The 1,140,236-nt window shown below is 39.0% G+C and overlaps 21 protein-coding genes and 2 long non-coding RNA genes across 64 annotated transcripts; 12 read left to right on the forward strand and 11 right to left on the reverse strand.

Annotated features, from left to right (window-relative positions):
- Positions 1 to 36,381: 36,381 nt before the first annotated feature.
- On the reverse strand, positions 36,382 to 76,572 carry LOC129730238 (serine proteinase stubble). Its single transcript, XM_055689414.1, has 6 exons — positions 76,213 to 76,572; positions 47,694 to 47,920; positions 37,840 to 38,183; positions 37,263 to 37,782; positions 37,098 to 37,205; positions 36,382 to 36,968 (listed from the first exon to the last, which is right to left on the reverse strand). The coding sequence occupies exons 2-6, from the start codon at positions 47,782 to 47,784 to the stop codon at positions 36,805 to 36,807; spliced, it is 1,227 nt and encodes a 408-aa protein (XP_055545389.1). The 5' UTR covers positions 47,785 to 47,920; positions 76,213 to 76,572; the 3' UTR covers positions 36,382 to 36,804.
- LOC129728360 (uncharacterized) lies at positions 51,225 to 52,243 on the forward strand. Its single transcript, XM_055686797.1, has 2 exons — positions 51,225 to 51,585; positions 51,645 to 52,243. Exons 1-2 carry the CDS (start codon positions 51,225 to 51,227, stop codon positions 52,241 to 52,243), a joined length of 960 nt encoding a protein of 319 aa, XP_055542772.1.
- A 33,837-nt stretch (positions 76,573 to 110,409) lies between the features above and the next one.
- LOC129730188 (uncharacterized) lies at positions 110,410 to 223,403 on the reverse strand. 11 transcript variants are annotated; one of them, XM_055689327.1, is made up of 10 exons: positions 223,270 to 223,403; positions 170,268 to 170,831; positions 168,140 to 169,684; positions 155,735 to 155,844; positions 136,270 to 136,701; positions 124,540 to 124,651; positions 122,650 to 122,903; positions 122,036 to 122,174; positions 121,784 to 121,938; positions 110,410 to 111,767 (listed from the first exon to the last, which is right to left on the reverse strand). In XM_055689327.1, the coding sequence occupies exons 3-10, from the start codon at positions 169,540 to 169,542 to the stop codon at positions 111,658 to 111,660; spliced, it is 2,715 nt and encodes a 904-aa protein (XP_055545302.1). In that variant the 5' UTR covers positions 169,543 to 169,684; positions 170,268 to 170,831; positions 223,270 to 223,403; the 3' UTR covers positions 110,410 to 111,657. The 11 variants fall into 11 exon arrangements, with proteins under 11 accessions (XP_055545302.1, XP_055545301.1, XP_055545300.1 ...); XM_055689326.1 differs by having other exon boundaries at positions 170,146 to 170,831; XM_055689325.1 differs by having other exon boundaries at positions 169,968 to 170,831.
- An 84,531-nt stretch (positions 223,404 to 307,934) lies between these two features.
- Positions 307,935 to 338,285, reverse strand: LOC129729492 (histidine decarboxylase). The gene is made up of 11 exons (XM_055688099.1): positions 338,019 to 338,285; positions 337,826 to 337,920; positions 322,428 to 322,714; positions 321,941 to 322,342; positions 321,316 to 321,545; positions 321,163 to 321,253; positions 320,666 to 321,098; positions 320,389 to 320,534; positions 320,161 to 320,332; positions 319,877 to 319,906; positions 307,935 to 309,549 (listed from the first exon to the last, which is right to left on the reverse strand). The coding sequence occupies exons 2-11, from the start codon at positions 337,851 to 337,853 to the stop codon at positions 308,624 to 308,626; spliced, it is 2,745 nt and encodes a 914-aa protein (XP_055544074.1). The 5' UTR covers positions 337,854 to 337,920; positions 338,019 to 338,285; the 3' UTR covers positions 307,935 to 308,623.
- A 52,661-nt stretch (positions 338,286 to 390,946) lies between these two features.
- On the forward strand, positions 390,947 to 902,375 carry LOC129732749 (probable nuclear hormone receptor HR3). 9 transcript variants are annotated; one of them, XM_055693929.1, is made up of 13 exons: positions 801,661 to 801,872; positions 803,368 to 803,896; positions 839,756 to 841,306; positions 859,370 to 859,597; positions 888,830 to 888,995; positions 889,069 to 889,235; positions 889,366 to 889,806; positions 889,923 to 890,108; positions 890,254 to 890,357; positions 890,421 to 890,567; positions 890,635 to 890,878; positions 890,947 to 891,097; positions 897,472 to 902,375. In XM_055693929.1, exons 3-13 carry the CDS (start codon positions 840,328 to 840,330, stop codon positions 897,593 to 897,595), a joined length of 2,937 nt encoding a protein of 978 aa, XP_055549904.1. In that variant the 5' UTR covers positions 801,661 to 801,872; positions 803,368 to 803,896; positions 839,756 to 840,327; the 3' UTR covers positions 897,596 to 902,375. The 9 variants fall into 9 exon arrangements, with proteins under 9 accessions (XP_055549909.1, XP_055549910.1, XP_055549911.1 ...); XM_055693934.1 differs by lacking the exons at positions 801,661 to 801,872; positions 803,368 to 803,896; positions 839,756 to 841,306 and adding exons at positions 390,947 to 391,060; positions 391,418 to 391,997; XM_055693935.1 differs by lacking the exons at positions 801,661 to 801,872; positions 803,368 to 803,896; positions 839,756 to 841,306 and adding exons at positions 390,958 to 391,034; positions 391,418 to 391,997.
- Positions 902,376 to 923,060: 20,685 nt separating this feature from the next.
- Positions 923,061 to 985,118, forward strand: LOC129730357 (uncharacterized). Of its 2 annotated transcripts, XM_055689637.1 has the most exons (12): positions 923,061 to 923,434; positions 941,042 to 941,923; positions 953,006 to 953,138; positions 953,201 to 953,370; positions 953,436 to 954,329; positions 979,425 to 979,563; positions 979,638 to 980,953; positions 981,014 to 981,334; positions 981,389 to 981,536; positions 981,592 to 981,812; positions 982,319 to 982,502; positions 984,387 to 985,118. In XM_055689637.1, exons 2-12 carry the CDS (start codon positions 941,809 to 941,811, stop codon positions 984,715 to 984,717), a joined length of 3,972 nt encoding a protein of 1,323 aa, XP_055545612.1. In that variant the 5' UTR covers positions 923,061 to 923,434; positions 941,042 to 941,808; the 3' UTR covers positions 984,718 to 985,118. The 2 variants fall into 2 exon arrangements, with proteins under 2 accessions (XP_055545612.1, XP_055545613.1); XM_055689638.1 differs by lacking the exon at positions 982,319 to 982,502 and having other exon boundaries at positions 984,387 to 984,703.
- Positions 984,876 to 986,530, reverse strand: LOC129730358 (endonuclease G, mitochondrial). Of its 2 annotated transcripts, XM_055689640.1 has the most exons (3): positions 985,744 to 986,530; positions 985,646 to 985,689; positions 984,876 to 985,576 (listed from the first exon to the last, which is right to left on the reverse strand). In XM_055689640.1, the coding sequence occupies exons 1-3, from the start codon at positions 986,320 to 986,322 to the stop codon at positions 985,300 to 985,302; spliced, it is 900 nt and encodes a 299-aa protein (XP_055545615.1). In that variant the 5' UTR covers positions 986,323 to 986,530; the 3' UTR covers positions 984,876 to 985,299. The 2 variants fall into 2 exon arrangements, with proteins under 2 accessions (XP_055545615.1, XP_055545614.1); XM_055689639.1 differs by having other exon boundaries at positions 984,879 to 985,689; positions 985,744 to 986,527.
- Positions 986,531 to 993,795: 7,265 nt separating this feature from the next.
- On the forward strand, positions 993,796 to 999,636 carry LOC129731440 (uncharacterized). Of its 2 annotated transcripts, none has more exons than XM_055691442.1 (2): positions 993,796 to 993,930; positions 997,389 to 999,636. In XM_055691442.1, exon 2 carries the CDS (start codon positions 997,400 to 997,402, stop codon positions 998,240 to 998,242), a length of 843 nt encoding a protein of 280 aa, XP_055547417.1. In that variant the 5' UTR covers positions 993,796 to 993,930; positions 997,389 to 997,399; the 3' UTR covers positions 998,243 to 999,636. The 2 variants fall into 2 exon arrangements, with proteins under 2 accessions (XP_055547417.1, XP_055547418.1); XM_055691443.1 differs by lacking the exon at positions 997,389 to 999,636 and adding an exon at positions 996,355 to 997,334.
- Positions 999,632 to 1,000,210, reverse strand: LOC129731441 (mitochondrial import receptor subunit TOM7 homolog). The gene is made up of 2 exons (XM_055691444.1): positions 999,998 to 1,000,210; positions 999,632 to 999,933 (listed from the first exon to the last, which is right to left on the reverse strand). Exons 1-2 carry the CDS (start codon positions 1,000,095 to 1,000,097, stop codon positions 999,869 to 999,871), a joined length of 165 nt encoding a protein of 54 aa, XP_055547419.1. The 5' UTR covers positions 1,000,098 to 1,000,210; the 3' UTR covers positions 999,632 to 999,868.
- A 7,690-nt stretch (positions 1,000,211 to 1,007,900) lies between these two features.
- LOC129728361 (uncharacterized) lies at positions 1,007,901 to 1,009,649 on the forward strand. The gene is made up of 2 exons (XM_055686798.1): positions 1,007,901 to 1,008,051; positions 1,009,512 to 1,009,649. Exons 1-2 carry the CDS (start codon positions 1,008,001 to 1,008,003, stop codon positions 1,009,647 to 1,009,649), a joined length of 189 nt encoding a protein of 62 aa, XP_055542773.1. The 5' UTR covers positions 1,007,901 to 1,008,000.
- Positions 1,009,650 to 1,028,388: 18,739 nt separating this feature from the next.
- Positions 1,028,389 to 1,029,757, forward strand: LOC129729384 (ER lumen protein-retaining receptor 1-like). Its single transcript, XM_055687915.1, has 2 exons — positions 1,028,389 to 1,028,791; positions 1,028,852 to 1,029,757. The coding sequence occupies exon 2, from the start codon at positions 1,028,852 to 1,028,854 to the stop codon at positions 1,029,503 to 1,029,505; it is 654 nt and encodes a 217-aa protein (XP_055543890.1). The 5' UTR covers positions 1,028,389 to 1,028,791; the 3' UTR covers positions 1,029,506 to 1,029,757.
- Positions 1,029,758 to 1,037,316: 7,559 nt separating this feature from the next.
- LOC129727279 (ER lumen protein-retaining receptor) lies at positions 1,037,317 to 1,039,423 on the reverse strand. Its single transcript, XM_055684953.1, has one exon. It carries the CDS (start codon positions 1,039,191 to 1,039,193, stop codon positions 1,038,555 to 1,038,557), a length of 639 nt encoding a protein of 212 aa, XP_055540928.1. The 5' UTR covers positions 1,039,194 to 1,039,423; the 3' UTR covers positions 1,037,317 to 1,038,554.
- A 369-nt stretch (positions 1,039,424 to 1,039,792) lies between these two features.
- LOC129729706 (gastrula zinc finger protein XlCGF52.1-like) lies at positions 1,039,793 to 1,041,584 on the reverse strand. The gene is made up of 3 exons (XM_055688469.1): positions 1,041,332 to 1,041,584; positions 1,040,657 to 1,041,267; positions 1,039,793 to 1,040,582 (listed from the first exon to the last, which is right to left on the reverse strand). Exons 1-3 carry the CDS (start codon positions 1,041,437 to 1,041,439, stop codon positions 1,040,306 to 1,040,308), a joined length of 996 nt encoding a protein of 331 aa, XP_055544444.1. The 5' UTR covers positions 1,041,440 to 1,041,584; the 3' UTR covers positions 1,039,793 to 1,040,305.
- A 507-nt stretch (positions 1,041,585 to 1,042,091) lies between these two features.
- Positions 1,042,092 to 1,043,739, forward strand: LOC129729515 (zinc finger protein 155-like). Its single transcript, XM_055688142.1, has 3 exons — positions 1,042,092 to 1,042,310; positions 1,042,371 to 1,043,308; positions 1,043,368 to 1,043,739. Exons 1-3 carry the CDS (start codon positions 1,042,197 to 1,042,199, stop codon positions 1,043,573 to 1,043,575), a joined length of 1,260 nt encoding a protein of 419 aa, XP_055544117.1. The 5' UTR covers positions 1,042,092 to 1,042,196; the 3' UTR covers positions 1,043,576 to 1,043,739.
- A 4,082-nt stretch (positions 1,043,740 to 1,047,821) lies between these two features.
- LOC129731157 (gastrula zinc finger protein XlCGF52.1-like) lies at positions 1,047,822 to 1,071,430 on the forward strand. Of its 6 annotated transcripts, none has more exons than XM_055690950.1 (6): positions 1,048,370 to 1,048,803; positions 1,049,310 to 1,049,443; positions 1,069,790 to 1,069,932; positions 1,069,991 to 1,070,456; positions 1,070,528 to 1,070,750; positions 1,070,816 to 1,071,430. In XM_055690950.1, the coding sequence occupies exons 3-6, from the start codon at positions 1,069,831 to 1,069,833 to the stop codon at positions 1,071,126 to 1,071,128; spliced, it is 1,104 nt and encodes a 367-aa protein (XP_055546925.1). In that variant the 5' UTR covers positions 1,048,370 to 1,048,803; positions 1,049,310 to 1,049,443; positions 1,069,790 to 1,069,830; the 3' UTR covers positions 1,071,129 to 1,071,430. The 6 variants fall into 6 exon arrangements, with proteins under 6 accessions (XP_055546927.1, XP_055546925.1, XP_055546926.1 ...); XM_055690951.1 differs by lacking the exon at positions 1,049,310 to 1,049,443 and having other exon boundaries at positions 1,048,370 to 1,048,656; positions 1,048,715 to 1,048,803; XM_055690953.1 differs by having other exon boundaries at positions 1,048,370 to 1,048,656.
- A 6,135-nt stretch (positions 1,071,431 to 1,077,565) lies between these two features.
- LOC129730313 (sodium/hydrogen exchanger 6) lies at positions 1,077,566 to 1,084,681 on the reverse strand. Of its 7 annotated transcripts, XM_055689556.1 has the most exons (15): positions 1,084,216 to 1,084,681; positions 1,082,820 to 1,083,136; positions 1,082,474 to 1,082,760; positions 1,082,167 to 1,082,414; positions 1,081,904 to 1,082,106; positions 1,081,736 to 1,081,847; positions 1,081,526 to 1,081,679; positions 1,081,413 to 1,081,464; positions 1,081,189 to 1,081,218; positions 1,080,814 to 1,080,873; positions 1,080,113 to 1,080,216; positions 1,079,942 to 1,080,050; positions 1,079,769 to 1,079,873; positions 1,079,135 to 1,079,165; positions 1,077,999 to 1,079,018 (listed from the first exon to the last, which is right to left on the reverse strand). In XM_055689556.1, the coding sequence occupies exons 1-15, from the start codon at positions 1,084,490 to 1,084,492 to the stop codon at positions 1,078,987 to 1,078,989; spliced, it is 2,121 nt and encodes a 706-aa protein (XP_055545531.1). In that variant the 5' UTR covers positions 1,084,493 to 1,084,681; the 3' UTR covers positions 1,077,999 to 1,078,986. The 7 variants fall into 7 exon arrangements, with proteins under 7 accessions (XP_055545529.1, XP_055545530.1, XP_055545532.1 ...); XM_055689554.1 differs by lacking the exons at positions 1,077,999 to 1,079,018; positions 1,079,135 to 1,079,165 and adding an exon at positions 1,077,566 to 1,077,849; XM_055689558.1 differs by lacking the exon at positions 1,079,135 to 1,079,165 and having other exon boundaries at positions 1,084,216 to 1,084,680.
- Positions 1,084,682 to 1,085,319: 638 nt separating this feature from the next.
- On the forward strand, positions 1,085,320 to 1,089,738 carry LOC129730887 (uncharacterized). The gene is made up of 3 exons (XR_008728937.1): positions 1,085,320 to 1,085,459; positions 1,088,746 to 1,089,349; positions 1,089,409 to 1,089,738. It is a non-coding gene; the product is annotated as an uncharacterized LOC129730887 (long non-coding RNA).
- On the reverse strand, positions 1,085,476 to 1,113,671 carry LOC129730886 (titin). Of its 6 annotated transcripts, none has more exons than XM_055690490.1 (18): positions 1,112,490 to 1,113,671; positions 1,093,686 to 1,093,887; positions 1,093,408 to 1,093,621; positions 1,093,098 to 1,093,327; positions 1,091,826 to 1,093,033; positions 1,090,823 to 1,091,258; positions 1,090,432 to 1,090,759; positions 1,089,593 to 1,089,752; positions 1,089,376 to 1,089,527; positions 1,088,410 to 1,088,689; positions 1,087,952 to 1,088,343; positions 1,087,780 to 1,087,892; positions 1,086,792 to 1,087,701; positions 1,086,531 to 1,086,736; positions 1,086,354 to 1,086,468; positions 1,086,081 to 1,086,299; positions 1,085,777 to 1,086,022; positions 1,085,476 to 1,085,722 (listed from the first exon to the last, which is right to left on the reverse strand). In XM_055690490.1, the coding sequence occupies exons 2-18, from the start codon at positions 1,093,865 to 1,093,867 to the stop codon at positions 1,085,612 to 1,085,614; spliced, it is 5,502 nt and encodes a 1,833-aa protein (XP_055546465.1). In that variant the 5' UTR covers positions 1,093,868 to 1,093,887; positions 1,112,490 to 1,113,671; the 3' UTR covers positions 1,085,476 to 1,085,611. The 6 variants fall into 6 exon arrangements, with proteins under 6 accessions (XP_055546465.1, XP_055546464.1, XP_055546463.1 ...); XM_055690489.1 differs by having other exon boundaries at positions 1,090,823 to 1,091,279; XM_055690488.1 differs by having other exon boundaries at positions 1,091,583 to 1,093,033.
- Positions 1,102,095 to 1,103,896, forward strand: LOC129728362 (uncharacterized). Its single transcript, XM_055686799.1, has 3 exons — positions 1,102,095 to 1,102,123; positions 1,102,218 to 1,103,034; positions 1,103,139 to 1,103,896. The coding sequence occupies exons 2-3, from the start codon at positions 1,102,218 to 1,102,220 to the stop codon at positions 1,103,894 to 1,103,896; spliced, it is 1,575 nt and encodes a 524-aa protein (XP_055542774.1). The 5' UTR covers positions 1,102,095 to 1,102,123.
- A 419-nt stretch (positions 1,113,672 to 1,114,090) lies between the features above and the next one.
- Positions 1,114,091 to 1,115,545, reverse strand: LOC129729530 (hydroxymethylglutaryl-CoA lyase, mitochondrial). Its single transcript, XM_055688161.1, has 4 exons — positions 1,115,350 to 1,115,545; positions 1,115,019 to 1,115,291; positions 1,114,796 to 1,114,964; positions 1,114,091 to 1,114,739 (listed from the first exon to the last, which is right to left on the reverse strand). The coding sequence occupies exons 1-4, from the start codon at positions 1,115,404 to 1,115,406 to the stop codon at positions 1,114,261 to 1,114,263; spliced, it is 978 nt and encodes a 325-aa protein (XP_055544136.1). The 5' UTR covers positions 1,115,407 to 1,115,545; the 3' UTR covers positions 1,114,091 to 1,114,260.
- A 3,539-nt stretch (positions 1,115,546 to 1,119,084) lies between these two features.
- Positions 1,119,085 to 1,121,749, forward strand: LOC129727844 (uncharacterized). Of its 4 annotated transcripts, none has more exons than XM_055686061.1 (4): positions 1,119,085 to 1,119,159; positions 1,119,232 to 1,119,384; positions 1,119,600 to 1,120,024; positions 1,120,081 to 1,121,749. In XM_055686061.1, exons 2-4 carry the CDS (start codon positions 1,119,290 to 1,119,292, stop codon positions 1,121,643 to 1,121,645), a joined length of 2,085 nt encoding a protein of 694 aa, XP_055542036.1. In that variant the 5' UTR covers positions 1,119,085 to 1,119,159; positions 1,119,232 to 1,119,289; the 3' UTR covers positions 1,121,646 to 1,121,749. The 4 variants fall into 4 exon arrangements, with proteins under 4 accessions (XP_055542036.1, XP_055542038.1, XP_055542035.1 ...); XM_055686063.1 differs by having other exon boundaries at positions 1,119,093 to 1,119,384; positions 1,120,081 to 1,121,002; positions 1,121,063 to 1,121,749; XM_055686060.1 differs by having other exon boundaries at positions 1,119,093 to 1,119,384.
- Positions 1,121,660 to 1,123,360, reverse strand: LOC129727845 (gastrula zinc finger protein XlCGF8.2DB-like). 2 transcript variants are annotated; one of them, XM_055686064.1, is made up of 3 exons: positions 1,123,110 to 1,123,360; positions 1,122,263 to 1,123,041; positions 1,121,660 to 1,122,094 (listed from the first exon to the last, which is right to left on the reverse strand). In XM_055686064.1, exons 1-3 carry the CDS (start codon positions 1,123,206 to 1,123,208, stop codon positions 1,121,842 to 1,121,844), a joined length of 1,131 nt encoding a protein of 376 aa, XP_055542039.1. In that variant the 5' UTR covers positions 1,123,209 to 1,123,360; the 3' UTR covers positions 1,121,660 to 1,121,841. The 2 variants fall into 2 exon arrangements, with proteins under 2 accessions (XP_055542039.1, XP_055542040.1); XM_055686065.1 differs by having other exon boundaries at positions 1,123,114 to 1,123,268.
- Positions 1,123,361 to 1,126,455: 3,095 nt separating this feature from the next.
- On the forward strand, positions 1,126,456 to 1,127,185 carry LOC129730203 (uncharacterized). The gene is made up of 3 exons (XR_008728807.1): positions 1,126,456 to 1,126,548; positions 1,126,612 to 1,126,818; positions 1,126,877 to 1,127,185. It is a non-coding gene; the product is annotated as an uncharacterized LOC129730203 (long non-coding RNA).
- The last annotated feature ends 13,051 nt before the right edge of the window (positions 1,127,186 to 1,140,236 follow it).

Below are 1,140,236 nucleotides of genomic sequence, written 5' to 3' on the forward strand. Positions count from 1 at the left end.
AAAGAATATCACAAATGGCACACAAAGAATAACCACAAATGGCACTCAAAGAATATTTATAATAAAGGCTCATAAAGAAATTCATAATAAAAAAAATCTAAAACTACCTAAAATTAATTTTAAAATATCTCAAAAACGAATGCATTTAGAGAGTTAATTACCAAGTCTTTGACATAAAACAAATCGTTTAGTGTTTATTTTTAAATTTTCTCTACTTATATACGAAACAACATTATAGTGGATGCCTCTAAAAAGTTGAATATCATAAGTTTTTTATTTAAAATAATTGCTCATAAAAGTCAATATCCCTAAAGTACAATGATTCTCAAAAAAGTTGAAAAAGTGTATTCTCGAAATTCCGTTATGAAATTGTTTTCCATTCCAAAAGAAAACCTCAGCACTGTGTCAAACCTCTGACTAGAAAATCAATTTTCACACCTGGAACTAAGCGCACATACACTGGGGTCGCTTTTTACGCGGGTTGTTTTTATGCGTTTTTTTAAACAGGGTATTTTTACAATAACGCGGATTATTTTTACTCGATTCGGAAGATTATTTGTACGCGGTATCGAATAAGGTTAATATAGATATATCGAATCTAATCTTTAAAATGCATTACAACCAACCGCGTAAAAAGCGACCCCAGTGTAACAGTATATTAAACTAGATACAATGTTTTTATTACCGTGTTTATTTTCGAAAGTATTATTTTATGTTTCGAACCTCACCTTCAGAGTCATTCAGCCGTGTGAAAAAGGGAAGTAGACTTTGTTGTACGCTGTTTTTTCCGGTGAAAACAGCAGTGCATAGTTTCGATGCAGTAACCAACTGGTTTAGTTCCACACTTTTGCCACATTGTTACTGCATCACTTGATGATAGCATACCTACGAGGGTCGTACCAAAAGAGAATAGTAGATAAACAACTATAAAAAACATAAGTTTTTTTTGTAGATATGTTGTTTTGAGCATTTCCTTCCGGCTTCAATGCTTTAGTTTTCTTGATGTATTTTTTTCCTATTCAGTCGCACAGTCTATAAAGCACATAGAGTAGTAATAATTTAATTGTTACAAAAGAGTGTTACGCGGCAACAATAATCTTGAGTTGCATAGAATTAGGAAACATGGCACTTGTCTCAAAATTCATTATTATATATGAAACTTATTTGCTGCTCTCAGCTGGTCTCGAGGTACGATGCTGGCCTTACAAGCCAGTCGTCGTATGTTCGAGTCCCGGCTCGCGAGAGATTGTTAGTGTCAGTAGGATCGTAGCGCTAGCCCCGCAATTGTCCTGTTCACTTTAACAGTCGGCTGCGAAGTCTGTATATAGTAAACAGAAGGTCGAGTTCCGATACGGAATGTAGCACCAAGGCTTTGCTTTATATGAAACTTATTTATTCGTTTTTTCCTCACAACCAAGAACTTTATTCATCAATCCAAATAATAATACATTTTCTACTTGTGTCATTTTAAGTTAATCTGACAGTATTAATTACGATTTTCAAACCTTTCCCGAAAATACACAAACACAATTGCTTTTGGAATTATTGTTCCATTTTCTGTTTAATATAATCATAATTAGTTGTAACTCGATTGAAAATACAAACAACAACACCTACAAATAATAAAGAACTTATTTGGTTTCTACAGAAATTATGCATGATATTATCAAATAATAATATAAGAACTAACAATGCATGTACAGTTACATCAAAACCATAAAAACGAAAAAGATTTAAAAAAAATAACTCATCATCCTTGAGCTGAATAGCACAAGTAGGTAAGTTGCAGCACCTTCAGTAACCTTAGAGCAAGCCCACCAGTGGCTAAATTGAAGTTTCTAAAGCTAGTTTGGCGAAGTTATGGTGGAAGTTCACCATAACGCGGCAACTGCACCGGGCGTTGCTATGTTGGTTTGTGAAATAGCAATCCCCACCTCGGGTAGTAGCGAGTTATTGAATTTGGCAACGCGATAGCAACGTGCCGCATCGTTGCTATTTGATGAATAATGTCAAACAGTTGTTTGTTTTGTTGTGCTCGATAGTAAATGGTGGTAACAATATTATGGAAATAATGAGTGTTTCGAACCGGCCCCGGAAGACGAAACGCTTCGCCTTGGTTAAACACGTCGTAGGACGCTAGTATCGGCGTGAACCAGCCTATTTTAATTTGGATCGAGCTGAAATTTTACACAGGGTGTTTTTTCGGGCGGGTAAACATTTATTCGAAATGACCATTTTGGTTGGCACTCACAAACATCAAGCTCAAGTCCTCACAAGATTGGTTAACCATGTCGATATTTCAATAAAACTGGAAGGTTTGAGCGAATTGCTCGGGAGTATTACCGACTATTGCTGCTGACTCTTTTGAAGGCACACACTTATATTAATTCACCGAATTCGTCTATTTTTCACCGACTTTTCAACAGCTGAGCGCTCGGTAAAACGTTCGGTAATATTAAACACTACCGATCGATCAGTAATCAAATTTTTGTTGCTTTCTGTCATTATTACCGACCTAATTTGTGAAAACGGCAAATGCAATAAAAAAAATCAAAAATCGACGCTCGCCGCACCGAATTTGTCAGGGTGAAAATCAATTAACCTTCATGCCAGTTGTGCTCATAGTTTCAAAGCCGAAGATCTTCCGGGTGGCGGTGTAAACAGATAAACAGATAAACAGATGCTCGGAAGTAGAGGCAAATTATGTGATGGTTTGATGCCTGAAATATTTACAGATTTTGTTATTATATCCTTACGAAAAATTTGTACTATGCGATCATCTTTTAGCTGAAGTTGTTGGAGAAAGTCCTCCATTTTTTTGTAGGAACTTTAATGTTCAAACGGAACCGAGAATATGACTTGACAATCAGAACGAGAACAACGAGTAAAAAAAATTTGACAGCTCTATAGTTGGTCCAGTAATTTTTTACCAATATTCGGTAAAAGTTTAATTTACCGAACAGTTCAGTAGAAAATATAGCAGTATTCAGTAAAATCATTTGCTGAATACAGAAAATATGTAAAGTTATATCAATTTTACAAACTACTCTGTATTTCCTCAAACTTACCGATCGAAATTGTAATAATAATTACCGAACATTTATTATCTGATTGAGTGTGCATGTTGGTCTCACTTTCCCGTTGCGTCCGGTTGTTGAATAAAAAACCATTTTTCGCATCTACTACCCCGTTCACATCATGTTCGAAAACCAATAATAACCACATTTCCAGCAGTTGGCAAAACGGGCAACAGACATTTGACGCAACCCTAAAAATTTCGCAATTCGCATTGCATGCGAGAAAAAAAGAAGGAAGTATATTTGCTATTTTCATCCTACTTATGTTGATAATTGCATATGAGAGTTCACGTTGGTGCGAGCCAACTAGCTGACATCTCTATCCTAATCCTATTGCTCTTGTTGTCCTGTTTTAGCTTTGACCTGTTTTTGTTTTCTTCTCTTTTCAATTACCAAAGCAAATGTCAAATCATATCAGCTCACTCCAATGTGAACGCTCGAGGTGATATCCGATATCATCTGGCGATATCAGGTGATATCCGGCGTAATCTGAGCAAGGCATACAGCTGTTTTAATTTTCGAAAACAACGTAAGACGAATTCGAAAGCGGCCTCGGAAATGGTCATTGGTATAGACCGGTGTTTCCGAAAAAAAAAAACATTGTTAAAACGCTGGATGCAAACTTCCTCAGCATAGCCGTCAATATTTTACCGTTTGCCTGGCTGAGAGCCACCCCGAATCTTTCCAAAAATCATTTCATACTCGCGTATAAAAAGATTTGTTCCGCGAAATCATTTTCCTCGTCACTAGAATCAACCAAATACTCGAAAACAATTTCCGCGTTCTACATTTAAATTTTGTTTGGCTGCAAATTTGCAAATAACAATATCAAATTGTAGGAATCGAGACAGCACAAAGTACAAAATGCAATTAATGACAGTTCTCCAATTTTGAGTATAATAGAGTTATTGAAGGCAACGTTGCGAAACGTTCCACGGTCTAACGCAATTACTTTAATTGAACATACAAGGATAAAAAATCAATGCACGCACAAACGAAGAAACCTGCAACAGAATTGTGTTATCGATAATTTGGGGGAACGGAAACAAAGTTAAAACAGAGTTGCTTGAAATGAAGAGGATATTTTATGAAGCAGAAAGAACGCAGATCATTCCGGAAACAATTGACGGACAGATAAATTGGTTATTATTAGATGCGCAGAATTTTTGGGGAATACGACACACACAAACATTTTGCTAATGCTAGCTAGTGACGGTCTTTAGAAATTAGCAACTGCCGGCGTTAAACAGATGAATTGATAATCCAATAATAATAGCAACGACCGGTGCGAACATCAGTTGCTATCCAAAATAGCAACGGCGAGCGTTGTGAAAATAGGAACTCAAATGGCAACTCACCGGTGCGCTTGCTCTTAGCTGAAACATTATGCAGAAACAATGCTGTCTCAAAATTTCTTTCGCTTTTACCTAGTTTGCACGCGCAGCCTTCAATCGGAAGCTCCATCTCTAGGAACTTAACTTTACAGCTCTATTCATTTTCACTTAAAAAAGTGGCCCGTTCAGGTGCCACTGTTGCTAATCAGTGTAAAATATTACTATATCCGATGTCAGCATTACCATATTTTTTGTTGCCTTTGGGGCGGGCATTTCATTTCGGGCTTCCATTGTCTGGCGGTGCGGGATATTATGTCTAAATTTGTGCGCGTTTCTTTCACTCTTTTGGATGATAGATTCGTGCTTCTATGAAAGAGGATTTGTCTCTGTTGTTGCTCAAGCTGTGCGCGGATGTTATTCAATCACTTATTTTTGGTGGTCTTTTGTAGTCCGGTTTTATAGCTAATTAATATTATGATACATCTATTTTGTATGAATTGGAATAATCATACGATATAAAATGAGCGATACTTTTTTTATTGTTTAATTTAAAAATGTCAAACGTTTTTACGACGAAATGATGGTTACAAACGAGCGGATTATGGAGTTCAGCGCAAATCCGTTCCGGAGGACCAGATGTAGATAGCTCAGTAGAGCAGTAGAAGTACAGAACTTCAACGTTTTTGTTTATTCTAGCCATTTCCAGTAGGTTCCACTGATCTTCTTTTTGAGGATTCTTATGGATAATATGACTTTTTGGAACTTCTTGACTGAGGAAACTGCGTATAAATAAATCGATAGTTGTTAGATTGCTTGCTGTTGACGAACGAAGAGAGTAACAATGACCGTTGTTGTCTAGAATGCTCTTTCAGTAGTTGATGTTGTAATTAGTGGCTATAGAAAACAATGAGGTTTGATTGTTTCGTCAGGTGAGAATCACTCAGATATTTTCAAGTATTTTTAAATTTAATTTTTTTTCTATCTCATGCGTTCTATAAGTCGATTTTTAAAATAGCTTCAGCCCTCTTGTAGTTAGTTCACATAACTTTTTGATGAATAAAGTATGTAAAGTTGCTTAGTTTAGTAAGGCTTATACACCCACACAATTCTCAGAAGGTGCCCATTAGTCGAGTTGACGCGAAATCCTTCTATAGGTGTGATTCATTTAGAATCCGTAATTACTGTCCATTTTATAGCAGCGTTCATAGTAGTCGTATCTGACAACAAATTATTTGGATTTTAATTGAATAATTAATTTGTAGGTAAAACATTCACATTGATTTGTTTTGTTTTGAAAAAAAAAAAAAAAAAAAACAAAAAAAAACTAATAGGTAAATAGGAGTCGAGAGAAAAAAATTTACCCGCAATAAGGTCAGGTGGTCAGGTATTAAAACCCTGAAATCGTTGAACGGTACCTAACCCCACTTCTAAGCAAGGCAACATTCAAAAAATCCATATGCGACAAAGTTTTAGTAATTTCCGTGCTTGCTAGCAGCCAAACAGGATGCTGAAACGAAATCCAGTGACCAAAAGACGCGCTCGAAAATTTTGCAAAAAAAGATTTGGCGAAGTATGAAGGATGCATACAGTACTGTACAGCTTCCAGACCTGAAAATCTAAAAGTCCACTGCTTGGGGGATGCTCCCAGCAAATTTAGTTTCGTTTTCGCTGATAAATTCTAATCTCCAGCCCTGGGGAGCTCCGTAGCCGCAAGGTTACAGAGTGCGCTTTGGTAAGCGGGAGATAATGGGTTCAAATCTTAGTAGAATCAAGCCATTTCGTTGTTAAAGGACTTCAGTATTCTCTTCAATCTGAGTTCTATAGCATCCCTGTTAACTCTCTTTCTAAAAAAAATAAGTCCCTATTTTGGTGTGAGTAACGTATGATAGTTCTCTCCAGGGAATTGTAATTAGGCGATATTGTTAGAATGGACAGAGGCTTGGTATCGTAGAGCAGTTAGCTAGAAACGAAAAGGAAGAACTTACACACAAGCACGGATATTAATGATAAGCGTATTATCACTGACTCTAATAGTGATACTGCCAATAATAGGAAGTGCGGAGTACAGAAAACACCTGGGCAATATCACAACAGATCTGATCTCTGTAATGAGTCCACACAGAAAAAAAATCCAGCCCTTATCTTCCCAGAACGACGGCTGAGTATTACTTCGGGAAGTGGCTTTTTCTTAACTCTAATTCACATAGCGGACCCAGCGCGTCGGAACCTTTGTAGATACTGCTTGAAGCAACCATATCCTCCGGTATAATTTGGTGCGTCCATCTATCTTCCGTGGAACTGGATCATTCTCGCTGCCATCTGATTATCGAGATTTAACTTTTGGTACCTTCTGGTGATTTCGAAAACATCCACGGCTTAATCATGCTCTACTGTTCGCTTGTACGGTCTTCATTGGAGTACTGTTCTACAGGCCTGGGTAACTCACTACAATCATGCTATCTACCGAATCGAAAACATCCAGCACTGGTTTGTACGTTATGTTATGCTGCCCTGTCATTTTGCGTCAAATCAACCTGCATGTTATAACTAGTACCCTGCGAAGGATGCCAGCTTTGCCCTTGCCTTTTCACTGAACCAACTATACCTCAAACAGTGTCATCACAAGTATTCAACGTGCTCGCTAGTTTTCGACCTCCACTTATCATATAAAGTTCTAAATTTTTTTTCACTGTCCCGGAGAAATTTGTATAAGTAGCCATTAGGACAATTTATTTCATGTTTGTTGGTAATAGTAAATAAAATAAATAAATAAACACCTAAATATGGACGAAACTACGCTGTTAAAAAGGTTATGCTTTTTTATCTGTATGGACTAATCACTGCGATTAGTGACATCTATTGTGATATTATCCAGATATTTTTGAAGTAGAATACTTCTCTCAGGAAGTTCGGCTACATAGGGATGTGAAATGAAAATCTAAAACCGAAAAAAGTGAAAAATATGTCCAATTTCAAATGCTAATAAATCGGTTAGTATTCGATGGATTTCCTTCGTTCTTGCAGCAATAGATTGGAAAATCTTCTAGGATTCTTCCCAAAATAAGATAATTGTAATTTTATTATTCACACTATTGTACTATTGAAAATAGTCAAGCCTTGTCAAAACGAAAAATTCGACCTCTGGTTGGTCGTTATATGCTTGCTTCCCAAGTACGGTCGACAGGATCATATACCTTGCAAATGGAAACATGCTATTTGGCCTATATAAGAGTCTGTTTCAGCCGGAGCCGCTCATAATAGTTCTAGACAGCGACAACAGCAGTCGTCCTTCCTTAGCAGCAGCACTAGCCCTGTGGTTGATCACCACGTCTCAGGAGCAGCACGTTTCTTCTCAGCGTGTGTCGCCAGACTGCCATTATTCCCCCCGTGTTGGGGCAGCATGAAGATTGCCATCAGGAAATCCAATTTTGAACATCAAAATGCTTTTTTCAAAGCAAATAAACAAGTCATTGAAAGTTAATAATTTTTGTCAACGCAAACAAGCATTCTGTGTTACATTCTAGCAATTTAAATTTGTCTCACCCGTTTAATTTACTGAATGTGAAATAGCTTCCACAGTGCATGTTGTCCGTGTATCTTAATTCCCCCAATGTTAGGGCAGCTCAAAGGTTGTATTTGTCTCACCCGTCTAATTTACTGAATGTGAAATAGCTTCCACAGTGCATGTTGTCCGTGTATCTTAATTCCCCCAATGTTAGGGCAGCTCAAAGGTTGTAATTAGCAACCGATTTTGAACCGCAAAATGCTTTTTTTCAAGGCAAATAAAAAAATAATTGAAGGTTAATAATTTCTGGCATTAACACAAGCAGACATTCTGTGCGGATGCAATCAAATTCTGTTGTAGTTGTCTAATTTTTACTTTATTTAGTAAACCCTCCACTGTAGGGGCAGCGCAAAGGCTGCGATCAGCATAACCGACATTGAATAATGAACTGCCCTGTTAGAACGCATTCACAAATGCAGTTAGTTCGACTATGCAGAGCTAATATGAAGTCGATTCAATCAATCAGCATAAACAGAATTTCGTCGTCTCCCAGCTGCCAAGTTGCAACATGATGCAACACGCAACAGCGAGCAAACGAAATCGCTTGATGTTACAAACCGCAATAAGATACGGGTTAAAACCGTTGCGTGTGTGAGAGCACCATCGGTGTCTATTCGCTGGATACAAAAATCAAATGCGAATTGTGGAATAATTTGTCTGAAGAACATTAGGGAATGGAACAACTGAACTGATAGGGCGTGGCCTATTACGTAGCACCCTTCGGCTATAAAAGAGTGTTTCTGGGAAAACTAGCTACATTCATTAGTCGGAGGGTGAGCTGGATGGACCGTCCACAACGTTGACAGCAGCAGCAGCAGATATCAGCACTCAGCGGTAACAGAATACATCAGCGGGTTGCGCCTATGGCTGCCTTCAAATTAAACAAATCACTTGCCCTGTGGTTGGTCATCACGTCTCAGGCCTCTGCCTGAGAACGAACGCCAACGCGAGCGATCGGGCGAGATTTTTGGCGTACATCAGCCGGCACTTCCTCTAATGGAAAGGTTGGATCATTTTGTTCAGAAGAATATTACTGTCGGTAATATTACAGAGCTGCGATTGCTTTATATCCGATATGGAATTGAACAATTGTTCTTTTGAGGACAAATAAAACACATAATTTGAAGAGTTAATAGTTTTGGGTACCGGTAGCAGTATGGTAACAGCCTCAGCGGTAGGTGCCGCGGTTCTTCCATGAGGCGGATGTTATAAGAAAGTAAATGGAACCGGCATGGCGAAACAGCTCGGGTGTGCTTAGACGCGAGTCATTTTTCGTTGTTGATATTATTCCCCACATGAAACGAAGCGTTTTCGTACGATAGCGGCGGTATTAGCGGTAGATGCATTTGCCAACACTTACTCCAGTAAAGCCGTGTCTAATTTTCAATGTGAAAACACCTTTCTATTGTGTTGGCCGTGCACATTAGGCCTCTGCCAGGCTAAACGCGAAAAGCGGCGTGAATCGTTTCGCCCGGCCGTGGTGTTCCTCTTAGGCCAGGTTTATTCTAACAGTGACTTATTATATCAGAAGGAAGGAGTCTTATTGTAACCTCGTTCCCTGTGCCAATATCGCCAGTTACAATTTCTTGAAGAGCGTTGATCAGTTTCAAGTTTCCGCTTGCTACCGTATACCGCTGAGCTGCTCGACATAATTCGAGATAGTGCTGCGACAGCCGTTCAGACCTGCTGACATAGTTGACGTGGCTCCAGTCGTCGCTGGCTTATCGTCAACCATTACCCTCAATAATTGTAAAGATCATTTTGAATTAAAGGTGCCGTCTCCGACTTCGATCACCACTTGTTGCTCTGATTTACGAATATTCACAACCGTGACCTCCATGTTATGTTGCGCTAACTTCAGTTCTCTGAAGTGCATGGCCACCAATTCGACCTCTCCGATCGGCTGGCCTCTAACGTTATGTCGTCCGTAAAGCCAACGAGCACAGGGAGGACCCTACAGGGAACCTGAGCTTCAACACTCCGTCGTACATGACGTTTCACAACACCGGGCTCAGAAGAGAACATTGCGGTACTCCTGCGGTGATTGGGACGTACTTCTGACCCTCCTTCGTGTTGTAAACTAGTACTTGTTTCCGGGTCTAATTATCCAAAATCTTGAAGCGCTACGGAGTACCAGCTGGCGCTTTTGAACGCATTCATCACATCAAACGCTATGATTGCGCAATATCGAATGCCCTTTATGTTACGCTGAACTGCTTATTTCACTCTATTAGTGACGGGTTACTTGCTGGACAGTTTACACCCTCTGTGTACTTCCCCAGTCTGTTGAGAATAATTCCAAGCACCATGCCGGCAGTGTCCAGTAGACAGATGGATCTATATAACGATGGGTCTCCTGGTGGTTTCCCAACCTTCGCAATTGGATCAGTTTCTGTCGCTTCCACCTCTCCAGGAATAGGTAGTCATCCAGGCACTTCTGCATGACCAGCAGGAGCAGCCCGGTGGCCACTTTCATGACCGTCTTGATGCCCGGGCTCGGGATTTTATTTGACTCCAGTGCTTTGCTTACCTTTAAGGAGTGCTCACATGGCAAGGGTTAGGATGAGTTCCTCATTCTTAACCCTTACCAGGTTCGCAGGTTGGGCAGGTTGATCATCCTTGGTCTGTGTTTGAGATACTGGAACGCCGGACGTGAAACTCGTGATATTTGTTTGTAAAGTCATCTGGCACAGATATGGTCTTAATGATTTATTAAATCTAAGTTACATACACAATTACGCTAAACACCTCGAAATGGTTATAGTCTACAAAAGAGTCGTTTGGAGTCATCAATCGAAATTCCAAATTCGACAGCATTGAATTATGCGGCCATTAATTGGACTAGTCAGCCCGTGGTTCAATTTGTTCGGCTCGAGGTACAGGAAGTCCCTTGTGCGGAATGGTCTCTCAGGTGCGTAAAGCTTCATCTGCTCAAGCGTTTCAAGTCCCAGTAGCTTACTTCGTGCTTTATATGAGGGCAGATCTGACAGGTTATTCCAGCGAAGTGTGCGAAGAGCATATCGAAGAAATTTTCTCTGTACAGATTCGATTCTAGCAATCCATTTTGCTCGAGATGGGCACCCGACTATCGAACATGACTCGATGATAGAGCGCACCAGCGAACAGTAGAGCGATCGAAGACAGTAAGGGTCTAAGAACCCAGCAGTTAATTCAAAAATAAACCCCAGTAGACGGCTAGACTTCGAGGGATTTTTTACCCGTTGCAATGTATGATTAAGTCCTGTGTAATCAAATGTAATTGATGTCAGCTTGCGGTCAAATGTAGTTATTTCTGAACACTAAGTGTGAACAGATTCTTCGTACACCATGCCTCAAACTTGTAAATTAAATGTTGTAGTTCCAGACAGTTGGATAAAATTTTTATTACCGCGAATAATTTCACATCATCTGCGTAAAGTAAGCGACACCAAGGTGGCCAGATTGCTCCCTTGTGGAACGCTGGAGAGATAAGTGAAATAATCCCACTTTTCCGCACCATTTTTCATGCTGAGATCTCGGTCTGTTAGGAACGATTTTATACACTTCATGAGATTGCCAGGAATCCCAAGTTTCTCGATCCTACACAGCAGTATTCCATGGTCGACTCGATCGAAAGCAGCTTTCGGGGCTGTGTAAACAATGTCTTTCTGACGATTCAAACAAAATGAGGCGAATTGAATCAAATTCGTTGCTACCGATCTTCTGGGAAAGAAGCCATGCTAATCCACGGAAATGTATTGGGAGCTACAAGCAAATAACGATTCATGGACGGTATTCCGAACACCTTCGAACAAGGACAAAGTGATATGATTGTGCGATAGTTTTCAAGTAGTCGTTTGTCTCTTTATTTGTGTAGGTACTGAAAACATTACCGATTTCTAAGACAAAAAAAGAAGAGAGAAAGATTCAATATTATTACTAGAGGTCGAGTAAGCGCAGCCACGCATATTTTGAGAATGCAAGAGGGAATCCTGTCAGGCCCAGCAGAACACGAATACGCTCCAACAACGCTGGAAATCGCTTTGCAGGCGCCAATACCTTTGGTGGACCATTACGATTCTGTAAACGTTACCCCATGGACTTTTGCGGCATTTGGGTATTGGCATTTGCGCATAGCCTCACTAAACGAGCCCTCTTTTCACCCTTTATCGCACTCTTGAGCGCCGATCGTGCAGATCACGCACGTTGTATTCTTCGTCTTTCACGGAGGCACACACTGCAGAGGTATGCTATAGAGCCAGTCCACAAGAGGTTATGAGTCAATCCATTCAGAAGTTACATTAGAGTCGAGCGTCGTTATATGGAAAAAAATGAAACTTAATAGCACAAAATCAGAACGAAGTTTTTGAAGTAGAATATTTCTCTCAGGAAGTTCGGCTACATAGGGATGTAGAATGAAAATCTAAAACCGAAAAAAGTGAAAAATATGTCCAATTTCAAATGATAATAAATCGGGTAGTATTCGATGGATTTCCTTCGTTCTTGCAGAAATAGATTGGAAATTCTTCTAAGATTCTTCCCAAATGCAGATAATTGTAATTTTATTATTCAAACTATTGTACTATTGAAAATAGTCAAGCCTTGTCAAAACGAAAAATTCGGCCTCTGATTGGTCATTATATGATTGCTTCCCAAGCACGGTCGACAGAATCATAGACCTTGCCATTTGAAATGTGCAATTTGGCCTATATAAGAGGCTGTTTCACTCGAAGCCGCTCATTATAATTCTAGACTGCAACAGGAGCAGTCCTCCCTTAGCAGCAGCAGTGGATACAGCAGCAGGAGCAGTGCAGCGGGTAACGGCTAGGGATGGGAATCGAAAGCGAAGGTATCGATATTTGGTATCGCGATATATTGAAACGATCCGATACCAAGTAACAACTATATCGCAATGAAAGTATCGATACTTCAATATTATCGCAATATCGAAACGGGTGAAGCAGGGATACCAAATGTGCAGATTTGTCTGCAAAACGCAGATTTTTGGAGTCCGTGTGCAGATTTTTAGTGATTTGCAGATATTTGCAGTTTTCCACGGTTTCTGCCGATTTTTGTCAGACTCTTCTTATATTTGCGCAGATTCATACAGACTTTTTCCTGCGCGAGCGAAATTTTTTTGGATCACGGGTAGATTTTTTCAGATCTGGCAACTCTGGGGTGAAGTGACAAACGAGAAAACGAACGAACCGTGGTAGATTTCATTTAACGAGGCAAATAGCGGGAGAAGAACGCTAATACTACTAGTATGCCATTATAAACTAAATTAAACTAAACTTATTTTGGTGTGATCTTACACTCGAAGTAGCGGCAGGAAATGGCACCGCAAGGACAAACATTGTAAGTATTTATTATTGTAATTTTATTGTAATTTTATATTGTAAGTATATTTATTCAGGTGCGAATGCAACTTCTGTCGGAACAGCTACAATGGCAAGCTTCAATGAAACGACCAACTTGACTGATTGTCAACAGCTACGACAGGTGGATGCCTTTGCAAGCAATTGAACCACACAAGAAACCTAAGCTCGAAGAAGGAACAACGACGACTGTAACTCCTGGGACGCTTGGAATCGTGAGCAGGAAAGCATCTACACCACTCAAACCTCGTATCAAGCGGGTTAATCTGCACAGTACGCAATATGCTGTTTTAACTGGAGCAGGAGAAAGAATGCTGTAGAAGTCAAATGCTGTACGGGGCCTACCTCAAGTGATCGATTGTGGTGCGAACAGCGGTGATAATCGGGGTGGTCATTCTGCACCGAGAAACAAACGACGCTTTCGGACTATGCTAGAGTAGTCAGCCTATACACCAGAGAGGCGTCAAGACACTCACTGTTAAGGCAACTGTCAACATCAAAACGGGCGAGCTGTATAAATTTGCATTACCGTTACACGTTTTGGTGTGGCAGTTGCCTTAACGGTGGGTGTCTTGTTAATTTTCTAATATACAGTTTTCTATACACAATGCTGCAAATCTAAACGTTGCTGAGAATTGAACTATCAATAAGACATAGGAATTTGCTAGGATTGTATTTTTATTCTGTTTGGTGTGCAAGAAAATAATCTACATTTAGTATTTAGTAGTAGAAGGCCGTGTGTAATTTCAGACAAAAGGTTTATAAATAGACTATTTTAAATTATTATTTTATGAGTGATAATGGTACTCCAAATTACTGCAGTTGTTATCTAGTTATTACGATTATGCTTCACATAAATTTAATTAGGTATTGGTGGTGCTATTCACATTTATATTCTCCGGCGAGCTGGCTATTTTTCACGATCTGCTTTCGCTGAGGTTGAATATTTTCAGCAGTTTGATTCTCTATCGACCTGAAAGAAATTTCGCCATGAAAAGTTACTTGTGATCTTTGTCATAGTTTATAATGTAATTACGTTTTATTTCCTGTTTCCAAAATGTATAACAGAATGTATGGTACCATGGTAGCAACGACGAATATGGTTGTTGTTTTCCGAAAATTACTGGCTGAGGAACGTTTCATCTCTTTCAACGCAGAACAACTCTCCCACCCTGTGCCTAGTTTAGTTCTATACGTTCTATACATCATGATCAAAACAAACCAAATTCTCTTTACATATGCATGCCAATAAACGAACCCAATCATTTTTCCCTGATCGTTTTTCAATTTTCCTTGATCGAAAATTGAATTCACTGACAATTCCTGATTTCCTAGGTTTTTTAAATGTGTCAGTTTTCAAATTTCTATTTTAATAACAACATCATATCCAAAACGTAACAAAGTTTAATAACCATTAAATAATCAAATAACAATTAAAATTAATATAACCATAGATGTTAATATAACCATAGATAAATTGTCCTAGATTGAAAGCTAAGCCCTTCTGTTTATTCGACACGTACTTTGCAGCTAACCGTTAGTGTACAGAACAATTGCGGGGGCTAATGCCATGATTCTTTTGACTCTGACGGTCTCTCCTAGCCGAGATTCCAACATGTGACAACTGACTAGTACTTAATTTCGCCTTTCCCTGTAAATTCCAAAAAATAGAAATTAATTGTTAGTGGTAAGTGTGAGCTCAAATGATTTAGTTACCGTGCACTTTCTGAAACCGCTTTATACCACGTTTCTTTGTCAACTGTCGCAAGGAAAATCCTTTGCGATAGATACAAAGTGGTGAGTCGATTTCGTTCGTCATCCATAATTCGTCCAGCCAGAGAGAAAAGCCTCTCTGACGGAACTGAAGTGCCGAGCGCTGCCACGAATATTCGTGCTAGCTTAAATAGATGTGAAAATTGGTGGGCAATTGTTTCCCATATTACCAACGGGTTGCTTTATCTCGAGGAAGGCGTTCTGTCGAAGAATGCTTTTATTTCAGTCAGAGCAATAGAGCTAAAATCCTCCGGTGCTCCACTCATGTAGGGGGAAGTAGGTAAAGACGGACACTGCGGGTAAGATGGACACTTTCAATATTTCACAAACTAGAATGTATTATGATAGTTGAGTGATGCGAATACCTTCTCTATAGTGTGTTAATGCTTTTAAGTTGCATTATCGGTTTTCAGCAAGCAAACTGTCAAATTTGTAAGTAAAACAAAGAATATTTTCGTGAACGCGTAATTTGATGTAATTTTCATTCCACGGAAAATAGTGAAAAACTCGTGAAACTTGCGTGTTAGTGATGGAAGATGGACACACGGATTTTCCAAGAATTTTCACATGTAGCATCCGTTGTGCACTACAGATGTTCACAAAGTACACCCGCGAAAGAAACCAGCAGATATTAATCTTTTAGCAGTTAGAACAGGCCATATAGGCGGAGAATTTTCGCTTTCATCGAAACCCATCCTCTCAAACTGTTCACGTGATGTACAGATGGACTCTAATAACGTAGAGTAATGTATGGCCATCACTTAACACATAAATCAAAAGAATACTTATCGTACTACATCTTTTTTGTGAGTGTCCACCTTTACCTTCGTAGTTACTACCTTACGTAGTTAGTTGTCCACCTTTACCAATTTGCGTTACAATTTTTTCAGTTCGTTGATAGCACTGGAAGTTTTGATAAAATTACACAAACTAACGTTAACGGTGTTAAACGTTCGCACCTACGGGAAATCTCTTATGTAATTGTCCTGATGAACGTGATAACAAAAGAAAATTTTCTTCCTTCTTGTTCACATTAAGTAACCACACAAATATCAGCCACACCGTCACGCGATTTCTTCCGATATTTTTCAAGTATCAAATGATAATATATCGATATCCGATAATATTGCTTGCTGACGTATCGATGCCAAATACTCGATATATCGAAAGAAAAGCATCGATACCTTCGGTATCGATAAGTATCGCACATCCCTAGTAACGGCCACAGCTGTGTTATGGCAACGGATAGCGGAGCGCGTCTCAGCATTGATAGCAGGACCAGGTGACGCAGGGCAGCGGATACCAATGGCAACGGAAGCGTCCACTACTGTGGCAACGGGGATAGCGCAGCGGTTGACGTTAGTCTCAGCGTCTATATAAGCAGGGCCAGCTGATGCAGTGTGGCATTTTAGTGAAATGCTGTCTCTGAGCGATAGCAGGCACACTAGCAAATGCATCCAATGAAAAGAACGTTCTGGAAAATTTTTAAATGTTTATTTCCCCCAAGGAATACTTTATTTGCACTGCCAGTGATAACGCAAAGATGTGATCGACCTCTTATCAAACATTAAACAACAAATTGTCCTTTTCAGGATGAAATAAAAACCTAATTGAAGTGTTAATATTTTCTCTTAAATCAATTTACACTTTCAAGAAATTTGGAACAGTTATATATTTGGCTGCATCTCCGTGTCTCAGAGCGTACTGAATTATCTTTTCCTTCAGTCATGAGCAGAACATCCGAAAAGCTTTCATTATCAGCTTAAAAATTAATTTTTCGCCTAATCAAAATTCAAATATTATCAAGTCCAAATCATGACAAGCAACTATATTATTGAGAATGGTCAATTCTTGTTGAAGCGCGAAAAACTGATCTAATTAGTCGTTAATATGATTGCTTCCCAAGCACGGTCGACAAAATCATAGACCTTGCCATTTCAAATTTGCTATTTGTCTGTATAAGAGTAAGGCCTCTGTTTCTCTGGCGAGCGATGGGGCGAGAAACTTGCCGTAGGTAGATGAACAGCCGTTAAGAGAGCTGTTTATTTACCTACGGAAAGTTTCCCGCCCCATCGCTCGCGTTCGCGTTCACCATGACAGAGGCCTAAGGATGGGAATTATCGACTGAAATGGCTATCGATAGTTGAGCCGTTGAAAGCAAAAGTGGTACATGTGCCATTAAGCAAATTTTTCAGGAGACGCGATAAACGAAAACACTCAAATAGTAAATTATTTTTAACATTTTTGCCTTTCTCCTAGAAAGGTATAGCAATCACTTGCAAAACCGAAAGTATAAAAGTGCTCCAAAGAGCCGAACGGCATATATCACTCGACTCAGCTTGACGAGCTGAGCATTTTCTGTATGTATGTGTGTGTGTATGTGTGTGTGTGTATGTGTGTGTATGTGTGTGTGTGTATGAAATTGAAATTAATTGCAAATGAAAGGTCTCGTAGTCCCATAAGACCCTATTAAATTTCATTGTAATCGGATTTTTAGTTTAGAGGTTATGTATCAAAATGTAAAAATCATGAAACATCATTATCTCGAAAACTACACAACCGATTTGAACAAAATTGATTTCAAATGAACGGGCTACCTAAAATACCCTTAACTTTTGAATTTCATAAAGATTGAACTTGTGGTTCAAAAGTTATGACAAGAAACGTGTTTTGAAGACTACTTAAGCTCACTCATGTTTCTCAGAGATGGCTGAACCGATTTTCATAAAATCAGTGTCAAATGGGAGGTCTTGTTGCCTCATAAGACCCTATTGATTTGTTTTGCAATCAGACTATTACTTTGCCTGTTATGTTTAAAAATGTGAAATCCAGCTTTGAAAAGGAACATATTTCGAAGACTACTTGAACTCACTCACTTTTCTCAGAGATGGCTGACCCGATTCCCACGAAATTAGTGTCAACTAATAAGTCTAGCTGCCTCGTAACACCCTATTGAATTTTACTGTAATCGGACTGTAACTTCGTCTGTAAAGTACCAAAATGTGAAAATCTTGAAACTTCATTATCTCAGAAACTACACAACCGATTTGATCAATATTATTATCAGATGAGCGGGCTAGTTAAGGGTTAACTAATGAATTATGATTGAACTCGTGGTTTCAAAGTTTGGCTGCCCTATTCGTTCCCATTTCATTTGATTATAATTGAACTTGAGCCACCGTTGTGTATTCAATTGTTAATAAAACAACGAATGTCTATTATTTCAAAGACTACATGACTTATTTGAACATAACTAGTGTCATACGAACGAGTCATCTCTCAAAATTACAAATAACAAACTTCATAACAATTTGATATGTGGCTCAAAAGTTGTGTAAATCAAAGGAATTCAAAGGCTATTTAAAACTATACCTGCTTTGATTGATATATGTGGTCTCCACATAATTTAAATGTGGTTTTGTACTATTTGAACGTTCCAAATTCACTGATTCCTTGCGATGTGTTTAAAGTCTGCAAATGCACGACAAAAAGTCAAAAGATAAATCGTTTGAAATGATTGGTTTTATCGAAATGAAAACATCCTCGACTTTTGGCTTCTGTACATCGCCCTAATTCTGAATATATTCATATTGGGTAGTATTCGGTCATTTTCAGCAAATTTTCTGGCATCAATCTGACACCGGCAATACTCATATTGGGAGGTATTTATTTATTTTGGTTGTTTTCCAGAAACTAACAGTGGTCGTCTTTAAATTCAAAATGGTGTCAAGGGTCAATGTTTGGTTTCTATACATCATCTCGATTACGGAAATATTCATGTTGAGTATTATTTGGTCATTTTCGGCTTTTCCTATAAGTTGCCATTTAGCGATTCAAAATGGTGCCTGAGGTCAATTGTTAGCTCATTGCATCATTCTGGTTCCAGAGATACTCATATTGGATGGTATTTGGTTATTTTAGGCTGTTTTTCACAAACTGAAAGTCGCCATCTTGGATTTCGAAATGATATTTAAGATAATTTCTGGCCTCTGAGCGTCATTCTGGTTAAGGAAACACCCACATTGGGTATAATTCGATCATTTTCCGCTGTTTCCCAGGAACCGGAAGTCGCCAACCTAGAATCCAAAATAGGGTCTTTGAACGATTTCAGCTGCTGTGTACCATTCTAGATCCGGAGACACTCATGTTAGACGGAATTCGGCCATTTCTGGCTGTTTTCCAGAAACCACAAGTTGCCATCCTACAATTCATAATGGTGTCTGAAATCGATTTGTGGCTCCAGTGCATCATTACGATTCCGTAAATACCCCCCTTTTTGGGTGGTATTTGGTCGTTTGCCGCTGTTTTTCCGAAACCGGAAGTCGCCATCTTAGAATTCAAAATGGTATCTGTGGTCGAATTTAGCTCCTGTGTATCTTTCTTTATCCGGATATTATTATATTGGGTGGAAATCGTCCATTTTTGGCTGTTTTCCAGAAACCGGAAGTTGCTATCTTACAATCCACAATGGTCCAGAAACCGAATTAAGGGGGAAATTTGGGTCTAGAGCTCTATAGCAACATTTTAGAGAAAAACTTTCTTCTACAAAGTTGTTACATATGATAAAGCGCTCATTGAAAAATTATCGAAAATTAGGGTGACCAACATTTTCGATGCAATCAAGTACCTAACTTTTTTATCTTTGTAGATAGGAGAAAATTGTTCTACAATGATATAGCTCCATTAATTTTAAGTAACTTTGTAAAAAAAGATTTTCTCTATCTTTGAAAAAAACCGATTTATATTGAAAAAACATATTTTACGCTCTAACTTTTTTATTTCAAGTTTCATCTCAAAACTGCCTTTGAACGACTTTTAGAGACTTTTAAGAGAAACAATTTGCAATGCTGACATCGTAAATATCTCAATTTTACTCAAAGTTATTAATATTTTTCATCAAAAAAGATGCGTTTTTCATTTGTATCTCATTCATTTTGAGGCAAACATAAAAAATATCTCTTGGTCTCATTTTGAAGGGCATATCTGGCTCTATAAATGGAGGAACTTTCAGAGATATATTATTTTTTTAATTTGAGTAAATTCAATTTAAAAACAAGACGAAAATTTTAATACTTCTATACATTATGCATATGAAATCACCCAGATTTAAATTATCGTATTTTTTCTTATAACTAGACGTAATCACCTTTAATTTGACCCAAAAAGATCGAAAATCGATCAACTGGTTCAAAAGTTATGAATTTTTTAAATAAAATACATCGCATATAGCCGTTTTTTAAGGTCACCCTATTTCATAAAAACCTTTATCGGGACCAAAAACCCCTACATACAAATTTTCACGTCGTTCGGTTCGGTAGTTTTCGAGCCTATATGGATCAAACAGACAGACAGACCGGACTGCATTTATATATATATATATATATATATATATATATATATATATATATATATATATATATATATATATATATATATATATATATATATATATATATATATATATATATATATATATATATATATATATATATATATATATATATATATATATATATATATATATATATATATATATATTTAATTGGGTTGCAGATAAGTCCAGTACGGCGGCCATATGCACGACCAGCAAGTTCCCGGTTCAGGAGGTTGTGTCAACCTCAAATGAAGGATACGCGGTTGCCAAGGTGGACGGAGTGCTTTACTGCAGTTGTTATGCTCCGCCGCGTTGGTCTATCTCTATCGAAAGGTTCACCCAGATGGTCGATTTGATATCTATGGAGCTGACGGGACTAACACCCTTAGTAGTGGCGGGCGACTTCAACGCTTGGGCTGTTGAGTGGGGAAGCCGCCGCACGAACCGGAGGGGTCAGATCTTGTTGGAAGCTTTGGCAAAGCTCAACCTAGATCTGGCCAACGTTGGAACCAAGTGTACATTCAGCAGAAATGGTGCGGAGTCGATCATCGACGTGACGTTCTCCAGCCCAGGTCTGATCGTGAACTGGAGGGTAGACGATGGCTACACCTATAGTGACCACCAGTCGGTCTGCTATAGCGTAGTCCATAACGTTAGGCGGCAGGCGACGGGTAGAGCCAATACTCCGACCGTCCGCGGGTGGAAGACATCGCATTTCGATGCCGAGGTATTTGCAGAAGCAATGAGAAGAGAGCGCGGGGGGGCAGTTGGCTCCGCCCGAGTGCTGACCAATTAGTTGCCACATTATCGCGGGCGTGCGACGCCACCATGCCTAGGACCCACCAACCTAGGAATGGTAAGTCACCGTGATACTGGTGGACCGACGCGATAGCGGACCTCCGTAGCGCGTGCCTCCATGCAAGACTGATGTTGCAACGTGCACGTACCGATGCACAGAGGGTAGAGCGCCGTGTAGTATTCGGATCTGCAAGATCGGCGCTTAAAAGTGCGATAAAGGCGAGCAAAAGGCCCTGCTTCGATAGGCTATGCGCGAGTGCCAATACGAATCCGTGGGGCAACGCCTACAGAGTCGTAATGGCGAAGACCAAAGGCGTGTTGGCGCCTGCAGTGCGATCACCAGCGATGCTGGAGCGTACCATCGAGGGACTCTTTCCACGCCACGAGCAAAATCCTTGGCCTCCGGTTGCTGAGTCTCACGTCCGACGTTCCAGTATCTCAGACACAGACCAGGGATGGTCGGCCAACCTGTCGGGTATCCAATCCGTGAGAGACGGCAGCCGTGCCGAGGTTGTGGAGGAGGTAAGGGTTACGAATGAGGAACTCATCGTGATCGCCAACTCCCTAAAGGTGAGCAAGGCACCGGGACCGGATGGAATCCCGAACTTGGCCATCAGGACGGCCATGAAAGTGGCCCCCGATCTATTTCGAGCAGTCATGCAGAAGTGCCTGGATGACTGCCCCTTTCCGGACAGGTAGAAGCGACAGAGATTGGTGCTGTTGCCGAAGGCTGGGAAACCGCCAGGGGACCCATCGGCATACAGACCTATCTGTCTGCTGGATACTACGGGCAAGGTGCTTGAGAGGATTATCCTCAACAGACTGGTGAAGTACACAGAGGGTTTAAACGGTCTGGCAGGTAACCAGTTCAGCTTCCGGAAAGGTAGATCCACGCTGGATGCTATTCTCTCTGTCACCAAGACGGCAGAGGTAGCACTCCAGCGTAAGAGTTGGGGCATTCGCTATTGCGCAATCGTCACGCTTGACGTGAAGAATGCATTCAATAGCGCCAGTTGGGACTCCATAGCGCTCGCGCTTAGGAGCATCCACGTACCGGTGTCGTTGTACAAGATTCTGGAAAATTAATTCCAGAATCGGGTACTAGTTTACAACACGGAGGAGGGTCAGAAGTGCGTCCCAATCACCGCAGGGGTACCGCAAGGTTCCATCCTGGGCCCGGTGTTGTGGAATGTCATGTATGACGGGGTGTTGAAACTAAAGTTCCCTGTAGGGGTTGTGATCGTCGGTTTCGCAGACGACATCACGCTAGAGGTCTACGGCGAGTCGATCGAAGAGGTCGAGTTGACGGCCGCGCACTGCATACGCAAGGTCGAAGACTGGATGCACTCTAGGAAACTGGAGTTAGCGCACCATAAAACGGAGGTTACGGTTGTGAACAACCGCAAATTAGAGCAACAGGCGGTGGTCAGAGTCGGTGACTGCACCATTACCTCAAGGCGTTCCTTGAAGCTCTTGGGGGTTATGGTTGACGATAAGCTCACATTAAAGAGTCACGTCGACTATGCCTGTAAGAGGGCTTCAACGGCCGCTGCAGGACTATCTCGAATGATGTCCAATAGCTCAGCGGTATATGGCAGCAAGCGTAAACTTCTTGCCAACGTGGTTTCGTCCATACTTAGGTATGGTGGGCCAGCGTGGTCCAAAGCGTTAGGTACCAACAGTCATCGTCGTAAACTGGAAAGTACCTACAGGCTCATGTGCCTGAGGGTTGTGAGCGCGTACCGTACAGTGTCATACGACGCAATCTGCGTCCTGTCCGGCATGATGCCTATCAGCATAGCCATTAAGGAGGACGTAGAATGCTTCGATCAACGTGACACAAGGGGTATACGAGGCACCAGAAGGTCATTCTCGATGATCAGATGGCAGCAGGAATGGTCCAATTCCGTAAAGGGTAGATGGACGCATCAACTTATTCCGGACGTATCCGGATGGGTCGGGAGGTGCCATGGAGAAGTTAACTTCCACTTGACACAGATTCTGTCAGGTCATGGTTGCTTCAGGCAGTATCTACACAGATTCGGGCATGCGGGGTCCCCCATGTGTCCCGAGTGCGCGGATGCTGAAGAGACTGCTGAGCATGTCTTCTTCGTGTGCCCTCGTTTTGTGCATGCGCGGAGCGACATGATGGTAGTGAGCGGGCCAGACACCACTCCGGACAACCTAGTTCGGAGGATGTGTTAAGACCAAAACATTTGGAGGGCGGTTTGTACAGCCGCCTCTCAAATAGTTTTAGAATTGCAAAACAGGCGACAGGTTGACCACCGACACGCCAGTGTTAGCTAACGGCCAGTCTCCAGGTTAGTTAGCTAAGTTAGCAAAGATACCTAGGGGTTTTAGTGGGTCCGGTCACTGATTCAAACCAACCCCACACTCCCTGAGGTTGGTCACCTCAGGGGTTTGGATGCAAATTTCCCCTCCACCTGAAACAAAAAAAAAAAAAAAAAAAAAAAAAAAAAAAAAAAAAAAAAAAAAAAAAAAAAAAATATATATATATATATATATATATATATATATATATATATATATATATATATATATATATATATATATATATATATATATATATATTTATATATATATATATATATATATATATATATATATATATATATATATATATATATATATATATATATATATATATATATATATATATATATATATATATATATATATATATATATAGATTACAACATCAATATTTTAACCTAAAGAGTGAATATACATTTATTGGATTGAAGCGTTCATGTAAATCTATTTTTACAAATAAAAGTTTGAATGAGAAAGGCTGGGTCTGACCGCTAGGTGGATTAATTTAGGTTTTTCCAATATAACTGCACTGAATCATTGCTGGAAAGGTTTCAAAAGACGGTACAAGAAAGCATAAAAAGTTCTGGTTGAGAAACTTACACAAACAGAGAGCAAAAGTGGTACATGTCCAGTGTGGGCATGAAAGATGCATTATAGCACTCTAATCTTAGGACATAGAACATTCATGTCTTCAGCAGAGTTGTCCAAGTGATTGGGTACTATAGAATGTGGAATTGTTTGTTAAGGAATTCTGTCTCTTCGTGGCGCTAGTGTATATGTATTTGGTAACAGTTAATATCGTTGATATTGAAGCTCTGTCACAAAACAGTCACGGGTAGGGTTACCATTTGCTCGGGGTTAAAAATCAGGACAACTTTTTCCGATACAAATTTGTTATGAGGTGTTTGCTTTTTTTGAGGTATCATTAAATAAAACACATAATTCGAGATTTACACTTCAAAATATGTCACTCATTTATTTATTCAAAGTATTTCTCGGACGATATAATTTTGCAACTTTGATTCATTAGGTGTTAGTAGATACCTAAAAAATGCAGTAACTTAAACTGTTCAAAACTGGGTCCTAAAGTTTTACACGGTTTTTTGATTTTTATATATCAGTTGAAAGAGTACAATTTTCTGAACAAAACGTGATTTTTAAAAAATGTTTGTCGTTGTCCTTCGATTTTTAAAGAATAACAAACTGCTCGAAATACCTTAAATGTCAACTCTCTCATATACCGCACGTTTGCGAAATGTCATTTAAGACATTTCAAGCAGTTTTTTATTCTTCATTTTAAAATCGAAGGAAAACGATAAACATTTTTTCTAAAATCACGTTTTGCTCAGAAAACGTGGTTTTTCCAAATCTACTATATAAAAATGAATTTTCGTAACGCTTGATCTTATTGATATTATTCCCTCCGTCTCTGTGATGTACAGTAATCAGTATCATTTAAAATCATTCTAAATCAAAAAAATAAGCGATGACATAAAGGTTTTTTGACCGGAAAATGTTTGCTGATGTTCAGGAAAGACATTTGGAGAAAAATAATTAGTATCTGATTACTACAATTTGAGACATTATTCACAAAACTACGTAAAACATGCAAAATTATGACTTTTCAAGCTGAATTTGCCTCTAAATCAAAATTCAAAGCGATGACATGTGATTCATTTTTCATCAAAATGTTTGTTACGTTCAGGAAATAACAGAAGGGTTGTGTGCAAAGCCACGACCGCAAGGTTGAAGTAGAATACTTCAACAAGAAAGATGCTTGCGTGACAGTCATTTTTTCTAGTAAATAAACGTTGACTAATCAGATCAATCGAATTTTACGCTTCAACAAGGATTGACCATTTTCAATAATATAGTAAGTTGCTTGTCATGGTTGGGGCTTGACAATTTTTAAATTTTGAGATGAAATTTTTTCGGATGTCGTGCTCATGACTGAAGGAAAAGATAATTCAGTACGTTCTGAGACACGGAAATAAAGTAAAATTTATAACTTTTACAAATTTTAAAATGTAAATTAACTCAAGAGAAAACATTAACGTTTTTATTTCATCCTGAAAAGGACAATATGTTGTTCAATTTAGTATCGGATAAGATATCACTGAAAGTGCGAATAAAGTATTCGTTGTGATAAAATAAACAGTGAAATGCTGATATAACACTCAAAACTAGACGGCTCACGTGTTATCAAAATGAGTCAACTTTTCATTGAACGCATTTACTAGTGCCCACTATCGCACAGAGACTGCATTTCACTAAAGTGCCTCACTGCATCAGCCGCTATCGATGCTGAGATCCACTGCAACTAGTGCGCTGTCAATAGCCATACCACAGTTGTGACCGCTATACGCTCCCATTGGTATCCGCTGTCCCTGCATCAGCTGGCCCAGCTGCTGGGATCCACTGCAAATAGTGCACTATCCATTGCTACGCCACAGCTTTGGCCGCTATCCGCTATCGCTGGTATCCACTGCAATGCTAGTGCTGCTGCTAAGGGAGGACGACTGCTGTTGTCGCTGTCTAGAACTATTATGAGCGGCTTCGGCTGAAACAGGCTCTTATATAGGCCAAATAGCATGTTTTCAATTGCAAGGTATATGATCCTGTCGACCGTGCTTGGGAAGTAATCATATAACGACCAATCAGAGGTCGAATTTTTCGTTTTGACAAAGCTTGACTATTTTCAATAGTACAATAGTGTGAATAATAACATTACAATTATCTTCTTTTGGGAAGAATCTTAGAAGATTTTCCAATCTATTGCTGCAAGAACGAAGGAAATTCATCGAATACTAACCGATTTATTAGCATTTGAAATTGGACATATTTTTCACTTTTTTCGGTTTTAGATTTTCATTTCACATCCCTATGTAGCCGAACTTCCTGAGAGAAGTATTCTACTTCAAAAATCACAGGAGGGGTGAGTGCAAAGCCACGACCGCGAGATTTAAGTAGAATACTTTTACACAGCTCTACTTACGGCTGCACATTAACCTACGGCCGGGCGAAACGGTTCACGCCGCTTTTCGCGTTTAACCTGGCAGAGGCCTAATGTGCACGGCCAACACAGTAGAAAGGTGTTTTCACATTGAAAATTAGACACGGCTTTACTGGAGTAAGTGTTGGCAAATGCATCTACCGCTAATACCGCCGCTATCGTACGAAAGCGCTTCGTTTCATGTGGGGAATAATATAAACAACGAAAAATGACGCACGTCTAAGCACACCCGAACTGTTTCGCCATGCCGCTTCCATTTACTTCCTTATAACATCCGCCTCATGGAAGAACCGCGGCACCTACCGCTGAGGCCGTTACCATACTGCTACTGGTACCCAAAACTATTAATTCTTCAAATTAAGTGTTTTATTTGTCCTTAAAAGAACAATTGTTCAATTCCATATCGGATATAATGCAATCGCAGCTCTGTAATATTACCGACAGTAATATTCTTCTGAACAAAATGATCCAACTTTTCCATTAGAGGAAGTGCCGGCTGATGTACGGCAAAAATCTCGCCCGATCGCTCGCGTTGGCGTTCGTTCTCAGGCAGAGGCCTGAGACGTGATGACCAACCACAGGGCAAGTGATTTGTTTAATTTGAAGGCAGCCATAGGCGCAACCCGCTGATGTATTCTGTTACCGCTGAGTGCTGATATCTGCTGCTGCTGCTGTCAACGTTGTGGACGGTCCATCCAGCTCACCTTCCGACTAATGAATGTAGCTAGTTTTCCCAGAAACACTCTTTTATAGCCGAAGGGTGCTACGTAATAGGCCACGCCCTATCAGTTCAGTTGTTCCATTCCCTAATGTTCTTCAGACAAATTATTCCACAATTCGCATTTGATTTTTGTATCCAGCGAATAAACACCGATGGTGCTCTCACACACGCAACGGTTTTAACCCGTGAGCAAGATCGCGCCAGATCACCGATGGTCGAATATCGACCATTTTTGATTTGAATGAAACTTTGCACACGTATTTGGCTCAGCAAACTGAGCATTTTCCACAGATGGAGCGATTTTTTACACCCATGAGTTACATTCTAAAAGGGCGTATGCCTTTTGGCATAGGTTTTATTCGAAGCATTGTAGCCCAGAAACCGTTGGTTGTATAGAAAAACTGTCTGAGAATGAGTTGTAGGGAATTAAAAATGCACCATAAAAAATATACACTGTACAAAAAATTATTTTTTTACCAAAAAAAATCAAAAATAAACATTAAATTTCAATTTAAAAACAAAAGAGTTGAATTTTTTTCTTATTTTTTTTAAAGAAACTTGACGTTAATACGCAACTTTTAAAAAAAAGTCCAGGATGGAGAAATGCAAAATATTTTTTTATGGTAGATTAATTTTTTTATAAAAATTCTAATTCAAACATTTTTCAAAATATTTGTATTCTGATGATTTTAAAAGATGCAGAGAGTCATTTTGAATCAAAAAGCTCTTGGTAGTTAACATTATAACGCATTGGTTTTCGAGTTATTTTAAATTTAAGCTCGATAAATTAAATATATTTCGGAAAATACCCGTTTTTCTTAATTTGCCCATGGTTCTCCAGCAATAACCTTACGTTCATTGGAAGGCTTGATCAAAAATATACAATTCATTCTTTGATAACAAAACGATTGGATAAATAACTCAAGCGCTAATCCTAGCCTACCTACACGTTCCCCCTTGCCGAATGTTTTATAAAAAAATATGTTTGTCGTGCAACACTACCTACTTGTTTACTAATAATAACTGTTTGTAAAGTACGCAACCAATAACTACTGGGTTACCTATAATATCTGTTTTCGTATATAAATACGATTGCACTACTCCAGATGTGTTAGTAACAGTTTGCATTTTGTGAAGATGAATTAAGTGAAAATGGAATGCACCAAGCCCAAATGCTGTAAACCCTTTCCTGATCATCGGTGCTCATCAAGCTTACGCAAATTAAACGAAAACGTTATTGCAAAATTAAAAATATTGAACAGTCAAGCTCATTTTAATACGTCTTTATCAGTTTGTGATTCGTGTAGTTATTGGAATGATAGTCAAGCCACCATTCATCCCTTCGTTGTTTACTATTCAGAATCTGGAACACTTAAGAATATCAGCTTCATCATAATATCGGAAGTACTCCAACATGATACTGTTGCGGTTCAGGTGTTCATTGCCAAATTAATGAGTTTTTTGAAAACAACAATAGGCTTGAAAAAAGCGATATTATATAATGTCTGATGGAGCTGCCTCAAAATATAAAAATAGAAAAAACTTCGCAAATCTTTGCAAGTTCAAAACAAAATATAACGTCGATGCAAAGTGGCATTTTTTTGCGACTACTCATGGTAAAGCCCATGCGATGCAATTGGTGGCATATTAAAACGAATGGCAGGAAATGCAAGTTTAGCTAAAGAACATGAACATCCCATTACAAGCGCAAAAAATAGTATGATTGGTCTAATCAGAAAAGTAATAAGATACAAACGAAGCTGTTTTCAAAAGATGACATTTACTTATGATGTAAATAAAATATAAGGTGAAACTAGTTCTGTAAAGTATCTTTGTCATAAAAAAATATGTTCTTAAGATAATAAAACTCGAAAATAAATATTTGATTCTTATATATATATATATATATATATATTAAAATCACTTAGAACATTTGACTCTTTTCTTGAGAACCGTTCGCCCAATCGTTTTGTTGTCAAAAAATGAATTGTATATTTTTGATCAAGCATTTCAATAAACGTATGGTTTTTGCTGGAGAACCATGGACAAATTAAGAAAAACGTGTATTTTCCTAAATAATTATAATTTTTCGAGCTTAAATTAGAAATAACTCGAAAACCAATGCCTTTAGAATGTTTACTACCAAGAGCTTTTTGATTCAAAATGACTCTCTGCATCTTTTAAAATCATCAGAATACAAATATTTTGAAAAATGTTTGAATTAAAATTTTCATAAAAAAATTAATCTACCATACAAAAATTATTTTTCATTTCTCCATCCTGGATTTTTTTTCAAAAGTTGCGTATTAACGTCAAGTTTCTTAAAAAAAATAAGAAAAAAATTCAACTCTTTTTTTTTAAGTTGAAATTTAATGTTTATTTTTAATTTTTTTTGGTAAAAAAAAATTTTTTTGTACAGTGTATATTTTTTTATGGTGCATTTTTAATTCCCTACAACTCATTCTCAGACAGTTTTTCTATACAACCAATGGTTTCTGGGCTACAATGCTTCGAATAAAACCTATGCCAAAAGGCATACGTCCTTTTAGAATGTAACTCATGGGTGTAAAAAATCTCTGCACCTGTGAAAAATGCTCAGTTTGCTAAGCCAAATACGTGTGCAAAGTTTCATTCAAATCAAATATGGTCGATTAAATTTTCGCGTATTTCCAGTCGATTTGAAATGATTCTGCTCCCGTATCTTATTGCGGTTTGTAACATCAAGCGATTTCGTTTGCTCGCTGTTGCGTGTTGCATCATGTTGCAACTTGGCAGCTGGGAGACGACGAAATTCTGTTTATGCTGATTGATTGAATCGACTTCATATTAGCTCTGCATAGTCGAACTAACTGCATTTGTGAATGCGTTCTAACAGGGCAGTTCATTATTCAATGTCGGTTATGCTGATCGCAGCCTTTGCGCTGCCCCTACAGTGGAGGGTTTACTAAATAAAGTAAAAATTAGACAACTACAACAGAATTTGATTGCATCCGCACAGAATGTCTGCTTGTGTTGATGCCAGAAAATTATTAACCTTCAATTATTTTTTTATTTGCCTTGAAAAAAAGCATTTTGCGGTTCAAAATCGGTTGCTAATTACAGCCTTTGAGCTGCCCTAACATTGGGGGAATTAAGATACACGGAAAACATGCACTGTGGAAGCTATTTCACATTCAGTAAATTAGACGGGTGAGACAAATTTTAATTGCTAGAATGTAACACAGAATGCTTGTTTGCGTTGACAAAAATTATTAACTTTCAATGACTTGTTTATTTGCCTTGAAAAAAGCATTTTGATGTTCAAAATTGGATTTCCTGATGGCAATCTTCATGCTGCCCCAACACGGGGGGAATAATGGCAGTCTGGCGACACACGCTGAGAAGAAACGTGCTGCTCCTGAGACGTGGTGATCAACCACAGGGCTAGTGCTGCTGCTAAGGAAGGACGACTGCTGTTGTCGCTGTCTAGAACTATTATGAGAGGCTCCGGCTGAAACAGGCTCTTATATAGGCCAAATAGCATGTTTTCAATTGCAAGGTATATGATCCTGTCGACCGTACTTGGGAAGCAAGCATATAACGACCAATCAGAGGTCGAATTTTTCGTTTTGACAAGGCTTGACTATTTTCAATAGTACAATAGTGTAAATAATAAAGTTACAATTATCTTATTTTGGGAAGAATCTTAGAAGATTTTCCAATCTATTGCAAGAACGAAGGAAATCCATCGAATACTAACCGATTTATTAGCATTTGAAATTGGACATATTTTTCACTTTTTTCGGTCTTAGATTTTCATTTCACATCCCTATGTAGCCGAACTTCCAGAGAGAAGTATTCTACTTCAAAACATTCGAGGAAAAACAATTAGTATCTGATTACTAAAACTTGAGATATTATTCACAAAACTACGTAAAACATGGAAAATTGTGACTTTTTATACTGAATTTACCTCTAAATCAAAATTCGAAGCGATGATATGAGATTCTTTTTTCATTAAAATGTTTGATAACGTTTAGGAAAGACATTTGAGGTAGAATAATTAATAGCTAATTACTTAAATTTGAGATATTATTCACAAAACTACGAGAAAAAAGCAAAATTATGACTTTTCAAGCTGAATTTGCCTCAAAATCAAAATTCAAAGCGATGATATGTGATTCTTTTTTCAATAAAATGTTTGTTACGTTCAGGAAAAACATTGGAGGAAAAATAATTAATAGCTAATTACTGGAACTTGAAATATTATTCACAAAACTACGTAAGACATGCAATACTTTTTATACTCAATTCGTCTCCAAATCAAAACTCAAAGAGATGACATGTGATTTTTTTTTTTCATTAAAAAGTTCGTTGATGTTCAAGAAAGACATTCGAGTAAAAATAACAGGTAAGGTATCGAACGTCTTCGTCAGTGGTTTTCTTCGGCCCCATTTTGCATAAGATTGCTGCAGAAAAACTGCCGAAGAAAACCACTGACGAAGACGTTCGATACCCTATTTGATTACAAAAAATCGAGATAATAATCACAAAACTACGTGGAACATGCGAAATCATGACTTTTCATGCTGAATTTGCCTCTAAATCAAAATTCGAATCTCTGATCTGTGTTTTTTTTAAATGAAATTAGGGGAAAATGATAAGTACCTGATCATTTGAAATTTAAATAATTTTAATAAAACTACGAGAAAAATGCAAAACCAAGATTTTTAGGTTTAATTTGTCTCCAAATCATAATTCAAAGCGATGACATGTGATTTTTTTTTTCAAATAAAATGTTCGTTCGTGTTCAGGAATGACATTTGAGAAGAAAAAATAGGTATCTGATTACTGTAAATTTAGATATTATTCACAAAACTAAGTAAAAAGTGCAAAAAAGTTGACATATTACTCAAAAAACTACGTATGTTTGAAGCATTTTTGAAAATGATTTTCTGCATACAAAGAAACACCTTAAAATACTTTCTTTGATTTTGAAAAACATATAATACATGCAAAACTTTGACTTTTGAAGCATAAGCTCAAATCGCATCTAAATCAAAATTCAAACCGATGACATGTGATTTTTCTTTCAATAAAATGTTCGTTGTTTCTTTAACATTTCCAAATATTTTTTTGCAGAAAAATCCATGTTTTGAATCAGTGCGAGTCGAGCATAAAAAATTTACATTTCTGATATATTCGTAGATTTGTGAATGGTAACACATTATGGGATTCGATTTACTTCTATACCTTTACCCAAACCAGATCTTGGAACATTTAGCTGGAGGGATGGTCCCATTTCATTGGTTTGAACATAGATTAAGAGGCGACTTAAGCATTGAAAGTCATTTTTTATTTTTTACATAGTTTTGTGGATTACAGCACAATTGTTAGTTATCAGAAAACCTTCACTTCTTCTAAGACGTGTTCCTTGGACACCAACAAACATTTTCGTTTTGAAAAAAATCACAAGCATCTCTTTAGATATCATTAAAGAGGAGAAATAAGCATAAATGGTCATGCTCAATTCTTCCTACATAGTTTAATTTCCTAAAAAGAGGTTTTACTGTAAACGAATGTCAAATAGTGCTGGGACTTTTAACCGGATATATTCGTGATCCGGTTATCCGAAGCTCGGATCACGAATGGGTGAACGAATACTATTCGGATAACCGGATATCCGGATACGGATAATCGAATAGTCGGATATTCGGACTTCCGGATATTTACCATCCGGATATCCGCAATTTTTTTTTCTGTCTTTTGAAGCCCGTTCAACTAAAACGTAACGCGAAAAATGGCTTCTGTGAACAAATTCCGAAGCAGACAGATATTCATGTGAAAGTATTAAATCACTTGACCAACTTTGTTAAAGACATGATTGTTTTATATCCTAAGATCCTCGACTTACAATTCATCTAACATGCACAGACTGGACATGTACCACTTTTGCTCTCAACGTAATGGTGATTATGTCAATTACCAAAAATTGTTTGGCTATAACTTTGGTTGAGGTTATCAGATCTCGGTTTTTCTTGGATATTCCAGAACATTATTGCATTCTGCATCAATTCATGCAAAAAGCCCAAAAAGTGTAAAAATGGCACATGTACCACTTTTGCTCTCAACGGCTCAGTTATCGATGATTTCCTACTACTATCGATAGGATTTTCATCCCTATATCCCTATCAGTCGAAGCCGCTCATAGTTCTAGACAGCGACAACAGCAGTCTTCCCTTAGCAGCAACAGTAGCAGTGCAGTGGATACCAGGCGGATAGCGGCCACAGCTGTGGCATAGCAATGGATAGTGCACTAGTTGCAGCGAATCTCAGCATCGATAGCCAGCTGATGCAGGGACAGCGGAATAGCAGCGTTTAGCGGCCAAAACATTGGCATGGCTACGGATAGCGTAGCAGTTGCAGCGGGTATCAGCATCGATAGCAGCTGATGCAGTGAGGAACTTTAGTGAAATGCAGTCTCTGTGCTATAGCGAGCACTAGTAAATGCATTCAATGAAAAGTTGACTCATTTTGACAACACATGAGTCGTCTAGTTTTGATTGTTAAATCAGCTTTTCACTGTTTATTTTATCACAAGGAATACTTTTGAAGTAGAATACTTCTCTCAGGAAGTTCGGCTACATAGGGATGTGAAATGAAAATCTAAAACCGAAAAAAGTGAAAAATATGTCCAATTTCAAATGCTTATAAATCGGTTAGTATTCGATGAATTTCCTTCGTTCTTGCAGCAATAGATTGGAAAATCTTCTAAGATTCTTCCCAAAAGAAGATAATTGTAATGTTATTATTCACACTATTGTACTATTGAAAATAGTCAAGCTTTGTCAAAACGAAAAATTCGACCTCTGATTGGTCGTTATATGATTACTTCCCAAGCACGGTCGACAGGATCATATACCTTGCAATTGAAAACATGCTATTTGGCCTATATAAGAGCCTGTTTCAGCCGAAGCCGCTCATAATAGTTCTAGACAGCGACAACAGCAGTCGTCCTCCCTTAGCAGCAGCACTAGCATTGCAGTGGATACCAGCGATAGCGGATAGCGGCCAAAGCTGTGGCGTAGCAATAGATAGTGCACTATTTGCAGTGGATCCCAGCAGCTGGGCCAGCTGATGCAGGGACAGCGGATACCAATGGGAGCGTATAGCGGTCACAACTGTGGTATGGCTATGGACAGCGCACTAGTTGCAGTGGATCTCAGCATCGATAGCGGCTGATGCAGTGAGGCACTTTAGTGAAATGCAGTCTCTGTGCGATAGTGGGCACTAGTAAATGCGTTCAATGAAAAGTTGACTCATTTTGATAACACGTGAGCCGTCTAGTTTTGAGTGTTATATCAGCATTTCACTGTTTATTTTATCACAACGAATACTTTATTCGCACTTTCAGTGATATCTTATCCGATACTAAATTGAACAACATATTGTCCTTTTCAGGATGAAATAAAAACGTTAATGTTTTCTCTTGAGTTAATTTACATTTTAAAATTTGTAAAAGTTATAAATTTTACTTTATTTCCGTGTCTCAGAACGTACTGAATTATCTTTTCCTTCAGTCATGAGCACGACATCCGAAAAAATTTCATCTCAAAATTTAAAAATTGTCAAGCCCCAACCATGACAAGCAACTTACTATATTATTGAAAATGGTCAATCCTTGTTGAAGCGTAAAATTCGATTGATCTGATTAGTCAACGTTTATTTACTAGAAAAAATGACTGTCACGCAAGCATCTTTCTTGTTGAAGTATTCTACTTCAACCTTGCGGTCGTGGCTTTGCACACAACCCTTCTGTTTTTTCGCACTGTCAGTGATAACGCCAAGATGTGATCGGTATCTTATCCGATATTGAATTGAATAACAAATTCAAAAATGACTGACAAGCAAGCAGCCGGGTTTTCTTTCTTGTAAAAGTATTCTACTTCATACTTGCGGTCGTGGCTTTGCACACAACCCTCGTGTGATTTATTTTGTTTCATTCAGGGTCCCAAACAATCCAATGTTTATCGAAAGTCGCATTGTTTTGTCTCCGATAGGCGCATTCTATTTAAATTTGTATGGAGAAACATACCTGTTTTATTCGAACCAAAAATGGTATAATAATAACTGTATCAAAAACGCTTTATTTTTATGTTTAACAAAAACTTTGATTTGCTTTTCGAATCATAAAACATACACTGGAGTTAAAAAGGCTCCAGTGTATGTTTTATGATTTGAACAACAAATCAAAGTTTTTGTTGAAAATTAAAAAAATCGTTTTTGATACAGTTATCATTATACCATTTTTTTGAACGCGATTTTTTCACAATAACGCGGATTTTTTACGCGATTTGAATGATTATTATTTACGCGGTAACAAGTAAGTTTAGTGTAAGTAAATCTAATCTAATCTTTCAACCGCGTGAAGAAGACCCAATGGACTTAAATTGTTAAGTAGAGTGATACCTATAATACCATGATGGCAATAATTATCATGAACTTATCCAATATAAATGGGATTGATTCACTCGTCAAATGGTGGAATGGATTTTAAAAGGTGGAAGTGTGTAAAGCAGGTATTAGACGAAGCAAATATTTGCTATTTTTGGTACGATTTTTATTTGCACAAAATTAAATCTGTATTGAAAAATAGCAAATATTTGCTTCGTCTAATACCTGCTTAATGATCACCATGTGGGTGACTTTCAATTTTCAAATTTTTATTTTTGAATTTCAAACACTTGAAAATAGTTTATGCGTCACCTTACCTGTGAAAAAATGTTCTCGTGTTTGCTGTGATGATGCAAACATATGTTAGTGTTTTCAAGGGGGACGCATCAACTATTTCCGAGTGTTGTGCCTTTGAAATTTGGAAGTCAGCCGCGTGGTGGTTTCTACACACTTTCACCTTAATACATCAGTCTTTTCAGCATCGCCGCCCTCGAATGGTTGCTTGCCTCTGCCTTCACTCGAGAATCACTTTTTCCGATTCATATTTTTTATCATTTTAAGCCTTGAAAGGATGTCATCTTCGGATACAAATAAAGCATATGTGTGTTTAAGCACCAGAACGTTTATACGTCTGAATTGTCATGTTATATGCTCCAGTTGAATAAATATCTCACTAATAGAGCTTAATAGATAAATTTACTAAGTCTTACCGGCTAAAAGATCAATCTAAAAGTACAGACAAGGATGGTTGGAAACAGAAAATCGGTGCATGTTCCGTGTTGAATCCGACCCCTTATTTTACTATTGATCCCGGAAAAAATGTATATAATTTGAACGCTGTATTTTAAAATAGATAATCACATTTAGCTTGTCACGATGGTACCGTTTTAATGTAGTAGTAAAATTTGCTGGAATAAAATAGATTGGTGCCGATGCGCTACCAATATGCTGTCGTAAAAAATACAAAAAATACTGTTAATTGCTGCATGCTGAACAGAACAAAGCACCACTAGGTGTCAACCAGGTCAGCTCTCAGTTAAAATCACGTTTTGAATCCATTTGACAGTTTTCTGTATATTATGGTAGATTCCTGGTTGATGATCTACGCCGCAACCGAATCCGGCACTAGTGATACCGATCAGTGTAAATCGTCCTCGGTCGTTAATGATCAGTGGACCCCCGGAGTCGCCTGGAAAAATATGAAATGGAAAATAAACCGCCTAAATGTAGACTGCATGTAACGCACGTTCAGCAGAGCTCAGATCACATTACTGGTCGAAATTTTTTGCCACTGCTCAAAGACTGGAAATATACTTACCGAGACAGGCATCTTGATGGCCATCCGAATGCCCCGCGCAAAACATTTCATTGTACAACTCAACACTGATGTGCTTGCTTTTATGCCACTGAAGACAATCTTTTGTACCTGAAATTGACAAACAACGTCTTTACATGTTCACGGGATCCAACGTATCGAACGTACTTATGATTGGAACCGCTGCCGTGCGAAGAATGTTCGTCCCAGTTTGGCCCATGTTGGCCTCTGTCTTGCCCCATCCGGCAATGATACCTTTTCTACCAATTAGTTCCAACGGTTTCGTCGGCAAACAAATCGGCAGGATGTGTGTCTTGTATCCAGCTGGTCTCGTTAACTTCAGCAGCGCCAAATCGTACCGATCTGGTTGGGTCATTCGGAATAGAAATTTGGGGTGAACAATCTTAACCTCAGCCCGGTGTTTCTCCGCTGGTAGAGGCTCGGCGATCTTTCCTGAGTTCTGAGTGTCCAACTCGCCTAGATAGATTGTGATGTCCTTCAATCGGGCTTGCTGAATGCAGTGGGCAGCAGTCGCCACAAACATCCGGGAGACCAGCACCCCGCCACATTGATATTCCGCTATTCGGATGTGGGCCTGCCAGGGATATTCAGCGAAATTGGCAGTTCGTCCACCGATGATCCGTTTCTGTAGGGTGTTTTGAGGAGTACGGGCAATTCCGCATTCAGTCTAAAATTCAAACTGTGATTATTATAATTTGTTATTTAATCAGATTAACACGTTTACCATAAAACCCATCTGATCGGATCGTCTGCGGAAGAAACTACTTTTCTTAGGGGTCGCTAGTACAGGAAAACGGGGCTTAATAGGACCCATCGAAATTGGTCCCATTGGAATCAATGCCGTGGAGGGACGCATTGGAGCCGCGAATGCCAGCTTGGAATTGATCATCGATGATGAAGATTCAATATCATTGTCCTTGACGCAGCAGGATAAAAGCCACCGGTTTTCGCCGCAGCCGGCCACATGGCGGCCACCTTCGAGCCAGCAGGAGAATGATAGCCGACATTGGCGAACCACGTTCTGATGGACGCAGGTTGATGGAAGTCCCAATACATTGTGAATGACGTCTTGCGGTGAAGAAATGAAGGAAATCGAAAGTCAGTATGAATTCGGTAGCTCAAGTGTTTTTTTCTTCCTCTTCTTCTGCTGCTGCTATTGACTAGCCGCAATAAGTTGAGGAAGAGTGGGAAGAAAAGAAATTCCTAGACAAATTGATAGGTGTTGGCCGTTAGTTCGCCGGATCCAGCCACTACTGATGACGAGAGCTCACCATCGAGGATTGGAGTCAATTAGTGTTAATGAGGTGAAAAGTACGCTCCATGAGGTCCAGCGAAAGGGAATTACCCGCTAAGTGCTTTTTCAAATGCGTACTCGGCAATGAGCGTCAAAGTCGAACAAATTAAAAGTTGCAGATTAGCAAAAACAAGAAGACACCAGGAAACGTACGCATGAGATATGAAGGCAGTGTGGATGGCAAAGGAAATAATTTTCCTAGCCCGTCGAGGTTGCCTTTCTGTATTTCAATTCCGAGATTCACCAACCTAGTAAAAAGTAATGAACCATCCTAAATAAAATTAAGTTTATAATGCCTAATAAACAATAGAATAATTCCAATGCACAGTGGTCCAATAAGGCAAAAAGTGGAACTTATTTCCATAGCGCCTTTTACCTTCATCCTAGCTTAAAAGTGTCTTCGGAACAAATGTCTGTATGAATGACCCGCATAATCGCAAATTGTCAAAAAGTATGAAAATCCTATCTTCTTACGGTACAAAGTTATCAAGTATATTACATGGAACTTACTTAAAAGTTAGTTTTTTGTACTTAACTTTTATTCATTGGGTACAGAGTTACAGAGTATTTTCTGTAAAAGTTACTTACAAGTTATTTTTTTGCACCTCACTTTTGTTAGCTACATTTTACAAGAAAACGTTATTCTAAAGAAGCATTTGGACATATAAAACACACGTTTTTGTTGAAGACCACACATCTCCAGGACTTTACGTTCTTGAAGTAATCGAAAAAATAAGCTGAAATATGCTATAACTTTGTAAGAAAAAGTCCTGGAGATATATAGCCTTTGGAAAAAATGTGTGTTTTGTGTGCCCTAACAATTCCTCCGAACAATACTTTCGTGTAAAATGCAACTAACAAAAGTTAAGTTCAAAAAACTAACTTTTAAGTAAGATCCATGTAATATACTTTATAACTTTGTACCGAAAGAAGATAGGATTTTCATTTGTTCAAAAAAGTTTCATATTTTCAAATTTCTACAACGTTGCTGAACAAACTATTATTCTTCTATCTCTTAACACAAAAAAGTTAATTTTTTAATTTTTAGTGTAGTGAACTGTTCATACCTTTTGAAAATTTGTGATTATGTGGGTCATTCATACAAATATTTGTTCCAAAGACACTTTTAAGCTAGGATGAAGTTAAAAGGCGCTATGGATTTAAGTTCCACTTTTTGTATTATTGGACCACTGTGCAATGTGGTTTGGATTGAATTGTGAGTCATTTTAAAAGGTAATTCTAAAATATTCCATATTAGGCTCTTGGTTGCCCAAAAACCCCGAAAGACGGTTTTCGAGATAACACCAGACCTCGATGTTTTATGCATGTTTAAGTCGTTTGACATTAAAAAAAATTTCAAATGTAAAAGTGCTCCAAAGGACCGAATGTCGTATATCACTCGACTCAGTTCGACGAGCTGAGCATTTTATGCATGTGTGTGTGTATGTGTGTGTGTAACGCTCTCCCAATCTCACTCGATTTTCTCAGAGATGGCTGGACCGATTTCAATGAAATTAATTGCAAATGAGAGGTCTAGTTGCCCCATAAGACCCTATTGATTTTTCTCGTAATCGGACTATTACTTTGCCTGTTATGTTTAAAAATGTGAAATCCAGCTAGGAAAAGCAAAATATTCACAAGACTACTTAAACTTACTCACTTTTCTCAGAGATGGCTGAACCGATTTCCACAAAATTAGAATCAAATGAGAGGAGCTACCTCATAACGCCCTATTGAATTTAACTGTAATCGATCTGTAACTTCGTCTGTAATGTATCGAAATGTGAAAATCACGAGACTTCATTATCTCAGAAACTACACAACCGATTTGAACAATATTATATAATATAATATGATTGAACAAGTGGTTTCATAATTCGGCTGCTCTATTCGTTCCCATTTCATTCGATTATAATCGAACTTAGGCAACCGTTATGTATTAAATTGTTAAAACAACGAAAGTCTATCATCTCAAAGATTACACGACTTTTTTAACATAACTAGTTTCATACGAACGAGTTATCACCTAAATTTACAAATAACTAACTTCATAAAAACTTGATATGTGGTTCAAAAGTTATGGAACGAAAAGAAATTCAAAGACTATTTGAAACTATACCTGCTTTGATCAATATACGTGGCCTCAACATGATTTAAATGTGGTTTCGTACTATTTGAACGTTCCCGGTATCGCTCGTGATGAAATTGTTCGAAATTAAAAGTAATTTCTTTTATTTAGCTATTTCTTAAGCACTAACATTACGTCAAATTTCTTATTTTATACTTCAATTATAGCATCAATATTTTAGAACCCAAACAGTGAATATACTTTTATTGGATTGAAGCGTTCTTGTAAATCTATTTTTACAAATAATGAGTTTGAAGGAGAAAGGCTGGGTCTGACCGATAGGTGGATTAATTTAGGTTTTTTTTTTTGATTTTGGAAGGAAAAATACTATTTTCAACTTTAACTTTGCCTAACCGATTGGATCTAAATTTATTTTTATCATTAATAGACTTCAGGCCCAGTCAATTTATGAATCAAAGTTCTCTGCAAACGGGAAATCTATTCTCAGGAGTTATTCCTGAACCGCAAGCCTAAAATGAAAAAAATAATTTTAGGGCCAAAACGGTTTATTTAATCCGTGTAGTGTGTTCGGCAAATTTGTAGATTATAGTTTTGTCTTTACGAAAATACTACAAGGTTTCCAGTCCTAAGGGTTGTATGAAATGGTGACGTAGGAAATAAAATGAAAATATTGATTTTAACTCTTGTTTAACATATTTCACTACGTCTGTTATACACCGTGTATCTAACGCAGGTATAAGGGCTCCTCTCGCTATCGTGTTAAGAACAAGAATGAAGTTGAATTTTCTACACGCAGTCTTTTGTATCGATTTGAGCGTAGATTTTTGCGTTGAAGGCGTGGCCACGCAGTCTCGAGAAAGAAAAACGGTAAAAAACACTTTTTTGAATCGGAATATGTAGACAGTGGAATTTATTCCGTCCATGTTATTGTATATTGTATAGCAACGAAATAGCGAGGGAAATGCATGGGAAAGCTTGACTTTGGAAGTTTTGACCTATTTTCACCATTAAGCAGTAAAGCAACAATGTTGAACATTATATCAAACAATTGTCACGAGTTTTTTCTACCCACCGACACATAAAAGACTAAAGCAGGTACTACACGAATCAAATATTTGATATTTTTGGCAAGGATTTTATTTTGTGCAAATAAAATTCGTACCAAGAATAGCAAATATTCGCTTCGTCTAATACCTGCTTAAGATGCATTAAGTCGTTCGCTTGCTATAATCGTTTGAAATCTGACACAACATTTGCCAGTTTCATTTTCAATTTTACAAAATGTGATCAAGCATATAAAACAAAGACGTAGTCCTACGTCATAAAAAAAATATTGTAAAATGAAAATTTGAAAAAAAGAAACTTGTTAATTTTGACAAATTTCATTTATTATAATTTTATATCTCCGAGCTCAGTCAGTTCTTTAACTAATAGTGTGCAGTGTGTTTTATAGAAATAAGATTTAGAAGTTACATTTTTTTGTTTTTTATTGAAAATTTTCTTTTTCTTTTTGCATATTATTTCTGGGAGGACGAAATTAATGATAATTGACTGGATTTGGAAAAATGAAAAAAAAATTATGATTTTTTCAAGTGTATATTTTTTTAGAGGAGAAATTACTTTCAACAACTTTATTGAAAACATTAGACCAATCTAATAAACCGTGTTGGCTTTAGTATATTTCTTGAAATGTCTAACTATTTTGTTTCTTTTATCTCCATGGGTAGTCAACCATCAGTGTTTTGCTGACCTTTTGTAGTTCATATTTTTTTTTAATCAGCTTTTTGAGATATATAGTCCCCCTACAATTATGGGTCAGCCAACGTGTTGCCTGAATGTTCAAAAATGAACATGAAATCGGAAATAATAAGAACTACGAATGTTTTAATCGAATCTATTTCTATGTTCTGATGTACACTTTCGATCGACAATTAGTTCCACAGCAGCTGATGTGAAAGACACAATTACGGGTCACTTTTGGCATTCAAGATCATTCAGTCTTTAAAATCATAAAAATCCTTCACAAAAGTTATTTTATTCTTGTAAAAGCTTGATAATAAGTTATTTTATAATATCGTGAAGTATTATCATGCGCATAATCGGGGAGCTCCGTAGCCGCAAGGTTACAGAGTCCACCTCGGTAAGCGGGTGGTCGTGGGTTCGAATCTTAGTATAATCAGGCCATTTTGGTTGCCAAAGGACTTTAGCATGGGTTTATTGTCAGGCTTCCCACCAAGTTACTTTCCTTCAATCTGAATTCTACAGTACCTCTGTTGACTCTCCTTCTAACAAAAATAATTTCCTGTTATAATAATTCTGGTGTGAGCAACGTATGAAAGTTCTCTCCAGGGAATTGTAATTAGGCGATATATTGTTAGGAGGGACAGAAGCTCGGTATAGTAGAGTAGTAAGCTTGAAACGGAAAGGTAAAACTTACACACAAGCACGGATATGAATGATAAAGCGTATCACTTACTTCAATAGTGAAATCACCCATAACATGAAGTGCGGAGTACAGAAAACACCTTGGCAATATCAAAATAGATCCAATCTCTGGTCGCAGTGATGAGTCCACAGGAAAAAAAAATTACATGCAAAATAAATGACAATAGCCAAAATATGGACTGGCCACAATTGTGCACCGCAAAATGTAACATTACTACAATTATGGGCACTTCACTTATTGCACCGAGCAGAATTATTGTTTCTAGTGTAATTTTTAACATTAAATCATTTCAATCGTATAAATAAGGTTACAAAAGAGTTATAAAATATACAACTGCCAATGAAAATTGTTCAGTTTCGTGAGAATAGACGTATTTGTGCAGAAGTGACCCATAATGTAATTTTTTTTTAGATATTTTGTTGGAAAACAAATTTTTTTTCGAGGTGTTTATTTTTTTCCGAAAGATGAAATTATCATCTACAACTTTTCTGAAGACATCACTCAACGGTTCTGGCTCTAAAAATATTAGTCGTGATTCAAAAAAATACTGTTAGCACAAAATGGCATTTTCTAAAATTTTCAGTGAAACAAAAATGACAATTGAAAATAATACCATCAAGCAAGCCTGAACGATTCTTTTCTACGGTTCAGTTTAGGGAGAAACGAATATAGACAAAAATGATGATGATTTGAAAATGTGATGTGATTTCAAGAAGTAGGAAAACTGCTCCATTATTCATCTCAGCCCATAAGTTCATCTTATACAACATAAAAACACAATTGAAAACAGGAAAAAACGTATATTTCTTACTAAACCAATCTACTAATCCATGAATTGGATTCTTCTTTAGTTCACTTCAAATTTCTTATTAAGTAGAATCTTCAAAAACACACTTAACAGCTCTAAATTTGATAGTAAAGTCGGGCATCTGTACTCGAAAACTCATTTATTTCATACACTTACTTCAGAAAACAAAATCCGCGCATTGCTCAATACGGCTGCAACGGTACTCGTTCAGCAGCCAACCAAAGTTTTTTTCCCCATTAGCGGACCACTTTTTATTTCAATTATTTAACAAAATAACTCAGAGAATACTTTGATCTTTGAAATGTTCACCTCCAACTTCCAAAAACAAATTTTATTCAGCAGAAATATATGTGATGATTTTTTATAATTTCCTAAATATCAACTTTATACAATTTTATCTGTTTTCACTGCGTTGAAGATGATCAACAGTTGCCAAATCAATTTCTGTTGTTACGAAAAAATCATACTGGAAATGTTGAATCATTCCAACATAATTGACATAAATCAACAGCTCTGCATTGGTTACCTAGGTTACCAATTTTGCATATAAACAACTGCAACGGATACCTAGGTTACCTACTACGACGGTTTGCACTACGTTCATTCAGGAAAGTGTGATTCATTCATGAATAACAGTGTGATGAATATGGGGGCATCGTGAGATGAATAATTGAGCAGTGATTTGAGTTGTGTTATTAATATGGAAGCGTTGTGAAAAATGGTTGCATGTGCAAAACATACACCAGTACGTGTTCGTAGTGACAAATTTGTCATAAAAAAGAAAATTTTTCGTTATTGCTTCTTAAGTAACTGTAAAAAAATTTTCCTACAATTAAAAAAACAAATAAGTATAGATAAGTTTGAATGTTCACACCCATCCTGCTATGATTATATCTAAGCACTTTTCTGGTCACTAAGCACCCAATGGGAATCTGTTCTATAGCACATTTGAGCACATAACTTTCAAAAATACTTACGTTTAACTTGAAGTTAAATTTTATGAGCAAATAAAATTGTTGGTTGAATGGTGAATATGCTGTATTTCTGCGGACTTGAAGAGCAATAACACCAAAATAATACTAAAGTGTCTCTGCGAAGGCTCGTTAAAGTATGTGACCTGCGCTGTCACGTCAAGGCAGTGATCGTAATTTCATGAAACGAATGAATAAACTAGAAAATTACTCCATTACACTAGCTCATGGTGGCTTACGCATGATCATGGTACTAACTGGCCATTGTTTTTTTATTATGGAATAATGAAAAACTGACACAGCTTTAACCTGCAGGCTACAACTATTATTTTATTGCCTTGAGCTTTCTGAAGCCGTTTCTTTTTACCTCTTTCATAAAACTAGTGCTCAAATGCATAACAAGCTCTAGAGCCTTCAGAGCCTTCAGAGTTTTATGTATACGACGGATCGCGTAACTGTATCCAGTGTTCACAACTTTTACTCTCTCTATTTCTATTAAATCTAATTTTGTACATCTGCCTTTGCTACATGTGCTGCATGTTCCGTATAACTATTTTGCTTACTATTTGTACTAACAAATGGAAATCAACCTGTTTCGTTTTTTACATTGACTTATTGCCGATTCTAAGTACTTCCGAATGTTGTTCGAGAAGCGTGCGCACTCTATCAAAATTTTTGGTCAGTTGATAGAGGCGATTAAAAAGTTATTTTGGATACACTGCCGGTAACCGCAAGTCAGTCCCATCTGTAAAAATATGAAATCGAGGAAACAGCTTCGAAAGATATTTTATTCACACTCAGTTATCTCTTATTTAAGATGAATTATTTTAGCAATATTTATGCTAAAATATAGTTTGCATAACAGCCTACACTTATTACGTTGTAAAAACCACTGAAATCATTGATTTCATGATAAAAACATTGAGTGTGACTGACTTGCCGTTACATTCTACACCAAAGAGAAAAGTAACCGCAAGTCAGTCACATTGCCATGTTGATGCTATAGTGCGTGTTGACGTGTTGTTATTCGTTGCCGTGAAAAACGGTCAATCCTTCGCAGTTTGGAAGTGTATGTCCATGAGAACAGTTTAAAAAATGTCGGCGGTGGAAAATCTCGAGATGTACGGAACCGATGAAAGCTCATCCGGTGAGGATTTGGATGAAGAAACTTAAGTCCGTGAGCACACAATCACACACGGACGCAACCCTCGATACAAATCATACGGTGGTAATTTATCAAACTCATCACTTTATTCAACGGTTCGGCACGAGTTCCGGTGGTTTTGGCGGGAGAATAATGTAAAATTACAATCAATTTCATTTCCTAATGGCTTTCCCTCGTCCCGGGCAACGGACTGACAACGACGACATTGACGACGACGCACGGTGCGGTGGATTGCCCTTCCAAGGAAGAGATTGATCTACCGTCTGCTGTTGTTTTGTGGTCTCGGTGTGCGGTATGCAGTTGCCCTCCACAAAACGGAGGGTTGCCTCCCCCACTACCGGACGCATCCGTAATTTTAAACAGCCCGGTTGGTTCATCCGACAACAAATGTCAAGATGATCGAAATCCGTTTGAGGTTCGAGCATCACCTTTGAAAATATCTTGAAACGATTCCCTGATGGAGATTCTGATGGAAGTTTTTTCGGTACTGAAGATTTTCCGGATAGATCCACGAGAAAGCGAACCATGAAAAAATGGACTTGAATTCGTATAAGCAGGAAATTTCTGCATAGAAATTCATCACCAATTCAAACTAAAAAATAATCCCAATAATTGATACTTGATGTTACTAGATAACTTATTTTTATGTAAACGGTCAACTCAAACTTCTTTTCTTCACTCCCCGTCTATTTTATTGTACCTATTATGCATGTTTTTCTTTTTTAATTTGGACTGACTTTCGGTTATTTTTCCACTGGGACTGACTTGCGGTTACTTTTCATAATGGGACAATTCGACTTGGTATTAATTTCTACTTTTGTTGAGCAAACCAATATTTGTTATCGGTACATCTGGAACTCATCTTCTAACTCAAAATCGACAAAATTACAGATGGGACTGACTTGCGGTTACCGGCAGTACATGACCTTATAAAACCATTTATACTGGAAATTATTAAAAAAAAAAAAACAAGCACGCAGAGATTTCACACAGAATACAATAATCATTTTTTTCAGTTCGAAAGTTTCAAACAGTGATGATGTAGAGTGTGATAACTGTAATAACAGCGTCAGTCGATCCGAAATTCATGATTGAAACTTTATAGCAGAAATTATAACTGAAAAATTACATCTCCAACTACCGGTTATACCTATCATGATTGCTATTTTTAAAGTCTTATCGCCTGCCCCTCAAATGAAAGCGTGTCATAACGAATCATGATCGAGGATCAATTGGTAGGCTCTGTGTATCGTATTTAGTGAAAAAATAGTTTTCAATCACGATTCCGATCGCTTCAATTACTGAACTCATTGATTCGTGACCCACAAGTCATTGCGCCGGCTTGTGCCACCGCGTTTAACTATCCTAAACTAGACATTAACGAAATTTGAAGCTAATATCCGCTAAACAACAGTGCCTAGTTTCCATGGCAATTTAGATACAACAAAAGGAAACCAATAGCTAATTGCTCAATTGCAAAAGCTCCAGGATATTCGACATCAATGAAGCTCTGCCCCAAAAGTCATCAGTAATGATTCAAAACAACCGAAACGATTTTTTCTAAGCAAACCTATTCACTTCTTGTTGATTGCTTTACAAATTGGCTATCCAAGCAAAAGTAATCAACTTGAATTGATCCACTAGCAGTACGAAAACAATTTGATGCGGTTTACTTATTCATTAACTGGAGGCTAGAGAGCCAACATCGATCGATTTAACTCATTTACCACCCAGCTGATCATGGGAATTTTCCCACCGGTGAATTGCTCTCCGCACACACACACATGCATACAACCCAAACTTACTTGCATTAGCTATTGTTAGAAGTCGACCAGTGCCGCCACCGTTGCAAAGTAGGATTCCAATCACGCACGTTAAGAAATGCCATGAGAGCATCTTCCACCGTCCACCGCGCGGTTGCTTCCGAAGCCGTAGTAGCTGCTGCTGTAGCTGGAGCTGAAGCCGATTGCCACCGCTGTTGCTGCTGCTGCTGCTGCTCCGATCGCTCGTTCGTACCTAATTTTCATTCTTTCTGGAATGAAATGTGTGAGAATGGTTGGGAAAATCAATTCACAATTTGTTGGCACATGACAGGGAAATGAATGGGTGAGAGAAACTTGATTGAAAATTGCTCTCGAATGGAATACGTTTCGGAAGAATTATGTTCTTTGGCGGGCAATTACTAGAAGAACTAGGAGAAAGAGCAACGTTCCATTAATAAGACTTTCAAAAAGAAGTTGCAAATAAGTTGTTGGTGGTATAGCCCTTGCACTTGTTTGCTTGTTTTGCAGTTTCTGAACTAACAAATCATATTTTAGAGATGTGTACACCCTTTTGCCAATTCCCCACGCGAGGCTCAAACTGCAGAGAAGAAATATTTTTATTGAAGAATGTATGATGAACAATATTAAAAACATGAGAAAAAAATCCCGATATCTTAATTGAGTTGAGGTATACATTCCTTGAGTATCGGCGCACTGGTGAAATAAGTGCAGTTTTTTTATTGGGTATGTATTTGTTTGTCAACACATAAAAAAATCGAACGAATAATTGTTACTTTTATCGCTGAACTGAATCCATTTTAATAATCGCGCGCCCCAATAGCTTACAGGAACTCTCGACACAAAATACTAATTACAGTATTTTTACTTAACGATCAAATCGCATAAAAGAGTTTGTTGAGCTTCCAGCCAAATCGGCCTATTAAAGGAATTCTAACTATTTTTTCATCATTGTGTATACTAAAATACATGCGCAATTTGCAAAGGAAAAGTAAAGATCACTTAAAGATGATTTATTTATTTTTTTGCCGTCAACCGTAAGTAGACCATATCAATCACTGATCGTATTTAACTGGCTAACCTTCAAAATAACGTCACTTTATTTTGCTTCAGTTAGTGAAACTATAAATAGGTCGGTGATTATTGTTAAAAAAAATTCAATTCATTATTTTCAACAAAATCAAAAATTGGTTGGTAAAACGTTTGGTGATGATGAAAGGAACTAAGAAATACGTTTTAGAATAGCAAGTATCGTTACTTGCAATACATTGGTTTTTGAATGCTTCCCGTCCCATTCCATAATTTTGGTTGGTTCAGGTTTCTAAGCGTTATATGTTAGATGGTATTTCGTATTGAAAGATAAAATTCAAATCGTCGGCATTCTCAGATTCTGAAAATCATTCTGGTTCCGGAAATACTCATATTGGGGGATATACGGCCATTTTGAACTGTTTTACAGAAGTCGCCATCTTAGAATTTAAAATGGTGTCTGGGGTCGATTGCAAGCTTCTAAGCATCATCTCGATCATTTTAAGCTGTTTTCCGGGAAAAACATATGTTCACTTGTTCGAACTCCTCTTTCAGAGCAGGGTGGTGTGTCAAATCATTATAGAGATATTCCTTGAACTCTGAATCCAAATTAGATTCCATTTGTCTAATTGGTTCTATAGTTATGTTGGAATGTGTGCTTCATTTGTAAAATTGAGGAATAGATCACGTAACCGGCGTGAAAAATTGTATGGTAGGGTTCTTAGGGTCGTGGAAGGTTAGTATGCTGGTTTAATATCCCTTATTCTCTGGAAGGGAGGGCTGCCATACAAATTAAACACGAATTTCTGCATAACTCAAAATTTAATCAAGCAAATGGAACCAAATTTAGAATGTGAGGATTTTAGAGTACGAGAAATTTTTAAATGATAGTTTGACACACCTCCTTGCTCTTATTTTTTTTTGTTTTTCGCGTTCGCGTTTTTAAGAAAAAAATTAATTCTGGAAGTGAAAGACAAAGCGACTAAATATCGACAATGTACAGGTTAATTTATTAAGTCATTCAAATTGTGAGTGTCAAATGTGAATTTATATCGAAGAAATCTAAATTTTATGTGAAAATAAGCCAGAAAATTTTTGACTGCTCTGACCATGTGAAAGAAATAACATTGTAGAAAAAAGGTTTCGGATTGATATTCGAGATGAGACCCCAGAGGGCATCACGCTATGTTTAAAGACGTTCTTTATTGAAGGTGAATGTACCTAAAATGTTTCTCCATAGGATCATAGTTTGAGTCCCCCAGCTTCAAAATATGATATCCCGGAAATATTTCATCGCTGAAAATTTATTTTATCCTCGATTTTTGATTTTTTATATTACAAAATTATACCATTTGATTTTTTTAAAAATATAGAAACAAGATATCCAGAATCTGAAAACAGCATTTTTTACCGCTTAAAATTACGGAAATTTTCGTATAAAAATATCTTTTGTACGTTGAATCAGTCTAAAATGACACTAAAAATACTGCATTCGATAATGTTTATTCTTCATCTTTTTCTGCATAATGTTGGATACCAAGTCTTTCGATACCCGTACCCGTTATTTAGTGTTCGTAGCAATTGTCATGGCGATAAAAAGATCAAGATTCTTAATTATCAGTATCCGTGTCATCATAGTAGGCTTTTGTCTCAGTTGGATAGAAATTGTCAGAATGCGTTGTCACGAAGAGAATCGCGAAAAAGTGTGCCTCTTGTGCTTTGAAAAGGCAAAACATCCGAGACGTGTTCATAAAAGCCTAAAGCAGGTCATCGTAAGACATTTTTTAGCAAATTTTACCGAAAATAATGATTTATACCCTAAAGTGCTTTGTGGTAGTTGCTACATTGCGGTGTACAGGTGTTCTAAAGGTAACTTTATGTTTGGTGTTGGTTTGGTGTTTAACTGTCTTGAATTTTTTTTCAATATATTTTTTGTTAGGTTTGTCCTTCAAGCAAATTCCGGTTCACGACTATTCAACAAATCATGTCGTTAGAACCCGTAACGATTCCAACCATAACACCTGTACCCTCTGTCAGGTGGCCAGAGAGACGTTGAACTCGTTCAGAATTCCAAGTCACAAAAAGGCACAAAATAAGAAGCTTGAACAAACGAAGAAAGTTTTGAATATTTGTTCATCATGTCTAACGCAATCGCTCCAGGTAACAGGCATACCTGTTCAAATCAGGTAAAAATTCAAAATCTTTCGAATATTTCGGGAGATGTTTGAGAGAAATTTATTGCTCAAGCTATTCGCGAAAAAGATTCTGCTTCTAACAATCAAACTGAGTTACCCAACGTTCATGGGAAAAGAACGCGTCTTACGCTGAATCAGTCATCTTCTACGAAGGATCAATTCACGCATCAAGATATGCTGCATATGGAAGCAAATTTAATGCTTAATATTGGTGTATTATAATGGATGAGAAAATGAAATTTATTCATTTTAGACAATACAACTAGCAAAGAGCATCCGTAAGGGAAAACGCTCAGCAATCCAGGCAGGACTACAGCCTGCGCTCCAGAGTATGGTTCATGAGTTGGACGATTTTTTTGAGGTGGTAACACAGGACGCCGATCTAGCCTCAGGATCAGCGAAGTCGTATCCAATTGTTGTGTGCAAAACGGTGAACGGGTTGGTTGATTACGTGAAAGCCAGGCGAAATGTAGACAGTTGTCGAATTAAAATCGGCATAGACGGTGGGCAGGGATCATTGAAGATATGTTTAAACGTAGAAGAAAGCTCAGATGAACGCAACGTGATCAATGACTCGGGTGTCCGGCGATCACTAATTCTTGCACTCGCCCCCAACGTTTCTGAAAATTATTGTAATGTTTCAAAGATTTGGAATCTACTGAAACTACAAACTTTGGAAGCTTTTGTAACAGGTGTGGCAAAATACGGTAATGTTAGATAAACCCTTTGCATTTATCTAATTTTATTACAGGTGATCTTAAAATCATCAATATTTTGGCTGGGGTTATGGCGAATAGCTCTACATATCCGTGTGCTTATTGCACTTCAAGCAAATCTGACTTGGGTGAAAAGAAGGGGCTGTTACGCACAATTCGTTCGATAAGGAGAAACGCTGACCTCTGGACTCGAAATGGAGGTATCAGGAAAAATGCCAAAAAATTTTTAAACTGTGCACACGACCCTCTGCTCGAGGGAGAAGAGGAGGACACAATACTGTGCAAATGCCCCCCGCCAGTGCTGCACATTTTCCTGGGGATTATAAATCGGATATTCAATGCTGTTGCGAAAGATTATCAGATGGAATCAGAAGCTTGGGCATCAGCGGCCAACGCAACTCGCCATTCCCAATTTGGTTTTGCTGGACGTCACTGCCGGAATCTGCTAGATAAAAGAAATATTCTGGCAAGAGGACCAGCAGATAAATATTTCAAGTTACTGGACAGCCTACAACGTGTCGTAGATTCATGCTTTGGTGTAGCTCTATTGAGCTATTATACAAAGCCATCGAGACATTCTGTAATGGTTGGATCAACGCAGGATTACCTTCGACACCAAAATTTCACATTCTGAAATTTCATGTGCCGGAGTTCTGCGAACGATCAAATGAAGGCCTTGCGAAATATTCCGAGCAAACGACCGAAGCTTTGCACAAGGACTTCGATAATATCTGGCAAAATTACAAAATGCCAGAAAATCATGTGAACTACAAATCCAAAATGTGTGCGGCTGTTGTAGCGTACAACAGTAGTCACATATTATGACTCTTTTTCTGTCTCCGATATTAAAATATAATAATACAAATACACGCTAACTTTTATGATGAAAAATCTTTAAATCGTTCTATAACCATGACAACTGCTACGCACACCAAATAACGGTTACGCGTATTGAAAAATTATCAAATACCAATATCATGCAGAAAAAGATGAAGAATAAACATAATCGAATGCAGTATTTTTAGTGTCATTTTAGACTGGTTCAACGTACAAAAGATATTTTTATACGAAAATTTCCGTAATTTTAAGCGGGAAAAAATGCTGTTTTCAGATTTTGGATATCTTGTTTCTATATTTTTTAAAAAATCAAAAGGTATAATTTTGTAATATAAAAAATCAAAAATCGAGGATAAAATAAATTTTCACCGATGAAATATTTCCGGGATATCATATTTTGAAGCTGGGGGACTCAAACTATGATCCTATGGAGAAACATTTTAGGTACATTCACCTTCAATAAAAAACGTCTTTAAACATAGCGTGGGGCATATTTAGTGCCAACTGAAAGCTAAGTATTCTTCCTTCAATTGTTTTTGTTCTTGCATGTACGGGAAGTTTTTACGTTGTTTGCATATAGTTTTTGCGTCAGTAAGTAGGGGTACTATATATGAAATGCCCAGCCGCTCAGTGGTCGGAGGCTGGAAAAAACTTGCAATATTTTTGATGATCCGAGATTTCACAAACTCTTAACAACCTTTTCGATTTTTAGCAGCATTTTGAATGTTGCTATGACAGTTTTTCCTTTGTCAATAACAAGAAACATTACCTTAATTATTATTTTTTTCTTGTGTGGACTCATCATTGCGACCAGAGACATTTTGCTCTATTGTGATATTACCTAGGTGTTTTCTGTACTTCATATTATTGGCAGTATCACTATTGAAGCAAATGATACGCTTTTCGTTTATATCCGTGCTTGTGTGTGAGAGTTTACCCTTTCGTTTCGAGCTTACTGCTCTGCTATACCGAGCCTCTTTCTATCCTACCAATGTCGCCAAATTACAATTCGCTGGAGTGAGACTACACCTAACGTTCCTCTCAGGCCAGGTTAATTCTAAGAGGGACTTATTAATTCAACAGAGAGGAGTCTTATCGAAACCTCGTTCCCCGTGCCAATATCGCCAATTACAATCCCCTGGAGAGGATACATATTCCTGAGATCAGTTTTATTATAAGCAGGACTTATATTTTGTCAAGAGAAAGGAGTCTTATCGAAACCTTGTTCCTCCAGTCAAGACCGCGCCATAGTTAAATTTCCTTGAAAAGAACAATTAGTTATTAGGTATACAGTTATACAAAACAAAAAAAACCAACTGATTTTACCTCCAGCTATAAACTTCTTCAAAAACTGTATACTTGATTCATAAAGCACACAAAACTAGTGCAGGGTTTTCATGACCTTCAGCCACTATTTCATGAACTTCTCTAAGCATTCAAATATTAATTTTAATTTTATTGCTAAAAGTGATCATTTATATCTGAAAACCAAGCTTTTGTAGTCTCTTTCTATTATTTTTAAAGCTACAACAACAATAATGAAAAGAAAAAAATCTATCATCATCACCGTGACGAACACAGTAGTTTTGTTGTTATAAATTTAGAAAAGTCCAATTTAATATAAACATATAAATAAAATTTTACATCCGTTCATATAAAACTTCGTCATTTACAAGCTTCAATAAAACAATCATAATATGAATAGAAACCAAAATCTAAAATATATCCGCTTGGTAAAACTTCGTCATTTAAGATCCGTTTGTTCAAACTTCGTCAGGTAAACTCTACATTATTTTGAAAAACTTAGTGTCGTTCTATACAATAGAAACTGTCACGTGTGACAATGTATTGTCTCTCAAACTCCGCAAGTGTTGGTGCACGTTTAACATGTCTTGGCATCGAATTGAAAAAAAATATACCTTTATAAAACAATGAATTTTGTGAAGCTCTTGTTAGGAAGAAAGGTGTTCGTATTTCATCCGCGTTTCTAGTGTTATATCTATGAAAATCTCTTCCTCTTTCAATTCGATCACTCAAATATTGAGGTAGCAAACCATTAATTATTTAAAAAATGAACACCATAGACAAATAAACAATTCGCAGCTTAACAGATTATTGCAAAGCGTCCAACATGAAAACAGAGGAAGTTAATCTATCATAATTTAAAATCAAACGCATTATTCTATTCTGCAAACGCTGTAACCTCTATAGTTGTGTGTTATTGGCTAAGTGCAAAAAAGTAGGGCAAAAATCCAAATGTGGAGAGATGATTGACTTGTATTGCTGTATTTTACTACTAATCGTTAATTAGTTTTTCAGACGGCCTAGAATTCCATACTTTTTGGCAATTTTCTTGATGACATTGTCAATGTGAGCGTTGAACTTTAGGTTGTCATCAATAATCACGCCAAGATGTTTAATCTCCCGAACGCGACCAATTGCCTCATCATCAATCAAAACAGAGACATCGTCATTCAAAACGGTGCGCGAAAAAATCATATACACTAAGGTCGCTTTTTACGCGGATTTTTTTACGCGGGTTTTTTTTACGCGGATTCCGGAATTTACGCGTTTTTTTTACGCGGGTTCCGGAATTTACGCGGTTTTTTTACGCGGATTCCGTAATTTACGCGGTTTTTACGCGGATTCCGGAATTAACGCGGTATTTTTTTTTGCCCGGATTTCGGTTTCCCTCCACTCAGAATGCAAAATTAACGATGGTTTTTTACGCGGATTCCGGAATTTACGCGGTTTTTTTACGCGAATTCCGGAATTTCCGCGGTTTTTTTCACGCGGATTCCGGAATTTACGCGGTATTTTTTTTTTGCCCGGATTTCGGTTTCCCTCCACTCGGAATGCAAAATTAACGATGGTTTTTTACGCGGATTCCGGAGTTTACGCGGTTTTTTTTACGCTGATTCCGGAATTTACGCGGTTTTTTTACGAGGATTCCGAATTTACGCGGATTCCGGAATTTAACCGGTTTTTTTCACGCGGATTCCGGAATTTACGCGGTATTTTTTTTTTTGCCCGGATTTCGGTTTCCCTCCACTCGGAATGCAAAATTAACGATGGTTTTTTACGCGGATTCCGGAGTTAACGCGGTTTTTTTACGCGGATTCCGGAATTTACGCGGTTTTTTACGCGGATTCCGGAATTTACGTGGTTTTTTACGAGTTTTTTTACGCAGCACGTATCCCCCGCGTAAAAAGCGGCTTTAGTGTATTTAGCTTTATCTATATTTGATTTCAATTGCTTATACTTCAACCATCTGTTTAGAGAACGTAAATCTTCATTCAAGTGTGAAACGGCTTTCTCTACATTCTTAGCTGCAATGAATAACACGGTGTCATCGGCAAAAAGATTAATATCACAAAAACGTAAAACTCGTCGCATGTCATTTATATACATAATAAACAAAAGGGGCCTTAATACACTTCCCTGTGGAACTCCAAGATCATTCTACACAGGACTAGAAACAGAATCATTAAAAACAGTCCGTTGAGTTCTGTCAGACAAGTAGCTTTCAAACCATCTGAATGCAGTACTCGAAATTCCAAAGCACTTGATTGTGTTCAACAATAAGGGCCTAAAAATTGTCTCAAAAGCGCGTTTTAGATCCAGAAAAACAGCAAATATTGTGTCTCTATTTTCTAAGTTATCTTTCCATTTTGTTAGTACTAAGTTTAACGCGGTTTCACACGAGTGGCCTTCCCGGTAGCCTGATTGTTCCGGAATTAGCAACGAGTTACTATTTAAATATTCTAGAAGCTGGCCTTTAACAACTAGTTCTAATATCTTTTCTAATGTGTGTAACATGTTGATGGGACGAAACTCTTCGGCTTTAATCGTTCCAGCAACCTTTTGAATCGGAACAACCAACGATTCTTTCCACAACAAAGGCACGTGCCCTGTTTGCAACGATTCATTAATGATGTCCAGCAAAGTGTGACCAATGACATTGAAGCAGTCTTGAATAACTCTAGCATTTACATTATCTACTCCAGCCGTTTTACCTAATGAAAAACAATTTTTTCTCAGTTCATCTAACGTGATTGGGTGGCTATGATAAACAGACGGTTGCATGTAGGTGGAAGGAACACTTTCAGGCGCTATTGAACGGTGAGGAGCCGGATGAGCAGAGCAGGGACAGGATGACGATTATGAGTGACGAATAAGTTGTGGAGCCACCAACACAGGAGTAGGGGAAAAAGGCGATTAGTGAGCTGAAAAACGGCAAAGTTGCTGGGAAGGATGGTATCCCGGCCGAACTTTTAAAAGCGGGAAGCGAGCGGCTTTACTATGCGATCCACCAGATAACGCTAAGGATTTGGGCGGATGAACAAATGCCGATCGGCTGGTTGGAAGCCTCTCATGCCCTATCTGTAAGAAGAGTCATCGATTGGATTGTTGCAACTATTGAGGCATTACGTTGCTCAACTCCGCATATAAAATGCTCTTCCGTATCCTGTTTCTCAGATTGAATCCGTTAACAGAATCCTTTGTTGGCGAATACAAGGCTGGTTTCCGACAGGGGCGTTCCACGACGGATCAAATCTTCACGCAGAGGCAGATCCTCGATGTTTATGGATTTCAAGGCGGCATACGACTCATTGAAAAACAAAACGAGCTATGGCAGATCATGCTGGAACACTGTTTCCCGATGAAACTAATTAGGCTGAGTCGTATGACGCTGGAGGGATCGAAATCATGCGTGCGGATAGCTGGCGAGACATCAGCCGCGTTTCTAACGTTGGATGGACTGAGGCAGGGGGATGTGCTCTCTAACTTACTTTTCAACATCGCCCTTGAAGGTGCAGTACGAAGAGCAAACGTGCAAGGAAACGGTACGATCATCACGAAACCTCATATGCTTCTTGGTTTTGCGGACGACATCGATATCATCGATATTGACCGTAGGGCCCTAAAGGAGGTTCATTAAGCAGACAATGTGTGCAGCAGGGAAAGCGAAAAATAAGCTAACTGGAAATATAATACAGATTTGGAAAAATATACCGCATCCCGACAAGACTTGAACCCGCAATCTCCCTGTCTTTGGTCTCGATCACACAGGTCTATAAGAGTTATCAGCATCAGCTGACTCTTCTGTGTGTGATGAGACATTCCTTTCAGTCGTATAAATAACGCTTGCACAGCAGTGTGTGTATTTAGGGATGAACAATAGAATAAGTCGGCAGTGGAATGTGATACGCATATAGATTGTGAAACAGTACCACCGTCCCCCGTAGTTTAATTGGTTGAAACACCATGCCGGAGACAGGTGTTGAAACCTAACGAAGATATTTCGCAATCTCATTATTACTCGTTTTGTTCAATGGCACATATCAAAACATCAAAAAATGGCTTGCTTCTTAAATAGCCCAAAGAGAAGAACACATTCGAGCTCTACCAGAAAGATGAAGCATAGTTGAACCAAGTGATGGGCAATAGTTTGAATTAATTTAAAGGACTTTTCATTTGAAATAAAGTTGCATTTTTATTTAAAACCTAAATTAATCCACCTAGCGGTGAGACCCAGCCTTTCTCTTTCGAACTTATAATTTGTTAAAATAGATTTACTCCAACACTTAAAAAATACACCTTGATTATTTCTGCTGGATTTGTTATTCATTCTAAACAACAAATTTTTGGTAGCCAACAGCACAACTATACCGAACATTTAAAATTTAACATATCATCGGCTTCGTGCAACACTGGCACAACTCAAAATTTTGCATTTTTAAGTTTTTGATGGCAAACGATGCCAAATACTGTTAAGTTTTATCACACGAAATCCCATTTCGAAAATCACAAAAATTCCAGAGTTATGAGTAGAAGTGCCTTTGCTGCACAAATCGAAATTTCTCCATAATAATAACAATAACATTAAATGTTGTTCCTTATACATTAATTTGAATGATCTTATCAGTGAAATTGAAATTCTTTAACGCAGTTGATATTACTGATCGTTTCTGAGAGGCATCCAATAAATGGTCAAATATCAATCAATATGGGTTCTTGAAACCTGGATTATACCCAGTGGCCAGAATCCGACCTAAAACCCAATTTTGAATCCAGATGACCACTTCTGGTTGCCTGATAATCATAAAATCATAAAATCCATCATAAAACTGCCGAACTGCCTAATCTGGGTATTTCTATGGCGAAATTGGCGACGGTTTCCGATCAACAGCCTAAAGTGACAAATATCATCCAATACGATTTGGGGAAGCGGTATGATACCCTGAGGCCAGAAATCATCTTCAGACGCCATTTTAAATTTCTAGACAGTAGCTTCCGGTTTCTACCAGTCTAAAAGGGGCAAACGTTACCCAATGTGAGTTTTTCAGTACCTGAGATGGTGCTCAGAGACCAGGAATCAACTTCATACTTCATTTTGAAATCCGAATTTGTGACACCTGTTTTCTTTAAATAAGTCGTGACATAATGGATAAAATAAAAGTCCGATTCCACTGGTGCCCCGAAGGTCAAACTAAGAAAAAATGAAAAATTATAGCTTTTCCTGTGAATTTTTCTCTTTCTAGGGCAACTATTATGAGCTTTAGAGCAGCATTTATTTCGATTTCGTCAACCAGTGTTATAATCAAATTAAATGGGTACCAATAAAGCAACTAAACCTTCAATTTAAAACTAAGATTGTTGAAATCAGTGATGCCATCTTTGGTAAACGAGTGAATTTGATAAAGTTTTCTGAACACGTTTTTTTTCATAACCTTCGAACTACATGTTAAATCACCATGAAATTCGTTATTTAGGGGTTTTGAAGACAGTCTGTTCATTTGATACCTATTTTGTTCAAATCGGTTGTGTAGTTTCTGAGATAATGGAGTTTCATACCTTTAACATTTTGATACATAACAGACAAAGTTACAGCACAGAGAACAGACATTCACGTTCATATAAAGAAATTTGAAAATCATGTGTAAAAATTTGAATTAAAATACGTTAATATACTAACGACATCTGTCTTGTGGTGCCCCAGTTACACTGCATAAATATTGCCGTATCGATATTTTATCGATATCAGTGCTTGGTTTGTAAGTGACAAGAGCGCCACATAGCGGGAGCATTACCACTTACTGGTAAATAACGGTTGCATGTTTTTACACATCTTTTGAAAATAAGATGAACGTCTGTTCTCTGTGGTTACAGTCCGATTATAATAAAATTTAATAGAGTTTTATCAGGCAACTAGACCTTTCTATTGCAACTTATTTTGTGAAAATCGGTTCATCCATCTCTGAGAAAAGTGGGTGAGTTCAAACAATCTTAGAAACATGTTTCTTGTCATAGCCTGATTTCACATTATTATACATAACGGACAAAGTTGAAGTCCAATAGCAATAAAATTCAGTCTTATGGGACAACAAGACCTTCCATATGACACTAATTTTGTGAAAATCGGTCCAGCCATCTCTGAGAAAAGTGAGTGAGTTCAAACAGTGTTTGAAACACGTTTCTTTGCATAACTTTTGAACTATGTCCAATCGTTATAAAATTATTTCACAAATGGTTCAAAAAACAAGCCCAAATAGCGAACAGTTGATTGGTAGAATCAAGAGGTGCATTCAAAAAACGGACTTGAAGGCCGTAAAACGCTCTTGTTCCGGCATCATAAGAAAGCTTCCTCGGAAGGCGGTAACGGACCTTTCTCAAATGTTTAATATTTTTTGTTAGTTCATAATGAATGTATCTTCATGAGAAATAAATCAGTTTTTTTAAGTTCATCCACATTTTTTTGACAGCAGTAGAAAAAAATTCCAAATTTTTAGTTGTCACTCGTCATTTTCAACATGATAACTGTAATGCGATGTAACCAAGAAAAACAGAAATAAATACTATTCATATATGAAAAAGCTGCAGATAGTGCAATCAAAATAATAACGAATTTGCTGAAATAATTCAAAGAGAGTTTCCATATCCCTCGATCTTTGATTTTTTTTCAATTTCCAATTTGATATCTCCGGCCGGTTTACAGTTTATATTCATTTTGAAGACATTTTAAACATTATCGTTTCATCAAGTTTCATTAATTCACATCACTTGTTATCGCTTCATAGATTTGTTTAAAATAGCTAATCGACAACAAAATGTAAAACCTTCAAACAACTATTGAAGTACTGCAATTTTCCTTTGTTTATCTTATGTTTCTCTTTCTTGGTATTTTCTAAATCCATCTAAAATCCGACCATAACACAACAATCGCACACCACCAGGTATAACACAGGTGTAAAAAATAATCAACTCTTACTGGAGAGCAACATCCATTCCCTCCTCGACCTAAAGCAACAGAGGTAGGTAGGTACGATTGAAAATTGAGGTGACCGAAAAAATGCATCAATTGAGCGCAGCTTCCTACTTGAGCTGACTTTTAAACTGGTTTCGCTACTCAAAACTCAAAACAACGTGCAAATGTTCCCGTGTTCGGTGGCTCCTCATGCATGCAACAATGCAACCCCGTCTCTTTCCATATCGCTGCCACCACCGCGCGGGGGGGGAGAGGTAATTTGGGTCCGTTTCTTTCACGCCGTAGTAGTTTGCATTGTAGGGATATCTTCTTCGTGGAGCAGCGCAGGGGATTTGGGGGAGGAAGTATTTTAAAAGCTGACCTTCAGCAAGGCCGTTGTGCGAGCTAATTTACGCATCTCAGCCGCTCCCGGAATCCGACAGCCATGCATCGCGTGTCCACAATCCGTATCATAGCAGTTCCGTTTCAGTGCAGTGCAGGAGTCGACTGCCAATCTGAACATTCGCCGGGTTTGCGTTGGCTTTCGAGCCGAAAGAGTTCGCAATTAAGAGGATTAATTAACAGTCATGTTATGCTGCATTATGCCGTTGGCTGTCTTATGTTTGCACTAGGCGCTAACCACGCGGATTGTGTTGTGTGTTGTTTAACCGTGTAGCAGAAGAAACAGTTGCACCGCCACAAAGCCGCTGCTCTGAGCACCGCGAAAAAAAGGAGATTGAATTAAAACGGTGATAGGGGGCGAGGAACTTTCTACTCGAGTAAACATCGGCGTCACGTGCCATTACTAGTTTGTTAATCAAATGATTAAAAGCATCACAACTGCGCACGAAAGACTCGAGCAGTTTTTTTTTTCTTTCTTTACAGTCAGATGAAGACGAAAGGTGTCGCTATCGTTCGGCTAGAGATGATTAGATAACCGAAGGAGTGTTCGCACCTCGACGGCAGATTTTCATCCGCGGCGGATTGATATTAAATCTGGTGTAATAAAGTCAGCCCGAAATGGCGTTACGGATGCACAAATGCGGAAGCAAACATCACTTTCTTCCTGTCCAATAAATTGGTCGAGATTCGAGCGAGTTGTTTTCATGTAATTTTTTGGCCGGTTGTTGAAGATTATTTGTGTCAAATAACGAGCCAGTGCTGGCTGTGTTGTGTTGAAACCCTCATCATAGGCATACACTGGGGTCTTTTTTTACGCGGTTGATTGAACCGCTTTTAAAAGATTAGATAAGATCTACTCATACTAAACTCATTTGATACCGCGTACACATAATCTTTCGAACCACGAAAAAATAATCCGCTTAATTGTTGAAAAGTTGGGTTTAAAAAAACGCATAAAAATAACCCGCGTAAAAAAGACCCCAGTGTACCTCCGGATGCATTGTTTTTCAACGGTTTTTTAACTATTCTCATATTTGGCATATTATCAATAACTGGAACAAATTTCAATTTTATTTGACAAACATCATATAGATATGTGAAATCTTCACAAAAATAATAAATTATAGGAGAAGAAACATGTTATAGCATATACCTAACCTAACTAACCGCGTGTGGTAGCGAAACTCACAGATGATTATACAAAGTGCAGCCAGCGAAAAAGTTGTCAGGTTTAAAGCATTCATATCTCATTATTTTCTTTTTTCATTTAATTGGTGATGACAGAGATCAATAGTTTATCTTCGTATTGTTCATCCGACAACCATAGTTGTTGTGGTATTAGAAGTGTATTTTTGCCATTTCATTATCATTATGACTTCACCTTTGCGTAAAATTTCACATCACGGGTTAATATAAAAAAATGGTCGTCACAATCGGTACAAATTGTGTGGAGCTAGTGCAGAATGTCACTAAAGACGGGTAAAATGATTCAGTTAAGTCAGTTATGTCACTAATGACAAGTGCTCAGAACGAAATAGCTTACAGCTCGTTCCGTTCATTGAGTTGTGTTATCAATCCATTTAGTTAGTTTCATAATGAATGATAGCACATGAACTGGTTATTATTTGAAAACAATCATTGAATCGATTAAACCTGTACATGAGCGGCCCGTCCATCTCTAGACGTGACGTTTTGGCTCCAAAAAACACTCGAAAATCATACAATCACAAAAATCACTCTTCCACGGCCCTACGGTCGATACCAATGATATCTATGTCGTCCGCAACACCAAGGAACACGTGAGATTTTGTAATGATCATATCGTTTCTTTGCAAGTTTGTTCTTCGTACTGCACCTTCAAGAGCGATGTTGAACAGTAGCTTAGAGAGCGAATCCTCCTGCTTCAGTCCACCTAACGTTACGAACGCGACTGATGTCTCGCCAGCTATCCCCACGCATGATTTCGATCCCTCCAGTGTCAGACGACCCAGCTTAATTAGTTTCGTCGGGAAACCGTTATCCAGCATGATCTGCCACAGCTCGTTTAATTTCACTGAATCGTATGCCGCTTCAAAATCCACAAACAGATGGTGAGACTGTAAGTTATACTTCCGTAACTTATCGAGGATCTGTCGCAGTGTGAAAATTTGATCCGTCTTGGAACGCCCCTGCCAAAAACCAGCCTGGTATTCGCCGACGAAGGATTCCGTTAAAGGTCTCAATCTGGAGAACAGGATACGGGAAAGCACTTTGTATGCGGAGTTGAGCAACGTAATGCCACGATGGTTACTGTAATCCAGTCGGTGGCCCTTTTTGTAGATTGGCCATATGGGCCTTCTTAACAGTTCATCCGCCCAGATCCTAAGTATGGTCTGATGAATCGCATAGTACATCCGCTCACTTCCTGCCTTAGAAGTTCGGCCGGGATACCATCCTTCCCAGCGGCCTCGCCATTTTTCAGTTCCCTAATCGCCTTTTTGACCTCCTCCTGTATTGGCGCCTGGAAGTGCTTCTTCCATCTGACTGCAATCGTCGGCTTATCCGTAAGCAGGTTCCCACCCTTGTCATTACACATTACCCGCGCAGAGGAATTTCTACTTCGGATTCTGTTGACTATTCTATAGAAGCCCTACGCATCGTTCCTAGCTAAATTGTCCTGTTTGCTGGCACCTGCTCCTCGTGCTCGCGCTTCTTCCGACGGAGGAGTCTATTTTCTGCTCTGCTCTGCTCCGTTTTTACTAGGCATCAAATCAGCCGTTATGCTGTCTTCTACGCGTCGTACCTACCACCTCTGTCGCAGTCGTTTCAATGGCACCGTGAATACTACTCCATAGCCCATTATATCTTCCTCTCGCTCCTCCTGCTGTTCTGCGATCCGTTGATCCAGCTCTCTGGCATATTCTTCTGCTACGCCATCAGCCTTCAATCGCTCTGTATGTTGAAACGCATCGTCCTCTCTGTACGAGATTTCAGCATGTTCGACAACTGTGCGCTGATCTTGCAAACGACGAGATAATGGTCAAAGTCAATGTTTGGTCCCCGAAAAGATCTAACATCAGAAACATCCGAAAAGTGCCAACCGTCAATCAGTACGTGATTGATCTGGGAGCAGGCTTCTCCATTTGTATTTGTATTTTGGTCGATTCATCTGACAATTTCAATATTATCTACATGAAAACCTTAAATCTAAAACTATTGCAACATCCCAGACCTTTAAATTGTTTTACCAAAAGCACGTGAGAAAATATTTCCGAAACCGAATAAATCTTTGACCAGCGAGAATCTTTGGATGTTTCCAGGTGTATTTCCGAATATTCAAACGTGGAAAATAGGAGCTACATATGGCCATTCCTCTAGCCGCGGCAAAGTTTTTATTGGTTGACGAGTGAAGGCTGTGCCTTCCAATGACCGGACGGAAGAAATCCTTCCTCCCAACCTGTTTGCATCTCCGATAACAACTTTTACGTCGTGTTTTAGTCACTCGTCATAGGTTTGTTCTAGCATTTCCAAAAACTCATCTTTGACTTCATCGGATTTGTCGTTTGTCGATGCATGGGTGTTAATTAAACTGTAGCTGCAGAATTTGCCCTTAATCCTGAACACGCATAGACGGTCATCTACGGGCTTCCACGGATGACTCTTGTTTTCTGATTCCCCCGCACTATGAAACCGACGTCCCGTTCCGCTGCTTTGCCGCCACTTTAGCAGATGTGGTACTTGAAAGATGTGTGTGCAATAGGGTCTACTGCACGGAACTCCCTTTTTCCGGAATTTGGCCACCGAACCTCCTGAATCGCTGTGATTTCGACTCCCCGCCGCTGTAGTTCTCGAGCAAGCAAGCCAGCTGGCTCCGGTTCATTGAGGGATCGGACTTCAAAGTACCCAATTTCCAAGCGTTTACCGTTTTCTGTTTCCGTGTTCGAAGCCTAGGTCTTTGTCGATTAATCCGTTCCGTACTTCTGTTTTCGTTGTTTGTGGTTAGGAGAGATTTTGGTATGCTACCTTACCAGGGTCGCGATACTATATCCTACTATATCTTAATATTATATCCTACTGGTGGGGTTGCCATCTTACGTGTAGCTGGTGGGATACAGCATTTCATGATTCAACCGCCCGCTTCGGGACAGACGCTGTTGTACGCCGCCCCTAACATGGGGACAGCTGCGTATGACCCTCCTTTCCAATAAATGTACTTCAACGATGTTAAGTTGTTATGGCAGTTTTAATAATTAAAAAAATTGTGATGACTAGTTTTTTAAATGCATGTGTTTTCAAGTTATTCTGAATTAAAAATTGGAAAATTGTTAAAGTAAACATCAGATTTTGAATTAATGCATATGAGTAGAATTTTCCCAAAAAGCTTTTTTTAATCGTAAAGTTATTCCAAAACTTTTAGTAAAATGTTTTTGATTGAGAAACAACAAATAACTAATTCCGTGTTAAAAATATAAAGCAGCAGCAGAGAAAATTTTAAACCTAAAAAAAATTAAAGTTGATCTCAAATTAGTATCTAATAACTGAAAAGAGCAACTGTAAAGCAGGAAAAATACTAAGCGCAAGAAAACATTTGAAGATACTTCCGAAGGCTTGAAAAAAAAGCAAAAAATAATTCCGAATTCAGCTCAAAATGGTTACGAAACATCTCTGAAGGGTAGAAAAAGCAAGCAATGGAAATGATGGTTTGAAACGTTTTTATTGAACAGAAACAGAAAAAAAATATTCCTTCAAAAATATTAAAAAAAATTCAAAAAAAAAATCAATGAAGCAAACTAGGTATTCCAAAATAACTGAAAAGTAGGAGGGTGGTATCCAAGACACGTCCGCATGGTTGACGTAGAACTACGATAGTTTTATATTTCATGTTGAGAATACAGACGGCCACGTTGTGATGGATTATTTATTTGCAGCACTATATTTCAAAAGAAAAAATACTCCCTTCGCCTTGATGAATACCTTTCATCCTGATATAGTTAATTTCAAACTGTAATACGTGGAAAGACAACCTTCTATACAGACCCTAATTGAGTACGGTTTAGTAGAAAGTAATCTGTTACCATGTTGACATTCATTGCATTCAATTCAGGTTCAACTTAAACAATTTATCAGTAAGCAGAATCAGAAAAAAAAATCAGTTTCAAGATGCAAAAAAAGGAGAGACCATATTTGATAGCCATATCTCTGTTACCTTCACAACTAAACCGGGCTAGAATGATAAACAACATTAGCCTCAGACATTGATGTTTGCATAGTGTTGTTCAAGTACAAGGTTAGGAAGGTTGTGTTTATATGTTTAGTATCTTCAGGGGGAAACCCTACTCTGGAAGATCGAAAAAAAATATATTTTCCTAATTTTTTCCGGATATTCAGAGTGAAGTGATGTTTTCGGATATTTTGGCTATTGATTAAGGTATATTTGGGGATATATTTTGCATGTCTTGGATACAAATATAGTGAGTATTACACTGTTGGCAGCGTTTCTCTCAAAACCAACTTTTTGACTTGTAAAGATGGCCAATTTAGGGAATTTTTTTCAATTAAAATCATTATTTAAAAAATCATAAAACATTGAAAAATTCAGATATCGGTGGCTATGTAATATATAACGGCTATGTAACAAGTTAGATAATCCATTTAACATGCTAAAACAAAATATCAGCCAAATCGGTTCAGATGCTGTGAAAAACTTACCGCTAGTTGCAAAAATATGGTTTCGTTGAAAACGCTGTTAACAGCGTAATATTCATCTTAATATAGTCCGCGATATGCAAGGTACATCTTCAAATAATCAATACACAAAATACTCGAACACTTCACGTTTCTCTGAACATTTGAATTTTTTGAAGTAGAATACTTCTCTCAGGAAGCACGGCTACATAGGGATGTGAAATGAAAATCTAAAACCAAAAAAAGTGAAAAATATGTCCAATTTCAATTGCTAATAAATCGGTTAGTATTCGATGGATTTGCTTCGTTCTTGCAGCAATAGATTGGAAAATCTTCAAAGATTGTTCCCAAATGCAGATAATTGTAATTTTATTATTCAAACTATTGTACTATTGAAAATAGTCAAGCCTTGTCAAAACGAAAAATTCGGCCTCTGATTGGTCGTTATATGATTGCTTCCCAAGCACGGTCGACAGAATTATAGACCTTGCCATTTAAAATGTGCAATTTGGCCTATAAAAGAGCCTGTTTCACTCGAAGCCGCTCAATATAATTCTAGACTGCAACAGAAGCAGGCCTCCCTTAGCAGCAGCAGTGGATACAGCAGCAGTTGCAGTGCAGCGGATAACGGCCACAGCTGTGGTATGGCAACGGATAGCGGAGCGCGTCTCAGCATCGATAGCAGGACCAGGTGATGCAGGGCAGCGGATACCTACGGCAACGGAAGCGTCCATTACTGTGGCAACGGGAATAGCGCAGCGGTTGACGTTGGTCTCAGCATCAATAATATAAGCAGGGCCAGCTGATGCAGTGTGGCATTTTAGTGAAATGCTGTCTCTGAGCGATAGCAGGCACACTAGCAAATGCATCCAATGAAAAGAACGTTCTGGAAAGCTTTTCAGTGTTTATTTCCCCCCAGTACTTTATTCGCACTGCCAGTGATAACGCAAAGATGTGATCGGCATCTTATCAAACATTGAATTAAACAACAAATTGTCCTTTCCAGGATGAAATAAAAACCTAATTGAAGAGTTAATATATTCTCTTGAATCAATTTACACTTTCAAGAAATTTGGAACAGATATATATTTGGCTTCATCGCCGTGTCTCAGAACGTACTGAACTATCTTTTCCTTCAGTCATGAGCACAACATCCGAAAAGCTTTCAGTATCAGCATAAAAAAAAAATTTCGCATTATTAAAATTCAAAAATTGTCAAGTTCAAATCATGACAAGCAGCAATATTATTGAGAATGGTCAATCCTTGTTGAAGCGCAATATTCGACTGATCTTAATAGTCGTTAATATGACTGCTTCCCGAGCACGGTCGACTGAATCATAGACCATGCCATTTTAAATTTGCTATTTGTCTGTATAAGAGTAAGGATGGGAATTATCGACTGGAATGGCTATCGAGAGTTATCGATGATTTCCTACTACTATCGATAGGTTTGTCATCCCTATAGAAGAGCCTGTTTCAGTCGAAGCCGCTCATAATAGTTCTAGACAGCGACAACAGCAGTCTTCCATTAGCAGCAGCAGTGCAGTGGATACCAGGCGGATAGCGGCCACAGCTGTGGCATAGCAATGGATAGTGCAATAGTTGCAGCGGATCTCAGCATCGATAGCAGCTGGGCCAGCTGATGCAGGGATAGCGGATACCAATAGCAGCGTATAGCGGCCAAAACATTGGCATGGCTACGGATAGCGTAGCAGTTGCAGCGGGTTTAGCATCGATAGCAGCTGATGCAGTGAGGCACTTTAGTGAAATGCAGTCTCTGTGCGATAGCGGGCACTAGTAAATGCATTCAATGGAAAGTTGACTCATTTTGACAACCAATGAGCCGTCTAGTTTTGAGTGTTAAATCAGCTTTTCACTGTTTATTTTATCACAAGGAGTACTTTATTCGCACTGTCAGTGATAACGCCAAGATGTGATCGGTATCTTATCCGATATGGAATTGAACAACAAATTAAAAAATGACTGACACGCAAGCAGCCGGGTTTTCTTTCTTGTAAAAGTATTCTACTTCATCCTTGCGGTCGTGGCTTTGTACACAACCCTCCTGTGATTTTGAAGTAGAATACTTCTCTCAGGAAGTTCGGCTACATAGGGATGTGAAATGAAAATCTAAAACCGAAAAAAGTGAAATATATGTCCAATTTCAAATGCTAATAAATTGGTTAGTATTCGATGGATTTCCTTAGTTCTTGCAGCAATAGATTGGAACATCTTCTAAGATTCTTCCCAAATGCAGATAATTGTAATTTTATTATTCGCATTATTGTACTATTGAAAATAGTCAAGCCTCGTCAAAACGAAAAATTTGACCTCTGATTGGTCATTATATGATTGCTTCCCAAGCACGGTCGACAGAATCATATACCTTGCAATTGAAAACATGCTATTTGGCCTATATAAGAGCCTGTTACAGCCGAAGCCGCTCAGAATAGTTCTAGACAGCGAAAACAGTAGTCGTCCTTCCTTAGCAACAGCACTAGCCCTGTGGCTGGTCACCACGTCTCAGGAGCAGCGCGGTTCTTCTCAGCGTGTGTCGCCAGACTGCTATTTTTCCCCCCGTGTTGGGGCAGCATGAAGATTGCCATCAGGAAATCCAATTTTGAAAATCAAAATGCCTTTTTCAAGACAAATAAACAAGTCATTGAAAATTAATAATTTTAGACAACGCAAGCAAGCATCCTGTGTTGGATCCTAGCAATTTGAATCTGTCGCGCCTGTCTTATTCACTGAATGTGAAATAGCTTCCACAGTGCATGTTGTCCGTGTATCTTAATTCCCCCACTGTTAGGGCAGCTCAAAGGTTGCGATCAGCAACCGGTTTTGAACCGCAAAATGCCTTTTTCAAGGCAAATAAACAAATAATTGAAGGTTAATAATTTTCTGGCATCAGCAAAAGCAGACATTATGTGCGGGATGCAATCAAATTCTGTTGTAGTTGTCTAATTTTTACTTTATTTCGTAAACGCAAAGGCTGCGATCAGCATAACCGACTTTAAATAATAAACTGCCCTGTTAGAACGCATTTACAAAAGCAGTTAGTTCGACTATGCAGAGCTAATATGAAGTCGATTTAATCAATCAGCATGAACAGAATTTCGTCGTCTCCCAGCTGCCAAGTTGCAACATGATGCAACACGCAACAGCGAGCAAACGAAATCGCTTGATGTTACAAACCGTAATAAGATACGGGTTAAAACCGTTGCGTGTGTGAGAGCACAATCGGTGTTTATTCACTGGATACAAAAATCATATGCGAATTGTCGAAAAATTTGTCTGAAGAACATTAGGGAATGGTAAAAGAGTGTTTCTGGAAAAACTAGCCACATTCATTAGTCGGAAGGTGAGCTTGCCCTGTGGTTGGTCACCACGTCTCAGGCCTCTGCTGAGAACGAACGCCAACGTGAGCGATCGGGCGAGATTTTTGCCGTACATCAGCCGGCATATCCTCTAATGGAAAAGTTGGATCATTTTGTTCAGAAGAATATTACTGTTGGTAATATTACAGAGATGCGATTGCATTATATCCGATATGGAATTGAACAATTGTTCTTTTGAGGACAAATAAAACACTTAATTTGAAGAGTTAATAGTTTTGGGTACCAGTAGCAGTATGGTAACAGCCTCAGCGGTGGGTGCAGCCGGTACTTCCATGAGGCGGATTTTTTTTTATTCTCGCCTATTTTCCGTCGGTCTAGTTCCGCCACTGTTGTGGCCAATCACCGACGCCCAGGGAGGCGACTCCACACCCAGGACCCTAACTCACGACCCGTTTATTAACAGACCGGCGCCAACGGCTTTACTTACTCATGCGATGGAAGGCGTGATCCCAGAGATTTTTCGCCTCAGAAAATCTCCCGGTGTCGGCTAGGATTGAATCTAGACCAGTTGGGTTGGTTGTGAGTGGATCACGCCACCTCACAACCATCAACACCTATGTCGGCGGTGGGATTCGAGCCCAGGCGTCGAGCGTGGTTGGCGGAGACGTTACCAACCACACTAGACCCCCGCTGTACTCCATGAGGCGGATGTTATAAGGAAGTAAATGGAAGCGGCACGGCGAAACAGTTCGGGTGTGCTTAGACGCGCGTCATTTTTCGTAGTTGATATTATTCCCCACATGAAACGAAGCGCTTTCGTACGATAGCGGCGGTCATATCGGTAGATGCATTTGCCAACACTTACTCCAGTAAAGCCGTGTCTAATTTTCAATGTAAAAACACCTATCTATTGTGTTGGCCGTGCGCATTAGGCCTCTGCCAGGCCGTAGGTTAATGTATAGCCGTAAGTAGAGCTGTGTAAAAGTATTCTACTTCAACCTTGCGGTCGTGGCTTTGCACACAACCCTCCTGTGATTTTTTTTTAAATTTGATTTAATGTAAATTTAAAACCGACCGTGCGACTTCTGGATTTGAACTTTAGAACTAAGAAAATGATGATAGATTTAATTTTTAGCCAAGGCTGATAATACACAGTAGATTGATATTTGCGTAAAATGGATGTTCATGGCGTCAAAAAGAACACAGTGGTTAGAAACTTCCAGCAGCATCTAGTAGACTGCTTACTGTCAAGAAAATACATAACAAATTGAAATTATATGAGATCCGGTTTCGTTTCTAATTCGAGGTTATGTTTTTACAGGAGTTGGTAGGTACATAGCGTGTTTCAATTGGTTTTCGAAATTTTTTTTTGATGCCAAATGACTTGAAAACGCATGAAACGTCGAGAATAGGTGTCATCTAAAAAAAAATTGTTTTTGCAAAATCGACTTTCTAGGACTTAGTCGTTTTTTCAATTTTGGAAGGTGGAGTTTGAAACATTTGGAATTTATTTAATGAAATTGATCACTAGTCTCTTTCGAAATAGCCTGTAAAATGGTATACACTATAACTAGCATCGAATACATTATGTTTCATTAGGGTGGTTCATTTATTCGACATAGGGTGGTTCATAATATTGTGAAAAAATGAGTATAAAATGAAAAAAAAAATCACTTCAATTTGAATATTTGAAAAATGTTTTCGATTCCAAGTGTCTTAAAAGTACATGAAACGGTGGAAACTGATGGAATATGTTTTTTTTATTTTGTTTGAAAAATCTACTCTCTAGAACACTTGTACTTGTTCTTTCGAATGTTGTACCAGACAATTTATTCGTTTTATTTACCACAATAATGTCCTTTGCCAACACTTGATTGAACACACAGTGCTCTGGCTTATGTAATCGGACAATAGACTGTATCGATGTTATTCAGTGATAATGAGAGTATAGGGATCTCAATCAGATACGCAACACAATTGACTCGTTGTTTCCGGATTTGTGTCCTTTTGACAGTTCGACCATACATTTTCTGTCAAGTTTACATCATCAGAACGTGAACGTGCCCATTGGAAGAAACCAAGGGTATGGCAGCCCTATCTAAACTCTACACGTTTGACAGTAGCCAACATATCGGGGCTTTATTTAAAAATAAAACTTCCATATACCTCTCACTTCAGTCGGGAAGACTCTTCACTCAATCAACATAGAGAGAGATGGCATGTTGCCATTCCCCTGGCTGAAACATTGCATAGACGTTTTTATAGGGAAAAGATGCCATTTTGTGTTATTGGTTTCATTTTTTGAAACACAACTCATTCTTCAAAAGCTTTTGAAAAATGCTATTTCGGATAGGCATTGATGATAACAAATATTTTTAGAGCCAACACGGTTCGTTTGAGCGGTGCGACGTTTTTGGCAAAGTTGTAGATAATAGTTTTGTCTTTCAAAAAAAAAAAAATATATTCACTCTAAAACAAATTATTAGTTTTTTTGCAAAAAAAAAATTGAAAGGAAGTTGAAAATCAATTATCCAAAACAGCCCATTTAAAAAAACTAATTTTTTTTTATGAAAACTACGAAAGATTACCTGAACAACGAAACCGGCCATGGAGAAATCAGAAAAAAAGTAATGTTTTTTTTTTATTTATTTTTGTGAAAAACTGGGTACATTTTTTTTAAAAACAGAGTTATTATTTACAACTTTGCCAGATACACTATGCAAATAAAATAAACCGTTTTGAATGTAAAAATATTTTAATTTCCTCATAGAGTGCTCTATTGGAAATTAAAAATATGTCTACTGTCGAAACGGTTTGTTTGATTGGCATAGTGTCTTCGGCAAAGTTGTAGATAAAATATTGTTCTTCCAAAAGAAAAATATGCATTTTAAAAAAATAATTGAAAATAATTTTTTTACAAAATTTTTTTTGAAAGACAGAATTATTATCTACAACTTTTCAGAAGACGACACACAAGTCAAATGGAGCGAAGTGCTTTTTTCATTTTATACTCATTTTTCACAATATTATGAACCACCCTATGTCGAATAAATGAACCACTCTAATGAAACATAATGTTTTTGATGCTAGTTATAGTGTATATCATTATACAGGCTATTTCGAGAGACTAGTGACCAATTTCAAATGATAAATTCTAAACATTTTGAACTCCGCATTCCACAATTGAAAAACGACAAAGTCCCAGAGAGTCGATTTTTTCAAAAAAAAAAAAAAAAATTTCAGATGACACCTATTCTCGACGTTTCATGCGTTTTTAAGTCATTTGGCATCAAAAACAAATTTCGAAAACCGAAATTCCATGTATCCCCTTCTTCTTGGGTGATTTTTCGGTTTTCAAAAAGGCCAAACTTCAATCGCTTTGCGCCATCACATTTTAAGTCAAATTGAGCTGAAATTTTGCACGAATGTTTTTTCGAGCGGGTAACCCTTTTTTCATAGGTTTTTTCTGAAATTCGAAATGACCATTTGGCCGGCACCCTACTGTACAGTCGCCATTTTGTAAAAAAATAGCAATGATTTTTTTTCTATTCTCCAAAAGTTGCTTAATCTAATGATATATTATTTATATACCTTACATCACAAATGTTCTTATAAAAATAAACCTTTTTTTTGAGCATTTGGTAGATATTACCCCTTAAACCAAAATATCTGTAGAATTTTTATTATAAGCCAATGCATTTTGGGGAGATTTTCATTTTTTTGGTTTTTTTTTTTTGGAAATAAGCGTGGACATTTGCGTATACCCCCCTACCCTCCTAAATTGTTTATTTGCTTATACACCCACCCCGCCCCGCCCTCCTAACTTGTCCACGAGAAATGTGGACGGCTCTGGAGGGATAACACCCAACGTTCGTCTCTGGTCAAGTTTTTAACTCAGATTAAAACCCAAGACCACTCGCTTGACAACGTGCACGCTGTGATGTTGCGGCTACAGAGCTTACCTTTGATGGTCTACCAATATGAAATATAAAAGAGCTAGAAAATTGAAGATAGCAATACTTACGAATATTCGTTTTTCACAATTTGTGTATATTTTTTACAAAAAAATAAAAATAAAACATTACGTAAAGTACAACTTTATCTTTCAGATCGTTTCGATCGACATTGTAGTTGAAAAGTTATATTTCATTAGAAAGTTACTCGTTGAAAAAACAGTGAAGTTCGTTACAAAATGATGTTACTTCTCTGGGATTTGGAATGCGATTTCCACCAATTCTCAACTGATTTCGGTGTCGAATTCATTTCTCGAAGATTGCTTCGTCGGTCTGTAGTTGTCGAGTAGACTCCAAATCGTATCACTTCTAGTGTATATTTACCCTAGCTGTGAATAGTAGAAAGCTTCCACTTTTGCAATTTGAAAATAATGTATCACTTCCCGGCCATATTCAACCAGGTCAGCTGCGCCTGTGGCTGCAGGCTGTGAACGATGGAGGAAAGCTAGTATAAAACAACAGCAAAATGAAACGGACTACTATCCGACAAATTCGTTTTAGAAAAACTACGGAAGTCTGCTGCAGTGGGTAAATATTGATTTTTTTGCGCTAACAATCTTTACGAATATGTCTTCCAATGCAATAAAACTATCAGATTCTATTGCTAAGTGTTTCATTACATACGCAACGTGAAGAAAATCAGGCTAACACTCAGTCTTTTCTTAAAGAATTTTTATGATCACTAACTCCATGTTTATTGCATGTTGACATTTTTTTATAACATGTTGATTTTCCAAGGATCAGATTCAATTGAGGTATTTTAACTTTTTTCAAATAAGCAACTCTGTTGATCATAAAATCTCTCCTGTAGTGCTATTTTAATACCAAAATCTGCATCGGTTGCAAAAATAAGCTCTCAAACTTTTTTATAAGGTATCTGGCGCCATAACTTCAACCTTTCTTACACTTGCGTCTCTAGCCAACCTTTTACTAGCACCACATTATTCACACATGATGTTTTAGCAGATAAAATCCCTATCTAGTTTCTTATTAAAAATGACTATCTGATTCTAGAGTGAATTTGCTATGCGAAGAATAGTGTAGTAGATGAGTGACCTAGAAGAGCGGTGTAACTTTCCTAACGTTCGTCGTATTGAGAGTAATCTAGTTTGTCTATTAAACCATTAGTGGGAAACATTTAGTATTGCACATAAAGATGAAGTTTCATTATCTATTAAAGTGGTGTCATATATTATCATAGTTCATCAACAAACAATTAGTCTTCGGAACTGAATTACGAACGTCACTAGTGAGTGTGAGTTACACCACAAACACTGGCATTATTTTAAGAAAGTGTCATAACAAGCGCGAAATCTTAGAACCCAGACCTAAAGGAAACCGTTGCTCGATTGTTGCATTTATGCAATCATCGTTTCTTATACCGGTCAACATATACAGCACTGTTTAAAGCAAATTTGCCATTGTTCCATTCAACCGAATCTAAAAATACCAATAAAAATACCAGAAAAAATGCACGAAAAATGTTACATTTCGTTCAAACTGAACAACAATAGGCCGGATACCAGAGATTTTATATCATGATTCACCACAGACGAAAGAGTTTTAATTTCAATTTCCACTAAATAATAATTAAAAACATTCAACAACCGGATCAACCATTCTTCTTTCTTCCTACAGTTGGCACTTGTATACAGCTGTTTTCCAGCAAGCCCAAAACGTTTCAATTGTTTCGTGCGGATCAGAGCTGCACTCTTTCTTGCGCGTAATGATTTTTCCGGTTTGTGGTGGTGCATTTCCGCGGCCAAATAGACATCATTTACAATTTTTGCACCGGTGACTGATCACCGCCAGACGAGCGAGACCTTAATTTGAATATCAACCGCACTCGTGTTTTCACGATGAAAGAGGTTCTCTTCGCGGTGTCTTGCCCGCTTTCCGAACCAAGGAAAGCAAGACGGATTAAACATTTCACCGGTTTATTGCTGGTACTTTCTCGTGGATGTTCGACGAAAAAAAAAATCGACAGTGCTAAACTGATATGTTTCCTGCAGACAGGTAGTCTTGGACAAATCACGACTGACAATAAACAAACGGCGAAAACACTCGCACGGTTAACTACATAAGCACACATACACACACCTGGTGCTGGATGACACCGTAATTGCACCTCTGAATCCTCTCCCGAGGGTGTGCAGGGAGCGCACAACGAGCTGTCCCAGGCCCAGTTCTTTTACAATCAGGGCATGCACGCACAAAATTAGGTTGACTCCAGCTCCAAGATAGTAGTACCGGAAGGGGGCTCAACTGACTGCTGGCCGACCGTCGAAAACAGAGCGCTAACACAACCGATCGTCGACCCACCAAGCGATGCCAACCTTTCTCGACCGAGTGTAGGTGACAGACGAAGGAATCCGCGCGGAATTGGCACGCGAGAGACCTGAACGGGCTTCAGCAAAACGAGCTTCACTTTTTAGGCGACGAACCGGTCCGACCGAGGAGCAGAAGAAGACTGCGTGCTGGCTACCAGCATTGCCATCGTGGGGCACCCCGAAACGAGAATCACCATGATCGGTGCTCTGGTAACAATGTTAGATGTGGAGCGCGAGGGAAAGGAGAGAAAATTCGGATGATCGAGTCAGCTAGAAGTGAGCTTCGATTGTGGCGGTGAAAGGTTGAAGGCGTGACTAATTTGGGTTCCAATACAAAGTCCAATTATTAGTGTTCGTTTTAATATGATGGTTGAGAGATTGAAGATCTGGATCGTGTTGTTCTTCGAAATAGTGTTATTGTTATAGTATTCAGAATACTGTAGCGTAGATATTCCATATGCAATTTGAAATGCTGGACTTTACTTCAAAGTAGCCTGTTCATCAAATTTTTGTAAATGAAAAGTTATACAAACTACAATATTATAGTAATAAGTTGAAGAAAATCGCTTTTGAAGGTAATTATTTTCTGATATTTTTATATTAACTAGATAATTAAATAAGTTAATATTTTTATATTAACTAGATAATTAAATAAGTTTTTGACAGTCAAAAACGTTGTCTTATTTTGAATCGCCACTGTCCGTTGCTAAGCAGTCGAATTTCGTTATACTGATTTTTATCATGCTTAGCTACTCTGAATATCATCCATTTTATTTATAAATATTAGGAAGTGCTAAACCGATTTTTTAAATTCAATTCTTAAGCGTCGCTACTTTAGTAGCGACTATAATCGCATGCCAGTCCCTTATGGGTTTTATTTGAAAAATTCAGAAAAAAATGTGAGGTCAAATTGTCCTATCTTAATAATAATGTTTTTCCTGAGTATGGCTTTTTTTTCTTGCATATAACTTCCATATAACAAATATTTGGTGTTATTTAGCCTTGAACAATGCTGCTTTCTGTAAGGGGTTAATTTTCTGTTGATGATCTTACTTACCTTACCAATCAGACGAGAGCCATGGTGGCTCGTGCTGTATCAAGAATTTGTCGCCATGTAGCTCGGTTTTGGGCTTTGTTTCGCCAGTTCCCCAGGCGTCTCATCACCCGCAAGTCTCCTTCGATCTGGTCGAGCCATCGTGCACGCTGCGCCCCTCTATTTCTGGTGCCGGCCGGGTTGCTGTGGAGAAGTGATTACACAGGGTTGCCGTCCGGCATCCTCACGACATGACCGGCCCACCGCAACCTATTAACTTTCGCCAGGTGTGCAATGGGATTCTCTCCAAGCAGCGTGCGCAGTTCGTGGCTCATGCGCCGTCGCAATTCTCCTTCGTCCGTCTGTACTCCACCGTAGATAGTCCGTAGTACCTTCCGGTCAAAAACTCCAAGAGCGTTAAGGTCCTCCGCGAGAAGCGTTGTTGTCTCGATCCCGTAGAGGACTGCCCGTCTTATCAGGGTTTTGTACAGCGTCAACTTCGTGCGTCGTCGCACTCGGTTCGATCGAAGTGTCTTCCGAAGTGAAAGGTAGGCACGATTTCCTACCTGGATGCGTCTCTGGATCTTTTTGCTGGTGTTATTGTCGGCGGTCACCAGTGACCCCAAATACACGAACTCATCGACCACCTCAAGCTCATCCCCGTCCACAGGGACTTGAGTTGGGAGGCTAATGTTGTTCTCCTTGGTGCCTTTCGCTCGCATGTATTTTGTTTACGACGCATTTATCCGCAGTCCGATCCGTCCAACTTCGGCTTTCAGTCGGGCGTAAGTTTCCTCCGCCGTCGCAAAGTTACGTGATATGATGTCGAAGTCATCTGCGAAGCTTAGAAGCTTAACAGACCTTGTGAAAATTGTGCCCCTCGTGTCGATGCCCGCCCTCCGGATCACACCCTCAAAAGCGATGTTAAACAGCAAACAGGAAAGTCCATCACTTTGTCTCAACCCTCTGCGCGATTCAAAGGGACTCGAGAGTATCCCCGAAACACGCACGTAGCACATCACTTGCGCCATGGTGGCTCTGATCAATCGAGTCAGTTTATCCGGAAATCCGTTGTCGTGCATGTGGATGATCTGCTCACTTCAAATTATTATTCAAGTTGAAATTGTCAAAACTCAGAAGAAATCGTTTTTAGTTACTAAGCTAAAAACAACTTGTACCTCTTTTCATAGCCGTGGTTTTCCGTCAAGTCACTGTTGTAATGAAATTGGACATTTTTTTTCTCAATACCACTTTTCAATAAACTAAATGCATGGGCAAATGCGAAAAAATTTTATTCATCACGTACTGCGAAACACTGAAGTCGTAAAAGAGGAAATTATTCAGTAGTAAATCTAAGACTTCAACCTTATATTTTTGCTTTTTCAACGACGACCTTAAACTCGGGGTAAGTAATGGGTGGACGTCACCGCCATTCTACAAGCCGCATATTTAGAAGCTGTCTGCGACCATAAACTTCTGCCTATATTCAAAATACTTGAGAAAAATTTGATAACCCCTACAGTGAGCGGTTGAAAGTGCAACTTGTACGCGATAATTTTGCTACCCGATGGCCTAAATAATCGCATATCAGTCTCTTCCTAATTTTTCATTGTGATTTTCACGCAAAAAGCAAATCTCTAATGAAAAAGTTATGATTAAGGTCTACTTCATTATATAATGTCGAAAAATAATGTGTTGTTGGAGAGCGAGTTTACCTCTGCATCTCCACGAATGCAGTGGAAAGGAAAGATATGTGTCGTTGTGGTCAATGACCTGATTTTATTGATGAAATTTTTTTATATTATTCCGGGAACGTAGCGAATCTTATTTAAGTTTTAAACCTTGCCTTACCAATAGGCTCCAGGGCGAGGTGTTCTTTGCTATTTGAAGAAGTCGTCGTCCGTCAATTTGATCCATGGCTACAACCCAGGTACACGAACTCATCTACCACCTCGCCTTTCCTAGAACCTTTTCCTCTCATGCACCTAGTCTCCAAACTTTCATGGCCGGTCCAATTCATCCGGCTTTAGTATAAGTCTGATGTACATCTCTGCCATATTCTGAATTTCGTGCTGCTCGTATTATACCTTTCAAAGTGATATTGAATAATAAGCACGATAGTAACCGCAGGACCTTTTTGAGATTCAAAGAGACCCGAGAGTGTCCACGAAACTCGATCTACGCACATCTCCCGATCTATTGTCGATTTGACCAACTATGTCAGCTTGTAGATGGGGCAAACCGTGCCCTTCATCACTCCTCTGGTACTATTTTCTTCTCTCAAACCCTGGCAACAACCCTGTGTGGTACCCACCGTGTTCCAACAGCTCACTGGAGAGTTGGTCAGCCCCAGCTGCTTTGTTGTTTTTCAGCCAACCTTTTTAACTTTATGGAGGTCAGGAGCTAGCATTATGTCATCATACGCGCCAGCGCCACTTCGTCGTCGCCCTCATATTTTTTACTATTAAGGTACTCGTTGCAATACTGCTTCCAGCTCTGCGCTTCCACTGCGTGTGGGATGGTTGTCCTCCAAGTCCCCGCAAATGGCAATTTGTGGCACGCAGTCCTTGCGGGAACTGTTAAGTTTCTCATAGAACTTCCGTGCGTCATTGATATGGCTGACGCTTCTTCTTCCGGACGACTTAGTTTTGCCTGTCTCGTGCGTGTCGGTTTCGCTCCACCTTCGCCCTAGTTTGGAGTTGCAGCATACTCACTCGTGCGCGTTCATCTCTTCCACTCAAGGTTGTTTATTCAATTTTGGAGTGTCAATTCCATTCAATTGGCCGCGTGCCGATAGCTCGCTCTACAAGTATGATTTTAAAACAAGATGTACGACAAACTTGTAGTCCTTAAGTAATGCTACAAGTTTGTCGAAGAAAGCAATACTGTAACTCTTATGCCTAAAGTGTGAGAGCCTATATTTAGTGGGATATCCAGTCAATATTCGCAGTGAATATCATGATATTCACTGCGAACATTGACTGAGTATTGCACTGAATATGGGCTCTCACGCTCCAGATATAAGAGTTAGAGCATTGCATTATTCAAAAAACTTGTAGAACTACTTAGGGACTACAAGTTTGTCATACATCATTTCTCAAAATTGTACTTGTGGAGCGAGCCATCGGCATGCGGCGAAAAGGCACCCTAAAATTGAATATGCAACCTTGCTTCCACTAATTGTTTCAACTCGTCGTCGAAACAGTTGTTTCTCCTGCTCTGAGACATTGTACCTTGTGCCGCTACAGCAGTATTTGAATATTCCCTAGACACCTTCAAGAGTAGCTACGTCACGTTGCTGATTCCAGCTGTTGCTTATACTTCTGTGCAACTTCCGAAGTTGCTCGATGCTTGGTCGACTTCGAAGCGTTTTGCACATTGTTGAAAATTTTGAGCTTTCGCATACTGCAACGAGGTAATGGTTCGAATCTATGTTCGCACTATGGTCAGAGTAGAGTTTACTGTCGATTAGAACGTGGTTGATTTGGTTCTCCACTTGTAAGTCAGGCGATCACCGGGTAGATTTAGTGATGTCTTTGCGAGGGAAGATAGCACTTCTGACTACCATACCACGTAAGGCTGCAACACATTGTTGGCCGTTATCATTTGTTGCCGCGAGCAGGCTGTTCGGTCCGAATACCGGTCTGTACTTTTCCTCCCGTCAAAGATGACTAGAACAAGATACCTGACTTTCAGTTTTGCCATACATTTTGCCCATGACACCTTTACAACGGTTAGTCCTGCCATCTGATGACTTAAATGCGCATAAAACTGTGGTTATTAGCACAATCGATTTGAGAGAGAGAGAGAGCTGGTAGCTCTAAGCTAATTATGTAGCGATGCACTTTCGTCGCGCGGGAAACCATTTATATCACTCTCGATCGAAGGTTGTACGGTGGTTCGACGTTGCGGCGCCAACACTTGTTCTAGTCATCTTTGCTCCCGTATGCTAATTGGTGGTACCACAGCTCTGATAAAAGGAAGCATCTCGATGTTCACTTTTCCATACCTTCTGTCTTCACCAGTAAAGCTCCTGCAGCGCTTCGATTTCAAAGTTATGTGAATTGAATTCAATTATCGTATTTTTTCGTTGCCGAGAAAGCGTAACGAGTTAGAGTTTTATAAATTTGAGTATTTTGGAGCTTATGATGTTATTTGGAAAAATTTACAAATCACTCGGACGTTTTCGGATAACTTTTTCGACTCGCTTTGACAATCTTGCAATGTTTTTGTTGTATTTTTTGCGCTTTTATTTACTTTTTCTTCTGTTTCGGTCACCAGTTTTATGATTTTTCCGTTGCAGGTAATTTGAAAATTTTGTCGTTATCGCATCTTTTTTATAAAGTTGTTTTTTGTTCCCACAAAATTTATTTGACTATAGTAGCTTTAAACAGTAGAAGGCAATATTCCTTACTTTTCAAAACGTTTATGAAAAATTGAGGTTGGCAGGCGAAAGTTATCAGTACTGTGAAATAAACCTTTTTGTGTGAAAGGGGTGATCTTTTCGGAGGAAAACTCAGTCATTCGTAGCGTCTGTTCTCCAGGTTAAGGGCGGCTCATGGCAGTGTCTGGCCCGGAGCGGATGGCTGAATTAAGAAACGTGTCGTCTGGAACGCTGTATTCAAGATGGCAGCCCCATTACGAAGCTCAACAGCGGGGCCCTAGTGAGGCATCCTACCATCCCGCAGTGTCATTACACTGCGAACAATCGAGAAAATATAACTCGGAACAATTGGCATGAACCAGACAAGTTTGTCAAATTTTGTAAGCGGAAAAAGGGTGCTGCTGGAGCATCTAAAGCAAAGTAAAGCCTCGGTGCTACATTCCGATTCGGAACTCGACCTTCTGTTTATTTATACACAGACTTCGCAGCCGACCGTACAGTGTACAGGTCAATTGCGGGGCTAGTACGATCCTACTGACACTAACAGTCTCTCCCGAGCCGAGATTTGAACCTACGCGACTGATTTGTTAGGCCAGCATCGTACCTCGAGAACATCTGGAGCAGCTAGAATTCCTCAAATACAGTATCGTTGGTGGTGGCAAGGCCCAGTTTTATTAGAGCAGTGGGAAACTAACGAACCCGGGATAGGTTTTTGTGTGATGAGCCGCGTACAGGATTGCGTGATCAACTGGAAGGAAATCAACGCGAGGAAAATTTGTTGAGGATTAGAAATTGTTTCTTCAACTACAGCATCACACACTGGTATACTGGTTGCACGATGGTAGACCTGATGACGAGAAGGAAACGTTATATGCGCAGTTGGAGGCAACATAATACAGCTGCATACCATGGGACATCAAGATTGTCATGAACGCCCAGGTCGGTAGGGTAGTGATAGAACCTCATAGCTTACACCTCGACGTAAACGACAACGCCGAACAAGGGGTCTCCTGCTTCGGGCTACCATCGCCGAAGCTCGAAAGGTGTACGCCGAACTTGTGACTCGGGTTGAAGCCTCCGAAAAGAGGGTGTGGACTAGGAGGGCAGCTGAATCTAAGGAGGTTCAGACCAATGCCCCCATGCCTTCATTCACCACGATCTGCTCTACGCGGGCGGTAAGTGCGGAAGGCAGTCCCCGGGAAAAATGGCCCCCGGTAATGTGAAGAAGAGGTTGGTGGAGCGTCGCGAGATAGCACACCGGCAGGCTCAAAGGTCGGAACATCAACCGGAACGGCGACTGCGGGAAACCCATGGGTTATCGTAGTAGAAAAAGGACGAGTAGATTGAGCGCAGCATTCGGTTCTGCAAGATCGAAGCTAAAGAGTGCGATTAAAACTTCTTGTTTGTTGTTTGCTTCGATAGGTTAAACGCGAGTAACAATAAGTACCCGTGGGGTGACGCCTTTAGGATCGCCAACTCCCTAAAGGTGAGCAAGGAACCGGGACCGGATGGAATCCCTAACCCGACAACCAGGCTGGCGAAAAAAACGGCCTCTGGGCTGTTTTAGGCAGTCATTTAGAGTAGAGGTGGGCAATCCGCTCACGAACTGATCTAAAGAGCTGGTTCATCAAAGTGAGTGAGTGATCTATCGCTCTATTTTAAAGAGCGGTAACTCACCCCTCACTTCAAGCAAAAAGCTGAAGCTGATTCTGTTGATCAGACACCGCAAGCGAGAGCCATATGAATGTTTTACACCCCAAGCGCAAAGCGGCGTGCAACACTGCAACAGAACTCTCAGAAAATAGCTGCCGCCGGCTGCCTGCTCTCCTATGCATAACCATCCACCAGCCGCGGGAATAAAAAATAAAATCTACTTGCCACAGTTCACACACAGCGCACGGGCTGGCTAACGCCGGGACGCACACGAAAAGAGGAACGAAAAGAGCGAAAGAACTGGCACACTGATCTTTTGAATCTATGCAGACAATCCGCTCGCGAGCTGATCAGAGAATCAGTTCTTTAAAAGATCGAAATCTTCTGATCGCGAGCGGATTCCCTGCGAGCTGATCAAAAGAGCCATCTGAACAAAAGAGCCATCGGAAGAACCAGTTCTTCTGAGAGCGAAAGATTTCGATCTTTCAAAGAACTGAGTCTTTTGTTCAGCCTGCGAGCGGATTGCCAGAAGATCAGTGAATCAGTTCTTTGGTTCTTTTCGTTCCACATCCATTCGTGTGCGTACTCGGCATTGGCCAACCCGTGTACCTACCTGTGTATGGACTGTTGCAAGTTGTTTTTTTGCATGCTCTTGCGGCTGGCTGGTGGCTGGGTGATGAGAAATGCAGGTTATGCATATCAGGGCAGACGTTTGGTGGCAGCTTGTTTCTTGGAGTTCTATTGTAGTTTTGCGCGCGACCTTGCGCTTGGCAAATCGGGTGTAAAGCTTTCAATGGCTCTTGCTTACGGTGTCTGATAATTAACTACACTGATAAAAACCTAAAATTATGTAGGAACGAAAAGAGCGAGTGAGCTGTTAAAAAGAACTAGTTCATCTTAGTGAGCGGAACCGCTCTGATCCGCTCACTATAGTGAACCATTTTTCCCGCCTCTAATTTAGAGGTGGAAGCGGCAGAGTTTGGTCCTACTGCCAAAAGCTGGCAAACTGCCAGGGGACCCATCGGCATACAAGCCTACTTGCCTGCTGGACGCGGAAGTAGCACTGAGCGCAAGAGAAGGGGTACACGCTATTGCACAATCGGTACGCTTGACGGGGAGAATGCGTTCAATAGCGCCAGTTGGGACTCCATAGCACTTGCGCTCAGGAGCATCCATGTACTGGTGTCGCTGTACAAGATTCTGGAAAATTACTTCCAGAGCCAAGTACTTGTTTACAACACGAAGGAGGGTCAGAGGTGCGTCCCAATTACCGCAGGAGTTCCGCAAGGTTCTATCCTGGGACCAGTGTTGAGGAATGTTATGTTTGACAGGGTGTTGAAAATCTAGTTCCCTGTAGGAGTCGACGACATAACGCTAGAGGTCTACGGTAAGTCGATCGAGGAGGTCGAGTTGACGGCCGCGCACTGTATACGCTAGGTCGAAAACTGGATGCAACAGGCGGTGGTCAGAGTCGGAGACTGCACCATCACCTCGAAGCCATCTTCGAAGCTCTTAGGGGTTATGGTTAACGATAAGCTCACATTCAAGAGTCACGTCAACTATGCTTGCAAGAGGGCTTCAACGGCTATTGCAGCACTATCTCGAATGATGTCGAATAGCTCAGCGGTGAATGGCAGCAAGCGTAAACTTTTTGCCAGTATGGTGTTGTCGATACTAAGGTATAGGGAACCCGTGTAGTCCAAAGCGCTTGGTACTAACAGTTATCGTGATAAACCGGAAAGTACTTACAGGCTCATGTGCCTGAGGGTTGCGAGTGCGTTTCGTACATCGTCATACGACGCAATTTGCGTCCTGTCAGGCATTATGTCTATCAGCATAGCAATTATGGAGGACGTAGAATGCTTCGAGCAACGTGACGTGAGGAATGCACTGTGGTTCCCCCATTGGTCATAAAGCCAAAAACCAAATTTCATTATTCTCATTATTCATTATTCTTAAACCAAATTTCATTATTCTTTTCATTATATGGAGGTCCAAAAACAAGAAATGTTAAGCTTTTTCTAGTGGTTTAAAGAATATTGTATTGTGTTGTTAACGACTGAGCCAACGGTAAAATAGGTACATTTTGATTTAAATATATATCACCGATGTATTTTCATATGTCAATCAAATAATGTTCTTAAGCGAACTTATGTAAGTGCAATGTATCAAAATGTTCGTTAGAGATCGTTTATCTGTCCAAAACACAATTTGGCTGCCGAAACTTGCCGACTGGTTTGTGAGAAGTGATTACAAATTGATAATTTTTGGGACCTCTTCTTCGTTTTTGTTTTGTTTTTAAATACTTTCTCCTACTGTGACATTTTGCAACCCCTTTATGAAAAATACGGTTGACGTCAACATATTTCTAGGTTCATTGCTTGGATGTACATTTCCAAAATGCATATCTTTAAAATTTGAGCTGGAAAATCTGATAGATTCATGAGAAGATACAAAATATTTTAAAATCTAGAAACTCATCCCTATTGGATTATTATAACTTGAAGCTAGATGAATAGTAAGCTCGAATATATTACATTTGCACCCGATTATCAGTTCACTGGAAATAATCTAAGCGAACAAAGAGCAGGTGCATAAAAAGATATGTCACAGGATGTCATGTAGAAAACCTCATGTAGTTTTCGACGAGTTTTCTACGTAGAATACCTCTGGAAGAATACCTAACCAAAAAAAAGTATTCTACGAGTATTCTACGAAAACCTGCAAAAACCTGCAATAAAACATTAACGAGTTTTTTTTTTTGATGTTTTATCTGAAAGTCGGTTTCGGATGTCGTTGTGTATGTAACCCCAGTTGTCTGTGTAGTCTGCTGCTAGACTGCTTGAAGTTTGAAAAAATCTATCTATGATCCGAAAAAATTGAACTCGCGCAGTAAAAATCTGCACACATTTAAAAGAATATGAGGAGACTCTGACAAAAATCTGCAGAAACTATGGAAAAACTGCAAATATCTGCGAATCAATAAAAATCTGCGCACGGACTCTCGAAGTTTGCAAAAATATCTCACATCTGGCATTCCTGACGCAAACAAACCGGTGTGTGAAGCTTCAAGTCGTCATGTCTGAATGAATAACAATGTAAAGAAGGACCAGAGTCTTCTTATATTTGCGCTGACTTTTTCAAAATGCGTGCAGATTTTTGCAGGCTTTTGCCTGTGCGAGCAGATATTTTTCAAAAATTTCTGGCATCTCTGGCATAGAGAGATTGTAGTATCTCTATCTGTAGTAGACATCATTCTATGCCTTTCGAAAGCGACAGTACACGCTCGTAAATAGTAACTCATGAACTGAGCAACTTTGACTCAGTTTAGAACGATATTCGTGGTTGTCAAAAAATGAGTAAAGGTTCTTTATGATTCTGAGTAACTTTTACTCTCTGTTTGGGTTACCTCCGAATAATTTGGTTTTGAGTAACGTCGAATACAACGACGCTTCAGTTGAATTTGTTTTAGATTTGTTTCATAAGTTTTCGTATTAGATAAACCTACCGCTTGCAAAATATTCAAGGGCTTTTTAGCCAGTACAAACAACAAACCCAGATATGTTTAATTTTATCTTCGAAACATCATATAAATTTGTAAATTTAATTAAGTTGCAATTCAGAACCCAAAAAATGAGTAATTACTTAACCTAAAACTGAGTAATACTGTACCCAAAAAGTGAGTAACAATCACTCAGTTTTTAAAACACCTTGTTACTCAATTTTGCGTATTTACGGAGTTACTCAGTTTATGAGTTGTTCCACTTTTTACGAAAATGCGTCAAATCTTACTTATTTTAGAGTTATTTTTCCCAAGCGTGTAAAGAATTTTTCCTGCAACCGTTTAAAGTTGCATGAAATTTTTGGTGGGATTTTTTTATATATGCCAGGGGAACCATGAACCATTGAGATGATGGGTACGCTCTTAATATATGAGAATTGACAGCGATAGCATAGTTCTGTAGAAATCAGGCCTTAGATGCGCCTTTGCTGTTGCACTGATTTTGTATGTGACGTATATTATGCGATTTTGCTTTCATTAGCATTTTTGGATGACAACAAATATGTTGTTGAACAGTGAATTACGATTGAAATTATTGAGTGAAAACTTTGTTGGCTTTTTTGAGTTTCTTTATATTTTCAAAGTGGTTCGGAAATACACTTTCTTACTTCTTCGTGTTTCTTTTTTATATTAACTCTCCCGTTACTTAAATACACCTAATCAGCGCAGCGAATGGCATTTTATGACTCATACTGTGAATTTTCGAGTGTTTGAGAGTTTTCTACTTGCAAGAGGTTTTCTACCGTAGAGAACGTAGAATACAGTTTTTTACGTAGATTACTTACGAGTCCCGAAAAATCGCGTAGAATACCATCCCTGGTCACAAGGAAAAATGAAGTAGAGCAGATCGATCTCCTATTATCGAATTATGATAACACAACTAAGGAGAGAACAGTTCAATGGTTCGGCCATTTGCCCCGAATGCGTGGATGCGTGGATCGTATGTCCTCGTTTTGCGCGTGCGTGGAGCGACATGATGGTAGTGAGCGGGTCAGACACTACTCCGGACAACCTAGTTCAGAGGATGTGCGAAGACCCTATCATCTGGAGGGCGGTTTGTGCAGCCGCCTCTCAAATAGTCCTAGAGTTGCAAAGCAGGCGACAGGTTGACCACCGACACGCCCGTGTTAGCTAACTGCCAGTCTTTATTCTCCGGTAGATACTTCAGAAATGTCGGGAGTACAACGTGCCCACACATCACGTCTTCGTGGACTTCAAGGTAGCGTATGATACAGTCATTCGAGACCAGCTATGGTAAAAAATTCACGATTATGGTTTCTGGATAATATGACATGACTGATCAAGGCCAGGTACCTTGGACCGAGTGATGCGTTATGTGTGCGGTATCGGAGATATTTCCGAATCTCTTCGAAGCGTGCAGCTGTTGAGACTAGGAAATGGACTATCCTGCACGTTGTTCAACATTGCTCTTGAGGGTGAAATCTGACTATCGGGCAACGAAATAAGTGGCAAGAATTCCAGCAATGATAAACTCATAGGTTTTGCAGATGTTATTACAAGAAACTGTGCGATGGCGTAGCGAAGGTATTTTACATCAGACTTAGGGAGGAAGTTTAATGGTTTTAGGTTCAAAAATTGTGTGTAAATCGGTCATATTTTCATTTTAAAATCAAATCATGTTCCTTCGTCAAGCTCTATTTGTACCGATCAAAGGAATAATATTGATTCAAGCTTTCTTTTTAACAGATGAGATTTGTTGGACTTTTCTCTTGACTCTTTCCATCAAGTTTTGTACAGATTTCTTGGTCACTTTGTTTGCCACAGAACGCCAGTTAGCCTTGAACCTTGAAGTCTCGTTGACAACTGGTCGGCGTGCGACCAGACCGAACCAAGCGCCAAAAACATTATTTCGAGTAATCGGCGATCGAAGTTTACTCACCCCGTATGCTTCCTGCAAACTGCTGCAGAGAACCTATGTTATAATACCATTTTAAACTCTTCAAATGATTCCGTTTTTTCATGAAAGATAGATTATCAATTTTACAATCCACTAGTGTTAAAAACTCAATTTTCAAAAAAATGACGCTTGGTTCGGTCTGGTCGCACGCCGACCAACTGTCTTTCGTGTCTTCTTTAGGTTCCGCTGCCAAGTCCGACCGAAACAGAAGGGAACAAATGTGTTGCTTGAGGAAAGGCAAAACACATTTATTATGTTGGTAACGCTTCATTTGGCCACATTCAACAAGTTTGTCAGCTTGGCGTGCGTGTAGTCCGCATTTTTGCTATGTGCCAGAAAAACTTTGATGCTTTGCTTCACTTGCTTCGACGCCATTTTCACAAATGACGAGCAGTTTGCTATAGACGTGAAATCGTGAAGCTGCTCACGAAGAACATACGTACACTGGCTATATTTGATAGAGTACATTCTGTAAGCGAGGAGTGGTGCAAGCGTAGGAACCACGAGCTGCAGGAACTACTTGGAGAGGTTTTCATTGTGCACCAGGCGAAGGAAGAAATTTACGGTGAGCCGGACATGTCACGAGGATGCCGGACGACAGTGCGGTACAATTGGTTCTTGTCTAGGACCCCATTGGCACCAGAAACAGAGGGGCCCAACGTGCTAAATGGCTTGACCAAAGTTGAGTGGATCAGCAAGTGTCGAGACGCCTTGGGATTTAGTGACGAGTAGTTCAGGACCGAGTAGAGTGGACTACAATTCTTGTTACGGCAAGAGCCACCACGGTACTAGGTTACTGAAGTTAATTAGTAAGTAATTCTTCGTAAGCATTAGCAAATGCATGTCATTTTTCCCTCTCTATACATGTGTCTTGTCTATGTAGTCTAAAATAGGCTTCCTACCGCTAGAAGAGGTTATCAATAAAGTTTTGTTTGATGAATAGTAGCCTGAGTCTTTTACACACAAACAAAGGTAGATAGATTCCAAGGTTTCATTTGACAAACTACATTTCTTCTATACACCTGCCTACTACTAAGAAAGGTAACCTCAAACAGGTGAGTCTTTGTATACCTTCGTTCCAAACGCAGAGTTAGAGAGAGAAGGAGTACCATATCGTTTGGCTGCCATGCGGAGAGAATCGCATTGAATGTTGACGATGATGGTGATGATGACGATCAAGATCGGACAGGGAGCAGACTGGCTGACCGACCGGTGGATCGTGCTCCAACTATTCCTGTTTTTTATTCGGCAGACAGACGCAAGGCTTGAAAGAAGAATAAAGAAAAACACGCCAACCGTCACTATTGGCTGTTGTTATTCCTCACTAATGGGTACGTTGGTACGTTGAGGAGGTTTTATTGCTGGAAGCCGGGATAACTAACGTAAACTAAATAAGAAAGAGAGAGAGTATTGTGTCCAAAGCAGTTGACTAACACTGCATTGCTGCCGTTTTATTGTTATATAAAACTGAATAAAATATAACTGTTCTCGATGGAAAACTTGTTTATGAAAAGTAAAACAACATGCTGAAAGTGGTTACCGTGCTTTCCCTTATTTTACTTTAAAGTTCACTTGTAGCCCTAGATTACCACGCTAAAGTCAATGTGTGTAGGTGTGTCGCGCATAAACTTTGTTCCAAACTGCCACTTAAACTGCTGACAGATGAGAACTTACCGAATAAGATTGCGATCTTCCCACATGTACCTCAGATTCGTTATAGTACCCGACTTTTACCATCTAATAAGTGGGATGGCTATCGCAAACCAACGGTGTCGTCATAGTCAAGAGCCACTATTCCCACGGTCCCGGTGCTGTTTAACCACTTTCTGTCTTTTAATTGAATTAGATGGGAAGATGGGTTTCGCCGCCTATGATACCAGCCTACCGGTTGACGGTCTGGAATTATGATGCAAGTCTAACAAATCAGTTGTCGTATGCTTTAATCTATATTCTTCAACTCAACAGAGATTTCAAATAATTTGTTTTTTTGAAGTTAACATCCTCATTGTTTGTATTATCGAGCCGTTTCATTGATCAAAATCTTAGTATCTTAGTGACAAAATGCCGCTTCTGCTAAGCGGTGCAACCAGATTGTTCACACTTGATTTTCTCACGGCTTACACTGTACTGCCTACTGCTACATAATGGAGGACAAAAGGGTCGGTTACGTTACGACACCAAATGTCGACCATTATAACTGTACAGCGCAATTATGTGCAGACATACAGCAACCCCATCATGTTGCTGCCCATGGGAAATTATTGAGGCTATCTGTGCATTATTATTTAAATATCGTTTAGTTAGGATGATTTGTTGTTTTGCTTTCTTGCTTGGCTTTAAAACTGTTATATCTAATCGGCTTGAACGGACATAATTCGTTCTGAATTGGTTGGCAGCCTAGCGAAATTTCGCCTCAAATCATTGGCAACGATTAGTCTCTAGAGCCTAATACATCAGGATGTTGGCGATTTAATTTTGCAGCAACAAGTAGAACGTGGCTCCTCAAGATGCCCGATTATTGAAGTGTGCCAAAAGTGGTCAAAGTGTTTGCGATAAAATTGAATGAAAGAGTGTTGAATCTTGAAATAACTGATGGCAACTTAAATTCGTAACCATGTTTAATATAAGTTTATAGTGTTTCATTTCTTTACCCATAGTATTTTTTTACCTAACTTAAAATTAGATAATAAACCTTTCACTATCAATATAACATTAAAAGAATATGTTTCGCTTCAACACGCTTACAGCATGTCTTTTTTTCGCCACGAGAAAGGGTTCCGTGTTACTTTCGACATTCGACTGTACAAATCCTGTTTTTTCTATCATCGTCAGACTCACTGCTACCGATAAAGGAACACGCCTGTTAGTAGTTAATAGTCGGCTAGTGGAGCATAGAATTTCTAATCGTGTGCGTACGAAAAAAAATAAAATGCTGCCGATGGTGACCAACAGTATATCGCAAGATGATAGTTCCAGTTATTCCAATTATGAAGAAAGAGGAGATGAAAAAAATCTAACGGTTACATGTTGAAATATCATTTTTGTTTCTTGGTGCCTGTTTAACAATCGCGACTGGTAATCAAAGAAAAATTAAGTGGTGCCGACAGCGATTAGGGGCCATCCACATACCACGTGAACAGATTTTTAACGATTATATACCCCCCCCCTCCTTCTCCGTGGACAACTGCCCATATAAATTCTAAAAAAAATGTATGGACCGTGGACATTAGCCAACCCCTCCCCCCCAAAGCTGTCCACGTGGTATGTGGATGGCCCCTTAACAGTTTATCTCTAGAAGATAGTCCCAAATAATTCAAGTCCAGAGAAAGTCTTTTGGCAGTTAAAGAATGTTACACGAAAGAAGCATTTACGGTCGAGAATAAATCCATACTTAAATCACTGGACATCGAATGGCCTTATTCTACTTAGATGTTCCGACTTTTACATCTAGCTTTCACTAGCTGGCAGTTGAAGAATTCGAAAAGAAGTGTGTTAGGGAGAACATTACAATTCAAAGGAACAAGAACCTTTGATGACAATAATTTATGTCACATATTTATTAACCTAATTTATATTCAATTACTAAACCGGTAAGATTGAACTACATATGATCTCAATTTCTAAAGCAGATTATCGCAGCAAATCGCAGTCACGAATTAAGATACCCTAGTAATTGGGCAAAGATCGGGATCCGGCTGCAGTACGATAACCAACCGAATTTGCAAACCAGGCACCTCTTATTTTGCTTATTTTATCTTTCTCATTTTACCACCTTCGCTCTGACTGTTTTTCCTTCCCTCGCTCTGTGCAGCGTATTGTAGCTGATCGATTGTTCAATCTGGCAAGGTGAGGCAATTTTCGGAGGACGAAACCGGAACTGGTTCCGTAAGGTCGTTCGGTTCGATCCGGTTAAGGTGAAATGCACAAAAAAAAGTAATGATGATGATAGTGGTGATGATGCAATTGATGCTAGTGTATTATTCACTTGATTTGTGCGGGGCAAATTGAGGGTTTTGGATTATTGCTATACTTTAAATTATGAGGCCCTACAATTATGATGCCAGTGTTGTGGTATAATCAAGTCACTCCAATATGGGCAGTGAATGTTTCGCTACTCGAGCTTGATTTTTTTTCACAAAACTTTTAAAGTTGTTCAACAAAAAGTTTTAACTTTCAACTCTTATTTTGTTCGATGTATAATCATTTTAATTTTGTTTACTTCACGTTTTGAAAACAATGTCGTCATATGTGTGGGTAAAAAAACCTTATTGAGAAAAAATCCAACGATGTTCCGTTCGGTAAATTCCCCCGCCGAGTGGGTAAATGTTATGCACTTCATTAGTCATAAATGCAAACAAACTTCTACCGCCTGAGCCACACCGAGCCAATCAATAAACCATTGCAAGCTGTTAATTTACCGAGCTGACTTTGATGGAGCCGTAAACGATTTCATTTCAGCTTAATATTCGAATATTCTTTTGATAGGAAACGGCTTTCCGACCGATTGCACGAAAATCCAAAAGTTTTCAACTATTTACGACTGTATGATTATGCGTCTCTTGGGCGTGAGAGGAAAATCGTTATTCTTCACTGTCTTCCACACGTCATAAATTCACCCTATGGCATTACCCCGCGATCGGCTGATTGATACGCTGATGTTCGATTACGGGTAAAATATTTTCAGTCATAATTACGATGATTTATAAGCAGAGAAAGGTCTATTGATACAATATGAAACTGATGGCAATGGCAAGCTGATAGTAGACAAAAATTCACTTCAGCACCAAACGATCCGAACATGAAGGAAGGAACTTGGTGGTAGAAAAATGATTACACGGTACTACACTGCAATCATCGGTAATGTAATAAATAAGCTATGTGGTGTAGTGCTATAAAATAGTGGCAGTCGTCATAAATAAAAAATCAATCAAAGCTTCCGAGCAATAAATTAATCTTTTTAGTCGGAGGAAGGAATCTTCCACAGATGGTTTGTGCTTGGACTCTTATCGCTACCTTAAGATTAACACTCAGGTTCACATAAATCAGTTAGAAAGACCTGAGACCAGCCGCGTTGCGGAGGCTACAGTCTACCTCCAGGCATTATCATTTTAATTTTATTTTTCCATATGACCAGCTATGTTTATCAAGTAAATTGCACTTTGTTGCAGGAAGGAATAAATATTTAAATTCACCATGAAAATTAGTTCCTTTATGAGAATAAAGGTATAAATTAGTTTAAATAATTTAGTTAATCATGTAATTTGAAAAAATTGAGTAGAATATAAATACGATAATTACACTTTTGGTCCGAAAGTTCTATACTAGCTTTCATACTACAGAAGAAATCACATTATGTTTTTTGAACTTTTTTATTCATTAGTTATTAGTTCATTTATTTATTCAACATAAAGTCTTAATGAATATGGATATATCATTATCGTCAACGTCAAAGTGTAAAACAAGCTGATCTTACTACTCTACTGGAGGAACAACTGGAACGCTTACCAAATTCGAATTAAACTTCAGCAGAAGAAAAGGCTCGTAGCATCGAAGAAATAGGCTCTTCAAATCGCTGTGCGAGGAAACCATGTTTGGAGAAGAGTAGAAGTCCTTAGAGCACGTGATGGGACACGAATATTCATCTCTTCAACCCTGTTGAGCAAGACTCCATCGATGTGGTAGTTGAACATTATAGGCTGCGAGTTCCGATGGTATGTCATTACAGAGCATTTAGGGATGCTGACAATCAAATAATTACGATAGCACCATTTCACAGACATATCCAGTAACTGCTGCAAACGTCTACAATTTCCTATGTACTTCACGATGGAATATAGTTTTAGGTCATCCGCATATGAAAGGTTACATCCATCACCAAGCAAAATACTAGCATGATTTAAAAATATTGTAAAAAGCAGCGGTCTCAAGTTACTTCCTTGAGGTACACCACTCTAGTTAAAGAATGGAGTGCATCTCAACTCCCAATGTCACCCGAAGTGATCGATTACACAGTTATGAACTAAGCCATGCAACTAAGCTGTCAGAGGCACCAAGCAGGTTAGTTTTGCGCAATAGTATACGATGGTCAATTCTGTCAAATGCGGCTTTCAAATCCGTATAAACCACGTCTACTTGGCATTTTGCTTCCAGTTGCGTAAAACAAATATGCGTAAATTCCAACAGATTCGTGTTAACCGAACGTCCGGACATAAAACCATGCTGGTCTGTAGAAATTTGAGAACTAAAATATATTAAAGCAAATAGATTATAGTTTTCACAACTAATATATGAGTGTATTGAATATTAGGGGTTATATACCTTTTTAGTTTTCAAAAAAACGAAAAAAAATTTATTGTATTATATTCAAATACAACATCTTGAGAACATTTTCACAAATTTTCATAAAGATCTGAGCAATAGGAAGAAAGTTAGAGCGATTTGCAACGCGCCTCGCCACGGCCGCATAAGCTAAACTTGAAACTTTACACGCGATTATCTCGGAATAGTTTTTTCCGAAAAATGAATTTGCCGTGATCCTGTTTGCGGGAAAACTACTGAACCGATTTCCTTCATCTTTTTTTTTTAATTTTCGTTATTAAATTCGCCGGTCCTTGAACGATCGCTTTTTGAAACATACAGTTACATTTTGCCGCAAAAAAAATTTAAATGCAATTTTTAGCGCTCAAAACGTGCATTTTTTGGGAAAAACGTTCCCATTTGCACTGAAAACAAAATACTCATAAAAGCGATCGTTCAAGGACCCGGCACACTTCTAAACTAATGATATAATATGAGTTTTTGGATTTCGGTTGACCCGCTGAGTCTCTATCAGGATCACCGCAAGCCTCTGCAAAAAAATAGCGTTTCGGGGAAACGGCCATTACTCCAGTAATAATTGGTATATCTCAAAATTAAACGTATTTTGTTGTTGTTGATAAACTGTACTTTCAGAAAAATACCCCTTTGATGCAATGAAAATGGTGTTACGCACTTAAAAATAGGTTCAAACTTCCCTCATTTTTCTCGACCAAAAAGGTATATAACCCCTTAAGGACGCTCGACCCACTATGTGGAAATAGTACAGTTCTGAAGAAAAAGGGGTATGAATTAGCCCGAAATATTCTCGTTCAGAAATCTACTTGCTCAGAGTCCTAAAAGTCGTAGATGAATTTTTTGTTGAATGCATCATCGCCTAAATTTTCTTTGTCATTTAGACCATTACTTGCGGTATAGTTATTAAAAACTTTCACTCCAATTTGTAGAGCCGAGGAGGTGCGTGTTGTTCTGTTTTTTTTTTTTTTTTTGACACAGATTTCGTAGTCTTTTCACCTTTTTTGTGCAAGTGAAGTTTGTTTCAGATATCTATAAGATTCTCAAATGTAGAATTCACGCAAAAAATTAATGATTTCGTATGAATTTATACCCTTTTCCGTGAGAATTCTCGTAAATTACTCTTCCTTTCGCACATATTTTGATATCCCGAATATCAAAGTTCGCCGTAACTTTTTGAGCGAGTAATTTCAAAAACACAGGTCACTTAATGTCAGAAATTAAGGTGCTATGAAAATATACAACCGAGATTTAAGCCCAAAAGTTTTAGAAAATCATGATTACAATTACAATATCACATGCTAGCCTGGGGGGCTAATGCAGTCTCGATCAACTAGATTAGTTGAGAAAATGTGTTATCGATTTTGTTTTCGGCACATTTTGCATGTTATAGGATAAGTACAATGATACACCGTGCCACAGTCGAGAAAATGTTGAGTCAAGCAAATTTCCAGCTCAAAAAGATCCTCGACCTGATTGGGAATCAAACCCGGTATCACAACCGTGTGGGAGAGCTAGCCGACCGACATCGCCAACCACGGGGACCACAGCATGATGCTTGGAGGTAATTTTTAAAAATTGCAGGTCACCCATTATTGTTTTTAAATTTATTACAACACAAAAAAGCGGATCGACCGCCTTCCACGTTCACCATTCATGTAGAGCATAGAAAGTCACCGAAAGGGTAAGCGTCTTATAGAGCGCAAACTTCGCGCGAATCGATATATCCGCCAACGCCAACTGAGAATGAAACAGATTGTTGCTGTTTACATTTATCAAACTTGTTTGTTTTACTGGAAGGGAATCGTTTTGAGAGTCTAAAAATATTGTTTAATCTCGTGCAAAAGATCCATGTCAGATCTGATCCGTGCTTGTTACGCATATGAAGATAGCTCTGTTGAAGATTATCTCAGTTTTGATCTGGATGTTTTCGATGACTTTTCATTTATTTTTTTTCGTGTAATTTAACTTTACATTATTATTATTATTATTTATTGCAAAGTATACTTGAAGAGTAAGGCATTCTCCTTCTTTAATTCTACAATTGGACTGAATGTAAACACATCTTAAAAATTAATTAATTATTTTGAACTCATTAACTTAAGATCCATTGAATTTTACTTTAACATTTTTAATTCCTTTCTTCTAGCCAATCTGTACACCTGCGCATGAACCTCCCACATAAAGTAATATTTTTAATTTCGGCTGGGAGCTGGTACCATAAAGTAATTGCTCGCACGAAAAACGAATCACGATAGTGAGAAGTAATGAATTGTGGCAAAACAAAGCTTCTGGTGCATTCCGCGTCGAACACTCGACAGAAACGGACGTGCAAAGTGGTCGTTCTATTACAATCCGGTCCGTGTGTACGAATGGCCAAACAAAAGAGTGTATTATTCGCGCTAAAGGCCAACTAGATTGTGAGTTGTGTCGCTACGTTCTGTACCCGGCTCGCAACTTTGGCTGTATTGGTGCAAAATACCAGCTGCAGTTTTGATCTGTGCACAGTGAATAGATCTTTCTAATTCAAGGCCATCATTTGACAGTCGAGTCGTGTCGCTGTGCTGAGTGATCTCACACCCGGCTCACTGCTGGTGGCTGTATTGGTGCTGCTGTACTGGTGCTGCTGTACTGGTGCTGCTGGCTGCTTTGGGTGCAGCTTCGAACGATCGGACAACCACTGCTGGAAGGAAGAAGTAAAGAGGTACGTGTTCTTGTCGGCGCTAGTGCGCTAGTGCACTACATTTAGCGCGATGGATATAGATCCCTCGCCTCCCGTGCCCATCCCCGAGCCACCCTGACCCTGACCCTTCTGTTACCCCCTCCCCTGTTCATTCTCCAGTCCCCCCTCGCCCCAGGCTTTACCCGGACGGATCTCAACAGGGCAGCTATACTGTTTATTTTCGTCCAAAGGCAGGAGTGAATTCAAAGCGATTAAACATACCGTAATGCATAAAATTTCGAACACTTAAGCTATGATGTAACTTTTTGCACTAAAAAATCAACGAAAAATAATTTTTTCGACGATCTCAAAGGTTTACCATGTTGTTTAATTTATTTGTTGCAATTAAGTGGTATTTATATAGATTCAAACAAGTTTTGTTAATAAATTAACGAGAATTCAAACCTAGGTTTTGATTCAAATTCCGAACACTTCCATGTAATTACTAAGAGATAGATAGGCAAACCGTCCCAACACTGACTGTCACTTTTTTCAACGCCTGCTGGTTCCCTGGAAATGGCACCACAGTGAAGAGCTATACATGACAGGGTAAAGGACATTCCGAGGAACGAAATGGTATATAATAATCATACTTTTGATTACTCTAGCTATAATAATGTGGTTTTCATTCTAAAGTGTTCGAAGTTTGAGACTGTTCTAAGTTTGAGTCAAAACGGTACTGCAAATTTCGAAAGACCTGACGAAGGGGTACAAGGCCGTGACCGAAATTTCCAAGGTCCGACCTAACAAGCTCCGTGTCGTGGTCAGTGATCTGACACAGGCCAATGCTATCGCATGCTCTGAGCTCTTCACACGCGAGTATCGCGTTTACATACCCGCACGAGACGTGGAGATCGACGGTGTCATAACCGATTCGAGTCTGTCTGTCGAGTGTATCCTAAAAAGCGCAACCGGTTGCTTCAAAAATACCGAAACACAGGCGAAGATTTTGGATTGTAAGCAATTGCGGTCCATGTCTCTCGTCGGCGGTAAAAAAGTTTACACTCCGTCAGACTCGTTTCGCGTTACGTTTGCCGGATCTGCACTCCCTAGCCACGTCTCGATCGACCGGGTTCGTCTGCCTGTGCGATTGTATGTACCCCGTGTTATGAATTGCACCAATTGCAAGCAGTTAGGCCACACAGCCGCCTACTGCTGCAATAAGGCACGATGTAGCAAGTGTGGGGAGACTTATGCGGAAGATTCTTGCAGTGTTAATGCTGAAAAATGTATTAACTGTGGGGAAAACCAGCATGAGCTCTCCACATGCCCGGTGTACATGCAGCGCAGAGATAAAATCAAGCGGTCACTTAAGGAGCGTTCAAAGCGTTCTTATGCTGAGATGCTGAAGAAGACCGTGACCACTTCTACCATAACATCGAACCCCTTTGATCTGTTGTCCTCTGATGAAACCGATTCTGACGATTCATCAGCGGGAACATCTTATGCCAATCCTGGGGAGTCTAGGAAGAGGAAAAATGTTTCTTCTCCTAAACTTCCCCGTAAAGGTCCTAAGATTTCCCAAAGTGTAATGAAAAGTACGAACAAACCAAACAGTGCTGCGGAAAAACCGAAGCAAACTCCTCCTGGGCTTGCAAATTTAAAGTCCCAGAAGGAGTTCCCAGCACTGCCAGGAACATCTAAAACCCCAGTTGTTCCTTTTGCACTCCCAGTTGATGAAACAACCTCTGGATTAGTGAAATTTTCTGACATTGTGGACTGGATTTTTGAAAATTTCAATGTACCCGATCCAATTAAAATTTTTCTTACAGCATTCCTCCCAACAGTTAGCTCATTTTTGAAGCAGTTGACTGCCCAATGGCCCCTCCTTGCAGCGATTGTATCCATCGATGCCTAATTCAACTGCGTATATGAAGGATTCTATCTCTGTCTTACAGTGGAATTGTAGAAGTATTTTACCAAAAATTGATTCGTTTAAAGTTTTGATAAATAAAAACAAATGCGATGCATTTTCCCTTTGTGAAACTTGGCTTACTTCAAATATTGATCTCAACTTCCATGATTTTAATATTATTCGCCTTGATCGAGACACCCCATATGGAGGAGTACTTTTAGGGATTAAAAAGTGCTATTCTTTCTATCGTATTAACCTCCCCTCGATTCCAGGCATCGAAGTTGTCGCATGTCAAATGACAATAGCTTTGTATTGCCTCAATATATATTCCTCCCAGAGCACAGGTTGGGCAACGGCTGCTCTTTGATTTAATAGAACTTCTTCCCTCGCCACGTTTGATTTTGGGAGACTTCAACTCTCATGGCGTGGCTTGGGGTTCCCCATACAATGATAACCGCTCCTCTTTAATCTATAACCTTTGCGATGACTTCGACATGACTATTTTAAACAACGGTGAAATGACACGTATCCCGAAACCTCCCGCGCGCCCAAGCGCTTTGGATCTATCCTTATGTTCGACGTCGCTACGGTTGGATTGCACATGTAAGGTAATCCTCGATCCTCACGGTAGCGACCATCTGCCTATTCTTATTTCAATTACAAACGGGTCAACTCGCATGCGACCAATTGACATTCCGTATGACCTCACACGGAATGTCGATGGGAAGTTATACGAGGAAATGATTTCAAAAGCGGTCGATTCGTTTCAACATCATCCACCACTTGAAGAATACAACCTCCTCGCGGGCTTGATTCTCGACGCCGCGTTGCAAGCCCAAACGAAGAAATATCCCGGCGTAACGATCAAAGAACGGCCTCCCACTCCGTGGTGGGACCAAGAGTGCTCCGATGTCTACACGCAAAGATCCGACGCGTTTTTGGCCTTCCAGAAGGGAGGTATACCCGACGACTGTATACGGTATTCGGAGCTTAATACCAAGCTTAAAAGCCTGGTTAAAGCAAAGAAACGCGGATATTGGCGTCGGTTCGTGAACGAGACGTCGAGGGAGACATCGATGAGCACTCTTTGGAACACTGCCCGAAGAATGCGGAATCGCGTAACGGTCAACGAAAGCGAGGAGTCTTCAAGTCGGTGGATATTTGATTTTGCCAGGAAAGTATGTCCGGACTCTGTTCCTGCGCAAAACTTTGTTCGCGATACGTCTCCGGGTCACGACGCGATAGAATCACCTTTTACGATGGCAGAATTTTCAGTTGCCCTCCTGTCCTGTAACAATAACGCACCTGGGTTAGATAGAATAAAATTCAACTTGTTGAAGAATCTACCCGGCAATGCCAAGAGGCGCTTGTTGAACTTGTTCAATAAGTTTCTGGAGCAAAACATTGTACCGCAGGATTGGAGGCAAGTGAAGGTGATCGCCATCCAAAAACCAGGGAAACCAGCTTCTGATCACAACTCTTATAGGCCGATTGCAATGCTATCCTGTATCCGGAAATTGATGGAAAAAATGATACTCCGTCGTTTAGACCATTGGGTCGAATCAAATGGTCTACTATCAGATACTCAATTTGGCTTCCGCCGCGCCAAAGGGACGAATGATTGTCTTGCGTTGCTTTCAACAGATATTCAGCTGGCGTATGCTCGCAAAGAACAAATGGCGTCTGCGTTCTTGGACATTAAGGGGGCTTTTGATTCCGTTTCTATTGACATTCTTTCGGGTAAACTTCACCGACAAGGATTTTCTCCAATTTTGAACAATTTTTTGCACAATTTGTTGTCCGAAAAGCACATGCATTTTACGCACGGCGATTTGGCAACTTTTCGCATTAGCTACATGGGTCTTCCCCAGGGCTCATGTTTAAGCCCCCTTCTTTACAACTTTTGTGTAAATGACATCGACGAATGTCTGGCAAATTCATGCACGATAAGACAACTTGCAGACGACAGTGTAATCTCTGTTACAGGAGCCAAAGCTGCCGATTTGCAAGGACCATTGCAAGATACCTTGGACAATTTGTCTGCTTGGGCTTTACAGCTAGGTATCGAATTCTCTCCGGAGAAGACTGAGATAGTAGTTTTTTCTAGGAAGCATGAACCTGCTCAGCTTCAAACACAATTAATGGGTAAAACGATTTCTCAGGTTTTGGTACACAAATATCTTGGTGTCTGGTTCGACCCTAAAGGCACCTGGGGTTGTCACGTGAGGTATCTGATGAAAAAATGTCAACAAAGAGTGAATTTTCTTCGTACAATAACCGGACAATGGTGGGGAGCCCACCCAGGAGACCTTATAAGGCTTTACCAAACAACGATACTGTCTGTTATTGAGTACGGGTGTTTCTGCTTCCGCTTCGCAGCAAACACACATTTGATCAAACTGGAGCGAATACAATATCGTTGTTTGCGTATCGCCTTGGGTTGCATGCAATCGACCATTGTATTTCAATCACATGTCCCAAAATATTAACCCTTCTTCGAATATTCCAAATCGTGTCGACTTATCAAATACTTCTGATTCTACTGTGTTTTTCGATACATCCATGATAGAAGAAACTCGTGGAATCCCGGATCATTTACGCGTGCAGCAGATCCCCAAAATTTTTTCCAATAAATATTGAAACATCAACTGCGACAATATGTACTACACTGACGGATCACTTCTTGATGGGTCCACTGGCTTCGGTATCTTCAATAACAATTTAACCGTCTCCCATAAGCTCGATAATCCTGCTTCTGTTTACGTCGCAGAATTGGCTGCAATTCAGTTCACCCTAGGGATTATCGAAAAAATGCCCACGGACCATTATTTCATCTTTACGGACAGTCTCAGTTCCATTGAGGCTCTCCGATCGATGAAAGATGTTAAGCACTCTCCGTATTTCCTGGGGAAAATACGGGAACATCTGAGTGCTTTATCCGAAAAATCTACTCAGATTACCTTAGCGTGGGTCTCTTCTCACTGCTCGATACCGGGTAATGAGAAAGCGGACTCTTTGGCTAAGGTGGGCGCAACAAACGGTGATATTTATGAACGACCAATTGCCTTTAATGAATTTTTCGCACTTGTACGTCAGAATACGATCATCAGTTGGCAAAATTCTTGGACCAAGGGGGAACTGGGAAGGTGGTTACATTCCATAATCCCCAAGGTGTCGACGAACCCGTGGTTCAAGGGGTTGGATGTAGGTCGGGATTTCATTTGCGTGATGTCCCGGCTTGTGTCCAATCACTATAGATTTGACGCGCATCTCCGTCGTGTTGGGCTCGGGGAAAGTGGTATCTGTGCCTGTGGTGAAGGTTATCACGACATAGAGCACGTTGTTTGGTCATGCCCTGTACACCGTGACGCCAGGTCTAGATTAATAGCTTCCCTGCAGGCCGAAGGTAGGCAGCCGGCTGTTCCTGTTCGTGATGTCTTGGCGAGCCGTGACCTATCCTACATGTCCCTTATATGCGTTTTCCTGAAATCCATCCACGCCCCAGTTTAGTCCTATCCCCTTCCGCCTACATCCAACCAAACGACAAGAACACGTTAGGTCCCCGGATCCGGAAACAGCAATCAGACCCGCACGATACTCTCAAGGCCCGATGGAAACAACCCAATATGCCAGTCCGTAATATCTTGGCCCAGCAGCGGAACAAATTTAATATGCTGCTTACCTATGGCAATGAAAACCATCAAACAGCAAACCTGTGCTTTTAATGCAAAATATTCTAGCTTTAAGTTAGATTTAGTTTCAGCTCGTAGTCGGCAGCGAGAATAAAAAATTTGTTTTTAGTTATTAAGATACTTTAGAAAGTAAGCTACCAGATATAATTGGCGCCGTTAAACATTGAATTGTATTTGTGCCGTGTCAAATAAACTATAGATGAAGAAAAAAAAAAGCTTCTGGTAGGGTAACGGGGGTATTTTGGCCAGCTTTGGGAAGTGTTCGCACAGTGCATTGAAAACAAACACAATTTTTCAACAATAATACCTACTCTATTATAGATGAAGAAAAAAAAAATACCTACTCTATTATACCATTGTTAAAAGCTAAGTGTCTATTTTAATATATACCGTTAAACAATGCAATATATTGAAAAATATCCTATAAATATAAAAATTTCTACGAAGTAATAAAAACATATTTTGGTCCACCAAATTTATACTTTCGCCCACCTTTATATCTACAGACGTGTATGGAAATAGTTTAGACTGATTATATTTAAGATCATCATCGGTATTTTTAGAGCAAAAATAGTGGGTTTGAGGAGAACATTCTTCTGCTGTGAGTTTTTGTAAATTTTTAGGCATCTAAAAATGAAATGATTTTACTTATAGCGGTTTGACAGGCATTCTCATCCAATTTTATATCGTTAAATGTGATAAACTAAGAAGTAATTACCTGTAAATTGTCACAAGCTGCTTCTTTGTTTACGAGCAACGGCCGAACGGTAATCAAAGAGATGTCAAAACTTGGCATGGCCAAAATATGTTTGCTTCAGAAAGAGGCAAACATATTTCGGCCATGCGTTTTACCACTTTTTCAATTTTTTCCAACATGTTAGAGTATACAAACTGTTTCTATGACATTTTATTGATGTTACTACAACAACGAATTGTTTCAAAAGCATACATATTTGTTACAATAGCTTCCGGACGTTGACTTGTAGATTACCACTTCCTCTTGACTTTGGGTTGACGCAGCCATGACTTTGAATATGTATGAACTAATTCCAAAATAACACTACCTAGAGCCAGTTTTTCGCCAAAAATTATAGTGTAGTATGATTCTTAGGTGTGTTATTCAATGTTGCATGCATAGTTTTCTAATATTCTTTGAATTTATCGGATAAAATGCGTAAAATGTTACCGGGTGGGCCAAAATATGCATGTGGGCCAAAATGTCCCCGTTACCCTACTTGTGCCTCTGAAAAATCACAAGAAGGTTGTATGCAAAGCCACGACCGCAAGTTGAAGTAGAATACTTTTACAAGAAAGATAACCCGGCAGCTTGCGTATCAGTCAGTTTTTCTAGTAAATAAACGTTGACCGTTCCGGCTGAAACAGGCTCTTATATAGGCCAAATAGCATGTTTTCAATTGCAAGGTATATAATCCTGTCGACCGTGCTTGGGAAGCAAGCATATAACGACCAATCTGAGGTCGAATTTTTCGTTTTGACAAGGCTTGACTATTTTCAATAGTACAATTGTGTAAATAATAAAATTACAATTATCTTATTTTGGGAAGAATCTTAGAAGATTTTCCAATCTATTGCTGCAAGAACGAAGGAAATCCTTCGAATACTAACCGATTTATTAGCATTTGAAATTGGACATATTTTTCACTTTTTTAGGTTTTAGATTTTCATTTCACATCCCTATGTAGCCGAACTTCCTGAGAGAAGTATTCTACTTCAAAAAACCTGAGTTTTTCTGAGAGATAACGGGGACCATGACAGATTATTCTAAATAAAGTAGATGTATACCGCGATTTTAGGAAAACGTGGAAAGAACTTCCCAGTAGTTGACTATGGAGATGTGAAACTCGAGAAAAGGTATTAATATTTAAAATCCAACGGACACATCCATTTAGCGCAATTCTTAATCTGTCGAAAGCAGCAACAGAGGCGTTTGAAATCAATTCTAACCCATAGGTAAAGTGGGGAAGTAGAAGTGTTTTGAACAATCTAATTTTAACCGGAATAGACAGCATGCTTGCAGTTAGCCTTAGCCAGTCGTCGTAGGTTCAAATCTCGGCTCGGGAGAGACTGTTAGCGTCAGTAGTATCGTAGCGCTAGCCCCGCAACTGTCCAGTACACTGCGATGTCTGTGTATAATAAACAGAAGGTCGAGTTTCGATACGGAATGTAGCACCAAGGCTTTGCTTTGCTTTGTGGGACTGGTATGCGATTACTTTTGAGATGGGACAAACAGACCTGATATTTTTTGAGAATTTTTCAGAACAAACTATATTATTTTTAACATTTATTTTGTAAAGCATTGACGATTCTAACCTGTGGTGGTCATAACTCAAAATTGACGAAAATGCAGATGAGACTGATATGCGTTTAACGGCAGTGCATTCATTTTGACAGTACTTACGCTAAGTCTAATTCTCGCAGCTTCCCTTGTGAGACCCGCAGAGGCCCCCTCTACAGCGATGATGTCGGTGTCATCCGCGAAGCCTAGAAGCAAGTGAGATTTCGAAATGGTGAGAGCCCTTCTGCTTGCTCTAGACCATCCAACATCACTAACGCGTCCGAAAATTCTCCCACTGTCTCGACACCTGATGTGAAACTATCAAGAGTAGGACGTACCAGCTTAAAAAGTTTTGTCGGAAACCTAGTGCAAGCTTAATCTGCTAAAGTTCGTTGTGTTTCACTGAATCGTACGGTGCCTTGAAGTCTATTAACAGATGTGTCTGCAACTTGTGTTCTCTAAACATGGCGAGGATCTGCCTCAAGATGAACATCTGGTCCTTTGTAGACCGTCCCGCTTGAAAATCGCACGGGTATTTACCAACAAAAGCTCCCTGCCACAGTCTATAGAACAGGATGAAGGAGAGAGTTATGATTATGCCACAATAGTAACTACAGTCGAATCTATGTTCTCTTTCATAGATAGGATATATGAGTACTTCCAAACAGTCCGTAGGAAGTTATTTCTCAGACCATACCCTTAAGATTGCACTATATAGCCGCTCGCTTCCGATATTGAATAAAATGGGCCGGTGTGCCATTATTCCCAGTGGCTTTGTGGTTCTTCAGATCTGTGTAACCTTTTTTCAGCTCAATCTGTTGGCGGATTCTCGACGACTTTTTTACCTTCCTCACCATTTCACACCACTCAGAAGTGTTGTTTCCAACGCCTGGACAACTGCGACTCATCGGTAATCTGGGTCCCTTCCCTATCGTTAGACATGGCAGGATCTGGCACAGTCTGATTTCAGAATCTGTTAATCGGTCTACATATGTAGAAGAGCTCATCGTGTCATGCCTGATGAAACAATTCTCCGCTTCCACAAGGACGCGATTGTGGTGTTCACGGCGGTGAAGCATAGTTTCGGCAGCTATAGATTCCTGATATTGCTATAACTAACGTGTTAGCATATGCCCGGTTCTTTTCTTCCGTCAACTCTTTTTTTGCAAGGTGGTGGGGGAATTTGATCACAGTTACCCGGAAAGAGAGCTCAGGGAGTGGGGTTGACTGGCAGTTAGCTCTCACTGGCGCGTTAGTGGTGGACCCGCCACACACGTTGTAGCTCCAGGACTATCTAAAAGACGGATGCACAAGCCTCACTCTAGATTTCCGGGTCTACGCACATCTTCCGAACTACTATCATGTCGCTTCTCCCACGTATAAAACGAGGGCATCCGAAGAAGACATGCTCAGCGGTCTCGCGAATATTCACGCACTCGGGACACATGGAGGACACCGCATGCCGGAACCTATGTAGTTACTACCTAAGATACTACTTCTCCATGGTGCCCATAAGCCATTTGAATTCCTCCCAAATAAGTCAATGTATCCATCTATCCTTCGTGGAATCAGACTGTTTCCGCTGCCATCTGATCATCAAAAATCATCTTCTGATACCGCGTATGCCCCTTTTGTCACGTTGATCGAAGCACATTCGACATCATTCGAAATAGTGCTGTAATAGCTGCTAAGGTCCTCCTACAGACATAGTTCACATGGCTCTTAAACGTGAGCTTGTCGTCAACACTTGTGACCTTCCTTTGTGCTGTTAACTAGTACTCGATTCCGGAAGTAATCTTGTACAACGACACTTGCACTATTGAACGCATTCCTCACGTCAAGCGTGATGATTGTGCAATAACGAATGCCCATTCTGATAAAGAGCGATGGAGAGAATAGCATCTAGCGTGGGAACTACCTTTCCGGAAGCTGAACTGGTTACTTGCCGTAGCATTTCTATCCTCTGTGTACTTCATCAGTCTGTTGAACCTTGAAGACAGAGGGGTCTATATGCCAATGAGTCCCCGAGCGTTTTACCATTCTTCGGCAATAGGGTAGTTTCTGTTGCTTCCACCTTTCCGGGAAGATCTTTGCATGATTGTCCTGAACAGCCTGGGGGCTACTTTTATGGCTGTTTGAATTTTTTGGTTCGAGATTTCACCCAGTTTCAGTGTCTTGCTCATTTTTAAAAAGTTGGCGATCACGGTGAGTTCTGGTCTGAGTTTGAAATACTGGAACGTCGGACGTGAGACTCGACAGCCGGAGGCCAGGGACTTGCCTCGTGGCGTGGAAAGAGTCCCTCAATTATACGCTTCAGCATCGCTGGTGATCGCTCTGCAGGCGCCGATGCGCCTTTGGTCTTGTCTCTTACGATATTGTACGCGTAACCCGTTCGTGTTATCACTCGTGCTCCTCGAAGAAAGCCCTCTTGCTCGATTTTTGTTTTCAAGCTGTTAGGCGCCGGTTTTGCAAATCTGACTACTGCACAATGCTATATGTTCTTCGGCTCGCGCAAGTTGCATCCTCCATCTTGTAGGGAGGCACGCACTGCGGAGATGTTGGCTCTAGCCGTAGCTTGCCGCCTCTCGTTGTAGCGTACACTATAGCAAACCGACTGATGGTCACTATTGGTGTAGGCATAGTTTACCCTCAAGCTCGTGATCAGTCACGTCGAAGATCGACTCCAAACCATTTTTACTGAATGTAATTTTGGTCCCAACGTTGACCAGATCTGATTTTGACAAAGCTTCTAACAAGATCTGACCCCTCTCCTCTGGTTCTTACAGTGACTTTTTCATTTAGCAGCCCAAGCGTTGAAGTCACCCGCCACCACCAACCAGATTTCATATATTCCATAAAGGATGTAGGGGTCAAATCTGCACGCACTGAAATTGGTCTACCTTTTGATTCGTTCGGTGAAATTAATTGATATTTGAGTGAAGATAGTTTAACGTGCATTTTTGACACTATGTGAGGTGGTGGCGCGCAATAGTCTGCAAAATGTCGTTGAAAGAACAACGCGTTTGCTAAAAAGTTGAAAGCCCCGAACGAAAAAGCCGAGCCCGGAAGTTATACGACAAAAAGGTGACGAAACCACTTTGCTGCGTAATAAATGACGAGACTTATGTTAAGGCGAACTTCAAACATATTCCAGAGAACCTGTATTTCACTGCCAGGGATAATGATTTGTGCCATAGAACCTCCGAATGTGGAAGATATAAAAGATCACCGAGAAATCCTTGCTTTGGCTAACGATGTGTTCCTGCGGAAGCGGAGTACAACTTTCGTTACCTCAAGTTCTATAAATTGACAGAGGTGTATTCGAAAGAGTGTCTCCAAACGTGGCTTCTTCCTCTGTCAAATGCGGTCCAAACTACCGGATTTGGTAGCATGCCACTACACGAAGTACGTGCTGGTATGGTATTCAGCGAATAATTTAGATTACGTTCCGATAGTTCTTAACTCCACAAATTTACCGGAGCTGCACCTAATCGAGAAAAGCTGGGCTATTCTGAATAAGTATTCTCTGAAACATTCCAAAGTAATGATGCATGGGTAAATACGCAGAAATAATCGGTTCCGAGATCGATGCCTCATAGCCTCATGACCGGCGTTAAGATCAAAGTACGGGCATTTGGATATAAAGGCAAAAAAAAAACAAATCAATGATGGTAAAAGATAAACTAACTTGCATAGTTTCTTTTTATACGCTGAAAATTTGATGACAATCGCATATAAATCTCAATTTTGGGAATTACGTTGTTTTATGTGTACCGAATCAACGTTTGATGAACACTAGGCATACACTCATCTTAAATCAAATACTGTGTCAATCAACGTGTAAATATTTTCAATAGTAAACTGGCGAACCACGTTACCTTCAACCGTTAAGAAAAACCCAATCTATCACGGGATCACTTTGTCAGACTCTGTAGCTGAGAACAGATGTTCTCGTATTGTATCACACGTTAGTTGTATGCGTTTCGTAAAAAATTTGAGGAATTGGGTGAAAAACATAGGGTTTTTTGAAAATCCGTTAAAAAAATCACGGTACACTAATAATATTTTGAATTAGTAACCTCAAAAAAAAAACGGGTACAAAGAACAATAACGACATAATACCGACTAATTTGAATAAATAAATATATAGAACAAGTTGATAGTTAAACAACCGTGAAAAGTTTGATGAATTACAATATCTGTAGTCCTATGTTGCAGTTGTGTCTCAGATACCAGCCGCTTTCTTTTTTAATCTACCGAAAAAGTGTTTTAGTATAATTCATTAGAAAACATGAGGAAACTAACAAAGTTTCCAGAAGTAGTTGGTTGGATATTCAGAAAACATAACCTTTGGCGTATTTGATACTGAGTGATATTATTTATTTTTCCCCATGAAAACATTTTGCAGTGACTTTCAAATTTTACTTCATTTTATTATGCAAAAACTAAAACGCAAGATAAGAGATCACTTTGGGAAAGCAGGGACCATTTCGGAAATGAAACAACTTCATCACGAGCGTCATTCGTTGCATAGATCCAGGCACTTGTTTTACTTCAGGCATTCGTGTGAGCTTTTGCTCCTGTACAAAACTTTTCTTTTCCGATCTCTCTCCCTCAACCCATACAGAAGGCTTACTGTATAAAAGCTTGGTTCGGCGACCACAGTTTGGATACTCTTGATCAACAGATTTTTTTCTGGTTTTGTTCATTTTTACAAAGTATTGATATGGTAACAATTCGTTTCTCTGTTTCCCTAGCTCTAGAGGTGACGGAAATCGGCAACTTTTTTAACTGTCAGCTCTTTTTCCGTCACATCGAGTAAACTTTTTCCGCCTAAAAACCTATAGAATCACCTAAGTTCACTAACCTATTGTTTGTTTGAGGACAGCGAAGACAGATATTTTAATATTTACATAAACAAAACGCCAACTTCTTGCTACTTCTACTACTACTACTACTACTACTATTCGAACAGCTGGAGGGCGTTCCCAGGATTCCAGGCTAACTCGTGTGCTCCTTGTCGATTGCAAACGATGGCCTGCACGATTTCGCTTACCGAAAACCGTTTAGAAAATGAGTTTATTATTGATTTCGTTTGATTTGTATATCATCTATTCTGTGTCGGCTTATGTCTTTTTGTTTGTATATTTACGTCCTACTAATTGAACAGTTTCACAGAAACATGTTATTAGTGTAGATTGTTACTCTTTCAGTGTTGCTCTTTTTACATCCTCCTGCATACTCTTGCTTGGCTTTTGTGTAAACTTATCGCGTCCTGTGAACTATTCGCTATCAATCACGTGTCTCGTCAGTACATATATCACAATCAGGTATGCTAGTACGTTGTTTTACAATGAGGGCAATTACGCGGTATACCGTGGCGTCTAATTTTGAGTTCGGTACAGAATTTGAAGCATTTCATTCACCTTAGTAAGGTGGTTGCATCAGGATTAGGAGTTTTGTGTTTTTTCAGTTGTTTTATAGTTAATTTTCTTACTAAGAAAAAGCCACCCACCTACCGAGTTCACCCGGCTACGTTCTGACTACGCCAGGACATAATAAATATTTAAATATTTCATTGAACCATTCAGCTCAAATCATCTAGCTTAACGACTTTCTGGTTGCCGGTGGTATTCCTCATAAATAATTTCAGCACCAAGAATGGTATTACCAAAGTAGCAAATGTAGGGCCTCTTTTCGTTTTGGCTGCATCTAATCCATATGGGCTGCCTTCAGTGGGTTTGAAATAAGTTTGACTTAGCGCGGTTGTTTAGGGCGAAATTTGGACGATGTGTGAAATCCAGTCCACGGTGTTGGCGACGCGGTGGTAAATTCCGGGTTGACCCCGATTGGCACAGGAGTATCCTGCAGACACGATACCTGGAATTGGAATATAGATTTAAACATCTTGCATAAGTAAAGCAGTCATTTAAGAATTTTTCATTGGTTTTAATTTTTATAGCAATTTCTAATACTGCAGCAGCACTATATACAGTCCTTTACTTCCCGGGACGACATAAACAACAAGTCTTTCTAAACCAGACGGTAATTGTTGTTCCAACAAAGCACGTTCGGCTGGTGATGAGAGTGACGTAATCGTTTCAAAACTCTTAAATCAAACTTGAATGTTAATAGCTTTTTTCAGAAAGAATTTGAAAGAAGACAATCAGTCTGCAAACTACTGAAGTAGGGTCGACTGGAAAATGCAATCATGATATAATTGATTGCACTTTTCAGTCGATTGCGTTATTTCTCAAATGATGTCACCATTTGTGAGGTTTTCACGATAGAGTATCCTGTGTACATTTCTGACAGTTTCCCTCTTTGAGTTTACCAAATAATCTTTTGAATGCTGTAATTGTCCGTTTTTCGAATTGCAGCATTCAGTATCACCCGACAACAACAATGCAAATCCTGTATTCAAATGAATTTTCATCATGCAAAGGGTGCCTCTAATAGTTTATTGGCGGGATCAGCCAATCGTTGGGCTGATCTAGGACCCATGGGTGCACGTTACTAAGATACTTGGTTTAACCAACACAAATATCAGGAATCTATAGTTCATTTTCAAGGATTGCGAATCTGTTGCTTTATACAGCGTGCGGTTAAAATGGGAAATTTATAGGAAGAATGGCGGAGGTTAAAAGTACCCACTGCCGTACTTGCCAACGATTTTGCCATGGATCTAATTTCTGTAACATGGACAAAAAATGTCAAATGTCCTATGAAGAGAGTAAAAATTTTCGCTGTGCCAATTGTAACGGCAACCATATGTTAATTTTTTACGAATGCCCTGTCTGTTTAGCCATTGTTGAGGCAAGGCAGGGTAACAAAATTCAATTTCCCAAATCAAAACAAACTTTAAATTCTCAAACCTTACCAGTATTTTTTTACTCCTTTGCATACCCTTTTAACGTATGCACAGGTAACAGGTAGTTCAAACATTATTCCTCCTAATGTAGGTAGTTCTAAAATGCCCGTAATGTGGGGGGTAAACAAAAGACAATAGAAAAAAATACATTTATTACCCCAGCTAATATTGCTACCGAAAATATTTTTTCTAATGTCCCAGGCAGTTGACATTACGGCAAAACTTTCTTTTCTGCAACAGGCAATGTTCGGTCTTATAAACGCCATGCTACAGGCAAAATCCATGTTTGAAGCAATTCAAATTGGAACAAATTTTACTCTCAATATCGTATCAAATTTGAAATTTAACAATGATTTTCAATAAATCAATCAAAATTTTAAATTAGAATGCTCGCTCATTGAAGGCCAATGAGAACGAGTTTTTTCATTTTTTTACGGTGGATAATGTGCAATTTTTAGTAAAACCTTTTTGAAGCCTAACATCAAATATATAATTCCAATTACGTGGTCCCAAGACTATGATAGGATTCAGGGTTCCGGCGGTGGAGTTGCAATTGCTATCCATCGCAGGATCAAACATCGTGCTCTTGAGACGAAAGTTATTGAAATTGTGAGAATTGAAGTTCAAACTGAACTTGGGATTTTATTTATTGCCGCAGCATATTTACCATTCCAATGCACACGCGAGCACAAAACTTATTTTAATTGATTTACAAAAACTCACCAGAAATTGTTGCTCAGGGTACTATTCTATTTTGTCTCCGAATAGTCCATCATGCTTTTTTCTGTAAGAAATCCATCAACCACCGATTTGGTACTAACAGGTTGTCGATCAGAATTCAAAATCTGATAAATTTCCTGTCAGGGCAGGTGTGCTTCAAGGTTTAGTCTTGGGCCCAGTCCTGTACAACATTTTCACTTCAGATCTTCCTGATTTACCTCCAGGATGCACAAAGTCATTGTTCTGCGATGACACAAGCATTTCCGTAAGAGGAAAAACTTTTCGTGTCATATGCATTCTATTGCAGAAAAGTTTAGATATTTTTTCTTCCTACTTTCAAAAGTGGAAAATCTCTCTCAATGCCTCTAAAACTCAAGTGATAATTTTTTCCTCATAAAAATAGGGCTCCTTTCCTCAAGCCAAACAATAATCACGTTGTCAAGATGAATGGGGTTATTTTGTGTTGGTCTGACAAGGTTAAGTACTTGGGACTAATTTACGATAAAAAACCTTCTTTTCAAAGATCACATTGAAAGTGCAAAGTGCACCAAATGTATAAGATTTTTATATCCTCTCATTGACAGGAATTCTAAACTTTGTTTGAAGAATAAACTTTTGATTTATAAACAAATATTTAGACCAGCAATGCTTTATGCTGTACCGATTTGGTCAAGTTGTTGTTTAACAACGAAGAAATCGCTTCAAAGCATTCAGAAAAAAAATCTGAAAAAGGTTTTTGAAACGTCCTCCTTGGTTTGGTACACTTGATTTTTACTCGAAGAATATAACCTCCTCGCGGGTTTGATTCTCGACGCCGCGTTACAAACCCAAACGAAGCGATATCCCGGAGTACAGATTAATAGACGGCCTCCCACTCCTTGGTGGGACCAAGAGTGTTCCGATGTCTACGTGAAACAATCACACGCGTTCAAGGCTTTTCGAAGAAAGAAAAACTCGACGACTTCAACCGGTATTCGGAGCATGATACCAAGCTTAAAAGCTTGATTCGAGCAATGAAACGCGGTTATTGGCGCCGGTTCGTAAACGAAACCTCGAGAGAGACATCGATGAGCACTCTTTGGAGCACAGCCAAGAGAATGCGAAATCGTAATGTAGTCAACGGAAGCGAAGAGTCCTCGAGTCGGTAGATTTTTGACTTTGCCAGGAAGGTATGTCCGGATTCTGTTCCTGTGCAAAACATTACTCGCGATCCGTCTCCAGGCCGCGACGCTTTAGAATCATCTTTTACGATGGCAGAACTTTCAGTGGCCCTCCTGTCCTGCAACAATAATGCGCCTGGGTTAGATAGAATCAAAATGAACTTGTTGAAGAATCTGCCGGCACTGCCAAGAGGCGTTTACTGGAATTGTTCAATAAGTTGCTGGAGCAAAATATTGTATCCCAGGATTGGAGGCAGGTGAAAGTGATCGCCATCCAAAAACCGGGAAAACCAGCTTCCGAACACAACTCGTATAGGCCGATTGCAATGTTATCCTGCATCCGTAAATTGATGGAGTGAATGATACTCCGTCGCCTGGACCATTGGGTCGAATCAAATGGTCTACTATCAAATACCCAATTTGGTTATCGCCGAGCCAAAGGGACGAACGATTGTGTTGCGTTGCTTTCAACAGAAATTCAGCTGGCGTATGCTAGCAAAGAACAAATGGCATCTGTGTTCTTGGACATTAAGGGGGCTTTTGATTCAGTTTCTATTGACATCCTTTCCGGAAAACTTTACCAACAAGGATTTTCTCTAATTTTGAACAATTTGTTGTCAGAAAAACACATGCATTTTTCGCATGGCGAGTTGACAACATTTCGAATTAGCTATATGTGTCTTCCCCAGGGCTCATGCTTAAGCCCCCTCCTTTACAATTTTCATTGAAATGACATTGATGAATGTTTCGCAAATTAATGCACGATAAGACAACTTGCAAACGACAGTGTGGTTTCTATCACAGAAGCCAGAGCTGACGATCTGCAAGGACCGTTGCAGGATACCTTGGACAATTTGTCTGCTTGGGCCGTACAGCTAGGTATCGAATTCTCTGCGGAGAAGACTTAGATAGTAGTTTTTTCTAGAAAGCGTGAGCCAGCTCAGCTCTACTCACAGTTAATGGGTGAAACGATTTCTCAGGTTTTGGTATATAAATATCTTGGCGTCTGGTTCGACTCAAAAGGCACCTGGGGTTGCCATATTAGGTATCTGATAAAAAAATGCCAACAAAGAGTGAATTTTCTGCGGACAATAACCGGATCATGATGGGGAGCCCACCCAGGTGGCCTGATAAGGCTTTACCAAACAACGATATTATCGGTGCTTGAGTACTGGTGTTTTCGCTTCCGCGCCGCAGCGATCACCCATTTAATCAAGCTGGAACGATTGCAATATCGTTGTTTACGTATCGCCTTAAGTTGCATGCATTCAACCCATACGAAGAATTTGGAAGTTTTGGCGGGCGTTCTTCCATTGAAAGACCGCTTTTGGGATCTGACTACCCGTGTTTTCATCAAAAGTGAGGTTTTGAACCCCTTGGTAATTAAAAATTTCGATAAGCTTGTAGAACTTAATTCGCAAACTCGTTTTATGACTGTGTATTTCAAGTAATCGCTTAAACTTATTAGATACTTTTAATTCTACTGTGTTTTTCGTCACATCCATGATAGAAGAACCTCGTGGAATCCCGGATCCCGAAAATATTTTATAATGAATATAAAAACATCAACTGCGACAATGCGTTTTACACTAAGCAATCCTCGCTGAAACCGTCCCACTGGTGACATGAGCTCTTCAAAACCAAAATTAAACCACCTAGCGGTCAGGCTCAGCTTTTCTCATTTAAACTTATTATATGTAAAAATAGATTTACATGAATGCTCAAATCCAATAAAGGTATATTCACTCTTTGGGTTCTAAAATATTGATGTTGTAATTGAATTTTAAAATATGTGTTTAAGAAATAGCGAAATAAAAGAAATGACTCTTAATTTCGAACAATTTAATTACGAGCGATACCAAGAACGTTCAAATAATACGATAACACATTTAAATCATGTTGAGGCCATATATATTGATCAATACGGGTATAGTTTTAAATAGTCTAGGAATTTCCTTTCTTTCCAAAGCTTTTGAACCACATATCAAATTGTTATGAAGTTTGTTATTTGTAAGTTTGAGAGATGACTTGTTCGTATCCCGCATAATCAATAACCATAAACGGATGATAATCCATATGGTTTAACGATACCCCATACAGTCAGGACTATATCCCGAACTAGGTGTTAGGCACGTTTTATGGTTATTGTTTATGCGGGATGGCACTAGTTATGTTCAAATAAGTCAGGTAATCTTTGAGATGATAGACTCTCGTTGTTTTATTAACAATTTAATACCTAACGGGTGCTTAAGTTCGATTATAATCAGATGAAAAGGGAACGTATAGGGCAGCCAAGCTTTGAAACCACGTGTTCAATCATAATTCATCAGTTAACTCTTAACTAGCCTGTTCATCTGATATCAATATTGTTCAAATCGGTTGTGTAGTTTCTAAGACAATGAAGTTTCATGATTTTCACATTTCGATACATTACAAACGAAGTTACAGTCCGATTACAGCAAAATTCAATAGGGTGTTATGAGGCAGCTAGACCTTTCATTTGACACTAATTTTGTGGAAATCGGCTCAACCATCTCAAAGAAAAGTGAGTGAGTTTTTGTAGTCTCCGGAATATGTTTCTTTTCATAGCTGGATTTCACATTTTTAAACATAACAGGCAAAGCAATAATTCATTTGCGAAAAAAATCAATAGGGTCTTATGAGGCAACAAGACCTTCCATATGACACTGATTTTATGAAAATCGGTCCAGCCATCTCTGAGAAACATGAGTGAGATTAAATAGTAGCCCGTTCATTTGAAATTAATTTTGTTCAAATCGGTTGTGCAGTTTCTGAAATATTGATGTTTCGTGATTTTTACATTTTGATACATAACCTCTAAACTAGAAATCAGATTACAATAAAATTCAAAAGGGTCTTATGGGGAACTAGACCTTTCATTTGCAATTAATTTCATTGAAATCGGTTCAGCCATCTCTGAGAAAATCGAGTGAGATTGAGAGAGCGTTACACACACACATACACTCACACACACATACAGAAAATGCTCAGCTCGTCGAACTGAGTCGAGTTATATACGACATTCGGCCCTTTTGAGCACTTTTATACCTTTAGTTTTTTCAGTGATTGCTATACCTTTCTAGGAGAAAGGCAATAGGAGAAAGGCAAAAGAGGGTATTTTTGTGTCTAATTGATTGAATGCAGGGGAAAAATGAGAAAACCATTTGAGTAGTTCATATTAATGGACCACTCGAGCCCAAATCGGTTAAATAAACTCAATGTGCTGAGCCTGTGGTGTGTATCTGTGTGTAGTGTATATTAGGGGTCATACATATTCCACGTGAACAGATTGTCCCCTCCACCTCCGTGTACAATATAATTCTAACCGACGAAAAGGGTACGTTTGTTCCCTAATGAAATTCAGCCAGTTGATTAAAGGCTATTCAAAAATTACGGTGCGTGTGTGCACGTACTACCTGTGAACTAGGAATACTGACTGTCCAAAACATACGCACACCGCAGGCTCAGTATATTGCGTTAATTTGATACCGGCCGCGCGTCATGCGTTGAACTGTTCCGAGCTCGATTTCGAAAAGTGATCTCAATGGCAAGGTAAACTTAATGCTCACCTGATTTTTTCAAATGTATTTTAAAGCATTTTTTCTCAGCTTTCCGCTTACTCAAAAATACGTTTTTTTTTGATAAAATCCAAGATGGCGGCCAATTTTTTTCTACTTGAAATGAAAGCTCTATCATTCTTCTCTAAAAACAATGTGTTTGTTGAAGGGGGTTCAAGAGAAAAATAATAAAAATATCAAGAATTGCTAAAAAATCAATTTTTGTAAAAACCGTTTAACCGATTTGTACCCGAGGGGTCCATCAATATGAACCAACCTAAGTGGTTTTCTCATTTTTTTACTATTTTCAATCATTTACACAAAGATATCCTTTTTCAAAGACCTCATGTCACGTGATCGTGTCGTGATCGTTTTAGATTTGACTGTGAAATATTGATTTTATGTACCCAGTGTCTTCAGCAAGTTTATTCCATATAACAAGGCCTTTCTTTTGGCGTTTTCGGTTTTTTGATCAATCCCCCTAGTAGTTAGATAAAAAAATTATTTTTTCTAATTTTCAAAATACCCGATTGCTTTCTTCAGCAAAGTTGTAGGAAAATCTATAAGACGAAATAGAGTTTTACGAGGAGCAGTCCTCAAAATTAGTTTTTTGTCAATAACTTTTTCTGTAGTCGTCAAAACAGTTCAAGATGTTCTAAGATTTCGTTCATTCTGCTAAACCTCGCATTTTTGTAGAATATATTGGTTTGATATTTTCACTTGTTGTGAAGATATTTCTAGTTTTTTGCTGAAAATAGCCATATTTTGAGTCCATATTTCTCCGACGGTTGCAGATAGTAGCAAACCAACCTGTATGCATTTGAAAGTTTGTCAAAAGAATTGCATTACTCAAACGAGTTCCACTGTTTCTAGTTGTATCCAACCGAGTACAGAATGAAAGTTATGACGTATATACAGTTATGACGTATAAAGTTGAAGTATTTAGTGAAAAAAAAAATATTTTATACTTTATGTTTTCAGTTTATAATGATTTGCTTCCGATGATTCCAAAACTTCTTCTGTTTTAGTTAAATCTAACAAATATAAAGCATCAGTTGATAAGCTTTGCTCAGTTTTACAAATGAAGCTACGTTTGCTAGAAATAAGTGGATCCGATAGCTCCAGAAAGCGGTGAAAAATATCGGTGTTTGTAGCCACCCGCGAAATTTTACGGGAATGATGTTCACGTGTTTCCCGTATAATTTTGTTCAATGCTTCCTGTGCTTCTTCCGAGAGCTGTCCTGTCGGAACCAGAAAGTGGTCAGCAATCTGTGCACCGTGAATCAGTATTTTGTGTACTGACGCAGGTAGATAGTACCATAGATATAACTCCACTAATTTTCGCGCCGTGTCGATGCAATATCTATCGAATTTTTCAGTGTTCAACTTTCTACCAGAAGCAACAGCTTGAAGGATGGCTCCACAACGCTTCGGTACATTTATATCAAGTCCTGTGGAAAAAATACCGGATTATAAATGCAAGCAAATAATTTGCAAGCTTCGAAGAAATATGGACTCGAAATATGGCTATTTTCAGAAAAAAACTAGAAATATTTTTACAACAAGTGAAAATATCAAAGCAATATATTCTACAAAAATGCGAGGTTTAGCAGAATAAACAAAATCTTAGAACATTTTGAATTGTTTCGACGATTACAGAAAAAGTTATGGACAAAAAACTCATTTTGAGGGGTATTTTCCTTTCATTCAGTACTCGGTTGGATACAACTGGAAACAGTTGAACTCTTATAAGTAATGCGATTCTTTTGACAAAATTTCAAATGCATACAGTCTGGTTTGCTACTATCTGCAACCTTCGGAGAAATATGGACTCAAAATATGGCTATTTCCAGCAAAAAACTAGAAATATCTTCACAGCAAATGAAAATATCAAACCAATATATTCTACAAAAATGCGAGGCTTAGCAGAATGAACGAAATCTTAGAACATGTTGAACTGTTTTGACGATTACAGAAAAAGTTATGAACAAAAAATTAATTTCGAGAACTGTTCCTCGTGAAACTCTATTTCGTCATATCAGACGTACAGATAGAAGATTACAGTATTCAGCAATTCATTTTCTTATAGGTTTTCCTAGAACTTTGCTGAAGAAAGCAATCGAGTATTTTGAAAATTAGAAAAAATAATTTTTTTATCTAACTACTAGGGGGATTGATCAAAAAACCGAAAACGCCAAAAGAAAGACCTTGTTATTTGGAATAAACTTGCTGCAGATACTGGGTACATAAAATCAATATTTCACAGTCAAATCTAAAACTATCACGATTTTTCGAGTTTAGACCACTGTGCAGTGGGACGGTTTCAGCGAGAACTGCTCACTGATGGATCACTTCTCAATGGGTCCACTGGCTTTGGTATCTTCAATAACAATTTAACCGTCTTCTTTAAGCTCGATAATCCTGCTTCTGCTTACGTCGAAGATTTGGCTGCAATTCAGTATACCATAGGGATTAACGAAAAAATGCCTAAGGGCCATTATTTCATCTTAACGGAAGTCTAATTTCTATTGAGGCTCTCCGATCGATTAAAAATAAAAAAATACTCACCATACTTTCTGAGGAAAATACGGGAACATTTGAGTGCTTTATCCGAAAAATCTTCTCAGATTACCTTAGTGTGGGTCCCTTCTCATTGTTCCATTCCGGGCAATGAGGAAGTGGACACTTTGGCTAAGGTGGGCGCAACAAACGGTGATATTTACGATAGACCAATTGCCTACAATGAGTTTTTACAAATTTCACGTCAGAGTACGCTTCTCAACTGGCAGACCTTTTGGGATAAGGGAGAACTGGGAAGGTGGCTACACAGCATCATCCCACAGGTATCTACAAAGCCTTGGTTTCAGGGGTTGGATGTAGGACGAGACTTCATTCGCGTGATGTCTCGGATTATGTCCAACCACTACGGGTTAGACGCAAACCTACTGCGTATTGGGCTCACTAGTAGTAATCCTGACATTGATCCCGTAGTATGGGTATGTGCTGAATTCCGTGGCGCCAGATCCCTACTTTTGGAAACCCTCAGGGCCCGAGGAATACAGTCCAATGTCCCGGTTCGTGATATCTTGGCCCAGCGGAGCACTACATACATTATGTTGATCTACGGCTATTTGAAAAGCATAAGTGTACCCATTTAAGAATCCCAACAATTTGAACCATCGAAAAAAAAACCATGCTAGTTTTAATCCTAGATTAAGTTTGGGCTCGTAGTCGGCAGCGAGGATAAAAAAATTTCTTTTAGTCTATAAGTTACTCTAGAAATAAGATTAAGTTGGCTCCGTTAAACATTGTATGTATCGTGCCGTGTCAAATAAACATATTGTTAAAAAACCCTATTAAAAAAAAAGAATAGCTAAAATACCCGAACACGTTACTTTACTTTGAACATCCGAAAAAAAAAAAATCACGAAAATAATTATTTTTCGACTTTCCAGAGTAGGCTCCTTCCTTAAAGTCGTTTTTCAAATTCAAATATATTTTCTTCTTCATTTTTATTTTTTTTTTTTAGTTTAAAATAAAACTTCCGTACAATTCATTCCTACTCACCTATCAGAAACCATCGTCCGCTCTTCTCGTGCATCAGCGGCCCACCAGAGTCGCCCTGGCACGAGTCCTTCCCACCGCCTCGGTACCCGGCGCACAGCATCTCCGGGTAGATGACCACGTTGATTCCGTTCGAACGGTGCCACCTTTCGCAAACTCTGTCAACGAGCGGAAAAGCATTAACCGTGCCCAAAACACAGAAGCGGTTGCCAATTGCCTGCAGTTTTGCGTGTCTTTCACTAGAGAAAAACTCACCTGTTATCCAGCACAGGAACGTCGACTGCTTGTAGCGTTTTCGGTCGCAACCGCGAGCCCGGATTTAGTGCACCCCAGCCGGCGGCCCAGCCGAATTTGCCTAGAAAATCTTCGTTCTTCTCCGGTAGACAGATGGGTGCTGCGGGATGGTTTTTGGGGAGTGTTTCGGTTTTTTTTTTTATTCGAGCGAGGGTGTAGGTGCGTGAAAAACAATAGATTCGACAACGGGTAGGGAGTAGATAGTAGGCCCGAAGAGGATATCGATTTCCACCGAGAAAAGGAAGGTTTGAGAAATATTCACACCAGACAAAAAATGTACAAAAATAAAAAAAAAAAAACAAGAGACAGTACATTGCAACGCAAGGCATAATACCAGTGCACTGTGGCGGTTGTTTTCGTTTCGTTTTTTGGTAAATGCATTGACGAGCTTTTCGCACCAAGTTATCGCTATAAGCGAGTGTCCGCGAAACAAAGATAACAAAGCAAAACGATCGCGCATCCCGGCTTCCCCGTTTTTGTTTCGGAAAAGTAATATTTAACTACTCAAAAATAACAAATAAGTTCTAGCAGTTTTTGAAAACAAGGGAAACCGGGTTTTCGCGGGTGAATCTTACCGATATGTGGCATAAAGTGCACGGTTCGTTCCAGCGTGAGCACCGCCACGTCGAAGCGGTCTGCCTGCGGGGTGAACTTGAAGTATGGATGAACGTTGATCGAGCGCACCCCGAACGTATAGGCCGGTAGGGGTTCGACGGCCGAGTTGATCACGTAGTCCCCCAGGGTCACGTGCACCTGACGCGGTGTCGCCCGGGCAACGCAGTGCCCGGCCGTAACCACGTGGCGCCGTGATATCAGCGAACCCCCGCATCTGGAAAGCATAGATCTGTGTTTTAGGAAGAATAGATTGTGTGCGGGACAGAGGGACAGAGTAGCGGTTTCAGAAGAAGAGAAGAAGGAATGATACAGTGGGTTTGGAACAAAAACAGGAAGTCCGTTCAGTGTCGCAGTCCCGGCACAATGTGGCATTGATTGCGAGAGGTCGTGGTAATGGGCCGTGTCGGTTCCCGAGAGGAGAAGGATGAAACAATAATTAGCATCACGGTGAATGTTACCGAAAGACCACCAGGTGCCGAACGTGAAGGATTTCAAGGCAAAATGCCGTGCATGTTAAGCATTAGACAGTGTGTTGCAAGACGTCGTTCGAAGAGGGGAGCGGGCGATGGAAAACGAGATGGAAAGAAACAAGAGAAACATGTTAGTGGATTAGTTAACGATTAGTAGCGAATTAATTGTAAGTAATTACTACATTACACAGACTACACAAGCGAAACTGACAGACTGAGTTGCAAGTTGAAACTGGTAGCAACAACAGCCGAGTTTAGTCCGATTATAAATGTGATGGTCGGATCAGTGCGATTGGGCAGCGGGCGTTCTTTCCCTCCCTTGAACTTCAATTTGTATGTTGAGCGACACCAGCTGCTTCTTGGCTTTTTCCGGTAGGTTAATGTTGTGATTGATCGTTAAAGGTTTGCTCGGAGGAAAACAATCAAGAAAGTAAGTGGAGTCTAATGGAAGTGGTAAACATACTACCACTAGAATGTTTTATCTACTAAATTAGCTTTGGAAAAACTCGAGTAAACGACTTTCTTCATTTCTATAACGTTTCAGCACTAATCTATGTTATATCTGAGCGTAGACAAATGAAATCGAAATATGATTCATATTTGTCGCAAAATCATTATAAAATTTTATCATGAAATGAATGATTTAACTTCAAATCAACAATCAAGTGAGATGCATACTCCACCAGAGTTGGTCACGTAGAAGTGTTAAAATACTGCATATGAATTGTTAGAGGGTTACAAAGCAAGGTCCTTTGAAAAAAATCCAAACTCTTCCAACGCTCATGCTTTTTTCTGTGAAAATATAGTTGGTTAGTAACTGTAATTAGTCTACTGAGTGTGAGAGATAAATCCGCAGTTATTCGTCAAAACAAATGTCTAATTTTATACAGAAATATACAAATGTATAAACTCTGTAGACAGGTACAGCTCCAAGATGCCTAAACTCGCGTCCGTGCAAGCCAGTGTCTCCAACATTGCAAACTTGGCAATAAGGTATCTAGTGGTATTTGTTTGCGCAAGAATCCACGAAACGTGAATTATCCGCACAAAACCGATTCATGTCGCCCGGAATGCCCCCACCTGTCCAAGCCGTCACTGTTTCACAGTCTCGTCGTTACATTATGGAGTCCCCATTTGTTCGCGCTAGTACCTAAATATATGCATGTACGGTTTTTGATGTGTACAGGTATGTGTGTAAGTGTGTGCCGTGTGTGCGATGGTTCATAGCTACCGTTTCGTAATGATACAAAAATGCGTGTCATAGGAGTGAAAACGCCGGCCCATTTCTGGACACACAGCGACTTTTGTTTTCGGATTGATTGTTCGTTTTGTTTGTTTGCTTCGGCTTAACCGCAAATCGGCGGCCGTATTGCACGTTACCTCGATGAGCCTATTCGAATGTAGGCTTGCCAGGGGAACGACCCGAAACCGGCATCGTCACCGCCGACAATCCGTCGCTGAGCCGTCTGTTTCGCTAGCGAGATACCGCAGCCTAGAAGAAATGGGAAAGAATAAAAGAAGAGAAAAAGAAGAGATTGTAAACGGTAAGTTTTCGGCCTAGAGGGCGCAAACAATAGCAGAATGTTTTGATTGTGTCCATAAGTTGTTTTGGGTGGATAAACAAGCGAATGAAAGCTTTAAACAAACAATGAGCAAGCAGTTGTTAGATACAGTGAAAAAGCATTATTTGTTAGTACTAGTTCAGTGATAGTACTTATGTAAAGAAATGTTCCTGGCAGTGATTTTATTTAGCATGCCAAAGATTCTAATAAATTAGTTCAGCTCCAGCTAAAGTCAATTTGGTTGTGATCCTTGATTGCCTGTTGAATGACTGACTTCTTTGTCGATTTGAAAATATTTTAAATATAAAGACATTAGAACTTACAAAGATATAGTCGCGTATTTACAGTGTTGAATTTGAAACGGTATTATAAAAGAGGACTAAACTTACTTACATAATTGAAAAACAGAACGACACAGTAAGTACGTACCAGGTAATGTATTTGTGCTTCAACTAGATCCTTTGATGGTTTCGAAATGATTTCTGCCTTTCGGTACTAATATTTTCAAGGACAGTTAAACAACAGAACGATCAGTGAACGTAACCGGTATGAATTCGCGAAATGTAGGACACGGAACCAAATTGACTTAAATCTAGCATTGTGGATTTCTTGTGTGCAGCATTTCACCGGGTACGGGTCATCAATCAACAAATCTTCCAAATTAGCGTTAGCTGTAAAAAAGAGCTTCAGAGTTAAGTTTTACGCTTACCAAATACAAACGGTGTGGGGTTATTTTGAACTCGATGTGTTGTTTCTTATCTGTTTTTGCGTAACTGGCAATGAAGAATGAGTTGCCAACAACGAGGCGAGTTTTCAATCGAGGTTATGTTAGGCTTTTCATTCGATTTATTTAAACTAATTAAAATCAGTTTGTTCATCAGACCAGTTTGCTTTTGTTGCTTATAGCATTATTCGCTGTCAAGACTATAGTAACGGCTTAGAGTGCACTTGCGTTGAGTCTTCGAAGCAGGATATTGGGTGCAGGAAAGTTGATCAAAAAATATCACTAATGAAGAGTGATAGCAGAAATTTTATTTTTTGTGACTACAATGTTCAACACATTTTTCATAGAAGTTCAACTGAATTTCCTATGCAAATTCATTATCAAACAAATCAACAAATGTTCACCATTGTTGCCCAGTGATTTTAGTATATACCATGACTTTTTGTGTACACCCTGAAAAGTGGCTTTATGAGAAGTAAAAAATTCCTAATTGCGAAAACAAACGTTCCGCAAGAGAGAACAAAAGATGGCGGCAAAAAAATCATGAATAAAGTGAATAATAATTCCATTTAGCGTATAAAGGATGAGGGATGAAAAATGATTAACGATCCCGCATAATCAATAACCATAAAACTTGCTTAACAACTAGTTCGGGATATAGTCACAACTGTGTGGGTTATCGTTAAACAATCTGCATTATCATCCGTTTATTGTTTAATAATTATGCGGGATCAATGAAGAATCATAGATAAGGGGCATACTTAAAATACAGAGTATTCATGGGGGAGGGTGGGGGCCAATATCGTTTTATGACAAGTTGAGACAATCGACGTAGCATTATTTTTAAAGACCTAGTTTTTTTGCAGAAAAAATTTGCACTAAAAATACACTTAAACATCACATTGCATTGTCGTTTCTTTTCAGAAAATCACCAGCGTGCATGAAAATATCTTTCACTGCGAAAACAACTGCTCTCAAACTGGTGGGCAAAGCGACGCACTTGCTTGAAGAGAGTAGCGGATCGTTTGTATCTGTGGAGCTTCAAAAAATACTGCGGTGTAATTTTAAATAGCTCTTCAGAAAGCTCATGAACTGGTGTAAGGTTTCTTACACGAAAGGACATTACGAATAAAAACTTCACAACAGACCTCACTGCAGTGGTTTTACAGTGTGTCTCTTACACCTCGTTCAAACTACACTGGATATCACCTGATATCAGGCGATTCGTGCTATGAAGACCATATTAACATTCATATCACCCCATATCCCATACAATAGAGCTGTCATCGGATATCACCTCGGCTATCATGTTCGAAAACCAATAAAAACCAGATTTGCAGCAGTTGACAACACGACCAAAAGACATTTGACGCAACCCTATAATTTTCACAATTCGTGTTGCATGCGAAGAAAAAGGAAAGAAATATTTTTGCTTTTGTCATCCCGAACATTTTGACAATTGCATATGAGAGCGTTGATGCGAGCCCACTAGAAGCGAATTTCTATATTCCACGGAGTCGGTGGAAATCTACGTAGGAATAGAGAAGTGATATTGCGATTTAAGATACAAGAAATAGATGCTAGATAGCCTCAGGTGAGCTCTGCGAATGAATAAATTCGCTATACCTGACATCTCTATCCTAATTGCTTTACTCTTGTTGTCTTGTTTCTGCTGTGACCTGTTTTTGTTTGTCTTCTCTTTCCAATTACCAAAGCAAATATCAAACCATATCATCTCACTGTAGTGTTAACATCCGAAGTGATAGTCGATATCATCTGGAGATATCAGGTGATATGCGGCGTAGTCTGAATAAGGCATTAAGCATATATCAAGTGAGGGAAGCATCTTAGTAGAAAAATAGATTCCGTTACTAGCTTTGCATCTTGATACTGGAAAAAAATCTAGACCTCCGTCACACAAGTATTTAAATGCTTTCAAATCTATCTTTTAGGAGTGCGCACGGTGTGTTCTAACTAGAGTTATTCAGCACTTTTATTTCGCTAAGCTGTGGTATAACCTAGTCTACATTTTCATACGTATAAGAATATTTCAATTCCATGTCTGCACTCCTATATATTATATCATACAAACTCGCATTTGATGCACAAAAACAGCATAAAGACTGGAACGCGCAAAAATTGGTCAACTTCAAATTGGTGTATTTCTGTTAAAAATGCATTTAAAAAAACATGAAAGGTTGCATTTGGAAGTTGAGTGTGTATACAATGGTTGCTAAAATGAGTTTTCACCGGTTGCTCTCCAGTTTTCAAAATGGCGTCCAAGCAAGAGGAACAGCGTCTAAAAATTTTGCTCGCGCCGCAAGAGAATCCGACGTTCTCGCACGCCAAATTGGCAAAATTGCTGGATGTGGCCGAATCGACCGTAATATATATTTTAGAAACGTTCGGGGAGCGTCTGTCGACCGCCAGGAAGCCTGGAAACGGCGGCAATCGTAATTCGGACGTGGCAGCGACGATGAAGAAGGTGGTAGCGAATTATAAGCGGAATCTTAACTTCTACATCAAATACGTCACTGGCAATCTCATTGTCTCCCATATTAGTGTGCAGCGGGCCAAGAAACGAGCCGGGTTGTCGACGTTTGAGACGGTGAAGGTGGCGAACCCAGATTACGAATAAAACACCTCGGCGAAGCGGTGGTCCGGAAAACTGTTATCTGCTTACAAAGTTACACCATGGGTGTCGAAACTTATGTGAAGGCTGATTTCAAGCAGCTTCCGGGACAGGAATTTTATACCGTACCATGAAGAAGAAAGGTGGCCTGAATTTTTAAAACCATCAAACTATCGAAGTTCCCGAAAAAATACCTCGTCTGGCAGGCCATATGTACGTGTCGTCTAAAAGGCGGCATTTCCATCAGTACGAAACTGTCAATCAAGAGATCTACGTCCAGAAGTGCCTGGAAAACCAGCTGCTACCATTCCTAAAGCAACATAACAGGGTTTTGCTGTTCTGGTCGGACTTGGCAAGCTGCCACTATGGGAAAAAGGCGATCGAGTGGTACGATGCGCACAACGTGGTTGTAGTACCCTAAGACCAGAACCCTCCTAACAGCCCAGATTTCCGCTCTATCGAACAGTATTGAGACTTGGTCAAACGGAATATTAAAAAAAACTAATAAATCCATCGAAAACGAGCAGCAGAATAAATCTAACTGGCGTTTGGCGTCGGATAAGGTCGATAAGACCACTGTACAAAATTTAATCAAAGGGGTTAAGCGGATGGGACGGCAGTTTGGATTTGGCAAACCAAAATAATAAACGAACATTTTTTCCTTTAAACATGTGAGTTGAACTATCAAAATAAAAATAGGAAGATTTTTGTATTTCGAATTTGACTGAAGGAAACGATTTTTTTGTCGACCAATTTTTGCGCGTTCCAGTCTTTATGCGTACTATTTTGGAGGAGATATACCTACTGAGGAATAGTGGTATGCAATTCATCGATTTACGTATTTATATAAAATAATTTCCGATTGAAAGCGATTTGTTTGACACTTTCTTACAATTCCAAGCCCTCAATCGTAAATCGGTTAGACTGCACCATGATATACAATTAAAACTGAGTTTCTGCGCATGATAATAAGCGTTGTACGATTTGTGGTTGACTGGGAAGCAGCAAGTGTATAAATTTATCTGCGGACGGCAGGAACACAGCACAAGGCAAACAAATTCTTTTCGTAGGATGCAAAAAATTATTACACGCAGCTCTCATGCTGGGCAAGAAGCAGAGATGCCAGAACTGTTTCGATAAAAATCGTAGATTCTACGGATTTCTACGGATTTCTCCTGATTTCCCCTGATTCCCCCCTCTTCACGGATTTCCCATATAAATGTTAATCCGTAGAAGTGAACAAATCCGTAGATCTACGGATAAATTCGTAGATCTGGCAAGCCTGGCAAGAAGTGAGCGATGAATTTCCACTCTGATCTCTACAGATATTGAGGAGCATAACGAGCCCGCTTCTAGCACATAAACAGTCGCTTGCATTTCGAAGCATACAATCCGTTTCTGTTTCCGCGTTCCTTTGAATAGAAGAGAAATGCAAAATATTGCGTGTGATGAGTAGGACCGATGAATGGAGAGCGATTCGAAATAGAGGATGAATGCATAAAGGAATTATGAGTGATAAGAGATGGAATAATTAGGGAAGGAGAAATAAAAATTGAAAAGATCAACTTGGAGAACAAGAAGCGAGGAGTGACAAAAAAGAGTTAAGAAACGAGAGAGATGAACGAGAGACAAAGAGAAGAGGGATAAACAATGCTTTGGGTGGAATGATAAAGGGCGCTAAATAAGATAACGTATGGGGGCGAAATGATGACAGATGAATGAGTGAGAGATTTGATATTAAAGATGAAGAATGCGCAATATGGAACGAGGAATGAAAAATGATCTATCAGTGATCAAGGAGGAAAGATTGGAAATGGGGAATGAGTTTTGTGGAATTGATGTAGCAGAAATAGTGTGGGATTCTTGAATAATAATTTAGCAATTCGGGAAGTTTGTGGGGAAGGGGATAACATGCCATTTATTAGAGACGAGAGATACAAAACGATGAAGAATGCTAAATAGGGTAGGCAAGTTAATTATACAAACTTTGGTGTTGGAATTGTGGGATGAGGGATTAAAAATTAGGGATTGAAATTGTGGGATAAGGGATTAAAAAATTAATAATGAGCAGTGAACGAAGAGAAATGACTCAAAACGCTGACGAGTGAGAGATTGAAAAATTGATGATTAGGGATTAAACAGAGATTGAGGATGAGGGAGAAACGGTGGAGAATGAATGATGAGGAATAAATGATTAGAGATTTGTGATATGGTATCAAAAAGTAGAGTTAGGAGAAGAGAAATGAGAGATTGAGAATGAAGAACGAGGGATGAGGAATGAGAGTAAAATTAAGTATGAGGAAGGAACGATAAGGAATGAACGATGAGAACTAACTGATGAGAAATGAACAATAAGAAATGAATTATGAGGAATAAACGATACGTAATAAACGATTAGAAATGAGCGATGAGGAATGAACGATCAGGGATTGGGGATATGGGATTAGAAGGCAAGGATAGGAGAAGAGAAATGACAGATTGAGATTGAAGCATGAGGGTTGAGGGATGAGAGCAAAATTAATAATGTGCAAGGAACGAGAAGGAATGAACGATGAGAAATGAATGATGATGAATGAACGATGAGGAATAACGATTACGAATGAATGATGAGAAATGAACGATTACGAATGAACGATGAGTAATAAACGATTAGAGATTGAGGATATGAAATTAGAAAGTAGGGATTGGAGAAGATGAAAGAGAGATACAGGATGAAGAATGAGGGATGACGGATAAGAGAAATTAAAGGATAAGTGAGAAACAACGAGGAATGAACGATTAGGGATTTGGAATCTAAGATTAGAAAGTAAGGATTGGAGAAAAGGAATGAGAGATTGATAATGAAAAATGAGTGATGAGGGATGAGAGTAAAGCTAAGGCACGATAAGGAATGAACGATGAAAAATAAATGATTAAAAATAGACGATAAAGAATGAACGACGAGGAATGAAAGATTAGAGATTAAGAGCATGAAATCAGAAAGTAGGGATTGGGAAAGAGGAATGAGGGATTTAGAATAAAGATTGAGGGATGAGGGATGAGAGAAATTTAAGAATGACGAAGGAACGATAAGGAATGAACGAAGAGGCATGACCGATGTGGTGTAAACGATGAACGGTGGGGAATGAACGATGAGGAATGAACGATGCAAAATGAATGATGAGCAATTACCGATGAGGAATAAGCGATGATGAGTTGACGATTACGTATGAACCATGAGGAGTGAGCGATTGAGTATTGGGGATATAGGGTTAAAAAGAATTTGAAAAAAGTAATGAGGGATTGTGAACGAATAATGAAGGATGGGAGATGCGAGTAAAATTAATGATATGAAATAAACAATAAAAAATGAACGATGCGGAATTAATAATGAGGAATGCACTATGAGAATGAACTATGAGGAATAAATAGATAAGAGATGAGTATGTAGGGAGGAAGGATAAAGGATGAGGGATGAGGGATGAGGGATGAGGGATGAGGGATGAGGGATGAGGGATGAGGGATGAGGGATGAGGGATGAGGGATGATGGATGAGGGATGAGGGATGAGGGATGAGGGATGGGGGATGAGGGATGAGGGATGAGGGATGAGGGATGAGGGATGGGGGATGAGGGATGAGGGATGAGGGATGAGGGATGAGGGATGAGGGATGAGGGATGAGGGATGAGGGATGAGGGATAAGGAATGAGGGATGAGGGATGAGGGATGAGGGATGAGGGATGAGGGATGAGGGATGAGGTATGAGGGATGAGGGATGAGGGCTGAGGGATGAGGGATGAGGAATGAGGGATGAGGGATGAGGGATGAGGGATGAGGGATGAGGGATGAGGGATGAGGGATGAGGGATGAGGTATGAGGGATAAGGGATGAGGGATGAGGAATGAGGGATGAGGGATGAGGGATGAGGGAAGAGGGATGAGGGATGAGGGACGAGGGATGAGGGATGGGGGATGAGGGATGAGGGATGAGGGATGAGGGATGAGGGATTAGGGATGAGGGATGAGGGATCAGGGATGAGGGATGAAAGATGAGGGATAAGGGATGAGAGATGAAGGATGATAGATGAGAAATAAGGAATGAGGAATGTGAAATGAGAAAAAAAGATGGATGAGGAATAAGGAATGAGAAACGAAGGATAGCGAATGAGGAATGAGGCATGAAGAGTTAGGAATGAGTAAAAAGGAATTAGAAACAAGGAATAAGGAATGAGGAATAAGGAATAAGGTATGGGGAATAAGGAATGTGGAAAGAGGAATGAAAAATGATAAATGAGAAATGAATATGAATTAGGGATGAGGGATGAGGGATGAGGGATGAGGGATGAGGTATGAGGGATGAGGGATGAGGGCTGAGGGATGAGGGATGAGGAATGAGGGATGAGGGATGAGGGATGAGGGATGAGGGATGAGGGATGAGGGTTGAGGGATGAGGGATGAGGTATGAGGGATAAGGGATGAGGGATGAGGAATGAGGGATGAGGGATGAGGGATGAGGGAAGAGGGATGAGGGATGAGGGATGAGGGATGAGGGATGGGGGATGAGGGATGAGGGATGAGGGATGAGGGATGAGGGATTAGGGATGAGGGATGAGGGATCAGGGATGAGGGATGAAAGATGAGGGATAAGGGATGAGAGATGAAGGATGATAGATGAGAAATAAGGAATGAGGAATGTGAAATGAGAAAAAAAGATGGATGAGGGATAAGGAATGAGAAACGAAGGATAGCGAATGAGGAATGAGGCATGAAGAGTTAGGAATGAGTAAAAAGGAATTAGAAACAAGGAATAAGGAATGAGGAATAAGGAATAAGGTATGGGGAATAAGGAATGTGGAAAGAGGAATGAAAAATGATAAATGAGAAATGAATATGAATATTGAATGAGGAGTGAGGGATGAGGAATTAGGAATGCGAAATAAGGATTAAGTAATAAAAAATGATGGATGAGGGATGTAGAATTAAGGATAAGGGATGAGTGAAGTCCGGAAGAAGAAGATGAATGAAGGTTGAGGATTACAGAATAGGGAATAAGGAACGAGAAATGAGTTATATGAATAGAGGATTCAGAAATGATGGATGGAGAATGAGGAATGAGGAATGAGGAATGAGGAATGAGGAATGAGGAATAGGGAATGAGGAATGAGGAATGAGGATTTAGGATTGAGGAATGAGGAATGAGGATTGAGGAATGAAGAATAAATAATGAAGAATGAAGAAATAATAACGATGAATGAGGAATGAGGAATGAGGAAGGATGAATGAGGAATGCGAAATGAGTTATGAGGAATGAGAAACCAGGTATAAGGAATGAGGAACGACGAATGAAGAATAGAAGAATAGAGAATGAAGAATGAAGAATTAGTAATGATGCATGCAGTATTAGTAATGATAAAAGAGAAATGAGGAATAAAGAATGCGGATCAAGGAATATGAAATGATGAATGAGGAATGATGAATGAATAATGAGTAATGATGAGGGAAATGGGGGAATGGGGAATGAAAAATGAGAAATTAAAAATAAGGAACAAGGATTGGGAAATAAGAAACGTGAAGCGAGGAATAAGGAATGAGAAATGAAGAGTGATAAATGAGGCATAAGGGATGAGTAATGAGGAATGAGAAACAAGGAATAAGGAATGAGGAATGAGAAATTATGGATGGGGATTTAGGAGTGAGGAATGAGGAATGAGGAATGAGGAATGAGTAATGTTGACTGAGGAGTGAGGGATGACGAACAAAGGATAAGGGTTGTGTGACGGCTTATGGGAGAAGAGAGTTGAGTAATGAGGAATGATTAATGAGGATTGAGAAATGAGGAGGAAGAATGAGGAATGAGGGATGAGGAATGAGAAAAGAGTAATGATGAATGAGGAATAAAGAATGCGGATCAAGTAATAAAGAACGATGAATGAGGAATTCCAGCTGGTCTTGAGCCCAGCATGCCAGTCGTCGTAGATTTGAGTCCCGGCTCGGGAGAGACTGTTAGTGTCAGTAGAATCGTAGCGCTAGCCCCGCAATTGTCCTGTACACTAAAACAGTTGGCTGCAAAGTCTGTGTATGACAAACAGAAGGTCGAGTTTCGAATCAGAATGAAGTACCAAGGCTTTGCTTTGAATGAGGAATGATGAATGATGAATGAATAATGAGTAATCATGAATGAGGAACGTGGAATGAAAAATGAGGAATGACAAATAAGGAATGAGGAATTAGGAATAAGCAATAAGAAAGGAAGATTGAAAAATGAGGAATGAAAAATGATGAATAGAGATTTAGGAGTGAGGAATGAGAAATGAGGAATAGGAAATAAGGGATGAGTAATGTGGAATGAGGAGTGAGGGATGACAAATAAAGAATAAGGGATGGGTGACGGCTTATGGGAGAAGAGAATTGAGTAATGAGGAATGAGGAATGAGGAACGAGGAATGAGGAGGAAGAATGCGGATTGAGGGATGACGAAAGAATGATAAGGGATGACGGATGAACAATTAGGGATGAGTGTACTCTGATGAGAGAAGACGAATAAAAAATAAGGAATTGGGAATAAGAAAGGATACGGGACGAGGAATATGAAATCATTTATAAATTATGTAGCATACGAAATAGGAAATCAGGGTAATGAGTATTGAATAAGGAGGAAATGAAGCATGAGTATCAATGCTGTATGATGACGTGAAATAAATTACTTTGAGTCATTTTAGAAAAAGATGAAAACACTGCGACTACTGGTTATGTGTTCTCCGGCTTTATATATTGACGTCTAAAACCCTTGGCTTGCGTGTTTTCTGATGGCGCTGTGTGTTCTGTCCTGAGCTTGCAGCATAAAGGGTATTTTCGGCAGCGATTGAAATAGAATATCAGGGGTTAGGGACAACCTACGAAGCAATTTTTTTGCGTGATGCTTCTTCTAATCTTAATGTATCGTACTGCAAAAAATAAGGCTCGTAGGTTGTTCCTAACCCCTGAGATACTATTTTATTCACCACCGAAAATACCCTCCCTCACGCTACTCTCCGTTGCGAGCTCAAGATAAATGATGTAATGACAATAGACAAAGATTGAGGTTAAGAATGTGAGAAACTTGGGATGAAAAATGAGTGAGGAGGAATGAGAAACGTTAATATACGAATGTGGGACGAGAATTGAGAAGTGAGCATTAAGGGATGCGAAATTAACGTAGAAGTGTAAAACCAAGATGATGCGAGGTGATAAATTTTCAATGAGAAAGGCTGAAGATAAATGATAGCAGGAAAATAAGAAACGCGGAATGGGGGATGAAGGAATACAGATACAGATACAAGATTGGTTGAAATTAAGTAAAAGTGAATAATAACAGATGGAAAGTGATTAGTAATAATTCATGGAGTACGGGATACATAGACTGTAAGAAATTACGAACCATATCTTTGTCGCGAAAGTCGATAGAATATTGCTGATTTCTGCTCATATTTTTAATTGGTATAAGAACCTCTTTTCGAAGTTTACTAAACGATTTAAGATATGTAATGCAGTCACTCATAGCGAATGACTCGTAAAAATGAATTGAAGAAGGATAATTTATTGAATTTAATTCAATATGAAATAGTCAAAATACAATATATTTAAAACTTATTGCACTGTAAAAAAATTGTTAAACTATTCATGTAATAGCATCAATGTCGTTGAAAAAAGTTACACAACAGAAAACATCACACCAGCTGGAAATATTTTGATATTTTTTTAATCACAGCGTATACATGCAAAACACTCATTTGGTGCAAACATATACTGGTGTTGAAGACTCGCCTTGTTGCAAACAACATCGAGTAGTAGTGTTGTTGTTGTTGTAGTACCTACAGAAATATGATAGTTTAATTTTGTTGCGCGTGGTGTTCGCTGCGATATTCCAGAAGTATTATTTCCCGAATCAAAAGAACAGAACAAAATGTCAAATAAAATCACCAGAACAGCAACGTAAATTAAAAAATAAACAAAAGAAAAGTTAATTAGAGTGAGAGGCAAAAACGTAGAAAAACAATTAGAGCATATCGAAATAGAAGACAGATTAATCTCATCTCTGAACTCAGTGTAGGTTTGTGTGTGGGTGTTTTTGTGAGCAGAAACGAAAATAAAAGTGTAGGTAGATGTGTGTAATGATTGGTGCGGCGTAGCTTTCTGTTTACTCAGACTTCAGAAAATGGATATATTTTCACTCACTAGGATCATTCTCAACCGGACCATAATCGTAATTTGGAAGATTTGTTAGATCGATCGTGTTCCCGGTGCCGCTGGCGATGTTGGCCGACTTGGCCGTCCGATGGCAGCAACCTTTCAGCAGCCCGCCGCAGCTGCCCTGCAGCAACCCGCCGGACATCCAGCACAGCAGAAAGAACTCACAGGTACCACCCTCGTCCTGGCACTGTATTTCCGACCGGACCCCGAGGCGAAGCCCACCGTCACCACCAACTGTAGTTTGATGAAGCGCATATGGGTTGATTGCTTTAGTAACACTACTGGGCGCACCGGAGTGCAGATTGATGCGGTTCCGCACTTTTGGACTCACTGTGTGTGGTTTGGGCACTACTACTACTGGATAGGGACTATGATACGAGGGTAGGATATTGTGTGGTCTATAAATCGAGAGGGCAACTAAAAAGCAGATCATGAAAATTCTTATGATAAGATGATTACGATTCGGTTACGAAGCTTGACACGGAGCTCTGTCCTTACACCAGAATTGTCGATCAACATTTGCTGCGTAATATTGCGTAAAATTAAAACCAGGCAATGCTGCTTCCTTTAACAGTTCCAATATGATATGTACAGGTGGAATGAGAAAAAAAAACAAAATGGTAAAAAATGTGGATTTCACTTTCGTTTCAACGACTCATGGATACAATAATTTTTACCTGTTTAACTTGAAATATGGATTAGCTTTTTAAATTGTTTAGTTATGAAATGCATACTATTTTATTGGGATCTTAATATTCAAGCAGAAGAATATTTTTTGAGAAAAGCACTTCGGTTTCAATTGCTTAGACAATATGTAACAAATTCAAATGCATAATACGATTGAACTCACGCAATATGTTGTGATTCGATCGCCACACATTTACACGTAGCGTTCGGTCGTGAACGTTGCTTCCTCGTGCCAGTTTCCGTAACCAAATTATGCAATATTCGGAATGGCGCTTGGAAGCGGACGAAAAATCGCGGTCGTGAGCTGCATTTAATTAGCTCACTTAATAACACTATTATAATTTCTCTTTCTTCCGCCGGCAATCTGTGCCACCAATGTCTTAGCTCATCGCCATCAACACCGCACAATCGAAGGCCCACATATGAAAAAGGAGGCCATAAATAAAGGAGAGGAGAATAATTTTATAACCGCTCTGACAGCCGGGCCTCTTTCGCCGACAATAAATAAATCAAATACACTCAAATTGTTTTTAAATACAAACATAAAACCGTAAGTTCTGCACCGTTGGTGCATAAGACCTGGTCCGGCACCCTCGTTATCACATATTACGTAAACAATCTTTCACCGTCTGACGCTGGATCCCGTCACGAGCAGAGTCGATTCCGGTCTGGACTGCATCGAAACCGAAGGCGAACTCTCACTTGCGGTTGGCATTTTGCCGATATTTCTGTCTAGGTTTCCTTATATTTACGATACCGGGGTGATGGGTGACGACGGGTTTAATGTGGTTAAACGACCAACGTCTCCCCCTCCGATCACAATTCCGTTGGGTGAACGGCAGCAGCTCCCAAACAGGTTTGGGATGCCAGGTCATGAGACGCGCGGCATCTTCCACCAGTTTAGCTGTGATCGCGACGATCGGATAACTCGATTGCCTTAAAAGGTCTTCCCCCGGGAGAATAAAAACACTATCCGAGCGGGCGGATCGCTGCATGCAGGAAGTGGATATGATGTAAGACATTAACCCGCAGTGGCAGGTCTGTGCCCTTGGTAGCTTTGCAAATGCTGGGCAATTTACGGGACCACGGAGACTTTATGGTCACGATCTTTCAGGTTTGTTATTGTACAATATTACCGGCGATGGCTAGTTAGCGGTGCACGAAAACAAGTGCGCCTAACGATGATTATGAAATAGGTACATTTACCGCTACAGCCGGAGGACACATTTACTAGCGATGGTGATTGCATGGAAGTAACGGAACAGTGGTGGGCTTGACATGTATGGAACTATTGGAATTTTTACGAAGAAATTATGTCTGCCCTGTGATCGATATTTTCGTGGCTGCGTGAGCTGCGGAGTTGTCTATTTACTTGTGATTACCGTCTATACTGCCTATAATCGCATACCAGTCCCATATGGATTTTCATCGTTTATGAGTTAAATATCAGATTCAATCTATTTCTTGCTCTACTATCGATTAAGGAAACAAAAAAGTATGTTTTATTTGAAAAAAGTCATAAAAAAATGTGATGTCAAATTGTCCCATTTTGAAAATAATCGCATATCAGTCCCACCAAATGTTTTTCCTGAGTATGGCCATAATTTTTCTACAATCTATATGATAAATACTTGGTGTTGTTTTTCAAGCTTTTTACTGTTAAAATATCATTAAATGATTAATAATTGCAAGGTTATTCCAAATAAATTCCACACAAAAGATAATTTTAAGTAGACACTGGAACTGCAACTTATTTTTAAAATTTCGTTCTTGAAAGATTATTGGTTTTTTAAATCACAGGGATAATGGCCATGAGCAATGCTGCTTTCTGCAAGGGGTTAATTTACTGTGGATGATCTGCTCACTTCAAATAATTATTCAAGTTGTAATTCTCAGAACTCAGAAGTTTTTAGTTGCTTAGCTAGCTAAAAACAGCTTGTACCTCTTTTCATCGCCGTCGTCTTCTGTCAAGTCACTGTTGTAATGAAATTGGAAACCTTCCTTTTTCAATACCACTTTTCCAATATGCTAAATGCACGGGCTAACGCAGAATAATTTTATTCAGCAAGTATTATGAAACACTGAAGACATAAGAAAGGATATTATTCAGTAGCATATCCAAGACTTCAACCTTATATTTAGCTTTTTCAACGACGACCCAAAAGTCGGGGTAAGTAATGGGTGGATGTTTCCGACATTCTCCATGCAGATTTTTAGACGCTGTCTGCGGCTATAAACGTCTGCCCATATTCAAAATACTTGAGAAAAATATGGAAGTAGTACACCGAGAGGTTGAAAGTGAGACTGGTTTGCGATTATTTTGCTACTCGATGGCCTAAATAACCGCATATTAGTCTCTTCTTTATTTTTCATTGTAATTTTCACGACAAAAGCAATTCTTCAATGAAGAAGTTATGATTGAGGTCTATTTCATTACATCATGACGAAAAAATTTGAATTACCCACCTCAAACAGGAGAAATATCCAAAACAAGAAAAATATCTTCAAGCGCTGTTTTCTCAACTTGATGATTTTCCAGATGGGACTGATATGCGATTATAGGCAGTATAATGGTTATAAACAGTCATTAGAAGGTGCTATTATTAGGATAATTTTGAGAAGTATCCGGTAGGACAATTCATTATCAATATACAAACTTGAACTGATTGGATTCGATTCCGGGTGATATTTGGTCATTTTGGGTTGTTTTCCAGAAACTGGAAGTCACTACCTTGGATTTAAAGTTAGCATTTTTCGGCCTATGTACATAATAAAGATTACGGAAATGCCCGCGCTATTTGGTATCTAATCATTTTGGGCAGTTGTCCGAAAACCGAAGTCATCTTGAATTTAAAATGGCATCAAGGTTTGTTGTTCTGTCTCGGGCACCATCTCTATTCCGGAAATTCTCATATTGGACAGCATTTAGCCTTATTTTCAGCTCTGATCGGCCAAATTCTGCGTTCAAAACGCCTAACCAATTTTCCAACCGATTGCTGTGAGCATGGAGGGAATTCGTTAAAAATTTACTGAGTTAAAAATATTTGAAGTTAAACAATTTTCTTGACGCTCTCAATGTTTATATTTTCAATTTACACCCTCTATCAAAGTGTTGCCATAAGAAGTAACTCTACGTCAAAAATGATGCTTAGCAGGGCCATCAATCAATTACGTTGGAGTGTCAATCATATTTTATCAGGATATTTATCAAGTGATTTATGTATTAATGCTCATCTGTAAATGTATGCATCCAAAAACAAATTCATTTAATTGGTTTTATTAAGTTCCAGCTGAAGTGTGCAGCCAAAAAAAAATCAATCAAAAATTTAGCGAAATGATAAAAATTGGTATTTTTTGTTTGATATAATTGAAATTCATAATATTTTGAGTAAAATCATGCATTTTCATAGTTCAACAAAACGTAAGTTCAAGATCCAAACAAAAAAAAGTAAAAAAATGTTATTTAATATTATTTTTTTTTTGTCCAGAGAATTTTTGTGAATTTTCTCGAGCATTTTGTATTTTGTTTTGCCCAATCTTTAGCATAGTTGAAAGAGTCTAATGTTTGTTTATGTGTAATTGTGGAACCGCTGGGTTTTATTCATTTCAAACCGACGTTATATGAACATCAAACTATCGAACAATTCGAGCTTCTAATAAATCCCCAGAAATCAAATTGGTGCATATAACTCGCGCTCAACTCTGTGATCCCTTATTTGATGAAAATAACCACATAAAATGCATGACCGCCTATGTGTACAAATCCGGAGGCCAGATACGTACATAGGTTTCGATTTTGTATAACACCTTCCTAGGCAAGAGTAGCACCGAATAAAAGCTTGTTCAGTTCCTCGTCATTGCGGATTGCTAACTGCAGATGATGCGGGATGATTCTCGTTCTATTATTATCTCTAGCAGCGTTCCATGTCAATTCCAACATTTCTGCAGTAAGATACTCCATTACAGCGGCCAGATCGACAGGTTCCCCAGCACCAACGCGCATAATTTCCATTGCTTAGCAGACGATGAATTGAACCATCCGCAAAAGAGAATGAGATGAACGGGACTTTATCTTTCCCTTGATGTTGTCTCTTTTGCTACGACAAAACAATATAAATCGAATGAAAGGAATAGCGATGTGACGATGAGTAAAACTGCTACCGCACCTGCGAGTAACTCCGCGAAGCACATTTTCCGCACACTCATCTTAAAAACCTTTTTTTAACATTAAACTTCAACAAAAAATATATAAATTTTGAACTATTTCAGCAGGTCATTCATTGCATAAATTGAGTCTTAGCGGTGTGGACGATAGATGGCCAAGCAACTCCTGCAGTTCGTGGTTCATTCGCCTTCTCCACACTCCGTTTTCCATCTGAAGTCCACCGAAGATGGTACGCAACACCTTCCGCTCGAAGATCGCAAGAGCGTGTTGGTCCTCCACAAGCATAGTCCATGTCTCATGTCCGTAGAGGACTACCGGTCTGATCAGCGTCTTGTAGATGGTTAACTTGGTGCGGCGAAGAATTCTACTCGATCGGAGCGTCCTTCGGAGACCAAAGTATGCACGATTTCCTGCCATAATGCGCCGTTGAATTTCTCTGCTGGTATCGTTGTTGGCAGTTACCAGTGAGCCCAGATACACGAAATCGTCGACCACCTCGATGTTATCACCACCAACTTGAACTCGAAGTGGGAGGTTAGCACTGTCTTCTCGTCAACCACTTCCTTTTATGTACTTCGTCTTCGATGCATTTATGACCAGTCCAATGCGTTTGGCTTCAGCCTTTAGTCCGATGTACGTATCCGCCATCTTCACAAAAGTCCGAGCCACAATGTCGATATCGTCGGCGAAACCAAACATTTGAACCGACTTTTGGAATATCTTGCCACTCGTGTTAATTCCCGCTCTTCTAATGACACCTTCCAGGGCAATGTTAAACAGTAGGCACGAGAGACCATCACCTTGCCTTAGACCTCTTCGGGTTTCGAAGGGGCTCGAGAGTGCCCCCGATACTCGAAATACACACATCACTCGATCCATCGTCGCTTCGACCAACCGCGTCAGTTTGTCCGGAAATCCGTAGCCGTGCATAATTTGCCATAGCTGGTCCCGATCGATTGTGTCATACGCCGATTTAAAATCGAAGAACAAATGATGTGTGGGCACGTTATATTCGCGGCATTTCTGCATAACCTGCCGAACCGCGAATATCTGATCCGTGGTGGCGCGGGCACCACTATCGCAAATGGTGATAGTCGACGGCAGAGTATTTAGGAGAGTACCTTGTAGGCGGCGTTCAGCAGAGTGATTGCCCGATAGTTGCAGCACTCCAACTTGTCGCCCTTTTTATAGATGGGGCACACAATACCCTCCATCCACTCCTCCGGTACTCGTTCTTCCTCCCAAATCTTGACAATGACTCAGTGCACGGCTCTAGCCAGTGCTTTTCCACCGTATTTTAATAGCTCGCTGGGAAGTTGGTCCAATCCAGAAGCTTTATAATTTTTCAGCCGGCCAAGCTCCTCCTCCACTTCCAGGAGTTCGGAGGATGGAATCCTGATGTCTTCTGCTCGTGCACCAATGTCATTTGCCACACCGTCCTCGCGCTCTACTGCATCGCCGTTGCTCGTCGAAATGCTGCTTCCACCTTTCGATCACCTCACACTCGTCTGTAAGGAGGTTACCGTCCAAGCTCCTGCACATACCAGCACGAAGCCTTTGCGGGAGCTGTTCAGCTTCTCGTAGAACTTCCGAGTGTCGTTAGCTTGGTACAGCTCTTCCGTCTCTACGCGATCTCAGTCCTCTTGCTGGCGCTTCTTCCTTCGGAGGACCGAGTTTTGGCTGTTCCGTGCCTGTCGGTATCGTTCCACGTTCGCTCTCGTACGGTGCTGCAGCATTCTCGCCCGTACTGCATTCTTCTCCTCGACTAACCGTTTGCATTCGCCGTCAAACCAGTCATTTCTAGGATTCGGGGCCCTTGTACCTAGTAGCGCTACAGCAGTGCTACCCATGGCAGATCGGATGCTACTCCAGCCATCTTTAAGGGTAGCTGCGCCAAGCTGCTCTTCCGTGGGTAGCTCTGCCTCCAGCTGCTGCGCGTATTCCTGTGCAGCCTCGGCGTCCTGCAGTTGCTCAATGTTTGGTCGCGACCTTCGACTTCGGCGGGTGTTATACACCGTCGATAGTTTTGAGCGCATGCACACAGCTACTAGGTAGTGGTCCGAATCTATATTCGCACTGCGGTAGGTACGAACGTTGATGATATCGGAGAAAAACCTGCCGTCGATTAAAACGTGGTCGATTTGGTTCTCTGTCTGTTGGTCGGGTGATCTCCAGGTGGATTTGTGGATACCTTTGCGGGGGAAGAAGGTACTTCGGACTACCATACCACGGGAGGCTGCGAAGCTTACGCACCGATGGCCGTTATCATTAGACACGGCATGCAAGCTGCCTGGTCCGATGACCAGTCTGTACATTGCCCCCCGTCCTACCTTAGCATTCATGACCCCAATGACGATTTTCACGTACCGTCGCGGGCAGCTATCGTAGGCCTGCTCCAGCTGCGCGTAAAACGCTTCCTTCTCGTCGTCGGGTCCTTCTTCATGTGGGCAGTGCACGTTGATGATGCCGTAGTTGAAGAACCGGCCCTATATCCTCAACATGCACATCCTTGCGTTGATCGGCTGCCACCTCATCACGCGTTAGCGCATCTTGCCCAGTACTATGAAGCCGGTTCTCAACTCGCTGGTGGTGCCACAACCCTGGTTGAAAGTAGCCGCCCGGTGCCCGCTTTTCCATACCTTCTGTCCTGTCCAACAAAGTTCCTGCAGCACTACGACTTCGAAGTTGCGTGGATGTAGCTCGTCGTAGATTATCCTGTCGCATCCTGGAAGGCAAAGCGATTTGCAGTTCCATGTCCCAAGTTTCCAGTCGTAGTCCTTATTTCGTTGCCTAGGTCCATACCGATTGTTCCGATCCGTATTATCTCTTACGTTGTTTCTAACATATTGTTTTCCGGGGCGGTTGGGCCTTCCCCAACCCCCTGTCTCGCCGGGGGACTATCGTGTCAGCTCTGTTTAGAGTCCCACGCTGCCACCAGGACGTTGATCAGCCGCTCCTAACGTGATGATCAGACGCTGTTTTGAGCCGCACCATCTAGGTGAACAGACACTCGGGTTGGCGAAGCATTTCATCTACCGCCGGAATATGGTTTACGCGCCAATGATCGTATTTTTTTCAGTGGTAATAAATTAATAAGCATTGTAATTTTTGACGTAGAATCACGCATTACGGCAACATATGAGCCGTTGAAAGCAAAAGTGGTACATTCGCCATTAAGTAAATTTTTCAGGAGACGCGATAAACGAAAACACTCAAATAGTAAATTATTTTCAACAATTTTCCCCAACATAACTGCACTAAATCATTGCTGGAAAAATATCAAAAGACGGTACATGAAAGCATAACGAGTTCTGGTTGAGAAACTTACACAAACTTCAATGGAAAAACATGTACCACTTTTGTTCTATGGGAAAAATAATGACAACCAGAAAACGTTGAGAGCAAAAGTGGTACATTTCCAGTCTATGCATGAAGGCAGGGCTGGAATTCGCCTCAGTGCAGACAGAACCACACAAGTTTGTACACAACACATTTGCCACCAAACCGTGCGTGCCACTCCCGATATTTCGTTTGTGTTCTCTTCTCCCCATTCGCTCTTTTGTATTTCTTTTGCACCAAAAAAAAATACGACTGAGTACTCTTAGTGCATTTGCCGAAATGTGTGACACCACACATTGTGTCTTACTTTTTGTGTGTATTATTTTTTTTTTTGGTTTTTACACTACATTCGACTCCTACTGAAATAATTTAGGAGCTAATTTTCAGTGCTGCTCAATGAATTTTGTTTCAAAACTAAAAATGGTTTCTTCCCGGAGATAGCCGCAATATGTCTCGTACATTAACAGTAGGGTGGTAATAGAAATCGACTTTTCGAATTTCGTTTAGAAGAAGGGCTCAAAAGTTTTGTCTTCGAAAAAAGTTTCCATACTAAACTTCAGTTTAATCTGACTTAGGGAGCACGAAAGCATTATTTTGTGACCAACGAAAAAAATGCACAGGTAGTTCATAAATTTCTGAATATCAAAAAATTCTGATGCCAAATGTCTTAAAAATACATGAAACATCGAGATCTGGTGTTATCCAAAAACAAAAAATGAAACAATCGATTGGTTAAAGTTTCTCTTTTCGACTGACCGAACTTCTAAATGCGACGGAGGATAATTTTTTTCCATACAAGTCATTACCACCCTAATGAACGGAATAAGTGAATGCATGAAGCGATTGCATATGAATACCGGGGCAGAAACATGTCTGGACGTGCGTAATATGTCCTAAGAAACACGCCATTGAGAACCGTGTGTAAATAAATTCTCAAAAATGTATATGGTCCTTTCTTGATTCCTTTTCTCTGCTATTTTCTCTACCCGCAACGCAACGCAAACTGCTCAAACTGAAGCTCTTTGTTATCACGCAATGTGTCACAAAAAGCAGCACAAAGTGTTGTTCGTTCTCCCTCTCTTGAAATATTTATCACTTGGTGATATCTTTCATAGTCATTTCGTTTTCGCTCTTTTTCTTTGTGCCTGTTGGTTGTCAAAATGTGTAAGTACCGTTCTCGTTGTGCCTTGACGTAAAATTAACACACTGAGCGCAATGAGTGTGCGAATGACAGCCCTGCATGAAGGATGCATTTTAGCTTTCTAATCTTAAAACATAGAATATCCATGTCTTCAGCAGAGTTGTTCAAGTGATTGAGTACTATAGAATGATGATCTGTTTGTTAAGGAATTCTGTCACTTTGTGGCGCTAGTGTATATGTAACAGAAGACATTTTAAATAATCTAGATCGACTGGGGCCAATTCAAAGGAATATACCCTGGTATCTTTAGAATTGCTATTTGGTCGAAAATAACTACACGATGGACCCAGGTTCGACTTTCGGTATACTACCGGTTGCCTTCCGGATCCAGAAATACTGTAGAAGAGGAAAATTGAAAATATTTTGGCTATAACTCTGGTATAAGTTATCAGTTCTCGGCTTTTCTTTGATATTATGGTATATTTTTGCATGTGATAGTTTTGAAAAAAAAACACGGATAATACTAGGACCTGTTCATTAAAGCAGACAGTGTATGTAGTTAGAGGAGCGACAAATGAATGAACTGAAAATATGATACAGTCTTGGAAAAATATACACCGTATCCAAATGGGACTAGGACCTGTTTTTCAAAATTAATCTCGTTTACTGTAACTCCGGATCTTTTGGAGGGCTATCTGATGGTAAATTTGAGTAACATTCTGTCATGAGATCATTTATTTTTGTCTGGGAGTGGTTTAGAAAAAAAGTGGGACTTTTCTTAAAAATTAATCTCTTTTATGGTAGTACCGGTGGATCACGATGGCCACCACCGATGGAGCATATTTCGTTAAAAGATCATTTTCCTTCTAGAATTGGTCTCGAAAAAAAACAGGAAGCCTTAGGAACACTTTTGAAAATTGACATCTTACGCTAGTTCCGGATCTGTCGGTGAAATCATTTCGTTTCAAGTCAATTCCACAGAAGCAGTTTCAAAGAAATTAGGAAGCTCTAGGATCACTTTAGAAAATTGACCTCAATTACGGTATTTCTTGATCTTCCGGAAGGCTATCGATGGCCTGCATAAAGCCAAACCTGGGTCCAGTGTGTAAATATATATCTATATCAAAGACCTCAGAGGTATCTTCTAAATTGGCCACAGCATACGAGTTGATACTGAAATAGATAAAACTCTTTCTGTTACAAAATAGTCACAGGAACACTAGCCCCACGTAGTGAGAAAATTCCAAAACAGACAGATCTTCATCTGAAAGTACTCAATCACTTGACCAACTTTGCTGAAGACATGATTGTTCTATATCCTAAGATCTTCGACTTACAATTCATCTATTATGCACAGACTGGACATGTACCACTTTTGTTCTCAACGAAATGGTGATTATGTTAATTACCAAAAATTTTTCTGGCTATAACTTTGGTTTAGGTTATCAGATCTCGGTTGGATATTCTAGTACGTTATTGCGTTCTGCATCAATTTATGCAAAACACCCAAAAGGTGTAAAAATGGCACATGTACCACGTTTGCTCTCAACGGCTCATATATAGGGGCACAAATTAAAATAACCAAAAAACATCGAAAGCGTCACGAAAATTTTCCACTTTCAAATTTTCAAGCTTTAGTCAGTTTCCAACCGACTTCCTTCATACTTAAAGAAATCGATTGAAACATCATCTGTAGACCCGCTCAAATGCAGAATATTGTAGTATTATTCGAACTCTTGTACTATTGAAAATTGTCAAGCCTTGTAGAGACGCCGATCCAATACGTTTACTATTGGATGTCCACTAGGATTAGTCCTAACCAAGTTGCAGCAGTAGCGGATAGCAGCAGCGCACAGTGGTCCACTAAGGCAAAAAGTGGAACTTAATTCCATAGCGCCTTTTACCTTCATCCTAGCTTAAAAGTGTCATCGGAACAAATATTTGTATGAATGACCCGCATAATCGCAAATTGTCAAAAAGTATGAAAAGTTTACTATACTAAAAATAAAAGAAATATTTTGTTTGGTATGAGAGCTAGAAGAATAGTTTGTTCAGCAAAGTTGTAGAAGATTCAAAAATATGAAACTTTGTTGAACAAATGAAAATCCTATCTTCTTTCAGTACAAAGTTATAAAGTATATTGCATGGAACTTACTTGAAAGTTAGTTTTTTGTACTTAACTTTTGTTAGTTGCATTTTACACGAAAGTATTGTTAGGAGGAATTGTTTGGGCACACAAAACACACATTTTTGCCAAAGGTCATATATCACCAGGACTTTTCTTTACAAAGTAATATCATATTTTAGCTTATTTTTTCGATAACTTCAAGAACGTATAGGTTAAAAAGGGGCAAGTGGAATCATGATGTGAATACTTTTCCTTGAAGTTAAGCTGAAGTACTATAAACTCCTTCAGGTTCCATTTGTCCCAATCCACCCATATTAGAGTACGGCGAGCATATGTTACAGTAGGTTTTCTTATATCCAAAATACTAACTTTCTTGTGTTAAGAGATAGAGGAATGGTTAATTCGGCAAAGTTTTAGAACCAGCAAAAATATAATTCTTTGCTGAACAAAAAAAATTCCTATCTTCATTGAGTACAGAGTTACAGAGTATTTTCTGTAAAAGTTACTTAAAAGTTAATTTTTTGCATTTAACTTTTTTAAGCTACATTTTACAAGAAAACGTTGCTCTAAAGAAGCATTTGGACATACAAAACACACGTTTTTGTTGAAGACCACACATCTCCAGGACTTTTCCTCACAAAGTTATAGCACATTTCAACATGTTTTTTCGATAACTTTAACAACGTATAGAATAAAGATTAGGTGGATTGGGACAGATGGAACTTATAACAGTTCTTATAACAGTTTGACTCGAGTGAGTCAAACTTCGAGAAAAAGTATTAACATCATGATTCTACTTGCACCTTTTCACTTTATACGTTCTTAAAGTTTTAGAAAAAATAAGATAAAACATGCGATAACTTTTTAAGGAAAAGACTTGGAGATGTGTGGTCTTCAACAAAAACGTGTGTTTTATATGCCCAAATGCTTCTTTAGAACAACATTTTCTTGTAAGATGTAGCTAACAAAAGTTAAGTGCAAAAAATTAACTTTTAAGTAACTTTTACAGAAAATACTCTGTAACTCTGTACCCAATGAAGATAGAAATTTTGTTTGTTCAGCAAAGAATTATATTTTTGCACGTTCTAAAACTTTGCCGAATTAACCATTCCTCTATCTCTTAACACAAAAAAGTTAGTATTTTGGATATTTGAAAACCTACTGTAACATATGCTCGCCGTACTCTAATATGGGTGGATTGGGACAAATGGAACCTAAAGGAGTTCATAGTACTTCAGCTTAGCTTCAAGGAAAAGTGTTGACATCATGATTCCACTTGCCCCTTTTTAACTAATACGTTCTTGAAGTTATCGAAAAAATAAGCTAAAATATGATATAACTTTGTAAGGAAAAGTCCTGGCCCTTTGGCAAAAATGTGTGTTTTATGTGCCCCAACAATTCCTCCGAACAATATTTTCGTGTGAAATGCAACTAACAAAAGTTAAGTACAAAAAATTAACTTTTAAGTAAGTTCCATGCAATATACTTCATAACTTTGTACTAAAAGAAGATGGGATTTTCATTTGTTCAACAAAGTTTCATATTTTTAAATCTTCTACAACTTTGCTGAACAAACTATTCTTCTAGCTCTTATACCAAAAAATTTTTTTTCTATTTTTAGTATAGTAAACTTTTCATACTTTTTGACAATTTGCGATTATGCGGGTCATTCATACAAACATTTGTTCCGAAGACACTTTTAAGCTAAGGTGAAGGTAAAAGGCGCTATGGAATTAAGCTCCACTTTTTGACTTATTGGACCACAGTGCAGCGGTTTATCCGATCACAGTTGCAAGAGGTTGACGTACTGCGAACTGCATCAACTAACTGAAAGCAGAGCTGCTGCAGGCGGTCATTTCAAATATATCGCTGTTTTCCATAGAGGACGGACCAATAAAGTATATAGGATTTTATACAGCGCTAGATTTTGGACCTTTCTTCTGTGTGGGAAGTACCGTTGACATACATGTCACCAGTTTTTTGAAAACTTAAACCAATCGTCCTTTAAGGGAGGATCACGGATTACTAAATGTTTTATATTTAGTATTATTTACTATCAGATGAAAATGTCCGCGCCAGGACACTCTCTCCGATAGTCAGAAAACCAAACTGACTGTAAGCTGTGGACTGTATAATAAATTCAAACTCTTCTAGTCTTGACAAAGACTCTTTCAATTAACTCTCCGCTGGCTACTGCTTGGCTGTTCGGTGAAATAGGGAACACTGTGCGTCTCGAGTAGATTGTTTATTCCATCGCAGTGGAGTTATTGTTAAGAACTGATAACTAATTGTGTGCCTTATGGTACGAAAATTCAGCACCCGTGATTAGTTCGCTGTAATTTTACAAAACTAATAACGAATACGGAATTGGCATATCGTCCTTTTCGTTCGAAACTTGTACAACTTATAAATCTCAGTTTCGAGATGAGCGGGTTTAAAATTCAAAACTTCGCATTCTCATTGAACCCATTAATATTAGGACACGTAACAGGTAAACCATGAGTTATGCAATAAGTAGATCCAAATTAAATTTCAAACCAAAATCAAATTTTGTAGCACTGTGGGTAAAATTAAGTTTTTGGCGTGCTAAGAGACTAATTTCTCTTCATTGCAGATTGCCATTGTTGTTGACGTGTGAGATGACTCCCGTTCTGCTGTTATCTCGGCTGATCTAATTTTACGTTAACCTAGCAAACAAATTGAAAACGGAGGATGTTTCTATGCTTGAGCAAATTAATAACAACATAATCGTGAACAGACGCTGCCTTTACCTTTGTTTTGTCAGTACTGAAGATATCTCCACCTTGGTTAATGTATGTTTCAGCACCATTGATTAGATTAGATTAGATTAGATTAGATCTTGTTCGTACTATTGATTTTAGTTATATACTATCATAAGCCAGTCTCGTAATAACCTCAGGTGAGCAGATTACGACATCCCACAATTGTCTATTTGGTGATAGATAACTTCCTCTTCTTCATCATTGGATGGATAGCCCGCTTTGTTCCGCCAGCGTGAGTGTGACCCCGGATGTATATCTTCCCTGGCCATCGTCAGAATTACAACGTTTTCAAAGAATTAAGAATGTTGATTCTTCGTACGCATCTGTTTCGCTTGTCTATAATCACAGTAAGTTTCTCTTTGGGTTTGAAATAGGCGTTAATGTTTCCCGTTCTCGAAAAAAGGTGATCGAAATGTTTTCTCATTGCCAACCCACAATCACGGGGGACTGCTGGCAATTTATTGAATTGGCTAAAATTATAAATTTCGGGATGGATTTCCATTTATATGTTCTCGTCCTTTGTTTTAAATAAACTTAATTTTTTTTACGCGGGGGATACGTACCTCGTAAAAAAACCGCGTAAAAAAACGCGTTAATTCGAAAATCCGCGTGAAAAAACCGCGTTAATTCAAAAATCCGCGTAAAAAAACCACGTTTTTTTTAAAATCTGCGTAAAGTAGTCCAGCAAGAAGAGCTTTAGAAAAACCCGAGACGCTCTAGAACCAGTATTTAAAATTGTCCTCTTTGACTGTCATTCCGGATCTTTCGGTGGGCGGAGAGTATTTTTTGAACTAAGTCTTTTACTAGATGAACACTTAAACGTTTCTGGTTCCAAACCCACGTTAATTCAAAAATCCGCGTAAAAAACCGCGTTAATTCAAAAATCCGCGTAAAAAAACACCTTGTAAAAAAATCGCGTAGAAAAAAAACCCGTAAAAAAAACCTGACTGTAAGTAAAGTGAAAGTGGGTATAATAAAAACTTTATTTATTGGAATGTATACAAAATGGCATCAATTTGATAGTATTGCAACAACAAGCGTCAATAACTGAGAGCAAATTATCCTAGTTATATGACAAGCAGTAATTGCACTCCGAACTCGGCTCACGAGGTATTGTTGAAGGTCTAAGTAATGGTAAACAATACAAAGTCATGTAATCCGTCAAATCCATCATTTGAACTCCATCACGTCCATAGGATGCCATAATATTTGTTCAAGTTTTTAGCGGCGAGTTAAATAATGCAGTTAGCACTGGGCCGCTACAATCCTACATAATATTGCTACTGAATTTGAAACAACTACGTGAGTAAAATTCTACGAGCAACTTTCCAACCAAATACTGGCACCGAATTTGAAATTCACTTTGGTGCACAGCACACACAAAGGAGGACAATGTAAATCTATAATAAGCCCAACCAAGGTTGTTAATCGATAATTCATCGTAAACGCCGATAACGATACCGTCTGTTATCGTTATTGACGATGACGCTTACGTCTTCAGACATTATCGTCATTGTCAATGACGATAGCTACTGGACGGTATCGAATCAATAACGTTTGTTTATTACCATCCACTGCAATACCATCATTTGCTATATTAGATATATCATTTAGATGCATTTTAAATGCAAATATGAGAATGCTACATACCTTACTATTCGAATTTGTGCTTTAAAAAGCGCCTCATAAGCTAAAACAATCAAAACTGAGAAATTTATTTTTCTGATGAGAAGCGAAACATAAACAAATAAAGAAAAGTTTCTTCCTGTTGCCTAGTGATGTTTCGTCTCTAATCCTCCGAAGTGAAAAAAACGTTTCCTCACCCCGTGCCTGCTTTTTGATCAAGTCGTACACCATTCACTACCACAGCAGACAAAACTGGCATAAGGCGTTAGTGAGCTGATAACGTCTAATGACTATCGTTATCGCCGATATCGTTAATGTTTGAAGACGGTATCGTCATCGTCAATAACGATACCATACGTTATCGGTAACGGCGATGACGATTATCGACGATAATCTATCGTATTAACAACCTTGAGTCCAACGATATGTGAATGTCACTCCCAAATGAAGTTTCTGGGTTTCCGTGTCACAACGTTTAGAGTCCACTTGAGATGAATCAACCAGCAAAGTGAATGTTCGGACAATTTGAAGCGTTTTCTTTACGTGAAATGTTCATTGCGTCAGTCTCATGAATTATAAAAGTGCATGTGGGTCACTTAGGTGTGGTTTTCAACGAAACTGACCAATGATACAGAAAGAAATGAATTTTGATTGAGTTTTAAAATGACATTAGCAAGAAGATTTGCTGCTGGATAATATTTTTGAAGTGTAGATTACGTCGCTACTGAAAAGGTAAATACTAAAATAGTATGTCTCCGTAACATACCAATCGGACTGGTGAAATGCTTACCATTAAATTCCTCTAGTACGTATGTGGGGTAGTTATGTTGTGACTGATTTATGGTGTTATACCATTTCTTCTATTTCAATTTAATTCCACGTGCAAGAATGGTATGTAACGCTGTTCGCTATTATGTAACACTGATTTCCCATCTTGCTTGCACAGTTGTTTTACTTTTGCATCATTCATCACGAGCACTAAAACTCCGGAATAAGCCGGATCAATTCCGAGCTCGTTAAACGCGGTGGCATACATTTCCTGGTGCTGGACACGCGCCAAACCTAATTAGGTCCCAACAAGGAAACCGTGTATGCAGCCTGCTAATCGAAAACCCCCATCCCATTTCGCGTTCGGAGTTAAAGTGTAAATTATCAATGTCCAGCGTACAGAATCTGAACGATGAATGCTGTTTCCCTCTTGCTCGATGCAGTGGTTTGGAGCTTGTGGCCACCGCACTGACCCAAGCAACATCGCGACCGGATAGAAATGGAGTGAAAGTTTGCGATACGCACACCTGCTAAATGCCAAACCGGCTCTCCGGCGACCGGGAAGGAGGCTTTAACTGTACGCCGCAGAGTGGTCAGTCAATCTTTCATCGATTCGTCTCCGGTTATGTCATCCGTTAAATCACACGCGTTCGTGGCCTAGTCGATTGCCATGGCGCGCTGCTTGATTGATGCGATTGCATCTACGACGGGGTTGCGAGCCCGCCGCGGGCTATTTGCTGCTGCAATCAGTGTGGAAGTTGGCCAACATTTTTGGCATTCATGCGGGCGCCAAAAGCACGTCTCACAATTGGAAGCTGGCTATGGCTGCGAAGAAAGTAATTATCTTTGTTTCTCTTTCCATGTGGAGCGAGTCGATTTCGTAACAAGTGTGTGTGTGTTTTTTTTTTGTTTTGGTTTATGTGTCTCGGACGATGAGCGATCGGCCTTTGATTGTAATTATCGGCGCCGACTCGAGCTATCATAGGTTTGTGGGCAAATTCCGAAGTAGGTCGTGATGCAAGAGAGAGCACGAAAATGATCGATAGTGTTTTTTATTGCCGTTTTGCGTTCAGACGATTCAGAATTCAACGCACTTTCATGAACATTGCTGAATCGTTTCTATTACGAAGATTTATTTCAACCGGCGTGAATGTGCATGAAATGGAATCGTCTACGATCACTTGATAATTATTATGAGGTTTCGATACGTTCCAAAGCTTTTGTAAAATTTAAACATCACTATACTGTGGCTGAAGTGGTACGTGTACCATGCAAGATAGGAGTTTTTTATTCTAAACCGAAAATCCACTTAGTTCTGGATTAATCACTGATAAAAATCATATTATGAGATGACTGTCCATTTTGTTACATGTAACATATGTATATAAATATAATAAAACCAGACCCGAGGTCATTTCAACATACGAACGAAGGTGAGTTTGTCATACATTTAACAACCAGCAATGTTTCACCGCTCTAGTGTCGATAAAGCAGGACTTTCGTTACCAACGGTAAAATGACAGACAATAAAACTGAACTGGCTGATGTTGATGAAATGCACTTTTAATGTGTATTCGTATCACTTGATATGAGATTGGAGACAAGCTTTTGATTTCAAAAAATTTATACTTCGCGAAAGCTAATTACTCTTCACGGCTCTTATAGACAAATTTCAAGCCTCTTTAGCTACGACTGATGGACTGCACAACTCAGTACAGATGTGGCGAAAGCTTCTGTGTTTCTTTGTTCAATTGTGAGCAAACACTGACAAACCTCTGGAGGAAAATCATTAGCAAAACAACATCGTTTAAAGGATTACTACAAATCCCCTTCAAGTTTTATTCGGCCATCGAACAGATTTGCTCTCGTAACACTTACGAAACAAGGAAGCCAACCCCGTGGCAGCCGGCCGTAAAAACCAGATTGTTAACAGTGCTGTAGCCAGCTGTAGCAGATCGGTGCCCAGCTATTAAAAAACCCTCATCATAGAAACTAATTACCGACAACATTATTAGATTTATACAAAAGTAAAGCGGTGCCTCGAAGACACCTTTCGAGCATTGCTAAAGTGATGATCCACTTTTCCGTCTTTCGTGGTTTACTGTACCCACTAGTAAAACAAATAACAACCGCCGGAGTCGTCTTAAGTGAATGCACTCGAACTAAGTTTCATCAAAAAAGCTAATCGCGGTAGCGTAGCAGGAGCGAATCAATTTGTCTCTATTGCTTTGTGCTTCCAAGCAATGAATTCAAGCATCTATGCTAAGCTTTGAAGCGCGTCAAGCGTGAAAATAAGCACAACCAAGTCAAATCTAGATTAACAGAAACTTCAAAGAGAACAAATGACACTCCGAAAGAAACCCAGACTAATAAGAAAAAGCAGAACTAAACCAATTAGAGCGTACTTTTTGTTGTCTTTGTTGGCGAAGTCGACGGGTAAACTTTTGTCAAAGTACAAATATTAATCGCTAACACACCATATATAATCAGAAGTGGAAACAAAAATCTGCAATTGCGAATTTTTGAATGCAAATAAACACAACTGAAAAAGAAAATCACAGTAAACATGAAAATGAAACGAAAGTGAAAGACATCGTAACACGGTCAGCAGTGGAGCGAGCGGGAGCAGTAGAGAGGATAAGTGTTGGTGTGCGTGTGTGCGAGAGAGTAGGCTTAAGTGAAATGCCAAATAAATGACAGCGGTATTACAAGTGGTGAAGGTGAACGAAACAAACAATAAAAATAAAACATAAAGCAACACTCGAATCGAGTCGAGTCGAGTAGCAAACGAAAGCAGCAAACCACCCACTTACCTCGATCTTTGCTGGTTGACGACGGGTCGTCGATGATGTCATCGTCCTGGTTGAACTCGTTTCGCACATCCTGGATCGCTGCCAGCTCGTTGAGGCCGAAATTTTGGTCCCTGCAATTGAGGGGAAGAGAGAAAGACGTTTTAGTACCGTTCATTGCTTTTTTTCTGCACGACTTATTTTGATCGCGTTTTTGGTGTAATGATAATCTACTGGTATGTATAAATGAATGGTAAATAATTCATGACTATAAGTACCAGAGATTCCCAACCAGAAAACGACAATGCCAGTAAATCTGGCGTAACTATTACTCATTCTAACAAAATTCGCTTCTTTTTACATTTGAAAACCAATACATTGTAAATACTGCTCCGTTAAGCTACTGCATATGAGCTAGAAAATAAATAACTTCAAAACTATAAGTACCAGGAAATATTGTTGATACTGCAGAAGTATTTATGTTACAAAATACTGGAAACGGTGCGATTTTTAACCTACTGAGATTTGAAGAAAATTTAACTAATATTTTGGCTTCTTACAAGGATGCCATTATTATTAGTTATCATTGAGACCCCGAAAGTACACACCAAATTTTCATTGCTGGAAACCAGCAAAATTTTGCTGATTTTTGGTGTGCTGTGTTTCCAGCAATCTGTTCAGCAAAATGAAATTTGCTGATTATTCAGTAATGCTCAATTGCATAAAAATGACAGATCGTTTGCTGCATGTTCAGTAAAACAAAATACAACTTGCTGGTTGTCAGCTATGACAATTTGCTGTACATTCAGCAAAGCATAAATCAATTTACTGGTTAACCAGTTAGTTCAAGGGAACCATGTTTCCCTCAGGCACCAACTTCCATCCGCCCATCGGATCATAGCCAAATTACTGTTGAACTAGAGATGTACGATTATCATTTCAAACTTTAAGTTCATCTAGCCCAACAGTGACTTAGCTATGGTCCCATATCCGCTATCAGGAGCTTAGCGATGATCCCGTACCAGCTGCACAGCGATTTGGCGCGTTTTACTAATGACAGCTTGACGTAAAATATTTTGACATATTAATTCTTTCGCTGGATTCCAGCAAACATTCATTTACTGTTTTCTGTTCAGCAAATAGATTTGCTGTATTTTTGCGAATCACTGAATCGATTACTGGTTTTTAGTAAGTTTATCGATGAAGTACTGGTTTACAGCAAAAATAAAATTACTGAACGAAATTCAGTAAATTGTAGAACTGAATTACAGTAAACTTTTGGAAAAAAGCTGTGATTCAGTAAACAAGTGATTTGCTGATACACTTTCAGCAATGTACTTTGCTGAACCATAAAGAGAAAATAATAAAACTCTCATTAAAAATATCACAACATGAAAACTAGAAATCCAATCAAAACAGATGTCAAAGACAATATTTAATGGATGAATGGCATGTTTTCTCTGAAAAAAGTAACAGTTTATAGAACACAGAGTTAAGACGAAGTTTGTCAACCTCTTGACTGCTTGCTGAAATTTCTATAGAATGGCGCTGAGTTCTGTTTTACTATACATTGGGTCCCATTTCGGTAAGCTAATGTAAAGTTGAAGTAATGTTCATACTTATGGCGAGTAAAAAGGAGCATGCTATGCCTGAAGAACTCCTGACTAATTTGTATGGAAATAACGTTCTGAAGCTGATAGAGCAATTCATGAATAATTACATCAATTTTGGGAAGCTTTAAATTGCGTGAAAAGTGCTTAAGTAATTTAATTGGACACGAGAAAACCTGTAAGTGAAAATATGAAAACGGAGAAAACTGAAATTCAAAAGAAAATCGACTTCTACTACTTAAAAAACCTCTCGGTTGTTGAGCCTCTAGTCCCCAGTGCCGCCTTTAGACGGTCTTCAGTTAAACCTCTATAAAGCTTCAATCAATACTTAAAAAATGGTTATAAAGTTTCAAAGTGATTTTTTCTAAGTCTGTCTGAAAATTAACTTGGGCACTAGAGGGTTAAACAACACCTTTCATGATTATAAAATATTATCATCACAGAAAAAAATGAATGAATCAGTTAAGCAATTGGTTTTTTCTCGAAAAAAGTAAACCAAACATCGGAAATAGTACCTCCTCCTATTTTTTTTCGTAAGACTTCAGATTCCGCAGAACACTTTGTTTATGGAGTTGCGTATCCGCATTACGATGAGGTTCCTTTAGGACAAACCAAACGAAATTTAAAAGCTAGTTTCAGAGAACATAAATAAGAACTCACGAAAGCTGTAGAAGACTCCAAAAAAGGAATGGCTTGCCATTCTAAGATAGACTAACTTATTTTTCAGGAAAAACATACTTTGACTACCAACAACATCGTTTACGCTTCCTAAGGAAGAAGCAGGCTTCAACTAGAACCCGAAACACGTATCAGTTCATAGATGTGTTAAGTGAAAAGTGGTGGCATTTTAAAGTGAAGAATGAACTGTATTATACAGGGTGCGTAAGAGATTTTTGCAGTAAACTAAAGGTTTCAAAAATTATAAATTAATACATTATGAATAACTTCATTTGAAAAAAATCGCCTCGCTTTTCGATGAATATTGACAGAAGTTTCCGGAAATTGCCGCAAGCACGTTTTACTATAATTCGATTCAAAGATGTCATCGCCTCAATGACCTTAGCGTTGAGCGATCTAAGTGTGATGTGAGACGTTTTATTGGTATCCCGCCTACAACACCACACAAAAAATTATCCAGAGGATTAATATTAGGACTGCTAGGGGGCCAAATTTTCTACTGGGTAAAATCACGGCCAGCAGCAACTTTCTTCATCCTCGTGACCTGCAGAATCGGCTGTTACTCCGAGTGTTTGAAAGCAAAACGTGGGTATTACATTCCTCTCGCTGTAGACTACGCCTAGAACCATCACATGGGTCTGAAACTTCGTTCACAAGACAATAGAAACCTGACTAGGATCTGATGCAAGCCACCTGTCATTTTTTCGGTTTACATTTTGATCTTGATTGAAGATTTTTTCTTTAAAGACCCTCGCCAGATTGAAAAGTTAAAACATCAGTTTTTCCGAACCACGGACCGCATTGCAATGGCCTAATACTTTTCAATATTTTTTCTACTTTTTTGCTCCATTCAGCGCTAATGAAACGATACTTTTACTTCCTTCGGGTAGGTGTGCATGATAGTTCATTACTTTTCCCAGATTTTTTATATGATACACTGTTTTTTCCGTTCATTTTTATCGACCATGCTATCTCCTTTACGCTTGCTTCGGCGCGCAATAAAACGGCCGACATCTTACATCTGATCTGATACCTAACAGTACAAGCTATCCAGTGCTACCAGATCTATCTGAATATTGTTCCGCAAGCATAAGAAGTAATTATTTAAAATTTAATGCAAAAACTCGCCACACTCCCTGTGTATTCCATACCAAGGCATAATTTTCCTCAACCGCATATAAAATTCTTTCTTCTTTCCCTGATTCCATAGACTAAGGCCATTGCAGGAAGCCTTTGTTGGTAAATGCCAGTACGGTTTTCTAGCGCGATGATCTACAACCTTGAGACAGATCCTCGACAAGTTTCGAGCTTTCGATCTGGAACTCGACCTTCAGTTTATTATACACAGGTTTTGCAGTCAACTGTTAAGTGTACAGGACAATTGCGGGGCTAGCGCTACGATCCTACTGACACTAACAGTCTCTCCCGAGACGAGTCTCGAACCTACGACGACTGGCTTGTTAGGCCAGCATCGTACCTCGAGACCAGCTGGGAGGGTTTTTAGCAGAAATGATTAAAAACCTTCAACAAATGAAGTTTTTACGCGGATATCGGAGTATCCCTCGCGTAAAAAAGATTTAAGTGTACTTTTGCAGTGGTTGATGATCTTGTTTATCTTGGTAGATTCGTGACGTGTTATAATGAGGTGATGAAGAGGGCTTATTATGGATTGCGTAGCTGGGTTAGATCCCGCGGTGTACTGATCCACATGAAATTTGCGCTCTACAAGACGCTGATACTGGTGTTAGCACTCCACAAACATGAGTCGTGGACGTGAAATAATTAGGCTGATCGGTAAGCGCTTGATGACTTTGAGCGTAGGATACTGCTATCAATACTCGGTGGCAAAATAAAGATTGGTGGCAAAATAAAGATTGCAGCCTTATAAACTATGAATCGTACGAAGTATACAAACACGTTGATATGGTCAAGTCGATGAAACACGACAAGTTACAGCGGGCTGGCACGTATGACGAATAACCCAAAATAATATTCAGCAGAGACCCGAAGAGAGGTTTACGACTTCGAGGCTAACGTCGCACGCGTTGGATATGTGCTGTCTACGACGATGCCCGTGCAGCGGGTGTTAGGGGAGACTGGATAGGAGCAGCCGTAGAGAAAGTTTTGTGGTGGCGTATTCTGGATTCGACATAGGATCTCTACGATATGTTGCCGTAGTAAAAAGTAAAGTAAGTAATTATACATATTCTATCAACAGCTCAATATTCGCTTCTCTGCTATCGTTACGAAAAGAAGCATTCGAATATAGCTCCGTTATTCTTTCGCTCACTTGAACAAACAATACCGTTGGGTGTGCAGATAGTACGTGTCGCTTGTGTTTTTGGGTACAGTGCTTATTAGACAATAGACGTTCAGTAGCCGGAGCGTCGCCGCTGCGCTGGTTACCTCTTAGCGGCACAGGAGACTTTGTGCATTGTATGCGGACGTTATGCGTGCTACTTGTGTTCGGTACCGGTACTGTGACAACAAAATCCGTTCAGCAGAAAAAAATACCCACTAGGGGCGTTGACGATCTCTGCAGCCTGCCGACGGAGTATGTTTTATCCTACTAGGCGCTTTGGAATGCTTAATCCAACTAACAGTCACGAGGATGTGTAGGCAGAAATTACAGAAGATCGGTGAAGTATTCACTTTATTATTATTAATTCTTTTTCAATACGTCTGTCTTTTTTCTTTGTTCAATTCAAAATTCATTTTGAAAAATTGTTTATTGCTTGGATGTAGTAGAGCGTAAAACTTCCGCAAAGATGGACAACAGGCAGGTGAAGCTCTTCCTAGATGTGAACCCAACGTCTCTCCCATCAACTCACCTCTACCTTCCCCTGTACTCTCCTGTGTACCTAGTCCAGTACCGAAAATTCCGGAGATACGGATAACAGCTTACCCGGATGCCGCTAAAGGTCCCTTCTTTGCTTCCTTCCGGCCCATAAAGAAGCTATTAAATATCATCCAAATTCGCAAAGACGTGGCAAAGCAGTTTTTGGACGTAACCGTAATTAATAAGATTAGATCGAACAAACCGCGAATTGTCGTGAATAGCTTGAAGCAAGCAAACGCGGTAACCGAGGGGAATCTCACTATTGATGACATTTGCGTCATAGGGTTGACTGTTTTAATAATTCTCTGATTCAAAATGTAAAGATACTGGATTTCAAGCAATTGCAATGATCCACACTGTCGAGCTACGTCCTTTTGGACATGGTTCGTCTGCCTGTACGCCTGTTTATACCGCGAGTCATGCATTGTCAGAACTAAAGGCAGTTAGGTCACACAGCCTCCTACTGCTGCAACAAGGCACGCTACAGCAAATGCGGAGGCAATGATGCTGAGACCGCTAGCAGTGAAGATACTGGAAAGTTTTTTTATTGCGGGGGAGCTCGGTATCATCTCTTGGCATGTCCCGCGTATAAACAGCGCGAGAAAAAACTAGGCGTTTCCGTAAGAAACGATCAAAGCGCTCTTATGCGAAAATGCGTGGGCGGCTGAGTCACCCTCGACAGGAAACATCTTTTTCTTTTTAGCAACCGATGATAATACATCTGACGATCACGTCGATGGATGTTTTATGCTATGTCAGAAAAATCTAGGAAGACGAGAATTATAAACTTTTCTAATCTTTCTCGCAAAGGTCGTAAGATATGCCTAAGCGGAAGCAGTAAGTACGTGCCGGTTTTAATTCAAAATCAAACCAGGAGTACCCATCGCTTCATGGGGCACCAAAAACCCCTCGTACCCTTATTTTTTCGATAAGAAGATAAAAAGAAACAGGGTTTATAAAATTCTCTGATATTATGAACTGGATATTATAAATATTCAATATACGAGATCCCCTTCAAAACAATCATCATGTCCTTCCCCTTCAGTGAAAACATTTTTGAAGCAAATCGTAGCAACTTGGTCCCTCATTTCACCTATCATGTCATTCAATGTCGAAAACATAGAAAGAGGATAGAATTTTTGTCACTGTATTACAGTGGAATTGTAGAAGTAGCATTCCCAAATTCGATCTATTTTCAAATTTGATAGACACATACGATTGTGAGATTGTTCTCAATTCAAATGACCAACTCAATTTTACCGACTTCAACAAAATTCGAGGAGATCGAGCCTCTCTCGGTGAAGCAATACATTTACCCTCGATCTCGAATATCGAAGTCGTTGCCATTCAAACGAATATGAATGAGAAATCCTGTTTCGTTATATATTCCGCCATCCGTGTGGATTGAACAGAGGAAACTTACTGATATTGTCGGCTTCGTGCAACACTGGCACAACTCAAAATTTTGCATTTATGAGTTTTTGATGGCAAACGATGCTAAATATAGTTAAGTTTCATCCCACGAAACCCCGTTTCAAAATTCTCAAAAAATTCAGAGTTATGAGTAGAAGTGCCTTTGCTGCATAAATCGAAATTTCTCCATAAAGATAGTAAAAATAAGGTTTTAATTTGGAAAACGTACTTATAATATGTGCATAATAGACCTAAAAGTGTTGAATGAGGATTGGTAATCTTAAACTTCAAAGTTTCCTTGAAATTCGAAAAATTCATTTTCGACGCAAATTTTCAATCGCGCTTTTCTCGAAACTATTATTTTTCAGTTGTGCCAGTGTTGCACTTAAACGACGATATAACATTTGCGAAAAAAAAATGGACAAAAATTGCCGATTTTTCATGGGTTTACTATTATTCGCACCGACGAAACTACTCATGCATCATCAATCATAGTAACTCATGATTTGAAAAATGAAAAATTTGACAGCTCCATCAGTCAAACTCTAACTGAGATGGTGAAAAAAGTGCAGCACCTCCGTTCAGAAGTATGCGCATTCAAAGAATGGTACCCCGCCGCGTCAAAAACGGACATAGTGCGGCGCTTTGTGGAGGCCGAGTATGCCCGTTCCGGCATAAACAACATCTTGACACTATGATCAGAGCATCGAATGAAAGCTCGGTTCCGGACGGCCGACGACCCTAAACGATAAGAAGCTTCGAAGCATACTGAAGAGGAAGACCGAGGTAAAAGTGGCTAAATCGCTGCGTGCACTTGACTGGGAGGTTGTTGCGTGCGGTAAAACAGTTAAAAAGTATCTGGAGAACATGGACATACATGTCAAAAAGCGGCAGTCCCGTCCACTGGTCTCGGAGCTACAGGCAATGACGCAGCGATGGCGGTTGAATAACATGGTCAAGTCGATTTTCCCGGCGAATCGCGACGAGGTAGTGGTGATGGACGACGAAACCTATCTCACCCTGGATGGCAACGACTGGCAGGGTACTTCGTATTTTATTTCTCCAACAAAGGGAGTGAGCTCCGAGATGGAATTTATTTCACACACCAAGTTCCCCAAGAAGGGGCTGCTGTGGCTGACTATCAGCGAGAAGGGGATATCAAAACCGCTTTTCTTTCGGGCTGGCCGTGAACGGGGAACTTTATAGTACGAAGTGCCATCGAGAAGTTGCGTCGTTCATCAAGAAATACCATCAGGGCGAAGACACGGTGTCCTGGCCAGATTTGGCGTCGGCCCACTACTCGAAGCGATCGTTGGAGGAGATGGAGAGGCTGAATATAGATGTGGTACCGAAATCGGCGAATCCGCCCGACGTCCCCCAGCTGCACCTCTTCGAGAATTTCTGGGCAAACTTGGAGCGCAAGATCTATTCCAACAATTTTGTTGCGAAAACGGAGGAGGAAATAAAAAAAAAGAAGTAATAGAGCTTAAAAACATGCCTACACGCATGTTTTCGTCCGCCATGGCGAATGTTCCGGTTAACTGCCGGAAGGCCGCTCGACAAGGGAATTTTTTCGACGTAGAATTTTTTGCAAATGAGATAATATAATTACCATTAATGGGAAATTTATCCATCTCAATTACTGCCGTTCCAATCATAGTAGTCCCATGTTCTATACAAACCTTCTGTACGCTGGGACAACTATGGTGGGAAGGGCTGATTATCTGTCTTAGTTATGTTTTTTTCATCACCATCTGAAAAAAGTCCATTTTTTACCGCAAACGTTAGCGGGATTGTTTTCCGCGCGATATTAGATATTAGGAGACTTTAACTCTCACTGTTAGCTATGTGGGTCGCTGTACGACGACAACCGATCTTCTTTAATCTGTAACTTGATCTGCGACTTAAATATGACACTTTTGAATTTTTCCGAGTGACACGTGTACCTAACCCTCCTGCACACGAAAACGTGCTTGATCTGTCCCTTCGCTCTACATCACTAGCGTTAGATTGCCGGTGGAAAGTAATTAATGATCCCCACGGTAGTGATCACCTAGCAATCGTTATTTTAATTTTTATTGGTTCAACGCCAACGGATCGTATGATCTCACACATATCTATTATAAGAATCGAGTCCCACGAGAAACTTCCTCTGGAAGAAGTGTACACGTTCCTATCTGACTGGATCATTGACGCCGCGACTCAAGCTCAGACGAAAGTGCGATATAATGGATAGACCAATGAAGAGCCTAATAAAAGCTGAAAAAATGATATCGATGAATGTTTTGCAAATTCATGCACGCTAAAGCAACTTTCAGACTATAGCGTTGTATCCATTAATAGAAGCGAGGCTAATGATCTACAAGGACCATTGCAAGATACCTTGGCTAATTTGTCTGAATGGTCTCTTAAGCTGGGTATCGAATTCTCCCCAAACAAAACTGAGTTTTTTTTTCTGGGAAACATGGTCCAGCTCAACTGTAGCTACTACTAATGGGTAAAACGATCACTTAGGTTTTAGTTGCTAAATATCTCGGGTCTGGTTCGACTCTAAATGCACCTGGCCTTGTTATATGAGGTATCTGTCACGAAAATGCCCACAGCAAATTAATTTTCTTCGTACGATTACCAGAACCTGGTGGGGTGCCCACCCTGGAGACCTTCTAAGGTTATACCAGGCAACGATACTGCTGGTTTTTGAATACGATTGTTACTGCTTTCGCTCCGCTGCGAACATACACTTCTAAAAATTAGAAAGAATACAATATCGTTGTTGGGATCATCGAAACCTTGCCCATAGATCACTACTTCATCTTCACAAACTGTCCCAGTGCCATTGACGCTCTGAGATCGATGGAGCCAGTAACGTACTCCCCGAATTCCCTGGAGAAAATACGGTGGTGCTTTGAAGTGCTTCAACAGATAAAAATTATCCGGCTACCTTAGCGTAAGTCCTATTCTATTGTTCTATTCCAGGCAATAAAAAGGCGGACTCTCTAGCTAAGGTGGGTGCTATTGTTGGCGATTTTTATGATAGATCAATTACTTATAATGATTTTTATAGTATTCTGCGTCAGAATACTCACAAAAGTTGGTAATCATCAACCGAACAACCGAGTACCCGTTAGAGACATTACGGGAAGCGGTGATCTCCAGTATATGTCAGAGCTCTACTGTTTACTAAAAAATGTCGACATTAAAATTTAAACTTTTCTGTCTATTTATTAGATTCCCATCCCATTATACGCAAACCGACGGTTATACCCTATGTTGGAGACACGAAAACGGTTATCCGACTTGAATACGGGGCGGGTCCAGTATAAGAAATATTTTAAAATACAAAACGCAGTGTAATAATTAAACAGATAAAATATCATCCTATTATTTACCGCAAATGAGCTAAAAAAGAAACAAATTTTAATCCTAATAGCTTGATAAATTTTAATCCCTGCCTTTTTTGTAACAAGTATTAAGCATGTAAAATTATCCACCCGCTGTGTTAATTTTCATGTTCTTGGTTCTTAGCATTAAAGTAAAATTTAAGTGAATTGATTCAATGGCTTAATCATTTTGGTCATATCTAATATCAACTGCTTATGACTCGGCTAGTTTTCAACGAATTTCCTCCGTTCTTGCAGGAATCGATTGGAAAATTAGCTACTTTTGTACTATTAAAAATTGTCAAGCCTTGTTAAAACGCAGATCTCGACCAATCAGAGCTGAGCTACTTTCCCTACCACGGTCTACCTAATGAACCGGTGATACACTTTTTGGGCAATTGAAGAGTTTGCTGTCGGCTCAAACAAAAACTCAGTGTTATCGCATTGCACAATGGGCCGGTAATAGAATCTAGCAGAACGAAATTATTAGCGCTCTCATGGTTCAACCAATCAGTTTTCAATCTTCTACAAGATTTCTTGGTATAGTTTGGGCTTTTAGTTTGATGCTTAAGGTTGCAGTGTAGAAGCCACCACGTGGCCGACAACGAATTTTCAAAGGCACAAGGATCGGAAATAATTATTGCGTTACTCGTAAAAACAATTTATGTTTTCATCACCATAACAAATATGTGTTTTCCTGGTGACGCATTACCAAGTGGTATGAATTTGAAAATTCAAAGTCGATCACGTGGTGTCTCGAAATCGGCCATTTGTGGCTTCAACACACCTTAAATTAGTTTCACCTTGAATCAGTTTGCGTTTTGGCCGCAAAGAAAGTGCAGCGATGCTAAGATCTTTTTGTTACACGTTAGCGCTTTGGGGTTTTCGACAAGGTTATAGATCATAAAATTCCATGAAACTTTGTAGAATATACAAAATTTCTATTTCTTCTTGTTGCTGAGATGAACGAGTTCTTGTAAAGTTTGTTTAATTACACGTTTTCGTGTAATGATCATATGAGTTCATTCAGAGCAATTGCATACACGCAAAACTTTTCCTTATTACTTTAGAAGCAATAGCGCAAAATTACCTTTTAGGTAACAAATCCATTACTAAAAAAGCAATAAAATTCTTCCCCAGTCAAGTAACAACACATACTGTCATATATTTAGCACGTGTTATGAGAGTACAACTATCTAATAATGGTCGTTTCAACCACATGCAACGTTTTTTCTGCCGAAAAATGCTCCCTTTCCACCTCAAGTCAAAAAAAACACACACCGTCGCATAAGTTGCACATGTTACAAGTTTTTTCAATCTCCAATTCATCCGGTGGGCGTGTATTAGTTCGCACGTTGTATGCATACGGAGTAGCGAAAAAATATGACAAGAGCTGCCAAGCAACATTTTCCCCGTCATAGAGTATGCAAACGTTGATGATTTCAAAGACTTGAAATGCGCCTTAAAATGACACCACGATCTGTAAACTGCGTCAGAGAAAAATAAAAACATGCGCTTTCTTGTAAGCTATTTACAGCACATAATCATTGGTTCATGGAAACTCATTTGGACCTGTTTGAATATACAAAACTCGTGCCCATCCAGAACAATATTCGCAACTTCGGCAACTCTGGTCAGACAGTATTACATATTTCCATTTCAAGTAAACACTGGGGGACGAAACGAAAGTGTTTCTAATTGGACATTTGAGGTTGACGGTTAAGATTCTGATTATGTATGGATGAAGGGAGACAAAAATGAACCAGATCGTTGCATCAATACAAATGCAGCGAGTGAAGTCTTGCCAACACATGCATTGCGGTGCTTGGCTGTATGTTCTCCTGCAGAAACACAAACAAGCGTGTGGCCGTCATAATTTTTATTACTTTTTGTTTGTTACTTTTTGTGTATAATGCGCAGTCATAAGACACAAAAAGTAATAAAAAATTGCCCAAAAGTAAAAAAATATTCCCCGTTTGCGTTGGGTGTATAAACCTTTCGTCAAGTTGCAACAACTGCTTTTATAACAAAGCACGAGAAATCAGTACTTGAGGTTTTAGGTGATTCTTTTATGTCAAATCCGTTCCAATGAGACGTATCATTTTCGTTAACATATTTGATCCATTGGTAAACAGTTTATTTTTAATTATATAGTGATTACTTAAGAAATCCCTCAAGCAGGTGTTAAAAAATGACTGGAATGTCTAAAGTTTACGATTGTGCTGATTTTGTGATGTTCCAGGCTTTTTCGCTCTTCAAATGTTTCAAAACGACTAATTCAAAGCTTTAAAAAATTTTATACAAACTTTTATTCTTCATGCATTCTTGTAGATGTAACGTTATAATTCATTATCTGTTATTGATTTTGTGATTTTGTGCTATGAAGATAGGTCAGGAAGAAATATTTTAAAAAACCCAATCTGTTACTACTTTTGAAATGAGTTGAATTAAAAATCATTCAAATCCAAGTTTGACAAACATTGTAGCGAAAAACGATAACAAAACTCACCTGAAAACAACATTATCCACGCCGAACCCGGACGGGCCGGAAAAATCCCCCTGCGGGAACACAACCCTGGGCGAACGGGATGATTTCCACGGTTGGTAAATCTTCTGGCTCGATTCGGTGTACACCTTCGCTGGGAAGTAGTGCCTGTTGGTTTGGTACGGGCTGTCCACGTAATAGTTCGGATCGTACGTTCGATACCGTTTTCCGTCACCGTAGTCAACGTATGGTCGCTGCATGGCCGTAATCGGACCGTTTACGTCTCCAAACTTGGTAACATCGTCCCGAAATGGCTGCTTCACGTTGACCACCCCAGGAAACTCTACCAGTCGGCTGGGACGCACGTGAGATTCAGCTGGCCGCAGATCTAGCGCCGAGGTTGGCTGCGGTCGCGGTAGATCACCTCGAAAATACCGGGTGGCGTAAATGTTGCGTGAAACATCTGCTTGGTCGAGTTCTGGAGTAGGAACGACCGTCGGCGCTCGGGGTTGTCGGGTGTCGTACGCTTCCGAATCTTCGTAATCGTCAGCAGTCTGAACTGGTCGATGATAAACTCCTAGTTGCTCATTGAAAGCAAAACTTTCCTCGTTGTATCCTTGGGGAGTGAAAGTGCTGGCGACCTGATACGGTCCGGGGGGAAACTGTATCCCGGAACGGCGCGCACCCATTGCGTTCGGGTCTGACTCTGTGTCATTCGCTTCCAGACTTGAGTTATAATCCCCGGACTGAGAATCATCCTCTTGATATGATGAATCATCTGGTTCGTCATTTTGGGTGATTTTAGGAGGTTGGGTATTTTGGATAGGTGTTAATTTTGGATTACTAGTAGGTTCTTTGTAGAAGTATCCAATAGGGATAAACTTGTAGCGATGCTGCCGTGTTCGAGTGACATTTTGAAGTGCGTTTGGAGTAGCTTCGGTTGTTGGAAGCGGGCTTGGAAAACTGTGCTGTTGTGGAAGTAACTCGGACTGTGATGCTGCTATCCGAACACCAGGTTGTTGTTGTCCCTCATCTGAACGTCGATTCTGGAAGTTTCTCGCTCTTCTTTGCTGTGCAGTGATGGGATACTGCAAAGGCACCGGATATGGTTGCGGTTGAGTGGATTCAGCAAATCTAAATGCTCCAAAAGTATTCCGTAACAGACGACTGTTGGCTGATCGGCTGTCTATATATCTAACGTTATCTACATTGGAAAATGTTTGATGAGGAACAAGCAGATTCCGGGAAGTGATAGTGCGACTGCCCCAGGGTTCGATCTGTTCTATCCGTAGGCCAAGATCGGGGTTTGTGAATGTGTGAACTTGTCCCTTGAGTTTGTTGCTTCTGCTGTTTGGCGATTCAATTGCATGTGCGAGTAATATTCCGGCGACTATCGTTAGGAGTCTCCATTTGGTGGGACCTAACATCTTACTTCATACGGAATGCTTGTGATGATTGGTGGGCTCCTTCCAAGAGCGATGCGAGTGATTTCGGCGATTGATGCTGCTGTTGCTTGGAACTAACGTGTCAGAAAAACTTGCCAGCCACTTCATGAATGTGCTTCTAGAGCTAATGAAGAAAGAGAACAAAACAACTCCTTTAGGTCATTCCAACCGGACTCTACGGGCTAAACGGTAAAAATTAGTAGCGACTCCGGAAGGAAAACTGCACGAAGGAAAGTGTCCCAAACTAAAGACTCAACTAAGTACGTCCGAAGTCAGTATGGAAAGAAAAACATTCACTAAAGCACTCAAACTGTACGATCATTCACCCACTGGTTTTTCACCTCTTTTGTTGGGTGCTTTTCTTCTGCCCAGACTCACGTAAACACACGCCTAAGATTTATCGTTACCTTGGGTTCGCTCTCTTACTAGCATTGGCCTCACACTTTATCACTAGCATATGCCTGGGCTTGGGAAAAGCATGTTTTTGCAGTTGATATTTATTTCCACACTTTGCCTAGATTATTTAAACCGCGTTTTTCTTCCACTTTTTTTCTTCTGCGTCGAATTCCGATTTCCTCACTTCACCTTTTTGCATCGTTTTTCAAGCCCAGCTGGAAATAAAATTCAATTCACTTTCTTTTTCATATTTTTATTTGTGCAATTTCACTCTTTTTCTTCGTTTGCGGCTTTTATGCTGTTATGATTACCATCACTTGCTATATTTTTTCCCCGAGCACTCTTCTGATTACTATGTACTACGATTTACACTGTTGAAGTTGTTTCGTGGTTGTGTTTTGCCTACGGTTCACTCGATACTAGAGCGCACAAAGAGCCAGCAGCGCCGCGCGATCGGTGGCTCGTTGCAAGAGATGGGCGCGGTAGGCGGCCAAACGGCGTGACAGAAAACAAACTACTGTCGGCGAAGTGGGAAGGGTCTCGGCTTCGTCGTCGGTTTGCAGCAGTTTTGGAGGGAACTGTCCGCTGTCCGCTCACGCCTAACCGGTATAATGGGAGCCGCTCGTGTGCGTCTCAATCACGCCTGCAGACTGATCCGCTGTCCGGTTCTCCCCTGGTTGCGGGCGCTTTCTTCCGCAACTGTTGCAAATTTTTGGCACACTTTGCTTTGGTGCATTCCAAGTGACGTGCCCACGGGAGAAAAGTACCGCTTCAAATGAATCGGAAGGAGGTGGCGAGCGATCCGGTTTGCCCACTTGTTGGCCTTCCTTGAAAGAACAGCGGAGAGAAAGAGATGGTTGGCAGATGATGTGTTCCTGGAGGAGAATGCAAACAAAGATAATGATTAGTTAGATAGTAATTTGTAAAGTCATAATGATATACTCGAATGAACATTCATTAAGCGTAGGACTGGACAAGAGTATATATCTCATAGAAACTGGTGGATTGTTATCTTTTATGCTTTTTTCTTCGACGAAAACAATATGACAAAGTCTTGAGGAATTTTTCTTGCAAGTGTAAAAAAATAAGAATAAAAAAATCACTTTCACCCAAAGACAACATGATTAGTAAGCTCTGTTCACCAAGAAAATAGTGGGAACGAACTTTGTCTCACGCAAGCAATATTCGTTACAAATTATTGTTCTGAAAACAAAATCACATAGGAGTATGTGTAAATGGTACTTATTGATGGTATACTTCTAGTTTGAAACGAATACTATTTCTGTAATGACAATTTTAGATTTCAATAAAACATTGCTGATGTGTTGGCTACCATAAAATTATCCTTCAGAGCAATTCTCAAAAAATGTTCCGATTTTATATTTTTGTATTGTCATTTCTAATCTAGCTGAAACGTTGCACACATGTTCGTATGGGCTAAAAATGTCACTTTTGCTATCAATAGTTTTTTTTTTTTTTTGAATCATGACAAATTTTTAAAGGGAGTTTATGTAGAGAATGTATTGATGATAAACATTTTCAGACCCAGAACGGTTCATTTTATCGCTGTGATGAAGAATGATTTTGTCTTTTCAAATAAAAAATATGCAGTGTAAAGCTCATATTTCAAAAATTTTATTGTTTCAATGAAAACTACAAAAGGTTGACTAAACATTGATAGCTATCCAATCAAGGAGAAATGAGAAAAAATAATAAAATGGTCAAAATAAGGAACTGTATTATATCGAACATATATTTCAATTAACCTATGAGCAATTCTCGCTGAACCCGTCCCACGTCCGTGACACGAGGTCTTTTAAAAAGGATAACAAATGTGTCTAAATGACTGAAATTGACAGAAAAAATTGAAAAACCCTATGGTTAGTTTATATCGATGGACTTTTCGGGCACCAAGGGGTCAAACGATTTAAAAAAAAATTCGGAATGTCTTAGAAATGAACAAATTGACAAGATCTAGTTTTTTTTTTCAAAAAGCGTTTTTTGAGAGCTGGGAGACTCCCAGATAGTTAATGTTTTGCAAAAACTTGTCGAACACATTTGACTTAAAAAAATCGCTTTCGACAATTGCATGAACTACATCTGTGCATTTGTAAAATGTTGACCACTTTGAGGTTCCACATCCCGAATCCGATTTTAAGTTTGCTTGAGGCATTTCTTCGGGGAGACGAGCCCAAAATGAAATTCAAAGGTTATTTTTTTTTGTACATATTATTCAAAAATTTCTAGTCGATATCGAACATTTTATGAACTTCTTGTCCTTTTTACCGTCGATCAAAGGGTGACACTTCGACCAATTTGAGGCACGGCTTGCCAAAGTCCTATGGAGCTTGCTCAAACAAACCAAGTCGCCGTCAAGCGTCAGCGGTCCGACGACTTGGTGTCCCCAAACACCAGTACTAAGTGTCCACGGCCTAAAAAACTGCGGAACAGCACTGGTTTGGGGTCATCGGGTCCGAAGCCGCTTCCGACGGCCACGTTTAGCGACATGGCGGGAGCTATAAGCCTTGCGGGTACTTCTGTTACCCACCCCTGCTCCCTACTCTCAACGGACCAGCTTCAGACTGTCCGGACCTCAATCCTCGATAACATTGCTGACCAGGAAAATCCAACCATCAAGCCCAAGTTTAACGGTTGCCATCTAAAAAATGGCTTCCTGCAACTTGCCTGTGCCGACACCGAAACAGTGCAGTGGTTGGAAAGGGAGGTACCTTCCCTCGTACCATGGGAGGGAGCACAGCTTCGTGTATACCACATGAAGGATCTGCCGAAGGCCAGACGCTATGTCGGTTACTTCGCGGACAGTGCGAACTCTCCGGACGAGAAGATCCTTCGTTCACTCAAGAATCAGAACGACCATCTCTCTACCAAAATGTGGCAAGTCTGTAACCGCAAATTGGTAAAGATCTTGGTCGAGCTAGTTCTGGATATTGACGAAGAATCGGCCAAACTCATCGAAAGTGGAAACCATGAACTGCACTACGGTTTCGGCAAAGCACGCATCCGAATGGTAAGCGGAAGGCCGAACGTCACAGGCAGGAAAGACTTCGTCGCAATGTCAGGGAAGGTACGTGCGGGTAACTCCTCCGGGAGTACCCTGCCACCACCGAGGCAAAGCGATCCTGCGAATGGGCTAAAGGTTCGCGTGGGAAACTCCTCCGGGAGTGCCCCACAGCCACCCAAACGCAACCCTGCGGCTGGGAAGGTACGCGCAGGATGCTCTCTCGGGAGTGCTCTGTCACCACCCAAGCAACGCAACCCCGCGGCTGCTCGGATGGTTCCGCTGAAGACTCGCAAGAGTGTGAAACATCAACCACCGAACAGTCGCACCCCCCGGAGTCAAAAACCGCCACAGAGTGCGGGACGACCTTCTGTTGCCAATCGACTGCTACAACCGAAGCCGAACAGTGAGGAAGAGCAACTTTCATCAACCAGCCAAACCGCTGTTGGCAGCCGTCAGCCAATACCCGGATCATCTTCCGATCCGGACAAAGATGGCAACTTCACTGCAAAGTGAGCAGCCTTCGCTGCGTGCAAGTGAATCTCCATCACGCAAAAGGCGCCTCGGGTGTTCTTTGCGAGAGATTCGCCTAAGAGCAGCTAGCGGTTGCATTCATCCAGGAGCCGTGGTTCAACGAATCCAGAGTTCTCGGACTCAACGCTCCTAACGGTAGGTTAATCTACTGCGACACGCAGTCCAAACGAAGGACTGCAATTCTGCTAAATAGAGAACTACAATTTTTACCTATTACAGAATTTATCCAACGCGATGTCGTTTCCGTCACGGTTGAAGTTCCGACAACCAGAAGAAAGCAGGAGATGGTTGTCACGTCGGCCTACTTTTCGGGCGACCAAGGTGATATACCGCCACCCGAAGTTGCTGCGCTCGTGCGGTACTGCAAGGCCATCAACAAGCCGTTTCTGATCGGCTGCGATGCCAACGCCCACCACACGATCTGAGGCAGCTCGGATACCAACACTAGGGGTGAGTACCTACTTGAATACCTTACTTCTAACGATGTCAATGTATGTAATGTAGGGAATAACCCCACTTTTATCAACGCTATCAGACAGGAGGTCCTTGATCTCACTCTGTGTAGCGCCTCTGTTTCTGAAAGGATAAAAAATTGGCATGTCTCCGATGAACCTAGTTTGTCGGACCACAGACGCATTGTTTTTAATATAGAGGCTGACCCTCTGAAAAGAGAGCTGTTCAGAAATCCTAAGAATACGGATTGGGAATCCTTCAAGGAACACCTGATCGATTCACGAACTTTCAGTTACAGCAACATTCGAAATTCAGTTGACCTGAATTCTGCAGTAAATGATCTACAAAACAGAATCATGGATGCCTTTAATGCAAACTGTCCACTAACACAGCGGTCAGTATGCCGTGATGTACCCTGGTGGAATGATCAACTCAGTGGCCTTCGTCGGGAAACTAGGCGGTTGTTCAACAGGGCAAAAGTCCCATCTAACTGGGATGACTACAGAGCGTCCCTCACTAAGTACACCGAAGAATTAAATAGTGATGGGTCGCGACGGAACAATTCGAGACATATGGAGTCTCGAAAGTCTATCCTGCTCGTCGACTGTTTGGGCTCTAAGCTCATTCGATTCTATAAAGTCTCCAGGTCCAGACGGCATACTAACCATCTTTCTACAAAAATCGGCCGCAGCTATCATGTTCGAACTCATAAACCTATTCAGAGCCAGCTTTATCCAGCCATATTCCGGATAACTGGCTGAAGGTAAAGGAAGTGTTTATCCTCAAAGTTGGAAGAAAGGATAAAACCGTACCTGAGACTGTCAGACCCATAAGCAGGGTTGCCAATATGTTTCGGAATAAAATCTGGCAAAACGAAAATAAAAAGTCTGGCAAAAATCTGTCACTCATTTTTGGATAAAATTCCTGGCAGAATTGAAAGTGATGACCCTTTTTTTTTTGCTCGTCGGATGTAGGTAGGTAAAGGCCAGACACGACCCATCTCGCAGTGATGACCTTTTTGCGAGACGACGCGGATGAAATCTGGCAAATATCTCGCTCATTTACAAATATCTGGCAGATTCTGAGGTTTATTTGTTTGTCTGGCGCAAACAAAAATCTGGCAAAATCCAGATTTATCTGGCACAATGGCAACGCTGCCATAAGTCTGACTTCATCGCTTCTCAAGTTGATGGAGAAAATAATGGATAAATATATCCGTGATGAGTTTCTTAAATACTCCCCGCTGAATAGGAACCAACATGCCTATCAAAGCGGCAATTCAACAGAAACTGCTCTTCACAGCTTAGTGACGTTGATTGAAAAGTCCCTGAGTTATCAGGAGACGGCGCTATGCCTTTCTTGATATTGAAGGGGTCTTCGATAACACGTCCTTTGCATTAATTAATAAGGGAATCGACCACACTTCATGGAGCTGGATACACGCAATGGGAGATTCGTCTGTAACAATGTCAGTGATCAAGGGATGCCCGCAAGGAGGAATTCTCTCGCCTTGTAATGGTCACTAGTTGTCGACACACTTTTAATAAGCTTTCACAGCTTGGATACGAGGTCATTGGATACGCTCATCGTCAGAGGTAAAGATAACGCAACTCTGTCGAGCCGAATACAAGCGGCTCTGGATGCCACCACGTTATGGTGATCTGGATCATGCCGCTAAGGACGCGATCTCGGCGATCTGGGCCTGCAGAACTCTGTTTGGTAAGACCTGGGGACTGAAACCAGACTTGGCACTCTGGTCTTACAAGACCATTGCCCGACCATAAATCACCTATGCTGCCCTTGTGTCCATACCAATTAGGGAGCTCTAATCCCAAGCAGGTCATTAGTTTCATCAACTAAAGCAAAGCCTTGGTGCTACATTCCGATTCGGAACTTGACCTTCTGTTTGTTATACACAGACTTCGCAGCCGACTGATTAGTGTACAGGACAATTGCGGGGCTAGCGCTACGATCCTACTGACACTAAAAGACTCTCCCGAGCCGAGACTCGAACCCACGACGACTGGCTTGTTGGGCCAGTATCGTACCTCGAGACCATCTGGGAGATACATCGGATTCCATCAACTATGTTTTACCTAATTGGGGTACAGGTTTACAACAAAACAGTTCTACTCCATCAATGAGTACGAGCAATCCGTAACCTGTGCACAGCAATCGGGGCCAGCCACAAAAGACAATCAGCAAGACTGTCGCAGTGGCATTTCAGTACCCAGTGCCTTCAGGCATACAGGAAACACGAATGGAGCTGAAATTTTGCACGGAGTCTTTTTCGAGGAAATGTCACATTCGAGCTCTACCGCTATGTAGAATTCGAAGGTCAATTTTTTTCCCATGCCTTCCATGGATTCCCTAACACCATGGTACCGTAACACAGTAATGCAGAACCCTGATATTGAAAATAAACTGAATATCAATGGCACTGATACTTAGGATTACGTTACTGGTGTAGGTTATTACATTTCTAGCGTAGTGTCCCAGTTTACAGATCGTGATATGATTTTAAGAAGCATATGAAAGCCTCAGAACCATTACCTTTTGCAAACTGTATGATGGAGAAAAAAATTTACCTGGCAGCTATTGTCACATCTAATACACGTACACGGGACAATTTGAGATGCAAACATGTGTGACAGTATGTGTTGTTATTGCAGGTTTATCTTATAACTTTTTGAATAAGCAATTTTGTTACAAAAAAGAGTAGTTTTGGTTATTATTTTTTGAATAACAAGGTAAAATTTTGCGTGTAGAAATGAGACTGAAGGCTACCAATAAGGTTACTATGAAAATAATATTACGGAGTAATGAAAGAGATTGCACTCATACCGTAAACATGCAGTAAAAGTTCCAAGAAGTTTGATCAATAAATTTTGCATTTTTGTAAAGAAAATTGCAAAAAGCAAAGTGTTTTAAAAAGTTTTATTTAGACTGACCCTAAGTGTCTGATAACAATATTAGGCCGCTTCTGTGTCTCATAGATTTTCTGCAAAGAGAATTAACTTGACTATCCTAATTTAAACTGTGTTTAAAATGTCTCCCATGTTAATCGCATTTTTCACGTGTTCTATTGATTCACAATTAATATCGATACATAGTTATGAGATAAATTAGTCCTCACGTTTTATTTATCAACCTTATCTTAGTTTATAAAGAATTCAAAACTATCAACATGACAACACACCATTATTGAAGATAAAAAAACGGTTCAAGGATAGAACTTTGAGGTACACCGGATTCAATTGGTTGAAACAAATGAAGAGGGTTATCACAGAACACAGATTAAAAACGGTTTTCTAGTATGATTCGTGTCGATTGATAATTATTTACACAACAAAATTGACATGCGTAGAATTTTATTATCATAAGATCCACTAGATATACAAAAACTTAAACGGAATTGAGTTCACAGCCATGACAAACTATGTATTAACAAGGAATCCTTCTACAATTCATTTTTAGGACATTGATTCGTTTTATTTTATATTGCTAGCTACAGATACAGGTCGTATAACAAAATGCTTTATGTAAGGTACACCTTGCGCATGGAATCAAATCTCAATCATTCATGAATAAGAAAAGGAAGGACACTGCCGTCCAATCATAGTAGTCCCATGTTCTACACAAAACTCTTGCACGCTGGGACAACTATGCTTGGAATGGCAGAACAATGGTCTACCAACTACAGTTTTTTTTTTAATGATGAAAAAGCCAATACGAGCGTAGGAATGTGCAACAAAATGCTTCGCGAATATTTTTCCGATGTTTTTTTTTTTTCTGGAATCGATTTCCACTCAGCTGATCGATACTGCTTTGGCGGATGTCCCGCGTGATGTTTCGGACATTGGCAAATTCAGATTCTCTGAACGGGACATCTTGGTGGCAATCAAAAAATAAAACCCTCAAGTGCTGTTGGTCCAGATGACATTCCGTCTCTAATTTTGATAAAATGCGCCGAATCGCTCAGTTTCCCACTCACCGTTATCTACAATAGTTATTTACAAAATGAGACAAACGTAATGTGGCCAATCACCGGGGAATTACATTGTTTTGCGCAGTTTCCAAACTACTTGAGATTCTGGTAGGTGATATCATATTTTCTACTTCCAAATCATGCATTCCGCCCAATACGGATTCTTTCCCGAGCGTTTTACTGAGACGAATATTGTTCAGTTCACGTCATATTGCCTGAAGAACATTGAAAATGGGGTTCAAATCGACACAGCATACAATGATTTGAAGGCCTCTTTCGACCGTGTTGACTATCGAATACTGATTGCAAAACTGGACCGTTAGGAAGTCCCATCATTTCTCACACGTTGGCTAGAATCATACCTGGTTAATCTTCGCCTTTGCGTTAAGCTAGCTGCGGCGAAAACAGATTATTTTACAAACAGCTCTGGCGTTCCCCAAGGTAGCTACCTTGGTCTACTATTATTCTCGATATTTTTAGCGACATATCCCGCTTTTTTTTCATATGGAGTAAGATTAGTGTATGCTGACGACTTGAAAATACGGAAGATTGAAGACTGCAAGGAACTTCAGCGGATGATCGATCTCTCTCAAAATTGGTGCCTGAGAAACCGCATGACTATCAGTGCCCAAAAATGTTGTATTATATCGTTTACCCTTAAAACTGCACCAATCATATGAAACGGTATCTTAATTAGAAGCACCAGGAAAGCAATTTGTTGCTGTTTCTCAAAGGGTTTTATGATTTAATCTTACCAAAAGTTTGGAAAAACAAACAACTTGTGTAAACAGTTACACAAATCACCAAGCAAAAACATACACCAGCTCAGATCGGTTCAAGACATTTAAAGAGTATAAAAAATTCGAAAAAATTATGAAAAACTAGAACCTAATTTTTATGCTGCTGAGCTGGGCAGCACTGTAATAGCTTGTCATGTCAAACGATACATCAAGCCCAACCCTTCGACCACATAAAAATTGTTAAACCTTTCAAAAAAGGATCTGAGTACTTATACTGGACTGGATCATTTAAAGCTAATGGGAAGGCTTGAAAATGAAAATTGTCACTTCTGTTGCACAGAGAGTGAAAGTGTTCATCATTTGTTATGCGAATACCCAGCAATATTCACCAAACGGCGCAAATTTCTTCATAAGGGACTTCTAGAACTTTGGAAAATATGGCCTAGTCCTCCGAACGATGTTTCGAATTTTATTCGGTACTACATTATATCACATTGAGATAAAGCCTTCAATCACGATAGTGACTAACAAAATACCTAGTACTTCTTTATACAAGCAAAGACATAAACAAAAGAGGACACACCAGAAAAGATCTGAGTACTGGTCGCAGTAATGTACCCAACAAGGAACACACGCTGTTTTTGAAAGTGAAGATATGCCTGCCTTGAGGAAACAAATCCTTTTTCGCAGAAAAAATAGTAGGAGGATCGATTTTTATCAAATTGATCTTAAGTCAGGATCTAGCCACTGGCTCCGCAACCATTCTATAGTCCAACAGGAAATGAAATCTCAAATGGGAATGTAGTTTCGGGCCTTGCTATTTAGGTCGGTGCTCAGTGAAAAAGATCAAAGAAATCCACATGTGACATTTGTTGCATTTTTGTAGGAAGTCCTAGAGTAAAATAGAGTTTGATGATTTAATTGACGACCTCTACAATTGTTTCTCTTCCTCTTAACAGTTGGCAAACAAACTGGCAAGGAAATAATTTTTAAACCATTTCCGATTGTATACTAGTTTCATTTTTACAATATAAGTATGCAACAGAATGACGTTAAGTCTGATGAGCAAGAAATTAGCTACGCGTTTGAAGGCCTATTATAACTATTACAATTATGTATCTGATTTATAGATCGAAAGTCACTTTAAGACGACAAACTTTTGTTGACATACTTTCTCCGATCAAGGGAAGAATGACATTCCCTCTTGTGTGCTTTTGTTGAAGAGAAATTTATGTCCGCAGTTAATTATACGTCTTGGATAATAAACAGATGGAGTCTTGGAGACAACTGAACTAAAAACCTTTGTTAGTTAAAAAAAAAAGAACAACTATCGTCACGTTTCTGTTAATTACACGGTTTATTACTTTCTATTGTTGGTGGTAAACATTCTGTTATTTAGAAAATCATAATATCCTTCTACAATTAATAGTGAAAAGTAGGGAAAACCGATCAATCTTTAGTTTCGTGGCTGTTACACAACAAAATTATTTGTCGGCCGTTCATAATTACCGCTGTTCATTCATACTTGAATACAACTAGCACATGTTAAGTAGAAATAAAATTTTCAATTAAGTTCGCTAACCCTTTCGCACCTGTCACTTCCGTCTTGTTCAAAGAGACAACTGTTTTCTGTTCACAACTTCCAATTAAGCTGTAATATAAACGTGGTTGGATCTCAGCACTCCCGGCCGAACCCGATAAAAAATTTACGATTATTGATGTGGGCAGTGCGATAAGGAACCGGCAGCGAGTGTCCAACTTGTTCCCCAGTGGGTCATAAAGGGTTGTGTGAAAGGTAGCAGGCCCATTTGCATCGATGTATTGCTGACTGTTCCGAAAATACTGAAAAAATCTCTGAAAAATGAAAGTTTTATGGGCAATCAATGTGGTGTTTATATGCCCGGACGGCTGAGCCAACCGTGCCGGACCGGTCCAGTACAAGTGCTTAGTGATCGGATAAAATCAGAGCCACTGACAGACGATTATTAAGTATAATATAGACTGGCGCTACACGGAAGCTGCGCTGATGCCATTTATGATAAGCCGATTAATTTGTGCGTCCGCTGCTTTCTGCTCTCGATTCCGGTGCTTGTCCACCGAGACAACCGGAAAGTTGGCTGGAGTGACATGATGAGTTAAATTGCCACGACATGATGAGTTTTCCATTGAAATTTTAAGTTTTCGACAACAATCGAGTATTTTATTCCCACTAACAAAGGTCAACAACCGAGGGTACTTAGCATTTCAATAAACCCCTCCAGCCCACAGAAACATCATCTTCGGCAGCAGCTTACCTGCTCTGTTAAACCCAATGATTATGCTCCACCTCTTCGTTAGGCACAGCGCTGCACGCACTCACGTTCGTACAGAGACGTTCATGAGGTAGAAGAAGTTATCAGCTGTTCCCAGACCACAGAGCGAAGAAGCATGATGCGTGAAGCGTTTCGAATTTATTTGCCCGCAGATGGACACCGGAGTCTCGATTACGCCATTCGGACCAGAAGCGCTCACGTAATCTTGCTGATCTTGTGCCCGCTCCCCCCCACTCTCCGAATGCCTTCTCCATCAGGGCCGAGGGAAATTTCACTTTTGTTTAATTGTTTCGCTTCAGTTTTAGTTTCATGAAGCTTTGTGCTTAGTTTTTTTTTTCGATCTTATTCATGCTAGGGGAAATGACGCTTCAAATAATGCGAGGAAGTTACAAAGGTTTCTTCACATGCACACATACCGTTAGGTTGAAGGTCGATAGCCGCCGAATCAGAAGATTAATTTAGAAGACTACGGCGGCTGTCTAAGCTACGAAGAGTTTTTAGTTTGAAACTAATATATGCAATAACCTTCCAAAAGTTTATGGCTTTGTAGGGAAACAGTCAGATTTTGATGAGTACTGCGCGCCCACAAAGTTAAAACTCGGTCACCTTTTGTTGAGTTAAATTTTTTTGCTCACAAATAACATTTTAAAATGATTTAACACAGAAACTTGACTCGCTGATTTCAACCGAAACGAAAATTACGTTTACTTCAAATTAATCTGTTTCGTGTTGGGATCCCTATTACTAAGGTACCTACTTCTCGAGTGTATGGAGCATGCAAAAATTTATTTTTTCAAAAAATTTTCACCCTGAGAGGGGTTTTCTGTTAAACATTATTTGCAATGTTTTGAAACTATTTACAAATCTATTGTAATAAATGTTGAAAAATATTTTCTGTTTCTCATTATTGTTAGATTATTCATAGACTGCATCGAAAACCATGGGCACACTGGAAATACGCTGCCATTTAACCGTGCACTTTTGTCTGTGCGTCACACTGGCTGCGTTCGTTTGTTTACATTTGCTTTGCACAGTATATTTTATCATTTAGTTCCAAAAATCGAGGACTTTCTTCTAAACGTTGTGAAAGTGTTGTGCACAAATCTGCCCATAATTCAAAAATTGGCTAATATACCATTTTTACCAAAATCGTGAAAACAGTTTCTCGAGATGGTACACACCCTAAACAAGGTCCCTACGGATGCCGATTGTCGAAAAATGCATTTGGGAAGGCAGCAAACGTGAAACAATTTTGGCTTATATCCAAAATAATTGAGAAGTTGGCTAATATCCAACATCCAATATGAACCTGTGGCATGTTCACGAACCAGTGTATTATTACTGAACTGTGTTTCTTCTAACTTTCGAAAGTGTGTTGTAGCTGTTGGTGGTCACTGGCGACAGGTGAGCGATCGTAAGGCCCTTGCATCAAATTTGACTTTTCACGAAGAATATTTGATGCTACAAGAATTTATTTGTTGTACTGCGAAACCCAATGATCAAAACGTGTGACTGTTTCCTTCTGTCATAAATCTTTATATTTAAAAAAAATGATATTTAGCTCTTTGATTAGGAGTAACATTAATAAAGAGAAGATTCAGTTTTTATTTTGGATTTGATGAGAAAAAATAGGAAAGTGGATTGTGAGATTACCATGAATAATAATATTTTCGTTATATTATTATATTGCTGCATTGTCTCGTCGTCCTTTTCATCCTCACTTGTGCTTCCGTGTTGTTTTATTAAATTTAAAACCATTTTCATCACCAACGAGTACGATATAATTCACATCGTATGGATATTAGCCAAATTGCACACCGTTTTGTCAACTGACCTTTCGTTTATAATTGAAAAAACGGCTACTGTGTTAAAAATACGTGGCGGATGGAATTTTTCCTGCAGATTTCTCTGTTTCAACTGAACGGCAAGGTTCCAGGATATATGAAGGGTGATGTACTCAATAAAAAAGTTGTCATGAACAGTCAAAATATGTTGTACCGACAAAAAACTTTCAAATGCGTTTTTCTCGATTTGATGCCTATGGCATATTAGCCAATTTTTGAATTATGGGCAGAAATGGTGTATTGCATGAGGACTATTACTGATAAAATAGCCAAAAGAATAAAGAGTGAGCGTCAAACCAGCTCGTACTTCAATCCGTAAGTTCTGCGATGTAAACACTTTCGAGAATCTTCCAAAATGCTGAAAACGTTGTCGAGCATAGGTTGAACAAACGTTTAATCGCCAAAGTTCAACACGTTTTAAGAAGAGACTTGGTTGAAGACATACAAGATGGATTTCGCGCTCGGAATTCAATGCCATCAATACCAGCATCTCAGAGTTCAATGAATCTTTGTAAAGGTGTAGGCCTCACTGAAATAGGCAACTTTGCTTAATTTTTTTTTTCAAACGTTTTTGTATGCTAACAATTTAAAAAGTAGATCAGTTTTACTGTTGAAGAGACTTATTTTCGTTGAGAGGAAGTCTACAGGGGTACTGTAGAATTCAGCTTGAAAGAAGGATATGTCATGGGAAGCCTGAGAATAAACATATTTGAAAGTCACTCGACAATCAAATGGCCGCATTCTATCAACACTCGAACCTACGACCATCCACTTGTCGAAGTGTATTGTGTAACATTGCGACTACGAAGCTTTCATCGTACTCTATTATATTCTGCTGTTCATCATCATTTACCATTATAAATCATCACGTTTTATCTCACACTTTTAAATATTTATAATGTGTTTTGCTCTTTTAATATTTTATTTCAACATAATCTCGTGATCATTCTGTTAATCACTTATCAGTTGAATTATATTTTATCACACTTGATCATAGCTCAGTCTATTTTGTTGTACGGCATCATATTTAATCATCCTCATCAAATTATAACTAATTGGTTCATACTCAAACAAATTGTACTAGGCTCTATAACATTCCTCATGTCCATTATAATTTAACTCCTTTGGATTTTTATGAGGTATTTTCCTTCTTTTTAATATATTGTTCAATTCCTCCTTCATCAATTGCTGCAACTTCTTGCTTTATAAAAATATTTAATGAGTATCATGGGCGTAAGAAACTGTGCCAATTAAAGGAATCATGATAAACACAGCGATAATTGAAGAAATATCTCTGTATTGTGAACAGTTAGGTAACAAGCCACATGCAGAAAATCTCATGAAAAGGTTACGTAAGAAAGAAAAAACATTAAACACCTCATTAATCTGTTGAAACATGTGAAAATTGGAGCAATTCGAAAAATTACGTAGATAACTTCGCTTCTTTGCGTTGATCACATAAAAATGGCTCGTAAAAATCGATGTAAAAAAGACTATACAGTTAGACTGACCAAATACGTACCGTTTTGATAGGGACTGTGCCATGTTTTCGTACATTTTTAACCATTTTAAAATGTTTAAAAAAATCATTGAACAGAGTCTGTGACAGTTGAAAACCGTTGGGTTGAGATATGTGCCGACCTTATTTCCAAAAAACGCACAAGTAATTAACGTTTGCGTTAAAAAAAATGGACAAATATTGCCGATTTTTTATGAGTTTACCTTCACACGCACTGACAAAACGACACACAGTGCGTTGAATGTATGGGAATGCGGGTCAAAAATCAAAACAGTCATTCAGGCCATTTTTTCAATTGATGTAATACGAAAAATGGTTGGTACTGATGAGAGCTACTATTTGCATAAATGACGAATGTAAAATAAGTAATCGCAAAAGTGTTTCAAACGCCTTTTTTATACAGAAGCATAAAATAATAATTTTCTTATGATATTATCCATTCCGAGATAGAAGGCTTAAAAAGCACGTTTGAATAAGTTTCAGGCGACGAAAAAGTGACCTAAACGCCACCACAATGAGTTTTCATTCCTATTTTTATTTAATTCCTCATTAATTATGTTTATATACGGTTTACTATTGCAAAACATCTAGATATTATCCATCCGGGAATCTTTTATGTGTTTTACACATAAATTACGTGTTATACATAAAAATTAGGGACAAATGTACGATACATTGCTCATTCTTGGTTGCAGAGGTATCATTCGAAAACGTAAATTGTGGGTAAAAGAGCAAACTTGAGCAATGGCAATCACTTCCAGAATGTTAAGGATATTCCAAATAAAAGAAAAAAGTGAAATTCAGAGCGGTACTTTGAGGTACTTTTTTGACGATCGATTTTAAATCAAAATTGTCTTATTTTTTCTAAGCATAAATAAGCATGACCAAGAAGCCTTTAACTACCACATGCGCTACGTTATGTCTCATTAGTGATATGTAAAATGTAGTAGTTTCATGCCTCTACCGTTGCCATTTTGGTTTTTACTGGAAAAGATAGAGAGTATATTTAAAAATATATTTGAAAACTAAGAAGATTTTCTGAATATAACTTTTCTTTTAGATAGATGAAACTACTTCACAGTAAATGCTTTTCATGATCGTATAGGTGAACTTACGAGGTTAATAATATCATTACAATATGTCTCAAATATGCATAAAACATATCAACATTAGAATTGGTTCAATAAGAGATTCACTTGTTTAATTTTTGCCTATGGAACGATGCACTGTGCGACGCCTGCAGCATCAATCATACTTACCCATGAGTAGGGTTGCCACCCGATAGGAATACCTAACCCGAAGATTTTCAAAGTAGCGTGAGGGGTGGGGGTGGTCTTGTATCTACATTTAGGCCCGGATTTGAGGAGGGGATAAAGAGGGCAAATGCCCCGGGCCTTCCGACGTTAGAGCCCCCTCTAGACCTTAGCCATACGTGAAGACAGAGTGGAGACCTTTTTTTTGCTCGTCACCTTCCAGCGAAGTGTGGATTATTTCAAAACTTAAGAATTTCCTACCTCTAAAATTTTCTAGAAAATAGGGCCCCACGAAAATATCTGCCCCGGGCTCCCCAGCATCTATATCCGGCCCTGTGTGCATCGACATGTTTGTTGTGATTTATTTTCACCAAATGATCTACACCATTTACTTACTTTATTTATTTTAGCATTTCTTAACAGCCGATCGAATTCGACGATTTGGTGACAATTGGGTCCTAAAGCTATACCAGTTTTTATATATCGTATGATAAAGCGTTTTCTGAGCAAAACGTGATTTTTAGAAAATGTTTATCGTTTTTTTCGATTTTTAAATGAAGATTAAAAAACTGCTCGAAAGGTCTTAAGTGGCATTTCGCCCATCTACGGTATATGGGAGAACAGTCATTTAAGGTATTTCGAGCAGATTTTTTTTCTTCATATAAAAAACGAAGGAAAACGATAAACATTTTTCAAAAATCACGTTTTGCTCAGAAAATTGCACTCTTTCAGCTGATGTATAAAAATCAGAAAACCGGGTAAAACTTTAGGACCCATTTCCAATAAAATATTTAAACGACAAAGATTCACTGTAAATTTGACAGCCTTGAAATTTTTTAGGAAGAAATTCTTAAAATCAATGCCGAACATACGTAGGATTTGAAAATAAATTGGTCAATTTATGACTCCAGAGCGAGTTGAAAATACTTTCGCTGGCTCAGAGAAATTTCGCTTTCACCCAGAGACCAGAAAATTACATCCCAGACCCGGAGAAATTTCGCGTTCACCCGGAGACCCAGAGATCACCTCCCAAACCAGGAGACTCCGGATGAAACCCGGAGAGGTGGCAACCTTACCCATGAGTCAGCAGAAAGCAGTGGTGGTGATGCTGGTGAAGCCTAACGCACCCTGGATGGCAACGGTACTTCGTGTTTTGCTTCCCCCACGAAGGTAGTGAGCTTCGAGGTAAAGTTTATTTCATTAACCAAGTTCCCCAAAAATCAGCAAGAAGGGGATGTCCATGCTGCTCCTTTTTCGCTCCGGACTGGCCATGAACGGGGAAAGTTGCGCCGTTCATCAAGAAATACCATAAGGGCGAAGAAGCGGTGTTCTGGCCAGATCTGGTGTCGGCCCACTACTCGAAGCGATCGTTGGAGGAGATGGAACGGCTGAGTATCGATGTGGTACCCAAGTTTGTGAGCCCGCCCAACGTCTCCAAGTTGCGCCTCATCGAGGTTTTCTGAAGCGTAAGATCTAAAGTTTAGGAGGAATTGATAAATAAAACGAAGAAAAACTCAAAAACATGCCTACATGCATGTTTTCGTCCGCCATGGTGAATGTTCCGGTTAACTGCCGGAAGGCTGCACGCAGAGGCCACGATTTTTTTTTGAGCAAGCCTACATAATTACCTTTCATGTAAAATTTTTTTGGAAGTAATGACTCAAGCATTGGCACACTGTCAGGACAAAAAGGGTTGAAAATTGAAGAGTTGGGTTTCTCCTTTTTATAAGATAGGTAGGGGAAAGTTATGTGCTGAATATGTCGTTACAATGTGATTTAATGATATTAAAACCGTGATCAAATTGAAACCAATGACTTTGTCAAGTAACAATTAGGGTCGTGGTAATTTTAGTTTTCTACCCTCTTGTCCACTCTGTTGTATGTTATCCTGAATCAGCCCAGAATTCCCCGTGAATATTTTACTTGTTACAACTTTGAATAGCTACTGCGTCCTCGTAAAACTAAACTAACTTGATGTGATTTTTTCTTCCAAGTGGAATCTATTGGTGTTCATAGAATATTTCAAAATGATGAAAGTGTTATTGAATTTTTTTGAAGTCGAGAAATGTTCAATGTGTCAAATAATATATGGCATCACTAGGTGGATTTGGGGTTATGAATGATCCAAGTATAAATGACAGCAGCGTCACCGGAAATAATTGCCAGAGCATCAAAAACCATATAGGGTAAATTACCAATTCTCGTCAGTTTATGTCGATTGTAACGTTTTGAACTGTCGGATTCTTTAGGCGTCGTACACAAATTACGTAACGCTAAAAATCTAGATTCCAGACCCCCTCCCCCCTCATGGAACGATAGGTAGCGATAGGGATATGACTTTCCCCCTAAAATTACGTAACGTTGAACAACCTGATCTCCTTCCGAAATTTTCAATTTCGAGCAAACATTACAGTTACGTAACTGTCTCTACTACCCCCACCCCCTCCCCCCTACGTAACAATAAGTACCGCAGACTCAACCTCCCCTTTCGCCTGAAGTATTACGTAATTTGTGTACGACGCCTTAGAAAGCTGGCTAATTTCATCTATTATTTTTTTATCATACTTTCCTACTTTTTATCTTATTGGAAAAATTAAGAAAAGTCACAAAAAGTTCAACGGAGCTTCTAAATATAATTGTAAAAAGCCACTCTTACAGTTTTTGGCCAAGCCATTTCTATTTCAGTCAGCATTTGGTTTAGTTCGTCAGTAGCAGAGAAAAACATAGGCTCATAAAACTGTAATTTTTTCTTCTAGTTTCATTGCTATGAATTGCAAATAAACGTTCTTTGTTATTCCGCCATTCGAAGTATAAGTAGAATTCTGACGCCATAAGTTGTACGAGCAAATTAATACAAGTGATGTCATAATTGTTTTTTTTTGTACATGTGTCTGCTTCGCTTCTGTACACACGATTGTCGAGGGATTGATACATTTTGTCGTTTACTGTGTGAGAACAAGAGGGATCGAGAAATTTGCACAGTGCCCAGCGTGTGCAGTGGCGCCAAATTTACCGCGAAATATGTTTTTCGACGTAGAACTACGTTTTTCTTTAGCCTACCACATAGGGATGTAAATAGGAAAACTATTAACGAAAAGGGGACGAAATATGTCCCTTTTTAAATGCTTATAAATCGGTTTGTTTTCCACCGATTTCCTTCATTTTTGCAGCAAATGTTTGGAAAATTATACACGCATCCACCCAAATGTAGAAAATTGTTGATTGATTATGCAAACTATTGTACTATTGATAATTGTCAAGCCTTGTTTGAACGAAAATTACGTTCTCTGATTGGTCGTTATATGATTGCTTCCCAAGCACGGTCGACAGAATCATATACCTTGCAATTGAAAACATGCTATATGGCCTATATAAGAGCCTGTTTCAGCCGAAGCCGCTCATAATAGTTCTGGACAGCGACAAGTTGTCAACAGCAGTCGTCCTTCCTTAGCAGCAGCATTAGCCCTGTGGTTGGTCACCACGTTTCAGGAGCAGCGCGGTTCTTCTCAGCGTGTGTCGCCAGACTGCCATTATTCCTCCGTGTTAGGGCAGCATGAAGATCGTCATCACCAAATCCAATCTTGAACAGCAAAATGCCTTTTTTTAAGGCAAATAAACAAGTAATTGAAGGGTGAAAATTTCCTAGCATCAACACAAGCAAACATTCTTCTTATTTAGTTAATAACCCCACTGTTGGAACAGCACAAAGGCTGCGATCAACATAACCGATTTTGAATAACAAACTGCCCTGTTAGAACGCATTCACAAAGGCAGGTAATTCGAATATGCAGAGCTAATATGAAGTCGATTCAATCAATCAGCATTAACAGAATTTCGTCGTCTCCCAGCTGCCAAGTTGCAACATGATGCAACACGCAACAACGAGCAAACGAAATCGCTTGATGTTACAAACCGCAATAAAATACGGGTTAAAACCGATGCGTGAGTGAGAGCACCATCGGTGTTTATTCGCTGGAAACAAATATCGAATGCGAATTGTGGAATAATTCGTCTAAAGAATATTAGAGAATTAGACAACTGAACAGAAAGGCGTGGCCTATTACGTAGCACCCTTCGGCTATAAAAGAGTGTTTCTGGGAAAACTAGCTACGTTCATTAGTCGGAAGGTGAGCTGGATGGACCGTCCACAACGTTGACAGCAGTAGAAGCAGATACAGCACTCAGAAGTAACAGCGGGTTGCGCCTGTGGCTGCCTTCAAATTAAATAAATCACTTGCGCTGTGGTTGGTCACCATGTCTCAGTAGCAGCGCGGTTTTTCTCAGCGTGCCTCGCCAGACTGCCATTATTCCCCCACTGTTAGGGCAGCTAAAGATCGTCATCACCAAATCCAATTTTGAACATCAAAATGCCTTTTTTCAAGGCAAATAAACAAGTCATTGAAAGTTAATAATTTTTGACAACGTAAGCAAGCATTCTGTGCGGATTCTAGCAGTTACATCTGTCGCGGCCGTCTATTTTACAGATGGAGAGATAACTCCCACAGTGCATGTTGTCCGTGTATCTTAACTCCCCCACTGTTGGGGCAGCACAAAGGTTGCGATCAGCAACCGATTTTGAACAGCAAAATGCCTTTTGACGTAGAATTACGTTTTACTTTAGCATACCACACAGGGATGCAAACTGAAAAACTGGGACGAAATTTGTCCCTTTTCAAATGCTTATAGGTCGGTTGGTTTTCAACCGATTTTCTTCATTCTTGCAGCAATCAATTGGAAAATTATACACGCATCTGCCCAAATGCAGAAAAATGTTGTTTGAATCTACGAACTATTGCACTATTGAAAATTGTCAAGCCTGGTTGAAATAAAAATAACGTCCTCTGATTGGTCGCTTGCTTGCTGTGTGTGTATGATATGGTATCATGTGTGTATGTGTGTATGTGTGTATGATATGGTATGATGTGTGTATGGTATAATGATATGGTATGATGTGTGTGTCTGTGATATGGTATGATTTGTGTGTGTGTGCTGTGTATGGTTTTCAACTCGACACGATCTGCTAACTGCTGAATCCGGTTCACGAAATTCACAACCCTTCATTAGTAGACATTAGAACTCATTACCCAAGTAAAAATATTGGTTTTATCAAAGTTTTATAGCGCTCAATACAGCCAAAAATGTGCTATAAAACTTTGATAAAAACAGTTGTGTTACTAGGGTAATGAAACACTCAATGCATATGTTAAATATTTGTTTGTAAATTAACAGTTTATTCTTGAGACAAAGTCTAGAATTTCTGTTGATAAGAGGATACAAACATTTTATATATTTATTGCACTTTGTTTGGATATTCTCAATGTGCTCCTTGAAGGTAAAACTTTTATCATAGATTAGCCCTAAATATTTAACTTGGTCAGACCAATTCAAGATTGCACCGTTCATCTTAACAATATGATTATTGGTGGGTTTGAGAAAAGAAACTCTTGGTTTACGGGGAAAAATAATTAATTGTGTTTTTGATGCATTAGAAGAAATCTTCCATTTCTGCAAATATGAAGAAAATATATCTAGACTTTTCTGCAGCCTCCTGCATATGACACGAAGGCTTTTTCCTTTTACGGAAATACTTGTATCGTCACAAAACAGAGATTTCTCACATCATGGTAAATCAGGAAGATCAGAATTAAAAATATTATATAAGACTGGGCCCAAGATACTTCCTTGAGGTACACCAGCTGTAACAGGCAATCTATCAGATTTACTATTCAAATAGTTAACCTGAAAAGTGCGGTCAGTCAAGTAACTTTGTAGCATTTTTGTGATGTAAAAAGTAGAACGGAAATTGGACACTTTAGCTATCAAACCTTTGTTCCAAACACTGTCGAATGCCTTTTCTATGTCTAAAGCAGCTCCAGTGGAATAACCTTCAGATTTGTTAGTACGAATCATATTAGTTGCTCTAAGTAACTGATGAGTAGTCGAATGCCGAATGTCGAATTTTCATTGATATGTGTCATCGCATTCTATTAAGAATCATTCTTTCAAAAAGTTTGCTTATAGAAGAGAGTAAACTAATTGGACGATGACTTGATGCTTCAGCTGGATTTTTTTCAGGTTTTAAAATTGGAGTGACTTTGGCATTTTTCCATTTTGAGGGAAAATATGCTAATTCAAAGCATCTTTTAAAAATTATCACCAAGAAATTTAAATAAATACTTCATTTTGAATAGGACTCATTACATTCAAATTGAAATTATGAACACTCTCGAACTGCTGAGCAAGTGTTTGAGCTTTTTGTTCTTTCGTAATATCTTATGTGGTCACCATCTTTAAAGGTTTGGGCTGGCTTTAAAGGTTTCTTAAGGTTTCTTAAATGGGCTTTAAAGGTTTCTTAAGAACCTTCGAAAGCTCCCAGAAAGGTTTGGAATATGGTTTTAGTTGTTCAACTTCGCTCATGAAATTTTCATTTCGCAAGAAAGTGAATCTATGTTTGATTTTCGTTTCGTAAATTTCGTTTCGTAAATCTTCAAAAATAACTTTCAAAGCAGGATCAGGAGTTCTTTGATATTGACGTCTCCGTATGTTCTTCAAACGTATAAGAAGTTGAAGCTCATTGTTAATGGTTGGGGTTATCAATTTCATTCTAGCCTTAGAAACTGATAAGTTTCGGCATTGAGTAGTAAACTGCACAAATCATACAATGCTCCGTCCATGTCAGCACTGTTTTGTAAAACAATATCACACTTCAAGCTTTCTTCGATCGTGGTACGATATCGATCCCAATTGGCCTTGTGATAATTAAACACAGACCTAGTGGAATTTAAAATAGTTTTACGGGATATGGAAAAAGTTATAGGAAGATGATCAGAATCAAAATCAGCATGAGTTAACAAATCACCAAATTCCCAAACTTTCAATAACCTTTGTTTCCAGATGGGGCATAACACGATGTTTTATTCGACGGAGGATAGCTATTACAACTCCACCTCCGACAACATCAATTCTATCGAACCTGTGAACTTTATAGTTGGGGTTTCTTTTTATTTTAATATTAGGCTTTAAAAGCGTTTTAGTCACAACTGCAGTATGCACACCATGGACTGTTAAAAAATAAAATATTCATCTTCTTTCGCTTTTAAAGAGCGAGCATTCTAATTTAGAAAATTTACAGCATTATTTAAATTCATTGCTGAATTTCAATTTCATACCTTCTTGAACAGCCTCGTACATCGAGTTACAGTTCAACAAAACGGTCATTAGCTGCAGCATGGATTGTTGTAGGTATTCAATCTTCTCGGGAGTTGGACTACCTAAATCAATACTGGCTGACTTTCCAGCACCAAACACGAAAGACTTGTTGCTGTTTGAATTCGAAATTTTACGGCAATTTTTTTAAAGGACACTAGCATATGAAATGCCTGGTAATGCCTGAACAGGATTATTTGTTTTCAATTTGTTGTTTGCTAAATTTGAATTATTACCTACAGACACACTAGCTACAGGAAAGGCTGGTGTTGCCTGAACAGTATTGAAAGTCTTTTGATTACCCGTATTAATATAATGGACAACAGGTTGTTTTGAATACCTACGTATTCTTGAGAAAATAGTTTTCGACCTAACAGGACAATCAAAGAAATTTGGTTTGTGTTTACCCCCACAATATACACATTTGAAATTATTAGTGGTCTCTTTCACAGGACAGATGTCTTTTGTGTGGGAAGAATCACCACAAATCATGCATTTTATTGCCATATGGCAGTTACGAGTTCCATTACCATAAGCTTGACAATTCCGGCATTGCTTGATATTATGGATACCTCCATGTCTTTTGAAGTTATCCCACTTTACTAGCACATTGAATAAAATACGTGCTTTTTCTAAAAATTTTAAATTACTTACTTTGGTACGATCAAAATGTACCAAGTAATTTTCCTGGTGTATTCCAGTATTGTTAAATTTTGCGTTTGATTTACGTTTCATCAAAATTACTTGGTTGGGGGAAAAACCTAGTAATTCCGTCAAACAATCTTCGTCAATTAATCTTCGTTGCACATTGCTTGAAATATTGTTGCTAATATAAAATATCAAGAGACATATATGACAGATGTAACGTATAAAATGATGCTTTAGTTTAGGTTCGATGGTAAACTTAAGCTCGTGAGTTTTTCGTTTTCGTCTTTATTTGACGATGTGATGATTTTGTCAGCATTGATCTTGTATTTCTTCTCATTTCGCCACTTTATCCCACTCGGTTTTATTACATCCTACTTAATTACACACCATCATAATTCAACAAACTTCATTGTACCTATTTGCAATTTATATTTTTTGGTCGTAAACTTCCAAACTCTGTCATATTCATTTTGGCTATCATAATTATTGCCGCATAACGTTTTTTTTTGGATGGGCATTGCTGTGCAAATCGTAGATTATGTAACATGATTTCATAAATAATAGTTCAACCGATTCAAATAAACTTACAAAGAAATTATTTATCCAGTCATCATTTTCATGCATATATTCATGTTTTGGTTGGAATGTATGTACTTTAAACCATAAAAAGAGCTTATCCCAAAAACCAAGATTGGTTATATCGCACTAACAAACAACAAACAAAACAAAAACAATTGAGTTTGTAATGTCCATAACAAATAAGTACAAATATACAATCACGACATTGGAACGACGGCAATAATTTTCCTCAGTGATTGAAAAACATTTAAACGTCTTCAAAACACATACCTAAATTTCTTTAAAATTTTAAAAGAATATTATCTCGCAGTCACTAGATTCGGTTTGTCAACAGTGTACGTATGTATGTACCGTGTTCAGCAGCAAATATGTATTAGCAGCATGATTTCAATACTAATTGTCATTAGCTAACAAACAGTGATCCGATAAATGTAATCCATTTCTCGTGAAACAACTCAACCTTGCCACAAAGTTAATCCAAGTTTAACAGTTGGTCTGGGCAGTCTAATTACCCAGCAATTTCCCTCAATTTACAATGTTTTGTGTACACTGCCGTCGGTGCACCTCGGGGCAGGAGCTTCCATATTACGTATGCTTTCGAGTTTCCACTTATCGCACTTGACATTTGATGCATTGCGAAATCGAACCGTGTCGTGGGGCAGCCCGGCACTCATCTGGTCATTCGATGCACGATGCTTTCGTAATCGAAACCTGACACGGCCAACATATGGCGATGACCAGCGGTCGTCATAGTCACTCTCAGCGTCGTCGTCATCAGCTGGTTGGTTGAAGAAATGGAAAAGAAAGGGCAACCTATGGTTATCTACTGTGTACCTTCCATTCTTCTTCAACGCCATCATTGCCATGCAGCTTGGTGAGCTTGGGTAACCGCATAATATGTATATGTTTCAACTTTTATGCGATGCGTCTCGCTTGATGAACGGACCCACAAGAAGAATTTAGGGGAGCCATGGGGGGAAATGCCGACCGACGGATTATGTTGTTTGATAATAGTTCGACTTGTCTCGCTGGGGTTTTGTTTCCATGCGATTCCATATGAGTTCGTTACTCGCTTCAGGCGATAAACTGTTTTACGTTTGTTCGTTTTTGTAATTCAAGCCCTGCTGCTATTCAAGAATGATCTGGCGTGTTCTCTTCGTCAGAAGAAAATGAATTTCTAAAGATGTTTTAGAAAACTTTAAATCCACCAGCAATGGATACTTTAATGTACGATCATTCATCTTTCTTCTTTCAGTGCACGGCCGGAAACTTTTAAAGATTCATTAAATGTTTGCATAAAAGAACGATTTCACTCACTCGGTGCCATTAGTGAGAGGTCCTATCGCTCAAAGCTCGCTAATTCAGCCGTCAGGTCGCACCGTCCCGCCTAAACAAAATGGGCATTCAATTAGCGTAATTTCTTCTGACATGGTCATTCCCAACCAAGAGACAGCGTTAATTTTCACCAGCTCTGTGGTGCCTCGGAACAGTCATTAACTCATCCATTCATTGCCGCGGAATGAAGCGTGGAGTTCATAAAACGGCGCATTGTACGATTTTTTTCTTCAATTCGTCCGACAGCGTCTTTTGAGCGTGTAAAATTGTAGATAAAAATGAAAATTATTGCTTTTCTAGGAGTGTACCCTGCCATTGCAAGGCGGGAGGTAGCTTTGAGCTGACGCCGTCTCTCCGGTAAAATGACTTCACAGGGACTTCTTCGCAGTGAATGTGTTTTATTACTCCATTAACAAGTGAATGCAAAACCGTAGTCGGAAAAATAAACAATGGCGCTTGCTGTTTTTCGAATGCATACTGGGTTTTGTTGTCCTCAAACTGCGTAATTAGAATATTTGCTTCGTTATCGTATTAAATCTGGAACTGTGTGACGTAAATGATGACTAATACATTTATGGTTCGAATAACAAAACCACATTATTGTTACATGGCAACAAATTGTACGATCATTTAATAATCGACCGGAGTTGAATTATGGTTCACATGAACTCGACATGAAAATATGGCCAACCTATTGTGGGTCAAGTTAAAAACGATTAATTGGAACAATTTTCAAGGGTAGCAGCCATCGCTGTGAATGGTAATGAGGCACACCAGTGTTAGACGATGGGAAAACGGATGCTGAGATTTGGCAATCCATTGTAAGGTTCCACCGCATAGGAATCCACTAAATGTTGCCGTCTAGGACATGCTTCAGCAGTTTATGGTTGAAACGAATGCTGAAATGTACTATATCATGCTATGAACTCTTCAGAAGCCTCAAATTTAGTTTTATTGGAGGAAATTTCCTCCAAGATGGTCTCGAGGTACGATGCTGGCCTAACAAGCCAGTCGTCGTAGGTTCGAGTCTCGGCTCGGGAGAGACTGTTAGTGTCAGTAGGATCGTAGCGCTAGCCCCGCGATTGTCCTGTACACTGAACAGTTGGCTGCAAAGTCTGTGTATAACAAACAGAAGGTCAAGTTCCGAATTGGAGTTTTGCTTTGCTTTGCTTTTGGCGGAAATTTCCTAAAATTTACTATATTCTAATTAAAAAATTAAAACACGCTCGGTACACTCGTGAACAAGCCTCTAAAATATTCAATTTTTTAAATGTAATTAAAGTACCCTGGAGAAGTAGCAAATTATTTTCGATTAGCTATTATTATTGGTAGAGAAATCTTCATAATTTTGTACCTACTAACACTCAATAAACAAAGAGCTTCCCAAAAAATTTTGATATTTATGAACATATGCGTACTGACATGTCATGGACCGTTTTGTACTCAGTCAACTCTTGGTGGCTAGCGCTGTTTTTGTATCTAACTAGTAATAAATTTGATTTGACATCTAAAAAATAATTAATTGCTCTTAGTCACGCAAGAGAAAGCATACTCCCTGTCTGTTGGAGGTGAAAAATTAACGCAGAAAAAATGTCCAACGCGAGCTGTGCGACCCAAGTTACCCAAGTCATCATTTTATTTTGACAAGTTGATGCTTGCCCTTTTTATGAGTTACTTTTCTAACATGGGTTTATTTTCTTGGACTGAAAACATTAATTAGTAATCAATTACCCGAGTCTTTGAAAAACCAAGCAAAACTGTTTTGAAGTAGTAGAAATAAATGAGACAGATTTCACCTTCGTTTTTATTTCTGTCATGAAATCAAGATTTCCAGAAGCACCCACAATAAACAACGTAGTTAGTCATAAGAAAACCATCAACTCGTTTAGTAAGTGCTCGTTTAATTTGGCCATGTCACTATCATTTTTTCACTTCTTGCTAACATAGGTTCCGGTCACATCCGTTTTCAAATTACGGCCCGAAAGTGACCAAGTAGTGTCTGCATCGCCATCGACGTTTGTTTTCCTTTGTTTGTTTGGTATACTTCAAAGTGGGGTTTTACCCGAGAACCCGTGTGTGCACCATGCACCATCCAGCTCCATCAATTGAACTGGCTGGTACCGGTAAAAACGACTTGGTCATGCAAATGGACTTCAACGAGCGATGAAAGACCCTAAGCGACGAACCAGCGAACTGTGTGGATAGCGCGAAAGTTTACTGTCATTGTTGATAATGTTGTTATAGCTGATGTTGTTGCTACAACTACTACTGCTCGAGTCGCATTGGTTGACAGACTGTGTTGAGCAATATCCGGTAATCTTTGTTGACCTACCAGTTTATTATGTGTACAACTGTACTCTTCGTGCATAAACCGTGGCAGTCAAGGTTTATATTAAAACGAATTGTTGATCGAGCGTAAAATTGCGGGTTTCGAACAAATCGCGCGTGTGTAATCAGCACATCTTAGCTTGACATTCGAAACCATCACTGTTAGTTCTTAATGCAAGTATTGTTAAGCATATGAACTTTTCTTGGTGGATGCTACATCCGCCTGCCGAGTAAAATAATGAACACTTTCGCAATATGTCACACACTCGCGCATATAACAAACTGGTACCGTGAAGTTTGCTTCAAGGGCTCAACGAGAGACAGCGCTGTCTATTTAAACGTGAAGAAAAATAAAAACTTTACCGAACACGAGCAACCACAACCCATAGTCTACATTTCGAAACGACCTTGCGGTTGAACATCCATCATTCGTCGTCGGAGGTTGAGAAAATTACGATGGAAGAAGTGACTGCCTTTGGCCCGGTCGAAGACGTTTGGGCGCTCAGTGAAACCTAAGGTCTCATGGTTTGGGTCTGATGGGCTCAACCACAGTAACCAACAGTCGGCGGGTGACAGCATGACAGACCGTGCGGTTTTGCCCGCGCAGAAAACCATAAGCAGCACAGTATGATCTTATCGTCATGCTGTTGCTGCTGCTGCTGTGCCTGCTACAATTGGACGTACCGCGGTTAAAATCCTACCCCGGTGAAAGAAGGGAAAGTTAAGTGACGGCCAACATAATCTGTGGTTTACAATGTAACAAAAGTCGGCTGGTGGACTTAATTATCGTAGACGTTGCGGGAATCGTCTTATCATCGAGTTTCATCTGGGGAAGCTAAACAAAGTTGCGTACTGGAAGGCGACGATGTTGAGCTTTGTCAGAAGAAATATGCTCGAGTTACCAAAAAAAGGTTGTTTTTTCCTGTCACTGGCGAACTGTACGAGACTGTCACCGGTAAACTGAAAAGGTTCGTTAAGTTTGAGTATTATTGAATCATCAGTTTATCAATCAGATGTGTTGTAAGAATGTTTAAATGACTCGTTACTCCTCAGAGTGCCCAGCCAAAAAAATTAAAACATCGTATTTTTCAATTCGCATATGCTCGACAATAGGTACACTTTATTATTGTGTACCTAAACTCTTACAAATTTTGATCTCATTTGCAATATCAATATTTTGAAGAGACTAATAATTACGATGGCGTCGTACGATTCTGATGTGGCTTCGCACTATACGAATTTTTCGTGTAGAAAACTGTGCGTAGCAAACTTTATTATTTTAATACTTTTTTTAATTAACCCGTAAAGACCCGGGACGGAGCTTGTTTTTTGAAAATGCTCGTTCTCAGCACTGGAACGGCCGATTTGGGAAAACTTGGACTTTCATTCAAGGGGAAAAGTTGCTCTAAGTTTTGGTAAACGTGCCACCCCTCTGGACCCCTCCGGACCCCTCCCCGTTTTTGTGAGACGCAAATATGTTTGTGTTTTTTTCTAATTTTTCAAACAGATCTAGCAAACACTGGTAATTTTCATACGTATCAATTGCTCCATGTATCAAATCATGTCAGGTGGATGAAATATGGTATGTAAGAGTAAATTTTGGAGTTTTCAAATTATTTCAGTACAAAATCGCAAAACTACGTATTTTTATATTATTGCGCTCGTCTTCTGGATCCAAAGATGCTGAAAGATTTATTCTAGCATGCACAGATTTAGAGAAAATCAAGTTTTCATAAGAACTCGTACTTTAGTGAATTCAAACTCGTTTTTCTCTAAATCTGTGCATGCTAGAATAAATCTTTCAGCATCTTTGGATTCAGAAGACGTTACTATAATTCGTTGTACATCTATAGATGTTAATAACACAGTGCAACAAAAATTTACGTTTTCTTCTTCCTTGGCTTCTATATATAATTTTTCTGTGTATTTTTATGCAAAACTGAATTTCCCGAGTTTGGACATATTTCAACTTAAGGGGCAACAATGGCGCCATTTTGAATTTTTGAGAAACCGGTAATTTTTTATGTTTTTTCAACGCCATTTTGTTTTAAGACCATATATCAAAATTCTAAGAGTTTGTCCACATATTAGCATCTTTTTACCCATCTTTTGAAAAAAAAATCACAGGAGGGTTGTGTGCAAAGCCACGACCGCAAGGTTGAAGTAGAATACCTCTACAAGAAAGATAACCCGGTGTCAGTCATTTTTCCTAGCAAATAAATGTTGACCGCTCATTGGCAGTATTGAAAATTTTGTGCTAATGTAGTTGAAGTACTACTAAATTTCAGTTTGCACATATAAATACGACCTCACTGAACAGGAAAAGAACAAACTCTTTGCGGCGCAAACAAGTTTCAACAGTCAGAGTATATGTACATGTGAATTCAAATTAAGATAATTAACTTTTGGTTAAAGCTCAGAACGAGAAAACATTAAATCTTCAATTCATTTGTTTGGTTGTCCTAAAAAAGACAGTTTGTTGTTGAATTTAAAATATGATATGGATATGACGCTGATTGCATCTCTATGTTACGCCGATAGCGGGAGTTATGGTGAACTTGCGTATGACGAAGGCATCGTATTACCTGGTTCATTGAATGGGAGAAAGAGGAATATTGTAAAATTTTGTAAACATTTAACTCAAACAATATTACCAAATCGTAGTCAGGCACTCTGACAACAAAGTTGAAGGCTGTTTCCACACTGAAAATCAGATAGCCAGCAGAAGTTTTGATTGCCAAAATCCAGAATGCCGGACAGTCGTGAAGAGAGCTGTTTATTTACCTACGGCAAGTTTCTCGCCCGTTCGCGTTCACCATGGCAGAAGCCTAACTGTCTTTGTGAATGCGTTCTTACAGGGCAGTTTGTTATTCAAAGTCGGTTATGCTGATCACAACCTTTGAGCTGCCCTTACAGTGGAGGGTTTACTAAATAAAGCAAGAATTAGGCAACTACAACAGAATTTTGTTGTATCCCGCACAGAATGTCTGCTTGTGTTGATGGCAGAAAATTATTAACCTTTAATTACTTGTTTATTTGCTTTGAAAAAGGCATTTTGCGGTTCAAAATCGGCTGCTGATCGCAGCCTTTGAGCTGCCCTGACAGTACACATACACGGACAACATGCACATACACGGACAGCATGCACTGTGGAAGCTATTTCACATTCAGTAAATTAGACGGGTGCGACAGATTTAAATTGCTAGGATCCAACACAGAATGCTTGCTTGCGTTGTCAAAAATTATTAACTTTCAATGACTTGTTTATTTGCCTTGAAAAAGGCATTTTGATTTTCAGAATTGGATTTCCTGATGGCAATCTTCATGCTGCCCCAACACGGGGGGAATAATGGCAATCTGGCGACACACGCTGAGAAGAACCGCGCTGCTCCTGTGACGTGGTGACCAACCAGAGGGCTAGTGCTGCTGCTGCGGGAGGACGACTGCTGTTGTCGCTGTCTAGAACTATTATTAGCGGCTTCAGCTGAAACAGGCTCTTATATAGGCCAAATAGCATGTTTTCAACTGCAAGGTATATGATTCTGTCGACCGTGCTTGGAAAGCAATCATATAACGACCAATCATAGGTCGAATTTTTCGTTTTGACAAGGCTTGACTATTTTCAATAGTACAATAGTGTGAATAATAAAATTACAATTATCTTCTTTTGGGAAGAATCTTAGAAGATTTTCCAATCTATTGCTGCAAGAACGAAGGAAATCCATCAAATACTAACCGATTTATTAGCATTTGAAATTGGACATATTTTTCACTTTTTTCGGTTTTAGATTTTCATTTCACATCCCTATGTAGCCGAACTTCCTGAGAGAAGTATTCTACTTCAAAACAGAACCTAAATCGGACAAAAACTGAGCTCGAAACGGTGATTCTACGAAACCGGTTTTGGCATAGTTTTAGTATACTTCACAAAGCAAAATAATATCGATTATTTCTAAGCATTAATAGTAATTCGCTAATATCTTAAAGTGGTAGTCAAATTATATCTTATTTTGAGTAAAAAAGTCTCAGAAATCGAATGGTAGGTGTCTGATTTACGTAAAATGTAAGCAGATAAATTTTTTTTTGTATTGTAGGGGAATTGGGGCAAAATCGACATTTTGCTGACATTTTACGTAGATCAGACATCAGACATAGGATCCGCACTGGTTCAGGCATATCCGAGAACCTTCGATTTGTTCGTCACACACAAAAAGAGAGCGCAACAGAAAGTTGGAAAAGGGAGAAAGGGATAGGAAAAGAAAAGAAAAGAGAGCAAATTGAGTGAAACAAAGAGAGAAAAGGAAAAGAAAAACAGGAAGGGAGAGAAAAGGATATAAATAACAGAGTTCCAGGAAGTAAACTGGAGTCAGAATGAGGGAAAAGGAAAAAACAGGGAGTGGATGCGTTCTGATTGGGAGGCTTCAATAATGTATAGAAAGTTGAATATGAAAAACGGTGCAAATGTCGCATGGACATTTTGTCGGCTTACTCTCTTTTTAACATTTTTTTCAAATTTATAATACATAATCTATTTTAATTAACATTCGAGATAGGCCAGGTTTCCATTTAACTTAACTACAAAAAACCTAAATTAATCCACCTAGTGGTGCAGAAACCTTTGTTATACTAACTATTACTTTATACATATTTGGCCAGTCATTAACAAATCGTATACCATCATAAGTCCAAATTCAATTATGAATGAAATGAATTTGAAAGATAGTTTTCAGAGAGTTAACCAAAGACGATCATTGAATTAAAGCTTGACGTGGTTTTTGCAAATAATATGAATGTTATCACTGGAGTACATGAGTCTTAGTTTTTCGATCACAAACCAATTTTTAAATGCTGGCTAGAAGTAATTGAATTTTTTTTTGTTTTTGAGATAATCGAACGTGGGAAAACAGTAATAGATAACAATGATGCTGATTTCACACTAGAACAGCAAACATGTATGTGAGTTTAATGCGGTTCTACTTATTCGCTTTATTTTCAGAAATCGCAGGACCGAGATTTATGAATCAGCATCAAGTTTTTTTTTTACGAATTGAAACAAACTTCTACAAACCTGCTCTCGAAAAACAGTTTAGAATTATACAGGAAAAAAATATAGCTATTGATGAAAGTTGTCAATTTAATTCTATCTCAAATGCATTATCTGAAAATGCAGGTTCTCCACGATCTTTGAGAATTTTAGATTGTAGAGTGTAGGATTGTAGAGTGTAGGCGAGAGCATTATTCTTCTCGAAGGCCTAGGCTGTATGAAAAAATCCGAAATAAAGACTTATTAATCTTGCTGCGATAACGAAAAGTGGAATAACATGGATACTCTGTTTGCACTTAGTCTTAAATTAGAAAGCAATATTTATATCTTACATGAGCATAGTGTATCATATCATAGAGTTAAGTAACTTTTCACCTGCGCACACTAGTAAACGTGTATAGCCATGTAGAGTTGCTTCAACACTTTGCCGATGCTTCCTAATTTTGCCGATTACGTTCACCAGCTACTTTAGGTTCCTGGTTACAAATTTAATATATAAAATAAGTATTCAACTGAAAAATTTTCCAGCTGTTCAAAACGTAGCATTGCAAACAAAACAGCGATTTATTTGTGTTTTTCTCAACGGGTGGCACATTCGTACGTAAATAGGTCTATACATCTTTGGTAAAGCTTTTCAAAATATCTGCATCGCATGCTTCCATTTGAGCATGCGAACTGGGGGATCAGATTTTGCTAGAATGCTTGGCTCCCGAAAGCTGTAAATGTTTCTTACTCTTCGTAAATCTAGGTTTAACGTACAATTTAGTATATATTTTATAAGAAGTGAGGACGGGGGCTTCAGAAGAAAAGGAGCTAAGTAAGCATTGCAGTTTCTTCGAAAATCTGATTCAAATTTCCAAGAAAAAGCTTAAGAGTAATTTATTAACACCAGTTAAGACGCACTACGAAGAGTGTAAAGATTATGAAAAGTTTTTTTTTTCCTCATCTATAGTTTATTTGACACGGCACAAATACAATTCAATGTTTAACGGCGCCAATTATATCTGGTAGCTTACTTTCTAAAGTATCTTAATAACTAAAAGCAAATTTTTTATCCTCGCTGCCGACTACGAGCTGAAACTAAATCTAACTTAAGCTAGAATGTTTTGCATGAAAAGCACTGGTTTGTTGTTTGATGGTTTTCCATCGCCATAGGTAAGCAGCATATTGAATATGTTCCGCTGCTGGGCCAAGATATTACGGACTGGCATATTGGGTTGTCTCCCTCGGGGCCTGAGAGTATCGTGCGGGTTTAGTTGCTGTTTCCGGATCCGGGGTCTTAACGTGTTCTTGTCGTTTGATTGGATGTAGGCGGAAGGGGATAGGACTAAACTGGGGCGTGGATGGATTTCAGGAAAACGTATATAAGGGACATGTAGGATAGGTCACGGCTCGCCAAGACATCACGAACAGGAACAGCCGGCTGCCTACCTTCGGCCTGCAGGGAAGCTATTAATCTAGACCTGGCGTCACGGTGTACAGGGCATGACCAAACAACGTGCTCTATGTCGTGATAACCTTCACCACAGGCACAGATACCACTCTCCCCGAGCCCAACACGACGGAGATGCGCGTCAAATCTATAGTGATTGGACATAAGCCGGGACATCACGCAAATGAAATCCCGACCTACATCCAACCCCTTGAACCACGGGTTCGTCGATACCTTGGGGATTATGGAATGTAACCACCTTCCCAGTTCCCCCTTGGTCCAAGAATTTTGCCAACTGATGATCGTATTCTGACGTACAAATGCGCTAAATTCATTAAAGGCAATTGGTCTTTCATAAATATCACCGTTTGTTGCGCCCACCTTAGCCAAAAAGTCCGCTTTCTCATTACCCGGTATCGAGCAGTGAGAAGGGACCCACGCTAAGGTAATCTGAGTAGATTTTTCGGATAAAGCACTCAGATGTTCCCGTATTTTCCCCAGGAAATACGGAGAGTGCTTAACATCTTTCATCGATCGGAGAGCCTCAATGGAACTGAGACTGTCCGTAAAGATGAAATAATGGTCCGTGGGCATTTTTTCGATAATCCCTAGGGTGTACTGAATTGCAGCTAATTCTGCGACGTAAACAGAAGCAGGATTATCGAGCTTATGGGAGACGGTTAAATTGTTATTGAAGATACCGAAGCCAGTGGACCCATCAAGAAGTGATCCGTCAGTGTAGTACGTATTGTCGCAGTTGATGTTTCGATATTTATTGGAAAAAATTTTGGGGATCTGCTGCACGCGTAAATGATCCGGGATTCCACGAGTTTCTTCTATCATGGATGTATCGAAAAACACAGTAGAATCAGAAGTATTTGATAAGTCGACACGATTTGGAATATTCGAAGAAGGGTTAATATTTTGGGACATGTGATTGAAATACAATGTCATAAAACGGGTTTGAGAATTAAGTTCGATTAACCTTTCAAAATTTTCAATCACGGGACGGTTCAAGACCTCACATTTGATAAGAATACGAGAAGACAGGCTCCAGAAGCGGTTTTTCAATGGTAGTACTCCAGCTAAGACCTCCAAACTCATCGTATAGGTCGACTGCATGCAACCTAAGGCGATACGCAAACAACGATATTGTATTCGCTCCAGTTTGATCAAATGTGTGTTTGCTGCGGAGCGGAAGCAGAAACACCCGTATTCAATAACAGACAATATCGTTGTTTGGTAAAGCCTTATAAGGTCTCCTGGGAGGGCTCCCCACCATTGTCCGGTTATTGTACGAAGAAAATTCACTCTTTGTTGACATTTTTTCATCAGATACCTCACGTGACAACCCCAGGTGCCTTTAGAGTCGAACCAGACACCAAGATATTTGTGTACCAAAACCTGAGAAATCGTTTTACCCATTAATTGTGTTTGAAGCTGAGCAGGTTCATGCTTCCTAGAAAAAACTACTATCTCAGTCTTCTCCGGAGAGAATTCGATACCTAGCTGTAAAGCCCAAGCAGACAAATTGTCCAAGGTATCTTGCAATGGTCCTTGCAAATCGGCAGCTTTGGCTCCTGTAACAGAGATTACACTGTCGTCTGCAAGTTGTCTTATCGTGCATGAGTTTGCCAGACATTCGTCGATGTCATTCACATAAAAGTTGTAAAGAATGGGGCTTAAACATGAGCCCTGGGGAAGACCCATGTAGCTAATGCGAAAAGTTGCCAAATCGCCGTGCGTAAAATGCATGTGCTTTTCGGACAACAAATTGTGCGAAAAATTGTTCAAAATTGGAGAAAATCCTTGTCGGTGAAGTTTACCCGAAAGAATGTCAATAGAAACGGAATCAAAAGCCCCCTTAATGTCCAAGAACGCAGACGCCATTTGTTCTTTGCGAGCATACGCCAGCTGAATATCTGTTGAAAGCAACGCAAGACAATCATTCGTCCCTTTGGCACGGTGGAAGCCAAATTGAGTATCTGATAGTAGACCATTTGATTCGACCCAATGGTCTAAACGACGGAGTATCATTTTTTCCATCAATATCCGGATACAGGATAGCATTGCAATCGGCCTATAAGAGTTGTGATCAGAAGCTGGTTTCCCTGGTTTTTGGATGGCGATCACCTTCACTTGCCTCCAATCCTGCGGTACAATGTTTTGCTCCAGGAACTTATTGAACAAGTTCAACAAGCGCCTCTTGGCATTGCCGGGTAGATTCTTCAACAAGTTGAATTTGATTCTATCTAACCCAGGCGCGTTATTGTTACAGGACAGGAGGGCAACTGAAAATTCTGCCATCGTAAAAGGTGATTCAATCGCGTCGTGGCCCGGAGACGCATCGCGAACAATGTTTTGCTCAGGAACAGAGTCCGGACATACTTTCCTGGCAAAATCAAATATCCACCTACTTGAAGACTCCTCGCTTTCGTTGACCGTAACGCGATTCCGCATTCTTCGGGCTGTGTTCCAAAGAGTGCTCATTGATGTCTCCCTCGACGTCTCGTTTACGAACCGACGCCAATATCCGCGTTTCTTTGCCTGAGTCAAGCTTTTAAACTTGGTATCAAGCTCCGAATAACGTTTAAAGTCGTCGGCATCGTCTGTATTCCGGAAGGTCAGATACGCGTCGGATCTTTGCGTGTAGACATCGGAGCACTCTTGGTCCCACCACGGAGTGGGAGGCCATTCTTTGATCGTTACGCCGGGATATTTCTTCGTTTGGGCTTGCAACGCGGCGTCGAGAATCAAGCCCGCGAGGAGGTTGTATTCTTCAAGTGGTGGATGATGTTGAATCGACTCGAACGCTTTTGAAATCATTTCCTCGTATAACTTCCAATCGACATTCCGTGTGAGGTCATACGGAATGTCAATTGGTCGCATGCGAGTTGACCCGTTATTAATTGAAATAAGAATAGGCAAATGGTCGCTACCGTGAGGATCAAGGATTACCTTCCATGTGCAATCCAACCGTAGTGACGTCGAACATAAGGATAGATCCAAAGCGCTTGGGCGCGCTGGAGGTTTCGGGATACGTGTCATTTCACCGTTGTTTAAAATAGTCATGTCGAAGTCATCGCAAAGGTTATAGATTAAAGAGGAGCGGTTATCCTTGTATGGGGAACCCCAAGCCACGCCATGAGAGTTGAAGTCTCCCAAAATCAAACGTGGCGAGGGAAGAAGTTCTATTAAATCAAAGAGCAGCCGTTGCCCAACCTGTGCTCTGGGAGGAATATATATTGAGGCAATACAAAGCTCTTTACCTTGTATTGTCATTTGACATGCGACAACTTCGATGCCTGGAATCGAGGGGAGGTTAATACGATAGAAAGAATAGCACTTTTTAATCCCTAAAAGTACTCCTCCATATGGGGTGTCTCGATCAAGGCGAATAATATTAAAATCATGGAAGTTGAGATCAATATTTGAAGTAAGCCAAGTTTCACAAAGGGAAAATGCATCGCATTTGTTTTTATTTATCAAAACTTTAAACGAATCGATTTTTGGTAAAATACCTCTACAATTCCACTGTAAGGCAGAGATAGAATCCTTCATATACGCAGTTGAATTAGGCATCGAAGGATACAATCGCTGCAAGGAGGGGCCATTGGGCAGTCAACTGCTTCAAAAATGATCTAACTGCTGGGAGGAATGCAGTAAGAAAAATTTTAATTGGATCGGGTACATTGAAATTTTCAAAAATCCAGTCCACAATGTCAGAAAATTTCACTAATCCAGAGTTTGTTTCATCAACTGGATGTGCAAAAGGAACAACTGGGGTTTTAGATGTTCCTGGCAGTGCTGGGAACTCCTTCTGGGACTTTAAATTTGCAAGCCCAGGAGGAGTTTGCTTCGGTTTTTCCGCAGCACTGTTTGGTTTGTTCGTACTTTTCATTACACTTTGGGAAATCTTAGGACCTTTACGGGGAAGTTTAGGAGAAGAAACATTTTTCCTCTTCCTAGACTCCCCAGGATTGGCATAAGATGTTCCCGCTGATGAATCGTCAGAATCGGTTTCATCAGAGGGCAACAGATCAAAGGGGTTCGATGTTATGGTAGAAGTGGTCACGGTCTTCTTCAGCATCTCAGCATAAGAACGCTTTGAACGCTCCTTAAGTGACCGCTTGATTTTATCTCTGCGCTGCATGTACACCGGGCATGTGGAGAGCTCATGCTGGTTTTCCCCACAGTGCATACATTTTTCAGCATTAACACTGCAAGAATCTTCCGCATGAGTCTCCCCACACTTGCTACATCGTGCCTTATTGCAGCAGTAGGCGGCTGTGTGGCCTAACTGCTTGCAATTGGTGCAATTCATAACACGGGGTACATACAATCGCACAGGCAGACGAACCCGGTCGATCGAGACGTGGCTAGGGAGTGCAGATCCGGCAAACGTAACGCGAAACGAGTCTGACGGAGTGTAAACTTTTTTACCGCTGACGAGAGACATGGACCGCAATTGCTTACAATCCAAAATCTTCGCCTGTGTTTCGGTATTTTTGAAGCAACCGGTTGCGCTTTTTAGGATACACTCGACAGACAGACTCGAATCGGTTATGACACCGTTGATCTCCACGTCTCGTGCGGGTATGTAGACGCGATACTCGCGTGTGAAGAGCTCAGAGCAAGCGATAGCATTGGCCTGTGCCAGATCACTGACCACGACACGGAGCTTGTTAGGTCGGACCTTGGAAATTTCGGTCACGGCCTTGTACCCCTTCGTCAGGTCTTTAGCAATTTGCAGTATGTTTAAACGCTTTGAATTCACTCCTGCCTTTGGACGAAAATAAACAGTATAGCTGCCCTGTTGAGATCCGTCCGGGTAAAGCCTGGGGCGAGGGGGGACTGGAGAATGAACAGGGGAGGGGGTAACAGAAGGGTCAGGGTCAGGGGGGTTCGGGGATGGTGGCACGGGAGGCGAGGGATCTATATCCATTGTGCTAAATGTAGCGCACTAGCGCACTAGCGCCGACAAGAACACGTACCTCTTTACTTCTTCCTTCCAGCAGTGGTTGTCCGATCGTTCGAAGCTGCACCCAAAGCAGCCAGCAGCACCAGTACAGCAGCACCAATACAGCCACCAGCAGTGAGCCGGGTGTGAGATCACTCAGCACAGCGACACGGACTCGACTGTCAACTGATTGGCTTGGATTAAAAAGATCTATCACGGTGCACAGATCAAAACTGCAGCTGGTATTTTGCACCAATACAGCCAAAGTTGTGAGCCGGGTACAGAACGTATCGACACAACTCACAATCTAGTTGGCCTTTAGCGCGAATAATACACTCTTTTGTTTGGCTATTCGTACACACGGACCGGATTGTGATAGAACGACCACTTTGCACGTCCGTTTCTGTCGAGTGTTCGACGCGGAATGAAGATTATGAAAAGTTGTCCATGATTGTTGATTTCCTTTGAGAAATAAATAGCGATACGAAAAAAGAGGGATAGAGAAGAGGAGAGAGCAGTGAGAGAGAAAAATTATTTAGAAAGTAAAATATCCCATGTCTTAAATATACTTTGGTCAAAACTCTACAGTTCAAGCAACCAATAAAAGATCGCATTCAGTATGATTTTCAGAGATCTCTGGGGCTTTCATTTGAGCATGCGAACATCAAAATCGGAATAAGCGTTCTGTAATGAGAGTTTTTTTTTTTATCTTTAGTTTTTGGGTCGATTTTAATATACTACACATATAAACAACATATTTACACATACATACGTACAGGCACACACACACAAACATACATAAATTGTTCAATTCGTTGATTTGAGTAAATTGGTATACAACACATGGCTCTCCGTGCCATTGATTTTGCCTTAAAAGTTTAATTTCTTATATAAAAAATACTCTTTGATCAATATTTTAAAATCTAAGCCACTAATCCAAAATCCACGCGGTAGCAGTCTGGGGACCACAGTAGCTTCCGTTTGCGTATAAGATCATCAAAATCGGATATTGCGTTCTATAAGAAAGGTGCGTTAGTATTTTGCGGCACATACATACAGACAACATACATACACACACACATACACACACACACACACATACACACGAACAGACATTGCTCAGTTCGTCGAGCTGAGTCGAATGGTATATACGATTCGACCCTCCGGATTATGGATCTATTTTGCGTTTTTCGACCGATTTTATAACCTTTGTTTAGTATAACAAAGGTAAAACACCCACTTAAATGGTCCACTGATACATATTATGGTTAATACTTATTACCATCAATAGTCCCTATATAAACTGCAGCAGAATTTAATGGAAGCCATGCCAATTTTCACAATTAAATTTCGTTCTATTAACACGCTCAGTAAGAAATCTCTTCATAATTTATGATTAATAAGAACTATTTCTCAACATAAAAAAGCACCGAAACGAAGTAGTTTGTTCTGAATGTATGTAACTGTGGAAAGGTGTCAATAATATGTTATAACTATGACTGTTATAACTAAATAAAACATAGAAAACAAAAAAACAGTAAGCGGAAAAAAGGAGAAGGAGAAATAGAAAGAGAATGAAAAAGAGAAGGAAGAAAAATAATTAGAGAAAGAGGCAGATAAAAGAGGAAAAGAAAGAGGCAAACAACAAAAATCACAGGAGGGTTGTGTGCAAAGCCACGACCGCAAGGTTGAAGTAGAATACCTCTACAAGAAAGATAACCCGGTGTCAGTCATTTTTCCTAGCAAATAAATGTTGACCGCTCATTGGCAGTATTGAAAATTTTGTGCTAATGTAGTTGAAGTACTACTAAATTTCAGTTTGCACATATAAATACGACCTCACTGAACAGGAAAAGAACAAACTCTTTGCGGCGCAAACAAGTTTCAACAGTCAGAGTATATGTACATGTGAATTCAAATTAAGATAATTAACTTTTGGTTAAAGCTCAGAACGAGAAAACATTAAATCTTCAATTCATTTGTTTGGTTGTCCTAAAAAAGACAGTTTGTTGTTGAATTTAAAATATGATATGGATATGACGCTGATTGCATCTCTATGTTACGCCGATAGCGGGAGTTATGGTGAACTTGCGTATGACGAAGGCATCGTATTACCTGGTTCATTGAATGGGAGAAAGAGGAATATTGTAAAATTTTGTAAACATTTAACTCAAACAATATTACCAAATCGTAGTCAGGCACTCTGACAACAAAGTTGAAGGCTGTTTCCACACTGAAAATCAGATAGCCAGCAGAAGTTTTGATTGCCAAAATCCAGAATGCCGGACAGCCGTGAAGAGAGCTGTTTATTTACCTACGGCAAGTTTCTCGCCCGTTCGCGTTCACCATGGCAGAAGCCTAACTGTCTTTGTGAATGCGTTCTTACAGGGCAGTTTGTTATTCAAAGTCGGTTATGCTGATCACAACCTTTGAGCTGCCCTTACAGTGGAGGGTTTACTAAATAAAGCAAGAATTAGGCAACTACAACAGAATTTTGTTGTATCCCGCACAGAATGTCTGCTTGTGTTGATGGCAGAAAATTATTAACCTTCAATTACTTGTTTATTTGCTTTGAAAAAGGCATTTTGCGGTTCAAAATCGGCTGCTGATCGCAGCCTTTGAGCTGCCCTGACAGTACACATACACGGACAACATGCACATACACGGACAGCATGCACTGTGGAAGCTATTTCACATTCAGTAAATTAGACGGGTGCGACAGATTTAAATTGCTAGGATCCAACACAGAATGCTTGCTTGCGTTGTCAAAAATTATTAACTTTCAATGACTTGTTTATTTGCCTTGAAAAAGGCATTTTGATTTTCAGAATTGGATTTCCTGATGGCAATCTTCATGCTGCCCCAACACGGGGGGAATAATGGCAATCTGGCGACACACGCTGAGAAGAACCGCGCTGCTCCTGTGACGTGGTGACCAACCAGAGGGCTAGTGCTGCTGCTGCGGGAGGACGACTGCTGTTGTCGCTGTCTAGAACTATTATGAGCAGCTTCAGCTGAAACAGGCTCTTATATAGGCCAAATAGCATGTTTTCAACTGCAAGGTATATGATTCTGTCGACCGTGCTTGGAAAGCAATCATATAACGACCAATCATAGGTCGAATTTTTCGTTTTGACAAGGCTTGACTATTTTCAATAGTACAATAGTGTGAATAATAAAATTACAATTATCTTCTTTTGGGAAGAATCTTAGAAGATTTTCCAATCTATTGCTGCAAGAACGAAGGAAATCCATCAAATACTAACCGATTTATTAGCATTTGAAATTGGACATATTTTTCACTTTTTTCGGTTTTAGATTTTCATTCCACATCCCTATGTAGCCGAACTTCCTGAGAGAAGTATTCTACTTCAAAAAAGAAGGTGGAAAGAAGGAGAAACATGGAGAAGGATTGGTAGAGAATGAGAAAGAGAGCTCAAACAATGTTCCAAAAGTTAAATATTTAATGTCAAAAATGTTCCTTGGTAAAATCTTCAATTTTTAGCAACTAGTAGAGATAATTCTCTACTCAGTATAGTTCATTAGCATTTATTTGCGCCTGAGAATACCAAATCAGATCATGCGTTCTTCAAGAAACACATACTAAGAACGCGTATGCCAGCGCAGTTAGCAAAATAAATTTATCATTTGTTTATCCCTACCTAATGCTTATTAACGAAAAGTGTACATTTTCTGTTTAGCGAAAGTTAGCCAACTGATTAAAGGTCATTCAGAAATAATAGTGCACGTACTGACTGTCCATCACATCACAGGCTCGGCATATTACGTTGATTTAATATTGGCCACACGAAATGCGTTGAACTGTTTAAAACTTGATTTCTAGAAGTGATCTGAATAGCAATGTAAACTCATTTTTTTTCTCAGCTTTCCAATGGTAGTGTCTTTAGAATCGGTTATTACGAACTTGCTCAAAAATATCTTTATCTGATGGAATCCAAAATGGCGGCTTTTTTTTCTATCATTCCTTTTTAAAACATCGTGCTGGTTGTAGGGAGCTCAATGACATATTCAGAAGAAATAGATCAAGAATTGCTCAAAATATAACTTTTCTAAAAACGTTTGACCCCTTGCCGGAGGGTTCCTTCAATATGAATTAACCAAACTGATTTTCTCATTTTTTTACTACTATCAAACATTTAGACCCAAAATACCCCTTTCACCAGTCACCAGTGGCATGGTTTCAGCGAGGGGTTGCTCACAAAATACATACAAACTTACATACACACATATATACACACGAACAGACTTTGCTCAGTTCGTCAAACTCCGAGCCTCGGCTGTGTTTTGCGTTTTTGACCAATTTTATAACCTTTATTTGAGCGCAACAAGAGTGCAACTCATAGATGAAGAAAATAAAAGTGCAACTTGAAAACGAACGCTTATAAGACCGAGGTTCTGGATAAGATTGTGACACTTCTGCACCTCTACGAGAAGAATTATTACGTCTCTCAACAGGACGGCGCCCAAATGGCGAATATCGTCCAAACGTGGTGTCGGGATAATTTGACTGATTTTCTCAATGAGACTTTGTGGCCACCCAGTTCCCCGAACCTTGATCCCCTGGGCTTTTATGCAGTGGTGTAGTGTGACTGGGTGACACCCGGAGCGGAAAATTTTGGGTGTCACCCTCATAAGTCGCACATAAATTATCTTGCAACCAATTGAAGAAAATGTAGATAACCTTCATCTCTTAAAAAGGACACGCATGATAATCGATAATTATTTTCTCGGATACCACCTTTCTAAAGGTGAGACGCATGAAAATATTCTCATGGGTCTGCCCCCGATTTTATCACATTTTTCACCCGATTTTATCATCATAAAACATTTCATTAAAAAAATGTCAGGGGGAACTGATTTTCTATTACGCTTCAGTATTTTAGATTTTTTTTCATAATTCTGTGTAGAATAACATCATTCTAGATGTAGTTTACATTAAAAATTCAACCGATGCACAATGTTACATTTTGCTGTTTTCGTGCGAATAATTGAATAGTGATACAAATGTTTATTATATCCGTATAATATGTTCGGAGAAGTTTCAAAATATTGGAATACGCATCTTTTGATGTAGAAAGCTGGTACTGCGCTACAAAAAAGCAAGTAATTCATTTTACCAATTCAAACAAGAACGAATAAAAAACTTAATTGTAATTTATTTGCAACTTTACACCGATTTTTTTTAAGGTTTTTTATTTTTTTAGGTTTGTTCAGAAAAGTTTTAGGCAACTGAATTATCTATCTAAAAAAATGATGATCGATATTTTATAGTCACTATTTTTTGAAATTTTTTTAGTACAGGATCTCAAATTGAATTTTTTAAATATTTTTTATAAAAACTCAGACAGTTTTCTCGAATTCATCCCTTGACAACTTTTCTCTTTCTTTTGTCATTATTCAGATATATCGATTTATGAAAAAACAACTGCAGCTTTTTTCATATGTTTGTACAGATAAGTTTTCCAAAAAAAAAATCGCTGGTTTTACGTATTTGGTTATTGATTTAACATCTATAATAAAAAAAAAAATTAAAAAATATATCCCGATTTTATCACTTTCCCTATTTTATCACGCCAAATATCATCAGGGTGAGATATAATCGGGTAATAGTAATAGTAATCACTGTAATAGTAATAACTAGCGTATTACAAAATTGTCCAACATTTTATCTATCCAACAACATATTGGTTATTGTTATCCTTCATGTGGTTATACTGTTATTATCGCTGGAAATCTGACGCAAATATGTATGCCAGTTTCATTTCCTTTTTTACATAATGCATCCCAGTATAGAAAACAAAGACGTAGTCTCACGTCAAAAATTTGACGCCCTATCTCACCACCATATGCCGCAGTGCGGATATCAGGATTCTTATAGTGCTTTCTTATTGAACTTCTCTATTCGTTTGCTTATAGAGACAATTGACCCTGCACACACTGGTAGACGTTTATGGCCGTGTATGGTTGTTTTTGTTTTCCTCAAATTATGAATTGTTGCATCTCGTTGTTACGACTTTTAGTCACTTTTTTTCAATAACGTTTGTGATTGGTAGCGGGTTTATGACATTGGTAAAAAGTAGAATGTTTGAACACGTGGATCTGTTTGGATGATTTTATACGGTGAATGATTGTAAAAGAGAGCGACCACGCCTGAGCAAATGCTGTAATGTTGTTTCGCATAAGCATCGAGTAGTATTGGTGTTTCAAGCTTGGCTTCAGTAAACGACAGGTGTACTTTGTGGTAGTGCGTTGAGGTTTTTTTCAGCTCAGCTGATCAGGGCAGTACCACATTTCATGTTTTTGTCACATGTTGGCTCATTTTGTTTATTGTAAATGTAGCTACGCGGACGCGGTATTTCGTAATTCTTTTATTATATTTGATACATGTTCAAAAATAACAAATTTTATTGTGGAAAACTAACAACCAAGATCTTCTTATTCCTTGATGCATTTTAAAATGCATTTTATTTGTATTACATTATATGAGCATGGTCGTAATTATGTTGCAAAACTAATTACCATAACGCGGAGAGAATCATGCATTTCTTCAATTTCAGATTGTTAGGAAATTCGCAATCTTGTGACATAATTTCGCACCAAAATTTTGGTTTTGGCCATATTAAGGCTCAAATCTATAACGAAAAATCCGCAGCTGTTGAATTAATGCATTCGTGAGCAGCAAAACCATCAGCAGAAAAAAATCTGAATATTGTATCATCGGTGGATTCAAGGCAAAAATAACGATCGTGGAATATTGCTCCAAGCAATTCCAATTGAAAATTGCTTATTTCCAAATGGTCCTACACGTTTTTCTTCTCTCCGGAACCCATTTACAATTAATTTGGTATTACCAAATCAAAGTCATCCATGCGTTGATCTATTAACCCATGCTGATTTTGATTCTGATCATCTTCCTCTAACTTTTTCCATATCCCGTGAAACTGTTTTGAATTTCACTAGGGCTGTGTTTAATTATCACAAGACGAATTGAAATAGATACCGTACCACAATCGAAGAAATCTTGGATTGTGATATTGTTTTACAAAGTTGTGCTGATATTGACGGAGCATTAGATGATTTGTGCAGTTGAATTCTCAATGCCTGGAACTAATCAGTTCCTAAAGCTCGAGTGAAATTTAATATACCAATTATTTACAATGAACATCAACTTCTTACACGTTTGAAGAGCATCATTACCAGAGATCCCGTGATCCGGCTTTGAAAGTTATTTTCAAAGATTTACAAAATGAAATCAAACATAGATTCACTCTCTTGCAAATTCAAAATTTCATGAGAGAAATTAAGCAACTAAATCCATATTCCTAACCTTACTGGAAGCAATTGAAGGTTCTTAAGTAACCTTCAAAGCCTATTCCTGTCCTCAAAGATGGTGACCGCATTTTTCTTACGAATGAACAAAAAGCTCAGCAGTTCTAAATTGTTCATAACTCAATTCGAACGTAGTGAGTCCAATTGAAAATAAAGTATCACAAAAGTATGACCAGATCAATACTCAAGAATAGCACGGTGCCCCGCTGGACCATTATTATAAATAAAATTGTCCATCAAATCCAAGTATAGGGGTCAATTCTTGAGGTCATTTTACACCTCTGGTTAAATTTTCAAAATAATCCACCGACCGGATCTCGAGAAATCTCAATTTTAGTGTGTTAGTTAATAAATTTCAAAATAATTCTTATTCGATTCATGCAATATCATCGAAATTTATCCAAAAACTTGCCCAAATCATTTTATGCCAAAATATACTTGTTGGTGTTGTTACAATTATGATAATTCACCACTGACTTTAACTCTAACATATAAACACACAAATTTTGAAAATTATGAATTATATTTTCTCTATTAGAAATACAAGCGCTGCTAAATGTTTGGCTTCTACTACTTTATCAATTCCCAGGTTCTGGATAGTGAAAGAACAGTGTATAATAAATGGTTTTCTTTTTGTCTCGAGCATGGGTTTAAAGAGACGACTTCTGATTTTGCCAGCAGCTGAGAAAAGCTACAACTTCCGTTCTTTTTTTTCAAAATATGATAAAGAGCTGGCAACAAGGCCAACTAAGTATAGTTTTGTCTTAACGCGAAATTTTAGTAATAGGGCTGTTTCCCGCGGAATAATAATGGTTCAATTAGTGAAACCGCAGAGTTCCAGTTACCCTAATGTCCGGGAGAGTGAAGAGGAGAATTAACGGACCGCTCTCGACATGATAACATTGATAAGTATCGTTATGTTTTCGAGGTTTTTGTTTGTTTTGCAGTCACTTGAACCAGCCACAAAACTCATCGACCGAAAAGTTGAATTGGATACGCTCGCAGCGCCACCGCAGTTCACTGGCGGGTAAACGAATTAAATGCCATGAAAAAGTCGAGCAGATTTGAATATAATACTAATATCGAGGATTTTTTTTTATTCCATACTCAACGCGATGGTTAGAGTTAGATGCATAGCAGAAGGAGGGGAGGAATAAAAGTTGGTAACACTAGAGCTGTCACCTTTTCTCTTCAGGACTAAAAATATTTGCATCTTTATATTATGTAATATATTGAAAAATAGAATATATATCAGCTTCAAATAGAAATAGATGCAGATAGGTTTTTTCCATAAAAGCACTGCCGGTCAGTGGGAGATGAATTGTAAACACACACACACACACACAACTTCCGTTCTTTTTAAAATACCACATCCCTAACCCTAGAAAGATATTCTGCGTCAATTTGACTCCTCGCTTGACACTACCCTCTTCGTTTTCAAATAGTGCGAATATGTTCACGTTTTTCAAAAAACTGAATTCTGGTACTTGTTATGTATCGATGTGTTACCACCATAATGATCACTCAATATTAAATTTGAAACAAAAACTTGCATTTTAAATGATTTGAAATTTATGCATCAATTTCACGTCAAAATAAGATAATCTTTCCAGGGCTAAGTAAGTACCCTGTACCAGAGCTCTGTAGAGACACTGGAAGAAGTCTTGGCCATCACAATGAACAAGCTTCCGAGCCTATTCATTTCAACGTGATTTGGCAGCTGAACAAAACTCCAGATTTACAACGATCGCTTATTGAGTGCCTTGATTGAGTATAACAGTAATCACATGTGTTAGCCTATACTGCCTTTCTTGCATGGTTGACGTGAAAGCCAATATGTCCAAAATGTACTTTTTTGTTGATTCGACTTTCTTGTTCTACAATAAATAAAATAATACACACTAAAAGAAACTTTTTTGTTCTGAAACATCCGAGAAATATTGAAAATGCGTAACTACCAATTGGTTTTACTCCGTGCGAAATGCAATTGTTTAAAAAATCGTATTATTCGATACACAAGCTAGGAAAAGGAGGCTAAATTCTTTTAATGTATATATATTTTTTTCAATCACTCTTTCTAATTAGGAAAATATAATACATAATTTTCAAAATTTGTTTGTGTAATATATATGTACACGTGTGTGAATATTTGTGTGTGTCTGTGAGTGCGTGTTTGTGCGTGTTTGTGTGTGGGTTTGTATGCAACACAACAAGTTTAAATTATTTTTTCCCATTCAATTCACAGAACGTAACATTTAAATTAAACTAGAGCCACTAAGCCATACAAATAACACTTAAGTCAATTTGGAGAGTTGAGTCAGGGGTGAATTATCATATTTGTAGCAACACCAACAAGTATATTTTGGCATAAAATGATTTGGGCAAGTTTCTGGATGAATTTCGATGATATTGCATGAATCGAATACGAATTATTTTGAAATTTATTAACTAACACCCTAAAATCGAGATTTCTCGAGATCCGGTCGGTAGATTTTTTTAAAATTTCATCCAGAGATGTAGAATGACCTCAAGAATTGACCCCTATACTTGGATTTGATGGACAATTTTATTTATAATAATGGTCCAGCGGGGCACCGTGAATAGAGTTACTGAAAACTGAACTTTAATGAAATACGATCTTTGATCAAGAACTCAAGAGATGATGAGATTTTCTGTATCCTCATCAAAAGACTTACCTAGAACTCTTAAAATTCCATTGTGAAATTTTTAAAGGATACTTTGAGTCAATACCCACCAGATGGAAAAACGCCAGAGTTATCGGCCAATCAGTTGACTTTTTTCTATAAGCAAACCTATTGAAAGAACAATTCGCAATAGAATGATAACACATTATAATGGGAATTAAATTTTTGCAAATGAGCAGTTTGGTTTCCGCCATTGGTATTCGACTACCCATCAGTTACTTAGAGTAACTAATATGATTCGAAGTAATAAATCTGCAAGTTATTCCACTGGAGCTGCTCTTCTAGACATAGAAAAGTCATTCGAAAGTGTTTGGCATGAAGGTTTAATAGATAAAATGTCTAATTTCTGTTTTCCTCTGTACATCACAAACATAATACTAATTTACATGACTGACCGCACTTTTCAGTTTACCAACTTAAATGATAAATTTGATAGATTGCATTTGGGCCCAATTTTATATAACAGTTTTGTGTCGGCTGCAAGAAAAATCTAGATATATTTCCATCATACTTGCAAAAGTCGAGTATTTATTTTAATGCATCGAAAAAGCTTTCATTTATTTTTCCCCAGAAATCAAGAGTTTCATTTCTCAAACCCACCTATAATCACGTTGTTAAGATGAACGGTGCGATCATAAACTGGTTTGGTCAAGTTAAATACTTAGGACTAATATATTATAAGAATTTTGTTTTTGTATTTATCAGAGAGGACTCCAGCTTCAAGTTAATTCGCCTCATGATAAGAATTTTGATTTTAAGAAGCACATTCAGGAAGTGCAATAAAAGTTCAATAAATATATGAAATGTTTATACCCTCTTATTAACAGGAATTCTAGACTTTATCTAAGTAATGAACTGTTAGTTTTGAAACAAATATTTAGACCAGCAATGTTATATGCATCTGGACAAGTTGTTGTACAACCTGGAAACAGATGCTTCGTAGGATTTTAATTAAACTTTTGGAAATGATATTGAAGCGTCCTCCCCGATTTAGCACAATTGAACTACATAGGCTTACTAATGTGGAAACAATAAAAAAATGTCAAACCAAATTATCAATAAGCTCCGACAAAAATCGTTGCGATCTTCAATTACAACGATTAGCTCACAGTAAGTTAGGTGAAAGCTTAGGTTTTAGTTATATTTAATTTCATTTTTTGCGTGACAAGCAGGTTTATAATATTTCTAAAATTTTATCCTTTCAACTGCGATATTTGCTATCGAAATCAATTAAATAAATTCAAAATATATGTAATAGTGCTGATATGTCACTTTCGTGACAGATCATACCATATAAATTCTGATTAAATATTAGAAAATAAAATCATTCTGTACAAAAAAGTTGCCCTAGAAAGGTTATAGTTTTTAACCATCCCTGCGCATGTTGGTGCCTATAATAAATGCAGAAGTGCGTTAGAAGGCCGCAGAGTAATTGCTCGTCGGGTTCTTTGCTTCTTTGTTTGTTTACGGGAAAACTTATTTTAGTCTTTGAAAAAGTTATTTTTGCTATGGGCAACAAAATTCACAAGAGTAGATGAAAAGTTATAGTCAAGTTATAGTCGCTCATTTTTTTCAGTTTGAGCTCTAGGGTAAAACCTGTGTTTACCAGTGTAATCGACATCTGTGGGATAGCTCTCATTAAATTACTAATTTTCATTGGTTGACGCTTCATTCTGTTACCAGTATTATTTTAATGCATAAGTTGATGTTGTAAAAACCCGTTGATGTATTTTGTTTTATTGACAATCAGAGTTCAAATAAAATTTACCCAATTGCGAAATGCATATTTGTTTAACAGGTGCAAAATAAAATGCTGTCGAATATGATTTATTTTTCCCTTCTTGTGAAATTTCTTTGGGAACGATTATCGAAGTATAAATGTTCAATGCCAGATTATTTTATACAAGTTTGCGTATTTATGTCCATCTTAGGACTTTAATCAGTTTCCTTATTACCAACTGAACCCAAGTTAACTAAGTAGATATTGGAAAATAGTTCGAGCAAGGTTTTATTGAAAAAAAAAAAATAGATAAAATTCAGAGAATTCAAATAAATTCGTGTGATGTCAACAGTTTTCTCAAATGTTCCAATTAAGATGTCTTGAGCGGCCAATATAAGAATATTTTAGCCAAAGCAAGAACTCAGAGTAGTTTGTTTGACGATTTTTTTATGAAGTTTCAGTTGATGTAGCTTTATTGTCTGTTAAAGGAAATTACGATCAAATCTCTTTTCCAATAACTTTAATGATCATCCTGATTCCATGATGAAAAATATATCATGTTATTGAAATGATTATACTAAGGTTTTGCCACCCAAAACTGCATAGAATCACATTTTTGGTTCGAGAAACTTTTCTGTTTGGTATGTCACAGAAACCGTTTTAGTAGAAAAGCTAATGGTGTTTATTACGAGAGTCACTTCACGCTGAAATCAGAGTGAAGGGAATGAAACCCTATTACGGGACTCACCTAAGTGAGCAAAACTTCGCAAAGTGGCATCTGCCCTGAATCCTGGGTTACTATGAGAGTCATATCACTGAAGTGAAAACTGAATAAGCGACGTTTCACGTGGAATTATTTCACGACCATTTTGATTTCATGAAGATGGAATAAGTGTGAAACTGATTGATCTGTATTATTAGATATATTACATTCATATTTCAGTAACGAAAGAATCAGAATTTGATCTGTGCCTCTAAGCGGTCAAAATTTCAACAACCTATTTGACCGATGAAAAAAATGCACAGTAGTTCATAAAATTTTCGATACCAAAAAAAATTTTTTTCCCATGCTAAAGCTAATTCTAATGTCTTAGAAATGCAGAAAACGTCAATATCTGGTGTTATCTAAAAAACGGAGAAAATCGACTTTCTGGGACTTAGAAATTTTTCAGCGGGGAAACATTCTCATTTCACTTGACCTATTCTCAGTTTCACTTTACTGTCAATTTTACTACACATAGGTAATTCAGGTCACCTCACTTGAGGTGAAATCGGGCATAGGTCTCAAAAAGTGAAGTGAGCGTGAGAGTGAAATATATTTCACCGTGAAGTGAGTCGCGTAATAAGAACCAATAATAAACTTGTTTATCTAGAAAATTTGTTCAAAACATAACAAACAACAATATCGCACGCTTAGCCTTGGGGCTAATAGGGGTCTCGATCAACTAGATTAGTTGAGAGAATTCGTTGTCGATATTGTTTTTGGCACATTTTGTATGTGTAGGATAAGTACAACGATACAGCGTGCCCCAGTACTGAGTCGAGAAAATTTCCAGCCAGCTCGAAAAGATCCTCGACTCGATCGGGAATCGAACCCGATATCACAACCGTGTGGGTTAGCCAACTGACCGACATCGCTAACCACAGAGCAACGGGGACCACAAAACATGTTGTAAAGGATTTGTAATAAACGTATAAGTAAAATTTCATTTTAAAGTTGCATGTTTTGCATGTAATTTCATCACATATAAAATTCTTACATTCATATGGTTCTACAAACTGATCGTTTGTTTAGTAACATCGGTGGCACTGGCTGATTAATCGGCTTATCATAAAAAGATTCTTTCAACAACTCACAGGCTCAGCGATCAGTCAGTAAATCCAGGGCGATATTATTCAGCTAGGCAGTATGTACAGGTTAATCAACTTTCATCGCAGGCCAGAAATGGCTTCACCACTAACGTTTTCACTTTAATCCCACAATAGTAAGAAATCACGCAGTCCTGGAATAACTTTGGCAGAGTCATAGTTTTCTTAGTTACACTATAAAAAATTCACGTTCAACTTCATTCATTCTACCGAAACTCTTCGAAATTTCATTCAACATAAACCCACTGTTGTTGTTTGCACTCTATTTTTCACTTTCGCTTATTTCTGCCTGTTCTTCATAGCCAAGAAAGAAACACAACACCTCATGTAATCACCCTTTTGAATTTAAAAATTGCTGCTTCTAGCGTCATGAAATATCCTGTTAATACACTATAATCCTGAAAGACACCTGAAATCCCACACGAATCACCAAATTGGGGGGCCCGATCATAGACACAAAATCATGGATGCTTACTCGTAAAATTCCAGCAGTTCCGCGATCGTAGGCAAAAACCTGGTCAACGCTATATTTTTCGTCTTCCTAGCACATCACCGTAGGGGAACTCGATACGAACTGAACGATAAAACATAAAGCAACGCAGGTAATCAGGTCCCGACTGGTGTCGGGCGGTGGCACCCCCAATCGATCCACCAAAAAGAAGACGCAGAGCAGCGAAGTGTGCCACAAAGCGCGGAGGCCCCCCGAAGCAGAGAGCGAAACGATCGGATGGAGCCGGAGAAACCGCGGCTGCAGTCCGCTGTGATCGTACGGGTAAAACGTAACGCGTAACGAACGGAGCTCGGAGAGTGACCCAACACCCCACGGAGAGGGAGAGAAATGGAGAAAAATGTTCGCGATCCATTTCCAGCCAAACGGAGACCCACGCCAGCGGAAACAAACACTTCAAGTCAACAAGAGATCCATGGCGCGGAGAGAGAAGAAAAGTTGCAGTGAAATTCGACTTTTTCTTGTTTCAACGTTTTGCTTTGGCTCTTACAATGCAGGCTAGCAGGCTACAATTGCATTGTGAGCCGCGATCGAATAGAAAAGAGGGTCCAATACGCGGGTGAATTGGGAGAGCATGCTGCCTAGACTTTTCACTCTCCATTTCACTTAGCATAGTGAGACTGAACTGTCTTGCAGTGGGCCAAGTTTTTGCGTGACGAATTTCAGGTTGGTAGCAGGAAATAGATTAACACTGTTCCTGTTTGAAAAGTGATTGTAAACAGGTGAAATACATAATTGAACTCTGCGATGTACAGTGGTGGAAAAAATAATAGATGTGAGCATTGCTTTTAAATTTATTTGAATTTTATACTATCATGTATGAGGCATATTTGAACGCAATATCTGTATGATATTGCATACTTTAGTATTAAACAGTGCAATGAAAATTCATCTTTTCTGGTGCCTTGGATTCTATGTATGATTTTTCTGAGTATTTTGATGCTAAAACACATTTCCCCGAGTTTGGACCCATTTCACTTTAAGGGGCAACAATGGCGCCATTTTGAATTTCGAGAGATCGGAAATTTTCGATGTTTCTTCGACGCCATTTCGTTTTAAAGCCAATTTTAAAAATTCTAAGAGCTCATCTACATATACCTAAGCATCTTCTTACTCATCTGTAAAAAACAGATCTTAAATTGGACAAAAACTGAACTCAAAACAGTGATTCTACGAAAACAGTTTAAGCGAGGTTTTAGTATATTTCACTAAGCAAATTAATATCGAGTATGTAGAGCACTAATGGTAATGCGCTATATCTAAAAATGGTAGTCAAATTATGTGTCATATTGAATAAAAATGTCTCGATTTTGCCCCAATTCCTCTAAAATACTAAAATAGGTTTATCTCGAATGATTCTGTCTAAAAACTGAAGCGAGATTTCTATGTTTTGACCAAAAATGAGACTCACTCCTCGCAAAAGGGGGAGGATTATGTGAATACGAAAGGTTATTGTATCTTTTAGTATCGCTGACATTCGATTCCTGGGACGTTTTTACTCAATATAAGACTTAAATGGACTACCACTTTTAGATATTAGTGCATTGCCATTACCCGAGTGAAGTAAGATAACAACTCTCAGGGCATCTGAATAACAATTCTTGGCAGTTTTGAAATCATTTAGTTTTCTTCTGTTATCTTAATATAGAAAATCAAGTTATAGGATTTAGCTTACTTGATAACTGGGCATCACATCATGTTATCATTTTGTTTTCTAACTTTATTCGGGTTAATGCTTAAACATACTCGATATTATTTTGCTTTGTGAAATATACTTAAACCATGCCAAAACCGTTTTCGTAGAATCACCGTTTTGAGGTCAGTTTTTGTCCTATTTAAGATCTGTTTATTTTTAAAAATGGGTCAGAAGATGCTAATATGTGAACAAACTCTTAGAAATTCGATATTTGGCTTTAAAATAAAATGGCGTCAAAAAAACATCGAAAATTGCTGATTTCTCAAAAAATCAAAATGGCGCCATTGTGGCCCCTTATGGTTAAATGGGTTCAAACTCGGAGAATTTTATTTTTGCTTCAAATTACTCAAAAAATCATACATAGAAGCAAGGAAAAAAATTGTTGCACTGTAAACAAAGGTATGACGTGTTTCAGTAATACTCCAAACAAACTCTTCAGTTTATTTGGATAACAAAATTGTCCTAAAGACTGACTCGTTTAAATAGATTGTCGCTTTATCGTTCCCAATTGAAAAAAACTTGTTGATAGTGAAATATCCAGCTCGTCTCAGATAATGGCTGATCCAAAGCAGGTTAATGGCATTTTGTAATGTATATGTTACTCGGGTGTTAAATGAATAAAAACAATTTGATTACATAACGAGACATTTTCGACGTTCAATGTTAGGTTTTGGAATTCGTGCCAATTCTAATTGACGGCAAACGTTTTTTATCAACTCTCCGTTTGGCTCACAACAAAATTTTCACCTCTTCTTCTCACATTAGCGATCAAATTGCCGCATTTGAGCTGCGCGATAACACAGCTTAAGTGGCCATGATTTCTTCGCCGTGTAACGAGAAACACACTGTTAACACATTTTCTACCCCCAGTCAGCAGACAGACAATGAAGACCGAATCGGTAATAGCTTAACGACGCATCGCTCGCACCATGCAATCATGTTCAAATAAAATCATTCAATCTTTCGGTCGGAGTTAGGATGAATTGGGTAACAGTGAATGCGCCAAAATATGCACACAATCGAAAACTATCGCACGGAGCTGCAGACCGAGAGTCTTTTTCTCGCTCACTCATCGTTGGACCACATTATGACCGCTTATCTAACCAGCAGCGAATTCACGATATAAATTTATGTATCTCCGGTCCGGGGTGGGGAATTTGTTTTGACTAGAGCTAGAGGAACGAGATATTTTACTGCATAGGCGAAGATGACGACTGACGCTCGTCGGTTTTTGTCTTCATTTAAGCAATTTGTTATTGGATTTTCCAGCCACTTGAAGTGTGGCCTCCATAACCGGATCATGTCTTTCGGCTACTGCTTGGTGATTGCCATAACATTTGCATCTTAGTACAACGCTGTTAAAGCAGCGGTGTCCTTCACTCTTCACTGGAAAGCCTTCAGTTGTCGAGGTTCGACAGAAAAGTGAAAATTCCCATCTCCGGTCGGGTGTAATGCAGTCACCCGAAAAAAGTGGTTTCAAAATATAACTTTAGCTGGAAAAGGTAACGTGCGATGACTCACTTTCTGGTTCAGATTAAGCTCAAGCTGACTGAACCGGAATCGAATTATTTTTGGCCTTTTCACTTGAGCCTATACCGTCACCGTCACTGTCTGATTCGTTCACTGCGGCAAGCGTGAAGGTTCCGGGACAATTGTCTGATTGCCAGTGTAATTGTTCGTCGAAACATTTAAGTGCAATTTGCGCAAAATACATTTGGATGGCTCTCTGGTTTACAGGAAGACATCACGCCAAGCGACTCCGAGGAACGTGGACAATGTGGTTCAAGCACTTCCGCTACCCACCAGCGGCCGCTTTTCGCCAACCTCGTATGCATGCTGCAGAATGTAATTGTGCGAACCGGCGTACTTTGGAGCACCCTCGAGTGGGTGCTTCACTGAAGATTTATTTCGACTCTATTTTGTGGTACGACAAAGGGACGCTAATTTTGCATTCGCCCCGAGCGTTACTTGCTGAGAGAAAATCTACCGACCTGAGCCACCCTAAAAAGCTTCAAGTTTGTGATTTTCGTAAACTATGCGTGGGTGTTTGTACCAAAAGAACGAACGATGAAACTGTGAATAGTCTTTCTTCGAGCCGTTTTCTACGGAACAAAGCATAACAAAACAAAAAACAACAACAATTCTTTCACTTTCGTGCACAGTTTATTGCACTGCTGCTAGCCAAGTTACCAGCAAGACGTTCCTTCGTGGAGCGGAATCGCTATCCAACAAACAACGACTCAACCACCAACACTTCGAGACGTGAAAACGATCGCGTGCCTTCACTATGGTGTACCGCATTCATTTTAATTCAACCCTAGTCGCAACTATGCAGGATAGTGATACAGAGTTTTTCACCGGATTTATTTGCTATTTTATTTCGGGAATCAAAATTATTGGTTCTCACTTTTCTCTAAGGACAAATACAGGCGTGGCCCGAAAGCTCAAACTAGAAAAAAAGGAAAGGTAATAGGTTCTTAGCCATTCCTGTGAATTTCGGTGCCCCAACATTTTTTAGAGACCTTAACGGGTTTTCTCGTGAACATAACCTTTAAGCGACGAACCCGGCGAGCAATTACTATGCGAACTCTCATGTAAATTGACGCGTTTCGGTAATGGCTAAAGGAACCAAAATTCACAGGAATGGTTAAAAACCTATAATCTTTCGATGGCAGGTATTTCGAGCTTTAAGGCAGCAGTTTTTTTCTTTTGTCGACCAGTAATCTTTATAGATAAAAACTAATTTTCATTAGTCACGCTTTAAATCAAAACGGATCAATGAATTTGAGTCAGTTTTTTTGTGCTTGTTTTTTCAGATGTTCCTGGCACTCCCCAGGAAATATTTATATTAAAAGGCTGAATATTCACATGCCTAACTAAATGATAAAAAAATGTTGTTGATACAAATGCACTCTTTTAAGCATTCCACAAATTACACCTTTTCCCAATAAACGTGAAATGATTATACCAGGATGAAGAAGAATTTAATAATATTCCTAAATAGTTGAAATCATTCACTTATTCGATTGAATACTGGAGTATACTGGGGTTATATGTAACGGTAGATCGGATTTTCAAATAATTAAAAACCGTAAAATAACTATTTCGTAAACTCAACAATAAATCAATCTGAAACAACAATATCGTACGCTAGCCTGTGGGCTAATAGCGGTCTCGATCAACTAGATTAGTTGAGAGAAATCGTTATCGATATTGTTTTTGGCACATTTTGCATGTTGTAGGATTAATACAACAATACACCGTACCCCAGTGCTGAGTCGAGTAAATTTCCAGCTCGAAAAGATCCTCGACCTGATCGACCCACGCCGCCAACCACAGAGCCACAGAGACCATACAAATCAATCTGAAATGAAAAATACTTTTATTAACATGCAGCCATTGTTTTTTTATACGTATTTACGTGAGAAACAACAGTGGTGGCATGTTGCTCCTCTGGTGGACTCCTTTGTCGATCAATCACGAAGAACATCAATTTCAACACACATTTTTTTGACAAACATATTCCAATCAACTTTCGTATGCCATAGTGGTTTATTAAATAGGGACGTGCCATGGTGGAACTAAAAGCTTAAAAGTCTTGAGCGTAGTCGGAAACTTTTAAATAGAGTAAAACGTACTTCAGGTTGGGCTCAATATAAAAGAGCCTTAACTGAATATGACAATGAAATACGGAAATCTAAAAGGAGGTCTTGGGTTCAAATGTGTGAATCTATAGAAAGGACTCTAGTTGTTTCCCGATTACAAAAGACTCTTGTCGAAGATCATACCGTTGAGCTTGGCAATCTAAAGCGACACGACAGAATAAATACTAGTGGTCTCGTGATACCTTAAATTTAATGATAGAAACGCATTTTCCCGGTTCTATTGAAAAGACGGACTTAGCCATCTCTGATTTAGGTGAAATTTGTTCTACGCAGACTTGCTCTGGGTCTACTAGAACGGAAAGTACTGTATCAGATGTGGCGGATGAGATTTTCACGAGAACCAGGGTGGAAAGCATGCTTGTCATTCTCCTCAGTGTGTGAAAGGAAAGGAGAAAAAATTCACCGCGCACTTCCCTTCCAGTATGTGCCTGCGTGTAGCAAATGCTTTCACCACACTGCTTCTTTCTCCACTCCAAAGTGTCTCAACCAGCTTACAGAGAGACAAACACACTTCCAGCTCACCCCACATCTCATAGAAACAAGAGGGGTGAATCACTCTACAGAGAAAACGCAGAAGTACACAACAGTGTCCACTGGCGAGTAGTCCGGATGGTGAAAAAAAACCTACCGGGCAAAAATGTAGTCCTCGTGTAGCTACACTGCGAAAACGAATTCCACCAGAGTAAATTCGACCGGCACGAGCGGCACGAGCAACGCAGTCTATTTTTTTCTCCCAATCTTTTTTCCTCTTCTGCCATACTCAAGAAACCAACTGTGAAACGCACCGCAGATAGCTCTGCAGTGTAATTATTGTGCGTGATGTCCACACGTATGAGAAAGTACAGTTCATTGTCTCGTAAGAGAGAGATTGCAGGTTTCACCGCAGTACTTTCAGGAAGCTCAGCAGATAAAAATCGTTCGTCGCTCTCTTCTAGCATAAGCGTTGATTTGCTCTTTAGTGTGAGAGCAGTTGTTTTCGCAGTGCAAGATGTTCTCCTGCACTCTAGAGGTTCTCTGAGGAGAAAAGACAAGCGTGGCTGCAAGAACTGTTTTTGAAAATTTCGTTTTTATTTTTGCTTTCAAAATATCTGAAGCGAAAAAAAAGTATGACTGGTGCTGACTGTCTTCGAAAATAAATTTTAAAATAAGGTTAGTGGTAAGTGAAAATGTCTGAATTATCAGAAATTATACTAACAAAAGGTCAATTTGAAAGTTACTGTTAACAAAAGTAATTGTTTAGACTTTATTTTGCGATGAAATCACAGTGTTGTTTAAAAATAACATGGTAATATTTGCACATTAAAAAGTAAATCTTACATTTTTTTTTATGCATATTGGTTAGTTTTAGAGCAGTGAACCTGTTTAACAAAGATTGTATGTTTCTAGATGATTTTTTAACGTCGTGCGCATTTAAGGGATAGTGTCATCCTAATATAAACAGATTTGCTTTGCTCTATATGTTCGAACAAATGTATGAGCTAGTTGCTGAAATAGAAAATTATATCTATGTAAGTTTATTTGTTATTAATGTTTGTTATGTCTCGCCAACGACACCCATGACAACCGCAGGACTAGACGTTGCGGACCTAGTAAGGCAGCATGCTTAACCCTCTAGTGCCCAAATTAATTTTCAAATGGACTTCGAAAAAATCACTATGAAGCTTTATGAACATTTTTTAAGTTCTTATTGAAGCTTTTTAGAGGTTCAACTGAAGACCGCCTAAAGGCGGCACTGGGCACTAGAGGGTTGAACAAATTTATTACGAACATACAGAGAATAAGGCGAATCGAAACAATCTGTATAGACCAAGGTGAACGAAATAGGACAAATATTAAATATTTAGCACTCGCAAGGGCAGGACTCTACAAGAGCCGGCACGCACGGCCGGTAGCAGTCATACAAGAAGTGCGTTGGCCAAACAACCGAAGAAAGTGAATTTCGGGTGGTGGATCCTAAAATGGGCACTTCCTTAAAATAGGGTAATCGCTCCATTATTCATCCCAACAGCTTTGTGCACCTATATTCATCTTATTTCTCTCATTTGTCCAGTTTACCGTCAAATTTCTATAAACTTTTCAAAGTAAATCTGTTTGCTTCTCGATTTTCTCAAATGGCTGAAAGATTTACGTTAAAAATATGGTTAAATTTGACGATAAATTGATCAAAAAGGCGTGATGGAAGAATATAGGTACTGAGATGAATATAGGAGCGGTTACACTATAACATCTACTACAGTGGCGGCGACACAGTGGAACAGGATAATCACCGTCTGTGCACATTGAGAATTGCAAGTAGATTCTTCAAATAAAACCTAAATTAATCCACCTAGCAGTCAGACTCAGCCTTTCTCATTCAAACTTATTTTTTGTAAAAATAGATTTACATGAATGCTTAAATCCAATAAAGGTAGGGGGATTAGGGGCATAATGAGCACACGGGGCGAAATGGGCACCTTTCTTTTATGCGAAACTACGCATTTTTTAATACAATATGGTATGTGGAACTTACCCGTAGTTACTACAGTATCTCGCTATGTAGAACAAAAGTGGTTTGTCTGTTTAAAATATGGAAATATAAGGAAAAAATCAATTTGTTTTCCGGATGATGGAAAAATTATAATTATTGTGCACTACAAACTTAGCTTCTACGTTCGTTTAAATGGTTCAATCAAGTATGTAGACACATCGATATGACGTATGGGTCGTACTCCAAAATTAACCATCATTGAAGTTTTGATTTTAAGTTATCGTTAGTATTAAAATCTCATGTTAACTTTAACTAATTCGATAGTGGCGAAATGGTCACCATTAGGTGGGGTGAAATGAGCACATAAGGATACACCTTGTTACATAAACTTATCGAAATTCATCTCAGTAGACTTGTGAGTTTGTCTGTTTGTTCACAGTGATGGTGCGAACATATATTAGAAAATCTTTGAGACCGAATCGGTCAGAAAAAGGGACTGCAGACAGAATTGGCCACCATAAGGCGCGACGGAACATTCACGAAACAAGCCGCCAAGTATCACGGCATCCCGCGAAAAACGTTGGCCCATTAGTTGTACTTCTACACAGTTTCCAGATATGTTCTATAAGAGTGCTCATTATACCCCGTAGGTGCTCATTATGCCCTAGTGGGGTGCTCATTGTGCCTCACACAGCGACTGGTTGCTAGTTTTTGATGCATGAATCTAATTTGTGTTTTTCACCATTATACGATAAACTTTTCAATTTGTGAATAGTGTACCTTTAATTATAGATAGTTAATTCAAGTTTTGCACTGAAGACAGCTTAAATTTTTTGTCGTTTTCCATGCTTAAATCAGCAACCAAGTTGTGGTGCTCATTATGCCCCTATTACCCCTATACTCACTCTTTGGGTTCTAAAATATTGATGTTGTAATTGAAGTATAAAATATGAAATTTGACGTTATGTTAGTGCTTAAGAAATATCGAAATAAGAACTATTTCATCACGAGCGATACCGGGAATGTTCAAATAGTACGAAACCACATTTAAATTATGTTGAGGCCACATATATTGATCAGAGCAGGTATAGTTTTAAATAGTCTTTGAATTTTTTTTCGTTCCATTACCTTTGAACCACATATCAAGTTGTTATGAAGTTAGTTATTTGCAAGTTTAAGAGATAACTCGTTCGTATGACACTAGTTATGTTAAATAAGTCGTGTAATCTGTGAGATAATAGACTTTCGTTGTTATTACAATTTAATACATAACGGTTGCTTAAGTTCGGTTATAATCGAATGAAATGGGAACGTATAGAGCAGCCGAAATATGAAACCACTTGTTCAATCATAATTCATCAGTTAACCCTTAACTAGCCCGTTTATTTAATATCAATACTGTTCAAATCGGTTGTGTAGTTTCTGAGATAATGAAGTTTCATGATTTTCACATTTCGATACATTACAGACGAAGTTACAGTCCGATTACAATTAAATTCAATTGGGTGTTATGAGGCAGCTGGAACTCTCATTTGACACTAATTTAGTGAAAATCGGTTCAGCCATCTCTGAGAAAAGTGAGTGAGTTTAAGTAGTCTAGCAATTTTGTTGATTTATAGCTTGTTAAGCTGCTATTAGACGGACTTTGGCTGAAGTAAAGCTTAACAAGCTGTTATACGACAAAATTGTTTGTTGGGTTGTGAATATTTTACTTTTCATAGCTGGATTTCACATTTTTAAACATAACAGGCAAAGTAATAGTCCGATTGCAAAAAAAATCAATTGGGTTTTATGGGGCAACTAGACCTTCCATTTGTCGTCGATGTTATGAAAATCGGTTCAGCAGGGCCGGATTTAGACGGCGGGGGGCCCGGGGCAAATTTGTTTGTGAGGCCCTCTTTCCTTTAATCATTTAGAGGTATCGTTCTGGAAGGTGATGAGCAAAAAAAAAGAAAGGTCGCCTCAGGACTAGGGGGGCCCCTTGAATTGGGAGGCACGGGGCATCTGCCCTCTTCGCCCCCCCCTGAAATCCGGGCCTGCGGTTCAGCCATTTCTGAGAAACATGGGTGGGATTAAATAGTCTTGAGAACACGTTTCTTTCCATAACTTTTGAACCGCATGTCCAGTGATGAAATTCGAAAGTTAAGGGTTTTTTAGGTAGCCCGTTCATTTGAAATTAATTTTGTTCAAATCGGTTGCGTATTTTCTGAAATATTGATGTTTCGTGATTTTTACATTTGGATACATAACCTCTAAACTAGAAATCCGATTACAATAAAATTCAATATGTTCCTATAGGTCAAATAGACCTTTCAAATGCAATTAATTTCATTGAAATCGGTCCAGCCATTTCTGAGAAAATCGAGTGAGATTGGGAGAGCGTTACACAAACACACACACACACACATACACACACACATACACACACACATACACACACATACACACACATACACACACATACACACACACACATACAGAAAATGCTCAGCTCGTCGAACTGAGTCGAGTGATTTACGACATTCGGCCTTTTTAGCACTTTTGTACCTTTAGTTTTTGCAGTGATTGCTATACCTACGAGCTTCTTAAGAAAACGTATGGAGAGTGTCCACAACAAGACATGAAGATCGTCACTACAGCCCTGAACGCGTAAGTCGGACGAGAGGACTTTTTCTTCCCGTTATTGCTGGGAAAAGCCTTTACTCTACTACCAAAGACAACGACTTAAGGCTAATGAACTTTGCTGCGGAGAATAGTCATCTGTAGTACCTATTTTCCACGTCGGAATATACGTAAGCACACCTGGAGACCGCATGCTGATCAACAGCCGGCACTTTTAAGCTGTCATGAATGCGCGGTCTTTTCGGGAGCCAAGCCACGATTCAGATTACAATCTCATGGTAGGTATGATTCGCGCCCAACTGTGGAGATCAGCAAGGAAGATACGTCCGAACATCCAGAGGTTTATATTGGAGAAGCTGCAGAGTACACTCAGAAAGTTAATGGACGAAGCGAGTTGAAGTGGATCTGAATGAGGAGTGGCAACACATCCACGACGCGGTCAGTGAAACAGGTCGTGAGGTAATAGGTATAACGGGGGAAACAATGCCTAGTGGGTGGTTTGTGCCATGTGTAGCGTCAAGGATGGAAACCTGATTATTGATAAAACGCAGGTGGCCAGGTGTTGGATACAACACTTCGAAGTGAGGAAGTTCAGAGAGTTGTCGAGGATGACAGGAGCAAAATTGGGGAGAATGGACAAGCTGTTGATCTACCAACCTAAGACGAGGTGTAAAAAGCTAGCAGTGAGCTGAAGAATCACAAAACCGCTGAGGAAACCGGCATACCAAAGTGGCGGGGAAATCAGCTCACAGACATCTGAGAAAAGAGCTCAGGGGGGTGAGGCTGAAGTTATGAAGAGTGGTGTTGGGAAAGTTGAACTCTCCTGAAGCTTCTTCTCGTTGCGTCGCAATTCACTAAAACCCTTTTAGTCTCAAACATTTATCTCCCCGGAACGACGGTTAAGTATTACGTCGGGGAGTAACTTTTTTGTGGCTGGCTCACCCCCTTTATTTCTATTCCTCCTAGTTAAATTCCTCGTCAAGTTTTGAGAACACAACTGGCAGATACATCATCTGTTTAGAGACTTCAATGCAGCGTACGATTCAGTAAAACGAACGAGCTGTGGCAAATTATGCTTAAACATGGTTTCCCAACAAAATTGATCATGCATGCTGCAGCAGTATTGCTAGTAAAATTCAATGGGGAGCCGTCCGTCAGACATTCAATCAGTTTGGGGTGAATAGCTGTTTCTACAAGCATCGTAGCGCCTTACGGTCTTCAAAAGAGTTTTTTCCAGGAAAATTTCCTACAAATATCATGTATTGATATGTTTTTAGGACCCAACTGAGAATTTATAAGGAATAAGTTTTGAAAAAGTGAATTTTCCCATATAAAATCGTATGGAAACTTTAAAAATCGGGCGCAAATCGGGCGTTTCACCGATCGATCTGAAAAGTTACACAGTTGTTATAGGATCCATAAGGAACACAAAAAGTGCATGGGAGCGAAAAAATAACACCATCGCTTTTTTCCCATATAACCGTGTCCCAGTCTAGTGCACATGTTCTTTCACTGTATGCATGTTTTCTTTGATAAAATGTAACTTTTTACACTGTCGGTCCATCAGTTGGATTAATTTGTTATCAAGATGTGTTCGAACTGAAATACTCACAACAACACAATTCCGGATCAACCAATAGAGCCACAATTATGTTTTCGGAAAACTGTGATCAAGTTTCAAATCTGGAACAATGCACATTTTCCTTAATTTCACCGTTTCGCGAAACCGGCCTCGTAACGTGATACCGCACAAGGGTTGTGCTATTATTAACCGCGATTACGACTCTGTCCATAGAAAAATTAATAAATCAACGCGTAACCCGGGGTGGAAAAAGACACGCAAACTACAAACTGAATCAACAATCAACAACGGTCGGGGCGAACTTCCAGCAAACAATCAGCAAATGCCATTCGGAAGCATCGCGCACCAAAGCAAAGTGGTGATGGCGCAACATGGAAGGATGTAAACTCACCAATCATCACATAAGAGTAGCCATCACCAGGAGAGGCTGACTCTCACTTTCGTCCGTCGTCGTGCGGTCCGAACGTCGTCGCCGCCTCGTGCCATGTCGAGTTGCAGCCAAAGCCAAAAAGTCATATTGTAGTATACCTGGTACGGTTGCATAATCGTACGCGATGATAAAACCATCGTAAATAAACGTTAACTGTTTGTCAATAGACGAGCGGTGAGCGGCGGTTGGTGGTGCTGGTGGAGATCAGTTTTGTGAAGCATTTTCTGTGGGTCTTCGGTTTATTTTTGCTCTTCATCTATTTTTCTGATTCCCGGATGGTCTGGTTTGATATTACCGTGCATACTTTCCATCGCTTTTTTTCTGATGCCAGTTAACGTTGCCTGCATTAGTTCAACTGTCTTCTCAACTGCTTAGCTGACTGACTGGTTGTCATAGAAGATTTACTTCACCGTGGTCTATCCACATTGGACGTATGAGAAGAAAAATATATTGGAAGATGGTTGGCATCACACCTGTCTGATCGTTGAGCCGATTCCGTTTCATCGATGTCATCTCTCGGTTGACAGTTTGACAGTGACGTAATCATCAGGGCTATAAATTTATAATTTAGTCTAATATCATTATTGTTTATAGTGGTTTTAACTAAAGTTCATAAAAACACTATTATTTCGGTTGAAGAGTACAATGTGAACACTTGGACTTGGACTCGGACTTGGACTTGGACTTGGACTTGGACTTGGACTTGTACTTGGACTTGGACTTGGACTTGGACTCGGACTTGGACTTGGACTTGTACTTGGACTTGGACTTGGACTTGGACTTGGACTTGGACTTGGACTTGGACTTGGAATTGGACTTGGATTTGGAATTGGACTTGGACTTGGACTTGGACTTGGACCTGGAATTGGACTTGGACTTGGACTTGGACTTGGACTTGGACTTGGACTTGGAATTGGACTTGGAATTGGACTTGGATTTGGAATTGGACTTGGACTTGGACTTGGACCTGGAATTGGACTTGGAAATGGACCTGGAATTGGACTTGGAAATGGACTTGGACTTGGACTTGGACTTGGACTTGGACTTCGACTTGGACTTGGACTTGGACTTGGACTTGGACTTGGACTTGGACTTGTACTTGGACTTGACCTTGGACTTGGACTTGACCTTGGACTTGGACTTGGACTTGGACTTGGACTTGGACTTGGACTTGGACTTGGACTTGGACTTGGACTTGGACTTGGACTTGGACTTGGACTTGGACTTGGACTTGGACTTGGACTTGGACTTGGACTTGGACTTGGACTTGGACTTGGACTTGGACTTGGACTGGGACTTGGACTTGGACTTGAGCTTAGATTTTGGTTTGGACTGCCAGTTCAACTTCAACTTCACTAGACTTTGTGCTAGATGCGTGCTTTGCGTTTAAAAATTAAAACAAGAAATATGTTTTGTAAATATAGGTACTGAATTTTATTTCAACATTATTTATGCAGCAATAGTTCAAGTTTCCTAAATTTTGTATTGCAATCAGTTTAATTGATGTAATTTATTTTGATATCATTTCATATTTTTATTTTATCAAGGTTTGTTTGAAATCTTTTTCAACTTGTTCTGTGTTTTGTTTTTTCTTTTCAGAGTTTTGTCTCATGTTTGTTCTAATTTTTTTTTTTAATTGTTGTTATTTTCTTAGATATATTTCATTGAAACGAACCAATGGCTAAGAATAAACTCAAACGAATTTCCAACAGAAATTCGTTTTCAAAACCAAACTCGAATAATACGAAATAAAATTATTCTATGAATTTTAACCTATAATACAAATAAAAATGCCGAAACTGTTTTACAATTTAAACAAAGTTTAAAGAAATGAGAAAATTAATAGCGCACCAAATTGATAAGAAAATTAAAGAAAACTCGAACACGGCTCATCACCTATAAAAATTACACTAATCAAAGCACCGAAAAGAAATTAAGAGATAATAAGTACAAAGTTATTTTTCGCTCTACAACGCATTAGCTATTTATTGATTTGCGCTTTTACTTCAGTCAAAACTTCAAATAAAGTAAGTACCTGTGATGTATTGATTGCCCGTAAAATCGAAGGGTTTGGCATTCAAAATACACTAAGGTCGCTTTTTACGCGGGGGATGCGTTCCAAATTTGTATGGGCCCGCGTAAAAAACGACTTTTTTGAGTTGCAAATATAACAAAGAAAACCGTCCTAAAACGTTAAAACCTCGTTTGAATATGATAGTGGCCAATCTAGAGACCAAAATTCAATATTTAAAATTTTGAGTATTTACACCAAAAATTGTGAATTTTTTTGAAAACTAATATATGATCACTCATGGCCTAAAACGGAAAACGTGATTGGAATGAGGTCGATATCTTGTACCGTTTTTGAGTGATGGAGGAAAGCAACCCACGTAAAAAAAACCGCGTAAAAAGCGACCTTACTGTACTCTCGAGAGTGAAACGTGCAGCAACCGTCCATTATCAGCGGCAAACTTTGTAACAACCAAAGTTCGTTTCAAGTTTCATGGATCTGTACTGATTTTCCGCTTAGCGGGAGGTTTCTCGTGCGCATCATACGCATGTTCAGGTGTTGATGAATTTCGGCTCCAACCCAAAATGTTTACTGTGAAGATGCGTTTTGTTTCGACTTTCGGTGGGTATTCTTTACGTGTACTTTCTCAAGTTACACAATCAGGGCTAGCAGCTGCTAACTATTCCATAATGCTGCTGTTAGAGGAAGAAGAGGTAAAGCAAAGAAACGAAAACATCACGATAATGACATCAGCATCTGCTTCGCCTGCGTTCGACCTTAGAGGAAAGTGAAACTGTCGAGGTTGTTTTTATTTTCGACCAAAAACTAAAACCAGAAACAACCAAAAGCGAAGACACCGGTGAAAGAACCGGATTCATAACGGTAAATGAACGATGCCGTCCATGGTGGCCAATCAACTGTTCTTGAGCTTATTTTTTTCGGGAGACTTCAACCGAAAAGGGCGACGAACCCTGCGCTTGGGAATTCTTGAAAATACTATAAATTAGACATGTCATTAGCTGGACGGATTTTTTTCTTCTTCAGTCCAGCCCACGTAAGCCCTAGTAACAATTACATATGGTTGAAAGTTTGGAAAGAGATTATCCATTGGGGGTCCTAATTGATGTGTGGTATTTGTCATTTTGATTACGATGAATGATGGAAAGCATAATAGCGTGAAGAAAAAAATGGTTCTGGATTGTAGATTTAGTCAGCTTTCTTGAAAGATCTTAAGTTGTTTGAGCAATGGCGTTCAGATTTTAATTTTAAAGACAAGGAATGATAAAGCTGGGCTGACGAAGTAACTTTTCTCGACACTTTTGTTCATTGTATTCAAAACATCAACCATAAACAAAAGTGATTGCGACATTTCCAGTTACGCGTCAACGCACAACCAAAAAACCCGTACTAACCGAAACTTAACTTTCGCATATCATCCGTCAGTTATCTTTTTTTTTAGGGGACGGAGATTTCTACACCTCATTTAGCCACAGGCTAGCTAGTCTGCTGCTTTGTGCTTCCGAGTCGGATAATAACAACGACAATCAACGATGGAATCAGGCGCCACTTCACAGGCGCGTTTTACAGCCGGTCGACTTGCGTCGCCCCTACTAGCCTGTGGCACACAGTAATTTTCGGTAATAATTTTCACATGCCACTCTCTCTTTTGATAACAATGTAATCTTAGTGGTTTCATTAACGAAGTTCCTTTCTCCGCGCGTAGTAGTTCAACGCAGTACCGATCAACCAGTTTAAATTTGGTTATGGTAAATAGCATTCTGCAGCATGGCATATCTGATCGTCGGTGTACCGCGCGTCTTTGATCAAAATCAACTAAAATTGCGCGAAGCATTGTCAAAATGCTGTCTGGGAGTTGCAAGTCTGCAACTGTCTTTTCTTTTTATTACCGTAATTGTATTCAAACCACTTTTATTTGAATGAAACTTTGCATACGCATTTTGCTTGGCAAAACGAGTATTTTTTGCGGATGGTGATATTGTTTTTAGAACCATGAGAAATTTTTTGTAGGGGGTGTATACATTTTTGCACACACTTTATTCAACATATTGAAGCTCAAAAATCGAATAACCCGAATAATTTATAAATATAAAATATTGTTCATCAAAAATAAATTTTAACTATTAGAAAGCTTTGAGTTACGCTGAGTTGAATTTTTACTTTATTTTAGTTTGGCATATCATATTTGACCGCCCGTGTGCATAATGAACCACCAAAACGATGTCTGGGAGTAGTAATTCGCAAATTAATTAGAAAATGGATTTAAAAAATGCTACCTTGATACTTTCTGCTTCTAGGAAATGGGAATTTCTGTGTGTCAACCACAATTATCATAGGAACGAACTAGTGTTAGTGGAAAGGTACTGCTCGGGATTCACCAAGTATCAGTATACCGGTCGTTAATTTTTTTATCGCATAAAGCTCTGCGTTTCTCGAGCACATTTTTGTTTGCTTATTCACAAATCAATAAATAGTTTGATTTTATAAAATTTAAGCAAAACTTTAAACGGCAATCGCAATCCAAGAGTAATTATATGAAATTGAAAATTAAAAAGTGTTTTTTTGTGATATTAAAAATTTTGTGCCCGTGATGTTTTGCGAAAATAAAGTGGGCGAAATCTCTAAGAACCGAGCTACCAAGAGAAGAAGATCACACTATTGCCTCAAGTCATTGAATGTTAAAGCTATTGTGTTGAAATAGTCATACCGGGCACAATCATAACAGCACGAGCGAAATCGCTAAACTGCAAAAACAGGAACTGGGTCTGGTGGTTTGAACTGAATTTGACTAGCAGGCAACAAATTACTAAATTAACGATGAGAAATCAAACCCATTCCAATCACTTTAGGTGTTCCCTCAAATTCCCATTTAGGACCATATTTCTATATTGTATGTATACGACATTTTCTCCATCCTTAACCCGTAAAGACCCGGGACGAAATTTGTTTTTTGAAAATGCTCGTGCTCAGCACTGGAACGGCCGATTTTGGAAAAGTTGAAATTTTATTCAAGGGGAATAGTTGCTTTTAGTTTTGGTAAAGGTGCCACCACTCTGGACCCCTCCCCGTTTTTGTGAGACGCAAATATGTCTGTGTTTTTTTTTTCAAATTTTCCAAACAGATTGAGCAAACACTGGGAATTTTCATATGTATCAATTGCTCCATGTATCAAATCATGTCAGGTGGATGAAATATATTATGTAAGAGTGAATTTTGCAGTTTCCAAATTATTACAGTACAAATTCACAAAACTACGTGTGTTCATTTTATTCACGTCGAATGACTGATGGATGCACCTATCAACAACTAAATATACCTAAGAAGTGTTCTCACTAATTTTGAAAGTATTCCGAGTTATCTGTTTCATAAATTCACAAATTATCGTTCATTAATCAGATATTTGGTACATTTTTGTATAGAAAACCCCAGAAACATAAATACCTAAAAAATCACTCTACTCGTTCATTTATGAATTGTCAAGTATCAAAGTTTAACTAGCTTATAGTACAACGTCTAAGCTTTAAAAAAACTATTTGATGATGTGCACCGGTTTGCCTCTTTCTCCCCTATATGCATTTAAAACTGGGAAATAATTTAATGAAAAAAGGCTCTAACTTAGTATAGAGCGATTGTAGCAACTTGCTGTCTTCGAAAGAAACCTGTATGAATTAAGTTCGTCAAATTGCCTTTTCCGACCACTGTGCAATGTACACACCGATGATCGGGCTAGATAGCCTGCACGCAGTGTCTGATGATGACGGCCATCGGTTCGTGAGCTTTGTAGCCACCCGTGGTATGGTAGTCCGAAGTACCTTCTGCCCCCGCCTAGATATCCACGGAACCACCAGGAGATCACCTGACCAACAGACAGATAATCAAATCGGTCGCGTTCTAATCGACGGCAGGTTCTTCTTCGACATTATCAATGTTCGCAAACCGAAGTGCGAATATAGATATGGACTATTACCTAGTACCTGTGTGCATTCTCTCAAAACTCTCGACAGTGTATAACACCCGTCGAAGTCAACCGCCGCAACCTAATATTGAGCGGGACGCCGGGGTTACCCAGGTTATCCACGGAAGGGCAGCTTGGAGCAGCTACTCTTGAAGATGGCTGGAGGAGCATCCGGTCCGCCATAGGTGTTAAAATTATCGAAGAAATAAGCTAAAATGTGCTATAACTTACTAAGGAAAAGTCCTGGAGATATGTGGCCTTCAACAAAAACGTGTGTTTTGTATGCCCAAATGCTTCTTTAGAATGACGCTTTCTTGTAAAATGTAACTAACAAAAGTTAAGTACGAAAAACTAACTTTTGAGTAACTTTTATAGAAAATAATTTGTAACTCTGTATCCAACGAAGATAGAAATTTTGTTTGTTCAGCAAAATTTCATATTTTTGCATGTTCTAGTACTTTGCTGAATAAGCCATTCCTCTATCTCTTAACACAAAAAAGTTAGTATTAATGATATATGAAAACCTACTGTGACATATGCCCGCCGTACTCTAATATAGGTGGATTGGGACAGATAAAACCTAAAACAATTTATAGTTTTCAGCTTAACTTCAAGGAAAAGTATTCACATCATGATTCCACTTGCCCCTTTTTAACCCATACGTTCTTAAAGTTATCGGAAAAATAAGATAAAATATGATATAACTTTGTAAGGAAAAGTTCTAGAGATATATGGTCTTTGTCAAAAATGTGTGTTTTGTGTGTCCTAACAATTCCTCCGAACAACACTTTCGTGTAAAATGCAACTAACAAAATTTAAGTACAAAAGACTAACTTTTAAGTAAGCTTCATATAATATACTTTATAACTTTGTATCGAAAAAAGATGGAATTTTCATTTGCTCAATAAAGTTTCATATTTTTGAATTTTCAACAACTTTTTGAATAAACCGTTCCTCTATCTTTTAACACAAAAAAGTTAGTTTTTTTATTTTTAGTATAGTAAACTTTTCAAATTTTTTGACATTTCGCAATTATGCGGGTCATTCATACAAACAATTGTTCCGAAGACACTATTACGCTAGGATGAAGGTGAAAGGCGTTATGGAATTAAGTTCCACTTTTTGCCTTATTGGACCACTGTGGAGTGGAGCGGAGACGACTCTTACATACAGAAAAGGCTACAACACGGCTGGTAAGTTAAGTAAGAACTGCTAGTCACTCAATTTTTGTGGGAATACCCACAGTCTTCTCAATTCAATAAGGATCCGCTAGACGGCTGAGGTAGCACTCCAGCGAATCACGCAAAAGTTGGATGGTGCGAAACCAGTACAAAGTTGTGCGCAGTGCTGATAAAAGTCATTTTCCCCAGCAAAATTATTCGAAAATTACAGCCAATCATTTTCAATTTTCTCTTCCAATGATCGCAGCACTCTTTCATATACACTAGATTTTCGTCCTAGTAACGTGCTGTTATACTCAGATAAAATAGATCGCGCGCATCGTTCACGGTTACGGAATAAAATTTGACGACAAATCCAACCAAATGATCTTCACTTCAAAGCGAAAAAGAAAAACAAACAGTCCACTCAACCAAAATGAACCTAACCGAGACACTTTTTCACTGACACCGACCGATGCCTTGACAATCTTCGTTAACTGATAAACTGATTTTGTTGTCTTGCTTTCATCGCATGAAATATAATGAGGTGTTTTGACAGTTCACTTTCATGCAAAAAGCGGGAAGGGAGAACTCTGAAAGGATTGCAAAATAAAAACGTTTATGGATGCTTTTTTTCACTTTCACGCAAGAGTGTCAACAAATATCAACCCTGGTTGTGCGTTTCTAGCGCAATTGTTGATGTAGTTTGGAACCAGTACCTACAATGATTGCATGTTGTGCATAAATGTTTCCACTGGTGTTGGAATCGTCATGTTAATTTGTACTGGTATTGATAATGTTTATCAGAAGGTTGCTCTCGTTAAACCGGGCAACCAGCAATCAATACTGATAATTTGGGTACCGACTAGATTAATGAAAAATTAACTGATCGGTTCACTTTTATGAATCCGGTCATTCAAAAACATCATTGAATTATCTTCTATTTATATAAAAGAGAAGTTTTGTATGTATGTATGTATGTAGGAATGTTTCAGCATAACTCTCGAAGGCCTGAACCGATTTCAACCAAACTTGGCATACGTGTTCTTTGTACAAAGGAAGTGGTCATAGAAATATTGGATAGGTGGAGGGGTCACCCTTAAAGAAAGAGGAGGCCAAAAGTAATAAATTTTCATACATGATGGAAACCTTTCATTGAAATTTGATGATTTTCAAGCTCTTGGTCATATTTGGAGGCCAGGAGTTGATGTCCAGAGACCGAAACATGATGTTCGATGCCATTTTCAATCCAAGATGGCGACTTCTGGTTTCTGGGAAGCCATTTAAAACTGTGGAAAACGCTCACAAACCCCCCAATGTTGGTATTTTCTGAGCAAAAATGACTCTTAAGAACCGGTTACCGGTATCTGACGATACTTTGAAATTGGGGTTGCCGACTTCCGGTTTCTGGAAATCCGCGAAAATTAATAATTGAATTATATACAGTGCTTTTTCGCTTTTATCAACAGTCGTTTCACAGACGATATCTCGGAATTACACTACCTTTTCTGATCGAACCAGCTTCAGGCGTCTCGGAAAGTCGTCGCAAGCGGCGCGCACGTGCTCCATCGGCATCTCGTTCAAGATTTTCGTGATAACTCGCTTGAATTGCTCCAAATTTGTTATTTTATAGTCATTCAGCTTCGACATCATGTATCCCCGCACGAAATAATCCAGTGGATTCAGATCCGGAGACGACGGAGGCCATTTATTCTTCGAAATGAAATCGGTCAAGTTTTCCTCACACCACGCCTGAGCAACCTTTGCGGTGTGGGATGGGGCGCCATCTTGCTGGAAGCAGTAGTAATCGTCTTCAAACAATAGTTCAGCTTGAGGCAGAACATTTTTATTCTAAACCGTGTCCAGGTAGTACGCTGCGTTGAATTTGACCCCTTTATCGATAAAAATAAGAGGCAGTTTACCTCTCTTGCAAATGGCTCTCCAAACCATCACTGACGTCTTATTTTGGAACCGGGAAACGTTCAGCTTGTCCGCAGGAGCTTGCTGAAGGCTCACACTCCAAACTCGATCATTTTGGCGCTTGACTGTTTGCTCCAAAACGAACAGCTTCTCGTCCGAAAAAAACAATCTCGTCATCTGCGCGCCAACCGAGCAACTCCCGCGACCGTTGGTACCTCTTGTCCTTTGTAGCTTTGGTAACCCCATGAACCACCTGTTTTTTGTACGGTGTAAGTTTTAAATCCTTGCGCAGAAGCAGGCGGATTGATTCTCGGTTCATTTTAAGGTTTCCTGGCCAGCTTCCGTGCAGATTGGGCGGGATTCCGGCGAATCCGGTCTCGTATAATCTTTTTCAGCCTTGGAGTTCTCACAGACCTTGGTCGTCCAGATCGTGCCTTGTCCTCGGTGCCTCCGGTCTCTAGGTACCGATTTATGGTCCGGTACACGAATTTCCGGTTGATTCTGAGCGGTTTTAGGTGTTTGAATATGTGTCCGGGTTTGTACCATTTCACATATTCAGCGATAACAGCTGCTCTTAACTCTGCCATGGCTCACAACACAATGTAAACAAACTGCACAGAAACGAAACTCTGCCACTTTGGGCAGCAAAGTTAACCCTTTCATTTGACATATAGATGGCACCAGAGAGATGCAACGTGTAGGCTACAGGCGACCCCAAAAAAGTGTGACCGGCCTTTTTTGTCACCGTGTAGTTTTATGAACTCAATTTTTTTGATCAATTTTCTGAGGCAACCAAGTGTCACATCTGTTGCAAATAAGTTGTGACTTTAAAGCAGAAATTATGTATTACTCGAGCAGTTGAGAAAGAAGATCTGTTAACAACTCAAATAGCCCTACGGTTTGGTCCTCATAGAGCGTGGATTTAAAAACTATAAAATCTAGCGGTTCCACAATTTCACATAAACAAGCATTAGACTCTGCTAGCTATGCTAAAAAATGAGCGATACAAATCATATTGATATTGCATGTTAAGTCCGCGAAAATTCAATAGAGAAAAATATCATGAACTAACCTTTTCTTGTTTATTCATTTGTATCTTGAACTTATATTCCATTCAATTATGACAGTGCATCATTTTACTCAAAACATCATAAATTTCGATTGAATCCAGCACAAAAAATTTAAATTTTTATCATTGCGCTAAATTCACGGTTTCGCCAAATTCACGGTTAATTTTTTTTTGACGTTATAAAATCGAAAAAGCACTGTACTTGGCAATATGGGTATTTTCGAAATCGGAATGATGTCGTCATACGAAAATCGATCATATATTTCCAAATATTGGCATTTTTTGAAACGTAGTGACGTCTGTTTGGAGCCGAAAATCGGCAAGCAAATGTTTCTAGAGAAGTGTTTCAAAACATCCAACCTGCTTTGATCCGTTTTTGGAACGATTTCTTGACATATTTCTTGCATAATTTGATAACGGAGCGTCCAATCCAGCGTTTTGGATAAAAAATATGTTTGGAAAAGTTGCAGAAACTCTACTATTACCGAATTAAAATTTGGTTAAGACCACCGATCAAATAAGATAAGAGCTCCTAAAATCCAGCTATTTATCTAAAAAAAGTTTTGTATGTATGTATGTATGTTCCAGCATAACTCTCGAATGACTGTACCGATTTCAACCAAACTTGGCACACGTGTTTTTTATACAATAGAAGTGGTCATAGAAATATTGGAAAGAGGAAGAAGCAACCCACAATGGAGTAGGGGGTCTTAATTCATCAGAAAATCAAGTTTTTTTCATGCATTATGGAAACTTTCTGATTGAATACGATAGTTTTTAGGCTCTTGGTCATGCATGGAGGCCGGAAATTGGTTTTCAGAGACCGGAACATAATGTCGAAAAGAGAAAGAGGCAGCTACCAAAGAGGGAGAGGGTCTCAATTTTGAGAAAGTCAGGTCTTTTAGCCCTATGAGAACTTTTTGAAAAGGTACGAAAACTTTCATGCCCTCGGCCGGTCATGGCCAGAAGTTGATGTCTAGGGACCGGAATATGATGTCCGATGTTTTTCTAAAACAAAGATGGCAACTTTTGGTTTCTGCAAAACTGTACACAACTGTAGAAAACGTTTACAGATCTCCAAACATTGGTATTTCCGAAACTAGGATGACCTTTAGAAACCAGAAATAAAAGTCCAACGACATTTTCAAATTCAATATGGTGACTTCCGGTTTCAAATTTTTGTGAAAATCGAATATATGCTTTGCAATATGTATATTTTCGATATCAAGATGACGTCCAGAATCCAAATATTCATGTTCGGCGCAAATTTTTAAATCGTACATGGCGGATTACATTTCCTAGAAAGGCTACTAGAATACAGAAGAAGGCTTGGACGTAATATTGAAACGTTGTTTTGAAATCAATTCCGCGATTTCTGCTTTCTGTCAAGCTGTGTAAAACCGAGCGGGGGCCTAGTGTGGTTGGTAACGTCTCCGCCAACCACGCTCGACGCCTGGGTTCGAATCCCACCGCCGACATAGGTGTCGATGGTTGTGAGGTGACGTGATCCACTCACAACCAACCCAACTGGTCTAGATTCAATCCTAGCCGACACCGGGAGATTTTCTGAGGCGTAAAATCTCTGGGATCACGCCTTCCATCGCATGAGGAAGTAAAGCCGTTGGCGCCGGTCCGTTAAAAAAACGGGTCGTGAGTTAGGGACCTGGGTGTGGAGTCGCCTCCCTGGGCGTCGGTAATTGGCCACAACAGTGGCGGAAATAGACCGACGGAAAATAAGCGAGAATAAAAAAAAGCTGTGTAAAACTGAGTAAAATGGTTAAATAATGTCAATATTTCTAGAAAGAGAACTATGTTCAGAAAATGACGACACCCGTTGTCAAAGCTATTTTCAAATTCAAGAAGAAAAATATTCAAATACTCCATGATATTAGGTTCATAGGTCAGAGAAGACATAGCAAGCAATATTTCTAACTATCAGAGGTGAGCTTAGGCTATTGATTATGTATTTTCAGTCTAATTTGAGTTTATTGTAAGTTAATCGATACCGTCGAAGATGCTGATGAGGCAATCCATTTTCCAACGGAATTTTTGAACTCACTCGACTCAGCTGGAATGCCTCCGCATCGATTGTTAATCAACGAAAAAGGTGGTATATAAGCAAGTTTATAACTAAAATAGAAATATTATTTGAAATGATGGGTTGGAAAAAATATATGGAAATATTGAAAATTATATAAAAAGCAGGAATTTTTACACGAGCAAAGCCGGGTATATTCGGCTAGTTACCAATTAAAAAGACATTAAGTTTGTTCAAAACATTTTGCATTTAACTATGACTCTGGTTTTGTTCATATGCATATGATTCCACTCTAGGCGTCGTACACAAACCACGTAACGCATGAAGAGCAGGGAGAGGGTTGAGTTTTTCGTTACTTATTATTACTTACCGGGGAGATGGGGGGGGGGGAAATTAAGTAACTGTGATTTTCTTTCAAAATCGAAAATTTTGCAGGGCTTAGAGATACATAAATTTAGGGGAGGGGGAGTCAAATTGAACGTTGCTAATCGTTACATAGCGGGGAAGGAGGTCTAAAATCTGGATTTTTAGCGATACGTAAGTTGTGCACGATGCCTTACTGGCGCCAGCGTCACTAAGTTGTGTGGGGGAACATGCGGGGCATAATCTCCAATTAATACAGCTAGCTCATGTGCTTTGCTGACGTCGTCAAAATTATTGGAAGGCCGTTCCAGGCGGTTAATGAACAGTATACATACAATGAATATAGTATACAATGAATGAATATAGTATACAATGAATACAATGAATAGTATACAGTATACCTAACTGAAATGTGAAGCGAGAAAGGTCGGGCTGAAGGTAAATACGTCGAAGGCCAAGTGTTTGTTAATAAAACGTACCGAGCACGGTAGGATTCTTCACATAGGCAGAAACGTAGTACACGACGGAGGCACAAGACATAGACGAGAAATTAGTTGAAATAAATGACCTTCAAACTATAATTTTTCATCAACCACATGCATAATAGGCACTCATTGTAATTGTAAGATTGTAAGATTTAATATGATTTCAGAGAGACGACCTATCAATTCACAAAACTTAGAATAGTAAACTTTCTAGATGTGTCAACTTTTGAATTACTTCTTTCTGACTCTCCCCACTTTAAACTTTACATTATGGCTTCAAGTTTTCTACAACAAATTCATAAACACATTGCTATTTTTTTTTTGCTCCAAAAATAATCATTTGTCACTTGCTGTGAAATTATTCTCTATGTACAGACATTTCTTCAGCATCTGGTAAAATCTTAAATAAAAGCTCGAAAACTTAACAATATTCCAATAAAATATATGAAACCAATATTTCGGTTAAATGAACGTTGGAAATACCGAGAAACATTGATAACAGTTAATTCGAAAACATTGCAATTCAATGAAACTAAACTGTCGAACAAATCGTACGCACGCACTTAAAACGCAACTTTATTATGATTCTGCACAAACCTTATGTTGCATGTCTTCGGGTATGCGCTCACTTTGAAACGAAAATAGATGTTTTGTAACCCGCTGTTATTCCAGAATTCAGTAATTAAATTATGCGATAATATTAATCTTGAGCAATAAAATCAGTCAAGCTTCAGACGGTATCATTTCTATTTCAACAAGCAATCCGTAAAAACTTACTTCTATTACATATTAAAAATATTCCATACAACTTCGCGTTAAGGGTAGATAACTTTTATACTGACGTCAATCAAAACCAATCACTGACATGATAACACCTTGAATGGAATTCCACCGAAAACAAAAGAAAACACCCACAGATATCGAGCAGCCCGGGTTTTACGTTCGGCCTGGTAATCCAAAATTTCTCTAATTGCACAACACACAGCCATTTCTATGTCACACACGTGTTGTGCCAGGCTCACTCAACAGACTCTCTGCTCTTCATGTGGCCAAACATTTACCATCGATTATCGAACGACGAAGTTGGTGTTCATTACTTCATTTCACAGCCCGTTGCGGCGGCTCCAGATATCCATCGTCCATCGATCAGCTGATTTGTTGTTGCGTTGCATTCATCATAATTTTTTGGCACGTCTTTCTTCCGCTCTTCACGTCCGACGATCACACGACGGAAACCTACAATTACAACCGCTCTGGCCGGCTAAAAACAGCAACCGCATAACAAGCGGATTGTGTAATACCAAAAATAAAAACTACCTCAACTGCCAGAGGTTGAAGGAGGTTGCGTGAAAGCAACAACAGTTGGAGAAGGCTATTGTCTGCCAGCTGCCAAACCATAAGGATTTGGCCTATTGTAGTGCCGAAGGATACTCGAATCGGTAGTTGTCAATCTTTTTTATTGCAGTTGGATCACACAAGCAGGAGGTTCCAGTTGCAAGTTCCGGATTATGCCAATTTAATTCAATCGTATAATTTTTAGAATATCGAAACCGATCGTCTCAAGTGACCTCTCAAAACAAACAAGCATTTACTATGGAAATGAAACCAAAGAGGTTCCGGAGAGGACGGAGCGACCGGTTGAAGCGCACAGCAAATCCGCGTCTAGCCAACAATTATCCGGTCGAGATGATGATTTCCGCTTCATCCGGGGGTCTTCGGAATGCAAGTGGTCTTTGATCATGTAACCGTTTGTGTACGCACAAGTTGATTTTTTTTCGCTACCCGTTGTCTGCAATTGTAGACGATAATGATTGATGGTTTTTAGCAATGCGCTTCGAAGCATTCGATGAGCAGCGAAGATTTTGCCTGCACCAAGCTGGGATGGGAACAGATCGCACGCACCGCCCGGTTTGTTTTCTGCCTGAAGTGAACCACAGATGGGCACATTGCGTAAATCGCTGCCTGTAAAGGTTAGGCTTGAACCTGCTAATCATTGTAGAGTGGCTTGAATTGGTTGCTGCTTGCCAGCATAACAGATTAATGGTTGATACGCGATATTATGACACGGGACGTTTGATTGAACAACATTTGTAAGTGAAAAGTTTTCTGTCTCTCGTTCAATCTAACGTATGATCCATTTATCAGCCAACAATGACAGAATCAAAACATTATCACTTACAACTGTTTTAAAGCACAACCCAGCGTAACGCAGCTCGTTCGGATGCAACAGCCTAACATGATACAACTTCCATTGAAATTTATTCCGGAAGATTTGCTGTTTTGTATTCAGCCGGTTACGATATCGTGCACCCGGCGAGCGGCGACGGTTTGGCAAAGGATCATGGAAAGTGTGTCATAACGTCGCGAAGCTGCCAGCACACAACCAAAAACAGACACACTCGAAGAAACCCAAACGGAGCTGAGAGCCTCCTCTAGCGGAGAGTATACATGACAATGCAGTAGTCCGGTGTGGCCCGGCACGGATCACCGCTAGAGAGCCGGAAATTTTTATTTTACGTTACGAATTAAAGTCACGTTACAGGCGTACACAACACGAGTTTAGCTACGCGCAAATTGTGGTTCCGCGCCGCAACTGATGAATGCGCATGCTGACGCGCGGTTACGAAACTGCGAAATTCGGCACATTAATTTGTGGCGTCTCGTTCACGTAAGGGGGTGGGCTAATCGATGGAAGTGGGTTGCCACTAGCCAGACAGCCTATTTGAGATGGCTCTCAAAGAAAATGCCGACTAGCATGACTTGAGGAATGGTGTCGTGGTAAATAATCCGCGACAAAGTCGTTCTCAGCCGAGGATTAAGTTCAAACGGTTTAGTAATGCTAATTTGTACTGTTGTTACAAGCTTTGTTAGATGTATTTGCATCATTTTAAAGCTAGCATGCTGTATTTAAATGAAAATTTTAATTGTGCCATCATATATTATTTGACACCGGTAAATAAATTTTTTGCGTGCTTAGCTCAATTTCCAAATTTTCCTGCCCCGTGTGTCACTTAGTTAGGCTACGCAACTGCCTGTCGATTATAATCAATAGAGTATATAATTTTCTTTATTCAAATACTCCAAATCTTTTTTCAATTACTTGATTGACAAATTCTTAATTCCATTATGTTTGGAAAAATTTGTAAAAAACTTAAAGATCTCTCGAACTAAATATATTTAATTACCGATCACAGTGTTAGAGAGATCAATTCTAAGATTATAAAAAAATTAAAGATTATAGAACCGAAGTTGTTCGAAAAGAAATCAGCGTATCATTCTGAACGAGATGAGCAACAAATGAGCAAAGGAATAACGATGCTCATGAAAAGATTGTGATCCATATTTTTCGAGCTCAATATTTTGCACTTTGGAATTGTGTGGATCAAGGGCGAGCCAACGTAAATAGTCTGTCTATGTGATGATGACAATGGCAGAAAATATTCAACATTTCAAAAATTATCTTATAAAAAGGCACTTAAATGTATTGCTGATAGCATACATTTTGCCCGCGTAGATTAGATCTCAGCTTAGGATTGAAACCTTTCTAATTAATTATTTTAGATTGATTTTAATCTTTGCTTTTTGTAACATGGGTTTTATTCCGAAGAGTTCGACAGCGACAAATTTGGTGCAGTTTACTAGTTTATTAGTTTTATGTGGTTGGCAAATGGATGGACACATGTAACTTGAGACTCCATTGTGGTCATCACCTCTGTTCAGCAATTCCTATCCCAACCTGTTAATGCTGATTGATTGAATCGACTTCATATTAGCTCCTCATATTCGAATTAACTACCTTTTTGAATGCGTTCAAACAGGGCAGTTTGTTATTCAAATCGGTTATGTTGTGTGTCTTTGTGCTGTCCCAACAGTGGGGGTATTAACTAAATAAACTACAACAGAATTTGATTGCTAGGATCCCGCGAAGAATGTTTGCTTGTGTTGATGCTAGGAAATTTTCACCCTTCCAGGATAAGAGTGACCTTAGCGGAGATCGGGTAACCAACCACCAGTGGAAACTACGGTCGAATGCTGACTGGGAAGGGGGCCGTACGCGACTGTATCCCCATATTAGGGGCGGCGTACAACAGCATCTGACCCGGAGCGGGCGGTTGAATTATGGAATGCTGTATCCCGCCAGCTACACCTAAGATGGCTGCTCCATCTGCAGGATGTAGATGTCGCGACCCTGGTAAGGTGGCATACCGAAACCTTTCTTCAACCACGAACAACGAAATTAGAAATACGGAACGGATCAATCGGCAAAGACCTAGGCTACGAACACGGAAAAAGATTAAGGTAAACGGTTGGAAATTGGGTACTTGGAACGTCCGATCTCTCAATGAACCGGCGCGGGCTGGATTGCTCGCTCGAGAACTACAATGGCAGGGAGTCGAAATCGCAGCGATTCAGGAGGTTCGGTGGCCAAATTCCGGAGAAAGAGAATTCCGTGCAGTAGACCCTAATGCACGCACTTCTTTCAAGTACCACATCTACTACAGTGGCGGTAAAGCAGCGGAACGGGGCGTCGGTTTCGTAGTGCTGGGAAATCAGAAAACAAGAGTCATCCGGTGGAGGCCTGTAGATGACCGTATATGCGTTTTAAGGATTAAGGGCAAATTCTTCAACTACAGTTCAATCAACACCTTGTTTTATTTGGTTCGGATTCTGTGATACACAACAGAGAGTTAATAACTTCCTTCTCGCGTGCCCGTCTGGACGGGACTGACTCACTTCTTTATTTCTTTTCTTCGCTTAAACTATACCACTGGCGATGACCGGCAGCATAACGCGGGGTCAGCAAAGTGCTTGATCGCATGATGGCAGTACAGTCGCTTTACGCCTACGTCGGCATATCACGCTGAACCATCGCTTGCTCGACCGAACTACACGCCACACACCGCGCAGCTATCCGAGCCATCTACCACACGCCCTATTTATTTTTTTTTTAAATTTTCACTATAGTTACAAATTTTATATAATTTCAGATTGAACAATTAATGATATTATATCCGAAAATTCGTGTCCATCTACCACACGCCTTATTAATTGTATAATCCTTACTCACTATTGGTTATAAAAGGTTTACATCTAGTTTTATGTATTATATCTATTTTGTCTCCTATTCTTATTTCTACATTAGGACCCTTATCTGCGGTTACTGGATATGGTCCTAAATATATTTTACTCAACTTAGATCCTGTTTCATTTTTTACAAGAATTAGTTGACCTACATTATATCTTATATCTTTTGCATTGACATTATATTTGGTTATTCTTTTCATTTTAGAGTTTATTAATTTGTCTCTTGTCTCGTTTTGTGTTTTTTGTAATTTATATCTCAGAAGTTTTGCATAGTCCTCTACGTTGTATAAGGTATCTGCCTTGTCGTTTTCGCTCAGATTAGATGGTAATCTACACAATTTTCCAAAAACTAATTCAAAAGGCGTCATATTCGTTTCTAAGTGTGTTGTTGTATTATATGCAAATTGGTAATACTTTATCCAAGATGCCCAGTTTCCTGGTGTTCCTGATGCGTATATTCTTAGAAATTTGCCTAACGTTTTGTGTGAATTCTCCAAAGCTCCCACTGTCTGATGGTGGTATGCCGTGGAATTCAGCTTTTTAATTCTTAGAAGATTGCAAATTTTTTGAAATAGCTCAGACATGAACTCTGTTCCTCTGTCGGTTGCTATTTCCTCAGGAACCCCATAATTTAAAAGAACATTCTCGACGAAAGCTCTTGCTACAACATTTGTGGATTTATCTTGTATTGGTGTTGCAGTTACGAACTTAGTCAGTTCGCACTGGGTTGTCAGAATGTATTGACATCCCTCGTTGCTTGGTGGCAATGGACCAACTAAATCCAAATATATTTTATTAAATGCACTTGTTGCAGTTGTTGTTTGCATCATGGGTGTCTTGTTCGGTTTTACGTGTTTGTTCTTTTGACAAATTTCACATGAACGAACGTAATTCGATATGTCTTTCGACATGGTCTTCCAGTAGTATCTTTTCTGTATATTTTTTAATGTTTTATTTATTCCTGCGTGCCCTGCCGTTGGCAATAAATGAAAATCATTTATTATCAATTCTTGTTTCTTTGGATCTACGATATGCTTTACTTTATTATTTACCAATCTTATTGGTGGCATGCCTTTCATTAAATTATTAGTGTACACCTCATTATAAAATTTTTTCGCGCGTTCATTATTTTTTAATATGAGCTCAATAATTGATTTTTCTTGGCATATCTTTTTCAGCTTCATAACTATCCGCCCTAGCTGGATAAGCGTGCTCGCTGGTTTCAAAATTATTTGATTGTTTTTTGAGCGATATTCGGCTTCAGGTGATTGTTGTTTTTCGCAGATTATTATTTCGATGTCTGTTCCGTCTTTAGAATGTTGGCCAGGCATTTCATTGACTTGTTTCAAACTAGACTCATTATTTTTATTACTGTTGTTATCAGAATATCTTTGTTGACTTTGTTATTTATATCTTTCAACTCGGAAGACGAAATACGTGACAACGCGTCCGCTATCACATTCTGACTTCCTTGTATGTAGGTGATATCAAAGTCATACTCTTCAAGCGCCAATCTGAATTTGGTTAGACGGCTTGAAGGATCCTTCATCGAGAAAAGATAAACCAAAGGCCTGTGATCAGTGCGGATCGAAAACCTCTTTCCATATAAATATGGTCTGAAGTGTCTGATCGCCCAGACCACGGCCAAAAGTTCCTTCTCGATTGTCGAATAGTTATATTCTGCACTGTTTAATGCTCTACTGGCGTACGCCACCGGCCTTCCGTTTCCATTTGATAAAACGGCACCTATAGCGCAACCAGAAGCAACAGTGTGCAGTATAAATTTATTTTCTTTGTTGAATTTAGGATAATCCAATACTGGAGGATTGACGAATATATTTTTTAAAAGTTCGAAAGATTCCTGACACTCCTGTGTCCATTCAAACTTCACATTTTTTCTCGTTAGTTTGTTAAGCGGAATGCAAATTTTTGCGAAGTTTTCAATGTGTTTTCTATAATAATTAGCGAAAGCTACAAATCTTTTAACTTCGTCGCATGTAGTTGGTATTTTCCAGCTTTTGATCACTTCGATCTTCGAGGAATCAGGCTTGATTCCTTCCGAAGAGATATAATGACCTAGGTTCACCAACTCCTTTTTGAAGAAATTACACTTTTCTGGGTTCAGTCTCAAATTAACTTTCCTTAAACGTTCGAAAGTGCTAATGAGGTTTCTATTGTGTTCCTCAATCGTTTGTCCAAAGATGATCAGATCATCCAGATAGACTAAACATTTCTCCATATTTAGACCTGACATAGCAATTGTCATTAACCTAGAAAAAGAGGATGGGCTTGTTTTCACACCCATTGGTAACCTTTTCATTTGGTATTGACCTGTTGGTAAAAGCTGTTATAAGTCTGTCTTCGGGTTTAATTTGGCATTGATAATAACTTTGTGATAGATCAAGGTGTGAGAAATATCTTGCGCCCGATAATGAGTTGATAACTTCTTCAATATTTGGCAAGGGAAATTTATCATCTTGAAGCGTTTGGTTGACCTTTCTATAGTCTATGACTAAACGCCATTTTTTTGTATCATTGGCCGATTTTTTTGGTACCAATAATATTGGGCTGTTCCACTCAGATTGTGCACTCTCGATTATATCGTTTTCAAGCATAGTTTTTATTTGTTTGTTTATTTCATCTTTTTGAGAGTGTGGTATTTTGTATGGTTTTGTGTATGAAGATTTAGAACATTCTTTTATGTTTATGGAAGGTTCATAAATTCGAGATGTCGTCATCCTTTAAAAAATATATCATTATATTTTTTACAAATATCGGAGATCGTCTTTTTCTCGTCCTTCCCCAAATGATCTAGTTTTAATTCTTTGAACAGTTTATCAATCCTGCTCTGTTCATGCTTTAGTGTTGTGATTTCAATGACGTTATAATCCGTTAGTGGTTTGGTTTCCACTTGCAAATTTGCAACATTCACAGGTTTATTATTTACGTTTAATATTCGTACTGGTAGTTTATTTTCAATTGGAGTAGCTACCGAGTTAGCTACAAAAACGAATGGTGATATTTGCTTGTTTAAAATCACGCATTCACCTTTTATCTTTGTTGGAACGAATGTTAGGATCTCAGTTCTCGCTGGTATTGTTACGCTGGTAGTTACGCAGTGGTAACTATGATAATTGTTGAAAGGAATCGTAATTTTACACTGTTGGTGAGCTAATTTTAGTTTCATCGTTCGTAAGTCTATGCTAGCTTCATACTTTCTCAAAAAATCTGTACCGAGCAGTGCCGGTGCGCTCTGTGGTAAATTTTCCGATACATGCAACGTTACGGGGAAACAATAGTCGCCGAAACAAATTTCAGTGGCTATTGCCCCTAAGGACTGTGATCTTCCGTTTATCCCTGCTATAGTAATAGTAATATGGTAATTGATCTTAACATTTCTGGGTACCAACTGTTTTGATATAAGCGAACAACTGGTTCCGCTATCGTTTATGAAATTTACGTCCCTTTGATAAAAATAAAATTTGGCACGTAGCAATCCTTTGTTTGCGTTATTCACGAAAAAGATTCGCCACGTTCACCTCTTCGTTATTTCCATTTTCTTGTTCTGCCATATTTGCGTGACGATTATTTTGTTGTCGTCCGCGGTCATTGTTTCTATTATTTGCGTCATCGTTATTTTCGTTATTATTATTGTTGTTATTGAAACGTCTATTGTTGTTTCCTTGGTTGTAATTACCTCGTTGGTAATTGTTTCTGTTATTTGGATTTCCTTGGTTTTGGTAAAATTGTCCTCTACCGCGGTTACCGCCTCTATTCCGGAAACCACGGCCTCGTCCCCGCCAGTTTCCGCGAGGGTTGTTATTATACCTCCGAAACCTGGGTTGAATCCACATTATGGATTCGTCGCTGGTATCATTCACTTCCAGTGCATCGCTAATTGCTTTTGTTAGGGTGCCTGGGTTTCTGGCCTTTAAGAAAAAAGCTGTTTGATGATTTTTTAATCCATTAATAAATGCTTGTACAGCAATGGGCTGTACTATATTAGCTGCGGCTGCTTCCGTTGCGAATGTGTCGTTCGAAACGTGCGCCGATGCTAGTTTTGTAGCTAGCTTTTCTATTTCCGCACCAAACTCGGAAATAGTTTTATTAGTTTGTTTCATTTGGTTTAGTTCATTCTCTACCGCCTTCGGGGTGATTCGGACTGAAAATTTGTCCTTCAATATTTGTTTCGCTTCGTCGATCGACTTGGCTTTCTCGATCACTCCGTGTGATGCCCCAGTCAAACGAGTCTGAAGGAAGGTTAATAGAGCTGTCTCGGGAACATTCTCCGAGTACGCTTTGAGGAGGTCTACGGTTTCTAGGGAATGTCCTAGCTCTGCGCAGTCTCCTGTGAATATGGATACAACCTTCAGGGCTAGCGAAAGGTCGAGTTTTGCTGCCATTTGTATTTGGTCAGAATCGAAATTTTCCGATTCACTAGTCGTCGTGTCTTCTAAATTGCCTTGAAGTATTTCTAGGCACTCCGTTGCCTTTTCTTTTAGGGTTTTGTACCGTTTTCTGAACTTTGGATAGTTTTGAGTCCCTTCAGACTCCAGAACTATCCTTCTAATCTTCTCTAGTGTTCTATTAATTAATATTACCTTCTCCCTCTTTGTCGGGGCTGTTAATTTTTTAAACTTTTTCAAATTTACAAGCAACTTATTTAAAGTGTCTACCGCTTCGAAGAATTTTTCCATATGAGAAAATTTGTTCCATATGGCTATTTGATTATTATATAGGTATTATCAAATATTTATTGTATATAGGTAGTAATTTTATTTTGTTATTTTATTATTATTATATTTTTTTTTTACTTACAGTTGCCTACTTTAATATTTTGAGAGGTACTCTGTGGTACTTTAATATTTGGAGAGCTATATTTCTGCCTAAAACAAAATATACTTTAGTGTTTTTTATTTTTCCTTGCTTCGAAATACTTAGCTTAGTCTTATCCGAGGTCGGCTTGAGCAGGTTCTGCAGGTCACTATTGTTGGACGGTGCGCTGCATTCGGCTGCAGTCCGCACAAACGAGAACTGGGCATTGAAGGCTTGTTTGACCAGCTCCGCTTGGGCAGCAACGTCTCCTCCGATTTTGTTCGACAGCGCTGTGAAGTTCGCGAACGAACCCAGATGGATGTCTTCGTAGGCGTTAATGCTCATGATTGCCTTTTTAACGGTGTCTTTCGGGCAGCCGAAATCGATGACCCTGGTGCATGCAGCTGTTTATCCATTTGTTCTTCGATATGCGCCAGGACTTTGTTACAGAGTTCTAGCACTCGCACATTTGAGTCGTGCCGACTTATTTGGCTCATTTGTGTGTCTTTTTTTTTGTATTTTGTCACTTTTCACTTATTGTTTGTATATTCGCGGCTTATTACTTATTGTTCATATTTGCGCGACAGTATCATTTAACCGCACCGCACGGTCAGCTACCCGCTCGGTTTGCTGCCGATGCAATTTGGCTAGCAATTTTACCGCGATATAGCTCACGGCGACGGCTGCTAACACGCAGGCGGCTACAGCGATCGCGGTTTCGTTACGCTCGCTGCTAGTAGTGTTGGTTACGGGCGCGATAATTTCATCGGCCGAAAACCAACCCATTTTAACTGTTCGTAACACTGAAATGTTTTATTGGTTTACCATTTGCGCTTGCATTTTTGTGTTTTTTTACGTCAGGATTTTTCTTTTATTGGCTCACTTTTTTTTTCTCAATTGGTCAGCGTGCGACTAGACCGAACCAAGCGCCACTCTTTGAGTTTTTACCACTAGCAGATGTTAAAACTGATAATCTTAGTGTATTTTTCTGCCAACATAGCTTCCCAAGAATTCGTTCCTTTTTGCCAAAACGATAGCTTTTCATACCATTAAAATAGATTTTTCTTCATCACGATGAACTTCACTAGCTTCACTAGCTCCTGGCAGGATCGCCATGTTGTATTTGGTTCGGATTTTGTGATACACAACAGAGAGTTAATAACTTTCTTCTCGCGTGCCCGTCTGGACGGGACTGACTCACTTCTTTATTTCTATTCTTCGCTTAAACTATACCACTGGCGATGACCGGCAGCATAACGCGGGGTCAGCAAAGTGCTCGATCGCATGACGGCAGTACAGTCACTTTACGCCTACGTCGGCATATCACGCTGAACCATCGCTTGCTCGACCGAACTACACGCCACACACCGCGCAGCTATCCGAGCCATCTACCACAACCTACGCACCGACAAACGACAAATCCGATGAAGTCAAAGATGAGTTCTATGACAATCTTGAGCGGATCTATGACGAGTGCCCAAAAACACGACGTAAAAGTCATCATCAGAGACGCACAGGTTGGGAGAGAAGACTTCTTCCGTCCGGTCATTGGAAGGTACAGCCTTCACTCGTCAAGCAATAAAATCAGCCTTAGGCTGATAAACTTTGCCGCGGCTAGAGGAATGGCCATATGTAGCTCTAATTTTCGATGTTTGAATATTCGGGAACACACCTGGAGGCATCCAAATGGAGAAGCCTGCTCTCAAACAGATCACGTACTGGCACTTTTTGGATGTTACTGATGTTAGGTCTTTTCGGGGACCAAACATTGACTCTGACCATTATCTCGTCGTTTGTAAGATCCGCGCACGGTTGTCGAACGTGCTGAAATCTCGCACAGAGAGGACGATGCGTTTCAATATTCAGCGGTTGAAGGTTGAAGGCGTAGCAGAAAAATACACCAGAGAGCTGGATCAACGGATCGCAGAACACCAGGAGAAGCGAAAGTGGAATAGTATTCACGGTGCCGTTGAAACGACTGCGAGAGAGGCAGTGGTGGCCTGGTGGGCACCATTTCGCTAATTCGCTAATTCGCTAATTAGCGACGCTAAAATTCAGTTAGCGATTTAGCGATTTCACTAATTTTTGAACTGGTTAGCGGAACTGTTAGCGTCGCTAAAATTTTGGCCTTCGAAACGCTAATCGCTAATTCGCTAAATTTTGTAGAGAAGCGACAATAGAAAAATTTAGAAAAACTGTGAATAGCTGATGGAGTACTTTTGTCAGTTTTTTACCCTACAATGGAGTTCCAGTTATCGTACAAGCCACAGGAGCATTTTGAAGAACAAGCACAAGGTCTAGATTGAATTTTCGGCACACCAGGAACTTTGGTAAATTTCAATGCGCTTGAAATTATGACAACTTTGGTTCTACTTTTTCGATTCAGATAATAATTGAATTTTTATGAAGACATTCCTAAGAGTATCCATGTTCAATGCAAGCTAAATAACGTTTGTTATTCTTGTTTTGGTCCCCGAGGATCTTTTCGAGTTGGAAATTTACTCGACTCAGCACTGGAGCACGGTGTATCGTTGTACTTATCCTATACATGCAAAATGTTCCAAAAAAACAATATCGACAACGAATTCTCTCAACTAATATTTATAGTTGATCGAGACCGCTATTAGCCCCCAGGCTAAGCGTGCGATATTGTTATTCTTGTTTTTACAAAATCAAATATGAATACCGTTTCGTGAACCTCTTGCTGTTAATAGCTTTAGAGAGTAATTGTTTTCGTTTGTTTAACCAAAAAAGACCAAAGTGGTCTAAATCTTACAAAACACGAGCAATAAATATAGCGATATGACTATTTACATATTAAAAAGTTAGCGATTAGCGATTAGCGGAAGTTCCGCTAATGTGGGTTTAGCGTTTAGCGTTTAGCGATTATCGAGCTAAATTTTCCGGTTAGCGACTTAGCGATTAGCGTCGCTAAATTTTCGATTAGCGTTGCCCAACACTGGAGAGAGGTGGTAGGTACGACGCGTGGAAGACAGCCTACGGATGTCACAGGAAAGGTATTTGTGTTAGTATGATGGGGTAGGAATTATCAGGATTTGCCGTGGTAGGCAATACGATCAGATATTTTCTAATCCCGCGAGAGAAGAATAATTTTTTTAAACCAAATAATAAATCGTCAGATACAAAGCTGATTTGCAGGCACGGATTTTATGTCCTGTGAGAGTAAGCTACGCGATACGAATTTGCAGACCACCAGCCACCGCAAACCGACCACAAACGATTAATCACTGTGCTAAAAACAAAACTTATCTTTTTTTTTTTTGTTATTTTAGAATCAATAAAGTTGATATATTTAATAATAAAAACCAATACAGCAAACAATTAATATATATCGCGATAACGTTGTTTAGCGCAGCTACTATATAATATCCAGTTGCTGTCTTCATCATATTTGATATGTTACTTATATTCGAATGCGAGTTGTAAAAAGTAAATTATGTTTAAACGTATGGTCGCATCCAGCATCATGTGTTAAACTATATGAATATTCGCCGTTAATATCAATCGTTAACGCAGAATATACCTGATAAAAAAAATAGCAAAATTCCACGCATCCAAAGCTCTACATAAATTAAAAAAAAAGGAGACACACACACCTAAATCAAAACCTCCTAAATTAATCTATTGCTCTATGAATATATAGCAATATATAGTCTATGAATATATAGCAAAAATTTGAACTGGAAAGGAAATACTACAAGGTATACAGCCATAGAGGTTGTATGAAATGGTGACGTAGGACTAGATGTATATATTATATGCTGCGATAAACTGTTCATAGGCAACACTACCGTTTATATTTAATGGTCGTTATTGTAAAACTAACGATGCATGAATACATGAAAATTTTACCTTAGAAGTAGTTGTGAAAATTCTCATAACTATTATCTTCCAGCATCTATAGTTCTGAAAAGAACCGATTCCATAATCTTCAGTATGAAATTCGTGCTACAGAACGCCGATGATCGCACCACCACCGGTAGTATTAAATATTTTGTTGGCCGCGCATAAAATATGCTCTCCGCTGTGCCCTCCAGTAGATATGGCAGCAAAATATCCTGCAACGTACGATGGTAACTGTTGCTGCCGTATGCAAAATAAAGGTAACAAGCTCCGCGGTGCCTGGAAGTTGACTCGTATGCAGCTCTCGTTTCTCAATGTCGCGTACCTCTAACAGCTATACTCCACTCGCTATTTTGTGACAAACTAGACTGAAGCTGAATTTTCTACACGCAATCATTTGTACCGAGTAGATTTTTGCCATTAGGGCGTGGCCACACAGCTTAGAGAAAAACAAACAAACCAAAACACTTTGTTGAGTCAAAATATGTAGGCAGTGGAATTTATTTCGTCCATGTTATTGTTATTGTTATCTTGCTCGGGAAGCAAGCCAATAACGAGGGAAATGTAAGTGAAAGCTTTACCTTGAAACTCTACTCCTTTTTCCACCATTAAGCAGTAAAACAACAATGTTGAACATTATATCAAAAAATTGTTACACATTTTATCTATCCACCGACATATAAATGACTTAGATGCATGAAAACAAAGACGTAGTCCTACGTCAAAAATAATGCGTATCGAAACAAAGTAATCGGACAAGTTTTAAGTTCAAAATTTCAAAATATTTTAACAATTAAAAAATAAACAGACAAACGCGTCGGTTCTCAGGTAAGAAATATACACTGTTCCGAAAATTATAAATACATCTTCTTTCTTGAATAAAACAAAAAATACAGGATTTTTCGGTTCATTTTATTCTGAAATACCGTACTGCATCAAATTTCGAACACTTAAGCTATGTTGTAACTTCATTCATTGAGAAATGTACCCAAAATAATGTTTTCTATCGGTTTGAAAGGTTCAACACCTTGGTAATTTTATTATTATTGCAATGAGACGTTGTTGAACAAAATTTATACTGGTTTTTACGTAAAAATAGGGATATAAAAAGTTCTGATTTGATTCAAACTTCGAACACTTTTTAGGCCGTGATTTAAACTCCGAACACTTTTGTCTCAAACTTCGAACACCTTTGCTATGTCGCAAAAAAGCAAACATTTGTCTCGCAATAAAATTTCATGGGCCTATTTTTGAGTACTTTACAATTAAAAAATTAGCGTTTCACAAATTAAAACGTACATCGAAAGATCTAACTTACGAATGGAATTAAATATTAAGAACAAAGTCAATATCAGGCCTAATGAGCCTAATAGGATGTTTGAACTAAACCATTCATTTTATTTGACAGACATTGCACCCAACTCTTGGAATGAATTGCGAGGCTAATAGATTTTCATGAAATTCTAGGAAGCAGTGATGTAAATAAATTGATAAATTAAATAATACAATGATTTTTTTTTAATTTTAGCTAGCAATCAGCACATCTTTGAACAACAATCAAAATTTGGAAGATATAAATCATAAGAGAACAAATTACAATTTCAATCTTTTTGATTGATTCTTCTTGCTGAGTTTTATGACTTCCTTTGCCAATTTTTTCTTCTCTTTTGTTTCAGTCTTTTCTCTTTCCTTCGTTACTTTCAACAATGCTTTAGCCCTTTTTTCTTCCTCCTTCTGGATAATTTTAGCTTTCCTTTTTTCCAACCGCAGGCGTTTGTTCAATTCAATTTGGTTTTTGATTTGCTGTTCATTTTCGTAATAGTTTGTCCAAGCCTCACTTGTAGCAACGGCCGGTAAATTTCTCCGTTTACGATTGTTTTTATCGCAGGGGAACTGTTTAAATGTATAGCTATTATCGTGATCGACCGACTCGGATTGATTATGGTGATTCGCTGTTGTATCCACATTTGCTAAAAATGGATCATATCTCATGGACGTCTTACATATTTATTATTGTAAAATAGAAATACCTAAATCGTAAATTGGGTCATTATCGATTAAAATTAAATCCGATGAGGCGTGATTTACTAAAAAGTTATCTACATGGAAACATTGAGTAAATTATAATCATCGAATAAAAGTTGTTTTTTTTCTTACAATTACAGTCAACTATACCAACATCATCCTGCATGTTCTCTGACAAGCACAACTGATCATCAAATCGTGACTGATTTCCATCGTTTATGTCAATCGTCTGAGCTGAAATAAATGCACAATTATGATTGAATGCTTCCAAGAAAAATTGTCATAATACCTGTTGCTTCAAGTGTACAATTTTTTCTAAATTTGAAGTAGAGCTTTCGTCGATGTCAACTGCTAGATCCAAACCAATCAACGTAGGATCAATTTCTTAATACTCTGGTAAACCTTCGGCTTCATGCTTGACCTTTCTCCAAAAATTGAACAAATGTGTTGTTTCAGGGTCGCCAGTCCAAAAAAGATTATATTTTTGTATCTCAAATTGATGGTAAGTTTCTTGTGAAAGTCTGCGGTTCATTTCTTTGAGAAAAATTGACGACAACATATGTTCTTCTGTTGATTGAGGAGTATCCATAGGAGCGACTATATCTCGTTTTCTCTGCTCAGTTAAATGATACGGATCTGGAAATGACGCGTAATTTATGCATTCAGCGTTCCAAGGCACTAAGCCACACTTTCTGAAGCCATTAACTAGTGTGGTACCAACATGATCCATCGAATTGATAGATTTCTCTAGAAGAGGCGCAAAATCCGGTTTTCGTGATTGTTGCTCCACCATTGTTGAACCTCCATTTGGTAAGTTCAGTATCCCATGCTGCTTTCATTGGCTTGAAAAATGACACATCTAATGGCTGAATAAAGTGTGTTGAATTTGGCGGTAAACATATCAGAATGATTTGATGCTCTTTACAGAACATCACGGTTTCATAAGTCGCATGAGAACGATGGCCATCGACAAAAATCACAACAGGAAGTTCAATTTTTGATTCCTTCAGCCAAGGGTAGAATACATTTGCCATATATTCATAAAAGGCTCCAGAATTCATCCAACCACTATCTGTACGCCCAACGCCCCATCCTTTTGGTACACTTCGAACAATTTCCTTCGACAGTCGTTCTTTGAATGGGAACAAAATGAGAGGAGGAACCAAAATGCCAGCAGCTGATCCAGCCATAAGTACGGTATAGGACTCACGAGCCGAGTTTCCCTGGACTGATTGTACATTTTTGGTTCCTTTCTTAGCTAACACTTTCTTTTTTCTGGCACTTGCTGCCATTTCGAACGCGCTTTCGTCCATATTAAAAATACGGTTCGGAGAATTTAATATACACATGTACCCATTCTTCGCCATCTAATCTTCGACCTCTTTGAACCAGCAACGCACTTCCCTCTCCGTAATTATTCGTGTTTTCGAAATGTGGTTTGCAGTTCGCTTCGAGATTGTTGGATGACGTCTTAAAAATCTTTGTACCCAGCCTCGTGATGGGATTCCGGATTCGAATATATTTGTTCTACTCACCCGTTTTGCATATTGTCCGACGCTTATTTTTAAAATTTCTTCACAAATCGGAAGTCCTGCTGCAGCCATCTCTTCCACCCAATCGACGATTTCAACTTCCTCTTCAGGCGTGAAAATGGTGGGTTTTCCAACAACATTTCTCCGCTCAAAATGATGTTTACATTCAAAGAGTTTTGTCGTACTCACATTATACTGTTTTGCAGCAGAACGCAGAGACGCCCCAGCTCTAATCGCACTCAAAGCATGTTCAATACATTCAGATTTACGATCAGGAAACCCCATATTTGCGATATATTGTCCTAAAACAGAAATGATTGTTTAATGTTCGAAATATGAATCATTGCCTTTGAATGTGATTCAAATTCCGAACACTTTAATGTTCCTTAAATTTCCGAAATTAGGCATGAATCACTACATAAAGTGTTTTGTGATGTAGTGATGTAGTGATGTATAAAATTGCGGTCCTGGCAGAGTCTTATAGTCCAGTTTTATGTAGGTTTCGTCATCCATGGTAACACACCCCATTTTTTTGGTCAAAAGTTTGTCATAAAGCTTCCGAGCTCTCGGTTTCACAGATTCAGCTTGTTTTTTTTTTTTTTTTATTCTCGCTTATTTTCCGTCGGTCTAGTTCCGCCACTGTTGTGGCCAATCACCGACGCCCAGGGAAGCGACTCCACACCCAGGACCCTAAGTCACGACCCGTTTATTAACGGACCGGCGCCAACGGCTTTACTTCCTCATGCGATGGAAGGCGTGATCCCAGAGATTTTTCGCCTCAGAAAATCTCCCGGTGTCGGCTAGGATTGAATCTAGACCAGTTGGGTTGGTTGTGAGTGGATCACGCCACCTCACAACCATCGACACCTATGTCGGCGGTGGGATTCGAACCCAGGCGTCGAGCGTGGTTGGCGGCGACGTTACCAATCACACTAGGCCCCCGCTATCAGATTCAGCTTGTTGTGGATTTCGTTTTGGCTGCTTCTGCTTCCGACGGGTCTGCAGACCCATTCTTTCCTTGGCACGCATAACGTTACTCGCCGAGGTTCAAAGCTTTCTCGCCACATCTCGTACTAATACTGAAGGATGCCGCTTGTAGTATTCCTTAACCTTTTTGTCCATTGTGGGATCAACTGGCCCAGGTTATCTACCACGTTTTGGGGCATCAGTAAATGTGCACTCTTCACAATACTTCCGCAATACGGTTTGAACTGCTCCGACACTTATACCTTCTTCTCTGACTAATTTTCTTATAGAAAGACCACTCACGGTGCCCCATTTGTGCACAATTCGCTTTCTTTGCTCGGGAGAAAGGCCACGCAGTTTCAAAATTTCGCACTAAATGTTAGAAAAAATGACAGCATCTGTTTCTTTTGGATGTAAACAACAGGACGCAACCAACGTTTGGTTGAATACTGTACGTTATTTGAAATGACGGTTGATCGTGAGTGTATTTATAATTATCGGAACGGTCTATATGAATATCAACAATGAGAAAATATATAAAAACGCTGCGCTTTGCGCCGTCTACCCTCAGCACACAATCAGCCCATGAAATCGCGGGACACAAAATACACACGCGGATACCAAAAAATAAGTATTTGATTCATGTCGGTGAAAACCACCAGCAGTTTAAATAATCATGTCTGAAAATGTATGCACTCATTCTAGACACCGAAGCAGCATTCAGTGATTCAAGCATGCCGCCGAGCTCGCACCCGAGCGAGCACAAACAAACTGTTTCCATGATTACAGTTGCCGCTCTCTCGGCTTCTGCCTCTCGGCAGAACTTGCCATCGGCGACAAGCATATGTACAGCGTAACACTAGAGAAAAGATTTCACTGCGGTGGAACACATTCGACTGGAAAAAGTAATCATTAATTTCACGATTACATTTTCCAGTCAGTAGTTTTGCAGATTGAATGTTTTCTTTCAAATTCTTTCTGGAAAAGTCACTAACGTCAACTTGGATAATACATTCAAGGTAACTCGAGTTAATTCGAACGAGTTGTATTGGAAGAACAATGACCACCGAAAATTCAGCTATACTTCTTGTAAATGTCGTCCCGGGAAGAAAAACAACTAGATCTGGTAGTGCTTGAATTCTAGCGGTAGTTAGAAAAAACTGCTGTTTTGCAATATTTAACAATGAGCTTATTAGACACCCTGTTATCGAATACTCTCAAATCACCATGCAGCTTTATAAGCAAGAATGATTTGAAGTGTACAATAAAAAAAACATTATGGAAATGAAAAATCCTGATTATTTTATAAGCAATCAACTTTCAAGCATCAAAGTGCAATCCATCTTTCGAGAAACAATAATTATGGATTGCACCATTGGTTGAATTTCGTAAACCGTCAGTAGCACAAACAGTGCAATTAATCCACATGGCAGACCACGCAAAAACATCTCTTCCTTACCACCGTGTATGAAACATACAGATACACTTCCCGATTGCTTTCGTATATTGAAGTGACTTTTCGGAAATGAAACATAACTCAAACAATACCGCGAACAGTTTTTGTTTCGCCAGTAAGCATAACACTTCCAGCAATGCCCGTAGACACAATCTTACTATAAGTTCCAACACACATTGGTTCAGCTACATATGTGCTGGCATGTCATTGGTCTGCTGACCACGGAATATATCCTTTCCTATCGTCTCCGACTGCACAGCCACTTGCTGCAAAATACTAATAGCTAATAAAACGCTCGTCCAAACGCGTCGAGCGGCTTTACACGCATCAGGAAATGTTTCGTGCTCATAGTGATTAGCGAACGATAGTGAGTTTGTTTTTGCCACAGCTCTCTTTAAATTGCTTCAATTGCACAATCTATGCTATAGTTTTTTTTTTATTGTTGTTTTCCATTTAACAATAATTTGCTGCTTGCAGTCGCTCATCTGCCTGTGAGTGCAGTTTGAAAATTACAGCTCGGAAGCGAAGAAAAAAATCAAAACAAGCACCCAAGCTTATTCCAACGCGCGCTGCTGCACTATTCGCTAGATAAGGCAATTGAAGTCTGAACAGGGGAGTTGCTAGGTTTGTAAAATTAAAACAGGGTGAATACTTGTACCCGTTTGAGATCCCTTTCCCACGCCACTGAAGTGGTGTGCATTTCCAGCATTTAGTGCAAGTTTTCCTCTGTTTGGCGTCCTTCTACCATGCTTATCCGGTGGACAACGACGTAAAAGGAAAAAAAGTTTACCGCATTATCAGCTGTCCAACGAACTCTAATTAGCAGCATTCAATTGGTGGTGGTGCATGCAGGTGCAAAGCAACGGGGACGGACGTGGGTTGGAAACGCAAAACGGCACCCGCAATCGGTGGTCTACTCAGTATCACATACGAAAAGCGATCTGTAGGCTCAACTGGATGTAATCTTGATGCGAAATCGACCGGCGTGTTGTTAGTTTACCGAGCTAAAATATTTATGATTATTCATTTGATTTTTTATTCAGACACAAGAACAAGCATTCATGACGTAGGGCATAAAATTATTTTTGAAAATATTTTATATTTAAACGTTTAATATGATTATAACAGATAAGAATTTCGTTCTTAAGTCCCAGTTTCACCTACTATTGGATAAAAATATTTCAACCACTAGAAATTACTGAGGAAGGAAAGAGCACATATGTCCAAAATGTTTTTTTTTGCGTTCCTTTCGTGGACACCAACTGTATTGATAATGTAATCCAATCCAAAATGATAGCCTTCGTTTAGTACAAGGGTCAAAGCTAGGTCTACACAAAGAATTTACTACCGAGTTCAATGATCCAGTTGTGTCGGAAAACAACCGACCGCAAGAGTGGTGGGTGGCTTGATGCTGAATTGCCTTGCCGGCACAGGCTGCTGTACAGTTTGGATGGAACGCATAGCGTTTGGTGGTTTCAAGGCAGACAGGCTAATCGACTAATCGGTCCATGGAGCCACAATGCTGCAGTAATGCCGGCCTGGTGGGAAGAAAAACAAAAACAATGAACCGAAAGGAGTTTGTAAACAAATTTCCATACAAAGTTTCGCATTTTTCTCAACTGATTTCTTTTTATCAGCGATATAGCATTTCGAATACTTAAACGCCTAACAATGCACATGAAGGATAGCTTGAATTGGCAATGCAATTAGCACTCGCTATGATCGATGAGCGCGATTTTTCAGTGTTCAATGAGTATTATCGATTTGCTTATCTGAGCAAAATTGCATACAGCAAATGTAAAAGCAAAAGTTACGAGAAATAATGTAAAAAAATGAATTGATTACAGAATAACTATTAAAATGTTGAGACGTTGAATTAATAGATCAGCAATAATAAATAACCTATTTTATGTGTGAGGACATTTCCCTGTGGTATTGTTTGAGACAATTGAACAGCTTTTGACAGTTCTAGTTTCGCAAAATTTTCCCATCACATCGTTGAGTACAGTAAACGTGTACACTTTCACAGATCTTGTGTCACGTCGTGGTCCGACTCCGACTGCACATCGGCGGCCGGCAGAGAACCGCAAAAAATTGCTGCATGCAATTTGCATTTACCACGCACTTTCACTCGATCTGTACTATTGCGTCAACAGTTTGGCTAATTCATCGCGTTGTCGCATACATCTGCAGAAACTTAAGTTATTTTTATATATAAAATATATTATACCGAGGTCGTTACTCGTAAACATTGTAAATTCATTATACTTTGCTCAATCTGTCTGGTAACCCAAGAACATATGAGACTGAAAAGTCCTTCCTGAAGCCCAGTACAACATGTGAAGATTCGATTTGCTTTCGAAGCTGAAAGGAATATTCAAAAAACTAACTTTTGCTTTGATAGAGACTTTTGAAGTATTATTGAAATTTAGCGACCAGATTTATTCATATATCGGTGTTATCAAATATATTTCATATTTTTTTATACCTGAAAGTAAAAGAAAAAAGTTGAAGAGGTTGTTTATAAGACACGACCGCAGAGGTAACGTAGAATACGACAGCCTGTCTCATGCCAATGTATTTCTTGGGATAGGTTTGGGAATACACTGAATTGGGGTTAATTCTTCAGATAAACTTTGAGGTTAATTGTGTTTGTCAATCCATTTATTGACAAGTGAATATTATTTCAACATGGCAAATTTTTTTTTAGTTTTGAATGATTCACAGTGATAATCAAATTCTGCATGAGGTGATTTGTTAGAAATTACACTACCCGTCTTGAGTTTGGAATCGCTTTACTGAGTATTGCAACACCCAGTTTGAATATTGCAACGCCTCCCGAAAAGTTTAGCATCACCTGGAATAGGCGCTACAGGCATGCATATACACACGCTTTAAAGCAAGCCACACACCTTATGGCGGTGGCGGTGGTGGTGGCGGTGCCGCACGCGCTATAAACATGCACACACGCGCTACAGGCATGCATACACGCCATAAACATACACACACGCTTTAAAGCAAGCCACACACGCTAGCCACACACCTTATATATTAGGGACACACGCTTCAAATATTCACACACGTTATGTACATACACCCTGTTTATACATACGCTGGATGATGGTGGCTTCTCAAACCACCTGGCGGTGCGAGTCTCTTTCAGTTTCGGGTTGTTTTTGCCCAACGATATCTGAATCGGATTACCGCTGGTGGGGTACAATTCAGATCGAAGGGGAGCCGAACTGAAAGAGGTAGGACTGCAGTTAACCACTACCACCGCCGCTGTTGCCCGCTGCTGATCCACGCTGCCTTCGCCTACTGCCATCGGTGTTGATGTCCGATGCTGCAGCCTGCTGCTAGTAAACTGATTTGCTTGAGGAGAAACAGTCTCTTATAAAGCCCAAAGAGTGCATTCCCGGCTAACTAGGTACTCCATTCTGTCGTCCTATTTAGGGAAAGGCAGCAAGCGACCAATCAAAAATCGACATTTGCGTTTCGACATTGTTCAACAATTTTCAATATAACAATAGTTTGAACAATCGGATTACAATTTTCTGCATTTGGACGGGTGCTTAAATGATTTTCCAATCGATTGCTGCAAAAATGACAGAAAACGGTTGGAAACTGACTGAGTTTAAAACGTTTGAAATTGGACAATTTTTGTGACGCTCTCGATGTTTTCGGTTTTGAAATTGGATCCCTGTATTGAAATTGGGTCCCTGTAATTGTTGCCGTAAGACGTATTCTACGTCAAAAATTATTGTTTGCTAGAAAACTATTGAATGAATTGTTCATTTCGATTCCTTACATGACGAAAACAAGAACAGAGATAGTAAAATTTATTTGGTCGAATACGTGTTTAGTTCACGTATGTAATTGATTGAATAAAACAAGCATCGAATTTATTCTTGCTACAGCTCACCTACGTAGGAAGAACATTATTGTCTTGTTTGTTCGAAATAAAAGTTGCAAATAACATACTACCAAGATGCAATAAAAACGGAACTAATCAACGAAGAAATTAATTGAAATAGTCTTTTACAAAATTAGAAGGGTTTAAATTATTACTAATTAAACTAACGACCGGAACTTTGGATAACTGAATATTGGACTCCACTCATGAATTTTACTGTTCGAGAATATTAAACATTGAATATCGATGGTAATGTGAATGTTAGACAATTAATGACAACGTTGAAGAATCGTTTCTGATCGGCGGACTTACGATTGTTTTAAATTTGGTTTGTAGTGACTCCAGGTCCTGGGCGAGAACGTGTCGTATCCATTATTACATGTTACGTTCCGAAACAGCGGGGTGATCTGTTTATCCTTAATCTTGAACACCGTAGTGACCAGGTTTCCACATAAAAACAGTGTTTTTAAGTAGCAAATTCTGCATCCATTGGATGTACGAATGCGTAGATCTCTCATTACTGAGCTCCGATATAACGGTGGCAAAGTCGGTGAGGATTACACTGGTCGACAAAGTGAAAATAATAGCGTTTCCATGCCATGTGATCTGGAAATTCATGAAAATTTTAATCGACCATTTTTTATTTGAATGAAATATAGCACACGTGTTTAGTTTAGCAATCTGTGTATTTTTCTCAAATGAAGGAATTTTTTAGACTCAAGACTAATTTCTGAAATGGCATATGCGTTTTGGCATAGGTTACCATTTCGAAGCATTCAAAGCATTGTAGCTCAGAAAGCTTCGTACAGAATCGTCTAAGAGAAAATTTTAGTGAGCAAACGTAACTTTGTAAAAAAAATATACTCGCCGGAAATTTTTTTTTTCAGTGTATAAACTAGAGATGTAACGGATATCCGCATCCGCAAATGCGGAACATCCGCATGAAAATTGACATCCGCATCAACATCTGCATCCGTAATCACATATCCGCATTCGCATCCGCATCTGCATCTGCAGATGTCTGAAAAATCACATCCGTAACATCCCTGGTATAAACTCCTGAATAAACACTAAAATTTATTTTATAGTAGTCACGTATAAAAGCTAGAATGCACAAATTTAGCATTCATTTTTTTTTTTCGATCAATGGGATTTCCGAGCTACGGCAAGTCGCAGAGAAGTAGGTGGCGATTTCAAATATAATATGTTTGTATGGTTTTTGCTGCAAGACCCGCTTATTCGATTGCAGCCTTCCATAGTGGACAGACCAGAAGAGGAAATCAGCGGACTGTACTGGTGATAACCTTCCACAGCACCAAATTTTGGATCTCCCGTCTGTGTGCGAAGCACCGTCATACAGGAATGTTTGTAGCATTGCTGAAGTTATCTGCACATGTTAATGATACTATCTGGGTTTAGCGCGTTCACTTTTAGCTGTTTGGGTATTGCTGAAACAGTAATCACTCGATTATATCACGCCCCGATTTTGTTTGCCCTCGATTTTATCATCATTTTCATCCGATTATATCATCATATAATATTCCATCAAAAAATGTCATGGATCGATTCGATTTTTATTCAATATTTTAGTACTTTGGCACAACTCTGTGTAAAATAACATCGTTCCAGATATATGTAGTTTACCTAAAAAACTTTTTCTATTGTCATTTTTGTGCGAATAATTTAATAGTGCTTTAAGTGTCCTCAGCAAAGTTGTAGATGATTTCAAAACAAGAACTTTGCCGAAGCCCTTATGTTTCTATCCCCTACATATTACGAGCCATATAATATGTTTTATTAAAAAGCACAATTTACCAGGTTATTTTCGAATTTTTAAACCTTTTAAAAAGTTATCAGCCACCCCAAAATGCATGTTGTTTGCTGAACATTGTTTTTCATCTATTAAAATAAAAAAGTTGTTCGACATGTTTCATTGTTATCGATATTCTTCGTTAGTATAGGTTTTTGATAATTTTGATAATTCTTACATTCTTACTTAGAAAAGTGCAAAGGCACATATTTGTATTTTTATGAATGAATGTTTGTTAAAATTTTGCAACTAGCATACCACGGCTAGAAAAATATATTGGAATATTGCTCTTTGGGTCAGTTATATGAGAAATATATGATTGTTGGAGTACCTTAAAAAATAGTTAGAGTACCGTAGTTGGAGTTGGAGTACCTTAGAAGTCACGAAAAATTGTTTTTTCTATCAGCCCAGAATCATAGCTTTATACAAATAATAGATTATAACTCACGAATTAATAGTGAAATTTGTTTTCATTTGTATGGAAGCCTTTTCTCGAACTACCATTTCTTGCTCTCAAAAATTTCCACATGTCAAATTTGGTTCCATTTGCTTGATAAGTTCTTGAGTTGTGCAGAAGTTTGTGCTATGTTCATATAGGTGCCCTCTCTTCAAAAAGAGATAGGGGTTTTGAACTATCTTAGTGTGAAAGGTCACTAAAAGTGAAAGGTACTGCATTGTTATAAGTTTAAAATCACTAATTTTACGTATTAAGTTATTGGTTTAGGGGTCATCCACGTTCCACGTGGTCTGTTTAATGTCCACGATTCACACAAAATTTTTCAAATTTATATGGGCAGTTGTCGACGGAGGGGAAGAGGGGCTGGTAAAATTTTTTGTAAGCTCTGTCCACCTCTGTCCTGAAATGTGGATTGCCCTTTAGCATCTTCAATGGCAAAATAGTAATAAACTTTTCGATTTTATCACTTTCCCCATTTATCACCCCAAATTGCATCAGGGGGAAGATAAAATAGGGTGATCACTGTAGTTGGTTGTGCGTGTGCTGCTGGTGTGTATTCACTTTTAATATTGGTTGTTTTCTTGCTGGTTGTTTTCTTGTTTTCTCTGTGTGTGAAGAAATAGTAAGAGAACTAGAATCATCTCATGTCATCGGCAAATGACAATCCATAATAACGATGAATTCAACAAACTTGTTAAAGTCCCTATTGTAACACACCACTGGCACTTTTAAGCGCCCTGAAATTATGTAAGCGAAGTAATTATTATTGTGGTATTAGTTGTTACAGAAGAGTTGTTTTTGAACCAATTTCCTTTTTGAAAGCTGCGCTCATGCTGTTTAACAACTTGAAATAAATGACTTCGGTGTGAATTCAATTCAACCCACGCTGTTTAACAACTTCAAATAAATATTGAGAATAGGTTATGTTTCCATTTAATTCTACTACAAAAATTTAGTAGATTTGTAGTAGAATTAAATAGAAACATAACCTATTCTCAATATTCAATTCCATTCTACTAAGACGCTCAAAAATAAATTTATTTGAACTTCAAATAAGCTCATGCAGGGCGCTCAGTAGTGTCAATGGTGTTTTAGCACCACTTTCAGCACCACTTTTTGAAATCGTTCGGAACTGCGGTCACACATTTAAAAATTTTTATAGTAAGAAATTTCAACATTGCTTTAAAAATTGTAGCCCGGAGAAGGGCCGATTGTAAATTGTATTTGGCAGAAGGAATGAGACAATCAACCTAGAGCTAGCGTATTTCGTAACTGCTTTAGTTTAGCGTTAGCTTTGGACCCAACGTGTTTGGCTAGATCTCTTGGCAGCAGCAAACGTATGAATGTCGGGAATTGACTATTTCGCCTCTTGTCTTCGATGACATCTAGACGGTATGCTTGACGGTTAAGCAGTTGACGAAAAGCTAATGTACTTTACGTACAACGTTCTTTTATATCTACAAACAGTATACAACGTAGTTTGCCCTCTGTTTTACATTAATTCATTCTATCATTTAGGTGGAGCTGTTTGGTCGTGATGTTAGTTGTTTTCGTAGTTATTAAGGACCACACGAGTTTTTTATCATACAGGTAGCAGTTTTGTTCATTGTCACATCGCTATTTCGTTCAATTGAATTTGCAAAGAAGCAAAACGAAGGGTAATACAAAGTTCCGTTTATCTTATACTGGGCTGCAATTCCTGATAGGTCAAATTTATTGTCTGCTGCCCCAGAAATTATGTGCGCAACGCCAGACGCAAAATTTAAGAGAATAATTGGGCGAGTTGTATTAGAAGTAATAGCAAATAAATTATATTAGTTAAAGCAAAGCAAAGCCTTGGTACTACATTCCGATTCGGAACTCGACCTTTTGTTTATTATACACAGACTTCGCAGCCAACTGTTAAGTGTACAGGACAATTGCGGCGGGGCTAGCGCTACGATCCTACTGACACTAATAGTCTCTCCCGAGTCGAGACTCGAACCTACGACGACTGGCTTGTTAGGCCACCATCGTACCTCGAGACCAACTGGGAGGGTAAATTATATTAGTTATGCGTGCATTAATTGTTGTAATCTTAAATGTTTCTTCTTGATGTTTTGTACTAAGCGCTAACTGTAACTTTTGCATGTTCCTCTGAAGGTTAAATGAACTGCTTGTTTTGGACAACTTCGATCATAACACAGAAACACGTATCTAGCAATCTAAAATCATTCACTAGTTGATCATTGTTTTTTGCACGGTTTCTCGAAATAATTGAATAAAAAAAAGATTTCAAAATCATTGCACACCCCATTTTGCAAAAGTTTTCTTTAGTGTGTCAATAACAATAAGGCGATCTTGTGTGTCACTGAAAATTTTGTGATCAAGCGATTAGCGTTTCGAAAGCTAATTCCTAACCAAATCTGTTGAAAAAATTAGCGAAAAAATTGAGATTAACTACCTAATTATAGATTTAGCAGCATGGTGTCTATTAGTAACGCCATTAGTAACATCCTTCCAGTTGGTCTCGAGGTACGATGCTGGCCCAACAAGCCAGTCGTTGTAGTTCAAGTCTCGGCTCGGGAGAGACTGTTAGTGTCAGTAGGATCGTAGCACTAGCCCCGCAATTGTCCTGTACATCAAACAGTTAGCTTCGCATTCTGTGTATAATAAACACGAGGTCGAGTTCCGAATCGGAATATAGCACCAAGACTTTGCTTTGATTAGTAACAGTTGTAGTGAGTTGAGCACTAGTTCACCTACCTGGCTTTTCTTATATCCATTTTTCAGCTCCAACGCTGTAACTGCTCCGTAGGTACTGGGCGTTTTATTGAATAGTTATGCAATGAAGTTTAAACAGAGATGAATATCAACCTAATTTTGACAATGAGGTTGCGATATCTAGTTTATTGGTTAAAACAATGCATTCAAAATTTAGTTCATATAACTAAACTTCGCGCGATGTGGGTTTTTTTCTCCTAAACTTTTCCTCATTGCCCCAATAGCCTACAGGCAACCTGCTGCTTGCCAGATTCGCATAAGCCGTTTCAGCATTCCGGTATGCATTCGGAAATATTGCATAATACTAGCGATCGCTTTCGTGATGTGATTCGAATGCACGCTGTGAAATCGAACGCGATATAAAGAAACTGTAACGCAACGTGAAAGGAGACAATCGAAGCCGACAATCGGAAAGCATTCCCCAGTTTGCCATCTTCGAAACGTCGAAGCAGACACTTAACCTAGAAATGATTGAAGAAATTATTGTTTTCGTGGGGGAAAACGAATTGGTGTTCATCATTCACTGCGAGATTTTTCTGCAAGCAAACTGAACCATTTCGCTTCTTCTGGTTTATGTAGCTCGAGCCAAAGCTGACAGTGATGAGTTTTTGCCGGAATGGATTTGAACCGCCGCTGGTACTTTCATGTAAGTCACGACTTCTTCTCCGGGTGGCCATGACGAGGGTCTTACTTTGCAAAATGACAACACAATGATTGAACGCGGCGTATAAAAGCACTAAATTCAGAATAATAAAAAAAAATGAAATGGTGCACTTTCATTCAATTGTATCGTCCACTTTAATCCCCCATCGCAACGCTGCTGCTGCCGCTGCTGCCTTTATGAACTTGACTCTAGTTTTCGCGGTAAGTTTGCGTAGCCGGAATTTGGTGCAGCGAGAAACGACACCGAAGAGGAACGTGACGACGAGGACGAAGCGATGTCGACAACGACAAACGGCGGGGGCATGTTTGCAACTTTCTTTTTGTGCTCTAAAAGTGCTATTCGTTTGACACCTTGCTTTTGTGTTTCGCGATGGGGAAAAAAACGTCTCCAGAGTCAGGGTCTCAAATAAATTTTTCGAGCTTCCTGTGATTTGCATGCCGAGCTAACCACTATCGGTGCCACTTCGCTGCATGCGCTGGGAAGTTTTGTTGTTGAATGGAATCAGAAAGTTTCGTTTACCATGGATAAACGGAACAATCTTAATATAATGCGTTCATCGGAGTTCAAAGTTCCCAGAAGTAGTAGCATCATGAGCATTCAAAAGTTTTTAAATTATAAAAATAAGTAATCGAGTTATATTTTAATCTGCTTGCTGAGGATGACATTTCCCGATTTGTTACGTAGGCACTTATACAACGGTTATGTATTCCGAATACGTGTGTGCAATAAAAATCCACTGTATTAATTTTTTTTTGAATTTCAACTCAACTTTTTGCTATTTTGCTTCTGAAAATAATATTGACTCACCGGAATAAGTATTCGAAAAACTAAAATTATTATTGAATGCGCAGTGATGCTGTACACAGTGATTCTGATTATTACACGTCACGTGCATTATTTTCTCATTTAAATTTTAGTTGCTTTTGATTCTGTTTGAAAATTATGTGCAATATCATTTTAATTTGCATAAAATATTATGGAATTTTCTATCATAAGCGATGGAAGTATTATTTTATATGCGATTCGACATAAATTTTGGCATTTTTTTTCTATTTGACTGATTCTTTGGATAGATAGTTCTATGGGAAAAAGATGTCATTTTGTGCTATTGGTTTAATTTTTTGGAAAACGATTCATTTTTAGAAGCTTTCAAAAATGCTAAACATTGAGAATTGTTCGACCATGGAGAAAACAAGAAACAAAAAATTATTTCTGGAAATTATTTTTTTAAATTTGATTTTCGAGGCCATATATATATATATATTTTTTTTTTTTTTTGATGAGACAAAATTATTATCTACAACTTTGCCAAAGACGCTATGCGAGTCATACAAAGCGTTTTGTCTGTAAACATGTTTTTAATCTCGAATAGAGCACTTTATGAGGAATAAAAAAGGTCAAAACGGTCTGTTTGATTGGCATAGTGTCTTTAGCTAAGTTGTAGATAGTAATTCAAAAAAATATACCCCGCGAAAAAAGAAATAAATATTTATTTTTAAATATTATAACTTTTTTCCCTGATTTCTCCATGATCGGACAGTCTCCATTGTTTAGGAAATATGTGCAGTTTTTTTCAAAAAAATGAGGGGATCAGCTCCATTATTCATCTCAGCCCATATATTCATCTCATGAAACATGAAAACACAATTGAAAACAGGAAAAAAACACATATTTTCTTCTTAAACCAATCAACTAATTTATGGAATGGATTCTTCTTAGTTCACTTTAGATTCCTCATAAACTATACACTAAGGTCGCTTTTTACGCGGTTTTTTTACGCGGCTTTTTTTTACGCGGCTTTTTTTACGCGTTTTTTTACGCGGTTTTTTTCACGCGGCATGTATCCCCCGCGTAAAAAGCGACTTTAGTGTAATCCTCAAAAACTCAGTTAAAAGCACTAAATTTGATATTATAGCCGGGCGTCTGCACTCTTTTAACTCAATCGCCTACCTCAGAAAACAAATTCCGCGCATTGTTCTATACGGCTACAACGGGACTCGCTCAGCAGCCAACCAAAGTTTTTTTCATCACTAGCGGACCACTTTTTTGTTTAATCACTAAACAAAATCACTCACTACACTAAGAATACTTTAATCTTTGAAATGTTCACCTCAAATTTCCTAAAACAAACTTGAATTAACAGAAATATATGAGATGAATTTCTACAATTCCTAAATTTCAACTGTATGTATTTTCATCTGTTTTCACTGCGTTGAAGAAAATCAAAAGTTGCCAAATCGGTTTCTGTTAATACGAAAAAATCATACTTAAAATGTTGAATTATTCCGGCATAATTTACATAAATCTACAGCACTGTAGTGGTTACCTAGGTTACCAATTTTGCACGTAAACAACTGCAGCGGATATCTAGGTAACCTACTACGACGGGCTGCGGCTACGTTCATTCATGGTAACGTGATTCATTCATGATTAACAGTGTGATGTATATGGGGGCGTCGTGAGATGAATAATTGAGCAGTGATTCAAGTTTTGAGATTGATATGGAAGCGTTGTGAAAAATGGTTTGTTCTACAAAATGCAGGATAAATCTAGCTAATTTTACTCAATATACAAGGCTAAACGATTCCATAAAAGCACGTAAACATATTTAGTTTATTTGTTCAATGATTTCGTGCAAATTTGGTGTTTAATCCGTGCTTTCTCATTCTTCATATCGGCTTAAATAGATAAATAATGGAGCAGTTGAGAGAATTCGTTATCGATATTGTTTTTGGCACATTTTGCATGTTGTAGGATAAGTACAACGAAACACCGTGCCGCAGTGCTGAGTCGAGAAAATTTCCAGCTCGAAAAGATCCTCGACCTGATCGGGAATCGAACCCGATATCACAACCGTGAGGGAGAGCTAGCCGACCGTCATCGCTAACTACAGAACCACGGGGACCGATTCCCCTAGCTTTCTTCAAAAAAAAAAATAAATATATAATTGAGTGTATTTTTTTTCGTTAAGACAAAAATATTCTTCACAACTTTGCCAAAGATGTCACACCGATCAATCGAACCATTTTAGCTCTGAAAATATTCATAATCATCAATACCTTCCCAAAATAGCAATTTTCAATAGCTTCTCAAAAATGAGTCGTGTTCCAAAAAAATTAAACCAATAGCACAAAATGACATCTTTCGTTTCAGCCAAATCAAAAATCAAAATTAAAAATACTATCAATAATAGGACATTTTATGTGGAACAGCTTTGTAGACAAGAAGAGTAGCAATGTTCTACAGGATAAATTAACCTATGGTGAACCCCGCTCCTATTTTAACCTGTAGTGGACTATAGTGGACCACCCCAGATGGTCTCGAGGTACGATGCAGGCCTAGCAAGCCAGTCGTGGTAGCTTCGAGTCTCGGGTCGGGAGAGTGTTATTAGGATCGTAGCGCTAGCCCCGCAATTTTCCTGTACACTTAACAGTTGTCTGCGAAGTCTGCGTATAACAAACAGAAGGTCAAGTTTCTCATCGAAATGTAGCATCAAAGCTTTTCTTTTGCTTTGAACCACCTGCCTGATGGAATTAATTTATGCGAAAACTCGAGGAATTTTCAGGAAACTTCTATCGAGAAACACCTTATCGTGCCAAACGGCATTGAGCTAAGGCGACTTCCATAAATTACGTTACGTTCATATAGGGGAGGGAGGACGTAAGATCAGCGTTACGTAACAAAAAATCTCTGGAGATACACTCCAAAAACGAACATTTTTATTATGCAAATTCTACTTCAGCGTTACGAAATTTTTATAACGGGTAGGTATTGGCGTATGATTATTTACGGAACTGGGATGATGTCCGAAAGTAGAAAATTAACTCCAGGCGTCATTGTAAACTTCGAGTGAGCGAATTCCGGCTTCTTCGAAAAAAGCCAAAAACGGCAACAATTCAAGACTACGCATAGTTGCTAGTGCTCAGACTACAAGGCGCATACAAGAATCTATCAAAACGATCCTTTGAAATGCGTAAAATCATTGACGCCTGCGTTCCTCATCGCGGATGCCAAACTAGGAAACAATGGAGTTTACATTATTAAATTAAGAGACCAATCGAACAACTTGAAACTCGAGCTGATAAACGAACTACCAGACGAAACCAAAATCAAAATGGCTGACCAAAACCGCTGTGTCGTTTACTGCTCGTGTACAGTGTAGGGTTGAATGAGGAACTGCTTAGACAGTTATGAGAAGGGAGAGAACTGGCACCGTTCCTAATCCAACAATAATTCAAACAATTGACGACGGTGAAGACAACAGGGGCTGACAATTAACCCCTCTAAAACAACCATTATTCCCTGCACCCGGAAAAAAGGTACAACTTGAAGAGGCTGAAACTGGGTGAGACTATACTGCAGTTTGCCACTGAGACAAAATATCTTGGAGTAGTTTTAGTTCAGAAACTCAGCTGGAATGCACATATTGAATATGCCATCGGTAAAGTTACGAGTGTCCTCTGGGCGTGTAGCAAAGCTATTGGAAGAAAATGGGGTCTAAGGCAAAGTATGATTTATTGGTTGTACCAGGCAATAATTAGACCAAGAATAACATATGCCTCGCTAGTGTACTGGCCTAAAACAAAAGAACGATCAACGCAGATCAAGCTTGGCAAGTTCGCAAAGGCTAATTTGTAATGCAATTACAGGAGTAATGAATAGTGCTCCGTCAAAAGCCTTAGATGCAATTCTGCATCTATTACCACTCCATCAAGTAGTACAACTAGAGGCGGAAAAAAGTGCGTTGAAAGTAACACGCCAGAAAGAAGTACCTGATGGAGTACAGAGAGGCCAACTGGCAATTTTCGAAGACTTGATGAATACAGCAGCAAACTTCGAAATACCTTTCAAAATCATAGAGACCGAACGGGAAGTCTGGGAACAAGGTTGCCCGAATATCCGTCAAGGCTCTCTTTTACACAGATGGCTCAAAAATGAACGATTCAACCGGAGCAGGTATACATGGTCCAGAGATAAGTATCTCTATACCAATGAGCCGTTGGCCTACAGTGTCTCAGGCCGAAATATTTGCAATTCATGATTGTGCCCAAGTTTGTTTGGCTAGGAAACGCAGGCATGCTAACATATGCATTTTATCTGATAGTCAAGCAGCACTTAAATAATGCACTAAAAGCCTTTACATGTACCTCTAAGCTAGTATGGGAGTGCATCTTTTCACGGAAAAAACTAACAGAAAGGAATCAAGTATGGTTATACTGCGTTCCTGGTCACTGCGGAAGGCAATGAAAAGCCGATAATGTACCGATTTTGTTGGCCCAGAACCGTTCTGTGGGGTGTCATCAAACACCTTGAAAGCAGACTTGAAAATCTGGGAACATCGGACAACACAGGAGAGCTGGAAATGCTCAGTAGGGCTACGCCAGTCGAAACGGTTCATAGAACCAAGCGTGAAGAAAAGCCAGCAATTGCTTAGTTTAAATTAAAAGGAACTAAGAACAATTACCGGACTGTTTACAGGACACTGTCCAAGTAAGTATCACCTGAATCAAATTGGTCAGTCAAATGACGAAATTTGTCGTCTCTGCGGGTTCGAATGTGTAACCGCAGAACATTTTCTCTGCACCGGAGGGCACTAATACAGCGCAGAATAAGAGATTTTGGAAAAGTAACTTTGGAGCCTTTCGAGGTCTGGTCTGCTAATTCTAATGAGGTAATTAATTTTATACAAAACTTAGTGCCAAATTGGGAGAAAGGGTGCAACATGACAACAACGATCACTTCCATCAATAGTGATATGTCTGCCACGAGTACTTATACTAAAGAAGATGTATACCACAAAAGATCAAATTAATGGTCGCAGTGGTAAAAATCCTACAAAAAAAAAACAATCGACGGAATCGTAGTACCAGAGAGCGTTAATTACGGATAGATTAGGGCGCGCACTCGTCCTTTATCTCATACTGATCCTGTTGTTTCAACCATGGACATTTCAGAAAACGATCGTATGCGGAGTAAGCATAAGGAATCATTCAAATACTGTTGAAACGCCGTGCTAGCAAAAATCGTACTACAAATATTGCCAGAGCAAATGAAGTGCAAATTTCAACGAGTAAACCATCAACATGTACTGAAGTATCTGCCCCGTGCAACCGGACCCTACTGGTGCGACAGTCTACCGGAACTGGTAGACAACCCTCAACGCCTAATGACTATTAACGGATGTATTAGCGAGATGGACAAACGGGATCTTCTTGTATTCCTCACAGGACAGCGTTGGAATCGAGAATTAACGACCTCCCAGATGCGAAATCTATGGATACTCCAACCAGAACCAGGAAATACTCCTCGGTACTCGGTGGCAAACTTCACCTACAAAAAAACGACCCCGACCCATACACGTGGACTAGATCGATTGGTTATGTGCAACATCTTTTCGTTGGATGCAGTATCGATTTTCAAAGAATTGACAGCAAAACTAAGCACCATCCAATCATCCAAAAATGAAACTTCCATCACACCATCTGGATCGTGGTTTCGTCGCCTCTGTCGGCAGCGGATCTTCGCGCACTGCTTTTCAGATAAAGCTCTGGCGAGGTTCGTCACTGTACCAAAGCGCATCGAACTGCGGAACACCTTAAAATATCGAGTTCTATCCAAGCACGTCGGAAAATCCATACCAGGAAACCCATCTTCTAACTTAATAATTCCCTACTAACACCTGCGGTATTTGGGACGAATTTCTGACTCTCGTGTGTCTTGGCAATCAGCACTTCATTCTGGAAGTAATTTTCTAGAATATTGCACAGTGGCATCGGCACTCTTAGACTCCGAAGCGCATAGGCTATAGAGTGCCAGCTGGCACTATTGAATGCGTTTTACACGTCTAGCGTGACATGTGCGCAATAGCGAAAGTCCCTTTTTTACGCTGGATTGCTACCTCGGCAGTTTTGGTGATAGAGAATATCATCCACCGTGGACCTATTTCTACGGAAACCGAATTGTTCGCTTGACATACCGGTTTCACTCTCTATCCGCTCGAGCTGTCGCTTCACTAGTCCAAGAGGAGGAAGTCATCTAAGCATTTCTGCATGACCGACCTGAACAACCTGGGGGCTACCTTTATGACCGTCTTCATGGAGTTTGCGATCTCAAGTAGTTCATCGTCCGTTAATCTTACCACAACCTCTATCTCTGTGCGACTATCGTCCTTCACGAGATTTAAATTCACGAGAGCTATTTTCTTCTTACTTTTCAAGCACTTGTTGCTATAAGTTTGAGACAATGCTTTGACTTATGTGTAGGTATGCTTGTGTGTTTTTTTTTAAATTTTTGGTACTTTGAAAGCATGTAACTTGGCCAATCTCCATGGTTAGTAGATAGATTTGCGGTTTTGCGTCGATAAGTGCAAAAAACTGCGAATATTAAAAAAACCCAAATTAATCCACCTAGCGGTGAGACCCAGCTTTTCTCAGTCGAAGTTATTATTTGTTGAAAATAGATTTACACGAACACTTCAATTAGAAAAAAAATACACTACACATTTATTTTTCACTCTACATAACAAACTGACGGGATTCCGTCGAAGTTTCTAAAAACGCAGATTCCTAAACCTGGTTTCTCCGCTTCAGCATGTCTTCCAGCTATCTGTCACTTCCGGTATTTTCCCGTCCTGCTGGAAATTGGTTTACATGTTTCCGGTACACAAGAAAGGAAACAAACACGATGTGAGCAATTATCGTGGCATCACCTCACTCTGTGCTGTCGCAAAACTGTTCGAACTTGTCATCATGGAGCCTTTGCTCGCAGCTTTCATAAGCACTGACCAACATGGATTTACAGCCGGGCGCTCCACCGCTACTAATTTGCTTTGTCTCACTTCGTACATCAGTGACAGTATGGTGAAACGTGCTCAGACGAATGTCATTTACACTGACTTGACAGCTGCCTTCGATAAACTGAACCATCGCATAGCCGTCGCAAAACTTGACAATCTTGGAATCAACGGGAATCTGTTACTACGGTTCCAATCGTACCTTACCGGTCGTCATCTAACCGTTGCTATTGGGGATTGCCAATCCTCTTATTTTGACGCTACGTCTGGAATACCGCAGGGAAGTCACCTAGGACCACTTATCTTCCTGCTCTATTGTAATGACGTGAACCTAGTTATTAAAGGACCATGGTTGTCTTACGCGGATGATCTCAAACTTTATCTTCAAGTTCACACAATTGAAGACTGCCACTTCTTTCAACGTCAGCTAGATATTTTTGCCGATTGGTGCCATCAGAACCGTATGGACGTTAATCCATCTAAATGCTTGATTATATCATTTTCGAGGAAAAAACAGACCTTACATTACAAATACGCTTTGCTAGGAACTGAAATCGAGCGCGTAAACCAAGTTAAAGACATAGGGGTTAATATGGATTCCCAGCTAACATTCAAGCCTCACATTTCGTTTACCATCGACAAAGCCTCTAGAATTCTGGGATTCATCTTCAAGACCGCTGAGGAATTTACAGATATTATCTGCCTCAAATCGTTGTATTGTGCAGTATCTCGCTCTATATTAGAGTACTTCTCGGCTGTCTGGACCCCTCATTACAACAATGGCGTGGAAAGAACAGACGCCATTGGACGTGGAAAGAATAGACGAAATGACGCCGGTGCTTTTTGAGATTTGCTCTTCGTAAACTGCCATGGACGGATCGTTTCCGCCTACCAAGCTATGAAAGTCGCTGCTTACTAATACGTTTGGAGCCTTTGTCTGTCCGTAGAGACACGGCCAGGGCGTTGTTTACCACAGACCTTTTGCAAGGCCGCATAGACTGCCCCGCTCTTTTGGAACAAGTTAATATAAACGTGCAACCTCGTGCTCTGCGAAACAACTCGATGCTGCGATTACCTGCTCAACGAACTAACTGCAGCATTTTTGGCGCAATAGTTGGTCTCCAAAGATTATTTAACAGAGTATCCGCTCTATTCGACTTCAATTTATCTCGAACGCTTCTTCGTCGGCGATATCGTTTATATTTTTTAAGATCTGACTAGTTGTAATGTCATATTGTTGTATACCTGTTTCGTTACATGTATTGACTCTCTAAAGAGATTTTTTATTGTTAGCTTTAAGCTACACCATTGGGGCACTTGCTTGCCTGTTGGTGAATAGACCAAATCAACTTTTGGTAGCCAACAATGAAGCTATACCGAACATTCAAAACAAAACATTCAAACACATTTGAATATACATTAGGGTGGGGAAAAGTGATCGATTTTCCAGAACCAAGTTTTGTCCCTAAGAAGAGCTATAGCTGTTCAAAGTTGAGTATGTCGATTTAAATGCAGAAAATCTTGTTTTTTGATTCCCATCAGAAGTAACCTGTCGCAACGAGTTTATACACTCAGCTGGATCAAGCAAACAAATTTTGGTCAATATTCTAGGCGTAGGTAGAATCTACAGCGTGTTTCAGAGGTTACTTCTGATGGAAATCTGACTGACGCCGGTAAACTGGCAGTGTTGGCAGAAAAAAAGGATTTGCAACATAAATTTCGATATACACAACACAACTTTGAACAGCTCTAGTATTCTTTTTGGGACTTCCTAGCTCTTTAGTGTTTTCGGCCAAGTTGTTGGGCATAAAAAACACTACCATTTGAAGTTATGGAACCTATGGTTTGAGCCTTTTTGAGCTCTTTAGAATGGAAAATGCAAAAAAAGTTTGTTTTTCCATACAAATCTTTATATAAATTTGAAATGCGCCAAGCGGAGACAAAACCAATCGACTTCCGATAAATTTAGGATTGATTGGGGCCCCAAATAGAACAAAAAAAACTTGGTTCTTGCTTTCTTCTATCAAATTCGTTTTTTCCTTATAGCGATTCCCCACTCTAATATACATTAACACATGCAAATAACATGAAATAAATATGTTTCCAATATATGACGCGAAATTTTTTTTGATCGTGGAATAACCGAATCTTCACTATTCTCATATTAAGGTTGGACTCGATTATATATCATTCGACAAAATATCATTTTAGATCCGGATTTGCATTTATTTCAAATATGACTTTCTTTTCGCAACTTTTGAACCACGTGTCCAATCATAATAATTCATCAGTTAACCCATAACTAGCTCGTTCATCTGAATTGTTCAAATCGGTTGTGTAGTTTTTGAGATAATGAAGTTTCGTGATTTTCACAATTTGATACATTACAGAAGAAGTTAGAAGAAGTTAGTTATGGTGTTATGAGGCATTTGGACCTTTCAATTGAAAATATATTTGTGAAAATCGCTCCAGCCATCTCTGAGAAAATCGAGTGAGATTGAAAAGTTGCACATACACACACACATACATAAAATGCTCCACTCGTCGTACTGAGTCGAGTGGTACAAGATATTCGGCCCTCTGGACCACTTTCATACCTCCGGTTTTGCCGGTGATTGCTATACCTTTCTAGGAGAAAGGCAAAAAATACACAGCTGTGTGTTTGACGCAACAGATATTTTTCACACGAAATTCGCGTTTGAAAATAATTTACATTTTTTCCAATCTGCGTTCCACAATAATTTACATGTGATGAAATAATAAAACAATCATATACCAGCCAGTGTATCTACTCAAAGTAGGACCAGTCGGTTATCTGGATATTTGTAACGCGAAAGTCTGCGGGATTGTGTTATCTAATAGGGCTATTGACAAACAGTAATGTTATGTGGTTTCCCATCACGATTATATTTTTTTGTTGCTCCTTTGTCCCATTTATGTCCTATTCTCCATAATTCCCAGTATACGCTAACTGTATAGATCAAAAATCAAACAACAATTTATCAACCATTTTCACACCTCGTAACTAAAAGTCAACGAAACGAAAACAACACACACCCAGGAAAGGTTCATCAGCAATATTAGCGAATCGTACACTGGAAACGTTTCCCATCATTTTGTGCAGACCGCAAACAAGCTTTTCCATCGCACTCTGCTGTGCACTTGTTACATCATCATCATCATCCCCATCTGCACCAAAAGGTTACTTTTACCCACCGGAAAGACAGGTTTACGCCCGGCGAAGCTTGAAACGTGATTCCCCAAGCGCATAGGTTTGCCTGCCAAGGGCCCAAAAACCTCCAGCTAGTCAGTTCCTATTTACCCATACGGAATGATCGTTCACAGGGAAAAATGGTTGGCCAAAGTGCAGTAGCTGCATTTTGGGACTAGGCACCTCCGAGTGCACGCAAAAATGACATACCATCGAAGATTACCGCAGGCTACTACCGCACCGTTTCGCATGCAAAGTGAACGAACGATAGGCAAGTTCAACTTCCCTAACCTCCTGGTTTTTAGTTTTACCTTTGGGCAAAACAGTGTAAAGTTTCAAATTGTTTCGACTTATTTAGTATAAGATTCATTAATTCCTTTATATTAAGTTTGACTCAACTGACGCGACTGATTTGAAAACGTCTGTGTGCGTTTTATACCGCATTACCACCCCGCCAAGAAATAACAGTAGGTATCGCCTAACTCACGTGACTCTGCATCGGTTTCAAACTAGTGAATGGCGTACATAAAGCTCACTTCAAGTCCAATTGCAGCTAGTACCAACGCTGCATGAATGCAGTGCGGCTGTCACAAGTCGTGCACTCTACCGTCTTCTTCGTTTCTTCTTCTGCACCAGCTTACTTCCTACCAGTTCACAGTGGTTTAAAATAGCAATATCGCGAACTTAATTCTATAGTGCCTAAGTGCTTTACTTTAGGACTATAGTGTCTTCGAAGCAATTGTTTGTATTGAAATTACCTACATGATGGTGCTATGCAACAATAGTCATAGCCTACTATTCAAAAAATAAAATTTCTAACTTTTTTGTTTCTGCATGAAACTAAAAGTTGTCTTCGGCAAAGTTGTAGATAATTTCATTACAAACAACTTTGTTAACAAAACTTTTGCTCTATATACTGTAAATTTTGAAAGAACTTAAGTTTCGTATGACTATGTCCGTAAAATCTGTTTTTTTGCTTCTAACTTTTTGGTTTGATTTTTTTTTATAAACACACTGTTCTAGAGAATTTTAGGCCTTATCATTCTTTAAAAATTCCATGAAGACACTATGCTAAAATTCCTATTGGTTCAAAAGATAAAAGCAACATACGCAATCATATATACATACACACAATGCCCAAAACCGTATTACTTTGAAGATGTCTCGTTCCGCTGAAGGAAAAGTACGCAAAACTACGAAAATGTTTAACGCTCTTTCTCGAAATTGTCGGACGAGTAACTCTTCCACCATTTTGTAGTACTAACCTGAAGCTTCAAAATGGCGGTGAGTATGTACTTCCGGGCGTCCCCCTTTTTCTCTAATCCACAGTTAAAAATAGGGTAAATTATTGTTAATATTGATTTTATCTTTTGAACCAATAGAAATTTTAGCATAGTGTCTTCATGGAATTTTTAAAGAATGATAAGGCCTAAAATTCACTAGAACAGTGTGTTTATAAAAAAAATCAAACCAAAAAGTTAGAAGCAAAAAAACAGATTTTACGGGCATAGTCATACGAAACTTAAGTTCTATCAAAATTTACAGTATATAGAGCAAAAGTTTTGTTAGCAAAGTTGTTTGTAATGAAATTATCTACAACTTTGCCGAAGACAACTTTATGTTTCATGCAGAAACAAAAAAGTTAGAAATTTTTTTTTTTGAATAGTAGGCTATGACTATTGTTGCATAGCACCATCATGTAGGTAATTTCAATACAAACAATTGCTTCGAAGACACTATAGTCCTAAAGTAAAGCACTTAGGCACTATAGAATTAAGTTCGCGACATTGCTATTTTAAACCACTGTGCAGTTACTCGAACAGTAACAGTAGGTAGGTATACTTTGGGTGGGCGGAAAGGGAGGTTGGTTGTGGTACAAAATGTTGCATGTTGCATGCCGTAGCCATTCCCGCCCCCGCGCCAGCTTCATTTGTCGCTGCCCAACTAGCAGAGCTATCACTCGACTTGTACCAGGAAAGTGCTGTAATGTTGAACTTGAAAGCGAAAGTGAATTTTTCATACACATGTTACACCAGGGTAAAACGAAAGAGACCAGCAACCGGCGTAGTTGTGTTTCTGGTGGGAGTTGTTTATGTATGTTTTTTAAGGGTTGTTGTTCGTTAATGCAGTCACTGTCAGCTGATAAAATCGGATAAACTGGAAATGGTAAAATGCGTTCACTTGGCCCAAGCGCTCTGGCCTGTTACACTGTGGCTGAGTCGTTAATTGAATTTTGGATGATCAAATAAAGTTACTATTTCGCTTTATGCAGATTTTCGAAGCAAGATGCATCCTAGTAACACTTCTCATTTCATTCAAATCATTTCCCAGCTTACTTTGAAGAAGTAAATTTCGAATGGTGAAGCCCTTTTTTACTATAAAAGACTTTTGAACAACATGATATAGTTCCAACAACTTATATCAAACTAAGATAAATTCGACATTACGTTAGTCGTAATATACAAAAACCACAATGTATGTTAAACATAATAGATATTAGCCATTCTCAGCGTTGGATTTGGGGGCCCGGGGCGCAGACTTGTGTGGGGACCCCAAAAAAAGTACGGTTTTAAAACCCTCATTTGTCTTTGAAAAACATAACAAAAACTGTCAGAAACTTATAGCACACCTCTTTTTACACTATTCTTCGCCGAAAGCTCACAACGCTTAAACTTCAGTACATCGTATTCGCAACTTAAAGCAAAATGCAATAGCGATTAATTGTTTACAGTCGTACGCAGTCTATGTTATTGAATTTTATCGTTAAAAAACGCAATGCAATTTCAGTGTCTACAAATACAATAGCAATTATTGACTCGACCTGTCTTAATCCACCAAAACCTCTCTTTTCTACAGCCCTTTTATCTTCCCGGAACGACGGCTAAGTATTACGTCCGGAACTGGCTGTCTTATACCTCTTAACTAACTTTCTTGGGACAGATAGTTAGCTTTCATTAGCATGTTGGTGATTAATCCACCACATGCGTTGTAGCTCTAGCTCCTCCGAGAGGAGAGGAACTCGGGGGGGGGGGGTGTACCTTAACCCGTGTAGACACAGTCTGAAACAACCATGCTTATCCTTTTTAATTGGCTTTTTTCGGTTTTCTCACCGAAAAAAGCCAATAAAAAAGGATAAGTAAATACTCACGGTGATCAACCCAACCAATAAACAACCATGGCCTGACAGGGTTTTATCAGGTGGAAGATAACTTCTCAATGGCATCTCCTGATCATCTGAACTACCGGGATAAGTCGGTGCGCTCATCTATTCTTCATGAAATTAGACAATTTCCGCTGCCACTTGACCATCGAGGATGATCTCATTATTCCTCGTATGCTCCTTGTGTCACATCGGCATTTGTCCTTTTTAGACGTCATGCCGGCCAAGATGCAGATTGCGTCTTATGATACTGTACGATATGCACTCTCAATCCACAGGCACCTGAGACTGTAGATACTTTCCAATTTACCACGGTAGTTGTACCCAGTGGTTTGGACTAGTGCAATAGCCTACCGTACTCGAGTATGGATGAAGCCACAGTGTCGAGGAGTTGCTGGCATACACCGCTGAGCTATCTATTAGGCATCAAACAAGGTAATGCTGCAACAGCCGTTGAGACATAGTCAACTTGGTTTTCAAACGTAAGCTTGTCGTCTAAAAGTCGCTTTGAGGCAACCCAATCAGCACGAGAGTCACAAATAAAATAGGACTTTTTTCTTACAATTGTCCCCCGAACGTTTTCAAAATAATATAGAAATAGTTTTTGTATTTGAGTAACCATTACTTTTTAAAGAAAAACTTGTATTTATTTTCTTACAAAAGGCACTAGAGCTATGATCAAAAAACAAATATTTCTTTTATTTTGTTTCCGTGATCATTGAACTACAATTTATTTATTTTTCTCTGAAGAGTCACAGACGAAATCAATTCATTTGTGAAACGAAAGTATTTTTTCCATTATGTAGTCACGGTGATAATTTGAAGTACCAATGGTTTTTTGTCTTAGAATAGTCACCAAGAAATTAAGAGGTACATTTAATTTTTTTCTGACAAATGCACAGTGGCTTTTTAAAGAAATATTTTCCCCAGTTAGTCACTGTGACTTTTGTAAGAAAATATTTGACAAAAGTTTTGTATAATAGAGTTCGTGACCTTTTGAAAAACCCTAAATTAATCCACCTAGCGGTCAGACCCAGCCTTTCTCATTCAAACTTTTATTTGTTAAAATAGATCTATATGAACGCTTCAATCCAATAAATGTATATTCAATCTTTAGGTTCTAAAATATTGATGTTGTAATCTATACATATAAAAATGCAGTCCGGTCTGACTGCCTGTCTGTCTGTCTGATCCATATAGGATCGAAAACTACCAAACCTATCGACGTGAAAATTTGTAAGTAAGCGTTTTTGGTGCCGATAAACGTTCCTATGATAGTTTGAGACCCCTGCCTCTTCTGGAAGGGAGGGGTCCCATACAAATAAAACACAAGTTTCTGCACATCTCGAGAACTAATCAACTAAATGGAACCAAATTTGGCTGGTACATGTTTTACAGGTAGAAAATATGTTCAAAATGTTTTGACACCCCTCCTTCTTTTGGAAGGAAGGGGTGCCATACAAATGAAACACAAATTTCTGCACATCTTGAGAGCTAACCAACTAAATGGAACCATATTTGACAGGTTATTGTTTTTAGAGGTAACAATGTCGTTCCATAATCGACCTCAGGCAACAATTTGGAATGTAAGATGGTAACTTCCGGTCTCTGGAAAACAGCCAAAAAATGGCCGATATCCACCCAATATATAATATCCGGATCTAGAATGCTACACAGGAGCTAAAATCGATCGAAATTGTCTTCAAATGCCATTATGAAATCCAAAATGGTGACTTTCGGTTTCGGAAAAACAACGGCAAACGACCAAATACCACCCAATATGGGTATTTCCGGAACCGTAATGATGCAATGGAGCCACAAATCGACTTCAGACAACATTTTGAACTGTAAGATGGCAACTTCCGGTTTCTTGTAAACGGCCTGAAATGGACGATTCCCATTAAATATGAGTATCTCCGGAACCAGAAAGATACACAGAAGCTAAAAATTGATCACAGACACAATCTTGAATTTCAAGATGGTGACTTTCTGTGTCTGGCAAACAGCCGGAAATGACCAAATACCATTCAATATGAATGTTTTCGGAACCAGAATTACGCCCAGATAACAGAAATTGATTTCACAGGCAATTTTAAAGTCCAAAATGACGACTTTTGGTTTCTAAAAAACAGCCCAAAGTGACCAAAGACCACTCAATATGAGTATCTCCAGAGCCAGAATGTTGCAAGAAGCTAAAAATTGACCTCAGACACCATTACGAATTGTAGGATGCCAACTTCTGGTTTCTGGAAAACAGCCAAAAATGGCCGATTTCCGTCTAACATGAGTATCTCCGGATCTAGAATGGTACACAGCAGCTGAAATCTACCACAGACCCCATTTTGGATTCTAGGGTGGCGACTCTTGGTTCCTGGGAAACAGCCGAAAAAGATCGAATTACACCCAATATGGGTGTTTCTTCAACCAGAATGACGCTCATAGGCCAGAAATTATCTTAAAAACCATTTTGAAATCCAAGATGGCGACTTCCGGTTTGTGAAAAACAGCATAAAATAACCAAATACCATCCAATATGAGTATCTCTGGAACCTGAATGATGCAATGAGTTAACAATTGACCTCAGGCATCATTTTGAATGGCTAAATGGCAACTTCTAGGAAACAGTCGAAAATGACCGAATAATACTCAATATGAATATTTCCGTAAGCGAGATGATGCATAGAAACCAAACATTGACCCTAGACACCATTTTGAATTTAAAGACGACCACTTTTAGTTTCTTAAAAATAACCAAAATAACTAAATACCTCGCAATATGGGTATTTCCAGTATCAGGTAGATGCCAGAAAATCTGCTGAAAATGACCGAATACCACCAAATATGAATATATTTAGAATTAAGGCGATGAACAGAAGCCAAAAGTCGAGGATGTTGTCATTTCGATAAAACCAATCATTTTAAACGATTTGTTATTTGACTTTGATCATATCCTATGGCCGATTCGTCGTGCATTTGCAGACTTTAAACACATCGCAAGGAATCAATGAATTTGGAACGTTCAAATAGTACGATACCACATTTAAATTATGTTAAGGCCACATATATCGATCAAAGCAGGTATAGTTTTAAATAGTCTTTGAATTTCTTTTCTTTCCATAACTTTTGAGCCACATATCAAATTGTTTTGAAGTTCGTTATTTGTAAGTTTGTGAGATGATTGTTCGTATGACACTAGTTATGTTCAAATTAGTCGTGTAATCTTTGAGATAATAGACTTTCGTTGTTTCAACAATTTAATATATAACGGTTGCTTAAGTTCGATTATTATCAAATGAAATGGGAACGTATAGGGCAGCCAAACTTTAAAATCACGTGTTCAATCATAATTCATCAGTTAACCCTTAACTAGCCCGCTCATCTGATAATAATATTGATCAAATCGGTTTTGTAGTTTCTGAGATAATGAAGTTTCGTGTTTTTCACATTTCGGTACATTACAGACGAAGTTACAGTTCGATTACACTAAAATTCAATAGGATGTTATGAGGCAACTAGACTTACTATTTGATACTAATTTTGTGAAAATTGGGTCAGTCATCTCTGAGCAAAGTGAGTGAGTCCAAGTAGTCTTCGGAATATATTCCTTTTTAAAGCTGGATTTCACATTTTTAAACATAACAGGCAAAGTAATAGTCCGATTTCAAAACAAATCAATAGGGTCTTATGGGGTAACTAGATCTTCCATTTGACACTGATTTCATGAAAATCGGTCCAGCCATCTCTGAGAAACATGAGTGAGATTAAACAGTCTTCAGAACACGTTCCTTTTCATAACTTTTGAACCACAAGTTCAATCTTCATAAAATTCAAATTTTAAGGGTTTTTCAGATAGCCCGTTCATTTGAAACCAATTCTGTTCAAATCGGTTGTGTAGTTTTCGAGATATTGATGTTTCATGATTTTTACATTTTGATACATAACCTCTAAACTATAAATCCGATTAGAACGAAATTCAATAGGGTTTTATGGGGCAACTAGACCTTTCATTTGCAATTAATTTCATGAAAATCGGTCCAGCCATCTCTGAGAAAAGTGAGTGAGAATAAAAATCTGCACATACACACACACACATACACACACACACACATACAGAAAATGCTCAGCTCGTCGAGCTGAGTCGAGTGATATATTCCATTCGGCCCTTTGGAGCACTTTTATACTTTCGGTTTTGCAAGTGATCGCTATACCTTTCTAGGAGAAAGGCAAAACTTATAAGTTATTAACATTGTCACAGTGATTTTGGTAATCATCTCTTTTGATTTAAATAAAAATCAGAAAAAGTAAACATCGGGCTTTGACCAACAAATGTTACTATTTAGTCACCGTGACTTTTTAAGGAAACATATGCCAAATGTTGTCATTGAGGAATATGTGATTTTTCTGAAAGTTCCGCGGGATTTTAGTAACCCTATCCTTTTTTAAACAGTTAACAAAAAAAATAGTTAAATTTAATAAGGTTACATATTCCCTGAAACTAACGTTCGATTGGTATTGTCTCAAATGAGTCCCCGTATCAGTTGATCTTTATTGAAGAATTAAGAAATGATCTATAATTGGAGGAATGCATCTTGATTAGAAAAGTCACCAAGAATAATTGATGACGAACACCTGAAGTTTGTTGGCTCACTAAAATGGGAGAAATACTTGCTAAAAGCGGCGAAAGTAGTCCATTACAAAATTAAACCATAATATAATTTAGACGTTTTCCTTGAAAATTTTCATGTATTTTGTAGCAGGATTACAACAGGAGTCACTTATAAACAGACATTTGCCTTAAAAGATCATTAAAATTATTTTTTCGTGTTTCTAAAATATTGAAAATTTTAAGAATTATATCGAAAACCTATTTTTTTGGAGGCGCGTGAAAATTTTAAGGGGTAGGCGATATACTTTCTCCATGAAAATGGGATTGCATTTGGAAATAGCTCATGGCATTTACGAAATTTCCACTTGTTCTATGTTATTACTTACACTAAAACAGCAATGTTCGTGAGTTGGTCACGAATACTATGTTTTATTTTAGAACTTTGTCATGAAAAATATTCATGAATGTGTTGATAAAAATATGTCTCGCGGTGACAATTTAAAAAAATAGAAATGTTTCTGGTTTTTCCTATAAATATCACCAAGTTAAAAAAATGTAACTGTAGAAAGTTTCTAACAAACCACTTTGTGACAATTACTAAAAGTTTGTATAAGGCTCTAAGCCCCGCCTTTCCGACGCTTTTTCAGCATTCCTGACCATTTACAGAACATATTCTTCATACGGATATGAATCTTCTCTTAAAGGTCACCAACATGTCATTTGTGCGGACTGGGAATTATGTAGTCCGTGACGCTAATCACCACCCAACTTCCTATCACCGCCAACTCAACCTCACCAATGATCACTGGGAGCTTTAGCTTCAACACAGTATTTGGAAGTAACTTTTCAGAATATTGTGCAGCGACACAGGCACAAGTCTAGTGTAACGACTGCGCAATAGTGAATTCTCCATCTCGTGCACCAGATAGCTACCTCCGCCGTTCTGGTGACGGAGAAAATAATATCCAATGTGAACTTATCTTTCCGTAAACCAAACTGGTTGCCTACCTGACTGTTTACAACTTCCGTATATCTCACTGGTCTGTTGAGGATGCTCCTCTTCCACGGTGTCTGGCAGACAAATAGATCTTTATGCCGCTGCGTCACCTGGCGCTTTTCCGGCCTTTGGCTTCTGTCGCTTTCACTTCACTGAGAAGAGATTCTATGTTTCACAGTACAAACATGTTGTATACTCCGTCTTGAACGGATGCACGCACTGCGAAAATCCGCTAATCCGCTATCGCATCAGTCCACTAACATACCGGTGATCTTCCATTCCTAGGCTTGCCACCACCAACGGGACGAAGCATAAGAACTACAGTACAACACTCATTTGAGGTTGACACACCCTATTGAAACAAGAACGCTCTTGTTGGCCATATGGGCGTAGGCTTCGGCCTCTCAAATAGCGAAGTCCACAGGGTTCAGTTCCAGTGAACTCGTTGGTCATTCCGAGCTTGAATTGAAATTGAGCTGGAACTTCTACGTTTTGTGTGCTAGCGTTGAATCCTGTTGAAAACCCCAATCCTTGGTACCAAAATGAAAACATGCTAACGGCTCGACGATGGACGTTGTGTAGAACTAGTTCCCGATATGTATATTTGTTGACCTACGCTCCTTCAGGGACAAAGAAACCAGCAGAGTCCGGTCATAACGAGTGATTTCGACCCAAACCATCCCTGATACTGGTTTTGGTGGCCTGGTGGTGGTCAGCACATCGACATAGGTTGGTGATCTTTCTGGGAACCAAACAGTGTCGTTCTGCTTATTCACGAACTGTTGTACGGTGGAGAGTTTCTCGTTGATACACGATATTCTCCAACCTTTCTTCTGCTGCCCCTTACATCAGTGCCTTCGCTCTTTTTAACCGTTCTAGTTTTTGCCTCCCAGCTGGTCTCGAGGTACGATGCTGGCCCAACAAGTCAGTCGTCGTATGTTCGAGTCCCGGCTCGGAAGAGACTGTTAGTGTCAGTAGGATCGTAGCGCTAGCCCTGCAATTGTCCTGTACATTTAACAGTCGGCTGCGAAGTCTGTGTTTAGTAAAACAGAAGGTCGAATTCCGAAACGGAATGTAACACAAAGGCTTTGCTTTGCTTAGTTTTTGCCTCACCGAAAGGTCTTGAATATGGTAGAACTAGGTCTGGAGTTTATCTTTCAGGATTCGACGGAGACTTCTAGTAAATACATTAAGATCCAGCGCCAATGTAATGACACCACGTCGAAGATTTCGCCTGAGGCGCCTTTTGACGATCTTCACCATGGCAAGTGTCACCACAGTAGCTCGTTGTCCAACTTTTTACCGTTTTCTGAAACTTCTCGTCTTCAGGTGTTATTTAACCGGCGGTATACAAAACTTCTACACTGTAAGCTGCTCTGCGTTGTTGTTCGCGGACTGCGGAACCATTTCACCTAAAAAAATAGCAAGAAACAAAAAAAAAACGTGTTTCGGTTAGTTTATGTAGGAATAGGATTATGGGAAGCAAAGAAGGGATAATTTAAGGAATGAAATAAAGGAAAATTTTAAGTTACTTACCTGAAAGCGTACCATCATGATGCCGTTCAGTTCACTATTGAACACGAACGGGGAAGTCAAAACAAACCAGCAATCAATGGAAGATGGCCGATGACCGTTCGATACTTAGATCACTTTAGAACTATCCGTATTGCTCGAAATGAACCCAGTCGATGAATGTTGAGGGGAAGTTTGAAAGGAGATAACTGCTGATAACGGATACACTGCTTGGAACAATGCAAATTGATGGTTGAAGAGTAATCCCTGATTTCAGCTCTGAAAAGAGTTTCCGTTTTGAAATTCGAATGCGAAAAAGAAGAGAATGGCGCTATATAAGCGATTGGAAAGCGTCGTCAGTTTTTTTTTGGAGAAAACAAAAGTCTCAAGCTGGCGAATGCAGAAGCATAGCCAATCAAGTAAACATAGAAATATATTTTTTGAAAGTCTGTGGAACGTTAAAAACAAGAAGTATATCTCAAATAAAAATTTGATAGTGGCTTAACCCTCTAACTCTCACAAGGTTTATCATTAAAATTTTTAGCTTCACGAGAAAATTCAAGCTGAACACTTTGTAGACTAACTAAAATTACTGTCAACTGTAGTATTTTGAAGAAAATGCCCAGTGATGCTCTGAGGCAGCATATAAAAGTTTATGGAACAATCGTAAGCACAACAAACTATTTAATGTCAAGATATGATGATTATAATTCTTGGTGCTTTAGAGTCACCATGAGCGGGAAAGGGTTAAAAGCCGGCTTACCGGTTGAGTATTTTAGACTCGTTTGGCTTCCTGTTTCCCAGATATATATCAAGAACTTGGGAGGCTCCCCAAAGTCTCACGCTTGCCTGCATAAGTAACTGTATTGGGCCCCTTGCATGTTCAGAGCTTGGGCTCAGTCCGCTTGCTGGGGAATGTTCAAGAGGCATGCCGACCAGTTAACCTTTAGTTTAGCCACCTTCAGGGCGAATTGGTGGCCACTACCGCCCCATACTGCTCCTTGAAGGCTTGTGCAATATCGCAATGCAATATACCCCTTGTTCAGGTATTTGTGCTAGATAGTCACCTCTGAGGTGAGTACCTCAATTTGCACATCCTTTTCCATGGCCTTTTCAGGTACCGTAGAAAGCACCCTTTTACCAGGCGACCTTGCGCAGCTCCAGAATAATCTTGCCAGTGCGAGTTGCGATGCAAAACCATTCCCAGGTCATCAAACTGGGCTTCGTCTTTCATTGTTTTCAAGACCTCTGAGTTACTAGACTCGTCTGTCTTGCGTAACAGGGCATCACCCTTGATCCGTGCGACAGAGACTCTACATCGCATCCCACTTCGCTGTTTGAACTACAGGAGGTCGATGCTCGTACCGGCCCAGACTCGTGGAGAGAAATGGAACTCAACTCGTATCCTTTCCCTTTGCGGCCAGTTTCTATAGGTCGAGCCTATTAACTCTATCAGAGCTGCTGTGCGGGTTTTTCAAGAAATCGATGAGCTTCTGTCCGAGCCCCACTATAGTCAAAGCAAGCTGGTCTGGGACTGCTTACTATCAGTGGTCACATTCATCCGTGGTAGCATAAAATCGTGGTCCTGTCGGTCCTGTACTGTCTGTATTTTATTTTGCCTGTCCTATCTGTTCTATCTATCTTCTCTTTTCGGTCTGTTTCGTCTGTCTTATCTGTCTATCCATCTGTCGAGTCTGTTTATTCCTGGATCTGGTTCATAGAAGCGAGTCGTTGTGTTTTTCTGTCCAAACGTGGCGCTTCGTAGGAAGACAAGCTATAGTAACAGGAGAATATAATACGGAATCAGTACCAGCAGAGGTGTGGTGCGGCAAGAGAGAAAGTATGATGAAAGGGACTACTTCGGTTGCGATTAAGTTGAATCGAAGCAGGCGAGTATTTTTTGCTGTATGGACTTTTTCACTGCGACCATAATCTGTAACCTATTGTAAGAAATATGTCCGGGTTTTTGCAGTATCCCGCACTTCTATTATTAAAAGAGGGACTTATTTTATTGTTAAGATGAAGTCTCAATAAAATATTATTAAATTCAGCTTGAAGGAAGGGTAAGTGGTAGCGGATCCTGAGAATAAACCCATCCCTAAGTTATTTTTGACATCAAATCACCTGATTCTGTTAGGATTGGATTAAAATTCGGCTCTGTAATCTTGCGGCTACGCAATTCTCCAAGTAGGGCTCTCACTTTCGTCTAATTCGTTTTTGCGACGTTACTTACACCTAGGAAACCTGTACTTACTTACTTACTTACTTACTTAGTTACTCACTTACTTACTTAGTTACTTACTTACTTACTTAGTTACTTACTTACTTACTTAGTTACTTACTTACTTACTTAGTTACTTACTTACTTACTTACTTACTTACTTACTTACTTACTTACTTACCCACTTACTTACTTACTTACTTACTTACTTACTTACTTACTTACTTACTTACTTACTAACTTACTAACTTACTTACTTACTTACTTACTTACTTACTTACTTACTTACTTACTTACTTACTTACTTACTTACTTACTTACTTACTTACTTACTTACTTACTTACTTACTTACTTACTTACTTACTTACTTACTTACTTACTTACTTACTTACTTACTTACTTACTTACTTACTTACTTACTTACTTACTAACTTACTTACTCACTTACTCACTTACTCACTTACTTACTTACTTACTTACTTACTTACTTACTTACTTACTTACTTACTTACTTACTTACTTACTTACTTACTTACTTACTTACTTACTTACTTACTTACTTACTTACTTACTTACTTACCTACTTACTTACTTACTTACTTACTTACTTACTTACTTACTTACTTACTTACTTACTTACTTACTTACTTACTTACTTACTTACTTACTTACTTACTTACTTACTTACTTACTTACTTACTTACTTACTTACTTACTTACTTACTTACTTACTTACTTACTTACTTACTTACTTACTTACTTACTTACCTACTTACTTACTTACTTACTTACTTACTTACTCACTTACTTACTTACTTACTTACTCACTTACTTACTTACTTAAATGGCCGTACGTCCTAAGACATGGCCTGCACAACAAATTCCGCCAACTTGATCGGTCCATGGATGCCCGCCTCCAGTCCCGCGGGCAATCCGTACTTGCCAGATCATGCTCCACCTGGTCTAACCATCTTGCTCTTTGTGCTCCTCTTCGTCTCGTACCAACCGGATTCGAGGTGAGAACCAATTTTGCAGGGTAATTGTCCGTTATTCTCGCCACTTGCCCTGCCCAACGTATCCGTCCAGATATGGCCACTTTCTGGATTCTGGATTCTGTGTTCACCGTAGAGTTGCGCGAGCTCATGGTTCATTCTCTGTCTCCAAACTCCGTTCTCCTGTACATCGCCAAAAATGATTCTTAGCATCCGTCGTTCGAAAACTCCGAGCGCTCGCAGGTCCTCTTCAAGCATTGTCCACGTCTCATGCTCGTGGAGTACAACCGGTCTAATAAGCGTTTTGTACAAAGTGCACTTTGCACGGGAGCTTAGACGTTTCGACCGTAAATTTTTGTGGAGCCCAAAGTAGGCACGACTCCCGCTGATGATTCGCCTCCTAACCTCACGGCTGGTATCGTTGTTCTCAGTTACCATTGAGCCAAGGTACACGAACTCGTCAACTACCTCAAACTCATCACCGTCGATTATCACAACACTACCTAGGCGTGCCCTGTCGCGTTCAGCACCACCCGCTAGCATGTACTTCGTTTTAGACGAATTTATCTTCAGTCCAATCTCAAATGTTCTGCCGGCAGTGTCCACGTCATCCGCAAAGCAGATTAATTGACCGGATTTAACGAAAATCGTGCACCGCGTGTCTATTCCCGCTCGTCTCACAACACCTTCTAGCACAATATTGAACAGCAGGCAGGAAAGACCATCACCTCGTCGTAGTCTCCTGGGTCGGATAGACCACCCGAAATCCTCACACAACACTGCACATTAGGCTATCCCAAAAAAGTCGATGTTGAAAAAGTCAAGGTGCTCAACCCTAAATTGAAAGATAATGTTATTCATAGCATTTTTGTATAACATTTCGACTTTCTCAAAAATCGTTTTCAGGTTGCCCAAACGTGATTTATGAAAAAAAGACTTTTTTAAGCTACAAACCCACTCTTTTGCACTTTTTTCAATTCTGTTCGATTCCTAAATTTTTACATATATGTTTTTATTTGTGTGGGGTAATTTTTTGATATTTTGCATGGTTTAGTTCAGCATTGCGTTCAATTATTTGACTCACAGAGCCCATTGAACATCACAAAAAAGTGAATTTTTCTCAAAGTTTTCAGATAAAACCCATAAAAACACATATAAAAAATGTTTTGATCAAGAACTGAAATTTTTACTGCAAAGCGGGATTCAGGACAAAAATTTACATGAAGAAAGATCGTTGATATCTCATCGGGGGGCTGAGATATTGGCGTTTTTACATGTGATAGAAAACTATGCATTTTGTCAAAAATGCCGCTAAAGCTCAATATCTTAGAATACTGTGCAATGTATTCTATTTTGCTGTTTGTGCGTATAACTTCTTAAATAGTGATTCAAAGGTTGATTATAGCCATAAGGTATGTTCGGAAAAGTTTCAGGATATTCAAAAATGCATCTTTTAATGTAGAAAGATGAGTGATCAATCCACCTATGAGTTAGATAAAAAATTTAGTTTTTAATAAGAATAAGATAGAGGCAAGATGTCTTCAACAAAGTTTTAGGTTATCTTGAAACAAGAAACTTTACCGAAGACATCATGTTTCTATCTCTTACATATTAGGAGCAACATTGAGTTTTATATTAGAAGGCACTAAAAATCACAATTTTGGTTTTAACTTTTTTCGCAGATTTTTCCGAATTTTTAAACCTTCCACTAAGTTATCAGCCATTAAAAAATGCATTTGTTTTCTAAACATTGTTACATTTTATCTCCCAAAATAAAACAATTATTTAACATGTTTGTAAAAATGCATAGTTTTCCATCACAAATAAAAATGCCAATATCTCAGCCCCCCGATAAGATATCAACGATCTTTTTTCGTGTAAATTTTCGTCGTAAATCACGCTTTGCAATGAAAATTTCAGTAATTGATCAAATTTTTTTTAATTGTGTTTTGAAGGGTTTTATCTAAAAATTATTAGAGAAATAATTTTTCTTTCGTGATTTCGACTCGTGGAACAAAGCCTATGCGGGATGCGTTGAATCTCTGATAGAACTTTCGTGTTTCATGAAAGCGGTACAGTTGTTTTAGTTTTTCGCACTCCTCCTCCTCCAGGCGGCACTTTTTTCCTGGGTTTGCTGTCTCCGTTTCTGTTTGTACCGCTCCACGTTCTGACGGGTGGCTCTCCGCAGCATTACTGCCCGCGCTGCCTTCTCTGCATCCCCTAGAGGGGATTTTCCAGCTCGTCCTCTTCTGGCAGTGCAACTTCGAGAGAAAGCGCGTGGTTTTCGGCGACTTCGGGTTACTTCAGCCGCGCGAAATTATACCTTGGCGGGCAACGGTACCGTATGTTGTTCACAATGGATAGATTTTGGCGTATCTTTACCATCACTATGTAGTGGTCCGAGTCGATGTTAGTGCTCCGATGTGTTTTGACGACGATAATGGCTGAAAAGTGCCGACCACCCATCAAAACGTGATCAATTTGCGTTTCTGTTTGGTTGGGTGTTCTCCAGATGTACCGATGTTGGAGGCTATGCTGGAAAAAGGTGCTACGTATGGCCATGTTCTTGGAGGCGGCGAAATCAATTAGTCTTAGGCCATTTTCATTTGTCAGCCGGTGTGCGCTTAATTGTCCAATTACCGGTCTAAATTCCTCCTCCTGACCGACCTGAGCGTTGTTATCCCCGATGACAATGTTAACATCATGTTTTGGGCAGCGATCGTATTCACGTTTCAACTGCGCGTAGAATTCGTCTTTGTCGTCATCAGTACTTCCGAGGTGAGGGCTGTGCACGTTTATAATGCTAATGTTAAAGAACTGGCCCTTGATTCTTAACCTGCACATTCTGGGGTTAACCGGCCACCACCCATTTACCCGCTTCTGCTTCTGCTTATAAAAGCTGTGCCCAGCTCATGTGTGTCATCAGAATTCTGGTAGATGGTGTGTCCATCCCTATACGTACGCACAGTCGTCCCTTTCCAGCATACCTCCTGCAGCGATACGATGTTGAACTTGCGGTTTTTCAATTTTTCGGAAAGTATACGGGTACTTCCTAGGAAATTGAGAGAACGGCAGTTCCATGTTTCGAGTATCCAATCGTTAGTCCGTTTCCGTCACCTGGGTCTTTGCCGATTCTTCTGGTTCGAATTTTTTGTTATAGCGTTCGTTGCTTTAGTTTTTCGCGGGGCGAGCTTGCGAGACCCACGGCCAACCCTATTTTCTCGCAGGAGGACCGACGTAGTGCTACTGTTTTGAGTCCCGAACACAACCAGGACTTGGACATAACGCTTGTGGGTGCGTTACTTAGGGCGCTTGTGGTGGCGTTACCTGTCCAAGAAACTTCCTTCCGAAGAAGGAAGCCCGCTTTTCCTGTCAGCATACGACCGGTAGTCCCACCGGGATTGGTTACCCGATCTTCTTACTAGTTACTCATATCCCGGTTGGCACCAAAGAGAAGGTAGGGGTTCGGTAGCTGGAAGGCTAATGGTTCGCATGTGGGAGCTATATTGCGCTTTTGGTCCAGTCATTCGCCAACCATGGAACCTGCATGTTAGAGAATCGCCAAGGCACTCACCGTTAAGGCAACTATCAACATCAAAACGGATAACGGCAATGCAAAATTATACAGCTCGCCCGTTTTGATGATGTTGACAGTTGCCCTAACGGTGAGTGTCTCGGCGTCTCTCTGGTGTATATGCTGACTACTTACACCGATTCTGCAGTTGAAAAAAAAACACTAACCAACCGAAATTACGCTGAGCTGTTTTTTTTTTCGTACGGTATTTGACAGCATTTGTTTTGTTGTTGGTGATTTCAAACTATACCATGTTTCTTTCGACCGGGCAGCAATCCGGGAAAGAAAAAGTGTAGATTTGCTGTGGTCCGTAAAGTGAAAAAACAGGTACAGGGTAAACCTATTGTCCTGATGTAGCTTCACCGCAAATACGAATTCGACATTCTCTTTCTTGACCAAAAAAACACGATCATCAGCTACGATTTGATTGGGTTTATCTGTTAGAGGCACATTGTCCGAATAACCTAAAATACCGAGTTGTCCATATTGAGAACTATATCTTGTGTTGTAACTACATTCAAAACAAATAATATAGCGCAAGAAGAATAGTTCCAGTTATTTTCGCACCGAAGGAACTTCAAATCCCAAAGAAATCTTCGATTGGACGACGCTGAGGTAGATTCGTTGGGTTGCGTATATGGGGTACAATTGGAGTCGAGTGATTGTTCAAAGGACGTAATGTGATGATATTTTATCTGACCAAAACACATACCTTTTTATCGGTATGGTGTTTAGGCAGCAAGGGAATTGAAATTTTGTTCAAACATTCATTCTGGTATACATCTTAATTGATAACCAAACCACTAGGCTTGAACACTTAGACAAGAAAAAATCTCTTTCTGTCAACTACTCTGGCCGGTGTTACACTATCTTTCTGGCGGGTTATTGTCGGGTCTTGCAGGAAATTCTACACATTTGAAACCGGGAGATTTTTGCTTTCAAACTGGTTTACCGTGAACTTTTTGTCAAAATTATAGCGAACTGTACAAAGCGCTTGAAGAATGCTCCTTGTTTCGTCGCCATTTTGACCAGATGGAGGCATGCATACACAAAACAAAAAACGCTAGCCTGAAGAGGAGAGAGACAGCTTACATATACGCTGGTTATTAGACTGAATTCAAAATTTAAATGTCAGGTGGTGCCAGCTGCAGTAAATGAGTTTAAGACCCAGTTTCGTAGAAGCTTAAATTTTGTAGTTAACCAACGCCGATAAACAAGACTAATAATGGGAACAACGTTTTAGTGCACAACATCATGGCGATAATTTTGCAATGACATCCAACGGGGGTAGGTTTCACCGGTTGAAAAGTCTAACACGAGAAGTTAGCACCCGCTGCATGAATTTTATGATCCAACTATAAAACGTTGCATGTTGAACGAAGAAAGGCGAAAAACAGCGAATTCACAGTAGCGTTGTTGCAAATGCACTTTTCCACCGAAGGTTTTTTTTTCATTTGCTATCATGCGCGCACAGCTTTATCGCTTTTCCACGCCATTTTTCTCTTCCTCGCTTAGTTTTCTGCAACCATAATTAGTGCAACGACTTCAAGGTTAGACCTTTTTTGGTACACAATCCGGAACCGGCACTAGCGGAACCTATACGACTGGCTATTAGCCTCCGTTTGGCGAATGCAAGTTTTGCTAAACAGGCTTATTAAATGGAAGAGCATGCTGTAGGAAAAAAATGAGCTGCAACTGGATGTTTCGGAGTAGAAAAACAAAACGCTGGTCCCAATCCGCATGCTTGCAGTTCAATGACTGCGGCTTATTTGTATAATTGGTTACGATTTGTTTGCTTACAGCCCTACGCCCTCTGCGCACTTTTATGTTGGAGTACCACTTCAACATAACTGACAGACTGATGCGGGCTAGTTTATAGTTTAGCCCTGTGCTGAGTATATCGACAATTGATTAGGAAGTTTGCTTATGGCCTACCACGAGCCTCGCCAACGCCTGTAATTATGCAGCCAAACATTTCTGATGGCTCTTACGGTTGCTGCCGGGTACGATTGAGTGGCTTGCGGTTATTTTACTAATGCAATGTTGTTTTGCTTACTCTATTCATTTTTTACAGCTAAATGATAACACATGTTTGCTGTTTGGTATTTTCATTTCCTACTAGATAACTATTAGAGTGCGGATATATGAAATAACCACTGACTCGCGAATCGAACAAATTGTTGATAGATTTCGCAATCTTATTGACACGCACAGCAGATATTTTGTTTAACGATGTGTTGTACATTCTTGGACTTTAACAATTGGACTGATAATTGTAGTTAAACTGTAGTGACTAGAGACATAGAAAGCATTTAAAAACTACCTAACCCAGAACTAAGATTACACTCTTGTTGAATAATCTCGTTCTCGAACTGAGTCTTCACATTGCTTAATTATTAAACGACAGTTACAATGCATCCTACATTATAATCTAACAGTAAAATGTCCACACTTGCGACAAATTTTAACATTTTCATATATTACCTCATCATCACATCGTGTCCCAATTTTACATTTTCTTCCTGTATTTCGCTCTTTGCTGTCACTCGAAGTATCAATCTGGGGACAAACCTGTTCGAATTTTTCCACAAAGTTTTCCTCAAATTGCAAAGTTTTTCGCAGAATATCTTTCACATTCAGTTGTGGATCGTGATTGTGGTACACGGGATCGAAGTTTATACACTGTCCGTTCTCGTCCGAAATGCAACACTGAAACTTTGGAGCAATCAGATGCAGCTTCTTCCAGTCGTGCTCAACCGGTCTGGTATCGAACAAGGCAACTTCGTCGGCCATCATCTCGTTGATTGTGGAGATTTGTCGACGGAACGGTCGTCTCGCGATGTCATTTTGCGACAGGACTCGCTTGACTCCGCTCGGTGACTTCGGGCACAACATATCGAAACTTTTGTTGTAGAACGCACACCTAATCATGGGCTCTGATTGACGTTTCTCCGGATATGCGTTCGGGACGGTTAACGAAAAAGGCTGGCTGTTGTCCGAGCAGCGACGCTTCGACAATAAACTCGTGCCATAGCTGTGCAGAGAACTATTTTCGTCAATCGAATCCAGGTTAGACTCGAACGATGCCTTGGCCGACGAAGCGTTGGACGAACCCATTGACGGTAGAGTGGAGATTTGATCCAGTGAATCGGATGAGAGATACGGTTCGGAACGTCTGGCGGTCGTTTTGGACAGCAGGCTTTGCAAACTGTTGGCATTAGTTGGGACTTGAATCATGCCGACATCCACACTTTGCGAGCGGAACTGTCGGCGCGGAGTTGAGGGTGGAGTTCGGCAGGGCATCGGAATCGGCAGCAGGAACGAGGGACTGCCCAGTGTCTCCAGTGGTTCTGGAATAGATTAGATACAGTTATAATCAGCGAATGTTGGCTTATGTCCGGACATGCTTCTGACATTTTACACCTACCAATCGCTTTCTGAGTAGTTTTTTTTCTCAATATAAGACATTATTAGAATACCACATTATAGATATTAGCGGATCCATTAATGCTCTACATACTTGGTATAATTTTGCTTTATGAAATATATTAAAACCATGTAAAAACTGTTTACGTAGAACCACCGTTTTGAGCTGAGTTTTTGCCCGATTTAAGATCTTTAGTTTCAAGATGAGTAAGCTAATATTTGAACAAACAGAAAGAATTTTGATATTTTTCATATATAATACCTTCCCACTAGCAATAACTCCTATATAGGAGCCATTGCGGAACCATTTTTTCGAAAATGAGGTTTTTCAGAAACTGCAGCTACTCAAGACGCTGAAATTGGAAAATTAGAAAAATTTCGTAAAAATCGAACTTTAAAGCTAATTTATACCGTGTTGAAATTTCGTCCGAAACAGAATAGCCATTCTGTTTTGGAACAGAGTGGTCTATGAACATAAATCGGTATAATACTATCATGTAACACGTAACATTTAGCATATTACATGTGATAAGTCATTTCAAGTCATAAGTCATTTTAAATCTCCTGGTTGACGGAACCTTTCGCTCTGAAAATGTTGCTCTTCAAACCACATGAACAGATGGCCCGCCACACGAGATATTTCTTTGCAAACTTCGACTTCGAACTTAAGGCGTCGTACACAAATTACGTAACGCATGAAGGGGGGTCTGCGTTACTTATTGTTACATAGGGGGAGGGGGGGTAGTTCAGATCGTTACGTAACTGTGATGTTTGCTCAAAATTGCAAATTTGGAGGGGGGTCAGGTTGTCCAGCGTTACGTAATTTTAGGAGGCGTGTCATATCGTTACATAGGGGGAGAGGGGGTCTGAAATCTAGGTTTTCAGCGTTACGTAATTTGTGTACGACGCCCAATGTAAATTTTTCAAGATTGTTGTTAACCATCTCTGCCGTGGGCTGGCAATTTGACGTAAGCACCAAATTTTCAAATTTCATTTTTTTACGTATTACTATAGTTGGGGCAGTCTCCTTCGAGATACTTATTTCCCTTTTTAAAAAATATGAAAAAATGAGCATAGAAATATCAAAATAAAAAGTGACGTTAGCGCCATTTTGCATAATACACTATAAAAAAATGTCACGATTACTTCAAGTGTTTTTGCACTTAACTCAATTCGTTACATCACACACTGCAAGTTGAAGTGATTTAGTGTTGATTTCTCGATGATTAATACTTTCCAATGAAATGATCTCGCATTGAAAACTGGTTAATGGAAATCACTATCGAATTATAATGAATATCTCTTGTAATATGACCTCTGTTCAAATCAATTGAATTACAGCTGCAATTCCAATTATCAAACGTCAAAACCATGAAACGAAACAAAAATAGAGACAATGGCGAACGGCGCAAGCAGCACATTTACCCAGAGATCAAAAATTTATTTGAGCGTAAGTTTTATTGAATCTTTCAAACTAAAATAACAATACAACGACTCTTTTACATATCCTGAAATCGATTGCATCGCTACAGCGACAGGGATCATCTCTAGAAACATCTTGTTATTAAATTAAAAATCTAAAATAAAATTTAAATGAAAAATCTAAAATAAAAAGAAGTCTCACTTAAAATTTTCAATTTTAGTGCAACGTATGAACTAATGAATAAATATTAAACGGGACACAAACACTTATGGTTCTTACAATGTAAAAATTACCTTTTTACCGAAAAAAAGAATTCTCTTGAATTTATTGTGAATTTATATAATTATCCAACTGACCGACACAGGGCCGGATTTAGACGCTTTGGGGCCCGAGGCAAATTTGTTTGTGAGGGCTTCTTTTCTTAAAACATTTAGAGGTAACGTTCTGGAAGGTGACGAGCAAAAAAAAATTAACTAAAGAACTAGGGGGGCCATTCCAATCGGGAGGCCCGGGGCATTTGCCCCCTTTGCCCCCCCTCAAATCCGGGCCTGGATCGACATTCCGTATCGCAAACATAATAACAACAGAAAATAAAGTGATTCGCTGTTGATTTCATCGTTCTTTGCAATAATATATTTCGAAACACTTTCATTCAACTCTGAAAAGTGAGACAAGTAGTGCGAATTCAACAGTAAATCACTTTACTTCGACGTGATTTTTATTTACAGTGTAGTGACGCTAAGGTATGTATAGAATAGTGTACCATGCCTGTGGAGTGCTGCAATGCTAACTTCTTGCTGCTGACTACAGATCAGTACGCGTACCAATGTCTCTTTTCGTGCAAAACGTAGAAATGGTTTTGCTATTTTGCAGAAGAAGTGACGTTGGCCTTAAAACTCTATGCATTTTGGGTAAGCGCCGGCTTAAGCAGTAGCGCCTATTTTAATCAGTCGCAGAAAACAACCATTCAGGAGCCACTTCGGGTGCTGCAAAAAGAACGCCTGCAAAACAGAAACTGCTTAAAATAGGTTCGGGGTGATTGGAATAGTGTCCCTCGATTGGTAACTTTAGTTGATTATTGTTAAAGTTTGCTAACTTAGTTTTACAATCTGAAAACAAGGTCTGACAGGGAATACGATAAAGAACAGACTGATATACTACTGTTTGAATTTCACCCAACACATTTCGAGTATTTCGTCTAAATACACAGGTGGTTCCAAAAGCTGCCTAAAATATGTTCCCTACCCTACATAAATGAACGTGTGACAGTGACAGGGATCACAAAGCAATATTCACTCAGATTCTATCAGATCAGATTGCGTAATGAAGCGCTTCTGTTTATTTGGGTACGAACTAAAACAAATCGCTTCTGAAGCGGTTTTGTGCTTCTGGCGCTTGCGTCAAAATCTCAGCCCACGGCAGATCTGCCGATAAACACTTAGCAAGCAGAGAGCACTAAACCGCTCTTCAACCATTGTTGACTTCAGCCAGGTTTCCACCCGACGTAATGTGCTGAACGAGCGTACAATCGTGCATGTTGTACATGGTAAAGCAAGTGCAATTCTAATTGCTTTCTCAGTCGCAGGGAAGAAAGAACGGGCTTCAGTAAGCAGGCCTATAAGATCCAGCTCTACCAAGTTCTTACGGTCTGCTCTCTTGCTACAATGTTGATACCAGACTCCCACCTCCCCAACAAAATTGTCAACTTCGTAAAAAATTACGAAAGCTTCGGTTTTACGCTTGAAATCTTCCAACGACATGCGTGTTACGTTAGCGGGATGCAGCAAGGACAACGTGTAGACAGGTTCACCATCTCACCGACACCGAATCGTGTTTCCAGTAAGGTTAGACGAGAATCAAGGTAAGGGGTCATCCACAAATTACGTAAGGGTTTAGGGGGAGAGGGGGGGTATCCAAATTTCTCATGAATGCTTACGAAAGGGGAGAGGGGGATTCAAGAGAATCTTACGTAAGATTGAAAAAATTAAAAAAAAACTGAAAAAAAAGTTTACAAAACTAAAAAAACAGGAGGGTTGTGTGCAAAGCCACGACCGCAAGGTTGAAGTAGAATACTTTTGCAAAACAAAATAACACGGCTGCTTGCGTGTCAGTCATTTTTTCTAGTAAATAAACGTTGACTAATTAGATCAATCGAATTTTGCGCTTCAACAAGGATTGACCATTTTCAATAATATAGTAAGTTGCTTGTCAAGGTTGGGGCTTGACAATTTTTAAATTTTGAGATGAATTTTTTTCGGATGTCGTGCTCATGACTGAAGGAAAAGATACTTCAGTACGTTTTGAGACACGGAGATGAAGTAAAATTCATAACTTTTACAAATTTAAAAACAGTGATGGCATGAACTCGTGCAAAGTTGAACTGAGTAACACTTTTTCAGATTTGAATCCCACTTGAATCTGCTTCCTCTCGATAGTTTGAGTTTTTTTGCACCACAAACTCTGATCGATTGAGTTTAAATGCGTGCAATGCATGCAGTGCATGATGTATCTAACGATGCAGGCGATGATGTGACGCGATGAGTTTTGTTTTTAGATTGAATTTATGCTTTCAAAGGACAATGCAACAAACTGTTGCAGCAGACGCGGCGCGAATTTCATCGCAATTCGATTTTTATGCAATTGTTGTTATGCAGGATTCAAACTCAAATCCAACTCAAGTGTAATGCACTGTTAGTAGGGTTTACGTGCAAACCGAAAATAAATGTGCAATTAAGTTTTAAAACTCACTTGGATACGAATGCAAAGTCACACTGCCTACTCAGTTTAAAAATGTGAATTAACTCCTTAGAAAATATTAACTCTTCAATCAAGTTTTTGTTTCATCCTGAAAAGGATAATTTGTTGTTTATTTTAGTATCGGATAAGATGCCGATCACATCTTTGCGTTATCACTGACAGGGCGAATAAAGTATTCCTTGTGAAAAAGCAAACAATGAAATGCTGATTTAACACTTAAAACTAGACGGCTCACGTGTTGTCAAAATGAGTCAACTTTTCATTGAATGCATTTACTAGTGCCCACTATCGCATAGAGACTGCATTTCACTAAAGTGCCTCACTGCATCAGCCGCTATCGATGCTGACATCCACTGCAACTAGTTCGCTATCCATAGCCATGCCACAGTTGTGGCCGCTATACGCGGCCATTGGTATCCACTGTCTCTGCATCAGCTGGCCCAGTTGCTATCGTTGTTGGAATCCGCTGCAACTAGTGCGCTATCAATTGCTACACCACAGCTGTGACCACTTTCCGCCATCGCTGGTATCCACTGCACTGCTAGTGCTGTTGCTAAGGGAGGACGACTGCTGTTGTCGCTGTCTAGAACTATTATAAGCGGCTTCGGCTGAAACAGGCTCTTATATAGGCCAAATAGTATGTTTTATATTGCAAGATATATAATTCTGTCGACCGTGCTTGGGAAGCAATCATATAACGACCAATCAGAGGTCGAATTTTTCGTTTTGACAAGGCTTGACTTTTTTCAATAGTACAATAGTGTGAATAATAAAATTATAATTATCTTCTATTTGAAAGAATCTTAAAAGATTTTCCAATCTATTACTGCAAAAACGAAGGAAATCTATCGGATACTAACCGATTTATTAGCATTTGAAATTGGACGTATTTTTCACTTTTTTCGGTTTTAGATTTTCATTTCACATCCCTATGTAGCCGAACTTCCTGAGAGAAGTATTCTACTTCAAAAAATAAAATTAATTGAATTATTTATCGCTGCGATCTTAACAGTTGAACCTTGGGAAAGCAGTGAATTCGCCGTCGCTAGGTGATTGCGTGCTTTACTTAATTTCTACTTAATTTTGAATTTTGTTTACTTTAACATAGAACAATTCTCGCTGAAACCGTCCGATGGTCTTTTTCGCCTCTTTTCACCCTATTTTTGCGTATTTTTGAAAATATAGACCCTTTCCCGTGCCCTGCACAAAATGAAAATATCCTCTTTCGATTTATTGGGCAATTTTACATAAGAAATGCTATATTTAAGGTATCCAGCCCAGCGGCTTTTTATTATTGGAAATTTGGATTTATTTTTGCCAGTGTGCGTTGGTCGAAAATTGACATCGCCAACCAGCGTTGCCGGTGCTATCAATGTTTTGACTGGCTGTCGTGTGTGCCAAAAAGAGAAGCACACATTTTCATTTGTCAAGTCTCTGTATGTGATCTTGTGTAGGTGTGAAGAGATTCGTTTGCCTTCGCCATGTCAATGACAGCAGCCGGCAACCGTTGGGAACGGTCGGCGGCAAAAATAGAAAAGATTCTATTTTTTGCAACAACAACAAGCGACGGTCGACCGCTGTGCTCTGATTGGTCGAAAAAGAACGGAACGGTAGCGGTCAACCGCTACAACGGTTAGTCTGATACAGGCTTAAAGATGGTTCTTGAGACCAATCTGTCAGAAACGAGCCGAAAAGGTGCACATCGGGTGAGGTGGATCGATCAGGTGAAAAACATCAACGTTCGCATCTACCGCAGTGCGAATATCGATTCGGACCACTACCTAGCAGCTGTATGTGAGCATGCAAGATAGCTGGAGGATTATTTGATCCGCCATAGATAGCACTGATGTACCGCTTTTAATTACAAGGGCTCCAGATCATAGAAACGACTAGTTTGGAATGATACCGACGAATACGGAACAGTAAAATCTCAGATTTCGTAGCGATGGAAGAGCAGTATCAAGCTAACGACACTCGGAAAAGTACTATGCGAAACTGAACAGTTCAACAGAAATTGATATTAAAGCGAACCAAAAAATTTTAATATAAATAAAAACGACATTTTGTCAAATTGAGTAGGAAGTATTAACAGTCAGACTAAAACGAAGATGAGTTTAATGTCAGTAATAACTAAAATGACTAGTTAGGCTGATACAAATTTCGAATTCTTTTTATGTCCAACGTTATCAAAATTAACAAAGGGGGTGGCAAAAAATAAATAACACCGAGACGAAAAAAAAAGAAATTTCTTTGATCAAAGTTTGTGTGCAAGTCATAGATACAAACGTCAAAGTAACTTGCACTCAAATATATTTTGAAAAATAACACTTTATTATTATTATTATTTACTAGCTGACCCGGCAGACGTTGTTTTGCCTATATTGAATTAATTACTTTAAAATAGCCTTTAATTGAAATTGTTTTTTATGATGATTTGCTTATTGTAATGCCTTATGATATACAATGTTTCTAGTTTTGCCATTTGCTGCGTACACAAACAATGCTGATGGTTTTCCAACGCGAGAACAGGCGGCATACAGTTGTCCGTGTGAAAAACACGGATACTCCAAATTGATTCCACAAATTTCCAATGACTGCCCTTGCGCCTAATTGATAGTTATTGCGAAAGCAAGTCGAATCGGAAATTGAAGTCGTTTAAAACCGAACGGCAAATCATTTGAAACCATAGGAATTCTTGGGATCAAAACGTCTTCGCCTTTATTTCTCCCTTTAAGAATTGTTGCCTCAATCACATAATTCATAAGTTTCTTCACCGCTAGCCTGGTGCCATTGCAAAGCCGTGGTTGATTGATGTTTCGTAACATGATAACTACAGAGCCGACTTTCAACTGAAGTTTGTGTGATGGCAAGCCGGGCAATTCTAGGGAGTTCAAAAATTCAGTTGGATAATTAACCACCTCGTTTTGATATATGACGGTGTCCACCGATTTGTAAGAAAAAACCCGTCCTGGAATTGCATCTTGAATGTCCCCATTTAGAGAGTCAACGTCTTTGTTTTTGGGAGCTTATATAGCGCGTTCACTCAGCCAAACGTGGTTCTGGTAGTTCTGCGCAATATTTGGGAAAACTCTTTGGATAAGTTCGTCTTTTGTTATGGTGAAGTTGCAAAAATCTTCGGGCAACGTGATGTGTCTCGTCAGAATATAAACTGGCATTTCTCCATTACCAATGTCAAACAATTTCTTCGAAAATGTATCTGCGGTTTGATCGTTTTGTAATTGAACACGCATGTTCAAAGTTAGTTTGAGTGTCTTTACGTTCCGCCACAAAATAGAAGATTTCAAACACGCGTTAATTTCGTCGGCAGCTGTTGATCTTGGGATGACGGGGGAGCCCCTTCCTGTCCCAGATAACAATGAGCTCAAAGGCTCTGATGGAGGATTCAGTGCCATTAATTTTACTTTTTCACTTGGCGTTTCGCTTGTAAACTTCAATGCCTTGCAATGAGGACAAACAACGCTCATTGATCCAATAGTGACAGATCTATCTGCACTATAATCAACCGATGGATCGTAGTAGAATGCAGCACGCTGAAGATTTCGCAGAACGTTGACTGGTCTGTGTAGTCGATTGATGTGGCTTTGTTGTGCCCAATTGTGTCTTGATCTTTCTGCTATTTCCCTATTACGTTTCATTCTTATTCTATCATCTCTATTTTGTGTTTCTCGCTCTTCTTCCGTCTGCATCATCCGGACTTGTGACATTCTTTGTCGATTCAACTCATTTTGTCCATGGCGCTGATTTTCACTTTGATTCGTTCGACAATTTGCTGAGGTTATAGCCGTACGGCTTCGACGACCTATATTTCTTCGTCTAATTGGTGGCATTGTATAGCAAATTTAACTGGAATCGATAGCATTATTATTTTCCACTCATTTGGCTGGTTTAATATTTATTGTGAACCGTTTGATGCACTACCAATCAACCAACGTTCAAACACGTAGAAAGGAACCAGCGCAATAGAATTTTCACGCTGAAGTTTTGATTTTTGGCCTTTAAAAGACACCGGAAATAATGGAACTTTTTTTGTACTGCGTTCAAAAGTTTGGGTTAGTAAACAACTGCCGTGACAACGACGCTACAACAGCTTGAATTTGTTGGCTGTTGCACGTATTCTGGAATCATAGTATAGCCTTGTTCTTGCAGTAAGAAGCGGGAATATACGGAAGTTGATTTTTTTGGATTTTTGATCTTTTTTCGGTTAATTTTCTTTATTTTTATGGCATAGTGACCTGCTACAGAACCATACAAACCAAACAAAACTAAAATCATGCAAATCCGTCACGCCGTTCCCGAGGTAAACTATCACACACGATCAGAAATTGATTTTTATTAATTAGTTTTCGCTTGCCTTATGACGACACTCTCGCTGTCACTGGACTTGTTTGTTGCTAAATTAAGCATTGATGCTGTCGGAAAACCAATAAAATGAACAAAACGGTTTGTGCTTTTTTTTCTTCCCCTTCCCATATTCAAGATTTTTGAAGGGGGGGGGGGGGGGGGTTGACATAAAATGAAAATAAAATTTGTAACGGCCTTATTTAGTTAAAAAAAGCGAAGCTGCATTCCGTATCGGAACTCGACCTTCTGTTTATTATACACAGACTTCACAGTCATCTGATAAGTGTACAGGACAACTGCGGGGCTAGCGCTACTATCCTACTGACACTAACAATCTCTCAAGAGCCGAGACTCGAACCTACGACGACTGGCTTGTTCGGTCAGCATCGTACACACCAAAACACCTCTCCATGGTTCAGCAAAATACTTTGCTGAAGGCATATCAGTAAACCGGTTGTTTGCTGGTTAACAGTATTCTTTCCAAAATGTTGCTGTATTTCAGTTCCAAAATGAATTTCATTCAGCAATTTTATTTCTATTGTAAACCAGTATTGAATTGATTAATATACTAAAAACCAGTAATCGATTTAATGATTCACGAAAATACAGCAAAACTATTTGCTGAATACAAAACAGTAAATGAATTTTTGCGAGCAAAACGATGGGTCAAAAATTTTCACGTCAAGCTGTCATTGGTAAAATCCGCAAACTGCTGTGAATATCATACGGGATGGCTGCTAAGTTACTGATAGCCGGTACGGGACCATAGCTAAATTACTGTTGAACTAGATAAAACGTTAAAGTAAATATGATAAAAGCACATGTATAGTTTAACAATGATTTGGTTATGATGCTGTGGCTGTGGGTGAGTAAAATGTGTCGGTTGAGGGAACCATGGTCTCTTTACTGTAACTGGTAAACTGGCAGAATATACTTTGCTCCGCTGAATGTACATTAAAATTACATTGCTGATTATTCAGTACTTGAGTTCAAGTTTGCTGAAGTTACAGTTAAGTGCTGTCAGTCGAATGAAATTTCGCTTTACTGGATAAACAGCAAAATTTATTTTGCTGAATGAATTCCTGGTCTTGCTCTAGCAAAATTTTACTGGTTTCCAGCAAAAATAAATGAGTGTGTACCTCGAGACCAGCTGGGAGAGTTATTCAGTTGAATTTTAGCGAATTAAAACTGTTTTAATTATAGTGAAGAAGTGTGTTTTCAAATAACATGAAAATGTTGGGAGGAATTCTGACGAATTCTAAGGAAATTGAATATATTTTCTTCGTCTTTCACGAGAGAATGAGCTATAACATCGAGTACAACATAGAAACGTCAAATACAATGAGAGTTTGATGTTATACTCTGTCAAATGTACAGCGAGGAATAGGAAAATACATTCCCTCGGTTGTTTACAGTTTCAACTTCTAAAAAATGTGATCAAAATATTTTAGATATTCATTATTTGGTAAGACGGGAATTGGCGATTATGACCAATAGCTCACTTCAGTATAAACAAATGTTGTGTTCTAATAAAATATTTTTTCCAAATTTAATATTGAGTAATTATCTTCATATTTTCGACTTCTTGTCTCGAGTAGAAGAGAAATGAAAGGTTACCTATATCATCAGGAGTCGACGATAATAAGGACCACGCGGCAAGGTAGAAAAAACATTCTAGCAAACTGCTCGAATAGATCGACAAAGCTTACCTTGCTCCGCAACTTCCATCTGCTCACAAGCTGCGCTCGGACGAGGACGATTGCATGAAACAGAAAGCATAACATTCAATGAAAGTTTATTTTGCATACAATGTTGCATACGACTAGAAGTGCTTTCAAAATAAAAAACATGCAAAGCGTTGACTTCACACTCTTCAGAGAGTCGCGATAGGGCATAAAACGTAAGCCAGAGAAAAACATTAGAATGCAGAACTAAAATGACACACGTTTACGACACCCTAGGAATGAAAGCCTACACTACCTTTCCTTCGTACCTTCCCAAACCTCCTCGCAGTCCTCTGTTATGGCTTTGGATTCGATACCGTTTTTAACCTCACCGGGACTGATACCCTGCACCACCAGATCCATGCGGGAGTCCAGTGAGAACTGTTTACCGGACATCAGTATTCCCCGGACGCGACGTCTCATGGCCGGCGAATCTTGGTTCTACAAAATGCATCAAGGTGAAATCCTCTTAAACAAGGAGCAAGAATTACACTTACCGAAATTCGTACCCCCGCGTAAACTTTAGCCAAAAACTCGTCGGCGTCGAAGATAGCGGCAAATGATCCGTTGACGATTTTTGGTGACATCGGTGAGTTTGCAAGCAGCAGACTCGATCCGAATGCTGCATTTTTTTCACGAGTATCTAAAAAAAGTGGGAGATACAAGAGACTGCTCAAATCCAATACTACGACTAGGAGAAAGAACGGGGGATAATTGGAGCATTTCGCCTAGCAATAGGGTTTATAGGATGCTTAAATAACACAAATATCTTACCTCTCAAAGGAACTTTAGAGCGGTCCGCTATTTTAACGTTTAGTTCTTCTAACAAATCCCCAGTAACAGTTTTAATTTCATACCAATCTTTCAGGATATCGTCACTGGACGTGCGGGTTGAAGTGACGGTAAAACGAATAACGTATTTACCCTTCAACGAAGCCGGTACAGCATGCAGATTTCCACGGTGATTAAGTCGTTTGAGCAACTTCTCGGTGAGATCGTTTTCGCCGCGGATTCTGAACACGACCATTCCGAGATAACGTGCGGCAGGAATTTCGAAACGGTGGTCGGCAAGCACTAGGGCTTCGAATTTTTGTGCCAGCCGGACTCCTTCGCGGATGTGCTTCTGTAAGCCCTTTATTCCGAAGCTTCGCAATACGAACCACAGCTTCAGTGCCCGAAAACGTTTGCTTAGAGGAATTTGCCAGTGCTGGAAAGTTCATTAAAATTTTCGTTAGTAATTTCATAATTGAATAAAAGCGGAAACTTTATACCATATAGTCAATGGCTAGTCCAGAATTTTCATGCTGTAAGTAGAGTGGTTCAACGTTGAAGGTCCGATGCAGGGCACCACTATTTTTAACCCTATTGAGAAATATTATGTTGAAATTAACCTTTTTTCTTCTTTTAGCAATCACAAAACTTACCACATAGCAGTACAATCAAAATGAACCATCAACCATTTGGATGGATTAAATGCAATGGAATCTGCTCGCTCAATGCCTTTCAGCCATATTCGAAACTCCGGACAGATGAAAGCGCTTCCAGCGTAGGCAGCGTCGACATGCAGCCAGATTTTATATTTCGCACAAACTTCCCCGACTTCCTGCAGATTATCGAAGGCACACGCTCCAGTGGTGCCTAGAGTAGCGCAAACCTACGATAATTGAAGCATATTAAGACAAAATTCCTTTCCAATACAAAATAATATCAATATTAAATAGGTCTAAACAGGTATCATATTAATGAAACAATAAATTTTTCACATCTTTAAAAGCACCTAAACGTAGAATAAACAGTAGAGATCCATTAAATCAATTTTCTTTTGACCATTTGGTACCCATCACCATTCACCCACTTGTTGCTTTCCATCCAGACCAGTCTGTCTAATTGAATCCTCCGGGAATACACCAACTTTGTTAAGCAGATTTGTCAATCACACCGTTTACTTACTGCTTACTTGCTGCTGTCAGTATGTAACGCTCTATAGTAGCAAACGACCACCAGTAAACTTTCATTCAGCTTTTCGCCCTCGCTAACGGCTCTACTCACCCAGAACGGAATCAACCCCTGCTTGATGTCCTCGTTGATGGCCTCCTCCAGAGCGCGCCCGCCCAGACTGAGACCGTCGTCGGCTTCAATGAATCGCATCCGCACCAATCCGATTAAGGCTGCCTTCTCGACGCTCGAGTGAGCTTGGTCCGAGCAGTATGCCACCAGTCGTGCATTGATTTCCGCGTCCTGTTGACCAGGCGTGTGCTCGTGGAACCTCCTAATAGCCAATGTACGCCCAGCCAGTAGACACACTAGCGTAGCCTCGCTAGCCGTTGTTTGAATTACTCCACCCCCGCGACGGACGCCCGGTATGTGCAGAAACTCATCCGGCAGCCCAATCATTTTCCCCAACCAATTCATGACGATTGATTCCAGCTCGGTGCAAGCCGGGGATGAAGCCTTGGTAAGATATCGTAGAAAAGACAAGACAACATTTTATATTATCTGTCGCTAAGCCGGGGTTAGTAGAAATCAATTGCTTTACCCATGTAAATCCCAAGCAATTTATGGCATCAGCCAACATATCGCCGAGCAGCGAAGGAAACGAGTTGAGCGCCGGAAAGTATGCATGCATATGTGGACTCTGCCAGTGCGTTACGCCCGGCATTATCACTCGCTCGACGTCATCGATGATCGTCTGCCAGGGTTCACCCTCGAGGGGAGCCGAATCAGGCAGCAGATTACGCATGTAGCCAGGTTTTACGTCCGGCAAGACACGCCGCTCGCGAATGTTTTCCAAATAATCGGCGATGTAGTCTACCATCTCCTTGCCTGACAGAGTTGGGTGGGAAAAGATAATAGAGAAGTATGTACGTTAGGATTTATTTGATGGCATAGCATATATTTGGTAACGGTTGTATACTGCCCTTCCAAGCATAGTTGTCCCATTGTGGATTGTCTAGAACATGGGACTACTGTTATTGGAACGGCAGTATAAATGTGAATCGTTTTTCTGAACTTCTGATTCATAGTTAAACGATTGATTTCGTCTGTCGTTAGAATTAGATTATTATTATTTTTTACATTATGCTCGTTTTAACAATTTGATACTTTTCGACAAAGTTTTTCACTGTTATAGACTAGACGCAAGTGAGTGTTTTTGGAAACGCATAAGTGAAGCTCAACATCATCAGCAAACATGTGTACAGAACAGTGCCTCAATACGGACAGCAAATCAATGATAAAAATAGTAAAACGAAGTGGGCCAAGAACAGAACCTTGAGGAAAACCAGGTATAATTGGTTCAAACGAAGACAGGAATCTGTTACAGAACACTGCTTGAAAGCGATTTTCTAGATTAGGTTTGCGGCAGAACTAGATAACTGGAAAAATTATCATTTTATATATCAATTTTAAATGGGGTACCCTATCGAACGCCTTGGCGAAATCAATCAGTAGAGGAACAGCAAAACCTTTTTTATTGATTGTTTGAAAAATAATAATTAATTTAAGCAATGCAGTACGTGTACTATGATTTTTTCGAAAACCCGACTGATAAAGAGTCAAAAAGTTCATTTCATTGATGAAGCTTCAGATCTGAGTAGAGATAAGTTTCTCGAAAACGTAAGAAAATGAACACAGAAGACTAATTGGGCGAAGATTCGACAAGGAATGAGAGTTGTTTTTGCTTTTTGATTTGGAATAATTTTACCACGCTTCCATATGTTTGAATTTATTGCAGTGTTTAGAATAGAGCTGAAAACATGTTTGTATATCGGTGAAGCCAGCGGTAGCAAAACTTTAAATAATCTGATAGAGATATTGTCTATTCCTATAGGATTTGATTTAACAGAAAACATTGCATTTATAATTTCATAATCTTTAATGAACTGGAAATGGAAACCACTAGAATATGATTGCAACATACGGACACTTCCTTATTCGGGAATGAAGTTTGAACAGAAGTGGCTATTTATATCATCAGCACTAAAACCTTCACAGCCATTTAGCGAACTCGATTTACCTTCCCCGAGTCTCTCAATGTTGTTCCATAGCATCTTCGGTGGAGTATTCAAGTTGATAGTACGTTTTTCATAGTTGTCTTTCTGTTTGCGAATTAAAGAATGAACTTTATTTCGACAGCGCTTATATTCTAGATCATTAGCAGGACATTTATTCCTTCTCCAATCTCGATAGGCCAAGTTCCGACTAATAATCGCAAGCTCTATTTCATTTGTAAACCATGGCTTACTCTTGACCTAGTAACGTCTTAGCGGGTTAAAATAATTATGCAGATAACAAAATCTATCATTGAAGCATTCGATTAATGTATTTGGGTTACTAAGGCTGCATTCAAAAATTACGTAACGCTAATAGGGCGGAGGTGGGATCAGCGTTACATAACAAAAAATCTCAGGAGGGATTCTCATAAAACGAGCATTTTTATTGAGCAAATTTTCTACGCATTACGTAATTTTTATTGGGGGGTAGGTGTTGGCGTTACGTTCCGTTACATATCGGGGGTGGGGGTCCAAAAATTGGGTTTTTTGCGTTATGTAATTTATGGGTGTCGCCTAATTGATAAAAACTCATTCCAATCAAATTGGTTCAATGCCGATTGGAATGATGCAATTATAAGGTCGCATCTATTATAAAAGTGCATTTCAACTTTAACTCATTCATATAGTTTGAGCTACCGAAAAAACTTTCACTTGATACAAGTATAATGCTTACATTATTTGCCAATCTCAGATTTCTTTTCAAACAAGTTTTTTGGATAGATAATTTAGTTGTCTGGAACTTTCCCGAACAAATCAAAATAACCACTCCTAAAGAAAAAAAGTTGTTCTAGCAAAAAAAAATTCATGTACAGCAATTATCACGTGTTTTGCTTCAGAATGCGGGAATTGTCTGAAGATTCATTTAAGAATATTGAAAAAAAATGATTTTGAGATAGGGTAGGACAAATTCTATGCAGCTTTAGGACCCGCTTGTGTATTGAGACGAAATACTTGAAATCTGTAAGGTGAAATACAAACATAAGTGTACCAATTTGTTCTTTATCTTTTTCTCTGTCAGCGCTTGTTTTTAGATTCTAAAACCGATTTAGCAAACTTTAACAATAATCAATTTAATTTCCCTATCGAGGGACACTATTCAAATAACCCCGAACTTTTTAAAAGCCAGTTCGCGAGAGCCGCAACCGCCTTTCTGAAGGACGTTGTTTTGCTGTTCTCCGATTGGGCTGAAATTTCAAGCGTTTGTTTGTCTATTCAAGGTAGGAAGTTTTGCAAAATTTCAATTTTTTTCATTGAGGTTAAGTGGGGTAAAACGGCCCTTGAAAATGATATGTCCAAATACTAAAAAGTGCAATTACTCCTGCTAGACTTGATGAATTTTTCCAAAAATTTGTGGTATTATTCTATACTAAGAGTACTTCAAAACGCATGGTCACAATATATGGCAAAGAGGTAACATGACGAAAAAACGCATTTTTCTTTTAAAAATTGTCAATTTTCAGGGTCATCCTACTCTTTTCAACATCGCTAGAAAAAATATCTGAATATAGCGTTTTGGAGAACAACTCAAGAGCCTCAATGTCATGTATAAGCCAAGTGTTGCGAATGGGGTAAAACGGCCCTAGAGGGTTTTTTTTTCATAAAACCGTTAAAATCACTAAAATTACTACAGTTTCTTCTAGACTTAATAGATTTTACTGAAAATTTGGACTATCACTGTACCTTAGGGAACATCCATAAATAACGTAGCTTTCTTAGATTTTTTGACCCCCTCCTCCCCCATCGTAGCATTTCGTCACAAAGTCAGGACCCCCCTCTTAATAATTACGTAGCTTTATAACAACTCCCCCCCCCCCCACATAATTTGTATTTTTTTGCAAATTTTATTATCCAAAACATACCTTGAGTCATTAATGAACAAGAAAAGACAAGGAAGGAATAAAAATGACCCTAAGCAGACAAAACAGTGATAAAAAAGAACAATTAGAAAAAATCCAAATTTTTCTCTTAGTTTCATGTTTGCTACGTAGCTTGGTTTGAACCCCCACCCTCCCCCTCGTCACATTTCGTCACAAAACTGCACCCCCCCCCTTCCACCCCAAAACGCTACGTCATTTATGAACGTTCCCTTACCAGAGCTACCTACCTACTTCACCAGTAATTACGCAATTTGGAGTAAAACGTTCCTTGAAGATTTTTTTTCCAAAAATGCCAACATCACTAATACTGCAAAAACTCGGGCTTGAAAAATGCTCGGCGATTTTCGGGGTGGTATTTTCTCCACAGAAAAGGTCCAGAACTCGAAGTTGGCATTTTATAAACAACTACAAAGCTTTCATTTGGCATAATATCCAGATGCATCATTTGGAAACTGATTTAAAAGGACTAAAGTTTTCCTTGACTTCAAGAAGAGCTTCAAACGAGGTAAAAGATATTATCAACATGACGGTTGCGAAAATAAATAATTCCAACCGAGTTCCTACTTATCCGTGGAGCAATTAAAATCGTTATTTGCACGATTCCCTGCAATATTTATGTAGGCAAATCTTGGCATAAAGGAAGATGGTGCTTTGATGAACGTTAAAGAACACCATGAGTATAAATTGTAAAGCATTAGTGTTCGAAGTCGTGATTTTTTAAAACGATTGTTCATTTTTATTGATACAGCAGCAACCAGAGTAACACGATTTTTTAGCCAACACTCTGGTAGAAAGCGAAGAATGAGACCGACGATAATAAATTTAAAAGTATTCATATTAAAAAGATGAACATGAAACTCAAACCATAACTTACTTCATTTACTTTAACAAAACTCGAAATATTGCAGTCTTTCAGCAACCGTCTCATCGATAATATCGTTTACAAGGATTGATGCTTTTATTGAAACCTAGTGAAAAAGTCAAGAAAAAGTTCAGTCTTTTTTAGTCAGTTTCCAAATGATGCATCTGGATTTGATATCAAATAAAAGCTCTTTAGTTGCTTTATAAAATGCTAAGTTTTTTCCAGGAAAGATATTTTTTCGTTAATCAATTTGTCACTTTTGTCATCTTGCCCTTAAGTTCGTATCTAACTAGAGTGATAATCTAAATTTTCAGTAAATCTATCAAGTCTAACCCGAGTTCCTGCAGTTTTGGTGATTTTGACGGCATTTTTCGAAAAAAAATTCTTCAAGGAACGTTTTACCCCAAATTGCTTATCTTATGGTAAAGTAGGTAGTTCTGATAAGGTACAGTGATAATCCAAATTTTTAGTAAAATTTTTTAAGTCTAGCAGGAACTATAGTGATTTTAGTGATTTTGACGGTTAAAAAAAACCTTCTATGGCCGTTTTTCCCCATTTGGAAGACTTGGCTTATACATGACATTAAAGCTCTTGAGTCGCTCTACAAAACGCCATATTCAGATATTTTTTCCAGCGATGTTGAAAAGAGTAGGATGACCCTGAAAATTCTCAATGTTTAAAAAAATGCGCTTTTTTCGTCAATTTACCTCTTTGCTCTATATTGTGACCATGCGTTTTGAAGTACTCTTAGTGTTGAATAATACGACAAATTTTCAGAAAAAAACATCAAGTCTAGCAGGAGTTATTGCACTTTTTAGTATTTGAGCGTTTTTGGACATATCATTTTCAAGGGCCGTTTTACCCCACTTAACCTCAATGAAAAAAAAATGAAATTTTGCAAAACTTCCTTCTTTGAATAGACAAACAAACGCTGAAAATTTCAGCCCAATCGGAGAATATCAAAACAACATGCGGTTGCGCCTCTTGCGAACTGGCTCTTAAGCAGTTTGCATCTGTTTTGCAGGGGCTTCTCTTCAGCAAATAGCGCCTGAAAATCTGCAACTTTTTTCCTTCGAAGTTTTTTCAAAAATTTTTCTATGTTAAACGGAATTTTATGTATTCGTAAAACAGCTAGTTAATTAGAGTTTTCGTTCTCATCAAAATTCAGGAGATTGAGGCCCGTTTATTTCGACTGTTTAAAATAGGCGCCACTGCTCAAGCCGTTCCTTACCCTACTACACTACAAAAATTAATTTTATATACAAAACGTTATTCAAAAAATCGGTCATCTAAGAATTTTTCAAAATAAAATTTTTAAATTGACAATTCAGTTGTCTAAAACTCTTAAATTTGTTTAATGCCCTCCTAGATGTACAGTAATGACAACAGATGGAGAAAATTTGTCGAAGAATGGCTTCATAGAGCTTTTTCATGTCCATAAAACATTTTCAACGTTAAAAAGTGTTGGAAAAACTTTTTACTTAAGAGCACCTTCTTTGATTTGTTCAGAAGAGTTATAAGGTAACTAAATTGTCTAGAGCTTGCTTGAGCTTGAACGACCGGAAGGAAAGAATGAAATGTTACAATCGTTGTTGCCAGTGACCGAGTTTACGTTTGCATCTCTAACGAATGTAACGAAAAAAAAGATTTTTTTCTCACCGTGATCAGTGACGGATATTTAATAGAGTGCCAACGACATGTATGAAAAACAGGAGGGTTGTGTGCAAAGCCACGACCGCAAGGTTGAAGTAGAATACTTTTACAAAAAAAAATAACACGGCTGCTTGCGTGTCAGTCATTTTTTCTAGTAAATAAACGTTTACTAATCAGATCAATCGAATTTTGCGCTTCAACAAGGATTGACCATTTTCAATAATATAGTAAGTTACTTGTCAAGGTTGGGGCTTGACAATTTTTAAATTTTAAGATGAATTTTTTTCGGATGTCGTGCTCATGACTGAAGGAAAAGATACTTTAGTACGTTTTGAGACACGGAGATGAAGTAAAATTCATAACTTTTACAAATTTAAAAACAGTGATGGCATGAACTCGTGCAAAGTTGAACTGAGTAACACTTTTTCAGATTTGAATCCCACTTGAATCTGCTTCCTCTCGATAGTTTGAGTTTTTTTGCACCACAAACTCTGATCGATTGAGCTTAAATGCGTGCAATGCATGCAGTGCATGATGTATCTAACGATGCAGGCGATGATGTGACGCGATGAGTTTTGTTTTTAGATTGAATTTATGCTTTCAAAGGACAATGCAACAATCTGTTGCAGCAGACGCGGCGCGAATTTCATCGCAATTCGATTTTTATGCAATTGTTGTTATGCAGGATTCAAACTCAAATCCAACTCAAGTGTAATGCACTGTTAGTAGGGTTTACGTGCAAACCGACAATAAATGTGCAATTAAGTTTTAAAACTCACTTGGACACGAATGCAAAGTCACACTGCCTACTCAGTTTAAAAATGTGAATTAACTCCTTAGAAAATATTAACTCTTCAATCAAGTTTTTATTTCATCCTGAAAAGGATAATTTGTTGTTTATTTTAGTATCGGATAAGATGCCGATCACATCTTTGCGTTATCACTGACAGGGCGAATAAAGTATTCCTTGTGATAAAGCAAACAATGAAATGCTGATTTAACACTTAAAACTAGACGGCTCACGTGTTGTCAAAATGTCAAGTCAACTTTTCATTGAATGCATTTACTAGTGCCCACTATTGCATGGAGACTGCATTTCACTAAAGTGCCTCACTGCATCAGCCGCTATCGATGCTGACATCCACTGCAACTAGTTCGCTATCCATAGCCATGCCACAGTTGTGGCCGCTATACGCGGCCATTGGTATCTACTGTCTCTGCATCAGCTGGCCCAGTTGCTATCGTTGTTGGAATCCGCTGCAACAAGTGCGCTATCAATTGCTACACCACAGCTGTGGCCGCTTTCCGCCATCGCTGGTATCCATTGCACTGCTAGTGCTGTTGCTAAGGGAGGACGACTGCTGTTGTCGCTGTCTAGAACTATTATAAGCGGCTTCGGCTGAAACAGGCTCTTATATAGGCCAAATAGTATGTTTTAAATTGCAAGGTATATAATTCTGTCGACCGTGCTTGGGAAGCAATCATATAACGACCAATCAGAGGTCGAATTTTTCGTTTTGACAAGGCTTGACTTTTTTCAATAGTACAATAGTGTGAATAATAAAATTATAATTATCTTCTATTTGAAAGAATCTTAAAAGATTTTCCAATCTATTACTGCCAAAACGAAGGAAATCTATCGGATACTAACCGATTTATTAGCATTTGAAATTGGACGTATTTTTCACTTTTTTCGGTTTTAGATTTTCATTTCACATCCCTATGTAGCCGAACTTCCTGAGAGAAGTATTCTACTTCAAAAATGACCTTCGAATATCGTTTAGCGGTAGGGCTCAAAAGTTTCGTCATCTCGAAAAAAAATCCACATGCGAAATTTCAGCTCGATCGGGACATCGGGAGCACGAAATTTGTTTTGCTTCGTATCAAGAATATTTGAATAAACTCTACTTGATTTTCATTGGTTATGATATATGCTGCAGCGAAAGTTCACGATAGCGGGTAACTAATACACACATTCCCAATTTGATCCCACGACACAGAAGCACTACTTGTTTGCACACATACCTTCCGGAATATCCATTAGGCTCGGCGAAAGCGGTATCTGTGCCTGTGATGAAGGTTATCACGACATAGAGCACGTTGTTTGGTTATGTCCTGTTTACCGTGATGCTAAGTCAAAATTAATAGATTCCCATCAGTCATGTTCGTGATGTCTTGACGAGCCTTGCCCTTCCCTATATGTCCTCTATTCACCAATTTAATCTTATTCCCTTTCGTCTAGACCTAACTCAACGTTCTGACCCCGGATTCACAAAATATGATTGGCTACGTAAAACATTAATTTGTATTGTTCCTTATTGAATAAACGTCGTTTTAACAAACAAAGACTTTCTGAAGGTTCGTAAATTATCAACCCTGGAATGATAATCTTATTCTGGCATTAAATTTATGTATGAATTTTCAATCATTCAAAATGCGAGTTTTTGTACAAATTTTATAATAGGTTATTACGGCGTTAACACATCGATACATAACAAATACCAGAATTTAGTTTTTTTGAAAAGCGAAGACAGACTCGCACTATTTGAGAAAGAAGAGGGCAATGCCACTAAAAGCGAGGAGTCGAAATAACGCAGACTATCTTTTTGGGGTTAGTTTAAGTCATTAAACATAGAAATCGGTTATATCGTTGACGTGGAATGCATTTTTCTACCATGATTTTTAATATATTTTTGTTATCTTTTAAAAAAATCAGAATTTATCCTGGCTGTTGCTCGGACATTAGAGTATCATATAAGCGTGTTAGTAGTGTGCGATGATACGATTTGATTTATTTGAATTTATCAAAATTGCTTTTTTGTCCGAATGTGCCCCGTGTGTAGGGTAGTTTCGGACAGTCCTGGGGCACTTTCGGACAGTGTTGAAAAACTTTTCTAGATTAATGAAAATTTTGTGTTTTTTAACTGTTTCTTCTATATAAACAGAGACTGAATGAGATGCTTTGCAAACTTCGAAACTCATCCTTTTGGTTCGAATTTACACTGGTGTCTTTTTTTACCCGGTTGGTTGTACCGCGTTGAAAAAATCCGCGTGTAAAAAAAACGCGTAATTTTAAAAAATCGCGTAAAAAAACTCCATTCAATAATAAGATCCGATTAAAAATAATGGCACGTAAGTAAATACAAACATGAAAAATGATATAAAAATGGTAACGAAACACGCAAAATAAGTTTTAGTGATTCTAAAATGAAAATTCATTGAAGAACATGACAAAAACTTTTTTATAAAAATTTCGCTACATGTTCAAGCTTTCGTTTCTTAAAAGAAAGTAAATCGAAACGACCCTGACTCGTATCGTTGCACAATTATTAATGTATTTTTGTTTCTTCTTACCGAAACAACGGAAATTGCCTATTTTTTGATATTAACAGCAAATATATTAAAAATATGCATTATTTAGATTAATTACACAGAATATCTTATTGTCATGAACCATATGATGGATTTTTACTTTATTGGATTTACTTATTTAATACCGCGTAAAAATAATCTATCAAATCGTGTAAAAATAATCCGCGTTATTTCAAAAAGTCGTGTATAAAAAACCGCATAAAAATAACCTGCGTAAAAAAAGACCCCAAAAATCGAGCAAACGGGCTATGAGGGGAAAAGGATACAAGAACTATGCCATTTTCTTGCCAATATTTGATTGGTTCAAAGTACAATGGCATTCGTGATTGTCAAGCAACAGCAAAATTAGGTCACTTACGCTGCTTTCTGGAACCTTATTCAAGTGTTCCAGAACATTGAGAAACAATTTACCAATCGCCTTGGCATACGGTACGTCAATCCATAATTCATATGGGAACTTTCGATCAAATATTTCTCTAGTAATGTTTCTTCTACGTTCGTAAATACTTGTTGATCTGAGTTTTTGGACGAGAAGCTTTCCGATTTTTTCGTTTCTTTAATTTTTCAGACGACAGACCAAGATTTTTTTTTGTAAACCTACTTGTAAAGAAATAAAAAAGAATTTAAAATTAAACCTTAATCCAACCTTACACCTATCTTACTGACTATAAAGTGAGCTAATCGTTGTAATTGAGGATTGCAACGATTTTTGTCGGAACTAATTGATAATTTGGTTTGACATATTTTCTAAAGTTTCCACATTAGTAAGCCTATGTAGTTCATTCGTGTTAAACCAGCGAGGACGCTTCAATATCATTTTCAGAAGTTTGTTCTGAATCCTTTGAAGCATCTCTTTTCTGGTTGTTCAACAACTTGTCTAGATGGGGACTGCATATAATATTGCTGGTCTGAATATTTGTTTGTAAATTGACAGTTTATTCTTGAGGCAAAGTCTAGAATTTCTGTTGATAGGAGAATACAAACATTTTATATATTTATTGCACTTTGTTTGGATATTCTCAATGTGCACCTTGGAAGTAAGATTTTTATCATAAATCAGCTCTAAATATTTAACTTGGTCAGACCAATTTACACCGTTCATCTTAACAACATGATTGTTGGTGGGTTTGAGAAAAGAAACTCTTGGTTTATAGGGGAAAATTATTAATTGTGTTTTCAATGCATTAGGAGAAATCTTCCATTTCTGCAAATATGAAGAAAATATATCTAGACTTTTTTGCAGCCTACTGCATATGACACGAAGGCATCATAATTTTATCTAATAAATAAGATCTTTTTTTCCCCGATGTTATCGCGTTTTTTCATTGCATATTAGTTACGAACTAAGGTGGTGTACTTAAATTTTTAAATCGTTCACAAAGAAATTAGAGATATACCTACAACTTTAAGCTCAAACGGTTGAAAACATGAATGAAAAATGGCATTGTGTTGTTTTCGTTAGTAATAAATAACCAAGAGCTATCAAACTATATGGTAGATGTAGGTGGAAGGGCTGCCAACTTACTTATATTTTTAATTTGGTTGAAAATTGCACCATTTGTTTTTCTTAAGCTCTGTCCGAAACTGCCCCCCTGTAGCACATTTAGGATGGTTCGAGCTAGCATGTACGCTTGGACAACGTTCAGAACTGAATAACTTTATTTTCTAGCCAAATTGTTGTTCGAGGATCCTTAGGGGCTTTCGGTTATCGACTTATACACACCAGAGTTGTGTTGGGGAATCGACGTTTTATTGATATCAAGACCACTGAACCGAAACATCCCGACATAATGAAAATGAGTAAAAAATGTTTTTCCTATTTTGACTAGAACATCTCAAAAATTAGATTGTGAGTTGTGTCGATACGTTCTGTACCCGGCTCGCAACTTTGGCTGTATTGGTGCAAAATACCAGCTGCAGTTTTGATCTGTGCACAGTGAATAGATCTTTCTAATTCAAGGCCATCATTTGACAGTCGAGTCGTGTCGCTGTGCTGAGTGATCTCACACCCGGCTCACTGCTGGTGGCTGTATTGGTGCTGCTGTACTGGTGCTGCTGGCTGCTTTAGGTGCAGCTTCGAACGATCGGACAACCACTGCTGGAAGGAAGAAGTAAATAGGTACGTGTTCTTGTCGGCGCTAGTGCGCTAGTGCGCTACATTTAGCGCGATGGATATAGATCCCTCGCCTCCCGTGCCACCATCCCCGAACCCCCTTGACCCTGACCCTTCTGTTACCCCCTCCCCTGTTCATTCTCCAGTCCCCCCTCGCCCCAGGCTTTACCCGGACGGATCTCAACAGGGCAGCTATACTGTTTATTTTCGTCCAAAGGCAGGAGTGAATTCAAAGCGATTAAACATACTGCAAATTTCTAAAGACCTGACGAAGGAGTACAAGGCCGTGACCGAAATTTCCAAGGTCCGACCTAACAAGCTCCGTGTCGTGGTCAGTGATCTGGCACAGGCCAATGCTATCGCTTGCTCTGAGCTCTTCACACGCGAGTATCGCGTTTACATACCCGCACGAGACGTGGAGATCGACGGTGTCATAACCGATTCGAGTCTGTCTGTCGAGTGTATCCTAAAAAGCGCAACCGGTTGCTTCAAAAATACCGAAACACAGGCGAAGATTTTGGATTGTAAGCAATTGCGGTCCATATCTCTCGTCGGCGGTAAAAAAGTTTACACTCCGTCAGACTCGTTTCGCGTTACGTTTGCCGGATCTGCACTTCCTAGCCACGTCTCGATCGACCGGGTTCGTCTGCCTGTGCGATCGTATGTACCACGTGTTATGAATTGCACCAATTGCAAGCAATTAGGCCACACAGTGAATTTTCTTCGTACAATAACCGGACAATGGTGGGGAGCCCATCCAGGAGACCTTGTAAGGCTTTACCAAACAACGATACTGTCTGTTATTGAGTACGGGTGTTTCTGCTTCCGCTCCGCAGCAAACACACATTTAATCAAACTGGAGCGAAAACAGTATCGTTGTTTGCGTATCGCCTTGGGTTGCATGCAATCGACCCATACGATGAGTTTGGAGATCTTAGCTGGAGTACTACCATTGAAAAACCGCTTCTGGAGCCTGTCTTCTCGTATTCTTATCAAATGTGAGGTCTTGAACCGTCCCGTGATTGAAAATTTTGAAAGGTTAATCGAACTTAATTCTCAAACCCGTTTTATGACATTGTATTTCAATCACATGTCCCAAAATATTAACCCTTCTTCGAATATTCCAAATCGTGTCGACTTATCAAATACTTCTGATTCTTCTGTGTTTTTCGATACATCCATGATAGAAGAAACTCGTGGAATCCCGGATCATTTACGCGTGCAGCAGATCCCTAAATTTTTTTCCAATAAATATCGAAACATCAACTGCGACAATTTGTACTACACTGACGGATCACTTCTTGATGGGTCCACTGGCTTCGGTATCTTCAATAACAATTTAACCGTCTCCCATAAGCTCGATAATCCTGCTTCTGTTTACGTCGCAGAATTAGCTGCAATTCAGTACACCCTAGGGATTATCGAAAAAATGCCCACGGACCATTATTTCATCTTTACGGACAGTCTCAGTTCCATTGAGGCTCTCCGATCGATGAAAGATGTTAAGCACTCTCCGTATTTCCTGGGGAAAATACGGGAACATCTGAGTGCTTTATCCGAAAAATCTACTCAGATTACCTTAGCGTGGGTCCCTTCTCACTGCTCGATACCGGGTAATGAGAAAGCGGACTCTTTGGCTAAGGTGGGCGCAACAAACGGTGATATTTATGAAAGACCAATTGCCTTTAATGAATTTTTCGCATTTGTACGTCAGAATACGATCATTAGTGGGCAAAATTCTTGGACCAAGGGGGAACTAGGAAGGTGGTTACATTCCATAATCCCCAAGGTATCGACGAACCCGTGGTTCAAGGGGTTGGATGTAGGTCGGGATTTCATTTGCGTGATGTCCCGGCTTATGTCCAATCACTATAGATTTGACGCGCATCTCCGTCGTGTTGGGCTCGGGGAGAGTGGTATCTGTGCCTGTGGTGAAGGTTATCACGACATAGAGCACGTTGTTTGGTCATGCCCTGTACACCGTGCTCAGCGTCTAAATTAATAGCTTCCCTGCAGGCCGAAGGTAGGCAGCCGGCTGTTCCTGTTCGTGATGTCTTGGCGAGCCGTGACCTATCCTACATGTCCCTTATATACGTTTTCCTGAAATCCATCCACGCCCCAGTTTAGTCCTATCCCCTTCCGCCTACATCCAACCAAACGACAAGAACACGTTAAGACCCCGGATCCGGAAACAGCAATCAGACCCGCACGATACTCTCAAGGCCCGATGGAAACAACCCAATATGCCAGACCGTAATATCTTGGCCCAGCAGCGGAGCAAATTTAATATGCTGCTTACCTATGGCAATAAAAACCATCAAACAGCAAACCTGTGCTTTTAATGCAAAATATTCTAGCTTTAAGTTAGATTTAGTTTCAGCTCGTAGTCGGCAGCGAGGATAAAAAATCTGCTTTTAGTTATTAAGATACTTTAGAAAGTAAGCTACCAGATATAATTGGCGCCGTTAAACATTGAATTGTATTTGTGCCGTGTCAAATAAACTATAGATGAAGAAAAAAAAAACATCTCAAAAAGTCCCTTCACAATTGATTCAATCAAGTTTTTTTATGGAATCTTGCAGAAACCATTTTATGTACATTTTTTTTTGCTTTCGTATCATATGCATTGAATTAATTTGATATTGTGTGTTGCTACTCACAAAATTATGCTCAACAGAGAGAAGTTTTCTGACGTTTCCAAAAACGTTTAGTTTTACTTTCATTCTTCTTCAAGAAAGCCAACATTTCAAATAAAAAATTGAATATGGATTACAATCATTAAGACAATTGAAATGGTAACCCGATCAGAAAAGCATAACTAAAAAACACAAAAATGTGTCAACTGGAGATACAAATAACACTTTTTGATACGCTTTTGTAATTTCGGATATGCTTTTGAAAACAAAATTGAACCTGAATGAGTTATGATAACAAATCCTGATATGAAGTTGTTCTAATACAAGTCTAACAAATTCATCGTCTCCATCAAAAGCTGTTGTTTCTAATAATGGTTGTTATTATACCGTTCTATATACTATCCTATTTTGTTTGAAAGAAGATACGTTGGTAATGAGGCTTGATATGGGCTTGATACCAGTAGAATAATTTTTGTTTCCATTTCTGTTATTTTAATACCTAACAGGATCAAATTGAAAACAAAACCTGAAAGGTTTTACTCATAACAAACTAACAGCTTCTGTTACATTTTTGTTTTGTCGTTCTGATTGGGAACACACAAAAGCATTTCGAAAACATCGAAGTTGAAAACTTTTCGTAGAGACAGTCGAAAATGTTTGAATTTCGCTACAATTTTCAAATTCTTCTAGTTACAAAAAATAAAATCAACTTTTCAATCGCTATTCATTGTAACTATAAAATGTATGCAAAATTTTGTTAAGATTGGTGCATTAGGTCAGAAGCAATCGTGCTTTTTGACTTAAAAATTAACATAAATGCGCTTTTTTAACCCAAGGAAATACATATTCAGCGTCGTCATATACGCTTCAGGGTGATGAAACGCATTTGTACGGCTTTTTGGTAATGATTACTAACTGAAACTAGTAATCATCCCCTCGGTTTAATATACACTGTTCTATTTGAGGTTACTTCAGATGCGTTTGGCGGCGGATATTTCTCAGCATTGAAGTGGTTTGATTCTAGTCATAAAAACCCATAAAATGGATTGAATAAACCAAAATAAATAGACATAAATGAAGAAAAAAAAACTAAAATAAATTTCTAAATATGCTCTCAATTTTAACATAAGAAAATAATGCTTTACTTCACAACGAAACGGCTTTTGTCTTCTCAATTGAAATTCCCATTCAAAATCTCGATTTTTCATGTTTTCTACACTCATGTTATTCAATATCCAAAAAAACACCGTCTTTTTCCGCAAGCGATCTTGATGAGATGTGCTAACAGTAATGTCATCAATAGTAATCAGATATGTTCAGAATTTTATCGCAACAAAATGCAAAATGTAAACATAATTGCTTTACATACCTCTTTTGCGATACTCGTCGAAGTCCATTCTTAGAACGAAAGAGTGCGAAATCCTTCCCTGCGCCGGGTGACGGATGGCCCTGTTAATCAAAATGCTTTCAAGGCGAAAACAGAGAATTAAAAGACGTTTCCTTCTCTCTTCTTGCGCGAGTGGCGATTAATTGTGGACACTTGAAAACACCTGAGGACACACCTGAACACTACTAACAGCGGCTGGATTTTCAATCTGCTGAGCGGTGCTTGATATTTTCGGCCGTTTCCTTTCTCCAGCTAATTAACTTATAATTTTTTTTCTCGAGTACTGCGGACATCCGTTACGACCACGATTGATCGATTTGGACAGGACAGTTTTGAACCTGTTGTGTCGGTGGTTCGCGGAATACGACTGAATTAAATACGAAAAAGGCAATATGTGACCGTATTTTCTTTTGTCTGCATGGCCAGTTATGTATATTGGTCAGCCCTTGACGACTGCAAATGGAAAACTTGAAAACCTAACTATCAATGACAATGCCAGTTCAGTGCTGTTTGTCACATTTGTTTTGTGAATGAAGACATGTAACATATGGGGTGAGAGCATTGTTCTAGATCATGTTACCGTTAGACAGTGGATTTTAAATGACATTATAGGAAAAACATCGAACCAAATGACACTGCGAATAGACTGTTTACCCTATACAGCAACAATGTCTGCTAGAGGTTTACTGCTTGAGCGTAGCGGGGCGTTCAAGAATATTGCCCTCTCCGGAAAGCGAGATCTTTTGTGGCTTCCTGCTGTCTATTGCTAGTACAGGGCCGCTACCGGTCGGTCTTGTAATCTTTCGACTAAGTTAAGCAGCGGCGTGGAGACCGAGGAACCGCATAGTACCATACCGAAACCTCAATAATAAGCGTCTTTCTTGACACTTTTTTGGTGTATATAATAGAATCGATGGTCTTTAAACGGAGGTTCATTGACACCGTTAAAAGTACTGTTTTTGCAGCGCAATATTCTTTTATTCACGTAAAAATAGCCACATATCTCCCAAAAGACACAATTGTCTTGGCGGCACTGTTTGTGCTGCGCTTGTATGTACGTACATGTTCGTACCAATCGTCCGCTTGGTCATATAACCGTTGGAATCAAAGTTGGAAGCTTAAATGCCTCGTTTTATACGCGTGGCTTTACTTTATGCAAATCCTGCTAAATATCTATGCGAGGGGTCTGCTCTTTCGCCGTTGTTCGTTCGTTGTTACAAAGCGTGTTAAGTCCTACGTGCTGATCCGTTATCAATCGATGGATACCGGGAGTACGATATTGGCATTAAATAGACAGCTCAACATGCAAGTATTCTGAGACAACGGGTTGGCTATGCGGATAGCTGTTTTAGAAAAAAAAATCATACAAATTTCTGCGTGTCGTAAAATATTGTAGCTTTCTGGGAAAATTGATAAACATGTTCATTAAGGCGGTTCGATTTGTATGGGATCAAAAAATCGCTTAGGCACATGTGATTTTTGAATTCTAGGGATCAAAATAAGATACTTTGCTCAAAAAACCATACCTCTAAAATGAATTCTGATGTCCCTTGTACTAACGTGTAGGTACCCAAAAGGTCAAATTTCAAAAAATCCTGTTTTGACCCATTTAGAGTGCCCCAATCGAGTCCAAATGTATGACCGACCCCCACTAACTTTGGAGGGCCGACCCACCCATGCTAGTGTTACCCCCCTGGGAACCCCCTAGGGGGTCTCCCATACAAAAATATCAAAAAATATCAAAAAATCACCATTTTTGGCACTTTATATGACAAAAATCAGTGAAATGGCTATTATTTTTCCGCACAAATGAAGTTTCTAGGAAAAAAATGTTTTTTTTGTTTTTGGATTTTTGTTTTTACACATTACACATATTTCTGAGCCATTCTCATTGCAGATGGCGTTTGCAGTTGGCGTCCTTTTGAACATAAAATCGTATATCACTCTGTTACATCATATGTAATATTTTTATTTCGACCAGTCAGGCGAGCACCGCTGGTATGCTACCACAACGGCTACCACGCACGGACGCTCCGTTTCTACTGTTCCCACGCACACTGTAGAACCAGAGTGAATAAATAGAGTGACGCAGAGTCTGAAACCAGAAAAACCAAACGAACACTGCAAAGTCGGGTGTTTTCGTCAATGAAATAGTCTGCTGGGAGGCAACAAAAATCCATCCACTGTTTCCTCACAATCGGATTCTTCGGGAACCGAAAAAAACTCACATTCCTTACTGTTTTTTGTTATTACACAAAACGCACTTCATTTTATCTATCTCTATCAAACTTTATTAAACGAACTTGTTTTAAATTTAAATACAATAACTATCTTTTCACTCTGACAATAACAACACTCCGTTGAAGTCAACTGGAACTTGAGCAAAAAGGGGCTGCCAGAAAAATATTTTGGTGGATACATAAAAAAAAAACGTGTTGCTGTTTTGACTGAATTTCTCTCTGCGTCACTCTATCTATTCACTCTGTGTAGAACTAGTGTAGGTTTCGTATAGGATAGAAACGTCAACATAAATCATTCTACATCGTCCGCCAAAGAGTCAACACCTAAAATAAAAACCTGAAAGTGAAAGTGAAAATTGTTAAAGTCAAAATATATTTTTTTTAGTTTACAATGAACCCGCAAGATGAAATAGCAACAACATTATCAGCTATCGAAAACCCAATGAGTCATATACCCAAGCATGATGTTGCTGTTTTTGGTGAGTCTTCTGATTTGAATGATATTAATTTACCAATCGATCTGGATATCTTGAGATATTATTTTTACTTAAGCGAACGTGCAAAAACAGAACAAAAAAAGTTTTCTTATAAACAATTCTCTAATCACGTAACAGATAGGTTAGTTGGAATTTGGGAAAAACTTGGTATGGAAATAATTTGAAAAAAATATGTTGCTGTTAAATTGAATAGATTGGTTGACAAATACCAAGCCGAAATTAAGAAGACGAATAGAGACCTTTTAGTGTTTACCGGTACTCTGAACGAAATTTTTTATATTGGAGCATGTAAATGTGATTTGACGGCAGCTCAATGTAACTGCGGTTTGGTTCCAGAACGCCTCAAAGAGTTTATGCACGATCAACATAAACAGAGAAGACTAACAATTGATGCATTTCTGATGGAAATTGAAGAGCAAGGGACATCGTCATCAATGCCAACAATGCCAACATACGAAGATCCCGATGATACAACATACGTAGACGTACCGATGACGGTTGATGAAGATGTTATGAATAGAAGCACAAGTTCACAATACACAGAAAGATACGATTGTTTTAACTTTGCCTTGATGTGTGACAGATTTGGTGTGTCTGATAGAGTAGCGTCAGCATTGGCAACCAGTCTTTTCAAAGATTTTGAAATGAAAGATCAGCATGGCGAACCTCTCATCATGGATAAATCGAAAGTTCGTAGAGAAAGAGAGAAATGCAGACGAATAGTGCTCCGCAAAAGGTTTGATGATTCCAGTTTAATAGCGTTTTCATTCGACGGCAGAAAAGATGATACTTATACGAGAAAAAAAATTGATGGCAAGTATCATAGTAGGATTGTAAAAGAACCTCACCTTGTTATTTTGAGAGAACCGAATTCTCGATTGATTGGTTACGCAAGACTGGTAGAGGAAAGTGCTGAATACAAAACAACAAAATTGAATGAATTTTTCAACGATAAAAACATATCTCTGGATGCATTGTTTGGCATATGCACTGACGGTGAGCCAACAAACACTGGCACACACGGTGGAATTATACGAAGATTCGAATTGCTGCTAAAAAGACCATTGCATTGGTTTGTTTGCCTTCTACACTTCAACGAACTTCCGTTTCGACATTTGTTTGGGGTTTTGGATAAATTATCCACCACTGGACCAACATCAACAACCGGGAAACTAAGCAAGCAAATTGAAAATTCTGAAGCTCTTCCGGTAAGTCATTGCTATCACTCAGTTATTATAATTTTCTAACATTTTGAATGGTGAAATCATAATAAATTTATTTAATTATTATATATTTTTAGGTGGTGAGCGACTTTCAGAGAATTGCGTTGGAAAATATGCCTCCTGTTGCAGAACAGCACGAATATTCCACCGATTCGCAGTACTTATACGACATGGCACATGCAATTTCTAATGGCGTGGTTTCTGTGGATCTGGCTAACATAAAACCAGGGAAAATTGTACATTCTCGCTGGCTCACCAAGGCCGCTAGATTATTACGATTATATGTGACAATGAAAAAACCACCTAAAAATTTAAGAATTCTGGTTGAATTTATAATTAAGGTTTATGTGCCAATGTATTTTAATATCAAGTATTACAGCTCTGTCGTGTACGGTAGTGTATTATTTTTCAAGTACATTACTTGGGCACAATTTCTGGAGCCAAATGTAATTAAAAATAATCCATATTTTGCTCATTCGGAAAATATCTTGCTATCAATGTTGTTTGATGATAGGAAAGAGGTGCGCGACTCTGCTATCAAGAAAATTTTACGATATCGAGACAATGTTGAAGACCCATCGGAACTTAGAGAATATAAAAAACCAGATATAAACTTCCATTGCTTCGATTACACGAAAATGATCGATTTGACCGATAAAAATAACGTATTTGAACCACCATTCACGCGAATCATTCCGTATGAAACATTGATAGCATATTTAAATGAAGATGATTCACCATTTACTGATCCGCATATTCCATTACATATACAAGGAACGGAACAACACGTTCAACTGCTAGCTAGCGTTTCCAAACGAGTAATATCGGAAAATGTAGAGGCTGTTATGGAGGCGACATTAGAGAGCCGTGCGAAATTGCCCAGTGTTGAAACCAAAAAAGACTTCAAACAATAATTTTTTAGTTTCTTTCCTATGTTCTGATCGAATAAATTTTTAAAGAGAAAACAAAAATCCAAAAACAAAAAAAAACATTTTTTTCCTAGAAACTCCATTTGTGCGGAAAAATAATAGCCATTTCACTGATTTTTGTCATATAAAGTGCCAAAAATGGTGATTTTTTTTATATTTTTTTATATTTTTGTATGGGAGACCCCCTAGGGGGGTCCCAGGGGGGTAACACTAGCATGGGTGGGTCATCCCTCCAAAGTTAGTGGGGGTCGGTCATACATTTGGACTCGATTGGGTCACTCTAAATGGGTCAAAACAGGATTTTTTGAAATTTGACCTTTTGGGTACCTACACGTTAGTACAAGGGACATCAGAATTCATTTTAGAGGTATGGTTTCTTGAGAAAAGTATCTTATTTTGATCTCTAAAATCCGAAAATCATATGTGCCTAAGCGATTTTTAAATCGACTCCCCCTAATGTTTATTGATAAATATCTAAAAGTTTGATCAAAGCTTTGCTTTGCTTTCTATCTTGTTTTTGAAATTGTGAAATTCACACCACGATAGAAACTCTAATAACTGACAACGTTGCTTAAAGAGAAGGGAGTGTAAATTCAAGTGACAGAATAAATTGGATTGAAAACTTTCAAAATTCAGGTAACAAGGGCAAAATTCAAAAATCTTATAAAATTGTGGGGGTGTTGGAAAATACCACAAAAGCTATCAGCTGAAAAGGTGAATGGACTTAGAGAAAAACTGACTTATTTCTGGTGAAGATACAATAACTATTAAGTTAAAAATTGAACTTTTGATAAAGGTTCGTTACCGGCCTTCTGACAAAGGTTTTTTATTATGCTGGAGCAAGAGCGTTGTACGGCCTTTACGTCGATTTTTCTAATGCATCTTTCGATTCTACAAATCAACTGTTTGCAGTTTATTGATCTCCAGTAATTTTTGTATCGAAGTCACTCAAAATCCCGAAGAAATATTCGATTGGACGACACTGAGGTAGATTCATTGAATTGCGTATTTGGGGTACAAATGGAGGCGAGTGGTTGCTTGATAAATAAGCCACTAGGTTTGAACTATGTTCATTAAGCAGACAGTAGTGAGTAGAGGAAGAACGAAAAATAAGCGAACTGGAAATATGATACAGATTTGGAAAAATATACCGCATCCCGACGGGACTTGAACCCGCAATCTCCCTGTCTCGGGCATGGTGTTTTGACCAATTAAACTACGGGGGTCGGTGGTACTGTTCCACAATCTATATCGTATCACATTCCGCTGTCGACTTATTCTATTGCTCATCCCTAACTACACACACTGCTGTGCAAGCGTTATTTATAGACTGAAAGGAATGTCTCATCACACACAGAAGAGTCAGCTGATGCTGATAACTCTTATAGACCTGTGTGATCGAGACCAAAGTCAGTCTGCGTCGTGCTTGCAAGTGCGACACAACTACGGAAGGTGCTCCGTACGGCTAGTTTTTTCGAACTGAATTTATATTTTGAACTATGATTTAGATAAACAGGAAAAAATCCTTTTCTGTCCACTACTCTGGCTGGGTTTCTACTACCTTCCTGGCAAATCATTGTTGAGGTTTGCAGAAAATTATATACAGCTGAAATCGGAAGACTTCCGCTTTCAAAATGGTAAACTTTTTGCCAAAATTTTCGTGCAGTTCATAGTGAACTGTACAATGCGCTTCTTCTTTCGACGCCATTTTGTTTTTGTTCACACAACATTTATTTGACACGGCACAATACTCGACGCCATTTTGAACAGAACTGGTCATGCAATAACAAAACAAAAATACTGGCATCAAGAGGAGAGAGAGAGAGTTGTGCCGTCTCAAATAAATGTTGTGAAAAAAAGAGGAGAGAGAGATTTTTTCTCATTTATCTCTGAGCGTGTTTGTGTTTGAGTAAAAGCGCCTTAAAAAAATCCGAATTTTTAGTTTTCATTCATTTAGAGCACATCTGATGAGTTGTCTCCAAATGGCTTATCCGACGCAGATTCCCGATCTTGAACATGGTTCCGAAGATCCGGGCTTACAAGAACCAGATGAGGTTTCAGGTTCCTGTCGGTCCCGGATGCTAAAATAGAAAAAAAAATTCCAATCTTTCGACAGGCCAAGATCCAAAATCGATCAAGAATTGAAAAAGTTAAAAGCATTTCATTTGGGTAGTTTTATTATACAAATATAATATTAGTTTTAGTAGTTTTATTATACAAATATAATATTTCTGGTAACACTTCTAATCGAATTTAATAATAGAAATATAAATTGTAAGACCGTGTTCTAATCGACACTAAAATCTTTTTTTCCAGACACTAGACACTGAATAACCCCCCCTACTTTGACCATAATCTGGAGGTGTCACTTTTTTAAGCAGAGCGCCCTTAAAATATAACATTAAAAAAAAATATTTCCAATTTTTGAAACTTTTGTACCGTTTGACCGTTTTATTGGAGTCAAATTGAGGGCAAGTAAGGGTTCTTTCGAGAAAAAATACTGAACTTAGAATTTATATATGCATGACCATGCGTCTCCATTGAAAAAGTTACTTCGTAAACAACTTTCAGCTTTACTTACTGGTTCACTGGAAAAAAATCACTGCGTTAATTTTTAATGTAGAGCAGCATTATTTTGGATTTGCATTCCTTTAAAAATTAATTTTAAACTATATTAACTCTATACTATTGCAGTTTGATGCAGTTTATGTATGTTTTAGTGATCATAGTGCATTAAAAATGTAAGAGCGACTGTCTTTCAGTAATTTATGTAATTATATGATTTTTATTATATCAGAATCTGTGGGTGTTTTGTATCAAGAAATAATTAGTAGCGTAGGGTATTTTTAGGCACCAGTAGTGACACGAAACACTCAAAATTTGTAAGGTGAAATACGAACATAAGTACCGTAAACTGGGGTGACTTTGATCACTCTACCTCTTTTTCGAATTTGTGATAAAAAACTGTCGTAGAGCTTGAGGTTTTTCGTAATCTTCACTAATGGTGTTTAGAAACGTCTAAATTACTACTATTTATTCATTTCCTGCTAGTTAAAGAGTGTTTCCTATGCTAAAATATGAATCTATACATATAAAAATGAAGTCCGGTCTGTCTGTCTGTCTGTCTGATCCATATAGCCTCGGAAACTACCGAACCGATCGACACGAAATTTTGTATGGTGGTTCCATACAAATGAAGCACGAATTTCATCCAACTCCAGAACCAATCAAGCAAACACAACCAAATTTGGCATGTTAATGTCTTTAGAGGTAACAAATATGTCCATAATGGTTCGACACACCTCCCTTTTCTGGAAAGCAGGGGTTCTATACACATGAAGCACAAATTTCTGCGCATCTCGAGAACTAATCAACGTAATTGAACCATATTTGGCAGGTGCATGTTTTTAGCGGCAACAAATATGCTCCATAATCGACCTCAGGCAACATTTTGAATTGTAAGATGGCAACCTCCGGTTTCTGGAAAACAGCCAAAAATGGCCGCTTTCCACTCAATATAATAATATCAGGATCTAGAACGATACAAAGGAGTTGAAATCGACCACAGATACCATTTTGAACCCTAAGATGGCGACTTCCGGTTTCTGGAAAACAGCCGAAAATGACCAAATACCACCCAATATGGATATTTCTTTAACCAGAATGACGCTCAGAGGCCAGATATTGTCTCCAAATGCCATTTTGAAACCCACGGTGGCGAATTCCGGTTTCTGAAAAACAGCGGAAAGTGACCAAATGCCACCCAATATGGGTATTTCCGGAATCGTAATGATACACTGGAGCCACGAATCGACCTCAGACAACATTTTGAATTGTAAGATGGCGACTTCCGGTTTCTGGGAAACAGCCTTAAAATGGCCGAATTCCATTAAATATGAGTATCTCCGGAACCAGGATAATGCACAGAAGCTAAAAATCGGTCACAGACACCATTTTGAATTCAAAGATGGCGTTTTCTAGTGTATGGCAAACAGCCAAATATGACCAAATACCATTCAATATGAATGTTTCTTTCACAGGCCATATTGAATTCCAAAATGACACATTTCGGTTTCTGGAAAACAGCCCAAAGTGACCAAATACCACCCAATATGAGTATCTCCGAAGCCAGAATATTGCAAGGAGCTAAAAGTTGACCTCAGACACCATTATGAATTGTGGGATGGCAACATCTGGTTTTTGAAAAACAGCCAAAAATGACCGATTTCCATCTATTATGAGTATTTCCGGATCCAGAATGATACACAGCAGCTAAAATCGACCACAGACCCCACTTTGAATTCTAAGATGGCGACTTCCGGTTCCTTGGAAATAGCCGAAAATGATGGAATAACACCCGCTAAAGTTTGTTCATTTTGTTCCTAGATTAGTTCTTAAGATATAAGCCCAAAATTAATCCACCTAGCGGTGCGACCCAGCCTTTCTTTCGAACTTATTATTTGTTTGAATAGATTTGCATGAAACCTTCAATTGAGAAACAAATGCTTTGATAATTTCTGCAGGAATTATTTTTCACTCCAAATAACGAATTTCCGAAGAGTGTGATTGCAAAACGTATCAATAGGATCTTATGGAGCAACTAGTCTTTCCATTTGACACTGATTTTATGAAAATCGGTTCAGCCATCTCTGAGAAACATGAGTGAGAATAAACAGTCTCCAGAACACGTTTCCTTCCATAACTTTTGGACCACATGTGCAATCTTTATAAGATTCAAAAGTTAAGGGTTTTTAGGTAGCCCGTTCTATCCAAATCGGTTGTGAGATAATGATGTTTCGTGATTTTTACATTTTGATATATAACCTCTAAACTAATACTTTGATTGCAATGAAATTTAATAGAGTCTTATAGGGCAACAAGACCTTTCATTTGCAATTAATTTCATGAAAATCGGTTCAGCCATCTCTGAGAAAAGTGAGTGAGAATAAAAATCTGCACATACACACACACACACACACTCACACACACATACACACACGTACACACACATACACACACATATACACACATATACAAACACACATATACACACACATATACACACACACCTACAGAAAATGCTCAGCTCGTCGAGCTGAGTTGGAGCACTTTTATATTTTCGGTTTTGCAAGTGATTGCTATACCTTTCTAGGAGAAAGGCAAAAATATGATTACAACGATTTTTATTATTACTATTGCATTTTTTTTCTCAAAGGCAATGTTGAGTCCTAATAATCTCAACAGTGTATTATATGATTTCGTCTCGTTACGTGCAACTTTGAACTATCGGATAAACCATATTCCACGTGGATTAGTTTTTGGTGATTTTAGACCCCCTTCTCTTTACATGGACAATCGTTCATACATATTCAAAAAAATGTGTATGTATGTGTATGTGAATAGCCCCCATATTGCTTCTCATATTTATCTCAAAGTTTAACTCCAAATTCATCAAAACAATGAAGTGATCAAAGTCACCCCGGAATGATGATTGATAAAAAAGTAGAGCATATTTAGACACAGCAGAATTGTTTCTAAACTTTTAATGTAGTGATTGGATCTTACTGTTTTGCAGGGGATTTTTTTCATCATCCGAATGATTTCATCACCTGAATGGCTGCAAGTTTAGTTAATTTTTTTCGATCGATGTTTTTTTTAAAGATTTTTTTGTGTTGAACGGTATTTTATATATTCGTAGGACAGCAAGTTAATCAAGTTTTCGTCCTCGTCATTGAAACTGTCTATATTGATCGAAACTCGGGAGTCTGAACCCCGTTTTTTTCGACTTTTTGAAATAAGCGCCGCTGCCTAAGACGATCCTTACTTCTAGAGAAACATTTCAAAAGGTCCTATCTGCTTTGATCGATTTTTTGAACAATCACTTTCATTCAATCACCACAACTTATCAAACATCTTTTATGGCACGTTATTTGCACAAGTTGGTAGCGGAGGGATCACTCTTGCCTTCTGAACGAAAACCCCGCTTGGGAGAATTACTAAAGCTGAACCTTTACCAAAATGAAAAGACACTCCGGAAAAATGATGAAAGCAGATAGGACCCTTTGAAATGTTTATCCAGATTACATATCCTAAAAATCAAAACGTGCTGATATTCAGAACAATATCGGACGCTAAGCCTTGGGGCTAATAGCGGTCTCGATTAACTAGATTAGTTGAGAGAATTCGTTATCGATATTATTTTATTTTGGCATATTTTGCATGTGTAGGATAAGTACAACGATACACTATGCTCCGGTGCTGAGTCGAGAAAATTTCCAGCTCGAAAGTATCCTCGACTCGATCGGGAATCGAACCCGATATCACAACCGTGTGGGAGAGCTAGCCGACCAACATCGCTAACCTTAGAGCCACGCAAACCATATTCAGATGTTCAGAAATAGATATTGTTTTTCATGATGCTGAAGATTAAACCAAGGATGAACATTTTTAAATTTTTGACGTACTGTCAGCGTTCCATCAGTCCTAGTGATATAACATTTCATATCATTGACCATACGTCAATTTTAAATAGTTCCTAGCAAAGCAAAGCCTTGGTGCTACATTCCGTATCGGAATTCGACCTTCTGTTGTACAGGACAGTTGCGGGGCTAGCACTACGATCCTACTGACACTAACAGTCTCTCCCGAGCCGGGACTCAAACATACCACGACTGGCTTGTTAGGCCAGCATCGTACCTCGAGACCAGCTGGGAGAACTAATAGTTCCTATAGCATCTATTTTCCCTTAAACTGTTCAATGATTCAAAAGAAAAAAATAAGTTTTACTTCTATGTTTATTTGGCTTAGGAAACGATGCGATTTGTTACAATATTTCTTTTATCATACAGTTATGAAACAGAAACATTAAAAATGATCCTCAGCACTGTCACGAGTTTGCTGGTTTACTGCAATAAAAATACAGTCATCCTAGAATTTTGGGCCAGCTAAGCATAATTGTGATTTTAAACTAACGATAAAAAAACGAAAAAATAAGATTAAACCTTCGTTTTCACTAACTTGTGGTGAATACATTGAAGTTTGATGATGAAAATATATTTCCGTTCTTATTTAATACTTATTTAATCAAAAATTCACAAAATGATATGCTCTTCCAATTCCCACTATCATGTACCACTTTTAGACTCTCCCAGTTTTAAGAGCCAGATGAACATTTTTTTGTTTCAAGGACAGAGATATTATTTCAGAGAGTAATTCCGGCAGTGTGGGGAGCATCGAGAGGTCTAGCCTTCCTCCTAAAGTCATTGAGTCAATTTCGATGATTCATTATTGTAATATGTTGCTCAGATTTTTTCAATGTTTTTGTTTTTTCTCATGCATTTAATACTCATATGTTTTGACAAGAGGCCTTATAACTACTTCGGAAAGAGCAGAGCAGTCCAAGCTGGGAAGCAAGAGTTAGATTCCCGTTATTGTCACCTGTCTTTTCGGGTTGGAAATTTGGTCGGCTGCCATAGATAAGCGTAATTGATAACTGTGAAAATGCTAGATGAACGCTCAGCGAGCGCTTATAACGCAAACAAGAAGCCTAAAGTTCCAAACTGGGTACAGTAATCAGAGCTTAGAAATCACCGTTTTGCAAGGTTAATATTGACTTTAAGGTAAGATCCTGGAAATTCTGAATGAACGAGCATTAGTATCAGTTTTTACAATACCTTAAATTCAAGAGTTATACTCATTAGTGCAGGGATTTCGCATAAAAAACATGCATAGAAACGTTGTTCACGTTCAATAAACTTCAATTTGGCTATCGAAAGTCATAAAAATACGTTAAAAACCAATACAAAATATAGCCTAGCTGATATTCCTGGGTGGCCCATAATACTGGGGTAACCAAATTTTGTGACCAGCATTATGGGCCAATATTTAGCATAGTGAAAAGGTGAAATTCAGAGCGGATACTTTATAATTCGATAAATACATACCAATTATTCAATAGTTCCATTCATTTTGTTGAATAAAACGATGTTTTTCACGAATTCTAGCCTTATTTTCCACGACCGAAACAACGAAAACAACAACAAATTATCAGCTGATGGGAGTCTACCGACATTTATTGGAATGCTGAAGAGTTTAGCTCATTAGTGCAGGGGTTTCGCACAAAAGGATTATAAAGAAATGTTTTTCACGTCCATTAAACCTTAATTTGACTATTGAAAGTTATTGACATTCATTAAAACGCAAAACAAAGGGCAAACTGGCCCATAATACTGGTTGACCCAGAATACTGGGAATGTATCGCAACCGCAAGCAAAAACATTTCCATAACCATGAAATGGAAAGTTTCTTACTAAGATTGATCGGTTATTGTAACTAGGAAAAAATTTTAGAAGAATTTAGTTGCACTGTAAAACTGGAAGAATGGCAATTGGATTTAAATTTTTTAATATTTTCGTTAAAATTCCGAGAAATCAATGCTCTTTGTCTACGCATATTATATTTTTTATTTGATATTTATCAACCATTAGTTACCCAGAATACCATGGTAAAGATTCTGGGCACAGCAAAACGACTATGCACGAATATAAATGAAACCTATTAGCATCGAAACATCTTACACAGTAAATATTTCAATAAGAGGTTTCTTTCGGTTGGAAAATCGTTCAGTCATTACATCATAAAGTCTCAATTTTTATACCTTCCCGGGCAGGAGAGCATAACAAAATCATAACTCATCAATAACATATTTAGCTATGAGAACTTATCGTGTTATTCGGAAGATATTCACGTTCCATACATGGATATGAAAATATTATAAAATTTTGATATCATATCTCGCTATGCCTTTAATATGATATTTGAGTTGCTTTTAAAATATCTCATTGAAAGTAAGTTTTTAAGTGAAAATTGTTCATTATTGATTATTTATAATATATACTGAATATATGCATTTAGTGTTCAATAACTTGAAAATATCTGAATTGGTCATTTTTGTGGTTTTTAATGCAAATTATTGGTTTGTTATTGAAATATCAAGCTTTGCTATTCATATAGTCTTGGAGGAACAATATTTTGGTCTTATACTTTGTTATTTTACCAACTATGTAAACCATTTAAAGATCAAAATGAGATGTATTTCCAATATCTGGTTGTGGTATTATAATGATATTTTCTCCTGCTCGGGTTATTTAGTGAGTTATCTCACGATCAGTTTTATGCTTATCTGTTTTGATTGACTTGAAAGTGGAATAAAATCATTAAACAATGCATTAATTAACGATTCGTCACAGAAATAAAATTGAATAATATTATTACTACACGAGTTATACCGTAGCACTACGAACAACAAAACTTATGACATTTTTAGAACTCTCACATCAGCTATTAAAGGTGCAAACCATGAAGTGAACGGTTATTGAATATCCTGCTTCCTGATTTAAAACACCATATATCATCAGTAAATAAACGTTCTAACTTATCCGAATTAACTATAGTATTCTAACTTATCCCAATCTAATATAGTATTCCTTTCCCGTAACTTTTTCCTTCTTTAACTCTGCTGTTAGCCTGTTAAAGTGTGTCACAAAACCACCTTCAATCGAATTTATCAACTTTGTTCAAACCTGGAACCACACCAGCTTACCAACAACAACGAGTAAAGCACGCACTGCACTGATAACATCCGTTATCTGTTGGGCTCCTCTTATACTTGTCGTCCTGGAAAAAAGTTTAATCCTTCTACTAACATAGCTACCGAATGCACCCACGCGAAACGAAGTTTCATACTAGCGCGCAGCATCCCTGCGATCGAAACGGGAAAAACCGCCGGCGATGGTCACTGATATTGTCCACCCGCACTTGGCTTTTTTTTAAAGAACAGATTGTTTCATTCAGAAGAAACGATCCGCAAAGGACATGCGTACAAGCGCGCTTTGGAAGCTGCGAGACCGAATGTCCGTTCGTGCTGTGTCAGATCGTTGAAGTCTTTTCAAACAGGATTATGGCGATTGAGTTAATATTGTCGGCAAATTTATTTATAGTTGTTCGATGTTCTCGTTGTTACTTTTTTCGTTTTACAAACTACAAACGGAGGCAATTTCTTCAGCAAACATCACAACTTGCGTAACTTGAAAGCATTCATTATCATTAATTTTAAAACTAAAATTTTAGAATTTAACAAAAAAAAAACATAAGAAAACAAAATCAGAGTCGATAAGGTATAACAATCCCTGAGATTAAGTCCGATATTCAAACTTTTGTTGTTGAACAAATTCAAGTGATTTCTCAGTTTAGTTGAGAACAGATGTTTGTTACAATTCCAGTACATTTTGGATAGCAAAAAAAAAATCAAATCAAAATCAAATCAAATATTTACAAACGATAAGAGACACTTTGAAAACAATTGAAACACGCTTTGAAAAACAATTGAACCTGTTGTCTACGAAGGATTTTGTTTGAATGTTGTTACCGAGATGTTAAAATCGAATGAATCTGCTACGACGTTGAAGCTAGCTGACATGAAACGAATGGGGTCGTGTTGCCCATATGATGAAGTGCGATGCGGTAGCGAAAGAAAGTTTCTCCGCCTTGAAGATCTTTCCGGAGCATACAGATTTAATTGCTGCAGAATTTTCAGGGCGTCGATTTCACCGGTTAAAATTTTGAAGACAAACACAGCCTGTGTATCGAAACGTATTTGCTGCAGTGTTTCCATGCCCAAAAGCTGGCAGCGATCCGAGTACGCCGGTAGCTGCTGCGGGTCTCGCCATGGAAGAAAACGTAAAGCGTACCGTACAAATTTCCTTTGCACGAATTCAATTCTTGCAATCCAGTTTGCGTTAAACGGACACCACACTAAAGAGTTTGTTTCAAGAACAGATCGCACTAGAGAGTAGAATAATGTTCGGAGGCACAGTGGATCATGAAAATCCGAGGCTACATTGAAAATAAAACCGAGTCGTCGGTTTGCTATGATCTCATTATAGTGTGGCCTGAAAGACAGGGCTGAATCCAACGTAACACCCAAAACTCGGACCTGGTTGACCCTTGTCAGAGTTTGACTAAGCATGGTATAGCTGAACATTTCCGGAACATTGTTCCTATGGAATGGATACTAAGTGTCAACAGTGGAGTTCGAGACAGTCTGCAGTATTTCTTATTGTCTTGGATAACTTGATATCGTCTGCAAAAAAACATTCGGCAATTTTCTGGTAACACTGAAGATAAATTATTTATGTACAAGGCAAAGAGCAGTGGTCCTGAATTTATGCCCTGCGGAACGCCTGATACATTTGAAAAATGAGCAGAATGTTGTGATCCAATCTTCACGTAGAGTGTACGATTTACCAAATAGGACCTCAGCCATTGCACCAGAGCGGGGGCCATTCCATGTTTCTCCATCTTAGCGAGCAGGATACCATGGTCGACGCAGCCAAATGCAGCAAATTGCAAATTGAAAGATAATGTTATTTATAGCATTTTCGTAGAACATTTTGACTCTCTAAAAAATTGTTTTCATGTTGCCCAAACGTGATTTATGAAAAAATGACTTTTTCAAGCTGTTCGATTCCAACATTTTTGCATATATTTTTTAATTTTTGTGGGGTGTTTTTTGAATATTTTGCATGGTTCAGCATCGCATTCAATTATTTGACTCACAGAGCCCATTGAAAATTACAAAAAAGTAAATTTTTGTCATAATTTTTAGATAAAACTCTTCAAAATACATATAAAAAAATTTTTGATCAAGAACTGAAATTTTTACTGCCAAGCGGGACTCGAGACGAAAATTGACATGAAAAAATATCTTTGATATCTTATAGGGGGGATAAGATGTTGGCGTTTTTACATGAGGTGGAAAACTATGCATTTTCACAAAAATGCCACTGAAGCTCAATTCCATTGCACAGTGTTTTATTTTGCCGTATTCGTGCGATTATTTGAATAGTGATTCGAATGTTGATTATAGCCATGAAGAATGTTTGGAGAAGTTTCAGGATATTTAAAAATGCATTTTTAATGCAGAAATCCACCAATGAGTGAGATAAAAAATTTACTTTTTATTCAGAATAAGATAGATGCAAGGTGTCTTCGACAAAATTTTAGGTTGTGTTGTGCCATGTCAAATTAATATTGTGTGAACTAAAAAAAATTTGGGTTATCTTAAAACAAGCAGCTTCACCGAAGTCTTGTTTCTATCTCTTACATATTATGAGCAACTTTAAGTTTTCTACTAGAAGGCACTAAAAATCACAGTTTCCGTTCTTCCTTTTTTCGCAGATTTTCCGAATTTTTAAACCTTCTACTAACTCAGCCATCCATTTGTTTTCCGAACATTGTTTTTTTATCTCCCAAAAAAAAGTTATTTGACATATTTGTTAAAATGCATAGTTTTCCATCACATATAAAAATGCCAATATCTCAGCTCCCCGATAAGATATCAGGGATCTTTTTTAATGTAAATTTTCGTCAGAAATTCGCCATAAATTTTTTTTATTTGTGTTTTGAAGGTTTTTATCTAAAAATTATGGGAAAAAATATTTTTTTTGTGATGTTCAATGGGCTCTGGGAGTCAAATAACTGAATGCAATGCTGAACTGAACCATGCATATTATATTCAAAATCAACCTCACAAAAATAAAAAAAAATGTATGGAAAAATTTAGGAATCGAACAGAATTGAAAAAACTGCAAAAGAGTGGGTTTATAGCCTAAAAAAGTTCTTTTTTTTTTCATTGGGTAATCAGGAAACAATTTTTTAGAAAGTCGAAATGTTTTACAAAAATGCTAGAAATAACATTATCTTTCAATTTAAGGCTGAGCACCTTGACTTTTTCAACATCGATTTTTTTTTTGGAACACCCTAATAGGCATGTATTACAAGGCATCGCAGTCTTGGTAAGGCAGCATGTTAAAACACATATACTACGAACAATCCAGAGAATAATGCAAATTGAAGCAATTAGTATAGACCTAAGCAAACGAAAAAGGACAACTATTGGAATCATGACCAGGCTTGTAAACGGTCACCATTTTCATTTGATCTCACTTCCTTAGCGTGCGTCACAGTCGGTTTTCGCTCGGAAATCTATACCTATAAAAATGCAGTCCGGTCTGTCTGTCGGTCTGTCTGTCTGATCCATATAGGCTCGGAAACTACCGAACCGATCGACGTGAAAATTTGTATGTAGGGGTTTTAGAGGCCGAGAAAGGCTCCTATGATGGTTTGACACCCCTTCCTCTTCTACAAGGGAGGGGTCCCATACAAATGAAACACGAATTTCACACAGCTCGAGAACCAATCAACCAAATACAACCAAATTTGTTATGTGAATGTTTTTAGGGGTAACAAATGTGTCCATAATGGTTTGACTCCTCTCCCTCTTCTATAAGGGAGGGGTCCCATACAAATGAAACTCTAATTTCGCACAGCTCGAGAACCAATCAAGCAAATATAACCGATTTGGCAAGTGAATGTTTTTAGGTGTAACAAACATGTCCATAATGTTTTGACACCCTTCCTTCTTCTGGCATATCTCCAAATACCATTTCGAAATCTAAGATGGCGACTTCCGGTTTCCGACAAACAGCGGCAAATGTCAAATACCACCCAATATGGGTATTTCCGGAATTGTTATGATGCACTGAAGCCACAAATCGATCTCAGACAACATTTTGAATAAGATGGCGACCTCCGGTGTCTGTAAAACACCCAAAAATGACAAAATACCACCCAATATAAGTGTTTCTTTAACCAAAATGACGCTCAGGGGTCAGAAATTGTCTCCAAATGCCATTTTGAAATCTAAGATGGCGACTTACGGTTTCTGAAAAATAGCCTGAAGTGACCAAATACCACCCAATATGTGTATCACCGCATCCAGAATGATGCAAGGAGCTAAAAATTAACCTCAGACACCAAAAAATGGCAACTTCTGGGAAACAGCTGAATATAACCGAATACTACTACATATGGATATTTCCGTAATCGAAATGATGTATAGAAGCCCTGGACACCATTTTGAATTTGAAGATGACCACATTCAGTTTCTAGGTGATGTACAAAAGCCAAAAGTCGAGGATGTTGTCATTTCGATAAAACCAATTATTTCAAATGATATAGACAAATCGCAAGGAATCAATGAATTTGAAATGTTTAAAATTATTAAATTGAACACTAAAATAGGCGAGACGAAGTTTGCCGGGTCAGCTAGTGTAAAATAACCAAACCATCGCCGCTCAGCTCACAGAAAGAAAAGGATAGTCAAACGACACTCGCGTATCAAAGATATGCACACTGTCAATCATTTAGCGATGTTATTTCGGCCTATTTCTGTCTACTTCGTTCATTTATGTTGAGAAATATTATTACAAGATCAATAATATAAATAATTTCCAGAATACACGCACTCAACTTGCGTAATTCTCATTTCTAGAAAAAATGTCAAAATACGTTTGAGGAAAATAACGTCGTGATGGCGATACTCAATTGACATGTTTGTTTAAGAATGTATTCAGACAGCGAGCCTTGGTAGCGTCAAAAGAAGAAGAAGACGATTATCGCCGTGAAAAGTGGTTCTACCGTGACCATTTCGAAGCCTGATCATGACACTTGGAATGTTACGACGCTACTCAAACTGACACACGTGGGTGTCTCGTCCAGAGAGCTGTGGAAGGAAAATGTGGAGGTAGCAGCAATACAAGAGGTGAGTGGTACAAAATCTGGAGAATGTGAATCCTGGGCGGTAGATCCGATCGCAGGCACTTGTTTCACATCTACTACTATAGTATCAGTGGCGATAGAGCAGAACGGGGCGTCGGTTTCGTACTACTAGGGAACCGAATAAAGCGTGTCAGGTTGATGCTCATTTATGACCATTTATGCGTATTAAGGATCATGGGCTTATTTGGTGGCAATGGTAATTTTTACCAAAAATAACATTGAAACCGAATATTTGAGAATTAACTTCGTCATAAACATGCATTATATAGCTCCTACAATCATCTCACGCTCAATGTCACCTAAAAATGATTGGAAAAGCTGTAAATTGCGTAAACGCTTACTGATGCGTTTAGTACAATTCTCCCCTACGTGCCCAAATGCAAGAGACTACTTATAAAAGCTTAACAATCAGGCTTCATCGTTCCCGATCAATAAATCGAGAAAATGTTTACCCTATGTACACGATCTAAAAAAAATTTGTAGACAACGAATTTTAAATATGAATTTTGTTTTAGATTCAAGGCTGGTCTCGAGGTACGATGCTGGCCTAACAAGCCAGTCGTCGTAGGTTCGAGTCTTGTCTCGGGAGAGACTGTTAATGTCAGTAGGATCGTAGCGCTAGCCCCGCAATTGTCCTGTACACTTAACGGTTTTTTTTTTTTTGTTAGGGAATTAGAATTACGTTGTCCATTGATGTGAACTTTTATAATATATATCCCAGTCAATTGCTATACGTGTCCCCTTGCAAAATACAATGACCACTATTGTTGAGTGATCAGGTACCTGCACCGACACGCTCCCAGTCAGGTGAAATATGGTTTATTAAGCCAATCACCTTCCCAGGATTCAAAGACCAAATCTCTTTGGGCTGTAAACAGCCACTGCCAAGAAACCTTGATCTGCGTTTAAATAATGCACCACAACTGCACAGCAGATGTTCCGATGCTTTCCATATTACAAAAGCGACAGATATCATCCTGAACCCGGCCAATGTTCTTTAAATGGTATCTACTCGGACAGTGCCCCGTTACTAGGCCGATGTATGTACAAAGAGCTCTTTTGTTGAGCTCTAGGAGCTTTTTCGAATGATTCTCATTTGGTGTGATAAATCTTTTAGATTGGGAACACTTTTTGACATCAAATCAATTGGTTATCACCTTTTGTTCCTCCCAGCGTTTAAGCTCCATTTTCACTGCACAGTTTGATATACCGCAGAAAGGTTCTGGGCCGATAAACTGTGAACTAGATCCTTGTTTTGCAAGTTCGTCTGCCTTTTCATTCCCACCAATGCCACAATGTCCTGGAACCCAATACAAATTTACTGAGTTTGTTTGACATAGCTGTCGCAATGTGAGAATACATTCCCAGACAATCTTGGATGTACATTTATAAGCATCAAGTGCTTTCAGTGCTGCTTGACTGTCAGAGAAAATACAAATATTTGCATGTATGTATTTCCTATTCAGACATACATTCGCACATTCAAGGATTGCAAAAATCTCTGCTTGCAACACTGTTGGCCAGTGTCCCATTGCCACTGAAATATTAATTCCAGGGCCGGAGATTCCTGCACCAGTTTTGGTACCTATTTTTGAGCCATCTGTGAAAAATATCGGTTGGCTGCGAAGTCTGTGTATAGTAAAGTTTGGCTTTGTTTTTTTTTTGGTTTTAGATCCTGAAATTTATATTATCTTTTATTTTCAAGCCTTTAAACGTTTTTCACTATACAATTATGATGTTACGCTACTACTGCTAAATGTTTTAATTTTCAACTGAAACTGCATCTCCAAGTTTTCAGTGCTATACATTTTTATACATTTTTAATTTACAATACATTTTTATTTCAATTATACTGCAGCTCTTTTTCTAGTCAAACCATGAACCTACTAAAAAGTATCATTTTGTTCATAATAATAATTACTCATTGTAGTTCCCAAATTATTATTAAGAGTCATAATTCAAAGTTCATAATTCAAAGAAGTAAAGTTTTTATATTTTGTTCCCAGATAAGTTCTTAAGATGAACAAATATTATAACAATGCATTTCATTGTTATTTTTGCAAGTTTTTCCTCGAAGGCAATGTTGAGTTCCAATAATCTCCACAGCGTATTACATATTTCTTCTTAACAAAAACCCAAGACGTGAAGTGACATGCAAATTTGGACAATTGCATAAGTCATATTCCACGTGGACTATTTTTTGATAATTTTAGACCACCTTCCCTCTCAGTGAATATATATATTCTATAAATTTAGTATGAATCTTGGACATTCGCCAATATAAACTGTTCACGTAGAATGTAAATGGCCCCCAACATGCTTTTCATATTTATGAACTCGTTCAAGTCGTTTTAGGCTGTTTAATCTAGTGAAAGTAGCAACGTGTTACTCCAAATTAATCAAAATAATGAAGTGATCAAAGTCACCCCGGAGTGATAATTGGTGTAAAATTTTTAGAGCATTTTTAAGAACAACAAAATTGTTGCTAAAGTTTTGAAGTAGTCTGAACTGAATCTTTCTGAATGCATGCCAGTTCTTATTTTAAAAATATCAAACAATATTGTTTTCAGTTTATTTTGAAAATATTTAAGATACAATCAAAAAAGTGATCAAAGTCACCCCAGTTTACGTTAATTAAATTGCCTATTCCGAAAATTCATCAAATATATAAACTAGAAAAAACTTTACGGGGACTGGAAAAAGTTAAATGTTGCAACCGAAATAAGTGTGTTTGTGAACAGATAATTCTTAATAGCTTTTCATAAAATGGAATAGTAATTTCTTTTTTCTACCTCTATCATACAGCATGAGAAGATTGGAAAAAAATTTCGAAACAAAATTTTGATTTTTGGAACTATGTTGTTTAAATTAATTCTTGATATTTTCAAGCTTTTTATTTTTATAGCGTGTTTTTAACTGTCAAACATTTATTTTTTTACTCGAACATTCAAGTTTTAAAACCATACGTGCTTTGTTGTAAGTAAATATTCCAGATTGTTTTGTTATTTTGAAATTTTGCAAAGCGGGAATCGCTGATGGTTATTATTCGAATTGCTATTCCAAGCACATAACGGAAATTCTAAGACATTTCGCGAACAGGCATTTTTACGATATATTTCTAGAAATATAGAACTTAAAAACCCCAATAGTCTCTAAACTATTATATAGGTACGCATATTCTTTGCTATAGAAGCAATATTGTTTGGAATATAATTTGATGATTATAATATAGAAGACTTTAGTTATAAATACTGGTGTAATATCACTCAAAACCGCAAACCTGTGATTCTTCAGTAAGCAATACCAGGTGTCATTATCTTATAACTTCTATCCACCTAATTCCGGCGAGCGTCACGCGTTCACCTGCTTTGGCTGCTCTGAAAAAGTGGATCAAACAACTTCGCCGACCCGTTCAACTCACGAGTTACGTACCTACCAGGGGCTACCATCGAAAGCGAAAGTGAAAATCTGAAATTAAATCAGCGTGTTCTTCGTCGCTGCCAGGACCACCTCTCCGAGCCCGGGTGTCGTTGTTGATTGCTGACTTGCGTGTCAGAATATGCTAATCAGGCCGGTATGCCGGCCTGACCAGAGGATATCGCCCCCGAAAAACAAAAACCCGAACACGTGGTTCACGAACCTGTACCCTGGCCAGCAGAACTCTACACTGCGGCAGATTTTACTACTGCCTGTCGGGGTGTGGTGGACAAACTTCATTGTCGGATATATCTGGCGGTCTTTGATCCCGCGTATAGGATTTGTCCGCTCGAAGGGGAGGGAGCTTAGAATAATGAAAGTGAAAACGGTATCGTGTTAAATGGGCCAGTTTCTTATTTCGGGCATCGCGGTTTCTTAACCTCTTGGCACACATGGTTGAATGAACGGATTGGTGATCCAAGATTGAGTGTTTTGTTCGTACGGAAAAAAGTGGGTCGTTGAACGCAAAATTGGGGTGAAATTCTGCTTCTTGAAATCGATCCGCGTATGCGAGTGGGAGTGGAACACTGGACGATAGTAGCAATTGTGGGTTTGCTATAAGCCAGTAGTAATGTAATACTGCAATGACGTGAAACGTCATCGAAAATTATGTCACAGAAAATTTTTATCAGTTTTGGTCTGAATACTTTTAGAGACATGCCATAGCAATAGAACCAAACAAATTTCCTATTGGATTTTCTGATACAGCTGTAAGCTGTAATACAGTTGTGCATGAAAATATGTTTTTATTGATAATAATGTAACGCAGCGCATGTACGAAACTATATTGCAAATATATGTGGACCCGATGTGATCACTCTGAGTACGAAATTTCACTCATGATAAGTTTATTATTGTGTATAGTGCAAAAATTTACATCAATTCATATTTACATAAAAAATAAAAAAGTATGTAAAACAAAAAAATGTGAAAAAATTGCAAATGTTCAAATAAACTAAAATGACGAAAAAAAATAGACAAAAACAATCGGTCGAAAAATATGCACACCATGTTTTCCAGGTGAATATCGAAACTCGCTCACTAATCTTTGTGACTAGTCAACTCGAAGCTAAAATTTCGTTTGTCATGGCAATATTTTTACTACTTACTTTACTTTGTTGGTTAACGGACCGTTCACCGGTCTAGGACCGAACGAATTAGAAATGTCCAGCTTCTTCTGTCTTGGGCAGTCGTTCTCCAGTCTCCTCGTACACCAGCAGATCGTGCATCTTCTTCCACCGCGTGCGAGGCCTACCACGGAGTCGATGGCCTCTTCCTGGTTCTCTACTGAAGATAGTTCTGACGGCTCTCTCGTCAGGTATTCTGGCCACATGTCCAGCCCATTGAAGCCTGCTCCGCTGTATAACCTTCGCTATATCAGCATGTTTGTACACCTGGTACAACTCGTGGTTCATGCGTTTGCGCCACACTCCATCTTCCAGTTTACCGCCAAGTATCGACCGCAGAACTTTACGCTCAATAACTCCGAGCACTTATCGATCAGCTTCCTTTAGCATCCCTGCTTCATGTCCGTAAAGGGCCACCGGAAGTATTAGCGCCCTATACAGCGCTAGTTTTGTGCGAGTTCGCAGACTACGGGAACTTAGCTGATTACGTAGTCCGTAGAAGGCCCTGTTCGCAGCTGCAACTCGTCGTTTCACTTCACGGCTCATATCGTTGTCACATGTCACAAGCGTACCAAGATTAACGAATTCGTCAACCACTTCAAATCGTTCCCCATCTATCTCCACCTCAGCACCAACACCACGGGGACTCCCACGCTCTCTGCCAGCTACCATGTACTTCGTTTTGGCAGAGTAAATGACAAGTCCCAATCTCGCTGCTTCCCTCTCAAAAGGTACGAAGGCCTCCTCCACTGCCTTACGGTCAATACCGATGATATCGATGTCGTCCGCAAAACCAAGAAGCATGTGAGATGTGAGGCTGTTTAGTTTAGTGAAAATAGCAAAGCGTTACTCCAAATTCATCAAAATAATGAAGTGATCAAAGTCACCCCGGAATGATGATTGGTGTAAAATTTTGAAAGCATATTTAAAAACAGCAAAATTGTTGCTAAACTTTTGAAGTAATGAATGAATCTTTCTCAATGCATGCCAGTACTTATTTTAAAAATATCAAACAATATTGCTTTTAGTATATTTTGAAAATATTTAAGATACAATCAAAAAAGTGATCAAAGTCACCCCAGTTTACGGTACTTGAAAGAAGTGTGTGCAATAGGGTCTACTGCACGAAATTGCCTTTCTCCGGAATTTGGCCATCGAACCATCAGAATCGCTGCTGTAGTTCTCGAGCATGCAAATCAGCTCGCGCCGGTTCCTTGAGAGATCGGACGTTCCAAGTACCCAATTTCCAATAGTTTACCTTAATCTTTTACCGTTTTCGTAGCCTAGATTTTGCCGATTGATCCGTTCGAAATACGAATTTCGTTGTTCGTGATTGAAGAAAGGTTTCGGTATGCTACCTTACCAGGGTCGCGATACCTACATCCTGCTGATTGGGCTGCCATCTTAGGTGTAGCTGGCGAGATACAGCATTCCATAATTCGGCCGCCTGCTCCGGGTCAGACGCTATTGTACGCCACCCCTAATATAGGGACACAGCCGCGTACGACCAAGCTCCAAAAAAGTTGAAGAGGAAAACCGAGAGCAAAGTGGTTACATCGCTCGGTGCAACTGGCCAAACAGCGAAAAGGGCTACTCGACGCCAATTTCCTAGACGTCTCGATACTCGCAGATCCGCTTCAACCTGGTCAAACCATTTAGCACGTTGGGCCCCTCTATTCCTGGTGCCGGTGGGGTCCTTTTAGAGAACCGATTTTACCGCGCTGTCATCCGGCATTCTCACGACATGCCCGGCCCATCGTAGCCTCCCGACCTCCGTCAGGTGGGCAATGGGAATCTCTCCAAGTAGTGTCTGTAGCTCGTGGTTCATATGCCTACGTCACTCTCCGCTTTCGGTTTGTACTCCACCAAATATTGTCCGCAACACTTTCCGTTCACATACGGCCAGTGCACGTATGTCCTCTGTGAGCAGCGTCACGGTTTCGAGTCCATAGAGAACTACGGGTCTAATTAGGGTTTTGTACATCGTCAGTTTCGTGCGGCGGCGTATGCTTCTGGATCGAAGCGTCCTGCGAAGGGCAAAGTAGGCTCGATTTCCAGCTTGAATACGTCGTTGGACCTCCTTACTTGTGTTATTGTCGGCGGTTACCAGAGATCCTACACTGAAAAAAAATCACACGCTTATACCAAATGCTTTTTACACATGAATACCAATAAACCAACCCAATCATTTTAACAGGTCGACCCATATCGATTTTTAATGGAATTCACGGTATTTTGACGTGTTTCAGCATTTGACGCGTTCTACCATTGGGAACTGAGTGTAAAAAGATTGATTTTGGTATGCATGACATGGCAAACCGAAGTGTAAGACACTTGATTTTGTGCTGCGAAGTGAAACGCAAGTATATTCCACTTAGATATGAAATGTTACATCTATTAGCACAGAAGTAAGTGAAATTCACTTGGCAGTAACGTGTCGATTTTTTATAGTGTAAGTAAAGACTGGAACGCGCAAAAATTGGTCGACAAAGAAATCGTTTCTTTCAGTCAAAATTCACGAAACAAAAAACTTCCTATGTTTATTTTGGTAGTTCAACTCACATATTTAACGGAAAAAATGTACGTTTATTATTTTGGTTTCCCAAATCCAAACTGCCGTGTCTTCCCCGTAACCCCTTTCAATAAATTTTGTACAGTGGTCTTATCGACCTTACTCGTCGCCAAACGCCAGCTAGATTTATTCTGCTGCTTGTTTTCGATGGATTTATTATTTTTTTGATATTTCGTGTGATAAATTCTCAACACTGTTCGAAAGGGCGGAAATCTGGGCTGTTAGGAGGGTTGTGGTCGTAGGGAACCACAACCACGTTGTTCGATTCGTACCACTCGATCGCCTTTTTCTCATAGTGGCAGCTTGCCAAGTCCGACCAGAACAGCACAGGCGTGTTAAGTTGTTCTAGAAATGGTAGCAGCCGATTTTCCAGGCACTCCTGGACGTAGATTTTTTTGATTGGCGGTTTCATAGTGATGGAAATGCCGCTCTTTAGACAACACGTGTATATGGCCTGCCAAACGAGGTATTTTTTCGGGAACTTCGATAGTTTGATGGTTTTGAAAATATAGGCCACCTCCCCTTTTCCTGATATGGTATAAAATTCCTGTCCCGGAAGCTGCTCGAAATCAACTTTCACATAAGTTTCATCACCCACGGTCGAATTTTGTTAGCAGATTACAGTTTTCCGGACCACCGCGTTGCCGAGGTGTTTTCAGCGTAATCTGGGTTCGCAACCTTCACCGCCTTAAACGTCGACAACCAGGCTCGTTTCTTGGCCCACTGCACATTAATATGGGAGACAATGAGCTTGCCAGTGACGTACCTGATGGAGAGGTTAGGATTCCGCCTATAATTCGCTACCACCTTCTTCATCGTCGTTGCCACGTCCGAATTACGATTGCCACCGCTTCCAGGCTTCCTGACGGTCGACAGACGTTCCCTGAACACTTTTGAAATACATGTTATGGTCGATTTGGTCACATCCAGCAATTTCGCCAATTTGGCGTACGAGAACGTCGGATTCTCTTGCTGCGCGAGCAAAATTTTGACACGCTGTTTCTTTTGCTTGGACGCCATTTTGAAAACTGGGAGCAACCGGTGAAAACTCATTTTAGCAACTATTGTATATACAATCAACTTCCTTCCAGGGATAGGAGTTGCTGGGCAGGATGCTATGGACCACAATGGGGTCTATTTTATGCCAACTAGTACGGGTTGTACTGCAGGTACGCTCTGCCCAGCCATTTACCAACTGAATTATCTGTCTTAGTCATTTTTCTAACACCATCCGAAAAAAGTTCATTTTTTAATGAATTTAGCTATTCCTGCCCAAAACAATAAACTTAGTATCAGAACGTTTCGTCAAGTCCTAACATGTTGCCTGTTGCTATCGTATTGTTTCGCATGTATTTGTGGAAGTTTTAATACAAATTGGAACTTTCTAGAAACCTGATTTAGGAAACCTGATTTTTGCCTCATAGATATAACATGATATTGTTATTATTTGTTTGAAATTATGAACATTCAACAGATATGCGGTTCTTGCCATAAATAAATGGCGCAGCAACGCGGACTATCAACTAGTTTACAAATAATGTGCACTAACTTTTTCTCACCATAAAAATTTTTATGACAGGTAACAGCTTGTCGTTGGTATTAATAACAAATCTCGGAAACAACACGAACCATTTGGCAAATAAACTATGAAGATGTGATGCATTTTAGCTTAGCTATAAATGATTAAGGCCTTTCCTACAAATTTCGACATAAAACCGAATCCAAATTCTAAAGTTACTTCGTGCGAAAAGACATTTACATGAGAGATATCCTTTTATCCTATGTTATACTAGAGATTCACTAGTTTTTAAACGGTAATGTAGAGTGAACAGTTACATAAATGTTAGTAGTGATTGTAACGTTTTTTTTTTAAATGTTAGCATATTAGTATATTACATCATGTTCATAGAAATTCTACGCAAACAGATGCCAATATAATAAACACAATCAAATTAATCATTCGCAACTAAACGTATAATCACAACTATAAGACAAATCACCCCATTAGAACCATTCGAACATGTATAAACATGTGAGCCTTAATTCACCCGATGTTTCAAGCCCATTACATCAAAGTGTTTGATTGCAAACAGTTGCGCAACAATTATTAGCAAGAGGTTCACGTAGCACAATCGTCTGAGTGCAGAGTCAGGGAGCTTAACTATGCAGTGAGTACTCACTTATCTCGCATTTTGTTAAATTCTCACCTACAGTGAGTGTCACCGAAAGGAGTTACCATCATCATCATCATCATCATCACCAGCATCGTCACCAACTGGCGGCGATCGCTTGCGTTCTGTTTTTGTAGCCTACCTTTTCTCTACTTCACAGCGCATTTCGCATTCTTCCGATGATGGCAATCGTCTTCACTAGCCCGTGGTGTACGAGTAGAACAAGCAAAGCTCCAGAGCGGTGGCCATCACACGCGCACACTCTACCAGCGCCGGTGGTGCTCGTATGGCCACCAAGCCGTACGTCCAGCTTAACAACACTCGCTCGACTCTCGCGGGATCATTGATCGTCTCGTGGCTTGGCAGCCAAGCCAAGCCAAACACAACCGGCATGGATTCTTCCTTGATTGCCGCGTGGTGTGAGTGTAATGTTGTTCTTGTTTTTGTTGTGAGTACGTTCGTTGAACCCTGGATCGGTGGGCTCTCCCGTGGGGTGGCAGGTGTGGCACATGGTACCGGAGGAAAGAAAACGTGTCTTCGGAAAGCTGTTGCTGTTGCTGGATCGCGTTTTATAGCGGTACATTCGAGTTATTCTTTTCCTGCTTTTCCCTTTCTCGGTTCTCCACTGAGGCCACCGCTGCTTGGGCCGCTCCATCATCGGTCCTGATTTAGCTGGAAGTAAGATCATTCTTCCATGTGCTTTTCCGCTCTTTGCGCGAGTGAGCTTCTCGACCTGGAGTGGATGCTAGCGGACCATCACATCGGTTGGCGTTTGCTCCCGTGTCGCTGAGATGATGATGCGGTTCGGCTTTTCCTGTTGGTTGGATTCTGCGCATTAGATAATTATATTTGTTAATGACATTAGATAGAGAGCCTAGTCCTCCGTTTGAATTTCATCGTCAATTTGGATGAATATAAAAATTGGAATGTTGGGATCGAAGTTTTTAGTTAAGTTACAACATAAACGTAGGACACGCGAATAAATTTTCTACCACTTCATTTATTACACTGTATTGTTAAAAGATCAGACAAAAAGAAACAAAAATTTCACTCATCACTCATGGCACCCAAGGCATTCAAATTCAACCCAGCAATGAAATAAATTTAAATTGAAAAATTATCTTCCATCAAAATCCCATCACAATTCTGGCGGGGGCCCTGCTAATTTATGGCTCGCGTGGTAACGTAACGCGACAAGTCGTTCGAGGAGATGGCAATCCTCGAATATGTATAATTTATATGCCGTTTGCAAACGCAAATGCCAAAAAAGGAACGGTGAGCGAAAGCTGAAATATTCTTCGCCAAAGTCAACTCACGGTGTCAGTTGTGGTGAAACCAAGATCGTGTTTATGATACACAAGCGTTCAACTTGGTGAATGTTTGTACCAGAAGTAACGAAGTTCAAACTTAAAATTTATTATGAGAATTTAAAATTACTGAATCCGTACGAAAAATTTTAAAACAATCCGAAAGAACATCAGTCGGTTTACACAAACACGACAAAAGAGTCATCCGCGTACGAGGATCGAAGAACGAACAGCATCATCACCATCATCATAATCATCAACAAAGAAAGAAGTGAAACGTCTGAGATTGAGGTAGAGAATGAAAGCGAACCTTCGTTACTACCACCACCTCGCGGAGTTGACGACGGTCGGTCGGTCGATCGGTTCGGGACGGTCGTTGAACTCTCGTGTGTTCTCCCGTTCGATCGGGAAGGGGTCTCTCCCGTGCCCGTTTCCAGCGCGGGTACACAGGAGGAAGTCGGTCCACGGCGGGTGATGCTGTGGTAGAATTGACCGTTGTGCTTGATTGGAGAGGTAAGCAGAAGGAACCCCAAGCTGGGGTGGTTATGTTGAGTTTGCATTTTTTTGGGAACGGATTTATTATTAGCAGACAGTTTTTGGCCTCTGATTATACCGGTATTTATTTTTAGAGCTCCATTTTTTCGGGTTCGTTTCTTAGAAGGAAAACCGACTGGTTTCACGGAATGAGATAAATTGGATGTGACAGTTAGAGGTAAAGATATTAACTCACATTGATGCGCCTGATGCCGGAATATAAGTTTTCAAAGGAGAATTAGCAATAGTGGGTATGAGAAATAAAAAATAAGTTTAAATATATCTTTGAGATTAGGAGATCTCGGCTCGGTGCAACCGTCACTGTTCAGTGAGTCCCTGAATGAGTGACATGCAAATTGCTGTGGCTAAAAGCTTACTTACACTTTAACACGGCAGGGAGTTTCAACTTTGATTCCTAATTCGATATAGTCAAAAATGTTTTAGGTTAGATTAGAGATACTACTGTAGTGCTTATCTAGCAGAGGAAAAATAATAAGGTGTTATCAAGCTGTTGTGTTTATTCTAGTAATGAAACGAAACCAAACGATAAAATGATACTGATCAGAACACTGAACTAAATTTATTAATTTCATAAATGAGGTTTAAAATACATTACGATTTAAATTTCGCGTCAGAAATCTTCGAAGATTTAGGAAATAATATGAAAAATAATCGATTTTAGCTAGATCAAACTATTGTGTTGTAAATAATCTATTCTAATACTGAATATTAAAGGTCATTCTCGATAATATACAGAGTAGATATAGATATTATAATCACTTAGGGTCGAGCCACGCTTCGTGCAGATTTATTTGTAAAATTCTAGGGACACCGTGAAACAATAAACTATTTACTCTACAACGTTCAGCTCCAATGCCAACCAATTTGATATCCCTTTCTCATATACTATTACAACTCTTTCGTTCATTTTAAAAACACCCGACATGACGAAGTAGAGAAATCATCTAATAGTAAGAGGATTTTCAGATTTTTTTCGAAATCAAAATCATACAATTTGTGTATAATGTTTTATTGTTACGAAGTTAAAATGTAAACAATAAATCACATCCGCGTTTGCAGATGACGTCGAAGTTTTTGTCTCGGAAATGTCAAGTCAAACGGTGCGCAACTTACTTTAATGTCATCTTGTCCTAAAAAACAATATTTGTTTTAGATTTCGGAGAACGCATTATACGCTTGTAGAGAGAGGTTTTTGAAGATTTCCAAGTTGCATTAAATTGTGAGATTTAGGGAAAAAATTATCTCACATAAAACAATAAAAAAAAGTAGTTGATATGTAACAACAAAGTCCAAGAAAAATGGCTGTTAATCTGATGCAGGGGAGTTAGAATATATACTACTTACTTGCTCGCTAAATTTTGTTATAATTTTGTGAAGTAAAGTTAGAAATTTAAACAGAAGATTTTGAAATTTGATCCAAATCTTACTAAAATTGTCATTCAAAAATCAGTATGCCCAAAACTAGTGCTTCTATACTGTTTTAGAGTCTGTTTAAATTTCATATAACTGAAGAGACTGCAAATAGTTCAAAGCTTCTTTGAGTTGAAGACCTGCTGCCGAATACAGAACACGACTCCACATCACTCGATCTTGGGCTAGTCGTCTCCAATCGCCCGTCGATCGCGAGCTTATCCACACCACACTGATAAGTACTAGTTCCACTACGGAGTCGCTGACCTCTGTCGAGCTCTGTTATCTTCGCTGGTCGCTATTCGTGTCAAGTGACTAGCTCACAGTAACCTGCCATAACGATTGCGGTAAAAACAATGGACTTTTTTCGGATGGTGCTAAGAGATAACTAAGATAATTGAGTTTGATAAATTTTCTATGGAAGGTAATTATGTTAGCCTTCATGCAAGAAAATTCTACGCCCTTGCGAGCGGCCTCCCGATATTTAACCGGAAAATTCGCCAAGGCGGATGGAAACATGCGTGTAGTCATGTTCTCGAGTTCTTTCTTCGTTTTATTTGTAAATTTATCCTCAGTTTTCACAATAAAATTGTTGGTGTAGTTCTTACGCTTCAGGTTTGCCACGAATTTATCGATGGGACGCAACTAAGGTACGTTGGCCAGGTTCGCCAACTTGGGTACCACATCAATATTTAGCCGCTCCATTTCCTCAAACGATCGCTTGGAGAAGTGGGCCAACACCAGATCCGGTCAGAAGACTGCGTCTTCGGACCTATGGTAGCTTCCGTCAGGCACTTTGTACTATAAGTTTATTCGTCCAAGGCCAGTCCGAAACAAAAGAAGAGCGGCTTTGACATCTCCTTCTCGCTGATTGTCAGCCAGAGCAGCACTTTCTTGGGAAACTTGGCGTGTGAAACGCTTTCCTCGGTCTTCAGAACCCTTCGGAGCTTCTTGTCACTCAGGGTCGTCAGCCGTCCAGAACCGGGCTTTCTTTCGATTTTCTGATTGTTGTCCAATAATGCCAAGATATTGTTAATGCCGAAACGGGCGTATCCGGTGTCCGCGAACTGTCGCACGATATCCGTTTTCAACGCGACGGCGCACATAGGACTATTTGAACCAAAAAGCTCTATTTTGGTAGTAATTGGATAAATTTACATCAAAAACGTGTTATTTTCGTATAATCAACACAAAAAAGGTGACATCCATTTAAAACGATACCCAATATATTAAATATTACTTTAAATCGCTTACTCTATTTTTTAGTGTCTTTTTACACATGATATAAAACAAAGATTTAGAAATTTCCATATAAATCTTCATTTAATAAAATGTCAATAAAATAAAAAAGAGGAACCAGGAGGAAGATTTTTCTTTTCGTATATTTTCAGAAGGCTTTGACCTTTCTGTCAATGAATAAAGCTTCGACGGGACTTGCCCGGAAGGTTACTAAATTATAAAATTAGTTTCACAATATTATGGATTTTTCGCGATCGGTTTTCACAATCACTTATTTCGTTAACAATCCATGATTATTTTATGCATTCAACGTTTTAAATATTGCAAAACTATTTGTCAAAATTTTTCAATTTTTTTCGCCACCCGAGCAGTAGCACGTATTTTTCAAACTGATCAATTTACTGTGGAATAACTTTGATATATAACAGTTTGGTTTATGTGATAAGACACCAATGGGTTCTGGGATAGCATGAGGGTATGTTTCACCTGAAATCAATTAAAAATAATGAAAATCGTGTATTTTGTATGTCGGACTTTTGGCCAACTTTTTGGGTCAAATACTCCTATGTCCGGCATATCTTTCTCTGAATGCGCACGTATTCAGAAGAATAGAGTAGCTTCACTGTTTTCGCCATCACGGTTAGAGTTCAACTGATAGAGCTGCCGCTTTTTTTCCTGCTTTTTCATGAGTTACTATGATTCATGTTTCGTCAGTGTGTGTGAAGGTAAACTCATGAAAAATCGGCGATTTTTAATCATTTTTTACCGCAAACGTTAGTTTATCAACTTAAGAATAACCACATGCCATGTTGGTATGCTTGGTACACTTCATGGGCCTGCGCCACACTCCATTCTTCAGCTTTCCACCAAATGTTGAACGCAAGATGCTGCGCTCAAAGACTCCAAGGGCACACCGGTCGATCTCCTTCATGGTCCAACTAGGAGATTCAGCTATAGAAGTCCCTGTCTATCATTTCAGGGTCGAGACTCAACGAATTTATATACTCTCTACCTACCACCATGTACTTCATTCTGGTAGAGTTAATAATAAGTTCAACTTTCGCAGCTTTCCTCTCAAAAGGCACGAATGCCTCTGCGGTTAATACCGACACTATCAATATCATTCGTGAAACCAAGGAGCATACGAGTCTTCGAGATACTGATACTACTTTATTGTACCATAACTTGTTGTGCCCAACTGAATCGTATGCCGCTTTAAAGTTTTTAAACAGATAATGAGTCTGTGAACATTTGGTTTGGTTCAGACTGGTTCAGACTGGTGAAGTACGCAGAGTGTGTAAACGCTTCGTCACCAAGGCGGCGAAGGTAGCAGTAAAGCATGAGAGAAGGGGGCTATTGCGCTATTGCCACGCTTGACATTGAGAATGCGTTCAATAGCGCCAGCTGGAACGCCATTGTGCTTGCGCTTGGGAGCATCCACCGGTGTCGCTATATAAAATTTTGGGAAATAACTTCCAGAATTGAGTATCACTAGTTCAAAACACGGTTGGTAAACGGCTGGGTAGTGCGTACCAGCAGTACACCCGTACTAATTGGCATAAAATAGACCACAGTATGTGCCAAAGCATAATGCCCAGCAACTCCTATCCCTACCTCCACGTGGTACCGACTGGGATACGAGCAACCAAGGGAAGATCGGTGAACCGGTGGGAACTTGGTCGTATGCTGACAGGGAAGGGGAAGCTGCTCTCTTAGGAGAGCAGCTTGTCCTAGCGTCTGTTCTCCATGTTAGGGGCGGCTCAAACAGCGTCTGATCCAGAGCGGACGGCTTAATTATAAAAAACGGCGTCTCGTCAGCTACACCCAAGACGGCAGCCCCGTCGCGGGACTAGGCATCCGCAGCCCTAGTAAGGAAGCATGTCGAAACATTAAGATACTACGAACAATCATAAATTGACTACGGACCGGAACAATTGGCAACGACCTAAGCGACGAAATGAGGACGACGATTGAAAGCTCAGTACATGGGACTGTAGATCGCTGAACGCCCCGGGTGGCGACCGGATTCTGCTGGATCAGCTAGAACCCCGCCACTTCGACATCGTTGCGCTCCTGGAGCTTTGCCGGAAAGGAGAGAAGGTACGGAGGATTTGTGGCCGCAGGGCACAGTACTACCAGAGCGGCGGCACAACCAATGAGCTGGGTACCGGCTTTATAGTGCTGGGCAGGGTGCAGAGTCGTGTGATCAAGTGGCAGGTGATCAGCGGCAGGTTGTGTTTATTGAGAATACTACAACTACAGTATCTTCAATGTGCACTGCCCTCACGAAGGAAGACCCGATGTAGAGAAAGAAGAGTTCTATGCACAGCTGGAGAAACTCTACGACAGCTGCTCGCGTAGAGACATCAAGATCGTCATCAGGGACATGAACGCGCAGATCGGTAGGGAATAAATGTACAAGCCGGTGATCGGCCCGCATAACCTGCACACCGTGACGAACGACAACGGCCAGCGATGCGTCAACTTCGCAGCTTCCCGAGGACTGGCAGCCCGAAGTACCATCTTTCCCCGTAAGAACATCCACAAAACCACCTGGAGATCACCTGACCAACGTACAGCAAATCAAATTGACAATGTTCTCATCGACGGCCGCTTCTTCTCAGACATTACAAACGTACGTACCTATCGCGGTGCGGATATTGGCTCGGACCACTACCTAGTTGCGGTATCATTGCGCTCAAAACTGTCGACCGTATACTACGCGCGACACCGCCGAACCCCGCGGCTCAACATTAAGCAGCTCCGAAACTCCCAGGCTGCGGAGGAATACGCGCAACAGCATGAAGCGGTGCTACCCATGGCGGAGGGCCTGGGCGAATTGTCTCTCGAAGACGGCTGGTGCAGCATTCGCACAGCTATCGGGGAGACCGCAACGGTGACACTAGGAGTGAAAGCACCGAGTGGCAGAAACGACTGCTATAACGGAGAGTGCGAGGCAGCGGCGAATGAGAAGAACCGGACCTGGGCGATATACCTGGGCAGCTAAACGAGAGAGAACAAGGCCAATTGAAAACGGGTACGGAACGACATGACCACGATTCTCAGATGAAAGAAGCGCCGTGAACATGAGGAGCTGGAGCAGCTGTACCGTACCAGTGAACCGCGAAAGTCCTATGAGAAGGTAAACCAGTCCCGCAGAAGCTATGTGCCGCAAGCCAGCATAAGCCACGACGCGGAACCTTCTCACGGATGCCAGCGAGGTGGTCGACAGGTGGAAGGAGTACTTGAATGGACACCTGAATGGCGATACAGTAAACAGAAGCGAAGCAGGAACTGACCTAGGAGCACCACCCAAGCAACAGTTGAAACATAATAAAAAAATAAATTGTGATTATTTGTTACACTGATGAAATTCCGATGTTTTAAGAAACATTTTTTGTTACTACGATGAAATTGTAAAGAAACAAGCAACAACTAAAGTTGCATCGCTGCTTCAAAAAACTTTACACCAACAACGTAATTCGCGAGGTTGGATTTGTTGTTGAAACGTGTAAACGGCATTTGGAAACCTAACCTTCACTGAATAGATCTAGTGGGTGGAGCATATAGGTTGCCAACGTGATGCTTGCGAGATACAAAAAACAAACACACAAAAATACTTCTAAAAGTTGATGTCATGTTCTGAAGCCATGTAACAGAAACTTTTGTCCGATCGTTCGCCTTATATTTGTTTTTGAGATGAGGTTATTTACTGCGTTGTAACTTTTGGGTACTTGGACAAGAAGTCGTCCAAAAAGTGTGGGTCTCTAAAACGAAATTATTTATTGCTTTGAATTTCATTACCACGCTGAGGTGCTGATGAATTGGAGAAGCAAAAATCTGATAATGACCATTGGCATGATAACGGAAGCAAAATTTAATACTGAGCCATGAACTTGCAAGTGTTTCTACAGCAAATGACATAAAGAGTAAAAACGAGAAAATCGAATAGAAATTGATAACTGGAGTTGAATCCTCAAATTTCTGGAAATAATCAAAGATAAATCGCCATACAGACAATCTCTTTCCATTCTGACTATTTGCCGTTTTACAAACTTAACACAACGCCATGAAGTTTCTATTGCGCCCTAGTTGCTGTTACGATGCATCTTCGTAGCTGAAATTTTACCATGCAGCATTTACCATGTTGTTATCAAAATCCATGCATTAGTTCATACACATTGCGGTTTCATTCTTGAAACTTGTGTTGAAACAACGAAAATGTTGCAATTGGCTCCACCTCCTGCGCTTTTTTTGTCATTGTATAAGAAACTGAGATGTAACTGCAACTTAATTTCGCATAAGAATTTGTTGCTGTGATGCACAAAGTTCATAATCGAAACAAATTTTGCTGCTTGGGCAGCAGCGGATGACTGAGTACCAGACCCCGATATTCATTAAGTTCTTTGTGAGATCGGGAAGCTGAAAAACAACAAAGCCGCAGGCAAAGACGGACTGCCGAGCGAGCTCTTGAAACATGAAAGAGAGCGCTGCACTGGGTCATTGCCAGAATTTATGAGGAGGAAAAACTGCCAGACGAGTGGATGGAGGGAGTCGTCTGTCCCATCCCAGATACCGCGGTATCTCGCTTATCAATGCCGCCTACAAAATACTCTCACAGATCCTGTTCCGTCGTCTATCACCTTTAACCAGGAGGTTCGTGGGTCAGTACCAAGCGGGTTTCTCAATCCGACAGATCTTACAGAAATGTCGCGAGTACAACGTGCCAACACATCACATCTTAATTGACTTCACGGCGGCCTATGATACAGTCGATCGAGAACAGCTATGGCATATCATGCACGACAACGGATTTCCAAATTAACTGATTCGATTGATCAGAGCCACCATGGCGCAAGTGATGTGCTACGTGCCTGTTTCGGGGATACTCTCGAGTCCCTTTGTATCGCGCAGAGGGTTGAGACAAGGTGATGCACTTTCCTGTTTGCTGTTTAACATCGTCCTTGAGGGTGTGATCCGGAGGGCGGGCATCAACATGAGGGGCACAATTTTCACAAGGTCCGCTCAGCCTCTCGGCTCCGCGGATAACTTCGACATCATATCACGTAACTTTGCGATGGCGGAGGAAACTTACTTACGGATCGGACTGCGGATAAATACGTCGAAAACGAAATACATCCGAGCGAGAGGCTCCAAGGAGAACAACATCAGCCTCCCAACTCAAGTCTCTGTAGACGGTGATGAGCTTGAGGTGGTCGACGAGGTCGTGTATTTGGGGTCACTGGTGACCGCCGACAATAACACCAGCAAAGAGTTCCAGAGACGCATCCAGACAGGAAATCGTGCCTACTTTTCACTTCGGAAGACACTTCGATCGAACACGGTGGTTACGGTGCCCAAACGTAAATCAGTACAACAGGTTGTTGTTAGGGTCGGAAACTGCATCATTACCTCGAAGCATTCTTTAAAGCACCTGTGGGTTATTGTCGACGATATGCACACGTTTAAGAGCCATGTCTGTAAGAGGCTCTCAACGGCTTCTGCAGCGCTATCTCGAATGATGGCGAAAAATTCAGCAATGTATTGCAACAAGCGAAAACTTCTTGCCAACGTGGTCTCGTCAATACTTAAGTATGGTGGCCGGAGTGGTCCAAAGCTATAGATACAAACAGAGTCGCAGTGAATTGGAATATACCTGCAGGCTGGAGGAAGCTGCACTACAATGAACACCTGGATGGTGCAAAGGCAGAGAAGACGGTACGAGGAACGACTTCGTCAGCACAACGGATGAGAGAGACATTGCGCCTCCCCACGATAACTTAGGGATGCTATCAAGCAGATCAAAAACAACAATTCAGCTGGAAAAGCTGGCATCGCAGCGGATCTCATCGATCTGGGAGTATTATGCCTAAACAAGAAGGACGACAAGTTAGAATGTAATCATGAATGTGCAATCATGATTCTCAACGCAGCCTACAAAGTGCTTTCCTAGATCATCTTTCGTCGTCTCTCGCCACTACGCAGGGTTGTGGAAAGTTATCAATCCGGTTTTGTGGATGGGCGATCGACAACGGACCAAACCTTTACGGCAGATCCTCCAAAAGTGTCGCGAATACCATGAATGCGGTTAATGACACTATGAATGCTTCGTAGACCAAGTATCTGCTAGCAGGGGGAACCAAGCGCGATAAGGCTCGCATAGCGGGTAACGTAGCCGACGGAGATGAGTTCGAGGGCGTTGACAAATTTGTGTATTTCGAATCATTGGTAACGTCAGACAACTACTGCAGCAGAGAAATCTGCAGACGAATTGTAGCTAGAAGTCGTGCCTACTACGGACTCCAAGAGATGTTGAGGTCTGGCAAACTTCGCCCCCTAACCAAGTTCACCATGTACAGACGCCCATAAGACAATGCTCGAGGAGGACTTGCAAGTACTAGCCGTTTTCGAACGTCGTGGGCTTTGGAACATCTTCGGTGGAATATGTGAAGATGGCGTATGGAGGCGAAGAATGAACCACGAGCTGACGCAATTCTACGACTAGCCCAGTATCCAGAAAGTCGCTAAAGCTATGTTGTAAGAATGCCGGATAACAATCCCGCAAAAATGGTGTTCGTCTCAAATCCGACCGGTACAAAGCGTAGAGGCTCGAAATCTCGAAAATGTAGGACGTTCAAGAAACTGGCGACATGCTGCCATGATACGAGTGCGTCGGCGTAACATTGTGACGCAGGTGAAATCTTGAGGGATGTTTCACCAGGATTGGATGTTTACCACTTTATAAAAACTAGAAGGAGTAAGCCCTAGCTTCCTTAAAAACTCGATCAGGTTTCTTGCATTGGGGTACTATCTTCAAGGCTGCTCTAGCCTCTTGATACCTTTTCCTCACACATAATTTGTTGCCACCACCTTGCGAGCAAGAGCCTGGTTCTTCTCATTCGTTACCTCTTGACACTCCGCATTGAACCAATGGCTCCTGTAGTCGTACCCAAGACCTCGCACACTGTATCGCTGACTGTTCGTTTAGATCACCAATCTGCTCATCATCCTTCCGAGTGTACTGCATAGCACGTCCGTCAGCTGACAACCTCTGAATGTTCAATAGTATCCTCATCGAAGTGCTCGACTTGTGAACGTTGGCCAACCGGGTGCGAATTGGCCCTACCACGAGATAATGATTGAGTCGATGGCGTCTGAGAAATGAGAGCAGGTTTCGCCATTGGGATGTTGCTATGTGTGTTTCTGTATATGTTTTTTTTTGCAAAACATGGGCTGGGGTTTTGGGCACATTCCATATGTTTCATCAAGAAGCTCATGGAACACCTTCTTCGGGTTAACGGGTTTCGCGGCCATATTAATAAAACTCCCATATTAGTAAAACTGTCATGGACCACCAACCACCTTCTGATCCAATTATTCTGCTTTACATGTATGAGGAAACTGACGCCTCGTTCACCTCTGTCGCCACCAATGTTGTAGTTGTGGTATTGAAAAGTGGTTCCTGTCTTGTACTACCGCATTTCCTAGATGGCTGTGACTTCCACCTTCACTTTACGCAGTTCCTTGGCTAAGATGCCTTCACGTGCCGGTTTGAGTAGAAGAGTTCTGACGTTTTAAGTACCGAGTTTTCAATCATTGTTCCTTTTCGTTTGCCTGAATCGATATCGATTGTTCCAATTAGTGTTTATTTCACTGTATTGCCTTACTAGGACCACAAAGCCTAGTCTCCCGACGGGACCGCCGGACCGTCGGATACAACTGGCGAAACACCGCATTTTATACCTCAACTTTCCGCTCTGAATCGGACGCTGTTATACGTCGCCCAATATGGGAAAACAAACGCGTACGAAAGCCTTTTACAGCATACGACCACGAGAAGGTTGAGATGGGGACCGGCATTCCCCACGTTCCTGAAAATTTTCAACGAGTTGAGTCTGCTTAATTTGTTTCTAACATTAACAATTTTAGTTGAGCGGGGGCCTAGTGTGGTTGGTAACGTCTCCGCCAACCACGCTCGACGCCTGGGTTCGAATCCCACCGCCGACATAGGTGTCGATGGTTGTGAGGTGGCGTGATCCACTCACAACCAACCCAACTGGTCTAGATTCAATCCTAGCCGACACCGGGAGATTTTCTGAGGCGAAAAATCTCTGGGATCACGCCTTCCATCGCATGAGGAAGCAAAGCCGTTGGCGCCGGTCCGTTAATAAGCGGGTCGTTCGTGAGTTAGGGTCCTGGGTGTGGAGTCGCCTCCCTGGGCGTCGGTGATTGGCCACAACAGTGGCGGAACTAGACCGACGGAAAATCAGCGAGAATAAAAAAAAAAAAAACAATTTCAGTGAAGAAAATGGGTCATAATTCTATATCATTTTTTCCTAATTAATTTTCGCTTAACTTTAAGTCATTCTGATCAACAGAAGTCTATCAAGCACGTTTGAGGATTTTAGAAAAAATTCAACCGCTTAGAATCATTTTTGAAATTCCCCCTTTCTACTGTTAAAATTATCGGAATTATTTTCTAACCCATATTTGCTTTATGAGTGAATTTTCTTGAATTTTTATCCTTAATTTCTGGATTATTGGTTTTCTTCGATGCGTGTAAAACTTTCTTTATTTGTTGGTTACCACACAGTTTTAACAAACAATGATTTTTTGCCTCAAAAGTAAAAAAAAATTAAAATTGTTGAAAATGTTATTATCATATAGTCGTTTGAAAGGGATAAAGGGCAGATTGAAATCTGTAGTTAGTGCAGTATGAAAAATAACATTTTCAGTTCGGTGATTCAGTACTTTTTTTTTGTATAACGTGCAACGCAAAGGTTATTACTGCGTCTGATCACAAGATTTTATCTTATTTTATTTATATACGGCTTGGGAATAATTGTCTAAGAAGGGGATATTAATTTAATGAAAGTAACAGACCCATTGAAAACAACCACAAATTGCTACATGAGCAAATTATCAACTAGCAGAACAAACAGGAGTTTATTTCAGGAGTGTGTAATAATACATCGAAAGACAATAAGCTGATAACTGATTGATGCTTCAGTTGGAAAACATATTACGAAATCGTTAAGTCTCTCTGCAACATTGTATCCAGATATCCAGTTTCCATCCCACTCTGCTGCCCATCAACTCAACTGTCGATCGGCCAGTAGGAATTTTTCCACCATTCCGTCGAAATCACTTGAATTACCGCTCTCTTCACTCTTCGAATTGCACCCAAAGGAAGCGTCGATTGCCCATTCTGCGATATCGCCCCCGGGCTAACCGAGCAGCTAACAACCACCAACCGTATTTAACATTTATCGCCAATTTTAATGCCAGCTTCGCTTAACTCTACCCTCCCCCTCCATCCACCGTTCGCGGAAAGGCTAAAACTCACTCTCTTTTTCTCCGTCCGTCGGTCCGACTTCTCTAAGCTCGAATTTCCTCCAGCAGCGAAATCCCAGAGCAAAGCAAAGCCCAACAACAACCAACAACGGTCATCGCCAGCCAGAACCGGCTCCGTCATCTACTCCGTTCTTGCGCGCCATAGCGGCCATTGCTTCACCTGTATGGCCTCGACAAGCATTAACGTCACTATCCTCCTCTGCCCGAAACCACTCGAGACCACGCCGGCGACTGACCACCACCGATTCGCTTAAAATCTAGAGGAATGAACTCTGCTGGTTGGGTTCAACCGGTCCAGAAGTTTTACTACACCAGACGAAGACGAGTAGCGTGCTGACGCTGTGTGCGAGCGATCTTCCACCTTCTTCTGTTTGGGTGGGTGCGAGGTGTGCGTGGAGCCATCATCATCGTCATTATCATCCGGCAAGCGAACCAGGTATCCTCCATCTGAGAGCGAACCGCGTTGAGTTCCAGCGGCGCGGTGCGATTCTTATCGAGCTGAGTATCTTCGGTGGTTTTGTTTTGCTCCGCCGCCGAAAGCACATGGGTTTTGTTTTGGGGCGGCAATTGGCTCGCCGTGGTCGTTGACTTTCGGACGTTTTCTGGGGCACTTCGTTTTCGCTGCGCTCATCTTGGGCGACCTTTCGAGAATTGCTTTCCGTGAGTCATAACAAAAGTTGCGAAATTATTAGCCTCCTTCTAAACACCGCACCGGAGCTGACTCATGGCGGCTCAAACGATGTCTGGTGGACTTAATAAGAGGAGAAAGTATAGCATTGTTGTTCTACCTTGGTAGCAAACAAACTAGTTGAGGTTTAAAATTCGTGAGACACTTGACCTTCGTGGTTGGTAGGTTTGAAGCATTGATTTTTAAGATATTCCATATTGTTCGGGTACTATTCTGATCGCGATATTTTCCTGTAGACGACTCTCTCGAACTTAAGACGACTGCCTTGTTAGACCAGCATCGTACCTCGAGACCAGCTAGGAAGGGCGTGTCATACATATACCATTAATATTAATCCAACTAATTGAGCAATACTCGTACTACCATTTCCACCTTTCGTGAGATTTTTTTTTGTCTTCAAAACGATTTATTTTCAGATAAACTTCAAAACATGATATTATTTGTTTTGAAAATGTTGAAACAAATACCAGTTCCGTTTGTCCTATTTATGATTTTCTACGCAAATTTGACCCAATTTCGGGTTGTATTCACTTTCCAAAGCTCTAAATCAATGCTCATTTTCACTATTCCAGGTGTCTTACGATGTACCATAGAGTTTTTCCTTTAATGTTTGGTCTGGATCTGTAAAAATCCGGTTCCGATAATTAATTTTCACGACCATTGAAGTGCGTAATACTTTTGTTTATCTTCCGGTCCGAGATACGTTTTTTCTTAAAAATCTCTAGTTTTCCTGGCACAAGAAAATAGAAGCACAAATTGAATATGAATTAAAGGTAGACACAGTTCTTTTGCGTGCAATTCAGTGGTTACCAACCGGGGCACATTGCAGCAAAAACGTGATCGAAATTGTTTTGACCCAAAAAAAAAAATATTTTAGAGAAATAGTGTCTTCGGAAAAGTGGTTTCATTAATCATACTCGATGTTATAGACGTTGCGATTTTGTGATCAATCCACCTAAAAACGAGATACGAATTCTACGTTGCTATTTTTTGCATATAAAAATCCACTTTGTTCGGCAAAGTTGTGGAAAATTTTATAAGAAACGACTTTGCTGAAGATATCATACTTCTATCTGCCTATTTAAATGGACTTTTGTGGAGTTTTCTACAGAATGTCCCTTAAAATCTATTTTTGCAACATAAATATTATAGTGATTCTCTAGAATTTTCCCATGTTCTACAATGTTGTTTGTTATAACAAAACATACAATTTTACTTAAGAATGTTTATTTAATCTCTTATATTTATTTAGTTATTGAAGACTTTTATTAAAATAATGTACTATTTCACCGACAGATGGGGGAACTGCTCCATTATTCATCTCAGCCCGTATATTCATCTCATTCAAACAACAAACAGGCAAAAACGGATATTTTCTTCTTAAACCAAACTGCTAATCCATGGAAGGGATTCTTCTTAGTTCACTTTGGATTCCTCATAAAGTATAATCCTCAAAAACTCACTTTACAGCACTAAATTTGATATTATAGTCGGGCATCTGCACTCGAAACTCATTTAATTCAATCACCTACCTCAGAAAACAGAATCCGCGCATCGTTCTATACGGCTACAACGGGACTCGTTCAGCAGCCAACCAAAGTTTTTTTTTTTTCATCACTAGCGGACCACTTTTTATTTTAATCACTAAACAAAATCACTAACTACACTAAGAATACTTTAATCTTTGAAATGTTCACCTCAAATTTCCTAAAACAAGCTTGAATTATCAGAAATATATGAGATAAATTTTTACAATTCCTAAATTTCAACTGTATGTATTCACATCTGTTTTCACTGCGTTGAAGAAAATCAATAGTTGCCAAATCGGTTTCTGTCGATACGAAAAAATCATACTGAAAATGTTGAATTATTCCGACATAATTGACATAAATCTACAACACAGTAGTGGTTACCTAGGTTACCTATTTTACACGTAAACAACTGCAGCGGATATCTAGGTAACTACTACGACGGGCTGCGGTTACGTTTATTCATTATAATGTGATTCATCCATGATTAACAGTGTGATGAATATGGGGGCATCGTGAGATGAATAATTGAGCAGTGATTCAAGTTTTGAGATGGATATGGAAGCGTTGTGAAAAATGGTTTGTTTTACAAATTCAGGATAAATCTAGCTAATTTTACTAAATTACAATGCTAAACGATTCCATAAAAGTACGTAAGCATATTTAGCTTATTTGTTCAATGATTTCGTGAAAATTTGGTGTTTAATCCGTGCATTCTTTGTGAATATCGGCTTAATGAGATGAATAATGGAGCAGTTCCCCTATCTGCCAAATCTGCAAATATCTGCAGACTAAACCATTTCTATATTAAAGTATAAGTCAAACAGTATCCAATCCAGATACCGGTTTTTGTCTCTCGCTGTCCTCTGCATTCGAAAATATGCGCTCGAATATCGACTATTCAACACTGCTATGGTCTCTCAACTTTTATTTTTACTCAAGGAATGTCTCTCGGATTATTAAAGTATAATAATGTAAGGTAAAATGATTTTAACTATATGTTTATGTCGAAAAGATATTTAAAGTCAATCTATAAGGGGTCATTATTCGCTGTCACTATCACTCTCAGTAGAAATTTCGTCATCAGAAACGACCAAAATCGATCTTGCTTTCTGCGATAGTGGAGTTTCGCTTTTTTTTTGGGAATCCTCTAATAGATGTTATTACTGGATTCGATGTCTCCAATAACCGATGTATGAGATCCGTATTCGTTGCGACTCTAGAGAACTTTCTAGTATGATCTTCCCTGTAGTTGCGAATATCCTTGTTCCGGGACTCTTGGACCTCTTCCATTAGCTACCCAATAGGGATAAGAAAGCTTGAAATTACCTTAGCCCCGTGAACAAGAATTTTATGCACCGATGGCGGCATTGGGTACCAATCATAAAGACTAACGAGCAGACGAGCGGTTTTTAATGCATATGCTTCGAATTTTTCACAGTTGATTTCGTATCCTGAAAACAAAACTTTATAAGGGTAATAAATATTTGTATTTTGAGCATTACCAGATGCTAGTGTTTCAAATATTATTTTACAACTGTATGCATTAGGATGAACTCCTGTGATCTGTGCTGATATTTTCCAATTTTTAAAAAATCGTCGTGCGGTATTGCCATCGTTACTCTTGCCGCCACCAGTGCGGGGCTTATCTACGATTAGACCAAGCTCAATTTTGAATCTTGTTTGGATGGTATTTTTCATATCCGACACAAGTTGCTCTTCTCCCGAAGTTCTTGCTTGCCATTTCTTGATATATAGTCGATATGCTACGTGTAAGAAGTACGCGAACCGAATGTACGCGTGAAGTACCGACAAACCATATTGAAACGCTTCTTCATTTTCTACTCTATCTCGCACATGGACGAACACATACGATTCGCATAGATTCCCTAGGATTCCTCGCATTGGAACCGTGAGCGTCCGTGAAAAGGAATCCTGAAAAAAGAATCCTCAGGAATGCCCTGCCTATGGGACATGGGCGCATAGATTCCCTAGGATTCCTCACATTGGAATCGTGGCCGTCCGTGAAAAGGGATTCCCTGTCTATGGGTCTAGGATTCTTGAATGAGTATCGTGTTATGATAATTCTTCGGATACAAAATCATTCACATTGACCATTATGTGCTCGACCGGGTACCAGGGTACCCATTTGCTTGATGAAATCTTGAGTTATTGCTTGATGAAATCTTGAGATATGAAGAAACTTGTGTTTTATTTGTATGGGGCCCCTCTTTTCAAGAGGAGAGAGGGGTTTCGAACTATCGTAGACTTATAATTTTTAAATCGGTTTGAGATTGTCTATCTCAACAACAAACACACTCAGATAGAAATGAGAGTCTTATGTTCATATTAATGTCGGACCAAGGAGCATTGCGCAAGCGCATTGTACAGTTATAACTAAACTGCACAAAAATCATGGCAAAAAGTTCACGGTAAACTATTTCAAAAGCGAAAATCTTTCGATTTTGACTTTGTATAATATCCTGCATGCCTCAAAACTAACTCGCCAGCAAGTGGTAGTGGAAGACCGAATTTCCGCGAACTATGAATCAATTACGTGTGAGCATGTCTAGCAAGTACGCACTGAGTAGACACCTCTACCGTGAATTTTTTTTTTTTTGTAGAATCTCCCCGTTCACATATGTCATCTTACTTTTGCTTTAATGAACCTAGACGATTTTGATGTCTCGAAGGTGAAGCTTTTCTGAAAAATCTGTTACAACATTTAACAGCAATTAAATGATCTGCTGGGAGAATGCTATTGAAATTGATGTCTTGAAGGAAAACATTCTGATACAGACAACAGCAAGCTTAGTAATGCTGCCTATAATCGCATATCAGTCTCGTCTTCATTTACATCAAGTTGAGAAAACAGCAAGTAAAGGTATTTTTCTTGCTTAAGTTATTTTAGCTGTAGAGCGTGGTTTATTCCCATATTTTCGACATGATATAATAAAATAGACATTTACCATAACTTCTCTATAGGAACGACAAGAATACAGGTGGGACTGGTATGCAATTATGGGCAGTAAAGCACGCATAGCACTGAGAGCGGAGCCTGACAGGCACCGAGTCTTGATGCTCGCCTTCGAATCGGCACGTAACGAACAAAGAACAGTACCGCCCAGCGAATATCTCTTTCGAGTGCCGCCTACTTGTGCCCTGATTTTTTTTTAGGAGATTGTAATTGTCGATATTGGTACGGGGAACAAGGTTTCGATAAGACTCCTTCGCGTTGACAGAGTAACGTTAGGTGAAGTCTCTTTTCAGGGATGTGTAATTTGCCGATGAATACCAAGCTGGTTTTCGACAAGGGCGTTCCTCGATGGATCAAATCTTCACCCTGCGACAGATCCTCGATAAGTTCCGGGAGTACAACTTACCGACTCACCATCTGTTTGTGGACTTCAGGGCGGCATACGACTCAGTGAAAAGAAACAAGCTGTGGCAGATCATGCTGGAACACGGTTTCCCTACGGAACTAATAAAGCTGAGTCGTATAACACTGGAGGGAACAAAATCGTGCGTGCGGATAGCTGGCGAGACATCAGCCGCGTTCGTAACGTTGGATGGACTGAAGCAGGGGGATGCGCTCTCCAACCTACTGTTTAACATCGCTTTTGAGGGTGCAGTACGACGAAAGAAACGGTACGATCATCACGAAATCTCACATGCTTCTTGGTTTTGCGGACGACATCGATATCATCGGTATCAACCGTAAGGCCGTGGAGGAGGCTTTCGCACCTTTTAAGAGAGAAGCAGCGAGATTAGGGCTGGTCATTAACTCTGCCAAAACGAAGTACATGGTAGCTGGTAGAGAGCGCGGCAGTCCCCCTGGTGTTGGTGCTGAGGTGGAGATAGATGGGGAGCGATTTGAAGTGGTTGACGAATTCGTTTATCTTGGTACGCTTGTGACATGTGACAACGATATGAGCCGTGAAGTGAAACGACGAGTTGCAGCTGTGAACAGGGCTTTCTACGGACTGCGTAACCAGCTAAGGTTCCGTAGTTTGCAAACTCGCACAAAACTAGCGCTTTATAGGACGCTGATACTCCCGGTGGCCCTTTACGGACATGAAGCATGGACGCTGAAGGAAGCTGATCGACGAGTGCTCGAAGTTTTTGAGCGTAAAGTTCTGCGATCGATACTTGGCGGTAAACTGGAAGATGGAGTGTGGCGCAGACGCATGAATCACGAGTTGTACCAGGTATACAAACAGGCTGATATAGTGAAGGTAATACAGCGGGGCAGGCATCAGTGGGCTGGACACGTAGCCAGGATGCCTGACGAGAGAGCCGCTGAAACTATCTTCAGTAGAGAACCAGGAAGAGGCCGTCGACTCCGTTTGGCCTCGCACGCGGTGGATGTGCGCGGTGGAAGAAGATGCACGATCTGCTGGTGTACGGGGAGACTGGAGAACGGCTGCCCAAGACAGAAGAAGCTGGACATCTCTAGTTCGTTCGGCCCCACACCGGTGAACGGTCCGTTAGCCAAAAAAGTAAAGTAAAGTAAGTAATTTGCCGATATTGGTAGGATAAAAATAGGCTCAGTATTCTGCCCATACAAGTATAAGAGTCACATATGGAAATGCTCACAGTTGAGAAAATTGCAAATGAAGTTCTAATCTTGAATTGATAGCAAATAACTATGATTTAACTAAAAGTATGTTTTATTCAACTGTATGTTCATGAGGTGAAGCATTTGGTACTTTCATGAGTTCTAAGAACTATGGCATGAATTCAAGGCCTGGAAATAAATGATGGGACTCGTTTGCCTTTATTTTGTTTCTAAATAGAAAAAATAAAAGCATATCTGTCTCCACGCATCCTAAGAAAGCTAAGGCAGTTATAATTATTCCTTGTTGTGTCTATCATGTGAACAGTTTATGTTAATCAAACATAGAATTGCAATATAGTTATTTGGGTTTAACGGATTGTAGCATGAGGCGGTGCATGTTATTTACCAGAGAGCAACTACAGTTGATAGACGAAAACTCGTTCGACATAGAGTCTACAATGAAATTTCTTAAGAGTCCACAAGAAATATATACAGATCGTACACTTATGAACACTTTTTTTCTACCCATCCCAGATGCTAAGAAAAATTCCCGGAAACAGTTGCCAGAAAAAACTTCACTTTAACTTTCGATTTTATTCGAAACTACCCATAAGTTTTATTCAGTTTTAATGTCTCTAGTTCATTTTTAATTGAACCTTGTAAACATGAATTGTTAACTGTGTGTTTTAATTTATTTAAGTCAATGATATTTGTATGTGAACACTTTTGTTTTAACTGATAACAAAGGTGAAATGTTGTTTTTATAAGACAATTGAGTATATACCTAAAATGAGACTCGTATGCCTTTATTTTCAATATGGAACAGGCAAGGTTTGGTATTTTTCCAGTATTTTTCAGAACAAATTTTCAAATTTTATCAAGGCATACGAATATATGAACAAAGTTAGATACGTTGACAGCATAAACTCAAATTTGCCAAAAAGTCATATGGGACATTTATGCTTTTATGGGCAGTAAAGTAGAGCAGTGAACTTGAAACGGAAGTGTAAAACTTCAAACACAAGTAAGGATATAAATGATAAGCGTATCACTTACTTTAATACTGCCAATATGAAGTGCGGAAGACAGAAAACACCTGGACACAAAAGATCTTAGTGATAAGTTCACAGAAAAAGGGTAATTTATGTTTGCTATATTACGCGTTGTAAATAAACGACGTATGCAGGTGACTATAACGTCCGTCGATTTCAACGCTGGCACGATTAGTTTTGATCAAAACGTGTTTAAATATTAGCGTTTGATAATGAGCAATTCTCGATGAAACGAGGCCACTAGGTGCACAAGGTCCTTCAAATTTGATATAAATGCACATAGTTATTAGGAATAGAGAAAAAATGATAATGCCATTTTTGTTTGATCGAATTTGTTGACCCCTTGGTCACCAAGGGCGAAACAGTTTTCAGAAAAGTTGAAATTTTAGCAATTCTTGATGTATTATTTGAGCTTTACCTCTAAAATTCGTTATGTAAAGTACTATAAGTAGCACTTTTCTGTAAAGAGGAATGATAGGGCTTTCATTTGAAGTAATCAGAATTTAGGCCGCCATCTTGAATTTGGTCGCCATCTTGGATTATATCAGAAAAATGCAATTTTGACCGTGTTCGAAACTACCGATTTTCGATCTGAGACCAGCATTGGAAAGCTGAGAAAAAATGCTACAGGATGCAAGAAAAAAATTAGGTGAGCATCAGTGTTAACCCATCAATTGAACCTATTTTCCAAGCTAAGTTTTAAAATATTCAACGTACACCGCGCGGTCAATGTAGTAACCGATCTACTGAGACCAAGTGGATGCACATGTTATAACCCTACTAGCACCATATATTATAATTGATTAATGCTACAACTAGTACGCCACTAGTACGCCAGAAAAGTGCTACTTGTAGTACTTTATATAACGAATTTTAGAGGTAAAGCTCAAATAATACATCAAGAACTGCTAAAATTTTAACTTTTCTGAAAACTGTTTCGCCCCTTGGTGACCAAGGGGTCAACAAATTCGATCAAACAAAAATGGCATTATCATTTTTTCTCTATTTCTAATAACTATGTCATTTATATCAAATTTGAAGGACCTTGTGCACCTAGTGGCCTAGTTTCAGCGAGAATTGCTCATTACAAAGGGTTTATGGGAAGCCTAAGAATAAACATGTGCAAGCCAAGGAACAAATAGCCGGATTCTGTCTTTGTGACTAAAAGTCGCTCTCGTAGGGCTACATATTTTGTAGTATTTATCTAAACGGACTTATTACTGTGAGTAAAATCGTTAATCTATTGTGAGTATTGTTCGGGTGTATGGTTCTATTATTAGCAATACTACTATTGAGAAAAAAGTTGGAGAAGTGGTGTATTAAAAGTAATACAAATTGAATTCAAGTTGAAAAGAATACAGTGTAATAAGGCATACTTGAGAATACAATGATCAGAAAACTTCAACAGTTTTATTAAGAAATGGAAGTGTATTCATAAAAAAAAATTATTCTTCGAGCGCGAGGGAGGATTGAGATTGATTTTTTCGAAATATTTAATTGCGTCGGTTGGCCACTGACGACCGTTCCCTTTTTAATTTTTAGTTTCTTTTAGTTCTAATTTTGAAGAGGTGACGATTAGTGTTTTTCATAATATTGATTACTTGGTTTTTATAGTCTAATAGGAGAATTTGAAGTGCTAGTTGTCAATGAATTTAACGACTGAAATGCCATATTTTGTCAAAATTATTGTTTAGAAATCTGTTGTAAGACGACAGGCCGAGAATTTTCGGTGGAATCTGAATGACCAAAACAAACTGCAACGCAATGACAGTGCAATTATTGCTGCAAAAATACATCAATGTCAGAGTCATTATAACCAAAACAAACTAGGTACCCGCATTTTCCAAAGCAGACCCTTTTGAAAACGCTTTGTCATGGTATCGCTTTAGCCCAAAACAAAAGACTTCCAACAGCACAGACCGCTTCCATGTTGCACGCATGTTTCACAGCCTGCGGTCAGCATACATTACGTTACTCTTCGTTCGCGCACTCTCTCTCTCTCACTTACCTGGTGACGACAACGCATCGATGAGTGACCCGATACTGGCCCTGTTGAGTTCTTGCAGTTCTGGAAGAAGTCAAGCAGCGGGAAACTTCAGCATTCTTGATCATACCAAGGACGGAACTCAATGCTGCTCTCCAGGAGTGTCCTGTATACCGTGTGCGATTGAATTCGATGACTGTTTCGCACAACCTTGCCACCCTCACGCGTTTATGCTCCCACTCTGTCGCACTGGCACTGGTGTTTGCGGTTTCCAGTGTGTGGTGACTCGGTTGTTTTCTTCCCTCGCAGTGCTCGCCCCTTCACCCACTGTGGCCAGAGCTGATGACGATGATTTTGTTCTGAGAGACCTTTTGCTGCTGGGCCAGACCAGGGACCAAAACCGGCTGATGGTCGATGTCGCTCTTACGCTGTGGGGACGACGATTTCTTGCCTGTATGATTCTGGCGGACTCTTCGCCACGGTTGACGGTGGCACCTTTAGTAATCATTCGAGCGCTCATTGTCGAGGTCACATTCCTCGGGACCCTGTGCGCGGGATTACCATACAGCTAGGGCCACCGACGAACAGCGACGTCGACCAGTGAGCGGTGTTTTGCGGTGTCTTTTGTGTGTTGTTTTTGTTGACTTTCGCCCGGCTAGCGGCCGTTTTTTTTTCGTGTGATTGGACCGGGCAAAAGGTCCGGCCTAGAGCGCGCGTGCGATCTTCGGGCTTCCGTTCTTGCCGTTCCGATGCGTTGCCGTGTCGCCGTGAGGCCAACCACGCGAGGGGAAGAGCCAGTTGCGGCCATTTGCGGAAAGGGGCATTTCGCTTACACTATAATTTTCGGGATTGTTGTTGATTGTTCAGTCTTTGTTTCGGTTATTTAGTGTAACTTTCCGGTGGAAATGATTGGCACCTTGGTGGGCCAGCGAAATTGTTAAACAAATTGTGGCGTTATGCGTTATTCTGTGTTTTGATTCTAGGTATCAACTTTACTCAAGGGAGAGGATTGAATAAGGGATGATTGGTTGCCTTATGTACGATTGCGTATGTGTTAAACAAATATTTAACATGAATTGTACAGTGTTAAATGTATCAATCGAAACAAAATATCATGAAAAAGAGTGTGCAAATGTGATCAACAATGATTCTATACCGAGGAAGTTATCTGATTACTCAAACGAAAATGCTAAAAACCAGGCTCGTGGATGAAGAATGTTTCACAAAGCAGTAAAGATGTTCCCGTCAAAGTCGTGAAATAAGTTTTAGGATTATGATTATCATGTCAGTTTGTATTTGGCCGGTTTTCAAAATTATTATCGTGCAGATTTGAAAAATGATTATTAAAATTGTGAGGGTTAAAATTGTGTGATTTATTGATGGAACGTGTAAATGTAGTGAGTGAGAAACACAATACTATTCGATACATCGTCGTTATCTCAGCATTGATACGTTTGTGAAAAAAGAATATTAGTACTCTTAACGAACGATAGACAGCTTCTATTTTTCTTCTGAGCAGCCGGCAGCTATCCAGGTGAAGCAAGATGCCCAGCACAATACGAGGTAAGTCAAATACTGGTTTTTATTCAAAATTTTATTTATCGATCAGTATTCGAGCCCCTAGGAGTTTAAAAAAGTTTTTCCTGCTACGATATCTTAGGTTTTACACGCATCATGACAAGGTAATAAAGTCACTAAATCTACTCATTTTTGGAAAATTGGTTGAGAATATACTCTCAGAAGCAAATTCATATCATTTTCATGGGTTTCTGATCTCACTCTCACATCTCACTGATGTCATCCTTTTTAAAGTGACACATATGAAAATTTTTCTCATCGGAGTCACCTCCTAGAGGGTGACACCCGGGGCGGACAACCCCCTCGTCCCCTACGCTACGCCAATGCTGAATTATTATGTAAATAGCGCAAAACTTCTTTGACCTGTTATGGACAAAAAGTCTTCTCTCGGCAGACGCGATTTTTTTCTTTTCCCTGGCAGAAATATTATTGTTCCTCTCAATAATAAAAATATTTCAGAATTCTAGAAGTTCAGTTCTTCTAATTAAAACAGTAATTCACAGATACTGCTGTGGAACCAATTTTCCATGATAAAATCCCGCAAATCCAATTAGCAGTACTCTGTGATCCCTTTCGATAATGTGTTCCTTTCGCTAACAGTGTAAACCTTTCCTAAGCGGTATCAATTAACAGACGAACGCAAGATGAGATAAAAGTCAATTTCCCCACTTTTTTCTAGGTCCCCCTTTTCCATTACCAACCCAGTCGAGAACAAACAGTTCCGGTGCGCAATTTGGCGCACTTTTCCGATCCGGAAAGTGAAACGACGATCACCGAAAACACAAACATAGAAAAAACGTGGTGCGTACTTCAAACCCCGTCGGACCGACAAATCCCGGCCCAAAAATAGAGGAAGTTTATGACTACTACTGTTTCATTCAGTTTCTTCTCACACTTTTGAGCAGACGTATCCATTTTGTGGCTAAGCGTTTTGCCAAAATTATACTTTTAGGCTCTTACCGATTTTGGAACTGTACGGCTGGTTTTCTAATGAATCCACTCCGGAACGACTGGTTTCGAGAGTGTGTGGCTAGCTCAGCAGCCATTAAGATCCGTGCTTCGAACCGTTATTGCGTATGAACAGTGAAGTGAAGCCGCGAAAGAGAGTCGGAGAATCGCAGTCGAAACCAACATAAGATTACAGTTTCGGTGTTCTAGAGTTGATACGATCTCCGGTCTCAGCCGAGTGCTGCCCGGGTGTAGTTTTCACTGGACGCAACGTCATGGATTTTTTGTTCATTCTTTTAACCGAATGGAACGGTAAACTGAAAGTGAAAAACAAACAGAACAGTACTTTTCGCTTACGAGCGGTGGCGAATTTGAAACGGTAAAATTTTTGGATTGAATAAAATTTGGAGTGGGAATGGTAGATATTTGTTGTTATGCTTTATCATTTTTTTCTGATGCAGAGTCAATGAAAAATTCTGATTTTTTTGACTCGGAATTTCTGCTATGGAAGCAATTTACCAATGCAATTTTTTCAAATCTAAATACAACTTTCATCGACAATATCCATTATTCTGAAAACTACTAATAACGTTAAAATAATACTTGGAAGATCTAGGCTATTTGCTTTTTTTGATCCCCTTGTGATAGAAGTTCTGCTGAGCCCCGGATAGTAGATATTCAATTCTCAAAAATAAAATAAAAAATTAAAGTGGTTCAGAACTAATTAAATATGAACAAAAAAGAGAAGAAGGAGAACAATAAATTTTCTCGTTTTTAACACTGTTTGAAAATTGCTAAAGCTCAATCTACAATTTTAGATTGAATAAACTTTCATGAAATAGAACAATAACAAAAATTGAATATTAAAGGTTTAATAGCGCTGAAGCAGAAAAAAACAAGCATCAAATGGTTGAGAGAATGGATAGTCGAGGGGAAATATGCTAGAACCATTTTGATCTGCCAACCACAAAACTCCTGCATCGTTACTTTTTAATTCATCTAGCCCAATCCCCACGGGTAATGTAGTATAGCATCATTTGACATTCAAACTTTGCTTACAGTTTGGTAACTGTACCTGAAACTTCAAACGGTTAGTGAATAGATCGATTTTCAATATACAGTACAGCTTGTGCCAATTGTACATGTAGTTAATGAGTTATGAAAGTTTGAAGGGTATTTTTAGAGGTAAAATTGATTTCTCTTCGCGGGGACAGGGTTCAAGAGAATCCAAATATCGACAGCCGCGTATTTGATGACTGAAGAGTAATTTGGAGGAATGAATCTTTCTCACACTTTCTTCCATCCACAATCATCGAAGGCTTTTCAATTTGTTAACAAAATAATTTCGAATCTTGAAAGAACTTCAAGTTTATAATATTGGAAATATGACTTCAGTCAATTGCGATAGATTCCAATCAACATCGATTGAAACAGATTTCAAAATCATGAACCGGTTCCGAAATGGTGCAGCCATAATATTCAGTCATGTTTGGATTAGACTACCGAGATTTGGAAGGTAAAGTTTGTTCCACTTAGTATTTGGCCGTTTCCTTTTATTTACTGCAGCGCCTCTAGTTGTCGTACCGAGAAACCAATGACAGCGTTATGATCTGGAAGGTTTCTTTATTTAGGAATTTCGTCAGGATTGGTACACTCGGTGATAAGTTATCCAAGATGGAACGCGAGAGACGGAAAAACTTGTGCACGCCTACGTTAAAAACCCTAGATGGCCAGGAAAAATGAACACCAAGGCTCTCAAACTGCCGAAATCGACTGTGAATACCGTGCTCAAACGTTACCGGGACTCTTTGACGGTGGATCTCGCTAAACAAACCAAGAACTGAAGTAGAAGTGGAACATTGGACAGGAAACTACGAGCGAAGGTCAACAGGGCAGTCCGAAATAATTCTGGAGTCTCCCTCCGTGTTTTGGCAAAAAGGTTCAATGCAGCACATAGTACAGTTCGTCGAATCTGTATGCGTGAAGGATTACGGTCGTATGATGCCAGCAAACAAACCATCAGGACACTGAAACAGAACCTGGTTGCCAAAACCCGAGCAAGCAACGAGCAAATCCTGATACAGTACAACGACTGTATTTTGATTAACGATGAAACAAACGTCAAAATGGATTTTGGACAAATCCCGGGTTGGGATTTGTCCCTTGCTCATCGTGAGGGGAATGTTACAGGGAAATTCATATTTGTTTTCGCGGATATTGTAGCTGTGGAAAGAAGACAAAAGTTCCAATGATTGGAGCAACCATGATTGAACAATTGTACAAGGTGAAGTGTCCCCAGGAGATGGTTTTGCCGTTCTTCCAGTCACGCGAAGGCTCCATGAAGTTCTGGTCCAATCTAGCTAGCTACCACTACGCCCGGGTGTATTGGAATAGTACAAGCAGAATAATATTGTGGTTATCGAAAAAAGAGATTAAGCCGCCAAACTGCCCACAATTTCGTCCCATCGAAAGATATTGGGGAATAGTCAAGCGTAAATTGGAGAAGTATGGAAAATCATTCGAAACAACAGTGACGTTGCCACTGTGTAGAAATTGATGGGAGGTATTCGACAAAAAGTGCCATACCACAGCAGTGACCGCTATCCGCTTCTATTGATGCTGATACTGCTGCTGTACCAGCTGCACTGCTACTGCTGCTGCTAAGGGAAGACTGCTGTTGTCGCAGTCTTGAATTATAATGAGCGGCTTCGGGTGAAACAGGCTCTTATATAGGCCAAATTGCACATTTCAAATGGCAAGGTCTATGATTCTGTCGATCGTGACTATTTTCAATAGTACAAAAGTTTGAATAATAAAATTACAATTATCTGCATTTGGGAATAATTTTAGAAGAATTTCCAATCTATTGCTGCAAGAACGAAGGAAATCCATCGAATACTAACCGATTTATTAGCATTTGAAATTGTACATATTTTTCACTTTTTTCGGTTTTAGATTTTCATTTCACATCCCTACACGCAAAAGTTTCAGCTTTAATCATCAAATGTGTCCTGCCAAAACGCACAATAATTGATCTGATTTCGCACGATCTGTTTTTCAGCATTAGCTCAGCTAATGCTGAGCGCCCCAAAAAACCGCTGCTTACTTTAGCGAGCCGGTGCGTATCAAAAGCCAGTGCATCCCTAATCGCTGTCAGCAAACGAAACAGCCAATAGCGCGCCTTGTTGCAACAGGATTTACTGACGCTGGTGCCAGTAACGTGGAACCGAATGCATATGAATAAAACCAGAGTCGTAGGTAAAGTAAAATGTTTTAAACAAACCCAATGTCTTTTTGTTTGTTATTGATTCGATGATGTTTTTAAATGACCGGATTCATGATAAGAAATCAATCAGTTGGTATTTTCATCAATTCATACATGACCAAAATCATCAGTGTTTGTTGTTGGTTGCACTGCTTTCACGATAGCAGCCTTCTAAAGAACATTACCAATACCAGTACAAATCATCATGACGACCGGTTAAAACTTTGAAGTATAGTGATTTGGAGGTGCTAAATACATTCAAAATCCGCTAGAGCATCAGAAGCGTTATGCCCAGCACACATTTGTTGTACTGGTTCCAAACTTAATCGGTAAATGCGCTTATTTCGCTCATAGATGATTCGGTTACGCACATTCCAACTTTTGCGTGTATGTAGCCGAACTTCCTAAGAGAAGTATTCTACTTCAAAAACAAACCTTATTCTTCAATTCAGAATAAACACTAAAAACCAAGAAGCAGAATGTGGTTCTACGGCTGACGGTAAAGGTAATTGCCTTTGACTTGAGAGTATCAGAACCGTATATATTTTGTTTGAAAAAAGAATTACGAGAATAAAGATGCACGGTGCTCCCACAGACCGTTATTATAAAAAAAATGCACCAAAGAATCTGAGTATACCATTCGATTTGTTATGACGTCCAGAATGTCTGGTCAAAATTTCAAAAGCATCGTACGGTGAATTTTTGAGTGATGCCCTTTTGAAGGTTGTAAAGTACAAAAAAGTGATATAAAAACGACGAAATACTTATTGTAAAGCACGTTTTTCAACCACCATTTTATGAAATAACTTCCAAAATAGCTTCTACACATTCCAAGGGTTATATTTCAAGACATTAACAATTGGTGGAAAGATTTATTTGAAAATCCCACAGTGCACAGTGGTCTAAACTCGAAAAATCGTGATAATTTTGACCATTACAGACAAAATTATAGACAAAAAACTAATTTTAGGAAGGGGTGTTCCACAAAAAAACTCCATTTTATCGTGTCCAACGTACAGATAGGACTACGCAGTATTAGGCAATTGTTTTTCTTTTAAACTTTTTCACAACTTTGCTGAAGAAAGCAATCTGGTATATTGAATATTAGAAAAAATATTTTTTTTATCTAACTGTTAGGTGAATTGCTCGAAAAACGGAAAACGTCAAAAGTAAGGCCTTGTTCCATGAAACAATTTTGCTGAAGACAAAAAAAAAGCAAAGCTTTGGTGCTACATTCCGTATCGGAGCTCGACCTTCTGTTTATTGTACACAGACTTCGCAGTCAACTGGTCAGTGACAGGACAATTGCGGGGCTAGCGCTACGATCCTACTGACACTAACAATCTCTCCCGAGCCGAGACTCAAACCTACGAAAACTGGCTTGTTAGGCCAACATCGTACCTCGAGACCAGCTGGGAAATTTGCTGAAGACATTAAGTACATTAAATCAATTTTTCACAGTCAAATCTAAAGCGATCACGATTTTTCGAATTTAGACCACTGTGCGCTGTGAGATTTTCAAGTAAATTTTTCCACCAATTGTTAATGTCTTGAAATATAATACTTGGAATGTGTAGAAACTATTTTGGAAGTTTTTTTTTGTTAGGGAATTAGGATTACGTTGTCCATTGATGTGAACTTTTGTCTCCTCTTGACCTTTTGGAGGTCAGGGGCTGGAATTCTGTCGTCATCTGTGGGTCGTCGATTAGAACGTGGTCGATTTGAATCTCTACTTGTAAGTCATGTGATTTCCAGCTGGCTTTGTGGATGTTTTTGCGCAGAAAAAAGGCATGTACTTCTAAGAACCATACCGTGGGAGGCTGCAAAGTTTACAAATTGCTGGCCGTTATCATTTGATGTGACGTGCAGACTATTCGGCCCGATCACTGGTCTGTACATTACCTCTAGTCCTATCTGGGCGTTCATATCATCGACGACGACCATAACGTCTCTTTGCGGACTTCTATCATACAGCTGCTCAAGCTGCGTACAGAACGCTTCGTACAGTGCACGTTGATGATGCTGTAGTTGAAAAACCGGTCTTTAATTGTCAACTTACATATCCTCGCACTGATCGGCTGCCACCCGCTCATATATTGGCGCATCCTAGCCAGTACTATAAAGCCGGTCCCAGCTCGTTACTGGTCTCTATGTCCGCTTTTCCATACCTTTTGTCTTCACCAGCCAAGTTACTGCAGTGCTACGATTTCGAAGTGGTGTGGATTGAGTTCATCATATATGATCCTGTTGCTGCCATGAAAGCATAACGCAGCATCTGCAGTTCCAACTTCTCCGATATTTCAAACGTTCAGTGTTTTGCGGGCGGTTTATTGGGCCTTCCCCAACCTCCTGTGTCGTCGGGGGACCATCGTGTCAGCTCTGTTAAGAGTCCCACGATGACACCAGAACGTTGATCAGCCACTCTTAACATGGTGATCAGACGCTGTTTTGAGCCGCACTATCTTGATGTACAGACGTGGCGAAGCATTTCCGCTGCCGCCGGAGTAAGGTTAGCGCGCCAATGATCGCGTCGCACCTTCTCACATAGCTATTACCGGATTGACAACATTGCCCAGAGAACGCCAACCAGTTGTTTCCTTGTTTCAGCTGAAAGTCTATTGTATTGAGATATGAATGAGATAGGAACTTATGACGCTCCTTCTAAGTTGCCAACTCACCATTTGAAGCGCAATTTGCAACGCCTTTCTATCATGTTTAAATAGATCTCTTAGCAGTTCGTCTCTGCGGGAGACTTTGTTAATCTTTAGTTGTCCGATCTTACAGCGAACTTCATGAGCATGGGGGGCTGGTGGTCATTTTCTGCAGTTGCTTATATGTCAGTTCCTATTCCGCTTCTGCTTGCTGTATCGTCATTTGGGTGTCCATCGAAGTACTTCTTTCATCTGTCGACGACCTTGCTGGCATCCATGAAAAGGTTCACCTCCTCACAGAACTTCCGCGTATCGCTGGCACTGGAAAGCTACTCGAGTTCCTCATGTCGATCCGCTTGCTGGCGCGTTATATAATTCCGTGACCGTAAGCACTTTGCTATGTTCTTTCTCGTTACTTGCCCAGATTCTTCTCATTCCCCGCAACCTTGCATTCCACGTCAAACCAGTTTCTGCCGATCGGTGCTTCCACTTCTAGTGTCGCCGTTGCGGCCTCCCTGATTGCTGTGAAAGTGACAGCCGTTCTCGAGAGGCGATGTGCCAAGCTCCTCCACCATGGGTAGTACTTCGAGTTGTGCGTGTATTGCGTGTATTGATGTTGATCCTCGGAGTTACATACATGGTCGATAGATAGTGGTTTTGTGGATATCTTTGGGAAAAAGGTATATATATATATATATATATATATATATATATATATATATATATATATATATATATATATATATAAAAAGGTAGGAATATCAATCCTTGCTAAGTTGCAAAGTTAACGCATCGCTAGCCATCGTCTCGGTATGCATGCTGTACGGATCTATTACCGGTTTGTCCATTACTTCCCTTTCAATCTAAGCGTTCATGTCCCCGATGACGATCTTGATGTCTCGACGCGAGCAGCTGTCATAGATTTTCTCCCGTTACGTGTAAAACCCTTTTTTCTCTAAATCGGATCTTTCTTCGTGAGGGCAATCCACGTTGATGATGGTGTGATTGTAGAACTGGCCTTTTGTTCTCAGCATACACACACAGCATACACATACACAACAGCTGTTAGTGATGCCATCGCTCTGGTAGTAGTATGCCCTGCGGCTACAAATCCTCCATTGCGGTAGAACTACTGGAGCACAACGAAGTCGAAGTGGTGAGGTACCCGGGACGTTCAATGATCTACAAGTCGATATACCGAGCTTTCAATCGTAGTCCTTTTTTTCGTTGCCTAGGTCGTTGCTGTTTGTTCTGGTTCGTATTTACTTCTTGAGTTTTCGTAGTGTTTTAATTTTCCAGCATGTATTACTAGGGCTGCGGATGCCTAGTCTCGCATAGAGGCTACCGTTCTGGGTATAGCTTGGCATGGCAAACAGACGCTTAGGTAAGCTGTCCTCCCAGCAGAACAGCACATATGTTTTTCGAATTTCTTTATCTTCTGGCAAAAAGTAATGTTTTTACCACACATTATGTCACTGTTATAGCTTTTATAACATTCAGATTAGTATATGAAATATTTTAGCAAAGTCGGTAAAGAGTTTGTAAACACAAATTATATTGAAAATAACATGCAATGACACATAAAAAATCGTATTTATCCATGCCTCGAAAATCGTAAGAAATGATAAATATCCATATCCTTGAAAAATTGTTTTAGAATTCACAAGAAGCCTGATTCTTGCATATTTTTTATTAGGGTAATGATGAAAAAGATTGTATCTTATTATATTTATTTTTTTTTTTTTTTTTCTTCACATAACATTTATTTGACACGGCACAAATACAATTTAATGTTTAACGGCGCCAATTATATCTGATGACTTAAAAACTAAAGCAAATTTTTTATCCTCGCTGCCGACTACGAGCTGAAATTAAGTCTAACTTAAAACTAGCATGGGATTTCCAATCAGTGTTTTGTTGTTCAATGGTCGTCTGATAATCGTCGAATGGCATGTATGGATTCGTTCTGCTGAGCCACGATGTCGTGAGTTGGGACAGAGGCTCGTAGTCCTTGGGTCCTGGTTCTATTGTGCGGGGTCTGGTTGCTGGTTTTGTGCTTAAGGTTCAAACGTGTTCTTGTCGTTTTGTTGGGTGTAGACGGAGGGGAACGGGACTAGACTGGGGCGTGGATGGATTTCAGGAAAACGTATATAAGGGACATGTAGGATAGGTCACGGCTCGCCAAGACATCACGAACAGGAACAGCCGGCTGTCTACCCTCGGCCTGCAGGGAAGCTATTAATTTAGACCTGGCGTCACGGTGTACAGGGCATGACCAAACCACATGCTCTATGTCGTGATAACCTTCACCACTCATTCTGTGCCGAACACGCATCAGTACTGGACGTGTTTGGTGATCGGTCCGATAGAGTATAAAACAAAAGACGTGTGAACAAGTGTTGGCATTGTTTGCCTGGTCGAGTGAAATAAATCCGGGTTCAAGGTCGTTCCTTTGTGCAACTGTTTCGCATCGTGACTGCCAGCTGGTGCGTAAGCCGATTTGGCTGCTGGCTGGATTGTGCTACAGCAGTGGACGAGACACAAACGAGGAAAAAGAAGAAGCCATCAGTGTCAGCGAGTCGTATCGCTGTGTGGAGTGATCTCACACCTGGCTCGCTGCTGGTGGCTGTTTAGTGCTGCTGTATTGGTGCTGCTGGCTGTAACGGCTGCTACTTCGAACGATCGGACAACCAACCTTACTGGAAGTGAGAAATAAAAAGGTACGTGTTCTTGTCAGCGCTAGTGCGCTAGACTTAAGATGGATGTAGATCCCTCGCCTCCCGCGCCACCATCCCCGAACCCCTCTGACCCTGACCCTTCTGTTACCCCCTCCCCTGTTCATTCTTCAGTCCCCCCTCGCCCCAGGCTTTACCCAGACGGAGCCCAGGGCAGCTATACTGTTTATTTTCGGCCAAAGGCAGGACCGAAATCGAAAAAGTTGAACCTCTTGCAGATTTCTAAAGACCTGACGAAGGAGTACAAGGGCGTGACCGAAATTTCCAAGGTCCGGCCTAACAAGCTCCGTGTCGTGGTCGGTAACCTGAAAGAGGCCAACGATATAGCTTGCTCTGAGCTCTTCACACGCGAGTATCGCGTTTACATACCCGCACGAGACGTGGAGATCGACGGTGTCATAACCGATTCGAGTCTGTCCGTCGAGTGTATACTACAAAGTGCCAAAGGGTGCTTTAAGAACAAAACGTGTCCCGAAGTAAAGGTGCTCGACTGCAAGCAATTGCGGTCAGCATCGATCATCGGTGGCAAAACAGTATACACTCCGTCAGACTCGTTTCGAGTTACGTTCGCCGGGTCTGCACTACCAAGCCACGTCTCGATCCACCGGGTTCGTCTCCCTGTGAGGCTCTACGTGCCCCGCGTCATGAACTGCCTGAATTGCAAGCAGTTAGGCCATACAGCCGCCTACTGCTGCAATAAGGCACGTTGTGGCAAGTGTGGGGAGTCTCATGCGGAAGATTCTTGCAGTGTTAACGCTGAAAAGTGTATTCACTGCGGAGAAAATCTGCATGAGCTCTCGACATGTGCGGTGTACATGCAGCGCAGGGATAAAATAAAACGGTCTCTCAAAGAGCGTTCAAAGCGTTCCTACGCTGACATGCTGAAGAAGACCGTTACCACTTCTCCCGTTACTTCGAACCCCTTCAATCTGTTGCCCTCTGAGGAAACCGATTCTGACGATTCACCAGCGGGAGCATCTTACGCCAATCCTGGGGAGTCTAGAAAGAGGAAAAGTGTTTCCTCCCCTAAACTTCCCAGAAAAGGTCCTAAGATTTCTCAAAGTGAAATGAAGGTTACAAACAAACCAAACAGTGCTGCGGAAAAACCGAAGCAAACTCCTCCTGGGCTGGCAAATTTAAAGTCCCAGAAGGAGTTCCCAGCACTGCCAGGAACATCTAAAACCCCAGTTGCTCCTTTTACACTCCCAGTTGATGAAACAAACTCTGGATTAGTGAAATTTTCTGACATTGTGGACTGGATTTTTGAAACTTTCAATGTACCCGATCCAATTAAAATTTTTCTTACAGCATTCCTCCCAACAGTTAGATCATTTTTGAAGCAGTTGACTGCCCAATGGCCTCTCCTTGCAGCGATTGTATCCTTCGATGCCTAATTCAACTGCGTATATGAAGGATTCTATCTCTGTCTTACAGTGGAATTGTAGAAGTATTTTACCAAAAATTGATTCGTTTAAAGTTTTGATAAATAAAAACAAATGCGATGCATTTTCCCTTTGTGAAACTTGGCTTACTTCAAATATTGATCTCAACTTCCATGATTTTAATATTATTCGCCTTGATCGAGACACCCCATATGGAGGAGTACTTTTAGGGATTAAAAAGTGCTATTCTTTCTATCGTATTAACCTCCCCTCGATTCCAGGCATCGAAGTTGTCGCATGTCAAATGACAATACAAGGTAAAGAGCTTTGTATTGCCTCAATATATATTCCCCCCAGAGCACAGGTTGGGCAACGGCTGCTCTTTGATTTAATAGAACTTCTTCCCTCGCCACGTTTGATTTTGGGAGACTTCAACTCTCATGGCGTGGCTTGGGGTTCCCCATACAATGATAACCGCTCCTCTTTAATCTATAACCTTTGCGATGACTTCGACATGACTATTTTAAACAACGGTGAAATGACACGTATCCCGAAACCTCCAGCGCGCCCAAGCGCTTTGGATCTATCCTTATGTTCGACGTCGCTACGGTTGGATTGCACATGGAAGGTAATCCTCGATCCTCACGGTAGCGACCATCTGCCTATTCTTATTTCAATTACTAACGGGTTAACTCGCATGCGACCAATTGACATTCCGTATGACCTCACACGAAATGTCGATTGGAAGTTATACGAGGAAATGATTTCAAAAGCGGTCGAGTCGATTCAACATCATTCACCACTTGAAGAATACAACCTCCTCGCGGGCTTGATTCTCGACGCCGCGTTGCAAGCCCAAACGAAGAAATATCCCGGCGTAACGATCAAAGAACGGCCTCCCACTCCGTGGTGGGACCAAGAGTGCTCCGATGTCTACACGCAAAGATCCGACGCGTTTAAGGCCTACCAGACGGGAGGTATACCTGGCGACTATTTACGGTATTCGGAGCTTGATACCAAGCTTAAAAGCTTGGCTAAAGCAAAGAAACGTGGATATTGGCGTCGGTTCGTGAACGAGACGTCGAGGGAGACATCGATGAGCACTCTTTGGAACACAGCCCGAAGAATGCGGAATCGCGTAACGGTCAACGAAAGCGAGGAGTCTTCAAGTAGGTGGATATTTGATTTTGCCAGGAAAGTATGTCCGGACTCTGTTCCTGAGCAAAATATTGTTCGCGATGCGTCTCCGGGCCACGACGCGATAGAATCACCTTTTACGATGGCAGAACTTTCAGTTGCCCTCCTGTCCTGTAACAATAACGCGCCTGGATTAGATAGAATCAAATTCAACTTGTTGAAGAATCTACCCGGCAATGCCAAGAGGCGCTTGTTGAACTTGTTCAATAAGTTCCTGGAGCAAAACATTGTACCGCAGGATTGGAGGCAAGTGAAGGTGATCGCCATCCAAAAACCAGGGAAACCAGCTTCTGATCACAACTCTTATAGGCCGATTGCAATGCTATCCTGTATCCGGAAATTGATGGAAAAAATGATACTCCGTCGTTTAGACCACTGGGTCGAATCAAATGGTCTACTATCAGAAACTCAATTTGGCTTCCGCCGTGCCAAAGGGACGAATGATTGTCTTGCGTTGCTTTCAACAGATATTCAGCTGGCGTATGCTCGTAAAGAACAAATGGCGTCTGCGTTCTTGGACATTAAGGGGGCTTTTGATTCCGTTTCTATTGACATTCTTTCGGGTAAACTTCACCGACAAGGATTTTCTCCAATTTTAAACAATTTTTTGCACAACTTGTTGTCCGAAAAGCACATGCATTTTACGCATGGCGATTTGGCAACTTTTCGCATTAGCTACATGGGTCTTCCCCAGGGCTCATGTTTAAGCCCCCTTCTTTACAACTTTTATGTAAATGACATCGACGAATGTCTGGCAAATTCATGCACGATAAGACAACTTGCAGACGACAGTGTAATCTCTGTTACAGGAGCCAAAGCTGCCGATTTGCAAGGACCATTGCAAGATACCTTGGACAATTTGTCTGCTTGGGCTTTACAGCTAGGTATCGAATTCTCTCCGGAGAAGACTGAGATAGTAGTTTTTTCTAGGAAGCATGAACCTGCTCAGCTTCAAACACAATTAATGGGTAAAACGATTTCTCAGGTTTTGGTACACAAATATCTTGGTGTCTGGTTCGACTCTAAAGGCACCTGGGGTTGTCACGTGAGGTATCTGATGAAAAAATGTCAACAAAGAGTGAATTTTCTTCGTACAATAACCGGACAATGGTGGGGAGCCCATCCAGGAGACCTTATAAGGCTTTACCAAACAACGATATTGTCTGTTATTGAATACGGGTGTTTCTGCTTCCGCTCCGCAGCAAACACACATTTGATCAAACTGGAGCGAATACAATATCGTTGTTTGCGTATCGCCTTAGGTTGCATGCAGTCGACCCATACGATGAGTTTGGAGGTTTTAGCTGGAGTACTACCATTGAAAAACCGCTTCTGGAGCCTGTCTTCTCGTATTCTAATCAAATGTGAGGTCTTGAACCGTCCCGTGATTGAAAATTTTGAAAGGTTAATCGAACTTAATTCTCAAACCCGTTTTATGACATTGTATTTCAATCACATGTCCCAAAATATTAACCCTTCTTCGAATATTCCAAATCGTGTCGACTTATCAAATACTTCTGATTCTACTGTGTTTTTCGATACATCCATGATAGAAGAAACTCGTGGAATCCCGGATCATTTACGCGTGCAGCAGATCCCTAAAATTTTTTCCAATAAATATCGAAACATCAACTGCGACAATATGTACTACACTGACGGATCACTTCTTGATGGGTCCACTGGCTTCGGTATCTTCAATAACAATTTAACCGTCTCCCATAAGCTCGATAATCCTGCTTCTGTTTACGTCGCAGAATTAGCTGCAATTCAGTACACCCTAGGGATTATCGAAAAAATGCCCACGGACCATTATTTCATCTTTACGGACAGTCTCAGTTCCATTGAGGCTCTCCGATCGATGAAAGATGTTAAGCACTCTCCGTATTTCCTGGGGAAAATACGGGAACATCTGAGTGCTTTATCCGAAAAATCTACTCAGATTACCTTAGCGTGGGTCCCTTCTCACTGCTCGATACCGGGTAATGAGAAAGCGGACTCTTTGGCTAAGGTGGGCGCAACAAACGGTGATATTTATGAAAGACCAATTGCCTTTAATGAATTTTTCGCACTTGTACGTCAGAATACGATCATCAGTTGGCAAAATGCTTGGACCAGAGGGGAATTGGGAAGGTGGTTACATTCCATAATCCCCAAAGTATCGACGAACCCGTGGTTCAAGGGGTTGGATGTAGGTCGGGATTTCATTTGCGTGATGTCCCGGCTTATGTCCAATCACTATAGATTTGACGCGCTCCTCCGTCGTGTTGGGCTCGGGGAAAGTGGTATCTGTGCCTGTGGTGAAGGTTATCACGACATAGAGCATGTGGTTTGGTCATGCCCTGTACACCGTGACGCCAGGTCTAAATTAATAGCTTCCTTGCAGGCCGAGGGTAGACAGCCGGCTGTTCCTGTTCGTGATGTCTTGGCGAGCCGTGACCTATCCTACATGTCCCTTATATACGTTTTCCTGAAATCCATCCACGCCCCAGTCTAGTCCCGTTCCCCTCCGTCTACACCCAACAAAACGACAAGAACACGTTTGAACCTTAAGCACAAAACCAGCAACCAGACCCCGCACAACAGAACCAGGACCCAAGGACTACGAGCCTCTGTCCCAACTCAAGACATCGTGGCTCAGCAGAACGAATCCATACATGCCATTCGACGATTATCAGACGACCATTGAACAACAAAACACTGATTGGAAATCCCATGCTAGTTTTAAGTTAGACTTAATCTCAGCTCGTAGTCGGCAGCGAGGATAAAAAATTTGCTTTAGTTTTTAAGTCATCAGATATAATTGGCGCCGTTAAACATTAAATTGTATTTGTGCCGTGTCAAATAAATGTTATGTGAAGAAAAAAAAAAAAAAAAAACCTTCACCACAGGCACAGATACCACTTTCCCCGAGCCCAACACGACGGAGGAGCGCGTCAAATCTATAGTGATTGGACATAAGCCGGGACATCACGCAAATGAAATCCCGACCTACATCCAACCCCTTGAACCACGGGTTCGTCGATACTTTGGGGATTATGGAATGTAACCACCTTCCCAATTCCCCTCTGGTCCAAGCATTTTGCCAACTGATGATCGTATTCTGACGTACAAGTGCGAAAAATTCATTAAAGGCAATTGGTCTTTCATAAATATCACCGTTTGTTGCGCCCACCTTAGCCAAAGAGTCCGCTTTCTCATTACCCGGTATCGAGCAGTGAGAAGGGACCCACGCTAAGGTAATCTGAGTAGATTTTTCGGATAAAGCACTCAGATGTTCCCGTATTTTCCCCAGGAAATACGGAGAGTGCTTAACATCTTTCATCGATCGGAGAGCCTCAATGGAACTGAGACTGTCCGTAAAGATGAAATAATGGTCCGTGGGCATTTTTTCGATAATCCCTAGGGTGTACTGAATTGCAGCTAATTCTGCGACGTAAACAGAAGCAGGATTATCGAGCTTATGGGAGACGGTTAAATTGTTATTGAAGATACCGAAGCCAGTGGACCCATCAAGAAGTGATCCGTCAGTGTAGTACATATTGTCGCAGTTGATGTTTCGATATTTATTGGAAAAAATTTTAGGGATCTGCTGCACGCGTAAATGATCCGGGATTCCACGAGTTTCTTCTATCATGGATGTATCGAAAAACACAGTAGAATCAGAAGTATTTGATAAGTCGACACGATTTGGAATATTCGAAGAAGGGTTAATATTTTGGGACATGTGATTGAAATACAATGTCATAAAACGGGTTTGAGAATTAAGTTCGATTAACCTTTCAAAATTTTCAATCACGGGACGGTTCAAGACCTCACATTTGATAAGAATACGAGAAGACAGGCTCCAGAAGCGGTTTTTCAATGGTAGTACTCCAGCTAAAACCTCCAAACTCATCGTATGGGTCGACTGCATGCAACCTAAGGCGATACGCAAACAACGATATTGTATTCGCTCCAGTTTGATCAAATGTGTGTTTGCTGCGGAGCGGAAGCAGAAACACCCGTATTCAATAACAGACAATATCGTTGTTTGGTAAAGCCTTATAAGGTCTCCTGGATGGGCTCCCCACCATTGTCCGGTTATTGTACGAAGAAAATTCACTCTTTGTTGACATTTTTTCATCAGATACCTCACGTGACAACCCCAGGTGCCTTTAGAGTCGAACCAGACACCAAGATATTTGTGTACCAAAACCTGAGAAATCGTTTTACCCATTAATTGTGTTTGAAGCTGAGCAGGTTCATGCTTCCTAGAAAAAACTACTATCTCAGTCTTCTCCGGAGAGAATTCGATACCTAGCTGTAAAGCCCAAGCAGACAAATTGTCCAAGGTATCTTGCAATGGTCCTTGCAAATCGGCAGCTTTGGCTCCTGTAACAGAGATTACACTGTCGTCTGCAAGTTGTCTTATCGTGCATGAATTTGCCAGACATTCGTCGATGTCATTTACATAAAAGTTGTAAAGAAGGGGGCTTAAACATGAGCCCTGGGGAAGACCCATGTAGCTAATGCGAAAAGTTGCCAAATCGCCATGCGTAAAATGCATGTGCTTTTCGGACAACAAATTGTGCAAAAAATTGTTCAAAATTGGAGAAAATCCTTGTCGGTGAAGTTTACCCGAAAGAATGTCAATAGAAACGGAATCAAAAGCCCCCTTAATGTCCAAGAACGCAGACGCCATTTGTTCTTTACGAGCATACGCCAGCTGAATATCTGTTGAAAGCAACGCAAGACAATCATTCGTCCCTTTGGCACGGCGGAAGCCAAATTGAGTTTCTGATAGTAGACCATTTGATTCGACCCAGTGGTCTAAACGACGGAGTATCATTTTTTCCATCAATTTCCGGATACAGGATAGCATTGCAATCGGCCTATAAGAGTTGTGATTAGAAGCTGGTTTCCCTGGTTTTTGGATGGCGATCACCTTCACTTGCCTCCAATCCTGCGGTACAATGTTTTGCTCCAGGAACTTATTGAACAAGTTCAACAAGCGCCTCTTGGCATTGCCGGGTAGATTCTTCAACAAGTTGAATTTGATTCTATCTAATCCAGGCGCGTTATTGTTACAGGACAGGAGGGCAACTGAAAGTTCTGCCATCGTAAAAGGTGATTCTATCGCGTCGTGGCCCGGAGACGCATCGCGAACAATATTTTGCTCAGGAACAGAGTCCGGACATACTTTCCTGGCAAAATCAAATATCCACCTACTTGAAGACTCCTCGCTTTCGTTGACCGTTACGCGATTCCGCATTCTTCGGGCTGTGTTCCAAAGAGTGCTCATCGATGTCTCCCTCGACGTCTCGTTCACGAACCGACGCCAATATCCACGTTTCTTTGCTTTAGCCAAGCTTTTAAGCTTGGTATCAAGCTCCGAATACCGTAAATAGTCGCCAGGTATACCTCCCGTCTGGTAGACCTTAAACGCGTCGGATCTTTGCGTGTAGACATCGGAGCACTCTTGGTCCCACCACGGAGTGGGAGGCCGTTCTTTGATCGTTACGCCGGGATATTTCTTCGTTTGGGCTTGCAACGCGGCGTCGAGAATCAAGCCCGCGAGGAGGTTGTATTCTTCAAGTGGTGAATGATGTTGAATCGACTCGACCGCTTTTGAAATCATTTCCTCGTATAACTTCCAATCGACATTTCGTGTGAGGTCATACGGAATGTCAATTGGTCGCATGCGAGTTGACCCGTTAGTAATTGAAATAAGAATAGGCAGATGGTCGCTACCGTGAGGATCGAGGATTACCTTCCATGTGCAATCCAACCGTAGCGACGTCGAACATAAGGATAGATCCAAAGCGCTTGGGCGCGCTGGAGGTTTCGGGATACGTGTCATTTCACCGTTGTTTAAAATAGTCATGTCGAAGTCATCGCAAAGGTTATAGATTAAAGAGGAGCGGTTATCATTGTATGGGGAACCCCAAGCCACGCCATGAGAGTTGAAGTCTCCCAAAATCAAACGTGGCGAGGGAAGAAGTTCTATTAAATCAAAGAGCAGCCGTTGCCCAACCTGTGCTCTGGGGGGAATATATATTGAGGCAATACAAAGCTCTTTACCTTGTATTGTCATTTGACATGCGACAACTTCGATGCCTGGAATCGAGGGGAGGTTAATACGATAGAAAGAATAGCACTTTTTAATCCCTAAAAGTACTCCTCCATATGGGGTGTCTCGATCAAGGCGAATAATATTAAAATCATGGAAGTTGAGATCAATATTTGAAGTAAGCCAAGTTTCACAAAGGGAAAATGCATCGCATTTGTTTTTATTTATCAAAACTTTAAACGAATCAATTTTTGGTAAAATACTTCTACAATTCCACTGTAAGACAGAGATAGAATCCTTCATATACGCAGTTGAATTAGGCATCGAAGGATACAATCGCTGCAAGGAGAGGCCATTGGGCAGTCAACTGCTTCAAAAATGATCTAACTGTTGGGAGGAATGCTGTAAGAAAAATTTTAATTGGATCGGGTACATTGAAAGTTTCAAAAATCCAGTCCACAATGTCAGAAAATTTCACTAATCCAGAGTTTGTTTCATCAACTGGGAGTGTAAAAGGAGCAACTGGGGTTTTAGATGTTCCTGGCAGTGCTGGGAACTCCTTCTGGGACTTTAAATTTGCCAGCCCAGGAGGAGTTTGCTTCGGTTTTTCCGCAGCACTGTTTGGTTTGTTTGTAACTTTCATTTCACTTTGAGAAATCTTAGGACCTTTTCTGGGAAGTTTAGGAGAGGAAATATTTTTCCTCTTTCTAGACTCCCCAGGATTGGCGTAAGATGCTCCCGCTGGTGAATCGTCAGAATCGGTTTCCTCAGAGGGCAACAGATCGAAGGGGTTCGAAGTAACGGGAGAAGTGGTAACGGTCTTCTTCAGCATGTCAGCGTAGGAACGCTTTGAACGCTCTTTGAGAGACCGTTTTATTTTATCCCTGCGCTGCATGTACACCGCACATGTCGAGAGCTCATGCAGATTTTCTCCGCAGTGAATACACTTTTCAGCGTTAACACTGCAAGAATCTTCCGCATGAGACTCCCCACACTTGCCACAACGTGCCTTATTGCAGCAGTAGGCGGCTGTATGGCCTAACTGCTTGCAATTCAGGCAGTTCATGACGCGGGGCACGTAGAGCCTCACAGGGAGACGAACCCGGTGGATCGAGACGTGGCTTGGTAGTGCAGACCCGGCGAACGTAACTCGAAACGAGTCTGACGGAGTGTATACTGTTTTGCCACCGATGATCGATGCTGACCGCAATTGCTTGCAGTCGAGCACCTTTACTTCGGGACACGTTTTGTTCTTAAAGCACCCTTTGGCACTTTGCAGTATACACTCGACGGACAGACTCGAATCGGTTATGACACCGTCGATCTCCACGTTTCGTGCGGGTATGTAAACGCGATACTCGCGTGTGAAGAGCTCAGAGCAAGCTATATCGTTGGCCTCTTTCAGGTTACCGACCACGACACGGAGCTTGTTAGGCCGGACCTTGGAAATTTCGGTCACGCCCTTGTACTCCTTCGTCAGGTCTTTAGAAATCTGCAAGAGGTTCAACTTTTTCGATTTCGGTCCTGCCTTTGGCCGAAAATAAACAGTATAGCTGCCCTGGGCTCCGTCTGGGTAAAGCCTGGGGCGAGGGGGGACTGAAGAATGAACAGGGGAGGGGGTAACAGAAGGGTCAGGGTCAGAGGGGTTCGGGGATGGTGGCGCGGGAGGCGAGGGATCTACATCCATCGCGCTATGTTTAGCGCACTAGCGCTGACAAGAACACGTACCTTTTTATTTCTCCCTTCCAGTAAGGTTGGTTGTCCGATCGTTCGAAGTAGCAGCCGTTACAGCCAGCAGCACCAATACAGCAGCACCAAACAGCCACCAGCAGCGAGCCAGGTGTGAGATCACTCCACACAGCGATACGACTCGCTGACACTGATGGCTTCTTCTTTTTCCTCGTTTGTGTCTCGTCCACTGCTGTAGCACAATCCAGCCAGCAGCCAAATCGGCTTACGCACCAGCTGGCAGTCACGATGCGAAACAGTTGCACAAAGGAACGACCTTGAACCCGGATTTATTTCACTCGACCAGGCAAACAATGCCAACACTTGTTCACACGTCTTTTGTTTTATACTCTATCGGACCGATCACCAAACACGTCCAGTACTGATGCGTGTTCGGCAAAGAATGTATTATATTTATTTAACTAGGCCTATTTATCTTCCAGGAAAATTTCCAAATCCTAAATTATTTTGATCGATATCACTTTTAGGATTTTTATCCAATTATTCAGTGTTAGAAAACCACTGTATTGATGAAGCAATGAAAAAAGGAAGTTTTTCCTTGCGATTGGATCCGTAAATATTCTATAGTTCTAGAGAACTTCTGGGAAGATGTTAAACACCGTAAACTTTGAGTGGCCAAATAATAACTTCAAAGCAAATTTTTGGATGTTAGTGTTTTTCCAAAAGCCGACCGAATTTTTTTACACATTTTTTAATTTTGGTGGCCAGTTGCTTTCTGGTCTTTTGAGTATTGTCCCTACAAAGATCAAACAAATATTTCATTATTAGGAGCCTCGATTTCAATGTTTGTTAAAAAAATTCTGATGTATGAAAATTGAATCTTTTTATGTTTTTTAGGAGCAAGTTCCTTCGCAAATATTCGACAAATATTGTTTAAAATTGTTTGTCGGCTTAAAATTTTTAAAAATCAATAACTAAATATTATAAAATTTTGACAGTGCTCACGATAATAGAAGAAGAGCTTAAAAATGCAGTTTCTAGTTTAAAATAAATATAATATACAGAATTGATATCACGTCGGTATACATGAATGTTTCCTATGCATCCTTAAATTCAAAGTCATGAAGAATTAAGAGAGTGATCCGCTTTCAACTCATTTTCAATTTTCTAGCTGATGATTTTTTTAGAAATGTTTCTTTTAGTATATCTTCAATTTTGACTTTCCTTAAATATATTCAAGCTAAGCTAATGCCAGTTTTTTTTAGGATATGTTTTTTTTTTGTTATTTACTTTTCTTGACTGTTGTTTTTCTCATCAATGTTTCATCATCTTCATAATTTTAATAAATATATTTTAGACACAGAGAATTTCATTAAATATATTTTAGACACAGAGATTGTACATCTCCTTGAATCTAATAAAAATGACTTAAAAAAACTATTTATATTATTTTATTTACATTCCAACTAATTAGTATTCCACCAATCTCTTATGATTTTCACAATAAATTTAAGAGCGTGACAATTACAATAGCGACTCATCATTTGATCTAGCCGCTAATTAACCCATAACTCACCTGCCGTTGCGCCCTATGACTCACGCACGCTTCGTACCGGATGATTTGGTTTCTGACCACTGTTTCATTCACAACCCGACTCTCGGTCCGACTTTTTTTTTGGAATTTCAATATATAACCACTCGGCCGGCAGCCACTGACCGGCGAGGAGAGTAAAAGTGCGTGAGACTGTTAATTAGAACTCTCTTCTGCGTCCATCCTCCGATGCTTTCCAGCCAAACGAGACGGCGATAGCCAAAATACCGTCAGTCTGCCAGCCACAGAGTTCATTGCCTTGTTGCTCGAAAGTCGCGAGAGGCCAATGTACGCATTTTACGCACTGACTCTGTGCGTGGTGGCTGGCGGTTGGATGTAAGCGGGGAGAGAAAGAGACCAAGACACACCTTAGAAGAGGACTGTTTCCTTTACCGTACACCCTTCATGTGTGTCTAGAAGAAACAAAAAAAATCACAAATGGGTTGTGTGCAAAGCCACGACCGCAAGGTTGAAGTAGAATACTTTTACAAGAAAGATAACCCGGCTGCTTGCGTGTCAGTTATTTTGAAATCGGATTTGTTTCGTATATACCGCTTGTTAAGCACAGTATCAACAAATCGTAATAAACATCACATTGCTGTGCATTTGCAGCAGCATCAAACCTAAGTTGCAGTTTATTAATAACCATTCATCATGCTCTTCCAAAAACATTTAGTAGCCTTGAAAAAGGCCGATTGCTGTAATTGAATTTTAATTCAATTATTGCATAAATGCTTCATGATTAGATATACCCGCTGCAACTGCTACGCTATCCGTAGCCATGCCACAGTTGATGATGATGATGATGATGGTCCCGCCACATACCCCTACAAAGGTTTGAACTGGACGACTTATCTATAGATAATTAATGTAGTCACATTTAAATCAGTTATACAAAAAAACGAACTGATTTTACCTCCAGATATAAACTTCTTCAAAAACTGTTTACTTGATTCACATCGGTAAAAATGTGAAGAGCTATAGAACTACACAAAACTAGCACAGGGTTTTTCTGACCTTCAGCCAGACTAACCACAACTACTTCATGATTTTTCTCTAAGCGTGGCTAAAGAATCCATTTATATCTGAATTCCGCGCGCGAGGCTCAACTTATGCAGTCACTTTCTATTATTTTTTAAAGCTACAACAATATAAAGGAAAAAATCCATCATCACCACCGTGACGAACACAGTAGTTTTTGTTAATTCATTACAAATTAAAAAAGATCTAATATAAAACATGAATAAAATTTTACAACACAATCAGATCCGTTAAAAAACTTCGTCAGTTACATGCTTCAATAAAACAATAAATAAATAGATAGGTCCAAAAATAAATAGTTCATCCAAAATAAATCCGTTGTTTAAACTTCGTCAGATAAACTCTCGTCATTTTATAAGAGTTTTAATTTTCGTTCTGTACAGCAGAAACTTTCACGTGTGAAATACATTGTCTCTTGAACTCCGCAAGCGTTGGTGCACGTTTAACATGTCTTGGCATCGAATTGAAAAATTTTTCCTGTATATACAATGAATTTTGTGAAGCTCTTGTTAGAAAGAAAGGTGTTCTTATTTCATCCGCGTTTCTAGTGTTATATCTATGAAAATCTCTTCCTATTTCAATTCGATCACACGAATATTGAGGTAGCAAACCATTAATTATTTTAAAAATGAACACCATAGACAAATAAACAATTCGTTGCTTCACGGATAACCATTGCAAAGCGTCCAACATAAAAGCAGAGGAAGTTAATCTATCACAATTTAAAATCAAAAATAAAAGAGTTGTGGCCGTTATACGCTACCATTGGTATCCGCTGCTTCTGCATCAGCTGCTATCGAGATCCGCTGAGACCCGCTGCAACTAGTGCGCTATCCACTGCTGTGACCGCTATCCGCTATCGCTGGTATCCACTGCATTGCTACAGCTGCTACTAAGGGATGACTGCTGTTGTCGCTGTCTAGAACTATAATGAGCGGCTTCGGCTGAAACAGGCGCTTATATAGGCCAAATAGCATATTTTAAATTGCAAGGTATATGATTCTGTCGACCGTGCTTGGGAAGCAATCATATAACGACCAATCAGAAGTCGAGTTTTTCGTTTTGACAAGGCTTGACTATTTTCTATAGTACAATAGTTTGAATAATAAAATTACAATTATTTTCATGTGGGAAGAATCTTAGAAGATTTTCCAATCTATTGCTGCAAGAACGAAGGAAATCCATCGAATACTAACCGATTTATTAGCATTTGAAATTGGACATATTTTTCACTTTTTTCGGTTTTAGATTTTCATTTCACATCTCTATGTAGCCGAGCTTCCTGAGAGAAGTATTCTACTTCAAAAAAATAACCGTACGCACAAAGCTAGGCGAAACAGCGCTTAAAGTTATTAATAGTAAGAAGCCTGCCTATTCCCGAACAAGGAGGTTGCTGAGCCCCGACAGTGGCGAACCGCTTTACGCATTGGAAATAAAGGTGGAAAGGGAACATAAAAATTCTTTTCTGCCAAAAAGTGCGTACGCACTATTCCAATCGCTCAGTGCGTGATGGCGCGAGCTTTCATGCTGCTCTAAGTTCTGTTCGCCTGGTAGCAACGGAGGTGCGTGCGTATGCGTGAGGGGGTTTGCTTTGCGGTGGCGATCCGTTTGCTTATTTTGGTTGTTGTTATTACTACTGTCCAGGCAGTGGCAACCACAAAGCGGCGCCAATGATGTGTATTGGTCAGCTTGTCCACTAGGTAACAACAGGAACGATTAAAACTCAATGTGGACCGAATGGGTGGTTTAGCAATTATGATTAGGCAGCAACTAAAGCGGCGTTCGCTATTGGTGCGTATTGGTAGAGCACGATGATGCGTGGCATCATGGAAGCTAACGTTTTTAAGCTTTATTGTTTTTATTTTTGTTCAATAACAATCAAAAGCATCCTACTTAGGAGAAGAAAAGAAGTTTAACGAGATGGTTTCTACCGAAAAAATTTGTCACAATGACGAATAAAACTAATTAAGAATTGAATAAGTTTAGAATGAAAATAACAATAATAAATCATTATTATTCATTCATTATTTTGTATTCGACATGTCTTAAGCAAATTACAAAAAAAATGTTAGGTCAAAGTCAATTGAACTCAAAAGTTTTCACTCTTACTATTTTCTTCAAATATAAGACAATAAAAAAAGATTTACAACTTTGATCACCGTAATCTTACATGAATATTCAACCGCGTATTATATAATAATAGTTAGATATAATATATTAATTTTTCTAATCAAAAATGGTGCTTAGATACATCAAAGAGTCTGAACCTGATGGAAATGAGATGCCCAACTTGACATCAGCAAATATCGCAAAATCACGATTGTCTTCTGCGCAACGTTTTTTTTTAAATTTATTTGTAAATGGCGAATAGGGCTCTGACTTTTGAAGTGTCTCTGGTCCTATTTGTCGAATCGCAATGAAATAATTCGCTTTCAAAATGAACTCTCAAAACCTATTTCTAGAGTACTTCGTGATAGGGCCTAAACGTAAACAAAACGAGTGAGAGATGATTTGTGCTTGTTAAGTACAAGGTATACAACTCTCACTCGTTTTGTTTACGTTTAGACATACGACCTTATCACAAAGTACTTCAGATTTCACCTATGTGGTACCCCAGGGTTCAGAGTCGAGCCCATTTTTTTTATTGTGTATGTAAAGTGGCCGTTCCTCAACCCCGTGGTCATATTTTAATCAATTATTATAATCATAATAATACCACCTTACCCCGTCATGATCTTTTGTAGACTTTAAGTCAACCATCTCGGTTTTTTAATCACGTAGTCTCTTGCCTAAAATGCGTTTGATCATATTGAACGAATTTGTAATTATGATCTTTTTACACTAATTTTTGTAAATGTTTGGAATTCGAATGAAACAATTTTTTTTTCTGGCAATGTTTCGATTTTATTTTTACCCTTTTTTTGAGAACCGTGCACTCACTCGTCTTTTTGTCAAAGAATGAATTGTATAATATCGATCATACATATCAATAAATTTGTAACATTTACTGGAGAACCACGGACAAATAAAGAAAAACGTGTATTTTCCTAAATATTGAAATTTTTCGAACTTTAATTCAAAACAACTCGATGCATTTAGAATGTTAACTACCAAGAGCTTTTTGATTTCCAATGACTGTCTGGATCTATTATAATCGTTAGAACACAAATATTTTGAATAATGTTCAAATTAGATTTTTTTTCATAAAATTTGATCCTTTATCAGTCGGATTGCTATAGTGTAGACCTCAACGGGAGGAGCAAGCAACGAGTAGAGCCAACACTTCAACTGTTTGCGGATGGAAGACGGCATTTCGATGCCGAGGTATTCGAGAAGTCAATAAGAAGAGAGTTCGAGAGGGGCAGTTGGCGTCGCTCCAGTGCTGACCAATTAGTTGACACACTATTGCGAGTGTGTGATGCCATCATGACTAGAACTCTCCAGCCAATGAATGGCAAGTCACCAGTGTACTGGCGGACCTCCGCAGTGCGTTCTTGAGAGGGCTTGTTCCGAGAAGCTAAGCGCGAGTGTGGTAACGCTTGCTGTATCGTAATACTCAAGACCAAAGGCGTATTGGCACCTGCAGTACAATCACCAGCGATGCAGGAGCATATCGTCCAGGTTCTATTTTCACGCTATGCGCCAAGTCCCTGGCCTCCGACTGTCGAGTCTCACGTCCTACGTTTTAGAATCTCAGACATAGACCACTCATCGCGATCGCCTACTTATTGAAGATGAGCAAGGTACCGTCATAAAAATGGCTCCCAGGCTGTTCCAGGTAGTTACTTCCGGAATCGAGCACTAGTTCACAACACGGAAGAGGATCGGGAGTTCCTCCCAGTCAGCGATGCTAAGCGAGTGCGAAACAAAACCTTTGCACTCCTTTCTGCTTGATAATGGGTGTGCTACGCTTCTCCAGTCGTTTGCACATACACTTGCGAGAAACACTTTGTTATTCACGCACTTGCCATAGCAGCAGCCAGCATACAACCGCAAGCAAATTCTCTTTTTTTTAATAGACTCCACTGCGACCAGCAGTTTTTTCATCTTTTGTAGCATTGTCATTTTGTTTTTTTTTTTTTTTTTACATTTGCACTGTTACTTTTTGAGCAGTATTACTATTAGCAGTATTTCTTGGATAAGTACAATGATACACCGTGCCCCAGTGCTGAGTTGAGACATATTATATCGTATTGTGGAACGTATAGGGTATTGGATTACCATCTCGTCGAAATATTTTTTTGTCACTCCGCTACATCGCGCCAAGTCACTCTGCATCATCGCAATGTGTCTTGAAGCAATCATCTTCGGCTGGTCGTGTTCGCGAGTAGGGTAGTACATGAGAGTATACGAGAGTGTGTATTCATGATTTCGGGAGCAAATGTTGGCTTACATTCATACTAGAAAACTCGCAAGCATCAACACTCGGTGGTATGCAATGAAAGAAGTGAAAAAGAATATGAAACAGTTCGAATGGAGTATCTCCATTGTGTGATTTCGGTAGCAGTGAGAACGCCACTTGTAGTATCGCATGTTTTTGTAAGAGAGTTTAACGACACTGGTGCCAGTCACCGCAAGGGTACCACAAGGTTCTATCCCGAGTAAGGTGGTGTGGAATGTCATGTACGACGGAGTGTTAAAGCCAAAGTTCCCTGTAAGGGTTGTGATCGTCGGCTTTGGGGACAACATAACGCTGGAAGCCTATGGCTACTCGATCAGAAAGGCCGAGGACTGGATGCACTCCAGGAAACTGAAGCTAACACACTATAAGCCGGAGGTCTCGGTTGTGAATAACCGTGGTTCAGAGCAACAGACGATGGTCAAAGCTGGAGACTGCACCATCACCTCAAAGCGATTTTTGAAACTCCTGGGGGTCATAATGGACAATGAGCTCACGTTTGAGAGCCACGTCAACACTGTGCTTGTAAGAATGCCTTATGCAGCACTATCTCGAATGATATCTAACAGCTCAGCGGTGTACGGTAGCAAGCGGAAACTTCTTGCAGGCGAGGTTTCGTCCATACTTAGGTACGGTGGCCCAGTGTGGTCCAAAGCTTTAGGTACTAGTAGCTTAACAGGGAAGTACCTACAGCCTTACGTGTTTTAGGGTGCGTATCATACAGTGTCGTTCGACGCAATCTACGTCTTGTCCGGCATGTAGAGTGCCTCGATCAATATTACACAAGGAGTATATGAGGTACCAGAAGGTCATTTTCGATGATAAGATGGCTGCGATATCGGTCTAATTCCGCGGAGGGGAGCTTGACGCGCCGACTTATCCCGAAGGTCGAGTGGCGCCATGAAGGAGTGAACTTCTACCTGACATAGTTCTGTGCATGGCTGCTTCAGGCAGTGCTCACACAGGCTCAGGCACGCGGGGTCCACCATGTGTTCCGAGTACGTGAACTTGTGTGGCAAGTCAACCCTCAACATTCCACTGTGGTTCGAAAGAGCACGAACTTGAACCTAAATCCTTAGCGCTTTTTGCTTATCCCATCTTCGGGGCATCCTGGTTTTGGAACAATTATGTGTGTGGATTCCTGCATAATCTTGAAGTATCAAAAATTATTCATAAGTTACTATAACAAAAATAAAAAACCAACTCGTTGTGTTACGAGGCTTGGATCATCCGGTAAAGTTTTAGAACATGAAGAATATGACACTTTGTCGAACAATCAACCTTCCTGTGCAAGAAGCACTAATGAATTAGGTTCCATTTTTTACCACAGTGCAGTGGTAACTAACTGCCAGTATCCAGGTAGTCCCCGTAAGAACGCTCTTCAGTGGACTTCTTTTTCAATTGTAAATACGTGTAACTATAACTGCCAAAATAGCCATGACATAAATTGAAGAGAAATTATCGAAATGAAAAATTTGAGTTGGAAAGGTTTCAAGCACACAACCTCGCGTGTATTGTGGAGAGATGCGTTCAACACTGTTCCAATTATTTTCAGGGGTTATCACCTTAAAAAAACATATTATGTACAATAATCACTTCCTGCCCAAAAGCAGAATCATACCCTAAAGTTGAAAAAGTTGTGGACGGTAAACTTTTTTCTTTAATGTTCAAAAGCACATTTATGGTCATATTGAAGATTTGAGACCACAAAAAAAAACTTCGAATAAAAATGTGATCCTGATCGTATGACTAGAGTGTACCAAGTTTTCCTTGTTTTAACAAATTGGTTGTGAAAATATTTGCAAATGTTCAGTTAACTATGTCTGAGATCGGTACAGATTATTATCTGTATTCTTTTATATTATAGACACTCAGATATTCGAATGCTTAGATTTCCTGTCGCTTTTCACAATTTTAAACAAAAAAACTTAGCTTATATTCTCGACCGGTTTTTTATGTTCTTCCAGACTCTTATGTTTGTATCAAGTCTTCTCAATGAACATTAAGCAAATGAAACTTAGCAGTCCTGTTATTACATTTAAAGAAGTTTTACTGTAATGTATAAGATTATTAATTTTGTACCAATATGTCAATTCTTAGCTCGCCATCACATAAATTTCAACACAAAACTAATCACGAAGATTGATATCAAAAAGAAAACGCAATGATTTTACAACTTGGTAAACTTAGTTTATGTTTTCGGAACATCAACTGGATAACAACTAAATAAGTAACTTTATCGTTTTTTTCTACGACAGCGTGTTTGATGTTACATTAATCGCTTGGTTAGAACAGCGGGATAATAAATAACTTTCAATTCACAATGCCACCCTTGTAAAGCAATGTTTTCTGTTGTCCCTGAGCATTACTACAAGGAGCTAACCATCGCACGATATCATCACAAAACGGTAGGGTGAGAAGTGTACTCCAGAGCTTCGAATCCCTTGCTTGGTACTCTTATTGCGTACAGAGTTGTAATTTACTGGTGATAAACGCGTTCGCGAAGCGAGACAGAAAATAGGGGGAGGAGATAATATTCATGCGACTTTTTATGTATTTATCTGTTTCAAAATAAATTATAAAGTTACCCATTCATCCAGCTGTGGTTTCGAAATATGACATAGGAAATCGAATCAAGTAAACACACATTAAAAGTGATATAATAAACAGATATATTTATTCTTATAAATTTCCAATAGAATCCGACAATGAACAGAAGTAGTTTCAACAGTCAAATTTTGTCCAAACCCCCATTCCGCCCCGAAATGGGATTTTTTGATTACCTGGTTATTAAAATTAAAACACCAGTGAAATATCTTGCATCAAATCAACTGATTTTTTCCTACGCCTAAGTTATCAGTAGCTAATCATCCTTCCAATACTTCATGGACTCTTTTTTTATCAGTAGACTCATAAAAAAGTTAATATAGAGCCCCTATTAAGGTAGCGTTAAAAAGAACGTTCATCTGGCATGTTAAAGAGTAAATTTGAAGAAATGAAGAATGCAAATACATTAGATTAGAGGAATGAAAAGTTAATAAATAGCCGGCAGTATATTGTGAACCGGAAACTTATCCAAATGTATGAAACCATGAATCAAATCAACAAGAATATAACTAGAAACAATTTAACTTGGCATAGTATATAGTTTGTTTACATTATTGCTAACACAGAATTGTGTGGAATAATAAAACAGATTGCTACACACGATAGAAAAACGAATGACAGATGAGACAGATGATAAGGATTCTGTCTGACACATACGGCTTTACAATCTTAACAAATGCCAAACTCGTGTCAATATGTATGTGATGGCATTTGTATCGATGCGGGTAACAATTTATGCATTAGGAAAACGCGAGCATGCGCAAGGGGAAATATCGCACAGGAAGCTTTGTCCACAATCAATAACCAACCCAGTGAGCACCCGCTGGCAGGGCTGTAATGTAAATTTACATCTTTTGCATAAAAAGTGTTAGATATTGACATACTTCTGTTGTTTCACTTATCAACCATATCTGTTTTAAAGATTTCTTTTTTTCACCTGTTCGTTGTTATGTAATTATTATTATTCTGTTTTTGACTTATTTTTTGCGTTGTTTTTTTTCAGTTTGCATCGAACCATCAAACCAGTTCCATTATCTTTCTTTGACCAGAGTGTAAATTTTCGATTATAGATTCTTGTTTTCTCTTGTTGATCATATCGGTTTGGAAATATTTTGCGACATTTACTAATTTAATAGCAAAAATATATCAATGAGTCAAAAACAAATGCATTTTTTGTTACTTTTAAGTTTTTAGGATTACTTGGTGCTAAATTTACAACATTTTGAAAGAGTGTGATAAAATAGAAATAATCACCGTATTAAAATCGAGCGTAAATTTCACAAATAGCGAGATACTTGATCAGTAATGAAATTTAAAAACCAGTGTTTTATGTTAAAATTACAAGTTATCTAATGATAGCGGTTTGTCCACTACTTTTCAAACAATTTGTTTTCAATATTTAAGCAATAAATTAACTGATTCTGCCTACTCATAGTGAAAAATTTCCACTGAAACGCCTCACGAACTCAACCCTACCTCAGAACTACTTTTAGCAGAAAGCTTCCCATCTGACAAGCGGGAAGCTTTTTCCGAGAACCGTAACACAACCGTCACAGCCCAAGCAGCCCCTCAAAATCCCGAGACTGAAGCGAAAAAAAAGTTCCGCTCGCTCGCCACCCGCCACAGACACCACGACATCCGGGGAAAATGCATTGTTCACTGGAGGCTCCTACCAACACATTCACAACTGTGGGAAATCCTCGTCGCGTGCAAAGCCACCCTCGCAGTCGGTCGCACCCCCCAACCGTACGTTTCCTTCGCCGCCTTCGCAGCAGCCGCAGTCAGTCACAGAGGGAAGCGCAAAAGACAAGAGTCCTTTCCATCATCATACTTAGAACGCAGAGCCGTCGAAACGCCGATCCTGAATCTAGTGAACAAAAAAGGGGAAAAGCCGGGACGGACTGGAGCAATGGCGTGGAAAATGTTACGAAATAGTGTTGACTGTTTTATCGAGATTGTAGGAATCAATAAGCTACTTTAAAATCAGTGACAAATTGAGGATTTTTTCCCTTGGAAAAGATGCACCCGGATGCCAGTGCTATGAGATGCATTGAGGTTTGAGTCCCTGGCCGCGGTTGAAAGTGGTATGAAAATAGTGAAGTTTGTTGAATAGAAACTAGATTAACATAAAAATTAATGCGATTGATTTCGGGAAACATGTTCTGAATAGTGGCAAAATGTTTTGAACTATAAAATCGGAATCTCCCAAATAAAATAATTATCAGTTTGATCAATGCTTAAACTTAGCAATAGAAGTATCGACTGTGAACCATAAATGTCTGATTTTCGACCAGTTTAGGCAAAGTTGTGGTGTTTCTCGGTCAACAGAGTTTGAGTTGTGTGAAATTTTGAAGTGAATAATAGGAGTTAAGTAATGTTTCTGATTGTTCAGAGATAAAAAAAAACACCAAACATAAACATTGCACACAACGCCATTAATCGATGGCTCGGAGCGACATTAGCTAAAAAGGTTTGCGTCCTGGACGACTACAATTTAGCTGTAGCGAGAAGATAAACAATCCCCCCACTTCTGGGAGGCCATCTTGGAGGATTCGACGCAATCACTGCATTCCTGTGTACTGTGTTGTGTGTCTTCGTGAAATGTCATTCATACAGCCAGGCTGATTACGAAAGCATTCTTTCACATAACAGTTGTATGGGTGTTACGTACTGGTCAGTGCATCCTGAAACTCGTTAGTGTTGGTGTGCACAACAATGTAATCTACCAAACAGCTGCTGCTACGCGTTCGCACAGCACCGAACCTAGTAGAGGTATCGATTTTTCCTTCCACGCCGAAAAGTGTGTGAACTGTGGAAAAAGCTAAGGGGTGGGGTGCGCGTGACGTGAAAAACCGGTGGACCTTACCGCGACTGCATTTTCCCATCATTGCATTATTCGGTCATTCGTTTCGTTATTTTGGTGTTTCTCTCAACGAAAGAGAATTTGAACTCTCACTCAGTATGCCACTTGGAGCTACTGAACCCGTACAGCCACCACCACCCGAAGCAAACGAGGAAGTAATGTCCTAGTAGGATTCTGGGATACAGTCTACAGTAAAGTGTGATGCACACACCTCTTTGCTGCAACTACTGCAGAGTTCATCGCGCTGCAAATTGTTCGATCGAAAAAGCAAGAAAACTCCCATTTTCCTAAGCAAAGAAGTCCAAACATTCAGCAGAGTTTCCGCGTACGATCTACGAAGACTGATTTTACTATTGAGAGTGTTTTCTAGCTGTTATTTGGCTGACTTTAGGTGTTGTAACCGTGTTACCGAGTAGTTACCAGTGAAGATCCTATGAATGTGCTATTTTTGTTCTTGTTATTTCGTTAAAGTATAATGTCGGTGAAAGTAGAAAATAAGCAAGATTGAATCAGCTGATCCCCTTAATCGTTACCAATAAGAAGAATTGTGTTCATAGTGTTAAAAATTTGAATAAAAAATTTGCAAACTAGTACAAAATCCGCTAGAAATTTTCAACAATTCACTTCTTACGAACCAAATGCATTTCGTTACGCTTAACTGAGCTACTTTAAAATCTCGCAGCAGCTACTGTACGAAGTGCAGGGCAATTTCGACTTTTACGCACCATAAAGTGAATACTCAACAACACCAAGCTACAAAACGCTCACAAGCAATCGACAGCAGTTCAACGTTTTCAGAAATCAGTTTACAAAGTCCGCCTTCAAAGTGGCGTCACGTATCGAGCCCCCACGCGGAAGCAGCTTATCGTCATCATCGCTGTTATCCCTGGATAGCAGTCCGTTGACATCCACGGATACGACGACTAGAACGACGTCGACGGTGGCGACGACGTCGAGTGCAACAGAAAGTGCTACGTCACTTGTGACGACAGCAGTACGCAGCAGCAGCAGTAGCAACAGCAGCAGTAGCAGTAGCAGCGTTTCCGGAGAAACGTCATCGGTGGCAGCCACCAGCGGCGATTCGACGCAGCAACTGGTCATCATCACCACCCACCATCATATTCAACTACCGCAGCGACAACAGCAGCATCCAGAACAGCGTCCAGGACAAATAGCACAATCAAGTAATAACACTCAGCAGTCTACGAGTCACACAATTGTTCAGCCGCCGAAGGATATTAGTTCGGCAGGAGTCATGACAGGTATGCAGTCTGTCGGGGAATACTATTGATTATTTATTTCTGGTGATCGAAAATGTTTCTTTTTTATTCAGTGAATTTATTTGACACGGCTCATCAATGTTGAACTTTCACGGAGCCAATAATCTTCGACATTGACGAAAACTTCAAAATGTATTAACTCTATTCCATATCAATGATAATAAAGAACGAAGAATGTTTGTTATTAGAGGGGTTTCCGTACCAAAGGCATCACTTCTGTCAATGCTATTGAATATTTGCATGTCCTACAAGTCCAGTGTAATCATTCCCAAAAATAGGTTGATGGCACATGACAGCGGTTCTCAACCTGGGGTACGCGAGAGCCTTCAGGGGGTACTCGAAAGAAAAATCAGTAATGGCGGACAAAGCATTTTTTTTAAAAAACTTCATTTGTTGTTCAAACTTGCTCTTAAAACATGGCTGTAGCAATCAATCAAATCACAGTTCAATTTGAAACCTGTACTAGACTACAACAACATGATCTACCACTACTCTCTCCCACTCTACGAAAACATTCCAAGCCAGGGGGAACAATTGATTTGGAAAATATCGCCAAGGGGTACGCGGACAAAAAAAGGTTGAGAACTGCTGGCATATGATATTACGCGCGGCTTCTTTAAAACGAATAACTATTACGGATAATTACACAAGATTAAATTTTTTGTACGTATGTTGTATTTTTGATGTTTTGACTATCGACTATTGACTATTGTTGGTCCGTAGACTGTTCGTTATAGTTTTTAAAATAAAATGTAGAATCAAGAAAAACTTTTCTGGTACTGGTTTCTATATTTTGGCATTCACATTCCATTTTTTAAAAATAAAAAAGAAGTTTGCCTGCTATCCTACGTTCCGGTTTAATTTATTTAATTATGGAATAAAAATGTGCAAGTGTATGTTTAGTACTAGAAAATGTTATATGAATTTGGAAATAGTTCTTTTCCATCGCAATTTTCACAGTATGCCGTCATACTAAAGATGTCCTACGTCAAAACTACTACGTGTACTATGCAGTGTGTAATATGCATCTTTTCTAGTGACAGCGGATGCCCCTATTCTTACGCTGAAGTACCCGTCCGACATCTCTGTAACAGAGAGAATAACGTCCACCGTTGACTTACCCTCCGTGAAACTTACAAGCACCCGAACCCTCGAACGCCTCGAAACGCATTTATGGTCGTCATAATGACCGGGCTCGGGATTTCCTTTGGTCTCGGGGCCTTGCTTAAGCATGTATAAGTTGAAGCAAATATTTGCTACTTTTGGTACGGGTTTTATTTTGGGCAAATAAAATGTATACCAAATAATAGTAAATATTTGATTCGTCTAATGCATGCTTTACTTCAAGGAGTTTGTGATCTTAATGAGTTCCTTGTTCGTAACTCTTACTACCTCCCCGGTATAACTACCATCATTCGCAACTAATGGTGACTCAACAGCCAGAGACCAGGGACATCGCTTCTTTCCTCCCTTAACCCCCTTGGCTGCGCCCTTGTCGTAGTATCTTCCGAGGTGAAAAGCAGGCATGATTTTCAGCCTGGACGCGTCTCTGGATCTTTTTGGTGATGTTATTGTCGGCGGTCACCTTAATTACTTACATACTTACTTTTACTCTTGACCGACGGACCGTTTACCGATCTAAGGTCGAGCGAATTAGAGATGCCCAGCATCTTCAGTCTTCGGCAGCTATTCTCCAGTCCTCTTGTACGCCAGCAGATGCACGATATTCCACCGTGCACATTCACTGAGGGTGAGGCCTATTACGAAGTCCACGGCCTGGTTCTCTGCTGAATACAGTTTTGGTGGCTCTCTCGTTAGGCATTCTGGCTACAGGTCCAGCCCACAGAAAGCTGCCCGCTGTATTGCCTTCACTATGTTACCTGGTATAACTCGTGATTCACGTGTCTGTGCCACACTCCATTTACCTCCAAGAAGTCCATGCTTCTTGTCCGTGAAAAGTCACCGGGAGGATCAGCGCCCTATACAGAGCTAGCTTTGGCAAGTTTCCAAACTACCGGACCTTAGCTAGTTACATTGTCTGTAGCAGCCCCTGTTCGCGGCTGCAGTTTCATTATGATATGTTAATAGCGTACTAAGATGAACGAATTCATCAACTACTTCGACGAATCATTCTCCACCAATCTCCACTTCAGCCCCAATACTACCGGAGCTTCCACGCTCCTTGCCAGCTACTATGCACTTTGTTCTGCAGAATTAATGCTGGGTCCCGATCACGCCGCTTTCCTCTTAAAAGGCCTGAAGCCATCTTCCACAACCCTGCGGTCGATACCGATGATATCTATGTCGTCCACAAATCCAAGAAGCAGGGAAGATTTTCTTCGCACGTTTGCTCTTCTGCACCTTCAAGGGCGATGTTAAATAGTAAGCTGGAGAGCGCACTGAGGTCTCGCCAGCTATCCGCACGCATGATTTTGATTCCTCTAGCTTAGCTTCAAAAGACTCAGTTTAATTGGTTTCGTCGGAAAACCGTGTTCCAGCATGTTTTGCCACAGCTCGTTCTTTTTCACCGTATGCCGCCCTCAAATCTACAAACAGATGGTGGGTCTGCAAGTTATACTTCCGGAACTTATCGGGAAGCCTGTCGCAGGGTGAAAATTTGATCCGCCGTGGAACGCCCCTGTCGAAAACCTGCCTTCGCTGGCGAAGGATTCCGTTCACGGTCTCAATATGAAGAACTGGAAGCTGAAGAGCACTTTGTATGTGGAGTTGAGTAACATAATGTCCTGACAATCTAGTCCATGGCCCTTCTTGTCGAGAGGACTTCCAAACAGTCGTTCGACATTTGTTCATCCCAGACCAGTATGATCAGTATGATCTGGTGGATCACATAGTATAGCCGCTCGCTTCACGCTTTCAGAAGTTCGGTCGGGATACCATTCTTCAAAGCGGCTCCGACGTTTCTTAGTTCATCAATCCTCCTCTACAGGTGGCACCACAGCTTGTTCTTCGCTCATAATCCTCATCCTGTTCCTCTTTTGCTTTTCACCGTCCCATAGCGCCTGAAAGTGCTCCTTCCACCTGGCTGCAACCGACGGTTCATCCGTAAGCAGGCTGCCGTCCTTGTCATTACACATGAATTACACAGCAATAGTCGTTCAAAGTCATACTGCCTATCCACCCAGTTTTCCTGAGTTAACAGTGCGTTGATCTTGAAGTTGTTAAGAATACTAAGGTGTCTCCTAAGTCTCCTAAGAGAGCTGCGTAACCGCAAGGTTACAGAGTCCGCTTTGTTGAGCGGATGGTCGTGGGTTCGAATCTTAGTAGAATCAGGCCATTTGATTTCAAAAAGGATTTTGAGCATGGGTTTATTCGCAGGATCCCCACCAGTTATTCTTCCTAAACGATGAAATCTACAATACCTTTGCGTGACTTCCTCTTAACAAAAATAAGCCCCTCTTATCAATTAAACTGGTCAGAAGGACGCACGACGAAGCTTCTCCAGGGAACTATAATTGGTGATATTTGGCAGGAGGAACGAGGCTCGGTATAGGAGAACAGTAAGCGTTTATAAAGAAGGGTAGCACATTACACACAAGCACTGATAAAAAATAATAATAATAAGCATGTCACTTCTCAGAAGCGGTATTGCTGATAATAGAAGTGCGGGATACAGCACCCGGGCATATCTCACAATAGATCAACGATTCTGATCTCAGTGAGGAAGTCCATACTGGAGAAAAAAGTCTCCTTCAAATTAGTTTTCTGTTCTTCGTTGCCCTAGTGTGATTTTTTCAGCTTACCGTTGTACGAATAAATGCAATGGAAGTAAACTTCCAGTCGAACTTTCCAAAGTCGGGAGTGAACAGCTGTATCGTGCGTTGAACCGGATCATGCTGAGAGTGTGGTCCGATGAAGAATTGCCCTCGGGCTGGTTGGAGGGTCTCACATGTCCGATCTACAAGAAAGGCCACCGCCTGGACTGTAGTAATTATCGGGGCATAACATAGTTTCCTAACAAAACTAGTTAGGCTGATAAGTGCCACCCTTGAAGGCTTTACATCATGCGTCAGGATAGCCGGTGAGATATCGGACTCCTTCGTGACGTTAGATGGTTTGAAGCAGGAAGACGGGTTGTCAAACTTATTGTGCTGTACGGAGGGCCGGCGTGAAAGAAGCGGCACCAACATTACGAAGTCTCACATGCTTCTAGGTTTTGCGAACGATATCGACATCATTGGTATCAACCATAGAGCAGTGGAAAGGCCTTCGGAACTCTCAGGAGGAAAGCTAGGAAAATAATGCTCATCATTAACTCTGCCAAAACGAAATACATGGTGGCTGATAGAGAGCGTGGTAGTCCGACGGATGTTGGTGCTGAGGTGGTGTTAGATCGGGAAACTTTTGAAGTTGTCGGCGAATTTATTAACCTTGGTACATTAGCGACATGTGACAACGAGGTTAGATAAAAAGGCGGATAGCAGCTGCAAACAGGGCCTCCTACGGATTGCGCAACCAAAGGTCCCGTAGTCTGCAAACCCGTACTTAACTTGCATTCTACAAAACACCAATTTTTCCCGTGGCCCTCTACGGCCATGAAGCATGGACTTGGTGTTTTGGCGGTGAACTAGAAAATGGTGTTTGGCGCAGAAGCATGAACCATGAAGTGTACCGGGTGTACAAATCGGTGGATATAGTTAAGCAGTGGGAGCTAGCGCGATGGCGTCGAAGGTAATCGGGAACCGATGCACGTGGTCTACAAAAACCACAGAAGGTCGCAGAATGAATCTGTGTGTCGGACTGGCAGTTTATCGTATCGCCGACTAAGCCGATTACACAACGTGAACGCCAAAGGTGTTGAGGTGTTGTGAACGATACCACAGGGCATACAGTTCGCTCTCCGGGATCAGGCAAAACAATCACCAGCACACAGTTGGCTGCCCGGGATCAGGCGAAAAAATCACCAGCGCTGACATTATCACCAGTGGCGCACCAGCCAGCAGAGCGACCGCGAGAACAATAGAGAAGGTGACGGTGCAAGATCAGAAGTGGTGATTGTAGCGCAGTGATTTGCAGCGAAATTTATACAGGCTAATAAGATAACATAATTTTTACATTCATTTTCATTAAATTAAGTAGTTCTAATCTAATAAAACTCGAAATAAGTAAGTCACATGAAAACGGTATTGGGAAAAATTAAATTAAAATAAAAATATAATCTATTAGGCATAAATAGACTAAAAGTAGTCTTGGAAAATCTTTGATAGATTAAATCGGTATTCAACCTATGTGAGTAAAAGTAATTGAAATTCATAAAAACCCAAATTTATTGATGCACAAAAACAGTTTAAAATAGGATACAAGTTGCATTGGCGCTACGGATCTGTAACGGCATTATCTATCTGCAGGGTTTGTACACTATAATTGTAAGCCGAAACATTTATATCTTTAATTATAAGTAACTCAACCTAAATAAATAATTTGTAGCTTTGATCAGCTCCAGAAGAAGTGGCTGATTTCAATAACTTATATTTCTACAACCCGAACAGCGTTCGACAAACCTGTCCTTCGTCAGGACCGCTGAGCAAAAGATGTTATCGACGGACCAACAAGCTGGTTGGCCACGTGGCGCCGCACTGCGTGTTCGAGCCGATAGCAGTGGGAGCTAGCGCGATGGCGTCGAAGGTAATCGGGAACCGATGCACGTGGTCTACAAAAACCACAGAAGGTCGCAGAATGAATCTGTGTGTCGGACTGGCAGTTTATCGTATCGCTGATGTTGTAACGCCCCGTTGAAGATGCTGCTACGACCTGTCCAGAATAAAAACCTTCGTTCGAAGGCTTTGATCTTATTGCTATGGGTGAATTACACTACACCCGCCGGTATGGTGGCACTTTTCGCTTGCCTCTGAGGCCACTTATTTATAATCGTTAAATTATCTTAAACTTTTCTCCACTAATTGCACCTTGTACATATAATCTTCTCTTGTTAGCTTTACTTGTAATCACTTTGTACGCCAACTAAATTTCGTCTGTCTAACTTGGAGGTCGATCTGCGAATGATCTGGTGTCTCTCTGATCGATCTATATTGACCGCCGAATTCTTCGGCGATATCCTGCGCCGACATGTGTCGCCTTCTAATTGGCTGGATCAGATTACCGCTTTGAGAGGTCTTGAGAGGAATTCTTTGCTCACGACAAAGGATCAACAGGCAACCGGCGTGGATTGGTTGTTGTCTAGGCTAAAAGTCGACCTACTTTAGGGGTGTCGAGTTAAACTTAAGCGTTTCGAGTTTAGTTCGTAACTCTTCCAACGCTTCGCTACGCATGCGGTTACAAACTTTATCTATTACTTTTTCCAGTTTCAATTTAATTTGCTATCTAGAGTTTCTCCTAAGTACTTGGTTTCTAGAGAAAGTTCTAATTTCGTACCATTGAGACATAATTTTGAAATTTTGAGTTTTTCCTGCCTGTTAGTTTTCTTCGGATTTATTGATAGCCCTCTTTTTTTACACCACATTGTGGTTAGACTATGAGCAAGCTGAAGTCTAAACGAACTATACCCGATCAGAAAGAACAAACAAAAATGTAACAGAAGTTGTTAGTTTGTTACGGGAAAAACCTTACAGGCTGTGTCTTCAATCGTTAGGTGTTAAAATAAAAGAAATTATTGTTGAATTTTTTGTTGAACTATAAATTATAATTATGTTCCTTTTATTTCCGAAAACGAAGTGAGCAAAAGTTTTGGTGATTTCCGTGCAAAGGTGCATGATAAAATATGATTAGTTTTCCGAGCTGCACTCGTGTACTCCAGAACAGGAATAAATTCATTCTTAATATTTTATTATTATGAGATTATAACTATTTGTAACGTAATTTAGTGTGATTCTGCAGACATTGGTCGACAAAAGCGAAATAAATGCTGCCCTAAAGCTCAAAACAGCCCTATACAGATTATAGCCTTTTAACCATTCCTTTGAATTTTGGTGTCTCTAGCCATTGCCAGAACGCATTGCCTTACGTCAAAGTGTCGCATAGTATTTGCTCGCCGGGTTCGTCGCTTCAACGTTATGTTTATGAAAAATCTCATTTCCGTCTCCGAAAAAATGTTGGGCTCCAAAATTCACAAGAACAGCGTAGCGATGTGCAATCAAAGTATATTTTGTAGATTACAGACTGATGACTATTACTTTCATTCAGATTGCTTGAAGAACAATGTTTGGGAGTAATATTTGAACCAATCTAAGCTAAAGTAGACCGGACAATCATCATTGCGGGCTACGCACTTCTTTATCGTAGCTTGAGGATATTAGACAGGATATTGATGATGTGGTACTTACTTAATGGGAGGCCACCGACTCAGCGACAAACCCGTAAGTACTACGGAAATGGAGGAAATTGGGCGTTTAGATAGGATTTGCATCAAGCAAACCCATTTAGCAACCCTTGGACACCAAAATTCACAGAAATGGTTAAAAAGTTATACTGCCGTAATCTCGCAGACTGACGTATGCGACAGCGAGTAAAATTTGCAGTACGAAGCTTTTTCCAAAAACGGTTGTATAATGAGTGTTAGAACGAATTTCAACAATCTGATCTGTACATAATGCATTAATATAATCACAAAACATTGCCGAACATATGTTTTGTGGAAAACGGTTAATTAACTGAAGTTATGTTACCAACGTCATTTGTTGTAGAGACAGCAATTTTTTTTTCACTGTTTCTACAATCGATTGACGTACATCCATCGTAGTATGCGACAAGTCGCTCAACATTTTTTTCATAATCAGGCTAATATTCGCGATTTGAGAATACTTTTTCGGAAATTAATTTGGTTTGGAATATAATAGCATTCGTGGCCTCTGCCATCTTCCATCTGCACTTCTTCCGCACAAAAATCAAGTGCGCTTCAGTTGTCCACGAGCATGGACCAAGCTTCGTGGCCTTAGAGGGCTACAGTATGATCAAAGTTTTGTTGATAGTCAACTGGGTTCCGCGGCGAATTTTATTCGAGCAGTGCGTCCTCCGGAATCCGAAAAAGGCACGATTTTCGCCATAGGACCTCGACGAATTTCTCTGCTAATGCCGTTCTCGGTAATCACCAGTTAGTCTAGGTACACGCACTTGCCAACTATTTCAATTTCATTCTGTGGTCGGAGATGAACACGGTCTTCTCTGGGGTCAATTGTAGGCTTCTGTTCATCATCCCGTTTAAGGAAATATCCATATTGAGTGGTATTCGATAATTTTGGGATGTTTTCCAGAGAGCAGAAGTCGTCATCTTGGATTTCTAAAAGGCTTAATTTCTGGCCTCTGGGTATCATTCTGATTCCGGAAATTCTCATATTGGGTGGTATTTGGCCATTTTGGTCTGTTATTTAGAAACCAGAATTTGTCATCTGAGAATTCAAAATAGTCTCTGGGGGCAATTCTTGCCTCCTGGGCATAATTTCGATCATTTTAAGCTATTTTCCGGAAATATTGTTTCAAATATGTGTTTTATTTGGACGGAACCCTTCTCTTGCAGAGAAGAGAGAGAAGCGTCGTACCACCATAGAAATATTTCCTGGTCCCAAAAGCATCTACATGCAAAATTTGGTTTATTTGTGAGTCGCTGGATGCAATAAGAGCATCACAAACGTAATTGGGTTGGATTTCCGTCACGTTGAGTAGAAATGGTGGTTACGTCATTGCGTTTTCGTGAATTATTGACGCTATTTTTTGCACTTTTGATAAAATTTCGGTGCCTATAGGTCCGGTTTGGTGTGTTCTATCGTTAAAACGCAAAAAACACGAATCGGCCACTTTGGCGCTTCCGTCAGTCTGCGAGATTACGGCAGCATAGTCTTTTATTTTGTCCAGTTTGTGCCCTAAAGCAAAACCTTTGTTTACCAGTGTTATATACACTTTAGGTTTCTGAAGATATTCCACTATAAATCTACATGCTAACTTCAATTCATTAATTTTTTTCATTTTTTTTTTTTTGGAATTTTGATGTAAACATTGAGATTTTCTTGTTACTTTATTGTTGTCACGCCTTATCTTCAGTTTTTTCAATTAGAGAAAACAATATGTGAATTAGTGAAACTTGACTGCAAAATTAGATTAGTATATCCTTTTTATGTGACAAGCAGCTTTTGTAAATTGCAGCCGTATATGATTTTTTCCATGTGGGTTAAAAGTTAATTTTATTGAATAGAGAGTACCATTTGAATGCAAGCATTTACTGGTAAGCAATTTTTCCCAATGTCTAAATCATTCCATCAAAAAATTAAACCTCAGTTACATTAGCAGCCGGACCACCAGCGATTTCCACAGCAGAAGAAAGCAGCAAAAGCTGCATCGATATGTATTTCCTCCTTACATCCAGCTGAAGATTCACATTCCCCTGCTATCTTAAATGTCGCTACTGTGGGGAGATGTGGTAACGAATCAGCAATCCAGTCATCATGCAGCAGCTGGTTTGTACGCGATTATAGGCCGCTTATCGTCCTAGCCGTCCACCCCCTTTGCTTCACGACCATCGCCAGACGTCGCCGGTTGCAGCACCAGCGGGTAGAATGGAGGAACACAAGCGACAACCGATGACAACACATCGGTGCCCCGTAAGAGTGAAACATCGAGAACCGGGATAGCACAAAAGCCGCAACGGAATACAGCAAGCACCACCCTCCCGAGCCCTCTTCCCCCACGGACAAGCGCGCCTCAGCCACCACCATGCTCACGGGCAGTGCGAAGAAACAAGATACCACATAAACATCCGCAACATAACGGATCTTTCCAGATACAAATAATACTGTTAGCTGTTTTTTACTCGTTCTGGCCTACCTGGTTCTCTCCATGGTCGCTTCGCTAGCATCCATCTGCTTTCGGGCGACATGGTTTCGCATGACGGTGGTATGATGCTGATATTCTTATTTTCCTACTGTTCGCCTTTCGTTTTGCGTTCTTTCTGCCTACGTCAGTCCAGCTTCGAAGCTGATTGCATATAAGCACTGCTTAAAGACATTGTATCCTTCGGAAATCACTGTTCGTTCATGACGTTGTCAATAAGCTCAAGTTAATGTGAACAATTTTGTTGGGAAATGCATGCCAATGGTTAAATTAAAGTTATTTAGAAAGAAGCATTAGCTAGAAGTCGATTTACCGGTTGGGCTTCTCGACTGGCGATCAAGTCTCCCTTCGATTCAGCCCTTTGTATGACCTATAAAAATTCTTATGGGACACTTCTAAAGTGCATTGGACCTTTTTGTTTTGAGACTTATTTGGCCTGAAACTCAATTAAAGTTTGTGAATTGTAATTTCATGGCGCTGCTTATCATTACTTTCAACTCAGAACACATTAGAATTCAGCTGCACGGGTACTGGTGCTGGCAGACTCATTTATGCAAAATACTTTCCAGATACGGCAGCAGCTTGTTCAAGTCTGTTTATACTGGTTGCTGCAAAACAGACGACGATGACGCTAATAATGGTGTTTAAAACAAGGATGGCGTTTAGAAACGAATTCTATAATCAACAGAGGCGCATGTGCCTGTTACAATTATAATTATTACTAACTGTGTTACACATAAAATACAGCGAGGAAATAAGGAGTACCCCTGTCATCTCCGTCGGTTTTTACGCTTCTGAACTTGTTTTCAAAGTCCAGTTTGCGCGTATGCAAACTATCCAGGTTCTAATTACGACTTCACTACGGTAGAGCCGGAAAAGGAACTGGCGTATTTTTCTCCGCTCTTGGCGCCAGTAATTGAAAGAGGATGGTTTAAACATGGAGTTATTACAGCAGCTCCTGTGATGACGCCTGAAAAGTTAGCAGAAAAGCCGGACTTGGGAGACAGGATGTATTTATAAAGGCATTTGCGAATGCAAACAGGACAGCATAAATCGATTACTTTAACAAATTATCGACGGAAACTGTGTCGAGCATGTTAAGTGATAAACGGCGTGGTTGCTAATTAATAGCAAATTAACGGTAGAAATGCTGGGGATCACATGAGCTAAAGCAGATGGGAGAGGTATAAACGATGATGTGATGAAATGTTGCTGCTAAGAGAAAACAATGGGTTTTAAATCTTGCTTAAGCTACCAGGGAACAGTTCCTTCGCTACTTGGCAATATTTTGGCAATGTTTGTATGCCGAAAATCTAGTACTATTGGTGTTATACTATATCGAATTAGACTGTAATGTACGCATTTCCCAATAGAACAAACAAAGGCAGTCAGGCATAATTAAACCAGTAATAAAAATTTTCTACTAACCTGAACATCCGACACCCCCTATTATAAAATTCCATTAAAACACATATCAAACACGTTCCGGATATAAAATATTGACCATCTGTAAAACCCGCTGGACAAAGCGAACCCGCACCTCACACGTCCGGTATGCAAACCATCTCGTTTATCATACCGGTTGATGCAAAAAAAAAGACAACATTTACCTTCCGACGATAAAAGATGATTGATGCAACAACCTAGCGCAGGACAATTGCACAGACTGAGAATTTCTCATGAAGTAAAACCTACCCATCCATCCCTTCACCGTGTGCACCGTGGCAGAGGTGACGAGAAAAGAAAACCTTTAACAGGTTTCCTACCCCTCCGCCCGCACACATCTATCAAGCACTATCCGATTCACCCAGCCGAAGCCAGTGTATTACGTAATCGAGAACTTGAAAGCAACTTTAATTCCGCCTGACTTGTCCATGCCACACTAAAAGTTCGCTCAACTATGCTAGCTCTCTTGCACGGCGCCGCCGTCTTCGAACGTGGCAAGGGGCACAGGGGGAAGAAGAGAAGGAGGAGGTGAAGCAAAGCGGCCCACAGCACATAGTCATCTTTTCTGTGTGATTTTATTGCCCTATAGAACAAAATAGCCATGGGCATAGCCGCAACCGGCCAGCAAAGGGAAAAAGCTAGCGATTCACGATAATGCTGTGCCAGCAGCAGCAGCTTTTGTGTGCCGGGCCCAGTGTACATGGAGCGCATCAGCGAACCCTCAGCCACGGCCAAAGTTATGCTGCGCACCATAGCATAGTTCTGTATCACCAGCTATACAAACTAAACGGCGGCACTGCGAGTGGCAGTGTTTATCTTTGTGTGCGATAGGCTGAAAAGCGTTAGTTTTTCCATTTTTCCATTTTCCTTCAAGTTTGGCAGCGCATTCGCCAGCCTGAAACAGGCAAACGGGTAGACAGACAGCGTCGTCGACAACTTTAGAACATGGGGCGCTCTATCGGTGTGCTGTATCTACATGGAGAGACTTGGGTTTTATGTTTAATGAAATCCTTTGTTTCTCCACCATTGAGACTGTAGTCGACGGTTGAGCGTGTACAACCGGAATGCGCTGTGTATGCATGTACTCTAGCGATGCGATGCTCATTGAAGCTAGTTGTCACCAGATGCCGACAGTAGTTCTATGGGCACTGCTGGAAAGACATAGAGACTGGTAAAAAATACATAAAAGGAAGTGGTTTGAACAGACTTTGCACATCAACTGACGACTTGTAAATATACAACCAACTTTTGACATTCGTTTTTAACCTAGAAAATGGGCTGAAAATGGCTCAAAATTGTTTCAATTAGAATATAATACGTTTCGAAAGTATATTGATTCATCATTGCTCGGCTGTAGAGTGGGGTTGTTTTTTTCGTTTTCCCCTTTAGAGCTGAAAGAGAAAAAAACACATTAAATAACATATAACAACTGGAGAGTAGTGAATTGAATTATGTGTACGAACCAACATGATAAAACACGCAAACAAGAAGCGTCGCATTATATAGCTCTGTTCTGCCGATAAAACTTTCGCCTACAAAAAACGCATGTTTTGGAAAAGTGGAAATTTATTTCTGTATATATTCTCCTTTTAGCACAATACACTTGATCCACCAAGGTTCCCACTTCTTTAACCCATTTAAAAACACATTTTCTTAAGGTCTGCAAAGCTTGTCTCCGTGGCGGTGATAATCTTCTCATTTGACCCAATTAATAATTAAGCTCTGTAATCATTTTGCCCTTCTCCAGGTAGTCGATGTAGTTCACGCCATGTGAATCTCAAAAAAACGGAGGCCATAACATTCCCGTCGGATGGGACAGTCTCCGCCTTCTTCGAAGCAAGCTGGGTAAAGTCCACTGTTTAGACTATTCCTTTGTCTTAGGTGTGTACCAGTGGATTGATGTTACGTTAAAAGTTACAAAATAACGCAGAAACTCTCTCGAATTGTGTTTAAACAGCGTCAAACACTGTTCTGAAGTGTCTCAAAGCTGAGCTTGTTGTCTGGAGTGAGCCGATAGCTTTCTCATGCCCAAGATTTCATACAGGATATGACCTTCACGGTCTTACGGGGAAACCTACCCGCTATCTCACGTTCCTTCAATTACGCTAATTCATTGATAGTAATAAGTTTGCAACGTTGCACTTCTTTAGTGCAGTACCGGTATTTCGTCCTCTGGCCGTTATATGCAACACGACTCTAAAAAGGCTCTGAAATATTATCTAATTTAAATTTTAGGTAGCCGGAAGTTGGTCGATTCAAGTACACTCGCGAGAAACGTACGCCGTTATACACACCATTAATGAAATATTTATTCTTAGCGTATATATTAGAAAATACTCCTTCGTTTGGCTGCGGATTCCGTTTAATTCTAATTGGACAGATTTGCAGATTGTACACTCGAACTTCAACGCTTTCACTCATGACAAATTGCGTATTTGAAGCTGTTCTACTTAGCGAATAGATTAACTATTTCACGGTATCCTTGAGAAGATTATAAAGACACAGTTCCGATCAAGCACTTACGTTTATTCTGGCTGGAAGGAGAGCACGAGCACGAGTTCAAGTTAGTTATGGCAGTGAAATTAATTTCATCTAGCCCATAGATATCTGTGTTAGGGAAGCAAAGCAGTTGTGTGGGAAATATAAGGGAAAATTCAATCTCAAAAATTTTTTCGCAGTTTCAATTTCAATTTCACTTTCACTTTTTAGAATGTACCTCCTTATGCAGAACAGAGCCGTCGTCTAAAGTCGATGGAAATGTGCTTTTTAAAGCATTGAATTTCAACATCTTACGCAAAACTACTGGTGTTCAAAGAAAATCTTAAAAAAAAATTGATCGAAGATTTCAAAAGCGTTTATATCAATCATTTCTCGTCAGTTTTACGAGTTGATAGCATCAACCGATTAGAAATTTTTTTCCCGTTGCCGACAAAATTTGTATGAAGCAATGAAACACTATCGAGTGCTGTGATGCTGAACGCTCATACGGAAAGCTTTGTTTTCTATAAGAAATTCCACAAATAAAACGATCAACCAATTCAACCGAGCATTTTTGATTTGGCTGAAACTTTTCATTGATTTTTCTATGGGTAAAAGATGCTATATTGTGCTATTGGTTTAATTTTTTAGTAACACGACTCATTTTTAGGAAGCTATTTAAAAATGCTGTTTTGGGGAGGTATTGAAGATTACAAATATTTTCATTCCGAAAACGCTTCGTCTGATCGGTATGACGTCTTCGACCAAGTTGTTGATAACAATTTCGTTTTTCCGATAAAAAAACACGCTAGAAAAAAAAATTTTTTTCTAAGAGTTGAAAGAAAAATTAGAAACTAATTTTCTAAAGAAGCTCATTTTAAAAATATCTAATTATTCTTATAAAAACTACAAAAGATTACCTAAACGAAGATACCGGTCCGATCATGGAAAAATCTGGAAAAAAGTTATGATTTTTAGTGATGACAAACATCTCTACCGCGATCAGTACGATATTGAAAGTTTTGTTTGTCATTTTATTATTTGCGTGACTCCGCCTTTTCGAATGCAAGGGACAGCGAACGACAAACGCGTATATCTGGATTTAATGATGTTCAACTTTCACTTTAATATGGAAATGGTTTAGTCTGCGTTTTTTCGATTTAGTAGTAGTAGTAGTAGTAGTAGTAGTAGTGGTAGTAGTAATAGTAGTAGTAGTGGTAGTAGTAGTAGTAGTAGTAGTGGTAGTAGTAGTAGTAGTAGTAGTGGTAGTAGTAGTAGTAGTAGTAGTGGTAGTAGTAGTAGTAGTAGTAGTAGTAGTAGTAGTAGTAGTAGTAGTAGTAGTAGTAGTAGTAGTAGTAGTAGTAGTAGTAGTAGTAGTAGTAGTAGTAGTAGTAGTAGTAGTAGTAGTAGTAGTAGTAGTAGTAGTAGTAGTAGTAGTAGTAGTAGTAGTAGTAGTAGTAGTAGTAGTAGTAGTAGTAGTAGTAGTAGTAGTAGTAGTAGTAGTAGTAGTAGTAGTAGTAGTAGTAGTAGTAGTAGTAGTAGTAGTAGTAGTAGTAGTAGTAGTAGTAGTAGTAGTAGTAGTAGTAGTAGTAGTAGTAGTAGTAGTAGTAGTAGTAGTAGTAGTAGTAGTAGTAGTAGTAGTAGTAGTAGTAGTAGTAGTAGTAGTAGTAGTAGTAGTAGTAGTAGTAGTAGTAGTAGTAGTAGTAGTAGTAGTAGTAGTAGTAGTAGTAGTAGTAGTAGTAGTAATAGTAGTAGTAGTAGTAGTAGTAGTAGTAGTAGTAGTAGTAGTAGTAGTAGTAGTAGTAGTAGTAGTAGTAGTAGTAGTAGTAGTAGTAGTAGTAGTAGTAGTAGTAGTAGTAGTAGTAGTAGTAGTAGTAGTAGTAGTAGTAGTAGTAGTAGTAGTAGTAGTAGTAGTAGTAGTAGTAGTAGTAGTAGTAGTAGTAGTAGTAGTAGTAGTAGTAGTAGTAGTAGTAGTAGTGGTAGTGGTAGTGGTAGTGGTAGTGGTAGTAGTAGTAGTAGTAGTAGTAGTAGTAGTAGTAGTAGTTGTAGTAGTTGTAGTAGTTGTAGTAGTAGTAGTTGTAGTAGTAGTAGTAGTAGTAGTAGTAATAGTCGAATTAACTACCAACCTTTCGCCCACTACTAATAACAGTTAGTGTGACAGTTGTGTGTATAACCGTTTTGTCTTGTTTACCTGCTTGCACTACATGCGAAGCGAAGAAAGTTAGAATCATTCCGTGTCATCATCAACGATACCAATTCGGGACTACAAAGCTGCGCATATTTGTTTCTTATTTTCATGAGAGAGCAATAAGATAGCTTACGTGAAAGTGAGCAGCCAATTACGCAAGTTTGAACTTCGTAGTCGTGAATTAACGCTTCTTTTCAAGGTAATAAATCAATTAAGACGAAACGGTGTTGAAACCACAAATGCCCGACTTTGAGCCACCATTTCGAATTTTCAAAGGCACAAGACTCGGTAGTAGTTATTGCGTCACTTGTGAAAACGCTATTTCATGTTTGCTGCGGGAAGCAAACATACAATAGAGTTTTCACAGGGAACGCATAATCTATTTCCGAGTCCTGTGCTTCTGACAATTTGGCCGTTTGCTAGAAAAACATTGACATAACAGTGGCTGTCATATTTCTAAGTTAACCTTGCGGTTGTGGCTTAAAACCAACTGCCTCAACTATTTTGCGGAAATTTGCGGTCATGCATAAGACTTTTCTGAGTACGAAAATATTTTTATTGAATGTTACAGGTGAAAAGGAATAACGTCATTGCCGACACCGATAACCTCTTGTATCGTTATCGACGTTGACGATAACGTCTTCTAACATTAACGTTAGCGGCGTTAACGATCTTCACCAGGTGTTAGCAGCTTGCTAACGTCTTATGTCAGTTTTCTCTGCTGTCCTTGCGAATGGTGTAACGACTTGATCAAAAAGTAGGCACGGGGTGAGGAAGCGTTTTTTCGCTTCGGAGGATAGGAAACGCAGCATCACTCCACTTGACAACAAAAAGAAACTTTTCCTTGTTCGTTTATATTTCTTTTCTCATCAGAAAAAAAATGTCTCAGTTTCAATTGTTTCAACTTGTGAGGCTCTTTCCGAAGCGAGAATTTGAATAGCAAGGTATGTGACATTGTCATATTTACAATTCAAATGCATCTGAATCTGATATTATGTGGTTCTAAAATGATCGACAACAAAGGTCGTTAACGCGCATTCTGTCAACACTGCAGTTTCGGTGCCATTGCATCGATAAGCAAAGTGAACTGAATGCTATGCGTCGATATAATTGAATTTTATTTATTTGCGTTCTTAACTTATCTAATGATACAAAAATTGCTAGCTTTCGTTTACGGCAATGACGATAATGTCTGAAAACGTTAGCGTCATCGTCGATAACGATCACAAACAATATCGTCATAGACATTTTACGATAGGTTATCGATTAACAACCTTGTTTCTAATAAGTCCGTTTTGTTCTTCTCGTCGTATTATTTTTCCTCATATCCAATCAAATGAATCTCATGTTGCTGTCAAATAAATACAACCGATTATTTCTTTGTGTCACTTTTTTCACCTACACTGAAAGAAATCGACACGACCTTATAAAGTGGTTTGCACTTGAATTCGCCCTACTAGTCAAAACATATAGAATTCATATGCGAAACACTTTAAAATTATTTATCGTGCAACACGTCATTTTCAAATGGAAAACACTTTCAATTCTCGTGTTATAACATATAAACATAAAGTGTTTGGATTTTGAATCTCAAATGAATGTTTACCGAGCTTCGAATGATTTTTATTCGATTTTAAAATGAAAATAGTTTTACATGGAAATGATTACATATAATGCAACCTTTGTTTTATTCATAAAATTGGAATTTTACTATAAAAATTCATCACAAAATAAAAACTAGCCTATTCTGTTGAAGAAGCCGCTAAAGCAAACAAAGAATCATATTAATTTGATTTAAATAATTGATGTTTTAGTAAACAAATACTTGCCTCTAGCGTAAAGATGTTTTCATCAGAATCTCTGTGATCTTGTGCTGGAGGACGAAATGAGATTAGAATTCGATTCTTTTACGTGAGATAAATCACTTACCTTGCAAAAATTTACAGATGTAGTCCGAAAAATCGTCGAACTTCTAAACCGTATGACACTCGCTGACTTTACATTTGTCGCCATTTTTCTACTTTTCAGCACAAACGGCACTTCATTTGACATATAAAAACAAAACAAATCAACTGAAAGTGTTTCGCACATGATAATCACTGTGATGAAACAGTGGGGCAGATTCAAGTGCAATTCACTTGAAAGGGATGTTGGAATCATACGTAGATGAAGTGCAGCTCATGGATGTAAGTTGATGTGTGCAACAACTTGAAACGAGAGTGAAAAATGATTGAATTCGATGGAAAAAATTCTACAAATAACAATGCAAAGTCATTTTTATATCCAATTGATGAAACACTTGGATGGAGCGTGTGCAGTTTTTTCAGTGTAAAACAAATAAAAAAATACGTTTTTTTGTTTCATTTATTATACACATATATATTCTGGAAAAGTTGTCTAAACTGCTTCCTATTTCGAATGAAAAGTGTGTAATAATTTGAATATGCTTCAATCCCAAAGAAACGCCGCCATCAACAAATTACAAAAAGCCAACGTAAATGTCATGATGGCGTGAATGATAAACTAGAGGCTTGTAATGCAAATTCTTCAGAACAAAAACACCAGGCCAAAATGAAGTTCGGAATATCAAACAAAACCAGAAAATACAATGTATCACTCTGTCAGTTGACTGGAGAAATGCGGAGCTCGTGTGATTTGTATTGAACGCCAGATTGAACTTAGTAATTATTTTGAATCATTAATTGCGATTGCAGGCATTTTCGAGTATCATCAACGGCCTGGGTTTGACTGCTCTTGCGATTTTTTATATTAAAATTTGTGACCTGGTTAAACTTTGCTATGTTTGTTGGAGACATGTTTTATTAATAGCAGTGCTTACATATTTGATCAAATTTAACTTAAAATAAAAAAACAGAATCGCAAAGCTGGAGCACGTTTTTTATATGTAATTTTTCGGATTTCGGTTAGCGTCCTCCTTAGCGAATGCAGTATTTGTAACAAACTGTTTGTCCTTTTGTTTTACTTCCGCGCTCTGATGGATTTATCAAATTTCTAATTGTAGTCGTTCCATCGATCTCAGAGTTGAAGCATTTCATGACATCAACGGCCTAGTGTTTTTTGATTGGCTCGTATTGTTACTAAAATTATTTATCGCTCGATTTTCAAAACGCATAGCCAAGGTACAGTTTTATTTTTGGGAGGGTCTCAAAGCCCCAAAACCTTCCCGTAGACGCGATTTCATGTTTATTAATTGCGTTTTATCCAAGCAGTGAGAAATTCGTTTCTGGCAATCAATGGCTCGTGACATAACATAAGATATACTATTAGCACTATCAAGCTCTACTTCATCGCTATTAGTATAGAAGTACGGCAGACCTCAATCACATCATCATTAGTGCCTGATACAATAAAATAAATTGGATAGATCATTGAGATCAAGCAATGACAATAAAAATCATTAAATGTTAATTATTAAGTCATCTGTACCTTCTTCTCGGAAAAATGAGAAATTTAATTTTGCAAAATTTTATAACTTTTATTTCAATATCAAATAAGAAGCTTATTTAAAATTTTCACATGAGTTTTTTGTTTTCTACTTAGGTTTTAGTTGTTATTCGATTTAATGAAATAACATAAACATTGAATATGCAGTTTTGTATTGTTTTGTGATCGCTAAACTTTACGATGGTAGTAAACTGGTTCTACATGTCAGTAAGATGCTTTCCAGTCTTGCGGCATAAAAATGGACGATTTGTGAATAGAATCCCATTAAACGTAACTCAATCGTAAATAGTACAGATAAGTAATCTATTTTCAATAAATATATATATTTTACGTTGGCGTTTAATTACATTTTCTACCATACACACAGGGTTGATCTCTTTTATGTAACATAGGAAATGAAACGAATAAGTAGAGGCTATAAATATTAGATTACTATTTGCCGGTGATGAATGTGAGGGTAGTGAAAAAAAGAAATGAACATTACTGATAAATTGAACCTTTTACCATCAAATTTACGTCAGTGCAACCGCATTGATTGAAAGGGATTTTACTTTACTTCATTCTTCATTCAGGTTTTCAAATCTTTTAACCATTAATGATCACTAAAATAAATATATTCAACGCTGAAAACTACTAATAAATATTTTTATTCATTACAGGTTTGTACTCTTCCTATTAATTTCACTAAAGTAAGTATAATAACAATCACTTTTCTGTATTCATTTAATTTTTATCCTAAAAGTGTTTAATATCATACTGAAAAAAAATCACAAGAAGGTTGTATGCAAAGCCACGACCGCAAGTTCAAGTAGAATACTTTTACAAGAAAGATAACCTGGCTGCTTGCGTGTCAGTCATTTTTTCTAGTAAATAAACGTTGACCGTTCATTGGCAGTATTGTAATTTCTTTTTGTCTGATATTTTGAATGAAGTTCATTGAATATTTTTAAATTTTGTGCAAATGAGAAGTTGAAGTGCTGCCGAATTGTAATATGCACATTTAATACGACATCATTAAACGGGAACGGAACAAATGCTACGGTTATGCAGAACGCGAATGCCGGCGCGATGCGATTCGCCTTACCGTGGTGAAATGTACAGCTCTTTTTGAGGCGAAGTAGAGGTATACATTTCAACAGATTTCGTCTTGCCGAATCGCATCGCGCCTTTATTTGCGTCCAGCATGACCGTAGCCAAACACTAAGCGACGCAAACACGTAATAATAGTCATAGTATGCATGTAGATGAAGATAGTTAACTTTGGATTATAGCGCAAAACGAGAAAATATTAACTCTTCAAATAATCATTTGTGTTCTTCAAATTTCAGTTGTTCAATTTAATATCCGATGAAATGTTTGTTTATTATCTGATGAAGCTCTTATATAGGTCAAATGATGCATTCCCAATTTACTAGGTCCATAACTCTGCCGACCGTGCTTGGGAAAGCGCGGTATAACGACCAATCAGAGGTCGAATTTTGTGTTTTGACAAGGCTTAAGAGTTTTCAATAGTACAATAGTTTGAATGATAAAATTGCAATTTCATGCATTTGGTAGGAATCTTAGAAGATTTTCTAATCGATTGCTGCAAAAACGAAGGAAATCCATCGAAAACTAACCGATTTTTTAGCATTTGAAATTTTTCTCACTTTTTTCAGTTTTAGATTTTCATTCCACATCCCTATGTAGCCGAACTTCCTGAGAGAAGTATTCTAATTCAAAATTAAATCTTCATTAATTCATTTGTTGTCCTTATAAGGACAATTGTTCAATTTATCATAGGATGTAGTGTTTATCTTACATCTCTGTGTTACCTTGATAGTGAGGACTAAGGCGCACGGTCAACACAATGAGAAAGGTGTTTTCACATTGAAAACTAGACACGGCTTTACTGGAGGAAGTGTTGGCAAATGCATCTACCGCTAATACCACCGCTATCATACGAAAGCGCGTCGTTTCATGTGGGGAATATCAACAACGAGAAATGACGCGCGTCTAAGCATAACCCGAACTGTTTCGCCGTGCTGCTCCCATTTACCTTCACATCGGCCTCAGGGAAGTACCGGCTGCATCTGCATCTACCGCTGAGGCTGTCACTATACTGCTATTGGCACCAAAAGCTATTAACTCTTCAAATAAGTGAGTTATTTGTTCTCAAAAGAACAATTGTTCAACTCAAAATCGGATTTACGCAATCGCATCTCTGTAATATTACCGACAATAATATTCTTCTGAACAAACTGATACAACTTTCCCATTAGGCCTCTGCCATAATAGACGCGAAAAGCGACGCGAACCGATTCGCTCAGCTGTAGGTTAATGTACAGCCATCAGTAGAGCTGTACATCAACCTACGGCCGAGCGAATTGGTTCGCGCCGCTTTTCGCGTCTACTATGGCAGAGGCCTTAGAGAAAGTTGCTGGCTGATGTATTCACTTCATGCAAGCCTGCTGCTGATGCTTCCCGCTACCACGCTGAAACAGCATTTTAGTGAAGGGAGTGTCGTTGCATCAGCTGACCCTGCTACTATCGATGCTGATATACCCGCTGCAACAGCTACGCTATGCATAGCCATGCCACAGTTGTATACCCCCCGCTATACGCTGGCCCAACTGCTTAGCAACTGCAACGCTATCCGTAGCCATGCCACAGTTGTGGCCGCCATTGGTATCCGCTGTACCTGCATCTGCTGGCCCTGCTGCTATCGATGGTGAGATCCGCTGAAACTGCTACGCTTATTCACAGCCATGCCACAGTTGTGGCCGCTATCCGCTATCGATGGTACCCACTGCTCGCTCCCGCTGCTGCTAAGGGAGGACTGCTGTCGTCGCTGTTCAGAACTACTATGAGCGGCTTCGACTAAAACAGGCTCTCATATAGGGATGAAAATAGGAATGAATTATTTTACGTACGTGGTGGAATGATATAACTTGAAAAATATGTGTGACTTCATTCCGGCTCAAAGCGATCATTTGATAAGCTCCACCTCTTTTTTCAGTTTCTAAAGTTTTTCCTCTTTTTTCAGTTTCTAAAGTTTTTCCTCAGTTTCGTAGCACGGATGCACAAAAATGATTTCTTGTCGAGCCGGACCGATAGCACTCTCATTGAAGCAACAAAATAACATGTTTTGTGTCGTGTTGTGCAGCTTGGTTGAAGAAAATGTTCCCGTCCCCGTGTCGCATGTAAGCAGATTATTGCGTTCAGTAGACAGTAGATAGTGTATCCAGCGAATAAACACCGATGGCGCTCTCACACACGCAACGGTTTTAACCCGTATCTTATTGCGGTTTGTAACATCAAGCGATTTCGTTTGCCCGCTGTTGCATGTTGCATCATGTTGCAACTTGGCAGCTGGGAGACGACGAAATTCTGTTTATGCTGATTGATTGAATCGACGTCATATTAGCTCTGCATAGTCGAACTAACTGCTTTTGTGAATGCGTTCTAACAGGGCAGTTTATTATTCAATGTCGGTTATGCTGATCGCAGCCTTTGCGCTGCCCCTACAGTGGGGTATTACTAAATAAAGTGAAAATTAGACAACTACAACAGAATTTGATTGCATCCCGCACAGAATGTCTGCTTGTGTTGATGCCAGAAAATTATTAACCTTCAATTATTTTTTTATTTGCCTTCAAAAAAGCATTTTGCTGTTCAAAATCGGTTGCTAATTACAACCTTAGAGCTGCCCTAACATTGGGGGAATTAAGATACACGGACAACATGCACTGTGGAAGCTATTTCACATTCAGTAAATTAGGCGGGTGCGACAAATTTAAATTGCTAGGATGCAACACAGAATACTTGCTTGCGTTGACAAAAATTATTAACTTTCAATGACTTGTTTATTTGCCTTCAAAAAGGCATTTTGATTTCCAAAATTGGATTTCATGCTGCCCCAACACGGGGGGAATATTGGCTGTCTGGCGACACACGCTGAGAAAAACCGCGCTGCTCCTGAGACGTGGTGACCAACCACAGAGCTAGTGCTGCTGCTAAGGAAGGACGACTGCTGTTGTCGCTGTCTAGAACTATTATGAGCGGCTCCGGCTGAAACAGGCTCTTATATAGGCCAAATAGCATGTTTTCAATTGCAAGGTATATGATCCTGTCGACCGTGCTTGGGAAGCAAGCATATAACGACCAATCAGAGGTCGAATTTTTCTTTTTGACAAGGCTTGACTATTTTCAATAGTACAATAGTGTGAATAATAAAATTACAATTATCTTATTCTGGGACGAATCTTAGAAGATTTTCCAATCTATTGCTGCAAGAACAAAGGAAATCCATCGAATACTAACCGATTTATTAGCATTTGAAATTGGACATATTTTTCACTTTTTTCGGTTTTAGATTTTCATTTCACATCCCTATGTAGCCGAACTTCCTGAGAGAAGTATTCTACTTCAAAATCGAGTTTAGTATCTTGCTTATAAAATCATCTCTTTATTTAGTAATGAATCTTTACCAAACTCCATACTATAACAGTGTAGTGTTTCCTGGAGCCAAATTAATTCTCGCTCCGTTCCTCAGAATCGCGGTGTGGTCGGGCTCTAAATGGGGTTACCTAGAGCGTGTGCTGCGACACGTTACGTCATGCTGCCGTAGTCGCAGTTACACGTAGACAACGGGTTTTTTTTTACTATGTGCACAGGTTTTATGCCGCTAGGAGACGTGATGTGCATAGATGCTACGGCTAATTTTTCGATAATACTATACGAACCAAAACTACACAGACACAGATAGCAACATGAGAAATGGCTGGTGAATTTGTGACATTTGTTATGCTGGATTTCGAACAAGCGACATTTGAAAATGTTTACAATTTTAACATCCAAAAGAGAAAGTTTTATCAGCATGGAGATGGGGGAGCACAGCCCGATCGAGCCAACCGCTTATCACATTCATCCGTCCTCACCTAATCCATTTTTGGCCACATAAGAAATCCCAAACCTAACACAATAACCGACATCCTCTACACGGAAACGCCGATGCCGGTATACAAATTTGATTGCCAAAATATACGATCGTAATGCAGCATGGTGCATCATCGATACGGTAACGGAGACGATCGGATTGCATGACCGGCAAGGAAGCTGCAGACGGACGGTGCTTTTCCCGTCTGCCATCATGTAGCGAATAGAGCTGTGCCGTAACCACCGTATATGTTGGTGCGCGATAGCGTTTGCACACCAGTGGTGACGTTAGAGATGACCCAAATAACTTCCAATATAGCATTTCCGAAGAGCCGTAATGTAGATTTCAATATTATGTTCGAAGTCTTGAGTGTCATAACAATACGTTTAATACGACAAAAGAATTCATTAGTAGTAATATAAAAGGAATTATCCTGCTTTTTACAGTAAGAGAGATGTGCTAAATCATCAAATGCGCTCAACAGACTGAACGACTAACGATATTCGAAATTAGCATACTTATCGTGGACAAATCTTTTTCAATTTTCAGCGTTTTTAATTCTCTCGAAAATATTCAACGATTTCTTGCTAACGCAACCCAATTTAGTCAACTACGTATCATTTCCATCCGTCCACACCTAATTTATTGCTGAACACATAAGAACCCCTGCTCGCCTATAAATCTTATTTTGGGTTTGTCTATATCTGTTTTCAAGATAACCAGAGACTGTGATAACAGAGGATAGTTATATTAAGTCATAAATAAATTCAAAACACTCTGAAGCATTGTAACGATAATCATTTCTTTATGAGGAAAGAATAAACTAACTAGCATTAATGCATGTCAGTCCCAAGTTTTAAACTAGATTCTGGATAAACTTTTTTTGGTTAAAAATTCCGTTTGAAATTCCAAAAGCTTATTCTAATTACTTCCACTTAATTATGGTAGTGGATGTAACAATCCTCATTCTTGGATTTCAAAATAGCGTTTGAAGTTTATTTTCGACTTTCGACATCATCCCCGTGAGTTCGAAATAAATAATTCACGATATTTTCAATATTCGTAAGGGTTTAGCCATTCTTTTCCTAAGTTAGCTCCACCAAATTAAAAATAATTTCGACCTTTCCTATAGCTCTTATTGTCAAATTTCAAATTCAATTTTTTTTATTAACACATTCGCAGAGCATTCATGCTTTGTGAATTTTCACATTAAAAGTGCTCTTGTTATAAAAAATGACTGAAAGATTCTCGTTCTCTAAGACTATTCTGATACTACAAAAGAACTAATCTAGATGTTTTCAAAATAGCGGAATAGTACAGTAGCTTGCTTTAAGAAACGGATTGAAAACCATGGGGTTGTTGTAACTTTGGAATGCTCATTGCGAAATCTGTACCAAAAAATAAGTATTATAAATTGATTGAGAAAAACTTTAAATGCATGTAACGTAAAAAAAATACTATCTAAGTCTATTTAACTTATTTACGAGAAAATCCGTTTCCTGTAAAAAATCCAAATGTTTAGTTCATAAAACCTCGACTCCAAAATCCAGATGCTCGAACCAGGGTTGATATTTGTTGACACTCTTGAGTGAAAGTCAAAAAAAAGCATCCATAAACGTTATTTATTTACAATCCTTTCAGAGTTCTCCCTTCCCGCTTTTTGAATGGAAGTGAACTGTCTAAACACCTCATCATATTTCATGTGACGAAAGCAAGACAACAAAATCAGATTGTCAGTTAACAAAGATTGTCAAGACATCGGTCAGTGTCAGTGAAAAAGTGTTTCGGTGAGGTTCATTTTGGTTGAGTGGACTGTTTGTTTTTCTTTTTCGCTTTGAAGTGAAGATCATTTGGTTGGATTTGTCGTCAAATTTTATTCCGTAACCGTGAACGATGCGCGCGATCTATTTCATATGAGTATAACAGCACGTTACTAGGACGAAAACCTAGTGTATCTGAAAGAGTGCTGCGATCATTGGAGGTGAAAATTGGAAATGATTGGCTGTAATGTTCAAAGAATTTTGCTGGGGAGAATGACTTTTATCAGCACTGGCTCGGACAACCTGTCTTTGCCGTTTTTAACCGAAAAAGTTTTTCTATGATATCACATCATTTCATAATTTTCTCTAGAAGATTTAATAAAAATATCTAATGAGGACTGATACGATTCTTCATGAACATACTGATTTAAATAATATTTTGAAATAGTTGATTTTCCATTTTTATTTGGTTTCAAACCACTTCGCTGACATCATTTACTCTATTGGTTGTAATCAACGATACCATTTATGGTGCCGTGTTGACTGTTTGTTTTTCGCTATTCATTGAAGTTTTTTTTCACTCTTAATTCGCATTTATAGTCAGTTTTGTTCGAGGAATAGGTTTTTTCTCTCGATTGAATTCGTTTCATGCCTCTCCAGTTTTTTTTGTGCCCTGAATGAATTATAATGCTCACGCTAAGAAATTTTTAATGGATGATACAATTTTCGCTGTATATTTTGGACTTTCAAATTATGTATTCTGAGCATATGACTACCGGATCAATAACTAGAAACTGTCATTCAAATATACTTGTTAGAATAAGAGAAAGAGTAAAGTTCAGAATGATGAATTTAAAAAAAAGTAAAATATTGATATTGAGAACATAGGACAAACAATTCTCTGACCTTTCTATATTTTAAAATCAATAAAATCAATTTTTTTATGATTCCAGGTTTCTCGTTTTTTGCCATTGTTTTGACTATGAGTCTAATAGGGTTCATAATTTCACATTACCTGTTCTTCGTATAGCGAGGCAAACAAAATTGGATACGAAGGCCGCACACAACTGTACGATTCAACTTGAAGGTGTTAATATAGAAAATTTTCGCAAGACGAAAATTCATATAATTTTCAATGCTTGGCTTTGCACTGTTGTCCGTTTACTAAGGTTTGCATTAAAAAATGTGGTGATAATAATAATTGAGACAGATAATTCAGTTTGATAAATTTCCCATGGAAGGTAATTATATCAGCTTACTTGCAATTGCAAAAATTTCATGGCGAACAAAGGCATGTGTGTGGGCATGTTTTTTACTTCTTTCTTCATTTTATTTATCAGTTCCTTCACGACAAAATTTTTGGAGTAGATCTTACGCTTCAGATTTGCCCAAAAATTCTCAATATGACGCACCTAGGGGACGTTGAGCGGGATCGCAAAATTGGGTACCACATCGATATTCAACTGCTCCATCTCCTCCAACGATCGCTTCAAGTAGTGAGCCGACACCAGATCCAGCTAGAACACCACTTCTTCGCCTTCATGGTTATTCTTGATGAACGACGTAACTTCCGAAAGGCACTTCGTACAAAAAATTTTCCCATCCACAACCAGTCCGGAGTGAAAGAAGAGCGGCTGTGACATCCCCCTCTCGCTGATTGTCAATCACAGCAGGGAGCTTGGTTTGTGAAAATTTGCGATCCGCCAGGAAAGTCGACTTGACCACCGCTGCATCATTGCCTGCAGCTCCGAGATCAGTGGACGGTTCTGCTGCTTCCTGACATGTATGTCTATGTTTGCCAGGTACTTTCTCAAAGGTTGGCCGGTTGCATTGACCTCCTGGCTAGCGATGTTCGCAGCTTCTTGTCGCTCAGGGTCGTCGGCCGTCTGAAACCAGGCCTCCCTTAGATGCTCTGATTATTGTCCAATAGTGCCAAGATGTTGAAGATGCAGGAGCGCCGTCTACAAAGTGCCGCACGATATCTATTTTCGACGCGGCGGGGTACCGTTCTTTGAACGCGCACAGTTCTGAACAGAGTAGCTTCACTGTTTTCGCCATCATGGTTAGAGTTCGACTGACAGTGCTGTCAATTTTTTTTTCTGCTGACTCATGGGTTACTATTGTCGTTGTCTTTTTTGCGGTGTAGCTTCCCCGCGGACTACACTTTGTCCTATTGCTGTTTTATTTTTCATTTTCCGGACTATTCCGGACTCTCCTTTTTCTGTCCCGGACAGTCCGCGAAGACATCACACATTCACACATATGTGTCAAAATCAAAAAAAAAAAAAATTTGTCAAAAGCGGTTTGCTTTGATTATCGTTTTTCGCGTGTCAAACATCAGGTTGGATTTTTTTATTTTATTTTGTCATTTTCAGTAAATTGGCAATTTTTTCGTACAGTAGCACAAACGCGACAAAAAAACAATGGCGATAATGACCAAAACAAAAGTGACAGCTACCTCAGGTATTACGCACACCATTGCAACTGCTCGGAAAGTGTTTTTTTTTTCAGCTGCAAATTGTAGTCCGGGACGGTATAGCCCTGTCGTAAAAACGAATTCGACATATAATTGATATTGCATGGGTAGTTTCGTCAGTGTGTGTGAAAGTAAACCCATGAAAAATCGGCAAAAACCCGCGAAATGCCGCGAAAGTAATGAAAAATAGCAATACACTCGCTTTTTACGCGGTTTTTTTTACCGGAATTCACGCGGTTTTTTCTACGCGGCACGTATCTCCCGCGTAAGAAGCGGCTTTAGTGTATTCTGTATCAGTCATTAAACATTTCGATTTGAAAATTGCAAAATTTATGAAAACCAGCAACACGGATAAAGGTGAAGAACCTCGATGGCAACGGGACGTCTTTTCCTACGCAACCAATAAGATGAAACAAGAGTGTATAAGTGGCTGTCAGATTGCCTTTTAAAACAGCGTACATAACATCGCAAAGAACAGAGGGGGAGAGTTGGTAACCGCGTTAGCATTTTGATTTTCGAGTTTGTTTGTTAAGTAATTGTTTTTAAGTATCTAGCATATTATGTGATTCAAGGAAAATAAGGTTTTTCATTTCATCCTGCGATAGCGTCAATAATACAGCCGCGATTTTGCATGTTGTTAAGGTGTACTCTTAGCTCACATGTAAATAATGCAGCTCGGATTGTGTGAAAAACTTGCTAATAATTTTATTTTCAAGGTTCCACACTATTAAACAAAAAACGTCGGTGCTGCCGGATTCTAGAAGCCAATTAAAATCAAGAATCAGTGTTCTCGCCATTTCTGCACATCTGAATGTATTCCACAAACGGCAAGCGTAAGTTCTTAATGAATGCTGTTCCGAGCTTGTTACTTGTAGACAACATCGCTGAGTTGGATGTATCGATTATAATATCCAACATTACAACAGAAAGCCGCTCTCTCCTAATTGCTGTAAGCCTACGAAACCATATTATGTTACGGTAAAACTGCTTGACTTCACCCTTTTGGATGAAACAGCACTACTTACAACGCGATTTTGTCAGCCTGGGATGAATTGTCTTCGGATGGCTCGAGTACTAGATCCTATTCGACCAAAGATTTTGGCGATTGGTGACCAACATGATAGAATTCCAGAATGTGGAAGATTGAACTTTGTACCTACAAGCAAGCATTTTTTAAAAATACCCGACAGTAAGATTGGCAATATAATGTCGGTGGGTTTTCGGATCGCACACATATTCTTGAACTTGTACGGTTGGCAAATAGGAATTTGGCAATTCCCGGAAACTCGGTAGATACGGAATGCAGCGGAAGCCAGTATAACTTGAATAATTCAAACCAGGCCGACACCAAAATATGACTGAAGACAATTTAACACAGTATGTACTTTTCGTCAGTAATGCAAAGCAATCATGAATCGTACGGCTAAATTACCATGTATCAAATTAAATTCACCACTTGTTCGTTGGTTTTACAAAAAAAATCACTTGATTGAGTGTTTTCTGAAAAAGAAGGTTTCCGCGAAATTGCCACGCATTTTGAATATTTTCTATTTTGCCACCAGCGAGTTTTCAATTTTTTTACCGCGAGTTACCACTGTCTCTAATTATTGTTATTGATAATAAAAACTAATTAAAACTAATGCGTCTTAGAGGTCATGCACATTCCATGTGGACCGATTTTTGACGATTATGTACCCCTGAAGTAGTAGTTTAAATGTTTCTCCAATCAACGAATCCCGTAGCACCAACATTCGACGAGCTACTACGCTCTCTACCAGCTACCATGTACTTCGTTTTGACAGAGTTCATAACCAGCCCTTCTCTCGCCGCTGCCCTCTTGAGAGGTCCAAAGGACTTTTCCATCGCTCTACGGTGAATACCAATAACGTCGATAACCGTCAATAAAACCCAGTAACGTGAGACTACGTAATGTTATTGCCACTTCTTTGCACGCCAGTCCTTCGTTTATCACCTTCCAATGTTGAACAGTTATTTAGACAGCCGCTCACCCTGCTTTAAATCATATATTGTCACAAAGGCGTCGTACACAAATGACGTAACGCTAAAAGTCTTAACAATAAGTAACCTTCGAAATGACTCCCCCCCTAAAATTGCGTATCGATGAACAACCTGACCCCCCTCCAAATTTTCGATTTTGAGCAAATTTTTCAGTTACGTAATCATATAATGAGTGTTCAACTGAATTTTTGTCCAGCTGCTAAAAACATAGCATTGCAAACAAAACAGCTATTTGTATTTTTTTTTTTTTAAGGGGGGATTTGTTAGTAGCTTAAGTATTTATGATAAATATTAGTAAATAATGAGTATGTGTGTCCAATCACGAATGGTGACTTCTCAACACTGTTAGAAATTTGTAATTTTAATTGTTAGGATTTGTTTGCTTTCGCAATTAGGACTTATCATTCGTAGGGATTTAAACCTACTTGTCAGAAAAGGGGAAGTAAACTTACAACTAACTTAATTGCTAACTTATTGGCTATAAAGAGAGCTTATCGTAGCAATTGAGGATTGCAACGATTTTTGTCGAAAATTGTTAATAATTTTATTTGACATAGCTTCTAATGGTTCAACACCAGTAAGTCAATGTAATTCGAGTGTACCAAACCAAGGAGAACGCTTCAAAATCATTTTCAGAATTTTATTCTGAATCCTTTGGAGCGTTTCCTTCCTTGTTGAACAGCAACTTGACCAGATCGGTACAGCATAAAGCATTGCTGGTCTAAAAATTTGTTTGTAAATCAAAAGTTTGTTCTTTAAACAAAGTTTAGAATTCCTGTTGATGAGAGGATATAAACATCTTGTATATTTGATGCACTTGGCTTGTATACTCTCAATGTGCTCTTTGAAAATAAGTTTTTTATCATAAATTAGTCCCAAGTACTTAACCTTGTCGGACCAACTTAAAATAACCCCATTCATCTTGACAACGTGATTATTGTTTGGATTGAGGAAAGAAGCCCTAGGCTTATGCGGAAAAATTAACATTTGAGTTTTAGAAGCATTGGTAGAGATTTTCCACTTTTGCAAGTAGGAAGAAAAAATATCTAAACTTTTCTGCAATCGACTGCATATGACACGAAGACTTTTTCCTTTTACGGAAATGCTTGTGTCATCGCAGAACAATGACTTTGTGCATCCTGGAGGCAAATCAGGAAGATCTGAAGTGAATATGTTGTACAGAACTGGACCCGAGACTGAACCTTGAGGTACACCTGCTCTGACAGGAAATCTATCAGATTTTGAGTTCTGATAGACAACCTGCAGAGTTCGATCAGTGAGATAATTTTTTAAAATTTTGATTGGGAAAATTGGAAAATTAAAAGTTTGCAATTTCGCAATCAAACCTTTATGCCAAACACTGTCGAATGCTTTTTCTATGTCTAAAAGAGCAGCTCCAGTGGAATAACCTTCAGATTTGTTAGCTCTTATCATATTAGTAACTCTGAGCAATTGATGAGTTGTGGAATGCCCATGGCGAAATCCAACCTGTTCATTTGCAAAAATTGAATTTTCGTTGATGTGTGACATCATTCTGTTAAGAATAATTCTCTCAAACAGTTTACTTATTGAAGAAAGCAAACTGATTGGTCGATAACTTGAAACTTCAGCTGGGTTCTTATCCGGTTTTAAAATGGGAGTAATTTTTGCATTTTTCTATAATTTGGGAAAATATGCAATTTTGAAGCAGCAATTGAAAATTTTCACTAAAAACTCCATTGTGCTCTCAGGGAGATGTTTGATTAGTATATTAAAGATTCCATCGTCACCAGGTGCTTTCATATTTTTGAAATTTTTAATAATTGATTTAATATCATTCAAGTTAATTTCAATTATTTCTGCAGGTAAAAAATTCTGGGAAGAAATTAAATCAAATTGACGTGTGACTTCATTTTCAATTGGACTCACAAAATTCGAATTTGAGTTATGAACACTCTCAAACTGCTGAGCAAGTCTTTGAGCCTTTTGTTTATTGGATACAAGAAAACGTTCACCATCTTTTAAAACTGGAATAGGCTTTGAAGGTTTCTTATGAATCTTCGACAGCTTCCAAAATGGTTTTGAATATGGTTTTAATTTTTTAAGTTTAGTCTCAAAATTTTGATTTCTCAGAAGAGTAAATCTATGTTTAATCTCTTTCTGTAAATCTTTATAAATAGTTTTAAAAACAGGGTCACGAGAACGTTGATATTGACGTCTGCGGACATTTTTCAAACGGATTAGAAGTTGAAGATTTTCGTCAATTATTGATGAATCGAATTTCACTTGAGCCTTTGGAACAGAATAATTCCTGGCATCAACAATTGCACATTTTAATGCTTCCAAAGCGGAATCAATATTCACTTCGTTTTGAAAATCAAGCTCATTATTGAAATTTCTCTCAATATGAGTTTTGTATCTTTCCCAATTAGCCTTGTTATAATTAAAAACAGAGCTCATAGGGTTTAAAACTGATTCATGTGATAAAGAAAAAGTTATTGGAAGATGGTCAGAATCAGTCAGTAGCATGTGTGATCAAATCACTACATACATGACTTTGATCTGTTAGCACCAAATCAATTGTTGAAGGGTTTCTTACAGAAGAAAAGCATGTAGGACTATTCGGAGACAAAATAGAATAGTATCCTGAAGAACAATCATTGAATAAAATTTTGCCATTGGAATTACTTTGAGAATTATTCCATGAACGATGTTTAGCGTTAAAATCGCCGATTATGAAAAATTTCGAACGATTTCTGGTGAGTTTTTGTAAATCACCTTTAAAATAATTTTTGTGCTCGCGTGTGCATTGAAATGGTAAATATGCTGCGGCAATAAATAAAATCCCAAGTTCAGTTTGAACTTCAATTCCCAAAGTTTCAATAACTTTCGTCTCAAGATGGGGAAGAGCACGATGTTTGATTCGGCGATGAATAACAATTGCAACTCCACCGCCGGAACCCTGAATCCTATCATATCTATGAACCACGTAATTGGGATCATATTTTAATTTTATGTTAGGTTTCAAAAATGTTTCAGTAATAACTGCAATATGCACATTATTTACTGTTAAAAAATTAAAAAGCTCATTCTCATTGGCCTTCAATGAGCGAGCATTCCAATTTAATATTTTAATTGTTTTATTTAAAATCATTGCTAAATTTTAAATTAGAAACAATTTTAATAGTAAAATTTGTGCCTATTTGAATGGCTTCAAACATTGATTTTGCCTGCAACATGGCATTCATAAGATCGAACGTTGCCTGTTGCAAAAAAGAAAGTTTACCTGCCGTAATAGGCCCCAGGCAGTTGACATTAGAAAAAATATTTTCGGCAGCAATATTAGCTGGAGTAATAGGTGTACAATTATTTTCTAGCGTGTTTTGCTTACCCATATTAACGGTCATTTTCGAACTACCAACACTAGGCGGTATAATGTTCGAACTACCTGTAACCTTTGCATAAGTTAAACGGGTATGCGAAGGAGTAGGTAAACTATGCGTCACTGGTACGCTTGGAGAATTTTGTTTTGAAGTTGGTTTTAATTGAGAAATTGAATTTTGTTTACCGTGCCTTGCCTTTTTTTTTTTTTTTTTTTAAAGGTGGCGGGGAATTCTGCAAACAGACACCTGAGAAGAGAACTCAGGGTGTGGGGATGAGACTAGGGGAGAGATGCTGGGGTAGTTACACTCGCCCAGGCACCTACTGATCCCTGTCCCGACCCACTAAAACCCCTCCAGTCTCCAGCCCTGGTCTTCCCGGAACGACGGTTAAGTATTACGTCGGGAAGTGGCTTTTGTGCGTGATGCACCCTCTTTACTCTTATAACCTTCTAGCTAACTACCTGGAGACTGGTAATTAGCTACCACTGGCGTGTTGGTGGTTGACCCGCCACACACGTTGCAGCTCCAGAACAATCTGAGAGGCGGCCGCACAGACCGCGTTCCAGATGTCCGGGTCGTCGCACATCCTCCGGACTAGATTGTCTGGAGTAGTGCCAGGCCCGCTCACAGCCATCATGTTGCACCTCGCTCTTACGAAACGGGGGCATACGAAGAAGACATGCTCAGCAGTCTCCTCCTCCTCCACGCACTCGGGGCACATGGGGGACACCGCGTGTCCGAACCTGTGCAGATATTGCCTGAAACAACCATGGCCTGACAGAATTTGTGTCAGGTGGAAGTTCACTTCACCATGTCGTCTCCCGACCCAGCCGGATATCTCCGGTATGAGTCGGTGCGTCCATCTGCCCTTTGTGGAGTTGGACCATTCCCGCTGCCAGCGGAGCATCGAGAATGACCTTCTGGTACCTCGTATGCCCCTTGTGTCACGTTGGTCGAAACACTCTCTGTCCTCCTTGATGGCGATGCTGATAGGCATCATGCCGGACAAGACACAGATTGCATCGTATGACACCGTACGATACGCACTCGCAACTCTCAGGCACATGAGCCTGTAGGTACTTTCCAGTTTACCACGGTAACTGTTAGTACCTAGCGCTCTGGACCACACTGGCCCACCATACCTAAGTATGGACGAAACCACGCTGGCAAGAAGTCTTCGCTTGCTGCCATAAACCGCTGAGCTATTGGACATCATACGAGATAGTGCTGCAATAGCCGATGAGGCCCTCTTACAGGCATAGTCGACGTGACTCCCGAACGTGAGCTCGTCGTCCACCATAACCCCAAGAGCTTCAGGGATCGCTTCGAGGCGATGGTGCAGTCTCCGACTCTGACCACCGCCTGTTGCTCCGATTTACGGTTGTTCACAACCGTGACCTCCGTCTTATGATGCGCGAGCTCCAGTTTCCTGGAGCGCATCCAGTCCTCGACCTTGCGTATACAGTGCGCGGCCGTCAACTCGACCTCCTCGATAGACTCGCCGTAAACCTCCAGCGTTATGTCGTCTGCAAAGCCGACGATCACAACCCCCACAGGGAACATGAGTTTTAACACTCCGTCATACATAACATTCCACAACACCGGGCCCAGGATAGAACCTTGCGGAACTCCTGTGGTAATTGGGACGCACTTCTGACCCTCCTTTGTGTCGTAAACAAGTACTCGATTCTGGAAATAATTTTCCAGAATCTTGTACAGCGACACCGGTACATGGATGCTCCTGAGCGCGAGCGCTATGGAGTCCCAACTGGCACTATTGAACGCATTCTTCACGTCGAGCGTGACGATTGCGCAGTAGCGTATTCCTCTTCTCTTGCGCTGGATTGCTACCTCCGCCGTCTTGATGACGGAAGAGATTGCGTCCAGCTTGGACCTGCCCTTCCGGAAGCCGAACTGGTTACTTGCCAGACCGTGTACACCCTCCGTGTACCTCACCAGTCTGTTGAGGATGATCCTCTCAAGCACCTTGCCCGCGGTGTCCAGCAGGCAGATAGGCCTATATGCCGATGGGTCCCCTGGCGGTTTCCCAGCCTTCGGCAATAAGACCAGTCTCTGCCGCTTTCACCTGTCCGGAAAGAGACAGTCATCCAGGCACCTCTGCATGACGTTTTTATCGCCAGCCTGATCGCCAGGTTAGGGATACCATCCGGTCCCGGTGCCTTGCTCACCTTTAGGGATTTGGCGATCACGATGAGTTCCTCATTCGTAACCCTTGCCTCCTCCCCTGCCTCGACACGGCTGTCGTCGCTCACGGATTGGATGCTCGGCAGGTTGGCCGACCATCTCTGGTCTATGTCTGAATTACTGGAACGTCGGACGTGAGACTCGACCGCCGGAGGCCAAGGACTTGGCTCGTGGCGTGGAAAGAGTCCCTCGATGATACGCTCCAGCATCGCTGGTGATCGCTCTGCAGGCGCCAGCGCGCCTTTAGTCTTGGCCATTACGATCCTGTAGGCGTCACCCCACGGATTTGTATTGGCACTCGCACATAGCCTATCGAAGCAGGCCCTCTTGTTGGCCTTTATCGCACTCTTTAGCATCGATCTTGCCGAAGTGAATGCTGCGCGGCGCTCTGTCCTCTCTTCTTCGTTTCGCGCACGCTGCATCCTCCGTCTTGCACGGAGGCACGCACTGCGAAGGTCGGCTATCGCGTCCGTCCACCAGTAAACCGGTGGCTTTCCATTCCTAGGTTGGCTAGTCCTAGGCATGGTGGCGTCGCACGCCCGCGATAGCATAGCAACTAGTTGGTCAGCAGTCGGGCGGAGCCAACTGCCCCCCTCGCGCTCCCTTCTCATTGCCTCTTCGAATACCTCGGCATCAAAGTGCGATGTCTTCCACCCGCGAACGGTCGGAGTGTGGGCTCTACCCGTCGCTTGCCGCCTCTCGTTGTTGTCTACACTATAACAGACCGCCTGGTGGTCGCTATTAGTGTAGCCATCGTCTACCCTCCAGTTCTTGATCAGTCCTGGGCTGGAGAACGTCACGTCGATGATCGACTCCGCACCATTTCTGCTAAATGTACTTTTGTTCCCAACTTTGGCCAGATCTAGGTTGAGCTTTGCAAAAGCCCCCAACAGGATCTGGCCCCTCTGGTTCGTGAAGCGACTTCCCCACTCAACAGCCCAAGCGTTGAAGTCGCCCGCCACCACCAACGGCGTTAGGCCCGTTAGCTCCATGGATAGGAGGTCGACCATCTGGGTGAACCTTTCGGTAGACCAACGTGGCGGAGCATAGCAACTGCAGTAGAACACTCCGTTCACCTTAGCAACTACGTACCCTTCTTCTGAGGTTGAGACAACCTCCTGAACCGGGAACTTGCTCGTCGTACATATGGCCGCCAAACTGGACCTATCCGCAAACCAGTTACCGTTTCCGGGAGGGATGCGGTAGGGATCCGATATGACGGCGATGTCCGACAACGACTCAGTGGCTGCTTGGTGTAGCAGCTGCTGAGCCGCGAAGCAATGGTTCAGGTTCAGTTGCGTCACCCTTACGCCCGTGGTTTCGCAGCCGGCTTACCGGCTGGGCACCTGGGGCCTCCCATAAAGTGTTTGGCGTCTCGTTTCCCGGAACATACCATGCACTTGGGAGACTCCCCACAGTCCTTTGCTTTATGGCCTGCACCTCCACATCGCCTGCACAGCTGGCTCCTATCGGGCCCCTTGCAGGTCCAGGACTTATGTCCGCCCTCGAAGCACCGGTAGCAAATGTCTGGTTGCTGTAGTATGCCCAGAGGACATACAGACCAGCCGACCTTCAACTTGCCCTCTTTCAGGGCCAGGTTAGCGTCCGCCGACGGTAGTCGGAATGTAGCTATCTGGGTCCCCGCCGGACCTTTGCGGAGGCGGATTAACTCCTTAGCCACCTCCACCCCGCACTTCGCTTTTAGGGCTTGTGCAATGTCGCACCACTCAGTGATTTCGTCCAGGTTTTTAAGCTGAAGAGTCACTTCTGAGGTGAGTGCCCGCACTTGCACCTCCTTCCCTAGGACCCTTTCAGCTACCGTTTTGTAGGTAGCCCCCTTGTTCTTGGCGTCCTTCCGGAGCTCAAGTATCATCTCGCCAGTGCGAGATCGGCGGATACTCCGCACATCCGCCCCCAGATCCTTGAGCTGGGTTTCCCCCCTCATCTTCAAGACTTCTGAGTACTTCGACCCATCCGTCTTGAGTATGAGGGCATCACCCCTACTCCGCGCCTTTTTGACCTTTTTTGGTCCTCTGGCCGCTCCGCCATCATGTCGCGTCGCACCTTCCCGACGCTTCCTACCCTCTACGGTAGTCCAAGGGTTGCCCGTAGCCTCCACCTGTGCCTTTTCCGCGGTGGACCTTGAACCGGTTGGCGTGTGTTCCCGTGGGAGTAGCACGACCAATCGTTTCTTGGTGTTCCCGGGGGCCGTTTCCCTCGGGGACTGCCTCGTTCGCTTAGCGACCTGCCCCGTGGAGCAGACCGACGCGAACGAGGGGGCGTCTGTCTGCACCTCTTTAGATGCAGTCGCCCTCCCGGTCCTGGCCGCTTTCTCGGCCGCCTTCACCCGAGCTACGAGTTCTTCGTGCTCCTTTCTGGCTTCATCAATGGTGCTCCGAAGCAGAAGGAGGCTCTGCTTCAGGTCGCAAGCGATGTTTCGCCTGTTCGCCAAGAACTCGATTATGGCATCGAGTTGTTCAGACAGCGCCGCCACTCTTGGCCGCGTGTCCATACACCTTTCGACGGCCTTGACTAGCAAGGGACCGTCTACCGAGATGTCTGGTGTGGACACCGACGGATTCGCCGTTTTTCCACCTCCAGACTTCGCCGCATCCGTCTCCGCCTTCTTCTGCGGAGACCGCTGGATGCCACCTCTTGCGAAAGGATTTTGTAATCCCTCCGCACTCGTCTCTTTCGTTTTGAATGAGTTCATCTTGATGTTAAATGGGTCCCCCTTCCAGCCGCTATCCTTGTCCATGGTGGAGTAGTCACCTATGTGGTCCCATGGTGGTCTATGCCGAAGCAGTGAGGTCATGGCTAGGGTAAGCAGTCATAGCGCCTTATGGGCAACTATGACTCCACCGACCGGCGCAAGTCAGGAACAACCATCTGATCCTACTCCTGCCTGATTCCCACCAGGCAATAGACTCGGAACGTACTGGAAGGCCTGCCAGGTTTTATGGGACGGAGACCCCTGCACCGGGTACCACCTCGCCATTTCAAGCCGTTGTCACACGACTTTACTAAGGGAGCTCGATGCAGGTGCCAGCCCGAGGATGCGGTACCATTCCGAAATCCAGCTCATATCCGTTCACTACGCTGCCAGTTGCCATAATCGGGACCTTACTGGCATCAGTCCCGATGGGCGGGTAAGTGCTTTTGGGTGTTGGGAGCGGCTCTATTCGCTCCGTCAGAGGTGCTTCCGGGTGATTGTGGCTTTTGCGAGGAGTCGACTGTCCCTGGTCCGACGCTCACCACCCCTAGGCGACCTCCCGCTGCTGGTCCGGGACTGTTCGGTACTGTCAGTGGTCACACCTGTATTGTGCGCCCTCGACGATCGCCACACGTCGACCCGTGGTGGCATGCAGCTCTGCCTTGCCTTAACAATTGCTAAACGGGCTAGGCATTGATAAAAATTTGACATATGGTTGCCGTTACAATTCGCACAGCGAAAATTTTTACTCTCTTTCACAGGACAGGTGTCCTTTTTGTGAGAAGAGTCTCCACGATTAAGACATTTTTGGTCCATGTTATAGAATTTGGAACCATGGCCATAACATTGGCAAGTACGGCATTGGGTGATATGCTTTTCACCTCCGCCATACTTCCTATAAATTTCCCACTTTACACGCACATTATACAAAGCATGTGCTTTTTCAAAAAATTTTAAGTTGTTAACCTCATTGCGGTTAAAATGAATTAAATAATTAACAAGGGAAATTCCAGTTCTCTGACTGTTTTCGCCTCGTGATTTTTGTTTCATTAGAATTACTTGGGTAGGGGCTATGCCAAGTAATTCTGTTAAAGTAAGTTTGATCTCATCAACGGTTTGATCGTTGGTGAGACCTTTCAAGACAACCTTGAACGGCTTGGTGTTCTTGGTGTCATATGTAAAAAATTTGTACATCTTGTCAGTTAAATACTGAACAAGACGATCACGACCCTTTACTGAGTCGGCTAATAAGCGGCATTCACCTCTACGGCCAATTTGATAGGTAACTTTAACGTCAGAAACAAACGTTGAAAGTTCCTTTTTGAATATATTAAATTCAGAAGAAATAGTTACCACAATAGGTGGAACTTTCTCCTTTTTAAAGATTTTATATTTTGTATAGTTTCATTATTGGTAACTTCCATTTCACCAGCTTCATGCTCAAGCAAAATATCAAAAGGATTGTCACTACAGACACTCGAAGTGTCAGAAAGAGATGCCTCTCTTTTCCTCCCCGCAGCGATGCGAGGTTTCTTTTTCCGTCCAGCCATTTCAGGTGATACGAAAAAAGTTAAAACAAATGTTAAATTCAAAAGTAGGTAGTCTTGAGAAAGACTGATGGGAAATAACTTTCAGGTAGTCTTTAAAAGACACACTGACAAAACACAAACTTTGAAGCTATGGGCAGTCAAAGACCAGTCCACAAGCAACCGAAAAAACGTCTGATCTGTAGGACAGTTCAAGACGCACTGATTCAGTTACGTAACTTTCTTAACTACGCCCCCTCCTCCCTATGTAACAATAAGTAACGCTGACTCAACCCCCTTCATGTGTTACGTAATTTGTGTACGACGCCAAACGTGTAAGATGTCTCACTGGCTACTTGGACGCTTGATAAGAAACCGTCAAGGGTGCACGTATCATAATAATAAACTTATTTTTGTATAATCATGCTCGAGATTTCTCTTAACTAAATCGTACTCTGTGCTGGAGTCATAGACGACGAGTCTGCACGTTGAATTCTAGAAATTTATCGAGGATTTATCGGAAGGTGAACACTTGATCCATATCGGAGTGCCTTCCTTGAAAACCACATTGGTATTCACCAACAAAGGTTTCCTGCAACGGCTTCAATCTGTGGAACAGGATCCGGGAGAAAATTTTATATATGTCTCTACCGTTCGTTCTGGTTTCCTCCCACTCGCTCTTCGATCCGTTCATTAAATCTCTGCGAGTACTCTGCAGTCATTCCTCTAGTTGAACACCACTTAACGTTCAACCGTATCCTCCACGTAGTCCTGGATTTCAATACGTTGGAAGCCATTTCTCTCGATTTGGGCATTTGGATCTCCGATAGCTATCTTCATGTTATACCCTGGGAACTGTACGTACGTACGTCCGTACGTCTGTGCGTCTTTTCAAAGAGCTTATAGAACACCTCCTTTCCGTCAATGGATTTATTATTGGTAGGTGCGTACACATAAATCAGGTTCGCATATACGGTCACTGATCGGCATGCATCAAAAACACGTTTTACTCAAACGAATCATCCGGAATAGGATCTACTCTTCGCAACACACGTTCTCCTATTTTTGGCATGTCCTGAATAGCTAAAACCTCCTCATTCACCTTCCACAGCTCTCTAGTCAGTTGTGGTGGTGCAGATCATAAAGCGAAGGACTGCAGAGAGCCTCCCAAGTGCCTGGCAAGTTCCGGAAAACAAGAAACCAGGCACTTTATTGGAGGCCCAAGAAGCCCTGACGGTATACCGACTACTGAGCCACGAGCGTAAGGGTGACACAACTGAACCTGAACAACTGCTACGCGGCACAGCAGTCTTTCCTCCGGGAAACGGTAGCTGGGTCGTGGATAGTGGTCCAGTGTGGTGAACATATGGCCGACAACCATGTTTCCGTCTTGGGGGTTGTGTCAACCTCAAACGAAGAATACGCGGCTACTAGGGTAAATGGAGTGTTCTACTGCAGTTGCTACGCTCCACCATGTTAGTCTATCGAAAAGTTCGCTCATCTGGTCGACCTTTTCACAATGGAGCTGACGAGCCTAGCGCCATTGGTAGTGGCGGCCGATTTCAACGCTTTGGCTGTTCAGTGGGAAAGTCGCTGTACGAAACAAAGGAGTCAGATCTTGTAGTGAGCTGAGCTGTTGTAAGACCAAAGGCATGTTGACGCCAGTAGAGCGATCACCAACGATGCTGGAACGTATCCGCGAATGACTTTATCCACGCCACGAGGCAAGTCTCTGGCGTCCGGCAGTCGAGTCTCACGTCCGACGTTCCAGTATCTCAGACACAGACCAAGGATGGTCAACTAACCTGCCAAACATTGAATCTGTGAGCGATGACAGCCGCATCGAGTCTGTTCCGGGCAGTCATGCAGAGGTGGAAGCGACAAACAGTGGTCCTATTACCAAAGACTGGAAAACCGCCAGGGAACCCATAGACATATTGTATAAGCCTATCTGTCTGCTGAACACTGTGAGAAGGGTGCTTGAGAGGGTTATCCCTAACATGCTGGTGAAGTACACAGAGGGTGTCAACGGTCTGGCAAGTAACCAGTTCGGCTTCCGGAAGGTCAGGTATACGCTGGATGCTAATCTCTTTATCACCAAAACGGCTGAAGTAGCACTCCAGCGTAAGAGAATGGGTATTACGCACTCGTCACGCCCGACATGAAGAATGTGTTCAATAGCGCCAGCTAAAACTCCAAGTCTATTGCGCTCAAGAGCATCCATGTACCGGTGTCGCTATACATCCTGGGTCCGGTGTTGTAGAATGTCATGTATGATGCAGTGTTGAAACTCTACGGCGAATCCATCGGAGAAATTAAGTTGATGACCGCGCGCACTACATACGCAAGGTAGAAGACTGGATGCACTCCAGGAAACTGGAGTTAGAGCACATTAAGACAGGTCATGGATGTGAACAACCCTTAATTAGAGCAACTAGCGGTGGTCAGAGTCGGAGACTGGACCATTGCAACAAAACGATCTTTGAAACTCTTGGGGGTTATGGTTGACGACAAGCCTAACCCTCCAGTGCCCGAATTAATTTTCAGTAGGACTTCGAAAAAATCACTTTAAAACTTAATAAACATTTTTTAAGTACTGATTAAAGCGTTTTAGAGGTTCAACTGAAGACCGTCTAAAGGCAGTACTGGGCACTAGAGGGTTAAGAGCCAGTTTGCCTGTGAGTCTGTAAAAGGGTCTCAACGGCTATTGCAGCACTATCTCGAGTGATATCGAATAGCTCAGCGGTGTACGGTAGCAGCAGCTTCTTGCCAGCACGGTTGTCCATAGTGAAGTATGGTGGGCTAGTGTTATCTAACACGCTAACTACTAATAGTTATTATAGTAGAAAGTGTCTACAGGCTCATGCACCTGAGTATGTATTGCGAGTGCGTATCGTACAGTGTCGTACGACGCAATCTGACGATGCCTATCAGCATCGCCATTGAGGAGAGCTTAGAGTTCTCCGACCACCTCGACAGGAGGGGCATACGAGGTACCAGAAGGTCATTTTTGATTACCAGATGACAACGGAAATAGTCCAATTCTGCGAAGGGTAGATGAACGCATCGTTTTGCGCGTGCGAGAAGCAACATAATGTTACTGAGCGGGCCAGACAGTACTCCGGACAAATTAGTTCGGAAGTTGTGCGAAAAACTCGGACATCTGGAGTGCAGTTTGTGCAGCCACCTCACAGATAGTCCTGGAGCTACAACGGGTGTGGCGGGTCAGCCACCAACACGCCAATGGTAGCTATCTGGCAGTTTCCAGGTGATTAGCTATGAAGTATAAGAGTAGAGAGGGTGTATGAGGCACAAAAAGCCATTTCCCGATGGAATACGCAACCGTCGTTTCGCTCTCTAGCTCTGTGGTCAAGTTAACTGCGCGTGCATGTTCGGGTAGAGCCCTTACATTCCAAGTACCGAGTTTCCAATAATCGTTTATGTCCATGCTGGATGGTTCATGACTTACTTAATCTGCGAAACCTACCATTACTAACACGCAGAGAATACTGAGTAAGAATCCCCAGGATACCTTTAACTCGGAGACGGAATCGTGAAAGAAATCGCAAACACGATCCGGAGGATTCCCACTCAGGATTCTTATTCAAGAATCCTAGAGCTATATATAGGGCATTCCTGAGGTTTTTTTTTTCAGGAATCCTTTTCAAGGACGCTCACGAATCCAATGTGAGGAATCCTAGAGAATCTATGCGAATCGTATGTGTTCGTCCGGAATAGTCTTATGACTGGGATGTCGTCTTTGACATAGCTGGGTACCTCTCCATAATACAGCTGCTCGCTCCGAGTCAGACACTGTTGAACGCCGTCCTTTACATGGCGAAAAACTTATGTACCAACCTTCTTCTCAGTCAGCATAAGAAATACGTTTCCACCGGCAGTTAATTATCGGGTTTTCGTTAAGATTACTCGTAGGCTAGCAAAAGGATCTCAAGTGACACGTGGCTATTCATTAACCACAACTGATGACAGACTAGCACTAAAATAAATCAGCTGAAGCTGATTGATTTTTAAACGCTAAAGCAGTCAAAAACTTAAAACCTATGGCACAGATAATATTTATAATACGCTTAGAATGGAGTAACCAAGCGTTACACAAAAAAAATATTATTTCGTAATTTTTCCAAAACATCGAAAATATAAACACAATAAATACAATACAAAAAAATGCTTTTTATTTTAGATTAAAACCTAAAAAGTGATGTAATTAAATCAAAATCTTAAGAAAATCAAAAGGTTGAGGTGAAGCAGTTAAACCTAATATAATCAATTTCATTTATTTCGTTAAATTACACCAGATATTGAAGCGAGAGTCACTTTAGCCTTGAAAATGTAAATGTCCAATTTACCGTCATTTTTTTTTAAAGTAAAAGTAATTTTAGTTTGACCTCTCAATTTATTTGAGTGGTCGTAAGTTTTGGAAAAAATAGTAAAATTTTACGATAAATTGAACAAAAAAAAGCGATGGATAATGGATGACAAACAGTGCGGAAACCGTATATTGTTGAGGCTTTAGTGATATTTGGATCAGAAAAATATGTCGAAGAAACCGTTTTTACTATCTCACACTATTCTGATAAATTTGTTGAATAACGGGTGACAACTAAAACTTTGAATTTTGTTTCTACTGCTATCAAAAATTGTAGATATACTTAAAGAAAAACCGATTTTTTGCTCCTGGAGATATGATTATTATTAACGATAGATTTGAGATGGATCCATAATCAGATTCCTGAAGAAGCTTTTACAAAATACCGAAACAAAGGTGTTGTACGGCTTTCATGTCGACTATTCAGATACATCTTTAAAATCAACTGTTTGCAATTCGTTGCTCTCCAGCTATTTTTGCATCCCAAAGAAAGCTTTGATCGAACGACAGCGAGGCAGATTCGTTGAGTTGCGCATTTTGGGTACAAATGGGATCGAATTTGTTTGCAATGCTTCTTAATTTAACGCCATTTCGAACCGAACTTGATAAACAAAACTGCACATTAGAGTGGCCATTTTTGTAACATCATGCGATTTCGATAAGCGCCGGGCGGAAAAAGTTTCCTTTTTACTCCAAAAATAAGCCATGAAAATTTGAAGTTGGTCCGAGTTCATTTAATGGACCCACAAAACGCTTATATTTAAAAAAATAGATTCTCATAAGAATTGTTGTTTTTTTTTATCCCGTTATGAAGTTTTTTGCCTTAGTTTTTTTGAATAATTGTATATTTTGCGTCGAAATACTCTTTAATCATAAAATCATATCATTAGGGATATTCACATGTTACGTAACGCTAAATTTTAGCAATTTTGAATACCTTCTTTCCCTAAATAACACAATTTTGCATGGGGGCCTCGCACAATGGCACTCTTCTTTGAATATCCCCTTCTTCTGAGTACTTTACGTAATAAATGAATGACCTCTTGTATTCGTTAGAGGATTTGAAGCTGCCATTCAGTGATTATATCCCTAGTGAACCGTCGCAATCGGATTAGTGAAGTAAAATTAATAAAGTTATCAAGAGCTTTTTGTACGGATTCAATGTTAGTTTTAGTATTATTATTATTTTTTTCTATGAAACAGTTCAGCACTAGTTATCTAGATTCACTAGGACGGTGATTTATTTTTTTTTTTTTCAAATAAAGTCGGTAGATCTCATGTTGATCGAATTGCAATTCTTATGAGTTACGATGAAACAGCAAAGTTCTTAGGCGCGCTTAAAATTGATTTAAGCTCCGGCAAAAATATCGCCTAAGAAGTTCATAATACGCTAGTGGATTGGAATATTTCGGAAAAGTTTCGAAAACTAACCAATATTACTTGTCCTCTTCATATCTATGAACTTTTATGCAAAATATATTACATGGCAAAAGCATCGGACCTTAAACACTTTTCTTCAACCATTTTACAAGAGAATCAAAGGAAATCATTCACAGCTTCAATGATCCAAAAGTTCACTCGAAATGGTTCGATGGAGATTGCAATCAAATTAAGCAATTTTATGCAATCAAGTTCACGGCTATTATGAAGTGCTCTTGGAGTTAGCATTCACATTTCTTGGCTGTAAAGCGACCCTTTTTCACTTTTTTTTTTTTTTCTTCACATAACATTTATTTGACACGGCACGAATACAATTTAATGTTTAACGGCGCCAATTATATCTGATGACTTAAAAACTAAAGCAAATTTTTTATCCTCGCTGCCGACTACGAGCTGAAATTAAGTCTAACTTAAAACTAGCATGGGATTTCCAATCAGTGTTTTGTTGTTCAATGGTCGTCTGATAATCGTCGAAAGGCATGTATGGATTCGTTCTGCTGAGCCACGATGTCGTGAGTTGGGACAGAGGCTCGTAGTCCTTGGGTCCTGGTTCTATTGTGCGGGGTCTGGTTGCTGGTTTTATGCTTAAGGTTCAAACGTGTTCTTGTCGTTTTGTTGGGTGTAGACGGAGGGGAACGGGACTAGACTGGGGCGTGGATGGATTTCAGGAAAACGTATATAAGGGACATGTAGGATAGGTCACGGCTCGCCAAGACATCACGAACAGGAACAGCCAGCTGTCTACCCTCGGCCTGCAGGGAAGCTATTAATTTAGACCTGGCGTCACGGTGTACAGGGCATGACCAAACCACATGCTCTATGTCGTGATAACCTTCACCACAGGCACAGATACCACTTTCCCCGAGCCCAACACGACGGAGGAGCGCGTCAAATCTATAGTGATTGGACATAAGCCGGGACATCACGCAAATGAAATCCCGACCTACATCCAACCCCTTGAACCACGGGTTCGTCGATACTTTGGGGATTATGGAATGTAACCACCTTCCCAATTCCCCTCTGGTCCAAGCATTTTGCCAACTGATGATCGTATTCTGACGTACAAGTGCGAAAAATTCATTAAAGGCAATTGGTCTTTCATAAATATCACCGTTTGTTGCGCCCACCTTAGCCAAAGAGTCCGCTTTCTCATTACCCGGTATCGAGCAGTGAGAAGGGACCCACGCTAAGGTAATCTGAGTAGATTTTTCGGATAAAGCACTCAGATGTTCCCGTATTTTCCCCAGGAAATACGGAGAGTGCTTAACATCTTTCATCGATCGGAGAGCCTCAATGGAACTGAGACTGTCCGTAAAGATGAAATAATGGTCCGTGGGCATTTTTTCGATAATCCCTAGGGTGTACTGAATTGCAGCTAATTCTGCGACGTAAACAGAAGCAGGATTATCGAGCTTATGGGAGACGGTTAAATTGTTATTGAAGATACCGAAGCCAGTGGACCCATCAAGAAGTGATCCGTCAGTGTAGTACATATTGTCGCAGTTGATGTTTCGATATTTATTGGAAAAAATTTTAGGGATCTGCTGCACGCGTAAATGATCCGGGATTCCACGAGTTTCTTCTATCATGGATGTATCGAAAAACACAGTAGAATCAGAAGTATTTGATAAGTCGACACGATTTGGAATATTCGAAGAAGGGTTAATATTTTGGGACATGTGATTGAAATACAATGTCATAAAACGGGTTTGAGAATTAAGTTCGATTAACCTTTCAAAATTTTCAATCACGGGACGGTTCAAGACCTCACATTTGATTAGAATACGAGAAGACAGGCTCCAGAAGCGGTTTTTCAATGGTAGTACTCCAGCTAAAACCTCCAAACTCATCGTATGGGTCGACTGCATGCAACCTAAGGCGATACGCAAACAACGATATTGTATTCGCTCCAGTTTGATCAAATGTGTGTTTGCTGCGGAGCGGAAGCAGAAACACCCGTATTCAATAACAGACAATATCGTTGTTTGGTAAAGCCTTATAAGGTCTCCTGGATGGGCTCCCCACCATTGTCCGGTTATTGTACGAAGAAAATTCACTCTTTGTTGACATTTTTTCATCAGATACCTCACGTGACAACCCCAGGTGCCTTTAGAGTCGAACCAGACACCAAGATATTTGTGTACCAAAACCTGAGAAATCGTTTTACCCATTAATTGTGTTTGAAGCTGAGCAGGTTCATGCTTCCTAGAAAAAACTACTATCTCAGTCTTCTCCGGAGAGAATTCGATACCTAGCTGTAAAGCCCAAGCAGACAAATTGTCCAAGGTATCTTGCAATGGTCCTTGCAAATCGGCAGCTTTGGCTCCTGTAACAGAGATTACACTGTCGTCTGCAAGTTGTCTTATCGTGCATGAATTTGCCAGACATTCGTCGATGTCATTTACATAAAAGTTGTAAAGAAGGGGGCTTAAACATGAGCCCTGGGGAAGACCCATGTAGCTAATGCGAAAAGTTGCCAAATCGCCATGCGTAAAATGCATGTGCTTTTCGGACAACAAATTGTGCAAAAAATTGTTCAAAATTGGAGAAAATCCTTGTCGGTGAAGTTTACCCGAAAGAATGTCAATAGAAACGGAATCAAAAGCCCCCTTAATGTCCAAGAACGCAGACGCCATTTGTTCTTTACGAGCATACGCCAGCTGAATATCTGTTGAAAGCAACGCAAGACAATCATTCGTCCCTTTGGCACGGCGGAAGCCAAATTGAGTTTCTGATAGTAGACCATTTGATTCGACCCAGTGGTCTAAACGACGGAGTATCATTTTTTCCATCAATTTCCGGATACAGGATAGCATTGCAATCGGCCTATAAGAGTTGTGATTAGAAGCTGGTTTCCCTGGTTTTTGGATGGCGATCACCTTCACTTGCCTCCAATCCTGCGGTACAATGTTTTGCTCCAGGAACTTATTGAACAAGTTCAACAAGCGCCTCTTGGCATTGCCGGGTAGATTCTTCAACAAGTTGAATTTGATTCTATCTAATCCAGGCGCGTTATTGTTACAGGACAGGAGGGCAACTGAAAATTCTGCCATCGTAAAAGGTGATTCTATCGCGTCGTGGCCCGGAGACGCATCGCGAACAATATTTTGCTCAGGAACAGAGTCCGGACATACTTTCCTGGCAAAATCAAATATCCACCTACTTGAAGACTCCTCGCTTTCGTTGACCGTTACGCGATTCCGCATTCTTCGGGCTGTGTTCCAAAGAGTGCTCATCGATGTCTCCCTCGACGTCTCGTTCACGAACCGACGCCAATATCCACGTTTCTTTGCTTTAGCCAAGCTTTTAAGCTTGGTATCAAGCTCCGAATACCGTAAATAGTCGCCAGGTATACCTCCCGTCTGGTAGGCCTTAAACGCGTCGGATCTTTGCGTGTAGACATCGGAGCACTCTTGGTCCCACCACGGAGTGGGAGGCCGTTCTTTGATCGTTACGCCGGGATATTTCTTCGTTTGGGCTTGCAACGCGGCGTCGAGAATCAAGCCCGCGAGGAGGTTGTATTCTTCAAGTGGTGAATGATGTTGAATCGACTCGACCGCTTTTGAAATCATTTCCTCGTATAACTTCCAATCGACATTTCGTGTGAGGTCATACGGAATGTCAATTGGTCGCATGCGAGTTGACCCGTTAGTAATTGAAATAAGAATAGGCAGATGGTCGCTACCGTGAGGATCGAGGATTACCTTCCATGTGCAATCCAACCGTAGCGACGTCGAACATAAGGATAGATCCAAAGCGCTTGGGCGCGCTGGAGGTTTCGGGATACGTGTCATTTCACCGTTGTTTAAAATAGTCATGTCGAAGTCATCGCAAAGGTTATAGATTAAAGAGGAGCGGTTATCATTGTATGGGGAACCCCAAGCCACGCCATGAGAGTTGAAGTCTCCCAAAATCAAACGTGGCGAGGGAAGAAGTTCTATTAAATCAAAGAGCAGCCGTTGCCCAACCTGTGCTCTGGGGGGAATATATATTGAGGCAATACAAAGCTCTTTACCTTGTATTGTCATTTGACATGCGACAACTTCGATGCCTGGAATCGAGGGGAGGTTAATACGATAGAAAGGATAGCACTTTTTAATCCCTAAAAGTACTCCTCCATATGGGGTGTCTCGATCAAGGCGAATAATATTAAAATCATGGAAGTTGAGATCAATATTTGAAGTAAGCCAAGTTTCACAAAGGGAAAATGCATCGCATTTGTTTTTATTTATCAAAACTTTAAACGAATCAATTTTTGGTAAAATACTTCTACAATTCCACTGTAAGACAGAGATAGAATCCTTCATATACGCAGTTGAATTAGGCATCGAAGGATACAATCGCTGCAAGGAGAGGCCATTGGGCAGTCAACTGCTTCAAAAATGATCTAACTGTTGGGAGGAATGCTGTAAGAAAAATTTTAATTGGATCGGGTACATTGAAAGTTTCAAAAATCCAGTCCACAATGTCAGAAAATTTCACTAATCCAGAGTTTGTTTCATCAACTGGGAGTGTAAAAGGAGCAACTGGGGTTTTAGATGTTCCTGGCAGTGCTGGGAACTCCTTCTGGGACTTTAAATTTGCCAGCCCAGGAGGAGTTTGCTTCGGTTTTTCCGCAGCACTGTTTGGTTTGTTTGTAACTTTCATTTCACTTTGAGAAATCTTAGGACCTTTTCTGGGAAGTTTAGGAGAGGAAATATTTTTCCTCTTTCTAGACTCCCCAGGATTGGCGTAAGATGCTCCCGCTGGTGAATCGTCAGAATCGGTTTCATCAGAGGACAACAGATCGAAGGGGTTCGAAGTAACGGGAGAAGTGGTAACGGTCTTCTTCAGCATGTCAGCGTAGGAACGCTTTGAACGCTCTTTGAGAGACCGTTTTATTTTATCCCTGCGCTGCATGTACACCGCACATGTCGAGAGCTCATGCAGATTTTCTCCGCAGTGAATACACTTTTCAGCGTTAACACTGCAAGAATCTTCCGCATGAGACTCCCCACACTTGCCACAACGTGCCTTATTGCAGCAGTAGGGGGCTGTATGGCCTAACTGCTTGCGATTCAGGCAGTTCATGACGCGGGGCACGTAGAGCCTCACAGGGAGACGAACCCGGTGGATCGAGACGTGGCTTGGTAGTGCAGACCCGGCGAACGTAACTCGAAACGAGTCTGACGGAGTGTATACTGTTTTGCCACCGATGATCGATGCTGACCGCAATTGCTTGCAGTCGAGCACCTTTACTTCGGGACACGTTTTGTTCTTAAAGCACCCTTTGGCACTTTGCAGTATACACTCGACGGACAGACTCGAATCGGTTATGACACCGTCGATCTCCACGTCTTGTGCGGGTATGTAAACGCGATACTCGCGTGTGAAGAGCTCAGAGCAAGCTATATCGTTGGCCTCTTTCAGGTTACCGACCACGACACGGAGCTTGTTAGGCCGGACCTTGGAAATTTCGGTCACGCCCTTGTACTCCTTCGTCAGGTCTTTAGAAATCTGCAAGAGGTTCAACTTTTCGATTTCGGTCCTGCCTTTGGCCGAAAATAAACAGTATAGTTGCCCTGGGCTCCGTCTGGGTAAAGCCTGGGGCGAGGGGGGACTGAAGAATGAACAGGGGAGGGGGTAACAGAAGGGTCAGGGTCAGAGGGGTTCGGGGATGGTGGCGCGGGAGGCGAGGGATCTACATCCATCGCGCTAAGTCTAGCGCACTAGCGCTGACAAGAACACGTACCTTTTTATTTCTCCCTTCCAGTAAGGTTGGTTGTCCGATCGTTCGAAGTAGCAGCCGTTACAGCCAGCAGCACCAATACAGCAGCACCAAACAGCCACCAGCAGCGAGCCAGGTGTGAGATCACTCCACACAGCGATACGACTCGCTGACACTGATGGCTTCTTCTTTTTCCTCGTTTGTGTCTCGTCCACTGCTGTAGCACAATCCAGCCAGCAGCCAAATCGGCTTACGCACCAGCTGGCAGTCACGATGCGAAACAGTTGCACAAAGGCACGACCTTGAACCCGGATTTATTTCACTTGACCAGGCAAACAATGCCAACACTTGTTCACACGTCTTTTGTTTTATACTCTATCGGACCGATCACAAAACACGTCCAGTACTGATGCGTGTTCGGCACAGAATGACCCTTTTTCACTTATCACACGCAAAATTCATGGTAAAAAAAAAAAAACATTTATTGCCTGCGAAAATATTTGCTCTGATCTCTGATAAATTGCATTCGAGACATGTCCCTTTTTATAGTCAAACTTCACATTCAGGTGATTTACGGGTGTGCAAACGCTATCCAATGTATGATTCAAGTTATGAATTTTCTACATGATTCTTTCGCATATATCGAAATTGATAGTCGTTTCAGACGCTGTAACTGAAAAGATGAAGAATCGCTTGTGGTATTTAAGCGCAGAATAAGTTGGATTGGCTTGATATCCCGCTTAAAATTAACCAAAAATTAATCAGGCAATTAAAAGCGAATCGTCCTTAAGGTGAAACGGTATTGAAGCCACACAGATGACGCATTACCTGTTACCGAGTCTTGTGCCTTTGAAAATTCAAAGTGGTGGCTCGAAGTCGGCCATTTTTGGTTTCAATACCGTTTGGCCTTAAATAGCTGATGTCGAATATCGCAAGCAATAAAATCCTTAACAGTTACTAGTATTTAATTTATCCCATCTCGTTTTATACAAAACCAATGCTTTCTTCTCAAGTTTTAAACTGAATATTGATTTTTTCGACCGTAACCCAGCCGAATAGAAAATAATGAGGAATATCAAACTTCTTTCAAAAATTATTCGCTATAAACGACGCCACAGAACATGATGTTAAATTCATGAAAAATTCTAACCGTGTTCCAACACATAATGAAAACAAACTTCAGTTTATATTGCATGTTGTTGATTCATACCGTAAAAATACCCATCTCATTCAAAATCCGAACTTTTTAACATATCCTAAAAATTTTAGATTATTTTAAACTTAAATTAGAATAATAATATAACGGTTTTATACAGATACAAGGTAACATATGGCCACTCTACTGCACATACTGTTAGAAAGTAGAGAGAGAGAGCGAAAGAGACCTTACATACATTAAAACAATATCTCACGCTAGCCTGGGGGGCTAATGCGGTCTCGATCAACCAGATTAGTTGAGAGTACTCGTTATCAATATTTTTCTCGGCACATTTTGCATGTTGTAGGATAAGTACAACGATACACCGTGCCCCAGTGCTGAGTCGAGAAAGTTTCCAACTCGAAAAGATCCTCGACCTGATCGGGAATCGGGAATCGAACGATTTCTTAATGATGTTTGTACAATTCTTGTACTAAATCGAATCTGAACTTGAGTGAATTGAAAGAATACAATAATAGAACAGGGCTCGATGATGAATAATGTCAAAAAACTGCCAAAGTTGCATTCAAAAGCAGATATATTTATTTATTGTTTATTCACAATTTTTTTCTGCCTGTCCGATGGGATAGTTCGACTATGGTAGATTTCAAATTGCGCCAGCAGCATGCATGCGTACACTGTTAAAATAAAATTCTTATTGTTTCGTGTTCCGATCGCATTCTAAGTCGATGCTGTTTTAGCATCATTGACCGTTTGCGTGTAGGAGAATTACTGAATTGACTTGTGAAACAGAACTAAATGCTGTGCGTGAGTGTAGGAAAAATATAGCAGTGCATAGCACTACTACCTCCTCCCAGCAGTGGCCTACCAGACATTCAGCAAGTATAGTGATATAGTCCAGCTTCGAGAACATCCAAACGAGGAAAAGTCGAAGCGCAGTTAGCCACAGTGCGCTTGTATCTGCCTGCACAAATTGCATTTTCCGGCATTCAGCCCACATTACTTGGACTTCATCCTGCTCTCAGCGCATCTGTTTTTACTTGGCTATTTGCTGCCTGTCCATGTTTTACGGTGCACGATGCGTTTTGTGTTAAACCAACCCAGCTAAAGTTTGATGTTTCTGACAGTAGTGAAGTGCCCAGTCCGGTAGCAGTCGAAGGAAATGAGTTTTTTTTATGCCGAGAAACAAAATTGCGTTGGTTGTTCTTGTAGCAATATTGGAATCACTTTGCGTGTTTGACCGCGCACTGATTAAAGGTTATTCACTTCGGGCACTAGCTTTCCTGGCGTCAGCTTTGGTGTAGGCAATCTTGTGCTGATTGGGATATCGGGCGGTATCTACAAGGTAATGGTAGAATAATATCGCCCTACGCAAACAATCTTGCGGATTCCGTAGGAATCTGTATAAGAGCAGAGCAACATATAATAATTGGATATTTATATTATTAAAATTGATATTTTGTTTCGACTTCGCTGTTTGTGTTGTATTCAGATTTTGTTCTAGAATGGCTACAGCATCAAGTCCAAGAAAGCTTTTTTGGCTTAGAGGATTCTTCCCTCACGGATGTCGACCACTAATCAAAACTGAGTTTCCCAGAAATCTATGAAGCAAGCTCACAGTTGCAATTAAATAATTGATACATGTGCACAATAAACATAATTACCATGAAGAATGCAAATAAGGCATGCAAAAATGGGACAACACTCATCATCACTCACGCTGCACAACGAGGAACGCATATCATTTGCCTAATTTAATTCCAGCGTTAATTTGAACGATGTGTCATGGTAGCAGTCTTCTGCTTTCAACAAAGAGACATGCATCCACTGCTTAGCAGCGCCTTAGCGAAGAAGGAAGGATCTTGGCTAGCGATACAAGCGAAAATGCAGGGAACGTAAACTAAAAACAAAATGCAAGTGCTTATAAGTTCGTCACGTGTTTCACCCGACACTTGTTGCACATCGGAATCCAATGCAGCGCAGCCTGAAATGGGGCCGGATTTGCATTTGCCGGTACTCGAAACGAAGGGGGAACGAATTGTAGCTTACAACGAAAGAAGTCACGATAAAAAACGCCGTTGTCATCATTAGCACCTCTCTAGAATGTTACGATCCACAAGAGTGGTGAAAAGATCGCCTGTCGTAGAACGATGCTTACGTGCATGGAGAGTGTAATTAGGGTCTTAGCTCGTGCGTTTTAAATAGGTCGGTGTCTATTTGGTCGTGAGCTAACTTAAGCTTAGGCTAGATTCACTCCATGTACATGTGTTTCGTGAGTAAATTAATGAAATTATTGTTCGAGCTGTAATTATGTTACTAAACAATAGTATCGGGATGTTCGTACATCATTGTTGATTGCATAAAACCTAGCGTACATATGTTTTAACAATTCCAGAACAAGAAGCATCAAAATGCAATCAAACATCTGTCGTACTGAGGATAAAAGTCGTATCCTACCGTTCACGGTTTAAGACGGCGAAAGCTGCCATCCGTTCTGTTCGCACCACTTGTTTGAGCTAAGTATGTGGTTTTTCATCCTGGCAAAAATTTATGTGCAGTCGTGGCGGCAATAAAAAGAAGCAAAAAATATATCCATGACTGAGCCGTTTCATTGCAAACCGTAAATACATCGACTGACAGCGACAGACCCGATCGTCTCTTGCATGCCGCTCGATGCACAAACAGTGTAAAAAAAGAAACGGGAAGCCTGAAATTAGGCTTACGTAAATTTATTTGTTTTAATGTTCGGTTTGGCGCTCCATAATTGCGGTGTTGTGGATACTACTTTATTCGTAAATTTATTTGGTAGATTGGTACGTGACCCTGTTTACATTTTGAGTTTTTATTTTTGTTTTGGTAAACCGTTTACCGTTTCCGCAAATCCGGTTGACTTTTGTTTCGTAAGAATGTCATCAAGAAAGTTGCTTAATCGGGTGGCTAAACTGACATCTGAACCGACGGTCTTATTCTGAATTTTTAATTATTTTTCTAATTTTTTCTAATTTGAATTTCCAGAATGTAAACAGGAAAATGTCTTGTAAATTTAAAAGTCACTTCATAATCATGAGTCAGGCACAATTATGAGTCACTTTTATGAGAATATGTCTGTTCTCACGAAATACGAACACGAACAATTTTCATTAGCCGTGGTTTGTTTTTAACTTTGTTGTAACCTTATTCAAATTCGCAAATGTCACTGAAAATAATAATTCTTCTCGGTAAATTGAGCGAAATATATCGAGTATATTGATTGGAATCATATCAAACAATGTTACAAGTGCTGCTTGACTTGGTCTCAATGTTTGTGGTTACGAGTGAATGCGACCTCTCCAAAGGTTCTGAGTCAAAGCCGTCCGAACTTGATGAAATGTACGAGAGGCGAAAGAAGAAAAGCTTTTGATAAACGAATTCAGAAACAACTAAGAAAGGACTAAGCGTCAAACACAAGTGCCAAATAATTTTTAAGTGCAAGCCATGGTTAGAATTTTAAATAGTATAGTATTAGTTCTATCAGAAATTCATACAATTTGTCAAATATTTATGAATTGCTCAAAATGTTGAATTTTAACAGCAAACTTATTAATTAGTTCTTAGAGTTTAAAAAAATACAGAGGAGTGTTTCTGATATACTACCGCACTGTTAACACAGGACTAACGAATTACAACTAAAACTGTTGAAAATTTTCCGAGACTCTTTTACTCAATAACAAACATGCTCAGATACAAATGAAAGTATGTATATGTAAGCACCCTTTCCCCTGACTATGCCCGTATTTGTTGTTTCATTTATACACGCTCAGTTCTATTCAAAATGGCGTCGAAATAAGAAGCTTTGTGCAAGTGCATGTAACTGAATGGTTTCCACTGTGTATAGTTTCCTGCACAACTATACAACAATTCGCCAGGAAAGAAGTGGAATACCGGTCAAAGTAATTGATAAAAAAGGGATTCGGTGTTCTAGTCTAAATCATCGTTGGAGCCCAGGGGTTTGGCAATAAATTTTGATTCCATTCTTTGCAAACACTTCCAAATTTTTGCTCAACTTGGTTCCAACTCTCCAACTTTAGCGATATTCTGGAAACTGGGTTCTACGTGAAGTTGCGCCAACTTTGCCTCCAAACGTCACATACTCCGTCGAAGTTGGTTCTAAGTACACTTCATACGAAAATGTCTCCTACCCGTAGGCAACTACCGGTCTTACAAGAGTCTTTTACTGGAGGGCGGATCAGAGTGGTTCTGCTCACTAAGGTGAACTAGTTCGTTTTAACAGCTCACTCGTTTTTCGTTCTATACCTATATTTTTTCTCGACCAGTATAGCTTCGATCAGACACCGCAAGTGAGAGCCATGTGAAAGCTTCACATCCTGCTTGTAAAACGCAATGTCGTGCGGAACTGCAATAGAACTTCCAGCAACAAGCTGCCACCGGCTGTCTGCTCTGCCACGCATAACCCGTCACCCATCCACCAACCGCGAGTTTAAGCAAAAAATTAACTTTTCACATTCCACAGACAGGCACAGGGGCTAGCTAACGCCGTGTACGCACACGAATGGGTGGTAAAAGTTGAACAAAAATAGCGAATGAACCTTGTTCACTGATCTTCTGAATCTTTGAAGATTAGGGTGGGGAAAAATGATCGATTTTCCAGAACCAAGTTTTTTTGGTTCCTTTTGGGATCCCAAACAACACTAAACTTACCGGAAGTCGATTGGTCTTGTCTCCGCTTGGCGCATTGCATTTCAAATATGTATGAAAATTTATATAGGGTATAGGATATTTATGTAGGATATAGGAAATCCTACTTTTTTGCATTTACCTTTCTAGAGAGCTCAATAATGCTCTAATAATGCACTACATTATGTTACAGTATTGTATTTTAGATGCCTAACAACTTTGCCAAAGACACTGAAAAGCTAGGATGTCCATAAGAAGAGCTATAGCTGTTCAAAGTTGAGTATGTTGATTTAAATGCAGAAAATCTTCTGTTCTGCCAATATTACCAATGTACCGGCATCAGTAGGATTCCCATCAGAAGTAACCTGTCGTAGCAAGTTTATACACTCAGCTGGATCAAGTAAACAAATTAATATTCTAGGCGTAGATAGAATCTACAACGTGTTTCAGAGGTAACTTCTGATGGAAATCTGACTGACGCCGGTACACTGGCAGTGTTGGCAGAAAAAATGGTTTGCAACATAAATTTCGACATACTCAACATTGAACAGCTCTAGTATTTTTTTGGCTCACCCTAGCTCTTATGTGTCTTCGGCCAAGTTGTTAGGCATCAAAAAACCTACCGTTTAAAGTCATGAAACCTATGGTTTGAGACATTTTGAGCTCTTTAGAATGGAAAATGCAAAAAAGTTGGTTTTTCCATACAAATCTCCTTATAAATTTGAAATGCAATGCGCCAAGCGGAGACAAAACCAATCGACTTGCAATAAATTCAGGATTGTTTGGGGCCCCAAACAGAACAAAAAAACTTGGTTCTGGCTTTCTGCTATCAAATTTCGTTTTTTCCATATAACGATTCCCCACCCTAAAAGATACTGGTAATCCGCTCGCTAGCTGATCATAAGAGTCAGTTCTTTCTGACCAGTCTTCTACCTTGCGTAGGCAGTATCCAGGCTTCTACCTTGCATAGGCAGTACACGGTAGTCAACCCCACCTCTCCGATCGACTCGTCATATACCTCTAACGTTATGTCATCCGCAAAATCAGGGATCACAACCCTTACAAGGAACTTCAGTTTCAACACTCCCATCATACATGAAATTCCACTGTAAACTAGTTCGCAACTCTCAATGTAGTTTTTCAGAATCTTGTGCAATGACATCGCTACTCGTATGGTTCTAAGCCCGAGGCATTTCAACGTCAAGCGTGGAATTTAATTGTTACGAATGCTCCTTCTCTGATACTGGAGTGTGCCGTCTTGATGAGGAAAAGAATAGCATCCAGCGTAGACAAACCTTTCCGGAAGCCAAACTGGTTACTTGCCAGACCGTCTAACCCTCTGTGTAATTCACCAATATGTTGAGGATAATACTCTAACCCGCCGTGTCTAGCCGACAGATAATTCTGTATGCCGATGGGTTCCCTGACGGTTTTCCAAAAAGACACCTCTGTATGACTACTCGGAACAGCCAGACGGCCACTTGTATGACGGTCTTGACGGCCAAGTTATGGATTTCATCCAGTCCCTTTAAAGAGTTTGCGATTACCATGAGTTCTTCATGCGTAACTCTTGTCTTCCCCTCAACCTCGGTGCGGTTGCCGTCGAAAACGGATAAGAAGTAGTAGTCATTGAATATTGCACTCATGGAATGTAGAGGAGAATTTTGAAGATACTCAGTTCTTGCCAGTGCGCGACGGAGGAAACCGGCTCGAGATCTCAAACGCCTGACATAAGTACTTGCGCCAAGCTGCTCCAACAAGTGTCAGATGATAGGAGCTTGGCTGCGAAAACGGCTTTCGAAATCTTTTGTCTTCTCTCCAAGAACGGCAATGAGCTCCATAGGGATGGTGGCCCAATTGGCTTGGGCCATTGCAAATTCCTGAGGGTGTACCAAATGAACTTGCGATGGATGCTTTCAATTCTGCGAATCCAAATGTCGTTAAACGGTGATCAGCTGACGGTAAAAGCCTTCACGTGGGACCGAACTAACGCAAAATATAATGATCGAAGGCAGATTTACTACTGATATTTTCGGAAAGAAAGTGCAAAGTCGAGATAAACGCCAAGGTTTTTCACGACTTCCACACGCTCCAACGTATGACCAGCTATCGTATAATTAAATCCTTAGGCTTCGCGGCTCGATTTGTAATGAAACGATATTGTTATACACTCGTCGATACAATGGGTCATTCGGTTGACATTATACCACGCGGCAAAATGGTCCAGGCGAGATTGTAGAGTGTTGCAATCAACCAAACTAGTCACTCTGGTGAAAAGTCTGGAGTCATCCGCGTAAACAAGCTTGCTATTTCCGGTGTAAAGGGGCGGAGTCATCCGCGTAAACAAGCTTGCTATTTCCGGTGTAAAGGGGCGTGCCTTTTTTTACTTAGAAAGTTCTCTGTTTTAGGTACGACACCAATCAGTCACAGAGGCGAGCAGAAAACCCCAGTTGTTTACAATCTGTGTGTTCTATACGATCGCAAGCAGTCTTTAAATCGATGTAAATTGCATCTTTTTTGTTATCTCTGGATATCCCGTTAAAACACAGTGATGTAAACTCCATGAAATTAGTGTCAACTGATCTGCCAGGCATAAATCCACGTTGCCTTGTTAAAATGTATCTACGACAGTTGAAACATAAGAGAATCGCTAACTACTAACTCAAGCACTAAGCATCGAAATAATTAGAACTTTCAAGAAAGGAATTTTCAATTTCCAGCATGCACTTTTTCATTAACACAGATAGAAGACCATCTGGTACAGACAAGAATGAAGATTTCAGTTTGCGGATAGCTTTTAATAACAAATCTTCGGAAATTTGGGAAGTGTCCTAATCGACCATATGGAGATGGACGCGTTATCCAGGCATTGAAAATCAATTCCTGCGTAGTTAGCGGGGATAAAGACACTAGCAAAAATAGCACTAGCAAAAGCAGCATAAACTAGCAAACAGTTTACATTTTTCGGCATTTGAAGCAGCCACCACGTTTTCCTTGTTAAATGTCACAGGAAACTTATTTTCTTCGTGCTTTGATCTAACAAACGACCAAACTTCGCTGGGTATTACCGTAGTCGCCCTTGAAGTGCTCGTACGTAATCAACATATATTTGACGATTGTATCGTTTGTAGATATCGCCTGGTCTGCTGAACATAGCTTTCGTGCTCGAGCTCCGAGTTTACTTCAGAAGAGTTGAAGCACGGATCCTTTTCAAGAAGCGAAGGTGAACATTTCCCTAGATAAGGTGAAGTGAATCTGTACAAAGCGGCTCGGCCAATCAAATTGAAGCGAAGAACAGCTTCATTAACATCGTTGCAGCCTGTGACTAGTTCCACATCAACAGATTGGAAGTAATCACTAAATAATCGTTTTTTTTTAAATTCAATGCTGTGCTGCCCACATCTACAATTATCTGTAAAGATGAATATACTTTCACATCAAAAACTAGAGCAGGTTCTCAACCTGTTTTATGTTTGCGTACTCCTTGGCGAATTTTTCCAAATCAACTTGCTTGGAACGTTCTCTCAGAGCGGGAGTACTACTACAGTCATGTTTTAAGAGCAAGTTGAAACAACAAATGAAGTATTAGAAAGAAAAATTGCTTTGTCCGCCATTACTGATATTTCTTCCGTGTACCCCCTGAAGACTTTCGCGTACCTCTTCGCGCTACCTCTACATTTTCGCGTACCCCAGGTTGAGAATCGCTGTGCTAGAGAATCGTTAACGTTACCGGCAGTGAGTGACGTTAACGTGAGCCGGCAGTGTATATAAAAAAATACTTACACATGTGGCTTTTTATGACGAAATTTAACGCTTTTCTCATAGAAACCCAGCTTCTCTACAGTTATCATATAAAAAAGTGTGCCATAATGACTAAAATACTCAAAAAACTGTGCAATTGGCTGTGGCTCTGTCCAACATGTAATTATTCATGAATTTTATTCAAGCTTTTATGATTAACTGACTTGTAAATAATACAAAAATCTATGGTTCTCCTAACCTTTACACATTTGGAGTTTATAATATTATGAGTATTTCAAATTATTTCACTAACTTTCGTTAACTTTTACCTAAAAACAATCAAAATTAAAATTGGGACAGAATGCACTATGAAGAGCTTGTAGGAGTTTGCTTGACAACTTAAAGCATGTTCCGTTATTTTTGATTTTACTTTCGAGACTTCAAGCGCGCTGATTTCTGCTAGTGGCATATTAGCCTACTGCTTTGGAGCATACTGACCTTTATTGTGGTGCGTTTTGGTCACGGGCTTGTTTGGCGGCAATGGTAATTTTTACCAAAAAAAGACACTGAAATCGAGTATTTTATAATAAACTTCGTCATAAACATACAATTCAAATGGGCACATTGGGCCTAACGCCAAGTGTTTGGCGTGACCGTTTTTCGATACACACCAAGCACTTCGAAGGCTCCTCGCAGTCTTTTGTTTTATGGCCTGTAACACCACAAAGCCTTCACAACTGGCTTCTATCGAGCCTTTTGCAGATTCAGGATTTTTGCCCTCTTCTAAAACACCTAAAGCCACGTTTTGTATGCTCAAGGAACATACCAACCATCCAATGTTGAGTGTGGCTTCCCACAGGACAAAGTTTACAACTGACGATGGAAACCAGCAGGTATCCATTTTCTACTTTTGCACAATTCAGTTGTTCATCTCATTGCTACCGTCAGATGACGATTACCTCACGTTCATCCGCCAAGATTTATTCATCTCTATCCCGACACATTTCGGCTCGTGAAACAAAGCCTGCGTGGGATGCGTTAAATTTCTTGTAAAATTTTTTTACACCTGCTTTATTTCCTCACTCTACAGCTCATCGAGACCACGCTTGTTGTCCAGGAAAAAATGGGACTGTGTTCTTTGTTTTTGCATTACGTTTTGTTGGGTCTTTTGCTGCGATTCTTATCTAAAATCGACTAACACACTCAATGAACCAGCCGATTCCTCCTCCGCTGCTTCTAATTTTCTCCAGCAATCTTTTAGAGGGGTTTCGATGATCTCTTCCTCATGCGACAACGCGTTTTCAAGGCTCCGTGCGTACTCACTGATGGCTTAAAAAACTTAAAGTCGATCCTGTTTTTTCGTTCTACGGCAAGCTGTTTGAAATACTTAATTCGAAGTTGTCACGTCGTCGTCGCGCTGTTCGTGGAGCCATCAGGAAACCATGGTGGAATGCCGAGCTCTGGAATATGCGCAACAAACTGCGCAAGGCGCGGAAACGATTTTTTCTTAATAAATCCAATGAGCACTTCGTCTTGCAGAAACAGCCTATGAGAAACTAGTAACGACATGCTATCGAGCCTACTTAAATAAACTACAGTCGAACCTGAAGCATAATCCTACTGCGTTTTGGAAATTCATTAAAGAGCGAAAAGCTAGTAATCTCGTCCCGGACGGTTTGTTTTACGGAGGAGCCACTGCCACCACACCCGAAGAAGCCGCAAACCTTTTTTCGTGCTTCTTTGAAAGCGTGTTTAACACTCAGCCGCCCCAGCTCCATCCTAATTGTTTTCATCACGTTCTTTCTCACGACTTCGTCTATCGTTTTTCAATTTCTCTCGTGAGGATGCGTTCATAGTGCTTGCTAAGCTTGATGAATCGAAAGGGGCTGGAACTTATGGATTAGCTCCTATAGTATTAAAAAAGTACGCCGAATCGCTAGTTGGTCCGGTAACATTGTTGTTTAATCGATCGCTGGATGAACAAACTTTTCCGTCCTTATGGAAGACGGCCAAAATGATACCCGTTCACAAATCAGGGAGCGCACGAAAAGTTGAAAACTACCCGATCAGAAGAGCATAACTAAAAAAATAAAAAATTCTATCAACGCGAGATACAAATAACAAATTTTGATACGATTTTGTTTTTTCCCATATGCTTTTGATAATGAAATTAAATCTGAATGAGTTATGGTAACAAATTCTGAAATGAAGTTGTTCTGAAACAAGTCTAACAGATTTTTCAACTCTATCAAAACCTGTCTAACAATGGTTGTTATTATGCTGTTCTATATGCTATCTTATTTTGTCAGAAAGCTGATACGTTAGTAACAAAGCTTGATTTGGGCTTGATACTAGTGGAATAATTTTTATTACAATTTCTGTTATTTCAACACCTAACGGGATCAAATTGAAAACACAACCTGAAAGGTTTTTCTCATAACACATTAACAGCTTCTGTTACAATTTCGTTTTGCCCTTCTGATCGGGTACCGCGAAATATTAATTCTCTGCTGTCTAAGGAAGCTTCTGGAATCTCTGACTCATGAGGTCATGCTATCAGCAGAAAAATCGATAATATCTAATTATCAGCACGGATTCGTCCCGCGTCGCTCTACAACAAATAACTTGCTATGCTACACCAGCGTATTATTTCGGGAAATTGAATGTCTAAATCAAGTGGACTCGGTATACATCGACTTCTCAAGAGCATTCGATACCGTTCCGCACACCTTCGCAATTGAGAAGCTGAGGCATATGGGCTTCCCCGATTGGATATCTGACTGGATAATGTCGTAGTTGACCGGTAGAAGCGCATTCGTCCAGGTGAACTCAGTACGGTCTAGAAAGTTCGACATCCCGTCTGGAGTTCCACAGGGAAGTGTACTGGGACCACTGATTTTCGTGCTTTTCATTAACGACTTGTGTCAACGAATTTTTTCTGCAAAGCTGCTTTTCACCGATGACCTGAAAATTTTCCGAATAATTAAGTCCATGTTGGATTTTATTTGCTAACAAAAAGACATCGATATTCTTTCTCGTTTGTTGGTGCAAAGAGAACGGGATGCGCGTGAACATCAACAAATGCAAGGTGATCACTTTCAGTCACTGTCATAATTCAAATAGCCATCAGTACAACATCGACACAACTCCACTTGACCGTGTGCAGTCTATCCGTGACTTGGGTGTCATTATCGATTCCAAGCTCCGCTTCAACCATCACATCTCCGCCATTACCGCTAAAGCTTTTTCGATCCTCGGATTCATTCGCCGCAATGCTTCACAATTTACTGACGTGTACGCGCTTAAGGCACTATACTGTACTTTAGTACGCAGTGTTCTGGAGTACGCTGCTCCCATTTGGGCCCCGTACCATACCTCTCAGGTTGTTCGCAATGAGCGAGTTCAAAAATGTTTTTTACCTCTTCTTCTTCGTCACCTACCGTGAAATGATCCTGTACATCTGCCCGACTACCCGCAACGATGTCGTTTAATTGACCTGGAATTGCTCTCAATAAGACGAATAAAACTTCAACGATTGTTTTTTTTTTCGACGTCCTAACGAACAATATTGACTGCTCAGACCTTCGTCTGCTAATTCAAATAAGTGTTCCTCAGCGCCAGCTGCGATACTGGACAATGATCTCCACACCCGGGCACAGACAAAAAAGTCCGGTCACACAGGACAATCTCAATATTTCAAAGAATAAGAAGAAAATCTGAATCTGGCTTTCATAGCTTTATTCAGTATCTCATAAAGATACTTCACAGACGATATCTCGGAATCACACCCCCTCTCTCTGATCGAACCAGCTTCAGACGTCTCGGAAAGTCGTCGCAAGTGGCTCGCACGTGCTCCATCGGCATCTCGTCCCAGATTTTCGTGATAACTCGCTTGAATTGCTCCAAATTTGTGATTTCATAGTCGTTCAGCTTCGACATCATGTATCCCCACACGAAATAATCCAGTGGATTCAGATCCGGAGACAACGGAGGCCATTCATTCTTCGAAATGAAATCGGTCAAGTTTTCCTCACACCACGCCTGAACAACCTTTGCGGTGTGGGATGGGGCGCCATCTTGCTGGAAGCAGTAGTAATCGTCTCCAAACAATAGTTCAGCTTGAGGCAGAACATTTTTATTCAAAACCGTGTCCAGGTAGTACGCTGCGTTGATTTTGACCCCTTTATCGATAAAAATAAAAGGCAGTTTACCTCTCTTGCAAATTGCTCTCCAAACCATCACTGACGTCTTATTTTGGAACTGGAAAACGTTCAGCTTGTCCGCAGGAGCTTGCTGGAGGCTCACACTCCAAACTCGATCATTTTGGCGATTTACTGTTTGCTCCAAAACAAACAGCTTCTCGTCCGAAAAAAAATCTCGTCATCTGCGCGCCAACCCAGCAACTCCCGCGACCGTTGGTACCTCTTGTCCTTTGTAGCTTTGGTAACCCCATGAACCACCTGTTTTTTGTACGGTGTAAGTTTGAAATCCTTGCGCAGAAGCAGGCGGATTGATTCTCGGTTCATTTTAAGGTTCCTGGCCAGCTTCCGTGCAGATTGGGCGGGATTCCGGCGAATCCGGTCTCGTATAATCTTTTTCAGCCTTGGAGTTCTCACAGACTATGGTTGTCCAGATCGTGCCTTGTCCTCGGTGCCTCCGGTCTCTAGGTACCGATTTATGGTCCGGTGCACGAATTTCCGGTTGATTTCGAGCGGTTTTAGGTGTTTGAATATGTATCCGGGTTTGTACCCTTCCACATATTTAGCGATAACAGCTGCTCTTAACTCTGCCATGGCTCACAACTCAATGCAAACAAACTGCACAGAAACGAAACTCTGCCACTTTGGGCAGCAAAGTTAACCCTTTCATTTGACATATAGATGGCACCAGAGAGATGCAACGTGTAGGCTACAGGCGACCCCAAAAAAGTGTGACCGGACTTTTTTGTCACCGTGTACGCTTTAGTGGCGCGTAAAATGCATCCTTTCTAGTCATCATTACTTCCTAGGTGAGGGTTGTAACCGATTCTAAGATTGAAGGAACTAACTATAATCCTTAATGTGTACCTTCTGTTGTCGAGTAGCCACCACCCAAACGTGCTTCTGCATTTGTACCTAGCTCATGTGTGTTGCCGCAGCGTTGGTATATGGAACCATCTCTGCACGTATGCACCGATAATATCTTCCAGTATACTTCCTGTAGCACAGCGGTTCTCAACCTTGGGTACGCGAAAGAAAAATGAGTATTGGCGGACAAAGCAACTTTTTTTTATATTTTATTTTTTGGTGAAACTTACACTTAAAATATGACTGTAACAATCAAACAAATCTCAGCTCAAGTTGAAACCTAAGCTAGACTACCACAACATGATCTACCACTACTCTCACCCACTCTGCGAAAACATTGCAAGCCAGGGGTATTATTGATTTGGAAAATATCACCAAGGGGTACGCGGACAAAAAAAAAGGTTGAGAACCGTAGCTGTAGCACTACAATGTCGAACTTGTCTTTAAGTCGAAAATGCAAAAACTTTTCATAAAGTTGAGAAGCTTACAATTCCATGATCTGATTTCTTAATCATTTCGTTACCTGTGTCTGCCAATTGTTCCGGTTCGTCATTATAGAGTCTCACGCTGGCACCAGGACGTTGATCGAAGATGAGGAACAGACGTTATCTTGAGCTGCCCGATCTTAATGAACAGACGTTCGGGATGGCGAAACATTTTCTCGCACCGCCGAAAGAGGTTGATGCGTCAATCATACCGTCGCACTAGTCAGATGGGATCTTATAAGGACCGAAACTTGGTCTGGCTCTTCTTCCAGGTTGTCAACTCAAATTTCTAAATGGGAAAAAATTCTAAGTGTAGAATACTAATAGTGAGTTTTTTTTTCGCATTTCGAATGGTAAACTAGATGCTAAACATTTTCCAAATTCACCAAAAATAGACTGATTGTATGTATACCCGATCGATCAAAAATATCCGGATTATTACAAATCTGATATTTTGTTACGAACTTTGTGTATCAACTTGTGTTCTAAACTGGGTCTCGTTGATAGTTAAAATATCAAAATTCCTATCAAAATTACTTCCTAATTAATACAAATTATAGCAAGTTTTATAAAGTTTTTGTCAGTAAAAGATTAGTTAGAATGTACAATTAGTTATTTTAGATTAGTTAGAAGGTATCATTAGTAAGAATGTACAATATTTTGTCAATTGAATAAAAAATTTTGTTATAAATGTGCTCAAAAAAACAGTTTTGGACATTCATGTGTATGATAACAGAATTTGATACAATTCTGTACTTTTTATCATTCTGGCATATCAAGAATATTACGGGCCTCGTTATTTAATTCAAGTTCAGATATATTTGTGTTACCCGTTTGTTATAATCGTTTGATCCGGTATAGTTTGAATGATTACAGTCATTTTAGGGTTTATGAAACAACAAAACAAACCTAAATAACTAATAATAAGCAGAAATCGAAAAAGAACTTCAAACGTAAGAAATTATTTGGTTTTTAATATAATCAATTGATTATTCTATCTGAAACATTCGAAGTTGAGAAATTTAATTGATCTTAGCAGAATAAATGCTTTTTAACAGTTGATATTAGAAACCGCGTAGGAATTTATATTTATCGACTGTTTTTAGGCTATAAAAATTCATTTCAGTAATCCTTTCTGCTTCATCTAATAACTTCGAACATGATCTCAACATTCCTAGGCAAAACGGTGAAATGATACATTGTCGAAAATTATGAAGGCAATACTTGGCTTTACATTTAACCTCTAACCACACTCGGGTTCAAAGCGGTTCATTTCTGACTCTCCGTTGATCTTTTTGCGAGATAAACCTGATAAACAGCCGCAGCTAATCTCCGCAAAACCGTAAAATGCCACCAGCCCACCAAACGGTCACGTAATGCTAACCAGTATGCAGGCGTAACATCCTGCGTTTGGCAAGTGGCCATTCTATCGATGCAACCACGTCGAAGCCGAACCCGGCGGTGTCCAACGGTTTGCGTCTATCGCGAGACGTTATCACATGCAGCATATCACGGTATCGAGACACCATTTGCAGTGATTATATCCGAGAGAGCGCGTGCGAGTTTCGAACCGTGCTGCATGCGGAGCGGTCTGGCTGCTCGATTATATCAACTGCATCGTGGACGACGACGACGGTTCTCATACGTAAGAGCGAACGATTGGGCGAATTGACATTTACATAAATGCATTTTGATCAATTGGATAGTGCGCAAAAAGCCTAGCAGATTATTAGCTAGCGGTGGATTTTTGATTTGATGATAAATTAGTGACATTCACATTCACATTTGCTGAAATGACGCAGAATCAGTTTCAGTGCATTTGAACCTAATGTCTACTGGTGTCAGTTATATGCCTTTATGTTAAATGGAAATTGAGAGAGGATGCGATCAGTAACACATTTTCATTTGATTAACGTTTCAACAGCCTAATTATTACGAGAAGTCTAATTCTTCACACACGAATCACATTCAGTTAGCGTGATTTGTACAAAAACCGTTAAGTCAACGTTCTGATGTACATTTTAATCAAAAATGTGTGGACAAGTTTCGTACGTCTATTTTGCTGTTAAGTTAAAATACTCATCGAAGCTATTTAATAGTTCAAGTAATTCCGTTTGTAGCAGCTCCTCCAACCGCGCTTCAAATCGGTACAGACAAGAACTAGCTTGGTGCTTGGAAAAACTAAATCACGCTACCGAGTATCGAAGTTCTATCGAATCCAAACCACACTGCACTCGTTATTCATGAGCAGCCGAACTGCCAAGGTTTCGTTTCTGAGCTGCCAGTTTTTCCTTTCTAGCATTAACAATTTAATTTTTATGTTAATCTAACAGCAGTCGAGCGTATATCGCGGAACGCACCAATGAACCTCACAGGCGAGTTGCCCGGGCTGGAGCGAGAGAGGCGGGGTTCAAACGAACCGGATAACGGAGGAGGGGAGAAAGGAGCTAGTAAGAACCTTCAATTTTCAAGTTCCGAAGCGAATTTTCTTGGACAATATGAACGGAAGGCGGAAAGGCTGGCGGGAAGTTCTGTAGTGCATGGTTCGGTTGGTTCTACCGGTCGGTTTTGCGAGAAGCGAAGTATTATTTTTCCTGCCATAACGGGTTGGTGCGTGTTTGGCCTGTTTTGAGATTTTGTTGTTGTTGTTGTTTTCTATCAGCAGCTTAGATAGTGCTCTTTATAGTCGATAGCCTATGCTGTAACCTTCAGATGCTTGAAGTTGGAGCTTAGAATAGAAACTTCTCTGCAGTCGGACCAGTTTTCCGAGATGGATTGGTTGTCGGCTTCAAGTAACATATCAAATGCTACCGTTTTCCGTTTTCAGGTAATCATCGGATGAAATGTTTGTTTTAATTAGAGAGAGAAAAAGGTTACTTTGTAATCATATATTACTTCTTTCGATGTTTTGAATATTATTCTCAGTTTGTTTGATTTGTTTAATGAACAGCTATATTGAAATAAGTTTATGACATGCAAGCATATCAGCATACATGTGATAAATATTTAAGTGATTGTTTCAATTTTCAATTTTTTAATTTAAAACTTTAGTACTCCAGAAAATAATAAAATAAATTCGTGAAAGAAACATCTGAAGGTTTTTATAAATGTTTTTAACCCTGGAAAGATAACCATATTTATGTAAAACTGACGCACGATTTCCAAATCAATGAAAATACTGAGTTTTTGTTGATGAATTATTATTAAGTGGTTATAACGATGTTAGCACATCAATTAATAACAAATACGTACTGGTTTGGCAGGGCAAATAGTAAATAATTATCTTTAACAATGTGAGTCGATATCTAATATAAGAGCTTGAGCATGAACGACCGCACATTTCGTAGTTGACCCTCCGTGATAGATCGGAGGTAGTGAAGCTGCACAAAGAACCACCGTAAGATTGTTAATTTGGGATTATTTCACCATCTTCAACGCAGAACAGTTCGGCAACTTCCGTTTTATATAGATCGATAACTGCGCCGGCTACGTCCTTACGGCCGTTTAGGGAAAGCAGGAAGGAAGTGTTGCAATCGTTGTTGCCAGAGACAGAGTTTACCTCTACATCTCTAACGACCGTAATGGAACTGAAAGTTACTTCTGTCACGGTGGTGAGTGATGAATTTTAATACTTTTGCCCTTCCCTCCACACGTCTTTATATAGGCTCAATTGCTCTTTTTTTGCTGAGCCTCGTCTGTTACTATGCCAAGTTTCGGAAATTTTAACAACCTGGAAAGCTTTTTTTTTTCAACTGTGTGTGAATTTTTTTCTGGAATTTTAACATAAGGAGGGAATGATCAAGGTGGAAAATAACTCATGCGTAAAATCCCAAGCACAACCAACGCTCTTGATTCTACTAAGATTCGAACTCATGACCATTTGCTTATCAAAGTAAACTATGTAATCTTAATGCTACGAGCACCCCTATGTGAAGCAATAATTAAAATAAAACAGCAATAACGAAAATCAAGAAAGTAAAGCTTTGAATGTTGAAAATGTAAACCAAAGTTATTATTAGTTCAAAAAGAGGAGAAATAGTTCAAAATTGACACATAAGAATATATTGAAAAATGATACAGAAACAGAAAAACCGAGATAGTGAAATTTTCCGAATTTAAAAAAATGGAAACGTAATTAAACTAAGAACGAAAGCTAGTAAAAATTAGTGGCAAAGTAAAACATACAAGGATTAAAAAGAGTTCAAAGGCGCAATAAAAGAGACAATCGGTGCACAAATAGGGGCAATACGCAAAGGGATCAACATTGCAGGAAAAAATATTAGAAGAATAATATAAAAAACGTTTGAGATATATGAAATCTGAAAATGAAATTGAAATGAGAATACGAAGTGAAAAATTGAAATAGGAAATTTATTTCAAAATATGGATGTAAAATAATAAAATAAAACACAAAAACAAATAGGAAATTAAAAGAATGAAAACATAAATTCTAATAGAAAATGGCTGAAGAGAAATAGATGTATTGAAAATAAATGTAGAACAAATAGTAAAACGTGGAAACAGAAATTATATCAAGAAAAGAAGAAAAAGGAAATGTCTTAAGGCATAGTATTATTGAAAAAAATAGGACTAATAAGAATGGAAAAATAGGACCAAAAAGAATGGAAAATTATTCCGTAATAAGACCACTAATTGAAAAACAAACAATTGAAAGAAGAGAATATCGAAAATTAACATAGTTTTAATTACTTTCTATTACAAAAAAAAAAATGGAAGTAAAATTCCGACTTACTTTCATTCTTCCAAATGATGGTTGCTTGCAGGTTTATTTCGGCTACTCCACATCGTGCTTTCACCGTGATACACCGCGATGAATCTTAGTGATTTCAATTATCACATGCTAATGCACCATTTCCGTAAGCATTGATGATACCTAGTTTGCTCCGGTAAGCAAACAGTTGAACGCAATCTAACGTTCATTTGGATTCATAATTCTGTATCACTGGCGATAATATCTCAATGCGTCTCGCGATACCGTTGAATGCAAGTGAACTTGGATACAATAAATACTATCGTGTTTAAATCATTAAGTCTCCTTCTATGGTATTCGGAACTTTTAGAAGCGAAAAACAATCAGCAGCGTTTCTATGGAAAACTTGTACGCGAGTGGAAACAATTGAACGATACCTGATGAATCAAAGAACACATTTGCATGAAATATTGCTAGTAAGTGAAAATTTCCATGCTTGATCTTCGGTGCTGCTAAGTTCTACTAAAACGTTAAATGAGGAATTATTTTCAAACCAAAAATAGCAGAAAAGAATCAAACAAATTGATTGTCATCCAATATGGGTATTTTTAGAATCCAGGTATTATATAAAATCTGAAAGGCAAGGATGTTCTCATTCCGAAAAAAAAACAATCATTTCAAACGATTTTTCTTTTGAGTTTGAACGGTATAGGATAGCTTGATTCGATATGCATAAACAGATCGGAAGTCAAATCTTTGGAGGTGGAATTGATTTAGAATGTTTGGAATCATTTAAATAAAAAAATGGGCGGAACGAAGTTTGCCGGGACAGCTAGTATAAAACAAAAAGCAGAATGATTGAGAGAAAGTCATTGATAAAATTGTAGAGAAAACTGCTATAAGAGAAAGATCATTGAAAATAGATCTATGGAAGACTGTAATAATATGCTGGTCGAAATAATAACCGGAGTTTCGAAGCTCAGTATCACAATTTTGAATACCTGACTGCTCAAACATACAACAGTATCGCACGCTAGCCTGGGGGGCTAATGCGGTCTCGATCAACTGGATTAGTTGAGCAAATTCGTTATCGATTTTGTTTTTGGTACATTTTGCATGTTGGAGGATAAATACAACGATACACCGTGCCCCAGTGCTGAATCGGGAAAATTTCCAGCTCGGAAAGATCCTCGACCTGATCGGAAATCGAACACGGCATCACAACCGTGTGGGGGAGCTAACCGACCTACATCGCTAACCACAGAACCACGTGGACCACTGCTCACTGCTCAAACATTCTAATGGCAATTTTCATCCAACCTTCGGATGTGCAAATTTTGCACATACTTTTGAAATAAGAAACCTCTTCCTCATAAACTTTGTGGATCATGTCCATAACATACATTTCTACATGAATTCACGAAAGCTATTTCTCCTGTTGAGTCATTGGAATTTAAAAGTATAACACTGGTCGACAAAAGCGAAAAAAGAATACTCAAAAACTTGCCCAAAAAAGATTATAGCCTTCCAACCGTTGTTGAGAATTGCCCCTAGTGCGTCAAAAGTCCGCAGAGTGATAGCCCACCGGATTCCACGCTCCTACGTTTGCTTACGGGAAACCTCATCTAAGTTTCTTGAAACAGTCATCTTTTCTAGGGTCACCAAAATTAAAAGGAGTGAATAAAAGGCTATAACCTTTCATTTTTCCTACTTTGAATTCTACGGCAAAACCTGTGTTTACCCGAGATTATACGAGATAACAAAGCGCAATAGTGATGAGAAATTATAAAAAAAATAAAAACTGATAATGATAACGGCTGTGGGTAAAATGAAAATTAAAGAATGGTTTGCGGGAATGTTGGTATATAAAGTTGAAGATCTTTGGCCGTAAAAATGGGAGAAACATAATCTTTCTTTCAGGAGATAAACATGAATGCAACAAAATATACAAAATATACTAACAAAAAATATAGAAAGATGGAATATTAGATAGCCTAATGATAGTGCTAAAAGTAGAATATGAGATACAAATATATCTTGAATATATTTTTGTGACAGCTTCTCCATGCTCTAAAATGAAGAACGCAACTAATAATTGGACAATCTAGCGATAACTTTTAAACCAATTATATGATTGATTCTATGACTATGTCTGTCACCCATCCTCTCCCACGCCCGCTCGCATCGCAATTTACACTTATGAGTTATAACTATGGCTGGCAGCTCATCAATTACACGCGGATATTTATCGTGGCTCGGGGCACCGGGGGTCGCCGTATGCAGCAGCAGCAGCAGTATTCACACGCACCGTTGTGTAGCTGCAGTTGATGTTTTCCGTCCATAGCACCGTCTAGATGCAACCGGTTCGCCGAACGGTCGGTACCCTCTTTTTGGCACAAGATTCTTGCTAATTTGAGCTTCTGCTGCAGTCGTGGCTTCGTCTATACGCGCTGTCTCTAATAAACTATTAGATGGAAGTCTAACGCCATAAAAAGTGTGTGCAGATGCACGTTAATAATGTTTGTGAGTCTTTGAATTCATCGACGTATGTTATAGGAAAATCTATTTTAAGCATCTGACCAATAAGCATGTTTACGATCAACAGTAAGGGTCCAGAACAAAAATTGTATCAAAACATTAGAATCACACACACGATACCATCAATTCAGAGTGTAACAATAAGCTAGCAAAGGTATAATCTATGCTGAAATCGATGATGGCTGCTAAACTCGATTCAAAGCCAGAAGGTCAGCCAGTGAACTTAGCGTGGCTAAGTTTGCCCTGAAACTGCAGCGTATCACGACGGAATACTGCATCGGAAACAAGATTGTCACCAGATTTTGCTCTACGTTTACTCGCAGAGAGTAATTAAAATAAATCACCGAGCTCAAAAGTATGGGGTTAATTTTCACGAACTTAGCCTCAAATGGAAACCTCAAGCTGTGACAGCAGAGTTGTTTAAGAAAATTAAAGCAATTTATTATTGAAAAGACAGCATCACATTGACGTGACTAAAAAGCTGTTCAGAATAACAAATAGGATACGGGCTCCGAAAAAAAGATTTATCAGGTATAACTATTGCATGACATTAAAGCTTGCAGTGCGAGCTAGGAATCTTTTCATCTGCGAATCATTTTTTGCCCTTTGTCAAAACACATGAATCAACCGAAAGACGTTAAGCGGATTATCGGAAGTCCTCACCCATCTCGAGTGACGTACGCCCGGCGGTGGAGGAGGATTCTCCGTTGTTTGCACGATGAAAGAGCAGATAACAGGTAGAGCGTTGCATTTTCTCACAGCAGCACTACGAACGCGAAGGAAACAGCCGCTATGTACAGTAAAACGCACCCGAGCCAGCAACTCGAATTTCACGAGCAGCGCCGTTTTGGGTTTTGGATATGTTTTAACATAGACACTCGTCCATACGAGTATGCTACTTCGGTTGGTTGGTGTTTCATTCATGCTGTGGTACTGTTTTTTTTTTCTTTCAACATTATTGGTTTCATTCAGCTTTTTACTCCTACGTAGGTGGAATAGAAGAGCACAAAGGGAGCAATTCGTTAATTTTTGCATCGAATGGAGTTGTGTTATTATAAATCCTCTGGATTTAACACTCTAGGCTTTGCGTGATACAGGGATACTTTTAGGGTAGCGTAGAAATGTAAATATGATTTTCATCACCTTCAAATTCAATTCTATCTGAACATGATTAAAAGTTCATTTTCAATTAGGACAAAAATTTTTGAAAGATTTCGAAACTTGTTGACTTAGATTGTAAAAATCCTATTGTTTCTGTTCAATCTATAAACTAGACAAGTCAACTTTGGTATTAAAATGTGCCTTTCCCGGATCATTTCATCCAAAAGATCGGCTTTTGTAGTTGGCCTCGATTTCTGTACACTAATTACAGGATGCTCTTTGATGATACTACATGGCTGATGGAAACATTACCCGTTTTGGAGTGGTACTCCATGCCTGGTATGAAGTTGAGACGTAACTTTCAGAGAAATTGAACCTCGATGAAGTAAAAGCCTCGAAAAATCAGAGTACCTAAATGCTTCCAGGTACAGTGTTGCAAATGCGGCTGATTCCGATGAAAAAGTAGAACAGTGCCCAGTGAGGAGTCTTGATGCGTAGTCTACTTCGGATTTAAATACATAACCTTCTGATAACCGAAAAGTTGGGGTAGATAATTATTTAACCTTATCTGCAACCCTGCACCTGTTGCTATTGAGATTCTATATCTAGCTTATCCCATGTACTTAGTATGCCTAGATTAACGGATGTGAAGGCACTCAGAAACGGTGTGAGTCCAATGAATTGCTGGGCAAATTCTTGTCTTGCTAGACTGTCAGCATGTTTATTTCCCTCGATTCCTCAGTGACTAAGTACCCAAATAGCATACCCTTGTCTAGGTAGAAAAAGCTCGCTGAGTGTTGCACTGCACTCCCAGACTGGGAGTCTCGAATCCAGTCTGGGACCCGATTTTCGAGTCACCCGTGTTGAGAAGAACAGAGACTGTTGTTACTAAAGGTGTTGAACTCCCGTAGGTTATCCGGTAGGTCACATTTGAGCATCGTTATATGTCTGCGCGACCGTAGTGCATCAAGCTCTGCTTCCTTTTTCACATGAAGATACAAAGATAGAAAGCTGAGCATGGCTTCCATAGCGCTGTACGCAAGGCTTACTTACCTACTTCTCGAGCTGCTCCTCACAGTCACCTCTTACAACCAGGCACTTATACATCCTCGTCGACAGTACATATCCAACGCGGGCGTGGTCACCGGCCTCTATCCGAATCTCTGCTGAATATTATCTTTACTGGTAGCTCAACAACCATACGTGCTACGTAGCCAGCCCACTGTAATCTACCGTGTTTCATTAGCTTGACTGTTTAAGTTGTTTGCCACCGAGTGTTGATTGCACTATTCTGTACTCGAAGACCCCAAGTGCTTGCCGATCGGCCTCTGCACGGCCACGATTCATGTTCCTCTGAGGACTTCCGGATGAAAAATAGCGATTTCTCGATAAGTTTTTGGCCGATTCCGGATCTTGTAGAACCATTCGCTTCAGAAATGATTTTGTCATCTATGCCAATGATGCAAATATGCATTTTTATCAGATAACCCATTACCAAAGCCCTCTAAAAATCAGCAGGTTTGACATGCCTACCGGAACTCAGGAATATTTCCTACACCCGGTGACCTAGGCCAGATCTGAGGTCAGATAATGAAACTTCAAATATTTTCCAGTTCAATGGTGTTCGAATAATTAAAATCGAATAACATTTAGCGATGCTACAGCATTTCAAATTTCATCGAAATTTTGCCCATCCTACTTATTTTGACTATCCCCTCTATATGGACTCTAATAACGTAGAGTAGTGTATGGCCATCACTTAACACATAAATCAATAGTATACGTAAGGTAGGGGTACTGGGGGTAAGCCCGGCACTGAGGGTAAGACTACGATTTTACTAGAAAACGCTAATTAACTGTGTTTTGGAATATGTGAAGTTGAGCAATTCTCGCTGAAACCGTCCCACTAGTGGCATGAGGTCTTTCAAAAAGGATATTTTTATGTCTAAATGATTGAAAGTAGCGAAAAAATGAGAAAACCACTTTGGTTAGTTCATATTAAGTGACCCCTCGGGCACAAACCGGTTAACAGTTTTTAGAAAAATTGATTTTCGAGCAATTCTTGACCTTTTTATTGATTTATTTCTCTTGAATTTGTCATTGAACCCCCTGCAACCAACACATCGTTTTCAAGAGAAATGATAGAGCTTTAATTTGAAGTAGAAAAAAAATTGGCCGCCATCTTGGATTTCATCAGAAAAAACGTGTTTTTGAGCAAGTTCGCAACCACCGATTTTGAATTTGACATCACCATTGGAAAGCTGAGAAAAAATGCTTCAAGATACATTCAAAATATTAGGTGAGCATTGAGGTTATCTTGTCATTCTGGTCAATTTTCAAAGTCGAGCTTCAAACAGTTCAACGCATGACTCGCGTCCAATATCACATCTACGCAATATACTGTGCCTGTGGTGTGCGTATGATGTGGACAGACAGTATTCCTAGTTCACAGGTAGTAAGTGCACCCACGCACCGTAATTTTTTAATAGCCTTTAATCAATTGGCTAAATTTTGTTACCCTTTTTTCGTACCATTTTCGTCGATAAAAATTTGCTAGGGATCAAAATAGTGATGATTCTACTCTTGCTGTATGAACGCTGGCATACACAAATTTTCTCCAGATTACTCGGGATATATTTGATTCATATTATACCTTGGTATACCATACCTAAGTTTGTTGATAGTAGTTTAATGCATGAAAACAACAGTACATAACAGTAGCGGAGGACAGTACAGGGAACCAAACTTTGTTCTAGCAAAAAAATCGTAGAGAAGCTTAATCACAAATTACGTTATACTCAAGGAGGAGCGAGGAAGTGAAGAAATAAACAATGTGAATGCAGTGAAAAGGGATCAAAGATACGATTTTTTGCTTTACGTAATTTGTGAACTGACCCAAAGTCACACAGGCATTGGGCCATCCACATTCCACGTGGACAACTTTGGAGAGGGAGTTCTGTGTAATATCCGCGGTCCATACAAAATTTTGAGAATTTATATGAGAAGTTGTGGGGAAGGAGAGTTAACAAAATACTTAAAAATCTGAGTGATGTCAAATTCAAAATCGGTGGTTGCGAACTTGCTCAAAAACACGTTTTTCTGATGAAATCTAAGATGGCGGCGAGATCCAAGATGGCGGCCAATTTTTTTCTACTTCAAATTAAAGCTCTATCATTCTTCTTGAAAACGCTGTGTTGGTTGCAGGGGGTTCAATGACAAATTCAAGAGAAATAAATCAATAAAAAGGTCAAGAATTGCTCAAAAATCACTTTTTGTAAAAACCGTTTAACCGATTTGTGCCCGAGGGGTCACTCAATATGAACTAACCAAAAAGGTTTTCTCATTTTTTCGCTACTTCTAATCATTTAGACATAAAAATATCCTTTTTGAAAGACCTCATGTCACTAGTGGGACGGTTTCAGCGAGAATTGCTCAGTGTTGGTATTTTATATTTTAGATATTTTAAGACACATCGAAGCCACCGTGAAACGTCAAACGTCAAAATAATAGACGAAACATACGCTACTGCAGCTAATGCGTAAACGGATGTAATTTTTTGTGAGTGGAACATAAGCTTTTATCCATTTGAAAAGACTAAAATAATTTTTCGTTGCTCTACAATTTATTGCCTGTCACAGGAATTCGATCTGAGGTAAATTGAAGCGATAAATTTGTAGAAATACTCTTTTCAAAAAAATGTGTGCTGTCGGGGTAACACCGTCACCCAGTGAGTGGGGTAAGCCCGACATGATCTGAGGCTAGTTGGATGTTACTGACACATATTTCTCATCTATTACCGATATCTCGCTGATAAATAAATTAATTAATCGACTTAGAACCATGCACTCAAGCTCTTCTGTGATTTATGAATGATTCTAAGGGTTATTAGAGGTGCCAAATGTACTGAATCAAGTCACAAAACTGACGGCTTTCCCGTTGGTATTTGAAATATGCTCCGGTGTGGTCAATGTGATCCTGGCTTCGATGAAACTAGTAAATAATATGATTTAAAGTGCCACATGATAGGCTTGCCGAGTGGAACGCGAACGGACGTTATTTTTCTCCTGCGTCACAGTTTTCTCGCTGGATATATTTTCTTTATTATTTTTGGTAAAGGTGTTTAAGTGTTACAATGCAGGTCGGTTCATGAAGATGAAGGTAGGACTGAAGTGGTGTCTCTTGAAACTGAGGAAGAAAACATCTTGAAACTGAGGAAGAAAACACCAAAAAATTCTGCAGATCTTCTAGAAAGATCTCGAAGCCGCCATAAGGAAAGATTTTCGCAACAGAAGCCAAGGATACTGAATGTCCAACGAATTTTTTCTGCAACTTCATACAGGCTGAATGATACTTGACAGATGGGCATCAATGAATAGGATGTGGATCGATTTTAAATGGTGAAAGCGTTCTTTTTTAGCTTGGCATTTCGCTATGATTGTGTTTAATATTGGTGCAGTACGACAGTTGAATTTCTGCATCTTTTTGTCAATGAATATAACATGCTATTAAATACGGGTAAATTTTTTTGATACAAATGTATCAAACGAATTGAAAGTCTGAAAATAATAATAAAATCTGCAAGATTCTAATATTATTTTGAGGCGGGGCTTACCGATTGGAAAATTACTCCGGAATGTACTGCAAGTACTCAGTCATTTTGTAAAGGGTCTTTGGAAGGTCGGTAGAGCTAACACCTTCTAGATCCCGAAACAAAGATAGCTGCAGAAATGAAAGATAATTGCAACTGTCTTTTTTTCACTACATCACTGCCAGACAGTGGGATCTAGAAAGGTTCCACACACACACACATGATAGGCTTGCCGAGTATCAAATTCTTTCATTGCTTATACATAATGTTCACCGGAACTTGTTCCGGCAATCTGCCCAGAACCAGCTAACCGACAACAACCAAATTCAACAGTAACAAACAGAAATGTAAGATCCCTCATTCGGCGGTTTCCGGATTCAAATTGGTTCAGTTAATTCGAGTTAAATCATAAACAAACTTAAATGCCGGTGTTACCCCCAAGGGGTGCCGGTTTCACCCGCACTGATTGCTAAACGTCGTTTTTATCTTAGTTTCAAAACATCACTATTCCTTGTAAAATAACAGTTTGAAAGTACTGAAAACCTTCATATCTTGTAGAAAACAATCTGGGCAATGATTTTGTGAAAGAAATATAACAATATTTGCCATCAAGTGCTACTAAAGAATCATTTTCCTTAGAGGGCCGGGCTTACCCCCAGCACCCCTACTACATCTTTTTTGTGAGCGTCCACCTTTACCATCGTAGTGTCCATCTTACCCACCCCAGGTGTCCGTCTTTCCCAACCATGTCAAAAAACAGCAATTTATAGTCATATTTTTGAAGACCCAAAACACATAAAACCTGGGGAAAGTTTAATAATAAAAATGATTATAACAACAAATAATCTTAAGTTTCAATTTGTATGACTACTGGGATCTGAATAGCAATACCTGAGTAATTATTCAGGTTAAACCTTAGGGTGTCCGTCTTTGCCTACTTTCCCCTACAGTTGTAACGTTACTCAGAGAAAACCATTTTTTTTTAATTGTTTAATTTACAATAGAGTTCTGAATTTCATTTACGATAGAGTTCTAAAAGTTTGTTTTCTCGTAAGAATTTCCCATGCCAAATTCGAGATCAATCGGACTTTGAGAAGTAGAGCCTCAAAGCGGTCAAAGTTACAGTTTTATGATCGATGGAAGAAATGTTCGAGCTGGGAGTGTCTCTTGTGTGTACTGGTGTAGCTCGAGTCTCCCAACGCAAAAGTTTCCATGTCCCTGAAATTTATTTTTGGTTTTTAAAACATATTTTTATGAAACAACAACAGTTCTCGTTATTTCATGCATTACTAAGAAATTTGCTATAAAAAAATCGATTTCTGAAACGTCAAGAACTACTCTTGTGCATTTTTAGGTTGGTCAAAATTGTAAGACTTTCACGACTGTGAGTGAAACCCGTTCAGAAGATCGATTGAGCTCAAATTTTGGATTGAGACTTTAAAAAAAAAATGCTCAAAAAAGGCCGATTTTTCATGAGTTTACCTTCACACGCACTGACGAAACTACCCATGCACCATCAATCATAGTAACCCATGAGTCAACAGAAAAAAAAGACTCAAACTCTAATCATAATGGCGAAAACAGTGAAGCTACCCCGTTCAGGAGTGTGCGCGATCAAAGAACGTTACCCCGCCGCGTCGAAAACAGACATTGTATGGAAAAGGGACACCGGTTACGCTTGTTCCGGTATCTACAACTAATCTACAGAGTATCGGAAGAAAGACCGGTTCCGGACGGCCGACGACCCTGACCGAAAGAAGTTCCAAAGAATGCTGAAGACCGAGAGGAAAGTGGCTGCATCGCTGCGTACGCTTGATCGGGAGGTCGGTTCAACCGGTTTTCCAGTACCTTGCGAACATGGACATCAGGAAGCGGAAGTCCCGTCCATTGGTCTCGAAGTTGCTCGATAGTCGAGTTGATTTTTCCGGCGAATCGCGACGTGATGGTGGTGGTCGATGCCGAGATTTATCTCACACTGGATGACAACGACTGGTAGAGCACTCCATATTTTACTTTCCCCACGACGGAAGTGATCTCTGAGGTGAAATTCATTTCACACACCAAGTTCCTAGAGAAGGTGCTGCTGTAGCTGACAATCAGCGAGAAACTTCGTACTGGCCGTGAACGGGGAAATTTATAGTACGAAATGCCTGCCGGAAGTTGCGTCGTTCATCAAGAAACGCGGTGCTCTTGCCGAATCTGGTGTCGGCCCACTACTCGAAGCAATCGTTGGAGGAGATGAAGCGGCTGAAAATCTATGCGGTACCCAAGTCGGCCAACCCACTCAACGTTCCCCAGCTGCGTCCCATCCAGAGTTTCTGGCCAAACCAGAAGCGTGAGACCTACTCCAACAATCTTGACACAAAAATTGAGAAGGAATAGATAAATAAAACGAAGAAAGAACTAAAATACATGCCTACACGCATGTCCACCATGGCGAATGTTCTGGTAAACTCTAGGAAAGCCACTCACAAGGGCATGGAATTACTTTTGCAAATAAGCCTATATAATTACCTTCCATGGGAAATTCTTGGGAAACATTGCTTCTGAACGAAATTCGAAAATCTAATTTCTCTTAAACATTCCATTGGCACCCTATTGTTGATTCACTGTCGGCTTTTCGTAAAATTTTGTTTAAATATCAGTAGGTCGCCCCTCCCCCGGCTACGCCTTTATCATCCATGAACCTTTCCTATTCCTTACTACCCACTCGGAAAATTATGTGACGCCGGCCCTGCCCGCAGCTCACTTCATTATCACACTAGTGGACCAAGAAAGACGAATTCATCAACGTAAAGTAACCCTAATCACTAACACAGCACTAACACCCGTAGGATTACCATGCTCTCTGCCAGCCATTATGTACTTCGTTATGGCAGCGTTTGTGGTGAGTCCAATTTTCTCAGTTTGCCCTTTAAGAGCCGCGCGGGCCTCCTCCATGGATCTACGATTTATACTGAAGAAATCGATGTCGTCCGCAAAGCCTGGAAGCAAGTGAGATATCGTGCCATTTGTTTTAAGTAGAAGTCCTAACACTAACCTAAGTCCGCTACAACAATTAAAATTCGATGGATAAATTTTGTAAAGAGATGAAATATACTATATATGTTTGACAAGCAGTCCTTGAATAAGCCTGTTGGTTTCAAGAGATCAACTTTCCGTTTGTTTTGGCTTAACCAGTGGTCCTGGTTTTGTGGATCTACGCTTATTGGATCAGCGTGATCTTTGATAAACCTCCGACAAAAAACACTGATTATAGTTATTATGCCTACACGCATGTTTTCTTCCGCCATGGCGAATGTTCCGGTTAATTGCCGGAAGGCCGCTCGCAAGGGAGTGCATTTTTTTTGCAATTAAAATAATATAATTACCCTAATCACCCTAATCAATGGGAAATTCATTCCACTCAATTATGTGTCTTAGTTTTTTTTTTCATCACCATCTGAAAAAAGTCCATTTTTTTACCGCAAACGTTAGTACTTTCGGCTAAGCAGTCACAAAAATAGGTAGAACTACTTAGGCCAGTTATCCAATCTCACATTTAGTAACACTACAGACAGACAGTGTCGTGGTGGAGGCGGATGAACCATGAGACAATTAGCTAGAGTATTTTCATTTGTTATAGTTGGTAATAATGTGTTTTATCTAGAACACCTCTTATCGGTAATAAATCCCCACAGTTTCCCCTAAAGATGTCACTGATCAGTGACGAAACGTTGGACAGTATAGAATAACTCGTTCTACTTTTTTTGTGAGTGCTACTCGCATGCCAGGTCTCGAGACTTTTTACTGATCACGCCCTTAACATTTGTGTTGGACGACGCTGATTCAGTCCATCATTGTCCCTTTTTGCCACCAATAAGGCAGGGACCTGAACGGCAACCTGAACGGCAACCTGGTCTATATAGCAGAAGCCGATGACGAAGCGGCAGTAGATCTGGGCGAACGCGCGGATGAAGTCAGGATTCCAGCCCCTGAAGTGGATGAAGGGTACCGTGTGCCTCATTTACAAAAGGGGGAACACGCTGGATAGCTGTAACTTCCGTGCAATCTCGCTGCTGAACCCGCCTGCAAGGTACTCCCTCAGATTCAATGCCGACGACTGTCACCGTTCACGAGGAAGTTCGTGGAGTAATACCAGGTGGGATTCATGGGTGCCCGAGCCACCACGGACCAAATATTCGGGGTACGGCAGGTGCTGAAGAAATGCCGTGAATATAATATGCCCACACACCAGCTATTCCTCGACATTAAATCGGCGTACGACACGATCGATCGATATAATTATAGCTTATAGCTATGCGCATTATGCACAATCACGGTTTACTGGATAAACTGACACCGTTAGTCAACGATGGATCGGACGATGTGCGTACTTTGATTTGGGACACTCTCGAGTCCTTCTAAATCTAGAAAAGGGTTTGGACGTAGTGATAAGTAAGGCTGATATCGAGACAAGTGGCACGATATCCAGGAGCTCCGTTTAGCTCTTTGGCTTTACCGATAGCATCGGCATCATAGCACGAACCCTTGTGAAGATGACGTAGACGTATATCAGACTGAAGGGTGAAGCTTGGCGTATTAGACTGACTCTAGACGCGTCAAAGACTAAGTATATAATATAAGTCAACCTCAATGAATTCAGATTAGCGGTGATGAAGTTGAGGTGGTAGACGAATTAGTATTCCTGGACTCACTGGTTCCTCCTGGTAACGACACCAGCAGAGAAATTCATAGACGCCTTATCGCAGGAAATCGTGCCTACTTCGGACTCCGGAGGACGCTTCGCTCGAAAAAATTCGCCTCATAGAGATGGGGTCTTCGAACGTAAGGTGCTGCGTACCTGTGGTGAAGTGCAGAAGTGTCGTGGTGGAGGCGGATGAACCATGAGTTGCATAAGCTGCTGGGAGATTCATTCAAACGGCGGAAATCTGGAGGCTACGGTGGACTGGGCGTTCGTAAGAATATTGGCCGATAGCCCGGGAAATGATAACGATCCGACTGGAACGAGGCGACGAGGCACACTGCGAGTAAGGAGCCGAGATCAAGTGAAAGGAACGCTTCGGCCACAGCTGACTCGTTAGGCAAGTAAAGCAAACGTATTGTGAAGGGCGCCGGGTACTTCACAGGCTCCAATAACTGTTGGAAGTCTGCTTGTTTGTATTCCAAAATTATTATGTTTTTCTATAATTCTAAGAAAAAAGTTTTATAAAAATGGGCACAGTGAAAGACAACTGCAATGAGAAAATTTTTTTCTCTCATTCTTAACCTCATACATAGCGGTAAAATTTCAAAAGTGGGCTATTTTTATTCTCGTTTATTCTCGGACTGATGAATATATATGGCAACTGCTCAAATAGTCGTGTTTCATTGCTCTGCTGTCAGGGAGAAAACAAGAAAAATGAGTCAAGTAATTTTCAAGCTTTTAGAACGATTATATATTTTTTTCTATATTAAGATTATTTATACTATAAAAATTCTGCCAAATAGAATTAAGGATATGTCCTGTAGTCAATATATCGATACACTGCGCTCAATATTTCATTATATCTGCACAAGATACCTAAAATTATAAGTACACTCGATACCGCTGGATTCGTAGCTCTCAAAATTTACTATAGTCAATCTAACTATTGAACGTGCTGAAACCACTTGAGTACTCTACCCACAACTTTTAAAAGATCTGCTATCGACACCAGACCCCAAGAACCGATCACAACGCTTTGCGTTTCGGCTTTCGAGCGTCTCTTCCAATCTCCTCAAAACTCAACCTCATCATCCGCCAATTTGTTTTCCTCTCCGCACCTGCACACACCAAACAGACGCAGACATCGAGCTGCAGACGGGTGTGCACTGTGTAGTATCTACTAATTTCAGGTAATTATTCTAATAAAGAAATGATTAGCTAATATTTATGCGATACCCCGAAGTCCTTGTGGTGTTTGATAGATCGATGAACCCGCCTGCAGTGTGGCCTGCGCCGCTCGCTAGCCCGTTCGTTACGCTGGCTGTAGCAGTGCATCGGGGTGCAATGCATAGTACTAGTCTCGAGGTCTCTCTACTGCCTCTTTCGGTACATAGAACGACTCGCTTCGTGTTAGCACTGATGGTGCAAATAATTGGAATATCACGTGATTTGAGTGTACTACATCAGTACTTGTGGACGAAATCTAACTTTGTATATTCGAAATTACAATTATATTTCAAAGCGTCAAAATGTATAGTATTGATTATAGCACTTGAACAAAAGTTTAAAAAATAATCAAAAATAGAAAAAGCGACTTGCTAACTGTGGTGTAAATAGGAACGCGAATAAACCCTTCGCTTGATAGGGCAACGGGTTTCGCGGTCGGGAGAAGCTGCAGCGGGGCTTCCAGCCGCATTGGGTCGAAAGTAACTGTGCGACTGCGACTTCAGCTCAGTGTGTCAGCAGAGTCACCAACGAACGATGGGCGGAAACGCAGGGGGGGGCAAGAGGGCGTTCGACTTGATGCACAGAGTAATCAGCAGTACACGAGACCCTGCTGCAGTCGCGGACATATATGCAAAGCTTCGGAGTGTGATTGGATAGGAGGGCAAGGGCCAAAGAACAGTGGTACAACTTGGGAACGGCAAGAGGAAAATGCACTTTACGCCGGGGTGCTTCAACAGTCCATTCTTAAAGCTAAAGCTTTGCAATGTTTGGATTACTAATTTTCCCTATTCTTGTCGGCTAATGAATGATATGCTGTGCAAGAATTGTGCTTAAGGTCATTCTCTGAGTCAGATGTAGATAAGGTCTACACTTCGGAGTTGTTGTTATGTAAGTCTTTATTAAAATTTATAACTTTTCTAGCAATAACAATAACGGATATTACAACACATAAAACAAAAAAAAAACAATTTTCTTCTAACCTTTTAATCAATATAAAAGCTTGGATTAACTTTTCATAACTTTTCCTCGTGGCAGTGTTTGACTTTGGCCAAATATGGTGAAAATCAATTCTACGAGAGTTTACTATTAGATACAAGAAGAAAATAATTTGCAATAAAATAACTGCTAAGACTGTCATATCGATAAAATACTCTCCCAACTTGGGAAATAATAAAGTAAAGTAACAATTAAACGGTTACTGTAAATTGAACCTCAGGCAGAAGTAATTTAATTAATCAATAAAAAAGTTTAAATCATTATCGCGGTCAACATAAAACATTCCTTCCGTACCCGGCTTTCAGCTAGAAATCCTACTCTCGACAATTATTTTCCAACTTTTAACAGTTATCCGTTTTATTTTCTTATCATTTCAGGTAAATTTACCCACGATCATTGGAAGTAATTACGAATCTCTCCCACCATCACCACCACCACCACCAACACCTCAGCAAGAAGCGGAAATTGGTGAAGGCAATCAAATTCGTTAATTCGCTCATCTCGGGCCGATTTCGAAACAGCCGGGTGAAATTGATATAATATTTCTTTCACAACCGATCATTTTCTCCGCCCGCTAGGTAAACTCGGAGACGGTGTGGTCTGTGGTTCGGTAGTCGGCCTTCTAATTTGGACCCAGCTATACCGCGCAGAAAGTGCGCCCTGCTGGGCAACTGAGTAGTGGTCGAAGGTGTGCAAAGCAACGTAAATACTTATATTCACCTGTGCGTAAATAATCGCACAGATCTGCTCCGGCTCATCTAATGGTAATACGCTTTATTAAATTATTACTCGTAACAGGCAGCTCGCCAACGGGTGCGCTGAAAAGTGCTACAGGCGGAAGCTAAGCTAAGACCCGGAATGTAGTTCTAGTTGGAGCGGTCAGAACTAACTCACAACCACGCTGCACAGTGGGGAATCGCTGGCCATCGACCCAAAAATGATAATGCGAATTTCATTTCAATTGTATTTTTCCTATAGTTGTATACTATTGAAGTGTCAGAATCCAAATTTTTAGAGCATTACGACAAAATTTGAATTTTCTATAATTTTTCAAAGTATGCTGAGTCAGCGTTTTTTCACGTTTTTCTTGAAAAAAATGCAATGTTGCGAAATTTGCTGGAGCCTCAAGGGTAACTTGTATCTTGATCACGTCTAAGGAAAAGTTGTCTGTAAAATAGTGGAGAATAAATCCTCATCATTGGATAATGTATAATCTCATTGAAATACTCAAAAAAATTAGGCGGAATCAAAAAATTACGTATTTTTAGCATAAAACAGCGTTTTAAGTTTAGACGGCAGGATTTGGCACTATTGGCACTAGTTTTAAACGATAGCTTGGAAAAAAATGCTTTCAAGAGCATCTAGTCCGATCCTGCGCAGAGTTGCGCAGAGTACCCTTCTTTCGAAGAGAAACAACAAGTGTTCGGCACATATCGGATTTTAAAAATGTAAATTTGAATTGCACACTGCAAACAGTCAACAGAATAACGAATGGCTCGTATTAGTCTGATAATAACAGCGTTTTCAAACATGTTTCAGTATGATTAATCACACTGTTTTCATATTAACAAGTTTAACCCATCAATATTCCGATATTTAACGCAGTATTAAAAACTAATCATTGTTTATGTTTCGTATCATCAGCACTGAGTACCGAAACCATAATTTAAGTTTGTATCATACCAGTCACATGCAAAAGCACAAAAATGAAGATGAAGGTCGAAATGAATAAAAAGAAGAATGCGATAAAAAGACGCAATTTAATGTAGTCACTTTGAAAAAAAACAAGTCAAATGTAATTTTCATCACGAAGCATATTCTTCAATTGTTTTTTTTTTTTGATTTTCTTAATAACTAATTAATATTTTTATGTTTTTATTATGACATATGAAAGTCTTTCAAGTATCATGCATTTTGTTCTCCAAAAAATTGAAACCGACGTAAAATTTTCCTTATATAATATATATAAAAAACATGAAAATTCCCCTGGCGTCAAAAATACACATTTTCATGCAAAAATAACACCAAATTTGGACTCAGCGTCCCAAAATTATATAAAAACCATGTATTTTCCATGATTTGAAGACATTTTTTTGCTTGGCCAGCATATGTATGGAGTCGCCCCACTGTGCGCTGGTATCCCACCCGAGGTGCACAACAGTAGCCCATGTTGAATGCCATGATTGGAGTCTGAGCTAGCGAGCGAACCAAGCTGACAGCTTAGGCAAATTTTCTTTCTAGCTAATATTTCTACTATTACGAGCGTTGATGAGTCGACGCGTGAACAAAGCCTAAAAAGCGATAAACGGTTCCGGCTTTGTGGGTTCCGGTTGAAACATCCGAACAGCGAACTGAATAGGAAGTTATTAAACTAAATTGACTAAATTTACTATTTGCAATAGGGTGAATTCTCAGCAGGAGTGCGAATAAACCCGTGATCGCAAAACAATGGTAGCACTATCTAGCAGACAGTTCGTTGACCGTAATTTGAAGTATATTTCTTGATATCGTTTCAATCGACAGTATTCAAGTTGAAAAATAATAGCTTGATGTTATATTGTTTTTCATGCGGGCATATCCTTCGCAGGTGAAGCATTCATCATTATACATTTATACAAAGGATGAAATGCAACTATTTAAGTCGATATTTTTGGTTTTTGCTCTTCAAGCTTTCATGATGTTCAGAACACGGCCCAACTATTTTGAATTATTCATTTACCTAAAAAATTGACAAATCGAATTAGTATGAAAATGTTTAGAATGTCAAAATACTTTGGAAGTTACTGTGCCTTTGGCATCTAATCCGAATTAAAAACTGCTAACTAGCAATCGACTTTCAACCAGGAAGAGTTAGTCTGGTCCGAAGTCCGATCGGAAATCAATATTCAAGGTTTATTTGAAATTCGGAACGGGCCGGAACGATAAAAAAATAACGCAAGGGGTAATGCTTCTAAGATGAGGAAACCTTGGTTCCATTTTGACAGTTAAATTTAACATGTTAATAATAAAAAGTGGCGGAATTAACGTTTTGTGTTTTCTGTCAAATCGTTGATTATTACTGGCATTTGTGCCAGGTGTTCAACGAACAATCAACACTTACTCTTTTTGACATAGAAATAAGTCTCTCAGGAAGGTACGTTCATCGTATCATCTTTGCATCCGCCTAAATTCAGAAAATTGCGATTTGATTTTCCGAATTATTGCCTTATTGAAAATTGTCATGCCTTGTTGAAACATAAATTTAGAGCTCTAATAAGTTGCTTAACATTTGCTTTCCCTAGTATGGCCTAGAATTATACACTTAGTAAACTGAGAATGTACTGTGCAGGTTAAATAAGAGCCTGCTTCTGCTTTAACCAATCATATTACTAGTGGATAGCGACTAGGTCAGTCCTAACTAAGCAGCAGCAGATACAAGCGGCAGAAACAAATGTTTTGGGATGCTAGCAATCGAAATCTATGGGCCGTCAAACTTTCAGTGTGAAAACAGTTTTCCAATGCATTATCAGAAGAATGCCATATTCCCACTGTCGGATTGCTTTCCCTAACACGGTCGACAGAATTATATGTCTAGAATATACTATTTAGGCTATATTAGAGCTTGCATCTGCTTGAAGCAATCATATAACTAGTGGATAGCGACCAGGACAGTCCTGAAGCTTAAGCAGCGGATAGCAGCGGCAACGGATATTAGCAGCGATTGTGGTGGCAGTCTTAGCCGTAGGTGCAACTGCACTACACTCCTTTCGCAAGTAAATAATAGAACGATAGGGCAAAACCACGACCGTAAGGTTGTCGTATGACTACATAACGCTGTTTATTACATTGTTTGCGTTGTTGTTTATTACATTATTTGCGTTGTTGAACTTTTATCATACTCCAATAAAAAAACTCTCTGGGAATAATTTGGTGACACTAAAAGAACTCAAAATGGCATTATGGGTTGTTTTATGGTCATTTTTCAACTCAGTAGGTTCCGATTCCTGGAATATGAATATTTCAGGAACCAAAAGAATGCCAGAGGGCTGTTAATCGACTCCAAACGCCATTTTGAAATCCAGAGTGGTAATTTGTAATATTTGTAAAACAGTCAAAAATGGCCAAATACCACCTGATATAAGTAATTTCGGAACGAAATGATATTCATAGGTTGTTAATCATCTCCAGTTACCAGTTGGAACCACTTCAGGGCCAGCTCATTATTTTCAGGGAATTATTCTTTTAGTGTTGAATAAAAGTTATTAACATCATATACAGTCGTATATTATGTCGTAATCGTAATCATAGCATTTATCATTGAAAAAAATATTGATAAGAGAAGTTTGCTTCGAACTGCATCGTCTTGAAGTCTTTAAACAGATGAAGTGTCCGCAAGTTGTATTCCCAAAACTTGTCGACAAACTGTCTCAAGTCAAACATTTGGTCCGCTGTAGATCGTTCCGCTCGTAAAATGCTGTGGTATTCAAAGGCATACTGTAACGACCTCAGTGAATGGAACAGGACCTACTGGAGAAAATTTTAAATGCGCAATTGAGAGGAGTCAAGTCGACTAGTCGAGTCTATGTCTCTTCTTATAGATATAGTCCTTCCCAATAACCGCGAGGTTCTTCAACTGGCATCAATTTTCTGATTTCTCCTTGACGATCCTCCTACCTTCCACACCGTTCATCACCACCGAAGTGTTGTTTCCAACCCTCGGATAACCTATGATTTATCGGTAATCAGGTTTTTCTCCCTGTCATTACACATGGTCGGATTCCTGATTCCGTTAATTGTTATATAAAAGCACAGACAAACAGATGTACCACTTCCAGGGCCGGATTTAGACGGTGGGGGGCCCGGGGCAAATTTGTTTGTGAAGCCCTCTTTTCTAAAAACATTTAGAGGTAACGTTTTGAAAGGTGACGACCAAAAAAAAGGTCACCCAAGGACTAGAGGGGCCCCTTGAATCGGGAGGCCCGGGGCATTTGCCCCCTTTGCACCCCCTCAAATCTGGGCCTGACCACTTCGTACAAAATTCTACGAAATTTATTGTTCCTCATAACTTGTGCTACACCTACTGGACATATTCCGCAAAGATAAATTTTCAGGCTTTCTGCTGTTTTGGTAGCACGGCGCGCGACAGCTGTCAACTGAGTTCAGAGGAAAAAAGCACATCAACGCTGCGGCGGGCATATTCCGCAAAACTGAAACTCTGAACTGATTGACCGTTATTTTTAACCACGGAAGTAAACTTCATGGTACCTATCAGGGCCTAGGGGCCAGACAACTTCATTTTCACGAAAAATATTTTGATAATATTACTCGATATTGGTTGATATTTTTTGATATTTATCGTTTATCTGTCAATTGATAACCCTCCAACGATAAGTTAACGTCAATGAGCTAAGATATAAAGAGAGGGGTGCCCAAAAATGCAACGATAAATACTTTGTAATATTGAATATTGGGAATATTTTGCAATATATCAATAGTGTATTGCCCCTAGATCAGGACTCTACATTTTCGAAACAAAACAATGAAACTGATATACTCGCACTGTCATTTCGATTCAAACAGTTTCATTTTCACTTGATTCCTTTCGGCTACTGTCAACGAATCATTTCTTTCTCTCTTTCCCGTCTGTTGTTCAACGGACCGTTTCAAATGAAACTAATGACTATTTCAATCGACAGAGAGAGTGGCGGAGTGAGAGACTCTTTCCTTTCCTTCAGCGTCTCAATTGAAATTATCACCGCATCGCGTCGTTTGATGCTAGTTTTCTGATACCGCAAGCCGTAGTTAGAACGGCAATGGCATCCAATCAATACGTTACGCAAGTTCCGATCAATATTTCCTACATATATATGCGTGAAGTACTGTATAGAAGCTTTCTGTCTCCGTCAGCGCTCATTGTCATTTTCAATTGAGAATCGTCATGTGAGAGTGATGGTGATAATCTCCGCTTTCAGTTGAAAAGTGTTTGTATCAATATCAAGCTCTTCAGTTGTCAGAATCACAGCAAGAGCTTTCGACTGGGTGTCATGTGACTTACGAAGTGCTCGAAAATGATACAAAAGCTTTGCAATTGAAAGCGATGGGTCAAAGCGTCACTATAACCTGATAATTGTCAATTGAAAATGACTTTATCAGGCTCTGGTACATATGTTTGTCTGTGATAAAAGCTCCTTGTGTTGTACCTAGTGAAGCCATTTTACCGTCTCCGCAAAGACGCGATTGTAGTATTTACGTTTTTACGGCAATGAAGCCTCTGTTTGACAGAACTAACAGAGATGTCATATCGTGTAAATCCGTATACGGATTTCCACGAGTTCATCAGTTTTTTATACCTTTGTAGGAGAAATCGTAAATCTATGAAGAAGTCCATAGATCTGACAAGTCTGCTTTCCGGTATTTTTCCCGCATCACGTCACCCGATTTACTGTTAATAACGTAGCTCGTTTCGTTTCTTCCGTCACTTCTATACACTCATCATCGAACCACTCTTTATGCGTGGTGCCAACTGTGTTGTCTATAACCTTCCGCGCTGTCTCACGAGCCGCGTAGGGGCCGTGCTTCTACTACTCGTTCAGGTCTACTCTAACTGATTTATCAATACTAGTGAACCTGTCTGTTAGAGAAATGACAAGGCACTCACCGTTATGGCAACTGTCAACATCAAAACGGGCGAGCTGTATAATTTTGCATTGCCGTTATTCGTTTCGGTGTGACAGGTGCCTTAACGGTGAGTGCCTTGTCGAGTCTCTAACATACAGGTTCACTAATCAATACGTTCCTCAACTTTTCGAGTGTACTCTTTAGCAACTAGTTCCGCTTTGAACCTCGGATGTTCAAACGTGTGTTCCTTGTCGAGCTAGATTTAAATACATTGGCCAGCTGGACGCGAATCTTGCCTGCTATGAGATAGTGATCAGAGACGGACGAAGAGTGTTTTGAGTTGCAGGCGAAAACTGATTTGGTGCTTCGCCGCTCATCATTTTTGATATAACATTACCAGCACTTTCAAAGAAGTAGGCACTGCTAAAGTGTCCTTGAGAAGTTGATCAGCGCTCATGACGCGAAAATCATTTTCAATAAACTATTTCTTGTTCTTCGACGTTTGGCTGAGTTACAAATCAATGTTCGAAGTTATCCTTGAGGTTATGGGTAGTTCAAAGACACGTTTATCGCAGCTGACCGGACCGAATTTCAAAAATTGGTGATAATGGGTCAAGGTTCACTTGGATGCAGTTGAAATTTCTTTTATTGAGAATTTTCGACAGAGACGAACGGTAGTTTTAGAAGAGCGAAGCATTGCTGAGGAAGCAATTGGCACGATCACGGAAGATTGAAGGAATCTCCATGCGAGCTCATTTCGTTGCATTTGATGATCTCATATGGCTATTCAAGATGTATCACGATATTTCGTATCATTTGACGCACTTCGTTGTAATCTATACGATCAAGCACAGATCTAAGGTATTCCGACGTTTCAAGCAGTATGAAACAATAACTAAAACTAAGTGCCAGAAAAAAGACTCACAGTGGACTAAGTCCGCGAATATTTTTTTAAATTAGCAATTCAACGATAACAAGAATCAAGGAACCGCCCTCCTGAAAGGTTTCTCTACGGTAGCTTAAGCGTTGAACCAGATCTAGAGAAGATACAGATTATCGGATTTGATGTAATGACATGGATTCCGAACCAGCAGAGAAACGAATGGATGGTAATGATTGTCTACGCTAAAAATGGATACCAGCTGAAGAGACATCAAGCTCAACGACAAATATTTCCCTTACTCTGAGTTAATTTAAAAGTGTATCAAGTTCCCTTGGTGATCCCTATCTATCTTAATCGGGATATACTGCTTGTTATCGCATAATTGTAACATTCGACATTTTATGGATTTCGTGCTTTTTATTGAGAAATGCTTAGAATAGTATGTACTTTTTACATCTAAAAAAATATGCTTATGTTTGTGTGAAAAAAGTCGTAAAAAATACCAAGTTGTTTTGTCACATAGCGTGAATAACCGCATAATTGTCACACTACATAGCTTTTTCAACTTTTTTGTCGAAAAAGCTTCCATCCAAATCCACATCTGCATCGTTTGGAACTCGGAAGTATTTCTGGTCCGGTAACCAACCACCGGTGATCCGTTTCTGATGTTCAGCTCATGCTTGTTGAATACATGAAAAACTTCATTTCCCCTGTGATATATTCCCAAAGTAGCTTGAAAGTGACGGCATAAATGTATCATTGCAAAAATGTCAACCAATTTGACTTCAAAAGTTATATTTAATGTATACATAGCGTAAAGTAGTGCTTTCTTTATGATACAAAGTTTAGTTAAAGTATCTTTTTGCAAGAATATATTGGGAACTAAGCATTTAAGGTCAAAATATAAAAGTGCGATTTGCTCGAACAACCAATTTTGCAAATGTTACAAATATGCGATTATGGGCAGTATAGGTATTTAACAATCCTGATCATGAAATATCATCTGAAATCCTTATTGAAGAATCCGATGTTGAAGTTTCATGAAGAATCGGAGAAAGAAAAGATGTAAGAAACAAACCGGATTTAGAGCCTCCTCTGATGCTATGACTTTTGATTTCACAGCTCCATTATCATCCAATGCTGACGGGGGCCCTGCGTAATTGGGAAAGTTTCCGCCAACCACGCTAGTGGCCAACGCTGGCATAGGTGTCTATGGTTGTGAAGTGATGTGATCCACTCACAATCATCCCGACCCCTGGTCTTGATTCAATCCGATTTGTTGAGGTGATAAACCATTGGCGCCAGTCCGTTAAACAACGGGTCGTAAGATAGAGCCCTGAGTCGCCTCCTCGGGCCCCAGCGATTGGCTCAACAGTGACGGAACTAGAGCGATCGGAAATAAGCGAAAAAAAAATAATATCGCCCATTGACAAAATCGAGGTGAGAAACGACAGGAATCACTGACTGTCGGTTCTCCGCGATGAACTGCATTCCATTGAAAACAACCATAGCGGATGATGAAGCATTCAGCAAAAGTAAAGCCCGTGCAGTCTGCGTGAACCGACGGGAAAGTTTGGCTGCACAAGGCAAGGCTGGTCATGAAAGGGATCCACCAGAAACCTGGTTTCGATTATCAGGAAACCTATGTACCAATAGACAAGATGACACGATTCATACCGCTCTAGCAGTTGCGGCGGGTAGAGGACTAGTCATACACCAGACGGATGTGGAGACGACCTATCTGCACGGTGAGTGCCAAGTGACAATTTTAATGACTGTACCTAATGGTGTTCAAGCGGATCCTGACACAGTTTGCCAATTACAGCTGCATGGTCTCAAGCGTGTTCCTTAATATAAGAACGAGAAACTGAACAAAGTACTGTTGAAGCTTGGGTTTACGAGACCGCAACATGACTATCGCTTATCGACGAGAGGGAGAACGAAGATGTTTACCAGTTTTTTTTTTTTTTTTTTTTTTTTAAGGGGGGATTTGTTAGTAGCTTAAGTATTTATGATAAATATTAGTAAATAATGAGTATGTGTGTCCAATCACAAATGGTGACTTCTCAACACTGTTAGAAATTTGTAATTTTAATTGTTAGGATTTGTTTGCTTTCGCAATTAGGACTTATCATTCGTAGGGATTTAAACCTACTTGTCAGAAAAGGGGAAGTAAACTTACAACTAACTTAATTGCTAACTTATTGGCTATAAAGAGAGCTTATCGTAGCAATTGAGGATTGCAACAATTTTTGTCGAAAATTGTTAATAATTTTATTTGACATAGCTTCTAATGGTTCAACACCAGTAAGTCTATGTAATTCGAGTGTACCAAACCAAGGAGGACGCTTCAAAATCATTTTCAGAATTTTATTCTGAATCCTTTGGAGCGTTTTCTTCCTTGTTGAACAGCAACTTGACCAGATCGGTACAGCATAAAGCATTGCTGGTCTAAAAAATTGTTTGTAAATCAAAAGTTTGTTCTTTAAACAAAGTTTAGAATTCCTGTTAATAAGAGGATATAAACATCTCGTATATTTGATGCACTTGGCTTGTATACTCTCAATGTGCTCTTTGAAAATAAGTTTTTTATCATAAATTAGTCCCAAGTACTTAACCTTGTCGGACCAACTTAAAATAACCCCATTCATCTTGACAACGTGATTATTGTTTGGCTTGAGGAAAGAAGCCCTAGGCTTATGAGGAAAAATTATCATTTGAGTTTTAGAAGCATTGGGAGAGATTTTCCACTTTTGCAAGTAGGAAGAAAAAATATCTAAACTTTTCTGCAATCGACTGCATATGACACGAAGGCTTTTTCCTTTTACGGAAATGCTTGTGTCATCGCAGAACAATGACTTTGTGCATCCTGGAGGCAAATCAGGAAGATCTGAAGTGAATATGTTGTACAGGATTGGACCCAAGACTGAACCTTGAGGTACACCTGCTCTGACAGAAAATCTATCAGATTTTGAATTCTGATAGACAACCTGCAGAGTTCGATCAGTAAGATAATTTTTTAAAATTTTGATTAGGAATATTGGAAAATTAAAAGTTTGCAATTTCACAATCAAACCTTTATGCCAAACACTGTCGAATGCTTTTTCTATGTCTAAAAGAGCAGCTCCAGTGGAATAACCTTCAGATTTGTTAGCTCGTATCATATTAGTAACTCTGAGCAATTGATGAGTTGTGGAATGCCCATGGCGAAATCCAAACTGTTCATTTGCAAAAATTGAATTTTCGTTGATGTGTGACATCATTCTGTTAAGAATAATTCTCTCAAACAGTTTACTTATTGAAGAAAGCAAACTGATTGGTCGATAACTTGAAACTTCAGCTGGGTTCTTATCCGGTTTTAAAATGGGAGTAATTTTTGCATTTTTCCATAATTTGGGAAAATATGCAATTTTGAAGCAGCAATTGAAAATTTTCACTAAAAATTCCATTGTGCTCTCAGCGAGATGTTTGATTAGTATATTAAAGATTCCATCGTCACCAGGTGCTTTCATATTTTTGAAATTTTTAATAATTGATTTAATCTCATTCAAGTTAGTTTCAATTATTTCTGCAGGTAAAAAATTCTGGGAAGAAATTAAATCAAATTGACGTGTGACTTCATTTTCAATTGGACTCACAAAATTCAAATTTGAGTTATGAACACTCTCAAACTGCTGAGCAAGTCTTTGAGCCTTTTGTTCATTGGATACAAGAAAACGTTCACCATCTTTTAAAACTGGAATAGGCTTTGAAGGTTTCTTAAGAATCTTCGACAGCTTCCAAAATGGTTTTGAATATGGTTTCAATTTTTCAACTTTAGTCTCAAAATTTTGATTTCTCAGAAGAGTAAATCTATGGTTAATCTCTTTCTGTAAATCTTCATAAATAGTTTTAAAAACAGGGTCACGAGAACGTTGATATTGACGTCTGCGGACATTTTTCAAACGAATTAGAAGTTGAAGATTTTCGTCAATTATTGATGAATCAAATTTCACTTGAGCCTTTGGAACAGAATAATTCCTGGCATCAACAATTGCACATTTTAATGCTTCCAAAGCGGAATCAATATTCACTTCGTTTTGCAAATCAAGCTCATTATTGAAATTTCTCTCAATATGAGTTTTGTATCTTTCCCAATTAGCCTTGTTATAATTAAAAACAGAGCTCATAGGGTTTAAAACTGATTCATGTGATAAAGAAAAAGTTATTGGAAGATGGTCAGAATCAAAGTCAGCATGTGTGATCAAATCACTACATACATGACTTTGATCTGTTAGCACCAAATCAATTGTTGAAGGGTTTCTTACAGAAGAAAAGCATGTAGGACTATTCGGAGACAAAATAGAATAGTATCCTGAAGAACAATCATTGAATAAAATTTTGCCATTGGAATTACTTTGAGAATTATTCCATGAACGATGTTTAGCGTTAAAATCGCCGATTATGAAAAATTTCGAACGATTTCTGGTGAGTTTTTGTAAATCACCTTTAAAATAATTTTTGTGCTCGCGTGTGCATTGAAATGGTAAATATGCTGCGGCAATAAATAAAATCCCAAGTTCAGTTTGAACTTCAATTCCCAAAGTTTCAATAACTTTCGTCTCAAGATGGGGAAGAGCACGATGTTTGATTCGGCGATGAATAACAATTGCAACTCCACCGCCGGAACCCTGAATCCTATCATATCTATGAACCACGTAATTGGGATCATATTTTAATTTTATGTTAGGTTTCAAAAATGTTTCAGTAATAATTGCAATATGCACATTATTTACTGTTAAAAAGTTAAAAAGCTCATTCTCATTGGCCTTCAATGAGCGAGCATTCCAATTTAATATTTTAATTGTTTTATTTAAAATCATTGCTAAATTTTAAATTAGAAACAATTTTAATAGTAAAATTTGTGCCTATTTGAATGGCTTCAAACATTGATTTTGCCTGCAACATGGCGTTCATAAGATCGAACATTGCCTGTTGCAAAAAAGAAAGTTTACCTGGCGTAATAGGCCGCAGGCAGTTGACATTAGAAAAAATATTTTCGGCAGCAATATTAGCTGGAGTAATAGGTGTACAATTATTTCCTAGCGTGTTTTGCTTACCCATATTAACGGTCATTTTCGAACTACCAACACTAGGCGGTATAATGTTCGAACTACCTGTAACCTGTGCATAAGTTAAACGGGTATGCAAAGGAGTAGGTAAACTATGCGTCACTGGTACGCTTGGAGAATTTTGTTTTGAAGTTGGTTTTAATTGAGAAATTGAATTTTGTTTACCTTGCCTTGCCTTAACAATTGCTAAACGGACTGGGCATTGATAAAAATTTGACATATGGTTGCCGTTACAATTCGCACAGCGAAAATTTTTACTCTCTTTCACAGGACATGTGTCCTTTTTGTGAGAAGATTCTCCACAATTAAGACATTTTTGGTCCATGTTACAGAATTTGGAACCATGGCCATAACGTTGGCAAGTACGGCATTGGGTGATATGCTTTTCACCTCCGCCATACCTACTATAAATTTCCCACTTTACACGCACATTATACAATGCATGTGCTTTTTCAAAAAATTTTAAGTTGTTAACCTCATTGCGGTTAAAATGAATTAAATAATTAACAAGGGAAATTCCAGTTCTCTGACTGTTTTCGCCTCGTGATTTTTGTTTCATTAGAATTACTTGGGTAGGGGCTATGCCAAGTAATTCTGTTAAAGTAAGTTTGATCTCATCAACGGTTTGATCGTTGGTGAGACCTTTCAAGACAACATTGAACGGCTTGGCGTTCTTGGTGTCATATGTAAAAAATTTGTACATCTTGTCAGTTAAATACTGAACAAGACGATCACGACCCTTTACTGAGTCGGCTAATAAGCGGCATTCACCTCTACGGCCAATTTGATAGGTAACTTTAACTTCAGAAACAAACGTTGAAAGTTCCTTTTTGAATATATTAAATTCAGAAGAAATAGTTACCACAATAGGTGGAACTTTCTCCTTTTTTAAAGATTTTATATTTTGTATAGTTTCGTTATTGGTAACTTCCATTTCACCAGCTTCTTGCTCAGGCAAAATATCAAAAGGATTGTCACTACAGACACTCGATGTGTCAGAAAGAGATGCCTCTCTTTTCCTCCCCGCAGCGATGCGAGGTTTCTTTTTCCGTCCAGCCATTTCAGGTGATACGAAAAAAGTTAAAACAAATGTTAAATTTAAAAGTAGGTAGTCTTGAGAAAGACTGATGGGAAATAACTTTCAGGTAGTCTTTAAAAGACACACTGACAAAACACAAACTTTGAAGCTATAGGCAGTCAAAGACCAGTCCACAAGCAACCGAAAAAACGTCTGATCTGTAGGACAGTTCAAGACGCACTGATGTTTACCAGGTTATACACGTCTATGGCTTGTTGATTATGGAAGTACATACAGCTCAAGACGATAGAAGAAGTGAAGGAAAAACTTTTCCAATTCGTCAAGATGATGAATTGCGGTGAGTTGTGACACTTCTTTGGCATGAAAATTGAGTACGACCAGAAATTGGGGAAAATGCACTTCTTGCAGGCAGCTAGTTTTGAGAAAGTCCTGAAGAAGTTTCGTATAGACGAGTGCAACCCAACGAACCTCGTGAAGTACTAGGTAGCCCAATGTACATTATGAAGCCAGCCCGGCCAAATATTCTCTTCTCGGTAAGGTATTTGGAGCGTTCTCCACAACAACCAGAACAGCAACACTGGACAGCCTTGAAACGAAAGTGCATGCTGCTGGAGTTTGCTCGTGATAAAACCATGGAAGTTGGATATGCTAATGCTGATCGGACGGTGGGTACAGTGGACCCCAAGTCAGTGAGTGGTTTCTTGTTCCAAACTTACGGCAACACAGCCTAGTACTCAAGCTAAAAGCACGTGGCATGGAGTAGACATGGTCGGGTTCCGGGTTTTCAAACCCGAAACCCGTACCCGACGGGTTCGGATCGGGTTCGGGTCAGCTTCAGGTTTGAAAATTTTTGAAAGTGTCGGGTACGGGTCGGGTTCGGGTTTGGTGAAAAAAAAAATTCGGGTTCGGGTTGAGTTCGGGTTTGAAAATTTCGGGTTCAGGTCGGGTTTGGATATGAAAACCCGAAACCTGACTATAAAATCTATGAAATCTCGGGTTCGGGTCGGGTTCTGGTCGGGTTCGGGTTCCACAATTTCGGGTTCGGGTTTTATAGAAAAAAAATTTTCGGGTTCGGGTTTCGACCGAAAAAAATACGGGTTCGGATCGGGTACGGGTTAGCGCTAGTGTGGCTGAAGCGATTTAGCTAGCTGGTTTTCTGCCTAAGGTCGGAGACGATCTATGAGGACAATGGGGGCTGCAAAGGGGTGACCCATAACCTGGAGTGTGAACGAGCAAAACATATTGGCATCAAATACCATTTTATTAGTGACCACATCGCAGCTGTACGCAGTCTAGTGGAACCTATTCGGACCGAGACAAACACTTGACGGGAATCTTCACGAAGACTCGGGACGTTGATTCGAAGAGCTATGACGAATAGTTGGACTCCATAATCAAAAGAGGTCGACGAAGTAGGCACTGACAAGCAGACCTAGAGAAGTTGATAAGCGCTACCTAATGGAGAAGATTGTTATTCACTCCAGATCAAGACGTGCATTTACTGAGACCGTTTTTCGATAAATTGTTCTTAGGTATTTCGATGTCATTTTTCTTTGTTCCGTCACTAAGATCACGGTGGTGAAAAGCTGCCATTTTATGTTGGAAGAAGTGGTTTGAAGTGCTAGGTATTACCTGTTTTGTGTGCGTGGGTTTATTAAAAGTTTCGAATTCAATTTTTCCTTAAAATGAATTATATCTGTCTTCCGTACAAAGCCGAGTCAACTTCTAGTAACTATGCACTTCAATTTTCCAAGTATTGTCACATCGCTAGGATATCAGCCAGTCTTCTAGAAGATGTGTGGCTTTTTTCATCGGCATGCTCGAGAATAGCACTGTGACGTCAAAAGAAACCGTTGACTCCATGATCAATTATTTCGCCAATCTTAAGCAGGTATTAGACGAAGCAAATAATTGCTATTTTTTAATACAGATTTTATTTTGTGCAAATAAATATCGTACCAAAAATAACAAATATTTCCGTCGTCTAATACCTGCTTTAGTCTTAGTTGGGGCCCCTGCAGCAGAAACAATTGCTCTCTTCACGAACTTGGTTTACGCACAATTGGAAAACTTATTGGAATTCAATTTTACAAAAAAAATAGAAACTATTAAAAAACTTGACAAAAAATTTAAAGATTTTCTTCGAATGCTGCTTCAACGTTGGTGCAAATTTTCTTTTTGAATAGTTTAATTATTTCTTTTAAGATTTAATCAAATAAGAATGTTTTTCTTCTCTCACCTAAGCAATTCGAAGCAAAATGTGGCAACTTTGATATTTTTGTAATAGCCTTTTTTGATTTGGCTAAAAACTTCACACAGATGTTTCTATAGGTTAGAGAAGTTGCTTTGTGCTATTCGTATTTTATCCACGGCTATTTTCCGAAAAGCGATTGTGTAGAAATAGCATTGATGTTTAAAAAATATCGGAATATAGGGTAAACAGGTATAATACGCCCCCCCTAAGGAACATCGTCAATATTGTAGCTATGTTTATCACAAACAACAAATCTTTCATGCAGTTGGATACACTATTTAGTTGATAATGAACTGCTATTATTTTGTTTTGTAATAACTGTTACACAGAAACACCATGATTTTATTAAAAAATATGATTAAATCGCAAGTTCTACAATCTGCCGGGGCAAAACGCCCCAGATGCAGTATAATATGCCCCATGCAGTAGCTTCATATGACAGCTCAGCACGCGAAGTGAAACAGCGCTTGAAGTCTCAAAAGCAAACGCTGAAGCAATGAACAAATCTGCCCGGCTAGCGGTGGGGCATACTGCCCGGAGCTGTAATGTAGCAGAAAGCATTGAATACTTAAGCAAATTATACAATTTTTATCGTTTCTTCAGTAGATACAGCTGATTAGAGTTTCATTTGAGATATATAAGTGCAAATACCAGGTAATAAACTTTATACGCTAGTGGAAAAACGTTACGAAAACGCTGCAAGGAATTACATCTGAAGCAGCTCAAATAAAAATTGATTTTTGTTTATTTTTTGCTGCTAGTGACAATTATCAAACTTGCACAGAAGGTTGGTCCTATGACCCACTACGGATTCCCAATAGTCTCATATCTTATTTTTTTTGTGTTTCTGAATAAATGGACTGGGGCGTTATACCCCGGGAGGGGCGTTTTATACAAATTTACCCTATATAGTTTGCTTGTCTTTCAGTCACGCGCACGACAAACGAAGGTTACTCAAATTGCCTTTTTCCCAAGCAAACTCTGAAGCTGAGGTACACTAAAGTTTGTTATTTTTTTGTGGGTAGCAACGCAAACACTCCTGTTCTGACTACAAGTTACCTTTGCTTTTAGTCCTCCACTCACCTCCTCTCGCCTGGTATGAAACCAGTCGTAAGGAAATCAAAGCTAACTGCGTTTCAACTAATATTCGGCACACTTGTTAAATTAGCACATGGATATAGGTTCTGATGCAGGTGCATCGACAAAAACCGCCAAAACGTAATAAAGAGTGGAAGGCAATTTTAAGATGTAAGAAAGACATAGTATCAAAGATATCAAACATGTAAATGAAATCTAAAGTTAGCCAAACCACTGTCGGTTGATTATGAACGTTATTTCATAGTTACATGTCCAATAAGCTCTGTAATGTCATGGGCCATGGCATTACCATCAAAATTAGGTAGTCAAGTGATGGAATAAGGCAGTTATTGGAGTTCATTTAGGATAGACTATGAAAAAGTCAAGAAAATAATGGGGATTATAAACCTTTTTGCTCGAGAAAATAAGCAAAGCCATTTTATGCAAAACATCATATCGAGTTTCAAGTTTAGCTTATGGCGCGTGACAAGCCGCACTTGATTTTTTTTTCGATATTTTCAAAAATAGAAAAGACATTTAACCTACACTAGACATGCTGCACATATTGTACCCCAAATTAATTCTTTAAGTATACTGCGACGTTCAAGATGTATTGAGAAAGGGATAAATATTTTGCTGAAACGTGAAAATTTTAGCTCTTTCAAAAAATCTTAGAGTATAAGATAAACCCATTCCCGACGAGTGACATTAAAACTTTGATTCAAGTTCAACAATTATGCTTGAAAATTTTCACGAGGAAATTATTCAGTAAGGTACAGATTGATCTTTAATTTGCAATACATTTTGTGTTAATTATGTTTATAGTTGATGAGTAATAAGAGTTCGAAGTTAATTTTTTTAAGGTAAAAACTGATTTCTCTCCGCCTGGATCGGGTTAAGCTATTGGCCATTATTTTTGAACATTATGTAAAATCCAATCAACAGTTTTGATTTAGGATATTTTTATATATCGACATGAAATTTTCAAAGTTTTAAAAATCAAACATAAGTTTATCAACTATCCTGTAAATGCGCTACAGTAAGTCAACTTTTTTTTATTTTTTATCAAATAATATTTGTTTGCTTATGTATAAGAAGACGCAGAACAAAGAAGTAGACAAAGGTGGTGGTGATGGGATGAGGATTGTTATGTTGTTACGCAACACTATAAAAGGTTTCTGTGATGGAACGCAGATGACAGATGCGCGTCATTTATCATGTGTCAAGATATATCGGAGTGTTAGAGAGGGATTTGAACTACCCATCAATGATAAAAAGAGGACAGTACTTCGCTATTCCAAGCTTTGCTATTATTAATAACAAATTGCAGGGACAAACTTTTGAATGTTTTTAGCAATCCAGTATTTTTTCGTAAATTGTTTTTTTTTTCAATCACATTCATTTTTAGTTATTTTGTAAGTTTAGTTTAAATATAACATATGTAATATCAAACAACTGAGAAAATAAAATATTATTCATGTTATGAAATTTAAAAAAGAAATTAAATCGTTAGAAAACAATTTTTCGAAAATAATCAAATAATGGAGAAAAAGTCTTAGATACTGGAGAAAACAGCTGTGCAGTGGATCCGTATAAGAAGCGAGATGCATATTCGTTTTCGAGTAAGCAATCAATCCACGATCTACTAAACGAAGGATTTATCGCAGTTTAGATAATTAATTAAGTTTTAAACCAGCGCTGGCCATCCGAATCGAATTGTCGATAGTGTCATAGTTACATCTTGAACTTCAACTCGATATTTAAAAAAAATCATTTTAGATTAAATACCAACTTTTAATAGTTAAAATGCATTTGAAAGTGGCTAGCCACTACGGGCCAACTAGTTTTCAAAATAAAAATGGATTATTTAGTCCGGCAAAGGTATAGAGCAGCGGTTCTCAACCATTCTTTTTGGCGATTTTTTGCATATCGATTGTACCAATTGGAATTTTTTCATGTCGATTGTATCGATTGGAATTTTCTCGCAGAGTAGGAGAGAGGCAGTGGTAGATCATGTTGTGGTAGTCTATTTCAGGTTTCAAATTGAACTACGGATTGTTTGATTGCTACAGTCATGTTTAAGGAGCAAGATTGAACAGAAAACAAAATATTATAAATAGAAATTACATTGTCCGTCATTACTGATTTTTCGTTCGCGTACCCTCTCGAGTATCCCAGGAGTACGCGTGCCTCAGGTTGCGAACCGCTGGTATAGAGAATAATTAGCAAATAGCGACTCTCAAGGAAAAAATAAGATTGACCAAAAAGTATAACTTTTAATGGCATCATCAAATTTGGATTGAGTATGACACTTATTCTTTCCGCTACTTGATATAAAAGTGCTCTTTTCACTTGTAAAAGGTAATGAATGTAATTGCATTATTGCTAGATTCGTAAAATTGCACAAATATTCAACATTTTTTCAATAAAACCAGCAAACCATTATTAGAGCCAACACTAGAACAAACAACTTTTCACTGTTTCGTTTCAATCACACAGATTACGTTCGTATCAACATTTATACTAAAGTCGTTTCAAAAATCTTGTCTCTTCTTATAACTTCTCTTTCTACCGGAGCAATTTATAGTTTGCGATATTAAAGTACGTAATTTCTCTTGCACTCGCCAGCTATCAAAATCCAGCTAGGCACAAACCCTATAATTTTCTTCTCTCCTCTCTCCACCCTCGGTTTTCAAGTGAGAAATTATTTCGTCCGCCAGTTTTCTGTTACAGAATCTAAAGTTTCCAATGCCATTCTTTCCACTAACGAATGGACAGATTTTTTCCACTAATGTACAAACAATTGACTCTATACATGAATCGCTCTTTAATGTCGCTTTTCTCTGGTTGGAAGCATCGAAATTAGCAGTAATTAACATTGACTTTATTACCAAAGCCGGCTGTTTTTGGTGGAAATCAAAATCTTCGTTACGCTACTTGAAAGCCGATTACGGTAATAAAAGCACAGCCACTGGTATGACAATTTTTAATAACTGTATTAATGTCGTTAACTGGTAGTTCGCAGCACAGCAGAAAGCCCAAAATGTTCAAGCACGAAGCATTCAGGGCATACGGCATACACACTCAGTTCATGTTCTGTTAATGTTTCATCTCTTACCCCGTTATAGTGTTAATGCAACGAAAAGTCGCTGCAGGAGAAGATACGTTCTGCCACCGCCGAACGGAATCACCTCAATGAAAGACCGACGTCATAGGGAAGTTCAGCGGAAAGTTTTCTTTGGAAATAAAATCCCGATGAACAGTTCATCCTCGGCTACTGAGAAATGGTCAGCAGTGCTGCTCGACCGAATCGTGGTATCGAAATGTTTGACCGTCGATGGTTAATAATCGTCTTTCGCTTGGGGCGTTACAAAATGGCACTGGTTTTATTTACTAAAAATGAAATTCTAACTGCAGAATCAATTCGGAACACTACCCGTAATGGTAACAGTATGGGCCGCCCTGCAACGGAACCGGCAGCTGTGGAGCCCAGAAACAAACGGTATTGTGCACGTACAGCTGATGGCATGTAGCCTACTTGCTTTAGCAGCAACCACTCTGGTTACAGACCATGCAGACTGCAACAGTTCCAAAAAATATGACAATCTTCTCTCTCCTCCCGTCCGTTCCGCGGGGTCCTAGCGCTGCATCGGCAATTACACGGTACTCTGCTGTTCAAGTAGCCGTGGAACAACACAGCGAAGGAGGGCCGCTGAGAGTATCATCAACTGCCGCTGCCACTTTCCGCTGTGCCACTGTAGGTTCTCTAGCAAGCAATCATAAAGCATACGGTATTATTATTATTATTATGTATACTTTACCTGGCTTACGGGGGCCGATGGACGAAAACCCCGAGGAACACAAGGGGCGCGGACGGGGCCGCTTGGCAAAAGAACCTAGCCACTAGCTGTGGATCATATAGGGAAACCTAGTCACAGTACCGGCGACTCCAGGAGGAGAGGCGAATGTAATAATAGCGGAGGAGGGGTTGGTGAGTGAATGAAAAAGCCTCTTTTTGTGCTACCCTACCTTCCTCGGTTCCGCACACCACTCGGGCGCGGGAACAAAGGAGACAGCGAAATGTACAGTAAAGTACAATCATAATGATGATCATAATCATACAGAATGGTTATACCTAGATTCTGTTCTTTTTTGTTGTTGGCGGCTAATATGGGCTCCCTCTATGTGCTGCAGCTGAAGCAGCCGCCCTGTAGCGGGTCTTATATCTTGAGGTGGAACATAACGTACCATATCAATAGGAAAACTCTAAAGCGGCTTGTATCTTTCTTATTTGCGGTGATGCATGGTTTCGAACCGGGCCGTGATTCGACACACGCGCTAGACTTACCGCGCGGTATAGAACTACCTACCTTTCGGTTCTGTGCTCTGTGGGTGAACCTAGTACTGGTTTATAGGGTACGATAGTAAACTTTGGCATAGGTACCAGAGTGGTAGACAGTAACGACGATAGAATTTACAGCTTTGCGTGAATCACACATACCTGAATAAATCAATCCAATACTGGGTAATCATAAGTATCGTTTGTGTTTAGAAGGATGAAACATGAACAATGCAAATATAACGCGGGTCGACGTTTTCTTGTGGTGTGAGTTTGCTTTTCTCGTTCTTATTTTTCGGTTAGGCTTAGAATTGACCTGATTATCCACAATGAGTAAGTGTAGTTCCAGTTCCTAGTACGATAAGAAATATAGCAAGTTAGTTGCAATTTAAATTTTCTGCTTACTTCGTGTATTACAGTTGGTAAAAATTATTTTCACGGTGCTAAAATTTGAAGTTAAACATATTTTTTTTCTGAATAACTCTCTCACCTCACTAATTCAGACTAGAGATTAGATTGATCGATTGATTACTAATTATTTAGGCTGGTTAGCTACACGACAAATTTTGAAAAGTTCCCTTCAAAATCGAAGGGAGCCGCAAGAATATTACTGATGAAATAAGGCATCAATTTGTAGACATGCTTGACAGCTAGAATGGCTCTTAGAATATCAGTTTCATTCGAACGACATTCAATTCTCATAATGCTTTCTGTCGTTCCTTAATCACAAGACAGACGTAAAAGTATCTGTTTGCTAGTGCATGTTCATTTAAAAAAAAATCGATCCCTCAGAAATAGAAACCTTTTTTAAAGTTAGACAAGTTTGGCAGTAAAACGAAAACGGTGCTCTTTAGAACCTATAAGAAAAAAATTAAGCAGTTCAATGTTTTCTCTACCAATACTAAAACAGCGCGAACCGTCGAGCGCGCTCACTACCATCATGTCACACCGCGCACGCACAAAACGAGGACATACGAAGAAATCATGCTCAACAGTCTCTTCCGCATCCACGCACTCGGGCACATGGGGGACCCCGCATGCCCGAACCTGTATAGATGCTGCTTGATCTGTGCCAGGTGGAAGTCAACTTCTCCATGGCGCCGCACGACCCATCCGGAAGTCGGTGCGTTCATCTACCCTTCACGAATGAATGGTCTTCTTGTACTTCGTATGCCCTTTGTGTCACGTTGGTCGAAGAATTCTACTGCCTCCCTAAAGGCTATGCTGATAGGCATCATGCCGGACAGGACGCAAATTTCGTCGTATGACACTGTACAAAACGCACTCGCAACCCTCAGGCACATGAGCCTTTAAGTACCTTCCAGTTTACCACGATAACTGTTAGTACCTAGCGTTTTGGACAACAATAGGCCCCGATAACTAAGTACGGACGAAACCACGCTGGCAAGAAGTTTACGCTTGCTGCCGTTCACCACTAAGCTATTCGACATCATTCGAGATAGAGATAAAATAGCCTAGTGATAAAATAGCTTATCGTCAACCATAATCCCCTTCGCTTTAAGGTAATGGAACAGTCTCCAACTCTGATCACGGCCTGTCCGTCGTACATGACATTCCACAACACTAGTCCCAGGATAGAACCTTGCGGAGCTCCTGCGGTAATTGGAAAGCACTTTTGGACCTCCTCCACGTGTAAACATGTACTCGATTCTGGAACTAGTTTTCCAGAATCTTGTACAGCGACACCGGTACATGGATGCTCCTTAGCGCAAGCGCTATGGAGTTCCAGCTGACGCTATTGAACGCATACTTCACGTCAAGCGTGACGATTACGTAATAGCGTATGCCCGTTCTCTTGCGCTGGAGTGCTGCCCTCGCCATCTTAGTGACGGAGGAGATAGTATCCAGCGTGAATCTGCCCTTTCGGAGACCGAACTGGTTACTTTCCAGACCGTTTATACCCTCCGTGTACCTCACCAGTCTGTTGAGAATAATCCTCTCAAGCACTTTGATCCGCAGTGTTCAGCAGGTAGATAGTCCTATTTTATTTTTCGGATCTCGTTATGGTACCACGTTTTTGGGCTGACACCTGCATCGTGCTTCCCTGGTAAAGTCGTGTGAAAGCGGCTTGAAACAGCGAGATGGTATCAGGTGCAGGGGTTTCCGTCTCGTAAAACCCGGCATGCCTTGCAGTACGCTCCGCTCTCTTTGCCTGGTGAGAATCTAACAGGGATCTGTGGTAGAGCCTTCTCCTGCTTCGAAGCATCATCGACGAAGCTCAAGTACACTAAACTTGTAGTTCGGGCTGAAGCTTCAGAAAAGTAGGGAAGGACTAGAAGGGCAGTTGAATCTAAACAGATTCAGAGTGATGCCCCTCATTCACAGTGATCTACTCTACGGGGCAGGTCACCTAAAGAATTAGGCAGTCCCTGAGGGAAGCAGCTTCCGGTAATGTAAAAAAGCAGTTGGTGGAGCTAGCCTCGAGAGGCTCATGGGCAAGAGCGACGACCGAAGCGGCGACTATGACCTCGTGAAAGGGAAAGAGCATCAGGAAGATAGGAATACGGACCAGCGAGAACACAACTGCCAAAGGCCAAGAAGACTCAAAGCAGGGTGCTTGCTCTCATACTCGAGACAGACAAGTCTTAGTATTCTGGAGGAAAATGAGCAGCGAAATCCTACCCAAGAATTTAGGGGCAAACGTGCGGACCATCCGTCGATCCGTCGATTTTTCTCAGCAGTATCAAAATTACCAACAGCCTACATATATATGATTCATAATCCTGATATTTGCCCTATGTAAACAAAACCATAGTAACGTATTAGCGTTTATGCAAAACATGAAATGCTTGGAGTTTTTCGGGCTGTTATGAGATATCACATGAAATATGTGAAATCACAAAACTGGTTTTGGATAAGAAAGATTGTATTACTACCGCACCGCTATTTAATATAAGGCAATGAGAATGGTATTCTGTCTCACTCTTTCCAAAACAATTCGTACTCCATTTATTCAGATTATTTACAAATTTATAACTTCAGTTGTATTTACCGAAAACTAACGCTTTGGAGTTTCTAAAAAGCAAAGAGCGGAGCTTCTTAATATCAATGACAGTCGAAAAATTAATATAGATCAATGATGTGATGAAGGCAGCTGCGTAGCCACAAGGTTACAGAGTCCACTTTGTCAAGCGGATGGTCGTGGGTTCGAATCTTAGTAGAATCAGGCCAATCGCTGTTAAAAAAGGATTTTTAAGCATGGGTTTATTCTCAGGCTCCCCACCAGTTACCCTTCCTTTACGCTGAAATCTACAATACCTTTGCGTGACTTTCGCAAACGCAGGACGAAACTTCTCCAGGGAATTATAATTGGCGATAATTGGCAGGAGGAAAGAGGCTCGGTATAGAAGAACAGTAAGCGTGTTAAAGAAGGGTAGCACATTAAACATAAGCACTGATAAAAAATAATAATAATAGGCATGCCACTTCTCAATAGCGGTATTGCTAATAATTAAAGTGCGGGATACAGCAGACACCCGGGCATATCTCACAATAGACCAACGATTCTAGTCGCAGTGAGGAAGTCCATACAGGAAAAAAAAATGGTATGATATCAGTATTATTGAACATACTACTCACTTTAAATAAAATTCTAATTCGAAGTACTTTGCACTGCGTGAATATGAAGTAATTATTTAGTTTGATTAATAGATGTACCAACTGGCCTTTTAGTCAGTACGAGGGTTTTCTGTTGATAAAATATATTTAGATGGTAAAGTCAAATTATGAAATAAATTCATGTGACTTCCACTTTTTAGCGAACTGGTCAAAATAGGAGCCCCAAGTAGCCAATTTAGAAAACTTATGACCAAAATAGGAGCCTAGAGAAGTTTTTAGGTATGAAAATAAGTTAACAAAATAAGATAATTTATTTATTTAAACTTAAATTTAAACACCGTAAGGCGCTACGATTCTGCACTAAGCAGAATCCCCGGTTTCCCCGTTGAACTAATTCAATCCCATATTTTTCGGAGGTAAAAAGACAAATATCTCTGATACATAGCATACCATACAATCCATATTTTGCCATTTTGGAGGATTTGAGACCAAGAAGATCCTAACGTTTGATATTTGTTCTAGATTCCTCAGCAAATCTTACATAAAATGTTAAATGCTTTTTGTTTCGGAGATAGAATTTTGTCTTCATGTCTCCAATATTCACCATTTTGAATAACAATAATTAGCCACCTTGCGTCTCCATTGAAAAAACCGCAGTAATGCAGTATCATAATACAAACCATATTTTGGCCTTACTGAAGGTTCCAGACCCAGGAAACTATATCGTTTGATATTTTTGAGGGAGCTTTTTACAATGAAGACGCATGGTTACCATGGTGGATACAGTAAATTTTACAGATTTAAAAAATTCTATCTCCAAAACAAAACAAAAAACACGATTTTGAGCACGAACGACATGAAAACATTTTCAGATAAGACTTTTTTGCATGAAATTGCTGTCAATATGTATTAGGCTGGAACACGGTAGTATGGAAAAAAAGTGATGTTGTAATTTTTTTCGCTACCATGCACTTTTCTTGATCCTCATGGGTCCTATAGCAACTGTGTTACTTATCAGATCAATCGGTGGAACTATATTTTTGTAGGAAATTTTCCTGGAAAAACTCTCCTGAACACCGTAAGGCGCTACGATGTTTGTAGAAAAAATTATTTCCCTCAAACTGATTGAATATTTGACAAATTTATTTCTCATCCTTTACGCTCTAGTGCCCAAGTTATTTTCAGACGGACCTCGGTAAAATCACTATGAATCTTTATTAACATTTTTGCCTTTCTCCTAGAAAGGTATAGCAATCACTTGCAAAACCGAAAGTATAAAAGAGCTCCAAAGGGCCGAATGGCATATATCACTCGATTCAGCTCGACGAGCTGAGCATTTTCTGTATGTGTGTGTGTGTGTGTGTGTGTGTGTGTATGTGCAGATTTTTATTCTCACTCACTTTTCTCAGAGATGGCTGAACCGATTTTCATGAAGTTAATTGCAAATGAAAAGTCTTGTTGTCCCATAAGACCCTATTGAATTTTATTGTAATCGGATTTTTAGCTTAGAGGTTATGTATCAAAATGTAAAAATCATGAAACATCATTATCTCAAAAACTACACAACCGATTTGAGCAAAATAAATTTCAAATGAACGGGCTACCTAAAGAACCCTTAACTTTAGAATTTTATAAAGATTGAACTTGTGGTTCAAAAGCTATGAAAAGAAACGTGTTCTGAAGACTGTTTAATCTCACTCATGTTTCTCAGAGATGGCTGAACCGATTTTCATAAAATCAGTGTCAAATGGAAGGTCTAGTTGCCCCATAAAACCCTATTGATTTTTTTTGCAATCGGACTATTACTTTGCCTGTTATGTTTAAAAATGTGAAATCCAGCTATGAAAAGGAACATATTCCGAAGACTACTTGGACTCACTCACTTTTCTCAGAGATGGCTGAACCGATTTTCACTAAATTAGTGTCAAATGAGAGGTCTAGCTGCCTCGTTACACCCTATTGAATTGTCTGTAATGTGTCGAAATGTGAAAATCACGAAACATCATTATCTGAGAAACTACACAACCGATTTGAATATTATCAATATTATTATCAGATGAGCAGGCTAAGGGTTAACTGATGAATTATGATTGAACACGTGGTTTCAAAGTTTGGCTGCCCTATACGTTCCCATTTTGTTTGATTATAATCGAACTTAAGCAACCGTTATGCATTAAATTGTTAGTAAAACTGTTAATAATGTTAATAAAAGATAACTTCTAAGTCCATTATCTCGAAGACTACATGACTTATTTGAACATAACTAGTGTCATACGAACGAGTCATCTCTCGAACTTACAAATAACAAACTTCATAACAATTTGATATGTGGCTCAAAAGTCATGGAAAGAAAAGAAATTTAAAGACTATTTAAAACTATACCTGCTTTGATCGATATATGTGGCCTCAACATAATTTAAATGTGGTATCGTACTATTTGAATGTTCCAAATTTATTGATTCCTTGCGATGTGTTAAAAGTCTGCAAATGCACGACGAATCGGCCATAGGATATGATCAAAGTCAAATAACAAATCGTTTGAAATGATTGAGTTTATCGAAATGACAATATCCTCGACTTTTGGTTTCTGTACATCGCCTTAATTCTGAATATATTCATTTGGGTGGTATTCGGTCATTTTCAGCAGATTTTCTGGCATCAATCTGACACCGGAAATACCCATATTGGGCGGTATTTAGTTATTTTGGTTGTTTTCCAGAAACTTAAAGTGGTCGTCTTTAAATTCAAAATGGTTTCCAGGGTCAATGTTTGGTTTCTATGCATCATCTCGATTACGGAAATATTCATATTCAGTATTATTCGGTCATTTTCGACTGTTTCCTAAAAGTTGCCATTTAGCAATTCAAAATGGTGCCTGAGGTCAATTGTTAGCTCATTGCATCATTCTAGTTCCAGAGGTACTCATATTAGATGATATTTGGTTATTTTAGGCTATTTTTCACAAACCGAAGTCGCCATCTTGGATTTTAAAATGGCATTTGGGAACAATTTCTGGCCTCCGTGCGTCAATCTGGTCAAAGAAACGCTCATATTGGGTGGTAATTGGTTATTTTCGGCTGTTTTCCAGACACCGGAAGTCGCCATCTTACAATTAAAAATGTTGTCTGAGGTCGATTTGTGGCTTCAGTACGTCATAACAATTATGGAAATACCCATATTGGATGGTATTTGGTTATTTTAGGCTGTTTTTCACAAACCGGAAGTCGCCATCTTGGATTTCGAAATGGTATTTAAGATAATTTCTAGCCTCTGAACGTCATTCTGGTTGAAGAAACACCCATATTGGGTGTTATTCGATCATTTTCGGCTGTTTCCCAGGAACCGGAAGTCGCCAACATAGAATCCAAAATGGGGTGTGTGGTCGATTTCAGCTGCTGTGTATCATTCTAGATCTGGAGATACTCATGTCAGACGAAAATCGGCCAGTTTTGGCTGTTTCCCAGAAATCAGAAGTTGCCATCCTACAATTCATAGTGGTGTTCTTGCAACATTCTGGCTCCGGAGATACTCATATTGGGTGGTATTTGGTCACTTTGGGCTGTTTTTCAGAAACCGAAAGTCGTCATTTTGAACTTTACAATTGCCTGTGAAATCAATTTCTGTCATCTGGGCGTAATGCTGGTTCCGAAAACATTCATATTGAATGGTATTTGGTCATTTTCGGCTGTTTGCCAGACACCGGAAGCCACCATCTTAAAATTCAAGATTGTGTCTGTGATCAATTTTTAGATTCTCTGCATCTTTCTGGTTCCGGAGATACTCATATTTAATGGGAATCGTCCATTTCAGGCTGATTTCCAGAAACCAGAAGTTGCCATCTTACAATCCAAAATGTTGCCTGAGGTCGATTATGGAACATATTTGTTACCACTAAAACATTCACCTGCCAAATTTGGTTCCATTTAGTTGGTTAGCTCTCGAGATGGGCAGAAATATGTGTTTCATTTGTATGGCATCCCTCCCTTCCAGAGAAGGGAGGGGTCTCAAACTATCATAGGAACCTTTATAGGCACCAAAAACCCCTACATACAAATTTTCACGCCGATCGATTCGGTAATTATCGAGCCTATATGGACCAGACAGACAGACAGACCGGATTGCATTTTTATATGTATAGATTACAACATCAATATTTTTTAAGAGTGAATATACATTTTTTGGATTGAAGCGTTCATGTAAATCTATTTTTACAAATAAAAGTTTGAATGAGAAAGGCTGGGTCTGACCGCTAGGTGGATTAATTTAGGTTTTTAAAGTATTTTTTGAAGCATTTAGATGGTTCAACTGAAGCGTGTTTAGGAGTATGCTGTAGCAGTGTTGCTGGAAAAATTCAATGGTGCCGTTCGTCAAATATTAAATTTTTTCTACAAACATTGTAGCGCCTTACGGTCTTCAGTAGAGTTGCCAGGGTTTCTTGCTTGTAATTAATTATTGTACATACTTCTATTGTGCCAAAATAAAAAAAAAATGAAATGATTCAATAACTTTAGTCGATATTTTCTATTCAGCATGATAACGAATTATCGAAATTTATTGATCTCGGAGATTTCTGAAAGAATTAACACGCAACAGATTCCACTTTGAAGATTAGAGTTTCGGTTCACAGGTTCCGAAACAAATCCGGATAAAACGTAACGAGAATATGCAGCCACTAGAATTCGCATTGATTCCTTTTCCACACAAGTCCTCAAAAGCGATAATAAGTAACCTCATTGGGGCCTTACTGGAGCTGCAGATCCCAAGATTTAACCAGAAATAACTTGTTCATGCGTCTTGTACTGTAAATATCAAAATATAGAAAATTCAATCACTGTGAGATCCCTCTCTTTATGCATCATTGAGTAAAATAGGCAGTAATAAGCACGAAACACTGGCTTGAAAATTGCATTTCTGGATACAAAGAATCGAAAAAACGCAATTGTGAACAAGATCCGTAATCGTAGACCGGACCGGGTAATCGAGCCTCCGGATAATGGAGTCCGAGCTGTAGTAAAATTGGGTTATTTATTTCCGGCAACCGCGAGAGAATTCTGTGAGAATCTGTGATTTTCCTAAAATATTCATCTTCTGGGATCACAGATTGTGTGATTTGAAAAAAGAAAATAATTGTGATTTAACAGAAAAATCTGTGAAAATGGCAATTCTGATTGGAAGTACGTACACAATTTTTTTGACGTAGAACTACATCTTTTGTTTCTAAAGAAACAGTGTGAAATGGAATAATTTTTGTCCAATTTCGAATACTTATAGGGTATGGAACATATTCTAAGCAGCTTTAGGAACCGCCTGTGTATTCAGACGAAATACTCGAAATGTGTTGGGTGAAACTCAAACAGTAGTATATCAATCTGTTCTCTATCGTTTTCTCTGTCAAAACTTGTTTTCAGATTGTTAAACTAAGTTAGCAAACTTTAACAATCATCAATCAAAGTTACCAATCGAGGGACACTATTCCAATCATCCCGAACCTATTTTAAGCAGTTTCCATCTGTTTTGCAGGCGTTTTTTTTCAGCACCCGAAGTGGCTCCTGAATGGCTGCAATATAGGTCGATTTGTTTCAATTGCAATTGTTCACAGATTGCTTTGTGATTAACGGTATTTCTTATATTCGTAAGACAGCTAGACAATCAAAGTTTTCGTTTCCATCATTGAAATTGTTGATATTGACCAAAATGCAGGAGTTTGAGGCCTGTTTTCTTCGACTGATTAAGATAAGCGCTACTGCTTAAGCCGTTCCCTACCCTAACTCTATCAATTTTCAAAAGATTTTTTTCGTTTTTGCAGCGATGGATTGGAAATTAATAAACGCGTACACCAAAACTCGGTGAATTGTTATTTTATGACGTAAACCATTGAAATGTCGAGCCATGTTTTAAACGCAGATTACGGCAAATCAGAGCAATGTCAAATGAATATTCCAATTTGACTTTCTTGTAACCGTGATGACATTCAGAGTCTGAAAATCGATCCCATACACAATTTTGAATTCTGAGATGGTAATTACCGGTTCCATGAAAACAGACTCTAGAAATCGACTTAAGGCTATAACATTATAGCGACTCCCGGTTTATGGGGAACAGCCTTATATGACCAAATACCACCTGATGTGGGTATTCCCAGAATCAAGATTATGCCCAGAAACCAAAAATCAGCTCCAGAGGCCACCTAAAAATTCAAGATGATGACTGCCGGTTTCTGGAATCCAGCTAAATTGGTCGAACAATAACCAATACGACTATTTACGGAACCAGAGTGATTCCCAGAGTCCGGAAATAAACGCCAGATGTCAGCACGTTGTCTTTAGAAACATCAGTGTCTTTCATTTGAAAAATTATTGAAGAGGAGAATTTGAACTCATCCCTGCCAATCATTTTTGAACGCAATACTGCAAGTAAAGTAACAAACAGACTTATGTTGTTACACGTCAACCTTTCGGTCATGACGTTGCATTTTCATTTAAAAAAAAAAAGCCAACAAATACTTTATTATGAAAACTTGAACAAAAAATTAGGACAAGCTGAACTCTACACAGTAAAATTTTTTGAATATTACACGTCACGTAAAATATTTTCTCATTTAAATTTCAGTTGCTTCTGACGTATACCTAGATTTTGTTTAAAAATTTATTTAAATTTGCGTGAAATCTTATGAAATTTTTTATCGCAAGCGATTAAGGTAATTCCTTATATGCGAATCAACATAAAGTTAGTTTTCGTTTCTACGTCTTTTTGTCATCTACAGATGTTAATAGTTTTTCATGCATATTTTGTAGTAACAATCCTCAAATACTCGCCAATTTTGAACAATTTTTTGCACAATTTGTTGTCCGAAAAGCACATGCATTTTACGCACGGCGATTTGGCAACTTTTCGAATTAGCTACATGGGTCTTCCCCAGGGCTCATGTTTAAGCCCCCTTCTTTACAACTTTTATGTAAATGACATCGACGAATGTCTGGCGAATTCATGCACGATAAGACAACTTGCAGACGACAGCGTGGTTTCTGTTACAGGAGCCAAAGCTGCCGATTTGCAAGGACCATTGCAAGATACCTTGGACAATTTGTCTGCTTGGGCTCTACAGCTAGGTATCGAATTCTCTCCGGAGAAGACTGAGATAGTAGTTTTTTATAGGAAGCATGAACCTGCTCAGCTTCAAACACAATTAATGGGTAAAACGATTTCTCAGGTTTTGGTACACAAATATCTTGGTGTCTGGTTCGACTCTAAAGGCACCTGGGGTTGTCACGTTAGGTATCTGATGAAAAAATGTCAACAAAGAGTGAATTTTCTTCGTACAATAACCGGACAATGGTGGGGAGCCCACCCAGGAGACCTTATAAGGCTTTACCAAACAACGATATTGTCTGTCATTGAGTACGGGTGTTTATTCTTCCGCTCCGCAGCAAACACACATTTGATCAAACTGGAGCGAATCCAATATCGTTGTTGGCGTATCGCCTTGGGTTGCATGCAGTCGACCCATACGATGAGTTTGGAGGTCCCGCTTCTGGAGCCTATCTTCTCGTATTCTTATCAAATGTGAGGTCTTGAACCGTCCCGTGATTGAAAATTTTGAAAGGTTAATCGAACTTAATTCTCAAACCCGTTTTATGACATTATATTTCAATCACATGTCCCCAAATATTAACCCTTCTTCGAATATTCCAAATCGTGTCGACTTATCAAATACTTCTGATTCTACTGTGTTTTTCGATACATCCATCATAGAAGAAACTCGTGGAATCCCGGATCATTTACGCGTGCAGCAGATCCCCAAATTTTTTTCCAATAAATATCGAAACATCAACTGCGACAATATGTTCTACACTGACGGATCGCTTCTTGATGGGTCCACTGGCTTCGGTATTTTCAATAACAATTTAACCGTCTCCCATAAGCTTGATAATCCTGCTTCTGTTTACGTCGCAGAATTGGCTGCAATTCAGTACACCCTAGGGATTATCGAAAAAATGCCCACGGACCATTATTTCATCTTTACGGACAGTCTCAGTTCCATTGAGGCTCTCCGATCTATGAAAGATGTTAAGCACTCTCCGTATTTCCTGCGGAAAATACGGGAACATCTGAGTGCTTTATCCGAAAAATCGTATCAGATTACCTTAGCGTGGGTCCCTTCTCACTGCTCGATACCGGGAAATGAGAAAGCGGACTCTTTGGCTAAGGTGGGCGCAACAAACGGTGGAATTTATGAAAGACCAATTGCCTTTAATGAATTTTTCGCATTTGTACGTCAGAATACGATCATCAGTTGGCAAAATGCTTGGACCAGAGGGGAACTGGGAAGGTGGTTACATTCCATAATCCCCAAGGTGTCGACGAACCCGTGGTTCAAGGGGTTGGATGTAGGTCGGGATTTCATTTGCGTGATGTCCCGGCTTATGTCCAATCACTATAGATTTGACGCGCATCTCCGTCGTGTTGGGCTCGGGGAAAGGGGTATCTGTGCCTGTGGTGAAGGTTATCACGACATAGAGCACGTTGTTTGGTCATGCCCTGTACACCGTGCTCAGCGTCTAAATTAATAGCTTCCCTGCAGGCCGAAAGTAGGCAGCCGGCTGTTCCTGTTCGTGATGTCTTGGCGAGCCGTGACCTATCCTACATGTCCCTTATATACGTTTTCCTGAAATCCATCCACGCCCCAGTTTAGTCCTATCCCCTTCCGCCTGCATCCAGCCTAACGACAAGAACACGTTAAGACCCCGGATCCGGAAACAGCAATCAGACCCGCACGATACTCTCAAGGCCCGAGGGAGACAACCCAATATGCCAGTCCGTAATATCTTGGCCCAGCAGCGGAACATGTGCTTACCTATGGCAATGAAAACCATCATACAGTAAACCAGTGCTTTTAATGCAAAATATTATAGCTTTAAGTTACATTTAGTTTCAGCTCGTAGTCGGCAGCGAGGATAAAAAATTTGCTTTTGGTTATTAAGATACTTTAGAAAGTAAGCTACCAGATATAATTGGCGCCGTTAAATATTAAATTGTATTTGTGCCGTGTCAAATAAATTATAGATGAACAAAAAAAAATCCTCAAATATATTCTACGTTTAAACTGCATAAGCTTGTTCGAATTTCGGCTGGAACGACTAAATGCGAAATCTGCGTCGAAAAAACAAAAGGTCAAGTTCCGGAAGATCGTAGCACCTGAGCTTTGCTCTGCTTTGTGTGGTAAATCATGAAAAACCTCTTATAGATAACTCTTCAGAGTGGCATTTTCCTTCAACATGTTCAGAGGAGAGCTCCCTCATTGATTTGTCATATTGATATTTCATTCGAATTTTACAATAAATATTTTTAACTATCACGTTCAGCAAATTTCTTGTAAAAACAAAATAGATTGCAACGAAGACAATGAGATGTTCACTAGAACTAATTCAAATTAACTCAACAAATTAATCGATTTTACCATGCCGGTAGCGATCGGACATGTGTTGTATGTATTCATAGTTCGAGTTGTCCGTCAATCACAACACAAATTAATCTAGACTAGACAACCCCAAGAGATGAGCAACAAGTCACATGACACCGAATAGAATCAACTAGCTTACTGACGTAATTAATTTTGGTCCATGATTTTCCATTGGTTTGGAAGCAACTTTAAAAGCTAATTTCGTGTTGTTCATAGTTCGAGTTGTCCGTCAATCACAACACAAATTAATCTAGACTAGACAACCCCAAGAGATGAGCAACAAGTCACATGACACCGAATAGAATCAACTAGCTTACTGACGTAATTAATTTTGGTCCATGATTTTCCATTGGTTTGGAAGCAACTTTAAAAGCTAATTTCGTGTTGTTCTAAAAGCATCTTGTCAGAAAACATAACTGTCGCGAAGAGTAATAATTAATCTGTACTATGTACTCCAGACAACAAAAAAGTAAAGCGAGAGAAGCAGAAAACATCAACATAAACCACATGCTCTCTTGTTCGTCTGTGTGGCAGCAAAGTACCGCGTGGCGGCCCCGTTGTATTGGAAATTCTTACAGAGAGCCAACCCAAAGAACTGCAGCGGGCGGGATAAAGAAACAGCATAACACGCAGAGCATAAGAGAGCTAACTGAGAACATAGAGCAGCAGCAGCAGCATATCGATGTAACGCAAAAGTGCTGCTCCACATTGTCTTGCTGTTGGGTTGGGAAAAGTGGGTGGTGGACGCGCGCGGTCGCTGCACCGTACAGAAAATGAGCGAAAAGCGAGAGAACCGGCGTAGTTCCGGAGAGTAGTTGCGAGCGAAATTACAGCTAGTGATGCACTGCTGAGCTGTGGTGTGGCGAATATTGCGAGATAGGTAAAAGAGAATAGTAAAGTAAACAGCAGCAGAGGACTGCAAAAGAAAACGGCCACTGCTAAAGAGAAACCGAAAAAAAGCGAACCCCGTGGTTGTGCTCTCCACTCGGTTCCACCAGCCCGCATAGGCCTGTATGTTGTGCAGCCTTCGAAGTTGCTGTGGAAATATTATGTTTTGTCTGTTTCTCTATGACCAGTCTTTCGCCGTACTTCGTATTGAACGCATCTCTCTGTTCGGGGAGTTCGTATATTCGCTATTGCGCTTTTCGTAGCTTACTCCGGGTCGGTGCTATTTTGTGTCTTACTGTCCCGTTTCCGGAACCGTGTATCCGGTTTATCTCCAGTGGATACCGGGAACAGGAGTTTCCCATTCATCAGTGCCTTGAAACCGGGTACAACTCCCGCATTCAGTGAACAACTATTGAGAGAAGAGTCGTGATTTGAATCGAAAGTTGAAAAAAAATCTTTTGGATTCCATGGCTTAGCGCAAGTAGCTTAAGAATGTGTAAGTGTCAATCAAATCAAAAATCGAAAAAAGCCCTTTAAGTGACCAGTTACCAGCCCTAGTTTGAATCCAACTTGGAAGAGAAAACCAAACTACGCCAGAGCCCCCAATAAGCTTCAAAGTGCCTCAATCGAAAAAAAAACAGTGAAATAACAGTAGTGTAGCGTTTTCGTAACACCTTTTCCGCGAGTGTATTTTATCAGCGTCATTGATGATGCAAAAGCCTGTTGGTGGTGATTTTTGAGAAACAGAAAAGAAGCAAAAATCAGCCACTTCGGCGCAGTGGCGGAAGAAAAAGAAATTTTGGGCCCCCCTCTTCGGTCGGTACTAAGCTGTCGGGTTGACCACCGAAAGTTTCAGAGACGACCATCGTAACACCATTCGCGTGCACTCCCCGTCCTGCCTGTGGTTGTTTGCGTGCGTGCGTTGATGAGATGATGAAAACGGTTGCGGCGACGGTGGAAAGTGAAGTGAAAGAAGCATAAAAAAAATTTCACCCTTACATAACGCACGACGGCTACGTCGGCGACGCGGTTCACATTAAGTTAACACATCGATGCCGAATCTGTCCGTCTGTGAATACTTAAACGATACAAGGGGAGGGGGGGAAGAGCTGAGATGGACCAGTGCAAGCACGTGTAAAGGGGACGAGGGGTGCGAGCGATAGGATAAGAGTGACAGAAGCAGGGGGAGCTTGCAGGAGTGCCTGAATGGATTAATAACAATATTCATAACAAAGCCGAAGAAGCAGAAAGGCGCTTAACTTCTGCGGTGCGGTGAACAAAATTGAATTCAAAAAAAGCAAATGAAATCAAAAGCCGAGACAAAGATAGTAAATGCCGACGTCGAGAAAGTGGAAATGAGGCGAGCTTTTTTGGGGGCTTAGGCGCGAAATTGAATTAAAAAAAATACATACATAGATGCACTAAACATTGACGAAGCAAACGGACGGAATGAAAGTTCGAAAATAGGATTAACTAGGGATTAATGTGTCACCGAAGGGCTTGGCGGGTTGCTGCAGGCTACTGATGCTGAGCAACCCCGATGATGGTGCGAGGATGGAGAAGTTTTGATTCGAAGAGGATATGCAAGGGAACACGGTGATCTACAGTGTGTATACGAATTGCGGATTACCGGCGAGGTGGTGCACAAATCTCGATTTTGAAGCTGCTGGCTGGATAAACGGAAAGAGTTTCTAGTCGGAAACGTAGTTCCGTGGATAGTGGATTGTGGATGGATGTGTAGACTTTGAATTGATTTTATAGGATTTTTTTTTTTGATTGCAAATAACAACTTCAGGTATGCTACAGCAAATTTTGTATCAGCGAACATGGATTCGAGTTTTTGAGGATGCTGACGGCAAGTGCCATTTATAGCGCTAATAGCACAGTTTTGTTTTTGGTTATTATCGTAATTACTACGACTTTGGTGTTCCCCTATTTATGTTATGCTGATTTCATTTAAGATTCCTGCATTAAAAATTTGGCCTGAAATTTTATAGAATTTAAAAATTAATAACTAAGGCCGTTCAAAATTTCGTTTTCATTTTATGTCACCCATATTCATACTTTTGGGTTTTCTAAACGTTTAATATTTCTGATAAAGTCGAATTCCTAGAGATTCATTAAGATTTGGCACGCAACTCCAGTGTTGCTAACTTTATGTGCTCTCTAATTGCGAACTAAAAGTTCAAATATTACCACATCATTTTTAGAGTTTTCCATGCCCAGTAGTCTGAGAATACATAAAAATTTATTAGACCATTTTTATTGTGAATGAAACTTTGCACACGTATTTGAGTAAGTATTTTAATTTTTCGAAAGTGAAAATAAATTTTGAGACTCAAAAGTAATGTTCCAAACGGGTATTTTGGCATAGGTTTTATTTATACCTTGAATTGTACCTATCTCAGATAACTTATTTTGAAAATTTTTGATTACCAACAATTTTAAAATAAACACTAAATATTAACAAATGAAAAAGCGTTGATTTTTTCTTGATTTCTTTTTGTTAAAAGATTAATTTCTTAAATGCAACCCTTCAAGACTGAGCCCATACAATTGCGTAGATAAAAAGTGACGTAAAACAAAACCTAAACCGAAGTAATTCTTATATTGAATATTCTCATTTGGTTCGGTTTTTTTTTTCTTTTTCGTAGCAATTGCGATGTTGACACTAGCATTGTGGTCGATAAAACAATGAATTAGACTTTCAGAGATCACCTTCTACCTACACGATTATATAAGATCGGTATCAAAGGGTTAAAAATTGGGAAAATATTATATATGTACTAAATTTAATATTAAGGTTTTGTACCATGATCGGACCAATTTTCAAATGCGAGATTGCTTCACTAGTAAACGAAAAATTAATTCAAATATGCACCAGTAGAATCGAACAACTTTCCCTGATGATGTTCAGAAATGCCTTGCTTTAAGATAGCAGTATATTTTTTAGTAAAATGCTTCTATAACATTTAAAAGTCACATAGAAACACTTCTTATGCGCAAGATTTTTTTAAAAGTTGGAACTTAAAATGGGAACACTTGTTTTGTATCGTGATCGGACCAGTTTACTTCTGAGACTTCACCGCATTTCATTTGCCTGTGCTTGATAACTTGATGTAGGGTAATTACTTCACTGTTTAGAAACAATACTTCAAATATATAGTGTCATCAAACAACTTCTCCTGCTAATGTTCAGAAAATTTGATGGAGATTTCATACGTTATAGCTACTATTAGAAAAATAGTCTTGAAAATGAGCCATTTTCAAAGATAATTCGCCTTTACAAACAATATTCGCCTTTAAAAACAAATATTCAAAGATTTTTCACTTAAATGCCTTTATAACATTGAAATTTCATGAAAAAAAACACTTCTTGAGCGAAACATTTTCTCAAAAGATGAAATTATGGGAGAAATGCGAAGACCTGATTTGTATCAGGTTTGGACCAGCTAACTTCTGAGACTTCAATGTAATTCTATAAAAAACGGCCCTCTATTCTAATCCACCATTTTTGATCTGGTTGACACTTTGGGCAGATAGTTCTATGGGCTAAGGATGTCATATTGTTAAAAAAAATTGTTTAAATCACGACTGATTTGTGAACAATTTTTTTTTTTTATTCTCGCTTACTTTCCGTCGGTCTATTTCCGCCACTGTTGTGGCCAATTACCGACGCCCAGGGAGGCGACTCCACACCCAGGTCCCTAACTCATGACCCGTTTATTAACGGACCGGCGCCAACGGCTTTACTTCCTCATGCGATGGAAGGCGTGATCCCAGAGATTTTTCACCTCAGAAAATCTCCCGGTGTCGGCTAGGATTGAATCTAGACCAGTTGGGTTGGTTGTGAGTGGATCACGCCACCCCACAACTATCGACACCTATGTCGGCGGTGGGATTCGAACCCAGGCGTCGAGCGTGGTTGGCGGAGACGTTACCAACCACACTAGGCCCCCGCTATTTGTGAACAATGATTATGACAAAAAAAATAATTTATGATTACAATTATTTTCAAAGCCAGAAAGATTTGTTTTTTCGGTGTGACGTCTACAACAAAGTTGTTGAAAGTAATTTTGTCTTTCAAAAAAATAAACCCTGTAAACATTTTTTTATTTAAATTCGTATGTTATGACAAAGTTGAATTTTCCTATTTTTTATTACTCTTAGTACAATAAAATGTTTTGTTTTTGTATTGAGATTCACGAAAAGTTTTTTTTTTTGAGATTCATAATTTATAATTACATTTATGTGTTTTTTTTTAAATTATTTTTTCTGTCTCCTGTTGTTTTTTTTTTTTGTCTGGACAAAATTACTATCTACAATTCTGCTAAAGACTTCATACACCTGAAATAGATCTGGCTATATTTTTTCATTTTTGTGAAAGTTTCACTTTCTTGTTTCTCATTTCTCCATGATCAGATACCCATTACTATTTAGTCCATCTTTAGTAGTTTTATGAGAAATTTTTTTTTTGAAAAATGAGAGCTTTTTCCGTTTCGTTTTTCCGCGTTTAATTTTTTCGTTGGGCAAAATGTTTTTTTTACGTTGTATATTTTTTCGAAAATACAAAGACGTCACACCGATAAAACAAATCGTTTTGGCTATAACAATATTTCTGATTATCAATACCCTTTTTTCATAAACCTTTTTTACAAATTAGCCATGATTAAAAAAAATACGAATAGTACAAAATAGCATCTTTAGCTTCAAAAAACAACTGTGCAAAGTTTCGGTCAAATCAAAAAAGGGACATTTTTAATGCATTTCCTCTTTACCGCTTGACTTTGCCTGTGCTGAATACAATTCATGACAAAATTTTTGTAAAAGAAATTTTATTCCGTGAGAGTAGCCGAACCGAAATGCTGCTGAGAGTTTTGTGCAACAAAATTGTCTATCTAAAAAAACTTAAATTTAATTGGATCTTAGGTAAAATGACTGGTTTTGTATCCGATTATGCTAAAAATTCTATAAACAGAGAAAATATATACAGTCAGGTTTTTTGACGTAACTACGTCTAACCGCACTATATCGAGATACATTCTGCGGAAACTAAAACCAAGGTGTAACGTTGGAATGAATGATTTCAAACGGTAATACTGATGTAACCACATGATGGATCATGATAATCAATATGTCGTTGGATTGATAAAATGATGGACAATTTTGTGATTCCTCAGTTATCATTATATTTTCATTGTTAAACAGTGGAAATTTCATAAAAGTTTCAAGGTCGAATTTTCTAGAACAATGCACCAATCACATGCGAGCACGCCTGGCACAGACTTCATGATTAAACACCAACTGCCTGCTGTGATATCCTGTATAGCAGTGGCAAAAAAAAAAAATTGACAGAACCTCCTCGTCCCAATAGGTCATATAATGTTCGCTACTATGAGCCTAGACTATTTTCATGTCTTGAAGGTGTAGCTTTTTCGGAAAGTTCATAACCACCTCCACTATTAGATAGATTTATGTTCTGCTGTTAGAATGTTATTAAAACTTATGTCTTGAAGGAAAACTTGCTGTCACAAGCAACAGGACTGCACCGAGCAATGTATGAATAGAGCGCTGGTCACTCGTCTATCAGTGCAGTAGAACTCGATATTTATTTGTGTGCAGCCAAGCCAAGTGAAGACTACATTGCCGCTGTCAACGCACAGTGGGGCGTGTTGGATTAACGCGTAGGTATCGTTTTGCGATCTGGAACACAATCGAATTGTCGTTTTATTTGTCTTCTTCTTCTTGTTTCATATAGTAGCAAATATCAGAATTCAATATGATTATTCGGGTGCCGCAAAATACGCTACGCAACCGGGGACAACAAAATTCTGTACGTTGATCGTTATTTTTTCCACGAGCTTGTAACTGCAGGAAAATTTTATTATGTGACATCTTTGCTTCTTGGTGATCGGAGAGTGAGCCATCGTTCACAAGACAAATAAATATTGTTCAATTCTACTAAATCGTACTCAATTTCGGTCTGTATGGAAGCTTGCTTTTTCGCGTATTGAAGGAGGTTGAATGGTATTCGTCAATGTTAAAGATAATTTTTTTTCTTCTAAAATAGAGTGATGCAAATAAATAATCAAAATACAGACCCCGTTCGATTTTGCCAAACACGACACGGGAGAATTTTCCTGTTGCCAAGATTGAACCATGCCAAAAATGAACGGTTCTCTTTTCATGACTTTTTTCATAGATATTTCCACCAATGAACTAGTTTTAGTTCCAAGTCGTTAGAAGTGGCGCTTTATGAATTGAGGCTGACGACCTAGATACTTGATATTACTACCCGAGTAATTAGAGGCTTAGTACTGCTTAGATCATGATCATTATCATTATTGACCGTTTTACCGATTCCGGTCATCCGCTTCGGCAACATAAAGAACCAAAATACCCTTCTTTTGGAGGATGTTGAGCTTAAATTGGTTGAAATAATTAAGAAAACTAAGAAATGTAATTAGACATAATCGCTCGTTCTTGGCACATGTGTGCCAAAATCGAACCGTGCCAGAAGTTAAACGAGCTCAAATCAAACAGAGCCTCAAAGGGAAATATAAAACTATTGTAGTCCTACGTCAACTATGCGGTCGTGTTTTGGATACCACCCTCCTACTATTTTCAAGCGGATACATTCATCGTAAAAAACCGCGTTAATTCGAAAATCTGAGTAAAAAACTCACGTCAATTCAAAATCTGCGTAAAGTAAACCACCAAGAAGACTTTGGAAAAAACCCGAGACGCTTTACGACAGTAGATGAAATTGTTCTTTTTGACGGTCACTTTGAATCTTTCGGAGGGCGGAGGGTTTTTTTCGACTATGTTTTCTACTCAATGATTCACACTCAGACGTTTTTGTTTCTCAAACCGCGTAATTCGAAAATCCGCGATTTTTTTTTTTTTTGAATTATTGCGGTATCGCGTGAAAAAAAAACCGCCAATCTTAAATCATCCAAAGTAATTTCGATTCAATTAAAGAACTAGGTTGACTGTACCAATAAAATTTCCTTACTGTAATTTGACAGACAGTATAAACTTTCATGAACATTTACGGACTTCACTTGTCATTCGAGTTGCACTTTGTCACATTCTTTGATTAGGCAGGAATAGTATTGAAATCAGGTAAAACAAATCTGGTGTCTGGCGCAATCGACTGGATTTACTAACGATCGTTGTTTAAGCGATTATTTCAACGTTTTAATTGAAAAAATGGACTTTTTTCGGATGACGATAAAAAAAATAAGATATATAATTGAGTTTGGTAATATTCCTAAAGAAGATAACTTAAAATAGATTTTACGCTTTAGGTTTGCCCAGAAATTCTCAATGGAACGCAGCTGAGGGACGTTGAACGGGTTCGCCGACTTGGGTACCACATTGATATGAAGCCATTCCATCTCCTCCAACAATCGCTTCGAGTAGTGGGCCAACGCCAGATGCGGCCAGAACGCGTCTTCGCCCTCATATTATCTCTTGATAATCGACGCAACTTTCGGCAGGCATTTCGCACTATAAATTTTGCAGTTCACGGTCGGTCCGGAGTGAAAAAAGATCGGCTTTGGCATCCCATTGTCGCTGATTGCAAGCAGCACCTTGGTGGGAAATTTGGTGTGTGAAATTCCTTCTTGGGGGATGTAGAATACGAAGTGCCCTGCCAGTCGTTGCCATCCAGGCTGAGATAGGTCTCGTCGTCCATCAGCACTCTCATGTTGCGATTCGCCGGGAAAATTGACTAGACCATCATTTTCAGCCGCTGCCGCTGCGTTATTGCCTGCACACGGTGTAAAATAACGGTCAATTCAAATGAGTTTCAATTACGCGGAATATTTCCGCCACAGCGATGGTGCACATCAGCCCTATTACCTTTGAATCCAGTAGACAGTCGCGTGCCGTGCTGCCAGAAACAGCAGAAAGGCTGTAAGTTTATCATTTGCGGAATATGTCCAGTACGTGTCGCACAAAATAATCGGTACCACATTTTTTTTAGAATATTGTATGGAGTGATACGTCTGTTTGTCTGTGGTAAAATGACTGACTTTATTGTTAATTTTTTTAAATTAAATGACACTGCACTTCCCTCAAATGCACTGGTTGCTGACTATGTTAAAATGACTGACATTAGTGAAGATAGAGGGATTTTTTTTGTAGATTTGCGCTAAAAAAATTAAAATCCAAATTTTTCAAAAAATCGCCGATGAAATATTTTTAACTCCCCGATCCTTGATTCTTATCCAGTTGGCAACATTTTTGCGAAAAAAAATCAGAGGTACATGAAAATTCGATAATAATCGATATTTTGACACCGTGCTGCAGCTCCGAAATCAGTGGACACCGTCTACTGCACGGGACTGCCAATTCCTGACAGGTATGATCATGCTAGCCAGGTACTTTTTCACTGTGCTGCCACTTTTCACTTGGTCTCCCTCTTCAGCTTCCTTTAGAGCTTCTTGTCTCTCAGGGTCGTTGGCCGTTCGGATTGTTGTCCAATAGTGCCAAGATGTTGTAGATGCCGGAATGAGCGTATCCGGCGTCCACGAAGTGCCGCACGATGTCCGTTTTCGACGCGGCGGTGTACCGTTCTTTGAACACGCACTCTTCTGAACGGAGTAGTTACACTGTTTTCAATATCACGGTTAAAGTTTGACTGATAGAGATGTCAAATTTTGATGTAGAACTACGTCTTTCAAAAAGTTTGGCCACATGGCACAGTTACGGCGACTCTCTCCAAAGGCTGGCCAAGCAAAAGAAGTGTCGATGAATGCGACAAAAACGTAGTATTTATAAAATTTGAATTCAATTGCATCCAAATTTGCTCTAATTATAGTATCGGTTTTATTGAACTTCACGATGTTGAACTATTTTAAATGACTAAACTCACTAAGCCTAACGCCAATCGAACACACTTATAAATTTTTACGGGATGATTGCTTCGAAGTATAAAAATCTGAGATAGTTTAGGTTTATCTAATTACATTCTAACTTTCTGGCTGATAATTTTTGTTTTTTTCAAAATACTCCACAGATAGCAATAACACCGTGATTTTTAATGTCATCTTTCAAAGCATGAGATGCGATAGCAACTTGTAGTCATAATAAGAACATGATTGTTTCTCCAGATAATTTCACACCTGTTCTTTATTATCTTTTTTTTAAATGGGGGGATTTGTTAGTAGCTTAAGTATTAATGATAAATATTAATAAATGATGAGTATGTCACAAACTCATGATTTATTACAAATTATTTATTACAAGTCACATATGGTGGCTTCTCAACACTGTATGTTCTTTATTATCATTTTTCACTTCTTTGGGTTAAAGATTTGGGTTGCAGATTGCCAATAATTTTCCTAATCTGAGCGTCCTACTCTCGATTACATTCTAGAGAAGCAGCCGTTTATTTACCTTACCAATGCAACGCATTAAAGACTCATCACTGCGAGTTCAACTGCAGTCAGTCTTTTCGCAAACGCGCCAAAAATCGTAACGTCTAAAAATAGGCACCTACTACTAACGTTTCTCGACTGCGTGCGAACCGGTTGTTGTGGGATTAATTTGGCCAACTGCAGCATCAATTTTTCCCCTTTCGTCGCGGCATTTACTCGCACTTTTCACTTCATTTGGATTATTTCTGCAATACTGCACTTGGGTGGATAAATGTTTACTTTCGGCTGCAGCAGGTTGCACACTGAATTCCTGGATGGGAGCGTTTCGCAGTTGCGATGGTGGTGTTATTAATTTTTTTACATCGTCAAATGGCGACCATAAATATTACGTTCATAACAATGGTTTCTTTCTCAATCCGGTCCGCAAATTACACACAATTGTCGAAATGTTTCTTCCATGGTTCCGCAACCGGCAACGCTGGATCAAAGTTTTTGGATACTTTATTCAAGTACTGAGCTCAATTATTTGTTTATCAGTTTATCTCTAAGTTCTCCAAACAACTTCATTCTCGGTAGAAAATTCAACCCAAAACCACGGTCGCCCCACTTTAGCTCAGCATTTCTTCCCCCCTTAGAAAAGACGTCATTTTGGGCCTTTCATCGAAATGGATTTCTGTCATCACATCCATGGGGGATCGTGACACCCGCCGTTGGTCGATAGGCGAGGGAGAGGAGCTTCCGAAATTGCATTATTTCGCACTATATCATATTTATCAACCGAAGACTAATTCACCCTCCGTACGCTTCGAACCACTATAATCCAGATGGAAGCTAGTGGTAGGCACCCAACCACCAGTAATGGAATCCCCGGGAATCGTCGTGCCGCACAGGATCCCATTGGATCTAATGAAGCTTGACACTCATGGGCCGGGACGTGCTGTTGGCACAACGAACGCGCGAAAGACATTGCCAGTAAACATGAAATCTAATAAGTTTCCCTCCCCGGAAAACGGAATAACATTCCGACGAAGGATATGCGTCTGTGGAAAATTTTGGCCCTCTGGAAATGCAGCGCTTAAGTGGATTAAGACATTGCTTCATCTTGCCTCCCCACATCTCTCGCTCCGGCGACAGCGAACTCATTTTAGTGTTCCCAATCTATGCTCCCCCTCGTCGGAAGCGAAAGCGTTTTCCCTGCAACCGAGTCCCACCGGGGTTCTTTCCCGGGAAGCTCATCTGAAAGAGCTATAATTGAAGTTTCCGCTTGCTGATTGTACCCGAGGTGAAGGAGGCTGAGGACGCAGATTGCAGTGTTAAAAATTGATTAATTCTTGAATTTGGGCCAATTATGGTAACAACACAACAGCAGGAGCAGCAAACGGCAGAAACTTACACGGTCGGTATGGATGAGGTTTAGCTCTCTGTTCGGCTCGGAATCCTGCCGGATAATCCATCATCTTACGAAGATGGTGCACCTTTTGTGTTTGTGCAAAGATTGCTTGTATTTGAATGCGCAGCACATTCATTTGTGTACCAAAAGAATATTTGTTTTATTGAATAAAAAACATTTGCCCTAAATAGTGTGATTATAGCATATTTGTTTTAAACACCTATTATACAATGACAAAATCGGATATGGAGTGTGCTGTGCGTTATGTGAGATTTTTAAATTAAATAAAATTTCATCATCAATATCTTCGCTTTTAATGAACCTCTTTTCAAACTATAGATACAAGAATGAGGGTAAATAACTTCTTTTTCTCATAACAGTACTGAGATAGTTTGGTATAAGCCTAACAGAGTATCAGGCAAGCCATAATAAATTTAATGCTTAAATCATTTTTAGTGATGCACTGACGCATTGCGCTTATACGGACTGCTGTAGCCCCAACCATAAATTGCCAATGCTCGTTATGTGCATTTTTATGGCTAAGCAATAAGTATAACATATTGTCTCATAAGCTGTGCATAAGCTATGCTGTCTATAAGTATTTTTCTTTACTGTAAGCTATAAAGCAATTCTAAAAAAAATATGCACAACAACCTTGTTTGAAATATGCTATCGATACGCGTGAAAATTATAAACCATTTGCCCTATCGAAAAGCCAAGACGGAACCGCGTCCGACAACCGCTTGTACTCTAGCTGCACTCGCACTGCATCCACCGAAATGCAGTATCGTAGCTATTTTCGTTTGGAATCCCCCCATAAACCAGCACCCGAGGGAAATCGGTAGCCCCTCTTTCTAGACGGCGACGACGACGGTCCAGCAACTGGCGTCCCGAAACTGACGCATCGTGTGTGCACTCTCCTCTGGTGTGGGTGGCGACGATCAATCCGGGGCGGCTGCTGTCGTCGGATTGGGTTGGGTACGACACAGAGTAAAACCGAACCGAAAGTATAACAAGCATCTTTATTTTCGAGCAATGCATCTTAATTTAACCGCTTCTGCATACGATGCTGAGGAGTACCGAATATCGGTCTGTGTGCCGGGTCTTCGTCGGACCGCACAGCCGCGCCCTCCGACCACGTCGACTCCAGCTCTGCTACGACGCGTACGCTGTAAATAGCATATATATGCATATGCGCGCGAGTGCACGGTTGTTTATGCGCTCTAGCCAACCAGCGCGATCGCTGCTGCACACACTAACTGAGCTGAAATGATGTTTGGTGGCGTCTGGGAGCCCCACGATAGTTCTGCCCTTGCCTCCCCCGCCCTGTTTATTGCTAGTTTCTCCGTGTAGGTTGAGTTGTAATCATGGCTTGTTGGTGCTTTTGTTTAGCGCGATTTTTTTCCGCTTCTGCCACGTGAAGAATCTAAACGTGAAGAGCATAGTTCTGCCGAGCGCGGCTTAGAAGACGTACAAGAAGTGGACGAAAACAGTTGTAAAAACTAGGTAGGAGAAATAATACGGGACGGAAAGGGAAGGGTAGGAAAAAAAACTTGCATTTTATGAATATGCTCAAGCATAGCATACACACGTAGCGGGTCTTTCTTGAATAACGGTCTTTGTCTTGGATTAATTATTTTGATGGGTTGTAAGTAATAATGTAGGAGCGGAGGCGCTTCTCATTGTTGTAGGTTTCTTTTTTAATTGTAGTTGGTTTTGAATTCGCAGTGATGGGTATTGGGAGAATCTTGCGCCCCCTTCTGTGCGCGTACAACGTTCTCGGGCGGTATTGTACCGCGCGTAGTTGAACAGAAGGTATTGTCATTCATTTTAGGTGTACACTCAGCGGCTTACGGCGGTTGGATCGCCCAAAACAGCTGCGAGCTGCTGGTCATTGTTTGGGATCGCGCTTCTAGCGAGGGAATTATGAGAACTAAACCTAATGCATAGTAAATGAAAATAATTCTCTGATTAATATGTTAAGCCTACTAGAGGCGTTCTATCCGATGAAAAGACTGTTTAAAAAGAGTTTAATAGTTTTCTATACTACTATTATGACCAAGAAATTTAACCACCACTTGCTGCGATATTTGCTTGTAATGAGGCGTTAATAGTTTTCTAATTATTATAATAGAAAAAAAGATGACAACAAACAATTGGGTGCATTAGAAAATTATTTCAAATCAAACCACTTCTAAACTGCAGTCAAAAGGTGGTATTAATTCAATTTTCCTGTTCTAGTTAACGGAATCGTTCGTTACTTTGAAATAGACAAATATTCGCAGTTTATGCACTACCTAATAAAGTAATACATTTTTTCAAAGTAACCGATTCTGCTTTCAGGAGTTGCTATCCATTGCTAGCAAGCTTTGATTTGCCGCGAACTTTTTTATGATTCCAGTGAGTAATCTGTATAGTTGGGCTTGTAACGGTAATATTCGTAGAGGCATCTGCTGTCAAAATTCTTCATAAAAAATTTCAGCTGGTTAAAATAACTTGAGAAGATGCATATTTTCATTTTTTTACAATTCTCCAGCAAAAACAATTTTTCTTCAGAAATAAAACAAGTTTTCTTAACTACAATATATTTTGACTGTTTTGATTCCATATTTGTGCTTTTTTCGGTATGTAGTCTTCTTTTCAGAATCAAAACATTTGTTTACTGCCCTACGTTTCGGTTGGGTGTATTTAACCGGTTTTTTTCGGGAATTATAGGAGAAAGACACAATGACAGACAGACACCTATAATCCTCAATTTCTTACTGAGTTATAATTTTTACTGCTTAATTTTAATAGGCGAACGACTTCGGAAATATTAGTTGAATTTTAAGAACTAACTTTGAAACATCTCTAAGGTGGTTGGTATTGAAGAAAGTGAAAGTTTCATAACACATGTTGACTCTACTAGTCTAGTCCCCATCCTTGTGAACAGTTGAAATTTTAATAATGCGAAAAATTAGATCTTTGAAAAGGTAGTTCGTTTTAATTCCTCCAATCTGAAACTAGTTCCGGTTTAATTAAATTTTTGAATTTTTGATTTCAGAACAAGAGAGTTCATAATTTTATTTTTTTCGTGCGTCTAGTTCTGGGACATTACCGTTTCTAAAACAGCAACTTAGGGAGTTGTATATTTTTCTTTTAACTAAAAAATAAATAAAAATAAAATGTTACTGTATCCTAAGAAACTACTTGTATAGGAAAAAATTTCCTAAAGTTTCATAGAGATTTTAGCAATACGGAAAAATTCACAACGTTCTTAAGCGCGCCTCGCTAAGATCGCATAAATTTACTTTGAACCGAGATTATTCAGAAATATTTTTTTTTTCAAAGAAGAATTTGCCGTGATTACGATTACCGAAAGTTTTCTTTAAAGAATCTTTTTTCACCTTCTCTTAAGCGTTCGTTGTTAATCCTATAGTACCCAGTGCCGCCTCTAGACGGCCTTCAGTAGCTTCTGTCAATACTTAAAAAATGTTTATAAAATTTTTCTATTGGTTTTTTCGAAGTCCGTCCGAAAATTATTTTAAGCACTAGAGGGTTAATCTTATCAATCCATGATGTTTACAATCACTCAGATACACTAAGGTCGCTTTTTACGCGGTTATTTGTACGCGGATTCCGGAATTTACGTGGTTTTCTTACGTGGATTCTGAAATTTTACGCAGTTTTTTACGCGGATTCCGGAATTCACGCGGTTTTTTAAGCGGATTCCAGAATTTATGCGGTTTTTTACGCAGTTTCTTTTTACGCGGCACGTATCCTCCGCGAAAAAAGCTACTTTAATGTATTTCATATTCGATATTAAAGGACTTTTGATTTTTTTACTATTATTGTGTATGGACTGGCTCTCTGCTACTAGCATTGTTAATCTATTGTTAGATATGCCCGGGTGTCTGCTGTATCCCGCACTTTTATTATAAGTTATACCGCAATGACATGACATGCTTATTATTTATCCGTGCTTGTGTGTAATATGATGTTACCCTTCCTTTTGCACTTTCTGCCTTACTATGCCGAGCCTTGTTCCTTCGCCAGATGAAATTTCTTGGAGAAATTTTATACGCGTCCTTCTGGCCAGCTTTACTGTTAAAAGAGCTTATTTCGTTGAGAGAAAGCCAACTAGTTATAGTGCAGAATTTAGCGCGAAGAGGAGGTATTGAGAAGCCCTAAAATGAACCTATGCTTAAGTCCTTTTGACGTCGAAGCGGACTTAGTAACCTAGCGGCAACGCAGCTCCCTATTTGACTTAAGTAAGGGGTCATGCCCTGGCTCTTTCACACAAAAATTTTTCTTCAAAATGAAAAACTCCAATCTAAACCTTCAGAAGTTTTATCAACGCAAAGCCCGTTTTAGAAAGGAGAAGATAAGAGAAATACAAAGATGATGATAGTTGATAAAGAAGATAGGAAAATAGTAAGCCTAGGGGGAATACAAGCACTATAACACGTAGCTGATAATTTCTCAATAAATGACACTTCAAATAGAAAAAAACCAAAACGCTCCAACAGCGTCAAAGCTCTAAATATGGCAAAAAAATCGGGGTCCAATACGGCGGATGAGGTAGGACTTCCCACTTGAGCGTTTCTATGTAGTTTCAAACGATTTAGATAGCATGAGGCCGAGTGTTGTCATGAAGTAGAGGCACTTTTTCGTGTCTCTGCTCGTATTGTGGTCATGCTTACCACAGTGTTCGGTTTAATCGCACCCATTGAAGTCGATACCGTTCTCCAGTGATGGTTTCGTAAAATTCCAACAGCTTGTTATGAATAACGCCGACTAGGTTCCACTAAATAAATAGCATAAACTTAGGAACGTGTATATTCGACTTTCTATTTCCCCATGACTTTTTTTCTGTGGGTAACTAAAATAAATCCATTTTCATCATCCATCACGATGCGATGCAGGAAACTCTTCCATTTTAGCAAGGAAAAACGACACTCAACGTCCTTTGGCTTCGAATCATAAAGAATCCAAGCTCCTTGTTTTTGAATCTGTAAGTACTCCCCAGCCTCAGCAGCAAGCGCTATAAGGACTCGCTCCTTGATTAACTGCCTGAGGGTTGGCTTACTTAAGGGAAATTTCGCGGTTCCAGGAAAATGCTTGTCAGAGTCTCTATGCGTTCATAATTTTAAATTCTAGCTTTCGACCCCCACTTCCTAATTTCTAGCTAACCTTTTTCAACTTTGCTACTTCTCCGGGGCCCCGTTTCACCGTTAGCACACTGTCCACCATCTCTTTCGGTCCTCCTTCCCGTTGCACCAGGACTCTGCACAACCACGTTCTTTCCGGCGTTGACTTGCGGCCTTTGCCGCCAAAATAGCATCGAATCGGCGTCCTCGAACCGATGGGTTGCGCGCTGCGTGCTTTAGGGTCAGCGGTCTAACTCTGGCCTATCTGTGTAGGTGCGTTGAACGTGTGACAGCAACCCATGACAAACCCTTCTTGTAGGCATTGCATTATATTTTTAAAGCCAGCAGTATAAGACTGCCAGCAATCCCTACCACCTTCGTTACTTAAGCTAGCAATGCTTACAAATCAGTCCCAAAACATGTAATCGCTTAAATTTGAAAAATCTATACCGAGCGTCTTAGCAGAGTGATTTATAAAATCAAAAGAAATAATTATCGGTTTCCGTTAGACTCTACTAGAAATAATAAATTTCTAGTAGAGTCTAACGGAAACCGATAATTATTTCTTTTGATTTTATGTAATCGCTTGAAAATGGCTTGGCGAGCAACTCTTAACATTGAAGCAAGCTGTTCCTGCGTTTGGCATGGATCTTTATTGAGTATTTTTTCTACAATACAGCGTCTTCGAAGGTTTTTGGCCTTCCTTCACGCGGACCGAAATTACCATCTTCAACCGACGAAATAAGCCACGGTCCGTTGCTTCAATTATAGTAGCATTTCCATGAACTTTTTTTTAACTCTCGATGCGCTTTAGCCACTATTTCCGTTGAATAAAATGAGAAAAGTAGCACTTCTCGCGAAATGCCAATTATTTGACAAAAAATGACTAGCGTATCGAAACAGGTTGCTCACCAGCTTGGTTCATCACTTTGTCACGTTTCAGATATTTGAAATCGACTAGCAGTTACAGCTGGTGCCTCTTTGTCAATAAAGAGCGAGAACTCAGTTGCGCTTCCAATATATCTTGAAAATGTTTGTTTTGAAAAAAACTGAATATTACAGCTTTCATGTAGGTTTGTAATAAAAAAAATTACTGCACATTCTTTGAATTTCAGAGCGTTTTCCAAAGGCGAATGCTCTTCATAAAATAAAAAAAATAAAAAATTGCAGTACCACGACCATTAGTTATGAAACTAATTGTAAGGTTTGTTTGAAAGGCATGTACCGCAATATATCAATAATTTTTTAAGTAGAACTACGTCTTACGGCAACATTATAGTGATACAAATTAAAAAACCTAAAACATTGAGAACGTCACAAAAATCGTCCGCTTTCAAATGCCTGAAACTCAGTCAGTTTCCAACGAATGTCCTTCATTTTTACAGTCCATTGGTTTACAGTACATTGGTTGGGATGGCTACATGCGTTCACCAAAATGCAGAAAATTGTAATTTTGTGATGCAATCTATTGAACTATCGAAAAATATAGAGCTTTGTTGAACGCATGTTTTGACCAATCAGAATTAAAACACGGATTTCTTCCCCAGCACAGCCGACACTCAAGTGTACAAACGGTTTAAGTTTATAATCGATTAGTTAGATGTTGTTATATTACTCATTCTAGTCAACAAAGACACAGCTACCGTAGGTTTAACTCTCAGTAGTAACATATAAAGGTAGCATGCAGAACTGTAGTCTTCGTTGTATAAATCGATTACTGCAGCAAGAGGACGGTTGACTCTCATTGGAAACTGGATCGTCCCGCAGTCAGCAGAGCAGTAGCTGATTTTAGCACAGCATGGCTAAGCAGGCGACCCATTCGCTCGCAGCCTTCCAAAGCATATAGATAAATCGGTGGACCTAAGCACAACATGCTAAACATTACTAACATAATTTTGTCCGGATATGTTGCCATTTCGGTACTGCTAATACAGCTATTACCAGCAGCGTGAGTGTATGATCGTTGTGTTTCATTTCCTTGCTTGGAGTGTGAATAATAGGAAAACTAAAATCATTCCCTGTTACCAACTAATTAATAATAAAAGTAATAATAAAAGTAATAATAAAAGTAGGAGGTAGGAGGTATCCAAGACACGACCTCATTACCGTCGTGAAACAACGCATACTATAAACAAATGCATTGTTTAGAATGGTTCAATAATGAGTCTTGAAATTTACTATTGCTTGCTCAAATCAAGATACTCTTCATTGAATAAACGCTTGGAGTCTACTGTATGAGAATGCAATTTTTTGCTTTGCTGAAGTACGAAATATATGGCTGTGAACGGGAACCGTCACGTGGTTGAGAAAAAATGCATATCTATGAAGTTATTTCAACTAAGTTTTATCGCAAATTGTCACGATGGCATGAATTCTCACTCGCAATTGGAGTGCTATCAGCTTTTGATTCGCACATAAAAATACGATATCACTGACTGAACAGAATGAGAAAGCTCGAGACCTTTCGAAAAAAGGTTAATCTTCAATTACTTGTTTAGTTACCTTGAGAAGGCCAGTCTGCTGTTCAAAATCGTATATACTGATCGCAACCTTCGTGCTGCCGCGATAGTGAGTAAATAAAGGCACTCTGACAACGCACAATGGAAATAACCGCGCTGCTGCTGAGACATGCGACCAACCGGGTAAATTTTGGGTACCCGGACAATGTGGAATCGAGGGAAATGAACATACCGATAGCCTAACAAGACATCGGCTCGGCTCAGCAATTCATTGGACCGAAACCGTTTTTGGGTTACCCCAACCTTGTGGTTACCAAAAGGCTACTGAGTTTAACTCGTAGTGAACTACGAATCATCACGGGACTCCTCACCGGATACTGTCCCGCTCTTTATCATTTTAAGGAAATCGCCAAAATTTCAACCGACAATTGCCGCTTCTGCAACGCTGAATCTGAGAGTTCAGCACATTTGCTTTGCTTGTGCGCTCCTCTTGCTTCATCGAGGTTCAACATCTTCGGAAGTTACCTCTCAACTCCATACCAGGTATAGAGCACTAATCCCAAAACGGTCACTGGTTTCCTTAAACATGTTGTTCCGAATTGGGGCACAGGCTCAGAACCAACTAGCTCAACTCCATCAATGAGTTCAAGCATTCGTAATCTGTGTAAAGCAATCGGGGCCAGCCACAAAAGACAACCATTCCTGTCGCAGTGGCACTTCTGGCCAATGCCCTTCAAGCATACAAAAAAAAAACAGGCGAATGATTTGTTTGAGCCGAAAGCAAATTCGGAAAACCAGCTGATACTCCAAAAGAAAAGCAGGAGGGTTAGATATCAACGAAATTTTACAAATTTTCATCTTAGAGTGAACCAGCAACCAACCGAAATCAGAGCTTGTGGTTGGTTGGATGTACACAATTCTTGGACAGAGTTTTAGCTGTCGATCAAGATATTGGTGTTTAGAAATCAGTCAGTGGTAGAGACACTGTAAGCGTTTGAAAATGATACAATAAAATTTGTGTGCGACACGGTCTAGCATCAAGGAGTACACAACGCAACGCTCAGTCTATGCAGCTTTGGCGGCCGTGCTGCAATGCACTGAGTGATGGATTTTTGTACTTTCTCTATTTATAGTGAACTAGCAAGTAGCGAAAACAAGCGAAGGTGAAGCGAGCTTGTGATTGATCGAAAGCTGCAAAACTAAACTGAAAAGAATGATTTTCAATTCAACTTTTCACTAATTTACCATCGTAAAAATATGCTTATTATTATGTTGAAGCATCATCGAGGGTTAGAAGACCTTTTAAGAAGGCTTTTAACCAGCAAATCCCCAACCAGTGCTTTGTTCAAGCCGAAAGCAAATTCGGAAAGCCAGCTGTTTCTGCCGCAACCCTCTGCTGCTATTCTATCGATCATTTTAGGAAAAAGCCAGCAAGCGACCAATCAGAGGACGTAATGTTCGTTCCAACAAGGCTTAACAATGTTCAATAGAACAATAGTTCGCATGATCAAACAAAAATGAGATATATAGAGAACTATATTTTGTATATTTCTGAAACTGCACCTTTACCCCATCAAATGTTATTAGACTTTAGATGATTTGTATCATTGGGTTTTTTTGTTCTTCTTTCAGACATCCACTTTAAGTTCTAGCGAATTTCTCTATTCTCACAGCCCACCTATTTTGACCTGGAACCAACCTAACTGCTGTCAAAACCCTTCATGGTTTTGACCCAGTTTTGACCTGGCTGCACCTCATAGGTACACCGTGAAATTTGTCAATTTTAGATTACCACCGCATGGGTTTAGTTCATAAACAATTATCTGGCCTCTCTTTCTTACTTGCGTCGTAAATTGCAATGTCCTTTTTTTTATTCCTGGGTAGATTCGCACTGGCCCAATGGAATGAAAAAATTCACTATTTCTCAAGAGGATACGTACTTTCATAATTTATTCGTAGTTCAACTCTAAATAATATTCTTTTCAGAAATTAAATAAATTTGTTTTACAGCAATACAGCAATTCTTTGCAAAAATGTCCTATCCGATTTTTTGTGGTGATCATGCTCAGAATCGCCTTTTCTTGCCTTCATCCAAAATTTTTAGACACGTATTGTTTGCTTGATCCTTAGAGTGACACTTTCCAAAAGATAGTGCCTCCAAAAATAACACTGATCGACAAAATAGAAAAAAGTACACTCCAAAAACTTAAACCGGAAAACAAATGAAAGATTCTAGCTATTCAACCATTCCTATGAATTTTGGTGCCCCTAGCCATTACCAAAACTCGTCAACTTACTTAAGAATTCGCATACGAATTGCTCGCCGGGTTCGTCGCTTAAACGTTATGTTTACGAGTAACACAATAATGGCTATAACCTTTCACTTTTTTTTTCTGGTTTGAGCTTTTGGAGTGCATCTGTGTTGACCAGTGTAATCTATTTCAAAGTTTTAATTTGCAATAATTTGTACCTTTGTGTCGTTTAACCGATGTAATTTTTTTTGATATAGAATTGAATGTAATCAGCAGGTATTAAAATGAAAAATACCAGTTTAACCCTTTGACAACAATAACAATGTGAAAATCATGGTTTAAATTTTTTTTGCAGTATCAAATTTTGCCGGAGTTTTCTTATTTCGAAGGTAGAGATTTTAATCGTCAATGTTACTATGCCATTTAATAAAATCGCCATGCGTCTCCATTGAAGAGTTTCGGCAAGGCTTGATGGAGACGCATTCTGTATGTTTCATGGCAGACCAAAAAACTTTAAATTGGTCAAACGGTTAAGAAGGCAAAAATTTTAAATGAAGGGGACGATTTTTTGGCTGCTCTATTTCAGAAAGCGTCATATAACATATTTATTCGTAAGACAGCTAAATAAACAAAGTTTTCGTTTTTATCATTGAAGTTATTGATACTGATCGAAATCCAAGAACTTGAGTCTCGTATTCTTTGATTGATTCAAATAGGCGCTTCTTATTAGGCCGTTCCATACCCTATAGTGATTAGGTGCATGACTGGAGCAAAACAAGTCGGATAGAACTGTTTTGCATGGAATTGCTAAGTATATCAAAATTTAATGTATGAAACAGTATTTCATTTTAGTTTCCAGGTTAAATTCTTACTCCAAATTATTCTCTTTAACATCAAGTTTCAACACTCAAAAAAACGAATGTCATTCTTTGGGTAATTCAAAGATTTGATCTCTTCTCTACTGTTCGTACAATCATTCTCAGAAAGTTTTTTCCACATCACCCAAAACCGCTCACTAATGAAAAAAAACAGGCAAAACAAATCTTCTCGTATGGAGAAAATACTCTTGGAATAGAGTAAACATAGACATTATTGATAAATGTATAAAACGAAGATATAACTAATACCAGAATTTGTCGGAAATCTCACAAAACAATGGAGCCAGTCATCAACAAACCAAAAATAACAATTTAAATATCTCTAAAACAACTATTACACCATCTCCCAACCTAGAGGCACATTATTCACGAATTTAACTTTGTGATGCTTCATATTGATGCTGTCTCTGAAATCAGCAGAAAGTTTAGCGATATAGGAAAACTCGTCTTGCTGGGTGACTTTAACCAACCGCGCCTAGCTTGGAAGAGTTCTGGTAGCGGGTATGCCTTTGTTGATCCTGTACAGTCACAGATTTCCTTGGCCAGCCAATCCCTTCTCGATAACATGGCGTTCCTCAGACTACGGCAGCATAATTTAATACGAAACAACTTAGACCGTGTTTTAGATCTCGTATTCTCCAGCGACTCCGTTATAAAGGATGGCGCCGTCTCTTTAGCTGTTGAGGAAGTTGTACCAATTGATCCTTATCACCCACCTCTTTGCTTCACTGTTCTTTGTGAGCCTACTGTTTCTTTCCACCAAGATATCGATCTGACTGAACGTGACTTTCGTCGTGGCGACTACGACACTCTAAACGAATTGCTGTCCGAGGTTGATTGGTCTGAGGTGATTCAAAATTCTGACGTTGACTGCGCAGTTAGCTGTTTCAATCGTACTATTCAGAATTGCATCGTTCAAGCTGTACCGCTAAAAAGGCCGCCGAAAAACCCTGTATGGTCCAACAAGCACCTTCGCATCCTGCGTCGACGGCGCTCCAACTTGCTGAAACAGTATTGCCAGCATAGAAGCTTGTATGCGAAGCGACAATTTGACGAGGCGAGTCGAACCTACCGTGGTTATAACCGTTTCCTATACAAAAGGTACGTGAGGCGAAGAGAGGAGGATCTCCGGCGAAACCCTAAACGTTTTTGGAGCTTTGTAAACTCGAAGCGTAAAGAGAATGGTCTTCCTATTCTGATGCACCTAGGGAATGTTAATGCCGCTTCTACGGAAACCAAATGTGCTCTTTTTTCTCAACAATTTGCTAGCTTGTTTGAAAACCGGGTGCCCACTGCGGAGGAAATAGACATCGCTGTCAGTCTAGTACCAAGAGACATGATAGATTTCGACGTATTTAATATTAACGCTACGATGGTTGGAGCTGCATTACAGAAACTGAAGCAGTCCTATAAGCCAGGCCCCGATGGTATTCCCTCTTGCATCTTCAAAAAGTGCAGCGCTTCTCTGACTGCTCCCCTCCAGGCGATTTTCAATAGATCACTTCAACATCAAGTATTCCCATCGGAATGGAAGATTTCCCATATGCTGCCGGTGCACAAGAAAGGCGAAAAGTCCGACATCGCTAATTATCGTGGCATAACCTCTTTATCAGCTGGATCAAAATGCTTCGAGATCATCATGAAAGATATGCTATTCAGCTCTTGTAGGAGTTATATCAGCATTGCTCAACATGGATTCTACCCTAAACGCTCCGTGGACACTAATCTGTGCGAGTTCACATCATTTTGTATCGGTGCAATGGATGGTGGAGCTCAGGTTGATGCAGTATACACCGACATCAAAGCCGCATTTGACACCGTTAATCACGATATCCTCCTTGCTAAGCTGCATCGTCTTGGAATGTCCGACAATATTTGCAGCTGGCTTCGCTCATACCTGAGCAACAGACAGCTCTTCGTAAAAATTGGATCAACAGTATCTGAAAGCTTGACCCCCTCCTCTGGCGTGCCTCAAGGAAGCAATCTGGGTCCACTGCTGTTTGTGATATTTTTTAACGACGTGACGATACTTCTTGCGAATGGTGGAGTACTAATCTACGCTGACGATTTGAAAATCTACCTGATCATACGAAATGAAGCTGATTGCAGAGAACTCCAGAAGCTACTGGATAAATTCGTTCATTGGTGCAAGTCAAACTTCCTGGTAGTGAGTGTGGCAAAGTGTTACGTGATTTCATATCGACGACTTAAAAGACCTATCCTATACAACTATGTCATCGGTGATCAGATACTCGAACGGGTTGACGAAGTCAGGGATCTTGGAGTATTGCTTGACTACCAACTCACATTCAAGCTGCATTATTCCGCGATAATCCAAAAAGCCAATTGTCAACTAGGTTTTGTTCTGAAAATGGCAAGCGACTTTATTGACCCCATCTGCTTACGTGCCCTCTATTGTTCCCTAGTTCGTTCGATACTCGAGTTCGCATCGGTCGTCTGGTCACCTTATGAAGCTGTGTGGAAATCCAGAATCGAATCTGTTCAGCATAAATTTGTCCGTCGTGCGCTAAGAAGACTTCCATGGCGCAATCCCAACGACCTGCCCCCTTACGAACATCGATGTGCCCTATTGGGTATAGAGCCACTGGAGTCCCGTCGAAATATAAACCAAGCTGTGTTTGGCGCTAAAATACTGCGCGGAGAAATCGATAGTGCCTGCTTGCTGGAGCGCATGAGAATTTATGCTCCCGCACGTGTACTGCGTCCACGGCAACTTATTTTGCCAGAACCGAGGAACACCGTATACGGTGATAACGATCCAGTCAACACAATACGGAGACGTTTTCAAGAAGGCTATCACGTTTTCGACTTTAATGTTTCTTGTGTCAGTTTTAGACAACGCTTGCGAACTGTATTTTTAACTTTAGACTAGTTTTAAAACCATTCATTAAGACCACGATGTCAGATGAAATTTAAATCAATAAATAAATAAATAAATGAATCTTTTACGCTGCATTTTATACATTTTGTTATGTAGATTCTAATAGAATATAAATCTCTCTTCTTGATACAAAGCATAACATTTTCGCATACTTGCTGAAACACGAATGATTTCCTAGTAGTTTGCTTGAAACACGGCAATCTTCATTATTCTATGCTAAGGCACGTGTTATTATCACTCATTCTTGGTAATATTAGTCTCTCTTTCGTCAAGTTATGATAATAAAAAGTTGTCGTTTTACTGTGTTCATTTAATTTTCCTCTGGCACACAATAGTAAAAGTTATTACTTATTTCCAGTAAGCAGTTACCTTCTCTAAGTTTAACGGTTTAGGCGATGAAATTTGAAACCAAATGGAAGATAACTGTAATTGGAATCATTCGGAATCCATCCTCGTGCTTGCTTATATTTTTATAATGCTTTTTGTAGACCTAATAATCATAAACATTTATAGCCTTCTTAACATACTTTACAACATTCCGTCCTACTGTTCTCTGGAAGTATCAATAACGATCATACAGCATTAACAGATTCATCTATCTCTGCGAAACATTCCCAAGTTATTATTAAACATTCTTCAAACGGGTCCAGCACTTACATACACGTGCACCCACACAGTGACCAGACACCGCACAGCTCGACCATAAACAAAACAATCATGTCTCCGGTAGCCATCCTGGCAATCAATCGCAACGCCATGAAACCTTTTACGCTATCCGCTCCGTGAACCCCATCAGCTGGAGAACCAGCCGCCAACCGACCGCACGAACCGCCGCGCCGCAGCTCATCATCAATTCATCCCGCAATCTTTGCCTCGGCTGGATGCAATGCAATAATAGCAACACGGGCTAACCGGCCCGTCGTCGGTGGCAGGTAGGCATGCATGATAGCATGAAATAAATGAAAAAGAGTCAAATCAAAACACACCACTGACACATAAAATGAAAATGCATGCATACACTTCACCCACCTTCGCGCCGGAGTGGGCCCTACAATCGCACGTACCTTCTCTGCTGCCCGTTCGAAACCGTAGTATGTGTGTCACCGGTCCTGGCTGCACAACCCTCCCCGTTGTCATCACGAAACCATTTCCCATTGCTGTTGTTGCTTGCTAGTACAGAGTGCGTTCGGAATGTGCAATTGCACACACATCGATCGGTGGCGGAGATGGCGTCGACTACGACAACGACGGTGACCGAGTCCGGTTTCTTGGGGCCGTCGCTGGGTAGAGTGTCGTATTTTGGAACTTCGCGTCGTTTTTTTAAGGATAAACATCGATTGGAAATTGTGTGATTTTCTAAAAATCGAAGAATCGAAATCAAAATAATACCCACCATGGAATTAATCAAACCAACGGACGGCATACTCGCGCCCCACGGGTATGATATAATAATCATAACAGCAATCACGCTCGATGTATCCAACGGATTCATCGGAGCGGGTGGATTGGATGGATTCGAATTTATAACCAGTGGCGACCGGTTCCACGCAGAGAAGGGAAAAGGGGCGAAACGGAACGGTGTTTGTTCATTCTTCGCGCACGCAAGGGAAAAAAGGACAACGACTTTTCACCCAATCGCCTTCTTCTTCGTCTCCTCCTCGTCGCTTTGGTTTAATGGTTTGCAAAGTCGTTTGTTGAGTTTTTTGCACTCTTTTTCTCTGTGTCAGTAGGGGTATGTATTAATACTTCTACCTCAGTGTGTTCCTCGCGCGCGCCGCTCTGCCTGTCAGCCGTCACGTCATTCATGCCGGTGCATTTGTGCATTGCAAATAAAAGAGAAGCTAAGGCTATCCCTGTCGTCTTCTCTCCGAGTATCGAGTGCTCGGTGTAGTAGCAATTGCAGAGAATCAAAAAGATATAACCATTTGCCGAGGTGTTAGTGGGATTCCATTCCGAAGGGGTGGAACCACGCGGACATGCAGGCAAGTAGGCTCCGGTGGGAGGATTTCAATCAACGAGAAATGGTTGATGTGAAGAGGACTCCAGTGTGGATGATATAAACATGGATGTGGAGGCATAGATTAATGAGCTACATTGTCATTCGAGTTGCTTGCCGTGGAAGAGGCACGGAATTCGGTAAGCAACTGGAGAAGAGCTTCGGTAAATAGGAGTGAAACTGTGTATGCAATTTATTTGTTTACACTAGTATGTCAGCACCAAATAAAATTTAGTAGCAGACACGAGATATTTCTCGAGAAACTATTGGTATATGTTATCTTGTGTAGGTCGGTTTTCAAAAAATATTTGTTGAGCGAGCTTAGAGTGAATACAATAGCCAACTCCGCTGCAAGATAGTTTTTAAACCTAAATTATTTGTCTTTAAGGTAATCAAAACAGATAGACCAAAAAGTCGCCACAATTTCTCCCTACTTGATGATTGCAATTTTGCTTGCAACATTTTTAATTTAATAAATAATTTTTTGATTAGCAACATTTTCAATAAGAAAAATCCATTTAATGATGTAATAGTACATACTGGTTTAGATTTTGTGTCACGGCTACAGATAGATTATTGAGTCCTAGTAGGAATCTGTTCACGTCTCATTTTTGGCTGTCTATTCAATCTAGATTTTTGTTAAGTGAAATTCTTATAGATCGCTCATCCGATATTTTCGCTTCACACAAAGCTTGGTCGCGTGGTTTATCTAAATATCCATTATAACTGATCGCAAAATCCGACTAAAGCTTTAAGTACACACAATCAAAGATTTTGAAAAATCATTGTTATAATTCAATATTTTTATCGTTATTGTTAATGATTTTGAAAATGATGAAAATGAATTTACCGGCGCTTCAATTATGCCAATATTTTTGGACTTTCTCCTCTTAAGTTCAAATTTAGGGAGCTCCGTAGTCGCAAAATTCAGGAGTTCACTGTGACAAGCAAATAGTTGTTATCGAAGAATTTTAGCATGGGTTTATATTTAGATTCCCCGCCACATAGATAAATTTTACTGTATCACTGAAGAACTTTGGTCCAAAAACGCAAATAGTGGAACTTAGTTTCTTAGTGCCTCTTGCTTTCACCCTAGATTAATTGTGTCTCAGAACAATTGTTTGTATGAATAGTACGTATAATTTCAAAGAGTCAGAAGGTAATTAAAGCTCTCGAAGGGAAATATAAAAAAACTGACTTTTCTGTGTTAAAAGATAGAGGAATAGTTAATTCGGCAATGTTCTAGAACAGCGGTTCTCAACCTGGGGTTCGCGTACTCCTAGGAGTACGTGGAAGCCTTCAGGGGATACGTGAAAGAAAATTCAATAATGGTGGACAAAGTATTTTATTACTTTTTTGCTTTTTTTTCGAACCGCTGTTCTAGAAAATGTAAAAATATGAAACATTGCTGAATAAATAAAATTACCATCTTTATTGGTTACTGAGTTATAGTGTATTTATTATAAAAATTATTTAAAATTTACTTTTTTGTGCTTAACTTTCATTAGTTGTTTTTTACAAGAAAACGTTGTTATAAGGTAACTTAAGTATTCGACTGGAATTGATGTATTATTCAAGGGATTGATATTTCGGCTTGCAGTCTAATGAATTGCGTTGATTTCTATTGCATATCACCAACGTTTCGGTCCTTCTATGGGACCATCATCAGGGCCTACAATATTTTTAACATTTTACGTACAAATTGATTTAAATTAGGATAAAATTACACTATACGACATTGAAAAAAAAACTACTCACTACTACTCCACTCGAAACAGTAACCAACAAGTTAAAAGTTTTGTGCAAACATAACGATGTTCTGAGTTAAAGCATACAAGACAACCGACTGAAGACCACACATCTCCAGGACTTTTTCTTACTAAGTTATGGCATATTTTAGCTTTTACCGTAAACCTACGCCTCCCAGGGAGTTCATAGGGGTGTAAAAAAACTAAAAACGGAACAAAGGAAAAATATGGTTTATTCGGAAAAATATGGCTAGGAGACACCTTAGTATTTTTAAAAACTTCAAGATCAATGCGCTGCAAACTCAGGAAGACTGGATGGATAGGCAGTATAACTTTAAACGACTATTCCAAGTGACTGAGCCAAGTCGTACTGAATAGGAATCAGAAGGGCCACGTATTCAACCAGGCTCAATAGTTTTCTACACGGATGGTTCCAGGCTGAACAATAGAGTTGGGGCTGGGGTAACAGGTCCCGGAGTCAACATATCTATGGGTAAATGACCAACTGTGTTTCAAGCAGAAATACAAGCAATAATTGAATGCGCTATAGTTTGTTTACGACGCAACTATGTACATGCAAATATATGTATTTTTTCGGATAGTCAATCAATTACTACAACAGGCAGCTAGAAATAGTAAACTGAACCTATTGTGGGTACCTGGACATTGTGGTATCGGAGGGAATGGAAGAGCTGATCAGTTGGCGAGAAATGGATCAACGCAACCATTCATAGGACCAGAACCATTTTGTGGGATCTCAGAATGTGCCCTCAAAATGGAACTCAAGAAGTGGGAAAAATCAATAATAGATAACATCTGGAAAAACAATGATCGACAATCGAGGAGATTTATATCACCCTACAAAACAGTTACTCAAAAACTACTCAATATCTCCAAAAAAGATATTTGTACCTTCAGTGGCCTTGTGACGGGTCACTGCTCAAGCAAATATTACTTAACCCTCTAGTGCCCAAGCTTATTTCTAGACGGGCTTCGGTAAAATCACTATGAATCATTATAAACGCTTTTTAAGCATCTATTGAAGCATTTTAGAGGTTTGACTGAAGCCCGCCAAATGGCAGCATTGGGCACTAGAGGGTTAAAGCAGATAGGTAAGTTGCAAGATGATGCCTGTCGCTTCTGTAATTTAGATAGAGAAACCTCGGAACATTTACTATGTGACTGCGAATCACTGTTACAAAAAAGAAGCAATTTTTTGATAAAAACATATTACAACCATTAGATGTTTGGATAACTTCTCCAAATAAGGCATCGAACTTTATTCGTTCAATAATACCTTATTGGGACGATGCCTATAATCAGCAGGTTGAGACCACTCAATCAAGTAGTGGTAGGACACCCTGATGAGGCTTACATCAAACGGGGCCCGCCACAATAGATCAAATAACTGGTCGCAGTGGAAAATGTACCCAACAGGAAAAAAATGGCTAATTCGAAAGCTTATCACTTGGTTAGTTTTCAATGGATTTCTTTCGTTCTTGCAGTAATCGATTAGAAAATTATCTATGCACCTACCTAAATATATATATTTTTTTTTTCTTCATCTATAATTATTTGACACGGCACAAATACAATTTAATGTTTAACGGCGCCAATTATATCTGGTAGCTTACTTTCTAAAGTATCTTAATAACTAAAAGCAAATTTTTCATCCTCGCTGCCGACTACGAGCTGAAACTAAATCTAACTTAAAGCTAGAATGTTTTACATTAAAAGCACTGATTTGTTGTTTGATGGTTTTCCATCGCCATAGGTAAACAGCATATTGAATATGTTCCGCTGCTGGGCCAAGATATTACGGACTGGCATATTGGGTTGTCTCTCTCGGGAACTGAGAGTATCGTGCGGGTCTAGTTGCTGTTTCCGGATCCGGGGTCTTAACGTGTTCTTGTCGTTTGGTTGGATATAGGCGGAAGGGAATAGGATTAAACTGGGGCGTGGATGGATTTCAGGAAAACGTATATAAGGGACATGTAGGATAGGTCACGGCTCGCCAAGACATCACGAACAGGAACAGCCGGCTGCCTACCTTCGGCCTGCAGGGAAGCTATTAATTTAGACCTGGCGTCACGGTGTACAGGGCATGACCAAACCACATGCTCTATGCCGTGATAACCTTCACCACAGGCACAGTTACCACTTTCCCCGAGCCCAACACGACGAAGATGTGCGTCAAATCTATAGTGATTGGACATAAGCCGGGACATCACGCAAATGAAATCCCGACCTACATCCAACCCCTTGAACCACGGGTTCGTCGTTACTTTGGGGATTATGGAATGTAACCACCTTCCCAATTCCCCTCTGGTCCAAGCATTTTGCCATCTGATGATCGTATTCTGACGTACAAGTGCGAAAAATTCATTAAAAGCAATTGGTCTTTCATAAATATCACCGTTTGTTGCGCCCACCTTAGCCAAAGAGTCCGCTTTCTCATTGCCCGGTATCGAGCAGTGAGAAGGGACCCACGCTAAGGTAATCTGAAACGATTTTTCGGATAAAGCACTCAGATGTTCCCGTATTTTCCCCAGGAAATACGGAGAGTGCTTAACATCTTTCATCGATCGGAGAGCCTCAATGCTCTTTCATCTTTACGGACTGAGACTGCCCGTAAAGATGAAATAATGGTCCGTGGGCATTTTTTCGATAATCCCTAGGGTGTACTTAATTGCAGCCAATTCTGCGACGTAAACAGAAGCAGGATTATCGAGCTTATGGAAGACGGATATTTTTTTTTTTACTCTCGCTTATTTTCCGTCGGTCTAGTTCCGCCACTGTTGTGGCCAATCACCGACGCCCAGGGAGGCGACTCCACACCCAGGACCCTAACTCACGACCCGTTTATTAACGGACCGGCGCCAACGGCTTTACTTCCTCATGCGATGGAAGGCGTGATCCCAGAGATTTTTCGCCTCAGAAAATCTCCCGGTGTCGGCTAGGATTGAATCTAGACCAGTTGGATTGGTTGTGAGTGGATCACGCCACCTCACAACCATCGACACCTATGTCGGCGGTGGGATTCGAACCCAGGCGACGAGCGTGGTTGACGAGACGTTACCAACAACCACTCCCACTACTTCTTTTCTCCTTTTTCTTAAGCCCATGCTATGATGAGCACGAAGTAAATCGTTTCATATTTTTTCCATGTTATTGCTCACCCGAGAAAAAAAAAAGTGTTTTGCACTGCCACGCTTGCATTATAGCAACGGCCTTACTGTCATGAATCATTATCACCTGATAGACCGCTCGGATTTGTGCCGAAGAATTTCGGGCTGTAAAGGCTGTCATTTGCGACAGCTTGGAAGAACCAACATTCATAAGGAGTTGCATGTGTGTGCTGTCATCAGTTATTGCCGGACTGCGTACCGAACGTATGGAGAGCAGGGAGAGCTGTGCAATAGACTGGGACTCGATTATTTGGGAAATAATCCATGGTATCATTTTTTCGCTCCCATACACTTTTCGTGTTCCTCATGGGTCCTATAACAACCTTGTAACTTTTCAGATCCGCCGGTGTAACTATATTTTTGCGCCCGATTTTTGAAGTTTCCATACAATTTTATATGGGTAAATCCACTTTTTTCAAAACTTACTCACTAGAGATGTCCAGTTGGCTCCTAAAACTATATTGATATACATTAGGGTGGGGAATCGTTATATGTAAAAAACGAAACTTAATAGCAGAAAGCCAGAACCAAGTTTTTTTTTGTTCTATTTGGGGCCCAAAACAATCCTGAATTTATTGGAAGTCGATTGGTTTTGTCTCCGCTTGGCGCATTGCATTTTAAATTTATATGGAGATTTGTATGGAAGAACCAACTTTTTTGCATTTTCCATTATAAAGAGCTCAAAATGGCTCAAACCATAGGTTTCATGACTTCAAATGGTAGGTTTTTTGATGCCTTACAACTAAACCGAAGACACTAAAGAGCTAGGGTGTGCCAAAAAAATACTAGAGCTGTTCAAAGTTGAGTATGTCTAAATTCATGTTGCAAATCATTTTTTCTGCCAACACTGCCAGTGTACCGGCGTCAGTCAGATTTCCATCAGAAGTAACCTTTGAAACATGTTATAGATTCTATTTACGCCAAGAATATTGACCTAAATTTGTTTGCTTGGTCCAGCTGAGTGTATAAACTCGTTACGACAGGTTACTTCTGATGGAAATCCTACTGACGCCGGTACATTGGTAATGTTGGCAGAAAACAAGATTTTCTGCATTTAAATCGACATACTCAACTTTGAACAGCTATTGCTCTTCTTATGGACATTCTAGCTCTTCAGTGTCTTCTGCAAAGTTGTTGGGCATCTAAAATACTATACTTTAACATAATGTAGTGCATTAAAAGAGCATTGTTGAGCTCTCTAGAGAGGTAAATGCAAAAAAGTAGGTTTTTTCCATATAAATTTCCATACAACTTTGAAATGTATTGCGCCAAGCGGAGACAAAACCAATCGACTTCAGGTAAGTTTAGGGTTGCTTGGGACCCCAAAAGGAACCAAAAAAACTTGGTTCTGGAAAATCGATCACTTTTCCCCACCCTAATATACATGATATTTGAAGGAAATTTTTCTGGGAGAAATTCTTCTGAAGTCTGTAAGGCACTACGATGCTTGTCGAAAAAGTTATTCACCCTAAAATGATTGAATGTCTGACGAACGGCTCACCATTGAATTTTTCCAAAAAACACTGCTACAACAAGCTGCTATTGCGAACTTGCTTAAGGATTAGAAACAATTTCGCGTGGAAGTAAGCTTGAAAGTGTAATTTTTGCTCGTAGTTTCTTCGGAGAAACCTACAACTGGACATCTCCATAGAATAAGTTTTGAAAAAGTGGATTTTCCCATATAAAATTGTATGGAAACTTTTGAAATCGGGCGCAAAAATATAGTTCCACCGATCGATCTGAAAAGTTACACGGTTGTTTTAGGACCCATAAGGAACACGAAAAGTGCATGGGAGGTGGAATTTATTTTTTGTCCCACCCTACTGTGCAATACGATGAGAGCCGGACAAGTTGAAAATTTGCTGTCATGGAAATACAGTCTTTTTCAGAAGCCTGCTCTCTGGACTATAAAAGAGCCTGTCTTAGCTCAAATCAGTCATTTTGCAATAAGGTAGCAGCTGCAGTGGCACCGGATAGCAGGGGCACTTGAATAGATTCCGTATTTTGACAACCAACAAACTCTGTGGACCGTCAAATTTTCAGTGTAAAAACAGCTTTGCATTTTGTTTTCAGAAGAATGCATTATTCCCATTGTTTGGAATAGTACAGAGATACGATCAGCATTATATCCGATATTAAATTAAACAGTAAATTGACCTTTTGAGGACGAATTAGATACTTAATTGATGAATTAATATTTTCTCGTTCAATCATTACACTTCATTCAAAATATTGGAACGCCTTTACAAAGACGATTGTAACTTCGACTTCTTCTACATGTCTCAGTACGAACTGAATTTTCTTTTCTTTGAGCAGTATGTAACATCACCCAACAGCAGCGTAACAAAATGCTGCGTAACTGAGTACAGCATTTTTTGTTATCTATTTTCATACGTCACTAAAACGTATCAATGGAAATTATCAAGTATATACAAATACTGTACCATTTAAAATGGTCAAGCGGTGGAACGCAGCTTTCGATTATTCTGATTGGTCGCTTAAGGCTCTCTTTTTCTAACATGGTCGACAGAATATTATACCTGGTTAACTGGGAATGCACAATGTGGACTATATAAAATACCTGCTTCTGCTCAAATCAATCAATTTACTAGTGTATGGCCACTAGGATTGTCATAACTCAGTAGCAGCAGGTAGCAGGAGTAGCGACAGCGTATAGCAGCAGCGGTAGTGGTAGCAGCGTCAGTGGTAGATGCAGCGGCACTTTCTTCCATAAAAACCTGCCATTGTGCAGTAGCGGCAGCATCAACAAACATGCATTGTCCGGCACTTCTTTCAGATAAGGTATTTTTGCAAAACACAAACGTTTTCGGGATGCTGGCAATCAATCATGTCTAGTTTGGAGTGCGAAAACAACCTTCTACTTTGTCATAGGAGTTTTTTGAAATATTTTTCTTTCTTCCTTCCAGTTGAACAGATGGTTCGATGCCTTCGTCATGAACAAAATTCATAGCAAAATTAATCATTCCCACTGTCAGGGTAGCACAGAGGTGCAATCAGTATTATATCTGATTTTAAATTGAACAGCAAACTGTTCTTTTTAGGACAATCAAACAAATGAATTAAATATTTAATATTTTCTCGTATTGCACCAAAATTAAAAGTGAAGGTGCACCTACTTGTTTTAAACTTAATCAACGATGCGCTTATTTTTCACAATATTGATGTGGTTTCGCACCATCCAACTTTTGCGTGTACACACAAACACGAAAACACTTAAGTAATATCGCAACAGATCAAATGTTTCTGCAGTCGTGTTTTTTTATGAACAAGGAATATCATCAAACGAAATCGTGGCATGAAACAATAAGCGTTCAAATAAATACGACATGATGGATCTGAATAGTATTGCGAACATGGGTGCAATGTAGCGAATCTTAGTTGAATCAGGTTACTCGATGTTAGGGATGAGCAATAGAATAAGTTGGCAGTGGAATGTGATACCCATAAAGATTGTGGAACAGTAGCACCGTCCCCGTAGTTCAATTGGTCAAAACACAGGGAGATTGCGGGTTCAAGTCCCATCGAGATGCGGTATATTTTTCCAAATTTGTATCGTATTTCCAGTTCGCTTATTTTTCGCTTTCCCTGCTGCACACATTGTCTGCTTGATGAACAGCAGACACCTGGGAAGAAAAAATCTTTGTTTCTATAAAGGAACCAGAGCCGGCTTTAGGCGCTGGGGGGCCCGGGGCAAATTTGTTCGTTAGGTCCTGTTTTTTTTTAACTTTTGGAGGCAACATTCTGGAAGGTGAAGAGCAAAAAAAAGGTAGCCTCAAGACTAGGGGGGCCCCCAGAATCGGGAGGCCCGGGGCATTTGCCCCCTTCGCCCCTTCTCAAATCCGGGCCTGAAAGGAACAAAAAAACGTCATAGGAGCTGTCCACATACCACGTGGACGATTTTGAAAATCACCGTCGAGTCTACAAAATATCTCCATTCGTGAAGGATATAGTGTTCTCTAACTCAAATATGTGTGCTAAGTTTCAACAGGTCTTTTCGGCTGGAGACGATCTTATAACGGGTGATGGAGGTTGAACTTCTTAAACTAATCGAGAATCTGACACAAGGTCTTCCTTTTATAAATTCAAATAGCGGAAAAGTTGTTTTCACCATCCAAATTTTAGGTAGTAACGGTAAGCGGAACGGTCCGGTTCCCGACTTTCGTTGTTCACTTTATTAACGCTCCTCACATCTCCAGTCCTGTCATCTATTTCGGTAATATAGCTTCTCTAGGCTAACTTCAATACCTGTTGCCACTGCTTGGGTCCTATCAAATTCGCTCATTATTTTCTTGTAAGTACCCTACAATAACTGTTTCATCCGACAACACCGTTAACTTTGATTCCGACTTTATTATACTCTCTCCAGAATCAGACACTATTGTAAGCTGCCCTCAGTTATATTCAGAAAAGTAACTTAAGATAATTAAGTATTTGAACCTTTTTTTTTAATAGGGGGGGGGGGAACTTTGTGTTGAATTAATTATTTACTAATATTCATTCAGAATTTTTATTGTGTGTTCTGCCACAAACGGTGACCTATCAACACTGTTACATAAATTTTAAGCTTTATTTCATTAAAAGATTGTAATTGCTTCCGCAGTTAAGTGAATATAATTGTAGGTAAATTGTAAACCTAATTGTCAAGAGTAAAAAGAAATATAAAATTAAACCTTTATTCTAATCTCACACCTATCTTACTGCCTATAAAGTGAGCTAATCGTTGTAATTGAAGATTGCAACGATTTTTGTCGGAACTTATCGATAATTTGGTTTGACACATTTTCTAATATTTCCACATTAGTAAGCTTGTGTAGTTCATTCGTGCTAAACCAGCGAGGACGCTTCAATATCATTTTCAGAAGTTTGTTCTGAATCTTTTGAAGCATCTTCTTTCTGGTTGTACAAAGACTTGTCCAGATAGGGACTGCATTTAACATTGCTCGTCTAAATATTTGTTTGTAAATGAACAGTTTATTCTTGAGACCAAGTCTAGAATTTCTGTTGATAAGAGGATACAAACATTTTATACATTTATTGCACTTTGTTTGGATATTCTCAATGTGCTCCTTAAAGGTAAGATTTTTATCATAAATTAGCCCTAAATATTTAACTTGATCAGACCAATTTGCACCGTTCACCTTAACAACATGATTATTGGTGGGTTTGAGAAAAGAAACTCTTGGTTAATGGGGAAAAATAAATAATTGTGTTTTTGATGCATTGGGAGAAATCTTCCATTTCTGCAAATATGAAGAAAATATATCTAGACTTTTTTGCAGCCTACTGCATATGACACGAAAGCTTTTTCCTTTTACGGAAATGCTTGTATCGTCACAAAACAGAGATTTCCCACATCCTGGTGGTAAATCAGGAAGATCAGAAGTAAAAGTATTATATAAGACTGGGTCCAAGATACTTCCTTGAGGTACTCCAGCTCTAACAGAATATCTATCAGATTTACTATCCAAATAGTTAACCTGAAGAGCGCGGTCTGTCAAGTACCTTTGTATCATTTTTGTGATGTAAAGAGGAAAACGGAAATTGGACATTTTAGCTATCAAACCTTTATGCCAAACACTATCGAATGCTTTTTCTATGTCTAGAAGAGCAGCTCCAGTAGAATAACATTCAGATTTATTAGTACGAATCATATTTATTACTCTAAGTAACTGATGAGTAGTCGAATGCCCGTGGCGAAATCCAAACTGCTCCTATGCAAAAATTGAATTTTCATTGATATGTGTCATCATTATATCAAGAATCATTCTTTCAAAAAGTTTGCTTTTAGAAGAGAGTAAACTAAGTGGACGATAACTAGTATTTGAGCTTATTAACGATTGTAGGAAGCGTCGATCTGGAAAAAGCGTTACAAATTTTGAACCATGAAACTCTATGGAAAAATAGTTCGTAGCAATAAGGGGTTTTCCCAACATCTTACGCACAATTGACATTGATGTTCCTCGAGTAAGTAATACAGGTCCTATGCTTTTCTTGTTTTCGGTCTAATATAGCGAAATTTGAACTTTATGAGATACCTAGGCTGTTTGTTTTTTGGTACCACGTCTTCCACGTCTCTTTCGCTGTACTCCACTGTCGGTTCATTTTTCATCCCTTTTATCCAACGCTTCAACCCAGCCAGCACTGAAACCCCCGAAGGCACAAAGACATAAAGTCATTTCATCCTATCCCGAAGCCAACAGAAATGGATAGAAGCAAACAATTTCCACCTCCGAATGTGGGTGGTTTGATGCCCCACCAACACAATACGGAGCCCCCGGCAGACGATGTGACGCAAAAACAGGAACCCCTTCCCAAACCCAACCGCGCCGAGCCAAACGATATAACAATCCGTAGGATGAATAGCGTCCGGTAAATAGTGTTTGCAGAATATCGTGTTTCCTTGTTTTGCTCCGCCTGTGTGCATTCTCCGCGGAGTGAGACTGCTAGATTCATACGCCCCCCCCCCCCCCCTCCTCCTAATGTCGCTCCGTCATTCCGCACGGCGCCACCACTTCGAATGTGACCCACTGAAAGCAGCAACGATGGCGACGGCAGCGGCGGCTACATAAGGAATCGATTATCGAAACGGTGCCCCTCCGCTCCAAGAATCCCGCCGGCTCGCTATATTTAACAGGCTACAGTTTTTCCGAGTTCTCCACCCTCGGTCAATCCCGGCACAGCTAGAAGGGAGAAACGACAGCCACAGCGTCACGATAGTATACAACGGTATTAAAGGGGTAGTATCCTTTCATTCATGACTACAGTTTTCGTAATAGAGGAGCAGAAATAAAATGTACAGTATAGTACCTAGTAGTCGGCGCGGTTTGCTTGCGGTTCAAAGAGCTTCAAGCTGAGAGTAATGTCGCCTGCAGAGCAGGGTAGCACTGATGGAGTAAAGATAAAATTGAAAATGAAATGGTGGTGAAGAGAAGGAGAAGAACGGGACCATTTGTTTATCTTTATTTGCTTCCGGATTGTCGTTGTGTTGCGATTGTATAATTAGAAGTGGGAAGCTGTGCGAATGTTTTAGCGAAAAGATGAAAAATGAACGATCCACGTCCCAACTGATCGAAGGAGCAATATTTTATGTATCTACTGGTTATTGTTTTTGTTTTTGTTTCCATAAAAAACGTTATTCAATTACATGTCATAGAATAAACATTCCCTAAATTTGTTTGCCGATTTTACGCAGCAATCCATCGGCATCCCCCAAAACAAAATGTTCCCCCGAACGCTAGATTGGTTTTATGAAGCAATATAGCATCGTCTAAGATTGGTTTTATGGCTGCCGTTCGCTTTCTACGCGAGTATTACGCCGGAAGACCATTTCCTAGTGCTCCCGCGAGACTGAACTGCGAATCCGTTACTCACGCACGTAGTCCCCTTTTCTTTTCTAAAATGTCAACCAATAGCTAAAGTATCCATTCTTCGTATTTTGGTCGTAGAGTTGAGTGTAAGCCTGCATCGTAACTCAAGCGACACGCAAGCGTAATAATTTCTCAGTCCATTTCCGGTTCCGGATAGCAGCCACCGAACGGGCAATTGCTTTTTGAGTTATATTATTGCTTGAGTCGTAGCTCATTCACGCAATTTATACTGCACTATTCTCCACTAAATGATCCTGTTTGCTATAGCACCGTAGTTCCTAATCGAACTATTCAAAGGAGTTGAAGCTGCCTCATCCTGCACGGATGGAGAAATTTTATTTCCCTGCCTATTGAATTTCTATCGAGCCTGTCTAATCGATTTTGCGGGCTTGCAGCCTGTCTTCTGGGGGGAGAAGACGGCCTGAGCAAGACAACATCGGTATGCAAATTATAACAGCAGAGGGAATGTGTGAAAACCGTTTGCGTGTAAATATGTATATAATAAAAATGTGACTTCAATTGTTTCGGCATATTTGGACAGTAGGTACGAGCGCAACGAGAAAGAAGCAACGTTCGATAAATCCAAGCCCTAAAAGGCAGTGATAATAAACGGCTTTAAATTGGGAGGAGGCTCATCAAATTGCATACACCGTACAGCACCCACTGCGCCCGATGCCACCCATGCGCCACTTCACGGGCACACAAGTGGCGGTTGCCATTTGAACGATGGGGTGTCACGTGACGATGTGCTTATGTTTAGCGATGCATGTTCGGCGAGGTTAGGCTGCAGTTTGTCGCCGAACCAGACAAACCAACAGCGGGGTAGCGTCGCGAATGCTCTAATGCTAAACTGGATGAGGAATGTGAGCAGACCAACTGACGGAGTGTGCGGAAAATAGCGGGGAGAGTTTGTTTTGATAAAATGACAAATGTGTTACTAGGTTTATGGAGCACGTCGTGACAAATCGTCAGTTGAAATTGAATTCAAAGACTTGTTCGAATTATTGGGTTTATATTTGGATAAAAATTTCGATTTCTGGAAGTAGTTAATATATTGATCACCATATCCCTTAACAATGAAAATGTTTAAAAATATGGACTCGCTCTTGTCAGTCTATGATTATTATTCTGTGTAGGAACCAATTTAAAACCCTAAGATTACAACTTTACCGTAATCGATTCCCAATTCGTTCAATGGCCAAACCAGAAAAACCCTATAAAACGAACAAATAACAATTTCATCAAACAATCTAAACGTTTGTTCATAGTGGAGCTTCCGTTTCGTTTTACTAGTGACACAGCCATTCACGATGAACCACTGCAAAGAGACTATTTTTAACTCAACAAAATATCGATTTTACCATCATACAACAAGCCGTCGATAAGTGCCAACATCTATCCCCTCCACCTCAAGCGTGCCAGCAGTTCCATATCTCTCTCCCAAGTATCCCTGAGGGAGAGCTTATCTGCTTGGCCATTAGACCGTTCTCCCTCAACACCAACCAACCAACGGTCGAGAAAAGTTTCTTTGATAGTTAGAATATAACAATAAAAACCTCCCGTTTTTTTTTTTTTTGCTCACTGCTAAACCAAACTGCAAACAAACGAGAGATCCCGTTCGTTACTGTATCCGCAAATAAATGATACAAAACTGAAAATCTGCAACAAACTTCACCGCATTAAATTTACCTTTCGCCTTCCTATTATCTGTGGGAACAATTTACGGCTCTTTCGCGAAACCGATCCATTGGGAAACGATAAAAACCCGAAAATCTCTGGCCCCTTATTAATGCGCCCGAGGCTTCAGTGGATGGAAGCTGCTAATTGCAAGCAAGCAAGCAACTTCGGGATCACTGCAAGTCAGCCCTAATTGCTTTCGAAAAATTTACCAAAAACCGAAGGATTTCGGAATCTTTCTTCAGCGAGAGATGACAACAGCGAAAGCGATTAACTTACCGTCCTTTTTCGGGCAGCACCGAATGCCGCCCAGAACGAACGTCGCTGTAGCCATCAATCAGACTTTTGTGCGATGCTGTCTATATTTTTGGAGGCTTATTTTGTATTTACTCGTACGTCTGCCTCGATTCGCTGCCCATTATATGGGTACGAAGCCGTGCATGGGGCTGTGTGGAACATGCAGCGCAAATTAATGCATCCCGCCGGAATTCCGCGACACCCTTCGGTGAAAGTTATAATTTAGCTGGCGTACGGTTTTTATACTCACAGTCTTTGGATTTTGGTTGCACTTTGAATATCTTCTTTCCCCAACCAGCTTCCATACCTTCATTGTAAATGTGGAAAAAACTGTTTTCATGCATGCATGGTGATGCATTTTCCCATTATGAATATCGCCACTCCGAGCGAGAAGTCATTTTTTATTGTGTCAACCTGTCAAAAGTGTCCGCCACGAACAGAATGATGTTTTTTGGACAATTTTACCCAGACTTCTGCTGCTGATATTGCGGGGCTGCTGCAGCTTTTTCTTTTGTCGTAGCGGGATGCGGGATCTGGTTTTTTTCTTATTTTTTGGTGCTGTCATCGAATGAATGTCTCCAGCTTACATCACATATTTTAAGATGTCAGAGTGAGAACAAAAATCGGAGGTTTTTAATTATGAATAATCGCCTGTTTTGAATTTCATGGATAGATCCTACGATTATTTTAGCAAGTGGTCAAGTTGTTTCCGGACAGTTTTTATGATTTAATGATTACTATATATACACAGAGCAGCTGTCAGTGAGCCACTCTATCAAATATCTGGAATTGGTCACATTAGTGCAAAAACTCCATACATTTTTTCATTTTCTGATTAACTGAATTTTTTTTTCTGTGGTATCATCAGACTTTTTGTAGTCAGGTTACATTTTTTTCTAAAATTTAGAGATTTTTCTTGGGATAGAACTGGTGCGCGGCAATAATTGTTGAGAAATTTCTCTACACAAATAAATGTGAAGAGAAGATTCGCTCTGAATAATGCTGGTGAAGAACATGTTGCTTCGTGACATGTATCTTAAACAAAATTTTTCACTGGTTCGTTATATCACTCTCGTGTAACTCTCGCCAGAACTCGCCCGTCATCCGTGTGCGGGAGAAAAAATTACACATCTTTTCGCGCGTTAGGATTGACATATCGTGAACCCTTGTCGCCAGTGGAACTTGATTATTCATTTTTATATTTAGACCTGACGTTACATCAACTAAATAATACTACATAATGTAGGAATTAGTAAGCAGTTAGTTGCAATTGGAGTACAACTTTACTCTTTGATATTTTTGAGCAATTTCATACGAAATGCACCAATTTAAATTTTTTTTATTTGTCATTTTTGATTTGGCTGCCTGAGAAATTAGTTCCTTAGCGTTCCAAAATCATTTGAATGTGGGTGCAGCAGGTAAAGTTTTTTTTTATAGTTTATTTATTTATAGTATTGTGGACTATAAATGGATATTATTCATTCTCATGTATTTAAATTTGGTTTTAATCTTATTGTTACATGATTTATGGTTTACCTGTTGCGTGTCTCGAGAAGTCCTATTAAAAATGTAACTAATAACTAATAATTTAATTTTAAAACCCGTTTTTCTAGAAACTCCTAATTATGAGTTAAGCAAATTTATGTAAATTTTATGACAGTTTGTTCGATATCCGTGAACCGTAAACCAATCATGGGTGTTGTAGTTTTTTACCATAATGCTTACAGTTCTTAGCAGTAAATAACACTCCGTTTCTTGATATTAAACTCAGATCGTAAACTCGCAAGACAATGATCAGCACTGCAATTCATTGTCCCCGAGTCATTTCTGAGTACCTCCAAATACGCTGTCAAGCGCGAACTTAACTTCTGCGGACGTTACCTTCTAACTCCATATCAGGTATGGAATTCCCAGGTCGTTTGTCTGTTAGACTACGCGATACCAAATTGGGGCACATTTTAACTACCTACCAACCCTGCTACATCAATGAGTACGGATACCTCGTAATCTGTGTGCAGCGATCGGGACTTGTCACAAAAGACTGGCTCTCTTAGTCCCAATGCTCTTCAGGCATGCACAAAAACTCATATGTGGAAATCTCATTTTCACTACGTTAATTGAAAATATATGGTCGTCCTAAAAAGAACAGTTAGCTTTAGTTTTCACAAAACACCGATGCTTTCTACACAGAATGAAGCTCCAAAATTATTATTATTCTTCTTAAAATGTCAAAAGACCGGCGGTAAAATTCACTTCTTCTCCGGTATGAGCTCTGCAATTTTGTGCACCACACTTCTCTCTTCTATTTTGTACTGAGCCTCTGCCGCTCACCGAATAAATCAACTCATTTGCTGCATACACTACAGCCGAGCAAAACAAGAGTGAAAAATTACTCTAATGAGAATACACCGCAGTGCGTACGTCTAAGATAAAACAACAGAGGCAACTTGAGTTCTCTCGTAGAAGAAAATTATGCGAAGTGTCGTCTGGATTTTAGTTTCCTACCAAAATTGATGTATGCTCAAGAGACTCACTGTATCAGTACTATAGTGAGCTCTGTTGTATAATTATTGTGCGTATGTCCTTTCGTGTAAAAAAGCTCACCCCAAGTTATTATCTTTCAGAAGTGGAATCACTACACTATTCGCTGCTCTCTGCACGCTAGTGATTCTCAGAGGAGACAAGTCTGCTGCTAGTTCAATTTGCAGTTAATCAACCTCTTGCAACAGTGATAGGATATACCGCTACTGCTATTTACTGCTACTTTGCCAGGACCGTCCTTGTGGCCATCCACTAGTAAACTGCTTGGTTTGAGCAGAAGCAGGCTCTTAAAGAGTGTATTCCCGGTTAACTAGGTATTTTGTCGACTTTCAAGACAGAACTATGCATTTTATTGTCGTATGGGAGCAGATAACAGAAGATGCTGTACTCTGTTACGCAACATTTTATTGCGCTGCTATTGTCTGTTGCATATTGCTGAAGGAAAAGAAAAATCAGTTCGTGCAGAAACATGAAGATGAAATTGAATTCACAACCATCTTTGTCAAGGCATTCTAACGAGATAATGTTGACTCTTCAATTGAGTATTGTATTTAATTTGTCCTCAAAAAGACTTGCTTGGTTTAATATGATAATATGATAATCGCATCTCTGTGCTTTCTCTGACAGAGAAAATAAGGCACTCTTCTGTTAACACAGTACACAATGGTCAAGAAATATAAAATAAAAGAAAAATAGGATTTGGAGCTCGGTAGAAATATTTTAAAGACAAACTTTTCCATACAAAGTTATTTCATATAATAAGGCACCTTTTGGAAAATTATCAAAAATAAGGATGACCCAAATTTTCGATTAAATCATGTATCCAACTTTTTTATTTTTGTAGATAGATCTTTGAAAATAACCGAAGATAGATTGAAAAAAAAAACACACTTTGCGCTCTTACTTTTTTATTTCAATTTTCACATTTTTTTTTCCTGCATGGGCTTCCTCACTGCGACCAGAATCGTAGATCTATTGTGAGATATGCCCGGGTGTCTGCTGTATCCCGCACTTCTGTTAATAGCAATACCTCTATTGAGAAGTGACATGCTTATTACTATTGTTCATCAGTGCTTGTGTGTAATGTGCTACTCTTCCTTACACGCTTACTGTTCTACTATACCGATACTCGTTCCTCTTGCCAAATATCACCAATTATAATTCCCTGGAGAAGTTTCGTCGTGCGTCCTTCTGGCCAGTTTTATTGATAAGAGGGACTTATTTTTTGTTAAGAGGAAGTCACGCAAAGGTATTTGTAGATTTCAGCGAAAAGGCAGGGTAACTGGTGGGGAGCCTGAGAATAAACCCATGCTTAAGTCCTTTTTTGACATCGGATGGCCTGATTCTACTAAGATTCGAACCCACGACCATCCGCTTGACAAAGCGGACTCTGTAACCTTGCGGCTACGCAGCTCCACGATTTTCACATAGAAACTGTCATTGAACGATTTAAGGGCTTTTTAAGAGAAACAATTTGCAATGCTGACATCGCGAATATCTCAATTCTACTCAAAATTATTATTGTTTTTCATAAAAATATTTTTTTTCATTTTTTGTCGTTCTTCTAGGGGCATAAAAAATACCGCTTGATCTCAATTCAAAGAGCACATTTGACTCTTTATATTGATATTTTTTTTTCATTTTTTGTCGTTATATTGAAAAATTTTTCAAATTTTTTTTTTCTTGTTTAGGTGAATTCAACATGACAAAAATTATAATAATTTTATGTTTTTTTTTAAACTATATCAATTTTAAGCTCAATTGATGTATTTTAGGCGACAAGATCCGAGATAGAGTGATCATGAAAACGGCCTTATTTCATGTATTTTATTTTCTAAAATTCATAACTTTTGTGACACTTGATCGATTTTAGATCTTTTTAGATCAAATTAATGGTAATCATTTCTAATTTTAGAAGAAAATAAAAAACTGCGTGATTTTACATGCAAAATGTATAAACTTAAAACGAATTTTTGTTGTTTTTTCAAATTAAATATACCTAAACAAAAAATATAATATTTAAAAACAAAGCGTTTATTCTCTTAAAAACCCCTAAAATCCTTTCAAAGGCAATTTTAATGTGGTAATTGAAATAAAAAGTTAAAGCGAAAAAAAAATTTTTTTTTCAATCTGAATCAGTTATTTCTAAAGATAGAGAAAAACTTTTTTTATACAGTGCTGCTTAAAATCGAAGGAACTTTAATATTGTAGACAACTTTTTCTGTTATCTATAAGGATAAAATAGTTAATTACTAGATTTCATCGAAAATTTGGGGCACCTCCATTTTTGACAATTTAATGATAAGCGCTTTACCAAGAATGCAAGAACTTTGTGAAAGAAGTTTTCCTTCTAAAATACTGCCATCGAGCTCCAAATTTCCCTCTAAATTTGGTTTCTAGACCATTGTGCAGTGGAAAGATGTTTTCATAAATTTTTATGATATCGGTATTGTTTGTGCGAAAATACGGCAGCATTTTGCTGGAGAAAGTGCCGTCCAATGTAGCTACAGCTGATGCTGCCGTTACTACACAAAGGTAGCTTTTTACAAAGGAAATAACGCCGCTGCAATTACCGCTGGTATCCATGCTGCAGCTACTGTTGCCAGTTCTTGTTGCAGTTAGTACTGCTAGTTCCCGCTGCAGCTATCGTCCTAGTGGCCATCCACTAGCAAACTGATTGATTTTTTTTTTATTCTCGCTTATTTTCCGTCGGTCTATTTCCGCCACTGTTGTGGCCAATTACCGACACCCAGGGAGGCGACTCCACACCCAGGTCCCTAACTCACGACCCGTTTATTAACGGACCGGCGCCAACGGCTTTACTTCCTCATGCGATGGAAGGCGTGATCCCAGAGACTTTTCGCCTCAGAAAATCTCCCGGTGTCGGCTAGGATTGAATCTAGACCAGTTGGGTCGGTTGTGAGTGGATCACGCCACCCCACAACCATCAACACCTGTGTCGGCGGTGGGATTCGAACCCAGGCGTCGAGCGTGGTTGGCGGAGACGTTACCAACCACACTAGGCCCCCGCTCTCAAACTGATTGATTTAATATTCAATATTCTATCGACCGTGATTGGGAAACCAAGCATTAGGCGACCAATCAGTGTTTCAAGGAGGCTGAACATTTTTCAATAGCGCAATAGTTTCATTATTCGAGCTACATTTTTTGCATATCGGCGAATTTATAGATGATTTTTCAATCGATTACTGTGAGAATGAAGTAAATCGGTTGGAAACTAATTGAGTTTTAAACATTTGAAACTTGACAATTTCCGTGACGCTCTCGATGTTTAAGATTTTTCATTTTGTGCCCCTATATATGTTGCCCAAAGACGCAATTCTACGTCAAAAAGAAAAACAGTTTAAGAGCCAGTTTACGAGAGGTGCAAACGCATGTTGTTTTAAAATTCTCTGGTTGTGCTAAAATTTTCAGCGTTTGTATGTCTACTCAAGGTAGGAAATTTTGCAAATTTTTAATTGTTTTACTGAGGTTAAATAAGGTAAAACGGAGATGATTTGTACAAAAACATCCAAATCACAAAAAATACAGTGTCTCCCGCTAGACTTGATGGATTTTTCTAAAAATTTGTGTTAGAATTCTACATTAATAGTACTTCAAAATGCCGTGTCAAATAAATGTTAGGTGAACAAAAAAAAAAGTTCTTCAAAACGCATGGTCACAGTATATGGCAAATAGGTAACATGACGAAAAAATGCATTTTCCTTTGTTCCGCAAAGTAATAGCTCATTTTTTGAGCAACAACTTTGTCGACGACATCATGCTTCTATTTGTCTGTTTACAAGACTTTTGTGAAGTTTTCCATACCGTGCCTTCAAAAATCTTTTTTTTAATAAACCTTTTTATAATGATTTTTGGCAGTTTTATGATGCTCCACAATTTTGTTTGCTATAGTAAAACACACAATTTCAGTGAAAATAATATATTTTTATCTATTATGTTTCTTTAGTTATTAGAGATTTTAATGTTATTTTAATCTAATCAACTGTCACCCTTTATAAAAGCCCTAGTCAAAGTCAAAAAATTGTCCTCATTTTAGACATCTTCTAGTAAATAGATGCATTATTTTAATGGAAATATAAAAGATAAAACTTAACTCTCTTCGATGAAATTGTGTGGTTTTTCATCAACAACGTTGCAGCACATTGGTGAAAAAATCACCAAAAAAGGGAAATTGAAAAATTGTGTTTTCGGCAAAGTTTTTTCTTATAAAATGTGCCACATTTTCGCCTAATAGTGGATTTATATATGCTTGAACGAGAAAAGCAAAATTTGTTCCTCACTTTTATATAAAGTAATCACAAAATTTAAACTTTTATGAAATGAAGACTAATCAATAGAACAATTGTGCTGTAGACATTATGGTTTTCGGATCAAAATCATTTCTATCACATTCATGCAGTTTTCGAAACAATGTGCAGCGATTCAATTATTGAAACTTTTTATGGGAGTGTTCTTGTTAACATGATGGCCAATTATGTTTCATTTTTTATAGCTTTTATAAAACCATTAAGCAAGTTTGTTACTCTCCTCAATATGTGAAGAGGGCAGTGTGAATATTCACCGCTCACTTCTTGTCCAGAATAATCGCTGCGTATAACAATTGTGCACCACACATTTTGCTTCTGCTTTGTGTTGTATATCTCCTGATCGCAGAAAAATTAACACACTTGCTGCTTACACCATAGCTGAGCGAAACAAGAGTGGTGAATCACTTTAGCAAACAACGCAATTTACTTCCCTACCTAGATGCTCCCCTCATTTAATATGTGCTCAAGAGATACACAGTAAAAGCACTGCAGTGAGTTACTTCTCCGTAATGGCTCGATAACTTTGCATTTCTTCTACAATATCAAATATGCAAAACACGAGTGTTTGATTGGCATGGAAAATTGCTATCTTAAAAACCTAAATTAATCCACCTAGCGGTTAGACCCAGCCTTTCTCATTCAAAATTTTTATTTGTTTCAATAGATTTACATGAACGCTTCAATCCAATAAATGTATATTCACTCTTAAGGTTCTAAAATATTGATGTTGTGTTCTATACATATACAAATGCAGTCCGGTCTGAGTGTCTGTCTGATCCATATAGGCTCGAAAACTACCGAACCGATCGACGTGAAAATTTATATGTAGGGGTTTTTGGTGCCGATAAAGGTTCCTATGATAGTTTGAAACCCCTGCCTCTTCTGGAAGGGAGGGGTCCCATACAAATGAAACATAAATTTCTGCACAACTCAAGAACAAACCAAGCAAATGAAACCGAATATGGCATGTGGATGTTTTCAGGGGTAACAAATATGTCCATAATGGTTCGACACCCTTTCCTTTTCTGGAAGGGAGGGGTTCCATACAAATGAAACACAAATTTCTGCACATCTCGAGAGCTAACCAACTGAATGAAACCATATTTGGCAGGCGAATGTTTTTAGTGGTGACAAATTTGTTTCATAATCGACCTCAGGCAACATTTTGGAGTGTAAGATGGCAACTTCCGGTTTCTGAAAAACAACCAAAATGGCCGATTTTCACCCAATATAATTCCGGATTTAAAATGATACTCAGGAGCTAAAATCGATCGGAATTGTCTTCAAATGTCATTATGAAATCCAAAATGGCGACTTCCGGTTTCGGAAAAACAGCGGCAAACGAGCAAATACCACCCAATATGGGTATTCCCGGAACCGTAATGATGCACTGGAGCCACGAATCGACTTCAGACATCATTTTGAATTGTAAGATGGCAACTTCCGGTTTCTGGAAAACGGTCTGAAATGGACGATTCCCATTAAATCTGAGTATCTCCAGAACCAGAAAGATGGACAGAAGCTAAAAATTGATCAAGACACAATCTTGAGTTTCAAGATGGTGACTTCCGGTGTCTGGCAAACAGCCGGAAATGACCAAATACCATTCAATATGAATGTTTTCGAAACCAGAATTACGCCCAGATAACAGAAATTGATTTCTCAGGCAATTTTAAAGTTCAAAATGACGACTTTCGGTTTCTAAAAAACAACCCAAAGTGACCAAATACCACCCAATATGAGTATCTCTGGAGCCAGAATGTTGCAAGAAGCTAACAATTGACCTCAGACACCATTATGAATTGTAGGATGGCAACTTATGGATTCTGGAAAACAGCCAAAAATGGCCGATTTCCGTCTAATATGAGTATCTCCGGGTAGAATGATACACAGCAGCTGAAATCGATCACAGGCCCCATTTTGGTTTCTAGGTTGGCGATTTCCGGTTTCTGGGGAACAGCCGAAAATGATCGAATAACACCCAAAATGGGTTTTTCTTTAACCAGAATGACGCTCAGATGCCAGAAATTATTTTTAATACCATTTTGAAATCCAAGATGGCGACTACCGGTTTGGGAAAAACAACCTAAAATAAACAAATACCATCCAATACGAGTATCTCTGGAACCAGAATGATGCATGTAGCTAACAATTGACCTCAAGCACCATTTTAAATTGCTAAATGACAACTTCTAGGAAACAGTCGAAAATGACCGAAAATACTCAATATGGATATTTCCGTGATCGAGATGATGCATAGAAACCAAACATTGACTCTGGACACCATTTTGAATTTAAAGACGACCACTTTTAGTTTCTGGAAAACAACCAAAATAACTAAATACCTCCCAATATGGGTATTTCCGGTGTTAGATTGATGCCAGAAAATCTGCTGAAAATGACCGAAAATCACCCTATATGAATATTTTCAGAATTGAGGCGATGTACAGAAGCCAAAAGTCGAAGATGTTGTCATTTCGATAAAACCAATCATTTTAAACGATTTGTTATTTGACTTTGATTATATCCTATGGCCGACTCGTCGTGCATTTGCAGATTTTAAACACATCGCAAGGAATCAATGAATTTGGAACGTTCAAATAGTACGATACCACATTTAAATTATGTTGAGGCCACATATATCGATCAAACCAGGTATAGCTTTCAATAGTCTTTGAATTTCTTGTCTTTCCATAACTTTTGAGCCACATATCAAATTGTTATGAAGTTTGTTATTTGTAAGTTTGAGAGATGACTCGTTCGTATGGCACTAGTTATGTTCAAATAAGTAATGTAATCTTTGAGATAATAGACTTTCGTTGTTTTATTAACAATTTAATACATAACGGTTGCTTAAGTTCGATTATAATGAAATGAAATGAAATGAAAACGTATAGGGCAGCCAAAATTTGAAACCACGTGTTCAATCATAATTCATCAGTTAACCCTTAACTAGCTCGCTCATCTGATAATAATAATAATCAAATCGGTTATGTAGTTTCTGAGATAATGATGTTTCGTGATTTTCACATTTCGGTACATTACAAACGAAGTTACAGTCCGATTACAGTAAAATTCAATAGGGTATTATGAGGCAGCTAGACTTTTAATTTAACACTAATTTCGTGGAAATCGGGTTAGCCATCTCTGAGAAAAGTGAGTGAGTTCAAGTAGTCTTCGGAATATGTTCCTTTTCATAGCTGGATTTCACATTTTTAAACATAACAAACAAAGTAATAGTCCGATTGCAAAACAAATCAATAGGGTCTTATGGGGCAACTAGACCTTCCAGTTGACACTGATTTTATGAGAATCGGCTCAGCCATCTCTGAGAAACATGAGTGAGATTGAACAGTCTTCAAAACACGTTTCTTTTCATAACTTTAGAACCACAAGTTAAATCTTCATAAAATTCAAAAGTTAAGGGTTTTTTAGGTAGCCCGTTCATTTGAAATCAATTTTGTTCAAATCGGTTGTGTAGTTTTCAAGATAATGATGTTTCATGGTTTTTACATTTTGATACATAACCTCTAAATTAAAAATCCGATCACAATGAAATTTAATAGGGTCTTATGGAGTAACTAGACCTTTCATTTGCAATGAAAATCGGTCCAGCCATCTCTGAGAAAAGTGAGTGAGAATAAAAATCTGCACATACACACACACACACACACACACACACACACACACACAGAAAATGCTCAGCTCGTCGAGCTGAGTCGAGTGATATATGCCATTCGGCCCTTTGGAGCACTTTTATACTTTCGGTTTTGCAAGTGATTGCTATACCTTTCTAGGAGAAAGGCAAAAAAGAAATGCAATATAATGTGTATGATTTTGCCATATTTAAGCGAGTTTTTTTATTAAAATAGATTAATTTACTATGACCGAGTAAATATAACAATCTATAAAAATCAAATGTCTTTTTGAATACGGTTCAGATGTAGATCACTTTAAAAGAAGCAAAAAAAAACATGTGTGTCTTCACAAAATAAGAGCAAAATTGCCTTTGACGCAATATTTTTCCCACAAACAGCGTCTCAGTTCTGTACAAAAAAAAATTGTTTTACGATATTCATGTATGGTTTAGATTTAATGTTGCCTCAACAAACTTTCAATAAAAAGGACTAACTCCAGGCAGTCATCATACACGCATATGAAATTCACATCCACAATCCACGAATCTGCAACAATTGGCAGGCATCGCGGTTCGAATCAAAACTTCTCCACGGTGGCATCAAGTATATTGTAAGCACACCGTGTCGCTAATGTTAACATTTCTCCCCATACAGACCTCTAGCAACAGCAGCACCAAAACGAGTCAAACATGCATCGCAAAATATGGACCAAATTCAAACAACCTGGGTAGCAGCAGTGCAGCCATCAAGCGAAAAACACCAGTGAATGAAGTTTAGCATTTGAACCAACCAACAACAAAACCCAAACAGTTGTGTCTGTGTGTGTGTGTCTGAGCGCGAGTGTGTGTTGGTGCGGATGCCATCGTCGTGTGTGCACCAAAATCGGAAGTCTCCAACGTTGGCTCCTCTGGTGACCCTAAATGAAGTGCTTTTATCACAAATCAAAATACAAAATACTAAAATTCGAGAGTCTGCTGAATCAACTCACGACTACGGCCACGAATACGGCGACGGCGATGACCAAAAAGCATGATGATGATGACGATAATGACGGGTGATGTAAGTTTCAAGTGAGTCTGCGCCACCGCGCCGTTTATTTCGTCGGTGGAGGAAGTAGAGAAGAAAGTTTGAGCGAGCAGAGCCAAAATCGAAAGTGAAATTTTTTGATAACTACCACACATCAAACCGAAAATAGTTTGACCAACAGCTGCCGGTACCGCCGTAGCAGCAGTAGCCGTACAAACAAACAAACAACCTACCACCAGCAAATTGTGTTCTCCCCCTTTCCACCCAAAACTCGACAACCCACTACGCCACCTCCACTCACCAGCTGAAGTGAAACAGCACGTGTCGCAAGAGTGCGTTTTCGGCTGTACTGTGCACGTGTCGTTCCGTCTGAATGCCGGACCAGCGGAACTTGGCGTTCACATGAGAAGATAACCGTAATCACTAAGATGTACGTACCGAAAAAAGAGAAGAAAAACAAACTTAGGAAATCACACAACATTACAAGCGACCTATAATAACTCCGTTTCGGTAGGGTGGTGAAAAGATTGTAAACAAGGTGGCGATTCTTTTAATGTTTTCCCAATCACTGATTAGTACTATTGATACTTTGCTTGTCAACCAATTTCGTGACCATCAGGAATCCTGAATTTAAAATTCGTGCTTCGGGTTTGCATAAGTTCGGTCCGTAATCGAAACCATCAATTAAAAGTGTTTGTGGCTGTTCGATCCGCACGGTAAACTAAAGACCCATTATTATGGCCTTTCGTTGAAATTCAAGAGTGCGTCCGTCTTGAAGGAAAAGAAAAAGAAGCAGCAGAAGAAGCCAAACAACATTATCGTGAAAGTGTTCCCTCACACGCGTACCTCTGCGCCCACAATATGCGAGCTAAGGCTCAATTTCGGAAAAAAATAGTGATGGAAAATGTCTTATTACGTAATCCCATAATCCGTCTATAATCATGTTTATTCATACAAACAAACCGAAGAAGAAAAGAAAAATTTGAACCTGTGACTGCGGAACGGACAGAGAGAAACGATCATAGAGCTGGTTTATTTTAGTATATATTGGCATTAGTGTAATAATTTGTTCGAAAAAATAAATTCCTTGGCCTTTTAGACAAACCATTTAACCGTGCTAGAAACAAAGTTCAGAAGTGATGGGTGAAATGATGGGAAAAATGATGTTGAAAGTTCAGTTTACTAACATCCAACTGTGCTATATACTGTGATATCCTTTCATCAGGTTATCGAAGAAGAAACCCCTTAGGGTGGTCAGAATCAAAACCAATCACCAGTGAATATAAATCAAGAGAAAAAGTGATCAGTTTATTAATCGATTAGAAGCTTTTTGAATAGTGTGTTAAGTGTTATTTTTGCAACCTTTAAATTCGAAAATCGACTCTACTAAAATCGAAACTACGTGGGAACCTCCAAGGTACCGAGACTAGCAGCAGCAGCGAGTAGACCGATCAACACGATGTTTACCCCGCGTATGTTTGAAATGTGGACAAATGTCACCTCGAAACTGGAAGCACACATACCGATGCAAACTAATGTGCAGCAAGCGGCAGTGCAGAACTCCTCCAGCGGATCGATAAAAGGTAACGCTTTTTCAGCTTCTTGGTAGGAGTGTCAGCTTTATGAGAATTAAATTTTAAGCTTCTGGTGGATTTTGATCAGGCTTAGTTCAGAAAACGTGTGAAAGTATTTTTGTATTACTGATTGGTTATCTAATCTAAAGTACTCAGTTGGTATTACTGATATGATATTGGTAAGATGTTAGTGCCATTCTCATAACATCACTCTGTTCGCGTATTCATGACATAAAACAAACAATTTTGCCTCGAACTTAAAATAGCAGCCGTTCGACCAAAAAATAGTTCTAATAACTTGAAAACAGAGATCTTTATTTGATACAATTTAGATATGCGAACATTTCCACATCAATTGTGAGAAAAATTTAAAAAATTGATGATTGAAAATGTTAGTAACATTATTGTTACATCCACACATCACTGACATAAATCAATGGATTTTTAACTCATTTAAGTCTCTGATGAAATGTTGGTGGCTAGCCAGCCAAAATTTACAGAAGTGGTTAAAAGCTATAATTTTTCAATTTTTCCGGTTGAACTCTAGTAGTACAACTACTGTGTTGACGAGTCTATCCGACCCTATTATTTTTTTCAGAAATTTGCCCTACTTTTATGAAATCCTTTTGCTTAATTTTCAATCGAAATGTTTCTTTTTTATTGCACTTTTTCTAATATTATTATACTTTGGAAAATCTAGAATGAAATAATTAAACCATGATTGTTCTAAATGTAGATGTGGATATGGACTTGGTTCCACTATTTAATCCCATAAATGAAAGCACCTTTCATTTAAAATGTATTGTACAGTAAACGTAGGCTCGACGTGGGACTTTGGTCTCATGCGCTTTTATAAGCGACTAATATTTGCCACCACCCGGTCTCTGCTGCTCCAGAAAGAACCGTCCACTTTGCCTTCCGAATACTGAATGGGTAAATTGAAATAACGAGCATTCTTACATAGCCGCTGGCAGCAAAGTACCAGTTTATGTATAGGTATTCATTGAACCAACGCTTGGAATCGTTTCATCTACCTTTTTGATGTTTGCGTTAAAAAAATGCGCCAATCATATGGAATGTGTATGAGAAAATTCGACTTTGATACTTTTTCGTAATTTTTACCACGTAATAAGAAAATGGTGGTGATTTTCATCGTTTCACAAAATTCTTGTATATTTTTGTTATCGAACGACATGTTTATTATTGAATTCAGAACAGTTGTGTGTGAGCTATTCGCCTTTGAAATTCTCCATTCCGCCAACCAAAAACGTTACATGCTCATTTCTGATTTCACAGAATATATCCCAGTATAGTAAAGAAACACGTAGTCCCACGTCAAAAGTTTGCGGAAATGTTGCTCTAAGTAAAACCAAGTACCGCGATTGATTCAGTCGCTTTACAGATGGTAATTTCGATATTGACTACTGTCCGCAGGAAGGAAGATCAAGTAGCCTTCAAAAATGCTGAGTGGAAGGAATTGCTCGATAAGGATCCATGCCAAACTCAGGAACAGCTTGCTTTCGTATTACAGGGTACGGCAGTAAACAATGCGAAAATTGAAAGTACTTCTTCAAATCCCAATTTCAAGTACTTTGAGCAGTTATATCAAAATTTTCGAGTTAAATTAACTTAACAAACGTACTAGATGTGTCCACCATTGTTATCAATAATATCCGCCATCGTTAGGGTTCGAATGGACCCGTCACACGACATTCCATCCTGTTGTAAAACAATGTTTTGCTTCTAAGGGAAATTAGCTTTCACCCAGAGAAGCACTTATTCCTCTAAAATAACGATATACGCTACGGTATTGATCTTAACAACAGCATCAATAAAAAAATCAAACCGTTGAGCACCACCAAGCCAAACACCATGAAACCCGCAGGGTGTTCTTTTTTCCCGCATCCGCAAACTTCTTCAGTAAAACAAATCCTTTTTATGTGGCTGTAAGACACAGTATCGATGCTGAAGAGCTTTTCGTCGGAGAACAAGATTCTCCGAAAGAGAATAGTTCCTTTACTTGTTCCGTAATGGAATGATATTTCGTTCTGGTTCAAGAAAACGCGTGAAGCCTTCTATGATGATTCCTCGCAACGGCTTCACAAAAAAGTTGGCTTCATTGACAAGTTTTCTGATGGAACGTACCGAATAGTGACGAATCTTTACCCAGACCTATTCAATCACGTTTAGCGAACGTACAACCCGCGAACCTCGACTTTCCGGGTTCAACTACTGAGGGTTTTTTTTTTTATTCTCGCTTATTTTCCGTCGGTCTAGTTCCGCCACTGTTGTGACCAATCACCGACGCCCAGGGAGGCCACTCCACACCCAGGACCCTAACTCACGACCCGCTTATTAACGGACCGGCGCCAACGGCTTTACTTCCTCATGCGATGGAAGGCGTGATCCCAGAGACTTTTCGCCTCGGAAATTCTCCCAGTGTCGGCTAAGATTGAATCTAAACCAGTTGGGTTGGTTGTGAGTGGATCACGCCACCTCACAACCATCGACACCTTTGTCGGCGGTGGGATTCGAACCCAGGCGTCGAGCGTGGTTGGCGGAGACGTTACCAACCACACTAGGCCCCCGCTCTAACTACTTAGGGTTATTCTGTATAGATTTTTTGGTGCAAAAAACTGTGGTTAAATGACATTTTACCATCCTGAAAATGGCGTCTCCTGGGCGAGCAGTAAACTCATAATACTTTTTTTGGCATTCATTTTTACAAATTTGCAATAAAATAATTACTCTGATGCACTACTTCAAAATAAATGTATCCAAATGTTAACAAAAAATAAATCATTAGTTACTCAAAATAAGCCAATATTAAAGTTCAAACATTTCGCAGTTTTTCTTGCCGCACCCTGTAGTAGTTACCCACAAGCCATTTCAAAGCGAATGTCAAGCCATTTTGAAGCGAACCTTGTGTTTTGAAGTTAGAGACAATGAGCGTCGGTTTTTGTCGTGAACAAATTTTCCAACGGCAAAAGGGAAGGGTGTTCTCTCGGTCGTATTGTGACGTATAATGCTAAATTGATTCATTTTAGCAACCTGAACAAAAGAAAGCCATAGCGACTACCCGGTCATACCTCTACCTCGTCGGCTCGGCTGAATACGAAGGTTACACTATGCAGCTTATGCTGTGCATTTGGTGGTGTCAGAAGTCGGAGGTATTGATGAGTTTCAAGAACCGAACGAAACCATCGCTAAGGAACGGTATCGACTGTTATTGATACAATTAAGCCCATCACTGCGTCTTAAACGGCTACAATACGAGTAGAGGTACGAAAAAGTGCTTTTACTGCATGACAACGCTCGACCTCATACTGCCAAACTCTAAGAAAAAATAACGAAAAATTGAGATTTTTCCAAACGTGTTCTTGTTGGTTTGTTGAAAGTAGGCGGAATGGAATGGGACTAGATTGGGACATGGATGGATTTCAGGAAAACGTGTATGAGTGAAATGTAGAGAAGGTCCCCATATTGGAGTGTACTAAAATTATTTTGTTAGCAATGCACGTTTGAACGCCAGTGTGTTGATCCATCGACAGTGATGATTACAATCCTGCCGCCAGGAGACTTGATATGTAAATGAACTCCACCTCAGAGCTCACTTCTTTCGGGGGGGGAGTAAAATATGTACGAAGTGCCCTGCCAGTCGTTACCATCCAGGGTGAGATATGTCTTGACGTCCATCACCACCGCCTCGTTGCGATTCGCCGCGAAAACCGACTCGATCATCTTATTCAGCCGCTGACGCTATCTCATTGCCTGCAGCTCCGAACATCACAGCAACGTCAGGTACTGTTTTCACCGGCCAACGGTTGCACCAGACTTCCGGCCAAACGCACACAGCGATGTAGCCACTTTTCTCTGGTCTCACTTTTCAGCATCCTTTGGAGCTCCTTGTTGCTCAGGGTCGTCGGCCGTCCGAAACCGGGCTTTCTCTCGATGCTCTGATTGACTTCCAATAGTACCAAGATGTTGTAAATTTTGGAAGGGCGCATCCGGCGTCTGTTTACCGCACGATGTCCGTTTTGACGTAGGACTACGTCTATCTGGAAGTTAGGTACTTGAATTTGAAAATCTAGTAATTCAACCAGGGAAAACCAAGGAAAAGTAATCAGATTTTGAGCGCTTATATTTTAGTCATTCATAATCAGGTTACCGAGGTTCTGACATCAATCGATGAGAAATTTTTTTTACGGTTAAATTTATGTAACACTTGGTTATCACTCGTAATGCTGGTGGCTGTTTTGGCTAATGGCTGGAATTCTGCCGTAATCAAAGAACAAGAATCATCGGTAACTGGCACCTTTTGGTGCCTCAAAGTGTTGTAATTGAATTTTCTCTTTTACAAAACGTTGCTGATAGCGGGGAAAGCCTTGCAAATAAACATATTTTTTATCTTGGTGTTCATTTTTCGACAGCGACCTAAGCAGTGAATCGTTCTGGTCCCAAATACCAAATAGGTTCTCACTTGCTGTTTACTGAGGAAAGGAGAATCTACCGAATTCGCCAATTCAAATGTTTGTCTTTTTTTCTTCACATAGCATTTATTTGACACGGCACAAATACAATTTAATGTTTAACGGCGCCAATTATATCTGATGACTTAAAAACTAAAGCAAATTTTTTATCCTCGCTGCCGACTACGAGCTGAAATTAAGTCTAACTTAAAACTAGCATGGGATTTCCAATCAGTGTTTTGTTGTTCAATGGTCGTCTGATAATCGTCGAATGGCATGTATGGATTCGTTCTGCTGAGCCACGATGTCGTGAGTTGGGACAGAGGCTCGTAGTCCTTGGGTCCTGGTTCTGTTGTGCGGGGTCTGGTTGCTGGTTTTGTGCTTAAGGTTCAAACGTGTTCTTGTCGTTTTGTTGGGTGTAGACGGAGGGGAACGGGACTAGACTGGGGCGCGGATGGATTTCAGGAAAACGTATATAAGGGACATGTAGGATAGGTCACGGCTCGCCAAGACATCACGAACAGGAACAGCCGGCTGTCTACCCTCGGCCTGCAGGGAAGCTATTAATTTAGACCTGGCGTCACGGTGTACAGGGCATGACCAAACCACATGCTCTATGTCGTGATAACCTTCACCACAGGCACAGATACCACTTTCCCCGAGCCCAACACGACGGAGGAGCGCGTCAAATCTATAGTGATTGGACATAAGCCGGGACATCACGCAAATGAAATCCCGACCTACATCCAACCCCTTGAACCACGGGTTCGTCGATACTTTGGGGATTATGGAATGTAACCACCTTCCCAATTCCCCTCTGGTCCAAGCATTTTGCCAACTGATGATCGTATTCTGACGTACAAGTGCGAAAAATTCATTAAAGGCAATTGGTCTTTCATAAATATCACCGTTTGTTGCGCCCACCTTAGCCAAAGAGTCCGCTTTCTCATTACCCGGTATCGAGCAGTGAGAAGGGACCCACGCTAAGGTAATCTGAGTAGATTTTTCGGATAAAGCACTCAGATGTTCCCGTATTTTCCCCAGGAAATACGGAGAGTGCTTAACATCTTTCATCGATCGGAGAGCCTCAATGGAACTGAGACTGTCCGTAAAGATGAAATAATGGTCCGTGGGCATTTTTTCGATAATCCCTAGGGTGTACTGAATTGCAGCTAATTCTGCGACGTAAACAGAAGCAGGATTATCGAGCTTATGGGAGACGGTTAAATTGTTATTGAAGATACCGAAGCCAGTGGACCCATCAAGAAGTGATCCGTCAGTGTAGTACATATTGTCGCAGTTGATGTTTCGATATTTATTGGAAAAAATTTTAGGGATCTGCTGCACGCGTAAATGATCCGGGATTCCACGAGTTTCTTCTATCATGGATGTATCGAAAAACACAGTAGAATCAGAAGTATTTGATAAGTCGACACGATTTGGAATATTCGAAGAAGGGTTAATATTTTGGGACATGTGATTGAAATACAATGTCATAAAACGGGTTTGAGAATTAAGTTCGATTAACCTTTCAAAATTTTCAATCACGGGACGGTTCAAGACCTCACATTTGATTAGAATACGAGAAGACAGGCTCCAGAAGCGGTTTTTCAATGGTAGTACTCCAGCTAAAACCTCCAAACTCATCGTATGGGTCGACTGCATGCAACCTAAGGCGATACGCAAACAACGATATTGTATTCGCTCCAGTTTGATCAAATGTGTGTTTGCTGCGGAGCGGAAGCAGAAACACCCGTATTCAATAACAGACAATATCGTTGTTTGGTAAAGCCTTATAAGGTCTCCTGGATGGGCTCCCCACCATTGTCCGGTTATTGTACGAAGAAAATTCACTCTTTGTTGACATTTTTTCATCAGATACCTCACGTGACAACCCCAGGTGCCTTTAGAGTCGAACCAGACACCAAGATATTTGTGTACCAAAACCTGAGAAATCGTTTTACCCATTAATTGTGTTTGAAGCTGAGCAGGTTCATGCTTCCTAGAAAAAACTACTATCTCAGTCTTCTCCGGAGAGAATTCGATACCTAGCTGTAAAGCCCAAGCAGACAAATTGTCCAAGGTATCTTGCAATGGTCCTTGCAAATCGGCAGCTTTGGCTCCTGTAACAGAGATTACACTGTCGTCTGCAAGTTGTCTTATCGTGCATGAATTTGCCAGACATTCGTCGATGTCATTTACATAAAAGTTGTAAAGAAGGGGGCTTAAACATGAGCCCTGGGGAAGACCCATGTAGCTAATGCGAAAAGTTGCCAAATCGCCATGCGTAAAATGCATGTGCTTTTCGGACAACAAGTTGTGCAAAAAATTGTTCAAAATTGGAGAAAATCCTTGTCGGTGAAGTTTACCCGAAAGAATGTCAATAGAAACGGAATCAAAAGCCCCCTTAATGTCCAAGAACGCAGACGCCATTTGTTCTTTACGAGCATACGCCAGCTGAATATCTGTTGAAAGCAACGCAAGACAATCATTCGTCCCTTTGGCACGGCGGAAGCCAAATTGAGTTTCTGATAGTAGACCATTTGATTCGACCCAGTGGTCTAAACGACGGAGTATCATTTTTTCCATCAATTTCCGGATACAGGATAGCATTGCAATCGGCCTATAAGAGTTGTGATTAGAAGCTGGTTTCCCTGGTTTTTGGATGGCGATCACCTTCACTTGCCTCCAATCCTGCGGTACAATGTTTTGCTCCAGGAACTTATTGAACAAGTTCAACAAGCGCCTCTTGGCATTGCCGGGTAGATTCTTCAACAAGTTGAATTTGATTCTATCTAATCCAGGCGCGTTATTGTTACAGGACAGGAGGGCAACTGAAAGTTCTGCCATCGTAAAAGGTGATTCTATCGCGTCGTGGCCCGGAGACGCATCGCGAACAATATTTTGCTCAGGAACAGAGTCCGGACATACTTTCCTGGCAAAATCAAATATCCACCTACTTGAAGACTCCTCGCTTTCGTTGACCGTTACGCGATTCCGCATTCTTCGGGCTGTGTTCCAAAGAGTGCTCATCGATGTCTCCCTCGACGTCTCGTTCACGAACCGACGCCAATATCCACGTTTCTTTGCTTTAGCCAAGCTTTTAAGCTTGGTATCAAGCTCCGAATACCGTAAATAGTCGCCAGGTATACCTCCCGTCTGGTAGGCCTTAAACGCGTCGGATCTTTGCGTGTAGACATCGGAGCACTCTTGGTCCCACCACGGAGTGGGAGGCCGTTCTTTGATCGTTACGCCGGGATATTTCTTCGTTTGGGCTTGCAACGCGGCGTCGAGAATCAAGCCCGCGAGGAGGTTGTATTCTTCAAGTGGTGAATGATGTTGAATCGACTCGACCGCTTTTGAAATCATTTCCTCGTATAACTTCCAATCGACATTTCGTGTGAGGTCATACGGAATGTCAATTGGTCGCATGCGAGTTGACCCGTTAGTAATTGAAATAAGAATAGGCAGATTGTCGCTACCGTGAGGATCGAGGATTACCTTCCATGTGCAATCCAACCGTAGCGACGTCGAACATAAGGATAGATCCAAAGCGCTTGGGCGCGCTGGAGGTTTCGGGATACGTGTCATTTCACCGTTGTTTAAAATAGTCATGTCGAAGTCATCGCAAAGGTTATAGATTAAAGAGGAGCGGTTATCATTGTATGGGGAACCCCAAGCCACGCCATGAGAGTTGAAGTCTCCCAAAATCAAACGTGGCGAGGGAAGAAGTTCTATTAAATCAAAGAGCAGCCGTTGCCCAACCTGTGCTCTGGGGGGAATATATATTGAGGCAATACAAAGCTCTTTACCTTGTATTGTCATTTGACATGCGACAACTTCGATGCCTGGAATCGAGGGGAGGTTAATACGATAGAAAGAATAGCACTTTTTAATCCCTAAAAGTACTCCTCCATATGGGGTGTCTCGATCAAGGCGAATAATATTAAAATCATGGAAGTTGAGATCAATATTTGAAGTAAGCCAAGTTTCACAAAGGGAAAATGCATCGCATTTGTTTTTATTTATCAAAACTTTAAACGAATCAATTTTTGGTAAAATACTTCTACAATTCCACTGTAAGACAGAGATAGAATCCTTCATATACGCAGTTGAATTAGGCATCGAAGGATACAATCGCTGCAAGGAGAGGCCATTGGGCAGTCAACTGCTTCAAAAATGATCTAACTGTTGGGAGGAATGCTGCAAGAAAAATTTTAATTGGATCGGGTACATTGAAAGTTTCAAAAATCCAGTCCACAATGTCAGAAAATTTCACTAATCCAGAGTTTGTTTCATCAACTGGGAGTGTAAAAGGAGCAACTGGGGTTTTAGATGTTCCTGGCAGTGCTGGGAACTCCTTCTGGGACTTTAAATTTGCCAGCCCAGGAGGAGTTTGCTTCGGTTTTTCCGCAGCACTGTTTGGTTTGTTTGTAACCTTCATTTCACTTTGAGAAATCTTAGGACCTTTTCTGGGAAGTTTAGGAGAGGAAACACTTTTCCTCTTTCTAGACTCCCCAGGATTGGCGTAAGATGCTCCCGCTGGTGAATCGTCAGAATCGGTTTCCTCAGAGGGCAACAGATCGAAGGGGTTCGAAGTAACGGGAGAAGTGGTAACGGTCTTCTTCAGCATGTCAGCGTAGGAACGCTTTGAACGCTCTTTGAGAGACCGTTTTATTTTATCCCTGCGCTGCATGTACACCGCACATGTCGAGAGCTCATGCAGATTTTCTCCGCAGTGAATACACTTTTCAGCGTTAACACTGCAAGAATCTTCCGCATGAGACTCCCCACACTTGCCACAACGTGCCTTATTGCAGCAGTAGGCGGCTGTATGGCCTAACTGCTTGCAATTCAGGCAGTTCATGACGCGGGGCACGTAGAGCCTCACAGGGAGACGAACCCGGTGGATCGAGACGTGGCTTGGTAGTGCAGACCCGGCGAACGTAACTCGAAACGAGTCTGACGGAGTGTATACTGTTTTGCCACCGATGATCGATGCTGACCGCAATTGCTTGCAGTCGAGCACCTTTACTTCGGGACACGTTTTGTTCTTAAAGCACCCTTTGGCACTTTGCAGTATACACTCGACGGACAGACTCGAATCGGTTATGACACCGTCGATCTCCACGTCTCGTGCGGCTATGTAAACGCGATACTCGCGTGTGAAGAGCTCAGAGCAAGCTATATCGTTGGCCTCTTTCAGGTTACCGACCACGACACGGAGCTTGTTAGGCCGGACCTTGGAAATTTCGGTCACGCCCTTGTACTCCTTCGTCAGGTCTTTAGAAATCTGCAAGAGGTTCAACTTTTTCGATTTCGGTCCTGCCTTTGGCCGAAAATAAACAGTATAGCTGCCCTGGGCTCCGTCTGGGTAAAGCCTGGGGCGAGGGGGGACTGAAGAATGAACAGGGGAGGGGGTAACAGAAGGGTCAGGGTCAGAGGGGTTCGGGGATGGTGGCGCGGGAGGCGAGGGATCTACATCCATCTTAAGTCTAGCGCACTAGCGCTGACAAGAACACGTACCTTTTTATTTCTCCCTTCCAGTAAGGTTGGTTGTCCGATCGTTCGAAGTAGCAGCCGTTACAGCCAGCAGCACCAATACAGCAGCACCAAACAGCCACCAGCAGCGAGCCAGGTGTGAGATCACTCCACACAGCGATACGACTCGCTGACACTGATGGCTTCTTCTTTTTCCTCGTTTGTGTCTCGTCCACTGCTGTAGCACAATCCAGCCAGCAGCCAAATCGGCTTACGCACCAGCTGGCAGTCACGATGCGAAACAGTTGCACAAAGGAACGACCTTGAACCCGGATTTATTTCACTCGACCAGGCAAACAATGCCAACACTTGTTCACACGTCTTTTGTTTTATACTCTATCGGACCGATCACCAAACACGTCCAGTACTGATGCGTGTTCGGCACAGAATGTAATGTTTGTCTTGTCATTACAAGCTACGAACAAATGCTTTTCTCATTTGAATATCTGCGAAGTGGAGATGCAAATATAAATAAGGTTCATTCAAATATTTTATTTATATTATTTATTGTTCAAAGCGCTCTAATCTCTCAGCAAACAAAAATGCACTTTTAGATAAAAAATATATAAAAATACCATAGTCCTACGTCATGCGGTAGTGTCTTTGATACCACCCTCCTACTTTTTTTACCACGGCGGGTGCCTTTCTTCGAACGCGCACACTTCCGAACGAAATAACTTCACTGTTTTCGCCATCACAAGTAACACACAAAACATGTTAGAAAATAATTCACAATGACAGTAGTCATATAAGAATACTATAAGCGCAATTCAAAACTTGTGTTGTTATATTCTTGTCCTTGAGATGTTATTTCATAGCATAAGTGTATTTAATATATTATCGAATATAAACTGCTGCTGCTTATCTGTAACTTGTATTTATAATGTTATCCAAACAGTACAGAAAGCAACTTAAAGTACAACATTTGTGAGATGTTTTTCATCAGTAATTCAACCACATCTCGAACACAAACTCATTTTTTCCTAGTTCTGGAGATGTTTTTCAATAACATGAGGTGAACAAACAACAACTATGACACAAATGACACTTGTCTTAAAGTTGTCTTTCAGATGTTTTCACTATGTATTAGAAAAACTGTGTATGGAATGCCCAGCCAGGGCAGCCGCGCGCGTTCAATATTATACGCGTAATAACAATACTACGTACCTGTAAAGTATTTTTCCTATTATTGCTATTCGAAAACCAACGTAAAACTACTTGATCAAATTGTTAATGGAATTATTTAAACGATTTTAATAAACCTATTCGAGGTGGGTCAAAATGCGCCATGAAAAGGTAAACAAAACGCTTACAGTGCAACCAATATCACTCTAATTTTTGTTACCGTATATCTAACAACGTTTACAAGTTTTGAATTATTTTATGTCTAGATAACGTTGAAACTATGCGAAAACAATTTTATTAATCAAGCGACAGAAACAATTAATTTTGAAAGGTTGAACATTGCTTTTCATCATCAATTTATAATTGATTAAAAGTGCCACTGACAAAAACGATCATCGAACTGGTTGCACTGAGCGTAACAATACATTTGCGCATGCGCTGGGTAAATGTTGTCATAGCAACGCATTTGCGTATGCGCTTTGTTATGGCGAATTCTGACCCACGAATTTCTTTATTGCACTGAGTCAGTGCAGATCTACCCAAGGAAAAGATCTACCCAAGGTTTACGCATGTAAGAAAGAGATGCCAGATAGTTGTTTACGAAATAAGCCCATGCGGTGGTGGGGTAAATTGACTCTTCGCAATGGAATAAATCAGTGAACATTCTGTAATGCATAATCTATTTTCCACTGATTGACAAATAGGAAACAATATCCAATGAATGGCGCATAAATTTTTCAGAAGTAAAACATAATGTTTTACCATGAAATTTGACGCGCACGTAAATCTTTGTATTAAAAGCTTGATTTTTCAAAACGCCATAATCACTAATTTTTTTCCATTACTGTTCTTGATATAAATCAGTGTCGTTCTGCGATATTTTCATTTGGAAGTTTTATGCTTGCGTCAACGATGTTTTGATAAGTTAGCAATTACAACCTAAAAATAACCTATTTTCAACGTATTTCTACCATATTGGTACTTGAGATGTATTTTGCAGCCTTGGTCTAACAAGTTGGCTTGCTTTCGTGAAGTTTTATAATACTTCATAAAGTACCAGTACTTGTTTTAGTAGCCTTTAATTTTTGCGCTTTTCTGGTGATAGAGATGTCATGGAAAAGGTAATGCCAACTGAAATCTATAACTGCAGGTTGTATTAGAGGAGTTATCTCAACTGTTCTATAACAACGTGTGTTACTTGGGTACATGTGTAGTTTCGTCAGTGCGTGTGAAGGTAAACCCATAAAAAAGGCAAATTTTGTGCATTTTTATCAATGCAATCATTTGGGCTCTAAAGATTTATCTTCTCAAAAGAAGTCTCCATCCAAAATTTGGGACTCCTGGTAAGGTTTCCTTTATAGTCGTGAAAGTCGCTCTTTGTTAACTAACGAAAAATTGCACAAGAGTATTTCTCAAAGATTTCGAAATCAAAATTTTGTTTGATAGCAAATGTCTTAGAAATGCATGAAACTTCGAGATCTGATGTTATCTGATAGAAACTTACTTGAACACACAGGAGACCCGATTCCAAACAATTGCAGGTTTTAAGTAGTTTTTGATTCGGTACAAATAAGAAAAACATGTCTTTCGTTACAACATGCCTGGTATTGTTATGACTAATCAAAGAAAACAAACGAATTCGGTAACGATTTAAAAAATAATACTTTTCCCTGAGGAACTGTACAACAGTATATAAATCTGTAGCTTCTCGCTCAACGATATTCATCTACGAATCTTTCACTCGCATATGTGCATGAGAATTTCAAGTTTCGAACATAGAAAATATTACATTTTTTTGGGTTTGTCTGTTAATTCCGTGTGGGTAAGTCCCCACAGGGATATTCTCTGAGTGGGTACTACTACCCATACTACCCACATCAACCGCCGGCCCTGACATATACTATCGGTATGCAACAAAACCGTGTATCCCTCAAAACAACCCGTTTGAAAACAGATTACAACCGTCCATGCCTCTCGCTATCACATTGCCTGTCACCTGTACTTGCGTCGATGCTCGTGCACGTGAAGAAGTAAATCCCAGATCGTTAAATTATCGCGGGATAGATTTTGCCACACTAACTAATTATTTACTGGACTTCGACTGGGAAAGCTTGTATGCGTACCCTGACGTTGACGATTTGACTGACCGATTTTGCAATATAATTGTTGAGTGGTTGCATTCCAACTTGCCTCTTGTGAAGCGTCCTAATTCAGCTGCTTGGGATACTCTTCGGTTGCGTGAACTGAAACGACTACGGAATAGCTCTCAGCGCAAGTATCGTCGACTGAGAACAGCGCTTTTAAAGAGTAATTTCAAGCGTTACTCTCATGAGTACCGCCACCGGGTGGCAGACTGACCTTCGAAGGAACCCGAGAAGCTTTTGGAACTTCGTCAACTCCAAAAGAAAATGCTCTTCCGTACCCACGAATGTACATTTCGATAATGATGAGGCAACATGGGAACCCGAGTCATGTGAGCTGTTCTCAAAATTTTTTGCTTCCGTTTTTGCTGAAAGAGTTGCTTCCGACCACGAAGCTCAACTAGCGGCATCTGATCTGATGTTCCCTCCTGTTTAGTGGACTTAAGCACCTTTACAATTACGACCGATATGGTATTGGCTGCTGCTAAAAAATTGAAACGGTCATATTCGGCTGGTCCTGATGGAATACCTGCTGTTGTTTTTAGTCGTTGTGCCTCCGCTCTTGCAGTTCCGTTATGCTACATTTTCAACAAGTCTTTCGCTCAAGGAAAGTTTCCTGCTGTTTGGAAGCAGTCGCTGATGTTTCCCGTGCTTAAACCCGGTGACCGGCAAAACGTTCGAAACTATCGTGGCATTACTAGCCTCTCTGCTGGGTCTGAAATTTTTGAGATCATAGTGAGCGGTTACATGCTTTCTCGCACTAAGCACTATATCTCCACCACTCAGCATGGATTTATGCCGGGCCGTTCTGTTTGCACCAACTTATTAGAGTTCACTTCATCGTGTATTTCGCAGATGGAACAGAAAGCTCAGGTAGATGCGATTTACACCGATATCAAAGCTGCTTTCGATCGTTTGGACCGTACGATACTCCTGTGTAAAATCTCGCGCTTAGGTACTTCCCATCAGTTCGTTGAATGGCTAAGCTCATATCTTCGTGGAAGAGTTCTACGCGTAAAACTCGGTTCAAGTATATAATCGCAATTCACCAACAATTCAGATGTTCCTCAAGGAAGCAACATGGGGCCCTTGTTATTTGCACTGTTTTTCAATGACGTGACACTGCTGCTAGGTGACGGCTGCAAGCTGGTGTATGCAGATGATTTGAAATTGTTTTTGGAAGTTCGAACTATTGAAGACTGCCGCCGTTTACAAGAATTTTTGAATGTTTTTTCCTACTGGTGTCGAAAGAACTGGCTCGTGGTTAGTATTTCTAAATGCGAAGTTATAACTTTCCATCGTATCCTAAAACCGATTATCTTCGACTATCGCATCGACGGTTTGGAACTGAAGAGGGTCGATCATGTAAAGGACCTTGGTGCTCTACTTGACAGTAGACTTACATTCCACCTGCATCATAGTACGATGAATTCAAAAGCTACACGCCAGCTTGGCTTCATTTGTAAAGTCGCCCGTGATTTCAAAGATCCACATTGCTTAAAGGCCCTGTACTGTTCATTAGTACGTCCACTGATTGAGAATTGTAACCTGGTTTGGTTTCCCTACCACCTATTTTGGAACCTGTGGATTGAGCGTATCCAGAAACGATTCGTCCGCATTGCGTGAGCTTCCTTGGTGTGACCCCGCTAATTTACCACCGTATCCAGACCGCTGCCGTTTGATTGGTATTGATACTCTCGAGCACCGATGGAGATTGCATCAAGCAGTGTTCATAGCCAAACTGCTCTGTGGAGAAATCGACTCACCGAAGCTTTTGTCTCTTGTGAACTTTCGAGCTTCACAACGTGCTTTGCGTTCAATTGGATTTCTGCAGACTCCATACCATCGTACATCGTTTGGCTATAATGAGCCTATCACCGCCAGTATTAGAACTATTACTTGTGTTGAACATCTATTCGACTTCAATGAATCCTTGGATAAATTCGTGCAGAAAGTTGAAAGAACGAACATTGTATAAACTTGCCACTCAAACATTGTTATATTTATTGAGACTCGGGTCAGATAAATTATAGAAAATAGATAAAATAAATAAATAAATAAATTAGAGAGTAACTTACACAATTTTTTGGTGCGTATTGATAAATAGAAAAATTTAAAAAATGTGTATCAGAATATTTGAAAACCCATTAAAAATATGTCCACAATAAACACACACAAATTATAGTTTCTTTACTCAATTATTTCACAAATTTATTGGATTTGCATGAGTTACAAACTCATGTGGATTCTGCCAAAATCAAGCTTTTACTTGGACTATGTCAGTTTGAATATACCTTGCGAAGAGGAGAAAGATACGTATTATTTCTACTAAAAGTGATAGGTGTAACTGTGAAGTATCACGATTTCTCAATACATATAGTTGTGTTAAACGAAGCTCGCATAAAACACAATATTTTGGACACCTCAGATACAATCTTGCGTGATTGAAAATAATGATTAGCATGCTATAACAACTCCTATGGACAACCTCGGCTCGTGCCTGCAAGCATTTTTTATAAGAATTTTCTTGTCTCCCGAACACGCGTGAAAAATTTCCAAGCGGTCGCACTTGTTTTTTTTGCGGTTTTTGCGTGTAGTTTTATTACATGTAGTGGATAGCGGTGAACGCACAAAGACAGGTTTGACAGTAGTGTGTTGAGTATGATGTAATGGATTAATCAAAAAAATACACGCATGAAGAAAAAGTAACTTTTGCCTCGGAGTAATGGAGAGATGAGTGTTGCTCAGCTGGTAACTTATTCCTGTTTATCCACATACTAGGTTAATGAGTATCAGAACTTTGAGATCTAGCCGAGAATTTCTTTAATGATACATGAATTTTTGAAGTAAGATATACTTAATAACATTGCTTACATACATCTCAATGATTTGTTTAGCTCGAGTAATTTTCGTTCATGTAGCAATTGAATATAAAAATACTTGAGTCTTTTCGAAACAACTGATGACGTTTTTTCCACAGAACCTTCTCCCATCACATCATTCTTCATAAGTAACCTTCCATAAGCCTGGTCTTGTGATTTTCATCCATATTGTGATATTGCAACCATTCCCATCCTCTAATCGTGCATCGATTCTCACCACGCTACACCGTTCCGAGGGCCCTGCCGGCGTAATTTCAGCAGACCGCACTGCGCTTCCAGATCAAAAGGCATTGATTTTGACGATAATAAGATAATTGAAATCAAAAGTAGATAACGGTGCTCTCGCAATCCGTTCTCCGCGGCCACAAGCGTCTCAAAATCACTCTGTGCACTCACAACCTGCGCCAGTAGAGCCCAGCCCGATCGACTCCAGTACCTTGCTTACATGGCACGGCATAGCGGCACTTTTATACCGAACGAACGAACGCCCAGCGGCCCCCTCACGAAATATAGTGCCGATGATGAATCAGCTTTTTTCTTCAACTCATCTGTGCCCCGTTCTATGCAGCGTAGGATCCATCCGGGAACTTGTAGACCAGGCCAGAACTTACCCCACAGCCGGAATGTACCGTTGCGGCTTCACGTTTCTGTTGTTTACCGACATGTTTTACAGTTTCTCGCGTACCTACTCTGCGCTCGCCTCCCCTCGCCTTACCGTATGCATTACCTGGATGCGATCCGTCCGTAGCCCGTTGCGGTTGATTACGGCACAGTCGGCATTAGTTAGGCCTGGATCGGTTGGCTGCTTGTTCCTGTACTGGAAAGACGAGGCGTGGAAAAAAACGAATTTCTTGCGATTCTTCTTGGGTTCTCTAGGCTGTGAATATTTTCTAAGTTGATTTTACCACTATTTCTGCTTCGTCGAAGTGAACAGGAAGTAGCACAAAAAGACTCGAGAGGCTGGATTACATTGGAACCGTTGCCCGTGCGCTCAGTGGCGGACACAGTGGAAGGCACTGGTACCGGTAATTGCAGGAAAGAAAAGCTGATAGGTAAATTAGATAGTTTTTGCTGCACATATTTCGTCAACTCATTTTTGCCCCGCACTAGGATTTGGGCTCTAACTCAGGCTTGGAATTTGAGTTGTAAGCGTTATTGTCATGAGATTTTATATAAATGGAGTTGTGCTGTATTCGAATCTAATATGATTCATTAATTTCATTACAATCAGAGTACTAGTTTTACCCTTCAGTTCCCAAACTTTCTTTTCGACGAGCTTTAAAAAAATCTTTATAGCGAAATAATAATCAGTTTTTTTATTTATTAGGCCGTTACAAATTTTACTTTTTTACTCGAACCCTTTTAGAAATTCAAGCTGTTTTGTTGTTATTATCGTTCTTTTGATATTAAAAATTGTACTGAAAACCGTAGTTTTCCGATTATACATTAACCTGCAAACCTATTGACGATACAACGCTATTGACGGCATTTTTACGAAACGTTTGCTTAAAATAAAAAACTTAAACAATGATATAATTGTATTTACGCGCTAATCCAACAATAAAAGTTAAAGATCGTTTGAGAAATGCTGATGATCTCAATTTTTTACTCATTTTTCGTATCTATAACCCATTAGTAGTGCAAAATGTAACGCCCAAAAGATTTTCAGACATCGAAATCAGCTGTTGCAGTCGATTCCAACTGTAGCCCGACGCTACATATTCGCGAAACCACGCAACACTGCGTTGAGTAATTACGAGCCGCTACGAAGTAGATATGCAAAAAAAAACGCAACAGAAAACGGGTATCTCTTAAAGCGAGAAGAAAAAAGTGCATAACGGAGTGCGGTAAAAACTGCAAGCTTCCCGGGCTGGTGGAATATAGGTCAGTCGAGAAAGAAGCATTACTGCGCGCCATCATCACCGCCACCACCACCATCATCATCATCAGCAACAGCAGCAGCAACACCACACCAGCAACGTGCGATGAATCTTCCGTTTCTTTTCTCCGGCTCTTCTGATATGAGAAACCGCATTCTTCCACAGTTACCACCCGCCCGGCGAAAATGCGAAGTGTTACCTCCGGCCTGTGCTGTTCATTTAAACATACAGTTATTATAACAGGTGATTCACAGGCTGAGAGTACCATAGGTAGGAACCATGCACTCAACTTCTACCTCGTCTCGGGGTTCGAGTAGAGGAGAGGGTACCATCAACGTGGTGCATTGGTAACTGGATTCTCCGCGCGTTGGGTTCTTCATCTCAGCACTGCAGCAGTAAAAGCAGTAGCATTCGGTCAGAATTGGCACAATGGTCGCTTTTGCGGCCAAACTTTAAGCTTGCAATCCACATTGGCCACACTTCAGCACAACTCTCAACCCACTGTCCACGCGGAAGAACAATCCACGAAAGAACACGGTCGGTGCCTGCATCGAACAATGTATGCATGTGATAAAAATTATGTGGGATGTTCTTCCTTCTTCGGACGGTCCTACAGCGCTACAGTGACTGTGTTGCTCGCCACTTTCTTCAGGTGTTCAATTACACACCGCCCGTTACAACGTATTGCCAGCTTGTAACAGCATCCTCCAGCAAGTAGCACCAACAACGACAGTGGTTCGTCACCCAACGGTTCGAGGGTGTTCCCGCATGCAAGCCGACACCGATGGAAAAAAGCACATATTCACTGCAGTTTTCTTCTGCATTTGAGCAGCGAAAGGAGACCGTGACGAACAGCTGCGGAGACCGGAGAACCGCAGTAGCAAAGTAATATAGGATCCATAGCAAAATGAATTTTGATTTTTGTTGTTGTTTTTTTTTTGCAGACTGCAGAATTGGCTTGAAACATATTGTATTCTGCACGTGGGTTTTCAATACGAGGTAACGAGTGCGTTGCGCATAATAGTTTCAGGTTGAAGCTCCGCTTTTAGTCATACCAGTATCTAACTGTTAAGGTGAAACGGGATTGTGGTCTTTTCCTATACAATTATGAGGTTAGAGTTCTTTTTACTTTTGTAGTTTGAGCGTAAAAAATTCGGCTTCCACTAAATAAACAGCACTCAAATTGCTAATTCAGGCATGCAACAGTTGTGAAAACTATTGATCAAAGTTTCATGTACGTAGTCTTCATAAATCAAGTAAAAATTAAATTGCAAAATTCGGGTTGATCGCCACCACGTCCCGTTTCACCTTAAACAAACCAAAACTCTATTTTTTCATTTTATAATTCTATTTTTTTTTCGAAAAAATCTATACAAATTGTAGCAAGTGAGTATATTCATCAGATCAATATAAAAGATACGAACTTCAGCTTTCCCACTTTACCGCGAAACTTAGCGTATGAGTAATCGGCAGTTAATATATATGTTGATAATCAATAACTCTCAGCTGGTCTCGAGGTACGATGCTGGCCTAACAAACCAGTCATCGTAGGTTCGAGTCTCGGCTCGGGAGAGACTGTTAGTGTCAGTAGGATCGTAGCGCTAGCACCGCAATTGTCCTGTACACTTAACAGTTGGCTGCGAAGTCTGTGTATAATAAACAGAAGGTCGAGTTCGGATACGGAATGTAGTACCCAAGTTATAGTTTATTGATTAAATAATTGATTTCAGAGGTATTTTAAAAACACGCATTACATTTTCCGCAATGTAGTGGGTCACATTCAAAAGCTATGACCAAAATAGGAATTTAAATTTTAAACTTTTAACCTATATTTCAAGAAAAAATAAACTATCCAATTGAACTTATTTTATTATATATATTCGAAAAGTCACGCATGTTTGCTTTTTGAATGCTATCGAATTTATATCAGTAGTACACACCGCAGCGTACTTTTGTGTATTCCCACTAGAGTGACTCACCACTTTTGCTTTGTTGAGCTGTCGTGTTGTGTGTCGTGTAGTGCAAAAAATCGCTACACGCAGCGCTAAGGCTGGACAGGAAGTAAACGGTGAATATTCACTCTGCTCTTCTCACATATTGAGGAGAATACCCAGCCTGTCTCGCTTCATAACATTTTTCTATCTGCAGCGATATATATAAACAAAATTGCTGCTTCCTTGTGGCAAATCCAGAGAAAATTCTCCATTACCAGCACTCCCAAGTCTCGACATAAAGAACCCCCGGACTAAAGGAAATCACTAAAAACGTTGCGTCATCCACAGAAGCATAATCTCGCAAGAAATAAAAACTTCACCTGCAGTAGAATTCACAAGAGTGCAACTCACGATTGATAGTTCCATTGTTGAACACCTAAACATTGACATAATGTAAGTAATTAAGTTTTTACTTGACTTTCTCTAAGAGTATCAAACAACTCAGTGTTGTTTCAGATATGACTAAGATAGATCAAATTTCTCTGGTCGCAATGATAAGTCCTTTTTAACTAGCTACTTGGGCACCCGTAGTGGCGCATAAGGCCGAATTGAACAATTTACATCATGAGCTGCTATTGTTAAGTAGTAAGGATTGTCCACGTTTACATCCAAAGACTTGGTTCATGGTGATAGGCTGCCAGAGCAGCCCATGGTTCGGTTCACAGTCAATTGCACCAACCATAATCTCGTCGATACCGATGAGCCTCAAGCTTCCGCAAATACCTGAGCCAAGGGCTCTAACTTCGAAAAACACTGTGAGTATGTTTGAAAGCATAGCCTTATGGCAGTGATTGAGGTGCTTCTACGAAGTTCAAACATTCGCCTACGGTGCTTTCACGAAACTTAAGCCCTCGTCTCCGGTGTTTTCCGAAGCTTGAGGCACCGGAGCCGATCATATAACACTGACACTGGTTCCCGTGTTTCAAGTTTCACCCTTCGTGCCGTCTGTCTGTCTGCAAAGATGACTAGAACAAGATACCTGACTCTTGCCAAATTCATCGGACATGATTGTCGCTGCGCATGAGCAAAAGTCGAACTAATTTACGCACTGTTAATATGATGTATACTTAACGTCAAAATCAACTGACGACAAGGCCAAGACATTACTGCTGAAAGGTGAAACAATTTTTTCAGTATCCATGTGGACGACAGTACGGTGCTGCCATCCGAAAAATAATAACAATGTGTACGAATGTTTAATTCTCAAACATGAAACTTTCCGGAAGAATCAAGAATTATCGGCGCATCATTTTAAATTAAGTGTACCATCAGAACTTTCTGATAACCGCTATGAGCACGCTCTACAGCCAAGTTTTCTGTTCATATACAATCTAGAACAGCTCAACGATCGATGACGGACTATGCACGGTAAATCGGTTTTGCTCATAGTGACAATTTGATGAGAATTTAAGTCATCAGATGGCAGCACTAACCGTCGGAAATCGGACGTGTTCAAAATGTATGAAAAATATGGAAGTTAGGTATTCTGTTCTAGTTATCTTTGCTGTCTGGCAATTGCAATTCGTGTTTTAAATATATCCCTCAGTGCAGAGCGTGTTTTGGACATGGATGCCGGCGACTACCCGAATAGGGTCGAAAAAGACTCCGTTATGCAGGATTCTGCATGTGAAAGTCTCGTACTGCGCTTCGATGAGGTTAACGATTTCATTTGGGACTCCTTTGCGCCTCAAGGCGCCTCACAGATTTTCGTGATCTAATAGGTCAACAGCTTTTTCGTAGTCAATGAATACCAAATCTAGAAACTCTTGGAATTCATTTACCTGCTTTAGGATAATGGCAATATGGTTCCACAGGATCAATAGGCATGAAATCCCGTCTGCTACCGTCGGAGAGTTACGTCGATCCTGCATTCGAACTAGAATTACTTTTCACAGGCCTTTCATTCATTCGACCGGAAATGTCGCGGTGTCCCAGATATTGCAGAATAGTTGATGCAGTATTCTTGCGGATAACACGGGGTCAGCTTTGAGCTTCTTTACTGATATGCGATCGACCCGGGGAGCTTTGCTGGATTTTATACATCGGGGGGTAGCTGCTTCGATCTCCTGCAGTGAAGGGACCGCGGAGTTGACGCGAGTGATACGTCGCATCCTTGGCGGATCCTGCCGAGAAGTTATTCGAAGTACTCAAACCAGTGTTTCAGCTGGTCATTGGGGTTGATAAGTAGCTGTCCGGTTGCGTCCTTCACAGACATCATTGGGTTCATCATTGCTTCACTAAGGTGTTGTGAGATATCGTAGAGGAGGCGGTTCTTCCTCCTTCATCAGCCAGGGAGTTCACCCACGCTCACTTGTTCCGTCTACAAACATCTAAGACGAACAGAGTAGGCCAGATTTCCAACTTGAAGGCGTCGTTGGGTCTTATCATATGTGTTATTGTCGGCAGTTACCAGAAACTCCAACTTATCGACCACTTCCAGTTCATCGCCGTCCATGATCCATGGTTTTTTACACATTGATTTTCAGTCTAACTCTGCTAGCCTCCACATTCATTCTGGTGTAGATTGCCTCTGACGTCACAAAGGTTCGTGCAATAACGTTGAAGTCATCTGCGAAACCCAGGAATTAACTACCTTTGCTAAAGGCCCGAATACACACACGGCGTAATGACTCCTTCTCCATATAAATTAGAAGGCGTAATTGTGCCTTCCGTCGGGAGGCCTTTCAACCAGAACCTTTTAGCTTTGCCTTCTAGTGCAAAAGGTAGTCGTTCGCCGCCTTCGGCTGGGTACTTGACTGCCTTCCGTGTAGACGCATCGTGCCTTCGACACGGTCTTGTGTCGCCTTCTTTTGGCGAAGGCGCTGGCAAAGCCGTGTTGTATCATTTTTCGCTTGCGGGTGATTCTAGAAGTGTGTTGTTTTATTTTTTATTCCAACAAACATAAATAAACATAAATTGGGTGGCATGACAACAAGAAGGTTAACGTATGAGGAAAAAAATCCGAACAAACTTTCAGTTCCAAATTAAAATCTTGCACAACTTATTTTTCTATACTTGTTTGTTTTTTCAAGTAATGTAACTAATTTGACTCATAGCTTCCTGAATTCTGGGTGTTTCAATTGTTTTGAGCTCCTTCTTGATTTTTCTCTCGAACAATCGACGTTTTTTGCTCTGTAACCTTTATGGTAGACCATTCGCTTCAAATTTGCTCGGAAAATTTCAATAGACTGCAGCAGTGGCACATTTTGAGGATTGTTTTCTTTCGGATAAATCCGATATTGCCTTGCCGCAAATCCACTAAAGTTGCATTAGCATAGTTTGACAATGCAAGGTCTGGCCAAAACACTACTTTGTCATTTTTATAGTGCTTATATTTATAGTTTTAAACCCAATTTATGCAGACACTAGTTCATCGTTCTTTAATCAATCGGATATTTATTGCCCAGCTCACGATATGATTACGCCGACCGACCAGGCGTTTCCACCCTTGATTTCGCTCGTACTTTGCTCTCTTGCAAAGTGCATTTTCGTCCGGTACCAGATTTTTTTTTGAAGGTATTTCCATTCTCGAAGAGTTTGTCAATAATGTATATAAATGTTTTTTTCTATATCCAAGATCTTGTGAATAGTGGAACACTTCACTTATAGATTTTTCTTCAGTTCGCACACAAAAATTGCAAATCAATTTACGACGATCTGCTTTCGACCACGCCTTTTTCCCAACTAAGCGTCACTTGACAGATTCGACTAGTCGTGTTACCAGTTATAAAAAAGTGCATCTTTATTTTGTGGAAAAGGATTTTTCGATTTGTCCAGCACCTTGAAATCGTAGACCAATTTAAAAGTTGTTCGGATTTTTTTCCTCACACGTTAGCACACGGCGAAGTTCAAGACGGCGTGTTTGCGCCTTTCGTGTAGACGAGTTGAAGGCGGTATGTGGTAGAAGGCGCATTAGAAGGTTTCAAGAAGGTACTGACAATATTCGTCAGGAAGGGCCAATTCATCACTTGGCCAAAGATAGCTTTGATCAGTCATGTCTTTTTATCCAGTCAGTTTATAGTCGTGACTTATTTGTCATAGCTGGTCTCGATCGACGGTGTCCTGAAGTCTATGAAACGTGAAGTATGAGTACGTTGCACTGCCGACACTTCTGAAGGGTCTGCCGGAGAAAATTTGATGCGTAGTAGTGCGTGATTGCGCAAAGCATGGTTGCTGGATACTGCCCTACGAATCCTTATGCTTAAGGAGACAGACGGCATAGCAGAATTTAATAAAAGACTTTGTGAACACTGTAACCAATCACCGTTTTCATTGTCGGGGCATGCAACTTCTTCCATCTATTCTTCAAGATCTTGGAGACTTCGGAAACAGGGACACTACTATCGTTGATTGGCACTCTAAGGCTCAGCTCACTTCGGTTTCCTTCCGTTGCTTTACTATTAAGATGCTTATCAAGGAACTAATTCCACCTGTCGACCACCTCGCTCTCGCTTATAATCAGGTTTCCCTTCACGTCCCTGCACTTACCTGGACTTGGTGTGTAGCTTTTACGAAATTGGTTCACCTGCGCATCAAACTTGCACGTCTCATTATCGCGAAACAATTGCTTGAATTCTTCAAGATCTAGTGCTCCTGCTGGCGTTTTATCTTCTTAAGATTGAGGTCAACTCCTTCGAGTTAGTCGGTATTTGAACGATCTCTCGTGGCGATACCTGGAATGAGTTTCCCAGCTCTTCGTTTCTCTCCATCATTTGCTGGCAATCCTCGTCAAATCAGTTATTTTATCGACACGAGGTTACCTCACCTAGTATTGCGGTTGCGGTCTCTTTGATGACTGAACGCAGCTTACTCCATCCTTTGTCGAGAGTCGAAGCACTTAGTTCCTCCGTAGATGGTAGAGGTAGAACTGTACAAGGTTCTGGAAAGCTACTTTCAGAATCGAGTGCTAGTCTACAATACACGTGAGGGTCAGAAATGCGTCCCGATTACCGCAGGGGTACCGCAAGGTTCCATCCTGGGTCCGGTATTGTGGAATACCATGTATGACGATGAGCTGAAGCTAAAGCTCCCAACATGAGCGGTGATTGTGGGCTTCACAGACGATACAATTCTAGAAATCTACGGCGAGTCGGTTGGCGAGGTCGAGTTGAGAGCCGCGCTATCCATACGCAGAGTTGAGGATTGGATGCACTCCAGGAAACTAGAGTTAGCGCATCATAAGACAGAGATCATCGTGGTGAACAACCGCAAATCGGAACAGAAGGCGGCGATCAATGCCGGTGGATGCACTATCGCCTCGAAGCGATCCTTGAAGCTTTTGGGGGTGATGGTCGATGACCAGCTCACGTTTGGGAGCCACATCGACTACGCCTGCAAGAAAGCTTCCACGACTATAGCGGCATTATCGCGCATGATGCCGAATAGCTCGGCGGTATTTAGCAGCTGGCGTAAGCTCCTAGCTAGCGTGGCAATGTCCGTACTCAGGTATGGCGGACCCGTGTGGTCGAAAGCGTTTGGTACTTCCAGTTACCGCGGTAAACTGGAAAGCACCTAGAGGCTCATGTGCCTGAGGGTCGCATGAGCGTATCAAACCGTGTCATACGGGGCAATATGCTTCCTGGCTGTCATGATGCCCACCCCAAGTAACACACAAAACATGTTAGAAAATAAGTAACAACGAAAGTAGTCATATAAGTGTACTACAAGCGTAATTGAAAACTTGTGTTATTATATTGTGTTTGGAGTTGTTTTTCATCAGTAATACAACCGCATTTCGAAAACAAGCTCGTTTGTTCTGGTTTTGGAGATGTTTTTAATAACATGAGTTCAAGAGTGACAATCACTATCACTTGGTCTTTTCGTAAGACATTACATCATCTAATAACAACACTACGTACCTGTAAAATGCATTTCTTCAGTACAATAGTCATAGCATTCAACACCCAACTTAAAATTACTTGATCAAAATAATATTTAAATTATATGAACGATTTCTATATTTATTCGAAGCGCGTCAAAACGCGCCATCAAAAGATAAATAAAACGCTTGCAGTGTAACCAAAATCACTTCAGTTTTTTGTTATTGTAAATCTAACAACGTTTTCTAGTTTTGTTAGATTTTATATCCAGATAACGTTGAAACTATGCGAAAACAATTTCAATATTGTAGCGAAAGAAACAACTCTTTTTGAAAGGTTGAATATTATTTTTTGTCATCATTTTATAACCAATTAAAACTGCCACTGATAAAAGCAATTGTCGATCTAGTTGCACTGCGCGGACACAACACATTTGCGCATGCGCTGGTTAACAGTTGTCATAGCAACAGATTTGCGCATTGCCGTATTAGTACTCGAGATGTATTTTGACACTTAATTATATCAAGTTTGCTTGCTTTCATGCAGTAAACGGTACTTGTTCTACTAGCCTTCATGTTTTGCGCTTTTCTGGTGATATTAATGTCTAGAATAGGTAACGTCAACTATTCTATACCAACGTGTGTTACTTGGGATCAGTATCATTGTCAAAGAGGACTTAAAGTGCTTCGACCAACGTGACACGAGAGGTATACGAATCACCAGAAGGTCAACTTCGATGACCAGGTGGCAGCGGAAATGGTCTAATTCTTCCAAAGGTAGATGGACCCACCGACTCATGCTGGAGATAGCCGGATAGATCGAAAGGCGCCATGGGGAAGTTAACTTCAACCTGACACAGATACTTTCAGGCCATGGCTGCGGAGTCACCGATGTGCACACAATTAGCGGATGCGAGAAAAACCGCTGAGCATGTGCTATTTGTTTGTCCACGTTTCGCACGAGGAGCGAAATGTTGGCAGTAAGCGGGCCAGATACAACTCCGGAAAACATAGTGAAAAGGATGTGCGTAGACGAGGGTACCTGGAGAGCAGTCATCTCGGGTACTTCCCAGATTGTTCTTTAGCTACAAGGCATCAATCGACAGGACAGCCATCGAAACGCCAGTGAAGGCTAACCTTGCCTTCAAGTAAGCAGCAAAGTCAATATAATAACAAGGAGTACATTAAAAGCACACTCGCCCTTCTAGCCGAAGCAATGCCTAACGGCGGTACCGAGGAGATTCAGGTCCGAAGAAAATGGAGAAACGTAGAGGTAAGACCAAGCCTCAGAAACCTACGAAGTCTATGCATCGTTGACCGATGTCATTCGTGTTGTTGTGTAAGCTGTGAGGCCCTATTATCGATCTTTTTAAATCACTTCCCTAGCGACCTAGAGGTTCATATCTCCGATGACGATCTTGTTGTTTCTTGTTGAGCCACTATCGAATGTTACCTGAATTCCAAATGTTAATTCTAATATATAACAAGGGCGACAGATGGAACTACTGATTGATCACGCTTCTCAACGCAGCCTACACCCAACGCAAAAGGGGAATATTTTATTACTTTTGGGCAATTTTTTATTACTTTTTGTGTCTTATGACTGCGCATTATACACAAAAAGTAACAAACAAAAATTAATAAAAATTATGACGGCCACACGCTTGTATGTGTTTCTGCAGGAGAACATACAGCCAAGCACCGCAATGCATGTGTTGGCAAGACTTCACTCGCTGCATTTGTATTGATGCAACGATCTGGTTCATTTTTGTCTCCCTTCATCCACACATAATCAGAATCTCAACCGTCAACCTCAAATGTCCAATTAGAAACACTTTCGTTTCGTCCCCCAGTGTTTACTTGAAATGGAAATATGTAATATTGTCTGACCAGGGTTCCCGAAGTTGCGAATATTGTTCTGGATGGGCACGAGTTTTATATATTCAAACAGGTCCAAATGAGTTTCCATGAACCAATGATTATGTGCTGTAAATAGCTTGCAAGAAAGCGAATGTTTTTATATTTCTCTAACGCAGTTTACAGAGATCGTGATGTCATTTTAAGGCGCATTTCAAGTCTTTGAAATCATCAACGTTTGCATACTCTATGACGGCGAAAATGTTGCTTGGCAGCTCTTGTCATATTTTTTCGCTACTCCGTATGCATACAACGAGCGAACTAATACACGCCCACCGGATGAATTGGAGATTGAAAAAACTTGTAACATGTGCAACTTATGCGACGGTGTGTGATTTTTTTTGACTTGAGGTGGAAAGGGAGCATTTTTCGACAGAAAAAACGTTGCATGTGGTTGAAACGACCATTATTAGATAGTCGTACTCTCATAACACGTGCTAAATATATGACAGTATGTGTTGTTACTTAACTGGGGAAGAATTTTATTGCTTTTTAAGTAATGGATTTGTTACCTAAAAGGTAATTTTGCGCTATTGCTTTTAAAGTAATAAGGAAAAGTTTTGCGTGTACAAATGCTTTCCCAGTTCATTATTCACCGTCTCTAGAAGGTTTGTGGAAAGTTATCAAGCTGGTTTTGTGGATAGGTGATCGATAAAGGACCAAATCTTCACGCCGCAGCAGATCCGCTAAGAGTGTCGCGAATATCAGGTTCCCACGCACTACCTATTTATCGATTTCAAGGCAGCTTACGATACTACTGACCGCTCAAAGCTATGTAAAATTATGGGTGAAAACGGTTTCCCTGCGAAACTAACAAGGATGATCAAGGCCACGATGAATGTCTGATTGAAAATTTTGGGTGCGTTATCAAACACGTTTGAAACCCGCAATGCATTTTGACGAGAAAACGGTCTTTCCTGCTTCCTGTTCAACATTGAATTCTAAGGTATTATTAATCGTTTGTCTGCTTCACTGACGACGCGGACCTTGTCGGAAGGACGTCCCATGCCGTTGCTGAGCAGTACACGACGTTGCTGAGCAGTACACGATGTTCAAACGTGAAGCAGACTTTTCTGTTGGATTGTAGGTGAAAACTTCGAAGAACAAGTATCTGCTTGCAGAGGGAAACCGAGTGCAAAAAAGCTTGCAAAAGCGTAGTAATCGACGGAAATGAGTTCGAGGTGGTGAACTTGTGCACCTCGGATCATTGGTAACGTCAGACAACAAATCTACAGACGCATTGTAGCTGGGAGTCGCACCTACTATGGACTCCACAAGATCTTGAGGTCTGGTAAACTTCTGCCTCGTACCAATTACACCATGTAGAAGACGCTTGTAGGACCGGTAGTCCTTAACGGGCACGAACCTAGGACAATGCTCTTAGAGGACTTGCAAGCTCTGGATATTTTCGAACGACGTGTACTAAGAACCATCTTCAGCGGATAGATGTGACGTATGGAGGCGGAGATTGAACTCTTTAGCGAGCACGAATCCAAAAAGTCGCTAAAACTGGGAGGGTACAATAAGCGGAAAATGTTTTGAGAATACCGGACAACAATCCCACAGAAATATCCGGTACAAGACGTGAAGGCGCGCAACGAGTTGGTGATTGAACCAAGTGGAGCAAGATCTTGTGAGTTTGTTGATGTAACATCGTGACGCAGGTCCAAATTCTGAGGGATGAGTCCTCACGAAAGTAAGTAACTTCAAATGCGCACTCAGTCTTGTGATGGAGTTGCCATCTTGGCAATTACCCTCGAGACAACACGTTTCTTGATTCAATTGCCCGCTCCTGGTCAGACGCTGTCGTGAGCCGCCCTTCACCCGGGGGTCAAATGCTCAGAAAGGCTGTGCCTTCCTCACAGGAAATTCCTACAAATTTTGTACCGTCCTGGGGATTTTTTTTTACGTTTCTGGCTTTTTCTTGTGCTGTGAAGGTAGTTTATAAACCAACAACGGCGATTTTTGGTTTACGAATTATAGTTTTGGAAGAAGCAGATCAAGATAACTGATTTAAATTTTTTTGGGAAGTCTGGCGATCAAGTTGTTTTTATTTATTTTCGTTTCTCTGCCCGTGAACAAAAACTGAAAACTCTAAGATCTATCGTAACATTTTGTACGAATTAAAAAAAAAATTTACTATTCTTTCTTTGCCACTGTTTCGGCCTCTCCCCCATACAAGTAATTGTATCAAATACAAAAAAATGAACTAAATCTCCACCTTAAATAGCACAGTCTCCGCAAACCCAGCAATAAACGCAAATTACTGCAATAATTGCCAGCAATTCATTAATTCAATAGCTCCATTCATGAAATCAGAACATCAACTTAGAACCAGCCAGATATATCAAGCTACGGGCGGAAACACACTCGTTCCACGCAGAAAAGTACCCAACTCTTTCGAGGCATCCCGGTTGACAATCGGAATTTTATTCAAATTTAATTCCATTGTAAGCATTTACTATCTCCATAAGGCAACTTGTGTTGAGCTTCTGCTCGAGCATCACTGGACCGGGCGCTCGGTTCACACCCATTCGGAAGCGGCTGGCGGATTACACTTTTCAGTTTTAATTGGCTTCTCTCCCACTCTACTGCACTGGCTTTCTCCCGCTAGGCTGCTGGCTGATCGTCGGCGACTGTATTGTCGTCTAATTTCCACCCATGCTCCGGCACAAACAACGACTCTTTCGTCCGGCTGTGCGCTGCGGACACAGGTCGAGGACCGAGCAAAATGAAACTTCAATGGAACAAAAAACAGTCATTCTTTCCAAGTACCTACCTAGATTTATGTTGACTAAAAGAAAACACCGACCGACTGACGGTGCATCGGAGAATCGAACCACCGATGAAGGATGCAAGGGACATCAAGTCGAGACGGTGGGCGAGCTTTTCTTTTTTTCCACTATTTGTTTCTTGATGCGTTTCCGTAGTATCTGACTTCCGGAGGGCATTGTACTGCAGCAACTGCAGCTCTATTTTACCTGCTACAGAAAACAACTAGCTAGACAAAAAAATACTACACAAATTAAAACTCTAGTCGAGGTTCTTATTAGCTAATTGACGGTTGAAGTATAAAGCTTCTCCTATGTCTAGAGATATTTGTGTAGTAACTAAGAGCATTCTGATGAAAAACCTTGTTATCTAGCACTGTTTCCGCGAAAATTTTCGTATTTAATTTTGAGTAGGGTTATGCTTTAGGTTAATTTCTGAAAACACAAAATGATTTTAGTTGATTAATATGGATGAAACCCAACATAGATTCTCAGATCGTTCCTAACAGTTAACAAACAATTTCCTAACCGTCCGTGTTCTTCGGTTAGCAAACTGATGTTTACTTAGGAAATCTTGGGTTCGCATAACAGTGTACTCGAATCTTGCGTCAAGCTTTAAATGGAAATTAATCTTCTGCCGTCGTGAAACCACAATCTTTGCTGTCCCAATCCCTACCTAACTCTAATCAGTCGACCAGTCGACAAATCCGAGCAATCATAGCCGCGAAGAGCCAAACCCGATCGAAGGCGGTTTTGATGACGCGAAAATCACGATCCAGCGGCAGCACGGTTACATAAATCACCACAATTTTGTCTCAAACTGCCCGCCAGTACACGGCATTGATGTATTGGAAGCTCAATTCGTGACAGTTAGGGACCCTTTTCTAGAGACACTGCATTGCAATGTCAGCCTTCTCCCTTGGTTTCACTCCAGATTGCTATTGCTGCATGCTCGAAAGATTGCGGTTGCAGTTTGGAATCAATTTGTCTGCAACCAGGTTGGCGCCCAACATCCGACATAACGACAATTGTTATGAGTAGTTAAATTGACATGCTTTTTTAATGTAGGTTGTGTATTGATTCGTTCTCTAATAAACACTGATGAGTTATTTTATTAGCGAATTCTGTGCGCAAATTATCTCGTGCTTTTTGCATTCTACTGATAATAATCTAAAATGAAAAATACAATAATCACCAATTAATACGTAATAACAATTATTGTTTGTAGCGCGAATCATTATTATGTAATCAAATCAATTTCCTTCGTTGCAAACTCCATCGAGGGAGTTATGATATTTCCAAACAATTATTTTGCTAATGTGTTTCTTTCTACTTCTCTTCTACTTCCAGGTATTATAAGAAACGGTGAAGCAAAACCAACTCCGCCGCCTCCACCAGTGGAGTCTCGACCCGATTGGTCCGATGTCCGACATCTATAGCGATGGAGCACAGAATTGAAAACGGCAACGGCATCATAACTTTAGGATGTACGGTATGGGGGCTCTGGCAAAGGTTGCCTCAGCAGAATCAATAATTCAATCGGTGAGGTGAAGTTATAGACCAGCAGAAACGCCAGTTGACCCCGATGCCAGTGATCACTGTGCAATGATTCTGAAACTTTCTGATTAGGAATCGGATTGCAAATTGTTGGGAAAATCAAAAGCTAATTAACTCCAATAAGCTAACAAAATTCGCTTGAAGAAGCACACATTCAATAATAACCATCCACTCTCCACAGAATATATACAATGTGGAAAACAAATAGGGGATCGTTCTCAAACCTACTTTTACCTACTTTACTGAGTACTTACATTTATTACACTGATCTATACAAGTTTTGCCCTAGAGCTCAAACTTGAAAAAATGAAAGAATATAGCTTTTGAACCACTTCTGTGAGCATTGGTGTTCTTAACAAAGATAGGAGTGCGTCAAAAGGCCGTGGAGTAATTGCTCGCCGGGTTTGTCACTTCTACGTTCGCTTAACGGGGCATTTAAGTCATTCAGGTCTCTGAAGACTTTACGCACTTTGAGTTGGCTATGGGCACCATATATCACCGGAAGGGTTAAAAAGCTATATTTTTTCTGTTTTTCGGTTTGAGAAAACCAAACAAAATTTGCCTTAATTCGTAATAATCAGTGAAAAACAAGGTGATATTTTTTTTATTTTTTTAAACTATCAACAAAACCTAGTTAGGACACAAGTTGTAGCAAAAACAGTTCGTAACAAAATGTCAAGATATGCTATAACCCTGATATATTTGGCTGATCGGGTTTACTACAACTTGTTTAAATACTAATTAATGATTTAACCGCGTGTTCAGGAATGAGCACGCGAGTTGAGAGCGGTTCACTGTTTACGTGAAGTTATTAAAAGCGATTTAATTTATGTTTGTAGAAGATCATGTGGATCAAATAAAAAAACTGCATTTGGGTAATCAAATTGACGAACCCCTCGTTAACTGGAAATTATTAGATACTTTTTGAGGACCCATTCACTTTTTGTCAAAACTCCAAACTCAGCACCGAAATTTCTCTAATTCTAAAATTTCTTTATGAAATTACTCAAAGCAGCATATCATTGGAAGGGAGAATGATTGAGCCTTTTTCTGCAAATTTTATTGTTAGTTGTCGCCATACAGAATTTGTGCGCCAAATTGATTTTTTTTTTCGGAAAAATCGATTTTTGGAATTATTCAAAAGTTTATGATTTTTTACCTAAAATATGTTGAATCTGAGATAATGTCGTCTAAAACAAGATTTAAGACAAAAATTAAGCTAATATTAATACGATTTCGGAAATACCAATATCGAATGGTATTTGTCCATTTTTGGTTGTTTTTTAGAAGCCGAAAGTTGCCATATTGGATTTCAAAATGGTATCTGGTACCAGGCTCCAGCATCATCCCAATTCTGGAAATACCAGATTTTAAACTTTTTACTAGGAATCGAAGATCGCCATTTTAAAATGGCATTTGGAGTTGATTCCCGGATTCCAGGGATACTGGTATTTAATGGTATTTGGTTGCTGTAGGCGGTTATCCAGTAACCGGATGTCACCATCTTGGAATGGTGTCTGAAATTCATTTGTAGGAATCATCCCGAATACAATTTAGAAACGAATAGAACGAATATCACCAAAGTCAACTGCTTTACTCAATTTCAAATTTACATGTAAGAAAGAGAAGATTACAAAATAATAGTCATTTCAGTAATTTTTTTCCCATTCTCATAAATCAATTTTCTACAATAAGCTCATTAGATATTAGAGATCGAAGTTTTTGAGATACAATTTTTCAAATATATAACCTTTTAAAACAGATATACCCTATTGAAAATTGCTTTTGAGTCTGAATAGCACTTAAGTTACACAATATTTTGATTGTGTATGACGTATAAAATAATATTCAAATCATTATTGTTCTCTGAAAGACCCAAAATTCATATGATAGTAAAAATTCGAACTTTGACTTTGAATAAATTTTGATAAAATCGAATGCACTTTTTATTAATGTATGGTGATACGTTTTAACAGAGGAGAGGTGGCAACAATGCCAATTAGATTTTGTGCGCTTCTTGATTTTACGTGATGTTTCAGTGAAAAGTGCCGCGGCCCTAATAACATTCTTTTTTCTTAGTTAGTTTAATTCGATTCCAAAAAAAAGTATAACAGATTTCGTATGTCTTTCAATTAAACCACACACATTTGTGTTTGGCCCCAGCAGGCTTTCAATGCAAAATGGTACAGAAACCGAATGTAGGGAGAAATTTGTATCTAGAGCTTGATAGCAATTTTCTAGAGAAAATCTTTCTTCTACAAAGTTGCTATATTGTATGATAAATAAACCGCTTATTTTCAAACTATCAATAATTAGGGTGACCTTAATTTTAAATAGAATCAGGTGTCCAATTTTTCATTTTTGTAGACAGAGAAAAAATATCCTCTACACTGTTGTAGCCCCAATAATTCAAAACAACTTAGAAGAAAAAAGTTTTTCTCTATCTTCAAAGATATTTGATTTAGATGAAAAACACCTTTTTGCTCTGATTTTTTCATTTCAAATTTTACATTCAAACTGTCTTTAAGCAACCTTCGGGGTTTTTAAAGATAAAAAAATTGCAATACTGATATCGTGGGTATCCTAATCAGGGCTCTACATTTTCGAAACAAAACAATTAAACTGATATACTCGCGCTGTCATTTCGATTCGAACAGTTTCATTTTCACTTGATTCTTTTCGGCTACTGTCAACGAATCACTTCTTTCTCTTGTTTCCGTCTGTTGTTCATCGGATCTATTTCAGTTTTAATCGGCGGAGAGAGAGACTGGCGTCTCAATTGAAATTATCTCCGCTTCGCGTCGTTTGATGGTAGTTTTCTAATACCGCAAGCCGTAGTTAGAACGGCAATGGCATCCAATAAATACGTTACGCAAGTTCCGATCAATATTTTCTCCTTATTTATGCGTGAAGTACTGTATGGAAGCCTTCTGTCTCCGTCAGCGCTTATTGTCATTTTCAATTGAGAATCGTCATGTGAGAGTGATTGTGATAATCTCCGCTTTCAATCGAAAAGCGTTTGTATAAATTTCAAGCCCTTCAGTTGTCAGAATCACAGCAAGAGCTTTCGACTGGGTGTCATGTGACTCACGAAGTGCTAGAAAATGATAAAAACGTTTTTCAATTGGAAGCGACGGGTCAAAGCATCACTATAACCTGATAATTGTCAATTGAAAATGACTTTGTCAGGCTCTGATCCCGATTCTACTTAAAGTTCGTTTTTTATGCTCGTCTTCTTTCGGAGTTGGTCATTCAAAGTGCTTCAATTGTGCTTGAAATTGCAGGGATCGATCTTCGTCGAAAATAATCAAACCCGTATATTTTCGTTGGTTCGTTAGGGCGACCAGTTCCAAAATAGGGTGACCATAAAAAACGCTTTATTCGATTTATTGCTGTTTTAAAAAATTGATCACTTTTCCAATGATTTTGGATCAAAATAAAGCTAACTATTTCTAGTTCTGAAAGAAAATACCGAGAAATCAAATCTGTGCTGAATGCAAAAATTATAAAATTATCATAGTTTTGGTCATGTTTTCATATTGTATTTACTCATAAATAAAAAACAGCATTGGTCATGTTTCCATATTCTAATGAACGTTTGGTTTTTGCTGGAGAACCATGGACAAATTAGGAAAAACGTGTATTTTCCTAAATATTAATAATTTTTCGAGCTTAAAATCAATATATCTCGAAAACCGATCCCTTTAGAATGTTAACTACCAAGAGCTTTTTGATTCAAAATGACTCTCTGCATTTTTTAAAATCATCATAATACAAATATTTTGAAATATGTTTTAATGAGAATTTTTATAAAAAAATTAATCTACCATAAAAAAATTATTTTTTATTTCTCCATCCTGGACTTTTTTTTTAAGTTGCGTATTTACGTCAAGTTTCTTAAAAAAAATAGAAGCAAAATTCAACTCTTTTTTTTAACTGAAATTTAATGTTTTTTTTAATTTTTTTTGATCAAAAACAATTTTTTTTGTACTGTGTATATTTTTGTCATGATGCATTTTTAATTCCCTACAACTCATTATTAGACAGTTTTTCTATACAACCAACGGTTTCTGGGCTACAATGCTTCAAATAAAACCTATGCCAAAAGGCATATGCCCTTTTAGAATATATTCTCATGGGTGTAAAAAATGGTCCGTTTGCTTAGCCGAATACGTGTGCAAAGTCTCATTCAAATCGAAAATGGTCGATATTCGACCATAGGTCATTTGGCGCGATCATGCTCACTACACACATTTGTACGTGGCCCCAACAGCATTTCAGTGTCTGTTGGTCTTAACCAACATCCGACTTAGAAAAGCTAATTGCGCTTTTTAATCAGAGGAATAGAAACTACATCTATGAAGGCAACACTTAACAAAGTGAATCCTGATACAACATACCCTTCTCTAATAACAATAAACCTTCCTGTGACCTTTGTGGAGATGTAGAGTTTAAGACGGTCTCCAGGCAGCAAAGGTCATGCTGATAAAACTTGATCAATGAGGATGGTCGGTCACTTATAGCCCCATTCAGTTGATTTATTGAACAATTTTACTGATTCTGATCAATCACGGAGTAGCAGCCATTGATAGGTGCAGTCAGTCGAGCTGTTGGCTGTTTTAGTTGTATTGTGCCGGATCGTGGTCCGGCCTTTCGGCAGTTAACCGGAACATTCGCCATGGCGGGCAAAAGCATGTGGGTTGGCATGTTATTGAGTTCTTTCTCCGTTTTATTTATCAGTTCCTACTCAGTTTTCGCGACAATAGTAGATCTTACGCTTCAGGTTTGTCCAGAAATTCTCGATGGAACGTAGCCTTGGGTACCACATCGATATTCAGCAGCTCCATCTCTTCCAATGATCGCTTTGAGTAGTGGGTCGAGGCCAGATCCTAACAAAAGACCAAGTCTTCACCTTTATGGTATTTCATTATGAACGACGCAACTTCCGGCAGGCACATTGTACAATAAATTTCCCCGTTCACGGCCAGTCCGGAGCGGAAGAAGAGCGGCTTTGACATCTCCTTTTCGCTAATTGTCAGCCACAGCAGCATCTATTTTGGGAAATTTGGCGTGTGGAATGAACTTCGCCTCGGAGCTCACTTCCTCCGTGGGGGAAGTAAAATACGAAGTGCCCTGCCAGTCGTTGCCATCCATGGTAAGATAGGTCTCGTCGTCCATCACCACTCCCACGTTGCGATTCGCCGGAAAATTCTACCTTATTCAGCCGTTGCTTCTGCGTCATTGCCTGCAGCTCCAAGGACGGGACTACCGCTTTCTGACATGTATGTCCCTGTTCACCAGGTACTTTTTCACTGTTTGACCGGTTGCACCGACCTCCAGGCCAAGCTCTGCTCTCATGTTGTGGATGCTTGTAGATAATTGGAACATTTTTTATTATTTAGGTTTTGCATCAACTGGTACACCTCCCCTATTCTCATGATTTTAGACAATTTCAAATATTCTTTATAAACTTAAGTTTGACCTAGTTTTAATCGAGAAGTTCCATTATTATTATTATACAGGTCGACTAATGCAAAAAATGTCCGGAAGCATAAACCGTTCCACGAATTAATACAATATGTCGCGTATATACTAGACTGGAACACGATAAGGTGGGAAAAAGCGATGGTGTTATTTTTTCACTCCCATACACTTTTCGTATTTCTGATGAGTCCTCTCGCAACTGCCAACCCACTGGCTTCTAATTAGTGGTAATTTGGGTTCATTTTTTCCCAGTGTGCGATGCTAGTTAAATTTACTACTTTCAATAGAATTTTACAATAATCACCATAACAAACTGCGTTTAACTGGACCATTCGCTGCATTGAAGTATGTGAATATATTATGAGTCAGCATTTATCGATGATGCCGTGGATTGCTAGAAGAATTTTGGATTCTATATAATAATGCTATAAAAATATATTTGGAAATCGTAAAACAATGCTACAACTGCTGTGTTGAATGCGAGTTTTGAAACTTCGAAAAGTATCACAATTTTCTTGTTTAAACAAGTTATAATCAAGTTGGCTATACGACGTAAAATAACTACCATTCAAGCGTTTGAATGGTAAATGATGGAAGATCGAACGCTTCGTCATTTTTACCCACAAAATAGTCCCCACAGAGCTAAAGTATTAATCAGAGCCGCTTCTATACTTGGCGGACGGAATTGCTCTCTTCACGACGACTGACCACGAACTGCCCAATTAACGACGGCGAAGTATGAATGTAGTCCATGCTGCACTCGTCAAATTAATTGGATTTTGTTAGGATCGGAAAACAAAAACGCGAGTGAGCCTCATGCGGCGGCATCGTCATTAGTCCTGCGGTGCCCAAACTGGCGTGGTAGAACTCGGTGTCCTAGTACAATCGGTTCCTTCAGATGCTGTGTCCCACTCCGTTACCGGGTCGTAATGAGCAAGCCTATTGGCAATTTCCGATTTGCGACGTACCAAGTGCACGGCGGCCTATGATTGATGACCGGTGAGAGATCATTAAATAGATCCAGCCAAGGGCTCTAACGAGTGCACATTGAATCCGTGCTTGCTTTCGACCGTCACGAAGCGTGCGGAGGGGTTGAGAGTGATTATGTTTCGACAGCGCGGATACAAAGGTGATCATTGATACTCGAAAGATTCGGTTCAATGGATGCAAATATCGCGATAGGTTATTTATAACGATATAAGTTACACGCTTTAGGCACGCTTCTGATGTTGCAGTTTTGTAGAAAAAAAAAACAAACATTCAACTGGTCACGAGATGTAATTGAGGGATTTAACGCCAATCCACTAGGTCGTTGGTAGCACTTTCGGATCTTAGAACATTCTGCAGTAAACTTAAAAATATCTTTTTTTTACTATGTACTTTGATTCCTCCGCTATTTGTGGACAATTTTTTTAGAATATTGTTCTGATTTAATTTTCTTCAAAACCGAGAATCCTTTACAGTAATTTTGAAATTAAGGAAAAAAGGAGGGCAGAAAAGACAGTTAACAGAGTTCAATCCCAATCTGGTTTGTGGTAAACAAACTGCCAATGTCTAATCCAAACACAAAATCTCAAAAACTCAAACCGATCTTACATATGAGGAAAACAAAGTCAACAAGTTCCCACAAAGCTAAAACGACAACTTCATAAAAACATAGATCCAACCACGTCGATAAAATCGCCATTAAACTATGATTACCGTCCATTGCCGATAGGAACCAAAAAACGAATTAACTACCGATCCACAGATCATTCAGTTGTTAACAAAACAAAAAAAAAACGCACCACCCAACCCGTCGGTCGTAAATAACCCGCATACTAATCGAGAAGTGGATGTGAGTGAAATCCATTCGCACGGCTTAAAGATTTTTTATTATTTTTATTTCTTCGTTTCGTCTGTATCTGTGAATGACTGACTGACTGACTGACTAACTGACTGTGTACGTATCCACATACATACATCATAAGTTAGGTACAGTTACCTAACTGTTTTCCTCTCCCTCATCGGCAGCCACAGACAGTAAAAGCTCTACCTTCCTCTCCCCGCTTTGTCCGCCTTCGCACGCTCCCTGTTCGGATCAAGCATGCACGAATAATCGACCGCCTCCGTCGGCCATCATGCGCACACCTCCCCCTAACGCTCCTTCCTTGTCTTTTTTGTAGCTTAGTAGTGTTTTTTGCGCTCTTTCTTTTCGCCCATTTCTTCGCATTTAGTACGGAGACGTAGCATACACAACCGGTTTCCGAGACCCGCTCCGGTTGCGGCTAACCTTTCGGAAGGCCATTCGATTTGCATCATGCGCGACATATCATCTGCCGCTCATCGGATCGCAACAAGAGTTGCACCGGGCGCGTGTTGAGCAGGTTCTCAGCCCAGGAAACCAGGGAAGCCCCGATTGATTAAAAATTTTCTCTCTTTACTTGCTTCGCCTTCGCTTTGTTCCGACAGTGTGACGCAATTTCTCCTGCTTCCTCGTACATCCGGGTGTTGCTGTAATACTGGAACGCGCTTTCTGTATATGACATCGCGGAGGTCTCTCCCAAATAGCGTAACAAAGCGTACAATTTTTACGATGAAATGAAATGACGCTTCTGTTCTAAAAACTCCACCAACTCAGCCGCTGTCGTTTCCGAGGCGAAATAACAGACTGGGTTTCCAGAAATTCTAACGGTACTGGCACTAGTGACTGAATTCGGCGCGAATCGTAACTAACAGCCGCCGGAGGCACAGCGGAGAAGCTGTACATGGTTGGTTAGCATCAGCCTGCAGTGGACTCGACTTGTGAATTACAGTCAACATTAAAAACACGTTTTCGATAGCAGCTTGTAATTTGAATGCCAATTAACGCTGCGCTCCGATGAAACGTTCGATGAAGTACCGGGCGGCGAATAATTTAGCGTTCGTTTCAGGTACAGTTAGAATAATCTTGAATCAGCGAATTTGAATATTGGTCAGTTGGTTATCGAACGCTGGCAATTGAAGCTGTCGAAGGTGAAATCCGTATTGGGGGCGTAGGGCGGTTGCAAAATTTAAGTTCGTTTGGTGAGTTGCAATTGCTGATAATGACTTAGGTGATTGGTTTTTACTTGCCAATCTATTTTCCATCAACAATAAGATGTTGATAAATCTAAATGTTTTTGACACAGGACAACGGGGTACATTTGGTATAGAAAAAATTGCACATGTAACGCTGAGAGGAGAAAAATTTCAAGAGCTGTTATCTTTCTTGTAGCTCAATAGATTGCATTAATCAATAAATTATTGGATAAAAACCTGAAAATAACTTCTTATTGAGTGTCTTGGTAAAATTAAATAGACAAGATTAGGCATACCTATAAGATATGTAAGTTACTGATATTTTTTCTACCCAAGCAGCGAAAAAGATGAGTTTCAACAGCTTTAAGTAATTTATTTGGTACTTTCCTTACAAACTCAATCATATTGTGGAGCAAGTACGAAAACAAGAAATAATCAACTTAGTGAAGTAATTAGGTCTTCCTCTTATTTGACACATATTTACACATGAGTTCGAATACTTCTCGACCTACTGATCCCTGCGCCATTCATTTTTCGTTCTAAATAAAGCAATTGATCACATTAACGATTTCTGCAAGCGGTAGAGGAAAACCAGCTAAAAATTGAAAGCTCTTATGAAGAAATAAAAGACATACTCTTCTGGAGACAGTCTTCCTTGTAAACTTTTCCATTCATTTATTGCCCCATGAACCATTTGCTTTTATCCACAACTACAGATTCTTGCCAAATCAACTACTCACTGGTAACACCCAGTATTGTAATGGACTCCGATTATATATTCCACCTCTACGCCCGATTTGTTTTGGCCGTTTCAAAGAAAGGGTCTCCTGGTTTGAGTACAGCATTTACAGTTTACCACCGAAAAAATAACCAACCATTTGGATTATAATGCTATCAATAGACTCTCAATGTGACAACTAGGGGCGCTTCAGTGAATTCAAAGGAATATCCAAATACTGACCGGAATTTACTCTTTAAAGTTAAGTAATAAACGTATTTGAGTGCCAAAAATTCATTAAATCCATAGTTTCCTTTTTTTATTTTCAGTTTGACTCCGGCAAAAGTTTTATATTTTGCTCTTAACAGGAATTAAAAGTGATCATGTAAACATGCAAATAATTCAAGTTCCGAAGGTTTTAACGATATTCATCATGAATAACTCATGTCATAGTTGATTGTTGTAATCAAAAAGATTTACCACAAATAATGGCCGCAGGGGTTCAGTCTCTTACGAGAGAAAAAAATCAATAAGATGATGTTTTAGTTAAATCTTTAAGAACAAACTAAACCGTTGAGTAATGGAAATGTGAAATTAATGTAATAATTTCATCGGAAATTCGTCAAAATTTTGTAATTTGCTGAAATTGGAAGCCGAAGTCCACGGACTAACCCCGTGATTGTATCCTATACACTTAACTGCAAAGTCTGTGTCAAACAGACAGGAAATAGCACAAGGCACTTCGTTTCAAAATTCTTTATTATACTATCCGAATGTACAACCAACATACATTCTGAATAAGAAGATAGAACTCATTGATCATTAGAAAGCCAAATATCTCTTGCACTTGTGGATGAGTCTTATTTGGCTTTTTCGTCTTTTATCAAAAATATTACAAGACAATCTGTATAAACTGCCCGACGTTTCGCTCGTTTTTTATGGCCTTTCTCAAGGGAAGTTAAATGTTGTCGTATTCGTCCGGATAGTTGTACCCAGATAAATATATATTATCTCTTGCAATATTACTTTACAAGAACTTTGCGATCAACCTAGTTGAAATCAGAGTGAAGCTACCGCAACAATCATTAACTCGCACAGTCCCAATTTGCCGCATCCTGGAAGCTGCTAAGCTATTGAATTCACTTGACGCTGAGTACCTATCAGAGCTCCGAAATCTCACATTCAATGCTTGCAATACACCTGAAGTGAAGCTAAGTGTGCACTCGCTCTCACCCTTTGTAGTGATATTGAATTGAATCTAGTTACCCTTACCACAAATGTAACTTCAACTATCAATCCAGCGAATTGATAAAATTTTGAACAGAGACTTCAGTCAAGCAAGCGCATATTACCTAGTTGATATTTGAACGAACGAGAAATTTACACCGCTATCGGCACGGTAAATAGTTTTTGTCAGAGTATGAGGGATAGAATAGAATGAAGTAGGTAAACGTATTGTACTCTGAATGTTCTTATTATTTGTCTTCACAGAGTTCTGCCACTTTTTCCGAACTCTGGTACCTCTATTATTTTATTATTTATTTATTTATTCATTTATTTGACATTCCGTTATAATGACATGGCCAATTCACTCAGTTATTGGCTACCGTTCTTCAATTTCTGGGACACCGTGTACTCCCCGTCAGATCTCACTACACCTGGTCTACCCATCTTGCTCACTACACCCCTGGTCGTCTTCTTCCTGCCAAATTAGAGGCAAACACCATCTTCGCAGGGTAGTTGTCCGGCATTTTTGCAACGTGCCCTGCCCAGCGTATCTGTCCAGCTTTGGCCACCTTTTGAATACTGGGTTCGCCGTAGAGTTGTTCGAGCTCATGGTGCATCCTCCGCCTCCATATTCCGTTCTCCTGCACGCCGTCAAAGATCGTCCTTAGTACTCGTCGTTCTAAAACTCCGAGTACTCGCAGGTCCTCCTCAAATATTGTCCACGTTCTATACCCGTAGAGAACAACCGGTCTTATGAGTGTTTTGTACAGGTTACACTTCGTACGGGGTCCTAGTCTATTCGACCGCAATTGCTTGTGGCGCCCAGTGTAGGCACGACTTTCGTTGATAATACGCCATTGGATCTCACGGCTGGTATCATTGTTCTCACTTACTAGTAAGCCAAGATACACAAACTCGTCGCACGGTGCTCCCACAGACCGTTATTATAAAAAAAATGCACCAAAGAATCTGAGTACACCGTTCGATTCGTAATGACGTCCAGAATGTCTGGTCAAAATTTCAAAATCATCGTACGATACATTTTTGAGTAATGCCCTTTTGAAGGTTGTAAAGTACAAAAAAGTGATATAAAAACGACGAAATACTTATTGTAACGCACGTTTTTCAACCACCATTTTTGGAACAACTTCCAAAACAGTTTCTACACATTCCAAGAGTTATATTTCAAGACAATAACAATTGGTGGAAAGGTTTATTTGAAAATCCCACAGTGCACAGTGGTCTAAACTCGAAAAATCGTGATCGTTCTAGATTTGACAGTGAAAAATTGATTTTATGTACTCCATGTCTTCAGTAAAATTGTTTCATAGAACAAGGCCATACTTTTGGCGTTTTTAGTTTTTCGAACAGTGAGTTAAAAAAAATATTTTTTCTAATTTTAAATATATCAGATTGCTTCCTTCAGCAAAGTTGTGGAAAATTTGAAAAAAAAAAACAATTGCTGAATACTGCGATGTCCTATCTGTACGTTGGACACGACAAAATAGAGTTTTTTGTGAAACACCCCTCCTCAAAATCAGTTTTTTGTCTATAATTTCGTCTGTAATGGTCAAAACAAAGCAAAATGTTCTAAGATTTTATTCATCCAACTAATATTTTCTCAAGACTTTATAAAATTTATTGTTTTGACAATCATAGAAAAAGTTATAGACTAAAAACTGATTTTAAGGAGGGGTGTTTCACAAAAAACTCTATTTTGTCGTGTCCAACGTACAGATAGGACATCGCAGTATTCAGCAGTTATTTTTCTTTTAAAATTTTCCACAACTTTGCCGAAGGAAGCAATCTGATATATTGAAAATTAGAAAAAATATTTTTTTCATCTCACTATTAGATGTTGATCGAAAAACTAAAAACGCCAAAAGTAAGGCCTTGTTCTATGAAACAATTTTACTGAAGACATGGAGTACATAAAATCAATTTTTCACAGTCAAATCTAGGACGATCACGATTTTACGAGTTTAAACCACTGTGCACTGTGGAATTTTCAAATAAATCTTTCCACCAATTGTTATTGTCTTGAAATATAACTCTTGAAATGTGTATAAACTATTTTGGAAGTTGTTTCATAAAATGGTGGTTGAAAAACGTGCGTTACAATTAGTATTTCGTCGTTTTTATATCACTTTTTTGTACTTTACAACCTTCAAAAGGGCATTACTCAAAAATGTACCGTACGACGATTTCGAAATTTTGACCAGACATTCTGGACATCATTACGAATCGAATGGTGTACTCAGATTCTTTGGTGCATTTTTTTCTATAATAACGGTCTGTGGGAGCACCGTGCGTCGACTTCCTCGAACGCATCGCCGTCGATCGTAATGCTACTGCCTAGGCGTTGTCGGTCGGTTTCGGTTTTGTTGGCTAGCATATACTCAATCCCGCTGCTTCCCGTTTTAGTCTGATGTACTGTTCTGCCGCCTCCGAATTGACTGTATTTGTTAAATATCATACTCTGCGTGTGGATGTCCGCTCAATTCATCGCACTTTGAAGTGCAATGTTGAAAAGCAGGCAGGAGGTACCATGACCCGGTCGAAACCCTCTGTGGGATTCAAATGGACCCGACAATCCACCCGAAATCCGTCCCATCCACCGTAGCCTTCCCCGGAAAGCCGTTTTCGTCCATGACTTTCTATAGTTCTTTTCGGTCGACAGTGTCATACGTGGTCGATGAATAGTTGGTGCGTGGGGTTCTGTATTCACTGCATTTCTGGAGGATGTGTTGTATGGTAAAGATTTGGTTCGTCGTATTCCGTCCGTCCACCGTGTTGGCTAACGGCGAAAGTCGGCGAAAAATGATTCAGGAAGTACTTTGCAGGCGGCTTTCACGACTTCTACGTTTGTCGCACCGACGGGATCGCTTTCCCGGATCGACGATAGCGAAATTCGGGTGTTCGTCGAAGTGCTGCTTCCAGCTGTCGGTAACCTCTCGTTCGTCCGTCAGAACACTACCATCTTTATCTCGGCAAGTTTCGGCTCGCGGGACAAATCCCCTGCGGGATGCGTTGAGTTTCTGGTAGAACTTTTGTGTTTTCTGGAAAAGATACAGCTATTCCAGCTCTGCATTCTCCAGACGGCGCTTTTTCTCCCGGAAGATTTGGGTTCGCTGCATCTTCTTCTGACTGTGTCTTCTACATTCTGACAAGTGGCACTGCGCAACTTATCCATCACCCTTCCACATTCGTCGTCGAACCACTCGTTTCATTGGGTTCGTCCCGAATGCCCGATGACGTTCTTCGCTGCGCTATTGATGACTGTTTTGATGGTGTTCCAACAGTCCTCGCTGTTCCTCTTCCGGCAGAGCAGCTTCGTGCACATGAGCGTAGTTTTCGGCGACGTTAGGCTGCTTAAGTCGCGCGAGATCTAACCGGGATCCTATTGGATCTGACGATGATGTCTGAGAAGTGTCGACAATCAATCAGAACGTGGTCGATCTGTGTTTCTTGTGTAGGAGGATGTGCTGCAAGCAGGTACGACGCGCGACCATGTTCTTGGAGGCGGCAAAGACAGCTGGTGCTCGTTGAGCCTTCCAATTACCGGTTTGTATTCCTCCTTCTGGCCGAACTGAGCGTTGAAATCCTCGATGATGAACTTGATATCATGTTTTGGGCAGTGGTTGTACTCACACTCCAGCTGCACGTAGAATTCATTCTTGTCGTCTTCCAACAGGTGAGGGCTGTTCGCATTTATGATGCTGATGCTAGAGAACCGAAATTGAGAGATAGGCAGTTCCACGTTCCGAATTTTTTATCGCTAGTCCATTTTCATCGCGTGGGTCTGTGCCGATTGTTCCAATCTAAATTTCTTTGTTTCTCGTTCATTACTTGTGAGCGTTTTACGGTGGCGGCTCGTAGGGTCTACGCACCAAACCTCAGTTTCGCCAAGGCCAACGTGCACAACACTGTTCAGAGTTCCATGTTGACACTACGACGGTAATCAGCTGCCCCTAACCTGGAGTACAGACGCCGTTTTAAGCCGCTCCTAACATGAAAGACAGACGCTCGGAAACTCAAAAGAACCTTCCTTCCCTGTCAGCACACGACCAAGCTCCCACCGGGGTTGGTTACCTGATCTTCTCTTCGCTGCTCTTATCCCAGCTGGCACCGCGTGGAGGTCGGGATAGGAGTGGCAGGATAAGAGGCTAAGGACTACGTGTGGGGTCTATTTTATCCCTGTGATGCACTTGGCACCGTTGATACGCATTATCCAGCCTCTACGCCTATTAAATTCGTTGATACTTCGAACTAAAATGACTTGGACTAACATAGACCTAACTTCATTGGCATTGCTTAGAGTTGTTCGACATGTTCACTCCACACAAACTATGAAACAACTGGATTCAGACTCAAAACCTGTTCGCATACCTCCTCTGTAGCCGCCTTGCACATTTGTGACGGTTAAAACATCTCAGTTCTTTTCCTTAACGTGCTTACAGCAGACAATGTTGCCCACTCTGTAAACAGCAGTTCAGCTTGGCCAGTAGTAATTACCTTTCTTATAATCCTAGTAATAATATGTAAATAACACACATGTAATTTCTGAGCTTTTCTAAACTGTCGCGTGTTTCATGGGTATTTTATATCAAATTTGGATAACCGCTCTAAACTGTGTAAAGTTGGAGATCTTGTATAATCAACAAGCTTTGACCTATATGATGACCAGACAAAAACGTTCATTGATGTCAGATTGCGGAAGCTTGTCGGCCATTCATTTTCATCCTGAAAAAAACTGTCCTTCCACTAGCCTCAAATCAAGTTCGCAGTATGCGCTGTTTCGAGACTCTTGTCAACCATGTTTTCCGTTTTGTAATAAACAGCATTGACTTTGACGCTTTTGTCGATGAAAACCAGTGAAAGCTAACCTTGTTTGCAAACTGCTTCTAAAACCATTACTTAAGCTGCACTCTGGACTCAAAGAACACTTATTTGGGATTCCAAAATAGTGTCTCATGCGAAAGAGAAAGATTCTTATCAGAAAAAGTGATCTCGTGACCAGCCAGCCATGAAAGTAACATTCTCGCTCAATCTGAGAGAACTCTGAAACTCCGTGAACTTTACACTTATTATAAACCTTGCATCTAAATTCAGTTGCCAAAATATTGTGGACAGATCCAATAGATATACACTAAAGTCGCTTTTTACGCGGGGGATATGTACCGCGTAAAAAGAAACCGCGTGAATTCCGGAACCCCTTAAAAATCACAGGAGGGTTGTGTGCAAAGCCACGACCGCAAGGTTGAAGTAAAATACTTTTACAATAAAGAAAACCCAGCTGCTTGCGTGTCATTCATTTTTTCTAGTAAATAAACGTCAACTAATCAGTTCAATTGAATTTTGCGCTTCAACAAGGATTGACCATTTTCAATAATATAGTAAGGCGAAATCCATAAATTACGTAACACAAAAAACCAACCCGATTTTTGGACCCCCACCCCACCATATGTAACGAAACGTAACGCCAACACCTACCACCTCCTCCCCCCCCCCTCTAAAAAATTACGTAACGCTGCAGAAGGATTTCCTTGATAAAAATGTTCGTTTTTGGAGAACCTCTCCAGAGATTTTTCGTTACGTAACTCACCCCCCCCCCTCCTCTGTGTAACAAATCGTAACGCTCAAGAATACCCCCTCCCACTATAAGCGTTACGTAATTTATGGATGCCGCCGAAGTTGGGGCTCGACAATTTTTTGATTTTGGTTATGTGAAAAAATAATTTTTATGCCTATAATGACAGTTTTTCAGATGTCGTGCTCATGAATGAAGAAAAAGATAATTAGGTACGTTCTGAGACACGGAGATGAAGTGAAATATATAACTTTTACAAATTTAAAAATGTTAATTAACTCAAGAGAAAATATTAACTCTTCAATCACCAGGTTTTAATTTTATCCTGAAAAGGATAATTTGGATATGGTACCGATCACATCTTGTCGTTATCACTGACAGTGCGAATAAAGTATTTCTTAAGATAAAACAAATAAATAAAGATAAAATGAAATAAATAAAATATAACTGATTTAACACTCAAAACTAGACGGCTCATGTGTTGTCAAAATGAGTCAACTTTTCATTGAATGCATTAACTAGTGCTCGCTATCGCACAGAGACTGCATTTCTCTAAAATGCCTCAGCTGCTATCGATGCTGATACCCGCTGCAACTGCCACGCTATTCGTAGCCATGCCACAGTTGTGGCCGCTATACGCTGCCATTGGTATCCGCTGTCCCTGTATTAGCTGGCCCAGCTGTTATCGATGCTGAGATCCGCTGCAACTAGTGCGCTATCCATTGCTATGCCACAGCAATCATATAACGACCAATCAGAGGTCGAATTTTTATTTTTGACAAGGCTTGACTATTTTCAATAGTACAATAGTTTGAATAATAAAATTACAATTTTCTTCATTTGGGAAGAATCTTAAAAGATTTTCCAATCTATTGCTGCAAGAACGAAAAAAAACATCAAATACTAACTGATTTATTAGCATTTGAAATTGGACATATTTTTCACTTTTTTCGGTTTTAGATTTTCATTTAACATCCCTATGTAGCCGAACTTCCTGAGAGAAGTATTCTACTTCAAAAAACCGCGTGAATTCCAGAATCCGAGTGAAGAAATTTCGAAATCAGCGCAAAAAAAATACCGCGTGAATTCCGGAATCCGCGTAAAAAAACGTGTAAATTCCGGAATCCGCATAAAAAACCGCGCAAATTGCGGAATCCGCGTAAAAAGCTACCTTAGTGTATTCAAATCGGTGGCAAGTTTTTGAACCGAACCGGCTCTTTCAGGGTCCTTCGATGAGGATGTCTCCTAGTAATATTTAATGTTTTATAAACAAAATCACGCTTAACCCCACGCGATTTCGGACGTTTGAATATTGTGCAACGGCGGTCACCACTTTACTACAACTTGCTCCATGGAAATGATTCATCGATCATCAAAAACAAAGCACATCTGACAGACAACCAACACCATGCATATTTGTGAGTGCCTCATTAAAACCTTCACATAGTATAGGAAAAGAGCGTGAAAGACAAACACGTGTATTCGAGTACATCGAGCACGATATACCTTGCACGGCGTTCCACAAGGAAGAAATCTGAGTCCTTTACTTTTCAAACTATACTTTAACGAAGCCACCATTTTATTGCCATCGGAATGTTGTTATTTTAAGCATATGATGTGACATTGAGTACTCAGATGTGCATCATAAAATTACATTTTACCGTAAGCTGAATCTTATTATTTTTGAATACACCGTACTTGAACATAAATTACAGTGGGAAGCCCACATACGTGATGTAGACCTGGATTGCGCACTTAATATTTCGTCCCCAGTTTAATGAAATGATCTTGGAGGCTAACCATCAGCTGGGATGTATTTTTAAGGTAGCTTTTGAGTTCTTGGATCCTTATTGTCTTTGGTCGCTCTACTATTCGCTGGTGCACTCTATGCTCGAGTCTCGTATAGTAGACTGGTGCCCATCCCAAGCAAACTAGATCACTAGAATCTAACCAGTCTAGAGATAAAATTCTTCGATATGCTCTTCGCATGCTCCCCCATCAGACTTTCCCTCGGTGAAGCTCGGTTTATGCTGCTGGGTTTTGAAACGCTAGTACAATTCAAGCCGTATTTGTTGCTATATTTTCGATAGGAATTTCAAATGATGCCTACAAACGACGACTCCCTTGTAGAGGATAACCTTTCTAAGATGTTCAGTGTAAATGTGTATGTAACTTACATTTAAAATGTCATGAGGACCATTTCTGTGTCAGATGATTTAACAAACAAAGTTCTATCCATATGATATCTGAATGTAAAAATTTAAACTATTTAATACTCTGTCTTATGGATGTGAAAAATTAAAAATCTAGTCACTTCTAGTATTTTCTTTTGAAACGTTCAATTCGATCGTTCGACCTCTTTTTTTAATTTGTTGTGATATTCGATGGGTTGTATGATATGTTGACGTAGGACTACTTGTTGAACAATTTATGGTTCCTAGAAGAATCTACACTGGGGTCTTTTTACACAGGCTCGGGAGAGACTGTTAGTGTCAGTAGGATCGTAGCACTAGCCCCGCAATTGTCCTGAACACTAAATAGTCGGCTGCGATGTCTGTGTATAAATAAACAGAAGGTCAAGATCCGAATCGAAATGTAGCACCAAGGCTTTGCTTTGCTGCTCCGCTGTCTTAAAAGCTGATTAGTGAGCAGCTCTCTGCTCCGGATGTCATTGAACCTCTAAACAGTATCAGTAAAGTGTTTAAGAAAATCCTGCTATTGTCGCTGTTGAATCTCATAGACGCTTTTATGCCTTATTGGCGCAAAAATAACTCTCTCACTAAATTGTGGTTCGTAAGAAAACCGCAAATCGTAGACGAATTCAGCTTTTGGAGAAAATTTTTAACTCTTGTTAATGAATGTATGTTTTCTAGAAGAATCTATTTTCAACAAAGAGAATTTGAACAATCTTCTTGTGTAAAACTGTTGATTGCCATTGCACATGACTGGGATCCACAATCAGTCTGGAAGCACAAAATTTGAAATCGAGACAAGATTCTTTAGAGGATAAATCCGGGTATATCTCGGCGTCAATTAAAATCATTGAAGCATTGTGCTCATTTCTTTACCTAGCTGATGTAAGTAAGAAAACAAAATGAGTAAATTTTAACAGATATGATTGATATCAAAATTATGAATATAAAAAAAGTTATACCATGTTTGAAACAACTTTGAACTGGAAATACACAAAAATAACCTTTTAGTAAGGTTTATGTCTTTTGAATTTTTTTTACAACAAAAGTTTCAAGAGCACAACAAATAATTGTAACGATTAAGGTTGCTCATCAGATAATGTTGGTTTCTGTCAAATTACTACTTGCGCGCCTGAAGATCATTGTAATTTATCAGAAATTTCATAAAAATTGTTTTTTGTTGTTGTTTTGTCCTTGTCCATAAAAGCTAATAAATGATTTAATATCAACACTTCTCCACGATATGCAAAATTTACATCAAATAAGCTTCCCCATCGCATCACATTCCAGCGCTCGCCCGAATTTACCCGTCGTACTTTCGAAAACAAAAACCTGTCTCCAATCTGCCAGCCGACTGAGCACCATAAAAAAATCGCGCCAAAATACAACGCGACAACAACCAAAAAACGAAAAAATAGACACACCTTTTCTCAATTCAATTAATATTAACGTTTCGATAGCAACTTATTTCGCCTACCTTCACAAGGCAAGCTCGCGAGGACCTGGCGCACAACTTTGGCTAGCATGTGGTGGCACAATCCCCATGGAAGAATACTAAAAAAAATCATACCAAAACCAGTTTCCCCAATCGATTGGCTGCGTGAGCAGTAAAGGAAAGTCGTTTGTCTTTTTTGCGATTTTTTATGCCTCCCTCTCTCTGGACAAAACCCCACCCGACGGCGGCGGGGGTCTGTACAAGGATGGTGACAATTAAAAGCCAATCGGTGGAAATAAAATTAAGTATTCATCAGCCTTGTCAGAGTGTGAGGCGTTAGTGCTAAAAGAACATCACCAGCGTTGGTGCGTCAGTCAACGGGATCCACCACAGTCGATGAGTTGTCGCGATTCGCGACCGCTCGGGCACCGTTGTCGTCGGTAACATCGTGGTTGTATTCACGCGTCTTCAGTAAGTGGGTCATGTCAGCGAAGAGCGGCATTTGACCAAGTCATCACCTACCGAAGCCGTCGCCCGACGGTATGCGGGTCCCACGCACCACCAGTCGATTCCCTCTAAACGCTTTTACGGTCTTAGTCATTTTTGCTCAAGTGGCTTTACAATTATTTAGATTGTATGGTCTTTTTTTTTCGCCAGTACTCTGAAGAGCTCGCTATAAACCGCAATGTTTTGACGAACGGTTGTGCAACGGCTTTCGATTCGTCGGATCTGGGACTTTCTTGTTTGCCAACCATCAACCTGTTGTCTTATCGATTGTTTGTTTTTCGCACTTTTAGAAGTTCCAGTTGAGCGAAAACGGTACTTTTACTTTCAATGCGCTGTTTTCACCCGAAGAACTAGGTCACAGATAGAAAGAATTCATTAAAATTTTGAATCATTAAACAGCTGAGCTTATCTAATAAGAACGGATGTCTAGTGTACCGGAAAGAGAACAAAAAACGTGCGGCTTATGTCAATTCATAATACTTTTCATGAGGGTGTAAATTTTGAATAATGCAAACAGCTAAAATTACGATTTAAAACTATCGTTCGATTGCTGACAGACAGGATTTATTTAATTAACTTTTTTTTAAATCACCCACTCACGGTAGCTATTGCCAGGTAAAACCTGATATTGGCTTTGCATTTTGCAGACAGCTACCTCTGCTAGAGAGAGCGAGATTCCACGCATTACCAATCCTCGGCACGCACTACGTACGAACTCAAGGAAAGGAGACTAGCCATTCCAGATGCTCGCCACCGACTTCGCCGTCGTCGTCGTTGTCGTCATCACTGCTGTCGTTATCTAAACCTAAAGACCCACTACCCATGTGCCATGGCAGGACAGTCCGGTTTGGACTATTCCTTTCTTTTTACCTCTACCGACTCGTACCGGTGGCAAGTTCGAGTATATTCAACTCGTGTAGCGCACGCAAATAATTTATTGGCACCTGCTGAAGTATACACAGTAGTATGTGCAGTAGTTTGAACACATTTCAATAGTAACCTCCGCAATTCGGTGAAAAAATAAACCTGAAAAAAAAATAAAGTGAATTGTTTTTCATTAATACGTTAATGGTTTGTTTATTAGTTGAAAGACATTTTGACAAGTAAAAAACTTTTGAAATACAAAAAGTAATGATGTTTATTTGGATGGTTAATAGCAATGCATTACTGTCTATCGAACAAACATATCAAATCTCTAGCAAGAAACAAGCAAGTTTTATCATTCACGTATGGTATGATCATTTACTCGATGTTACTGTGTAGAACCAATTAATATTGTTTTCTTTATTAGTTATTTATACCACAGAGAATACAGACGTCTTTTGTTTATGGTCAACGGCTATTTCCTAGAGGTTGAAGCCCAGATAGTACAGAATTCGAAAGTTATATTTATTGGAAGAAATTAAAGTTCATGTTCTTTGAAGTCTTTACCGCAACTTAAATTGACAGAACCTGTTAGAATGGACAATTTTGGAATTGAAAGGCTTGGAAACGACTTGTACGAGCAATGAAGTTTCCAAGTGAAGATCTTGCTGCTAAGGGAGGAGCTATGGAAGTACGCCGTGTCTGCTACTCCGAACCCCGTCTCCAAGGCATGAATGAATAGGAATGCGAAAACTGAAGGAAAATCTCTTTGTTGGTGGGTATCATGCAAGAGTTGCTGATCAGGTAGTGTGAGTTGTCTAACAAAATTTGGGATACACTCAAGAAGAATTTTACAAAGAAGTAGGGTTGGGAACATATTCTAAACAGCTTTTGGAACCACCCGTGTATTCAGACGAAATACTCGAAATGTGTTGGGTGAAACTCAAACAGTAGTATATCAATCTGTTCGCTATCGTTTTCTCTGTCAGAACTTGTTTTCAGATTATAAAACTAAGTTAGCAAACTTTAACAATCATCAATCAAAGTTACCAATCGAGGGACACTATTCCAATCACCCCGAACCTATTTTAAGCAGTTTCCATCTGTTTTGCAGGCCTTTTTTTTCAGCACCCGAAGTGGCTCCTGAATGGCTGCAATATAGGTCGATTTGTTTCAAATGATGTTTATTCACAAATTTCTTTGTGATTAACGGTATTTCTTATATTCGTAAGACAGCTAGACAATCAATGTTTTCGTTTCCATCATTGAAATTGTCGAAATTGATCAAAAAGCAGCAGTTTGAGGCTTGTTTTCTGCGACTGATTAAAATAGGCGCTACTGCTTAAGCCGTTCCCTACCCTAGCTTTCTACAAAGGTGTCGTATTTTGCGCTTTACTCTACAGTCTCCTCAGTAATCTTGCTGGCATCTCTGGTCCAGATTTGATGCAAATGGCTTCTTTCTGAAAAACGTCCGCTTCACCATAGCTGTGGACAATATACATCATGGCTCTTCAAGAAAGGTAGCAACCGTTTTTGTAGCCACTCCTTCCGATGAAAGCCGATTGTGTCTGTGTTACGGACGTTAGCCACATGATCCACACAGAAGAGTGAGTTCTGGATCACCCCTAGCTGCAACGGCGAAACAGCATAGATGTCAGCGAGAGAAACGTCAGACGGCAACAACGTGGTTTAGAACTGTCACATGCAGCATAAACCGACAGATCATTATTAAAGTGCCAGTAGCCATTGCAGCACACTGAAACTTTTTCTAATAAACCTCTCGATTTGGTTGAACTAAATAGTAAATCCTCTTCATTTGTAAAATTAGTAGATTATTTATGGTGTTGGTTAGTAAAACTATGTGAATTAGGTAAATATAAAGTCATGCAATTGATTAAAAAACATTCAGTTAGCTTACATACTAGGTTAAAACTTATACTTAATTATAGATCCTACATTATTAGTACGGCTGATTTAAAAGTACGTGAAAGTAGATCTGATTAGCTACAAAAGACACCACGACCATCATAACTTAGATAAATTTGTTTCGGATTAAAAGGGAAGAAAGATACGAAAATGTGAGATAGTAAAATACGTTTAAGGAACCGAAAAATTGTAACTAACAAAAATAATACATTACAGCTTTGAAGCTGCTATCAAGACGTTTTTCCTCTTCCCATTACGAACAGTCTGCGATGATAAAAGATGTGCTTTTTCTTCCACAGGTACAAACTGCTTGCCAAGCAAGATATTTCTAGGGGAATTTTGCCTTTTTCATCTTTTTGCCCTGAAAAACTTCACGCTATCATTTCTGGCCTATGCGGTGTAAGAAGCTGGAAGTTGTTTAAAGTCTTTCACGACGTATTTCATCGTCCATTACGATGCATAAAAACTTTGTCGAGGAATCGCAGTACAATTTTCGAGCAATTGTTTTTATCGTCAATTCTGCTTATTGTCACGGTTGGGGACTTTATTGACGTTGCAAGATTTCAAACTAGGAACGCTACTTTGATTCCGGAATAAATCCTGGTAATTTTCCTACTTTTCGAGCCACAGATCGGACAGAGAAATTCGGATCCTTCTCCAAAATCTTCCTCGCATATCTGTCCGTACAACTATATGCACGACTTATAACCATAGTCCTTTCAACACTGAAAAGTTCAGGAAGTCTTTTTTTTTAAACATACCGTGGACAATGGCTTTGGGTAAATTAAGCTTGTGCACGTATCGAGAGTAAGGATTTTCGGTTCGGCTGTACAAGATCCGTTCGCGCACGTCTTTTTCGCTCATCGACATTTTGAGCACTGTTTATGGAATGTAAAAACAAATCAAAGTAGGCGGAAGTATAAACCCACAGCTTTGTTCGAGTAAAAAGAGTCGCTCATAGCTTGACTATTGCAAAAGTTACACTGATTTGAAGGTGTCCGGTTTATTGCCGATACAAACCTTATACAAATTAGTGGACAAGTCGAATGGGATATTCGAGCCGGACGAAACTTTCCGGGTAGTGTTGCTCCTCAGTAGTCTCCCGTCATCTTTCGAAACACTAAACATGGCCTCAGAGAGTCGCTGGGGGCTAGAACTCACAATGGATGTTGTCAAGAGTGAAAATCTGGTCGTGGCGATTCAATCTTGCCTGTGGAATCAGATTCGAAGGCAATCACATGTCATCATTGCCAGAATCTTAGTCACATGAAGAGGGAATTTCGTATGCTGAGCCAAAAAAGAAAGAACATAGGAATTCCTACTCAAAGCCGCCCAAATACAAACCACGATCACAAGCCGTCCGAGAGAACGAAAATGATCAATCGGAATTCTCGTTTGTTGCTGGTTACTTAACCGATTCTTCCTTGTTTCTTAAGTGATCCAAAATAAAAGAATGAATCGTTGATTCCTGGACTTCCAGTCACATGTGAAGTGACGAAAGATTCTTCAAAAACATTAAACCCGTCTTCAACATGTCCGTTGCTCTAGCTGCCAGCCGAGTAATGGATGTAACAGGCAAAAGAACTGGATAACTTTGATGCAGAAATCCCTCGGTGCTCTTCATTCCTGAACTCGACGCGAATTTGATCTCGGTTGGTCAGCTTGCATATGTACAAAAGTCCGGTTCACTGCAAAGGAATTGAGCAATTTTTCATACAGTACAGCAATTAAGTGGCAGCAGTGGCCTTACTAATTAATAGTCTAACAGCAAAAAGTGATAACCGTTGTGGAACAACATTCCAAGGATTACTTGCACATCTGGCACCGCAAACTAGGACATTGTGACGTTGATGCAATACGCTGGCTAGAATGCCAGGTGCTCTGGCATCTCAGTTTGAGATTGTGATCTCCATGAGGACTGTGAACTGAGTTCAAGGCCCGCAGTTCAGATTTGGTTCACACCGACATCTGCAGACCGATGTTACTGTAGTAATACCAGACGAGGCACAATATTTGAGGGCCGTAAAAGACGACTGCAGTCTGTTTACTACTAGCTACGTCCTGAAATTCAAATCGGAAGCAGTAGAGAGGATGCTACTACATCTACGTTGAGATTGTTCACACAAGATTTGGAAAGTAACCGACTGCAATTCGGTCGGACCAATAAGGCGTCGTACACAAATTACGTAACGCATGAAGGGGGGGGGGGGGGGTTGAGTAGAGACAGTTACGTAACTGTAATGTTTACTCGTAATTTTAGGGGGGGGTCATATCGAACGTTACCTATCGTTACATAGGGGGTAGGGGGTCTGAAATCTAGATTTTTAGCGTTACGTAATTTGTGTACGGCGCCTAAGGTGAAGAATATAAATCTAAGTAAATTGTAAGATTCTACCGAGCAAGAGGAATCACATCACATGTCATCACCACTTACACGTCATAGCGGAACTGCTCCATTATTCATCTCAGCCCATATATTCATCTCATTCAACATTAAAACACAATTGAAAACAGGAGAAAACGCATATCTCCTAACTAAACCAATCTGCTTATCCATGAAATCGATTCTTCTTAGTTCACTCTAGATTCCTCATAAAGTATAATCCTCAAAAACTCACATAAAAGCACTAAATTTGATATTATAGTCGGGTATCTGCACTCGAAAACTTATTTAATTTAATCACCTACCTCAGAAAACAAACTCGCTCAGCAGTCAACCAAAGATTTTTTCATCACTAGTGGACCACCTTTTATTTTAATCACTAAACAAAATCACTCACTACACTAAGAATACTTCAATCTTTGAAATGTTCACCTCAAATTCACAAAAACAAGCTTGAATTAGCAGAAATATATGATATGAATTTCTACAATTCCTAAATTTGAACTGTATGTATTTTCATCTGTTTTTACTGCGTTGAAGAAAATCAAAAATTGTCAAATCAGTTTCTTTTAATACGAAAAAGTCATACTGAAAATGTTGAATTATTCCGACATCATTAACATAAATCGACAGCACTGCAGTGGTTACCTAGGTTACCAATTTTGCACGTAAACAACTACAGCGGATATCCAAGTAACCTACTACGACGTGCTGCGGCTACGTTCATTTATGATACTGTGATTCATTCATAATTAACAGTGTGATGAATATGTGGGCGTCGTGAGTTGAATAATTGAGCAGTGATTCAAGTTTTGAGATGGATATGGAAGCGTTGTGAAAAATGATCTGATTTACAAAATACAGGATAAATCTAACTAACTTTACTAAATAAACAATTCTGTACGATTCCGTAAGAGCATGTAAGCTCATTTTGTTTATTTGTTCAATGATTCCTTGGTGTTTAATCCGTGCATTCTTCGTGAATATCGGCTTAATGAAATGAATAATGGAACAGTCCCCCTATTTTTCGCCAGAAAAATCTAATGTTGGTCGAAATGGCAAGATTTACCTATGCTGCTGGATACAGAAATGGACTTCCGCTACTAGGCTAAAGCGATACAGATCCTGTTGTCATGGTATGATAAGGACAGAAGCCCGATCTTGCTCAATTAGTATGTGTACATCCCAACAGAGAAGCATAAAAATCTGGAGCCCAGACCACGAAGATGAAAGGTCATCAAACGTCCATTCAAACGTCCATTGAAGCAGTTTTATATCGGTAAAATTCGCAATTTAGGAATGAAGATGCTGCTCCAACACCGATTGAAACAAAAGCAAATTGGAGTAGGAATCTTCACCCAAATCATCACCCGACAAAACAATGAAGCCATTACAAAAATCGACACGAATTACACAAGGAGTCTCACCAGAAACCATCAACATGACAAAGTGCGTTCCTAAGCTGAGAAATCAAAATGAAGCAGTAAAAGGTCCTGGAAGCGTTGTATGCAAAGCGATGAATGGAGAAAGTTGCGAAACTCAACAAGAATTGCACGTGGGAGCGGACAACTTTTTCAGACAGTCGAAAAGCGATTGGATCGAAATGGATTCCCATAGACATTTCAGACACTCCTGAGAGTATCATATTCTGAAGTAGTATCCTTTTCATGCATGAGTTTTCTTCCTAGAAATAGAAAATTCGCGACATTTCATACTCACAGCCATATTATTAAACAGTGGCTACGCACGTGTATGCTTTATTTAGTCCTTTCAACGCGCTGGCTTTCATGAGAACTTTGACGATATGTGACGCTTAAATTTGCATGGGAAAGAAGTAGTGGCTCCCGCAAGACTTGAATGGAATGAGTAAATAACGTCGGTATGGCCGCCATTATGAAGAGCGAATAAGATAACAATATAGTAAATAGCTAAGTAATTAGGAGCGATATGGATATAAAAGGACAGGAAGAAGTATCGGACAAGAGAATTCTTTCTCTCCGATTCTTTTAGGTAGGGTATAATTAGGCTGATTTTTTGCACTTAAGTGAATCTTGCTCTAGCAAGTATTCCACCAGGTCGTTTGATCCCGCGTGCGGAACTCTGTGTTTTCCACTTCCATAAAATATTAAAAGTTTAGGCAGTGTCCTGGACAGGACCCTGCAAGTTGGTGTGGTGTCAGAAGTGGGATCCTAAAGACCAATTTCTACCTTTTCGGTTGGTGTACACGCAAAAGTTGGATGGTGCGAAACCAGTACAAAATTGTGCGTTTTTAGCGCAATTGTTGATGTAGTTCGGAACCAGTACAATGATTGCGTGTTGGGCATAACGCAATTATTGCTCTAGCGTTGCTCCAATGTATTTGGCAGCTCCAAACTACTACACCTAAACAGTTTCAACTGGTATCAAGCAGCATTGCAAAGCGAGCGAGAAGCAAAACCATTCTCCTCCTTTCTGCTTGAGGCCGAGACATATGCTACGCTTTTCAAGTCTTTTGCACACACGCTTTCGAGATACTTTTTCTTCTTCATGCATTCCTCTGAATAGCAGCAAGCACGCACCGACAGTAAGAGTGAGAGACTAACAACACTTGTATCAAGTATGTACAGCAGGGGTGTCTCGCTCATTTCGTGAAGCAACGAGATATCGCCTTGCGCGTCGCAATTCGAACCGAAAGAGAAGCGAAAGAGCAACCTGCAAATTGTATGTGACGTGTCTATGGAAACTCTACGAGCGAGAGAGAAATTTCTCTCGTCGCTTGAGAAAAAAGCGCGTGCAGTCACTAATACACTCGACGTGAGAAATAAAGTGTCGGTATATGATACATATTCTTATTTCATTCTATGTCAATGTATTCGCAGTACAACTGTTGCGTTATGGGTTTCACACATTTATTGTGCGATTTCTGTGCAACATTTGTGTGAATCGGGAAGACACAATGATTGTACAAGACTTCAACTTTATGTATGTGCGTGTATATTTTGCGCGCCCAACAAAGTTCACATTTGTTATTAAACTGATTGACACTAGTGGACGTATTTCTCATCTCTCTATCATCAACTGATTTTATTTTGATTCTTTGGTATGATTGCATATTTGGGATTAGGTTAGTTCATGCGGAACATCTCGTAATCCCCCACTTTTGTTCTAGCGTCGACTACTAAAGATAGCAATCCGTTAAAATTTTCCAACTAGCTGTTCTATGATTTGGTTTTGTTGCGTGATTTTATGGTTTGATTTGCACTTTACTCATATTTCAGAAGGTGGTTTTAAGGATCCCGCTCCTGACACCACATTGCAAAGCTTCGCGATATTTACTTATTTGATTTTGGCCATGTGACCGTCACTGTATCTATCCCATGGGAAATAGAGTGTCAAATTTAAAATTTGAATGCTAAAGAAGAATATAGCAGAGTTTCCACGAAAAAATAACTAAATATTGCTAGAAGCGGTAAAAGCACTGATAAGTCATACACGTGCGCGGCTACTGTTACAGAATATGCCTGTAAAAATGCAATGTCGCGATTTTTCCCTAATTCGAGTAAAGAAACTCTTGCATCAAGTGCATAAAACAGAATACTCATGTCCATGGGAATGGAATGGAAAAAGTTTATGGGAATATTATGTTTATGATTCTGGGAATACCTGTTCAATGGGGAGTCGTCCAAAATTCCGCTAAGCTCCGTTCACATGGAGACAAATGAATTGAAACCTGACAACTTGCCAAACAACTATCAGTATGCAAGTCTGATTGGTGGGCTGTTGTATGTTGCTTTTATCACGCGTCCAGACATCGAGTGAGGAATGCTTTTCAAGCTGATAAGGGAAAGTCAAAAGGGTACCACGGTACCTAAAGGAGACGTTGGATTACGGGTTGATACTTGGCGTGGATAACTAACCGTTACATGTTTACGTTGATGCGGACTAGGCATGTAATTCTAGTGACAGAAAGTCCACCTTCTGCTTCGTTTTGCCGGAGGATCGATCGGGTGAAGTGCGAGAAAGCAAGCCTTTTCGACGCTAAGCAGTACGGAAGCCGAGTACCGAGCTCTAACCAAATACTGCTAAGAATTTCGGTGGGTTCAACGGATCCAACATTTTATCGCATCAATTCCAATACCGGTTTTAGTGTTCTTAGTTAATCAAGAATGTATCAAACCAGGCTTGTAAATGGATATAGTAGTTTGCTTCTGACATTGGCAAGGCTTGCTGACTAAATACATTCTTGAACAAACATGTCGAACGTGTCCTCTTTTCGATGCGCGAAGGCCATTTTACTATCTGTTCTTTGGACGAGAGCCGAAGGTTGTTTTCTATTGTATTTACGAGTGAAATCCTACAGTGAGGCACACTAACGAAGCGAATCAAAGCAAGATTTGATCAATCACTCGATGTTTCTATGTAGAACCAATAAGTAAATTTTACGTTATTCGTTATCTAAGCCACAAAGAAAGCAGACGTTCTACAGCGATGTTTTAAAGAAACTGTGAGAACTTAACTTGGTATTACTTGAATGGTTTACTCATCGGGTCACCATCACCGACACTATTTTATTCGTATCACCTCCAGCTTCAAGACTCTTTGGTAAACGCTCACTCCTCAAAACAACAGTGAATATTTTTTTAGCGTCAGTAATCAGTTGCCTAACATCGTTTTGAAGCAGCTTATTGACATAACCAATAACCTCAACATCAATGAATCCTTTTCTCCTATAGTAATTACTAATGTTCATTTTTTTTCCTTGCAGGTAAGCACAACATATAGTAAATGGTCCCTCGTAAGTACAAATAGGCAATAAATGGGAACAATGGACATTTAGTATAATCGACTTTAAAAGTTCAAATGGATATTGCTTGTACTTTGTGTGATGAAACGCCACCCCTGTAAAAGATATGAACTTTGTCCTCGTGGAACAATGATTTTAATACTGTTTTATTGAAATTTATTGTACTTTCTTTATGACAAGATTTAAATAAGTTGTTATGGAGGAGGTAGTAGTGGAGAACATGACGTAATATTGTATAAGGAAATTATTCTTACGTTACGTTTTTGTACAGAGAGGAGGCGCATTCGAAAATTGATCAATTAAATTGTTAAAAAATAAAAAAAGCGACTGTAATATCAAATAGATAGATACAGTTTTTCAGTCTTAACGGTGGTTCAAAATGTTACACGTCCGACAGTTTGGCCCCCAAACTCTTGAGAAGGACAAATTCAAAGGCCGAAACATCGGATGTAAAACATAGGCCCGTTTTAATTCACCGTTATGACTAAAAACACCTATTTCCTTATTGTTTTGCTAATTGCAATTTGTGTTTCGAAAACTTAAATTGGTGAAAGCATATTTGGAAATAAAATCTAATGTAAAATCATAAATACAAACTATCTCACACATCATCCCAAGAATGTATGCCTTCCTCAAAAGCATTTTCTCTATGTTCAATCGCTATATTGAAAACAATAAACGTACGTAAGAGTTCTATTGAAGGAACTTTTTGTTAATAGCGGTTTAGTCAAGTTATCGGTGTTGATGATTGCCCTGGGCGTAAACATTTTTTAAAGAAATCCACTCTTCATCGTCAGTTACAACTCAATGAAAAGTAAAGTTCTTAGGTTTTCCTACTTTGTTTCATTCAATTTATGTGCAACTCAATTTCTGATCTTCTAGATATTTCCCATGACCAAGGTTGCATATTCAATTTTAAGGTGCTTTTTCGCCGCGTGCCGATAGCTCGCTATCCAAGTACAATTTTGAGAAACAATGTATGACAAACTTGTAGTCCCTCAGTAGTACTACAAGTTTGTCGAATAGTGTGATGCTGTTACTCTTATACCTGAAGTGTGAGAGCCCATATTCAGTGCAATATTCAGCCAATATTCGCGGTGAATATTTTTATATTCACCGCGAATATTGGCTGAATATCCCACTGAATATTGGCTCTCACACTTTAGGCGTAAGAGTTAGAGCACTGCTTTCTTCGACAAACTTGTAGCATTACTTATGGACTGCAAGTTTGTCGTACATCATATTTCAAAATTGGACTTGTGGAACGAGTTATCGGCACGCGGCCAATTGAATGGAATTGACACCCCAAAATTGAATATGCAACCTTGCCCATGACCTACAAACGTATGATAATAAGTTTTCTGATAACTCATTATTTTGAACGTTTTCGAAGGTCTACAACACTCTGCTGCTCCACATGTGAAAATTGCCATTTTCTGGAATTGTGAAGTTGTGTGTTTTCCAGGAGCCAAAAGCTATTCGATGCCTTTGAGGTGCTCCACTTGTTTTTATTTTATATGTAAATGATATTTTCTCCATACTTGAAAAAATATGAATTTTCGCAGACGACATGCATCTTCTCATGGAAATTTTCAAGACCAATACACTATTTGACTACTTCAAAATAAATATGTAAAACCTACTGCGTATCTAATATGGAATCCTATTGTAATTGCTATTGTTAATATATATAAAACGTTCAAAATCTGTTCAAAAAGTTTGCTTCCCGACCACAAACGGTCTGCATTTTTTTATCTACAAACGCTTGAGCAACATAGCAAATTGGCAATGCTATTCTCCATCAACGACTAAATCAGATTTGACCAGAACCGGCTGCACATTTGATATGTTTAAATCGATTTTGAAAGTTTTACTCGTGAAGGATTACTTCTAGTGCTATTAATATGGTTTGATTCCGTAATAAATTTAACGTAAATCAACATAGAAAGTACTATAACCCTGTCAACAAATTCGTTGCAAATTTTTACCAAATATCGTGCGTATCTGGGTCACTAACACAAACACAATCCGTAAACAGCTTCCACCCCGTTTACTCAATTAGCTAGCTACGAAACGTATAACGAGCCAAATGCAAAGCACATTATCAGTTCACTCCATTTGCCAAAAAAATTTGCAAAAAAATGAAGCAGGGCAACCGCACCGGATTACGCAAAGAACCGTTTCGCCGCCAAGCGGATATATGCGATAAAACTCGGGCGTTTGACGCAAGCTCTCGGCACTTTTTCTCCGAAACCCCCCCCCCCCCCCCCCATTTCAGCATTGTCATAATCGCCAACACTCAGCGCATCGCAAGCACTCATGAAAGCGCAGAATTGCAGTGTGCGAAATGAAGAGAGTGCGAAATAGACGCCGTCATGTGCCCTAACAAAGAAGGAGAAGAAAGAAGCGAAAAGTATTTCATAGTGTGCACACACTATTACCTTCTCGACGGAAGTAGATTAGTTGGAAAGTAGGTTTCTGAGTGCAGTAACGGTCCGCAAACGGTTGCGGTTGTTGTCTTTCCGTTCCCTCCCCTGCTTATGCAGCTCAGCCTTCCGCTGGCTGAGTGGCACTCCACAGTAACCGGGCAGCGCGTCTTGTGTTCTCCTTTTTTTCGCCCAGGCAGCAGCGACGACGGAGGAGGCTGAACACGATGCTATTCAATAGCGGTGGATTTAGAAAAAGGAACGAGCGACTAGGGCCCACGAATAATGACGCCAAGGCGCTACTGTTCCGGGCGGCGAAGGCTCGGTGGGAACTGGAGTTTTTCTTTACTCATTTCTTTGCTCATTGTCCTGCCTCTATTGTAGCGCATTGCTATTTGTAATCTCTAGCTGGTGTGGACTTTTCGTTCAGGTATTTGATGGATATTTGCATAATCGTACCCATCAAGCACGCTGGTGGTGTCTGCGTATATGGGGAAATCACAGTTTGTACCGATTTTGCTGTTATTTTGTGTCAGTATCCTACGTATAACTAGGTACCATACTATCATGATACTTACTCAAGGCTGGTTTTCTACACTAAAACTGCCTCGAAAATATCATACTTAAGTATTATCTGTGGCTTTTAGTATGGTTGTTAGTTTCAATATAAATAGTTAGCACCTCTCATGGAAATTCAATGATTTTTAGTAATGGAGGTCTTAAAAGATAGTTAAGATTATTCATTGAATTACAGACCCGACAGCCTCTTCCTGAAAAACGGATATTAAATTAACACAATGAGTTTATTTTTACCGATTCCAGGGTACCGAAACACCAAATAACCCTAATCCTTTTGCTATCACGGATGAAAATTTAACAACACTGATTACGTACGCCAGGCGGTCAATCTTCGATGATGGTCCGGGCCGTAAATCATTGGCCTATCTCCGGTGCGCTGTTGGCTGGCAAGATAAATGAAGGTTTCGCACTGCGGTAAAATTCATGCTGAAACTCGTGTTGCGGCTCAATTAACATCGATGATTGGCAATATTTTCGCCGTAGCCAGTTGCTCAAATCGTCTGACCCCGGCACAACGAGGACCGCGTTTGACTCATGTTTTCACGACTGTAGTGAATGAACGAGACACAACAATCTGGGATCCGTAATAGGAAGTGTTCTGTGCTGGGAATAAAAAGTAGTCAGAGGTGCGAGGCAACCGAAGATTTTGAATTATAGTTATGTCTTATTTCAAACGTAAAGAGCTAAAAGCTCTAAACTAAAGTAGAGTGGGCGTAATTTCTCAACTGATAGGGTACCGAACGGCTTCAGCAGTGGTTTTCTTCGACAGGTTTTCTGCAACAATCTTATGTAACAACCGCAAAACAATTCCGACTTTTTTGGAAACTGACGCAAAAGAGCCGTGTAAATTCCGAAATCCACATAAAAGACCCATAAAAAACAAGCGACTTCTTTTCGTGTAACAGTGGAATGGAACAAGATCTGTTTGTTAAGAAATGCCCGAACAAATATATGCACTCTCAAAAACTCAAGCCAGTATTGAATATTCGCAAGAAGGCATTTCGTGCGATTCGAGTTTTACCGGGACAGACATTCTTTGGACATGTTTTGATACGGCTTCAAAAATCAGTATCCTATTGATGCTAAATCCGACTCCAATTCCCTAGTAAACACAGCCAGTTTGTTTTTCATGGACTTCTACAATTAAAGAGGAGAAAGTCCTTACCTGTATTCAGTGGCGTAACAAAGGGGGGGGGGGGGTGCAAATGGAATGTATGGCGCTTAGCAGCAGGGTTAAAACGCGAAATCTCAGCTCAATCGGACATCGGGTTGTGGTGCTCCAAAGAGGTTATAGTTTAACTTTTTTGACCGATTAAAAATGCAAAGAAATTGTCGATACGAAATTGTCGAAATCATTTTTTTCTCAAGCCAAGTATCTTAAAACTCAAAACTTCGAGATCTGGTGTTTTTCAAAAAAAAATCTTCAATTTTTTGAGAGGAAAGCGCCAGATCTCGACGATTTATGCATTTCTAAGACATTTGGCACACAGTAATTTTATTTTTTGAATATCACACGTCACATAGAAAAAAAAAATTTTTTTTTCTTTATTAGAGAGGCTCCCAGCTTTTGGCTGGTTCGCCTCTACCACGTAGAAATTTTTTTTATTTAAATGTCAGTTGCTTCTGACGCAAATCACGATTTTGTTTTGTAAATTTGCGTGGAATATTATGAAATTTACTGTCAAAAGCGATGGAAGCAATTCTTTACACGCGATTCGACGTAAAGTTTTCTTACTACGCATTAAAATATCGATATCGAAAATATCATTTTGAATTGGGCCGTTCCAAATGAATGTTGTGTGAACAAAAAAAATCGAAAATTTCCTGCTTTTTTTCATCGATCAAAAAGTGAAATTTTGGCGACTTTGCGGCACAACTTCCGGAGATCCGATTACAAAGGCTTTGATAATTTTATATCCCGTTGCCAGAGGCTTATAATACATAAGTCTCGGTACGTGCGGAGGAAACAACATCCTTCGGGAATCCTGTCTGTAGCTAGATTGATTTCATTCAACAAATTTAACTTGAGCCCAAACTTCTAAAACCCCGATGAGAAAAAAATTATCATATGCCGACTTTTTCCCCTGTCTTAAGTAGTATTTTTTTAATTGTTGGGCTTGTTTCTGTCACCTAAACATGAAAGTTTATCACTACTCTTTTTGAGTCACTGCCATGCGTCATTGTTTCTCTCGCAAAACAAGGTATCTTGTATCAGAACTTGATTCGGGTGAAGGAAGATCAAGCGAATATAGTATTTTAACCTAGGCAACAAAAGGCTGCTTCGAAAGTCTGTCTCTGCGAATGGAATGTTGTGATTATACATGGTCCTGAGTAGGAGACTGCTGCACGATAAAGCTGGGATTTTCATGGAGACTTTTTTTCTAGAGAACAAAATTTTTGATACCAGATTCGGAAGCTCATTTCCATTGGAACTTTACTGTTAAAGTCATGCGATAAACAACATTCTAATGTTGTTATCAAATTGAACATAGACTGAACTACGCGACGGTTTATTCAAACAGCACGTGCGTTGAACGGTGGGGAGTATCACTAAAGAAAGCAAAAAAACACTTCATGTTTCACGTGGTTCTCTCCTATTTTCTCTCTTCAATATTCTCCCGCACTCATATCTCTACTACAACGCAACCTCTCTTCAATAGTCGAAAATTCACATTTTTATCAATTAATCTGATGGTGTTGTCATAAATATCATTCAAAGATTCATCCCTGCAGAAGTACGAGGGGAGCTGCGTAGCCGCAAGGTTACAGAGTCCGCTTTGTCAAGCGGATGGTCGTGAGTTCGAATCTTAGTAGAACCCAGGCCATCCGATGTCAAAAAGGACTTAAGCTCCCCACCAGTTACCCTTCCTTTACGCTGAAATCTACAATACCTTTGCGTGACTTCCTCTTAACAAAAAATAAGTCCCTCTTATCAAAAAAACTGGCCAGAAGGACGCACGACGAAACTTCTCCAGGGAATTATAATTGGTGATATTTGGCAAGAGGAACGAGTATCGGTATAGTAGAACAGTAAGCGTGTAAGGAAGAGTATCACATTACACAAAAATGTGCATAGTTCGTCATCGTAGTGAGTAAACTTCGCAAGCAATACTGTCCAATTCAATCACTCACCACAGTGACACAGCCCATCCTTTTAATCGCAGTTGTGGAGATGGAGAGGTAAACTCGATCTCCGACAACAAAGACTGTTGATACAAATTCAGTAGCTACAGAGTTAAAAATGTGGAAAAATTTTGAAATCTATGTTGCTACTTGGACAATCAATCCTGACCATTTCCGATTTCGCTAAAGCTTTCTACAGATGTTCCTTTCTGATAAAGAGGTCATTTAATGATATCAGTTCTTCATGTAGACTCGCGACTGCCGTCCAGAAAGGGCCTATGGCGGCATCCATAAATTACGTAACGCCCATAGGGAGGAGGGGTTTTTTTTAGCGTTACGATTTGTTATACAGGGGAGGGGTGAGGTGAGTTCAGCGTTACGTAACAAAAAATCTCTGGAGAGACTCTCCAACAACGAGCACTTTTATCAAACAAATCCTTTTACAGCGTTACGTAATTTTTATGGAGGAGTAGGCGTTACGTTTTGTTATATATGAATGGGTGGGGGTCCAAAAATTGGGTTTTTGTGTTACGTAATTTATTTATGTCGCCTATCCAAAAAGGTGACTGATGGATAAGAATTTCTATATCGGAAAAACGGCTTGTTTGAATAAGATGGTGTCTTTTGCAAAGTTGTCTCAACGCGAATTAAACAATTCCTGAGATTCGTTTACACCTGCAAATATCGATCTCGTATAGAAATACCCAGCATAAAAATACTCACCTCCATTAACGATTAATGGAAGATATACAGTTTACGGCTGGGTAATTGTATACGAGCTTGACGTGAAGACCTCTTCTAATGTGTTGAAATTGATTTTGATTGTAAAAGCGCTGGATTGCTAAGACAAAATATACAGACTCAAATTCTGAGTAATTCAAATTTATAATAAACCAAAACCGTGAATTGAAGCAGCGTGAGAAGCATAAAATTTAGCAAAACATATAATATTAGAATACGCGTTAAAAAGTGTGTTATTCCTGGGATTTTCACAAAAATTACGTTAAGACCAAAATCTACGTCTGAACAAATGATGCACGAGGTAAAGTAATTTATTCAGAACAAAGTCCGTGTGTTACCAACATACGGCTCTTTCTGGCACACGAAAATTCAGAGTTTTAGAGAGTCTACCTCCCAATTGACATGAACACAATGCAGTGATTTAAAGCAGTACTTACTTTACTTTATTTTACTTCTGTGGTGAAAAAAGGTGTCTCACATCAAATTGTACTACGGAAAAAACGCTGTAGAATATTACCCATTGGTTATTTTCTCTTGAAAATTTTGGTAGAAGCAGTTTACAGTGCATTATTCACAGTGCACTTTCATCGCTGTCAGTTTTTCGAAAAATTTTAATAAATGGCGTTACTCGAACGTGCAAGCATGTGGAAAAACCTCAACTCTCTCATCGGGACACCAGAAAGCAATTCGGAATCGGGCAGTCAACAGTGAGTCGTGTGATTAACCGTTACTACGAAACTATGAGAATCGAACGAAAGGAGAATTGCGAACAGAATAGAAGTTCTATCAGCGATTTTGAAGCAGGCACTACGGAAGCATCCCAAGGAAATCAAATTTGAGGCAGCTTTTTTTCTGTGTTGCAATTTGAACCGGGACATTTTTGGGCCGATATCGACTCAGTGCCAAATCCAGAACACGTCTCCATGTCACTCAGTTTTAGGATGCTCCAATCGCCTCTTACACCTATTACACCTATTCCTCGTTGACAGCACAAACCCAACGAGTACGAGGTTCACCCGAAGTCGACTGCCTCTATCGAAAATTCCGGCCAAATATAGCCTTCGCTAGTCGTTCCTCCGACATTCTAGCTACATGTCCAGCCCACTGTTGCCTGCCGTGTTTTTATCGCTTGACTATATCCGCCGATTTGTATGCCTGATACATATAATGGCGCCTATGCCAAATAATATTTTCCAGTTTGCCGCTAAGGATTAACCGCAAGATTCTACGCTCAAAAACACAAAGAACTCGCCGATCAGCCTCTTTCAGCATCCATGCTTAATGACCATAAATGACCACCGGGAGAATCAGTGTCTTATAAAGTGCAAGTTTTGTACGGAATTACAAGATGCAGGACCTTACATGATTACTCAATCCAGACAAACCCCTGTTTGCGGCCGCTATCCGCCTTGTTATCTAATGGCTAACCTCATAACCTCGCACGTCACCATAGTATCCAGGTAATTAAATTCATTGATTACTTCAAATGATTCCTCATTATCACCATCGTTCAAGTTGAAAGGTCCAAACACCGTATACCTAGTACCTGAAGAATAAGTTTGACAGTCCGTCACTCTGCTTCAAACCATTTATCGTCACGAAAGCATTCGATATCTCACCGGTTACCCTAACGCTTGATATGAAACTGTCAAGGATGACAAGTACAGTCTTATCAGTTTTTTTGGGTAACCATGTTCGAGCATGATTCGCTATAACTTATTTCTCTCAACTGAATCGTACTCTGCTCTGAAGTTTATGAACAGATCCTGAATGTGCAAGTTAAAATCTCGAAATTTATCGGGGATTTGTCACATGCTAACGTTTCTCCCAGCGATGGAGTCTTTTATCAGTGGTTCTAGCTGCTCGATATCTTCGCTCTGCCAACATGTGAACTCCAGCGCAGTTCTTCTCATCCGTCGAAACCTTATCTTCTCATACGTCTCTTTGAAACCGCGTTCAATGTCAATATGAATCGTAGCTGGCTTTAAGTTTTTGAAATAGACATCGCGCAGTACCGATCAAAAGTCACTTTTGGGTCGAAGGACACACCAGCATCATTGACGTATTCAACAATTTTCAATACTTGACCATTTATTTGATAGTTGAGTATTATAGATGATTTGATGCGATGCCAAGTCATTTCGTCGCACAATGACAATTGTGCCAGACAATTATACAAACGAATTTATCCTGAACACGTCGTCAACCCTCAATGCAATTAATCTTCCAAAAAAATGCATTAAACAGCCTATAGTCAACTTCAAATGCTGCAGCACTATCATTTAATATAAAATGAATTGCAGTTGCCCCAATTGGGTAATAGAGATGAGGATTGAGATCCAAATTTTACTTGTATTACTTTATCGCAGTAGTGCTGAATTTAGACGAAAATGGCGAGTACTCAGGAATCTTTTGCCAGTCTCATAGATGGCGTTAGTTACTTAAAATAGTTGAAAAGGTTGTTTATAAGACACGACCGCAAACTTAACGTAGAACTACGACAGCCTGTTCTATGTCAATGTATTTTTTGCCATAGGTTTGGGAATACACTCTATAAGGATTAATCAATTCAATGGTGTAAAGCAATAAGTTGCATTAATAATTCTCTTTCAACTTTCTTTTTTCATTAATTGATTGGTAATCTTGAAGAGAAGCGTTGATTTTGCATTGCCATTTACCGATGACACGAAATGATTCTAGATATCTAATTATTCACCGCACCGCACACACACACACTGCAAGCAAACTAACAAGACATAACGGTTATACATACCCGCTACTGGCACACTCACAACAATTTACAGTGGCCAAATGGCTGAAGGACACTGCAAATAGCTGACGCAACAGATCCGGACAAAATTATTAACATTTCCGGACATATTCAGCATGCAGTGCTGCAGTCCACCGGTTGGTCCATCTGCTGTAGAACGCTGTGATCGAATGAGTTACTTAATTAGCCTTTCTGTTCTAAAATCAGCTGCTGCTCTGCCGGCTGCGGGTTAAGCCAGTTTCTGGTAAGAGTCAACCGTCCTATTGTTGCAATAATCGGTTATACAATGAATGACTTCTGAAAAAAACTTCCAGTACGCGTGTCTTTGCGGACTGGAGAAAGTAAAGCAACAACAACAACAACAAATCTGTTATAAAGTCAAAACTTTTGTATACTTTATCGTCAGCCGGGCTGGAAAAGATGGCCTTGTTTCAGTTTAGATTGATCGAAACATACGTTCAACAAGGCTCTACATTTTTCAATAGTGCAATAGTTAGAATCATAAAATTACAATTTTCCGCATTTTGGTGGACGCATAGCTATTTTTTCAATCGATTGTCGTAAGAATGAAGGAAATCCGTTGGAAACTGATTGAGTTTTAAACATTTGAAAGTGGACAATTTTGGTGACGCTCTCGATGTTCTCGGTTTTTGTATGTGTACCTCTATATATACTGTCGTAAGACGTAATTCTACGTCAAAATGTTTCAGGTTGGAGTTTTCATAACCGTCATCAGTAAATGCGTGAGCCAACGAACATAGTGAACATATTAAAAAGTTGAATGGAAACCGAACCGACTCAAAATGTAAATATGAGAATACTGTACACCAAGTGGATGCAGCATTTATTCTTTTTGATTAAAGAGCAGCGAGATAATGAATATATTTTACCGCATCAGAGCCAAATTTTTGCAAAGATTTGAAACCATTAATCGCGAAACGAAATAATAATCGAAACAGCGCACTTGACGACGAAACCACTTTAGAAGAATGTAAAGAAAGTTTTATTCACTAAAAAGATCATGACATCGGTTCCCTGAGAGGCTCGTAGGATAATTCTTACTGCATTTTCCCAAAAAAAAAAATAAATAGGCAATCAAAAAAAAAAAAAGCTATAAACTTTCTAGGGCTAGCTGCCCTAGAAAGTTTATAGCTTTTTTTTTTTTTTTTTGATTGCCTAATTATTTTTTTTTTTTGGGAAAATGCATTATTTGTATTTTTTCGCTTTTGTCGACCAGTGAAATCAATAAATTTAAGTTTCTTATGCACCCCATTCTCATTATAAATATTATATCGGAGACATCAAACATCACAAAAAAAGTGTACCAAAATCAAGGAGGGCTATTTCGAGAAATGAGTATAAAGAAATCTCTCTGAATTTTTCGTTCTACCGTCATTATGCAGAGCTCTTTTACTACCTAGCTTTTTCATTACAGGGATATCAAAGACACATTTTTCAAAACAATGAGCCAATTTCAAGCTGAAAGGCTTTACAAATATCTGATTTTATGACAAATCCACGTTTGTTGACGCTGCATCGTTGAGCAAACTTTTAAAATGTTTGGAAATTGCACACTTCCATTTTTTGTGATTGTATCACTATTTATTCGATTTGCAAAAATATTAGTTTTAACTATGTAAATTGGTATTTTTTTCATGAAGTGCGTCAAAATGCCGTACAATAAGTGCTCACCGGGTTCGTCGCTTCTTCGTTAGCTTAAGGGGTTATATACCTTTTCAGTTTTCAAAAAAACCGGAAAGTTTTTTATTACATTATCTTCAAATAGAACATCTTGAGAAAATTTCCACAAATTTTCATAAAGATCTGAGCAATAGGAAGAAAATTAGGGCGATTTGCAACGCGCCTCGCCAAGGCCGCATAAGCTAAACTTGAAACTTTACACGCGATTAACTCGGAATAGTTTTTTCCGGAAAATGACTTTGCCGTGATCCTGATTGCGGGAAAACTACTGAAGCGATTTATTTCATCTTTTTTTTTAAATTTTCGTTATAAAATTCGCCGGTCCTTGAACGAAACGTTATTTGAAACATATTGTTACATTTTGCCGCAAATAATTATTTAATGTAATTTTTTGCGCTCAAAACGTGCATTTTTTGGGAAAAACGTTTCCGTTTGCACTAAAAACAAAATACTCATAAAAGCGATCGTTCAAGGACCCGTCACACTTCTAAACTAATGAAATAATATGAGTTTTTTGATTTCGGTTGATCCGTTGAGTCTCTATCAGGATCACCGCAACGTTTCCGTTGAGTCTCTATCAGGATCACCGCAAGCCTCTGCAAAAAAATAGCGTTTCGGGGAAACGGCTATACTCCAGTAATAATTGGTATATCTCAAAATCAAACGTATTTTCCTGTTGTTGATAAACTGTACTTTCAGAAAAATACCACTTTGATGCAATGAAAATGGTGCTATGCACTTAAAATTAATTCAAATTTCCCTCATTTTTCTCGACCAAAAAGGTATATAACCCCTTAAGGGAAAACTTATTCAAGTCACTGGAAAAGATATCATTGCTAGGGTTACCAAAATTCACAGTAATGGCTAAACAGGTTAATCTCTCTTTTTTTCAGTTCAAACTCTAGAGCAAAACCCGTGTTTATAAGTGTTATAGGATGCATAGAAGAATTCATTTTTAAAGTAAAGTTCGTGAAAATCTCGAGAAGAAACTCATACTTAAATTTTTTAACATCGTCTGCCCTGGTTTCAGCTGAGATTGTGTAACCATGCGGCTACTTAATTCGTCTATATCCCGCTTAGTTTTTGTATAGTCCTATCTGCAAATGTAAACAAAACAAGTGAACGAGAATTAATATACCCTTGCTAGCCTCGCAGAAAATGTTCTTGCTCGTTTTTTTTCTAAAGATAAGACCTATTTAAGTATCATGCAAACCCAACTTTTAACCACTATAATCACTTCGACTAATCATCCCCTTCCCCTCACCTATCAAGAAGTATTAGCTGAACAAATCCAACACTGATCTCTAGTAGAGAAGCTTAGCCCCAAGTACACACCGATCCCCGGTGCATACAGTGTGCTTAGTACTAAGCAATTCACTATAATACCATCAGCAATCGACAACACACTCATAGTTTTCGATCCAACGCAGGCTGACTGGCTGGCTGACAGAAGAAAAAAAACTGCACACAATCGCGATGCCGTTGCAGTTCAAACAGCAAGCAGCAACAGCCGAGCGCACCGGCGCGGCGGTGGTGGTGGCGTATCGTGTCGCGTGCACTGTTTTTGCTTCTTCAGCCGCACCGGTATAACAGCGCCGTCCTTGGCTAGGTCTATTCAACTTTGTCCTATTTATTTCGCATCTATTATGGTTTTGCGAGCTGCCTGCGCCGCCGGCCTGTCGATTTCTGCTTGCCGCGACAGCAACAGCAGCAGCAGCAGCATTAACGAAGCGGTTAGGGGGCGAGTTTGGTGGCGAAACAGGCCCTAAGCTACTCTATTACAGCGGCTGTGATGCGGCTGCGAGGGTACATTAGCAGATGAATAGTGTTTTTTGATAGTTTAAAGATAGTACTGATGCTATTATGTTAAGGAGGACCCATTATCATCTGGCGGTTCTAGCTAGCAGTTTGGCTAAAGCTTCACGTTGAATCTATTTACGGTTAACAGTTTTGCTATTCAATCAGCCGTCTTCATTGCGCATGAAAACACGGCAATAACTTTGGCCGAGGGAGAGCTAACAATTTGCGTCTTTCTCGATGCCAGAAGTAGGGGAAGCTTTCGCAGATTTTCAACACTACATGGTAAGGTTTTATTAAGAAATTTTATAATAGATTGTTGTAGATTTCTTGCACAAAGCTCATTATCACAAGTTATGATTAGCTTTATTTGCAAACGGGCTCTTACCGGTGTTAATCTGAGTATTGTTCTAATAAATTATTATTGATTGGTAATTGAATGCAAATCCCTGGAATAAAACTAAAATAATTTTTATCCGATTCCATTTGGTGACGCTCTACCAGATTAATAATTATGACCCATAGGTCTCCCCAAATAAAATTTTATGATGAGCTAATAAATACATAAAGTGGTTGCTTACCGACCCGGTACGAACCCACTGAAAAAACTCATTTATGACTTGTGTACCGGGTTCTATGTTGAGTGTTGCGTTTGCAGCAGTAATTTGTATAAGTGACAATAAAGGGAGTCTCCTAATCATTAGCTCCAAAAAAAAGTTTTTCCAATGTATTTTCGAGGCAATCAAGTGGTAAAAAAAAACTTTATAACTAATAAAAGGTAAGTTTAGACCCGAAAAAAAAATTCTATATAAATATAAAACAATTTTTTTTTCTCATATCCAAACTTAACCTAAAATAAATGCAAAAGACTATTCTTCTGTTTCATGTTTTTCACCTAGGTCATTATAGTAAATGTGAAGGAGAAGGGAAAAGGTGTTCTCATTCGTCACAGCAATGACTCAATTGTGCTTTGTCTGCTAATCGTCTTTGGCACTACGAATAGCTAGGGCACAGTGATCAGAAATCGAAAACTTCGCAAAATGAACATTTTGTACTTTCAATTCTAGAGAATGCTCACATATAGATAATCTCTACTCGCTGTGCTTTGGCGGACAGCCCTTTCGGCCCGCCAAGTAAAACTAACGCTTTACCTTACGAAACATCCCTACCAGAAACGAAACCAATCGCCGTGAGTTCTGGCAGTATAACTTCCACGGCATTGCTCAACGTCATTTGAACTTTAAGAAGGGAACCCCTTAGAACGGTTCTAGGCGGCGCAGATCCATTGTTTCCGAATCTCTAACCACAAAGACTTCTTGAAGTTGGTGATATTTATCAGCGATTGTATTGCCACGAATGAGCTATCGTTTGGAACGAAACGTCGGCGTTCTGGCCTTGCATGGGATACAATTTATCACAAATGATTGTTTCGCAATCATAACAAGCCACCCCACCACCTGCCTGCCGTGGGAGAAGGGATCAATGCTCGCGCGAGCTGTGGTCATGATGCTGCGGCCAATCTTGGCGCTACGTAGGCTCGCGAACACAATATGATGTAACTAATCAGATGTGACCCGGAGGGATTTGCGGCGCAAAGTCAATCACAGCATGATGACCGAATCGGGAAAGAAGCCACAGCACAGAGCCTCGTCAGCTGGCGGATTGCATGACAACAAGACGTTTCAGCTGAATCGTTTTTTGGCGAGGGATGGTATAGCCGACATGAACGGAGAGGCTTATTAAAATGTAATAGCAATCAAGGCGTTAATACGAGGTTTCAATCCTGCTCGATTGTGACTTGCGCCTATAAACATTCAATTACAAATTGAACACTACATTGAAAGCAGAAAGGTTGAAACACGCAACTGCCTCGAAGTTAAACTGATAAAATCTTAACCTAAACGACAAATTTGCATGTTGGAGCATACCGATATCTTAAATTTAAGGTAATTGAAATTAGGCATATATTAAATATTCCTTCGCCGTTTTGCCATCAAAAACCTCGTATCTAGACAAACTAAACTAATAACATAACTAAAAGAATGGATCTCTTTTGTATTAGCGCTGTCACTTCAGAAAAACCTTTGTTCGTACTACCCTAGCAAAAAGCAAACTCAACGAAATCATCTGAAATTGAGGACCAGAACGTTCCAAGCGGAAATTCTAGGATTAGAAACTAAACCGATGAAACTCATGCTAGGTTAGCTTCAGCCCAGCATATAACTTCATGTATTTTAAGAAATTACGTTTATTTCAATAACCTAAAAAAGCAAGAACTCAATTACATGCTTTTTGCGTACTTGTTATCAAGGTTTTGGCGAGTGACAGGAAAATTTATTATTTCGAACATTTCTAATAGTTTTATTATTTTTCACGATAGAGAAAAGTTTTTTTTTCTGTGTGCGAGAGACAAACACAAAATTGCGCACCGAGAAACAGAAACATAAATTAAATTCGATGTCATGCGCGATGTCATTGTTCAATAATAATAATAATAATAATAATAATAATAATAAGAGTAGGGAATGGCAAGGAAAGTGAAATAACATCAGGAACAGAAAACGACCTCGAGTAAAACAACAACAAATCGTTTACAAAGTCAGATCGGTTGTATCCGTTAATGTCGGCTGTGCTTGGGAAGAGAGGTAGTGATTGGTTGATACCGAGACAATTGATGTTATTAACCAATTTTTCAATAGGCTATCTCAAACAATAAGTTGTTTTTGTTGTTTAAATTTATCAGTAAAAGAATTTCTGATCGGTTGATCCCAAAACATCGATCCCAAACATTGAAAAGAAATGACTGTCATATGAGCGCTCAAAACCTGACCACTTTTAACTGGTTGAATTACTATATTTTCAAATTTAGGCGCCTAGCTTTGATATAGACGTTAGTCCAACGTCAAAACTCGGATAGAGTTGTCAAACACGAGTATTAATATCTCTGGAACCGGGATGATACAGAGGTCGATGACCTAGAGGTCGAAAATCGACCCGACACGCTGTTTTGGGCCAGTAAGTTGAAATTTTATATGTGTGCATAAGGAATTGAATTGAATAGAACTGACAAAAAATAGAAAACTAACAAACACTAATATTTTGGAATTTGTAGAAAAAAAATTCTCCAAAAGAATCTACCTGCTTTGCTTGCATGTTCAATAAATTGAGTGAAGATTTTTGAACACTTTTTGCTCAAACATTCGTAGTAAACTGTTCCTTATAAGTAAACCGCAATCTTTACTCTAGTTGGTGAACAGTTTAATGCGGAATGCTACGGCACTCTTCTTATTATGACCCTCACTTATTCCGCGATTCTTACTCCCTAGAAAATTACGGTCTTCGGCCGGTGAATTGTAGTACCTTCACGAGTTTTGCTGAACGATGGAAGACGCAGCTACCCAAGTAACACCCAAAACATGATAAAAAATAAGTAACAACAAAAGTAGTCATATAAGTGTACTACTAGCGCAATTGAAAACTTGTGTTATTATATTGTGTTTGAAGTTGTTTTTTCTGATTTTGGAGATGTTTTTAATAACATGAGTTCAAGAATGACAATCACTATCACTTGGTCTTTTCGTAAGACATTACACCATCTAATAACAACACTACGTACCTGTAAAATGCTTTTCCTTAGTACAATAGTTGTAGCATTCAACACCCAACTAAAAATTACTTGATCAAATTATTATTTAAATTATACGAACGATTTCTATATTTATTCGAAGCGGGTCAAAACGCGCCATCAAAAGATAAACAAAACGCTTGCAGTGTAACCAATATCACTTCAGTTTTTCGTTATTGTATATCTAACAACGTTTTCTAGTTTTGTTAGATTTTATATCCAGATAACGTTGAAACTTTGCGAAAACAATTTCAATATTCAAGCGAAAGAAACAACTCTTTTTGAAAGTTAGAATATTATTTTTTGTTCTCATTTTATAATCAATTAAAACTGCCACTGATAAAAGAAATTGCCGATCTAGTTGCACTGCGCAGACACAACACATTTGCGCATGCGCTGGTTGACAGTTGTCATAGCAACAGATTTGCGCATTGCCGTATTAGTACTCGAGATGTATTTTGCCACTTAATTATATCAAGTTGGCTTGCTTTCATGCAGTTATCGGTACTTGTTCTACTAGCCTTCATGTTTTGCGCTTTTCTGGTGATATTGATGTCATGGAATAGGTAACGTTAACTATTCTATACCAACGTGTGTTACTTGGGTAGCAACCTGACAACAAAGTTTATGAGTCGGATCAGCTTAAACACTAATACATTCCCATGCAACATGTTGTTTCCTGCTACAATGGAAGAATTTCTTTGGAATAAATACAAAAAAATACAAATCAATCGTTAAAATTAAAACAAAATAATTTGACATATATAATTTCCTCTTAAAAATTTTAATTACTGTATTGCTGCATATTACAATTTAGTTGCATTCTCGAGATAAATTGAGTTCATAATAGTCAAAACTAAACGCACTAATGTGCTAGTAGTGGACTCATTCCCAATCTAATTGTTTGCAGCCAAAAGCCCTTAACTTCCTGAACAACTTTGCTGAAGACCAAAACATTCTGAACAGTTGAATTTTCACAAGATCGGTAGGAAATACTGAAAGTTTCTTTCACACTAGCACCACATTATAGCCTAAAGCCAAATAAAGCTATAAGCAAACAAAAAGCCCTGGAACTTATCAACAACGTTCCTGAAGACCGCAGTAATCTAAGTGGTTGTATTCACGAAATAAATTCAATCTCATTCCTAACCTAATTGTCCGTAAATCAAAACCCCTTGACTTCCTGAACAAATTTGCTGAGATAAAATAGGTAGGAAATATTAAAAATTTCTTTACGTTTGCAACACAATGCGACAGAGTTTCGAATAGAACTTTTAGCCAACCAAAAGTCCTTGACCTTCTTATTTACTTTACTAAAGACTGCAGTTCTCTAAGTGGTTGGTTTTACGATATAAATCCAGTTCAAAATACTTAAACAATACCATAAAAATGCTAACTCGCGCCACATAGGGGCTAAAATACAGCCCCGTATTAAAAGTTGTATTCAGCTCAAATTAAGGCACTTCTTTGGAATGAACACACAAACATTGTAAATCAATTTTAAAAACAAAATTATTTAAACTGCATAATTTATTCTGAGAAATTCAAATTGCTAAGTTGCTAAATAATGCAATTTTAAAGAAGCTATATTTAAAAATAAACCAACTCTACCACCACGTACTAGTCTTTTTCTCAACCAAACTATAGGTAACAGCTCTGGACCTCCTGAACAACTTTACTGAAGACCTTAGTATCCAGGAAGATGAACTCACAACATAAACAAAGTAACAAATACTGGAAATTTCATTCACACTAGCACAAAATTGTGGTAAAATTCCGAACTAAACTATTAGTCAATCATAATCCTTTGACCTTCTAAACTACTTTCAACAACAGAATACCCAATACTACATGTTGTAACCTGCCAAAAAAAGCAATTATTTAGAATGTAAACAAAAAATTGTAAATCAATCAGAAATTAAAAAAAAAATAATTTGCATTGCATATTTCTTTTGAGAAGCTTCAATGCCTGCGTAGCTAAATACTGCAACTGAATTCTTGAGATTAATTTAGCTTTTAACACTCGAAACGAAACGCACATTACCTCCACGTGGCAGTCTTATTCCCAATCAAACTGTAACTAAAAGCCCTTAACCTCCTGAACAACTTTTCTGAAGACCACAACTTTCTACTTACTTTGCTTCACTTAGTTGGCGATTAATCGTTGAGATCCTATACCGAATCCAGAATACGTTTCCACAAAATTCGGTCTTGGGCTGCTCCTCTCCAGTCTCCCCTTACACCCGATGCTCGGACATCCTCTTCTACAGCACACATCCAGCGCGTGCGAGATCTGCCTCGAAGTCGTCGGCCTCTATGCTGTTCCCTGCTAATTTTTTTTTTTGCTGGTCGCTTATCCACCATCCGTGCTACGTGGCCAGCCCACTGTAACCTGACGTGTTTCATCAGCTTGACAATATCAGCGTGTTTGTATACTTCGTACAGCTCGTGATTCATGCGCCTGTGCCACACCCCATTTTCTAAATTTGCCTCCGAGTTTTGAGCGCAACATTCTACGGTCGAAGAGCCCAAGCACTCGTCGACCAGCCTTCTTCCACGTCCATGATTCATGCTCGTAAACCGCCACCGGGAGGATCAGAGTCCTATAGAGCGTAAATTTCGTACGGATCTGTGGACTACGGGACGCAACCTATAATCCGTCTCTTCAGCTCGCGGCTCACCTGGTTGTCACATGTCACAAATTCTTCGACCACTTAGAAAGTATGCTCATCCATCTCCCCCGCAGCAACAACACCCGTAGAACTACCACGCTCTCTACCAGCTACCATGTACTTCGTTTCGACAGTGTTTATGGTGAGTCCAATTCTCGCAGCTTTACTTATGAGAGTCGTAACGCCTCCTGAACAGTTCTACGGTTGACACCAATAATATCAATGACGTCCGCGAAGCCCAGAAGCATGAGAGACTTTGTGATGATGGTGCCGTTCCTTTGCATACTGCTTTGCACACCTCTTGAAACTTGTCGAGGATCTGTCTCAAGGCGAATATCTGGTCCGTTGTAGATCGTCCCGCTCGAAAATCGCATTGGTGGTCTCCAACAAAGGCTTCCTGCAGCGGCCTCAGTCGCTGGAACAGGACACGGTAGAGAATTTTATAAGGGGAATTGAGGAGGGCTATGCCTCGATAATCACTACAGTCTATGCCCCTTCTTGTAGATAGGGCATATAAATCCTTCCAACCTGTCCGTCGGTAGTTGTTCCTCAGACTCCAAACATAATCTGGTGAATTACACTACACAGCCGCTTGCTCCCGACTTTGGAAAGTTCGGCTGGTAAGCCGTCCTTCCCAGCGGCTTTGTGGTTCTTCAGCTCTTTGCAAGCATTCTTTACCTCGTCCAATGCTGGTGGTCCCCAGCTTGTACGTCCTCCCCAATTTATATCCTGATCCCCTCAATAACTCTTCTGCCTTCATCACCCTTCGAAGACACTTTAAAATGTTACTTCTAACGCCTGGTACTAATCGTTCTTTACATGCTCTTTGTATCGTGCCTGGTGAAACAATTCTGTGCCTCCGCGAGGACGCGATCAGTTTTGCTGACCGCATCATGGAAGTGTTTCCACTGTTCGTTAAGGTCCACTCCGTCTAGTTCGTCGATTCGTCTATCAACTTTTCGAGCATACTCTGCAGCAACTCCTTCCGCCGATAACCTCTGGATGTCCGTATCTTGCTCGTCGATCTCGATTTAAATACGTTGGACAGCCAGACGCGAATCTTGCCAACCACGTGATAGGGAGTCGAGTCTATGGCTGGCGCTCGAGTGGATTTATTACGTCTGAAAAGTGCCGGCCGTCGATCAGCTTGAGATCGATCCGGGAAAAGGCCTTCCCATTGAGGTGTCTCCAGATGTGCTTTCGCATGTTCAAACGTGCAATACTGGGTACTACAGATGGCCATTCCTCTGGCCGCGGAGAAGTTCATGTTGTCGTTGTCGTTGTCGTTGATGGTAAGAGTGAAGGCTTTCCCTACCAATAACGGGACGAAAGAACTTTTCTCGTCCGACTTGTGCGTTCGTATTTCCGATGAGGATCTTTACATCACGTTGTGGGCACTCTCCATACGTTTTTACGCATAGACGGTCATTAATGGGCCTCCACCTAATGACAAGCTTCATTAGGTTACCGCTCTTTCACCGCCACTGTAGTAGATGTGGTACTTAAAAGAAGTGCCCGCGTTCAGATCAAGCACCCAGAATTCACGTTTTCCTGTTTTTGACCAACACTTCTCTTGTTTTGCTGCTACCTCCACTTTTGCCTTCCGTAGCTCTCCAGCCAAGATGCCCGCGCGTGGCGGTTCGAGCAGAGTCGTTGTCGTTGTCCTTTTTCGTTTGCCTAGGTCTATACCGATTGCTCCGATTTGTATCATTCTTTGGGTTGCTCGTAGTATGTTTTTTTCAGCATGCTGCCTTACTAGGGCTGCGATGCCTAGTCTTGCGACAGAGCTGCCGTCTTGGGTGTAGCTGGCGAGATACCGCATTTCATAGTTCAGCTGTTCGCTCCGGATCAGTCGCTGTTTGAGCCACCCCTAACCTGGGTAACAGACGCTCAGGGAAGCTGCTCTCCAAGGAGAACAGCTCCCCCTTCCCTGTCAGAATAGCCAGTCAGTACCACCTGGAGGTAGGAATAGGAGTTGCTGGACATTATACTATGGTCCACACTGGGATCTATTTTATGCCAACTAGTACGGGTGTACCGCTGGTACGCATTGCCCAGCCATTTACCAACCGATTTTTCCCATGTACATTTTAAAAATTAGCATTCAAATTAAAAGATATCTAGGACTAAATGGTAAATAAGGTAGTGCAACTTCAATAGCCAATACAAGTTCTAGCTCTTATGAAAACTAAGCATTATTCGCTTTATTTTTTTACCAATGTATCTAAGATTGAAAAAAGTCAAGAAGAGTGATGCGCGTGTCATTTTATCCGTGCTTGTGTGTGAGTTTCACCCTTCCGTTTCAAGCTAACTGTTTTATTATACTATTATCTTTCCATCAGCCAATTTCTGCAAATAACTGACTTTTTTGCATATCTCACCGCATTCACCAAGGCAAATTAATACTAGTGATCTCATGTCTATAGATGTGTAGGATGCACGTTTGTATACACGATAGTCGAGGGTTTGATACATGTTATCGTTTGAAAGAACAAAGGGGATGGAAAAACTTACGCATTCATGAAAAAGTGCTTCCATATCTGCCTCAAAATATGTTTCTGCTATAAACTTTGTCACAATATTTATTTGATTTACAACGAGATCTATAAAATCTAGAAATAAAAGATTTTGCAATTGTATCAGTTCAAAATCGCTGGTTTTGCAACAACGAGGCCCCTTTTTGTTCTGAAAACAAAACCATTTTAATATAATGTTTCTAATAATTTACTATACAATTTTGTCATAAAATGCGCATAAAACCCATTAATAAAAAAAGATATTATATGTACAAATCTACATGGCTTTTATAATATACAACTTAGTATTCCTATTGATCAGCTCTTCATTTTGCAAGTTATTTTTACAATCTAAAAAGTTGATCTTGATAAATGGTTTCATAAAAATGTGTATGTTAACTAATATTTTGGTAAAATTTCATTCAAACTCGTAGATGCTTGTGTGTTCGAGCCGGGAAAGCTTGTTATTAAATGTAATTAAATTATAAACTTACTATCACATCTACCTTCTTGAACATATATGTCACGCATGTCTGCTGCTGCAGTTGGCCCACATGCAACCATGAATAACTTACCCGGTATTGTTAAATAGTGGGCAACAGGCATCAGTTTGTCTGCCCCAGAAAGCAAATCGCGTACATGTTTGAAGATTGTATCAACAAACACGAACCAGTGTGTCGAGCTATACGGACTGTATTTTTATTTTCCCACGCACCGCTCAAATTGATGTTGACGCATCTCGAGCAGTTATGCTCACGTGGTGGCTAATAGTCGAATGCAAATCGTTGAATTTTAAGTCATACTTCGTTGTTCAATCCGTCCCGAAAAAACCGACGAGCTGTAAGCTCCAATGCCATTGGAAGCCAAAAAAACGTCTGCCGTCGCTATATTAGGCTATTACTTCCGATCGAATAATTTTTCCATTCACCCAAATTTGCCACTGGATCGGAAGTCATGCCAGTCCATACTGGTATAATCGCAGGAAAACAGCCATCCCGCAATGGCTAAGAATCGAAAACGTTAAAGTGAAAAATTTGCGGAATTGGTCAATTACCTCCGTCTTCGTTTATTCCGTCGCTCCATGGCTCAGGTGTCTCGTATGATCGTTCCCTCGAAATCAGCTGCAAATTAACAACACAAAAAGAATCTGGCACTGAAAATAACTCACCGGTGACAATTCCACGGTTCCCGGGATTTTTATTGATTTAATTCATTGAACGCGTGCTCCGCTGCCTCAGCAACTTTCCGACGGTAATTTCCTGCATCTTTTTTATGATGCCTCCTGGGGCAGCCTCATTACCACTTCAAACCATTCTTTTTATTTCAGCTTTAATTAAATTTATTTTGAACCGAATTGCATGAAAATTACTGTTACAATTTTACTTCACTGGTGAATGAAGCGGTCCTAAACGTCCACTACACGACTTCCGTGAAGGTACGGTACGAAGTGCAGCACGATTTACGTGATGAACGATGGCCAGGTGGCATCTCTCGATAGTCGTAATGTTTTTTACGACTTTTCGCGCAAGCAGCATACTGGCATTAGTAACATCTGTCACGCTTTGTTCACCTTTTCGGAACGTTCAGAATTGGTTTGTATGGATATACGTCAAGTGACAGTGAAGGTGTAAACAGTGGATTAGAGGTAGTATGAATATTAATCACTTTACACAGATGGAGATTTTTTAGTGTCTATCGAATCAAAATCCTATACTTTAGTATTCGGTTTATTTTGAATATTCAGCTTATTTGAACTTTCCTTTTCTCAATAGAAGTTCTCCAACTTCAAATTCGGCAGAAATAAATGATTGAGGAATAAAAAGTGATATTTCCTACGAAATTTGAACAAGAGAATAACGTTAAAAATCGTTTTTGATACTAGAACGATTTTTGTTCTAACCTAAAATAAAATTTTAAAAAAATATTCAGATGTTTGAAAAGTAATTGTTTCAAATTCTTTTGGTTTTTGATTTTTGAAACAAAAATGCATGGGAAAGAATGATATTTATTCTGCTAAAAAAGGGCAAGATTTGAAATTTTTATCAATACAAGTCTGTGAGTAAATGAATTTCTTATCAAAACATTCAGAAGTGGGTAGAAATGAGTTTTTGATTTTATTTTCTGAATATCAGTACCAGCGAAAACACAATAAATATCTGCAATAAAAAGTTTTGAAATTCAGAATAATAAACATTTACACTAAATTTTTTCTACTGAGAACACAAGTTTGTGCGAAGTATCATCTAATCTGGTAAGTTTGAAAATAATTTTAGTTCAGTTTAGGTAGAGTTATTCAAAATCAAGTCTTCTATAATCGCAGCATAAATACAACCCTTTTTGTATCTTACCATAAATCCAACCCCTAAACTAATTCTGTGCAATATAAATTTGTTACTGTAGTGCCAATTTGTCTGCATCGTATCATCGTTTTGCCGACTCCACCGTTCCACCGGACCAATCCTGGTAGGAACTTATAAAAAAGACTGTCAGTTGAAAGAAAACACCCTAGTTAACAATAAACCACCGAAGTATTACGATCAACTAGTAATAAAGCACTCTACTAGTACGTTCGCGTTTTACAATCGTTGCTTTTACACTTCGAAGTCACTGTGAGTACCGCTAAACACACGGTAAATTAAGCAGTGACGATTAGGAACGATAAAAGTTTACCTTCATCCGACGAATGGCTGAAACTCACTGGTATGATTCGTTTTTGTAGTAACATAATGTTCAGTTTTCCTCGTGAATAAGCACTAACTGGAGCTTGGAATACTTCAAAGTTTCCCGCGCACTCAGCGCGCATCAACGATAATTATCCATGGCTTATTACAATAATTCTCCAGAACCCAGAGGGGGCAAATCCTTATTGGAACGGATTCCACATTGCACTGAATCAGAAAATAGAAGTTGTCGAAGGTGATTTCTGAACAACGAAATCTGTTGACGACGATTTAATTTCTAATAAGTTTGTATTTTTGAACTATATTAATCAAAAAGAGAAACTATGTTTTAAAAATTTCGTGAAAATTTCACTACAATTGGAAAATTACAAAATTATGAAAATCACCATGTTTATGAAGAAAAATGCAGATTACTTATAATGTAACCACGACAAAAACTTCCAATAACCGACATTTTATTTTTTTTCATAGGGTAGAATTACCATATCAATTTTCAGAGAAATCTATTAGGAGTACTAAAAGTTACAACATATCTTATGTATCTACAGCAGATTTTGGATACGAAATTTTTCAATGTCTTTTTTACCCACCTTTTTCAAAAAAATCTGATATTATGCAAAACATTGATCCATAATATAGAAAAACTAACCTTAAAAAATGTTTTAGTACGATCGGAGTTCCTTGATAACCCTTCATAGCCTTAGACATATCTTTTTTTCCGATTTCACTTGCTTTTGAATTACAAACAATGTTTGAAAAAAAAATGTTCTAGACCCGCCGACAGAACATTTCAATTTTGGTAGTTAATATGGTAGTTAATATATGTTAATAGGTAGAAGACACCTGAAGGTAATGACGTCACTCTTTTTTCGCTCATTCGTGGAATAGATCCACTGTGCTGTATTTTCAACCGTTCGTTCAATGAAGAAAAGTTCCCACTTTTGTGGAAGCAGTCCTACATATTTCCTGTATACAAAAATGGCGATCGAAGAAATGTGTCAAACTACCGTGGAAAAACAAGTCTCTCTGCTGCATCAAAACTTTTCGAGATTATTGTGTGCGGCGTACTGTTAAAGCGAACTAAAAATTACATCTCTTTTGATCAGTATGGTATTATGCCCGGCCGATCGGTGGCTAGTAATTTACTGCAATTCACTTCCACCTGTATTGCGACCATGGAAATGAAGGCTCAGATGGATGTTATTTATACCGACTTGGAAGCCGCTTTTGACGAGATTGCCCATCGAATATTGCTCTGTAAACTCTCTCGACTCGGTGCCTCAAGTAAACTAGTTTCGCGGTTTGAATCGTACCTTTCGGATAGAGCACTGCGAGTTAAAATTGATTCCTGCACTTCGAAACCTTTCACTAACGCGTCAGGGATTCCTCAAGGAAGCAACCTGGGTCCACTGCTTTTCATACTATTTTTAACGATGCCGCCCTATTGCTTGAGAATAACTGTAAACTAATTTATGCGGATGACCTGAAACTTTATTTCGTTGTGCGTTGCGTGAAGGATTGTGAACGTCTACAATTATTACTTAATATTTTTGCTAGTTGGTGTCAAAGAAATAAGCTAACTCTAAGTATTGGCAAATGTGTAGTTATTACATTTCATCGCATCTCCAAGCCTATTGAGTTTGCGTACAAATACGATGGCGTTACACTCACGAGAGTAGATCAGGTAAACGACCTTGGCATCCTGCTAGATACGAAATTGACGTTTGACCTTCATCGCACAGCGGGTATATCCAAGGCGAGTCGTCAACTAGGATTTATCTCGAAAATAGTTAAGGATTTTTCCGATCCCCACTGTTTTAAGGCGCTATATTGTGCTCTAGTTCGTCCTCTTATGGAAACTGCTGCTGTAGTATGGTGTCCACATCAAACCTCGTGGAGTATAAGAATCGAGCGCATACAGAAACGTTTCCTCAGACTGGCCCTAAAAGATTTACCATGGCGCAATCCATCAGAACTTCTTTCGTGTCCTGACCGATGTTTACTTCTGGGTTTAGATACAATGCAACGACGACGATTAATTCAGCAAACGATTCTTTTTGGAAAGCTTCTCAACGGAGAAATCGACTAACCTTGGCTGTTTTCGCTGCTTGATTTGCGAGCACCGCAGAGAACGTTGCGCAACGATTCGTTACTTGTGTCTAGATTTCATCGAACATCTTATGGTTATAATGAACCAGTCGCCGCGTGCATTCGTGCCTTTTCCCTAGTTGAAGACTTATTTTTATTTAACGAAACTATCCATCGATTCAAAAATAGGCTAATTAGTTCGACTTTGCTGTAATTTAGTTAAGGTTTTCAATTCATTAAGAATTAGTGTCAGATGGATTTAATCACAAATAAACAAATAAGCAGCAAGTGTATTATTTTATCTGCGAGCAGCAAAAACACAGCACAAAGAAAGAAAAAGTAGAAGGTTATATCGGACACACAACCGCATTTTTGACGTAGGACAACTAGGAGCTATCAACCATAAACACACAACACAACGAACAAGATGGTAGAAAACTAAAATTACCACGTCCTTAATTGTTACTAGCCAAAATCCCCCTACACCCTCACGGCATACGGAAATGTTGGCATCGTTCATGCCTCGGTTTGTCATAAATTGAGTTTTATCCTCTGAAGTAGAGGACAGACGGTGTGTCTATACTCGAACTATCACTACCATATATTATAGCACTTCCCTTTAGGCTTGTGAGCATTTTTGCTTTTTTGCTATAACGGCAAATATTATAGGAAGGATATAATCAACTTTTCAATTTTCAATACTATTTGTCCTGTAGAGGACAGAGTGTAAGTGCCCGTGCTATCACCATCACAAAAGAGAGAATGCTTCTTTGAGCTTGTGTCAATTTGGTCCATACCTACCCCTATGTGTGTAACCAAAAGAGAAAATTCATTGACTTTTGAGTTGTAGCTGTGTTTGTCCAGAGAAGGATAATGTTTGTATTGGAACAATTACCCTCAGTCATTAAATAAAAACCGAATTTTCTTTCGGTTAGTAGATAAAAAGCAAAGCCTTGGTGCTACATTCCGATTCGAAACTTGACCTTCTGTTTACTATACACAGACTTCGCAGCCAACCGTTAAGTGTACAGGACAATTGCGGGGCTAGCGCTACGATCCTACTGACACTAACAGTCTCTCCCGAGTCAAGACTCGAACCTACGATGACTGGCTTGTTAAGCCAGCATCGTACCTCGAGACCAGCTGGGGAGGCTTCGGCTAGTAGATAATGGGCACTTTTTCTGCTGATTTCACAGCAGCCGCCATCCACGTTGTTTATTCTACAGTCGAAAACTGTCTTCTGGTGCACAATAATTTAACCGAAAAAAATCGGTCACAATCTGATCCGGATGCCTTTCGCTTCTCCCGCCCTCTGCACCACGGTTCCTTACCAACATTGCAATTGAAATCTGACGCTTACTTCTTCTTTTCACAATTGAAATATTGATGGCGGAACATAGTCTAAAGATTCTTTTCATGCATAAAAGCGTCATGCGGTGCGCGTTCATTTTCTATCTGCCTTCTAAAGCAGAAGCACCAGCAGCAGTTTTTAAATGCCTTCCGAAAGATGATGCATATGAAGCACATGCAACTGTACAACATTTTCAAGTTCCGCCATTCTCGCTTCTGCGTTTACGATTCTACATACGAAGCACATACAACTGTACAGCTTTTTCAAGTTCTGTCATTCTCGCTTCTACGTTTCATATGCATAATCTCTCGGTAGATACCCGGGCAGGAGAGGATAACAAAATCATAACTCATCAATAACATATTTAGTTATGAGGACTTATCGTGTTATTCGGAAGATATTCAAGTTTCGAACGTGCATATGAAAATATCATAGAATTTTGATATCATATCTCGTTATGCCTTCAATGAGATGTTTGAGATGATTTTAAAATATCTGATTAAAAGTAAGTTTTCAAGTGAAAATTGTTCGACATTGATTATTTATAATGTATCAGTTATGCATTCAGTGTTCAAAAAGTTGAAAATATCTGAATCGGTCATTTTTGTGATTTTTAATGCAAATTCTTGGTTTGTTATTGAAATATCAAGCTTTGTTATTCATATAGTCTTGGAGGAATAATATTTTGGTATTATTTTTTGTTATTTTACCAACTATGTAAACCATATTAAGATCAAAATGAGGTGTATTTCCAATAGCTGGTTGTGATATTATAATAATATTTTCTCCTGCTCGGGTATTCAAAAAATGATGCTGATGCTTAGGTTTTAGAAACCACATTAGAACTGAACGCGAGCCGCATGCCTGTGCTGCTTTTATGCATGAAAATGAGGCCATCACCTCCACGGAAACAATTGGATGATTGATGAAACGACCAGTCACGTGTTAGTGATAAAAATGCGAGGTGTACAGACAATTTTTGGTACAGTTTTGTGATATCTGTGTATGAGAAGCGTCTACGTTGATGGTTGAATGATACTGATTTTGAATTATTGATATTGACTTGTTGATTATTTTTCTTAATGATAACTATTATGACATATTATGTCGTACTGTTGATGCTAATAACAAATCTTATAAAATAAAGGAAGGTTGTGAAGGTAAACATATTGATTTGCTATTGTTTTCACTCAGTGCTAATTTGCTTTTTTTGCGTTTTTTCCGGATTTTTTCATCACTGATCAATATTCTTCTGAAGTATAATCCATCGTTACATCCGTGTTTTGTGGAGTACAACGTCTACCAGCGATTTTAAGTGATAAATTATCAAAAAAAGCATTGCTTTCCTGTTGCCCAGCGAACGTGTAAAACTACAATGGAGTCAGTTTGTTGTGCTTGCGCCCGCGATTTAGAAAAGGAAGATGAAGTTATTTGTAGCGGCTTCTGCAAATCCTCGTTTCACTTGAAGTGTCCTCATTTGACGGCAGAAACCAGGGATGCTGTTGCTAACTGTTCCTAGCTGTTCTGGATGTGCAGAGCTTGTACTAAAATGATGGCAAACGCTTGTTTTCGTCAAGCCATTTCGTCCACAAACAGTGCTGTGCAGTTTATGGTTGATGAGCAAAACAAAGTGCTTGATGAAATAAGAAAAGAAGTTGCACTTAACACCAGTGCTGATAAAAGTCATTTTCCCCAGCAAAATTCTTCGAAAATTACAGCCAATTATTTTCAATTTTCACTTTCAATGATCGCAGCACTCTTTCAGATACACTAGATTTTCGTCCTAGTAACGTGCTGTTATACTCAGATGAAATAGATCGCGCGCATCGTTCACGGTTACGGAATAAAATTTTACGACAAATCCAACCAAATTATCTTCACTTCAAGGCGAAAAAGAAAAACAAACAGTCCACTCAACCAAAACGAACCTCACCGAAACACTTTTTCACTGACACTGACCGATGCCTTGACAATCTTCGTTAACTGATAAACTGATTTTGTTGTCTTGCTTCCATCGCATGAAATATAATGAGGTGTTTTGACAGTTCACTTCCATGCAAAAAGCGGGAAGGGAGAACTCTGAAAGGATCGTAAATAAATAACGTTTATGGATGATTTTTTTCACTTTCACTCAAGAGTGTCAACAAATATCAACCCTGCTTAACACTACCTTAACACTAAAATCAACACGATACTCCATCGAACACCTCTACCAACTACACCACGAATTCCCAGATCACAACAACCACTTAATCTAAGGAAAAGACCACGTCTGTTGATTCCCGATGAACCTCCGCAACGCGAGAATGTTTTCGAAGGGACAAAAGATGTAGAACCAGATGATGCAGTACCGTTAGCTGCTGCTCAAAAAGAACAACTGTTTTGGTTATATCTGTCCGGCTTCGATCCTCTGGCGACAGTGCAACAAGTTGATAAACTCGTCTGTAACAATCTGAAAACTGACAAAACTGTGCAAGTGGTGAAGCTGGTTCCCAGAGGGAAAACTCTCGATGAGCTTACATTTGTTTCTTTTAAAATTGGCATCGATATACAGTTGAAAGATTTAGCGCTCTCAATATCATCCTGGCAGAAAAGTATTATATTCCGTCAATTTGATTTTCAGCATACTACCACTCGCACTTCCTTTCGTTTCCTCCCCACACCTGCGGGAAATCAATCGCAATGAGCCAACATTGTTATTAACTACTAATCGCCACACGTATCACTCTACTGATAACAACGACAGTACAACTTTACTTTCTCCCCGCCGCACACCCGCTCCGATCGCAAACGAGCACAGCCAGACTATATCTGCTAACACTATTCGCTCATTCACTTGTTACCAGCAAAATATACGCGGCCTCCGCACAAAAACTAATAATTTGCTATTAGGCCTGGCCCAATGTGACTACGACGTCATCGCCCTCACAGAAGCCTGGCTAAATAACGATATTTAAAACTCTGAACTTGCTCAAAATTATACGATTTATCGCTGTGACAGAAACGTCCGGACCAGCCGACACAAGAGAGGCGGTGGTTATTTTATTAATGGATTATATCAAGGGTAAGGAACGGCTTAAGCAGTAGCGCCTATTTTAATCAGTAGAAGAAAACAGGCCACAAACTCCTGCATTTTGATCAATATCGACAATTTCAATGATGGAAACGAAGACTTTGATTGTCTAGCTGTATTACGAATATAAGAAATACCGTTAATCAAAGAGAAATAACACAGAAATCACCATTAGAAACAAATCGACCTATATTGCAGCCATTCAGGAGCCACTTCGGGTGCTGAAAAAAAAACGCCTGCAAAACAGATGGAAACTGCTTAAAATAGGTTCGGGGTGATTGTAATAGTGTCCCTCGATTGGTAACTTTAATTGATGATTGTTGAAGTTTTCTAACTTGGTTTTACAGTCTGAAAACAAGTTCTGACAGAGAAAACGATAGCGAACAGATAGATATACTACTGTTTGAATTTCACCCAACACATTTCGAGTATTTCGTCTGAATACACAGGCGGTTCCTAAAGCTGCTTAGAATATGTTCCCTACCCTAAATAATATAACAAGTTTTAACAGTAGGTTTCTCGACTTAGCTCTTGTTAGTGATAACAGTTGCGTGGAACTGTTGGAGCCAGCACTTCCATTGCTGAAATTCGATCAACACCACTATTCTTTTGTAATGATATTCGATATTATGAAAGAGAAGGCAACTGCTACTGTTGGCGCTTTTGAATTCGATTTTTCCCGCTGTGATTATGAATTGCTGGATACTGTAGAGATAGTCGGGTATGGAAAATTTGTTACCCGTACCCGACCCGTACCCGACTTATCGAGAATTTTCAAACCCGTACCCGACCCGAACCCGAAGTCGGGTTTGTTTAAAATACCCGTACCCGACCCGAACTCCCAAAATATTTTTTTCCAACTACCCGTACCCGACCCGTACCCGAAAGAAAAATACCCCGTAATTGACGGTACCCGACCCGTACCCGACCCGTCCTGGATTTTTTTTATTTTTTATTTTTTATTATTATTATAATTTTTTTTTTTTTCAAAATACCTGGTTACCTCGCACATTTTATGCACTGATTGTCATATGTGGTTTCTCGAGATGATGGCCGGAGTTAGGCTAGAACCGATTGTTCATGTGAACGAATGTTAATGAACCCAGAGTTCCAGGCGACATCTTGGTTCTCCTTGAATCCAGCGTAGCACCTGTCACTTAGAACGTCCGCTCGTCTGATGATGAAAAATTTGACCATATTTATCACGCAGCAAAATATCTTTTCATAACTGTGTACGGAGAATTTGGGTTCCATTTTTCGTGTTAGTTACCTCATATTAAAATTGATCAAGGATTTCAGTTATTTATTTTGTATGTATATGTATGATTTATATAAAATGCTGGAAATTTTTATTTTGTTTTCGAGAGATCAATAAAAATTCAATACAATTTTTTTTTAAAGATTTATAATAACTCTATAATGAATCAGATCGAAACAACTAGAAGATCAGGATAAATTAACCTATAGTGGACCCCTTTATTTTATTAATTTGTGTTTGTGATGCAGACTGGCTGGACAAGATGTTTCCAGATGGAAGTTTTCTGAAAATCACTCGAGTTTTCACATACAATGAAATAATCTAGCGGGTGGTCCACTATAGGGAAGGGATCCACTATATGTTAATTAACCCTACTAGAACAACAAGGAGAATGATGAGAAATGCATGTCTGGTAAAGTTTAAAATAAACGACGAGTTTTATGTGCACATCGTAGCAACCTGGAATCTAAAATTCGGTATAACACAGATATTTCTGTACATGCGGCATACCTGATCATAGTGCAAATCTGGGAGGGAGAAACGGATACGAAGCTGTGTGATTGTCAAAATGAACCAGAATAAGATGTCATTGACTGTCAATTCGAATTTTTTTGCGAAGAGTATTGTTATAACTGAAAGGTATCGCGTTGCTCGAAAAAATATTCATCGCAAACAGTTTTTGTATTCATTGTCGTTTTACAAAATATTTTGGTTTGTTTTTACGTAAAATAATAAATTTCATAAGCTTTAAGTAATAATCATGCTAGCGTACTTCGAATAATAAACTTGCGCTTCTCATGATTAAAGGCTTTGGTTACAATTTCGAACACACTTCATCAAGGTCGAACTCAAAACTCTGAAAAAACTTTCATGCAATGGCAAATTGAAAAAAAACACAGACTCGAAAAATTAGTCTGTAATATTTGCACATTCAGTATTCCTTTGTTTGAGTCATGCATGCGTTACAACAAGAAGATAGTTACACGCTATCAGAAAATGACGCATGTGAGTGTTCTCTGTTTTGAGTGTAGTATTCGTTTCTCCCTCCCAGGTGCAAACCAAGACCTGGAGGAAGAAACGAATACTACACTAAAAATCGGTCGAAACAGATGAAACGGAAATCTGTCGTTTTTTGATAGCGTGTAACTATCTTCGTTCTGTAACCCAAGCATGACTCGAACTAAGTTTTTAGTAACATCAGGAATACTAAATGTGCCAATTTGTCTGTAAAACACAGATTTTTCTAGTCAGTTTCTTCAGATTTTTAAGTTTATATATATTTACGCAGACTTTTTTTTTGTTCACACATTTAGTTGACACGATTTCGCAGACTTGCGCAGAGTTGCAATAATTTTACAATTTTATACCTCACTATTTTGTGAAACGAAAATCAAAATTTAACCGTGATGAAGTGCATAGTTCGGAATTGTTACCAAACGACAGTTTTTTTTAATACCCGAGTAATAATTACGGAGGAGGTATTCCACATATTACACGTTTTAACCACAAAAATGCCTTAAAAAATCGGCAAAATTTCAAAACTGCCACAGTGGTGACGTAACTTACCAAAGGACAGAAATATTGTGTTTCAGAAAATATTATTAATTTTATAGCGTGTATGGATGTTATCATGATAAGTATTTTTCGAATAAGTCCACGGTCAAGTAAAATGCAATCATCCTTCCACAGTGATGACGTTACCGGTGCAACTACAAAATTGTCGCTACATAAAACAGAAGCTGGTTAAGCAAATCCTCAAATTTCAAAAGATAGCCGGCACCGTGAATCCAGAAAGCGCAAGTTTAATAATCGTAATACGCTGGCAGGATTATTACTGAAATTTTATGAAATTTATTATTTTACGTAAAAATAAACCAAAATATTTTGGGTAACCACACTGAATACAAAAAAATGTCTGCGTTGAATATTTTATCAAGTAAGGCGATACCTTCAAGTTATTACAATAGCTGCTACTAAAAGATGCTTTTTTCTCCTGGTTCAAATTGACAACTCATTCTGATTCATTTGACTTTCCCACAGCAGCGTATCCGTTTCTCCCTCCCAGACCAAGACTATGCTAAAACACCTTGGCTTGAAAAGTTAATAATTAACTTCTCATAATGCACGAAAATCGAATTACCCGTACCCGACCCGAACCCGACCAGTTGAGAATTTTTCAAACCCGTACCCGACCCGAACCCGAAGCCTTGGTTTTTAAATTACCCGTACCCGACCCGAACCCGAAAAATATTTTTTGGCGTTACCCGAAACCCGACCCGAACCCGTCGGGTACGGGTCGGGTACGGGTATCGGGTAAAAATACCCGTACCCGACCATCTCTACGTGGATGGATACTTTGCCAACGTTCGCTGGGAGGAAATTCTGGTTGATTGTAGTTTGGATGAGGCTGTGCAACATTTGTATGAGCAACTATGAACCATACTTCGCGATGTTGTTCCTCTGAAACGACTCAGTGGATTACGGGCTAAACGACAGCGAATACAACTCATTACAAGCATATTGCTTTCGTTGCTATATTCATCGCATGCAGGACAACTTCAAGCAAGATCCAAAATCCTTTTGGTCTTTTGTTAAAAACCGTAAACAGCTATCGGGGATCCCTGAACGTGTCACATACAACGATAATGTAGCCGAATCACCGCTTGAGTCAGCAAACCTATTCGCATTTTTTTTTCGGAGTGTGCAAAGTAATAACCGACCACCTTCGTCCGAAGCGTATCTGGATAGTCTGCCGCGATTCGATTTAGATTTCACACCCTTCAACTTTCGGCTAAAACTGCAATCAATCGATGGGTCCAAAGGAGCTGGTAATGATAGTTTACCGTTATCTTCTTCAAAAACTGTGCCGAATCACTTGCATTACCTGCAAGGATAATTTTCAACAGGTCAATATACGCGAAGGAAGTCTCCCCAGTGCTTGGAAATCAGCCGCAATTGTACCAGTTCATAAGGCAGGCAGCATTCATGACGTGAAAAACTATCGGGCGATCTCCATCCTGTGTGCCTAGCGAAAGTGTTCGAAAGCTTGGTGCACGATTCACTCTATCCAAAGGTTCACCACATTATTTCCGAATGGCAGCATGGTTTTGTGAAAAAACGTTCGACGACCACTAACCTGATGGCATACGTTACTTCACTGATTAGCGCTTCGGATGAGCGCCAACAAGTCGATGCCGTTTACGTTGACTTTGCTAAGGCGTTCGATAAGGTACTCCACCTTCTGTTGGCTACAAAACTACATAAAATGGGATTGCCGAACTAGCTCACGCAGTGGCTGTCGTCGTATCTCAACGAACGCAGCGCGTACGTACGTATCGGCGGAACGCGTTCTTCACCTTTTGCGTTACATTCGGGGGTGCCCCAAGGAAGCCTTGGCCCACTTTTATTCATTCTTTTCGTTAACGATTTGTGTTCATCCATAAAGTCTCCCAAGTACATGTTTGCCGACGATCTCAAATTTTTTCGAGTGATTACATCCACTTTAGACTGCTGTGCAATTCAAGCTGATATCGACACTTTGTTGAGCTGGTGTACACAAAACGGAATGGAAGTAAACGTGCGAAAGTGTAACGTTATATCATTCTGCAGAAAGAGACAAGTTATAATGTTCGACTATAGGATGTCCACTGTCAGCATCAACCGAGTCAACACTGTAAAGGATTTGGGCATCCTCCTTGATGCCAAGTTGAATTTTGCTCAGCATATTTCAGCTACAACCGCAAAAGCATATGCCATATTGGGGTTTATTAAAAGGAACACACAACAATTTGCCGACGTTTAAAATCACTCTATTGTTCTCTTGTGCGTAGCATCCTAGAGTATAGAGTGCTTGTGTGGGCTCCTTATAATGCTGTTAAAACCAACCAAATCGAACGAGTGCAGCGTCAGTTCCTTCGTTATTCCCTCCGACTGCTGCCGTGGAATGATCCAGTGCGACTACCACACTATGAACAACGCTGCTCTCTAATACATCTACCAACTCTGTCAAGTAGGAGAACCATGCTACAACGTCTCCTAATCTTCGACCTCCTTGAAAATGATGTAGATAGTCCAGAATTACTTAGCCACATTCGATTCAACGTACCACCAAGGCTCACCAGACGAAGTGATTTTCTCCGGATCGCTAGACACCGCACTCTGTTTGCACAAAACAACCCTTTTGATGTTTGTTGTCGTAATTTTAATAACGTTTCGAACTATTATGATTTTAACTCGTCCAAATCTACCTTTAAACTTAAAATAAGTAGTCATTAGAACAGTCTGTACGATTTTTTTTTTCGAAGACTTATGAATAAAAAAAAAAGACCATACACTAAAAAACTATTTTGAAAACAAAGAGACTTAAAAAAAATCGTCATCTCAGATTTTTATTTCGAAATAAGATTTTGAGATAGATAATTTAGTTGCTCTCTGAACTCAACATGTAACAAAAACTTGTAACTCATATTTTGTTAAGGTGTTTAAGGTTAAACAAAGGATCATTCCCCTTCTTGTAGTCTTATTGTTGAAGAGTCATTGAGCGAAGCTTTCTGCTCTGACCTATTTGGTTTGGGAAAAGGCAGCTGTGTGAAAAAATATTGTTATCTAAGAAAAACATGTAAATATTCTTTCCAAACTATTTATTTCCGGAAGCACATTCTATTTTGTGGCTAATGTTTCTAAAGTTGGAGATAAACGTCTAGCTTAACTCAAAATTTGAAACAAATTGTTAATGATGGCTTCTTGAATGATTTTTATAAAATATTTTTAATTTTGTGAAAATAAACATGTCACAAAGGTAAAAAGCACAGCGTGCGGCACTCAAACAACGGTTTTATATAAATTGTTAGGAAAAAAAATCTTACAAATTGATTAACAATACTTTCTTCACAAAGCTACCTTTCTTCAAACGCAATTGACCGGGGCAGAGAACTTTGCTTAATTCCACCCAGTGACTCTTCAGCAATAAGACAACAACAAAAAGAAAATATGGGTTCAATCCTTTGTTGCATCTTACGTGATCGTTTACATTCTTGCTCGTAAGACAAAGTTTAAGACACTTAGAGTAAACCTTATGTCGGATTTCAAATATTGTTTTCCAATATTTAATAATGATAACAAACAAAACTAAACTCAGGAAAAAATGTTTTCGGCACTGCTTCGTATTTGGCAACTGAAAATCCAGAAGCGTGTTGCCAAAAACGCAACTTACCTGTAATCGTTTTATAAAAATTAGTTATAGCCCATAAGAACATTTGTGTAAAATTTTAGCCGAGTCAAAAAATAAAATTCGAACATTTTGTCAAATTTGCTCTGTTATTTTATTAGCTTGTAAAGGTTTTCAGTTTTCTTTAACATTTTTTGTATGTAATTCCATTTTTCGGAATTTTTGGGGTGCCTAATTAATAGTTTTTCCCAAGGTAACGATTGAAAAGTGTCATTTCAGTTCAAAATCAGTTATTTTTACATCTAACCAGATCAGAAAGTTAAAGCTTGGCATTACTCTGCAATAATACTAAAATGAGAGCTTGATCACACATTATTTTGCTGCGATTTCTTTAAAAAAAATGTATTATTTCCGTGCTGGATCTAAACCCGTACAGTATCGAAATCCGTACACCTTGATGTTTTTCGTCAGTTTTAAGCATTATAAAAATGAAAATTCATATGATAGTTACATGTACAAAATGTATTTAGAAAAAATCCTAAAATAAAATCTAAATCCTAAATTCAAACTCTGTATTACTTGACTAAATTGAAATGTTGAATTGTTCCTTAAGTATAGCCTTCAACAAGCTATGCAGATACTGAACGTAGTAACGATCAACAATGATAATAATAACGGTGTGGAAATCGCCATCACAAGTGAATGGTTGGTGCTTGAATTCATAAGCGATATTTTGCGAATACCATGCTGAATCGGATGGATCGCTTTGCAATGGATTAAATATTTAATCTGCGACATATTCCTAAAAAACATCGCAAGTCCGATCCACATATTCTCTGTCTGATTCCAAGGCGGCGGACGATTCAGTTAAATGAAAGAAACTTTAAATGCAAACTCTGGAACACAATTTTCAAACAAAATTTATTTAACTAATCGGAATCAGTATCATGTGTACTCTGGTTATCCTGGTTAAGACTACAGTCACCTTTGTGATGTTTGATGGTCTGAATCACGCAGATGCGCTTTATTTTACTTTCTATTAAACATTACTTCAGTTCCCCACGCTTTTTGGTTTTGCGGATGCCATCGACATCATAACGGTACCATATAATGGTAGAAGAGATATTTCAACCTTACTTTTGCCAAGATTCAATTTTGTCAACCTTTCTGCCATGGTACACAAATGTAATGTCAAAAGAAGTTTTAGATAGTTCATTAAATTCATTGTAAATATAAAGCTTTAATTACAACAGTGCAATACGAAAGGTTATTCCAATATATCCACGTTCGCAGAAAGTCACGTTGAAACACCGCATAAAATAGGAATCGTTAAAAGACCTAAGTATCCAGGGCTCTGTGGAGCCCTGAATGGATTGTCTAAGTTTAGTGACGGTTCTCTTTAGGGATTCACAAGCTAGTATGGAAGAAAACCCAATCAACGGGTCGTTAGTTAGGATCCGGCGGGAAGGCACCTCTCTGCTAATTAGTGCAACTATGGCGAAACTAGTCCGAAGAATAGTTAACATAAAAATAATTGAAGATCCTAACTTCCTGGCCTCATAAAAAATTGAAAATATTTCTCGTTTATCAATATTTTCATTGATTTTTTTGTCAGTTCTCTGAATTCTCCTAAAGTTTTTGCATTAATTCCGAAACAAAACCTCAACAATATTACCCACTGTACTTTGTATCACACCACGTAAGCTAAAGCATTGACAATTTTCTGATTTTGAAAACTTACCTAGTGATGTTTGACCCGAGGTTATACAACGTCTGTGTTTGGCGGGAGTAATATTTTTTCTCTACACTTGCAATTATGAAACTGTTACAAATCACTTTAAATGCGAATGTCAGCAAGTTTAAAGTATGTAAAAAATAAGTAAAATTTTAAAAAATCATCCACTTATGTTTGCCGTGATATCTACTGTCGAATTTAGCAAATCATGTGCAGCTTTTCACGTTATTTTAAGACCGAAAACAGAACCTAAAGCCTTTGTTTGGTCTACACCCAAAAAACTAAAAATAGTCTCCTGATAAATAAGCTCAAAACAACTCCTTTTTCCCTCGCCCCGAAACGTGTTTCGCTCGGGAAACTACCACAAAGGCACAACAAAACACATTTCTCCGCTGCTGATGATTAAAAAGATATATTGACAGACGGATGGTGGACAGACATAGATTGAACAAAGAACTCGCGAACCGACCGCCCACCTCACCCGATGGGCGGATTTTGCCTTCTCCTCGGTCGCTTATTTTCAACCTCTGCAGGAAAGAAAAATCACTGGATCGAATCCCCGGAAGACAACAAAAAACCTGGAATCGACCGAGCTTCTGGGCCGAACATGTTGTGCACTTTACGGTATTTAATTAATTACACTATAATCAAGAGATTGATAGCGGGAATCAAAGGAAAGCGCTAGCAAAGTGCACAGGAAAACGTTGCTCGAGCGCGCTGTTGTTTCAGTTGTTACCTGACGATCAGTCGAAGACATCGCACGCGGTAGAAAGAAAAAATCCACTGAATAAATGTACGTAGGGGAATTGTGGGTAAAATGAACAGGGGTGGTAAAATGGACACCCGTTTAAATCCCGACTATTACGTTGAAAAATAGTACAAAATTTTTTGGCCTTTTTATCTTAGAGGCACTAGAAGTTGTTTGAGACAAAGTATGCGACATGATACAGTCAAACAGTCAAAATAATAAACAAAAAACAAAAAACACTTGTACATTCGTGGTGGTGATGTTATTTTTGGCCTACAACAAATAAGGTTTTTTCTAGTGTAAAACAGTATTTTATAACGATTTTTCTGGAAATATCTGTACTCAGACTACCAACCAGAAGAAATCACAAAAAGTTAGTAATTGTTTAAATGATGTTCTCGATATTTTTAGGCATTTTCAATAATATGTATGTGCGGGTAAAATGGACAGCCCATGGTGACGGGGAAACAATTGTATGAATTTCCATTGAAAAGTCTAGATGCTTCGTGTTTATATCAGAAAAACGCAAAGGTAAACTCGGACTGATGAACAGATGACCGCGGCTAAACGTACCGTTGAATGCGGACTGTCCGTAAAAAAAGCTTCCGCCATTTCCCAGTTTCTTGCAGATAAGGTCATAAATTGTTATTAATTCTACCGCAAACGGTGAAAATTGAACTGTTGGTGAATGCATAAGTGTGTCACGTGCTATGAAACAACATTTTACTATCTGTAAAGGGATAATTAATGTTCTTGCCCAAGGTGTTTATATTACCACCTCTCTATGTTCATTTTACCCACACGTGTCCATTTTACCCCCAAAAAACAGCTTTCAAAAATACTCATGAAAACTACAAAAAATACTGTATTTGAGTACTTCTTCTCATTTCTGGTATCAACCGTTAGTGGCTCAGTTAATTTTATTTTTTTTTTTTTTTTTTTTATTTATTTTCGTCAATCATAGTAGACTTCATCTTAAAAGCTATAGTTAACATCACAAATATAGTTATGTAATTCTAGTGTTCAATATTTTTCTAAGAGCATTTCGTGACATCGTTAAATCAATAACTTCACAATATTTATTGTAAAGACTCATCATACTATTAACTGGCCCGGCCATGGCATATTCTGTTCTATAAGAATTTAATACGAAAATTTTTCGCGTTCTTAATGAGCGTGTAGGAGCATAAAAGTTGAGTTTTCCAAGCAAATTTTCCGAACTTATGCGTTGTGAAACTAAATCGTTGACAAGAGTTACCGAAGCAATTTCTCTTCTTTTTTCAAGCGTTTCTATATTAATAAGCATGCAACGCGATTCATAACAAGGGAGAGGAAATGAATTCCAACCTAGTTTTCTTAGTGCATATAACAAAAACTGTTTTTGTACGGATTCAATTCTATTGGAATGGACGTCTTGATAAGGCGACCAAACAACACTACAGTATTCTAAGATAGATCTAACATATGTAACAAAGAGAGTTTTTATAGTGTACGGGTCTACGAAATGATAACTGAACCTTTTTATAAAACTTAGCATACTGTTGGCTCTATTGATGATCGTATTGTAGTGATCAATGAATGTTAACTTAGAATCCATAATTACTCCTAAATCTCTAACTTGATAACACCTTTCTACAACTTGATGTGCAAGAGTGCAACTGGCATGTTCAGGATTTCTTTTCCTTGTGTAGGATATAATATTACATTTTTTTACGTTGAGATCAAGAAGACTTTTTTTACACCAAATGTAGAAAATGTCAACCTCTTGTTGGAATTGTTGGATGTCTGATTTGTGTTTTATTTCCATGTACAGTTTCATGTCATCGGCATATATCAATACTTTGAGACGATTCAACACAAGGGTAACGTCATTAACAAATAAAATGAAGAGCAAAGGGCCTAAATGGGAGCCTTGTGGAACTACAGATGTCACTTTTACTGGTACAGAAAGGTGTCCCTTAAACCTAACCGTTTGTGTCCTGTTCGTCAAATAAGATTCAATCCATTTAAGTAGGCCTGACTCAAATCCCAGTTTTTTTAATTTGAACATAAGCATGGAAATATCTACTCTGTCAAAAGCTTTACTAAAATCCGTGTATAGAGTTTCCACGAAGTTGCCTCTGTCCATAGACGCAAGAGAGAAATCAACAAATTCAAGTAAGTTGGTAGCCGTAGACCTCCCTTTGTAAAAACCATGTTGGTTACACGTTATGCGATTCTTTACCTGATTAAATATTTTTTGGTTTACGATAGCTTCAAAAAGTTTAGGAATACATGATATTATTGCAATGCCACGATAATTTTTGATGTCAGATCTCTTACCTGACTTGAAAATCGGTATAAGAAAAGATTTTTTCCAGACTGATGGAAACTGTCCGGACGTAAGGGATAAGTTGAAAAGCCAAAACAAGGGTTTTACGAAGGCAGGAGCAAGATTTTTCATGAGTGAGGGTGGAATTCCATCTGGACCTGGTCCTTTTGAAGCGTCCAGTTCTTTTAGTGTTGCGAGGATTTCTTGAACAGTTATTTGCTTAATAGATACGTTATTTATTTGTTCATGCAAGTGCGAGAAATACTCAAAGTCCCTGACTTCGTCGCTATTTTTATAAACGGTTTGAAAAAAACTCGCAAACTTGTTGCAGATTTGCTTTGAGTCAGTACTGGCAAAGTCTTCATATTGCATGCGAGATGGGAAGTTATTAGACTTCATTTTATAGTTTGCAAATTTAAAAAACTGTTTTGGGTCTGATTTAATGTTATTTTCCACCCTTGTGTTGTAGTTCTCATACGCAATAGATATTTTAGTATTCAGTATCTCTCGGTATCAATCATTAGCGAGTACTCAATTGCAGTATGAAATTTTTCATTTTTCCATAGGGGATATTCTGCTTTGTCAACACTAAAATCTTCCGTGCAATTGGTGAATAAAAAGTCTAAAAAACAGTTTTGCTCATTCCGGATTGAGTTTACCTGATTTAATCCAAGTTGACTAAAACCGTCAAAAATAAATTGCAGAGTTTCGTTTTCTCCTACTACAGGAAGTAAAAGCGATTCATTATCATCGTTTACAATAAAATCAGCATCATTTTGATTGAAATCTCCATATATATGAATTTTTGAGTTAGTGTGGGACTCATCATTCACTAATTCTACCGTCCTTAAAAATTTTTCATATGATTGCTTTTTGGCAAAGTGGGGTGGAAAGTAAACAGATACGAAAATATGGATTTCACCCTTCAACAGAACTTTAACCCAGACATCTTCAAATTCGGCATGTTTCTGGGTTATGATTTGCTCAGAATCATGCTGAACCCCAACAGCCACAAGCACTCCTCCACCTGATTTCTTATCAGATAGTGATAGATCACGATCGCTCCTGAACACATTAAAGGAACTGTTGAAAACTTCTTCACTTTTAATATCTTCGTTCCAGTTCGTTTCCGTTGCTAAGATGATTGAGTATGAACATCCACTTATTCTGTTATTAATGTGATTAATTTTGAGTGCACTGCGCATCCTGTTGAAATTCTGAGCATAAATTAAAACTTCATTGACTACTGGCGTTGTTTTTTCTTTCTCTGAGCGTCACTGATTTTGAGAACACGAATGCTTACAATAACATCCATCACACGGGAAACTTGCTGATCTGAAATTATTGTTATTGTTATAGTTGTGGCTGCCAGCCAAATGGTAAGGACACGATACAGCTGAAGAGGTCGCGGGAGTCGTTAAGTTGAGCGGGCTCGTTGAAACGGTAGGCATGAAAGATGATTGTGACTCATTATTCGCTGGGTACGGATTAAGTATTTCGCCTCGTTGAAAAGAGATATGCTGGAGATTAGGTGGGGGTCGAGAAAATTTATCCTTCGCTGCAGCAAGAAGCACACGGTCTGGTGGTAGTTGGTTGTAGTAGCTGTTGTTAAGATTCCTGTTAAGATTGAGGTAACGATTCGGGATTTGATTGTTGTTATTATTGATGCTGTTATTGTTGTTGTTGGAGTTGTTAATGTTGCGGTTGTTGTAGATGTTATTATTGCGATTGAAGTTATTATTGTTGCGGTTCTGGTGGTTGTTGTTGCTGCGGTTGTTGTAGATGTTATTGTTGTGATTGTAGTTGTTATTGTTGCGGTTCTGGTGGTTGTTATTGCTGCGGTGGTTGTAGATGTTATTGTTGCGATTGTAATTGTCATTGTTGTTCAGGTGGTTGTTATTGTTGCGGTTGTTGTAATTGTTACCATTGCGGTTGTTGTTGTTAGTATTGTTGTTGTAAGCCTGTTGTCGTCGATTCCTCCTTCTTCTGGCTGCATCTGCATTCTTCAACTGTACCAAACGACGCCTTTTACGTTCATCATAATCTGTCCAATCCGCTTTCCAAACTTTTTTTGAACCTAGAAACCGCCAACCTGAATTATTGGCATTATCCAAATTAAGTTCTGTTGCCAAACTTGGAAGTGAAACAGGTGAAGCTATTGGGGGAGTGGCAACACTCGCTGACTTAGATCTTAGTTCTTCGATGCAGGATGACAGAGTTTTAAGCTCATCTACAATGTTTATCTCTAACGGATTGGTTTGTATTGTACAGCTGGTTGCTGTTTCTACAAACAGCTGTCCTAACTGAGAAAGTTCGTTATTTATGCTGGTCAGCGATTCCGTTAATTCGTTCCGAAGTTCGCTATGTGCGCTATCGACTCATAGTTGTAGTGTTAAACTGTGGAGGAAATTGAGAAATGGCTTAGGGTGTTCATTTTATCACCCCTTCCCCTACCTGCCTAAATTGGAAGAGCCGAAGTTGAAAACTTTAATAGCCGGCTAAGTGCGAACATGAAGGAAGCAGACATAAAATCTCCCAGCAAAATCATAATTTTCCGTCGAGATCCGTTTAATTACTTCATCAAGTTGGCAACGATGAGCTGAGAGTCTGGCTGGCTCAATCGGCGCGTTGCTAGCTCTATGGAGTGGGTTTTACTGTTAGGTTGGCTTATTTTCTGCGTGCGACTTTATCCGTGCTTTCGTCGGCGCGGCGCAGTAAAAATCTAGAACAATAACATCGAGTGAACTTTTGCGAGCTTCGTTTCCCATTTGTTTGCGTTCGGAGTTCAGATTTCTTGGCAGCCGACGGTTTGTCGAACCGGATGTAGCCCGGAGAGACTTATCTTTTTATGGAATTTGGTAATTGATTGCTCAAATTTAGGATGCGAAGAAGGCGAATTCACAAAAGGAGTTTTGGATGAAACAGATTTCGCAGCAAATTCTAAACAAAAATTTCAAATTCAACGACAAATGCGACACTTGTGTTAAAGCAGATGGCTTATAGATTAAATAATAATAATTAATAAAACTTTGCGGAAAATAACATAAATTTATTTTCTCTTCATTTCAGGTGAGTCGACGGGACATTTTCTTATACTACCTAAACAGCTGGTAAATGAGTTACAACTTCGCCTGGAATAAGTAAGAAAATTAATGTTTCTTCATTCGCGGTTCAATTCATAATAAAATAGTCTGGTCAAGTAATCCGTATCAAGATCGTCTTTAAATTGTAGTTTTTCCGATAGATTTATTATATTCAAGCGTGATAATTGGATAAATCAGCGAATTTATGAAAACACGTTAGTTGGCTTCGAATTCCATAAATCTGCGAAGCCATGACGGTCGTTTCTAAGACTCCGAGACCTTTACGTGCGCAATGCACAACTCAGAACTCATTAAATTGTTCATCATTCGATCGTTATTCACACCAACTGAGACAAACTACCTAACAAGCAAGCTCGTAGCTGATTCTAACCTGCTTCTAATGGCAGGAATGGAAACACGAGACTTACAGAAAAAATAACCGAGTGGTCTGTCAACTTTTCATGTGTGACCAAGGTTGCATTGCTTAAGTGAAGTATGGCCCGTGCAGGCAGCCCGGGGATCAACATGGGCAACAACAACAACGGCTCATACAACTACAACGGTGAACCAGCGAACAACGGTGCCGTATGACCGTTCACCGTATGAAGCCACTCTGCGGACATGACATGAAAGACGAACACGACGACGATCGTGCGAACCTACAAAGTAGCATGCGTGGTACGTAGGCTAGAGCTTCGGATGGAACGGTATACAGTAATCAGGGTCATATGCATTTTAATGCAGATTTGCTAGTTTTTTGCAGTTTTGTCTATATTCTGGGGTGGATAAGCAATATCAACGCTGGGTTTTACCAAGGAGTCACTTTTTGATTCCTCTAAGCCAGATGTGTCAATTGTTGATCAGCTTCAAGAAAATGTCGTGCCATTTGCGTATTAATTAAATAATATCAATTTTTAATTATAAAATACATATCTAATTGGAAATTTATGTTTTGCGCCTTCTGTATAAAAAAAAAACATAACAGAAGTTCAACGGTAATTCAAGCCCCTTCACTTGTCCCACAGAGCGCCTTTTGTATATGGCTATATGGCTAAAATTCTATATGGCTCTATATGGCTATAATTCTATATGGCTAAAATTGCCTTCATTCTTAAATATATTAAACTACAAAGTTTTTTTTTTCTTTTCCTCTTCTTTTTTTAAAAGTAATAATCGATAGAACAAAAATTTCATTTTCTACATGAAATACCAAAAAGTCTATCAACCAGACTCGATCAAGCAATTCTGCTTCATCGTTCTAGGCGTTTAGAATTCTATCATTTTTCACCAGTACTATCGACATCATTTCCGTCAACGGTGGAAGGTGTGGCAATTGGAGACTTTCAGCAAATATCTTGAAATAACAGTATAGTTCACTCTCGAATTTCCCATATATTTCCGTGAAGACAGACAGGGATCACCCCCTCTTGTGGTGAAAAAGGTAACTAAACTCATTGAACAGTGGGACAGTAAGGCAATTTATGTGGACATGAGCTTTTCGTTGCGATTTTGGTTTGCGGTTTAAAGCCATAGTTTTTGTAAAAAGTTGTTTCTTATACATAGTCCTCTATTTATGTGCGAATGAAAATTAGGATGGTCCTAAAATCAACGAAAGAAAAACAAACTAACTTGTTTTTATTTTCATAAATAATTGTAAACAGTCTTTGGCAAACTTGTAGACCAACTAATTCTAAGTAGCTTTGTAAAAAAACTTTTATGTAGACATTATATTTGGTTTCCAAAAACAGTCTTTTCGCTCTATTTTTCAAATCAAATTTAAAAACAAAGTTTTCTTCGGTAACTTTAATAAAAAATACGCCAATTTTGACTAAAAAACATTGTCGATATATTGTACAGATGAAGAGTTTTCACTATTTCTATTTTAAAAATAGGCCCTTTTGATATAGCTCAAGCTCTATAATCAGGCCACGAAGTGTACAATTCAATAAATGTTTGAATTGGAAAAGATAAGAGGAGAAACCGCACAATGGTTGTCAATAGTCGTACATGGTTGTTGTGCAACTTTTAGCTTAGATAACACTTGAATGTTCTATCAATTTAACAATTTAAGTACATATCGATACATAAAATGTTGTTATTGGTTCAAAAGCCTTTTTATATTATATATAGAAGATATTCAACAAAACAAACATAATTAGTGATAACAGCTGTTATGCAAAAACTATTATTTAATGTTTAGTTTTCTTCGTTTTGCTTTTTTTATCCCTCCGATTTTTTTGCTCTCGAGTTCTAATCTTCGTATTCATCACTTGCAGCTTTGCTTTAACCAGCATATTTATGTATTTACTAGCTGACCTGGCAAACTTCGTCCCACCTATTTTTGTGTTTAATTTAATAATTTTCAACATTCCAAATTCATTGATTTCTTGCGATTTGTTTATATCGTTTGAAATTATTGGTTTTATTGGAATGACAACATCCTCGACTTTTGCCTTTAGTACATCACCTCTATTCCGAAAACACTCATATTGGGTAGTATTCAGTTATTTTCGTTGTTTCCCAGAAACTGAAAGTGGTCATCTTCGAATTCAAGATGGTGTCCAGGGCCAATGCTTGGCTTCTATACATTATTTCGATTACGGAAGTATTCATATTATTATTATTGTCAAAGCGGTCGAAAAGGTGACTAACGCTTCTGTCATTTTCAATTTGTCTTCATTATGTCACGTAAGTGAACTAAAATGGTATTTAAGATATTTGCTTTTAACCTTAGAAGATTCTCCGTCAGAGTGAGGATATAATACTTATCCTATAACCACTGACTACGACATCATCATAGGAATACGATTCCAGATCAGGGAATTGTTCGTGTAGAGAAACTATTTTGCATCGAAAAAATTCTTATTTATAATTTTTCATTGAAACTGTCAACGTGTTACCTAGCTAAAATATTACAGGGTTTTCAATAGGTTCGAATACACTTAAAAAATGAAAATACAAGTTATTTTTGTCTAAGTCAACTTGCATTGAAACAATGGTTATTGAGAAGTTTCCGGCATAATAGCCGTAAGCACCCTGTATGACGGGCTTTAAACGTTTCTCGAAATAATCGCACGCGACACGCACCTTGTCCATCGGTATTTCGTCCCAGATTAGCTTCTCAAAATCACCCTGCTCGGCCAGCATGTGCGACCATATATCATTGGCGTAACTAAGAAAGGGGGGGGGGCTTATTTTTGCCTTTCTCTTAAAAAGGTATAGCAATCGCTGAAAAAACTAAAGGTATAAAAGTGCTCAAAAGGGCCGAATGTCGTATATCACTCAACTCAGTTCGACGAGCTGAGCATTTTCTGTATGTGTGTGTATGTGTGTGTGTATGTGTGTGTAACGCTCTCCCAATCTCACTCAATTTTTTCAGAGATGGCTGGACCGATTTCAATTAAATTAATTGCAATGAAAGGTCTATTTGCCCTATAAGACCCTATTGAATTTTATTGTAATCGGATTTTTAGTTTAGAGGTTATGTATCAAGATGTAAAAATCACGAAACATTAATATCTCAGAAACTACGCAACCGCTTTCAACAAAATAATTTCAAATGAACGGGCTAATTAAAAATCCCTTAACTTTTGAATTTCATAAAGATTGGACATTTGGTTCAAAAGTTATGGAAAGAAACGTGTTTTCGAGACTATTTAATCTCGCTCATGCTTCTCAACGATGGCTGGACCGATTTTCAAAATTGAATTTCGAAAATCACGAAACTTCATTATCTCAGAAACTACACAACCGATTTGAACAATATTGATATCAAATGAACGGGCTAGTTAAGTGTTGACTGATGAATTATGATTGAACAAGTTGTTTCATAATTATAATCGAACTTAAGCAACTGTTATGTAATTGAAGAAAAAAAAACTGTTATGTATTAAATTGTAATAACAACGAAAGTCTATTATCTCAAAGATTACACGACCTATTTAACATAACTAGTGTCATACAAACTAGTTATCTCTTAAACTTACAAATAACTAACTTCATAACAACTTGATATGTAGTTCAAAAGTTATGGAACGAAAAGAAATTCAAAGACTATTTAAAACTATACCTGCTTTGATCAATATATGTGGCCTCAATATAATTTAAATGTGGTTTCGTACTATTTGAACGTTACCGGTATCGCTCGTGATGAAATTGTTCGATATTAAAAGTCATTTCTTTTATTTCGTCATTTCTTAAGCACTAACATTACGTCAAATTTCATATTTAATACTTCAATTACAACATCAATATATTGGAACCCACAAAGTGAATATACCTTCATTGGATTTAAGCAATCTATTTTTACAAATAATAAGTTTGAATGAGAAAGGCTGAGTATGACCGCTAGGTGGGTTAATTTAGGTTTTTATGCAAAAACGGCATAGAAAGTTCGTTTTTACTTTTTGTATTTCTCGTGGGATCCGAGTAGCTGGAAGAAGTCGACAAAAAATTACCGAATATCTGCTCTACTGTTCTCGATCTTTTTCATTCCTGAGAAATATTTGATTTGTGGTTACATGAACCGAAGTCCACAGTTGAAATTCCCAGTCCTCTAGTGCTAACTGAACAATTTTGAGAAGCAAAATTAGTAACGGTATGATTAACTCTAGAAAGGGCTACAGAAATCCTAGAGGGGGCTATAGCCTCTCTAGCCCACCCATAGTCACGCCAATGCCATACATGAAAGTCCAGAGAATTAAGGGCTGGGGTGCTGGAAAACCAAAAGTCTTACCGAGACAATCAGTCAAAATCTCCCGACACCACGCTTGGACGACATTCGCCGTGTGGGCCGGTGGGTCGTCCTTTTGAAAGACGTAAGGATCCTTTTCGTAGCCGTCCCGAAGTACCGGGGCCACAATCTTTTCCAAAAGATCGGTTTTATAGTACGCGACGTTGATTTTTACATTTTTCTCAATGAACATTAGTGGGAGCTTCTGACACCTCGATAATGTCCCCCAAGGCATCACTGATACGGTACTCTGGAACTGATGGTAGGATGGTAATGTTGGACGGGCCGATCATTTTTGGCATTGTGCGGCTAAGACAAAGAGTTTTTTATCAACACGAACTCTTGATCTGCTTGCCGCGAAAGTATCAGTTTGGCTCTGTCCAGTCACTCTTCGCTGTAAACTCCGTTACCCCGTGAACCTTTCGTTTTTTGTACGGCTTATATCACAGGTCCTTCGTCATGATTGTGTAGGTAGTTCCGATCGACACATCCAGGTCAGCAGCCGTCTCCATTTAAAGACGAACCCGCCCCTCACCTTGATGGTTGCTGGCGTCCTCGCCGAACGCGGCCACCCGGATCTCGCACGGTGCTTGGGCGAGCCCGTCTCTCGATACTAATGGATGATGGTATAGATGTAATTCCGCTTCACCCCGTGGGACTTCAATCGCCGGAATATGTCGCCGGGTCCCTCACTTCAACAACTTTCTTCCTGTGCAGGACACGGAAACCGCTTCAATTTTCACCTTTCAACCCTATATGTGAGTGATTTTAGGAAAACAGACTCCCCTTCTGTGCCCTGCAGAGGATGAAATTATCATCAACCGATTTATTGACCCCAGCGGCGATTAATTAGTGGGAAATTGGGTTCCGTTTTGCTCGGTGTGCACTGGGTGCGGAGCCCAGCCCGGAGTCTACGATTTCTCTCTGATCCTCTGCTTAGAAGAGACTTGGAGGCTTGCCGCGTTTTACTAGCATTTTTGTTCGCTTAGTACAACTCTCGGTTCATGCGCCTGCGATATAGTACTTACCTACATTCCTGGTGAAACACCCCTCAGTATTTCACCTGCGTCACAATGTTACGTCAACGCACACCAGCCGGATTCAAAATGAACACCGCAGAGGATGGTCCTAAGCACATGTAGCTCGAAAACGGCCATCCATTTCCAATGCTTCTCGAGCATTGTCTATAGACTACCGGTCTCCAAAACGTTTGGTAGGTACCTTGTGCACGTCGTATAAAGGTGAAGTTTATCAAACCTCAAGGTCTTGTGGGATCCGTAGTTGGCACGATTTCGGACGGGTTTGATAACGCACCCGAAATCATCCCACAGCTCAGTATATATGGGATCTCCAGGTACCAATATGGAAGGCTATGCTGGAATATAGTACTGAAAGTACTGGAAGAAGTAGTACTCCGATAACTATTTTGATATAACATTTTCAGTAGCCACCGTATGCACAAACCAAGTGAAGTCTGTGCACGTTGATGATGCTAAAATGAAAATACGGCTTATTATCCTCAACGTGCACATTCTATTGTCCACTGGCCAGCATCCCATCACGCGCTTCTGCCCGTCACAATGAAAGCTGTACCCAGCTCGTGTGTGTTGCCACAGCTCTGGTAGATTATTTAACTATCTATGTACGTATATAGCGATACGTCCAGCATGCCTCCTGCAGCGCTAAAAAGTCGAACTTACGGACACTCTTTATGTTGGAAAGAATGCGAGTGCTTCTCCTAACGACTTGCAGTTTCATAATCCGAGTTTCCAATCGTTAGTCCTTTTTCGTCGTCTAGGTCAATAACGATTGTTTCCGTCCGTATACAAATTACTTCTTGTGCTGATAATTTTTACGGTTGGCCTATAAGGCCTCTCGCCGTAGAACCATCGTGACAGCATCTCTCTTAACATGGAGATGCTGTTTCGAGCCACACCATCTTGAAGAACAGACGAATCATTTATGGCGGTTAACGCGCCTATGATCGCGTTGCACCTTCTGACTTAGGTATTACCGAATTACCCATGACACACTCGCCAACTGTGACCATGCTCCAGCTAGTAGTCTATTGTAATCATATGACTCGTAGAGGCATTGGACAGAAAAGCAACACAGAAACATCGAGCATTCATCGACCGATATCTTTTAGCGTCCAAGGTTTATGACTGTGGAAGACAACCCGAGGGATCATCATTCTTCACAGCGCCAGTTTTGTAAAAGTCTGCTGGCTACGTAGTCCGTAGAAAGTCCCATTTGACTTCACGGCTCACCAAAATATATGAACTCCTCAACCACTTCGATCTATCTCCACTTCAGCTCCAACATCACAAGCAATCTCACGTTTTTCTATCTGCTACCATGTAGGATTTTTTTTTGGTAAAGTTGACGATAAACCGCAACCGTTTCTTTGCACGTTTGCTCACGGAAGCGCCTGATGTTTCTTCCATTGTTCGTACGCATGATGTTGATCTCTCCAGTATCATTTGAATCAGCTTATTGTGCTTTGTTTTTGAAAGCTGATCTAGATTAATTCACCACAGCTCATTTCGCTTGGCTAAGTCGTACGCCGCTTTGAAATCCCCAAACAAATGGTGAGTCTGCAGGTTATATTTCTGAAACCTATCTATAATCTGCCATCTTCTTACATGCGATTAACCAAACTTTAGAGTACAGGGTGTCACGGTGAAAGTGATATACTTTATTCAAGCCATAAAATTAATTCAAACGATTCTTACTTCTCTGGATTTTTCAATTGGCATGGAAGAATAGTTGAACCAGTTCAATTAAAATTTTTCGCCTTTGCATTTGATTATGGCCTGCAAATGCTTACCAAAATTACCACAAGCCGCACGCACGACTTTCAACAAACGGTTCCTACTTGTTCCTACACGGTGTTTTACTTCACCAAACTTTCCTAGCATGTACCCCCAAATACTTAAGTCCAATGGATTCAAATTGTGAGAGGATGGAGATGTGCCAATAAAACACATTCAATTTTCGTAACAGTATTCTCCCAGCTGGTCTCGAGGTACGATGCTGGCCTTTACAAGCTAGTCGTCGTATGTTTGAGTCCTGGCTCGGGAGAGACTGTTACTGTCAGTAGGATCGTAGCGCTGGCCCCGCAATTGCCCTGTACACTTAACAGTCGGCTGCGAAATCTGTGTATGGTAAACAGAAGGTCGAGTTCTTCCGTCTCCAAATAATTTCTTGTCACAAGACAGCAAATGATTTTTGATGACGTGTTGTAGATAGTATTGTTTATCAGTTTTCACATCCCTGTCGATGAATAGCAGTGGTTACTTCCCCCTGTTGAATATTGCTTCCCGAACCATCACAGCTGAAGCTTTCTGGATTCGTTCCACTCCTCCTTTATCGGCTGGAATATTACGAAGACATGCTCTATACAGACGATAATTATACTTATTCAAAACAGCTTCCTACGTTATCAATTTTTCATCTGAAAAAAATATGTTGTGAGCAGCGTGTGTCTTCAGTAACAATCGGGATCTAGAAATCCTGTCAGCAATATAACAACGAGAAAGTCCGTGAATCTTTAGTTTCTTGGAAGCACCGTGGTGAGCCTTGTTGCAACAGAATTTATTTCCGCTGGTGCCAGTAACGTGGAACCGAATGCATATGAATAAAACCAGAGTCATCGTTAAATGCAAAATGTTTCAAATAAATCCAATATCTGTTTAATTGTTATTGATTCGATGATGTTTTTGAATGACCGGATTCATGATAGTGAATCGATCAGTTCATATTTGCATTAACCTAGTCAGTACCAAGATCATCAGTATTGATTACTGCCTGCACTGCTTTAACGATAGCAGCAATCTGGAAAATATTACCAATACCAGTACGAATCATCATGGCAATACTAGCACCGGTTAATACTTAAAAAGTGTTTTGATTTTGAACCGTATAATACATTGAACATTCGCTAGAACACCAAATGCGTTATGAACAACACACATTCGTTGCACTGGCTCCGAAACAGTGCAAAAAATGCTCTAGAAAGACGCAATAATGATGTGGTTACGCACAGTCCCAGTTTTGCGTGTATGTGGCGCAATCGAAACAAACAAAGCTGATTAACAGAGTAGATCTCCTGATGTGAAAAGAGGCGTTCAAACGAGTGTATCATTTTCACGGTGCCACCCTGAAATTGACGAAACAAGACATAATACACTAAAGTCGCTTTTTACGCGGGGGACGCGTGCCTCGTAAAAAACCGCGTAAATTTCGGAAACCGCGTAAAAAACCACGTAAGTTCTGAAATCCGTGTAAAATGAGCCGCATAAATTCCGGAATCTGCGTAAAGAAAACCACGTAAACTTTGAAATGTGTGTAAAAAACCGCGTGAAAAGCGACCTTAGTGTACTTAGTTATTATTCTTACAAAACAAACGTGTTTGGTAAGAATAATAAGTGTTATGTCTTGTCTCGCGTCGTGTTCTGTGTTCTAACGTTAGCATTGGAAATTAAAATAGCACCCCGTAAATATTCGTGCTATAATTTGTTATATTATAGGGCTGCCAGTATGAGAAATGATAAATGCAACTTTTTTATTTCGGCATAGAAATAAATATCTTCTTCAGCCAAGTTGGAGATCATTTTTAAATGAACAAAAATCGTATTGCAAAAAAATTGGAAAAATTTTACATTTTAGAAATAAAGTCTGTAAATTCAGTGTTTCGCTTCTACTATTTTTTTATTTTATTTTTTCAATGTAAAAGGTTCGAGTGAATTTGGGATCATTTTGTTGTTTAAATTTTGTTTGGTTCAAAAGTCGTAAGCATTTTAAAAATAATTTATCTTTTTTTATACTGCAAATAGGAGAAATAGAAGGGACACCAGTAAAATCAAACAAGTTTTCAAGTTTTTACTACAAAACGGTGAAAGAATTGCTCGTCGTATTAGTGACTATTTTGAGAAAGAACGTTTGTAGTTTTGGACATTCTTTTTTCGGTGGAACGAGACATCATCTTATTAATACACTTCTGAACGATTTGTATACGTGCATGTACAAGTGTTTTATTTCAAAAGCAAACCACTAGATTACTGATTATTTGAAATATTTGATAATTTGTGCAATGACCGATTCCAAAATGGACCTAATTAACAGAAAAAGTATCGCATGAAAAAGAAACTCAAGTTCTCTTCTAGACTACACTCAAGAAACTATAGGAGAATTTGGATTATTTAAGGAATAATTTCTTCAAAATAACATTCAATAAATAAACATGCTTTTCTGTCATCGTATATACACTGTTATGTAAACAAAATAAAGTTACATCTCCTGGCTTAAAAAACCTTCTGGTCTAATGCTAATACCACAACCAACTGCTTCAATCCGTCCCACATTCGTGAGGTCCAACGCTGAGCCCAGCACCGAAAGCGCTGAGCTGCATTTAATGGTATCGGCAAAGCAATAGCCAGCCGCACCACCAACGTCGACCGACGTTGAAGACGGAGCCGACGACATGCAGAACGCGACACCAGAATGCGCTTTTTTGCATTCAGCGACGATCGAAAAGTGCATTTTGCACACCCGGTACGTTCACGATTGACTAGCGGAGTGACGAAGCAGAAAGGGTGATTAAGGACCGTTTTGCTGCGATTCCGAGGTATTCAAGCAACAACGGCACACGATCGGCGATGCCGATTCTTGTTGGACTACGGCCTGACTTGGTGGCTGGCCTTGATTTGTGAGAACAGAGGCCAACGCGGAGTTGATGGTGCTGAAAGTTTCTTTATGATGTGTTTTTGCAGCCAAACCCGCCCGCCTGCTGCCTGCAGTCGACCTGCTGCCTGCAGCCTGCCAGCTAGCCTAACCAGTTAGTATGAATGGTCTCTGCTGGTATCGGGGGCTGCAAAAACCTTGAAATTGCTAGATTAGCCGTTTATTTCTGTGCCAGGTATAGCGAAAAAGTTAGCATTTGAAATGCACAAGTCGATTCAGACAGAGAGAACTGAAAGCAGCTGCTGATCATATTAACGGAGACGCTCGGTAGTTTATCATCCGCTTCGATGGTAATGAGATTTTATTTTTTCTCGATGCCAGGGGTTGGCCTCCGATTTGCCCGGTTCAATGCCACATTCTTTGCTGCACTCGGAACCATGGCTGGAGGATTTTCCGTCGCGTTCGATTTGAATGGCATTTGATTTTTTGCTTTAAACAGCATATTTCTTATTTATTGAAGTCGACTTCAATTGGTTGTATCCAGCAAGAGACGCGTCAAGTTGCTTTCTAGATGATTGGTTGTAAATTGAATATCAACACGTTCATGTCGGCTTATTTATTAGTTTTCATTTTTTCTCGAAGATGTAAGAAACATAATTCTCTCGACTGGCCAATACCATAGCAAGCACTAAAGATGAAGCTGATAATTAGCATTGTTAAAAGCTACTATTTTCGTTGCAAATTGTCATGCTCTCTGTATGAAGGCATTGGTAAGGCATTGGAGTCACATAAAATTGCATGGAAAAATTGTTTTCGTTAGTCGTAGATTTTTTGTGAACTTAAAACTCTTCGCTTCCTTTGTGTAGATGTAGATTTAAATACGACTGAATTAACACTGAATTTCAATTCTCGGAAACCTAAACCAATAATCCTGATTTTTCGTTGCCTACATTCTGTGAAAGAAAAATTAAATCACAACGGATGCTTCATCAGATTTCAAACGGTGATTAAACTAGTCGAAAATATACCACAATATATCTAACTAATGGTAGCAGTGGTCATAGGCTCCTACAGGAAAAAAAACTAGTCGAAAAATGCATAGGAATAGTTTGATTCAACTCTTCAATCTTCACCTTTTCGGAAATCCTCATTAAAGAAAAATACAAAATAAAAAAATACAATTGAAAACTGTCGATACAAAAAAATCAAACATAGTTGCAATCTTTAAAATAGTTCTAATCTCTCAGATGGTCTTGAGGTACGATGCTGGCCTAACAAGCCAGTCGTTGTACGTTCAAGTCTCGGTTCGGAAGAGACTGTTAGTATCAGTAGGATCGTAGCGCTAGTCCCGCAATTGTCCTGTGCGCTAAACAGTCGACTGCGAAGTCTGTGTTTAACCCTCTCCCGCTCACAAGGTTTATTATTAAAATTTATAGCTTCACGAGAAAATTCAAGCTGAACACTTTGTAGACTAACTAAAATTACTGGCACCTGTAGTATTTTGAAGAAAATGCCCAGTGATGCTCCGAGGCAGCATATAAAAGTTTATGGAACAATCGTAAGCACAACAAACTGTTTTATGTCAAGATATGATGATTATAATTCTTGGTGCTCTAGAGTCACCATGAGCGGGAAAGGGTTGAATAAACATAAGGTCAAGTTCCGAATCGGAATGTAGCACCAATGCTTTGTTTTGTGTTTTTTAGTTGCAATCTTTTACTTCGTGATGAATGAGGTAAAAAAATACTTATTTCTATAATTTCATAGATTTTATTTTATTCATATTTTAACAATAATTTTAATTTATAATTCTGTTACATGTAAAATTTTTAGTCCTAAGCTATTTGGCAAAATTAGTTGTCATTATTTACTACTACATCTAATTCAGTTTAAATTAAATTTCAGTTTGACTTTCAGTTGCAGTTTAACTTAAAAACTCGAACTAAAAGTAACCAGTTTTAGTTTCAATTCAATATCAACTCAATTTCAGTTCCAGTTGCAGTACAGTTGAGTGTCAAATCATCTGAAGGTTAGTTTCAGTTCCAATTCAAATCAGCTTCAGTTAAGTTTCAGTTAAGATTCAGTTCAGTTTTTTTCAGTTTCAGGTTTACTTCAATTCAGTTTCAATTTAGTTCAGTTTAGTTTTAGTTCTTGTTTGGTGTCAGTTCAACTGTAATTCAGTTTGAGTTCAGTTTATTCCAATTTATATTCAGTTGCAGAACAGTTTCAGTTCAGTTTTAATGCAGTTTCAGTAAACCCTTTGTTCAGCTTCAGTTCAAATCCAATCCAGTATCAGTTCAATTTCAGTTACACTGCAGTTATCGCTTGAATTCAGTATCAGTTGAGCGTGAGTTCGGATTCGAATCATTTTCATGTTAGTTTCAGTTTCAGTTCAATTTCAATTCCGTTCCGTTTCAATTCAGTGTTAGTTAAGTTTCAGATAATTTGTAGTTCAGCTTCAGTTTAGTCTAAATCCAGAATCAGTTGAGTTTCAGTTCAGCTTCAGTTCCATTTAAATTCAGTTTTGGCTCAATTTGTGTTCTGTTTTCATCCAGTTCAAGCACCGTTTTCGTTTAGTTTCCATTAAGTTTTGGTTTAGTTCCAATTTAGTTTCGGTTCATCTTTACTTCCAATTCCGCTCAGTTTCAATTTACTGTCAGTTCGTTTTCAGTACAGTTTTGATTCAATTTCATTTCTTTTTCAATCTAGTTGCAGTTTAGTTTCAGTTCTTGTTTCGTTTTGGTTTAGTTTCAGTAAGGTTCAGATTCTGTTACATTTAAATTAAGTTTTTGTTCATTTTTTATTAAGTTTCCGTTCTTTTTTAGCTCAGTTTTAGTTCAATTTCAATACAGTTTCAATTCAGTTTTCAGTTCAGTTATTAGTAAAGCTTCCGTTCAATTTCATCTCAGTTTCAATTTAGTTGCAGTTTAGTTCAAGTTTAATTCTAGTTCAGTTCAGCTTCAGTTCAAGTTCAATTTTATCTCTATTTAAATTTAGTTGCAGTTCAGCTTCAGTTCGGTTTCAATTCAGGTAAAGTTAAATATCAGTTTAATTTTAGTAACGTTTCAGTTGCAGTCTGGTTTTGGCATTGCTTAAACTTAGTTTCAGTTGAGCGTGAGTTTAGTTTTAGTTCAGATTCAATTTAGGTTTACTTCAGTTTCTGATATGTTTCAGTTCAGTTTAGTTGCAGTTCAGATTTTGTTACGATATAGTCCAGTTACAGTTCAGTTTTAGTTCAGTTTCAGTACAGTTTCAGTTCAGGTTCAGCTCAGTTTCAGTTATCTTTCAATTCAGTTTCAGTTCAGTTTAAATTCAGGTTTTGTTATGTTTTAGTTCAATTTTAGTTCTGTTTCAGTTCAGTAGTAGTTCAGATTTTGTTACGTTTCAGTTCACTTTCAGTTCAGTTAAGGTTCAGTTTTAGTCAAGGTACAATTCAGTTTCGTTCCTTTTCTGTTAAGCTTAAGATCAGTTTCAGTTGAGTTTTAGTTCAGTTTCAATTCAGTTTTAATTCAATTTTAGTTCTGTTCTAGTTCTATTTCAGTTCAGGTTTTGTTACGCTTCACTTTAGTTTCAGTTCACTTTCAGTTCAGTTTCAGTTAAGTTTCAATTAGGTTTCAGTTCAGTTTCAGTTCAGTTTCAGTTCAGTTACAGTTCATTTTCAGTTCAGTTTCAGTTCAGTTTCAGCTCAGTATCAGTTCAGGTTCAGTTCAGTTTCAGTTCAGTTTCAGTTCAGCTTCACTTCAGGTTTTGTTATGCTTCAGTTCAATTTCAGTTATGTTTCAGTAATGTTTCAGTTAGGTTTTAGTTCCAGTTACAGTTCAGTTTTAGTTCAGTTTCAGTACAGTACAGTTTCAGTTCAGTTTAAGTTCAGTTTCAGTTCAGTTTAGCTTCAGGTTTTGTTATGTTTTAGTTCAAGTTCAGTTATGTTTCAGTTCAGATTCAGTTCAGATTTTGTTAGGTTACAGTTCAGTTTTAGTTCAGTTTCAGTTAAGTTTCAGTTCAGTTTCACTTCAGTTTTTGTTATGTTTCAGTTAAATTCCAGTTCTTTTTCAGTTCAGTTTCAGTTCAGATTTTGTTACGCTTCAGTTCAGTTTCAGTTTAGTGTCAGTTCAGTTTAAGTTCACATTCAGTTTAGTTTAAGTTCACATTCAGTTCAGTTTCACTTCAGTTATAGATCAGTTTCAGTTCAGTTTCAGCTCAGTTTCAGTTCAGTTTAAGTTTAGTTTCAGTTCAGTTTCAGTTCAGTTTCAGTTCAGTTTCAGTTCAGTTTCAGTTCAGTTTCAGTTCAGTTTCAATTCAGTTTCAGTTCAGTTTCAATTCAGTTTCAGTTATGTTTCAGTTCAGTTTCAGTTCAGATTTTGTTACGCTTCAGTTTAGTTTCAGTTCACTTTCAGTTCAATTCCAGTTAAGTTTCATTTCAGGCTCAGTTCAGTTTCAGTTCAGTACCAGTTCAGTGTTAGTTCAGTTTCAGTTCAGTTTCAGCTCATATTTTGTTACGCTTCAGTTTAGTTTCAGTTCACTTTCAGTTCAATTTCAGTTAAGTTTCAGTTCAAGTTCAGTTCAGTTTCAGTTCAGTTTCAGTTTCATTTCGGTTTCAGTTCAGTTCCAGTTCAGTTTCAGTTAAGTTTCAGTTTACTTTCAGTTTAGTTACAGTTCAGTTCCAGCTCAGTTTCGGTACAGTTTCAGTTCAGGTTCAGTTCAGTTTCAGTTATCTTTCAATTCAGTTTCAGTTCAGTTTAAATTCAGGTTTTGTTATGTTTTAGTTCAATTTTAGTTCTGTTTCAGTTCTATTTCAGTTCAGGATTTGTTACGCTTCTCTTTAGTTTCAGTTCACTTTCAGTTCAGTTTCAGTTAAGTTTCAATTAGGTTTCAGTTCAGTTTCAGTTCAGTTTCAGTTCAGTTTCAGTTCACTTTCTGTTCAGTTTCAGTTCAGTTTCAGATCAGTTTCAGTTCACTTTCAGTTCAGTTTCAGTTCAGTTTCAGTTCAGTTTCAGTTCAGTTTCAGTTCAGTTTCACTTCAGTTTCAGTTCAGTTTCAGTTCAGTTACAGTTCTTTTCAGTTCAGTTTCATTTCAGTTTCAGCTCAGTGTCAGTTCAGGTTCAGTTCAGTTTCAGTTATGTTTCAGTTCAGTTTTAGTTCAGTTTCAGTTCAGTTTCAGTTCAGCTTCACTTCAGGTTTTGTTATGCTTCAGTTCAATTTCAGTTATGTTTCAGTTTAGATTCAGTTCAGATATTGTTAGGTTACAGTTCAGTTTTAGTTCAGTTTCAGTTAAGTTTCAGTTCAGTTTCACTTCAGTTTTTGTTATGTTTCAGTTAAATTCCAGTTCTTTTTCAGTTCAGTTTCAGTTCAGATTTTGTTACGCTTCAGTTCAGTTTCAGTTTGGTGTCAGTTCAGTTTCAGTTTAGTTTCAGTTTAGTTTAAGTTCACATTCAGTTCAGTTATAATTCAGTTTCAGTTCAGTTTCAGCTCAGTTTCAGTTCAGTTTAAGTTTAGTTTCAGTTCAGTTTCAGTTCAGTTTCAGTTCAGTTTCAGTTCAGTTTCAGTTCAGTTTCAGTTCAGTTTCAGTTCAGTTTCAGTTCAGTTTCAGTTCAGTTTCAGTTCAGTTTCAATTCAGTTTCAGTTATGTTTCAGTTCAGTTTCAGTTTAGATTTATTTACGCTTCAGTTGAGTTTCAGTTCACTTTCAGTTCAATTCCAGTTAAGTTTCATTTCAGGCTCAGTTCAGTTTCAGTTCAGTACCAGTTCAGTGTTAGTTCAGTTTCAGTTCAGTTTCAGCCCAGATTTTGTAACGCTTCAGTTTAGTTTCAGTTCACTTTCAGTTCAATTTCAGTTAAGTTTCAGTTCAAGTTCAGTTCAGTTTCAGTTCAGTTTCAGTTCAGTTTCAGTTTCAGTTCTGTTTCAGTTCAGTTCCAGTTCTGTTTCAGTTAAGTTTCAGTTTACTTTCAGTTTAGTTTCAGTTTAGTTTTAATTCAGTTTCAGTTCAGTTTCAGTTAAATTTCAGTTCAATTTAAGTTCGATTGTAAATCAGTTTCAGATGTTTTTAGTTTAGTTTCTGGTCTATTTCAGTTCAATATCGGTTTTGTGTCAGTTCAGTTTCAGGTCAGATTTTGTTACGTTTAAGTCCAGTAAAGGTTCAGTTACAGTTCAGTTTTAGTTTAGTTTCCATTCAGTTTCACTTTGGGTTTTAGTTCAATTTAAGTTCTGTTTCAGTTCTATTTCAGATTTTTTTACGCTTCAGTTCAGTTTCAATTAAGTTTCAGTTATGTTATAATTCAAATCAGTTTCAGTTCAGTTCTAGTTCAGTATCAATTTCAGTCAAGTTTTGCTTCCTTTCAGTTCAGCTTCAGTTCAATTTCAGTCAAGTTTCGGTTCAATTTCAGCTTTGTCTGAAACAAAGTCAGTTTCAGTTAGGTTTCAGTTAAGTTTAGTTCAGTTACATTTCAGTTTACATTCAGTTTCCGTTCTTTTTCCGTTAAGTTTCAGATCAGTTTCAGTTCAGCTTCAGTTCAATTTAGTTTCAGTTCAGTTTCAGTAGCTGTTGAATTTTTTACTCAATTTCAGTAAAATTCCGTTCATTTTCATATAAACTCTATTTCAGTTAAAAATAACTGTTGCTACTTATTCTACACCTCCAAATAAAAAAACCTATTCTCGATCTCCACGCTTAACCCATGACCTTTTGATTCTAAAGTTCTTGCCATTCACCAAGATTTATGTCTCTTAATTGACCACGAAAGCTGTACCTTCGAGTATAGAGTGCAAGCCAATAAATCCACGAGTCTTTTCATAAGCAACATCGACGGGTCACACAGATCAGTCATTGGTGAAACCATTCCGTCCATGCCTGAAGTGTACACCACGACGCAGCTAGTGATTAGATTCACCAATCGACACTCCGTTGATGAGGCAGAAGCTTTTTGAAACAAAAACAAATACTTTTTATTTTACGCTATTACAGCACACCGAAACCGTCTACAGATGGTTAACACACGCCAGCAGTCTGACTTTATGAATATGCATGAATAAATTTCCAACTTTGGTCAGAAGCAAATAAACAAGCCTCCAGAGTGCTGGGAATCACGAGGTAAATATTTCTGGCCGCGGCCAGGGCATGGCCACTATTACAACTCAACAGGCTGCAGAGAAGCACAAAACGTTAGACGCCTGCTGCAGAGATATCCAAAAATGGCAATTCGATTCGAGAAGCCGCACTACAAAAAGGATTTTAAAGGTGAAGTGCAACGTGGGCCCCCCTCCTAAAAATCCTGTAATGCAAAATAGAACGCCTGCACTCCTAACGGTCACTCGATTACGTCATTGTATGCAGCAGTTAAATCGAACAACAAACCAATAACTTTAACCTTCTCATAATGAAAACCATACTTCCCATTCCACTATCGGCTAATCTTCAGCGACTTTTTGTGGCCACCAACAGCCACACTTTGTAACAAATCCAATGCAGTCCGGTTGCATAAGCCATAAAGATAGAGATTACAGTTGGCATCATCTTTTTAAATGGGTGATTTCATATGCGAAAAGATGATCAGCACTGAAAGCGAACGAGAAAGTCCACTGTTCATTTTACCTCTACTAGCCAACGAAAAAAAAAGAATAAAAAAGCACGCACACATTCACGTTGTTCACTACTGACAGAAAACGGTAATGTGGGATTTAGGAAGGCACCAGAGGGGACCGGGGGAGGCGCTGCAGGCTGACTGGTGACGGTATGCAATATGCATTGTGCATTACGTCTGCACGCTTTCTTTTAATTGGATTTTGTAACTTTCTGTTATATCATCGAATTGGTATACACTTGTATTCGCCCGGTTGTTATCGATGTGCAAAAGCATCACATCACACATGTTGGGGGGGTACGTACGGACGAATAACAAATAACCATACACCGGACGGGGAGGACGGGGTGCAACAGCCGCAGTACCCCTTCGAGCGAATGCACTTGCATTGCTTCGCGGCGTCACTAGCTTTTATGGGTTTGTGGTGATTGTTATTGTTTCTCGTCCTGTGAATGTTTGTATTGCACCAGTGATCGATTTCGCATTGTACCCTAGTTGTTGTTAGTTTATTTATTTTTATTGTCCCGGTGCAGCGATTTTGTTGTGAAGTTTGTTGCTTGTTTTCCGTTTCTTTCACAGTGGAATGTGCTTTCGGACAAAGCGGGACAAAATTGACACGTTTTCGCATTGTAGGTACCTACGCGATAAAGTGGTATTTCTAAATATTTAATCAATCCGGAATTACTTCATTTGCATGTAATGGTTCACATCTTTAAGGGGTTATATACCTTTTTGGTCGAGAAAAATGAGGGAAGTTTGAATCTATTCTTAAGTGCATAGCACCATTTTCATTGCATCAAAGTGGTATTTTTCTAAAAGTACAGTTTATCAACAACAACAAAATATGTTTGATTTTGAGATATACCAATTATTATTGGAGTAATGGCCGTTTCCCCGAAACGCTATTTTTTTGCAGAGGCTTGCGGTGATCCTGATAGAGACTCAGCGGGTCAACCGAAATCAAAAAACTCATATTATTTCATTAGTTTAGAAGTGTGCCGAGTCCTTGAACGATCGCTTTTATGAGTATTTTTTTACAGTGCAAACGGGAACGTTTTTCCCAAAAAATGCACGTTTTGAGCGCTAAAAATTGCATTAAATTTTTTTTTGCGGCAAAATGAAACTGTAGGTTTCAATAAGCGATCGTTCAAGGACTGGCAAATTTAATAACGAAAATTTAAAAAAAAGATGAAGAAAATCGGTTCAGTAGTTCTCCCGCAATCAGGATCACGGCAAAGACATTTTCCGGAAAAAACTATTCCGAGATAATCGCGTGTAAAGTTTCAAGTTTAGCTTATGCGGCCGTGGCGAGGCGGGTTGCAAATCGCTCTATCTTTCTTCCGATTGCTCAGATATTTATGAAAATTTGTGAAAATGCAATGAATTTTTTTTCCGTTTTTTGAAAACTGAAAAGGTATATAACCCCTTAAATTGCAGCTTGAAAAAAAAACGCAACAGTAGCAATTGACGCTTGCAAAACTATACCAAGCGCCCATGAATTTTAATCAAAAATAATTCATGACTAAAATGTTAAAAAGGGGTTGGTTGGTTTATTTTTGCTTTTCATTTAAAATCTACGTACGGTTCATAACCCTATGAAGATACTCAAGCGATAAGCGTCCCAAATAGAGCTATCATTTTATGATAATAGATTTTTCAAAATTTAGTAATTCAGATAAAAATTAGCCATTGAATTTTTATTTATGAAAACCGATTTCTTCATATTATATCATTGTATTTAGTGTAGATTGCAAGGTTAGCTGTTACGACCTATTGGAGTATTGGAAGAGGAGGTCAGTAACGCATTTTGAACGCGATAGGTAACTCTCTAAAATTTCTTTATTTGTTTCCAAACGATACGCACTAAACATGTCGACCGACAAATTCAAGGCTCAGATCACAAACGGATGAAGCTATGATGATGCCGTCTCCTGGTGGATAGACAAGCCATGTCCTTAAAACTTTACAACCTCAGTATTTGCGAATTCAACCCAATCTGTAAAATTAATTGCAGTTATAAGCTTTTGCGCAATTGATTCGACTCACGCAGATCAACAGTCATACGCAAAATGATCGTGCCATAAATAAAACAAATAAAAAAATTGATTTGAGAAATAAAAAAATTGCGTCAGATATGGAAGCACTGTTCATGCGAGTATATTTCTCTTCTTGTGCTCACATGAAAACGTGCATCCCAAATCATTAGTTAGTATTCGGTTCTACGTCTCAAATACAGAGCACCCTTCGTAACATTACTCATAACGCAGTAAACCTAAGTAATTAAACTAAAACCTTCTCCTTCAGCTGGACCTGACATTATTCCATTATTTTGAAAAGATGTGCCATCGTACTTGGTGTTCCGCAAGAGGGGTTTCCTGATTGCTGGAAGAAGAACTACAGGGAAATAACTTATCCATCCGCTGAATCAAAACTATTTGATTTGTTCACAACATTCTATTGGCTAAAATTGAATGGCTTACTGCATCGCACCATTTCACTAAGTGGTTCAAATCGTACCTCGTAGACCGCGTACTGTACATCAAAATAGGTATCACCGAGTCCGACAACTTTGTTAACCTATCGAATGTTTCTCAAGGAAGTAACATAGGACCACTGCTTTTCATCTTTTTTTTTTTCAACAATGCTTGTAACGTCATTCCTCATCTGTGCTGATGATCTCAAATTGTTTCGCTTCGTTCACTCCATAGCCAACTGCAAATAATTGTAACGATATTTTGACAAATTCACTTGTTGGATCTCATCTGAACAAACCGGATAGAATCAGTACAGACCGAGTTTCTGCGTTATGCTTTGAGATCACTTCCATGATCCTGTCTACATATCACCTTATGCAACCTTATGGGCCGTATTCCTGGGAAGAAATCAAACTGGTGAACATTATTTCTTTCTCTACATCAGGTAATTTGCGTAATATGCTTTCACAGTGTATAAACTGATACCTTTTCAATAAGTTCTCCCGTGCCACTCACGGAAATTATTTTTGTTACTCACTTTTTACCATTACTTTGGATAGTAACGACGCGTTCATAGGTAGTATACTCAACGAGTTATTCGTTTTATTTCGAAACGTTCGGTTGTTCCTGGGTTGCCTTGTTTAAATTTACGCTTTAGACAAGAGCCGTGTTAGCCACCGTTCTGTACCGTGCCAGCGTGCTATATCATGTGCCATGTTGCTCGATGTTGGACTGTGTTTCGCCAGTTTTCCAGACGTCTTATCACCCGCAAGTTTCCTTCAATCTGGCCGAGCCATCGTGCACACTGCACTCCTCTGTTTCTAGTGCCGGCAGTGTTGCTGTAGAGAAGTCATTTCACAAGGTTTTCGTCCGGCATTCTTACGACGTGACCGGCCCACCGTAACCAGTTGGCTTTCACCAGGTGTGCAATGGGGTTCTCTCCAAGCAGCACGTGCAGCTCATGGTTCATGCGCCGTCACCATTTTCCGTCGTCCGTCTGTACTCCACCGTAGATAGTCCGCAGCACCTTCCGTTCGAAAACTCCAAGAGCGTAAAGGTCCTACGCGAGAAGCGTTGTCTCGATCCCGTAGAGGACTACCGGTCTTATCAGGGTAGCATATTGTATAGCGTCAACTTCGTGCGTCGCCGCACACGACTCGATCGAAGTGACCTTGTGAATATCGTGCCCCTCGTGTCGATGCTCACCCTCCGGATCGCAGCCTCGAGGACGATGTTAAACAGCAAATGTTTTAAACCTCTGCGCGATTCAAAAGGGTCGAGAGTATCCCCGTACGTAGCACATCACTTGCTCCATGGTGGCCTTGATCAATCGAATGAGTTTATCCGACAAATCCGTTGTCGTGCATGATTTGCCATAGCTGATCTCGATCAACTGTATCATAGGCTGCTGTTGAGTCGATGAAGATGTATGCTGTACTTGCGAAATTTTTGTAAGATCTGTCGGATTGAGAAGATCTGTTCCGTTTTGGCACAGACTCCCATGAAGCCCACTTGGTACTGGCCCATGAACCTCCTGGTTAAAGTGACAGACGAAGCCCACTTGGTACTGGCCCACGAACCTCCTGGTTAAAGTGACAGACGACGGATCATGATCTGTGCGAGTACTTTGTAGGCGGCATTAATGAGCGAGATACCGTGGTAGTTGCGGCATTTCAGCTTGTCGCCCTTTTGGTCTATAGGCCAGACAACTTCCTCCATCTATTCGTCTGGTAGTTTCCTCCTCCTCTTAAATCCTGGAAACCCATTGCAGCGCTCTAGCCAGCACCTCTCTCTCATACATGACGAGCTCGCTCGGCAGTCCGTCTTTACCCGCGGCTTTGTTGCTCTCCAGCTTCCCGATCTGATTAAGAATTTCATGAACATCGGGGGCTGATACTGGGTCATCTGTTACTGGTGCTCCTAGGTTAGTTCCTGCTTCGCTTCTGTTTACTGTATTACCATTCAGGTGTCTATCGAAGTATTCCCTCCGCTTGTTGACTACCGTGAGAAGGTTCCTATCCACGTCGTTGCACATGTCGGCTTGCGGCACATAGCCTCTGCGAGACTGGTTTACCTTCTTTACCGAGCTGTTGCGCGTATTCCTCCGCAGTCTACGAGCCCCGGAATTGTTTGATGTTGAGCCACGGGTTTCGGCGATGTCGTCTGTCGACAGTTTTGAGTGCAAAGATACCACAACCAGGTAGTGGTCCGAGCCAATATCCTCCCCGCGGTCGGTGCTTACGTTTGTAATGTCTGAGAAGAACCGGCCGTCGATGTGAACATGGTCATGGTTGTTGTACGTTGGTCAGGTGATCTCCAGATGGTTTTGTGGATGTCATTTCTGGGAAAGAAAGTACTTCGGACTGTCAGTCCTCGGAGAGCTGCGTAGTTTACGCATCGCTGGCTGTTGTCGTTCTTTGGTTGTGCCGCTGCTCTGGTAGTACTGTGCCCCACAGTCACAAATCCTCTGTGCCTTCAACGTGAATGTGCTCTATCAAAATTTAAGTTTGCGAAACTTCCGGTGTCTCTCATTTCATCGTACAAAACACGGTCGTTTGGCGTTTTGAACCCATCAGGGCGACATGTGACGTATTTTACCAATTTGACTTCAATGTATCAAGTGTTGCTTTTAAAAACAGGCTTGAGCAAAGTTGCAATTTATTAGTCTTAGGTTAAAATTATGTCAGAGCAAAGTTGAATTCTATGTGTCTGTCATGATAGTATGTTGTATTGCTGATAGACTTAATTTAAAAAATGTTAATGTTCAATCAAAAGGTCCCAATTTTTAGAGGAAAGTAAAGAGTTCAGGTATTTTCGTTATTGATTAGGGTATATTGCAAATATAGTGAGTATTACGCTGTTGGCAGTATTTTTCTCGAAGCCATGTTTTCACAACTAGAGGTAAGTTTTTCTCAGCATCTGCTGAATTTTTGACCGAAATAACGTGTGAAAATGGATTATCAAGCTTTTTACATGACCGTTTTTCAAATATCTGAAAAAAAGGGAATTTTCATGAAGATTTTTTTACCAAAATGGCCGCCATACCTTAACGAAGAGCGAAAATACCCAAACACTTCATTTAACTCTAAACATCCGAAAAAAATCACGAAAATTCATTATTTTTCGACCTTTCAGAGTAGGGTTCCCCCTTAAATAAGAATTTCTCAACTGGGCTTTTTTCATCCCCCTTACTTCATGAAGACCGAAAAGGTCAGATTATAAAATTAAACAGGTACAAATACAAATATAAACAGGATAAAGATGCATACAAAGACCCATTTCACTTATCTACAGAAATGGCATCATTAGTACTAATTTGCTTTGAGAAATGCGGATCTGACAGCGTCAGGACTTCACACGTACTCTGAACGATTATGGGATGAATAATGTGTACAGTTTCGTAAGTGCTCATTCTATCTTTCCCGTTGACATAGAAATCCGATTATTTACTAAAAGAGGATGGCAATTAAAAACATAGCAACTGTAAATATTTAATAAACTCTGTTTATCGTTTTTTCCAAAACTGCTAAAATATTGAAAATCGGTCAAGAAATGACTGAGTTAAAAAAATTGTATGCGTTGAAGTCCAAAAACCGTATTTTGACCATAACTTCAAATTTTAGAGGTGTTTGGAAATTTCTAGTATGGGCGAATGTTACACTCAATAAGACCTAAACTAAGTCACTTAAGAAGTTTTGCACTTTTTCTTCATTTGTAGCACCGTGAAATAATTGTGCGATAGAAGCCAAAAATTCTGGTTTTCATAAAAAATATATAACTCAGCTAAATATTCACCGATTTTAACAAAACAAATTATGTTTGATCAATCATTAAGTGTTCTTTTAAAATTTTACTGTATTTGTAGTATCTTTCTCACAAAACCAGGTGGCTAATTTCAAGTTTGGTTGAAAAATTGCGTGAAAAAGTCTAAAAAATTAGATTTAAACTCATAAAACTCAACATGTTTCAGTGATATTAGTACAAACCTGTATATTTCAAGTTAAGTTGAAAAATTAAACTCAAATAACTCAACATGTTTTGGTGATATAGGTTAAAATCTGTGAATATTTAATAAACTCTGTTTATCTTCTTTCCAAAACTGTTGAAATATTGAAAACCGGTTCAGAATTGACTGAGTTAAAAAAAGTTGTATGCACTGAGGTCCAAAAAACCGTATTTTGATCATAACTTCAGATTTTGGGGGTGTTTGTAAAATTCATAGTATAAGCAAATGTTACACTCAATCACTTCAGAAGTTCTTGCATTTTTTTTTTTTTCATTTGTAGCACATTTCGAAGGTTTTGCTGTGTATTTGGTGGGACCATGTCGAGAAAAATGAGGGAAGTTTGAATTTATTTTTAAGTGCATAGCACCATTTTCATTGCATCAAAGTGGTATTTTTCTAAAAGTAAAGTTTATCAACAATAACAAAATACGTTTGATTTTGCGATATACCAATTATTACTGGAGTAATGGCCGTTTCCCCGGAACGCTATTTTTTGCAGATGCTTGCGGTGATCCTGATAGAGACTCAGCGGGTCAACCGAAATAAAAAAACTCATATTATTTCATTAGTTTAGAAGTGCGCCGTGTCCTTGAACGATCGCTTTTATGAGTATTTTGTTTTCTGTGCAAACGGGAATGTTTTTCCCAAAAAATGCATGTTTTGAGCGCAAAAAATTGCATTAAAAAATTTTTTGCGGCAGAATTTAACTGTATATTTCAAAAAGCGATCGTTCAAGGACCGGCGAATTTAACAACGAAAATTTCAAAAAAAAAAGATGGAAGAAATCGGTTCAGTAGTTCTCCCGCAATCAGGATCACGGCAAAGTCATTTTTCGGAAAACACTATTCCGAGATAATCGCGTGTAAAGTTTCAAGTTTAGCTTATGCGGTCGTAGCGAGGCGCGCTGCAAATCGCTCAAACTTTCTTCCTATTGCCCAGTTCTTTATGAAAATTTGTGAAAATGTTCTCAAGATGTTGTATTTGACGATAACGCAAAATTTTTTTTTCAGTTTTTTGAAAACTTAAAAGGTATATAACCCCTTAAAATGAACGAAACCATCACTGGGGGGTCGATATCAACTCCACTGGATGCAACTAAGCGCAAGAAACGGCCACAATACGAAAAAATGATTCTACAGCATGACAATGCTCGGCCTCATACTTCCAAAGTCGTTGAAGCTAAGGCGTCGTACACAAATTACGAGACGCATGAAGGAGGGGAGTTGAGACAAAATTGAAAACTTGAGGGGGGTCAGGTTGTTCAGCGTTACGTAATTTTAGGGGGGGGGGGGGTTATATCGAACATTACTTAAGGTTACATAGAGGAGGGAGGAGGTCCAAAATTTAGGTTTTTAGTGTTGTAAAAATGGTTTGATTCGTGGATAACCTTAAATAACACTTTCATGGAACAAAGTGGTAGCTTGCGATAGGCAATACTTCGAATGATTTATAGGTGACTTTTTATAAAAAAAATAACGAGAACTTAGTTATATGAACTACTTAAAACTGTCTCCAAACCCCAATAACCTCAAACTAACCCATTTGCACCAGACAATGCATCTGCTTCCACATATATTTGAAGACAGTTGTGTTAATTTTCCACGACCATTATTAATTGTTCACATAGTAGAAAGTGTTTATAAATAATTATGATAACTGATTAAGAAAAAAGATTTTAAACTAGTATGTATTGTTTAAGTAAGGGATCATCCACGCAAGAGTTTGAGGGGGAAAAAGGTAATTCAAATTTCTTACGAATACTAATAAAGGTTTAATTTACGTTAAATTTAAAAATTTGATATACAAACAAAATTGTAAGTTTTGACTACAATAATAACTACAAGGTAACTACAAAAAATTTAAAATTTCCTGAAATATTTCTAGCTGAAGCTCTAACAGTTGAACTTTGGGTAAGTAGTTAATTAACCTTAGCTGAACGGTTACATACCTAATTTTCATTTAATTTCATTTAATTTAACATGACTTGAACAGGATTGGTTATATACATTATAAGTTAAATATAAAAAAAAGTTCCTGTGAAAAGTTTTGTGAACAAACAACATTTTTTTCTTAAAAAAAATCTTACATAAGGTTTGTGGATGAGGGGCGTAATGAAAAATCTCACAAAGCCTTTAATGGGGGAAGGTGGTTCAAGAATTTCAAATAAAAACTCCTTACGTAATTGGTGGATGACGCCTAACTGGCTGCTTTCATGTCCTAATTAACCCCATACCTGTTGCTTTAAAATATAAATTTGAATCTATTCCTGTTCATTGCAGTCAAGAATTCTCTTTCTGCGATTTTTATGCTATTTGTAAAATAGCAGCAAACGCGTAGTATCCATAGTGCCAATACTGATAGATATAGCTTACACAGGTAAATCTTAACTCCACGAACTCCACAACTTATAAAGTTAGCGTAGTAAACTGTCCTTATTGGATGTTACTTTCAAAAGTTGTTTGAACTCAACAGTGGATCGAAAATCATAGGAATCCAGGGAAAAAACTTTAATTACCGTATGAATCTTTATCGTATCTAATATCGCTTACTTCTCTCAGAGACAGTTGGATGGATTAGAAGTTTGCAGTATGCAGTGAAATATCTAATTGTCTCATAGAGTATTAATGAAAGTTTTTATAATCAATATTTTAACCCATTGTTAACGGGGAGCAATTTCGGGGAGAATTTCGAACACCGGGTTCTTAGCAGCACAAACAACCAAATTACAATAGATATTATAGTATTTTTTTTTACTCACAGTCAACCTGACCTACTTAATATTTTTAATCCAGCTGTAATTGTATATATTTGTACTGCATTTAGACATAAGTTCATAATAATTACTTGTAGGTTAACGTTTTTTCAGACTGCACATTTGATGCAATGATCTAACCAAGCTCTCCGTGACCGCCTCTTTAGGTTTAAGTCCAAAATTCCAATTTAGTTTATAAGTAATAATGTAGTAATAATGTAGGTTAAGATAGCACTAAGTTTAATTATATGTATTTTTAACATGTTCACACCAAGAGTGGTTCAATCTAACTCCTCAACTGGATGTTCTCGAACATCTACTTTGCTTCCGTTCTACTTAGATTCTTTATTAGTGTTCGATAGTAGTTTGACGTTCAGTTACACTCATTCCGTTGGGCCTTTCAGGGTTGGCCTTGCGTTACGCTAATCCGAGGCAGAGTGCCCAGCAGCAACACCCATATATAATAGAGTGGGGAAAAGTGATCGATTGTCCAGAACCAAGTTTTTTTGGTTCCTTTTGGGGTCCCAAGCAACCCTAAACTTACCTGAAGTCGATTGGTTTTGTCTCCGCTTGGCACATTGCATTTCAAATTTGTATGAAAATTTATATGGGAAAACCTACTTTTTTGCATTTACCTTTCTAGAGAGCTCAACAATGCTCTAGTAATGCACTACATTATGTTAAAGTATAGTATTTTAGATGCCTAACAACTTTGCAGAAGACACTGAAGAGCTAGAATGTCCATAAGAAGAGCTATAGCTGTTCAAAGTTGAGTATGTCTATTAAAATGCAGAAAATCTTGTTTTCTGCCAACATTACCAATGTACCGGCGTCAGTAGGATTCCCATCAGAAGTAACCTGTCGTAACGAGTTTATACACTCAGCTGGACCAAGCAAACAAATTTAGGTCAATATTCTAGGCGTAAATAGAATCTCTAACGTGTTTCAGAGGTTACTTCTGATGGAAATCTAACTGACGCCGGTACACTGGCAGTGTTGGCAGAAAAAATGATTTGCAACATAAATTTCGACACAATCAACTTTGAACAGCTCTAGTATTTTTTTGGCACACCCTAGCTCTTTAGTGTCTTCGGCTAAGTTGTTAGGCATCAAAGAACCTACCATTTGAAGTCATGAAACTTATGGTTTGAGCCATTTTGAGCTCTTTAGAGTGGAAAATGCAAAAAAGTTGGTTTTTACATACAAATCTCCATATAAATTTAAAATGCAATGCGCCAAGCGGAGACAAAACCAATCGACTTCCAATAAATTCAGAACTGTTTGGGGCCCCAAATAGAACAAAAAAAACTTGGTTCTGGCTTTCTGCTATCAAGTTTCGTTTTTTCCATATAACGATTCCCCACCCTAATATATAATGATGCGAAGCGACTGATTCATAATCATTTTTATTGATATTTACGTTGAAACAAACATTTGGACTGTCACATAATTCTAATTCGGGCAAAACATAGACAATACAACTCACATGTTAATCAGCAGCCAAAAAATGAAATGTTGCATATATTACCGGAAAACAATACCAGGCGATAAATCAAACCGTTATTAAAAATTTATTCAAAATAACAATAAATACTGGAGTAGAAATACTCCAACAACCAATGTTCACTTTCAATCCGTATGCAAAACAAAGCTAATTAATAGCTCACACAATAGCACTTCATTCAGTAAGCTCATACATGTTGCATTTCGAGTAATTACCACCCGTTTTTTGTTAAAAGGGCAAAATTTCCCACCCGGTCCAGATGACATTTGTTTCCAAAAAATGTAAATAACAATTGTGTGCCACGATTTGCTGCCACCACTTAATGTTTAATGTTTTACCCCCCGTCCACTCCGTGTGCACCAACCAACTTCTTCGTGACGTTGCCAATGCACGATTCAAACGAGCTGCATAATTAGCATATGATTGAGATTTGGTCGCCTTGTTGAATTGTCATTTTTTTACGTTCGCCATTAAATCGCTGTAAGCGCATACTTAGCCGGTAATTGTGAACCGAGACGGCCCGGTGTCATGTGCATATTTAATTGCGTCCCCCTGCTGCTTACAAAGCTTTTCCCTCTCAGCCGTTCCGTGGCGCTATTGCAGAGATGCGATTCGTGATCCGCTGCGTTTCGACAATACAGAAAATTGTATAACATGTGAGCTGACAACACGGGGCCCCCAGTAAAGTGGTAACTTAAAAGTTCATAACATGCAGCCCAAAATCCGTTTTATTTTGCATACACGTTTAACAATTGTCACGCCCGTAATTTACGACATAAGTACTCTCTGCTCGAAATTGTGCTTGATTCATTATTTCCAAAAAAGGTACCGTTTCTGGAACACAGCCACTGTGCCACGATTTATGACCGACAGCACAAGTACTGCTTCGTGGACCGCATCGCCAAACGGCGGGATGGTTTTGTGGATGGGTTGTTCCATTGAAAAAGGATTTGCATCAGCTTGCAACCACCGTTACAGTGTACAACTAGTGCAGAAACCTGGCCCTGCTAGACCAATCGTTATAAATTGGTATGAAAATTTTATGTCATAATTACTGCAACAATCTCATCGAATGGCATAGCAATTAAAAAATATTATTACTTTATTACTTTTTTTTTAATCATCTTTTGCCTTCATCAAACTTGAGGTTTATGTTGTTTTTACTGTAATTCAGCTGAAAAAAGAGCTCATCCTATAGCCACAGCACGCCCTCGGATGATTGATTCCAAAGCATTGTGTTATGACATTCGATGTAAATACAAGTTAGCACGAGTATGTCAGAGGAATTCCCATCAATTTCGATACCATTTGTTATTAATTCTACAACTCGCTTTTGCACCCAGCATAATCCACCAACACAGTGCTGATTTACGTCCACTTACATGGTATGCTCAGTGCCAAGTCGGTGATAGTGGCTCTGTTCTATGACATCACGACACCACAACTAACTCGTGGGCGCAGGTGGGCATGGGGTCAGCATGACGGGTGGTGAGTGTAGCTTGGTGACTGTACAGAACCGCTTTTCCATACCCCGGTTCAATCCTACTCAGCGAATATGGGCCAACCCCGGCTCTATGGCAACAGTAAAAACAACTACAATACCGAACACCATTCAAGTTACCATGCCATCGTGGAACCACTACCAGCCTAGAAACGCGTACCAACGCCGATAGTCAAACCTATTATAGAGTCGGTTTCTATGACGCGAGCTGCACGCGATCGCTTCGCTAAACACCCATTCTCCAACGCCAGTCTTTCACTGCAGGCGAATTAAAGTGATATAACTTAAATACATTTGTGTGTGCGTCCATTTTACATACTAGAATTGATCTTTGATTTGCATCAACAATCTAACACAGTCGCTCTAGTCTGTAAGCCATATTTACTGATCGAGGAAAAACGAATCCTGACTAATTTTCGTAGGCCTCTTAATTGAAACTGCTACCAATCGCCTTCAGAAAATGCAGCTCCCAAGTACGAACGTGACGCAAAGGAAGAAATTAAACGTACACGAAGTTGCATACCATCGCATCATCAGTATCATCACCACTGCTATGCACATTGTGCACCGTTTGTTTCGTGCGTCCATTCTCGGATATTCTTCTTCCACATTACCGCTATACTACACAAAACAGGCCCCGCACAAACACAAGACGATCGCAAAAGTGGGTCACCGTTAACGCTGGGTCAATGCACTTGCGGGAATACGTAGCAGCAGAAGCTCCCGGTGGGTTGCTCGCACGTTCTACGCGTCCTCGTTTCACCTCGTTTCTTTTCCCCATGAGCGAGTGCGACTTCTCCTCGCGCTTACTCTCACAGCATAGGTAATACGCGCTCTGTTTTGATGAGGATTTTCTTTTGCTCCCTTCTCATCAACCCATCAGAGCGCGCGAGAGCGAAAACACTCTCTTGCTCACGCACTCTCTGTCTTTGCGAAGCTCAACTGCACCGCGAGAGCCTCTCCAATCATAATCGATGTTACATCGAGCATGCTTTTCCGCCCGGTTTCGCTGTTCCCACCCATTCTTCGGCAGGCGGTGCGAAAAACGAAAACGTACACAAAACATAACTGTACAGTCGTCCCTGGTGATGCGCCGACACGCGCGGCCCCAGTACGGTACCTCTTGCTAGTGTTTGTGAGACTCGGCTTGCTACTCAGCCAGCCTGCCAACGGGACTGCTGTGATCGGTGTGGCGGAACTCGCTGTAATCCATTTGGTTGATATGATGGCAGTTAATTAGGAATGACAAATTCATCGAAACAATGTGAAACGATTATAGCTTTACACACGAATCATAACCACTATTACTGACCAATTGATTCATTACCTGTGGCTTTTCAGTTTTCTTGTTCAACCTGTCTGTGTGATTGCCTTTGTTTGCCTTTCTAACTGTTTGTCAATGATTTATTCTTTAAACATCGATTATGACAAATATGTGGAAAAAGACGAACATGTCAAAAATATCAATAATGCAACATGTCAGAAATATTAGAATTATAAAAAGTGTCAAAATATAAATATGACACAAATTTCAAACATGTAATAATACTAGAAATACTCAAATTGTCATAGGTACCAACGGTATACAATGAGGTGAAACAAGAATTACACTTAAAAAATTTCATTTTATGAACACAAAACAATGCTACGATGTTTGTTCTCCTCGGGGTGCCCACAATCATATATGCTAGCAATTACACAAATATACTCGCCGTTAATGGCTAGGCAATAAAACCGATGAAACTTGGCAATAAAATAATACGCTGCAACTTCACTGCTGTACTTCGCTTGCAAGCTGACATTTAGCTATTCCCGTTGGGAAAGTAACGACCCGTCTTTAAGTCATTCGCGATAATGTGACCATAAAAAAGCAATTATCGAAGCTGTACGCAAATTTTCCTTTCCTGATACGCCCGTAACTAGCACCTTTTGAAGCCAAAAGATAGAATGACGGTGCATTACGTTGATTATTTGTGCGATTTCGCTCGTTAGATTCGACTCATATTCATTTTCCAGAAAGGAGAATCTAATCGGTAATAGGCAAAGTAGGAACTATAGTTCAACTCATTACCTACTGTATGGTTTTGCTATGTTGATTGCCACGAATCCATCGTTGGAAAAACAATTTTAAAGGTTACTAGTGAATGCTCCAATAATATTAACTGCTTAAAAAAATTAATGAGTTAATTTTTCTACCAAAACTTAAACCGATCATAAATAAAGTGGTTTTTAAGATTTTACTAACCCGAGATTTTGATTTGTCTAATGCAGTGGACCCGTGGCCGGCAAGTAAGCCGCGAAGCTCTCGGTAAATTTGACAGATAACTGAACGTTTTTTCTAGACATCTCTGTGAAAGCGAATTTTCAACTTTTTTGCATATTGGAAACAAATTAGATCTGCAGGACGAAATGGGACTGAAAAACGAAGCGTCGTATTGCAAAACTTATATTTGTAAATCTTTTGGGGGGCCTCGGAACTCTCTGTGCTTCGTAAAGGGGGCCGTTCTTTGTGTTTTGCAAAAGAGGTCGCGGAGCCAAAAAGTTTGGGAACCACTGGTCTAGTGTTCAGATTTCTGTACGTTGGAGATCAGGAAGTTTGATTTACACTATGGGTACACACTCGATTGGGGTTAATCAATTTGATGATGTGAAGCGGTGAATTTCAATAATAATTCTCTTTCAATTCTCTCTTTTTTAAATTATTGGTAATCTTGTAGAGGAGCGTTGTTCGATTGCCTTGAAGTCATTCAATAATGTTGGCGGTTGCTGGAACACAGTTGTAGGTAGAGGACCACTTCTCGTAAACAGTAGGAGAGTGGTATCCAAGACACGACGGCGTGGTTGACGTAGGATTACGTTTTTTTTTTTTATTTTGTCAGAAAAATTAGCAGACGGAGTCGTAGTGATTTGTTTTCTTTACAATCTAAAACTGGAAGTTACAAAAATGTTCATTGAATAAACAGATGAAATTTTTAAGTGTTAATTCAATTTTCATATTAACGCTTCCACTTGGTACCCATTCGGAATACATTAGCTTTCGACTTTTTTTTTATAAATAGTTTATTTGACACGGCACGATACAATTTATGTTTAACTGAGCCAAGTACATTTTTTTTAAATTCTAAATTAGCAGGGAAAAGAGGGAGGCCTTTTCTTTATTCTCGCGGCCGACTACGAGCTAGTGGGGATTTAAGGTGAGAGGAGGGGAGTTACAATTTTGATTTTAACTATATTGAGTTATACGATTTATTTATTTGTACATGGCTAAGCAGTGATGTTCTATTTGAGCAGTTTGGACTGAGGTGTCTGCGTGAACATAAAGATGCCGAGTCTTCGCTTTAGTGTCTCCAGCCGGGTGTATCATTCTCTTTCAGTTTGTGACAGAAATTGTATTCTAGCAAATAGATAAAAGAAATCAAATTTTAATGCCAGCATTTTTTATAAACCCGTATAGCTGTGTCATGTACTGGAGATCACCGCTTCCCAGAATGTCTCTAACGGGTACGTTCGGCTGTTTTCCTCGGGCCCGAAGGGAATCTATAAGCTCAGACCTAACACCACAGTATTCGGTACACGACCAAACAACATGCTCGATGTCATGGTAGCCATCGCCACAAACGCAGTGATTACTGTCTACAAGCCCTATACGAAAGAGATGCGTGTTTAACGTATAGTGATTGGACATAAGTCTGGACATCACGCGAATGAAGTCCCGACCTACATCCAACCCCTTGAACCATGCTTTCGTCGATACCTTAGGAAAAATGGAATGTAGCCACCGTCCCAGTTCATCTGAGTTCCATGATGATTGCCAACTGTTGAGTGTTCTCTGACGCAAAATGCTATAAAATTCATCATAAGCAATTGGTCTTTCATAAATATCGCCGTCAATAGCACCCACCTTAGCTAAAGAGTCAGCCTTTTCATTACCCGTAATCGAGCAATGAGAAGGGACCCACGCTAAGGTAACCCGGTAATTTTTATCTGTTAAAGCACTTAAAAACCGCCGTATTTTCCCCAGGAAATACGGGGTGTGCTTCACAGGCTTCATCGATCGCAGAGCCTCAATGGCACTGAGACTATCTGTGAAGATGAAGTAGTGGTATATGGGCAGGGTTTCGATGATCCCAAGAGAGTACTGAATAGCAGCAAGTTCTGCGACGTACACGGAAGCAGGAGCATCGAGTTTGTAGGAGGCGGTAAAATTTTCGTGGAAAACACCGAAGCCAGTGGACTCATCTAGATTAGATCCGTCAGTGAAAAACCTTTTATCATAACTAACATGTTTAAACTTATTGGAAAAAATCTTAGGGATCTCTTGGGGTCGCAATTGATCCGGGATACCAGAAATGTTTTGTTTCATGGTGGTGTCGAAGAATATAGCATTATAAGAAGTAGCTAAAAGTGCGACATTATAGGAATCGTATGAAGAAGGATTAATATCTTGAGCCATATAGTCAAAATATAAAGTCATAAATCTGGATTGAGATTGAAGGTCGACCAACCTCTCGAAATTTTCAATTACTAATGGGTTCATAACTGTGCATCGAATTAGCAACCGGTAAGAGAGATTCCAAAAACGATGTTTCAACGGAAGAATACCCGCTAACACTTCGAGACTCATCGTATGGGTCGACTGCATGCAACCCAAGGCAATACGCAAACAACGATATTGTATTCTCTCTAATTTTATAATGTGCGTGTTCGCAGCGGAGCGAAAGCAGAAACAGCCGTACTCAAAAACTGACAATATCGTTGTTTGGTATAACCATAGAAGGTCTCCTGGGTGAGCACCCCACCAAGTTCCGGTAATCGTACGAAGAAAATTAATCCTCTGTTGGCATTTTTGTGTCAGATACCTAATATGACAAGCCCAGGTGCATTTGGAGTCGAACCAGACCCCGAGATATTTAGCGACTAAAACCTGAGAGATCGTTTTACCCGTTAGTAGGAGCTGCAGCTGAGCTGGGTTATGCTTCCTAGAAAAAACGACCAGCTCAGTTTTCTCCGGAGAGAATTTGATACCCAGCTTAAGAGCCCATTCAGACAAATTGTCTAAGGTATCTTGCAATGGTCCTTGCAGATCGCTAGCCTTGCCACCAGTAATGGATACAACGCTATCGTCTGCAAGTTGCCTTAGCGTGCATGAATTAGCAAGACATTCATCGATGTCATTGACGTAAAAATTATATAAGAGAGGACTTAAACATGAGCCCTGGGGGAGGCCCATGTAACTAATTCGGGAAGTTGTCGAATCGCCATGTGAGAAATACATATGCTTTTCTGACAACAAATTGAGCAAAAAGTTATTCAAATTTGGTGAAAGTCCCTGCGAATGAAGTTTCACGCTTAAAACTTCTACAGAGACAGAGTCAAAAGCCCTCTTAATATCCATGAACGCAGAAGCCATTTGCTCTTTTCGAGCAAAGGCTAGTTGAATTTCAGTAGAAAGCAACGCTAGGCAATCGTTCGTCCCTTTGCCCCGGCGAAAGCCAAATTGAGTATCTGAAAGTAACCCGTTTGTTTCGACCCAATTGTCTAACCGTAAGAGGATCATTTTCTCCATTAATTTCCGGAGGCAAGAGAGCATCGCAATCGGCCTATATGAATTGTGATCAGAGGCAGGTTTCCCGGGTTTCCGAATAGCAATGACTTTTACCTCCTTCCAGTCATGCGGAGCAATATTTAGCTCAAGAAACTTGTTGAACAAATTCAACAAGCGTCTTTTTGCAGAGTCGGGTAGATTCTTCAACAGGTTGAATTTTATTCTATCTAACCCTGGAGCCTTATTGTTGCACGACAGGAGAGCCATTGAAAATTCCAACATCGAAAATGGAGGCTCTTCCGTAGTTACTAATAACGCGTCGCGAAAGGTTTTCTGTTCCGGTACAGAGTCTGGACAGACCTTTTTGGCAAAATCGAGTATCCAGCGATCTGAATACTCCTCGCTTTCATTCGAAACGTCACGGTTCCGCATGCGCCTGGCGGTATCCCAAAGAGTGCTCATCGCTGTTTCCCTGGACAACGCGTTTACGAACCGCCGCCAGTACCCGCGTTTTTTCGCCTTTACTAAGCTCTTCATCTGCCTGCCCAGTGCCTCGTACTTTCGAAGCAGGTTGACAGTGCCGTACTCCCGGTAGTCCTTATACGCCGGGGACCTTCGCGCGTACAGCTCAGAGCACTCTTTGTCCCACCATTTGTTGGGAGGGCGCTGTCTAATCGTTACCCCGGGTATCGGTTTCGTCTGAGCTTGAGTCGCGGCGTCGATTATCAAGCCAGCTAAGAACGCGTATTCTTCCTCCGGAGGAAGTTCCTCGTGAGTCTCGATAGATTGCGCTATAATAGACTCATAACACTTCCAATCAATATTACGTGTAAGGTCGTAGGAAATATTGATTGGGTTCGGGGGAGTTGAACCATTAGCAATTGATATAACGATTGGAAGATGATCACTACCGTGGGGATCGTTGATTACTTTCCACTGGCAATCTAACGCTAGTGATGTCGAGCAGAGGGATAGGTCAAGCACGCTTTCACGTGCTGGAGGATAAGGTACACGTGTCGCTTCCCCAGTATTCAAAAGTGTCATATTGAAGTCGTCGATCAAGTTACAGAATAAAGAAGATCGGTTGTCGTCGTACAGCGACCCCCATAGCGAACAGTGAGAATTAAAATCTCCCAATATCAAAAAAGGCGCGGGAAGCAACTCTGCTATATCAGTGAGATGCTTCTGTTCAATCCGCGCGGATGAAGACATATATAACGAAACAAGGCATAGGTCTTTTCCATTCATATTCGTTTGAATGGCAACGACTTCAATATTCGAGATCGAGGGGAGGTCGATTCGGAAGAAGGAATAGCACTTTTTAATCCCTAAAAGTACCCCTCCACCGTGTGAGTCTCGATCTCGACGAATAATGTTAAAATCGTGGAAATTGAGTTGATCGTTTGAATTGAAAAAGGTTTCACAGAGCGCAAATGCGTCACAATTGTATGTTTTTATTAAGTGAGAAAATAGATCGAATTTGGGGATGATACTTCTGCAATTCCACTGTAATACAGTGATAAAATTCCTAACCTCTTTCGCCGTATTAGTCATCGAAAGATATGATAGCTGAAATGAGGGGCCAAGTTGCTGCTAGTTGCATCAAAAAGGTTTTCACTGTAGGAAGAAGGGCAAGAAGAATATTTTGTAGGGGATCTGGTATGTTGAATGTTTTAAATATCCAGTCCACAATATCAGAAAAATTTTATGAACCCTGTTTCTATTTTATCTTCTGATCGAGAAATGGGTGCACGAGGGGTTTTTGGTGCCCCAGGAAGCGGTGGGTACTCCTGGTTTGATTTAAAATTAAAACCGGGAGGTACTTGCTTCGGTTTTTCTTCACCGCTTCCTTTTTGTGTTGGCTTATTGGTCATTCCGCGACCTTTGCGAGAAAGATTGAGGAGTTGATCATTCTCCTCTTCCTAGATCCTTCTGGCAAGGCATAAGAACACCCTTCGACGGGATCGTCAGATGTACCCTCATCGGTTGGCAAAAAGGAAAAGATGTTTCCTGTCGAGGGTGGCTCAGCACTCTTCAGCATTTCTGCGAAAGAGCGCTTTGATCGTTCCTAGAGGGAACGCTTTATTTTTTCCTCGCGCTGTTTGTACGCGGGACACGCCGAAAGGTCATGCCGAGTTCCCTCGCAGTAAAGACACTTTTCAGTATCCTCACTGCAAGCGGTCTCAGCATGATTGCCTCCGCACTTGCTGCAGCGTGCCTTGTTGCAGCAGTAGGTGGCTGTATGACCTAACTGCTTGCAGTTTTGGCAATGCATGACCCGCGGTACGAACAGGCGTACAGGCAGACGAACCCTGTCCAAAGAGATGTAGTTCGGCAGTGCGGATCCGGCGAATGTTACACGGAAGGAATCCGAAGGGAAGAATTTCTTCTTCCCTTCTTCGATGGATACTGAATGCAATTGCTTGACATCCAGTATCTTTACATCTTGAATCAGGGGGTTCTTGAAGCAGCCAACCCCGTGACGCAAAATGTCATCGACCGTGAGGCTTCCTTCGGTAACCACACCGTCGATCTCCACGTCCTTGGCAGGGATGTACACGTGGTACTCTCTCGTGAAGAGCTCGAAGCTAGCAATTGCGTTTGCTTGCTTCAAGCTACTCACAACAACTCGCAGTTTGTTCGGTCTAACCTTTGTAATTTCGGTTACGTCCGAAAACTGTTTTGCCAGGTCCTTGCCGATTTGAATTATATTTAGAGGCTTCTTTATGGGCCTGGAGTAAACTACGAACGGACCTTTCGAAGCATCTGGGTAAGCTTTCACCCGTGTTGCCGGTACCCTTGGTACGGGGCTAGGTAGCGGGGAAGGTAGAGGGGAATTGATGGGGGAGATCTCAATCTCTTCCCCAGTTGTTTCCACATCCAGGAATAGTTGCACCTGCATGTCGTCTATTTTGCGGGAGCGTTACGCTCTACCGCACACAAACGATAAATATTCGAATGTTGGGGGGGTCACGTAGTTGCTATTAAATTTTAAAAACAATTTTTCAAACTACAATGGATCAAAATAAAAAAAAAAGGCAGTAATACTAATACTAATAACAATAGTATTAATAATAATAATAATAATAATAATAATAATAATAATAATAATAATAATAATAATAATAATAATAATAATAATAATAATAATAATAATAATAATGCTAATAATAGTAATAGCAATAATAATTATAATAATAACAATAATAATAATACTATTAATAATAATGATAAAAATTCTAAAGTGAATACTTCACCGAACGTCTAAGTCACGACCTCACGACTGATAGTAGGATTAATCGAGCGTCTCCGCGAAACAAACAATGACGATCCAGCTTCGTGTTGTGACACAGTGGCCGTATCCTACACGCGACCTTGTAGATGCCACTTGTAGTTGACTTAAACTCGCTCGATCGTATGGTGGTCCGTGCTGCTAGCGGGGTAACAGCGGTGCGGGAGAATTATTCTTGCTGATATATCAGCTGCGTATCGGATCACTGGCGGGGTAGCCTGCCCCTACCAGTGTGCAGAAGATGTTTCTGCCGATAAACTACCGGCTATTGTTATCGCGCAGCACAAGAACTAATCGACAAAAAAACACCCGTACGATAACTCGTGTATTGTTATTTTGCAAACTCAAACGGAGATGAACAATTTGCGTCTAATCGAGACGAAAGCAAAACAACGAAATGATTAGCTTTCGACTGTAGCTTGAAATTATTTGTCGATAAACAAATTCAAATTAAGCTAGATTAGCTGCTGTCCTGCATGTAATTTCACTCGTTTGAGAAACGAGATTGTTTCAAAAATAACTTTTTTTATCACTACAAATGTTGCTATATAGGTGAGTGACAAAAATGACAACTTCTTTAAATAAATTATTTTGAGGCGCTTAAAAGTGCAATTGGTGTGTCACATCGGTGAGACACGGCAAGTTTGTTTATATTCACGTCATTGCTGATTGCCATTTGCATATGACGTGGGATGATTCTAGTTCACTTGTAAACGCGGGTAGCTTCCGCCATAAGCACTCATAAGAACCGGCAGATAGCACCAACACGATTTCTTTCGCACTGCAGGTAATGAATTCAACCTGCCTGGGAAATTAAAGGCCGGCACGAGATAAACAAGATTTTGTCTTTCTCTTCTTTGCCACGGCCAGACCTTACCGTTCGTATGGTACCGTTCAGGACATGAAAATGATATTTCCGTTTGCTACATTCTATACCAGGTTTTCGTGAGTTTTTTAGGGAGAGCCTCGTAGATTTGGAAATTACATAGAAAATACTTGCGACAAAATCGATTAATTTGGGTTGAGACTGAGAGTTTCACCCTGTTTTTTGTCTCAATTGGTTGAAGTATCCGTTCAACAAGGCTCTACATTTTTCAACAGTACAATAGTTAGCACTGTATTTTAGTGGACGCATTTGTAATTTTTTAATCAATTGATGCAAGAATTATTGATATCCGTTGAAAACTGACTGAATTTTAGACTTTTGAAAGAGGACAATTGTCGCGACATTTTCGATTTTTTCGGAATTTCAATTTGCACCCCTCAGATCATCATGAGTTGCTATATTTTTCGTATGTTTTTATTTTATCAAGAGAGGCCCAAGGCAGTAAAGGAAATGAAACAAATAGTACTCAATCATCATTTTATCTTAAGCTGAACAAAGGTGCGGTGTGGTGAGAGAGCAAGTGTGGTCAAAGGAACTACTTCGGCTGCGGTGGAGTTGAGTCATTGTAGGAGAGTATACACTGTCTTTCAATCTCTTCTTTGACAAAAAAATCACGATCGTCAGCCAAATGAATACAAATAGATTAGGTTTATTCGTTTAGTTCAAATTGTCCGAATTACTTCATATACTGAGTTGTGCACACTGAGAACCACGTGTTGTGACGTACACTCACAAGAAATACATAGTAAGAAGGAAGGCGAAGAGAGTGTACCAACAACGATAGTTTTTTAATCGCATACTGACGCCGATATCAACGCATGTTATGCTTGATTTATTTGTATTCAAAGTCGCTAGAAGTGATTATTTTCATCACTGCCTCAAGGTTACGAAGTCCGCTTTGACAAGTGAATGGTCATGAATTCGAATCTTAGTAGAATCAGTCCGGTGCACAGTGGTACGAGAGCTGCAAATCGTAAGCTAAGACCGAGTTATTACCAAAATATAAAAAGAAGGCTGTATTATATTGCATATCAAACAATATAGGTACTGGAAGAGACAAACGTTTTCAATCATTTTCGTAGAGTGATTATAATAATAATTTATCTTATGCATGTATGCATCAAGCAGACGAAAATTTCTGCCTAACTGTGATCTGGAGATGTTCAAAAATTATCTTTTTTACATTTTGCAAGAATAACTCGGTCTGTGTAAAAGCTTTCTTTTTTGTGACTTCTACAAAGTTATGTGTTTTTTTTTTTTTCATGTATACTAAACAATGTTGCCTTCTAAATACTGCAGTTCTTTGGATGTTTAAAAAATCTGTTTTCAAGGACTAGTCTAATATAAAACGTTATATCTGCAAAAAGAGAGTGTTGGAAGAAAAAACTCTTCGGCAAAGTTTTTGTAACAACATTATCTACAATTTTACTGAAGACAACAGTTCTACAAATTTCAGAGACTGAAAAATTAGGTTTTGCAGTCTCACTAACGGCGGCGAACTGAAACTTAGTCATACTCTGAGACTTTTTGCATACTATATATCTCATAGAGATAGTTTATCAAACCAACATTTGGAGAGTATATGTGCACGACCTTGAGCTCTCGTTTCACTATCAGAGTAAATTTTACACACGGATTTATTCCCAGTCTCACCTTCCACCTCCCATCATCCATCCACTTTGAACCATCTCTTTACGACATAGTTGCTTGCATGTAACACCTCTCCAGCCAATTATCATTACCGATACTTGACAAGAGGCTACGTAAAGGAAGAAGGTAAACGTGGTGGAAAGGATAAAAGTGCAAAAATCCGTCATTTACCACGGTGACATAGGACCATCCTTTCTGTAACAGTCGTTAGAGATGCAGAAGTAAGCTCGGTCTCTGGCAACTAAAACTGTAGCACATCCTGCTTCTCTTCCACAATCGACCATAAGGACATAGCCGGTGTCGTTAACGATCTAAACAAATCAAAAATTACTGAATTGTAATTAAAGGTCCTGATGAATCCCAGATTTGTGCAACTTCGCTAGCTCAGATCCTTCACTGAGGAACAACTACGATATGTGAGGTCGTTGAAGCTCAAGAAACGGTATGTTTTTATTTTATCTGGCCGAATCTTGATCCTACTCTATTCATCATATTGCATCACTTGTGAATAATTTGTTTTTAAAAATGAGTTGTAGAACTTCTACCTTTACAGTTCAATTCAGACAGAATAACGAATAAGAAATTTATTCTCTCCAAATTTTTCCGATCATTTTATGATTGCTGTGATCGAATTCGATTTATTACTTGGTTGCTACGTAGCGTTGCCATTGGGATTTTCATGCAATACTCCTCCTCAACACAGTCAACAACTGTCATCCAGATCTCTTCGAACAACGATCGCATATGTAGGGGAACTGCTCCATTATTCATCCCATTAAGCCGATATTCACGAAGAATTCACGGATTAAACACCAAATTTTCACAAAATTATTGATCAAATAAACAAAAAAAGGCTTACGTGCTCTTATGGAATCGTTCAGCATTGTATATTTAGTAAACTTAGCTAGATTTATCCTGAATTTTGTAAAACGAACCATTTTTCAAAACGCTTCCATATCCATCTCAAAACTCTGCTCAATTATTAATATCACAACGCCCCCATATTCATCACACTGTTATTCATGAATGAATCAGATTATGATGAAGGAACGTAGCCGAAGCCCGTCGTAGTAGGTTACCTAGATATCCGCTGTAGTTGTTTACGGGCAAAACTGGTAACCTAGGTAACCATTGCAGTGCTATCTATTTATGTCAATTATGTCGGAATAATTTAACATTTTCAGTATGATTTTTTCGTATTAACAGAAACTGATTTGGCTACTTTTGATTTTCTTCAACGCAGTGAAAACAGACAAAATTACATACAATTGAAATTTAGTAAATGTAGAAATTCATCTCATATATTTCCGCTAATTCAAGCTTGTTTTTGGATATTTAAGGTGAACACTTCAAAGATTAAAGTATTCTCAGTGTAGTGAGTGATTTTGTTAAGTGATTAGAATTTGGTTGGCTGGTAAACGAGTCCCGTTGTAGCCGTATAGAACAATGCGCGGATTTTGTTTTCTGAGGTAGGTGATTGAATTAAATGAGTTTTCGAGTGCAGATGCCCGACTATAATATCAAATTTAGAGCTTTTAAGTGAGTTTTTGAGGATTCTACTTTATGAAAAATCTAAAGTGAATTAAGAAGAATGCATTCCATGGATTAGCAGATTAGTTTAGTTAGAAAATATGCGTTTTTTCCTGTTTTCAATTGTGTTTCCATGTTGTATGAGATGATTATATGGGCTGAGATGAATAATGTAGCAGTTCCCCTATACTGCTCCAAATTCACCCGCTTTAAAGGCTACTAATGAATATTGCAGGTCGATGGTTCGTTGTTAGTGAAGATCTCTGGTGAACGCATGTTTTGTATCGACGTGCTTGGACTTCCTTTTCGGACGATCGGACCATCTTGATATCCTCGTAAACGACGGTTGCATAGACTGGTTTCTCTTTGATGTGCTTTAGACATATTCGCAGCCATAGCACAGGTTTGCTTTTAGGTACCCCAACTTACCATACCAAGTTTGATTAGGGTCTCGGTCTTCTTTATATCCAGTCTAATCTGTACCTATGAAGCACCCCATAGCTCCGTCTCCGGAGCCCAGACGTAGCGAATGATCTTTGGTTGCCTTTGGTACCCCAACATTCGTTTCGCCTTTGTCCGACCTCGGTTGTGTGATTTGGATACATTTCTCCCCAGCAGTGATGTGCTGAGGCAAATATCTGGCTGGGTGTTGACCTCCGCGTACAGCAAACCACCCACTGGTCCCTTACTCCTCGTGGTCTAATAAGTACGCTGGGTTTTTCTCTGTCGTGTATCGGACGTATTTGTCGAATCCCGTGCGTATAAGTCCTCCTCGAGCATTATCAGACTTCCAATTTTTCTGCTGTCCATGTAAGCATGTTTCTACTGACCGCCCAATTTTCCAGCTGCAGCTATTATCTTAAGACACCATTGAATCGATTTTTGCCCGAGGAATCCGTTCTCGTCAATAAAATTCCATACCTTTTAACACTCGGTACTATCGTAACCGGCCTTAAAATTGAGATTAACGGCACTTCTGGAGGATCTGCAGTAACAATAAGATTTGGCGTATTATCGATCGCCTGGCTACAAACCTGACATGATAACTTCCCACAAATCATTGTGTAATCCGTGATAAATGGTGGAAGATGACCTGGAAAAGCACAACTAAGCTGGAGGTATATACTATATCATCCTACACTATATTTTTGAAGACAGCGAATTAGTTAGTTTGCGCTGAACTTTTCTACAACCGATCTAAGTTTCTTGTCCTGGCCAAGCATTAAGATTTCCTATAATGATTTTGACGTTATGGTTTGAGGAGCTATTGTATTCATGTATTCCAGTTCTAACGGTATCCTTATACGTACATACAACGTACCTCCAGCAAACCTCCAGACCCCAAAAATAATGTAGGTACATGTCAGAAATTGAAAGACTTACAGTTCCATGTTCAAAGTGTTCAGTCCCAATTCCGTTTTGTTTATAAGTTTTATAATGCGTATAACCGGAAAGTCGTCGTGAACATCATTGTTGGGCCGATTGTCCACTCCTCTAAAATTGCAATCGCTTGAGCCTCTTGAGCTGCCCCTAATATGGAAAAAAGACACTGGAATAAACTACACCCTGATGGAAGGGACTGCGCTCCTCCCATCCCACGGGGTTTGGATTACCGTTCTTCATTCCAAGAGGAAAGAATCCGCCCAAAAACCTGTTCACACATACACGAATTTCGCGAAAATTTATTTAGATGTTTTTTTTTTTTCACCCGTCATCGAAAATATTTACATGAATGTATGTTTTCCTGACGTCACTCAATTTGACTTTCAAAGCTAGTGAAGATGATATGGCAGAGTCTATTCATTCTTTTATTGTACAAGCAATTTTTTCTCTGGAGTCTACAAACAGGCCGCCTTTTTCAATAAGACAATTTTTTTCGAATTATGTTGAGTGATTTTTCTCGTACGAAATCTGCATCCCTAGTAGAATATAGCCGTTCTCGAGCAAACTTAAATTTCGTATATGCTTGATGAACAGCACCATTGCGAATACAACTTTATTTATCATATTCTGAATACTTACCTCAATCAGTAGTAAACTAGCAAAGCAGAAGTTAGGAGCAAAACAAAGAAAAAATTATTGATTCCCGTTGAAATTTCGAAAACTTTAAAAAAAAAAAATCACGGTTTCCAAAAAATCTTCGGTTAAAATCAAAATCAATGAATAAATTAATTAATATACATAGCTACAAACGGACACAAAGCACCTACTCTCGAATTTCCAATTTGAAAAATCTCTCAAAACCGATCTTTTCAGTACGGCCATTCTCCTTTTTTTTGTGTACACTGCAAAATGTAATGGTTTCGTATGGTAACTTTTTTCTCGTGTGCACCTCAAAATATGTACAGTTGTACCGAATGATATACAGTAAGATCGCTTTTTACGCGGTTTTTTTACGCGGATTGCTTTCCTCCATTACATAAAAACGGTACAAGATATCGACCTCATTTCAATCACGTTTTCCGTTTTAGGCCACGAGTGATCATATGTCAGTTTTCAAAAAAATTCACAATTTTTGGTGTAAATACTCAAAAATTAAAATATTGCATTTTGGTCTCTAGATTGGCCACTATCATATTCAAACGAGATTTGAACGTTTTAAAACGGTTTTCTTTGTTATATTTGCAACTCAAAAAAGTCGTTTTTTACGCGGGCCCATACAAATTTGGAACGCATCCCCCGCGTAAAAAGCGACCTTAGTGTATAAAGTATCTGCACAAGGGGAGAAAATCTTCAGGCGAAAACGTATCTCGGTCTGCAGAAATGACTGTGGATTTGATATCCTTAGTGTATACATTATAATACATTTACTATTGAAAACCAACTAATAAATGTGAAAAGCAATTAGTTTCAAAACACTCTTTAAATCTCACATAACATGATGCAGTGGAAAACATAGAGCATCGTCGTCATAAAAAAAAACTAAACCTTTGCCTTTGCCCCACTGAGAACGTAAACGGAAAGCAATTACCCAGGTTTATTTTGCTCTTGTTAAGATAACCACTCTATTATCACTTATCGAGCCGTAGATGAACCGACATGGCTCGAGCAGAGAATAATGTTCTATTTCTTTTCTTTCTCATCTCCACAGGTAAGCCAACGACGACGCCGCAGATGGTGGCCCCAGGTGTGCTGCCGTACATAAACCGATGGCACCCCCACGCACCAATTTACAGCGCTACTTACTTAGTGCACTAGTGACGATGATGGGCCATAAAGCAAATGAACGGCTGTAAGTGCTTGTTAAACCTGATGCGATCGCCATTTACCGACGCCGGGTAATTGATAGTGCGTGACTACTTTGGTATCTCCTAGGGTGGTTTGGTGGGACCACTAGCTTGTCAGTTGCACAATATTCTAAACTGGTTAAGTAGCCTCAGTCGCTACCAGCTGCCAGCTAACAACCGAATGTGATCGGTTTTAGGACACCAATTTAAATAATATTCATATTTTCTGCAAGATGAACACCGCCAACCGAGCCAACAAGCGACGGTGCAGAACATGCCTTCAGATAGCACCATCATGTGCTGTTGTACAACATACAAAGCGAAGCAGTAATTTCCAGCACCCGCCAGCACCAACCGTATTCGTTCTTGACGACCTTATCCTAGAAAAGTTTCAAAGAACTTTAGCGCACAAATGATTAGCCGCAATGTTTTCAAAGTTTTCACACCGGTTACCCTTGACTTCTGCTACCCGAACGGAGAAGCAACGCGCCATGCGTTGGGGTCTAGGTAGAGCGGGTATGATGTTTTGTCATACCTACAGCAAGTGTAGCGGGCTTCCCCTGACCGCCAATCTTTACACAACCACGGACCCGGCAAACCGGCTACTGTATGTTCAGTTCTATAGTACTCTTTTTTCTCATTCACTGAATTTTGTTCGCACGGCACCCTTCAATACCCCCATGATCGGTCGGTACGTGTGCGATCGATTAGAAATACGGTCGATTATTGCTCTACTAAGAAAATCAATCGCCAATTAACAACCCCTGACGTCTCTGAGCTATGTAGTTTTTTTTGTAGTATTTATATCAAAGTTTTGTTCATAGTCAAAATTTACCTGGTTGTTCATACTAATTATTGATTCGATATGAAATTGCTTCGTTATTTCTCGAAAGAACGCATTTCTTCCAAAACTGTCTCACAAACCACAAATCATGGTGCCATAGTTCAGTTTTAAAACAATAGACCTAGGAAATAATCATATGAGGCATTTTATAAAAGGTATATAAGCAAGCAAAAATTGCTGTTCTTTTGACACAGAACTATGTGTTTAAGGAAGGTCTATAGGGGTGTAGAATTAATATCTTAAACCAAAACAGGGGATGAAATCATGTCCAGTTTTAAATGCTTATAACTCGCTTAGTTTTCAACAGATTTTTTTCGTTCTTGCAGAAATAGATTAGAGAATCAGTTACGCATCCGTCCATACTGCTGCATAATTCGATTAGGCGTCATACACAAATTACGTAACGCTAAAAACCTTGATTCCAGACCCCCTCCCCCCTATGTAACGATAAGTAACGTTCGATCTAACTCCCCGCCTAAAATTACGGTACGCTGGACAACCTGCCTCCTCTCCATTTTGCAATTTTGAGCAAACATCACCGTTACGTAACGATCTCAACTACCCCCTTCCTTCCCCCTATGTAACAATAAGTAACGCAGACTTAACCCCCTCCCCCCCTTCATGCGTTACGTAATTTTTGTACGACGCCTTAGGGGCCGTTCCTAAACCACGTGGTCATAATTCGATCACTTTTTGTACCCCCCGTACACCCCCCCCCCCCCCCCGTGGTCTTTCGTAGTCTTTTGGCCAACCTTCCCCCCCCCTTTGCGACTTTAACCACGTGGTCTTTTAATTTGTCAAGTGCCAAAAAATCGCTTAAATTTTTGACATTTTTATGATTAAAATTTCAGTACATTCTATATTTCTAAAACGCAAAAGCTTCATTATTGACTTGCTGGCAACAATAAATTATAAGTCAGGAAAAAAGGCCACGTGGTTTTGATTTAAGAAATTCGCTCTTGTTAGTCAGTGTTACGAATTTGAGGAATTGTAGCATCAAATCGTTTAAATTTTCCAATTTCACGAACGATTTAAGATTAATTAAAGCTGCCATTTTTACAACGGGATCGGTGAAATCACACCTCTTTGCAATTTGTTTTACGAACTTTGAATAGAAATCCTTACAAATATTTCGAAACGTTCATTTTCGCGCTGCGTTCAAGTCACATTCCACTTTTTATTCATCGATACCTACATAATCCTCATGTTGTTTTTTTTTTACAAAACTTTGAAAATTGTATAATCGAATCGTACCTTGAAATTGATTTCAGTTCGTCGGTATAACAAAAAAATCTGTAAAATCTGTATTTTGGCAATATTCTTTAATTCTGTAATACAGATTCTGTATTGCTTTTTCAGCTCAAAAATCTGTAAAATACAGAAAAATCTGTATATCTGCTTGAGAGTGCTATTGCTATCTGCTTCCATCTGACGCGAGAAGAATTCGACTTTCGGTGCTCTCATAGACCATTATTATTACAAAATGAACAAAAAACTGATTTTATGGAGGGGTGTTCCACGAAAAACCCTATTGTGTTGTGCCCAACGTACAGATAGATGTAGTATTCAGTATTCAGCTTTTTTCCTTCTTTTTACACGAAAATGTTGTGCGGATGAATTGTCAGGGCACATAAAACACACATTTCTGCCAAATACCATACATCTCCAGGACTTTTCGTTGCAAAGTTGTATCATATTTTTTCGATTATTTCAAGATCATATCATATCATATAATAAGCAAATAGAATCATGATATCAAAACTTTTCCTAGAGATTAAACTTAAATACTATAAACTCTTGTAGGTTCCATTGTCCCAATTCACTCATATTAGAGTACGGCGAGCATATGTTACAGTAGGTTTTCATATATTAAAAATACTAACTTTTTTGTGTTTATAGACAGAGAAATGGTTCCTTTGGCAAAGTTTTTGAACCTACAAAAATGTAAACTTTGCTGAACAATCAAAATTCCTATCTTCATTGGGTAAAGAGTTACAGAATATTCAATGTAAAAATTACTTAAAAGTTAGTTGTTTGTACTTAACTTTTGTAAGTTACATTTTACAAGAAAACTTTGTTCTGAAGTAGCATTTGGGCATATAAAACACGCGGTTTTGTTGAAGACCACACATCGAAAGGACTTTTCCTTACAAAGTTATAGCATATTTTAGTTTGCTTAAACTTGCTGAAGACATTGTAAGCATAAAATCAATTTTTCACAGCCAAATCTGAAATGATCACGATTTTACGAGCTGATCTATCACTGTGCACTGTGAGTTTTTCAAATAAATCTTGGGATGTGTATAAAATATACCATGAAATGGTGGTTTGAAAACGTGCTTTATAATGTGTATTACGTTATTTTAATATCAATTTTTGTGTTTTACGACCATCAAAGGGCTTTAATCAGAAATATACCGTACGACGATTCTGAAATTTTGACCTGAGATTGACCAGACGTCATAATGAATCGAATGGTGTACCTTTTGGTGCCTTTTTTATAATAATTGTCTGTGGGAGCACCGTGACTGTCTCCTTATCGAGCCGTCTTGTGTCTTGAGAAACTGGGAAAATAACATAACTTGAAAAAAGGCGGAGCGACTTACAACATAGATATAAAATGAACATTACAAAACGAGATGATATGATGGTTAAAATCCTTCTAAAAAACAAAAACCAGGCAAGGCAAAGGACGATATTAATATTGTAACACATATTTGGAAGACGTTAGTGAATGATTTTTATCGAATTGCAACTGTGGTTAAAATCCGCTACAGATACACAGAAGAATGATATTCACCACAACTCGATAATACTTGAGCTTCAGCTTGACGACCGCACATTTCGCAGTTGCTCCTTCATGATCGATTTGAGCTAGTGAAGTTGCACAAGGAACCACGTGTATGGCTACTTGGGATTCGTTTGCCATTTTCAGTAAACAACAATTCAGTAACTACCGCTTTGTATAGATCGGTAACGGCGCCGGACACTTGCTTACGATAGTTAGGGTAAGGAAGGATGTTGTGAGGAAGCAGGTGTAACAGTCGTTATTGTTGGAGACCGAGTTTATCTCTGCATCTCCACGACTGCAACGGAAACAAGGGCTGTGTCACGGTGGTAAATAACTGAGTCTGGCAGTGTAGCGCGCGAAGACGAACGATGAGTATCTTTCTTGTCAGACCTCGCGAACCCCTCAAGCGACGCGCATGAAAACAATTCACCACCAGTAGCATCCGAGTATTTCAATATTTATCTAATACTATTCCGGTGTACCCCCGAGAAAGCCAATGCACCTAGGCAGCCGAAATTTTGAAAGGTATACACGCTATTAGCAGCAGCGGAACGATTTTCGGCAAAACGGTCAGATCGAGTTTATATCTGCATCTCCGTGAATGCCGCGTAAGATTTGTGTTTTTATGTCACCATGGTAATTGACGAAATCAAATGCAATCAAATCAATGCATACGACGCGCGCCTAATTCACCACAACTTGAAAATACTATTCATAAACAGCGGTATTTTTTAAACTTATCCAGTTTCAAACAAAAATTCAGCATGTCCTGCTGGGAATGTTAAATTCGTTTTGATAAATTTATCGGCAATAGCGATCATTCCTAAAAACGCTTAAATATTATTGAGAACAGCAGCTCGAATCTAATTACCTGAAAAGAGAAATAAGCATCTACTATATATAAATACATAAAATTTGAGTTCTGTTACGCAGTTGATTTTATTATTAAATACCTCTGTTTTTGAGGGGTACAGTATTCATCATCATTTTAAATCGTTCTAAACAAAAACAAAGCGGTAACATGTAGGTTCTTCACACAAAAATTTTCATTGATATTCAGGAAAGACATTTGAGCAAAAAAACATAGGTATTTGATTACTGGAAAAAAAAATTTTTTTTTCACACAACATTTATCTGACACGGCACTATTACTAAAAATTTAACTATTATTCGCAAAACCTCGTAAAACAAGCAAAACCGTGATTTCTTAAGCACAATTTTCCTCAAATCTAAATTCAAAGTGATGACAAGTGACTTTTTCCATCAAAATTTTCTTGAATGTTCATGAAGCATAATTGAGAAGAAATAATAGGTATCTGATTACTTAAAGCTGAGATATTATTCACAAATCCACGTGAAACATGCAAAATCATAACTTTTATGCTCCGTTTGCTTCTGAACCAAAAATCATAGCGATGCCATGTGATTTTTTTCAATAGAATGCTTGTTGTTGCTTCAAAATCTGCAAATATTTTCTTCCAGAAAACTCATGTTTTGATTAAGTGCGAGTAAAGCATAAACACATACATTTCTGATGTTCCCGTAGTTTTGTAAGTAATATCATATTACTGGACTCAAAATTTGTTTACTTTGACTCAAATTAGTTTTTGGAGCATAAAAAACTTTTATTCTTCAGCTAAAAAACCACATTTCTTCGGTTTAAATATCGATTAGAAGGCGACTTAAGCATTAAATGTCATGACTCGTATTCCTTGGAAACCAACAAACATTTCCACATGTCTCCTCATTAGATTTCTTTGTAGAGGAGAACTAAACATGAACAGTAGGGTGGGGAATCGTTATATGGAAAAAAACGAAACTTGATAGCAGAAAGCCAGAACCAAGTTTTTTTTTGTCACATTTGGGGCCCCAAACAATCCTAAATTTATCGGAAGCCGATTGGTTTTGTCTTCGCTCGGCGCATTGCATTTCAAATTTATATGGAGATTTGTATGGAAAAACCAAATTTTTGCATTTTACATTCTAAAGAGCTCAAAATGGCCTAAACCATAGTTTTCATGACTTCAAATGGTTGATTTTTTGATGCCTAACAACTTGGCCGAAGACACCAAAGAGCTAGGGTGACCCAAAAAAATACTAGAGCTGTTCAAAGTTGATTATGTCGAAATTTGTGTTGCAAATCATTTTTTCTGCCAACACTGCCAGTGTACCGGCGTCAGTCAGATTTCCATCAGAAGTAACCTCTGAAACACGTTGTAGATTCTACCTACGCCTAGAATATTGCCCTAAATTTGTTTGCTTGATCCAGCTGAGTGTATAAACTCGTTACGACTAGTTACTTCTGATAGGAATCCTACTGACACCGGTACTTTGGTAATGTTGGCAGAAAACAAGATTTTCTGCATTTAAATCGACATACTGAACTTTGAACAGCTATAGCTCTTTTTAGGGACATCCAAGCTCTTCAATGTCTTCTGCAAAGTTGTTAGGCATCTAAAATACTATACTTTAACATAATATAGTGCATTATTAGAGCATTATTGAGCTCTCTAGAAAGGTAAATGCAAAAAAGTGGGTTTTCCCATATAAATTTTTATACAAATTTGAAATGCAATGCGCCAAACGGAGACAAAACCAATCGACTTCCGGTAAGTTTAGGGTTGTGTGGGACCCCAAAAGGAACCAAAAAAACTTGGTTCTGGAAAATCGATCACTTTTCCCCACCCTAATGAATAGTCATGCTCAATTCTTTAAACGTTGATTTCTTTTTTTTTTTTTTTTCAAAAATGACATTAAAAAAAGTTCCAATGTACACTACTATAGAATGGCCTGAATACCTTCCAATATAGGTATTTTCAGAAATGGGATGATGGTGATTTGCGGTTTCTGAAAAAAAAACTTAAATTGCCACCCGATGTTCGATCATCTACGGAATCATGATGATTCTCAGAGACCAGCAACCGTTCAATATTGGTATTTTCAGAAACATCATGATGTCCAGAGATCAGGAATCAGTCCCACGATGGCAGCTTCTGGTTTTATAAAAAAGCCAAAATTGGTAATTGGCTGATAATTCCAGTACCTACTTCCGAAAGTGGAACTTTTTTCTTTTTTTCTGTGTGGACTCATCACTGCGAGCAGACCTTAGATCTATTGTGATATTGCCCAGGTATTTTTTGTACTCCGCACTTCATATTATTAGCAGTAACACTATTGAATTAAGTGACACGTTTATCATTCATATCAGTGCTTGTGTGTAAGTTTTTTTACCTTTCCGTTTCAAGCTTACTGCTCTAGTATACCAAGCCTCTGTCCATCATAACAATACCGCCTATTTACAATTCCCTGAAGAGAACTTTCATATGTCACTCACACCAGTTTTATTATAATAGGGACTTATTTTTGTTGGGAGGAGAGTCAACAGGGGTACTGTAGAATCCAGATTGAAGGGAGGGTACGTGGTGGGGAGCCTAAGAATAAACCCACGATAAAAGTCCTTTGACAACCAAATGGCCTGATTCTACTAAGATTCGAACCCACGACCACCCGCTTACCAAAGCGGACTCTGTAACTTTGCGGCTACAAAGCTCCCTAAAGTGGAACTTCATACGTCATTCAGAAATTCTAAATGGTAACTACCAGTCTCTGTAAAACAGCCCAAAATCGCAAAATACAATCCAATATAAGGGTCATTCCATGTCAAGTGATCAGGCAAATGCAACGACCCTCTCCGATTCACTTCAAAAGAATGTAACGACTTGTTTTAGGTCGAAACTGAAAAATCCAGCGTTTTGGGTCAATCGGACAACCCACCTCCAATTTCCAAAAAATTATTTTCGATGTTTGTGAAAATCATCATATCTCAGAGACCGTAAAAGCTACAAACAATATGAGACACTTTTTTAAAAGGTTATTAAATTTACAATCGAATGGCATCATCAGATTTTGTAAACAGTGTTGCTAAAATTGATATTTTTACGTTTAAAAACTAAAACTTCGTTTATCTCAAAACACCCCTCATTTTTTTGAAATCTGATGTCACCAATGTGTTCAGCGGAAAATTTTACATAAGAATCACCTATCCACAAAATGCAATGCCGTTGTAAATTCAATAAACCTTTAAAAAGAGTGTCCAATATTGTCTGTAGCTCCTACGGTCTCTCAGATATAATGTTTCTTTCAAAACATGGAAGATGATTTTTTGTCAAAAAATACAAAAATGGAGGGCCCCGCAATTGGAAGTGAGTTGTCCGATTGACCCAAAACTCTATATTTTTCAGTTTCGACCTAAAACAAGTCATTTTATTTATTTTGAAGTGAATCGGAGAGGGTCGTTGCATTTGCCTGATCACTTGACATGGAATGACCCATAAGTGTTTCTGTTCTATACGTTCTCCAAACATTAATGTTGTATTCAAAGTTATTGTGGACGTATAAGATGAGAAATGCGAAATGCGAAGTGAGTCGTGCTAGTCGTGCGACAATGGAATATAAAAAAAAATCCTGATTTTGAAACTTTTGATCACGTGATCTCAGGAACGTTCAATTAGTTTACTATGAATTACAAAAAGAGATAAGAATTAAACTCACAAATGATACTGATCCATTTTTGTTAAAAAAAAACGCACATACGCATACAAGATAGAGAATAAAAATCATTGTTAACAATCACTAGTTTTGACTAGATTATTAACACCACTCGATTTCACGGTAGCACGAAGAAACAAAGAAACATTCAAATCCAAGGCTTTTCTTTTTTTTTATTATGGGATTAGTCCTTTTAATTTTTTGCTTCAATTTCTTTTTTAAGCCTTAGTCGTCCCACGCGTCTAACGTTCAACTTTGTAAAATCTAGTGCACATCCGTTTGGACATGTTTACTAGAATAATTTCCAAGAACCACCAATTCAAACCAGTCAGTGGCCGCTGCGCTCCGGTGAAGCTCGTTAGTCTCTAACTGGGTCATTTGTGCTAATGCTTTTTTTTTTTTTTGGTACACGACTGACTTATTCTCCACCGTACATTAAACCGGCTGTCGTAAAGCCGCTCACCGGTACCAAGAATTCTAGGCAATTGGCTTCTAGTGTGCAGTGAGCTTGCTGGTGAGAACTGTGCAGTACATGCAAAAGGTTAGCCCAAGGACGTGGAGTTTCGCAAAAGCGCATTGAACTTAGACGAGGTTTTCTGCCGAGCCGAAGGACGACCCACGCGGCAATCAAAAACCTGCGGTACATTGGCCTTAGTCTGCGCCACGTGGAGTGCAGAGCGGAGGCAGATTTCACCACGGAAAAATTATCGCCGCTGCGTGTGCGAGAAAACACCCCTAGACGGTAGCTTTGTTTCGCGGTTTCTATTGTAAATAGCTGATCAATTTGTTGAAAAAGTAGGTTGTAAGTAGAGAAGCGGAAAATCGAGACGAACAACATGTTACAAGTTTTGAATCGATTCAAAACCGTCCTACTTGAACACGACAATCACTACCCAGTCCGCACAAATAACATGTTGGTGACAGTGCGTCTTGAACTGTCCTACAGATCAGACGTTTTTTCGGTTGCTTGTGGACTGGTCTTTGACTGCCTATAGCTTCAAAATTTGTGTTTTGTCAGTGTGTCTTTTAAAGACTACCTGAAAGTTATTTCCCATCAGTCTTTCTCAAGACTACCTACTTTTGAATTTAACATTTGTTTTAACTTTTTTCGTATCACCTGAAATGGCTGGACGGAAAAAGAAACCTCGCATCGCTGCGGGGAGGAAAAGAGAGGCATCTCTTTCTGACACTTCGAGTGTCTGTAGTGACAATCCTTTTGATATTTTGCTTGAGCATGAAGCTGGTGAAATGGAAGTTACCAATAATGAAACTATACAAAATATAAAATCTTTAAAAAAAGAGAAAGTTCCACCTATTGTGGTAACTATTTCTTCTGAATTTAATATATTCAAAAAGGAACTTTCAACATTTGTTTCTGACGTTAAAGTTACCTATCAAACTGGCCGTAGAGGTGAATGTCGCTTATTAGCCGACTCAGTAAAGGGTCGTGATCGTCTTGTTCAGTATTTAACTGACAAGATGTACAAATTTTTTACATATGACACCAAGAACGCCAAGCCGTTCAAGGTTGTCTTGAAAGGTCTCACCAACGATCAAACCGTTGATGAGATCAAACTTACTTTAACAGAATTACTTGGCATAGCCCCTACCCAAGTAATTCTAATGAAACAAAAATCACGAGGCGAAAACAGTCAGAGAACTGGAATTTCCCTTGTTAATTATTTAATTCATTTTAACCGCAATAAGGTTAACAACTTAAAATTTTTTGAAAAAGCACATGCTTTGTATAATGTGCGTGTAAAGTGGGAAATTTATAGGAAGTATGGCGGAGGTGAAAAGCATATCACCCAATGCCGTACTTGCCAACGTTATGGCCATGGTTCCAAATTCTGTAACATGGACCAAAAATGTCTTAATTGTGGAGACTCTTCTCACAAAAAGGACACATGTCCTGTGAAAGAGAGTAAAAATTTTCGCTGTGCGAATTGTAACGGCAACCATATGTCAAATTTTTATCAATGCCCAGTCCGTTTAGCAATTGTTAAGGCAAGGCAAGGTAAACAAAATTCAATTTCTCAATTAAAACCAACTTCAAAACAAAATTGTGACGCATAGTTTACCTACTCCTTTGCATACCCGTTTAACTGATGCACAGGTTACAGGTAGTTCGAACATTATACCGCCTAGTGTTGGTAATTCGAAAATGACCGTTAATATGGGTAAGCAAAACACGCTAGAAAATAATTGTACACCTATCACTCCAGCTAATATTGCTACCGAAAATACTTTTTCTAATGTCAACTGCCTGGGGCCTATTACGGCAGGTAAACTTTCTTTTTTGCAACAGGCAATGTTCGATCTTATGAACGCCATGTTGCAGGCAAAATCAATGTTTGAAGCCATTCAAATAGGCACAAATTTTACTATTAAAATTGTTTCTAATTTAAAATTTAGCAATGATTTTAAATAAAACAATTAAAATATTAAATTGGAATGCTCGCTCATTGAAGGCCAATGAGAATGAGCTTTTTAATTTTTTAACAGTAAATAATGTGCATATTGCAATTATTACTGAAACATTTTTGGAACCTAACATAAAATTAAAATATGATCCCAATTACGTGGTTCATAGATATGATAGGATTCAGGGTTCCGGCGGTGGAGTTGCAATTGTTATTCATCGCCGAATCAAACATCGTGCTCTTCCCCGTCTTGAGACGAAAGTTATTGAAACTTTGGGAATTGAAGTTCAAACTGAACTTGGGATTTTATTTATTGCCGCAGCATATTTACCATTTCAATGCACACGCGAGCTCAAAAATTATTTTAAAGGTGATTTTCAAAAACTCACCAGAAATCGTTCGAATTTTTTCATAATCGGCGATTTTACCGCTAAACATCGTTCATGGAATAATTCTCAAAGTAATTCCAATGGCAAAATTTTATTCAATGATTGTTCTTCAGGATACTATTCTATTTTGTCTCCGAATAGTCCTACATGCTTTTCTTCTGTAAGAAACCCTTCAACAATTGATTTGGTGCTAACAGATCAAAGTCATGTATGTAGTGATTTGATCACACATGCTGACTTTGATTCTGACCATCTTCCAATAACTTTTTCTTTATCACATGAATCAGTTTTAAACCCAATGAGCTCTGTTTTTAATTATAACAAGGCTAATTGGGAAAGATACAAAACTCATATTGAGAGAAATTTCAATAATGAGCTTGATTTGCAAAACCAAGTGAATATTGATTCCGCTTTGGAAGCATTAAAATTGATGCCAGGAATTTTTCTGTTCCAAAGGCTCAAGTGAAATTTGATTCATCAATAATTGACGAAAATCTTCAACTTCTAATTCGTTTGAAAAATGTCCGCAGACGTCAATATCAACGTTCTCGTGACCCTGTTTTTAAAACTATTTATAAAGATTTACAGAAAGAGATTAAACATAGATTTACTCTTCTGAGAAATCAAAATTTTGAGACTAAAGTTGAAAAATTGAAACCATATTCAAAACCATTTTGGAAGCTGTCGAAGATTCTTAAGAAACCTTCAAAGCCTATTCCAGTTTTAAAAGATGGTGAACGTTTTCTTGTATCCAATGAACAAAAGGCTCAAAGACTTGCTCAGCAGTTTGAGAGTGTTCATAACTCAAATTTGAATTTTGTGAGTCCAATTGAAAATGAAGTCACACGTCAATTTGATTTAATTTCTTCCCAGAATTTTTTACCTGCAGAAATAATTGAAACTAACTTGAATGAGATTAAATCAATTATTTAAAATTTCAAAAATATGAAAGCACCTGGTGACGATGGAATCTTTAATATACTAATCAAACATCTCCCTGAGAGCACAATGGAATTTTTAGCGAAAATTTTCAATTGCTGCTTCAAAATTGCATATTTTCCCAAATTATGGAAAAATGCAAAAATTACTCCCATTTTAAAACCGGATAAGAACCCAGCTGAAGTTTCAAGTTATCGACCAATCAGTTTGCTTTCTTCAATAAGTAAACTGTTTGAGAGAATTATTCTTAACAGAATGATGTCACACATCAACGAAAATTCAATTTTTGCAAATGAACAGTTTGGATTTCGCCATGGGCATTCCACAACTCATCAATTGCTCAGAGTTACTAATATGATACGAGCTAACAAATCTGAAGGTTATTCCACTGGAGCTGCTCTTTTAGACATAGAAAAAGCATTCGACAGTGTTTGGCATAAAGGTTTGATTGCGAAATTGCAAACTTTTAATTTTCCAATTTTCCTAATCAAAATTTTAAAAAAATATCTTACTGATCGAACTCTGCAGGTTGTCTATCAGAATTCAAAATCTGATAGATTTCCTGTCAGAGCAGGTGTACCTCAAGGTTCAGTCTTGGGTCCAGTCCTGTACAACATATTCACTTCAGATCTTTCTGATTTGCCTCCAGGATGCACAAAGTCATTGTTCTGCGATGAAACAAGCATTTCCGTAAAAGGAAAAAGTCTTCGTGTCATATGCAGTCGATTGCAGAAAAGTTTAGATATTTTTTCTTCCTACTTGCAAAAGTGGAAAATCTCTCCCAATGCTTCTAAAACTCAAATGATAATTTTTCCGCATAAGCCTAGGGCTTCTTTCCTCAAGCCAAACAATAATCACGTTGTCAAGATGAATGGGGTTATTTTAAGTTGGTCCGACAAGGTTAAGTACTTGGGACTAATTTATGATAAAAAACTTATTTTCAAAGAGCACATTGAGAGTATACAAGCCAAGTGCATCAAATATACGAGATGTTTATATCCTCTCATTAACAGGAATTCTAAACTTTGTTTAAAGAACAAACTTTTGATTTACAAACAAATTTTTAGACCAGCAATGCTTTATGCTGTACCGATCTGGTCAAGTTGCTGTTCAACAAGGAAGAAAACGCTTCAAAGGATTTAGAATAAAATTCTGAAAATGATTTTGAAGCGTCCTCCTTGGTTTGGTACCCTCGAATTACATAGACTTACTGGTGTTGAAACATTAGATGCTATGTCAAATAAAATTATTAACAATTTTCGACAAAAATCGTTGCAATCCTCAATTGCTACGATAAGCTCTCTTTATAGCCAATAAGTTAGCAATTAAGTTAGTTGTAAGTTTACTTCCCCTTTTCTGACAAGTAGGTTTAAATCCCTACGAATGATAAGCCCTAATTGCGAAAGCAAACAAATCCTAACAATTAAAATTACAAATTTCTAACAGTGTTGAGAAGTCACCATTTGTGATTGGACACACATACTCATTATTTACTAATATTTATCATAAATACTTAAGCTACTAACAAATCCCCCCTTAAAAAAAAAAAAAAAAAAAAACATGTTGGTGACCTTTAACCCGTAAAGACCCGGGACGGAACTTTTTTTTAGAAAATGGTCGTTCTCAGCGATGCTGCGGCCGATTTGAGTAAACTTGGAATATTATTCAAGGGGAATAGTTGCTCTAAGTTTTAGTAAGGGTGCCACCCCTCTGAACCCCTCCCAGTTTATGTGAGACCCAAATATGTCTGTGCCTTTTTTTATTTTTTCCTACTGATTGAACAAACGCATGGATTTATCATACGTATCAAATGTCCTTTGCATCAAATCATGTCGAGTAGATGAAATACGATTAACAAAAGTAAATTTTGAAGTTACCAAATTATTTCAGTGCAAAATCACATAACTACGTATTTTCATAGAAAGTCAAAAGAGATGTTCTACTGAGGGAGATTGTAGCTGTGTCCTTCAAGTTTTCTACTCTACATTTTTAGAATTAGGTCTTCTAAGTCCAAATATGTTAAAAGATTCATTCTAGCATATACAGATTTTGAGAAAAACAAGTTTGAATTCACTAAAGTACGAATTTTCATGGAAATTCGATTTTCTCAGTCTCTCACAGTAGGTTTCTATTTGTTTTTCCATTTTTCAACTTTACATTTTAAGAAAAAGGTCTCCTGAATTCAAATATGGCGAAAGATTTATTCTAGCATGAACAGATTTTGAGAAAAACAAGTTTGAATTCACAAAAGTACGAATTTTCATGGAAATTCGATTTTCTCAGTCTTTCACAGTAGGTTTCTATTTTGTTTTTCCATTTTCCAACTTTGCATTTCTAGAAAAAGGTCTCCTGAATTCAAATATGGCAAAAGATTTATTCTAGCATGAACAGATTTTGAGAAAAACAAGTTTGAATTCACTAAAGTACGAATTTTCATGGAAATTCGATTTTCTCAGTCTCTCACAGTAGGTTTCTATTTTGTTTTCCCATTTTTCAACTTTACATTTTTAGAAAAAGGTCTCCTGAATTCGAATATGGCGAAAGATTTATTCTAGCATGAACAGATTTTGAGAAAAACAAGTTTGAATTCACTAAAGTACGAATTTTCATGGAAATTCGATTTTCTCAGTCTCTCACAGTAGGTTTCTATTTTGTTTTTCCATTTTTCAACTTTACATTTTTAGAAAAAGGTCCCCTGAATTCAAATATGGCGAAAGATTTATTCTAGCATGAACAGATTTTGAGTGAAACATGGTTAAAATTATCAAAGTATGTACGTCTTAGACAAGTAGGGTAAATATGTATAAAACGCCCCCCCGGGACATAACGCCCCAGTCCATTTATTCGGAAACACACTAAAAATAAGACATAAGACTATTGGGAATCCGTGACGGGTCATAAAACCAACCTTCTGTGCAAGTTTGATAATTGTCACTAGAAGCAAAAAATAAACAAAAATCAATTTTGATTTGAGCTGCTTCAGATCTAATTTTTTGCTGTGTTTCCGTAACGTTTTTCCACTAATGTATAAAGTTTATTATCTGGTATTTGCACTTATTTATCTCAAATGAACCTCTAGGCAGCTGTATCTAGTGAAGAAACGATAAAAATTGTATAATTTGCTTAAGTATTCAATGCTTTCAGCTTCATTACAGCTCCCGGGCAATATGCCCCACCGCTAGCCCGGCTGATTTGTTCATTGTTTTAGCGTTTGCTTCTGAGACTTCAAGCGCTGTTTCACTTCGCATGCTGAGCTGGCATATGAAGCTACTGCATGGGGCATATTATACTGCATCTGGGGCGTTTTGCCCCGGTAGATTGGAAAGCTTGCAACTTAGTCCTATTTTTTAATAAAATTATGGCGTTTTTGTGTAACAGTAATTACAAAACAAAATAATAGCAGTGCATTACCAACTAAATAGTGTATCCAACTGCATGAAAGATTTGTTGTTTGTGATAAACATAGCTACAATATTGACGATGTTCCTTAGAGGGGGCGTATTATACCTGTTTACCCTAATTATATCTGTATCTAACTAGATACCAGCAACTCGGTATCAAAGTTTTGGTTTATAGCATAGAGCAGAATTCGTATATTTATAAACCATACGGAATCTCGGGTTGGTTTAGAAATATACGAACTGAAAAAAAAATTAAAGCCTTTCAAGTTTTAAAACAAAAAAAAAGAGTCACGTGGCTTGTGATTAGTCTTTAGAGTAAATAAAGCGGACGATAGAGTTTTTTTTTTTGTTTTCTTGGACAATTTATACGGAGACTACGGTCGGAACTACGAATAACTAACCAAACCAACGAAGATAAAAAAAATCGATGTGAGCACTGGCACCGCAAAACGTTTGTGTTAGTGTGTACCTTAGTGTACCTTAGTGAGTACCTTAGTACCTTAGTGAGTTCAAACTCGTTTTTCTCAAAATCAGTTCATACTAGAATAAATCTTTCGCCATATTTGGATTCAGGAGACCTTTTATAAAAATGCAAAGTTAAAAAATGGAAAAATAAAACAAAAATCTACTGTGAGAGACTGAGAAAATCAAATTTCCATGAAAATTCGTACTTTAGTGAATTCAAACTTGTTTTTCTCAAAATCTGTTCATGCTAGAATAAATCTTTCGCCATATTTGAATTCAGGAGACCTTTTTCTAAAAATGTAAAGTTGAAAAATGGAAAAACCAAATAGAAACCAACTGTGAGAGACTGAGAAAATCGAATTTCCATGAAAATTCGTACTTTAGTGAATTCAAACTTGTTTTTCTCAAAATCTGTTCATGCTAGAATAAATCTTTCGCCATATTTGAATTCAGGAGACCTTTTTCTAAAAATGCAAAGTTGAAAAATGGAAAAACAAAATAGAAACCTACTGTGAGAGACTGAGAAAATCGAATTTCCATGAAAATTCGTACTTTAGTGAATTCAAACTTGTTTTTCTCAAAATCTGTTCATGCTAGAATGAATCTTTCGCCATATTTGAATTCAGGAGACCTTTTTCTAGAAATGCAAAGTTAGAAAATGGAAAAACAAAATAGAAACCTACTGTGAGAGACTGAGAAAATCGAATTTCCATGAAAATTCGTACTTTAGTGAATTCAAACTTGTTTTTCTCAAAATCTGTTCATGCTAGAATAAATCTTTCGCCATATTTGAATTCAGGAGACCTTTTTCTAAAAATGCAAAGTTGAAAAATGGAAAAACAAAATAGAAACCTACTGTGAGAGACTGAGAAAATCGAATTTCCATGAAAATTCGTACTTTAGTGAATTCAAACTTGTTTTTCTCAAAATCTGTATATGCTAGAATGAATCTTTTAACATATTTGGACTTAGAAGACCTAATTCTAAAAATGTAGAGTAGAAAACTTGAAGGACACAGCTACAATCTCCCTCAGTAGAACATCTTTTTTGACTTTCTATGAAAATACGTAGTTATGTGATTTTGCACTGAAATAATTTGGTAACTTCAAAATTTACTTTTGTTAATCGTATTTCATTTACTCGACATGATTTGATGCGAAGGACATTTGATACGTATGATAAATCCATGCGTTTGTTCAATCAGTAGGAAAAAATAAAAAAAGGCACAGACATATTTGGGTCTCACATAAACTGGGAGGGGTTCAGAGGGGTGGCACCCTTACTAAAACTTAGAGCAACTATTCCCCTTGAATAATATTCCGAGTTTACTCAAAATGGCCGCAGCATCGCTGAGAACGACCATTTTCTAAAAAAAAGTTCCGTCCCGGGTCTTTACGGGTTAAGAGAAGATTTATATTCGTATGAGAATATGTTCTGTAAATGGTCAGGAATGCTAAGAAAGCGTCGAAAAGGCGGGGCTTAGAGCCTTATACAAACTTTTAGTAATTGTCACAAAGTGGTTTGTTAGAAATTGTCTACATTTACATATTTTTAACTTGGTGATATTTATAGGAGAAACCAGAAACGTTTCTGTTTTTGTTTTAAATTGTCACCGCGAGACATATTTTTATCGACACAATAATGAATATTTTTCGTGAGGAAGTTCTAAAACAAAATATACTATTCGTGACCAACTCCCGAACATTGATATTTCAGTTTTTTTTTTATTTTGAGTAATAACATAGAACAAGTTGAAATTGCGAGAAATGAAATGCCAAGCGCTATTTTCAAATGCAATCCCATTTTCATGGAGAAAGTATAGCGCCTACCCCTTACAATTTTCATGCGCCTTCAAAAAAATTAGGTTTTAGATAGTATATGTAAATTTTCTAATATTTTGAAAGCACGAAAAATTGAAATTGTTGATCTTTTAAGGCTGTCTGTTTATACGTAACTCCTGTTGTAATCTTTTTACAAAACACATGAAAATTTTCAAGGAAAACGTCTAAATCATAATATGGTTTAATTTTATAATCGACTGCTTTCGCCGCTTTTAGCAAGCATATCCCCCATTTTAGTGAGCCAACAAACTTAAGGTGTTCGTCACCAATATTCTTGGTGACTCTCGTAAACAAAATGCATTTCTCCGGTTTTAGATCATTTCTTGATTTTTCAATAAAGATCACTTGACTCAATGACTCTTTTGAGACAATACCAATCAAACGTTAGTTTCAGGGAATATGTAACATGATTAAATTGAACTATTTTTTTTGTTATATGGTTAAAAAAGGTTAGTTACTAAAATTTCGCGGAACTATTGAAAAGGTCACATATTCTGTTATAACAACATTTAACATATATTTTCTTACATAAATCACGGTGTCTAAATAGTAACATTTGTTGGTCAAAGCCCGATGTTTACTTTTTCTGATATTTATTTGAACCAAAAAAAAATATTACAAAAATCAATGTGACAATTTAAATAACTTATAAGTTTTTTCAAAAGGTCACAAATTCTATTAAACAGAACTTTTGACAAATATTTTCTTACAAAAGTCACAGTGACTAATGCATTTATAAGAAAAATTTAAATGTGCCTCTTAATTTCTTGGTGACTATTCTAAGATAAAAGGCCATTTGTACTTTTAATTACCACCGTGACTACTTAATGAAAAAATACTTTCGTTCCACAAGTAAACTGATTTCGTCTGTGACCCTTCTGGGAAAAATAAATAAATTGTAGTTCAATTATCACAGAGACAAAATGAAATAAATATTTGTTTTCTAATCATAGCCTTATTGTCTTTTGTAAGAAAATAAACACAAGTTTTTCTATGAAAAGTAATGGTTACTCGATTACGAAAACTATTTCCAAATCATTTTCAAAACGTTCGGTAGACGATTGTAAGAAAAAAGTCCTATTTTAATTATGACTCTCGTGCGGATTGGGTATCCCTCCAATCGCTTGTTTATTATTACCCCTACACTTAATTAGATTGCTTCTAAATTATATAACCAGCAAGCAAAGCTTTCACCCTTATCTGTCAATTTGATTATGATACTGTCTACCGGAAGACATTTGAGCTGAACTGGGTAATTTGTTGACCACAGCACCCGCTGTTTTCATTGCTATACCCCCAATGCATAATTTTGGTCAATCAGCTCGACCACGGCACCACGAATCAACACCTCCGAGTGCCAGGCCAGCGTCTGTTGTGTATTTTCGGTAATTTATTCCCCACAACACTATTTCGGCATCAGCTTTCACTTTCGTTGCGATGGATAGCCAGAATATCAAAGGTGTCGGGGTTAGAGCTGTCCCCACGCTTGGTTTATTTTGAATGATATGGCACAGGTAGCTAGTTAAAGCTTCAGTTAGTTTAGGTATATTTGTGTGTGTTCAACCACAAGGCCTTTCTTATGCAGCCTAGCCAGAGTATCCCAACCGATTGCTTGTATCTGTGATATTTCTAGTATACAAATGGGTTACAGCAGTAGCGTACACAGGCAGGAACGAATTGTCATGATTTGTTTGTCATTGAGATATACAAAAGGGATTAAATGTTTTAGAGTAATAAAATCTCCTAGTTTCACATATGCACGCACAATTGCCTGCAAATACATGTGCTTTGATTAATCATACAATTATTTGAATCATACTTAATAACTGTTGCTGTGTGAGTAGTTTCTAATTGACCAGAGCAAATATTTCATGGTCTAAACGCAGGTTCTAACTCATAATAGAATAAGTGATATATTGATTAGGTCTGGTCTAGAGGTTTTATGCTGATGATAATTATGTTAAGCAAGGATGTTACGGATACCCGCATCCGTAAATGCGGAACATCCGCATGAAAATTGACTTCTGCATCCGCATCATCAAATTATTAGTGGATGTTGAAAACCCAATACGGATATAGAAAAAAAACGGTTCAAAAATTGTGTAGTAGAATTGTGGCACAGAAGACCACTCTCAAGGTCTTTCAATAAGTCAAAATCCAAGCAGCGGATCAAGCTTCCAGCAACAAATGGCATCCTATCTTCTTCGACCAGCGAAGAAGATATTTAAATTCACGATGAGCAGAAAATAAAAGATAATTCGAAAGTTTACCTGAAAAAGCAAGGCATCATTTTCACAGAAAATCCTCTTCTATGATAGAAAGGAGTTAGTGTTCAGTTTCGTGACCTTATCAAACTATATTTATCTCCACCTCCAGCAAGTATCCCCAGCGAGAAACTGGTCAGCAGTGTTGGACACATTTATGACGCGCTTTGTAGCCGGCTTACTGACGAGAAACTGATGCAGCCAATCTGATGTTGACAGATGTAAACCGCGATACCCTTTCCAGTAACCACATTTTGATTATAGCCGAATTTATGTACCCGTACCCAAATTTAAATATTCGAATAGCGACCATTTAATTGAATTTTATCCAAATAGAGATATCAATTTCTGTATCCCAATTACGATTCGCTTCGTTGGCTATCACATCCGCATCCACATCTGCAGATGTCCGAAAAATCATTTGCGTAAAATTCCCCATATTAAGTTTTGATTATTAATTTTGGCCATCATTCGCCGCGACGAGAAATTACTCAATTTTGGTAACGAGATTATGCCCTTTAGTTAAAACCGTACAAAAAACGAAAATAATTCAATTATTTATTTACCACTCTTCTGTTTACTTTTTTGCCCATTTTTTTTTATTTTTTATCAAAAAAATATTTTTCTATTTCTTACTTTTGCATAAACGCTAAAGGTTATATCTCTTTGCCTTGCATCGAAAAAAAATCGAAAAAGTCCTTCTCAGACTGATGAAAAGATTCCCTTGGGTAAATTTAATATAGGTATTTCGTAATTTTTTTTTTTTTTTGGAGGCAGTGAATATTTTTTTCAAATTTACCATAGTTTTATACTATTTTTTCTTTCAAATTTACAGTCCCCGACGTTCATAATTCAGTCGATACTAAAAAGGTTCTAAAACCAAATATTAAACTCAAACGAAACCCAAATTCTATGCTTCATTGAGTTGATGGGATTGATGTTTCCCACGGTGTAGTTGTAATAGTAATCGACCATCGAGTAAAACATCGTGTCCCACCCCATCTTGATACTTAATAGTTTGGAAATTAAAGTTGAAATCGCAAAGTAATTCATGTATAACCAGAGCACAGACAAACAGACGTGCCACTCGCTGATGATTTCATCGACCAGAAAAATAACGATTATTTTGAAATTTTGCTTAGTGGCAATAATGCCGCTAGTGTCGCTATAAGCAAACGTTTACATTCATTATCAAAGACAAAAACCGTCAGTAATGCCGCTGGGGTTGATTTAGGCAAGCGTGCACACCCATTAGCAAAGACAAAAACCGTTTTACGAGAATGAGTTAGTAGACAATAAGCTCACATGGTGGCGCATGAGTGTAACGTTTCGAATAAGGACGAAGATTTTTCAGGATTTTTCTCCGAAGAGGCATGTCTGTTTGTCTGTGGCCAGAGTGTATTTGCGTTTTCGTTGGTAAGCGTAAAAATTTTAACAGGAGAGATTTATGATAATTTATTCACTTTTTTTCCTTCCCTCATAATTTCACCTGCGTCACAATGCACAATGGTCCAGAAACCAAATTCAGGAGGAAATTTGGGTCTAGAGCTCTATAGCAAATATTTGAGAGAAAAACTTTCAAAGTTGTTACATATGATAAAGCGCTTATTGAAAAATTATCGAAAATTAGGGTGACCAAAATTTCTGATGCAAGTCACCTCAAAACTGTCTTAGAACGACTTTTAGAGCTTTTTAAGAGAAACAGTTTGCAATGATGATATTGTAAATATCTCAATTCTACTCAAAGTTATTAATCTTTTTCCTAAAATAATACGCGTTTTTCATTTATTTGTCATTCTTTTTGGGGCAAACATAAAAAATATCTCTTGGTGTCATTTCTTTCGCCTTGTTTTTATTTTTTCATCAGTTGCGCCCCTTTAAATGCACCTTTATTTTGCGAACAATGTTCTTTTGTTTTGAGCAAACTGTTTTGTCGCCCTTCACTAAAAGCTTGATTTAAATAATTTTATTGATTTATACAAAAGATAGGATTCTTGCCATGAATTTTGTAAGTCTTTCCGAAACCAATGGTGTAATAAAACGATTTGTTTACATTTTGTTAGTTGCGCCCTAATCGCGAATCACTCCGGATTTTTTAAATTTGAGTAAATTCAATGACAAAAATTTTAATAAATTTATGTATTATGCTCACAAAATCAAGCAGATTTATTTTTTTAGTATTTTTTTTTTCTTATAACTAGAAATAATTACCTTTAATTTAATCCAAAAAGATTGAAAATCGATTAACTGGTTCAAAAGTTATGTTTTTTTCCAAATCAAATACTCGAACACAGTCGTTTTTGACGTTGACAAACGTCTATATCGAATTTAGGCGCCTGAATTTGAAAATCCAGTAATTCAACCAGAGAAAACCAGGGAAAAGTGATAAGGTTTTGAGCGCTTATATATCAGTCATTTCATTTTAGAATTTCGAGGTTTCGGCATCAACCGATCAGAAATTCTTTTACGGTTAAATGTGTGTAACAAAAATAACCTATTGTTTGAAATACACTGTTGAAAAGTTGATAAATAACATCGATAGTCTAAATCATACCAAGCAACCAATCACCACCTCTCTTCACAAGCACAATCGACACCAACGGATACAACCGATCTGACTTTGTAAACGATTTTTTGTTGTTGTTGTTGCTGTTGTTGTTGTTGTTGTTGTTGTTGTTGTTGTTGTTTGTTGTTGTTGTTGTTGTTGATGTTGTTGTTGTTGTTGTTGTTGTTGATGTTGTTTACTCGAGGTCGCTTTCTATTCCTGATATTTTAATGCTATGTTGTAACTTACGAACCACAGACAAACTGGAAAGAACTTGTAATAAAAGCGGAGTCTTACAGGTACAAGACTCCGCCTCTAATTCAAGTTTCTTCCTGTCTCTGGTTTGTAATGCGAATGCACAGAAAAATAATTTTATTTCATGTTGGCAGCCGACGGGGCCGGACCGATAGATCTCTCGCACACGCAGCTTTATACCCAACACGCACAGTTTTGTGTTTTGGAAGACAAGCGAATTCTTCTTTTTATCGGTTGCTTATTGTTCATACGCAGTTATTCTATACGTGGCGGAGAAAGGCAGATAGTAGGCAAGCAACAGTATAACATCACGGTGTTGCGTGTTACTGTGCAAAGGATTTTGGCACGCGCTTTGTTCATTCCATGACTGTACCGATACCACACGAACGTTGGTTGCTGATCTTGAAGAAGAAAGAAAAGCTGGGTTTCAACTTCTGGCTGATCGCGCTGGGCGCGTTGATACTCAAGCACCTGTCTATCTGGCGGCTGCTATGGAATTATAGAAGTTATAGAATTGTTGGAAATGGCAGGCAATTCTACCAGGGTCGACTCGTCCATAGGTGCAACCTGTGCATTGCACACGGGGACGCCAGGCAAAAAATATATTGCAGACGCAAATTTATATCAATATTTTATTGGTTTTCAGTTTCACTTTCAAAAAATAGTAGCGACTAGATTGACTTGCGTGATTACGCGGACATGATTGTGATTACTTCCTCAAATTGCGATTTTCAGAATTTGTAGTTGAACAGGCAGATTCAAAAGCCACGAGTCGCCCCTGAATTCTAATAAAGAAAACGGGAGAACTAAAATCATCGGCGAATGGTTATCCGAAATAGTGATAATTGAACAAACTTGCCAGTGTTGTTACTGTTGTGAAATATAATAGCACCTTTTGGTGCTCTACAATTAGGTGATTGAAATAGTTAAGATTTTTCATCATGTGTAACAGACGGAAAACCGCAAATTTCAGCATTTGCAAGCCAAGAAAATTCAACATTGCCTCAAGAACGTGTTGGTGGCCCTGAGAAGGGCTGGTTGTAATTTATACTTGTTCTCGTGCTGGATGGTAGCAGATAACAGAAATGCAGCACTTACGCTATTGCGTCTTAAAACAACACGTTTATAGTTTGACATCACAGCAGAATTTCCACATTCATACTCATGTCTACCATAGGCAATATCAAACACGCAACAATCTGCTTCCATTCGACACGGAGACGGGAACATTTTCTTTTTCCAAGCCGCACAACACGACACAATACATGTTATTTCGTTGCCTCTATGAGAGCTCTATCGGTCCGGCTCGACAGAATGTTCACAAGAAATCATTTTTGTACATCCGTGTTACGAAACTGAGAAAATCTGTAGGAACTGAAAATAAAGGCGGAGCTTATCAAAAGATCGCTCTGAGCCAGAATGAATGAGATGTATTTTTCATACATTAGTATTACGACATACGAAATAAAATTTTTCGAACGTTGTAGAATGGTATAACGGTAAATAATTAAGTCGCACCCCTTTTCCCAGTTATACCATTCCACAACGTAAGAAAAATGTGTTATGTCAGAGCGGATATTGCGCGTACCTGACCATGAAGCATTTATGCGATAATTGAATGAAAATTGCAATTGCAGCAGCCGGCCTTTTACAAGGCTACTAAATGTATTTGGAAGAGCATAATGAATGGTTATTACTAAACTGCAACTGTAGTTCGATGCTGCTGATAATGCACAGCAGTGTGAAGTTTATTACGATTTGATTTCAAACAGAAAAATTCGGCACGTTCTGCTCACGGTGCTGATTCTGTTTTAGAAAATTCACAACACTTTATTAGCAAGGATATAACGTCTTGGAGAAAACGGTTATAGTTTGACATCACTGCAGAACTTCGACCGCTTCACACCATCAAATTGATTAACCCTAATCGAGTGTATTTCCAATGCTATTGCAAAAAATTTATTGACATAAGACAGGCTGTCGTAATTCTACGTTAACTTGCGGTCGTATATTATAAACAACCTCTTCCACTTTTTTTTTAAATACATGAAGTTATATGCTGGGCTGGAGCTAACCTAGTATGAGCTTTATCGATTCAATGTCAAACAATTTTTAAATTTAAAATTTTCGCTTGAATCGTTCTGGTATCCAATTTCAGATAGTTTCATTGAGTTTGCTTTTTGCTTAGATAGGAAAATTTTACCCAATTCGCTAAGTTGAATGATTGTCTTAGTAGTGCAGCTACGAACAAAGGTTTAATTCAAATATGTATGAAATGACAGCGATTAAATAAGAGAGATCCATTCTTTTAGTATATATTATTATTCATAACGTTTTAACGTCTCAGCATTCAGAAATGCACTGTTAGATAAAATTTCAGCAAATACTGGAGTTGCAATTTCCTCTACTATTTGTTTCAATGGAATATAAGAATACCGTAGTCAACGTCATGCGGTCGTGTCTTGAATACCACCCTCCTACTATTTTTATGGTCACCCTATTCCGAAGTTGATTGCACATAGTGCTTCAATTGTGCTCAAAATCGCAGGGAGGTATCTATGTTGAAAATAATAAAACCCGTATTTTTGCGTTGGGTTGTTAGAGGGACTAGCTCCGAAATAGGGTGACCATAAAAAACGGCTACATTCGATGTATTCAATTTAAAAAATTTCATCACATTTGAATCGGTTTTCGATCCTTATAGATCAAATTGGAGGTAATTACTTCTAGTTATAAGAAAAAATACCAAAAAAAAACTGGGTGCTTTCATATGCATAATGTATAAAATTATTTTTGTCATGTTTTTAAATTAAATTCACTCAAATTTAAAAAATAACATATTTTTAAAAATTTCTCCATTTATAGAGTCAAGTATGCCCTTCAAAATAAGACCAAGAGATATTTTTTATGTTTGCCCCAAAAAGAATGGCAAACAAATTATATATTTTTTATGAAAAACATAAATAACTTTGAATAAAATGGAGATATTTACGATATCATCATTGCAAATTGTTTCTCTTAAAAAGCTCTAAAAGTTGTTCAAGGACAGTTTGGAGGTGAAACTTGAAATGAAAAAGTTAGAGCGCAAAATGTGTTTTTTTTTTATGTAAATCGGTTGTTTTCATAGATAGAGAAAAAATTTCTTCTACAAAGTTACTTAAAATTAATGGAACTATAGTATTCCAGAAAGGATAAATGTGCTGTCTTTGTTTCTGTTTGTATCACCGAACCCGTTAGCAACTTCCGCTGTGCTCTTCTAAAGAGGCTTCGATTAGCTCTCCCTCATTCGGCGACGCTGCCTTAAGGCTTTGCGCGTACTCAGTGGTGACTTCAGGAAGTTCGAGTCGCCCCTGAACATACCAGAATCCGCGTTTGGGCCACGATAGGTTTGAACGTCGAAAGTATCTACCAAGTGCCAGGCATACCACAAAATATCAACACGATGGTCGCAGTGGTCCAAATCTTACAAAAAAAATCTACCAAGTGCCGATCAAAACGTAATTAATTTGTGTTCCAGCCTTCAGTAGATCTCCTGTTGTACCGATATGGCATGTTGTGCTGTAAGTAGGAGCTATACGCAAAGTTTTTCCGTATACTTAATTACCAATACCGTGAAATGATTCTTTAGGTAACAAATCTGTTACTTGAAAAGCAATAAAGATCATCTCCAGTCAAGTAACAACACATACTGTCACATATTTAGCACATGTTACGGGAGTACGACTATCTAATAATGGACGTTTCAACCACATGCAAAATTTTCTCTGTCGAAAAATGCTCCCTTTTCATCTCCAGTCAAGAAACAACACCGTCGAATATGTTGTACATGCGCTGCGACTCAACCCGGTGGCATCACTGACGTTTACGTACAACATAGGTGAAGCCAGCATTAGCTGGATCACTGGATCAATTTCACATGCAATTTGACAGCTGATTCAACGAAACACGGGAAAAAGCAGTGTTCATACGTGCATACAGTGTCGGTGTTCAGCTGCAGTGTGTTTATGTGTTGTTTTCGGGTGATGTATTTATTGCACATAACGTGTGCTTTGCTTGCTGAAACAAAAAATGAATGCGTTGCATCATTATAGAATGTACACAACGTTTATTCTTGCCGATTCCGAACGGCGGTGTTTCTTGCAGGCGACTGACATCGCGCGATGATTTGGGGATTAACATCTCAACGTATATGTAAATGAGATAGTATATCAACGCTACCTTTAAACATTAACAAAGTTAAGCTAAGCTTTTATTGACATGAATAAATTGATTCGAGCGCATAATTTTGTACAACATATATTATGCTTCGTTCGTCATGCTTACACTGCTGTGTGAACAAACCTTCAAAAACATAGATGAGACTAGCGCCACTGTCTTTCACGACAGCTTCAGGAAACAAGGCCGATGCCACCGGGTTGCTGCGACTACTTGGAGGTGTACATTAACTCACGGCAAGACAAACCGTCATCGCAACTCAAGCCGTTCCTTCTACCTCCAATCCATCCAGTGTGCGTGTATTAGTTTGTTGTATGCATACGGAATGAAGAAATAATATGACAAGCGTTGCCAAGCAGCATTTTTCCCATCATACAGTATGCGAACGTTGATGATTTCAAAAACTTCAAATCCGTCTTGGAATCACATCACGATTTGTAAGCTGCGTCAGAGAAAAACACAAACATTTGCTTTTATGCAAGCTACTTAAAACACGCAATGAGTTTGCTTCATAGAAACTCATTTGGACCTGTTTGAAGATACAAAACTCGTGCCCATCCCGTGCCCACAACATTCGCAACTCTGGGCTCACGGTATTGCATAATTTCATTTCAAGCAAACACTGGGAACAGTGCTGATAAAAGTCATTTTCCCCAGCAAAATTCTTCGAAAATTACAGCCAATCATTTTCAATTTTCACTTGCAATGATCGCAGCACTCTTTCAGATACACTAGATTTTCGTCCTAGTAACGTGCTGTTATACTCAGATGAAATAGATCGCGCGCATCGTTCACGGTTACGGAATAAAATTTGACGACAAATCCAACCAAATGATCTTCACTTCAAAGCGAAAAAGAAAAACAAACAGTCCACTCAACCAAAATAAACCTCACCGAATCACTTTTTCACTGACACTGACCGATGCCTTGACAATCTTCGTTAACTGATAAACTGATTTTGTTGTCTTGCTTCCATCGCATGAAATATAATGAGGTGTTTTGACAGTTCACTTCCATGCAAAAAGCGGGAAGGGAGAACTCTGAAAGGATTGTAAAAAAATAACGTTTATGGATGCTTTTTTTCACTTTCACTCAAGAGTGTCAACAAATATCAACCCTGGACTGGGAAACGAAACAGTGGTGCTTAGACATTTGAGGTTGACGGGTGAGATTCTTATTATGTGTGAAAAGGGGACAAAAATGAACCTGATCGTTGCATCAATTCAAATGCAACGAGCGAAGTTTTGTTAACACATGCATTGCGGTTCTTGGCTGTTTGTTCTCCTGCAGAAACACATACAAGCGTGTGGCTGTCATAAATTTTGTTACTTCTTGGTTATTACTCTTTGTGTATAATGCGCGGTCTAATACACAAAAAGTAATAAAAAGTTGCACCAGAGTAGCAAAATGTTCCCCGTTTGTGTTGGGTGTACGTATGGCCATGTTCTTGGAGGCGATAAAATTCATGAGTAAAAGGCCGTTTTTGTCTGAAAGACGGTGTGCGCTGAACTTTTCAATAACCTGTCTGAAAAACTTCTCTTAGGCAATTTCTGCGTTGAGATCTCGCTATTGACGTCATATCTTAAACAACTATCGTATGCACGCTCCCACCGCACTTTGAATGTATCCTTATCGTAATCGTTACTTACATAGGGTTACCTTACATAGGGTAAGGGCTGTGTAACCATCACTGTACGTATGTACTGATATACCCTTCCAGCATACCTCCTGCAACGCTACAATGTCGAACTTGCGAACCTTTAATAAGTCGAAATGAATGCGGGTACTTCCCAAGAAAATGAGAGACTTGCAGTTGCATGATCTGAGTCTCCAATCGTTAGTATATTATCGTTGCCTGTATCTATGCCGATTGTTCGGATCCGTATTTACATTATTTGCTTCCTGTACTGATGGTTTCAACAGCTGGCTTGTAAGGCCTGCGCCGACCCCTTGTCTCGGTGGAGGACCATCGTGACAGCACTGTTCAAAGTTCCACGCTGGCACCAGAGCGGCCGCCCTTAACGTGGAGAGTTGATGTTTTGAGTCGCACCGTTTTAGTGAACGGACGCTTGGACTAGGAAAGCGTTTCCTTTACCTCCGAGGGGTGGTTAAAAAATTCTAATTATCGGTAATTTCATTACTAAACATCGATCATGGAATGATACAATTCCAAAAAAATATCTTTCAACGACTACTCGGTTGGAGTGTTGCAAGAACAACGAAAATAAACTTCGAAAGTGAGCATAATTGTCAGTTTATCAGCGTTGTTTTGATATTTTTCATCCAAATACTCAATATTAGCAAATCTGCTCATCTCAATGTTACATGCTATTTTCATTTTCACTTAATGTATTCTAGTAAAGTCGAAATCCTACATGAATCAATCAAGCTCAAGCTCAAGCTCAAGCTCTAGTAAAGTCGAAATCCTACATGAAAGTTTTATGGACTGAACAGTGAATTTATAATGCATTTAACGTAAAATTCGTCACCAATAAGAATACTGCGCTGAGGTTTTTCAAAACATTGTACAACCTTCTTGAAATTATCAATTGGCTGCAAAGTACAGGGTCCGGCAATCGATTCATAGGATTCCACCAGATGCCGCTTCAGAACTTCCACACCTTCATGTTTTTTAAAGCAGGTTTCGGCCTCTAACATACCCCAGACGACGAAATTCGTAACTTCAGTTCTATTGAACTCGGTCATTCCGAGTTCTATCGTTCCACAAACTGCTGTACAATGAAAAGTTTCTCATCAATTATCCCAATATCCTTAATTTCCTTCCTCGACCCTTGTTACCAACGCCTCCGCTCTTTTTACCGTTTTTGTTTCTGCTTCACCGAAAGTTTTTAAACTTTCTGGATCTTGTAGGGCTTGGTCTGCAATTTATCTTTCTAAATCCGACAGAGACTTTGCTGAGATACGTAGGAATCCACCACCAATTCTGTGGCACTACGTCGAGGCTCGATGAACCTCTTCATATCCTTTTTCTGGTATTTCCGGGCTCCAGGCGTAACTTTTGACTGTACTGCATACATATCTTCTGCACACTCCGTAATCGGACAGCTCACAAGTTTCCAGCTCGGAACAATATAACCACAGCTCCACGGTTCTATTCAAGAACAATTTTCCCGGATAACACTCGATTTCATAGATAACACATACATTCACTGACAGCTGAGACACAATGTAAATAAAGCAACGACGACCCCTCCAATACAGTTTCGTGTGAGACGTAATAATGAGTGTTAAAGTAATGTATCTTTTCGATTGCCGGACCCTGTATGTGTCTAATAGAACGACAGTAAAATCCAACAGATGTTGTGGTTTAAATTTGTTTTTGTTCTTTTAATTCAGATCGGATTTAAGTATTTAAATTATGTTTTTTTTTTGTTACATATCAAATTGGTCAATTTTTGAACACGCCTTTGGTGGCATCTGACTTCTCTTGATGATGAAAAAAACATGAACAATGAAAATCAACCTTTCAATAGAACAAGTTTCAATAGAATCTGAGAATATCGTGTATTTTGCGTTTCAAGTTAGAATTGCTTCATAATGCTGAGATTCCCTCGTTTCTATTCTATTACTCTACAAATGATCTGAACGGTGCTCTAGATTAGAAACTTGAAATCGTTCATCAATCACGATGAAATAACCAATAAAAATCAAAATAAATTACTCATTCGTAAAAGGATGCATATTGAATGCATAAAATCCGTGAAAAGGAAGGCTTTCTCGATTTATGACTACAATAAATTTCATAACGGTTTACGAACAGAACTTCTACACTACTTCAAAAGCTCCTATTACGGTGAACTTTACTTCCGTTCTAGTTTAAGTACCAAATAACTCATAATGTTGATTTTATTGTGACGAACTAATCTTCTTGAAGCATACCTTAACGCTATTTCAAGCATGTTGCTCTCAAGGGCATTATTAAACAATATTAGAGTTGGTCGTAACGAATGGAATAAGAATAAATTAAAACATCACTCCTTCCAATTGAATACCCGTCCGTTTTTCAACATAAAATCATAATGGTATGATTTCCTTTGAGCCAATAGAATCTTACAAATGGATACTGTAGCAATGGGCACTGAAATTAAAATAGATTTTGAACCTTTCATAACGTACTTCTCTCGCATTTCTCAACCAAGTTTAATAAAGTATAAACTTTTTCTAACAATTTTACGCCCTGCACCATTACACCACACAAACATAATTAGAATAAATCACCTCGATTCAGCCCACAGGGATTAGACGGCTTTATAAAGTTTATTGACCCGACCTGCTTTCCACGAATTGTGAACCAGCCTAGGCGGTACGGTTAAATTATAAAGAACAAACGGGAACAAACGTAACCGGACGATTCCGATCGAACATGTCAAAAGGCAACGACACCCACTAAACGGATTAAATTTATTGGCCTCTTTGTGGCGGCGCCCGACTACCCGTTAGTCCTTCGTCTCTAACCCAATTGTTCGGTTTCACTTTCAACCTGCCCGGCTGCGTACAACAATCCGTTAGGACGCTTGTGTTGGAGATGGAAGGATTGGAAATTGTGAGTTCAAACTTACTCTGTCACTTGCGTAAGATTTCTCATTAAAATCGATTGTTTCTGGTCCGCTGTGGCAAATGCGTTTTTAATAACTGTAAGCCTTTCAGTGGATGCGCTTGGTGTCGCAGTTGTTCGTCTACCCACTATGAGCCTTCTCCATTAGGATATAGTCGTTGCCTGGTACCTACTAGCGTGTAGTCATTTACCCCAGCCGTTCTGTTATATTGTGTCGTATTTCTAACCGACTGCTTGTCATTGCCCTGCAGGCAACATCGTACTGGGAAAAAAGAACAAGTTCAACACACTAGAAACCGGATGAGTGTGGTGCGAATTCAATAAATCAAACAGATGTTGCCATTCTCGATTTGGTCTATTGAAACTCTTCCCCCAGCAGTAGTGCTCAGCCATGAGGAGTATCAATTACGAGAGATAGAGATACATCATCTTCGGTTGCCATTTAGAAGCACAAAAGAGTCTTTTTGTGGCAAAAGATGAATTCGAACACAAAACCAAACCAAATCGTTAGCATTACCCTTTAACTCAAATGGTATCATCTACATTGAATTCTACACCTATGCCTCTATAGAGAGCTATTGTGTAGAATCAGTTCGATCGTTGCAATACTGCTATTGCTAGGTACTGGCTAATCGTTTCAATTCAATAATTTAATATCTCTTTCCCTACACCAATGCTCTGAGTATTGTTAGTAGATGTAAATTTAACCTGCATAAAAGATAATTATCCGTTGGAATTTGAACCAACATATCAAGAAAAAGGAAGTAATTACCTTCATATTGACTATAAAGATAGTTATAAACCTAAAAGGGCGTTTCCAAATCACATGCAGAATGTTATTCTGAATGCTTTGAATTGTTTTCTTTCTTGTTCAATACTGCATAGAGTAATATTGGTCTGAAAATTTGTTTATGAATCCAGACTTTATTTTTCAAAACGAGTTTTGAAAATCTGTGAAAAAGATTATGTAAAAATCCTATATATTTAATAAATTTGCTAGAAATTGTTTTGCAATTCACATAGCGCTTTCTCTAATTGAAGAAACCGATGATTCATTGAATCGTTTTGCTGTCAAAGAATGGATTAAGTTATATTGATCGATACATTTCAGTTAATCTCGGCTTTTTGCCGGAGAATCACAAATGGTTTACAAAAAAGATGTATCTAACTAAAAACTATTCATTTTAGCTCACTAGTAACTTTCATCACACTTGAATCTTTTCGATCAAATCATGTAGTAATTTAATTAAACATTAGAAACTAGTAGGTAGAACAATGTTTAATTTCTGGGAATGTAAAAACAATCAATAAGTTATTTTCAGTACGAGATTTTTAAAAAAGAAGAAACAAACTCAGACTATTTTTTTTCTTAACCCTCTAGTCAGGGCCGGATTTAGACGCTGTGGGGCCCGGGGCAAATTTGTTTGTGAGGCCCTCTTTTCTTAAAAGATTTAGAGGTATCGTTCTGGAAGGTGACGAGAAAAAAAAAAGGTCGCCCTAGGACTAGGGGGGCCCCTTCAATCGGGAGGCCCGGGGCATTTGCCCCCCCTCAAATCCGGGCCTGCCTCTAGTGCCCGGTGCTGCCTATAGACGGTCTTCAGTTACACCTCTGAAAAGCTTCAATCAATACTTCAAAAATGATTATAAAAATTTTAGTGATTTTTCCGAAGTCCGTCTGAAAATTAACTTGGGCACTAGAGGGTTAATAATATTTTTCATCTGTTTATGGAAATAATAGCATTCAGATATATATTTCGGAAGTTATATTAAAAAAGCAAAGCTCTAGCTTTCGAAATATTCTAATTAAGTTTTATCGTACTTCAACAACTTAAGATAAAACTCCTACCAACAGGAGTCTAAATCGACATCCGCCGGCCGCGACGGGCGGCGCAATACTACGCGAACTTACGCAACATTCCCAACGCACATTCGCCTTCCTACCGTTTGCGTACCCCGCTGACCGTGTGAATTCGAAGAAACCAAAATAACGGACACGTTTCAGCTCGGACGCCGGTATCTCACCCGAAAATGAAATCATAACGAAGCGTCGTCATCCGCAACCGCTCTTGTCGCGCTCATCAGTTGCCACCACGCAGTCATTAGCCGATTCGAATCAGCCGCTCGAAGACGTGGCTCTCAAAAATAAAATAAAACACTCACGCGGGCCCAACCGCCATCCCACCGTCGTCGCCGCCACACGCGAGAAGTGGACTCTCGCGCGCGCGAGTTCAACGACCGCTGCGTTACAAAGATAACAATATATTTATTATCAAACAACCAAAATGGTGTGTGAACCCGCGACCACTTTGCTGTCGGTATGCCTCTCTGTTCTATTGTACATACTTACTTATGGTGTGTATTCTCCTGTTTCTTGTGCGATCGTGTGCAAGAAGGAGATTATGAAGAATAATGATCGCCCAGCAAAAGGAACTCGAAAGAGACGCAACCACAGGAGCGAGTGTTACGTCACGCGCAGCATGAAGTACCCGTAGGAGCATACAAAAAAATTGTAACGCATGAATTCCCGTGCGTAGAGTTTGAGCGTTGATTCTATCGCTGTTTTCTCTTTCGGCTCACTATCAGCTGTTCCTTGCGAAGATTCGTCGATTGTCGATATATGTACAACCTTCCCGCTGTTGCTATGCACACAGAGAATGATCGGCTTGATCATTTCTAGTTTTAACACGATAAAAGCAATTTATGATATTTATCAGAAAATGTCGCGGTTAGTTGTATTCAATATAATAATCAATGCAATGGAGCGAAATTATCAAAAAAATAATTTAATGCTTCATGCTTCTGGGCTCCTCATCACTAGAATGAATATTGGTGAATCTTCGCCATAACTCAATTCATTATGCTCAATACAAATTCGAATAGACGAATAGAACTTTGAATCTTGTAGGGCTTAGTGCACACGAATCCAGCATCTCTATTATCAGATCAATAAAAAAAATTCGACAACTGTCATAAGATAATGACATTTTATACAAATGAAATTCACCTACCGTGTTTGAGGTTTTCGCACTGAAAACACCCCACAACCCATCTGTACTGCAAAAAACTACGGCAACCATTTCAACCATTTTAAAGAACTATTTTTGAAGCGAAAATGTTCTGGTTTCAACTGTGTATACTATTCTATAAAACCTCATAAATAATTTCCATAATTCCCAGTCGAAGACTGACCAAAGTGAAGAACAAAAAAGAATTCGTTCTTCTTTTCTAAATCGTGGTTCAAACCCAATGGTTTGGATATCAATCAAGATTCCATTTTTTTTTTATCAATCAAGACTTCATTTCTTCAAAAATACCATGCCGATGTAAATATGCGTTTTGGCCAGATGTAGCATCATCACATCACGCCAGAAAAACAAACTCGACCCCATTTGTATTCCCAATACGCAACCCAACGAATCTGCTTCAGTGTAACTCAATCGAAAATTTCTTGAGACTTCTTTGCAAACATTTGATTAGTACAGCGGTTCTCAACCTGACGTACGCGTATCCTTGGGGGTACGCTAAAACCTTCAGGGGGTACTTAAGAGAAAAATCAGTAATGGGGGACAAAGTAATTTTTTTTTATAAAATACTTCATTTGTTGTTCAAACTTGTTCTTAAAACATGACTGTAGCAATCTAACAAACCATAGTGCAATTTGAAACCTGAACTAGACTACCACAACACGATCAACCCCTACTCTTTCCCACTTTGCGAGAACATTCCAAGCCAAGGGGTACAATTGATTTGGAAAATATCGCCAAGGGGTACGAGGACAAAAAAAAGGTTGAGAACCGCTGGATTAGTAGTATCAAGAGATCCATTCGGAAAATTGACGTAAAGGCTGTACACCTGCTGCATGAAAAAGCTAAGTTAGAAAGCCGATGAAGGACCTTTCTAAAATCTTTTCTTCCGTTTTTTGACATAGGTAGCTAAAATTATAAAAATTCAGTTCTCACTCGCTACGCAAAACTATGGAACGATCTTCTGGTCATTATATTAGGAAAATAATATTTCAGGAATATCAGAAGAATAATATTTTTGGAATCTTGATCAAAACGGAAGTCGACTATCGAAGGTCAACTGTAAGCTACAGAAAATTTAGTACTCGTTTGCTGTCTTAGAAGCTATTACCAATTTTGTTAAAAAATATTTATTTTTACGAGAATACTTGTGTTTCAGTTGGTTTAATATCTAGTTAAGAAGATAAACCTTATTAACTAATAGAGCTAAAATTAGAATTAAATGAATGTGTAACCAACATAGGATAACTGTGAAATCTGCTTACAATAACCTCGTGGAACACTACGTTTCGCGTACACCACCCATCGATTTCACTGCGGCCATATCCCTCGGTCTTCTATTACGACCAAATCATGATTCCTTGTGGTAGCGGGGGCCTAGTGTGGTTGGTAACGTCTCCGCCAACCACGCTCGACGCCTGGGTTCGAATCCCACCGCCGACATAGGTGTCGATGGTTGTGAGGTGGCGTGATCCACTCACAACCAACCAAACTGGTCTAGATTCAATCCTAGCCGGCACCGGGAGATTTTCTGAGGCGAAAAATCTCTGGGATCAAGCCTTCCATCGCATGAGGAAGTAAAGCCGTTGGCGCCGGTCCGTTAATAAACGGGTCGTGAGTTAGGGTCCTGGGTGTGGAGTCGCCTCCCTGGGCGTCGGTGATTGGCCACAACAGTGGCGGAACTAGACCGACGGAAAATAAGCGAGAATAAAAATAAAAAAAATGATTCCTTGTGCAAGAAATTGCAACGTACAATTGCCCTTGGGAGAATACTGAACTGCTCAGTAGAAATGGTCGGGTTCGGGTCAGGTTCGGATTTGAAAATGTCGGGTTTAGGTCTGAAAACCCGAAACCCGACTATATCAAATAAGCATTTTTATAAGATAACGATGTCTAATTCCATGCAACAGTAAAAATCACTAACATTTCAATACTATTCGAGGCTCAAAGCTTCAGGTCAGCCTCAAATTGGTTCGGGTCGGGTTCGGGTTTCTCAAAAATAATATTTCCGGGTTCGGGTCGGGTTCGGGTTTGATCGAAATAAAAAGATTCAGGTTCGGGTCCGGTTCGGGTTTCAACCGAAAAAAAAATCGGGTACGGGTCGGGTACGGGATTGAAAAAAGCCAAACCCGACAATCTCTACTGCTTAGGAAAACAGCTACACTCTCCACTTTGTCGTTACGCTTCATTTATAGTCATAGCAAATGCGGGAATAACTGAGTTCTGACGCCTTTTGATTGTCAATGGGTCGCTGTCGTTCGGCATCCTCCTGACATGTCCAGCCCGTCGTAGCCTCTAAACTTTCGTCAGGCGCACAATGAGAAGCGTAAGGGACGGAGCCAATATAAAACATATACTTTACTTTGAATAAATTATTCACCGAACTTATAGAAAAGAACTATACACTAAAGTCGCTTTTTACGCGGGGGATACTTGCGTAAAAAACGCGTAAATTCCGGAATTCGCGTAAAAAACCGCGTAAATTCAGGAATCCGCGTAAAAAAACCGCCTGAATTCCAGAATCCGCGTAAAAAAAAACTGCGTTAATTCTGCAATCCGAGTGAAGATAAACCGAAATCCGAGCAAAAAAAATACCGCGTAAATTCCGGAATTCGCGTAAAAAAACCGCGTAAATTCCGAAATCCGCGTGAAAAAAAAACCGCGTAAAAGAAACATCGCGTAAATTCCGGAATCCGCGTAAAAAAACCACGTAAAAAACCGCGTAAAAAGCGACCTTAGTGTATATCGATAATAATATTTTTGACCTGCACTGTACTTGATGAAAAATAAATAGTTCACTGTACTTGATGTAAAATGAATAGTTCACACCATCAAACACATTTACAACTTATATCATCATATTTGCTTCCGTTGTCCGTCTAAAGTAATTTATGCTCAAAAAAAAAGTTGGTTATAAACCTGTTATATATCAGTTTCAACAATAATTTGTAATGCATATACAACTTCAAGCTATAATTCTGATATATAACATCAATACGAGTGTATTATATAAATGTTTTTCTTGCAATTTATTCATAACTTGTTCATAACTTGATGATGCAGGTGTTACTTGGGTTAAACGCTTACCGCATTTCTCGCTTTCAGTTTGTTCTCCACCAAATATTATCCACAACACATTACGTTCCAGCACGGTCATTGCACGTATGTATGACTTCCGTGAGCAGCGTCATAGTTTCAAATCTCTAGAGAACTAGTGGTCTAAACAAAGCTTTGTACATTGTCAGTGACGTGCGGCGGTGTACACTTCTGCCTGTTTTGCAACTTTAGCGCGTCGGTTGATCCCCTGGTTTCTAGCCTTTTAGTCTGGCGAAGATTATCTCCGTCTGCACAAAATGGCTTGCAATATTGTTTAAGTCGTCTGCGAAGCGTATAAGTTGACTATCTTCGCTGGAAATCCTAGCCTTTAGTTTGATGCCCGCTCATCGGGTTTCACCGCCATTACCAATCTTGAACAACGTACAGGATAGTTCATCTCCTTGTCTAAACCCTCTGCGCGCTTCAAAGGAATTCGAGAGGGTCTCGATACACACACACACAGCTTTGATCACTCGTTTCAGTTTATCCGGAAAACCGTACTCGTGCATTACTTGCAAGTTACCATAGCTGGCCTCAAATGACTAAGGCATACGCGGCCTTGAAATCCACGAAGACGTGATGAGTAGGCACATTGTATTCCAAGCATTTCTAAAGGATCTACCGGTTAGTGCAGGACCCGTGGTAGCGTAAAGCCCACCTGATAGCGCCCTACGAATCCTTTTACTGAATAAAATGACGCAGAATCTGAGAGAGAACCCCGATAGTATCACTGCCTTTCAAATCCTGGAAATTACCCATTTAAGAGCCGTGGATAATGCATCTCTACCATGTTTACCATGGAATTTTTTGTTTGATCTTCAGAATATCGGGAGCTGGGATACCTCTATCGTTTATAGACACTCCAAGGTTAACCTCCCTTCCGCTTCGTTCTTCTCATCGAAAAACTGACTTGCCATGTTAACTCGTGCTCGTTTATTATCTCTTCACGTTCCTACACATATGTGAACTCGGAGCGTAGCCTTGTTAGGATTGGTTTCTAATAAAACTTGCATGATGGGACGGTGGTAATGTTCCAGAATCTATAATCGTATCACCTTCCGCCTATTCTATTGCTCACCCCTATCAACTACACACACACACTGCTGTGCTGGAGTTATTTTTGCGACTGAGAGGAATGTCTCATCACACGCAGAAGAGTTGCTCCAGTTTTCGGGATCTCTATCCTCCTCCTGGCGCTTCTTACTCCTTAGGATCATGATAACCTCATTACGAGCTCGTTTACATATGACTGTTTTCTCTCTTATGGCGATAGTTTTCCCAAGCACTTTTTCTCTTCATCGCTTGCTGGTGTTTCCCGTCGAACCAGTTATTTCATCGGCTAGAGGATAGAGATGGTCGGGTTTGATGTTTTTCAAACCCGTATCCGACCCGAACCCGATTTTTTTTTTCTGTCGAAACCCGAGCCCGACCCGAACCCGAACTTTTTTTATTAGTTCAAACCCGAACCCGAAAATTTTATTTCTATGAAACCCGAACCCGAAATTGTGGAACTCGAACCCGGCCCGAACCCGAGATTTCATAGATTTTATAGTCGGGTTTCGGGTTTTCATACCCAAACCCAACCTGAACCCGAAATTTTTAAACCCGAACCCGATTTTTTTTTCACCAAACCCGAATCCGACCCGTACCCGACACTTTCAAAAATTTTCAAACCCGAGCCCGACCATCTCTACTAGAGAATACTTTACCTAGGTATACGGCGGTTGCGGACATCTCCGCTGGCCTTCTGAGTCGATATCCGCACCCCGAAGGGAGCGTATGTACCTATATAATGTTCGAAAAAAATACGACCATCGATGAGAATATAATCGATTTAGTTGTGTGGTCAGATGATCTCCAGATGGCTTAATGAATATCCTTGTGGGAAAAAGATGCTTCTGATCACCAGTGTTCGGAAAGCTGCAAAATAGATGAATTTTTGGCCGTTGTCATTCTTGTCGATGTTTACGGTAAGAGGCTTAGTCGCCGATTTAAGTATCAATTCGCTATTGACCCAGGCGTTCATACCCCCGAGCATGGTGTCCCATGGCATATTGCCTCAAAACCACGCATACTGGGGGTAGACAAAATGATTAAAACAGGCAAAATTTTGTCAATGTTAAAATGGGCAGAGTTTCAAGAAAAATGAATTAAATTTTAAAGAGACAAGTTTCATTTTACTATAAAACTATCCCATTTTCCTAGTATGACTTGAGAACTTAACGTGACCAACGGACACCGGAAATGTTCCGGATTTTTAAAGTTTTTTTTTGTCAAAATGTACATTATCGCAACGTGTAGAACTTTTTCTAACATCTCGTTTCCTCTAGGTTTATATGTTGAGCATGAGCATGAGCATGATTGACCGCCCGCGGTTGCTACTCCGTTATTGCCAGATCAGCTGTAATTACACAGAGAACCAACAGATGATGCTTGGGACTAACATGCATCCTCAATGTGTAAAAACTGATGACCTTAATCTTTATATTGGGCAATACCAGCGCCGGCCGCATCCAATTGCAGGTCAATGAAGAAGTGTCTATGGGAATTTGTTGATGTGATACTCGCTTTATGGGTTTTCTCTAGGTCTATATGTTACCAATAAACTAGAATTCATTTCTAATTCATTGGTACCCAAAGGTTGAAAATCAGTCAAGGAACCGTCGAGATAAGAATTGATCAACTATAGGTGTTGGTTTTGGCTGGCTTTTTTTCTGCTGGGTACAATTTTCCTTGGGCTCGTAGCACCATCGCAGAGCTTAATCGAACCTTATGAGTGACCTTACTAAACCAAGTAACTTTGAAATCTTTTTTTTATTTAACTGGACATTTGAAATAGTTTGAAGTAGGTAAACCTTTTTCTTATAAATGACTTATAATATCTGAGTAATGACGAGAGGTAGAGAAAGGTTGTCAATGGAAAACTTTCAGAAAACTGTCTGAACTTTTATTTAAAAGTGAGTTAAAAACAATAAATTTGTGATCCTGATTTGAAAAAATAAAATTTTAAAAATAAAAAAGGAATTGAAAAATATCGTTTTCAGTTTTTTAGATCAACAATTCAGTTGTTCAAAACTATTCAGAACAAACCACAGTGGGCACTCTTGCTTGAAGAAAAAAGAGTTCTAACAAAAACCATCACTATCAGTGATTATGGTGCCCGTCGCCTGATAGCCGTCAGCTCGTCGGCATAGGTTCGTGATCCTTTTGGCAACCAAGAGCTCTATCGTTTTGCTCATTCGTGAACTGTACGACGAAGATTTTTTCTTAAGTAAACACACATAAAGCTTGCTTCAGATAATATTGGAGCAAAACCAAGTGCGTGTAATTCAGTCAGAGCCTGACAAAGTCTTTTTCAATTGACAATTAACAGGTTATAGTGACGCTTTGACCCATCGCTTTCAATTGAAAAGCTTTTGTATCATTTTCGAGCACTTCGTGAGTCACATAACACCCAGTCGAAAGATCTTGCTGTGATTCTGGCAACTGAAGGGCTTGAAATTGATACAAACGCTTTTCAATTGAAAGCGGAGATTATCACCATCACTCTCACATGACGATTCTCAATTGAAAGGGACAATGAGCGCTGACGGAGACAGAAAGCTTCCATACAGTACTTCACGCATATATATAGGAAAGAGAGAGGAAATATTGATCGGAATTTGCTCAACGTATTTATTGGATGCCATTGCCGTTTTAACTACGGCTTGCGGTATTAAAAAATTAACATCAAACGACGAGATGCGGTGCCAATTTCAATTGAAACGTTGAAGGAAAGAAAAGAGTCTTTCTCTCCGTCACTCTCTACTTCGATTGAAATGGTCGTTAGTTTCATTTGAAATGATCCGAAAAAAACGAGAGAAAGAAGTGATTCGTTGACAGTAGCCGAAAGGAATCAATTGAAAATGAAACTGTTCGAATCTAAATGACAGCGCGAGTATATCAGTTTCATTGTTTTGTTTCGGAAGTGTAGAGCCCTGATTTCATTTATTTAATATTGAGTTAAAGATCTTTTTATACATAAATGCAACATTTTCTTCAAACTAAAAAAAAATATAAATAAAATTATTCATCACGGTTTCAAAGGAATTCCTGAACTTTTCCCATAATACGGCTCATTAGGTGGCGCACACCTTTTTTTTTCATCTCATTCCACTAGATCTTCATCTGATTGATGTCTTTGACAAATTTTACCTTTGCCTAGAGTCTCATTTTCATGATTGTCATGTTCATGATCTGGAAGCAATTGGGTGGGCTAAATTCCTTCGGAACAAACTGTTCCCTTTTCTCTGCATACCATTTTCAAACGACTTTACTGTAATGACAGCACGCTAAATCTGGTCAAAATATCACGGGATTGCGGGATTGGATGAACGGCCTAATTTGTTTTTGGAGATTCTTTATTTAGTATAGTTCCGACGTCATTGTCTTATTTGTAACAGAGTTGCGAATGCCCAGCGAAATCATAAATTTTCGGGCAAATTTTTCGGTAAAAACAAAATTAAATTTGGCTGGAGCATTCCCCCAAGCCGTTGCCAAGTAAAATTTTCGACCTGGGATCTGCCCAATGTCAGCCTTGACATAGGTTTCATCATCCATCAGAAGACAAACGTCAAAGTTGGTCAGCACCTGGTCGTATAGCTTCCGAGCACGGATTTTGGCCAGACTATTTTGTTTTAAGGTCCGGTATGGCTGTTTGCTAGCTCGATACGACTTGATTCTCCCGGAGTCGAATTCTCCTCACGATACTATGATAAAAACAAATTTTCTGGCCAATTCACGGGCCAACAGATTGGAATTCCCTTTGATAGTTTTCAAAATCTTACCAAGCAGTTTCCGGTCGACAGTTCCATTTCGATGATTGGCTTGAGGCTTCTGAATCGTCGTGAATGTTTCCTTATTTCGTTTGATATCGCGCCATACGATATTCCTGGTAAATTTCAGCTGTTTAACCTAGATGCACATTTTCCAGACAACTGTGCATAATGTTTTTCTTTCTTTCGACTTCCATGTAGATTATTTACAAAATACAGCCGTTCTTCAGGAGCGCCACAATATAGCAAAATTGGTTCCAATTCTAAATGAAGCAAGATTTATTCTCAAACCTCCCTTCCTAGCCCCCTTTACCGACGCCTTCGCTCTTTTTACTCGTTCTCGGTACTGCCCCACCGAAAGGTCTTGAACGTTCTGGATCTTACGGAAACTTCGATCGGATACGTTGTGATCCACCGCCAATTTACTGGCACTACGTCGAAGATTTTACTTAACCCATTTCCGACTGGTGATGCCGTATGACATCACCTAACTTATACACAGACACGTGAACCGCGACTGTGTGCAAGGCATACGTGTTTGTGAGCTGGAATAAATAAATAATAAGTACGGCGGGAATGTCGAAAAATCGACCAGCAAAGATAACATTAACCATAAAGCCGCAAAAACATTCAAAAATTCAACCATATAAATTATACTTTTGATTTAAAATATTGTTGTTAACTTTATTGCTTTTTTATTTATTGTTTTTTTTCTAATGTGTTGTTATATTCAATTAACAAGTTTTCTTTTAATCTATTTGCAGGTATGTTTGAATGTTTTATCGAAGGAACAAAAATGGTCCAACTCGTGAGTAAGTGTCTAAAGGTAAATATGTAGTTCACCTGAGTGATTGTAGTTCACCTTGAGTGATACCAGTGGAGTAATGGAGAAGTACTGCAAAGGCAAATAAAAATTTCATTCTGACTTTTTCAACGTTTATTATGGTTTTTAAAAAAAATCAAATATGTTAGAAAACCAAACTGTGCTTGTAACCTCCTAGCTATTTTTCAGGTACTATGCTGGTCGACTTGTTGAAGTATTTTGAATCCCGGCTCGGAAGAGACTGTTCGTAAGATCGTAACGCTAGCTCCGTAATTGTCCTGTTCATTAACAGTCATGTAGCACCAATAAGAAGACGAAGAAGATTTTAATTATTTCTTGAACCAGATTCAAATTGCAATACTCCCTATCAGCACTAAGAATATTCTTAAATGAGAAATTATTTTGCATGTGGATATGTACTCTTAGTACTCCCCGAAGGATGCATAAAATGTTTTTGTCGAATAAAACCTATGAACAAAAATTGAAATCAAAATTCAGGCACCGAAATTTAAAAAAAAAAGCCCAACTGAATATGCGCGATTTTTTCGGACATCACTAATTTTCAAAAATCATAACTCATTGGGTCGTATAACAGAAGGTTAGACGAGCAACTCGTCTCATGTAAATACTTGGGTGAGTCGAATACTTGTCTTTTGTAATAGGGTCCATAAACTTTGCATTGTACATTGCAGAATCATATGGGTATATAAATTTGCAATGAACCATTCACAGCATCAACCAAAAAATGGAAAAAATGCCACGATGTCAGACAATCGTAGAGTTAAAGTAAAAATCTATCCACGAGATGTGATTTTTTTTCCGAAAATATGTTCCAAAGACATTTTTTTAAAGGTAATATTTTTAAGGTGGAACCTTTTTCAGCTTCAAGCAATGTTCAAAGAACAATGCATATTGTAAGCAGTGTTGTATGAAAATCGACGAACTCATCATTTTCTCACTGGTAATGTGCACCAAAAATTTGCATAACTGCAATGACCTAACCAATGAGGAACAGAACTTGAGTCCACAAAAAATATTTTGTTATTTTGAATAGAAGAGTGTGGAGACCGAAAATGTCCAAAACTTGACTATATAATTTACACACGAAAACATTGCAGTATTTCATGAAATATTCATTCAATTATTCGCCCTTTTCAGCCTCTCCTAGTGTTCTTCAGCAGAAAGTTTCATGTGCGATATTTACTTTGTAATTTGAAAAATTTATGAAATGTCTCAAGGTAAACTAATAGAAGGTCTGAACAAATCCATACCAAACCATATGGAAATACGAAAAAATTATTTGAAGGGAACTTTGCTCCAGTAAACTGGGTATCTAGACTCAAGAGTAATTTTCTGAAAGGGCATATGCTTTTTGAACAAGGTTTTATCAACGCATTGTAGCTCAGAAATCTGGTTGTAATGGAAAACAATCTGAGGATGAATTGTAGGAATCTGATGATGCTTTGTGGAAAAATATACACCACAAGAAAAATTATGTTTCCACTGCAAAAGAAAAAATCTAAATAAACATTCAATTTTATTTTATAGACTTGATTTATAAAAACAAAAAATATGTGTTCAGTATATTACAGTTCTATGACAAATAGTTGCGGCTTAAACTTTAAAACGATATTTTTTCGTTACGGAGTATGAATCGCTCGAAATAATGGCCAGGATTCCCTGTCTAGCAATCCAAGCAGCAGTTAATACCATTCCAAACAATTCCTCAATTTCGCCCCAAAACGATTGACTATTAATAAAGCGTCAATCATTGCCCTGCACGAGCAACGAACGATAATCACTCTGTCCAAACAAAACATCTCCGCGACCAGAGGTCTCCTTCCCACCCAACCCGAGGGAGCTCTACTGATCACCCAGCGTCACTCACGCACCTTCGCAAAGTGCGTACACCTCCGACATCGTGTCAAGCATCTCACCTATCAGCTGTATTATACGGTGAGTGTATTCATACGATTGTACCGTGTAGTTCGCACCCATAGCCAAACCTACAGTAACCATATCACACGCTTTCGCTTCACCCCCAACTCTCCGAAGCCTGCAACATGCGAAGCAATGTTATTGCACTCCCCCATTCATCGCGCGGTGATCACTCTGTGACGACACGAGCACCATAATCGCAACGCTAAGCAGAACGACATCACACAGTGGCTGCCGGCGAGAGAGCGTCGACCCGTGACTGGCGTTCGTGAGTGGCGCGCGCGTTACGCCAAACAGCAGAATGAATGATGACGCGAAATATCGGTATAGCTCGCGTCGCCATCGCAGCCCGAAGTAGCGTTCATTGAACGCGCAGCGTCGTCGTTGTCGTTCTAACATAAATATTATTCAATAATCATATGCTTGCATTCTCGCTTTTACTCTGGCTTCTCTCTGGTGGTGATTAGCTGAGCAACCGTTCTCCCGCCAAGTTGTGAACGAGAACATGGGATACTACAAAACCCCACTGGAGTGGGTGGTGGAACTCACTGCTCTTGGCTGTGCCATCCCGAATGGTGGGTTGTTGAGATAGGGTTGGGTGGATTGCTGATTGTGTGAACTTCGTCGCTCGCTGGATGTCGGTCGGTCGGTCGTGGTCGCTCAGGTCGGTCAATGGCATCCTCCGTAAGAACTCACGAGTATGATGGGTATGTCGCAGCAGCCTGTGCAACGCCATCACAAGCGCAAGAGAGCGATTCCACCGCGTAAAGTTTCTTTCGTGCGGCGACGGACCTGCCTGTGGTACGGTAGCGGCTGGTTCAATGTGTCAGTATATAGCGGTTCTATCGGTTTGTTCGCTTCCTAGTTCCAGACCAGTCTGCGGCGTTATTTTTGGTCATTCGTTCGACGGAAATACCAGCGAAGGATTTCTGATCCGGATTAAATCCCTGTTTTCGGTGCAGTGGGAACACTATAGTCCCTGTTTCGAGTGTGCTGTCGGAAGCGGTCTAAACTTGGCCGCAAGTCGGGAAAAGTGTCTTGTAGTGAGAATTTTTTTTTTCGGATTTTCGATGGGTCGCCGGAAATAGTTAGGCCGACCGTTTGCTCAAAGAAAACGAACGTGTCGTTCTGAGTTTGTATTTATTTCGATACTTGAATAAATGTGATCGACTACAGCAGATTTTGACATCGGATCAGTTTCAATCGCCGTCGTTATTGTGACGTTAATAGTATTAAAAGAAGTATCAGTCACCAATACCAATAGCACATGATACGTACAGAAATCTACGATGAGCCGAGCAGTGTGTGCACTTAATTAAGTGAATAAGCAAATTTCGCAAAGTTTTCAAACCTGTGCAAGTGTCATTCCCTTTAGAGGTCACTCCGATCCACGACGGAACCGATTCCCAGTCGGGAACCAGCGGTCCGATCGCTTTGATCTACTGTTGTGAAAGTAGGTGCAAAGAAAAGGTGTGAAATAGTTCGAATCGACCGTACAGCAAAAAAAAAAATACGAAGAATGATTTTTTTCATGAAAAATGGATAGGTTCAATGACACGAGAGTGAGAAGCAAACACACAACCTAAGCCAGTGAAAAGAAAGAAAAAAGTATACAAATATAAATATATTGGTTAATATACACTCTCATATTCTTGAATGGCTACACGTCGAAGTCACACCGAGAGCGGGAGTGCCAAGAAGAGCAGGAGTGACAGAGAGAACGCAAACGATCGAGAACACAGTGCCAGTGGGGTGGGCTGCAGTGGTTAGGGGGCGGAACAGAGCACTCTAGTGAAAAGGGAGCTACTACCAGCAGCAAAAATAACAACAACAACGGCTCTAGTGCTACCGCGAGTGGCCAAGAAGGGAATGACATACACTCAGCTAGATTTTGGGAAACCTGCCACGGTCGTCGTCGTAGGGGCTTGTTCAGAACGCAAGTTTGCGTGTAATAAAAAACCGCGTGTATTCGGACTACTAACACTACCGCGACGGATAAGTTTGGTTGAACATTAAGGCGGTAATTGGGGAATCCGAAATGTCAATCTTTGGCGCGAAACTATTTAAATAAGTTTTTGAAAGAAAGTTTTGAAAAGTTCTAAATCGTATTTGCTTTGTTTCGTAAGGGCTTTTTCACGCTATCCGATCTGGTGTCTCATAAATGGAATGATTCTTCTGAAAGCTAGATTTGGCAATACGTAGTGTACAGTTCAGTGCCTTCTGGTCCGGTCGACCGGAAGTGGCTGCCACCATAACTCATGAATGGTAATAACGGTGGAGAAGATACCTCGCAGTTTTCGGTGCTAGCAGGGTTTATGTCATACATCGTGGTTTACCGTGCTGTAAGAAATAAAACCCACAAAAGCTGTGACTAGGAGCGTTCCTTGAACCCCCAAACGTCACAGTGTTGATCGGAAGCTATACGCAAGGATGAGTTATGGTGGCGGCATTCAACGTAGTTGCCGAAATTGTGAAGAAACGTCAGCGATCAGTCGTTGTTTGTGTCTGCGTGTGTTTGCCTCTGCTGAATTTTTACAGGAATTTTACGCACTCATAGGATACAAAGGATCTTACCCACTCAAATTTTTACAATAATCGCGAAGAAATTTTATGAAATTTGATAAAAAAAAGTGAAAAACTGAAGTGTACCGCAGAAGCGTGAAAAGCGAAAAATGTGAAAAGGAAAATCAAGGTTAGTCGTAAACCGAAAATCAGTATAGTGCAACAGTGAATACATACACAAGATAATAGCAGCTGCTAGAGCTGACGAGAAAAACGGTTGGCCAACATTGGCTTAACCAACTGCTTCCTCAACAAAGCCCAAAACGGGAGCCTTCTGCGTAGGAACTACGGTTTCATTGATTCGATAACAACTGATTTCTCCGCCAGTGCTTATAACCAGTTCATGCATATGCAAATTCGAAATTGAATGGATTTGTTCAAATATTTATTCAATATTTAAAACAACGAAACTGTGAGCTGTACAAATATATACAAGAAAATAGGCAACCAGTTGAAATAACAAATCGTTCCTGTCGAAAAAAAAACCAAGCTCAATAGTTCACCGGTAAGGTCAAACAGCGTACGGCTCAGAGAGAAAGATATTAAAAAAATCCAATCCAACGCGGAGCTCTTTCATGCCGGCAAAGTTTAATTAAAAACAAAATTTACATAAATTCGCAGGTACAGGTGATGCATTAATATTTAATAAATAAAAGGGTAACTGTTTTTTCTCGTTTTCTCTCGCCCGCGCCGCCCACAAAGCAAATCTCTCCGCCCCCGTAGTGCACACTAACAACAATCACGGATTTCAATTATTTATAAGCCATCTGGTGGGCTTCAGCCTGCCGCAATCTGGTTGACACGTTTCGTTCGCTGTAGTTATACTATACAATTGCTATTGTTGTTTTAAATATGATATATTGTTTTTGAACGAATTTAATCATACAACGGTCGTAGGTCACATCGTCATTCGTGATGCAGGAGGCTCGAGAGAGAGCAGAGGAAACTATTTGGATAAATCTATGTTTAACTAGGGATACTTTTCTCTGGCACGTTTATTGTAAAGCACACGAAAGCGCATTTAGTGCGGATGTTAGTTTTATATGTACAAAAAATTATTACGTAGTTATTTGAAATAATTATTTGTTTATTTCAAATAACTAAGAATGTGGCAGTATAAAGATTAATATTGTAGATTCTGTAACGTTTCATCAAGGCAATATCTGCCTAGAATAGGAACAAAATCGTGTAAACGATTAAATATCCGTTATTTTTTAAACAGTTCAGTGTTATTATATCAAACGCTAACAATTATTATTAAATTATCTAGATTTCCAACATAAATCAGCTAAATAAATTCATTCATATATAAACAACGATCAAAATTAGGAAACTGTCTGAGCATTCATTTTCGTAAAAAAAAACTTTAAAAAAAATATTTCGGGTTCCCTCACTAAAATGAAACGGTTTTTTCTGATTTTTTTTTTCAAAATTAATTTTTATTCAGACAATTTAGTTGCTCAAAATTCTTCTGAACATTTTAATTTGGGCACTCTTGAAAATACAGTTTTCATAACAAAAACTTTTTCTTGTCCAGTATTTTTCACGCAGTTTTGCTTCTGAACGATCATGCGTCTCAACATGCGTCTCATGCGACAAAAGTTAATAAAAAGGTGTTGAGGGATGGTTTTTTAGAAAATTGTCAGAATTTTCATTAAAAAATATTTAAAAAACCGAATTTGTGTTGCTACACTAGGAAAAAAAAACAAAAAAAAAGGAATTTACAAAAACAGTCATCTCAGATCTCGGTCAACTGAGGTTTTATTTGTGGGTTTTTTGTGTGTATCGAAAATCAAGAAAAAACTCCGGAGTCGAATATCTATTCTTAACGTCTTGTGTACTAAGGATATGGATTACACTGGTCGACAAAATGAAATAAAAGTGCATTCCTAAAGCTAAAACCGGATAAAATGGAACATCATAGCTAATCAACCAACTCTCTGAAAAAAGTTCAAAGAAATGGTTAAGTACCTATAATTTTTCATTTTTTTCTTATTTGAGCTTCTGGACTGCACCTGTGTTGACCTGTGTTATTCTCGTGTGCAACGGAGGTATAAGGCCTGTACAGTAAAAAAACGCACCAGACAAAAATGTTCGCTAAAAACTTATTTTAAGTCGGATATTCTTGAAACTTTGAGGGAATGCAACACTAATACATATTAGGGTGGGGAATCGTTATATGGAAAAAACGAAACTTGATAGCAGAAAGCCAGAACCAAGTTTTTTTGTTCTATTTGGGGCCCCAAACAATCCTAAATTTATCGGAAGTCGATTGGTTTTGTCTCCGCTTGGCGTATTGCATTTCAAATTTGTATGGAGATTTGTATGGAAAAACCAACTTTTATGCATGTTCCATTCTAAAGGGCTCAAATTGGTTTTATAACTTCAAATGGTAGGTTTTTTGATGCCTAACAACTTGGCCGAAGACACTAAAGAGCTAGGGTGATCCAAAAAAATACTAGAGCTGCTCAAAGTTGAGTATGTCCAAATTTATGATGCAAATCATTTTTTCTGCCAACACTGCCAGTGTACCGGCGTCAGTCAGATTTCCATTAGAAGTAACCTCTGAAACACGTTGTAGATTCTTCCTGCGCCTAGAATATTGCCCTAAATTTGTTTGCTTGATCCAGCTGAGTGCACAAACTCGTAACGACAGGTTACTTCTGATGGGAATCCTACTGACGCCGATACATTGGTAATGTTGGCAGGAAACCAGATTTTCTGCATTTAAATCGACATACTCAACTTTGAACAGCTATAGCTCTTCTTAGAGACATTCTAGCTCTTCATTGTCCTCTGCAAAGTTGTTAGGCATCTTAAATACTATACTTTAACATAATGTAGTGCATTATTAGAGCATTATTGAGCTCTCTAGAAAGGTTAATGCAGAAAAGTAGGTTTTCCCATATAAATTTTCATACAAATTTGAAATGCAATGCGCCAAGCGGAGACAAAACCAATCGACTCCCGGTAAGTTTAGGGTTGTTTGGGGCCCCAAAAGGAACCAAAAAAACTTGATTCTGGAAAATCGATTACTTTTCCCCACCCAAATACATATGGATTTTGTTTCGGCATCATTACTTTATTAAACTTCCTTTTCATCGCTAAAAGCCCGGCGGACACGACTTTTTTGGTCACTTTCATCCATTACTTCTTCAACTCCAACTCGTTCTCAAACACCTTGGACGATTATCGAATTTTGGCCTTCATTGTTGCCCAAAATCTTTCCATCGGACGAATCTCTGGTTAATCTGAGGGGTTGGTGGTTTTTGGTACAAAGTGTCATTGTCTCTGTACCAATCCAAGGCCTTCTGTAGGCACTTGGTGCGGTAAAGTTATACGCACGATGAGGACCATATGAACAAACACAAATAAAAGAAATCTCAGAGAAAATCATAGTAAAAATTGTTTCAAGCATTCTCCGCATTCTAATGTGAAACTAAAAACGTACAGCTACAGAGTTAAAGTATAGTTCTGATGTAGCTACACCGTAACTCAGTACCACCCCGGACGCTCCATATAACCGTAGAGAAAGCATCAGAAAAGAAATATTTGCTGTGTGGTGCTGTTCTTCGTTTGTTGCGTGCCGAGCCAAAGACGAGCATCAAACACCGATTACCTGATACTCGTCTTCGGCTCGGCTTGGTAAAGCACGCACCGCTTTTAGTGCTTTGCGTACATTACCAAGTTTTCTGTTACCCGTACCAGCATGTTTTTCTTAAGGACATCAATTTTAAGAACATTCTAACAGCAGATCATTTAATTATCGATTAGAGGGATTGTGAAGAACTTTTCGAAAAAGTTTTACCTTCGAGACATCAAAATAGCTTAGGCTCCTGATAGCAAACATCAGTTGACCTGTTGGAACGAGGAGATTCTGCCAAATTGTTTTCTGATACTTAGAGAATATCACAGCAGGCGGTTGGTGTCTATTCGTGGCGTCCGTGCTAGGCATGCTAGCACGTGATTGTTTATTTTCTCGCGGAAGTTCGACATTGAAACTTTTTATCAATATATATATAATGTAATATATAATGTAATAATAATCTATACCTATAGAAATGCAGTCCGGTCTGTCTGTCTGATCCATATAGGCTCGGAAACTACCGAACCGATCGACGTGAAAATTTGTTTGTAGGGGTTTTAGGGGCCGAGAAAGGTTCCTATGATGGTTTGAGACCCCTCCCTCTTCGGGAAGGGAGGGCCCCAATACACATGAAACACAAATTTCTGCACATCTCAAAAACTAACCGAGCAAATGAAACCAAATTTGGCATGTGGATGGTTTTAGGAGAAACAAATATGTCCATATTGATTCGACACCACTCCCTCTTCTGGAAGGGAGGAGTTCAATACAAATGAAACACAAACTTCTGCATATCTAGAGAACTAACCACGTAAATAGAACCAAATTTGGCAGGTGAATGTTTTTAGGGATAACAAATATATCCATAATGGTTTGACACCCCTCCCTCTTCTATAAGGGAGGGGTCTCACACAAATGAAACTCAAATTTCGCACAGCTCGAGAACCAATCAAGCAAATATAACCGAATTTGGCAAGTGAATGTTTTTAGGTGTAACAAACATGTTCATAATGTTTCGACACCCTTCCTTCTTCTGACATGTCTCCAAATACCATTTCGAAATCTAAGATGGCGACTTCCGGTTTCTGAAAAACAGCGGCAAATGACCAAATACCACCCAATATGGGTATTTCCGGGATTGTTATGATGCACTGAAGCCACAAATCGACCACAGACAACATTTTGAATTGTAAGATGGCGACTTCCGGTGTCTGGAAAACAGCCGAAAACGACCAGATATCACCCAATATGAGTGTTTCTTTAACCAGAATGCCGATCAGGGGCCAGAAATTGTCTCCAAATGCCATTTTAAAATCCAAGATGGCGACTTACGTTTTCTTAAAAAATAGCCTGAAGTGACCAATATGTGTATCACCGGATCCAGAATGATGCAAGGAGCTAAAAATTGACCTCAGACACCAGTTTGAATTGTAAAATGGCAACTTCTGGGGAACAGCCGAAAATAACCAAATACTACTACATATGGATATTTCCGTAATCGAAATGATGTATAGAAGAATTCGAAGATGACCACTTTCAGTTTCTGGAAAACAACGAAAATAACTGAAAGGCACCCAATATATTTCCGGAATAGAGGTGATGAACAAAAGCCAAAAGTCGAGGATGTTTTCATTCCGATAAAACCAATCATTTCAAACGATATAAACAAATCACAAGGAGTAAATGAATTTGAAATGTTTAAAATTATTGAATTAAACACTAAAATAGGCAGGACGAAGTTTGCCGGGTCAGCTAGTGTAATATATAATGTTAACTGACATATCACGGGGGCAAATTCAAGAAAAAAAAGTTTCTGTAACAAAGACTTTTTCATGTTTGACGCAGTTTCACGGGTTTTGCATCTGTGACCATAATCGTTCGGAAATGACAAGAGTTAGAGAAAAGTTGTCAAAAAGTGGTTCTTGTGAAATTGCCTTAATTGTCATCAAAAAATGTTGAGAAAAAAGATTTTAAGATAATGAACTGATTTTTTTTTTCAAATGAAAAGTTGTATTTTTGTTACAAAAAAATAGATAGTCCATCGATAAAGTATGCTGAAATCCTTTCAAGACTGCTCTGCTTATAGGTTTAGAAGTCAAGAATGAGAATCCATCGTATTCGAAACCTTCCACCTTGAAGGATGCTAAGAATAGGAAACAATCCGAATCGCTTCAGCTGATTCGCGCAAGTAAATTTGTGTGTTTCCCATGTGCCCCTTTCAGATTTCAAATCCCAACACGTTTTGTAGATTTTATAGCTTTTAAGCAATAAATTTTAGAATAAAAAAAAACCTGAAAAACACACTGCTAGGAAACTTTTTTCGTAAGAAATTACTTGACCTGTAATGTATGAATGATTCCAGAGATAATATATGGCTTGCTTATGAAAAATCAGTTTATTGAAGGTATGTTTTGAAAAAAAATAGTAGGGGGTGGTATTCAAGACACGACCGCATGACGTTGACTACCGTATTCTTATATTCCATTAAAACAAATAGTAGAGGGAATTGCAACGCATCTTTTACAAAACTTCGAGGCACCAAAAGGTACCAGTTGCCGATTATTCTTGTTTACTGGTTAGTCAGTCCGGAATTCCAGACATTTAAGTATTTTGCAGTAGCCATGTACAACTAACAGCCACCAGCATTACTGGTGAAACCGGCACGAGATGACCGGTGCTATTTTGTCTCTCCTCCTTTCAGCTGCTAACACCTAGCGTCCGTATGTAACCGGTACGGTTTAGTAATGAAACTGATGGGGTGAAATGTTCAAACGGTACCTTTTATACCAAGGCTTCGTCAGTTAGTTAGAAAGAAGGAGGGGCTAAGTAGATAATGAAATGACAAGGAACGTAAATAAGCATCGGAAACAGAAAGTGACAACAACAATAACAACAAAGTCAGATCGGTTGTATCCGTTAGTGTCGACTGTGCTTGGGAAGAGAGGTAGTGATTGGCTGCGCGGTATGATTTAGACAATCGATATTAATTACCAATTTTCCAATAATGTATCTCAAACAATAGTTTGTTTTTGTTACATAAATTTAACCGTAAAAGAATTTCTGATCGATTGATGCCAAAACCTCAAAAACCTGATTATAAATGACTGAAGAATAAGCACTCAAAACCTGACCACTTTTCCCTGATTTTCCCTGGTTGAATTACTAGATTTTCAAATTCAGGCGCCTAACTTCGATATAGACGTTAGTCAACGTCAAGATTGAAAGAGTAAATGACGTTGTATTGCATAAGCGCGTTTTCATGCCAAATCGACCATTTTTAATTTGGATGAATTTTCGCACACGTATTTGACTCAGCAAACTTCGTATTTTCCGCGGGTGGACAAAGTTTTCAGATCCAAGAGTAGTTTTCTGAAAGGGCAAAATATGCACTGTTAAAAATTTTTTTGATCAAGATGAACTCTAAATAAACACCTTATTTCCATTTACAGAATTTTTTTTTTTTTTTTACTTTTCTTTCAAAGAAACCTTAAATTATAGCAAAACTAAGTGATCGGTAACACCACTTTTATTAGGGTAGAGTCAATTTTCCATCGGCTCGTAAACAAAACTAATTTTAGTGGCATATTTAGGACTACGAGATCACGTGGTATAATGGAAGTGATAACTAAAAAGATGAGGCTAAGTGTAGTGTACAGGTAGGAGGTGTTTCCACAATTTACTTGCACAAAGGTCCAGAAACCAAATTTAGGGGGAAATTTGGGTCAAGAGCTCTAAAGCAATATTTTAAAGAAAAACTTTCTTCTACAAAGCTGTTACATGTGATAAAGCACTTATTGAAAAATTATCAAAAATTATGGTGACCCAAATTTTCGATGAAATCAAGTATCTAACTTTTTTATCTTTGTAGATAGAAAAAAAAATGTTTTAAAATGTTATAGCTCCGTTAGTTTTAAGAAACTTTGTAAAAAAAGTTTTTCTCTATCTTTTAAAACAACCGATTTATATTGGAAAAAATTCATTTAGCGCTTTTTTATTTCAGTTTTCACCTTAAAGCTGTCTTTGAACGACTTTAAGTGCTTTCTGAGAGAAACAATTTTCAATGCTGACATCGTAAATATCTTAATTCTACTCAAAGTTATTATTTTCGATGAAAAACGAAGAATATGCGTTTTTCATTTGTTTGTCATTCTTTTCGGGGCAAACATGAAAAATATTTCTTGGCCTTAATTTGAAGGGCATATTCCACTGTATAAATGGAGAAATTTTTTGAAATATGTTATCTTTTGAATTTGAATAAATTCAGTTCAAAAAACATGACAAAAATTTCAATAATTTTATATATAATGAATATAGAGGTACACAGATTTATTTTTTTGGTATTTTTTCCTAGAAAAAGTATTTAACTTTAAATTTGATTCAAAATGAATCTGTGTGCTTTTATATGCATAATATATAAAATTATTGTAATTTTAGTCATGTTTTTAAATTGAATTTACTCAAATTTGAAAAATTACATATATCTAAAAATTTCTTCTTTTATACAGTCAAATGTGCCCTTCAAATTGAGACCAAGAGATATTTTTCATGTTTGCCCCAAAAAGAACGACAAACAAATTAAAAACGCATATATTTCGAAGAAAAACAATAATAACTTTGAGTATAATTAAGATATTTAAGATGTCAGCATTGCATATTGTTTCTCTCAGAAAGCTCTAAAAGTCGTTTAAAGACAATTTTAAGGTGAAAATTGAAATAAAAAAGTTAGAGTGCAAAATGTGTTTTTTCTTTTTCAATATAAATCGGTTGTCTTTCAAGATAGAGAAAAACTTTTTTACAAATTTACTTAAAATAACGGAGTTGTTATATTGTAGAACAACTTTTTTTTTCTATCTACAAAGATAAAAAAGTTAGATACTTGATTTAATTGAAAATTTGGGTCACCCTAATTTTCGATAATTTTTCAATAAGCGCTTTATCACATGTAATAACTTTGTAGAAGAAAGTTTTTCTCTAAAATATTGCTATAGAGCTCTAGACCCAAATTTCCCCCTAAATTTGGCTTCTGGACCATTGTGCATTGGAAGTGACAATCAAAAGTAGCGTCATTTGCTTCCCGCATGAATACTTGCATCAAAGCTTGTATGCATGTCCGAGTGGACAGACAGTGCTACTACTTCTACCGTGCATAGAGCAAACGCAATGCAAACAAGAAGGGTAAACGCTCCATTATTCATCTCCACAGCTAGCTGCACCTATTTTTATCTTATTTCTCTCATTTACCGTCAAATATCTACAAATTTTTGAGATTAAATCTATTTGCTTCTTGACTTTGTCAAGTGGTTGAAAGTTTTACGTTGAAAATATGGTAAAATTTGACGATAAATTGATGAGATGACTATAGGTACTGAGATGAGTATAGGAGCGATAACCCTATCTTTTTTTTTGCTTATGTTTTGCAATTTGTTGTCACTATTTTTAGTTTAGGTTTTTAGTGTCGCATTTGTGGATGCGATCGAGTAACACATCACATTATTTATGTATTACAAGTTTGGCAGTTTGTCAACAAATTTCAGGTTATATTTATGTATATATGTACATGGTAAGATTTATTCATTTAGTTATTCAATGGATTATCTTGTCACTCCTCTGTTCGATAAACTTAACATAACATCCAAAACGGGTCAATAATTTTTATATAAATGTATCAAATGAATTGAAAGTCTGATAATAGTCAAAGAATCTATAAATTTCTTATATTGCTTTAAGGTGAGGCTTACCGAATGGAAAATTACACTGGAATGTACTGCAAGTACTCAGTCATTTTTTTAAAAGTCTTTGGAAGTTCGGTAGAGCTAACACCTTCTAGATCCCGAAACTAAGATAATTGCAAAAATGAATAATTGCAACTGTCTTTTTTTTTATAACATCACTGTCAGACAGCGGGATCTATAAATAGGTTTCCATCTACACACACATACGTTTTCCTAAATATTTTCAATGTGATGGTTTTAAAAGATTTTGTTAGATGTTTTCAATCAAAAAGCTGTTGGTAATTTCGATTTAAGGTTTAGAAAGTTCGAAAATTAACACCAAATATGTTTTTATTACAAAATAAAAAGATGAATGTTTCTTCAAATATATGTTTCATTGATACTTGACACTATGCCATAAGTTTTGGTAAAAAGTTCGAAATGGAGAAATTTATAACGAATTTTTACTTAAAGGAAATTCTCGAAAAGCGTATTTTCATAAAAATTATAATTTTAAAATATCGGCCTCTTCCTGGTTCTCTACTGAAGATAGTTTTGGCGGCTCTCTCGTCAGGCATTCTGGCTACATATCCAGCCCACTGCAGCCTGCCCCGCTGTATTACCTTCACTATATCAGCATGTTTGTATACCTAGTACAACTCGTGATTCATGCGTCTGCGCCACGCTCCATATTCCAGTTTACCGCCAAATATCGATCGCAGAACTTTACGCTCAAAAACTCCGAGCACTCGTCGATCAGCTTCCTTCAGCGTCCATGCTTCATGTCCGTAAAGGGCCACCGGGAGTATCAGCGTCCTATACAGCGCTAGTTTTGTGCAAGTTTGCAAACTACGGGACCTTAGCTGATTAGGTAGTCCGTAAAAGGCCCTGTTCGCAGCTGCAACTCGTCGTTTCACTTCACGGTTAATATCGTTGTCACATGTCACAAGTGTACCAAGATAAACGAAATCTTCAACCACTTCAAATCGTTGCCCATCTATCTCCCACGCTCTCTGCCAGCTACCATGTACTTCGTTTCAGCAGAGTCAATGACAAGCCCCAGTCTCGCTGCTACCCTCTTAAAAGGTACGAAGGCCTCCTCCAAGGCCTAACGGTTGATACCGATAATATCGATGTCGTCCGCAAAACCAAGAAGCATGTGAGATTTCGTGATGATCGTACCGTTTCCTACCACGTTTGCTGCACCCTCAAGAGCGATGTTAAACAGTAAGTTGGAGAGCGCATCCCCCTGCTTCAGTCCATCTGATGTTACGAACGCGACTGATGTCTCGCTAGCTATCCGCACGCATGATTTCGATCCCTCCAGCGTCATACGACTCAATTAGTTTCGTCTAGAAACCGTTTTCCAGCATGATCTGCCACAGCTCGTTTTTTTCACTGAGTCGTATGCCGCTCTGAAGTCCACAACAGATGGTGAGTCGGTAAGTTGTACCCCCGGAAATTATCGAGGATCTGTCGCAGGGTGAAGATTTGATCCGTCGTGGAACGCTCCTGCCGAAAACCAGCCTGGTATTCGCCAACAAAGGATTCCGTTAACGAAATCATGCATACTAGAGTGTCCAATGCTGAAAAAGTCAAGGTGCTCACCCCTAAATTGGAGTATAACGTTATTTATAGCATTTTTGAAAAATATTCAAAAACAACCCCACAAAAATGAAAAAAAATATATGGAAAAATTAAGGAATCGGACATAATTGAAAAATGTGGAAAAGAGTGGGTTTGTAGCTTAAAAAACTAATTTTTTCTTAAATCACGTTTGGGCAACCTGAAACATTTCTTTAGAAAGTCGAAATGTTCTACAAAAAATGCTATAAATCACATTATTTTTCAATTAAGGGCTGAGCACCTTGACTTTTTCAACATCGATTTTTTTGGGACACCCTAGCACACCCTATGATCTCCAATTATTATGTTTTTGATGGCATGTTAAAAAAGTGAACAATTAGCTTTTTATTACTTTATCTGTTGGCTGTAATCACACACAATAAATGGCAAAAGCTCAAAAAATAGTTTCATTCATCTTCAACCATTATAGAGTACAACATGGTGGGTAATTCATATTTCCTAACGCTTCTCATAACTGTCGATGTTATTATTTTTACGATTCCATCATTATGCATCTGAATCAGTTGCTAATGATGCATTTAGCGATTTAGTAGCTGAGCGTTTCAGTTCACTAGTTAAGCGTTCAGAAATAACGTACCTTCACCCTGATTATAACTCGATTCGAGAATGAAGAGTATAATCTTGAACCAAGTTTCAGTTGAAACTTTTAGAGCAACTAACTTTCCATCATACAAACCACTATTTCTGTATCATATCATATCAAAGGGACAAAAACTGGGAACTCGAAGCGAAAATAAAAATACAGTGAGTAATACTCTACTACAAAAGTTTTTTTTCGTTCAGCATACTCTTATCTGAAAAAAATTCTACTAGTCATATCACATCAACTGCAATTTTGAAATGTCACAACAATCAGTATCTCATAAAAAGTAACCTTGAAAAGTGTTATCATCACGCCTCGTAGCTCAAAGGTGATTAACAAGGTGCAGATGAAATTCGGAACACTGAACCTAATTGCAAATGGAGTAAAGTTTAAAGCTGAGTGAAATCTGTTTTTATTGCGCAATAAAAAGCGCTCGAAATATAAAAACACACGTCGCCATAAACCAGCTGCTCCTATTAGCATACGCCGCATAAACTCACCTCACTTCATCTCCAATCATCCTCCGATGATTTACAGCTATACCGAACATTCCGACACGACAGCATCATTTTGTTTCTGTTACAATTAGTCGAAAGTTTCTCTAAATTCGCCCTACAGACCTATTATATTTGAACTTACTCGGATTCCCCTTTTCATTGCGATTCCTAGGCTGAGTCAAAAATAACAACAACAAAAACAGCAACAACAAACCGGGCATTGACCCTGGAAAGTGGCAAGCCGCGCGATATCAGTGACTTACTTGTGCCGCACTTTGCTCGCCCACCGCCTGTGCCTCACCTGCCGCGCTTGTCTTCTTGTGTTCAAATCGTACCTCTACTCATCGCTCGGGTAATGTTTTATTTGCTTTACATTTTGCACTTTTGACACCTCCCGTATACGTGAAGGCCTTAGCGACCGCCGGTTGCCCATTACGGCCATCGCGCTTCGGTATCAACGGGCGAGCGAGCGCGATTATGTCATCTCAGTTTTGTTTCGCAAAAAAAAAGACCGAGGAAATTCCACGCGGAGTACCGCCACCATCATCCAGGCGGCAGGCATAGGTCGTTGTTAATGTTGCTGAGGCTATTATCCGTCAGCGGTGCGGCCGGTATATTACGGTCGCTCGTCATTCCGTTTGCTCTCGCTTTTTTCCTGACTCTATTTTCGGTCGTCACATTGTGTGACGTCCTTTCGGTCCGGCAGAATGCAACAACATGAAGGCGGCTTCAAATGAAAATTAATGTGGATTCGGTTTCGGATGGCTTAACGGTAGGATTTGCTGCTAGGATGACTGTGATCTATGCCTACGAGAAAGATGGGTTGAAAGATTATGCGATGCGACGCAGTGATTGTAATTGCAATTAGTTACAGGTCCGAGTGACCTTTACTGGGGTAAATTTGGCATTAGTAACTAGTTTCACATGGCAGTTATCCGTTCAATAAACCTGAAATAGATGTGTGGATAAGTTTTTGCTGGTAATAAATTAGGATTCTTCTTATGAAATCCTACACAACCGTGAATGGGGGCCGCATGAAAAAGTTTTTGTTAGAAATTATAACTAAATTGTCTATCAGAGAAAAACTTTATTTGGAAACAATCTGAGATAATCCATTTTTTTAATCTCTTCTTGATTTAACAATAAACTTTATTCAGTGTAGATTCACAAATTCAAATTTTTCAATATTTTTCAATGAAAATTCAGACAATTACCAAAACAAACTTGAGCCGTTTTCAAATGGTAGTACAAATAAATTTTCACACAGCCGTAAAGTTTTATTTAATTCTGAGAGGATGATGCCAACATCTGATCGAGTTGGCGCGAAGGCCTTCTCAAATGTTTTCATTTTGAATTTTCTTCAACGGTTCTTCTTCAAAAATTTGGTATAGAAAAGTATCCACCCTCCGTATTTTGGAAGGTTTATACAAATAAGTACAAATTTAGCTAGATACAAATATTTGAAAAGGGCGAATACTAATAAGAAAAAACCTTCTCTTATGAATGAGATAGCGCCTTCAAGCATTCAGGAAAAATGTGCATCTTTCAAAGATATAAAATTTGTTTGAAAACCGCATCTTGATAAAATCGTAAATATCAAAGTTGCATTTGAAAAACTTGATTTTTCAGCATCACCTCACGCTACGATTTTAAATTTATTATATCGCGACAAGCATGCAAGATAAAGACTAGCTTTCTTCGGCAAAATTGTTCAAAATGAGAGGATCTACAACTTTTTTTAAATAAGCAGCTTTTTCTATAAAAAGGGCCGCTCTTATTTTTTATTTTGTAAAAAGAAGCGCGTTTCGAAACAAAGAATATTTTATTGAACACTATTAACCTTACACAAGAAAATTAATACCGCTAAATCGACGTAGTAGACCACTGAGCATTACATAGTGGTCCAAAGAGCCAACAAGTGAAGCTTAACTTTATTGTACAAAGTTTTGAAGTATATTATATGGAAGCAAAGATGACTAGAACAAGATACCTGACTCACAGACAAACAGACGTGCCTCTTTGAACAAAAATCCTGAGAAATCTTTGTCCTTATTCTAAACGTTACAGTCATGTGCCACCATGTGAGCTTATTGCCTACTAACTTATTTTCGTAAACGGTTTTTGTCTTTGCTAATGGGTGTGCACGTTTGCTTAAATCAACACAAGCGGCATCACTCATGGTTTTTGTCTTTGATCATGAATGTGCACGCTTGCTTATAGCGACACTAGCGGCATTATTGCCCACTAAGCAAAATTTCAAAACTATCGTTATTTTGCTGGTCGATGAAATCGTTATAGAGTGGCACGTATGTTTGTCTGTGGGTGATTCTTGCAGTATTTTTTTTTTTTTTGAATGAATCGATTTTGTTAACCCTCTAGTGCCCAAATTAGTTTAAGACAGACTTCGAAAAAAACACTATGAAGCTTCATAAACATTTTTTAAGTTCCTATTGAAGCTCTTGAGAGGTTCAACTGAAGACCATCTGAAGGCGGCACTGGGCACTAGAGGGTAATAACCAGTTTTATGCGCATTCATGTAATCAGATGGCAGCACTAACCATTGTAGAGGTGTCGTGGGCAAAATGTATGAAAAAACTGGAAGTCAGGTATCTTGTTCTAGTCATTTTTGATGAAAGTTACCTAAATTTCACAAGAAAACGTTTGTTTGGCGAAGTTTAAGAACATATAAACAACATGAAACTTTGCTGAATAAACGAATTTTCTATCTTCATTGAGTACAGAGTTACAGAGTATTTTATGTGAAATTTGCTTAGAATGTAGTTTTTATACCCAACATAAGTTAGTTGCATTTTATAAGAAAACACTGTTCTAAAGTATTAATGGGGTATACGAAACACACGTTTTTGTCGAATCCTGAACATTTCCAGGACTTTTCCTAACAAAGTTACAGCGTATTTTTGCTTATTTTTGACGTGGGACTACGTCTCTGTTTTTTATACTGGTATGCATTCTGTAAAATTTGGAAATGAAACTGGCAAATGTTGCGTCAGATTTCGAACGATAATGAGGGCAAATTTACATGATGGATAACAATAACCAATATGTTTTTGGATAGATAAAATGTTGGAAATTTTTCTAATACGCTAGTTATCATTATTTTTTTATTGCAAAGCGGTAAAAACCGATAAAAAGTGTCAAGAACAAATTTACGCGAACAATGACCCAATCACATGCGAGCATTCCTAGCACAGACGACATGAATAGGCACCACGTCCCAATAGGTCAATTTATGTTTGCTTCCATGAACCTAGACTAATTTGATGTCTCGAAAAGTTTTAAAAACAACTCCTTTCCTTGAACTTTCCTTGAGTTTCTCAAAATACTGATTTATAGGAGAGTAAGAGCCGGTGAGAGCATGTGAATTTTTTCTCCATTTTTTTACGTTCAACATTGTTAGATATTCTTTTTATTTTAAACTTCACAAATAAAAAAATATAATACTATTAGCTGTCTTCGTAGTACAGTGAATGTAATTGTTGGCAAATGAAACAAACTTGTAGAGCAAAAAACAAAAATGAATCTTTTTAAACTTTAACTTCGTTTTAATTGTTCAATGTTGTTGGCACAAAAAACACTACAGGCACAACATCACCAAGTGTAAATGAAATTCTTTCGAGTGTAATTAAATATAATTCTGAAAAAAATGTAGGGGAGGCTGAGAATTGAAATACGTAAATCACTAAACAAACGAATTTATTGTGTCTGTAATTACAGTAATTAAAGTGTTTAATTTCACGACACCATTTCATACAACCCTAGGGCTGTATACCTTGCAGTATGTCGATAAAATTAGGAACGTTTAGGGTGAAACGGGGTAGGTGTAATTATGATGTAATTACTTATCCTCGAAATTTAGCTCAAGCACTACAAGCTGCTATAAATTCCATTTATCCCAATCCAGCCACTTTTTACCCAATACATTCCTTTAATTATCGTTGAAATAACCTAAAATATGCTATAACTTTATGAGGAAAAGACGTAGAGATATTTAGGCTTCGACAAAAACGTATGCTTTGTACACTACAATACTTCTCTACAACAACATTTTCTTGTAAAATACAACTAACAAAAATTAAGTACAAAAAATTCAATTTTAAGTAACTGTCATATAAAATATATACCCAATAAAGAGAGTAATTATGTTTATTTGGCAAAGTTCCATATTTTTAAAAGTTCTAAAACTTTGCCAAATAATTCATTTCTTTAGATAGTATTTTTAATATGTGAAAACCAACTGTAACAAATGCTCGCCGTACCACATACATAAGACATACGTAACACTCAGGAAGAAATCTTCCAAAAAAGTTGGTCCAAAATGAACTACTCGAATTGTTCACTGTTTGAGTAGTTTATGAAGACAGTGTACCTACACAGCCCTGCATTTGTCTCGTTCCCACTCGAAAAATGCTGCGTTGATATTGTATAGAACTTTTTGACAGTTCCTTATGGGATTTTCATTGAGGCTCGATAAAGCTGAAAAAAAAAAGAAAATTCATTTCGTTCATTATTCGTCGAGTAGTTGGACAGGACGCCGCGAATCCTGCTCTGTTCTGTATTTTGTTCTTTGGTCAACTTCTCGCCTAGTAACTAAGAAGCTAATGAAAACTGCTCCCTCTTAAACTGAGAGAGAAAACAAGTGTTTATCCCTCACGCGCAATGATTACGAATTCTGCGACTGAAATGCGCTGCGACTAAATATGGGCGGTTATTTACTCTGTGTGAGAAAAGTCTATTTCTCCCAGGCGTTTGACAGGTAGAGAAGAATATGTGAGCAAAAATCGAGAGAATGGAAGAAACCTGTATGTGACGCTAATGTGCACGATAGTTTCCGTATTTTGATCTCAGCTTACCTCACGATTCTGACTTTCTTTGAAATTACGATCTTCAACAAAGTTGTTCAGAAGATCAATGGCTTCTGGCTGGTAAACAGTTAGTGCAAAATGCAAAATGTTTTCGTAACGAGAAATTCAAATTTTTTAAAGTTCTGTAATTGTATCTTCACCGACAAAAACCTGTGGTAAAGAGCCCTATCCAATCGGTGCCTTCATAAGTGTGTGTTAATAAACAATGAAAAAATATTTCAACGGTGATCCTGTAGGTTCCCTTCCAACCAAACTGTCCATAAACCAGAATCCTTTGACATCCTGAATAACGAAGTGGTTTAATTCACGAGATTTAATAAGTAGGAAGAACTGAAAACTTCATGCACAACACGTTGTAGCCAGGCTACTTCCGTTCTCTTGGTTTTTGCTCAAATTTTTTTCTCTACCTGCCAAACCTCTTGGATAGCTAGACTTTCTCTCACACAAAGTGAGTAATTATCCACATTTAGGCGTAGAGTATTTCAGTCGCAGAGTTCCTTTTCACTCTTAACCATCGCGTGTGAGGGGTAAACATTTGTTTGTTCTCTCAGATTTAGAGGGAGTAGTTTTCGTAAGCTTCACCTTTACTAGAAGCGAAGATGGCAAAATATCAAAACATTTAAGGTTCACATTGAAGCCACATCCTAACCGTTTTCGAATTTAATATTGTAAGAAGATCCACAACTCACCATGGGTGCGTATTCTGCAGAAAGTTCGATTTTATACTGTTTTTGCCGCACCCCAGAGCGATGAGAACGATAACGCAATGCTCAGTTGATCGCCGAGCAATTTATTTAACTTTTCTTGTGTGTGCAGATGAGCAATTTACAAGAGTTTCACTGGGCTTTTCCTCTGTCAAATTAGAAGCGTTTTTTCGTCGTTTTGCACTGCATAACGGTTTATTTTCGAAATATATTGCTCACCAAATTAAAGACCTTGGACTCCTAAACAGCTACGGTAAAGACGGTACCTTTCTAAGTGGTCAGATTCACGAAATAAAAAAAGTTTCAATATACTCAAAACCATACAGGCAATATCTTACCAATTTTCGAATGGCCATAACTTTACGAAAAATGAATCAATTTTAACGCAACAGGTTCCATTTTACTGGAAAAGTTTCCTAGGTTCTCCGTATTATCTTTGCAAACTAGATGTGACCAACGAACACCGGAAATGTTCCAGATTCTAGGGGTGTGTGGTAAAATGTACATTTTGGCAAACCGTAAAACTCTTTCTGACCTCTCATTTTATATAAGTTTACATGTTACCAACAAACTTGAATTCATTTCGAGGTCATTGGTACACAAAGATTGGAAATCCGTCAAGGAACCTTTGAGATATGAATCGTTTAGATAAATATGGGTATTCTTTTTGGTACTGTTTTTCTTACTGTTGAGTATAATTTCCCTTCGGCTAGCAGCGTTCTCGCAGAACTCAATGGAACTTTGTGGATGTGTAGGCCAGACTAAATCAAGCTGCTTTGCAATTTTTGAAGTAGAATACTTCTCTCAGGAAGATCGGCTACATAGGGATGTGAAATGAAAATCTAAAACCAGAAAAAGTGAAAAATATGTCCAATTGCAAATGCTAATAAATCGGTTAGTATTCGATGGATTTCCTACGTTCTTGCAGCAATAGTTAGGAAAATCTTCTAAGATTTTTCCCAAAAGAAGATAATTGTAATTTTATATTCACACTATTGTATTATTGAAAATAGTCAAGCCTTGTCAAAACGAAAAATTCGACCTCTGATTGGTCGTTATATGATTGCTTTCCAAGCACGGTCAACAGAATCATATACCTTGCAATTTAAAACATGCTATTTGGCCTATATAAGAGCCTGTTTCAGTCGAAGCCGCTCATAATAGTTTTAGACAGCGACAACAGCAGTCGTCCTACCTTAGCAGCAGCACTAGCAGTGCAGTGGATACCAGCGATGGCAGAAAGCGGCCACAGCTGTGGCGTAGCAATGGATAGCGCACTAGTTGCAGCGGATTCCAGCAACGATAGCAGCTGGGCCAGCTGATGCAGGGACAGTGGATAGCAATAACAGTGTATAGCGGCCACTACTGTGGCATGGCTATGAATAGCGCACTAGTTGAAGCGGATCTCAGCATCGATAGCGGCTGATGCAGTGAGGCACTTTAGTTAAATGCAATCTCTGTGCGATAGTGGGCACTAGTAAATGCATTCACTGAAAAGTTGACTCATGTTGACAACACGTGAGCCGTCTAGTTTTGAGTGTTAAATCACTTTTCACTGTTTATTTTATCACAAGGAATACTTTATTCGCACTGTCAGTGATAACGCAAAAATGTGATCGGCATCTTATCCGATACTAAATTCAACAACAAATACAATACAAACAAATCCTTTCAGGATGATATAAAAACCTGATGATTAAAGCGTTAATGTTTTCTCTTGAGTTAATTTACATTTTCCAAATTTGTAAAAGTTATAAATTTTACTTTATTTCCGTGTCTCAGAACGTACTGAATTATCTTTCAAAATTTAAAAATTGTCAAGCCCCAGCCATGACAAGCAACTTACTATATTATTGAAAATGGTCAATCCTTGTTGAAGCGCAAAATTCGATTGATTAATCAACGTTTATTTACTAAGAAAAATGACAGACACGCAAGCAGCCGGGTTATCTTTCTTGTAAAAGTATTCTACTTCAACCTTGCGGTCGTGGCTTTGTAACAACCCTCCTGTTTTTTTTTAACTTACTAACATTTGAAACGGTCTGACGTATCTAAACCTTTTTCTTATCAATATCAATATATCTAGAGAGAGATAGATAAAGGTTGTTAAAGGATAACTCCTAGGAATTTATCTGAACTTTCATTCAAAAATAAAGATAAAATAGAATTTAAGATAGTACACAGAAAAACGTTCATTAAGGAAGGAAAAGGTGATTTAGAAATATATCGGTCATTTCAGATTACAGTAGACCTTAAATATCGTGCCGATCTGCATGCTGCCGAATCTCAGCTGGTTAACCATAAACCATAGAAGGCCTGGTACACGATAGTACCGAAGTACACAAATTCATTTAAGCTCTCTACCAGCCACCATATGCTTTTTTGTGGTTTGTTTTGGTAGAATGCGCTCAACTGAATCGTACGCCGCGTTGAAGTCTATAAACATATAATCAGTCTGCAAGTTTATATCTCTGGACATGTCATGGATTTGACGTAAGATATACAGATGTACCGTGTTCACCAACAAAGGCTTCCGCAACGGCCTTAATCTATGAAACGGGATGCGGTAACTCAAAAAGGGATTTAAGCCCTTGAACGTCAAATTTGGCAAAGTTAAAAAAAATCTGGCGAAGTTGAGAAAGAATTTTCAGGTTCGTTGCTATGGCTTCAGAGTACATGTTAAATATTTTCTGCCTGTTGTACGATTAGCAAGAAACTAGCTGGACGACCATGTAAAGTACAATTCGTTTCGACCATCCTCAAAAACGTGCGTACATTTGGCGTACCTATTCAAGCTTAGAAAAACACTTTTATTTTTGTTTGTTCGAGAAGGTTGAGGCTTTTAATACCAGATCAAGCAAATCTATTCTACAGATAGATTAAACTGATTGACATCGATAAAAAAAGAAAATCATAAATGCCTCCATATCGATCTGTATGTCAATGCTAAACCTGTTTAACGACCAATGTTACCTAACAGGTATATTTGTAATTCAATAGCTCTTTTCAAGATTTTTACCTGATTGTGGCTACCCTCTCATGACAACAAAAAAATACATCCGCACTGAAGCCCAACCAGATAATTCTCGCGATAGATACGTCGCACTTACCCTCACCCCCTCAAAAAAAAGGAAGAGCATTCCCTGGCAAAACACAGTCGCCGAAAATTCCCGCATTCCTTTTCTTTAGTCATTCGCGTAGCCGTTGTCGTACGCGGCAGCCGCTAAGAATCAACACCAAACACACCGTGTTCCCGCAGAGATCGGATCTCTGTTTTGCTTTAGTTCAATAACCTATTGCGCCTCGCTCAGCCGTTTTCCGTCTCACTCTGGCGCTGGCAACCGATTCCGGGAGAAAAAACGATCTCGCTTACACCCGCGGCTGGGTCGTTCGTTCACCGCCGGCTGCCGCCAGTGTCATCACTACGGGCAGCGTGTTCTCGATGCGCTCATTCTCTCCGAAACCCCCATATGATAGTGTGCCATTTGGTAAACATCCCGAAATCATCGCTCGCTCTCTCCCGATGTTGCTGTGCTGCGACTTGAGTGATGTACAACATTCTCCCATCCACCCACTCTATGTGAGCACCACCCGGTTAAAAACCAAAATCACCGAACAAGTGTGTTATTGCTGATGCGTTCTGCTCCTCTTCTCAACTGCCTGGAATCGTCGTCAACATCAGGTAACTCATGAGCAACTTCTTCGAGCTTCGTGGATCTCGCCAAAAGATTGTTGTCATTGCTGATGCGAATGTATGGCTGGCTGTGTGCGTGCGTGTGTGTACATGTGCATGTTCGCGCGAGTTCAGTGTGTTTGATTCCATCCACATCCAGTTAGTCAGTCAGTCAGTCAGCCAGTCAGATGTGCACCTTGGGGTTAATGATCCTTGCGACGTCGCTGCTCTTGGCATGGTGTGTGCGGTTTGCGATGTGACGTAATCTTTTTCATACTTCGCACACATTCGTCGCAGCAAAGCGCGTTGAAGGAAGAATGTGGGACTACTGGTCGGGTTGAGCGGTAGATGGGTGGCACGGAGGAGACGATCAAAGTGGAAAACGTGTGAAGATTGAAATATTTAGCTGCTGCGGCATTTTAGGAGCATCTGAGGAGCTGCGCTTGATATGGCGGGGGTAGGGAAGAGATGTTGGGTTTTTGCTTCAGTATAGTTTGTTGGATTTATTTTATTTTTTTTGCTGCTACTGTTGTTGTTGCTTCTATTTTTGGAAGTTCCACAGGGAGACGGTGACGAACATTAAGGTGTACGCCGGTAGCTAACGATATTATTAAAATCCAGGTTATTAATCGTTCATCAAATGGCGGAGCCGTTTTGCTAATGCGATTACATTTTGTTGGTTTAGGAAAAACGCGTTCAGCAGATAGCACAACAACTAAACAACTGTTAGATTTTGATTTTGAAAATTCAAAAGGAAAAATATTTCACTTTGATGCCAACAATAAAAAATAAAAAAATATTCATAGAGATGTGGTAAGAAAAACCACATCTACGAATATTAGTGTAACCTTGAACAATTCGAGCGGCGATGAAAAACGACCGTTGCCCTATCCTTGCGGTCAATCGGCTGTTGAACCGGTGCGGTGACGAGACGATATGCAAACTGCATCCCGTCAGAGCACAGTGTTTATCGATTGTTCGTGATTTCATGTCTTTTCACTCGTTTCGCCAGTTTTGCCAGGTCCAATAGACGCGATGATGCAAGTGGTCTGGCAGCTTGCTGAATGTAACAACGCCGCTACAAAGCTGGAGATCATTTACAAACGCATTTGGAATCTGGATCGCAGATACATTTTACGGAATCCAGACCGGGAACAGTTTTCAGTAGCGAAATTACACACCTTCATGAACTGTCGATTTCAACCGATTAACCTGTTTCTAAGCGCTACTACTAGTGCAATAGCCGCAAATATGTTTTTTTTTTGCTAGATGAGATTTCAAAGTAATGAGCTAGAGAAATAACTTGACTATTTTTTTTTATATTACGTAACTTAATTTTTATTATATTAAGTCAAGTAATATGACTTATTTTTAGGAGGAAACTTTTTCCGATTTCGGCAAATTTCGATGGCAAATAAAAATAAAGTTATTTTCTAAACTTTGAAGAAACAAGAAATTGGAAATTTAGAGGTAAAATATAAGAAATGCTTGACGAGATATCAGACATAATGAAGGATAAAAAGAAATAAGATATGTATTAGAAATGAAACATGAGAAAAGATAAACGAAACAAGAGAAATAAGAAATTATAAATGAGAAATGAGAAAATATGAATGAGAAATGAGAAATGATGAATGAGACATGGGACATGAGAAATGAGAAATGGAAATAGAGAATGAGAGATGAGAAATAAGAAATGGGAAATGAGAGATGAGAGATGAGAAATGAGAAATGAGAAATGAGAAATGAAGAATGAAAATTGCGAAATGAGGAATTAAAAATAATGAATGAGAGATGAGAAATGATAAATGGTAAATAAGAAATGAGAAATAAGAAATGAGAAATGAGAAATGAGATATGAGAAATAAGAAATAATGAATGAGAGATGAGGAATGATAAATGGTAAATGAGAAATGAGAAATCAGAAATGAGGAATGAGAAATGGGAAATGGGATATTAGAAATGAGAAATGAGCAATGAGAAATGAGAAATGAGCAATGAGAAATGAGAAATGAGATATAAGAAATCAGAAATCAGAAAAGCGAGATGAGAAATCAGAAATTAAAAACGAGAAATAAGTAACGAGGAATGAAAAATGAGAAATGAAAAGGGGAAAAAGTAAAATGAGAAATGAAAAATGAGAATTCAAAAAAGAAATGAAAAATTAGAAACCAGAAATCAAAATTGAGAATGAGAAATCGAAAATAAATTAAGAAAAGAGAAACCAGAAAGAGAAATGGGAAATTAAAAATGAGAAATGAAAAATGAGAGATGAGAAATGAGGAATGAATAATGAGAAGTGAGAAATGTGACACGAGAAATGAAAAATGAGATATAAGATATATTATTTAAGAAATGAGACATGAGAAATGAAAAATGAGAAACAAGAAATGAGAAACTTAAAATGAAAAACAAAATATTCTAATGATAAACCTTAAAGCATTTGCCAAAACTATAAGTTATTATTTGTTTTTTTTTTTTCTTCTTGGTGGCTGATTTTCTTCTTCAACGAATGTGTGATTATAATTACTGATCAAAGACCAGCCATCATCGACATCATACATATGAATGATTTACATATTGCGTTGCCTTTTGATGTTATATACTTGTTCATTTCTTATTTAACAGCGTAAACCATGTAAAAAACAATACCGACGAACATACTTTAAAATCGCGTCGCAAAACAACCTGTGTGTAACGCGATCATTGACCCATACTGTTGCGAATTTTTCTCTACCCAAAACAAATTCGATTTCAAGTTCAACGTCCTGTCACCCGAAAAAAACCGTCTTATCGTAAACACTGACAAATATTTCTGCAACACTATCGAGAATTCGTCACGTCCAATATAATACGCAGCTAGCACCCATATTGTGCAAATTGCGCTTATGCATATGACCCATACCCATACCAGCCGACCGACCAAGGCAGCAGTCATTCCTCTGGTGGGCAATTTCGCACGACGAATGTCTGATAACACAAACAACCATTGAAAACTGTCTACACACTCATTTGCACTCGTGCGCTGCTGCTGTTACTGTTGCTGCTATTGACACTTGTACGATCAAACGTCTATTAACCAGCCGCCTGATAATCCTGTGTGATCCGCTGAGTGTTGTTTTTAAACACGACTTGCATTCGTCACGAGGCATCATTCCTCCGTCGAGCCGCATGCATCCTTCACCACTGTCTGCCTTTTCCGCAGAATTTATGATGCACTCCCGTTTCTTGACGGTGCATTCGATGCGCACTTGTATGAGGAGGTTTGGTGCTGGTCAGGCTCACGGGTCACACACATTGAAGCGAATTTCGATTTTTTCACCATCATCATTATCATCGTTGTACCGTTGAAATATTTCGTCAAAAGGTGAACGCTCTCGTGGTTTCTACGACACGACGACGACGGTAGCAGCTGTTGGTGACACCGCGCTGTGATCCCTCGGCGATTGTCGGAGTTCGTACTGACGGTGATGATGGTACAGTGAAAAATAGATTTCACCACCCAGACTAGTGGTGACAGAACACGATGGACGCGATGAATGATCAATAGAATAATAATTAATATATTACGCCTTTCATTGTTTATAAGCGAGAAAGCTTTATAATTGTCTAAAACCTAAAAATAGAATTTCATTTTTCCTTAAAGTGGTATTTATAGCACTGTCTCAGAAAAACAGTGGTTGTAGAGCACAATTTCACCACAATCCATTCCATTGAACCACAACACAACGACAGATCTCTCTCAGAAGGAGTTTTTTTTTTGGTGATTGACCTGCTGTTTACAGTAAGGACGATGACTGCCGTGTTGCTGGCCGTCTTCCTGGTGATGATGACTGGTGCAACAATCAATCAAGAATGTCAGATGTTTACGAACGAAGAACCGGATGAATTCGGTCTCGGTGGATGGCGAAATGCTGCAGTAAGAGAGGCTTTCAAGGCCATTAACCCCGGAAAGCGAACTTCAAGTAACGATAATAATGGGTTCAAAAGAAGCTTACGGAACGTTACGTGAGTGGTATGCGTGGAACCACGTGCAACCACGTGGTTTGTGATAAAGGTGTATTGAAGCTTATTTATTGAGATGATAAGGATTGGTACACTTTTGAGTCATTCTTCGATGAATATCAATTAGAATTTAACATGTCAGGCGAAATGATTGTTTCTCAATCCAACACGAAACGCACAATATTACAAAATCAGTCATCTGCGCTAAAATGCACCACAGAAGGGTGGCTGGAAAACGATTGCTAGTTCCCGTCGATCTGATAATGGTGCCCACCAACTAGCATAATGTTTAGTAAAGCGGGCAATGTATGCAGTTTGCGAGAATGCGAAAATGATCGGGAATAGAAGGTGTGACTTTTAGGCTTAGAAAAAAATTTTCCCTCGTCCAGACGGGACTCGAACCCGCAATCTCCGTTGTTGTTGTTGGTTCGAGTCCCGTCTGGACGAGGGAAATTTCTAAGCCTAAAAGTCACACCTTCTATTCCTCCGAACAATACTTTCGTGTTAAATGCAACTAACAAAAGTTTAGTACAAAAAACTAACTTTTAAGTAAGTTCCATGTAATATACTTTATAACTTTGTACCGAAAGAAGAAAGGAATTTCATTTGTTCAACAAAGTTTCATATTTTTGCATCTTCTACAACTTTGCTGAACAAACTATTCTTCTGTCTCTTAACACAAAAAAGTTTTTTTTTTCAGTATAGTCAACTTTTCATACTTTTTGACAATTTGCGATTATGCGGGTCATTCATACAAACAATTGTTTCGAAAACACTTTTAAGCTAGGATGAAGGTGAAGGCGCTATGGAATTAAGTTCCACTTTTTGCTTCATTGGACCACTGTGCAGCGGCTTTGTGGTTCTTCAGCACTTTGTAACGCCTGGCTACCTGCGATTTATCGGTAATGAGGTTACCCTCCCTGTCATTACACATGGCAGGTACTGGCACGGTTCGGTCCTTGGATCCGTTAATCGTTCTAAAGAAGCTCCTCATCTCGTGCCTGGTAGAGCGATTCTTCGCTTCCGTGAGGACGCGATCGTAGTGCTCACGTTTCTTACGGCGGTGAAGCCTCTTTTCGGTAGCTCTTGCCTCCCGGTATTTCTTTCGCATTCACGCGTCACACGGTTAGCTGCTACTATCCTGTTGGCGTAAGCCCGTTTTTTTTTTCTTCCGTCTTCTCTAGTCACTCAGCATCAAACCACCCACTACGCGTGGTTCCCGTTGCCATGCATATAACTTCTCGCGCTGTTCCGCTGACCGCATCATGATGTGCTTCCACACCTCGTTCAGGTTCACTCCAGCTGGTTCATCGATCCGCCTATCAACTATCCGAGTATACTCTGCAGCAACTCCTGCCGCTGATAACCTCTGGATATCTAAGACGTCTGAAAAGTGCTGGCCGTCGATCAGCATGTGGTCGATTTGGGAGCATACCTCTCCATTGGGGTGTCTCCAGGCGTGCTTTCGAATTTTCAGACGTGCAAAATGGGTACTACAGATGGCCATTCCCCTGGCTGCGGTGAAGTTCACTAACCTCAAGCCGTTGTGGTTGGTGGTAGAATGAAAGCTTTACCTACCAATAACGGGACGAAAGAACCGTTTCTTCGACCTGTGCGTTAATACTTCCAATGACGACCATTCTCCATACGTTTTCTTGAGGAGCTCATAGAGCTGCTCCTTTACGTAGTCGGTTTTATCGTTTGACGGCGCGTACACGTTAATGTTGCTGTTCTTAAAGAATCTGCCCTTGATTCTCAATACCCATTTCTGCCATTAATAGGCGTCCACCCAATGACACGCTTCATTTTGTCGCCTAGAAGCACAAAACCTACGCACCGTTTCACTCTTTCGCCGCCACTGTAGTAGATGTGGTACTTAAAAAGAGTGCCCGCGGTCGGATCAAGCGCCCAGAATTCACGTTCTCCATTTTTGGCCAACGCTCCTCTTTTTTTACTACTACCTCCACTTTTGCCTTCTGTAGCTCTGTAGCCGGTTCGAGTCCTAACATTTCAAGTGCCAAGTTTCCAATCGTTATCCTTTTTCGTTTGCCTGGGTCTATACCGTTCGTAGTATGTTTATTTTAGCATGCTGCCTTACATGAGCTGCGGTGCCTAATCTCGCGATGAGGCTGTCGTCTTGGGTGTAGCTGGCGAGACACCGCATTTTATAGTTCAGCCGTACGCTGCGGATCAAACGCTGTTTGAGCCGCCCCTAACCTGGGGAACAGACGCTCAGGCAAGCTGCTCTCCAAGAAGAACAACTTCTCCTCCCCTGTCAGCATATGACCAAGTTCCCTCTGGTTCACCGATCTTTCCTTGGTTGCTTGTATCCCAGTCGGTACCACGTGGAGGTAGCGATAGGAGTTGCTGGGCATTATGCTTTCGACCAAACTGGAGTCTATTTTATGCCAACTAGTACGGATTTTACTGCTGGTATGCATTGCCCACCCGTTTACCAACCTAAGGATGATGTCACTCGGGCGGAAATCTGTCCCATATGCCATTTTGAAATCCAAGATGGCAATTCCTAGTTTCTGGAAACAACCTAAAATGACCTTCCAATTTGGGTATTCCTAGAATCGAGATGATCCTCGGACGCTGAGAATCAACTCAACGCGCAGAACCGTAGCGTTGGAGAAAGAGGGAGGAGGGCAAAAAAAATATTTCTGACGTTTTTTGTGAGGAAAGCAATTTAAAGGTAAAGCATTCAGCTCAGATATACAAGAGATAATCTACAAAGCGTAAATAGTTAAAGGATTTGTTTTATTTACACGTATTAGGAAAATGGTGCCAGGGCAATGAAAAATCTCCTAGCCCACTAGGTAGCTACTAGGTAGCTGTTCAAAAAATTCGGATACAATTTCAAAATTCCATAATGATTTGTAAATATCACACATTTAATGTACTTTTCATAGTGAACATCTATGTATAGTGTATGTTTTGGAATAACCCTTCTTTTAGCTAGCTTCACTAATTTCTACGCTTTAAAAGGATGGTATTCCTTGAAATGTATGTCGTTTTGGGCAATGTGTGGCTGCTTCAGGACAGATAGATTCTCAGTAAAAATTAACTCGTGACCAGTGTATTATGAAAGTATCATTAAGCTCCAACCTCTTTTTCTGAGAGGACTCGAAAACGCCGTGCACTATGCGCTTCTTGTAGGCTAAACATCTAAGATCACTTGCCTAAATACGCGGACAGATCCAATAAACATATTCAGATCGGTGGCAAGTTTTCGAACTAAATCTTCTTGCGCCTTTCAATGGTTTTATAAACGAAATCCGCCTTATCCCATACGATTTCAAACGTTCAAATATTGTGCAAGGGCGGTCACGGCCAAAAACCACTTCACTACGACACCCCGAAATTGCTTCATCGCGCATCAAAAACAAAACCCAACCTGAAGACAACCAACACCAAAGCATTCAACGGAAGTTCGTCAGGTACGTCCTCAGGAATCTAAGGTGGCTCAACCCGTTCGACCTGCCTCCATATGCAGCCCGTTGTAAATTGCTGGGCATTACCACGTTGGAGAAAAGACGAAAAGTCTCGGAAGCTGTTTTTGCTGCCAAACTGCTTTCAACTGAGACTGATTGCAGCTCACTGTTGGAACAGCTTAACGTCAGTGCGCATTCCAGGCGTCTGAGATCCAGAGCCGGCTTCCTCCGTCGCCCATTAGTCAGAACGGATTATCTCCTAAACTCACCGCTACACTCGATGAGTGCAATTTTTAATGAATATTTTCATCTATTCGAATTTGGAGAGAGAGCTAAATTGTTCCGGCGGAAACTGCTTCAAGAGACGATTTGAAAATGGATGTTCATCGAAAGTACCGTTCCTTTTATTCTTAATATGTTTATTTTTATTTGACAATCTTGACTATGTTACATGACTTTCTGCTTAGAACTAAGGATATGTCACTTTTTATTGTTACTTATATTTGTTCTGTGTTAGACCTAAGTTTATATAGTTATGTTAAAAGATATGAGGTTTTTATGCCTAATTGTTGGCTTTTCCCCATCACCCACATTCATGTAAACCATTGTGTTGGATGAAATTAATAAACAAATGAATAAATGTGTTTTTGTGAGTTCATATGTTTAGTAAGAACTCTCACTAATAGTTGGTTAAAGCAGACAGTGTATGTCAGTGGTTCTCAACCGGGGGTCCACGACCGGCCGAGGGGCCGTGAAGCTCTTGGTAAATTTGACGAGTAAGTAAAATTAGTTCCCAGATATCTCTGAGCGAGCAGATTTTTAATCCTTCTACGACATTATTAGGACCAAGATCTGAAACAAATTTGGCTTGGAGGACGATATGTGACTGAAAAACGTTACCTCTTCTTGCAAAACCAGCATCTGAAATTCTTTTGGAGGGAGCTCTTTGTGTTTAGCAAATGAGGCCGCGGAGCCAAAAAGCTTGAAAACCACTAGTCTACGTTTTCTGGAACTGCTTCTGCTCTTCTGTCGCTGCTGAGTATGTTACAGATGTGCACTGTCACTAACGATAGGAATCGAACGTTAGATCTCTTATTCGCCAATGAGGAATCGGCACCGGATTGCACTGTCGTTGAAGCTTGTGAGCCTCTACTAGAAATGGATTCGCATCACCATCCTCTATTGGTCACTCAAGCATTTCCGCAACCAGTTGATTTTGATGATACGCCCGAAGATAGGGAATTTAATTTTGTCAAAGCAGATTTTATTGCACTAATGGATTCGTTACAAGCAATCAACTGGGAAACGGCACTAAATCATGCTATGGATGTTAATCTTGCTGTAGAAAGACTCTCAACTATTTTACTTCAGCTGTTCAGTCTTCACGTTCCAGCTCCTCGTCCCAGACCGAAACCACCCTGGTCTAATCAGCGGTTGAAAAAACTAGAACGTTTGAGAGCAAAAGCACTTCGCAGATACACACATCAACGGAATCCCTTGACAAAGCGAGACTTCACCCAGGCCAGTAATAACTACAGAGCATATAACCGTATCCTTTATTCACAGCACATCCTACGTGTACAGTCAAACCTCAGAAGAAACCCCAAAGGTTTCTGGGCTTTTTGAATGACAAACGTAAGGAAAGCGGACTCCCTTCGCAAATGTTTTTGGAAGGAGAAGTTGCAAACACTCGCGATGGCATCTGCAGCTTGTTTGCCAAGCACTTCTCTAGTGCATTCAACGCATCCCCTGCTAGCGCTGTCAAAGTAGAAAATGCTCTTCAAAACGTTCCAAACAATGTAATGAATCTAGGCAATGCTCGATTCATCGACGATGATATCATGCTTGCAATAAAGAAATTAAAGTCATCTATGATACCTGGTCCAGACGGAATTCCTGCCAGTGTATTTAAAAAATGTGCTACTGCCCTTTGTGCTCCATTAAAATTAATATTTAACCAGTCGCTGGCGCAAGGAGTATTTCCAGAGCGCTGGATAAAATCAACAATGTTCCCAGTTTTCAAAAAAGGGGATAAACAAAATACAGCTAACTATCGCGGGATAACTTCATTATGCGCTGGGTCCAAACTTTTTGAAGTATTAGTAGGAGGCGTCTTGCTTCGCGAAAGCAACGCGTACATCTCGGTAGACCAACATGGTTTCTTTCCTGGAAGATCTACAACTAGGCAATGCTCGATTCATCGACGATGATATCATGCTTGCAATAAAGAAATTAAAGTCATCTATGATACCTGGTCCAGACGGAATTCCTGCCAGTGTATTTAAAAAATGTGCTACTGCCCTTTGTGCTCCATTAAAATTAATATTCAACCAGTCGCTGGCGCAAGGAGTATTTCCAGAACGCTGGATAAAATCAACAATGTTCCCAGTTTTCAAAAAAGGGGATAAACAGAATACAGCTAACTATCGCGGGATAACTTCATTATTATGCGCTGGGTCCAAACTTTTTGAAATATTAGTAGGAGGCGTCTTGCTTCGCGAAAGCAACGCGTACATCTCGGTAGACCAACATGGTTTCTTTCCTGGAAGATCTACAACAACAAATCTGCTACAGTTCTGTTCTAATTGCATCAAACATTTGGAAGATGGTGCTCAGGTAGACTCTATTTACACGGATCTCGAAGCAGCATTCGATCGCGTGGATCACAACATCTTGTTGGCGAAAGTTGAGCGGCTGGGTGCAACATCGAATCTGGTCGGCTGGCTTCAATCTTACTTAGTTGGTCGTACTCTGTCTGTGAAACTAGGAAACAGCGAGTCATACAGTTTTGTAAATTTGTCGGGCGTGCCTCAAGGAAGCAACCTTGGACCGCTGCTATTTTCCTTGTTCTTCAACGATGTTTGTTTTGTCATTCCGCCAGGATGCAAATTAATCTACGCCGATGATTTGAAGATTTTCCTCGTCGTAAGATCTACAGCTGACTGTGAGGAACTACAGCAGTATATTGATGCTTTCTAAAACTGGTGCATACGCAATTGAGTGACAGTTAGTATCTCCAAATGCTCTGCGATTTCATTCACCCGTAGAAAAAATCCAATCCTGTGGAGTTACACAATCTCTGGTCAGCCGCTTGAAAGAGTCACTGTAGTTAAGGATCTTGGTGTGGATAGGAACCTAGGGTTTATGATTCGAATCGCCAAAGAATTTTCAGACCCATATTGCCTGCGTTAATTATATTTTTCCCTGGTGCGGTCGGTGCAAGAAACATCTGCTGTTGTTTGGTGTCCCAATGCGGAGATTTGGAAAAATAGAATTGAGTCAGTGCAAAGCCGGTTCATCCGTTATGCACTACGTACTCTACCATGGAGTAACCCGAGTGAGCTTCCTCCATACTTTGATCGCTGCCGTTTACTGGATATGGACACTTTAGCAAAAAGGAGAAATATATCGAGAGCTGTTTTTGTGGGGAAACTTTTCGCTGGACAAATTGATGCCCCGGCCATTCTCTCTCAACTCAACATCTATGTGCCTGCGAGAAGCCTAAGATCATGGAACTTTCTACGACTCGACTACCAACGTACTAACTACGGCCAGAACGAACCTATAGGGGCGATGTGTAACGTATTCAATAGATTTTTTGACTATTTTGCTTCAATGTAACCATAGATGTTTTCAAGAATAGGTTAAGACGACTCATGTAGTGCATAAGATAGTTTAAAAATGTTTCATGTGCTTGTTAGATAGTTTGTATTGCTGGAAATCTGTTTGTTAATGTTGCACTTTGTTCTTTGTTTGTTATTGCTAGTGTATCAACATTTCATTAAGACCACTGCGGGTCAGATGGAAATAAATAAATAATAATAATAATAATAATAATATGTAGTTGTGAAAGAGAAAAATAAGCAAACTGAAAAATATGATACAGACTTGGAAAAATTAACTGCATCCAGACAGCACAAGAACTCGCAATCTCCTTGTCTCGTCTGAATACGACATATTTTTCCATGTCTGTATCATATTTTTCAGTTCGCTTATATTTTACCTCCCCAACTAAATAAGCTGCCTGCCTTAATAAACTCGAATGTTGGCGGGTAAAAAGGGGTTGTAAAAATAGCAATTAGTTCGAAAAACTCTCGCTAATACTTTGATATAATATACGGAAGGAACGGGAAAGACAAAAACTCAAAAACTTGCATTCGAATCTATTGAACATCGATCCGAATTTAAAAGAGCACGTATTGGATCTAATATATATTTATTCTAAATTCCTAAACTTTTATGGAAGGTAAGAGTATGGAAAGTTAATTTTATTAAGGCATTATATTGATGCATGAATTTTAAATCATTTAAAATGCAAGTTTTTGTTTACAATTTGATTACATTACATTTGATTACAATTTAATAATATAAGCTGGCGTCACTGGTAGCGCTATCTGGTTACTAATTGATAAAACAAAAAACTGTACACAAGTTTGGAACTCAGCTTGGATGTCTGTCTGCGACATTACAATTACCAGAATTCAGTTTTTTTTTTTGAACGAGAACAGATTCGCCTTATTTAAAAAAAAAGGGGACAATGTCAATTAAAACGAGGAGTCAAATTGACGCAGACTATCTTTCTACACTGAAAATGTATTTCAGTTTATTCCACGAAAACGTGTGTATTACATACAAAACCTTTTGTTGTTTTCTGCAACGAAACTGATGCGTAATAAATGTGAAGGTATTTTCGTCAGTATACGTAACGAAAGGTTTTGAAAATGAATGCAATTATTCGTACAAACAAACGCTGCATAATGTAAATAGTACGAAAAATTAGTAAGCCTACCCAATAACATATACATTATACGAAATCAAAATAACAGAACACAAAAATTTCGTTCAAGTAAATACTCGTGCTTTCGGTTTTTTGTTCGTTGTTATCCACGTTCGTACGAAAATACATTTGTGAATTGTACAAATTATGCGTAATTTCGCAATTCTATTCGATAACTTGCAATACGAATATTCTATACAATCAACAAAAGTGCTGTACAATCTACGAATTCCATGTTTACGAAACGTGCGTGCAAAAAATAACGAAAAAATATTTTCAGTGTAGGGTTAAGGAAATACGATATTTACGAACTATTTTACTATTCAACTTATTGGAAGTTGTCAGTGTGTTGACGGCGTACGCTAAAGTTTCTTTTTACGTGGATTAAGGAACTCACGCGGTTCCGCGGGTTACGCGGTTTATGCGGAATTCTTTTTTTACTAGGCATGTTTCAACGGTTTTTTTATATTCAAACCGTTTATTTATAGCATCCGATTACACACAAAACTTCTGAATATTATTTGTCACGTAAAATAGTTTCTTATTTAAATTTCAGTTACTTCTGACGTAAACCACGAATTTATTTGAAAATTCTGTTCATTATCATTCAACTTGCGAGTGATATTATGGAATTTTCTATCATAACCGATAATGATTACATGCGATTTGACATAAAGTTTTATTACTGTGTAGTTTACTGAAGACGATTGCACAATATTCACTGATTTGGTAGCCTTCGGCGGTTTTATTTACGTGCTACGTATTTCCCGAGTAAAAAAGACTTTAATGTATTCGACGAAGAATAGAGTTAAGAAGAATGAAATCATATCATGACCGTGAAAATTCTAATACCAATACGAGAGCATGAATGTTTTAAAATCTGGTTTATGATTTTTGAATTTAATCAAAACAAGCACCACAAAATTATTATTACGGTGCAATAGATTTCAACCGTTATGGAACAATCATGTCATCCCCAAATTCAATAATCAAAGAATAAAATCAATTTCATCTCATCCGCTTTGGACCGATTGAATAACTGTTGTACGCTATCGAATAGTCTCTCCATCTAATATTCGTCTGCCACAGACACTCGACACTGTATCAATTGAGAAGTGGCAACCCTGTTGGAGCTCCCTGTTAGTTTCGGTAGTGAAAGCACACATAACCCAAGTACTCTCATGCCGCAACTAAGTGCATATTTGCACGAGAATGTGTGCACTTGTCACCGGAAGGTTGCATAGCAGAGCAACACACAATTTTTGCACTGCAACAATTCACCGTCAGCAGGAGAGCATTAACACTAGCCGGAGAAAGAGAGATAGGGAGAATGAGCTGTAGTGGCGTAAATATCAGAACTAGAGAGAAAGAGCGCCGACGGTTTTACGGTGCGAAAATCACCAACCGACCCCCCGTCTGCGCCTCTCCCCCTTCATCCAGCTTTCCACCATTTTTCGGCTATCTCCATGAAGCACAGCCTGGGCATGCAGAATTTGTTGTGTAGGAAAATTCCCGATGCCACGCTGCTGCTATCTATTGCCGTTCAACTTCAGTTCGACTCCGCTGCGTCGCCACCCGGTGGGTTGCTGGGAGAAAGGAAAACATCGAGTGCGCTTTGCCAGCTGCCGTGGCAGCCACTCGCAAATCGAAACGTATTGTGGTAGGTCAAGAAACGGAAATCTATTTAAAATGAGATTGTACACTTTTGTGTTTGCGAAACGGAGCCGCAGCAGCGGTCGGTACTCGACTATGCCGCTACTGCTGCAAGTGGCAAAGAGTGCACTTTTTTCGCTTACATCGTTTCTAGCTCGAGCTAAGCCAGCCGACCCGGTTCGGGTCGAAGTGCGTTTGTGTTGGAAAGGGGAGGGGTGGGGGACGCAATAAATTAACACTGTACGGACAAGTGCTTGAAATATAGGCGCATTTAAAATATGACATAAATAAGCCCTACTGCGTACAATTTATTTAAATATGATACTGGAGCGGACTTCTTTTTTTTTTCTCGGGCTGGTCAATTATTGAAGTGCGGTCAGTCTGCTAGTGGCTGGTGGAATGTTTGCTTTTGCACGGATAAGCTGTTTCGACGGTGGGGTTGAGTAATTATGCGCCTTCTGATGCGAGCGTAACTTGTCATTGTGGTTGTTATTGTGATGTTATCCATTCGGATAAAAAAATTGAGTGAATTGGAATGCAATCAATTGTTTTTAAGAAAAATATCGATACTAATGGCAATCATCGTTTAGTTATTTTTATTTAAATAATCAATCGTATGCGCTTCCGAAATGTTATGCACTAAATATTGTCAACAGTTGGGACTAACAAATTTTTGATTAAGATATATTGTCACAAAAATAAAAAAAATGAAATTCTTCTAGTCCTAAAGACTACGTGTATTTGCGCGTTTCATTTCATGACAACTAATCAAACAAACACACATAGAATAAATTTGCACTTCCACCTGTACACGGTCAAATTTGATAACAGCCATTGCACTCCTCGTACAGCGTCCGATGTGTTGTTACATTTAACACTACAAAACGGAATCGTTATCAGTTCCTTCCTCGCTCGGGGTCGTCTTTTCTTTCCCACTAATGACACGGCAAACAAGAGAGAAAAAAAGCCAAACCAATAATAAGAGAAAACGAGAAAACAGAATACCCTACACTCTCAAGCACATGCACACAGCCCGAAAAAAACCCCGTAACACTGCCCGCGATCATCACCTCGCCCAGGCAGTAGCTTTGTTTTTAATAATTTTCTTTCTCAGCGCGATTTCAGTACCGTTGCGCCGTCGCGAGTAACACTCGGCATCGATTGATACGATTGTTGTTTTAGCTTTTCTGCGTTCGAAATAATTTCAGGAATCCGGCTTAAAGAAGTGAAAGGAAAGATTAAAACTTTAACGCTCCAGAGAGTGGAATAATCTGTAATATACCAAAATCGAAAAACTGTTATCGTAGAGTTAAAGTGAATTTTACCTCATGTACTTATAAAACGTACCGAGAGTGTAGAAAAACTGAGAAAAGACAACACCATTGCAGTCTGTAGAACGTTGCTGCAAAATCATCGTGTAAACAGTAAAACACCGTTCGGCAAACAGGATCAAAAGGTGCAACGCGAACCAAGCATTACTCTTTCATCGCATCCGAAACATTCCGGTTCCGTCAACAGCATTCATCCGCCGGTCAACATAACAGGATTAGTGAAGATGACTGCTGAATGCATTGAGGATTTGTATCCCACTTAATCCCACGCTACGAAGGCGTCCCACCCTTCTGTCGGATTGTTTCACGGAACAGAAAAGACGAATAGCGTGGTTTCCGTTTGTTAATTGTTTGGTAGTTCCAAAGATTAAAATCTTCATAGTGTGTGCGTGCGCGCGCGAAAGGGTGGCAACTGAGTGAGTGCGCCTGAGTGAAAGTGACCGCAAAGCATGGATAGTGAATTCACCGATTTCTTCAACCAAACCTGGAACAGTAAATTTCGAGCTGGACTCGCTGGCGATGGAGGTGCCGGTAGCAATGGTGGCGGCAGTGGCCCTGGGACAGGACCCGGAAGTGGACATGGTTTGTTTGGAGCAGCTTCCGCAGCAGCAATGGCTTCTGCTCCAAAGCTTTCTTCGAGACTAACTCAAACGCAACAACAGCAGCAGCAGCAACAACAACAACAGCAAATGTCTGCTGGTTGCAATTCTTCCGGAGGAACTTGTACAAACAACAGTTCTCTCCGGAATGACAACCTGCTTTCCGATACCCGCCTTTTTCTGAACGAAATTGCCAATAGCCATAAAAACCAGCAACAACTCCAACAGCAACATAATCAAAACAATAGAAACCTATTTACAACGGGCATTGCAGCTGCCGCAACGACTGAATTACGTGATACAAATTTAGGGCCTTTAAGAAATACCAGTAGCAGTAGTAGTACCAACCCTAGCAGTAACAGCATCAATACCAGTAGTAATAGTGTCCATAATAGTCATAGTTTTACTCGTGATACCAGAGAGTTTCCCAAGCTCAGCCATCGACTAATGCAACCATTGAACGATGCTAGCACTTCCGGTGGCCCGGCCGGCACCGGAGCGAACTCCGCAAGTAACGGCAGTTCCAGCACCGGCCGACATTCAGGGATACTGAATCAGCAAGATTTCAATGCGTTCTGTTCGTCACTGTCGGCTGCTGCGGCGGCCGCTTCGGCGGCAACCACCAGCGATCTGGCCGACAGTACAACGCCGCCACCTTCGTCGGTGGTCGGCTCCGGCAGCGGCTCGTCAACGCTCAACACTAACAATCTGCTAGCGGCGGCTGCAGCTGCCGCGGCCGCAGCTGGTGCCGAGCTGGGCGGGACAGCGAGCGATTTGCTCGGCCTGGGCGGCCATCCGCATGAGAAGAAACCGCCGAATTCAATTCGAGGTAAGTGAATGATGGTGTTGAGAAGCTGCAGAGAGGAGATTGGTAAATAATTGAAACATTGAATTTCAACGTTATTATTTTCTGCATATCATTATTTATTTTGAGTCTTTGTAGGAGTCAGTTAGCACACAACGAGAAAACTTTTCTCTCACACACACAGCACACAACGAGAAAATTTTTGTTGGGCATCTTAAACATAATTTTTTATTTGGTATTTTAATTTTCTAGGATCAAAAACCAAAATTTTGAGCACTTTAGATCAAATCAGATTAGGCTGAAATTCTACACAGGTCATCTCAGTCAAATAAACGAAATGCACATTGTCAGATCTTTAAATTCGATGATGAAATTTTTTTTCATGATACTATTGCCTACTGTGCATGTAGATCATGAGTAACAATAGTTTAAAGGTAATTTTTCGAGGTATAATTGTCCAAAGTTGTAAATGAAACTTTGTTTAACTGATTTGAATGTAGATGAATTTCTGAATTCAATGACTCCATCACAAATCATCGCAATCTGACGCCTTTAATTCCATATTCTGCAAGGCAAATTAGTATCTATGGTGTTTTTTTGGACAGAAATATTAGATGCACGTTCTTCCTAATAACCTTGTACTCTTACCTAGGGAAAGCATGTCGTATCTTGTTATAGTATCCGCGTTTTAAATATTTGAATATGTTGCTTACAACAGAAGAGTTTTGGCAATTCAATTAATATCAAACAATGGTTTGACATGTCTTGAATTGAGCCCAAGGAATGTCCTCACAATTTTTATTTCTGACAACCATCAACTTATCGAAAAAAAACCCAAAAGTTATTTGAATCTGAATTGAATTTTAGAATTTCTTCCTAGGTTCTTGATAGTTAGTGTTGGTTGTAACTGGATTACAACAATTGTTGATACTGTAACAGCAGCAAAATACACAGGTCAAAAATTATAATTTTTCGGCACGACAATGAAAATCAAATTCATGCTAATCGATAAAAAATATGCCAAAAATTCAATCGCCTATTTTTGATTTGAATGAACATTTGTACACGTATTTGATGTAGCAAACTTGATAATTTCTTAATATTTTTTTAAATTTTTTGAATAATGTTTTAAAAAGTATAGGCATAAAACTTTATTCAAAACATTGTAGTCAGATACTGGCTGAGTATGATTTTTTTATTTTTAATAGGTAAATGGTAACAAATCATGGATATGTTTCGGGAAGATAGTAGATTGTGGGGCCTATTACAAAAGACGAAGTGAGCGGCCGTCTAACCAATTTTGGTATTTCAGATGGCGAGTCGGCTGGATTTTTGGCGAGTAGCTCGTTTACGAAACTACTCGACTCGTTCGTGACACGCGTGACATCAACTACAACTAAGCATTACATTCTTAAAGTACAATTTTTACACAATACTTTTACAACTGACCAATAACAACGCCGACAACGACCACGGGCTCCACTGCATCTCTACGAGTATCACAGGATAGGATTTGTAGTGATATAAAAATGCACAGCTCTGGTAACTTTTTAGTTAATGATACTTTACGGTACGCGAATCTAAACTTCAACTGTTTTTGGGCTCTGCACACTAAATCAACACATTTAACAGCTTACTAGCGCATTTTCACAACAAATTTTGATACTTGGCAATAGTGTTTTATAAAGCAGAATAAAATTATGTGTATACTTCTGATAATTAGTCGGTTTGTATTTCGGAATTTATAATTTTACTGTAATAACGCAAACACGAAAAATAACAGCCGTCTACTCGCGTTGCACGCTTGCTTCGATCTTCTTTCTAATGACTTTCAAATCAATGTTGAAAAATTCATTCGTTCAGTTTGGCGATTTTTTTATTACTTAGTCCTGAAATTCTTTTTTAGGGAAATCGCTCCTATAATCATCTCAACACCAATATTCTTCTCACCTCTTATTAGCCGTCAAATTTTATCATTATTATTATTTTGTTTTCTAAGGAAAATTTCCGAATACTCGACTAATTCGAAAGAAAGGTCGAATATATTTATTCCTGGGTATGTGCTCTAATATCAACACATCACAAATTTGAAACAATAAGTTGTACTTGTTATACGGAATCCATTGAATTCATTGCATATTCGTGTGCCTCCACAGTAGGGCGTCCCAAAAAAATCGATGTTGAAAAAGTCAAGGAGCTCAGCCCTAAATTATAAGATAATGTTATTTATAGCATTTTTGTAGAACATTTCGACTTTCTAAAAATCGTTTTCAGGTTGCCCAAACGTGATTTATGAAAAAAATTACTCTTTTAAGCTACAAACCCATTCTTTTGCACTTTTTTCAATTCTGTTCGATTCCTACATTTTTCCCTATATTTTTTTTTGTGGGGCTGTTTTTGAATATTTTTCATGGTTCAGTTAAGCATTGCATTTAGTTTTCGACTCCCAGAGCCAATTAAACATCACAGAAAAATAAATTTTTCTAATAATTTTTAGATAAAATTCTTCAAAACACAAATAAAAAAAAGTTTGATGAAGAACTGAAATTTACATTGCAAAGCGGGATTCACGACGAAAATTTACATGAAAAAAGATACTTGATATCTTATCGGGGAGCTGAGATATTGGCATTTTTATATGTGATGGAAAACCATGCATTTTAACAAACATGTTTAATAACTGTTTTATTTTGGGAGGTAAAAAAAACAATGTTCAGAAAACAAATGCGCTTTTGGATGGGGGATAACTTAGTAGAATGTTTAAAAATTCGGAAAAATCTACGAAAAAAGTTAGAACGAAAATTGTGCTTTTTAGTGCCTTCTATTAGAAAACTCAATGTTGCACGTAATATGTAAGAGATAGAAACATAATGTCTTCAGCAAAGTTTCTTGTTTCAAGAAAACCAAAAACTTTGTCGAAGACACCATGCGTCTATCTTATTCTGATTAAAAAGTAAATTTTCTATCTCACTCATCTTTCTATATTCAAAGATGTATTTTTGAATATCCTGAAGCTTCTCCGAACATACCTTCTGGCTACAATCAACATTTCAATCACTATTTAGGAAATTATACGCACAAACGGCAAAATAAAACACTGTGCAATGGAGATATTGAGCTTTAGTGGCATTTTTGACAAAATGCATAGTTTTCCATCACATGTAAAACGTCAATATCTCAGCCACCCAATAAGATATCAAGGATCTTTTTTCATATAAATTTTTGTCTTGAATCCCGCTCTTCAGTCAAAATTTCAGTTCTTGATCAAAAACATTTTTATATGTGTTTTGAAAAGTTTTATCTAAAAATTATGAGAAAAAATCACTTTTTTGTGATGTTCAATGGGCTCTGTGAGTCAAATAATTGAATGAGATGCTGAACCAAACCATGCAAAATATTCAAAAACAACCCCACAAAAATAAAAAAATATATATAAAAATGTAGGAATCGAACAGATTTGAAAAAAGTGCAAGAGGGTGGTTTTGTAGCTTGAAAAAGTCGTTTTTTCATAAATCACGTTTGGGCAACCTGAAAACGAATTTTTAGAAAGTCGAAATGTTCTACAAAAATGCTATAAATAACATTATCTTTCAATTTAGGGCTGAGCACCTTGTCTTTTTCAACATCGATTTTTTTGGAACACCCTACTCCACAGCCTACAATAACTACACGCAAAGGTCAAGCTTTGATCAGTCAATGCGTGAAACGCATAGCGCAAGAGTTGTACAAAGAACACATTAATAGAGATGAAAATCAGAATATGTATCATATACACAAAAAACGTAATGTTTCTCTTAACTCCGGTTTAGTAGTATCGATTACTGGTTGCACTGTTTCAACGATGCCAGCTGTATGAACACCGGTTGATACTTTATAAAAGTAGTGGTTTGAAGCTGCCTATTACATTTAAAACACGCTGGAGGATCAAATGCGTTATGCCCAACGCACATACGTTGTACAGGTTCCAAATTCAATCAATAAATGCGCTAACTTCGCTCAAAAAGGATTCAGTTATGAGCACTCCAACTTATGCGTGTACTACCATGAAACATACTAGTTTTAGCAAGAAACTGGTGAAAAAACACTTAAAATGCGAACTTTTACTAAGCAGACCATTCAAACGTACACAACGTTAACCGTGCTGCCAAAGTCTCTCGTGTAATATTTCATTACAGGGTGTCACCGTGGAAGTGATACACTTTATTTATGCCATAAATTTAAAACAGATGAATTTTTCTTCTCTGGTTCTTTTTTATTGTCATTGCAGAATAATTCAGTTACAGTTCATAGAACCAGTTCAATTCAAATCTTTCGCCTTTGCATCTGATTACAGCCCGCAAACACTTCTCAAGATTATCACAACAGTGAAATACAATACCAGATTTTCACCAAACGAGTAAAAGGGTCCAAAATCATATGGTTTACTTCATCCAGCTTTGCTAGTTCATACCACCAAACGCTGAAATCTACTGGAAGTTTTTTTTTTTCAACAATCCTAAGGATACTCAAATTCCAATGAGGCAGTATGATTCTTATAATAGTTTCAAGTCATAAAGCTCTTGTTGACTAACTTTAAAAATCTCTCCGTTTATAAGATATTTTAAAATCAAAATTGTAAAATTGGAGTTTTTTTTATGAAAATATCAAGAGTATCACGGGGAATTCTAGATATACCAATGATACATATGCACATATTACTCCTCGCGTAATATTGTTGGGGTTTGCAGGTTTGCAGAAAATTATAAGCAGTTGAAACCGAAAGATTTCACTTTTTATTTGCCAAAATTTGTGTGCATGCATAAACGAAACCAAATATTCTGGCATGAAGAAGAGAGAGAGATAGTTTTCATTCTCACTGATCTATTTCTCTCTAAACGTGTTTTTTTGTTGAATATGAGCACCTCAAATCTCCCAGCTGGTCTCGAGGTACGATGCTGGCCTAACAAGCCAGTCGTCGTACGTTCGAGTCTCGGCTCGGGAGAAACTGTTAGTGTTAGTAGGATCGTAGCGCTAGCCCCGCAATTGTTCTGTGCACTTAACGGTTGGCTGCGAAGTCTGTGTATAGTAAAACAGAAGGTCGAATTCCGATACGGAATGTAGCACCAAGGCTTTGCTTTGCTTTGAGCACCTCAAAAAAAATTCCAATTTTTTGGTGTCATCCGTTAGGTAAGGATAGCCCATGAATAATTTCATAAACTTGAATTATCTACAACGATTGTTTATATTTACTGCTAGACGATTCTACCTCAAGACTTATTTTTCAAAACGGCATAAAAGTAAACCCATGCTGAATGATCTATCATCGATCATCGACTAATTTTGTTTTGAATGAAATTTTGCTCAAGTTTTTGACTTTGAAAACTGATTATTTTTTGCGGGTGGGTTTTTTTAACTCAAGAAGCCTTTGAGCTTTTTACCCTTTATCGGGCGGAGGCTAAAAAAATGTCATTATATTTTATTGTTTATTTCTGATCACTGATCATAGCTCGTAATTATGAAGCAGAAAAAAACGAAAGTTGTTGGTGGCAATATAGTTGCCACTGCCTTATAAAGGGTTAAAAACGTTGATTACATTTCTTCGGAACCTTTGATTATATAGAAGAACTCAAGAATAAATTGCAAGGAACTATAGATTCACATCATGAAAATGTATACGGTGATCTGATCTGACCTTGAGATCTTCGAATTCTAAAAGTTCTTTGGTACATTGTACGTACCTCCAAACGATATCAGGTTATTTGTTGTCTGCTGATTTTAAAATAATTGTTACAGTCAAAGGCCTGAGTTACTTTTGATAGTACCGAACATTTATTATACATTTCTAAAAGAAAATATTTATTCATACATTTCTATGGGGATAGCCGAAAATATGAAATATCAGGAATTAATTTTACATATCTTTGACAAATCTGAGGTTTTCAAAGTATTTTGTATATTTGTTATTACTAGTTTGAGTGCCTGTAATAATTTGAATATGACACATATATACTACCATGAACTATTTTTGTTTTCCCACGAACATTTGTAATTTTTAATTGCAATAATGCAATAAAATTAAACGTAGTAAAAATAGTGTGAAAATACGCAAAGCAGAAATCACTATTTTTAAAATACTAACAAAAATAGTTTTAATTCTAGACCATCCGAGTCCACCCAACTGTGCATCGGAATTGCTTTTCGTAAAACCACTCTAATGTCGCACTCAACGGAAATCACGTTGAATAGGTCGTGTGGTAATGCTGTTCTTTTCGCTTACAAAGTAAAACATTCGAGTGGTGGAGAGTTCTGCTGATATGGTCAGTATTAGCAAATGCCGCGATGTACTGACGAGCGGGCGTTGATGTCGATCGATTTTATTTTCAACTTTTTGCTGATGCATAGAATCGAATTTCCAACACTTTATTTTGTACCTTTTCACCGTACGTTGCAAGTTTTTGATTCACCCAGTCAGTGTTTGGCCGATTGTGTGACTTTTATCAGAAGCTGGTAATTGACCATCGCAATGTATGGTGCGTAGAAATCGCTACACCCATAGTAGTGCTGTCAGAACCAAAACAAACCCATTGATTCGCAGGCCAATCGCTGCCTATTTGTAGCTAATCGTGTCATTTGCCACATGAGTGGGCAATGAGTATTCCAAGCACATAATCTCCTCGACAGTTGGACGAATGAAGACATAAATGCAACATTTGTCTCTCACAGCGAAGAATGCACACCGACCGAAGGGCAGAAGAGCGGTTGGCGGCACTCAATTCATTCAACTAGTACACTAGTACCTACAACTACTACTACTGGCGCATCATTGCCGCACTAGTCAGCTACAAAGTTTCAGTTTCAATCACGTCTGCCATAACTGCATAACGGGCACACTCCCAGTAGCTGCTTTGAAGGCAGCAGCGTGCCTTTTACTAGTGTAATCTGCTTGGGCAGTTTCCTCTCCCACTTGCGGCCACACGGTGCAAAAAAGTGCATTATGCAGGCACGCCATTAGTGTTCCTTTGAATGACATCAGGCCCGCACAGAAAGACTCCCACTGGAATCAATGAAGCACTCAGGGTTGAATTCCGATCGAGTTCTTTCTACGAGACATTCTTCTGGAAATGTATTGTTTAACTACTATAATTTAATGATGGTAATCTATTGAAACAAAACTCTCCAAACGTGTGGAATTAAACCCTGCTGCACTGCCAGCAAAGAAGGTTCATCGACTCCGAGAGAAGCGGTGTAGTTCAAATATTGTACACCAGCGAACGTTACTCCATGCAATAAACATATTATTTGCATACATAGTACAATAAATTTTAAAGCCCGAGCATCACCCATTCTGCTCAATGGAAGCGCAGTGTGGACATGCAACCTCGTTCAAGCCAGCCCGCAGCACTTGATCGTCGTCATCGTCGTCGCAATGATTTGCTTCGACTTGACGCTAAAGTTGCTGTGATATCCCGGAGTGACAACGTAATAGAATCGAATCAAGATTGGGCAATAAAAGTAATTGGGAAAATGCGGAGTTCTTCTTGCATGAGAAGTACTGGCCCGCAACACCTTTACAGTTGCATACAGGGCGTGCGAAACGAAACATTCGAATTTTATTGACATACAAACAGTTTTGGGGAGCTCGATTGAAAAATCAAACAAATTCGACACTTTCATCAACATTTATAGAGACTTTACAACATTTGACAAGTCTTGATATTTGATAACGTGTAAAATCTTTTTTTTTCGCGAAAATGCCGAAACGAAACATCCATTTCTCGAAGATGTTGGACATCTGCCAGCCAGATTGCAAAAACATTAGTTCCAAATACAAGTTATATCTAGAAATATAAACATCATAAAACGACAATCAAACAGCTTCCGTCCAATGTTTCGCAATTTCGTGGAAGAAAGATGCCACAGTAGCTGGCGATCGCATACATCCACCGAAACCGCTACCGCCAGCCCATGTTCACTGCCGAACCATCAAGAATATATTAAAAGTTACTGAACAACAGACTGAAGCAATAATCATTAGTCCAAGCAGAAAAAGCACACAAAGCAGTTCCAACAGCTGGCCGCTTGTAGTAGCAAGTATGCGCGAGTAAAATGGCAGCGCCTGATCAACATCATCGTCATCATCGCACACCTCGTACCGTACGATCAGCCAAGCATCATCATTTTCACCAAAGTTCATCGACGGCCCGGACCTACCGAAACTTTGACTGGCCAAAGCCGGACGACGGCCATCGCCCAGCCGTACGAACTAAAAAAAAATGGGAAAAGATCAACGAACTCTCGCACGGCTTCGCGATCGCGTCAATTTTTTAGCGTCTGGTCGCGAGTTCAACTCAGAACGTTGTCTTGTATTTTATATTTAGCAGTTTTTTTTTCGCTGCTTCGCCGAAATTACACTCTTCGTCGCTTACCCCTGCCTTCCCACATAGCCCAGCCGGTCTGAGACCCCCGATGCGAACCGTACCGCCGTCACGTGTCTTGACGTATTATTTCTTGTACACTCAAGATTTTTTACGACTTCGGCTCCAAGCGCGGGGTTCTCACGAGGCATCTGGCGATCGCGTTTATGTTGGTTCAATACACAATCGGCTACCAGCAGCACGCGTGCTAGCGTCGTTCGAATGATAAATTGTGATGAATGCTGGGGCTTCCAAATTTTTCCTTTACCGGTGCGCGTTCGTTCTTTGCTCGCGAGAACCGAGATTGCCGCGGAAAGCGCGCATGAGACCGACTCATCCGTACAGTTCATTGACTTTGGCGAATTTTGTTTTGATTCGAGATCGCCGGCAGAAGCTGCCGCCCGGTGAATCATACGTTCACGCGGCTAGAATCGAGCGGCTTCCAACCGTCGTCATTTGCGTTAGAATGATTGACCAGTAGAAGATAATGAAACTTAACAATATAATTGGTTATCAGGAATTTTTATATTATAATGCATTTGAAGTTCTTAATCAAAAGTTCTTACTAAATAAAAACGTTGTTAATCTTACAATAAATAAGATGTATCAAAGTATGATTTCAAAATTTCGCGTCATCAACAAGATGTATATAACTTAACTCCACTGCTAATACCCGAATGTTCTGACCAAGGTTCCTTATTCCATCCATATTTTTTCAAACAAAATAATCCTATCCTATCACAAAAGGTGAGGCGAGCAATTTGACGAGACGAGCGAAATGTTGTATTAGGGAACGCGAGCGAAACTTGGCTAGCAGAAGTTTCGCAAATCATCTACTCGTCCAAAAACCAACCGACTTGCCATTTGTTATACCAAAATTTGTCGCCTCGTCTTTTCTTGTAACACATAGAGAAAGTTTGATGTTTTTGTAATGAAATTAAAATTGTAAAACTTTTCTTTTTTATAGTTTAGCTTTTTTTATTGTTTCATCTTGTTAATTGTGGGGTAAACGTCGAATTACCAAATACATAAAACGCGTTACCCTTACTGTCATTTTCATTAAAAATACCAAAAATACATTTTAGGCCATATTTTTAATGTTTCAATACCAGAGCTGGTAGCAGTCTAGAAGTGACTCGAAAAAAGGAGCTTTACAGATAAAACTCATTTTTTAAATTTCTTTTTTGAATTGTGAAAAGGTTTGTAAATTTCAAAATTTAAAAGGATTGTATTACAAAAATGAAACTAGTCCTTTTTGATGAAAAAAGAAAGAGACTTTAGAAATCTTTTGTTGAAAAAAAAAAGCTTTTTAGAGACTAGCTTTAAAATAAACACCATGTCTCTAAAAAGAGACCTGCTACCAGCCCTGCAATACCATGCGAGTTTCCGTATTTAAAAAAAAAACATTTTCACACTGATAAAAATAGCCTAATTCGAAACTACATGAAATTGAATTGCTTGTAGAAATTAACATACTCTTGGAAACCATTATTAGCATAAACAACATGAAACACTGTGAAATTATAATTTGGCGAGTATCAAATATTCCAGTTTTGAAATTTGGTAACACTGCGGCTTTTGACAAATTCAGAGTATCACGCTCATCGAAATGAATTGAAAAGTAATTAGGAACCAATTCATTTCCATAAAAATGGAACAATAAAAAAAATACGTAACTTTGTAGTAATCCAACATTTAGTACCTACAGCGCAAGCAATATTTCTGTAACAATTATTTAGTATGTTTTCGCATTTCAACTCTGTTTCTGTGTTTCTTTTATTGCAAGGTGGATGCGTGTAAAAATAGTTGAAGAAGTTTTTTATAAAACACGACCACAAGGTCAACGTAGAATTGTTACAGTCTGTCTTATATCAATGTATTTCTTGCAATAGTTTTGGGAATACGATCAATATGTTCTTATGTTGACCCTATTGAAAGAAAAATGAAAACAAATTGTGTTGAATATTGTGAAGTTATTTCATTGTGAAGAAGTAGATTTTTCAGCCACTCGCGCGTATTGTATTATTCTGTTGTCTATCTAATAGCTGTTATAGACAACTTAAAAGCTGATAAAGTGCTGACAATAGTAAAAATGCTACTGAGGTAACAACAGCCCACACGTCATGCAAATGGCAATCTGCAATGAGGAGAAATTCATTTCTTAGCGCCCCAAAATCATTCGATTGTGCGTGCATTATGCAAAACTTTTCTGCCACTCGCCGAAACATGCGGATAGTGGTGAAACTTAATTTTATGCACAGTACTACAAAAGGATATTATTTCTTCGCATGTAGTGGAACTGTTCCATTTTTCATCTCAGCCCATATATTTATCTTATATAACATGAAAACACAATTGAAAACAGGAAAAAACGCATTTTTTCTAACTAAACCAATCTGCTAACCCATGGAATGGATTCTTCTTAGTTCACTTTAGATTTCTCATGAAGTAGAATCTTTAGAAACTCACCCAAAAGCTCTAAATTTGATATTATAGTCGGGTATCTGCACTCGAAAACTCATTTATTTCAATCACCTACCTCAGAAAACAAAATCCGCGCATTGCTCTATACGGCAACAACGGGACTCGTCCAGCAGCCAGCTAAAGTTTTTTTCATCACTAGCGGGCTACTTTTTTTTTTAATCACCAAACAAAATCACTCACTACACTAAGAATACTTTAATGTTTGAAATGTTCACCTCAAATTTCCAAAAACAAGCTGAATTCGCAGGAATATATGAGATGAATTTTTAAAAAACCTAAATTTCAACTGTATGTATTGTCATCTGTTTTTACTGCGTTGAAGAAAATAAAAAGTTGCCAAATCAGTTTCTGTTGATACGAAAAAATCACACTGAAAATGTTGAATTGTTCTGGAATAATTGACATACATCGACAGCACTGCAGTGGTTACCTAGGTTACCAATTTTGCACGTAAATAACTACAGCGGATAACTCATTTCGACGGTCTGCGGCTACGTTCATTCATGATAATGTGATTCATTCATGATTAACAGTGTGATGAATATGTCGTGAGATGAATAATTGAGCAGTGATTTAACTTTTGAGATGGATATGGAAGCGTTGTTGAAAATGGTTTGTTTTACAAAATTCAGGATAAATCTAACTAGCTTTACTAAATATACAATACTGGGCAATTCCATAAGAGCATGTAAGCGTGATTTGTTTATTTGTTCAAAAATTTCGTGAAAAATTGGTGTTTAATCAGTGCATTCTTCGTGAATATCGGATTAATGAGATGAATAATGGAACAGTTCTCCTGCAATTTGATTGTCATCTACTTATTATATAATTGATGGTTTACCTGTTACGTGCCTTCAAAAGTCCTGAATGCGAATCAAAATCAAATAATGAAGTGTGCAAGTTTTGAACGAAAACGACGATATGCCAATTTTGTGACAGTTTGTTCGTTATTCGTTTTGTGAAGTAACTGCAAATCAATCACGGGTGCCGTATTTTGTTACTATGATGCTAATAGATCTTAGCAGTTAATAGCACAGTAATCTCACGATTACTGTAGTCATCAGATGTGATAAAACGTTTTTATTCCTACAATCGAAAATATTCAGTCGTCCAGGAAGGACGGTTGGTTTTAGTTTTCACGAAACTGGGGACATGCCAGCACAGAAGAAAGATCCAAGTTCTAGTGCTGTGAAAGGTTCGGTTTACTCTGCTGGTTTGTCCGCTATGAGAGGCAGCTCTGCTTTCTGATGGTCGATCCAGTTCGCAGTCAACCTCTTGCGACAGTGATCGGATACACCGTTACATACTGCTATCAACTTCTGCTATTTGCTACTGCCATCCGCTGTGGCTATCGCTACTGCTGCTACCTAGTTATAACCATCCTAGTGGCCATCCACTAGTAAACTGATTGATTTGAGAAGAAGCAAGCTCTTATATAGTCCAAAGAGTGCATTGCCGGTTAACTAGGTATAATGTCAGGGAAAGGGTAAAAGAAAATTTAGTTCGTTCTGAGACATAGAATTCTAAAATTTTGAAAGAAGTGTAATGAATGAATGAGAAGTGTAATGAATGAATGAGAAACTCATCAATTGAGCATTTAATTTGTACAGGACAATTTTTTGTTTAATTTAATATCGGATGTGATGCTAGTCGCATCTCTGTGCTATCCCCGATAGTGGGATCAAGGTACTCTTCTGATAACACAGTGGGAAACTGTTTTCATACGAAAAATTTGATGGCCGTCAGATTTTTATTCCCAAGTTGGGAGTCCCAACATCCGCTTTTATTTGTTGCCGAATTTCGCTAGAGGAAGTGCTGGCCAATGTAGGTACTGCTGATGCTGCCGTTGCCACACAAAGGTAGCTTTTCACAAAGAGAGTAGTGCCGCTACACCTACCGCTGACGCTGCTACCCCGCTACCGCTACTGCTGCTAATTAGTTAGGGCCGAGATAGTGACTATCCACTAGTAAACTGATTGGATTGAGCAGAATTAGGTTCTTATATCGCCCAAATAGCACATTCTCGGTTAAATAGGTATAATATTTTGTCGACCGCGTTAGAGAAAGCAAGCATTAAGCGACCAATAAAAGTTCGAAAACGGCGTTGCAACAAGGCTTCACAATCAAATCAATATTAGAATAGTTCTTATAATCAAATGAAGGAAATCGGATGAAAACTAAGTTTTGAACATTTCAAAGTGAACAGTTTTCGTGACGCTCTCGATGTATTCGGTTCTTCAATTTATACCCCTGCTCATGTTGCCGTAAGACGTAATTCTTAGTCAAAACGGCGTAAAATGGAACCGTGTTATTTCGAAAACTCGTGCAAAAAACGTTTTATTCAAAGAAACAGTGCAAAAAACATGTTATTACCTGAAACCGGAGAAAGACTGCAATATTTTTTTTGGGGTAATAGCATTTGTGGGACAACGAGACCTTTCATCGGGCGGTTGTTATGATCAAACCGGTCCTCAAACCATCAAATCGCAATTAAAAAAGCTGTCTACATATTATTGTTACATACACACACACACATTGAAGTCTTCCGATCTCGACGAACTGAGTCGCATGGTATATAACATTATGGGGTTTCACATGCCACATCCATTTGTAGACCGAAAGTCCTGTTTTAACCAAAATTTGCTCCGACAATATCACCGGAACCACTTGACCGATCGTGATACTGTTATCAATGGGTTCAATGAGACCAAAAGACCCCTAATTCGGAGGTTGTTGAGTTCAAATCGGTTTAGTGGTTCGTCAAGATAGACCTCAAGATTCGTTTTGTCCGAAACTTGTCCCGCAATATCTCCAGAACATCTAGACAGAACTAGGGAACGTTTACACATGTTCAACTAGACCACGAGACCTATTAATTGGCGACTGTTCGACCCAAATCGGTTTAGAGGTTGTCGAGAAACCGTCTAAATTTTGCTAACACAAAATAAACATACACACAGACATTTTTTGATCTTGACGAATTAAGTTGAATGGTATATGACACTCGACACTCCAGGTCTCGGATCGAAAAACGGGTTTCCGTGTGATCTGCATACTCTCCTTTCTATTTAAAAATCGGTGTAATTCACTCATATCACACAGTGCTTTATTTGACTGATTTCATGCTCTGAATTATTAGCGTCCTCACATTTAATTTAAGTGATTGTTCAAATAAGTTTCTATATGTTTTATCGCGCTTCTTCTAAAATGGACTATTTAGTGGTTAATCCACCTAGAAGTGATTTGAAGAGTTTATTTTTTAGGATAGTAAGATAGATAACCTGTCTTCGAAAAAGTTGTAGCAGATATACTTGAACTTTGTTGAAAATGTCAAATTTCTAACTTTTATATTTTAAGAGATATAAATAGTTTTATTTGCAATGTTCACTCACGTCATAATTTTCAACATAACTTTTTTCCATGATTCTACATACTTTATATCTTCTTTAAAATTATTAACCATACAGAAAAACATATTTTTGTCGGACATTTTACCTCGCTCTAATTCAAAATAAAAAGGTTATTTGACGTCAAAAATCTGTCCGCGTAAAATGTGGATGGCTACTTTATTATTTTTACCCTCTGCAACAACTTTTTCGAAGACACTAGCTGTCTATCGCACAGTCTCATATCTAACTGGATTAATCACTGAATCGTCCATTTTAAAAGAAGCGCAATAAAATACATGGTAACTTTTCCAAATAAAGTATATCACTAAAATTGAATGTGAGGACGCTTATACTATAGAGCACGTAATCAGCAAAATAAACACTGTGTATCGTAAGGGATTCGGTAATATATCTGGATCTTTGAAAATCTAATGACGCCAACTTCAAAATTATGACGGACTTTAACTCCTTGTGTCAAGAAATCAAACCAATTACAAAATCATCCATATTATGAAGAACCGTCGCCATGTTGGATTTCAAAATGCAATCGAAAATCGGTTCAGTTGGAACGGACTCAGTTGTAAATAACTGAAAAGTTTCTACAGCCGTGAGCTTACAGAGTCCGCTTTGACAAGCGGGTGATTCGAATACTAGTAGAAACAGGCCATTCAATTTCAGCGGACTTAAGCATTCTGCCACTAACCCTTCCATTATATAGAATGCTACAAACCTTGACAAATACCACATCTGTTTAACTGAAGAACCAAAAATGAGACAAAATCTCTTTATTTTAAGTATCGACATCTAGCGGTGGAGAGAACTCATTTCACACTCGAAATTTTACTAAGCTTATGTTCCATCCATTTAATAAATGGACTGTATGAGCTCTCGCCGCTTTTTCGCCGAGAGAATCCTTTGTTCTCCCCGGTACTGGTATAGCGAGAGTGCCTTTTCATGATAATCGTACAGTACCACCCGCATACGTGCAACGGTTTTTATGTAGATATATTTTTAATGAATTTCATTATTGCCCAAGTTGAAAACTAAATATCTTGACTAAAGACAATCATTTTTTTACATTGTACCTAATGTCGTAAGCAGTGCTGTGTATAGCGCGTCTGATATGCATTACTTGCAATGTTAGGTATAAAAAACGGTACGAGAAAAAAATATTGTCGTTGGTCGAGAAATTTGGTTTCCAAGTCCAATGAAGATATTAAAGTAAATCAACTAACAGGTTAAAATAGTTTAAACAGTCGCGAGGTGTACGATCCAAGAAAATTTGTTAAACAATGTTTGAATGGTTCAAAGATTTTCAGTTTAGTTTGATCTTTTGACGTTAATTGTGAATTGTTACTGAATTTCCGCTTTAAAGATCTCTTGAATGCGATCCTGTCTTAACTTGATTTTGATAGATTCAACTTTTCAAGATCACCATGTTGCCTGGTCATTGAAGCAAAAAAAATAATTTTTTGGTGCATGTTCAAACTATTGGAGCGAACTGTTCGAACGATGCACTGTAAAATCAATGTAGGATGGAACAGCAAAAAATAAATGCGAAAGCTTGGGCACCGATTTGCTGCAGAGTTTTGTTCGAAGTTGCATATCTGTTCTGTGCAAATACCTTTTGACAAATACAAGTTCCTCTTACAATAAAACAGACCATAGGGACACTCAGTAACACCTCTCCTAGAAATTGTAATTAGTGATTATATTGGCCGGAGGCATTGAGGTTTGGAGCAGTAAGTGTAAAAAGGAAGGGTAAAAAAGCATACACAGAAGCACGAGTTATAATAATCGTGTTACTTACTCTCAATATCGGTGATGTTAATAATAGCAGTATACACACTAAACAATACACTAAACACCCGGGCGATATCACAGAAAATCCATACAGGAATATATATAGACGTCTTACTTCAGTATTTATGCTGTTCTGATGGCAACTGGAATAGTGTTACGAATTCGATTATTAAATGCTTAATTGTCCTTTTTGCTCACCCCCATTACGCAAGAAAAAAGCAAGACTGGAATTATAAACGATTAGATTCAATAAGATGCGTGATTCAAAAGTCAATATATTTTACCTCAACAGGTTGAACAGCAAGTTCAAGAGTCCGTCCTCTTGCTTCTGACCTTTCAAGGTTACAAACGCGTTCTGTTCTGACGCTTGATGTAAAACCGTGGCACATGACAGCATAATCAGTTTGGTTGGGAAACCATGTTCAAGCATAATCTGCCACAGCTAGTTGCGTATCACTAGATCGTACACTGCCTTGAAGTCTATAAACAGATGATGTGTCGAGTATCTGACTTAAGGTGAACATCTGGTTCGTAATAGCTCGTCCCGCTCATCCGTATTCATCAACAGAGGCTTTCTGCAGTGACCTAAGTCTATAGAGTATATGAGTGGTTCCAACCAGTCCGTTTCTCCTCAAACTATACCCTCAGGATAATCTGGTGAATTGCTCTATATAGAGTAGCGACGGTTGCTTGTCAGTAATTAAATAAATATTCATAAAAACACAAGGAATGATTGAAAATCAGCAAAAATTGTATTTCCTGATAACGCGCATTCTATTATTAAGAAACTACACGTTCAGTTCGATCCTCTTTTCTTTTACTATCAACCGTAGACGTTTCTTGAATGCTTCCAAACTAGCACTCATCGTCCAATCTGTTCCAAATATTGATCGGAAGTTTCTTAAAAGTTTAAATAGTGTCATCTTTTGTACTTCATTCTAAGGATCATAATTATTATGCCTATTGCGTTATCCAACCACCATTCAGTTCCACCACAGCTGCCTAGAAGTGCAAAGGGTAGAAAAGCACATTCGTATTGTGCAAATGTTGGCTGTTGTCGTCTTTCACTGAACCGTTGTATGCAGGCTTCGTAGTTGTGCGAGAGAAATTGTATAAACTCATATGCAGAGAAAGTTGGAATCATGAATTTGGTATTAGCCTCGTAATTAGAACAATTCGTCATACCTTCTGTGGTGTGGTCTATTTCTTGAAGATGGAGCGTTTAACTTTAAGAAATAGACAACCAAAAAAGTATAGTAAAAACAAATCATTATGCAAATCCTTTTAGTGAATCCAAATGGTTAGCACTTTTGCTTAAATTATTTCAATCATCAAAACAATCACTTAGTAATTTTGAACAGTCTTAACTTTTTTCTTTTTCAAAAGTGCATTGTGTGGCAGCAAATTCCAATCTCAGAGTACTATTTCTGACGTTTAACGTTAAGTCACGTTTATAGAACAAAAAGTCTCAAAATCTGATTGTTACACCAAATGACTTTTTGGTTGTTTCAATGAAGCAAATGTTCATTATAAAGTAGTTTACCATAATATATATCGCATCTAAAACGTAAATTTGTATACTAAATTTTTATAAGAAGTTATAAGCTGTTAACCAGCATTCCGTTTGATATAGATTAATCCTTTATGCTATTGAAATATTATCTAGTTAAGAATACCAACTTTCTATTCTGAATATTTCACAATATATTTTTTAAGAATAAATTTCTGAACTTTTGGAAAAAGAATAAGCTGATTCCAGTTTCTGTCAATTTTTATGTAAAATAAGCACAAACTTGTTATTCAAAAGGAACCTGTGATATGAATGTTATTTTATCAAACAAATAGGTATATTTGTAAAGCTGCAGGTAAATGACTGCTATTCCACATTTGATTAGCTAATTCACTTTCGAGTTGGACCAGTGAGAAATGTATATTTATTAGACGCCCTAAATAGTAAATTTAATATTACTCAATATTTTACCATCCACTAATGTCTTTCTTTTCACTCTCCATCACAGCGCAAATCGAGATCATACCCTGCAAAGTATGCGGCGACAAATCGTCTGGAGTCCATTACGGCGTGATAACGTGCGAAGGTTGCAAAGGATTTTTTCGTCGCTCCCAGAGCTCAGTGGTCAACTATCAGTGCCCCCGGAACAAGCAGTGCGTCGTTGATCGAGTCAACCGGAATCGGTGTCAGTACTGTCGACTGCAAAAGTGCCTAAAGCTTGGAATGAGCCGCGACGGTAAGTAGCAAGAACCTATCGCTCTTTAGCAGTATTCATTAGATCTCCGTGAAACGTTTCGAAACAGAGTACAAGTAGAAGCAGCCTTGAATCCTCATGAGATGCTAAAACGCAGGTATCAATTAGCCAGCTAACAAATTTCTTCCGCTGTGAAGCCTTTTCCCAAGGCAACCAAAAATTAGTTACGCAATAAGGGCAGGCAAATTTATCCAAGCCAGATTCCACCCAATCGACAGCTCTTTCCGACGGCGTTCGAAGGTCATCGACCCATCCAACCGTCGTCGTCGTTCTCGAATGGGTTCGCACAAAATGCGTCATTTCTCACAGCTCCTAGTGCCCGCCCCGCACGCGTGCTTTGGGTGGCAAAATGATAAATGTCGATCAAATTAGAACAAACGGTTTTCGTTCCCAGCCCGGTCACCAGCAGCATAACTCGACCCGAAACATCAATAATGCTGCCTCCCAGCGGGACGTGAAAGCACAGCGAAAATCAAGGAAAAACAAATAAAACCACCCGTCGTCAGCCATCGTTGGATCACAAGCAATATTTCAAAAAGGTGTAAATTTGAATTCACATGGTGTCAATGTTTTTGCTAAAGCAAACTCGTTCGCCTAAACCTAAGCTTACGACCGGACGGAATGTAGAACAGAATCATTCTCGTTTCCTCTCTGTCAGCCGGTTGGATAAACAAATAAAAAGCTTTCAACACTCCAACCCTACTCTACTCCCCTCAACTCCGCCCGTGCGTCTATACACTCCGACACCGTATCCGGCGGCAAACTGTCTTCCTTTCGCTCGAATACATACAATACTGTCATAACGAAACAGACACTTCCTGAAATAACCACCCCCGCCAGAGGACGCCACGATGGGCGGGAGGATGTCATGAGAAAATTACAAGATGTAGCAACGTTTGCAGATCATTTGTTCGTCTTGGCAGATTCGTCTATTCTTTCTCCGATTCATGGCTTCATACTTAGAACTGAACCGGTTCCAGGGAAGATGGAAGAAGCCAAGAAACGGGCGGCACAATGGAAGCGACGTTCGCCAAAAGCAATTCGATTGTGGTTTATGTGATACACCCGGCACGCCACTACTGTTGATTTAGACGGGGACGGCGAAGACGACGACCGACGATGCGAATTGCGTCGTAAATTGGTAAAAATTGACTAGCGTATGACGAACTCGGCAGGCACTGATGAAATTGTCGATGAGTTCTGCTTAAATGTTTGTGCCACTAAATCAAATGAAATTTAGATATGCATATTTTAGAGTTAACGTTCTACTTGCGCGAAACACAATTTTCGTACTGGACATGTGATAGGTAGATAAAGAAAAAATGTTTTTTTTTTTGTTTGATGGTTTATAGAGGGGTTGAAGCATTTAGAAAGTGATTTTGAACATAACATCAATATAAGGTGTAGAAGACACAATAATACGTTATCATTTTTTGTTAAAACACCATGACAAGTGGAACTATTCTACGATTGATTTTTTCAGGAAACTTCTTCAACATCAGAAGGTGGAATGAATTTAGATTTAACAACGTCAATATTGGATTGGTTTGTGAATGACCCTGACTTTACAACGTCACAATAAAGCAATCCGTATTTCGAACACCATGTATTTTTCGAAATTATTTAGCAGACTTGATTGAACATTTTCTATAAGTGAAGTATTGTTTACCCGAATTTTGGTATATACCGTTTTTACTCGGAAAAAATGCAGAAAAAACATGACGAATCACAGAATAAAACACAACTACGAATAATTTGTAGTAATTTCCAAATAATAATAAGAATAATAACACAAAATGTTACGATTTACAACATTTCTGTGGAATATAATGGAATACAATTTAGTCATCAATAAATGAAAAATTCGAACTGAACTCACGATACAGATAGAAAATTTGAAAAAAAAACAGCAAAAGAAAAAGGGTTAAAAAAATATACGACCAAAAAGCGACCAACTAAATTTTGATGAAAAAATATAAAATACAATTAGGCGTCGTACACAAATTACGTAACGCTAAAAACCTAGATTTCAGACCCCCTCCCCCCTATGTAAGGATAAGTAACGTTCGGTTTAAATCCCCTCCGCTAAAATTACGTAACGCTGGACAACCTATCCCCCCCCCCTTCCAAATTTGCAAATTTGAGCAAACATCACAGTTACGTAACGATCTTAACTAACCCCCCCCCCCCTTCATGCGTAACGTTATTTGTGTACGACGCCTCAGAATGCCAATTTATAAATAACAGAGAATGAAAAGTAACACAAAATAGTTCAAAAATCTACACTAAAATTGTGTAAGGCCAAATTAAATAAAAATATTATAGAACATACAAAAAAAATAAAAAAATTAAACAAAACTAACTAAAAAGCACAAACTTGGACACGATGCTCGGAAAATACAAATAGGGGATTTTTACAGAGAATAAACCAAGAAATGTAGAAAAAGTTTCATTTTTGAACAGAAGTGTTTCCAGATAGATTGTTTTTGTATTGTAATTTGTATTTTACGACACTGCAGCCAATGAAAATCTCAATTTGATTAATTTATCGTGCTCCTCGGAAAATTTGACGCGAGAAACACTTATAGTCCCGAGCTAATATGAGCCAATCTCGAAGTACAGCATTTATACGTAAATAGCTTTATAAACAATCATATCTATTTGAAAATGTCTTTTAACTTTCTAGCTCAACGAACAACCCAAAAAATTATTTTAAACACTCCCCTGGATATAAATAAATGCAAAAAGATCTTTCCTTTTTTGCCATTTTGCCATTTTTTTCAATTAATTTGAAAAAAAAAATTTTTTGATTTAAAGTTTACCCTTTATTTTCTTTTTTTATTGCACTATTGTCGCTGTTTTGTTTTACATCTCTTTAATCTACGGTAATACTTAAATCAAAACATTATTTTATTTTTCTGTCATACAATTCTGCAATAAACACAAATATAAAAAGGAAAAAGTAAAACAACATTCGAAACAACAAATAGCTTACTGCCTGAATAAATCAGTTTTGCGTGGTTTTAGCAGCTTGTCGTGGAGACCGTTGTTGAACTAGAAAAATCAATGAGCGAAAGATCTGATGCTGAATTGAACGGGAAAAAAACTGGCAACACTGCTGCTAAAAAGGAAAGATTTCTTTTGAAATTCTTCATAACCAAAAAATCCCCAAAATCATTTCTTGTTCTTTGGGTTAGAAGGTAACGGACATTTCCAAATAAATATGATTGTTTGATGAAAATTAGGACATTTTAAACTGTTTTCGTAAAATGTTATATCTCGAGATTGTCGCATATAATCTAGGGGTGATGAGTGATTCTTACGTTAAATTTTCCAAGGAACACAATGAACCTATCAAATTTTAAATTAAACAAGCTGCATTTAACGAAAAATGCAAATTTTGATTTGAAATATTAAAACAATCTATCTGGCAACACTTCCAGAGGTCAGAAATGATGTTTGTTTTCTAGATTTCTTTGATTATTTTCTTCAAAAGTCACTTATCAATAATTTTCGGACGTCTTACGTTTATTAATTGTAAGAAAGAGAAGAAAAAGGTTTTGAACAAAAAATGTGTCATTTTGCAACAAAGAAAGAGATACATCCCACTGGGCACCAGAATTGAATTTTTTCCAAAATGACACTAGAGGAAAAATCTCCCAACTTCAAGCAAAATCTGTGATGGTCGTCTCCAAGTTGTTGGTACTGTTTTCTAACAAAATTTATCAACAAAGTAAGAGCAAAGCTAAAAAGTTGATAAAATGCAATAAAAGCCGATAGCAAAAAGGAAAAGAAAAAGTTTCAGAAAACTGTAAATTATCTAAGCACTTTCAAAGAAAAGTAATTAAAATATGCAAATCAAAATCATTCAAAATAATTTTCCTATTTTATTCTCCTCCATATGTGGAATGAGCAGAGTGAGTTTTCACCGCTTACTCTTTCTCAGCATGAGAGCTGCGTATAACATTTTTTTGCACTACACCTTTTATTTCTGCTTTTTGCTGTGTTTCTGCTATTCGCAGAAAAAATCTATACACTTGCTGCTTACACCACAGCTGAGCGAAACAAGAGTGCATCACTCTTGTGAGTATACACAGAAGTACACCGCGATGTGCACTGCTGAGCATTCGATAGCATTCGAAGAGCAAACATAGGCGATGGGCGGATAGGTTTTTTTATGTTCAGTTTCAAGATGCAAATTAAACAACGCAATCTACTTTCCTACCTAGATGCTCCTTTTGACTCCCGGAAAATTTTAACATAAGTCCTGGGATTCCAGAAAATATTTTCTACGCTGAAAATTATTGAAATATCAATTTGAAATTAAGACTGCGAAACCAAATCTCGCTACGGGGCAGCCATTTTTGGTTTAGCTGCCGAGGCACTACATTTCATGATTCAGCAGCCCACTTCTGGTCAGACGCTGTTGTATGACGCCCCTATAATGTTGTTTTCAATGATAGAATTATGTTATAATGATCCTAACATTCAAAAAATCTATATTTGTTACTGAAGAACCACAAATAAAAATACAAAAGTAGAATTTTTTAAACTCAATTTTGAAACATCACAAAAACAGATGCATTTAGGTAGTCGTCAAAAGCATTATAATTTGAATTGATTATTTGAATGATAATGACGTTATTAAGATGGAAATCCGTGCTCGATTCTTGTCAAAATTTTGCAATTAAATTTTGTTGAAAATCATTGAAGTTACGTGTCTGAAATTTTGATCGATTGTTTGCACCGCGGACCATGCATAAAGTAGCAAATCGAGCGCTATTTGTTAGGTGGAAGCTGAGGTTTTCACGCTCAAAATCGCTCAACTAAAAAGGAAACTAAACTCAAAATTGTACAAGAAAAAAACACCGTCCAGATTTACCTTGAAATTTGATCATTTTTGAACACTCGATTGTATTAACAGTACGTTAGATGCAAAGGGTGACACCCCAACAGCCCTAAATACGTTAGCCATATGGACGGTTGCCATACGTACGATAGCCATAAGCGACGTTAGCCATAATATTATTTTCGCATATGGATGTTGGCCATAATATACGACAGCCATAACGTACGATATGTATGCCATTCTTTTATTATTGAAAAATTTAATTTTTTTTTCCTGCTCAAAAATACGTTTACCATTAGGTATTTATAGGTGCTAAGAGATGATTGATTGAATGTTGTTCTGCATAAAATGGATAAAAGATGATTATTTATTTCCAGCACGTTGTATATCTCTTCGATATTTCTAACGCAGTATTTTTTACGATTTTCACGATGTAAAAAGTGTAAATAAAATTGCCAACACAGTAACAACGATTATGTAATGTTAAATAATTGAAAGTGATAACAGGAGATATAGTACATAACATTCTGGGATAATTAATTTCACCAGCACAAAGTATTTTTTATATTGGAAATTTCATTTAGCAGTTGAAAATATTTTTTCTTCGTACAAAAATAATTCATTATTTTATTTGTCCTAATAGTCTATTCTAAATTATTCGAATCTTTTATATCGCCATAATATGTTCTAAACTCTTCTTATTCTAGTATTTAATAATAGTTTTCTAAATATATAATGTGTTTAATCAGTATTATTTCATAATTTATTGTTTTCGGAGCCTAGGGCTGAAGCAAATCCATGTACACAACTTGCTAAATCGCAATTTTCGAAATTTTTATTTCATTCGGTCATCTTTTAGCTGCTGATATGATTTCTGCTATTGGTCATCGATTTTTGATATGAAGAACGAGATAAATCCTTTTTTTATATTTTTATTCATCGATTATACTGAGAAATTTGTTTGACTATCCGGAGTCATGTTTTTTCTTCCAGTTTTGGATTTTGTTTATAACTGTGACGTTTGCCTTTTTGTCGATTTTGTCTAGAAATGCCAAAGTTCATACAATATTTTGTGGCGCAGTAAACTCAAGGCATAAAGAAAGGTGAAATGATTGACTCATCTCATTTCATTTTTCATTATACTTGACAAACATCGACATACAGTCGCTAGATAATTTTTATATTTTATGTCGGCATATTTACTAAGAACGATATTCGTTTTATCGACATAATGACGATTCTCTACGAAAAAAAATTGAAATATATAATTGAAAAATCCGGAGACTTTGTTTATCCGAAGTGACATATTTTTCAAAACTCTGGATAATAGAGTCTGACCTGTACCTATTTTGATTTCGCTGACCTTCCACGATGCACAAATAAATAAGTTTTTTGAAAATAAATTGCATCAATGTGCCAGATGCTTCAGCTTCAATGATATTGCAAGGATTTGAGATATTGGTAGCATGAACAACAGCCAGAGCTTGATTTTTTTGTATGTCTAGTACACAGGTCCATTTTTGACAAATTCATCAATCGAGTTTTGCTGCTTGAATTTGTTTAGATTTTTACTCCGATAAAAAACAGACAGAGTATTTTTTTAACTTTTATAAAGTTATAATTCGTACAATATGCATCGATGATTTGATATATTTTTTACTAACTCTGCATCCCGATTCGCCTTGCATAGCCTTCAAGTTGTGATTTTTTTATACGAAAAAAATAGTTAGAAACTGCTTGCTAAATTCCCAAAAAGGCGGTAAACATCAAATTGAATAAATCATTTGCATTACCGTGTTTATTACTTTTGAAACCTATAGTAGGACATTCTAGATAATACAACCAAAATAATTTCAGTCTTTATCCGAAAAATCGTTTCAGATAACCTTAGCGTGGGTCCCTTCTCACTGCTCGATACCGGGCAATGAGAAAGCGGACTCTTCGGCTAAGGTGGGCGCATCGAAGGGTGAAATTTATGAAAGACCAATTGCTTTTAATGAATTTTTCGCATTTGTACGTCAGAATACGATCATCAGTTGGCAAAATTCTTGGACCAGAGGGGAACTGGGAAGGTGGTTACATTCCATTATACCCAAGGTATCGACGAATCCGTGGTTCAAGGGGTTGGATGTAGGTCGAGATTTCATTTGCGTGATGTCTCGGCTTATGTCCAATCACTATAGATTTGATGCGCATCTCCGTCGTATTGGGCTCGGGGAAAGTGGTATCTGTGCCTGTGGTGAAGGTTATCACGACATAGAGCACGTTGTTTGGTCATGCTTTGTACACCGTGACGCCAGGTCTAAATTAATAACTTCCCTCCGGGCCGAGGGTAGAGAACCAGCTGTCCCTGTTCGTGATGTCTTGGCGAGTCGCGACCTACCCTACATGTCCCTTATATACATTTTCCTGAAATCCATCCATGCCCAAGTCTAGTCCCATTCCTTTCCACCCACATTCAACAAAACGGCAAGAACACGTCGTAAACCTCGATTTTGGAACCAGCAATTGAACCCCACACGAACTCGCCAGGAAAACCCGAGGCCTTTCTTTATATCTTGGCTCAGCGGCACACACCATATGGCAACTTGAACACCAGCGAACAACAACAACGAACCAAAACCAGCAACTAGACCCCGCACAATACCCTCAGAACCCGAGGATGACAAGCCCCTGTCCCAGCTCATGACATCGTGGCTTAGCAGAACAAATCCATACATGCTGCATATTCATTCGATGATCATCAGACGACCATTCAACTACAAAACACTGATTGAATAATACATGCTAGTTTTAAGATAGACTTAATTTCAGCTCGTAGTCGGCAGCGAGGATAAAAAATTTGCTTATAGATTTTAAGTCATCCGATATAATTGGCGCCGTTAAACATTGAATTGTATTTGTGCCGTGTCAAATAAATGATTTGTGAAGAAAAAAAAAATAATTTCAGTGAATAACATCAACAGTTATAGGGTCACTTGCCAGCAAAAGCAGCAGATTATCAGAACATTAACGCTCAATTGAACTCTTTTTTGGGACTTTCATTTGACCAGCCTCTTATTTAAAAAAAAATATATAAACAATATTTATTACACAGTACCAACGAATGAAATTTACTACTAAGACAAACGAAAACATATAACGGTTTCTAGCACATAAAGAGATAAACATACACAATTTCACACCATTAATAATGCACAATACAGCATCGTTTTAAACCATGTAAAATTGTTCATTGAGTTGATATAAACTTAAAGCTGCAAATATGACTATGCATTCAAATTAACTTTACTTATGTGCATGTAAACAAGTAAAATTTACGCTAAAATTTTCTGCTGTGTAGTGCGGAAGTAAACTTCCTTAATTACTTGCAGCACACAACAACTATGGAAACAAATACACAATGCACAATTAGCAATAATATTAACTATTATTGCGGTTTTTCATCCTATATTTTGATAAGTTATTCAAATGTTGTCACCGCGCTGCGATAACATTGAAGTACATAATTGTTAGCTATTGTTAGCTAGTATTCAAATTGAAAAATTATCTGTGAAACACTCGCGGCCTTCGGCCGACTCGATTGTCCGAGATGAATGCTGTCCTTACTCGCTATCGCTCGTTCGTTAAACTAAGGGATAGCCCCTAGTGGTGAGTAAGCCTAGGAAACCAGTAGATCAGTTGTTTGTATGCGAGAGGCCGCCGCTTCCGACGGCGGGTCGGCGGCCGACTTGGACTGCGGAAACCTCGGCGGCTTGGGGCCGCCTTAGTTCCTTGCCCTCGACGATGCGTCTTCGCCGCATGGATATCCTGTTGAACTATTTTCATAACAAATATTAGGGTGCCAATGAACACCGTTTTTTCAAATTTTGTTTTTTCGAAAAATGTCCCTAAGCGAAATTTCAGTTCAGTCGGAATTCAGGAAGTAGAGCCTCATGGTCGAAAACGCACTGTTCATGGAATGTTCGAAATTGAAAATTCTTCTATACTGAATGTCTTAAAAATAAAATGCCGAGAACTGGTATTAACCCAAAAAAATTGAAGAAGAGAAAATTGACTTTCTTCCGCTTCTCAAATAAGTTATCATTTGCAAAAAAAAATTACCTTAAAAAAATTACATTTTGATGGAAGCATCATGACTATTATGTCAAACAATACTTCTGTGTGGCCATTTCAGACTTCACACGCGCAATGTTTAAAGTAATCTCTCGCTATAAACCTCTGCACAGTGACTTAGCGTTGGCTTCAGTGACAAAGTATCATCGTCAATAGAGTGCACTTCGAAGTAAAATCACTAGAGGGTAAAGAACTGTCTCCGCATCAGTCAGTGTGCGTCGTTGCATCAGAACCGTCCTATGCGATTCAGTGTTTGACTGTCGTATTGGACATTTGTGCACTACGAGTTTGGGCCCTGGCACCGTCCCCACCGTACAAATACACCACACTATTGGGGCTCGCTCGGCAGCAGCATGGTGGGAGCAGGTCGAAAAATTTATTGCGCTGTTATGCAAATAAAATGCACTTTTCATAGTTTTAATTACAGAGATGCATCAAAGCGGCGCGGCGTCTGTTGTCAGCGGCGCGGCGTCCGTTGTAAGCGGCGCGACGTCCGTTGTAAGCGCCGCACTGCAGTAGTGCCGGTGTGGAATTTGTCCGCCAACACTCGTAACCGGTCTACAGCAAAAGGCGAGATTTGCATCCCAGCAGCCAGCGCCCGGACGACGATAAGCGTTCGATGAATTTGAGTAAAAATAGCTTGATTCTATTTTGATTGCCTCTTTGTTTATCCTTTCCGCAAATAATTCAATAATCGGTGGTTGGTTGTTTGATCATTTGGTTAGTGAAGTTGATTTTACAGGAGCAACGATTTTGATAGGCTTTATTTGAAAAAGCAGTCTTTCTAGAAGGATGAAATTACCGTTCTAGCCGCAATTTTTGGCTGAAGGAACAAATCTATTTAAAAAATTGTTGAAATTCTGAAACAGCCTATTTTTTACAATTATCAACTGAATATCAGTACGACCAGAACTAGTGCTACAGTGAAACAGGAGCTTCTAACCCATTTCTGGACGGAAAAGTTAGCTTATAAAAAATTATTAGAAAACTAAGAAAATAATGCAAATGAAATTTGCGCCAATCATCCAACAATAATAACTGAGAAATTGTCGTTATAGATACATAGTTCAGGTTAATCATATCTGTCGAATGACACAATCTCATTTCCACAAATGTTCATGATATCCCTTCACTATGCGTGTGCTTTCATTTTTTACTTCACATGTTTTTTATGGAAATGTGTATTCTCATACACAAATATTCTCAATGCAACCACTCTTACAAACATGGTAATCAATTGCAACGTAAAACATGTTACCAACCGCAATAAACCTAGTAAATCAGTTCTTCGACAATCCAAACCAGAAAATTAATAACACACATTGACCATAGCGTAGAAGAACATTGTGAGCTTTCATCTATCGATTACGGTCATCCGAACCGCGGTCGCTATGGGGATGACGGAGCCCGATTTTCGGGTTCGTTAAGGGGAGGTACGAGTTTCCATATCTATTGGAAGCATTTTATGCTTCGCTAGAGGGATTCAATTATGGTTATTACTTACCAACCAAAAAATCCGGACGCAATCCGGATGGAGTAATGAAAAGGCAATTACGGTATCGGAAATATAACGGCAAGTACCTACTTTTTTTTGGAAATGGAAAGCACCGATTACTGCTCGAGTAAATTATGTATTTCATCGATGATCCGTTTAATTGCACACATTCGATTGCTGTGTATACATCAAAATGGTAATATGGATGGACTTGTTGTTGCTATTTAATTCTGAGGGGAAATTATTGGAAACTATAGTCATTAAGTTTTCCTATAAGCATTCATCGCACATGGACTTTTTTGATAATTCAAACTCTGTACTGGAATTTCTCTACTAATTTTATAGATCTTCATCGAATCTCAGCAACTGGGCAGCAATGTATGCTAGAGCTACCCTTTAGTGCTTTAATTGTAATTGCAGTACAGTAATAGCCTTAAATTATTGACGATTCCCTCGGTGCAGGACGAGGTTAAATTTGTATCACCCCGTGACGTGACCACAAATATTTCCATAAATAGCAAATTAACACACAATCTCGGACTTGCGTGGATTTCGTGGTAACCCGCGTATCCAAGTGGCAGCGACTTGTCCGCGTACACTCTGCGTGATACTACGAAGCATAAAATACAGAAGCGCACTAAGCACAGTCAAGGAGGAAATACTCCTGGGGATGTTTCCTGCTGCCCTAAGCTGTTGGCTGTTGTGCTGTTACTGTGACGAGTCGATAGCTAGCAGAGCATTGACCGTTTAAAGTAGCTCGAAGTAAATTGCCACTAGAGGAAGGGTGGTGTGTGAAAAAGGCTAAGAATAAGGGGATGGCTTTACGTGAAACCAGGGAAATGAAAGGAGAGAAATATATCTTTGATTGCGAAACGCATGATTATGCTGGAGGTGCTCGACCCTAGCGATCGGGGATTAATGTTGAAATAGATTACGCACAGTTTAATTTTGTTGTGTGTGGAGTAAATGCAAAATAAAAGGGGTTTCAACTAAAATCGTAGCATTATCTTATTCATCGTTTCTGTTGTCCGGGTGTAGAAATTCTTTATTTCTTGACTCATAATACTGAAAAGATCGATTGAATATCGATTGTGATTGACAATGCATTATAATTATAATATTAATTATTATAATGCATTGATCTTTGATTGCTGTACGGTAATACAATCTGTAAAAATGAAGGGGAAGCTAGCCAGATGAGAAGCAAAATTTTAATGGAAAAAAGTGACCAGAAAATTTCAAAAAAAAACCCTATACCAAATGTTCACCTGCTCGAAAAAACATCCTGTGCACATTTCAGCTCAATCGGACTTAAAATGGGGTGTAGCAAAGCGATCGAAGTTTGGCTTATTTGAAAACCGAAAAATCACCCAAAGGGGGGGTACGTGAAATTTCGGTTTTCGAATTTTTTTTTTGATGCCAAGTGACTTGAAAACGCATGAAACGGCGAGAATTGGTGTCATCTGAAATTTTTTTTTGCAAAAATCTACTCTCTGGAACTTTGTCGTTTTTTCAATTGTAGAAGGTGGAGTTCAAAATGTTTAGAATCTATCTTTTGAAATTGATCACCAGTCTCTCGAAACAGCTTGTATAATTATATACTAGCATCGAATACATTATGTTTCATTAGGGTGGATCATTTATTCGACATAGGGTGGTTCATAATATTGTGTAAAAATGAGTATAAAATGAAAAAAATCACTTTTCACTGAATACCAATAGAAAAATTCCTGAAAATATAATATTTGTTATATCATTGTCGTTAGGGTGGCAATGTTGAATTGGAAAAATTATAAATAAAATGGTAAGATATTATAGAACAAATTTACAAAATGTATCAAAAAACTACTCTGTGCAAAAAAAAAAGATTTCAACCAAAATAAGATTGTGTCTCGCGGGAAATAGTGAATGCTTTCATGTCATTTGCAAAATCACACACGGGAGCTACCTGGAATTTGAATATTTGAAAAATGTGTTCGATTCCAAGTGTCTTGAAAGCACATGAAACGGTGGAAACTGATAGAATATGTTTTATTTTATTTGTTTGAAAATCTACTCTCTAAGACACTTGTACTTGTTCTTTCGAATGTTGTACCAGACAATTTATTCGTTTTATTTACCACAATAATGTCCTTTGCCAACACTTGATCGAACACACAGTGCTCTGGCTTATATAATCGGACAAATCGGACAAAAGACTGTATCGATGTTATTCAGTGATAATGAGAGTATAGGGATCTCAATCAGATACGCAACACAATTGACTCGTTCTTTCTGGGTTTGCGTCGTTTTGACAGTTCGACCATGCATTTTCTATCCAGTTTACATCATCAGAACGTGAACGTGCCCATTGGCTGAAACTTTGCATAGACGTTTTTATAGGCAAAAGATGCCATTTTGTGCTATTGGTTTAATTTTTTGAAACACAACTCATTTTTGAAAACCTATAAAAATATGCTATTTCGGATAGGTATTGATGATTACAAAAATTTTTAGAATTTTTTTCACAATATTATGAACCACCCTATGCCGAATTAATGAACCACCCTATGCCGAATTAATGAACCACCCTAATGAAACATAATGTATTCGATGCTAATAAGGGAAAAACATAGATAGGAGAGTATATTGCGTTGTTTGCTTTGCATTTCGGAACGAAAACCCCAAATTAATCCACCTAGCTGTGAGACCCAGTCTTTCTCATCCAAACTTTTTACTTGCTAAAATAGATTCACACGAACACTTCAATTTTCAGAAAAAAGACACATTGATAACATTTGCTGGATTTATTTTTAATCCTAAATAACAAATTTTTGGTAGCCAACAGTGAAACTATACCTAACATTTAGAATATAACATTCAAACACATATGAAAATACATTAACACATACAAACAACATGAAATGAATATGTTTCAAATATACATACACGAAATTTGTTTAGTAGGTAGGTACAATCGAAACGTCACTGTGTTCATATTTAGGTTGGACTCGATTATATATCATTTGATTAAATATCATTTTAGATTCGATTATTGTAGTAGGATTTTTCTTCTATTTCAATCATCATATTTCATCAGTTAACCTTTAATTAGCCCGTTCATTTGATAACAGTATTATTCAAATCGGTTGTGTAGTTTCTATAATATTCAAGTTTCGTGATTTCCACATTTTGATACATTACAGACGAAGTTACAGTCCGACTAAAGCAAAATTCAAAAGGGTGTTATGAGGCAGCTAGACTTTTCATTTGACACTAATTTTGTAGAAATCGGTTCAGCTGTCTCTGAGAAAAGTGATTGAGTTTAAGTTGTCTTCGGAATATGTTTCTTTTCAAAGCTGGATTTCACATTTTTAAACATAACAGGCAAAGTAAAAGTCCGATTGCAAAGACAAATCAACAGGGTCTCATGAGGCAACTAGAACTGCCATATGACACTGATTTTGTGGAAATCGGTCCAGCCATCTCTGAGAACTATGAGTGAGATTAAACACTCTCCAGAACACGTTTCTGTTAAAACCTTTTGAACCACATGTCTAATCTTTATGAATTTCAAAAGTGAGATTGAGAGAGCGTTACACACACATACAGAAAATGCTCAGCTCGTCGAACTGAGTGATATACGACATTCGACCCTTTTGAGCACTTTTATACCTTTAGTTTTTACAGTGATTGCTACACCTTTCTAGGAGAAAGGCAAAAAATTAATTCAGCCGCTCGTCACGCACCTTTGCTATCCGAATGTTATCGAATTTATCTCAGCAGTGCACATCGTGGCGAACTTCTGTGTATTCTCACTTTCACCACTCTCGTTTCACTCTGCTGTGTTGTGAGTAGCAAGTGAATTAGTTTTTCTGCGAGCAGCAGAAACACAGCACGAAACAGAGAAAAGTGTGCATAGGCGGGGGCGTGGTTGGTAACGTCTCCGCCAACCACGCTCGACGCCTGGGTTTGAATCCCAACGCCGACATAGGTGTCGATGGTTGTGGGGTGGCGTGATCCACTCACAACCAACCCAACTGGTCTAGATTCAATTCTAGCCGACACCGGGAGATTTTCTGAGGCGAAAAATCTCTGGGATCACGCCTTCCATCGCACGAGGAAGCAAAGCCGTTGGCGCCGGTCCGTTAATCAACGGGTCGTATGTTAGGGTCCTGGGTGGAGTCGCCTCCCTGGGCGTCGGTGATTGGTACAACAACAGTGGCTGAACTAGACCGACAAAAATAAGCGAGAATAAAAAATAGTGTAGTGAAAAAAATTGCTACATGCAGAGCTCATGCTGGACAAGAAGTGAACGGTAAATATTCACTCTGCTGTTCTCACATATTGAGGAGAATAACAAGCCCACGAAACTGTGAACGACTTTTCCTATTATTTAAAACTCAATGGAATATCAGGAAAATATTTTCGAAAATTCGTACTGGCGAGGAAGTTTGTTCTCTCAAGTTTACAGAGTGTGCCATTACCCTACTTGATCCTCTTCTAACGCTGAAATCCAGAAAAAAAGAAAAGTTACACTCAGCTGAATGAATACCTCTCCAAGCAGTTCCAATTACCGATACTTGACAAGGTAACTAATGAGGCTCAGTAAAGAAAAGCATTAGAGTCTTTATAGAGGTGTAGAGGGATTAGTTAAAATATAAAAATCGGTTACTTACCACGGTGACATAGTAACCTTCTTTTCCGTTATAGTTATAGTTCCGTTTAGAGATGCAGAGGTAAACTCGGTATCTGGCACTCCTTCTTTAACCGTCCGTTAGGACGTAGCCGGCACACAGTGAAACGAAATCAAAAATTGGTAACTTTTTTCCGACACATTGTACAACTAACTATTTCGAGCAAGTTTGTAAAGGATAGGAAAATTCTATCTCTTAACCTGACAAATTTATAAGGTATAAAAGTTAAGCACCCCCTTAAAATGTGTTTTTGCGTGATAACGCTCCTATCTTAATTTTTTCATTGTTCAAGTGTTTTACAAACTTCAAACTGAGATCATTTGTCACATTTTTTTAGAAGAAAGTGTACCGTTATCTCTTAATTCAAATGAGTTATGTCCGTTTTTGCAATTTAATGACACAATTTTCAGGAGAACATATCTTGCGGGAAGACAGATGTTGGCAGCTACTTTCAGCTTTTTTTTCGGATACTTGCTCCCTCCAATTATGTATATATATCGAACTGGAATCGAATGGGATTCATAGTAATTTTTCGGAAATTGGAATTTGATTTGAAACTGTTTTGGAATTTGGTTATTTTTTAATCAACTTTTTTTAACCGGACAATCGATGCCCGTAAATGAGTAAGCCATGGGCGTTTAGTGATTTTACAGGTGCTCAGTAATTTAAGCGCAGTGTTAAAATGTGTCACTTAAGGGTGTCTCCTCACTATGCAATTATTGTTTACCTTGAAAAACCTTTTCATGTCAAATTTGGTTTCACTTACTTAATTAGTTCTCGGGATGTGCAGACATTTGGATTTGTTAGGTTAGATTTGTATAGGACCCCTACCTTCAAGAATAGGGAGGGGTCTCAAGCAATCTTAGTCACCTTTCCCGGCCCCTAAAATGCGAAGCCTTGGTGCTGCATTCTGATTGGGAACTTGATCCTTTGTTTTTTATTCACCGACTCCGCAGCCGACTGTTTATTGTACAGGACGATTGCGGGGCTGGCACTACGATCCTACTGACACTAACGGTCTCTCCCGAGCCGAAACTCAAACAACTGACGGCTGGCTTATTAGGCCAGCATCGTACCTCGAGACCATCTGGGAGATTTCCCGGCCCCTGAAACTCCTGTATACAAAATTTCATGCCGATTGGTTCAGTAGTTTCCAAGTCTGTAAAAATCAGACAGACAGACAGACACACAGAATTGCATTTTCATATGTTAAGATTTGGAATACGATATTCATACTTTGCAAAAATATTAACCAATTTTTGTATTATTTTTTACCCAACGTTGTTTGAACACATTCACTTTTTTACCCGAACTGGTATTTGACACTGAAGAAAGACTATAATGCGGCTCCATAATGGAGACGCATAGTGTGAGGTTAAAATAAAAATTTGTTTATTCGCAATAAATTCGAAAAAAATCATTAACAACTGGACCGGTTTTCTAAATAGGGCAAATTAACCTATAGTGGACTCCTCTCCTATAATGGACCACCCGAAGGTACAACGGATCATAAAATATCAAGGCTACCGACTTGTCGATTCGCCTTTGCTATAATGTCTTTGTAGTGTAGCCCGAAAGACATAGCTACCTCCAACTTTACACCCGACCTCGAACCTGGTTCACACTTGTTGCAAAGTTTGGTTCGCCAAACACTGACAAGCCTGATATATTCGACAAAAACAATCACTCCGGTGATTGTGTCATAACGCACAGCGTACGATTGACCAAATAGGGTATTTTTTCTGTATGGACCCCACTACAACGTGTATTTTTTTATATTTTTTGTGGCATTGTTATTTGTGGCATTATTATTCGCATATTTTTTGTTTTTTTTTTTTTGTTTTTTCTCACTTATTAAGAAGTTACCTGCTGCGTATTGTAGTGCGTGTATTGCCCCTGAGACCTACTGTTCTCTTATCTCAAGCATGTTATTTTAAACTATAACGTGGATGAAATTTTGTGGTTTAGACAAGAATTTTTCAGTCTAGAGAAAAGTTTTTGTGTGGAGGTACCAGATAATTAACCTATGTTAATTAAATTTATGTTCAAAATTCACTCCCTTCCTACTTTCGAACTTGGAGTGTAGAAAATCAATTTTTCTGGTCTACTGCAAGAATGCTTAAAGCAGTCGGATGATAGATGTCATTTGTTGTATTGTTGAAAGATAATGTTATTTGTTGTATTTATGTAGAACATTTCGACTTTCTAAAAAATTATTTACATGTTGCCCAAACGTGATTTTTGAAAAATCGAACACTTTATTGCCCTTTTTGTAATACTTACATTTTTACGCATATTTTTTATTTTTGTAGAGTTATTTTTGAATACTTTGCATGGTTGAGTTCAGCATTGCACTCAGTTATTTGACTCACAGAGCCCATTACATTATCGCAAATAAATAAATTTTGTCCATAATTTTTAGATAAAACCCTCCAAAACACATATAAAAAAATCAGTCAATAACTGAAATTTTCACTGCAAAGCATTTACATGTAATTAGATTCTTGATCACTTATCGGAAGGCTGAGACATGGCATTTTTACATGTGATGGAAAACTAAGCATTTTTACAAATATGTCATTTTTTTTTTGGGAGATAAATAATTACAATGTTCAGAAAAAAATGCATTTTTAGATGGCTCATAACATAGTAGAAGATTTTAAAATTTGCAATAATCTGGGAAGAAAGTTAGAACGAAGATTGTAATTTTTAGTGGCTCCTCATAGAAAACTTTATGTTGCTCGTAATGTGTAAGAGATAGAAACATGATGTTCTCGGCAAAGTTTCATGTTTTATGATAACCTAAAATTTTGTCAAAGACACCTTGGATCTATCTCAGCCTGGTTGAAAAGTAAATCTACTATCTCACTTATTTGTGGATTGATCATCCATCTTTCTGTATTAAAAGATGCATTTTTGAATATCCTGAAACTTCTCCGAACATACGTTATGGCTATAATCAATATTTGAATCACTATTTAATTAATCGCATAAAAACGGCAAAATAAAACATTGTTCAATGGAGATATTGAGCGTTAATGGCATTTTTGTACACATATGAAAATGCCAATATATAAGCTCCCTGGTAAGTTATCAAGGATCTTTTTTATGTACATTTTCGTCGTGAATTCCGCTTTGCAGTAAAAGTTTCAGTTCTTGACCGACAATTTTTTTATATGTTTCGAAGGGTTTCATCTGAATATTATCGAAAAAAATCACTTTTTTGCACTGTTTAATGGGCTCTGTCAAGTAACTGAATGCGATGCTGAACTTAACCTTGCAAAATATTAAAAAATAAGCCCGAAAGAATTAAAAAATATATGGAAAAATGCGGGAAAGTGCAAAAAGTGACTTTCGAGCTTGAAAAAGTCATTGTTTTATATATCACGTTTGGGCGGTAGCGGTATTTTAGAAGGTCGACATTATAAACAATTTTTTTTAAAGTCGAAATGTTATACAGAAATACCATAAATAACATTATCTTTCTATTCAGATCCGAGTACCTTAACTTTTTCAACATCGATTTTCTTAACACACTACTATATACCCTCTCTCAGTCGCCATTCAAAACCGTTGACAGCGACCACTGCTGATCTTCAAAAATATTCGAAAAATAAATTCGATTCTTTGTGTCACGTCCACACTTAGACAACTAATCAAACATTCAACACCTCTGAGTAATAAATCATTCTTCTGGGCTGAAAATAAATGAAAATAATTACTTCTTGATAAAGATCTTTATTTTTTTCTAGTAAGCAATTAAATTCCCCCTTTGTCACCAGTTCAAATAATGTTTCATCCAGATGCTCATTTTTATTACTAACTGCACAAATCACCCTAAATTTATTGCTCGAAAATCGTTCCTGACCAAGTCAATATACAATTCGCTATCAATGCAATCCGACTGGAACGTAAGCCAGACACGCAAAAAACAGCTACCATTCGTCTGGTGACCTACATTCACGGTATTCCTGCCGAGCTGCAATCGAATTTTTGTCTGCTTTATCTCACAGTCCTGCACTAAGCTTATCACTTTAGCGTCTGCGTCGTTGGTGCACCTCCGAGCGGCAGCATATGTGCAATTAGTATCACCTTGAATCTGCTTTTTTTCTATTCATAGTATCGATACTTTCAGACCCCGGGAAACAAAGAGTCTGCAGCACAAACAGAAATGTTACGCAAAGTTACCGAAACATTCGTTAGCATTTATCACTAGCAGACAACAACGTCATCGACAAATTGCAGTTACCTGCTTCACCTCTCGGAGCCTCCAGACCGTCCTTTCGCTTCTTATTCGGCAATTCAAATAACAATCCAACACCAGTCCCGTTTGATGTGACGCGAAGACTAGCGACAACGATGATATCGCGCGCACGCCGAATCTGGGTCACAAGCAGCAACAACACGCCTCGCGGGTACAATGTTGTGGCAGGCAATGGATTCGCAGCCGCCTCCAACGAGGCAGTAGTGTTTGCTTAGGTGATAAATTGATTGAGTGAAGCCAGCGAAAACTCCATTCGCGCGAACGGTTATTGTTTTAAAATTTGCATTTTCGTATAACGCGCAACACCTGCGTTTATCCAACTCATCGATGATTGTTTTACCTACGAGTAGTTCGGGCACCTGGCAATTCGCGAACTCATCACTTTCGTGGGTGTAGATTGTCATGCGATGGCTTACCTGCGGTTATAATCAGGCCGACAATTGTTGTCCGAAGTTCGGGATTTTTGGGCGGTAGAAACTAGATTGGATTTTTTTCCGAATCTCGAAAGTATTTTTCTCCTTAATATTGTCCAAACAGAATTCAATTAAGAGATTCTCAATCGTCCATATCGAGCATGAAAGACCAACTATGTTGCCATCCGGTGTTGCCCATCAAAAATAATTTATGCTATGTAATGCGTGCACGTTTCACTCTCCCATCCACTGCAAACTGCAGCCAACCTGCACCGATGACAACGAGCAAGCAAACGAAGAATGCATTACATAACTCCGTGAACATTCCAGCCTAACATCGTAGGTACGGCGACAGAATCGCAAAACGTACCGACCGGCATACCAGTTTATCCCCTTCATTTCCAACTTAATCATCATCATCTCCCCCCAGACCACCCAGCCCATTCGAGCATAAATTCCAACACAGCGCATTGTTTATTCATCTGTTTTTTGTCGTTCCGAGAACGTACTATTTTTTCACGCGCCGCATCCGCACAGATGCTTGCGTTTTCCGTCGTGTAGCGTCGCGCACACCATCATCACCGCCCCACACCCCAGACATCATCCGCACGCGAATAATCTGACGAAGACTGCGACCTACCCTAACTAAGATTGAGAAAAGCTAAGCAATTCTCCTCTTTCCTTGGGACATCACAGTGGCGCACAAAGTGGAATCGCTCGTTATCGCTGCTAGCAGATCACACCTGTATGCGTACCGATTGCCTCTTGTGCCGTACCATTCCACTACCGGCGGTACAAAACACGCCTAGCTCGGACTTGGGCTTTTGTGCGACAACAGAGTCTGAGAATCACGAGACGTCACTCCGGTTGCTCGGTCGCGATAAGAGCTTCGAAGTAAAGCGGAATCACAACCAAGATAAGGCGTAGTTTTGCAAATCTGTCTCAACGGGATGTGTTTCCTTAAAAGTGGCAAATTAAATAATTACTATCATTGCTTACACGCACGAATTAACACGCTGGAGATGGTCAGGATAACCGGAATAGAGTTAGATTCATATGGAAATAGAGATGTATATTTTAAATATCACTATCATATCACCTTGAATTGAATTGAGATAAGTGGTACTTTCGCAGACTGTTGACTATTGGGCAATTCCAAAAAAAGCTGGCAACCAATTTAATCGACTTTTCTATAGGCGAAAGATGCCATTTTGCCTTATTGGTTTAATTTTTTAGAACACGACTCATTTTTGAGAATCTAATAAAAAAGGCGATTATGGGAAGGTATTGATGATTACAAATATTTTTAGGGCCAAAACGGTTTGTTTGATCGGTGTGACGTCTTCGGTAAAGAAATAGACTATAATTTTGTTTTTACGAAAAAATATACACTCTAAAAAAATTATTTATTTTCGAAGAAAAGTTTAAAAAAAATTAAATATTAATTATCCGAAAAAGCTCATTTTGTTTCAATAAAAATTCCAAAGTAAAGCGAACAATGCAACCGCTCTGATCATGGAGAAATCAAGAAAAAAAAGTTATGATTGAAAAAAAAAATATTTTCCATTTTTTTTCTTTTTGAGGGACATATTTTTTTCTGGAAGGAAAAATTATCTACAACTTTGCCGAAGACACTATGCCAATTATTTAAACCGTTTTGACTGACTGACTGTGGAATGTTTTTTATTTCCAATAGAGCACTCTATGGCGAATTAAAAATATTTTTACAATCAAATGGTTTGTTTGATTGGCTTAGTTCCTTTAAGTTAGGCAAAAAAAAAATTTTTTTTGACGTTGACTAACGTCTATATCGAAGTTAGGCCCCTGAATTTAAAAATCTAGTAATTCAACCAGAGAAAACCAAAGAAAAGTGGTCAGGTTTTGAGCGCTTATTTTGCAGTCATCTATAATCAGGTTTTCGAGGTTTTGGCATCAATCGATCAGAAATTCTTTTACGGTTAAATTTATGTAACAAAAACAAACTATTGTTTGAGATACACTATTGAAAAATTGGTAATTAATATCGATTGTCTAAATCATACCGCGCAGCCAATCACTACCTCTCTTCCCAAGCACAGTCGACACTAACGGATACAATCGATCTGACTTTGTTGTTATTGTTGTTGTCACTTTCTGTTTCCGATGTTTATGCTGCTGCTAGCGGAAAAAACCTTGCAAATATGCATCTTTTTGTTGGTGTTAATTTTACGACAGCGGCCGGCGCCCCATCATTCTGATTCCTAAACCGCACCAGTGACATGCGGACGCTAGGTGATAGTAGCTGAAAGGAGGAAATACAAAATAGTAGCGGTCATCTCGTGCCGGTTTCACCCGTAATGCTGGTGGCTTTAGTAGTAAATGGCTACTGCAAAACACTTAAATGGCTGAAATTCTGGACGGACTAACCAGGAAACTATAATCGGCAACTGGCACCTTTTGGTGCCTCGAAATTTTGGTACAGAAGCGGCTAATTGAATTTTCTGTTTTACCAAATGCTGCTGCTAGCGGAAAAAACCTTGCAAAAATGCATGTTTGTGTTGGTGTTAATATTATGACAGCGGCCGGCGCAGCTTTCAAGAAACATTTGTCTCTACCATTCCATCATCTATGTGGCCCATCCCTCTTTCTATTTATCTGACGAAGCCTTGGTATAAAACGTATCGTTCGAACATTTCACCCCATCAGTTTCATTATTAAACCGTACCGGATACATACGGACGCTCGGTGTTAGCAGCTAAAAGGAGGAAAAACAAAATAGTACCGGTCATCTCGTGCCGGTTTGACCCGTGATGCTGGTGGCTACTGCAAAGTACTAAAATGGCTGGAATTCTGGACGGAAACCAGTAAACAAGAAATCGGCAACTGGCACCTTTTGGTGCCTCGCAGTTTTATAATAGAAGCGGTTAGTTGAATTTTATGTTTTACAATTGCTGTTGCTAGCGGAAAAAAAACCTTGCAAAAATGCATCTTTATGTTGATGTTAATTTCACGACAGCGCTAGGTGTTAGCAGCTGAAAGGAGGAAAGACAAAATAGTACCGGTCATCTCGTGCCGGTTTCACCCGTTATGCTGGTGGCTTTTAGTAGATTAACCAGAAAACAACAATGTAATCGGCAACTGGCACCTTTTGGTGCCTCTAAATTTTGTTACAGAAGCGGCAAATTGAATTTTCTGTTTTACCAAATGCTGCTGCTAGCGGAAAAAACCTTGCAAAAATGCATGTTTGTGTTGGTGTTAATATTATGACAGCGGCCGGCGCAGCTTTCAAGAAACATTTGTCTCTACCATTCCATCATCTATGTAGCCCATCCCTCTTTCTATTTATCTGACGAAGCCTTGGTATAAAACGTATCGTTCGAACATTTCACCCCATCAGTTTCATTATTAAACCGTACCGGGTACATACGGACGCTCGGTGTTAGCAGCTAAAAGGAGGAAAAACAAAATAGTACCGGTCATCTCGTGCCGGTTTGACCCGTGATGCTGGTGGCTACTGCAAAATACTAAAATGGCTGGAATTCTGGACGGAAACCAGTAAACAAGAAATCGGCAACTGGTACCTTTTGGTGCCTCGCAGTTTTATAATAGAAGCGGTTAGTTGAATTTTATGTTTTACAATTGCTGTTGCTAGCGGAAAAAAAACCTTGCAAAAATGCATGTTTATGTTGATGTTAATTTCACGACAGCGCTAGGTGTTAGCAGCTGAAAGGAGGAAAGACAAAATAGTACCGGTCATCTCGTGCCGGTTTCACCCGTTATGATGGTGGCTGTTAGTAATAAATGGCTACTGCAAAATACTAAAATGGCTGGAATTCTGGACGAGAATAATCGGAAACTGGTACCTTTTGGTGCCTCGAAATTTTGTTACAGAAGTTTTGTAAAAGAAGCGTTGCAATTCCCTCTACTATTTGCTTCAATGGAATATTTTTTTTTTTTAAGAATACGGTAGTCAACGTCATGCGGTCGTGTCTTGAATACCACCCTCCTACTTTTTTTTAAATCATAACTTTATTTTTTTTTTCATTCCATCAGACTACTGCATTGTTTAGGTAATCTTTTGTAGTTTTTATATAGAAATAGATTTTAAAAGATGAGCTTTTCTAGATAATTAGTTTTTATTTTTCTTTTAACTTTTTTTTTAAAAAAGAAATATATTTTTTTTCAGAATATAATTTTTTTTTTTGAGAAAAAATACTAGTATCTACAACTTTGTCGAAGACGTCACTGCGATCAAACAAACCGTTCTGGCCCTAAAAATATTTGCAATCATCAATGGCTTCCCAAAATAGCATTCTTCAATCAAAAATGAGTCCTGTTCCAAAAAATAAACCTTGCGTATTTTTTTACAAGGTTACATTTGTTCTCTGCAATTGTTTCTTAGACAGTTTTTCCGTACATTCAGAGTTTTCTAAGCTACAATGCCTTGAAATGATAAACTAAATGATGGTAGATTGAATTTTTGCGAATTTCCAAGTCATTTAACATGGAAACAACCCGTTGTGTCTTGTAGCATTTTTTCATAATTTCATAAAACTCAAACTTTCAGATTAAAAATCGATAGTAGTTAACACGATTACAAACGCATTTCCCAATAAAATCCAAGACAGCGACCAAATCCAAGATGGCGTCTCAAACTTTAATCCCTTCGAATATAAGCACTTTATAAAATAAAAAAGTGCGATTTATAATAGGTTCCATAACAAGTTTTAGAGAAATTGGTAAAATAAAACATCGAGAATTGCGTTTTTTTAACTTTTCTAAAAACTACTTCATACCTTAGTGTTGATTTATGACGTATAACTATGTTTTTCTTTAGCTTAAATAGGTGTCTAAATTGTAATCTATTAACCAAAAGCGGGACGGAATCTGTTCCTTTTTAAATGCTTATAAGTCGTTTTTTACCCGATTTTACTCATTCTTGCAGCAATCTATTGGAAAATTATGCTCGCATCTGTTTAAATGCAGAAAAAGGCTGTTTGATTATGTGAACTTTTGTACTACTGAAAATTGTCAAGCCTTGTTGAAAAGAAGTCCTATGGTTGTCGCTTGTTGGCTTTACCTAAAAAGGTCGACAGAATAGTATACCTACTTAGCTGGGATAACATTGTTTGGGCTATAAAAGAGCCTACATCTGGTCTAACTGGTGACATTCTTTTGATAAATGATGTGACGAACGTACGGTACTATATTAGCGTAGCGGGTTGCGCCAGTATCAGCTGGCTTTCCGAATTTGCTTTCGGCTTAAACAAATCACTTGCCGGGGTTGGTCACATATCTAAGGGGCCATCCACATTCCACGTGGACAGATTTTCAACGATTTTGACCTCCCCTTCCCTCCGTGGACAACTGACGATTTGAGATATTGCTCAGTTGAAATAGGTTGATTAATATGGAATTTTTCACAATAATGTGAAGGTTCCCGATCACAGACATATAATTCAAGTAGTGCAAGTAGTATAATCCAAGTAGTGCAGACTCTCAGCGTTTATGTAATGAAGAGATTTTTTTTTATTTTAACAATCAATAGTAGACTTTATGACTCATTGATGAAACACTCTCAACAATACATTTGTTAATAGCGTGCGCAGTTCTACATCAGCTATGTAGTCTTGTCTTGGATACAACCTTCTACTCCTGTCTTATTTTGACGTAGGACTACGTCTTTGTTTTCTATACTAGATTACATTTTGTAAAAATAAAACTGGCAAATGTTGCGTCAGATTTCAAGCGATTATAGCAAGCGAACGACTTAATGCATCTTAGTCATTTATATGTCGGCGGATAGAGAAAGTGTGTAACAATTGCTTGGTTTAATGTTTAACATTGTTGCTATACTGCTTAATGAAATCAGAAGTTAAAAAGTTCCAAGGTCAAGCTTTCCCACATTTCTCTCGCTATTCCCTTGGTTCACGAGCACGGATAACAATAACATGGACTAAATAAATTCAACTACCTACATATTTTGACTCAACAGAGTATTTTGTTTCGTTTTTCTTTCTCGAGACTGCGTGGCCACGCCTTCAATGTAAAAATTTACACTCAGCTCGATACAGAAAATTCAGCTTCATTCTAGTTTGTCACACAATAGCGAGTGGAGTATAGCTGTTATAGGCACGCGACATTAGAAAACGAGAGCTGCATACGAGTCAACTTCCGGACACTGCGGAACACCTTACCTTTATTTTGCATACGACAGCAATAGGCACCAGCTGCAGGGTATTTTGCTGGTACAGCTTCCGGAGGGCACAGCGGAGAACAAATTTTATTATGCGCGGCCAAGCAAAATATTCAATGCTACCGGTGGTGCGTTCATCAGCGTTCTCTAGCACGCATTTCTAGCTGAAGATTATGGAATCGGTTCTTTTCAGAACTATAAATGCTTTAAGAGTATGAGAATGAGAGAGTTATGAGTTATGATTTTTTTTGTGTGGACCCCACTGCGACCAGTAGTTGTTTGATCTATTGTGGCATTGTCCGGACGTTTTTGCTGTTTGCACATTTCTGTTTTTTTTTTTTACTATTTTGCAGTTCTACTTATTGAGAAGTAACCTGCTCCGTGTTATAGTGCTGTTTGTCTTGTCCTTTAGACTTAGTGACCTACTTCTTTCCATATCTACCTTATCATATCCTCCTGCAAGCTATCACTCTAAAAGCATATAACGTGCCATAGTCTATGATATTATCGAAGCTTTAGACGAGAGGTCATTAAATCTGGAGAGAAGATTTTGTGTGGAAGAGCCTCTGTAATCTTGCGGCTATGAAGCTCGTCATGAGTTACGATAAGAGTTATGAGAATATCCGCAACAACTACTAGTGTGAAATTTGCATGTATTCATTTATTTCTCAATAATCATTTTTACAATAAAGACCAGGGCATCAAAGATAAACGGTAGTGTTGCCTATGAACAGTTTATCGCAGCACGATATAACGCTTTTTTCAAGAAGTTTCACTGCTAAATTGAGTGATGGAAGGTTCAATTGTTCCTTTGTGCCCACTCGAACAGCGTTATCGGTCAAATATTAATAACGCAAATTAATTAATCTAAGAACCAGAGTACTTTTCGCAACAGGAAAGCACAAACTTTCTTTTGGTGCTTATGAAAATCACTCAGTAGTATCGAAGGTGTTTTGTTTCGTTTCTCTTTCTCGAAACTACGTGGCCACCCCTTCAATGTTAAAATCTGCGCTCAACTCTATACAAAAGATTGCGTATAAGAAATTCAACTTCATTCTTTTCCTTAACACGACAGCAAGTGGAGCCCTTATACCTGTGTGAGAAACACGGTGTATAACAAGCGTAGTGAAATATGTTAAACGAGAGTTAAAATCAATATTTATATTTGTCCTACGTCACCATTTCATACAACCTGTACACCTTGTAGTATTTTTTTTTGTTTAATTTGAAGTTATAACTATTTTTTGGTATAAAATCATGGATATTTTAATGGAAATAAAATTAAATATTTTTTATTGAAGAGGCAATAAAAAATATTTTATTTTATTTTGCTGTTCATGTTGATTCGCGATTATTTTTGTATCATTTTCGTTCTGGCCCTGTTGAAATTGAATATGCGTAACTCACCGGCGAACCCTGTTACTAGAAGGTAGTAAAAATATTACGAACACACAAAACAACCAATTTAAACAATACGTTTTGATACTTGTTGATATCGAGTGCATCCAGATTTAGAGAACCGGGGCGTGGACTGCCTCAGGCGCAGTTTAATAGCGAAACCAGTCTCTGCTCAATCTTTTAGCTTCCGGTTCTCTTAATCTGGATTTACTTGATATAAACACGCACTGTTTATAAATTGGTTACCTTGTGTGTTCGTCTTAATTCTACAACCTTCTGGTAACAAGGTTTGCCGGTGAGTTACGCATATTCAATTTCAACAGGCCCAGAACAAAAATGCTCGATTATGGTACAAAAACAGCGGGTTGGATTGATATCATGCTCTTAGTGATAAGTTTTGATCATTGTAATGTAGAGCTAGAAAAAAACACAAAAAAAAGTTCAGAGTGAAAATGTCAAAATACTCAAACGTCCATAGCTTTTGTGTTTTTCCTTTTGCCATCACCAAATTTTGACAGATAGTAGTCATGTTGTCACTTTCAATGTGTATAAAAATTAGATTTTAAAAAAAGTTCCTTTTTGAGACATTGAAAATTTTGGGTCGTTGACATGAAATATGCAGTTTGAAGTGCAATCCGTTTTCAAAATATTTTGAAATTAAGTTTAGAAAAATAGAAAATAAACCAATTTGCAATTGGAGTTTTACTCCATCCTCTGAACAGAAATATGAAAAGCTGTGTCTTAGTTATTTGCTACGAAGAGGTTTTTGGTTTAGAAAGTTCAATACCCTTTAAGCTGTAGCATTTTTTTCGCTTTTGTCGACCAGTGTTATGCATCAATTTACTATTTGCTGGAATAAAACATACGATTTTCATAAAATTAACAATATTTCTGTACTAATTTCTGTACTAATTGACCTTTAAATTAATTTTTCCTTGATACACGTACAAAAAGTTATTTCGGTTTAAATTTAAAATTTCTTTAATATAATAATAAAAAAAATAATCAACAATCTGTTTGGGTTATAGTCACTAAACGAATAATGGATATTATTAAATTCTACTACTATGCCAAAACCAACGAAATATGTTTGAATGTTGTATTTTTGTTTTGGATTGTTTTCTCGAAAAGTTTCGATTTATTGGTTGTCCTATAAAATTTTCAACTTTTGATGGAAGAGTAGCGGTATCCTCTCAAATCACATCGAAAGCAGCGATAACTTCTGATAAGCTTTTTATCGGAAGCAGCACTAGCCCTAAAAGCAGCCCAACAACAACAACAACATTAGAAAACAACCTCTCGAAAATCGATAAAACACTGCCGGCGTCCTGCTTGGCAGTCTGCCAGCAATTCGATACATACATAACAACCATATCGCCATCGGGAAATGTACTTTATAAAAGTTATCCTATCGGAAACTACCTACGTTCTGTACCGCGCGTTTTTTTTTGTGTTGCCTCCAATCGCAACTGCAGCACCTCAATGCGGGATGATTTGTGCAGGTCCAATACACGTGCACCGGTACATACCAGTTTTCTCCCAGGACCATTTTCAATTATCCTGATTCGCGGCTGTTTGTCCCGTCTCCTTTCATCGCTTCCTGTTGTCATAAACTGGTAGCCAGCGTAGAGAGGCTGGATGTGCAATTATGGCTAAATATGTGATCGCTGGATTGTAAGCAATCGGCTTCTACGATGAACAGCCTCACTTTGTAAACAAAAATCAATTGAATTACATGTAATATCGTTGGCGTTGTACTCTGTTTCGTTTGCAATACAAGGGATACTTGATTTTTAATACTAACCATCCTTTTATTTTCAATTTCCAGCGGTAAAATTTGGTCGAATGTCGAAGAAACAACGGGAAAAGGTAGAAGACGAGGTACGGTTTCATCGAGCTCAGATGCGTGCCCAGAGTGATGCGGCACCCGACAGTTCTGTGTTTGACACCCAAACGCCCTCGAGTAGTGACCAGCTGCACCACGGCTACAATGGGTAAGAGTTGCATCAGCTGATAAGACCACCCTTCTTACTGTAAAAACCTATGTTTCGGTTCTTTGCTTTGCAGATATGCGTACAACAACGAGGTTGGTTACGGCAGTCCCTACGGCTACTCGACATCGGTCACCCCGCAGCAAACGATGGGCTACGACATCTCAGCGGATTACGTGGATAGTACAACAACTTATGAACCTAGAAGTACGATAATAGACCCAGATTTCATAAGTGGACACAGTAAGTCAGCGCGTTCCTCTCCCCGTTTGCTTATCGATATCTGCATGTTCGCTTTACTAACCATCCGTGGTGACGGGTTCCTACCCCTGTACTGTACATATTTATTTCCTCTTACTAACCCACCTTGTAGACAAAGACAGCTCACCAAACCATCGAGCAATAACGCTGAACGACATTCGTTTAGCGCGAGTTCAACAGACTGCAACGGCTACCGCTAACAGTAGTGCCGGCGGAGGCGGAGGTTCACAATCGCAGCAACAGCAGCAGCAGCAGGGTCAACAACAACAGCAGCAATTGCCCCAGCAACAACAAAACCCCAACCAGCAAACAGCAATAAGCACTCTCTCTAATCAAACCTCCGGCAACAATAACAATAACAGCACACATAGTACAATAATCACCATCAAGCAGGAGCAACTCACGAACGTGGACAGCATCGTTGGAAGTTTCGTGGATTCTACAACCTTCCTGCCATCGCCCAACAGTCAACAGCAGATGGTAAACCCGAACCTGGTGCATACCAGTGGTGCTAACGGACCCGGGATGCCTCAAACCGTGGTTTCCGGTTCAGGTGAATCATATTTCTTTGTCACTAACTTCAAACCGATCTGTTTAACATCCCCCCTTCTAACATCTCCGACACGCTGCCCACTTTATAATGATCGGATAACACCGCTACAACACTAGAAGTCACAGGTAACAGCATAAGGCGTAGCGATTGCTGCCAGCAGAATCCAGTGTCTACTGTCGGAAACGGTACCGGTGCCGGTGTGGCCGATGGTATTGGGTTACCTCAGTCACATCTCCCTAGCCAGAATACACCGGTTTCTTTCGGCGAAGACGATAGCTCCTGCGATTCGCACTCGAAATGGGGTAATGCGGAATTTGTTGATGGGTGTTTTTTTATGTTGTCTGTCGATTGATGCAGTGCGACACTAACCCTACCTTAAGTGCCACAAAAGTAGATTGAGACCTTTTTAAGCATTATTTTCTATTTGTTTTTTTTTTCTACTTTTAGCTGAAGGTGACATCAATGACGTGTTGATAAAGACCCTGGCGGAAGCGCATGCGAATACCAACCACAAGCTGGAAATAGTGCATGAAATGTTCCGAAAGCCACAGGTAAGTTCGAGCTGCTGTATTCCTAACTTTTGCTATTCACAAATTGTACTATAAATTGAATAGGACGTCACCCGCATTCTGTACTACAAGAACATGAGCCAAGAAGAGTTGTGGCTGGACTGTGCGGAGAAACTAACGGCCATGATTCAACAGATCATCGAGTTCGCCAAACTGATACCGGGTTTCATGCGGCTAAGTCAAGATGATCAGGTAAGTATTGCCGTACAGAGCGGGATTGAGCTACTGCTAAACTTACAAATCTTACGCACCAATGTAGATTCTCCTGCTGAAAACTGGCTCATTCGAACTGGCGATCGTGCGCATGTCTCGACTGATGGATCTCTCAACCAACTCCGTGCTGTACGGTGACATCATGCTACCGCAGGAAGTGTTCTACACGTCCGACTCGTTCGAGATGAAACTGGTGGCGTGCATATTTGAGACTGCGAAGAGTATCGCCGAGCTGAAGCTGACAGAGACGGAGCTGGCACTGTACCAGAGTCTTGTCCTACTGTGGCCTGGTACGTAGTGATCTGTTTATAATTATTACTAACTAACTTACTAACATTTGCTCCATTATTCCTCTCAGAGCGAAACGGTGTACGGGGTAATACGGAAATTCAGCGATTGTTCGAAATGAGCATGTCCGCCATACGGCAGGAGATCGAGGCGAACCACGCACCACTCAAGGGTGATGTGACAGTGCTGGAGATCCTGCTGAATAAAATCCCTACCTTCCGGTAAGTGCAATGTAGACGTGTTTTTTTTAAGAAGGAGTAATAGTCTAGCCTGCAGACTTGAATAATGTAAGGTTCAATAAATCTGAACTCCTCCGCAGTGCTCTCGTAGAATCTCTTTTTCGTCCTCCTGACTTTCACTGATATCTAGTTTTCCATCTATTTCTATTCAACCGCCGGTTGACAATACTCCCATTCACTCATTATGAAACACTTCTTTGGAAATCTTTTCCACCTTAAGAGAATGTATCCGACCTACCGTCACAGTGGCTAATATTTGCTTTTGAAAAATATCTGAACAAATACAAATTTTCAAAGCTGTGCTTTTTGTTAACACAGTGTAAGGAAACCGTTGTGAACCTGAGTTTCGAACAAGTTATCTCTGTCATATTCTCTACTGCCTCTCAGATATCACATCTTCTCTTATTGCTCAGTGCAATCCTCCGGTTTTTTTTTTTTTGCCTTTAACGTTCAAAAACTCGGCAAGTTTATGAAGATATGCAATATGGCGGCTTAAATTTGAACAACCCGGAACTTTTGACCACACAATTTACTCCCCACACAACCACAGGTGTGTCATATTTCCCTGACCTATACAGGATTGACCTACATTTCTTTTCCTTCAACTATACTAACTCCCGTTTTTCTGTCTCCTTCAATCTACCTTCTACAATTCTTCTTTCCACTCTTTCTTCAAATTTTGATCATTTTTAAAGAGCTTTCCTGTTTTCCGGAGCATGCCCTTTATAATCTCCAGAATATTTCTATTGGCTTAAAAGTCTGGTGAGTTTGGTGGATTTGCCTCCTTCGTCTCAACAACAACATCGTTGACTTCTACTACTCTAAATTTGTCGACCTTCTTTTTTCGGAACTTCTCTAGAACATTCAGGCGGGACTTACCAACAAAAAACTCTAGAACAGAGATTTGCTTAGCGTCCGCTCGTCCATTATGATGCATTTCAGGTACACCAATCACTCGTGGTATAACTTCTTTTATTGGCTGCTGGATGAATCAGACGGAATCACTTTTCTTGCCTTGACGGGGTCGGTCTTCTCTTCTCTATTCGCTGCCAGCTTCCCACTGAGTCGAATGGGTTTCCTTGAACAATCAACCACACGAGACACGGTCGAATGGTCGATTCCCAACTGTTTCGCGATTCATCTGTCAGACTGACCTGAGCTTTTCACGACCACGCATAATTACTTGACAGATTGTGACAAAACTTTTCACACGTGAACTTTATACTCCAAACTAGTCTACTAGGCAATTAGAAATAGAGATTATGCCTTACAAACCCATTGTTTATCATCCCATGACGATCACAAGACTATCCTCTTTGAATCAGTTTCCTCAAATACTCAGCTAAGAAAGACTAGTCTTCTGACTCGGAAGAGATGGCCAACAAGTCACGGGTTGGATGGCACAAACTCACCTCCACTGGCATAATCTCACCCCGGCTTACGGCCCCGGAAAAAGAAATTGTTGCATTTTTTCGAGTACAATCTATACAATAGGGATGATATTGAATTTTCTACCCGCCACTCAATTCGTAATTGTAAAGATGAAGTATAATAAACTAAACTATATTTCGCTTGTAAGTTGCAATTATACCAATACCAGACTGGTATAAGCTTAGGCCATTATAAGCAGTACATTGAATAGGGAATACATTTTTCCTCATGTAAAAAATGACAAATAGAAGTTCATTCATGTGATTTTTCGCACTATACCCATTCTTCTACTTTTTCGTTTTTTTTATCGCCAAAGATGCATTTTATTTTTACCACAGATAACAGATATTCATGTTCATATAGAAACTGAAAATCTAGTGTAAAAATTTGAATCAAAATAGGTTGAAACACTTCTTCTGCCTTGGGCAGCCGTTCTCCAGTCTTCTCGTACACCAGCAGATCGTGCATCTTCTTCCACCGCGCACATCCCTCGCATGCGAGGTCTACCACGGAGTCGACGGTGTCTTCCTGGTTCTCTACTGAAGATAGTTTTGGCGGCTCTCTCGTCAGGCATTCTGACTACATGTCCAGACCACTGAAGTCTTCCCCGCTGTATTACCTTCACTATATCAGTATGTTTGTATACCTGGTACAACTCGTGATTCATGCGTCTGCGCCACACTCCATCTTCTATTTTACCGCCAAGTATCGATCGCAGAACTTTACGCTCAAAAACTCCGAGCACTCGTCGATCAGCTTCCTTCAGCGTCCATGCTTCATGTCCGTAAAGGGCCACCGGGAGTATCAGCGTCCTATACAACGCTCATTTTGTGGGACGTTAGCTGTTTACGTAGTCCGTAGAAGGCCCTGTTTACAGCTGCAACTCGTCGTTTCACTTCACGGCTCATATCGTTGTCACTTGCCCCAAGCGTACCAAGATAAACGAATTCATTAACCACTTCAAATCGTTCCTCATCTATCTCCACCTCAGCACCAACGCCACGGGAACTCCCACGTTCCCTACCAGTTACCATGTACTTAGTTTTGGTAGAGTTAATGACAAGTCCCAATCTAGCAGCTTCCCTCTTAAAAAGCACAAAGGCCTCCCCCACGGCCCTGCGGTCGGTACGATGATATCAATGTCGTCCACAAAACCAAGGAGCGTGTGAGGCTGGTATTCGTCAACAAAGGATTCCGTTAACCGTCTCAATCTAAAGAACAGGATACGGGTGAGCACTTCATATGCGGAGTTGAGCCACCTAATGCCTCGATTGTTGCAACAATCCATTCGATGACCCTTCATATTGATAGGGTATATGAGGCCTTCCAACCAGTCGTTTGGCATTTGTTCATCCGCCTAGATCCTTAGTATTATATGGTGGATCACATAGTACAGCCGCTCGCTTCCCGCTTTCAAAAGTTCGACCGGGATACCGTTCTTCCCAGCGGCCTTGCCGTTTTTCAGTTTACTGATTGCCTTTTTCACCTCCTCCTGTGTTGGTGGCTCCAGAGTTTGTTCGTCACACATAATCGTCATCCTGTTCCTGCTCAGCTCATCCGGCTCCTCACCGTTCAATAGCGCCTGGAAATGCTACTTCCACCTGGCTACCACCATCGGTTTATCAGTAAACAGGTTGCCGTCCTTGTCATTACACATGACCGGCACAGGGAAATTCCTGCTTCTGACTCTATTGACTGTTCTATAGAAGCTCCGCACGTCGTTTCTAGTATAGCTGTCCTCCTGGCGAGCCCTTGTTCCTCGTACTCGCACCTCTTCCGACGGTGGACTCTATTTTCGGCAGCTCTTGCCTTCCTGTATTAAAACAGCATGCTTCTGGCATGGTTCATCTCATCTGTCGTTCTCTGGATCTCGACATCAAACCAGCCGTTAGGCTGTCTTCCACGCGACGTACCTACCAGCTCGTTGATCCAGCTCCCTGGCGTATTCTGCTGCCACGCCATCAGCTTTCAACAGCTGAATGTTGAAACGCGTCGTCCTCTCAGCACGTTCGACAACCGTACGCGGATCTTACAAACGACGAGATAATGGTCAGAGTCAATGTTTGGTCCCCGAAAAGACCTAACATCAGTAACATCTGAACAGTGCCGACCGTCAATCAGCACGTGATCGATCTGGGAGCTGACTCCTCCATTAGGATGCCTCCATTGCCCTGGCCGCGGTTTATCAAGTTTATCAACTTCAGGCTGTTTTCATAAGTTGACGAGTGGAGGCTATGCCTTCTAATGACCGGACGGAAAAATTCCTCCCTCCCAACCTGTGAGTTTGCGTCTCCGATGAAGACTTTTACGTCGTGTTTTGAGCACTCGTCATAGATTCGCTCAGGCTTGTCATAAAACGCAACTTTGTCTTCATCGGATTTGTCGTTTGTCGGTGCCTAGGTGTTGATTACGCTGTAGTTGAAGAATTTGCCCTCAATCCTTAACACACATTTACGGTCATCTACGGGCCTCCACCGGATAACTCTTGTTTTCTGATTTCCTATCACTACAAAACCAATGCTCCGTTCCGCTACTTTGCCGCCACTGTAGTAGATGTGGTACTTAAAGGAAGTGCGTGCAATAGGGTCTACTGCACAGAATTCCTTTTCTCCAGAATTTGACCACCGAACCTCCTGAATCGCTGCGATTTCGACTCTCCGCCGCTGTAGCTCTCAAGCAAGCAAGCTAGCTCGCGCCGGTTCATTGAGAGATCGGACGTTCCAAGTACTCAATTTCCAATCGTTTACCTTAATCTTTTTCCGTGTGTGTGCGTTTTCCGTGTAGCCTAGGTCTTTGCCGATTGATCCGTTCCGTATTTCTAATTTCGTTGTTCGTGGTTGAAAGAAAGGTTTCGGTTTGCTACCTTACCAGGGTCGCGATACCTGCATCCTGCTGATGGGGCTGCCATCTTAGGTGTAGCTGGCGGGATACAGCATTCCATAATTCAGCTGCCGGCTCCGGGTCAGACGCTGTTGTACGCCTCCCCTAATATGGGGACACCGCTGCGTACGATCCTCTTCCCAGTCAGCATACGACCATAGTTTCCACCGGGGTTTGGTTACCAGATCTCCGCTAAGGTTACTCGTATCCTGGTCGGCACCTCGTGGAGTTTGGGATAGGAGTTGCTGGACTGAGGTGAATAACCAATTTATGGTATCAAGTTTCACGTGTCCAACCATTTACCAACCTCTTTTGTAGATTTCATATTGGATTTTTAGTACGGAATAACACAAAAGAGGGTTATGCTTTTAAACTTGTTTAGCACCCCCTAGAGGAAAACAAGCGTCAATTACGGGACGTACAACCCAAAGTAGTATACGTGACTGAGCTGTCAAAAAACTCTAGCTCTCCATTTGATTCTGTGTTGGTGAGATAGTTTTCTTTGTTAGCTGTAAAAAAATTTTGTTAGCTGTAAGCATCTCGAACAAACAATAAATAAACAGAGATGAATTCTACGCACACTATCTTATATTGCAATGGTGCTAATGTTCGTGAGATCTTGCTTGGGGAACTCTATAAGGTTTTAGACGTGTCCGCTGGGTTGCATTATGTCATAATAGAACTATCTGACATCTCAGTCACGCGCACTAAATTCGAGTTGATTGCCTCATAATTAACTCTTGCTTTGCTCTACCGGAGTTAAACAAGTCGAAAAATATATTCTTTTTTGAGTTGCTCAGAATTGGATATTAAAAATATATTCTGTAAGATCCATAAACAAATCACACTATCCGCGTCGAAATTTATTAACTTTCAAACCAGCGAAAGGAAATAAACACTTCGCAATCAATGCATGAATTTTAACAGCACTTTTTTCCCCTCTTTTTCTACTCGACTTACACGTTGTAAAGTGCACCAATACATGCACAATTAGAGAGGTCTATGGAGTTCTCCAAGCGAAAACACACGAACACTACGACACAGCCCGCCTAATACTGTATATTGAAATTTGTGAGAGTGTGAATCAACCTCGGTAGTTTTTTATTCTCTCTTTTAGATGACAGTTCTTACAGGTGACAAAATTCTTATCGAATACATCGCACTAATACAAACGCGCCTGGAGAACTCTATAGAGCTTTCTACGCCAGATCTCACCAATACAGGCTTAGTCGTGTATCCTTATAAAATCGATTTGTTTTCAACCAAAAATCAGCTGATAATCAATTTCGAAAAATACTTCACTTATGAATCCTAATTCATTAGTGTTACCAGTTTCAACAAACTTTGTTTTAGTGGAAAAACAGATGAAATAAAACTAAAAATCGGCTTACAATTTGAATAAAAGTTCGGGGTAGGAAGAAAGTTTTTGTTACCACCAGCGTGTTGATTATTCGCAACCATAAATAAAACTTGTATTAATGAAATCGACCACTAATACTAGCGCAGATAGAAAGGTCTATTCTCAGCAGGGATGCCAAATATACAGATTTGTATTATGAAGATTTGACTGTTTCATTGCTTTTGTGTGCTTCACTGTGATTGAGCAATTTTGGAGCATTCCCAATTCATTGTTTAGCAATGGAACATGAAAAACGTGTGAAAATAAATACATCCTGTATTGTATCTGATGTCAATACCTTTTAATGCGTTACCTTTCTTGTTCGTTTGGCTCACAACATTCTCTTCGCATATCTCTCCCTCTGAGTATTGCTTAAAATTGTCTCGAATACATAAGATAAGGTACTTATACGACGGTTAGTTTCATTTTTTCATTCAACACCGTCTGTACTCAATATCACAACTGTATCTAAAGCAAGCAAGGGTTTTAGGAAAATATTCTCCAAACAAATTCTCGTGAATATCCAATTGAAAGATGAAACATTAATATATTCGGAAAACCAAAAGATATTTATACAAATTTTACACATTTCCAAACGAGTTAACCTGACACTAATATCGTTTTTGTCTCTTCCCCCACCCCACAGTGAGCTCTCCATCATGCATATGGAAGCGCTACAAAAGTTTAAGCAAAATCACCCGCAGTATGTGTTCCCCGCGCTGTACAAGGAGCTCTTCTCGATCGACTCGCAGCAGGACCTAATGACATAACAGGATCACCAGCAGCAACCGCAGTCACAGCCACTTCCGGAACAGAACTCGGATCACATTACACTACCCGCAGCATCCGTCACCGAATTTCCTCAACCCCATCAGGACCTTCAACATCATCTAATGCAACAACAGCAGCAACAACAACGAGAAGAGCAGTACTTGCTGAGGAACGCACCGGAGGAAATGGAAAGTGACGGCAGTGACAAGCCGACCGATGCACCCCCAGCAGCAGCAGTTAATGAAAATAACACCTTTATCATCATCATCCAGCAGGACGGCGAAGTAATCACCCAAACCAAGTAGAAGACACAAAAACGCCTATCGATAGGCAATGTTTGCGCAGCTGTTTCTGTTTTACTCAGAGCTGCACTAACTTCGTTTAGCGTGTGTCTGCGATCCGAGCAAGCGTGTGCCACTTTTCTGTGAGCAACGGGGAAAAGTGCACAACACGCAGACTATTGAACACGGTTACACTGAAGGAAAAAAAAATGAACACTAGTTGTGTTGTTTGGATACTTTATCACTTATAACACCCCTCTCGCTCATACGAAGGCATGGCATACTTTTCGGAAGTTTTGCGCGATTGCTAGTTAAGAAAGTAAGTGAAACGTTAGAGAATAAACAAACAAGAAAACAGAGAGCGATAGTAATTGTTGATGTAAATGAATTTAATGATTGTTATATTATTTTAAAAGTTTTAATTTATATCTCTTTTTGTTTGTCTCTGGTCTTCATTAAAGATTTTTGCTTTATTTTAAACAGTAAAAGAAAAGAACAGAATGATGTAACATTTAGAAGAGTTTATATATACTAGTGTGTTAAGTTTACTTTTACCGTATGAATCGCAAATGTAGGACACACATACACGAATACACTGTAACGCTTGTTTTGTCATCAGTGACGGTTGCTTGAACACATCCAGCTGCCTTTCTGTACATTTTTCAGTAGCAGTGGCAAAAGGATTTTCCCACCCTCTTGATTTGTTTTTTGTTGAAATGTTTTTATCTGTTTTGATTTTCAAATATTTTTTCTTCAATCGCGGCGAACGTACAAAATTTGTTTCATTTTCAAGCTCCCCATAAGGGACCGATACTAGAGTAAAAATACACTTCAATCCTTGGTTTCCCGTAGGAGTACTAATGTTTTGAAGAGAAAATGATATAAAATGCAAAAATTGAATCTCTCTCTAAAACGTCTTTAGGTAAGTAAATTTTCCATTTTTGTTGGAAAGTAAAAAATACACAAAAAATATCGTGGAAATGTGCAAGCGCAAATTAAGAGACGAAACAAACATTTTTTATATGTTTTCTGTTTTTTAGTAAGTTGTGGTAACTTTTGTATTTTGCTTATGATTTTTTCTCTTACCGGTATAAATCCAGTACATGATTGCTTACAACAACAAAAATAATAGTGGAAAAGGTAATATAACAAAATTTAAACCAAAACCTACGTATGAAAGGGTTCAAAACAGTATTAGCAAAGAAGTAACAAAAATGAACGAAACGAAAAGGTTCAGGACTCGAACACTCTGACTCCGATAGTTTGGAAGTATTTTTTGGATGATGGAAAGATTCAATATTCTTAGCATTATACTTCATTCGCTGAACAAAAGAAAATCAAAACTTCAATTCAGAATTACCAGCACCAGTTTATAAGAAACCCAGTTTGATTTAGCAATTTGCCTGTTAATTACGTGTTTCATTTTTCGAGCAAGACTTTCTGAATTTTGAAACTTTGTTCTTATGTTTGAGTCACAGTCGTCTTTCCTTCCTGATAGTGTTTAACATAGCCCGATACCATTAGCAATGAATCAAAAGCTAGTTCCCATCCAAATGAAATAGCAACCAAAATCTCTCTTTTTCTCTCTCTATCTTTTTCTCTTCAGACGTAAACAAAATCCCTGAGTCATTTGAACAAACAAAAAAATAATCAGACAACCTGATAATTATTAGGAATGCCCCTCCATATAAATTTGTAAGAGAAATGGAAACAAAACCGTACTGAAATTAGAGTTAGGTTCTTTTTCTAAATTTTTGAGAAAAAAAAAACAAATATGCACATATACCTAACATTTCAATAATTATAATTGTTAGAAGAGAAAATCCAATTCAGATCAGCAAACCGAGGAGAAACGCGCGCACTGATTTACTACTAGGAAACGGAAAGGTGTTTTTGTTCTTAAGTTAATAGCAAAGACTTGTATAGTGAAGCGAACGGTTTAGTTTGAATAACAGAAAAGAGAGTAAATCGCACACTTCCATACCCGTTGATGCGTGACGAAAATAAGAAGAAGAAAACAAACTAAGACAAGTGATTTACCTGTCAAGTTATATCACCAAACCCGGCGGAAGTGGATCGCGGAATGCGCAGACACGGAAAAGTTACACAGTCTGCAGTAGACCTTACTGCGGCTTAGAAAATGAGAACTTATAAATGTATGGGTGCTTCTATATATATAAAAGAATGATAAAATTATATATATTTAAACAAAAGTATAAACTAAAACAATTACAAAAGAAAGGTTTAAATAAACAAATTACACACATGCAGACGAAGAGAAAATCATATGCGGAAACAGTTAAAAATCACAGAAGACGAAAAAAAATACACACACATGTTGAAACGTAAATCGAATATATATTATCGCGGGAGATGAGCCAGCAATTGGGCGGACTGGACACAAACACAAAACACTGACTGTAACATTTTCGCATCAAATTCGACTGCCACGAGCCTAGCTGCTGGTCTGTCCCCGTTTTCTTTTCATGAATGTAAGAATTAATTGCCTTAAATGATATATATTACATAATATACAATATAAAATTATATTTAAAAATGCAAACGTAAAGAAACAACCACAACAATTATTGGAAAAACAATGACGATTAAGCGAGAGGAAAGCTATTTTTCTCTCTCAAGAACACACACACAGACACAGGCAGTGATGAAAAAGAAGCAAAAGAGAGAATAAAACACGTAGAAATAATTGATTTTTTTTCTAATCACAAATTCAAAGGAGTAAATTTGTCATTATGATACAGTAAGAATAGTTATCTAAATTCTATACATAAATATAACACAATAATTTTAAGCTGATGAACATAACTGAGAGGACAAGAAGGAAAATCTAATATAATTTAAATTAATTTAAACTTCGGATTCTGATGCAGAAGTTATAAATAGTTAAATCGAGGATCAACGCAAGCCTCGTATGAATTTCATGGAACGCAAAGAAGCAAATCTTAAGGAAACAAACAAAAATACAGCAACCTAGAAAAAAAAAATAGCGAAATTCGGGTAGGTTTTAAGTTTCACTGAATATTATAATCTATTATACATAATAATTATTATGATCGATTAATAAACTGATTAATCCTTATTATTGTTGTTTTTTCTATTTTTTGCTCTTTTTCTACAAAGGATAGACTTTTATTGTAGTTGTATATCTTTTTACTAAGGATAACACTAGCTAATTATAAAAGCACTATTATACACATACGAGTACATAAATCTTTTTTGGATTCATTAAAGTACTAAGTAGGTAAACTGATAAGCATAATACTGTTGAATAAATTAGTTGAGAAGTGAATCGACTTTTGTTCTGTTTTGTTTTGTTCTTTACTTACACTAGTAAAATTGACAGAACTAATCCAATGGAGCAGTTACTTCAGTAGAATTCGGTTCTATCGAAATTAGTGAAAATTTAAATGTATTATTAAACAACAACCAAACCAAGCGCGCTAAAATACCAACCAACTGAACTATTCATCTCGCTGAATTAAGTTTCAATAAGTTGTTGGTTGTTGCATCGATCAAGATAACCCATGGTATACGGTAATAAAAAACAGTTTTCAGTCGCGAAAGGGTGGAAAAAAGATCCGTGGATGAAGTCCTACTATGTTTAAGAATCTTTCATCGTACTTTGTATGTACCAATCACTCCGACTTGTAACGAACGATAAGATTGTAATCCTAAAAACGCACAAATGTTTACCAATCGGAATTAAGCTTTCACATACGAAAATCACCCAAATATTATCTACCTAACTTTTCTTAAAATCTTGATTGTACTCTTTCGCCCATTAAGTTGAACGGTATTTGCGAAGAGCAATGCAATGAAATGATAAAAATTTGATCATTGTGTTTAAGTTGTCACGCGCATCGGTGGTAAAGGAATAAAACAATCTTCTATTTATTTCTCTGTCTTTCGATAATCCCTCTAACTCACTCATATACCGCGATAAAGTAATCCGTAAAATTCTAATTCTAATAGAACACAGACTAATGCATTTAAAACGCAAGCAAACATTGTTTTGCCATTTTGAAACATTGATTATGAAAAGCGAAAAATCTTGTTTCAGTAAATACAAAACAAAGGACAGAAAATAACACATGTTGATACTCCTTTTATTACCAAGACACAAAAAAGACTAACAAAAGTAACAAAAGAAAACATAAAACAACTTGGCAAAAACAACTTTTATTAAAACTATTGGAAGTAAACAAGCTGCCCTAAAACCGTACTGACAGTAAGTATGTCCGTTTGGTTCCAACTGACGCAAGCTAACCGTAAAGAGATCGATGCAATTGCAACATAAGAAAAGGCATGAGAAATATCTATACGCAAGAAAAAACATGATACAAGATCTGAAAGCAAAGCAAAAGAAAAGTACTATGTCGACTAACAGCAAAAGAAAACAAAAACCCAACAAATATAATCATTCAGAGATGAAAACGAGAAATATAGAAAAAAAAATGGTACGTCTTTATTAGTGAAATTGATGAACTAACGGGAGTCGATTGATTTGCGCTGATGACATCTCCTATGAAAGGGCTAAGCTAAAACAATTTATTGACAAGCTTAGCTGTAGAAAACTTGCCTCGAAATTCTTTAGATAATTTATTTTTTCAACGATTTCTAGCAAAGCGTGGTCCTTCGTATTTGTGCTTTTTTCATGGTGGTACTTATTACGGGAGTCACTTCACGGTGAAGTATATTTCACTCTCACGCTCACTTCACGTTTCAAGACCTGTTCGAGGTGAGAAAAATTAGCTCCTTGAAGTGAGATTGACAATAAAGTAAAATGAGAACAAGGCAAGAGAAATGTGTTTCCCAGTTAACCATCTAGTGCCCAAATTAATTTCTAAACGGACTTCGATAAAATCACTATAAACCATTATAAACACTTTTTAAGTATTTATTGAAGCTTTTCGGAACTTCAACTGAAGCCCGCCAAATGGCGGCATTGGGCACTAGAGGGTTAAAAAATTTCTAAACTCCAGAATGTCGATTTTTTCCGAAAAATTTGTTTTCTTGGTAACACCAGATCTCGACGTTTTATGCATTCATTAATACATGTTATTCGGTATAGGGGTGTCAATAGCTCGCTTTTCTCACTTCCTTGAGTCCCGCAATGGGTTTGTATTCCGAGTGAATGCCTTTTCCTTGCTATACATTTGACAGAGTATAACATCGAAGATACAAAAACGTCAAACCTTATACGAAAACGTCAAACTTGACACAAAAACGTCAATGTCAGTCGGATTGTTTCCATTGTTTTGCTGTTTCGGTTGGGGTTTAGCCCTTGCGCTTCTTCGGTAGACGAGTTTGACCCAGTGGATCTGGTTATCATAAAAAAAAGATGTGATCTATTCATAGTTTATATAGGGTTATCGCTACAAATTTTGAAAGTAAACCTATTTGTTTCTCGATTTCGTCAAGTGGTTGAAAGTTTTACTTTGAGAATATGGTTAAATTTGACGATAAATTGATCGAAAAGGCGTGATGAGATGAATATAGGTACTGAGATGAATATAAGAGCGATTACCCTTTAAATAATAATAATAAACGGCGAAATTTTCGTATCTACAGCAAACACAAGCAAGAAAACAGAAAAAAACCCTAAATTAATCCACCTAGCGGTCAGACTCAGCCTTTCTCATTCAAACTAATTATTTGTAAAAATAGATTTACATGAATGCTTGAATCCAAAAAAGATATATTCACTCTTTGGATTCTAAAACAATGATGTTGTAATTGAAGTATAAAATATAAAATTTGACGTAATGTTAGTACTCGAGAAATAGCGAAATAAAAGAAATGACTCTTAATTTCGAACAATTTAATCACGAGCGATACCGGGAACGTTCAAATAGTACGATACCACATTTAAATCATGTTGAGGCCACATATATTAATCAAAGCAGGTATAGTTTTGAATAGTCTTTGAATTTCTTTTCTCTCCAAAACTTTTGAACCACATAACAAATTGTCATGAAGTTTGTTATTTGTAAGTTTGAGAAATGACTCGTTTGTATGACACTAGTTATGTTCAAATAAGTCGTGTATTACTTGAAACAATAGACTTTCGTTGTTTCAACAATTTAATACATAACGGTTGCTTAAGTTCGATTATAATCAATTGAAAAGGGAACGTATAGGGCAGCCAAACTTTGAAACCACGTGTTCAATTATTATTCATGAGTTAACGTTTAACTAGCCCGCTCATCTCATAATAAGTAGTGTAGTTTCTGTTAATAAGTTGTGTAGTTTCTGAGATAATGAAGTTTCGTGATTTTCACATTTCGGTACATTACAGACGAAGTTACAGTCCGATTACAGTAAAATTCAAAAGGGTGTTATGAGGCAGCTAGACTTATTAACTGACACTAATTTTGTGGAAATCGGTTCAACCATCTCTGAGAAAAGTGAGAGAGTTTATGTAGTCTTCGGAATAAGAAAAATAACATTTCATAGCTGGATTTTACATTCTTAAACATACCAGGCAAAGTAAAAGTCCGATTGCAAAAATCAATAAGGGGCAACTAGACCTTCCATATGACACTGATTTTATGAAAATCGGTCTAGCCAACTCTGAGAAACATAAGTGAGATTAGATAGTCTCTAGAACACGTTTCTTTCCATAACTTCTGAACCACAAGTTCTATCTTCATAAAATTCAAAAGGTAAGGGTTTTTAGGTAACCCGTTCATTTTAAATTAATTTTGTTCAAATCGGTTGTGTAGTTTCTGAGATAGTGATATTTCGTGATTTTGATTCATAACCTCTAAACTAGAAATTCGATTACAATAAAATTCAATTGGGTCTTATGGGGCAGCTAGACCTTTCATTTGCAATTGATTTCATGAAGATCGGTTCAGCCATCTCTGAGAAAGTGAGTGAGATTGAGTGAGCGTGACAACACACACATACAGAAAATGCTCGGCTCGTCGAACTGAGTCGAGTGATATACGACATTCGGCCCTTTTGAGCACTTTTATACCTTTAGTTTTTGCAGTGATTGCTATACCTTTCAGGGAGAGAGGCAAAAACATTAGATTTAGCGTTTCTATGTTGTACACGATGTTATAACTCATAGCTCATTCTGCTCATTCCTTCGCTGTATTCACTTCACTCTGATTCCACCGTGAAGTGACTCCCGTAATAAGCACCGATGTCTGGTGGTTCTAAAACTACTGAATTAGATAATGGTTATTTTGTTGTCTTTTCCCTTCTGTTTTTAAACGAACCGAAGAAAAATCACTCTAGAATAGAAAATAATCGCTAATTAGAGCGAATACTAGTCGGGTAGTCAGTTCGTAGCACAATTTCTTCAATTTATTGGTTGTATCACGAGCAGATTGAGGGGAAGTGTTGTCTTGGTAAAAGAGTACTTTTTTTCACCATATGTGGCCTGGATTTCAACACTCAATCCATCCTATAACATTGTCAACATTGTTCAACCATGTGCAAGATAGTCGATAAAAACATCTTGTTCAACACTTTACCGGCCGATTTTTGTGTTTTCGGGCACCTCGAACAGCTGAAACCAGACATTAGCCGCTCTGCCGACTACCGATTGAACTCCAAAGTATAGTGATGGATCCATATTCATCAAATCAATACCATTCTTCTCGAAAGTTTGATGCGTTGGACGCAGTGGACTCCAGAATACGTCTTCACATCACACGACCTTGAGCTACTGTTTTTGAATCGCCGCCAACACCCGCCGATCAGGCGTCCTCAACCACACAACACATCCAACGAGCAAGGTTGCATATTCAATTTTGGAGTGCTCACCGCGTGCCGATAGCTCGCTCTACAAGTGCAATTCTGAGATACAATGTATAACAAACTTGTAGTCCCTAAGCAGTACTACAAGTTTGTCGAATAGTGCAATGCTCTAACTCTTATACCTGAAGTTTGAGAGCTCATATTCAGTGCAATTATATGATTATTATAATATTCACCACGAAAATTGGCTGAATATCCCACTAAATATGGGCTCTCACACTTTGGGCTTAAAAGTTAGAGCAATGCTTTCTTCGAAAAACTTATAGCATTACTTAAGAACTGCAAGTTTGTCGTACATCATGTTTCAAAATTTTACTTGTGGAGCGAATTATCGGCACGCGAACAGTTGAATAGAGTTGACACCTCAAAATTCAATATTAGGGTGGGGAAACGTTATATGAAAAAAAAACGAAACTTGATAGCAGAAAGCCAGAACCAAGTTTTCTTTTTGTTCTATTTGGGGCCCCAAACAAACCTAGATTTATCGGAAGTCGACTGATTTTGTCTCCGCTTGACGCTTATATATAGATTTGTATGGAAAAACCACCTTTTTTGCATCTTCTATTCTAAAGAGCTCAAAATGGCTCAAACCATAAGTTTCATGACTTCAAATGGTAGGCTTTTTGATGCCTAAAAATTTGACCGAAGATACTAAAGAGCTAAGGTGTCCCAAAAAAATACTAGAGCTGTTCAAAGTTTAGTATGTCGGAATTAATGTTGCAAATTCTTCCAACACTGCCAGTGTACCGGCGTCAGTCAGATTTCCATCAGAAGTAACCTCTGAAACACGTTAGGGGCTGTCTACATACCACTTGGACAGCTTGGGGAGGGGGGGGGTTGTATGATGTCCACGTGGTATGAGGATGGCCCCTTATAGATTCTACCTTCGTCTATTTTTTTGTTTTTTTTTGTGTGGACCCCACTGCGACCAGTAGTTGTTTGATCTATTGTGGCATTGTCTGGACGTTTTTGCTGTTTGCACATTTCTGTTTTTTTACCATTTTGCAGTGCTACTTATTGAGAAGTAACCTGCTTCGTGTTATAGTGCTTTTTGTCTTTTCCTTCAGACTTAGTAACCTAATTTCTTCCTTATCGATTCTATCATATCCTCCTGCAAGCTATCACTCTAAAAGCATATAACGTGCTATAGTCTATGATATTATCGAAGCTTTGGACGAGAGGTTATTTAATCTGGAGAGAAGACTTTGTGTGGAAGAGCCTGAGAATAAACCCATACTTAGAGTCCTTTTTACGAACGAATGGTTTGGTTCTACTAAGATTTGAACCTATCACCATTCGCTTGTCAAAGCGGACTCTGCAACCTTGCGGCTACGAAGCTCTGTAACCCTACGCCTATAATATTGACCTTAATTTGTTTGCTTGATCCAGCTGAGTGCATACCCAACAAACAATTTTGTTGGATAACGGTTTGTTAAACTATAGTTCAACCGAAATCCACTGAATAATAGCTTATTAAGCTGTAAATCAACAAAATTGCTTGTTGGGTATACTCGTTACGACATGTTACTTCCGATGGGAATCCTACTGACGCCGGTAAATTGGTAATGTTGGCAGAAAACAAGATTTTCTGCAATTAAATCGACATACTCAACTTTGTACAGCTATAGCTCTTCTTGGGGACATTCTAGCTCTTCAGTGTCTGCTGCAAAGTTATTGGGCATTATACTTTAACATAATGAAATGTATTAGAGCATTATTGAGCTCTCTTTCTAGGTTAATGCAAAAAAGCAGGCTCCCCCATATAAATTTTCATACAAATTTGGAATGCAATGCGCCAAGCGGTGACAAAACCAATCGACTTCAGGTAAAATTAGGGTTCTTTGGGGCCCTAAAAGAAACCAAAAAAACTTGGTTCTGGAAAATCGATCACTTTGCCCCACCCTATTGAAAATGGATCCTAGCCAACGAGTACGGGGTCTACCACGGAGTCGCTGATCTCTGTCGGGCTCTCTGCTAAATATTATTTTCGCTGGTCGCTCTTCCGACATTCGTGGCAGGTGGCCTGCCATATATATTATCAGCTTGATGATATCCGCCTGTTGGTATAGGGGGTTAGCCGCATTGAAGTCTATATACAGATGATGAGTTTGCAAGTTTACTTCTCTGAAATTGTCAAGGATTTGACGCAAGATGACCATTTGATCCGTTAAAAATCGCCCTTTCTGGAAATCGCACTGGTACTCTTCGACAAAGACTTCCTGCAACGCCTTAGTCTATTAAACAGGATGCGGAAGAGAATCTTGTAAAAGGAGAACTGAGAAGTGTTATGCATCGATAATAACTGCAATCGAGTCGGTAGTCCTTTTCATAGATTGGGAAACCGAGCCCGTTCATCCAGTCCGCTGGTAGTGTGTCTTCGGCCCAAACTTTCAATATGATCCGATGGATTGCACGCATTTGCTGCTCACTCTCGGCTTTGAAAAGTTCGGCTCAGAGGTCGTCCTTTCCAACTGCTTTGTGGTTTTTTAACTCTTTACAAGCTTCCCTAACCTCGTCCAAGCTTGACGAGTCACAGTTTGTCCATCCCCCTCAATTTCTTTCTTGTTTCTGTCGACGACTCTATCCTCTTCTCCGTTCGGCTTTTTAGTTGTTGCACATGGCAGAGATTAGCATTAGGTTCCTGTTTCCGTTTAGGAAAGATTCATAAATGACGTAGCTTTCGAAGGGGGACAGTGCGTTTGCAGTTTTGTGACGAAATGTAACGAGGGAGAGGGTGGGGTGTCAAGCCTAGCTACGTAGCAAATATGAAACTAAAAAGAAAAAATTCATTTTTTTCGTTTAACTCACGTACTCGATTACTACACACGCATACTATCACAGATTTTTTCTTTGTCCTCTTTTTGAGCAAACGTCAAATGTGGATGACTCCGATAAGAGAGAGAGAGAAGCAAAACAGTGAATGACAGCCTTCGAGCACACAATAATTATCGAGAGTTTCCGGCCCTTGTCGATAACTATCGATATCTATTGACAGCTTGCCAGCAACGAGATAATGCACAAAACAAAAAATGTTGCTTTTGCTGCTAACAGAAACAATTTTGCCGTGCGGTTGCCAGCTTTAAAAAAATATTTTCAAGCTTATTGGCGCACATTGTTCGCAATTAGGCGTCTCGGATTGGAATTCTAGGAGGGGGTCTGCAACTTTGTGACGAAATGCTACGAACCAAGCTTTCTTACCACTTCTCGTGTCGTAACTAGTCGTAAAGAAACTAACCGCCGCCTCCTCAAAAGTTTGCAGTATTCACGTTTCTTGCGTTGATAGAGTCTCTCTCTTTTCGGCCGTTCTAGCCTCGCGATAACTCTCCCTCATCAGGCGAGTCACACGATTTGCTGCAAACATCGTGCGAGCACGTATTGGTCATTTTGATCAGATGTTAAAAAACGCGGCACCAATCGCGCGCACAGTTTCTTCATATGTAAACGTTCATGAATGGTATGATTACGCGTTCCTTTGAGATGCCTATGATCCTCACTCCGATCGCTACCGATTAGTATTAAATCCATAAAGATATCTGAATCCCTGAATCCGAAATTTGCTCCTCGTAAAAACCAGACTGTGTTCGTAAAAAAGACAGTCACATCATCCGGCAGTCCCTGTGAAAACGTGCTCGTTTAATTTTCACCGTTCCAAATTTCCTAAAAATGTTTTATTCCGAGTTTTAAAGTGCGAACTGTAATTTTGTAAAGCCGTTGTAAAGTTACGGAAAAATACTAACCAGAAAGAAACCATTCAGCAAATGTTATTGCCAGGCTGTGGACGATGGGGGTGAAATATTTCAGAAAACGACTTTTCTGAAAAATCCGCGTAAAAAAGACTTTAGTGTAACTGTAATACTGTATCAATCTCCAAGCTTATCAACGGGTTTCGAAAACAACTGGGCAAAATGGAAATAATAAATCTGGTAATAAAGTGGTAGTTGTTCCGTGTAATAAAAAAAAAATTTCGCTAAAATTTCTGTATCACACAATAAACAGTTGCAGTGAATTATGACCAAAATTTTGCAATGAAAGTAAATTAAATTAGCCACCCGAATTTTTTGACATAATAATAAACTTTAAGAAACGAACGCTTAAAAGAAAAAAAAAAGAAAAAAATAAACTTATTTGTTATTATTATTGTTATTCTCAAACTTTTTGACTCTTTGCTAATACTTAATAGCTGAAACTTTCTTCTTGAAATGATGAAACATCTTGGTTTAAAAGTTCGGTTTACCGTGCAGGTGGTCGTAGTTCGTAGATCGGACCATTCTAACCCTTCCTTAATGTTGAATTCTACGACATCTTGATGACTTCCTGACAAAAAAAGTCCCTCTTACAATCAAACAAGCCGGAAGGAATCATAGGTGAAAATATTGGCAGAATGAACGAGGCTCGCGCTAGTAAAGCAGTAAGCGTATAATTAAGGGTAAATGCATGCCGTTGATATCCATCGTCAACAGTGTCAGCATAATTACATGCTTAATTACATAAAAAAATCGAAACTAGGTTTTCCAATGCACTGATATCATTTCCGAATAATCAAATTTTGGTTTTGAAAATGAATCCAGAAAAAATAATGTTTGCACCCGTAATAAGTTTTGGACTTTTTTAATCAAAAGTTCCATCTTTAGCTAAAATAGTAAAGCCTCGACGTCACGTTATTTCGCTAATCAAAATATGTGCAGGTATCGGTAGGGCGTCTCGAAAAGCCATGCTTTACAACGGCACGCTCCCCTGACATGTGGATACGGTAAAGTTCTGTCCAGTTAAAATCACGGAATCACTACTTTTTATCATTGGCACGGAAAGTTCCCCCTTTTTGTAGTATAAATTTCACAATGTTCCGTGCAGTGTGTCAAATTTTATTCCAGATGGAAGCCAAGAGGATAGAAAAAATGCCGCACACCCACGTTGATAATCCAAAGTGGCCCGCAACAAAAATCGCAAAAACGTTGAGAATCGCCAAATCAACCGTGTATTATGTGCTCAATCGTTTCAAGGAGCGAAAGAGCGTGGATCGAGTGCCTCGAAGGTAACCGTCGTAATGGAACATATGACCGCAAGCTGAACCAAAAAATGTCGAGAACCGTCAGAGCACCCTGGATTTAGTTCAATTCACACAAATTAAAAAAAAAATAAAGTCATAAGACAGTGAACCAGTTGTAAAGGGCACACCTGTGTCAACCAATTTCTCAAAAAATTCTGACAGTTTCATTACCATTTTTTACTATACGCGGATCGCTACTCAAATATTACTGACTAATGTCGTCTTAAAAGTTCTGTAAAAAAGTATACTGCAAAAAGTAACATGAAGCGAAAAATGTCTTCTGTGATTCATGATCTGCGACTTCAAAATGATGTAGTGAATTCACGGTGAACCTAAAAAATCAAGATCAGTTTGAACAAATTTCTGATTTTTGAAGGTCAACAACTCTTTACTGAATGTCGCTTTATTGTAATAAAATTCAATAAAAAATAAGATTAGTTCCATGATGCTATGATATATGATGAACAAACACTCAGGTAATGCGATGGTTACACATAGATAAAAACTGAATGATTTCATCATCTATTGTTTCAACGCCACAGTAGCTATAAAAATATTTTATTGACAAATTATCCACGGTTTTTACCGTCAGGGAATTCCCATTTATCATGAGGCTCACCAACCTAAACCAACAGTCAGAAAGGTGTGATGAGTTTTGGCTACCTAGTACTTTTTACTACCTTTTACACTGGCTGTAACAGCATTTCTATACGAGCGGCAAACGGTGCGGAAATTTATTCAACGCCCAAGGTTCCAAGCCAGTAAGAACCCATCAGAATCCGATTCAATTCCGCAAACCATCATCGCTCAGCTTTGTTCTAGTTTGTGGTGCTGTCTGGCTGTATTCATTTGCCCGTAAGCTGACAACATCCATCGGTTTCCTTTCGCGAGGTTTGTGCAAATCATTTCAGGGCTTTGCTATAAGAATAGCTACCAATACATTAACCCTATTAAGACCGGGAGTGGTAATCGGCGTCAAGGAGCCCGTTAATACAAAGTATAAGTACCTAGTTTATTTTAAACGTTAATTTGGTTTAATACACAACATACGAAAGGTGTCAAAACTATTGCTTATTATCACAAAAAACGACCCAGTCTTAAGCATTCGAATAATATCAAAAATGTTTGAAATGAATACATATAATAATATATATTATCAAATCACAACGATATGACTAGATCACACAATAACACGCACATTCCAAGATAGTGACGCTAAGTGGGATAGAGCAATTTACAAAAAAAATGTGCAAAGTTATTCACCCAGCTGATAATTTTATGATAATGCGTAATAGCAGGTTGCTGTCCACGAAGAAGAATCTGAATATATTAGAAGTGTTGTACAGTGTTGCTGACACAAAGACGAAATTTTCCTTCCTGCCGGGTTACCGCCCTCTAAGGTCACTGTAGGAAAACGGAAGAGCTACGTAATGGTCTGCTGGTCGCAAGCAAATAATGAAGGTTCCCTTCTTGTTGAATGTGAAACATACTTTTTTGCGATACGTTGACCTCCCAAATTCGGGGTGGCTTATTTTTGCACAAAAAAAATGGCTTGATTATCAGCAAGTGGGACGACGCCGTGGGCAAACCGGGATAGCCGAAATGGGGCATTGTTGTCTGTTAGGGTGTAAAATATAAAATTAAAATTAAGGTCCGAGAAATAACCTGGAATATTATAAGAGCGATATTTTTTGCAACATGACAGTATTTTCCTAACAAATAAAACATAGAAACCGATTAAAACGGCATGAAATCTCAAAGATAACAATTCAACAGTAGAAAGAAAATCTATCTCTAATGGATTCACCTGAGGCGGAAAGACTTCAATGCTACAGACAGGAAACCCACCGTTCGGATCGCATGTATCGAATTGAGTCCACAACAAAACACGCCGCAGCGAATTGTCCTCCTCCGATTGAAAACCTTAAAAAGAAAGTAGCCAGTCACGTTGTAATTTGGACATGATTTTAGCGTTTTTTGGCATAATTTCGTCGAAAGTTGCTGCCGTTTTTCTCAGGGCAGTGAGCTATCCGCACCTCATTCACGCTGAGTACACACTATAAAGAATGTGATTCTTTCCTGTTCCCATTTGTGTTGTCTATAAACTAGACACGCATTAAAAATCGTCTTAATTACAAGCTCATTTAAAATTTCGCATTGCGTGTCTGCACTCCGCCCTGCTACCAAGATATTGGAATGTAAAGCTATAATTTTCTAAGAGGGGGCCTTGGATTCTTCATTCAGTTGCATAGTTATATGTTACTTACCAACTGATTTGCCGTTGAATATCCGATATGAATTTAAAAAATTAGAATGAGCCCGCGATCAAAAATGCTACGATACCTAGTTAACGAACGAATGATGCAGCGAAAAGTAATCGCTCAATGATTAAAAATTCTGGCAAAAAAAACTCGTGCTCTCTCAAAACTGGTTTCGTGTTGTGAACATAACACTCTAACTAACTTCGTCATTAAAGTGCTATTGTATTGTATACCGTCCATCTGATCCCGTCGATAAAGCCACTAAAGGATACCATAGCCAAAATTAACTATACCCTCTTCTGACTGCTTTCGGTAGTCCGCAATTAAGATCGCGTGTTTGCTTAGTGAAAAGAATAAAATCGAAAGACAGCAAAGCACAGTGGGGAATCGCTGGCCATCACCCAAAAAATTTATTTTCGTTAGCTGTTTCATAATATTTTTCCTTTATTGCTATAACATTCAAGTGTTTAAATCCAAAATTTGGGCGCAATATCATGAAATCTGAATTTTTATGACTTTTCAAAGCTTGGCGAACTGACGTTTCTTGTCATTTTTTTGAAAAAAAGTACATTACTTTGAAACGCTCTGTAGCTTCAATGATAGCTTGGATTTTTTTGACGTCAAAGAACAAGTTGTTGTAAATATTGTTTAAAACAAATCCTCTTCAGTAGATATTGTAAAATTTGGTCATAATAGGCCTGACACTAGAAAAAATTTAAAAAACGTGATTTTTTGTAGAAAAGTAGCTTAAAAGTTTAGTTGCCACGGTTGTGACTACATTCAAAATTTAGGTAAAAACGTAAGCTTTCAAATGCATACTGTCCGCTGCTGCGCAAAACTGCGCAAATTGTCACTTTAGTAAAAAAAGCGATAGCAGTTTTTTTTTTCATTTTTTTTTTGAGGTTGAAATTTCTTTCAGGGTTAATTTTAATCATAACCATGATACCCCATTAATGGAAATTTATGATATCGAACTAAATTCGTAAAAATAAAATAAATATTTGGGCAAAAATTACAAAATTCATCAATTAAAAGTTATGAAATAAGTGTTGAATAAGAAAATAGTAAACAAATCTTTATGAAATATTAATTATGTCAAACTTTGTCACTTTCTGCAAATTTAAAACAATATTAAAAACATTCAGCCCTTTGCAATTTATGATCATGAAATTCGCTAAACTGATTGAAGTGTTAAATACTAGCAGCAAATTCATACCATCAAACTCCGGCTAACAATACCCCTTTTAAAGATTGCTTTTGCTTCGCACTCGTTGGCATACAAAAGTAAAGCACACATTTTGTTCTATGAGAAAAAAAACAAAGAACAGTCGTCGCCCTCCGCATCCTTTCGTATTCATTTAGAACGTTGTGTCATTCCAGTGTCTTGGTTTTCAAATTCATAAATTCGTTGAATTTTATTATGGAGCCTTCAACTTCAGCGGCACCACCTAATTCAATGTCTAGTAAGTTGTCAATTCATGGTGTTATACATGTATTTAAATGTCCTCTTGCAACCATAGAAACCGGATAAGGAAGATAACATATATATGAAACAATGAAACATCGAAAATTACTAGGAGAAATGAAAATTGCAGTAAAAGACATTTTTCCTGCTGATAAGTAAAATGAACTCCAAATTTTCTGGAAACAATTCAACACGAGATTTCAGCGATCACAGCGGAAGATGATGATGCTGATGATGATTTTTTCAATTTGTAATCAGTTTGTATTACTTATGTTGTTTTAGTTTATTAAAAAAAAAAAAAAAAAAAATATATATATATATATATATATATATATATATATATATATATATATATATATATATATATATATATATATATATATATATATATATATATATATATACATTCTGGCAAAATTTGTTTAGTTCGAGGGGTCGTCCATAAATTACGTATTTTTTCAATGGGGAGGACGCCCGGTGGCACTACTTGTGGTCAAAGATCATATAATTCTATAAAAAAGGAAAAGAGTGCCAAAAAAATATTAAAAATTGGATTTCGTGCTTTATGGACGGCCCCAAACAAAAAATGGATGCCAAATTCGTGTTCAGCGCCCCAAAATTATGTAAATACCAAGTTTTTGTCGCATTTATCGACACTTTTTCCGCTTGGCCAGCCTTTGTATGGAGTCGCCCCACTGTGCAAAGGTACAGTTCTTGTTTGGTTTTCTTCGTACAGCGTTTGAAACTTGTACGACCGATTTTGATCTTGCTGCTTAGGCTGTTAAATTTCCTCATCGATTAATACCTTCGGGTTCTGGGCAGCAGTATACGTAAACAGGAACGGTTTGTTTTTAAGAATAAAAAGATACGTCAGCCTAAATGTAAGAAAAGTATGTTGGAAAAGACAAACTAACGCATATTAATCAGCTAATCAACAGATCAATCCAATGTTTAAATTAATCCATCCTATGGTGTGATCTACCCTTTCTCATCCAATATATTATATTAAGAATAACTATGAAAGTACATGGATAATCATAATTCCTAAGGTCTCCATGCATCAAATAGTTATGCAACGCGTGACACATTAGAGGATAGGTACATGTAAATTAAAACAATAATTTGAAGTAAATAGTTTGAAACAAATCAATAAATGCTTATGATTTTTAGCTCCTGAAATTAAAAATTTCAAACTCTGAGTCGCTAAGTATTCCAGAAAACTTTAATATTTTTCCCGATCTGCTTGACATTATATACTTTTGAAAATTTCAACTTATAAGCCGTACATTATAGAATCATTATATATCATTGTATATAAATTTACAGTGAACTTAGTAACTTTAAAAAAATAAAAGTGCATTTAAATCACGGTAAAAGGACAACCGTGAAATCTTTTCCCCAGATGATAAAATTATCTTTTATTCTTTTGTTACATTTATTTTTATATTTGCTTAATGAATCAAAAATCAATATAATCTGGTTATGGTGAAACTTTCAGCAACTTTCGTTTCTTAGCCTGCTATGGGTACAAATATTTACAGATGTAAAGGTAGGCTATGTAAACAAGCTTTTGGATTTGTGGTCTGAAAAAAATCTGTAGAAGATTTTTCACAATACGATTCTTACGGTAGAGAAAAACCTCTTGGAAATATTGGAAAAATTATCGCCTGAACAATAATTTGCTTAAATTTGCATACTTAACCTAGCGAATACATAAACAATTGCAACTGAATCGCCATTGAGATACTATAAATGTTGTTCACATTTCTCATCGTGAGATTGATTTTTTGATTCATTTGCTACTTTCTACCGCCAAGGACATTTCTGTGGAAAAATATTTTTCCTAAACCATGCATCCGAAAACCTGTTTTTTTTCTAAATCGTCTTTCTTATATAACTGTGTCTATAGCGTGCATAGAGAACGATATTCCCGGTAGTTTTTAAACAAAGATACGCAAACTGTAATTGAATTTTTGTGCATTAATCAAGAGCAAACGAATGATCCCTGAAAATTTTATCACTAAAAACTAGAAATAAATAATTTGAAAATAAATGTCACCAACTTATTTTTCCAATTTTCCTTATTCGTTTTTTTTTTCTAAACTGTATTTTGACGTAGCATTACGTCTCACTTTAGTAGGGTGGCTATCCAAAAAATCAATAATTGAGTGAAACGGAAGTTGATATTTCAAATGCTTACAATTTTGCTACCACTAAATGGATTTTAGTCATTGATATCTCGTTGGAGAGAGAACAATTTACTCTAGTTATGAAATCATTTTTTTCAAACATTTTTTGATAGCAAAACGGTTAAACTTGATTTTGAAAGCAAACTTGATTTCAATTCAACAAATCGCGTTCAGGCAGTGATGCAATCCAAGCATTTCCCCAACACAACCGTCACTAAAATATACAAACGTTGTTGTTATTGCTTTGTTCACTCGAGTGCAAAACGACACGCCCACCGTGGTCCAATAAGGCAAAAAGTGGAACATAATTTCATAGCGCCTTCCACCTTCATCCTAGCTTAATGGTGTGTTCGGAGTAATTGTTTGTATGAATAACCCACAAAATTTCAAATTATCAAAAGTTATGGGAAGTTTACTATATTAAAAATAAAAAAGTAATGTTTGAAACATTATAAATAAAAAAGTAATAAATAAAAAAGTAATAAAAAAAGTAAAAATTTTTGTTGTAAGAGATAGAGGAATGGTTTATTTGGCAAAGTTTTAGAACATATAAAAGTCTGAAACTTCGCTGAACATACAAAATTCCTTTCTTCATTGGGTACAGAGTTACGTCGTTTTTAATGCAAAAGTTACTTAAAAGTTAGTTTTTGGTAGTTAGTTTTTGTTAATTACTTTTTACAAGAAAACGTTGTTCTAAAAAAGCATTTGGATACAAAACACACGTGTATGTCACACGTACATTCTTATAGTTATCGAAAAAATAAGTTAAAATATGCTATACCTTGAAAACCTTGAAAGGAAAAGTCCTAGAGATGTGTAATCTTTAACAAAAATGTGTGTTTTGTATGACCAAATGCCTGTTGTGAAATGTAATCACATGAGTAAAAAAAAAGTTTTGTAGTAGAATTAAATGGAAACATAACCTATTCTCAATTTTCAACGAATATTTTGAAATTTTGCTTAGTGGGCAATAATGCTGCTAGTATCGCTATAAGCAAGCGTGCACATTCATTATCAAAGACAAAAACCACCAGTAATGCCGCTGGTGTTGATTTAAGCAAGCGTGCACACCCGTGAGCAAAAACAAAAACGGTTTTACAAACATAAGATAGTAGGCAATAAGCCCACATGGTGGCGCATGAGTGTAGCGTTTTGAATAAGGACGAAGATTTTTCAAGATTTTTCTCCGAAGAAGCACGTCTGTTTGTCTGTGATGTTGTGTTTCATATAAAATACTCTGTAACTCTGTATCCAATCAAGATAAGAACTTTGTATGTTCAGCAAAATTTTATATTTTTACACGTTCTGAAACTTTGCTAAATGAACCATTCCTCTATCTTTTAACACGAAAGAGTTAGTATTTTAAATATATGAAAATCTACTGAAACATATGCTCGCCGTATTCTAAAATGGGTTGATTGTCTTCGGCAAAAATGTGTGTTTTGTTTACCCTAACAATTTCTCCAAACAACGTTCTCTTGTAAAATGCAACTAACTAGTTAATTACAAAAAACTAAATTTTAATTAACTCCCACATAAAATTCTTTATAACTTCCCAAGTAACACACAAAACATGTTAGAAAATAAGTAACAACTAAAGTAGTCATATAAGTGTACTACAAGCGCAATTGAAAACTTGTGTTATTATATTGTGCTTGAAGTTGTTTTTCATCAGTAATACAACCGCACTTCGAAAACAAGCTCTTTTTTTCTGGTTTTGGAGATGTTTTTAATAACATGAGTTCAAGAATGACAATCACTATCACTTGGTCTTTTCGTAAGACATTACACAATCTAATAACAAAACTACGTACCTGTAGAATGCTTTTCCTTCGTACAGTAGTCGAAGCATTAAACACCTTACTCAAAATTACTTGATCAAATTATTATTTAAATTTTATGAACGATTTCTATATTTTTTCGAAGCGGTTTTGACGCGCCATCAAAAGATAAACAAAACGCTTGCCGTGTAACCAATATCTCTTCAGATTTTTGTTATTGTAAATCTAACAACGTTTTCTAATTTTGTTAGATTTCATATTCAGATAACGTTGAAACTATGCGAAAACAATTTCAATATTCAAGCGAAGGGAACAACTCTTTTTGAATGGTTGAATATTAATTTTTGTCATCATTTTATTATCAATTAAAACTGCCACTGATAAAAGAAATTGCCGATCTAGTTGCACTGCACAGACACAACACATTTGCGCATGCGCTGGTTAACAGTTGTCATAGCAACAGATTTCCGCATTGCCGTATTAGTACTCGAGATGTATTTTGCCACTTAATTATATCAAGTTGGCTTGCTTTCATGCAGTTATCGGTACTTGTTCTACTAGCCTTCATGTTTTGCGCTTTTCTGGTGATATTGATGTCATGGAATAGGTAACGTCAACTATTCTATACCAACGTGTGTTACTTGGGTTGGCACCAAATGATGATAGGATTTTTGTATGTTCGGCAATGTTTCATTTTTTTTTTTTTGAATTTTTTACAACCTTTCTGAACAAACCATTCTACTATTTCGTAACACAAAAAAGTTTTTATTTTTTATGTATTAAACTTTTAATAGTTTTTGATAATGTATGATTACCCGATCAGAAAAGCATAACAAAAAAATTACAAAATTCTATCAACACGAGATACAACTAACATAATTTGATACGATTTTGTATTTTCCCATATGCTTTTGATATCAAAATAGAATCTGAATGAGTTTTACAAATAAATCCTGAAATAACAGTTGTTCTGAGACAAATCTCACATTTTTTTCATCTCTATCAAAACCTGTTGTTTATAACAATGGTTGTTATTATATTGTTCAATATGCTATCTAATTTTGTTAGAAAGCTGATACAAAGCTTGATATGGGTTTGATAGTGATAGAATATTTTTTGTTATAATTTCTGTTATTCTAACACCTAACGGGATCAAATTTGAAACACAACCTGAAAGGTTTTTTGCATAACAAACAAACAGCTTCTGTTACATTTTTGTTTTGTCTTTCTGATCGGGTAGGCGGGTCATACATACAAACAATTGTTCCGAAGACACTATAAGGCTAGGATGCAGGTGAAAGGGGCTATAGAATTGAGTTCCACTTCTTGCCTTATTGGACCACTGTGCACCGGAAGTATAACTTCCAGTAGTCACGAATAAAAACTAACATGCAGAAATTTAATCTCCATTGTTTTTTCGACCACTGCAGCCTGGGGATGATTTACTGGAAATTGTTTTGTGGGAAGATTCAGTAGCAATGCGTTCGAAAATATCGTTGACGAAGCTGTTCATGTTACTCATAGCTTTCGACAAAATACTCGTATCCGGATTAACTTGCTATAACACGTTGTAAATGTTAATGACAAGGCTCTTCTTACGACGAGGTTTTTTCTTCTACTTGTCACCTTTGGTAGTGTTTTACTGTGCTTTGCCAGATTTCTTGGCAGCTTTGCCCCTTGTTCTTCGGTGCCATCTCAACGCTGAGTTTGTTGACAGTTACACAGTTGACGATAGAAAAATGCACCTTCATGCTCAAAGTTCGTTTTTATACCGACAAGCAATGTGCAGGGCAGTCCGTCCCTTTTCTTAAATTCCTTTGTTCTATCACTTATGTCACGACACCTTCGTTGTGATGTTCGTCCTCTTCGTAGATAGTCAAGAAAATCACACGATATTTTTGTTTCATCGAACTACTAACAATTTTATTCATCGTCACATCGCTGTTGCGTTCAATTGAATTTGCGAGTTTCATTGTTTGTAACTAACTGGCCGTGTTTTGGATAAAATCTCCTACTATTTCTCAAAATGTAAGGAATTAGTCACAGTAAGTTTCTATGCTAGTGTCAAAAAAACACACCAACCTTTTGTTTTAAGAAAAAAAGAAATAGTTTATTCGTCAAAGTTTTAGAACATATAAAATTATGAAACTTTGCTGAGATGATGATATTGCTATCTTTATTGGGTACAGAGTTATAGATTATTTCATATAAAATGTACTCAAAATATTTTTTTTGTTCCTGACCTTCGTGCATTTTACAAGAAAACTTTATTTTAAAGAACCGTTGAGGTATTCAAAATATACGTTTTTACCGGAGCTCTCATAACATCAAAACTTTTTCATATAAAGTTAGAGCCTAGTTTAGTTTTTCCACGATAACTTCAAGATCGTCTAGGGTAAAAATGGGTAAATGGAATCATGATCTTTACTCAATACTTTTTCTTAAAGTTCAGCTAAAGTACTACAAACTTTCATAGGGTGGCTTCATCATTTCGTTTTTTAATTTTTATTACCACACTAGCTGACCCGGCAAACTTCGGCCCGGCAATTTTTTTTATAATTAATTTTAAACATTTTGAATTGATTCCACAAACTGGTCGATCTTTACCTTATGGTTTATTTATAGTTTGCAAATGCATGACTAATCGGATATTGGATACGTTTAAACACAAAAGACAAATCGTTTAAAATGATTGGTTATTATCAAAATGAGAAAATCCTCGTCTTTAGATTTATTTTAAAATATCGTTGCTTGTAATACACCGGTTTTTAGATACTTAATGCCAAATCTTGTCTAATTACATTATTTTGGTTGGTTTCGAGTTAATGAAAGTGTAATAATTTATGATTGTTTTTTAATTTTTGTTATGTTTGCTGGTGATGGTCTATGCAGTTCATCGAAAGAAAATCTCCGTGATCCAGGCAAGATGGTGCAAATTCTCCACTGCAGATAAAGGCATTCACAGAATTTATGTTTGATGGGGTCAACCACTGTTTTACAAACGAGGCAGTTATCTACATCTTACCGATGTAAGGCAAAGTAGAACTGGCAATGAGAAATTTTTTCGTTGACGAGTATGTATAGTGCCGATTTTTCCGATGATTTTGGCCGTAGTAAACCGATGTTTGCCCAGCTCATGGACCAATTTGTATGGAATCTCTTCCTACCAGCAAAGTGAAAGTTTAAATAAAAACTAAAATTCAATTATCTATAAAAGCTCATTTTTTAAAAATCATTTTTTTTATAAAACTTACAGAGGATTACCTAGACAATGAAACCGGTCCGATCATGGAGAAATCAGGAAAAAAAAGGTTATGATTTCACAGGGTATATTTTTTTATGGAAGGACAAAATTATTATCTACAACTTTGTCATGGACATAATGCCAATCAAACAAACCGTTTTGACCGTAAAAATATTTTTCATTTGCCATAGAGTGCTCTATGAGAGCACTTGATTGACAAAGTGTCTTCGATAAAATTATAGCTAACAATTTTTTTCGTTAAGCAGACAATGTGTGCAGCAGGGGAAGCGAAAAATAAGCGAATTGAAATATGATACACGTCGGGATGCGGTATATTTTTCCAAATCTGTATCATATTTTCAGTTCGCTTATTTTTCGCTTCCCCTGCTGCACACAATGTCTGCTCAATGAACTTGAAAATTAACGGGTAAAAGCCTTTGTTAAAAATAGAAAAAAAAATTCAGAACAAAAATTTTTTTTCAAAATATCATGATTTTTTCCTGATTTCTCCATTATCGGACCGGTTTCATTGTTTAGGTAATCTTCGGTAGTTTTTATAGAAAAAAAAAGATTTTTGAAAAACGAGCTTTTTGAAATAATTAGTTTTTAATTTTTGTTTTAACTTTTATTCACAAAAAAATATTTTTTTGAAGTGTATATTTTTTCGGAAAGACAAAATTGTTATCTAAGACTTTGCCGGAGACATCATACCGATCAAACAAACCTTTCTGACCTTGAAAATATTTGTAATCATCAATACCTTTTCAAAATAACATTTTTCAATAGCTTCTCAAAAATGTGTCATGTTCCAAAATATTAAACAAATAGCACAAATGGCATCTTTTGCCTATAGAAATGTCTATGCAAAGTTTTAGCCAAATCAAAAATGGTCGATTAAATTAGTTGCCCGTTTTTTGTGGAATTGCTCTTTATTAAGAAATCTATGTCGTTTTAGTATAACTGAGCGGATTTTTTTTTTTTTTCAACATACAAATATATTCAATTTCTCAAAAGAAATATTGAAACAGTACCATCACTTTTATTTATTCACTCAAAATATGCAATAATAAAACCCACGACAGACGCCTTACATTTGGCGCGCATAAGCAAATTTCCAAAAAGCTTCCCCCAAACATTTCATCCAATGACCCCAAAGCCGTGCATCCAAAGCAATCGGCCCCGGTGAGCTTTTCCATAAAGTCGAATAAGCTGCAAACAGCAACTCCGGGACACGCTCGAAAAACCAACTGCCACCCAGTCAAACACAGAGCAAAACGACACATCAGTTGCAACCGGTAGAGGGCCATCCCGGCAGAACAGAGAGCACTCAAATGTACCGTGCTGTATATGTTATAATATAAAAATAAATTCACTCTAGTCACAGCCAAATAATTCAGTCGGTTCCGGCGTTTGTTTGCGTTCGCACGTGTTTCGGAGCGGTCGTGTTGGTTTGCTAGTTTCAGACGGAAAAGATTCGGTACCCGTTTCGAAATCGTTCTGCTGCACTGTGTGGTTGGACCCTACCGTGTATTCGGAGTTAATTAGATTGTGGTTGAACATTACCATTTGCGGAACTGGGAGAAAAATTAGCCGTGAGAATTTTTCGGCTTCCGGCAACAGTTTTGTTTGAACCTGTGACCAGAATGAAGAAAAAAACCACGTAATGCAAATCAGAATGATTAAAAAACAGTGAGCAGTGAATACGGATATACATGAAGGAAAAGTGTAACGGAAGGACGGATATGATTTACGGAGGCAATATCTTCTCGATCATCGGTAAGATTTGAATGCATGCTGCTGTGAAAGACTGGTGCCGTTAAGCCATGGTTTCGTCTATATTTGTCATTTTAGGGATTTACCGGCAGTGTATTCATATCTGCCAGAAAAAAAACTGAAATTTTAGTAATTATTGTCAAACCTTATTATTACTTATGATCGTGCAATTTTATAAACATTACTTAGCATGATCATAACAAGCGTCACTGTAGTTTTCAAGTATTCGAAAGAGACAAAGTTGGACAAAGTTGGCTACTTACACAAATTGTGTAAGTAGCTGAGATCATAAACTGAACTGGTCATCAGCACCGCTATTCGCAGTTTATTCTGCCATTTACTTGGCTTACCTAAACAACAATATACACTATACAGCCGACCAAATCCCGCTGCTAATAATTAGGCAGGGCATCGGCACTGAGAAAAGACTCGACAGGTTCTAATTAAAAAACGAAACATTGATTCAAATGCAAAATTGTTGAATGGAAATATTCAAATCAGAACCACAGAGCCACTGGCACTGGTCAGCTGAAAGGTACTGCGATTTGGTGAGTAACCTGCGCGAGAATGTTGACCAGATTCAAACTCGAGTGAAATAAAAGCACAAAGTCCTGGCTAAAAGTGTCGAGTGAAACGCAGATGTGTGTGCGTGGGTAATTAAAGTTTTATTGACCTTGCCTGCGCACCGATGCTGCTACAAATGCACATCGCATGTCGTTTTGTCCAGTGTTTAACCGCAACCACCGAAGTGGAAGATTATTCAGATGATAATTAGCAAAGTATTCTGGGTGTTTTGGTGCTAGACCGAAACGATCGCGTATTATTTGGAATTTTGGCTTCGTATGCCGCTTTAGTGGCAGCATATATTCGGTTTATGGTGCTGTTTCGTAACTTTTGACAGTGACACTAGCTTCGGATGGTTTTGGCATAAGTTTTGGGCCTGAAACTGTTTACGAATGTTCTATTAGGGTCAATGTTAACTGCGTGAGATTAAAGTAGTTAAACGAAAATAATAATAGCGGCGATAATTAAACTCTTTTGAGTGTTGTTTTGTTATCAAAACATAGCACTTTAGAGTAGGTTACATCCATTTTATTGACATGTCTTTTATTCCGAATAGATTAAGCCGAACATTACATTTGAAAGAAGCATTAATTTTGAAATATGTCAACATTCAGTTACAGCTATTTTCCAATCGATTCAACCATTCAACGCATATTTCCAAATCCATTTGGATCAAATTTATGTACTTATTGACTATCATTAAACAATGTTCTTTTCATCGCTATCTATAGAACCAACTGACACATGAAAAATAAAATAAAATAAATGTGTTGAAATTGAAAAAACGAATATTACAATATTGCGAACAAAGTATAATGTACGAAACATATATCTGAAGAACGACTAATCGGATCAAAAAATTGGAGATTCGAAACTAAAGAAGTTGTGTTGTATTGGTCGTTCGACATTAGTCGACAAAAGCGAAAAAAGGCAACTCTTAAGTTTAAACCCTTTTAATCATTCCTGTGATTTTTGATGCCCCTGGTGAATGCTGAATATATAGCAGGCATCAAAAGGCAACAGAGTAATTGCTCTCCGGGTTCGTCGCTTCTACGTTGGCTCACGGGAAAACTCATCTATGTCTTTGAAAAACTGAGCTTTACTGGGGTGTGTTTGGTGCACTTTCCTTGAATAACTAATAAGCTCTATCAAATAAGTTGCCAAAAATTGTCGTGAAAATCACAAAAAATAATCGTTTCCTGAATTTCCGGAAAGGCTGAATTTTTATTGTTAATGCAGTAAAAATAATCATTTAATTTTTTCCCACAAAAAAGGCAGGAAAGACATGAAATCTCTGTTATCGTCAGGTATGTTCTATTACCGTCCGGTGGGTTAATGAAGTCACAGACAACTAATCCTGCAGGATGCAAGATCATCTGCAGTATGAAGAACCATCATGCAAGAAATTTACGCGCTAGGACATCATTTACCCCCTGACGATAATATTTAGGACAAATCTGACGATAATAGAGCTCATTCTCTATTTGAAAAATAATAACGACGTTTGGCAAATTTGTTGAATACACCATATGTTTTATAAGAAAATATATTCGGCTTATTCGATTGATGTAATATATTTGAAAACGCAATAGATAGTAGTTTTGTCCTTCCAAAAAATATACACTGCTGAAAACAATGTTTTTGAAAAATTGATAAAATTTTCATTACTTAAATGCTCTAAAATGCTCATATTTCAAAAATTAATTTTGTTATGGAAACTACAACATTACAACTACAATTTCTTTCATATTTTCAAGTTTTTTTACAGTGCATTTTTTGAAAAAACCTAAATTAATCCACCTAGCGGTCAGACTCAGCCTTTCTCATTCAAACTTATTATTTGTAAAAATAGGTTTACATGATTGCTTGAATCCAATAGAGGTATATTCACTCTTTGGGTTCTAAAATATTGATGTTGTAATTGAAGTATAAAATATGAAATTTGACGTAATGCTAGTGCTCAAGACATAGCGAAATAAAAGATATGACTCTTAATTCCGAACAATTTAAAAACGAGCGATAGCGGGAACGTTCAAATAGTACGATATCACATTCAAATTATGTTGAGACCACATATATTGATCAAAGCAGGTATAGTTTTAAATAGTCTTTGAATTTCTTTTCTTTCTAAAACTTTTGAACCACATATTAAATTGATATGAAGTTTGTTATTTGTAAATTTGAGAGATGACTCGTTTGTATGACACTAGTTATGTTCAAATTAGTCGTGTAATACTTGAGATAATAGACTTTCGTTGTTTTAACAATTTAATACATAACCACGTGTTCAATCATAATTCATCAGTTAACCCTTAACTAGCACGTTCATCTGATATCAATATTGTTCAAATCGGTTGTGTAGTTTCTAAGATAATGAAGTTTCGTGATTTTCACATTTCGATACATTACAGACGAAGTTACAGTCCGATTACAGCAAAATTCAATAGGGTGTTATGAAGCAGCTAGACCTTTCATTTGACAATAATTTTGTGGGAATCGGTTCAACCATTTCTGAGAAAAGTCAGTGAGTCCAAGTAGTCTTCGGAATATGTTTCTTTTCATAGCTGGATTTCACATTTTTTTAAATAGCAGGCAAAGTAATAATCCGTTTGCAAAACAAATCAATAGGGTCTTATGGGCAACAAGACTTTCCATATGACACTGATTTTATTTTTTTTTTTCTCTGAGAAACATGAGTGAGATTAAATAGTCTCCAGAACACGTTTTTTCTCCATAACTTCTGAACCACATGTTCAATCTATATAAAATTCAAAAGTTAAAGGTTTTTTAGGTAGCCCGTTCATTTGAAACCAATTGTTCAAATCGGTTGTGTAGTTTCTGAGATATTGATGTTTCGTGATTTTTACATTTTGATACATAATCTCTAAACTAGAAATCAGATTACAATAAAATTCAATAGGGTCCTATGGGGCAACTAGACCTTTTTTTGTGTTAGGGAATTAGGATTACGTTGTCCATTGATGTGAACTTTTGTAATATATCCCAGTCAATTGCTAAACGTGTCCCTTTGCAAAATACAATGACCTTATTGTAATCGGATTATTAGTTTAGAGGTTATGTATCAAAATGTAAAAACACGAAACATCAATATCTCAGAAACCACACAACTGATTTCAATAAAACTGGTTGCAAATGATCGGGCTGTCTCCAAAACCTTTAACTTTTAAATTTCGTTATGATTGAACATATGGTTCAAAAGTTATGTGAAGAAAAGTTATCCTGAGATTGTTTAAACTCACTCATTTTTCTCAGAGATGGCTGAACCGATTTCCACAGAATTAGTGTCAAATGAAAGGTCTAGTTGCCCCATATGTTGCTATTGAATTTCATTGTAATCGGATTGTAACTTTGTCCATTGTTCATAAAAATATGAAATCACATAATGAAAGTAAACATATTGACTTTCTCCTAACGATCACTGGCTAATCAAAAGGTAGAAAAGTGATCAAAATGGCCGAATGTCATATACTACTCGACTCAGGTCGACGAATCGATCATTTTCTGCATGTATGCATGTATGTATAGGTGTTTATGTGTGTGTAGGTGTGGGTGTGTACGTGTGTATGTGCACCTTTTTTTTCGCACTCACTTTTCTTAGAGATGGTCTGACCGATTCTTCCTATCTTGGTGTCGAATGAAGGGTTTATTTGCCGCTTAGGTTGCTGATGAATTTCATTGTAATCAAACTTTTAGTTTTGGCGCTGCGTCAAAATGTGAAAATCGCTTTTATATTTCAAAAGCAATGAACATAGTTGATTTCAAATTAATGGGCTTCAAAACCCTTAAACAATGAATTTCATAATGTTTAAACATGTGTTTAAAACTATAAATAATCTGTTTAAAACTATAGCTTCGATCAAAATAGTGTGCCCTCGACATTATTTAAATTCAATGTTGTACTATTTCAATATTTGCGGCCTTGCTTAGGATTGAAGTTGAAATTAAAAGTCATTTCTATCATTTCACTTTTTTTTCAGCACAAATATTACGTCAAATTTCACATACTATACCTATATTATTACTTTATATATAACATCGATATTCTAGTACCCAAAGAGTGGATATACTTTCATTGAATTGTAATTGACAATTTAAGGATGATTTCCAGAAACCGGAAGCTGCAAAATCGGCTCTCAAAGTGAAATATGGAGTTTAATCCCGGCTTGCGAGCTCGGGATAATGTTCCTTAAAAACATTGGATAATGTTTGTTTCTTTAAGGTTGTTTTCCAGAAATCGGATGCCACTATGTATCTAGAAATTTAAAACGACGTCCTAAGTGGAAGATGATTTTCAAACGAAAATATAAAATTATTAGTTTGGCCAGCGCAGTCTCCTAATTTTAATCCTCTAGAAATTCTATGGAAGATTGTGACAGTCCAGGTTGCAAAGCATCATCCAAAGAATAAAACAGACTTATGGAACGTCGCACAGACAGCGTGAAGTGCTGGTCCAGCTTCTACTCGGGAAAACCTGGTGGTAAACATACCACGAAGATTGAATATGGTTTTACAAAACAAAGGGCAAGCCACAAAATATTAAAAGTGAGTTTTGTAACGTGAAAGGTCACTTTGATAACGATATGTAGAAAATTAAAGCTTATTTGGAAGGTTTTGTATATATATTTCAATAGTATATTTATTTTTTTCGCCAACATTAAAACAATAACTCACGCAAAAAAAAATCAGAATCACCGACACAGACAAATTTCAGTTATTTCTCCGTTTCCTTTGAAAGAGAGTGTCTGTAGATCGTAATGACGTAACATTACATCATATAACAACTAAAATCAGTGCCCAAAATATGGAAAATTAGCCAAAACTGCAAGCGTATTTATTATTTTCTCCATGGCTGTATGCTCATATATGTGTGTTTAAATATTCGGTATAGTTGTGCTGTTGGCTATCAGAAATTCCTTATTAAGAGTGAAAAATGAAACAAGCAGAAATTTTCATGGAGTATTTTTTCTTTTGAATCGTGTATATCTTTTTTAACATATAATAAGTTTGAATGAGAAAGGCTGGGTCTCTCCGCCAGGTGGATTAATTTGGGTTTTGGAAGGATAAAACTACTATCTGCAACATCTACAACAACTTTACCAAAGACATCAAACCAATCCTGCAAACCGCTCTAATCTTAACATATTTTTATACACTAATAGTACAAAATTACATCTTAGCCTATAGGAAAATTGGCTAAGTTTCAATCAAATCTAAAATAACCATTAATTCAATATTTTAAAATACCACATTTTACTTGAAGATGCTCTATAATAAAATTCTTCTTATATAGTTATACCTCAATATACAACGACTTTTATTCGTTACCCCATATCAAGTTACGTTATATTGAAACACGATTGTTGGTGGTTACTCGAAGATGCGAGAAAACCTATTATTATTCAGCAGTATATGTAAACCTAGCTTATACCCATTAAAGGTTCCAATGTTCGTACACAAACATAATAGAGTGCAACTTTTTTTTTTGTCTTGGCGTCTGTATTTGATTTTTTTAAGTATTTATGTATTTTTAGGTAAAAATAAATTTCCTCCAGTTTAAAATAATTTCACCTTAAGGGAAAACAATGGCGGCATTTTGAATTTTTGAGAAATCAGAAATTTTCGATGTTTTTTCGACGCCATTTTGTTTAGAGGACAAATATCAAAATTCTAAGAGTTTGTCCACATAATAGCATTTTTCTACCTATCTTCAAAGATACAGGTCTTAAATCGGACAAAAATTGAGGTCAAAACGATAATTCTACGCAAACATGGCGTGGTTTCATATATTTCTCAAAACAAAATAATATCGAATATGTACAACATTAATAAATCTGCTAATATTTAAGTGTGGTAGTCCAATTATGCCCTATATTAAGAAAAAAAGTCTCAGAAATCAATTGGTAGGTGTCTGCTCCACATATCAGTAACATGACAGTTTTATTTGTTGTTTGAAATCACAATTTTTAGCTCAAATTCAAACACACGAAACTTCCTCAGTTTTGATCCGATTGTGATTCGATAAGTTTCATTTTGAAGAAAAATTTGCGTTCTTTTTGGTTGATTTTCAAGACTTTCCAAAAATATAGCCAATTTCTCAATCGAGGTAAAATATATTGCAGGGAAGCCAAAAAACATGTATTTCTAATTTCATTTCTACCATACAATCTTGTGAAACAGTTCGGAACGATCGGATAGTCAACAATCAATGGGAAATTTATTGTAGTTTTCAGATTTTTAGGTCCCGTTTTGCACATCTTTGCTCATAGAGAGATATTTTAAAAATAAAACTATGGAGACTTATGGTGGTCAGTTGTCAAATATTCAATTTCGTATATTAAAACAACATGGTTGACTGGGAAGTATACATGAAGTTTTTTCCAGTAGTTTCAAGCACTTTTATATAAACTTGTAAACAGTTTTCAGTACTGCCAGATGTATAAAGGGAGAATGAATTGAATTGATGAGAAAAAATATATCGTCTTTTATATTTTCAATGACGTTGAAATAAATTACGATCTCATAATTGTTCTTGAAAGACCTCTTATATCTAATATTAGTCAAACGGCTAAAAAGCTAAAAAAATTTCAAAATAAAATAAATTGAATTATGACAGTTGTTGCACCACCCTAATTCAGAAAGGAGTACCCTAAGAACCAAACCAAAAAAATGCGATTCTTAAATATTCATCTTAGCACCTATATTCTTCCCGTCGCTTTTTTTCTGTGGGGATTTGTTAGTAGCTTAAGTATTTATGATAAATTTTGGTAAATAATGAGTATGTGTGTCCAATCACAAATGATAACTTGTCAACACTATTAGAAATTTGTAATTTTAATTGCTAGGATTTGTTTGCTTTCGCAATTAGGACTTATCATTCGTAGGGATTTAATCCTACTTTTCAAGAACGGGAAGTAAACTTACAACTAACTTAATTGCTAACTCATTGGCTACGAAGAGAGCTTATCGTTTAATCGTGTCGAAAATTGTTAATAATTTTATTTGACATAGCATCTAATGTTTCAACACCAGTAAGTCTATGTAATTCGAGGGTACCAAACCAAGGAGGACGCTTCAAAATCATTTTCAGAATTTTATTCTAAATCCTTTGAAGCGTTTTCTTCATTGTTGAACAGCAACTTGACCAGATCGGTACAGCATAAAGCATTGCTGGTCTAAAAATTTGTTTGTAAATCAAAAATTGTTCTTTAAACAAAGTTTAGATTACCTGTTAATGAGAGGAAATAAATATCTCGTATATTTGATGCACTTGGCTTTATACTCTCAATGTGCTCTTTGTAAAAAAGTTTTTTATCGTAAATTAGTCCTTGTCAGACCAACTTAAATTCCCGTCGCTTTTATTTCGCTCTTCTCATCGCTCTTAACTTCCGACTACTCGACTTAATCAAGAGGTAAAACAAAACTACTTTTACTTTAAAAAAAAGTAAAACTTTATAGTATATTGAACAAATAAGAGCAATGAAATGAATATAAGTGTTGAGATGAATATAAGAGCGATTCTCCTATTAAAATTTTAAGCAAGATTGAAGCAAAAACAAAACTCTGATCATGAGAAAGGTCAAACGGCACTTTAGGTGCATAAATTGCTATTTTCAACATTTTCTGACATCAGAAATGAGTTCACCACTCCAAAATTGTAATAATATGTAATTTCCAATCATACAAAAAGAACTTTTAGGTTTTTTCCGACTTCTGTATAGAGACCTGCCACTGTGCGGCGCCAACGGCTTTACTTCCTCATGCGATAGAAGGCGTGATTCCAGAGATTTTTCACCTCAGAAAATCTCCCGGTGTCGGCTAGGATTGAATCTAGACCAGTTCGGTTGGTTATGAGTGGATCACGCTACCTCACAACCATCGACACTTATGTCGGCGGTGGGATTCGACGTCAAGCGTGGTTGGTGGAGACGTTACCAACCACGCTAGGCCCCCGCCCTACCCATACCCATTGGATTGTATTTTGCGATTTTTAGCTGTTTTACAGGAACTGAAAGTCGCTATTTTGGAATTCAAAATGACGTATGGGGTTAAACTTTCGGAATCATTGGCCAAATATCACTTTAGGCTATTTTCCTGAACCCGGAAGTCGCCATCTCGAGAATGATTTCTGACCTCTGGGCATCATCCTGTTTCTGAAAATACACTAAGGTCGCTTTTACGCGGTTTTTTTTTTGCGCGGGTTTTTACGCGGCTTTTTTTGCGCGGATTCCGCAATTTACGCGTTTTTTACGCGCATTTCGGAATTTACGCGGTATTTTTTTGCGCGGATTTCGGTTTCTCTTCACTCAGATTGTAGAATTAACGCTGTTTTTTTTCATGCGGATTCCGAAATTTACGCGGTTTTTTTACGCGGCACGTTAGTGTACCAATATTGCATGGTATTTGACCACCCTGGTCTGTTCGCCAGCAGCTGGAAGTGGCCATCACAGTATTATAGATGGAGACTGAAGTTGATTGCCGGTCTCTGAGAATCATCACGATTCCGTAGATAATCAAATATGGGGTGTCCATTTAGGGCTGTTTTCCGCAAACCGCAAATCGCCATCGAGGAATTCAAGATGGTTTGTAGGATCATCCCAGTTCTGGAAATACCTCTATTGGGTGGTACTCGGACCATTCTACAGTCGTGTACAGTTGAACCTCTTTTCATGTTTCTTTTGAAAGAAAGAAATCAACGTAAAAAGAATTGAGTTTGACCATTCATGTTTAGTTTCCCTTACAATGAAATCTGAAGAGATGACATATGGATTTTTTTTTACACGAAAACGTTTGTTGGTGTCCAAGAAAACGTCTAAGGAGAACTGAAGATTTTCTGATTACAAAAAATTGTGCTTTAACTCACAAAGTTACGTCAAATTTAAAAAAAAAATCACGTCTTTTAATGCTTAAGTCGCCTCCTAATTTATATTCAAACCGATATAATGTGGCCTTTCCCTAAGCTGAATGTTCCTTTATACCCAAAGATTAAGTTTGAGTAAAAGTATACAAATTCTGTATCCTGTCATGATATTATTCACAAAACTACGAAAAAAAAACGGAAATGTAAAATTTGTGTGCTTGACTCGCACTGAATCAAAACATGGGGTTTTCTGCAGAAAAAAAATGCAGATTATGAAGGGACAACGAACATTTTATTTAAAAAAAACACCAATTTTTATTCAGAGACAGGTTTTTTACATAAAAATGTTCGGTGAGGCTCAAAAACGATATGCATAGAAAATAATGCGGTCCCCGTGGCTCTGTGGTTAGCGATGTCGGTCGGCTAGCTCTCCCACACGGTTGTGATATCGGGTTTGATTCCCGATCGAGTCGAGGATCTTTTCGAGCTGGAAATTATTTCGACTCAGCACTGGGGCACGGTGTATCGTTGTACTTATCCTACACATGCAAAATGTGCCAAAAACATTATCGATAACGAATTCTCTCAACTAATCTAGTTGATCGAGACCGCTTTTAGCCCCCAGGCTAAGCGTGCGATATTGTTGTAGAAAATAATGCTATGATTTTGTGACAATTTGAAATTTTTGGCCCAGAAAAAAATAATTTTACGGTGTAATATATTTTTTAGAATCGCAATTTTATTACCTACAACTATGCTGAAGACACCATTTCGATCAAACAAGTCGTTTCTCTGATACAAAATATTTTATTCATCAGTCACATTTTTGGATAGGCGCTTCTGAAACAGCAGTCGTGAGTTTACATGAAGAACTGATAATGTAGAATGGCCTCTTTATCAACTGGGAACAACTGTGCGAAGTTTCAGCTAAATCGGAAAGGAAATCCTAAAAAAAATATTTATTTTTATTTATTTTCCATGGAATGCCTCTATTTTGTTTACTGCATACAACCCTCATCAGTGCTTATGTGGACTGAGTGAATACTAGGATTTCAGGAAGGTGAAACGAAATTTCTTAATTGAAGTCAGGTTGGTAAAGCACAAAAACAACCACAGAACCTAACTACCTAACTTCAATCAGAAAATTAAGTTTCACCTCCCTGGCAGCCCAGTTCTAACGGTTGTATGTAGCACCCGAAATACGTATCTGCAGACGGTAGTCGATCTTTTGTAGTAGAACTAAATGAAAAAAAACACGACCTATTCTCAAAATTCAAATTCCAAAATATAAACAAAAGAGTGCCTGAAACCATACTCTTCCGTACATTCATTGCAAGCTGCTACTATAGCGGAGAACTTTAACAGTGGTGTTGAGACAATTGTCCATTGTCAAACAGAAGCTGCTGAAAATTTAAAAAGTAACTCGGGATATTCGTATTCTAATCAAGGTTCGAGATTCCATCAAAACCAAATAAGCCTTTATTGAGTATTTCACATTTTAAAACATGTTATATACTAATAAATGTTGAATTTATAACAAAGTGTTGTTTGATTCATGCAAAGGAAAACAGCCTATGACACTGATCCAGTTATTAAATTATTTTTTTGTATCATTACAAACAAGTATCACAACTCATTCCGCGTCGAACACTCGACAGAAACGGACGTGCAAAGTGGTCGTTCTATTACAATCCGGTCCGTGTGTACGAATAGCTGAACAAAAGAGTGTATTATTCAAGGCCATCAGTTGACAGTCGAGTCCGTGTCGCTGTGCTGAGTGATCTCACACCCGGCTCACTGCTGGTGTCTGTATTGGTGCTGCTGTACTGGTGCTGCTGGCTGCTTTGGGTGCAGCTTCGAACGATCGGACAACCACTGCTGGAAGGAAGAAGTAAAGAGGTACGTGTTCGTGTCGGCGCTAGTTCGCTAGTGCGCTACATTTAGCGCGATGGATATAGATCCCTCGCCTCCCGTGCCTCCATCCCCGAACCCCCCTGACCCTGACCCTTCTGTTACCCCCTTCCCTGTTCATTCTCCAGTCCCCTCTCGCCCCAGGCTTTACCCGGACGGATCTCAACAGGGCAGCTATACTGTTTATTTTCGTCCAAAGGCAGGAGTGAATTCAAAGCGATTAAACATACTGCAAATTTCAAAAGACCTGACGAAGGGGTACAAGGCCGTGACCGAAATTTCCAAGGTCCGACCTAACAAGCTCCGTGTCGTGGTCAGTGATCTGGCACAGGCCAATGCTATCGCTTGCTCTGAGCTCTTCACACGCGAGTATCGCGTTTACATACCCGCACGAGACGTGGAGATCGACGGTGTCATAACCGATTCGAGTCTGTCTGTCGAGTGTATCCTAAAAAGCGCAACCGGTTGCTTCAAAAATACCGAAACACAGGCGAAGATTTTGGATTGTAAGCAATTGCGGTCCATGTCTCTCGTCGGCGGTAAAAAAATTTACACTCCGTCAGACTCGTTTCGCGTTACGTTTGCCGGATCTGCACTCCCTAGCCACGTCTCGATCGACCGGGTTCGTCTGCCTGTGCGATTGTATGTACCCCGTGTTATGAATTGCACCAATTGCAAGCAGTTAGGCCACACAGCCGCCTACTGCTGCAATAAGGCACGATGTAGCAAGTGTGGGGAGACTCATGCGGAAGATTCTTGCAGTGTTAATGCTGAAAAATGTATTCACTGTGGGGAAAACCAGCATGAGCTCTCCACATGCCCGGTGTACATGCAGCGCAGAGATAAAATCAAGCGGTCACTTAAGGAGCGTTCAAAGCGCTCTTACGCTGAGATGCTGAAGAAGACCGTGACCACTTCTACCATAACATCGAACCCCTTTGATCTGTTGCCCTCCGATGAAACCGAATCTGACGATTCATCAGCGGGAACATCTTATGCCAATCCTGGGGAGTCTGGGAAGAGGAAAAATGTTTCTTCTCCTAAACTTCCCCGTAAAGGTCCTAAGATTTCCCAAAGTGTAATGAAAAGTACGAACAAACCAAACAGTGCTGCGGAAAAACCGAAGCAAACTCCTCCTGGGCTTGCAAATTTAAAGTCCCAGAAGGAGTTCCCAGCACTGCCAGGAACATCTAAAACCCCAGTTGTTCCTTTTTCACATCCAGTTGATGAAACAAACTCTGGATTAGTGAAATTTTCTGACATTGTGGACTGGATTTTTGAAAATTTCAATATACCCGATCCTATTAAAATTTTTCTTACAGCATTCCTCCCAACAGTTAGATCATTTTTGAAGCAGTTGACTGCCCAATGGCCCCTCCTTGCAGCGATTGTATCCTTCGATGCCTAATTCAACTGCGTATATGAAGGATTCTATCTCTGTCTTACAGTGGAATTGTAGAAGTATTTTACCAAAAATTGATTCGTTTAAAGTTTTGATAAATAAAAACAAATGCGATGCATTTTCCCTTTGTGAAACTTGGCTTACTTCAAATATTGATCTCAACTTCCATGATTTTAATATTATTCGCCTTGATCGAGACACCCCATATGGAGGAGTACTTTTAGGGATTCAAAAGTGCTATTCTTTCTATCGTATTAACCTCCCCTCGATTCCAGGCATCGAAGTTGTCGCATGTCAAATGACAATACAAGGTAAAGAGCTTTGTATTGCCTCAATATATGTTCCTCCCAGAGCACAGGTTGGGCAACGGCTGCTCTTTGATTTAATAGAACTTCTTCCCTCGCCACGTTTGATTTTGGGAGACTTCAACTCTCATGGCGTGGCTTGGGGTTCCCCATACAATGATAACCGCTCCTCTTTAATCTATAACCTTTGCGATGACTTCAACATGACTATTTTAAACAACGGTGAAATGACACGTATCCCGAAACCTCCAGTCGCCCAAGCGCTTTGGATCTATCCTTATGTTCGACGTCGCTACGGTTGGATTGCACATGGAAGGTAATCCTTGATCCTCACGGTAGCGACCATTTGCCTATTCTTATTTCAATTAATAACGGGTCGACTCGCATGCGACCAATTGACATTCCGTATGACCTCACACGGAATGTCGATTGGAAGTTATACGAGGAAATGATTTCAAAAGCGGTCGAGTCGATACAACATCATCCACCACTTGAAGAATACAACCTCCTCGCGGGCTTGATTCTCGACGCCGCGTTGCAAGCCCAAACGAAGAAATATCCCGGCGTAACGATCAAAGAACGGCCTCCCACTCCGTGGTGGGACCAAGAGTGCTCCGATGTCTACACGCAAAGATCCGACGCGTTTAAGGCCTACCAGAAGGGAGGTATACCTGGCGACTATTTACGGTATTCGGAGCTTAATACAAAGCTTAAAAGTTTGGCTAAAGCAAAGAAACGCGGATATTGGCGTCGGTTCGTGAACGAGACGTCGAGGGAGACATCGATGAGCACTTTTTGGAACACAGCCCGAAGAATGCGGAATCGCGTAACGGTCAACGAAAGCGAGGAGTCTTCAAGTCGGTGGATATTTGATTTTGCCAGGAAAGTATGTCCGGACTCTGTTCCTGAGCAAAACATTGTTCGCGATGCGTCTCCGGGCCACGACGCGATAGAATCACCTTTTACGATGGCAGAATTTTCAGTTGCCCTCCTGTCCTGTAACAATAACGCGCCTGGGTTAGATAGAATCAAATTCAACTTGTTGAAGAATCTACCCGGCAATGCCAAGAGGCGCTTGTTGAACTTGTTCAATAAGTTCCTGGAGCAAAACATTGTACCGCAGGATTGGAGGCAAGTGAAGGTGATCGCCATCCAAAAACCAGGGAAACCAGCTTCTGATCACAACTCTTATAGGCCGATTGCAATGCTATCCTGTATCCGGAAATTGATGGAAAAAATGATACTCCGTCGTTTAGACCATTGGGTCGAATCAAATGGTCTACTATCAGATACTCAATTTGGCTTCCGCCGTGCCAAAGGGACGAATGATTGTCTTGCGTTGCTTTCAACAGATATTCAGCTGGCGTATGCTCGCAAAGAACAAATGGCGTCTGCATTCTTGGACATTAAGGGGGCTTTTGATTCCGTTTCTATTGACATTCTTTCGGGTAAACTTCACCGACAAGGATTTTCTCCAATTTTGAACAATTTTTTGCACAATTTGTTGTCCGAAAAGCACATGCATTTTACGCACGGCGATTTGGCAACTTTTCGTATTAGCTACATGGGTCTTCCCCAGGGCTCATGTTTAAGCCCCCTTCTTTACAACTTTTATGTAAATGACATCGACGAATGTCTGGCAAATTCATGCACGATAAGACAACTTGCAGACGACAGTGTAATCTCTGTTACAGGAGCCAAAGCTGCCGATTTACAAGGACCATTGCAAGATACCTTGGACAATTTGTCTGCTTGGGCTTTACAGTTAGGTATCGAATTCTCTCCGGAGAAGACTGAGATAGTAGTTTTTTCTAGGAAGCATGAACCTGCCAGCTACAAACACAATTAATGGGTAAAACGATTTCTCAGGTTTTGGTACACAAATATCTTGGTGTCTGGTTCGACTCTAAAAGAACCTGGGGTTGTCACGTGAGGTATCTGATGAAAAAATGTCAACAAAAAGTGAATTTTTTTTTTTTTTTTCAATAACCGGACAATGGTGGGGAGCCCACCCAGGAGACCTTATAAGGCTTTACCAAACAACGATATTGTCTGTCATTGAGTACGGGTGTTTCTGCTTCCGCTCCGCAGCAAACACACATTTGATCAAACTGGAGCGAATACAATATCGTTGTTTGCGTATCGCCTTGGGTTGCATGCAATCGACCCATACGATGAGTTTGGAGATCTTAGCTGGAGTACTACCATTGAAAACCCGCTTCTGGAGCCTGTCTTCTCGTATTCTAATCAAATGTGAGGTCTTGAACCGTCCCGTGATTGAAAATTTTGAAAGGTTAATCGAACTTAATTCTCAAACCCGTTTTATGACATTGTATTTCAATCACATGTCCCAAAATATTAACCCTTCTTCGAATATTCCAAATCGTGTCGACTTATCAAATACTTCTGATTCTACTGTGTTTTTCGATACATCCGTGATAGAAGAAGCTCGTGGAATCCCGGATCATTTACGCGTGCAGCAGATCCCTAAAATTTTTTCCAATAAATATCGAAACATCAACTGCGACAATATGTACTACACTGACGGATCACTTCTTGATGGGTCCACTGGCTTCGGTATCTTCAATAACAATTTAACCGTCTCCCATAAGCTCGATAATCCTGCTTCTGTTTACGTCGCAGAATTAGCTGCAATTCAGTACACCCTAGGGATTATCGAAAAAATGCCCACGGACCATTATTTCATCTTTACGGACAGTCTCAGTTCCATTGAGGCTCTCCGATCGATGAAAGATGTTAAGTACTCTCCGTATTTCCTGGGGAAAATACGGGAACATCTGAGTGCTTTATCCGAAAAATCTACTCAGATTACCTTAGCGTGGGTCCCTTCTCATTGCTCGATACCGGGTAATGAGAAAGCGGACTTTTTGGCTAAGGTGGGCGCAACAAACGGTGATATTTATGTAAGACCAATTGCCTTTAATGAATTTTTCGCATTTGTACGTCAGAATACGATCATCAGTTGGCAAAATTCTTCGACCAAGGGGGAACTGGGAAGGTGGTTACATTCCATAATCCCCAAGGTATCGACGAACCCGTGGTTTAAGGGGTTGGATGTAGGTCGGGATTTCATTTGCGTGATGTCCCGGCTTATGTCCAAACACTATAGATTTGACGCGCATCTCCGTCGTGTTGGGCTCGGGGAGAGTGGTATCTGTGCCTGTGGTGAAGGTTATCACGACATAGAGCACGTTGTTTGGTCATGCCCTGTACACCGTGACGCCAGGTCTAGATTAGTAGCTTCCCTGCAGGCCGAAGGTAGGCAGCCGGCTGTTCCTGTTCGTGATGTCTTGGCGAGCCGTGACCTATCCTACATGTCCCTTATATACGTTTTCCTGAAATCCATCCACGCCCCAGTTTAGTCCAATCCCCTTCCGCCTACATCCAACCAAACGACAAGAACACGTTAAGACCCCTGATCCGGAAACAGCAATCAGACCCGCACGATACTCTCAAGGCCCGATGGAAACAACCCAATATGCCAGTCCGTAATATCTTGGCCCAGCAGCGGAACAAATTTAATATGCTGCTTACCTATGGCAATGAAAACCATCAAACAGCAAACCTGTGCTTTTAATGCAAAATATTCTAGCTTTAAGTTAGATTTAGTTTCAGCTCGTAGTCGGCAGCGAGGATAAAAAATTTGCTTTTAGTTTTTAAGATACTTTAGAAAGTAAGCTACCAGATATAATTGGCGCCGTTAAACATTGAATTGTATTTGTGCCGTGTCAAATAAACTATAGATGAAGAAAAAAAAAAGTATCACAACTGATGACAAGGTTTTCAATTCTTCCATTATCAATGCATCAACCTCTGTAAACGCTATTGTTATCTCTCCCATAGAACTTCGGCGTTCGGCGCATACATGTGAATTTTTCAGTTGATATTGATCTCTTTTCGGATCTCGAGTGTGATGCTCTCAAAGTCCACCACTACGCGTGTGAGCATATTATCGATCGCACTCTTTTTCGCTGCCGTTTTACGACCTTACCACATGTAGGCAAAATGGTTTGATCGCTACTGTAGTAGTTAGAACAAAGCTCATCAGCGTGAACGCCACCATCATTGGGCACTAATATCACTCACAATCTGCATCAACGCTGTTGTATGGAAACGGCATTATTGTGGAAAAACAATGACTGCTCACAGCAGATGTTATGGGGAAATGAGTAGAGGTCAAATTTCTCGTGTTGTAATGCAAATTTGATTTGGCATTAGTTTGTACCATGTTTTCGAAAAGTTCAATGATTTAGTTAGTTTTAAGTATACTAAATTATTGAGATATAACTCGATTCAGACAATAATTATTAGAGCTGGAATCCAGAATTCATCTGATTCTCAGGTGAATCGGTTGAGTACACTTATTCAACCCAAAGACGCCATTGCGTTACAATTGGACGCCCACTTTCAGTTAACGGCCCAAAACCAGTTCATTCAGCCAGCGTTGAAATTATCTCATGATTTATAGACTGTTGGAATTAAATCGAAATAAATTAAATAACTCATCAACTCTTCTCTTCTCTTTCTAGCACTGCGAAAAAAATATGAAAAAAATTGAAATTCCACAGCTCCTACAGCTGCAATGAGACTTCGACATAACACTTCCAAAGCTCCGCCGGCCAATAAAAAAATTACAAGCTCAACAATGTTCTTAAAATCGCCAGAGCTGACGGGTGTCGTTCGAGGGTATCTGACTCAAATATACTGTTTGTGCTAAGCCAACGGAACTTGGCAGTAAGTGTGTGAAAACAAAAACAAATCCAACGAAAGAAACCAGACAGTCATGAATCGTGCAAAAGAAAAGAACTGCCGGTGCTGATGTGTGATAAGCAAGTTCGCTTCGAATTGGCAGCTACGACGGACACTTTCTCGCCTCAATCACGCAGGTTCAGTGACCCAAAGGGAATCAAATAATTAAGCAAAACTAACTCGATAATCACAGCGACAGCGGCGGCAAAACCTGTCTAGATGAACCGATGATGCTGGTTAGCAAAAACGATGTACCCTCTACAGCCAAACTAGTCGCACTTTCACTCCACATCCACTTACAGTGCAAAATTTGGAGGTTCGTCGCTTATTAGGCAGCGTGACCTTTCCTGCCAAAAGCATCCGTAGCCGCGAGTGAAATAGAAGCAAGTCAAGTGAATCCAGTGGAAAATTGAGACAAAGAAAGTATTTTGAAAAGTTGAGTGTAAAATGTGCCCTAGGAGAATAAACTAAACTAAAAACACACACCAGTCGTTGAGCATTTGAAATTTGTGATTAGCATTATTTTTTTAATATAACTCTAGTGAAAATGATTATTACCGAAGCAAACTGCCGCCTTCTCGCCATTAGTATAGTACTATGCGCCGCAATTCTTCTAGGAGAATGCATACAAATCGACAATCGACTCGTCCAGCCACAGCATGGTAAGTAATAAAGAGGTACAAAGCATAGAAGACTATCCGTCGCAAACTTAATTAGACTGGGCTTGATCTCAGCTAACTTGAGTTTAAATGCTTCGCTTGTAAAGGATTTTTGGCCCCGACGAAATTGTAATTAAGATTAATTAACGTGAAATAAGTAACACTGATTTTATTTTTGGAATGTTCACGTATTTTAGATACAAATTTTGCAATTTGCGGAACTTGTTGTTTTTCGGATATTGGAATTTACAACAAATGATTTGGTGAAAGAGTCTCTGTTCCGAATTAAATCCGGTAAAAATCCGTACGGTTAGTAAGCCTAGTTATGATGAATGGAATACGCCTTTTTTCTTAAAACTGTTGTATAAAAATGTGCATTGTGATCTGGGTGAATTGTTTTAACGATATAGAGATCAAATTAACTCTTTTCTTAGTAATCTGTTCAGTAGTTTTTACGTCTATAGGTAAAAGAAAGACAGACAGACAGACTTCACATTATTGGATATAGATTCATATGAAATTTATATGGAGTGTCAAACCATCATAAAAACAATTCTTGTAGTTTCGAAAACACAACTTGCAGACACATAATCTGTTTATAGACGCGGGCTACGAGTCAGTGAAATACAACGAGTTGTGGCAGATTATGCTTGAGCATGGTTTCCCAATAAAACTGATTGAGCTGAGTCGTGCGCTTTTCAAAGGATTCGCGTCAACTGTGAGGACAGCGGGTGAAATTTCGGACGCCTTTGTGACGTAGGATATTCTGGGGCAAGGGGACGGGCTCTCGAACTTGCAGAGGAGCGGCACCATCATCACAAAGTCTCACAAGCTTCTAGGCATTGCGGGTGACATCGATATTATCGGTGCAAATCGTAAAACTGTGCAGGAGCTTCGAGAATTGGACTTAGTATAAACATCGCCAAAAGAATTAGGGGAGTCCTGTACAAAATGCACCTGATCATTTTAAGCGACATTGAACGTGTAGGATGATTGCAGGAATTAAAGATTTATTAGCAATAATGAGATTTAAAATGAAGTTTACTAATGAAAGGTAACAAAAACCCGCTTATAATGTCAATATCAGTTTGTATGAAAAACACTTCAGACCTAGAGACAATTGCCGGTGAATTCGAATAAGGTATAAGGTAATTTCCTTCTGTAAAACTTTTCTTAAGTCCGCTGAATCACCTCTAGAATACTTCCAAATCAACGATTCCAGCTCATGCTACATTTCTTGGAAAACTAGAGTGTCCAATGCTTACAGTTTGTTGAGGAAAAAGCTGAGTGTTAGACAGGTTACAGGGTCCGCATTGACAAGCAGGTGGTGATAGGTTCGAATCTTAGTAGAACCAAGCCATTCGTTGGCAAGAGGACTTTTAAGTATGGGTTTATCCTCCGGCTCTTCCACACAAAACTTCCCTCCAGACTCAATAACCACTGGTCTAAAGCTTCGGTATTATCATAGACGATAGCATGTTAGACGTCGTCAGAGTGATAGCTTCGTGAGGTCGATCAGAAAGGAAGTAGACTACTAAGTCTGAAGGAGAAGACAAAAGCACTATAACACGGAGCAGGTTACTTTTCAATAAGTACCACTGCAAAAAGGTAAAAACAAACAAAAAAATGCGAACAGCAAAAACGTCCGGATAATACAACAAAAGATCAAAAACTACTGGTCGCAGTGGGGAAAAACGACATTAGATGAAGCAAATAAACAAATAATTGATAGCAAATAACTACATGGCAAACAAATACTGACCGTCACACGGTGTGTCCGAAATGCCAGATTATCATACTTTAATGTACCTCGGATTTTCTTTCACCAAAAGTTAGTTTGGGTCCATACCTTTCAAAATCAACCAGTTTTAAAAAAATCAATCGGGGGAAAATTGAATAAAATTGATTTGAATTTTTTACGTATTTTTTTTTTTGGGATTACACTAATTTTTAATGTTAAATACACTGATAACGTTCAAACTAAATAACTTCATCACAATCTTAAGCTTAAAATAGCTTTTCTAGTAGTTTTTTAGATTACATGTTGAAGAAAAAATGAGATATATACACGGGTATTGAAAACAACATGACGTAAAAACCCGAACACATTTATATACTAGTGGTTGATATGCATTTGTTATTCATTTATTGCAAAGCAACCTTGGTTGCTATGGTGCATGTGAAAAAATCAGTGATTGCTATGATTTACAACACATATGAAACAGTGATTTCAACAAACCATGTCGACAATGTTAAAACAAACGACGGCTCGTCTAGTTGTTTTCGGTAGATTGTACAAAATGAAGAAAACACATGAACAAAATCGGCCTAAAACATGTCTTTTGTGTTTCGAAAAAGTGAAGCAACCTAAATTGATACGTAATACGCTGACAAAAACTATAAACAGTGCTTCATTCTCGAATGCGACAAAGATAGTGGAATGTATCCCGAAGTTCTCTGCGGAAGCAGGAATAAAACATTTGAGTTGTTAGTTGACTTTTGTAACAAAGATATGAAATCAGACAGATTAAAAACAATTTACTTTTGACGTATTTTATCATGTATACACTCCCTCAACAATTATGGATCTCTCACAATTACGGATCACTTTTGTGTTTTATGTAATTTGACTCAGTTAAAAAAACTGCTTGAAGGCATGTAGCATTTTTGCAGTAAAACATAACATATTTGCTAGCTTTGAACACAGAAAACATCGTTTTTATTCCAAGATAGATACGTTTTTTTAGAAGCGTATTATATTGTAATCCAGACCGCTCTGAAAAGTGATCCATAATTTTGTATTTGATGAGTTGTAATAAAATAAATATATTTTCTGAGAAATATTTATAAAATATGGAAACAAATACTCAATCAAGTGAAAGATTACATATTTCTGTGACTGAAAACATGTTTTTTCACACAACATTTATTTGAAACAGCACAATACAAATTAAAATGAAAACATTTATAGATTACTTATATACAATAAAATTGGGCAGAAATGTTTTTTTTTTTTTTTTTTGAATTCATACATCTTTTTAAGTGATCCATAATTGTGGGGGGACTGTAATAATTAAAAACTATTGCAAGCGATTCAGTTAAATTTGTATAAATCACCAGTTGAATCGAAAAATTTAGGTTGAAAAAACACTAAAAATTCAAATCAATTCTTTTCAAATTTTCCCCGATGGATTTTTTTAAAACCGGTTGATTTTGAAAGGTAAGGACCAAAACTAACTTTTGGTAAAAGAAAATCCGACGTACATTAAAGTACGATAATCCGGCACTTCGGACACACCGTGCGTCATTTCAAGTAAATATTTGGCTCATATAATGCCCACTTTGATCAATTTCGTTTTGATAGGGTAATTTATTTTATTGTACTATACTATAGAAGAATATAGTAAATCTTGCGAAATTTGTCGAAGAATTTGGGAATCCCAGGAAAAGGTATTTCCCGGGAATTTGCAAACCCTAGTCGTGTATTGCATTACTGTGTAATCCAATAATGAGCTTGAGCGCTAGGACAAAACCTGTGTTTACCAGTGTAATCAATAGAGAAGTGTATTTTAATTCATCTGTTCAACAGAATATCTGCCTGAGAAGTTTCTATGAGGTCAATTCAAATTTATTGAATTTCGTCCTTTAACATCCGTCATGTAACAAAATCGGCGAAAAACGTCATAAAACGAACATAAAACTAAATATTTTTACATGTATACAAGTTTGTTCTTGGTTTACATTCTCAGGTTTACATTAAACAACAATTTCTAAATATCAAGACCAAAAACAAGGGTAAATCTGTAGGGAGTAAGACTGAAAATCTTGATGCTTTGGGAACTTTGTAAGACCACTTTACATTGTTTTAAAATAAATTACCAGATTTCAAAACACATTTCATAACACTTTTGCATGAGTTTTCCCGTCGATTCATAATAACTATAACGTTAATGGTTTCCATCCTACTATCCAACAATGTCAACGCAAAATTAATACAATGACATGCGTACGTTTAGACGCACCATGTTTTTCATAGGTCTTTCTTTCAAAACTAATTGAGTTTTGAATGTCATCACTTTTTTCTCTTTGTTATCATAAACTGAAAACAAACAGCATCGTTTCTTCAAAAAAGTGCACTTGATAGAATAAAAAAATGCGAAAAATTCAAAATAAGCTGATGCATTCGCTTGGACGCACCTCAAGTCAACGTAGTAAAAGCTCAAATTTTCTGAGTCAATCAGTTGGCTAATACTTTGTAGCTCCTCCCTTACTAATAATAACTACAAATACTCTTCTGGGCATTGAATTGACAAGTTTATGGAGAGTATTTACAGATATTCGCTGCCAGCATGAACGTATGCATCATTTGAACGTATGCATCATTTGAAGAAATGATGCATTTTGTTTTAGTTTATGATATCAAACAAAAATAAGTGAAGACATTCAAAATCCAATTAGTTTTGAAAGAAAAGCCTGTGAAAAACATGGTTCGTCTAAACGAACGCATGTCACTGTACAAGATTACTTTCATATCATTGGATACGATCTGCTGGGCCTAAATGACTAAACTATTACAAACGGGGCACGGGTCTGAGGATTGAAAAGAATCACTTCTGGTCCCTCAGTATCCCCAAGATTACTGGAACGGATAAAGCCTAAGAGTTTCGGCCCATTATTATGTTGTACACATTAGAGAAAATTTCAGAACTAGTTGTAAAATGCTAGCTGATGCATTATTCAAGTAGTAATAATTTGCTCTAGTACAAAAAAGCAGAGCCTCGGTGCTACATTCCGATTCGGAACTCGACCTTCTGTTTATTATACACAGACTTCGCAGCCAACCTTTAGGTGTACAGGACAATTGCGAGGCCAGCGCTACGATCCTACTAACACTAACAGTCTCTCCCGAACCGAGACTCGAACCTACGACAACTGGCTTGTTAGGCCAGCATCGTACCTCGAGACCAGCTGGGAGGCTTTGCTCTAGTACAAACTCTCTTTAATTAAGGTTAGGTTTATATTTGTTACTAACTTACAATGTGTGTATGTGTGTAGGGGGGCGGCCGGTTACTGAATCTGCTTCTGACTCGGGGTACTTTTTCTGACGGGTGATCTGCTTTGGGTGGTAAGTTGTGCTGGTTCTACGGGGAGGGGTGAAAACTGACTAGTTCACTCTCGCCGTGCTGTTTTGTTGCTTGGCGGCACTCACGGGGGTGCAGCGGTTGCTGCTTTCGGGGTATGCTACGGTGACTGTTGCTTTCTGGGAGGAAACGGTGGATGTTCCTTCTAAACGTGCACTACCATGTAGGTCCTTCGTCCCGTTCTTCGGTGTTGAGGCCCACGTGTGGGTGGATCGTCGTTTCCGTCGAAACTCAGGACAATCGTCTTTTCTCGGCACCGCGTGCTGTCCGCTTTTGTCGAGCCAATATGAAATTGGTCTATGTGAGGAAAGGGAAATGGCTGGGCTCAGAACACTTTCGGAAGGCTCGATCTGGCCGTTTTCTAATTGAAAGAAAGATTTACCTGACTGCCGCTAATAAGCGCAAGATGCGCTGTACCTTCACACTATTTCATGGGTTATATTCACAGGTTTTACCTACCTTGATACCTTGATGGCTACAGCGTGTCCTCACGCCAATGCCGAACGTATCGTAGAGCACCATCTTCGTCGGTCTTGGACGATACTCCTCCAGTTCACCCGAACGTTCAGGGCTCTAAGGTCCTCTCCCACTGCATGTAGCCAGCGTGTTCGTGGCCTCCCACGAAGCCACCGAACACTTGATTCCGAGCCATCCAGCGTTGCACGTATCAGCCTAATCAGTTTCGCCGGAAAACCATGTTCGAGCATTATCTGCCACAACTCATTCCTATTTACCGAATCGTACGCTGCCTTTGAATTAATGAACAGGTGGTGGGTCTGTAAGTTGTACTCCCGGAATTTATCCAGGATCGTCCACAGGGTAAACATCTGATCCGTCGTTGATCGGCCCTCACAAAAACCAACCTGGTATTTGCCGACGAAGGCGATCTCAGTCTGTTGAACAGGATACGTGACAGTATTTTGTACACCGAGTTCAAAAGGGTGATCCCTCTGAAGTTGGCACACTCTAGTCTGTGCCCTTACCTGTAGACTGGGCATATGAGGCCATCCAACCAACTGGTAGGCAATGGTGGATTAACTGATGCAGCTGCTGTGTTTGAGAAGTTCGGCCGAGATCTCGTCCTTCCCAGCAGCTTTACTGTTCTTCCGCTCGCTCAGAGCCTTCTTAACCTCATCCAGTGTTGGTGGTTCCACAGTTTTACCGTCGTCATCTACGTTTATCCTGCTTCTCGATACGCCTTCATTATTACCGTTCAACAATTCTTCAAAGCGCTGTTGTAGCCACAGTTCCATGGATAGACTACCATAAACTGTTGCTGTTGCCAGTTACGTCAATTTCTCCTATCCTCTCATCTAACTTTCGGCGGTACTCTGCAGATAACCCTCCAGCTGATAAGCAATTGGTCTAATGTTTGTTGCACTCGTGACACTGGATAATCACGCCCGAATTTTTGCTACTACAAGATAATGATCTGAGTCGATGTTTGGCCCTCTGAAGGACCTCATATCCATGACGTCCGAAAAATGTCGACCGTCAACCAGCACGTGGTATATCTGGGAGCAAGTATCATCACTCGGGTGTTGCCAGGTATGTTTGCGGATATTCTTGCGTGCTAAGTAGGCCATCCCCCTACCAGCGACGAAGGTCACAAGCCGCAGACCATTGTCATTGGTGACGGAATGAAGGCTTTCCTTTCCAATAACAGGACGGAAGAAGTTTTCTCTCCTGATCTGCGCGTTTGCGTCTCCGATGGCAATCTTTACATCTTGTTTTGGGCAATCTCCGTAGACCTTACCCTGGCTCTCATAGAACTCGTCCTTCATGACATCGGGGCATAGATGGTGATCAGGCTGTAGTTGAGGAATTTGCCCCTCATTCTCAACAAACAGACTCGGTCGCTTATCGGTTTCCACCGGATAACTCGCTTCATCTGCTCCCCGATAACTATAAAACCAACTCCACGTTCTGCTCTGTCGCCACCGCTGTAGTAGATGTGGTACTTAAATGAAGTGTTGGCGATGGGATCCACCGCTCGGAACTCACGTTGTCCAGTTCTGGGCCAGTGCACTTCTTGTATTGCTGCCACACTTACGCCGACCTTCTGCAGTTCACGAGCCAAGAGCCCAACACGTGCGTGTTCATTCAAAGTACTCACGTTGCAAGATCCGACTTTCCAATCATTGTCCTTTTTTTGTTGCCGGGTCTGTTGCCGTGTAATCAATCCGTTTACTTTACTTTTGCCTTTCGTGGTTTGTTTGAGTTTCGGTATGCCACCTAATCGGGGTTGCGCTACCTACATCATGTTGGCACGATACAGCGTTGCCCGCTTATCCTTTACGTGATGACCACGGTCATAATCATCACAACCATCCTCCTTTGCCAGGGCTTTGGACCTGTAGCACTTGTGTTCGATAGTGTCAAGTTCGTTCGGACATGCTACTATGTAAATCCGTTATTCGCTAGCGGAGTTATTCACAGGTTTTGATAATTTTAATTTAATTTTCTGTATTTGTCCTTCTCTCCTTCTAGTAGTTTCAGCCCTCCTCTCAAGCCAACATTTTGCCATCCCATATTTCGTTATCCGCTTTTTCCGGCAGATCAACTAAGTGTAAGTGTTAGAGAGCTTTTAGCCGCAAGGATACAGAGTCCGCTTTGATATTTAAGCGGGTGGTCGTGGGTTCGAATCTAAGTAGAATCAGGCCATTTGGTTGTCAAAGGACTTTAACATGGGTTTATTCTAGGTTATCCACTACATACCCTTCCTTCAAGCTAAATTCTATAGTATACCTGCTGACTTTCATCCTAACAAAAGTAAGTCCCTCTTATAATAAAACTGGTCTGAGTAACGTATAAAAGTTTTCTTCAGGGAATTGTGATAATGGCACGATCTTGACTGGAGGAACGAGGTTTCGTTAAGACTCCTTCCTCTTGACAAAAAGTTCTACTTATAATAAAACGACCCGGGTGTAAAGCATCACGCGGTGTTGGTAGGAAGAACGAGGTTTCGATAGGACTCCTATCTCTTGACAAAATAAGTCCCTTTTAAAATTAACCTGGCCAGAGAGGAACGTTAAGTGAAGTCTCACTCCAGGGAATTGTAATTTGACAATATTGGTAGAACAGAAAGAGGTTCGGTATAGTAGGGCAGTAAGCTTGAAACCAAAGGATAAATACTCACACACAACCACAATATAAATGAAAAAAACGTATCATTTACTTCAATAGCAATACTGCCAACGGTATAAAGTGCGAAGTACAAAAAACACATGGGCAATATCACAATAGATCAAATGTCTCTGGTCGCAGAGATGAGTCCGCACAGAGCAAAAAAAAGTGTAAGTGTTTTGTGTGAACCCTGAATCTCAGTGTTATGTTGGTACAGTTTTCAGTTTTTAATTTGAATGTTAGCCGTCAATCATCTGTTCTCCTATATCTATCTATTCATTCACCTCTATTAATTTTAAATTCATTGTAGTGAATCGTTTACTCAAAAGGAATTCATTTTAATAAATTCAACTTCCCCTGAATGTTGCTTGGATCTCATGATGATTCATCACGATCACTAGTTAATGAACCCGCAGATATTAATAATATAAATGACGTGATAAATACCGACTTCACAAACCTTTTAGAGTTGAACAACTTCTTATCATTAAGATTCACTTACTTCTAAAATCAAGCCATCGACATCGGAATCACTGGCAAAAACTCAATAGAAATAATATAAAACAACCTAAACTCAACTTATCAAATAGCTCACGTGCATAGAACCAGATCGGCAAAAAAATCAAAACAATCACTCTCACTTTCGCCCTAGCCGGCTAAAGCAACACATCAGCCGGCAAGCATACATTACACGCCAGTTTCGGTTCTGTTTCATTGACCGAAAGTCTTAATCCACCGTGCCTGCACGCATGACGTTTCGACCTATATACCCACCACCCCCGGCGTGACGGGATTGCGCCACCGTTTAGTGCCATCGGTAGCCTCTGCCTCGACCGACCACGGGGCCACTGACTGAGGAAAGGCATCGCCAATATGCAAATAATAGCAAACATCCGCTGTATCGTACTACTCTTCTCTCCCGCCGCACCGTAGATGATTTAACAGCAGATGCAGAACAATACTCCAATCCACGTTCGTTTATATGAACAAACAATTCCATCGCGGCGAAAATTGCATAATACGTTCGTGCTACCAAACACCAACTTTCCATAACACTGGGAAAAGCAAAGGAAGGTATGTGAAAGATTTACTGCTGGACAGTAATAGTGGCTCCCATCTTCACGCTAGCTTTAGGTGACTTGAGCGAAAATGCATAAAAATTCTAGCACCCAGGACGGGGTTGGAAGGGGTGTCAAAAGCGCATTGCTCGTCATTGTTCAATGCATTTGTGTGTTACCGGAACAGCAACAGACGGACAACCAATCGGTATCATTGATTTCGAACGGCTATATGCAGGCCTCCAAATATGTCTATGTGACTTCTGTCACCATGTAGAACATAAATAGTGGTTCACGTGGTTTTGCGGCTGGCACTTTTCGAGTAGTTAGTTATTACAGGGTGTCACGATCAAAACTTGGTCAAACAAAAATATGTGTCAATTTTTTTTTGAATTCGAGTTGAAATTTCTTCAGTATAAAATGTAGTAAAATATTCAGCTGAGCTTCCGGTCGACTAAGAGGTGGGTCAATAATATCTGCAGCACTTTAGATTGATCGGAAAGTCGGCTATAGTTATTAGAATAAAACCAAATTTTTACAGTGATTCAGTATATGTATTTACTTCAGTTTACATACGTCGGTTAAATTTTGGGATGAGTTTGATTAAAATAAATTGGTGGTCCCCGTGGCTCTGTGGTTAGCGATGTCGGTCGGCTAGCTCTCCCATACGGTTGTGATATCGGGTTTGATTCCCGATCGAGTCGAGGATCTTTTCGAGCTGGAAATTTTTTCGACTCAGTACTGGGGCACGGTGTATCGTTGTACTTATCCTACACATGCAAAATGTGCCAGAAACAATATCGATAACGAATGCTCTCAACTAATCTAGTTGATCGAGACCGCTACTAGCCCCAGCGCTAAGCGTGCGATATTGTATTGTTTGAGTAAAATACCCGACATATTTGATTAACGCTTCTCATCAGAACCTGTACAGTCATTTTACCATCCCATTCAAAAGAATGCACTATTTTCCAAAATATTACATTTTATTCCCTACTGCTATTCTGGAAAAACCTCCTTAGGAAAAGTGATTTCTTCTTAAATGATAAACTAATGTCATCTCTACCAGAAGAAAACAAACTACCGAAAAATGCCTTTTTGACAGTCCCAGTTGCAGTAAGAATATTGTTCTTCTAGCTACAGTATTATATATTTCTTAGCGAACTTCGGCAGTATTATATGCTTAAAAATATCTGCCACCCTTCCCTTTCCGATAACCGTAAAAAACCACTGCCCATGAAGCTGTTTAATGTCTGCCTTGATGTAGGTTTCATCGTTCATCACTACGCAATCGAACATCACCAGTACCATATATTCGTGTACAGTCTTGTACTTCCGCGATCGTGTTCTCGTTACGATTTAGGGTCACTTCCTTCTTATGAGTCGACAGTCCATGTTTCATGTTTCAACTCGATACATGGTTGTTTTATTACGTTGATGACAGTTGGTTTGGCCATTTTTAAGTCGACTAAATTTCGATCGTAAACCACTTCTATGTGGTGATTATTAGGCAGCAAATAAATACGCGTCTTTTGAATGAAAATTTGATCCGATATGCCTTACAAGAAAAAACGGGGTAAACAATGTCGTATAGCCAAAAATGAGATGAGTAGGTACCACCAGCCTTAATATATTCTGTATTTAATAAGCAACAGGTTGTTTCTACCATTAAAAAACAAAACGATATCTGTTGAAAACCACATTTAGCATTTCAATTAAACAATCATGCCCGTTTTCGTTTGCTCGTTATCTTTTTTCAGATTGCTTCGAGCGGATAGCGCTAGGTGCGATGTTACCATTTGAGAAAACGTTTCGAAACTCAGACACAAACTCGTTGAAAATCTGCGAAACGCTTTGCCTCAACGACAAGGAATGTCAGACATTCGCCTTTGGGTAACGTATTTCACCAGCATAAATTTAGCTCAGATGTTTTAAAATCCATCTCAACATTTCAGCATATCTGGACGAGGAAACGGGACCTGCCAGCTGTCGGCGAACGTGATCGACGCTACCAACTCACGCCCCGTCGGCACCGTATTTGATCCAGATTTCGACCTGTACGCCAGGAAGTACAACTGTTTTTTAGACTCTAGCGGGCCGTCGAATCCTCCTCCACGGCCAGGGGGTAAGAATGAAAGCAAACATCATGCAAAATCCATGCTTACATAATTATTATAATTATTATTTTAGGGCTAACCAACTTCCCCGCGAATGAAGTGCCGCCAGGGGGAACTCAAAGGCCATCATCTGCTTTCCCTCCACCGGGAGCTCCTGAGCGGCCAGGTGCACCGGTATTTACACCCACCGGTACTACGGCTACCGGAGCACCAATATCGACTACCAACAATGGGTTTTCCGAGGTCCGGCCTACAAGTGAATATCCAGGAACTTTTTCTACCAACCCAGGGTCGACCTTCAACCAAGGTACCGGCGAAACGTTTCCGGAGACGACCGCACCTGGGGAAGAATATTATTCCACGAAGGAGCAACCTTCGTCCACATTGGCCGGTCACTATACTCCAACAAATAATGGAGCCTCAGGTCCTCCTAGTAGCACCGGATCAGATCGAGTACCTCCCAAACCAACACAACCAGACGAAAGCGCTATGAAATACCCAAGCGATTTCAGACCACAATATCCGGGTGGTTCAGGCCCATCGCGACCTGGAAATTATCCGTACAACTTTCCAATGCTTTATGAAACGAATTATCCACTGCCAAACAAAATTGAACCTTTTCCGGGAGTGTACGCTCCAAACATACCATCTGTGGATAACAATTATCTGCGACCAGAATACGCTGGATATTTTGGAAGACCATCCGGACCGACGGGTCCGACCGGCGTCATGAAGCCAGTGGATAATAGTGCCTCTGGCTACGAAGGCAGTGGACCTCAACCTCCAGTTGAACATAAAAATCCCGGCTACGGATCATCCCATCGGCCATCGAGCGCAGGATCTGCGTCCGGGCCGTCAGGATATGGTAAACCGCGGCCACCCTCAGGTGCTCCAAGTGGGCCTACCGGTGGTAATGGATACCAAGTTACGGAAGAGAAACATGATCTTCATCCTACAAGATTAAGACGTGAGTACATAAAAATTCATAACACACTCAAATCAAAGAATATAAAAGTATTTATAATCAAATTTGAACACCTAATGCGGTAGAGGAATTGCATCAGCTCAGTTAAATTAAGACCAACGCTCCGGCTCTTCCAATGGATAATTAAACTCTTTCTACTGTGACCACCTGTGGGGAGCAAAGTGTGATGATTGTCGCACGCATCACTAATAACCAGAAAAGGTACATTCATACCCACACACTGTTTGACTGTTGATGCCACCTCGGTACTCATTTCAACATGTTCACATTCGCTCCGATAGAATGCTTCCCGAGCTGCGGACAGACGGCATTTGTATCGCGATGCATTAGCTGTCAATTTCAATGTCAGCCTAAGGTATACACCCTGAATTCGTTGCAGTGTTGCGTCTCTTTATTGTGGGTGCTATTGACGCTACTGCTTTGCTGCTGCTGCTACAATGCAGCAAACCGTCCAATTTTTTTTGAAGAACCGTTCCGGGTGATAACCACTGACCGGGTCAACGCTGCTATTACGATGTCATTAGTGTTGTTTTCAGATGAGGTGTTAATTCGCGTGAAGTTGTTTTTTTGTCAGTTTGGTTTTCGAATGCAAACATTGCTTATATTCGTTTGATAACATGCTGCAACTGATTTTCATGCTAATTTAATTTGGAGGAGATTTCTGTTGATTTTACAAGTTTTACACATTTTCACCGTACGAAAAATACTCCCATTTTTTTCTCGACATCATGTGTCTAGAAACTAAAAGTTGTGGCATGTAGTCAAAGATTTTTATAACACAGACTTGAGCCCGTTGCTGTGCAATTCCCCAAAAAACGGGCAACCTTTTTAATCGACCATTTTTGGTCTAATTGAAACTTTACACAGATGTTCTTATGATCTAAAGATGTCATTTTGGGCTATTGATATTTTTTTTTATTTTGAATCTCGACTTATTTGGGGAAAAGATTTACGTAAAAAGAGTAATAAAGATTTCAAACATTTTTAGAGACAGTACGGTTTGTTTGACCGGGATGACGCCTTCGGCAAAGTTGCAGATAAAAATTTTGGTGTCAGATAGTGCTCGTGTACAAGGGTTATTCTGTTAATTTGTTATACTAAAGAACCAAATCATCAGCAGGTATATGCAGCAACCCGAAACTGTTTCCTCATTCATCATTTAGCCAACGTATGCTATTTGAAAGACGGAAATGTTTGTTGATAAATTTGACAACAGACAAAAAGTAAAATCATCTGTATTACCTCAATAATCTCAATAAAAAAATATACGAGTGAAATAAAAATAACAAGCAATAAAAACGTGAGACAGGCTTAAATACTTTTTGATGTTAAAGGAAAAATATCGATACATTTTGATCGATGATCGATAACACTAGTAAACACAGGTTTTGCGCAAATTTGAAAAAAATGAAAATAACAGCTTTCTAACCATTCCTGTGAATTTTGGTGCCCCTAGCAAAAGTCCACATTCGCCGCGGACAGGTTAGGGAGGATGATAAATGATCAGATAAGTTTGGAATCATTTTATTTGTGACCAAATCGTTTTTTTTAAGGTTCCTCAGACAGCTTGAGAACCTCTCAAGAGTTTCTAGTAAAATGTAAATGGGTAAAATGTGATAGTTTGAAATCATTTAGGATAGAAGCACCGGTTTTGGCTATAGCACCAGTAGTATAAAAGTATCATAAATTGGTCCTACAGTGGATAATAGAGTACATATTTGCAAACAATTGTTTTTTTAAATTACTTAATTTCTGGCGATTATTCTGGACAAAAATTTTCATAATAAAACAGTGTAATATTCCAAGTATTTGAAAGTAATATTGCACTTGTTGTAGGTTTTTTTTATTAAATTGAGTATTTCTGAAAATCATACTCAAAAAAGTATTTGCACACAATCTGGGCACACTGCGACTCGCTTATTCAATTACGTTCGGCGACTTACCAACACACTGACATATGTGAATACATGAGTACTTCTCATATTTTTGTATAGTGTGCTCTGTCAGGATGTGTCCGAAGAAAACTGAAAGTCCTTCGTCGATTCGCGAAAGGATTATTTTTTTACGCGAATCGGGAAAAAGCTACAAAGAGATCGGTAGAACCGTGGAGCTAGGATTTTCAACAGTTCGATATACAATCAAACGGTATTTAGAAACGGAGATAATCGAAAATAAGCGTCGTTCTGGAAGACCAAGAAAGCTGACAACAAGAGAACGGCAAGCAACTATTAGGGATGCGCAAATGGATCCTCTCGTTAGCGCGCAGAGCTTGTCGGCTGGTTCATCCTCAAACAGTGAGAAATGTACTACATTCTGCAAATATTCCCAGCCGAGCAGCAAGAAGGAAACCTTCCTTCTCTGAGAAAAACCGAATGAAGCGTCTAGAGTTTGCTAAAGCTCACATTTCCAAGCCATTAGAATTTTGGCGGCGTGTTATATTTTTGATGAGAGCAAGTTTAACTTGTTCGGATCTGATGGGAAACGATTCGTTTGGAGAAAGCCTTTCAACTTCCAACTTCCAACAGGACAACGGCCTCAAACATACGGCGAAAATAACAAGAGAATGGTTACTCTATAATGTTCCGCACAAACTAGTTACACCACCCCAATCACCAGATATAAACCCTATAGAAAATCTATGGTGTATTCTAGACGTGCAGATCCGTAAAAGGAGTTTTGGACGGACTTCGAAAAAATCACTATGAAGCTCCATAAGCATTTTTAAGTTCTTATTGAAGGTTTTTAGAGGTTTAACTGAAGACCGTCTCAAGGCGGCACTGGGCACTAGAGGGTTAATTGATTCGATGCCAAGGAGATAACAATACCTTGTCCTTGTCACAAAATATCAAAAAATTGGTCGCAGTGACGAAAATACCCAACGCGGAAAAAAAAGAGATAACAAGTCGTCATTGATGCAAAGGGGCTGCATACGAAATATTAACCTCTATCTTCTAATTGATTGAGGCTACGAAATACTTCATGAAGGGCTGTGTGCAAATATTTTTTAGGCTTGTATTTTTAAAATTGATGCTATAATCCCGTAAACTCTTTATTTTGTTCTCATTAATATGTTACTAATGATTGCTTTTTAGTTTACTTAAGATGAAATACTTTGAATTCTTCGTAAAAAAATAAACGTGTTATATTTCAAAATATAGCATAATATATGACATTATGTGTTGTTACTGGACTGGACAATAATTTTATTGCTTCTTAAGTAACAGGTTTGCTACTCAAAGAGCAATTTTGCGTTATTTCATTCAAAGTAATATAGAAAAATTTTGCGTGTAAATAACTAGGAGACGGTTTTGGGGATTATGAGCACACGAGGCGAAATGAGCATCTCTCATTTCTGCGAAGCTACGCATTTCAAAATACAAGTTAGTATGTACACTGCCGCAGTAACTACAGATTTTTTTTTGTAAAACGAAATTGATTTGTCTTTCCAAAATACGGAATTATAATAAGCTTTTACGGTCGTTTAAATGGCTTACCCGAATCAGCCCAGAATTCCCTGTGAATATTTTACATTTTTCAACTTTTAATAGCTACTGCGTCTACGGACAAAACTAGACTAACTTGATGTAACTATTCTGTCAAGCGGCATCTATTGGTGTTCATAAAAATATGGTCAAATGATGGAAATGTAATCAAATTTCATTTTAAATTGAGAAATATTCAATGAGTCAAATGATGCCATATGGCATAATTGGCCTAATTCGGGTTAACAAGTATCTACACACTGCTACGTGACGTACTGGTCATACTGCAAATTTCATCTTCATTGAAGCTTTTACCTTTGTTATACTAAACAAAGGTTATAAAATCGGTCGAAAAACGCAAAATAGATCCAAGATCCGGAGGGCCAAATCGTATATACCATTCGACTCAGCTCGACGAACTGAGCAATGTCTGTTCGTGTGTATGTGTGTGTGTATGTGTGTATGTGTGTGTGTATGTATGTTGTCTGTATGTATGTGCCGCGAAATACTAACGCACCTTTCTTACAGAACGCAATATCCGATTTTGATGATCTTATACGCAAACGAAAGCTACTGTGCTCCCCCAGAATGCTACCGAGTGAATTATTGATTAGTGGTTTAGTTCTCAAAATATTGATCAAAGAGTATTTTTTACATAAGATATTTAACTTTTAAGGCAAAATTAATGGCATGGAGAGCCATGTGTTATACACCAATCGACTCAGATCGACGAACTGAACAATTTCTGTAAGTATGTGTATGTTGGCTTGTGTGTATGTATGTGTAAATATGTCGTTTATATGTATAGTTCATCAGGATCGAAACAAAAAAATTACAAAATAAACGCTCATTTTACAAAACGCATATTCCGATTTTGATGTTCGCATGCTCAAATGAACGCCCCAGAGCTCTTTAAAAATCATACTAAGTGCGAATTTTTATTGGTAGCTTGAACTGTAGAAATTTGACCGAAGTATATTTCAGACATGGGATATTTTACTTTTTGGATAATTTATCTCTCTCTCCCTGAAAACAACAATCATCGACAACTTTGTATAATTTTTACACTCTTCGTAGTGCGTCTCAACTGGTGTAAAAAAATTACCGTTCAGCTTTTTCCTAAAAATTTGAATTAGATTTTTAGAGGAAACTGCAATGCTCACCTGGCTCCTTTTTTGCCTCGCGAAGCTTCCGTCCTCACTTTCTTTAAAATATATATTAAATTTGAACCCAGATTTGCGAAGAATAATAATCTTCTACCGCTTTCTGGAGCCAAACATTGTAGCAAAATCTGATCTCATTCATAATTCTAGGTCCTGCGATTTCTAAAAATAAAGCGAAAGTGATATTCAAACCTGGATTATGCGAATTTAAAAAAAAAGAACTGCATTAAACTCACATACATAATTGCAGTTCTAGTATGAGCATCATTTTCAAGAAAAAATTTGAGTTGCTTCTAACTAACATTTAATAATTGGTTTGTGATCGAAAAATTAACACTCATGTACTCCAGTAACAACATCCATAATATTTGCAAAACCCACGTCAAGCTTTAATTCAATGATCGTATTTGGTTCACCATCTGAAAATTTCTTTTAAATTCGTTTCATTCATTATTGGAATTGGATTTACATTGGTATACGATTTGTGGTTTACTGGTTTAATAAGTATAAAATAATAGGTAGTTAGTATAACGAAGGTTTCTATACCACTAGGTGGATTAACTCAGGTTTATTTTAAGCTATAATTAGAATAAAAATACCATTTTAACTTTAACTGATTCGCTAGGGGCGAAATGGTCACTTCATGGTGAGGTGAAAAGAGCACACTTTGTTACCTAAACTTAACAGCGATTCATTTTAAAAAGTTTGTCTCAAATTGAGCTCAGAATCGTCGTGAAGTGCTTCTAACGGTCAAAAAAGGCCAAATTAGAAAAAGATCCAACATTTCGCTTAGAATCGCCGAAAAGTTCTTCTAAAGACCAGAAAAGGCCAAAATGGAAAATGATCCCAAATTGAGCCCAGAATGGCCGAAGAGTTCTTTTGAAGGCCAGAAAAGGCCAAAATAGAATATGATCCCACGTTTAGCATCGCCGAAAAGTTCTTCTAAAGGCCAAAAAAGGCAAAAATGGGAAATGATCCCAAATTGTGCTCAGAATCGCCGAAAAGTTTTTCGTCAGGACAGAAAAGGCCAAAATAGAAAATGATCCCAAAGAACCGATTTCACCTGCAAGTAATCTACCTATGAATAAAGCTCGAGCTTTAAACCTTTCCTCCAGAGTTTGCATTTCTAGGAGCCGACAGCATTCAGCGTAGACTGGCAGATGTGTGAAATCGCGCCAGGGAAGGAATCTCAGAGCGTATCGTAGAATTTTCGTTGCTTACATTCCATTCTAGTATATCTCTCAAATGGTCTCGAGGTTCGATGCTGGCCAACAAGCCAGTCGTTGTAGGTTCGAGTCTCGTCTCGGGAGAGACTGTTAGTGTCAGTAGAATCGTGGCGCCTAGCCCCGCAATTGTCCTGTACACTTAACGGTTGGCTGCGAAGTCTGTATATAGTAAAAAGAAGGCCAAGTTCCAAATCGGAATGTAGCACCAAGGTTTGGCTTTGCTTTGCTATACATTCCATTCTAGTAATCCAAAAGTTGTAGAAATGACACCATACAACGGAGTAGAATTTCAAAATAGATCGCACTAAAAATAGTACAGCGATCTAAGCAAAACCGGATCGTGGAACTCGTTGGCTATCGTGAACATAAATCCGAGTTGTCGGTTAGTTTTAGAGACGATTTCGTTGTAGTGCAGTTTGAAAGCGAGCGTAGTATCTAGAATAACTTCCAGATTACGAATCTGTGTCACTCTAGGAAGAGACTGACTCGACATAGTATAGTCAAATAAGATAGACTTTTTTGTCCGATAGAAGGAGATGACGCGTTTCTGGAACACCATTAGTCCACTAGTCACTGAAGTCCTAGTGCACAAAGTCCGCAGTATTTTTCACAAAAAGTTGCACGACATCGACGCACAATTCACGGCAACTATCCGGAAGTAGAAGAGAAATATCGTTGATGAATAACATGGAGAGTAGCGGCCCAAGATTGCTACCTTGAGGTACTCCAATGACATTTGTAAACTGTACTGAAAACTGAGAACCTATCTTCAGACGGAAGACCCTAATCTTTAGAGGATACAAACCATTGCACATGAGGAGATGATATTCGCAGTTTTTCGAGTTGAGCTTAAAGTATTCAGTGGTCTTCTCGATCAAATGCCGCTTCCATATCAGCGTATACTGCATCTATTCGGGCATCGTTACTCATGTTTCGCAAACAATTCGACGAAAACTCGATTAAAGTGGTAGGTATCGATATTTTCGGATATTAACCATGCGAATCCGACGAGCTGTATAACATAACACGTATAAACTGAACATGCTAATAAAAAATCTCAATTATGAACTTAAAAATGCGTATAGATTTAGCTATTCCTTTTAACCCTTTATAAGGCAGTGGCAACTATATTACCACCAACAAAATATATTTTTTTCGCTGCACTAAGAATGTTGTTTTTAAATTTGGCTTAACCAAAGACTTCTAGAGATGTCTTAGTACACTTCAGTTTTTTCTAGGACTGCTAGAAGTGCACATAATTCATTTTTGGTTCATTTTTATGTAAACAAACCGCGATTTTGGAACGTCTTTATGAAATTCTTTTTTAATTTAGTGAAAATCCAACAAATTGGTAAGTTTTTAACCAGAAACTTTTTATTTAGGACCTACTATGTTAGATTATGCAGTTTTTTTTCTGTTAAAATACATGGTGTACTGGACGACAAATTTCAAATTTCTTCCTAATTTTTTTTCCAGAATACCATTGGAATAATGTTTATTTCGGTCTCTTCCATGAAGTCCTACTGTTATATTCTAGTTACTATGATGTTTCTTTTTTAGCTTACAATACAGATGTAAAAAAATATTTCCATTGTTTTTGAGATTAACGGGCAGTGGCAACTTTATTGCCACCATTTTTTTCAATTGATTCAATAGTGATTTTTTTATCAAAGGTACAGATGTGTTGTTCCTCCTGTAAGAAATACGTTCTACTGAAGTTTATAACGATTCCGTGCGTAGTTTCCATGGCCTTATAAAGGGTTAACAAACTACGGTGACATTCATTTTGGAGAAAGAGTAAATCGGTTGTTTTAAAAATTGCTAAAGGTGAATAATAAACAGTTTCCGTCCGTAGCAAAATAGACACAAAAAAGAGAAATGTTTACCTAATTTATAAAACTCTCAACATTTGTTGTAGATTTTTTATGGTTTTGTTGCGATAAAAGTATAGAGTTTCAAGCAAACCTTGTAAACTATTCTTGAACACCTTAGCTGTTTTGTTCCAGTTTGGGAGAACAAAAGGATTTGGTTTTAAGGGACAGCAATCGAAACTTCTTCAGAGGCATCGTAGAACTGGTATTATTACTTTGAAGTGGAATAGTTAGCTTTTTTCTCAAATAGATGAAAATAAACCAATTGATCGACACCTTGATGCGGGATTCTTGTCAGGTTTGAAAATTGGAATGACTTTTATTAACAAAAAATCTTTCAAGATATTCAAAGAACCTTCAAGAAATCTTTTGATGAGGATAGAGAAAATTTTTTCATCTCCTGGTGCTTTCAAGTTTTAGAGTTTTTCGATTACAGATCCCAATTCACTCGAATCCGTTCCAAAAACCTTCGGGTGAAAGTCCCCGAGTCATGCTTTTTCGTGAGGAGTAATTTTCAATAAAGCTAAGGTAGTAACTCAAACACTTTCAAAATGCCAATAGCATATTTTGAAGCTTTTTGTCCATTTGTTAGACAAATGCAATTTCCTTTCTTGAAGAGTTTTTAAGAATGTTCAAAAACTCTTGAAACACTTTTGTCAACCTGAAGAGTTTTGAAAATAAATGAAAAACAACTGTCGGCTTCCAAAATTTCGCCAAAGATAGTACACTATAAATCAAATCAACGTATGATTTGATGTTCTATTGTTAATAACTGTAAGCAATAATATATTTTCAAAAGTCGAGATGAACAAAATCGTAGATATCAACCTCCAATTATTATCATTATATAAGTCTCAATTTGTCTTAGGTTCGCTAAAAATCTGTACACTAGTCTATATATTTTTCATTGATTCAGAATATATTTTACACGTGTAATACTCTTATGAGTAACTTCAAACTAGACAAGTGATTGATTTAATTATTTAACTCGTAATAATTCACTGCAGTCTTGAATCATTATTTTCCCACCGTATCTGATGGTGTGGGCTAATTTTGCCATTTTTCACACCTAGAATCGCCTCATTGGATTGGCAACGAATCGAAAACTGTGAGTCGGGGAAGTGTTTCGAACAATGCAAATTTATCGATTTTAAACCTTTAGAAAATGTGCTTTTAGAAAATTTCCATCTGTTTAGCGTAACATTACTTCATCAGGTTACTAAAACTAAACCCTAAAATGAAATAACTATTCCCGCTAATTTCGAGTAACGGTACACATTTCTTTGTCGTAAGACAACGACCCTCAGCAAGCTTAGTATGGGATGATGGATTTTGCAACCTACTAACTGCTTGTTGACCGGTACTATGCACCACAGCCGATGCGTTCGAATCGCTTCAGAATGCATCTTCTGCGGTACACAAAGGAGCAGAAATTTATGTGCACTCAGATGCTATAAATTTGCGTCCCTCACACGCGGCGCTTATTGTACTCTCACCGGTGGTGGACGTAACTTTTTGCCATAATGATCTACCGTGTGGATCTACGGGCCATTTTCGTCTAGGAACTACATAACGGACAGACAGCTGGTGGTTAGTGAGCGTTAAACGTGGAGAAGTTTTGAAATTATAATCAAGTGTCAAAACAGTTCAAGCAGCGTGCCAAAACAATAGCCCCTAATGCTATTAGTTCCCTATTTTTTTGCTGTGAACAGGTTAGGAAAGTCAATTTTCCTCTCGTATATGCGTTCTGGTTTAGTGAATAGAATTATTGTGTAATTGCAACATGTTTCTTATAGTCTAGGGAACGAATTAGTTTTGGTTTAACATGTTTCGTTTTATCATTCTAGTTTGAACAAACTAATTCGACTTGAGTATGTCTCCAATTCACTTTTTTAGCTCTTTATATGTTCTCAAAACCGTTCAGTTTATACGCATAGCATACGAAACATAAACCGCTGCACCGACATCCAACGTCAAAATAGTTTGCGATTGAGCGCTTGGGGGACCAACACATAATTGTCTAAAGGAAGTGACACTATGTTTTATTGTCATTGCCCTTCATAATTGACAGGTGCGTGATGGGGTGCAATCGTTGTAATAGAATCACCGAGCTTCGAAATTATTCTCTTGATTTTCGTTTTATTGTCGTGGTTGAAAATGAGGGAGAGGGGCAGCGTTGTGTTAACCAGACACATTAGATTTGCTTGTTAGCTTGTCATTAGTTTATTATTTGGATCATTACAACAGAAGGAGTGAACAACAAGTTAAAACATTTTCATCCAGTTGTTTCATTCCGATTCTAAGCTAAATACAAAATGAAAGTTAGATACAATAAATTCGGAGCAATTATTAATATTACGAAATTTTTCTTCAATACTAAGCTCTAATCACTGCAAAGCACATAAGAGACATCTGTTGAAAGTCTTTGTTATTTAAATGGTTCCAAATGTCAAGCGTATTAAGCTTGCCCTCTGTTGTATAAATAACAAGTGTTAAGATCGTTTGAATTGGAATAGTGAAGAAAGAAGTTAGTATATCATTTAATTAAACCAACGAATGAAGCAACAAGAAATAAAATTGTATTTTGAAAAACTAGCTTCAATCCTTGTTAAATTTTGCTATTTGAAAAATATGAAATGTTCAACTTAGGTAATTGTTTAAAACAAAATTGATACCAAAAAGTTACCCGATTTGATCGATCGCACCTTTTCCCTCTGCATTTCATGGATCATGAAAAAATATGCCTAGTCATACGGATCATTAATTATAAATTTTCTATCAGTATGAACTTTTTCATTGCCTGTAAGCCAACGAATCATGAGATCCGATCTAATCACCCATAATATAGCAAATTCATCTTCTTACTGCATTGTTCCACAGTAGGCATCAACTTTCGTTCAAAGACTTCCGTCTCACTATAAGATAATCAAGCCGGCTTCAACGGTCATTACAATTGTCGCGAAATATCTAGAAAACGTGAAGTTCAAAGTCTTTCTATGAAGTCAAACCAATCTGCAAACCACATAAAGTTTAACTACCATGATCCGACCAGCCACCAGCAACGTAGAAAATCGCCCATTGTAACGACGGATCACAAGAAAGATGGCGAAGTGACACCCTAACGATGATGAGTACGATAATAATGATGACGGTGGATCGAATAATTGAATTACTCATGCGAGTTTCGTGACGCATTTATTCGGCGAACATGAAAAGAACGCTATGTATAGAATAGAAACCGTCAGAACAGAGAAACCTTGGGCAGAGCGTTCTACAGTTGGCTGTTAGGTTGACACCAACAGCAAATCCGTTAAAAACAGCCACGCAGTCATCCACTCATTAACCTTGGCTAGATCCGATAATTATCTGTACCATCTGCATGTTTTTTTTTATAAATGTGCCGAACTGAACCTCTGTGCAGTCGCAAATGGCTGAATCGGAACATTATAGTTGCTACTAGCTTTGGTTATCAAATACATGATGTTCTTTTTACATGATGCACTGTTACGAAAATATTAATTGTTAACCTTGCTTCCACAAAAAATGTCACTAATATGCTGCAACTATTGTTGCAATTTTGCACCTCGGATATGATGTTATAAAATATTTTTTTTGAAGTAAACTTCCATGAACATACTTAAAAAATAATACCCATGTTGTGTTGTGTCAACGCACCGACACCAAAAATATTTGACCTATCCACATCCACCGGAAGCCCTTGAACGACCCGTCAAAACAAAAGCCAAACCAACACTCGAAATTAAAGCTCACTCAGGCCATGCACAAACGCATCGCAAATTTCCGCCTAGAAGCTTGCCTAGGAACATGTAAACCGGCTGCGATCATTCGGGTGGGAAAATCAGACAGCGAGAAACCACCCCACTTGAATAACCAAGCTGCTCCACCAGAGCCCCCAGTTGCAGTGCAGCACAGAGTAGCCGGTTGTGGTGATCTTCCACACGCATACGAGCCATAGGTTGTTGTGTTAGATATCTATGTTAGTTTGCTGTGGTTTTTCTCTCTCTCTCTCTCTCTCTCTCTCTCTCCGCTAAACGGCAACGATTTTCATCGCCAGGTCGAACGGCGCTAGTCGCAGTTTACGATCTCGATCAGGAACAAGTGGTCGAACAGTTTTGCGAAAACAAAGATGTCTACAGAGCAGACGCCCATCTAACCGTGTCCGCACAGAAGGATGCTTAGCGTCCGATAGGCGAACAGCTTCGCAGAGCCACGGGAAGATTACGACGAATATAAAAGACATCACTTTGCATAGTGAAGCTTCCAGTGACGATTGGGCAGTTCGGGCTGCTGTACGCGATACTTACGCGTTCGGAGTCTTAAAATATACAACAGAAGAACTGTTTTTTGTTTTCTATTAGTGTGACGATGATGTGCGAACAATTTAATTAGTTCCTGTATTCAAACGGCAAGGTGCAATTCAGTTTAACCTGCTTGCTGCGAGCAGATAAAAGTGAATGAATTATTAAATCGTTCCAACAATATTTCCCAAACGCGCGTGTAAAAGCCGAGGTTTTCAGGTTAATGTTATTTAGTGCATTCCACCGTGTGCGCTCTTGTGCTGCAGCTTGTTGCAAATAATGATGATTGGTGATCGTAGATAAATGCTCATTCTAGTCATTGAATCGAGGAACGCCCTGCTCTGCGAAATATGAGGTGGCCTGGTTCTGGTTCAAATCTGAATCTGTGATATCGTCTAGTACTGTCAGCTAGCGAACAGCCGCCTAGAAGTACGGTTGTCAGATATGATAGAAATTGTTTGTGCAAGTGTGAAAGTTAAGTTAACTCGACAATGATACGAAGTGTAGTGCATTTAGCGATTATACTATCATTTGGAGCGCAATCCACTATCATCATAGTTGAAGATGCTAAAGGTAAACCGTGCGTAGAAAGAAAATTGAATGAAACTTGGCGTGCAATTAAAACTAAAACTTTTTTCAAACTTTTTTTGTATGTTCTACACTGAAATTAAATTACAGAACTAACTTTGCAGCCCTGCAAAGAGAGCCTGACTGTTACTGCAGAGATTCGTTCAAAATTATCCACAGAGGAAATGAAAAACTATTATTTTATTTATTGATAACTCTTCGATATAGTAATTGGTAAATCAAACATATGATCAACACTTAACCCATAGTGTCCAATTTTTCACATGCTATATGCTGTTGAAGCGCTTTCAAACAACTTTACTTAAATATAAGTATAAAATTTTGATTTAGAGATATTATGTGCGCCTAGAGTATTTTTCGTGCAAATATCGAAAATTCGTTTCTTTCGAAAGTGGGGTCACGGTGCTCCCACAGACCATTATTATAAAAAAATGCACCAAAGAATCTGAGTACACCATTCGATTCGTTATGACGTCCAGAATCTCTGGTCAAAATTTCAAAATCATCGTGCGGTACATTTTTGAGTAATGCCCATTTGAAGGTCGTAAAGTACAAAACAGTGATATACAAACGACGAAATACTTGTTGTGAAGAATGTTTTTCAACCACCATTTTATGAAATAACTTTCGAAATAGTTTCTGCACATTCCAAGCATTATATTTCAAGACATTAACAATTGGTGGAAAGATTTATTAGAAAATCCTACAGTGCACAGTGGTCGAAATTCGAAAAATCGTGATGGCTTCAGATTTGACTGCGAAAAATTGATTTCATATACTCAATGTTCTCAGCAAAATTGTTTCATAGAACAAGGCCTTACATTTGACGTTTTCGGTTTTTCGATCAATCCACCGAATAGTTGGGTAAAATAATACATTTTCTAATTTTCAATATACCAGATTGCTTCCTTCAGCAAAGTTGTGGAAAAGTGTAAAAAACATTTACTGAATACTGCGATGTCCTATGTGTACGTTGGACACGACAAATAGAGTTTTTTTGTGGATCTCTTCGCTATCACCACTGCCACGTCGCGATTTGAAGGGAAAATCGACTTGATCATCTTATTCAACCGCTGTCGCTGCGTCGTTGCCTGCAGCTCTGAGACCAGTGGACGGGACTGCCGCTTCCTGACATATACATGTCAGATACCATGTCCATGTTCTCCAGATACTTTTTCACTGTTTTAACGCATGCACCAACCTTCCGGCCGAGTGCACGCAGCAATTTAGACACTTTTCCCTCGGTCTCCCTCTCCACCATCCTTTGAAGCTTCTTGTCGCTCAGGATCGTTGGCCGTCCGGAACCGAGCTTTCTTTCGATGCTCTGGATGTTGTCCAATAGTTTCAGGATGTTGTAGATGCCGGAACGGGCAAACCCGGCGTCCAAAAAGTGCCACACGATGTCCGTTTTTGACGCGGCGCAGTACCGTTCTTTGAACGCGCATACTTCTTCACTTTTTTCGCCATCACAGTTAGAGTTGGAATGATAGAGCTATAAATTTTTTTTTGCTAACTCATGGGTTACTATGATTGATGATGCATGAGTAGTTTCGTCAAAGCGATTAAAGGTAAACCTATGAAAAATCGGTGATTTTGGTCCATTTTTTTACCGCAAAAGTTTCCAAGGGGAGTTCAAAAAATAACATATTTTTATAATCTTTTATTGTGCTTTGAAAATGCAAAAAATAAAGCATGATTTAAAAAATCCCTCTGTTTGTACTACTAATAATGTTTTGTCCTGCTTTTAAATCAAACTTTAATTCTGTTCTTCAAACTATCAACGAGATACCATTGAATGTTTCAAATCTAAGTTGTTTTCAAAAAACATTTCCTCCTGAACGCTCTTCGAAAATTATATTCAACAGTATTTCCCTTGCCTGTTTGTTAAGCGCGCATTTTGTTCATCGGTTACCCGACTGCAAACTGTAAATTTACTTTTCTGATAAAATAACTTCAAAAAATCTTGTACTGCGAGTTGCTCGAACATATAGTCAACACTGTTGACACTGTTGACTGTTGGCTCAACAGTAAGTAGGGAATCAAATTTCAAAATAATTGCTCAAATCATTTAATAGCAATGGAATATAGTTATGAGCATGATCATGATGACTGCACACATCGAAGTTGCACCTCCGTGATTTTCCTGAGCTAGTGAAGTTGTACAGAGAACCACGCAGACGCTTTTTGAGATATTATACTACTTTCAATGTACAACAATTTAACAACTCTCACTTTAGAGCAAGATCGCGCGAAATGACCTATCGTCGAATATCGACCATTTTTGATTTGAATGAAACTTTGCACACGTATTTGGCTTAGCAAACTGAGCATGTTTCACAGATGGAGAGATTTTTAACACCCATGAGTTACATTCTAAAAGGGCGTATGCCTTTTGGCATAGGTTTTATTCGGAGCATTGTAGCCCAGAAACCGTCGGTTGTATAGAAAAACTGTCTGAGAATGAGTTGTAGGGAATTAAAAATGCACCATAAAAAATATACACTGTACAAAAAAAATATTTTTGACCAAAAAAAATTAAAAATAAACATTAAATTTCAATTAAAAAAAAAAGAGTTGAATTTTTTTGATGAAGTCAAATGGGGAATTGTGGCAAAATCGCCATGTTGCTGACTTTTTTACTCAATAGAAAATATAATTGGACTACCACTTTTAGATATTAGCGCATTACCATTATGGCTCAGACGTACTCGATATTGTTTTGCTTTGTGAAATATACCAAAACCATGGCGAAACCGGTTTCGTAGAATCACCGTTTTGAGCTCAATTTTTGTTCGATTTAAGATCGAAAAAAACGAAAATTTCCGATTTCTCAAAAATTCAAAATGGCGCCATTGTTGCTCCTTAAATTGAAATATGTTCAAACTCGGGGAAATTTACTTTCGCTTCAAACTTCTTTAAAAAAATCATGCATAGAAGCCAAGGCAAAATAAATGTTAAACTGTGTTATTTGTTAACTCCCTTCTAAATCTCAAATGCTTTCCCATTTACGACTAAAAAATAATACAGTTTCAGCTCGTTAACATTTTGTTAGCCTTAGATTTAATATATACTTTATTTTTTGTACACTTATACCAACCTGAAACATTTTTATTTTCAACATTTTCAGATTGTTGATTAGGGTTCTAATGAACATTGACTTTTTGAATTTCATTCATTATAGGGTTCAGAAGTTTTGACTTCTAGAAAAAAAAATCTCATGCAAAATTTGCGCACAATCGGTCTTCGGGATGTAGAACCTAAAAGCGGTCGAAGTTTCAGGTTTTAGACCAATGAAAATATGCACAGGAAACTCAAAATTTTATTTCTTATCCCAAAAATCCTGGAGATTTTTCAAATTTGGAGATTTGGTAGTACCCAATTTTTTTTTCCAAAACTTCGATTTTCCGGAATTTAAAAAATCTCGAGCAGGAAGTTGATTTTTTTTCCAGTCAATTTTTTTATATCGACGTTTCATGCATTTTTAAGAGATTTGCTATCAAACAAAATTTCGATTTCGAAAACTTCAAGATTTACTCTTGTCCATTTTATCGTTGGTCAAAAAAGTGAGATGTTCACAACTGTAAGGCTTCTCTTTCAGAAGTACGACTAAGCTTAAATTTTGGATATAGACTTTTTCAAGAAGGCAAAACTTATGAGTATGACTTATAAGTCCTACTGCTAAACGAAATTCGAAGGTTAAACTTCTCTTATACATTTTATTGACACCTTATTGTTGACGCTCTGTCGATTTTTCGAAAATTTTTGTTCAGGTGTAGGTAGGTCACCTACGCCTTTGTCACCCATAACACCTACCTCCCCCCCCCCCTCCCCTATTTCTTACTACCCGCTCGGGAAAATAGTGTGACGCCTGAGCAGAATAGGGGGCACTTGGAAGGTATAAGAGCTTTTATAATGTAATAGACCCTATTCTCACGGTACCACTGAAGCACTTCTCGGTTGTAGTGACAGCTTACCAATTCTAACCAAAACTGCATCAGACGGTTTTGAACCTTATAACAGGAAGGAGACATTCCTGCAGGTACTCTCCCGTATACATTTTCGAGTCCACAGTTTTGTTTGTGTAGAGGCCCTCAATTTTCTGTCCACTGCCGCGAATCCCTTGCTTAATCAAGAACTTCCAGGCAAATTCATTTGCAAAACTAAACTGTTTTTTTGGGAAAATCTTTTCTGGCAGTGGCCTTGCAGAATTTCAGGCCTGGGAGCTGTTTCAAGATCCATCTTCACGTACCGTGGAATGGGGTGAAATTGATCAGTGGGGTAAAATTGATCACCTGAAAATTCGTGATAAAAAATACTAATCAAAAAATATTGCTTCTACAACACTAGGCAATGTTAACGTGTCCTTAAACGCAACTTTTGCATGATTCACATACCTGTCAAAGTTAACCCTTGCATGCCCGGTGCAATTTTTCATATTTTCAAAAAAAATTTCTAACTCAGTCGAAACTCAATCAAATTTGATAAAACAAGTTTCCAAATAACAAAAAAAAAAAGTATTGAATTTACTCAAAGTAATCTTAATTGAGGGTTAATTACATTGAATTTGGAGAAGTGAGTAAGGTTTGATAAAATCTCAAAAAAAGCGGGGGCCTAGTGTGGTTGGTAACGTCTCCGCCAACCACGCTCGACGCCTGGGTTCGAATCCCACCGCCGACATAGGTGTCGATGGTTGTGAGGTGGCGTGATCCACTCACAACCAACCCAACTGGTCTAGATTCAATCCTAGCCGACACCGGGAGATTTTCTGAGGCGAAAAAATCTCTGGGATCACGCCTTCCATCGCATGAGGAAGTAAAGCCGTTGGCGCCGGTCCGTTAATAAACAGGTCGTGAGTTAGGGTCCTGGGTGTGGAGTCGCCTCCCTGGGCGTCGGTGATTGGCCACAACAGTGGCGGAACTAGACCGACGGAAAATAAGCGAGAATAAAAAAAAAAAAAATCTCAAAAAAAGTAATTTTCAACAATGATCATTCCATACCCTTAAAGAAATACTGATGAATTCGCAGGAAACCACAAAGATTTTAATTTTAGAGCTAGTTTTTGAGCTTTTACAACAAACCGAATTGAAATCGGTCTAACGACGATCAATAAGAGCAAATTTAGCAACAAGCAGCTCGTGAACCAAAATAAACAAATTTCAACCTGAAATATAGTTATTTTTGTTTCCAAACTAGCTGTATTTGTCAGCACAGAAATCATCATTTATTTTTAGCATATCGAAAAAAAGCACATAGCCAAAAGAATGTATGGATTTCAATGGTGATCGATTTGACCCTAATTTACCGCATACTACATACCTTATAGAATTATCAAATTTATTTCATGAAGTAGACAATAGAAATTTCACCAATTGCTATAGAGGTTTACTGGAGCACATTTTTTTTAAGATTTGGACCACTGCGATCATTATTTTGATCTTTTGTGGTATACTGGAGCACATACCAGTACTAGTTTTAAAATCATACTATTTCGGGAAAAATGTACATGAAGCTAGTTAATTGGAAATTGTTATAAAAATTGATCAATTTCACCCCGTTCCATGGTACTTTTTATCACTCAGCAACATGTATCCTTAATATTTCGTCCAAACCTTCTTGTGCAGCTTTTGAGCGCACCTTCTGGCCACCAGGTTCAGCACGATGTTTAGTTGTATGCAGGCACGTAAATCGCGATAACCTTCTCGCATACGGATTCTACGGATTGTATCTTTTTCTTTCTCTCTGTGTGAACTCATCACTGCGACCAAAGGCATTTGATCTATTGTGATGTTGCTCAGGTGTTTCCTGTACTCCGCACTTCATATTATTGGCAGTATCACTATTGAAGTAAATGATACGCTTTTTCATTTATATCCGTGCTTGTGTGTGAGAGCTTACCTTTTCGATTCAAGCTTACTGCTCTACTATACCGAGCCTCTTTTTGACGTGGGACACGTCTTTGTTTACTATACTGGGATGCATTCTGTAAAATTGGAAATGAAACGGGCAAATGTTGCGTCAGATTTCAAACGTTAATAACAGCATAACCACATGATGGATTTTAATAACCAATATGTTGTTGGATAGGTAAAATGTATAACAATTTTGTAATATGCTAATTATCACTCTAATTTCATTGCTAAGCGGTAAAATTGATGAAAAATTTCGATAACAAATTTACGCGAATAATGAACCAATTACATGCGAGCATTCCTAGCACAGTCGACGTGAATGGACACCATCCGTTCCCTGTGGTATTCCCTTTATCAATTTCGAAATAAAAATTGACAGAGTGTCCCCGTAGGTCAATTTATTTTTGCTTCCGTGAGCTTAGACTAATATGATGTCTCGAAGGTAAAAGTTTTCCTAAAAGTTTGAAACAATACCCATCCTTGAACAATTTCTAAACCTGCGTATTAGGTTCTGAAGAACCTAATAAAAACTGATGTCTTGAAAGAAAACATGCCGGTAAAAGCAACAGTATCAGTGGAGTAAAGAACCGCAGGTCTCTCGTCGTCTATGATTGCAGTAGTACTCTTCTATTCGTACATTTCAGCGGTACACTTCTATTCGTACTGCAGCGGTACTATTCGTATTGCAGTGGTACACTTTTGTTCGTACATTTCTATTCGTATGCAATTGAGGAAAAACTGCAATGCTGCTGTTGATGGTGATTGAAAGTTTATCTCATAAATCTGATTACCATAAATTACTCAACATGAATTGTAAATTTTTGCAACGGATATTTATTTAATTTTAACTTTGATATTCACTAAATAATCGTGACCGGATAGTATCGAAAGAGTAAATTCCTAAATATATACATTTATAGAAGAGTAAGAGCCTGCGAATGCTTGTGATTTTTTTGTTTATTTAGTAAGATTCGTCCAGAATCTCTTTTACATTTCAAAATTGTTTGATGATATATGATTCTTCTAAGCTTTACCATAATAAACGTATATTTCCTGTCTTCGTAATACAGCGAATGTAGTTGTAGGCAAATGAGAAAAATTGTCAAGCAAAAAAAAATGTAATTGTGGATTGCTTCGATTTTTTGCTGGAACTTGTTAATAATTTTGTTTAAAATATTTTCTTCTGTTTGCCAATTGATGAACCTTCGTAAGGGCTTCCATATTATTTTGAAAGTAAGATACATACTATAGATTTGATTCAATTAGAGTTAAATAAGACAAAACCATTCATTATGATAACGTAAGTATTATTGGATTTGGTTTTTGAGGATATAGAGTTAATTCTGACTTTGACGCATTACGAGAAATTTTTTTGTGCTTCTTCAACAAGCACGATATGCTTGAGCCTTGTCTAATACATATTTTTTGCACAAAAAAATACTACAGGCATAATATCGCCAAATATAAATGAAATTCTTTCGAGTGTTGTTGAATATATTCCAGAAATTGATTTCCAGGGAGGCTGAAAATAAAAATACGTACAGTCGCTGAGCAAACACATTGATTCTGTCTGCAGACTCTGTATATTTTGTAACAAAAAATCCCCTAATTACAGTGTTTAGTCCCACGTCACCATTTTATACAACTTTAGGGCTGTATACCTTGTAGTATTATTCTACCAATATCGCCAAATTACTGGAGTGAGACTTCACCCAACGTTCCTCTCTGGCCAGGTTAATTCTAAGAGCGACTTATTACGTCAAAAGAAAGGAGTCTTATCGGAACCTCATTACCTGTGCAAATATCGCCATTTACAATTCCCTGGAGAGGATAAATATTTCTAAGATCAGTTTTTTAATAAGAAGGACTTATTTTGTCAAGAGGAAGAAGTCTTATCGAAACCTCGTTCCTCCTATCAACACCGCGTCACATTCTGAAGAGGCATTTAATGACTCACCTCTGGCCAGTCTTATTATAAGTAGGACTTATATTTTGTCAAATGTCACAAAAAATTAAAAATAGGAAGCAGTGACGAAAATACCCAACACGGAAAAAATATATTTTGTCAAGGGAAAGTAGTCTTATCGAAACTTAGTTCCTCCAGCTAAGACCGCGCCAGAATTACGATTCCCTGAAGAGAACTATTATACGTTACTCAGACCAGTTTTAATATAAGAGGGACTTATTTTTGCTAGAATGAAAGTCAGCAGGGGTACTATAGAATTCAGCTTGAAGGAAGGGTATGTAGTGGAGAGCCAGAGAATAAACTCATGTTAAAGGTTTTTGACAACCAAATGGCCTGATTCTACTTAGATTCGAACCCACGAATTTTACGGCTACGGAGCTCCCCTCGGGTTGTATCTTGGTAAGAGTTGTGTTTTTGGGCAATGTCGTAATCCGAGAGTTCTGGCTTTATCTTAACTGTTTTTAGTACCTTCAACTTCATCAAATGATCGTAAGTTCCCCTACGAAGCGTCCTCTGATCTATCTTTACAACAGTTGTATAAACCTGATAATGTTTCAGCACATCATACTTAGTCAATTCAGCCTCTTTTCATTCTTTTTTGCACAACTTTTTCGAAGTAAAACGGTACACCCTAAAATTTGTACCGCGGAAAAAAAAGGAAAAAAGGTTTTCCAAACAATTTGCTGTCAACAGAATTCAGATACGCCTGAGTACTATGACCGCTATAGAATTAACAGTGATGCTGGATTCTGAATGACCTGTGAACGCATGTTTCTCTGTAAAATCACTAAACATTCCAATGACGAAACTATTATATGTACTTATTACCTAATGAACAATAAAATAAAGTTTAGTTCAATCATTTTTGTCAACATTCTCAATTTTGATGCATATTCTGAGACTAAAGCAAGCAAAGCCCTGGTGCTACAATCTGATTCGTAACTCGAGAGTTTTTGTTTATTTATAGGTACACAGATTTCGCAGCCAACTGTTAAGTGTACAGGACCAACTGCGGGGCTAGCGTTACGAATTTACTGACACTAAGAAAAGTCTCCCTCAAGCCGAGACTCGAACCTACAACGACTGGCTTGTTAGGCCAGCATCGTACCTCAGTACCATCTGGGACAACGGTTCTCAATCTGCGGTACGCGTACCCCTAGGGGTTATTTCATTTAAACTTTTTCCGCTCACGAGATCCTCCGTGGTTTCAAAACACTTAACGAGTTAATTTAAGCAAAATAATTCACAGACTAATTTTGAAGAGAAAAGGAGAAATTTAAAATGGTGCTCAAGAGCACCTTTGCAGGGACTTTTTTCCAATACAAAGCAAAGCAAAAAAGCAAAGCAAAGCCTTGGTGCTACATTCAGATTCGGAACTTGACCTTCTGTTTATTTATACACAGATTTCGCAGCCGACTGTTTAAGTGTACAGGACAATTGCGGGGCTAGCATTACGATCCTACTAACACTAACAGTCTCTCCCGAGCCGAGACTCGAACCTACGACGACTGGCTTATTAGGCCAGCATCGTACCTCGGGACCATCTGCGAAAGATTTTTCCAATACACGAAAGTTTTTTTTTAATATTTAACTATTTAAATTGTTTACTCAAATATTGTTTCAAAAAAGAGAAAAATAATTTTAAAAAACATTGCATTTCGAACACCTAAAAAAGTGCGTGTAGCGAACATAATGAGTACAATGGAAACATCTTTATGTGTCTTCAAATGCTAGCCAAAATGATATTGCATTGTAACGAATATATTAAGCAGGTACATAATTTAAGTTTATGTCTTCTGTGATGCTCTGAGGAACCATAAAAAATGTATATAACAAGTGAAAAATAATAAAAAATTGCTAACTTTATGGATCGTTTTTGAACTTATTTTTCAGACTTTTCTCGAAAATGTAAACGTAATTTCCCAATAATTCCTGGTTTTGAAAGTTCTAAACATCAATTCAATATCATTCATGCAGGTATGTGAACAAATTCTTCAGGATGCAAGATTTGTTTCGAAATCTCGCTAAGGCTGATCTAATTTCAAACTCTTTTTATGTACATTGTAATCAAAGTTAGCCAAAGGGAGGGGGGTGAAAAACAAATAACACCGAGACCAAAAAAAATAAGAATATCTTTGATAAATGTTTGTATACAAGTTACGAATATATTTGTAACTTGCACTCGAATAGATGTTGAAAAATAACCCTTTATTATTGTTATTAATCATTTTGCTTGCCTTTTGACGACACTCTAAATGTAACTGAACTCGTTTATTGCTAAATTCAGCATATACGCTGTAGAAAAACCAATAATATTAACAAAACGATTTGAACTTTTTTTTCTTCCCCATCCGATTTTCTAGATTTTTTAAGGGGGAGGGGGGTGACATAAAATGAAAATAAGATTTGTTACGGCCTGATTATAATCAAACCAAAAAAATCACAAATAAACTGCAAAACTGATCGATTTGCTTTTATGACAAAAGCAGTTTTTTTGTTCTAAAAAAATAAAAGAAACATAATATTTTACTGATTTTTCGATATTCTGATAGTAGGTCACTCTTACAACTACTTTGGAAAGAAAATCATTAGTTCAACTACTGAGTGCTTGGCGTTTTTCGAATAGTTATGGAGATCGACTAACTTTCAGCTTTACGCATGCCGCCTTTATTTCTAGCTTGAAACTGATCTATTCTTCCATTGTATTCTGAATACCGCGGACACGAACAGAGCGAACATAAGAGAAACCTGTCAACAACCAAAAGAACTCAGACATGCACTACCGCTTCGGCAGACACTAAGCGTGACCCCAAAGACTGAGTATTTCTACAATCTCGAAACCAAGTTTACAAACATGCAAGTGAAAAAAAAACGCACTAAGTATCAGTATGACTCGTATAACTCCCTTTGTTATCATTATTGAACAAGACGAAAAACGTATATTCAAGTATGTTTTATAATTAAAAAATATATATATATATATATAGTTTATAGTTTTAGTATAATTGCAATTTTATTTTAAATTCCGTTAAACCCACCAAAATAGACTCAACTAGTTCTGCACTGGAGGGAACAACACGGTCAAAGAGCAGGTTGCAAAAAAGCTAACCAGCATTCTTACGTGTGAGCCGACAGAGGACCGAAAAAACAATGTAGGTAGATACTTAGGACTTACATAGTGCATACGATCTGTGTCTGTAAGCTTTTCGCACCAAACGATGCGTGGATCGGTTGTAAATAATGTGGCAGAACTTCATCACAATGACGCTTGTTTCCGGATATCTAGATCAGATGTTACCGTCCGATACCCAGCTAGATCGGACTGAGTTACGTCCATGTTTAATGCTTTACTGATTTATTGCGTTATTGAGATAAAAGGCGCTGTTTGCCACTTATTCTAATTTACATTTCTGGTGTTCTAAAATATATTGACCTTGTCGCGGATTAAGGCTTCTCAGTGTTCAAGAAATATTAGGTAGTTGAGTAGACGTGGTTAGTATACAAGTATATTATTAAAATAAATGATTATATCTGGGTCTAAAATTAAGAGCACAGATTGATTTTGAATGATAAAGCATTGCTCAGAAACCATTGGTTGTACATAAAAAACTGTCTGAGAACGAATTGTAAGGGATTGATAATGTTTTACTAAAAATTACAATCACAATGATTGAAATACTTACTCAGTCTAAATCGAAAAGTTTACATCTGTTTACAAGTTATTTTGAAATAATTTGAAGAAAATTAAAAAATAAGCACTTAATTTTTACAACAATTCAAAAAATGATTAATTTTTCTCCCAAAGTTATTTTTTTGTTGAAACTTGGCAGCATTCCCAAACTTTTGATAAAGATTCTGGATGGAGGAATATAAGACGAATTTTTACTTAAAAGTTTTGAAGTTTTTAACATTTTCAAGAATGACCAAACTCTCTTCTAAATTAGTTTTAGAATTACATAATACGCATGAATTCCTTTTAATTTGAAGACATTTGATCGTATGGTCAGCATTGGTTTGAAATCGGTCAGCATCTTTCCTTCTTTCAAGTTCAAACCTTATCGCCCGCAAATTTGTTATTTGCATTTCTAAGCGGAAAGTAAATAACCAAACCCAAGCAACGCATTTGCCCATGGTAATGTTTAATAGCTTCTCTCTCGCAGAAAGGTACTGGAAAATCTGAACAGAAAATAAACTATCGAAAAAAATGCAACACAATGGATCATTCTTCACAGCAAGACATTTCAAAGTAACGCTCAGTCTACCGCAGTTTCTGTGTAACAGTTTGCCTCGGGATCTTGACCATGATTTGAGACACTTGCCACTGACACTGAACTAATTATCATTCTGAAAAATTTTCAATTTATCGATCCGACTTTTTCGATAGTTTCAGTGGTTGGGTTTGCTGCTACCGGTTTATGAAACTTCGTAACGACAAAAAACAAACTTTCGAAAGATGACTATTATTAGCTTGTTTATTTTCGATATCCGTTCTCATGTGCACACACCGCAAAACCATCATTAATCATGTTTTTTTTAACTCTTGTACCCTCTAGCATGCTACCGACGAGTGCTAGCTGGAAAGCGCGTTGCTCCACAGTGGTTCCGGAGGACACTGATTTGCGAACGAGTTGAAGATTGCCAACGCGAATGCGGTGATGAGCGACGGTTTCCCTGTGAAGGCTTCAACTATCGGTATGTTTTTTTTTCCATTGTGTAAAACAGAATAAATAGAATTCTGCATAATAATCGTAATTTTCTTGATACAGACTGGACCCAACAGGGCGAGGGCAAGGCGATTGCGAACTTATCGATCAACCCCTGTCTCAGATTGACCTGTACTCCAGCCCTCACCAGCGAGACTCCAATTTAATTCGTGACCCAGACTACGATTATTACGAGCGGGATCGTAGCGCGTCACCTTTGTGCCGTACAAATTACGGTTGCAAGGATTGTGGGCTGAAACCATACCGGCCACCTTTTGATTTTATTCGGCCAACGACTTACCGTCCACATGCCGAAGGCTACAAACCATTTCACCCGGAACGAATACCATACGAGGAAATACACTACAAACCAATGACCTCTGTAAGCAAATACCGACCTCCATTATATGATCGTGAGTTCGATAGGTATGGCTCTAACTTCTATCCATCAGCGCCCCTTCCTCCTAGTGACGCATTTACACCGTCACTTCCTTATAAACCACAATATTCCAGTGAGATCGATAGGTACGGATCAGCAGATCAAGATCGTTACAAACCGCCTCATCAGGGTATCTACGGAACCGGTAGTTATGATCGTTACGACTACTATCGACCATCAATGCCGTATGGACCAATGCCCGAGGATCACCGGCCAGCTCCTCATCGACCTCGGAATCCGTACGAAGATCAAGAACCATCACGACCACCAACTTCCCCTGCTCACTACCCAGCTCAAAGTGAGAAACCTAACGGCTTCATTCCATACTTGATTGGACAGGACGCCCACAAGAACTGGGGAGTGTATGGTGGATCATACGGGCATAGTGGCACGGACTCCTACAAATCTGTTTCCGACTACTGGGGCTTGAGAAACGAAATCAAACGATACGACGGTCCATCATTCAACTACTTTGAACTAAGAAGCGATCATCATCTAGATGACAACAGCATCTACAGCTATGGAGGACGGAGGTACGGTTTTGATGATCCGAACGCGTTAAGCATTCCGGATCACCGTCCCGATCGAAACCATTTCGGTCAGCAGTGGAGCAGAAGACCCGGCTTGGAGGAATGTTCAGTTAAATCGAGTGAAGGATTCCGACTGCATAAAGGTGTTGTGAAGTACGCTTTGAATACACCAACCGTCATCGAGTGCGAAAGAATGTGTTTCTCGGAGTCACGTTTCCGGTGCTTGACCTACAGCTACCGGTACTCAACGGTTTCGCGGGAAAATTGTTTGCTTTGCGATCGACCATACAATCTGCTGGACTTCTATGCCGATTTAGAACCAGACCGGGACTATGACATTTATTCAATGACCGACGATCTCAAGGCTTGCCAGTCGGAATCTCATCCACCGGTTCGGGACTTCAGTGCTCGTAATGTTCATCACAGAGAAGCCCTTCTTGTGTTTTTCATTCATTTTTTTTCGTCTCTAGAATGCTTTATTCGGACAATGGATTCATCGCGGTTCTATAAGGCGATCATTCGCGACTCGCTGATAGTTCGATCGGTTGGGGAGTGTGAACTGGAGTGCATTAAATCAGTGAAGTTCACCTGTAGAGCGTTTACGTATAGTTTCGGCCCTCACACAATCAACTCCGTGATCGATAACTGTCTACTGTCGGACTGGCCGGTCAGAGATATGGACAGGGATCGTCACTTGGTATTTGACGAAGGGTTTGATGTCTTCGAGCGTGCCAGCTACGGACAGGGCTGCGAGATTCAACCGATTATCGATGATAAACACCAAAAGAAATGTAATTCGTTAATGAGATAATGTGAACTTATCAATAACATTGCTTTTTTTACAGTCTGCTATCTCGGGTATGGGTCACCTGCTAAGTTACTCTCGTCAGCAATTAAAAAGGTGATTTCTGTGAACACCGAACTGGACTGTAAGAACGAATGCATTCGTTTGAGGGAAACTACACCATTCAAGTGTCTTTCATTCAGCTTTGGGTTAGTTGAGATTTTTTTCTATAGCACTTTGAAAACTATCAAAATTAACTTGCAGGTCACAAGCATCAACTTACAACTGTGAAATGTCAGATCTAGATCAAAGTGAATTGAAAATGGGTGTTCACTACGCGCACACCAACAATCGCGACTACTGGCTTTTTGCGTGGAATCCATTCGATTACACGTGCCGCGATAAAATTATAACCATCAGCAGTGGCAGCAGCGGTGGAAATCGCGAGAACCACGACCGTCGGATGGATATATTCCGAGAACCGGGTAAAAACAACAGCTCGTCTGATTGGAATTCACCTCCTAACTTTATCATTTTGCTACCGAACCAAGCCAATAACAAAACCCAGCCTAATCCAAAGGCATCCTCCAGTCACAGTAACAGAAACTCTGACATGCACGCTCAAGCTCAACCACAACCGCAAGATCAAGTTAACGATCATCAACAAATGCAAAACTCACGAGAGCAAAAATCATAAGTTTAAGCTTATAGTTGTACCAAGAACACGTTTTACACAATCAAATTCTGCTTAATAACCTGAACCATCTCATCACACCAGTGCTTCATTATTTAAGTCATTCTCTATCAGTAACCCTCGTCTCTACTACTTTATATATTTGTTGTCTTTCTATTATTCTTATGTGTACCATGTGATCGTAACCACGCGCTACGTCCTGACTCCCTGTTTTGCAACCCTCAACCCCGCCCAAAACCAACCCAACCTGTCCAAAACCGACCTCTGTAACCGAAATCAAACAAAAAAAAACAACAGGTGATGGAGCTTGGCGCCAGTACACCGTGTCGGGGAAACCCTGCCGCTCTGGTACCAAGTGCGAGCGCAACAAGGTCACAGGGTTTTACTCGTGCGAAATAGATGGTGGTGAGGTTGGTGCGTGGGACTATTGCTGTAAAACCGATCACCCTTGTGGCTACTCGCAAGGGTTCGAATACCCATGGTAAGATGACCCTGTTTCTATGCACGCCGTTTTCTTTCTTTCAGTCCCTGTTTTGCGTTGTTTTGTTTTAATGTCTTAATTCTACTGTCCATCAATGTTGGTTAGTATCAATGGCTAGCTGGCGACAGATCGTGTAGGTTCTTAGCCACTTGTGTATTGAATGTGTACTTGTAGATAGACGTAGTCCGGTGGGTGCATTCGAACAGATTTGTGTCAAATATTGTGTCTGGTTTTTTGCAAGACGGAAATCGGTCATTGTGATCATTGTTATGATTCATATAAGGCTTATCACTGCGAGATCAACATTGTTTAAAAACTGAAACGCCAGAACACAGTCACCCTCAGAATTAGTTTTTGCTTTATAAACAGTTATTCGAGAGCTTTTGTTCAGCATATACCGTACAGATGCTAGTTATCAAAAGATATCGAGAAATTATTCAAAGCACATAGGATAATGTATCATGATCGGACCAATTTAGACTGTTTTAGCTTTTCATGTCACATTTTCACCATTAATATTACATCACAGATAACAGAACAAAAAACTCCAGAAATCGCGTGTAAGATTTCAAAATCTTACTCGTTTGGAATGCTAACGACATCTTTCTGCAACTGGCGACTTTAACTACTTTAGTGATGGCAGCGCTGGATTATAGCAAAAACATCACATCGAGAAGACTGGCATCTCTGGATTGATCCCATACAATTGACAAGCGTCAAATCAAACAGCGCACTTCATCTATTGAAGGTGGGAGTTTACTATGAAAGTGCTGGTAATTACATTGCTGCGAAGACAGAGTGTGCGTATGCGGTGGTCCAGCCTGTGCGTTCTGCTTGCATTCGCACCTCCAGCACACACACTAGCATACGTCAGTTCCACTTTGACTCAAAAGACTGCGCTGCCAAAACTGTCGCTCAATCTCAGGCAGAGTTCCCAGTCTTCTTGATAAGATGTTTTTGGTTATAGTCAAAGCTGCCAGACGCATGAAAATTCTCACAGATTATAGAGTCACTGTGTTTGCAACGATATCATAATCGTTGTTGCCAAAGACCGAGTTTACCTCTGCATCTCTAACGACTACAGCGGAAAGGAGGGTTACTTTGTCACCGTGGTAAGCAAAATAACAGTTTTGTCAATTTAAGTCAAGCTATTAATAGGCATATTGCGGTTAGATCGAAGCTTGATAAGGTGCCACCCGCTTTTTGTAACGTTTCCGTGGAAACCAATAAACAACAGCTATTGAACTAAAAAAGCCGTTATTCAACAAAATTGTATATTGGGAGCTGAATTAGATTTCCTTGAAGGAATTACTGCATGTTCGATTGAGATATATGGGTTGTATAATTGTATAAAAAACCTGCACAAACGCATTATAACGGCATTGTATGTTGCCTAAATCAGAAATGAATTTACTAATCATTACGTCAGTTTGAGATGTAGGATGGCTGTACTATCTCTAACACATCAAAAACAGGTTACTTTCAACGTGCAAGACTCAACTTTTTTTTTAAGGCGGTTATAAGTAAACCTATATACAGTTTTCAGTTGAGGCAGATTACAAAACTATCGAATCTGCGGTTAAAAAGCATTCAATTCAGTAACTTGACAATCTTAGTAAAATTGGAGAGATTAAAAGAACTAATTTAGAATGGAAATAACAGCTTTTCAAGATATTGTTCAAGTATGCTGTACAGTGCATGCAAATGGGCGTTTTTGTGTACTTAGGTATTTCGTCCATAACAATGATCAACAATAACTTATCAACAACACAAATAGCATTGGATTCAAATCTGTTGAATGTTCGTGAAACCCCCTGAAACAACACTTGACAGCAGCTTACACATACCAGCAACAAGATCTATCTTTTTCATCCAAAAAAACAGGTGCTTCGTGGGCGATGCTCCCGACCAGTGGCGAAAGTGCAGCGATAAATACTTTCCCCCGAAACACCACCAGCAGCAGCAGCACCCCAATGGGCTCTCCGATGGTACGCGTTATCAAGACAAGAATAAAAAGGGTGAAATCTATCAGCCACCACCAAAACCCGGTGGACTAAGACACACGGATGATGTTACGGCACCCGCCGAACTTTGGCCGGTCACTTTCCTGTACGACAAGGGACCCCCGATGATGACGGGCAACAAGAAACCGTTGGCGTCGAATGCAACCGAACTCAGCAGTAACGTGATCGACTGTAAAAAGGACAAGTGCTAGTGATAATCGATGAAACCGTGGAACACAACAAATGCTATCATACCGATGGTGTTAAATCAAGGATTACCATTGAATTATTCTTGTAGCAGTAGTAGCATTTAAAAGACATGAGAGCAATCCATGGAGTACATGAAAATACTGCCAAATTCTATTCTTTCTGAATTAATGTTTTATTATACTAGCGTTAGAAAAAAAAACCATTGCAAGCTCTTGCCACTTTCTTTAATCATAGCTCATTGTCAATGATTTTGTCTTTGAAAGTTAAAGACTTGAAGAGAGTTGGCAACAAAATTCATCAAATCACGATCTATTTATTTTTAAGCTAACCGTAAAATATAATTTTAATTTTAACGTAGCTTTAGCGATATCGAATAAAAATTTGAATTTATCTCTATTGAAAACCGCAATTTAAGATTTTTTCCTATTCAATATGTTCAAAGAGATGTCCGAAAAGTCTTATTTTACAGGTAAATATTGATAAATGTGAAGATTGGATTGATTTCTATTTAGACTACTCGAAATTGTAAACTTTTAATGATTCATGCTTTAATAAATTTTTCAAATAAAATTCAAACCATCTGTTCACACTTTCTTTCCGTTAATTTTGGAAAGCTGACTGCGGGCAATTTTATCGAAAAAGAGCAATCCAGCTGCCCGTTCGATCGTTTCCGGCGGCACCTGGAACATTGTCAGCGGTGTCTGTTCGTCTATTTTTTGATTCGGCAGTACGTACGCTTCCATCTCCAGTCGGTGATCGGTCGTTTCCATCACCACCACCTTGTAGAAGTGCGTCGGAACGGCCACATTGTTAACCCCAATAACCTGATAGCGTACATACAATTTGCCATCGGACTCTTTCCTAGGAAGATACAGCGGTCCGGTACAGCAGTACACGTTCGGGTATTCTTTGGCAAGTTTTCTAACGTACCTTTCCAGGCTATTCCATTTATCCCGATTAAACCCAACGCCGACCTGTTGAAATCACGTTAATCCTATTGAGCGGGAAACAGAAAGATTCAGTCTTACTTGTGGTGCCATGTTAGTTAAGAAAAATGTTTGCTCGCAGTGCTTTTGGTCTGCTTTATGATTACCAGCGGCAGCAAGATGACCCCGGTCGAATCCCGAACCCTTGTAGTCGGAATTGAGAGACCGAAAAAACGGATGAACACTTTCGTCTGGTTTGAAGTCACACTTCGATCGATCTACGGCATCGTTATGCTTGACTCTGTCTGCGGTTAGGTGCTCAAATACCCAATGAGCTACCCGTGTTCTCCGGTCATATGACAATACATAATCATCGTACGACCTCACGTTGTCTAAACCTGGGAACCCAAATTTCATTATTTGGCCAACACGGCTCACGTTACTCTGCACCAATAAATCACCACTTGCTGGGATGGGGGAAGCGGCAGATACCGTTCCGAAAATCGGAAGGCCCGGTTTCGGTTTAAGCTTCTGCTGAAGATAATCACCAGCAGGTGACTTTACGTAATCATCATTAGAGCATGCTTGTTTATTCGTCCGTTCTATATAAACACCAGCGAAATAACTTCCGATTCCAACAGAGCTTAGCAAAAGGATTCTCGACATTGTATTTGAAGACATTTATCACCTACTTAAAATTACTGCAAGCTAAAACTATTCACAACAAACCTCTGAGCCCTACTGAACCCGATGGAATTAAACATAAACAACACAATGCTAGATATTCTGATACGGATACTGATCATCTGTTTTTGACATTACGGTCCTTTCCATTTGAAATTGCACTCAAATGTTTTCCCCGTTTTCCCACTAGCAATTCGCGTTGACTGTGTTGCTGATATTTGTTTGGTTTCTGCGTGCGAAAAAGAGAGAAGGAACTATTTTTACTTTTGTCATCACGCACATTTTGACAATTACATACGAGAGTTCACGTAGGTGCGAACAGCCTTCGAAATCTCTTTCAACGCGAATAACCCGAATGAGCAAGATCGATCCGATTTTTGCAAAATCGATCTTTTCGGGTCGATCCATCGATTTTTTGAAACGATTTCTTTGCGCGCGATTTTCTACTGAATCGATTCTTTGAATGGCAAGATCGTTTTTTTTCGCCTGAAAATAAATGTGTGCAAAACGGATTGAAAACAATAGTGATTGGATTTATTGTTGCTTACGTAATCTGCGACCGAATTCCGAGAACACTTTTTTTTGAAGAGAAGAAAATTTCTTCATTGATAGTATACAAAATTTATTTCTTCTCTCCGAAGAAGTGTGTGCTCGGAACTCGGACACTGATCTGAAAAATGTGTCAAGTTTTTACGCATTTCAAATGTTTTTGTTGGTTCAAACAATTGTCTACGTCCATGACAACATTTTTATAAGTATGTCTCCACCCTCACAAGCACTGTTGCCAACTGTACAGATTTATCTGGAAATGTACAGATTTCCTCGGGTTTTTCGGTACAGATGAGTACAGATTTTTTAGATGGTTAGAAAGGATTAGACAAAACTTTTTGGTCGACTCTACAACGATACAATGGATGGGATCTTGCAATCCACGCACTTAGAATTTACTGCCAACTATCGATAATTTGCTGCCGAGAATGGCACCACTCGGTTAAAAAACGGCAGTTGTTACATGTTTTCGTAAATCTCGATTTAACCAAACTAAAATGTTGGTACAAAATATCCGAAATACCAGTAGTGTTGCTGAATTATGGGTTTCATTGTTTTTTGGCTGAATTTTCAGGAGATTGAACCACAATGGCACGGTAATATGCATTACCGAGCCCCATTCTAAAGTGAGCAAAAGTTTTATTGAAAATCGAGCTAGTAATTTGGAATTAATATTTACTGAGTCAACGCAGTCCCAGTTTTCTCTAAACAATTCACGTTGAAACTGTATAAATAAAGAAAATAAAAACGAAAAAATAAAGAAAATAAAAAGAAATAAAAAATAAATAAGAAATTTGGCTAATGCGCATGCGTTGTGAAATATATCAAGGATTAGGGGTGGGTGAAACGGCTCTTTTGCAAGAGCGGCTCTGAACTGACTCATGGTTCACAATGATTCACGAGCGTTGACAGTTCGTGTTGTTTCGGTAAACTTCGGGTTCGCGCGAACCAAACAGTTCTGCTGCGCCCAAAGAACCGTGGTTCTTTTTCGTGAGCCGTTCGTTCTTTCGCTCTTTTCTAAGAACCGGTTCATATGAACGGCTTGTGAGCCGTTCGCCCATCCCTAGCGAGGATGAAAAGAACGACGAGACAAGTTTGCATCTCGAACTGAATATAAATTACCGACCACAAGACCGCCTCGAAAGTTTGACATATATTGTATACAATCATTACTAACTGATTGGTGTATATTGGGGTGGCAATGGACTTTGACAGTTTTATTAAGAAGTAGTGTTCAATGTTTCGCCCTCACGAACAGTTAGCGAAATTTCGATTTTTTGGATAACACCCGACCTCGACGTTTTATACATTTCTAATAACCCGTTCACATGATGTAATCAGAGTCTATGTTTATAGGAGCCCCGCAAAGATGAAACCTACACGCTCATTATTTGTTACTCTAAAGTGAGTTAGATATGACCCATTTTTGAAAAAAGTGGAGGTACCCTAATTTGAGTACTTTTACGGTTACTCACTTCTGAGTAAGGGCGTCATACGTCAAAAACTGAGTAGAATCTACTCTGTTTATGCAAACCAGGAATTAACGAAAATGAGTACAAGTTACCCAGTTTGCCTAAATTTGGAAATTTGATGATTTCTGGTTTTTGTAAATCTGACTCAATAAATAAAATAAATTCAGAGCAATCAAAATCATAGATTTATTTTTCATCGAAACATTATAAAAGTTTTAAATCATTCACGTGCCTTTATATAATGCGGCAACCAACCGGTTCACAGTTGCCCGTGAACTGTGGCTCATGTTTTTGTACAGTACGCACAGCAGAAAATCCGTCATCATCCGTCACCAAACACTGCGAAGGATTTAAATTGTATCGATTGCATGTATTGGGCACTGTACATCGATACAAATGTTTCCGTTCATTATCACGAATAAAAGCCCGACTTAAAACGGCATCGCAGGACACACAACATGCGGTTGTTCATTTTGAAGAGATGTTTTTTATGATTTCAAATCCTCGGCAATAATGATGTTGGGCTGAAATTGTTATGGAATATTGTTACATGTTGTTTGTAATGTAATTGATTAGGAAATTATTGATTTGATGAAAGATCAAATACTTACTGCTAGCAAACGAATAAAAAGCGACACCAATTGTTCTTCGGAAACAGATAATATCGCTGTTGAAAACTTTTGACATATACATATATTCAGGGGTGAGTAAAGATCATGGATAATAACTCAAAACTGAGTAAACATGGTAATTATGAAAATTTGGGTAAATGTTACTCAATCATCCAGTACCCGATAACTCACTTTTTGACATTTTGCATAAGAATACCAAACTGAGTAGATCCTAATCAGATTAGAGTTAAAATAAAGCAGCGTGTAAGAAACCAAATCAGTGTCAAACGAGGGTACCAATCGAGCAATGTAAATAAACAAGGTGATAATGTTAGGAGTGGATGAAAAGTGTTGTAATTGAGCGTAATAAAGAATATGTGTTTTTCCGAAGTTTTACTTACACATATTAGTCCAACAATAAACCTGTACACTGGTTCACTTAAATTTAACAAAACATCACCGGTGTAATCTTTCAAAACTGTGTACCTTGTGAAGAATTTCAAAAAAACGATATCCGCTTATGCATGGTGAAAAACAGAACTGTAGTTCTTGGCAACAAACGGCACAAAAACTGTGTTGCCGAAACGATAGATTTTCTCTTCGCGCGACTCTATATAAACATTGACTCTGGATGTAATATTGCTCATCTTGATTTCAAATCCCATACTCCAAATTTTCCGTGAAAACTAGACGTATGTATGTTTCAAGATACGCGATATCACGTGATATCTGCTATAGTGTGAACAAGGCATAAGACATTTGGCACAAAAAAAAACTATTACGAACTGTTCAGAAGTCGAGAAAGTGAAATTTAGACTAAATACTCCTGAATTCCGATTGAGCTGAAATTTTGCATTGCATTGGATATTGAATTTACCATTTTGGATATTTGCCAACATTATTTCATATTTGCTACCTCTGCAAGTGCACTTTTTTAAAAATTGGCTTCCGTAGGGACGTTGTTTACTATCGTTGTAGGTGTTTACTATCGAGAACCAATTTTTTGATTTCGGTAGAAAAGGCATATGCGCTTATCCTTCAACTATGAGTAGCGGGGTACTCGTTAACTCAAATATTGCAAAAGTTGAATTAAAAGTTCGTGTATATGCCGTGCTGCATTCTGTTCTGCATGGTGTCGCGCTTGCCATTTTTGTTTATTTGAGTTTGTGCTGCGGATGTTCGTTTTTTTTATGAATTGGGTTGTTCAGCTATAGCAGTTTTTTTCTATCATCTGAAAGATCTGAATTTTCTAAGTAAAACGTGATTTAAAAAAATTCTATCATTGCCCTTCGCTTTTTACGATTCACGATTTGAAACTGCTTGAAATTTGCTCGAAACCGCTACAATGACAGTTCGCCCATCTACCAACTGTCATTGTAGCGATTCAGAGCGAATTTTTGTTTTTTATTTAAAAACCGAAGGTAAATGATATAAAATTTAAAAAAATCACATTTTACTTAGAAAGTTACACTCGCTTGGATGGTATATATAAATCGGAAATCCGTGAATAGCGTGTCACGGATCCTGCTGATGTTGATAATGCTTTCACGTGCATTATGTCCGCGGTTCCAAACTTTCTGTCAAAATTTCGTTCATGAATCAAGTTAACAAACGTCTCGTGAAATGGTCTATGGGATGAGCGACAACGGAAACTCTTAGTAGAAAAAAAAACGCCAAAAGAGTACACGCGGTAAAAGAAGATGGCATTAAACTAAAAAAGCCGTATCGTTAGTAGATGTTGTGAACGAAAACTCGTTGCACATGATTGATAAACCAGAAAACGCAAACAAAACAAAATCTCCATGAATATAGCCAAAAAAGGTCGTAAAAAGCTCATACCGAACAAAAAACGATTTTTTGTTGAATCGATTTTTCTGGCTCAATTTTTCTATGAATCGATTTAATTGATCTTGATTAATCGATGCAGGAGAATCGATTTTTTTTTTCAAAGATCGCCCATTGCTGTTTTCCACAAATGATGCACGCAAAATTCCTAGTGTATGTACACGCTTATAAATTTTTGTCGGTTTTAGTCTGCCAGAATTTATGGTTTCTGGTTATAATTTGAATTTGACTAAAAAGTAAACAATAAAAAGCGTCTAAAAAGTCGTGTGCGCAAAAATCTACCCAAATAAAACCCCTCGTATTGCTGAATGGTAAAGTGTGACGTCGCTACCGTCGCCGTGGAGCGAACGGCATATGAAATATATTTCAACGTCAGTACCAAAGGGAGTGAAAAGTACGTACACTGATGAACATACAGGTTTTTTAGCGACGGTAGCGACATCACACTTGACTTTACCATTTGGCATGACGAGGGGTTTACTTCGGAGGATATTTCGTGGCACACATGCACAATTTTACACACTTTTTTCCGAGGGAATGCCTTTTCCTATCCCTCGCTGTACATTTGACAGAGTATAACATCGAAGATACAAAAACGTCAAACCTGATACGAAAACGTCAATGTCGGTCGGATTATTTTCATTATTCTGCTGTTACGGTTGGGGCTTAGCCCTTGCGCTTCTTAAGTAGACACAGTGGATCTGGTTATTATTCAAAAAAGTGATGTAATCTAAGTAAAAAACTCTTGCAAACACAAGCAAGAAAACAAAAAAGAGCAAAAACATCAGATTTGACGTTTCTATGTTGTACTCGATGTTATAACTCATAGCACATTCCCTCGCTTTTTTCAAACTGTTAGCTCGTCGCTTGCTAGTCTGTTCTCTGTGGTTATATGCAGGGAACCGAAAAAGAAAGTGAAAATGATTCAAAGTCGAAAACGAGGGGTAAGACAGTGAGTAAATTTGAGGTTTTCCGAGTTTTTCTGAGGAAACATGAAAAATAAAGAGCAAATCTGAGTAACTCTCGTGTCTCTGAATATCCATCCTTAAACTTTTTTTCCACCGCAAATATACACATGAATGTTGCTCGGTCCCATCGTTCATATATATTTCTTGCTTTCAAGGTAATCAAAGATGTGAATCATCTGGAAATTTCGGAGTATTATTGAGTAAATTAGAGTTACTCCCAATCATAAGAGTAACTCCGATAAAAGCTGTCTCGCCCCTCGGTCGAAAAGGACTACTGCTCTTTTTTTTGACTTCTACAAACATCGTCCAAAACGGAGTCAAAGTTGCTCATGAGTTATTATTTACGAGCGTGGCAGCGTTTTGACGTAAATAATGCACCAGCTCACAGCATAGAGATAAGTGACTTTTCACATACGCACACTAGGAAACGTGTAAAGTCTCTCTTGTTTCTTCCAAACTGTAAATTATCGCATCTCATTGTTGGTCAATTCTAACTGAATATCGAAAAAAAAACAACTTGCGACATTCGATTTTTTTACCTTATGCACAATGCGCATAATGTCGCATGTAGTGCGTTGGGGAAATGGTTTTCAGAATAATAAATCGCTCGGGTACGCAAATTCGTCAATTCGTGAATAAATGACACGACATGAAAACTGGTGAATAGTAGCGGAGGTTGACCGGAATGAAACTGATGAACACACTTAATTTATCTCGGCAAACTTCCCAACAGCTGATCAAGCTCGACGAAGTTTTTAACAAATTTTAGCAATATATTCCGACGAACATTCAGTGAATATATCAATCTACCGTAAACCAGCCGAAGTTCTTGAAAATTCTCCCGAAAACTTGTAGAACATTTTACTGAATTTATCAGGTGTTGAGTGCTCGGCAAAAAAATCTAAGTGTGAATATTCGCCTCTGGTCCACCTGTGCAACATGTGCACTGCACAGGTACCCTATTCCCTAATATCCGAACATATGCAATTGGGTTGTTTAGCTATATCAGTTTTTCATATCATCTGAAAGATCTGCGTTTTCTGAGTAAAACGTGATTTAAATAAATTCTATCGTTGTCCTTCGCTTTTTAAATCAAGATTTAAAACTGCTCGAAATCGCTACAATGACAGTTCACTCATATACCAACTGTCATTGTAGCGATTTGGAGCGAATTTTAATTCTTCATTTAAAAACCGAAGGATAATGATATAAAGTTTTAAAAAATCACGTTTTGCTCAGAAAATTAGACTCTTTCAGATGATATATAAAAATCGGAAATCCGTGAATAGCTAAACAACCCAATTGTTGAATTATATAATACCCTGAAGCAAGTAAACATACGAGCGAAAGCCTTCAATTTAAAGCATCAAACACTTAGGTTTGATTTTTTTCTTTCATTTAAGGAAAAAGAACTCAAATAAATATTGCCAAATGAACCACGCGACGCCACTCTAATAATATGACTTTCGCTGGCGAAAGTCAGTGTCCGCTCCAGCTGTATATAGGAACTTTCACGTAACAATAACGTGAGAAATATTTTGAGTGTAGTTTCCGGGTAAAAGCGAAATTATTTTTAATTTGCTCTGGAAACGGCATGAGTCATGAATTTGGACAATTTGTTTTGAAGTCCCACGCACCAAATTGCCGAGAAACTCAGAAATCATGCGAAGTATTTTAAGAATCTTCGGCAAATTAGAGAATTTCACCAAAGGAAATTTTAAAGCTGTCTGATTTGCGACATTATCACAAAAATCACCGAGCTCGATCGGCTGTTAAGAATTGCTACGATAAATGAGGTAACCAACTGTGAAAATAGTGTAAAACAATTTTGTGATAATTTTACTCACTGTCTTGCCCCTCGGTGAAAACTTTAAAATTTGATTTTCTCAGTTCTCTCAGTTCATTGCTAATGTAAGATTGGTCCATTTGAAAAATCACGCGAGAAATCTTGGCAAAAGACACCAGTAGGGTTGGCCTTAACAAATCGATCAACTCGACAGTCGGTAAAATGTCGTACACCCCGCTTACAACTCTTGTTTACATACATTAATGTCATTTCATGTGAATAGCAAGCGCAGGAGAATTCAGAAAATTTACGTTTGTTTTCTTTTAGTTATACCTAGATAACCCGGCGCTTCTTTGAACAATTATTGCGAAGAGGTATGTAGATTAAAGATAATCATAAAAGTGAATGTCTCCGGTATTTTGGCTGGCATTGTTTGATTTTTTAGAATAATATCAATATTGCGATTGCTGGTCTACAAATGATCAGCAACATAAGTCATCCGAAGTAATTTGTGTAATAAGAGCTTATCCGTTGACTAAATCGTGCATTCAGATAAATCCGATAGCTTTATATTGATAAGGAAACGATTGTCGTTTTTTTAAGTTCTCACTTGTGAAACAGATCTAAACATTCACCTGACGTTTTTCAAACATCAACGATTTGTTTAAAATTAAACGATGTTTTGTCAGCTACTGCACGAAAGCTCACAAAAAAAAACTGTTAGTCAAGAAATGTTTTATTCAACGTCTCCTTATATAAAATTTACCTCACACTGTTTACCAAATTAGTATCATCAAACATCTCATCCAAAACAGAATGGTTTTTAATTTTCCACAACTAACCCTGGGAAGATAATTATGTTTTGTTGTCCGTAAAAGGATAATTGTGCGTCAAATTGACTCCCGACTTATGAACAATTGAAAATGTTATTTCTTCTTCATAAATTATCCAATGAATGATCATTACGGTGTTAACACATCGATAAATAACAACCAACACATTGTTAGTAAAAACATGGGCAATATAACTGAAAACGTGGAGTCAAATTGACGCAGACTATCATTTTAGGAATAAATAATAAACACATGAACTGCTTACTGGTGCTAATTTAAATGCTTGGTTAAAAAAAAAAACATTCGACAATTGGTCGGTGTTAAGTCAGACCGGACCAAGTGACATTTTGATCATTCCGAGAAAAACGAGTTTGAAGTTTGTTGCTCTGGGAATTTTTAAGTTTTCAATATTTTTGCGCAGTTTGATGTTATAAGTTGGAGTAACTCTCTAACTGTATCATGCAATGTGAAAATTGAAAAAAAAGAATGCCGTGAGTTCAAAAAGTACAGGTTTGTAACTGATTAAATGTACTTGGTCCACTCTGATTGAATTAAAGAAGAATCAATCATGACTTGGTCCATTATGACTGAACAACTGACAAATAATGTTAGTCCATTGATCGTCGAACAATCAAAAAGTTTTTAATCTACATGGTTAGCTTCTGCGACATCAACAATTATTTAAAATAGTTTGAATAAACTTTAAACTGTGTTTGTTTCAACAAATCAATGGTAGAAGCGGAATGTTTTAATGGAACAAAAATATGGTTAATTCACTCAATTGAGTTATTCGTAATCATCCACTTTCTCTGCAACTTTGGCCAAAATTGCTGTAGAATTGATAATGGACTGGATGGTTTCCTCGTGTTTTGGTTCTGGAATTTCTGTCCCGTTTGGATGTAGTGATTCAAGGATAGCTGCATGAAAAGTTGGCACAGGTTCTCCATTATTGATTAGAAAATAATATTGAATAGATATTGACAACATGCTTTACACAATTAAATGCCAATCGAATCAGCTTCTTCTTGTATTAATATGAAAGGTCTTCTCCAAACAACCGCTTGTGTTGCCTTCAGCTTCGTAATTTCATTACGGGCATAAATCTAATTAGCTTGCATAAAACAGCAACAAACGTACACTTACCACTTATTTCAACCTCCTTAGGGTATAATTCATTGGTAAAATCATCAAGTTTTAAGTCAGTATTGCTTATGTAACTTGAACTTCTTCCGGAAATTGTGGAATGTTGTGTCACCCACACAAATGACTAACGTTTCTTATTAACGTGTTCAATCAGAGTGGACCATGTACATTTTTCTCATTTACTGGTAAATTATACTTTTTCGACTAACGGGCAAAGAAGCATTCCGTTAAGTTGCCAGATAGTGTTGAAAATCATTAATGTTGACTTCAAACCGATGCTGTAAATTCTGATAATTACAACTTTTTTCTGCATAACACATGGTTCACTTTGTCTGCACACTATAAGGCATGATATCAGGTCATGTTAGTGACAGCAATAAACGGTCCAAAAACACATTCGAAACCACGGCAGTGCGTGAAACTTTACAGATTCCGATGGGGGGTGAGTGAAAGAGTTCTCTGATACAAAGAAATCTGGAAAAACGCTTGAAAATTCTTCCGTTCGTTCGCATTTATCAATAGCTGACCGAAGGCAGTCTCCTTCAAAATAAACACTTGGTCCATTCTGGCTGAACACTGTAATCGCTTTTCATTGGTCATGCAGACAAAAATCATGCTGTTATTTCTGCTGTTTTAGAGATAAATAAAATCTGATTGTTGTGTGATGTAGCTTAAGAAAATATCCAATACTATCGTTAACTCGTTTTTTTCAATTTTGCGACTTGGTCCGGTCTGACTTAACACCGACCAATTATCGCTAGCGCTACTATTGCTTACAGCTCGACAATTGCCACTGTTATTAATTATTTCTTTCTGTAAAAGATAATTTGCTGCACCATTTCGAGCAACGAACAAAAATATGGCATACCAATCGGCAGTCGATGACATTGAAGATGAAATTAGCTCGTGGGGGTATTCGACGCCCCTATCCAATTACCAACGGTCGGCATGCTCTCTAGAAAATAAACCGAGAGGCCGTGGTCGTGGTATCACTAATCCCTGCCACATGGCAAATATACGACTGGCTTCCGAAATTGGCGATATGAAAGCACACGCCATTCCGATGGGTCACATGGCAACAACCGAAGAGCTTCTAGCTCAGTCAGCGGAAAACGAAATAACGCCGATGCTTCGCCAGCTTGGAATAAGCGGCCACGGTCAAGACATCTCTAGCAAGACTACTAGAAAAAATCCGAAATTGGAAGATGAAATTCGCTTGGATGGAAATTTGCCCATAATACTGAACGGCGACCTCTTCGAGAGTAATACCACTGGCGATAGCGATGATGGTATAGAAGTTACGGAAAAATTTGATCCCGCGCGACCCTTACACGAACAATTCAGTACTATACCCGAGCTCAGTGCAATAGAAAACGATTGTAGTAAAACTAGTGCTGATACAAATCCACTAAAGAAAACTAAGCCGAACAAATCCAAGAATATTCCTTCTGATGATTCTGCGCTAGGCACTAGTACCAGCAGTTCATCTACTCAAGCCGCCAAAGAGAAAAACAAAACAAAGAAGAAGAAATGGCGTAAAATGACCCCGGCTGAACTGACTGCAGCACAACCGACCCTCGATCGTTATGAAGAAAATTATTCCATCGGAGTACACGATAATGCGATGCAAAGTGTTTATGCACCGAGACAATTGCATGGTGCCAATGGCTTGAAAGGATGGTCCGCCCAATACTGAGATGAAGGCTGAGCAGTTCTATTGGGTTTATAAAATATTTCGATCATATACGAATATTTAAATTTTTTTATCTGTTGCATGATGTAAAATATATATCGAAAATGTTGATGAATATTTATCTAAGTGAAATATCACAATTCCGTGTTTCTCTATTTTTCAGGTCAACCCACCATGTCTTCCTGTTCCACCTACGAAGGTATCGAAGACGAGATAAGCAGCTGGGGCTTCTCGGTGTCGCTATCAGATTTTGAAAGATCTCGACAGTCCGAGGAAAATTTCCAGCTCAGGCGAAATGGACTGGGTGCTGGACGAGGAAGGGGAATCATCGACAATAAGTACATGGAAACAATAAGAATGGTCTCGGATATCAATGCGTTGAAAGCCCATCCTTTCCCCATGGGACACCTAGCTACAACTTCTGAAGTTCTGGAAGCTTCTCCCGAGAATGAAATAACTCCACTGTTACGAAAATTAGGCGTTTGTGGTCATGATGGGCAAATCAGTAGTCGCACCACAAGACAAGTGCCTGAACATAACGAAGAAATTCGGCTGGATAGTAAAATACCGGTCATACTCAACGGTGAACTATTCGGCGCACCTCTGAGTCATTCAGGCTCTGATGCGATAACTAGCGACAGTGACGAACCATATGATCCTAAAAAGCCACTGCAGGAACAATTCACGACAATTAAGGAATTTGCTCAAGCTGAAAGGTTAGAGACACCTGACAGTGTCATTCACCTCAGTCCGGAGGGCAAAAATAATTCCACATGCCCAAATTCTTCCAAACTAAGTTCCTCTACGGTTTCGATTGAAATATCATCTCATTCAACGCCAGCAAACGATGACAGTTCATCCGCAACGAGTGTTACAACCTACAGCACTGGTGAACAGTACTCGAATGACCAGTGGGACGAGGAACCGCTGCTCAAGAAAAAGGATCAAGTGTACACACCGAGGCAGTTATATCAAATCAAAAAAATGCACACTTGTAGAGTGTATCCTGTAGCTTAATTATAAGTGGTGTGTATTTCCAGATTTTCGAAAGCTGGAAGAAGATTTTAGTGTCGGTAGGATCGTTGGAATACTATACAGTTTATCTCAAATAGCACAAACTGGCCAACATAGCTTCAGTTTATGTTTTATTCATATTTCAATTTGTTATTTAAAAAATCAGTTCAGTTGTTGAAGAATTATATCAGGATTATATGTTGTTCCTGTATCCTATTCAGGACATTATGTCGAAGAATCAAATCCAGTTGAAAACTTTGAATTCAACTTTCTTCGCTTTCATTTTATTGGGCCAAATAGGATAGACGGTATAGGAAACTTATTTAAAAAATATCGAGGTATGTCGAGTCATTTTTCATCAAAAGCATGAACAGGGATGATATAAACTGAATTTGTTAAGTAAAGAACCGACACTCATATAGTGAATTTCTTTATTGACACTAGCTGCTGCCAAAACCCTTCTTTATTTGTTAGGTTTTGACCCACCTGGTAGCACCTCTAAAGCACACTGAAATTTTATCAGTTTCAGCACACCACCGCATGGGCTTAGTTCCCTAACAACTGTATGGCATCTCTTTCTTACTTGCATCGTAAATTGCAATATCGTTTCATTGTTCCTGATAGGTTGGCACTGGCCCAGTAAAATAAAGAAATTCGCTATTAGATTTTATTATCGAGTATGTTACAAACGATTACCAAGATTCCAGCAGCTAAGTACTCGTTAGAAATATCGGTAGTCCATCAAAATAGTAAGATGAGATTCTTGGTAACATTTCACCGCGATACCCAAACGTTTATACAAAATGCGCTTAAAAAATGTTAAACACTTGCTAATATCTGAGAAAATGAACTGCCATTTGTAATCCATTAATACAAAAAATAAAATACATTACTAACATTTTTATTTAAAAACGGTTCAGTTTTAAAACCAGAAACTTTTTGCTACACTTACCAACCGCAAAAATAGCGCGAGAAATAAAAAAAGGCTCATGCAATGAAGCAATTACTACTGGTATTAAGCAATTCGGATAGTACTTTTTCGCAAAAACAGTTAAACACAAATTATTTGCGGAATAGTTTGATGTTTTTCTCTATCGAGGTTACAATATGTGGTGTCGATGTGAGTTATTAATCCTACGAAGACGCTCAGAAGAAAGTAACACCCTACTCAAATTAACAAAACAAAGTACTAACTATGATTATGGCTAATTTTGTATCCTTTGTAAATCGATAAATTGGCTGTTGTGAGCATCATTATCATGCACTTCAGAACTCAAGTAGACTCGACTCGACGAATGGCTCGTCGAAGCTTCTGTGATTCGGCCATAGATTCAGTACCTCAACTATTCCATTCGCGTAAAAAATAATTTATTTAATAAAAACAAATTATAATTGAATGCTAGCGTTTTATTTGGTACAATAATGAGGTGTCAGCTTCTTGCGTTAAAGGAAAATCTACGAAATCGATCAGCAGCAAGCAAACAAGTCTATAATGCATCCTATAATCTCAGTATCGAGCTGGTAGGAAGCATCGTTCTGAAACAGTTGTCCTTGGGAATAAGGAGGAAACCAACAACAACAGTAAGAATCTGTTTCCTTAGCGTTTTATTCACACAACTTAATTATCGACTACTGCCAGAGTAAACTCATAACCGATAGTGGAGGCATTCCTGCTTCTGATCCTTTCCGGAATCCTGCAAGGTGTGAAACATTTTATTACGTCACCACCGGTTAAGGAATGTGCTAGCGACGACTTACCCAAATACAGCACAGTCGGAATGAAACCCCAGTGGAATGTGGTTTTAACAATTTCAAAAACCACACCCAATCGTTCCTTGGTATCTGGAGACAAAGTCATTGTGTTTGTTTTGAAATACTCAAAAAATGCCTTTATAAATTTCGAAACAGATCGCGTTTCACATACGATGTAATTTTGTTTGATAATTTTTGACAAAAGTACGTAAACAACACGCTTCAAAAAAGTAACTTATATGCTGAGTCATTTCCATTCAGTTTCAAATAAGGGATATTCGTATATTACGTAACGCGGAACTTGGCAATTTCCAATATGTTTCTAACCCTAATGCGCTAATGGACTTATGAGCTGAAAAGAGTTGACCGTTCTTGCGACCTTGGTATTCTACTTGACGCTAAGCTCTTCTTCACCTGCATCATGCCAACTCAATATCAAACGCGACTCGACAGCTGGAATTTATTGCAAAAACTGGCCGTGATTTCGAATACCCACATTACTTTACTGCCGCTATTCGCATAATAGTCCTATGTAAAAGTTGCGAGTCTTATGTAAATTTTGCGAAAATGGGTCCATTTTGGCATGTTTTTCAAGAATAGCCATTAAAATACTACAAGGTATACAGCCCTAAAGTTGTATAAAATGGTGACGTGGGACTAAACACTGTAATTAGGGGATTTTTTGTTACAAATATACAGAGTCTGCAGACAGAATCAATGTGTTTGCTCAGCGACTGTACGTATTTTCATTTTCAGCATCCCTGGAAATCAATTTTTGGAATATATTCAACAACACTCGAAAGAATTTCATTTATATTTGGCGATATTATGCCTGTAGTATTTTTTTGTGCAAAAAATATGTATTTGACAAGGCACAAGCATATCGTGCTTGTTGAAGAAGCACAAAAAAATTTCTCGTAATGCGTCAAAGTCAGAATTAACTCTATATCCTCAAAAACCAAATCCATTAATACTCACGTTATCATAATGAATGGTTTTGTCTTATTTAACTCCAATTAAACCAAATCTATAGTATGGATCTTACTTTCAAAATAATATGGAAGCCCTTACAAAGGTTCATCAATTGGCAAACAGAAGAAAATATTTTAAACAAAATCATTAACAAGTTCCAGAAAAAAATCGAAGCAATCCACAATTACATTTTTTTTGCTTGACAATTTTTCTCATTTGCCTACAACTACATTCGCTGTATTACGAAGACAGGAATATACGTTTATTATGGTAAAGCTTAGAAGAATCATATATCATCAAACAATTTTGAAATGTAAAAGAGATTCTGTATGAATCTTACTAAATGAACAAAAAAATCACAAGCATTTGCAGGCTCTTACTCTTCTATAAATGTATATATTAAGGAATTTACTCTTTCGATACTATCCGGTCACGATTATTTAGTGAATATCAAAGTTAAAATTAAATAAATATCCGTTGCAAAAATTTACAATTCATGTTGAGTAATTTATGGTAATCATATTTATGAGATAAACTTTCAATCACCATCAACAGCAGCATTGCAGTTTTTCCTCAATTGCATACGAATAGAAATGTACGAACAAAAGTGTACCACTGCAATACGAAAAGTACCGCTGCAGTACGAATAGAAGAACCGTTGAAATGTACGAATAGAAGAGTACTACTGCAATCATAGACGACGAGAGACCTGCGGTTCTTTAATCCACTGGTACTGTTGCTTTTACCGGCATGTTTTCTTTCAAGACATCAGTTTTTATTAGGTTCTTCAGAACCTAACACGCAGGTTTGGAAATTGTTCAAGGATGGGTATTGTTTCAAACTTTTACCTTCGAGACATCATATTAGTCTAAGCTCATGGAAGCAAAAATAAATTGACCTATTGGGACGGGGACACACTGTCAATTTTTATTTCGAATTTGATAAAGGGAATATCACAGGGAACGGATGGTGTCCATTCACGTCGTCTGTGCTAGGAATGCTCGCATGTAATTGGTTCATTATTCGCGTAAATTTGTTATTGAAATTTTCATCAATTTTACCGCTTAGCAATGAAATTAGAGTGATAATTAGCATATTACAAAATTTTTATACATTTTATCTATCCAACAACATATCGGTTATTATAATCCATCATGTGGTTATGCTGTTATTAACGTTTGAAATTTGACGCAACATTTGCCCGTTTCATTTCCAATTTTACAGAATGCATCCCAGTATAGTAAACAAAGACGTGTCCCACGTCAAAAGTAAGGTTTGATTTCCACAACCTCGATTTGAATGGCTACTCTTGTAGAGCATGTCAAAATGGAACCAAAAACAAGCAAAGCCTTGGTGCTACATTCCGATTCAGAACTCGACCTTCTGTTTATTATACACAGACTTCGCAGCCAACTGTTAAGTGTACAAGACAATTGCGGGGCTAGCGTAACGATCCTACTAACACTAATAGTCTCTCCCGAACCGGGACTCGAGCCTACAACGACTGGCTTGATAGGCCAGCATCGTACCTCAAGACCAGCTGGGGAGTCTGCCAAAATGGAACCATTTCCGCAAAAAACAAGAAAACAAAGCTTTGTATTGTTCCCTAGTGCGACCACTATTTGAAAATTGTAGTTTGATTTGGTACCCTCATCAGGTGTCTGCGGATCGAACGTGTTCCGAAGAGACTTGTTCGACTTGCATAATGTGATCTTCCCCGGTTGTGATCCGTAACACTAAGACAGATGTGACAAAATCTAGCAAGCTGATACTGTGGCGGAAATATTGAATGACGAAATAGATTCACCGACCCTTCTATTCCAGCCTGCCATTCCTCTCAACGTTCCTCACGATTAACCTATCACACACCGCATTCCATCGAACATCGTTCGAGTTAAACGAACCGCTGCAATCAGGACCTACTCGAGCGTAGAAGAATTTTTTGGGTTTGCTGATATAGGCAATGCTGCCGTAAGTTTATGAATAAGTTGAACAAATCTAATATTTTGTAGACTTGACTATAATTTTTACTAATTATCAGATCAGATAAATTTTAATAAATAAAATAAGATAAAATAAAATGTGTGTGAACGAGATAGCATATCACCGCCACTTTTTATACACCTTTGTCTGACAGCAAACAGCAGGCATAAATGAGTCCAGAACATGAGCTCATTATCATTTACTTTTATTTTATTTATCTATTTTTATAAGATTTCCCAAGTAACCAGTAAGCACTAAATCATTGCTCTACAACAATACTATATTTGATTACAGAATTCTGGGAAAGAACTTATTCGGACCTAAATGCTTGTATATACATATCTGATATAATGTTAAAAAGGCGAAATAGCGAGCTGATAAAGTGCTGCAGATGGCAACCATTGATTTGGAGCACCCATGAGATTTCTCTCTTCTGACATGTGAGTTAAGAAAACAAACGAAAAAAAATTTAGAATCTTTTTTTTTTATTATTTTTAATAGAGGGGAGGGGGGGGGGGGTAGTGTAATGTTTGTAATGATTTATTTATGTACTAATATCGATTCAGAATTAATATTGTGTGTTCTGCCAGAAATGGTGACATTTCAACACTATTATATATATATATATATATATATATATATATATATATATATATATATATATATATATATATATATATATATATATATATATATATATATATATATATATTATATAAATATATATATATATATATATATATATATATATATATATATATATATATATATATATATATATATATATATATATATATATATATTATATATATTGTTTGGCTATTCACCAGAGGGGATTCACCCAAGTAACCATAAGCATTAGGAGAGAGCATTTTATTAGCACTGATTCAGCTTTGTTAATGCCAAATAGCTATCATGTTTTTGAATGTTTAGGGCATTATGCTAAACTAGCATTGCTGAGAGCAAAATATGCGCTTAAAGGGCTACCGTAAGTGCTACGATGCAGTGTTTTAAATGCATATAGAAACGCATTACATTTTTTCTCAAGTGCCAATAACGAGCGATATCAAGTGGTCAATTCAAAATAGACGGAACATGGATACTCCACGTAAATGGAAAAAAAAACTTTAAGGAGTAGGAATTTTCAACGCAAAGTTCGGGTATATGAAAGCATGAAACTTCCCGAAAAACCCAATGCAAAACAATTGCAAATTAGTGAGTTGGATCCAGGATCTACATCTTCTGGGCTCGTGGTTTCTGAACCGTCAATATCAGAAGATGAAAAAAAGTCCCTGTTGAATTCCAAACGATGTAGAGGAAGAACACATGTACAGAATAAACCATATGCATTTCTTCTGAACATTTTTTTTGCATTCGTTCCAGACATCAAATAATTAAGGTTCTGAATTTACCAGGTTGTGAGAAATTTCTGTTTTGTGACGATACAAGTATTTCCGCAAAAGGTAAAAGCCTTCGTGTTATATGCAGTCGGCTACAAACAAGTTCAGATATATTTTCTTCATACTTGCAGGAATGGAAGATTAACCCTAATGCTTCTAAAACACAGTTAATTATTTTTCCTCATAAGCCAAGAGTTTCATTTCTCAAACCCACCCATAACCACGTTATTAAGATGAACGGTGTGGTCTTAAAATTGGATCAAGTTGAATACTTAGGGCTAATTTATGATAAGAATCTTACTTTCAAGGAGCACATTAAAAATATCCAGTCAAAGTGCAATAAGTATATCAAATGTTTATATCCTCTTATCAACAGGAATTCAAGCCAAATTATCAAGAAATTCCGACAAAAATCGTTGCAATCCTCAATTGCAACGATTAGCTCACTTTATAGTCAGTAAGATAGTTTTAAGTTTATTTTAAGTTTTGTTTTATTCCTTTCTTTTTCTCCTTGACAAGTAGGTTTAATAATTTTCCTACAATTACATTAACTTAACTGCGAAAGTTAATAACATTCAATAATACAAAAAAGCGTACAAATATATATATATATATATATATATATATATATATATATATATATATATATATATATATATATATATATATATATATATATATATATATATATATATATATATATATATATATATATATATATATATATATATATATATATATATATATATATATATATATATATATATATATATATATATATATATATATATATATATATATATATCTATATATATATATATATATATATATATATATATATATATATTTGCACGCTTTTTTGTATTATTGAATGTTATTAACTTTCGCAGTTAAGTTAATGTAATTGTAGGAAAATTATTAAACCTACTTGTCAAGGAAAAAAAGAAAGGAATAAAACAAAACTTAAAATAAACTTAAAACTATCTTACTGACTATAAAGTGAGCTTATCGTTGCAATTGAGGATTGCAACGATTTTTGTCGGAATTTATTGATAATTTGGCTTGAATTCCTGTTGATAAGAGGATATAAACATTTGATATACTTATTGCACTTTGACTGGATATTTGTAATGTGCTTCTTGAAAGTAAGATTCTTATCATAAATTAGCCCTAAGTATTTAACTTGATCCAATTTTAAGACCACACCGTTCATCTTAATAACGTGGTTATGGGTGGGTTTGAGAAATGAAACTCTTGGTTAATGAGGAAAAATAATTAACTGTGTTTTAGAAGCATTAGGGTTAATCTTCCCTTTCTGCAAGTATGAAGAAAATATATCTGAACTTGTTTGTAGCCGACTGCATATAACACGAAGGCTTTTACCTTTTGCGGAAATACTTGTATCGTCACAAAACAGAAATTTCTCACAACCTGGTAAATTTAGAACCTTAATTATTTGATGTCTGGAACGAATGCAAAAAAATGTTCAGAAGAAATACATATGGTTTATTTTGTGCATGTGTTCTTCCTCAACATCGTTTGGAATTCAACAGGGACTTTTTTTCATCTTCTGATATTGACGGTTCAGAAACCACGAGCCCAGAAGATGTAGATCCTGGATCCAACTCACTAATTTGCAATTGTTTTGCATTGGGTTTTTCGGGAAGTTTCATGCTTTCATATACCCGAACTTTGCGTTGAAAATTCCTACTCCTTAAAGTTTTTTTTTCCATTTACGTGGAGTATCCATGTTCCGTCTATTTTTAATTGACCACTTGATATCGCTCGTTATTGGCACTTGAGAAAAAATGTAATGCGTTTCTATATGCATTTAAAACACTACATCATAGCACTTACGGTAGCCCTTTAAGCGCATAATTTGCTCTCAGTAATGCTAGTTTAGCATAATGCCCTAAACATTAAAAACATGATAGCTATTTGGCATTAACAAGGCTGAATTAGTGCTAATAAAATGCTCTCTCCTAATGCTCATGGTTACTTGGGTGAATCCCCTCTGGTGAATAGCCAAACAACCCAATTAAAAATTGTGTGCAAACTCCAATATTCCACACACAAAAACATGTAGATAGTAGTCTCAGTATGAAAGTATCAATGCTTAAGTTTAACTAGAATCAAATTTGTTTGAGAGTAACGTATTTTTTTTCAAGTTTAAAGTTTTGTGTTAAAATATCATGCTTTAATTTTAGAGTGTAAGCTGTGTCGTTGATCGACTCGGTAAAATCCATTAAACTGTCCGAGTGACGGAGGGGAACGCGAAACTGTCAAAATACTTGACACCCATGTGGAGATGAAAAGACGGAACAATAGAAGATCTTTTCTTTTCAAGCTCTCTCATTCGTAGTGCAGAATTCGTGTGACTTGGTTAGTATTTTTCGAATTAAACAGTGTATTTCTGTCGGCATTGTGAGCAAGCGGTATCAACGAATGATTAAGCTAATTTGCTGTATAGTAAATTAATATTATAATTTAACTTGTTCTAAATATTCGACAAATAGTGTTTTGAAATTTGTGCTTTTGAGTGAATGCTTCAAATATGTTTTAGTGATTACGTAAACTATTGTTCCTAATTTTTTTTTTTTGCTTGAATTTCTTTGAAAAATATTAAAAGTTTGTTCATCCAAAGTCGTTCGCAATGAGAAAAATCCTCACATCCAACCGACCCTGACGCGGTGAACTGTCTCTGACCTTGAATCTTTTTCGTCGCAGGTAGCAAGCACGGCCAGAGCCATTCAATTTTTAGAATAAAAAGTAGATCACACATATCGACAACCGGAGAATGAAGACTGGCCAAATTGCAAGATACGCAATTCGTTTGAACTACGGACAGGCAAGTGAAAATGTTTATCACTTTCATGTTAATTAAAAAGAGCACGCGCCTAGGTTTAAACTCGATGGAATTTTAATTATCGCTGGTTTCAGCAGGATTTGAACAGTATTAATTGGAGCGAGTTACTAGTTTAGCTTTGTAATGCGGCTATTTTGTTGAGTTTAGGAAATATTCAAAGTAAAACATGTTGCCACTAAACAGAATTATGAAACGTGATTTAAAAAACTTACACAAAATTATTATTATTACCCGTTATTACCCAGTAGACAGTCGCTTTGTGTTGCTGTGAAATCCAAACCAAACCAGTCGAGTGGGTGTTAGTTTACTATGCTTGCAAAACATACGTCACCACCTGCGTCAACTTAATTTGTTTACTCGGTTTATGTTCCTTTCGTTATTCATCTAGTTGCTGTGATAGCGCTATTTATTATAAATCCAGTTTTGCGCCTGTACTAGTGACACGCCTCTAAGCTACCGGTTCACGTGGTTAGCTGTTAATCTACATAAATTCAAATCTGTTGCTGTACAAGAGATTCTGTTATCAAATATTTCGGCACAGCAGCACACACTTGAAGTTACTGAATTGTATGAGATATTTTTTAAGTGCTCAACAAACTTAAAAAACTAGAATACGACTTTTTACACAAAAAAAAGTCACAACGCATTTTATGATATACCTATCATTTAAATTAATCATAGACGCCACCTAACATGTTGAGTAAAGTCACAATTTCCGGCAACAGTATTCAAATCAACTCGATTTTTAGAAAAAAAAAAAGTAGATCACACATATCGACAACCGGAGAATGAAGACTGGCCAAATTGCAAGATACGCAATTCGTTTGAACTACGGACAGGCAAGTGTAAATGTTTATCACTTTCATGTTAATTAAAAAGCACGCGCCCAGGTTTAAACTCGATGGAATTCTAATTATCGCTGGTTTCAGCAGGATTTGAACAGTATTAATTGGAGCGAGTTACTCGTTTAGCTTTGTAATGCGGCTATTTTGTTGAGTTTGGGAAATATTCAAAGTAAAACATGTTGCCATTAAACAGAATTATGAAACGTGATTTATAAAACTTACACAAAATTATTCATTTCTTTGACGTAAGAAATTGTAAAGATCAATGGGTTCAAATATATTTATAAACACTTAGAGATGAAAAAGCAACAAAAAGAATACTCGTTCCTATTTTTTGTCGCTTAGATTTGATTAGTTAAGAACTGGTTTGTTGGACACAAAAAAATACAATTTTAATCAGCAAAAGATCGCGTATCAGCTGGTTCGAACAAAGTCGAAGATAGAATGCAACGTGATACGGTTACAAATAAGCGCCATTGTTTCATAGGTACAGGCTCACAGAATGTCTGCTGTTTAAGATTGTTGGCGTCTAAATATAAATACAGCTCCGCTCAATGATGCTACTTTAAGTTCCGTTTTGTTTTGCAAACAGCGGAAAGACCTTTTACGCGACAGCAGAATTTACTGCTTTTTGCGTTATTACCCAGTAGACAGTCGCTTTGTGTTGCTGTGAAATCCAAACCAAACCAGTCGAGTGGGTGTTAGTTTACTATGCTTGCAAAACATACGTCACCACCTGCGTCAACTTAATTTGTTTACTCGGTTTATGTTCCTTTCGTTATTCATCTAGTTGCTGTGATAGCGCTATTTATTATAAATCCAGTTTTGCGCCTGTACTAGTGACACGCCTCTAAGCTACCGGTTCACGTGGTTAGCTGTTAATCTACATAAATTCAAATCTGTTGCTGTACAAGAGATTCTGTTATCAAATATTTCGGCACAGCAGCACACACTTGAAGTTACTGAATTGTATGAGATCTTTTTAAGTGCTCAAAAAACTTAAAAAACTAGAATACGACTTTTTACAAAAAAAAAGTCACAACGCATTTTATGATATACCTATCATTTAAATTAATCATAGACGCCACCTAACATGTTGAGTAAACTCACAATTTCCGGCAACAGTATTCAAATCAACTCTATTAGCATGATCTGAACTAATTGAAAGCGTGGCAGATACGGTCTCATTAACAAACATTTTAAGAGCAACTTTTCGGTCTGTTGCAGAAAAGGCAACGCAATTTTTGAGCAGCAAAGCTACGCTTGTCAAAAGCGTTTATAAATAAATTAACACTTTACTGGTTACTGATAATTTATATGATTTCATAATGTAAAGTTTTTTTTTTAAGTTTTTTTTAGGTTTAATGTTTTCATTGATTCTCTTAATCACCAGTAACGATTACCTATTGTTGAGATAAGGTCCTTAGTAACAACCCAATTTTCGATAATTACAGGTTAATGAATTTGCCAACCCAAAGTCGACCGATCGTAATACCGTCCGATCGGCAGCGTTACTTGCAGCGCTCGGAATAGGACTCTCGTCATTCAGCATGAAGCAGATGCTGACTCAGCAGCCCAAGAGAAAATTTTAAGCACCGATGGGAATGTTGCGAAATATGTGCGGCGATGGGTGCGTGTTGTCTGTGAGTTTTGTTTGTTTATACGAGTGTTCGCTATATCTTGCACACGAATTCTGCAGCTCTGGAGCGCAGTGCAGATAGGAAGATCATCCTTATCATCAGTGGATGGCAGCCAAGTTTACATTTTTAAAAACCTGTATTCATGTTAGCATTAGTAGCTATTTTCAATTCATTTAGATTTAGTTTCGTAGCTTTTCACTGTTTCATCGTGTACCCAGTTCTTTGGCAAAAAGAGTTTCGAACTTGGAGTAGGTAGTTTGACTCTCAGTGGAAAAAGAACACAAAACATGCGATCTCATTTTACTAACAAAATCAAATTACTGGTCTACAATAATTTTGGACACATTTTCGTGCATTGCAGTGATCTAGTTTGATAGTATTTATTAAAGGCTTTGCATAGAGAAAAAATAAAGACCATTTGATGCGATGGTATTTGTTGAGGTTGTTATGTTTTAAGATCTAGATTGTAATTACAATTGTGAAGAGAGCAAAATTGTAAATTACGTAAAATTGACCAGACACAGTTGTGTAGCATAATAGATAGACTTGACGCAAGACAATGCAAAATGATATAGGTTGGAATGATCAATGAAAATAAATCATTTAAAAGCTACCGTTGATTGTTTTGGGTACATATCCGAAAAGATGAAATTTCTATTTGTAACCATAGATGTTTTATCTTTCTTTACAAACAATTTATAGATGTACCTACTAATCATTCAGCAAATGGTACCATCTGAATAGGCAGCTTCGGCCAAACGAACTTTTGATCTAATGATCACTAAAATAATTCAAACCTAGCGACTATTTCTTAGAGGGGTAATGAGTGAGGACAGCATACTTCTAGTCAAAAGTCGAACCACAGATAACGCAGTAATTTTGACAATTCGTGTTTTGTGATTCGGGCATTTGTGTTTTGGTCATTCGTGAGTAGTTTATTGAAGCATTCTGCAAAGCGCAAACGGATTTTAGTTTTGTCACTCTTTTTACCTTTGTGTATTTTCTTAAATTATTATTAGTAAAACAATTCTTTATGACGAAATTTTAGGCACTGTTTTAATTTTAGTGTTTTAACAATAATTGTGTTCCAATTATATTAAATAATTCAAGTGGTCATTTTAAACCAACGAAAAAAAAATAGTCAGGGTGGCCACTCATTTTACATTTTCGAGTTCCCGCATTTTTCCCGCATGATTGCAAGAAATTCCCGATTGTCAGAAACGGTAACTAGGTTATGTTCTATCGACGGCTGAACGTCAATTTTTGGACCCTAAATTGGAAGTAATAGCTCATATAGTCATATCATTTCTACCGAATTTGCTCGGGACATTCTACACAAACAGTTGATTAGTTACATAAAATGCAACCTTTGCCTTCCCATGGTAGACAATTTAAATACAATTTTTGCGGTTTTCTCAAATTTGCAAATCTTCCATTAAGCAGTCAATAATCGTGTTAGCTATTTCGCTTATTATATTCATTATGTTTGTCTATCTGTCTCCTAAAAAATATGATATAAGCACCCTTTTTTTCAACGCATAACAACCTATGAGGGGAACAACGACAAACCAAACAGCACTTTTCGTACAAACTTTTTTTTCGTTGTTCAGATCATCGGGAAAAGTCGTGGGAAGTTATGGGTGAACATGAAACTACTTACCCTAAGAGTAATGAATATTTTGATTGAATTGATTATTTAGGGAACAAAACTTGTGACATGGATTTGCGTTTTTTTCTCAAATTAAAGATATTATTTTACATTCAAGAAAAATACTACGATTTAACTGTAGGTACTTCGTTTATCACGCATCACATAGATTCTGAAAATTTCAAAAGTGCATTCACAACTTTTTTAGTATTTTGATTTGCTAGTTCATTAAAGTTGCATCTCTCTGGTTATCTGCCAACATCTTCAACTTGTTTGCATCCAGCGCTCAAAATGGCCAAGCTGATAAAAAAAATTATATTAGGGGCCAACATTTCAAAATAAGTGATTTCGAAACTTAAAAAATAACCTGGAAATCAGAAAAATGATCTTAAATTATTATTTTTCAAATTAAAAGGCTGCACGAACTGTCTTGCAGAAACCGTTGCAAAGGAAACAAATTTATTTTTAACTTCTTTTAAACTTTTCAAGAAAAAAAAATGTTTCCCAAAATTTTCCCAAACCCTTATTAGGATTTTTTCTAAGGAATTTTTAGTTTTTGTTTCTCCATGATCATTAATAAAATATTTTTCAAAAATCAACTCTTTGAAATGTTTAACTCAAAATATTTTTAATACTCAACTACTGCCAACAACTTTGCCGAAAACATCGCACCAATCAAACAAATCGTTCTGGTTTCGGAAATTAAACTTCCAGAAATTTTAACTTCTTCCGTGTTCAAATAATCAACGTTGTAACATTTGGCAACTTAGAATTCAAAGTTTTTGAGATGTTCAATAATTTTTTTCAATAGAACTACTATCTAAAGCATTGCCGGAAACATCACACCAATCAAGCTAATTATTTTGGCTTTTAAAACATTTAAAGTATTTTTGTTAATTGGCCACAGATTTGGCAGCGGTGCACAGGGCGATTGCAGCGCTAGCGCTACGATCCTGCAGACACTAACAGTCTCCCTCGAAGACACGAACCTACGACGACTGACTAGTTAGGCCAGCATCGTACTCTAAGGCTGGTTACAAAACAAAAAGCATGTAAAAAGTCGTAGGAAGAAACAAATAATTAATAAAATAAATAAAATGTTTTCTTGAAAAATCCCGAAAACGATAATATTATTTTCTAAGAGTATTTACATTAAAAATAGTTTTATAACAATCAAATTGTATAATTTACAGAAAAAATACGAGTTTGAAATATGTACAAAAATTAGTTTTTCCAAAAATTTCAAAATAACGTTTACTTTATTTTGTGGCAAGTTTCAAATGTTTTTTCAATTAACTGCTCCGCATAGCAAGTTCTTCCCAAACCCAAATTTTCACCAGCATTGAGTTTCTAAGCGGAAATGGTAGCTAGTTTCGCTAGAGTTCGCCAAATATTTCTTCTAAAAGACTAGCTGAAATAAAATTTATTTGAAAAACTGGAGAACCAGAGCTGTGTGCCACTTATTTTATCCTCAATTCGTTCATTCAAACGATTACTAATAACTGGTAATGTTAGTAAGACTGTACAGTTATTTTGCATTGCTCTTAGAAATTGAACAGTTTCTATTGTACATACGAGAATTTATGATCAATTCTCCCATTAAAAACGTTTTCTCGACAAACTGGCAACTTTCATTTCCAGATTCCGGGCTGATTTTCGACCCCGGTTTCAATTCGCTTTACCATCTTGAGAAGTCCCACAGAGTCCATTCAATTTTTTGGATAACACCAGATTTCGACATTCAATGCTATTCTAAGACATTTGGTGTCAACATTTATTTCATTTGAAAAGCAGGACTGCTAAAAGTAGTCAGCTGGTCAGCGGGTCAAAATAAGTAAGTTAAGTGACTTTTTGGTCAAAAAATTGACTGCAAAAAAATGTGACTTTTAAGGGACCAACTTGCAGTCCTGCACTTCCAACTTCTCCATCATTTGTAATTGCATCAAACACAATACTTTGAAAAAATCTTGGTAACAAAATCCCGATCAAATAAAAAAAATCCCGACTTTTTCCCTATGTAATTCAATTCCCGACTTTCTCCCGCATTTCCCGTTTTCCCGATTGAGTGGCCACCCTGAATAGTGTTTACCTAACGAATTGCAACCGTTATTGAGTTATTTTGAATTTGAGTGTGGAGAATTTCAATTCGCGTTGACGGTGTTGCTGATATTTGTTTGGTTTTTGCATGCGAAAAAGAAGGAAGGAAATATTTTTGCTTTTGTCATCACGCACATTTTGACAATTGCATATGAGAGTTCACGTAGGTGCGAACAGCCTTCGAAATCTCTTTCAACGCGAATAACCCGAATTGTCTATGAGAAAACGTCTTGTTCAGTTTATTGAAGTAATAGATTAATGTCGTCGATTGGACGGACAGTCCACAAAAAACTGAGGTGAAATACTTCTTTGATTTTTTATTGTTTGTTTCAAGTACCTATGTATTTTCCGATGACGTGCAGCTTCAAAAAAATCACTCTTCTCCGTATTTGTATATACAATATGAATGTTTATTATTCCTTTAGTCGAAAACAGCATTACTTTTGTCTTATCCGACATCCTTACGACATGCCCAGCCGACCGCAACCGGTCAATCTGAGCGGTGTCGACGATAGATGCCTCCCAAGCAGTTTCTGCAGTTCGGGGTTTATTTGCCTTCTCCACGGTTCATTCTCTAGCTGCATTCCACCGAAGATGATACGCAACACCTTTCGCTCGAAGATCGCAAGGGTGCGCTGTTCTTCCACAAGCATATAGTCCATGTCTCAAGGCACCTTCGAATTTCGTTTAGCGGCAGGGCTCAAAAGTTTCGAAAAATAGTCTCATACAAAATTTTAGCTCAATCGACTTTCTGGGACTTAGAAATTTTCGAGCTGGGAAACTCCTTAATTTCACTTGTCCTATTCGCATTTTCACTTCACTTCATGGAGCTAATTTTTGTCTCCTCACTTTACGTGGAATCGAGAATAGGTTTCAAGAAGTGAAGTGAGCGTCAGAGTGAAATATGTTTCAAGTGAAGTGACTCCCGTAATAAGTACCACTAATAGTAATAATATCCACCATCTCCTCAAAGGTCCGAGCCATAATGTTGATATCGTCGGCGAAGCCACATAGTTGGACAGAATTTTGGAATATCATGCCACTTGTGTTAATCCCCGCTCTTCTTATGACACCTTCCTGGGCATTTATTACCAGTAGGCACGAGAGACCATCTGTTATCTTTCCTTAAACCTCTTCGAGTTTCGGTGGGGCTCGAGAATGCCCCCGATACTCGAACTACACACATCGTTCGATCCATTGTCGCTTTGGCCAACCGCGTTATTTTGTCCAGATGTGCTAGTCGTGCTTAACTTGTCATTACTTGTCACGAACGATTTGTCCTATGCCGATTTGAAATCGATGAATAGATGTTGTGTGGGCGCTGCAATTCTGCATAACCTGCCTAACCGCGAATATCTGATACGCGGTGGCGTGAGCACCCATGAATCCCGCCTGGTAGTGCCCAACGAAATGCTTCGCGAATAGTGATAGTCGACGGCAGAGTATTTGGGAACTCTCCCAAATAAAATCTGGTAGGCGGCGTTGAGATGAGTGATTGCCCCATAATGGCAGCAGCTTGTCGCTCTTTTTGTAGTTGGGACACCGAAGTTGTGACAAAATACCTTCCATCCACTTCTTCGGTACTCGTTCTTCCTCCCAAATCTTGACAATGACCCAGTGCACGGCTTTACCCAGTGTTTCTCCACCGTATTTCAACAGCTCGCTGGAAAGCTGGGCTTTATTGATTTTCAACCGGGATATCGGGAGCTGGAATCCTGTTTCTTCTGCTCATGCACTAGGATCAGTTGCCATACCATCCTCGGACTCTACTGCATCGCCGTTCAGATGCTCATCGAAGTGCTGCTGCTACCTTTCGATCACCTCGCCCTCTTCCGTAAGGAGGTTACCGTCCAAGCTCCACACATAGCGGCTTGCGGTACGTAGCCTTTACGAGAGCTGTTTAGCTTCTCGTAGAACTCCCGAATGTCAAAGGTACAGCTCTTCCATCGCTACGCGATCTCGGTCCTCTTGCTCGCGCTACTTCTTTCGGAGGACTGAGTTTTAGCTGTTCCGCTCTGTCTGTTGATCGGGTTATCTCCAGGTGGTTTTGTGGATATGTTTGCGGGGAAAGAAGGTACTTCGAACTACCGGGTTGACTACGAAATGCTGAAACTCAAAAAGCTGAAACACGAAAAGCTGAAAAATCATGAGGCTGAAAAATTACGAAGTTCATTTCTGTCGTCGTCTACGGCCGGCTCGATTTTCTGAGATGTATGCTGTTCTTACTCGGTATCGCTTGTTCGGACTAAACTAAGGGATCACCCCTACGAAAACGTACACACTTAGATAATATCACCGAGTACGGTAAAATGAATTACCGAGATTTCAACAGCTGAGATCTCGGTGAAAATCTCGGTAATACATCAAAATACCGAGATTCTGTAAAATCAACAATTGACAACTTGTCAAACTTGAACGAAATTCTTGGTAATATTTTACCGGGACTCGGAAATTTCAACTGTCGAATTATTACGAAAATTTCGGTAAAATTTACTGAAGTACGCATTATGCGATTTCTCAGATAAATCCTGGAAATGATGAAAACGATTAATTAGCCGTATAATTTTAATAATTATTTTGTCAAATGATTCAACTTATTACAGCATTGCATTGGTAGAAACAGGAGAGCTGTGTTGCTTCCTGGAAATAAAACAACATCCATCACTGCAACTTCCATTCTGCGGAGCGAATCGTTAATCTACAAAATTGAGTAAGGAAAGAATTAATTGTTTTCTTTTAGTATTATATTTACGTTTTGCTTTCGTCTTGATTAGACGCAAATTGTTTATCTCCGTGTGATTCGCAAAATAACAATACACGAGTGTTTTTTTTCGATCATTTCTTGTGCTGTGCGATAACAATAGTCTGCAATATATCGGCAGAAACATGTTCTGCACACTGGTAGGGGCAGGCTACCCCGCCAGTGATCTGATACGTAGCTGATATATCAGCAAGAACAATTCTCCCGCACCGCTGTTACCCCGCTAGCAGCACGGACCACCATACGATCGAGCGAGTGGAAGTCAACTACAAGTGGCATCTACAAGGTCGCGTGTAAGATACGGCCACTGTGTCACAACACGAAACTGGATCGTCATTGTTTGTTCTGCGGAGACACTCGATTGATCCTACTATCAGCCGTGAGGTCGTGACTTAGACGTTCGGTGAAGTATTCACTTTAGATTTTTTATCATTATTATTAATATATTACTATCAATATTATTATTATTAATATTATTATTATTGTTATTATTATTATAATTATTATTATTATTATTATTATTAATATTATTACTATTGTTATTAGCATTAGTATTACTGTCTTTTTTTTATTTTGATCCATTGTAGTTTGAAAAATTGTTTTTAAAATTTAATATCAACTACTTGTTCCCCCCTCCCCCCTACATTCGAATATTTTTCGTTTGTGTGCGGTAGAGCGTAACGCTCCCGCAAAATGGACGACATGCAGGTGCAACTTTTCCTGGATGTGGAAACAAATGGGGAAGAAATTGAAATTTCCCCCAGCAGTTCTCCCTTACCTTCCCCTGTACCACCCCCGCTACCTAGCCCCGTACCAAGGGTACCGGAAATACGGGTAAAAGCTTACCCAGATGCCGTTAGCGGTCCCTACGTTGTTTACTTCCGGCCCAAAAAAAAACCTTTGAATATAATTCAAATAGGCAAAGACCTGGCAAAACAGTTTTCGGCCGTAACCGAGATTACGAAGGTGAGGCCGAACAAACTGCGAGTTGTCGCGCGTAGCTTGAAGCAAGCAAACGAAATTGCTAGCTACGAGCTCTTTACAAGGGAGTACCGCGTGTACATCCCTGCCAAGGACGTGGAGATTGACGGTGTGGTTACCGAAGGAAGCCTCACGGTCGATGACATTTTGCGTCACGGGGTTGGCTGCTTCAAGAACCCCCTGATTCAATATGTAAAGATACTGGATGTCAAGCAATTGCATTCAGTATCCATCGAAGAAGAGAAGAAGAAGATTCCTCCCTTCGGACTCCTTCCGTGTAACATTCGCCGGATCCGCACTGCCGAACTACATCTCTTTGGACAGGGTTCGTCTGCCTGTACGCCTGTTCGTACCGCGGGTCATGCATTGCCAAAACTGCAAGCAGTTAGGTCATACAGCCACCTACTGCTGCAACAAGGCACGCTGCAGCAAGTGCGGAGGCAATCATGCTGAGACCGCTTGCAGTGAGGATACTGAAAAGTGTCTTTACTGCGAGGGAACTCGGCATGACCTTTCGGCGTGTCCCGCGTACAAACAGCGTGAGCAAAAAATTAAGCGTTCCCTTAAGGAACGATCAAAGCGCTCTTTTGCAGAAATGCTTAAGAGGGCTGAGCCACCCTCGACAGGAAACATCTTTTCCTTTTTGCCAACCGATGAGGGTACATCTGACGATCCCGTCGAAGGGTGTTCTTATGCCTTGCCAGAGGGATCTAGGAAGAGGAGAATGCTCAACTCTCCTAATCTGCCTCGCAAAGGTCGTAAGATAACCCCTAGCGGAATGACCAATAAGACAACACAAAAAGGTAGCGGTGAAGAAAAACCAAAGCAAGTACCACCCGGTTTTAATTTCAAATCAAACCAGGAGTACCCACCGCTTCCTGGGGCACCAAAAACCCTTCGTGCACCCATTTCTCGGTCAGAAGACATAAAAGAAACAGGGTTCATTAAATTCTCTGATATTGTGGACTGGATATTTAAAACTTTCAACATGCCAGATCCCCTTCAAAACATTCTTTTTGCCCTTCTCCCTACAGTGAAAACCTTTTTGAAGCAACTCACAGCAACTTGGCCCCTTATTCCAGCTATCGTATCTTTCGATGACTAATACGTCGAAAGAGGTTAGGAATTTTGTCACTGTGTTACAGTGGAACTGCAGAAGTATCATCCCCAAATTCGATTTATTTTCACATTTGATAAACACATACAACTGTGATGCGTTCGCGCTCTGTGAAACTTTTCTCAATTCAAATGACCAACTTAATTTCCACGATTTCAACATCATTCGTCGAGATCGAGACTCACACGGTGGAGGGGTACTTTTAGGGATCAAAAAGTGCTATTCTTTTTTCAGAATCGACCTCCCCTCGATCTCGAATATTGAAGTTGTTGCCATTCAAACGAATATGAATGGAAAAGACCTTTGCCTTGTTTCGTTATATATTCCCCCATCTGCGCGGATTGAACAGAATCAACTTCTTGATATAGCAGAATTGCTTCCCGCACCTTTTTTGATTTTGGGAGATTTTAACTCTCACTGTTCGCTATGGGGGTCGCTGTACGACGACAACCGATCTTCTTTAATCTGTAACTTGATCGACGACTTCAATATGACAGTTTTGAATACTGGGAAAGCGACACGTGTACCTAATCCTCCAGCACGTGAAAGCGTGCTTGACCTATCCCTCTGCTCGACATTACTAGCGTTAGATTGCCAGTGGAAAGTAATCAACGATCCCCACGGTAGTGATCAATGGCTCTCCTGTCGTGCAACAATAAGGCTCCAGGGTTAGATAGAATAAAATTCAACCTGTTGAAAATCTACCCGACTGTGCAAAAAGACGCTTGTTGAATTTGTTCAACAAGTTTCTTGAGCTAAATATTGTTCCGCACGACTGGAGGGAGGTAAAAGTCATTGCTATTCGGAAACCCGGGAAACCTGCCTCTGATCACAATTCATATAGGCCGATTGCGATGCTCTCTTGCCTCCGGAAATTAATGGAGAAAATGATCCTCTTACGGTTAGACAAATGGGTCGAAACGAACGGTTTACTTTCAGATACTCAATTTGGCTTTCGCCGGGGCAAAGGGACGAACGATTGCCTAGCGTTGCTTTCTACTGAAATTTAACTCGCATTTGCTCGAAAAGAGCAAATAGCTTCTGCGTTCTTGGATATTAAGGGGGCTTTTGATTCTGTCTCTGTAGAAGTTTTAAGCGCGAATCTTCATTCGCAGGGACTTTTCACCAAATTTGAATAACTTTTTGCTCAATTTGTTGTCAGAAAAGCATATGTATTTCTCACATGGCGATTCGACAACTTCCCGAATTAGTTACATGGGCCTTCCCCAGGGCTCATGTTTAAGCCCTCTCTTATATAATTTTTACGTCAATGACATCGATAAATGTCTTGCAAATTCATGCACGCTACGGCAACTTGCAGACGATAGCGTTGTAACCTTCATGGAAGCGAGGCTAACGATCTGCAAGGACCACTGCAAGATACCTTAGACAATTTGTCTGAATGGGCTCTTAAGCTGGGTATCGAATTCTCTCCGGAGAAAACTGAGCTGGTCGTTTTTTCTAGGAAGCATACCCCAGCTCAGCTGCAGCTCCTACTAACGGGTAAAACAATCACTCAGGTTTTAGTCGCTAAATATCTCGGGGTCTGGTTCGACTCTAAATGCACCTGGGCTTGCCATATTAGGTATCTGACACGAAAATGCCAACAGAGGATTAATTTTCTTCGTACGATTACCGGAACCTGGTGGGGAGCCCATCCAGGAGACCTTCTAGGGCTTTACCAAACAACGGTATTGTCTGTAATTGAGTACATGTGTTTCTGCTTCCGCTCCGCAGCAAACACACATTTGATCAAACTGGAACGAATACAATATCGTTGTTTGCGTATTGCCTTAGGTTGCATGCAGTCGACCCATACGATGAGTCTTGAAGTGCTAGCGGGTATTCTTCCGTTGAAACATCGTTTTTGGACTCTCTCTCACCGGTTGCTAATTCGATGCACAGTTATGAACCCATTAGTAATTGAAAATTTCGAGAGGTTGGTCGACCTTCAATCTCAATCCAGATTTATGACTTTATATTTTGACTATATGGCTCAAGATATTAATCCTTCTCCATACGATTCCTCCTATGTCGCACTTTTAGATACTTCTAATAATGCTATATTCTTCGACACCACCATGAAACAAGTAATTTCTGGTATCCCGGATCAATTGCGACCCCAAGAGATCCCTAAAAAATTTTCCAATAAGTTTAAACATGTTAGTTATGATAAAAGGTTTTACACTGACGGATCTAATCTAGATGAGTCCACTGGCTTCGGTGTTTTCCACGAAAATTTTACCGCCTCCTACAAACTCGATGCTCCTGCTTCCGTGTACGTCGCAGAACTTGCTGCCATTCAGTACTCTCTTGGGATCATCGAAACCCTGCCCATAGACCACTACTTCATCTTCACAGACAGTCTCAGTGCTATTGAGGCTCTGCGATCGATGAAGACTGTGAAGCACACCCCGTATTTCCTGGGGAAAATACGGCGGTTTTTAAGTGCTTTAACAGATAAAAATTACCGGGTTACCTTAGCGTGGGTCCCTTCTCATTGTTCCATTCCGGGCAATGAAAAGGCTGACGCTTTAGCTAAGGTGGGTGCTATTGATGGCGATATTTATGTAAGACCAATTGCTTATGATGAATTTTATAGCATTTTGCGTCAGAGAACACTCAACAGTTGGCAATCATCATGAAACTCCGATGAACTGGGACGGTGGTTACATTCCATTTTTCCTAAGGTATCGACGAAAGCATGGTTCAAGGGGTTGGATGTAGGTCGGGACTTCATTCGCGTGATGTCCAGACTTATGTCCAATCACTATACGTTAAACACGCATCTCTTTCGTATAGGGCTTGTAGACAGTAATCACTGCGTTTGTGGCGATGGCTACCATGACATCGAGCATGTTGTTTGGTCGTGTACCGAATACTGTGGTGTTAGGTCTGAACTTATAGATTCCCTTCGGGCCCGAGGAAAACAACCGAACGTACCCGTTAGAGACATTCTGGGAAGCGGTGATCTCCAGTACATGATACAGCTATACGGGTTTATAAAAAATGCTGGCATTAAAATTTGATTTCTTTTATCTTTTTGCTAGAATACAATTTCTGTCACAAACTGAAAGAGAATGAAAGAATGAAAGAGGCTGGAGACACTAAAGCGAAGACTCGGCATCTCTATGTTTACGCAGACACCTCAGACCAAAACTGCTCAAACAGAACATCACTGGTTAGCCACGTACAAATGAATACATTCTGTTATATAAAATAGTTGAAAACAAAATTGTAACACCCCTCCTCTCACCTTAAATCCCCATTAGCTCGTAGTCGGCCGCGATAATAAAAAAAAGGCCTCCCTCTTTTCCCTGCTAATTTAGAATTTAAAAAAAATGTACTTGGCTCAGTTAAACACAAATTGTATCGTGCCGTGTCAAATAAACTATTTAAAAACTAGTATTATATTTGCAATAAACACAAACAAGATCTGAGAAATAATATTGTATACTTACTAAACATTTCAGGTTAATCTGAATTCTACAGATTTCTCCGGAATGATGATTAACCGCGAAACCTCTTCCTTTTACCTCTAAACCGAAACACGAACAAAACTGATAGTGAAGCTTTCGTTATTTTGACAGTTCTATTTTTCGGAATCTCGGTAAGAGCTTTTTTGGTTCAACGAGATCTCGGTTAAATGATGTCAAGCTTCCGAGATTCGGTATTTTAGTTTACTGAACTCGGAAATTTGTTGTTTTACGGATTTTTTCGGCAAACAAATTTACGGTATTCCGGTAAACACATTCGGTTTCCGATTTCTCAGTAATTTTGTTACGAAATAACGGGAAACGAAAATGTTTTCAAGTAGTTCGGTATTTTAATTTACCGAGAAAACATTATGCAGTTAAGTGTGTACATTTAGCGTTTGACTATCTTAAGAGAGCCATAGTTACTCTCGCCGTTCACCCACGCTTGCTTGACCTTCTTCACATTGACATTCAGAGCACTGGGCAGAAATCACATTGTGTCAACACTTGCGAAGGCTACCACAATGTTTTGTTCAAATTAGACAGTCGGATTCCCTCAGTCGTACCAGTTCTGAATTCTTGTTTATCGATGACTGCAGCCTAAGCCGGGAACCGTATGGACCCGGGGGCAGCGGTCGAGCGAGCGCACGCGCGTTCGACGCACGGACAAACGAGCGGCCTACACCACAACATGGCCTGACGCCCCGGAGTGCATTGAGACAGAAGCGCCGGCAGGCCTACGACGCGTCACCCGCTTAGAGCGGGAGCACGCGAGTTAACGATCGAGCAACATCAGTTTTGGCAATTTAGCAGATTCTTCATCGAACACACGAGCTGCTGACATCCACCATAGCAACAGTCGCCGCTAACGTCACCGTCGCAAGGTGGACATCGCCATGCAGGGCTTGCGGTGAATGAGCACCGTCATCAATACTTATTGCCTGCCGATCGGACCTCAGTTAGGGTTTGATGTAAGAAATAAATTTAGTTAGTTTTAGACCGTTGAAAACACTTCAACGGTCTAAAACTAACTAAATTTATTTTTTAAAAAGACTATCGAAAGCTCCGAAACTTAACTAACGCAGAATCACGACCCGGTAGCCCCGTATCCCGAGTCCTTCCAGCCTTCAGAGCCAATCCTTATCTCGATGTTACGGATCTAATTTGCCGACTTTCCTTACCTACATCAATATATCGACTAGAAGCTCTAAACCTTGGAGACCTGCTGCGGATTCGATACTAGCTGTCGAGAGTTTGCGTGCCCCAGTCTTCGATTTTCAAGGTCCAAGAATGAAATATCGCCACAGCATTTTAATACCATGCTCTACCAGCCTGTCCAACCATATTTCTCTATGAAAGACTTTCATGGCTAATAATATAACTGTTAAACAGAAAAAAAAAATTCTTCCGATTTCTTTTTTTGGATTTTCGAAGGAAAGGATTCATGTTACCATGATTACAAAGGCGCTACCGTTTCCGGTGTGCAAGCCAATGCAAACATGCCCCGGAATTGTAACCGGATTCCCTTTCGCTCGTTTAATACATACCAGTGGATATTGCATCACCCCAGGAAAACGAGCCTATACAGAGGTGATTTCTGCATCGAGGCTGCCCTTCCGCAGTGGCCGGCGCTTCCGACTGCGGGTCGCCGGCGAACACTGGCGGCCTTCGGCTGTCTCGCCCTGAATCATCTAGGAAACGTGTACAAGAGTTAGGCGCATAAAGAATACTCAAACAATAGATTTTGTCTCCTTTTAGGATTTGCAATTTATAGAGCTTTCTACACCAGATATCACCACTACAGCCTTGGTCGTGTGACCGTATAAAATCGATTTGTTTTCAACCAAAAAATCAGCTTATAGTCGGTTTCCAGAAATGATTGACTTGTGTATCTTAGCTCATTAGTGTTATCTGTATTGTTTCAGTGAAAAAACAGATGAAATAAAAATCACAAGAAGGTTGTATGCAAAGCCACGACCGCAAGGTTGAAGTAGAATACTTTTACAAGAAAGATAACCCGGCTGCTTGCGTGTCAGTCATTTTTTCTAGTAAATAAACGTTGACCGTTAATTGGCAGTATAGTAATTTCTTTTTGTCTGATATTTTGAAAGAAGTTCATTGAATATTTTTAAATATTGTGCAAATGAGACGTTGAAGTGCTGCCGAATTGTAATATGCACATTTAATACGACACCATTAAACGGGAATGGAACAAAGGCTACGGTTATGCAGAACGCGAATGCCGGCGCGATGCGATTCGCCTTACCGTGGTGAAATGTACAGCTCTTTTTAAGGCGAAGTAGAGCTATACATTTCAACAGATTTCGTCTTGCCGAATCGCATCGCGCCGTTATTTGCGTTCTGCATGACCGTAGCCAAACACTAAGCGACGCAAACACGTAATAATAATCAGAGTATGCATGTAGAGGAAGATAATTAACTTTGGATTATGGCGCAAAACGAGAAAATATTAACTCTTCAAATAATCATTTGTGTTCTTCAAATTTCAGTTGTTCAATTTAATATCCGATGAAATGTTTGTTCATTATCTGATGAAGCTCTTATATAGGCCAAATGATGCATTCCCAATTTACTAGGTCCAGACCTCTGCCGACCGTGCTTGGGAAAGCGCGGTATAACGACCAATCAGAGGTCGAATTTTGTGTTTTGACAAGGCTTAAGAGTTTTCAATAGTACAATAGTTCGAATGATAAAATTGCAATTTCATGCATTTGGTAGGAATCTTAGAAGATTTTCTAATCGATTGCTGCAAAAACGAAGGAAATCCATCGGAAACTAACCGATTTATTAGCATTTGAAATTTTTCTCACTTTTTTCAGTTTTAGATTTTCATTTCACATCCCTATGTAGCCGAACTTCCTGAGAGAAGTATTCTAATTCAAAATTAAATCTTCATTAATTAATTTGTTGTCCTTATAAGGACAATTGTTCAATTTATCATAGGATGTAGTGTTTATCTTACATCTCTGTGTTACCTTGATAGTGAGGACTAAGGCGCACGGTCAACACAATGTGAAAGGTGTTTTCACTTTGAAAACTAGACACGGCTTTACTGGAGGAAGTGTTGGCAAATGCATCTACCGCTAATACCACCGCTATCATACGAAAGCGCGTCGTTTCATGTGGGGAATATAAACAACGAAAAATGACGCGCGTCTAAGCATAACCCGAACTGTTTCGCCGTGCTGCTCCCATTTACCTTTACATCGGCCTCAGAGAAGTACCGGCTGCATCTGCATCTACCGTTGAGGCTGTCACTATACTGCTATTGGTACCAAAAGCTATTAACTCTTCGAATAAGTGTTTCATTTGTTCTCAAAAGAACAATTTTTTAATTTAAAATCGGATTTACGCAATCGCATCTCTGTAATATTACCGACAATAATATTCTTCTGAACAAAATGATACAACTTTCCCATTAGGCCTCTGCCATAATAGACGCGAAAAGCGACGCGAACCGATTCGCTCGGCTGTAGGTTAATGTACAGCCATCAGTAGAGCTGTACATTAACCTACGGCCGAGCGAATCGGTTCGCACCGCTTTTCGCGTCTACTATGGCAGAGGCCTTAGAGAAAGTTGCTGGCTGATGTATTCACTTCATGCAAGCCTGCTGCTGATGCTTCCCGCTATCACATTGAAACAGCATTTTAGTGAAGGGAGTGTCGTTGCATCAGCTGACCCTGCTACTATCGATGCTGATATACCCGCTGTAACAGCTACGCTATGCATAGCCATGGCACAGTTGTGGCCGCTATACGCTGGCCCAACTGCTGAGCAACTGCAACGCTATCCGTAGCCACGCCACAGTTGTGGCCGCTAAACGCTGCCATTGGTTTCCGCTGTACCTGATTTTGCTGGCCCAGCTGCTATCGATGCGATGCTGAGATCCGCAGAAACTGCTACGCTTATCCACAGCCATGCCACAGTTGTGGCCGCTATCCGCTATCGATGGTACCCATTGCTCTGCTCCCGCTGCTGCTAAGGGAAGACTGCTGTTGTCGCTGTTCAGAACTATTATGAGCGGCTTCGACTAAAACAGGCTCTTATATAGGGAAGAAAATAGGAATGAATTATTTTACGTACGTGGTGGAATGATATAGCTCATGGCTCAGAGCGATCATTTGATAAGCTCCACCTCTTTTTTCAGTTTCTAAAGTTTTTCCTCAGTTTCGTAGCACGGATGCACAAAAATGATTTCTTGTCGAGCCGGACCGATAGCACTCTCATTGAAGCAACAAAATAACATGTTTTGTGTCGTGTTGTGCAGCTTGGTTGAAAAAAATGTTCCCGTCCCCGTGTCGCATGTAAGCAGATTATTGCGTTCAGTAGACATAGATAGTGTATCCAGCGAATAAACACCGATGGTGCTCTCACACACGCAACGGTTTTAACCCGTATCTTATTGCGGTTTGTAACATCAAGCGATTTCGTTTGCTCGCTGTTGCGTGTTGCATCATGTTGCAACTTGGCAGCTGGGAGACGACGAAATTCTGTTTATGCTGATTGATTGAATCGACTTCATATTAGCTCTGCATAGTCGAACTAACTGCTTTTGTGAATGCGTACTAACAGGGCAGTTAATTATTCAATGTCGTTATGCTGATCGCAGCGTTTGCGCTGCCCCTACAGGGGGGAGTTTACTAAATAAAGTAAAAGTAAAAATTAGACAACTACAACAGAATTTGATTGCATCCCGCACAGAATGTCTGCTTGTGTTGATGCCAGAAAATTATTAACCTTCAATTATTTTTTATTTGCCTTCAAAAAAGCATTTTGCTGTTCAAAATCGGTTGCTAATTACAACCTTTGCCCTAACATTGGGGGAATTAAGATACACGGACAACATGCACTGTGGAAGCTATTTCACATTCAGTAAATTAGACGGGTGCGACAAATTTAAATTGCTAGGATGCAACACAGAATGCTTGCTTGCGTTGACAAAAATTATTAACTTTCAATGACTTGTTTATTTGCCTTCAAAAAGGCATTTTGATTTCCAAAATTGGATTTCCTGATGGCAATCTTCATGCTGCCCCAACACGGGGGGAATAATGGCTGTCTGGCGACACACGCTGAGAAAAACCGCACTGCTCCTGAGACGTGGTGACCAACCACAGGGCTAGTGCTGCTGCTGAGGAAGGACGACTGCTGTTTTCGCTGTCTGATGCTACGCTATGCATAGCCATGCCACAGTTGTGGCCGCTATACGCTGGCCTAACTGCTGAGCAACTGCAACACTATCCGTAGCCATGCCACAGTTGTGGCCGCCATTGGTATCCACTGTACCTGCATCTGCTGGCCCTGCTGCTATCGATGGTGAGATCCGCTGGAACTGCTACGCTTATCCACAGCCATGCCACAGTTGTGGCCGCTTTCCGCTATCGATGGTACCCACTGCTCGCTCCCGCTGCTGCTAAGGGAGGACTGCTGTCGTCGCTGTTCAGAACTATTATGAGCGGCTTCGACTAAACCAGGCTCTTATATAGGCCAAATAGCATGTTTTCAATTGCAAGGTATATGATTCTGTCGACCGTGCTTGGGAAGCAAGCATATAACGACCAATCAGGGGTCGAATTTTTCGTTTTGACAAGGCTTGACTATTTTCAATAGTACAATAGTGTGAATAATAAAATTACAATTATCTTATTTTGGGAAAAATCTTAGAAGATTTTCCAATCTATTGCTGCAAGAACGAAGGAAATCCATTGAATACTAACCGATTTATTAGCATTTGAAATTGGACATATTTTTCACTTTTTTCGGTTTTAGATTTTCATTTCACATCCCTATGTAGCCGAACTTCCTGAGAGAAGTATTCTACTTCAAAACTAAAAATTGGTTTATAACTTGAATAAAAGTTCGTAGCAGGAAGAAATTTGTTGTTACCCATCAGGGTGTTGTTTATTTGCAACCAACAAAACACATGTATTAGTGAAATCGTCCGCTAATACTACCGCAGATAGAAAGGTCTATGTGTCCGAAATATTTAACGAATATGATTCAAGTTACAAAAGTTTCAGCCTTTCGTTCATTCACCCTTTTGTGGTTTTAGTCTTTTGTGCATTCAGTTTTTCGTATATAATAGGTATATACTTTTCAACCTTTCGAGTTTCAGCCTTTCGGGTTTCAGCCTTTCGTTACTAACCCGGACCACCATACCACGGGAGGCTGCAAAGTTTACGCACCGATGGCCGTTATCATTAGACACGGCGTGTTATCTGGCCCGATTACCGATCTGTACATTGCTTCCCGTTCTACCTGAGCATTCATGTCCCCAATGACGACTTACACGTCCCGTCACGGGTAGCTAACGCAGACCTGCTTCAGCTGCGTGTAGAATGCTTCTTCTTTGTCGTTGGGTTTACCTTCCAGTAGGCAGTGCAAGTTGATGATGCTGTAGTTGTAGAACTGGCCATGTATCCTCATCTTGCACATCAAATAAACCCAAAAAGAGAGGTATGAGTAGGTAACCACTGGTCAACACAGTTGCATTCCAAAACACCCAAACAGCTATAATCTTTTGTTTCCGGTATGAGCTATTGGAATGCACTTTTTTTTCATTTTGTCGACCGGTGCTATCAATGAAAACGTATAATATGTACAAGTATAGTACAAGTAAAGTATCATACACGATATACGTGTTTTTTGAATCCAGAATAGATATATTTGTTGTATTTTATAGAAAATTACTAAATGCATTCAAAACCCAAACTTTTGAGCTGCTCATTAACCGATTTCGCCTACGAAAAAGTGAACGATTTCCAAAACTAGCTTATTCGCTGTTTGTTTTATAAACAATTCACTCGCTTTATCACTTCGCTGATACAACATTTATTTTGTGGAGAGATATTTCCTTTTTACGAGAACCAGAGAAGAGCGCGAGTCTCACACCTCTGATAGCCGGTTAATGTGATATATTGCATTCGCTTGAGTTAGTTTGCCTGTGCGCTTTGGAGCTGTTATACGCCGTACTTTAAACTCAACTATAAAAGGTACGAGTAACTGTTTAGTATTTTGAAGGTCATTATTTTCATTATTACAATTTCTCCTAGATGTTTAACATATTTCGAGATGTGGCTGATTTCCTACATGTGGCAGCCTTACTTATACTGCTGATGAAACTGTGGCGTACTAAATCATGCGCAGGAATTTCAGGGAAAACCCAAATCTTATATGCGATCGTGTTTACCATGCGCTACGCGGATTTGCTTTCGGAGAATCATTACCACAGCTACTATGTGACAACGATGAAGATCTTATTTATTGTAGCTAGCTACAGTATCGTATATATGATCTACAGTCCATACAAAAAAACCTACGACCGGGAAAATGATCTGATCTACAACGAGTTTTTGGTAGTACCATGCTTCGTGCTGGCACTATTCCTGGCGGCTCAACAAAACCCCATGGAAATAATGTGGACATGTTCAATCTTCCTGGAGGCGATCGCGATTATACCGCAACTTGAACTACTGTGCAAAGTTAATTTCATAGACAACTACACGGTCTGCTATTTACTTTCGCTTGGATTATATCGAGCAATGTACATCATCAACTGGGTCTATCACTTCAGTTATGGGGGATATTTGGATCCGATTGCATTTTTCTCTGGAGCTGTACAGACCATTTTATTTGCATTAGTCTTCGTGCGTCTGTTTTCCCTGAAACATCGCGAAAAGCGCACTATGGTCAGTGTTGTTATATAAGTGTATGTTTTGCACAAGCGTTGCTTAGTGAAGGAGTGACGCATTGCCAGGACGTATCACAATAATGTGTTTGCTCTTGATCAATTACTTAGTTTTGCACAAAACAAGTTTATGAATCTCTAGAATAATTTGCTGTATAATATATCTATTCTCGCTTAGATATTCAACGATATAAATTCATGTTAACATTGTTAAAACACGACTAATTTTATTTTGCTGAAATAAATTGAAAAAAAGTAATTTACTACTAAACTACTTCGGTAATTTAACCCTGAGAAGAACATCAATCTGTTTGAAAATTTGTCACGCCTGTATGCAGGGCCGGATTTGGGTATTAAGGCGCCCTGTTTGCTTGAAACATGTGGAAAAAAGATTATTGCAAATTGTGCAATGTCTCCACGCTTCGCTGAGGTGACGAGCAAATAAAGGTCTTTACTTGTGGTGGTTGCATGTCTGTGGCTTAGGGCTAGGGAGAGGAGGGGGCTCGAGGCGGAAGGCCCGGGGCATTTACCCCCTCGCACCCCTCCCCCTCAAAAGATCCGGGCCTGCCTGTATGGCTATTTTTTTGCAAGGATGTTTTCCCACTACCAGTGACGTAGCGTGACTGGGTGTCACCCGGGGCGGAAAAATGGGTGTCACCCCCACCAGGTTGCATCATCCTGTTAACAAAAATTGTGAGAATTAGCACGCTCGTTTTCAATTGCACTAAATCTACCCATTTTCGAAAAATTCATACTATTTTCGAGGGTTTCAGCTCGACCTCTACCTAATTAATCACCAATCTCACGAATGTCATCCTTCTGAAGGTGGCACGTATGAAAATTTTCCTCATGGGGGTCACCCCCTAGAGGGTGACACTCGGGGCTGACCGCCTCCTCCGCCACCCCACGCTACGCTAGTGCTCACTACATTGGAGTATTTTCTGGAAATGAGCATGTAACATTAAAAGAAGATGTTTGATACTTCGATACTGGTACGACGAAGAATTCACATGCATGGGCGTGTGGGAGACAAGAACACAGGAGTAATAAAAAAAAATAATAAATAAACTAAATGAATGAAAATAAATCAGGATATTACACGTAAGCATTTACTCCCCTAAAAAGAAATCCTCTTTCCGTTCTCTTTGCAAGTTGAAGTGGAATATTATATTCTAATAGGACTGTCATTCGTTTGAGGGGAATTCTTGTTGAGGGGAAAATATTCGTTCATGTGATGAAGCAAGCGGGGAATGCTATATAAGCGTGTGTTAGCCTTACTGGGGCTGATTCTTGTGACGAATTTCAACGGCACCACACCATGGAGAAGAACCAAGGACGATCTTTGGCGATGGGAAGCGGCGAGAAAGCAAAGAAGCCGAAATCTGCTTCTTTGCCAGCGAGGAAACCCGACAACCAGGATGCAGCGAAAAAAAACGAAAAGCGTGGGACGCTACTGATGTCTATCCAGCAGCAGCAGCAATGGAGCGAAGCTTTGGTCAGGAAAGGCCTACGACACGAAAGTTCAAAGTCACAATCGGTTCACGACAGGGCGTAGCCACAATTTCAAAAAGGGGGAGGGGCAAGCTCTTCAAAATTTTAGAAGTAAAAAATGGTACACTAAGGTCACTTTTTACGCGGTTTTTTTTACGTGGATTCCGGAATTAACGCGTTTTTTTACGCGGATTTCGAAATTTACACGTTTATTTACGCGGATTCCGGAATTAACGCGTTTTTTTACGCGGCGTAAAAAGCGACTTTAGTGTGTTTTGAAAAATAGAAATAAATACTAGTTTTTAGTGATTGTTACATCAAGGCAACCAGTGAAAAGTTGTCCTTGACATCAGAGTGGAAAATTTGATTATTCTTTGTCCAACCTCGAATATAAATAGATGTTCTTTACTAAAAACTCTTATATTCATTTAAACCTTTGGACATATTATTTTGGCGACGAGGATCTCAAGAATCCATGAACATGGCAGAAGATAAAGTTGATCAGCAGCCGCAACCGGGAATTCAAGATATGATTCACAAGATGGCCCAAATTTTACAGCGGATAGCGGTCCAGCAGCAGCAGCGTCAGTATCAAACCCCGAAGCAGATTTGGGAGTCCCTCTCACCGAACATCACCGAGTTTGTCTTCGACGAAGAAAACGAAGTTACAATTGAACGCTGGTTTAACCGCTACCAGGACCTCTTCAAGAACGATGCAGGCCAGCTGAATGATGCGGCGAAGGTACGTTTACTTCTTCGGAAGCTGGACACCCATTCGCACAGCCGCTATCTCAACTAAATCCTGTCAAAGCTTCCCAAGGACGTGAAGATTGAAGACACAGTCAAGATTCTCAATAAAATCTTCGGGCATCAAACGTCAAACGTTACGGAAGCGGTTCATGTGTCTTTTCACGATTGTTGTTGACCATCTGCCAATGAACACTCAGCAAGCAGAAAGCACCGCTGTTTAAATATTGTTGACCTCAGTCAGGTTTTCACCCGACGTAATGTGCTGAACGAGCGTTCAATCGTGCATGTTTTCATTGTGGAGCAAGTGCAATTTTAACTGCTTTCTCAGTCGCAGGGAAGAAAGAACGGGCTTTAGTTAGCAGGTCTATAAGATCCAACTCTTCCAAGTTCTTACGATCTGCTCTCATGCTGCTGCAATGTTAATACAAAACTTCCACCTCTCCAACAAAATTGTCGATATCATAAAAAATTACGAAATTTTCGGATTTGTGCTTGAACTCTTCCGACGACATGCGTATTACGTTAGCGGGATGCAGCAGGGACAACGCGTAGGCAGGTGCACTATCTTCATCGAACCGTGTTTCCAGTGAGGTGACAAGAGGATCAAGGTAAGGAATTGTCACAGCTCGGTTCCAATACTCCAAGCTAGTTGATGCAGGCGGATTTGCCCGGTATTTTTGCCGCTGCAATATCCTTGGTGGATCAACTGAAAAACCTGTGCAATTGCACGCAACATAGTGCAAGCATTTCAATCAATTATTTTTGATCTGGCCGTTACTTTACACAGATGTTTCATGGGCTAAAGATGTCGTTTTGTGCTATTAGAATTATTGAAAACAAAATTCTGCATCAATGTCAACATTTAGGGGGGTGGGTGCAACGGCCCCCCTGCCCCCTCTGGCTACGCCTATGTTCACATGCCTATTCGCGTTGACAGTGTTGCCGATATTTGTTTGGTTTTAGCGTGCGAAAAAGAAGAAAGGAAATATTTTTGCTCACATTTTGACAATAGCCAGGTCTAAATAATACATCTCTCCAACCGTAGCTGCCGCTGATGAAACTAACTCTGGTTTACGCACTGAGAGTTCTGGATCTGGATCAACTGTAGACTGCACCCGTGCTTTCGTAATAGGCAATCCTGTACGTGCCATCCGAGTTATCCAGCGAACAAATGAGTCCTCTTCCGCGGCAGTCAATGCAGTTTGTTTACCTTTTCGTGGTTTTCCTGACCACTTGCTGATACACGGAACATTACGGTGGATCGTGGAACATTGGAGCGCCTGCGAGCTTCTCTAGTCGAAACACCACTTTTTATTGCTTGAAGACACTCAGTAACAGCTGCTTCAGTATATTTTTTACCAATTTCCGGCGTTTTTCCCATTTTAGCAGCAATTTTATACAATAACTCAATCATAACAAATTTATGGTAACTATGATCCGCGGCGTTATTTCGATAATGGCTCTTGTTCGAAATGAAGCATGTCGGAAGAAGGAAAACAGTATCATTTCCTCCCTTAATTGGGCCACTATTTTTTTTCAATATTTTAAGTATTTTTCTGGTAAAGTTTATTGCTCATCTTTTAAAGACACTTTTCGCCTACCCGTTCATCGAAAATCTGATTGTTTTCACTCGGAAAGTGTGATGTCAGTACAGTTTTTGCTGAAGCCGTTTCCTATGAAAACGTTAACAAACCGTGGCAAACCAGGCAGCTGTTATTAAAAGGCTTATTTTGCAGCTTTAATGAAGAATATTATAGTAAACGTCTGTTGCAACATTTCTGATGAAGAACATTATTAAAGTTGTCAAAGCATAAATCAAAATAAGTATATTTATAATGTGTAATTTGGTGTAAGAAGTTCAGGTGGTCCACTAAAGGAAGTGGTCTATATTAAGCAGTTCTACCCTACATACACACTTAAAACTGGATCTCAAGCTCGACTGAAAAAACATCTGAGTTCACTCGGCAACTTGGGATTCAACCGACATGTCAGCATAAAAACGCCGATTGCCGAAAGTCATCAAATCGTTTTGCCGAGACTTCGCCAAATAAACAAAGCTTGACGAATCTCGTCTCTATTTATTGCCGAATTTATCGTTAAACACTGATGATGCCGAGGTTAGCAAAAACATTACTGGGATCTCGGCACGAATTTAAATTGTTGCCTTATAAGGCAATCCACGAGACAGATGCGATCAGCTGATTTCAGTCTGTTTTCAACTTATGCCAGCTTTATGTATGTTCGATCGGTCTTAACTTGGATGCAATCCGGATCCAGAAGCGTGAAAAACAAATGTTATCCGATCGGTAGCTCTAGTATCGCGAGTGCCAATCCTAAATACAACAATATAAAATCACTTTTGATATTATTGCCGACAATAAAATATTTCGGTTTTGGCCGTGTTTTGATTTTACAGCTTGAAAAACAGCAACAATAACAAACGTACAAACAAAAAAAAACGTCACCCGTGGATTGCCTTATGTCGGCACACAGCTGTCATTCTCATGAACGGGTTGCCGCCATTTTTCTTAGTACAATTTTGTGTTTGTTACGGGCGAACAAACTGGAAGCAGATAAAAGTACGGTTGAAATTTGTGCGAACTACAAGTGTTTCAATCTGTTAGCCGAAAAAATGTAATACAGATTCGTGTGAAGCGGCTGGAAGTCGAAAAAGTGGGGTTTAAAATAGTGTAATTGCAATATTATATTTGTTTCAAGGATAAGCGTTAGACGTAGTATTACGCACTTAGATTTTATTGCCGAGAACACAACAGCTGATAAAATCAGCGAAATGTTTTACATGTTTTCGGCAGAATTTTCAAGAAATTCGGCAAACAAAATATTAATACATGCCGGTTTACGGTAGATCGATATATTTGCTGAAAGTTCGTCGAAATATATCGCTGACATTTGTTAAAAACTTCGCCGAGCTCGCGCAGCTGTTGAGAAGTTTGCCGAGATAAATTAAGTGTGTAGACTAAATGTTTTGCTCAATGCCCTACAAGCGACCAAGACAAAGAGAAACATTCAAAACTCAATATGAATAAATTGTATTACTTAATAAAACTCATCGAGCCTATAATTGATCTTTTGAAAGAAAACTACCGAATTCTGAGCGACATTATTCTCTGGATTGGATTACACTGAAAAAACGACTCTTTACTGTGCCGAGCATTCAGCTTATAAAACCGAAAGGTCGTTAGACTGGTTTGCTGCCTCTCGGCTGAATTTGCCGAGAGCACAGTCAAATGCGCGCCGCGATTCTCGGCATAGAATGACACCTGTCAAATATTGGTTTCCCGAGATTCTCGGCTAAAGAGATTCAGCCGAGACGGTTGCCGAGCACTCGGCTGTCCGAATCTCAGCACAAACAATGCCGAGATTCGGCGAAATTTCCCAAGTGTGTATGAGAGTTCACATAAGTGCGAGCAACTTTAACCCTCTAGTGCCCAGTGCCGCCTTTAGGTGGTCTTCAGTTCAACCTCTAAAAAGCTTCAATAAGAACTTTAAAAATGTTTATAAAGCTTCATAGTGATTTTTTCGAAGTCTGTCTAAAAACTAATTTGGGCATTCATTCAACAATTGCTACCGTTTCTTTATGTCGTTTCGGGACAATTCTTCCACAACCTGCCCTGAGGTTTAGGTTTCGTGCTGGGCAAAATTCAACAATATTGGCAATATGTAGCTGGCCCACAGGCCGCGATGTGTTCCGTCTACTAAATACTTTCCAGGACGTATAAACGAGTAGCTTAAGCGCCACCTCTAGAGAGGGCTACTCGTCGTGTTGAATTTTGCCCAGCACGAAACCTAAACCTCAGGGCAGGTTGTGGAAGAATTGTCCCGAAACGACATAAAGAAACGGTAGCAATTGTTGAATGAAAAATTACTCCGCCGCGCGTACGAGGGTTAAAATCTTTTTCAACGCGAATAAACCGAATTTAGTTGACAACGATCCACCGTTGGAATCAGTCGCAGAAAACTGGCGTGAATATGATATTAAAAAGAGTTGGAATTCTGATAAATAATTGCTGTTTTCCATATTAAGTTGAATAGTATATGTATATCGTCCGCGTTCGCGCTGGCACTATTCTTGACCTCTCAACAAAATCCCATGGAAATATTGTGGACATTAACAATTTTCCTGGAAGTGATCGCAATCATACTCCAACTTTAACTACTATGCAAAGTTGATTTCAAAGACAACTACACAATTTACTACTTACTTTTGCTAGGATCATGTTAATGTTGTTATACAGCTCACTTAAAATTCTTCAAGGGGTGATAGAGGATCCTATTTGATGAAATACTACAAGGTATACAGCCCCAAGGGTTGTATGAAATGGTGTCGTAGGACAAACATAAATATTGATTTTAACTCTTGTTCAACATATTTCACTACGCCTGTTATACACCGTGTATCTGACACAGGTATAAGGGCTCCACTTGCTATCGTGTTAATAACAGGAATGAAGTTGAATTTTCTACACGCAGTCTTTTGTTTCGAATTGAGCGTAGATTTTGCAATGAAGGCGGAGCGACGCAGATCCGAGAAAGAGAAACGAAACAAAACACTTTGTTGAGTCAGAATATGCAGGCAGTGGAATTTATTCCGTCCATGTTGATGTTATCCGTGCTCGGGAAGCAAGGCAATAGCAAGGGGAATGTATGTGAAAGCTTGACCTTGGAACTTTTCACCTATTTTCACCATTAGGGAGTAAAGCAACAATATTAAACTCGCGTTGCATGTTAAAACATTGTCATTTGAAGAAAATCGGTAAAGTCCCAACCGACAATTACCCCATCTGCAACGCTGAACCTGAGAGCCCAGCACATTTGCTCTGCTTGCTTCATCGAGGTTCAACTTCTTCGGAAGTTACCTTTCAACTCCATACCAGGTATGGAGCAACAATCCCAAAACGGTCACTGATTTCATCAATCATGTTGTTCCGAATTGAGGCACATACTTACAACCAACTAGCTCAACTCCATCAATGAGTTCGGGCATCCTGTAAACTGTGTAAAGCAATCGGGACCAGTCACAAAAGACTATCATTACTGTAGTAGTGGCACTTCAATGCCCTTCAGGCATATAAAAAACATGCATCAAGTCGTTCGCTTGCTATAATCGTTTGAAACCTGACGCAACATTTGCCAGTTTCATTTTCAATTTTACAAAATGTAATCTAGCATAGAAAACAAAGACGTAGTCCTACATCAAAATACAGCCTAATGAGCATTCAAGGAGCAAAGGAGCGAAACCAAGCATGCTCGAGGTATGATATAAGTCAAACAAGCCAGTCGTCGTCGTAATCGTTCGAATTACAACCCGAAAGTAACTGTTAGCGTCAGCAGAATCATAAGGTTAGCCCTATAATTGTCTTATACCACTATACCACTAATGGTTGGCTGCGAATCCTGTGTCCAATTATAACATAGCGATAACAAAATTTAACACCCTAGGCTTTGCTTCCATCAGTTTATATGTATTGATAACGAAACTCGAATGACTAATTCAAGCTTTCAACAAAACGATTATCTTAGCTTAGACACGGAGTTATTTCAAAGTTCAGGAAATAAACACAGCAAATCTATAGGTTTCTGTTCTTTATTGGTATCATCTCAATAATTATTACCGTTCTATGTATTACAGTAGCAGTAAAATATTATTTTAAGAAATAGAAGGATATAGGGATTCGTTTACTTCAAAACGGTTTGATTTCACTCACTCAAACGATCTTCCATACCGATGTATGATAGTTGGGATGTTTGAATTATTTCTCACGTTTCCTTAAAGTACGTTCGTTGGAACAAATTAAAATACAAAAAAAAACTACAGGTTTGCTCACAAACATCCATATTAGTATTATAGTATATAGCAACAAAATAAAATAATTTGTTTTTGTGTTTGTCGGGACAGTTATCCTCACTGTCTGTCCGTTGTAATAGTCAAGTTGAATTTAATTCTTACAGTTCTGTGTCAGATTTTGCAACGCTGTTGGGGGAAGTAAATAGACGCAGCAATGAAGCGCTGTATCGGAAGAAGCAGTATCGCAAAGCGAGTAACAAGTAGAATCACCTTGGCGGAATCTTGACAAAGAATGATACAAGCAATTGATTAAAAGTGCTGTTTCATCAGTGCTTCACTGTCAGTCGTTTTTCGCATCGTACAGGATATAAGGCAAATAGTTAACACATCTGCAAACTTCAGATAAGACAAAAAAATGTTTTATATGAATAAAAATGCTTTGGAAATCGATTTATTTTAAGCAAACTCAATAGACTTCAAACAATTATCTTGCACGCTACCTTTTCAGACAGCAAATTTAAGGTTCAATTTTTTGAAAGGTGGATGTCTATAATACTTCTTAAGCGCTTTGGAGAAGCCACTATACCCTCAGAAGGGGTTTTTGTAATTCTAATTTTGTTCTTACCGAAAGTACTATGCTCGTTGTTGCGCTTCTCGCTTACGTCTCCCGCTAGATAACTTTGTGGACGCATCAATCTATTCTTTTATTAATTTGATCAACGCGGCCAGAACTGCTGTTATCTATCGGGATTTTAAATCTGAAGAATTGAAATGAGCTATCAGAGGGTTTTCATTCATATTTTTTTCAACCCTGCGGTATAAAACTAATAAGAACTAGTATTCTTCGGATATTATTTACTTTCTCATCCCCGGCAGCGATCATCTGTTTTTCACATCAATTGCTAATGCGTTCTCTTAAAAGTTGGTTTTATTATCAAGTTTGCTTCCGAGATGTACTTAAACGATCGTATGTATTACTTTGCGTAAGATATCATCCTACCTCCCAGGCCGTGGGGCCACTTTACGCCGGCAGCTGCAGCTTCTTTCCCTTTAGCACCTTGGTGATGTAGAGATAGAAGAAATCGCAGTACAGGATTGTCTGAATTGCTCCGGCAAAAATTGCAATCAAGTCATAATGACCCTCAGCGTAGTATCGGTAGATCCAGTTCAGCAGATACAGCGCACGGTAGGAACCCAGAGCGAAGAGATAGTGGCTGGTAATACTTTCTGCCTCACCCGTTTTGCTGACCAAGAAGAGCTGCGGCAAGATGGCCACTGCCTCCAAATAGATCGAGAACGTCCACATCACTTCTATTGCAGTGAAGCTAGCGTTGATCAACAGGGCCAGGACGAAACACGGAACCAGCAGGAACTCGATGCGGAACGAATCATGGTTGTGGTCGTAGGTCGCCTTAAACTTAACATACATCAAATAGATGGTGGCGATCGATGAACTAATGAAGACCACTTTCATGCACGTATTGTAAACGCTAATAAAAGTCGTAACCATATCCAGATAACGGCTAATGTAAACCACCATGAACAAAATCTGAGATTTGCCAGAAATGCCAGCACACGATCTCGTCTTCCATATCTTGATTAGCAGCAGAATAATTGCCAGCAAATGCGACAAATCACCGGCCAGTCGAAAAATATTCATCCTTCACACAAGCGAGCTTACTTCCGTCACAAATAAAAACGTTCACGGTACACGAGCCGCAAATTCACCCACGACAATAACCGATCCGAAATTCTATTCCGGAGGAATGTTTTCCAGAGAATTTCGGCAATCAAAACGGGAAAAAATCTGCTTGCTGCAAAACCGGAGCGACTGACGTGTAAACAGTCTTCTTCCAACCAAAATGGCATTCGTTTTGCGTCTCTTTCTCGCGCACGAATTGTGATAGAACAACGGAGCGATTCAACCAGACAACTCACAGGCGAGGAAAACTGTCATTCGCAATGACAGCAGCACTACCGCAGAAACGCATTTACGTGTCATGCCTGGCCTGCCTGGCGCAGTTTGTTTCATTTGGACTAAGGCCACCCAAAAGTGGGTGGCGATTGTAAAGAGAATGGGAATCGCACATGCATGCGTTTGATATTTGAAATGGCTGTTTGTGAAATATTCTAGAAAACCGTCTTTTTCTGATATTGGTTGCTAAAGTAACTGACTAATGTGACCTATATGATACAGGTTTTTCGGATCAAACATAAGGACTCTTATCAATAACTTTTATATTAAAAAATAACAATTCACTTAGCTTGCTTTCACAGGGGTTTTAGGGTTTTGCGAATTTAGAAGCTTTACACGGTTTTTGCATTTAACGTGAATCGCTAGAATTTTAGGAAAAATATTGATTTCAGAAGACCTAGGTACAGTCGGTTTTTGCTCGTAAGACTATGTCTAATTGGGCTAAGTTTCAGTTGGGCTATAATCCAACTAAATCGAAGTCAAACGCTAGTTTTCGTTTGAGGGGTTTGTGGATGCATTGTTGAACGCAGAAAATAGAATTACTTCGAATAACAAAAACAATGAAATTGAATATAAATCAATCAAAACAATATTCGAATTAATTGTTTGAGAGTAAAAAATAAATTAACTAAGAGTCATGCCTGTTTATGAGAATATTTCAGAAGCCATTAAACCAACCTGCGACTTCAAGGCATTATATTCCAAATCAATCATGCATCATGTTCACTTCAATCTTCGCACGCAACAGTAAAGCAGTGGTTCTTTGTAGTATCGAAAACTGATATATTTACCTACCTTCAAACACTGCAATTCTCACGCTTAAAAGTTGCTATTTTTTTCATATCACACAATTTATAAATTGTTTCACCTGGATGAAACTTTTGCATATGTTTGATATACAATATCCGGTGCGAGTGTGCTGACTGGCAAACGTGACACAAGTAGGGTCTTTCGCCTGAATGACTGCGTAAATGGAGCGTTAGTACCGAGTTCACGTAAAATGATTTTGGACAATGTGGACACTTGAAGTCTCGCCTTTGAGTATGGACACGCATATGCAACTCCAGACGAGATCTACAATAAGAACCATTTCAGTAACAGTTGGATCCAACCAATTACTACGTTACATTAAGTGGTCGTAAACTTACTTGGTCAGAACTTTCATCCCGCAGAGTTCACATTCAAACTGTTTCTCCCTGTGCAAATATGAATGTGAACGCAATGTTAGTTTGTTACTCAAAACTTTACCACATTTTTCACATGGATAGTGTCCGTTGGCATGCGTACGTCTGACATGGCCTCTTCTGGACGTTTTGCAATGAAATGCCTGGTCACAATCAGGTTCAATGCATGCATATGGCTTGATACCCAAGTGATGGTTTCTGTGGTATTCCATTCTCGAATCTTGCACCTTTTTGCCACATATCTCGCATATTACATTACGGCGCTCCCAATATAATTCTTTTTTAGAGCGCTGCGCCAGCTGTTCTTTGGTAAACCTAACCAGGGATCGCTTTGGTTTTGCATCTAGTACTTTTTTCTTAGATTTTCTTGATTGCTTTATAACCGATTTCCTCGAAGGTTTAATAACAACTAATGGCAGGGGATCTATTCGTAATGGAGTTTTTTCGGAACTACTTCTTCGATATTGATCTTCTTTCCGCCTCAAATCATGTTTCAAATCGTGGTACGCATTTATGTTATCATAACAAATATCACAAGTTGCCGCTGCATAATTCTGGCCTCTTGGTACCCTAATCTGTATAACGAACATATTGTTCATCATATTTGAACTAATGCTCTGATGCATGCAATATACATACCATCATGACAAAAATATCCTGCGCCTTTTCAAGGAAGTTTCTGTCGTTTAGTCGCTTGTTCGCTACGCACGGCTGCATACAAAATCGACACATAGCCGAACTTGTCATGACGCTAGATTTGATCAAACTTTAACCAAATCACGTTCATAATGCTGTTAAAATTATACTAAAAACAATATTCACGAGTAATGTTTACCTCTATCAGAAATTCAGAAATAACGTTGAAGATTACGACGAAATCGACCAAAACATCGAAATGTTGATAAGGGGTGAACAAGATTTTTTTATTTATTATCGATATTTTACGCTGAAATTGCTGACAGAAATTTTCGATGTTGTTTCAAAATGAGTTTCGTTTACATTAATATTTTTGGCAGAGCGCATGTACGCTTCAAAAACATGCAAAAATATAATATGATATTAAATTAGTTGTCCTGAAAATTTAACTATCGTAACAGCTCTGTTAAAAATCGCATGTTGCCGCTAGGACGCTGAGCAGCCGCTCATAGCATTGAGAGCTGATAACTTGTCTGGTTAACGTTAACTTGGTCGAATCCGAAGCTATGCATTTCTATATGCGAAATGTTACAATGCTTGAGCCCACCATGCAAAATTCCGTTTCCTTAGGGATGGGGGTATTGAATTGCCGTATACTGCGTTACGTAATAGGCGAATGTTCTCTAATGTCGAGGATAATATCGATTATATCATATAGTTATCGCGATAATAAAATATCAAATTACATAACCCTGAAGTCAAGTCGAAAAGCATAACCATTAGAAATATCAAAACATTCAAAACAAAAAGAATCATTAGTTTGATCATTATTTATTTAATGCACCGTTTGCTTTAAACGTTGCGTACGATGTCGGTTAAAGAGGAAAAGGTTTGTCGTCTTTGCATGTCCCGCACTAACGTCGTCCATACCCTACTGGAAGATAATCTTCTACAAAAAGTGGCTATTTGTGTTAGTCTCCTGGTAAGAGACGCTTAGCGTCGGACGCACCAGCAAAAAATAATCGAATATCATTTTTCACAGATAAAACCCGATGATACAATTCTTCCCTTGGATATTTGCGTTCTTTGTACATTAAAAGTTAAAGACTTTTTCGAGTTTCGCCAAAACTGTTTGAAGGTACAACAACTTTTCGAACAAAGTCAGGCGAGCGAATTGGAAGAAAAATCATGTCCACCATCAAAACTAGTAGAACCCAGAATCGAGAAATGCAACTACGTTGAACTGGAAGAGTCTACAAAGATTTCCAAACTGGAAGTAGAGTTTGATCGTTCTGTTGATCATGAACATTTGGATGAATACGAGCTTCTATATGAAGAAGAAATGGCGCCAGAGTTCGCGGAACTAGAAGATGACAGCGAGGAGCAAACTGAGAACATTTTGGACGAGCAAGAGAAAGTTCTCTTGGATATTGAAGAATCGGTAGACTCTGATAATGATAATCATCAACATTTCGAAGTTGAAGTTCTTGAGGTACACCAAGTGAAGAGTCCACTGCAATCTGCATGTAAGGAAGAATCGTCTGTCCCACCTGTTCAACAAATAGATTTTATTGAAGAAGCCGAAACCGATACTTACACCGTACCGAAGCGTGGAAGTGTGCGAAAAAAACAAAACACCGAGTTAGGCCCAAAACGGGATGAAAAGGAAATTTATCGTTCACTGCTAAAAAAATGCGAGACATGTGGTAAATTGGTTGAGCGTAATCGTCTGGAGGGTCATTTGAATCGGCATGTCAATATTCGACCATATGAATGTGGAGCACCGGATTGTAAAAGAAAATTCCACTGCAAAATTGCGCTTCGACTGCACACACGGGGACGTCATAGTGACAAACGTTTGCCTTGTGATCTGTGCGGAAAAGTATACAGCTCTACTAAAACTCTTTACCATCATAAAAAGGAAACACACTCCGAGAGGCGGTTCAAGTGTGAACTGTGTGAGCTGTGTTTCGTGTCGAAGTATGTTACTTCCTTGTCGTTCTGATTGTTTAAATTGTGACGATTTTTTTTTGTTTCAGCGCTCGTTTGAATCGGCACATGATGACGCATAGCGATACATTCGAATTTAAATGTCCGCATTGTCCCAAAGAGTTCTACCGCAGCAATAACCTTAAAGTACACCTGAGAAGTCACACGAAAGAGAAACCCTTTGCCTGCAGTGCTTGTGACAAAGCCTTCGGATACCAGCGGCTGTTGAGGGATCACGTAGCTCGGCATCATAGTTGAGATGATTTTTCAGCGCTGCGCGATTTGTACATAAAATATTATATTTGCGATAGCAATTTTTCGTTCAGTTACTTGTCACTAGTGATGTAAGAAAACAAACCTCCCTTAGTTTTAATAAGTTTACGCAGGTGTCTTAGTTCACAAAATAAATAGTTTCGAATGTACTTTCTACATTTGTTTACGATGTTAGGTGTCCTAATCAACAAAGTAGGGCCCTATTAAGTAGAGTCGACTCGATTCGTCTATGTATCACAAATAAGATGAGTTTAATTTTAAGATTTATGTTTCGATTTTAAGACAAATTCTAAAGAGAATAGGGACCTCTAATTACTAAGTTGAATTTTTCGAACAATTCAAATCATAAAATTAGAGGTCCCTATTCTGACCACCATCAGGTCACAGAACCAGGTGGATAGCAGCGTGCGAAACACTATGCAATACTGATACTGAACGTTCGTACAGTCAGACTGCGTTTTTATATAGATTGATCTGTGTGGACAGTATAAATAACCTGCATTTTTACTCTCCGAAGCAACTCCGGCCCTTACAAGTTTCTATCTTGCCTCTCCACAAGTCATATGATTACAAAAACTGCCAGCTGAAACATGGACACAACTGGTTGGTATTACCTGGGCAATGTTGTCATCCCACAGTAGCTATGTGAAAGGTGCGACGCAATCATTGGCGCGTAAACCATCGGTAGCAGACGAAATACTTCCCCAACCCGAGCGTATATTCGCAGGATGATGTGGCTCAAAACTGTGTCTGATCTTCATGTTAGGAGCGGTTGATCAACGTCCAGTTATCACCGTGGGCTCTAAGCAGAGCTGACACGATGGTCCCCAACCGAGACAAGAGGTTGGGGAAGGCCCAACCAGTCGCCCCAAGGAACAATATGTTACAAACAACGTAAAAGATAATACGAATCGGCACAATTGGCATGGACCTAAGCAACGAAATAAGGACTACGATTGAAAACTTGGGACATTAAACTGCAAATCGCTCTGCTTTCCAGGAGGCGACAGGATATTCTACAATGAGTTACATCCACGCAACTCAGAAGTTGTAGGACAGAAAGTATAGAAAAGCGGGTACCGGGCGGCCATAGCGGGCTTCATTGTACGCGTGATGAAGTAGCATCCCGTGGCATGGTTGCCCGAAGTACCTTCTTCCCTCGCAAAGATATCTACAAAACTATCTGGAAATCACCCGACACAGAGAATCAAATCGACATTATGGTCGACGGCAGGTTTTTCTCCAACGTCATCAATGTTCTTACCTACCGCAACGGAATATAGATTCCTTGTAATATGCATGCACTCACAACTCTCAACGGTGCACAACGCCCGCCGAAGTGGAGTGCCGTGACCATAATCAAGGAACTGCGGGACGCCTGGTTTGCACAGAAATACGCGCAGGAGTTGAAGGCAGCGCTATCTATAGAAGAGCAGCTATTTTTGAAGATGAGTGAAGGAGCATTCGATTCTTCGTAGGTATTGTTGCTGTAGCTGTACTAGGTACAAGAATACCGGATCATAAAAACAATTGGTTTGACAGCGAAGAACGCAGCACGTTTGAATGCGGCAACACCGTACGAGGGTGAACGTGGAACGACACCGACGACTACGGAGACGGCTGAAACTCAGTTCACCAACAAAAAGACCGATATTGCGAAGCTGTACTAAGCTAACGACGCTCGCAAGTTCTACGAGAAACTGAGCAGCTCCCGCAATACGTGCCGTAAACCGATATGTGCAGGAGCTTGGACGGCAACCTCCTAACGGATGAATGTGAGCTGATCGAAAAGCGGAAGCAGCACTTCAATGAGCATCTGAATGGCGATGCAGGACCCTGAACGAAATTGTAATTGATTAGCGATTTGTATGTAATGCTGGTGTTGGGACTAGGTCTCATAACATCAATGGTGCAAATTAAGAATATGGACCTCATGAAATTGTTAATGTCAGAGTTTTAACGTGTAAAAATATGCCATAAAGACTTTAATGCTTCTTACACCAATAGAATAGGATGGTGATAAAAAAAACTAAGACAGATAACTAAGTTTCATAAATTTCCCATGAAAGATCGTTACATTAGCTTACTTGCAAAAAAAATCAACGCCTTTGCGAGATCTTACGCTTCTCGAAATTCTCGATGGGACGCAGCAGGGGGACATTAGGCGGTTTCGCCGACTTGGGTACCACATCGACATTCAGCCGCTCCATCTCCTCCAACAACCGCTTCGAGTAGTGGACCGACGAAAGATTCGGCCAGAAAACCGCGTCTTCGCCCTTATGGTATTTCTTGATGAGCGATGCAACTTCCGGCCGGCACTCCGTACTAGAAATTTTCCCGTCCAGAGCCAATCCGGAGCGGGTTTGACATCCCCTTCTCGTGTATTGTCAGCCACAACAGCACTTTCTTGGGGAACTTGGTGTGTGAAATAAACTTCACCGCGGAGTTTACTTCTTTCGTGGGGGAGCTAAAATACGAAGCGCCCTGCCAGTCGTTGCCATCTAGAGTGAGATAGGACTCGTCGTTCACCACCGCCACGTTATGATGCGCCGGAAAAATCGACTTAACAGTTACACCGACCTCCCGGTAAAGCGTACGCAGCGATGTAGACACTTTTCCCAAGGTTTTCCTCTTCTGAATCCTTTGGAGCTTCTTGCCGCTCAGGGTCGTCGGCCGTCCGGAACTGGACTTTCTTTCGATGTTCAGATTGATGCGGGGTACCGTGCCTTGAACGCGCACACTGCTAAACGGAGTAGCTTCACTGTTTTCGGCATCACGGTTAAAGTTCGACTGATAGGGCTGTCACATTCTGCTGATTCATGGGTTGCTATGATTGATGCTGCATTGGTAGTTTCGTTAGTGCGTGTAAACCCATGAAACATCGGCAATTTATGTCATTTTTGTTAATGCAAAGGTTAGTCAGACTTAAAACTCGCGAAGTTGCTGAAAGTGGTAAAATCGACCGTATCGTTGAGCAAACACATTTTCGTGAGCGGCAAACTACCGATCGGCAGAATCACAGCAAGCGTCGTAATGGAACTAAGGATTCAAAACTGCATTTGAAACAAAAGTTTCAAATGCCACTGGTCGAGAGGATGTCCCTAGTATGTTTAAATTTATTTTCACGATAAATTAATAAGGAAATTTATCGATTTGGTAAGCTTTCTGCCCTTTCGGACAACGAACCCAAGTTTTTGTAACAAAAAAGACTATGGATCCAAAAATGTACAAGCAGGAGTGCCTGAGACAACGTAGGTATTCTTCAGTACATTAAGACTCGCGATGGTTTGTCCGAAAAAAAGGATACCTGATACAGCGCTTTAAGCATAATCAAAGTACAGGGAAACAGACGTGTCACTCTATGACGATTTCTTCATTCAGAAAAATCACAATCATTTTGAAACTTTGTTCAGCCACTGTGGCCGCTGTACGCGAAGACAAAATCCGTTTTTACCAAAATTAGTTAGTATGCAGTAGGCGCACATGGTGGCGCATAAGTGTATCGTTGCAAACAAGGACGAAGATTTTTGAGGGTTTTTCTTTAAAAAGGCACATCTGTTTGTCTGTGATCGAAACATCAATTTTGGTCTCGTTCAAACGCAAATATTATATAACTATTTAATCAATAATCTCTACCAAACGTAATCTTTTGTCAATCGAGCAGCCGTGTCCTGACAACTACTCTCAAGTTGGTTTTAAAACGAAAATATGCTTCTCAAATCCTTTACGCATTGATTCAAATATTTTCTTGGGGTCCAAAGCCCAAAAATGAGTTTAATAAAGTACATATCCCAAACAAACTAGTTCTGAAATTTCCAACGCTCAAAGCACATATCGACGAAAAACTCCTTCTCTAAAGAAGAATATTTAAAATTCCTATAATAAATACCTCAATTTACCTCTCTTTTTTGTGGTCCATTACTGCTTCATTCGCCAAACCTGTCTGACTTTCAATTCCGCAAGTCTTACTTTCCCCTGTTCGCAGCCTTTACTTTTCAATCCAGTGTTCTATGCGATGCGAAGATGAATTGATGGGTTCGTCACAAACGGGGAAGTGAAATGCCCTCACCTGCTATGTAACAGCACTGTCAATAAACCAGGACAATTGCAATAAACATTTTAAATTGATCGTGGCAATGCAAATGAATCGGATAAGCTTCAGTGCTATCCGACGCCAGTACATACAAGTCACGTTTTCATCATTGAATCGTTACGACATGTGCAAACCTATACGATAACGGACCATCCAAACTGGTTTCATCGGTACACCTTGCTTCGCGTGTTATTTCCCTTTTTTCGCTCGCGACGCTTACCAAAACGTTAAAATAAATTGCGATGAATTTTCTTCCAATAAGGTTCAACCAGACCGAGAGTTTCAATCTCTTAGAAGCCTAACTAAGTGAATCATTGAACAGCAGTGAGCCGACAGTGGCGGGAAAACTTGATGGCTTTTCGGTCGCGTAGTGCTAGATGGAGCGCAGCGTAAGGAAAACAATGCACGCATTAACGGGGATAATAATAGCTTCCAGCACTGGGGAGCCCGCCAGTTAAGATCCAATTTCTTCCGCCAACCGTAGAGTTTGAATGGTTATCAACGGTTAAGTATTATATTTGGATATAAACAGGCTGCCTCGTATGTGAGGTGGACGATGCACAATATAAAACTTGAATCTCGACAAATACGCAAAAGTGCATCATCTGGGAGAAAGTTTTTCACGGAGTCGAACTTCCTTTACCGCTACTACTAGTGTAAGGTACGTATAGGTATAGGTCTCAAAGCCGTATCAGAACGGATAAACCGGCGCGACAAGCAGCATGCGCCTCGGTCGTATCAGTTGCTCTGGTCACTATTGCGGTTTGCAGCAGCATGCATGCACTTACCTACTGCAGTTGCCAGCGTCCAATCCACCAGTAAAAGGAAGCGCTCTGCTGCGTGAACACGTGGTTCGCGAATTTCTTGTGCGTAATAAGGGTGTGCTGTCGTCGGTGCTGCAATTAACCTGGTTTGCGCGTTTTGTGATTAAAGGGCGGCGAGTTGGTGATTTTTTGGAATAGCTGAAAAGCAGGTTCGTCACTTGTGCTGTCTTTCAGTTCATGGTGTGCATTGCTGCATTTTTATCTCAGTTAATTTATATGTGCAGAAAAACTGGTTCGAAAGTGGATAAAAAACTGATTGCAAAGTTGCTGCTATCGTGTGTATCAGAAACTCCGAGGTGTGTACTGTTTGGAGAGAAGCATCCAAATTAAAACGAATTATAAAACTTTATTTGAAAAATCACTTTTAAAATAGCATCAATTAGTAAAAAAATCTCATCGATCAAGATTCAATTTAAATCACAAATGAACACCAAGGTTAGAATCATTAACCGGAATTGTTATTACTAGATTATACAAGGATTTTACATCACATTAATCAGTAGAGGTTATCCTCTTACCACGCTAACCTGCAATTACAGATTAACAGTCGTTGAAATGAATCATCTAACGGTGGGTGACGCGTGAACTGGTTGCTGTTGCAATTGAAGTAATTTTTAGAGACAGCAGCGTAGTTTGTAGTGGAAAGTTTTTGCGGTGAATCAATTGAAAAATGCTACAGTTTCTAGTTTTTTTTTTCGAAGCGAAGAATGCTTTTGCAGTTGTAAAATCCTGTTCACCGAGAAACTAAATTGCGTCTTTGTTATGATCAACCAATTATTGGAACAAACTCGTTTAATTTCAGCAATAAACGCGAAAGTATTGGTTTTAAAGTAACTAACTCCACCAGTCACCATTTGAAGCCCTCAAGCATTTCGCTCATAGCATGAAACGTTCGTCTTTCGATATCAAAGTTCAGCTAGATATCAACGATTAAATGTAAGTGTTTTATTAATCATGTCTACGAGAGGGTTTTTCCTATAAACATAGACTCGCATGCCATGCTTTTGAACTATTAGGAGCTATAGCCATAATAATTAAGCTCGAACTTTCAGTTTTTTTCTATCTAATTACGGAAACAAGAGTTTTTATCATATCTGCGCGGATAACTGTCACAAACTGATTACTGGTTTACTTCTGAAAGGTTTGAGGTTTCCAACCAAATAAGTTTTACAACTAAGTGAACTGCATTGCTTGGTTGGTTTAGATCTTCTTCTATCCTTTAATATGTTATCTAGCAATTAACAAGCAGTTCAATCACAGTAGCTCATTTTATAACAAATTTTCAGCAATAGACCATCGCACGGTGACGTCACGTCTCTGAGTTTGACAGATACTGGTAACTTTGTTCACCTTCGGGCGAAGCAATTTAGTTCTCAATTATAGTAGATCATTTCCATTGTGACCAACAAAATGTCCTTTAAATGTTTTGCGTGAGGAGCCAGAAGACAACCCAGCAAGTTGAAGTTGAATAAGATGCAACATTAAATGACACATTCTCTGCGAAGCTACACCAACAAACCAATTTTTGAAATGCATATTCCAGCAATGTAAATATTTTTCCTAGATCCTATAGTGTTTGAACCTTCCAAAAACGTAAATGTCAAATTTCTAGTCTTTAAGAAACTGTAGAAAACTAATTGCAAATTTCAAGTAAAATTAACAAAAAACAAGCGTTTTTGGTTACATATTTTTTAAATGGTTACAAATGATCAGGAGTATGTATTTATAATACATTTTTTATGTTATATGACTGTGAAATAAATGCTTTATTCGATGCCTAAAGGGTTTTGAAGTGAAATTTCAAATATGTTGATCTTAGGCCAATATGAAAACAGGGGTAATTTAGCGTTGTAACGTCACGAAAAAAGTACAGTTTTGTACTTCATGGGAACTCCTTACATTTAATCAAAGTAATATTTTGTTTTCTTTTTATACTCAAAAATACCTTTAATTTGATACTAAAAGATCGCAGCTAGGTTGAATACAACTTGAGTTACAACCGGGTTTAGTTTGCGTTGTAACGTCACGAATTTTTTTTCTCCCCTTTTATAATATTCGTCTATGTTTGAAAAACATACTTGATGCGTCTAAATTAGTTCACTTTACATCTGTCATATAACAGAGAATAAATTTTGTAAAATGGATTAATGTTATTAATTATTATTAATTTGTGGGTCATCCATGAGTAACGTTACATTCTAAAAAATTCTAATATTATTCTATTATATTATATTACAATGCATTGCGTGAGGGGGGATTGAAAATTGTCAACTTCCGCTTTACGTAACATGCGAATGTTCCCTAAGAAACTGTTGACGCAAGGTAACCGTATTAATGAAATGAATACTTCGTCCGCATCGCTCAAGCCAATCTTCCGAATGTGATGGTTATCGCAATTACGGGACGTGACATCACCACATTTAACGATGAGAAGAACATTTTTGAACGACCAACACCATACCGTGGAATAAGCCAGCTATTCATTTTTGGGGCAAGTCTAGATGAAAAAATCTTCAGCGGCAAAAATGCACTCGAATTTTCTTGAATAAGTAGTGTGAGTTTTGAAAAATCAAGGAAATATTACGGGAGCGAAAAAAGCTAGCAAGCGGCATTTTTGAGATTATTATCATAATTTTTGAAAGATTTCTTGTATTTATTGGAATTAAGGACACATTTGTAAACTTGTTTTTAATATAAATGCTAAATAAACTGCTAAAGTACTCAGACATTGTGGAAAAACTACAATAAAAATAAATTTAATATGTTTTACACATAATGTCATATAAGACACTTTTGAGAATATTTATGATACATATGTCACTTATGAAAAGAATTGATTTGATCATAACTCACATTCATTCACTGAAAATCTCCAAGTTTAAGTTTGGTTCTTCATTCCCAAACATTAAACGACAAAGTAAATTTGTTACGTAGTTTATGGATAACCAAGTGCATAAAGTAGAAGTAGAAATATATAAAATCAGATATTGAACTATTTCATATGAAAATGTCTAAGAAATATGTTATAAATAATGGATATCGACTGATTCATATATTCGTGACGTTACAACGGAGTGACTACAGACGGTGTTATGAACAGATACGCAAAGAGTGAGGTCGAAAACTCCAAGTGAACCGTCAAATCGAGGCTCCAAGTGTGCAAAGTAAACAAACACATGCGTGTTACTTTTCGTACAGAATGTGTGTTGCGATCGGTTTAAATTCTGTGAATCGTGCAATTATGGTTCCAACGAAAAATGTGTTCGTCATGCTCATGTTATGAGTGATGCATTGGAAATTGTTATAATTGTATGAACAAGCACTGAAACTCAGCAATATATCCTTACAAAGTTTCGAAATTTCATTACACTTTCTAGTGCGTATGAAAAGTCATGCGAAAATAAATGTGGTTGCCAGAATTGTTTAAAATAAAATATTAGCAAAGGGTTGCCATATTTACTGCTTTTCTCTTTGCGTATCTCTTTATAACACAGTCTCTAGGAGTGACAATACCCCTTGCTGGAAAATGAGCGTTGTAACGTCACGAAATATAAAAGCTTCTCAAATATAGATTTTACCAGTTATAGGCATTCTAAACATGGCAAAATGTTCGAATATTATTTGTTATCAAATCGTGGAAGAAGAAATAGTTATAAAATTCAAAACAGAGCAGAGTTTTTGACTTTTGTAAGAAAAGTCCCGACACCTCAATTTCTCGCGCGTTGTAACGTCACGCTACATTTTTACTCCCCAAAGTAATATTAACAAAGTAAACAAATATCTTATACATCATTCTTATAGGAAATTTCCGAATCTGTAATCTGTCTACTTTCCGAATCTGTAATAATATCAAAGGGTTTCATGAAAAAAATACAAGTTAGAATTAAAATGATGCCAACAGAATAGTCAAAACGTTGTAACGTCACGGTAGAATGTGTCAAATTTGTTTATATCGTATAAAATTTAAATCCTATAAAATGCAATACTAGGTTATATATGAAGCAATTCAACATATAAAATTGTAAAATGCGTCATTCTTCTGAGTCTTAAAATGCAATTTAAAGTTTCAAATGAGACCATTTAAGATAGACTGCGAAGTTATACAAAATCGTAACCATTTTTTTACAATGTACGTATATGGCTTCTAGATTTGTACACATAGGCGCATCTTATATGGTCATTTTTTTACCAAATAAGAGTTTGCTTAACAGAATTGAGCGCGAGTTATATGAACCAATTTGTTTGCTGGGTAAGAACAATTATAAACTGGGCAGGATTTCCACAAAGCACACCATTGCTCCACCAGAAAAAAGCACACAGTCCAAAGCGTAAACAAACAAAAACCACTAACTGTCAGAAAAGTGAGGTTAAAGAGATTCGCTGAGATGGTCTACCGTTTTGATTCAAACATCTAACAGTCTCAAACTTCGAACACTTTACAATCAGAATTGAATTACTACAGCTAGTGTAATAAAAAGAATGATTATTTCGTTCCTTGGAATGTCCTGCACCCTGTAATGTAAAGCTCTTTACAGTAGAGTCATTTCCAGGGAATCAGCAAGCGTTGGAAAAAGTGACAGTTAATATTCAGACGGATTGCCTATCTATCTCTTAGCGATTACATTGTAACCGTTTCGGTTGGAAGCCGTCGGAGATAACTGCTAAAGTTACCACAAGGGGCATGAGAATATCGCACTGCCGTAACACCTCGATTTAGAACAACGATGCTATAACCATAACCGATGAAACCCGAAGCAGGGGCGAAGATCAGCGGATCATCAGGCACATCCGATATTGGCGAGCTATCGTCAGCCATTGCAGATTGATCGCTCGATAAGCCCAGACCAGTTTAGTCGAGTAAAGTTAAAAACCAGAAAAGCCTTGAAAGGGCTAGTGTTCGTACACGTAACCTCAAAGATCAAATGAGGAGAGTGAATCAGGTAAGCCTATCTAGCTCCGTATAACCTTAGGCGAAAGGTTGAGCTGATAGCTGTTATCTAAGACAAGACGTGACAGCTGGTCACCGTTAAATTCAACCAATTTAAACCGGCTGCTGATTGGCTGAATTCGATAACGCAATCGTCACGTAGAAAATACAACGAGGTTACTTTTCACTGTAAAGCAGTGATGCTGGAGAGTCATAATTTAGCTATTATAATTGTTCATAAATAATGATGCAAAAGTATGCAAGGTACATGATATTACCGAGTAATGTATTTCACTGTTATAACTTTAAAAATGCATTGATTAATCGTTTATTACTATTTCGGTTGCAGTCCAAGAAACTTAGGAAGAAAAAAATTGGGTACCAAGAAACTTAGGAAGAAAAAATCACAAGAAGGTTGTATGCAAAGCCACGACCGCAAGGTTGAAGTAGAATACTTTTACAAGAATGATAACCCGGCTGCTTGCGTGTCAGTCATTTTTTCTAGTAAATAAACGTTGACCGTTAATTGGCAGTATAGTAATTTCTTTTTGTCTGATATTTTGAATGAAGTTCATTGAATCTTTTTAAATTTTGTGCAAATGAGACGTTGAAGTGCTGCCGAATTGAAATATGCACATTTAATACGACATCATTAAACGGGAACGGAACAAAGGCTACGGTTATGCAGAACGCGAATGCCGGCGCGATGCGATTCGCCTTACCGTGGTGAAATGTACAGCTCTTTTTAAGGCGAAGTAGAGCTATACATTTCAACAGATTTCGTCTTGCCGAATCGCATCGCGCCGTTATTTGCGTTCTGCATGACCGTAGCCAAACACTAAGCGACGCAAACACGTAATAATAATCAGAGTATGCATGTAGAGGAAGATAATTAACTTTGAATTATAGCGCAAAACAAGAAAATATTAACTCTTCAAATAATCATTTGTGTTCTTCAAATTTCAGTTGTTCAATTTAATATCCGATGAAATGTTTGTTCATTATCTGATGAAGCTCTTATATAGGCCAAATGATGCATTCCCAATTTACTAGGTCCATAACTCTGCCGACCGTGCTTGGGAAAGCGCGGTATAACGACCAATCAGAGGTCGAATTTTGTGTTTTGACAAGGCTTAAGAGTTTTCAATAGTACAATAGTTCGAATGATAAAATTGCAATTTCATGCATTTGGTAGGAATCTTAGAAGATTTTCTAATCGATTGCTGCAAAAACGAAGGAAATCCATCGGAAACTAACCGATTTATTAGCATTTGAAATTTTTCTCACTTTTTTCAGTTTTAGATTTTCATTTCACATCCCTATGTAGCCGAACTTCCTGAGAGAAGTATTCTAATTCAAAATTAAATCTTCATTAATTCATTTGTTGTCCTTATAAGGACAATTGTTCAATTTATCATAGGATGTAGTGTTTATCTTACATCTCTGTGTTACCTTGATAATGAGGACTAAGGCGCACGGTCAACACAATGAGAAAGGTGTTTTCACATTGAAAACTAGACACGGCTTGTTGGCAAATGCATCTACCGCTAATACCACCGCTATCATACGAAAGCGCGTCGTTTCATGTGGGGAATATCAACAACGAAAAATGACGCGTGTCTAAGCATAACCCGAACTGTTTCGCCGTGCTGCTCCCATTTACCTTTACATCGGCCTCAGGGAAGTACCGGCTGCATCTGCATCTACCGTTGAGGCTGTCACTATACTGCTATTGGTACCAAAAGCTATTAACTCTTCAAATAAGTGTTTTATTTGTTCTCAAAAGAACAATTTTTTAATTCAAAATCGGATTTACGCAATCGCATCTCTGTAATATTACCGACAATAATATTCTTCTGAACAAAATGATACAACTTTCCCATTAGGCCTCTGCCATAATAGACGCGAAAAGCGACGCGAACCGATTCGCTCGGCTGTAGGTTAATGTACAGCCATCAGTAGAACTGTACATTAACCTACGGCCGAGCGAATCGGTTCGCACCGCTTCTCGCGTCTACTATGGCAGAGGCCTTAGAGAAAGTTGCTGGCTGATGTATTCATTTTTTTTTTTTTTTTTTTTTTTAAGGGGGGATTTGTTAGTAGCTTAAGTATTTATGATAAATATTAGTAAATAATGAGTATGTGTGTCCAATCACAAATGGTGACTTCTCAACACTGTTAGAAATTTGTAATTTTAATTGTTAGGATTTGTTTGCTTTCGCAATTAGGACTTATCATTCGTAGGGATTTAAACCTACTTGTCAGAAAAGGGGAAGTAAACTTACAACTAACTTAATTGCTAACTTATTGGCTATAAAGAGAGCTTATCGTAGCAATTGAGGATTGCAACGATTTTTGTCGAAAATTGTTAATAATTTTATTTGACATAGCTTCTAATGGTTCAACACCAGTAATTCTATGTAATTCGAGTGTACCAAACCAAGGAGAACGCTTCAAAATCATTTTCAGAATTTTATTCTGAATCCTTTGGAGCGTTTTCTTCCTTGTTGAACAGCAACTAGACCAGATCGGTACAGCATAAAGCATTGCTGGTCTAAAAATTTGTTTGTAAATCAAAAGTTTGTTCTTTAAACAAAGTTTAGAATTCCTGTTAATGAGAGGATATAAACATCTCGTATATTTGATGCACTTGGCTTGTATACTCTCAATGTGCTCTTTGAAAATAAGTTTTTTATCATAAATTAGTCCCAAGTACTTAACCTTGTCGGACCAACTTAAAATAACCCCATTCATCTTGACAACGTGATTATTGTTTGGCTTGAGGAAAGAAGCCCTAGGCTTATGCGGAAAAATTATCATTTGAGTTTTAGAAGCATTGGGAGAGATTTTCCACTTTTGCAAGTAGGAAGAAAAAATATCTAAACTTTTCTGCAATCGACTGCATATGACACGAAGACTTTTTCCTTTTACGGAAATGCTTGTGTCATCGCAGAACAATGACTTTGTGCATCCTGGAGGCAAATCAGGAAGATCTGAAGTGAATATGTTGTACAGGACTGGACCCAAGACTGAACCTTGAGGCACACCTGCTCTGACAGGAAATCTATCAGATTTTGAATTCTGATAGACAACCTGCAGAGCTCGATCAGTAAGATAATTTTTTAAAATTTTGATTAGGAAAATTGGAAAATTAAAAGTTTGCAATTTCGCAATCAAACCTTTATGCCAAACACTGTCGAATGCTTTTTCTATGTCTAAAAGAGCAGCTCCAGTGGAATAACCTTCAGATTTGTTAGCTCGTATCATATTAGTAACTCTGAGCAATTGATGAGTTGTGGAATGCCCATGGCGAAATCCAAACTGTTCATTTGCAAAAATTGAATTTTCGTTGATGTGTGACATCATTCTGTTAAGAATAATTCTCTCAAACAGTTTACTTATTGAAGAAAGCAAACTGATTGGTCGATAACTTGAAACTTCAGCTGGGTTTTTATCCGGTTTTAAAATGGGAGTAATTTTTGCATTTTTCCATAATTTGGGAAAATATGCAATTTTGAAGCAGCAATTGAAAATTTTTACTAAAAATTCCATTGTGCTCTCAGGGAGATGTTTGATTAGTATATTAAAGATTCCATCGTCACCAGGCGCTTTCATATTTTTGAAATGTTTAATAATTGATTTAATCTCATTCAAGTTAGTTTCAATTATTTCTGCAGGTAAAAAATTCTGGGAAGAAATTAAATCAAATTGACGTGTGACTTCATTTTCAATTGGACTCACAAAATTCAAATTTGAGTTATGAACACTCTCAAACTGCTGAGCAAGTCTTTGAGCCTTTTGTTCATTGGATACAAGAAAACGTTCACCATGTTTTAAAACTGGAATAGGCTTTGAAGGTTTCTTAAGAATCTTCGACAGCTTCCAAAATGGTTTTGAATATGGTTTCAATTTTTCAACTTTAGTCTCAAAATTTTGATTTCTCAGAAGAGTAAATCTATGTTTAATCTCTTTCTGTAAATCTTTATAAATAGTTTTAAAAACAGGGTCACGAGAACGTTGATATTGACGTCTGCGGACATTTTTCAAACGAATTAGAAGTTGAAGATTTTCGTCAATTATTGGTGAATCAAATTTCACTTGAGCCTTTGGAACAGAATAATTCCTGGCATCAACAATTGCACATTTTAATGCGTCCAAAGCGGAATCAATATTCACTTCGTTTCGCAAATCAAGCTCATTATTGAAATTTCTCTCAATATGAGTTTTGTATCTTTCCCAATTAGCCTTGTTATAATGAAAAACAGAGCTCATAGGGTTTAAAACTGATTCATGTGATAAAGAAAAAGTTATTGGAAGATGATCAGAATCAAAGTCAGCATGTGTGATCAAATCACTACATACATGACTTTGATCTGTAAGCACCAAATCAATTGTTGAAGGGTTTCTTACAGAAGAAAAGCATGTAGGACTATTCGGAGACAAAATAGAATAGTATCCTGAAGAACAATCGTTGAATAAAATTTTGCCATTGGAATTACTTTGAGAATTATTCCATGAACGATGTTTAGCGTTAAAATCGCCGATTATGAAAAATTTCGAACGATTTCTGGTGAGTTTTTGTAAATCACCTTTAAAATAATTTTTGAGCTCGCGTGTGCATTGAAATGGTAAATATGCTGCGGCAATAAATAAAATCCCAAGTTCAGTTTGAACTTCAATTCCCAAAGTTTCAATAACTTACGTCTCAAGATGGGGAAGAGCACGATGTTTGATTCGGCGATGAATAACAATTGCAACTCCACCGCCGGAACCCTGAATCCTATCATATCTATGAACCACGTAATTGGGATCATATTTTAATTTTATGTTAGGTTTCAAAAATGTTTCAGTAATAATTGCAATATGCACATTATTTACTGTTAAAAAGTTAAAAAGCTCATTCTCATTGGCCTTCAATGAGCGAGCATTCCAATTTAATATTTTAATTGTTTTATTTAAAATCATTGCTAAATTTTAAATTAGAAACAATTTTAATAGTAAAATTTGTGCCTATTTGAATGGCTTCAAACATTGATTTTGCCTGCAACATGGCGTTCATAAGATCGAACATTGCCTGTTGCAAAAAAGAAAGTTTACCTGCCGTAATAGGCCCCAGGCAGTTGACATTAGAAAAAATATTTTCGGCAGCAATATTAGCTGGAGTGATAGGTGTACAATTATTTTCTAGCCTGTTTTGCTTACCCATATTAACGGTCATTTTCGAACTACCAACACTAGGCGGTATAATGTTCGAACTGCCTGTAACCTGTGCATAAGTTAAACGGGTATGCAAAGGAGTAGGTAAACTATGCGCCACTGGTACGCTTGGAGAATTTTGTTTTGAAGTTGGTTTTAATTGAGAAATTGAATTTTGTTTACCTTGCCTTGCCTTAACAATTGCTAAACGGACTGGGCATTGATAAAAATTTGACATATGGTTGCCGTTACAATTCGCACAGCGAAAATTTTTACTCTCTTTCACAGGACATGTGTCCTTTTTGTGAGAAGAGTCTCCACAATTAAGACATTTTTGGTCCATGTTACAGAATTTGGAACCATGGCCATAACGTTGGCAAGTACGGCATTGGGTGATATGCTTTTCACCTCCGCCATACTTCCTATAAATTTCCCACTTTACACGCACATTATACAAAGCATGTGCTTTTTCAAAAAATTTTAAGTTGTTAACCTCATTGCGGTTAAAATGAATTAAATAATTAACAAGGGAAATTCCAGTTCTCTGACTGTTTTCGCCTCGTGATTTTTGTTTCATTAGAATTACTTGGGTAGGGGCTATGCCAAGTAATTCTGTTAAAGTAAGTTTGATCTCATCAACGGTTTGATCGTTGGTGAGACCTTTCAAGACAACCTTGAACGGCTTGGCGTTCTTGGTGTCATATGTAAAAAATTTGTACATCTTTTCAGTTAAATACTGAACAAGACGATCACGACCCTTTACTGAGTCGGCTAATAAGCGGCATTCACCTCTACGGCCAATTTGATAGGTAACTTTAACGTCAGAAACAAACGTTGAAAGTTCCTTTTTGAATATATTAAATTCAGAAGAAATAGTTACCACAATAGGTGGAACTTTCTCCTTTTTTAAAGATTTTATATTTTGTATAGTTTCATTATTAATAACTTCCATTTCACCAGCTTCTTGCTCAGGCAAAATATCAAAAGGATTGTCACTACAGACACTCGATGTGTCAGAAAGAGATGCCTCTCTTTTCCTCCCCGCAGCGATGCGAGGTTTCTTTTTCCGTCCAGCCATTTCAGGTGGTACGAAAAAAGTTAAAACAAATGTTAAATTCAAAAGTAGGTAGTCTTGAGAAAGACTGATGGGAAATAACTTTCAGGTAGTCTTTAAAAGACACACTGACAAAACACAAACTTTGAAGCTATAGGCAGTCAAAGACCAGTCCACAAGCAACCGAAAAAACGTCTGACCTGTAGGACAGTTCAAGATGCACTGATGTATTCACTTCATGCAAGCCTGCTGCTGATGCTTCCCGCTATCACATTGAAACAGCACTTTAGTGAAGGGAGTGTCGTTGCATCAGCTGACCCTGCTACTATCGATGCTGATATACCCGCTGTAACAGCTACGCTATGCATAGCCATGGCACAGTTGCGGCCGCTATACGCTGGCCCAACTGCTGAGCAACTGCAACGCTATCCGTAGCCACGCCACAGTTGTGGCCGCTAAACGCTGCCATTGGTTTCCGCTGTACCTCCTTTTGCTGGCCCAGCTACTATCGATGCGATGCTGAGATCCGCAGAAACTGCTACGCTTATCCACAGCCATGCCACAGTTGTGGCCGCTATCCGCTATCGATGGTACCCATTGCTCTGCTCCCGCTGCTGCTAAGGGAAGACTGCTGTTGTCGCTGTTCAGAACTATTATGGCCGGCTTCGACTAAAACAGGCTCTTATATAGGGATGAAAATAGGAATGAATTATTTTACGTACGTGGTGGAATGATATAGCTCATGGCTGAGAGCGATCATTTGATAAGCTCCACCTCTTTTTTCAGTTTCTAAAGTTTTTCCTCAGTTTCGTAGCACGGATGCACAAAAATGATTTCTTGTGAACATTCTGTCGAACCGGACCGATAGCACTCTCATTGAAGCAACAAAATAACATGTTTTGTGTCGTGTTGTGCAGCTTGGTTGAAGAAAATGTTCCCGTCCCCGTGTCGCATGTAAGCAGATTATTGCGTTCAGTAGACAGTAGATAGTGTATCCAGCGAATAAACACCGATGGTGCTCTCACACACGCAACGGTTTTAACCCGTATCTTATTGCGGTTTGTAACATCAAGCGATTTCGTTTGCTCGCTGTTGCGTGTTGCATCATGTTGCAACTTGGCAGCTGGGAGACGACGAAATTCTGTTTATGCTGATTGATTGAATCGACTTCATATTAGCTCTGCATAGTCGAACTAACTGCTTTTGTGAATGCGTACTAACAGAGCAGGTAATTATTCAATGTCGGTTATGCTGATCGCAGCGTTTGCGCTGCCCCTACAGTGGGGAGTTTACTAAATAAAGTAAAAATTAGACAACTACAACAGAATTTGATTGCATCCCGCACAGAATGTCTGCTTGTGTTGATGCCAGAAAATTATTAACCTTCAATTATTTTTTATTTGCCTTCAAAAAAGCATTTTGCTGTTCAAAATCGGTTGCTAATTACAACCTTTGAGCTGCCCTAACATTGGGGGAATTAAGATACACGGACAACATGCACTGTGGAAGCTATTTCACATTCAGTAAATTAGACGGGTGCGACAAATTTAAATTGCTAGGATGCAACACAGAATGCTTGCTTGCGTTGACAAAAATTATTAACTTTCAATGACTTAATTATTTGCCTTCAAAAAGGCATTTTGATTTCCAAAATTGGATTTCCTGATGGCAATCTTCATGCTGCCCCAACACGGGGGGAATAATGGCTGTCTGGCGACACACGCTGAGAAAAACCGCGCTGCTCCTGAGACGTGGTGACCAACCACCGGGCTAGTGCTGCTGCTGAGGAAGGACGACTGCTGTTGTCGCTGTCTGATGCTACGCTATGCATAGCCATGCCACAGTTGTGGCCGCTATACGCTGGCCCAACTGCTGAGCAACTGCAACACTATCCGTAGCCATGCCACAGTTGTGGCCGCCATTGGTATCCACTGTACCTGCATCTGCTGGCCCTGCTGATATCGATGGTGAGATCCGCTGGAACTGCTACGCCTATCCACAGCCATGCCATAGTTGTGGCCGCTTTCCGCTATCGATGGTACCCACTGCTCGCTCCCGCTGCTGCTAAGGGAGGACTGCTGTCGTCGCTGTTCAGAACTATTATGAGCGGCTCCGGCTGAAACAGGCTCTTATATAGGCCAAATAGCATGTTTTCAATTGCAAGGTATATGATTCTGTCGACCGTGCTTGGGAAGCAAGCATATATCGACCAATCAGGGGTCGAATTTTTCGTTTTGACAAGGCTTGACTATTTTCAATAGTACAATAGTGTGAATAATAAAATTACAATCATTTTATTTTGGGAAGAATCTTAGAAGATTTTCCAATCTATTGCTGCAAGAACGAAGGAAATCCATTGAATACTAACCGATTTATTAGCATTTGAAATTGGACATATTTTTCACTTTTTTCGGTTTTAGATTTTCATTTCACATCCCTATGTAGCCGAACTTCCTGAGAGAAGTATTCTACTTCAAAATTTGATAATAGAAGTATGCTTTATTGAACATAAAAGAATAAATAAGAATTGAGTATTATTCGCCTATATATTGCAATTTTAATTTGTTTTATTTTCATTGACCTGCAGAAGTTGTTAAAAATAATCATTCTGGCATCAACGGTATGGAACGTTCAAAAAAATTTCGACGGGGATGACGGCCGTTACGAAAAGAAAGATAAGAAGCCAGCTGTCGCGTCTTGTCTTAGGCTGTTATAAGCAATAAATTGGGCCTTTTGTATTCCAATCAGGACCCAGAATTTGGATTATCGCTTCGTCTCAGGGGTAGTACATTGGCCACGTGCAAGCCCTCCGAGCGATCGACCAGCCTGTAGGTCACCATCTTTACCCTCAACACCAAGCGTAGACAGTACGTCAGTCAGCGAAGTCATTGGGATTCGGACCAATAAGCAAGACGAGCGAACGTGGGACGGCGAAGATTCGCTGAATTCCCCAATGGTTGCGGCCTGGGAGGAGGAGAGTTGCGGAAACAGCCAGCAGACAGCGGTATCGTCGACGTGACGGCATAGGTTGCCGAGCTACAGAGCAGCCAGCATCGGTAGCAGAGTTCTTCAGAGAGATTGTATGTAATAAGCATGTGTGTAGACCTAAGATAAAAATGCATGTACTTAGTTAACATAAAAATGCCACGTGGTAGAGTAGAGTCAGGTTAAGCCCCCCCTTATCGTAAATATAGAGTGCATGTAAAACCCAACTGCTATTTTCGTCATATCGGCCGACCCTGAGAACCTTTGCAAACCTTGGAGAAGGTGTTCGAGAGAGATAGAGAGACATTGCTCACCTGGTTGAGTAGCTGAGGTGACAACATTGAAGTGTTCAGAATTTGAATCAAAACCGAGTTCCGAATTTTCGTTATTTTCACATAAAACATGTTTGAATTTATATAAATAGCACTTATTTGCAACAAAAATAAAATAACCAACATGCTGACCCAGAGAAAGTTCATTTTTTGTTGATTTTTTAAGAACAAAAGATACATCATAGCTTAAGTGTTCGTGATGCAGTACGGTATAACCACCATAGTCCAAAAAATTCAGTTTTGTAGATGATAAACAACAGCAGTACGACAATGGGCCCTGAAGTGGTGCCAGAAGCTTCAGTGCTTTTATAGAAACAGATGATTGGAATTTTTTTTTCATTTTTTTACAAGTTTTGAAATCATGAATTTTTTTATTTTTTCTACAACTTTTGATTTTATGAGTTATCACCGAAATTCTTCGTTTATCCTAGAAATTTGTACACACTGACGAGTTATTTTTGGTTTTTTTTTCGAAAAAAACATGAAATTTGCCTCGGTTTACTGTGGTTTATATACAGCACCTTGTTTCTTTGTTGGGGACATTATACCACTGCGACCAGTTGTCATGTAATTAAAATAAACCCACTAATAATTTTCCATTTCCTAAGTTTATGAGTCTATAGACTCTATAGACTCAAAACTTTATAACCGTCCCAAACACTTATCCAAATATCCAGTTTCATTACGTAAACATCTTCCCATAGTCAGATTTCCCTGATACCAAACCAACATTCCAACGAATCCATTCCCACAATCGAAATCGATTGTTCTTAGTATCAATTTCCATAGACGCAATCCTCATCACTTTAAGCCACGGCAATAAACCCAAGTGCACTCCGCATGCACTGTCTAAAATCCATAATTTCCCACAGAAGTGCTTATTGCCTACGCATGCACTAATCATATTTCGAACCGTAACCAATATCCACTAACCGTCATGATCATTCTTTTAGCGGACCAAAAACGCGTCCTTTTCTGTTGACGGTTCACTGCGATCTTCCGTAGCATCAAAACAAACCGCTTGACGTTTTTTCCCTGCCAGCCAGCTTCAAACCAACACAACCGAGCTTGGCTTCTTCGCCGTTAACGCACTTCACTTTTTCGCCGCGGGAGGAGAGACGGGACCTTATTTTATTTCACTCGCGAGACATTTCACTCCGATAATTTAAAACTTAAATTCTAAAACACCTAACATAAACTTCTAAATAAAATCTAACGAGAAAATAACGAATTAAAATTAACATGCAGTGGCGAGTATGTTGCTTGCCACAACAACAAAAATCAAAACAAAACTCCTACACACTGACAAGCAACATATCTTTACACGCTCGGCGTTTGTCACACAAATTTGGGTTAATTGCAACCTCGAGGGTTGCAAAGTGCAGGATACAGCAGACACCCGGGCATATCTCACAATAGATTACCGATTCTGAGGAAGTCCATACAGGAAAAAAAGTAGCGGGACTAAATGACAACACACCTGGTGAAATAGTTTGATCTTCGAATTCAATTCTGCAATAAAGAATTTGACAAGTCCATCCAATGTGCGATGGAGGTGTGAAACAGTTAGACAGATAGTAGCCCTTCATCTTTAATTTTCCTCAAGTTTTGGGAGATTTTCTTCCTTACGTATTTACGGCCTAATGACCGTGTGCATAGAAAGTTTACTAAGCTTGCACGGGAAGAGTAAAGCATACGCTCATATTTATACGACTTATGTACGGTGCAGCTTCCAACACCTCTCTATGATTTCCTACAGCTACTTCTCCGTGTACTTTCGCGATCACCACCGATGCTGGAGGGTATCATCGAGGGACTCGTTTCATGTCATGAGCAAAGTCTCTGGTCTCCGGCTGTCGAGTCTCAAGTCCGACGTTCCAGTAGCTTAGATACAGACCAGGGAATGTCGCAAACCAGGGATTGACAACAGTCGTGCTGAGGAACTCATCGTGATCGCCAACTCCTTAAAGGTGAGCAAGGCACCGGGACTAGATGTAGTCCCGGACATGGCCACCTAGATGACTATGAAAGTGGCCTCCAGGCTGTTCCGGGCAGTCATGTAGATGTGCCTGGATGACTGCTTCTTTCCGGAGAGGTGGAAGCGACAGAAACTGGTCCTTTTGTCGAAGATTGGGAAACCGCTAGGGGACCAATCGGCATATGAACCAATCTGTCTGCTGGGCATTGCCGGCAAGGTGCCTGAGAGGATTATCCTCGACAGACTGGTGATGTACACAGAGGGTGTAGACAGTCTGATAAGTAACCAGTTCGGCTTCCGGAAAGGTAGGTCCATGGTGGATGGTATTCTTTCTATCCAAGATGAAGAAGGTGGCAGTCCAGCGCAAGAGAAGGGGCATTTGCTTCTGCGCTATCATCACGCTTCATGTGATGAATGCTTTCAATAGCGTCAGCTGGGATTTCATAGCGCTCGCGTTTAGGAGCATCAACGTAGCGGTTTCGTAGTACAAAATTCTGGAAAATTTCTTCCAGAATCGAGAACTAGTTTACAACACGTAGGGGTCAGAAGTACTTTCCAATCACCGTATTAGCACCGCAAAGTTCTATTCTATCCCAATGTTGTGGAATACGGAGAGTTGAAGCTTTGTGGACGACATAGAGGTGTATGGTGAGTCGATCAGAGAGGTCGAGTTGACGGTCGCGCACTGCATACGCAAAATCGAAGACAGGATGCACTCCAGGAAACTGGAGTTAGCGCGTAAATCAAAGCAGCAGATGGTGGTCGGAGGCTGCACCGTTACCTCAAAACAATTTTTGAATGTCTTCTGGGTTAAGGTTGACGCCTACGTTCAAGAGCCACGTCAACTATGTCTATAAGAAAGCCTCAATGGCTGTTGCGACACTATCTAGAATGATGTTGAATAGCTTAGTGGTGTACAGTAGCAATCGGAAACTTCCTTCCACCATCGTTTCGTCCTTACTTAGATATGGTGGGCCAGAGTGGTCTAATGCGTTAGGTACTAACAGTTATTCTGGTAAGCTCGAAAGTACCTATAGGCGCAAGTGTCTGAGAGTAGCCAGTGCGTATCGTATAGTGTTATACGACGCAACCTGCATTTCGTCCGGCATGATGCCTATCAGCATCGCCAAGAGGGAGGATATAGAGTGCTCCGATCGACGTAACACAAGAGGCATACGAGGAACCAGAAGGTTATTCTCGATGATCAGATGGCAGCGGGAAATTTTTGAGCTGGAAAACAATCTCATTTCACTTTTCCTATTCTCAATTTCACTTCACTGTCAATTTTACTTCACAGAGGTAATTTTTGTCACCTCATTTGAGGTGGAATCGGGAACATCGCAAGCCCTTAAAAAAACAGGGTTTTCGAGAGCTACATACTTAAGAAATTTAAATTTTTCTTGAGCAAAAAGGTATATAATCCCTTAAGCAAAAATTATTGTCAATGCTTGCCTATCAAAGTTCTGGGTAGTCTAGAAAAAGTGGTGAACCATCACTTACCTCAATTTTTTTTTAATTAGCTTGCATCGTAGGGGGACAAGGGGCAAGATGAGCACCTTAAGCTTCTTATCAAATAGTTAGGGCAAAGTGAGCAAAAAGCTACTGAATACATTTTTACTACATAGAGTAAGAATAATACTCAAAAGGTGCTACATTGGAAACTAAAGAAAAAGGTAATTTAAATATTTATAATTAATTTCCTAAGCCACTAAAAAGTATGAGGCTGGTCGCGGTACGGGGTAGATTGGGCATACCTATGGGGCATAATGGGCATGTTCATATTTTTCGATTTCAAGCAAACATTAAACAATGTATCAATGTAACGTACAATCGTAGGTACCGAAACAAAGTTTTCCTTTCCTGTTTCACTATTTATACTCCAAAACAGCATAATTTTTTAGCCTTTTTCAATTTGAAAATTATCTATGAATTTGCCCGCATATAAAAATAAGGTTTTGGTCCATAAAACACTACTGTGCGGATGAAGGAATAATAAAACATGACAAAATTTAAGTTTAGGTAACTTTATTTTAATGATCGTCAACAAACGAATCTGTTCGACGCAGCCTTAAAGGGCTATTCCCACTGCTTCCGTTCCGGGACCGGGCCGTGGCTGTTCCGCGTGTCGTCCGGGCTCGTTTGAGATTGATTGCATGCGTTCTTAGGAACGCATTCACACCGACGCGCCGTGCCCAGACCGGGACAGCGTTGAGTTGCCGTCGTGCTGCCGCAGTGCGAGAGAAAAACTATCGTTGCCGACGATACTTTGTGTTGGCCGGAGAGTGCACGGAAGGCACTCGGGTGGATGCGTGTATGGTGTAGTGACATATTTCGCGCGGAGTGAGCTGCGGTATGAAAAAAGAGAAAGACGTTCTTTCCCATACACACATCAACATTTCTCAGCCAGAGCGCAGCGCAGGCACGGTTCAAGCACGGCGCAGTGTGAATGCATGAAAAGTCCCGGACGAGCCCGGGCCCGGCCCGGTCCCGGAACGGAAGCAGTGGGAATAGCCCTTAAATGTCGGCTTAACGTTTGCCGTGGAATGCCGTGTACAATAGCCGCTCGGTTCACTGACATTCGATGAGAAATAACCGCGTCTATAGTAGTGGCCAATGATGACTGTGACCATTTTTTGCGCCCCGACAACCGTTTGTAATTCCGAACCATTTTACTATTAACTGCTGCTAGAACGATGTTTACTTTTTTGACAGCACTTTCTGGTTTGTAGGTTATATTTTCGTGCATAGGTATGGCAATTTTGCCCCTACCAGCACTGCCCAATCTACCCCATGAGAAACACTTATGAAAAAGAGCTGTTTTTAGATGATGTTTCATTTGAAAACACTGCATTATTTATTGAAACTGTTTGAATATCAATAACGATTACCGAAAATAAACTTTCGAGCCCAAAACGACATATACGCATGCAAAAACCCTTATTTTTCGCGCTGGTGAGCTATAATATTATACGCAAGACGTGCATGAATGATACAATTGTTTATTGTGTAAAAGCGAATTTGTTTTTCCAGTTATTTTGAATAAAATTACATCTTCAGATTAACGCTTAATGATTCAAATTTATAACAGTTCCAAAATTACTGCCAGAAACCTAGAAACAACATATGCCCATTCTGCCCCGTATGGCGATCTTGCCCCTTGTTCCCCTACCTAGCTTCAAAAATAAATAAGGAATCTGTATGTGATCTAACTTCACGGTAAAAACTGAAGAAGTGACAGACATAGTAAATACGGTAATTTCCATTTAATTTGATGTACGGCCTCTGTATATCATCAGGGTTCCAAAAATACCTACATTGGATGCCATTTAACCTTGTTTTCAGCACCTATTGCTTGGAATCTGCGTTCAACACAAGGCTCTGCATGTTTCAATAGAACAACAGTTAGCATTATAAAATCACAATTTTCCGCATTTTGGTGGCCGCGCAGCTAATTTCCTAGTCGATTACTGCAAGAATGAAGAAAATCCATTGAAAACTGACTGAGTTATAAGCATTCAAAATTGGACAATTTTCGTGACGCGTCCGACGCTTAGATTCTCATTTAACACACTCTCTCAGAATGTTGCTAAAAGACGTAATTTTTTGTAAAAAAAGTTTTCCTAACAAAAACTTTTTTACGACCAGGATTTTTAACGATTTTTACCTCTGAACGCTCATGATTCTAATGGACGTATAGGAACATCATGGGTTATTGTCTGATTTTTTTATTAACAAATATTCAAAAAAAAAATCAAATCATGCGCTGAAAAAGTTGATTTCCAAACCAAAAATATAATGAAAACAATGGTCACATCTCTGATCTGTTAAAATTTATGATTTAGGTAGACAATTTAGTTGCCTAAAACTCTTTTGAATATTTTAAAATGAGCCTTATGATGAAACAATGCTGGACAGAAGACTGTTTTCCTTGCGAGTGCTTATTTCTCAATGTTCAATTAATTTTAAGCAACTAAATTATCTATCTAAAAACTAAAGTTTAAAAAAAATTGATGATGGCCTGTTTTGAAATCATTTTTAAAATCATTTTGTTGCCGTATAGGATTTAAAATTCAGTTTTTTTTCTTGAATATTGTTGTGAAAATTAAATTACTTCTTAAAAGTCATTCTAGCTTAACAATTTATGTAGCATGAATTAGCATTACAACATTTTCAATATTAAAAAAACCTAGAGAGCAGAGGGTAAGTGTACTCATAACTAAAATCGTCAAATGAATAACATGATTCGTAAAGAAGTATCAAAAATATCATGGGGTAGTTATATGAGAACGTTTCAAGCCAGACCGACCTCAAAGTATGCCAAATTTCAAATTGTATTATTTAAACGTTACTTTACAAAAGTGAGAGGAAGTACGTATCATAAAGTGGTTATTTATGTACTTGACAGTCAAAGATCCTAAAAACCCTTTACTTGGATATTTTTAGTAATTTGCAAGGTACTTTTCAAATTGTAATGAATAATAGGGTAATAAATATATTGTCATGTAAGCAAAGCCTTGGTGCTACATTCCGTATCGGTACTCGACCTTCTGTTTATTATACACAGACTTCGCAGCCAACTGTTAAGTGTACAGGACTGACACTATGGACTCGAACCTACGACGACTGGCTTGTTAGGCCAGCATCGTACCTCGAGACCAGCTGGGAGAGTGGGAAATATTGTCATGTATATCTTTTAAATTTGCACAAAAATTATGATGTCATAGTAGATTTGTTGAAATTATCATTCAGTTTAGGATATGAAGTCATGTTTTGAGAATGATCAAACACAAATTGAATTTCACAATTGCAGAAAACCTTTCACAAATACTACAGGAAAGTTTGCATGCAACCATGGATCCGATTTGCCGGCTGTGTATGGAAGTCAGCAATCTTAATCAAACCATTTCGGATCAAACGGTTCTAACGATGGTGGAGAATTGTGTTCAAATTAAGGTAGGTTTTTTTATTTTATTAGTAACTCTCAATCAAATCTAGATGAAAACATTTCCAGTTTGATATTGCGAACGACGTGCTGCCATTGGAAATATGCGACGACTGTTACTACACGATAAAAGACTTCTCGGAGTTTAAGGAAAATTGTCACACTATACAGGACATGCTGCGGAAAGAAATTGAGCAGAGCGGACTTGAGGATAACCTAGAGGACAGCTCTGTTCTTGATCTGTTTGATGGAGACATTCGCTACTCGGACGTGGAGTACATCAACGAAAACCTCTTTGATGATATAAGCACGGATGATTTGTTTAACGACATTTTAAACAATAACGAACCACAGGAAGATAAATCAGACAGTGTTCAATCGCCGATCGATTCACCAGAATGTTCGAGAGACGAGAAGAAGAAACGAGTGAAACGAAGCTACAAAGACGAATACACTGGAGCACTGGTTACATGTGAAATTTGCGGTAAAATGGTGCACAAAACCTTGATACCAGGTCACTTGAATATGCACAAAGGTTTGTCTCACTGTAGCTGTTAATAAAAGCATTTATTTCAAGCGTCTCGTTGCGATCTGTTTAATTACTAGGTATTAAGCCCTACACATGCCCCAGGGACGGATGCAAGTCATCGTTTCATTGCAAGCATAAACTTAAACGTCACATCGGCTACAAACATTCCGATGGAAATTACCCGTGCGATAAATGCGATAAAGTGCTGAACTCGGGATTAGCACTTTACCATCACCGCTTCGCGACCCACCAGGAACGGGACAAAACATGCAACGATTGTGGAAAACAGTTTCGAACCACGTAAGTTGATGTAGAGTATCGAAATTAGTCGATTTTTTGACGTTAGCTTTTTGCCAATTTTACAGTCATGGATTAAACCGTCACATGACGATACACAACAAAGAAGCAAAATTCAAATGTTCCTATTGTTCGATGGCATTTCTGCGCGAGAGTTCACTTGAAATGCACACGCGCATGCACACAAAAGAACGTCCCTACGTCTGCGTTAAGTGCAGTGCTGACTACAGCCATCAGAGACTGTTGGAAAATCATATCAAACGGAAGCATCCCGAGGCACCCATTGTGCTACGGCCTGCGGCAGTTGCAAGCGACGAACCGGAAGTACAAGACGCAAGTGTCATATGCGTGCAACGCACTATCGACTTTATTGCTATGTGAGATGGGCACACGTTTTAACTGTTTTTTAAAGATATGAATTAAATGAAACACAAATTAAATTTAGAATAGCATGATAGTTTAATAGCAAGCCTTGTTAATTTTTATAATAGAAAATTTAAATCAAAATATAAGAAAAAAATAAAACAAGACCAACAAAATGATAGTCTCCCGTAATGAAAATTTAATGTTAATGTAGCAAACTATAATTATAAGTTATTATAGCAATAAATAAACATACTAGCTAAAATGAGGATTTATAAAAATTAATCAAGTTCACCAGAATGAGAAAGATTATAAAAGTGATGCAAAGCCATGACAGTTATTACCTAAAATGTAAAAGTTTTCCTCACTATTGAAGAACATGTCCTTCCATCTTATCAAATACAGATCAAGCTTTTGAGTCTTGTAAAAGATATCTCTCGTTGCAAGCTGTTTTAAATTTCGTCGATTGGGAAATACCATTTCCATGGTCCGATTTTTAAGCAAAATTAGAACGTATGACAACGGGTGACATGACCAAATGTTCTGAGCTCAATTTCATGATATGCACTTATTGAAACTAAACTGTTGATTTCAGTCATTACCAATACCGTTATCATTTAGGTACACACAAAAAGAAACCAAGTTTTTGGGTGCACTGATATGTTATAGGAATTCTGATCCTCACGATTGGTACCGATATCGTCGACAGTAGTATGCGGGGACCGTTCACTGAAATCCAATTGTAGAATAAATGACTCGTGAATCTGATGAGCAATAGTGTCTCCAAGTGGTTCCCCCTAAATAACACCAAACTGTAACGGCTAAATGACCGCTGCATTTCGCCCAAGTAACACACAAAACATGTTAGAAAAGAATTCACAATAACAGTAGTCAAGTCATATAAGAGTACTAAAAGCGCAATTGAAAACTTGTGTTGTTATATTCTAATTCTCGAGATGTTCTTTTATAGAATAATTGTATTACATAGATTATTGAATATAAACTGCCACTGCTCGTCTGTAACTTGTGTTTATGATGTTATCAAAACTGCACAGAAAACAACTTAAAATACATCATTTGAGAGAAGTTGTTTTTAATCAGTGATTCAACCACATTTCGAAAACAAGCTCGGTTTTCCTGGTTTTTCAATAGCATGGGTTCAGCGAACAATAACTATTACATGAATGGCACTTGTTTTATAGTTGTCTTCCAGATGTTTACACTATTCGAAAAACTGTGTATAAATTGCCCAGTCGGGGCAGCTTTCCTTATGGTTGTTCTTAGTATTCAGCAGCCAACGCTAAATTACTTGATCAAATTGTTATTAGAATTATTTGAACAATTTCAATAAAACTATTCGGGGTGGGTCAAAATGTGCCATGAAAAGATAAACATAACGCTTGCAGTGCAACCAAAATCATTTCATTTTATGTTACCGTATATCTAACAATGTTTTCTAGCTTTGATATATTTTAAGTCTAGATAGCGTTGAAACTATGCGAAAACAACTTCAATATTCAAGCTACAGAAACAATCCATCTTGAAAGGTTGTACATTGCTTTTTATTTATCAATTCATAATTAATTGAAAGTGCCACTGACCAGACGATTGTCGATCTTGTTGCACTGCGCGTAACAATACATTTGCGCATGCGCTTGGTAAATGTTGTCATAGCACAGCATTTGCGCATGCGCTTTGTTATGGCGAATTCTGACCCACGAATGCGCGAATTTCTTTATTCCACTGGGTCAGTGCGGATCTACCCAGGAAAAAAACGGACATTGCGATTTACTACGCATGTAAGAAAGAGATACCAGATAGTTGTTTTTGGACTAAGCCCATGCGGTGGTGGGGTAAATTGACTCTTCGCAATGAAAAAATCAGCGAACATTCTGTAATGCATAATCAGTTTTCCACTTGTTGACAAATAGAAAACGGTATCTAATGAATGGCGCATGATTTTTTCAGAAGTAAAACACAATGTTCCACCATGAAATTTAACGCGCACGTAGAACTTTGTATTACAAGCATCGAAAGGTTGATCTAATATCATTGCTTATTTTTCGGTGATTATTCGAAACGCCATAATCACTATTTTTTTATTGTTCCCTAATAAATCAGCGCCGTTCTGCAATCTTTTTATTTTGAAGTTTTATGCTTGCGTCATACTCGAGATGTATTATGCAGCTTCAGTCTAACAAGTTGGCTTGCTTTCATGAAGTTATATAATACTTCATATAGCACCAGTACTTGTTATAGTAGCCTCCAGTTTTAGCGCTTTTCCGGTGATAGAGATGTCAAGGAAAAGGTAATGTCAACTGAAATCTATAACTGAAGGTTGTATTAGAGGAGTTATCTCAACTGTTCTATAACAACGTGTGTTACTTGGGCGTCATCGTATGTGCAGGTTAGAGCCAGGGTGGCTCGTATGTAGCAGGTTAGAGCCAGGGTGGCTCGTGCTGTATCAAAAATTCGTATCCAGTCCACTCGGTTCTGAGCTGTATAGCGCCATGCTTCCAGGCGTATTATAACTCGTAGGTCACTTTCAATCGGATCAAGCCATCGTGCACGCTGTGCTCCTCTATTTCTGGTGCCGGAGGTGTTACTACAAAGAATCGTTTTAACCGGGTTGTCGTTCGGCATCCTTGCGACGTGTCCAGCCCATTCCAATCTGTTAACTTTGACCACATGTGCTATGGGGTTTCTCCCAGCAGCATGTGCAGCTCATGGTTCATGCGTCTACGCCATTCTCCGTCTTCAGTCTGTACTCCACTGTAGATGGTTCGCAGCACTTTCCGTTCGAAAACTCCAAAGGGCGCAGAGGTTCTTTGAGAGCCGTGTTGTCGTCTCTAACCCATAGAGGACCACCGGTCCAACCAATGTTTTGTACAGCTTCAGTTTCGTACGGCGGCGCACTCGATTTGATCTCAGCGTGCAAAGTAGGCACGATTTCACGCTTAAATGCGTCTCCGGATCTCCTTGCTGATGTTGTTGTCAGTGGTCACCAGCGATCCCAAGTACACGAACTCGTTCACCAACTCAAGCTCATCGCCGACTACGCTGATCCGGGGTGAGAGGCTAACATTGTTCTTCTTGGAGAATTCCCTTCATATACTTTGTTTTTGACGCATTGATCATTAGTCTAATACGCTTAGCTTCCGCTTTTAGCCTGGTGTTGGTTTCCTGCACCATCGCAAAGTTTCGTGTTATGATGTCGAAGTCATCAGCGAAGTCATCCCGCTCTTCGTATAACACCTTCGACAGCGATGTTGAAAAGCAAACAGAAAAAGTCCATCACCTTGTTTGTCTCAATCGTCGGCATAACTCGAAGGGACTAGAAAGTATCTCCGAAACTCGCACGTAATCACACGGATGCGTCAGTTTATCCGGGAAAATATTCTCGTTCTCATGTTCTCGATCAACTGTATCATGGGCTGCCTTGAAGTCGAGAAAAATGTGATGCGTGGACACTAGACTGGGACACGGTTATATGGGAAAAAAGCGATGGTGTTATTTTTTCGCTCCCATGCACTTTTCGTGTTCCTTATGGGTCCTATAACAACTGTGTAACTTTTCAGATCGATCGGTGAAACGCCCGATTTATAAAGCTTCCATACAATTTTATATGGGAAAAAACACTTTTTCAAAACTTTTTCTATACAGATGTCCAGTTGGCTCCTAAAACTATATCAATACATGATATTTATAGGAAATTTTCCTGGGAAAAACTCTTCTGAAGACCGCAAGGCGCTACCTTGCTTGTGAAAAAAGATATTCACTCCAGACTGATTGAATATCTGAAGCACGGCTGACCATTGAATTTTACTAGCAATACTGCTGCAGCATGCTGCTGTTGCAAATTCAACCATGTGATGAGAAATGATATCGCTCAAATTTATCTTGGAGGCTTCCCCGAAGATACTGTGAGCAAAAATCACACTTTGAAAATTAATTCCACGCGAAATCATTTCTCATACTTCAGCAAGTTTGCAATAGCAGCATGCTGTAGCAGTGTTGCTGGAAAATTTCAATGGTGGGCTGTTCGTCAGACAATCAATCAGTTTGGGGTGAATATCTTTTTCACAAACATCGTAGCGCCTTACGGTCTTCAAAAGAGTTTTTCCCAGGAAAATTTCCTACAAGTATTATGTATCCATATATTTTTAGGAGGCAACTGGACATTTATAGAGAGAAAGCTTTGAAACAGTGGATTTTCCCATATAAAATCGTATGGAAACTTTAAAAATCGGGCGCAAATCGGGCGTTTCGCCGATCGATCTGAAAAGTTACACAGTTGTTATAGGACCCGTAAGGAACACGAAAAGTACATGGGAGCTAACAATTATTTTATGTCCCACCCTAGTGGACACGTTGTACTCATGACATTTTTGCAAAATCTGTCGGATTGAAAATATCTGGTCCGTAGTTGAGCGGGCTCCCATGAATCTCACCTGGTATTGCCCCACAAACCTCCTGCTTAAAGGTCTTCACCCTAAGGTAAATAATTTGCCCAGGTCCGGCTTTTCTCTTTCACCGCTGTCTCGCATTCCCCATCATACCAGTCGTTTCTATCACTCGGCGCTTTTGTTCCAAGTGTCGTCGTCGCGGATTCCCTGATGGCCGTACGAATCATGATCCAGCCATCCTCGTCAGAAGCTGCGCTGAGCTCAAGCTGTTGCGCGTAGACTTCGGCAGCTTGCGGGTTCCGTAGCTGCTTAATGTTGAGCCGCGGGGATCGCCTCTGTCGTGACTGATATACAGTCGACAGTTTTGAGCGCATACAAACCGCCACTAAGTAGAGGTCCGAGTCTATGTCCGCACCTCGGTAGGTGCGTATGCTGGTCATGTCCGAGAAAGCCCCTCCCCCTCCCTACCATCTTCTTGTGGATTGCAAGGCCCCAGACAAGCGAAATAAGTGGTGACTAATAATCTTAGAGCACGTGTTATCGACTGTTAGTGTCAACAGGATCGTAGACCCGCATTGTGCCACTAACGACGCTATCGGCCATGTATAACTATGTAAAGTTATAGACGAAAATGGCCTTCTCGCGAAACCAACAAGACTGATTAAGGCCACGCTGCTGTGTGAAGATTTCGGTTGCGGTATCAAGCCCGTTTGAAACACGCAAGTGAACCTCGACAAGGCTACGGTCTTTCCTGGCTGTTTAACATAAAAAATAAAAGTTTAATAAGCCAGTTTTAACTCCTTGGTGGAGAACGTAAAATACTTGATCCACTATCAGTCAGTAACGGCCAACGTCAAGAATGTTTCACCATTCATTATAACCATGACGTGGCGCTTGAAAGATGTTTTTACCAGCACTTTTAGTCTCACTTCCTAGATAATTAACTGCTTTCAGATACACCTTGGTTGCTACGACATTCGAAGACTAGATTAAGAATAAATTTAGTAAAACTCCCCGGGCGAACACATACGATTCGCATAGATTCTCTAGGATTCCTCACATTGGATTCGTGAGCGTCCTTGAAAAAGATTCCTGAAAAATGAATCTTCAGGAATGCCCTGTATATAGGGATACCATCCGTCCTGATTTAGCAGGACATGTCCTGATTTTGAAGTCCTATTTTGGCGTCCTGATTCATTTTTTATAATTTAGCATTTGTCCTGATTTTCTTGAGATTATTAACTTTGTTGTGTGGCAATAAGAATTTTTCAGAATTGTTCAATAAGTGTTTTCGATTCCAGGTCGCAACGCTCACTGCGATCGAAATTTTTCATTGGTTGAATCTCACAAGAGTAATAAGACGAATTTCTCACGCGTTGACCGTTAACATTAAGCATCTGGCATTTGTTAAGTTTAAGTTGAAACAGTTTACGTGTGTTGAATTTCTAAAGTATCTACTAATGCGTAATAATTCAAAGTGTTTTGATGAAAGTGGATCGTCAGAGATACACTCTGATTTTTTACTAGGTGTTTTTCTATACGGATTTTCGAATTAACGGTTTTTTCACGCGGATTTTTAAATCGAAGGATTTTTTTATTAACACCTTCTTCCCGAAGGTACGTATCCCCGCGTAATAAAAACTGAGTAAATCAAATATTACGTGTTATATTTGCTCATACTTCGAAGAATAGAATGACTTAGTCAAATTTGTGCCCAGAAAAGGTGTCCTGATTTCTTACTTCGACCAGATGGTATCCCTACCTGTATATGGATCTAGGATTCTTGAATAAGAATCTTGAGTGGGAATCCTCCGGATCGTGTTTGCGATTCCTTTCACGATTCCGTCACCGAGTTAAAGGTATCCTGGGGATTCTTACTCAGGATTCTCTGCGTGTTAGTAAGGGTCCCCGGGAAATGGCAATCTAGGTACATTCTACATAACACAAAAAAAACTTCATGTTAGAATAATAAAAGCCAATAATCAATAAAACAACAAATTTTGTATGATTGGACAAGGTCTTTCTTTTATTTCAACTGGACAGAATAAATTTACATTTTAAATTGTATCTCTAAGGTAAGTTGTTGATGAACTTAGTTGAGAAGATTGTATGATACCGAAATACCGTTATCGTAATTAAATACATATCACAGTCACGCAAATATCAAAAAAGAAACTACATATTCTCTGAGGCAGTAAAAAATCACACCGATCACGTTAGAAAAGCTAGAAATGAAAAATTTTGCCTCCTGCACGTTTGCCCTGCTGAATGATTCTACTGGCAAAGTTGGCTGAGTTTAGTGAGTTATGAACAGAATCATCCATAATCTCCAGCTGGTTTGTTGTTGGTGCATCGTTCAGAACGACAACGTAATTCGGACATGTTTAATTCGCGCAGTACGATGTGGATGAAGCGCATTGAGAACAAATCGATCGAAACAGGAGAGAAGAGAAAAGGGGAAATAGTAAAACAGACCAAACAGTTCACATAGAGGACATTGTATTTGTGGCAAATTATTCACTCTTGTTTTGCAATTGGTTCACTGTCTCACGGCTAGGTTGCTCTTTCAAATCATGTATACTCGGCAAAATTTTCCACAATTTCTAATAAAACAATAGATATATCTAAGTATTCAATTCGCTTTCTATTAACTTGGTTGCCTCGTGTTAAAACCATTCTCGTGTCACCGCGTGGTGTTAAGATCTAACCTCTCGGAGGAATTTATCATCTATTCTTGGGAACTCATTGCTATTGCAGCAGCGAGATGGATAACATTCTACTGTGTTTTCTGTGAAAACTGTTGTAGGGAAACTTAACAATTAAGTACGGATTATATAAATTATAAAACTATTAGTCGTGGCTCATAACATGTGAAACTGCCAATTTTAGTAGTTGGGAGTAAAACCATTCAAATTATAATTTAATAGAACAACATTGGATTTGCAATTGTGATGCTCTACCGACTGTGGCTACTATTTAGTACATAGATATTTTTGAACAATGTACAGAATATATAGATCAAATTAAAATTCTACAGCCCAGGCTGACACTATTCGATGCATACGTTCATTGCATTGGCACATTACATAATACACTTTCGGCGAAACTGTCGGTACAAATGAAAGTTCTATATTCAATTTAAAAAAAGTATAAAACTACTAAAAACGAAATGGTTTGTAAGAAATTTGGTATTATCGAAAGAAAAGAACTATTACCATAGTAACTCTTATTTAAACTAACCGACCTCTTACAGCTTTTCTTGTTGTTTTTTTATGCACATCAATGTTTCGTACCACACCACAAATTGCATAAACCAATTCTTTTCTAATAATAAATGTAATGTTTCTAAATTAAACAATATTTACACAGCTTTCTTGCAAGCAAAATACTCGACACCTGCAAGAGAATTTTCTTATTTTTCCGTTCGTCATTCTACGTTTTCATTTGTTTAGAGCTTCATAAAACAGAAATCACAAGCGTTTCATTACTTTCTCATTTTGGGCTGAAAATAAGGGGTAGATAAGTAACTTATAGCTGACTTAACCGATTAACCAAGAAAACATGCAAAAACCAAAAACCAAACGCCTTAACCAAAGTTCTTAATTTAAATGTGCTTACAGTTGAACAAGTTGATGGCGTTATTTGCATCCTGGGCGGGGTAAGTGTCGTGATTCGTAAATGGTACAAGAAGTTGTCAAGATAATCAATAAAATAAACTGTTGTTAGGAGATACGAGGTGGTATACAAAATCAATGCCCAATTTAGCGTGGCTGGCATGAGTGCGTATTAGAATATCAATGTAGTTGAAGCGATAGAACAATTGATAGATAATAAATTGACTAACCAATTGTTCTATATCATTTTTCTATCAGATCTACCAGTTTGTCCCGAGAGCTCAGAAATACACAAGAGTTCAATTACAGCCGTAGAACACAGTTATTCATTGTGTAAAATATCCGTTATTGCTATCACTAGCTGACTAGAAATTACTTTGGCTCTACTATACATATGGTCTTTTCTACTACCATCATGTGAGAAAAAAATGATACTTTGATGTTAAGTTGCACTCTCGAATGACAGTAGCCCGTTAGTCGTAATAAACCAGGAAAAAAGGAACACTATACATGTACAAACGTTAGATGTTTCAGTAGTATTTAGCAACCATGCAGTTATGCACCCAACAGGATACTCAATCACGATTCTTATAGCTGGCAAATATAGTGCGATCATCCGAAACGAGTCTTATACTTACGCGAGTGATCGAATTACGCCGAATGGTACCATCACCGCGCGATGTCCGATCATCGTCATCGATGCACAGATCTGAGTCTGAATCCGCACGTCGGGTGGGGCCCTCCTGAACACAGAGTGTGTAACTTTTTAGAATAATGTTCGAAAAATGAAACAAAGTTATTAACAGCTTACCTGCGTCAACTGTTCCGTAGTGGTTAACAGTCGCGCGATTGGACTCATGCACACCGGAAGCGTTTCCAGAAGAGTTGGCCGTGAATGGGTCAGCAATGGTTTCATATATCTGCACAAGCAAGAATAACATATCATTTCCGTATGTACAGACTGGTTTATATATCAGAATACCTTGTATCGAAATTACCCCAAACGCGAGCCAAAACGGCTTTCTCATTTCCTCTCCTCGTTCCACCAGGGGTGGTTACCCCTTCGCTATCTTGGTTCTCCAAGTCCTGGCCAGGAAGAGAAGGTTAGTGATTTGATTGAAAGTACATCGAGTTGCGATATGAGACGACGATGAAACACGCACAAACAAAGAGAGTAGTGATAAGAAAAAAGTTGTTGATTCTCATAGAAATTAGTATTATGTACATAAACAAACGATGCCTGCAAACAGTGGATGTTTCCGAAGGTAGGTCACTGAATACAGAAATATGATTAAAAGTAGGGTTCATCAACCAGCAGCCGATGAGGATTTTTAATTCGCGAATTTTAACGAAAAATACGTGGAGCTTTAATAAACGAACATATTTAGGTTATACAGGACATTTCATATTCAGTCCATTCCAACATGAGGACATTTCTTAAGCCAGATGTTCACCAAAAAAATATTGACTAAACGTTGTATCAAAATCGTTCTCATTGATGCTGTTTATGGCAAGAAATAGATCAATGTGTAACTTTCATGTTTTTATTCAACAACGAAAAAAATCTTTAGCAGAATGACTTTTAACGATTAAATATATCGACCATTACACCAATGAAGTATAGAACAAAAGTAAAAGTGTTCATCCAAGTGCATTAGAAATACTAAAACTTGCTTTTCTTACCAATGAGCTGGTTCTTCTATTAACTTGCAGCTGACTTAGATTCAGGCCAACGTCGATAGACTGAATTTCGCAAGCACGCACAACACAGGGAAGCCCACGGGAAATTAGTTCATGTTAGCGAGTATGCGTGCAAAAGTGGAAAAAATTGTACAAAATAGTTAGCAAGGAACACATCATGATTAGGTTAGTCCCACAGTGGAAGAGAAAAGTGATAGTGAAGATTCAACACTACTAATGGTCTGAGGAAGTTATGCAACGAAAAGATGGTGAAAGCGATAGAAGTAGAAGGTTACCAGGCATGGAAGCTATATTAGTTAGGAGAGTAGTTCTATATCGACTTGCAAAAGTGAGGGATAGACAGTTCCGAAAACATACCCCGGCTGTGTTCTCCATCGAGTTGTAGACCTTTTGAATAACGATTATAGCATATGCAGTTAGTAAAACGTATAGTTTCAGAGGTGCAGATTGAAATAAATAAAAAAAGAAACATATTTGTACAAAATTTTGCTGTTAATAAAAAGTATAGTAAATAACGTTAACTGTGCATGTGATGGGGAAGAAACCGAAAAAACTAAACCTAAAGAATATGCATAACTTACGCTTCTGACACCCCGATAAGGTAGCGCTTCCGTTTCATCATCTACACCAACTCTGCAAAATGAATACATGATAGCTCAGTAGCAATATAACCAACCATCAGAACTAAACTTACGGTATTTTCAACCAATTCAGCAAAAAGTTAGATGCGCCACCTTGAATAATTACAGTAGCGATAACGATAAGCGAAGTTGTGGTGAGCATGGCTTGCCGTGCATCCGACACGGTATTTCTAATTGCTAGTGCAAATGACATTGCTCCTCTGAGACCTAGAAGAAAGGTTTTTGGCGAATTGTCACCTTCGAATATTCTTTTTTGAACAAACCTGCAAAGAACAGCATATGTTGGAAGTTCCACGAAATCTTTGGCTTTCTAGCAATGTTTAGTAACGCCGACAGAGGATAGATATTTACAGCTCGGCCGATCGCGGCGCATATCTTAAAATAATATGAAGCATAATAATATAGTTTTTTTGCAAAAGTTTCATACTTACAAAACCACTAAAAATAAACAGCGGGTCGAAGTGATGTTTCGGGAAGGTGAACATCGACACACCGATGTAGGAGAAAATAAAATTTTCTGCGAGGAAATTCAACAGTTCAAATATCTGCTTGGTTCGAGTTCGTGAATCGTCCGATAAATTATTATACGTGTAGTGCGCTTGACATATACCACAGAACAATACAGCCACGACACCTGTTCAATAGAACCAAACAATAATCACAGTTTTGTAAATATGATTTGCGTAAATCGTACCTGTAAGTTCCGCTGCTTCGGCAATGAGGAACGTACTGTATGACATCAGCACAAACAAGGCCGACTCTAATAACGGAAAATCACGAATGTGGGTAAATTTTGTCATGAGGGCCGTTATACAACCCATCGATGCTCCTATCAAGAGTGAAAAGAAAAATACGCTAAAAAAGTCTCCTAAAGATCTAAGAAAGGCATGTCCTTCGAAACCACCGGTGCTTGAGTAGTGCTCGCCATAGTTTTGAATAGCTCTAGAAAAGAGAAAAAATTGAATAATTTGTTTCGAATGCGTATTCCAAAATTGATGTACCCGCTAAGTACAAGCGATACGGCATCGTTTAATACACTTTCACCAAACACCAAAGCGTACAGATTGACATCGACATGCATATCACTAAATATCGCTAATATTGTCAATGGATCAGTCGGTGATATCAGTGCTCCAAAGTAAAGCATGTCGAGAAACGTAAAACTGGCACTCAGTTTCGGCATCATCTGTGCAAAACCGTACATCAAAGCCCCGATTAAAAAAGCCGAAAGCGTCGTCCCTATTATGGCAAATGTTAGAATGGCTCCTAAATTGCGGAAAAAATATTTCTACAAACAAAGATAATTAGCGAGACTTGTTATAATTCAACTACGTTTTTTCGACCTACCCTCTTCAGACTGTATCCAGCATGAAAGATTATCGGCGGCAAAATAATATTGAAGAAAATTTCCGGATCGAAGGTTGCTTTCAAGTCAATTTCGTTCTCCTCTAGTTTGGCAACTTCACCACGGAAACTGTAGGAATAACTTTTGTTTGCCCGAACCGGTGCGTCTGGATTGACCGGCAACTTCCCTGGAAAAATAAGCCATAGCGTGTCCGGGGGCAGACTCTGATTATATTTCACGTCCACTTCCGGTTCCACCGCTACGTGAGTGATTGGCGTTGTAGTGCCAGCATACCGGATTATAGCTCCAACTATGAGGCCTAGAAAGACGTTAACGAGTCAACACAATTGATTCCGATAGAAAATTAGAAATAATTATGTATAATTTACATCATCATCAAGTGAGTTTAAATTATTAGTTTTAATTTATATAGTCCAAAATTTGATTACTAGTTAAATCCTTGTTAGTTTTTGTAACCTTCTAAATAGCTAAAAATCACGAACGCGGTGATAATTTCTTTGTCATGTAGAAATTAATGTTAGATTTAAAAAGTAAAGCCATCGTATAGATGACAAAACGTTTGGTGCTGTAATATGTGTGAATTGAAATTACGCCGTTTGAGTAAAGCTCAAAAATACAAAGCGTCTCCATCGAATGTTAGCTGATAAAGACCACAAAGCCGCTTGATTTTTAATGGTACGAAGAAATTTTCAGGAATCCCCAAACTACGTTTAGAGTATACTCCGACGTTATGCAAAAGTTAGAGGCAACGGCTGCATTACCAATAAAATGAATTAACTGAATCACTTGAATGAAACAAGTACTGCTGAAATCTGTTAATAAAAAAAAGTCGATTGCCATATTTAAAAAGCATTTGAACATATTTTGTAGCGATAACTGCCAATCAATCATTTTATGTAACCGGAAATACCTACTGGCGAAAATATTACGATGTTAAATAAATAAATATCGTCCCACTCAAACATGACGAAACAGCACCGCCACGCTAATCTGTTTAATGGCACTCAACGCGATAATAAACCCGCGTGATGACACAATTTCGCTTTGAACAGGCTATTATAATAATACCATTGATTCATCAGTGAGCAATATATATGTGTAAGAAAATCGAAACATTTTGGCTTGTCATTTCGTTTTTCTGAAATGATTTCAGCATTCACGCCCAACGTGTTTTTGAGATAGTTATCTTATAAAAAGTTCATGATTTCAACCATTTCAAATTCAAAGATAGCGTCGCAATAGCCTAAAACTTCCAATGACAAAATATTGAACACAGCCATATCGAATGTTGTATTGATTTCCCCTCTAGCGATCAAGGCAATGACAACGTATAAAACTTTCTTTAGGATAGAGAAGCAATCGGCTCTAACCACTTACCATATATAACAGCAAGTCCTGTTTCATGAAGCCAGGAAACCCGCCGATGTTTGAAGAGCCAAATTGTAAGCACGGTCAGCGTGAGCAGAAAGGTGTACAGCAGTAAATTAAGGCTATCAATTTGATGCATTTTGTTGGCCTTGGCATCCAGCTCGATGTCTGTTGATTCTCCATTGCAACCACTTCGATGGCCTAACAGTGCCAGCGAACAAATTATCACAAAGGATGCACTGAGCTCCGAACGGAGTTTCCGTTTGTTCGCACGTAGGGTAGTCATCCTGTCGTTGCCGTAACTCTGCACGTCGCGATTCGCGTTAGCGAACGCATCAAACTACACCGCCACTACTGATTATAGCTTTTGATAAGAACTCTTTCAGCTAAGATAGAATTTACCAGATATACGACGTTGGGAACTGGAAAAATTTTTCTGCTTTGTTTATTTAATTGACACTGCCACAACTTTGACAGCAAGAGTTTTAGAACAACAGAACCTTTCATCTACACGCTAAAGTGTGGGTAACCTAATCATGCAAGAAGATAGTTTAATTATTTAGAATGAAAATTTTGTTCTAAGTTCTAGTATAAATTTTATATGTAAACAACGTAGTTAAAAGTGGGATTTACTTATGACGCGTGACCCTCACAGAAAGAGCAATAAGAATTATGTATTTGCTTTGATTCAACTCAGAAAAAATAGTTCAGACTAACAAACAATATTTTTAATATGAATTTTGTTAGAAAGTGTGAAAAATAAATAAATTAGCTCGTTGGTATGTTGAACTAACTCGTTACTGTTATTGTATACTTTACATAAAAATAAAAATATAACCGCCCTACACACTTGGATGTTATCACCGAGTACGGTAAAATATTACTAAATTTGAACAGTTGCAATCTCGGGGAAAATCTTGGTAGTACGTCAAAATATTTTTTCAAATTCAAATAACATTTCATGTTATAGATTTTATGATAAATCTGTTATTTCATGATTTTTATACATTTTAAAACGATAGATGAATGTACTAAAAACTGTTTGACAAAAACACGATGTTAAAGGTCCGCTTTTCTATTCCATTTTTTGCATAATTCAAAATTTAAATCTAACCTTACTTTGATGCTTCAATTGCACATTGCGGAAGACGGATTCGATTTAAAATTAGCTGTGTCCTTTGCTAACGTTGTTTCAGCGACATTCGCTTTCCAGAGCATCATCCGAAGTATTTTTCTTTCGTCAAAATCAACAAGTAAGTATCACATACATTGATTTTAATTGTTTTTTATTTTAACAAATTTTCACCGGCTGAAACAAAAATCGTGCAATGAAATGGAAAATTGTATCGTCATTTCCTTGGTCGCAGGGCTAAAAAAACTCCACAAACTATTTGTTTGAATATGATCATCTCGGTAGTGTTCCGGAATTAGATGGGCCGGGTTGAGAGGGATTCGGTTGCGCTACTCTTCGCCGTTGCACTGGTACTAAAGAGGGAGTCGGAGGTTTCCCAGTTTGCTGTAAAGGGATTAGTTTGTTTCGTATGGAATTGCAAAATTTAGGTGTAGTTACCCTAGACAAATGTGGTGTGCTGCTGGAAACTGGCCGGGGTATAGGAGGATGTCCTATTGCAGTTGGCCCATTTCCTAGTGTTTGAATAGCCACCGGTTTGTGTGCTTCACGGTCTAGCGAGTCGTTACTTCCAGCCCTAGATGCAGATCCTGCTCGTTTAAACATACCGGATAGTTTGCCTTTCAAATTACTTTTGCTAGAACGAATATCACCCGCAATGCTAAGGTCCGAATCGGATCCTTGGATCTAAAGAAAACATTTCTCGTTCAATACAGAGAAGAGACAAAAACTAAAAAAAACTCACCGAAAAATCACTTTCACTGCCCTTGTTTCTAGTGAGGCTCAAACTACGTAGTTTTCCCATTAGTCCTCGTTTTTTCTTCCTCATCCTAGGCATATCACTTTGCGTGGATCCTCCCGACAAACGAGAATCCATACTTGAATCCCTATGTTTCATTGCTCCGTACTCGGAATCAAGAGATTGTAACGAGGACATACTGTCGTCTCCTTCTTTCCAAATTAGCTGCAACAAAACAAAGTTAAAAATTGATAATATCTTAATCATAATTTTACTTACTCCTTGCTGTTCATTTTGCAGGGATTGATCTAATGACAAACTTTTCTTATACAAACTTCTCATCATGGGTCTACCTGTATGACCTTCGGCAGCTTCATTCTCTTGGGAGGCAGCTCTAAAATTATAAAAAAATATTTAGTTTATTCGAATTGATCTAAAGATTTTTGTTTTTGTTACCGCCTCATTCCACCACGCCGCATTCGCTCTCTGTCTTTCTCCTCATCGCACATCCTTTGGTAGCGTCTAAGGTCCTCAGATGCCTCGGCTAACCTTGTTAATACTGACGTTACCGTTTTCGGTTGCGATGGTGCTCCTCCTGGTCCTGGCGAGGGACTCTTGTGACGCATGGGAGGTGTTGGAATGGGGGCATTTGCGTTGATGGTCTGTTAAACATCAATATTAGAACGTATTTACATGTTTACCCATGTTGAAGGTTACCTTTCCTGTGCTTGTAGTTGTTACGATAGAGTCTTGTTTGTCAGTAGTCTTTGGAATACCAGGGGCCATACGGATCAACTCATCAACGCTTTGCAACACCGCTGCAATTCTACGATCGCCTTCCATTTCCAACCTTCGTCGAGCAGTGCTTTCTCGTTCACGTTCGTACCTCTCTCGATCTCGTCTCAGTTTTTCGTTGGCGGTTCTTAGCTTAGCATGAGCATCCCTCAACTCCAGTAGGTCGCTTTGTAGTTCCGTTACCTTTCTCCTGCCTTCTTCGATTTCTTCTTCGGTAGTCTTTTTAATTTGATCTATCTTACGGCGGGACTCCAGTTTCTCCTTGTCCCGCTCCCGTTCAACTTCAAACAATGTCTGTCTTAAATCTCTGGCAAGGGTTGACGTCTCCTGCACTAATCGCTGCAGATCTTCACGTTCCTTTTGCCATGACAGCTCTAACCTGGTTTTCGTTCCAGGAACTTTGCTTTTACCTCCACTTATGATCTTCTCTTCTTCAAGTTCGTTAATCTTGGACTGCATTTCAGATATTTTTATCTCGGAAGCGCTAAGCTCCGAAATTAGTTCCGTTCTTACTTTGCTGGCTTCCAAACGTGCCTCACTAAGCTCATCCTCCAGGCAGCCAATCTGTTGCTCCAGGGCGACGATTTTCGACTTGTCATCATCATCACTGCTACTCGTCACCGATGCTAGACTGCGTCGATTCGCCTTCATGTCTCCGATTTGCTTCTGAGCTGCTTCTACCAGTTGCTTGAACGTATCTCGATCTCGCTTAAACCTTTCGCATTGCCGTTGTAAGCCGGTCAACTCGTTGTGAAGATTGGTAACTTGTTGCTCATAGCGTAGGCGGGTTGCAGCTACTTCGGATTTGACGTTCATTTCGGCTGTTTCCAATCTGATGATTGAGGTTAGTAATATTATATTTTAGGGTGTCATTCGTAAAAAAATAGAAAATAACGACGAAGAAACTTACTGTAAATGAAGTTTTTTGAGTTCCTGCTCCAAATGGGAATTATGTTCACTTAAGGTTCGCTGTGCTTTATTAATTCTTTCATAATCATCCAGTTTACTTCTAAGATCATCATTCTGAAATTATAGAAAAATGTTGCATGCGAAATCTTGCTCTTATATGTAACTTCTCTCACATCTTTCCGCATCTGAGACACTTGATATCCGTTCATCTCATTTTCGTTTAGTAGCTGCTCGTATTCCCGCTGTTTGTCTTCCAGCGCGCTTTTCAATCGATTCTTCTCGAGCTCCAAACCAACAGTTCTGCTTTCCGCGTTACTCTCCAGTTCAGCGATTTTCTTTTGCATTTCTACCAACCGTCGGCTGAGATTGGTATTTTCTTTTACTAGGCGAGTCTCGATGGTATCTGCTTGTTGAAGCTTTCTTCTAAGAACTTCTAATTCTTGTAACTTTTCTTTGTCTGTTTCTATTTGAGCTTTCAGTAAGACGTGATCTTCCTCAAGAGCTTCGTGTTTGGCAAAGAGCTTCTGGTTCTTTTTGGATTCCTCTTCCAATTTCATCATTAGATCTACAAACACAGGAAATAAGTAAGATTTGGAAAATTGGGGCGTTTTGTTGCTCTTCCTAAACTTACCATCATTTTTCTGGCTAAGCTCTCGTATCTTTAATGCAAAAGGATCTGGTGATGATGACTGTCGTTTTAAAGCTTCCAGCTGCCTTTCCAAGTTTTCTTTTGCCGATTTTGCTTTCTGTTGCTCTTGAAGCCAATCTTTCTTGAGTTCCTCAATCCTGCTCTCCATTTCTTGTTTTTCGTTACTGAGTTTTTGGAAATTTTTCTCTGCAGTTATGTTTTTCTCTTTCTCCAATTTCAACTGCGTTTCTAGTTGATTTTTGCTAGTTTCAGCAGTTTTCATCTGAAAATAATTTTTAATCACTATTGATAGGTACCTCATTTTCTATTTTGTTTTAGTATGGACACCCCTGATCCACCAGTCGAAACATCAAAACAGCAAAAAGTGTGTACAAAAACTAAGGCAGACCAACCTACATCAGCCAAACGCATCACTGGAACCGTGAAGTGGTACAACGTCAAGGATGGGTTCGGATTCATTACACGCCACGATAATGGGCAAGATGTATTCGTCCATAGAAGCTGCATCATGACTCCGAACAGACGACACCATACCAAATCGCTTGGAGATGGGGAAGTTGTCGAGTTTTCACTGATAGCTTCTAAAGTGACTGGACCTGATTTCGCTCCAGTTAAGGGTAGTCCTTTTGTGGCACTGCGTTCGAGACCAAATTCGAGAAAGCAAAATTCAAGACCTGAAAGCCGCAAAAGTCACCAATCTGAGGTTGTCGGAGATGGATTTGTCGAGACAGAATTCGGAAAAATGGCAATCGATGAGACAAAACAAAAGACCCCTGTTTCTAATCAGCCTCGTGAACCATTGACGACGGTGGTAGACATAGTGCTTGAAGCGATCTCACCGTTAGAACTGTGTGATTTGTTGCGCCCAGCAGAAAAACAAGAGACAATATAAAATTCAATCTACTTCACTGAATGGAACAGAGTATGTAGGATAGCATGATTACTTACAGTCGTGGTGATTTTTCCTATCTTTTCTTCTAGGTTCTTGATTTTATCGTTTTGTTTACTATTTTCGTCTTCTAACTTTTGAACCGTTCGCTGTGCTTCGCTTAGTTTTATCGCTTGTAACTCTGCGGACACTTTTGGAGCTGCAAGTTTCTCTATAGAATGAGAAAAAAATTATCAATAAACTGCAAAACAACAGATCAAAAGGTGAGATATTTACTTAGTTCCGCTTCCAGTTTTGTTTTTTGCTCCTTCGATTCGTCCAGTTGTTTTTGTAATTGCTTTTTCTCATTATCCAATGCGGATATGCTCATGGCACCCGATCGGCCGACAACAGCACGTAACTCGGCAATTTCATTCTCGCATTCATCAACCATTCTCTGAAAAGAAATATTGAATGGAATTTAGTAATGAAAGCATTGAAACTTACACTATAACTCTAACTGTTACACATATTTGTAAGATGTCCTGTTCTCGCTTTATTGTTTAGTTTTTTTCCGCATATCATTTTTAGAATAAAAAATAGATTGTTATTATGAATAAGTTGTGTTTAATTAATTAGCTCGTTCAAGTAAACGACTTAGCACACATATTTTGTTAAAATTTCAGATCTTAGTTGGAAACTGATTTAGAAAAATAAGTAAAATCAAAACTGATTTAAAAAATAGCCTAAAAATGATATGATTTATCAATTTGATTAAATCTAAATTTGACTCTCTGTTTATTCAACGCAGACTTCCCAGCCGTCCGTTGGCTGCGCTATAACCCTTTAAGGGTCCCTCTCAGCCAACATACGAAAACTGGCTTGTTAGATATTGAAAAATCCTCGCTTCCCAGATTTTTGTTCAGAAATAAATAGAAATATGAATTGCTCAGTTCATCCTTGGAAATCTTGAAGATGTTCAGTAACTGCATAAATTGCAGAAAAAAAAACAATTGTGGTTTTAATATATTATTCATCAAAAACTTGTTGAAAGTGTTGAAGCGAGAACTTGGATTATACTGTATACAATTAAAAATCATATAACATTAACTTTGCCAACTCAACTGATATCCCACCTTCAGTTGCAACTTCGTATGCATATCCGTCGGATTTTTGGGTGTCCTAGATGGCAATCCCGAGGAGGACTGTTCGACAATTCGTTTCAGTTTAGCCTCCAGTTCGTCCTTCTCCTTCTGCAGATCATGTATAGTGCTATTCAGCTTCTTAGTCGCTGTTGTTTCGTTTTCTGTTTTACTCTGTAGTTGCTTCAGTTCGTGCGCGTATTTATCATTTTCTTGCTCTAAGTGCTGAGTTTTTTGTCGCAATACAGTTGCTTCTTGTTCGACAACCTGCAGCTGTCGTTTGAGATCTACAACTTGCTGATCCGTCGCCGCATCTAAAGGTCTAAAAAGAGAAAAGAAAAAAATCATTGTATACTCTCGTAGCGTACATAAGAACGGTACTAACTTTGCCTTCGCCAATGCTTTTCCACCTTTAGTTTTAGCGAGACTCAACTCAGATTGCACACGCTCAACTTCGCGATCCTTCTCTATAATTTTTTTTCTAAGCTCGTTTATCTCATCCTCCATAACTTTGATTTTCTTGCCATCCAGAGGATCTTTGCTTTTCGAACCCAGTAACGACGGGAACTTGCTTTGTTTGTCCATTTCTTTTGTTTTTGAAATCAAACTCTCTTGAAGTTCCTTCACATGCTCCCGGTTGCGTTTGTTTTCCACTTCCAATTCCCCTATCTTTCGTCGAAGCACCGCCGTTTCTTGCTCATTCAGTTCAAGCTGCAACCGCAACTCCGCTGGATCGTCTTCATCCGAAATTCCTTCATCTTTTTCCAACGGGGTTTCCGCCGTTAGCCTTCGGTTTGGTGGACTGGGGCTGAGTTTTCTACCTGTATTAAAGAAACTTTTTGCTGAGGACGCAATTGAATGGAAAAGAGTGAAACGCCGAGTTTGTTACTACTCTACTAGAAGGAAACGATAGAAACTACAGATATGGAAATTACACAACAATGTCTGTCGCTTCAGATGGTTCTTTCTAAGATAACATCGATACTTTTGGGCTGGTGCACGGTCCTAGCGGCTAACACGTGCCCTACACGATTAACCAGATCGGTTAGAAGGTTAATTACTTAGTATAAACTAGAACATTACGAATGTTAGTAGATTTAGTGGTTTTATTCTAAAAGTATAATCGATTTTCGGTTGTTCAGTACTTCTCGCCTTAGTAGCCATTTTTTTCAATTGCATCAAAAGGGATTCATTGTCATCCTCAACTCTGGATGATTTCCGTCGGAGATTCTCAGCCTCCTCTTCGGCGTATTTGAGCTGCTCGCGCAGGTCTGCCTCTCGTTCCAATGAATCCTGAAGATCGCGAAGTAACTGGACAGGATCTTCTTGAGATCCACCACGGGTTAGGGACGAACGAGAGATTTTGTTATCTGCGGATGTTGATTTACCTATTTTGCCCAGCGTTGGTGTTTTCTTAGTAGGAGTCGATGGATTCGATTCTGTTTGCTCTAGCTCGGATTGTAGGCGGCGAGAAACTTCATTGGCGATTTTCAGTTCGTCCTCCAGTTGTTTTACTTTCACAGCAAGATCTGTATTGGCACCGAGAGCAGCTTTCTCTGATTCCAACTGTTCAATTTTTCGGTCCGACTTCTTTAGTTTGAATGAAAGTATACGACAGTTCTTTGTAGTCTGATCCAGCTCCTTTTTCAACGAGGCATATTCATCTGCTTGATCTTCCCGGAAGTTGTCGTGCATCTCTTCAATTTCTGTCTCCATGTTTCGTAGCTCTCGCTTTATCTCTTCGTTCTCATCCATTAACTCTTCGCACAAAGTTTCTGCCTGTTCTAGTTTCTGTCGCAGCTGTTCTTCAACATTTTTCACCCCACGGACTTTTCTATCAGATTCCAGTTCTTTGACCTTTGCTGAGAGAAATTTCTTTTCGTCCTGAAGATCATCTATCAACTGTTTTTGTTCGTTAACTTTTTGCTGTAATTTAAGTGCCTCAGAGGCGGCCGTTTTGTTCGACCCCGTATCGATGGAAGCTAATCGCCGCAGTAAGATATCACTCTTCTCTCGTTCTGCACGGTCACAGCGTGCTTTCACAGTCTCTAGTTCTCGCCTCAAACTTTCTATTTCCTCTTGAAGCTCATGGTTATCACTGTGATCAACAATTGTGGTCTCGGTCGTTTCAGTTGTAATTGAATGCAAATCCTCATCTAGTTTCGATTTGTTATCTTTGATGGAGATCAGAAATTTGACATCATCGCTGCTATTGTTGAGAGATTCATTATTTGTCTTTGGAATTTGCGGTATTACTGGAAGAGTGGGGGTGGTAGCTGGTTTTGATGGTGAATCGAAAGGACCTAGGTCAACACGTCTACGCCTAATAATTTTTGTGGAATCTTTCGTTGGCTCAGAGCTGGTGGACGGTTTGGCAAGCTGTTTCTCCTTCACACTCGCCAATGTATTAGTACTAGCTAGAGGTTTTGTAGATGTGATGGTCGTTCTGCTCAACGTTAATTGGGGCTTACTCGCTGGTTCTTGTACAGACGTTTCTGGAATGGGTTTAATACGACGCTTTCGTTCTACTTTTTCTGGTTCATTTTCCTTTGTCGGTTTTAATGCAGTTTTTACTGTCGGTGCTGGTTCATTGTCCCTGAAAATGGCGAGAAATGATTAAATTTTTCTTATTGAACATGCTGTAATTTTTCGTGTGTTACTCCTTTTGTGGCACTGATCGTTCCCGGCTATCTCGTTCCGAACTACCTTGGCGCTTAATCAAATTCATTTTGCGTACTCGTTCTGCCAAAGAGTCTCCTTTTTCTATTATGATTCCTTGGTCTTCCGCCTTTTCCAACTCTTTTTTGGAATCATCCTTCTTGGGTTCGACCTTCAGAATTGGCGGGAGCGGTGGTCTTTTGAGAGTGACAGTCGTTTCCAGGTCTTCCAACTGTGGACATAAACGTTCGTTTTTGAGTGTCCTTAGATTTGGATTTAAAGTAACTCTAGAAGTTCTAGTTTAAAACTCACACTTTCGAATGTAGTAGTATGCCTCCGCCTTGGAAGCGTTAGATTTACGGTGAAATCTGCTTTCACATTTTGCAATATGTTGTCCAGATCCGGTGTTGAAGCCCAAGAAGCGGGTCGCTGTGGTACACCCGGTGGTCCTGGCACATACAGGTTTTGGGTTGATGTCCAACTTCGCACCGGGTTATCCAGATTCGTGCTGCTACCACCATCGCGACTATTAATTGAATTGTCATTTAGTATTGTGAACCACTTTGGTATCAGTTTACAGAGATACTTACCGCGATTGGGATGAGCCATGTAGGATTGGTGTTGAAGCTGCGATATCTTCACCATTTCGCTTATTACCGTGTTCTTTGTAGTCACGAAAACAACGTTTGCAACGTGTAGGCCAGCGTACTTGAGGATGAAACCCCAAAGGGCATAACTGATCGCCCTTCGCACTAGGGAATAGATGCGACATTGTGCAGATGTTAGGCACTCCTGTAAGGAAAAGTAATTTCATTTCAGTAACATCTATTATAAAAGTACGCGAATAACTCAGGTAAGGCTGAGTTTTATTTAAGTAAAAAATTTGATGTTAATTCAATTTCAATTAACTTTCACAAACACATTTAGTTAGTGTATCGAGGACAATAATTATAATAACTGAGGATCTTTTACTTCTTTGGAAGATGAAAAAATTCTTCACCTTGGCAAATTTAATGACGTTAATTAGGATTAAACCAAAACCAGCTGGGTTGTGACACAACTATCAACATCTCTCTATGCGTTGAAGTTCGTTACCCACTACGCTAGATCAAAGGTTTCCAAATCCTACTCCGCTGGAGGGTGGCGTTACGTAAGAATGTCAGTTGGAATGCAGTGACAATGCCAAGATAAGGGCAACTCTTGGATTGCTGATAGAGAACAATCAACACATTTTGATTTATTAATCAGGAGCCGCCAAAAAATCTTGTTTGGCGTTTCAGAGCCATCATCGGATAGTAAATCTCACTTCGAAGGTGTTCGAAGCTATGGAACGTGGTATATGAGTAAATTTAATGATTGCAATGATAGTGAGGAGTCTTCCAGATACATTACCTGTTACTTCGGAAGACCGGATAGGTGAGGATCTGTCTTTTGAATTTATCGAGTAGGAACCCCTAGACTAGTTCCCAACATTTTTGGCTCCGCGGGCGTTTTTGACAAACACAAAGAGCTCCGCGACTACGGGCTGCATTTTTCAGTCTCATATCGCCCCGTAGTCTAATTTGTTTTGGTCCTAAGGCGCGTAAGGGTTGAAAATCGACTTTCACAGAGATATAAGCCGTTGCGGAACAAAACAAAACAGATTTTTCAGGAGAGGCAATTTTGGCCTTTCTGTTTCGGACAAAATTTCAACATGGTATAAATCAGCTTTAAAGTTCTTTTTTTTTATTTTCATAACTTCCTAAGTTCAGCTTTTTGAAAAGATGCGGCTTTTGTAAAAAAAAACTAAATTTCTGAAAAAATGGTCTATAGACCACTCTGTTCCGCAAAATTTTCCCTGGTGTATTTACTGCTCGCTTAAATAACTTTCGTGCTGGGGAAAATAAAACACAAGGGATGCTACGGATATACGCATGAAAATTGCCATCCACATCTACATCTGCATCCGTAGTCACATATTCGCATCCGCATCCGCATCTGCAAATGTCTGAAAAATCACATCCCTGCTTCAAACCATATACTAATCATTCTTATAGCAGGCAGGAACCACGAGAAGACAAGAGGTTTTTCGTAAACAAATACCATACGATGAATTTCTAAGACGGATCCTCATTTCATTCAATTAAGGTTTTTTATCATATTGATTATTTATCTTTCTACGACAAATTAAAGGTCTTTGAAGGAAAAATATGAGATCGCATGGTAGTTCATTTTGACGTCATTTGAAATATAAAAGACGGTATATTTTTTTCTCATCAATTAAATTTTTCCTTCATACATCTTGTAGTACTAAAAGCGGTTTATAAGTCTATATAAAAATACTTGAGACTACTGAAAAAAAGCTTCATGTACACTTCCCAGTCAATCATTTCGTTTAAATATACGAAACTGAATATTTTACAACTGACCACCATGCGTCTCCATTAGTTTTTATTTTTCAAAATATCTCCCTATGAGCAACTATGTACAAAACAGACCCAAAAATCTGAAAAGTACAGTAAATTTCCCATTGGCTGTTGGTTATCTGATCGTTCCGAACCGTTTCGCAAGATTGTACGGTAGAAATGAAATTAGAAATACACGTTCGTTTTGGCTTTCCTGCAATATGTTTTACCTAGGTTGTAAAATTGTTTGTATTTTTGGCAAGTCTTGAAAATCTACCAAAAAGTATATAAATTTCCCTTCAAAATAAACTTGGTTGTATTAGAATCGGATTAAGACTAAGGGAGTTACAGGTATTTGCATTTAGGCTAAAAATTGTTATTTTCGAACATGAAAATTATCGAAATTGTCTGATATAGCAACATTGAAAGTGTGACCAGAATCGATATCTCAACCGATTGTCATAAAACTTTGGGAAAAGGTCATTTGAGAATCTTCGGAAAAATGCAAAACATCAAAAATATTGACATGAAAAGTCAAGGTTTTTTCCGGCTTCCAACCACTGTGTCACACCACATTTACAATACCCGGAAGAGAGCTATTATATGTGTTGCAGGCCGGTTTTTCATAAGAGGGAACCTTGCGGCTACGAAACTTTTCTTTAATTGAGGTTTGTACCTATTGGAAAATAATAAAAAGTTAAAATATGTGTGTTTTAGCCCGCATTAAAAAAAAATTACTCATAGAAAATCAGCTTTTTGCACAATATCTATCATTCAATACAAAGTTCCATAAAGAAAATAAGGAAATAGAGGGTATAGTCTGTCTGAAACTTTTATTTTAAACATTGGTGGATCAAGAATGTCGGCGTAGTTGTTATCAAGGTTTTGGCGAGTGACAGGAAAAGATATTAACTGCTTTAAATGATGATTCAAAGCATTTCTAAATGTTTTGTTATTTTTTCCGATAGAAACTAGTTTGTTTTTCTCTGTGTGCGAGAAACATAAACCAAACCGCGCACCGAGAACCAAAAACGAAAGTTAAATGTATGCTCATTGGAAAAATCTTTACCGATAATTTATGGTACTTAAAAGAATCTGTTTTGATCTAAATAAAGTTTCTAGCAAAAAGGTGTTAATCAATCATCGGCAGTAATTTTTCCTCGATGAATAAAGACTGGCTGAATAAGTTTAAATCGCTGCTGTTAAGTCGAATTTACAACCGTGTCCGTTCGGGCGTTTTAATATTTTTAATGAATGTTGATGAATAAACGAGGAAATACTAAATCTGCGATAAGCACTCGCTATAGCTACACACACACGTGCAATAGTAATCCATACATACGAACGAATGAGAAATTTAATTCGATAGCGTGCGCTTTTATAAGCGACTAATATTTGCCAGCCATGCTTGTCATTCTCCTCAGTATGTGAAAGGAGAGGAGAAAAAATTCACCGCGCACTTCCCTTCCAGTATGTGCCTGCGTGTAGCAAATGCTTTCACCACACTGCTTCTTTCTCACTCCAAAATGTCTCAACCAGCTTACAGAGAGACAAACACACTTACAGCTCACCCCACATCTGAAAGAAACAAGAGGAGTGAATGACTCTACAGAGAAAACGCAGAAGTGCACAACAGTGTCCACTGGCGAGTAGTCCGGAAGGTGAAAAAAAAACCTACCGGGCAAAAATGTAGTCCTCGTGTAGCTACGAACGAATTCCACCAGAGTAAATTCGACCGGCACGAGCGACGCAGTCTATTTTTTTCTCCCAATCTCTTTTTCTCTTCTGCCATGCTTAAGAAACCAACTGTGAACCGCACCGCAGATAGCTCTGCAGTGTAATTATTGTGCGTGATGTCCACACGTGTGATAATATACACCATAGTTCATTGTCTCGTGAGAGAGAGATTTCAGATTTCACCGCAGTGCGTTCAGGTAGCTCAACAGATAAAAATCGTTTGTCGCTCTCTTCTAGCATGAGCGTATTGATTTGCTCTTTAGTGTGACGGCAGTTGTCTCCGCAGTGAAAGATGTTCTCCTGCACTCTAGAGGTTTACTGAGGAGAAAAGACAAGCATGTTTGCCACCACCTGCTTTCTGCTGCTTCAGAAAGAACAGTCCGTTTTGCCGGTCAATAAACAAATGAGAAATTCAACTCGATGGCGTGCGTATGATACCGGTAGAGTTTTGGAATGTAAATGATGGGGTGAAATGTTCGAATGGTACCTTATATATCGAGGTTTCGTCAGTTATTTGAAAAAGGGGAAAGGTTTAGAAGAATAGGGAATGGTAAGGAAAGTAAAAAAGCATCGGAAACAGTGACCTCGAGTAAAACAACAACAACAACAAATCGTTTTAAAAGTCATATCGATTGTATCCGTTAGTGTCGGCTGTGCTTGGGAATAGAGGTAGTGATTGGTTGCTCGGTATGATTTAGACAATCGATGTTATTTACCAATTTTTCAATAGTGTATCTCAAATAGGTTGTTTTTGTTACATAAATTTAACTTTAAAAGAATTTCTGATCGTCCTCAAAATCTCGGTATTCTGGAAAGAAATGACTTTGGTTTTCCTTGTTTGAATTACTAGATTTTCAAATTCAGGCTCCTAACTTCGATATAGACGTTAGTCCAACGTCAAAAAATTAAAGATCTGCAAATGCGAAGTGAAAGAAACATGTGAATTTTGCTGTGAGAATAAAATTTACTCCTTCCTTGAAGCAATGAATGTACATAAAGCATGTACGAAGTCTAATACAAAAACCGCTGCCAAAGTAGGACGTTGAAAAAAAAAAACAAAAACGAATACCCACAATCGCCCTCGATGGTTTTGAGTACACTAAAGTCGCTTTTTACGCGGGAGATACGTACCGCGTAAATTCCGGAATCCGCGTAAAAAACCCGCGTAAAAAGCGACCTTAGTGTATTTTGATTTTCATTTTGTCATGCGATGATTGCAACGATGCAAAAAGGTTACATTGCAAAAAAATCATTCTTCAGCTCGGTCTTAGGTCGACGTAGGTCAATCAGTACAATTAGTAGCTATTTTGGCAATGTTTCAAATCACCTTTTTCACACAGAATGATGATGCGCACAAGAGAAAAAACAATGTCTTATTGGAAGCTTGAACGTTCGTTGTACATTGGCATCGATTTTTGTTGTTTAATGTTCATAAAAGTATTTTCGAATATAATACTGAGAACTTTATAAGTGTCAACGGTTGAAAAAATGTTTTGAGACTGCTCCATTTTTTACAGTATTTTAAACTATAGAACAAAATGAATAAGTCGATGAAAACCATACTTACAGCTGCACAATTTTCGGATGATATAGAGTTATATTGAATGTAACATAAATTGCGAGGAAATTAAATTATTAACTCTTATCAAGTGTTTTAAAGCTCTCCACCAACAAACGCTGTATGTGTGTGAGTCGTGCTTGCCATCTATTCTAAATAACTGAACTGATTTTTGCAGTCTGAAAATCAAATGAAAAGTTTATAGCGTGTACTTCCTTTTATGTCGCTGAATAATTTTGACTTCTTAACTAGAGTAGCCATGGTTTTGAAACGTCAATTTGAGTCGTTTAGTTGTACTTACTCAACGTGTTTATTGTCGTAAAAATCGTGGCCAACAAGCACCATTATTTACTATCTGGTGTTGAATTCGTTAAGCACAGGATGGCTATCGCACCAAAACTATTATCGTACCGGTTTTTCTTAGCCGAAACAGTCAATAATAACCATTGTTTCTTGGACCTGTAACGTAGAAAATCATTTTGATTAGCAAACTAGACCTCCATGTTACGCTCGTTAGAACTTCTTTTTCGTTTTTCCTTACTATGACGCTTAATAACAACCGGTATAGGTACAAACACATTATATAGATAGTGACTGCTCGATAAAAAATATTACCGTGATAAACTTTAAATATTCAAGTTATATGTAGGATTTTTAGGTTTTGTAATATTTTAACAGATAAAGTTTAGGGAGTTTACAAGGAAATGAAAGTATAACAGAAAAATGAGCTTTTCTAATTCGCAATTCTATGTATTGTTACACAATTTCATAAAAAAATTATCAGGATTATGAAAATATTTTCGTTCTAAAACCATAGTGTATGCATATATTCTAGGAAATATTCGAAACTATTCTTGTAGCATTAAGAATAGCCAACGTCGTCAGTCAAAAAAATAATTGAAAAACCAGCGAATGTCTTCAAGCAAGATTTAAAAAAGCCCCGAGAGGAACTTTTTTTAGTAACGGGGGTTTGTCAGTAGCTTAAGTATTTATAATAAATATTAGTAAATAATGAGTTTTTATAACCAACTGTGGATTGCAACGATTTTTGTCGAAAATTAGTAATAATCTGATTTGACATCCCAGATGGTCTCGAGGTACGATGCTGGCTTAACAAGCCAGTCGTCGTAGGTTCGAGTCTCGGCTCGGGAGAGATTGTTAGTAGGTATCAGTAGGATCGTAGCGCTAGCCCCGCAATTGTCCTGTACTCTAAACAGTCGGCTGCGACATCTGTGTATATATAAACAGAGGATCAAGTTCCGAATCGGAATGTAACACCCAAAGGCTTTGCTTTTGCTTATTTGACATAGTTTCTAATGTTTCAACACCAGTGAGTCTATGTAATTTGAGTGTACCAAACCAAGGGGGATGATTCAAAATCATTTTTAGAATTTTATTCGGAATCCCTTGAACCGTTTTCTTCTTTGTTAAACAACAATTTGACCAGATCGGTACAGCATAAAGCATGGCTGATCTGATGTTTTTTTGTAAATCAAAAGTTCTGTTTTAAATAAAGTTCGGAATTCTTGTTAATTCTCGTATATTTGAGGAACTTTGCTTGTATACTCTTATATACTCGTTGAAAATAAGTTTGTTATCGTAAATTAGCCCGAAGTACCTTACCTTGTCCAAACAACTTAAAAAAACCCCATTCATCTTGACAACGTGAACATTATTTGGCTTGAGGAAGGAAGTCCTAGGCTTATGAGGAAAAATTATCAATTGAGTTTTAGAAGCGTTGGGAGAGATTTTGACGTGGGACTACGTCTTACTTCACTATACTAAGGTACATTCTGGGAAAACTGGATTGAACATGTAACGTTTATGGTTGGCGGAATGGAAGATTTTAGATGCTAATAGCGCTCAAATAACTGTTCCGATTTCAATAGTTAATATACCGTTGGAAAGCTAAAACATACAAGATTTGTATAACATGATAATTTTAGTTGCCATTTTCTCATTACTCCTTTAAAATTGCGGGAAATTGCGAATATCCACATACATTTTTCATACGATTGGTATATTTCCCTAACGCAGACTTCAAAAACATAGACGAAATGATTTCACGCATTCAGTCATTGGCTAGCAATGCCAGCCAATTGGCATCGCATTCATCACCCAACGCAAGCGACGAAGAAAGAAAGCAGATATGCTTCCACGTGATTGGTTCTTCTCCCAATCACCCAAGCTCCCCACACTGAGGACATTTCGTGTTGAGAGAAGATCATTTCCTGGTCGACCGTCAAAGCGAACAGTTCGGCTTCCCTTTGATCTGAGTTGGACCCCACCAGTGGTTATCTAATTCAGATATCATTGTTGGAATACAGTCCGAAACTGGACGTGATCGGCACTGGGGACCATTGGAAGCAGAGGCGTCTCGTCCACCTGTTCAACCTGTTCATAGGACAGGTAGACAATTTCGGAACAATTACTCGAATTATTTCTCATTTGTAGCATGGATCTGACATCATTAAGTTTTCTTGTAACCTTAATGTTATTTTGAACATTCGAACATTTTTTTGATTTTCAATTTATTTCCACCAATTTCAATTTCTATTTATTTCTCCACCGTGAAGAATATAACCTGGCTAAACACACTCTACACTACTCAACCCACCCGCAACACAGCCCACTCGTAATACAACACAACACAACGAGATAAGCAGTAATGACTACCGTTTGTTCAAATCATTTATCTGAACTAGCATTCATTCAAACACTTCTCTGCATTCTCAAGTACTATAGCGTACGCAGCCAGTTATGTACATAAAGCGTGCACCACTACTAATGCGCAGCCTTGCGTAAAAATGACATTTGCGGTTCAAAAATTATGTTGAACCAAGCCGATGGAAACGATACCGCCGACGCCGACCCCCACCATTCTTTGATGTTCGTTCATTGAAATTTGAGAGAGGCCGCGAGAGTACACAGCTCTCAACGCTCAAGCGAGCGTCAGGTCGATGCAAAGCCGAGAGTGCAGCGAAGGGTTTTCATGTATTTCCTCATTGATGACATTATTCTTCACGTGAGAAAAAAAGTGTCGCGCAGCGCTGAGTGCGATACAAATGAAAAATCGAACAAATTCATTCATGGTTATTGTAGATGTAGTGGTGTTTTTTCGTTGATGTGTGGTTTCGATTCAAGCCTTTTTTCTCGATGTTGTTCATTCAATAACTTGAACCATAGTATGGTAACTAGAATGGTATAGTCGGTATAGTACATGTTTGACTGCTCACGTTACGGTTGCTTTTGATTTGTTTGTGACGGCTTAGAACACCATTGCTCCATCTTTCAAATTTCTGTTGCTTTCTTGTGTGAAATTTCAATCTCGTTTAAGGAACGATACGTGGTGAGTAAAGCTTAATTACTTCATCATATTATATTTCAATTAATCATCACAAACTACCATATACCTACTGGAGATTGTTTGCGTGGATTTCCAGATGGACAACGTTATGGATCATTGCATTATTGAGCAAATGCTAAAGCGCCCGTTTGCCGCCAGAACCATGGAAGAAAAAATTAAAGTTATTGGACATCCGGTTCCTCGTCCACCTATGGAACAATTAAAATCCACGTATAAGTTGAAGGGGAAAATTATGTCCCGCAACTTTAATGTGTCATCGTATGACCAGCAATGGCTGTGTGGATCGGCGAAATTAAATAAACTTTTCTGCTGGCCATGTTTGCTTTTCCGTAGCGCCAATGAAAAAAATGTTTGGAGCAAGGAAGGATATAGTGATCTGAATCACCTTTCTGCGTCAATTAAAACGCATTCGAGCTCTAAAGATCACATAAACAATTCACTTGCCTTATCGATGTTCGGGCAAATGAGGATAGACGAAGCACTTGACCATAGCCGGCAGATCGCCCGCAATAAGCATAACGAAGAAGTAACGAAAAACCGGAAGGGTATGCGAACTTTAATTGAGATCACCTGTTTCCTTGGCACTCACGGTCTCGCCTTTCGCGGACATTATGAATGTTCCGATTCCACGAACAGAGGAAATTATAAAGACCTCTGCACGTTGATCGCCGCCAGGGATCCAGCGTTCCAGGATTTTATAAATAATAAAGTTTTCAGCGGAACGTCGGGAGGAATTCAGAACGAGCTTATAGAATGCATTGAAAGCTACATGCTTCAAACAATTAAAAGAGAAGTTCTTGATGCTGAGTGCGTGTCCATTATGATGGATGAATCAACAGATTCGGCTCGGTTATCGCAACTATCTTGTACTCTGCGCTACTTACGACCCGATGGTAAGAAATATTCATAAAATAAATTTTGCAAATATGTTAACAAATAGTTGATTTTTTTTTAATTCAACGAGGCTCAAACATTTTTTTGTTCATCAAAATTTTAGGAACACCAGTTGAAAGGCTCGTTAGATTGGCAGACGTTAGCAGTGACAAAACCGCCGCTGCGTTGGCCGGACACGTTGATGAAATCGTCAAGGCTTGCCTCGCTTCTATCGAAGAGCTCAAAGCAGAGCATCATTTCTACAGAACGCTTAATGATGCAATTGATGTTTCTGGCGAAACGATCACTGATAGCAACGGTATCAATTATCGTCCCATATATGACTTTATCATTGACAAAATTATCGACGAAATGTCTAAACGATTCAAAGAACTAGATGAATACAAATTCATCATTTTGTTGAATCACGAAAAATTTGCCGAATTCAATGTCACATTCCCTACAATGAATTTGAAAATGCTTATTTCGTACCATTCTAAATTCGATGAAGCGAAGCTGTATAATGAGCTGACCGTTCTTTACTCGCGCGAAGAGTTCAGAGGCAAAAATATATTGTATTACATTTCGTTTATCCTTGGACAAAACCTGCATCAAACTTTCTCCGAAACGCTTCGGCTGGCCAGAATGATACTGACATTGCCTAATACAACGGCGTCCGTCGAACGAACGTTTTCGGTTCTCCGACGGATCAAAAATTATTTGCGGTCTAAATCGGGGCACAATCGATTATTTGGTATTATGATGATGGCTGTGGAGAAAGATTTACTCCATGAGATGATGCTGACGCCATTATTTTACGACGATATTATCGACAAGTTTGCGTTAGAAGTAAACCGAAGGATTCCTTTGTTATATGAATAAATGTTGATAAATAAAACTTTTAAAATCTGTTATCGCAATACTGTTGTTTTAATGTTGCAAATGTCGATTGAACAGGTGGCCCTTTTGGTCACGCGTCGCCTCTGATTGGAAGACTTGGAAGCCGTTTGGATGCTGTCGATAGTAATTTGTGTAGGTATAGTGTGTCGTATACCAAGTGTGTGCCTGAGTAGCGTGTGTGCGTGTGTGTGTGCCTGAGAACCGTGTGTGCGTGTGTGTGTGCCTGAGTACCGTGTGTGCGTGTGTGTGTGCCTGAGTACCGTGTGTGCGTGTGTGTGTGCCTGAGTAGCGTGTGTGTGTGTGTGCGCCTGAGTAGCGTGTGTGTGTGCCTGAGTAGCGTGTGTGTGTGCCTGAGTAACGTGTGTGCGTGTGTGTGTGTGTGTGCGTGTGTGTGTGTGTGTGTAGCGTGTGTGTGTAGCGTGTGTGTATAGCGTGTGTGTAGCGTGTGTGTGTAGCGTGTGTTTGTGTGTGTGTGTGTGTGTGTGTGTAGCGCGTGTGTGTGTGTAGCGCGTGTGTGTGTGTAGCGTGTGTGTGTGTAGCGTGTGTGTGTGTAGCGTGTGTGTGTGTCTAGCGTGTGTGTGTATCGTGTGTGTGTGTGTGTGTGTAGCGTGTGTGTGTGTGTGTGTGTGTGTGTAGCGTGTGTGTGTGTGTGTGAGTAGCGTGTGTGTGTGTGTGTGTGTGTGTGTGTGTGTGTGTGTGTGTGTGTGTGTGTGTGTGTAGTCTGTGTGTGTGTGAGTAGCGTGTGTGTGTGTGAGTAGCGTGTGAGTGTGTGTGTGAGTGGCGTGTGAGTGTGTGTGTCAGTAGCGTGTGTGTGAGTAGCGTGTGTGTGAGTAGCGTGTGTGTGAGTAGCGTGTGTGTGTGTAGCGTGTGTGTGTGTAGCGTGTGTGTGTGTGTAGCGTGTGTGTGTAAGTGTGTGTGTGTAGCCTGTGTGTATGGGTGAGTAGCGTGTGTGTGAATATGTCTGTGTGTGTGTGTGTGTGTGTGTGAATATGTGGGTGTGAATGTGTGTGAATGTGTGTGTGGTAAATTTATTTATGAATACTTTTGTAGGCAACAAGTTAATTATTTTTTCTATTATTTTGTATGCTTTGGTTTATGACAGGTGTATGTGTTTTTTTTGTTCATGGATTGTTGTGTATGTACGTTTGGTGTGTGTTATATACTATGGCTATGGCAGAATTAAATCTTTAAACCCACAATAGTCCCACGTCAAGCTTACGTTTGTGCACTCGAGCACATACCCTTTAACTTTTTCACTTTTGCAAGTAGGAAAAAAAAATCTAAACGTTTCTGCAATTGACTGCATATGACACGAAGACTTTTTCTTTTTATTGAAATGCTTGTGTCATCGCAGAACAATGACTTTGTGCATCCTAGAGCTAATTCAGGATAATTTGAAGTGAATATGTATTAGGGTGGGGAAAAGTGATCGATTTTCCAGACCCAAAATTTTTTGGTTCCTTTTGGGGCCCCAAACAACCCTGAACCTACCGGAAGTCGATTGGTTTTGTCTCCGCTTGGCGCATTGCATTTCAAATTTGTATGAAAATTTAAAAACCTACTTTTTTGCATTTACCTTTCTAGAGAGCTCAATAATGATCTTATAATGCACTACATTATGTAAAAGTATAGTATTTTAGATGCCCAACAACTTTGCAGAAGGCACTTAAGAGCTGGGATGTCCCTAAGAAGAGCTAAAGCTGTTCAAAGTTGAGTATGTCAATTTAAATGCAGAAAATCTTGTTTTCTGCCAACATTACCAATGTACCGGCGCCAGTAGGAATCCCATCAGAAATAACCTGTCGTAACGAGTTTATATACTCAGCTGGATCAAACAAACAAATTCAGGTCAATATTCTAGGCGTAGGTAGAATCTACAACGTGTTTCAGAGGTTACTTCTGATGGAAATCTGACTAACGCCGGTACACTGGCAGTGTTGTCAGAAAAAATGATTTGCAACATAAATTTTGACATACTCAACTTTAAACAGCTCCAGTATTTTTTGGGGCACCCTAGCTCTTTGATGTCTTCGGCCAAGTTGTTAGGCATCAAAAAATCTACCATTTGAAGTCATGAAACCTAAGGTTTGAGCCACTTTGAGTTCTTTAGAAAGGAAAATGCAAAAACGTTGGGTTTTCCATACAAGTCTCCATATATATGTGAAATGCAATGCGCCAAGCGGAGATAAAACCAATCAACTTCCGATACATTTAGGATTGTTTGGGGCTCCAAATAGAACAAAAAAAACTTGGTTCTGGCTTTCTGCTATCAAGTTTCGTTTTTTCCATATAACGATTCCCCACCCTAATATGTATGTTGTACCGGACTGGATCCAAGACTGAACCTTCAGACACATCTGCTCTGAAGGGAAATTCATCAGATTTTAATTCTGGTAGACAACTTGCAGAAGTCGATTTTGATTATAAAAATTGGAAAATTGAAAGTTAACAGTTTCGCAATCAAACCATTATACCAATCACAGTCGAATGCTTTTTCTATGTAAAAGAGCAGCTCCAGTGTAATAACCTTCAGATTTGTTAGCTCATATCATATTAGTAACGCTGAACAATTGATGAGTAGTGTAATGTCTATGGCGAAATCTAAATTGTTCATTATAAAAATTTGAATTTTCATTGACATCATCCTGTTGAGAATAACTCCCTTAAACAGTTAACTTATCGAAGAGAGCAAACTGATTTATTGATAACTTGGAACCTCAGTTAGATTCTTGTCCGGCTTTACAATTGAAGTATTTTTGCATTTTTCCATAATCGAAACTGCCGAAGAAAACCACTGACGAAGACGTTCGATACCCTATTGGAAATTTTCGCTAAAAAATACATTGTGCTCTCATGGAGATGTTTTACGAATATGTTTAAGATTCCATCGTCATTCATATTTTTGGAATTTTCAATGATTGAATCAATCTCATTCAAGTTAATTTCAATTATTTCTGCAGGTAAAAAATCAGGGAAGAAATTATATTATATTGACGTGTGTTTTCATTTTCAATTCGACTCACTAAATTCGAAATCGAATTATGAACACTCTCTACTGAGCAAGTGTTTGAGTCTTTTGTCTATTGGATACAAGATGTTCACCATCTTCTATAACTGAAACAGGCTTTGAATGTTTCTTAAGAATCTTCGACAGCTTCCAAAAGGGTTTTGAAAATGGTTTCCATTTTTCACCTTTAGTCTCAAAACTTTGAAGAGATTTTTCATTTTATTTTTTCACAGGACATGAGTTCTTTTTGTGAGAAGAGTTTCTACAATTAAAGCATTTTTGGTCCATGTTACAGAATTTAGATCTATGGCCATATCGTTGGCAAATACTCATTAGTGATATGCTTTTCACCTCCGCCAAATTTCCTATACAACTCCCACTTGACCCGCATATTAGAGATAGTATGTGCTTAAAAAAAATTGTTAAACCTCAGTGCGGTTGAAATGAATCAAATAATTACCAAGGGAAATTCCAGTTCTCTGACAGTTTGCACCCCGTGATTTTTGTTTCATAAGAATTACTTGGGTAGGGACTATACCAAGTAGTTCTGTCAAAGTAATTTTGATCTCATCAACGATTTAATCGGTAAGACCTTTCAAGACACCCAACGGCTTGGCGTTTGGGTGTCGTAGAAAAAAAATTTGTACATCTTGTCATTTAAATATTAAATGCATTCTCGCCGCAAACACTCGAATTGTCCGAGAGAGAATGCTCTCTCTTTCTTCTCGTAGTGATGCGCGGTTTCTTTTTTCGCCCTAATATTTCAGGCGGACCGGAAAAGGTAAAATCAAAAATAGGTAGTTTTAAAAAGGCCGATGTGAACTAACCTTCAATTTATATTTTTCTTCATCAAATTTTATATTGGAAGCAAAATGTGAGTTTTGAGAGTATTGAGAGAGGAAGAGAGTATCCTAAATCAATTATGGGATTTGAAAAACAATGGCTTGGCGCGCTCAAGTCACTCACTCTCTATACGGGTTGCTAGCCAGTAGGGATATGAGTGCGAGAGAATTATGTAGAGAAGGGATAGGAGTGGACAACGTAAACGATGAAGCGTTTTCCTGCTATCATTAGCGAAACCGCTTACCGTGCAACAAACTTGGTATTTCAATTGTCCGTTGCGTAGTTCAGTAAATAGTCGATTCGAAAACAACATTCAAATTGTTGTTTCAACAAACAACGCCATCCGCATGGCAGCGAAATGAGTATGCAGAAAAAAAAAGGATAGCGGTATAGTTTTCAAAGCCAAGATACAAAAAGCAAGCAGAACACAAAGAGAAATCAAAAAAATTATTTTCTAATTAAATTATCTAATATTCTAATATTCTAATTAAATTATCTAATTAAATTATTTTCTTTGTCTCGCAAAAAGGCCATTACTTCAAATTTTGCGCAAATTTATGTAATTTTATCATTTTAAATGTTGCATACCCCAAGAATTTTATACTAAAATATGACCTTTTGTTCCATGAATGCCTGCCACATTTTTGCCAGATTTTTTTTGCCTTTTCCAGATTTTCACGAAATTGAACTGAAACGATGCTCCGGGGTTTAAGTAGAATTAGATTCAATAAAATCAATCCAGCAACAGACTGGTGATCGGTTCGCGCCGCTTTTCGCGTTTAGCCTGCCAGAGGCCTAATGCACACGGCCAACACAATAGAAAGGTGTTTTCACATTGAAAATTAGACACGGCTTTACTGGAGTAAGTGTTGGCAAATGCATCAACCGCTAATACCGGCGTTATCGTACGAAAGTCAGCCTGGCAGAGGCCTGAGACGTGGTGACCAACCACAGGGCAAGTGATTTGTTTAATTTGAAGGCAGCCACAGGCGCAACCCGCTGCTATCCTCTGTTACTGCTGAGTGCTGATATCTGCTGTCAACTAAGTGGACGGTCCATCCAGTTCACCTTCCGACTAATGAATGTAGCTAGTTTTCCCAGAAACACTCTTCTATAGCCGAAGGGTGCTACGTAATAGGCCACGCCTTTCAGTTCAGGTTTACCATTTCATTATGTTCTTCAGACGAATTATTCCACAATTCGCAATTGGTTTTTGTATCCAGCGAATAAACACTGATGGTGCTCTCACACACGCAACAGTTTTAACCCGTATCTTTTTGCGGTTTGTAACATCAAGCGATTTCGTTTGCTCGCTGTTGCGTGTTGCATCATGTTGCAACTTGGCAGCTGGGAGACGACGAAATTCTGTTAATGCTGATTGATTGAATCGACTTCATACTAGCTCTGCATAGTCGAACTAACTGCTTTTGTGAATGCGTTCTAACAGGGCAGTTTATTATTCAATGTCGGTTATGCTGATCGCAGCCTTTGCGCTGCCCCTACAGTGGGGGGTTTACTAAATAAAGTGAAAATTAGACAACTACAACAGAATTTGATTGCATCCCGCACAGAATGTCTGCTTGTGTTGATGCCAGAAAATTATTAACCTTCAATTATATTTTTATTTGCCTTGAAAAAAGCATTTTGTGGTACAAAATCGGTTACTGATTACAACTTTTGAGCTGCCCTAACATTGGGGGAATTAAGATACACGGACAACATGTACTGTGGAAGCTATTCCACATTCAGTAAATTAGACGGGAGCGACAGATTTAAATTGCTAGGATGCAACACAGAATGCTTGCTTACGTTGACAAAAATTATTAACTTTTAATGACTTGTTTATTTACCTTGAAAAAGGCATTTTGATTTCCAAAATTGGATTTTCTAATGGCAATCTTCATGCTGCCCCAACACGGGGGGAATAATGGCTGTCTGGCGACACACGCTAAGAAAAACCGCGCTGCTCCTGAGAAGTGGTGACCAACCACAGGGCTAGTGCTGCTGCTAAGGAAGGACGACTGCTGTTGTCGCTGTCTAGAACTATTATGAGCGGCTCCGGCTGAAACAGGCTCTTATATAAGCCAAATAGCATGTTTTCAATTGCAAGGTATATGATCCTGTCGACCGTGCTTGGGAAGCAAGCATATAACGACCAATCAGAGGTCGAATTTTTCGTTTTGACAAGGCTTTACTATTTTCAGTAGAACAATAGTGTGTATAATAAAATTACAATTATCTTGTTTTGGGAAGAATCTTAGAAGATTTTCCAATCTATTGCTGCAAGAACGAAGGAAATCCATCGAATACTAACCGATTTATTAGCATTTGAAATTGGACATATTTTTCACTTTTTTCGGTTTTAGATTTTCATTTCACATCCCTATGTAGCCGAACTTCCTGAGAGAAGTATTCTACTTCAAAAAAAAAACATGAAATTGTTGATATCGAAAACAAAATTGTGTAACTTCGTCAAATGTCTTAGAAATGCATGGATCGTCGAGATCTGGTTGTTTCAAAAATGTTTTACAATCGAGCTCCTGGGCGTCAGAAGGTTTTCAGGCAGGAAGGCGGAAAGTCGATTTTTTCAAGGCTCAAAAAAAAATAATTTGATCGAGCCGACATCGACAATTACTGTGCATTTTTCATCGATTATAAAAGCGAAACATATTCCAATTTGAGGCTCCACATCACGAAGACCGATTAAGCTGAAATTTTGCATGGGTAGTTTTTTCGAGGAGACTCGATCAATTTGCACTCTTATAAACAGAATCGCAGAGCCCGAATATTAAAAAAAAAATTACCTTGAACCTATTTATTTTAATATTACACTCCCCCAACAGTTATGAATCACTCACAATTACGGATCACTTTTGTGTTTCATGGTATTTTACTCAGTTAAAAAAACTGTTTGAAGGCATGTAAGTAAAATAAAATATGCCATATTTGCTCTAAATGTAAGTAAAATAAAATATGCCATATTTGCTCTAAATGTAAGTAAAATATAATATGCCATATTTGAGCTCTAAACGGAAGCTAAACAGTGTGGAATCTTCGAAAAATACTGTTTCCAAAGTATGCGAGACAGTGGGGACAGGAAAGCTACGTGAAGCGACAAAACAAAGATTCAAAGACAAAACAAAGGTAAAAGTGTGAAGATTCCACCTTAAGTGCTTCGCTTCCAGCTTCGCGTGAAATTATTTCACGACCATTTTGAACGGTGAAATGATTCCACGAAGAAGAGATAAGTCAGGAAAATCGATTGATTTATGATCTAACGGTGAATATTGGTTTTATTCTTCAGTAACGAGATGAATCAAAACTCGACCCTTGCCTCAAAGCGGTCAAAGTTTCAATATTTTACCGATGAAAAAATGCACGCTAGTTCATGAAAATTCTCGATACCGAAAAAAAAAATTTGTTGATGCCAAGTGTCTTAGAAATGCAAAAAACGTCAAGATCTGGTCTGGACTTTCTGGGACTTAGATATTTTTGAGCTGGGACACATTCTCAATATACTTGTCCTATTATAGATTTCATTTCACTGTCAATTTCACTTCACGGAGGTAATTTTTGTCACCACACTTGAGGTGGAATCGGAAATAGGTCCAAAAAAGTGAAGTGAGCGTGAGAGTGGAAAAGATTTCACCGTGAAGTGACTCCCGTAAACGTCGTAAAGTGACATCTGCCGTGAAATCAGGGTTATTATGGGTGTCATATCACTGAAGTGAAAACGGAATAAACGACGTTTCGCGTGGAATTCTTTCACGACTTGACAATGCAGTGAACTTGAGAATAGGACAAGTGAAATGAGGATGTTTTCCAGTTCAAAAATTTCTAAGTCCCAGAAAGTCGAATTTTCCGTTTTTTTTTAAATAACACCAGATTTTGACGTTTTCTGCATTCCTGAGCACCTTACTGATTTTAACATTCTTCCTGAAATTGCTCAACCGTAACATTTTTCCAGTTTATACCTGTTTTAAATCGCAAGTTTCAAGTACTACTGATCTGATCAGATATGCTTTTGCCAGACTTTAAAAAATGCGTTAGTTGTCGGGAATTTTTCGAAAACAAAAATGATTTGAATCTGCTATTATCCAGGGGATGTTTCTTATACTTTCAATTCAACTACTTCGTAAAATACATGCAGTTTTTTCCCAGATTAGTTTTGTTTTCTAAATGTACACGATTGTTTTTCTAAAAATGTACATACTATTTTTGATTCTACTCGCTCGAAAAGTTTGAAGCTGAGTAAGTCGAATTTTTTCACGATAACAAATAGACCATTTTTTAAGATGGTTCCGGATTTTTATTATATAAATATTCTCAGAATAAATTAAAAAATAATTTATCTCCTTACTTTATGAACAACTTAACAAAGTATGCAGCGTATGAATCACTAATGAATACATGGAGACGCGTGGTAACGTATATTCAAATACGATGACTAACGAAAGTTGCTGTCGAAAGTGTTAACAATATGATGATACCTCCTCTCAATTGTTTCACGTATAAAGAATTGTGACTTGTATCATAGGTACGTATAAAATGTTGATTCCATCAATCAAAAAAAAAAAAATTATACCTTCGACATTACTTCGCAGGAATGCCCACCCTCCATGAATAATTTCTCTTGATTCACCATCTCTTTAATTCTTCAAATATTTGGCCTGTTGATCTTGGAAATAGAACATCATACCGAATGAACAATTGTTGTGTACTTACAAACAATTAACTACTTGGAGTGAGGTTTCCGAAATGCATTTTCTCCCTGATGTGTGTAGCAAGGTTGTTTTGTCTTCCTTCACTTTGTTTGGATTATCGACTTGTAGCGTAAACTTCTATTGCCGGATACTTTATGAGTGGCTCCGATCAAAACGCACGAGAAGTTGTTCTTTCACCCAGTAAATCGTGAATTTTCACTTTTTCTTCACACGTGTCGACATGTACACAAGTTTTCCATAAGCAGCAGATACTCATGTACCTTCATCGTCTGGTTTCTGGTCACAGTGGGTTCCTCGGTTGTGATGACCGCGAAAACAGCGATCTTGTGTCGTCGTCGTTTATAGTACAAGCAGAACGGCAGACCACCGCGTATATTGCGTAACAATAGTATAGAGTAGGACGGGCATATACCGACGATGTCGGCTATGCTATGGTTTATAAATAGCTCCTTCGACGTAGAAAATACGTTATGAAGAAGAAACCAATTTTTCAAATAGATTTCCTGCTGCCGCAGAACACTTCGATTCCACTTATTCTAACGGGTTGATCCACAACACTTGTCACTAGCATTGACTGACATTAGTTGCACCTGTATGGCCATGAAACTGATCACTATTTTGGCAGCTTCTCTGAGCGAATTGCGCGAAAGAAACTGTTCGATCCTCACTTGACGTCGTTTTTCATTTTTCGGCAATTACGGTAAAACAATGATCACACCTTCACATAATTGCAAAATCGATGATATAGTAATGAAAAATGCGACGTGATTCACTTTCTAGGGCACTCGTTGCTGTTAAGTTATTTTTGCCGCTTATACCGCTACACTGGCAGCTGAAATATCTTCTGGGGATTTTTCCGAGCTTTTGCTGCTTCACCCAGGTGCTAAACGATTTTTGTATTTCGATGCATCTCTAACCTAACCTAATATTACACACTTCTTTTCGAATTGAAACGTATTGTACTAACTTTTGATTCAAATCAGCCCGATATCTAGATTTTAAGGCTACAAGGAAATTTCGCTGCACACAGGTCACACTTTTCGCTGAATTTTCACTCTTTATGCGCCAGCAGGTTTCGTTCTATCCTTTGTGCACTACCGTGTGCACCGCTTAGTTGCTAGAGTGGGATGCTGCGCCCAAGGTAATGCGCACGCGACTAGAATGATGTTAATCCGGTACCGTACAAAACTCAACTAATGTGGCAGCGTGAGTTTGCTGTATGACAGGGGGATTTATACTCACTTTCTACAGTTGGTAACCAGTGAAAGTCGTGACAGAAAAGCGCAATAAGAAATACTAAAAAAGAATTGTGACACGAAACATAGTTCGATTTGAATTATTCGTTATGCTTGTTATCATTTTTTGTTCTATTTTCATCACTTTCAGAAATGAAATGTGAGAAATCGACGAATTTTTGAAACTCCCTTTCTTCAAACTTCAACGAATCATTGCGTTCCTAATATAGTTTTATGACATATTGTTTTTCTTGTTTTTGTTTAGGGCAAATGTAAGAACCCATTTTTTTATGAGTCTGTCTAAGTTTGTTTTTATGTTTAAGAATTTCAGTTAAAGTTACCGAGTAAAATTTATAAAACACACAAATACAAATTTAAAAAATATCTTTATTGGGTAAATATATGGCTTTTTAAATAATATATTTGCAAAAAAATACATCAAATTCATTATTTTAAGAACTTCAGTGATCTTAGTTTAGTAAATGCAACATATATCATGAGTCAACTTGTAGAAACATCCTAATATTTCAAACCAGCTTACCCTGCAGCACAAGGATTAGTTTTTCTCATGGCCCGGTTAACCTTCGATTCTGACTGTCGTCCAAGTTTTTCGCAGATAAATTTTCCAACATTAACAAGCTTCCCCAAATCGATACCAGTGTCGATTCCTAGTCCGTGCAACATATAAACCACATCTTCTGTTGCCGCATTTCCCGACGCACCTCGAGCGTAGGGACATCCACCGAGACCCGATACCGAGGCATCAATCACGGCCACTCCAAAGTCTAACGATGCCAAAATGTTAGGCAAAGCCTGACCATACGTATCGTGACAGTGAACGGCTAGCATGCTGATTGGTGCAATTTTGGTTACTTCACGCAGCATTTCCGAGAAGTTTCCTGGTGTTCCGACTCCGATAGTGTCGCCAAGGGAAATTTCATAGCAACCCATCTCCAACAATTTGTCAACTACACGAACCACGGCTGATGGTTTGATTTTCCCCTCATAAGGGCACCCTACAAGAAGTTTGAATAAAGAGATTGTGTTTATATCGGTCTAAAATTTTCCTCACCAACAACAGTTGAGACGTATCCTCTCACTCTAACGTTAGCTTCCTTTGCTGCATCCATAACATCTTGGAATCGAGATAGACTTTCGGCGATTGAACAATTGACATTTTTCTTAGTGAAACTTTCGGATGCTGCACCGAAAACAGCCACTTCCTCAGCACCAGCTTTTAACTGAAAATGGAATTTTTATTAATGTAAATATATTTCATTGAAATTTTCACTTACAGCAGCTTGAAATCCTTTTAAGTTAGGCGTCAAAACTGAATAGCTGATGCCGGGTAATTTATTGATCCCCTTGAACACCTCCGCGTTATCACCCATTTGCGGAACCCACTTAGAACTTACGAAGCTGGTAACTTCAATAGACCGCAGGCCGGTCTCCGACAAAGCATTTACAAGTTCAATTTTGGTTTCTGCAGGCAACAGAGTGGGTTCATTTTGAAGCCCATCCCGGGGTCCTACTTCCACAATCCGAACTGAGGTAGGTTGAGCCATATTCTGTGGAAGTGAGTTAAACGCTGGTGGTTATTTGCTTCACGTTGGAGTAAACCCTTACCGTTGTATAATCTCTGATGGAGCACACACGAATTAAGCGCCGTAACATTTGAAACATATTTGAAAACTTAAGAAATTATTTCAAACTAAAGGAAAATGAAAAAAAGCGAAAGTAAACAAACACAAATTGAAACGAAATAATCCAGTTCGTTTCGCTGTTGCTGGAGCTTATCAATCAGCTGATGCCAGTGTTACCAACAAAGGATGTCTCTTGTACACAGAAAAATTAAACAATCCAAAATTAGTTAATATTTACTCAGGCACAACAGAAAATTATGAAAAATATACACATAAAAGTTAAAACACCCAAATCCGCGTATTTTTTTTTATGTAAATCAGCCTTTCAGATTTACTCACTTTTTTAGTGTATGTTTTTGTTCGGTTTTGGATTTTTCTTGCATTACTTAATTGTGATGACGATGCTGTAATTAATAAATAGGGTATTTTAGAGGTTGTATATTGCATTTTTGTTTGATAAGAAATATCAAAAGAAATACATTTTCCACAGACTTTTTTGAACTTGAACAGTAGAGAAAAAACCGATTTCAAACTATAACAACCGTAACTGATTTTAAGAAACGAAACACAAAACAACAAAAACACAGAGATGCCATATCATTTTTCCAAATGTCTTCACAAATAAGAAATCAATAAACACGTCCTCATTTAAATTTTGACAGTTGGTAAAAATCGGGTGCGGGTAATCCGACTATTGGGCTTCCACGTCTCCACTCGAGCTCTAATGTCTTCGAAATTGCGTTGGACATTCCTGTCATGACATGACACGCCCGCATAATCAATAACCATAAACGGATGATTGTCTATAAAATTACATGATAATTGCTAGACACGTTTTATGCAGAGTCTATTAGCGAATTTCTTTATTCCACTGTGTGCGGGCAAAACTGCCGAGGAATAATGAAACGTCATCGCCATTCAAGACGCAAGTAAGAAAGAGATGCCAGATAATTGTTTACGAACTTAGCACGTGCAGTGGTGGATTGAAGCTGACAAATTTTACAGTGCGCTTCGGGCAGCACGGCAGGTCAAAACTGGGTCAAAATCGAGCGAATAAAGAAGGGTTTTGACAGTAGTTAGTGCGCTTCCAGGTCAAAACGAGGTGAGCTGGTGGAATAAAGAAATTCGCTATATGTGTATATAGAGCTGCACAAAGAAAATCTACACACAGTTTTTGCGCTGTTTGTTGTCAAGAACTATATTGTGCATGCGGAGAAAAATCGGAAGCGACGAGTCGCTCGTCTGACAAGGATTTTCCAGCGAATTTCGTAGTATTTTAATATAATGTAGTCTTTGATTCAACATAAAATGTCCTGAAATATGCGACAGTTATATTTTCTAATAGTTTTGATTGTTTTCTAGTCGCAAAACTATGTCAATTTAATCAAAGAACATTAAAACTGCTTTGTACTGTGCGATAAATAATCATACAAAATGACATCGCTAGAATTCTTCGCGTCGCTGGACTCACCAGCGAATTGCAGAGTAGTGCTGCAGCGACAATACAGTTCTGTTTTTCATCATGCATAAGTAGGCTGACCAGACGTACCGTTTTGAACGGGAAAGTACCGTTTTTTTGAATGTTTTGAACCGTTCCGGTTTTTTGCCATTTTGTACCGTTTCCGAATACTCCTTGAAAAAATCTTAAATAGAGCGTTGCATTGAAATTTCCCTAAATGGAAAATAAGTTTCCAAGTAGCCAGGATTTTCTAATATTACTGAGTGCGTTTTGTGCTTTCCTGATAGTACCGCACCACTTGAAGGACATCCCCTATCGTGAATTGATGAAAAAGTCGCGATTGAAAGTTGATTTGTTAGACAAAATCTCGATCATCATGAGACGAATTTCAGGATCTCATTGCAAAAAATCACACTTTTTAGTATCGGGCAAGTTCATCGAAGCAATGAATAATTGTTTGTATACTTTGGTTAGTAAACATTTTCAAATATCAATTTTATCATGTGTCCCGTTTTTTGAACCCAATTGTCCCGTTTTTATCCTGAGAAAATCTGGTCAGCCTATGCATAAGCGAATATCATTTTTTGATATTCTTCACAAGGTTCACAGTTTTCAAAGATTGCACCGGTGATGTTTCGTTAAATTTAACTGAACCAGTGTACAGGTTCAATGTTGGATTAAAATGTGTAGTTAGAACTTCGGAAAAACACATATTCTTTATCACGCTTAATTACAACACTTTTCATCCACTCCTAACATTATCACTTCGTTTATTTACATTGCTCGATTGATATCCTCGTTTGACACTGATTTGGTTCCTTTGGTTTCATCTTTGCGCGACTCTATATTATGAACATTGACTCTGGTTTTATGGTAATTGGTTATGCGGGCGTGAAATAGGGTTATATTTCCCAAAGGGTTGGCAGGCCTTTTTGTAGAAATGTCACTTTGTGCACATCCTACCAGTTAGTGAAAATTTAAAAAAAAAATGATTTTTTGATTAAAAAAGCAAAGCAAATCGTTGAGATCTAAGAAAAATAACGTAGTGCCTACTGAAAGGTCGATCATCGATTAATATAAAAAAGCAAGTTTTTTTTTTAAATTAAAACTCCCCGTTTAGGCCTTAGAAACCCTACGAAAAAATTAGTTTGTGGAATTAAGCTGCTGCGATAGATTCTCTTCCCTTGTTATAGGAAACTGTTTCTCTGTACCTGAAAGAAAAATGAGCGTTAGAAAAATATATTCAAGTTAGAAATACTCTTGAATAGCTAAAAAATACCAACACCATTATTTTAAGTTTGAATCAGGCCTATTTAAAGACATAATCGTTCAAGGCTGTATTACACTCTTTGACCAAGCGTCAAATATTTGTCACTTTTTGACAGATAAAAATTTGGTCAAAGATAATTGTTTGTCACTTTCATATTTAAATTTGACAAACACGGGAAAACAACAATCATGATGTCAAATAAATTTGACCAAGGTCAAATATTTGACCATTGGTCAAAGAGTGTATTACAGGCTGTAGTGACCCAAAAACAGAGGGGATTCACTGCTGTCAAATTTCATATGTGTGTGCGTTATCGCAGATTAACTCTGGTCCATGACGTTTGCTGGTCCATGATGTTTGTAACTATGAACAATAATAGGGGAAAAATCACTACACAACACACTCCTGAAAGTTTTCCGCGGTATCTCGAGATTCGATAAAAAAACGTTCCAATCTTATAATGTTTTATATCGATCAATTTCATGACCAAAAAAAACAAATACCAAAACAATCGCCATGTTGCCGAATATGTTGGTTACACGATGTTTGACAGATAGATCCCCCCTACCCAAAAATTACATGTCACTTTATGATGCCACGGTGGGTTCGAAATGAAAATGGGATTAAAAATATGTCACACACAAACCCATTGCAATAGCATAGGCGTGTTCAAAACATGATTTGAATAATAAAATAATATGAATGTATAAATGTGTAAAAGTGTACATAAATAATAAGTTTTCTAGTTTACTCAACATTCCAATTGACACAGAGATTTAGAATGATTTCTTTGTTGGTGCTACATATGGAAGATCAGATTCGACGCAGGAGTTGAAAAACAGAATATTGATAAGATATTATTTTATTAGCACTAATGTTGTGGCAAAGTTGAATGCTTTTCATTAGCGTGCATGTTTAAAAAGATGTTAATCTGGCCGCACTGTTCAACATTGACATCACTGCACCACCGCGGGTAATATTCAAAAATAACCGTCGAAGCAGAGTAGACGTCTGTGACTCTACACTTTGCAGCGAAAGTTTAATTTATTCTTGCTTCAGAACAGGTAGACAATTCAAAACTGGTGAAAATTAAGGTGTTGAGATTCTATTTAATCAAATCCATCTTGTTACTCTAGCCAGTACTGATATTAATCATTCGAAATAAGTGTTGTGTTGTGATTGTGGCAGCTAATAATGTCTAGCGATAATTCTACGAGCGGGGACGAGTCTGGGATCTACTTCGGAACTCCCACAATCGGTGAACTGAAGCGATATTGGCAGAGAATGGGGTAAGTTTAATGTGTGTTTTCTGTTTATCGAAGAAGGCGTCTAGCAAGTTTTGTCACAGCCGAGTTGGGCGAATAAATTTTTTATTCAGTCAGATGGAAGATCTAATAACAATGGCTTTAACTAGAGTAGTTCGAACAATCACCAAGATGTTTTCTAAAAAGTAGATTTATTTTTAGTGTATGAATAGCAATTATAATTACTTATTCTGTAACAGAACTCAACCACTAGCCCAGCCTGATTTTTTACAACAGTCCGAGGAGGATTCGTCTTTTGATTTAGATGACAGTTTCCAAGCAATGATAGAGAAAAAGCGGCAACAATTGATCAAAGCGAAAGAGGACGAATCTAAAGCATCGGAAGAAATTTCCTCTGTTTCGCAGTTCACTGGGGGAGGCGATAATACAACGAGATGTCTGGGAAATGATTCAACAATTATTGAGCCAGATTCAATGTTTCGAGTTACAGATGAAAGTTTCGAAGAAATGGAAAGGTTATGCTCGATGGAACAAAGCAGGCTTCTGATTGATTTACATGTACCCCAGCATGCTGGCGAAGAGACCAGTTTAAGAAATATTGAGGAATGTTCCCGTATCAGTGAGCCATTGGAAACCTTGTGTAAAAATGCTACTCTAAATAAAGGTGAAGTATTTGTGTGTTAATTGAAGATAGTACTTGACTGTAATTTCGTCTTTTAGAACCTGAGCAGAATGAGGTCAATATAACTATCGGTATGTCGGATGAAACCCAGTTGGATGACATCGAAGAACCGTCGTGTATGTGGGAGCAATCCATTATACAGGGCAATGCGGGCAAAGCTCTTTCACCGGTCAAACGAGTGCATATGTTAAGACCATCTACAATCATAGAAGAACCAACCACGATCAACGAGACCACAGTAGCTGGAGCTGCTTCAAAGAATACGTCATTGGAAAGCTCCATTTCAACCACTATCAATAAGACCACAGCGGCTGGATCTGCTTCAAAGAATACATCATTGGAAAGTTACATTTCTGCTAAGCAGACATTAAATGGAAGCGATAATTGCTCGGCGGTAACAGAAAGTGAAGTATACCGCACTGCAGAGGAAGGGAATGAAAGCAAATCTTCTGCACCGAATAGTACAGTAGATTCTGCTGTTGGCTTTGATATTACGGTGAACAAAACTAGCCTAGAGCTAAACACCCCATTAAATGAAGTAACGGTGATTGATGATGAGTCTGAGTGCGAACAAGAGGATGATTCCGAGGACATTATTGTACTTAGCTCTTCAAGCGATAGCGAAACGGAAAATGGCAATAACACTCTGCAAAAGAAGGAGTCGAAATTCAAACCATTAGACTCATTTAATAACAGCGGCGATTTGCAAGAAGATTCCCTTTGTGGTGAAGATAGTGTTACCGAGAATGATGTCGGTTCAGTTTCATTGGACGCCATCCCGGACCATTTCAACGATACCTTGGAGGAAATGGATTTTATGATGCGGCAAGGAATGAAAATAATGCAACAACAAAAGACACAACAGTTGCAGGGTCAATCTACTTCTCTGAAAACCAGCATCAAGAAGACGGTGACCGCATCTCAACAGAAAAGTCCATTTACACCTGCAAATCAGGATCGGTATTTAAAACCAGTACAACAACCAACATATTCTTGTAAGCAAATTATTTATCCCAATAGCGCGAACAAGATCTATTCGGCTCAAAAATCTGCAACGTCGTCTGCTGCGGTAGACTCGAGCAGCGGTGGGCTGTTCAAAAAACCTACAGTAAGCCGTTTTCCACTGCCAAAATCTGCTAAAAAGTTTGATCATATAGTTTCTCCTATTGGAGCCTATATCAATCGCACTCCACATACAACATTACAATCGCAGATTTTTATCGCCAAATCCAATCTAATCGATGTATTGCACAGCAACCCAGAAAATCGAGAAAGTACACTGAGTGCCAAAGAAAATCATTCGCTTTCCGCCAAAGTGGATCCTTCAACCTATAGTTCATCACTTCCAAGGAAAGGTGTGGTTAGTTCGCGTGGGGCCCATGTTCTCGATGAGAGACATGCCGTGCGCATTCCAGGTGGAGAAAAGGTACACAAACTTCTCAACAATTCACCGACTATGGTCATTCGACACGAGGGACGACTTAAATACCAGCGAGAACCGCAACTGACGGATGAAAGTATAGCGGAGGATAGCTTAGCCGATTTGTCAATGATTTCTGGCGATGTGAGCGTTCGAGTTCTAAAGGATGTACGGCGTTTCTGAAATTATAACAGGCGAGTTTATTTTATTTCACTTTGATATGTGCTAAAGCGAGGGTGAGTGTTCAGTGATTAAACTTTCGGAAACAAGGTTTTTCTTAAATATAACGTGAAAACACGAAAATATGACGTTTATCAGAATATCACACCGTGAGCCTTGACTTTTATAATAGGACTTATTGTATGATGTAAAAACTGTTTTATGATGTAATACCGGCGTGTTTATTCAATGTCATGAGCGGCTCGCCAGGATGGAGAGCTTTCATATGAATTACATACATCCGACGATGTACAAAGCCTTTGGTACATATCGAGCAGATGTACGGAGTTTCGCCAGTGTGAGTTCGTAGATGAATATTAAGTACACTTTGGCAGTAAAAAGCTTTCCCACACTGCGGGCATACATAATCCCGCGTTTGAGTGTGAATTCTCAAATGGCGTGCCAAAGCGTGTCTGAAAAATGTGAAGAGTAATAATAAAAGTTAGTATTTGTACATATCGATGAAAAGTGATCGACATCTGAACGAAAATTAAGTCCGAATTCCGATTAAAAATCGGATCCATTTCGATCGGATTCCGAACCTGTTCGATTCGCTGTCGATCACTATCGATGATACTAACTTGTTTGCAGATTTGAGGCCGCATAAGGGACAGGTTTCCTTTTTTTCATCATGAGTGCCACGCATGTGAGCCTTTAAAATTTGCTGACAGCGAAAAACTTTGTCACACATAGTGCAAGGTATCCGCTGATCCTCACCATGATTTCTGGCCATGTGGGCTCGCATATTGAGCTTGCAATTGGATCTTAGACCACAAATATCACATACATATGGTTTCAGTCCTTTGTGACCATTCATATGACCTTCCATTCGATCGGTAGCAATCCGTTTACCGCACAACTCACAGGTACCGTTGTATTTACCAGCAATGTGCGTGCTATAATAGTACCGCTTATATTCAGTCGGGCTCATAGCCTTTTCCTCTTCAGTTTTACGCTGTATTTTACGTTTTGGTCTTAGCTTTTCTGCGAGACGAACCTCTGGTGGAATGCGTCTATATTGACCGCGCTTTGATTTTGATTGGTTTTTGTTTTCCAGATTTGTCGTTTGTTTTTTCTTACTATTCGAAACTTCTACGATAGGGTCGACTGAAGGATCAAGCTTTTCAAGAGCATCAACTGTTTCTTTGTAATTATCCACTAGGGATTTTATAACTGACTCCTGCTGACTGTTTTCCTGAATCGTTGAATGCTGTTCGTTTCTAAACTGTACTTTATTTGTGAATTTCGTTGAATGCCGCAGTATCTGACGACTTCGTTCTTTGAACAAGTAAAAATCCAAAATGCTTCTCTCACACTTACTACATACATCCATGCTCGATCGTGATAACTCAATATCCACCTTTGGAAAATGAAGGAATAAACGTAAATTCTATAGTAGAAGTAGGTAAAAGTATAAGCTCCACTAACCCACATGCACAAAATTGTCTGTAGTTTTTCACGAAAGTTCCTATCTTCCATCTTGCGATTAGACTCGCAAGAAACGTTGCAGTACCGACAATTGGACATAGTGGATGCTGTGACTAAAAAAACTCTCTTTTTTACCTAAACACACAATAATCACAATTATTATAATTATTATCAAGCCTACTTTTTTGTTTACATATATTTAAACTAAGGAAATCTAATAAGAAACTCAATCCGAGATGCCAGATTTATTGAATTTTTTCAACCTACACAGAAAAATAAAAATACCCAAACATGCGTATTTTTAACGCAAATCAGCCCTTCTGTGCGGGAAGGTATATACTCAAAGTGATTTACCTAATTTTGAGTATCTGCACGGAAGCCATCATTTAGATAAAATCGAATACCTTGAATAATCAATATTAAAGCCTTGGTGCTACATCATGATTCGGAACTCGACCTTCTGTTTGTTATACACAGACTTCGCAGCCAACTGTTAAGTGTACAGGACAATAGAGTTCTTCAAGCGAAAACACACGAACACTACGATACGGCCGCTTTACACTGTGTATTGAGGTTTGTGAGAGTGTGAATCATTAATCAGTCGCAGAAAACAGGCCTCAAACTTCTGCATTTTGATCAATATCGACAATTTCAATGAGGGACACGAAAACTTTGGTTGTCTAGCTGTCTTACGAATATAAGGAATACCATTAATCACAAAGAAATCTGTGAACAAACATCGTTCGAAACAAATCGACCTATATTGCAGCTATTCAGGAGCAACTTCGGGTGCTGAAAAACAAGCCTGCAAAACAGATGGAAACTGCTTAACCCTCTAGTGCCCAGTGCCGCCTTTAGACGGTCTTCAGTTGAACCTCTAAAAAGCTTCAATAAGAACGTAAAAAATGTTTATAAAGCTTCATAGTGATTTTTTCGAAGTCCGTCTAAAAATTAATTTGGGCACTAGAGGGTTAAAATAGGTTCGAAATGATTGGAATAGTGTCCCTCGATTGGTAACCTTAATTGATTATTGTTAAGCCTGTAGTACACTCTTTGTCTAATGGTCAAATATTTGACCTTCTGAAAAAATGGTCAAATTTATTTGACATCATGATTGTTGTTTGCCCGTGTTTGCCCCATGTTAAAATTGGAGAGTGACAAACAATTATCTTTGACCAAATTTTTATCTGTCAAAAAGTGCCAAATATTTGACGCTTGATCAAAGAGTGTAATACAGGCTTTAAAGTTTGCTAACTTGTGCCTTGTTCAGACTACGCCGGATATCAGCTGATATCGCCAGATGATATCGGATATCACACACTACAGTGAGCTGATATGGTTTGACATGTGTTTTGATAATTGAAAACAGAAGAAAACAAAAACAGGTCAAAGTTAAAACAAGACAACAAGAGAAATGGGATTAGGATGGAGATGTCAACTAGTTGGCTCGCACCAACGTGAACTCTCATATGCAATTGTCAAGATGTCCGGGACGAAAATAGCAAAAAGATTTCCTTACTTTTTTCTCGCATGCAACGCGAATTGCGAAAATTGTAGGGTTGCGTCCGCGATATTGTAGTCGAGGTGAAATCCGATGACAGCTCGATTGTATGGGATATCAGTTAATATGGATGGTGATATGGCCTCGATAGCACGAATCGCCTGATATCACACACCAAATTTTCATTTCTGGAAACTAGCAAAATTTTGCTGATTTTTGGTGTGCTGTGTTTCCAGCAAACTGTTCAGCAAAATAAAATTTTCTGATTATTCAGTAATGCCCAATTGATAAAAGTGACAGAACGTTTGCTGTATGTTCAGTAAAACAAAATACAACTTGCTGGTTGTCAGCTATGACAATTTGCTGTACATTCAGCAAAGCATAAATCAATTTACTGGTTAACCAGTTAGTTCAAGGGAACCATGTTTCCCTCAGCCACCAGCTTTCATACGCCCATCGCGACAGCAAACTGTTCAGCAAAATAAAATTTTCTGATTATTCAGTAATGCCCAATTGATAAAAGTGACAGAACGTTTGCTGTATGTTCAGTAAAACAAAATACAACTTGCTGGTTGTCAGCTATGACAATTTGCTGTACATTCAGCAAAGCATAAATCAATTTACTGGTTAACCAGTTAGTTCAAGGGAACCATGTTTCCCTCAGCCACCAGCTTTCATACGCCCATCGGATCATAGCCAAATTACTGTTGAACTAGAGATATATGATTATCATGTCAACTTTTAAGTTCATCTAGTCCAACAGTGACTTAGCTATGGTTTTATATCCGCTAACAGGAGTTTAGCGATGATCCCGTACCAGCTGCACAGCGATTTGGCGCGTTTTGCTAATGACAGGTTGACGTAAAATTTTTTGACATATCAATTTTTTCGCTGGATTCCAGCAAACATTCATTTACTGTTTTCTGTTCAGCAAATAGTTTCGCTGTATTTGCGCGAATCACTGAGTCGATTACTACTTTCCAGTAAATTTATCAATGAAATACTGGTTTACAGCAAAAATAAAATTACTGAACGAAATTCAGTAAATTGTAGAACTGAATTACAGCAAACTTTTGAAAAAAAAAAATGCTGTGATTCAGTAAACAAATGGTTTGCTGATACACTTTCAGCAATGTACTTTGCTGAACCATAAAGAGAAATTTTGGTGTGCAGGTGATATGCGGTGTAGTGTGAACGGGTATGAGGCCTGGAAGACATTTGAAAAATGACCTGGCCTTCCTGTGTCATGAATCATAATTTCTTCAGGACTATGCTATCGCTGTCCAATCTCATACATTTGCTGCGTACCCAACACCTCAACGGTTCGCGGTTCCCCTGACGGATACGAAAAAGTCCAGCAAACATTCCTTTTAACTTGAAATGGTTGCAGGAAGAACTCTCCACTCTCACATAAGAAAGGGGTAGCATGATGTCATCCTTTTGGATTTCTTGTGACGAGGTTTGTCCTAAAATAACTTATATTTGTTGAAATTCGAAATCGATTTTTGCAATAGTTCTGCTGTTTAAATTAAAAAAAGTCTGTCTGTTCTATCAAAAGAAAAAATAATATTCATAACCCTAAAACACCAAAAGCATGGTTTGAATCATGTAAAAACTGCTTAGTTTTTGAGTTATCTTTTACGAGCGTGTATGAAAGTTCAGCAAGCAAAATAAAGGGGTGTCGAGTTCTTCAGCTATCGTTCGAAAAATGGTCGAATAATTTCAGCATAGCACTACTTAAGTGCATAAATAGCCTCTGTATGTTAATTTATTTTGTTTTAAACAATTGTACGGTTATTATTTTCACGCAAGCACATTCCTAACACGTTTCATGGTTATTGATTATTTAGTATCAATTCGAGAGATTAATTGAACATCACTAGCGTAGCCAGATGTAAACATTGGTTACGCAAAGGCCAGTCGCGTTTTGCTCTTACCGTGAGTTTTTAGTAGAATTTTTCGAAAGTTCTGCTTTTTACTAATAACATTTGTTTATTTCAGTTCTGTTTCGCATATGTGAAATGATATACAGACGAAACCGTTTTTTGGAGCTAGTACTTGTTACAGTTTTTGGTGTCGGCGGTGGGTTCTATGCATTTCAACCGGCCTTCAAACAGTATCAAATAGAGAATACGAAAAAATCGATATCAGAACCACAACGTGAATAGATTCGAGATACTTTTAAACGCGAATCTTCTAACTATAAAGGTAGTTATATGGCTAATATTCATAAATGATGAATAATATATTTGATTTTCTTTCCCAGATGTCCACTTTTAAGACTATGTTCTCCATTCTCCGAGGCTCACCGGTGGCTGTTTTGGGTGGAGCGATACTTTTAACTGGATCAATCGTGTACACCTACAAACGGGTCTACGAACCTTTTGCTGCTCGAAAACGTCGCGCCGAGGCGGAGTTTATAGCTGACTTTATTTTCAATAAGGAGCAACAAGCTCGAGGATTTGATGGACAGAAGGGTCCAGTACTCAACGACAGATAGGATTACCAGCAATGCTATTTTGATAATCTGGAATAGCGTATTGATGATTTGCTGAATATATGAGTGTTTGCAAAACAGTTATCAGTTTTCTTCGAAATCAAGTTGGGATCTTTGCAAAAATTTGATCAGAAGAAATTAACGGTTGTTCTTCTGCTTTGTAGGTAGTGCTCATTTGCTGACTGATTTATGTTTATCTGCACTGAGTAAAACAGCAATTATGGATTGGCAAACCTTTTAAATGAGGTTATTTGAATGAATTGCTTATTTTAAAAAGCTCCGAGCATGACACTAAAATATGATTCCAACAAATAAAAATTCCTACTCCTGTTAAACCACTTAAATACATGTAGAGTAAGAGATCATTAATAATTTTTTGTCTTAGGATTTTCTTTTTATTATTCAATGAAAACTGTTTTGCTCTATTTGTTTCTTTTATTATTTTTTTTTTATTCATTTTTTTATATTTACAGTTAACACGAAAACACAGACATCGTTACATACACATCACAGACATCGTTACATAGTAATCGAACTTTTCTAGTAACTCAAAAGTAGAGAGTACATATTTTGTTCCTTTTTTCTTTTTCAATCACACCTGTGTGTTTAGCCCTGCATTTTGTTGCTGCCAAACATGTTTACTTTCCTAAACAGAATTCAGCAATCCAAAACACAATAATTCAAGTCTCTTGCTGTGAAACATGTTCACTGTCTGAAACCGTTGTTGGCCATCACTCTAATGAAGTTTTATCTCTTGTTTCGCTACAAATTTAGTAACTAGCGTTTGGATGGCCAAAATTTCTTAAAAGTTTTCCTTTTATTTCGTTTAGTTTTTATTTTGGTTTTTATAAAGATTTTTCTTGTTATTCTTGGATTAAGACCTGCTACCGAAGTGGCTACCAACTGGAAATTAAAATGTTGGGGACAAATAGGATTATACTTCGAGTTAGTAGGGTCTGTAGAGAATTTTTACAACATTTTTCTATCCTGAACCTATCACCAAAAGAATTAGAATACAGGTAAGTTCCGTTTTCGGCACGTTCCGATTTTGGCAACTTTTGGTTCCGTTTTTGGCAACACAATTTTTTTTTCTAATTCTTTTTAATCTTTTACTGATTGGCGGCTCAAAACTAATCCTCATAGCTCTCTACAAGTATTAATACATACAATATATGACACATTTTTGGCTAATCGACTGAGAGGCTAGCAACATTCTCTCAGAATTTAATAAACATTTGTGAGTGTGTAGGTCTTACTACACTAAGAAACTTTGCATACTTTTTGTTTTATTGAAAATTCATCTATAGATTATCATTTGACAAGGCCTGCAGCTTGAACCTCATTTCCATATATCGATACATCTGAATCAGCGGTTCTCAACATTTTTTTATCCGCGTACCCCTTGGCGATATTTTTCAAATCAATGTTTGAATGTTTTCGCAGAGAAGGAGAGAGTAGTGGTAGGTCATGTTGTGCTAGTCTTGTTTAGGTTTCAAATTGAATTATGATTTATTTGATTGCTACAGTCATGTTTTAAGAGCAAGTTTGAACAATAAAAAAGTATTATGAAAAAATCTTTCTTTGTCCGCCATTACGGATTTTTCTTTCGTGTACCCCCTGGAAGCTTTCGCGTACCCCTAGGGATACGCGTACCCCGGGTTGAGAACCGGTGATCTAAATAATGACGAGAGATTGAGAATAGTTGTCAATGGATGACATTGTCTGAATGTTCATTTAAAACATTAAATAAACTAAATTCAAAATCATACACTGAGAAAATTATTTTAAAACCAAAAAATGATGAAAAAAAATATCGTCTCAAATTTTTTTCGACACTAGTTTTTTAGATAGACAATTTACACATTTAAGGAGAAAATGTTTTTTTTTAAACGTATGCAATTGTTTGCGGATTAAAGATGATTCCGATGTTTTCTTCTTGTTTATGAGAATAATAAAAGTTTTGTCTCCAACTATAGAAACATAATTTACTCAACAAAATGTAAAACAAAACAAAGAAAGTAGTTTTCTTCGAAATATTTTTCATTGTTTTTGTTAAGCTATAAAATATTTGTTACAACCAAATTGCCACAATTTCGAATGAAGTAAAGGACTTCCAAGAATATAACAACATTGATGCGTTTAAGGATTCTAGCAACACCATACATCAGCTGTTGCTTGTTTTCTCTTCACTCGTGCATTGAACAAAATCTTGTGCATTTTATTCGAAATGGAGCGTATCTTCACGGAAATCCAAATTTGTTTTCTTCACATTTTATTTGGTGAAAAATATTTCTTAAGATGGAGATATTCGACTAGCTTTACTCAAAATTTTATAACAAATTATCAATGATGGCTCTTCGAGCGATTTTAATTTTGTGAAGATAAAAATGCTATGAGGACAAAAAGCACTGTTTTTCCACGTTGTTGTCTTTCTACATATTTTGGACGCTGTTCCGTGGAACATTCGGATAAATGCATTTGGTTATAAATTACTTGCAGAGAATATTTACAAGTATTTATTAAATAATAATACTTTTTTCACAAAGCTACCTCTCTCAAACGTAATTAAGCACTTCACTCAACAATACCCAATGACTCTGCAGCAATAGGACAAGAATAAGAAGCATACATGGGACTAATCCTTTGTTGCGCCTTAAGTGATCAGTTGCATTTTCACTCGAAGGACAAAATAAAAGACACTTTAGGGTGAATGTAACATGTCCAACTAATACTTAAATGTTGTTTACCAATATTCAAAATGTTAAATAGCAAAAAATTGTCAGAAAAAAATGTTCCGTTTTTGGCACAGTTCCATTTTTGGCAATTGAAAATCGAGGAGCGTGTTGCCAAAAACGGAACTTACCTGTATCGTTAAGTTGCAACGATTTTTTCAAATGGGTTTTCAACTCTTTTGTATCCGGATTGCGGAAGTTAATCATTATAAGCTGTTTGGTTGTAAATAACTGCTAAAATTCTTTAACATCATTCAAACACAGTTATTCTTCAAAACGCTTATGTTAAAAACTGCTCTGGCACCAAACCAAAAATTTTCAACTTCAACTTTTTATAAAAAAATGAAAGATTTTTTTATTAAAAATTTAGCGTTTATCACTTCTCTACAATTCGTTCCGAAAGAGTTTTTCTATATAACTAAAACTTGTGCAGAAAAATCAAGAATGCTTCTTGAGAATTGTTCTTAAGAACAATGGGTACATAAATAATACCCTAAGGTCGCTTTTAACGCGGGTTTTACGCGTTTTTTTACGCGGATTTCGTAATTTACGCGTTTCTTTTACGCGGCTTCCGGAATTTACGCGTTTTTTTACGCGGATTCCGAAATTTACGCGGTTTTTTACGCGGATTCCGGAATTTACGCGGGTTTTTTTGCGCGGATTTCGGTTTCTCTTCACTCGGATTGCAGAATTAACGCGGTTTTTTCCTTTGTCTTAAAATGACTATCATTAAGCTCCAATAACCCACAAGCAACGGCTCTCAGATAGAGTGGGTTTATACATTTGAGATGTTCGCAGCTCAGTTAATAGTTGTCCAGTTCAAAATGTGCTTGAAGAACGAACTTAATGAAAATAGAAAACATTTGCTTCGCGTTCTGTCATCGAAGTTCGTAGAACATCTAGATGTATTGAATTTTCGTCATGGTTTTTAGTATTGTTATTAGACTGAAATATTTATAAGTTTTTAATTCAAATTCGCTTCAATGTTTATTCTAATTACATATAAAACAACTATGTTACTTTAAACTACAAAACATTTCCACACAATCGGTGAATTTACGTACTCTTTGCGGCTCTTAAAACTTTTATGTTTTCGTAAATTTTTGTTCGAGTAAATCAGATTGAAAAGATTCAGGTTCAGTCAAACATCAGAAAAGATGTTAAGATACCTCTGCCCGGCTTACTAGTTTAAAGTTCATTGTACTTCTAGGAGAGATCTTCCACTGAATTCGTTTACAATAAATCCACAATATTGTGTCGCCACCGTGCATGCAATTAAGTTATTAAGCATAATCCACAACAAACTGAACTGAACTGTTCTCACATGTGCTGTAAACGCATGGACGTCTATTGCCCTCCAAAACCGGCTGCAACCCTTCTCAGAAAAAGTACTACTCATCCAGCCCATTCAGACACTTTGGCTCACACAAAGGTGTCTGATTATTCGAAGAACGATTAGAGAGACTGTTTCCCCTGGTTCAGAATATTTTATCATCGTCAATGAATCTTATTGTGCATTCATTTCAATTCATCTAATTCGCTCAATGCACTCAGCGTGCTTCCCCGTGCGTCGTCTTGTTTGAATGAAGAGAACGTAATCTTCCGTATGATGGGACTTGATGCTCGAACAGACTAGTTAGTAACATCAAACGTCAATTGAGGTGAATTTTAGCAGTGCTAACAATAGTGAATCTTGTCTAGCTGATATTATCAATCGATGAATTCTTCGTTGTTATTGTAAACAAACCATTCGGGGAAGGCCGCTAGTCTGCATATTGGATAGTTCATGCGAAACGCATGCGTATTCAAACCTATAGCATATATTCTATAACGAGTAAAACGTGCGGACTGTTGTTATAACATGACTTACCCATTGTATCTCGTCCATAACGACACAACCAAAATTGAAAAAACAAGTCGATATGTAAATTGAAATGTGCTGTTTTTTTTTCTATTTAATACCATCGATATACATATAAGATATGTGAAATGCTCCTTAAAGGTTGAAAATCTTGCCAATATTATCAACCAAAAAGATTTGAAAGGTAGAGAAAAAATATCGTTTAACTATCCTTAATTTATCTTTGTTTTCAAAGGAGAAGGTTTTTCAAAAAGGAAAGTTTTATTCTTACTCAAAAAAAATTGAGAAGAATAATAAATGAAGAACTCGAAATCAACATTGAAAATCCTTTCGGACGCATTGAAAAATACCAAACACCAAAATAAACCAAAAGTATCTTCCATTGAAATGCCTGAAAATCACTTATAAACTACCAATTTGAAAAAAAAAGTAAATATATGATCGTGAGTTTGACTTGAAATAGAACAGGACAACTTGAACGATAAATAATGAACACTTCAAATCTTACTTAAAACCAGAAAAGACCAAAGAAGGGAATGGTGGTCAATCAATAAACGAATACAATATAGACCAGAATGTTTGATAACAACTCTACAAAATCAGAAACTGAAAGAAAAATATCTCCCAATTTATATATAAAAAAGAGAAAAAAATACAGCAAAATAAAAAAATACATAATTAAAATTTTACCCCAACCACCTAGACCAGAAAAGCCACAAATGAAAAAAATCCCACCGAAATTCAGCTTAACGCTCTAGTGCCTAAATTAATTTCTAGGCGGGCTTCGGAAAAATCACTATGAATCATTATAAACACTTTTTAAGTTCTAATTGAAGCTTTTTAGAAGTTTGACTGTAGCCCACCAAAAGGCGGCATTGGGCACTCGAGGGTTGGATTTTGGACGAGTAGCTGGTCTGCGAAACTGCTCGAATCGTTCGTGACTCAGGTGTCACCAACATTTTGCCTGCCTCGTCAGGGACTGGAAGCAATACGCGTTGCTGTGGTAGGGCCCGTAATCATAAATTATGTTTTGAATGATGAAAAATACTTTCACATGCCAGAAAAACAAGAGGATATACTACAAAAGCAACTATAAAATATCTTCTGGCAAAATAAAACTAGAGACCGAAAAAAATAACTAAAACTTAGTTCATAATTTCTTCTAAAATACACCACGAATAACTAGAACAAAAATTTATAATATAGTTGTAAACCGCTCGAAGAAACTTAACAAGAGACCAAAAACAAAAAGGATTCAAAATATATCACAATATGGCTGATATTCTGTACAAGCTTAAAAAGAAAAGTGGCTTAAAATGCATGATCAAAAAATAACGGAGAAATGCGACTCTAAAACCAGAAAACAACTAGAAAATTAATTACATATTAGTATCTAATAACTTTAAAAAGCAACTTAAACTAGAAAAAATACCAAACACATGAAAAACTATATCAAACTAAATTTAAAATGCATGAAAACTTTCCTAAATGTATCTTGAAACACTTGAAAACACTTGAAACGCTTCGAAAAACAAAAAAGGACTTCGAAATCAGTTTCAAAATGGTTGCAAAACAGGTTAAAAACGTTCAATTCAACAGAAAACGGTTAAAATAAAAAAAGAATAAAATTTGACTAGAAGGGCTGAAAAGTTCCATATAGGTACAAAAGAAACAAAAGAAAATAAAAATTCGTCTAAAAATCATCTGAAAAAATTAACGGATAACTTATTCCCAACTAACTGAAGATGGTCGAGAATTGATCAGAAGTTTCGTTAACAAGGTTGTTCTAACGAGGAAAAGGTAAAAAATATTCAAAATGCAGCCTTATATTTAAAGAACGCTTCTAAATGACAGAAAAAAAGGAAAGCAGAAATTGATTCCAGTTTTATTTAATAATGTTTTCATAAATGGATAATGCTAAAGACAGAACTGATCGGATTTTTCCCAGATTTTTAACATTAAACATACTAGAATTAACTATCAACGCTTTTAGATCAAGTTTAAATGCACCTCAGTTTTTTTGGGGATTTGACAGCAGAAATTCGATCTTTCGTTAAAATGCTGCAGTTTCCATGGGTTTCTTTCAAGTTCAATGTTGACATTCGTTCAGTTTACAAACACCAAAAAAGAGATGCAAGAATTGTCAAAAATATTTGCCTGTTTTTTTTTGCGCCCGAAAAGCAGCAGGTTAGTTCTGCGTCACCACTTGCGTTTTCAGAAGAAGAAAAAAAAACGTTTTTGTTCCTGAGGCGTTTAGGAAATTGCAATTTTTATGTAAAATGGGCAGAGCCCGAAGAAAATATTCATTTAACGACCACTGACGAAAGTCAGCTATAAAAAAAACACATTCTTACCAGCAAGCATCAAAGACCCAACCGGATTTATTGAAGAAAATTGCATCGCAAGAAAAGTATACATTCCGGCAAGATGAAAAACCGATTACATTTTAGAAACAGGTTTTAATCTCTAATTTTTTTTTCTGTTTTCATCAAACTTTAACTAAAAGATATAACGTTTGACAAAAGTTTGGGTTTTATTAACTGACTATCCAATAAGGTTGAGTATTGACGAAATGGTCCGGATTTTTATCATTCAGGAGATGGTCAGCTTACTTATAACTAAGTTGAAAGTGCCTAAATGAGTTGAAATAAAGTCTATAAAAAATGATATCACATTAGCCTAAAAATTAGAAGCTCCTCTAGTAACGAGACAAAACAAAAAAGACAAATGTTTTAGTTTACTTGGAATTCTTGGAGGGTTTTCAATGGGTTCATCAGATACCTTCACAGAAAAAAAACGATGGGTCCGCTGAAGGATTGATTTCAAATTTATTTTTAATATAGCTGACAACAACTCTAAAACCGGCATGTGGAGAATTTTGATTTTTTACCAATATATTTTTTGCCAGATTTGCAGTTTTTTTTTGGAAAAAAATACCGTGTTCACGTCGTTTCGAAGAACCGTGTCTGTCATAAATAACGTAACGTAAAAAACCCTATTTTTGGACCCCCACCCGCCCATATGTAACGAAACGTAACGCCAAAGCCTACCCCCCAATAAAAATTACGTAACACTGCACAGTGCGTTGAATGTATGGAAATGCGGGACAAAAATCGAAACAGCTATTCTAGTATTTTTTTTTTCAATTCGTGTGACACGAAAAATGTTCAGTACCGACGAGAGCTACTATTTGCATAATTGGCGAATGTCATATAAGCTATCGCAAAAATGTCTCAAACGCCATTGTTTTGTACAGAAGCATAAAATGATAATTTTCCAAGAATATTATCCATTTCGAGATAAAAGGCTTGAAAAGCATATTCATGTTCCAAAGTTTGAAGGATATTTCAAATAAGGGCAAACAGTGAAATTCTGAAAGGTACTTTGGGGTACTTTTTTGACGATTTGAAATCGACAGTGTCTTTTTTTTCTAAGCATATAGAAGCATGACCAAGAAGCCTTTAACTTCCAAATGCGCTACGTTATGTCTCAATCTCAATAGTAATATGAGGAATGAAGTAGTTACATGCCTTTACGGTTGCCATTTGGGTTTAAACTTGAAAAGATATAAAGTATATTAAAAAATTAATTTAAAAACTAAGTATTTTTTTCAAAAATAACGTATCTCTTGAATACTTTAAACCAATTCACAGTAGATGCGTTCCATAATCGTATGGGTGGACTTACGAGGTTAATAATATCGTTACAGTATGTCTCAAACATGTATAAAATATATCAGCTTAAAGAATTGGTTCAATAAGAAATCCACTTTTTTGATTTTTGTCTATGGAATGTTGCACTGTGCGATGTGGAAAAATTTGCTCGTTTCTGGAGAGTCTCTCCACAGTTTTGTGTTAGGCAACGCTGATCTTAAATCATTCAATCAATTTTCCTTAGTTGCGCCCATGATACTAATTCATCGCTTTATTTTCCTGTTTTTTTCTTATTCTTTATAATCATTTGCTCATCAAATTAAAGTATTTTCGTTCAATGGCATTTTTTTCTATATGGACTTGCTTAACGCGCTCAGGATTGTAGATCTATTGTGAGATATACCTATGTGTCTGCTGTATTCCTTTATTTTTATCATTATGAATGCTGCTACCGGCATGCTTATTATTTATCCGTGCTTGTGTGTAATATGGTTCTACCCTTCCTTTTACACGCCTATTTCTCTAGTATACCGAGTCTCATTGTTTACCTTCCCTAACCAATCAAACTAAGGCCTGTGTGGCCTTTGCTGTATCTAAGAACCGACGCCATTGCACTCGATACACAACTGCTCATCACCACTCTTGCTGACTGCGTAGATTGCGAAGATCTCCTTCCTCTTGGTCGATCTAACGTGCACGCTGCGCGCCACGATGCCTCGTTCCTATTGCGTCGTTATCCAGAATCATTTTGACTGGGATTTCGTCAGACATCCATGTTTAGAGGCCGTAAAGTGCTACCAGTCTAATAAGTGTTAGTAGATGGTCAACTTTAAGGAGCGGCGAGCTTTGTTCGATCGAAGCGTTTTCCGCAGTTCAAAGTAAGCCTCTTTCCTCCTGCCAAATATCACCGAACACAAATTCCTGAAGAAGTTTCGTTGGACGTCCTTCTGGTCAGTTTTATTATAAGAGGGACTAATTTTGTTAAGAGGAAGTCATATCAAAAGATTATAAAATTCAACGTAAAGGAAAAATAAGTTGTATGGGATCCTGAGAATAAACCCATGCTTAAATTAAAGGCCCTTCTGACATCGAATTGCCTTATTCTACTAAGATTCAAACCCAAAGCAAAGCAAAGCCTTGGTGCTACATTCCGATTCGGAACTTGACCGTCTGTTTATTTACACAGACTTCGCAGCCGACTGTTTAGTGTACAGGACAATTGCGGGGCTAGCGCTACGATCCTACTGCAGTGGTGGGCACCATCCCGCTAATTCGCTAATTAGCGACGCTAAAATTCAGTTAGCGATTTAGCGATTTCGCTAATTTTTGCGCTGGTTAGCGGAACTGTTAGCGTCGCTAAAATTTTGGCCTTCGAAACGCTAATCGCTAATTCACTAAATTTTGTAGAGAAGCGGCAATAGAAATATTTAGAAAAACTGTGAATTGCTGATGGCGTACGTAAATTGCTTCGAAAGATGAACATACTTTACTGCGAAAGTTACTTTTGTCAGTTTTTTGAAGTAGAATACTTCTTTCAGGAAGTTCGGCTACATAGGGATGTGAAATGAAAATCTAAAACCGAAAAAAGTGAAAAATATGTCCAATTTCAAATGCTAATAAATCGGTTAGTATTCGATGGATTCCCTTCGTTTTTGCAGCAATAGATTGGAAAATCTTCTAAGATTTTTCCCAAAATAAGATAATTGTAATTTTATTATTTACACTATTGTACTATTGAAAATAGTCAAGCCTTGTCAAAACGAAAAATTCGACCTCTGATTGGTCGTTATATGCTTGCTTCCCAAGCACGGTCGACAGGATCATATACCTTGCAATTGAAAACATGCTATTTGGCCTATATAAGAGCCTGTTTCAGCCGGAGCCGCTCATAATAGTTCTAGACAGCGACCACAGCAGTCGTCCTTCCTTAGCAGCAGCACTAGCCCTGTGGTTGGTCACCACGTCTCAGGAGCAGCGCATTTTTCTCAGCGTGTGTCGCCAGACAGCCATTATTCCCCCCGTGTTGGGGCAGCATGAAGATTGCCATAAGGAAATCCAATTTCGGAAATCAAAATGCCTTTCTCAAGGCAAATAAACAAGTCATTGAAAGTTAATAATTTTTGTCAACGCAAGCAAGCATTCTGTGTTGCATCCTACCAATTTAAATTTGTCGCACCCGTCTAATTTACTGAATGTGAAATAGCTTCCACAGTGCATGTTATCCGTGTATGTTAATTCCCCCAATGTTAGGGCAGCTCAAAGGTTGTAATTAGCAACCGATTTTGAACCGCAACATACTTTTTTCAAGGCAAATAAAAAAAAATTGAAGGTTAATAATTTTCTGGCATCAACACAAGCAGACATTCTGTGCGGAATGCAATCAAATTCTGTTGTAGTTGTCTAATTTTCACTTTATTTAGTAAACCCCCCGCTGGAGGGGCAGCGCAAAGGCTGCGATCAGCATAACCGACATTGAATAATAAATTGCCCTGTTAGAACGCATTCACAAAAGCAGTTAGTTCGACTATATAGAGCTAATATGAAGTCGATTCAATCAATCAGCATAAACAGAATTTCGTCGTCTCCCAGCTGCCAAGTTGCAACATGATGCAACACGCAACAGCGAGCAAACGAAATCGCTTGATGTTACAAACCGCAAAAAGATACGGGTTAAAGCCGTTGCGTGTGTGAGAGCACCATCGGTGTTTATTCGCTGGATACAAAAATCAAATGCGAATCGTGGAATAATTCGTCTAAGAAACATAAGGAAATGGTAAACCTGAACTGAAAGGCGTGGCCTATTACGTAGCACCCTTCGGCTATAATAGAGTGTTTCTGGGAAAACTATCTACATTCATTAGTCGGAAGGTGAACTGGATGGACCGTCCACAACGTTGACAGCAGTAACAGCAGATATCGGCACACAGCAGTAACAGACCATAGCAGTCGGTTGCGCCTGTGGTTGCCTTCAAATTAAACAAATCACTTGCCCTGTGGTTGGTCATCACGTCTCAGGAGCAGCGCGGTTCTTCTCAGCGTGTGTCGCCAGACTGCCATTATTCCCCCCGTGTTGGGGCAGCATGAAGATTGCCATCAAGAAATCCAATTTTAAACATCAAAATGCTTTTTTCAAGGCAATTAATCAAGTCATTGAAAGTTAATAATTTTTGTCAACGCAAACAAGCATTCTGTGTTGCATCCTAGCAATTTAAATTTGTCGCACCCGTTGAATTTACTGAATGTGAAACAGCTTCGACAGTGCATGTTGTCCGTGTATCCTAATTCCCCCAATGTTAGGGCAGCTCAAAGGTTGTAATTAGCAACCGATTTTGAACCGCAACATGCTTTTTTCAAGGCGAATAAAAAAATAATTGAAGGTTAATAATTTTCTGGCATTAACACAAGCAGACATTCTGTGCGGGATGCAATCAAATTCTGTTGTAGTTGTCTAATTTTTACTTTTACTTTATTTAGTAAACCCCCCACTGTAGGGACAGCGCAAAGGCTGCGATCAGCATAACCAACTTTGAATAACAAACTGCCCTGTTAGACCGCATTCACAAAGACAGTTCGACTATGCAGAGCTAATATGAAGTCGATTCAATCAATCAGCATAAACAGAATTTCGTCGTCTCCCAGCTGCCAAGTTGCAACATGATGCAACACGCAACAGCGAGCAAACGAAATCGCTTGATGTTACAAACCGCAATAAGATACGGGTTAAAACCGTTGCGTGTGTGAGAGCACCATCGGTTTTTATTCGCTGGATACAAAAATCAAATGCGAATTGTGGAATAATTTGTCTGAAGAACATTAGGGAATGGAACAACTGAACTGATAGGGCGTGGTCTGTTTCGTAGCACCCTTCGGCTATAAAAGAGTGTTTCTGGGAAAACTATCTACATTCATTAGTCGGAAGGTGAACTGGATGGACCGTCCACAACGTTGACAGCAGCAGATATCAGCACTCAGCGGTAACAGAATATATCAGCGGGTTGCGCCTGCGGCTGCCTTCAAATCAAACAAATCACTTGCCCTGTGGTTGGTCACCACGTCTCAGGCCTCTGCCTGAGAACGAACGCCAACGCGAGCGATCGGGCGAGATTTTTGCCGTACATCAGCCTGCACTTCCTCTAATTAAAAGTTGGATCATTTTGTTTGGTAATATTACAGAGCTGTGATTGCATTATATCCGATATGGAATTGAACAATTGTTGTTTTGAAGACAAATAAAACACTTAATTTGAAGAGTTAATAGTTTTGAGTACCAGTAGCAGTATGGTAACAGCCTCAGCGGTAGGTGCAGCCGGTACTTCCATGAGGCGGATGTTATAAGGAAGTTAATGGAAGCGGCATGGCGAAACAGTTCGAGTGTGCTTAGACGCGCGTCATTTTTCGTTGTTGATATTATTCCCCACATGAAACGAAGCGCTTTCGTACGATAGCGGCGGTATTAGCTGTAGATGCATTTGCCAACACTTACTCCAGTAAAGCCGTGTCTAATTTTCAATGTGAAAACACCTTTCTATTGTGTTGGCCGTGCACATTAGGCCTCTGCCTGGCTAAACGCGAAAAGCGGCGTGAACCGTTTCGCCCGGCCGTAGGTTAATGTGCAGCCGTAAGTAGAGCTGTGTAAAAGTATTCTACTTCAAACTCGCGGTCGTGGCTTCGCACACAACCTTCCTGTGATTTTTACCCTAGAATGGAGTTCCAGTTATCATACAAGCCACAGGAGCATTTTGAAGAACAAGCACAAGGTCTAGATTGAATTTTCGCCACACCAATAACTTTGGTAAATTGCAATGCACTTGAAATTATGACAACTTTGGTTCTACTTTTTCGATTCAGATAAAAATTGAATTTTTATGAAAACATTCCTAAGA

Source organism: Wyeomyia smithii, chromosome 3 (assembly GCF_029784165.1).
Source record: "Wyeomyia smithii strain HCP4-BCI-WySm-NY-G18 chromosome 3, ASM2978416v1, whole genome shotgun sequence".
NCBI classification, from domain to species: Eukaryota; Metazoa; Arthropoda; class Insecta; order Diptera; family Culicidae; genus Wyeomyia; species Wyeomyia smithii.

Coding starts and splice junctions, on each gene's coding strand:
- LOC129730886 (XM_055690485.1), bottom strand. CDS start 1,093,867: ATGTCGCATCTATTCCCTAGTGCGAAGGGCGATCAGTTATGCCCTTTG. Junction 1,091,280..1,091,582: donor AATGGCTACTAAGGCGAGAA/GTACTGAACAAC, acceptor TTGCGTCCTCAG/CAAAAAGTTTCTTTAATACA. Junction 1,088,690..1,089,375: donor TAGGAAAAATCACCACGACT/GTAAGTAATCAT, acceptor AATTATTTTCAG/ATGAAAACTGCTGAAACTAG.
- LOC129729492 (XM_055688099.1), bottom strand. CDS start 337,853: ATGGACTTCGACGAGTATCGCAAAAGAG. Junction 322,715..337,825: donor CGACGAGTATCGCAAAAGAG/GTATGTAAAGCA, acceptor CAACTCTGTCAG/GCAAGGAGATGGTAGACTAC. Junction 321,099..321,162: donor GACTAGCCATTGACTATATG/GTATAAAGTTTC, acceptor TGAACTTTCCAG/CACTGGCAAATTCCTCTAAG.
- LOC129728361 (XM_055686798.1), top strand. CDS start 1,008,001: ATGAAGACTGGCCAAATTGCAAGATACGCAATTCGTTTGAACTACGGA. Junction 1,008,052..1,009,511: donor TTCGTTTGAACTACGGACAG/GCAAGTGTAAAT, acceptor CGATAATTACAG/GTTAATGAATTTGCCAACCC.
- LOC129729706 (XM_055688469.1), bottom strand. CDS start 1,041,439: ATGACAAGTTCGGCTATGTGTCGATTTTGTATGCAGCCGTGCGTAGCG. Junction 1,041,268..1,041,331: donor AGGATATTTTTGTCATGATG/GTATGTATATTG, acceptor TTCGTTATACAG/ATTAGGGTACCAAGAGGCCA. Junction 1,040,583..1,040,656: donor GGGATGAAAGTTCTGACCAA/GTAAGTTTACGA, acceptor TTCTTATTGTAG/ATCTCGTCTGGAGTTGCATA.
- LOC129731441 (XM_055691444.1), bottom strand. CDS start 1,000,097: ATGACTTTGTCTCCAGATACCAAGGAACGATTGGGTGTGGTTTTTGAA. Junction 999,934..999,997: donor TCCGACTGTGCTGTATTTGG/GTAAGTCGTCGC, acceptor CACACCTTGCAG/GATTCCGGAAAGGATCAGAA.
- LOC129727279 (XM_055684953.1), bottom strand. CDS start 1,039,193: ATGAATATTTTTCGACTGGCCGGTGATTTGTCGCATTTGCTGGCAATT.
- LOC129730188 (XM_055689327.1), bottom strand. CDS start 169,542: ATGTTAGGTCCCACCAAATGGAGACTCCTAACGATAGTCGCCGGAATA. Junction 136,702..155,734: donor GTCAACCAGCAAAGATCGAG/GTAAGTGGGTGG, acceptor TCTGCTTTTTAG/TTGCCCTCTCGATTTATAGA. Junction 122,904..124,539: donor ATTCGAATAGGCTCATCGAG/GTAACGTGCAAT, acceptor TATGCTTTCCAG/ATGCGGGGGTTCGCTGATAT.
- LOC129731440 (XM_055691442.1), top strand. CDS start 997,400: ATGTCTTCCTGTTCCACCTACGAAGGTATCGAAGACGAGATAAGCAGC.
- LOC129730313 (XM_055689554.1), bottom strand. CDS start 1,084,492: ATGACTACCCTACGTGCGAACAAACGGAAACTCCGTTCGGAGCTCAGT. Junction 1,081,465..1,081,525: donor CTGAATTGGTTGAAAATACC/GTAAGTTTAGTT, acceptor TTCATTTTGCAG/AGTTGGTGTAGATGATGAAA. Junction 1,079,874..1,079,941: donor CTACGGAACAGTTGACGCAG/GTAAGCTGTTAA, acceptor CTCTGTGTTCAG/GAGGGCCCCACCCGACGTGC.
- LOC129730238 (XM_055689414.1), bottom strand. CDS start 47,784: ATGCTCTCATGGCATTTCTTAACGTGCGTGATTGGAATCCTACTTTGC. Junction 37,783..37,839: donor CCGATCAGATGGGTTTTATG/GTAAACGTGTTA, acceptor TTTGAATTTTAG/ACTGAATGCGGAATTGCCCG. Junction 36,969..37,097: donor CCATCAAGATGCCTGTCTCG/GTAAGTATATTT, acceptor ATATTTTTCCAG/GCGACTCCGGGGGTCCACTG.
- LOC129730358 (XM_055689639.1), bottom strand. CDS start 986,322: ATGTCTTCAAATACAATGTCGAGAATCCTTTTGCTAAGCTCTGTTGGA. Junction 985,690..985,743: donor TAACTAACATGGCACCACAA/GTAAGACTGAAT, acceptor TGATTTCAACAG/GTCGGCGTTGGGTTTAATCG.
- LOC129728360 (XM_055686797.1), top strand. CDS start 51,225: ATGGTTCATGAGTTGGACGATTTTTTTGAGGTGGTAACACAGGACGCC. Junction 51,586..51,644: donor TTTGGAAGCTTTTGTAACAG/GTGTGGCAAAAT, acceptor ATTTTATTACAG/GTGATCTTAAAATCATCAAT.
- LOC129731157 (XM_055690952.1), top strand. CDS start 1,069,831: ATGGATCCGATTTGCCGGCTGTGTATGGAAGTCAGCAATCTTAATCAA. Junction 1,070,457..1,070,527: donor TCACTTGAATATGCACAAAG/GTTTGTCTCACT, acceptor TTTAATTACTAG/GTATTAAGCCCTACACATGC. Junction 1,070,751..1,070,815: donor GGAAAACAGTTTCGAACCAC/GTAAGTTGATGT, acceptor CCAATTTTACAG/TCATGGATTAAACCGTCACA.
- LOC129732749 (XM_055693927.1), top strand. CDS start 840,328: ATGGATAGTGAATTCACCGATTTCTTCAACCAAACCTGGAACAGTAAA. Junction 841,307..859,369: donor ACCGCCGAATTCAATTCGAG/GTAAGTGAATGA, acceptor TCTCCATCACAG/CGCAAATCGAGATCATACCC. Junction 890,358..890,420: donor AAATGTTCCGAAAGCCACAG/GTAAGTTCGAGC, acceptor TAAATTGAATAG/GACGTCACCCGCATTCTGTA.
- LOC129727845 (XM_055686064.1), bottom strand. CDS start 1,123,208: ATGTCCAATTGTCGGTACTGCAACGTTTCTTGCGAGTCTAATCGCAAG. Junction 1,123,042..1,123,109: donor AGACAATTTTGTGCATGTGG/GTTAGTGGAGCT, acceptor CATTTTCCAAAG/GTGGATATTGAGTTATCACG. Junction 1,122,095..1,122,262: donor GGCCTCAAATCTGCAAACAA/GTTAGTATCATC, acceptor CACATTTTTCAG/ACACGCTTTGGCACGCCATT.
- LOC129727844 (XM_055686061.1), top strand. CDS start 1,119,290: ATGTCTAGCGATAATTCTACGAGCGGGGACGAGTCTGGGATCTACTTC. Junction 1,119,385..1,119,599: donor CGATATTGGCAGAGAATGGG/GTAAGTTTAATG, acceptor ATTCTGTAACAG/AACTCAACCACTAGCCCAGC. Junction 1,120,025..1,120,080: donor AAATGCTACTCTAAATAAAG/GTGAAGTATTTG, acceptor TTCGTCTTTTAG/AACCTGAGCAGAATGAGGTC.
- LOC129730357 (XM_055689637.1), top strand. CDS start 941,809: ATGATTATTACCGAAGCAAACTGCCGCCTTCTCGCCATTAGTATAGTA. Junction 953,139..953,200: donor TGTCAGACATTCGCCTTTGG/GTAACGTATTTC, acceptor TCAACATTTCAG/CATATCTGGACGAGGAAACG. Junction 981,335..981,388: donor TGATAAACACCAAAAGAAAT/GTAATTCGTTAA, acceptor CTTTTTTTACAG/TCTGCTATCTCGGGTATGGG.
- LOC129728362 (XM_055686799.1), top strand. CDS start 1,102,218: ATGGACAACGTTATGGATCATTGCATTATTGAGCAAATGCTAAAGCGC. Junction 1,103,035..1,103,138: donor GCGCTACTTACGACCCGATG/GTAAGAAATATT, acceptor TCAAAATTTTAG/GAACACCAGTTGAAAGGCTC.
- LOC129729384 (XM_055687915.1), top strand. CDS start 1,028,852: ATGTTTAACATATTTCGAGATGTGGCTGATTTCCTACATGTGGCAGCC.
- LOC129729530 (XM_055688161.1), bottom strand. CDS start 1,115,406: ATGTTTCAAATGTTACGGCGCTTAATTCGTGTGTGCTCCATCAGAGAT. Junction 1,115,292..1,115,349: donor CCATCAGAGATTATACAACG/GTAAGGGTTTAC, acceptor TCACTTCCACAG/AATATGGCTCAACCTACCTC. Junction 1,114,965..1,115,018: donor TAAAAGGATTTCAAGCTGCT/GTAAGTGAAAAT, acceptor TTCCATTTTCAG/TTAAAAGCTGGTGCTGAGGA.
- LOC129729515 (XM_055688142.1), top strand. CDS start 1,042,197: ATGTCGGTTAAAGAGGAAAAGGTTTGTCGTCTTTGCATGTCCCGCACT. Junction 1,042,311..1,042,370: donor CTATTTGTGTTAGTCTCCTG/GTAAGAGACGCT, acceptor CATTTTTCACAG/ATAAAACCCGATGATACAAT. Junction 1,043,309..1,043,367: donor GAGCTGTGTTTCGTGTCGAA/GTATGTTACTTC, acceptor TTTTTGTTTCAG/CGCTCGTTTGAATCGGCACA.